This window comes from Neovison vison, chromosome 3, assembly GCF_020171115.1.
Source record: "Neovison vison isolate M4711 chromosome 3, ASM_NN_V1, whole genome shotgun sequence".
NCBI lineage: Eukaryota > Metazoa > Chordata > Mammalia > Carnivora > Mustelidae > Neogale > Neogale vison.
Window position 1 is genome coordinate 87,539,393 of NC_058093.1, and position 1,153,433 is coordinate 88,692,825.

The window sequence follows — 1,153,433 nt, forward strand, 5'->3', positions numbered from 1 at the left end:
GTGATGTGAGAATGGTTAGTGCAAGTCCTGCTCTTCAAATGTGAGTGTGTGTGTGTGTGTGTGTCTCAAGCAAACCTGTCAGCTTAAACGGTGCCAGAGGAAAGTGAGGAGTTTTCAGGCCAATGCTTTGTATTTGCCAGATTTCTTGGCTTTTGAGATTTTCATATATTGGTCAGAAATCCTATGCTCTGTAGAATTTATCTCCCACATAAACCTTACGTTCGGCAGTGCAGGGAAGGCGAGTGGGAGATGCTGCTGCGTGTCACAGATGTCTGGACTTTTCCAGAACTGAAGCCAGGTCGTCAGAATTTTCTGGTAGACTTGCAAGAGTTAGGTTCGTGAATCTTACCGTCTCTCTGTCATTGAGCTATGGGATAGAAGGATTTCTAGGAGACTTAGACTGCAAGACAGTTTGTTGGAGGACTATCTGTTTGATGACCTTTTATCAGTGGGCATAAGAATCAGGACGGACTCCGGTGATTTGAGATGGCATTTAACTTGCTGTGACTAGTTGGTAGGCAACCTGATGGCCGATCACGTTTGTGTTTAGTGTGGCTTATGGTGTGGATGTTTACCTTGGTTCACTCATCCAACAAGTGTAGACTGAGCAGCCACAATGGGCTTGTGTCACCTCTCTCTTCCTCACTGCTTTCCTGGCACTCTCCTGATGGAGTGGGGGAATGTTCTCTAGAGCCCAGATGATCGCTGAAAAATTTTGTGGACCCGGCATGCCTCGTTTCAAGTATAAGATAACAACACGCAGCTGGATAAGTAGATAAGGGATGAGTGTGTGTGTGTGTGTGTGTGTGTGTGTGTGTGTTTTAGAGAGAGAGAGAGAGAGAGAGAAAGAGAGAGAGAATGCATGTGTATGATGAGTGTTTGTGTGTGTGTGTGTGTGTGTGTGTGTGTTCTCCTGCCAGGTCTCTCACCAAGACAGCTAGACATTTTCATTTTGACAACACTACTATACAAAATTACCATCTTTTTGTACAAGATGTTCTCTGTATTCTCATCATTTGGATGATTCAGGATCACTCTCCGGCAGCAAGAGGCACAGTGTGTCTTAATGGCTGCCCTCCTTTCGATTATAGCTAAGAAGACGACTGTGGGGGTCTCATGTTTTTCATCTTGCACAGAACCTCTACAGGGCCAGACTGAATTTCAATACAATATTAGGCAGCATGATATCATGGATGATAAATCAAAAATTGACAAATACAGTCCAACACGAGACAAAATGATGGAACATAGAGTAGAAGCCACCAAAAAGGCATTTCTATTTTTTGTTTTATTTTTTATTTTTTCAAACAGGTACTTTTAAAGAGGTGGGCAAGGACGCTTCCATTCTGTCTCTCTTATAATGTGGTAAAATGGTAAGCACAATGTCCATAAAGCATACAGGAAGAGGAAATGGTGCGTGAATATTAAAAGTGTAATAGCAACAACATGAACGAGATTTTGCTATGACAACAAAGGTGTTCTGTATTTCTTTGGGGAAAATTAAAAATTATCTTTCTTGTTCTTTGGTGAAAATTAGTATGAAAGTGAAACTCTCTTCAGGTGTTGTAACAAGAGAGTGACCAGGTACCCACATAGGCATATAAATACTTCAGGTGTTTATGTGCTTATGTGCTTTCTTCTACTCCTTTTCTTAACAAAGTGGGCATATGGTATAGTAGTAGAGGCAGAGGCCTCTGGAGCCATATTATTGAGATTCAGAAACTAACCTGACACTTACTAACTGCATGAAGTTGGATAACTTCATTATTTTTCCCCTCAATTTCCTCAAGTATAAATCAGGGATAATATTAGTACCTCACTCCATAGAGCTGTGAAGATTAAATAAAACTAAATATGTTTGTATATATGTAAAGTGCAATTCCTGGCACATAACAAACCTTCCATAAATGTTAGTTCATCAAAGTAGTCTCCCCGGATCTAATTTCACTTTGTGGTCCCTGGAGGTGGCCCGTGGAGCAATATTGCTCCAAAAGAAAGGAGGGAGAAATCAGAGGCAGGTAAGAGAGAAATGACCTTCTGATCATTCAGAAATCATGCCAGAAGCAGAAAGTGATAGTGTGTATACTTTACATGACTTGGATATGACTTGGTCAAAATATCTTAGGGTAGTTACTGTCAAATGACCAATCATTGTTGGAATACCAGAATCGCCCCCCACTCTGTAATTCAGCCAGAAATGGGCCTGCTCTAGGAATTCTGGGTAAGAACAAATGGTGATTTGCACTTAGCAGCCATGATTAGGGAGAAGCTCAGAAGTTCAGTAGGATCATGCTCCATACTATTGATTATAATACCTGCTGCCACTGTCTGAACTCAGACCTGCATTAGTAGTACTATTAAACAACCTTCAGGTCTCAAAGTTGACTATGGACTTAATATACTACCTCTGGGTATGGCATTCAAGGCTTTTTAGCATCTGATCCTAACCTCCTCATTATCTTAACTTTTTTATTTTTAAAAAATAATTTATTTATTTGACAGGGAGGGGGAGAGAGAGAGAGAGAGAGAGAGAACGCATGAACAGGGGGAGCAGCAGAGTGAGAGAGAGAAGCAGGCTCCCGGCTGAGGAGGGAGCCTGACATGGGGCTCAATCCCAGCACCCTAGGATCATGACCTGAGCTGAAGGCAGACGTTTAACCGACTAAACCACCCAGGTGCTCTCATCTTAGAAGTTCACAAAGCTAACTGTTAGTCAATAAGCCGGAGATCTATCATCCACACCCATTAGAAACAACTTAGGTTTTCATGCTGTGTTACCTGTTTTCATCTCCATCACATGATCCTGTTAGTCCTAAGAGGCCAGATATGGCAAGTATTCTATTTTGCAGGTTGGAAAACTGAGACCCAGAGAGAGTAAATAATTTGCTCAGGACCTAAAAAGCCAGTCCTCCTATGTCTGCTTGTCTCATTCTCTCTATCTCTATTTTTTCCATTTTCTTCTCTTACATGTTGCTCTGGCTCACTCACATATCTCCACCATTTGCTTCATGCCCCACCCATTTTCTGGAAAGCAGACCTTGCAACATTGGAAGGCTTAATATGGAGTTTACAAAAATGAAAAACCGTGCGGGTACATCTGCTCAGATGTGTTTTATGAGGTGCCCTTGAAAATCAGGTTTCACATAAGTTCCTGAATTTCTGGCTTGTCATGAAAGATCTGAAGGTCTGGCAACACTGTGCCCATATTCCCATATAAGCAATGTCGGCTTGAGCTGAGAAGTGGACCCTTTTGGCCAGGGTTTGAACTGGAGTTTTCCCCAGCTGCTACCACTTCATAATGCCTTAAGCCTGCTCTTCCTGACTCATTTGTAACATTTGAGATTGCAACCCTTGGTTTAAAGAAACAGAAGGGGGCGCCTGGGTGGCTCAGTGGGTTAAGCCTCTGCCTTCGGCTTGGGTCGTGATCTCAGGGTCCTGGGATCGAGCCCTGCATCAGGGTCTCGGCTCATCAGGGAACCTGCTTCCCCCTCTCTCTGCCTGCCTCTCTGCCTGCCTCTCTGCCTACTTGTGATCTTTCTCTCTGTCAAATAAATAAATAAAATCTTAAAAAAAAAAAAGATGACCTAAAGAAAGAGAAGAAAAAAGTGCACCTATTTCTAAAGATAAGATGAAACATCTTAATTGAAGAAATTGTATGTGATTATTATGTTTGAAGAAAGTCTTTGTTATTTGGTATTAAGATTTGAGTTTCCCAAGGAGAGCGTTAGATATTGTTTTGGTTTTATTTTTTATTTTTGACAACAGAGCAATGTGACCCAGAACTCTTAGCGACAGTCCTTTTGGATGAAAATCTTTACAGGGCCTTTTAATTAGGAATTGACAGGGTGATTAACTTATAATTCACAAAAATAAATGTGGAAAAGAGAAGTACAGGTCAATTTCTAGCTGTGTTAAACTGTAAGGACAAGCAGCATTGGCAAGTGATTGTTCCTTTTTAACAGCTTTTCTAATTTTTCTTAATTGGATCCTTTGTTTTCTAATTGGATAGGGAGAACCATCATATGGCTTTCAATTACTAGCTGTGGCGGGGTGATCCTGTCATGTGGCACACACTAAGTCAAATCACACCCTCAACATATAGGGTGAAATAAATACCATCTCCACAAAGTTTTTGTATTAGTGCGGAAGAGGGGTACACATCCTGGGTAGGTAAATCGATGTCGGAACGGGAGGTACCCAACTAGCCGGCTTTTCCAGGGAGACTGTTTTGGGCTTGTGTTTCCATTCTATAGGCCAAGTTATCAGCTATAATATATTAAAATATTTAGTCATCATAATATAGGAATGCTCCTGAGGGCACAAGATTACATTGCATGACGGAGAATGTTAAAAAGTGTACACTCAACATACATACACTCATACAAACACGTACAGTAGAAAATGTTAATGTTCTCGAGGTATTTGGTTTCTTGTGTCCACTTGTGAATTTAGAGATTTTTTTTTAAGAAATAAAGTTTTTCTCTCACTTTCTTATTTTACAACTCCTGCTGGGTCTCTTCTGCCTACTGCATGCATATTTTATCATGTCCTATATCTGACCCCAATAGCGTTCTCTAGCTCCATCCTCCAAAGTTGCTAGACATGTTCTTCCTCCTGTCTGGACGGAGCTTCTCTCTTTACCTTGGAGATGGTGGGTCTTTTGTGACTCTGTTCATGCCCAGTATGTCTTCTACATTTTTCCTTCGTTGATCTTATTTGACTGGTTAAAATTAGATGAAAAAGGTTACCTTCCCAGTGAAACTTCTCCTGACTCACCCCAGGCACAATTTGTTACTTGGTTCTCCGTCAACCAATGAACTTTGTTAATGTTTCTGCACTAGCTTCTGCTTGTTCGTTCATTCAGAATGCTTTTTGAGCATCTCTTCAGTATAGGTACCTAACCCTGGGGTGACATAATTATTAAGGTTACTGAGATCCCTGATCTTCTATTAATCTTTAGATGATTTTCTCTCTTACTGGACTGTGGAATTTACAGAGGGTGGGAATTTTTCTTATTTATATTAGTATATAGACTTGCACCTTAAACAAGGTGATTAAGAAGTGCTCATTTTTTTTTTTTATGTCTTCCTGATGAAGAATACCTATCAGTTTTATAAAATATAACCCCTTGGTGGGTCAACCTAGTATATCTACATTCTTGGCTTTTAAACTTGGAATAGTTGCTATTACCATAATTACAGCCTTCGGGATGCTCTGGAATCTAATGGCCTTTTGGTGTAACCCTTTTTATGCCTCTGGTGTGTGCAAGTCGGAGCCTCTGATGGGTGTTTTGCCTCAGTACTGTGGAACGGTCTTGTCCCCGAGAGGAAACATAGTCTCTGATTAAATGTCCTTAGCAGGCAAGGATGGGACACAGCTGGGGTTTGAATCAGGCTAAATCCCATCAGATGGAAAATGAAGAAGCTGGTGCTTTTGAAGATTATAAATCTGGAAAGCAGCAGAGATGAGGGGCTATGAGTCCCTGCTCAAAGCAGGTAGTGCCACTTCTCTTTGGCTATTAGTGCTGCTTCTTTCTGGCCGGTGCTCCCAGAACAACTTTAAAGAGGGCCACAGGAAGGGGTATGGTTTAAACGTGGGGACCACTAAATCCATTCTCCCCCTTTCAAAAAGGGAAGCAATTAAAACCTTGGAGGAGATGTAATTCAGAATATGGATTGTCATGGAAATGAGGAGGAAGGACTTGAACTAGAATGCAAGAGACTCTTTTTTCCTGTCTCCATGTTTTTCCGAAATGCGTAAGTACAACTTTACATATAAGAACTCAAGGCTGGCAAGTCTATTAGCTCCTCATTACCAGTGACTTTAGTTCATGGGGTTCCGACTCATGTGACGTGCCTTGGCTTTGTGGTATGTGTATCTATCCCACTTGATGAAACCTCTCTTCGGCATTTATTGTGGTTTCTTCTCTGTTCTTGGCCAGGAGCCGACTTACTGGCGTCATTGCCAAGATGAAAACATTCAAGATGGGCAAGGTAGCTTCTTTCTCAGGCAGCTCCATGGATGCCGGAGCTACCAGCACATCTGGCTATCCCTTGAACAGACTCTCTCCCTGTACCATGTACCCCGTCTATGCAGACAGCCTATGTCTCTGAGCTCATTATTGCTCGAAGTGTTTGATTTTGAATCTGTGCTTCACACATTTTATTTACATGCTTTGTTTTTCATTTTATGACCAAATCGATAACTAGACTTACTCTTTATTGCACTGGATTAATTTTATTTATTCCTTTTGAATTTGATTAAAAAGCTGTCAAACAAAAGTTTATATTTTTATCAGCAAAATACTTTCACAAAACTGGGTATGAGATGTCATCAGCTAGAACATACTTTTCAAAAATAAAACAATATTTGATATATTCTAGACAGTTACCCTTTTGTTTATCCATGATAACTGAAACTAACCATCAAATGGATAAAGCAATCCAAGTCTAGTCAAGTAATCCTTAGGGCATATGAAAAAAAGAGGCTTTTAAAAAAGTTTCTTCTAGATGGATTTAATGTAATTCACCAATAAAGCATCCTCAGAAGCATAATAAAAATTCTACATAAAATGACATAGCCAGGGCAGAGGAAGATATACAGTTTGATGAAGATTCAAAATGTATGCTAACTTTAAAAATGAGTGGTCATGCAATTCCTGTATATTATAAGGATCAAAATTCCAAGGCACTAATTTTGTTTCTAATTTTTAAGACAGTATGTTTATGGGACTGCAAATAGTGTGTGTATGTATGTGTGTATATATATATATATATATATATATGCATATATATATGTTTGTGTGCATGTGTATGTGTGTGTGTTTGTATATATATAAAATCTTCAGTGGCAAATGTTTTGAACTGTCATTTCTCTTCAGAAAAATTGGCATTCAACATGTTGTATTTATAAATTTCACCATATAGCATTGAGGATCACTGGGCTATAGTTTATATTTGCACATGCAAAAATGTTCCTGAAAGATGAAATATGTCTATTTTAGTGGAGAAACTGATTTTTTGTTGTTGTTCTATTTAAAAATGATTAACTTCTGACTTCTTTCTCCTTTTGTTTCTACTCCTGTACAAGTAGGAGTATGGGAACATGCCCGAGGCAGCCAGGGTAGGGAGCAGGCTCACCTGTGTGCACACATACCCATACTGGCAAAACTCACACTTATGCAATTACACATCTAATGTCTGGGAGCAGTTTTAAAGCTGTTTTTTGGGTATGTGCTGTGCTCAGCACATTATTTTATAGTGTGGAGCATGCACAGTGAATGCCTGGAAGTGCTAGAAGGAACAGCAATGAAGGGGTTAATGTAGAACACATATAGGCAAATATTGTCAACTATTTTATTCAAATGTTTGGAACTTAAACACAAAATTATCATTAAGTTTTCACAAAATGAGGCATCTGTCGCTTGAAAGGAAAAAAAATATTTCAGAAATATGTTTACAGAAATGTAAAAATATTAGGCATCAAGACAGATGTGAACATATTCAGTCACTTGTCTTGTCTGTCAGTCTTCCTCTGAGCCGAAGATCTTATTGTACTCAGTTAGCATGAGCTCAGCTATCTGGTTTTGGTATACCATATGTATTGCCATGTTCCCCGTTTCATCTTCAGCTCTCAGAAGGGTGGGTCCAAATACAATTCCTAGACTTTGAGTGGACATGAGGTTCTTGGAGGCTTTGGCCACAATCCTGGAGAGGGATGAAAAGAGAAGATTCTATGAGTTTGAAGTAAAATTGTGGCTAATTTTGATTGATAAAATTCTGTGTTCTTGAATTCTTTATCTTTTTTCAATTTCAATTTCAAGAAAGGAAATAAGGGCAATGATTGGCTTTGGCAAAACAGAGAATGCAACACAGGCAAAACATTTTTCTAGTTCTAGAAAAACAGCAACTTTGCCATGACATTTTTAAACCTATTTATGCTTCATTGTATGAAAATAGAACCTATGACTCTGGGGAGAAGGATTCATCACCTTGTCTAACTTTTTATCCCCATAGTACCTAGACATTGTAAATGCTCAATAAATATAGAATGAAAGAATAAACAAACAGCAAAAATTACTGTAGAGAGTTAACAAGATTCAACCTTTGAAAATGTTTATAATCAATGGAAGAAATAGATGAGACGTGCCTAGAATATAGAAGAATCCAAACACAGTAAATAGAATAATATATGCATAGTTAAGGAAAAAAGTTGACATAGGCCCCCCAAATTAACAACTTTTTAGTGATTGGAATGAGAAAAGTGTTTCTGACCAATGCTAACTGTATGATGTTTTGTAGAGAGGGTAGGTTCTGAGATATTTAGGTGTATGGCAAAATTCTAAGTGTCTCCATTCATTTTGGACATCCCTTTTAGCTCACACCTCAATAAAATATTGGAATCCTACAGAATTTGCACAGGAAAATGGTCCCATTGGAATCAAAGACATGTTTGCTTGTGTGAGGACTATATAGGGAGTTGGAATACCAATGAAACATTAGGATGTTTTATTAATGGTAATGCCTTGCCTGCTTCAGTACAGGACTCTTAAAAGGAAGGTAAAGTCCCATCCTAGATATTGAGACTTTTAAACAAAGCCTACTTCATTTTATACTTCATTAGGAAGGCAAGGTTTTAGCCATGTTCAGGAAATAGGGTTAGCATATAGAAGAACAGGGTGCCTTAGCACCCTAAATCCTGCATTGCACCAGACATCCAGACCCAAGGGAACTATGAGTGTAGAGAATAATAGTGAGGCAAACGAAATTTATTGCAAGGCCACGGGGTCTCCATCTCGGAGCCTTCTGTGGAACATTGGAATCCTGGACTTGAGAAGACCCTTTGTTTGATTCTCTAACAGAAGGGGCAGGAACACTTGCTTTATTTCCATCTCTTCATGAACCCAGATCTCTGAAGGACCACTTCTGAGACCAAGAAGCCATGACTTCTCTCTCTTGAATGAGAATGAGAAGGACCAAAGCCATTGGTTTATGACCCTCCACAGCACAAGTTCATGGCCAGCAAATGCCCTTGACATAATCACTTAAAAAAAAAAAATCAAGTGTTGTTCTAAACCATGGTATTATCTCATTTAATCCCCATAATAATCCCACAAGGTGGCTTTTGTTATTCAGCCCATTTTACAGGTGAGAAGCCTGAGGCCAAGAGAGATGAAGAGTCTGCTGTCACACAGAGCTGAGGTATAAACCCATGGAGTCTGAATCCAGTGCCTTTGGAAACATCATTGCTGTGGTGTGTGTGTGTTAGGACTCCTATTCTTAATTACCAGGCTGGTTTTTTATTCTGCCACCTTCCTTCAGATTATAAAATCCTTCTATAGAAGGCCTGAATTTGTATACCTTATTGCAGAATTATGATTAATAGCCTGATTCTAATAGATTATTGTGTGCAAAATGACTTCCAAATTTAGACTGAATATTCAAGATATGCTGCCTCCATTTTTCACTTTTTTCTGCTTTATAAGGAGAGCATTTGTGCCTATGAGCGTGGTTGACTTGGCTACATTCTGGAAGGGGTTCTCATATTTTAGATTGTAAATGAGTTATCAGAGACTTCGAGCTTAAAGTTTCCTTTGGAATATAAGAAACTCTCGCTTTGCTACTGCATTTACCAAAAGCCTATAGAATGATTTAACCTGGAGTGGGGACAAACTGAGTGAGTGAGCCTTTGCTTCACTTTACTACACCTGTTTACCTCAATTTAAGATCTCTCTTGAGCCTTTCCCAGAGTTTCTTATTATACAAGTCATTAGTAAGATTTATTGTGGAGGTAAAACAGTTTTCGCCTTTGATTTTAAAATAAGACCTTTTTATGATACTCATTCATTGACTCCATCACAATTTTAAAAAAAAAACTCATTAAAGGCAAATATGGAAAGAGAATGTAACTGATCAATAGGGTACCTATTAGGTAAAAGTCGCCTTAACAACTTTATCCAGAGCTAGCAAAGATCTAAGTTGCCAAGATTTTTGTAGCACAGTGCAGGGCTCAAAGGTAATAGGACATGGAGAAGGTAGAAACAGAAACAAGAAAGTATGCAAGAATGAAGGTTAATCACTGATGTAAGGCATCTTGGCCAACAGGGTAGAGGAAGATTAGGACCAGAGTCCAGGGAGACTGAAAAGGGAAAGCGACAATGTGAAGATTAATTGAGGATTGAAGATGTATTTTCCTATTCAGTAACAGCTGTAATTTCAGTTAGTAGCAGGAACAGTGAAGTTTGGCATAGTTGGGAGACAGAATTGTATCAAACTCACACAGGTGAGGCTAAAAATCAAGGGAGACCCAAGAGCAGACTGGGTCTGCTCTTCCCGGGGAGAGAGCACCCCGGGGGCTGTCAGGAGGGTACCAGGGTAGATGCTGGGAGAGGTCTGCATGTAGAGGAGCTTGGGTGAGGGGAGGAGGCACTCAGTTTTCCAGGGCATCCCAGAAAGTTAGAGCATATAGGACATGGGCCACGAGGGAGGCGAAAGAAAGCTGAAGTGGGGTTACACTCGTTTTCAGTTTTCCCCCAGAGTTCTTCATATTTTTCCTGCTCAGCCAAAGGCCTGGTCTTTGAATCCACAGTAGGACCAAATCTAGAGGAGAACACCAAGACTGAGTTTAAATAGAATGGAGAGTAGAAGGCTAGATCTGCCTGTCAGAATCCACCTCAGGGAAAGAGTTCTCTATCTTAGCCAGTGGGTTATGCAAGAGGACTCTTGTAATGGATTTCTGCCAATGCATCAGTTTCCTAAATTTCCTGTGGACAAATGTTCATTTTGTGCTTTTATGCATGTGTGAATGTGGAGCATTCATTCCATCTCAAACCTGCATCCTTTCTGTCCGTTTCTCTGCACATTTTCTACTTGATTTTAATAAAACCAGCTTTAACTTATGAGTGCTTTAAAATAATCTTGTTATCAGTAGATTTTACTAAACAACACATAGTTTTTTGTATTCTTGTTAGATTTATATTACCACAGGTTAAATTTCCTTAACAGCTTGGAATTTTTTCCTAATTTTGGGAAATCGAGTTACTTGCAACAACTTTCAGAAAAATCAAATGTAGTCAAGAAAGTAAGTTAATAAGACAATGTGGAAGTGTATTAAATAAAATACATGCTTTCTGATTTACTGTTAAAGAATGTGTGCTTGTGTGTGTGTATATATACATATATACATACATATATGTATATAGATACACACATATATATATTTCATAGGCAATTATTTTTCTGAATATCAACCAACCAGTAGTTGGTACGTTGAAATGTTGAACAACTTTTCGGTTAGAAAAGATGCTGAGAATGAAGATGATTTTTTTTTTTTTAAGGTTTTATTTATTTGACAGAGATAGGCAGAGAGGCAGGCAGAGAGAGAGAGGGAAGCAGGTCCCCTGCTGAGCAGAGAGCCCGATGTGAGACTTGATCCCAGGACCCTGAGATCATGACCTGAGCCGAAGGCAGAGGCTTTAATCCACTGAGCCACCCAGGCGCCCTGAAGACGAATTTGGGGTAGAAATCACCATCTACCAAATTATATGATTCATGTAAATAGGCAAAAGCATTCTCATATCAAGGTTTAAGTTAGGTTAGATTCCTTTCTAGTAGTGGCTAACAAAGAAGTCCCCCCAACTGGCATTACAAACTTCCTTATTGAAATGTGAACTTACCTATTCTCTACCTCAATAAACTGTTAAATAGTTAAATGGCTGGTTTAGGACCGCATAAGGAATCAACCACAATTTCAAAATACAGTTAGAATACTGTCTTGAAAAATTATTTAAATCTTAGAGGTTTTTTTGTTTGGTTGGTTTGTTTTGTTTTTACTTCAAATCAAAGGATATCAAAAATCCCACTCTTACTGTGGGGACCAGCTGGATATTGAAAGTGCCATTATTTCTAAAGATTTGAGCTACTAAACACATGTAGAGGAGAACCATAGGCTAGTGAAGGAAAGAAAAGCCACGAATAGAAAAAAAAAATTCAGTCTAGTACCAAAGATGGAAAACTCTCAAAAACAACTAAGTTATACTTCCAGTAGCTTAAAATGCAGTTGAGTCGTATTTTTGGAAGAGAGGATCTGACTCAGTAACCATGTAGATTTTCACTATGGATCTGACGATATTTTTCACTAAAGTGAATTCTGCAAAACCCCCTTTCTGTGATATGATTTGCAAAGATAGGCATTGCAGAGTAAAACGAGTTTTGGAGAAAATTGTATGCCATTTTTTTCTTCTTCTTGGAAGTTCACAATACACAGTAGCATAATAAAGGCTCTGAAAAGTCCTGAAGAAAAAATATCCCTGTTCATCTTTGTTTGACTCATGTCTTCTCTAGCTGACTTGGATGCCATAGATTCTCTTTCCTGAGAAGCATGTGTTAGGAAATGATGGTCTAGCTTGCTCTGCTAAAGGCCTACCATGTACGTTTGAAAATGTGATGGATTTTACCTCCCATGCCACCTGGCTTTGGAACTCTGTAGCTGCTAACTCAAAGAGGTCAGATTGTGGTCATTTCTGGAAAGTTCCACCCCTCTCGAAGGGCTTAGATTTCATTAGGCCTTAAACTCCATGACAGTGTTGTAAATTTTGAGCTATGATTTAACCTGTTTTCAGCAACAAAATGAAAGAAACTCCCCTTCTATGGCAAAACAAAGACCAAAAGGCAAAAGAACACATCTGAATGAGAAAGGTGAGAGCAAAGACATGGTTGAAAAATTAATGTACAGTGAATTGATGGATGGGTAAGGAGGTGAGAAAACATTCAGATCTTATAACAATATTTGGGAATTCCTCTGCATGGTTGTTTACTCACCATTAATTTATTCCTAGAAATCCTTACCACAGAGATTCTAAGCAACATGAAGAGCTCAAAGTCTAGTGACTGAATGCTTGACTAAAAGGAAAAAGACCCCAAACTGCACTTTTTTGAAAATGGCTACTTAATACTGCTTAGTTTAAAATAGTCTGACGAAAATAATTATGATTTTTAAAATTTGTTCATGAAATAGCACTTGATATACATTCACTATAAAAGCAATTCTAATACTGTTAAGTAAAATTCAAGTTTATAAATCTCGAAATGAGTAAGAATTCATTTTCTGGTAAGAGCTGAAAAAGTGATATACAGATTACAGCACAAAAAGGAGAGGAAATGCCAGAGCTACTTTTTTGTTGGGTCCAAATGGAAAGAGCAATGATCCATCAATTTAAGATTATTTTAGAAATAATCTATGATCCAGTGCTACAGATGCTGGACCCCAGACAAAAAAATCCTTGCAGCCTTCTGCTGGGTAAGTTTTTTCCAAAAGTGAGCTGAATTGCTAACCTGAAGAAATTTCTTAGTTGCTTTAAATCACAACCAAATGACTCAGACTGAAAGAGAACTTTACTATAAAACTCAAAATTAATGCTGAATTAAGAAGACCAAAGCATTTAATAATAGTTCAGCTCCAAACAAATATACAGATGCAAACGTTCTCTTAATGAGGTGCTTTGCTGTTGCCATAGTGACTTGCAAAGGAAGTTGAAAGCCACATCATTGCCTGCAGGACAACTCTCAAGTTATTGGAGATGTATTAGAAGTGCTCCTTTCCCTATCTCTGGAATACTGTTATTTTCCAACACACATAAATTTAGGTTGGTTTAACTTGAATGAGGAAATTGTGGTGGTCAATGTTTTCCTGCCATCAGCTCACACCTGTCTTACAGAATACAGCTTAGGCTCTGATGGCAAAATGTTACTTGTGACTTTGACCACTTAAGTGGAGAGAAGCTGTTAAAAATGGATAAATTTTCAATGTGCTTGACTTATGATTCCTATGTGCTACAGCTATTTTGAGGGGATCCTTGCTAACCATAGCTTGCCTACCCTCAATTTGCACGAAGTATGCTGCTGTTTACAATGGTCTTTTTTTTTCCTTTCCCTTATATGACTGGGGACTAGGAAGGAATTCAGTCTTCTCCCTCACAATCATGGCTGTATGTTAGAAAAAAAAATTCAAATATTGCAAAAGCAGAAGAACTTCCACAAGTGTTTTTGTATTTAACACTAATGTGTGTTGACATGGTCATTCACTGGTAATTCAGCCATTTTTAGTACGTTAAGTTACAAATCAATTAGTTTAAACTAATTATAAAATCTTCAATTTTGTATTTAAATATTATATTATTATTTTCCAAAGCATTTCCCTTCTAAATGGGAATCATGGTTATATTCTGACATTTCTGCTTTTAAATAAACTTTAAAACCATGTGCATGAAAAAACAAACAAACAAACACAAAACCATGTGCATATAATTCTTTCAAAGCACTTTATGGAAAAGGAGATTTATATAGCAGTTCCATATTCATAGTTGACATGGCCTTACTCTTTGCAATTAGTAAATTTCTTTTTACAATGACTTCAGCACAGAAGATTGAAATATTTTCAATCAGTTACTTGTTTCATACTCATTGATTGGACATTATAGGGAGTTCTCAAAGTATCTTTTAGATACCTTTCCCCCCCTAGATCTTCTAGATAAAGATCTAAACTATCTTTAAAGAATATTCTGATCATCTAACAAGATGGGGGACTTGATAAAGTAAAAAAAAAAAAAAAAAAAGAAAAAAGTGAATAGCCCATGGGCTTCAAAATGACTTATTTCTAGGGGAATATGTATTCTAGAAGGTAACAATGCCATAGAAAAAATGGGATATTATAGACAAAGCCCTTGCATAATAGATCATATCAAAAAGGAACACTAATGACATTTGTTAAATATCTGTCACGTGCTCACCACTGTGCTGCAAATCTATCATAATTTTCAATGGTGGATTTAATTTACTTTTTTTCTGATTATAAAGTAACATATTCTATTAGAATTTGAAAAGTTTAGAAAAGTATAATATAGAAAAAAACCCACCAGAAACCATAAGCAGTAACTAAATGTAACTATTATTCATTCATAAAAATCTATTGAGTGCCTACTAGGTATCAGATATTGTTTTGGATGTCAGGGATAGTGCAATGAGTAAAATAGATAAAATCTTTGCCCATATGAAGCTTAATCTAGTGGGAGAACCAGACAATATAATACACCAATTAATATATGATGTGATTTTAGCCACTGAAGTATAAGAAAAACAGAGAAGTAGTTCTTCCACTGATCTCAGCAACATTTTAAAAAATCCTAGCCACCCAGGGTTCAAGTCCAGAGATTTTTCTTTACTTAATATGGGTGATGAAACAGGCAAACATATAAAAAAATGGGCAGAAGATATGAACAGACACTTCTCCCATCAAGACATACAAATGGCTATCAGACACATGAAAAAATGTTCATCACCATTAGCCCTCAGGGAGATTCAAATTAAAACCACATTGAGATATCACCTTACACCAGTTAGAATGGCCAAAATTAACAAAACAGGAAACAACATGTGTTGGAGAGGATGTGGAGAAAGGGGAACCCTCTTACACTGTTGGTGGGAATGCAAGTTGGTGCAGCCTCTTTGGAGAACAGTGTGGAGATTCCTCAAGAAATTAAGAATAGAACTTCCCTATGACCCTTCAATTGCACTCCTGGGTATTTACCCCAAAGATACAGATGTCGTGAAAAGAAGGGCCATCTGTACCCCAGTGTTTATAGCAGCAATGGCCATGGTCGCCAAACTATGGAAAGAACCAAGATGCCCTTCAACAGATGAATGGATAAGGAAGATGTGGTCCATATACACTATGGAGTATTATGCCTCCATCAGAAAGGATGAATACCCAACTTTTGTAGCAACATGGACGGGACTGGAAGAGATTATGCTGAGTGAAATAAGTCAAGCAGAGAGAGTCAATTATCATATGGTTTCACTTATTTGTGGAGCATAACAAATAGCATAGAGGACAAGGGGTGTTAGAGAGAAGAAGGGAGTTGGGGTAAATTGGAAGGGGAGGTGAACCATGAGAGACTATGAACTCTGAAAAACAATCTGAGGGGTTTGAAGTTGGGGGGTGGGAGGTTGGGATACCAGGTGGTGGGTATTATAGAGGGCACAGATTGCATGGAGCACTGGCTGTGGTGAAAAAATAATGAATACCGTTCATTCTGAAAATAAATAAATTGAAAAAAAAAAAAGAGTGAGGCCATCTGCCTGCAGATAATGTAGCTCTCCTAAATTCTAATGAGCAGAGATAATGGGAAATGGGACATGTAGTTGGCAGGGTACTTAGGAAGTGCCCTTGAAAGAAGGAACATTTGAGCTGAGACCTGCTTAGTTGCACATACAAGGGAGGGAGAATCCCAGGGAGGGAATAGTAGGTACAAAGCCTCAGTGAGGTTGTGCTTGGTGGTTCTACAAGTAGAGAAAGGTATAGTGTGGCTGAAGACTGGGGAGTGAGGCAAAGGAGGTAGAAGATGCTGGAGTCTCATGGGCCTTGGTAAAAGTTCAGGATCTAATTCCAAGAGTGTGGGAATCCATGCTTTTGTTTTGAGTAGGAGAGTCACACTGCCAACATTTGGGTGATAGGAAGTATAAATAATTTATCTTCATAGGTATTTGAGAAGATCCCTTTTATATAATTTGTACCCAGAATTTTTCACTTCAATCATGAGCAATTTTCATGTCTTACATATGTAATACATATTATTTCTTTGTTATCTTATGTGGGACAGAATGGTTGTACCATATACTCTATGATTCCTTGGTATAAGTGAAATGGACTTATATAAAGTCCATGTTTTTATATTAAAACATGGTTCCATGTATTCTTCCTCCACATTTTAGAGTATTTCTTTAGGCAGTGGTTCCCAACCAGGGCCAATTTTGACCCCTTGCCATTCCCACCCCCAACATTTGGCAATGTTCAAGACATTTTTGATGGTCATGACTGGGTGGGGAGTTGCTACTGGCATCTAGTGGGTAGAGGCAAAGAATATCCCTAAACATTCTACAATACACAGGATAACCCTTCATCACAAAAAATTTTCCAGCCCAAAATATCAATAGTCCTGCTGTTGAGAAACCTTGCCTTATAGTAAAATAGTGGAAATGTAACGACTGGATCAGTGGTTCTCAAACTTTGCCATTCTTGAGATTAATTTGGAAGCCATGTTAAAACACAGATGGCTGAGCTCCACCTCCAGATTTCTGATTCACCAAGTGTGGGGAGGGACTTGGGAATTTGCATTCCTTACAAGTTCCCAGATGATGATACTGCTCCGCCAGGGACCACACTTTGAGGACTCACACTAGATCATTAAGTTACAGCTCTTCTTTTCTTAAAATATGATAACATGTGGGAGGGCCTACTAGTCCTGTTAACATCATCGTCATCTGGTACTACTCCTTTTAAAATAGTTGCCAATTGATAGGCATTTTTCAATGGTCTGTCATTCTTTGAACTTAGGATTCTTTGAATTTAGGAAATGCGTGTGAAGTTAAAGAAAAAACAAACAGCCATGTGGTGGGTATTCTCTTCCATGAATAGCTCTTCGTATCTCCTGTTCCTTTTCTTATTAAGAGCATGTAATTTTGTTTGTTAGCTTAATCCATTTTACTTATCTTGTTTGACAAAACTAATGTATAGTCTTTGGAAAAAAAGGTCCTAATCAGGAATATCTAGAGTAAAAAAGTTAAAAAAATCCTCCTGGTTTCTAGTCAAACTGGTTATTGATGACTATAATTAATAGACGGATGTTCATCTTTCTTTCTCTCTTTCTATCTACCTATGTATGTATGTATGTATCTATCATCATCTATCATCTTTATACATGTGTATTTTTCTTTTTAAAAAGAATAAAATAAAAAATACATAATATGCTACAATTTGCTTTTTCCCCCTTAACTATATATCATGGGCATCTTTCCAAGTCAGTATATATAAAAATACCTCATCCTTTTTTAAAAGTTGCTACATTTCATAGTATGGAAATACCTTAATTGATTTAACCATTCCCATGCTGGTTGGATTTCAGGTTGCTTCCAATTCTTTGCCATTAGAGACAATGCCACAGTGAACATCCTTGGGTATATAGATTTGTAAGTTTTTCATGTATTAAGAAGCTTGGTATTTCATTATTTTTGTTGTACTCATATTCTCCCAGTTCGTTAATTTTATTTATTTACATTTTTTTGTGTGTAATCTCAGTACTATTACTTTTGAAGTTTCTATCATTGTTTTTGTTATTATAAAATTCACTCATTTAAAGAGATTAGATAAATACCATAAATGTTTTCTCCTAGTTCTTAAAATAATTTTATTTTCAACCTACCCTCTAATTCATCTTAAATATATTTTAGTGTGTGAAATGTGATGGTAATCTAAATTTTTTTTTTTGTAAAAGCTAGCTAATTTCCCCCAATAATATTTGGTTGCATAAACTGCCCATTCTCCATTGGTTTTTGATGTTACATTTTGAGGGTATTCTCTTTAGTCACAGACACACATTCCTGAAATATCCTACTTTGCTGATGATCTCTGTGTATATTCTGAATGAACACTTTGTTGCTTAAATCATTTTAACTTTATTATGTATTTGGGATATTCTGCCTATCTTTTTTTTTTCTTTCTTTTTCAGATGGGAAACGAAATTTTCAGATGAAAAGAGTAAGCCTGATAAAGATTGAATAATTTGATCAAAGCCGTGTAGGAAATGGCAGAGCATAGATTAAGATGCCGATTTTTATTACTCTGGGATATGGATAGTCTTTCCTCAAATAATTGAGAGTCAAGAATTTTAAGTTTGAAATCAAGGGGTTTCTTAATGGTGAGGCCTGGCGCCTGGGGAAGACAGAGAGAGAAGTGAGTTAGAGTCAATAAGAAGTCTTGTGAGACATATTATCATTTTTAAAATCACCTAATTCATATCCAAGGATGTATTTATAGAGTTGAGAAGGGTGTTTTAGGCGGAAGAAAACCAAATTAATCTGTATTACTTTTTTCTCCAGATTCACACAGTATTACAGTATTTTAAACATTTGAAAACATTTGTTTCTCGTTGTGAATGGAAATACACTATTGGCAAAATAAGTTGAGACTTTCAGGTATGCTTTTTTTTTTTTTTTAAAGATTTTTTATTTATTTATTTGACAGAGAGAGATCACAAGTAGGCAGAGAGTCAGGCAGAGAGAGAGAGGAGGAAGCAGGCACCCTGCTGAGCAGAGAGCCCGATGTGGGACTTGATACCAGGACCCTGAGATCATGACCTGAGCCGAAGGCAGCGGCTTAACCCACTGAGCCACCCAGGCGCCCTCAGGTATGCTTTTGCTTAGGTGCTTTTAAAAGTGGTTTTATCTATTCATATTTGGCCATGCTAGCGGTGAGAGAAGTCTTAATTTTTATGCCTCCTGAGCTCTGATTTAGCAGTAGCTACTGATAATGGTAGCTGGGAAGACATTGATTTGGGGTGAAAGGCTAGCAAATATATTATATGTTGGGATTATCTTTAGAAAGGAAAACATGTCAAGACCATCATTATTCTCTACCTGATTTTTTCCATTAAGGCAGTTAAGGAAACTAGTATGTCGAAGAAACATTTTATTCAGAATATTGGGAGTTGTGCGTGGACCAGCATTAATTAGGCCAACCAGAATAAGGCATCTAATTATGAAATATTAGTGGGAAATACAGAACTTAAATATTTGCCTTGTGATGTTAGATACAACTAAAAGGGATGCTATCAATATGCGAAGTCAGAATTCATCAGCCTTTTAGTTTTCCTTTTCACATAGGAGAATAGCTATTTTACTTCCACAAAGGACATCTGTATCAAACCTTTAGTAGCTTTCTTGAAAATTGTCTCCTTGCTTCAGAGAGTCCAGAATAGCTTGAAAGAGAATGAGTTACCATTCAGGTATCATCATTCAATCTTCCATGCTTAATTTTACTTTCTGAGAAAAAAATCAGTTTTAGATACTTTTTACAGACACTTGACTTTAGAGGAGGCACTGCGCGACCAGAGAGTACCAAGGTGACTGTGCTTACCAGTGGTGAGTGCAGGCACTGAAGGTGTTTGATTTGGAATAGAGAATAGTTAGTGAAGTCATGACTGAATGCAGAAAGCCATTATATGGAAGAAAAAGTCGACTTTCCTTTTAGAAATCCTTTTGGAAATCTAGTTACTAGAAATTACCCCAGAGACCAACTTCACCTTCACATGCATAATTCAAGTTGTGAAAACAGATCAGGCTGCTTCAAAAGAGTCATACTTATTACAGAAAATTTAGGAAAATGCAGACAACTTGAAATAGAAAATGAAAATACCTCATATTTCCACCCCTCAGATATCACTGCAATTAATGTTTGGTTTTGATGTTTCTGTAAGTGTATCAGAAAAATACTTTGAGCATCTGTCAAGGTTATTAAATATTCTGGACATAAAAAGGCCATGAGTCCCCCATCAGGAGGTGTTTAGTGATGGTCAAGTTCTTCTATTAGATGGTGAATTGCATGACATCTAAAATGTGGTTTGGGCTCCAGATAAAAATGAAAGAATGGACATTTTGGGAAAGTCAAACTATCATTTGAGATGAGGTAGGATAATGTATAATAACTGAGGTTTCTTCCCCAGCCTTCCTTGTTCTTCTCACCTTTCTCCAAGATTCCCCAATGCTGCTGAGTAGCAGCATTTTGAGCTCAATGGAGGGATGATGCAGCAGAAAAGCAGAGAACATGCTTTGGAGTTTTGCAAGAGAGGACATGTGGATTCCAAAGACTGGATATTTGAGTTATCTGCAAGGACTCAGAATTGCAGCCATGGCCTAACCAGTAGATTGGAAGGCAGATGAAGAGCCAGACTACTCTGCTGCCAGACAAGAGAGAGAGATTCTCTGGAATGGAAGAAGGAGAGTTAGAGAGAAAAGAGCTGAGACTTTGGTCAGCTTCCCTGAAAATACAAGCTATTAGAAGGTTTGAGGATTTTGAGATCATATGGGCTCAGATTCTTATTGGGGGAAAACCTAGGGATAAACAGGATTCCAAAGTTCTTCATGTTCAGTATATAGAATAAAATTCTATTCAGAAACAGAATGAGATTCCTGCATGGCAGATCTAGGTAAAGGTGACATAAGATATCCTCGCAGAATTCTCCCTGAACAGTGACTGAAACCAGACCTGGACCTGGAAGTTGGGGATGATGACAGAAAACCAGAAGAGAATGAAAATCAGCATGGACAGATGACAAGAGCCAGAGAACTTTCTACCATGCTTATCTGCTTTATTATTTTTTTCCCAGTAGAATGTAAACATCTTAAGCACCAGGATTTCATCTCTTTTTGTTTAGTAGTGTATCCCTAGATACAAGATTAGTATTAGTGTTTGGCTCATAGTACTAGGTGGTCACCAAGTATTTATTGAAATACTATATAAATGGGTGCTTCACATGGCTCCAACAATGCTTAGGCTGTACACAGACTTCCAGAACTAGAAATGGCCCAGGAAAATGTCTAGAAGACACTCTGAGTTGACTTAATCATTTAGAGGAAAGTGCCTTGAAAAGGAAATTTGTTTTGATTATGGCACAATAATTACATTTCCCGTACACCTGAGTTTCATACCTACTCTGTGATGATGAGAACATGAAGGCAGAAATGAAGAGAGTGAGTATTTCTGGAGAGCTTTTTAGAGGCCTGTAATTATACGGTGTGCCTTTCCTTCCTATGTACTATTGACAATGAGCTTCCAACATGGACCCGGTTTGAACAAAACCAGAGAAATGAACTTAGAATAGAATGTAATTTTTATCTGGTTTATATTATGGATGTTAAAGATAATGATATCATCTAAAATCTCACCACCAAATTCCATTTTAGGTAAAATGCTCAATGTATCTGCAGAAATACAAATGCCCTCGAAATGTATATAATGCTTGGCTCAATGACAGAAACTATTTATTTAGCTTTTACACACATAAATTTATAACCTGTACTGTGGTAGAGAAATAAAGTGTGCCAGTTTCTACATATGTCCTTGTACATATGGATATCAGACCAACTCATGATTTTATTGTTCAGCTCAACCATTTGTAATCATGTGTTATAATAAATTCTATGAGCAGGATGAGGCATGTCATTTTTCAGGGATCATGATGGAGCACTATACTGCGCTTTATAAAAGGATCTCCTAGTCTCCAGACCGCTTATGGACCATTCCTATATTTACCAATTGGGTAACGATGGTGGCTGCTTTGAATACAGAGATGGGCCACTCAGATTCCCTGCATGGCTATAGGAAATAAGGTTAGCAGATGGCCTCTCTTGTCTTCTTCAAGATTTACTTCAACTGCAGTGAGCCACCTTGCCCAAGGGCACTGACTGACCCACTGCAGATATAAAGTGGCCAATTCCTATCACTATGGGGCAACACTGATGGGCTGCAGGGATTCCAGAGCTCCCAGTGGAGCTGGCTGAGATTTTGTTGGGTACCCAACTCTATTCAGCTTCTTCCATTCAATCCTTTTCCCACTATCTCCCTTTCCCTATCTCCTTTCCATAGAGGTCAATCCCTAGTAAATACCGTGTGAAACCCATTTCAGGGTCTCCTTGAATATAACCTGTGACTATTGGTTCCAAAAGTGTTCCAAGAAAGCCAGCACAAGATACGGATTTGGAGCTGGGTCACTTGCTGCCTGGCTGGCAATGAAGAGTCTGTCAGTGGTGGCAGCCAAGTGCAGTTGGGTCTTGGCACAGGCTGGCAGTCCAATTGTTGAAACTCTCACTGGTAGTGAATTGAGATGTTATACCCATGAAGGAGAGACAAGGAGTTGGTGTAATGTATTAAGCATTTAAAAATAATGGTGCGAGTTTGTGGATAGTTACCACAAGACCAATGTGATTGAAGCGCTATTGCTAAGCACCATTGATACTCTACAAAAATGTTGTTTGCAGTTATAGGGTTTTTACCTTGTAAATCACAGTTGCCTGTAGGAATGTCCATTATAGAACTAGGCTTTTGGATAACTATGAGGATGATAAAACACTGAAATAATAGAAGCTAGATGGGAGGACTTAATTGCTACAAGCCAGGTCGATGCAGTTACAATAATAAGCAGCACAGCCCAGGCCAGCAGCAGTCAAGAGGACCTGACTCAGAGAATATGGGATCCCCAAGAACAAAATTAATAGGCAGTGCCCAAGGATGTGATTCAGCTTGTGTCACTGTATTAGGATGATATATCTAGTCATTGTTGGGTCACTGCTGCTCCTGAGCACTTCGGGCTTCTTGCCCAGGGATCAACAGGCCAGGAGAATGGCCATCCAGGCAGGGTTCATTAACCCTGATCAAGTGGAGGAGTTTGGGTTGCTGTGATACCATGGCGACAGAGAGAAATACGTGTGACATCCAGATGATCTATACGGGGTCTCCAAGTTCTCCGTCACCCAGTTGTGAGAGAGACGGTTAATAGATAGGGCAGTGATCCTTGAAAAGACATGGTGATCAGAGCTTGGGCCCCTCAGGGATGAAGGCCTGACTTGTTGCAGCAAGTCAGCCACCATGACCGGCAGAGGTGATTACTAAGGTTGAGGACAACTAGAAAGGACCATGGAGGACGGAGACAATGAGTGTCAGTCATGGGCTAGGACCCCGCTGCAGCTGCTAGGCCTTGGGTTCATCCTACTAAAGTTTCTTCTTCAAACGTTTCACCAGGAAGTAAGGCCTACAGGAGCCCTGGGGAACTGCCCCCAAAACATACACAAAGAATGGATGTATACAGCACACAGAGTCCACTATGGTGGACATAAGATGTGCTGCCCAGATGTCTCCTCAAGGAAGGACTATTGCTCCAGCTGCAGGTGTTAGCCGGGAACTTCCGTGGTCTGGCCCGGCAAAACGTGCCTCAGATAAAGACAGCCTAACCCCAAGAGAGTCTTAGAGACAGCCCATAGCCAATGACTGATCACAGTGGGGGTAAATGGGCCAGGCCATGTTCGTCCATCTGGAGACAACTCTGATGGGCTCTAGCTGTTCCAGAACTCCTGCGGGTTGGCTGGACTTTGTTGGGCCACATCAGAGTTTGACTTCTCTTTCTTCTCCATCTAGTTCCACCCCTTCCATTGGTGTTCAAAGATAACTGCCATCATGCGAAATCTAACCTATGATTATAGTCATGAGCTCTGGGGGATCAGAGAAGTTCTAGTCAAAAGAGAACTGCTTCAGAAAAGGAGACCTAAAATCTAGTTCAGAGTCTAGCTCTGACCAGCTCTGCATGCATGAATCATTCGCTTCCATTCCAAATTCCTGTTTTATCATCAACAAAACTCGGATAAAACCTACAAACTTCTGGTTATAAAATAAATCATGGAGGGGCACCTGGGTGGCTCAGTTGGTTAAGCATCTGCCTTCGGCTCAGGTCGTGATCCCGGGGTCCTGGGATCAAGTCCCGCATCAGACTTCCTGCTCAGTAGGGAGCCTGCTTCTCCCTCCCTCTCTCTCTCTCTCTCTGTCTCTCATGAATAAATAAATAAATAAAATCTTAAAAAAATAAATCATGGAGATAAAAAGTACAGCATAGGGAATATAGTCAATAATATTGTAGTTAACATTGTAGGAGAAAAAAACAAACCTGGAGTGAAGTCATCACATCTCGCATATAGTACTTCATATCTTCCAGAATGTTCTGGTCATTCTAGAGCAGAGATTCTCAAGCCTGGCTGCATGTTAATGTCATGTGTGAGGCATTCAAAACCATATCAATGTCCAGGACTCACCCACAGACAATCTGTTGCATTTGGACCGTAGTTAGGTCTGGGTAGGGTAAAAACTCTGTGTGTGATTATTTGTGTCTGGGATGAGAACTCCTGCTCTAGGGAGAACCTGGAATCTCAGAATCTTCAGTACTTATTCTCCATGTATTGACTATATGGTCTTAGATAGTCTAGTTCTCTGAGTTTCAGATTTCACTAGAAAGTGAGGTTAATGGTGAAACTAACCTCTGGGGTTGTTTTAAAGATTAAGTGAAAAGTGCATGCAAAACTTTTCTCAAATTATAGAAATGTTAATTTTTGTCATATGTGATACCATTCGCTTCTGTCAATTGCTGGTTTACAAACAAGGAAAGGGAAATTAGGACTCATTGGCTTTCTACTTTGACTAGAGCTTTTGAAAGAGCAAAGAAATTGCATAGAGATCCTGATTTCATTACCTGGATTGAGGCCTAGGTCTCTGAGTTTCTAAAAAGCATCTCAGGCAAACCTGGCTGCTGTGTGGCCCCCAAATTTGCCTGTGATGCTTTTTAGAAACGCAGACATTTTAAAGACTTTTGACTAAATGACCTGTCTAAAGTTCATACAGTCAATTAAGTAAAAATTCGAGACTCAAATCTAGACCTTTCTAAGCCTCTCTTGAGTTTTCTCTGCTGAGTTTTCATTCTTGCACATACATCTTATCATAATATTATGTGTTAGTCATAAGCTATAATAATAGAGATAAGAGAGATTTTGAATTTAAAAGATTGTATAACTATAACACGCTATGGTTATTAGATATTAAAATAATTACTCCTATTCCATTAGAACTAAACCATATGATTTGTGTGCTTTTAGTGACTAAAAGGTGAAACCCTACAGGTAACATAAGATATGTTTAAGATTACGTGAACGAAGCCTAAATTAAACAAAGTGACACCAAGGCTGGAAGAATGTAAGCAAGCATAAAATGAAACATTTCAGTGAATTCAAAGTAGAGTAATGTACTGCAACTGTCCTGTTCCCCTATCTTGAGCACATTGACTTAATTTGGCATCACAAGGGAAGAGAACAGCATAAAGACAGAGAAAAAATAAATAGAGAAATGAAGATCATTTTAGTGTGATCATGACCAAGCCATTCGTATTTCTCATATAGCCTGGAAACAATCTCATACTTATTGGAAGATGTGACCTTTAAATGTTCCTTACTTGCAAAAAGACAAATATTCTAGAAGCCGGGTGTTAGCTTATGGAGTCATCTGTCCTGCCTGCTCTTCGATTGGAGGCTACTGCAGGGAGAGTGCAAATTGTAGATGAGCAAATGTGTTACTTATTCTTTTCATTTGCAGACTTAGGGTAAGCTTCCGTTGACAGTTCCCTGATTTCTTTAACACAGCAAATCTTTAATCAGTCCAGAAATGTTAAAATGTGATTTTTTACAGTGAATTGACCTGAGTTGAGTGCTTGAGTTGAAATGTGTATTTTTCCCCCTCGAAAGCTGACTTGTAGGGGAAAAAAAAAATCAGATATTCTATGATATACTTTGCCTTAGTGACAAGATGTTTTTGGGGAAATCATCCAAGCTTGAAATAAAATCTTTATTGAAAGTAATTCTACATTCATGCCAGTCAGATACATTGTAGGATTAGACCAGATATCCCAGGGGAAAACTATGGTATATGCACCAGGCAGAGTTGATTATTTGGGCCTCCTGTCAGTTCTTAACTTCCTGACAATGGCTGAAGCATTCACGGCCGCTACAACTCTGTTTTCGTCTTTATTTTGAGAGAAAGTTAATACGCTTTACCTTAACTACGCCAAATGTACTGGAAAATAACCCAGTAATAAGATACACCCCGCCTACCGAGTGATATCTGTATGCAGAAAGCATTTAGTTGTGCATTTTAAGGACACAAATATGAGCAGCAAATGACTGAAAGATATTGTGATTATTTTTTCTACTTGAACTTTTAAATTTTTCTGGCAAAGCCTCCAGTGTGCTGTCTTAAAATCAATGTGTATATATAACCATGGAGCCAAGTAAATGACTTTTATTGTAAATTACCTCCAAGGGGCAGGGCAGCCTTCATCGTCATCATCATCATCATCATTATCATAATTATTATTGTAATAGTAATTAGGTTATCAATGTTATTTGATGTTAAAAAGAGGGGCGCCTGGGTGGCTCAGAGGGTTAAGCCTCTGCCTTCAGCTCAGGTCATGGTCTCAGGGTCCTGGGATCAAGCCCCACATCGGGCTCTCTGCTCAGTGGGGAGCCTGCTTCTCCTCTCTCTCTGCCTGCCTCTCTGCTTACTTGTGATTTCTCTCTCTGTCAAATAAATAAATAAAATATTAAAAAAAAAAAAAGAAAGACACAGTTGTGTCGGGTGACATTTGCTTCAACTTAGAGAATAACAACAGCTTAGGATGTCACTTTTGGAAAAATCATGGAATTTGGGGGGGCATAAGTAACACTGTAACTAAAGAAGAGAGAAAAGCATACCTTCAAATTCAGACTTATATTCTGATACATTGTGAAAACAACACATCTTTGTAGTTTAGAGGAAAGGAAAAGACATGACTCCCAATGGATGTCTGTTAATAACCACATTCATTTAAAAATTCAGAGCTTAATTTTATAATTCTCATTTTTGGATTGTCTATTCCAAAATTCATTGTTGTCACATCATCAAAGAATGGAGCAAGAAGATGAAGTGTCCCATGACTCAAGTTTAAGGACAGAAATGATAGTCTAGTATCATGTTCCCCAAAATTATAACCTACTCCCCTAGACAAAGAAGTCTCAATGTGAAAAGATTATGTGTTCTGAGAACCTTATTTCCTACCTGAGCAATGCATTGTTTAAAAAAAGTTGAGTTAAAAATTAAGTTCAACAAACTTTGCTTTTAAATTAATTTAAAAAGATCATAGATGTTCTTCAGTGGGTGATTGCATAAACAAATGGTTGCACATACAATAGAATATTATTCAGTGATGAAAAGGAAAGAGCTATCAAACCATGAAAAGATGTGAGGGAATCTTAAAGGCATATTACTAAGTGAAAGAGGCCAGTCTGAAAGGGCTGCATACTGTATGGTTCCAAGTATCTGGCACTCTGGAAAAAGCAGAACTCTTGAGACACTAAAACGTCAGTGGTTATCAGGAGTCAGCAGGGAGAGAGGGAGAAGTAGGCAGAGCACAAAGGATTTTTAGGGCCATGAAACTATTCTGTATGATACCACAGTGGTGGGTAAATGTCATTATACATTTGTCAAAATCTATGTAATCTACAACAGTATGAATGAACTTAAGGTAAACCATCAATGTTGGTTAGTAATAATGTATTGATATTGGCTCAACAATGTCAACAAATGTAGCACAATAATGCAAGATGTTAATAATAGGGGAAACTGTGTGTTTGTGCAGGGGGAGTACATGGGACTCTTTATAGTTTCTGCTCAGTTTTCTATACACCTGAATCTGTTCTGAAAAATAAAATCTATTAATTAAAAAGAAATAAAAGAAGAAAAAAGGTAATGACAGCAGATTGCATACACTCAGGGTCCAGAGGTCAATTTCCCACTCATCTATCCTTATGGCCATACACATCTGAATTGTTTTGCTCTCTGTGTCATTCACCATATCCAAAATCATATTTAAGCCTATTTCTGCTAGGGAGCCTTTAAAAATTGCATTCTGATCACTTCCTTATTTGCTTTCTTGGCATTTAAACATTCTGTATTACATTGTTGTTGACGTGTTTTATTTTTATCTCTAAGTTATTGCATGCACATATGTTTTATCTCCCTCAATTAGATTGCAGAATTTTTGACCTTAGGTGGTATGTCACCTTCAGCTTTACTCCTATTTTCATCTGCAGTAGAAAGTTTAGACATTCTATGCCTTTTTATGATTATAAATAGTTTTACTTTATAGGTGACTGAAAAGTTATGATTTTTCCTCATCTGGATGCCTTTTTGCTCTAGCAGAAAGGGTGCTAACTTGAGCAGAAATTAGGAACTCCCCCGTATTTTTCTATCTACAGTTGCAGCAAGGCTGTCCACAGTCCTCTTAGCCACTCTCTCTGACGTCCAAGAGGGAGAGCCAAGTTCATCAGCTATGATGTTAAGTCTCTTTCCATGTCACTCCTCCTTCCCTTTCTACTTTGTCTTGTCTTCTCTTTTTTCACTTTCTTTGGAAAAAATTACAGAGAATGACCAGAGAATATAATCTGGAAACACAACAATTGAATATAATATGTAGATGAGGGTTTTTTGGAAAAGGAAATTCAGTAAGTGCAAAACATCATCCTCGAGTGCACCATTTTCAAAGGTTTTATGAGGTAGTGTGAAATTACTTTAGGTTAAGGTGTCAAAAATAGAATTCGGGAGTTATGAAGTTTGTGTTGGAGAGTCTTGCTTCCTGACAGATAATGTCTACATCACCCAAGTGAGAAAGAATCCATTTCTCTGACCTATGGAATTGCGTAGTAATCCAAGAGGCCTACCCACCCAGATTACCACAGAAACCTGGAGGAACAGGTGACTCCACGAGGAAGCTTTCGTCTCATTAGAGTTCAACAGTTTTCCTGCTTGGATGGAAGATCAGATTGTACAAAGAAACAGAAAGCCTGCCTTTCTCCCTTGACTCTGCTTTTTACCATGTGCAAGGTTTGAGGGATTCACTAAGCTTTCCTGAGTGTCAGGCTCCCCTTTTGTAAATGTAGACAGTTGGGCTGGATGATTTCTAATCGCTTGTGCTCTAAATCCTATTGTTGAACAATGCAACCTTAAAAAAAAAAAAGGTTAAGCCCTTTTTTCTTGCGCAAACTTGAAATAATTTGTAAGAAAAGTTGACAGGCTTGGAAACACATGGCAAGCATAGTCATCAATTGCAAAATAAGGGAACCCTGAAATGTTAGGGGTTTGTAATAATATTTTACATTATGTGTGTATACTTCCATGTATATGTTTATGCATTCTTTATATGGTATGTAAAGGGTGTGTATGTATATCTTTACAATAAGATATACATTTATTTATTAAAATAAAGAATGAAACAAAAAGACAGGCACTAGGGATTTTTAAGGAAACAGACATGAGCCTCCTGTTCTCTTGGAAGCATAAGGGTGTGTCTGTACTCTGCGTTCTTGTTTTCATAACACCTATGAAAGAATGGTGGCAATGGACCAAGAGACCCACTCTGGCGGAGGAGGCACACAGGTTTGCTTTACCTGGCTGATGCTAGCTGTCTGCTCTGCAGGGAAGGACCTTGAAACTGAAGCTGCAGCGGGAAAGGCCGTGTGACCAACAACAATGCGCACATTGGAGTTGGATGGAGAATGGTAGCACAAGTGCCAGGAATGTGCCATTCAGTGGAAAAGTCATTTCCAAAGGAAATCAGATACATCTATAGAAGTAATACCAGGTATCCCTGGATGAGAAGAAATCTGGGAACTTGAGAGGCAAACTGCCTCTGGGGGATTTGAACCAAGTTACCCTTAAGTGGGTATAGAGAAAAAAGAGAGAGAGAGAGAAAATTAGAGCTGTCTAGAGGGGTCAAAGTAGACAAACAGTGAATTGAGAAATATATTAGGATTAGTTTTCAAAGGCAACTATTTGAAGAAGACTTAAAGAAATATATAAAAGAGATATGATTTGGTGATTCTCCAGATTAACACATGCATACCCGCTTCGTTTAAAAAAAAAAAAAGGTGTACAGTATTGATGATATGGGTTTTAAAACCCAGTTTCCAATGGATGTACATTACCCCTCCACCCTATCCCCCATGTTCTATTGACCTTATAATCATCAAAAGATCAAGCCTTCCTGTGGTTGTATGCACATATTGAAGACAGAGTCATAGAAAGGAAAAAATATAGTCTCCCAATGGTTAAAAAAATCTACTAATGTCAGTTCTTAAGTGCTAATTTTATTAAATAGTGATAATAGAAAGAGGGAAGATATACAAGGCTGCTGAATAGAAGGGTGAACGGATTCTATTTATTTTGTGTTTATACATTTCTACTCTTGCATGGCGCCTCCTTGAAATGCCTTATCTGGAAGGATTACTAATATGACAACACTCCTGATTTATAGAAGCCCAATTAGGTTAAACAGTTTGATTCATTTCAACTGGATAAAAAAAAAAAATCTCTTGTGGAATCTGAATTCTTCCTTTGCCACGAACACAAATGCACACTCATTATTACTTATGGTGCTTTTCTTTATGGATGAAGGGCTTCCCAGCCAAGTAGCAGTAGTCACCAGCTGATGACCATAAGGAAAGGCAAACACTGTCAGTAGAATAACATCCTTAGCCAAGTGTTTATGTTGGATACATATACAATACATAACTGTTCTTAACTAATGATACAAAGCCGGCCTCCCCAAGTTTTTCCCTTTGTATTATTTCTTGCCACCCATGTGTCGAGCAAGATTTTCTCAGGACCTAAGCCCCACCCTTAAAGTGAGTTCTGCTTTTTTGCAAGCTGGATTTATTCCTTCTAGCTTCCAAGTGAATATCATACATCAAATAACTGTGAGTTAGTTATAAATACAATAGTGGTGATGTGACTGTTAATGTCGTTTCCAGAGGTGGTTAATTTATGTTTGGAGTATCTTAAACAAAGAAATGATCTGGATAATTTGCTATTTTTAAAAGTTGTCCTTTATAATCTTTTCTTTATATTTTCTTTCTAAACCTATTGATTTATTATATTCTCAAGGAAAATTTTTTTTTCTTTTCCCCTGTAGGCAAGGAAAACATCTACATCTTCCTACTAAGAACTTTATTTTCTTTCTTCTTCTTGCTCCAACTTTCCTTGTTTTAAATTTTCTCTAACCTACAACCTGGAATTTTCTCTTCAGTTGGCTAAAATAATGTTTTACTGGGATTCTTCTGACCAGATATTCATTTGATAGGTTCAGCATCAAGCTGCAGAATCTGCCAGACTTCTGGGATGGCGGAGGGAGGCCTTGGACAGTGGGGGTGAAATGAAGTCAGCTAGATCAGACAGAAGAGAGTGCAGTCCACAGTGTGGGGGTTACAAGAAATGAGTCAATACAGAGATCCCAAGAAGCCAGGCAGCACAAGTTGGTAAGGTAGTTTTTAAAAATCCCCATGGCCAGGAGATGAGCAATATTTGTGGGAAGAAAACAGTGATTGTTTAAGTCAATATGCCACCTTACTTATCTTTCCTGATAGAAGTCTTTTTAAAATTTATTTTTATTTATTTTACTTTTTAAAGATTTTATTTATTTATTTGACAGAGAGAGACACAGCAAGAGAGAGAACACAAGCAGGGGGACTAGGAGAGGGAAAGCAGGCTTCCTGCTGAGCAGGGAGCCTAATGCAGGGCTCGATTCCAGGACCCTGGGATCATGACCTGAGCCAAAGGCAGGCGCTTAACAACTGAGCCACCCAGGCGCCCCCTGACAGAAGTCTTTCGAGATAGGTGCTATTATTATATGCATTTTCAAAGATGGGAAACTTGAGGCAGGTTTTCTAGTGTCACCAAAAAATGGTTGTGCCAAGATTTAAACCCACGTCATTTGGGTGCAGAATTTAACCTGTTCTTTTATTGTCGTCCCTCTGTCCTTCTCATACCTCATTGGATTTTGTATTTGTTGTTCTTGTCCCTCAGTTCTAGGTCTCTTTACTGTCCAATCAGATAGCCCTTGTCTCCATACCCAGAGCTCTGAGCCAGCCTGTCCCCCTCCTTCCCCTAGTCCCAGCTCACTTAACCCCAGCCTGGGTAAGAGCCCCAGGCCCCTTGCTTTCCTGGCAGGAGAATAAAGACAGCTGGCAGTGAGAAAAGTCTGTGAAGGAGAATATGAGCACAGTCGTGGTTATGGCTTTGCTGTCTGAGAACTCCCTCTGTCAGGGAACTGCGTTGGCTTCCCACACTTGCTACATGGACAGATGTTTTCAATTATTATCACTGACAAGCCTCCAGGCCAGGTTATTTTCTGATTGGCTGTTCCTGGACTCAGAGGGGAATAAAGGAAACTGAGGCTAGGACACAAAACACCTCAGTCATCACTTTAATCATGTTTCTCCAAAGAAACTGGTTGAGTTGGACAGTTCACCCAGAACTGGAATCCTTTTGTAAACACAGAGTCAATTTCCTTTTAAACCTTTCTTTCATTCTGGTTTCATTTTTTCTGCCCATAGTTCTTCTGACATTATAAGAGAGTGAGACATTTGTCATTTCTTTACCAATTCTTTCCTTTTGTTGTTCTTCCAGAGTTTCGGGTACATAACCAGAATATAGTGGGAGTTGTGATTCAGTGAAATTTAACTTGATACCGATAGACTTGGCACTGTGAAGTCCTCTGCAGAAATGACCTAGGTCTGCATGGAAGCACTGATAACGTCCAGTGTTTTCATCTGTGGTAAGCTGGGGATGTCGAATCCTAGATCAGAGGCTATTTCCCATGTAAGTTTTGCACTAAACACAGGGCTTGCCTGAAGCCACTTGACACACTCCTCCTGCATTACAGGGACTATTGTCTGCCATCCTAGCTAATAATTTTATCAGCCTTAGTTATCCCGATTTCCTTTCTTACCATCTCTGATGTGTCCTAGGAAGAGCCAGTGACCAGCTGCTCCCTAAGGAGATCTTTGAGAAGCCTTGGTGTGGTCGGTAATAGAAAAGAATGTAGACACGGTTCTCACAAGTCACCCTGACTGACATCCCTCCCCTCAGACTACTTTCTCTTTCAATGGGAGCAATTACATTTGGTACTACTCGGTCTCCAGCATCTCATTGTTTACTCCTCCCTTCCTGTTTCTAGAAGTTAAAAGGGAAAATTAGACCGTCAGGTGGATTAAGGCTTTTTTAAATTCGTTTTTATTCTCCATTCTTTTTGTCATTTATCTGGTTAGAAAAAAATGTATTCAAGATGCTCCAGTGTTTCTGCATATTAGTTTTATGTTCTTTTGATGTCCTGAAATTAGGTTTGTGTGTGGTCCATCTTGCTCAAGACTCCAAACTGCCTTGTCTCTGAGGCCACGTTAAAAACAATCCCAGCAGACATGCGAGTCACTAAATGTATTTGGTAAAACAGACAAAGTCCATAGACGATCCTGAAGGCCTGTGTCTCTATTTTAATTTCCAAAAAATGTCTCCTTGACTTTCAAACTCAACTTTTTTTTTAAAGCCCAAAGGTAAAATATTATAAGATGTTAATTCATCCTTTTCAAAAAAGGCACATGAGGGTTAAAACATATGCTTTCTTCTTCACTCAGGAAAAAAAAAATCATTCCAACCTTTTGGGGGGATCACATATAGCTCTCAAACAGCTGAAGCTAAAAACATCAAAGTTGGCATGACTTCAGTTATCATGGAATCAGGAAGATCAAGCCAAGTTTTTGAAGAAAATGGTTGAGCATTTTAAAAATAAAAGAAGTTAAAATGCTCTCTCTGAGCATGCTCAGTGGGAGATTTTTTAAATATTTTCTTTGGGTTGGCTTTATTTTGCTCATCACTTTGGAAACATTTCAACAAAAGCTATCTAATTAGTCTTCATTAATATTGTTCACTAATGCCCCAGCCAAGGCCCACGTGTCTGTCACCTGTTAAGGTGACGTTTTCACCCTGTCTGCCAAGGGACCACTATTGCTCAGGGTGAGTGAGCTGCCTTGGTCTCTTACCTCTCGCTGTCATTGTTCGGCTCAGTGACTTGGGGTGGTCTCAGTGTGGGAGGGGGGTGATGAATGATTGGGTGCTCATGTAGTTTCGCAGTAATTCAGTACGTGGAATAGAGCTGCTAGAGCCTTGACGGTTTTCTTTACTTTTCTGGATCATCCACAGTTTCACTATATCCCCCCCAAAATGGGTAGGATGGTTTTGGTCTTTGAAAAACAAGAGGCAGTTGTAAATCAACTCTCAAGCACACAAATAATGGCCCTCACACTGGAAGCTGTGTAGACTGGGTGCTCGTGGTCTCCCAAGAGGATTTCGTTCTCTTTTAGGCATGAAACGGCTCATGCTGTACCGCTAACCGTTGGGGGCCCACATTTATTTTGCAATAAGACAGTAAACTGTCCCCGCTTGACCTGGGACGAGGTGAATTGAGAGACCCGGAGAATCGTTGATCTGGTACTCGGCATCACTATCATCTGACACCGTCTCAAGATGTAAATTTCTCAAGCGGTTATCAACAACCTGGTGAGAATGTTGCTTCTTATGGCGCCCTTTTACTAGTTTCAACACTGCAATTTCAAGAATTTTCTTTACTGGAGTTCACAGTGAAATCTTTCAGTAGCGTTTTTCAATTGAGGAGATATCTTGCATGTGTAATAGCCCAAGGGAATTGCCTCGCTGCTGAGATTACCTCTCTACCTGTCTCAATAGCATTGAATCTATAAATTGTCAAGAGGTAGATTCTGACGTGACTGTTGTTCAGAATAGGCAGTTAGACAGCGATAGCCGGAAAAGTCAGTACAGTATAGGGGTAGCCCAATAGCCGGTTCCAGGTCACTTTAGTTACATGAATCCACACCTAACTTAAAAAGATACAATTATGCTTATTTCTTAAAAAAAAAAAATGCAATTATGCTCAACGTATGGATTTAAGTATATTAGGAAGAAACATTTTAATAGCTGGCAATGGAATTCCTTTTAAGGGAGAAAAAGTATCCTCCACCCTTCTTCCTTAACAAAATGCTTTGCTGGACCATTTTGGTTGTGGAAAGAAAATCCTTAGAACATACTCAGAAAAAGATAACCAAATTCTCTGTCTAAAATATGACATGAACTTAGGAAGTTTGTATACAAAAAGAAAGAATGTGAAAGAAGAGCTTTGGGGCAGAGTGACATGGTGGGAACTGGGAGACCCAATGGAAAAGACAACCCGTGAACGTTTTATAGCGATGAGGATGGCCAAAGTGCATTTTAGTAATGGGGATGCCCATCATTTAAGTTTCAATTTTGGATCATCTGCTAGGCTCGGTGTCATGTAATCTTTCCATCTTCCACGAATCTTCAGCAAACGTTTACCCGGTGCTCTATCCTGGAGTGAGCTTTTCGAAAGCAAAGCAAAGGAACTGTCAAGGTCAGGCACCACTGGCAAGTGGTGAGACGTGTGTTAGTGGTGGGTTCAGCTGAAGGAGGAAATCAAGCCAGAAACAACTAGATGAAGGGTAAATCCTTTCTGATAATCTAAGAGACACTGGGTTTCTAGTTTTATAAGGTTTGGAGGTCTGAACACATTTTATTTTAAATTTGATAGGAAGGTTGATTGAGACTGACAACGGAGACTTCCTAAGGATTCACAGTACCATTGCCTGCCTGCTTCAGCTGTACCTGTTTCTTCAGAAGAGCCCATGGATCCTGCCAGGAATGACTAATTCCAGCGAGCAGCAGGACTGAGCTGTATGCTCTGCCTTTCATTTCTCCTTGAGGACCAGAGCTCAGCTCTGAACCCCAGACCGATTGCTGGGGAGCTCAACTCCCTCACCTAATTTTTGCCAGCTTCTTTTTGCCTAGGCTCCCGTCTCTTTCTGCTCAGTGGCAGAATGGCTGTCTTTGCCTGTCCCCAAACACAGGTCACAGAGACTTCCAAGGTAGAGTTGACCTGCAGCAGGGCTCTCTTCATCCCATTATGTGGATCAGTCTTTTCAGCTTGAAAACTATTAGTGACTTTCTATTGCCTGTTAGGCCAAAATCCCAGTTCCTTACTAAGACATAATTAACTCTCTTATGACCTGGTTCCACCCTCTTTTTGCAGTTCCCCTCACCCCCATTCAATGTTCTCCATGAGCACTCACCAGAATATTCCTTTTTCTCCCAGTAGGTAAACCTAGCCATATTTCCTTAAAGTTGCTTGGACCAGGGGTGGAGCCTTGAACCAAGGAATGGGACCAAACAGAGTGTCTTCCTTGGCACCCAAAGCCAGTGTTAAGAAGGATGATCCAGTCTGTGCAAATGGCTGTTAACGTAAGTTCTTTGCAGGGCGTATGATTTGGATTGAGTAACTAGTTCAATCGGCGGACTAAGAAAAACAGACTAAAAAGAATGCTTTGGCTCATAAATCTTTTTCTCACCAAAAGTAATTATTAAACTTTAAATTGTTCTTTACACCAAAACATTGAGATTATAATGGCTACAGGAGACATATTCAACATAAATGGTGAAATCAGGGAGTGTGGGTGGCTTGGTCAGTTAAGTGTAGAACTCTCAGCGTCCTGAGATCGAGCACGCCCTGAGTCAGGCTGCCAGATAAGTGGGGTGTCTGCTTCTCTCCCTGTTCTTCTCCATCTGCCCCTCCTCCTGCTAGTGTGTGCTCTCTATCTCTTCCTGTAAATAAATAAAATCTTTTAAAAAATAGTGAAATCAGCCAATATTTATGATGTTCCAATAGAGGCCTAGAGGTTACACAAATTTAAAGAATCGATCTGGTTCAGGTCAACTTTAACCAACAAGCCCTCTTATTTATTCCCGGAGTCTGCTCGGTGGCTGGTGAGTACTTGAGAAAAATCCAAACTTCTAATATGTAGTTGAATATTAGAATATGCTTTTATAGCTTAGGACTCTTTAATACCTCACGGACCAACAGTGAAAGGCATATATGCCTTCTGGGTTTGACCAATTCTACATGATAGCTTATTTTCTCCTCTGGTCATAAAATTTTAACTGAGTCACAGACTGAACTATTTTAAATTCTCTTCTCAGAAGATATACCTGATTATACATAAGAATGTCGTTAGATTTCAGCCTTTAATGACCCTTATCTAAAACTTAACAGAGTCATTAATCCCTCCAAACCCCCAAATTAAACATACATATGCTGTTAACACTTTCCATTTTTGTGGCACTCTGATTTTGAGGCTTGAAAGACATTAAACAAATAAGTTTCAAAAATCTTCATGACGTCACCATGAAGAGTACAAAGAATGTCTCCTTAATTTTATGCATTTGGACAGATGCGTGTGGAAATCATACTCTGATCTTTCAGGTTCTACCCAACGGATAGTGTCATTTCAGTGTGTGAGACAAGTTTCTATTTTCTTGTTCTCAGAAATGAACATATAACCCCGTATTTAAGACTAGAGTTAGGAACGGATTTAGGGCAGCACCAAGTATTCATCCTTCACGTTCCATCATTTTTTACTCACACTGCTTTATTTTGCTCAATACATAGTTGTGACGATGGAAGGACAAAACGGATTCCAGAAGGCATGTTTAAAATTCTGGTTATACAGTTTAAAGCCTATCAGCTACAGAAGATTTTACAAATACAACTAAATATGCCAAATATGCCAAGGTTTCAAGGACTAGGGCCATATAAGAAGATGAAGAGAAGCAAAAGGCGGCTGAAATACCGTAGAGGTTCTCTTGGCTGACTTCTCCTTAGCCAGCTCTCTATTTCCTCTGCAAAATACACTGACCAGGGGCGCCTGGGTGGCTTAGTGGGTTAAGCCGCTGCCTTCGGCTCAGGTCATGATCTCAGAGTCCTGGGGTCGAGTCCCGCGTCGGGCTCTCTGCTCAGCAGGGAGCCTGCTTCCCCCTCTCTCTCTCTGCCTGCCTCTCTGCCTACTTGTGAGTTCTCTCTGTCAAATAAATAAATAAATAAAAATCTTTAAAAAAAAAAATACACTGACCAATGCCCACAATACACTGGATCTTCGTGGCTAGTTAATGACTCAACTGTGCGCATCTGTTCCCACTAGAAGGAAGTCCCAGGAGAGAGTCTCAGACAAGTTTATGCCAGTTGTACTTATTATTATAATTATGTAATTTAATTAAATATTATGTAAACTGATGAAATATGAAAGCCAAAAGAAAGAGAGTTGCTTTGGGAAGCACTTTCTTTGAAGAGAGGATAAATCTGACTCTATCTAAAATTATAAAAGGTTTTTCTCCAAAGATGGGGGTAGGTCTGGGTGAACTCTTAAGGTTTTCCCCACATCTATCATCATAGATATTTGTTGGTCTCTTTTTTAAGATTTTTATTTTTAAGTCATCTCTACAGCCAAGGCGGGGCTTGAACTTACAGTCTCGAGATCAAGAGTTCCATGCTCCACTGACTAAGTCAGCCAGGCACCCCTTCTTCTTGGGTTTTAATATTTTGCTTTCTCTTAGATTTAGTCCCTTATTCTATTTCATATGATCATAGTTTCCAACTACAATTTCCTGAATACTTATTATGTGCCAGGCACTGTGTAAACAAATCTGTTTTATCTGCATTATCTTACTCGATATACATAGTAATAACTATTAATTATTGAACAATTACCTTATGTGCTTGGCCTTATGCTAAGCAGATTGTATATATTGTCCATTTAATTCTTACAATACACCTATTTTTAGATATGCAAATTGAAGCAAAGAACGAATGAGAATTTTGTCTACATTAACGCAACCAATGAGAAAAAGACCTGGGATTGAAATTCAGCTCTATTTAAGTCCAAAGTCTTCTGTCTTTGTACTATAGTGCATTACTTCCATATACAGACTCCTTAAGGAGCTGTCTTATTTATTTTTGTAGCCTTAGTACCTATTTCAGTGCCTGTCTCACCATACAGACTCGTTAGTGTTATATGGATGAAGGAATGCATGGATGGATGGATGGATATTATTTCGGTTCTGCTTGGATGGACCTCGAGGTCAGTTTTCTAGAAAATGGGAATAAGAGATAGGAAACCTTCCTTATTTATAGACACCAGTGCTCCTTAATGTGATTTAGCCTTCATTTACTTCTATTGATTGAAGTATTATGATAAGAGATAGGGTGTGATGTTTTGAAAATAAGAGATTGTAGCTATAATTTACTCTTGTGGACACATGAATTTTCTTTTCTTTCTACTCATTATTTTTTCTTGCTTGTAGTAAGTCCATCGTTGGGGCAAACTATCTCTACCCCATTCCCAGTCTCTGTGTTTTGAGTGGATTTGACCTTGTCCTTGGCTCCAGGAATGGGCTTGTATCCCACGTCTGACTCATGAGAGCCCTGCATTCCTCTGCCACAGTGAATGGATTAGGAACAAATATGGAATAAACAAGGGATCCAAGCCAGTCCAAGGAGAATTATTCCTGGGAATTTTCTATTCCCACAACAAAAGAGAAGTTTACTTGCCCCTGAGGATGCTAAGCTGGCACGATACAATCCTGCTGCTATCATCTTGCTGCCAGGAGGAAAGATTTTGAGTGAAAATGAGGCTAACCAAGAGATGATCAGTTTAGAGTAGGAAAGAGGCAGATTCCTGGCAATTCTGGGCACTTGGATCTTGTCATATCCAAAGTCACAGCTAATCATTGAACTTCCAGTTAAGTAACTCAATGAATTCTCTTTTTTGCCTGAACAGTTTGAGTAGACTTTTGTTTCTTGTACCACTCTAAGCATGTCTCAAGTATCTATAGAAATCTAAGAGCTGTTTTCATAATGTACATAATTGGGATCAAATGGATTGATCCAGAAACCATGGCTTGTAAATATTTAGGGGAGAAAGAGAAATCACATCTGAAGGAAAGCAAAACTAAACAAAATTATGCATAAATCTGAATCTAATATTTGGCTTTAATATCTTTGCCCTAGCTAGTGTTTAAATTTTGGGGCTTAGTAACCCGTTTTGCTCTTTGATTTAAAAGAAGACTCACTAACCTGCTAAGTAAAATAGCTTGATTGAGAGAGAATGCATAACATTTCGGGATCTGTATTTTTTCGGGCTGTTCAGAGAAAGTCAGAATATTGAGGAGGAATACCCCCCACCATGTTTTAAAATTAATTCTTTAATTCAAGACTTCTTCAAGCAGTATTTGCTTCCCAGTCACTTGCAGAACACACACTCGTGTATACATATCCATGCAGAAACAGAAATCCATTCAGGTACAATCTAACTTGCAATCAAGAACTGCTAAAATAGGACCTTTATCATCAGCACAGCACATCCAAAAATGTCTTTGTAAAGTAAATCAAATTATATGAGTTAATTGATTCCAGGCGACATCAGCAAGTGCAGGTGGAGACCGAATAACAGGATGTGTATTAATGAAGTACTATTCATCAAAATTGACAATACCAACTCCTACTTGTTGTATCTGAAAGCTACCTGCAGCGGTTATAGATATATTTGCTTAATTTTGAAACACAGTTTTGAAAAGGAAGACAAAAGATGTAGTCACACACGGGATTTTTAGCTGCGGATTTTGGACAACTGATATTTAAACACTGAAAAGATACTCCTAAATGCAATTTGACAGCAATGCCAAAGATGCCAGTGGTAATTAATTAGCACTTAATTGAGACCACAGAACAACAGGACATAGGAATTGGTACCCAGTGCCATTTCCCCCTCAGGCTCCCTCTCGTGAGGGTCAGGAGTGTGGCTGCATGCTGAAGGTCAGTAAGTAAATTGGGAGGACACATTGACACTGGACATTTCATGATGGATCTCCTTCACCCTCTTGCTGCTGCCCCTGGCTATCTGTGCCGAGAAAAGGACTGTGATTGTTTGAAGGGGAAGTTAGTGTTCATGCACATCTAAACCAAGGTGAGCACCCCCTCTCACATCTAGACTAGTTAGGTTGGACACTTCATTTAAGATGAAGCTTATGAATCAAATATTAGCATAAATGAGGGTAGGCCAAGATAAAAACAAGTTAAATTTAGAATAAAGATGTATTTGAGTTTGTAGGCTTTGAAAGGTTATATTTAGTTTTGGGTTTTTTTTTTTTTTTTTTTTTTGTAAAAATAAACTTAGATCAGGCTATTTTTTTCTGAAGAAAAATAGATCACAGATACGATAATTACAGTTTGACTTCTAAGATGACTGTCACAGACTTTGAAGATTTCTCAAGATATAAAACCTCTGTCTTCATAGACAGGACTCTTTAACAAAGAGGAGCAAAAATTCTTGCTTTGTAACTCCATAGACTGAGGAAGTGAAAAAACGGAAATAAATCTACTCTCCGAATAAATCTAAAGGTAGTTTCTGGCTGAAAATTTGTGGTAACTTGTCTTACAACACATGAGCTGGAGACATAGGTTTGTTAAACTTGCCACACTGTTTAAGGAAAAATAAAGTCGGGGCAGCTTTAATTTTCCTATTTTAGAATTGAAATCAGTAACTGGAGGTACAGTTCACTGATGTCCCCAGGAATTGAAATCTGGGTTCTTGAGTAGCAAGCCCTCAGTCCCCACAGATTATATTACTTTTGAAGAGCCTTCACTCTCCAAAATGGGCTCAGATAAAGTACAAATGTCATGTATCCATCTGGAAAAAGACCCTTCAGAGATCTGCTTTATTTGGTCACACACATGCGTGCAGTTAAAACAAATCAGATACCCATCCTTTCAGCACTCTTAAAAAGGGCTTGACTTTGATTCTTTGGAGGCCCCTGAGAATTTGTCGTCGACAATAACACCCACTGACAAAGCAGAGGGCAACGACAATTTGGTAAAAAATACTCTCTCCCTTTTCCTAACTGTTTCCCTTTCCATGGCTGGTTCACGGAATTAAGTTGGTTCCAATGAAGTGAGAGTCGCCTTCATGTCCCTGCTGCTTACCACAGCTGGAGAAATCTGAACAAGGCCTTTCTTTATCAAAACTGAAGTATTGGGGCGCCTGGGTGGCTCAGTGGGTTAAAGCCTGTCTTCGGCTCAGGTCGTGATCCCAGGGTCCTGGGATTGAGCCCCACATCGGGCTCTCTGCTCAGCAGGGACGCTGCTTCCCCCCCACCCTGTCTGCCTCTCTGCCTACTTGTGATCTCTGTCAAATAAATAAATAAATAAAATCTTTAAAAACAAAACAAAAAAACCCTGAAGTATTCGTGGGATATGAGTGAAGCCGACCAGTGGTTCCCAGCTTCTGTTACCATTAGGAAATACAATTGAAGGTGGTCTCGGTCACGAAATATGCTTCTCTTTACTGTCTTGATATTAATTCACCAAGAAACTTCAAGAAAACCATATCTTTCAGTCTTAATCAGCCCTCATCTCTGTGTTTTAAAATATCAGTTTGCAAATCTCATGGTGTTTGAAGAAAAACTCATTTTAAAATTCAGATATTTGTACGGTTTACTGGGATTTTTAAAAATTCTATGAAAATCCCGTATCTCTTTCATTGGCCACTAAACTCTTCTGATTTTAATACTGACAGGTTGTAGCTTTAAGTACCCTCCTGGAACACCACACGTTTCAGGTCTTCCCTGAAACACAACTTCATAATTATAGTCTTATGCTTGGCTGAAATGATACACGAAGCGTGAGCCACCACTTCTATCCTCTCGGTAAACATTTCTGAACTTGTTCTGTAAATCTGAGCACCAATTTTTATTTTCTTAATTAATTTTATTATGCATTAAACTGATTTATACTTCCACTGTAGCAAATAAAAGCATTTACTGTATATAAAACATGCATTCAATATAAAAAAGTTAAAATACATTTAAAATGAGTAAGAAAACAAGAGCAGAGGGAAAATAAGGGCTGAGGTTAGTAGAATATTTAAGATGCATGAGCTAAACTTCCAAATGCTTGCCAAGTTTGACTGGAGCCTTGCTTCATTCCCTGTGAGTCATATCACTTCCAGGTAGACTACCAGTGATCAAATTCACTGCTAACTTCTGAAAACATTTCTGTTTTTCCTGTACTTTCTATGTGACCACATTTGTTCAGAGGCACCAAGATTCAGAATTTCTTATTATTTTCATTTTTGCAAGTCAGGCTGGTACAGGGCACAGATTCCATATTAATTCACTTACTCATTCATCTATTCATGAAATTCACAAATATTTAGTGACTTTGATGTGCAGGTTACTCAGACAGGAGGCAGTTCTGCGTAGAAGCTCGGCATAGGATCTTTGGATTCAGACACACCCGCATTCTAATACTGACCCCACCACTTCTTAGTTGGCAGATCTAGGGGAAAAAGTGGTGCCCCTGGATGCTAGATTTTGGCTACATCAGTTGAGCATACTGCGTATTTTACAAGGTTCCTAAACTGAGATAATGTATTTTGAAGATCCAGCAAAGTATGGGATGCGCGGTTAGTGCTCAATAAATTGGGTCTATTCATGCTAGGCATCCTGGAGGAATTAAAAAAGCACCAGCATTGGGACGCCTGGGTGGCTCAGTTGGTTGGACGACTGCCTTCGGCTCAGGGCGTGATCCTGGAGTCCCGGGATCGAGTCCCACATCAGGCTCCCAGCTCCATGGGGAGTCTGCTTCGCTCTCTGACCTTCTCCTCGCTCATGCTCTCTCTCACTGTCTCTCTCTCTCAAATAAATAAATAAAAAATCTTAAAAAAATAAAAAAAAAAATAAAAAAGCACCAGCATAGCCTTTGGCTTATTACATTCACTATGCTGTATGTAAGTGTCCAATTAGCCTGGATGTCTGTTCATAAGGAGGGCTATCAGTTGAGAGTAGGGAAGACCACTTCAGGTAGGGCCCGAGCTCTGATCAAGCAAATCTTAAAAGATCTGGGCATTGAGTCAGATTCTTTGAGGAAGTGGTGGATCTGGGATGGGCAGCCAGCATGGAGAGGAACCTGGATAGGAGCAGAAGAGTGTGGGCCAACGGCTCCAGATGGGGTTGCAGGCAGTACAGTGCCATTGATGAGAAAATTCATTCGTCTGGGGGAGTGACACATTCAAGCATGGAAGTAATGATTAGAATTCCAGGTAAAGTTAAAAAGGAAAGGAAGTACTGCCAGTTTTATTGAAAGGGGACCTTTATGAGAAATTATCCTCTTTAGGGGCACCTGAGTGGCTAAGTCGATTAAGCATCTGCCTTGGGCTCAAGTCATGATCTCAGGGTCTGGGGATCAAACCCCACATCAGGCTCCCTGCTCAGCAGAGAGTCTGCTTCTCTCTCTCTCTCTCTGACCCGCCTCCCTGTATGTTCATTAAAAAAAAAAAAAAAAAGATAAAGAAATTATCCTCTTTGGAAACTGCAAATCTAAGAATCCTAACTGCATTTAACTACCCAGAATAGCTGGCCAGTTGGAGCTCAAGTGCCTTCAAGGTGGCTCATTTCCTTTTTTTTCCCCATCACTAAAGTAAACCTGTGCTATAGGACCTGTGAACTGGCCAGATGACCTGGGACTTTCCCAGGTTTGCTCATCTTTGAAATGAGAGGACTGAACAGTTTCCTTTTGGGCGCTGACATCTTGAAGACCTATAAAGCATTTCCCTATTGAAAGTGAGAATAAAGGTTAGATGCTCACTATTGCTGCTGTACCTCAACTTGCCTTTTGGATGTCTTTGGTTAGATGCCTGTGCACTGAATCATGAAAAGAAAGAAAGAAAGGAAGAAAGATGGATGAGAGGAAGGGAGGGAGGGAGGGAGGAAGGGAGGAAGAGAGGAAGAGGGAAAAAGAGAGAGAGAAAGAGAGAGAAAGAGAGATAGATAAAGGGTCTTTCTTCTTTTTTTTTTAAGGAGCAGCCTAGGTGTTGATTGGACTGAAATTCCACAGAACTAAAAACAAAACCAACTCCTTCCCCCACCCCCCAAAACAAAAACCTTCCATATGCTCTCTGTGAGGCCACTTTACTACTTCCTGATTTTAAACTCAACAGTTCCATTTTTAAAGAGACACTGCACATTGGAATACAAACACGTGAAATCTAAGTCTGAACTTTGTAATAGAGCAGCCTGAGCCACGCCACGCAATTTGGATTTTTGGATGTTCTTTCAATTGGGGTAGTCAGGCACTTTTGACTTTTGAACTCTGTTTCTGGCTGGGCTGTTGTTACTTGGTGGGTTTCGAGATGAGCCCAGCAGCTTCTCAGCGGCTCTGGCTCACTCATTTTCAGAAGGCGTCCCCTTCTCCTCTGCTTTGCAGCATGCTTCCTCTAAAGGGCTCAGGGTGTTTAAGCCTCAGCAGAGCTGGATAGACAAGGATCTACAGTCTTTCCGCATTACCAACTTGCAAAAGTGAGAGAAAAGGAATACTGCACGTTTTCCTCTAACAGAGGAAACATCCTTTTGTGACTTATGGATGATTATTGTGTATGTCTAGGCCCAACTCAAGCTCCCAGCTCTGGGGATCATACAGTACTGCCTAGGGTGGTGACCAGCACTAACCCCAGAAGACGCAATAAACATCCTCCTTATTTTGGCTGCATTATGGCAGCTCCTATTTCCTGAATTTCTACTTTATTATTTCCTCCATCATGTTGCTAATGATGGTCTTATGTTTCCAACAATATCCTTAAAGTAGGCTTCTATACCTGATAGTCTTTACTTCTCACAGAACACCCCAAGTAACCCAACTCCCTTGCCTCCTGTGATCTACTGAGTCCAATGAATGATCTCTATTTCTACTTTCCGGTGATCCCCCCATGGTCCTACCCCATGTCCACAACCCCTTCCAGTTTATGATTTCTGCCTCCCATCACCACAAAAATTCCTGAACTCATACTTCGCCACCCCCCCCCCCCCCTGCCAAAAAATACCTTCATTGGCTAAATTCAAGACTAGGGCAAGCTAGATTTCAACATATATTTTCTACAAATGCATTTGGTCACTTTGATTTAAAGCAACTGAAATCATTATCTCATTAGATTTTTAATTTGCATCTGGACTATCTCTGCTTTGTTGCCATCTGTCTTAGTTTAGAACTTCATTGAGGGAGCAAGATGTGTCAAATGCACTTTCAGACAGCTTGGAAGAGTATTATGAAAACTTGTTCCCTCATCTCACAACTATTTATTGAGAACCCACTATGGGTCAGACACTGGACCAGCTTCTAGCCTTATAGGAATGGACAACACATTCCTTATAGGAATGGACACCACCACCACCTCACAAGTCATGTAAAGCACTAGAAGTCTTTCAGTAGAAGGCAGAAATATGCAACGATGATAAGTCAGAAAACAAAAAGGAGGTGGATCAGGCAACAGTCCTATTGGAAAATGTGGGTGGCCAGTGAAAGTTTCTCCAGGGCTTTTCAGCTTGATGAAAGACTGTATTAAATTGAATGTCAAGCAGATTTGACCCAGGAAATAATGACCATTGAACAATATGCAGAGCATGATTGATTTCCACTTCCGGCACTGCTTAATAACCCCTTTAAAGTGTTACTGGAGTTGCCCTTGATGAGGGCAATTCATTTCCATTTTCTGAATTTTAGGTCTTAAAGCCATGTATTTGCTATCTTGCTTTTTTCTTGGTTTTGTTGTTGGTTCATCAGAACAATACTCTACAAAAGCTCTTTGCTAAATTTCTTCAGCTATTCAAGTAGCAGGGTAACTCAGACAAGTTTCTCTTCCCTTTTCTCAAGGTAAGCATGCACATACAGACATCCACCTTCAGATTTTTTACTGGCACATCAAGGAGGGGGCGGATTTGAGCATCATTTAAGTCTGCGAAACTGAGACCGTAGCTCTGTGGCTTTGACTGTACTTCCCAGTGCTGAGTAGACTGCTGGGATTCCACAAATAAATAATAAAAATAATAATGATTTTTAAAGCATTTGGAAATGCTGAGTTGAAAGGTGTGGTGTAAGTGCCCTGTTTTATTGTGAAAGTGGTATCTCTCGCATTATCTGCTCCTAATGGAGGGCGGCAGTAATGGAGAGTGAGGCACTTACGCCTCTAGACCAGGGGTCCCTGAAGGCGGGGTGGGGCTTGGGCCGGCCCTGTGGTAACACTTACTGTACTCAGTAACTGCTTCCTTCCAGTCTAGCAAGAAGGTATGAGAAGAGTCATGTTGCTGTTGTTCCCCTAAACCTTCTTAAAGTCATCTTTGTTTCTTATTGATGGAGAAAGTGACTGACAGTCGTACTGGAAAAACACCACAGATTTAAAAATATGAACTTAACTTTTAGTTTTGGCCTCAAATAAATACACATTTGGCATCAGGCATGTCAGCCGCATGGATATAAACATCCTTGGTCTCTGTCATGGGCTGTATTATGTACTGCCCAACCCCCAAATCCATTTGTTGAAGCCCTAACTCCCAGTACCTCAGAATGTGTCTATATTTGGTGATCAAGTTAAAATGAGGCCATTAGGTGGGCTCTTAGCCAATACGATTGCTGTCTTTACAAGAAGAAGAAATTGGGACCAAAACCACCAGGTCTGTGTACCCACAGAGGAAAAGACCATGTAAGGACACAGTGAGAAGATGGCCATCTGCAAACCAAGAAGGGAGGTCTCAGGAGAAGCCAATCCCTGACACTGTGGTCTTGGACTTTTAGCCTCCAGAAGTGTGAGAAAATAAATTTCTATTGTTTAAGTCACCCAGACTGTGGTATTTTGTTAGAACAGCCGTAGCAAGCTAATAGAGTCCGGGATTATCCAGATTTAGGATTCACACCGAACCGTGCAGTACAATATAGAACAAAGATATTTTTCATACAGTGTAGTCTGACTGCTTTCCCATCCAAGTCCATAACTTTAATTATAAAGCGAGCATAACCTGTATTAAATTATGAATATGTTAACATATTGAATGGGGACAAGAAAAATAAGCACCAGATTTAGGCTACGTAGGCACTTGAAGGTAGAGTAAAAAAATCTGGTTTCCTTGACCACATTGTCATAATATGCATATATAACAGTTTATTGAATCCAGGCTGTGTAGACAACCAGAAGAACTCTGGCTCCATACTGTCACAATGCATGCCCACAACAAAGACTCGGGGAGAACCGCCCCTTTCATTCGATCTCTCTAAGCATTACCAACACGAGAGCCGAAAACCTTACCTCTGACTGAAGTATATCTATGTATCCATGCGTAAGTGATTAACTGGGCTCCCTGGGCTCTGCTGCTGAAAATATTAATATATTCAAATCTCATTCTAGCTACTGCAAAAAACAGGACATCGGATCGATGCATTAATATCCTTCTTAGACAAAAAAAAAAAAAAATCTGGAATTATTTTTTAAAGTTTCTTGTTCTTTGGGCTCCTGCTGAAATATAGGTGATACATGGCCTAATAAAGTAAAGTGGTCGGAGTGTAGGGTCGACAGCCATCAAACACTGTTTGTTTGTACTTGAAATACAGCACTCTTCCTGAAGACTGTGTGCAGAGGATTGGTCCTAGTATCCAAAGGCAGAATTTTTTTTTTTTTTAATTTCACTTTCTAGACATTTTGCCTGATGGAATTGAAATGGACTGTGCCCAAATGCCCTCTCCTTTAAAGTAATGTGACTTTCAACATGTTGGTCTCCTCACGTTTATGAACAGTGTGTCCCGGACACAAATACAACCTTGAAGGAGTTGGGAGGCAAAGTTTTGCTAAGAACTGGCAAGTCAAGTGGGAACCCAGAGACGTCAAGGCAGTGATGAGAGGGATCTTCTTGTGACTTCTCCCTTTAGATGATGGCTCTGCATTTCCAGGTTTCCAAGTTAAGATATATATATATATATGTGTGTGTGTGTGTGTGTGTGTGTGTGTGTGTGTATTAGCCTCTGTACCATCCAGCTTTGCCTCTTTGCTATTGGCTGCACTGAAGGCCTTTTTATCAACGACAACAAACCAAGTAGGTGGTCTTCCACCTCTTCCTAGCTGTAGAAAAAAAAAAGTGACATAATTTTTCACAGCCTGAAATAATTGTGGAAGTACAGATACTGGTTAGGATCACTATGAATTATTAGTGGAAAAGTGGGTCTCAGAAGTACGTTACATGTGAAATATTTTTCGTCACTTGAACATGTGCCGTCCAGAGCTGGCCCTGTTCTAGCCGTCACAGGGAACAAACATTTCACATTCACAGATGCTCCCAATTTGGTGCGGTTTGGAGTGTAATTTAGATCAAACGTCTCCATGTAAATGAGTCAGGGTTTCTTAATTAGGTGCCTCTAAAGCAAAACCTTGGACCACATCAGTAGGTGTGGGTGTGGTGCCCACAATACTGGAATCTTTCCTATAGACCAGGCTCTTAGTATCATTCAAATAGAGCTTTTTTTTTTTTTTGGTTGTTTTTTTTTTTTTTTTTTTCAGGCAATAATAAATCTGCAGATGGCATAGACAGAAAGACGCTACTTCAGAAGAGCTGTCTAAAAACACTGCCTCTTTGGCAAATGCCTTAAAGTAGGTCATTCTGCTGTGATTTAGCTTTTTCTTTAGATTTGATTGCCAGCTTTTTGTTCCCATTACAAGTAGGGTGCATTCCAGTCCACAGACTTGTTCTTAATTTTTCCAACTGGTATTTGTTTACTAGGATTTGCAGATCTTCATACGAAAATGGCCAATATCCTGTCACAGTGCTAATCATGCACTTGACCACAAAACGAAATGGATCCGGGTGATAATCTGGCAATGCTGAAATATTAAATGCCTTAAACACCCAGTCTTCCCACAGCACAACTGCGTTGATTTATATGGGTAGGTTTGTTGAAATAATTGTCCCATCTTTTATACATGTGAGAAGAAGAGGTGACAGGATGTAAATGGAAAACTTTTACAAGCCATATAGCGGTTTGTATAGATATTCAGGTTATCTGCTTTTATACTTGTCATTGTTTGTGTTTTTTATAGGGGGAAAAAATCATTGGGTCCCATTTCCCTATCGAGGCTTTGGGATTTACATGCAGAATCCCCTGCAGCATTAATGAGTCACCTGCATAAATCCCCTGGCAATCGATGGGCACATAGACCTTGTTTTGTTATATTAATTATTCCTCACAGAACCTTGACACTGACATTAAATGAGGCCTTAAAAAATCTGATGAAGGTCTTAAGGTATCTTTTACTATTCAAATATTAGCATTGCAAAAACTATGTCTAAGGCATTATTCATTTTGTGGTACTGTGGGGAAGGAGGGATGGAAAAAAGGGCACAGGGAGTGAACTTTCGAGTCTTAACTCTTCATCGCCTAGAGGCCGGTTTTCCTAGGACTGGGTTATCATTCTCAAAGTGTGATAATGATGAAAATAAATGTTAAGATCATAAAAAAAAAAAAAAAACCAAAAAAAAAAAAAAAAACAACAACTACCGAGTATGTTGTTTTCTCCAGATTGGTTTTGAATATGGTGTCTCCTCCACAGGCCAAGTTTTGTCTTGGCATGTTGGTGTTTTCAGGTGAATTCCAAAACGTCAGTTAGAAAGGAACAACAAAGTGAGCTCTGGAGTAGAGAGGAAGATTATTGGCTAGGTATGTTGCAAGATGGCCTGGTAAGTGTGTACTTCAGAAACAGACTGGGGAAATGATTTTGTGTGCAATTTTCCTTCCTACCCAGTAAACTTCTTTTACTCAGAAAACCCAGGGAGTATAAGGTTCTGACTAAGCAAACGCTCTGGTGAAAAACACTTACATTATATCATCATCTGTAGATTAGCAGTAATCAACAACACAATTAATATTAAAATTACAATGGACATCAGTTGCCACCCTTTGATGATTCACAAGGAAGTTCTGCATCTTGAAGCTCTCATTAGGAATTTGAGTTATCTCTGTGCTAGAGGGTGTTTATTAGATAAATGGGTGGTTATGAGAGATTTCTGACTGGTGGAATGACAGTTAATTGAAATTTGTTTGGATCTTTTTGGAGCGGAAGTTATTTGTTGAGTTATAGTATTTGATGATAATCTCTGGGTTTTTATAATGTTGATTATTCTGAATTAGCTATTTACTTTCTACTTTGCTTCCCTTCGCTGGTTAGTGATCCTTACTGGGCTTGTCCCTAAAGCGGTGTTTAATACTATGCGCTGTTTTTAGGCTCTAAACTCTTTTGGTGAGTGCATTCACTTACACAACTTGAAATACTAACCCTGAAACTCTGATTTCTAAATCTGTCTCTTCTTTCATATCATAATTTCACTTACCCACCTGCTAAAATGATTTGTTAAATATTTTCTGTTGCACTAGCCTGTGCTAGTTACACAGGGCACTATCAACTGCAAGAAGAAATGATTCCTGCTCTTAAGGAATTAAAGTTAACCTATGCTGAGGGAAAGATTATACAACTTTACAATTGGCTGGGTAGAGCTGTCAGTGGTTGCAGGAGGCGCTTAGAGCAGGACGCCTTCATCTCTTCCGTGCTCTGTGGCTTATAATGGGTTTATTTACAGATAACTCTGAAGGAAGATGTTTGAGGTGTAGGTATCATAACCTCCTTTAACACAGAAGAGAAAACAGATACTCCGAGGAGCTCCTATCCAAGTGACACTATTCAAGAATCATCTTCGGGACATAAACTTGGGTTTTCTGGTTCTTAATCTAGTGATCTTTCTACTCTCTTGGATTTAGTGCAAGATCAAGCGTCTGGGCTAGATACTGTGTTTGGATTTCCAAACCTGTCAAATTCTTAAAATAGTATACAGAACTGGCTTTCACTTTCTTTGTCTTATTTGATTACACACACACACACACACACACACACACACACCCCAAGTTAGGTAAAGTGAAGAATTATTCCCATGCTGAAAATGACCGAACAGTGGCTGAGAAGTAAAGTGACAGGCCTAAAGTTGTTCCCGAGTTGGGGACTGGAATTCATTTTTTCAGATTCTCTCAAACCATCAGAGGTGAATGCCTGAAACACTTCCCACCCACAAATAGCTATTTCCAATTAGATTCATGACTGGATAATTTAAATAGTTTTCCATTTTTTTCTAGGATGTGTTTTCAGCATATTGATTCTTTTAAGATTTTATTTTTTTTTTAAAGTAATCTCTACACCCAGCGTGGGACCCGAACTTACAAACCTGCGACTGAGCATTGCATGCTCTACTGAGCCAGCCAGGCACCCCCTGACTCCTTTAAAATAGATATCTGTCTGTTTGTGCCGTGCCTGCTCCCAGCTTTACAACTGGTTGTCCCTTTCTTTTCATTGGGAGCAAAAGATCAATTTCTCACAAAGGCCTTGTCAACGATGAGACTCCCTCCTCCTCCTCTCCCCACCTCCTCCAGGCTCCTGCCACACTGGCCTTCTTGCTTTTCTGTAGCTGGAAGACACCAAGTATTAAGTGTCCTCTCTGCCTGAATGCTTTGACTCCAAACATCTACCTCAGTAACTCCCCGTCTTCTTTTAAATCTCACCTTCTCTCCAACAGACCTTAATTATTTCTGCAGACCACCCTCCTACCTCTCTTGATTCTCCTCCTCTGCCCCACTGTTTTGAACTCCCTAGCACCCACCACTTTCTAATATGGGTAGCGTTTCCTTGTTCATTATACAGATCTGTTTTATTTGTTTATATTATATGTCTTGCATAAACTCAATGGGAGCAAAACGATTTCTGTTAAGTTTATTAATGTATCGTTAGTTCGTAGAACAGTACCTGGTGCCTACTGGGTGCTCCATCAAAGTTGACCAGTTTCTACCAGTGACATCGTCATTCTCTGTAGTCTACTAATTGGACACCCTGACATCGACTTTCTTTCTGGTCATTCAGCCATTACATCAAGCCTCTCACCAAGTACTCTTGAATTCCATGAAAGTCTGTCTAGGCATTGCACTCTTCCCACAGAGTTCCATAGACAACACGGGAATAATTGCTCTCTGGTCATGGCAAGATAACCGCTCCATTTAACTGGCTTTGCTCTAGCCCCCTTCTTTAGCCCTCCCACCACCAAATCCATTTTCATATGACTGTTCAATAACTTTGAGATACTGAGATACTGCTCAATTTAAGATACTTAAAAAACAGAAACCCTTCACCAGGTCCTCAATAACATGTCTTGGTTCTCAGTGGAATCTGAGACATGAAATTCCAACTTTTCTGCACGTGTACCCATAACTGGGCTCCCCCCTGCACTCAAGTCTCCTCCTCCTTAGCTCCCTGTCCCGGTTAGCATAGGCTGCTCACAGCCACATCCTGGCTTCCTGGGGCCTTTCTCAAGCTGACCCATGGAACAAGCCCGTGTTTCCAAAATTCCACCCGCGTATCAAACCCAACTCAATCTCTATCTTTCATTGAAGACTTCTCAACTTCTTTAGGCTATTTCTCTCTGTACCTACTGTTTAACAGTTAATTATTCTCTACTGTCTCTTTTTAAGTGCTTTGTCCCCTGTTAGATTCCTAGCTCTGCAAAGGTACAACTTGATACTTTTTATTTGATACTTCTTATATCTTCCTCTCACTCTCCAGTGTAGTATGGAACACAAAGTAGACACTCCATAGATCCTGTTGATTCCTCGATGGTGCTTATATTCTTCTCCTTCTTGAATTAGTACTTTATCATGCTGGCTTTAAACAGCTGAGCCTTTCAAATGATATGTTTTTGAATGATATCTTAAATTCATATATCTTTGGCAAGTAATAGCACTTTTGCAGCTATACTGATGAGCCATATATTAGGATAAATGTATATTTAAACTCCAGCCTTATCTAGTTTACAGCATGTTACAGCGTGTCCAAACATAGGAACCCATACTCCTTTTACCAGGGATTAATTGGGTCTTGCTTTTTAAGTGTGTGTGTGTGTGTGTGTGTGTTTCCATACATCTAAAGTGAATTCTATCATTAGGAAGTCACAAAATATGTAGATATTAGTATAAGAAGCACTTAGGAAATAACTAGATAAAGAATATAATCATTAATCCAACTAACAATTAAATCTTTTATGGTACATGCAGGCTTTAGCACGAAAGCCTCTGTAGTATGCAGCAATAAATTAAGTTTGCATAATATAAGCTTAAAATGGCCCATTCTTTGATGTTTTTCAGCAACTCTGATTCTATTTTACAAAGCTTTGAAGCAAGATTATCACTCCCTTCACTGTCCATTGGTCCAGCTTTGAAGGTCTGCATTCTGCTCTCTTGTCTTCTCTTGATTCATCTTGAAAGACCGTTTTGGTTCTTGGGAGGTCAACACAGACCGCTGCTGGCTGGTGTGTCTCTGCTACAGCACTAACCAGGCAGTGGAAAATCCCACCACTGTTCAGGGTAGGTATCTACTTCAGGGAACGTATTTGGGGATCAAACGCTGTGCCTCCTCCCACCCCTCAGGAAGAGAGGTCATCTTATGAGTACATTTTAGGACTGGATTGGATTATTTACTATTTTGGACTCTCATGTTTCTTTTATTTAGTTCCTGGGACACATGAAAATGAACTTGATTATTCTGGGTGTTCAACTCATCTGAAAGTCTGCTTTCTCTTCACCCAGCCCCCGCTCTGCGGTTCAGGGAGAGCTCTTCCCTGTAAGAACCGCCTTCTGAAAGTGTGGTTCTTGGATCAGCAGCACCTGCGGACTTATTCTCTATGCAGAATCTCAGGCCCCATCCCAGGTCCCCTGAATCAGAATCTACAGTTTTAACAAGCTCTCAGGGTGACAGGATTTGTAAGCACACTCCAGTATAAGAAATTCTAACCTAGAACTTTCTGGAATGCTTAGGCTGCAGTAGTGCTGGCTGAGGAGGCTAGGAGGCTGAGGAGACTTCGCAGCTTTTGCAGTTCCACTGTCCACCATGTGACCCTCCCAAATGTCCCCTCTTTTTTTGAAGCCTCCTCCACTCGAGTACCTGAAAGCCTGTTTTAGTCAGGGAAGGGGGAGTTAGTCACATGGTACAAGCGCACCTGTGCCCATAGAGGGCGCCCTTGCCCCCCCAACCAATTAGTGGACACCGTTAAGCGCTTCTGATGGAATCTGGGTTGTGAGAGGTGAGGCCTTTTGGATGGACTGCAGGATAACAGCCTTTACCACTTGTGGTCATTAAAGTTCCCGTGGTGCTTTTTGTGAGAGAAGGGATTGTTAACCTCCGTGTCCTGGCTGACTTCCAATCTGTGTAATTGCATGCAGTCTACCTAAGTCCGCTCTGTAGTTTCAATTAGGTAAAGTATTGTTCACTTCTTGCACTAAACTGCTGTGTTGTGTGGCTACAGACTGCTAATTAGCTGGTGTTTTTCAGGTGGCTGCGTTCGTGATGAACAAAACGTCTCTGTGGCCCTCTCCTCCCTCCCCCGCTATCTCCACCTCCCAGGGTCTCGCGCACTACCGCATGCCTGTTTACTTGGATATTACCATTTCTTGGATACAAGTTCTTTGGGATCCTAAATTCCTAGAATGTGGCAACGAACCTTTCTTTCGTTTCCCTATGTAGCCACTTGCTTCTAGGCCCACCTAACCTATTACAGGGTGTTGGGGGGGGGGGAGTCTCGCAGAGAACAGCAAGAATGTGATAAGGGGTGCGTAAAATAGGCCTTCCTCGGCCAAGATGAAAGATAAATTCCTGTCATTGCCAGGGAAGTCTGAATTACTTTAAGAGCTTGGCACTCTAGGAATTGGTTATTTTCAATTGGTTATTTGGTGTGATATGAATGGAGAGTGAGGCCAGAGAGAAGAGGGCACACATTTTATTTTTCCCTTCTTGCTAGTTAGAAAAATACAGTGGGACATGTAAACCACCCATAAAATGCCTCACTATCTCTGTGGGGGATCTCCAACTCTAAACAGGAAACGTGGCCCTGGGAAAGTGAATGGAATCCCCTTCCAGTAACACAAAGGTCAGTACCAGGGAAACACTTATGACCCAGGAATGGCAGTTGGAAGTGAAAAAGAAATGGAAAAAGATGGGTGAGCAGGGAGCCAAGAGGAAGAGTCGTGCTCTCCTTGGAGAAGAGTTGTGTTTTTAACAGTAGAATTTTTCTGGGATGTGAAATAATTGCTAATAGAAGGGAGAGGGGTTCAAATGGGGGAAAATCAGATTTAGGTAAAAGATCACTTTGTATATCTTTTCACTGTGTGAGGAAATTTGTTCTGATGTCCAAACATAGAGACATAAGTTAATTAGATAAACATTCCTTTACAGCAGAGATCATTTCTTTTTTCCCAAACATGATGGGAAATCAAGGAATTAATTGATGAGGGAAATGAATGAAAGAGTGAAAAAACTGATGAAGGGAAAATTATTTATTAAGAGGTGTATGCTGACTGTCAGTTCACGGAGAGCAGGAAAAAAAGTGTTATTAGTGCCAGGGTGCCAGCACCTGTGTCTTGCCTACTCCTTGCTATGGCTCTGTCCCCGAGTGTTCTACTTGTCTCTTTGCAAGTGAGAAATAAAAGAACAGAGGTTTCCTCAAACAGATGGGTAGGCTAACAGAATCCCTATAAAGACAGGCTGGTTTGCCAGTCTCGTGAGAAGAGGAGGGGCTGGAGCCACAAAGTTGGGCGTTTGAGAGTGAGGTGAGGGAAGTGAACTGCGCGGGGGCAGGGAGGGAGACATCACAGCTAAATAGCTTCACTGCAGCTAGCGGCTGATTGTCATCGTGATAAAATTGTCTTCATTTCCAGTTCCACTCTCTCACGATAGTTCCTTGATATGTAACTATTGTGTGTCCTGAATAAATGGGGGATGGATGTAGGCAACAAAGCCTGAGAGCAAAGAGAGTTCTCAGAGTGAGGGGAATGGGAGAAAGAATTTAAGGATAATGATGAGATAAGGGAGGAAAGGCACCGGGAAAAAAGGGGAAAATGCTAGAGAAAATAGCCTGGTTAAAAAGAATGTGAACATGATACAAGAGAAGAGATTACTGGTAGTGAGACACAGTCTCTCACAGAAAAAATTATAGTCCCAAAAGTGTCACTGAGGCAGAGATAAAACAGACTTAAAAATTCTAATCTTAAATTTGAGCTCTACTGTCATACCAGTGGTTTCAAAGGAGAGTTTCTCAAAGTCCTGATCCAAACAGCCCCTAAATTCATTTCCTTGTTCCCCAAGCACTCTCATTCCCATTAAGCCCATGATTTCAGGTGTGTACCTCTTCGAAGTCAATGGTATGTCGAGTCTGCCACTGACCACAGACCAATTATTATTACTGGCTGAGATTTCCTCCTGTCCACTGCTAAGTCCCATCTTTTCTGAGCCTAGACAGTACAGTCCTGAGATCAGAAATCTCATATATAATCTGCACTTTTTCTTGCATGAGGGGGGAAAAAAAAATCCAACAACATGGAAATGTGCAGCTACCCTGTGTTAACTATTCCTGGATGTCACCCTGCAGCTCTAATTTCTGCTTTCTCCTCTGCATTCCGGGTACTGCTGCTGGACTTGTCAGCACCTTGTCACGGCTTCCTCGTGCGTGGGCTACCATCGAACTCTGTGTTCTTAACAGTTATCCATAAAAAAAAAAATAAAAAATAAAAACCCACAGAATCCTTAGCAAGTAAAAAAAAAAAAAAAACAAACCAAAAAATATACAGGTAAAAAAAAAAAAAATGAAGCTACTTTAAAAAATTTAGTATCCGGAAGCAGGTGCTATTTGTAATGCTGCCGTGTTGCCTCATGTTTTCCAGTCCTGCGATGCTCTTTTGTTCATGGTGTGACAAGGATGTGGGGAGCCAACATGATTTAACTAAATAATACACAAATGTCAAGAATACTTTCATGTCTTGTGTACAGACCAGAATAAATTACTCCAATGGAATGTTTTGCTTTTCTTTTCAGGGAATGACCCCACAGTTTACAAGGAGCTATGCTGACAAGAAATGGCTATGAAATATTATTTAAAGTCACCTCTTTGAATGTAGTATTAAATGGCTAAGGATTTTACTCAGGTTCAAAAGACAGAGGCCTGCAAAGGAAGTTGACAGGCAGACAGCAACGAGAAACCCGTCTTGTCCTAGAGTTCGTATAGGCAGTGGGGAGAAAAAAAAACAAGTCCGGTAAGAAATGAAAATGAGGGAGCTTGTTCTCAGAATTAAAGGTGAACTGAAAGGAATTGGCAGCTGCCTGGACATGCCAGCCAGAGAGGCCACGGTCTCTGATACACGTGACAGACCGAGAGACAACTGCAAAGCTCCCCAAACAACTTGCCTGAAGGGCTTGCCAGGAAGCCAGATGCTGCTTCTGGAAGAATATCTTCCGTGGCTGGGCATCTGGGTTCAGTGCTTTCCATTTAAAGAGGAGAAAGAAGGTGGTAAAAGGCAGAACCATCACTGCCTTTTAAAAGAACGTGCTTTCTCTAAGGGTGCGTGCGTGCGCGCGCACACATACACGCAGCATTAATGAATGTGGATTTGGAAATTGTTTTTAAAAAGAACCCCAGAAGTCAAGTTTCCCTGGTGCTTTTTGGGTGGAAAGCAATGTGTTACAGGGAGAGAAGGAGAGAGGGAGGAAGGGAGGGGGAGGGAAAGAGAGAGAACAGCCAGCCTGAAAACCCCTTATATAAATATGTCAATTTACTAATTAGGTAATTTTATTTAAAGAGCTGGGATTATAGCTGGTGTTCAATTAAGAAAAGGGAATTCGAAGGATAGGCCTGTGCCTCTATCATAGCTGGCTGGTCTTTCTCACTCTTTGTTTTACCATTCCTTCTTCCCTGGAAACACATTTGAGTATTGGTATTGGCAAGAAAGCAGAGTGTGGTCTAGTGGACTGGAAATCAGGTGACTTGAGGTCTGGTTGCTTTTTTTTTTCCCTCCCTTCCACTTTGAAGTTTGCCATGTCTGCTCCGTTAAACAGGGGAATCAAAATTTTATATACTTCATAGCAGAGGGCAAACTTTTGTAACCAAGATCATTTTTGTTCATTGGCTTCACCTAGTGCTCAATAATTCCAGGTGGTAGGAAGTCAATAGTGGATCTGGAACCAACGATGGATAGGGTGGTTGGATTGGTAGGAGACAGGAGTGATAAAGATGCTTTAGTTTTGTGGTGGGAGCAATGATAGAAGATATGAAATGAAGAAGTTTTTCTATCCGAAGATCTGTTACAAATCCCAGACGATTAAGAAATCAGCAGCACTGGAAACTCGCCCTAGACTGCAGCCAATTAACCTCACAGGCTCCAACCCTGACGGGCGCTCACGCATTCCCTGACCAAGGCTCCCTCAGCAGGGGAAGCCTCTTTGACCACTCATTCATTGTACTCAGGGTCTCTTAACACGCGATCTTAATATTAATATTGCTTCTCTTGCAGTTAAAGCTGCTTTTCTCTTCATCATGACGAAAAGGTAAATACCAGATGAGGAGAGAGACACTTGAGAGGAGCGGGTTACTAACCAATACTATCAAAATGGAATATTCCCTGGTTCTAGTCTGCACTTTACCAAGCCACCAAGGTTCCAGTTGATCTTAACTGGAACCATTACGGGCTATTTGATGATTATCTTCTCGTTCAGTGAAGTCATGTGATCCCGTTTGTTCAACAGAAATGACCGAGGATCTATAATGTCTGGGACTCTGTACTCAGCTCTGGGAATATAGCAGGGATCCAAGTGACACAAATTGCTGCCCTCCTGGAAACTAGGATGTAATGGCAGAGGGAACCTGTTCAGTTCTTTATAATGCCCATCTTTATCAGTATTTTTCAGGACCTGATTATGCTATAGGATAACATTTTTTCCCTGCTTGGCTATTATATTTACTCCCATGATTTCTCAAGAACCAAAGGGTGAAGGATAGAACAGTAGCAGATATTACCAGAAATTCTGCCTGATGTCCTATTACTATGAGAATTTACTAGGTCCCCTGTGTAGAAGTAATAATGTCAGCCACAAAATATAATGCCTCTGTTCTTGCCAAATTTTCTATCACTGTGCATGCCACTTTCAGACTCTTACCCCAGCGTCTTCCTCAGACCACTCTTTCAATGTTAGACAACCCCAGGAGACTGTCCTCAGCTCTCTTCTGACTTCGCACTGTCCCTTGGGGTTATTCGTGACCTTACCCCATTCCGCCGTTAAATTGATGACTCCCAAATTCATACCTAGATCCCAATCACCTTCCCTGCATTTCCAACAGATATTTATCCTCAAAGGGAATTCACTAGTGAAGTATCAAGAATCCCACATCACATCCCCAAACTTTCAACTTCTTTCCTGCCTCTAATTTTATGCTTTTCCTCTATATGAGTTGAGGGTCTCATCACTCAGCTAGCCCCAAACCTGGGAATCCTCCTTCTTCCTAACTTCTTGCATACCCTTGGTGAGCATATCCTACTGATTTCACCTCCTCTGTGCCTCTTGCATCCATCCCAGGTCCTTGTTTCTCCCATCACCTCTTTAGTTGGGATCTCTAGTTTGTGCCCTCACGACTGGTTTCACTATCTCTAGTGTTGCCCTCCTAAAGGCTATCCTTCCCCCTTCCAAAGACTGTGATCTTTATAAATAGAAATCGCATCATCTTATCTCCTTGCTTCTGAACCTTCCATGATTTACCTAATGTCTAAAGAATGAATTTCACATTTCTCAACAAAGCCTGTTAGCTAGCAGCCTAGCTCTAGCTCACTATATTCTGGGCTTATGTTCTGTTCCTTCTTTTATGCTTGCTAATTCTCTAACCATGCCAGAGGACTCACTCTTTCTTCACCACACCGTAGTTCTCCTCACCTGCACGTCTTGGTACCTGGTCTCTGCTCGTAGCCGACCTACTGTCGCCAAACTGACATCTTTACAGAGAGCCTGTGCCATCTCCTCTGGGAGGCATTCTTTGGTTTCTCTAGGCTAAATTCCAGCTCCTGCATGGGGCTCTCAAAACATCTTGCAATTTTGCACCATATTTATTGCAATTGTTGACTAATTTATCTATGCCAGGAGACCATAGAAGAAGTGAGGGTAGGAGTCCTCCTTATGCCTCTAACATTGAGTTGAGGGACAAACTTTTTCTGTAAAGGGTCAGATAGTAAATATTTTTGGCCTTGTGCAACTTGTCACAACTATTTAACTCTTGCCATTACAGCATGAAAATAGCCATTGGCAATATACAAATGTGTGGTGTGTGTTTCAATAATGCCTTTTTTAAAAAAGATTTTATTTATTTATTTGACAGACAAAGATCACAAGTAGGCAGAGAGGCAGGCAGAGAGAGAGGAGGAAGCAGGCTCCCTGCTGAGCAGAGAACCCGATGCGGGGCTAGGTCCCAGGACCCTGGGACCATGACCTGAGTTGAAGGCAGAGGCTTCAACCCACTGAGCCACCCAGACACCCCAATAATGCTTTTTTTTAAAATAAAAAAACAGGAAGCAAGCTGTATGTAGCTCAAGAGCAGACCATACTTGGCCAACCTATGACCCAGTCCAGTACCTGGAATGTAGTGGGAACTCATTTAAGACTTTCTAAAGGAATAGACAGATAGGATTTCACAGCTGACAAACATTTTCATAAGTGTGAATTTATTCAACCTATTCCACACATGACCGAAAGGGAGGGTTAAAGACATTAAAAGGTTTTCTTAATGTTGTAGTTTCTAAGGGCTGAGGTTGGGACTTGAGCCTATGTCTTTTGATTCCAGATCCCTGGTTCTTTCCATTAGGTAGAAGGCCAAGTTTCATAGTGGAGAAGGATGGGACAACTTAAAAAATGTACCTCTTATAAGGGAAATACCCCCATGGGATGGACCACCACTAACCACAGAGAACACAGTGACAAATGAACAGTAGTCATTTTCAGTTTTGTTTTGTTTCCTATTATTCAGTGGCTAATGTTACCATTCAAATGTTAAATTAAAAGATCTAAAGTAATAATTTCACTGCTGTCTTAAAAACCTTATCTCCCAAAGCCTTCCTCCAAAACAAGGATCCACCACTGGAAGGATCATTGAACCTTAGTCCCCAGCTCACAAACCTTATAAATCCTGTGCCAAGATGTCTCCTAAGTAGATGACATTTTAATGATTACTACAGGGAGTTGGGAACTATTGCTTCATCCTCACGATCAGAGTAATTAATTTTCTTAACTACCAGGCCAAATTCTGCCACGGGAGTCCAGTTGAGATATTTCAGACCCATAGGAAGTACATTAGCTCTTCAAAGTGATTAGGGTGCCATTTCAAATACACAAGCAAAGGAGCTATTAGACTTCTGGCTTATTTCAAACGACTTGCAGCCCTTGTCCCTCAGGGGTAAAAAAAAAAAAAAAACACACACACGGAAAAGGAAAAAGAGAGAAAAGAGAAAATAGCAATTTGTACAGGTTCCTCATTTTCCAGTAAAAATACCCATGGCCTGCAAGTCGTTGGCTATCAGGTATTATGGTTGGGTGAGCGACCAAAGTGTACAGAAAAAGGGTGGAGTGCCAGAAGACAGGACAGAAAAACATAGCGTGCTCCAAAGCATACCACAGCTGAGCACTCGGAGGCCTTGATGGGAGGCAGAGAGCTTCACCAGCCATTGCTCTTGAAGACCAGAGAGAAGGATAAGAGCTCATGGGCTTTCAAGTTCATTCCTTAGCCATGTGTCATCCACCCCCCCCACCCCACCCCATATCAGAAGTGCTCACTGTGCCATTTTAAAGTCAGGGTGGTTGAATTATTTCCTTACCATTGTTTCCTCATGCAACACTTACATTTCTAGGTCATTATCCTTGGAGTTGCTTCTGACATGCTCTTGTAGAATATTTTATTTAACACCCATGAAGACCACAGAGAGGCTTTAAATATCAGTTTACTCTCACAAACTAGCCACAGTCCAACAGTTTTGCCTTTCAACAAGGCATTCAACTGGCATGTTTCCATGAGATTTGTCTATTCAGCCATATCATTCCTTCACCTTGGAATTCTATGAACAGCTGGGTGATTTTCTTAGAGTCAATGCAACAGGGAAGATTTTTTAGCTTTCTTTTCAACCTATTTTATAAAGCACAAGCCTCCTATAAGAATATTTATTTGCATCCCAAGTCTGCAGCAAATATATTCTTCCAAAGCTATTTTTGAAAATCAGTGAATGGCATTAGTCATTTCTAACAGCCACCCATTTCTAAGACATTCTGACTTTCTCTGAACAATGCATCCCTACGTGGGAACTGAATGTTATTTCATGTGCTCCCTCACTCAAAAATGTGAGATTGTTTTGGCTTCCAAAACTCATGCCCCAAAGTTAATCCGGCTAATGAGTTCAATTTAGCTTGGTGGGAATACTTTTTGTATTTACTTCTAAATTTTCTGCTGTACGTTTCATGTATGTTTTTTTATCCTGGAAATAAAACTGTGGGGAAAGACTGCAGCCATTGCTAGAGCACCTTACTCATGGTAATGGCAACCGGAATGCCAGAACTTCAAAAGCCCAGTGTCGCATATCAGGTAGATACATAGTTGATAGGATTCTAGGAGTGTTTACACAGGCTGTTGGAGGCACAGGATAAGGCCCTCCATGCTTCAATGTGTCTCACTTCCCAGGCTCCCACGAAGCCAGTGTGCTGTGCTGTCTGGCAGGAAATTCTCACTGTGAGAATCATATGATAAGTAAGACTACAAGGCAAGAGATCTGTCTTTTAGGAAACTGCTGTAACAGGGGAGGCTCTGGACAAGAAGCAGAGTAGACCTGTGCCCTATCTCCAAACTCCTCACACCGGCCCGAGACTTGAGGTAGAACAGACGACCGTAGTGAGCTCCCACTTCGATGGTAAAAGTAGTGTGAACTGCGAACATGGGTCAAGATGCAGATCAGGTTGATGGAGAGTTAAGGACAGTGTAGAGTTGGTCTGGGCATTTCACAAGGGATTGGGCATGGTGTGGGTTGTCATACGGTTGGTCAAACAGGTGAAATTAGCCTCACTGGAACTAGAGGAAACTGGGTGAGTCAGGCCTGCGTGGGGACTCAGGTTTCAGAAAAAGATTCTGTGATGAAATAAAAAATTTTCTGGAAACCAGGAAATTTGTCGACCCAGCTTCAATAATCCCTCCTACATTTATTTTACTAAAAAATTATCTTCTCTCTCTTTCCCTATACAAATGATACATGCTGATGTATAATGTTTATTTAGAACACAGCAAGTGATAGGTACTGTGTGAGACTCTTTTTAAACACTATTCACTTACTCCTCACCAGAGAAATAGGTTCTATTATGACCTCCATTTTACAGATGAGAAAATGAAAGCTTAGAGGTGATTTGTTTGAGGTCATACCTTCCATAAGTGGCAGAGCCAAGACTCACATTCAGGTCTGCCTAACTCCAAAGCCTACCCTCTTTACCTGTTTTCTTAACCTCAGTATTGCCTTCTATCCCATTATTAGGAGAGCAGAAGCAACACATGGGGAAAAACTCTCATAAATTAATGACTCTAAGAAAGAAATATTGACATCTGAACAAAAATTTTTAGTCTTTTCCAGATGCACAAGTTTCCTACATATTGAGTTATACTCTTTTTGAGTACATAAAAATTGTACCCCTGACTTTAACTCATTTCCAAATTAAGGAAAAAAAACCCATTATCTATGAACTACATTTCACTAAGCTGATATGATGCATCATGGTCTATATAACCTTCCTTATCACTGGACACTTAGGTTATTCCCAAGGTTTTACCAGTGCCAATAGAACTGTCATAAGTAACTTTACCTGCATGTGAAACTGCCTCCACATTACTTAAGATGACTGGCTCAAAAGACAGGAAGATTTGAAAGGTTTTTATTCTTGAGATATATTGCATATATGGCTTTCCCATCATGCCAGTTGGTACATCCTAACTAGCAGCATATAAAGGGTTTAATTCAATATATATTCAACAGAATGGACTTCATCCCATTTGATTAGTTTTTAATAACCTCATCTTCTTTTTCCTCTATATTTTCATAATGAAGAAAAGAAGTGTGCACCTTTGTACACTCTTTTTGTATCACTATTACTATTACTATTGTCCGAGGGACTATTCTCACAAGTACCCAGCATTGAAACCCGAGACTTAACTCCATGGCTGATTGGATATGGGGATAAAGAAATGAGAGAGATAAACATTGCATGGGATTTTCCTCTGAAAATTCTCAAGACTTAGACCATGCTTTCCATCTGATGTTCATCACTCTAATAGAACGACAACTCCCATGTGGCCTCCTGGGTTCTTTTCTCCTTCTATCTTGTTCACCCTACACTCTGTTGTTGGACTACTTCCATAAACACTGAGCACATCATACACGTGTCCCGTAGATAAAGTTTCAGTGGTTCTCTATTGCTTGTGTAACTCCTTTGCCTGGCTTTTTATCTCCAACTACTGCCCATCAGCAACTAAACCTTATCTTTCTAGGTCCTCCTTCCTCATTAACTTCATCTTCACTTTGCCTCTCTGCCTTTCCAAAGAAGCAGACTAAAGGAAAATGCACTTGACACACATTTTATAGAGATAGAACTTGCCATTTATGTGATGATTCAGAAGGTACTACAGGACCTTACAGTACTTATCACTGTAATGTCAATTTGTGAAAGTGGCTATTAATAAAGGTTTCTGGTTGATGGCATTTTGAGATGATAACTTATTCTGAGTTTCTGGTCTCATGTTATCACAGCAGAAGCATAGAACTTGACCTTGAGTTTGATCAAGAATGAGGACCCTGGACTCAGACTATTCAGCCAGGCAGCCATTGTGTAATCTTATGCTTAATGGATTCACAGCCCTTTACAATTTCGGGCTTTTGCTGACAGGATAGACATCCACCCTGTAGTCCAATTGGGCTGTATTAAGCTTTCTCAGTTGGTAGTTGCTCTGCTTTCAAGGGAACGTTTAATTCAGTGCTGTGCAAAAATGGAGTTCTCTTCTGTTGGCTACTGAGTACGTAGGTCAAGTGGAATTTCTGGCACTTCATTACATTCCCTGACCCTCACTAAACAAACTTCGAAATATATATATTTGCAACAACTTGAAATAAACACTACATACAAGTGTTGACGGTACATTTTGTGAAGAACTACCAAATACATCAGGACTAAGGAAAACATTCTAATGATTCTTTCAAACATGAATATTTTTAAATTCCTATTAAACAATCTTCTTATTTAGTCTTCTCAGCTTTCATGACATGCCACAATTGGCTGTTTATCAAAAAACTTAGCAAAAAATGATTAACAAGATATAATCATGTGCACACACTTGTGCATAATTAAACCCAGTTTATAAATCAGTGCAGGGCGGAATATGGTCACACCACTCCAGAAAGGTTGGTGACTAGCAAGGAACACTTTTCTCCTCATTTATAATGAAATATCGTGTAATGTGAATGCAGTGAAGGTGGTATAATAATGGGATGGCGTGGCCTGAAGGTGGACGATTCTCATCCTGCCAAGGTTTTTAATTGGATGGATTTTCATCTGTGTGTTTTTTTTCGAAGGCGGATTTAGCTGACTCTAAGTTTCTTCATTTTTATAACTGTTTGTTCAGTTGGGGGAAAAAAACAGGAATAATTGAGACCGAGTAATGGATATTTCTCAAGATCTCCAAGACTAAGTACTACATAGCATTAAAGAGCATACTTTTCCATTTGTTTTATGACTTTGTCCAGTTAAAGTTACTAGCATAAGCACTCCAGTATTTACCTGTAATCTGAAACCCCTTTCATGATATATCTGGATCCTATGGGAAAAGAATTTACATTTGAGGAATGCTTACCTTGTGCCAGGCATTTTATATGCATTATCTCATTTAATTCTCATGACCACAAGGTATGATTGATATTATTTAATCTTATTTTATGTTATTGGGATCATAAAAGGAGTATAGAACAGAGATTTGACTCTAGAGCTTTCTCTTTGTTTCCTTAAAGCCCAACCAAGGTCCTCTCACTAAGTCACACTAGGTTTCCCATTATAGCCAGTGTATGGAGGTGATAAGAAGGGACATTCTAGCAGTAAGGGATGGTCTGAACTTTGGCACACATTCTCCTCTGGGGTAAATAAGAAAGAAACTAATATGACAGATTAGATTAAAGCATGTTCCCTAATGCAGTGACTGATCAAGCGAATTATGGACTACCCGCACTATGGAATGTCATGTCATCATTAGTGAGAGTCACGTAAGTCTGTCTATAAAATGGAAGACTGTCCGTGAGTTGCAAAATATTGCTGACCCATCAGTGCAGTATGATAAAGTTGAATGCAATAACAGTCATATATACATATGTTTATGTGTGTATACTCATAGACACAAAAATGTTAGTTACTTCTCCTCAGAAGGCTAAGAGTAACCAGTAGGCAAATTTCTCTTTTTAATCTATAAACACCACTATTGCTTAAATTTTCTGTGTGTACAATTATATGTATTAAATTCACAGTTAAAAAAATCACATAATGGATCATTTCAACAATCTGTAGGAATGACTTAATCCAAGGAATGGGTGATCAAGGAGGTTAAGTCTCACAAAAGCAAAACTGTCCAGTCTATTTGACACTCTATCCGGCTTCAATGTTACTATAAGTATATGGTGAAAGCTAAAACTTCATCGCTTGTATTGCACTCTGCCTTATCTAAAGAAGGTGCTAACAGAGAGCAATTGAGTAACATTCATTTCAAAATTAATGCATTCAAAATGGAGTTTTCCAGTCTCCTCTTCCTATTCAACCCATCTGTGTTGTACTGCCATTTTTCACTTGCCTAAGCCCAAACCCTAAGGCACATGCTTGATTTCACCTTTCCTTTTCCAACTGCATTCTGACCAGCAGCAGATCCAACCTGACCCGTCACCAGTTAATCTCTTTAAGGACTCCATATACACTATCATTGCCTCTCGTCTGGACCACCATGGTTGCCACCTTACAGGTAATATCTCCCTGCTTCCATTTTGGAATCCATTCTCCACATGGCTGCCAGAGTGACCTCTTATACTCCCTCAATTTAGCACTCTTTATGGTTTGTAATTGTACTTAGAATACAATTGAAATCTCTCAGTGAGGCCCACAAGAAACTATGTGATCTGACACCAGTCAGTCTAACAGCTATGATCTTAACTCCTACCCCCACCAACCCTAGTTCATTAAGCTTTAGCCATCCTGGCATGCTTTCTGTTTTTTGAATACATAAAGTTCTGTGGACCCCTGGGCCTTTGCATGTCTTGTTTTTTTCTGCCTTCATACTCTTATCTTAACTTTTTACATGAATAGCACCTTGTCAATCAGAATCAATCTTTTACAAATGAGCAAACTGAATTTCAGATAGTGTAAGTAACTTATTTGTGGTCATAGCATTTTGTACATGATGAAGCTATGTTTTGCTCTCATGTAGGAATTATTTCATGCTCTTCCCTTATACTAGATGACAAAGTAAAGATGGTCCACCCTAGGGCTCCGGGTCAAGTTATGACAATGAATCAACAAATACCTACTCTTTGAAAGGACAGAAAAAATAACTTATTTTAGGAGTTCCTTTTGTAGGTTCTCCTTCCTACTTCTAGTGCATTCTCCAGCTTCTGTGAGAATACTTAGATTGGCTAAGGGGAAAATTTGAGATAGATGCCTTTGGAAAATCTTGTCTCAGAGGTTTGAAATTAAATACTTGCTTATGTAAGAAATGAGAATATGAGGACCCCACCAGAAACCCTTACAACTTACTTAGTTAGATGTCCAAACAGGATTTTCATGGTGTCACGATTTGGTGGAGGGAGTTTTTGCACAAGAGTCTTTATAGTTTCAATTCTTGTGTTGTAGTCTTGCTTTTCTGAAAAAAAAAATTGGAAAAGAATGAGATTTCATAACTGCATGAAGGAATTTTCTTAGGAGAAGTTTGGACAAAGACTTAGTCAGCAGCCAAAGAGAATAGGTATATTCAACACCATTATCATGAAGTTTCTTTATTTGAACTCTGATGTAGATCATAGCTATATGAAGGAGCAACAGTGTGGCTTTGACATAATCTTGTTAAGATCAGGTAGTGGATCAGTTTAATAAATGCTTTACTATTTTAAAAGATGGGGTAAGGTGAAGAATGGCTTTCCAAAGACATCCTTGCCCTAATCTCTGAAACCTGTGAATATGTTGTCTTCTACGGCCAAAGGGACTTTGCTGAAGTGATTCAATTAGGGATTCTGAGATGGGGAGATTATTCTGGATTATCTGAGTGGCACCAGTATAATCACAAAGGTGGTTAAAAGAAAAGAGAGAAAAATGACGTGGCAATGTAAACCCAAGGATAAATGACTATGTGATGAAAGGCTGTGGGTGAGGACTGATAGTAGTAAGGCAGCTTCTAGGAACTGGAAGAGGCAAGGAAGGAGAACCCCCCAGAAGGAACACAGGGCTACCAACACCTCTATGTCTTCCCAGTGAAGATGGTTTCAGACTTTAGACCTCCAGGAATGTAAGATAAAAAATTCATGTGGTCTGAAGCCACTGAGTTTGTGATAATTCGTTATAGCAGCAATAGGAAACAAACAGATGAGGACACGGTGTGATTCAATTACCAAAATTCTATTGTTCACTTGATTTTGTGGACGGGGAAATAATCTTTGTTATTACTATGTGTTGTATTTTCTCCCTAACACATTTTGTTTTGGCTATGAAATAAAAAAAAAAAGCACAAAAAATATAAACTGAAAGCATAATAACGAGTCATATGCATTTTAAAAAATAGGAAGTTGTTTAAAACTAAATGCCACATAGATTGCTTTCCCTCACTTTGTTTCTTTTTGCCTTTATAGGAATGGATGGCATAATAAGAATTGATTTATTTAGCACCTAGAGAATTCATCTCACCATAATTTTAACCAGGACTTAGAACTATAATTATTTAATGAACTTAAAAACTGTATATACATTGACTTGGGTACATTTCCTTTCTAGATTCTATCTCTAACCTCTAGCACAGAGCTTGTAGTGATCCTTAAGAGGTCACTTTTGGAAAAGACAATGTACGGCGGTAATACATAAGGTACACACCCACCCAATATTCATTCTCTCCTTCCTTAGCAAGACAATACATTGTTGAGGGGATGGCAAGGTACTTGGCTAAAAGAGGTCATTTCCCAGCCTCCTTGGCAGCTGGAGTGACCATGTGACCACATCTGGCCAAAGAGCCTTTGGTCAAAGCGATAGAAGGAACTTCTGGTGAGGCCCTATGCAGGGAGCTGATTTAGTTTGTAGCGAGTTTACTCTGCTCCCCAGAATGTAGATGGAATGGTGTGCCATCCTCCTGGATGTGTTGTAGAACATACAACTAAAAGGAACGTCCCTGAATCTGTGGGGCAGTCCGACCAGTCCTACAGTCTCTGTCTCTGAGTTTCTTTAACTCAGAGTGTACTGAAGATTTTGAAGACAAGTCTCTTATACTAAAGCCTAATTCCTAATACGACATGCTCCCCAAAGCCCAATTCATTATCACCTGTTACTAGGTATATAAACTTTACATAGTGGGGAAGAAAGAGTTAGTTCAGAAACTGGCAGTTTTAAAATACACTGTTGCAAAAGAAACTTTTAATAAGGAATTATAGGAAAATATCCTGCAAAAGATGGTATTTGGCTAAAGCAGAGTGGGGGGCAATCTTCCTAGAAGAACTCTGCCTTGGAAACTTCTCTTCTTCCTCCCAAAACCACAAAGGCCTATAAATAATGCCTCCCACAGTCAGAGCTTTCAAAATTGCAGTTATTCTTAGAAGAGTTCCAACAAAATATGGATTGGACAACTGCAAATGAAAGTGATGGGGGGCTTGTGGGGGGAGAGAGAAATTAAAAAAAAAAAGAGGAAAAGAAAAGAAAGAGAAAGGAAAAGAAAAGAAAAGCCAGTTGCAACATCATAGCAGACAGCAGATAAAATCTTTCTGTCAAAAGGGTAGAAAGCCCCTTTGTAGCTTAATGATGTTTAAGACAATGTGATGCTTCATAGGACCAGTTGGATATTATGGGGTTTAATCAACTTGGGAAAATAAGTAACACAACTCAATAAAGATGAGAGTGAAATTGGTATAGGATGTCCAAGGCAAAGTTTCTTAGGGCTACATGGATACTTTGTATCTAGTCATCTGTAACTAATACCTACACCACTGATTCTATGTAAAAAAAAAAAAATATATATATATATATATATATGTACACAATATACAAATACATATACACACATTTAAGTATTCACAAGGTGGTTACATTCTGCATAGTTTGGCCTGATGTTACTAGTATAATTTACCCGAGGAGCTGGTGAACCACTTGGTTCAAATAATAAAGATGATGTTGGGAGAGGAGAGGAAACCTTTCCAATTTCACCAAAATCTCTTGCCAAAGTAATGATCAGATCAATGTCAAAGCCTCCAAAAAAGGGATCAGTTAACACTGGAGATTACAGTGATAGCAGCCATAAATTTTGAAAAACGATAAGTGGAGAGTGGTCTTAAACAGTTACATCCAGCAAACCTCAGTTTTAGGGAACATATGACTCCGGTTTAAGAAAGGTTGGAGGCTGCTTAATTGGAAATATTTGAATTTGCAAATATTTTGAGCAGGAATTAAAACTTTAATAAAGTTTGTCTAACCATTAGGTAAGAGAACGACGAACTTCCCTAGACAGAGTCCCTTTGCTTTCTTCTGTGTTGCATTGTACTTAGGACATTCTTTTTATACATTTCACATGGTATTTTTATGGCTTGAATGCCTGTCAAGTTTTCCCATTTAGCTGGGAGTTTTCCTAGAAAGCCACACAGCTCTTATCCTGGCATATAGCAGGTTAAGTGAAAGAATAAGGAATTGGCGAGTAAATGGAAGATATGAACATGGATTGGAACACACAGACCTTGGTTTGAATTCTGTAACAGCTTTTTATTAGCTGTGTGGTCTGAGACAAGTTCTTATTTTCTTTGAATAATATCTCAAAGGCCCGTTTTATGGATTCAACAAGATAGTATGTAATATACCTAGCACAATGACCAGTGAAAAGTAAATACTCTATAAATATTCATCCCTTTCTCCCCTTCACCTTTTTTGAGGCCCATGCTGGGTCTGGTTCACCTTTTAGTTTCAGCAATGAGCATTCTCTCTGGTTGCAGTGACCATTCCAAATGTAGTTGCTGATCCTGGAACTGAGATGGTGCCCGTGGGTGACAATTCAATTGCTACGGTAGCCTGACACTTCCCAATGCACTCGGTACTTTGCGATCACCGGAAGCTGATGATCTGATTGGTGAGCAGTTCAGTTATATTTAAGAATCCTTATAAAAGTCTATGGTGGTTCCCATATCCGCTTATAAGAAACATTCTACATGAAGGCTCTTTTATAAGATTTTTTTTCCCTCTTTCTCTAGTTTCACACATACTTGAGAAATTCCACAATTGAATAGTGGTACACACAAGTCTGTGGCTAAGTTATATTTCAGTACTGAAGGGGGAACTGAACAATGGTTCAGAGAAAGCTCAAAGATTATTAAGGAAGAGAAATTAGCTTTCCTTACAACATAATCAGAATAAAATCTTTGAAAAGGTTATAGGAAGGCAGTGGTTTCCCATTCAAATCGATACCACACCCATTTTTCCATAGCTTATGAAATCAGGAAATCAGCACAAACTCTTCTAAGTGGAGGGACATCTAAAAATACAATTGGTTACATTAAAATCGAAATGACACTTTTTCAGATATGGTTTATTGATGTGTCATATAAGGAATGGGAATCTGCATACATAATACAGGACTGGTTAATGAGCTAAGATTCATATACAGCTTACTAAAGATGTGTCAACTGTCTTCAGTTGATTCACTGAGCATCTGAAAGACAGCATTTTTCTATTAATATTTCTCCTTCAGCATATGGTTTCTCATTATTGTGAAGTACTGAGAGTTTTGAGAAGACTTTGAGGTATCTCTGACTTTTTTGCATTATGACCTGAAGGAGGGGGAGAAATTTTTCCTCATGGAGAATTAGAGAATCTCTTAGGAAAATTGTGAGACAAAATAATTCTAATAATAGGGAACTCCATATTCTTCTCCCCTTCTCTCACTTTTGCTCCTAACTTCATTCCCTGATGACTTATTTTTGTATCTACTGATGCTTTTTAATACCTCTGTTTTAACTCTCAACCATTGCCAGTCTCTAAACAGTGAATATAACTTCAGCTCTAACTGCACACAAAATCCTCCCACAGTGCTTTTTCTTTTTTTCTTTTTTTTTTTTGCCACCATTGTGTGGCAAAGAATGTCTATGCAAAAATACATATAATGCAGATGCATATCATTAAAATAGTAAATGATCTTCCTACTGCCCATCCCTCACCCACTTGGCCCCATAATCTCAAACCACACAAAGCTCTGTTGTAAATGAGCTTCTTCATAAACAACTCCAGGCTCCTTAGAGAAGTTACAGCTCTTACATGGTGTGAAATAGCCTTTAATGATATGATAAGGATATGGCTTTATAGTTTTGCCCTGATTCATGGTTTTAAGGACACATTTTTTTAAAAAAATATAGTTTATGGTAGTTACATTTACATTTGTCTGCATGAAATGTTGCTACTAAAACAAGGACATTTACAACCAAATGCCTTTTCTGCAAAGAGATAAGATAAAGTTATACAATGATGGAAAGAGTTCTGTGCAGTACAGTGCACTCTGGACCTGGTGATCCCTGGAGACTTTTCTGGCCTTACCATCCATGCATTTATTATTCTTAACTTATTTATAACCACATGTTGTTAAGTCATATTCCAAAATTAGTTCTTCTTTGTTATATAGGTTCACCCAGAGGAAGAAAAGACAAAATTCTCGCAGCAGCCAATATATTGGTAGCACTACTCATTCTATTTATCTGCAATTCTTAAAGGACACTGTAGCCCTTTGTTTTAAAAAGGTCAGCAATATCTCAACTCTTCTGCTTCTGAATGTTATTCTGGGATGTATAATGCATCCTGTACGGAAAAAATAGTAGTCAATTACAGTTTAAGGCCATATTTGGAAGAAAGAAATTGAGTTTCAAATCAATTTATATTTTTTTGTATCATGACAATTTCAGAACTTAGGGAGAGACTGCCCTGGCTTATAGGATGAATGGGTATCTTCAATTAACACTTTATTTATTTATTAAAAAGATTTTATTTATGTATTTGACAGGCAGAGATCACAAGCAGGCAGAGAGGCAGGAAGAGAGAAAGGAGGAAGCAGACTCCCTGCTGAGCAGAGAGCCCGGTGCGGGGTTTGATCCTAGGACCCTGGAATCATGACCCGAGTCAAAGGCAGAGGCTTTAACCCACTGAGCCACCCAGGCGCTCCAACACTTTATTTTTTAGTGTACTCTACAACTGAATACAGGACTTTGAGGATATGCCTTTAATTATAAAACTTGAGTTAGGTGTTGAGGAATCATCCAAGTCATGACAATTGCTTGATACTTTTTTTTTTTTTTTTTTTTAAATAACTTACATTCACTTTAGGGACAGAACAACTGGGGGCAAATTCAGGACTCATAAATCCATGCAAAAAGACATATACTTCAAACTCTTGTTTTAAAATATGGGAAGTGATATATCATGAAGGAGTCTGAAAGAACTAGGTGAGAACTCATGTTCTGCTATATGTTTTGGGGCACCATAGGATATGTTGCTTGAATTCTTGATGCTCTCCATGCCTTAAACCCCCCAAAAGCCCATACCAGTGCAAACCGAGAGCAGAGGTCTGTAGCTCTCTTTCATGTCAGGAAAGACATGGTAGAAACTGCATCGACTTGACTCAGGTAAGACCTCTTTCTTTCTGTAGCACGAATCATCAGAGAATTCAGAATAAATCACCTCACTGGCACACTTGTATTCGGTTTCTACTTCTAGGAGATATTAATATTTTGTCTGATGTTTGAATAAAGAAGGCTTTTAGGAGGAACTGTAAAGGTGAAATAACTCTCCATAGTTAATAAATGTCAGTAATAAAAATATTATGGCCAATTGATTGCCATAAGACCATGGATTCCCTAACCTGTGAGGAAAGCTTCAGCATAATGGGGTGCGTCATTTCTGGAGGCCATTTCTGATCATTGTGCTGGGGAGGCAGGCCATCCAGAGCATGCTGCTGGGAACAAGCCTAATCTTGTTAAGTGCAACCGTGATTTCTTTCCATCTCCACTCCTACTCTCTGGCAGTGAATAATTAGAAAATCAAAAGAAAAAAGCTAGTTCTTAAATAATTTTTTAGAGTATTGAGCACATGGTTGAAGACAAAATATTAATTAAGAGCTGTGTGCAACCTGTGGCAGATACAAGGTTGATCCCTGACTTCTGTCATTTGACAACCCATGGGGGCAGATACAACACAAAATACGTCATTAGAGATATTTAAATTTAAGACCCATCATAATATAAGTATCAGTGAAGTTTATATGTTTCCCCTGACTGAAGGGATCCTTTAAGTTGATTGTTAAACTCAAAATGCTTCTGAGGTGTTGGCCCATTAAATAAAGAAAAAAAAATCACAATAATTGAGAAATGTACTTAATATTAAATCAACAAATGTAAAAATTTGTTTAATCATTTTCTGAAGGCCTTAGACTTATTATTCTTAACTTCTTCATATATTCTTAACATTCCCCCAATACATTCAGGAAAGTAGTAAAATAAAAATCCCTTTTTCTTTTTCATGTAACTGTATCCATGCTATTCTAGGGACTTCAGGGGCATTGACCTCACACTAAGGGAGGAATATTTTGGGAAAAGTATTCAAGCTTTAATAGTAACTTTTTAAAAAATGGCATGATCGCTTTGGTGCAACCCTTTTCGGGATAAGGTATTTCCTAAAATTCACCAACCTAATACTGTCTCTTACACTCCTCTTCCTCAGGTTAGCAGCATTGCCCCTCTTTGTTTGAATTGAAGGCTAAAGCAATGGCTGACACCCCAGTAGCAATCTTCACGGGAAAAGCATGATTGTATTCTCCTCTCTAGAATTTCTTGTTTCCAAAGTAATTTTGGAGGTGTCATGGTGGCCAAGTATATTTCGGTAACTTACAAATGATACTAATTCATCCTCAGGCAATAGTCTGTGCTGAGAAAACAAAGCTCACTAGTTTATTTCTTTGAAATTCAGTTCTCCTATGAGAATTTTCTTTAAACTATACTTATTCAAGTATATCTGCTTTTACAAGCTTAAAAAAAAAAAACAACCCAGGAATTACCTTTTTGAGTCATTTGATGTCTTTTTAATCATAAACCAATAATCCTTTTCAAATATTCAAGTAGCTATTTATATGAAGCATTATCTTTACATTTTTTCATGAGGGTAGAAATCCTACAAATACTTTTTTAGATCTGAAGTTTTTAATATGTGTTTACATCCTTCCTTTGGTAGATAAATTTAAGGGGATTTTAAAAAATTTCACTTATAAACAACTAAGACCTGTCACACAATTAAGTCAAATATGAGCTGTCTTCTAGGTTAAATATATATATATATATACATATATATATATATATTTTTTTTTTTTTAAAGCATATCCATAACTATTCATTTTAAGCAAAAGACCTCTGAAGAGGAGATAGTAGTTAGTATGGTGAACTGTTTTTTTCCAGCCAGTCCATTTGACATGGCCACACAGTGACAGTGAGAACCATGGAGAGTTAATAGCACAGGGTCCAAATCCTTTAAGAAATGGGGAATAAAATAATTTTATGATTCAGCCTTTTTTTTTTTTTTTAATTGTGAGACTATTGTAAAAGAAGAAAAACAGGCAACATGTGGTAACTTTAGTCAGCATTTCTGAACTGGGAATGATAAACACCTCTGCCTGGCTCTGGCATTTATCAGGAGTGAGATATTATTACCACATAGAGTCACAGCATGGTTACTGTTATCATCGGAAAAAAGAGCCAGCTAATCTTAATGGTTTGTAAAGCCGTTACCTGCACTGGTCTGACATTTATCATGATCATTTTACCACATGGGTCCTACATAGCAAAGGTCTTTTATCTGGAAGGGACATCACTATGAATTATTATTTGCAGCTAGGTAGAAAATTGTATGTTGTAGATACCTTTTCTCATTATAAATCACATAGTCACATTTCACCATTTCCCCCAGAAAGCTGCTGAGCCCAGGTTTTTTTTTTTTTCCACAGCTTGCTTTGCTCTCCATCTCTCTCTCTTTCTCTCTTCCTCTTTATAGTTTCTTGAAAATATTAACTATTTTTCATTAATATCCTTAATATAATTTTTGAAGAACAATATATATGGTAGGTGAACATATGGACCTACCTTCATTGTAGTTAGGAGATTCTCCTCCACATTCTATAAAGGGACTGCACAATACTTTAGAAATTGAAGTTGATAAACTATCTACTTTTGTTGTTGTTTTTTGTTGTTGTTTTAATTGCTTATTCTCTTTTCCGCCTCGGTGGCCAGACATTGCTGTTTCTGATCTTGTCAATAGAGTATTTACCAGTAGATCAGATCAAATTTCTGATGCTTGATTTGAAATACTTATAACACGTATGCCATTTCTTGCTTGAAATCCTTAGCTTGGAAATGTGCTCTCATGGAGAGTGAAATATACTTTTATTTTGTTGGATGGTGAGTTTTCCCAGACTTTATTTTAGGAAGTTATAATGGAGTAGAAGTTTCCTCCAATAAATTTGTTTAAAAAGGATCTTAGGTCCTATCCTTGTCTGTGTCCTAATGATACATATTAATGTATTATATAGAAGAAATAAGGATATTAAAAGGTGCAATGTTTTAGAAACACGGGACCAAGTCAGTAAAGTGAAATGCATTAATTTGACAATGGAAAATTACAATGAAAAGCCCGAGTTGTTTACCATGGGGAAGAAATGAACAAATCCTCTCTTTTAAAAAGAATGAGACAACTAATCTTCTGAAAGAGATATTTATATATTTTCTTCTTTCTCAAGTGTTCCATTAGGAATAAACAAGCCAGAAATTCTACACTTTTATAATGAAGAGGGAGGAGAATTCCTTGCCATTTTTGCATTTAGGAAGAAATGTGCAAGAAGAATGTGACAATTTAAGCAAATCAAGATTGTTTCAGATGGATCACAAACGGGACTTGGTGGGATATTTTATACTAGCATGTGAAGCAAACAGTAAATTTGAAAGGAGGATTTTCTCAATGGTCTAGTTCTGATGTGTTTTCCCATTTCTTTGTGTGTTTAAAAGAGGTTTGGATGTGGTGTTTTAATATTGCTTCTACTCTTTTGCAAATGAGTTCTGGAGAAATATTCGCACATGAAGGAAAGCCGATGTGCTGCAATGCTGACAGCAGCTGGGGGGATATGAATGAAGAAATCAGATTCCCAAGGCTGGATGTAGCAAAAATAAACACCTACATGCCATTAAAAAATTCCCATTTTACATGTTTGTCGGTGTCAGTAGCAGACCACTGTCCCTTTGATAAAAACAATATATTTTTTCCCTCAAGTGAGTCCATTCATAAAGGGATGGGATAAAAACTTGAAACTGATGTGCTGTATTTTGCAGGGAAGTGCATTCGTTTGCTGTCCTGGTTACATTTGGTTACACATTAGTTTTTGTATTATTACACATTTCTTCCAAAGGAAACAGTTTCTGTTTTGGGGACCTGTGAGACATGCTTGCATAAATTTGGGTGCGGCTTGCGGGAGGGGGTGGTTGGAGAAGGTCATTTGCGAGATTAACCTGTACTTTTACTGCTCAAAATGAGTTGCCCGCACTTTGGTTCAGTCATCTCAAATTTCCTTGTAAAGGGGTGGTCCCATATTCCAACACACCGCCCTCCCAATCGGATCAAAGGCTACACTGATTTCAAACAAACAAACAACAAACCAGCTTTTTATTCTTCTATTTCAGAATGACTCTTTTGTTCTAGTTGAACATTTTCCTGCCACTATTGCCCCCCCCAAATACTGTAACCTGGGAGTGTTTACAATAATTAGCCAGGGGCTTTGCTGCTTGGATTTTCTCCTTTTCTGGGGAACTGGGTGAATCGTTCAGTGCTAATGAAAGTCGGAGACTTCTAGCAGTGGTTCGAGCCAGGCACAGCGCAGGCAGACGCTTTAAGCTTCCCACTGTGCTGCAGAGCAAGCCTCCCGCTGTTATGTTTACCATAGTTTTAATGTCTGTGAAAAAAATTCCTGATGCAACCGAATTATGTTATGCCCTCTTGTTTATCTAACCCTACCCCACCCCCATTTTGGCAGATTCCTGTTGCCCCTGCCTATGACAGAAAGCTCCTTCTCAACGTTGTGGCCATCTTACCACCTGAGATCTTGCCATGAGAGCCCAGCTGCTTTGCAGCCATGTCTGGAGGACCATATGCGGTCTATCTAGAAGTTTCCAGAGGCTTACACACACCTCACTCTACTTATGCCACCTAATAATGGACATCCTCCTTTCCGCTGCGTTAGAATTTCACCAGAGGTAATGTTAAAGCACCAAAATTAATCATTGGTTTTGACAAAACAAGCTTCAAAATGTAAACGTACTTGGTGAACTGCACTGTGCCTTTAAAGAAATCTATTGAAAGACCTCAAACAATCACTGCAAACTAAATAATGTGCTCTAAGATGAAACAACCAATCTGCAATTTGAGTTGATTCATTCTTTGTCCTTTTCTTAAAAATGGTGATCTCAAAGAAAATGACCATTCCATTATATTGCAAATTGATGAATTCGCCAAGTGTGATGTACAGTGAAGTTTTTTAATGAATATTCATACAACTCTTTCAATCCATTAACAGGACTTAAGACAATGAGGATGCAACTCATTCCCATTTAGATAGTGGAGGGAAAGTGGAATTAATAGCACAAACGGCACTCGGAAAGTTTAACTTTAATGTATCAAACTCCAGGTGCCAGAGTTTGAGGAAAATAACCAATAATAGCCATTTTTTACATATTTGATGGGACTGATTATGCAATGTGCAACTCTAAATGGCTTATAGCACATTGTAGCATGGTTCCATCCCATTGGCTACAGTAGGGTGCAGGCAGATGGATGACAGTGACAGGGAGAGAAGTGCTTTTGCTTAGCCGTGCGTTAAGATGCCATCCAGAAGCTCTGTGCACTGCAGACACTTCATTAGGATGCCAGGATAATGGTAAACTACCACTCAGAGTGACACCCCATTTCCTGCTTACTGAGCGCTCCAACCTCGGCAGATGTCAACAATCTCACAGTGCTACAGAGCAGACCTAACTTTCCAGCCACTTTGACTCCAATTTTTTCCTCCTAACGGTGCCATACATTATGTGCAATATGTAACGGCAAACACCTCACCAAAAACAAAATCTGCCCAGTTCGTTATGACTGGAGTGCTTAATTTTTCTTTTTCTTGAAAAAGACGAGGTACAGTGGAGTTGGGTAAGAGAATACGTCCACTCGCTAATCTAACCTCAAAATTTCTTGCTATGATTTCCATTTGCTAATCAGTTCAAAGTGTTAATTGTGTGGTGAACTCTGATTAATAGTAGTTAAACTCTGAACACAGGGGATATGACTGTTTCTTTTAATTAATGGCCGTTCCAAAGGTAAGAAAATGTGGAATTCTTTTGTTAGAGATTTTTAGACTCTGTTTCCGTGTGGTTCTTAGTCGTCTGCCAAGAAAAGGCTGACTTGAGCATCTGGATGGTATTTCCTCTGCAAATGTATAACTTGAGGCCATTCGCACACCACCTTACCAGAAATTCAAGCCAATAGAAACTTTTTTTCCTGCGGTGTAAAGTCCAAAAACCTTTTTATAAAGAACTAAGGTGTAATTTAGATAATGGGAAAAAATTCCCCACGTGGAAAAATAAGATTTTAAAATCTATCGTTATGATAAATGATTGATTTACATTTTGTGATTCTAAGCATCTTCTTAGAAGTTCAAAGTGCCTTGCAAATGGCAGGACTAAAAATAAATATCCTCTTTTCAGACCTGTTACCATTTCCAGGTAAAGACACAAATGTAAAGAAGAAGTCATAGCAGAGGTCACACTCCAAGGGAGAATTTGAATGCAAACTTTCAATTTGATGTCCTCTAAAAAGAGGTGATGCAAATCTTGACTTTTGATTTTTTAAAGTGGGATCTGGTTGGCAACATCTAACCACCTCTTGAAACCTGTCACAAGCTATGTTTGAATACAAAGAAAATGGACTAGAATCCTTAAAATAAACAGGAACAGATGATCAACATGGTGTCAAAGAATTAAGAGTAATTTCCTTCAAGACAGATTAAATTTAATTGGAAAATGCCAGTGCTGGGACCACCTCTGCTATGGGGCTATTGAACCAGAGGGTTTAACTTTCTGGAAACAGATAGGGGAAAAAAAAAAAAAAATCTTACCTCTCTTCAACAGTCTAATTTCAAAATCAGTTTCAGGGTCTATGCCAGCCTAGAACACTGAGTATCACTCTTTCTCTTTCTCTCTCTCTCTTTTTTTTTAGTAGACTCCATGCCCAGCATGGAGCCCAGTGCAGGGCTTGAGCTCACGACCCTGAGATCAAGACCTGAGCTGAGATCAGAGGTGGACGTTCAACCAACTGAGCCACCATACCCCCGCCCCTCAACCCCCAGCACTCTTTTCTTCAAAGCTAAAGCTATTGAATAGTATGAAAGTTTTCCTTCTTTCCTTTCTCACCAGTCCTCTTCCCTTCTAACTATAGATTAGGACTTCTTTTCCCCCGTAACAATTTGGAGATAGCAGCTTTCATAAGAGAACAGAGGAGCTTGAGAGTGGAAGACAGAAAGGATGCTCTGATAATGGCACAGACCACGATAGAAACTGCCGTCCCATTCGTAAAACATAGGAGGGATGGAGACTGGCAAAAAAATCTGTTAGGAATCAATTCTTGGAATTCTGATGTTTTGTTTATGTATTTCATCTTTTAGAGTATAGTGAATTAAGGAATATAGTGGAGGGAAATTCCATATCAGAATGGTAGAGCCATAAAATACTAAATATGCTGGGTAAGATTTAATAAAATAGCTCTGATTATCAATTTGTCCTCTGAGTATAGTTCCAAGACAAGGATTTGATTCAAACTGAAACAGGGTATCAAAGACAATACACACAAGTGTTGGTTACATTTCTACCTTTTAAGATGAGTAAACACAACAAAATGTACAACCATGCATGACCTTTAAAAACACTCATTTCAGATAAGAGAACAGTGCTCAGAAGTGCATAACTTTCACAATGTCCATGAGGGGAATAGGAAACCATTTAACATCTTCAATAGAATTTGAAAGATCAAGAATTCTAATGAAAAGAAGTAGCAAGCCATAAGGAGAGAATAGGGTAAGATGGAAAGATACTAGGATAAGATGATAAGGAGAAAGATAGTGAGGAAAGAGTGCTAAAACTAAAAATGCAGAAGAACTTTTTTTAAATTGCAGAAAAATTAGGTCAGTGATACAAATAACAAATTAGAAATGCTTCCCCAGTATGTGGAAACATAAAAATGATAGGAAAAAGACATGTTGGAAGTCAGAGAACTGAGAGATTATCTATGATCTATAAGTATACTTGAGGGAGAAATCAGAACATTTGAAAAATATACAATAATCAAAGAAAAAAATTTAAACAAAATTCTGTGCATAAAAAACCGATCTCAGTCTTTAAAATGATGGCCAGATTCTAAGAAAACATTAGTGAGTATAGACACTATCTTGATGGATTTTGGCAAAACTTTGAAGTGATAAAAATCAAGCATAATCCCACAAATACTCGAACAAAAAGAAGACAAAATAAGTAAACATCCAGGCTTTCCTGGATGTTGTTTCCTTAAATTCTAAAATAAAACAAAGCAGTATCTACTGTTTACAGGGGGGAAAATTGTGGTCCCAAACTGTGTGCATAGTCATGTTATCTTTTGCATGTTAAAACAACAGAAAGACATTCTCGTCCATGCAGAGATTTATAATAGCACAGCTTTCTTGAAAAGTTTACTGGAAGGCTTATGTAAGCCTACTGAGTGATGATCAAAATTTGTAACTCGAAAACAGAGATATTATAAACAAAACTAAGTATCTATTTGGTTTGGACCCAAAACTCAGAAGGTACCATTTGAGGATTTCTCTTTGGCTTCTATTTCATTCTTAGACCAAGAGTGGTCTTCTTTTCACAGTTCAGGTGAAAGCTCTGGGGACATAAGATGACCATTTAAAACAGTGACTGGTGCTATTGAGTTCTGGCGTTTGCTAGCAAACACCATTATTGGAACATTGTACTAGAGAGTTACTAAACAAGACTTCTCTTCCTCTCTTAAAAATCAAAGCTTCGGAGAACAGCAGAATGTTTACTCCCATTGCTAAGATTCTTTGGTAAACATGCTTTGTATCTATAGTAATTGTGTTGAAAACACGGAGTCTGGGGACAGTTAAAGTGATAAAGACGGGAAAAAAAATCAGGTAATAATAGGAATTGTATATGAATTTTCCCATGTTACATATGTTTTAAGAATTAAGTAGGCTAGAGAAAAAAATGCCAAGCAAATAGGTCAAAAGGAAATACCCCAAAATATGGTGATGAAATTTAGAGTGATTTTAATTTTCTTCTTTTTACTTTTCTGTTCAAGTTAGCCTCAAAAATGCCAAGCAAACAGGTCAAAAGGAAATACCCCAAAATATGGTGGTGAAATTTAGAGTGATTTTAATTTTCTTCTTTTTACTTTTCAAGTTCAAGTTAGCCTCAGAAATGCCAAGCAAACAGGTCAAAAGGAAATACCCCAAAATCCGGTGTTGAAATTTGGAGTGATCTTAATTTTCTTCTTTTCACTTTTCTGTTCTAGTTAGCCTCAATAAATATTTATTATTGTTATAATCTGTTAGAAGAGACAATTTAAAATACATTTGTATAACTGCTTAAATACCATATAATTATTATATCTTTATATCTTAATTAAAAAGGCTAGTAGAAAATATACCAAAATACTAACCATAAGTTCTCTTTGAATACTAGGAGTAAGGATGATTTCTTTCCATTTTTAAAATGCATTTTCCGAATTTTCTATAATGAGTGTATGCTAACTTGATAATAAAAATGATTCTCTGTGTTTGGTACAGACGATAACCTTTAGTTGTTCCAAGGCATGGGAAAATAAGCTACTTTTGCAGATGAAACCATTTCTAAGAAAATCATGTACTAGACTTTCCTGTAGGTATTTCAGTTGCAGTTGATCTTTTTCTTTGTGACTAGGTTCCAGGATCAAGAAAGCAAAGTCGGAGAGTGACGCTTCCTTCTTATGGATGAAAATATTGGGTACAGGGTGCTTGCGGCGAGAGGACAGAAGACAGAGAGTTACCACAGTTCATAGTACTATTCACTGGCAACCTGAAGAAAGATGGTTGATGCTGCAGGGCCTTGTATATAAATATAGTTTAGTTCCAAATTTTAATTTCTAATTCTTCCTCAATCCACTCATTTCTTAGAATATTATATTGCTTATTGGACTGACTCTCTGAAGAGTGGAAAATAAAACCTATCAACATAGTGCTAGTTCAAGGATGAGAATTCCTAGTAATATTTCTAAGTGAAAAAATAAGCTGATATTCATCCTATGATGAAGCACACATTTAATTCCCACACCCTACCCCTTCAAGCCATGCAATTTCTCTTCTCTTTTGGAAACTGTATTCATTAAAGCGTTCTCTCTTTGTAAAGTCAAAGAGAGGTAGTATCCAGCTAATATATATCCTTAAATTTTGCCCCAATTTTTCTGTCTATATTAAGTTCCCAGTTAATATCTGTTATGTTTTGATTGAATTATCCAGATAATTGATTTAGTTCTTCGATTCACCTTATGTCCATAGTGAGAAATTATACTTTCTAGTTAGCATCACTAGTTAGGGCGAAATTCTTAGAAGCAGAAACACAAGGAACCAAAAATTAAATATTCTGATTGTGAAAGTTGCTGGACAAACAAAAATTAAATGTTTTGGTTAAAATTTTATTCAAAATTGGTGTTAGATTTGTAAGGACCACTAATTTGGAACCGTAGGAAGCCAGTGTATCTGTAATATTTAAGAGGGCCCCCTAATGGTCAATCTTAGAAACGTCTTCTGATTCCTTTCTGCCTTCTTGATGACTAGACATATATATGCATGTGTAATTGGCCATGTGACTTAAGTTGGGACGGGTGCAAAGTGAACCCCCATCTTTGATTGAAGCCATTTCAAAGTAAAGTATTTTCAAAAGCAATCATTTAGTTTTAAAGGATATAGAAAGACCATCTCTAGCAAGTAGCTAGAAATGTAAGAATATGGAGAATGTTTTAAACAAAATTCAGCTAATAAGTAAATTTACATAGGTTGCGATGGGATTCCTTAAAGAGGCTGGAAGTGATTGCTATAGTAGGAGACTAGTATTTTGCAAAGGCCATTCGGTTCTTTCTAAAACCAGTTTTTGGCTGAATTTTAAGAAAGAGTAAAGTTATCTTCTCCTATACTCAAGCAGTGACCCTTTTCACTGGTAGACATATTCCAGGACTTTAGAAATAAAAAATAAAATAATAATAAAGCATGCAAATGATATTCTTTTCTAGCTAACGTATTTTTTTTTTAAAGTAAACATCAGCTCCTCAAGGGAGATTTCGATTTGAAGACTGTTTATTATATCATTTGAATAGGACTAGACCTGGCCTTTTGACTTTGAACCACTACCAAATTTCAGGCTGTGAGGAAATTGTTCTACATTTCCTGACAAATTGAGTTAAGCAGACATTAAGTGGGCTTTAAGAAAACAAATGGCCATCTTTATCACAGGTGGACACTGATGGCTTAATGGGGCCTGGGCTGATTGTATCACTTCTAATGGCTTGACGGGAAGCATTAGGGTTTTTGCATAAAGAACTGGCATTGCGAACCCTGCTAACACAGACCTGTCAAGCGCTCTGTATCCCTTTGTGCACGGAAGCAGATGTTTGTATGTATACTATGAACTGGCATTAGAGCAAGCGACAGATGCCTGTATGAATGCCAGGTTTGTGAATTTTTACAGCAGGAGCATGTTCTGAGGAAGTGCAGCCCTGCCCTCTATCATAGGTAATTCCCAGTGGAACTTGCTAAATCCCAGCTATGTTTTCATTATTTGGCTTTCCTAGCAACTGGATGAATGTGTCTATCCTGAAAATGCAAGATGAGAGCCCTACCAAATTCTTACAGATTTGCAAATAGCTTGTCTGTGTTTTGAACTTGGACTTTTCCAGGCAGCGCTTTGCACTGTAATCGCAACCAACTTACTCAAAGGAGCGGGTGGTATTAGAGCTCTCTAATTAAAACTTACTTCAGTGTTTATCTGTCAGTCCTCCCCTATGGTCTCCCTACATTCCCACCCCCACCCCCCAGGAAACATGAATTCCGTTTGTAGGTTTTTCTTTCCTGCAACATACAGAACTTACACTCTGGTTGTCTGTCAACAATAGAAACAGGTAGCTTGCAGTCCATTAAACAAACACAGTGCCCCCCTCACTTTTATTTGACATTTTATTTGGCTGTGACAAATGAGCAGCAGTTGGATTATAACATAATTTGTCTTGTCTTTATTACCAGCACAAAGGACACCATTCATTAATTATTCTGCCGTTGCAGCTTAACACTGACTGGAAAGGTCCCTCTTCGGACAGATGGCGGGGACGATGTTATTTATATCAATCAGCCAAAATCCTCAACAAGGATTACTGTTCCTGAGACTACAATGATTTATTTCTTTTTACCTCACCCTCCCTCAACCCCTTCTGCTTTCAGAGATTTCTCTATAAAAACGAAATTTGATGGGAATCTTAAAGCAAAGCCATATTTAACCTGTTAGCTTGCAAAACAACATGCATGCTACATCAGTTTAACTGCATGACATTAGCTGCATATTTTTTAAACTGCTCGGGATTTTTGATCTTCCATTCTAGAGCAAAAGATTAACCGAAGGTCTCAGGGTAGCAAGTTCAGCAGAAGTTTGCCTCTTCTGTGACATTGTATTGCTGTGGCCCATGGGACACTACCTCCCCCAACCCCCAAAGGATATCGTGCTGTCAAGAATTTTTTTTTTTTGCCTCTGCTGAGATGAGATGATCCATCTTATTTCAGAGTCCAGAAGACTTTCTGCAAGATCAGCTAGGATGTTTGGATGTTTGGACAAAATAAAAACGACAACTATAGCCAAAAAAGCAGAAGCACCCTTACCTCCTGTCTAAACTGGAGTTAAGTTAAAAGAGTGATCTGTGATTTCTCCTGGATCTGCATCTCTATGCAGAACCATGAGGTGGTTATTGGGGTGGCGATGTTGGGTGATTTACCTTGCTTGTTTTGTGTTGTTAACAATTCTGTCCAGTACATGCTGATCGAGCACTAATAAAAGACTAGACCGAACCCAGATGTGACATTCTTCTACACATTTTTCGATAGTGCTTCTGAGATGTGGTCATTTCTCCAATTAAAATCTTTAGGAGAAGAGGATGTGCAGAGAAATACAGATTATTGGGGCTAAGGCACTGAAAGTTTTTTTTTAAGTTTTCTGTCTGAATATAATAAAGAACATAATGCAGAAAGTTTTTTGTCTTCAGAAATTATTGGTATAACCTTGCTATCCTGATTAGTTTGCAAATATTAAAAGTCCCATCAAGACAAATATCAGCAACATGCAAATACCCTTGCAGGTTGTGATTAAGATTTTAAATGTATCCTTTTGCTTTTAGTTAATGAAAAACAAAGTCTTGGAGGATCTAAGTTGTAATTTATTAAACATGAAAGGCTCCTTGATGAAATATAGAAATGAGATATATTTTGCATTTCAAAGATTTAAGCTGACAACTTACTTGCATGCAAATAAGAGCAAGATTTGTAAAAATATTTGAAAAGAAATTATTCCTGAATGTACTTATTACAATAATGTGGCATGTAGATAAGAGAAACACACAGCATTAAAAGACATTCATTTCTCCAAAGTCTTAAAATTAGCTTCTTTCTGCCATTGTGTATTAATGTTCTTCTTCAGGAATGCAGCATATTAAAGAACTGAACAGAATTAGTAATAAATTTGTTAATTACAAATTTAAGCAACACAACTGTGTTGTTTTCCCAATATGTTTTTTTTTTCAAAAGCAGAATTGCTAATGCATTTTAATCATTTATGTATAAACATTTGAGGATAAAATATTCTGAAGTTTATCAATTTCAAGAGCTGTTTATTTGCTAGCAAAATAGGCCATGTTATACAACATATATCTTATCATTTTTGCTCATCAAATCCCCATTTGCTGAATGCAAATTTTCCTGGTCTAAGTGCTCTTGCACCTCAATTTAAATGAATAATAGGATCGACTCTATTAAAATCAGTTTAAGGTTGCCATGGGTGACATATCAGTAGGGTTAAAATGAGAAAAAAAGGTCACAGAACCAGTCCTTACAACCTGTTTTTTATCATAATGAAGCATATGTAAGACTCAACGAAGGCTTAAGTAACAATATGTCACTTAGGCAATACTTCAGTTTGTAGGTCTTCTTAAAAAATCTTTTTTTAACCACAATGTATTCCAAACAAAATAAACGTGAAATTATAGGGCCATCAATAACTCCGAGAATGTATTCGGTTGCATTGAAAATTAGAGAGTAAGCTCTTATGCTATTACACAAGACTGACAGATTGTGGATTTGTAAAAATAACAGAGAGCTCCTCAAAAAAGGGAGGAGTAGGTACTTTTGCTGCAGTAAACCTCTTGCTACAAGGATCCGGCTAGGTGTTCTAGTCAAATCGACAAAGCATACAGAAACTACCCTAGAACATCTCATTTAAGAAAAGATTTGTGTCGTCTGCCAACCAGATTTAAAAGATTATTCATGTAGTTACTAGTAGGTATTAAAACACCAGCACCAGGCATGGCTGATATCCTGGAGCAAACCTTTGGGTCCTAGTTTTAGGTTCTTGAAAGCTGAACAAGCAAGACTTGGGGGTGCTGGAATATATATGTGATTGTGTATATATATGCATCTTCATGTTTTAAAAGTCAATCCTAGTTATTAAAGTCACACTCTCAATGCTGATTTTATATTATTTATGATTCTCATTTGGATTTCACAGAATCACATTTTTGTTACAAGTGTTATATTTCCTATCTTTTTTTAACCTGCAACAGAAGAAAAAAAATCTTCTTATTTGCTAAGGTTACAGTGTTAGTTTAATTTTCATAGAAGCGGTGGAATATTTTGAAGTGAGTAACATTTACCAAGTCATTAGTTTTATGCAAACTAGGAAGGAAGATGAAAGAAAAAAAATTATCAATTATTTATAGATTGTTAAAATGTATCTTAGTGCACTGCTACTGTATAGAAATGACAATTAGCCAAACTTACCTTCTTTAATTAATAATGCATACATTATGCTCTTTGGGCAACTAATCACCAGCTCTACAAATTTGTTTGACACTGTTGAAGATACCTATCACATGGGTTAAAAAAAGAACAATGCTCTGCTAGCTGCAGCCAAGTTTCAGCCTTCTAGCAATGCTTGAAATGCAGTAGCAGTTTCAGGGAGCAAAATGGTGGTCTTTCAGCTGCGTGATACTCCGAATATGGCACTGAGCGGCAGAAGGCTGCCTGCCACGCCTTTGCCACCAAAGAAGGCACCTTTTCTCTCACATGGGTTACTGAGCGATGAAAACCCTCAATCCCTATCTCCTGTGGTAATTTCCGTTCTCTCTTACAGTGAGAAATTACTGAAGATAAAAATTTGTTCTGTGGCCTTAAAGCTGTATTTATCATATTTTCCAAACAAAAATAGGAACGTGGTTGGTTAAAACGATGGACTCTGTGAAAGCCAAACTGTTAACAGGGAATCGGGAATGAACGATCACCATGCTTACTACAGAAAATTCCAATCAAACCCATGACGGCAGCATTTTTGTTGCTATGACTCTCTGAAAATTTATTTTTAATAAGACAGAACCATCTATTGGTAATATATTTAGACAGGAAGGAAAAGTAAAATAATAATAATAATAATAATAATAATAATACCTGCTTCTGCATCTCCCCATACTTTAAGGAGGGCAAACCCAGTCTCCTCATTTTACCCATAATTCTGAGGGCCATGGCAGTCACTGGTAAGGTTGCAAGGTTCACACAGTCCACTACATGGACACAAAGGTCTAGGCAATCTGTTTCTCAGAGATACAAAAGCATAGCATCATATCGAGCAGTACGCTCAAGTGGTCAACAGGCTTCCTGACACTGGGACCAGGTAGCCACTTGGCTGTCACCCAGAGTCATACACACCACATCGAGGTAGCAGCTTGTAGCATTTGGAAGGAGAAATGAGACGGGCGTGTCTCTCTCACATATGGTGTTTAACAGACTACACTTCCCATTTGCTCCTCCGAAAGGTGTGCATTTTCAAGGGATAATGCCAAGTGTTCTTTGTGCTATGGTGTCTTTGCATTGAAAGGTGATGTGTCTGACACATTTTGGCAGGCTACCGTGAAGAGCTTAACATTTTCCCACTGACTTTTACTAAGATTTAAGAGAATAAGATTGTACTTTATCAAAGGTAATAATCTGACTTTGGGGATGACAGGGTCACAGTTCTGTAGTGAAGAGAGAACATGGATTTTTATTGATGATATTCCTCACTCTCCTGTAAAATTTGTTTTGTTGCTTTTTTAAAAAATTTTAAATATACACTGACTAGTAGATCTGCCACCTAAACAGGTTTGTCATTTTAAGTAGATTCTGAATTAGAGCTTTGAAATGTGGGTATAGTAAAACTAGAATGTGTCTTTCTTGTGAAATTCTCTCCTCTTTTTCAGCAGCTTTAAATGAAATGCAGAATAAGAGTCAGAATAAATGCAGGGGACTTCTCTCGGAAGCCTGAGAGAAGAACCAATTCTATATGTAAACTGAAGGAAATCTTCATTTCTATCATGAACATTGGGTATTTCCCCACCCACCATTTAGAAGGATTTCTGTTAGTCTTTTGTGAAAGATTGCTCTCATTTATTTAACTCATGCCACATGGCTTAGCTTTATAACCAGTATAGGATTTCTAGAGATTAAAAAAAATCCATTTTGTATCTATGGAAATACGAATCTGGAATTTAAGCCATAATTGCTGCAAGTTTTCCACATTATAGTATAAAATTGCTGGATTTATTAATGCTGGGCATACTTCAACCACTCCATGTTTTGCCCTGGTCAATGGTTACCTGTCACAATGTGGAACAATTTTTTTTAAATATTCTGTGCCACAGAGAAAAATAATGTGTGGATTTTTCCTGTGTTTTTGTTTGTTATAAGCAAAGTATTTGCAATAATTTATGGAAAGTCTTGGAATTATAAATATTAAGGCATTGCCAAATGATTTAACTATCCCTCCATGGCAAATTGTCTTTAAACACTACCATTTTTTTCTTTCTTTCTTTCTTTTTTTTTTTTTTTTTTTATCATTTACTTGTGGACCAACCAGCAACACTTGCAGGCTCTTGCCCCTGGCCTTCTGTGAGAATGTTAGTTAGCAATGCTCATAAAAACTCAATTCATCAATGTGAACATAATTTGCTATGAACAGAAAGCTCACAAAAGGGTGAATTTGTCAGATAGACAGGTGGCCTGAGATCTCTCCCTGATACTGAATGATATGAATAATAGATTCTGGTAAATGTATGCCAAGACTTGAGCTGTAAACACAGCTGCCTCCATTCCCTTCCAGAAAAACAGCTTCGAGGACGAAAGCACAGGAACCACGGTTCCACCTGAGGACCTAAGCTCATACACACACACACACACACACACACACACACACATACACACACGCACGCACGCATATGCACATGCACACACACACATAAGTGCGTGCACGCACACATGCACACACACACATGCACACCTCATTCAAGAAATAAACAACCTCCATAAAAGAGGGCAAAGTTAGAGGAATCTTCACATTTTTCCCTCTCTATGCAAAAGACAGTTTACAGCTCTCTTGCGCAGGGGAGACGAAATAAAGAAGAGAAAGAAGAGAAAGGATATAGATTTTCCTAATGGTTCTTGTTCCATATTATTCAAATGTCTTATTTTATAAAATACACAAATCAACAGAGCTAATAAACTTTGCAATATTATAACTCCTATTTTATAATGAATAAAAATAAGAGAGCAGGTTGGCTCTATGCAGAAGCACTGTGCTTGAAATCATTCTAGTAATTCATGGCTATTTGTCTTATGGGTTATTAAGTATTTATTAAGGTTCAAATGTAATGTAGCCTTTTCTCCAATTTACTCTGAACTTTAAAAATCTATTTTGCAAATTGTTTTCCAGGTAATGCACATACCCACTTAAGAGTTGAATCTCAGGATTTAGAAGATTCTGATTGAGTGTACCACATATATATTTTTTAGTCTTTATAGATACTGCTGCATACTGGTTAACCTATTCTGATAACATTTATGCTTGATGGTCAACGGGCAAAGACACTGGATGAGTCTTTCTTCGTATAGTAAAGTAATGTTTCTTGACGTAGCATACAGTATTACAGTTATGTATGTAACATAAATGGTTATGTATTTATTTCAATGAGTATTAGGAAAGTATAACACTTAAAATGTATGCTTTAATGGACATTAATACTTAGGATAAAGCTAAATATACTTAAGTATAAAAGTCATTTGACTTTTAGAAAAAATATTTGACATTGATATTACTGAAAATATTACCAATAAAATTAGCATATAGATCAATGGAGTTTGGGAAACCTGACAACCTCATTTTAATCACCAAAATCACATTAAAAAAATCTCATCAGACATAATTGGAATAATAAAGCCACAGAACATAGAACCGTGACATTTTTAGAGTTGATTATACCCTGGAAACCATTCTGTCCTATTCCCTAATTTTGTGGATGTAAAAGCTAGGTGTTACAGAGGGTTTAAGTGAGTGACCAAGCCATCTCTCAAGTTAGGGACAAAAATACAATGAAGAACCAGGGATCCTCACAGGCTAGTGGTCTCTGTAGTTAGGAAAAAAGGAACGAACAAATATTGGTATCATTTCCATTCAGTCACACTTGATTTCTAGAAGGAATGCTGAATGTTCTCCCCTATAAAAGTTTCCTTTTTCTTTATTGACGAGAAAATCCCTAGAACTTCTTACTAGTATTTACTTTGGCTTTCTCAGCATGCATACAGTAAACACGAGTTCAATTTGGTGTTTGGATAGCAAGGCTCTCTAACAGGAGAGTCAAAATAGAGGCAACCATATTCTTCCCCTTTAATATCTCCTTCTTAATTAATTCTTAATTAATATCTCCTTCTCTTTTTTCACACCACTTTCTACTTTTTATTGTACATCAATTATAGATTGTCTTTTCTGAAACAGCATGGTAGAATTCTGCATGAAGAAATAAACCCTCTTTATTTTTGATTTTAAAAAAAATTTCTTATCTCAGTTTCTTCATATAAGTCCTCAATAACTTTATTATATGACAGCACAGATGAATTGAATTCTTTGGATCCCTATTAATATTGCCTGATCTCTGACTCTCTTATCTACAAAGTTATTTCATCTAGACCAATCAAATTCAGTCCATCAAATACTTAAAATCTTTACCCAGCTCCTGATCTAAATTAAATAATGTTAGGTACTATAAGTGACAGAGATAATAAACAGTTTTTAGCTTTAGAACATACCAGCTAGGAGGGGTGATAGGACATGGACAAAATTAAAATGCAAAGCACGGTAACAAAGTATAAATTTCTATGAAGATTTGAAGAAAAATTGAGCTATCTGAAGGAATCCAGAAAGGCTGCATGAAAGTGGAGCTGAGGGTTCCAATAATCAGGGAGCTTTGTTTCATTTCCTAGTCCACAGTCAAAAGATAAATAAAGCCATATATGTTCTCTAGTTTAACCATTGATTCTGGTGTCCAAACTCATGATTTAGTTACCTAAGTACACCAACAACATCTTCCAAATTTTATGTTCACAACACAGAAATCTGCAGGCAGGCTCATCAGGTTAAATTTTCTATTTCATTTCCTTGCTTTAAGAGTTTGCCTAACTAACGGGTAGACTGGGTCTCCACCACTTTCAGAGGCTCTGAGTTAAGTTTAGAGTCACTGGCACCATCAGGATTAATGAAACGCTGAAGGAGATAACTACTGGAAGCATGAAGAATCAAAACAGGGTAACAATAGTGAAACAAACCATTAGTGAGTTTTCAATTACTTTCCTTTTTGCTTTTAGTTGAAGTATAGTTGAGGTAAAATTCATACAGTTAAATGCACAAAACTTAAGTGTACAATTTGATTAACTTTGACAAATGTAAGCACTCATGTAACCAACAACTCAGTTGAATTAGGACAATGTATGGCATATTTTCTCACCTACCAAAACTTGCATCAGACATCTTTTCCGTCTTCATCTCTCTCATATGCAACCATTATACTCATTATAATAGATTTTGTCATAATAGATTAATTTTGCTTTTTCTTGAGTTTCATGTAAATGTAATCATGTAGATATATAATCTTTTGTGTCTAAATTCTTTTCCTCAGGAAAATTTTTAAGATTCATTTTATTGTGTGCATTCTTTGTTCTTTTTTAATGCCAAATAGTATTCCATTATGTGATCTGCTGACAAATTTTTCTTTTGACGAACATATGAGTCATTTTGAAGTTTTGGCTATGATAAAAACAAAGCTTGTAAATTCTTATCCAAGTTTTTGTTGTTGTTGATTAATTTTTTTATTGCTATTCGGTATATAAGTAGGAGTACAACTTTTGAGTTACAGACAGGAGTATGTTCAATTTTTAAGAAGCAGCCTAACGTTTTTCTAAAATCATTGTGTCATTTTATACTGTCCTCTGTAATGTATAGGAGTTCTAGCTACTATTTTCACCAATATGTGGGATTATTAGTCTTCTTAATTTTAGCCACTCTGTTGAGTTAAAGTTGTATTCCATTGTGGCTTAAATTTGCATTTTCCACGTGCCCTGATGATTAATGTCAATAAACTTCATATTTTCATATGTTCATTGACCACTTGCATGTCTTCTTTTGTGATGGTCTGTTTAAATCTTCCATTACATCTTTTTATAGAGTTGTGTTTTGTCTTCTTGATTTGTAAGATGCTTTTATATCCTACATATACATAAGGCCTTTGTCAGATATATGTGTTATAAGCATTTTTGTTCCAATTTGTTGCTTGCTTTCTGTTTTCTTAATGGTGACTTTTGTAAAGGCCAATACGCATTTTTCCTTTAAGGTTGCTCTATATGTCTTGTCTAAAAAATCTTTGCCTAGGGGTGCCTGGCTGGGTTAGTGGGTTGAACATGTGACTCTTGATCTTGGGGTAGTGAGTTCAAGTTCCATATTGGGCATAGAGATTATTAAAAAAAAATCTTTGCCTACTTCCCAAGTCTTGCATGTATTCTACAATATGCAATAGGTAGCTATGTAGACTTGCATGTTACCTTTAAGCCTATGGTCAACCTTTAATTTCGTGTATGTAATGTAGGAATAAAAGTTTTTTTTTTTTTTCTCTTTAATCAACTGCTGTAGTGCTATTTGTTGAAAAGTTGAAAAGACTTTACTTTCCTTCTTTCCCATTGATTTTTTTCTTCTTTTCAAGATTGTTTTGACTGTTCTATGCTGTTTTCATTTTCATATTAATTTTAGATTCAACATATCAATGTCTATAAAAATGCTTGTTTGAAATTTGATTTTGTTGAATGTGTTGATCAATTTGAGTAGAGCTGACTTCTTACCAATATTAAATCTTCTAATCCATGAGCATGGAATATTCCACTATTTATTTCGGTCTTTCAAATTTTCTCTCAGCATTGTTTTGGAGTTTCCAATGTAATTTTTAATTTAAAATCTTAAAATTTCAATTTTTAATTGTTTGAAGCTTGCTTGCATACAGATACACAGTAGTTTTTCTTTATTGATCTTGATCCTATGGCTTTTAGAATTTTGTATATTATTTCCAGCAATGTCTTTTATAGATTCCTTAGAATTTCCTGTGCAAATAATAATGTGATCTGTGAGTTATTTTTCCAAAATTTTAAAATTCTTATTGTACTGGCTAGAAAATATTGTAGAAATTTGAATAGAAATAGCAGGACACTGAATTGATTTTTTCCAGTAGTTTAAGGATGTTTTACCTTTGTTTTTAGTGAGAAGTTAGTCCCAATTCATGTAGTTTCCGTATATGAATAAATTATATTTTGATTTCTCTGTAAACTTTAAAATTTTTAATTCCATCTTTGACTTTAAGTTCAAATTTATTGTTTAGGGTTTTTGTTTTTCTTCCATATATTGTGCACTTAAGATTTGCTGTAATTTCTGGATTTATAAGTTGAAGTTTTTCATTAAATATAGGAAATTTAGGTCATTTCCCCCCAAATATATACGTAAAATAGATATCTGTAATAGATAATATCTGTTATATGTCTTTAAGTTCATTAATGCTTTATAGGTACCTAACTATTGATAAGCCTATTCAGTAAATTTTACTCCAGAAATTGCACTTTTTAGTTCTTGAACTTCCTATAGGTTCTTTTCTTCCCGTTACTTTCTTCTTCTTTTCTTCTCTACATTTCTGTGCTGAGGTTTTCAATCTGTTTACCAATAAAGGCTATGTTTTCCTTAAGTCTTTGAATGTATTTGTAATAGCTTTTTAAAAATTATTATGTGCTAAATTTACTGTCATGGTCATCTTAAGTATTGTTTCTATTGTCTACTTTTTTTTTATTGTAGGCTGTATCTTTTGCTTCTTTACATCTCTAGCAATCTTCATTGTATCATGGTGATGATATGTTGTTCAGACCTCTTACATTTTGTCAAATTGCATAGTTGTTTATAGTAGGAGAGCTGGTTCATTAGCAGGTATTCCATTATGGAGAGAAGCAAACACTGTCTTCCTGATATATATTTTTTAAACTCAAATTTTCAGGAGTCAAAGATTAGGAATGAAAAGTAACTTCTTGATATGCTTGTATTCAAATTAGAGTGTAACTAATTCTAAATTATGTGTTTTACCATTGCCCTTAGATATTTATACTGTAGGCAAAGCAAATTAATGTAAATATTGGTTTAACTTATTCTCAGACTGGACCATTAAACGGTACCATGACAAGTGGAAGAATACCCAATCTCCTAGGAAAAGTAATTCTGCCTTATTGGCTTAGCATTTCCATCATTTCCTGAATCAATAAGGCTAAGTTGAGGTTCTATACACTTTTTAGAAAATTGAACAGTTCAAAAGTAAGTAAGTAAATAAATAAATAAATAAAACCAGTTTAACACAAGTGCACTTTTTGGCTAAATTTTAAAATCAACTAATAATACTGAATGTATTATTGAAATATCTGTAGATGGGTCTTCTAACACATGTATGTAGGGGATTTGCCTACATTTATATCCATTAATTGTGGTAGTTCTTCTAAAATGAAAATCTACTAATATATCTCAAATAATGTTCTTCATCTCCCTCTATTCAGGCAAAATAGTATTTTTATTAGAGCAGGGATGTCATGGCCTAGTTTATAATTACTGCTATATTAATAAAAATAATTAATGAGCTTTTTATGTCATGAAGTACAAACTATTTGTCTATGGTATACATAAAACCTTATATAAAGCTTATATAATGGAGACCTGAGTAGGTCAATAATGATAATTCTCTTACCTTTAGCCAAGGTATAAGAGGAGAATGTCATCAGTCTGGAATCACACCAAACAATTGATATTAATTTGCCCACATAAATATTCTATATTATATTTAAGTAAATACATAAAGAAAATCAAACCATTCCAATAAAGTACTGGAAGGCAGTTGAATATCCTGGATGATTAACTCTTTAAAGATTACATAGAGATGAGAATAAATGAAAGACAACCTGATTTTGTGGGACTACCCACAGCCTAACAAACTGAAGGCATGACTATATAATAATAATAATGGCTGACTATCGATAATTACCAAAGCAAATTATTTGACTTTTTCTCTTTTTTTATTTTGGCCATCATTGTTTTAATGGGACACCTATAAATTTGTCATTTCTTTATGTATCCCCAAATTTTGCTAGGACCCTCCCCCAGCATAATCTTATTTAAGATGTTCCATAAATATAAAGTTCCTAAGTCAAATCAATCATCTTTTACGTTTGTAATTAAGGCCAAAATTATCTCCTAAATCAGGAATGATGCATTATAGCCAACTGCTCTGATATGTCAAAAAGAGCCATTACTAATGACACATTCCAAGGAGCTACTCCTTTCAATAGCCACTCAAGTAGAAGTACTCAAAAAACCACACATTTGTATCTAGAAGCCAATCTCCCACTGATATAAAGAAATTAGTTAATAAAGCCTAACTTTTGAGCTACTGAACCAAAATAATAGTTTCACAAAAAGACCCCTCAAAACAAAACCTAAAGGTACTTCTTCATTGCATGTATGAACATTGTTCATAGTAATGTTCAATTATTGTTCAACCAATAACATAGACTATTTTATTTAGCTTTCTCACACATCATTTTCTCAGTAGGCATGCCATTAACACATTGTTCTCAAAGAAAATATAGTTGTAGAAGGAAGGTAGTGTAGTTAAAGCCAGAAGAACTAATGAATATTCTTGAGAATTATTTTCTAGTAATTTCTGCCAATGGTTTTTTTTTTGGCCTGCGCCTGAGGTTTTACCCCAATTAACCCATTCTGTTTAGTGAGTCAGGCCAATTTATCTACTCATTAAATAGAGATAGTATGTTCATCTTTAAAAACCTGCAATATGCAAAACAATTATTTTTTAAAATATATAAATAGTTTCATATATCATATTCTCTTTCTTTAGATTTCATAGATAGGACAGGATCAGTCCTACTGCCTGAAGGGGAAGTGGTATTGGAATGGGAGACACTGAGAAGTTTGGTAGGTGTAACTGGGGCACAGAAAGAAATAACGATTATAAGGTGAACTTGATGTGATCACTACCAGCAGTCGAATGGTCCAAATACTAGGAAGCCCATAAAGGGTTCTGGTCTCCAGTGACCTGTTGGATCCCTTATTATGAGCAAGTTATTGAAACTATGAAATTTGTCGTATGCTGTTGTATAGAATAGGCAGGGGCAGATGGAAGCACCCTCATGTATATTCTTGATTTTGTGTGTCCTTTGTACTGCCTTTCTGCTGGTCTGGTAGGCAGTATGACACAGAAAGAGAAAACTAAAACTGATGTTGTATCATCAGTCTTACTAATCTTCAAACCCAGATTTTGTCATCTGTACTGATTCAACTTCCAATAGAAGATATGGTAGATATCACACAGAATATATGTTGATACCAAGAAGAAATGCAGTAGCACTAGAAATACAGAGAAAGAGGTGAGGTCTTTGCACTATGACAGAGGAAAATAAAGTAGATGACATAAATAAAGGGAGCTGGAATGTGGTGGGGGGCAGAGGCAGCATTTGTTCTAAGAAGCTTAAGAAGTAACAAGGGCCTTTTTAGGTGGAGCCTAATTCCTAGAGTTTTTAAGTCTCTTCTGTCCATCATGGAACATTGCCACCAGCGGACTCAGTTCCTCCCTGGTGTCCAAGGTCTGCTCTGATCTTAAGCAGCAGTGGCCACTGAAGACACTCTGGACTGCATGCCCAACATATACTACCTAAAAGCATGTCACCTTTGCTTCCTGTCTTAGCTGCTATTTAATTTCATGTGATACATCGGACTTCCACTTGGTCCTTTTTTTTTTTTTTAAAGATTTTATTTATTTATTTTGCAGATAGAGAGAGAGAGAGAGAGAACAAGCTGGGGGGGGGCAGCAGAGGGAGAGGGAGAAGAAGTTTCCCCATGGAGCCTGACATGGGGCTTGATCCCAGGATCCTAGGATCATGACCTGAGCCAAAGGCAGATGCTTAACCAATTAAGCCATCCAGGCACCCCAACTTGGCCCTTTTTTCAGCCTGGATCTAAGTGTTGGTGAGGAGATCAGACATATCCTGAGTCCCTCTAGTCACTGGAGCCCTGTGGTCCTCTTCCTGTCAGTTGCTTGTGTGAATTATAAAATATAACCTAATCTTAGATTTGCCTTTCTGGCTTCATGTGATCTATGTCTGCTGATGGAGACTTGAAGCCCCACTGTTAGGGCACAAGAGGTTAAATCTTTGGATCATGGAACCAGGGAGACCTGGATTTAAATCTTGGGTCTGTAAATTACTAGTGGTGTGAACTTGACAAGACATTGGACAAATCACATAAATTTTCAAAGTCTTAGTTTCCTTATTTTTAAAAGGGGGTGAACGATAGGTGCCTCATCATGCTGTTTAAGTTATAGTGACTTTATAGAAAGCCTTTAGCACAGTTGCGATGCATAGCTAGTGTTCAACAAATGATGGCTGTGAAACTCACTAACTTTCTGGATTTCCAAGTGGTACCTACACTGTGTCTGTCTTCAAAAGTTTGACGCATGACATGGTAAGTTTGGTTTGTTCATTCATTTATTCATTCAACCTACTGTGTTTCAGACATTATTCTAGGCCTTAATTCTAAGTCTGGTACAGACTCACATTGGGTCCCATCCTGGTACAAGTAACATATTTATGTCCAGCTATGCTCAAGATAAGAGACGTGGGAGAGGCAGTGTAGTTTAGTGGATAAATAAGCTGACTTTGACACCACACAGCCTAGGCTTGAATGCCAGTCCCTCTACTGAGGAAACAAGAATAACTTTTCTGTACTTCAATTTTTTTTATTCTGTAAAATAGAGATAAAAATAGCATCTATCTGTTAGGATTGTTATAAAGCTTAAACTGACACTTAATGTACTTAGATTAATACTCAGTACATAATAAATGCTCAATAAATGTTACTTATAATTAAAATTTCAAGGTCCAAACTCAGGGATCTGAAGTATGATAGAAAATGTAAATTTTTAACTTAGCTACTGATCCCAATATCCAAAAACAATTAAAATTTTGATGTTCCATAGAGGAGAGAAGACTATATTGGAAATTATATTTTATTCCCATATAAAATTTAATGATTCTCTTGAAGAAGAGAAGTTCCACGGGGAACCAAGTTTTGTGTTATGAACTTGAATGATTCCATGGCCCTCATTGCCTGTATCCTTGACTTTAAGGAATTTTCTATGTATTCAGCTTCAAATAGAAAGTTGGAATTGTTCATCAAAGAATTGGAATAAGGGTGACTTGAACCACAAGTACATCAGAACTCTGGGCTCCTCTAACACAAAAATAACTGGCAGATCAACAGTAGAAAAAGGAACAGGGTGACTTATTCAGAGCTAGATGGCCATGTAGACTGCACAAAAAGGAAGAGTCAGAGTACAGACTTGTCAAACAGCAGATTGCGCCTGCAAACAAAGGACATAGTTTAAGGGCATGGGGTTTTAGAAAGGAATGCTGGTCTCTCTTTGTCTTTTCAGCTGGATCTGCATACATGGGTAATATCACCACAATCAACGATGTCATCTTTGAATAGGGAGAAATAGAGACTCACACAGAGTTTGCACCAGGGAGATCCTACACACAGATGAACAATTCATTAGTCATTCAGAACGCAAAGCTGTCGCCAAATTTTGCTCTGTATGCTAAACACAATACAATGATTGAAAATAAAAAGAAAATAGAATCAAGGCAGTCAGGAAACCATTTAGGAGAGATGGGAATGTCACATCAACATATTGTCAAGATTCAGATGAATATCTCCATAGTATTTTCTATCTTGTGAGATTTGAAAGTTAGCCTGCATATAGTTTTAACAATAGTGTTAACTATTCTCCATTACCACATTACTCAATCAACAAAGCACACCTTAAACCCTTCCTGCTTCTCTTCAATGTTTTGTTCCTATCTGAACTTTTACCACGATTTATTCCAAATTATGATAAATTGCATTTTCTTGAAGATTAAATCAACACTCCTCTGTTGACGCATGTCTTTTCAAAGTAGTTATTGTCAGTAATCATATTTTCAGAATAAAATACATAGTCCTTAAGTGGGGCGTCTCTTTTTTTTTGCATCCTTGTACCCCTCCTCATGTCCTCCTACTTCTCTGTCTATTCATAGCTGACATTGACTACACATTTGTTGTTTCATTAATTTGTGCAAGAACAATGCAGGATTTCAAGTATCTATCTCTTAAACAATGGGATATCCTATTTAACATGTGTGATAGGCAGAATAATTGACCCCCAAAATGCCTATGTTCTAATCCCAGGAACCCAAGTGGGTCATAGCAAAAAAGACTTTGTAGATATGATTAAATTAAGGATCTTGCGATAAGGAGATTATCCTGGATTATTTGGGTGGGGCTTTTCTAATCACGAGGTTCCTTGAAAACAAAGATTTCCTGGTTGTGGTCAGAGGGAGATGGTGAGTATGGAGATATTCCGAGAGGTATAGATATCACTGTTTTGCTGGTTCTGAAGACAGAGAAAGGGGGCCATGAGCTGGAGAATGTAGGAGGCTTTTCGAAGCCGGAAAAGGTCTGAAAATGAATTCTTGCCTAGAGTCTTTAGAAAGGGACACAGACCTTTCAAAACCTTGATTTTAACCTACTAAGACCTTTGTCAGACTTCTAAGCAAGCTACAGACCTGTAAGATAATACGTGATTAAGTTTGTGGTAATTTTTTACAGCAGCAATAGAAAATGAATACAATGTAGGATGAGGTGAAATTAAAACACATCCCTATGTTATCTACAGGTCATCACAAACTCTCCTTGTTACTACTAGTTCTAGATAATAGGTCAGGGATTAGGTTTCCCTCAAGGAAACATATATGGTAGGTTTCTATCATGTTCTATCTCTGACAATTTGGTGCTTTCTTTTGGAATTTAGCTTTCTTTTACTAAAGTAAAAATAACTCCAGTGGAGACATATCATGTGTACAATTCATTCGAATTCATGTAGCTCTCTCTCTAAATGAGTGATTTCCTGATATCTTCCCCTAATAATTCAGAAGCTACGCATTTTAGGATTAATTCTCGTTCGTTCTCATAATTTTTTATAAAATCCTCCCTTTTTCCACACATCAGTCCTTGGTTCTATTAAACCACAGATTATGCTTTAACTTCTCAGGGTGAAGATCTCTTTTTTGGTTCTCCACACACTGCCCAGAAATATGGAACTTTGAAATCTGGTTGAAAGTAATGTCAGCAAAATCATCTTTTTCATAAGGGCAATTGATGGTCCCATTGGCTCTCCTAGAATTCTTGAAGAATGAGTTACCAGCTGGAAAGACATTGAAGAACTGAAGAATTATACTGAAAGCAGAAGAAGGAGGGAGAAAGTACAAGGTATAATTTTTAAGAACAGAATCAAGGACATTTTGAGTACCAGGTTTTACACAGAAGAAAGTTTGAAGGTAGTAGTGAGCACTAAGGATCCCATTATTTCAAGCTATGGAGTTTATAATTATTCTTGGCACACAGCAGCAAAAAATTTGGTTTGATTCAATCTGTGGTATTTTGGAAACATAGACACAGATCATGTTAGTCTCTGCTGGCTATTTCTAATGGTCTTCCATAAGAGGAAGAATACCCAGTTACGCCTTCAATTTCTCTTAACAACTATTCTAAGATGAAGATAGCATCAATTAAACAGAGCACCAGAGAAATGAGCAGAAGCTTGTTGCCAAGAGAATGAAATTTCTAGAATATGACCACAAAAAATCTCTAGAATTATTGAAACATGATACAAATGACAAGAAACAAATAAATCAGAAGTGTTCTCAACTTTCAAAAGGGATTTTTTTACCAAATAAGTCTGACTAGGACAGACAATTACTTTAGATCTCCCAGGATTCCTAGGGGTGAAGATGCTGATGAAGGATATCCTTCACCATAGCTTTTTCAGTTGTCAACCATGGAAGACAATGGGTGAGATTTTCCCAGAAAGTACACCAGACTGGTTGACTCAGAAAATCACTCCACAGCCAGGGCAAGGAACTCACACTTGTCTTCCTCAGGAGAATATCACGTGTTCTATGGAGCAAGACCTGCCATCTGCTTTCCATTGTTCACATTTACAAATAGAAATGTGAGTTGTAGCTAACCCTTCTTTCCCTATACTTGAATAATAAGTGCTCCGGTGGCCGATAGCTGTCTGTTGGTTAGAGAAGTTACATTATACCTGAGAAAGATATTATACCTGGAGCCAGCTATGGCTGGTTGCTATATGAAGTTCTAGAGATGAGTGAGTGGTTTCAAACAGATACAAAAGCTTCCAAGGTAACAGAAGAGTGGCACATGAGTGTTGAGACAATGAGTTGGACTGGAGATACCCATTGACTGCCTACCTTGAGTTGATCCTCCTCTCCTTCTTCTAAACTGAATTGTATTGTACAGGGATCTATTTACGGCTCACCATTAGCAGATCCCAGTCCTTGATCTGGGACTCAACTTTGCTTAATCCAATGCAATGTACTCTTCCTGGCTTTGTTAAGAAATAGGTGTGTGATAGAATTCAAATAAATTAGGTGAAAGGAAACAGTTGCTCACATTTCTGGCAAATGTGCTCCTCTATTTCTCACCAGAGATAACAGGAAAGACATAGTTTGTGTTGCTCCTGGTGGTAAAATGAGGGTACAATCCTGCACAATGAGGACAATTAGCATTAGGATGAAACCAGCCCTGTGCATGGCAACACAGCTTCTGAATGAGCCTGAGTCTGTGATTCCATCTTTGAATCCCTGTATCAACAAACCCTTTAATTTGGCCCATCTCCAGTAGCCCTTTCTAGTGACATGAGCCAGTAGATCTTCTCATTGCTTTGAGCTGATTTTCCATCTATTGCAGCCAGTGTAATTCAGCTGACATAGTATTTGATAGTAATATAGGGATATTTAAGTTACTCTAATTTATAGTAGAGAATAATTAGAGAACAAAGGCTTCTGAGCCAAATATACCTGAAATTCCACCCTACTTTGTCCATTACTCCAATTCTTATCTTCTCTGAACTCCGGTCTTTATACTGGTACTAATTAACCTACCTTATAAGATAGTTGTAGAGAGTAAATGTGATATGCCACACCAAAGCCACACACCAACATGAAGTTGATGCTCAAAAATTACATGCATTGTTTTAGTGGTCAGAGGGGGGAAGAGTTGTTTAAGATCCTTTGATGAGAATTTCTGTATAGGAAGATGACTCAAGAGGAAAAAGACACTCTAAAAAAGGGAATCCTGAGAAGACAATTGCAAATGATTCTGATGAGAAAGGAAAGGAGTAGTTTGCTAAAGGAATGGATGTGACTGCCCAGGGATGTGTTTTATGAACTAAGATATTTCCCCAAAAAATGCATATTGAAAGAGAGAAAAAAAGTCTTACTACTAAGAACGGGTATGTAAAAGAGAAGCTCCAAACTAATAGAATGGACTCAGAAGAGTGGAGGCACTGAAAGAAAATCAACTTAAAAAAAGATTCATAACCATGTCCACTGTCACAATAAGAAGAAATCCATGAGGCACATGTAGAGACTCGAGGATGTTGGAGATGACAAAGAGGAGATAAGATTGTTAGAAAACTGAACTGAGCAGCAAACAATATAATATGCACAATATAGATGGGATGACCAAAGAGCAAAATAATAGTCTACCCTTTTTTAAGGTAAATATTAGTTATAGGAATTTTAGATTATACTTTGAAACATTGCAGGCCACGTTGACTTGATTGCTACCTCATTATGAAAACTATTATAAACTAAGATATCAGATAAATTAGATTCCCATCAACCTGAATTAGTGATAAATTTCAGAGAGAAGTCTTGGCAGTACTGAAGGATAACTGTTCTTTATCCCGAGGTACGTGTTAGCAATATACTATTTTTCTATATAAGCACGGTATTCATGTTTACTTCAGGACACAGAAACTGCTTTTAAACAAACTTTGATCAACTTTAAACTCTAAAAATGTTTATTAGTGATTATGTTCATGGCTAATAATCACCCCGACACACACACACACACACACACACACACACACACCAGAAAATAATGTCCTAAGTTCTTGTCTGTCAGAAGTAAAATCTAACGGTGGCTTTGGTTATCAAGGTTAAGTTCAGGTCTGACCCAGTTAAATCTGTGAGAGAGGAGGAGAAGGAATCTGAGTCCATAGGCCAGGGGAGAACACTACTTTCCCACCAAGGAGGTCTTTGGAAATAATTCACCTTCAGGTGAACTGCTTTTAGAAAGTACTTTACAGTTACCTGCCCCCAGAGTGAAGTTCAAAAGAAAAGGGAGTAGAATGTTCTCAGTCAAGATCTCTGGGCTGTGCTGTTTTCTACCACTAGAGAGTAGCTTGATTCCGAACATTATCGCCTTCAGGAATAGGAAACAGTCATTTCTTTACCCAGACAAGCTTTTAATCTTGGAACAAGAGGCCTAGAAAGCTATTCTCACAGAAGGTTTTTCTTGCTTTTAAAAACACAATCAAATTGTTTCCAGTGGAGTGGAATATAAGGAAGTGCACCTTTTCTACTTCTACACAAGTAATTGGACTAGCCTAATTAGATTGCCCAAGTGTTTAGATACCATGGTGATGGGCACTTTATAAATACTGTATGTAGCTAAACTGAGAGCATCTCTTGTGACAGTAATAGCCATACAGTTAGCTCTGATAGGTTAGCAAGATAAAAGCCAAATGCTTTTGCTATATTCCATAATATTTATTGATAGTTATTTATGTTGACACTTTCAGACATTTGTGGTGTCTTTTTACCCTAGAGCTGTGGGTTTTGTGGTCAAAGATGACTTCTGCAGACAAAGACATCATCTTGTATACAAGGTAAGCATCATTGTGGATTCCAACACAATAACTAAGAAAACTATTATAACTTATAAACAACTGCCATCCAGAAATCAAGCTGCACTTAATCAGTTCAGAATTAGAACATGCTTAAACCAGACCTGCAGTGAGTGAAAAACCACATATTGCATAGAAGTTAATGGTCCTTGGTCCAAGAAGAAAACCAAATGGTATGTTCCAGTTATTAAAATAAATCCAGAAAATAGCCATACTGAATGCTGAGTTGCTTGGCTTTTCTTCTCAAACTTTTTCCTGCTTCACCTCAATGGGAATAACTACAGGGAAAGACAATGAAACTGCTGATTTATATGAGCAGGAAGACATGGATTCATATTTTCAATCTATGTATATACTGCTTCCAAGTTGGATGGTAAGTTATGATTTTTTTAAAGGTTTGGAAAATCTTTCATACTGCTAGCAGTGACAGAGCACCATTGAGCAATGATATATAAAAGATCCTAAAATCAACTCTTTACTAAGGGGAAGAAAGGGAAATTAACACTTTACAATGCCAGGCATCATTACAAAAGTACACAGCTGATGTTATCAATACTGACAATAACACTTACAATAACCCTATTATCTGGGTAACATGCCCATTTTAAAGATGAGACCATTGACACGCTGAGCGTTGGTTGCTTGCCACCCAGTGTCTCACAGTACGAGGCAAGACCCACATTTGAACCCAAGTTGGCCTGATTACAATGCCCATCATCTTCCCATAACATCATATATTTTTTTTCCTTAAAATGCTGCCCTAGGGAAATATGTTACTACCTAAACCATGAATTTTTACAGAATTCTTATCCTAAATTTTTATTGTGGTTTTGTCCTGAGAGTTAATTAATGAATTAATGAGAGCATCATTGGATAATATTAAAATATAGATGGAGATAATACAGGAAGGTGGAAAGAAACCAGACTTAGAATAAAAACACCTGAGTTCAAATTTTGAGTTTGACAGTTTTAACTTGTGACATCAGAAAGGTCATTTAAACTCTGAGTTTTAAGTTACTTTTTTTTTTTTAGTCTTAAGTTATTTATCCAAAAAAAAAAGTGTGCTTATAAAACTCATTCCCAGAGTGGGAAGCAAAATGAGGAGAGAGAGAGAGAGAGAGAGAGAGAGAAATTTTAAAATGCTCTTGGGAAGTAGGTGATATATTTTAGAATAATTTGTGCTGAAAAGACATAACTTCAAAATATTTTATACTTAATGGGTGTTTCACTTATTGGGAAATTGTTGTATGAATCCATTGTACCTACTTAGGTTGAATCAGTGCTATATAGAAATGAAATCTATATGTATACATACTTTTCTCACCTTGTTTTAAAGTTAGCCATGGCAACCTCATTGAGAATGGTTTCAAGGAAAAAAAAATTAAAGTGCTGATTTATATAGGTAACAACTGGGTACCTGTCTTTTTGAAATATGTAAAGGTTTCTCTTACTCCATTATTTTTAAATTTACTTAATGGCACATATTTAACAAATTACACAAATTGCTGAGAATCTGTTCTGCTTCCTTTTTTTCTCTCATTCTCTACATCTAATTTCCCCTCATTCTCTTCTGTAAGTATTCAAACAAATTTTACAAATTCTATTCCCCAAATATTCCATAAATAAACAATGGCTCCTTAACTGCCTCCCCAGTCCCAGTTTTCCTTTGTCTACTAATTTCCATGCCCTAAATATAATGTCACACTGCAAATCTCAATATGTCATGCAGTTGTATAAAATTTTCAGTGGATTTGGCGTTCCCTAAGGATAAAAGCCAGATTCCATAGTAAATCATAGAAAAACTTTCTAAATATGGTAAGTAACTATGTTAATTCATTTATAATGAGTTCAGAAAGTAACTTTTTGAGCAACTACTATGTTCCGGGTACTATACTCTGTTCTAGTGCTATGGGAGTAAATAAAACAGATGTTAAACAACTACTTTCCCCAAAAATACTATAAATGAGGGAAAGGACGAGGGTTAGGTGATGCTAACCCAGTATGGGAGAATACTTATTACTACCTGAAGATGTCTTATTTCTTACCTCTTTTATTTCACATTTCTTAAAGTCTAATCAGTTTCCTAAATAGTTGTATTCTCTTTGAGGCATTCTTCCTTTGTTCCTTAGAATGATCTTGAAAAAATCATGAAGGACACTACCTACTAAAATTAGGAATGAGAGAGGTGACATCACTATAGATTCTACAGACCCTAGAAGAAGAATAAGAAAACATTATGGGAAAATTTATTCCAGGGGCGCCTGTGTGGCTCAGTGGGTTAAAGCCTCTGCCTTCAGCTCAGTTCATGATCCCAGGGTCCTGGGATCGAGCCCTTCATCGGGCTCTCTGCTCAGCAGGGAGCCTGTTTCCTCCTCTCTCTCTCTCTCTCTCTCTCTGCCTGCCTCTCTGCCTGCTTATGATCTCTGTCTGTCAAATAAATAAATAAAATCTTTAAAAAAAATTTATTCCAATATACTTAACAAATTAGAGGAAATAGAGAAATTCCTTGAAAGACAAAATGTACCAACACTCACTGAAGAAAAAAATAGATAACCTGAATAGTTCCGTATCTAGCAAAGAAGTTGAATTTTTAGTCAAAACTTTCTCGCAAAATTGAAGATAAAGAACATGTCTCAATTCCTTCTATTAGGGCCAGAATTATCCTGATTGTGAACAAGAAAACCATACAAATATATCACAAGGAGAAAAAACTTAAGGGATGATATCCTTCATGAATATAGATGGAAAAATTTAAACATAAGATTGGGAAATGAAAGACAGCAATATATAAAAAGATACTAGATCCTGATCAAGTGGGATTTGGTCCAGGAATACAGGTTTGGTTTAGTTTTTGAAAAATCTATCTATGTAATTAATTATATTAACAAACTGAAAAAGAAAAACTATACGATCATTTGAATAAGTTCAGAAAAACTTTTGGCAAAATTCAACATCTGCTGTAATGAAAAGTCTTGGAAGTATGGATAGAAGAGAAGGAAAAACCTACAGCTGGCATCACACTTAATGGTGAAAGAGTAAATAATTTCTACCTAAAGAAAGCAAAGAGACAAAGATGTCTACACTCATTGTTTCTATTTAACATTGTACTAGAGATTTTAGTTAGTGTTATGAAGCAAGAAAAAGAAATAAAATGCATCCAGTAAGAAATAGAAAAGTAATACTGTTTTAGTTCAAAGATGACATAATCATATATGTGGAAAATTCAATGATGTGCCAAAAAACCATCAGAACCAATAATTTAGTATTGCAATGTTCCAGAATATAAAAACAAAACACAGTATCAATTGTATTTTGACACAGAAGCAATGAACAGTCAGAAATTGAAATAAGAAATACTATTTTTAATAGTAACGAAAGTATTAAATACTCAAGAAAATCTGACAAGAGATGTATAAAATATGTTTAATGAAAATTGTAAAACATTGCTAAGAGAAATTAAAGATTTTTTTAAGACTTTATTTATTTGGGTGGGTAGTTGGAGAAGAAGAAGCAGACTCCTTGCTGAGCAGGGAGCCCAATGCGAGGCTCAGTCCCACCTGAGCGGAAGATAGATGTTTAACCAACTCAGCCACCCAGGTGCCCTTAAAGAAGATTTAAATAAATGATGAGATATAATCTGTTCATTGGTTAGAGGACTCCATATAGTTAAAATATAAGTTCTTCCCAAATTGATCTATAGGTTCAATTCAAAGTCAATCAAAATCTCAGCAGGCATTTTTTGTTTTGGAGGGGGTAAAAACTGACAAGAGGATTCTAAAATTCACGTGGAAATGCCAAGGACCTACAACAGGGGTCAGGAAATTATAACCTTCACTACACTTCCAGCCTGTTACTTGCTTTAGTAAATAAAGTTTTTTTTATTTTTTAAGATTTTATTTACTTATTTGACAGATAGAGATCACAAGTAGGCAGAGAGGCTTGCAGAAAGAGGGAGGGAAGCAGGCTGCCCGCTGAGCAGAGAGTCCAACACGGGGCTTGATCCCAGGGCCCTGAGATCATGACCTGAGCCAAAGGCAGAGGCTTAGCCCACTTAGCCACCCAGATGCCCCATAAATAAAGTTTTATTGAAACACAGCCATGTCCATTTGTTTAAATATTGCCTACGAGTCGAACACTTACAAAAGAGACCCTATGGCTTGCCAACGTTAAACTGTTATTCTCTGTCACTTTAGAGAAAAAAAAAAAAAAGTGCTATCCCCTAAATTAGAATAGTAAAAACAAGTTTGAAAAGAACAAAATTGAAAGACTAACATTACCTGATCTTAAGACTTATTTTAAATTTATAGTACTAAAGAAAGTGTGGTCCTGGCACTGAGTTAGATAAGTAGATCTATGAATCAAAGTGAATAGTTTCAAAATAAATCTATCATTACATGAACAACAGACTATTGACAAAGGTGAAAAGGCAACTGAGTGGAAAGGATAGTTTTCAACAAAGATTGCTGGAAAAATTGGATATCTGCATGCAAAAAGGAGTAGATTCATACATCTCAGCTTTACACAAAAATGAATTCAAAATGGATCAATGATCTAGTGCAAACTCTAAAGCCATAACACTTCTGAAAGATAACATAGGAGAAAATCTTTGTGACATGAGGTAAGGCAAAGAATACTTAGATGTGACACCAAAAACATCCATAAAACAAAATTATAGATTGAACTTCATCAAAACTAAGAGCTTCTTCTTCTCCTTCTTCTTCCTTTTCTTTTTTTTTCATATTCATTACTTAAAGAATGAACTGAGAAGACACAAAGAAGGAGAAAATATTTCCAAAACATATCTGAGAGAAGGCTCATATCCAAAATATATAAATAAGTCTTGAAATTCTTATCACAAAACAACCCAATAAAAAATGAGAAAAATTTTATAATAGTCTTCACCAAAGAAGACATAATAATGGCCAATAAGCACATAAAAAGATGCCCAACATTATTGGCACGCAAAAAAGGGAAATGAAAATAAAAACCACGAGGAGATACTTCTACAAACCTACTAGGATGGCCAAAATAAAAAAGACTGGCCTCCTCAAGTGTTGATAAGGATGTGGAAAAATTGCAACTCTGACCCACTGCTGGTGAGAATAAAAAATGGTATAGCTACTCTGAAATGCAGTTTGGTAGTTAATTATAAACTTAGAAAGATATACTTTAGAAAAGTGCCTGGTTGTCTTAGTCAGTAGAGCATGGAAATCTTGATCTCAGGGTTGTGGGTTTGAGCCCCATGTTTGATGTAGAGATTACTTAAAAATGAAACCTTAAAAAAAAAAGATATACATCCACCCTCTGAACTAGTGATTCTAGTCCTAGATAATTACACAGGAGAAATGAAAGCATATGTCCATACAAAGACTTACACACAAATGTTCATAGCAGCTTCATTTGTAATAACGAAAAACTGGACAATCCCAATATCCACCAATAGTAAATGGATAAGTGAGTTGTTATATAACCATACAGTAGAATATTATTCAGCAGTAAGAGGGAATAAACCCTCAATATATACAACTTTGATAAATTATCAAGCAATTATTTGCATGAGATTAACCAGAACAAGAAAAAGTACCTATTGTATAATTATACTTATATAGTGCTCCAGAAAATGCAAATTAATCTATAATGATGGAAATTAATCAATAATGATGGAAAGCAAATAATTTGTTATGGAGGAGGGGCCTCCTGAGTGGAGGGAGGAAATTCTAAAGGGGCATGGGAAATTTTGGGGGTGAAAGATGAGCTCATGATTTTGATTATAGTGATGATTTCACACTGTATACAGAGGTCAAATTTTGTCAAACTTATCAAATTGTATACTAAATTTGCACACCAAATTATACCTTAGTACAGCTGGAAAAAATCCATATGAATTGTTCTAATACTGAGCATTTTTATTTTTCATTACTATAGCTTTAATCAAAAACATAGCTTTAATCAAAAACATACAACAATAGCAACCAAACTTAATTGTACCCTGGTCTTCCTCTGGGTAAAACCAGGAAACATATATTGCAGTGAATCCATTTCATTTGAATTTTTCTGTTGGTAACAAGACAGAAGTAATTGTTAGCTTTGTGTATTAAAAATCTACTTAGAGCACTGAGACATGGGATTTCCCTCCAAGAGTTCTCCAGGCCACCATGGAAAAGTATCTCTAGTCTAGCAAAAATGGACAACATATGGGAATGTGCTGATCTGGGGAAAAACAAACCATGAGATGAGTGCCATGTAAACATACTCTGGAGTTAATTTTGAAGATAATATTTTTAAGGGTTTTGGTAATAAAATAATAACTAATTAGAATTCAAAACTTACTTTATAGAGAGGTTGATTAACTGCTAGCATATAGATATGACTGATTAAGGCAAGAATTTATTTTTGTCACCAGTTCTATAGAAATCCTCATCAACACCAAATCAATTGTATTGGCAATCAGGATTTGCTACATAAAAAGATCTTTAGTTTTATCTTCCTTGAAACAAGGCAAGGGTGCTTTCCTGCTTCCTTCATTTGACAATGCTCTTGAACTAGACAATGCTTATTAAGTAAGAGTACATAAGACTATGAGAAAGTCAGACAAAAACCTTAACTTAATTCACCAAGGAACTCCAAACATCTGAGGAAGGTACTGTAAGGAATAGCACCACAAAACCATAGAACCTTAGAGCAGGAAGAGATGGTTAGAGATTACTTTGTTCAATAACCTCAAATATGAAATCCGAGAGGACATATGACTTATTTGATGTAGTGAAGCTAATTCGAGCCTAAACGAAGAGAACTTAAATTACTTATGAACCTGCTCTGTTCTTGTTATCCATAGTACCACCCAATGTAGGTGACAAAAAGGACCTCCTGCAATTTTATCATATTATTTTGAAAAAAAAAAAAAAAGTCTGTATAGAAATTTCATTGATTCCCTAGCCTAACAGGACCCACGATTAGGGAACATTTTCAGAGTTGTTCCAGATAAAAATGAGTTTCTGGTTTTTGTGTTGTTTTTTCCCCTGTAAGGTACTAAATGAGTATTTAGGCTACTGAATAAATTTAAAAGAAGAGGGAAAAAGCCCAAACAATGTGAAACTGGGAAGTAAGCAATAATTTACAATTATGGAAAATATTTATTATTCCTATCTTAAAAAATTGTTTTGATCAAAGTGATTATTCTCAATTTATTCTGGCAGTCCCTAGAGTATGATGGACTTTATAGGAGTGGGTATTTCACTGCTATGATTCATGGTAGTTTTCCAGTTCTTTCTATCTGTAAAATGGGTATAACCCTGAATTCTAGTGTCTCAAAGTGACCACCTCTTTGACTGCCCAATTTGGTATTTCAACAGCATTGGTATGCATGCAGGATTTTGTCATTTTCATTTCCTTGTATTAAAGGGCACATGTTTATTTGATACCTTCCTTATTCAATGACAGTGGAAAACAGACTACATCTGCCGGCAAGCAAACATTGTTTCTTCTCTCCAGATGTCTGCTTTTTCTCCCAGAAGTTGGAGAGCATTGGACAAGCAATAACAGATGATGAACACATGCATAACTACAAATGGGCAAGCTGAATTGTTTTCAAAATTGGTATAAACATTTGCTCTTGGGTTGAGATTTAGCCCATAGCAAATCTTTACATTTGTGTTATAAACTCTCAACTAAAAAAAAAATGTTTATAATGGAAGTGCTGACAATGTGAAAATTCAGTCATGGTCAGGAAAGCAGTTTTGTTTAAAAATGCCATTTTGCACTTCCGTATTTACTTCCTAACCAGTGACTGAGATGTCAATTTCTTCAAAGTTTTCTTTTCCAGTCCAAAGGAGAATTTGACAACTGTTTTGAAATGAACAAGATATCTGAATTCTAGCCGTTTGCTTCTTCAACAAATACCAGTTAGAATACAGAACCACATTGCTGGTTCCTTAACTGGTGATGGTGATGAGGATGATGATGATGATTGAGAAGAATGAGTGAATGAATGAATGAAACGGAAGAGAATTCAGCTTGTTGTTCAAGAACAGTTTTGCTTTTATGCAATATTTGAAAAAGAAGTGACAGGATTTATTAGGAAACGCTTTGCACTTTCTTACCTTGACTGCACCAAAACATGGTGAGTATGCTGACTCGAGGTTATGAAGCAAGGTGAGAGAAATCCCTTGACTTGCTTATAAGTCACTTGGTGTGGGACTAAATGTGTGGTTTTGACTATGAGGTTGGTATTGCAGTATCCCTCCTATGTCTCCTTATGTTCATACAGACATGCCCCTATCTTACATAACTGAATTGCAAAGACTGTGCTACTGTTCACTCCCATAAAGGCAAAAAGGAATAAAAATAAAAATCAGAAATAAAGATAAAGAAAGGTGCTAACAACACATCTTTACAAGCAAGGGCTTTTCTTTAGACAACCATGAGTGGGTGAAAATCACAGTAATGTTGTATTTGATTATAACCCATGGTGGGAATGTCTACTATAACTTTGGACATAAGGCAGTTATTTTCATCTGAAAATTTAAAGCTATTATTTTTGACGATCTGGATTCTGACCTAGATTCTCACGTAGTTAAAGGGGATTTGAAGTGTTTTTATAGTAAAGGGAAAAAGGAAAAAAAGATATCCCAAAGACTTGGTTGATGTGAATAAGCAGAATCCTCTTTCCCATACCACCAGGTGGATCTGAGCAAATCTAGTCCTACTCTCTTCGGTTCAGACATGAGAAGAAGAACAATGCTTCTTGTCTTTGACAGAAAAACACCCAGAAAATTTCTCTTTAAAATGTTAGTCTTTTGCAGGCAGATAAAAATATACCAAAGTCTGAGTTCCCCTCAGTGGGCTACTAATACTTAGAACTTGCCCAATACTGTTCTTGAACAATTAGGGCAATAATAGAAAATTTTAGCATTTGTGTTTTCCTGCATTCAAGCACACCTAGGATTCTCTGTTCACAAATAACTCAAAGTAAGGCATGAAAGGGTGTTGAAGCTCCGATGTGGAAACTGAGTAACAAGAAGTCATCCAAACATTAGGGCAGAACATGGATTTTGCCTTTGTACTTTGTTTGTAAGCCTCAAATCCTGTAAATGTTCAACCTTGCCCAAGGTTAAGAAGATTCCCACTGAGCTTATTAGTATATGCGGGGAACGACCTGGGTGGTGGAGTATCAATTCTCCCAGTGGATTGATATTCTGAGGATTAATACTCAGCTCTCTTGGGCTGTTAGATTTCTGGAACTCTTTTGAAAAGAGTGTTATACACAATCAGAATATAATGAAAAGGGCATGTCTGTGAAAATATGGAATCCATTCCCGTTTTCCATATTAATGAGAAAAATTAATTTATTTGGGACACCGAGACACTCAAATGAAAGGCATACCTTGAATAAAGTGGCACAACATAAACCTGAGATGGCTAGTTAATATTGCGAGTTATTTTGAATTTTTACTGCAATTAAACATTACATAAAAATGCTGCATCTTTTTAAACTGAGTTAAAAGAGCTCTGATGGACAGAATAAGAGCAGAATTTAAGATAATTTTTCCCCCCCAAATGAGATCTTTTGGCTTGTCCTCTTACAACTATTATTTGGGGTATTGGAATGTATTCTTTGTTTATAACTCAAGGATTCCCAAAAAGGCAGCACTATAGCACCACATAAAATAACTATAATAATTTGCTGTAATTGAAGAAAAATGTGTTTGTACAGAAATCACCTAACAACCACAGTTTGGGTGAATTCTTTCCATAATCATTCGATCAGCACTGTAATGTGAGCAGATTCAAAATATACTTTCTAATAAGTGCTTGGCTTTTTTTTTTTTTTCCCTTAACTACTTGGTGATATCCTAATTAACCATGCTCAATTGATTGCTTTCAAAATAAGAACTAAGAGCTCTCATCTAGTCAAGTGGAAGCCAATTCAACTCTTTTACACTACGGCAACGATACATCTCACACATACCCACCACATGTAGTGTATTAGTAATATCATATTCAGAGACGACCAGTGTGAGTTGGGGGTGTAGCTTGATAGTCACATCTCTGTGGATTTTTGTGTGTCACTTTTCTTTTAATCCTCAGAGGAGTAAGTATGAATGTTCCCTTTCCATCGGTGGCTTGAAACTGTTTTTGGAATTTTTTGGTGATCATTTGACAAACTCTCACATCCAGGAAATGTGCTGTTTCACTTGGAAAAAAGCAAGAGTAAATGGGAGAAAACGAACTCAAACTGGGCAGCAGGAAACTGACCATTTCGCCTCTTAGCCCAATTGCCTCTCTCTTGTTTCTTTTCAAGTCAGAATTAGACACATCGAATTTGGGTTGGCACAACACTTAATCATTTGATTATGAGAATGTAGTAAGTAGCCAGAGAAACTTTGTGCCCGGAGTTATTCTGCAGAAGGTAGGATTTTCAGATCCTCGTTACTGGGCATCACACGAACCCCGCTTCTCCAGGCGTGCAGATAAGTGACGGCAGACGATATGATGCATAACTTAACACTATACACAGACCTGAAAAACTCTTTTCAGCGCATATAAATCTTCGCCCAGGCATTACACAACAGGAGTTTAAAATGTTACATGTAAATCATCCAGAGTTAAGCTTCCTAGGAAACACAAACCATTCTCTAAGGACATATGAGACCAGAACTTCAGAAGATGCTGTCTCACTGTGGGATGGCAGAAAACAGCAGCTCATGGACCACCCTGGTGAGCAGTAATCAACAATGCAGTGGCCCACTTTATAAAGGCGTCAGACAGTCTGTAAGCAAAAAGGCAGAGCCTCCAACTGAGACAGGCCCTGCTAATAAGTGGCTTCTAGTAAGAAGGAAAAAAAAAAAAAGAAAGCCAGCTTTAATATATGCAACAGGTCTTAGATCACAAAGTATTTATTTCTTTAGCATTCCACCTCTTTTAATACGGATGACTCTTGTCAAGAGTATTGTCTTGAAGCCCCATGAGCAGTGGAAGAGAATACCTTCACACTTCATGGCCTTTTGCACCTTTGCCTTCATCTTGCACATGTAATGTCTCACCCCATGACCGGTTCACCTGCTAGAGAGTGACTTCCATGAAGGTGACTCTACGTCCCGTTCATCCTACTGCCTCTAACTTTCAATAGGAGAGCCTGCTCAAGAAATCTCCCTACACATTTGGTGAGAAAGTCATTCTATTCCAGTTCTTTTCTCTGCAATCTGGACAAACCACTTCGAACGTGTTTCAGTTTGTGTTCTGATGTAACAAATGGGAATAGTATGGCTTTAAATGTTTCACCAAACATTAGCAGAAGAGAATATATTTGAAAATATGCCTCAAATATTAAAAAAAAAAACATGTTTGCAAGGTGGGGGTTTGGGTATTTCTTGCAATTTAAGCTGAATTGCCTAAATGATATAATTATTATATAATACACAATAGTGTGGTTCGATTTGACTTATTCCGACAGACAAAAGCCCTTTGGTCTTATGTTAAAAATCATCAGAGTTAATCTTATTAATTTGTATAATTTACATAAAACATTTGGTGATAAAAATAAAAAAGCAATTACTTGAGGAAGTACTGAAAATATTCCAATTTCCCTATAATTCTGACATTTATATCATCAAAAGTACCTCAGTAAGGGCCATACCTGCTGTGATAAGTAGAGAGGCTAAACCACGTTTTGTCAATAGGAGCAACTTGCACAAACCGGGTGCACAAATAGAAAATAATAATGTTGAAGAAAGTGTAATTAATTAATTCAAGCTTCAAGATAAGATCACGGGATCCTGCTGACCCTACATGTTAATCAGTTGATTGATTAATTGCTACAATCATAATAATTATATGGTACAAATCTAAGTACACTTAATGATAGTGTAGACTCAGAGTTACAAGTTCTTTTCAATCTGCATATCTTTTCTCTTTCTTGAATCAGGAGTTGGTTTCATTTACTTTAAAGATACCTTTGGCTTGTAGAACTAGAAAGCATATATCAAATTTAGCCAGGGTTCAATTTTGCTGTTCTAATTAACTTTTTTTGTTGTTGTTGTTATTTCTCAATGGTCTGTTGAAAACTTAACACAATCTCATCTATGAATAGGAATTTTGTACTATACATATTCATCAAAACTTATTACTCTTACAGTTTTCATCTTTTTTCCCCCTATGCACACACAATCAATATATCTCGTGGTATCTTCGATTTCATCAACATTTTCATTCTGATCACTCTCAACTTCTGATCAGCTCTTCAGTGTTTCAGTGGCCATAATCAGTTGAGTGATTCTGGAAGAATTTCTCTAAGCACAAAGGTACATTGAACTTTCTTAATCCTATGTCTGTAAGAATACTAGCAGGAAGAAAAACCAGTTCATTGATGAGTTGTGTTTGGTCCAGTCTTCTGTTGTACACAAAACAACTCATCATCATAACTTCTTTGTTTCTAGGTTTGAAACCTGCCATGATTCTACATCCAAGTTGTCATCAAACCCTTGCAACTTTTATTCATTTATTTTTGGTAATCTTTCTTATATATGCCTTCCTTTCTTCTTTCTTCCTTTTTTCTCCTTTCTTTCTTTCTTTCTTTCTCTCTCTCTCTTTCTTTCTTTCATTTCCTACAAAGTAGTCAGAGATTTTTAAGTTGGTGAGTAGCATCTAACTATCAGGTGCTTCTTAAACTTTTGCATGCATTCAAAGAAACTGGAAGGCTTATAAAAACAGATTCCTGAGCTTCTCCCTAGAGACTCTTTTTTAGAAAGTCTGCAATGGGACCTCAGAATTTTTATGTTTAGTAAGATCCTAAGTGAGTCTTGTGCTACTGGTCTGCAGACCATACTTTGAGTAGTACTTATTCTATCACTTTTTAGGTTTGTTGTTGTTGTTTCTTCCTGAAAATCTTCTGAGACTCTTGCTCCAGAAAATACATAGGCAAAAAAACCACAGAAATTTGGCCAATCCTTTGGGCAGTGGATCATGAGTTTCTTGTATATCCAAAGATCTCAATTTCAAAATTTTGATATAGTATCATTTAATCACTGTACAGAGAGAAAAAACTGTAGGACACTTGCCCAAGGTCACATTTGATTGGTAGCTGAGTGTAATACCAGGACAACACCACAGGGTTTTCTGCCTCCAATCTCTTCTCTTCAACACATCTTGCCAATTATCACCAAAAAAGTTTTCTCTAAAACATCATTTCAGTTTTTTACTACTTTCCTCAAAAATATTTAAAGGGGTTTTTATTGCTGTAGATTAAATGCTAAATCCTTCGGTAGTATTGAATTCTCCACAATTAGTTTGTTAATTTATTGGCCAAGTATGTACTGAGTAGTGTTTCTGAGGAATGTACTGTATTAGGCAGGAGGATGCAGGACGAAAACAGTTGCCAGCCACAGCCTTTATGGGATTTACAGTGCTGGCTTGACATATGTCCTCCCCTTATCTTCTACAGTGACCTCCGAAGTCTTTACTGTATTGTACTCAGATTCTTCACTCACCCCAAAACAGCCCTCATACAAGGGCTAACACCGTAGCTAACCTTCTTTCCCTGGCTGGCCCTTGGAACTCCATATACACTGAAGGAACCTTTAGTGTAAGCAGTCCAACCACTGCACTTTTAGCTCTCTCTTCTGTAGAGCAGTGGTTGTCTTTATCGCTCACTGTGCCACTAGCTCACATAAGGTTGCATCTTCCTCTCCAGTTCAGGGAATTTACCTCTTTAGTGTCTCCCTCAAGGACTGCACACCTCGGCTTGATACAAGATGTTGCAATGTCCACATACTACGAGAAGGAACGCTTGCTGTCCTTCCATTTGGCGTTATGGAGGAGAAAAGACTGACATTGGTCGTTCCCAAGTCTGACCACACATCAGAATCACCCTAGAATTGTGTTTCCATAAAAATTTCTGAACTCCGCCCCAGGAGCAGTGAATTAAAATCTGTGACTTGGTCTAGGAATGTGTTTCCATCAAAGCGATTTGGGTAGAAAACACATTTAGGATCCCAAGATTAACTGATTCTGAGATGTCTTATGAAAATGTCAGCTCACCTTCTTCTTACGCTTTTGTTTTATTCTGTTTCCTTCCTTTCTTTCTTTCTTTCTCTCTCTCTCTCTCTCTTCCTTCCTTCCTTCCTACCATTACAACTGTACTTACCATTAGGGTAGAAACTTGAAGAGTTTCCTTCCTTCCTTCCTTCCTTTCTTTCTTTCTTTCTTTCCTTCTTTCTCTCTCTTCCTTCCTTCCTTCCTACCATTATAAATGTACTTATCCTTAGTGCAGAAACTTGAAGAGTAAAGCAAAAGAGGACTCCCTCCCTATCCCATCTTGCCCAATACTGTTCTTGAACAATTAGGGCAATAATAGAAAATTTTAGCATTTGTGTTTTCCTGCATTCAATCCCACAAGATTGATTTCCTGGTTCTATCCCACAAGATGGGATAGGGAGGGAGACAAACCATAAGTGACTCTTAATCTCACGAAACAAACTGTGGGTTGCTGGGGCGAGGGGGGTTGGGAGAAGGGGGTAGGGTTATGGACATTGGGGAGGGTATGTGCTTTTGGGTAAATTGGAAGGGGAGATGAACCATGAGAGACTATGGACTCTGAAAAACAATCTGAGGGGTTTGAAGTGGCGGTGGGGTGGGAGGTTGGGGTACCAGGTGGTGGGTATTATAGAGGGCACAGCTTGCATGGAGCACTGGGTGTGGTGAAAAAATAATGAATACTGTTTTTCTGAAAATAAATAAATTGGAAAAAAAAAAAAGAAAAAAAAAAAGCAAAAGAGGACTAAACCCAATGACTGTATAAGAATTCGCAGATAATGTCTGTTAATATTTGGAAAGACTTTTAGTCTTTTGTGTACTTACAAATATTTACATACACATTTAAAAATAGGTCCATACTGTACACACTTGTGTTCTATTTTAATACTTATTGGCATTTTACTTGGAAAAGTAATGTTTCCTACAACACAATTTAACAAATGTATAATATTTCATTATATGAATGTGCTAAAATTTAAACTTCCCTAAGTTGGGACATATGTTAGTTTTACATTTTTCACCATTATAAATAAGATTTTGGAAAGCAAGTTTGCACACAGTCTTGTACATATCTGTGAAAATTCCCTAAGGTAAATTTCTAGATGTGTGACAGCCAATACAAAGGTGTACACATTTTCAAGCCTTTTGACATGTACAGCTAAAATGTCCTCCAAGAATGTTGTGGGAGTTCCAATTCTAAGTAGCCAATAATTCTTGCCCCATCGTGACCTTGAGCTGGCATTTCCTCTATAGCCAGGTGTCTTTCTATCAGCTGTTCTCTGGAGACATTGTCAGCTTACACCCGTAGAGCAGAGCTCCCCGCGTGGACACTGCAGCTCTTGTTAAGGTCATTAAATCTGTGTCTCTCTCTCTTGTAGGTTCATCAATGTTAGAGAGTGGAGAAGTAAACTTTGATGAGATGTAACACAGAAGCTAAAAACCTGAGGCAGGAGAATGCTACTTTCTTACGTGATACCTTATCCTGGCCATCTGTTTAACAAATATCTGGTTCCAAATAGTGCCAATTAAAACTGATGGCAAATCTTAATAACTTCTACTTGTGAAAATCAGCAAGACCAACATTGTGCTACACGTGTCATTATCTGATGGCAGTTGTACTTCCAGATTTTCCGCGGATACACAGAGTGTCTCTCTCTCTGTGTGTCTCTCTGTCTTTACTATCTCAGCACTGGTGATCCAGAACACCCACAGCTAACCGAGTATGCAGAATGCAGCGCTGCTCAGCCTTGGGAAATCCCAGATCTGGGGCCAAAACGTTTATAAATACAGCAACAAACCCTCTTGTGTCAAAAGTGAGCACTGTTTAACAGAGCACATAGGAATGGCCTTCAGGATACTTTGCAGCTGGAGTTAGTCCACTGCGAGAGAATGGAAACTTCATGACGCTAGCTCTAATACCAGATCCTGGAAAGGCAATCAACTTCAGTCTGCAAAGTAAACTAAAGGGAATGGCTGCTCACACATGGTCCTGATGCCACTGACATAAGAAACACAGCAACAGGAGCAGAGAATTAGGAATTGGGTGGCAGATGGAAAGGTCTGCGGGAAGTGTCCACCCAGCTTTGTTTGGCCCATATTCTAAAACAACTAGAATAAACACTTAGTGTCATAATTTATACGCATATCAGTACCAATAAATCAGAATCATGCAAACAGTCATGTTTATTATATTCTTGTTGCTTAATATTCATGACAGTAATTTATTTTTATAGTACAGTTTCACTGTTCTTTCCACCATTGCTCTGCATTTAAGTCTGGCAAGTTGACTGAGCAGGAGCTCAGGTAACCCTTTGAAGACTGCAAAAGTTCACTAGCCTGATCAAGATACTTTATTGCTCATTTAATTTTCCCCTTCTTGTCTCATAAACTTTTTAACCACCGAGATGAACTCTGTAAATTATATAGCAATAGTACTTTGACATAGAGAGAATAGGAAGACCGAGTTGGCATATTCTTTTAAAGGGAGCTGTGTGACAGGGCTTAAAAGACAGATATCTGAAGAACTGTAAGAAGTTAATCCTTACATTTACTACCAGTAAAATAGGTTAAACTAAGCAGTTTTCACCTGTCTTATTCACCTACTCACCAATGACCCTTCCCACCCCTTATGTCAATAGTCCACTGCTGTTCATTACTGTAGGTTGTTAAAGATGGAATTACAGGAAACCATTGCCACAAAGCAGTTTATGTTTTTATATTGGCCTGGAGCTGGCCCTACAGATGTAATTAAGATGTGGTGTGTGTGTAGAGACCTCAGAGATACTTAGGTTGGACTACAGGATGGAAAACAATATTGTATTCTTCCGTACCTAGACATGAGACAGCTTTGCTCAGTTTCGCACTTAAAAATTCAACAGAGATAATTTACAATTGCCGGAGAAATTTACAATTACCAGAGAAAAGAATGACTAACATACAAACCTGGAAAATCACTTCTATTAAAAAAAAATCCCAATTAATGATACTCCCATGATCTGTGTAGCTTTCTGTATGTTTTCTCCATTACAACAAGGAGGTTAAATATGTTTTAACAAGAGGAACATCATTGAAAGTGAGTAGACACAGTGTCAACTTTTTGCTGTATTTGTGCTTTTTCTGTCATGAACATAATGGGTTGAAATAATGAATTTAGTTTAGAGACTCAAAAATGAAGACATTTCTAGCCCCTGACATGGGTAGCAAGGCCAAGCTTTACAGTAGTCCTCCCTTTCAATTAAATAACATCTATGATGAAAGTTATGAAAAAATCTTACGATGTTATTTCTTAATTCACTTGCTAGAAAAGGTAGTGAGGACCTAGTCCTTGTTTCTACACACACTTTAAACATTCCCTTCCCTCTCTGTTAGGTGTGTTTGTATTGCCCTGGTGCGTAGTTTCATATTTAAAAGTTTTTCTACTGACCCAGGCCCAAGGAATGAGTACCTGAAATGTTGCTGTGGATACAGAAAACAATACAAAATTCTGTCGCTTTTGTTTTAAATCATATGGTCAAGACAAAATCCTTTTTTCAAATAAGCAATGAGGGGCTTATCTGTGTATTAACACAACTCTATTAGTTTGCCACATTTGTGATTCAAATTAGTTCTAAAATTGTCCAAAAAACTGAAGAATTCCTCTTTGTAAATTTGGAATGCCCCTCTCTACAATTCTTCCTCCTGGCACAGTATTTACAGTTCTTCCCCAAACGCTGTAAATTATCTCTCAATTCTCCACTGTCTCAAATGGCCTTCCAGACTGTACCACACGCTCTTGAAATGTATTCGAGGGCCTGAATGTGCACAGAATGCTCAGATCTGCCAATGTCAGAATGCTGAGAGGAAAACTGAATGATAACACTGGAGCACTTCCCATTAAACACTTAGGTTTGGGTCCCAGTTGCATTGTTATGTGACTCAGGTGAGCTGAGTTCTGTGCATGGGCAAAAGGTAAGATGTAAAGCAAAACGCCCCTGTGCGGGACTCGTGAGGAGAAGAGCACAGTGGTCCAGGGTCACACGCAGTTCCGCCTGGGAGTTTAAAAACATACCAACTTCAGATGAGAAAGAAGTGGGTAAAAGTGACACCTGGGACCTGAAATTTAATTTCAGATTCCAATAATATAATTAAATAACATTAATAAAGAGCTAATTAAATTTTGTGTTGCAGGAATAGAAAGCTATTGACAGAATAAGGGAGGGAAGTTTATCCTGCATTGATAAAGTTATACATTGAAAGCACTCCACTGAAGTCCGATTTATGTAATGGATCCAATGTTTTTTGCCCCCCACTTCACTCCCTGAAATGAATCTATTGAAGCCCTGACTCCCAGTGTGATGGTCTTTGGAAGTCAGACCTTTGGGAGACAATAGGTTGAGATGAGATTATGAGGGTGGGGCCCCAAATGCAATTAGTGTCCCGGTGAGAAGTGAAAGGGCCCAGAGCTTGCTGGTCTCCAAGGTGTGAGCACACAGTGGGAAGGCAGCTCTGTGGGAGCCATGAAGCAGGCTTCCGCCAGAACCCAGGGCCGGTTCCCTATCTCAGACTTCCAGCCTCCAGGACGGTGAGAAATCAATTTCTGTTAAGGCACTCAATCTATAGTATTTTGTTAGGGCAGCCTAAGCCCAACAAGGCAATTTCTAAACTTTGGAGGACCACGCTTAGTTGAGGGTGATCTGAGTGATGAAGGGTCTGGAAACATTAATTCGTGAGAATTATTGAAAGAACAGAGAAAGGAAAGTGAACACTAAACAGGGGTTGCGGTTTACATTTTAGGCCTTTTCAAATATATATATTTTTAAAGATTTTATTTAGTTATTAGACACAGAGAGAGGCATCACAAGTAGACGCGGAGTGGGGAAGCAGGCCCTTCGCTGAGCAGAGAGCCCAAAGCGGGACCCGATCCCAGGACCCTGAGACCTTGACCTGAGCCGAAGGCAGAGGCTTAACCCACTGAGCCACCCAGGCGTCCCAAGGCCTTCTCAAATATTAAGACACTTAGAGAAAGAGGCCATTTGGATTCTGATACTGACCAATGTGAGTTTCGAAGTTATGGTCTAGCTGCTCTGTTTTTCTTTGTGGAGGGCTTTGGATCCTCTGCTCAGCTAACACTGCTCCATATTCATTCAAGGATCCCCCTCTCAGAAGTATTAAGCATTACAAATTCAAACATAACAGACAAGGGCTTCTGAGGACTTCCTGAGTCTAGTATTTGCTCACAATCATTCCATTCTTTTTCCTAAAACATTTTTAGAAAGAGCACAAAGAAATGGAAATATCCCCCCAAATTCTGAATGAGGTAATGGTTCCTTCTTAATATCCAGTTAGATATTGAAAGAGTAATACACAAAAGTGTCAAAGAACAGTTTTACCACTGTGGTTAGGTAGGGACTTGGGGTAGAGCTCCAAAAATCATTGATTTCATCTGTTGGTAAGACAAGTATCCACTCTCCACCAGCACGACAGATGGCAATAATTAGGTCTGCCCATCCCTTACTTGGCAGAGGAAAGGACTTGAGATCTCAAAGAGTCAACTTTTCACTGGCTGGACCCTCAAAGTGAGACAAAAAGAGAAAGGGTCCGAGAGCTGGCTGGTTAAACAATAATCAGAAACTCAAGGCCTCAGGCATTTGACCTTTTGGAATTTCCAGTTTCATGCAATAATAAAGATGTTGCATGAAAGAAAATGGGGATGGGGACTGCACATTTAAATGGAAGAGTGCAAGTCAACAAAAGGAGGAAACTCTCCTAAGTATCCAATATAATTTTTTTTTTTTTTTTACAGTTGACGGATTTTTAAAAAATCTACTCTTGCCTTCATCTTCCAAGCATATTACTTTTACTTTTAAAAGCGGCACAGCTGCTTGTTTTCCATCAAAGTGTACCTATTTTCCATGTGTCTGTTTCCCAAAGTTTAGGTAGGAATCACGTAAGTCAAATGTTAGGGGAAAATTCCATTCTTCAAATGACACGGCAGTTGTCAGTGAGGTGATTCTGGATTCTGCAGTCCCAACACGAGCAGAACTCCCCAGGCAGCTAGAGGACTCCAGCAGCCACCACGTCTATAGTTTAACTCTCCATGACAAGGCAGAGTGAGTCAAGCGAAAAAATGCTACCTCTCAAGGAGCCGGCCATAGTCCTAGAAGTTACTTGAAAACAATTATTTTATGGACGGAGAGGTGGAGAACTAAAGAACAGGGGCTTGAGCAAATAAGGGCATGTGACTGTGTGTGAACCAGTTAAGAGAAAATAAGGTAGGCTTCAGGCTATGTTCGACAGCAGGTTTTGAAAATAGCTCACAGGAGGTTAATACGAAAGTTTCCTTAAGGGAATTGTAAATAATAATAATAATCATAATCATAATGCTACCTTTTAAAAGTTAGAATATCATAAATTGTGAGAGTTGAAAAATAAAAATAGAGTAATTCAGGTTTGTACAGTGAGTACGTGTGTATGCATGCATACGGGGAGGGATGACTTCTTGTTTAATGTGATTTAGTTGATGACTTTTTAAATGGCTCGTTGGGAGAAAGACGTACAGGGCTACAAATATTTGCACAAGCTGGTGTATAGATTCCCCTGCCATCCCCTAAACTCTTCACCTACCAATGAGTTTATAATTTTCATAGGCTGAAATGCAGGATATACTACCAGGCAGCTCATTTCCCACCTGGGAGAAGGCTTTACTGTAGTTGTCTTTTCTGGTGCCATTGGGAATGTCACAGATTTACTAATACTTAATAGAACCAAGGCAGTGTCAGGTTGGAGAAGCAGCTTGGCCTCTGGGTTACGATTAGGATGTATGTCCTATAAAAAAAAGTGACAGACTTCGGACAAATCATGTGGGGTTGGAACCGGGAATGGCTGGCCGAACAAATAACAAATGTCATGAGAAAGTGGAAGTCCCTGGACTGTGAAGCAAGACAATATCTTGTAATATTATCTTAAACATGTTTGGTAGCCTTTGGAATTCTGGAAACAAACATTAAAGCAGAATCACAATGGTCATATGTGTCATGTAAGAAGCTTTCCTGGAGGCATGGAAAGATGTGGGAATGGACAGAAAGGTCATTTGAGAGTGTGGTCTTAAGAATAGCCTGATTGTACTCTAATTTAATAAGACTAGCGGACATTCGCTGAATACCACATACCAGGAAATCTGTAAGTAAGTGCTTTGCTGCGGAGAGCATTCCATTAAATTCTTTCAGTCCCCACAAGGGAGATACTGTTTTCTTACATCCATTTTATAGATGTGGAAGTTGAGGTGTGGAGGTTAATAATTTGCTCAAGGTCTTATAGGTAGTAAATAGTGGGGTCAGTATTTGAATAATGTGTTGGTACATGGTGGTGTGTCGTGCAGGTAAAAACTTTAGCTTAGTTGATGAGAGTACACCTCAGTGAGGAGTGAACACATGAGTGGCAATCTGGGACGTGCCACTGGTAGAGGAATTGAGCAAAGACCCTTAATGCACTGGTGGTGTTCAAAGAAGAGCCAGGACACCGTTGGACTTGAATGAGATGGGCAAGGCAAGAATAGTAAAAAATGAAGTCTAAGAACTTGTAAGCCTCCAGAGCACATAGGGATTTGAAGATCTTGCAAAGAATGTGGCTCTTCTTTGAAATGAGATGGTCAACCAGTTGCATTATTTAGCCCCTATTCCTAGAAACATACTGTATCAGGTGAAAGAGAGAGAGAGAGAAATAAAAAACCTTACTGGGGAATTAGAGACAGTCATTCTCCTTCTGGAGCTGTGGCCAGAGTCAGAGTGGGTGGTGGGTGGGCAGGCAGTTTTTCCCAAGACCCCTCAGTGGTGATCACACCGTGGTGTCAACCCGAGAGTGTGAAATGAGGCAGGAGCCTCCGTGTAGAATAAAAGGCCACAAACTCTCCATTTCATTAACATCTATTGATGCAGTGAACCTGGTAACAGGCAATGAAAACCAGTCACTTAAATCTACTATTAGGGGAATGGCTTAAGGTAACTGTTTTCCACTAAGATATTGAGGAGAAATTCTGCATTTTGGTATATATTTGTTAAAAGTACGTCCGTTCCGTTGGAGCGGAGATGCTTCGGAAGCTGACTCATGAAGGCTGACCGGCTGCTGGCTCAGTTTGAAAAGTTTAATGCTTTGAAAGTGACCCCTTAAGGATATGGAAGAAAGGAGTGCAAGGAAAAGGGAAGGTTTAAGGAAAAGCAAAAAGGCAAGCACCACATTTTCTAATGGAGCTGATATCTTACCACTCAATTAATTTCAGAGTCAAGGCCCAATTTGAGTTCTGAATCACCTTCTAGTTTTACTTATAAAGGACTTTTCATTAAGCCAAATTAAGTAGATGGAGGTCCAGTTGTTTATTATCTAGCACTAAACCATTCCTACAAAAAGACACCTGTGCAAGCCATTTGGCTCTAGTCAACTATTTTTTTACAATTTAATTATGAATATAATTAGAATGAGTTAAGAGGCAAGCTAGGCATCAGCCATAAAACTTCTAGTTTGCTAGAACACACACACATACACGCACACTGATTAAAAAGCAACCACCACAAAAACCCCCGCCAAGTCTGTGAGAGTGTTAGCTTGTAGTGGAAATGTTAGTGGAAGGGGAGTACTTGTAAAATCTACCTTTATTTTAATTTCAAATTTCCTTGAAATGGCGCTGCAGAGAATATTTTTATACTCCATTATTTTTACATCTCTGGTTTCTTTAGGGTGACCCCTTAAACCCTGCTTTTTATTTTCTACAGTTTTAAGGCAATTTGTCACTATCATGGGTTCAATGTTTAGCAACTGTTTGTAGTCAAGTGCCTTGCAAGCTCTGTTTCTTTTCTCCTAAAGAGTGTCATCACGGAGTTGATGATGCATCAGAAATAGTTTGACCAAAGGGCAAGATAAAGTCAAGAGTAAAGAAAATATTTGCAAATATACTTGACTGGCTTCCTTCCCCAATTACTTATTGAGGGCATACTTTAAAGGTAAAATGGCATGATGACCATGGCGGGGGGAAACATTAGAACATGCAATAGATACTTTTGGCCATAAGGCAATGCTTTTAATTTAAATCATTTTTATATGAGGCTATTGTGACTGGTAGAGACACAGGACTATGAGTTTAAGGATTCGCATAGGGTTTGCTCTACCTTTGTGACTAACAGCCTTTTGATGGTGTTCAGTCTTGTGGACACCATTTCTCACAATTTGTTTTACTGCTTAGTTAATCAATGTTTACAAACAACTGGGCATTAAAAAATATATTGTCTTTAAATGTGTGTGTGACGACAGCTTTTAAATGGAAGACTTGTATGGAACACCATCATTTTTTTTCATTTTACCACTGGCTTGCCTAATCTCTAAGTGTTATACATGTATGTATCTATATATGTATATGCATATACATAAAATAAGTATATATATAAAATAACCATTTTATAAATGATAACATATAAATATAAATGCTATATATTAAAATGAGTAATATATATTTATATATAAACAAAATGTTTACTTCAGAAGACTGGAAAAGATGACAAAGGAATTGATATTGGAACCAGAAGGTCATTTTGATCAAATGATTAGCATCGGTTGCCATCCCATGATGGTAATACAGAGAGCATTGCTCAGGGGTGGAAGGAAATGTCATTATTTTTGCATACAGGGGCAACTTCAGAAACTAAATAAACCAACAAATGCAAACTCACATGTTCTAGTAAGAGTACCAAAGAGCTGAGGTGAAGGTGCCTAAAATAAAATAATCAGAAAGTCCTTGAATAAATGAGCTTTGATTCAGGCTTGAGTCAAATCTCTAAGCCTATCCCTCATAAATGATAAATAACACATCTCATAAGTAAATACATGAAGTAATTTCTTTTTACCCCCTTCTCACCTACTAATCAAGCTACAGTTTCACGGTCATTTGACTCTTGTGATCATCTGGATTTGAAAGGAGGCAGATGGAAACTACCAGACTAAGAGCTTCTGAGGCATAGAAGTGGAGCTGCTGCCATACTTGTGTAAGCTAGGAGAGGGCAAAGTATGCAGTAGGCAGAGAAATGGCTCCACAAGGAGGTCTCCACCTTACTTCCCAGAGCCTATGCCTATGTTACCTTACAGAGCAAAAGAGATCTTCCAGATGTGATGGAGAGAAGGACTTTGTGGTGGGAGAATGATACTAGATTATTCAGGTGGGCTCACTGTAATCACAAGTGTCCTCAAAAGAGGAAGAGGGAGGCAGAAGGAGACGTGGCTATGGAAGAGGTCAGAGGGATGTGATTTAATGTGACTGCTGCCTGTGTAGGTGGTGGCCTGGGACCAATAGCTAAGGCATTCAGGCAGCCTCTAGATGTTGGAAAAGACAAGGAAATGGATTCTCCGCTAGAGCCTCTAGAAAGGAACCTGGCCGACCTGCGGACACTGCATCTAGCCCGGTGAGACCAGTGTTAGACTTCCGTCATACAGAACTATCGAAATGACTATTATTTTTAGGCCACCAAGTTTGAGATAATATGTTACAGTAGCAATAGAAAACTCATGCACATGTCCTCGGGAGAGCAGGAAGGACTCCCTGGCTGAGCACCCTGAAGCAGTCTTGGCTTGTTGCCTGTTGTAATTCGATACAAGTGAAAACTGCAAAAAAGAACTCTAATAAAAGGTGAGCTTGAAATAGTTACTCAACTGCTTTCAGCTCAGTCATGATCCTGGAGTCCAGGGATCCAGTCTTGTATTGGCTCCCCGATCAGTGAGGAGTCGGCTTCTCCCTTGGCCCCTCCCCCCCTCACGTTCTCTCTCTCTCTCTCATTCTCTCTCTTTCAAATAAATAAAATCTTTAAACAAAAAGAAACAGTTACTCATATGAAATAGGAAAATAACCTTGTGTAGAGCTAAATACATTTCAAAAGGAGGGGTGAACAATTGGTCACAAAAATAATAGGTAAAGAGTTAAAAATATTCAGAGAGAATAACATTAAAGCATGGATGTTTTTAATGTTGAGTAGTAAATATTGCTACATTGTCAATCCTTGCAAAGTTCTACTTTATTTCTAACTTAAGACTCCATTATCAAAATTTCTGATCATTTAATTTAATTCTAACCTTGGTTAAGAAAAAAGAACGATTAGCGAAATAAGTCAAGCGGAGAAAGACAACTATCATATGATCTCCCTGATATGAGGAAGTGGTGATGCAACATGGGGGCTTAAGTGGGTAGGAGAAGAATCCATGAAACAAGATGGGATAGGGAGGGAGACAAACCATAAGTGACTCTTAATCTCACGAAACAAACTGTGGGTTGCTGGGGCGAGGGGGGTTGGGAGAAGGAGGGTAGGGTTATGGACATTGGGGAGGGTATGTGCTTTTGGGTAAATTGGAAGGGGAGGTGAACCATGAGAGACTATGGGCTCTGAAAAACAATCTGAGGGGTTTGAAGTGGCGGTGGGGTGGGAGGTTGGGGTACCAGGTGGTGGGTATTATAGAGGGCACAGCTTGCATGGAGCACAGGGTGTGGTGAAAAAATAATGAATACTGTTTTTCTGAAAATAAATAAATTGGGAAAAAAAACTGATTGTGGATTTATTTAGGACTTATAGGTCCTCTATAGGAAGCTATATTTGCCAACAATACCAACAGGTATTTGCCAACAGCTAGTTAGTTATCTTTCAAGCAAGATTTCTTCTTAATGGTCCCCCAAAGGCAATGTATGAAGATGAAAAGTATTTGTGTTTTAGAGTCTGGAATTGAATGCTGAATCTAATCTCTTGAGCCATGTGAACTTGGGGAATATTTTATAACTCACTTTATTCCTCCGAAGAATTTATTTCTTTCAAGTCATTTATTGAGTACCTAACATAGAATAAGGAAAATGTTATCCTAGTTAATTCTCGTAGTAACAGGATGAACTAGAAATTATTTTCCACAGGATCTTTCCCTTCTCTTATATCCCCTGCTTTGTTATTTTGAGGGTTAAGTGAGATAATTGTAAAAAAAAAAATGACAACAAGTTTTCCTCCTCTCTGTCCCTATCCTGGGGACTTGGTAGTAATGCAGACATTAAATCAGAAAAGACACTACTTGTCTCTATTCTTTGGATATGTAGAGTTACCAGAATGAAAAAGATAGGGAGTAGAGGTAAGCTTAGTACATTTCCTAGGATTTAGATATACTGGAAATGTCCAGACCCCTGGCAGGACTTTAGTTCCAAGATTGCATCACAGATCATAAAACTCTATGGCCGTGTTTTTGTCTGAGTTCACATTTACAGTACTAATACTGCTTTCAGCACAAGTCATTTCCAGGGAATTAAGTCCTTGCAGTCAGCGGGTTAAATCCCCACGAAATAACCTGCGGTGACCCAGTTGCATTGACCTCAAATATAGAATTTCAGATCAATAGCTGCAGGACTTGGATTCCGAAATATAAAACAATCTTTGGTGTTTTTGTTACCCCAATGAGTGTTATCAGAAAGGGGATCGCTATGGCAATTACAGGTTCTTACATATTAATGTTTGTGTTTGGTCCAAAAAGAAACTATTTAAAAAAGTAAATGCCTTCTGTTCTTTTTTCCCGGAATGTGTAATGATGACTTTCAAACGTATAACAAGAATTCACAGTAATTCCAATGGCACAAGTGGTCATTAATTGCTTGTACATGAAATAACATTTCCTCCTCAGAGGGCAAAGCATTCCAGTTGGAAGTAAAATTCCTTTTGGTCTATTCACTTTTAAACTATGTCATGAAAGGATAACAGATCTCTCAATCTCTCCCAAATAAAAATGGTAAGCCTAGGATTGGGGGTAATGAAAGAGAAAAGGGAAATAATGTTATAGCGACATGAACCGTAACATTGACTGACATGGTGTTTTCCTAGTGTCTGACCAAAGAGCAGAAACCACTTCAAGTATTTACACAAACAGAGGGAATTAATTCGATGCAGGGAACTGGTTACCCATGTGATGAAGAAGCTGAGAGCCCAGTAAGGAAGATTGAAGTAGTGGAGAAACCAGCCCCTGCCGGAAGCTACTACCAGGCTGGATGGGCAAAGAGGAAAGGGTCCGCATCACTAGATGGCAGCTGGAACCAGAGCAGGCCTCTCCAGTCAAAGCTGAAGCCATGGAAAAGATGGACCTTCAGGTAGAGAAATCACCTGAGGCAGGTGGGTGGGCAAGGGAGAGGGGGTGGAGGATAAACTAACAAAGCAGCTGGTATTTTCCTTGGGTCTCCCTCTGCTCTGTGCTGGCAGCACCTCCACTGACTGTGGCAGCTGGAAGCCAGTCCTCAAGAGCACCTGTGAAATGTAGCTGGCGAGGGCCCACCCTCCTAAGTTACAGAGCACAGAGCTAGAGGCGGAGATCAGATGGCCACGAGGCCCAGAGCCAGCATGGATAGACATCTTCCCCATGAATTTCCTTCACCCGGTTGGTTCCTTTTCAAAAGAAGGCCAAGACCTCACAGGCAGGTCTACTGAGCTTCTCACTGTGTAGATTTTATAGAGGGCAGTGAGCTACGATAAAACCCATCACCCCTTTGGGACTGGATATAGATGTCTTCATAGTTTTGAAAGATTTTTTACTCGATGGGTACACATTGGGATAGAAGTACTACTCTGGTGGAGTTTTATCATTGCCAAAAAGGAGGTGGCCATTCTCCCACTGGTTAAGGATATTTAAATAGGAACTACCACTTAGAACTGACATTGGTTGAGTTTAGAACACCAGAACTGACTTTAAGATTCTGCCAGAAATATATGGTTGGTGCACATAAACTCTGTCCAATACTGTAACATATTTCTCCACCATACAACCATGTTGGTTAGCCCTTCCATTCTGTGTAGTAAGAAATAATAGGTACTGTTTTTAGTTAGGTAAAACAAGGTTGTTAGGTTGATTCTCCTTGCCTTAAACAATGAAAGAAACCCTTTCTCCTTGTTTTTATATTACATTCTCAGACAAAGCTCAACTAAAGAAACACTGTTAGCATCTGCAAGGTATCCTACAGTTTTAGAGTGCTTTCTTAAGTACTCTCTCTTTTGTTTTTGCCATCACCCATTTTACAGGCATTGCCAAAAACTCTGGCAATAGCCATCCATCACGATAGCATGTTGTCTCTTTAATTCTGCCTTGTTCCATTTGGACTGTGCTCGTGTTTCTGAAATTCTGTTAAGCGGGGATTGAGTCTACGAGAGTGCAGAGATGGTCCTACTTGTCATAGAAATTCAAAGGACATGCCCTCATGTGGGTTCTGAGGTCCTGCTTCCCCTCTCTCCCAAGCTAAGGGAATGGCTTACCTTGTATCTTTAGAATCAGGCAAACTAAAGGAAGCTTAAATGATGGGTTTCTGTATCACAGCCCTCAAATCAGCATGTGTACTGGTATGTTTACAAATAACATAATCCTCACCTAAAAGTATGGAGGCCTTGATGTGAAATCTGTATGACTTCTTTAAATAAACACGATCAGAAATAGGTACCGAAATGCATGTTCCCTGACTTCCTACCAAAATACTGTGCTAACATCACGAGTCATCTTTCATGCTTGCCTACCAGGGTCCAAGACACAACATTAGAATAAGCTGTTATGGAAATGCATGCTTATTTATTATTTTCTTCATTTCTCGTTTTAAAAAGTTGAGCCTGGGAACCATAAAATACTGTTCTCCTTGAGAAGCAGGAAGCTCATGAAATGAAAAGTCATGACCAGGGCTAAGAGGTCCAGTCTCACCTCAAAACCCATCATTAGAGCACCTGTTACTATATATTCAACAAGAGCAATGATGACAACAACAAAATCCGACATTGTGAGGAGACAGCAAGAGAAAGACCTTAGGGAAATAAATTCTGCTCTATTCCTCTTGATATCATTTGGTGGTCAGAACTTTAAACAAGTATGAAGACTTGTGAAATGGGAAACAGAATAAAGGGCATATTAAGGGGCTGTTCTCCAACACGGGTTCCCCCAAACTCCCACTCCCACTAATGGGAACACTGCACACACAGTCACTTCGTATCAGACCTCCTAAGCAGAGCATTTTTTTTTTTTCTTGGAGATTTTTCTCATTTGGACTTTAATTAAGCTCCTGCCAGGCTTGCAAGCTTTTTAATTTTACCTTTCTTTCTTCTTCCTTTCTTTTTCCTCCTTGAATCAGCCTGCTTGCCAGGAAACTTTTTCTAAGCTGTCACAATTATAGTAAGTGTACCCTAAGATACTAAATTTAGATGTACTAGTAGTAGCTTCTGGAAGCATCAATAGCAAAAGTTTCCTTGCACGTCGAAAGATTTTTATTCATTCACTCATTCATTTACTGATTTTTACTTAAGTGTGTGTTCTGAATGCAAAAACAATAGAAAAGGAAGCTTCCTGGAGTGAGTGTCCAATGACTACTGGTTAGTATGTGATATAATTCAACCTCCCACAAAGTCACCAGTTTAGCCAAAGAAAGCTGCCATTATTTAATTGAATATGACACCGTTCATAAGCAAACTGTAGCTATTTACTAGTACTGGGGGGTGATGGGTGAGGGAACCTCAAGAAGGTGATGCCCGAGCTGATGATTTAACACCTCTAATGAAACGAAACAAAATCAAAGTCACTTAAGTTCTTTTTCAAGACCTCTTTGTACTCAAACTCCTTGAAACCGCAAAGGTAAGCACTGAGTTGCCAAAGGCCATCCCTTTAAAACAGATTCCAGAAGCTAATTTCATTTGAGGAGGGTTCATTGAAAACTGACCACTCTTACTTAATAGGTTACCCTGTTCTTTTTTTAAACCAAAAACCAAAAAAACAAAAAACAAAAAGCAAACAAACAAAACAAAACTCAGATAATATTGCAGGGCCAGAAATAAAAATAAGCCATCAAAAACACAAAATAAAAATGAACCATGGGGAGCGTTGGGGGGCATTATCGTCTCCGCCATTGCTATTCTTGTCATTCTTTGTTTACTTAACAACTCCACGCCACTAGGTTCCTCCACCAAGCACTCCTGTCTGTGAGGTTACTTACTGATCGCTTCCACAAACCGCTCAAAGAAGCTGTAAGGGAAGAGCGGCTCAGGCAGCTCCCGGAAAAACATCTTCAGTGCTCCGGTGACAACGTGGATGTCCTCCCACTGGCTGTCGTCCAAATTCAGCTTCTCTTCTGGGAAAACACGAGGAGAAATGGAACAACTGGTTTTAATGAAACAATTACAAGACACTAATTATTATGTTAATGTTTGCCTACTATCATCAGCAACCGTTAACAGCCTTCTGCACCTAGAGGTTTGGTGCTGTGCGTGGTTTTTTTTTTTTTTTTTTTTTCCCTTTTTCCGTAGGAAGGGAACATTTTCAATGGAATACCATCTGTAGGAATGCAGCTAACAAAAAAACAAGAGACACAAAGAGACAGTGCCATTGACACAGTATGTCAGATACATTTATTCCCATAATGCATCAGTATGAAAATTAGCATCACAGCTCAACATGATTCAAAGCTATTTGGTTTTGAGGCCGAGGGGCTAAGAGTTGCCAATGATGGCCGGCTCAAGGGACCGGCCTAAAGGCCTTGCTGAGCCAACAGGAGACATATGCTAAACATGGCAATAGAAAATGAGTTATTGCTTTACATGTGTTAGCCTTGCTATGTACAAGGGAATAATGGGTAACACTTTTTTTGCTTTTTTTGCTGAATATAAAGTCAGCAAGGAATAGAATTCTGAGTGAAAAAGGATATTAATTCCTTCTTACTGCTTCAAAAATATCTTTTTTTTTTTTTTTTTTTTTTAGTTTTCATCTCAGCGAGGAAAATGTGCCCAGCAACAATATTAGACAGACCCCTGTTGGCCTACGGAGGCTATGCAAAGCTGTCAAAAATGATAACACACTAAAGACAAACCACAAGTGCTTACCAACTCCGCCTAGAAACAACAGACATGTTTGCTTGGGAAGCTTGACTGAGTTGAGACATTTAAATATTAAATAACATAAATGCCAAAATGAAGTTTTTAGAAGACATAAGGGGATGCTGGACAATTATTTTTTTCTCGTTCGCCCTCAAAAGGAAAGTCTTGAATCCTTCTCTCCCAAAAAGTGGATGTCGCAGGGTCTGAAAGGGACAGCTTTACATACTGCTAAAAGGAAGCGCAGCAGAAAAGCATCGGGGCTGATCTGTAGTGTTTGTAAGCTTGCAACGTGAAAGAGATGTTGAATTCTGGGCCAACAACAACAACAACAACAAAAACTAAAGCTAATCATTTTTAACAACCTGGGAGGGGGTGGTTAAGTGAAAAGCCTGGTATCCTGGCCAGAACTTAACAGGTATTCGGTCAACTGGAATTTTGTTTCTCTCCCGATGTCTTGGGTTAGCATTCGCGTGCCCCCTTGGTGTCAGTTTTATGAAGCAGAGGAAAATCTGCACCAAAAATGTGAGAAAAGCTGAGAATTGTCACTGTGGGGGAATCTCGGCATGGGCTGCTTTGCTAATAGTGTTCATGTCCTTTTAAAATCTTAGCCGAAATCTTTATCAGATCTCTTTTTCTAAATGGACTATTATCTCCAGGGCTGGTGAGTGACTGTTCCTGTTCATAGAGAAGGAAGGAAGGTGGATCTGTTTATTTCCAATGGGCTATTTTCTTCTTCCCTTTCAGTCTTCGTTCTTACCTCAGTCATCACACAATAATATGATCCACAACAAAATCAGTGGAGGAGACCTTCTTTCTGCCCTGCAATCATCTTTGATTGATTGTATTTCAACAATTAGTCTTTTATTTGGCTACGTACTATTGAAATAGGCCGACAGCAACTTAGCAGGCCAGCTTTAAACAGTCAACTGTTAACAATAGCATCAAAAAGGGAGACCTGATGGGGTTTACTGTCACTTTAAAGAACGGGGTTTTCACATTGTTGAAATCTGTCAGATATTTTGAAATGTCCCTCTCACTATGGTGCCACACCCCCTGCGTGCCCTTATAATAAAATTGGTTTTACTCCTGATTAAATCATTTTCTCCCTACCCACTACCATACTTCTCATAATGGACCTGTGCGCTCTACAGCTGGTGTTCTTCCCATGGTACCAATTCTTACTTTATCTTTTAAGCACTTTGCTGCTAAGATCTCATGCAGAGTGCTTATGTTTTGTTAAGAGCTTCATTCTTAGAGAAATAGCTTAACACATGTTCTAAAAATGTTGTACAACTTATTGCTTAAAACACATTTAGAAAATGTATAAGTACTGTAGCTTTGGCACTGAACTTTAAGTGGAAACCTAAACACACACACACACACACACACACACACATGCTCTCACACACACAACTATCTTAACCAACTATTTATCAGAAAAGTCCAAGACAAAATGCCAATCTGGTGCACAGGTTCAAGATTGCCAAAGGAAAGTGTTCCATAGAGTAAAAAAAAGAGAAAGTTTTTATCTGGAGCAAGAAAACAACAAGAACAAACAATTGCTTGACCATTGATATTTGTCCTCTCTGAATAAACATCAGTTAATTCAAGTGATTGTAAAAACGGGATAGTTCAATATATGTAAAAAAGAAAATCTGCCATCAATAAATACCATTTGATGATATCCACTTGAAATGGCATATAATAAGAAGAATGACTTGTGTTACTTAAGCCAGCATTCCTACTATGTGGTCTTCATTTAAAGAAAACAAAGCAAAACAATGTGTAGCCCTCTACAAGTAGCTTAAACAAATAGTATGACAAGCAGTTGGGAAGAATCTTTTGAAATATAAAATCTAATTTTTATATTAAGTTTTTTCCTAACCAACCAAGTTTAAGATTACTTGTAAGCCGGAGGGCTTTAAGGAGTATTTTCCAAGGCCATTGTGACTTATCTAAACATGCAGTTATGTCCATATACAAAATGAACTGACCATAATTGTATCTTGGTTTTAACAGGTATCATTATAAACACATTTGTATTATTTGATAGACACTTTCTAACTAATCTGTTAGCAGTGGTGATGTCTTGTGCTTCTCCCTTTTTTTCAATAGCGTAGGATTTCTCAACAGTAAAGCACTATTAACATTTGGAATTAGATAATCCTTTGTTGTAGGAGCTGTGCTGTGTATACTGGGGTGTAGGAGCATCGCTGGTCCTGACCCACTAGATGCCAGTGGCACTTCCCAGTGGTGATGATGAAACAATCCCAGATAGTGTCAACCGTCTCCCGGTGACGCAAAGTTATCCCCAACTGAGAACCACTGTAACGAGCTGTAAGAATCTATAGAAGTTACCCAAAGAATATTGACTTTTGAACATTACCTGAGGTAGGCGAAGAAGTACAAAACTAGGTAACACTCACACTGAGATTTCCTTGCTATGAACTTAAGAATTGGTCATTATAATGGACAAAATCAAAACCTTTTACAGAATAAGATCCAAGTGACCACATTCCAGGGTGCTTTGCAACAAAAACAGTCACCAACCGTAGTGCTTACTCAATACTTGGGACTATGCTATACAGTTTAGATTCATTATCCAAAGTAATGGTCTCAAGATGAGTGTGAGAACATGCTATTGCTATCATCATCTCCATTTTACAGATAGGGAAAATGATGCATGGGTAGGTTAAGTAGCTCTTCCATCGCTGACAAGGGATGAGTCCAGAGTAAGAAGTCAGCAAACTCATCCACCCCTCAAAAGCACTATGTTCACACTTGATCTTGGCTGGCAGAAGCTTAAAGGGAAGAGGTAAGTTAAGTGGTCATTGCAAGGGCTAGTGGACTATTACTTCAAGATAGAACTTTTACATTTTATCCCTAAATGTCTACTTGAGACTATGCTTTTATGTGTAAATCAGCTCTGATCTTTTGTAATTACTAATTCATAGGAGGAAGAGATTCTACTAGAAACAGATATAAAGCAAACTGGCAATAAAAAGGAACTGCATTAGGAAGGGGGCAGGGCACAGAGCAAGCTGCCATGTGAAGATGTGGTGAAGAGGACATATGATAGAGTAGGGAAGAGATTGTACAGAACACCAGGCCTTGATTCACCACTAATTCACCATATATCTGTTTACTTTCTTAGAAATGAAGACAGGCAGAAGGATAGTTTTTGAAAACATCTAGAAGGCACAGGGAAACAAACATAGCCGATTCTACTATAACAAGAAAGGTCAATAAAGGCCAAAAAGGCAAAAAACATCAGGGGTTTAGGCAATCAGAATCAACCATCCTGTTGTTTTGGGGGATTTACCTCAGTGTGATGTAGTGTGTAACATGACATCAATAGAGATGTGACATGCTGGAGTCCAATACTGGGAAGAACCTGACTGAATCACGATATCTCACAATCCTTACTCTATTAATTGTGCTGATTTCTCCTGGTCCTCTAATTAGGTTTTCTTAATTAATTAATTTCTTTGGTCATGGCTTTTGGCTTAAAGCACTTAAACAGAACTGAAGATAGTTCAAGCTCTAGAATCCAAACACTATGTGACTTTCATGAGATTGCCAAGACATATCTACATGTTGTACCTCAATAAGGCCATCTTGAAATGTCCTTTCTTGCAGGGTCTTTTGTGTATTTTATTTATTTTAAGAAAAAAAAACCATCTATATCAAGCTACTTATATTTGAAAGAAAAAATAGATAACAACTATTAGGGACAATCTTTCTTAAAATGGAGAATTGAAAGATGGACCTTTGATAGTAACAGCAAATCCTGGTAATTTCCTCTGGAAAAGGGCATATTTATTAGCTCAAACGCCACTTTCCTCATAGATTGCTCTATAGATTGATAGAACCAGAAGTTACAAAATCTGCTCTGATTTTAACTAAACTCACTGCATTGATTGAAATGTGACTGCAGATAACTTGAACTATCCAGAAGCAAGTAGTGACGTCAGAGTAGAGAGGTACGTCTTTGTGTATTGAAGAGCAAGTGTGTGTTTACCTGGTAGTTTTTTCCAGGCCCTTTCAAAGCTTCTTTCCAACTTTCTTTTACTGTTGTAATAAAAAGGAGGAAAAGACACCCCAACTTTCCCCAGGATGTGAAGAGAAGAGCTCGGATTTCATTAATACAGTGACAAGAACCTATTACATTGTAAAACTCTCATAAAGGATGTGGTATCTGCTTCCAGGGCAGATGACCATTTGGAAACCTTATCTGAAAGTCCCGCTGGGTACATGAAAGCCAGAGCCCACATGAAAGAGATGCCAGAGGGACTACTGATCTGAAAAATAATAATACATTGGGCCATAAAATCAAACTGGAAGATTAGTTATTAAAGTGGATAAGACAAACTGTTTATTGATAAGGACATAGCTGATTTTTAGTTTAACACTTTTTAAAAAAGATTTTGTTTATTTATTTGACAGAGAAAGATCATAAGTAGGCAGAGAGGCGGGGTGGGAGGGGGGAAGCAGGCTCCCTGCTGAACAAGGAGCCCAATACGTGGGCTTGATCCCAGGACCCTGAGATCATGACCTGAGCTGAAGGCAGAGTCTTAACTGACTGAGCCACCCAGGCACCCCTGATTTTTAGTTTAACACTTAAAGGGGTGGATCAAAAGGAAGTTGGTTGAATCATCTGACTAGCTTACCTTTTCTGTTGTTTTGGCCCCTTAAAGTGAAAGTTCAGTGTGATTTCTAGTATATTAGAGAGCTTCCAATTTCTCAAACACAGTGATATAAACCTTGTGTCAAAGTAGCATCCTTCCATGCTGCACTCACTCCAGCCCCTTCCTAGAGCATCTTGGGGCTAACATGAGACTTTGATGAGGACATTATTTTAGATAACTTGACAAAACGGCCAGTCAATTTGTTAGTTCACTTGATTTGTGTTACATAAACATAGATAGAATACAGACAACATACCGGGGCTGTATTTTGTGCTTTTCAAAGCCACAACTGTTGAGGTTATTTTATATTCCTCAAAGGAGAGGGTTCCACCAAGTGCTCAGAAATATTATTCAAGTAAATACAGACTAAGTTCCAGACATTTTACATCTTACGTCTGTTCCCTAGAATGAAACCCTGTTGACTTTGCAGACAAGCAAGAACAAACTCCAAGAATAAACCTATCACCCCAACAATGTGCAGTGTGACCTTTATGGGCTCACTTGTGTCACCCTCAATTCATATCTTGAAGTCCGTAACACCCAGTAACTTAGCATGTGACTGTATTTGGAGATGGGTGTTTTAAAGAGGTAATTAAGGTAAAGTGAAATCATATTGGGTGGGCCTTAATCCAATGTGACTGACATCCTTGTTCAAAGAGAAGATGAGGATATGGGCATGTAATGAAGGGAAGACTGTGTGAAGAAACGGGAAGAAGACGGCCGGCCCTCTACAAGCCAAGCAGAGAGACCTCAAAGGAAAGCAACCCTGCCAACACCTTGATCCTGGACTTCTTGCCTTCCTAAATATAAGCAAATATTCTGTTGTTTGATCCCATCCAACTCCCCATCTATGGAACTTTGTTATGGCAGCCCTAAGAAATGAATACAATGGCCAAAAGTTTATGTTGAGAAAGATATCCTGTTTCTTAGGATCACATCTAAACATTTTCTTAACACATGAGGTATGCCACACTTAGGAAACATAATAGAAATAGAAATATAATAGAAATGACAGAAAGCTAATAGGTTATTACAGATGAATAAAACAATTATCTAGATTCAGAGAACAGGTTTGAAGCTGGAATTAGTTGGATAATAGCTTGTTTACTTAGACTCAACCCAACAATTTCAAATGATTTGCTCTAAGAATATGCAAGATGCTCTCTATCTTGGCCTCTAGACAAAGAATAAAATTATGATTGCCATTTTCTTACTCATTCTCTTTTTCCAGCTACTACTTCTAAAGTGCACATATTTCATTGCTGTTATAACCTCAGACACAAAATACTAGGGAATATTTAAAATGTTAAACACTCAATGCAAGCTAAATCAAATATCTATGGCCATGGTATCTATCAAAGTAGGAGGAAAATGGGTTTAAAAATGAAGCTTTGTATTCCAAAACCAAAGAGATTTGGTCCTTAAATTTATCATAGTAACTTCCAGGAAGCTATGAACAGGCCTACATTTAAAAATGGGTACTTTACTGTGAGAGAACATAGTTGGATCTGGGTGGTTTTGCCATTTGACCTACAAAATATAGTTTTGTGTGGCCATCGTAATAAGAAAGAGGGAGGAACAAAGGAAATAACCAGAAACTCTCCGAGATACTAAAACTAAGAACAAAACAAAACAAGACAAAAAAGAACAAGCTTTCATTTCTTAATTGGAAGTTTTAGCATGCCATGTTGGCTTGCTTTTTATGTATTTTGTGTAGTGTATATTTCTTTGCAAGTCACTTAGGAAGCCCAAGGCATGTAAATAATGTCCAGGCTAATATAAAATATCTTTAGTTACTCACTTTGAAGGAAGCAGAACAACCTTCTACTATATCCAGGCTAGTTACTGGGTCAGGAATGAGAATGTCTAATTTTTATTTTTCCTCCGATTTCATTTGAATGTAAATAATAACATAATAAATAGGTACAACTGAAACTTGTAAAGCAAGCACCACAGATGGAAAGTATAACAAATGTGTCATTGCTTTGTGCATCTTTAATTTATAATGGCGTACCATAAAACATCGCCCCTTCATCATAACTCCATGTATAATGCCACCTTACAAAATGATGTTATTGACATTATGCTTCTCTCCAGGTTTTTAGATATTTTTCATCTAGGGATCTGAGGAGAGGTAGCCCTGTTTGGAGTCTAACAACCCCGTCACCACTCACAAAAATAAATTGACTTTATTTGTGAGGATCATACATTTAAAAAGAGGATATATTTCATGGTACCAATATATATTTCTTTAATTCCTTTCATACTCAGAGCTTCCAACACTGCTCTTATTTCCATTCAGTCAAAGGCTTTTTGTGCTCTGCAGACACCATACACAATGGTTCATTTTATTTGACCGTCTTCACCAAACAGATTCTGAATTTGTTTGAATTCCATGGATGATTTCATATGTTACATATTCCAAAGGGTAGAGAATCCGTAGGATTACATTTCAACAAAGTCATTTTTGAGTTTCCTTCGTTATCGGCTCTAAATTTCAACACCACTGCTATTTGTTCCCTCAAAGTTATATTACATTTGTAAATATCAAGCAGGAAGTCAGGTCAAAAGATATATCATAATGATATCTAGGAAATAAATACAATTCAATTCTATAAATGCCCACCTACAGATGACATTTCTATTGTAGGTATATGCACGTGCGTCCATCTTATTTAAAGTGCTGGCTTCCTCACTGTCCAATGAGAACTGTCAGCTCTCCCTCCTAATTTTGTGTGAATTAAGTGAAGTAATGGATGTAAATGATTTAGTATAGGCTTGTTATAATGTTATTAGAAAATTTATTTGGACATTATCTTCTTGGTTGGCCAGCCTTCGGCAAATGTTCCTAGAATCTAATATAATTTCTAGCTTTTATTATTCCCTTTACTACACGGTTGGTGTTTGTGGGGTTAGAAGTGGTATCATTTAGCAGCAAGGACTGGGCTCTTTCCTAGTTTAGAAGTCTCCCGTCTGGAAATATTTCATCAGGAAAATAGAAATAAAAGGTAAAAAATTGGTAGACTAAGATGGTGCTACTCTCATTCATCAAAACTATTTTATTCCTAGATATCAGTTAAAGATAACAAAAATGAAGAGAATGTTTTGGCAATCATTGAAGATCATTTTTCCCCTAAATTATCTTGATTAATTGATTCATGGAAGTAGTTAAATATATTTTCTATTTCATATCACAAGAGCTGCCAGAGTTCTTCAAAGGCACATGAAATCAGAATTGGGAGATCTGTAAGTTTTACAACTGTTTGCATAAACATAGACAGAATAGCTAGATCTCCATGCATCAGTTTCTTTGTGAAAACATTGACTAACACGATCTTCTTAATTCTGTATCTGTGCAATATTTTTAGTCCAGAATAGTGATATAGATTTTTTCATGAATCTATTATCAATAACTGGTTATTTTGTTTTTGTAAATGAAAAACTTTAGAGATTTTTTTTTTCCCCACCTCAAAGGAGAGTCTGCTTGTCTGACTCCTCCAGGGTCCTCCAGCTTTCAAAGATATGGACCATAAAATCACCCTTTCGTCCCTTTCTTCCATAACTTTGGAGAATCATAATTCATACAAATAATTCACAATGTGGGCTGTTTTTATTACAAAGGAGCTATAAAAGTAGTTGATAAAAATTGTCAAATCACTTACATACTTGAAAACCTACACTGTTTAACCCGAAGAGTGTGGTGCTTATTGTGATTCAAAATTTTTTTTTCTATTTTATTTTGAAAAGGAAAATGTATTCATACAATTTAAGATTTAAAATACATACTTTCTAGTCTATCCCTAGCTAGCCAGTTCACCTTCCCTAGAGAAAACCCATATTACCAATTTCCTATGTATCCTTTTAAAGCCATTTTGAATACTCAAGCAATATTACCCTCCATTACCACTTAAAACATAAACAGCGATAAAATCTATGTACTGTTCTGCATCTTGATTCTCTTCCCTTGACAATATATCATAGATATTATTCAAAATCAGGACATAAAGAGCTTCCTTGTTCTTTTTTAAAAGCTTCATATTTAATTTTATGGATGTACAGTAATTTACTTAATCAGTTTTCAATTGTCGAATATTTTGCATAGTACTAGTGTAAGTTATCATGTTCTTAGACCATTTATATCTAAGTATAAGTATGTACTATGTGAACAGAACAAATTCTTAGACCTGGAGTTTCTAGATCAAACATTGTGGTTATATCTAAAATACTGGTAGACCTTGCCAAATTGCCCTCATAGCTAACGCACCAATTACGTTACCATCACAATATTTGAAGACTATGATTTATTGGGAATATGTATTCATTATTGCCTATCGCTCTTCTCAGATGTCTGTAAATTGTGCCTTTAATAGTATAGCTGAAAAAAATACTAAATAAAGAATAAAATGAGGAGAAGCATAGAGACTTAGACTAAAAATATACATAATGTGGTTAATGAAGTGAAAAAGTTTGAATCTTTAAATGACAATAACTGGTAAACAATTGATGTTTAACAAACGTATAACAACAACAACAACAAATAAGAAAATAAGCCCCAATAACAATAACTATTTTCTGTAAGATGAAATCAGAGAAGGAGACAAACCATAAGACTCTCTTAATCATAGGAAACAAACTGAAGTTTAGTGGAGGGGAGGGGAGCAGGAGGATGGGGTAACTGGGTGATGGACATTAAAGAGGGCCCATGATGTAATGAGCATTGGGTATTACATAAGACTGATAAATCACTGAACTCTACCTCTGAAACTAATAATACTCTATATGTTAATTAATTGCATTTAAATAAAAAAATAGTAAAAAAAAACCCACAACAGTAACCATTTTCTGATGAAATAAGATAAGAAGAAACAGAAAGAAAAGTTAAATAAAAAAATGGGTGGGTGGGACGCCTGGGTGGCTCAGTTGGTTAGGCAGCTGCCTTCGGCTCAGGTCATGATCCCAGCATCCTGGGATCGAGTCCCACACCGGGCTCCTTGCTCCGCGGGGAGCCTGCTTCTCCCTCTGCCTCTGCCTGCCATTCTGTCTGCCTGTGCTCTCTCTCTCTCCCTCTCTCTCTGACAAATAAATAAAATCTTAAAAAAAAAAAAAATGGGTGGGTATGCCAAAAATAAATGAATGAATTGAATTCTACCATTTATGTCAATTTCAGCAATTAGTAGTATACAGCTAAACAAATTAAGTATTGATCAAGTTAATTAACATATTCATTCATTAAAACAATTTATGAGTCACCTACTAGATGTCAATGCTGTGTTAAATGCAAGAAATGTAAGAAGAAAGGCAATTCTAAGGACAGAATGAGGATTGCAAGATGTTTCAAAAATGGTATAAAAAAATCTCTTGAAGTCCTGACAATTTTCGAGTTCTCCTTAACATCATTGCTAAGATTGTGCTATTTTTAGGGAAGAAGCTAACCCTTATAACTTTCTCTTTGCTTCAATACAAAGAAATGCTCAATTAGTTGCTTCATAAGTACCTCTTTAATAAAGATCGTGATGATGATGATGATAGCTATGTAACCCTCCTAAGTCTAAGGGTTTTCTGCAGTTCTTCTTGTTGAAAGATAGGAAGACATCATTTGCTATGATCTCAGGTGACCTGTTAGTACTGAGACACATTTCCAAGTAGCCCAGGAAGTTCTGGCCTATAGGAACTTCTCTTTTTAGAAAAGAGAATAGAGATGCACTTGGGTTAACCTCACCACACACCTTCCCTCATTAGACAGCACACAAAAGTTAGTAGAGGAAGCTGGAGTGACGGATATAGGAAGACGAAGTCTTCTGTGATGAGGTACTCTGCCTCTTGCTTCTTTTCCAGTCTAACACTAAGCAAATCTGGCACTAACTCTCTGTTTCCTGATGTTACTTAAATACCTATACTGCTAATCTTGACTATGGCCTACATTTGGCTTCATTTCAGATCCTGCTTCCTATGTTTCTAATCCTCCCTGATAATCCTGTCCCTCCTTGGCACACCCTAAATAATTTAACTCTACTGGTTTAACCCAAAAGTTTCTTTGCTATCCCTCCTCCAAACAAGTTTGTTCATATTAATCTTTGTATCCCAAGTGCTTAGCCTGGTGTCTCATGCCTGGTGAGCTCCCTTTTACTATTTACGGATAAAATTGTCCGATTTTAACCACCTTTGATAGTAGAGGTTATTTAATGGCATAGCAATAATGGTGATAACAGCAGGTCTGCATACACACACATATGCAGCACAATTTTGTGTTCTCTTTGTTCGTTTTCCTCTTTCAAAACACTTAGTACTGAAGATATGAGTAGGTTGTTCAGTCACTCATTCATTCATTTATCAAATATTCATTGAACTCCCATTTTCTCCTGGACGTGTTGTAGCTGCTGGGATGAAACAATACATAATGAAGACCTGGTTCCTAAGCTTGAAGATCTTGCAGTATATTGGGGAAAAATTACAATAGAACATGGAAAATGTTACTATATAACTTAGTGTGGATGGCTATGGAACATAGAAGATGCATGTCTAGTGTCCTCTGGAAGGTGGTCAAAGGAGGCTTCCCAGATGAGGAGTCACATGGCAATTACCTCAGTTTATGAGCAGCCATGTGGACAATGGCCGGGTAGAGGATGAGGGAGAGGGCGGAAGAGAGATACAGAGAACAAGAGAAGTAACAGTCATGCCAACATCTGAGGAACACGCATTTGTGGAACTACAAGTCGCTGGAGGGCACGGATATATAGGTTCCTTGTCTCAGATTGCTGAGGATGAAAAGGAAGACACAGGTCAGAGGAAGAGGACCTTACAGTTGAAGTGGGCTGGATGACAGCAGCAGGACAGTGACATTCTAGTGAGGTGCTCTGGCAGGAATGAGTGGAATGGATCAGAGTGAGTGAACGCACGAGAGGCGGTGTGTCCAAGAGGCACCGGAGCAAGGAGCTCAGTTACGAGGCTCTGTTGTGTTAAAATACAGCATATTCATTGTGGAAAAATTATTTAAAAGGAAGCAAGGAAATAAGAGACCCTCAGGTGCATTGATGAAGTTGTTACATAGGAGAGAAAGAAGTCTAGAAAACTGATGGTTAGGCATTAAAGTTCACAGACCAATTATTGTGTATCACATTTATCATAGGTTCAGGGAAGTCAAAATATTCTATTTTCCTAAAGTTTAGAAAGACCTGCTGGTAGTTGGAAATGAGAATCTATTTGGATTATCTGACCAGAGATAAGACTTCAATGGTGTTTCAATATCATGCACTACTTTACTGACTCTACAAAAGGGAATTACAATTAATTGGATTATGCTGGTCTCCACACGCTGATTGTTAGAAAAGAAAGTATGAAAGTGTAACTATTGCTCACAGGTCATATCTATCATCAACCAGGGGATTTGCTTTTTTACTTACCAATAAGATTAATTTCTTCTTTACAATCTTTCAATTTGAAGTCATTTTAATTATAGAGTTTAGAAAATTCAAAGGAAAAAGCAAACCTACTTTCAATGTATTATTAATAATTGGCTTCATTTTTTTTTCACCTTTATGATAGGGGGAAAAAGAAATGGATGGTTTGCTTATTGTTTTCTAGAAGATTTCACTTACTTAAGATCCCTTTGTAAACTTCCTCAATTTTGATTTAATTGAAAAGTATTTTATACTGCATACCTGTAAAGTGTTATGCCCAAGGCTATGTTTCTGGGATACACAAAGATGTGGTCTCTATTTTCAGGGAACTTAATGTCTAAAAAAGGACTTAGGTCTGCGAACCCCAAACATTATATGGCTAAGTGAAGTGTTAGATTAAAGAGATAAACTACTAGGTAACATAATACATTGAGCATTTCCCTGGCCCTATTGTGAGTGCTTCACATGTATTAATTCATTTTATCCTCACACCAACATATGCTATAGGAACTATTATTAGTTCAATTTTAGTGGCTGGAAAGTGAAGGTCCAGAGATTAAACAACTTGGCCAAGTTCACTCACGTATTTAGCGAGAGTCCAGTCCATCTGATTATGAGCCTGAAACCTCAGTCATTCTGTCATCACAGAATATGGACTAGTTCATTCTGACTGAGGTGGCAGGGGGGATTTCTCCAAGGCAAGGGAGTCATAGAATGTTGATGACCGAGGTGGGGGGGAGAAAGCATGTTGTAGGCAAATGTTCTACAAGTGTGATCCCAGGACTAGCCATTTCAGTATCACATTGGACATTATTAGAAATGCAAATTACCACATTACACCCCAGACTTACTGAATCAGAATTTCTGGAGTGCAGCTGGCTATCTGTGATTTAACAAGTCTTTCAGGTGATTCTGATGCATGCTAATGTCTCAGAGCCAATGTTCTAGCAAACAGAGAAGATATGGATAAAAGTTTGATTATTGGCAAGCAGCCTCTTGATGGGTAGTGCAAAGGTGGGTTTTGAAATGTGAGAACTCAGCTTGGAAGTTGGTGGAATTCCTTAACTGCCAGGCTGAGAGATTAACTGTTTAAACGTTCTCCCCTAGTCAAGAGAGAACCGCCAAAATTTGAATGGAGAATCATTCGGAGGATAGTTTATGGAGATGAGTCTTTTGGGAATATAATGACGCATTTGAGAGGTGAGAAAGTAGGAAGATGCAAATTAGTTATGAAGCTATTGTAGTAGTCCAAGGCGTCAGGAAGGCCAGAACTAAGTGGTGTTTGTAGAAATGAAAAAAGAGGCTATGTGGGACGCCTGGGTAGCTCAGTTGGTTGAGCGGCTGCCTTCGGCTCAGGTCATGATCCCAGCATCCTAGGATCGAGTCCCACATCGGGCTCCTTGCTCAGCAGGGAGCCTGCTTCTCCCTCTGCCTCTGCCTGCCATTCTGTCTGCCTGTGCTCGCTCTCTCTCCCTCTCTCTCTCTGACAAATAAATAAAATCTTTAAAAAAAAAAAAGAGGCTATGTGACACCTTGAAATTTAATAAAGTAGTGGCGATAAAAGGAAAAGAGAATCAAGTGCAACTCTTATTTCTAGCTAAAAGGATGTTGATGTGCTGATGCAGTTGTCTTATGTCAGACACCTGAGAAAGAGTAGCTAGGGTTTTTTTCATTCATTCAGTTTGTTCTTGGCAATAAGATGCCAGGGAGTTTGGTTTGGGTATGCTCTTGACATTTTCATGTGACACTGTCCGGTAGACATTTGAATATTGGACTACGAGTTTAGTAAAGGGAGATAAAAATTGGATAGGTCAATTTGAGAATTAACCAATAGAAGTAAAAGTTTAATAATAACAACAATGATGACAAAAGCCATGAACCTAGCACCTGCCATGTGCTGATCACTGTGACAGGCAGTTTGGTTTGCTTTGTTTTTTTAAGATTTGAGACAGAGATTGACAGGAGAGAGAATGAAGGGGGAAGTGGGAGCAGGGAGCCTGATGTGGGGAGAGGGGATCCTAAGACAGGGAGAGGGGAGCCTAAGCTGGGCTCAGTCCTGGGACTCCAGGGTCATGACCTGAGCCGAAGGCAGAGGCTCAGGGTACCTGAGCCACCCAGGTGTTCCCATGACAGGCAGTTTGAACACATGATCTTACTTACCTTCCATAGCAACAAAGCAAAGAAGTATTATCCATACTTAACATGTAAAGATCTAAGGACCAGAGAATTTAAATAATTTGCTCAAGTTCACACAGGAAGTTAATGCCATAGCTGCTTCTAACACTGTTGCCTTAGTCACAAACTATTTTGCTAGACTACCTAAAATAATAAGGGAGGAAAATGGTCATAGAGAAATAGAAAGAGCAAGAAGTGAAGAGTGCCATTCAAATTTATGTCCTGGAAGTGAGAATATAATTATTTTTACACAAGGGTATAAACAAACAGCTCCACACTATGATGTGAAAGAAATATCCAACCAACAACATGGATTCCGGTGTTAATGGTTGATCCCCAATGATCAGCATCTATACAAATCAGCACATTTGACAACGCAAATTCTACTGCAGTCACAAAGTCATACTTTGTGATTCAGGTCACCTCTGCTGAAGAACACCTATCAGTGCAAACCCAATGCTCTTTGATGTGTTACTGGTTAGTAACAAAGACTATGGCATAAACTTTATAGGGCAAAATTCATGTAAAGTTGAGAGGAATGAAACACATGGAATGATAGGTGTTTTCCACGTTCTGTAGTTGTATCTCTACAAACAACAAGTCAATAGTTTGTAATCATATTGGAAACTTGTTTGGTCAAGTACAGATAAACTGTCAGATTTATAACTCTCCATCTTAGTCTAAAATATTTAGGAGAACAGTACTAAAGGATGAATGTTGGTTAAAGACATAAGATGGTTTTAGGAAGATTATCTTCTGAAAATCTAGGTTACATTTCCTTTAATGAACAGAGCTATTTTTAGTGATAAAACAGCCATACGTTAATTTGAATGTGTGATAAGGCTCTTGAATAAATTTCCACAATACATATAATTTTCAGATTGTATTTATATACTGAACACACCTTTGTCATGTATTTTAAAGACTAGGATTTCTTGGGGCTCCTGGGTGGCTCAGTCAGTTAAACATTCAACTCTTGATTTAGGCTTAGGTCATGGTCTCAGGGTCCTGAGATGGAGACCCTAGTTGGGCTCTTTGTTCAATGGGGAGTCTGCTTGAGATTCTCTCCTTCTCTCTCTCCCCTTCCCCCTGCTTGCATACCCTGTCTCTCTAAAATAAATTTTAAAAATCTTTTAAAAAAATACCAAGATTTCTTTTTCCATTCATTCAAGGACTCTATAATACAGCACTTAATCTTAACTTTTCACTTCACTAAGACCTCAATCATCTGTTTCCCTTAAACTGGTGTACTTGCTATTCTCAAGTAAGAATTGCACACTATAACCTCTCCACTTTGGTTCTTGCTCCTTCTTGACCAACTTTAAAACTGATTCCTTCCTTCTTCCCCATCCTACCAATTCTTTAAAGCCCAAAGAAAGCCTTCACATCTCCAGAAATCTTGCCTAGAGCCATCCAGTTTTCCTTGATCTCACTCTGCTTTGAAAAGCTGAGTATTTATTGCCTCTAACTCTAGTTTGGGGATTAAGCATTGACAATCACAGCATTCTTGCACTGTGTCCTCCTGCCCTCTGCTCTCTTGCAGATACCTCCTATTCGCCCAATCTAGTTGGAAACTTTTTGGCAAGGGGACCTTGGCGATGAATGCATACAGGTCAGATCCTGGGTACTAAACAAGATAGTGAAGACTGGAGAACAGATGGGGGCGGAGGGAAGGGAGGAGAAAATAACGAGGAGATCAATCCAATCTAATGGATCTAATGGTCCGTCACTTGAAACACAGAAGTCCTACTGCCCAGAGAAATATTTCAGAATCTCAAAATAGTATAACTTGGTTTTGTAGAAACTTTATGGGTGGGGACAAAATCTTTTGTGTAAGGACATCCCTAACATCCTTAATCCCATAAAGAAACACATGTACGTGCACTTATTTCAATGTATAATTATTGACATAAACACAGCTGCTCTCTATGTTAAAGGAACATTAAGCTCACAAAAGCATGGAAATTCCTACTTAGAGTGCCTACTCCATCCTTAACATGCCTTGTTGTGCCCAGATGCTACATGTATTTTTGTACCATTTAAAAGGTTGATGTACAAAAGCAAAAAGGTTGTAGAAAAATTAACTGGAGAAAGAACCAAGCCATACAGAATTGTCCTATTCTTACATTTTATTATGCTCTAATCTCCATAATGCCTAGGCACAATAAAACAAATTAAGAATTAAAGAAGAGATAATTTGTGGATTTTTGGATTTGGGGGCAGGAAAGCTATACATGTGAAGATACACAAGACATGTAAAGCCAAAACAGAAGAATACTGAAATTGTGTAGTTTATGTTAAACTTAAAATAAATAGAGATTTACACTTCCTTTTAGATCCAGAAATACACAAAAAGTTGCAAGGCAGCCCACAACAAAGCAATTGACAAGAAAGATAGCATCTGCTTTTCTGTCTATTCAAGCTGAAGTTTTTTCATTCTAAATGCAAGCAATGCTTCCCAAGTTAACATAATTAACTCATGACAATCCTGAAACATCATAATATAAGATACAGATGGAAATTCAAAGCTTTAAAAATGTCAGCTAACTGCATCAGGATTATCCCTTTTTTTAAAGTGAACGAGCCATAATGCTAATTAAAACAGGTGTTTTTATTTCAAACCCCTTTGCATGTTATGAAATTACAACCAGGGTTATTTATTTATTAGTCGGCTGTGAAACATACATCTTAGAAAAAGGGGATCTGTGAAAACAACAAAGTAAAAAGATAAAAAGGATGACACTCAGCATTGCTTTCTGACACAATAGAGGACCAGTCCTTCAATTAGTTAGTAATTTCTGTGTGACTACTTGACAGAATTTACTAATTGTTCATCTTCCACTAACTATTGCTTTACATAATTAATTATATTCAAATAAAAACAACAAAGACATGTGGGCCAGTTGCCCTTTTGAGAATTTTTTTTTCACAAACTGGTTCTGCTTACTGACAATATTTCCCATATGAAAAGATACTAATCTCACAAGAGAAAACACTGGTCTTAGCACACTCTTTCAGCTTGCTTACAGAACCTGAACCCAGCCCCCCCAACCCTCTACCACCAAGGACATGACAACAAAAAACCCCCTAAAGCTACAGACTGCTTTGCACAAATTTATCCTTGAAGCAATTCCTAACAGCCGAAGCCCTTTGAGTTGGGATCTTTCATATTAATTTGGCATTGCATAAAATTCAGAGTAACCCGTCCAGAGGTCAAGCATCATTCATCATTAGTTGAAGTGACATTTTCAACCCTTCATACTGCAGCTGCTAAGTTGGGGGGAAAAGGTATTCTTCGGGAGGAAAAAAACAAGACACAGAACACAATCCTTGCTCTATCCACAGAAGAGAAAACAAGGTGCCTCTATGTCAGCATGATAATATGCTTAAATTTGGTGATGTCATTTTTCCCTAACCCCAGAGTCACTAAGCACATGGCAGCTGCATTCCTCCACTTAGGAGTTCTAGTGGAGATCAGTATTAACCATTTTAGATGTAAATGAAGTCCTTTAGTGGGGTGGAGAACATAGCTTTGTGAGTTGAAATGATGATTTATATCCGAATCCTATCTTGTTTTTGAGAGATTGTAACTTGTTAACAAGGCTGTCCTTGTTCCTGTGGCATCCTCTGTGCATAAAAAATTCTGGGAAGCTGAGTGTGATCACTTTTGAAATTGCAAAACAGCATTCCAGGGCTGTGCAGCGAAAGCACTGGCCAAATTAGGACCTACGAAGCTTTGTAGTTCATAGTGAAAGATCACTTTCTTTCTTCTGTGGGATGCCTTCCTTTCTCTGAAACATTAAGGTCCAGACAGGAAACGGGAGTAATTAAAATGAAAAAGCAATCAGAAAAAAATAGATAGCGCTATTTAACTGACGTAATTCACAGGGCTTTTGATAACGCATACATGTTTGCAAAATTATGAGACATCTTGTGGTTCTAAAATATCAGAATATCTGCTCCAGGAAGCAAAGTTCCTCTGGCAAATATTCCTAGTCCAAAGACAAGTATTATGAAAAATACCAATAAAAGAAGTAAAATCTGGAGGTTTCTGTTAAGGCTCTGGTGATTCTTTGACTCTGCCCCTCATGGTAGAATTTTGAAAACACAGTAGAATTAAAAAAAAAAAAAAAAGACATCGTAGAATTATGGTGTTAATTCTCTTCCCCAGTTAGAGGAGTGTGACTGAAAGATATCTGTAGTAATTGCTTATATGGGTAAGAAAACCATTTTCCAAATGTTGCAAAAATCAAAACTAAAAATGACTGACATTTCAGTGGGGAGAAGAAGTAATTGCAAGGAATCCTCCACATTGATGGCTTATATTTGAATTATGTATGTAGTTATAATTCTGTTGCATTATGTCAAAATTCGTATAATTTAGTATTTTCATCTGAAATAACTTCCCTACTATTATTTAACCTTCTCATCCACTATGTTTGGCCAAGATCACACCTGTTCAAAAGAGGCGAGTGGAGTAAATAATGGCGTATGAATGAGGCAGGTGAGATCATAGGTCCTTTGGATCCTTACACATGTGGTCAGAGCCGGCAGTGGTCCAATTTTTAGACTTGACCCTGAGGGAAATGTACACCTTTTACTTACATCAAAACCATATGGGATTTCTGGCATTAAAAACTTCTTTACAACGTAGACTTTAAGTTTGGATATGGATGTCTTATACACAAGCTAAGCAAAAGTAGAGGCTGTCCCTACACAGTGGTTCAAGAACTTTGCAAATTCTAAATACTTTTCCCATTTCACTGTTAATTAATTACCTGATACGGGCTAATCTGAGTAGCACACAAAGATCGAATTGGGTGTTAAAGAGGTAATTATCTTGATAGTTTAAGAAATCATTTTTACTAAGCCAACTGAAGCAAAATATAATAAGAATTGTGTTTATATTGTGCATGACAGATAAAACACTCTCACAATCAGTATCTCATTTAATAATCACAACAATCTAGGAAAAAGTTATTAGCTGGCATTCCTTGCATTTTAGAGGACAGTCAATGGAAGTTCAGTGAGATAATGACACGAACCTTATAAATAGGGGCACCAGAATTTGAACGAAATCTGAGTCAAACACCCGTTTTCTTGCACCATTATAGCATCATTGCTGCTATTTAAATCAGCTTTCCATTTTAATTGTCGTGCTGTATCTAGGTTGAATTATAAAGGAAGCGTCCAGGGATAAAAATAGTAACATCATTCAAATTCAAAGCACAAGTATTTTGAAAGACACTGATGAATAATTTTAAGGTAGGTCTCAGTAACCTTCCTGAAGTCCATCAGTTTCAGCGTCCTGACATTAAATGCCCTGAATCTGCCTCATAGCAGTAGAAGATGGCATAACTTATTTGGGGATCATTTATCGTTTTCTTCCTCAGGAACAGCCGTTATTTCCAACCCTCGATTCAAAACACCTTAACACTTCTTAGAGTGCCTGGTTTCTGTGCAGTCGGGGAAGTTTTATATTCTTCCCTCAGGACTTCTTCTTTACCTGGACGTACAGCTGAAAATGCAAATTAGATGCCAGTCCTACTGGAAGAGAATGCCAAATGGAAAATGCTTTTCACGGGAGAGCCCAGGGATGGAGCGAAGGTGAAAAGAGCAGCAAGGAGCCAGGTCAGAACTCCTACTCCAGATCATGGCTCTGTTTCTTAATCTCTTAGTTTCGGTTGCTGGATTGTTATGAGCATTTACTAAAGAAAATGTATCCAGAAACCACCTACAAAACTGCAAAATATTATGCTCTCGAGGCATTATCATTGGTCCAAATTTTTCCTCACCAGAATAGAGATGCTCAAGAGGGTAGAACATGTAGGAGAAAGCACAGAGGAAGAACTTCCAGGATGTTCCATGTATTTGAGAATTAAAGTCATCTGAATGTCACTATGCAGTTGCAGCAAATGGAATTATGTATCTTTTCATTTTCGTAGGAGCCTATAACCTCTACGTATTGCATGAATCGCATCGGGGTCTTCAGGATCATGTTTTGGAGCCTCATCTGGATGGATTTGTTAGGGACCATCTCAGTTGTTACCTGGATGCAATACTTTCTCTGAAAAGGCATTTTGTATAAATAAATTCATATTGTCAAAATGCTAATGATCCAAATTTTGAATTTCGGAACCCCATGATGTTTAACTGAGCTAGCATGGGAGCTCGATAGAGATTGGAAAGCTGAGCAGAGAGCTCTGTCCATGATCGCTGTCACCACTCTCCTGCTTCAGATGTTTGAAGAACAGAGGAGATGCACAGTGGTAGCCACATCTGTCCACACAATTCCATCCCAATTTTCTTGCAAGTGTCCATGATGCAAAACCTTGGAAAATTTCAATCCTACATTCCAAGCTGAATTTTCAGTTAAAGAAACAAAAATAAGGAACAACGAGGCTCCAAAGTGTTGGTCTTTCCAACTGCTGGAATACTACACTGCATTTGAAACTATCTGTGGCTGTCTTCAGCCTAACCTTGAACGTCAAATCTTATAAGCAATGTAACCACTGCTTTGAGAGATTATTTTGTAGTCTAATGGATCTCATTGTCAGGAAATGGGTTTTGATAATCAGCCAAAATCAAGCTTTCCAGAAACAAGTTTTATTTGCGCATTTCCCTCCTTTAATATTTATGGCTAATGTAGATATTTCATTTATGGGCTTCTTTTTCGAAACTTTAAATTGGTAGATGCGGAAGGGAAGAAGACAAGTTTATTCTTTCTCTTTCAGAATTTTTTCCTTCTTATCTGCAACAAGCTCAACTGCTAATACGGATGACTACTTTTCCGCTGAGAACATGATAAATCTTTACAAGGAGAAGCAGCACAGATAGGTGGGAATATTTGAACAGTACCTTTGCAAGAGCTGCTGCTGGAAGTTTACCAAACAAACTAAATCTGTAAGAAGGCTACTTCAACTTCAACAGCTTTAAGATTCTTTGTATTGCCATCATTCATTGGTAACTGGGGAGTTTTTACAGCCTTTCAAATCCTAGAGTCCTTTCAATCATTAGATGCCTTAAAGGGACAGAAGGCCTTAAAATGTGCTCCCGATCTCCCTAGTTGAACAAGATACATAGACAGAGGGGGGAAAAGTCAAACAACAATACAAAAAGCATTAATGCAAAAAACAGTGGGGTCTCTCCCTAATTTGACTTTCTCTACAGGTGGCCTGCAGCTGCGTGCAAACAGGTTACCCCCATCGCCTTCCCATGAGCATGACAACAAAGTGCTATCTGTATTCACAAGAATACATTTAGTGGCAAAGACTGATTCAGGTCTAAAAATAAGAAGAAAGCATTTTTCCCGCATAGCCTGAGGTGACTCTGTGTACCAGCAGAAGACAGTAACGCTCTTGTCTCCCTGGCTGTGCCTGAACATAAAGGAATCAGAAACCTACTTCACATGACTCAAGGAGGCCCAGGGCCAGCAAGGAGTTGATTCATTCTATTTACATCCGTGTGAGTGCCATTGACTACATAAGGCAGCTGGGCAGGCAAAATCAATAAGAAATATTCCGTTTTCAATTGACTTCAAGGTGAAAAAAATATTGTATATATACATATATATGAAATTGATATGCCTTTTTAAATAAGTTTTCTGTCAAGCTAGCCAACATGATGCTGATAGGTGAAATTAGGGAATGCCTATTTGGTTTGGCTTAAAAATAATTGATCAGATCACCTTTACTAATCTCATTTAAGAAGAGACCTACACCCTGCCCATGTGGTTACTTGGCGGTAAAAACAAGTGGAAGGAAAACCAGAAAAATGCTTATGTTGGATGGACAACCTTCCTAAATTCAATTTATAATTTGTGTATTAGTATTTATTCATTTATTTTAAAAGATTTACATATTTATTTTAGGGAGAGAAATGAGAGAGAGCAGGGGTGAGGCAGAGGGAGAGAGAATCTCGAGCAGACTTTACACTGAGTGTGGAGCTGAGGCAGAGTTCCGTCTCACCCCCCTGAGATCGTGATCTGAGCTGAAATCAAGAGTGGGACGCTTAACCTGTTGAGCCATCCAGGTGCCCCTAATTTGTGGTCTAATATTTAAGTAATATGTTTTTTTTTTTCTAAGATTTTATTTATTTATTTGAGAGACAGAGATCAGAAGTAGGCAGAGAAGCAGGCAGAGGGAGAGGAGGAAGCAGGCTCCCTGCTGAGCAGAGAGCCTGATGCGGGGCTCGATCCCAGGACCCTGGGATCATGACCTGAGCCGAAGGCAGCGGCTTTAACCCACTGAGCCACCCAGGCGCCCCTTAAGTAATATGTTTTGAAATGACTTTCTGATAACATCACTTCTTGTAATTAACATTCACATGTGAGAAAGTTCAGCTTATTTCTGGGGATTTCCTTCCCTCCCTCCTTCCTTCCTTCCTTCCTTCCTGCCTGCCTGCCTGCCTGCATGCTTGCCTTCCTTACATTTCCCCTCTTATCTCTAAAGCATGTATTCATATTTTTTCTTTCATGGAATCCCTTTCCCATTCATCAGGCTGATTTAGGAGCAAATCTGTAAGGGGTGCTCTCCCTACACTCACTTACTTACACTGCCAAAAAATTAAAAAAAAAAAAAAAAATCTGCCCCTCTTGTCTTCCTTCATTGGAACACAGCTGTACTTCCATTCGCACAGCCAGGCAGATCTGCCCTGAGATATTTCATCCCCACTGACCTGAGAAGTGTGAATCTCAACTCTCCTTCTAAGTATAGGTCTTATGAATTATATATTTGTTGAATCGTTATCCTCTAGAACTGTCTTCTTTTTAAACTTTTTTATAGCGGCGTTTTCCTATCCTGTTAGCAAACCGTACAATGTTACTTTTGTAATGTGTACATGACAACCATTTGCAAAAACTTTTCTCTACTTTGGATATCCAGATGGTTCCAATTTCTTTCCTTATTTTTCTTTAAACCTCCACCTATATTGTTTTATGAAGATATATTATTTTTGAATACCTCATAATAACATACTTTTGCTGATGCATGCCAAAAAAAAAAGACTAGCTGATTTGCCTTTAGAATTCAATAAAGAGGAAGAGAAGAATGGATTTAATAATGATTAATGAATGCCTTACTGTTTTATGTTATATGAAAAAAAAAAAAGAAAGAAAGAAAACCTGAAAAATGTATCTTGTAAAGGGGTAGGATAAAGTGTCCAGTAGTCAATGTTCATTGCTAAGTGAAGGCACATAAATGAGACTGGAGTAAGATTAACAAATCATTCCCTAGAAAGTCACAAACAATTGAGTGGATATACAAAAGAAAAAAATCCAGGCAAGCTATATACTACTTTTCTTATTTTAAGTAAGACACACTTAATAGAATGCTGCTTGAAATAAGGCTTTTAAGAATTAGGAGGGAAAACTTCAAATCCTAATTATAAAAAATTTTCAATACCAGAGGAAGTAAAAATGTTCAATTATATTCTCATGATTGGGATATGAAAGACAAATGGTTTACAGAAGAAAATTGAGAGTCTCCAACACACTTTGACAGAGTAATCACAGAGCACAGGTTTTAAATGGTCAAGCTTATGGTAAGGCTGCCTCCTCCCTTTTGTTTGCAACTAGTGACATTTGCTTGATTTCTGACTGTTGCAAATTTTTAGTATGTGGATACTAACTGTATCAGAGAAAACAGCATTTAGTTTTTAAGTTTCTTCTATTGCCTTTGCTTACTTACCATGTCTCCTCTAACTTCCCCAGCAAGAAACCTTCCAAGATTAAGAAAAGTAAAGCTTTCGAAGAGACACCAGTACAGGCTGTCAACAAAACATTATAAACACATGAAATCAAAACATATTTAGAGACCACCACGTTGTTAAATAAATATTAAAGGTATAAGGAGAAACTGAATCGGGTTTGGAGAATAAGTCAAGTTAAGTTGTTGAAGTTCCTCCAAACTCCAATTCTGTTATTCAAACCTGAGAAGACTAATCCAGGGATTTTCATGGCCACTAATATTCTCCAGCCAAACGTTCAGAACTACTGTGTACTAGTATCGGGATGGGCAAACCATGGCCCATGGGCCAAATTTACCTTATGGCATAGGTCACTTACTTTAGAAATAGGTCATGTTTTTAATATGACCTGTTTCAAGATATGCCATTCATATAGGTGATATTTCTTAAAATACTATTTTAGCTGCATTTCCCTAATTCTCAAAAAGTTAACCCTTTGGAATAAAAAGGAATATAATATAATAAAAAATAAATGTACATCTATACAGGTGAATCTTTTACCCAAGATCACTTGTCAGTTTGCCAAAAGCATCAAAAATATTGCATTAGTTGGCACAATTTACCTAACTAGTCACAAACACTTTAAAGGTACTTCTTCTAACAGTTAGTTTAATCTATTTCATAGGACTCAAAGCTCCTTTAAGACGGTAGGCAATTTCAGACAGTCGTTAAATGAGATGAGGTTTCTAAGAGCAATGAAAAACAGTGAAAAACTGTGTAAAGTGGTAGTTGTGATTGTGATCCTAGTGGTAGGAGCTGGTGTTTAATAAATATTTTTTGGATAGATTAAATGTTGGCTCCATTCTAAACTATGGTTTTTAAGAGTTTTAACTGCTAAAAAGAATATCATACGAATAAAATGTCTATTACGGATATGAAAGTCTACTGAGTAACATGGAATATGAATACTCTTCTGGTTATGCAATGCTTGGAATTCCAAGTAGGAGTTTTACTCATGGAAGAAATACAGTACGTGGCCCTGTGACTAAAAGATAATAGGAACTATTGAAGATGGAGATTTTTCCACTTGGTCCTGGGCACGGAATCAAAATCTAAGTTTAACTCGGTGATATTTAAAAATGCATAACATGCAAAAGTCTGCAATCATTCTGTTTCTCAGCTAGTGAAAATAGAAGTCTACAGCATAGTATGTGTCAATTTTGAAAATATAGCCAAATCAGGCCGACAAGAAAAATCTTAGTAAATAACTTCATCCATGTGTTTAGTACCATCCATGACTCTATGCCAAATTCACTTCAAGTTCCCTTCTTCAGCAACTTCTTTTATAACATGTGCCTGCAGCTATTAACTATCTGAAGTGTTGATGAGGATAGGAAAGAAATGACTTTTCATGGTTATGTTTTAGGGGGACATTTGGAATTCAACAGTATGTGAGAGGACCAGCATCAGCTTGAAATAATCTGCTAAGAAAAACACCTGAATTCTAAGCAAACAGTTTAGCCACTTAAAAATCATTGAGGCAGATACACAGGATAGGAAATAGCAAAATTAAAAAAAAAAAAAAATCAGAGAAAAGTGACCCATGTCTACCAGAGGCAATGGAAAGAACCTAAAATAGGTTAGACTGAAAATATATCATGAATTCTGTATGAAAATATCAGATATTTGATTTTGGATCGAAAATATCTTCTGGTCTCTAAGGTAGATTTTTCTGGTTAGGTAATGATGCCTTCTTTTTGTTTCTTTATCGCTTATTGTTTCTGATTGACAATTTTTAAGTTGTATTTTTGCTATGACAAAGGTCATTTTTTGCCCTCCTAAATAGGAAATATTCAGGTGGCTCATGCTCAAATTTATTTTTGAAAGAAATGTGCATTAATAGGAACTTACAGGTGTGCACATTTCTCAAAGTATGCTGTTCTCTGCTGATAGAAAAATTAGTCTATATCATCTATGAGCAGCAACACCACTATTCAAATATCCATGTTTATTAAATGGTTTGTTGCTGTTCTTCCAAGTGGAAGCATTCTGTGAAACACAAATACATATTTTTCTTAATAGCTAGCATTTCTTCCAGAACACATTGCTTCTGTTCCTGTTTGCTGTTTTATTTATTTATTTATTTATTTTAAGATTTTATTTATTTATTTGACAGAGAGAGACCACAAGCAGGCAGAGAGGCAGGCAGAGAGAGAGAGGAGGAAGCAGGTCCCCCGCCGAGCAGAGAGCCCGATGCGGGACTTGACTCCAGGATCCCGGGATCACGACCCGAGCCGAAGGCAGCCGCCCAACCCACTGAGCCACCCAGGAGCCCCAAGGAAGTGCGTAGATCTCTTTCTCTTGAAGACTCTCAAGTTTGCTTTTCAACAGCGAGAAATATACCCCTACCTGTCTTACATTTCTTAAGAGTCCCGTCTTCCATAGGCTGGTTGTACACTTTCTATCCTCAACAAAAATACACTAAAGACTTCTTTTCAAAGGGTGGAATGTTCATTGCTGTGCAGAAGATGCAGAGAGTGATAAAGGAGACCTACAAGATGTGGGCCAATCTGATTGGGTGGTTAATTCAACCCAGCTCCTACTCTCTTTCCCCACAGCCACCGTCCCCTCGTGGTGGCTGTGTAACAAAGCCCAGTGGCCTAGAAATGTTAACATGTGTATTTCACTTACTACAATCAAATCTTTACATTCCTCCAGAGTTAATGAAGACCTTGAAAGTCTTTACCTTTGTGCTCTCTGCTGCCCACTTTATATACTATTTTTGATCAAGATTTTATCCCTACTTAGATTTTTGCTTTACACTCTACAAATTTCTCTGCTTTATACAGTTTCTTTAGATTGGCCCAAGAGTTTAGATGTTCTTTGCTAAACCTTTCTTGCATTTCAGGTATTTGTTCTGGTATAACTTAACTTTTCTTCCCAATTACATCCTTATAATATCTTTTCTAGAGATTCTATTGATACTAAACTCTCATATTTGTTTGTTTGAGAATGGGAGGTATTTGTTTTGTTTTTGCCATAGATCTTTAAAAACGGATATGCACTGTTAGTCATTTTCTCATGCATGCAAATGCTACTTACTTATCAAATGTCTTTCTCCATCCTTTCTGTGTTAATTTCGTGCCATTTTTTAAACTGTATACCTTTTGATTTTAAAGTCTCTCTTTCTCTCAAATTACATTTGAGAAGGGAATGATAGATAGGAGGGAATTATTGGGCTGATGAAATGCTCCTTCTTGTCAACCTGGTGACTAATATTTTAAAGGGATTACTATGCTGGGTGGTTTCCTCCTGTTGTCTTTTAGAAAGGCCACATCAGAGCATTTCCTTATAAACTGGATTAAAAGTAGACTTTTTGCCTACATCTGCACCTGTATTAAGATCTAGAGGCTTATATGTGTTACATATAAAATACATACCATAAATTTTAACATGATCTTAGAAAAGAATGACAATTTTATACTTGCATCTTTTTATTATCATATTTTTTATTTAAACAAATTAACAGTGATAGTAAGATAAGAGAAGCCATTGATTCTGCCATGTTTTCTGAATTGTAAATTAATTCTCAAAAATTCTTTTCCATTTCATATATTTATGTTTTCAGTATGGTTTAAAGATGTGTATCACTGTAGGGAGAAGGTAGTGGCTAGAGAGAGGGGTGGGGAGAGGATAAGAAAAGGAGAAGTCAGGTTAAATTAGTGAGAAAAAAAATTATAGTCAACTTTGAGATCATTTCAAATAGCATCCTTATGTATTATTAAAGATAATAAATGGTTGTTAGTAGAATTCCTTAAAGGATCTGAGTTAATGCTTATAAGGGTTTTATAGTTAGAATACCACTTTTGTGAAGACAAACAGATATCTCTAAAAATAATTAAGAATGCGTAAGAATGTTCCTAGAATTTTGGATGTATTTTCTCTGAAGACTTTTTGCATAACAAACAGGTAAACAACCCATTCTATTTCAAGTATCTATGAATCATTAATTAGTGCAACTTAAATTATTTGGAAGGAGGATACAGAATATTCTAAAGCACTGGCTTAATGATTCTAAATGAAAATAACAGTTTTGGGTAAGGGTTAACACAAATGCTAGTTTCTGTGTAAGTAATTTATTTTCAGAAGTAATCATTTTAGGCATTTGGGTACATTTAGAAATACTGGGTTTTATTCAAATAATTATTGTGTCTCTCTTCCAAATGATCTGATTCCCTCAACCCCATTTCTCTGGGGTTGTTATGATGTGATTTGAAAGTTTTAGCATTCTTCAAACTGTAAAAAAATTAAAACAACAACAACAACGACAAAAACCCTTGCTTGTTTCACCTTTGGTAGAAAGTTCTGTTCCACGTAGGAAATGACAATATAGATTGAAAGGCTCTGCTCAGATAACACAATCTACATGCTACTCTTCATATGGACTCAAGTTAAAAATTTCATTTTAATGTGCGTTAGACCAGAGCGTTTTTCTTTAGCAAACCATATTTCCATTCTAGGGGCTGTGCTTTAATTCCTGGTACAACCTAGATGACATACAATCCAGGAGAGTAGAGTCAATGTGACCTCTTCTTTTGGCACACAGTAGGCTTAGGCAAAAATTGAGATTGTCTCTCTCTCTCTTTTTTTTTTTTTTAACTTTTTTTTTTTTTTTAAGATTTTATTTATTTCACAGACAGAGATCACAAGCAGGCAGAGAGGAAGGCAGAGAGAGAGAGGGGAAAGCGAGATCGTCTCTCTTATTAAAGAAAATCAGAATGTTACCTTCACCTTAAATATCTTTCTGTACATAAAAAATAATGCTTGAAATCCCCAAATTAAGATTCAATCTTTGTTTAAGAGATAAAACTTGGTTAGAGTAGAAATCCCCCTGGAAAAGACAATGTTTTTAACGATTCTTTATATCTCAATATTTGTGAGCATCACATACTTTCTTGAGAGTGGGTTTTTGTTAAATTTTTTTAAAGATTTTATTTATTTATTTGATAGAGAGAGATCACAAGCAGGCAGAGAGGCAGGCAGAGAGAGGGGGAAGCTGTTTCCCTGCTGAGCAGAGAGCCAGATGCAGATCTGGATTCCAGGACCCTGAGATCATGACCTAAGCCTAAGGCAGAGGCTTAACCCACTGAGCCACCCGGTCTCCCCAACAGTGGGTTTTAGGAAAAAACAAAAACAAAAGCAAAAGACAAAAATGTATGGGAAATACACATCTTAGAGGCTTTAGGAGAGGACACTGCCAAGGAAGGACTACTGGGCAAAATGTTGAACCAAATTTCTCCTTCATCCCTATTTTATCAAGAGCTGCTCCAGTATTTGTGCACATACTCATTCATTCTATTAGCTTTAGTTTGGAATCTACTATGTTCCAGGCAGTTGTGGACCTTCGGGTGTAAAAATGAACACAGTACATTTTCTGGTTTTAGGAATCTTATTCTAGTGGAGGAGCTGGAAACCAACAACCAATAACTAGAGTGACAAATGTGTAAGAGATTCCACTGGAGGATTATGTAAAATAGAGGGACTCCGTTTATCCATAAACTATTTTTGAAGTTGGAATCTTGATTCATAAGAATATGAGAAGACACTTATTTAGTATAATGTACATTGAATCCAGTCAACCATTGCTGGCCTGACATTACCACCTCTGAGAATGCGTCACTACGTTTCTTCTCTGAAGACCTGGTGCCAGTAAAGCTTCAAATATTTTAATATCTGGTCAACTCAGCTGCTCTGACAGCAATTGATTTGCTGAATGTCAAATCTGTTCATTCCAGAATTTAATGGGTTTTAATAAGGTTGGGGATGGGATAAATCTAAATAATGTTTGAATAAGTATTTACCAATTTAACTTTTTATATTTTGGTTGAAAAGAAGGCATTTATATCTCTAAATACAGATTTACATCATGGGCATGAAGGCAGCACCACTATTCATTTTATGGATTATAATATATCTTGACATAATCCAGGGAATTTGAAGGTAGACTCGACACTCCATCATTTGCTTGCGCAGTTGTGTCTTTTCCTAAAACTGAACAACTTAAGCAGGGGGTGATTATAGATGTTAACTTTGACGCTGCTGACATTTGTCCCCATATGTCATAACCTTAACATTATTTAAGCATATTTATGGAAGGGTTTCCTGATTGTTCAAAGCACAACCTAGAAAGTGAAATGTACAGGCTCGTAACATTTGTTCCATTAGCAATCAACACAACAGCTTTTCTTCGAGAGGTGACTATTACATGTCATGTTCTATAGGGGAAAAAAAGTAAGAACTGCTATAATATGATTTTTGATATTTTTTCCTATTTTTCCTTTGTTGTAGAGGTTGCATCAGAAATGAAATAGGCTGTGGATTTCTCTTTGTCCTTCATCAATCAAAGCTGATCAATTATAAGACCAGCAAAACTGGATCGCAACTCCAAGCTACATGGTCCTATTACACTCATATTATTACTAAAAGCCACATCTATATTCCAAACTGGGATACTATAACCCCTTTGTCATTTTCCAATAAAAAGACCATACCAAATAGGCCGAGCACACCGTAATTAGCAGCTGGCAGAGAAAGCTGTAAATCTGTATGAGTTCTGAACGATTTGCTTACATTGTTGCTTTGTTGACAAATGATGCTGTACATGTTAATGTTCCTGAAATGTCCCCATTGCACCTGACGTGCCAATAAATGCCAGCCAGCTGTATGAATTATGGAAATAAGATTTTTGTTTATGAAGGTATCCCAGACATTTATTTTACAGCATTCCTCTCGACAGATTTAATGTCTGGAGTTACATTGAGAAGATATTTGCTACCTGACATAATGGATAATGGAAACTTTAAAGGCTCTTTTTTCCTCCTTTTAATGATGAGATTAATATATCCGCACACGCACACACGTGCACACACACATACATACATATATATATATCTTAACATTTACCTTCTGACTTCATAATTTCCTCTTAATTTTTAAACAGCACACATTCTTGCTCAAGAGTTAAATAAGATACTGATTTCTAATTAAGACTATTAGGGGTGAAAATGTAGAATTATATACTAGTAACTTTAATTTCCACTCCAGTCATTCTTTCAGTGTGTACCTAAATAGCACAAAAATATTTTGTATGAAATATATTATTTTGCATTTGTTGATCTATTAACTTTATTGTTGGTCTAAGAGAGTTTTAGTTGTGGGTATTTTATACGTTCCAAGAGTTAGTACTCAAATAAATATCTTTATCTCAATATACCTTAAAATAATAAAGTCTGTGACTAGAATCCCACAAACTTTGCCTCATTGCCTGCTACACCTTTGAAACCCTTGGTTCAGATAAGAGATTTAATTAATACGGTATTATTAAAGAGCTCTCACATGAGATAAAAGTTACCTGATTTTACAATAATCATAAAATAACCACTGGTTCTGAATCCTATAAACATAGCAATAAAATAAATTAAGCCATACTGATGTAAAAGCTTTTTATTCTCACAACAGAATGAAATTTATAATTCCCAGATGTGAATGCCAATCTTCTCAAGTTTTAATCTTCAAAACATTTGTGTCATAGAAGCTCCCTATTGCCTTTGAATTATTCTACTTTTCCATAGGTCATAGGAGCCTAGAAGATTTCTGGGCTCTAATTATAATTTTGTTTTCTGCTTCAATGCTAAGGAATGGATCGAAATAGGACCTAAAACAGCTGATCATATGTGGCTAATAAGATATTGAATTTGATCACTGAAATCCAAATAATTTGCCATATCACATGGCTTGTGATTTAGGAAAGAGGCCAATGAGTAGAGGTGATTTGGCCCTTTCTGAGTGACTAGCTGCATGATTATTATTATTATTTTTTCTTTACCTGGGTTAAGTTGTTCGGTTGATTTTTACATATTTATAGGCCAATGTACTTTTCCCACAGAAATGTTTGATATACTTTCCATACAGTCTTCAAGATCTTCCTGCTACCTAAAGTCTAGAGCCACAGTGGGAAAAGGAAAAAAAAAAAAAAAAAAAAAAAAAAAAGCCTCTTTATGGAACTTTGAACAATGGCGCCTTAAGGATGATTAACATATAAATAGGGAGGAAAGTCAAATCACCTTTGTGACCAAAGGCAATTCCCCTCAAATATTTCTTTCCCCACAAAAGAATCCAGATGGCAAAAATGATGCTTAAATAAATGCTGGCTATGGCTCAATTCTTCTGGTTCACATTGGCTACAATAGACACATTTGTATATTAACCATTTCACAGATTTTGTGCAAAGAGAAAACTACATGTCCATAGGCCTATTGTGTTCAAAGAGTTAAGTCTCCAATTCTTGGCATGGCTGCTCTAGTCTGTATTTGCTCAAAGGAGGATTAAGGGTAATGTGTGGCAGAGGAACAATGTAAGGAGACCTGGACTATATCTCTCCTCAATATACCTGCACAACGGGAAGCACGGGGCTCCAGACCCCACTCTCCGTGTTCTCTCTCACGTGCATGGAATTCATTGAAACTAATGGGAAGGAAATTATAGTCGTCTCGCAGGTCTCTTAACTACGGGTTTCTGTGTGGATAAATTTAACTTGTCAAGGTTTCTTACAGAATGACACAACGAAAGTCAAATAGTCAACTAAGAATAGCAGAAAAATCTAAAAGTATTCAATTCCCCCATTTCGGTTAAATAAAACCAGATACATCATAGGCAAAGATCAGAGTTTGACTGGAGATTTTCCAAAATGATACAGTAATTTTTTACGAAGTTGTGAAGTTAAACACACACCAAGTAATAAATATCTAGAAAAATAAAGGTAGTTCACCTAATTATATCAGTCTAATATTAAAAAATGAATTATTTATTAAAAAAATTTTTCATATATGATCCTAAGAAATACTAGGATTCACTTTAGGAAAAAAAATTAGAAGAAGAAATTATTGAATGGTATTAGACTATCATTCAGAATGAGGATATCATCCCGGAAATATATAACAATAAATAACATTTGAAATGGACAGATGGACTGTGCTGCTTTATTTGGGCAAAGTGGTAAAAGGAGGTTTCTTCAAACACAAATCTTTTCCAAAATAGTTACAAGACATTTTACCCCAGCAATACTTGCAGAATAATAATAAAAATAATAATAACCATTTACCTCATTTGCCTTTTATATCAGAACTTCACAAAGTAGGAAGTATTATTAACTTTTTGGTTTGGAGGAAGCGAGTCTTGACAAGTTTTCATCTATTCAAAGCTGTGCCACTTTTACACAGCAAGGCTCAAATTTATCCCAAGGCACTGTGATTCCAGAACCCACATTTTAAAGCACACATTATTTTGTGCCTAGAACTTAAACGTGCTGATTGTCACAATCTAATTTTGGGAGTTATTGAATGTATTTTGGAAACTTTATTGAAAACTGGAAACAAAGTCAAGTGGACTGGGGAAGAGAATCCTCTGAATGGAATAGAAGTTGGTGGGAAAGACTTATAGCAAATACAGTTAATAAAGTAATTGTACACAGTGAGGTGAATGTGGTATACCAAAGGGTGGCTTTTGGAAATTTTTAAAAAAATATTTTATTAATTTATTTGACTGAGAGAGAGAGATCACAAGGAGGAGAGAGGCAGGCAGAGAAGGAAGGGGAAGCAGGCTACCTGCTGAGCAGAGAGCCTGATGTAGGGCTCGATCCCAGGACCCTGAGACCATGACCTGAGCCGAAGGCAGAACGCTTAACCCACTGAGCCACCCAGGCGCCCCTGGAAATTTATAAGAACAGTTTTTTTCCAGTTCCTGAATATACACAATACCCCAACCCCAGATAAGCATCACTAGGAGGACAAAACCCTGGACTGGATGCCTAATTTTTATGAACAAACAGCTCGTCAGTAGAACATATATTAAAAAATGAAAACTTATATTCCCCAGATGAGATTATTATCTGTAATAGGTACTATGTCAAGGAAGAGAAAAGACTTACGTATTATCTACCAAGAATTAATTTTTGAAATAGCAACAATAATACTCACCAACTCGGGAAGAGAAAATGCCCCCTCTCCCAGAATTTTAGTGTCTGATTTCACTAGCTCCCTAAACCTTCTGGACAAAGACCACATCTTATTCATCTTTATATTTTCTTGCCTAATTCCTGGGACACAATGACATTTCAATTTATGTTTGTTGAAAGGACAGTGACTGCAGATTCAAGAAACCCACCCTAGACTTATGGAGAGAAAACTGAAGACATGGTGACTGAGAGCACCTTGACTTTAGATTCCATCAGTCCCAGGTTCGTTCCTGGCTCTGTCACATATGAGCTGTGGCCCTTGAACAAATTAACCTCACTAAGCTTTAGCTTCCTTAGCGGCACAACTGAGGGGATAATGTCCAACACTTTGTGTTCTGTGATTATTAGATAAAATAATAGGTGTGAAGCATACCATGGCATGTAGTACATAATAAATGTTCAATAAATATTAAGGCTATAGTGGTGGAGATAGTCACAAAACAAATATTGGGAATGACTCAAACTTGTCATCATAGGATAGTAAAAGCAGTTGACTTTTGTAGGCAGTGGAGTATACACAAAAGGGGTGGATTTCTTGGAACAGAGATAAGCTGCTCTATTATTCCAGTCATTAGTGACCACCTAGGTGGAGATATATTTGTAAGCAATGAAAATCACCCTTCCAATGATATGTTGAATGATGGAAACTAAATGATAGAAATGTATGTTTGAGAATAATTTGAGTGCAAGTGACATTTGAACTGCAAGTTCTCTGAGGAAGGAATAGGTGGAGAAAACGGCACAGAGGTGGGCTTTTTCAAGTCTAGGTCAATAGGTGAAATGAAGAGAAACCAGCAAAAGGTACCCTTAAGTCCTTTTTAAAGTCTTGACTCAGTGTCTTTAATCAAAAAGTAAGTAGAAAAGGCCATAGAAGATGACAGATGGTTGGAAAGGACAAACATGAATGTAACTCAGAGAGCATAGAGAACTTATCCAAGCCAGGAAGCAGATGAATTAAATTCAGCAGGAAAGAGCAAGTTCTAGAATCATTTATTGCTCCACACAGTGTAGTTGGTTTGTGGGAGAATTTCTGATGGGGTGCCTAATCTAACTGGCTTGGAATCTATATCATTCTCTTCTGCCCATAAAAGCAAACTGAGGTGCAATGGAATGTGACTTTTTATGGAAATCTTGACTTTTCTCCAATTTATTTAGAAAAGGGAAACTATTTGAAAACATAAGTACTTAGAGCAATTGAGATGGCTGCTCTAGAATGTCATAAAAGGTAAAGAGCCGAATGGAGAGGCTGGCCAGTGGGTACTATTGGTGTCCCAGAGCATCTGCCCAAAGGGGACTTTAAAACATCACTTACAACATAATGAACAGGGAGAATTTATTTTACTAGAACTTGTCTTAGGAGGAGAATTACATATGGTTCTTTGATACACTATTTCAGAAGGAAGAGAGGATCTAAAATCACAAGTGGTAACACTTAAGTAAAAACAAGATATCATTCAATAGTCTTCTAAGGAGAGTGAGCAGAGTTGAAGGAAAGGCTTCTGATTTGTTGAATGGGGCTTGCAAGTGGACGTGCTAACAATAGTAGACTTCTTGTTTGCTCTTCCCTTATCCCATACTTGAGTTTGTCTCTAAAAGTATGTTTAATAAATATTTATATCATTTTAATGAAGTGACAAATTGTTGGCTTGCGCTAGAGGTCAATAATAAGTCTGATCAGCGTGCAAGGTTATTAGCCCACCAAGGGTGTGTTCGTATGTCTCCATTCAGTTCTGATGGAGGGGCTGGCATTCCAGAAACTATTATAAAAGGGAAGATGAAAGAAAGGAAAGTTTTATCCTTCATTTTGGGAAGGATAAAGTCAACTAAAGCAAAAAGGAAATTGAAAAAGGGTAAAGATCTTCCTCCACTTATGATGGGTTAACCCGTCTAATATGCCTAACCTGCCAGCCATCATAGCTTAGCCTAGCCTAACTTAAACATGCCCAGGACACTTGCATTAGCCTACACTTCGGCAAACTCAACTAACACAAAGCCCATGTTATCATAACAGGCTGGATATCTCCTCTAGTTTATCAAATACTGTGCTTAAAGTAAAAAACAGTCTTATTTTATGGGTACGGAATGGTTTTAGTGTATTGGTTTTTTAACCTCATGATTGCATAGCTGACTGGGAGTGGTGGTTCACTGTTGCTGCCCTACATCAAGAAAGAAAATACAGCACATTGTTAGCTTTAGAAAAGAACAAAATTCAAAAATCAAAGTATGGTCTCTACTAAACGCATATTGCTTTTGCTCCATTGTAAAGTCAAAAATTTGTAAGTGGAACCATTGACTGTAAGTTGGGACCGTCTGTAATATACTTGAGTTGTTTAAATTAACTCATTAGAAAGGAAAAGTTTTTTTTTTTTTTTTCAGGAGGATTGGAAGTAAGATCAAAACAAAATGACGCAAACTTTACAAGTCCAGAGGAGCTGGGTTCTAGATTATTTCCTTTAAAAAGCATCTGAATTGAGTGTCTTGAAAGCACACCAAAAACAATAAAGACTGAAAAATAGGGAGCTATAACACCACAAGAAGCAAAAACCCTCAGTGGTCAATAAAACAAAAATAGCCGTAGCCTCAAACCATAAACAGTCATGTGTACTGTGAAATGCTGTGGCGTCTGTACCAAAATGAGGAGAGAATCTGAGCCAGTACAAACTTCAGACATGGAAGAGGAAAGAGATTTCCTTAAAAGGGTCATAGTCTTGACAGTGATATCTGATTATTTGATTAGAGTATCAGGCCATGAGAATGGGTGCATCCTGTGAGCAGGAAAATATACTAGTAATTTTATACCACAGAAAGTCAAGGAAGAGGGCATAGAAGACAAGACTGTTTTATTGTTTACTCCCCAGACATCTAGCTTGGGAAGGGCTTCAGACATGAAGCTGCATGAAGAAAGGATAAGAGACAGAAACTGCTAGATTCCAATACACAGAACTGTGTTGCTGATAGCGATATAGATGATAGATAGATAATAGATAGATGATAGATAGATGATAATGGTCCTATTCAAGGATTAGTTGTCAGGAAAAGACAAGTAAGGATTATAGAAGCACCATAAGATCATTGATTAGACAAGAATAAAAAGAAAGAAGAATATAAATCACAAGAAATCACAAGAGGAATTTTTCAAGAATTCTGATAAATAGCTCCAAAAAATTATTTACATATAATGTATCAGAAAGAGTTCTTAAAAAGTGCTATAAATATTCAAAGCAAGTTGATAGAGCTCAGGAAATAAGTGCAATTCAAAAAACCCAACCAACGTCAAAGTAGAAGAAAAACAGAATATATATATATGTGTGTGTGTGTGTGTGTGTGTGTGTACATATATGTGTGTGTGTATATATATATATAATGATATTATACAAAATGAAAAGGAAAAGATTAAAAAAGACATAAAATACACCAATGAATCATTTTATATATATGGATAAAGGCAACTATAGTACAGAAGACAAGAATCTTAAGATTAAAAGCTAGTGGAACAGAAGCAAAAAGCAGAGATGTAATAGAAAAAGTTTTTGGCCATAGAAAAGGATTTAAATTTGCTTACTGAAAGGATATACTTACTCCCAGGAAAAATTGGTAAAGAACAATTCATCTAACATATCCTAATAGAGCTACTGAAGTTTAAGGATAAAGAAAAAGCGATGTAGTTTTTAAAGCAGCACAGGTAAATCATATCACAAGGAACATTCACAGTAGCAGTCAGCACCAGATGAAAAGATGTGCAAAATTCAGAGATACTTGTTCAGAAAAGTTAGGGAAACCTGCTCATGATCCTTTCTTGGAAGAAGAACTAGAAGATGAAATATAATAAACAGAAAATAAACAAGAATATGTTTTGAAATTTTGAACATTAAACATGGAGAAAACTTGGCAAATTGAGTAGGTATGAGCTTTTTCTCCTCAGCATAGAACAGAGTCTCAACAACATTAGGGATAATGATTACAAATATCAATCTCAAGAATCGTAAAGTCCTAAATAAACTGGAAGATCATCTTGAAAGGAAGCATACCTGCACTAATTTCCTCATAAACAAAGAACAAGATATTTCGTCAAAAATGGAAATAATTTTATGGGTTTCAGTTTCTTAATGTTTTTCTTAAGGTTATTTTTTAAGAATTGATATTTTTTCAAGGCAAATAGATATTTATTTGAAGTTTAACCATTCTTTCAAGCTCATTTAAATTTCTCTTTCTTCTTAAAATTCAATTAAAGCCAGACATAAAACCTTTTATTGAGGAATAACCACTATGGCAGAATCATATTTTTTATCTGTCTGTTACATCAATAAATTTGGAAAGGGTCATCTAGAATGAGATTTATTAATGTATTTATTTATGTATATATGTAGGTGTGTATTTATGGAATGACTAAGTGACAATTTTTTTCTTTGTCCCTTTTTATTGTTTGAGTTTTTGTAACAGATTCTTAGTATTTTAATATAAAAAAGAATATTTAAAAATGCTCTTTTTATAGCAACACAGCTGCATAAGATCAAGGATGGGGTGATTTTATCGTTCAGTGTCGGTCAATACACAATTATACAGAAAAGTCATGGAGCTAAGCAAGTCTCTGCATTCTTTGAGTTTTAGTAATCTATGGAATGAGGAACCCTCTGTAGGTTTTATCTTGTACTTGTCTAAATTTAGAAAGAACATTTTATATCTCAGACTGATTTCTTAACACCCAGTAGATTTCTGATCCATCTTCCTATGCCTTTATCAATACACTTAGAAAATGTAAAATTGTTTTCAAAGCTAAAAGTAAAATACAAGCACAAATATATTTGTAAGCTTTTCCAGGGCACATATAAACTTTTTGGGACTATTTAAAAGTACAGATTTCACCATCCAGCGGTTCTGATCTGATCATGTTTCATTTTCAGAATTATTCAAGTACGTAGATTTAAAATCTTGCAACTTAGAATAAAAGATGTAGGACTTAAATTATTTACGTGGATAAAGGTTATTTTGCTGAATTTTAGCTTGGCTTTAATTGGCTTTGGTGGATATGTGCTACGTGTTTATATGGTGGGAATTTAACTCTCTATCCAGATTTTATTACAATAGTGTTGCTATTCTCTTCTAGAGTTTTAATTTTACCAGGATGAGGCAAACAAATTTGATTGTGAATATTTACCTACCTGATATCCAGAAGACTTGGAATCTATTGCTAATTCCTGGGAATCAGTATTGCTGCTTTGCATGAACCCTCTTGGGAGAGGTTTATTCAAATACTTTGGGACATTTACTCTCATGACACTCCTCAAATATCTGACTTCAATAGAATACACATGGAACAGTTCAAAAAATGGTAATGGCGGCTGTTGGGTGGTATTTTTCCATACTGCATTTATTTAACCCATCAGTTAATGGAGAATATCACTTATCTCAGTTTTTAAAACTTCAAGCATACCCAGAAAAATCCCACTTCATGTAAGTAAAAACTAAAATATAGTTGAAATTATGAAGAATGACAGGAGGAACTAGTTTCCTTAACCAATAAAATGCCTAAAATCAGTAACAGACATTTTAACTAAGTAAATAAAATTAGTATTTTGTAGTTCCCAGTTCAAAAAAAGAAAAAAACAAAAAAAACAACCCTGGGCAACTCTTATTCATAAATAGTTCTAAATATAAGAATTGTTAGTTTATCTTTGCTCATAAGAGGTCTTCCAGTCTCACCTTTAGCTTGGTCTCCATGTTTAAATAAACTCAAACAAAATCTTAGAAATATCCCTCACAGAACTTAACTCCCTACATTAATTTTCGATTGTCCAAAAATTAAGAAATGCTGATTTAAGCAGATTCTGTTAAGTAAATCCATGCCACCTCCCTTTCTGACCCTTTTTTTTCTTTCTTTTTATTTATTTATTTATTTTTTTTGATGAATGCAAGTGCCATCCATCATGAGTAACTTGACTTTCTATAAAAGTAACAGTTCATAAAAATCTGTGAAACTACTACTGGGAACAACCAAATTAAACAAATGACAATCTAATATAATAAAACTGCTGTTGTCCTTCTCTGGTGGAAGAATTGCTTCTTCTATGGGACTAATACATCTTGCAGAAACAATTTTAAATAATATGTAACATATGGATTCAGTTTTTATTATTCTTCTAAAAGAAGACAATTATATTTATGTGATAAACTGTTCAGTGTTAGTAGCATGATGTTTACATTACTGGCCACTTAAATAATATTTGACATGCTCCTATGCGAATCAGCAGCTCGCTTCTCTTGAAAGCCCTCTTACAACTGAAGTCCTGTCTCTTTATAATGGCATTCCTGTGCCCTTCAGCAACACCAGGAGCGCAGCAAGCTTCTACACAAGACCAGCGAAGAGATGATTCTCTTGCAGTAGATATGACTAACACACACTTGTTTCCTCTCCCTTTTCACACATCTTCCGTCTGGATTCTCCCCTATCCCTGAAGAGAAAGTTGGGACTTGACCCCAGTCAGCGTTTGGTGGAATAAAAGGGAAGCAGCTTTTGTGAAAGCAGTTACCAAATTGCTGTTACTTGTGGGAAGTTTCTGAAGTATTATCCTCACCTTACTCACTGGCAAGCTGGTATGAGACCTACACTATATTATTTAAAAAAAAAAAAAAACCAACAAAACAACTTTGGAAGAAAAGAGAGACACCTGTAAACATCTGCTGAGTTGCCTTCCACAGTGCAGCGAAAAATGCTTCATAAAAGCAGAAAGAAGTTTGTCTCCACATCTTTCAGTCTGACTGCCCCCCTCACTGACATAGGCATTTCTGAAGGAGAGAAATGAATTTCCAAATTGTCACTTTGGCTCACTCATCGGCTGCTGCTGTGTGTTTAGATAACACTTGTTAAAGAGTGATGGAGTTTGTTCTGCTGCCTTGGGCTTCTCTAACGAATGTCTTACAGAATATCGGTGGGGGGAGTATTTACCAATGCCCCTCCTCACTGCCCCACTGAGTGAGTTGAATAATTCTAATAATCAAAGGCACAGAGTCTGCATCTAGTTTGGAAATGAAACCATGGGTAATTTTCAAACGTGGTGCCCTCAATTTTTGATGAACTGTCACAGAAACAGAAATTACCACAATTCAAAAATCCCATCCACTAACGTACAGAGATCAGCATCTGTGGATGATTTCTTCTAACCCACTACCCTCAAATTTCCTTCCCGCACCCCCCCCCCAATAAAAATACCCCTTTGCCTCATGCTTCCAATTTAGTGCAATCATGCCTCTTACTGGCCATTGCTTTGCAGGACACCAGCTGTCAAACACATAGATGCAAGGTACAGAGGTTTGAAATATAAAGCCTTATAATGTAAAAGACATGCACATCTTGTATCAAGTCCAATATTAGACTCTAATGGGCCTGCTCAGCACGGAGAAACAGGAGCTCTATTGTATCAGAAACACTTGAAATGAAGGACCGCTAAATGGCAGTTACCACTTTCCAGTCTTTAGAAATGTAACCTAACTTTACCTAAACTAACCTAACCTAGTCTAACCTAATCTAGTGTCCCTCAGGCAAGAAATGGCCCTGCTCCATAGCTTCCAACCCCCTTGCCATCAACGAAGGAATTGTGAAAGCAGCTCCAATCCTTAGACTGTTTTAAGGAATCGTTTTTGAAGAGGAGAGTTGGGCTTTTCCAACGATTCTGAGAATGTGATCTTGGGGGAGATGCCTAGGGGCCAGAAGGTGCCATTTTCGAAGTTGGAACTGCTAATTTCATGCACAAACTGCATTTTTTCTTTTAGCAAGGACTCACGTAAGACCCAATTAGCCACATCACTTCCGCACCCGTGCTCAAGTCAGGTAGCAGAGGCAAGGGGAAGACAGGATACTTGCCCATAGGAATTCCGGCTCTTCAAGGGAGAAGGTGGGGAGAGCCAAATAAATAAGTAGATGACTACACTATATGATAAAAGCATGGATAAAAGGGAGGAAGTCCCAGGGAGGGAGGCAGAGGTCACCTCTGTCTGAGGGATTTAAGAACAGTTTTCAGAAAGACGGTGACATTTTCAGGATGAGCAGCGATTTGCAGGTGTTTGTGGGGCTATGAGGTGAGAGTGTATTTCAGGAATGGACAAGAAGGTGTGCAGGGGTGCACAGCTATGCTCTAGCAAGCATAGCAAGGTTCTGGATTGACACCATGAACACAGCTCTTTGTGAAGTGAAGTTACAGATAATTTTACAGTACATTGTTGTTTAACCTTTACAGTACATTGAAATAGATGTGGCTTGGTTCCTGCATCTTTTGGCTTTTCCTGTGGGCTAAATCATTGATCATCTATGCTTGAAAACACAGGTTCATTTTAAGCATATCTGGGTAAATACCTAGCACATAGTAAGCATTCAATAAACATTAGTAATCATTATCATCATCATTATAAGGCAACCATTATGTCATGATTACTTTTCTGGGCACTTTGAGGGCAGAAACTGTAGAATAAAATATGATCTTATCCATGAGGATCTAGATGGTTTTGATTGGGGAGACAAGGCATAAGCGACATATATTAGTTGGAATTATGTAGCAATGTATATGCAGTGATACAAGAAATTAAAAACTACATCAAGGTATTTTAATGCATTAATTATTATAACACACATAAGAGTGTAAAAGGAAGCATAAGGAAATAAACTGAATTCATTAAAGGAATTTGGAACTTGAGTTTTGAGAAATGGGCTAAGCCAGGGAATATCAGGAAAACAAAAGACCCAGAACATGGAATCTGTTGGCACCAGCAAGTCATGGAGGTGGACATAAATATACCATTTTCTGAGTGTAACAATAACATTCATTCCCGAGAGCATAAGATTCACGTTGGGCGTAGGTTGAAAATAATTGGATGTGGTCAGCTTCTGGAGAAAGTGATGAACTCGAGAAATTTATCTGATTTTGGTACTAACAGAAACAGGAAGTTTTTAAATTGTCTTTTCATTTTCTATTTAATTGCAATGGCACAAATCTCTGAACCAACTGACATATTGAATATTCTGAATTGGGACAATTTCTCTTACCGATCTATCTTTGGCCCCCCAATTAAGTCACTACTAAATGAAAATGAAATAGAAAAAAATTGCAAGAGTTTCTCCTCTAATTTTAGAATATGCCATAAACTTAGTCTGTTGGCCCTATTTTCAGATCATTGAAAATTTAAGCAAGATCAGAAATAAAAAGCTTTTTGTGAGCTCCCAATGTTCTTTCTTAATAAAACAAACAAATGTTTTTCCAGTGCTGATAATGGAGGGAGAAGTTCCGTGTGGGGACAGCTGGGCAAAGCTCAAGATCTTAATTTTTTCTCACTTAAAACTGCACTCCGCCAAAACATTTATTAACGAGAAATCAAGCTTCATGCTCTATTTAAAAAGTTGCCTTCTAACACTGGCCTCTCTTGACAAAAAATCTGGCTGATTTACTTTATGTGGGGGTATGTCCTTTGAACAGTCTTTCGGGAAATGGAGATGGATCTGTGTCACTTCATTTATTCTGTCCGGGTGAGTCTCCCTCATGATCATGAACATACATTTCTGAGAATGCTGCTCTGAGTTAAGGGCATAGTCTATATCCATGGACTACAGAGCGTCAGACTGACCCACACAGAGACTTGAAGTACTGTATCCTAACTCAACTAACTAAATGCTATCAGAATTTTGTCAAGGAAAAAAAATGATACTTGTAGATCAGATTCAAATCAGATTCAGATTTGCTGAGACAGTGTTTATGATCGGAGTCAGCTACAGGTAGGTCCTCTTCTGGCTAACTTGTGTTTGAATGAGTTTGCCATTTGATAACAAATATTAATTGCGACTTTACACCCTCTTGATTGAACCATCCCTGAGAAGTCCATGTACTTAGATGCCTCCTATCATATTTTAAATGCTTTCTTAAATATTCAAATTATATAATTATGCCTAATTATGCAATACATTGTATTTGAATACAAAATCATAATACAGTTTTGGCATCATTGTCATCTTACAGCATTTGCCTTATTATGCTGTGGCATTTTGAGTATTTTTGATCAAACAGTATAAATGGAACAGGTTTTGCATACTGAGCATCTTAAAACCCACTTTAAAGAGATTTACTATCAATGCACATTTTCTGTTCGGCTGGAAAAAATAAGAACTTTGTAGTGTGTATTATGAAATGTTAAATATTAATACTATTTAAAGTTAATGGTATGCCAGGGAAAATGGCTAATAATACATTATACAATTAAATGCCTATCATATTAGCTCATCTAATAACAAAATAAAATAGATTTAAACAGAAGGGTTCCGATTTGTATTTTTTTAGCAAGGGTTGCCCATGTGTAAAAGCTAAATTATTTATTCAGTTTTTAAACTGCTGGATGCATCGGTTTGCAGTTATTTGCATTATATTTGAATGCTTTGTCATGTGTTCTTGATACAACAAAAACAGTTTTTTCCTTATCGTATGGAGGCATTTTCTTCTGCACAGATGCCACTGACAATGACCAAAAACAACAACAACAAAAAAATCAACCACAAAACACCTTCCTCCATGTCTGAGAATCACTGAAGTTTTCTGGGCACCCTGCAGGCAACAAAGATCTCAACACTACTGTGTCAGAACCTTTGCTAAAGTGCATTTGTTATCACATCTTAAACTGGTTCCCAGGTACATAGTTTTACATCATTGCCCTGACCTTTCCAATATTTATCTTTGCTGGTAAAAGGTTAACTACCTTCTATTTCATAATCTATGTTGTAATTTTATATATCTTGGTCCATGGATGCTTGTATACCCTCATGTGCTTGGCTTTAAGGATAGTTTTTCTTTTCTTTTCTTTTCAGTGTCAGTAGCTTAAAATACCTTGAAAGCATGTGGGTTTTGCTTCTAAAACATTTCAAAGATTATATATTAATAGAATGCTGAGCACATGTGAGGGCCCATGCTTGAGCCTGAGCAAGCTAACCAACTTAACTGGGAAGCAATTACCCCCTTCCTGAACCTCTCAATGACAGCACACTTTTTGTACATCATCTTCCAAACCAGTTATTGTTATGTAAAGAAAAAGCCCCCAAACCTCATGAAATGAATTTACTTAAAGAGTTTGAAGCATGTTTGGGGACTGTTTGAAAGTAAGATCATTGCTAGAGTAATGCCTGACATCTCTTCCACACACCAGTCTCCATGGCCTGGGACTCATTGTTCTAACTGTTAAAGTTCATGTAATCCTTTGAGAGAACATCTTATTTCCAGACACAGTGTACTAAGTTCTCATAGGGGAGCATCTTCCTTCTCATCTCCGTCTATGTGCACGGGGTGGGACTCTACCTACGCCTCCAAGTATGAGCATGTGACCTTCCTCTCAGTCAATCAGCGCATTCTATTCCCTCAGCCAGAGTGGTTGAGTCAGGAATATTGGTAATGACTCAGCTTCGGTCACTAGTAGTCAAGCCTGTCAGAAAAGAGATTCCTGATGAATTAGAAACAAGGACCTTGCTGAGCCAGTGATGTTGCACTCATTTTACACGAGGTGAAGACTAAGAATGAAGTTAACATGGAGGACGGCAGAACTGAGAGATCAAGAGAAGCTAGGTCCTAATGAGGCTGTCTATATCCCAGAATTTAGAGAAGCTTAAATCTTTGGAGCTTCCTGAATTTTCCAGGTACAGAAAAAAAAAAAAAAAATCCAAAGACAGTTTGGATTGGCTTTCTGTCTCTTGAAATCAAGAGTCCTAACTGATTTACTTATACTTTTTATTTACTATTTTGTTTCCTGAATGGTGCTGAGATTTCCAGGCACTGCATTTTTGTATATTGAAAGACCAAATATGTCAATTGATGAGAAAGTCAACCTTTATATTCTGTGATGAAGGGTATTTTAGCTGATATAAGGAATGGACTGATAATATATTAAAAGCCAAGAGACAACTCGAATACCGAGATCAGGCACAGATGGTGTGTTTCCTCTTTTTTTTTTTCCCCAAAATTTGTCTTAATAAAAATAAATCTTTCCAATCTGAGCCCAAACTAAATGAAAGTAAAGTGGGAAGACTGTGGTTAGACAAATCATTTTAGTTTTTCTCTATTTCAAGGGATTTGTTTTTCTCTCAGTGAGTTAGTTCTATGCGCAGCTAGACAATAACTTTATGGACAGAAAGATGGTGTTTATGGTCATTGGCTGAAGTCATTATCTGGAATGGGACATTATTTAGAGAAGCTAATTTTAGACTTCCTGTCATTCCAATGGGAATCAACTCAACTATATGAGTCACATAGTTAATAAGAGTTAACAAAGATAGTCTAGTCATACCTATACCAAGGGAAGGATTTAACAAGTGGATAAATAGGACTAGTCTTGGTAAAATTGTTAAGCAAAATAATGGCTTTTAAAACTCTAACTCATTATTTGAGTCCATTTTTTTTCTCTTAAACTTCCTAAGATTTCTTCTGAGTTTTTCTTTGTTTAGAATATACTCCTTTCCTCTTTTGACTCTTTCAAGATTCCCTATGCTTTGATGCAGTCCCTTGGAGGTATGCTAGGTCGTATGTTATTCTTCCTGATAAACAGATTTGTGTTCATGGTATTTTCTTAATGTGGAAACCTCACGTGATACTTACATTCTTTTTTTTTTTTTTTTTTAAGACTTTATTCATTTGAGAGAGAGAGAGAGCAAGTGAACAAGGAGGGGGAATCTGAAGCAGATTCTGCACTGAGCCAAGAGTCTCATGCCGGTTCGGTCCACTTCTGAGAGACCATGACCAGAGCCGGAGCCAAGAGCTGAAGTTTAACCGACTGAGCCACCCAGGCACCCCTGATACTTCCATTCTAATTGTCAAATTTTATTAATTTAAAACCATAATGCAGAAGCAGAAAGTATGTGGCACGCATATTGAGGCATTCTCTTTCCCCCCAAATAGTGCCTGTGCCATACCTCATTAATGGATGAGAGAACTCACTCTCACTTCTTTAGGACAATGTTTCAGTATCCTTCTTAGCATAACTATCTAACCAGCTACCAGCAATCAACCATATTTAGTGTAAGAGGTGAAATGACTTGCCTTTCCTGCCTTAGTCAGATAAATGGATTCCCTAATTGTGGCGTTGCAGGCGTAGTGGAGTGATGGTGGGAAATTATTTTGTATGTAAAGAATTTCCTTCATCAGCACATAAGCACCCACCCACACTGCCATCAAATCAGGTTTGTCCATGAGTATTTTAAACATAGTTAAATAAGAGATATAGATTTGGGTGTTACTGAGCAGTGCTTTTTATATTGTCATTTGAATATGGATGTACTCGGTGACCTAAGTGAGTTTATGTTCCACCTCCTCCAGTTTAGATTATTTATAAAATAATTCAGGGCACTTCTTTGTCAAAATAACACATTCCATCTAGAGAAGGCTAAATCAAGTACTCCAGTCCCTGCTTCCTTTTCCTTCCCCCTTGCCCCCAGAATAAGATTATTCATACGGAAAACAAAATACAGGCGCTATTAGAATGGTATCATCTCTTATTTACTTCACAAAACAGAATACAATATGGGTTGCTGTGAAATACAAATGAACTGTAATCCTCATCAGGTTTGGAAATAATGGATTCAGGCTAACATTTCCAGAAGAAATATGAAGGCAGTATTCTAAATTTCCTATTCTTTCCCAAATGAGTTTGCACAAAATGTGTCGCTAAGAAGAGTAATGTGCCCATCACATAGTGAAATTTCCCACTTGCAAAATGAAAATGAAAAGTCTGCATTTTAGGATGGCGTATTTAAACACATGCACCATGCTGTTTGTACAGTGGGGACAAGAAAGCTCCCCCTACTGGAGCATAAAAAAGCCTCATCTCTTTCCTGCACCCCATGGCTCCGTCATATGCAGGAAGGCACGGAAACATATAGTCTTCCCATTATCCCGCACAGAATCCTGGTTCTCTCATCAAAACATTACATTTTCCTCATTTCAGTTAATTAAAGGACAGCTGGACATTTCGTTACTGCACCAGTCTCTGCTGTCTAGTTGAAATGGGGCATGCAAAGGTCTTGGTCCCAAAGACACTTTCACCCAAAACAAACGGTTTTACAATCCATGCCTCTGAAGAAGAAATCTGAAAAAGAAGTAAAAATCATCTTTGAAGTGTGTATCTGTGTAACTGGGTCTGATTTCACAATACAGAAGTACACAGACAGGAAAAGTGAAACATGCATGGAAGAATTTTAATATACCCGTATCTATATCTATATCTATATCTATATCCATCTCCACATCTATATGTGTGTATATAAGTATGTATATACAGGAAGAGAGGGAATTCAGGTACACTCAGGGACACACTCCAAGGGCTATTTTCATTTCTTTTTCATATGTTTTATATATATCTTATACCTTATACCTATGTAGGAAGGAATAAAAAAGTTGTCACGTGATTAGTGAGTTGTTATTAATGGTTGGATATTAGCATTTATTGGCAAATCTCTAGACATATGAAACTCAATATATATCTATTTTACTCTGTAAGCATAAAAAGCTAATGTAAATGTGAGAGGTTTAGAGATTTAGAGGCATAGCCAAATTAAAGATAAAAATAATTTCCCCATGCCAATATATGAGGCAATGTGTTTTATCAAGAGGGCAAAAGGGTTTCCACTGAAAAAGATTCTCATGAAAATTTTCTTCAGAAGAATTTCTAGGCTTTCATAATTGAAGCATTTGCTGTCTATGGAAAAAAAAATCTGCAGTTAAAAGTTAAAGATATTTCTCCAAATTCTAGAAGGATGGGGGCATGGAGGAGGGGGACATTAAGCGTGTCCCATGTATCTTTTCAGGGTTTTAATGTTACTCACATGAGACACTCTGGGGACTCTCCACTCTCTTCACAATCAGGTGGGCAGCCTTTATCAGCAGAGAGATAACAGACAATTGGAACAATCCGTGCCTTTGAAATAGGTTCAATTATAGTTCACAACCATTTTCAAGATGAGCTTCATATTTTCATTCTTTTTCTTTTTTGAACTAAAAACTGGGGAGGGCAGCCCCTTCAGAATCAACAGATGAATCATGTACCTGAACACCACCTTTCTAGTCTCCCTCTATGTGCAGGGCAAGGCAAATGTTCTGCTTCTAGAGCAACGTTAGACTCTCAGTAATAAAGAAGCTCTCTGGATTCTGGAAGCCACTTCTCAGAAATCTGAGGCATGACACTCATACTGTTTTGAAAACCTATGCACTGAATGAATTTTTGAGCAGATGATTCCAAACTCTAAAGCATTTATGAGCTGAGGGGCAAGTCTGTGTGTGTGCATGTGGAACTGCACAAAGGAAGAGATGGTGCATCGAAGATGTTCTTTGCCCCTTTCCTTGTATCCTTTTATGTGTTTGGGTGTAACAGTTTTCAGAAAATGGTGTTTAAGGTACAGCCAGATAGTCCAGAGACCATCCTGGGCCAGGACCTCCATTATACACATTTTCAAGAAAATACAGTCACAGATTGAGAACAATCCAGACTCCCCCCCGCCTCCTTTCCATCTTGATTTTATAAGACATAAAATAGAAGAGATGCAACTTTTCTAGAAGGGGACAAAATATGATTATGATCTGCAGTGAATGGGAGAAATATACAAATCAGATTTGTCACTTGTTTCCAACCTAGAACTGGGTTACCTCTTATAAAGGGAGAGTGTACCTCTGCACCCACTATACTAGGTATGTTGGAACCCATAAAATTTCCAATTACTGCTTCAGAATTTATTGTGCACATATGGAAAATAATACTTGTAAAACAGAAAGGGGTTTGTGCCTTGTGCTGTCAATACTGTGAAGGATGGGGTGATTATAAAGCAAATTAACAATACTTTTAAATGTGCATTCACTTATCTTTCCAATTAAATCCTTGTTAAACAACTGCACAGACAGTAATGGCGCTTCTGCAAAGCACTGATCAAGACAGTTTTATTGTAATTTTTACTCTGCCACAATTAATCAAGTAGGCATTTTCTTTATTATTAAATTATTTAGTTAATAAATATTCTCAATTGGCTAACATATTTGTAGTTTCCACGTTATTTTTGATTTTCCTACAGTAGAACATATTTGGGAATATTTCCATTTTCTAGCAAAGGGACCATTAAGGCATGTGATTTTATAAATTTCTTCTCTTTACAAGAATAACTGTGAACAAGAGAAGTCCTCGAAACTTTAAACCATCCAAAAACCCTATTTCAACCATTTTATTTTGTAAGGGATGCAAACACATTGCTTTTAGCAGATAAGAAATGAGAGATTTTGCTTTAAGGCATATTTCTGTTGGGATAAGCAGGAAAATTAGCATTTTAAAAGTTCATTAATACCAGTTACAGACTTTTGAGTCATGAAGCTGCACTGTAGTTAGCATTTTCTGTTCATATCCTAATGAAGTGAATCCTACCTGAATGTTATTCTTCTATAAACACACAAAGTGGTATAAAGAAACAGATAAAGGTAACTAGAAGTAATTTTTCCATTTTTTAATTTCCGTTTTTGTAATTTGGAGGTTTGAATTTAATGTAGCTTGTATACTTCACTTTTAAAGTGTTTCGATGGTGCTTCAAACATTCTTTTGCGTTTTGTATCTTTTAAAAATTTTTAATTAGGAGGAATTCCTAGGTAACCAGATCAGTAATGAGGGCAATGCTCTCAGACAACTGGCTTTAGGACTTAGGAGGGCTGCATTAATTCAGAAGTAAGAATAAACATAGAAGAGATGCGACATTTTCTTGAGCCATAAAAATAAAATTTCAGGCAAGGCTAGCTTTATAGTTAGTCCAGCAGTCCGATTTGAGCTGGATGAATACTACTTTTTGAAATGCCTGATGGACAAACTTGATATCCTCACTATTGTTCTGATTATAGGAGATCTCTTACCTTATGCTTCTTGGGACTAGCAGAGAGCCTGACCTAGACCCTTCAGATTAACAGACTTGTCACCTTGGGAGCAGACTCTTGGCAGATGGGGATGGTTAAGTTCAGCAAGGGGTAAGAGAAAAGGGAGAGAGAGGGAAGGAATGGAGGAGATGGGGGCTTTGGGTAGGAGTATAGAGAAATTGGGCTTATTAAAACTTGACTTCTTGAAGGAGTCAGGCGTGAGGGTAGAGTGACCAGAGAGGCTTCTGAAGTACACTTTGATTGATGACTGGGCCCAGTTTCTAGTCAGTTAGATCTCTGGGGTTAAAACATGCTATAGTGATTCCAAGGCATGTGTTTCTCCTGACTGAAATAACAAGGCCTATAAGGCCTCTAAGGCATTTGGCACACGATGGGCATGATGGGGAATTCAGAGGTAACTATGAGGTACATCTCACCCTCCAGCATTCACAGTTGGGAAAGGGAGAGAGATTTGATGCAAAATAGATGAAAACCAGTATTAACCACAGGCCCAAAATGCTAGGGGAAGGGAGTAGAAAAGAAGCTAATTTCTACTGAGATTTATTCCAGAAATCATGAGATTTGTCTTAAGGAGGTGAGTTCGTCCGTCAGCAAGTCCGGTGATGGTGTGCCTCTTGCTCAGAAAGACAGATATGTTGCTCCTTCTGTTGCAACCAATCAAATAGTAATGTACATACATATTCCAGTCTCTTTCACTGATGGGACTGTGAATCCCAACAGACGTAAGAGGAAGAGCAGAGAAAAGTAAGTGAATCCTTGACGGCTGTCAGAACACAGAAGGAACAGATTAATAAGAAGGGACAGCAGGGTACTCACTGAGGAAAAATGTAGCAGGGAGTGAGGAGGCCACAAAAAGACAAACCGTCTGGAGGAATGTAAAATATGAGATAATATGGTGTAACACAGAGAAAGACTGTTACTTAAGCAAAATGATTCCAGTGGGCCCCTTAGAATCTTCCAGACATTATCTTGAGTAGACTATTGGATATCCTGCTCACCCTGAGTGCCTCAGAGATGGAGACCAGACGTCGGAAGACCATAGCGAGACTTTCATTCCAGTTCTCTCTAGAGTACAAAGAGACACATATTGCCTTCTCAAAAGATACACTGAATAAACGAATGCAACTTGAAGCATTTCAGTTAAACTCATAGGGACTTTTATTCATCTGTGAAGTGGATAGACTTCTTCTAAAGATCTAGTGAGTCAGCATTTAGAAGTGTTTTGGACAACTTGATATACCGACATTCTCTTGGTATGGTCTAAGGAGTAAACACCGTTCTCTTAAAGAAGATTCACCTAATTCTTCAAACCAAATCTCCTTTCAAAAGATATATGTGCTAATTTGTAGAACATTAAAGAATAGTTTGGAAAAAAGAAGATAATAAAAATCACCAACACTTCTTAACATTTTATGCAGGTCTTGCCATTGTTTCAGAAACAGAGTTCAGCAGTACACAGTAAAATAGTCCTTTCGAGACTGATCTCTAGCATGTACAAAATGTCTCACCTTCTTGAGGCTTGAGGAAATGACTCAACCCTGGGTCTAATCAATAAATTAATTAAAATGTGTCAAGATTCTATTGGGTGCAAGATATTCTTTGAGGTGAAATAAGACAGATAGACTTAAAAAAAACAGAAGCTCTCTTCTTTAGCAGTGTCCAGTGTGTTGAGGAGATATGATATGTACATGATTTAATGATATATGACACACCTATACAATAATAATAATATTAATGAAAATAATTACATATGTTAATTACATATTAATATATATTAGGTATGTAGTAACAATAATAAGTAATTATGGTATATTGAGTAGTTGAAAGTGCAAGCATAGGATTTAAAAGAGTTCCTATGGGTTGGAGTAATCCAGGGAAAATGTAAGAGATATTTAAATAATCCAAGAAGAATATAAGATGAGCCCTTCATCAAATATTCTTTCCTTTAAAAAACAATATACCTCACTTGGTTATAATAGATGTCTCCATTAGGATGATTGTGAAGGACACATTTCAATAGAACTTCCATTTCTATATGGTGTATCATTTTCCAGTGTAATGTATTTATTATCTCATGTTGACTGACTCATCTCAAGAGAATGGTTAGTCTTCCTTTAAAGATAAGAAAATTACTCTGGGAAGGGTAAGTGACTTCTTGGGCATAGTATCACAGTTAGTAAGGGGTCTTATGGAAACTGACCTGGGGTTTCTAGTGTTCTCATTGCACTTTGTTAAGAAAGAAAGAAAGAAAGAAAGAAAGAAAGAAAGAGAGAGAAAGAAAAATGTTCAAAAGGCACATGGAAAATGAGACAAATTGGAATATGGAGTTTATCTCATAGAAATCCGTTACCATTATTATATCTTAATTGAACTGTTGTAACAGCTTCCTAACTGTTCTGCTTCTACTCTTGCCCTGTAAAATTTATTCTTTTCATAGCAGCCAGAATGATTTTTTAAAAAAACAAAATCCACATAAATAATATCAGATCGCTTCCTGATTAACTTCCCCTCCCACACTGCAGTGCCTTAGAATGAGAGACAAAACTTCTTATCTTGATTTACAAGGGCCTCACTGGACAAGCTTTGCCCATCTCTCTGACCCGTGTTCTGATCTCATATAAGCCTGCATTCCCTGGGACTAGTTTCCCGCTGCCTGCTTTGCTCTCTTCCCACATCTCCGCATGCCTCTCTCCTTCCTATCAGATCAAGTTTCCACTCAGATGGCTCCTCTTCAAAGAGACCTTCCCAGACCATCCAATCTAAGGACATTTCCTCCTATCCTCATCAGTTATTCTCTCTTACATCACTATTTTGATTCTGGACATGACTTGTAAGGATCCCATATATTTGCTTATTATCAATCTCTTGACACAGAAGAATACTCCACCACAGCCTGATTCCCAAGTGTTCTTTTCTTTTATTGTTTTTTAAAGAGTTTAAAGACAGGGCGAGAGAGGGAACACAAGCAGGGGGAGTGAGAGAGGGAGAAGCAGGCTTCCTGCTGAGCGGGAGCCCAATGTGGGGCTTGATTCCAGGACCCTGGGATTATGACCTGAGCCAAAGGCAGATACTTAACTGAGCCACTCAGTGTCCTTCTTAGGAGGTTTCAACAAATAATTGTGAATGACTAAATCCCCATTTGAAGTTTTCCTTAGGCAAATTAAAGCTGTATTTTATTCTTTAAGCTAATTTTTCTCCTTTCCTGATTCTTCTCATACACTTTGCAGTTTGTATTATTTTATTTGAACCATGGCAAGTCTAGGACAGTCACTCACAATTTAAGCCCAAGGTGTCCTTTATCAGACTGCTACCGGTTTGACAAAGCCTTGGCAAGATGCAATGACACTGAGAGGGATCACACTTGGAATTCACATAAGCAGGGGACAGTCCTTAGTGTGATCTTTGTACTACCTGGGTTGGGAGTCATCCATTGCTCACTCAGACAGTCTTTCTTGGCCTAAAGGGCCAGGCTTTTAGAGCTGGCTCAGGTCTCTCAGCTTGACAGCTGCCTCCTCTTTTCTCCCCAACTCTCCTGTGTGGTCCATGCTGAACAGATTGTGACTTCAGGTGGAGGTGGATATGGGGACAAGTATATATGGCTCTTTGGACTGGTTGCATAGAGACTCTCAAATTCTGAAGATTTTCATCTAACCATCACTGATCATCTAACATGATTCATTAATCATTCACTTATTGAATCTATTCATATTCAGCAAATATTCATGTAAAAAGAATTATCCGCTAGGTACCCTAAGAGCTGGGTGACCAACATAGGTAACGTCTTGCTCGCATAGAGGAGGAGGGGTGGCCCTGAAGCCACAGACAAAGAAACAAGGCAGTTCCAGAGAAGATGTGTTTGGAAGCAAAGAAGATACTGGGATGGCGAGTGACTGGATGGGTAGGATGGAGGCCCATGTTCCAGATGTCTTAGTCTTGCTGAGAAGATGACTTGAATGTTGGAAAGAAACTCTTGTCAGGGTCTGAAGGAAGCACATTTTAGGTAGACAGGAGCAAAAGTCAAGGTCCTGGTAAAGAAAAGAACTTGATGGGTCTGAGGAAGGAAACCTGGGTGGATAGAAAACAATGAGATGAAAGAGAGGGTCATGGTGATATCAGAGAGCTGGGAAGAAGGAAGAATCTGTGAAGACTGAAGATACTAGAATCTTCTCGTCAATTTACACCAAATAGATCACCAGTCATTTTGGCTATTGGATTGGAAATAACCATGGAAATACAGGCTCTATGTCCCTGAGAATGCCATGTGTTGTATTTGTTGCTGTAGTTCCAGCATCCTGCATGTTGCCTGGCACATGGTAAAAGCTTTGGAAGTGTCTGTCAATGAATGAATAATGGAAAAGCTAAAATCATATTTTACGGAGCTTACCTCCGATCCTGATGTTCTGGGACCCTCAGAAAGGAAGAAAGTTGACAGGGATACCTGCATTTTTTTCCAGTGGGCCCATGAATATGAGGGCATAAAAGAGAATGGGTTTTGTCTAAGTCATTCAGATTTTCACTTGAGCGTTACTTCTGTCCCCCACATTTGTAAATTCTGGACACCTTATCTTGAGGGCTTGCAGAGAAACCTGAAAAAAATCCTTCATAGCCTTGCACCTGTTACTTTTCCTTTTTAGAAGCAGCTTTGAGGTGATGAGAATACTTATTTTTCCATAGCACACTTTTGTTAGAAAATGCTTCTAAACTACATGGAACACTTAGAAAAAAGGTGCTAGATAAATAAATGTGAGTTACAGAAGCCAAAATTACCAGCAACGGGGACTTCCTGTGTGAAAACAAAAACAAAGCATTCTTTCAAAATTAAAAAATTCAGTATATGGGGTTAATAAGAGCAATAGTTTTATTGCTATTATCCAATATAGATTTTCTGTCTACGTGGTCATGCCCAATGTTTTGGAGAGCCGAGATGGCAAGCTGAGTTATATCCCTGCTCCCAATTTCATTTCCGACTTGTCTAATTGCTAATATCATACTTTGTGAAGGAATACTGAGCCGTATGTCCTCAAACTTTGTCATATGAAGGCAGAAAATGGGGATACATGGTTCTTCCCTCTTCATTCCTGTCCTTTGATTCTTTTATCCAATCTAAAATTAAATGCTTGTTTATAAGAGTCTGGGAGAAAACATAATGTAAAATATAGCTTGAGTTTTCTTTACTGAGATACCCAAGAAATGGAACACAACACAACATATCAATGAATATTGACATGGGATTGGTTTGTATTGAAAGTTCATCAATTTATTATGTAGGAATAAATCTTTATTCAGTCCATATACAGTATCAAGCACTTTGCTATATTGGGGATACAGTGATGAATCAAACTTCCTACTACTCCTGATGAAGTCACAAGCAGTTAGGAGTTACTCATTAAAAGGATCCTTTAAGGGCCACCTGGGTGGCTCAGTCATTGGGCATCTGCCTTTGGCTCAGGTCATGATCCCAGTGTCCTGGGATTGAGCCCCGCATTGGGCTCCCTGCTTGGCGAGAAGCTTGCTTCTCATTCTCCCTCTCCCTCTACCCCTCCCCCTGCTTGTGTTCCCTCTCTAACTGTGTCTCTCACTGTCAAATAAATAAATAAAATCTTAAAAAAAAAAAGATCCTTTAAATGAAGTTTTCTCTTATAATAGGGTCCCATGGACTGGACACCAAGAAAGTATAGTATTATAACAAGAATAAGTGGTTTGGAATCTTTGATGTTAAAAAGAAGAACATGTCTCCCTGCCCCTTCCCCCATGATCAATTGAATCCAGCACTCAGCAATATATTCTTTGGAGTAAGTTTAAAATGGATTCACTGTTTGGCCTCAAAACACATTAATATTGCAGCCTTAAAAAAGTTATTTAATCTTTCTGAACCACGATTTTCTTGTATGAATAATGTGGATCATAAAGTTTATCTACCTTGCAAACTTTTATGAGTGTGAAAGCAAAGTCTAATTTTCCATTCCTGCCATGCAGTAGATTCTCAATTAAATGCTAGCTAGCATCAGCATCAGCAACATTCTGTTACATTTTAAAATATTATTTGTTCCTTAGCTCTTTAAAGCAAATCTTTAGGTAAAACATCTTTTTTAAAAAAAATTATTCTAGAGTCTACATTGGAAAAAGATTGTGGTTACAAAAAAAATCTATGCTTTTCATCCTACTATTAACATACATGTTATATCCATGGCATTTTTTTAGTTCTACTCCAACTTATGACTCAGAGTTCATAAAAAAATAGTGAGCATGACTACATCAGTCAATACTCAAAGAGAAAACCTCTCATCACCAGAAATTGTATCAAAAAAAGGAGTTCATGGTCTATTTTGACCTTACCCAAATACAAACCTTGTATATTTTATGGCTTGTAGGTCATGTGGGGGTTCACAGGGCTCATGATGTACTTGACTCACTTGGGGAGTTTTTCTTTTAAAATACATGCATATAGATCCAACACCAGACTTTCTGCATCTGAATTTTTATGACTGGCCTCCAACATCTTTATTTTTAAAAGCTCTCAACTTGATTCTTGGGGAAGATGGACTTTAACATGATCCCAAATTATCCCCTGCTCCTTGTGTTTATGCCTTGTATTATCCCCTCCCCTGGGGTAGATGGGTAGGAACCGTGACTTGATTCTAACCTTTAGAAGGCACCAAAGGTGATGAGGTATACCCTTTTTGGTTATCTTACATAGGATTCTAACTTCTGCTTTAGATACTAGTTTCTCTCCCTTGCTGTTTTGATGGAACAAGCAGTCTATGGAGAGGTCCACGAGGCCAGTAATGTTGAGGTCTTGAGTCCAACAAACCACAAAGAACTAAATCCTAATAATCATGTGAGCAGACCTGTCTCCAACTGAGCCTCCTAATGAGGACTCACCCCTGGCCAACATCTTGATAGAAACTTTATGTGGGGGACGCCTGGGTGGCGCAGTTGGTTGGACGACTGCCTTCGGCTCAGGGCGTGATCCTGGAGTCCCGGGATCGAGTCCCACATCGGGCTCCCAGCTCCATGGGGAGTCTGCTTCGCTCTCTGACCTTCTCCTCACTCATGCTCTCTCTCACTGTCTCTCTCTCTCAAATAAATAAATAAAATCTTTAAAAAAAAAAAAAAAGAAACTTTATGTGGAATCCACCTAACCCATGCCCAGCTTCTAAGCCACAAAGACTGGGAGATAATAAATGTGTGTTGCTCTAAATAGTTAAGCTGGAAATAATATTGTTATGCAGCAGTAGATAACTAACACAGTCCTGAAATGTAGTCAGTGCCCACACCAGTGACACCAAGCAGAGTTAAGAGCAGAGGTAAACTTGGTCTGTTTTCCCACTAATTTTTAATTTTTATTACTTAATTCTGTTGGTGATGATGATGAATTATAATGATGATCAATTGTTATAAATATCCTTGGGGATTGGCGGTTGCATAACTGACTGATTTAATTTCTGGGCTCAACAGTCAAGTCTACATGAAAAGCCATAAATGAATTAAGACTTGAAATTTCAGTAGATTTTACTTACCCTCTCCTGTGAACATGGATGGGGCTATTCTTTCAGAATTGGTAAATTCCCAAAAGCCTATTGATAAAATAAAACTAAATTTCTCCTTTATGTTCAGGAACCCCCAAAGCCTATGAATTTGTCTATTGAAACAAATCATTGAATAGCAGGGATTCTCCAAAGCTTTCCCATACATGATATTTCTTCTTAGAAAAGGAATCTCAATATCATCAAAGAAAACTCAATCACATGGAAGCCCCAAACCATACTTGATTATTAATATTCAGTATTATGATTGTATAAAGAAAACTAAGTTGTATTGTTCTGATTTCATCTAACATCTTAAAGTTTGTATTTTATCATTTGACTGATTCAGAGTTTTTAAAGTCCTCACATTTTCTTTCTCATTCCCATTTTGGAAATAAAAAGTCTGAGATTCAAAGGAGTTAAAATTGTTTCCATCAGACTAACAAATAGGTCAGAAGCAAAACAAAGAGGCAGGTCCATTGACTCCCACGCAGTGCTCTCTCTTCACTGGATGGTCTCTGCCTTTGTTTTCACCACAGCATTAGGTAGGCTCCTTATTGCTTGGCATGTAAAAATTAAAACTATAACTCACCATAAATGTATAATATGATTTTGCTTTAAAATAAGTGGCCAGAATTTGTGCATTTTAGATACTAGAAGTATTCATAAAGTTGTTAATAGAATATTGTGTAAAAACTGGGGCTCTTGGCTGTCTTAGTAGAGCATGTGACTCTTGATCTAGGGGTCGTGAATTTGAGCCTCACACTGGGTATAGAAATTGCTTAAAAATAAAATCTTTTAAAAAAGGAATATTGTGTAAAAACTAAAGATTATAAAAATGTGAATGAATGAGAAGAGCTTGTTGTTTTGGCTTTCCTTCAGCATTATTTACAAATGACAATACATTTTCTTAAGCAGCTAGAAAGCAATAGAAGCTTTGCCATCAATAGTCTTTGAGCTTCTTGACTCAATGTAGCTGAAAAATGAGGTCTACGGAAGTTTACAAAACCCTGAATGATGTTAGAGTCTGGCCCTTTTATGATCAAGTGATCTTTTTGGCTTTAATGGGAAAAAATAAATCATTGTTAAAAGATAATCTTGTCACATGGGAACCAAAAAGGTGCAATATCAATGATGCGACTTACCAAAAAACCGCCCTGCGGGATGGGGTAAAGCAAATAACAGTTTGTTTTGTTGTTGCTGTGGTTGGCAGTCAGAGTGAAATAAGCTTAAGAAAATACCTTGTTTTAAAAATAATAAGAGGGCACTATAATATTTAGCGCACTATATTAAGTGCACTATATGCACTTAATAGAAAAGTGAATGGACTTGATACAAGGGCTATTTTATAAGAACAGAACTGCCAGTTGCTCACATTCTTTCTCTCCTTCCTCTTTTATTCAATTTTTGATGCTGCAAATAATATGAAAAGCATGGGGATAGCTCTAACATTAATGCTTTGCTTGGCATTGTGGCACAAATCTATATAAAAGTAGTTTAGATATAGTTAGTAACATGAAATTGTTTCTCTAATAGTTTATTTTCAATGGAGCTTATTCTTAGCATGTTCAAAATAAGCAAATTCATCTCTTTAAGCCAATGTTTAATTTGGATTATTATGCCAATAAGATCTGGGTGAATAAAGATATGCAAAGTGCAAGACTGTAAATTAATGGGAAAAAAACCCCTCTCCCATTTAAAACAACACACACGCAAAATCATATGCACACACACACACACACACACACGCCCACACACCCACATACCCAATTAAGATTCTTGGCCACGTAGATTATAGCATTTATATATTTTGTTCCTCCGGGTGTGAAAAAGTGAAGGAGGGTGTCCCTAAGATTCTTCCTTTAAATTTTTTTCCTATATATGGAAAATATGTCTAAAATCCTGGTGGGAAGTAACTTCCTCCAGTTCAGAGAAATGGTTAGAGGGAATATTTGTTACTGTGTACTAAGAAACACCAGTCTGGAAAATTCCCACTCAGTTCTTGCCCCAGTGCTTCATAGTTCTCCCATTGGCTCATGGGCTTGGGAAGCTTCAAAGATATTTTCCAAAAAGGATGCCAGTCTTTCTTGTCCCTTTTTTAAAGGGTGAAAGAGAACATCTAAGCAGTACCAAAGAGAGTCTGAACTGAATTTGGAGTTTGGGCAATAAGCCTAGATGGGCAGCTGAAACCAGAATGTTGATGTCAGAAGGAGGGGAACTCAACCTAATGGGATTTCCAAGACCCACTGTCAAAAGTTCTCAAGACAGTTAGGCAGCATCTCACTGCTGAAGTCGGTCATTTGCAGAAGGACCCCCAAGCAAGAAAACCATCAGGTCACAGATCATTCTGAAGAATCAACACAGTGTCATAGGCTGTTGACAGGTTGACATCTAAGGTCATGGACCAGTTTTCTTTGGGGGATGCCCTCATAGAGTGAAAAAGTTGCATCAGCAAAATGTCACTGAAAGCTGTCACCAAGTACAGTAAACAAGGGAGAGCACTGCTTATTCATGCACCGATGGCCCAGGAAATCAAGAGCTCCCAATGATGCTGAAGGCTGCAATAGGATATTGTATGAAAGTAGTTTCTTGGTCCAAACACAGATATATAAAGCCCTTCAGAGAATGGCAATGCCAGACTTCTTCATAACTGGGATGTTTGGCATTTTCCTCCACATTTTTCTTTCTTGACCTATTTTAGTGAAACTGCTATGGCAGTACCTGTCACTTACAAACCCTGGAAAGCCTGCATAGACAGAGTGACTACCAAGTGTCTATAGCATGAAAGACATACTCACTTTTGTAAGAAGGTAATCAACAATTAAAGAATGGGAAATGCCCAATGGCAACAGTGGCTTTCAGCAAATGCTCTGAGTCAGGATGATGATCTGGTCCTTTTTCACTTACTTGAAATATGACCTCAGGATATTATTTAACATCTCTGAGCCTCAGTTTCCTCACCTTTAAAATGGGAACAATGATAGTGCCTATTCTATGGGAAGGTAGATAGCACTAAATTAAATGATATAAGTAAAGCACTTAGTACAGTGCCTGGCACATAGTAAGTTATGAAAATATGTTAGCTACGTTTACAATAATAATAATAATTATTATTATCATCATTACTAGTTATAATTAGAACATGCTTTTCAAAAGTGATCACTTTGAATTTAATTTGTATGTTATCTGATCTGGAAGTATAATGAGGGTATCCAATTCCTACTGATTTAGTGAGTCAAACAGAAAACCAAAACAAATTGAATCATTCAACTGGTGTATTTAGAATTGCTGATGATTATAGCATTCAAGAAAGTTAGTGAAATACATAAATTGCAATTGAACTGTTCTTGAAAATCCCCCAAATCAGTTTTCATTTGTCTAGCCTAATGGTGGGTAGGACTTGTTCATTTTTAAAATGTATATTTAGAACACACTAAAAAGGATACATTGTGGAATGTGAACATGGAGAAGACAAAAGGTGTTAATACAAAGGGAGTATGCCAAAATCATGTATGTTCCATCTTTGAAAACAAACAAACAAACAAACAAACAAAAGAATGTATTGCATTTCACATATCACTTTACGCTTTTCATGGAATTATCTATCACTCACTGCCACCTTTTTTTCATTGCACACACACAGGCACATGCATGAAGGGGAGGCTACAATTTACACAGTCAGCCTCTTTGTACCCGGCACTGATTCTCTTCTAAGTCAGCTCTGTTGTTCAAGACCAGTGTGCAGATGGAGGGGAAGGTATGGTGTTAGCACCAAAAATTATGGGTCCACTCCAGAGATTTCATTCAAAGGATAATCTGATTAGCAAAATTTGAGACAGGCTGGTGTAGGCATTCTTTTATCATCTAATTCAAAAAACTCCACAACACAACTTGGACGAGATCACCAGTATCAAAGGTCCTAAAGTAGCATAATTTGTGTTGAGCATGCTGCATTGTGACAGTGCTATAAACCAGGGAGACAGTTTACTGACAATTCTGTGCTACCAGATACCAACTCAGGCCTCTGTCCAGCTTTACATTGTCAACTCTCGTGGAAACATGAGCAGTTACACAGCCTCACAGGATGGGGAAGTCTGGATTGCAAAAGAGGAGATGGACAGATTTCATATTTTCATTGCAGATTTTTTTTTTTTTTTGCCTTTTCAAACTGCTGAGCATAATTTTTTTTTAAAGGCAGGAAATGCAACTAGTGTTTGTTTCTAGCATGGCTTCTGTTTTGAGATTTCTTCTTTGTAGAAGAAATGTGTTGCCCAGCTGTCTAGAATCCCAATCAGGATATGGCTTCAGTATGAAATATATTAAAAGAACGATTTTAGCTGGTTATAAGCAGGAACGAAAATGAGGCTGGGCCTATTTTATCCAATTTTTCCTCATAGAGGGGGCATTCTGGTTCAGTCCAAAAGGGGTCAATATGAATAAATGAGGTAAAGCTGAGTTCTGGGGTGTTTTGTTTTGTTTTGTTGTTATTTTGTTTGTTTTTGTTCCTCTTTTTGCCTTGGAAGGAGAGTTAATTGTGAAACATAAAGGTTCATATTAGTGAGCAAACAGAGCTGAGGAGATTCGCAGTTCATAAAGATTCTCAGAAATAAAAATCACGTGTCCGCTGGCCAGAATTATTGCAGTCAACAATTAGAAGAGTGGTTCAACTCAAATTAAACTGTTGGAGGATTTAATGCTTCTCAGTATTAATATTTCTCTTATTTGCAACACACACATTATTCAACAAATATTAATCAAAACCTTCCTTTATGCACACCCTAGGGCATAATGGGGGTGCATTATGGTTAATGGGGGACATGACAAAGATGATCCCAGTCCTACCTTTTAAGATGTACAGAGATTTTTTTGCAGAGACAGCTATTCCCAGTCTTCTAACCTTAACCCACTTAAGATGTTTTAGCCTGCTTCTAGAACATTTCTTGTTTTTTTAAAATTTTTTTTAATTCTTCGTTTTTTAAAGAGAAGTTTCAGGTTTATAGGAAAACTGAATGGAAAGATAGAGTTCCCATACACCACCACTACCCTGTACCTCAACACACAATTCCCCTATTTTTAGCATTTTTTATTAGTGCAGTACATTTGTTACAATTGATGAAGCAATATTGATACATTATCATTAACTAAAGCTCATAGTTTACATTAAGTTTCACTCTCAGTGTTGTATATTACATAGATTTGACAAATGTATACTGTCATTTATCCACCATTATAATATCAAACAGAATAGCTACCCGGCCCTAAAAATTTCCTATGCTCATTGTTTCATTCTCATCCCCCCCCAGATCCTTTGCTACCACTGATCTTTTATTGTCTCCATAGTTTTCCCTTTTCCAGATTGTCATAGAATTGGAATAATGCCATACAAAACCTTTTCAAGCTGCCTTCTTTCACTTAGCAATATGCCTTTAAGGGTCCTCCAAGTCTTTTGGTGCCTTGATAGCTCATTTCTTTTTATCACTGAGTAATATTCCATTATATGTATGTGCTACAGTTTGTTTACCCATTTATTTATTGATGGACATCTTTGTGACTTTCAAGAATTATCAATTATGAATAAAGCTGCTGGCAATATTGGTGCACAGGTTTTTGTGCGAACACAAGTTCTGAACTCATTTGGGTCAATATCAAGGAGCACAACTGCTGGATAGTATGATACGAATATGTTTTCACATGAACCTACCAAACTATCTTTCACAGTTCCCGTACCATTCTGATTTCAGCCAGCAGTGAATGTAAATCCCTGTTGCTCCACACCCTTGTCAACATTTGGTGCTGCTGGTCGTTTAGCTTTGGGCTATCCTAACAGATGGTTAGTAGTATTGCATTATTGTTTTAATTTGTAATTCTTTGATGATATATGTATTTCCTAATTTTTAATTCTCTTACTCACCTATTACATATTTTTCTAACATCTATGATTTTGACCTTTATGCTTTCATCATTCATTTATTCAATTATTTATCCACATACAGTCAGTGTCTATTATATGCCAGGAACAAATTTTCAAAGCTAGGCAACTTTTCTTTCTTTTACCCTCTTGTTAGTCTTTTTTCATGTTCAGTTTGTCATATTCCACTAATTATTTATTTCACGTAAACTCTTAGTTGGTTTTTCTCTCTGGTCTATTAATCTCCGAGTAAACTGGCTATCTCTTATTTCTCTGGTGATAATTGTTTCATTTCTTCAAATTTCTCTTGCTCCTTTCAAAACTTTAATCATTATAGATTCATAATACAAACAGCACAAAGTCTGAAATATTGTTAGAGATGAAACTACTGAAAAAAATGAAGAGAAGAAATCACTTACCTTGGTTGACAATAAATCTTAACTTCTGTATTGTTGCCAGATTGCCACTAACTCGGTATATTCCATCAACATCTAGACCTGAAAATAAAAGGGCATGTTTTATATTTGCTCATAAAAGAACTGAGACGGTAAAAGAAAAAAAAAAAAATGTGGGAAGGAAGGTAGTAGTAAATCAACACCAAATATCCCTTCCTCACAGAGAAGACAAATTTCTCTAAACCAAGCAATCTTCAATAATTCAAATTCAACAAACTAATAATAAAATTCAGTCACAGCCAATCATCAACAAATTTGAATCCAGTTGAATCATAGAAGAGTAATAGATAGCATTGGATTTCACACTATAGTTAAGATTCAGTCCTAAGGAAAACACAGGAATTAAACTGGTGGTAGGTAGGAGAAAAACCTTCAGATATATATGATTGCCCCTTCCTGGACAGAAAACAACCTAAGTGATTTATAGAATCTTCCTTCCTTTTTTCCTCCTTCCCTCCCCACCTTCCTTTCTTATTCTATTCTATTCTATTCTATTCTATTCTATTCTATTCTATTCTATTCTTTTCCATTCCATTCTACTCTGTCCTATCCTGTGCCATCCCATCCCATTCATTTCCATTCCCTTTTTCTTATAATCCTATAGCATAACATGCATCGGTCAAACTATTTTAAATTACAGAAGAAAATTCTATTCCAGTTGTATGTAACTAGTTTAATAATCTCTGGGATATTACAGGTAATGGGGGTACTCTTATGGAGGGATAATAAAGGAAAAAACCTTTGACAAAATGCTGAAATTAGTTTCAGAGTATTTTAAAACTAGTCATCTATAATTCAGAATAACATATCCTGGCAGTGGATTTGGATACTCAACATTTGTTTTCCACACATTTATTTATAGCATCTAGTTATTTCCATGACCAAATTATCGAAAAATGAGGAAACAGGAAAATAGAAAGAGAAACACTTACTGAAACACTGTTATTGTCCTTAAGGTATGTGAATAACATAATTTTAATGTCAAGAGTGTATGTTTCTTGATGTTTCCAGGCCCTCAGAGAGCCCAGGGATGAGGCTACCACCCAACTATCTTAGCCGTTTCTCTTGGGAAATGGCACAGAACCATGATTATACATTGTAATTCTCAGTCATAAGTGTTAAATAAGACGATAGAAATTATTGCCATAATATAATGGAATAAGGGCTTTGTAAAGCTCTTTACTGACATGAAATGATCTCTTTTTATAGTAGGAACATTTCTGCCATTGTGCAAAATATTTCATCAATAGTTTAGGGTAGAATAACATAACTTGCAACATTGGCACTGATGATAAAAGTCAAAACAATCATTCACTGTTTTTTAATACTCTTTTAAAGAGCATTTTTTAGTTTATAGCAAAATTGAAGGGAAGGTACAGAGATTTCCCATATGCTTCCTGTCCCTCACAGATGCATAGCTTTCCCAGTTACCAGCACCACCCGCTAGAGTGATACATTTTTACAATTGAGGAGCCTACACTGATACATCATAATCAATGTTTATTGTTGCATTATGGTCCATCTTGGTGTTGTACATTCTATGGTTTTGGACAAACGCATAATGACATATATCCATCATTATAGAATGATACAAAGTATTTCCCCTCTGTTATAAATCTCTCTGCCCACTTATTCATCTTCATGATTTTTACCCTTCCATGTGAAAAACTATAGAGAAATTTGGAATAATATCAATAAAAGGGAAGAGTTGTTAGCAAATGTTAATTGGCTTAAGTTTTGTAGTTCTAAAATAATCTAACAATAAACCACTCTCTCTGTCCCTTCATGAGAATTATGAATTTATGAGGAATTAGGATGGGGTTGGACACCTAAGAGTGTCTGTGTGTCTAAGACACATTTATAAAAATCACATATATTATTTCTTCCTAATGCGCAAAATAGCTCCATTAATCAGAATTTACCCCAGTGTGTTTGCTTTTAAGTACAATGTGCACTTGACAACTGAAATATAACAATAATCCTAATTAAAAATTTTTTAACATTTAACTCCTAGTTTTAGTATGTGACTATTTTGGTCTTCAGTTTATACAAATATACCCAGAACTTTATAATCTGTTACTCATTGCTTTCCTTGCTTTGTCAGTAGCTAGTGTTTAGTAGGTAGATTAAACCTGTAAAATTTTAAATAATATGATAGATTTTAAAAATATTAAAGCTTTCAAGTAATTATGTCCCTTTCAAAGTACTCCCTCTTGGGGTTATATTTAATTTTTTTTTTTGAACATGTAGCTCTTAGAAAAAATATTTTGGGGAATTCTTTAAAATTACCTTCAGTGGCTCTCCTTAAACTGGATTATCTGCACAAAAATTTTTCTGGTGGCAAGTTCGGGGCCTTTGGTAATAATTTTGGGATTGGAACTAGACAAAGGTCATTCAAAACCATAATTGGTGAATAATGTCATCTTGCTTGCCACCACAAACAGACAAAATTTCACCAGTTGAAAGTGGTCTGGTATTTTCCCACGAGTTATCAATTTCTTTGAAAGAATTTAAGAAAAAGAATATTTTAGTAAATAGAAACATTGATGCACTAGGCAGACCAACATTCCCCAAGTGAGAAATCTTCATAAGCTATTTATAGAATTGGTTAAAGTAGCCCAATTTAAAATAACAATTCAAGGTGGAATGTTGCTTATAATCTATTACAATATAAACAAGAAAATTTACTATATAATTCTTTTTAGGATCAATTTTTGTTTTGCTAATTAGTTAGACCCTTATGAATAGTAAATGATGTTTCATGGATGTCGATGAATTTTTGTTGCAAATAAGGACCTTACTTAAGTTTTACTTTATCTGCACAGCTCTTTATTTAAGGTAGAAAATCAAGCACACTTTTATTTTGAACCTGGGCCTTTTTTCTAATTATTTGTAAATGTTATTGTAAATGCATAGGTTGTCTAGAGTTGTAAACTGAATTTTAATTACTGAAATTACCCAGGGTCCACAAGATTTTTTTTCCTTTTCTAGAAATTTAAAGTTACAACATGAGAAGTAACCCCCCCTTGGTGTTTCATAAATTTCAGTAGAGGGTTTTTTTTTTCTTTCTTTCTTTCTTTTTTTTTTAAGTTGGGTAATCAAAAACATTTGAAAGAGCAGTATGGGCTGGATATATTACGCTTGAGCAATTGGAAAACACTATACTGTTTAAACAAAGCGGCCTCATCCTAAATTAATAACCCAATTTTCTTCTGGGATAAAAGGAGGGAGGGCTGGGGATGGAGACAGGGAGTGTAACTCAGACCAGTGCCACCACTGTGGTTATAGAACTAAGTCACAGCAGAGAAACTGCTTTGTGGCTTAAGATAGAAACCAGAAAGTAAGAGGGAGTAAAGCAAAACATATTAGATGCAATTTGAATCTAACTTGACACAACTTCCCAGCCCTTTAGATTCAGAGATATCAACACCATATATCTTGTGAAGGATAACCGTCCCTGGCATTAGTGGCTCCTGCTTCAAACGGCTCATGCTTCCCTGCGATCATACTTTTTAAATTACATAAATAGGGTGAAAATGACAAAGTACATATTAAAAAGGAGGGTATTACATTTTGCAAAATAATCTGGAACATATCAGGGAATCTTAGCAGTGATAAATTATATAGGTACAGTCTTGAAGTTGATTAGTTTTCCCCCGAATGCCTCACAGAGTGGCAAACCCAAAGTCTTAGGAATTATGACCCAAATTGCAGTGATTCACGTGCCATCCTCTCTTTGCTCCAAGAACTTTGAAAGTTATGCCAAGCCAAACCAATGTAAATTGGTGGATTTGGACATCCTTTTCATGACCACATTATCCTTGCTGGATTGGAAACTACTTATTTTGGAAATATAATTAGACCTCGTATGATTTTTAAATGTGCAATGTTTTCAAGGTACCCATGTTGTGCTTTGGTGAAGTTTGGAGAAAAATCACTTTGAAAGGTACTTTTTTCAAGAAAATACCATGACTGGATGCTGACAAGAACTTTTCTTGTTATGCTAAAAATACTTTGGGAACATGGTGAAACTTAAACTGTCACTCTCCTTTTTTTTTTTTTTTTCCAATCAAACTGGCATTAATGGCAGTAATGAAAAATTCTCTGAAGAAATCCATGTTCACTGAAAGGTCATTTATTTGTTCATCAGTTGACCTTCTTACGTTTCAAAATAGTGTTTACTATTGACAGAAATCACTGGTTATTGCTATAGGAAACTTACAGAAGTCTCTCTCCCCTATTCGACCCCCCCCCACCTTTTCTTCTGAGGAAGCTTAGAGTAGGATAGGCACACAATTAGGAGTTATTAGACCAAATGGTGGTCTAAACCCAGTGGAAAGAATGCAGCTGTCATGAGTAATTCCTACTATAAATCTTAGACACTTTCCAAAAAGAAATCTAAGAGACCAGCACTGTTTCCAGAGTTGACTGGCTTATCTGCCAAAATACAGGCAGTTTTTAACAATGCAGATGAGCCTGTTAAAAATAGTTGCAAACTGTGTATTAGGTAGCATTTTTGGTAGCTTGAATGATGGGCAAACCACGAAGATGGAGAATTTGAGCCTGGTTGAGAGGTGTGCCCCAAAAGCTCTCTTGTTTTTCTGGAACATAACAAAATGCATCTGAACCCCTGGAGTCTGAATTGTGGGCTGGGAATTTTATGCAAACAGCCCCTCTCCTGAGATTTATGGCACTTCCTAATTCCTGGGAGGCCAGAGCTACCGCAAGAAGAGTCATTCTCGCAATTCTTCGGTCTTCTGGCTTTCCCCTCTGGCCAAAACCGATGAGCATGGGAACACCCAGTATGCACCCAAAGAGCTGCACATTTCTTTCTCAGTCTTTCTGAAGGTCCTACTCAAGTTTAGAGCTGAACATGAGGGGAAGTTAGTGCGCCTTTCTGACCTGTTCCTCCAACCTTCTATTGCCAACTTATTTGTTCTCACACTTTAAATTCAATGACTGAGAGAATAGGATATAATCTGAAACTCTAAATTTAATTCTTGCTCTGTCTCAATGGCTGGTATTTATGCTGCATCTATTTACCAGCTTTATTTGACTATTAATAACTTCTTGTGAGATGTCCATCCTTCAAGAATGATTAACTTAGGAAATAGTTGACACAATTCTCATTGTCAAACAATAATATTTTTCTACATGTTAACTTTATGATTATATAATAGCCATTATGAGTAGATTTTTTTCACTATAGAGGCAAATATACTTCTCGGGCAAAATTGAAAATTAAAGCACACAAAATATACAAAAATATTATATCTACCCCATTCTGTTATCCAAAGATAGTCATTGCTAACAACTCAGTTTTAGTTCTTTTTATTGTTACTCCTTTTATGTTAATGTGTCATATTTCTGTTTATTAATTTAACTTTGAATGGTATTTCTTGACTCCCTATTATAAAAGTCAATGAGTCTAGTGCATAGTTTTTATGTAATCTCTCTGTACTGGCCTATTTCTATTTCTTAGATCAAATTACCACTGTGCTATAGAAAAATAAGAAACTTAGTGCATTTCCCCTAAGGTAGAAGAAGGTAGAACCTTCTCTCCCTCATGGTCCCAAATTTATCCTTTACGTTATTGCTTGTATTCTCAGAGTTTAGATTATTTTATTTTATTATCTATATTTTGTGACTTACCTATAATTCGGTATTAACTACCACTAAAAAAAAAAAAAAAAAAAAAAAAGAAGAAGAAGAAGAGGAAGAGTAATTGGGTTCTACACTAAAATTTTGCTTCACAAAGTAGTTCTCCCAAAAGGCCTGATATGTATCTTTTTTTGCAAGTTCCTTCCTTTCCTCAAATTAATCACTGCCCAAAAGAACTTTCTGCAATAATGGAAATGTTCCCTCTACCTGTTCTATCTACATGTCCAAACCAGTTGCTACTGGCCACATTTGGCTGACTACTGAGTGCTTGAAATGTGTTTAGTACAATTGAATTTTTGTTGTACTTAATTTTAAATAATGTAACTTTGTGACTACCAAATTGGATAGTGCAGCTTGAGGTCACAGTGAACTATTTGTGTTCCACTATTACTTTCTCTTGGATTTCATAAACTTGGAGATTCATAAACTTTTACTTTTTCTAACTTCAAAAAAAAATCTTTCATTATCTTCTAGTATCTCTGCTGTTATTTTTTTTTTATTAAATTGATCATTGATGCTTTGTAGGTCAATTGCTTTGCCTTTCAAGATTTTTTTTTTAAAGATTTTTCTCTTTAAACTTGTACAAGTAAAATTTTACTCTGATGTGTCTACATCTAGGCCCTTTCAGTCAGAAAATTTTTTATATTGTTTTCTTGATTGATCCTTTACTCTATTGTTTCTTTTCCATCTAAAACTACTTTAAGAAGAATGCTGTTCCAATATCAGATTGCCCTTAAGATTGAAAGAGCACATTAATTACAATATATGGTGGGTTGTGGGTATTTTTTGTTTGCACACATCTCTTTTTTCCTCCAGTTGGCTTCAATCTCACATGGGCAGACTGAATGAAGGTTTCCTGTAGAACGAAGGAGTAAGCTAGTAGTTCTTCAGTTACCAAGGGAGGGAGGACCTTATTTTGGATAAGAAATACTTGCGCTGTTTTGTTCTTGGGCAAAGCTCTCTAACTCTGTGTCTATTATATAGAGAGGACTTGAGTTAGCTTATTCTCCATGGCCTTCTTTCTTTCTTATCTCTCCTCTGTCCTTGTAGAACTTATTCTCAGGCTCCGGCAGCTGCTGCAGGTGATTGTTTGGTAGAGGATACAGGGAGAGGGGCCCAAGTCTCCCAGATATTAGGTCTGATGTTTACTGAATTATTTATTTATTATCCTCTTGCCAATTTCTATTCTTTTTATTCAACTCCAAGTTTGGATATTCTCTAGAACATCCCTGGAAAGAATTGTGCCTAATTACTCTGTCTGGGAATGGTGTTTCTTCTGGTCTAATTTCTCCACTTGTTTGATCCCATCTGCTTTCTGTCTTCCTGGAATTTCTATTTCTGGTTGGCTGGTGGCACCTTTTCTCTTTTCAGCACCATTATTATTATTTTCTTTCTTTTTCAGCATATCTTTTCTATTATTTCATCGGGATTTTTTTGAGGAAGAAGACTCAGACTTTTTTTTTTTTTCAGTATGCCAGCTTGAATAGGGCTTTGCATTGTTTTTCGTAAAGATAGACTTTTTAAAGTTGAATACTAAAGTTTCATTAGATTGTGAAAATAACTGCTGTATAATAATTTTCCCTGTTGGCATATGGGATATAAATGACCTGGGATTACATTATAAACATTTGAAATACTCATTTGTCTCTAATTCTAATGTGGGGAAAACATATTACTATGGGGTCCAGAATAAGTATACCCCTCATTTTCTTTTATTTCTCCAACTCCTGTCCTTTTTCATATTTATTCTATTATCACTTATGATTTCTCACAGGTTCCCTGATTACTGTGATATATTTTTTTCTCTTCCATTTGTTTCATGAGCCCTTTCTTTTACATTTTCATCTCATTTTGATATTTCTTCCTACCCTCCTTGTTTCTCTGCTATAAAATCTTATAGAGACAATTGTCACAGTAAGTTTTTCTTTTTACTCTGACAAAACATCTACTTTCAATTAGTTTAATTTTGATTATTGAAGTATAGTTGATATATAATGTTGTATTAGTTTCAGGTACGCCACATAGTGATTTGACAATTCTATATACATTATCTTTAGCTTTCCTTCACTATATTTGTTTGATTGATTGGGGTAATAGTCTTTTTTCAATGACTTATGTCTGAATGAAATGAGTTTTTCATCTAACAGACATTTTGTAGTAGATTCATAGGGAAAAGAAGAATTTTAGTCCTCTAAAGATATGAAAGAGATACATATTTGTTGCTAAAATTTTTTAAGAAATGGTAGAGTGAAAAAAGAGGTCACTAAGAGAAGGGTGCTTTTTTATTTCTGAGAAAACTGTTTATGACCTGTGATGCTGATCAATGTGACATTATTTTATATTGTTTATATAGCTAGTGTTTTAGATAAGGACCAAATTCCAGATTTAAATTAATGTCTTAAAATTAAAAGAGCAAAGAGTAAATAATATATGGTACTACGGACAAAATGTTATCAAACATAGAATTTTGGAGCAGAAGGAGAGATGTTGGCTTTTCTTCAAGGACTAGTCATTGAACAATTATGTAGTTAGGATCATTATCAAATTCTACTCTCCCATGTCTTCCTCCTCCACCCCCCGCAAAACTCGTATCTGTTTAAGGTGTTTTACTAGGAAATAATATTGTTAAGGATGCTAGACAAAAAGAGTTACATGTGTATTTATCATTCATTCATTCATATTTGCTATTTTCCTAGGCCTGACCTCTTAACCAGTTTTGTCCTATTTGAGCATCTGAGAAGATAAACTAAAAATGGGAGAGGAAAAGGACAAAATATCCTGTGTTAAGAGCATTACTTCTTGTGTTTCTTGGTGGTCCTGTATTGTACCATTTATATCTTGAAAAGATCTATGCACTAGTATTTGTGGATGGGGGTGGCAGATGGCTGACTTTCTTAACTTTTAAGTATTCATCTTATTATTTTTGGAGATTTTGCATATGGATGTATGTATTTAGAGAGCACAAGCAGGGTGAGGGGCACAGGGAGAGAGAGACTCTCAAGCCAACCTGGAGCTGAGCTCAAAGCCCCACCTCCCACAACCCGAGACCATGACCTGAGCAGAAACCAAGAGTCTGGCACTCAACCAACTGAGCTACCAAGGTGCCCCTACTATTATGAAATATTATTATTATTATTCTTGTAGAGAGTTACACTGTTAGAAAAGAATTGGAAAACCCTTTATTGAATCAGTTTCCCATCTCTCTAGTTTCCTTTAAGTCGGACATTGGACACTTTGAGAGGTATAGGAGAATCACACCAAATTCTTTAAATGTTACCAGAGACATAAAAGCTATCCTCCTTAATATGCAAATCTCCTCAATGTGCGCTGTCCTTTGTCACTAGTAGAATTTTCTCCTTACATTTCTCCTTAGTTCTTATCATATATTTCACTGTTTCAGAATTGGAGATTCTTATCCATACCATCACAGTCCAGAAAAGTGAGAGCAGTTTATAAAAAGTCCTGTGAAAACTCACATCAGTACTGAGGGCTAGCTCCTGTTTTCCATTCACTGTAATTCTTTTTATGTATTAGGCTTATTTTTGCATATAACCTCCATACATTTCATTCAGCTCATATTCCATTTAGACATACCACTGAGCCAATTACCTTTAAAACTATGCTTTTAAATGTGCAGACTACTAATTGATAGGCAAATAAGGATAAAAACAAAAGGAAAAGAAGTTACAACATGCCAGTGTGATATAGGTGAAAGTCATTTGTATACCCACCTTAAGACCTGAGTAAAATGAAATGAGAGCCTAAGGATGGCATCCCATGTGTGGCTCCTCATGTCTTAACGATGATCCTTCCATATCTGTCTAAACCTAGCCACGAATTTGAGACCTAACAATATGAAGACTGTAGGATGGTAGACACAAATATGGTTTATAGAATTATATCGAGGTTAGACTCATTCTCAAGGTATCTCAAATTATCTCAAGGTAAAAAGGATCTCTAAAAGACCTTGAAACGGCCTGTGAATAGGAAACCCAATGTCCTTGATTTGACAGGACAAAAGGTAAAGAACTGAAATGAATTCTGCAAAGTAGAAAGTAAAGTACCTGGAAATAGTCTTTGATAAATTCTCCTACATGTTTTTTTTCTTTTCTTTACTTTCTCTCTCTCTCTTTTCTTAGTCTTACAGACAAATATTGGCCAATGATTCTGATTATGATTAAGTGAGAGCTCTCATCTTGAGGAAAAACTTCATGTATCTGGAAGATATTGACGTGGAAGGTTGTGTTTGGTTCATTGCATCTCATACTCTGATGAGTTTCTTTTATGTTTGAGTTCCATTGTTATTATTCTGCAGTGATCCTGCTGATGTAAATTTGGTATTGTGACTTGTTCAGAGTGTTTCTTTAAAATAAATAGGAGTAATAAGAACAGACTAATTTGGTCAGCCATTATCATCTGGTAGTTTGCAAGCAAATGCATTAGCCTAAGGTGAATTTCAAAGAGCCATGGGTGACCACCACTGTGGGATAGGTAGAGCAGGCTTAATGAAAGAAAACGAGCTTCCTGAAGATGCTATTCCTAAGGAAAGCTTGGAGCTTAGGAAGGAATGATTTGTAGATTATGCCCATGTACGCTTTTTCTTTCAAAAATTTTAGCTACAGGGAAGCCTGGGTGGCTCAGTTGGTTAAGCAGCTGCCTTCGGCTCGGGTCATGATCTCAGCGTCCTGGGATCGAGTCCCACATCGGGCTCCTTGCTCGGCAGGGAGTCTGCTTCTCCCTCTGCCTCTGCCTGCCTCTCTTTCTGCCTGTGCTCGTTCTCTCTCCCTCTCTCTCTGACAAATAAATAAATAAAATCTTTAAAAAAAAATTTTAGCTACAAACTTTTCCATAAGTTAATGGCATGCACTAAAAAGCTTACCAACACAAACAAGAAGAAAACACTGAAAAATGGTTCCTTTGGTGATGAAGTCATCAGAGTTACATAAAATCTAGCCTTTAATCCTATTATACTTGAAATAGATAATTTAAAATTCATATATTTGCTCTCATTCTTTTCAATCCCCCACCTCTATTTTTTTTTTTTTTTTAACATCTAAACAAAGTGACCTCATTGTTTTCCATTGGACTTTTTTTAAAACATTGGCGGGGATGATTGAGATTCAGGAATGTGGGAAAATGGATTCCCAAACCACGTCCCTCCCCTTTCATTCTGAACTGTAATTTTTGGCTTGGCTTGAATCACAGTCATCGCATTTCAGCCTGAATCTCTCTGTAAAGTGATCTTTCTTAAACATTTCTCTCACTCATCAAGGGATCAGAAACAAAGCTGTTCTAGTCTTTCAGCAAAACACTTACAAGCAGCTTTTACTGAGAAGTTGCAAGAGCTAAATTTCCTCTAAAATTGTTTGAAAAGCGAACATTTTCAGTGCCTCGTTGTCCTTTTTGTGAATCTTGTCATCTGTATGCCATGAGCTCCAGCAGCTATTTTAATCTGTTTTTGTTTGCAATCCATTTGGTGTCCACCCAAGGAAATGCAGGTGATTCTAATTAACTTACTGCTGAAGATGTAGGAAAAAAATATCTCAATTGTGTCGCACAGAATTATACACTTAAGACCTTTCTTCTATTATTTATAACATATTATTAATGAAAATGATTGTATGAATATGTTTACCACCTAATTCATTGCTGTTCACTTTTTTAAATCAATGAGGCTTACGGCACAGAAAAAAGCCACACACATACACAAGTACACAGACACAATACAGACCCCAAGACTGCTTGCCAACTTTTATTTAACAAGAGTAGCAACTTAAAAATAACATTATTTTTACTTTGTGCAACATAGTTTAATATCTGAAATAACCCTGTTCCAATAAAAACCTATTGAAATACTCTCAGCCTAACTCTGCCCTGAAGGTAAAAGTGATTAATTGAAAGATTTTGGCAGATCTCTGCTCACCACCAGGGCAGTTTAATTTAGAACACATTCAACCATTTCTCAGTGTCTCTGTGTTGGTGGAGCATAACTTTTGATCTTCTTTGGGGAGGTACCTCTAATTCAGACCCTTTAGCTAGCCACTTCCTGGAGGGTTTTGATGGTTTGCTTCTGCTAAGCATTCAGGTGAGAGAGAGCCCTTCTGGCTGCTGCTTCTAAAGTGGGGTAGGGAAGCAGAATTCCAGACACAAAGGCAAAATATACTATAAGCATGTTTGAGTCTATCTACTATCGAAGTCCTATTTATTTATTTATTTATTTAAGATTTTATTTATTAATTTGACAGAGAGAAATTACAAGTAGATGGAGAGGCAGGCAGAGAGAGAGAGATAGGGAAGCAGGCTCCTCGCTGAGCAGAGAGCCCGATGCGGGACTCGATCCCAGGACCCTGAGATCATGACCTGAGCCGAAGGCAGAGGCTTAACCCACTGAGCCACCCAGGCGCCCCTCGAAGTCCTATTTAGATCACAGACAAACTTGTGAGAAATTCTGGTGCCATTAGACTCCTCTCTACTTAAAGAAGATTCTCCTCGTCATAAGACTAAAAAGACTAAACTTCCTTTTCTCAGGAAATACACATAAGATTATCATTTTCTTTTTGTTAATACAGGAGAGAGTATCATGTGGGTATTGTTAATACTTCTGCTAAACAGAGAGATGCAGCTAGCACACAATCCTCCCTTTTTGGCCAATGGACCTGTGCTAAATTGTCGTTCAACAGAGGGAAAGGAAAATTCCAATATAGTCTGGGTAGAAAGACCTTGAGTTGGTGAACTCCAACTTTGCATACCACTTAACACATTGACTAAGCACTTATTATACGGCAAAAGTGTGGTAGGCACTGGAGTTACAGCAATGGACTGAGTACAGGGTCCAGATATTACAGAGCTATAGTGCTAGTATTGTTCTGAGGCACTAGTGGTAAATCCTGCACAGAGATCGATGAGTTAGTAACAATGGCACTTGTAATCTCTAATATTTTCCCACATGCAACACATCTGAGCAATACACTCAGGTTAGTATGTGCTCTACAGCCAACTTTAGAAGGAAACAACATTATGATATATATTCAGTTTTCACATTATATCATCAAACAGTTATGCAAAATGTTATATATAATACATATATATTAGGCAGCCCACTATATATAACTATATGGTATATGTATTATATATGCATTATGCATTACCCTATTAATAGTAATTATCTGTGTACGGTGGGATTATAAAAATGATTCTGGTTTTCTTTATTATTTTATGTATTTCTGACTATTTTGTATGTGTGCATATGTATACATATATGCATATGAAGACTATGTATGTTATTATAAACAAAAACAATAATGATAGTTATTTCATTACCAAAATATCGTGCCATAGATTACATTTCTTTGTTACATTATGGGTTTATGTTCCTATAAGCTCATTTGAAAGAGATTGAGAGATAAAACTATTGAGTATCCTTGAATGTACTATTGCATATCTCTAATTTATCTGAAACATGCTTTAAGACCCATGATATCAGATTCCAAATCTTTATGAGACACAGTAGAAATTTCAAAATTAAAGTATTTTACAAACTATTCTATTATTAGACAAATCACATGCAGGTCTGAAAATACAAATACAAGGTTTCTGAGATGGAGCCAAAAAGACATAATCACTTCCCCTAATTAGAAGCTCTAACTATCATTGGATAATATGTAGCATTGTCATTCATGATAGTAGGTCTTGTGTGAAAAGAAATGCAGAGATTAAGACCCAAAGCTAGCACTGGGGTTGGCTTTTTAACTTCAACCATCACTCCGTAAGAAGAGAGGTAAGGCAAGTCTTTTTGGTAGTACAGGAGATACCTACCTCCTCAGCTTTATTCTTTACTCCTTGAGGGCTGTTAACCATTGAGTAAAGCATTGCACACACTCCAGGTACTCAAAACATTACTTGTTGTTGACTTAAAAAAAGACATTCCAATACCAATTGTTTCCTTACTTAAACTCATCTGGTGTAATACAAACCAGATTTCCTGCTTCTGGAGGATTTTGTCACATAAGTCTACATAAAATGTCTTATTGAACTATTTCTGGGTGTGTATGCATATTTAGCATCTATCATTTCTTTCTGATCTGTTGTTACAGAAAGAAGGTATATTAAACTAAGATGTGCTACATATGTTCATGTTCATTAATATAATATTTATTGAGTGTCTATCCCATAGATGTAATTTTCTAAATGGTAAGAAGCCAAGTTACAAATATATCTCATGTTTTCCATTGTATGAAATTTAAATAGTGTCTCAATTTCCCCATTTTCCCTAAGGGCTGGAAGATTTTGAATCTTAAGAATTTTAGAAAATCCACGATGATTCACTCTAGCTGACTCTTGAAGTGCTGCAGAAGTTAGAAATGAAAGATGTCAATTTGGAGGTTAGTCTGAACATGAATTACAGAGGCTATACTTATGGTATCTTTTCAGAAGTTTGGGGATAAAAGCTCTGTCCTAAAGTGACAATTTTTATACAATTTTGCTTATGTCTAAAATTGTGCAATTAGAATTTTATTCCTTTATCTTCAAATCCCTTGGAAGGATTTCGTGTCAAACCTCACTGATCACGTGCACTTTAGCGCAGATTAATCTATTCGGTGTTGTCCTGACAGCAGACTTCAGCTACAGGGAGAGAAAGTACAACAAGACTTCACTTGTGTAGGGTATGGGACAGGCAAAGATAGAGGATAAGAGCGCAAGTGTGATATACAACGGGAAAGAAACAGAAAGGGGGAGTGGGTGTCCTCTATTGGTTTCAAGTTAATCCAAGGTAGTTGTCACTATCCAAATGCTTACTCTGCCTGGATTTTCTATTTTCAGATGTATCAGGATACAGGGAAATGGTAAGAAATACCTTACTATATTTAAAGCTATCAAAGAGGAAAGTACATTTTTCAGCCTGTCTAAACACATTTTATCCTTAAACATAATTTACTCTTATCATCACAATTTTCTATCATGTGAAAAGTGTAATAAATTATCTTTCTTCAGACAACTTATACAATGATTTTTTTCACATAAGTGAGTATAATGCTCTAAACTGAGGTTCAGAGATGAGCTTATATAAATCCATAGGGGTATTTGCTCTACAGATTGAAACTTTGTGAAGACATACATTGTTTGTCCTTGGAATCATGAGATCTCTGCAAATCAGGCCTTTCTTCTTTCGGCACCATGCCTGCAGAAAAGGGTCTTGGAGACTCCTCCCACCGTGTCGTTCTCGTGCACCTGCGCTGTCTGTGGAGCTGCCTGTTTTAGACCACTGGCTCCATCAAAAACCTCTCAACCCTGTAGTGACCTTAAGTCTCCCCAAGTAACTCAGCCTAAGACTCATAAGCAGGAGAAAAATTGCCCTGAATGATGGCGGCCTCATGAGGTCCCAGATTCCCAGTCTACTCTCAAGTTTTCAAACAAACCCTAACAAAGACTATTAGACCCAGAAACAAATGCACTTCTATTAATTCATGGCCATAATATCAAAAGAAAATAATGACCTTATTTTGCCCAAATTTAGAACAAAGTATGCTACAAGCAAAACATTTAGAGAGGAGGAAGATACTAAGCTTGGGAACATAGCATGCCTTAAACAGGTGTCAGTATAACTCCCTTTACCTTTCTTTGCCTTATCAAAAAGAACAAAGCAGAATAAAACCCTTCTTCCCTGGTGCTTGGAAAAGACTCTAGCAGGAGACAAAGACATTTAATGCTAAATCATTGGTACCTCTTAAAACAACCTACTCAAGGTAGCACTCCAAAGAGTTTTAAGGATGTCTGAACTTCAGGTTAAGGAATAAATGATATTCCTGAGGCAGGTTTGCCAAGAGGAGTGTGTTGGAGGTCAGACACAGTGCTCAAGGGGACATTATAGAGTAATGTAGCAATCTAGTAAAGAAAAAGAAGGGAGCAAGTGAGAACCCAAAATACATCCTGATCTGTCCTGAAGTTGTCCTTGTTCCTACCCATGCTTCTCCCGTGTGACAAATTTCACTCACAGGTTTGTAATTGTCTTTTTATGGTATCAGGATTTCATACTCCTTCCAACTTTAACTCAACCTATCAACATTAACTATAATATCCTGTTATAAATATGGAACTCAAATTCACTATTTGAAAATGTTTAACAAATAAAAACCATTTCCTCTGTCCACCATGCTGTCAAATGGGACAAAGACAAAAAATGATTCAGGATTTTGAGTAGAAAGTTCTGTTTTCATTCTTATATGGCATGAATGTTAGAAATAATAAACAAGAGGAGACTTCAAATACCTTTAAAGGAAGGTTATTGTTCATAAAATGGCGTATCTTTGCCATCTCCAACAGTTTTAGTGCCACAGATATACTGATTTTTTTCTTTGTTTTGGCAGTTAATTATAAAAATATGAAATTTTGAGAGTTCTTTTTAACTCTCCTTTATACAAAATATGACCCTACTGATTTATCTACAGGATTAAATGCAATATTATTTTAAATATTAGAGTTTCCCATATTTCATTCTGTAAAGACACAGGAAAATATAGCCAAACTATATTATTTTGACTTGTGATCCTTGTTTTGGATCTATGGTGATTGTTTTTTGCACATGGCACTCTAATTGTTTCTACCAGCTCCTTGGGAATCCAAAGAGTTTCTAGAACTATTTTCAGCTAGGAAGAATTGATTTTTAACATTAGTTTAATTTCTAACCTAATAAATTTCCCCCTTATGTATCTTTTCTAGTAGTTTACCCAGTTAAAATATATATTCTGCTCTTACCCATAAAAAGCTTGTGAAAAAAAAAAGCCTTTCTGGTGGGAAAAAAATTTGAAAGGAAAACATGTACATACATATATCAGACCAAGAATTAAAAGATGAACATTATATGTGAGGAAACATTATAAGAAGGTTTTACTATATTAGTTTTTCCAAGTCAGTGTTCCAAGCCAGTCTTGGATTATGTGTGAAAAGTAAGAACTCCATACTGTAACAGGTGCTGGCAGGAAACTCCCATTAAAGCTTATGAAAGTTATGCCTGTAAAGTCCTGGCATCTGAGAAAATTCTCGCATAAGAATGCATTATGCATCAGATTTTTCTCACTAGAAAAACAATATGAGGCTGTGACTACTTAACAGTATTCCCAGTCACTATTTTGTTACCATCATCTCTTGGTGATAACATCTTTGGTGACCTTGTGCTATATGTAAAGTATATATCAGCCTTCATCTCAACACTTGAGAGCGTGCATTGCCTTCTATACATACCAATAGAGATGTTGGTCTACCATCTGTCCGTCCTAATCAGAGCATAAACCTGAAAGGTTGTTTTTTTTTTTTTTTCTTCCCTCTAGAGTCGAGTCAATAGATTTATACTAATTGATCCATATTTCAAAGATTGGCTTTTCATGTGCAACATGGCAAAAACTTCTGAAATTTTACTGGACTTTGGAATAGTCTATGGAATATCAGGTAGTAAGTAACATGGGTTTTAAGTGTATAGTATTGGCTCATGTTGGAATGTACTAGCATTGTGTGTGGCACATAGTGGGTTTTTACTAAATGTTGTCTTTGTTTTTCTTATGTAAATCACCCGTATCTGTATGGCTACATCTTTAAAGACTAATGGTATAATACCTTCAACATAAACTTGCTCACTTCGGCATTGACAAGTTAAAATGTCTTCCTGTGATGAAGCTCACCTTTCTAGCATATAAATTCTAGAGGTTAAAATATTTCTTTTACTGACATTTGTCTATTGAATACAACTGAATAAAAATTCTCTTTATTCTATAAGTCTAACTTTAAAAGGAATCCGATTTAAACCCAATGGGGTAATTTGGATCTAAACCATTTATCAAATTAAAAACTAAGATAAAAGCTTAGACAGTAGTGAATGTTAGACAAAGACAAAGGAAAATGGTTGTGTCTTTATATATTCAGATATATGTATCCATATCTAGGTTTGTAGCTTCACTATGGATTAAATGTTACCAGCTTGTACTTGTATTTGTAAATATAGTTTTAAATATGCTTTTCATGTATCAATAAATATATCTTTAGTAAAAAGCCCTCAGTTAGGGTAATATATTTACCTTTCAGAACATACACACACACACACACACACACACACACACACACACACACACACCAGCACCAACCCAGCAATCTGCCAAATGTGGTTGCTGTGAAAAAGGTTTTGCTTTAGGGCAATAGCAAACTAGCTCACCACCCCGCTGCCCTGTCCACTCCTCACCACACGGTTCTTTGCTGTATCCTGAACTTCCCCTCCTACGGTGAGAGAACATTTCTTCGGACTGTTTTATTGCCAATATATTTTTACTTTGTATGATGAAATGAAACAGGGGACTGGTTTCATTAGAAAGAGAGGTAAACAGAGCATTAATTAAATTTGCTGATGATACTAAATTGGGAGGAACTGTGGACATCTGTGAAGACAAAAGAATCATACAAATGGACTTAAGGAGTTTAGAAATATGAGCAGGAAATAATAAAAAGAGATTTAGCCTTAAATAATGCAAGCTAATACATTTGGGAAAAGATAATCAGAAACATGGCTATTCAGTGGACGGTAGATGCCTGGAAAGTGGTGATGGTGAAAGAGACCTAGGGGGTGATAATGGGAAAAATTATACACAAACTTACAGGGAAGTAGGCACGATGCCCAGAGGGTTACATATAAAAGAACCTAATTTTCTGAACCAGAAAGACAATAGTCCTACTCTTATGATACTGTTAGATCTCAAAAGCATCAAATTTGGCTATAGTTAGTTGAATCCCTCATGGTTCAGGTTCAAGAAATAATTTAACACTATGTGTTGAGAGACTGGTTTCACCCTATGAAGGATAAGAAAGTCTGTTTTGTCTAAAATATGTCCTGAACACCAGAGTCATTGTTCTATTTCTTATCTTATCCTATTGTAGACTATTACTAATATGGTGTGTCACATAGATAGAGATATGGATATAGATATTAATATAAGTGTAAATACATATTGGCCATGCTACAAACAATAAAAAATAATCCTTACTTTCACTTTTAAGGTAGTTTCTCTTCCTTCTGGATAATAGGACTTCAAATTATGCTTCAAGTGTTATCTAATCATTATCTCCCCTATCAGTTCAATGATTCTTCAGCTTACAGGATTTGATTCCCTAAGGATAGATGCATGGAAAGATGGATGAAAAGGAATTTTGGATAATATCCGTCTATTCATCCATTTAATAATATATTGTGAATTGAGCCTGTACCATATGCCAGCTTTGGTATGCTAAGCACTGATGAGACAGAAATGAACCAGACACAATCCCTAGACTCTTGGACTCATACTTTAGATAGAAAAACAGGTAAAGACATCAGCCATCACAGCCCCATGCAATAAGGGCTATACTGGGGAGAGCAAAGCTGTCATTGAAACACTGCAGAGAGAAATCCTAAGAATGTTCAAGACACCATAGAGGGGTGGTTGAGGATATAAATCAGAGAATATTCCTTGATGAAGGGGACTCCTGTGCTATGTACAAGAGGATGAATATGAATTTGGCAGATGGATGGGCAAAGAGACGGTTCTTAGAGAGAAGGGACAGCCCATGGGAAAATATCAACCTTCGGAAAAACTTGATGGTTGATATTCCTGGAACATAGGAAGCAGCTTATGAGAATATGAAACTGGACAGTAGACAGAGGTCATATGTTTATGGGGATAATTAGGATGGAATTTTGTTTATACTGATGGAAAAAAGAAACCATTGGAGAGATATTTGAAGAAGGCATAACATAATTCTATTCGTGTTCAAGAGGTATAATGTTGTCATGATTAAAAAGGTGGCCTGGACAGAAAACAGAACAAAGACAATGATATTAATTAGGAGGTTTTTCTCAAAAGAAATTACTGGGTTCTAATCAAGCCCATAGCATATGAAAGAACGAATCAAATTCAAGAGATATAGCAAGAAAGGAGAGATTATTTGACTTGGTGAATAATGCTCTGTGTAAGTAAAGAGAACAGTAGAAATTATCCAAAATATCTCTTCTTAGAAGAATGGAGGGGGGAAAAAAAAGAAAGAAAAGAGTGGGAAAACCAGGCCATGATGCATTGACTCAGTTAAGGAATATAGAAGGACGAATAAGTTTGTTAGGGAAAGTCCTAAATGCAGTTTGAAGAAGTTGAGTTTGAGATGCTGGAGGAAAATTCAAGAAGGCCTGTTCTTAGATCTCATCTCTGAGAATAAGACATAGCTTGAGAAGTCATTCTGAAATAGGAACTTTGAGGTCATTGAAGAAATCATTGAAGGTTTTGGTATCATTGACATTACACTGAAAGAATGGCTAGAGAAATCCTGGAGTCAGGAATTAAATCCAGAGGAAAACACACATTACTTAGGCTGTCAGACTCTGGGCTAAGCACATGGACTCCAATATTATGCCATGCAATTTCAAATACAGGCCAACTGCTGATCTTTAAGATGAAAGGAAAGAAACCTTACTACAGTGATTACAATACTGTCTGCTAGGTGTTCTACCGCCCTGTGGTGACACTAAAGAGTTAAGTTAGCCCAAACAGTAAAAATGCAAAACATAAAAAGAAGATAGTCCCTTGAAAGACAAGAAAGATAACAGTCCTATTTTAATGGCACTTACATATTCTAAGTCTTTAGAGAGCTTTTCATCATGTCAGCAGAGTTTAACTTTTCTGTCATGAAGTAAATTTGGAGAAAATGAAATCAATATCCAATCGCAAAATCATTTAGATTTTAGAGTATTGGTAGCCTGTCTTCATTAGCTTTCAACTGATAAGTCTGTGTGGTTGACTATAAATATATATGTATGTATATCTACCTACCTACCTATCTATCTTATTTCAAATTCTTTGACAGACTCTTTCAACTCAAGAGATTATCATCAAGATAAAACTTTCCTCAGGTTTATGTAAAAAATAAACACTGAACCAAGAAGGTGAGATGTTCACAGGAAGTAAACTAACACGGAACAGAAGCAGCATGTTAGTCCAAGTCTGAATTAGAGGAAAAGTTAGGGTGCTCTACTTTCTGTGTGGTTTTGAGACCTGCGCCTACTCCTGACTATTCCGAGGCATGTCACTTGTAGTCATAGTTGCCATTCAACTACTTGATTAAAAACAGCAGGCTACTGGTGCTGAAACAATGTCGAATGGGATATGACTTCCTCTGATGAAACGAGTAGAGAATGGGTATTCTATTAGCTGCTGCATGGTGCACTTAAATGTAGTCCCCCAAAACTGATGAACATAAAATCTTTAAGGAAACATACCTTCAAATGTTTGGTGTAGCTGGTATAGATAGAAAATAATATCGTTTAGAACGACATAATACACTATTATCAGAATGGTTTACATGTTTAGAAAACAGATTGGGAAACCAAGCAAATCATACAGTTGCCTTCAATCAATGGTTGGTCATTGATTTTTCTTCTTTTCTTTTCTTTTTTTTTTTTTTTTTTTAAGCTTCAACCATATGCAGCTGTAACAATGATGTACAACTTTCCACGAAGATTTAGGCAATGTTGAAGGTAATTTATCCATTCACTCGTTTATTGAGAATCTGTTATGTGCCAGGTACTGTGAAAAGTTAAAAATAAATCCATGCTCTCTATAGGAAGTAACACAGGATGGAGTGAGAGTGAGGGTAATGTTTCAAACTGTTTTTTGTTTTTTTTGTTTTTTTTTTTTCCCTGTAAGCTGTGCTTTCACTCTAAAACTCAGGACATTCTTATTATTAAATAAAAAATTGTGTGATTTTACATTTTGGGTCTGCAATCTACTATAAGCTCAAGAACTCTTCCAGCAATATCATTTTAGAGCTATTTTGGTTTCGCAGTTTTTCCTCTCAAAGTGTCCTGCTCCTGATTTTTTTGTTGTTGTTGTTGCCTCCACTAAAAATAGGAAGTGGCTTGAAAATTACAAAATTCGGCAAAAAGGTGGAAAACTAACAAAGAAAAGATAACTTGAACCTAAGAAACACACACTTCTAATTCCCACAGACTGTAAGATAAACTTTCACAGAATTTAGAAGAATCTGTAAGACCTGCATTATTTCAGGGGAATGAGTCAATTACTCTAAAGCATTCTACAGAGGAAAATATGCCATGTTCAATTGTATGGACCTACTGAACTACTTCTTGAATCTGTATGTCTTTTTAAAATATATATGTAGATCAATGATTAGTGCTTAAGTTGGCACACTTCACTTGAAAGTGTGAAAATTCCTTGGAAAAAGAAATTCCTAGACATTTTAAAAGGGAACATTATTTATTAGAAAACCCACAAAAGAGTATAATATTTTGTTCTCCTTCAGAGCTTTCTGAATTAATTAAAAATTTCTTAATTATCACAAATTTTTAATCTCTAGAGAAATGTTTATAAAAATATAATGTATAGATTCTCATTCAACTGATAAACAACAGATTATTTCACAAAACAAAGTGATGCTCTGCGAGAGCATGATAATTTTTTTGATAATTTATTCTTTAATCAGTTGGTTCACATTATGCAACAAGAATTTTTTAAAATTCTATTTAAAGACTACAGATCCATTTTTGAATCCCAGGGCAACAAATATTTGAAAAAATCTCTGTCTGCCTTATTATTTTCTTTCTTTTTTTTTTTTTTTTTGAGCCTTTTTATTGAAAACCTGAAAGCTTTCCAAATGCATGTGATTTTTTTTCAAATTTTGTAAACATTTGCTTCCAGGCTAAAACATCCTGCCAACTTTCAGCCAAGATTATTTTTATGGTTGAACTATTAACTTCTGAATATGGGGGCTTATAATAGAAAAACTTCCAGACCCAGAACTCTCATCATATAAATGACACCACTATAGGATATTTTGGACTATTACATCTTGACATGAGGAGGTGTTGCATTATTTAAATCCTCCATTCACACAATAAGAGACTAATTTCCTAGGGCATTAATTTTGGCTCTGTTTCCTTCCAACTGACTCAAAGGGAAAGTATGGTAAGAACCTAAACTTTAACATGTGGGTGGAACGGGGGTGGAGGTTGGAAATTAGACTCAGGCTTTATCTGGGAAGAGATATTATTTATTTTCATGCATTCTGGAAGCAAAAGTGTGGGAATATCCACTGACTGATTTGACCAGAGCCACATTGCTGGATACGTTAGATAGCCTTGCTGGTTATTGAACTGCACATTTATTCCTCCATTAACTTCTGTTATGTTTAAGCTCTCTTTCTGATAATAAGACTGTTGTGTACTGCTCGATGTAGATAAAATCCACGAAATGTCACTAATAAGTACAGTGAGTTGATTCCTAACCATGTGTATACGCAGAATTTGTGAATATTCAGGGTAAGCTTGCCATTCACCGCCAGATCAAACTTAAAAGTATTTTCTCGAGCGGGAACACCTTTCTCTGAAACAAAGAAGCAGGTCTCGGGTAACTACAGTTGACTTGGCAACTGGCTCCGTCACTGTCTTCTCTTCATGAAGGGACCTCACAGGAGTGCCCTTTTACGCACATTTGTTTTCTTAATTGCAAAATGAAGCTTTTTTCTCTCTCTCCACCTTGTCATCTCTGATTTCTTCTGGTTGTCTTTTCCCAGTATCTCTTTTATACTCTTGCTGGCTGCTTCCTGTTTACTCTTTTTTGATTTTTGTTTTCCCCTCTAGCCCTGAATGTGGCTTTCTTACAAACACAGAGGCCCCAGCACGATTACCCCAAAGAGCCAATTCCAACTTGGACCCAGCACAACACTATGGCTGTCAGGAAGGTGGCTGTCGCTGGTATTGCACCAAAACAAAACAAAATGAAACAAAACACAAAACATGAAACTGGGCTTAATTTTAACTCAGAAAGAAATTCTAAGGAGAATTCGCTGCAAACTTGCACAGAGCTGCTTTGAGGATCGGTTCTTTAGTAATTGCCTAACTGTGGATGCCTAACTTTAGGCATGAAAAGCAAGCACTTAAAAAAAAAAAAAACAAAACAAAAAAAACAAAAAAAGCAACACACAGGTCAGTGCCCTTCTCAGAAACATTTTTGTCCAGTCCACAAATATTCTCTGGGGAAAAAGAAAAAGTGCTTATCTTGAGTTCTTGAATTTTTTTGGGGGGGGGGAGCATGTAATTTTTATCAGTTTGTTTTGTTTTTGTTACTTTTTTTCACTCACTGCTTATAAAACTAGCAAGCAGAAGTCTCTCTGGAACAAGATAGAATCATAAAAGTTTTCAAGAATCTCGTCACAAACTAAACAGTACAAATTGCACATTCCTCATGGAAGTATCAGCCTTTCGTGCGTGCCTGGATCCAACCATAATAGATTATCCCAAAGTGGGAAAGAATGAACAGCACAGAATTAGCAGAACTGGGAGCAAAGCTTGTCTAGTGAAGGCAATTTGATCTGTACCTTAGGGGTCTGGATTCTCAGGCACTGGGAAAAGATTTTGTAAAGTTTTATTTTTGCAAGTGAGCACTTGCTAGGATCTCCAGAGACAGACTGGTGCACGGAATCGAGAATCAAGGAAGTTATATTCATAAGTATAATGCTTGGTGTGTCTTAGCATAATAGCTATGCTATAATATAGCATGCATTTATGATATATATATAATATAATAAATACATACATGTGCATACCTTACCTAATATGCAAATCTGACATATATAGATAACATGAATATCCATGGATTTAGTTTATGTATTTAAAGATCCATGTATTTATGTATATTTGATGTTCTGAATTTTGGGGAGTCAGATAAGTGTATCCCTAGGTTAGTATATAACTATACCTTCGTATAATATTAACAATTATGTCTAAATATCCCCCCATTGGAGAAATAGATTACATTTACAATGCCATGGGCCTGTTGACATGACATTCTCTCAAAATTCATGTAATAGCAGAGGAATTACCAAAAAGAAATAGTTAAGGTATAATAATAATTTTAGCCATTCTTTTTCCAAGTCACTATAATCTACCCAAAGATAACTAATTGTTCAAAGTAAACATTCCACTCTGACCACAAAAGGAATCCATTACACAAACATATAATTCACAGTCATTTTTAGTGGGTTGTAAACAGTTTGGAATGAGTATAAAATGGGACAAAAATCAAAGTGAGCATTTTGAAATGAAAAAGTGTTTGCTACAAAAGGTCAGTCCCTTTGCTTGGCAAACTATGTAGAAAAGCCTGGGAAAATGCTGATCACACAAGCAATGAGGGAATTTTAAAGCCAACAGCCTCCTTGTTTCTTTAAACAGACATCGGAACCTATAACTGGATCCTGTCAAACAAACGACAGCAAAAAAAATATAACAGCTGCTAAGAAGTCAAGTTGAGAGATAAAGTTTTCGAGGCTAAGGACCTTCTCAGAAGTAGACTAAAGGTCTTTCTTAAATCTTTAAAGCAAGGTTATGGATCTCAGGGTGGCTTTTGGGCACCAAGTCAAAAATGTAACTTTGTGTATCATTCTTGTCATAGTTTTTTGAGTTCCAGAAACAAGAAAGAGGACAAACTTGTTGATTAGCATCTGCCAAGAGTAGCTTATAGCTGGAATCATCAAATTTGCAAGACACAATACCATTGATTTTTAATTGTGGTTAAAAAAATCCCACATAATATAAAGTTTACCATCTTAGCCATTTTTAAATGTATAGTTCAGTAGTGTTAAGTACATTCACATCATTTGTGACCGATCTCCAGTTGTCATTTTAATGCTGGTAAATAGTCTGGGGGCATACTGACTAGGACTGAGGCTCATGGAAGAAGAATGTGTTGTTAAACCATATTCCAAAGGATGAATGCCTGTCCAAATGAAATTAACCTTTTTAAAGAGTCCCATTCCCTTATAGACAAACATATATTAGGTACATTAAAAATACATTTAGAATAGAAATATACTTATTCATTTAGTTAACTCCATTACGTATGAAAGAAGCCTTTGGTAAAGTTTGGTATTGTTGTGTGGAAAAGGACTGTCTTTCAGATATCTCACATGAAATGACTCCTTATATTGCATTGGTATGCTATGTGAGGAAAATAAGCTGGGAAATAAGGTAAAATTAAACTTCTGCTCTCAGCAGAAGGCTGAAGCCAGACAAATATATGTCTATTATTCAGGGTTGATCATGCCATTTAAAATATATTTAATTGTATATTTAGTATTAAGTAATATTTCATAATTTATTTAGTATATTGGTTATATTTAAGGTACACATGATGATTTGCTGTGATTATTACAGTCAAGCTAATTACCTATCACCTCTTTCCATGTCTACTAATTTGTGTGTGTGCGTGTGTGTGTGTGAGATGAGAGCACCTGCAATCCACTGTCTTAGAATAACTATCGTCATCATGCCTGTACGTTAGATATCTAGATTCATTCATCCTATATAACTGCAATTTTGTGCCCTTTCTCCTTTTCCCCCCAACTCGCTATTATGTGATTGTTTAAGCAAACAAACTCCCTTTACCTTAAAAAAAAAAAAAAAAGAATACTATAAGGTTTATTTTCTCTTCTAGTACCTGTTCTTTTCTTTCATAACACTCATCATCGTTTGGTACTCAGTGAATTGTTCTTTTGCTTAATGTTTATTTCCTCTAGATACTCAATTGGTAGTGTGGAAACTGACACATGGGTAGGCACTAGAGACCTACTTGTTGCTGGATACAACAAACTCTTCGTATGTGTTACATATTCACCCAGTATTTACTGAGTGCTTCCAGTATGCTAGGTACTGTGTGGGGGCTCTTCCCCAGAGACACATCTTCCCAGAGTAGTCAGCCAGTTACACGCTTCACATGAAGGGAACTACAGATTAAGCTCTTAATACCAACTGCACCAAGGGTGAACTATATACATGAAGTCACAACTCTTAAGCCCTTGTCTTCTGAGCAATACACCTCACCTTACTTTTAAGTAAGCAATTTCTACACACTTTGGGGTCATCCTAAGCTATACAAAGTCTTCTACAAAGTAGTGAAAGGTGGACTTCTCTGCTTAGGTCTACATACTCCCAGTATGTCACAATGCCTCCTTCTGCATGCTTGCTGCATCGGACCTCAAAGAAAAGTACTGGATGACCTCAGGTTTTGGGTCATTTTATCATATGTATTGAGCATTAGCTGAACAATGACTTGATATTTGCATGGAAACTGCTTTGGAAGAAAAAACGTAAACCTTCAGCTGCTTACGCTGTTCACGCTCTACAACTGTAAAGGCAACACGAGCGTGAACGAACCCCTTGGAAGAGCTTTAAAGACTAACACACTCCTTTACAGTTTCCCTCCAAGCTCCGTGTATGTTCTCTAGGCTGAGCAAACAAGGTCAGAAACCACAGAAATAACTTTAATCTGGTTATAATAGTCGGTGAGGGGGAGAATGCTCTGGTGGTTTAAGGGAATAAAGGAAACCAAATCAAGATAAGGAAACACACTAAACAAGTGATTCGCTAAATTGGTTTACATTCGGCTCACTAATAGATTTTCTTCTAGGCATGTCTGTGAGATGTAAAATTTAAAATGTGACTAATATCACTTTACTAGGGTTGATTAAAGAATGCAACTATGCCAAGCACTGGGTAGATTTTCCCTGGTAGACTACAGGAGCATGAACAATTTGGTCTGTCAATTGCAAGCAAGTAAGACAAATAACTGAATGAATGAGTCAATCAATTAATCAATCAATCAATGAATCTATGAATCAATGGTGAGATCTGCCTTCCTAATGCTGTTTCATTTAAAATCAAGCATGTGAGAAGCATTAAAAAAATACGGTTACAATTTACAGATGATTCTTTTATAAAGGTAGGGGAAATAATCTTAAGAGAAAAGAGAGAAAGGAAACAAATCTTTTTATAACACCCGGTGTCCTGCTATAGTGAATTTTGAGGCCATTTCCCTAAAACTGTTGAGAGTGAACACACACTTTCATTAAATGTGCCTTTCCCATAACTGGTCCATAAGCATTTCCCATGACTCTGCAGTTGAGTATCTGGCTGGAGGATCTGGCCATTAGAAGGAGGGCTCTAGATATGCTGAGTCCCAGCCGTGCTGAGAGACTTGGCACCTTTATATGCTACTTCCTAATACCAACCCCGGCACAAAATGTCATCGGAAGCCTGCATAAACATTGGACTTAGATTCACATAAATTATTTCTGTCCTAAGGTGCTTTCTGCCAGAATTTAGTAAAAACAACACTTTGAGTAAATAGAATTGGCGTATAAATGTAAGAATATTAATCCAGCAAAATGATCATAGAGAAATATAATCAAAAGTACACATTTGTAAATCTTGCCATGATGGGAGAGGTTTATCTCGTGCTTCTGAGTTTTTATTGAATATTTCCATAGAGTTCCTTTAAGCTGACACTGCCAAAGTGCTCTGAATTATCAGTTGCTTTGTGGAATTGTAAAGTCTTTGAGTTTCATTAAAATGCTTAGGAGTTATTTTAATAATCATATGTGCGATTAGTGCGTGTTTAGTGCTGGGTCTACAAATTCATTCTAAGAGTAAACATTGGGACAATGAAATATAATGCCAGATATGATTGCTGCTGTCAGCAGAAACATTGTCTTATTTTATTAAAAATCGCCAACAAAATGCCGTGAACAGAAGATACAGTTTCTATTTATAGGTATTTCCTACTCTACTGTATTTTGGTATCTGCACACCACTAAGGCTGTATCTAGCAGCGTTTTCATTTTGCCTCTGGTATGTACATAAATAGAGAGGTACAGAGTCCTCTTATTATATGTGCACACGTCTTATTATGTGCAGCTCCCCCAAAGTCCTATTCGGATATTTGCTCTAATATAATAGTGCTCACACCGTCGGTGCTGAGTATTAGTAAGTGGGTGAAGATTTCCTGGAAATGATGATAATTTAGCTATTGGCAATAATAACATTATAACATTCTCAGTGATCCATTTTGGCTTTAAGTACTTATTGAATAATATTTATTCCTAAATTATGAATTTATAAAATTAAATGAGATTGCAACGTGCAATAAAAACACACTTCTCTCTAAACTCCAAATGACTTCATTCCTCACCGATAGCTCTCCTTGCATTCATTCTGCTTTTACTGTTTTCTGCCCTCTGTGAGCTCTCGACTCCTCTCTGATGTGTGGATACGCTTTCCCCCAAAGCCACCTTTCTTTATCTACTTTCCTTACCCACTCGTCCCCTTCTTGTTATTCTCTCATTCCCTACTGATATGGGAATAATAGGATCCCAAGGCTGTCCTTACAGTATAATTAAAGTATGAATTTCCAGGAGTTGGAAATTGCAGGCCATTTTTATTATGCTTCTATAATAAAGCCAGGTAACATTCAGAGAATTAAAATGGCTTTTTCCTAGTAGATAACTTGGTAAAGACTTTTTTCCCCTTGGTTCTATTGTTTTAAGAGACTGGGGGCTGAAAATGGGAATAGATTCACCAATTCTTTTACTGAAAACACCTCTATCTTTTACATGATATATATCCCCCTAGATCCTGGGAATATGTTGTAAACTTGTAACAGATGGTGATGAAGCTTCACATTTTTATACAATACATTTTTTGAGATTCTCCATCTACTGTATGTATCTTCCAGGGAAAATGACCTTGAATGAATGAAGTCATAGTCTGAAGGAAAAACACCCCACAGATAGACCAGCAAAGAAATGATGAGTCAATTGGGTTTTGTCTTGTTCCCTGTGGTAAGATGAAATAATTTCTCATGAAAAACAGAATGCTGAAAAATAGGATTCAAAGGTCGTCTTAACACTGGAGGTGCATCTGTTAATTGTTCCAGGAGAACCAGTTAGCCATATTCTATACTGAACAGAAACACATGGAAGACAGGATATCACTGTTCGCAAGTAGGAATGCTATTTGCTTCACTTGGGTAATGTTGGGGGCTTACCAAAAATTGTTCTGGCACAACATCTACCAGCATGAATGTTAGGAGGGTTCTAACACTGTGAGTGCTGATATTTTATGAATGTTTTATCACTGGCTTGAAAACAAGAAGTTTGCAATTGAATCAACAGCATGTCAGACAGACAAAATATTAAAAAAAAAAAAACAAAGAAAGAACATTGGTGGGAATTACTGATGTCCCTATTGTAAAACAAACTGAAGTTAATAAGAAATTTGATCCTCTTAACCGATTAACAAAAGTCAAGTTTTAATTGCATGGCTTCCCAGACAAATCAAGTGGTACCGTTAACTTGAGCACTGGTTGTTTAGATGGTGTGCTAATGGGGGGAAGTTGCTGCATATTCAGTTACCCACCTCTTTTTTCGACAGCTTCAATGCATTGCTTTACAAACCGTGGAACTGTGGAATTTTCACGTTCACACACTGTGTGCAGATGAGAGCCAAAAATTTGATCTGCAAAAGAAACAAAGATGAGCTTCATTAAAATCCAAGATTGCGTTGTTCTTTAATTTGATTCTGTTTCCATATCCACTGTGTGCTGAAATCTGTGTCTTGCATAGGAATTGTGGTTTTTTTTTTTTTTTCCTTGAATTCCAAAGGGTCTACTGCAGAGATACAAAGGCCATAACTCCCTCCTTTATGGAACAGGACTCTGGGCCCAGAGAAAGAAAACGAACACTCTGCCATCGATTAGGCCGGGATGACAGAGTAAGTTATAGTCTCTCTGGGCATAACTTTGTTGTTTATAAAATAATGACAACGAATTAAGAAAACTTCTACAAAGTCATTAATCTTAATGAATTGGTGTCTTGAGTGTTTTAAAAGAAACTTGTTAATGATCACCAAAATTTTAATTTTATAAGTATATTTAGAAGATTTGTTCAGTGGGTCAATGATCTTTGAAGAGGCAAGTTCCAGGAGATTTACTTTGAAGTGGATTTCTTCACATCTCTCCTGCCTCAAATGCCCTTCCTCTTCCCTCATCTAAGTATCCCCTTTCCTTTATAGCTCAGCTCTGACCACACTTTATCCACAAACTCTTTTCTTCGTCTCTCGGTTTTGTGTCTCCTTTAGCATCGGTTCTTTGGAATACCAGTTCCTCAGGATGTTGATAGGCAATTCGGGGAAAAAAGGCCTGTGATCAAAATGGTTTAGCAATGTTGGGTTAAACAAAGTTAAACAGGTTTCTTTCATGTGTATTTTTACAGCCTGTGACAGGCCCGTCTGCGCTGGGAATCTCCACAAAGGCCTGGAGGACGCACGATTTCCCAAACTTATTTCAGTAAGATCCTTTTATTTCAAAGGGCATCTCTCCAGACTAATGCTTCCGAGAACACACTCTGAAATTCTAGCCTAGTCTTCTCATTTGAAACACAATTTATACTACCTTGCACTGTGTACTTACATTTATGATATATGGAATGTATTTTCTCAAAGCAGATTTGGAGTGTCTACGTTCTCTATGTGTTTGCAGAGTCATCAGTGCTTAGCATAGACTCTGGCCCACAGGATTCACTCACAGATAGTTTTTATTGCAGTAAATTATACATAACATAAAATTCACCATTTTGAGCATTTTTACATGAACATTTCCATGGCATTAAGTACATTCTTGTGTAATCATCACCACCATTTCCAGATTTTTTAAAAATAGCATAGATATTTATTACTGATAGTGAATCAAATACTTGGTAAGTTCAAGGGCTTCCTGTCTTGCTCAAAGTGAACTCCAGTTCCCTATTGCAACTTCCAAGGTAATACATGACCTGCCCTTCCACCCATTAATTGATTTCATTTGCTCCCTCTCTCCTCTCTCCCCCTCATCACTTGCCTGCAGCCACTCTGTCCACATTACTGAGTCTTGTCTATGCCAAGCACACTTCTGCCTCAGGGACTTTGCACTTATTATGACCTCTGCATGAAACTTGCACTAGGTCTCTTTTGTAGCCTTTCGTACCTAAAAATGGCCCCACTGCAATAGGAATGCTCCGTGATACTTCCCTGTTTTACTTTCCTTAGAGCATTTATCTCTGCCTACTATATTAGATTGATGTGCTTACTGATTAGTTTTCCCCTGAGTAGAATGCAAAACCCAGGAGAATAAAGACTGCACCTATTTCCTTTCTTACTGGGTCCCTAGTAAGTAGACAATGTTTGACATATACTAGAAGTTCAATATCATTTATTAAATGAGGGACCTCAAGACACTGTCTTAATCATCAGTGGAGGTCTTCAACATTAAAAAATATGTGTAGTGGAAGTGGGGAGAAAAATAAAATGCAGCATAACAGAATGATAAGTGAAATATTACAAAGGGGTAGTCAAAATGGAATGTGGTGAGACTTGAAGGAAGTCATGTTTTTCATCCATTTCTTAGAGAAGGTGATGGCTTTGAATTAAGGACAACCTAGAAGGGAGGAAAGTAATTAAAGCAAAAGCATGAATATATTTCAATATGAAAATGTACATTTTAATCTAAGAGACAAAAAGATGGTAAGCCCAAAACATATCAACAGAGTGTAGAGAAGTTGGAAATAATCATGGGTATTTGGTTTGAATACTTGGTCAAGTAACAAACATTTGTTCAAAAAAAGTGAGCCACCACTATAGGAAAATAAAATGACATAAACTATTATTTAAGAAAAATAGCCCACAACTTCAGATGGAATAATTTAAATTGGCCAGAAATTATAGTCTGGAAGGATTGCTATAAAGTATAAAAACATCTAATGGAAATTATTATTCAAATCAATTTCTTAAATGTTTATTGAACATGTGGCAGGACATCAGACCAGCCTTTGGTGCCCACAGAAGACTTCCCAGAGAAGAAACAAATCCTCAAGGAAAAGTAAGACCAGTGAAGAGATAAAAGAGGTGACAAAAGGCCATTTAGGGAAGATGGAAGGAAGGTATACAAACACATCAGTGATGGGGAGAATGGTGCGAAGAATGAGATGTGCTGAGGGAAACAGTCACTTTTTCTTGTTTACAGAAATCTTGATGTATTAAGCTTTAAAAGAAGAGGAAGATGGTGTTATAAGAGTTTTAAATATTTAGTTAGGTAGGTTAAATTATTTGAAAGTGTGCAGACACCAGTGATCTCTTATACATACACTATTCCCCTCCTGACTTCTTGTTTTTAGAGTCCATTCTGAGCCTGAAAATATTCCCTATTGACTTCTTCCTTCCTTGCTGCTCTGGGTAATTAGTTAGCTCTAACCAGTCAAATGTAAGGAGAAATGACTTGGGAAGCTACAAGAGATTTCTCTCTCTCTCTCTCTTTCTCATTCTCTCTTTTGTACCAGATGAAAGAAAAGGGGTGTATGAAGGAACTCTTTGTTTTTTCTTCCTGCTTTGAACATCACTGTGCAATCATGTGATGCTTGGAGCTACTGCAGCAATCTTATCACCATGAGACAACAAGGTTGCAGACAAAAGCAAACAGGATTTAAAAAGGTCAAAAAAAAAACCCCGAGACCTCAATGACATTGTTGAAATTCTAAACTTAAAACAATTATTTTCCAAATTCCTTACTATGTGAGATAATATGTCCTTTTAAACTAGGTATTCTATCCCCTACAGCCAAAATGTTCATAACCAATTGTGATTGATTGTGGAGAAGATCGAACACAGGGAGATTAGTTAAGAAGCTAATGTGATCACCTTGGAAGGTGTTATAGAGACCAGAATCAGGATAGAGTTGTGGTAAATGTCATCATTTTTCAAGATTCTTCTCCTCTCTGAAGTAGATTTGTATATTCACCCCTTTTACAATGTGACTGTGTGGTAAAACTCACTACAGTGGGTAACACTTATTTTTCCCGTTTCACTGATGTTGGGCTTGGCTATAGACTTGTTTTGGACAAAGTAGTGTGAGTAAAAATGACAGTGTGTCAGTTCCAGATGGAGGCCTTAAAATGCATTACGGATTTCTACCCACCTGACTGCTTTCTGCTATTGCCAAGAACTTCCCTGGATAGATGCTGGCCTTTCAGTCTGGGATCCAGAATAAATACACATGGCACAGATTGAGGCCTTACACTTCGAATAGAGCTGTCCACTAAAACCTGCCCCAGGCTACTTGATCCATAGACATATGAGAAATAAATGTTTTGTGTTGTGTGTCACTAAGATTTGTATTTGTTATGCAGCAGTAGCTTACTGATAAAGACGTTAACAGGAGTCCATATTGTTGGTGAAGTAAGCTATGCTCTGAGAGTGAAAACAAAGAGAATTAACAGGACATGGAAATTGAAACTGGTGAGCAAAAAAAAAAAAAAAAAAAAGAAAACAATTATAAATTTGTTAGGAATGTGGAATTTTGCATCAGTTTAGATTCACCCCAAGGAGGAGTCCCAAAGGAAATTTCTCTCCCTTTAAAATGAACTCATTGTGCTTTACCTAATATGATGGCAGTTTTTACTCTGTGTTCTTTCCAGATCCATTTAATTCTATCAAGTTCAACTCAGTGCATATTTCTTGAGCATCTGTCATGTGCTGGATATTGTAAAGAATACAAATATTGATTCACTTATTCAGTAACTATTTATTACATGCCCACTATAAGCCAGACACTGTTCTCCAGCCAGAAAATGCAGTGATGCATAAAGCATGATCTCCTATAGTCTGGGGAGGTGGTGGGTAATATAATGTGATTAGTGCTATCTTAAGGCTGTGTAATAACAGCAGTTAAGCTTCATTGTACTCTTACATTAAGCCGGGCATGGTTCAAAGTATTTTATGTATTCTAACTTATTAAATCTTTACACCAAGCCTCAATTCTTTGGTGGTAGATACTATTAACCTGATTTTATGGTGAGGGAATGGACCCCAAAATATTGAATCCTATGTAAAGTTACAAGTATCAGGCTTTAGGGAAAGAAAAAAGACAAGAAGCTGACCTGCGACAAGAAGGGGTGATTTTGTAGGATTTGTTAACTGGATGCAGAAGATGAGTCAGCCTACCAGAGAGGACTTCTTAGTTTCTTGCTTGAGTAAAAGAGACTGACATGCAGAAGGAACCCTCAGAGTTTGCAGAAGAATAAAGAGACTGGTTATCAGGAACCTACCAGAGAGGACTTCTTAGTTTCTTGCTTGAGTAAAAGAGACTGACATGCAGAAGGAACCCTCAGAGTTTGCAGAAGAATAAAGAGACTGGTTATCAGGAAAGTGGATAAGCATTTTAGATGCAGAAGGATGATGGGAGATAAAGGTGAAAAGTTCTCATTGAATTTTGACAATTCAGAGGCCATTGATGACCATGAGGAAAAAAGTGAAAAGATCAAATGGACTCCTGCATTAAGAAGTTTAGTGCTGGGAATTCAATTATAAAGGAAGGTGGGATTTGGGTCCCATCTTGAGCAGGGTAGATAGGAGTGAACGTGAACTGCTGGGTGTTCTGCTATAATGCCCTGGAGGGAATGAGGTGTTCTACTGGCTACTTTTGGTTCTAAAGTGGGAGGTGGGTGAGGTGCATCACTGCCACTTACTGGGTGGTCCAGCCGAGCACAGGCAATACCTCATTGAGAAACACCCCTCATGATTGTCAAGTGTCCTGGTGAGAAAAGAGTCTTGATATGATCAACATCATTAGACAGAAGGGAGATGTTTGCTTTTACTAGTAACCAGAAAAACCAAAAATTGTCTTCTTAATTCTAGCCTCTCTTTAAACTGGCTATACTCACCCAAGAAAGTATGGCTCTGGAATTAAGAATTTAATCTCTGTGGTGAAGCTGATTAAATGCAAGGCTGTAACTCAAGCCAAGGCAACGAAATTCTCCCTCACAATGATTAGAAGTGGGATACTACAGACTGAGGTAGTTAGCGCCATAAATAGTAAATAGTAAGAGTTAAATAGCAAGACTGCCTAGATTTAGACACTGGATGCTAGGGGCAGCCATATGGGGAGATCGCTGTGTGCAATGGGTGACTCGGTCCAGGAACTAATTTGCAGAGAGAGGTGAATGAAGCAGACACACCCTAGGTCCTCACTTTCTGATGCCTAACTCCAGAGATCACCTATCTCTTCCACGAGGTGTCATGACATACCCTAGGTTGTGACAACAGGTTCTATTTTATTTGAATATTTTTCAGTGAACTTCTGTTTATTGCAACCAAATAAACTTGACCAGAGCATGAACATAGCATTGGCCAGAAGGTTTCTATTGCCCATAATAGAAAGTGCCAGCCTTGGTTAAACAGTGAGATCCACTGTCACAGATGACTCTGGTTGGGAAAAGTATGGTGGATGTCTATTGCTTTTCCTGGCCCTGCAACTATCCTCCTATTCTCTGGTAAGATCACTCTGATTTTCCTTAGGGAATGATGCCTTTCTCGTGTTGGCCACCATTTGGTTTGAGTGGTGCTGACTCCACCACCTCTAGCTCCAGGGAGAAACATGAATTTCCTCATGTTCAGACATGAACACATGGCCCAAGTTGAGCCGGTGGAGAAATCCTAAGGCTTTTTCTAGTGCTACTGGGAAAGAGAAACCTTACTTCTAGAGGAATTGACTAACTATTGGGATATAAATCTGAGCTTCTAGAACTTATGTTGCCACCTTCTGGGAGAACATATGGGAGAATTAAGCCAACAGAGTAGAAAACAAGCTGAGTGATGGAGGAAGTAAAGATTTGTTAGTAATTGTGCCCCTAGATCCAATCATGCCTGAAGCTATCCTTGTCCCGTGGAATTTTCAATTAAGCAGTCCAATAAATTCCATTTTTACGTTTGCAGTATGGACAAGTTTCTATCAATTACAATGAAAGGAATCTTGGCTACAACACTAGCCTTCAACATAAAATGATGGATCATGTAACTTAGAGGAGATGATGATGCACAAGAAATGACTTTGCAAAGTAAAAAGTGTTATCTAATGAAAATATATCATAGAGATTTAGCTATAATGTCAATGTCAAATTTCAGGGCTGTGGTGGAATTGTCACCCATCTGTAAATTTGATACAATCCAGGGTTTGATACCAAGGAGGACCATTAAACTGCAGGAATGTGTTTGAACCACAGAACTTCCTATCTTAAAATAGTATAAGGAAAGGGGGAGGGAGAGAGAAAGTATTCTGTTTTCTTGGCAAGCATTAATGAACTAACTTTGCCCCCTTAACTTCCATGCCTGTTGTCCTGGCACAACACGAAGGATTATTTCTGCTTTCCCCTTCCTTATGCTATTCCAAAAAAATGGAGCAACCCAGAACCCCGAGCTCCAGACTCCCTACCTATATTCCCATCTGTGGGCTCACTGGTAATCCTTTATTCCTCTCTTAACAAATTTTTGTATTTAGAAAACACCTCTAGCTTGAGGTGCCAATATTTTTGGAATGCTCCACAAATGCCTATGGCCTTGGCTAGTGTGATCATTATGTCTTCCTTCTCCTGCTTCAGCGTTTATACCAGGGGTGGCAGGCAACACATTGGTTGGAGAAAATCCATTTTCAGCAATTTTTCTTTGAAAGCATCTTTTGGTGAGAAAAACAAATAGACCTTCCACATGACTGCACTTATAAATCATGTTGTTTACATAATGAATTAGAGTTTAACTAGGAAATGGTGGTTTTTAATCTTTAAGCTCTCAAACTTTTGACCGATTTAGTTAGTTCATCAGCATAACCAGGTTAAGTCTCCCAGATTACAAATTAGCTTCATTCTCCCTCATCTCTGCTATATATTTTTTGACAAATTATGGAAAGAACACCCAGTAATGGGATCTTTGTCAGTTAGATTCCAAATGAATCAAAACTATGAGGAAAACTACTCAATAGAGGCAGTTAAATGTTCAAATAATGTGACGGTGTTATCATCATTTACCCAGGAAGACAGTCTCCACATGCTTTTCAAAATGATTATTCTGCTTTCAGGACACAGGGCTGCTGTTGCAGCTAGTCCAGTAAATTTTAAAAAGGAAAACAAAGCACCTAGAACTGCACATACATGAAGAACATAGAGGGGAACAGGAAACAATAATAACAAATCAAGGGGCTTAGACCCACCCATCCTTTTGGTCACGAGGTATATTTTTTAAGGGGTTGGGCTACAAAAAAACCCAAACCAAAACAAAACAGAAAACACTGGGGGTTTGCTTATTTATTTATTATCTTTTATTTATTTTTCTTGAGAGAGAGGCACGTGTGTGCCTGTGCACACATGCGAAGTGGGGGGAGAAGGGGCAGCGAAAGGGGGAGAGAATTTCAGGGAGGCTCCACACCCAGCGTAGAGCTTGATGGGGTTCAATCTCACAACCCTGAGATCAAGACCTGAGCCGAAATCAAGAGTCCAATGCTCAACTGACTGAGCCACCTAGGCCCCCGCCACCGGGGGCTATCTTACACAAAGAATTTATTCAAATATTAAGGAATGACAGTGAGTGGGAACTCCAAGAATTTACTAGGAACTCAAAGTAATTTAGTAATTACTCGAGGCTGGAGAACCAGTCTTGGAGATGTTTCAGACCAAAGGTCCCAAGGAAGTCCATGAAATATGCTGCTGGGTCCAGAGTCTCATAATTCTGCTGGCTAGGTCAGGATGCTCTTTACGTTACCACTCCACCACCAGCATAGTTCTGAGGACTTATACTCTTCAACTGCTCAAGATGGGATGCCCAGTTGGTTGAAATTACGTTAAGAATGGTGCTGGAATAAGAAAAAACATAGCCCTGGTGGCTTCAATAGTAGGTAGCCTGTACTTGAAATATTTCTCCCTCCACAATGCTACGCACATAAGCACATCCTCTCCCAATAAGTTGCTATAGGGGAGGGGCAGATACTGAAGGGCAAAAGTAATATTTCCAACATGGGTAATTTCAGCAATTTAACCAAAATTTAGCTTTGATTTTAAACTATAAGTAACATTTGGTTTTCTTTTCGAGAGTAGGTTTCTAGAAAACTTTCAGATTACTTATCAAAGAATCCTGTTTCTACTTTCATCTTTTATATTTTCTCCACTTCCATCCTTATTACTTTTTCTTCTTCCTTAAAATACTCACCATATAAGGCCTCATCATATAAATTTACTGCAGCTTTACTGATAATTTTTGGAGAAATGGGTGATTTAAGTAAGTACTATAATTTACAGATGGCTTATCTCTTGAACTAAGATTCAGAAAAACATGTTTAATGCTGAAACACTACTGAATTTAATCTGTATTAAGTGCTTCATAAGGTCCTGTGTTATTTTACAATGCCTTCGGGCTTTGATTAAAAGTATCAGTTACTGCTTTTTGATACACAGACACCAAAAAACTGGGCTGTTTCTCTGCTGAATCTCTAATATACACTGCAAGTGAAGTAAATTTCTCTTACTGCCTTGTTTACTTGTGTTTTTTTTTTTCTCATAAGAGTCAAATACAGGGAAAAAAAGCACAATTATTTTAACTTTTAAGTAGTTTGGAATCTAAATAAATAGAAACTCTAAATATATACACTTTTGTGTATAGTTTCCCCCCACATGTTTATTCATACTTGTGTAGCTCATTAACCTAATAGATTTTAAAGTCCCTGGTGGATAATGATAATGTCTGTTCTGGAAGGACTGGCCTGGAGGAGATTTTGCCCAGCCTATGGAGAAGATATCCCCAAACAAGGGAAGGCTGTAGTCTGCAGCCTCCAATCAAATTTGGACAGTTGGATGCAGGAGTAGTATCTTGACACAAGCAGCCCAAAGGTGAAATTCTGAGACAGGCCCACTGTCACCCAGACAGAATGAAGGAGTTCTTCCCCACCTTCTCCTATTTCCTTTTCTTTTTTCCTTTTTCAGGCTTCAAGCTGACCCACCTTTCAAGATTTTACCCTCAATCCCAAATAGTACTTCATAGAACTACTTTGGGGCTCCTTTCTCTTTTGTTTTTTTGTTTTTTTGTTTTTTTTTTAAAGTAGGCTCCACACCCAGCACGGAGCCCAATGTTGGGCTCAAACTCACAAACCAGGGATCAAGACCTGAGCTGAAATTAAGAGTGGGGCGCTCAACTGACTGAGCCACCCACTCATCTTTGCCCTCTTCTTTTAAGCTTCTAAACTCTCCTGGAAATAGATCTCAACTCAACTTTGGTCGAGTTAACACAATGGACATTTTGGGGAGTCCACTAGTCAGAAATAAATTCATATCTTAAACAAGGAGTTTACTACCTCAAATGAAACAGGGAGTATGAGATTTTTCAATATTTGTCTACTCTGGGCAGCAACTTTATCCTATGCTTCTCCATCCTTTTGTTTACCCAAAGCAACACAACACACAAATATACACATAAACATGCATACTGCCCTCCACATGCATGTGCACAGAATCACAAACAACAGTATAGAGAGTGGTCTGACCAAGTGAATATTTCATGAATTTTTGTATTCATTCATCTTTTGTATCCATCCCTGAGTATTTATCAATGCCTGCCAGGGATGGAATAATGAATAGAACACTCTCTGCCCTTCTACAGCACTTTCTGGCTTCATACAGCTTAGATATAAATGGGAAAACAAACTCATAAACCCATTAATATATAATATATATGATAATGTCCAATATTGATAGGTGCTATGAGAAAAGAAAGCAAGACAGGGAGATGGAGAGCCAGAGGGAGGTATTATTAGGGAAGACATTTCTGAGGCTATGCCGTTGAGTGAAGATCAAAAGAAGTGAAAGTGTGAATTATGCCTATACGTGGGGAGAGTGTTAGGTCAGAGGAGCAGCCAATGCATAAGACTGGGGAGTAAGCATAGTGTTGTTGGGGAGTAGTAAGGAAGCCTGTGTGGCTGGGGGAGATGACAAACATAGATGAAACTGAAAAGGTAGCCTGGGGACCAAAGCAGGTAGAATCTTGTAGGTCACAGAAAGGTCATCAGATAGTATTTTAAGTATGATTTTACTCTAAGTAATTAGCAATTATTGACCATGGGAGTGAAATAATGTGACTGATGTTTTTAAATGGTCCTTCTAATTGCTGTGTGGAGACTATATTTAAGAGGGTCAAGAAAAGACACAGAGAGGCCAGGTAAGGGGTTAGTGACATGTGCACGGTAACAGTGCTTAGATAAGGCTGGTAACAATGGGACTGACTAAATGTGGTTGAATCTGGAATATATTTTAAGGTGGTTTTGCTGACGAGAGCAGGAGAGAGAAGAGAACAGAGGGTGACTCCAGCTGGCAGTTGGCAGTAGTATTTCCTGAGGTGAACATGCCAGAGCCGGGGAATCAAGGATTGGATTGCTCTAGATAAATGGGAGATGTCAACCAAACATCCCAGGATATGATAAATAGACATCTGAACATGCAAGTTGGAGTCTTAAGAGTCTGGAGCATGAGGCTGAAGTTTTAAGTTTAGAAAGCCTATAGATAGAACTCGAAGCACTGGACTGCAATATTTCAGCCCTGGAGTATTTGAATAATGCCCAGTAGTCTGAGGAGAAGAATGAAAAAGGAGAAGTCAAAGAACATAACATAGGGTAACCCAACGCTGTGAGGCTGGTGAGAGGGAACAGGCCCATCAGAGGAGTGTCCATTGACATAAGAGCTTCCAGAAGAAGAAAGATGAAATTGTTAATAAAGAGTAATTGTAAAACCACTGAAAGATTTTGTGTCCTTCTTTCTTTCCTTTCTACCTCTTCCCAGGCAACAACTTCTCAGGAGGTAAAATGGAGTAAAATGGCCTTTAGTCTATAAGATACAGCTCATGGTCCAGCTAGAAGATAGTACAATAATCAAATGATGAAATTATAATTCAGGATAAAGAGAAGAGAGGACTAACTCAGGATGAAGACAAGGGTGGCTTTAGGGAGTTGGTAACTTGAAGCTGGAAGCATGAAAATGAGTAAGTTTACTAGGTAGAGGAAGCTGGAAAAGAATGTTCAAGGGGAAGGAAACAATACACAGTGAACAAGATAAATGTAATTTTTTCCTTTTGTGCTTCCTTATTTTTTATGTATTTGAAAGAGAGAGCATGCATGAGAGAGCACAAGCAGGGGGAGAGGCAGAGGGAGAGGGAGAAGCAGGCTCCTCACCGAGCAGGGAGCCTGATGTGGGGCTGGATCCCAGGACTCTGGGAACATGACCTGAGCCAAAGCAGATGCTTAACTGATTGAGCCACCCAGGAGCCCCTCTTCCTCTTGTATTTCTACTGCTTGCTTTCCTTTCTTTCTTTCTTCCTTTCTTCTTTCCTTTCTTTCTTCCCATTCTATCACATTCTTTTCTGGTTGCCAAATGAATACATAAGTGAAAGAATGAGTAAGAGAAAACAATGCATACAAAAAATGTGATTTCTATCTAAAGACTGTGCCATGATTAGTGAAGTTGGAGGAAAATATATTTCATTTTAGTTTCTTTAGCGCATTTTGGAATTATTAACATGGCTAACTTTGGTTTAGCAAAGACTGGTTATTTACATTTTGAACTGGTGATATTTTTTGTTTTTGGTTTGCCTGTCTTCATTCCATTGGAGTTACAGAAGGTACTAGCAAAAGAAGGGGATAAAATTCAAAGACATCAAGTTTTGCCTGCTTATCCCATATTGATATACACTTTATATTCTTAAAATAGAAAACTGTCCATAAAATTCAATTGCTCAATCACATAACTTACTGTAATTATTCTGAAGTTAAAGCTTTTTATCAATTGGGTTGTCTACTTACTTGACTTAGTAGGAACTTTGCTCATATCTTCCTCAACTTACCATGGAGTTATGACACAATAAACCCACTGCAAGTTGAAAATATGAGACAAAAATGCATTTACGACACCCAACCTATTGAGCATTGTAGCTTAGCCCAGTCTATATTAAACATGCTCAAATGTTTACATTAGCTCAAAGTTGGGCAAAATCATCTAACAAAAAGCCTATGTCATAATAAAGTGGTGAAGAGCTCATGTAAATAGATTTTATACTATACTAAAAGCGGAGAACCAAATGGCTGTATGGGTACAGTATGGTCGCAGGTGCGTGGGTTCTTTATCCTCACGATCCTGTGGCTGACTGGGAACTGCGACTCGCTGTCACTGCCCAATATCAAAAGAGTATCATACCACATATCACTAGCCCAGGGAAAAAGTCAAAGTTCAAAATTTGAAGCACAGTTTCCACGGAAGTCATATCACTTTTACACCATCATAACGTTGGAAAATATTCAGTTGAACCACGTAAGTCAGGGACCGTCTATGCTGTAAAATCAGTGCTTTTATTTGTTTGAGTGACAAGTCTAGGGAGAAAACTTGATCCATAAAATTTATTCAGATAATTGATTGAATTAATTTTAAATGATTTCATTTACCTTCTCAGCCCAACGAATATAGACTAAAGCTAGAAATACCACTCAGTGACTGATACAAGTTGAGAGATTCTTTTAGGGTCGAGAAGGTGTGGCCGTTTTGACTCATGCTGATTAAAAGTAAAATCTAGGAAAAACACTATACTTTTCCTAATATCAGCATAGATTTGTTAGAATCCCAGGTGGTAAGACTTCAATTGATTTGCATGAATGCAGAGTTCAATAAGAAAAGATTCAAATTTAGTTGGAGTAAAACTGCTTAATGATTCCAAATATTACTTGTAATATATTAATATAACGGGTTTGAATACCTATAATGGAGTCTCTTTCATTTGGGTCTTAAGGGTGTTCTCACAGCCACTAATGCTGAGTGCTAGGTACACGCTCAAGTACCTGAGAGGAAAGCACTTTAGGTTAAAAGCACTTTCTCTCCTCAGCCTCGGGTTAAAAGCTATTTCAGGATTCTGTTAAAGGCATTCTTTGGTCTTCAGCTTCAGCTTAAAAGCAGCTTTGATGAAAAGTGCTCTGAGGCAGGTGAAGGATTTTATAATAAACCATATTAGGAGCCAGGGAATCGTGTGGTTCTGTGGAAGTGTTGGCCAACTCCGTGGAGGTGTGGTGCAAGCTCTGCGCGGGTCTGCCTGTTCCCCATGGGCGGCTCTGAACAATGTGGTCCTCTGGTTATTCTATGCAAAGAAATTGAAAAAACATTTCCAGGAATGTAATTGGAGAGAGGGGGTTATGAGCCTAAATTAGTAGGCCATGATGCACATGTTTCCGAAACATTTTGTCTCTTTTGGGCTTCCAGTCAAATATAGTGCGTTTCTCTTTTTTAGCCCTTACTTTATTTATTTTTTTTTTCAGCCTTCCCTTTAGAAAGTGACTATGCAACAACACTTCTAGAACACCTTATCCTGGCCCGAAGCTGCCCACGTAACTGAATAAATAGATATCTCATTGTGAGATACACTTTGTGTACTGAGCATTTTCTGGATTCATTGCACACTCTTTATATTACTTTTCTGGCTAACCAGACCACCCATTGTCGGGGAAGGAGTGCACATAAGGGTGGAATGGAATAGCTCAGTTGGGTTTGCCTACTGAATTAGTGCAATGATGTTCACCACCCAGACATAGAAACTGAAGTGTTGGTATTAGTGGGTGAAAAGACAGTGACTTAAGAGGAATTTTGAGCTTACAGGGGTCAAGGGAAATTCAAGAGAGATGGCAAAATTGTGCATGTATCCCAGCTAAGTCCCAGGGAGTAGATCTGACTTCTTCTGAGGAAAGATCTCACATGGACTAGAAAGAAGCCATTTTTTCACTATGTGAGATTTAGCCTAAGAGCTGTTGCTTCAGGTCCTAAAACAGCAGGTGAAACATGCCAGTGGCTAAGAAGAGCAGTCTCCCCATTGCTCTGGAGACAGAATGAATCTAAAAATGCTGTGGGAACCAGAGTTTCAGAGTACTGTTCGGCATGTGGAAGGGTTTGTAGATTTGGAAGCTCTTGGACAGCACCAAGGGGGGAGGAAGTCATGTCTCAGAAGATACTGGCTGCATAGTTGTGGTGAGATGCCTGCCTTGGGCAGTTTGTAGGTAATGAGGTATTAAATGCAATACTTTCCAGGTGCTCCCAAAAATAGTCAAGGAGACTTTAGAGAAGGGTAAAGTCTGAGTTGCTATGGCTAGACAACTGGGAGTCACAACTTAGAATATTTGTGCCTTAATATCTGTCATTTCATTCATATCCACAGGCTGCTGGGGCATGGCCCACTGTGGTTAAATAGGAAATAAGTAAAATTAGATAAAAAGCACTAAGAACATCTTTTCATTAGCTTTCCAAAGTGGGATAAGTTTGCAGGGTATGGAAGTGCTTCTTTTTTTTATATAGAATATTTGTAAGCAGTGCTAATGTAACTAGCTTGTAAGAAAGGAATCTCATCTCACACATCTGGGTCCAGTATGCAGCCCATTGTTTTCTGCATGGGAGGTCCCCAGTAAATGTTTGTCAAATGAGTAAAAATGACTAATGAGCACTAAATGAATAATAAAATTGCCTATAAAATCAAGTACAAACTTCTGAACCTGGCACTGCTCAAAATACCTGCCACAGACACTTCTCATCTAACCCTTTACCTTGCAGACAAAGCATGGTTCCCATGCTTTCCTACAATTGCACACCTTGAACGTCTCAACCAGCTCTCCGCATGTCCAAAGGCTCAGAGTCAAGATTCAGTTTAAAGACCACAGAATAAAGGAAACATGAATCCTTCTCACACTTTTCTCACTTGTAATTTCCCCAAATCCATGACCTCAATGGCCCTAAAGCTTTTGACATTTGATATATTATGTTGTATTTGTTGTAATTTTATCTCCCTTACTCATTTTGTAGGCAACTCTGCTTTATGCATTTTTGTATCCTCTTAGAACACAGTGATTTAAAGAATATATATGAGTAACAATCAAAGCATAAAAAAAGTAAGCATAGTTGTCCTTCATCCTTATTACTGGAGAGTGCACGTCAAGCTATAAGCACAATGTGAGGCAGACAGAATGCTCAAAATGTTGGCTTTACTAATGCAATGCCACAAAAATCTCACCCTAATTGATCTGTTTTGCAATTTTCAGAATACCTACTCTGCATTCAGGAGAAATGCTTGCAATATGCCATGCCATAGAGAGAGTAGAATTAGGAGTAGAGTATGAGAATTAAGAGTTATTATTTGCCATGCTAATTGGTCTTTGTGTAGTATCAACAATCATAAGAGGTATTATCTGGAAAGTGTTAGGACAGAAAATTTCATTACCTTGTCCAAAGCCTCAAAGCAAGTAAATAGCACAGCCAAGACTAGACTTCAGATCTACTTCAAAATTCAGTGATCTTTATGGCTTGTTGACTGCAATACATTGTTTTCCTGAGTAAAATAGATTGCATATAGCTCTTTCAAATAGCAAGGGAGAGCTTGTCACCACCACCTTATCACTTCACACCGTATGTATCCAGATCCAACGAAGAAAATGGTCTTTCATATATTTCATTATTGCAAGCATTTTTTATGTATTTAAACATATATAAAACTAGGTACAGTTTTCTGTCCAGGTATCCCTTTTTCCCAAGAAAGAGCTGCATTTCTTGTTATATATTCTAGGAATCTAGGATTCTAGGCTGGTGATAATGGGGGCAACAGACTGGGAACCTTTTGTAGCAGAGGTTGCTTAGACCACTTCTAGTCTCCAGATGGTGTGCCAAATCGATTAGCACAGACTCCTTCTAGCAGATCTCAGATGAGTGTCTATGATCCAGCTCGGTATATGAAACTGAAACACCACACACATATCCATGCCAGCCTCTCAGACTCTTGACTGAGAGAATTGCATCTGGGAGACAGAAGTTTCCTTTGGGCTTTTGGTAGTGTTCGTACTATAATAACTAATTGTAGAAACAGATGGCTTTGGGTTATCGTAGGAAAGTTCTTTCCACTAAAACTTTACTCAGAAGTATTTAATATCATCTCCAAAATTCCTCAAATGCAATGAGTGTCCCATATCCCCAATTTTCTTTAGATGGGCTGTTTATTCCTCACCTTCTGGTACTGGACCAAGATCCAGTACCTGTTTTCCCCACTACCCATCTCCTGCCCAACAGTCCCTTCTCAGGCCACGACTCCCTGGCCAGGGCTTCTGCTTCCCATTCTGTCTTAGAGAATGAGACAGCCATGTCTACTACCACATACAGTGCCTGGTATGGGGCACTGCACCATCACACTTGGAATATTTATCTTCCTATACTGTGTAGCCACCATGGGAATGCTTTCTCCATATTACCATGACATCTTGAGTTGGGCATAACTTCACACATAGATGTGACTGTCTCTCCTTGTGTGTGATCAGCATTGTATTTCTAACCATTATTACTTTTCTTCAAGATTATTCATTCATACTATAAATATGTGATCTTTCTGGTTAAAGGGCATGCACACAAGTGTGTTCATGAATAAAGGGAACTTATGCTAGAGAATTTGAGATATCTGACATCATTGGGAATTCTGTTTTTGACGAAGAGAGGGCCTAACCTTGTTGTTTTTTTCACCCTAAAATGTTTGACTTCTTCAACTGGTAATTATGTAAACATATTTATAGCCCAAACAGGCTCTTATTTCCTCTTTTGACATATTAATTGTTTCTAAAAACATTAAGTGAGGTCCTGTCAAATTCTTTATATAATATCGAACATTCTTCTATGCTAATTAATTTTTTTTAATGGAAAAATTGTCACATGCTCAAGGTCCCAGTGCATTTGAATTGTGGAATTTCTGTTCATAAATGTGGAGTTTCTGTTCAACAAAATACTGTTCAGGAAATGAATGTATGAGATGGAGCAAATAATGATGGAGTCTGGGGAGGTGATGGCTTTTCTGAAATTTAGATTATCTGGAAACTCAAGATATTAAGATATCCTTAAGATATTCTTTTCAGCCCATCTGCTTTCTTATTTCTCAGCCTCTGGTTGCATGATAGATTCCTTCATTGTGAGGTTAACTGAGGCCAGTCCTCTTCCCCCTCCATCCTTTCTTTTCCTGCTATGAGTTTGAGTTCCAAGTTCAAAGGGACAAGTTAGGAGTGATATATTCAAGTTAATGACCTTCACATGTGTTTAACTTGGATGACATCTTCTCTAAAATCTCCCTCCTGTCTAATATGGGTAGATAAGAAAATCATTAAAAAATTGGAGCTCAACAACTGTTGAAAGAGAATGAAATTTCTCTCTTTTGCTCTTACATTTCTGAGGGAATTGGATCTTATGAAAATGTCAATCCTTGTAGCAGCCTCTTAGCTGGCTATCCATGCAAGTTATCCATCACAGCACAAAGCCTAACTCAATGGCCATATGCATCTCAGAAAGAAATCAAATTGGGTAATTTTAAGATTTAGTCCAGGTACACAGGTTATAATCTGGGGTGAAATTTGAGCAATAAATATATAACACACTTTCCTATAAATATTGGCCAAATATATATGACTTATTGAGTTTTACAATCAGACAATATTTTGATTGTCTTACATGTCTGAACATACACATTGCTGGTATTATTGTCAAGTCAATCTCCAATTCCACAAATAATCATTAGCACTAGGTGTTAGTTACATGTCTGCCATATGCTAGCAGGGCAGAATGTTCAATTTTTTAAAAAAGAAATATATGAAATAGGTACCCAATATGTGGCTTTATTTTTCTTCAACAAACCCTAATTTAACCTTATTGATTTGGATTGATGTTTTCTATCAAATATAAAAATCACTTCTAATATTTATAATGGAATATCAAAGGTAAACTACTAGAGATCATTGAAAACGGGATGGAGTTAGGTTCTAGTATTAAGTAGGAAGGACACTGAACTCTTGGAAAAAATACAAGTTGGAGAAGGCATGTATAAACAGATATTTCTTTCTTATAAACTTCTTTAAGTTTCTCTGAATTCTTTTCTTTGTTGGGCTTTTCCCCTAAGCTGCTATTAAATTGTGAAAGTGCGTTTTCATAAAACCTCTTTATATAAGTGTTGCTGATTTGAGGAGGGGAGTAAAGTTTCCTCATTTCTCTTTTGTGTTCTTTTTTTCCAGTGTGAGAAGAAAGTGTTCAGATCATCTTTTTAAATAATGAAAACAATAATAACTGTTCCTGGGAGAATAAGAAAGCAAAGCAGAGGCTTTGTTTGACTTATCTGTGATAAGACACTTTGGAGCTCCGGTTTGTGTGAGTTGAAGAAAGAGATGTACACAACACTCCAACCCTTCTATTATGACAGTTTATGCTTCCCCTACAGCTTATTTAACTCCGATGCCTGGGAAATAGACACAATTACCACCTTATGGAATGCTACTTAACTTTAAATGTTCCCTCCAGAATAGAAACCCACGTCATCAAAATTTGTCTGTTTCTCAGGAATTATTTCTTCGGAAGGCTTCTGCATACGCCTGTGCAATTTTAAAATTTAACCCAAGGTTGCTTAGGAATAACTATGATATAAAAAGAAGAAAAAATTCCCACACTAAGGGAGTTTGTTCATAAGAGTTCTATGAAAGAGCTGTGTCCTATGCCCATGTACACTATAATCATTCACTCTTTCAGCTGTTATCAATTTAAAACCAATGAAACTCCCACACTGAGTCCATTTGAGCAGTCAATTTTAATATCTCGAGGCATCTGTAGTTATTCTGAATTGGCTGCAAAAGCAGAACTAACAAGTTAAGCTCTAACCATAAGTCGACATCAGGCTGGTAAACCATACATCAAACACAGACAGTTAGTCAATACTCCAGTATGAAAAACCAACTAGCATTTTAAAGAAGAGCAACATATTCATAATATGTTTGGCAGTCTGGTTTGCATTGCTTCCTTGATGGCTGTGTATTTAACTTTCCAGTCAACAGGGAGCTCCTCACACTGGCAAAGCAACATGTTTGAGGGCAAACCAGTCAGTCTTCTGATTTGTGGGTAATATTTCTAAATGAGAAAAAACGCGATGGAAGAATGTGCCTTTTGTGAATAAGAATCTAGAGCGTGTCTTAATAGTTGCTTTTTATAAGAAAACTGTTTCAACCATATGTTCTGGATCTTTGCACACAGTCCCTACTTCAAATATTATGTCATTGTCAGGCCATGTGTCTCAATTTTGTGTTTGGAAAATATGGTTGCTTGAAATACCTCTTTCTGTCCCAGGAGTGACTCCGTGACAGGGCTGTTGCCTCCCATCGAGAGAAGAAGACAATGAAGGAGGAGGAGTATTCAAACATGATCAAGGCAGTCATCGCTTCAATCAAATCATTTCCAAATTTCTGGGGCTGGGGGCCTTGGGCGAGGGGGAGTGAAGGGTGTTTACGACATATAGCTGCCTATTCCCAGAACTCTTTTTATGTACTTTTATTTTATCTTCAAAAAGAAAGGGCATATTAAAGGGAAATATCTAAGGAGGAACAATGCTACATAAAGCTTATGTTTTCAGATCTATTGCCCCAGAAAATGCTTTGATAAAACATACTTACAGCAATACAGTCAATTTCAAAGAAAAGTTGGGAGACATACCTCTCCATGGTGCAATCTGACTAACACTGACAGACCACCAATTACGATTATCCAAATTCAGATATGGTCTCTTGTCTCCTTCCCACAAAGGAAAATAGAAAACGCTGGACTAGCACTTCTGCAACACCGAGTTACTTTCCTGATGACTAAACTTTACAGGGAGAACAGTTACGCTCTATTGTTGCTAATCAGATAGAGTAACAACTCAAATCGGATAGTTTCATATGGAACAAAATTTGCCACCACCACCCCAATAACGTGACACAGTTCTTTTTTTTCTTCTTTCTCTTGAGAATTTGTGGACTCTTGTTGATTTATAATAGACATGAATTTGAGGGGAAAGATTTGCAGACCGAACTGTCAGTGATACTAAAGGACATAAAAGAGCAGTATCTTAATCTTAGGATATGTCAAAATGAATTGTTGATATTAATATTTCCTGGGCTTGTAACAGTTCACACATCTGCTGAATGGGGATCCCGATGAGGAGATATTGGTTGTGAGAGATCTGATAGATTCTATCCTTAGAGACACATTCAACGAGCCCATAGTGTGGACTCAAATCCCAATAGTACCATGAGTGAGAAAGGGCTGGGACCTCTTTTCTCAAGCACCACGGAAAATTCAATTCATCTCACTGCCCGTGAAGCATTTATTCATACATTTGTTCAAAGTATCAGTGTTTAGGTCACGATGAAATTCTGTTTTCCTCTCTCTCAATTATCTACTTCAACACAAAATGAAATCACCAGCTAGTACTTTGTGTGAGCAGGAGAATTATAAAAACTACAAAGGAGAAAGTGAATAACCAGCACTGGCTTTGGATATAGTTTGTAAGGCCTATGGAGGCCCTGCAAAACTAACAGGAGCTAAGCTGAAGAATCTTCCACCGCCTGTGAAGCTGGGTTTAAGGAGTCATGAGGGAACTCTGGGGTATGAGAACACCTGCTGGAGAACAGCAGGATATCAATAATAAATGCTAACCTTTAAAAAGGGGGATTCTTGTGAACACTGATGCCCCACATCTCTTTCTTCTCTCAGGTGGTTTCATGGAGGGAAGATTTAAGATATGATTAGAGGACTGAAATGGTCACAGACCCCCTCTCCAGAGGGCAGTGGCCTCCTGACACAAGAAGGAAATAGCACATTAGCTTGACTTTTGGTCATCTGCAACCACTTCAGGATATGCTTCCAAGAACACATAAACTTTGGCTGGTGCACCGTCAGGGATGAAAGGGGGGAGATTTTGTACCTTTTTTTTTATAATCTGTACACACACACACACACTTTGAGTTAAAACACAGAGTATGCCCAAAACATGGTATAGATTCCCTTTCTTATGAAAGAAAAGCCATCTGTATTTACTGGTTCCTTGTTGGTCCTCATGCTCTATTTCTTCTTATTTTATAGAAATGTGTCAGTCCTCAAAATGGAAGGCTTAAAGACAATATTTCAAACTGGCACCAGGATTAGACCAACCTTATAAGGTATGCCAAAACTCTGGGCAATCTTTTAAGGATAGATAGTTCATGGAATAAATGAAACCAGTATCTACTGCCATAGCAAGAATTAATATGGGTTTTAGAGGCCACTGGCTAAAAACAAAATGCCAAAATGCTGGTTTTGAATCAATTGGGTCATATTCATTTTGTATTCCCAGCACTTAGCATGGCTATTATTAGGCATCCAGTCAGTTTTAGGGCTGAAGCCTGATACTATCTGGCATTTTCTCTTACTTAAAAAAATGGGAAAGATTTTGAGGGCTTGACTCAAAGGGAAAGAAATGTAATTTAAAGAAAGGAAAAAGAAGAATCATTATTATTATATTATTATAATAATTATTATTATTGTTATTATCATTGGCATTATTATGGTACACAAATACCCCCAAAATAGTATACTATATCAGGAAATTGTTGATAAAACCATTTTTTGGTTATATGTAACTTTTTCAGTTATATGTAAGTCATCATCTTAAATATTATATTCTAACTAATGCCTGTGTGAAAGGTCTCTCTCCATAAGAAAGGAAGTTCTTGAACCACAGAGAAACCAACTTATTAGTCTGGCTCATTCTTTTTCCCCTTACCTAATTCACTCCCATTTCTGGACCTCATTTTTCTCTTGTTGCTCCAAAGCTATTCTGCTTTTAATATCTCATAAGACCTGGATCATTTCCTCCCTGAATAACGAGCTTTTAAAAGACATGGGCTTAACCTGCTAGGCAGGTGCACTTTTTTCTCAACATTTGCCATCTCTCATGGTGACCTGTATTTTATTATTGAACAAAAGATAGCTATGTGGTACTCTATTACCAACACATTTGCTCCCAAGAGCCTTTAAATAACAGAAACTGCCTGGGAAGTGTAAATGCAAAGGAACCAGGAAGCTTGTAGGCCAAGATAAAGAAGCTTAAGGTTGGCTATTAATTTTGGTTAATATTAAATCATGACATAGCTCACACGTAAGGATCACAGTTCAATTATGAACCGTAAAGAAGTTTAAAGAAAAGAAGATTTACAAGATATTTTTAAGCACATTAGTGCATATTGTGGAAGTTGTGGGAATATTTCAGGCCCAAGCAATGATAGACCCATGCCCCTGTATATAAATTCAAATACAATTATTCTCAGACTAACACTGATAAAGTGGCAAAATTGGAGCGTATCTCTACCCAAAGGCATATTGTAGTGTTGCTCATAAATATTTTGCTTAAATTAACAATGTGGCAGGTAGCTTACTCTGTCACACATTGGTTCTGACAAATCATTTAAAAAATACTTTTCTCTGAACTCAATGATTTTGCCATTCATAAAGATGACTGTTGAAAGTTTAGGGTTGATAACTTGTATCTGCAATTTGAATGGCAAATCTTTCTTTACTTCTCAATATAATTGACATATTTTATAAAAGTACTATAATTTCAAAGACATTATTTTCTCATGTGATGGAAACCTTAAACAATTAGTTGTGTCTGTGTGGGTAATTACTTAAATGTTCCAGCAATTAGATGACACTGTGTAAGTGGGTGTAGCTAGAAAAGAAAATTAGCTCATGCCCATTTATGTATAAAGAGTACCATGATGAAAATTACCAAAAAGATAAATATGAGCCAACCATAAATTATCTATGCACTTGCCTTGAAGTAAGCAAGTTACTACTGCCTTTCCTTGACACTTGCCAGGATTGATTTCTCAAATTTTAAAGGAATACTTGAGAAAATGGTTTCCCAGGGCCATCTTGATCATAATCTGCTCCATTAACCCAAGTAAAAAAGGAAAGAAGAGAGAAAAAAGGGAAGAAATGGAAGGTGAAAAGAAAAAAAGATGGATTAGGGAGGGAGACAAACCATAAGTGACTCTTAATCTCACGAAACAAACTGTGGGTTGCTGGGGGGAGGGGGGTTGGGAGAAGGGGGGTAGGGTTATGGACATTGGGGAGGGTATGTGCTTTTGGGTAAATTCGAAGGGGAGGTGAACCATGAGAGACTATGGACTCTGAAAAACAATCTGAGGGGTTTGAAGTGGCGGGGGGGTGGGAGGTTGGGGTACCAGGTGGTGGGTATTATAGAGGGCACGTCTTGCATGGGGCACTGGGTGTGGTGAAAAAATAATGAATACTGTTTTTCTGAAAATAAATAAATTGGAAAAAAAAAGAAAAAAAGATGGAAGGAAGAAAATTGCCAAATAATTAAGATAAGCTGGGTACTGTGTAAAATTCTTCCATATTTCAACTTATTTAAATTTTACAGTATAAATTTTGTAGATGAAAAAGTCAGTGACCCAGTATTAAGTTATAGAGCTGGTAAAAGGCAGAATCCAGCTTTAAACGTAACTTAGTAAAATTCTAAAGCTGCTATACTTTCAAATAAACTCAATCAAAAGCAAAGAGTCACAGAATAGAATACATAGACTGTTTCACTGAGAAGATTGACATCCCTGATGACATAAAGGCCCAGACGCAAGGAAAAAATGAAACTCTGGGGGGAAAATACCTGTATGAGACAGTCAACACAAAAAAATGGATCAAACTAAAAAATGGCTTGATTTAAGGAAATGATGAAGCATAAGGTATAAAAAACAAGAATATTATAAAAAGAGAGAGAGAGAGAGACAAACCTAGAAATAGATTCTTCCCTATAGAGAACAAACTGATGGTTATCAGAGGAGTGGGGCTGGAGGGATGGGTGAAATAGGCAATGGAGATTAAGGAGGACACTTGTGATGAGGACCAGGTGACATATGGAGAGGCTGAATTTCTATATTGTACACCTGAAACTAATATAACACTGCATGTCAACTAATTAGAATTAAAGTAAAAACTTAAAAAAATAAGAACATTATAATTTGCGTAGCCCATTAAGTCATAACATTGAACCCATGGATATGTCAGTCCAAATCTGGCACATGACTTGGTTAGCAATTCCATAATATTTACATGATCAATATAATGTAAATTTGGTGCCTATTTTTCTTCACGTTTAGATCCAGAATGTGGGGGGCAAATGGGGGGCATGATTGTGAGGGTGAAGCAGCATAAATACGCCAATGCAACTTTCAAATGTAAAAGAAAAGAGAGTCTTTTTCATCACAATCAAGGGGGATTTCTCTTTATAGATCACAGAGGTCATGATATTATAAGAAGAGAGAATGAAGTCTGGTACTTGGAGCTGCAGTAAGCAACCTCATATAATTGTAATTGTACGAATACCGGTTTTTGGTTTTTAACTTCTAGGATCAATCTATAAATGAATCATAATTATAGAAATCTGTGAAATAATGAGTTTTTATAATGGCTGTGATCACCACGACAGCATGGTACTGGCATAAAAACAGACACATAGACCAGTGGAACAGAGTAGAGAGCCCAGATATGGACCCTCAACTCATGGTCAATTAATCTTTGACAAAACAGGAAAAAATATACAGTGGAAAAAAGACAGTCTCTTCAATAAATGGTGCTGGGAAAACTGGACAGCTATATGTAGAAGAATGAAACTCTACCATTCTCTTACACTGTACACAAAGATAAACTCAAAATGGATAAAAGACCGCAACGTGAGACAGGAATCCATCAGAATCCTAGAGGAGAACATAGGCAGTAATCTCTTCGATATCAGCCACAGCAACTTATTTCAAGATACGTCTCCAAAGGCAAAGGAAACAAAAGTGAAAATAAACTTTTGGGACTTCATCAAAATCAAAAGCTTCTGCACAGCAAAGGAAACAGTCAAAAAAACAAAGAGGCAACCCACGGAATGGGAGAAGATATTTGCAAATGACAGTACAGACAAAAGGCTGATATCCAGGATCTATAATGAACTCCTCAAACTCAACACACACAAAACAGGCAATCATATCAAAAAATGGGCAGAAGATATGAACAGATACTTCTCCAATCAAGACATACAAATGGCTATCAGACACATGAAAAAATGTTCATCATCACTAGCTCTCAGGGAGATTCAAATTAAAACCACATTGAAAAGTAAGAATTACAATAGCAAAGACAGAGGAGATGAGAGGGGAAAAGACACTAAACATCCTGTCTTTCTTGTCTCGTCAATGGAGACCCTAAGTTTTAGTTTTCCATGGTTAACAGAAAAATAAATACAGATTTAAGTATATTGGATGTTCCAGGAAAAGCCACTGAAAAGAGCAAGATCTGGTCTACTTGACTGTGAGTATTTGGGGAGGAACAGTGCCAGGTAGATGAGGTCTGCTTTAACCAAGTCAAATTCATGTCTATTGTAAAAGAAATCTGAGATAACATCTAAGCTTGATAAGTCAAGACATTATGATTTTAAAGATAAGGTATATATTGACAAAAACCAACTGACCTCTACCCCCAAATAACAGTAACAGAAGTTATGGAGTCAACGACCAGAACTACAAATAGCAATAGTGCCAAGTGGTGCCCCATAAGGAGCACCAACTGGGATGAGGCAGGAAAGCCTGCTTTCATCATAAAACCTGCAGCCATACTACTGAATCTTTAAAGAGGTTGTTTGCTTCATAATATCAATTGCAAAAAAAAGCAATAAAGCATTACTTTCAATTTCTACTAATAACACCATTATGGTTTTATCCACATAAAGGAAGATGAAAGAAACTACTATCTAAACACAGTCCTCTCTAATTCTATCATTTTGACATAAGGAAATACTAGTTGCTCCAAAAACAAACAAACAAACAAACAATTATTATCCTTTTTAGAAATTGCATTGCCAAGTGTTTTCTATTCTTGGATGTAAATGCTGCTATTCGAAAGATTATATAAGGTAGTTTGGCTGACACTTTATGAAGAGCTATTACTTCATGTCCAAAACCAAGCAGAAGATGTGCTCAAACACACTTACCACCCTAAAATGTACCTTCTTGCCTATCATTTACATATTCAACTGATTTGAGTTTTATTTCTGATGAGATGCTCAATGCAATAAACTCACATTTAAAAGGTACTTGCCACTCCCTTGGAAAATGTGAAATTTCTCCATTGGAGAAATGGAAGGCTTTTCAGAAGGCATCACTGCCATGGTGCACCCGAGCTATTAAGATTTCTTTCCATTGAGGGATCATCCATAATTATTGGCTTGCCCTTTTTTGACATTAGTCGTATTAAAGAAAGTAGAAAATGCAGCCCCATCAAGGGACTGTTTCCAGATCTAGATCCCACCCAATGAAATCACATATTGGCCATGTATCCATGAATGCGAAACATAGATAATGGAAGAGTTTGTGTCTGAGTTCAGACTGTGTGATATCAGGACAACTCTCTTTTCACATAAAGTGCTTTGTGGATATTGTTCTGCTGGCATTATGAAGTCAAGAAGGCACAACCCTTCCTGCTCCTTGGCGGCTGCTCGATACAGGTTGGCTGAATTCAAAGTTCAGGCCTCTCAACCTGTTGGTAACATTACATCAAGAAGTAAGAAACCCTTTGAAAGCGGGGGACAGCCCTGCAGAGTCCTCCCAGGTGTCAGGAAGCACACTTTTAAGACCCAAACTGTCACCATAGCTTTCTGAAACCTTGTTGTGAAAGGCTTCATTCTAGCTCTAACAGATAAGAGAGCTGAAAGAATTTGATATGTATTCTCATGAGCAGGTACACTGAGGACAATTTTAAAGGCCGTTACCTCTCTTTCTGAGTAAGTCTTCTACTTGAAAGAATGAAGGCATTTTACTTGGAGAGACCATTTAACCATTAATCATTCATTGACTTTTTATAATTTTTTATAACTGATCAAAAACACCGATTTCATTGCTTTTTCTAAGTCTTTGTGCTAAATATGCTATGACAAAAAGACTTAAAGTACTAAATTTGACTGGGCCTGTATTTTTAAAAATTGGTTTAATGCTTTTTACTCAGTGAAGAGAAAAAAATGTCAGTAAACGCTTTTAAAAAATTCACAGTTAAAACTGAAACAAGCTCAAGAAGTGATTATATTTGCATAACTTGATCTGTATTTGGAAGAAAATTCCACTGAAGACAACAATGGAAGCTTATCAAATCAGGATTTCACATAGATTTTCCATAACCCTCCTAATGAATACTGACTCATTGGTCAGCTATGGTGGAAATTTAATGGAGCTCTAAGATAGGAAATGTACACATCGGAGTGTGTTCAGTGGTTCCATGACGTCAGCATGAAAACTGCATGTGGCCTCCAGTCCCTCTCAGACCAGTGCTTGACTGGGCACTGACCCTGCTACTGAATTCAAAACCTTTTCATTTTGCTACATTCATGAAAAAGGTGGACTTTATGTCAACTTGCAATTGTTTGGGCTACTAATTTGGTTTTCTGTTTTTGTTTTTTTTTCCTAAGTGGCAGATAACTTGCAACAGAATCCTCTCAAAGGAAATGATAACCAATGGGGTGCGTTCTCAGACAGAACCGAAGATACTGGTATCTTCTTATATGAAGTTGGATCTCTAGAGGATCCAAGTGACCCTGAAAATGACATCTTTGGAGTAAAAGTCTGATTCAAAGCTGGTTGCTTGTTTTACCCCCAAATGCTTCCATTCTAAGAATTTTCCACCCTATTAGTGATATGTATGTTCACGCTTCATAAAGTTTCTTTTTCCACAATTGGTTCAAAATGCCAGATGATTCTTGTGATAAGTTCCCCTGTTTAAAAATGGACTGAAATGGATAGGAGAGACAGTTATTGTAACCTATCTCAATAATTCTCGTGATACGTATTACTGAAAATATTAAGATCTGTTCTGCCCTGTTCCTGAGACATGATTGGGTATTGAATCACCTTTGACTCCCATAAGGATCAATCTTTCAATTTTGTTCTCAGAATTTATTTTAGAAGGGTATTTTAGCCCATTTTCAAATTTCTTCTTGTATTCAATTTTCAAATTTCTTCTTGTATTCAATTTTCAAAATACACCCATCAGTTAGAAAATTTAAAAAACAAGGAAAATAATGGACTTGATGTATATGCTTTCTGGTTAGGAAAATAATACATTTTACCTTTATAATTTTTAAGTGATTTCCAGTTAAAGAAATCTACTTTACCACTGGTTCTGTGTATTCATTCATTCTTTCTCATCTCCTTGGCACCATAAGAGTAACAACAGTAGCTAATAATAATAGCATTAATAGCAGAGAACATTTATTGAATACTTATGTTCCAGAAACTCTATTAAATGCTTTACATGGATTAACTCGTGTATTTCTCTCAATGGCCCTCCCAGTGGTGGGTATAAGTATCCCCATTTAGCAGATGAGATATCTGATCTTTAGAGAGATCACAACTTGTTCAATGTCAATGTGAGTGATTGGTAGCACCAAGGTCTGAGTTCTCATTAGGTTAGTGTCAGAGTCTATGTTTTTCTCTTGTGGCGGCTAGGGTAGTCTAGAATATTTTGTTCTTTATATCAGATACATTTGCAAAATACCTACTTATTTCCATTTAGATTGAGCTTTTAGTTCCCCAGATCCCAAATCCATACATTTTCATGACTCAGGGTTGTCTTGGACCTTCTTAGCACTCACTTCAGACTGTGAGTAGGGTGATCAGGTAACTTTTAATCCAAATCAGGACACATCTGAGAGTGAAAAGGGCTGCTGTCATTAAACATGCTGGAACAATAGATTTGCACCTGGATTGTCCAGGCACATGGTAACATGCGTTCATTCTAATGGGCCACCAGGATACCTTCCTCTGCTTCTTGGTGTGGAGCCCAGCTCCACTGAGATCAAAACTGAGGTATTGTTTCCAATGACACTGTGCTGCAACCTTTACTTTCTCAGGATTAGTTTTCCAGACAACAGTTTTGTTTTGTTTTTCCTTTGCTGTGGAGCAGAACATTCAATAAACAACCTAAAAAGAATAAAATATCCTAATATTTCTTTAGAGCTGAATAGCTATGGACACAGAGGCATATTCATTTATCACTGTTACAGTAAAAGTATAAAATGTCCTATACCTTTAATAAGTCCCTTTTCTTGCAGCGTTTTCAGCGAAGGTCTTCGGGTGATAAACTTCTTTAATCTGCTTTTAACTCGGTTTTTGTCGCTTGTATCGGAAGCACTATGATGCAGTCTGAACACTGGAGATAAAAAAAAAAAAAAAGCTTTTGGTGAATTTCTCCTTTATTATTATTACTTTATTCAAATATGAATAGAAAGCAAAAGTTATGGAACTGCCGGAATTAACAACTCAAGCTCTTCTGTTTAGACACAGCTTACGAGTAAAAATTTGCCTGTATGAAGTTATTAGTTCTATTGCCACATGAATGTGCAATGAGAATGCGGTTAGTTCCATCCATTCACAATTTATTTTCACTTTCACTTGCTCACATTTAACATGCTAACCTTTATCTGTGTAATTCCACTTATCTGTGTCTACATACAGAATAAGGGCCAAAGAAAATTCATCAAAATAAAGGAAAAAACTCTTAGAATTGTTCATTTCAGTTAATTACGATTCTATACAGCCTGTGGGGAATTCAGGCATTTTCAAACATCCTACAAGCCCAAATAATTTTGTCAATCTTCTTTTTTATGTTAACTCAAGGTGATTTCTTTTTCTGAAGTGGATATTTTTTATTATTTTTTTTAATTGATGTGAAATCGCCACCAGTTCTAGGTAAAATTCTGAAACAAATTTGCGTCAGACTTTTTCCAGGTCTTCTTTGGTCCCCCACTCTCAGCTTTCTATCCTAAGCTCTATCTTCAAGATAAATGTATGTCAAATTTCTTTATTAGCTGAATGTTTACTGATCATCAGGCCCCACGCTAAAGACTGTGAATTTCAGGATGAACATAACACTTAAGGTCTGGTCCTTCATAAGTACAGAGTCTAAATACATTCAAAGTATCTTATTATTCATAATTGATAAGAATTCATTGTCTCTGTAAGAGAATAGATCTTGACTGGGCCCTTCCCTGTCTTAACCCAATTGCTGACATACTGGGAGGATTGGGGGCACTTTCTTAGGTTCTTAGAGGCCCTTTTCCTCTCAAATTATATTTTAGAATAAATCAATCATTCAGTTAGGTTAATAATAGTGCATGTAAATTTTATTGAGACCCTACTACATGCTTGATACTTTCCTAAGCATTTAACATGATTTAACTTAATTCTACTGCAGTGTAAGCTCCATGTGGGCAGGGATTTTTGTAAACTTTTGAGAGTACCAAGCCCTAACCACTAGACCACCAGGGATTTATAAACTTTTGTAAATGTTCACTAATGTGTCTCCAATATCTCAAACATTGTTTAGCATGCAAATGTAAATGTTCACTCAATGTTTGTTGAATCAATTCTCACAATGATACTTTGAAGTATGTAAAAATAATTCTACCCATTCTAGAGATGAAGAAGCTGAGACAAAGAGTTTAAGTAACTTGTCCATGGTCAAGTTTGAATATGGGAACAGTCTAATGAGATTTTTATCTGGTATTCTAATTTATTGGAGTATAGGTGAAAGAATGAAAAGCAAAAAAAAAAAAAATCAGAAGTTCAGTTACTCATTTAAAGTAGAATGGCTTTAATCAACTGTTTTTTAAAAATAGCTATTGGGTATGAAACATTTGCTAGGTTATCATTGTATGATAGCTAGACATGAGCCATCCTAACTGCTCCTGAGGATCTCAGAAGAAAAAAAGAGAAAGACAGGAGAGAGGTGCAACTGGAAAAAAATAAATTGCCTGAATTAGAGGACTTGAACTCAAATGTTCCTTGTGGGGTCTCCAAGGAACCCACAGAAATGCTTATAGGAGAGCGTTTGCTATAAAAGTCTACCTGGCCCAGATTGTGAGAAACCTTCTTCTGTCCCTAGCTTTGACCACAAAGTAATTGCAAACATGTTAGCAAGATGGGGATTTGGGGTAAAGTGAGAAGTGAAGGACAGAAGAGGAAAATATCTTGCCTTCCTCCCAGCTAGGTGAAGAGTAGAGTTTTAATTTAATTTAATTTATTTATTTGAGAGAGAGAGAGAGACAGTGAGAGAGAGAGCATGAGTGGAGAGGAGGGGAATGAAGCAGGCTCCCTGCTGAGCAGAAGCACAATGTTGGGCTCTAAACCACGATGCTGGGATCATGACCTGAACTGAAGGCAGACACTTAACAGATTGAGCCATGTAGGCACCTTGGAGTTAGTTTTAAATTAAGTTCAGAGTTTTGTTTATCATAAGGGATTAGACACTATTAAATACTGAATCGAGATAATACTTGCCAGTTAACCATAATATTTTCTATTACCTTAAAGTGGGGTTCTAAATCCTGGTACTATTGACATTTTAAATCAGGCAATTCTTGTACAGGACAAGTAAGATGTTGAGATGCCTTTCAGGCTTGTGCTCGCAATAGGCCAGTAGGACCCCCTCCTCATTGTGACAATCAAAAATGTCTCTAGACATTGCCAAATGTCTTCTTGGGGGGGGGGGGGGGAAAGAGCTCCCTGTTGAAAATCACTGCCTTAAACTGAAGGGAAAAGTTACAGGATCTGTTTAAGGTCTCATTTACTGGTTGTGGAAGGTCTACTCATACACTGAGAAAATGTAAAGAAACTGTGAAAAGAAAAAAAAAAAGGAAAGAAAAGTATTATTTTAATAATATATCTCTTTACAAATGGTGTATGTATATGTATATATATTGTGGCTGTATATAGTGAATAGTATATATATTTATATTGCATTTATATATATAAAACATTCATATCTGATAGATGATCTATCTGATATTTATCTGCTATAATATATATAGTATAAACAGTATAAAGTATATATAGTATGTGAGTATATATAGTATATAGTAAATAATATACAGACAGTATATATATTTACACGTTATATTTATATATTATATATAACATATATATCTGACCTATCATCTACCGCTATATCTAACTGCTATCTATTTGTTAAAGGAATTGGTTGTAAAAGTACAACCACTATCATGGGAGGAGGGTCAATGGGTCTGTCACTTGAAGAGGCTGGGAGCCACTGCTGTAGACCAGAGATTGCCAGCTGTTGTTCCTGGCATACCAGTTCCGTAGGATTAGAGTTACCGATGCCCTCCGCACTCAGGGTAATTGAGTAGAAACAACGCAGCCTGAGTCCCAGGGGCAGCTCTGGTTGGCTATGAGCAGTCCTACTCATTCACTCTGGGGGGCTGTACAAATAGTTTCCATGTGTATCTGAAGTCAAAATGAAGCAGCACTGGGGGCGCCTGGGTGGCTCAGTGGGTTAAAGCCTCTGCCTTCGGCTCAGATCATGATCCCAGGGTCCTGGGATTGAGCCCTGCATCGGGCTCTCTGCTCTGCGGGGATCCTGTTTCCCCCTCTCTTTCTGCCTGCCTCTCTGCCTACTTGCGATCTCTCTCTCTGTCAAATAAATAAATAAAATCTTAAAAAAAAAAGAAAATGAACACTGCTTTAGACCTGTGCTGTCCAACATGGTAGCCACCAGTCAGTTACCTGCAACCCTTGGGTAGTTGAAATGCAAGCTGTGCTGTAGATTGAAATAATAATGTTTTGGATATTGTTGGTAAATAAATATATTTTTAAAATTAATATATTATTAGAGCATATTTCTTTTTGCTTTTTAAAATGTGGCTACCAGAAGATTTTAAATGACACATGTGGCTCACATTATATTTCTGGACAGTGATATTAGATGATGAAAAAATAAACACAAATTGACTACCTAGTATATACATGGCAGTGCTGGATTCAATTGTTGTGGATAAAAATGCATATGGTCTATGTAATTATAATACAGCACGGTGTGAAGTACAAGACTTAGGAATCTTAGAAAAGGAACTGACTTCAGGTCATTTTGGAAAAACAGCAAGTGCCATTAGAACCCATACAAGCAACAAACACTTTTATAGGACCTTTAATATCAGGCATTAACTGATTCAAAATTGTATGATTGAAAGAGTCATTCTAAGCATCTTAATATACTGCACATATACTATGAATATGCTATCATATCCTATCAATTTTTATCGAGTCTAGTCACTACAGTGACCACTAGTCGTATATCATCTGTTTCAAATGATAGCTCTATCAAAGCCCCATGGTCTGGGTTCTAGAATTGGAGACTGAAGAAACAAATACTTAACATCCTTCAGAAAAAAAAAAATCTTTCTCAGGATAATTTTGGCCTTAAGTCTCCTTTTGAAATAATATGGCCCAATCAATCTAAATTTTCACAGATTACCAATAGTAATATTTTCTATTTCTAGTCTCACCTCAAAATCTTGTCACTTTCCATGACAGAATGCCAAGAAATACAGAATCAAAGGAGGCATTTTTTACTGCCTTTTTAGAACTAGTTAAAATGATGGGTTTAGAAAGTACATAGAGTATAAATGCAAGATTATGAAAATAATTATATAGTGAGTTATATCTTTCAGAATCCCTTAGGTACTCTGGTGATAGTATTCTTAATTTTATATATATATATATACACACACACACGTATATATATATGCACAAATATATAATATTTTATATAATGTATAATTTTAAATATATAAAAGTATTTAAAATATAAAAATATATATTATATATAAACATAAAATGTATTTTTATATTTTGTATGTTTTGTATATTATTATATATTTATATAATTTACATCTATAAAATATATATTCAAACATATGAAAAATGTATATTAAATATACAGAAACATATTTAATGGACATATTTACATAATTGTATAAATACATATTTATATTATATGTTTATATATTTTATATATTTACCTTTATAATGTTCTATATAAAATATCTATAAAACACTTACAATATAGATACAAAATATTTTATATATAAAATATAAAACATAAACTGTTTTCAATACCACCCTCTAGCTCTACATGTGAGACATATGTAAGGTACATTGCTTTTTCAAAGAACATGAACAAATATTTTTAAATGCATTGTCTTATTTCCTTCTCACAAACACTGAGAAAGTAGCAGGGTCTTGGGTGTGATCACGTTGTTTTTAACACGGCCCAACTCTCCAAAGTTGCCTGTACTGATGACTTTCCTGGAGACAGACTAGAGTGTCCACTTCTATTTCCTGATGCTATAAATAATCATCCTCAGATGACAAGTCAAATTACAAGCCCTTTACCATCATCCATTCCACTCATTTTGTTCTGAGAAGAGTAACGCAGAAGTTCAAGGCAATAGATGACTACAATATACAGCATACTTTTTATTAAGCAAGTAACTTGAAAGTGCTATAAATATGAACTAAAAATGTAAAAAGCACATGTTTATAAAGTAAAGTCCATCATGAGGTCCCTGTAAACAGCAGTAAAAATCTATGAATATTGTGGTTTACAAATCTGATTTTAACAGCCAAACTTATAAAACAGTTTACGCTTTTCTGTTGTCAAGGGAGAAAAACTTGCCAAATTGTTCATTTTAAGTAAATACAACATCACCAATTAAGGAAGGCAAAATTTAAACACATGCCTATGATAATCAGGACATAGTTTGCTTCTGATTTCACTACTGATTTTAACAGAACAGTGTTCCTTCCATTTTCCCACAGCACCCAAGTGACCCCACACATACTTTTAGAAACTTGTAATCACACAGTGCAAATAAAAGGACACTTTACTGGAAAATACACAGTGTGGTACAATAATCCATCATTTATGAAAAATAGAATTCAGCCTTTTCTATTTCCTCAGAGATTCAACTACTTTTTGAGGGTGAAGTTTACTGTAATTTAAAGATTTATGTTAAGTCAATGAGCAGTTTTTTCCCATTCCCATTTAAACTTTTGATTCAAAAATGAAAAGAGACTAAAGCAATACAGGTTTAAATGCTAAAGCATTTAATCTGATTTACAGAGGAATCACTCTTAATTCTACATATTTTTATCTGCACAAATCGTTAACCTGAATTGGATTAGCTTTCCGGGTATTCTAGAATTTACTTTTATTTCCTTTATGCTTTCCTCTCTTTTTCCCATTGATGGGTGATCTTTTCTTTCAAGCCCAAACAGAATATTTTTGAAAGCCTAAGAATTTTCAATAAAAATATACAATTTAAGTCTTGACATGCAGGCCAAAGGCATTAGCTTTGAGTACCATTCTTAACCCATTGAGAGATTTAATTGCTTTCCTTAAAGTTGCTCATACCAAAGAATAGTTAGAATTGAGGGCTTTTTTGGTTTTGTTTTGTTTTGAGTGCAGTAGACACACAATTTTACATTCGTTTCAGGCGTGTAACATAGTGATTCAACTTCTCTATATGTTATGCTATGCTCAGCCCAAGGATTGAGGACTTTTAAAGATGATCTTCAATAAATAATGCGTATGAGAACAGGCATTAGCACAACACAAGTTTTACACTCCACACAGCCATTGTGGCATTAAAACCGGCTCTAGGATGGGAAAACTTATTGTAATGAGTGTCCTTTGTATATTTATTTTTCAACTTTAGTAATGGGAGGGGGAATGAACACACTTTGGATGATGAACATTCACTACAATTCTATTAAGGGATGAGAACCACAAAAGAAAACCCTCAAATTTTTCCAGAATCCAACAGTTTGGATAATATGATCCAGAATTGTGCATCTGCCAGAATTTTTCTTGCTGGGGACCTTGTTTTGAAATATCCCACTTTCCTGCCAAACTGCTGTTTTCGCGGTATTCCCATGTTACACTTACATGCTGTTCTATTTTTTTTTTTTTTTTTTTTTTTTAATTTGGAAATACTGGAGAGCTAACGTTTCAGAAATGTTGCTAAAGGAAATGCTATTACAAACAACTTTCGAAGCTACTTGTCACGTTTTGGGTAAGGTTTTACGTAGGGATTGACATTGGGTGTAGACAGAGAGTTGTGTTAGCTGCAGAGAGCTCCAGATACTGCGGGTCTAGGAGGATGTTCAGGGCAAAGCTGGCAGCAGTTATAATCATCTTACCACACCGAAGTGTCCAGGGAGGGAGATCAAGAAAGAAATGACAAAATAAGGTTATATCAGGCTCTTAATCTCAACAGATTCCAAAACACTTCTCAAACCATTACATGGATTACATAACAAAGTTCTGAATTGTCTCCACTCGTATTTTCCAATTATGACCTTCTTGTACCAGAAATTGCCCTTGTTGTACCACTCTCTAAATTACAGAAACAAGAAATCTTTACCCAAAATTGATTGAAAAGAGAAATCAAGTTTTTAAAGTCTCTTTTCAGCCTCCCGTCTGATTCCTTTACAGGACATACAGGCTTGTGCTAATCCAGAAGGCTGTAATATACACTGCTTTGCCCTCTCCAGCATGCGGTTGGGAGCTTGCAAAACTTTGCACGTAACTCCCTGTGCCAGAGTGGGCAGAGAGGGTGAGTTTGGGCTTAATATACTGTTGGTCATTTAATAACTCTTTCACATGCTCGATGTAAATAGAAGTCATAATTTCAACCCCCAACTTGTAGCCTGAGAAACTAAATTATTGAAACTTTAAGTGACTTATTTGAAACACAAATCACGATTAAATCTGGAAATAATTGGAAGAGGGAATGCAGAGCGTTTTAACAGCAGTGCTTTGTTTTAACCACTTAATTCCCATGTAGATATTGTAGGAATACAAAATAAATGATCAGTTCGAAACAGAAGGGTAGGTGGATGCTATCTAACCAAGGATTCTTATTTATATCTACCCATTTAAAGAGAAGTGAGAATTCACACAGTGAAAAACGTTGACTTTTAGACTAAATGATCTAGTTGAAGTGGTCAAATGTAACTCTATTTTTCCATTTTCAGTGTCGATAAAGAGCTGACAGTTTATTGTCATGTCCCTGTCATTCAGCCATATGGAAATTCCATGACTGTTTTTCTCAGAAATAAATGTATCCGTGTGTTCTGCTTTTAAGGCATTCATCTAACTATGATATAAATCTTTGTTGTCTTTCATGTATAGGCCCAATACTTTTATTTTGCTGATAACACACCTGCAGTGTGTCTAGGTTGATTTTGTATTCCTATAGTGTGAGTCAGGGCATTTTGTTTAAACTCTTGATAGCATTTAATATAGCTTTAAATTACATAACTTTCTTGATGATGACGATGATGCTAACTTCAATTCTGTAGTGCAAATATTGAGTAATATTACCACAGATGTAATTTGCCTTCAATTTTAAGTCTATCTGTTTTTTTGTGTGTGTGTGTGAACAAGAGTTGAAAAAGATATTTGCTTTAAAGGTTATGAAAATACGACATAGTCCGGGAAAAAAAGGAATGAAGAAAGAGAAAATAGACCTAAATAGCAAAAACCTGTAGTGTATATAAAGACAAATCATGATAATTCTTTTCCTGAAATGGAATCAGATGCAGTGTAAGATGTAAAGATTAAGATCATCAAGTTATCTTCTATTGACTAGAGATTTTTCTTGTTTTCTTATGAGTCAATACAGTATCAGTAAAACTTTCTCACTTGTTCAAAACTTTGATAAATTCGTAAAGTAAGTGGGTACTGAGCTCAGGCAGTAGCTGCTTTTGAAAGTGAAATGACTAGAAAAAGAAAAAAACAATGACATAGGGCATTAATCCAGACCAAGGGCACCATGTAGTAGAAATATGTTTTCCATGAGAAAAGATCGTGTATTAAATACAGGAATGGGTTCTTTCCTGGTGACAGAAAACAGGCCACAGCCAAATCAAATGAGAAGAACCCTACAGATGAATGCAAATATCAGAGACAAAAAACAAAACAAAACAAAAACAAAAACAATAGAGTTTGTAGGCATGACAATTCCATCCTAGAGGTAACAGCATGGCAAGATTCTAGGAAATTAACACTTAGAATTCTATGGGGAAAAAAGCCAAGTTGGAGAGCGAAATGATATTCATATTTAAGAGTATTGGGCAATTTCAATGCTGATTTTACATACTGACTCAGATACTAGACCATGCTTAGCAGTATTTGAATTGGGTGGGTGGTATTTAAATCTTCCTTCCGGATAGACAGAAATAGAGAGAGCTACCACTACATATTGTGCGTGTGTTTTTGTTTGTACCTTTGTGAAAATGTATTCTTAGAGGGTATAGAGGAGAGTAACATATGACAACTGTGAAGCTTTCTTTCTAATCTCCTGGCCCTATGTGTGATCAAGAATATGCAACAATCTATCCTGAATTTTTCAAACATAAACATTTGAACTAGGACATAAAAATATATATTTCAGGCATAGGTATTTGGAGAAAAATCTTAAGATAAATCATCAGTATTTGAGAGGAAGTGGTGATATTTATGTAGATTGTAGGAAAAGTTAAATTTGTATATATATAAGATATATGTAATTTATAACTTTTATATATGACATATAAATAAATATATATTTACCCTTTCTTAAATCTAAATGTTGTAATATGGATAGTATTACTCCTTTCAAAGAAGACTCAATTTCCAATTTAAATAGCCAATCTGATCATCCTAATACCACATGTGTTATTAATAATGACTGATGTTCTTAGACTACTGGCAATGTGACCAACAAAAACGGTACCAAGTATGTTATATCTCTTTTAATCCTCATAACCATTCAGCATCACGGGTTCTCTTATTGTTGTCCATTCTACAGATGAGGCATCTGAGGTTCAGAGAGGTTGAGTCACATAGCAACTAAGTGGCAGAGTCAAAATCAAATGCAGGACTGCCTGAGTTCGAGCCCATGGGAACTCCTAACCTGCCCCACTGGCTGCCTCTCCATCTGTTTGGCAATGCTCTCAAAGTCCTAAGGACATAGAAAGATGGCAATAGCCTCCCACTATAGTCAAGTACTTTCAATACTTCCAGCCGAAGGTCTTAAATTATCTGCTGTACTTAAACTGCTGGCTGAAATGATTCTAGGTGGTGTGCCTCACTATAGACCTAAAAGAGAAAATGAGTTGCCTTTGGTGAGATTAGTGAATCACAGGACAGCAACAGAGTTTGATGGCTGGATACTCTGTGGATTGCCAGTCAGAGCAGCTGAAGATGGCATCTGGGTTGTGCAGAGCCGTAACCACCATGAACACAAACTGAGCTCTTCTGCTATTGGGCTGTAGGAAAATATGAGAATCACTTTCCATGCTCCAGGTGGCTGTGTGTAGCAAGACAAGAATAAATAGAGAAGTAGAGATGCAGGGTGGGGATTGGGACTCCCTCTAAAGCAAGTAGGCTAGGGACCTAGGCAGATCTCTTAATTTTCCAGTTCTTGACTCCTGTCATCACATAATTGTTTTCAAAGACAGACAGACCTATACCTAGCCCACATTAGTATGAGCACATGCATTCTCATCTATAAACTCTTTAGCACGTCTCTCAGCCAAGTCAGGAAATTTCATTCTTCTCTCCGCACAACCACAGAGTCCGCTAGTTTTATTCCTGGTAGCTTCATAGGAGTAAAGCTTCAGGATCAGTATTTAGGGAGAAAGCATATATGAGCCACGAATCTATGACCTCCTTCCAACAGCTAATGTTGCTTCTTCCAAAAACAAACAAACAGTAACAAAAAAATAAAAAAAACATATATTCCTTTCTCTCTCATTCATTTCTTCTCTCTCTCTCTTTTGAATACTATAGTTTTTAGATTTTCAATCTGAATCTCAACTCTGTCTCCTAACAGAGGTCAGATCTTATTCAAGCAATGTAAGTTCTTTGTGTCTCTATTTTCTCATCTGGTAAATGGGGCTGATAATAACTACACCTTGTGCAAATTAAATGCCCCCATTATTTTCAAAACACCCAGCACAATATCTAGTGTATAATAAACATTCAATAACACTAACAATTGTGAATAATGAGGTTATGAGAGGTGTTTTCTATTATAGTCATGATTGTAATAATCAGTAAGTGGACAGAAGATGGTGGTATGAAAAATACCCTCCTCATCCTCCATCCCAGTGTTTCTTATTTTTTCAACATGTACTGGGAATTTACTATGTATCTGGTATTATTAGACTATAACCTTAGCTGTTGCATAAAGTAAATATATATTAATTTACATAACATTAAATACATATTAATATAGATACAATTTTCACTGCTATTTGACTCTTGGTTAAAAAAAAAAAAGTAGTTGTATTCAACCCCAAGAGTTTATCTGTGATTAATTTCTGCCAGGTAGAGTATATTTCAAGACTTTGAACATGTGTTGAAATCATTGGGTTTTGAAGAACTATCCATTAAAGACTTTCTGAACTGTGACAATGGATATTGACAGTACTTGTCAGACTAAACCACTATTGATTGGCTCACATCATGTGTATAGCAAAACCAATTTCTTTCAAGTGCTTCTTCCTAACTGAAATACATTATTGAGCCTTCCTCTCTGTTTATTATAACACCCCAGCTCATCGTATGTAACACATCCAGCAAAAAGGTTTCTCAATGAAGGAAGCAGCAAACTATAACACAGAGAGAAGTGAAGGCACTTAGCAAGCCAGATAGTCTTGTACTGTAAGAGGCTATTCCTTTGGAAATTATTGATCCCTTGCAGAGTCTTGTTTTTATTTTACAATCTTCTTGAATATGGAAAGATCATGGACTAACAGAGGTTTGCTATTGTTTAATGATCCTGTGACTTTCATGGTTTCTACCCCTGAATGAAACTATTTTAAGTATTGTGCGTATGTTTAAGTTGTGAGAAAGAAAGTGTTGATGTTGGGTCATTGTTGCCCTGCCCACAAACACACACAAAACTACACACACACACACACACACACACACACCCCAGGGATGTGACTTTTCCCAAACCTTAGAATGTTTTCTCCAGTGAGCGATTCAGGCTAACTTTGGCCATATGCTATGTATTGTACAGTTTTATTATTAATTTGAATTTGCATTGTTCCTTTCTTCCCAAGAGGGCACATTTCTTACTGAAATTATGCTTTTACATAACAAAGAGCAGTTCTCATAATACCCCAAGAGTGGAAAGAATTCCAGATTTATTTTTTTTTTGTTTGAAAATATTATTATTAAACAAAACCTAAACGACATACCTTCCACAAGTACTGACTGATCATATCTCGTGCTTTCTGCAGTGTCCTAGGAGCATTCCTGGGCCCAAAGAAACTTCAGTCCTAGTTTTTACTCCTTAAGACGCTCACAGTTTACTGTATATAAATGCCTGGGGAAAGCAGGGTAATCCTAAATTCTTAGCATAATTCTCAGGGTATTCCTAAAATTGCCACCCCTCTAAAAAATGATCCTTCCAGCTCACATGAGTCACTCTGATGATAAAACGGGGGAGATTTTGGTTAACTCTACAAATGCTGAATTCAGTGTGGGATGGGGCTGCCAGTTTTTCTGTTTTTCCTAAGTGTGCCTAGAAATTAATTTTTTTTTTTTTTTTTTTTTTTGCTTGGAAGGGTGGTAAATGCTACATGAGGAAAATATGTCATTCTTCAAAGCCCCTTATTAAGCAACAGAGTTCCAAGTTTACTTGAAAGTTCTAGATTAGGGTTTTTCCTGAGATAAGGATCCCTTTGAGTCCTGCCTCCTGCCCCACGCTATGGCCCAGGAGAATGGTTGCAGTCAGCACCCTGGGCCATGCCCTTCTTCTGGCTTTGCCCCTTGCCCGTGGCCTCCTCACTCCCACATTCCGCCGCTCTGGGACAGGCTCCTGGCCTTGGGTGCACTCTCTTGGCATTCCTTGCAGGGGTCACAATGTCCTGAAGAACAGTGAGTTGTCAGAGTGGCAGCCTCCCATGCTTTTTGTCAGTGAAAGATCAGGAAATGTCAGGCCAGTCAGTGAGTCCTTCACAAAACAGCTTTCGTGGGACAGAACCTTCTATTAGGGGAATCATCTTGACATCAGCTCCTAGCTATTTGCGCCACTCTGCGTGCGAACCGCCGAGACCCTCCCCCACGAGAAGTGCCCTGGAAATGCACGGGGTATGCTGAGCAGATCTGAGGACACAGTATGCAGTCTACGGCTAAGTGTTCGGGGATAGTGGAGCAATGTGTCCTCACAAATGCTGACAGACAGCTGCAGTTTGCAGTTTGCTCGCTAAACAAAGATCTAGCTGGAGCCCGGTGAGCACTTGGCTCCGCGGCAATAATCATAATTCATAACATACATTTCTAAAGAAGGGGAAAAAAACAGGAAAAGACCCATAAAGGCGCATATCATCCTGACACTTGATGTGGTCAGGATTCGGGCGGTGTTATTTGTCGCCCGTTTTGAATCTCGCTGGGTCCTGTGTTGCCACGGTGGTCACTGTGTGTGTGTCAAATGACACGGCCGTCTGCCTTCCAGCCACAGCTTCAGATGAACTCATCTTTCCGTTAAAAAATAGTGATGGGAGATTTACTTTCTGTCAAGAACCAGTTATTATCTCAAATCTTTATTTTTCTAAATGAGTTCGCTGTAATCAAATTGCCAAGCTTTTCCTTGCTTTTTGACCATCAGATAACCCCGTTCTTGGGCACAGTTCGTGTTGGAGCTCCAGAAACATGAAATATTAACTCTGGAGTGAACTAGAGAGAACACAGAGTCGATGCTCCCGACTTCTGTGATGAGGAAAAAGACACCCAAATTGTTTAAACCACTTGCCTAAGTCCATGTAGTAAGGAGCAGAAAGGTAAAGATTCGATTCAAGTTTCTCAGCCACCATTTCTGGGTTTTTGTCCGCATATCCTTATGTCTAATCTCAGATTTAATTTGACTAGAAACATTGTCCCTAAATCCAGAAGATTGCTCCCGAGGAGCCAATATTGTTGCTGTAGGCGCCCACTACTGGCCTGGTTCTTCCAGTGACCAGGAATTTTCTCTTTGAATCTAAGTGAAATCATATAATTGTTTTAATCTACATATTTAGAATTAGGGAGTTTGGAAGAGAATATGGAAATATATTTACATGTATATGCATAATTATGCTTAATAAAAGGAAAAATACATGCCCCAAAGGAGAATTTACAGTAGCCTTTCTTTTGACATGTAGCAATGCTAAGTGTTTTGCTATTATCCTTTTCTTTAACTTTTGGTAACCTGAAATCTGTAATAGATTATTATTATTTGGGGTTTTAAGCCTTCCCTTTCCCTGAGGGGAGAGGATCCTGTTGCCAATTGCCAGGACACTCCTCCTGACACAGATGTCACTGAGGAGAGTGTTTTGCTGGATATCCTCCCCATGTGTTACAGCCTAAATCAGGAGGGGATGGAGAGGATTGAACTATGGATGACAAAATGCATTTCACACAGTTCCAACTCCTCTGAAATTCGAACTTTTGGACTATTGAACAGGCTCAGATCTTGGTTTTCTTCAAGCATGTTTATTCTTGACAAAGTAGAACTTCTGGTCTTAGAGAAAAATGTCTTTGGGTTTTTAAGGTCTCCGAAAGCTTCTTGAGACACTAAGTACCTCTTACATAAAATAACACAGTGATGATTTAAGACCGGAGGAACTGGAAATGAGTGGATTAAATGACCTTTAAAATACACATAGGTTTAAAACTGAAAGGAAAATGCACTTAGCAAAAAAGCATTTGGGATTTATTTCTAAAATCTGGTTGGAGGCATTAAGCAAACTCAAAATGAGGTGACGCACACACATCCTCATTTTGACTTAAAGATCTACTTTAAATAACACAACAGATGTAGTCATCAGCATCTATTCCAACAGGGACACTGTGGATGGTGTGAAAGGCACGGTAAGACTTGAGTAATAATAAGAACTACTGTCATTGTTATCCCTTAATCCTTCAAACTGTCAAAGCAGAACCAAGAGTAAAGGAGAAATATTCTAGCAGGATCTGACTCCCTCCCTGTTTTGTCAAACAGTTCAATTAGGAAATTTCCACCAGGAAATATTCCCTTAAATTAGTCATCAGAAAGCAAGTGTAGCTATTTTCATTCAATAGCACGAGAGGAAAAAAAAAATGAAAAAAAAAAACACCTGTGGACTTTAGTCTGAAAACATTCCCGACAACACAAACAGGTGCTGGCTTATGTAATGGCTAAGAAAGCCGAGGCGGGGGCGGGTGGGGGGGTGTTTGGAACAGAGCCCTTGCTAAGGAAAACTGAACTTAATTGCTCCATTGCGAGGGAATGGCCAAAGGAGAATTATGTGCTCTGGGTCACAAAGCGTTTTGGCAAAATATTTATTTTGCCAATATGTGGCCACATGAAATAACTGCCATTGGGATACACACTGGAGTCAAGAATGAGGGTGGGGTGAAGCAGATCTCCATGGTACAGTTTGGAATTTAATGGTGCTCCCTATACGCTCATTGAGCCTGACACATAGTCAGAGGTCAGTCAAAAAAAAAAAAAAAAAAAGTTTAAGAATTGCATGGTGTCTGAGCAAAACGCATGGTAGAAAGCACACAGGCTTTTGTGTGAGATCGTATCTTGAGTTCACAGACCCACCATTCAGAAAGCGTGACTTCATGGCCCTGAATTCCAATGTCCTCATCTGTATGATAGGGATATAAATATTTCAATGGCAGTGTTGTAAGGACTAAACATTATGATGAAAAAGACCACGATGTTTTGTATGCATACAGATAGGTTATCATCTTTGTCCTTTTTCTCCCTTTCTTCCTCATCTTCATCATCCTTAACATCATTAATGGAAGTTACCAGTTGCACTGGACTCCGTTAAGCTGAGTTAAATGGGCTTTGGGAGCCAAGAATTAAAAATCACAATTCCTGTCCGTCTAAACAGAAAGAAGATTTGGAAACTTGAAGAAATTTGGAGTATGTATATAAAAGTTATGTTAAGCTTATATTAACATTAGCGATCAATAAAGAGCTATATTCATATGACATAGAAAGAGCCCTAGAAATTGTTGAGACACTTTTCACTTTTTCTTACACATTGGCACATTGCATACCAAATTCTCTAAGTGCATGCGTGTTTATTAATTGCAATTTTGTGGAAATAAATGTGCCACCAATATAAATCCTTGCAGGTGAAGGCTTGGTGTGGGTTACTACTACCACTTTTGCTAATAATAATAACTTTTAAAAAAGGTATAAAAGTCTCTTATTTTGTACATTACTTTAAGATTGAAATCTTGTGTATAAGCACATAGAAATGGCAGAAGGTCTGCTTTGATAAATATGGCAAAAGCATTACCTTATATTATGGTAATTGTTATCAGAATCGTGTCAGAAATACATCCCATGCCAGGCAGCCTCAGGGCACACAAACGTGTCCTTTAATAATCACAGCTAAAACATCTTTTCTATATTAAAAAATAAAATAAAGACCCTTAACATTCGATTAATTGCAGATGGAATGTCAGTTCTGGGGAAAAATCTAAAGACCTGAAGAGCTGAATTATGAGTATGGGAATGGGTCAGAGGTGATGAAATAGGTTAGTAGGTAGAAGACCCTTTGCTTTGCTGCTGTAGTTCATAGGGCCATATCCACTACCTTAAGCAAGATTCGCTCTGACCAGTAGAGCAAAAGAAAACTCAGAGTGTCTTCTTGATAAGCATCCATACCATACCATGAGATGGAGATGATCGATTATATTTATTGTCGCTAGAAGTTGTATTTCAATTCATTGGCTTCACTTCTTCTTGAGCACATCCTAACTCAGGGCCTTTGCACATGCTGATGTATGCATTCTTTAGATATCTACATATTCCTCCCTTCCTTAGGTCTTCTCCCAAATGTCGCAGCTTCTCCCTCTCTATGCAAAATCATAAGTCTTCCCCACTTAGGTGTTCCCTCTGTCTCTGTCTCTCTCTCTTTTTTTAAAATATCACTATCTCATCAATACATCTTTTACTTCCTTTTTGACATCTCCCCCCCACCCACTAGAATGTTAGCATCGTAAGAGCAGGATTTTTGCCTGTATCATATTTACTTTTCAGAGGTTCTAATCCCAGTATCTGGAACAGTGCTGGGTAAATGATAACTGCTCGGCATACATTTATTGAATGAATTCAAGAATACTCTGAAGTACTTTTTTAGAAAAATAAAATCTCTAATTCTGTTCTTAAAACATTTTTTAATGTGTAGATAAAACCCATGTTCCAGGAAAGTAAATTTTCACCTAATATTTTATAAAGAAGGAAAATTATAATTTTTATTACCATTGAAAGACTCCCTGTATCTACATCTGCAACAGATCTGAGAAGAAAAACGGACCCTGGCTCCAGGTCCTTCTCTTTAAACCATGAACATCTAGAAAAAGTTGTGGTATTCTTTCCTTATTTACCTATCTACAGACATGAGTATGAAATCACTCATACCCTTCCTATCTTATTTAAATAAGAAAAAGAGAATTAGCATATAAAACCCATTGAGTATTTTTGAGAATACTTATAAATCCAAGGATATACTAAAATTATTCTAGAAGGTATTTATTAAGAGGAAGGTAAATGAGAGATGAAAGGAAAAATATGTGTAAAGGTGGAAAACTTGCATGGTGAAAAATAGCAAGGATGACAAGGGTGATGAGGGATACTTGATACTCTCAGTATCAATTTAAGAGAGAGAGAAAGAGAAATTGATTGAGGAGCAGGTGCTGCAGTTCCTGGGAAGGCTGATTCTGGCCGGGCATAGGGCTGAGATCGCAGACCCCCTAAACCAGTGCCATCCACATATGTAATTATAAATATTCTATAACCATATCAAAAAAGAACCAGCAGGCATTAATTTTAATAATATATTTTATTTAATCCAGTCTATCCAAAGTATTATCATTTCTCCATGCAATCACTATGAAAATTATTAATGAGATATTTTAAATTCTTTTTCTTGTGCTAAGTCTTTGAAATCTGGTGTGTATGTCACACCTATAGCCAGTGCATCTCAATTCCGACTACCATACTTAGAATGCTCAATCACCCTAGGTGGCTAGGGACAAGCACATTGGGCAGTGCAGTTCTAGAGGAAGCCTCTGGGTGTCATGTCTGAGCACGAGCATGTGTAGCCTGTGTCTGTGTAGAGATGGCTCCCTGGAGCCCATGGGTGGGGCATCTCTGTCCTTGGTCTGGTGACCAGACTCAGAGAGAGCCTTATCTCAACAGTGGGCAGGGATGTGTCAGAAGAGAAAGCTTTCAACTGCAAAGCCATGTGCCTGTAACAGATATCAGAGCCACCAAAACCGGAGACTTTCTCTGATGCGTGTTGTATTTCCAATTCTTTCTCCCCTGGCTCTATGTTAGCATCTCAGTAGGACTGTTTGTATGAGGATCCAGTGATTCGTGACAGATAACAATTAGGAAGAAAGCACAATGACTTTCACTGTATCGCAAGTTGCTAGAATGGGTCAAATGAGTTACAGTGTATTCTTTCTTCTGCAGTCATTAGGCTTCTGAATTTTACTATGCCTATTGTCAAGTGCTGCTCTGTTGTAGTATGCGCCCTATGAAACATGCTGGTCACCTCCCCAACTGGTTTTATACCCAAACACTAAAACAGATCTGAAAGGAATGAATGGTTTAACTATAGGTTTTCAGGGGCTAGGTGTTTTAAGTTTACAATCTGTGCTTTCTGTGATCAGGAGAGTTATAATAATTTCAAACTGGCAATGCTTATTGATCTTCTTATTAAGCAGAAGTAGCAGAAGTATATTTTTGCAAACTCATGGCAAAGTACAAAATTTAAATTCTCACAAAGGGTCAGTTTCAGATGATGCATTTTAATATAGGAAAGACTGGGTAGGCACTGTCTGATTTGCAGTGTATTCCTCAAACCATGGTTTTGGTCTGGGGAAAAAAGTTAGAGACACACACATTCAGACATATTATATACTTGACTATAGAATAAATTGGTTTTGTTCAATCTGAGGTTTGGTTTTGCTCTTAATTGCCATATATTTAGCTGACTTGACTGTACAATGATTTGAATAGACTACTGATTTTACTTGTATGCCATTTTCCAGTATGGGAATCAATTCACATAGTCTCAGCCAAAAATTATTCAAACTCAGAAGTATATACTTTTACATCAAACACACACACTTTTATATCAAACACACACACACACACACACACACACACCACTCAGAAAGAAACCCATAGCGTCCTATGGGCCAGGTGAGCTATATTGTGCCATAAACCCTAGGATTTAATAATAGAACAACCATTCCATCAGGACATTGAATAATTGAATACAAGCAAAGGGAATTCTGAGAAAGCAGACTGACTAGTTGAATAATAATAGTATCTATTTCTAATAGGTTTATGAAACTCCAGAACGAGTTATCAAAACCAAAGCCATATTCACCTTGATTTTCAGCTGAAGCTTTCAGGACCAACTTTATTTTTCCTCCAAATGATTTTGTTCTTATTGAAAATATTCATCAGATATCATTTTAAAATGTTCATCTTTAAAAGTCCCTAAAGAAAAGTTGAATATCAACAGAATTCTGTTTTAATTTCAAAATCAAGATCATGTCTTAAATATGGTAAGTCAGATGAGAATGTTGCTAGGAAAAAAAGAAAAAAAGAAAAGTGGCTCCCATTCCCATTGAAATTAGTGTGCATATAAGTACTGAAAATATAAACTATATAGCAATTGACACTGTGAAGCAATACATAATCAAACAAGACACTGTGAGGCAGATTGCAAACTTCCCTCGATCATGTTTCCCAGCTTTAAGAAAGCAAAGGTCTAATAAACATGAACTTGAACTACAATGAACATACTCAAATCATCCTTAAAAAATAGGTATTACAACAACAAAGTAGTACTGTAATGGCAAAGATAGATGAACTAAGCTTAGATCTGTGTAATATAAAAAAGGAAACTGATTATATACTACAAATAATTTTGCTGTAATATGACAGCCTAATGACTTAAGTGCCCAATATCGTCATTATGGTTCTGAACCCCTTGTGCATTAGCAACAAAGACTCAATATAACTACTGGATAATTCATATTTTTCCATGAAAATCTTGTTCTTCTTTTAAGAGTTGCATCTATAAGATCTGTAAACCTAAATGGAAAAAGTTAATAACTTGAATTGTGTATTATGTCAGTGATGTGATCTAAAGGTGTTCTCACCAAGTTTCTAACTAATCTTTTTGATGGAGGGCTACAACAGTTTTGGACATTTGGGTTTATTATAAGGCTTTATAATCAAGTAAGAAATGCCCATTTTGTGGTACTTATACATTAATTTATGGTGTATATAAATCCCTAAAGATTGTATAGTCCAAAGCTAACTACTGCTACCTATGTGATCAATGCATTTTAATTTCATGTGAAAGAACAAATAATTGGAAGTCTATTTTACGTATTTAAAATGTTCTTCTTTACTGAATATTTGCCATGCACATAGCTATTAGTTTGACCTTTTTCCCAGGCAAGGCAAATGAATGGTACAGAAGAGCTATCAAACGAAAGACTGCAGAAGAAATCATGGAATTGAACACTATGATGAGGCATTATTTCAAGTTTTCAGATCCACTTCCTTGGATCCCCAAGTCTTTATGTTTGCTAGAAATCGCTCCTCTCTCGTATTATAATACGAAGGAAAGCGGTGCTTAAAAGTGTAGCAAACGTAGGTGTTTTCAGGCCACGGAGACATGTATCACGAAGCTATTTTTCTAAGAGATGCTGAGAAACATGAGAAATTAAAGATGTTATTATCTTGTGTTTGCTTCTTTTAACGTTTGTAAGGGAGCAGCTGTGCCCAATTCTTAGTGTAAAAGGAAAACCATATCAATTTTACTCATTTTTGCGTTTGGAATGAACATGTGATGAGAAGTACTTTTGCCGTTACCGAACCGGGAGATGTGACAATAATTGTAATGGGTGTTGTTTCATCTACCTGCTAAACTGGTCCTCCTTGCTCAAAATATGGTGTTGTGGGGTGGCATCAACCATCTGGCATCACAGAATGAGAGTTTGACAAAGAAACTTCTTGGATGTCTAAAAATGACGTGAGGATAGACAAGCCCCTCAAGGGTGTCTGCACAGATGCAAATCACTTACATTTGCAAATGTGTGCACAAAAGAGAGGATGGAATTACCGAGTAAATGGCTCCCCTCAATTACCTGCTTTGTGCCTGAATATGCTTGATTTATGAGGATAGGACTAGGAGTCAGGAACTTGAAGAAGGAAACCAGAAGACAAAACCCATCCCTTAAAATACTCCTTTCCACTAATACTCAAAACACAATGCAAGAACGCTTGGACAATATATATGCTAGATTTATACAACCAACTCTTTTCCCTCATAAGCTGAAATTGAAAAAAAAATATTCAATTCAAGCTGTCTTTTCCATGAGTCTTGAGAAACTGCATTGTTTTGAAAAAAAAAATTGGCTCAGTTTTCACAATTTTAAAAAAATGGATATGTAAAGAATAAGATTGTGCCCATAAAAGCCAATTGTTTCCAAACTGCACTGTATTGTTTGGCCCAAATAATTTGTCCTCCTATATGGAAGTAGGGAACCATGACAGACTGAAAACACAATAGCCAATCAAAATAAAAGTTCTTCTCTGAAGTGACTTTATCATCCTGGGGATATCTGCTAGGACCCCAAACAACCCCACACCTGCCTTGCTCCAGCCAGTGTGACGAATGCAAACTACAGAGACAGTGACACAACAGAAACCATTTTTGGAATGAGGAGAAATAAAGAATTCAGTTTCTATGTTTCACCGCTATTGGAGAATCTGATTTGTTGACCGACAAACATGGCTGTCTGTTAAACAGAGTCCTCGAGAGGGACACAAGGCATCCAAGGCACGTGAAGTCTTTTCTGTCTTCTTTCGTGGAAGGAACTAGAGAGTAGATGTGAGTTTGGGCTTCTGAAAAGTGTCATACCTAACCACAAATGGAGATAGTGAAGCTAATTAAAAATGTCACTGTTGCTAATATTAGAAAAGGTGGCCCTTAGTTAATTTTTATGTGCTGAGATGTCAAAGTAGTGATGAAAAGAAAAACATATTTATACTTTTTCTCACTTGCTTAGTGTCTAAAAGGTAATTATATTTTCAAACATTTTATGCTTTTATTGTATGTAGTATATCAGCATAGCTTTCTGCTAAAAAAAAAAGTATAAACGAGGATTTTAAAATACTGTGTCAGTCACACCCTAAAAATGCAGATTATCAACACAATGAGGAAGGACTTAGTGACTAGATTTCCTATACATTTAATAGCCCATATTCATCAGATCTGAGAGTAAAGATTTTAGCAATTATCTATGATTCTAGGACTGTAGACTTCTTATTACCAAGACATTTGCTTTTCTCTGAGTTGGTCACCTTAGTATAAATAATGTGGGATTTTGGCCCAGCCCTGGGAATGAGAGCCAGCTGCAGAAACTAGTTTAAGACTGACCTTCGCACCCACTGTTCTCCTTTCCTCCTTCTTCCCCCTCTCTTGTTTCCTTTGCCCTGCCTTTGCTCATCTTGGATCTTTTGGCTAGGGCTTATTAAAATGTATTTTAAAATGTTTATGGAAAGCCACAGAAGAAGAAAAATAGGAAGATCGTAAGGAGGAAAGAAATAGGGAAGAGAGAGAAATTACAGCAGTGTGTTAAAGAGGGGGCCAGTAGAAACATTTTGAGGGAACAATGGGAGAAAAGGTGTCCATCTCAAAATTTTGAAGGGAAAACATGTCCATTAACCTAAGGAACTATTTAAAAGAAAGGTCTTTAGAAAGTTTAAAAAAATAAAATTTGTTATAATAAATACTTGATTGTGGAAAGGATATCACTGCTTTAGAAGGGTGAAAAGGACTTTCTTACAAGGTAGAGGAAAATTATCCAATAAAAAGATTAGAAGTTGATGTGGAAATCTAATCAATGGGATTTTGACATTATGAGTACCTATGGTAAAGGGAAAAAATTAGAAACTAAGACACATTATGAGGGTGCAGCTCAGAATAGAAATCTCAAGAATTGCCATAGTTCTCCAGAAGAAACTTCTTGAGATGTTTTGACAATTAACAAGAAGCGATACCAGCCCTGATTATTTCATTTCCACGGTAACTGAAATTTTCTTGCTGAGAAATTGTCCTAGAAATTTGTTATTTACATTTAGAAAGGCAAATAACTTGTCTGGCAAGACCAATCATAGCTTTCTAGACTTACATGAATATACAGAGAATTATTAAGGTAGTTATTTATTTTTGCTTTTCATGTATACCATAATGTTTGCTATATTAATAAAAATTCACTTTAGGTTATGCTAGTGTATGTCCTCAATCACTAATGCAATTTGTTCTGTTTACTCAAATTTAGAACTTCGTTTTCTATAAAATTACTATAATTGCAGCTTATTCTTTTTTTTATGATTTTATTTATTGTTGAGAGAGAGAGAGAGCACACGCACATGCAACAGGGGCTGTGGAGGGAGTGGGAGAAGCAGGCTCCCTGCTAAGCAGGGATCCTGACTCCAAAGTCAAGCCCAGGACCCTGAGATCATGACCTGAGCTGAAGGCAGACGCTTAACCCACTGAGCCACCCAGGTGCCCCAATTTCAGCTTATTCTTTATTTCTATCAAATATATATCTAACTTAGTAGGTCACCATTAAAATAAATGTAATTAAAGAAATTATCACTGACCTTGTTTTTCTTAACCTCAATTTAATAAATCGAAAGAGGTCATTTAACTTAGTCTTCTAGGAAAATAGCCTTTATTTCCAAGATCTAGAAGTTCCAGCTAGTCTGGCCTTGGCTGTCATCAGTCTCACCCAATCAAAGCTAAATAAGTGGTTTTGATTAAAATATAATTTAATTTATAGGCATTCCAAGAATTAGAGGTCACATTATAAACTTGTTTTTTTTGGAAAAAGGGTGAGACATGCAGATGAAAGTAGAATTTCGCTGTTGAATGGAGATGTCTTCATGAACAGGACAGAGAAGTGTGTGAGTTTCTGCTAGGTCTCCCCATCACAGAATGAACTGCAGAGGAGGGGAGCAAATTCTAATTTTGCCCAACCACTTGACAGCTGTGTGACGTTGGGGAAATGTATGTGCCTGCGATAGCTTTTTAATGTGCCTGCCTCACAAGGCTGAACTACAGACCCTAGTCATTCAATCACACACTAATCTAGGTGCTGCTATGAAGGGATTTGGCAGAGGAAATTAATCAGTAGACTTTAAGTTAATCGGAAGTGAGCTCTTTAAAAGAGGGTTTATGCCTTCCTTGAGGTCAGAGACTCCAAAGAGCTCCTGCCTGAAGATTTCCCGTCTGATTTCCCCGGACCGCCTGCCCAATGGAGTTCAAACTTGCTAAGCCAGCCCCCACAATTGCTCCTTGTTATCGCTCTCTCTAGCTATCTGTTTGGGCATCTGTCCATTCTCCTACTAATAGTGGTTCTGCTTCTCTGATTGAACCCCAATTTATACAGTATCTTTTTGGTCTAACTTTTGCTTCTTATAAAAGTAGAAAGTTGGTTAGGTATAATCTCAGTTACTTTGCCACCTTCAGTGCATGGGACTGTGATTTGGGGCCTGCATTCTCTCACATGTGGGACATTTTTAAAGAAGGTAAGCTGGTCTCTTTTGTTCACAATTATATCTCAGGTGGATAGAACAGTATCTAACATATTGCATGAATGGATGGATGGATGGCTTGGACTCCATTCTCTGTAACTGTGTACTGGGACTGTGAAGTGTGTCGAACTTTCAATAAAGCTTTGTGTTTTTCTATCTTTGTCTTTGTGGGAGAATTAACAATTAGGAACTATCTCTTTTCTGTAGGCTTTTAAGCTCTTTAAGTGTTTTTTCAAAGTTAAAGACTTTAAGCTGTCATTTTTGTAAAGAAAAATTTCCACCCCAAAACAAAATAATAATAATAATAATAGCAGTAATGATAATAGTAATAATAGTAATAGTAATAATAAAAATCCAAGCAAGCAATAAAAATCCTTGGCAGAATGGAGATGATGAGTCAGTCACAGTTTATGTTTACACTTGACCACAGCCATCTCTACATTTCATGTGCACCTGCTCATAGTCCATTTTTAATGGTGAACTTCCAGTCCTGTTGGAGCCGGTGTCAATGGTTATTTGTTCAATGTAGAAGGCTGACACCCCAAAAGGGAATTACATTTATAGGCAATTTCAGAAGCAGAATTAATGAGCATCTTTTTTATATATATTCCATTTTTCTCTATAGAAAAAGATACTCTAGGTCATGGTGAAGAAGAGGTAAATAATAGTTGATTTTTGTTGTCAACTTAAACTTTTCCCAGAGAATTTCTTACATTTGTACATAGATTCCATTACTTTAGTTTGCTTCCTTTTAATGATGGTGGAAAGAATACATTTCTCTAATGGTAACAAAAATAAATTCATGTTAGCTCTTATGCCTTCAGCCCAAATGAAGAAATCATACATATCTGTGTTCCCCTGGGATTTCCTCTAAATTCAGGGAAAAGTCAACTCGAAGAAGACTCTCAAGGATTTTCATGGGAAGGTCTGCTTTGGCCTTCTAGGCTCACTGAGGTATTTTGAAATCTGAAGAAAGGGCTAATGTCTTCCTTCCAATGAAAGGGAAATTTTGCTGGCGAAAGGGGCCTCTCTCCCAGGGCTGCTTTTAGGTGTTTTATCTATGCTTTCTGTGTCTGCTCCTCTTGTCAAAGGTGGCAGATATCCTCCGTGAGCTGCCAGCCCTCCTGCCCCTGCAGTCTAGGGCCCTTGCCCCGAATGATGGCACAATGCAGAGAATCAACTGGAGCCATCTGTGCTGGATTCCTCTCCTAAGTGTCCTCTAAAATGGCAATATGTCAGCTTTCTCCTCATTCTCTCGTGTCAGTCTTACCAGTGAGAGGAGGAATCACCCGTATATGTTACTTAGAAAGGATCAAAGCCTGGGTAAAATCTTCCTAGAAAACTGTATCACTTCTTGGATTAAATACAACTGAGAGGGAAAAAAAGTAGTAAAGAGAATAACAATCCTAATGCAATTACCATATCAAAACAGTAGATCACATTTTTTGCTTCATATCTAAGGTCTGGTTAGTATACCATGAGGTTTATAATTCAACAGTGTTCAAGTACTTTGTCTTCTAACCCCTTACATTCTGACTCTTTGATGAGAAACTATGTTTTCAGTGTCTAGATTTATATTTTTTCAGATATGCATCATTCATGCTTTCATTCATGGAAAGGATAAAGGAAAAGGAATAAAACTAGTAGCATGTATTGTAGTCATTATGTGTATACATATATATACACACTCACACACATATGTATATATAATATATATGTGTGTGTGATTGTATATATAGTAGTCACATGTCTGAGCAGGTGAAATTTGAGGAAGAAAATTGAAGTGAACAGACCCAAGAATTTCAAATCTGAGCAGAGAAGAGCCAAATGCTCATAAGCACGGTATAGCAAGCACTTTGTAAGGCACATTCCCAATAAATAATGTGCACCTTTTGGGGCACCTGGGTGGCTCAGTCATTTAAGCATCTACCTTTGGCTCGGGTCCTGATCTCAGGGTCCTGGGATCGAGCCCCACATCAGGCTCCCAGCTCAACAGGGAATCTGTATCTGCCTGTTCCCCTGCATGTGCTCTCTCTCTCTCTGTATCTCTCAAATGAATAAATAAATTTTAAAAAATAATGTAAACCTTCTGCAATAATGCCCTATTTTTAAAATTTCCTGAATTTAGAAACAAACATCTAGTAATTGTGAAAAATTTAGAAGATACAAAAAGAACAGAGAATAAAACAATAAAATAAACCAAAGGTAATTTTATTACTTAGAGTTAACTGCTGTTGCTGTTGCTATTTCTGTATATTTTTATTTTATCTCATATATTCATTCACATATTTAACAGACATTTATGAGCCCTAACTTTGCACAGGGATATATCTCTGAACAAACAGATCAGGTCCTGCTTTCATACTTCTTATTTGAGTTTTGTAGCCTGTTTTTCTTCCCCACACTTTACATTACGCCATGCACAATCATTGTGTGATTACATTTTTTAAAGATTTTATTTATTTATTTATTTGACAGAGAGAGAAAGAGAGAAGGAATAAGCAGGGGGAGCAGCAGAGAGAGAGGGAGAAGCAGGTCTCCTGCTGAGTAAAGAGACTGACTTGGGACTGGATCCCAGGAGCCTGGAATCATGACCTAAGCCGAAGGCAGATGCTTAACGACTGAGCCACCCAGGCACCCCCGTGATTTTTTTTTTTGAAGGCAGAAATGTTCGTGGCTGCATAATACACCATCACATGAATGCACCAGGCAGGACTTTTTTAACAGGTGCCCACTGCTTGCAGGTGGATCATTGCAAATTTTTTCACTGTGCTCAAGAGCACTTTAATTTAGACTTTTAGATTGCTGTTATTATTTCCTTTGAACAGACTTCCAGAACTGAAATTTAGTTTGAAGACCACAAATTTTTAAGGCTGTTAGTACTCATTTCCAAATTGCTTCACAGAAAGCTTTTATATACAATAAAGATAGAATAGTTATATATAAACCTGCACACACATGCATATGCTTTTGTATCTGCATATTTCTGATGCAAGGAAGTATATTTGATGACAAGATACATGAAAAAAATGTAATGTTTTCTTCTTTTTAATTTTGTTTTTGTTTTTAAATGATAGATTTGAAATACTATGACTTGTTCCATCTTTACAATTCAAGATGTTATGGGGCAGAATGCAGAAACAAGGCAAGTAAAGCATTCCCATTTAACTAGATGCATCATTTTGGCATTTTAATCTTATGCAAATGCTTTCACCCTTTGACTTGGATTGGATGCGGGCTAAAGCAGATCTTTGCAACTTGGGTCTTCTTCTATGGCTACTCAAGTCATCCTATTTCACTCCATTGTAGCTCTAAGACAACAGTCACCATGACCTTCTTGAAGTCTCCAAGCCTTACTCTGAGATACCTTGTTAAGGCAGGAGACAGACTATTAAAAGTTGTCTGCCTCTAAGCTAACCCAAGCTACCAGCAATCTTCAGAACTATTAAGTTAATATATAAAAATATAAAACTGTGTCTCTGCACATTGAAATCATGTTGCTAGAATGGTTTTCAGAGCATTAGTTCTTTGAGGCTAAGTTAGTTCTAGCCAATTGCTTCCATTAAGAAAAAAAAAATAGTATGATACACTAACAAGATGAGAGGTGAGGTGGCCATAACCATCTTGAGCAGGTTACCATTTTTTAAATTATTGACATGTATTGGGGCTCCTGGGTGGCTCAGTTGGTTGGGCGTCTGCTTTGCACTCAGGTCATGATCCTGGAGTCTTGGGATTGAGTTCTTCTTTGTGCTCTCTGCTCTGCAGGGAGTCTGCTTCCCCCTCTGCCCCTCACCCACTCATACTCTCTCTCTCTCCATCTCTCTCTCGTTGTCTCTTGCTCTCTCTCACACTCTCTCAAATAAATAAATAAAATCTTAAAAAAATTATTTACATATATTATCTTAAACTGATCACAGACCAAGTATTACAACCATCATTCCAAAAATTGTTCTGTGTTGTATTTAGTTGCTGTGAGATTCCAAAGCAACTGAGTCTTGACTTCAGAGCAATGAGTAATGGTTCATCCACAATGAAGAGGAAAACATTAGGAAGGAAGAAATAAATTTCCTTTCTCTTAAACTACTTATCAAACTGATAATGTCTTAATGCTCTTACTTGACAAAATCCAGAGTTCTTAACAGATAGGAGAAGTCCATTTTCAACTGTTAAGGGCATGATTTCAGACTATTTACTTTTTTTTTTTTTTTTTAGGTTTTATTTATTTATTTTTCACACAGAGAGAGAGAGAGAGAGAGAGAGAGCCAAGCAGGAGAAGCGGCAGGCAGAGGAAGAAGCCCGCTTCCTGCTAAACAAGGAGCTGGATATGGGACTGATCCCAGGACCCTGGGATCATGACCTGAGCTAAAGGCAGGTACTTAACTGAGTAAGCCACCCATGTGTCCCTAGGCCATTCTTTCTTATGACCTATAATCACCAGTCTTTCAATAGGAATATCCTTCCCCTTTATTGTTTTCTGAACATACTGTTGGTAGTGCTTGAAAAGTTTGTGTGCAGATCTCCAGAGCAGAGGCCCTTGAGAAACTTGGTAGAAAACCAGCACTGAAATTCTGGTCATGTTTGGTCCTTTCTGTGCAGAGTCCTAGTGTTCGTGGTCGCTGTGCTGCAGTGGTGGCAACATACCCTCTATTTCTTTAATTTTCAGCTCCTCGATTATCAGTGCATTTTAAGATTTTTTTCTTTATTTGTGTGCTTTGTAATGGCATGAAAATTACCTATTCTTTAGGAAATTGGTATCACTAACTGATATCACTAATCAGTAAACTTGGGCAGATTTAAACTCAGAGGCAGAATTTGAAAGACTGTATTTAGATATTCTACTTTTTCCTTCATTACTCTGGTTGATTTTCCAATAACCTATTGGTTTCTCATCTATCAGAATAAAATTTTGTATACTATTGTCTTAAAATTTAACTTCTTTTGTATCTGCTTCACATTTTAAATTTTAGTTAATTGTGCTTTATGTTCTTTTCAGTTAGATTTTTCAGTTTTTATTTCTTTCTTAATAAGATTATTTTCCAAAGAACCACCTTTTAGTTCAATAATGATTTATTTTTTTGTTTTCCTAGTTGATTGTTTCTTCTAAATTTGATCACTTCTATTTTCAGATTTCTTTTGTTATATTTAGTTATTTAAAAAAATGTTTTTTGAGTTTAATGTAAACTCATTTTACTTTCTTTTTAATATTAAAAATATATAATGCTATGCATTTGCCTCTGAATATATCTTTGGTTGCATACTATTGAATTTGATATTTAATGGACACTTCCTTAGGATAAAAGCAATTGAAGGAAATATTATTTTAATTAACAATGACTTGGGCATTTAAAAAAAATATCTTGTTATGAATTTCAATTTTTATTACATTTTATTATATCTTATCTGGATCACATTTCTTTATAATATCTGCATTTGGGATTTTTCAAAAATGTCTGCAGTTTTAGTATGTGATTGATAATAATAAATACTATGTGGGATAACTGAAAACAATGTGCACTGTCTGTATTTAGGGTACAAAGCTCGACATATACCTATGAGTCAATAATACAAATATGTAAAATATGTTTTTTACCTCCACCATAACTTAAGAGTATCTCTCTAAGGTTAAATTTTATGTTCTAATACTAAATATTTATACATATGTAGACTTCTGAAGAGGAACGGCTAAATGAAAGTAGTAACTTATTTAGGAAATTAAAAGAGTTTTAGAAAATATAATTAGAAAATAACAAAACTTCAGAATAAATTCATAAAATAATATCACTAATTTTAAAAATCATACTACATTTTAAGATTTTGTTTTTACTTTTTATCTCACCATCTGTTAAATCAATAAATGTTAGAGTTTAATTTTTATCATTATATATTACTTTCTAAATCAACTTCCCTTGACACTTGTGCTTTTCCATCTGTCAATATGGCCCTTGAAATTTATTTTTGTATACTATATATACACACACACATGCATTTGTATCTGTATAAAGATCTTTTTATCTTTCAAAACACATGTACAAAAATCATGGAACAATATAATTATTTATACATATTAACAAGTAAAACTTTAAAAAAGGCAAGAGAAACTAAAAACAAAATTGTACAAAGCTAAAAGATGCAACATGTGTTTTGTGTTAGGCTGCTTAAGTTATATCGTTTCCTCCTCTGTGAATGAATATAAAATTATTCTTAATATATAAGGTGTTTGAAAGATGAGAAATAAGAAAATACATGCTGTATTCTTAGAATAGCACATGGCACATCTGCCGTTTATACATTTTTTTAATTAATATTGATGTTAATACGTGAAGATCAATTAAAAATTTTTCACCTATAGGAAGAGAATGCTTTAGCTTTTTGGAAGTGAATTTAGTCATATTACTTTATATCTTTGTTTACTTTATATCATTACCCAATGTATTTAATTTTAATGCATAAAACAATAGAAAATTCAAAATTATTATTTCATTTGTAATTATTCTCAATTTTTCTACAATCCCCAATTAATTTGTCACTCTGTGGTTTATATTTTTACCATTTTGTTTTTAAATTTATGCAAGTCATATGGACTGTTAAGTTTATTTGGCCTAATGGGAATCTCTAATATTAATAACTAACATTTCAAGACTACTCTATTCTGGGCACCATTCTAAACACTTTAAGGGAAAAAATGATTTTAGTCCTTACTGTCAATCTATAAGAACATGCTACTCAAGGCACACAGATGGTACTGGTGGAGCCATGACTTACACCAATACCATCTGGTTCTAGCATCAACACTTTTCCTTACTATACTGCTGCTGGACAACCAGGTGAGCTATCCTAATCTGATTGTGCAGGTGGCTCTAGCTCCCTAACAGTTGAACTCTAGGTAATTTAACACTGTTTTTATTAATGGAAAGTAACAGATCCTTAGTTTTAGAAACAGCTAGGAAATGATTCCATCCTCTAGAACACTGAGGATAAAAAATACAACAGAACTCAAGCTTTCAGCGTTTTCATGTATTAAATCCCCTTAACTCTTGGTGGACCATGGTCTATGGTGCTACTTAACCTACATAGATGAGAGTTTGTCCTTAATACGAATACAAAATTTCTGATAAACTCAGTGAGATATAAACTTCAGCAAAATACTTTGCCAGAAGTATATTTAACTGTTCACTATTGTGTTCATTTTGTTGATAAAATCAAGCAGGTAAATTTTAAGAACATTTCATGCAGAAATTCATCTTTGAACTAAATCATCTTGGTAGAGAATAGGAAATATCTACTTAAAATGTGACCATAAACACTCTTTGTCAATGCAGAATTGATAATATCTGGAACCTCTTTGACTTCCATGCTTCAAACGGTGCACACAAAGGGAACTTCTCAATAAATTCCTATGATGTGAATGTCTGAACTGACTGATTCTCCTACTAATCTAGCTTTTTAGATTTTATGTCATCTTTGCTTAGACTGCAAATAAAGATCTTAGCTTTTTAGAGATTATTTTGTCTTTCCTCTGTCCCAAGATATAGATCATCCTGATCTGTGTTAATCCATCTATATTATGAACATATTATAATACAGAGAAATTACTAATCCCTCTATATTAAGAATGTAACACAAACATTGGGAAGAGTATGGTTCTAGGCAACTTATTTCTTCATTGACTTCTGAGTTTACTGGCTAATCCATTTGCTTGGGCCTGGGTCCCATTCTTTTATTCTCATGTTATCTAAGTCCTTTTCTTTCTTTGTGTTCAGTGGAAGAAAAGTAGAGCTTAAGAATAGAGAAGGAGCTTCACTCCACTGTTAGGATCTCCAAACAAACAATCCAATATAGAGTGTTTGCTGATCAGTCTGTTTTCCTAGCTGAATAAAGCACATTTCTGGTTGTTTTAAGTATTAGATTCTGATTTTACCCCAGTACTCTTCCAAATGTATTTAAAAGGTAGAAGTATCTGCATATGGTTGATTCACCCCTGATTTACAACAAACTTGACCCAATAGTGAAAAAATAGTGGTGGACTGAGTAGGAAAAAAACCTCCAACTAATTCCTAACTTTCTTGACAAGCCCTTAAAATAGCAGTTGTCTTTAGTATTTGAGCCTGAAGTCTAGGTATCAATTACTAACAAATAAGGGGCCTCAGGGCTTCTCAATGACAGTGATTACAAAGGAAGGCTTCTGGAACATTCTTTCCACCCAACTTTGAAAGGATCAATTTGTTCCTTTTTTGTTTATTCCCTGTCAAAATGCTGATAAGTAATTTCTTTTCAGTTAAATTCCTGCAACTTCATTGAACTTTATAATTCCATATTCTAGTGCCAACATTGAACCCTCTCAATATGACTATCCAAGTTATGTAATTATACCAGTTAGCTCAGTTTTCTGCTGTCTTCTGAAGCAAGGCAAACACACTGAAGCATGTGTTCTATCAGATTTGGCATGATGAGTGTGTCTCTAGAAACAAAGAAATTGACCCCATCTTCATCATTTCTTTTATGATTGGATAAATTTGTTTTCACTGAGTAACCCAATATGATATATTTGTGTCAATTGTGAATCAAGACTTTTATAAATGGAAACAAAAGAGGACAAATATCTGACTCAGTTCAGGAAGATTATAGTCTTCTGTAAGTCATTCAATACACTATTCGTTCCCCAGAAATACAAGGGAATTTTTAAAAGTATGTTCATCTTTAAAGATTTCAATCATTTACCTCTAAAGTATCTTTTTCTTAACCAAATTAGGAGGACCTTTCAAAATACATGGCAGAAAACAAAATACTTGTACCAATATTATTATTAACATTTATTGAGTACTTACATTATGCTTAGCACTGCTATAAATGTCATAATCTAATCTTACAGTTCCAAGCAACTCAGTGAGATAGGTGCTACTATTACTGATGTTTTTAAGATTATAAAACAGAATATAAGTGAGGTTAAGTGACATGTTCAAAGTTTATAGAACTAGTAGGTAGCAGAAACCTTCAGCCTCACTCTAGAACTCAGAGTCTCGTGAAACAATGGTTATGACTCCAGGCGGTGGAGTCAAAGTGCTTGGTTTTGAATTCTAATTCTGTCAGTTCTTAGCTGTGTAATCTTGACCACTTTGATAGCCTTCAGTGTCTCATTCACCCAACAGATGAGATGAGGGTGATCATAACACCTCTGTACCTGATAAGGTTATTGACAGGATTAGGGAAGAGAGGACATGTACATTCTTCAGGACATAGCCTACAGCCTGGTAAGTACTCCAAGACACCATCTATTTCTCTACCGTGTTTCTGTAGCATGAGGGATGCAAGAGCTTTGTTCTTACAATATTGTTCATAAATTTGGTACCCGTATAGTGGTCCTTGGGTGAGAATCAAATCAATTTATCTTCATGCCAAATATTTTTATAATGGGAAAGCTTAGGTTTATTTCCAATTTTACCATGTCATCAGAGTATTTTCTTATAATAATCACTAGTTATGAATTAAGTTATAGAAAGGAATAATACCAGATTAGATATTCACAGAACCTTTGTGAGAGGACTAACTGCATCTCCTTTTTGACTTTCCCTCCCACTCTCCCATGATCAAATAAGCCCTGTCATCTGAGGTTGCTAGGGTACTGAGAAAGCCCTCCAAAGGGGCCACAGTTGGGGACTTTTCCTACAAGAGTGCACCTCAACACACAGAGTGTTGCACATGCATCTTTTACATACTTATCCTTAAACTGTTTATCTGGCGCATCGACAGGCAGCTGGTGGAACAAATAGGAAATCCTAGGAAGCACATTCATTTTTAAAGTGTTAATGCACCCAATCCAAGAGACAGTAATGTGCTTCCATCCGTTAAGATCCCCTTTAATGTTTCGGATTGGAGGGCCATAATCTAAATGAAATGCATTATCCAACCTGGAAGGTATTCCACATCCTAAATATTTAATTGATTTCTCCATCAGGGGAAGATGAGCCTACACAATAAGCAGATCCTGTCTATATCTAAGTGTCCGATTAATAGTGCCTCTAATTTAGGGTAATTTAGGAGTTTACAACTTATAAAATGGCTATTTCTTCCACATTCCTCCCCAAGTACCAGGAGGATTGTGTCTGGATTAATTGCAAACAGCAGACAATCCTCTGTGTATAATGAAAACTCCGAGTCAGCATCATCCAGCCATGCACCTATCATTTGAGATCTCCTCTGAATATTTTTCACAAGGGGCTTCACATCCAAAGTAAATTGAAGTGGCAAAGGAGGAAAGTTCTAATTGTTGGATCTCCCTATTAAAAAAGTTTAACAAATCAAGTTTATTCCTGCTGATTTTTACTTAGTTGGGTCTTAGCTAACTGAGTGAGGAAGATAAATCAAGCCACTTGCAGATTTTCCTAATGGTGCAAAGTTTGGCACCCTGAGGACTGTGGAAATGTCTATTACTACACTTGTAAAGAAGAGAAGTGGAACAAGACTGTGGGTGGCTGGATCCCTATGAGTGATTTATTACCCCCAAATCTACTTAGTCATTTCCGGATAAGCACTTAAGTGCCAAAGTTTATGGTCATTTTCAGTTTAAGAAAAGAACAGGGCACATCTTAACATACAAAACAGATACACTATTTGGAGAAATCAGTATTTTTTTTCTGAGTTTACTAGCAAACTGTAAAACTGGAGTTTATACACGGAAAGGTATCATTGAACTTTAAATATGTTTACTTCTGATTTTATGAGGTCCTTTCAATTCTACTTACATTTAGGGGAAAAGAGATTGTTCTGTTAAATTTTATTTTGGGATTTGAGGTCTGAAACAAAACAAATTAAGAATCCAGTGGCATATCAGGCATATCATTTTTTAATGTTAAATTTTCCTTTGCCGTGGCTGTTTTTCTCTGTATTCTTGAGGAGCCACTTTGTGGATAGCTTAATTTTCGTTCAAATACAAATTAAATCAATTTTCTGGGGAAAAATAATCAGCATAGCTCCTGTTCTCCACAACAAAGAAAATACATTTGTAGACATATTCTGGAAATTTAAATCCCTCAATGCTCTTTTGAGCAAGTCCAAGGAGATTTGAAGACTGACATTTTGTACTTTGCTATTCCCGTGAGGCACATGTATGATCATCTTTACTGAGGTTTGTTCCCATCCCTGCTGAATTAATATGCATTTTCGTTAACTAATCTTGAAACAACAGGAATAAAGTTTATCCAGGTCTTTTATACCTCAGAGAACAAAACAAATACTACAAATCTTTAGAGAGAAAGGATATACAAAAGGGCTTGAGGTGAATATTTCAAAGCAAATACTCTTTAAATGATGTGCAAATTATTTCAGCTCTTGAGCATGATTTATGAAAGGGGATTAGCCCACTGAAATAAGAACCAAGTTTAAACTGTTGGGTTTCAAAGTCAAAGAAGAGAAGTGGTTACAAGAAAAGAAAAGAGAAAGGCAGTAATAATTTAGAGGAGGGATTTGTTTTAGTTTTTCTCCTTAACTGACTCACCTTAAATTGTCACCAATTTCTACTGCACCAAATTCTACTGCAGTAGAAACTATTGCATTTTTCCATAAAGTTAAGAGTGTAATAATTAAGAAATGATACTAGAATTTCTATTTCAGCAGGAAGGTCTCTTCTAGCTGTGTAAAAAGTAAAATCATAACCTGTGTTAAACAAAACTATTCAATCTGGAAAGGATAGCTCCTAAGAGCCTTGAGTCAGAGAAGATTTTTTTTCTTCACTTCTCAAGTCACATCTATAATAACACAACATAATAATTTCTGGTATTCTGATATGCTCTTTAAGTAACAGTTAAACGCTTCTTCTAAGACTTATGAAAATGATTGCTTTTATGTAATTGTAAAGATTATTAAGTGAGCTCACTTCTTACGATTCTATAATGACCCGCTGTTCTGGAAGGTAAAGGAAATTTTAATGATCCCACTCACATGTGATTAATATCTAACACTTCTTGACTAAAATTCTGGATTCTGTTCAATAAAAATGAGTTAAGCAAAAATTCTATGGGTTCTCCGCCAACCACTTCTGTGGAATCAGTTATGCCTAATTTAAAAAATAAGGCATGGAACCTCAGTAACAGACCCAGGTACTGACTAAGGGAAAAAAAAAAAGATTAATCATTCTTATGTAAGATGTCCCAGAGTCATAAAGCTAAATAAGTGAAGGGAATCCAGGCAGGATTAAGATTTTGAGGAAAGTCTTTTCGATCTGTTTCATTGCCATCCAAAACATTTTTAAGACTGGACTTTTAGAGGCAAATTTCTGAGGAAGGTTCTTACTTGGAAAAGGAAAATCATTTGCCCATTTTGGTTTTCTTTTCCTAGAACAGATAAAGGCAGACCCAAAAAAACAAGGCTTTTGTTTCAAAAGATAGTCACTGTGAGCTCTTCTTGGTGAGTAAAGTCTTACACTATGAGGACTAATCAGACTTGATTTTGAATTTGTCCTTTATTTTTTGATAACTCAATGGTGAGCCTACGTTGGCTTTCTTTGCAACTCTTCGTACCAACTACATTCAATTGCAGGCAGGTAGGCCTTGACTGTTTTGTCAGGCACGACAGATAAGCTTACTCTGGGAGTAAAACAGCTAAATCCTGGCTCATGCACGATTATGACATACAACTCGAAAGACCAATGGGCAAAAGTTAACTCAACTACCCAAGAACAACATAAAAATAAAAGACATTTAAGAAATAAACTACTATTATTCTTGCATTTAGAAAAGTAATCAATCAATCAATCAATCAATAAAGGAAGAAAGGCTGTATATGAGATTGTATGTTTCCCCAAAAAGAGAAAGAGTCCAATGGAAAAAAGGGTAAATAGCATTTCAGATGGACTTTGTACATGCGTATGTCTAGGGAATTCATGGATGACATCCAGGGAATTGTTTGGAGCTTTGCTTTCTTGGCTGTTTGTTTCAGTGAGGGTAGTTTATTCTTGGCTTAATTTTTGTTATTGTTGTTTTTGCTTGGCCAGAGCCATTGACTTAGTTCATGACTTAGGTGTGGCACAGACACAAGTTACAAGGAAAGTGTTTATTGGTTCTCTCTCAGTCTGCAGTCACCATTTGAAAGCGATTGATGAGATTAAATAAATAGTCACCACCTACAATCATTGTCATGGCATGGCTACTATGATAATAACCATATGCAGAGTTATTTTACACAGAGATAGAATACCCAGCTCTTCTATATGAGTAAGGCTTGTCAAAGTTTCAAAAGCCACTCTGGTCTGAACTTGCAAAACTACTTAGAGTGCTTCTCAATGTGCATGTGAATCAGCGGTTTAAAGGCAGATTCTGTTCAGTAGATTTCAGGTGGGGCAGAAGATACTGTATTTCCTAATAAACTCCCAGATGATGATGTTGCTGCTGCTGGTCCATGGACCTAAGTATCCCCATCTAGTAGGATTCTGAAAGAAGGAAACTGGGGGCAAATTCTGCCGAACTCCTAGGCATCCTGATGTTTTCCCCAAACCACAGATGCAGTGAGTGTTTGGACTCTGCCAATAATTCTTCTACTGTGTGTCAAGAAAACCTATCAATATCCCCGCAGAAAGTCCTGGATCTTTCCCCTTCTCTATTCTCATTGCCTAGTTTTAGCCTGCATTATGTGACTTGGCCCACTGTAACAGTCTCCTAATTTATCTTCTTATCTCTTACCTTTCACTCGTTTTTGGTGCTACTTTTCTCTTTGCCATTCTCCACATTTCCACCAAAGTGATCACTTTGCATATCAGATCTGTTAATATCTCCTGCCTTCTGAAAAGTCTGTTGCTAGGCTCCTATTACTTATAGGATAAACTCCAAATCCCCTAGCACTTCATGCATGACCCCCTGCCAATGTTCCCTGTTCATTTCCAACCTGATCTCCAGTTGTTGCTGTAATGTTTTGTGCACTCCAGCCTCACTAATCTACTGCTGTTTTCCAACATGTTTTGATCTGTAGCTCTTTCTTTCCTGTCTAATATGTATCCATTTTATTTATTCTCTGCCATTTCTTTCTTCTCATTCTGAAAAACAAACTCCCAGAGTTTCATAGCAGTATTAAATTCCGGGTACCTATTATTTCCCTTTATTGGCTGCCTTGTTTCCCTGGCTCTCTTCTCCCCTGGGCCCCCCATCGCCTCCTACCTGTGTTTCCAGGTATCAATTTCCAAAAATATTATATACACTCACATCCTTGTCTCAGGAACTGTTTCTTGAGGAACCAAAACTAAAACACCTATCAACGGGTCAGTGCCTCAGAGGATGCAGAGAGAGGGGAATCCTCTCACACTGTTGGTGGGAATTCAAGCTGGTGCAGCCACTCAGGAAAACAATATTGAGGTTCCTCAAAAAGTTGAAAATAGAGCTTCCCTATGACCCAGCAATTTCACTACTAGGTATTTACTCCAAGGATAAGAATGAAGTGATCCGAAGGGACACGTGCACCTGAATGGTCATAGCAGCAATCCCCAGAGTAGCCAAACTATGGAAAGAGCCCAGATGTCCATCAACAGATGAACAGATAAAGAAGATGTGGGATATATATACAATGGTATATTACTCTGCCATCAAGAAAATGGAATCTTGCCATTTGCAATGATGTGGATAGAACTCGAGGGTATTAGGCTAAGTGAAATATATCAATCAGAGAAAGATAATTGTCATATGATTTCACTCAGAGGTGGAATACAAGCAGCAAAACAGGGGATCATGTTGCAGGGAAAGAAAAATAAAATAAGATAAAAACAGAGAAGGAGGCAAAAATAAGAGACTCTTAACTATAGGAAAAAAACTGAGAGTTGCTGGAGGGGGGAGTGTGGGGATTGGGTAATTGGGGATGGACATTAAGGATGGCAAAGGATGTAATGAGCACTGGGTATTATGTAAGACTGAGGAATCACTGAACTCACCTCTGAAACTAATAATATACTATATGTTAATTAATTGGATTTAAATCGTAAAAAAGAAAAGAAATATACTTGCCAAGGGGCCTGGGCTGGTAAGGAAGGGGTTAGTGCCTTGCTTGTCAAAATTTCCCTTTACTCCTCAGACATTAAATTTGCAATTGGTTTCTTCTCTTTATCTCATTCACTCAGTCATTTGTTCACTCATTCACTGAGACATTTAAAATATGGAAAACCACTGTGTTTCAGACTCTAAGTAATGGGGATGAGGAGTTATCATCATATGGAGGTTTATACCCTCAGGCTTGAGGTCTAATTCTAGGTCCAAGTCTATTCCATTAGACTTGTGGTCTAATGGAATAGAAAGATCCTGGCTTCAGCAAAAGACTGAAGCCTTGCTCAGATAGAACTGCCTCTCCTAGGTATCAAATTCCCTTAATTCAGATAGAGCCGACATGGTGGGCATCGAGGCATGCTCACCAGTCTTTTGATCCTTTATGTTTTAGTGAGACCAGACTTACAGCATCTTCCAGTTTATTCCCTGTAAGTGACTCTGTATTCAGGTGGTTTTGATATTCTTACTCTAGTAAAAATGCCACCTCTTTATCACCAGATGTGTTACGATGTTTGGCTTGATTCTAATATACATGTATACATGTATATATACACACACATATATATGTATGATACATATAATACTAAAAGTAAACGAAATCTTTAATTGCTTTTAAGTGATCCATAAATCTCTGTCAAAGTTCTATTGCACCATTTTGCCATTTCATACAAGAATGGAAAAGGCAACTGACACTTGGTGAAGCTTAATCTCTAGGCAACGCCATAACCTCAGGCTCACACATTCAGAAATGGCAAAACGGAATGTTTATTACTCATAACACTTAAGGAATCCCTTAAGGAAACTAAAATAAAAGTATTATGATGCCATGAGTCAACAGAATGATGAAGATATTTAAAAATTAGGCCCTTGGTAAATTATGCATTTGTTTAATCTGAGTTTGCTGACTAGTGGCAAAGTGCATTCTTGCTGTATTTCTAAAAGAGAAGAATTGAAGGATTTATAGTACACAAACAAAAGCCATGATAATTTTGCTCAGAGTATACTCATTTGGAATCTAATATTTATATTATAATATAGATCAACAAAGTTTGGGATATATTCTAGATTTAGTATCTACATTATCATTAGGTCTAATATATTTATTAGATCATATATAAATCACATACATATTTATATATTTATTTTATATTTATGTAAAAAGTATCCATTGTATTTATCTGGAAAGTCCTTTTTGGGAAACTTAAGAAACTGGTTCAAGTCTTATACCTAGTATCCCAGAGGTAAGAATTATACTTAAATATTGGGACTCTTAGACCCAAATTTCTGATACAATAATCATACAACCTTTGGAAAAGGTTACATATAATATTTTTTTTTAAAGATTTTATTTATTTACTTGACAGAAAGAGATCACAAATAGGCAGAGAGGCAGGCAGAGAGAGAGAGGAAGAAGCAGGCTCCCTGCTGAGCAGAGAGCCCGATGCAGGACTCGATCCCAGGACCCTGAGATCATGACCTGAGCCGAAGGCAGCGGCCTAACCCACTGAGCCACCCAGGCGCCCCCGGTTACATATAATATTTTTATAAGCTTCTGTTTTTAGTCAGATTTTTATAAATAAACTGACCTTAAAGAAAATTTTTCTCGAGTCTCCTAAAATTTTCAGAAAAACAAAAATTTTCCAAACTACTCTTTTTTATTTTATTACTCCTTTTTTTCTGATACACTTAAGAGTTTCTCCTTTTTTCTCACATCCAATAGGGCCTTGCAAATTCTGCCAGGGTCCATAGAAGAGCCTAAAGAGTAAGAATGAACCAGAGTTTTCTCTTAAATAAAGTAGGGGCTAGCATACATAAAAGAAAGATGTTGAGAAGACAGTGACTTTAAGCAAAGGGATTAGGATTTTCCTTTCCTCTCCTGCAAGGTCTTAGTCATTTTTATCCTCACCACAGAATAGAGCACTTATTTGTAGATGATTTTATTAGGCACAGTACATGCGACCTGCAGAAAACATATAATTGATTTGAGATTTTAAAGTTCTAAGAGAAAACTGAAAGAGGCACATAAATAGTGACCTTAAAATGTCAAACCATTATAAGTAGTCAGGACAAGGAATGGTTTATTATTGTTCCTAAATAAGTTTCAGAAGTTTCATCATGATTTTTAGCACACAGCAAGTAGTATGTTCATGTTGGTCATGTGAATATCCTCATTCATTTACTAACTAACTTGACACAATACATTTTTGAACAATCTCAAATATAATCAAGCCACTCTGCTACTAGCAGATATAAGGGTAAATAAGACAGAACCCTTTCTAGAGTCTGGCAGTCTAGTGGGTAGACAAACAGACATTTGACATTGGCTTATTGTAACACACTTTGGTAATTACAGTGATAGTGATATGGACTGAACATTATAAGAAAACCAAGGAAGATCACCTAACTTATCACAGAAATCTTGGAAAGTTTTCAAGAGAATGCATGGCCTGAGCTGAGTCTTAAAGAATGTTAATTTAGTAAAGGAAGGCCTTGATTTCAAGGTAAGAGTCAGCATAGACCAGTGTATGTCAGGGATGATAAGCACCGTTTCTCTGGAATATAAACCATGGGTCAGGGGGTAGTGGGGAAAAACTGAAGAAGGGGATGTAGGTCATGAAGAGGTTTCTATTGAGGAACTTTGACTTGAATCCTTTCAATGCAGTAACTTGATTAGAAATTGCTCTTAACCTTTGACTTCAATTTTGGAGGACATCATCTCTAATGGCAAAATCCCAGTCCTTACATTTTCTATTTGGCCATAGCATCTCCCATTTGGCCTCTACTTTTTTAGGTCAATTAATTTTGTATACAAAAAGGATATATTTATTTATATTAGGGAAATTGAGTAGCAAGAGTACGTGGCTTCAGGTTCTATTTAAATAAGCAAGGAAAGATGAATTGGCAGACTGATTTACCTTTCCCCGAGTCACCCCTGAGACATTTCTTGAAGGAAGCTAAGGGTCCTATTGTTACAAATCACACTTTATTTAATTTGGATGGACACAGATGGTATTTTTGGATACATCTCACACATTGGTTGAAAGCAACACCTGATCTTCCTTGCATGTACATGGATTTTATGATGAGTAGTAAGAAACAAACTTATTTTCCAAGAAAATTTCAGATTATATAATTTTCCCCCCTAACTATACCATTAGATCTACTTGGGACATCAAAATAAATGCATTAAAAAGAAAATTACTTTCTTTTAGGATTTTGAAGAAAATTAACATTGCTCCTATACTCCAGAAACAAAAAGGAGTAGACCCAATAAATTCTGTATACAAAAAGAGGCGACCATATGTGTTCAAAGAATGTTTTTTTTTCCCCCTGCACAGGGATTCATTATAAGAACCCCTTAAATATCATGTTTAGCTGAGAAAGTTTAAACTTGATATGACAGTAGTGAACAAATATTATACGTTAAAACTTTACAAGGAAGTGTTAATATATACCCATTCTAGAGTCATAGAATAAACGGAGAGAAACTTTCAAAGGAGATCAAAGAGCACTTTTTATATTGTTTACAATCACAGTAGTGTATTAATGCTAAGGAAATATTGCTCAAGAGTTAGACCAAAGAGCCCTTTTGATTTGGCCTATTATTGAAAGAAAGATGCCATCTGACCTAATGAAATCAGAAATTGATTAAATGCAGTTTATCTAAGGAAAAAAACGGTCATGGAGTTACTGCAAGGGTCAGGAAGAGATGGGGTGATCTAGTGCTTGAGTGCTGATAGGGTTAGATAGACTCTCAGAGTAGCTGATGTTACAAGATACATGACAACGGACACCCACAGTTCAGAGGGCAAGATCAACCCCTTAGATGGGAAAGAGGAGATTAATCAGAATATTCTTTGCTCAGTTTATAACTAGGTCCTCTTATCAAATGATTCATGGAGAACTGAATGTTTTGAAGAAACTATAATCTATGGGTCCCAGGAAAGCTGGGAATGCTAAGTACCTTTGGAACACATGTCAGAAAATTTCTGTAGTCACACAGTGCCTCAGTGAGGCCCTGTAACCTTCATGAATAAAACCAGTTTGACAAAGTAATTTGGTTGCCTGATTGTCAAGTGTGTGTCTAATCTTTACTGTTTTTTTTCCCGTAATATTTAAATCCTCCTGTTTTAGAAACATAAATTTTCTTTTAAAATTTTTCATTTTTGTTCAGTTACAGAAATATTCTGAAATAAAGAACTCCCTTGACCTGTGGAAAACAATCAAGAAAAGAACTGACATTCACCGTTCCTTTGATATTGTCAGTCTTATGACTATAGGAAAACAAAATAATTTTTGTTTTCACACTTTTCTTCAATAGTTTATTTTTCTCACATACATACTGACTGAAACTGGTGCCAAGATAGTAATATTGTTTTTAGGGGGAAAAAAACAAGAATCAGATGATTGACCATCTCACCCAAATCAAAAACCTTTGTCCCTTTGACAACACAATAACCCATAATACTCTACATAAATATTATGACTTTTTTGTTGTTCCCAGGTAGGAGATTTTTGTTTCTTCAGGGTGAGATACAATTTATTTGTGCAATTTTAATGTTGTTTTCATTTTCTTGGCAGATGGCTTATTTATCTTATTATTTTTGTGCATTGGCAAGATTAGGCTGTTTCATACAAAATTCTTAAGAAGAATAAGCAACTTTAAAATATGTCTTTATATGGGTCTCCAGAACAGACATCACAATATGAGTATTAAACAATTGCTAGTTACATATGCATCCAAGAAACTAGTATGACTTCTCCATTTTGGATAATAATAAACATCTTACAAATTTCTTTAATTACACTGCTATTAGAAAGGCCAATAGTCACACACACACACACACACACACACACACACACACTATATATATATATATATATAGAGAGAGAGAGAGAGAGAGAGAGAGAGAGACTTTTGGAGAAAAATTGGAAAATAAAGAGTTATTAGTGTTTTTTTTTAAATTATCTAAGGAGGTCTTAATGTAATCCATAATCAGAAAATTTGATCTTTAGAAATTTTCAAGCCAGAATTAGAAAATATCTATATTCCCTTATCAAATTATAACCATGAGTAATACTTTGTGTGTACTCATTTTTAATTGTGAAACTCTTAATATATACAGAAAACAAGAGCATCATGATAACTCCTATAGATATGACCTAGATTCATCAAATATTAACATTTAGGACAATACCAGACTTAATCTGTCATTACACACATTTTGTACAAAGAGCATCTGCTCTTGCCAAGAACTCACTTCGTTGCCTGTGTTAAAAAATTTTCCTTCCTTTCATGCTCCCTTTTCCCCAGTATTTTATTCTGGCTTGGAGGCTCTGCATTCCCTCCTTGACACCACTGAGGATTTTCAGGGTCCAGGAGCCTCTTAGCCAAAGTCATTCTGTTTATTCTAATTGCTTTGGTGGGGTAGGTACAGGAGCAGGGGAGGAGGAAAAGGGAAACCAGATGGAAAGCAATGCTACTGGAAAGTCTTAGCTCTTAGGGCCAGAGGTGCAACAAACTCAGAACAAGCTGTTCCCTAAAAACAACATTCTAAGTGATTGCATAAGGTTCAAGTGTCCTTTTGTGGCTGGTACGTGGTTTCCTTATGAAAGTGTGCTGAGATCTAAGCAACCAGTTTACAATTGGATTTTGAGGACACAGACTACTTACGTTGTGGATGACCAGTGTTATAATTATTTAGATTAGTACAAAAAATAACTGCCTCTCTATCAGACTTGTTTTCACTTGGCATGATCATGATTACTTCTCAGGCAAATTTTTAAACAAAGATATTATTAAAGGTTCACAGATATTTTCATTTTCTATATTGTATGAATATCTCACCCCATTTTTTCATTCCTGTCTTTATCCCTGTAGCTCTGTACATACACCCCTACTACACACATCACTAAGGGGAGATGAAATTGGGGAATGAGACCTAAATACTGTAAGGATTGCATCCAGAATACATTTGATGTTTATGAAAAGTTCATTGAAAGACAGCTAGAAGAGAACTCATTTTCTTTCAGTTCTCTTACTGTTTGATCTTATTCTTTTTTATTTTTTTCATGGTCATTTGTCATTTTGGGGTGCTTATTTGTAATGCTATAAGTATCAGTTTCATATACAAGTTACTCAAGGTCTCCATGAATGGGTTTCACAGTTTAGCCCTGATCAGCGCACAGTATACCACTTGTGAAGCATAACCCAAATACGAAAATATTTTTTTAAAAATGGAAAGTGCAAACGAGTGAAGTCATGAATTTTAGTTGTGTACCTTCAGGTATACCCGTTAGTTAAAAAGAATGAATACATGAATGGATGAATAAACTAGAGCTGTGCCTAAAGGAATAGTGAAATGGTTAGATGCTGAATCCTTTCCATCAACTGGAACTTCATGACCAGCTCTTCTGGGCGTAAAAGAACCATGAGTATCTCTTGGCTCCTTTCTATTATTTCCTGGTGTGCTGCTCCCAAGAATGCCCTGGCTGCCATTTTCACCTGGGGACTCGCCAGGAGAAAGACCAGCTGCTCTTATTTAGATTGTCGTAGCCATGACTCCCATACCCAATTCTGGTTCTTTCCCCATATTCTCTCTATACTTGGGTATAGGGTGTCAAGTATATGTGTCCTGCTTCATTCTTCCACTAGATACGACCCTAGGCTCATGCCCTGTTTTGGTACCATCTGCTCCGGGACAGAGAGGATAATAATAAGAGCTCCAACTCATGGAGGGCCTGCTGGGAGCTAAATGTTTACATGTCTAATTTCAAATTCTCATGCTCTCATGCAGGGGCATTAGTAGACCCATTTTTACAGATCTACAGAGTAAAGCGCAGAAAAGTTAAGAAAACTCTCCAAGATTATTTGAATCAGGATTTATATTTGGGCCTTTCCTCTTTGCCATTCGTGGAAGATACTTCTCTTTCCTTGGAAAAATATGCTAGCATGTTCTTTGATTGACTCTCCACTTTCCATTAACAACCCTCCCTGGAGAGCTGCTCTCCCACTCTCATCCCATGCTGGTGTCCTGAATTTCCCACAGTGATTTGGCCCTTACATTGAATTTTCTGGCTTCTTGTCTGTTAGACTCAGCTGATATCTTAAAATATCTGATTAGTCCTTAATAATGTTGGCAGATTAGAATCATATTTTAAAAAGGAAAGTATATTTAAGTACTTAACTTGCACAATTCACTCATTGAGAGGACATATTTTTTCCCATGTTACCCAGAGAAACTGGACAATGAAATGACCACCTGTTAGCTGCTAATGATGTTCACATGCCTTTAAAAAAAGTAATTCTGGCTTTATCTGTCTACAATCTTGGCGACAAAACTTATGGGAACATCAAGGGCACAGGAAGCCAAAGGCAGCAAACTGACAATAAAGTTTGTGCTTAGATTACTAATAAGGAAGGAGAGTCTGTGAATCTTTAATTCCACATAATAGTTTAATCTCAAGAGGGTAACATAAAACTGAATGCATGTTTTAAGAATCTAAGTTTGGGTGTTCAAATCTAGGACGGAGATCAGAGGGAGTTTCACACAGTATACTTCCTACTTGAAAAAATATTTTAAAAAGCAACAAATATAAAATATGCCAATCATTATTTCAAATACATAGTCTAATTTGACATTGTGTGGGTGTGTCAATCATTATGACTTTCAAATGAAAAGCAACACATAAATAGTGAACAAACTTAATTTAAAGTAATAGAGGGATATTAACAGTATCCTACACTGCAAAAAAATTACTAAGACTTAAAAAGGGCTTACAACTATAAATATCCATCAAAATATAGAAATGAAGCATTTTCTAAAATTAGGGCTAACATTAAAGACTAAATGACCTCTTTATTTTAATAGTGACACCAAACTCCAGAGACATTTGGTTTTAGTTCTTTTGCTAATATGTTTTGGGTCCCTATTTAAGTTCACTGATTTCTATGCATGTCATTTTTAATGTAGCATTTCCATCCAAGTCCAAAGTTGATATAAATTAAGTTTACCTTTTCTTTGTTGACTTCACTGTAGTGTAATGATTAAAAGCATAAGCTCTAATCTCAAATTGCATGGGTTTGAAACTTGTCTCTGTAACTTGTCTTTGTACAAATGGCCTTAATCTCCATGCCTCAGTTTTCTCATCTCTAATATAGGTTTAGTAGTAGCACCTGATTCGTTGGGTTAGTGGGAAGATTAGGTAAGTCAACACAAATGAGAACTTAGAATAATTCCTGGTGAAAAGAAAGTGTTCAATGGTTGCTGGCTATCATTATTTTTAAACTGCAAAGGAAAAGGTGAATGTGAGGTCCCTAGAGAATTAGCTACATTTTAAAATGAATAGATAAATCATATGCCTCGTCCCTTGTCTCTAGGAAGGCTTGAAATTAAGCCCCAAATACACAAATAATTGTCTTTCCCAATCAAAAATAAATTCTAACGAGGAGTAGCAGGTATTCTATCTGTAGGAACATTTTCCCCCTTGTATCATCCTAAAACATTTCAAGTGACTATCCCTGAACACAGAATCTGTTTGCTTCACTGTTTTTCAAACACTTTTATAAATCTTTATTTTCTCCTAAGCTTCAGTTTCTAGACGCATGTCAAGGTATCCTCCAAACTCGACTAATCATTGCCTCATGTATCCCATCACATACACACGACAAAATGGTCATATAATTAACATTAACATACTCACTCACATAGCATTAACATACTCACAATTCAATTCTAAATCTAAAATCTTACCTTAAATTTGATTCCATATTAAGCAAAGGGGAAGGATGACCAGGAATTAAAGGGAAATATTCAAAGGAGGTAACTTCAAACTGTACCACCTTATGGAACAATCTTTTTAAATGGCACAGCTAACTCTCCACAAATAACTTAGTTTACAAAACACCATACAGATTAAGGCATTAACATGGATCATTTTAAACTCCAACCTAACACAACTGGCTAGCTAAATATGTTTCTAGCAGTTGGTGAAATTATGGTATGAGTTTTTGAATAATGACTTCATTTTGAAAGGGTGCTTCTACTCAGAGTTGTTATGCTATTTCTAGATTTTTAATATCCCAATAATTTAGCTCTGTAAGATGTATTATATATAAATAGCTTCCCTCTTCCTTGTCATATGCATGTGAGAGTGCATCTATGTTTATATATACATACATATATATGTGTCTTCCCTAATGCACACAAACTCATGCATATATACATACATAGTCATTTAGCACATGTACTCATGTATATGTGTAGATAATCTGTTAGAAGCCCTTCTCTACGTATAGAGTTCTCTTTAAATCAAAAAGCTAGACTGTAACTACATTGATCTTAGATCAGAGGGAGATGGCAGAAAAAAATAGGGATTCAGAAGGCTGAGGGTAGGTGATCCAGGAAAGGTACTATAAATTTTGAGACTTTGGGAAGTTAGTTTTCTTTGATTTCTTAGACTCCCACTTTGATTTCAGAGATACCTTTTAGAAGGCCGAAACCCCCAAACCAACTGTGAGATGCATGACACGTTTTCATACCCTCCTTCTGTTGAGGAGGAAGCAGGCTGGGCAAGGTTGAGAGTTATACTCAAAATCACTATATGGTGAGATTGGTGCTTCTTACTCCAAACTCACTTCTTTCAGGATATTACAACTTGATGTGACCCTGGAGAACATATAATTCATAACCCACATATCTAAATCTTTCTGGTGGTCTGAAAGTGTGGAAGGTTCCATAGCCTCTTGGTTGAAGTTGTGCCAACCCGTGGCAGTCACTCATACATCTTTTAATGTATGGAAATCAAATAGTCAGCATACCAAGGTTTGGAGACGCTTGACATTTCCCACTTTCAAAATCAATCACCAATCTGAACGCCATGGCTATTACTCAGAGATTCAGAGGTTTGCTGTAAGCAGAGACCATGACCTTGGAACAATTATTTTCTCAAACGGCCCTACCAACAATGATGCGAGCAAAGCACCCAGACTGCCCTCCAGTGTATGAATCTATGGCCAGGAAATGGCTACGAATCTTCCATGGATAGTATGAGTTTGGCTCAAATCTTAATTTCCATGCATTTATATTTCATAAGCAATGCATTTAGACAAAGTTAAAATCAGCAAGTAAAAAAAAAAAATACTTACTTAAAGATTTTCTGTGCTCTGGTTTCTGTTCTTTTATATCATTATCGTAGTGACTTAGTAATTCAGTACTGGAAGATCTCTGGATTTTGAATAATTCCAGGTTTCTTGATGAACCACTTGGATCCTTTGGCTGGAAATAACAAACAATTAGACTGAATAATTTTACAGGGAAGAACGGATTTACCAAATAGCTTAGTGATCTATTTTGATGTTAATTCTAAAGGGAAGACTGAACTAAGATAATTATTTTAGGACAGGTCCTCTATGCTAAGCTCAATATTCAAATTTAATAATAGCTCTATGTATATAAAACTTACTAAATGCTTTGCATTACCCCAAGCACTCCCCTTGTATTAACTCAATTAATCATCACAGTAATCCCGTGAGGTAGATATCATCATTACCCCTGCTTTCCAGACAAGGAAACTGAAGCCAAAGAGATAAGTAATTTGCCTAAGGCCACACAACTAGTAAGGATCGAACCAGGATTCAAACTCAAGCAGTTTGAGTCCAGAGTCCACTCTTAAAGACAACAACAAACTCTGTGTGTGGGTGGGTAGACATGAGGGTAAGCACTCAAGCAAGCCTGGATAAGGGGACTAGACAGTTGAAGGAGAAAAGTCAATTTGTTATTTTTTAAAGTTTTAGTCCCAAAATGTTATAAAGGAAGACTGCAATTAAATAGAAATAAAATCACACAGAAAATGCAGTATTTTCGTATTGTATACCTTATTAAAAGCTCCTGAGAATAGTTATTTTTTCCTCAAGATTCTACAAATATTAGTAATCCAAAAATTAAATGTTTGGTCTAGAATCAGTATATAATGGTAGTTTTAAATAATTTGATTCTTTAAAAATATACTCCAAATGTATGGATTTTGGATAATTTCTTGAAGTTTTAGATTCATAATTTTCATGGGAAGAACAATCTAACTTCACTGGAAGAACAGTGAAAATCAGTATAAAGGATTATTATTTACTGGTGTTATAACAGTAAGTATGGGCTCAAATACTCTGATATTTATTTTCAAGAATGTGTATTACAGACAACATAAACTGAAAATGTGAAAATTCAGTAGTCATTAAGTGCTTGTGTGCTTTTTACAGCTTCTTGTAAATGAATGTCCATGTTATTTCAGCGGGGGGAAATGAATGCACTGTGTTTTTCATTTGAAAGAGAGAAATCAAATGACATTTAGCTCTAGGAATCACATCTGTTGAAATGGGTTTTTAGTGGACTTTATTTAAACTTAAAATAACTTAATATCTCTCGATCTATAGGATCTATTTAAATATGTGTGTTACATGCCTAAGCAACACAATTTAAGTGACAACATTTTAATTAATAAAGGTAACAGCCAAAACAAATACATACCAATCTGTCAATTGCATTTTTGATAGCGTGGAACCAATCCAATATGATGAAGTCAATATCTGACTGCAGAAGGAACTCATTTCCTGATACTGTTGTGATCTGAAAAAAAAAATCGACAGGTAAGCAAACCATATGAAATATAAGTCTTACATTAAAAAAAGGAGATATATATACATATATATCATATATGCATATGATATATACATATATATGTATATATGAGTGTGTGTATATATGTGTGTGTATATATATATAGTTTAAAAAACAAGACTTCAATACAACAAAATATTTTCTTAGATTCCAGTAATTGTCTTTCTGGGAACTGGAAGACCAGGATCATTTTGAACTGCTCTCTATAAACTGTTTTTTCATGTCATAACAAATACATTATTGTTTTAATAATAGAATGATTAACCAGAGTAGGATTCAAGCTGAATTGCTCCAACTCAAGGAGAAGCGAGTCAGGAAGTTCAGAACGATGCAGACAGTACCCACTTAAGTCAGAACCTCAGAAAAATGCACCCGGGTGTGTCAGAATTCATTCTGCACTTTTGGCTCTTTCCTGTTTGTCTTTTTCAAATCTAATAGTATCTCTATATTTGATTTCCTTTTATGGAGGGCTGTAAAACAGATTATTTACCAAAGAGACTAATGCAGACTTTTCCCAAAAGGTCATTCAAATGAATAACATTTGGCTATTTCTACTTTCTTATCATAAAGGCCTATAGGAAAGTAATAAAGGACTAATTTCCCCACAAACGGACCGTATTAGAATAAAACTTTATTTACATATTTGATCCTCTCACAGAGAGTATTTATCAAGTGAACATCCCCGTTCCAGACTCTGAGAGCTATTAAGTAGTTGGCAATATTTAACATGTAACTATACATTTTTCATTACGGTGAATCTTTTCCTCTCCAGAATTGTGAGAGAAGAATGTGACCCTATAGAAACAGAGCTGTGCTCTTGATTTCACACAGAAAAGGCTACTTAGAGACGAATTTGATTAGAGTGGGTGTGGACATGCTTTCTGTATTAGGCCATCCGTCTGAACTGTGAAGATTCTCCCTTTGTATTGACTTTTTGCTTCAACAGGAAGATGAACATTGCTCGACTAATGTCACACATCAAGCAAGGCTTCAAAGGTTTAGAAGACTGCCATTTCAAAATACTCAATCAGGGGCTAGTCACCTCTTCTCAGACTTCCTTGCTCTAAATCGGAGGTGAACACTGAAATGTGCCCACAGGTTCAGAAAATCACTAATCACTCTTCAGGATGTCTCTGTAATTCTATCATTAAAGCGAGGATTATTACCCAAAATAGCTCATTCTGAAGAGTTCAGTGATTCTTACAGCAACATTTAATGACAATGATCCTGGAGTTTTAAGGAAATTTTCGATTACATCCATACTTATATATTCACTCTTCATTTATTTTGAGAAAAAATGATTCAGAGATACAACATCACTCCGTCCCGTGACGCAACCATTGTTGAGTGAGAGGTGTTTTCACGTCTTAAAACTGTAACAAGAGGAACTAAGTATATGCAATTGTGAGAAGTGAAAGATTAGAAACTATGAGGAATTTAATTATCCACATTAGAATTTGACAGACTACTGGGACCAATCGCTCGCTTTTTTTTTTTTTTTAAGTAAAATTGCATGTAAGATTTGGGATAGCTCAAAATAGCCTCCAAATAGTCCTCTGTCTTATTTATCTATTAAAAGACAGTTAAGCTGATGTTTGCCTAATTATCTGAACACCCTAGCAATGTTCTTTACTTACATTAAATTCCAAATATTTACTTTATAAACTGTTGCCACAGAAATAGTAATCTAGAAATATAAGGTCACTTGTAACTAACCCAAGAAAACCGGTAATGTCCCTGACCTCTACCTTCCTCCTAATCTAAATTTAAATATTTTGATTATGAATGTATTATATAATATCACAATTTGATAACATACACAAAGAAACACAAATTAGCCCAAACACAATGTACAATCTATTTTTCTGCCATTATAAATAAACCATTATTAAAATTATAAAAAGAAACATTTCAAAGTACAAGCAAAAAACATAATTAGATTTACTATATTCTGAGGGTTTAGGTAAGAGCTCACAGTTCAGTTTTCAATCTAGTAAATTCAAACAGTGATAAAATGTAAGTACTTCAGCCGTACGTTCGCATTTTTGGTGCATGCTATGCAAAGAAAGGGAATCTTTTACAGCCAACACAACCAAAAACAAAACACATTTTAAAAGTTTCTTTATCCAGATATATTACTGCATTAATCGTACATAATAAGTGATCTATGAATTCATTTGAGGACGTTGGATCAGGGAACTGTATGAATGCAATTCATTCAAAATATACTATCAGGAAGATACAGTTCACAGTCTCTCCTCTGTCTTTCCACTAATCTTTCCAGTTACTAGGCAGTCTGGAGAAGTCTGCTACTGCTCTCTACAGTTTAAATGCATCCACTTCTTAATTACAGTCAGTAATTGACTTTGTTCTGCTTTATCCCAGACGTTCACAGGAAAGCAGTTTCAAAGTCTTTGACTGCTCAAGTCCATTTAATTCAGGTTTCCATCCACATTACCTCCTTAAGGTTTTCTGATAAATGGTTTGCTGAATCATATTTGCAGTTTGAACAATCAAATTTTCAACACTCTTGGGGGAAAAAGACATCAGTAAAGACTGTTAGCTTTGACTAAACCTTTTGATTGAACAATTCCTGATGACAATCTAAAGTGATATACAACTAATAACAGGCATAAAAGATCTGATATTAAGGCATGCTAATGTATTCTCGCAATATCATGTTTTGCTTAAGTGAGAAAAACTGGCTGACGCGAGGTGGATGAAGAAGGAACTGAGAGAAAGCACAACGGGTTTAGGCAAGAGTGGCTGGTCTCCATTTTGCTTTGAAGCCTACTTTAGACAAACATCTCTTGAAATCCGTCCTTGCCACCAACTCCTATTTTGAAGGGATATATCCTGGCACCAAAGCAGTCTTAGTGAAATGTGCCAGTGTTGTCAATAATAGATATCTTTAATTACCTGTCTGGGGAAATTTTCCTCAAACTTTTCACACTCAATCAGGATGTGTCTGAATTCTTGCTGGTGTCACATGGATGTCTAGGAAATCATATGAATGTACCCACTGAGCAGGATGAAGAATATTGGTATTATTTCAACAACAGTTTTCCTCTAGGCTAGGAACCTAGGTCTGTGTCCTTGTTGTGGTTCTTCTGAAGATGGAAGCAGGTTATCTCCCAGCTCCAAACTCCACCAATAAGTGGTGAGGAGAGAAGAAATGTGTTTTCCAGGCTTTAATTAACACATGGAATACTGTTAGGCTAATTTAGGCAACTTTGAAGAGTTTTCATGAGCAATGTCTATGTTTAAGTATTGCCCTTTTCAGTATCGTCAATTAAGCATTGCCCTTGTCTATATACAGTCTGGCATTTAGTCTTTCCCTTGGTCAATTTTAATTTAAATGAAAAATAGCATGTAGAATGGCATTAAACTATTAAAAGGTTCTGTAATTTAGTTTACCAGAATAGAAACAAAAACTTTATAGAATTTCACATTTTTTCCTAATTATAAGAATAATTGTATCTCTTATGAAGAATTTGGAAAAAATAAAGATAGCAAAAAAGTAGATTAAAACTATTCATGACTCCACAAAGTAAACACTATGGACATTTTAATTTAATTATTGCCAATCTTTTATAAATAAAAACCAAATGTATATGACAATGATCTGTGCACAACTTTATGCTATGGATAGATACCTTATCACCTAAATGTATTTGATGGCTTAGTATTTTTGCTATTTCCATTCCAGTTGACCTCAAATGCATGTTGAGACTATCAAAGGTGCAAGAAATAATGAGTGATATGTGTTCCCCCTTTGAGAGCAGCACTTTTCCTATCACAGAATCATTTCTGCAAATAATTCTTTGTTCAGGAGACTGATCAGGGAGTCTTTGACTGGATATACCTCTAGTCATCAAGGATTGATTAAGCATCCATTAAGTGCGAAGCACATTGCTAGAAATTAAGGATACACCCTCCCCAACACTCAAGAGCTCACAGTCTGTTTGCATTGATAGGACATATGCATATAAAGATAAATAACAATAGAAAATGGCTTATACCAAGTCCCAGTGTGAATGCCAGAGACAATGCTCATGTCAAGATTTCAGAGGACGGAGTAATTACTGCAGACACATTTACATTATGGAATTACACATAAACTGTTGGTCATGATATGTTATTCTTTAAAGGTTGATTGTATCAGAACTTTAGTATATTAAGGATATGAATACTACCACTTGGTATGCAAAGTGATATCAGCTTTAATGATCTCAAAGCACATAATAAACATTCTCCAAATGCAGCTTCCCTCCACTATCATAAAGTAATTTTGCAAATGAAGAAAATGAAGCAAATGAGGAAAATGAGAATGCCATTCTATCAAATTGGCATCATTTTAAATGGTAGAATTAAGAGATTACAAAGATCTTGATTTCTAGTTCACTAGTCCTCAGCAAACAATCTTATAGTCAAGGACTCTATGCATATGGGAAAAGGACTATGGTGAGTTGGTCTCAGTTGTGAAATCTGGAATGGAATGCAGATCTTAGAAAAAAAAAGTCTTTTGTTTCTTTATTGTTACGTTAAAGATAGCCCAGTTTTAAAGGATCACCCAATAACCTTATTCAATTGTTTTCTTCTTCCCCCGCTCCTGAAAAATGACCACTATTCTACTATGAAAAAAATATATCTAAAACAGGATTGGGGCATCCAAAAAAATCCCTTCAAATATTAGAAAGGACTAAAACAATCCTACGTTTGATCTAAATATTATTCATATTTTGCTTACGATCAATCTTTGATTATGAATCAAAGGAGAATTTATTCCATCTTAATGAAGCTGAAACTATATGTAGGAAATGTGTAATAAAATATGCCAAATAACACTGCTAAAAAATGTTGAATGATATGGCTACAGTGATTCTACAAATAAATGGATTACCCATTTAAAAGAAATGGAATTTAATTACTATTGTATTTGGAGACACTTTGGACTCCATGATGAAGTCATTATATTTGAATTAAATTAAGTAGCTATAACAATTTATGTCAAAATATACTAAATTCATTTGAAGTGAATATAAATTATTTTTGAAGTTAATTTTGACTCTATCTTTATTGAATTCTAACAGCATAAAATATAGGTATATATTTTGGCTACATAATAGTGAGAGCTCAAGACCTAAAACTGAAGAAATAATGCTCAAATAAAAACCCCCAGATTCACATTTTTTTCATCTTGCATCACACTCCACAAATATCCATTTGATATAGCTGATCAAATAAAGGTTGTCATGGTTATACTAATAGTTATATTACTTGGTCTCAAAGGTGTTTATGACCACCAAAGAAATTACATTATCAAGCTGCATGTCTATCTCAAATTACAGTCTGGTTTGAGTAACTCCTAACATTTTCCTTAACATGTTGAGCAAAGTTAACATGAAACTATGGGTAAAATATCAGTTAGAAGTAAAAGGTCTTCAATTTGTCTTTCCAAAAATGTTTCTTGTTAAAACATTTTGTGAGAAAGGATCTGCTTTGTGTTCCCAATGTTGCTAGATGTTAAGTAAATATATGCTGATTATAAGGGGGAAAAAGTTGCTTTGGCAACTCTGTTATTAAAATGCATTTGTAACCCCCATCTGTCATGAAAGTTTTGAAAAGTTTGTTTACTTTGGATAGCAGCCTTATCCAGGGTTACCCTAGCAAACAATGATAGCCGTCTTCAGAAGTTGTGTGAAGAACAAGCCACTAGGGATCCATTTTTGTTTTAATTGGCACACACAAACACTTTTCTGGTCTGTCAGGAAGATCAAGCTAATATGCATGGAGGGTGTTATATTCTTAGCTTTGGGGAGCAGTAAAGCTCCCTTTATTTAAGTAATTTAAATGATAGACTGCAAAAACTTTGCAAGTCAGAAAAATGTTTTATACTTTCCTAGGGAATATTTGTTTTAAGCAACGGAAAATGTTCTACATATCTAAAGATGTTGAACCTTATGTTATAATTACCCATTCTTTCTTCTGACTCCATGAAATATTCTTAAATCCACATGCTACTAAATCAGGCTAGCCACCAATGGATCCTGAATTTCCACAACTCCCTCTGTGTTAACAAATGTGTGTTCATTAGTTTCCAGATGTTTATTGGATATGTTTTCAATGTATTTGGGGTTGATTGATTTGCATGTACATTTATTGAAACCCTCAGTGGTGTCATCATATCAAAATAACCTGCCCACGTAAGCAATTTCTTATAATGGAAAGTAAACAAATGTTGGGCTACATACACAACAGATCTCAAGGGCATTCCAAAATCTAAGGTTTAAGGCCAATCTTTCAAGAAACAGTGCTTTTTAATTGAAATTGAGTTGTACCTTTGACACCCAAATAATTTGGTTCACACAGATTTGTTCTGCAAAATAAAACTGGCCCATAGCGTTTAGTCACATCCATATCACTTGTTCAATTTACCTTTCTATTTGTACATGAAATACCCAAACCCCAAATTTATTTCAATCAAACAAATGTTAGACAAAAACTCATGTGCATTCTTTTATCAGAAGGAAAATATTTTAAGTACTGAGAAACAGTCTTCTCAATATTCATGAAAGAATACTATCTAAGTAATTAGTAGATAGTTTAGCAGTTTCCACAGTTTTGCAGTCAGCTACACCAAAACTTTTGCCTGTGGTGCTCATATGAAACACGACAGAAAAAGTGACTAATCGAAGCAGTTGGTGTATAAAGATACCAGCTTAGAGTTCTATTGCTGTTAACATTAATTTCTAAATTTGGGAGGAGTAGTTGCCTCTAGATAAGGTAATCATCCTAGGACTCATGTTTGCTGGTACCCAACTCTCAATCAGTCACTGCCAATCACAGATCAGTGTTTAATCTGAGCTATGTTCACTGTGTAAAATTACACATTTAGTCCCATGGCATTTGGAAATCTGCAGCTCCCACTCTTTTCAAATTGGAATGATTTTCATTATGTCTGTTATTTATGTAATGCCCGATTTAAAAAAATTAACAACTCAAAAAAGTATAAATTTACAATCTCCCTTTCCCCAAAGTATACTAAATTACTGTCTATCCTTCAATATTTTTTGACCCATGGATTAACATTGTATATGTGCTTATATTATAATGAAAATGTGTCATGAAAAAGTTTTATGCATATAAATATCTGTACTACCATAATCTCCCACTTGGATTTAATAACAATATCTTTTGATTTCTCCCCCATCTCATCCACACTTTCTCTTCCAGCCCATACTTCATATTGCAGCCATTGTGATCTCTCTAAAATTTGGATCTAATCACCCTATTCCTCTGCTTGGTTACATTCTGAGACTCGCCACAGATGTTACATTGGCGTGCAAGCTTTAATTCAGCCTACCAGACCCTGTGTTCTCTGCCACCTACCCACAGTGCAGCCCCCTGTTCTGTATTTCCTTTTACATCTCTATGATTCAGCCATATTTAATTTTTTCGTTCCCAAGCTCTCCCATACTCCTTTTCATTTCTTCCCTTAAAGTACCTTTCCATTGCCCAGAACCCTTGGATTCCTCTGTCATCTCATTCAGATCAATTTAGATGTCACCTTTTCAGAAAAGGGTTCTCTGAAATAGATACACTTCCTAAGAGCTCCCATGATATCTTGATCCTACTTTATTATAAGAAATATTGGTCTGCATTAATTATCTGTTGATTTCTCCATTCCCCCTACTACACTATATTCACTCTGAAGCCAAGGGCAATTGTCTACCTACTGTGTGGCTGCATAACCCACACCTAAGGGGTATTAAGTAAATAATAAATAGACGAGTACCATCTGCCTTCTGCATTTCAGTGAATACATTATATGATAATGTTTGATATACCACAGTATATTTAACTCATCCTCCATTGTAAAAAAATTATGGTAAATAAATTTAGATTTAGATTTAGCAAGCTGGACTCAGTTTAGATGATCCCAATTTTGTTGGCAATATCCAAAGCATCATAGTCAGGGGCCGGGCGAACACAGGCCTTTTTCTCTACATCAGGCTTGATCAAGGTGTTACCCTTGGGCATGTCAGTGGCCTTCTTTACAGCTGTTTGATCTGGTGCCTGTTGGCTTTGACATCCACAATGAACACAAGTGAGTTGCTGTCTTTTATTTTCTTCATGGCTGACTTGGTAGTAGGGAGAACTTGATGATGACATAGTGGTCAAGCTTGTTTTTCCTGGGGGTTCTTTTCCAAGGATATTTGGGCTGCCTTTGAGGATGCAGTGTCTTGGACTCCTGGAAGGTAGATGACATGCAGATCTTTCTTTTGTGACTGGGGATGTCTTTAAGTACCCTGTTCTTGACCTTCAAAGCCTTTGCTTTGGCTTTCGCATTGGGAGGGACAGGGGCTTCCTTCTTCACCTTCAGTGCCATCTTCATGAAAGGCGTCCATTGTAATAACATTTTGAAGGTTGTAAGACCATTGTGTTCTTGTAGGCAATGCAAGTAGTTTGTTTTGACATCTACTAATATCATGTTTCTCAGAGTAGAGTAGGCAATCCATTATGAAGATTGATAACCACAGTCTGGGGCTATATTTTCCCATTACTCAACAAGTCCTAGACTTTAGACAATAGGATTAAATTTGGAGGAGTCAGGAAGCACAAAGAGTGGGTCTATATTTCCATACATATCTCTAGAATAGAATGTTCTTGATTATATTACAAAGCCACCATGTGTTCTGCAAGGATAATCTACTATATCAACCAAGCATCTCACCCTATGTATGGACCTTTCTAACTGATAGTTGATAACGTGGGAAACCAGATGTAAGTTTAAGATTTTTAAGAGTTAATACCTAGGTTAATGGGTCAAGTCTTTAGAGAACCTCAGTGATGCAAAGGTGCTCATTGCTTGTCAATCAACAATGCAGCCATGAATTTCACTAAAACACTATTAACATTAATAAACAAGCCAACTGTGGGAGGACAAGTGGCAATAGTTTTGTTACCAAGAATTTTATTTAAAAATATTAGCTAATTAAAGATACAGTGACTCGCGCAGAAACGGGTATTGTCACCACAAGTTTATTACTTACACATTTCCCATTAATAAGTGCTGAGATTGCACAACAAGAATAAAAGATGTTGCAGTATGTAGCTCTATGCTATTGTAACATATTTGGCCATGATTATGAGTGTTTATAAAACATTCAAGAATTGTTCCATGTCTACTTACATTAATGAGAACACCTGTTAACTTTAGTGCTGTACAGACTTATTTGCATTAGATTCAGGTTTTTGCATACTGTACATCACTTTTTGAAACAATTAGATGCTTATAGAGAAATATAGCTGAGTGGAAAACAGCAGCTTGAATGCCTTCCGGCTCAAGACAATTCAACTCCAGGTTTCAGGGAAAAACAAAAATCTGCTGAATTACAATACTGACAGTTAGAAGTGAATGTAGGTGTATTTTATATACTTTTTTACATTCAGAGAACAGAAGATACATAATAAAATCTGCACTTTATTCTTCAAGTAAAATTAAGACAGTTTCCAGACAAGAATGCCAACCAGTAACAAATGACAATGCCACCACAAAGTGGGTTCTCCGTAATCTTGGGGACTTCTTACCCAAGAATGATCTCTTTACCAGTCTCAGAAAGCTAGATGATTTCCACAGGTGAAAATCTGCAGACCACTGCCCACCTGGTATTGTTTACAATCACTGGCCACAGGGCCCTTTCCATGTGAGGACAGCACTGAAAGACGTGAAGGAGCTGAGGACACTCCCCCCAAAACCTCCACCGAGTCTGTCACTTCTGAGCTCCCAGTCACAGCATAACCCAAAAGTACCCACTTAGAAAAGTATGATAATTTCCTTACATAAGCCAGTGAGTCGCCTTATTCATTACTCAGAAAAAAACCGTCGTAACTTTTGTAGGTCTCACTCTATTGACACATCTGTCTGCCACTCCCCATAGGATGTTAAAGCTTCCGCGATTTAAATATTTTCAGTTATTGAAAAGGGAGCACTCACACAAATCTGTGGATTCACAGCCTCTATTATCATCATTATATTTAAGAGGTGCAATATTTACATCAAAATGACTCAGTTGGTGATATATTCTAAAGATAAATGTGTATTTATGATCTGAAGAAGTGTGATTTATAACTACTTTGTCAGACATAAACAGAGCGCCTCTGTGCTATTCTAGTAAATGCAGATTAGCCAGGGCACCAATGAACTCTTTTCATAGGATTAATTCTACCTTGACTTGGGAACTGAGGGAACTGAGAATTCCCCTTGGAGAATGTGCAGATCACAAGAAAGAACGGTATCTATTTATTTCTGTACTGTCTCACTATATAGTCTGGGAAGAATAACGAATATTAGGTGAGGATTTGGGGATCAACTAGTGAATATTTTTGAATATTTGCTTATTTGAGAGAGAGAGAGCAGCAGAGAGAGGGAGAAGGAGAGAGAGTCTTAAGCAGACTCTGCACAGAGCATGGAGCCTCACGTGGGGCTCAATCTCACGATCCTGAGATCATGACCTGAGCTGAAACCAAGAGTTGGGACGCTTAATCAACTGTGCCACCCAGGAGACCCTCAATTGGTGAATTTTTGTTGTCTGGATTCCAAATCGATATAATTCAAGAAGTTAATATTATAGTAAAACCTTACTTTTAGATTTCAAAAATTTTTTGAAATTGTTTTTAACCAAGTACCTCATGATCTAGATTTTGCCCTCCATAAAACAGCATCATTATTCATGAAGGATGATACATTAAGAATACGTATAATTAGGAACTTCATAAATGAGAAGAAATTTCTCTTTTTTCATGAATTCTAGGCTTAAGTAAATTGAAGATTTTGTAATTTTTTTCTGAAAATATACAGAAATGATAATTCCGCCTATTGGAGAAATCCTTCACTGTTTATTCCAAAGGGTTATCTTTAAACAAACACGAAAAAATATCTAGCATTTTAAAAACTACAGTTTAGTGGCATATTATATATAATACAATGGTATATAAAATATAATTTAATGGTATTTAAAAAAATACTTGTGATTATATGGTAGAAAAAAGAAAACACTTGTGATTTTATGGCAGACAATGACCTCTGACAGGAGAGCTAAGGACAGATATTTAAAGATACAAATGTAGTGATCTGAAGGGGCATGTGCACCCGAATGTTTACATCAGCAATGTCCACAATAGGCAAACTATGGTAAGAGACTTGATGTTCATCAACAGATGAAGGGATAAAGAAGGTGGTGTGTATATGTGCATATACATTAATATACATATATATATAATATGCATATATACATATATATACATTTACACACACACACACACACACACACACACACACACGCAGGAATACTATATAGCCATCAAAAATGAAACCTTATCATTTGCAATGATGTGGATAGAACTAGAGTGTATTATGCTAAGCAAAACAATTTTATCGGAGAAAGAATTATCATAAGATCTCACTGATATGAGGAATTTGAGAGGCAGGGTGGGGAGTCATGGGTGAAGGGAGGGAAAAATGAAACAAGATGGGCCCGGGGAGGAGACAAACCACAGAAGACTCTTAACCTCAGGCAACAAACTGAGGGTTCCCGGAGGAGATAGAGTGGCAGGGATTGGGTATGGGTAATGGACACGGGGAAGGGTATGTGTTATGGTGATTGCTGTGAATTGTGTAAGACTAATGATTCACACACATGTACTCCTGAAACAAAAATACATTATATGTTAATAAATAACAACAACAATAATAATAATGGAGACATTTGACATTTGGAATGATATACACATTACTCCATACTAAATGTGTGCAACAACACTTAATACACTTAATCCTCTCACCCAGTCAAAGTAATATTTGTGTTAAAAACAGAACCACTTAAAAATGTTGGACTTAAAAAAATATTAGTTGCATTATTAGTGACTTTATAAGGTGATTACATAATTTATTGCCTAGACTGTGACAATTTTGAAAGCAAAAGACATATTACTAATAGTTACACCAGGACAGTAAGTCTACTTGGGACCAATAGGGATACATTGAGACATATGGATCACTATTTATCATACACAACAGTGGGGAGCAATTCAATAGCCCTTGATATTTAGGGGCCTACAGAATTCCTACTAATGTCAAATTCTAGGAACTGTGAGGTATTCCAAAATAAATTAGCTCTTTTGCTAACTCTTTGCTCTTAAGAAGCTTATAATCTAGTGTGACCACCATTAACACCAACATGGGAAAACAATGAGAAACAATAATTATGATTCAACATGGAGCTTATGTACTCATTTTTAAGGAACAAACCATTGTTTCTCCATGGGTAAACTGGAGTCCTCAAGGAAGGAGGTTGGAGAAGGTTCTTACAAGGACAAATGAGACTTAGTAGAAGAAAAGGAAGGGAGAGGGAAGATGACAGGAGCAGTTTCTGCAGTTAGTGAGAGGCAGGAAAGAAGATAGTATCTCTAGAGGACATTCATAAGCTATCCCTAAATCCTCTTTGTAGATTCTTTTCCCTTCGCTCATCCTTAAATGGAGGAGTCCATCAGCATTCTTGATTTTTCTTACTTAGGGACACATTCCTGAGTGGCATTACCAACTCCATTTTGTTTTAATCTGAGTAATAAACTGATAAAGCCTTAATTGATATCTCTAGTTCAGACATCTTTACTTATGTAGTATCTATTTGGTATCTATTTCAGTGTAATCCACCATTATCCCTGGTCTGATCTCTCTACTGCTAGTTTGTGTTTTTATAAACCATTCTCTACATCCTCTTATTAGTGAATTCTTGACTTCCTCCTTAGAGAACTTTGTAAGTAGATCCTCATGTTCACTGGTACCTAAAGAATCAGACCCTATGAGTAGGGCCCCAGAATCTGTTTATAGAGCTCCACATGCAATTTGAAAGTTACTAGCTATTCTATACATTAAGTAGATGATCTCCAAACCCATACCTGTCACATGTCATTTAAAAGTAACTGACTAAATTCCTGTTATCCTAAAGATAAACTTAAATTCTTTAATATGGGCCACCAAGTACTTGAAGACTTTTCTCTCTCTCTCCAACCTTTTCTGTTCAAGTCCTCTACTTACTAACTACATAACTTTGAACAAGTTATTTAGAATCATTGTGTCTCAGTATCATCACCTATAACCTGATGGAAATAATACTCCATAGGACCATTGTGAAGGCCATATGAGATATAATTTAGGAAAAGAATTTAGCATGGTACCTGGTACATAGTTAGTACCTTAAATACTATGGTTATTGTTATTTGATTCTTTGGGTTCCTTGGATTTTTACAAACTTACTCTCTTCCTTCAGGAAACTAGCCAAATATTACCTACTCAGGCAAGGCTTTTCTAACCTCAGGAGGTCAAAAAAGGAGTATCCCTCTGGTCATCCATACGTACTCCATCATGGCGCTTAGCCCACTATTGAACTAATCAAATTTCTTGTCTGATATTTGCTACACTTTAAACTCCCTGATGACAAAGACAACGTGACCCCAGAAATTAGGGGATTATCTGGAAGTCTACAGGCCCTCAAGAAAGTGGTATGGAATGAATGGAAGCTCAGTTGACATAGGTTAATACTGTAGAATTGTAGTATTCAGATAATAGAAGACCTTTAAATTTAGTAACCATGCTTGGTTTGTTCTGTTAAGCAAGAGGAGAGCAATGCTAGATCCCTGAGCAGATCTATCCATCGAACTGGGCATAGGATTAGAGGAGCAGAGGCATTTGCTTAAAGCTGGAACTGTATTGCAACTTCCCTAATCATCTGCCTAAATCTGTCTTCCCAGGCTGTTCCTGGGCAACTCTTCTGAAAAGATGATACACCACTTCTGTCTGATGTAGAGTGCCTCTTCCATGGCCTCCTGGGTTTTCTGATTCTCGGCCTTTTTGCCCTTCTTTTTACACAGTTCAAGGGGCTTGTTTCCCTGCCTTCAATTTTAGATGCTACCTTCTGACATGCCCAGTATTTGGATTCAGATCTTTATCTCACCTCAGGGTGGCTTGCCACAGATCTCAAGTCCTGATAAGTAAGAATACAGCCAGTTCTCGTTCGCTGAAGCTCAGTTCTGTAAGTGTATCCTTATCCTGTTTCTTGGCTTCTGATTTCTTAGTCTGGTGGCTTACATAGTACACCAGACCCTCTCAGCTGGCAGGAGTCCTTTTGCCAGTATCCCTTTCAGGAACTGGGGCTCTGCTGAGCATCTCTCTGATTCTCTCTCCCTGCCCCCCTTCTTTAACTCCACCTTCCATCTGCCTCATCCACCTAAATTACTAGACACGTAACCAAACAATAATCCATACTTGCATTCAAGGCAGATGGTCATATGAGTATCTGAAAATGAGCCATTTCAGTGTATTCATTGATTATCAAATTGGCCTGTGAAATATTCTTGTTATTTCAGGTTGGAACTCACACTCTTAACTCTAACAGCCTGGGCTGTATTCTGTCGTCTTAGTTTTTGTTCCTGTATTCAGTCCAGCAGACACACTTTCTTCCAATATTAGCAGTCTGACTTTTCCCTAGTACCTGTCTCAACTACAGTTTTTTTGTCTGCTTCATCAACATGGTTCTATTGCCATTAACTGGATTTTCCTGAGCCCAAGAAATAATCCTAATCCTTGAATAAAGGATGTCTAAAGATCATCAATACAGGGAGTTGCTCCCCTAATTTTTGAGGTTCACTATGAATCATTGTGTGGTTTATTAGTCTCTAGAAACATGAGGAGCAGGGCATTAAACAGAATATTTTCCCATCATTACAACCAGTATCTGGCTTGAAATTTGTTACTCTTAGTGAATGGTTCATGGCATTGAATTTATATTTTCCTGAATTTTACCCATAAAGTTTTCTAAAACTGTTTGTTTTTATTAGATTAAGTTTATATGTAGCTTGTGAATTTACCTGAAAACAGATGAGAGAACATTAAGAGAACAACTCATTTCAAAGTTAAAGAAGACACTAACCTGGCGATAAAGTCTCATGTTGGCTTTCAAACTTTCTTGGCCAAGATCCTTGGTAAGAAATATATTTTACATTGCTAATTCATACCTCTTCCTTGACTTTCTCTCCCTCTCTTCCTCAGACACACACAATTCTATCTACCTTTATCTACCCATCCATTCATATATTATTCTATATATAATATTTAATACACATACTATAAGTCTGTGCATTTGTGTACACACATGTATATATCTGTATATATCATATATTGGAACAAAACTTATGAAATAACGTTTCCCCTTACAATAGGTATATGAGATACTGTATGCATTTCTATTCTAGTCCATTCTTCCTTTGACTGATTTCTAAAAAAAACGAACACTGGTCCCAACTCACTAAATTGATTTCTTCACCACCAAAGGGTCTTAAATGCAGTTTGAAAAACACTGGCCTACAGATCATGAAAGATGAAATAATCGTCAAGCTCTGCTCTTCAACTTTCTCCCTTCCACCCCTCTCTTTCTCTCTCTCTCTCCTGGTTTATAAGATGCTTCAAAATATCTCCATATATAATTTAACAGTTGACTATTTAAACCTGTGGAAAGACTCCAGAATATCTGTCATGTTTTCAGCAATTAGGCCTGAGTGATCAGTAACCATGTATAGGGGATTCTGTTCTGGTAAGTCATTTCCTGCCTTTTCAAAGTAGAATTAGGATTTGGTTCTTTGGAATTTGGCTTAGACCCTGGCTTTTCTAAATATACCTTAAAGCAAGAGTTTCTTTATAAAGGAAGAAACAAAGCTTGGGGGTAATGTGCTGTTTGGAATACATTTGAGATACCTCACCATGATCCGAAGAGAGAAAAACCAAATAAGTTAAAAGCCTGGCAAACTATCACAGGCAGAGAGGGCAGCTATTTGTTTTCAAGTTCCATGTATTGAAACAATGAGCACGCTCCACGCTTCATCCTGCAGGACCATGATACAAAGTCTGGGAGTAGTTATTAGCATGTGTCTGTGTGATGGGAGAGGGAAAGCTAAACATTTTAATAGTGTTATGGCCTCTTCTTCTCAAGTTCCCATTAATGCAAATACAGCACATGTGGTTTAATTCCCAGGAGCCTTGTAGGACACAAATCACAGATGTGGAATAAACATTATCAGAGAATATGACTCCATGATCTTCTCCTTGCCATCAACAGATGCCCTCATGCTCCCATGATGTCAGACAGATACCTGATACGCTATCTTGAAGAAAATCACAGAAAGTCAGGGTTCTCAAAGGGATCATGATGGCAAGATTTGAAGGTAAATTCCAAAGACTTCTTGGTAAATTATGGCCAAGGCTTGGACTAGATCAAGGCTTTTAGAGAAGACTCACTGCTGTGATAACAAAACATACCAAAATTTACTTATCCTTTATGCATCAAAATTACCAGAGATGTATAATGCTGTGTATGGATGTAGTGTTCTTATAATGTAACTCAGACAATATGATGGCAGAAGGCTGACAAAATGGAGCTGGAATAGCTCAGATATTCAATAAAATTTCCCCCAGCTATCCTGAATCTCTTATGTCATCTTCCACAAGACTACAGCTCGTGGTGACTGCTGCTCTGAGATCACACTCTTTCGATTTTCTATTTTCCACCCTCTCCCCATGACATTCTTTTCCAAAATTCTCAGGCTTAACAATGCAGTAAATGGAGTCTCTGCAATGTAATTCATTATCATGACTATATTCTAAAAATGCTACTACATTTGAAAAACTTGGATAATTTCCTTATATACTGATGAACTGCATTACCCATAGGTGAGACTTCAGCATCTGTATGCTGACCTGACCTTAAAACTTATATTGACAATATTGTCAATTGTCATGTAGTGCAATTCTAGGAGCATTAAGAAGTCTCTTTGGATGACAAACTAATTCCCTAGATCTGCTGTATCAGGACTGGAAATATAATGATCAGGTTAGTACTTTAGATGAAGCCTTTTAAACAATTAAATGGAGGGATAATCTTTTTGTATAGTTATTTGTTCAGATATTGGTATAATATGTACATTGGAAAATGTATTACAATAAATTATATCTAATAAATACAGTTTTGAAAATGTTAAAAATAAGTAAAATTAGAAATATGAAAAATGAAAATGAAAACCTGCCTCTAATCACATTACTCAAGACAACCTTTTAATATTTAATGTACTTCTTTCTAGATTTTTGAATGCGGATGACACATACATTTTATATTAGCTGTATATAGGTCAAACTAAATATACAATATTGTATTTTGTTTTTATTTTTAAATAAATTTTTTAAAAATGTATTATTTATTTTTCTTAGAAGAGAGCCTTAGAGAGAATTACTACATCATAAATACACTTTTAGAAGGCTACTGAAATGCATTCCTAATTTCTTCTTAAAGATTTTTCTCAGTTGTGCTCTACCTCATGAAAACTTAAGAATGAGACCATTTCAAATCATATTTTATCCTAAGTAATATAGTATTTTATGTATAATTAGCATTTTTTCTTAGAATTTGATGGTATTCTTTTACATTTTTCAGTTGTAGGATTTTAAAAATTTATTAAAGAGTACTAAGTTTATTGTCATAATTGCTACAAATATTGTCCCCAATTTATTTTGAAAGTCACTTCTAATGAAATTATTTATATATAAAAGTGTTACTTTTAATTTTTACATTGTAAAATTTGGAATTGTTCTTTTGTGATTTTTCCAGTTAATGTTTTAATTCTTAGAAATTCCTAACCATCCAGATATCAGATCTCGACTTATATTTTTGCACTATTGTTATGATTTTTTAAACATTTGTATACTTAATTCTTCTTAAATATGTTTAGTTTTATGAGTACATAAGTTTTATGTACTGTTCTAAAATTTTTTCCAAATAATGTATTATAATGCACCATTCATTAATTAATTTTTTCTCTCCTTGTAGTTTTGTGATTCTCCTGTTATCATATAGATGCCATGTTCTTTTTGTGGGCTCTCTGTATGTGATTTATCCTTGACTTATATTATTTCAGCTTTTAATTATTCTTATTTTAGATTTTCCACTGTGCATGTTTCCACTGTTACTCCTTTTATGATTTTTAAAAACTCTAACACCAAAACCTATTTTTTTAAGATTCTATTTATTTAACAGAGAGAGTGAGGGAGAGAGAGAGTGCACAAGCAAGGGGGAGGGACAGAGGAGGAGGAAGAAACAAACTCCCCACTGGGCAGGGAGCCCAATGTGGGGTCCATTTCAGTATCCCAAGACCCCAGGATAATGACCTGAGCCCCAGGCAGACCATTAACCAAATGAGCCACCGAGGTGCCCAACTCTAAACCTTTTAAATAAACTTTATTTTCTTTTCTCTTTCCCACAATATTCCATTGGGATTTTGATAGTATTGTACATTAATTTGGAAAAGATGCAAAATTTGCAAAGAGCAAGACTTTCTTTTCAGAAACCAGGAACGTCTCCCCATTTTAAGGTTTTGCATATATCTCTCAGTACATTTTTATAGTTTTACTCATATAGACACATGTATTAAAAACAGAATTTTGATAGGAGAATGGAGAGAAACTTGAGGTAATATGTATTTTAGAGAAAAAGGAAAACTATAACTCCAAAGAGAGAAAATGCTCAGGGCAACTAGATGGGGAACATTTTTTTGTGCTGCAGCATTTTAGCATGAGGCCAACAGTCTCTCTGCTGATGACCCCAGGGAGCCCCAGGCCACTCATTCCCCTGTTCTATTCATTGTCTGGCCCATGGTAAGCATTCCCCATAGACCACAGTCCATGTAAATAACTCTAAGCTAACTAGTGGAATAATCTAATCCAGAGCCATATTTATTTTCTGATAATAAATAATAGAATTATTAATAAACAAAACATACCATTTCTACTGATCCGAGTTTCTTGTTCTCGGTTGGTGTTTTTTTTTTTTTTTTTTCCGAGTTTCTTGTTCTTAATCAGGGTAGATAAAAATAAAACCCCTCCCCATCAGCAGCTGCAAAAACATTCTTCTAATTTTGGACTTAAGTCTCTACCTCTCTCCAAAAATCTATCTCTTAAGATACTGTAAACTCTTCACACACTACCTTTTTAATAGTCATGTAGTATTTCGTCATTTGGATTTATCTTATCCCATTTTCAAATTCTGGGAATATTGTTCTAATTTCTTTTGTATCTTGATACTATCTGACAAAATAGGAGACTATGACTTCGAGTACAACTCCAGAATATAAGAGAGACAGTAGAGCTTGAGCAAATATAGCTCAAGTTCAAATACGTGGGCTCTATCGATAACACTTTGCGGCCTGCCTCTCAAAAACTCATGTGCTATCCAAAAAAAGAAAAAATGACCTCAGAGTACAAGCAAATGGTAGAAATCACAAATTTGGGCAGTGTTGGCAGCTTGATGCCACACAGAGAACAAAAGGAAGCAAAATAAACGGACAACAATAACAAAAGCAGGCAGGTTTAAGAGAACAAGAGAGGACAGAGAAAAGCAGGGCACAGACCAGACCAACCGCAATAGAGACTAAGCCATGACCCTCCCTACAATGTAAACTCTGTTACAGGCAGCGATTTTTGCTTCTGTATTCACAACAGGGTCCCCAGGACTTTGAATAAAGTTTGGCACAGAGTGAGCACTTAATAAGTATTTATTAAATTAATATATGAAAGACAAGGAAAGTAGAAACGATTTTCTCATTCATCATGAGGCTAAGTAAGTGTCTCACGTCACTTAGCATCTTGCAAAAGATGAGGTGGCAGAGCAGATTCCTGAAGAGGTTATGGGAAGGAAGATGGAGATAAATGATAGGCAGGTGTAAGTATTTCCGTTTTTGTTGTTTCCTTTTCCTCCCCCTCGAAGAAATGGGGGATCCAGAGCAAAATGAATTAAGTTATTGAGTATAATAGATGCTCTTTTTAAAGTTCTTTGCTTTATAGCAAGTGATGTGGACCCCCTTGTAATTATCTCCCTTATATCTGCTACCTCAGTAGCTGTAGGCAATTAACCATCTCTCATGAATAATCTCTTTTCCTGGCTTTTTCCGAATTTCATAAATCCTTCTCAGTCTTCTTTGCTATACCCCTAAAAAATATTTTCTTAACTCAAAGTTTTATTTTACTGCAGTGTAACTACCGATATTTGTTTAAATTGCTCACATAAATCCAGTCCTTCCAAAAAGGAAACGTGATGTGTTTCTAGCGATGCAGCCACAGCTGGCATACCCCACGCAAAGGCCTTCCACCGGAGTTTGCAGAAAGTCTAAATATCGTTAAACCACAAACTGGTTATTCTTATTCTCCTGGACATAAGAGATTTTCAAAAATCAGTTTGGTTTTTAAAAACCCATTTAATGTCGATCACGGCTGGGAAGACCAGTGAGCTGATTTCTGAAAACTAAGTTAGGCTATTACTGGACATAATTTATCCACAACGATTACTGCCATCAGGAAGGGTTCGGGGTAGGGTCCTTCATGTGTAATGTAAGCACCACTTGTGCAAGAATAACTGTGTGTCCTCAAAGCAGTTGTGGACTTGAGACTTCCTCACTGCTTCTTCCTTCCCCATGGTACTCAGACCCAAGAGATTGAGAAGAATATCCTTCCTTTGGGTACAAATTCTTCTTTCATTCTAACCATTTACCAGGTGTCATCTCTGATATATATATTTTTTTACACGGTACCAGCATATAAATAGTGATTCCCACATTAGCAAACCATTCTTTCTAACCTTTGCTTAGTTTCCCTAGAACACCATTCCCTATTTACCTCAATTTGTTTACTACCTACCTGTAGGTGTTTAATCTATTTGCTCTCTATTACAAAAACCAATGCTACAATGAACACTTTGGACACATACCTATTTACACAAGTGCAAGTGTGTATGATAGATTCTTCAAAGTGGAAGAGCAGAATCAAAGATTATAGACAATGAATTTTTAATAAATTCTGCCAGATTCTACTCCAAAACTGCAATTATACTAATAACGGTCTTTCAAAACTGGACATTATGGATCTTCCAAATATTTATTGACCTGATGAGTGAAAATGGTGTCCCACGGAAGGCTGCAATGCTATGCTTCTTAGTGTTGGTAAATGCTTTTTCCCATAAGCCCAGTAGCAATTTTAATTAATTTCTATTTTACAATTTCTTTCAATTTTTTCCCTCAGGTTGGCATGTTTCTTGGCATTTTTCTTCTTCTCTTAATCATTTGGAGGTGTTCTTTCTGTCTCTGTCCTTGCAAATAAATTGTTTTCACCTGTCATTTTTTCTTTTCTTTTTTCATAGTGTCTTTAATCATATAGAGGATTTTAATTTTATATGTTCATATATATCAAGGGTTTTTTGTTCTTCTAAAACTTTTTATTTCTATTGCCAGCATACTTTTGTTTTAAGCAGGTATTGAATTTTATTGCATTTTTTTAACATTGAATAAGATAGCATCAGGTTTTTCTGTTTTAATGAATTATAGTATGAATGAACAAAACCTTTTTTTTCATGTTAGAGATATTTAACTTTTGGGATTAGCATTTCATTTGGTTAATAAGATTTGATTGCTAATATTTTATTTAGAAATTTTACCATCTTATTCATCATTATGATTTGCTTGTAGTTAGTTTTCTTTTTGGAGCTATCCTGTTTGATTTTGTTTTTAGGTTATGCCAACCTCACAAAATAAATTAGGAAGCTTTCCATATTTCTATGAGAAAGTGTTTATGTAATATGACGATCGTTTGGTATTTGAGTTTGGTGAAATATATCTATAAAAAGTGTTTGTTCCTGATGTTTTTCCAGGTATGGATATTTTATTCTTTTAAAAAATTCATCTATGATAAATTTCTATTCAGTGTTTCTACTTCTTGAATAAAATTTATAGATTCAAATTTGACTTAAAAATAATCCATTTAGAGGGTATGTGCTATGGTAAGTGCTGTGAAGTGTGTAAACCTGGTGATTCACAGACCTGTACCCTTGGGGCTAATAATACATTATATGTTATTAAAAAATAAAAATAATTTAAAAATAAATTTAAAAATAATCCATTTCATCTAGGTTTTCTGATTTACTTAACCAACTTTTATGCAAATTTAATTGAAAATATTTTCTTTTTTAAACTCGTTTTCTTGTTTCTAACACAATGTCTTTTTTCTCTCCTTGGTTAAAATTGTTATTTTTACAAATTTATTGTTGTTTCTTTTTGAGAGAGCAGCTTTTAATTTTATTGATAAAATCTGCTTCATTTGTGATTAGCTCTATCATCATTTTTTACTTTTATCTTTATAAGGTTCTCAATTACATTTTATTTGGGGTTATTTTGATTTTTTATGTCAAATCTTTTATATTATATCTTTGTTAAATTATTTATTTATATTTTTATTTCTAAATAAATGCATGAAGTTAATAAATATTTCTTTAAAAACTACTTGTATTCCACCATTATTTTTGTCATTAAACAAAAGTTTCAAGAAATGGTTGACTGGCTTCAGATCAAACTCTTCCAGAGAAGCACACACACTCACACTCACAACAGACACATAACACTTCTCTTTGAAGAAACTGAACAGACAATAAGGCATAGAAAATTTATAAACCAAGATTGTAAAAAAATGGAAGCCCAGAGAGGTGTGCTTAGAATTGGTCTCTCTTTCCTTCAGATATCCTTCAAGTAAAAGCTATGGATAGTATGCTGAGAAGTTCATCGGAGTTGGTAGTGATCTCACAGGGCTTGAGGAACAAAACTGGAGTTTAGGATCTACCCTGGTGGAGAGGCTCTGTGTATTTCATTTGGAACCCTGAAGCACTGTGCCCAAGCACATTCAATGAGTCAGAATACCCCCGCCCTTACAAAAGCAGAAGCCCAGTACTGAATTAGCTTTACCTCTACTTGGATAAAGATGAGCTGCAACTAGTCTAAAGCAGCTGCCATAAAGAAAAAGTGAATCCCTTCTGAAAGAAAATATTATCCAGATTCTTAAATTATCTCTCTAACTTTTCAGACACAATGTTCCACACTTGATTAAAAAGGTAGGTTTGCAATAGGTAAACAATTGACAACAAATAAAAAAAAAAAGAGAAAAATAGAATTATAATCAATCTAGATATTCCAGTTGTAAAACATCATATAATGTATTCCAAAAAAATTAGACTGAGTTTTGGCAGAGAATGGGAAATAATTGATTGAATGAAATGAATTTTAGAACTGAGAATATAATAACAAAATTAAGAGATTTCCAGCAGATTCAACATATAGAGAAAAATGAAATGAAATTAGGTCACAATAAAATATGTAGACTGAAACACAAAAAATGAAAGACTAGAAAATAGTGAGGAGATCATAAGATACAAGGAAAAAGTCTGTGATGTTGGAGAGGGTATGTGCTATGGTGAGTGCTGTGAATTGTGTAAGATTGATGATTCACAGACCTGTACCCCTGAAACAAATAATATATTATTTGTTAATAAATAAATAAGAAAAGAAGAAAAAAAAAAGAAAGAAATGGTCTGTGAGATAGATAATGGGAGTCTCAGCAAGAGAGGAGAGAGAGAATGGGGAAAAACTATATTTAATGATAGACAGAATTTTCCCAAACTGCTTAAACACATCAAGCCACAGATTCAAGAATCACTGCAAATCCTGAGCAGGATATTTACAAAGAAAGCCATCCACAGATTTTCACACTTAAAAGCTGAAATCTAAAGAGCAAGAAAAAAATATCTTAGAATATCTTATTGTTGTTGGAATAATAGGAGAAAAAACACATAAACAAGTTATAGCCAATGTGATAACTGCACTAGAGAAACAATGTCCATATATAGTGATCTGAAGTCTGGGTTTTTTTGTTGTTGTTGTTTTGGTGAACAAGAAATTGACTAATTTATCATCTTCATAGAGCTGGTTAATGATTACCCTAAATACTTTTATTTGGACAAACATTTTCTGTTAAGTTTACTAAGCACAGAACTAAAGGCTCTGGTTTTTAAAATATAAATTATGCCATGGTCTTTGAAATATATAATTTTTAAAGTTCTATAAATAGTATAGTCTTTCCTACTATATTCACATTTTCATTATCACCGTGATTGAAGATAACATGATCATATAAATCATTTCCTAAATCTAATCCTAACTTTAATTAATCCTTACTTCAGATTTTATTCAAATGTCCCCTTTTCTAAGGCCTTTTCTGGCCACCCTAATGAAATTTCTTATTTCTGTTTTAGGCTTTAATTTTCTAATTGTCATAGCAACGTCATTATATTTTGCTTTATCTTATTGTTTGGCCTATTTCAGCCTCACCAAACTAGAATGTAAACCCCATGAGGGTGGACTTCTTTTTTGTTGATTATTTGCTGCATCTCGGCAGCCACCCTAATACTTGGCACATAGATGTACACCACGGCTTGGCATAAAGATGTTCAGTTAAGTATTTGTTGAATGAATAATCACACATTTCACATGTTTTCCTCCCTCCAGATTGGGATGTTGGTATTCTATCCAGAATACTAGAAAATGCTGACATAGAAGGGAAGTATTGTAGTAGATGACCACATAGACTATGTCGATGAATGAATACATTTTTACATTTGTCCCAAAGATGAATTTTTGACTATGGGCATGTTTCCACATCAGGGGCTGATGAAATACCAGGTGTAGCTTCAGACTTACCAAAATACATAATAAAGTAGATTTTTTGTGTTACAAAGAATATTTCATTTTATAAGAGAATTTACCATGAGTTTAAGTGGTAAATTTTTATAATATATTTAAATTAAAATTTTATCAATGTCCTGTATTTATATATTATTTTCTAAAATAATGCACTTGAATACTAGTTTCAGAATGACTTTTAGTTGGGTTTTAAAAAATTATGATCTCAAATTCATTTACATTAAAAAATAAATATATAATAGGGGATATATAGGTGAATAATCATAATTCTTGTCTTCAAGGAGCTTATCTTATGATATAGAAATGATCTTAAAGCATGTAACATTTACATGAAGCTCAACAAGTTTGATTAAACAAGTGAGCAAGCCCAGTTAAAGGACCACTGGAGATATTCCCTTATGAAATTAATGCTTCTAATATGACTGTGTCTCCAGTTCTGTTTCTGACATAAATTAATAAGATTCTATTTGGCTAAAAAAAAAGATTCTCTCATTAGTGTCCCATCAAAAATAGCACCATTTGCCTCATTAAATTTAATGAGGTGGTTGTTGTTGTTGTTGTTTTTCCATTGGTAGGTGTGGGTGTGTGATATATGTGTCAATGTGTTAGACTTGTATCTTTGAAGAACATGCTTTACATAGACTAGCTATTCTCTGAACTAACGTTGCTTTACAGTAAGCTATTTCTAGAAGGTGGTGGCACCTTAATGGGTTTGGTAATACATCTTTCACTTCATTCTGAAAAAAATGAAAGTGTCAGAGACCAGTGCCTTTTATATCAAATCCTCATAATTAAACAATGTTATTATCAGGATATTTTATATTGTATGTAATACATGTAAGATACAAACTTCAAACAAAGATTTAAAGGAAAAGAATATATCCTCCTCTTCTATCAATAGTCCCAACTAAACAAAAATCTCAAAATAATAAGAGGGTTGATTCAAGCCAGCAATATTCCTCACCAAATGGCAAGAATTTTTTTCTTTTGAAAGGCTAATATATCATGTCATTATTATAGTGATCAAGTCTTCTGTTTTCAACTTACAAAAGTCAATATGATTGTTTTATACTTACATATAAACTAATCAAATGCTTCAAATACTGTCTGTATTTAAAGAGATCACTTCTTATCTTTTTTTGTCATCTACAAAGTAAAGACTCTTAAACACACACATAATGTTGATGTATTTAAAAAGCATATGCAGCGTCTGTGGAGTTTCTAATTCATTTGAACTTATCTTTGGCAAAAATGATTTGAAGATTAATTACATAATTAAGGGAAAAAAGAGATTGGAGAAATTAGGTGCTAGACAATCCTTAATCCAATCTCAGCTCTTAGATGGGATTAAACAATTTCTAAGAAGTAATAATATGGTCTCAAAAATAGCTTCAAACTTAGATACCTGTAGCCTAAACCTGGAAGAAACTTTAATAGTCTTCCCAGAGTTCTCAATAAAGAAGGAATAGAAGGAAAATCCAGAAATAGAAAAGTGCAAGAATTCAGTATGTGGATTGAAAATGAGGGAAGGAAGTAGGAGGGAGAAAAAGAAAGAGAGAAAGAGAGGGAGATTAAGATTGTGGAAGAAGGAATTTGAGCTTTCTTCAGATTAAATACTTTGGGTTTTAAAACAGCCAATTCTATCCTGAGGAGATTAATAAGCAGAGAGCATGGCATATGGGATTGTGCACAGACACTGCAACTCTTGTTCCCATTCCCTCAAAAAAAAAGGGGGGATAAATAAATTTATTAAATTTATTCTATAAAAAATAAATAGAAGTCCGATTTGAAAATCCCACATCAGAAGAAAAATTCTTCCAGGAAACAGGAGAAAATGTCATCCAAAAAAGCTACACTCTCAGGGAAAAATATAGGAACTTAGACCTATTGAAACAAGGACGTAAAAAGAAGCATAGATGATCAAAGAAAAATTGATTTAGAAAAAGCATAAAAGGAGAATTTTCAAAGCTCAGAATAAGAATTGAGTGCTAAAATATAAATTATTGGAGAAATTAAACCATAATAAATTCACCAAGAGTGGAATAGGTATAATGATATGCTGAAGAAAACAAAAAAATAGGATCAGTTATTGGGCGTAATATTGGAAAGATTTAATAAAGATGGTATATAGAATACAGCCATTAATTCTACTTTCCTTCCATACTCCCCTCAAAACAGTGAAAGCCAATATCTATATGAAGACTATTCAAGTTTATTGTTTGTTTGTTTTCTAGTACGGGGAGGGGAAGCATGCTGAGTATTTTGACGCCTTTGTATGTGAACATAAACTTGACTGGGTACTTGGATAACACTTTTATTTTTATCAAACTAGGTTTTGTCCATGATTTTCTGAATATGAAAATCGATATGGAGAAGTCTAAAGCTAGCCTGTTTTTGCTCTAACAAGTGACTTCATATTTCCGAAGGTCTACAGTACTTTTTTCTTTATACATAAAGTCTGGTATTTCAGCAAAGGTGTCTCTTAGTATTTAAATTTTATAACAAAATTTCTTGGCTGACTCATTTTGTCTACTTGTAATTCAGGTTTCTCCCTATTTCAGTGAAATTTTCATCTGTCACATCTTTGGATATTTCTGTTGTTTTCCTGAAATTTCCTTTTTTTGAGTGCACCAGTAATGATATGAACACTTTCTATGTTGTTTTCTCATATCTCTTGTCTTCTATAAGTAGAAATAAATGTGCCTCAGTTAATAAATTTTCTTATTAGTTAGTATTTGATCACACCCTCCCAGGTTTTATAATCTAATGCTCATTTTTAAAGTGCATAATTCCAGTTTTATGTCTCTTTTAACCCAAATATTTTAAGAAAAGTGTGTTCTGTTTGTTCAGATGTTATTAATTTCAAGGCAAGAGATGCTTTTCAGCTATTTTGTTTGCTTTTAATTTCTAATTATAGGACATAATGGTTTAGAAACACGGCTTTTACATTTTAAAAGTAGAGCTACCATATGGTCCAGGAATTCTACTTCTGGGTATATTTATGAAGGAAATAAAATCACTATCTTGAAGAACTATTTGCACTCCCATGTTATCGCAACATTATTCGCAATAGGCAAAACATGGAACAAATTAAGTATCCATCAGTAGATAAATGGGTAAAGAAAATGAGGAACATATTTACAATGGAATATTGTTTAGCCATAAAAAAGAAGGAAATCCTGCCATTTGCGACAACATGTATGAAACTTGGGGACATTATGCTAAGTGAAATAAATAAAATAGAGTTCCAAACAAACAATTTAAACAGTTCAAAAAATAAATTTTCAAGTGAGAAAGGTGTATGAAATGAGAAACCTATCTTAATTAAGCTAAACAGTCTGAAAATTAGAATGACAGAAAAACATGAATATTGTATACATGAAAATATAAAAATGTAAAATGTATAGATAATTTATGACCAAGTGGAAGGAAGTAAAAACTTTCTCATTTTACATAAAAGGGAAGTCAATTCTGCTTAAGTAAATAAAGCAAGTATTAATTTCATAGGGATAATTGCAAGTATAATGCATTCTCATAACAGTGGAAATAGAAAACACACAATGATAAACAAAATATGATGAAGACCACAATGGAAAACAAACAGAAGCCAAAAGAACTTGCTAATACATACTCAATTATTTTCTATAAGGAAGTCTATCTTATATCATCAAATTTTTTTTTAAGATTTTATTTATTTATTTGACAGAGATCACAAGTAGGCAGAGAGGCAGGCAGAGAGAGGGGAAGAGAAGCAGGCTCCTGCTGAGCAGAGAGCCCGATGTGGGGCTAGATCCCAGGATCCTGAGTTCACGACCTGAGCCGGAGCAGAAGGCAGAGGCTTTAACCCACCGAGCCACCCAGGTGCCCCATCATTAAATTTATTAAATGTAGTTCCTAAAATACATTCTCCCATCACAAATTGGTATAAAATTCATTGAAAGGATTTGTTTGTATTTCAAATTATTTGCCTAGAGATATTTTCTTTTTTTTTAATTTACCCTTACTTCCTAGAAATTATCTTCATACTTTTGAATCATTTTAAAGAGAAAAACCCAACTACAAATTGTGTTGAAATGGAAGTTATACATTTTGATACCATGAGTTTCATCTCAGGTGACCTTGAGGAAATTCCATGTAGTGTATCCCAACAGACTATCTCTTGAGAACTTAAGAGAACTTAAAGAGCAATTAACTTAAGATGTAAGAATAACAGGCATAAGTTCTTATCACTAAGTAATAATAAAATTCATTTCAAGAGCGTAACTAAGGGTCTCCTCATTTACTTTTTCTTATTTTACGAGCTTAATTCAATTCACCAGTTTTCATTAACTCTGTTGCCCAGTGAGGTATCCGTCTTTCTTTGGTGGCTTTATGTCAGATCTTCTCTTAGAACTATCCCACACTTGTACCCACAAGGTAGGAACTCCAATAATGAAAAAATCAATCATAACTTCATTGTTTATATTGTATGTAAGCTGAACAAAGTTTAAATAAAATATTATTAAACTAATACAAACCTAATGGAACTACATATGAAGTATTAGACATTTACTTGAAAATTATAAGTATACCATGCTTTAGGAGATAAACATGATCTTAAAAATAATATATGTTTTGGGGCACCTGGGTGGCTCAGTGGGTTAAAGCCTCTGCCTTCGGCTCAGGTCATGATCCCAGGGTTCTGGGATCGAGCCCCGCGTCGGGCTCTCTGCTCCGCAGGGAACCTGCTTTCTCCCCTCTCTCTCTCTCTCTGCCTGCCTCTCTGCCTACTTGTGATTTCTCTCTGTCAAATAAATAAAATCTTTAAAAAAATATATGTTTTTCTATTAGATTAACTTAAGTGATATCCATCAAAATTTTTAGTCTATAATTTTTTTTCTAGAGCTGTCCCTCAACAGATCCATTCATATTCTAAACATATCTCAGGGCTTCTATCAAATTTTATTTCTTCAATAAAAATTTCTTCCTTAAAATGTTTTTTCTGGATTTTTATAATTCTTCCAGTGCTACCATCATCTACTTCATCAATTTGTGTTTTTAATTATTTTTCTTTTCTCCATCTCCTTTTTCCCCAATACATGATCATTTACAATGTTTCCTTCATCCCTGAATGTTCAGAAACATCAGTATAATCCATATTCTATTTACTTATGCCAAGCTTTGCCACTACATTGACTCTGGACCCCACTTCCTTTCAATCTCTCTCTCTTAAGAATTTATTTATTTATGTGAGAGAGAGAGAGAGTGCCCACATGTGCGCATCAGTAGGGGTGGGGGTGGGCAGAGATAGAAGCAGACTCCCCACTGAGCAGGGAGCCTGACTCCTGACATGGGCTTGATCTCAGGACCCTGGGCTTGATGTCAGGACCCTGGGATCATGACCTGAGCTGAAGGTAGATGCTTAACTATCTGAGCCACTCAGAGGCCCCTCAGTATCTCTTTAATATCATAGATGCACCAAGGTTCTTACTTTTTAAAAAATAAAATTATAAGGATTCTTAAATTGGAGAAATTTCAATATTCTTTCACTTACAGAAATTTTGAGTAATAAGGCTCTTTTGTCTTTTTTTAAAAACAGGGGCGTGTGGGTGGCTCAGTGGGTTGGGCCTCTGCCTTTGGCTTGGGTCATGGTCTTGGGGTCCTGGGATAGGGCCCCGCATCAGGCTTTCTGCTCAGCGGGGAGCCTGCTCCCCCCCCCACCTGCCTCTCTGCCTACTTGCGATCTCTGTCTGTCAAATAAATAAATAAAATCTTAGAAGAAATTTTTTTTAAAAAATTAAAAAAAAAAAAAACACAGAACCCAAACCAAAACAAACCTTCATATCCCAGTATCACACACATGATCATCACTGAGCTGCTCCCAAGTGGATATCTTGTATATACAGTTGTTCTATAATACCTCTGGTGAAAAGTTTAAATCTCATTTATATCAGCTTTATATACTTACAGAAGAAATAAAATAATAACAACAATAAAAACAAATGAAAGATTTTGTAATATAATTTGTTTTATAAAACTTGATAAAAATGGTACCTGAACTTCCTCCCTCTCCCTTTCTATCTCCCTTGCCCTCCCCTGGCCCCAATACACACACGGTCTACCTACCGCCTCTCCTTTCCCGTTCTCTCTCTCTCCCTTGCTGTCTCTCCTTCTCCCTCTCACCACCTCTCCCCTTCTCCCCTTCCCTCTTACTCAGATATCTCCTGAACCTCAAGTTTTCCTTCTCTGGTCCGTGTTGGTATCTCGCTCATATATTTCTTTAATTTCTGAGCATAACACCACTGTTATCATGGATTACAAAATTTCAGAAACAATTGAAGCAATTTGTTATATTTTATCTTAGGTGTTTTTCTTCTTGTTTCTTCTTTGCTTCCTAGCAATAACATTTTTTTTTTTTCTGAAAGCAGTACTATTATGCACTTTTTTGCAAGCCTCACAATACTTAGACTATCTCAGGGCTAATGATTAATAAGTTAAAATTGAGTTGACAGAGTTTGAAAATTACAAGAAATATATTAAGTCCCATGAAAGTGAGGCATGTGAACTAGAAGTAGTCAACAGTAAATAATCTTCAGGACTTTAAGGAAGATTGACACTGGCAAGTGGAATGCAGAGAGGAAGTAGTGTGCCCAGGTCTCCAAAGTGACACGAGACTAGAAATCAAATCAAATCAAACACTCTCTTTGGTTTCAAGACTAAGGAATGAAAATGTTCATCCTATCATAATTTTGATGAGAGACATGGTTTGAAAAGGATAAAAAGTTATTTATTTACTTCCTTTAGAATATACCATATTTATTTCCGTTATCAAACTTTCTTCATTTTAGCCAACACAATTTCAAATTAATTTATGGTCTGATATTGTTTTGTTCCCACATCTCTAAACTTAAATAGCTTAGTATCTTACTAATTAATTTTGTTTAGGTTCTGCTTAAGAATCCTATTATATTCTTGAAAACCTTGCTTTAATATTTTTAATTATGCTAGCAAAGCTGGGTAATTTTAGGATACATTATTCTATATGAAAATAATACCCATTGAGGCTGTTCTCCAGAAGTGTCTCTTAGCCAGGTAGACAGCTAAAAGATAGATAGGAACATTCTTTTCATTGAGGTCCCAAAGTGGACTTCAATTAAGAAAAATAATCAACTGATGTTTCTCTATCAGATACCGGAAAGCTTTGTGCAATATTTCTAGAATTTTTCCTTCAATCAGCCCAACATGAGGTTGTGTCACAAGCTGTGATTTTGTAAATCTTTTTTTAGTACCTATTGGGGCATCCTGTGAATTGTGGTCCCTTCATGTCTGCATCCTGGGGTAAATGCATACCGACCAGAAAGGATTGGACAATTTCACATCTCAAAATATCCCCACTGACCCCCCCCTTCCAATTTGGAAAATAAAATTAGCTCTGAGTTTTTATCCTGGGAAACCACATATTTTGGAAACATCAGAATTTTCAAGTTCTCAAGACGGATAAATCTTTTGTTTTCCCTGTCATTAATAAGCCATTTCCTTTTGTGAACTCCAAAAGCTAAAATCCTCACCAGCACCTTAGCTGTTTTCTATTTTTCCAGCTTTAGTTTGATCTGTAATAAAACAACAAAATCTCTCTCTCTGTTTCCCTTTCTCTCTCTTTAATCCTACATGGCCTGGCTAATAAGTCAGTTCTTTTGTTGGGGTCTATTAAACTTATCCTGTTTTTTTTTTTTATGTCATTGTAATAATATTATATGGCAGGCAAAAATATAATGATAAATGATAATTTGCCAAAAAGATTAAAAAAACACTGAGGTGTTACCTATCAAAAGTTCTCCTTCTGTCTGTGATGCAGCACAGATTGTGATCGTGACAGTAAATCTGGTGCTATTGTTAATGCCATGGCACTTGGGTTTTTGGCTTGCTTTAGTCCAATCTGTGACATGCTTGTGAATATCTTTCTTCTGTTCTGTCTGTATGGCATATGGATTTCTGGGATACAACGTCAGACCTATCCACATAACAAGTGTTCAGAGCACCTTATCATTTTAAAAAGCCAATTACTCAAAAAGACAAATGTGAAATGTTTCACATTTAATGATGAGCAAATCTGCAAAACAAATGCAATTTTGCTCCTTCTAAAAAGTTTAGTTTAACTGTAAATATTGCAATGGAGTCTTGCATGACACACACCACCGATAGAGAAAAGCTCATTTCATACATATTGTATATCATCACTGTCAATTACATCTGCACAGTATTTAAAATGAGGGTGGTATAAGTAATTAGAAATAAAGCAAATAGAATATTCTAAACTACACGGCTCTGAAATCACTGTAAAAATGTCACTGCTAACGTTGAACACTCTAAAAAAATATTTTGAAAGTCTCACCCAAAAAACTGAAAACTGCATATGTCTACAGAGGTAAAGGTCATTCATGAAACACTCAACAACAAAAAATACCAATTCATTTTTTAGAAATATTTGTCAATATGTAAAGAATGTTTTGTACATAAGTTCTCAGTTACTGTTGAATCAGTGGCTGTATGTAATATTCCCACATGGAATGATGTCCTTTCGAATACTTTAAAACAAAGGTTTAGTGAGAGATTTTATGGGGACATCTTGAATGCTGAGATTTTATGCATGGGAAGTACAACTAACAAAATACAATAACATTGGTTTTGTAATTGATTTATATATTTAAACTTTTATATCCACTTATGATGGAGACAATAGCTATTTTAGAACTATAATCCCTACCCCTATCTATTTACTCCATCTAAGCAAACCAGACAAGACCAAAAAAAAAAAAAAAAAAACCCTTTCTCTTCAGCATCTCCCATTTAGGTTGTATAGATACAGCTGTCACATTTAAATGTCTTTACTATTTGTTTTTTCTTTTCTTTTCTTTCTTTCTTTTCTTTTTCTTTCTTCTTTTTCTTTTTCTTTTTTTTTTTTTTTTTTTTTTTTTTTTTTGGTCTACACGTTCGTTAAACCTTCCTTTAAACTGTGAACACTGGTTACAGAATATTATATGACATGAGAAATGGAATGCACCTGGCACTGGTAATTTTAGAAGAAACTAATCTCGATATTTATAACATCATTTAGCAAGCGGAACAGTTTTACCAGGCTTGGAATGTGGAGAAATGAAAAGTTCACTTAGTTCTTGGACTTTCATTTTACATTGGAATTGAAATGTAGTCAAATATCAGAAAGTCTCCAATCAGCTGTTGCAAAGCCCACATAGAAAAGTCTACTTGACTCCTCTGGTAGTTAGTGATGGAGACTAGAAAACATCCCACAAGTCTGTCTTTTGTATTTCATATCAACTATTTATTATCTAGGATAGAACCAAAGTAAGAAGAGCTGAACAACCTGTCCATCCATTAAAAATGGAGAGACAGGAAGTATAGTCAATCAAAATATTTTTCAAGGTATTTACTGAAAACAAGAGATTCACTTGGTACTAATTATTCTTGTCCTGGGAGTTCATTCCAGCTGCATGAATGTTTATCTTAGTTTGAAGTGAACTGATATAATGATGAACATGGCACTTGAATATTTTAATGTGATAGCTAATATTCACCAGGTGGTCTCAGGGCATTTAACTGACATTGAAAACATAAGGATATGGGCTGTCTGAAAACTTCCCTGGAAAGATACAGGGTCTAGATAAACGAGTAAACAACTAATCATTCCTTTCTGCCTTTCTAAAGTAGATAGATTTTATCCTATTTACAAATAGGATAATGTGAGCTCCGAACTCCTAGAAAACCACCACCTTAATTTCCCATCCTTCTCTTTGAACCAGTTGACTGCTTTCTTCCCTTTTACTGAGACTTAAACTCCTTAAAATGTGATGAAACATGCAACCCATCCAAATTTCCAGTCATGTTTAATTTCTAACACTTGGGACTTTAAACATGTAACACTAAAATCTTTACACAACATTTATGTTAATGACTTGCATAGAAGCATTTACAGAGGAAAATGATGACGCTGATGGAGGTTTGTCAAGAAGAAACCGACTAACAGAACCTCCAAGGGGTATGACCTAGAGCAGATCCTGCGCCTCAGTTGACCTGAGGGTCTTCGGAACAAACCACACTTGCCCGGAGTCAAGATGCAACAGGTATTTGTTGACTAATCTGGTGCTTATTTCTATCATTCAGACAGCTGATAATCAAATCTCAAAATCACATTTTGAAACCGGAAGGGAACTCACAGAGCCTCTCTTCAAGGAAGTCTTTGTTTGACAGAAGAAAAGATTTAGATGCAGAAAGATTAAGGGGCTTTCCAGGGGGCACATTCCTAGAAAAGCCCCAGGCAGACCTGGAGTCAGATGGTCTGGGTTGGAGTCCTGGCTGCCTTACTCTGTGAGTTACTTTAGGAAGGCTCTTAACTTTTTTAAGAGGCAATTTTCCCAGCTGTAAAAATCTGTGACACCTATTTCACAGAGATACTATAAATGAGATAATACATGGGAAAGCCCTGTAAACTATATTCCACAAATACATATAGGCCCCTTCCTCAACTCACCGGCAACTTAATTCCTAGTGCATTTATTGTTATCCTCCTATCTGTCTGTCCGTCTGTCTATCTATCATGTATTTTCTGCCTTGTTTATCTTATAAGATATCAACCATTAAACAGCAAAGGAAACATTAGGGGATAAAATTCCAGCTTTTATAGATAGAAGCAAAGCTGCCAAGAAGGGCATTTTCTTGAGCCTCAATGTTCTTTGAGACTATCTGAAATGGTTTCTTCACAGCTTGTACCTACATTCTTCCAAAAAATTTTTCTAAAAGGAAGAAAAATGTAGTAATGGAATAAGGAATAATTATGACCACTGCAAGCCTCCATAGTCAGTCTCCTCATAACATTAGTATGTGAAAGGCTATCTGGGCAGTACCTGAGTCCATAAAGTGTCAGGTGGCCATTTGGCAAGAGAAAAAGGAAGGAATCGGATCAACATTTTATAAGTGGTTTGCATTTTTTTTTTGCACCTGTTATTCTACCATTTCTTTCAGTTATATTTCAAAACACTGCAGTTGGGATCTCCTTGCCAACCTGAGATGTGGCATAAGCCTGGATAACAGAACAAAATGTGAGAAGGTCCTTCTGTCTTTAACGCCTGTTCACCAGTGAATCAGCCTCCAATTAATCTGTTTCTTCAGTAGGAGTTTAATAAAAGTCAAGCGCACACATGTTCAGACTTGTTTAGTATTGAAGCTGTGTTAACGTTATCTGTCTAGCCAGGTCAAAAAATCCTGTGTAATTAGATGCCAGAAACCATTTCAAAAAATTTAAGGATTTTTCTATTTATTATAAGCAATTGATTATCTGGATAGGGAAGTTTAAATTGAAAATGGAAGTGCAATGAGAGGGATGCTTCTCATTAAACATCACGAGGGGAAAGAAGTTTGTCTCCTGACCAAACTGCACATAAAACTCAATATATTAGGTTTGCTATTTTCTATTTGTTTATGAACCAGAAAATTCAGGATCATTCGGCAACTCTTATTTCCATTCCACTGTGTGGGTGATGATCAGAGTCAGTCATTTACATTCAATCATATACAGCATTATGCTTGGAGGAAGCTCTTAACCCAATCATCTATGCCTATGAACTGAGTGTGCCTCAGTGTTTTCTGGAGAAAATCAACAATGCTGCACATGGAAATACAGGTCGGATGCATTTACGACAAGCCGAGTTAGCAACTACAAAAGCTCAGAGCTGAGAGCTTCCCAAACCCCAGGCAGGCAGCTCACTTTAAGCAATGGTAGGGACAATAAAACCCTGGAAAAGTCCATTCTCTTCCAGTGTTTTGTTGAATGATATTTAATCCACACATCAGGGGTACATTAACTTTGCACGAGTCACAAAACAGTGTCACCCTAACCAGCACCTCTTGAGTCTACTGTGACATCTAACAGTTGAGGCTGAGGAAGACGACATCTGATTCTTGCTCTTATGTCTACAGTGTGGAAGGATGAAATAAAGATGACTCAGACATATGAGACGTTCCATACAACCCGAAACTTTTTAAAGGCAGGTTATTTAAGAAAGCACTGTTCAAGGCAGAAAGCAGACATTTCATGGAGTTAATGACATGGACTACAATCCACTCCCATCTAACGATTCAGAAAAATAATTTGTCACTATCCTTTTTTTTTTTTTTTGAGAACTTTTATAATCAATTCACTGAAGATATGAATCTGTCTGTACACATTCCAAATAATTACAAAGGAATTAATATTCCAAATGAAGATGAAACTTTGGGAGGTAGACCTCTATGTTAGGAAAATTTCAAAAATAGTGGAAATTTACGGCATCCAGCACCCTACCACATCTAATGCATTGCAGAGTCCAGTTTTGCTTAAAGTGTTAAGATTTGCAGTGTTTTAAATTTTGTCACATCTTCCTACCCATGAAAAACAAATTAAACAGAAAATAGAAAGACTGCAAGTAAAAAGTCTGATGGTCCTATTGTATTTTTTCTTTATGTTTAGTTAATAGTCAACAAAGTTCTAAGTTCCCAATATCTTTAAGATGTTAGTTACTTTCATAGAAGTATCCCTAATACATCCATTTTATTTTCCATTGAGGATGTGTGGAATTTAGTAGTTTTTAATAGCAATTAAAAGATCATGTTAAAATAAGTACTGTTCCCACATTCATCATACAAACACTACAGCCAAAAACGTATTTATCATTCTTATTTATCAGTGTTGTCCATATTTACCTTTGTCACCATTCTTATTTATCATTATTGTCCACATAAATCAGAAGTGTCCACATCTGCTTCATTCACTGAGGTGGAATAATTACCCATACGATGTCTAGGGTTTTATGTCATCCGACTCCCAGTCATACTGTCCTGCCAAAAAGTCTGTATCTACCTTCTTCCATGTATAGGTTATACTTGAGTTTAAAAAAAAAAAAAAAAAGTATTCTGTTGGCCTTCTACTCTTTGCAGTTCTGGAAAGTTGGAAAGTTTCACGGAGGACCAGAACTCTATCTTCAAGGAAATGTCAAAGACAACCCGGTGAGTCTCCCACCTCCTCCACTGTCTCTAATTTTGGGTGTGTCAGGAAGTCTTACTACATCTTGTCATTTCTATTGTTAAATATGAAAAATTGTGAGATAATTTATATAAGTATCCTTTACAAATTTCAAAGAACTTACATCCATGAAAGAAATTATTATAATCACGATTGTTAATGCAGTTCAGGCAACTCCTAGGATATTGGATGTTAGGATCGTCATCTTCTGACTAAATATGCCATAATCACTTGGGTTTTGATGCACATTTAGCAGAGCAAAAAATATCCCAATAGATGGGTTGTGCTCAAGATTATTTTTATTTCCTGAGGAAAAAGTTCATGAAATCACTCAGGAAGCTACTAGTGATGCCAGCTTTGATTTTTTTTTTAAATGATTTTAATCACTTTTTATTTTGAGTCTTTACATGGAGCATACTCTAAAAACAATTGGCTCCTTTTGATTGGATCAGACCCTTTACAGGGCCTGTCATAACACAATTAAATTATATGTTACTCTAGTCCCTAGGGACCACTTCAGTGGGGGACTTACTGCTTATGAAAGCCCATAACAGGTGATTCTGTATTCCTGATTCAAGCTGCCCATTAATCAACATTCCTTGATATATTATTGAAAATGCATGGGTGTCTGGGTGGCTCAGTCATTAAGCATCTGCCTTCAGCTCAAGTTATGATCCCTGGGGTCCTAAGTTCGAGCCTAGCATTGGACTCCCCGCTCAGCAGGAAGCCTGCTTCTACCTCTGCCTCTGCCCCTGCTTGTGTTCTGTTTCTCTCTGTCAAGTAAATAAAGTCTTTATTAAAAAAAAAAAATGCAGTCATGGCCAGAGAACATCCTATGATTTGATGCATGACCTTCTGGTGATATCTCTTATTGTGTCTTTAGTCTGTTAAAACAGAAGAATGTGGGGCACCTGGGTGGCTCAGTGGGTTAAAGCCTCTGCCTCTGGCTCAGGTCATGATCTCAGGGCCCTAGGATTGAGCCCCAAATCGGTCTCTCTGCTCAGCAGGGAGCCTGCCTCCCCTTCTCTCTCTGACTGCTGCTCTGCCTACTTGTGATCTCTGTCAAATAAAAAATAAAATAAAATCTTTAAAAAAAATAGAAGAATTTTATGAAAGCACAGAGGTAATGCTAATATAAAGTTTAAGTTTTTTTTTTCATTGCACTCGAACATAGCTGAGCAAAACAGACTCAGAAAATTGGAAACTAAATGTGCACCATTATCTCACCTCCTTTTTTGATGACACTCTTAGTGAAGCTTCTTTGACTTATGATGAAATTTTAGAGAAATAAAATTTACTCAGAAGCTGGCAATGTCCATGGTGGAGTGATAAACACCAATAGTTGTAGCATTATCAGTTAATACAATATGAAGGGAGTGCTTGTGTCCCCTGGAACGTGTGCATTCTGATTCAGATTTTGATTAGCACTCATCCTCATCCTCACCCCACTAGGCAACTTGCTCTGCAGTGTGAATTCCCCTTGTCTCTGCTTGCTAAAACTATCAATGGCATCTCACTGCCCTTAGGTAAAAATGAAACATGTTTAATATAGCTGACAAGCACCTGCATTATCTGATTTCTGCCTACCTCAGAGCTTTATGCTTTACCATGCTTGATCCTCATTTCATTCTTTCCAGATCTTTTTGGCTCCTCAGACATGTTACACTCTCTCCTGACACAAGATTTTGAACAAGATGCTCCTTGTGTGTATCATTCTCTTAGCCTCTCTCTTTACTTGTGTATATCTACTCATTCTCCTGTTGCAAATTGAAAGATCTCTTCCTTAAGAGAGGCTTCCTTGATCCTCCAGACTAGATAATGTTAAAGACAAGCATTATGGGCGCCTAAGTGGCTCGGTCAGTTAACCCTATGACTCTCGATTTCGGCTCAGATCATGACCTCAGAGTCTTGAGATCAGGCTCCTCACTGGTCGTGGAGTCTGCTTAATATCTTTTCACTCCCTTTCCCTCTGCCCCTACCCTTCTCCTTCTCCAAAATAAATAAAAGATGAAAACAACCTTTAACCCTAAGTATGTCTTTTGCTTTTTATATAAGAAGGAGATCTTCTGGAGATAACCACTGGTGTGTTCCTATTGTACTTTTTACTTTTCCTGAACAGCACTCTGTATTCTCTCAAGCATCTGCCTTTCCATTTAAATGTATCATGAGGTCAGACACTATGTTTTCTTTACGGATGAATTCTTAGTTCTAGGTCAGCGTTGGTACGAGAAGAAATAAAAATTTATTGACCAGCAGAGTGATCCCTCTTTCACCTCCTTGCCTGTTGAATACCTACACTGATCTTCCAGATCAAACGCCATGTCTACATTGTCCTCTCCCCCATAATCAGATTTAATCCTTCTTTAATATTCTTGCATAGTAACAGCTGTTTTCCCAATACATTTCAAGATCCATTAATGTTAGCAATTATGCATCTAAAAATTATTAAATTCTTCACATTGTATACTCCGGGTGTTTTAAGTTTATCTTATTCATGTTTGTTTTTGTTGCTAAATTGCAAGAGTTAGTAGGGGACCAAGACAGCGTCTTTCAGGCACGGCATAACAATCTCTTTCTCTTGTTCTCAATCCCTCTCTGACTTCTTCCTTCTATCCTCCCTGAAAATTTTTGAACATCTTCACACTTAGTTTTTCTTGAAGATATGATAAGATGGAGTCTTGGAATCTCTTATCTACTCCTTTTCAAAATTTGTGGCACGGAGAAACTTCTGACCAATAAGCTGCCTCATTTCTCTCTGAAAATACATTTTACCACGTGATCTGGGACTTCCTCAGTCTCTTAGTATAATAACAACAATTTCAAAATATGAAATAAAATTCATATTAATGTGTATTGGATGATTCATTATACTTTGGAGGTCTTTAAATAAGATTAAAAAAAAAAAAAAAAGATGCCTGCTCCTGAGACATGGCTGCCATTACCTGGGAGTCCCTTTCCATATTTCCGGTTCTACTCTTTTGAGTAGATAGAAGACAGTGCATCTGAAGTTGGTGACTTGCAGAAGATATAAGGCAGCTGTGATATTTAGTAGGGGTCCCTCAGAAGCCATGTTTACACTGTATATTTCACAGGTATTCTGGCCATGGTCTTCACCATGGTCTTCACCATGGTCTTCACCATGGTCTTCACCAGGGCTCACAACTGTAGGTGTAGGATTTGTGTTTTATAGTCTTAATTTTTTTCTCCAGCTTGCCAACAAAGAAGAGAATCACTTGTATTCTACTTTTGGCTGTCACCTTGGACATCACTGCAAGCTTCATAGGCTAGTTATATTTATGGCTACTTTCATCTAGAAGAGTCTGTAAGTTTATAAGGAATGATAATGAGGTTGTAGCTTGGAAGTTGTAGGGAAGTTGTTAAGTGTTTGTCACATTGGATGAGCAAAGAAGTCCATTTGAAAAGCTCTAATTAAGTTGTCATAGTATGTACTGTGTGCTTACTTAGTGATCACTGCATATACGCATCAACAATTAATAGCCTTGTTTTAGCAAAGGGTGAAGATTTTAGAAGAACATGTGTTTATTTTTGCTGTGTCCTAAACCACAGAAACAGGTTTGACGTGACATTGGTGGGTCTCACCCTCTGGCACAGAAGAATGCCGATGCCAGCAAAGGTTACTGCAAAACAAGGTTCGCTCCATGGACACATTCAGCGGATTGTTCTTCCTCCAGTCAGACTGGCTTTACGGTAATAGCAATTTGAAGTGTTTCTTTCTGTTTCAATTACATTCCAACCGGGAAGACAGTCCTGTGAAAGACCCCTCCCTTAATGGCTTCCCCCAAATTTCACTTTGCATTTCTTAAGTACCAATTAAGTAATAGCATAAGATTTCTTGTAAATTATCTGGAGAGTTTTCTCAAAAGATAAATTATGGATAGATTGCATTCTTCTTAGTAATATTAATAATGATGCCTTCCTAGAGGATGAATCACAATTGGTGATATAAGTCCTAGCTCTTAGTGCATATAATGCAATACTGAAAATGTTAGTACCTGGACTATAAAATTTGAAAATAATCTAAATCTTATAATCTAGGCAAAGCAGAAGAGAGACTAACTTTGGCTGTCTAGGTCTTTTGGGCTGTCTAGGCGTCGCTTTTTAAAATTTTTTTTTAATTTCAGAAATCCAAAACTGAAAACAGGAACAGAGACCTTTAGAATGAAACATATATTAAATAATCTTTTTGGAAGTAAGTATATAAATGTTATAATTTATTTGGTAGAAAAGGGAGAAAAAAGCTAAGATGTGTCTAAAAAAACTCTTTTTTTCATATTCATCTCAAATTTATATATATTTAACACATTCCCTATATTTTTAAGTTTGACTATGAGATTTTAAGCACTTTATCTGTCAAGATTTCTATCTTGGGACATGCATCTTCAATGAGTTAGCTTCAGAATATGACATTTTTCTCACTGAATACTGACAATTCTCAAATGATGACTTTTGTTGAAAACTAGACCAGTCACTCAGAGGTCAAAATCACGTCAAGGAGCCACAAATGCTGTACGTAAATTGTCCTATACCTCCAAAAGCCAAAACAACAAGAAACTCTCAGCAGATTCATTAGTTTTCTATTTATGCTTCTTTAAAACCTCATCCATTTCTATTCCATTTGCTGATTTCATAGCATTACCTCAAGCTGCTGAAACAACCACATTCATCCAAAACTATCCAAAATAAATTTTATTTGTCTTCTTTAAGTAGAGTACATGTGCAAGTGTGACCATGAACAAAAGGGTATATATTGAAGGGAAACACTCATTATTTAAACTTGCCCTTCTGAGTGAAAGTTCACATGATATGGGTGGGACGTAACACTCAATAGAATGTTTAATGTTGTTAACCTACCAATAATACATTGATTGACAAAGTATACAATAATTCTTCTGGAATTACAATTGCAATATATATGTGTTTGAAAATTAAAAAAAGGTTGAAGATGTGGACCAGCTGGCAAAAGACTTGACAGGATAATATTCCAGTTTTTTAAGTTTCCATATTTATATTCTGTATTTTTTAAATTTTCTTTGGAATTATTGGAAAACGAAAGCTTCATCTCAGAGAATAAAAATAGTAGTATTTGGAAAAATACAAGAGCAACTATCAGTGATTTCCCCATATGTTCTCATGAGAGCTACATAATGTAATGGATAGAAGTTACTTTGGAAACTGACCACTGAGAGCCTGATAAGTTTCTACGGGCCCCTGTTACCTAATTTATTCCTGTCACCTTTCTTCAAAGCCAGTGGACCTCTATTTTTCCCCCAGGAATCTCTTGGATAGCCTGTGTGTTAGTTTCTAATAATACATTCTTGTTTGTGACCTGAAGTACCACAAGAATAACCTTTCCCAGGTTCCAATGACAACATGATAAATGTCTTGAATCTTTAGTAATTATTTTTGAAATGTGAATTAAGGCAATGTTTGCTCATGATTTCCCTTAAAAAAGTAAAAGAAAATATACAATTTCAGTTTACTGTTGTACTGGAAAACCCTTGAGTCTTTTTTGGCTGTTTCAAACCTTCTTTCTCGGGGAGAGGGGTCTCCTATCCTTAAAGTGATGGTGGGCAGGAAATTCTGTAAACCTCTGACAACCTTGTGGTCAAGAGTGGATCAGGGCCATGGGGTTGTGCTCACAAGGTGGTAAGAATGGGGATTAGTTGTAGTGTACCATTTGCTTTTGTAACTTTATAATTAGAAGTCAATTGAGTTAAGTGCTTGCTTAATAATTGGCCTCCAGACCGAAGGCAGGTTTCCCAAAACCAAGAAAATAAAAATCTGTATTGTACAGCATAGCATGTTTTAGAACAGGGTAGAAATCAGATCTCGCCTCACATAATGGCATTACTGTTTCTTTGTGGTGGCGTCTAACAAAGGTATCACACGGACATGAACCAATGAAAGTAACATATTTCACTACAGTTAATTATCCTGATTTATCCCAAGAAACTAGGTTTTATTCTGTAATCTGTGAGGAAATCTGCTGTTCTAGCCCTAAATCCTTTCTTCAGCCAGGTGATTATCAAGTACATTTTTGTACAGGAGGGAATTAATGCCACATACGGCCTAAGCAGCTTTGACGGCAAAAAGGCCCGGACCTGTAATAACTTTTGTGCAGGGTATTGATTCCGAGAGCGTGAGGGAGCCCACAGTCCCAGGGGCTTCCGGGGCTTTCTATGCCCTTCTTTACCTTTTGTGTTCTACCACACTTCCACCTCCACTGTGAACCCTCGCATTAACTCTCCACAGGGGACCCCAGGTAACTCTGTACTGGTGTTACCACAGGCTGAGTAAAACCGTAGGTAAAAAGCCGGCCCCACAATGAAATCTGATTTTCAAGCCAGCAACAATCAATACGGCTTTAAAATTTGATAACACGGAACTTTGGCAGAAAATAATCGAGGTTTGCTGTAAAAGGCTGAGGCACGTTTTCTCCTGACTCCGTGGTTTGTTCCTTCCCTGTAGGTTACTTCCGCAGGCATATTTAGTGTGCTTGTGTATGTACGCCCGATGTCTGTGTGTGAGTGTGTGTCCATGTGCATGTATGTGTGTGCGCGTGTGTGCGCGTGTGTGTGTGTTTCCAAGGCTGTACTTGCAAATATCTATCTGAGGGTGAATCAGAAAGCTTTTGTTGGAACCAGTGAGCATACTAGGCTGAGGGCTGGGGGTAAAGAGGGAGAAGTGAAGGGAGGGGGAAGGAGAGAGGGGGGCACAGCATATCCTGCTCCATGAATTTATTCAAAAGCATTTCAATCTGCGTGCACATCTTCATCACTTCAGCGATAATTAAATCTCAGCATCACAGGTGATGTCCTCACACAGTCTCTTTCCCGGGTTCCCACTGGGCCAATGAAGCAGGCCTCCCTGTGAGGCCTGTTAGCACAGATCAGGTGGTAATGTGGAGGGACAGATGAGCTTTAGCTGACAGATGGCAAGATGACCTGGAAAACCTGCCCCCTTTTCTAGGATCAGGCAGCAGCTGACAGGTATTATTTCATAAAATAACGTCTAAAAGGAATCGCCAGGGTCTTCGCATTAATCTGAGGCTGCAACCAGCCATGTAACGTTTATGTCAGAACAAATCTGTCTCTATGCAGGAGAGGGAAAGTGGTTTTTGATGAAGTTGTTCATAAATTTTAATATAATATGCCTGATGGTGTCAGATATAGTCTCATATCTCTTTTATATTTAAAGGCTCTAGTGAAACATAGAAATATTCAATCTTCAACAAGCTACTTTTAAATAACTAAAAAGTTAACCAAGGATACCTTACTGCCTCTCTCTCCCTCTCTCTCTCTCTCTCTCTTTCTTATATTTTCAATAAAGGACTGGTTCATCTGAGCTCCCTGTTTTTAAATGAGAATGATTTCAATGCCATGAAAAGCTCTTTGCCTGGGGTACCAAACAAAAGGAGTAAGGCTGTTGCAAAGTTGCTTTTATAGAAAACTTGCTTTCTGGAAAGGAGGAAACTTGCCCAAACCCACAAGTAAACAACAACGGCAGGAAGCCCCTGTCTTCTACATACATAAATAATATTTCACAACTTCTGGTGAAAAAAAATATCGACTACTAACTGGTTGGCAGAAATAACCCTTTCATTAAATGAGTTCTCCAGGCACCTGACATTTGAAAGTTTCAACCCAAATGAATATGCAGGGAATTCAACCACCTGGATGGGGTTTCGCTTTGTCTGCCCCATGTGTTATTCCCCCCAAAATGATGCAGTAAGCCGATGACTCAATTTGCATCTACTTAGTAAATAGCAAACTTACCTAATTTTGCTCTACACACACACAGAGTCCAATATTTCAACATCAAACTTCTCAATCTGCCAGTGAAAAATATTGACATCTTTCTATTTGATTGTTACGAAACAAGGAGAACCACTTATAGTGATTGTGTTAAAGGAGAGAACTTTTCCTCTTCTAGACCTTTTGTGGTATGAGACTGCTTCTCCAAGTACCTTTAAGGATAGGCATAAAGTGAATTCATGAACAGAACAGACGCACAAGTAACCTGGAGAGGCGTGTATTACAGAGATGGGACCATCTCCGCACACCTCATAATCACATTTTCACCTGCCCATCTGGTGCAGACCTGGGCTTATTAGTAAACGCACGAAATACAGAATTGTGCCATTTTTGTATTTCAAAAACATATACTGAACACAATTTGCAAAAACAAGTGATGTCTTTAAAAATAAAAGCAGGAAAATACAAATTTCAACATGTTCCTTTTAAAAACTGAAATGAGTGAGACATATGGGAAAATGTTTCAATCTACTTAGATACTTGTAAAGGACTACCTAGACTGAACCTCTCTCTAAACTATTAGCTTACCAAATGTAAAATAATAATAATAATAATAATAATATAATTTAAAAAGGTGAATTCTCCATTTGGCATGCAATAAAATAGAGGTTTACAAGTATTCATGCAGATGTCTTTAGTTCATTATAACATGATCAAATTAAACCTTTAAAAAATTCCAAATGAATTTTATGAAAAATTTGATTGTTCTTAATCTACATTTAACATAGAATTAAATTACAAATTAACAAAATAAGTATCAAATTTAGATCTAATCATCATTTAAAAATACTCTTATCTTGTAGCAATTAGGACTGATACTTAATTCTAAAAGTTGTGAGAAATTATTATAGAATTATACATACATATCACCTACCTAAATTAAATTTTAAAAAACACGTATTTCATATAGAGTCAAAGCTTTTCCTTGTCTGAGTATCAAAATTTGCTCTATCTCTTCCATAAATCTCTTTGTAATACATTTAGAATTTCTATTTTTCTATTCTTTGGAGTAGAGTGCAAATTCTATGATACACACAAAATAAACGAAGTGTAGAATCCTTCTGTGTTTTGGAGTTTCTTTAAGATTTTCTTTTTCAACTTGTCACTGTTGTCTTGCCCATACCTAATTTGGAGTAATTTCTTTCAGCAACTCATTTATCAAGTCTTTCCAAAGCATTCACCTTTGGTGTTCATACAAACAATAGCTTCTTTTCTTTGAACATTCTTATATCATCAGTTCATGTAATATTGAATTAAATCATATACTTCTATTGAATTAAATCATGTATTTCTATTCATAAAAATGATATAACTAGTTTGGGGGGAAAAAATGAAAACATTCCTTTATAACCACTCCACTCAACTGAGAGGCACAAAATAGTTCAGACATACCAGAAAGTGGAATATTAGCTGTGAGCATTGAGCTTAGTGTGGACTACAGTACATTTTAGAAAGAAAAGGGTAAGCTAATCTTTGAAGCGTCTAAGTGAGGCTGTTGAAGAGATTTTCTGAATATCTATTTATTATTGTGTATGTGTGTGTGTGTGTGCGCGTGTGTGTGTGTGTGTTTATCCTCGTTCTTAGAAAATCCCATGGCTGTTTTCTTGTCTACTCAATAACATCCCACCTGACAATGTGTATATTCTCACACCCCATGATAAGGCTAGAGGCAAAAAAATTGGATGACACTTAAGAATTCAACATTTTTCTCTCACTTTTATAATAAGTATTACTAGGGTGTTTTTAATTTTTCCTACTTTGGAAACATTTAATATTGTGCTCTATTCTTTTTTATTAATGGCCTAGTGTTGTGCCTGCTTTGCACCTGGTCATTAGTGAGGCACTAGCTATATGAGCTTAGGCTTATATGTGTTAGTTTTTTTCATCTAAAATGTGATAGTTTTTTCATCTAAAATGCCAGTGATAACAAAACATCAACATATTTTATGAATTCTGTGAATTAATAAATGCAAAAAGCATGGATGTGGCCTATAGTGGGTGTTCAGTAATTGGCATTCATATGATCAATATTCTTGAAATTGAGTCACTATTCTTTTTAAGTATAAAGTCATCAAAGATAAGATCTGATGACAAATGTTAAGGAAATTCCTGAATCGGACTCTTACATCCTGTTTAATTCTTCAAAAACCTTTGCTACCTGTTAGCAGTTGTTAAGAACATTTAAGTAAAAATTATGTTCACTCAAAATTCATAGGTGTTCCTAAATTACCTTAAGTCAGTGAAATTCCTCTATTGCAAAAAGAAATGTGTAATTCTTACGTTGTTTCTTCTGCAACTCATCTTTTCCTATTGATTAATGTTTTATAATTATTTCTGATTAAATATTGTATTATATGACAAGGTAATGAGATTGTTATGTATGGACTTGTGTTCTGGAATAGATAAGCTCTGTGCAAAATTATAAGATGACTTGGCCATTTAGAACGGAGATAAATGTATGCACAAGGTGTCTTTCCATAATATTTTTGTTTGTTTGTTTCCTGATGACCCTTTTTGGGCACATGGGGAAAGAAAAACAGTACAAAGGATCAACCCCAGTCTATTCCTTCTACATATTTCACTTTTTTGTTACCTGAAGAAAAGTCTATATTTTTTTTATAAGAGAACTTCTTGAACATGGGTCATCAGTAGGCATTGATTTTTTTTTTTCTTCCTTCTAATCCAAGACAATTGTGCTTTTTTTTTTTCCCCTATAGGTTTTACAAAAAGTTCATTCCTCAACTGCAGAACAAACTCAGTTAAAAAAAAACAAACACACTTTTTGACATACCGCATGTTCTTCTGGGTCAGAGTGAATACACATAGCACACTCAGACACATCTATTTAGATTTTTAACAATTCTCTTCCTTCGAAAAACCTATGGCCATTTTTGGTCTACTTAATAATATCCCACTCTGTGTTGGTGGCTGAGTGGTTTCAGCTTGTAATACACCTCAAGAGGAATTCATCTGCATTTCCTCTCCTCATCGATAATGTGAATTACATCATGTATGTTGTAAGGAAACCATTCATTTTTTATGCTTGGCCATAAAAAAGACCATGACAATGATTAGAGTTGAATATGAACATTAAGAAGTCCCAAGAAACAATAGAGAGGAAGTATTTATTTATGTAGTTCAGAGCATTAACACTATGTTCCACTGTCAAAGATGGCCGCTGAGACTGAGATGGTCTCAGCCTGGTGCTTAAGCTTCTATCTCCTCTGGACTCTTACCATTAATACAAACATTGACTGGAGAAAACCTAAAAAGGCTATATCAGTGTGTGCCTAAAGACGTCTTCTAAACCAAAATTACTTTTGCTTGATTAATTAGTCTATTTTATCTGGTGCAAATTAAGTGGCTTAGGTTTAGGAGAAATACAGGGCACTTCAAAACTATTCCATAAGTTTGGTGTCTGAGAGTCAGAAAGTTATCTTACAGGCTTGATAATGGTTACACTGAGTGTCCCATGATTTGAGAAAGGGAACTATTACTGTAATTCCACCTCCTTTAGTACAGAAAAAACACGGAGACACATCTTGAATACATTCAGGTAATTTTAGTAATCAGTGTGCATTTTAGTGAAATGCCTTCCAGTAGAAGTGCCCCCCCAAAAAAAAGCCATTTCAATGTCCATAGAAAAACTCTCAACACATATGCCTTCACTTATAAGTTTAGCTATCATTTGGATAAAATAAAGTGAATTCTAACTTCAGTACTCTAAAAGTTGAGTGGCCTTAGCTCAACCATGCTAAGTTACAGTTAGGTGACAGCAAACATTTTGGTTGATGCTTTTTTTTTTTTTTTTTTTTTAGCTGAATCTTCTCCACCAATCTATTTATCTTCTCTTCATAGGTTGTGCATAAATCCTGATGCCCTCAATCATTGTAAATAACTGCACATGTCAATCTGAAATAGCCTTGGATCGGGGCAGAACTCCTCTTCTCTGTGTGGTTAGAAAACACATGTGTGACCTCTATGAGCTCTGTTCCCTCACTGTGGTTTATATATAAACCTCAGATTGGGAGATTTCTGAAGCAACCATCAGTTTTACATAGTGAATTATGAGAAGCTTCTCTCCAAGTAAAATAAAATGGTAGCCTAGAGCTTCTATCAAATGCCTTACAATATTGGCATTTGTAGAATGAAATAAAAAAATCTCTTTTTTCTATAAAGCCATATCTTCTTATTCAATTGTCTATGGAATGGACATTAGTGGAAAAGTTTTCTTCTTCTCTGAAATGTTTTGAATCTCTTTTCTTTCACTCTTTTTTTTTTTTTTTTTTTATAATGGGATAAGGTACATCCAGATAGGTTAGTTTTAATTCTGTTTGGAGGCAACTGAGGGAAGGAGCAGTAGACATTTCAAGGGACTTCCATGCCTTCCATTATGCTTACTTACAAATAAATCCAGATGATAGTGTACAACAGAAGTATGCTTCAAATATGGGTGATTCCTGAATGACGCCAGGAAAAGAGGCAGCTATTTTGGAATACCCAAACTCTTTTTCAAATTTTACTTATGCAGGTGGGTTATATTCCCCTACTATGTAGTTAGCAGCATTTTTTTTTTTTTTTAACTCTAAAACACATAGGCCTTTTTGCCTGAGTTAAATTTGTTTCCTTAGCTGGTAAAGCTTTTCCTTTCCATATGGTCAGGATAGCTAATTTAGTTTGTCTCTGAGGTGGCCAACATTATAGTGTGGTATCATAGAATATAAAAATAAAAGAAGGTATGAAAACCTTATTCTAAAAATGAAATAAAAACAGATGGGACATACGTTTCTAACGTATTTAATTTGCATCGTCTTTTTCTCCTTTTAAAGTTCTTGTGGACCAATCTTGCAAAAAGGCAAAACAAACCCTAAACACTCCAATTCCATGCCAGCAAGCTGCCAGGCTGATCTTTTTATCTCCATCAACTCTATGAAAAATCAACGAAGAGAAAAAAAAAAAAATCAAAACCTGTGTGTTTAAATGTCCTGAAATTTTTAAAATAAAATTCTAAAATAAAATTCGTAGACTATTTTTCACTTACATACTGTGCAACTATTTCCAAGTGGAAGCATAGTCATCTGCAAGGTTGAATTACCTCAGGGATCCTAATGATGACCTTTCTCTTGCCACATGGGGACAGCAAGAACCTTCCTGGGTGACCTCAGAAGAGCATGCAGGTGGCCGTGAGTTTCAGTTTCTTCTCCATACTTTTCCTTTCTTTAAAGCTGCTATAAAGACTTCATCCTTCACTCCAAGACACAGTCTTGTACATCCTGCCCCTAGAATCCCGATTTCATCAGATTTGCCCACTGTAACTTGTTCAGTAACTCAGTGTGCAATATACCTTGTGGTCTTATAGCAGCTACCATATGCGAATAAGACTAGGTCTGTGTGAAGTCAAAGCAAATGAATTGGTAAGCAAAATGATTTAGACACATAATTACTGGTTTTGTCTGAACAACTGGCTTAACTGTTTGTGTTTTTTTTTTTTTCTATAGTTTCCTGAATCAACTCCCCCCCCCACCTTTAAATCAAATCAACACACTGGAGAATTGCTTTAGAACTGCATAATTCCTTTTTAAAGAGCACTTCTGTGAGAGATGGTTTGGATCTGCCATAGGGTTATAGTTGCATTATTATAATAGAAGATTTCCAAATATAATTCTTTTCTGACACTAAAACATTTTAATTTTATTACTGACCTCAAGGATACTTTCTCTTCTGAAGGCTATCCATGCCTTTTAATTAAAGATGCATTCAAATAAAAACATTGCCAGATTACTGCTATGTAAATGAGCCAAAATACCTGCTTGAGTAAAACATTTTATTTTTTTCAATTTTCCATAAGAAAATTTTTAAAAAGTTAATAGAGGTGGCAATGACAATCATAAATTATTTGTCATCAGAAGAAAGCTTTGAGGGCTTCTTAGGCAAATACTCTAACAGTTCTGGCTCAAAAAGGCTTTATCTATTTTAAATGTGTTCTTTTTTCTCTCCCTAGCATCATTCAAAACTGTTTATTAAAAAAAACTTTATTGATTACTGGAACAATAAAGTAAATTGTGGGCTGATAAGCTTCTTCTTTGTATCATCTGCAGCCTTGATACAAATGCAGGTAATACTTGAAGGAAGGAAAATTAAACCACGGCTGGGGTTACCGATCCTTGGTGATACTTTTTCACAATGCTGGATAGCTTAGTTTTTCTTTTCTCACTTTAGGATGTTTACCAAACAAATTTTATATAGTACATTAGAAAAATACTTATACTGGTTATAATCAGAACTGAAGACTTAAGCAAATGCTTTTGGTCAGCGTCTTGCGTCTGACTCTGTCTTTTCTATAGAAACCCTCAAACCGAGAGAGAGTAAGTGAGCAGCCACAGACAAGACAGCAGCCACGAGTAGAACTTGATGCTCCCTGGACTCCTCCCAATTTCTGAAAGGCGTCAATATTTCCTTTGCAAACGAGCATGAGGAGAATTCTGTTCTTAGCTAGTGTTATGAATTGAATGAGTTGCCCCCTCCCCGGATATGTTGAAATAGCAATCCCTAGTACCTCAGAATGTGACGTTATTTGGGAGAAGAATCTTTATAAAGGTAATTGAGGTAAAAGGAGGTTGTTAGGGCAGGTCCTGATCCACTATGACTGATATCCTTATTAAAAGTGGAAATTTGGACACAGAAACAGACACAAAGAGAAAACACTATGTAGGACCCACAGGGACAGTGTCACTTGACAATGAAGGCAGAGGTTTGAGATATGGAGCTGGGACTTAAGGGATGTCAGACTCTTAGCAATCCAATAGAAACCAGAAGAGGCAAAGAAGGATTTCTTCAGTTTTCAAAGGGACCAGGGCCGCAGTGACCTCTTGTTTTCTAACTTCTAGCCTCCAGAACTGTGCTTCATTAAGCTGCTGTTGTTTTAAGGCACCAGTTTGTGCTACTTTGTTTCAGCAGCCCTGGGAAACTAATACAGATGGTGAAACTAGTGCCCCTGGGGATAATCTCTCAGAGGAGAAGAGAAGAGAGGAGATGAGGAGAGGAGAGGAGGGGAGGGGAGGGGAGAGAAGGGGAGAGAAGAGGGGAGGGGAGGGGAGTGGAAAGAGTTCTAAGGAAGTGAAGCATCCAAATGCAAATGGTCAGGGGTACTTTCAAAAAAAGTAAGGAAAAGATATCAAGAAAGGTACCAAAAAGGATGGATTGCTTATTTTGCTAAATTGAAAATCAACTCTCATTTGTATTTCTTCCTTTTATTTATTTATTTATTTATTTATTTTAAACTAACTGTCCAAACTTTTCAAAACACGGCATGAACAATGAGAAAAGAATCAATTGTTAGGAAACACTGGCATGGCTAAAACTGGTGAAGGGTGGGGTGACTGTGACATCATCCAATTTCAGGGAAAATTGTGGAAGAAAGCTAAAGGATGGTCAGAGTCTATCGTAAGTGGGTGTCTGTAAATCACTGTGTAAACACCCAGGAACGGCTCCCCCAAAGTCAAGAACCAGTCAAGCAGTACCAGCTGTAAAAATGGAAGTGTGCAGGAAGTGGAGGATTCCTCTAACAGCTGTTGGGGCCATTAAAAATGAAAAGTAAATCCAAACTGGCAATATAAGAGATTTATTTTTCTACATTAACCCTGACAGCAACTGCCAATTTTTTTTTCAGTCTTTGCCACACAAGTACCTTTCAAGGGGCGTAAGAATCAGCGCCAACTGCAAAAGCAGCAATAGGTGGAAAAATTGGGATTAAGACAATTTAATATTGATGGCAAGCATCCAATAAGATGAGGGTGAAGAAAGGAACATGAGAAGTCAAAGCTGGCAGGAATGCATCAACTTTCCCCAGGAAAATAGAATCATCTGGGGAGACTGAAGTGCACCTTAAAATCACAGGAGAGCCAAACAATTTTCTATAAGTAATATTATACTTTGCAAAATAAGGAGCTTAAATGATTTCACTATATTATGAAGTAGAATTTAAGTAAATGCAAACTATCACAAGTTTGTTTTTTGTTTTTTGTTTTTTTCAAAATATAAGGACCAAGATATCAGATCTTTTCATGCTATAGACACAGAAGATATGGGGAAATACAGTTTCCCTTAATTTATGTCAAGGGCTATCTGTTTGCCAGGCAAATTGTTAAGAGAGGCTGACTTTTTAACCATTCAAAGCTATACTTCTATTATAAATTGAATAATGTGTTAAATCTTCCATTCTGTCTCCCCTTCTTTCCTTCGTTATTTCCCAATTCTGTTTGTTAACCCTGGTATAAAGTTTTCATCCCAGGATCATGAGCCCACACATTTGTCTCTTTGTAAGTTAGAGTCTTAGAATTTAGAGATGGAAGGAATCCTGGATTCCTTTAATGCCTTAATTTTATTTATACACAAAGAAGCAGTGAAACAATTTAACTAGAGAAAAGATAGAATTATGTGTATGGGCTTTGGCCATCAACAGCCTTGGATCAAATCTGCCTTCACTACTTGCTCAATTATGTCTATCACATTTCTCATCACATCAATTCAATATATCATCCAAACAAGGACACTCTTGAGGGTAAAAAGAGGATGCAAATAAGTATGCTGAGACAATGGGGATAAAGCGAGGCTCTCCCTGAAAACTAGACTTATAGTCACCTGTATTGTCAAGATGCTATGGACATCACAGGATAGGTGTGAGGATCAAATGAAACACTGTATGTAAATCACCCAGGCAACAAATCAATGGTAGCTATTAAACAAGTGGCCCATGGTCAGGCTATATGTTGGTAACAAAGCCGGAAAAGGAAAACACAAAGTAACATTCTTTTCACTATACTACATTGTTACTTTAAACAGAGCAGATTAAGCAGGAGACTAATAAGAAGCAGAGTACTAACATATCATTATAATATATTAGTACTCCTTATTAATCAACTTAATCTGTTTTGCTTACACAATCACATGCATATTCAATTCTCCAATTACATTAGATCTGCTCAAAGGCCATAATCAGAGGTCTGTGTATTTATCTTCTTTCCTCTACCGTTTTTGTTTTGTTTTTTTGCAAAGTACCTAGTATAAATTTGTGCACAAAGCAGGTCCTTACAAAAATGGGCAATTTTGTTCTTGCTTTATTCTACTGCATATTTTTGAGGACTGCAAATGAGCACCCAGTTTTTGGCACCATGAATATCTGTTTAGTGGACGTGGGCTAAGAAACTCTTTAAAGTGTACCTACCTATATTGACTTCCTTCACCTCTTTGAAAAACACAGAGCCATTCTGTTTCCTCACTCAAGCATTCTGAAGCACACGTATCTTATCTAAGGAGGAAAATCTTGTCATTTGGACTCCTTGATCTTCAATTTAAATTTTATAAGAATTTTTGGTCATTCACTCCTCTCTAGAGTTGACAATATGTCTTCTCAGAAGACAAGACAAGGAAGAAAATAAGAAATTCAGATTTTTTTTCAGGACGCTAAAAAGAGAATTTTGTAAACCAGGCCACAGTGAAGCTGACTATTTATACAATGGCTGGCAATGGCCTTGTTAATGACCAGCGTGAATCATTTCACTTGGCTTCAACTGCAGCCTTGATCAGTACCAACAGGCAAAATGTGCATTTAGAGGAGGATTTACTCATGGCGTGGTGCACACACTGAGTTCTCAACTCTCACTCTTACGTGTACTTTTGTTATGTGTATCAGAGACTTTTAGGCACATGAGACAACCAATCTTCTCTGCTTTTAATCTGCATCTATTTGGAAATCAAAATTTCTAAAACGAGCCATCGAGGTTGCTATAACTGTGGAATTTTTGATATCTCCATTCTATTAAAAAACAAAACCAGGTATCAACCAAGTCATGGTTCCAAGGTTCATTATGTGTACCATCATATAGTGTGCCTCTTCCCTTCAATATTTTAAATTATCTGATTTACAAACTGTAACATTTATCATTTATCTGCTCTATTTCTCCTGTGCAGTCAAATTTCAATACTTCTGAGATCAATTATCTTGTTTGTGAATATAATTCCAGCCCTTGACTGCATTCCCTCAAGCAACCTGACTCTAGGGCATTTCTTTCTCTTGAATCTCTGCTGGAGGGCAGCAGTGGAGGGAGAAGAAGATAAAACGCATCAATCAATGTTTCTACTTTTAGCAGAACTGGTAAAGGATGATGTACAAGAAGATGTTGAAAAAACTAGCTAAAATGATACTTTTGAGTGATTTGAGGTTTTCATTGATTTTGAATATATCTTTTTCTCTAAGGCACTATGGGTGACTATGGCTCTTTTATAAACTACCCCTATTATCAGAGAGAGAAGTCAGAACAGAAAGAAAAATGAGTTTGATTCACTGCATTACCATTTTGGATAGATAACTGGGAATTGACCTCAATATGCCATGAGGTAACATGGATACATACCATTAGCCTTAATACCAAACCAGATTTATAGAAAAGTATCTATTTCTTAAAGTTTTAGAAGTACTTTAATAGCTGTTTAATAAACTGCTTAATACCTCCAGACTCAAGAGTGGCTTTGAACTTCCAATCACCCACAAATTATTTCTATAAGATCTTAGAAATCGGGCTTTATGATCTCATTTTCGCATTAGTCACTATTATCAGATCACCTGCTTTGTTGAATTAAAGCGTATCTCCCAAAGACACACAACCAAACCGATGGTTCAGGGGAATCTTCAACATTCTGATAAATCTTAGTACATAATGCTTGTTTGTTTTCCTTTCTATATTTATCTCCAAGGCTATTTCTAAAGCTAGAGTTATCTAGTCATTGGATATTATGATATAATGAGTATATTAAATTAATTATTATTGTTTAACTGGAGATAATACTTTGGTATGTTTGTTGTGAAAGGAAAAGTTACCAGAAAGATTTAAAGTAGATATATAAAAGGCAATTTTTAAGGATTATTCCAGGAATTAGCCTTTGAGAAATGCACTGAGAAGACTGAAGTATAAAAATACTAAAGTCATGATTGGAAGAGTTATGAATCAAAGTCATATGTGTGTATATGTTTACATATATATATATGTATGTGTTCTAACATATATTGATGTGTATACATATATACCATTAATACCTTCCTAATTTATTGCTCTAAAATTAATGTAAAACCCCAGCTCAAACCTCTTTGACATTCTAGTTGTAATATTAATTATCCTAAAACTATATAGCCATTAAATCATTTTTCAAAAAATATTTAGTGATTTGGAAATTTCATACTCCAAATTTAGTGAAAGAAAATCAGAAAACAAAATTAGCTATAGGATCTTAATTTATAGGATAAAAATAGGTATCTAAAGAAAAAGGTAGAAAGGAAAAACACAACTCTATTATTTAACATATTTAATAATGGATGCTTTGAAAACAGTTATTCATTTTTTATTTGTTTTTGAAATGTTGAAAATCTGATTTAATAAAACACACTTTCCCACATTTAAAAAGCATTATTTCTTTGCTTTTTAGATTACACATATATGCATTAAGGTCAGATTGCCAACCCCTAAATACTGTTTTTTTTTGTATTGTTGGTAATGGTAAATATTTTCCTATAATCCCAAAATTTCAAAAACAAATAAAACTTTTTTCTCTGGTTTTCCTAAAGTAATAATGTGTTAAAAAATAATATCTTTCTTAATCACAAAGAAAAATCACTGAAACTGTGTTAGCAATTTTTTGTTCTTGAAGTTTCTAGAGTTATTTTTTGAAGTATGTTAATTGGAACAAGAAACTAGAATAAATGATCACTAACATTTCTTTTTATATTAAATTCTGCTGTACTGTATACAACTTCATTAGTTAAATATTGGCCATACATTAAAAAAAGTATTTATTCTTTATAGGATTACAATTTTATCCAAATGTTTTAAGACACAGTTTATTAAAATTATCCTCTCTTTGAAAATTTTATTAGATGTCAGGGAAAGTGGTCCATATATGCCATTTGTAAATGAAATCCAAAACTTGTACTTCCCCCATAAGAGAACAGAATCTCATGTTAATGCCAAGCAAATGGGCTGGTATCCTTCAGTTTATGGCTTCCAGAGGAAAATATTTCAAAGGGATTATAGGAAAATATTTACCATTACCAACAATACAAAAAACAGTATTTAGGGGTTGGCAATCTGACCTTAATGCATATGTGTAATCTAAAAAGCAAAGAAATAATGCTTTTTAAGAGTGGGAAAGTATGTTTTATTAAATTAGATTTTCAACATTTCAAAATATTCACCTAAGACTAAGATTGGTTACACCTTTTTTTATAAGCTCAAAAAAAAAAAATACATAAAAAAGTGAGAGAGTTGTAGTGGGAAGAAAATGGGGAATAATTAAGATACTAAATAAAATTATTAAAATATTATCATAATGTTAATAGATTTACTGTGATATAACTTTTTAAAGTAATCTAATTAAGATCAGATTTTCTAATGCTTAATATTAGCCTCCATGGTATATGTTCATTCCTGAATTTTTTTCTGCATGTTCTAAGTCTTAACACATATATACTTGAAATTAATGAAAATAAATGCGCTTAGCCCATGGTCTAGAAAACCCCCTCATAGTCAAGGATTGTGATTTTAAGAACCTCAAAAATGCCAGACACAATAGGCCTCAATGAGTGAATTCTATTCAATGATGACTGATAGACTTGAACATTGTTCAGGAGGTACTATCAGGGACAAGCCACAAACCAACCAAATAATGTAAAACCCAAATTTACAAATTTATATAGACTGCTCTGGGAATGAGGAATTTTGGTTAATTGATTTTCCTGATTAGCTTAAAGTGAATGAAAAGCTTTTTACTCCTCTGTCCCTGAACTTAAACTTATCTTCAAAATGGAGAGTCCAACTCTCCAGTTTTAGCATTCTAAAGGGTTCATATTGGAATGGATCTATAATATGAAAAGTCATGCAGTGCCTGGCAATCACGAGTTTAAAGATCCGTTTCGATTGTACCCAGTGGAAAATGTGGACGTTGCATATATCAGAAAGGAAAATGGGCGAATATGCACTTGAGGTCCTACCGAATGTGCGTTTGTTCTTTGTTTGCATAATAGACTTAAAACTGTGAACTTGTTCTGTTGTTGTTTGCCAACAGGTTTTCTTTAAAGCAGGGTTTGCGCTTTTCCAAAGAACTCCCAGCTCCAAGCACTCATCAACAAGAAAAATAAAATCCATTTAATCAATGTTTGGAGAAGTTGGGTTCTTAGTCGGCATTTCACTATTCTTGGCTTCCAGAATCAACTCCTTAGAGCCAGAGTGCTGATAGAAGTTTTCAGTAGGAACACTTAACCATGGCAGTATTATCAATGAGTTTGCTGTCTTTACCTAAAGTCTGCACAATTTCCATTCTTTCCTAAAGAAACAGCATCTTCAACTTTCACAGGGCAGTCTAAAGTTTCATTTCTAAATCACTGGAGCTCCAGCGAGGTCATGTCTTTACGCATGTCACCACTGGATACTCTGGCACTGTTGTTCTAACACCGAGTGAGCTGCACAGTTTCCCCTCAGCATTCCACATGTGCAAGAGAGTATATTTTTCTTAGTTCCTAAGTGCTTGGCAGAACTCTGATTCCCAAGGTATTTGGGCTATGTTGTTCTGAATTTTCATCACCAATCAGATTACTTACTTTCAGACCATAAAAAGTCACAAAAAGAACTTGGAAAACTCTTATTTAATAGGGCTCTAGGGAGGAACGGCAGGATGAGAAGTGAAGAGAGGAGGAGAGGCCAATGACATTTCCAAACACCAGTAGGTAGAGAGTTTTAATTCTAGCATAATGCTAGTAATACAATTAATAGTAGTACACATATTTTAGTGTGACCGTGCTGAACATTAGCCTTAAAGTTAAATAAGCATCTGGCTTTTAGAAAATAGAAATTTTGTCATATTATCAGCACTTGCCAAAAAATAATTTAGAATACATTGTAAGGTATGCATCTATGTGTATACAACACATCCAGCCACATTTCCTTTCTGTCTAACTTGTGGCTGTTCATTGCTTTATTTTACAAATTTAGATCCCTGAGTGATTCCTCCTTGTAGTCAAGTTGTGATGGCCTTCATCTGTTCATTTTTGCTCCCTTTTAGTCATTAATTCATTTGGCAAATATTCATTAACAGTGTTAAATTCTGAGATTATGCAAATGGAGAAGGTATTGTACCTGTCCTAGAGAAGTCATTAATCTGGTGGGGGGAAAACAACTCTTTCAATAGGTAGCTACTCTGGCCACAGGGTAGATTGATTCTCTCGTGTGTAAGAGTTACTGTTCCAGTCCCAAACAGGATCATCTCCATAGAGGATCAGGCAGGGCTGGTGGGGGGAGGGGGGGTTGTTATGGAGAAAGGAATGAGATGGGAGGTTGGCGAAAGCAGGCATCTACTAATGACGGCACTACGTAACATGTCACATTCCAATAACAACATCCCATAATCCACCTATAATATTTTTATAACCCATTTTTTAAAAGTAAGAAATGAGCAAAATGTTCCCTTTTAGGAAATATGTTCTTTCTTACCCACTGGCTTTTATTTCACCCATTATAATGGATTTCAACAACTTAATTTGCAGTGCCCTTTGCCAACTGTTTGAGAAGTAACACAATTATAAACCCAGCTATATGTGATTAACAGGATAATTTTACCTCATAGATATACAACATTTGGGATTTATTGTTATGGGACTATTTTTAAGAGCTAACCATGATTCTAATAACAGTTTAACCTCAGTAAAATGGTTTTGCAGCTTTGCTAGGTCTAAAGAATGTTTCATCTATTTGGGATTTCTTGTTCATGAATAAGTCAATTATTATTATGTTTCACTCTTTCATCAGGAGACATACAACTTTATTAATGATAAAGTTAGCATGGTAAACCATTTTTTTAAAAGGATAAAATATCCCAAACTAGGTGCTATATATCATTTTTACTCCTTGTTCAATGCCAAACTCAAGTTGATGTGCTCATCATAGACTTTTCCTAGATTACCATCAAGATTGATTAATCTTTCCCTTTGTCATCTCATGTCACTCTATACATTTCTGTTATATTTTTATGAGAGGCAGCAAATAGGATGGTTAAGTGCATGAATTCTTGAAACACACTACCTGGTTTTGAATCCTGGTTCTGCCACTTTAGTATTTGTGTTCTTTTAAGCAAATTTTATCATCATTCTGTCCCAATTTCCTCATCTATAAAATAGGAGAATAGCAATACCTGACTAACAAGGTCTTGAAGATTAGATGAATAGGCATATAAAAGAAGTTATAAAGTGATCTGGCATATAAATAGTCCTGGGTAAGTATGTGCTACTTCTCTCTCTCGCTCTATATATATATATCTTTTTGATACAGTTGTTTGTTCAAGTGTGTAGCTCTCTCAGTAGGGTATGCTTTATTTAATACCAAGAGCATGTCATTTCATTTGTTTTTGTATACTAAACCTTTCAAGCTTTCTTAAAAATTGTAGGCCTTTAATAAATACTAACTGATATAATATTGGGATTGAAGACTCTAAGGAGGCCCATGAATGACCTCAGGAATTCCACAACTTTAAATTCTTTTTTTTTTTTTTTTAAGATTTTATTTATTTATTTGACAAAAAGAGAGAGATCACAAGTAGAGAGGCAGGGGAAGAAGCAGGCCCCTGCTGAGCAGAAAGCCCAAGCGGGCCTTGATCCCAGGACCCTGAGATCATGATCTGAGCTGAAGGGAGAGGCTTAACCCACTGAGCCACCCAGGTGCCCCAACAACTTGAAATTCTTTATGTGCATTTTTTTTTTCTGAGGCAAATATTCATACCATTCATCAAACTCTTAATTAAACTATGTACAAAAGTTCTAAGGAAAGGATCTTCTAAACCTTAACAACAATTAAAAAACTTCTGAGTCCATTTGGAATGTCTAATTTAAAAATTATATAAGAATTTACCAAAAACCCAAAGTAATGTGGTGTCTTCACTATTTCCTTTGTTCGTCTTAATTTATCCATAAGCAATTTTTGAAATTCAAATGTATACACACACACATACATATACCTGAATTAACTAAAAGCTGGGATGGTATTGGTGAAACAGAATATTTAGTCCTTATTCTTGAAAGACTAATGGTATTTTTGTGAAAGTCAAAGGAATAAATTTAGCTGTTTGGGCTAAGAAATAAACCATTAAGTCACCTCTGGATACATTCCTGGTAATAGGATGCACAAATTGAAAGCTTTCATTGAAGACTTCAGCTCTGGCAGTACACAGATAAATGATTGTTTTAGAGTAGCTCACCAGAAATATCATAAAATAGTTGATCGAGTGTACCATTTGTTAAAATGCCATGTTTCAATCAAAGACAAATTTCTCAAAACAAGGATTTGAAGCCCTATCTTTCATAAACCTATTAGTCAAAATTCCAACATTCACATTGAGCCTGCAATGTTCCTTGTACTGATTTTTAAGCTAGCCTTGGAGGAAATAAAGAAAAAAAAAATGGAATGTTGGGCTTAGTGCCTAAACTGCTACTAAACCAAACTAAATCTGTATTTATCTATGCTGAATGTATTTATTTCTTTTTAAAATTTTTATTTATTTATTTGAGAGAGAGAGAGTACACAAGTAATGAGAGAAGCAGAAAGAAAGGGAGAAGCAGGCTCCTCACTGAGCAGGGAGCCTGATGCGGGCCTCAATCCCAGGACCCTGAGATCATGACCTGAGCCGAAGGCAGATGCTTAACCAACGGAGCCACCCAAGCACCCCTGAATGTACTAATTTCTATTGTATCCATGTGAGTGTGTGTGGGGAGAGGGATGGGGATGAATATGCCAGCTTAAAATCTCATATAGAAACTCCAGAGATCACTGAATAACATACAAAATTCTTTCTTTGTTGTTAGAGAAGAGATTCTCACCAAGTAATCCTCATTTGTTATATGCCTTTCAGAAATTTACTTAATCAATGATTTTTTATTACTTTCTACATCTAATAACATTCTTCATCAAAAGCAGACTAAAATAGGTTTCTATAGTACCAAAACACCACTACCACAAAAAACAAACAACAAATAAATGAAAACAGCTTCCTCCTCTTACCAATAACCACTCTCCCAAATTAAGCAAAGGATATTATGCAAATATCCTGATAGTCACTTTGAGCCAAGATAGTCAAAGGAGAAAAGATGTAGTGATTAAGGAAACAAGGCCTCTTGTCTTGCATAATTGTTTGAAACATAGAAAAGCTAAAGATTGCACTTTTCTCATGGGTTTATAGGATGCCATGAAAGAGAAAAGAATAAATGAAGGAAAATGCAACACTTGCTTCAAATATCACACAATGTCAATGGGGAGAGGAATGTGAAGTTGCTGTGGGTATGTACAAACCATGGACATGAGTAGAACATACCCACCTTCTTCCTTCAAGAGATGCTTGGTAAGAGTTCAGAATTCCAGTTACATATTATAATTAATAGATCAATTAATTTTAGAAGTGACACAAAATATTTTTATCTTTCAATTGTGTAATTTCTTCATAAATACCTGTATGCCATAGTAAATTTCTTATAGCATTTTATAAGATATCACAACTAAATCAAATAATTTAAAAAAACTATGGGTGTGTGTATGTAATATAACCATTATGGCTTATGATACAACAGGCTTATTGGAGTGAGCTTAATAAACAAACAAACAAAAAAACAGTTTACAAATATATAAGAATCAGGAGTGCTTGGGTGGCTCAGTGGGTTAAGTCTCTGCCTTTGGCTCAGATCATGATCTCAGGGTCCTGGGATCAAGCCCCGCATGGAGCTTTCTGCTCAGCAGGAAGCCTGCTTTTCCCCCTTTCTCTCTGCCTGCCTCTCTGCCTACTTATGATCTCTGTCAAATAAATAAATAAAATACTTTAAATATATATATATCAGAATCATAATTAATTAATGACATTTAATTTTTTTGTTTTGATATTAAAGAGGAAAACATGGGCTGAACACATTTCAGGACACTGATGTCTTTGCACAAGTCTTGTTTGTTGTTCAAGGCTCATGTTATTATCCCTTGGGGTTCATATGGTTCATTCTTTAGTGCATAAAATAATGTAGCTCTTCTGCACCAAATAGGAATTCTTTTGTTTAACACCTATTCCCTATTTGCTTATTGTCCCCGAAACAAGAGTGCTACTGTGAGGGACACCAGAGTGGTTCACTGGAGTAAGCATCTGACTCTTGGTTTTGACTCCAGTCCTGATCTCAGAATCCTGAGATGGAGTCCTCTTAGGACTCCATGTTCCGTGCAAAGTCGGCTTGAGATTCTCTCCCTCTTCCTTCCCTTGTGCCCCTCCCCTTGCTCAAGCTTGTTCTCTCTCTTCTCTCTCTCTCTCTCTCGCTTTAAAAAAAAAAAAAAAAGAGTGCTGCTACTTTCACATTATGACAGCATATCCCCGTAGAACTGAGCATGAGTTTTAGAAGACTGATACGGATTCCAATCCAAGATTTACATTTGCAATTAGAGAAGTACAGGGCAAACTATATGACCTCTCTGACTTTCAATTTCTGGGAAATAAAGGAATAAAAAGTTACAACAACAATGACAATAATGATAATAATAATAAGCCTTCTTTCTCCAAAAGGTTGTTGAATTACATAAAATGGTCTTTGCAAAGAACCTTGTACAGTATTTTGTCCCCATGACAGTCTCAATATAGTATCACAGTCTTAATTTTGCTGGTAATAAATAAACATGGCATGAATAAATAGTATATTATACTGATGGAACAAATACCTGCATTATTGACTAGAAATTCAACCAGCAATTACACTAGAATTTCTACAAGTTTGAAGGAGAAATTTAACCAAACTGAAGTCTCTTTAAAATAAAAATTTGTATATTCCATGACTATCTCCTTAAAATAATTATTTTTTAATAAATTTAAGGATTTTTAAAAATTCATGCTTATAATTAAAAGCATTAAAATCCACCTTTAAGCTCAAAGGTTTGTGTGCTTTTGGTTCTTCTAAGAAAATGTAGAGAATAAATTTTACATAATTTGCCATTTTAAGGAAATTGGCATAATATTTATGATATTTACAATCTTTCCCTGATGTGGTCTATAGTTCACAGAACCACAATTTAAAATAAAGAAGAGATAAAATATGATCAGTGAATACTATTTGAAGAACATAAGTATCACTGAATTAGATTATGGAAATGAGCTGAACAATATACTATGAACATAGTTATAAGATGCTTTCTAACATAGTATGCAAATGTGGAAATTGCATTTGATTTAGAACCAAATTCTGCCATTTTTAGAATTTACTACCATCAGTGTTCATTTTGCATGAATGTCTGTGCAATATTTTTTATTGGTTTTTTTGGGCTCCCTTGCTGCATGTTAGAAAGACTGGTTGTGTCACTATTCATTTATGCAATAAAGAAAGTATTAATCTAATATTTAGTTACTTTTATTTTTCCCATTGATTATATGTTTAAGTCAATCAACTTTTAATCATAATTAACTACCGTCATAAGGTAGTTGTGAAGGAAATAGTCAACGGATACTGGACCATCTATCTGGATAAAATTGGACTTAATAGACAACCACTTCCAAGCTTTTATTCTTCTAATTTAAATTAAATAGGTCATCCTGAATTCCACTGAAAAATGCTGTCTCCCTTACTTTCTCTTGTGCTTATGTCCAAACATTCCCAAATTCTCTTGACTGAACCCTTAAATGACTCATATATTTTCTAATTATTCCTTCAGTTTCTGCCTCAGTTTGGGCCTACATTGTCTCTCAATGGTATTACTACTTTTTTAACCACCCAAAATTGCCATGGTACTTCCAAACCCACAGTTTCTTCATCTGTACTCAAAAATCAAATCTTACTATGCCACTTCTCTGCTTATAATCTCCAATGATTTCCATGGAACAAAGGGATAATCTAAATTTCTTCATAAAACATACATTTATTTATTTATCTATCTATCTATCTATTTATTTATTTATTTTTAAAGATTTTATTTATTTATTTGACAGGCAGAGATTACAAGTAGGCAGAGAGGCAGGCAGAGAGAGAGGAGGAAGCAGGCTCCCCACTGAGCAGAGAGCCCGATACGGGGCTCGATCCCAGGACCCTGAGATCATGACCTGAGCCGAAGGCAGAGGCTTAACCCACTGAGCCACCCAGGCGCCCCAACACTTATTTATTTATTTCATTTCTTCCCACTCTTTCTATTGAAGCTTATCTTTGAATTATAGCATAGCTTAATATCTCCAAAGAGTTCCTTCCCTTTATCTCCAGGTGGCAATGTATGTATGATTCTTTAACACTCAGCTGAAAGGTCCTTTATTCTAGGAAATCTTCTAAGATATTCCTTGTATCTCTTTACTTCCATCTCATGCTAGTATAATTCTATTTAAACATACAATAGTTATCACATTGCACTGCAATATGGTACATTTTTATTTGCCTCATTAAGTTTCATGCTTTTCAAGGACTTCTTTAAAGAAAGTATATCTGGTTTAAATGTTACTTAATATGCACATAAAAGCATAAAAAAGTATGAAGATTATATATATATGGTATATAAAAGATATATAAAAGATGTATAAAAGATATACATATATAGGTACAAAAGATAGAGACATATAAAAGATATGTATATGTGTACATATTTCTTTTCAATTAAATAGCTCAAAAGGTTATTACCTTTTCATCTGTTGAATAGCTCAAAAGGCCTAAACGTATCTCTCCTAAAATAAGTTATATGTTTAACATTTTGTTCATTCACTTTCCAATAAAATCCCCTTTCCTGACTTCTCTGGCCCATAAATTAGAATATCTATAGTCCTTTTAATTTTCAAAATTGTCTTCTAATTATTTATTTAAGTAAACCCTATAATATGGCTGTAAAGAAGGTGGCTGACAAATTGCAGTACAGCAAATCTAAATCTATTTTTAGATGATCCAAAGTAATGCTGTTTGTGACAAACATACAGTGGTTTATTTTATACACCCTCCTAATAATACATGAAGCATGAATTACAGATATGAAGGCATATTAAAAAAGCAACAAAAATAATACACCAACACATACGAGAAAAGTGAAGTGAAATGGAGGTTGCAAAAAGAAATATATAAAGAAAAGACGCAGAGAGCAAATAGAAAGTCCTGAAAGATAAATTAACGTATGCCCAAAGGCAATGAATGCCACTTAGTAATAAATATACTGGAAATAAAAATGGAGCCAATTAGTATGAACAAGAAAATACAAAAATAATCAAGAATAAGGAATAACAATATACAGGGTAAGCTGCATGAGATTCAAAACAGGATGGAGATGATTATAAAATGAAGTGAAAGGGGTACAAAATGATAAGGAAAGGTGGCAAATGAAAGGAAAATTGTAACCAGGATAAAGATAAATAAAATGACATTTTTCAACAGTAGGAAAGGCAAGAGGTCAGACCCTTGAAAAGATGGAAGAGATAATTTATTGACAGCAAAGGTAGAGGAGCTGATAAAGCAAAATTAATTCTTTTTCTGCCTCAGTATCCACAAATAGTGGAGCAGCTCACATGGCAAACACAGGCATACATTTCCCAAGAGATAGAAAAGAAATGCTGAAGGAAATTAAGATTGCTATGGAATGTCTAATCAACTAAAGTGTATTTCTTTTCCTATCATGTTTCATTTTATTTAAAAACAAAAGGTAAAACTAAACAATTTACTACTGCACATCGGCTACAATAAGCATTTTCAGAGCTGATGGATAGAGCCCCAAACCTGCCAGTTACGTGACGAACATAAACGATATTTTGCAAAGTATCTTTAAGAAAAATGCTGTAAACACCAGGACAGCGGAGTACAGTTAAAAGAAGTTGCTGAAGACAAAGAAATATCTAAGTCATGCTTTATATATTTTATTTTAAAATTCAGGAGGAATAAATAATTACATAACTGGTATTTTTTTTTCAATTGGTTTTCTTTTCTTCAGATTTTAAATTTTGGTTTAAAGCTTATTTGAATTCAATTTCCAGACAACTATTTGAAGAATTAAGCTAAAAAAATGTAGACTAGATAATTCAATTCTTCAAAGAAAATGCACACAAAAAAATGACAACATGATTCTCAAATGCATAATTTTGGGGTATTTTAAGTTTATGATCAACCCTACCTACAACTCTGATCTTAACATAAAAGATTATTTTTCTTATGAGGCCTTTATCAAACAAGCACACTATTGTTATTATGGATTTGTGATCTTTACTTCTATTACATAGAAACTCAACTGCGATCCAAATTTTTTCACATATATATTCTTTTTTTTCACATATATATTCTTAAGTAATTATAAAAAAACAATAGATTTTTTACATAGTTTGAATGCTATAAATATGTTAACTAGAAACTAAGAAAGCTCACATCTTATTACTATCCTATCTAGTTGATGACAACAAAGTATTTATTTTATTAGGCAGTTCTATACACACTTTCTTAGATTTTCCACAACTTAAATTATTTTTCAGTAGTTTTACATAAAAAAGAACTATTAAAAAAACTGATTCAACATGTATATACACAAGATTTATTGCTTAAAAAATACCATGTTAGATGCTGTAAGGGTATAAAATTTGAATGGGAATTTGACGCATAAGGGAGAAAACATTTATCTGTGCTGCTATAATCAAGATAGAGACTGAAAACCACCATGAAAGAGGTTCAGATAAAATGCCAACGGAATTGGAAAAACAGAGAGATTTATGACAGTAAACCTTCCATTCAACTGGTCTTTTAAATTTTTTAGAATAAAGTGAGTCCGTATATTGAAGGATGGGTTACACAGATGGAAATGAGGAATAGGAAATTTCCAGAAGAAAAATCAAGAAGTCAAAACAAGGAGGTGATAAGGGAGCTAACATCTATTGTTTACAGCATGTCACGATGTTTTATACACCGCCCACCCCTGATCCTTAGACTATTTCTCCATTAAAGCCAAAACATAGTTGTGATTGCAACTTCACAGAGTAAGTTCTTTATAAAGTATATAGGATTCTTCTTATTTTATAAAGCAATTTAAAGTTAGAGATGTTTTAAAGTAGTGCCTGAGATCCTTGAAGTCCTAATTGAGGAGCCAAGATTTAATCTGAGGATATTCTAGCTTTATAATTTGGGCTTTATCAATTTCTTCCTGGAGAATTTATTAACAAACATGGAAAAGATAAGGATTAGAGTCAGGATGAATATGAAGGTTGGGTGCAGATCATGACACAGAATCTCTACATGCTTAAAAATGCACAATTGTGGCAATCTCCAGATGAGGTTATTGGCATTTTCCACACAGAAACTACCCACCAAAGAGAAAGACAAAGAAATCTGAAAAAAAAATTAGAGATTTTAGTCTGAAAACTTTTAATCTCTCAAATTTCTCCAAGACTAACAGAACCACGGGACAAATACTTGGGATTCCTTTGGAAAGCATTTGCTGAGAACTCACTCTATCCTAATAGGTGCTCTGTCATCTTACTGACTTGATCCCTTAGGGATGGGGTGGAACAGAAGCCAAAGGTGGAAACAGAAGCAGTCACAAGATGAGACAAAATAGAAAAGTTAGATGTCATAGGGTTTTAACGAAAATTAGATGATCAGTTGTCTTTCATATTACATAGAACTTCAGAACAGCATCTCTTCTCCTTATTCTGACATGCCACATCCTCTGTGATAGAAGGGCCAGAGACTACCACCATTAATCCAACTCCCTTTCTTGCCCTCGGTGCCTCACTGGAATGAAACTAGTTATTTAAACTAGGTCACATATCTCATGATCTCCTTACTCATACATTGCATACATTTTTCTTTCTGCTTGAAATGCTCTTTCTTTTCCTTCCTTCCTTCCTTCCTTCCTTCCTTCCTTCCTTTCTTCCTTCCTTCTTTTTCTTTCTTTCTTCTCCTCCTTCCTCCCTCCCTTTCTTGCTTCCTGTCTTCCCTCCTTCTCCCTCTTTCTCCTTCTTCTTATCCTTCTTACTCCCTCCCTCTCCTCTTCTTTCTCCTCCTTTTTCCTCTTCTTTTCCTTTCTTCCTTCACTGTTTGAACATGTTAAGTCTCTACAAATACTTCTTGATATTGTAATTCATGACCCCTACTAGGCATTCATTGGATCATAATTTCTTCCTCATCTGAAGTTTCAGCATTTATATGGTACTTATAATATGTGCATATAATTGCAACAGACATACTACAAACTCATGTTTTATATCTTTTATTAGACTTCAAATTTTTCAGAAAATAGTATTTCTTGAATAAATAAATGGTGTGCTAGAGGATTTCCTCTTCAAATGATCTCTAAACCATTTCTATGAGAAAACAAAATAATTTCCAAGTAAATGTTCCAGGAAAGGAAAAAAACAGAAATTTCTTTAATAACAGACAAGTCCTATTTCGTGATGAAGCTGGCATTTTGGTGAGTTTGAAAAAGACAGACAAAAGATATTGATTAACAAACAAACAAATAGAAATATATGATGGTAGGTATTATTCAAACTATTAAAATAGTGCAATATAATAGCAAAGGACTAAGTGGTGACTTTTAGAAACAACAAGCCTTGGCAAAGAGACAAAATTTGAATGGCAGAAAGAAGGAAACTATACAAAGATCAAGAACAAGAATGTTCTACTCAGAGGAAACAGTTAGGGGCACAACCCATAGGAAAAAACTGAGTTATTATGTCCAAGAAAATGAAAGAACAGTGTGGCTGGAGCAAAGTGAGAAGAGAGAGATTGGGTTGAGATGGGACAGAATATTTCTAAGAAGCTGAATTATGCAGGATGTACTAAAACAGGAATTAGATATTAATGTTTTATTCTAGATACAATGAAAATTATTGTAAAGCTTTGACTAGGTAAGTAGCATGATTTCATTTACATATTCAAAAGATCACTCTGGCTTCTGTTGAAGAATGGGTGACAAGAGGCTTAGGAATGTGGTGACCAACTAGAAGATTATTACAGTATTACAGACAATAATGATGGTAACTTGGATCGAGAATGTTTTAATGGGGATAGAAAAAGGTAAATGCATTCAGGCTATTTTGATGTAGGTCCAAGAGGTCACGCTGGTGATTTAATTGTATTGGGTTTCTATAGGAGTCCAGAATGAATCCTAGATTCTACATTGAACAACCAAATGGTTGCAGTGGTATGTTTATCATGATGGGAAATACCAAGAGAAAAATAGATTTGAGTGGAAAGGAAAACATGTATTCTTATTTAGTCTTGTTGCTTTAGGGTATGTACAAACCATCCAAATGGAGATATCAAAGAGGCAGTTTAATGTATTGGTTTGGAGATCTATGATCAAGACCAGATGTAGAGATTGGAGCATAGCCAGCATGTAGATAATAATTTCAAGCCACAGTACTGAATAAGATCAATTAGGCAATTATAGATATTCAGGATATAAAGGGGTTGAAGACAGAGCCCTGGGTAACTCTACAAGTAGGAGGTGGAGAGGAAGAGGCAGAAACCAAAGAGATGGAACGGCCATCCCTGAGAAACTGATGCCAAAGAAACCAACAGAAGAAGGTGTTTCAGGAACGGAGAGGTCAACTGTGCCTTTTGCCTTTTGCCACATAGTAGCCTGGGCCTTGGAGGTACAAAGAGGAATGTAACCTAATCCTTGAACTTAAAGTTTGTATTTAAATTAGGGAGACAAAGAAACAGACAATTTTGTTCTGATGCATAATTGTGACAGTTGAAGGTATTATGGAAGCATATTAGAAGAACATGCCCACCAAGAATTTGGAGAGTAATTAGGAATGGCCATTTGCAGAATGTATCATCTAAATGGAATATAGGAAAGATCTTGATGAGAGAAAAATTAGAAGATGTGGCTATGTAGAATAACATTCCTGGTAAACAGAATAGTTTTTGAAAAACCAATGAAAGGAGAAAGTGCAAAGTTCGGTAACTGTAGGTATGCTTCTAGGATGGCTAGAACCTAGCTGCAGCATAGGATACACAAATAGAGATATAGACACAGAGATAGATGATAGATAGATAGATAGATGATATGGAGAGATAAGCAGGGGCCAAATCATGGAGAGTTTTGAAAGTTACAGTGGCGAGTTGGAACATCTTTCTAAAAGCTATGGGGATTCATGGAGAATTTACGAAAAGTAGATAAGAAGGAACACAATTTACATTTTAGGATAATCTGACAGGCAGCCAGCCCCAAAAGTATGGCTTAAAGTGAGTCAAGAAGGCTGATACAATTATTATTTAAGAACTTGTGTAGAAATTCAATCAAGAAATGATGAGTACCTGAACTAAGGAAAAGGAAGTAGATAGTTAAGTCCATGTATTTTGTAACAGATCATAAATAGTAAAGATATCCACTACTTATAATTAAAATAATGGGTAAGTTTGAGCCAGTAAATGGAGCCCCTTAATTTGGAACTCCGTCAGCAAAAACTGGTAAGTAATTCCTGACAGATGGTAACACAGAATCTTCCATGACCATTAACATCAAGATCTCTGCTTTATGCTTTATCCAAGAGACACAACTCCTGACAACGTAGTCATTATAATTCTAGAATAGGTCATTTGCCATAAAAGTACTATTCCTTTTTAAGGAAATACAGAAATCTCTCTTAATTAATAATGTTTGTGATAATGTTGATGGATAATATAATAATTATTTGGAGGCTTTATATACCATGTAAGAATTAGCATATGCCTCTTTTCAGCTTAATAGGTAACATATCAGAATGCTAAAGATTTAGCTGGAGATCAGAAGCCACCTTGAAGGATGTTAATAAATTGGCTTTTTAATTCAATCTGCAGTACATTTTTTGCTTGTGCTCACTTCTGCTTCTCACTTTCTCTCCCTAGTGTCTATTCCAAGACCTTAGAGTGTCTTTCTCTCCCTAGTGTCAATTCCAAGACCTTAGATTCCCCCCACTCCCTGGCATGGAATTCATACATGGTACAGAGCAACACAAAATTTTGCTTGGGGGCTTATATTTGAAACATTTCCCATTGTTAATGTCTCAATTTAATTTGGCCAAAATATGCTTCAAATTGCATATCAAAAATTATGCAATAGAAGAGTTAAAACATAAAAACATTAGGAACCCATATAAATGTTCATCCTGTTAACTAGTGTCAAATATTGCCTGAGCTATTTACTTGATAATTAATTATGTATGGCCCAGAGACATCACCTGTATTGCGCTACTCATTGGCACTCCACTTTGTTATTTACCTCTTCAGACTGTCTCTCCAGCTTCACATAGTCACAGAATGTTTTGTATATGATCATATACTAGTTATCATTAGGAAAATACTCTAATTATATGAACGAGGAAATTGAGGTCCAGAGCTGCAAATAGTCAGCAAGTAGCAGAGAAGGAATATAAACCCAGGTCTCCTGTTACCAAGTCCAATGTCTTTGTTTAAAACTCTTTAAAAACAAAAAAAACCAATTTTATTTATTTGTTTGAGAGAGAGAGAGACAGACAGAGATAGTGGGCACAACCCAGGAGGAAAGGGAGAAGTAGGCGGGGGCTCAATCCCAGGACCCGGGGATCATGAACTGAGCCGAAGGCAGATACTTAACCAACTGAGCCACCCAGGCACCTCTGTTGGAAACTCTTGAAGGGAAAAACCATGTTTCATACTTCTTTGTGTTGTTTTCAGCTCTTAGTAAAACATCTTCCATCTCTTGTTCCTTTGTTGATTTTTAAAATGTTGGTGCCCACAATGGTCTAGATTAATGTTTTGATATTAAGAGAAATGTGAAATTTATATCGTTAAAAGCAAATTTTAAAGTTTGGTTACTTTCTGTTCATTTCTGAAAACAGAAATTACATTGACTCAGTCACCTTCTGGTCTGTTTAAAAGCCTATGAAATTATCCCTCCCTCAAAAAAGAAAAAAAATAAATAGATGTAAATATCACAAGACCTGTCTTTATCTTAGGTTTGGGGGTGAACTACTTTATGATGGCATTTTACAGGAAAATTTTCCTATTAAAACCATAAAATATTTGTTTGCTGTGAATATCATTATATACTAGAGTTTATTTTTTCAACATAGACTAAGATAAAATAAAAGTTTAAAAAGTCAATTATTATATGATAGCAACTATATGTAATATTTATAAAATATATTAATAGTGAAGGTTTTTGCTCTTACATATCCTTTTGTAAATACTGGCCTAAACATATTGCATATCAAGACACATTTCTTAAATTCTAAGGTGAAGTGAAAAAAGATGTTTCTATATTTTTTAAAGTGTATCCCTTCATATCAATTTTTGAAGAACATAGTACTACTAGGAAAGGACATATTGAGTGACAGAGGACACTAGCCAGAAATGAATTCCAAAGAGATTCATGAAGAGAAGAAATCAAGATGTTTCTTGGGTATAAAGAAAGGTATTAATACTTTTCAAAAAAGGGGGAGCAAAAGAGAAAAATGAAAAGATCCATTCCAAAGCGAAGTGAGTGTTCAAGTTATTCCTACACACGCACACCTTGTTGGTGACCCTCTACCAAAATGGGCTACGTAGGTGGTACAATGGGCTAATGACGGGCTCTATGACATTCGTCCTTGCTAATGAACTTCAATGCAAGTACACCTAAGGATGATTTGCAAGGAAAGGGTGCTGCTGAAGGGAATGAGGACCATGAAAATTCAGTGGAGATAACTAAGGAATTCCGCTACGCCCACTAAGTAGGCTGAAACATGTTTTTAAAAAATATTTGTGGTAGAGCACAAGCCACAATCAAAAGATTTTGCTCATTCTTATATCAGATTTTGATGTAGATAGTACATATTTAAGTCAATCTCACGCAGGTGGAGTACGTTGATATCTTATATATGTTTTGTTTTACATGAATTGCTCCATGATTTCAATTTACTAGATATGTATGCATTTTATCAGGTTTTTTTTTTACATTAAACAGATGGCAGTTACTATCCCTTTTATTATAAATGATTAGAATTTGGCTACCCACTCAATATTTTTATTTTGTCTTTCTGAGTCATAATGTCTGTGTTGATGATGAACCCCACTCACACATATAAAAACATACATATACATGCATAAGTATTATATATAGAGAAAATTAACTCTAATCATTTAATATTCTGCAAGAATAACTTATAGAAGAGCATATGTTAATATGCTTAATAAGACGTTGCAGAGCTATGTATTTCCTTATAGAGGGAAAATATTTCATACATCCTATAAATACGCTGCACGCATGAAATATTTTCCTTCTATAAGGTCCAGGTTTGTAAGGGGGGGGTAAAAAAGCCTTTTCCTATAAAACAAATGCTTCGTCTTTCCTGTTTTTTACTTTATATAGTCCTTTTCAATCACAAATATATAATTTATTTTAAATGCATTTTTGCATAATGTCATATTAAATGTGGCTTTTCATTATTGGTTTTGATGATTTTTGAAGATTTTTGTATTTAGATGGCATACACATTTTCAATCATGTCTTAATTACTTTTAAAAATGCTGCACTGGCTTAGGGACAAGACAGATAACTTGTTAAGCATTTGAAATTTCTGAGCTGTTTTCTCAGTTCTGGCAGTCACTACCCAAGTCCAGATTGTAACCTCCTTTCTGCCTCCAAAGCCTGCCTTGGCTCCGTGTCCAGTGAGGGATTATGGATTTAGCAAGGAAGGTAAGTGTGACTACAAGCATTGGCTCACCATCTGCTCCCCAGCAGAGCATGGGCCAACCTGCCTCGCCTGCGGCAAGACCAGGGCACTGTTCTCCAGCCAGCCCCTTTCCAACCTGGCTCAAGACACACATCACATTCAGTCAGATGATTAGGTCTAAGTAGTCCATATGTAACAGAATATTTTTCCTAAATACCAAAATGAAAACAAAATGAATGCCATTTTTTCATTCTCCTTACTCGATACATCAAGTTTTACACAAATAAATACTCTCTTAAGGTTTATGCAAATTCTAGAAAAATAAAACTATGCATTATTTAGCAGTTCTCCTATTTCAAGATCTAACAGACTTTATTCACAGCATGTTTTTCCCTAGTTTATGCTGGCCTTCTTTTCTGATTCGACTTTTTAATTCATCTTTTTAAATTATTCCTTTTTAAATCATTATCTTATGTGTCTTCATAGATTTTCATGTATTAATCTATTATTAATTTTTACTATACTCAACTTAATCTTAAATTGTTTAAAGCTCTTTTAAGAGTAAACACTCGCCTATGTTTTAAAGAGAGCTTGTACTTTAACGTTTTGCACATTTGATCCAGTTGCCTCACTCAAACTTAAGTGTCAAATAAATTATAATTTTATTGTGGGCATCTTAGGCATAGAATAAGCAAGCATTGAACAGGAAAGTTAACCTTTGGGTTCAAGAATCAAGATTATTTTTCAGTTCTCAAGAACTGAGAGATTTCTAGGCACCTACATTAACACATTTTCTTTCTTTCTTGAATTTATCAATGATATGCTATTACACATTTTTGTATTTGTTTCAGGTCAAGTGCTTTAAAAAAAAAAGGATTTCCATAAATAGCAGAAAAACACGCAATTAGAAAGTAGCTTTCTGCTTCCTTTAGCCCTGTTGCTGATTTGAGCACACACAGTGAACATGAAAATAAGCTGAACAAACATCTCACCCTTTTTACTTAAACTGTTGTCTGCCTGACTGCTGAATGCACACACAGAAAACAATCTAAAATTGTATAACCCATAATACAGTATATTAAATTACAACATTGGTCAGTAATGGAAACTTATTCCCAGATATGAATTATTTACAGCCCATTTAAGTAATCCATATTCAGGTGTGGCAATGAAAAAAAGTGCAACATAAATCTTTAATGCTGACCGGTTGAGAGAGCAGAGCTGAGGATTACAGACATTTTAAAGAAAAAAACTAAACGAATTGATATAGCCTGTTCAGTGGCTTACTGCACCAGCGTGCTAATAAATTGACGGATGGCATGTCAGGGGTAGGAGTTGAAATCCCAGCATTTCTAACTAAGGCGGGATCTAATATCAGACTACCAAAATAAGGAGTTTCTGAACCTGGTTGTCACAGGAAACAGCCTGTGCATCTTTTTGTGTATGCAAGTGTTCAAAATATCATATTTTAACGGGAAAATCCATGAAGGATTTCTTTTTTTTAATTAACTCAGTAACTGCATTAGTAATTTCAGCAAGGCACATAGATTGTGTTGTAAAACAGAGAGGGTATATTAAAGGTAAGCTTTTCTTTTTCTTTTTCGTGGAGTTGGGGCCAATGCCTTATTTTGGGGAATAAACTTAACAAAGAAATCCCTTTAATCCTATTTTACATTTCCATAGTATATAGAATGGAATTCATCAACCAACTTAAAGGGGGAAAAGAAGCAAACAACTTCTGGAGTGTTTCGCACCATTTTTTATACAAATTGTGCAAGTTGTTAGCTACTTCAGACTGAAGTACAAAAGATCATGGGCTGAGGGAGCCTTTCACAGTGCCATTTCTTTTGTTTCCTGGAGCAGTACCTATATTAATTCATCTTACAAAGATCATTGCTCAAGAACTAAATTTTGCATATATTAGAAAGCAGAATTAGCATTGCACTGTGTACAACATTCCATGCTAACTTCTCTCCAAGCAACCATTAAAGGTCATGTTTTGACGACTGAATGGCATGTCGGCACCTTGGTCCCCTGGAGAGGCATTCCCCAGGTACATGCAAAAGGTTATTAAATTACCTTCCAAGCAACACTATCTCTTCGGATGAAAATAATTACAGGCTTTTAGAGGCATCAGAATGCTTCCTTCCTTTCTTTCTTTCTTTCTTTTTTTTTTTTTTAAATAAGATGAAGATGCAGTACCTAATGACCATTTTTGTGTGTGACTCATATAGCCTGTCAGCGGTGACAGGACAAATGAGCGTAATGGCATAGCTTAAAGGGGAAAGGTTCATTTTAAATAGTGACAAATAATATTTAAATGGCATTGTTGGAGACCCATCATGCTTGTAAAATGTAGTTTGTATCTCTTCTTCATCCTTTAATTTCATCACTGTCAAATGGCATTAGCTGTTAACATCCAACATCAGGTGCAGATATAATTTTTAACTGTTAAATGTGCCCATAACCAAACATTATGTATCTTGATTTTTCTTTTTTTTTTTTCCTGTAGTTGGGTAACTCACTCCATAATTCAAAAAAATGTATCTAAGGGATTTGATTTTTTTAAAGATAACTTTACTAGACAGGTGAAAATCATGGCTTTAAAATATAATTCCTTGAATGTTACTTCTTATTGTCAAGCTTCGAAAATGGAAATGATTTTAGGTTTCATGCAATTAGCAGACTGGGAAAGTATCATGAGCAAGATCACCAGATGCAGCAATTTGGTCAAAATAGTCATGGGCAAACCAATATAATGACACATATATTACGTATTCTTGGAGTAAGCTGGAATATAAAATGGATTGTCTTTTAAAGCAGATAGATCACTTCAAAACACATAGAGAGGATGGAGTACATCCTTGCAGAGTGAGATTTTTCTCTTCTATATCTAGCTATGGAACTTGAACAAAGTTAACCAAAAGTCAATCCTATCTTTTAAATTTTCTTGAGATAATATGTGCCATAATGAAAATGAGTAACCGCTGGAATATCCTGTGCACAAAATTACAGTTCTAACTTCAAACTTTCATACAAAGCCTTCTAATTCTTAAATATTTTTACACAGCTTCATCACATTTATTGCTACTTTATTTTCAGATCACTTAAGCCAAAACTGGAGACAGTTTAGGTACCTTTGAGTTGTTAAAAGTTATAGCCAATTTTCTGAAAAATTATACCAGCTAAAAACACAACATTAAATATTTACCCTGTTGGATGTTAAAAAACGCTTACAATGAAAAATGTTCACATATTGACTATTCAAAATGGCCTTCACTTTGAAATTGTGAAATGGAAGGGATTGCAGATGTACAAGAATAAATATAAAAACAAATGAGTTGACTTGAAGTGTTGCCGGCTTTCATAAACATGCTACTGCAATAACATGTGACATTAATATTTAATTACAAAAGCACTGCTGCAAAATCTTTGAAATTAATGTTTTGCAAAATTAACATTCAGTGCACAGAAGCAAAGTCGTTCCAGGCGCGACTGTGATTAACAATGCCATTCACTTTACATATTATATTAATATATTATTCAAGCTACGAATTAACACCTCCTAATTTAAATAAGGTGCTACATATCATGATGAGCTAAAATGCTTTTCTTAAAATGGCCCGTCTGATTTTAAGCAATCTGTGTTTATCATTTAATATTTTGTTATTGAATACTGTTCTCCGTAAAACTCCTTCTACTTTAATTTCAAGCAGAGGAGACCTCATTAAATGGATGCCTTCCGTTTCTAGGATTGTTAAGCCATTTGAACCATATTTTGTTTGTTAGCTAAGCCAGCAGTGCTGAAATACTACTGTGTGTACGAGTGTGTTCTTAGGCAGCCATACTTTTCTTTCAAGGTTCTAAGGGATCCTTTTGAGCAATGTGCTTCTTTGCTTTCAACGAGATACTTGTTTGCACAAATAGCGCCACTATCATTGTGTCACAGATTTCTACGTTTTCATTCCAACTGAGGTAAGCGGAGCTCTCTGGGAGGAGGAGCTGCAGTTTCAAACTCTGCCTCCTATGCTGAACCTCAGAGCTCACCAGTTTCCAGTGAAAGTGTGAAGACGCCTGGAGATGATAGGAATTTCTTGTTTTAATCTATGAATGGAGGGTAATTGTCATTCCCTTTAGGAATTCATTTATCGGGAAGTACTTCAGAGGGCCATTTAGGTTTTACTGAAGACGATGCAAACAAAGGGTTCTTATTTTAAGAAAAATCATCCTAAAGCACATAGAATCGTATTTTATGTGGAAAGCATCATTCTAGGGCCTCAAGTGCCTCCTCCGTCATTACAACTGTGGGCCACCAGACTTCTAGCGAGTTGGTTATTGTCATTCTTGAACTGAAAAACAACTACTGACATTCTAAGAAAATATTTTGCAATAAGAACCGATTACTGAGACACCTCAGAATAAGTTCAGTGTATCTAAAACAGTTTCTGAGTTACATGTCCTAAGTTTTTCAATCTATCAACACATATAATGAAACCAGACTGTACCCATTTCATAATTTTAAATCCCTGGAATGGAAAGAAGCTTATCATTGTTGGTTTCAAGTTGAAGACTCATAGGCAGTATTTCTAGATTTCTCTGCCACGTCATGATTCCTACTCAGGTTCTTCTTTTATATAACTGGATTTGAGATTCTCAAAAAATAGAAAAGTCTGTAGGAATGCAAAATTACCTTCATACCAAATACTGTGCAGCCTAAATATAGATGCAGAAAAGAGTATGATGCTAACCTATAAATCAACAGGGTTGATTAATACATTGGTGTACTTTCCTAGTTTGCTGAAAAAGCAAACTCAGCCAGTTTCTCTTGAAGGCCTGGCCTCATCTTGCCCTTACCTTAATGCCAGTCATTTCTTGCTTAGGCACCTGCTAATTTCCTAAAGGCATTGGCATAGCTCTTCCTTTTCTGAAAAGAATGTTTCCTTAAATTATTTTATAGAGTTCTGTTCTGTTTCAGTGTTTTGTGTCAGTACAATAGTATGAGAAATCATAAAGTTGAAAATTTAGAGTATTTATTAAAGTAAAATTTGAACGAAATGGTCCTGATGTTAATAACGATGTTGTGGAAATTTCAAAGATTGTTTGTCCACTCCTTCAGAAGGATTTATATTCAACTGGGTAACATATTTTAGATATTCAATTGGCAGATTCAGAGAATGTGGAAGAAATTGGAAATTTTAAGATGACTCCGATTACTTACGTGTAAGTAATCTGCCATGAAAAAAAAGAACAAAAAAAGTGTTTTGAGTGAATTGGGTTCTGTAGCATATAATCTAAAGGAGAAAAGGATTCCATAATTATATAAATTTTTAAAAATGGAATTAGGCAAGAAAATGTTTTTATGCAGAACTTCTCATATTCTTTTTCAATGTTAATTTGTACTGTGACTCTCTATGAGGGTAATAGTGCACACAAACTTTCTCAAATTTATTTGGCCATGGATAATTCTTCCATAAAGCATCACGGAGACAACGAGACATGTTTTAGGAAATACTACTCTAAAAAATAATGCTAATCATGAAAGATTGAAATTAAACCCCAAATATTTAGGTGTTTTGAAGAGAACAACTTTTTGAAGATTATTATTGTATTTCAATGACTCTAGAAGGTAGGAAAAGGCAAATCTACTAAAGGTCTACTAAACCCTAAAAATGTGATTTTCTAAAAGTAACTTCTTGATGATGTTTATTCATTTATTTAGATGGTGACAGTGTGTAAAGAAAGCTTCTCGAATAGATGTTTCCCAAACCATAAACTTCTTTGGAAAATATACCATAAAAGCCTGAAAATCATTAAATATGTTAAAATATTCTGGGCAATGGGGAAAACAAACCTTTAAAATCCTGCAATACAATATGAGTCAAAACCACAAAGTATTGTTATGATAATGATTGGAAGGTAGGGACATTCCACGTGAAGCTTTGTCTTAATTCTTGATGAATGATGTCAGTTTCCAACAATGTTGTCCAAGGTAATACATTCTAAGAGATCCATAATTTGTGAATAAATCCATGTTCTAACTGATGACCTGGTCCTATAAACACTTCTCTGATGGTTCATATATTTGGCTATTTTATAGGTAAAAATGTCATCATGAGATCCTATACCCCCAGGAATAAATACCATTCTTATTTACCTATGATAGAAATATCATATTCCTAATTCCATGCCACATTACTGCAAAGTTCCAGGGCACCAAAGTAGTTCATTTTCTAAATGCCAATTAGTAATTAGTTCAATCTTATTGATGTAGACACAAGATTGAAAAATGGAGAATCTTCTGACATTAATCCTCCCACCACAAGTCTGCTGCTTAATTGCAAGCTGAAGTAATTACAAGGGCCCAAATTCGGGCCACCATCACAGTCAGCATGGACCTCCTCCCCCCAAGTTAAAAAGTCCTTTCTTATAGAAGAAATGGACCTGAGTAACTGGTGCTTCTGACCACCTGGGGCAAGTTCTGTTCATCATAGCAAACGTACTTTGTCTAGTTAAGACTTTTGCTTAATGAAGGCAGAATTTACTTAGTGCTCTATCTAGAAATTCGGTAGTCTTGCTTTCTACTTCTCTCCTCTTCCTCCTCTTCACTCTCCCTCCTTCTAGGTGAAAATCAGCTCTGAGGTAGCAGTTATTTGCTGGACAATTCCCTGACAATATTAAAGCACCCAATAAAAGGATATGCCCTAGCAGAAACCTGTATGACAATCATCCTTCAAAGTAGTTTTCTTACTCGATGATTACTCATGGCCATTTTAGTCTAAGGCACCAAGGCAAAACTGTGGGAAATGGAACAATAGCCCTCTCATATGCTAAATAACAAGTAGAAATTCCTATTAATGCACGTACTTTTTGCATTTTTTTATTGGCAAAAGCAGCCTCTGCATACTTTATCCATTCTTAAACTGTTAACTTTAATGGCTATGGCATGTCTACTGACCTGCATGTCTCCAAATTTCCTCTCGCAGAGCCCCTGATGACATTGTGGGCACAACATAAAGCACATACTTTCACATAGGCTTCAAATACATACTATCACATAATGGATATATTAATAAAGCTCAGGAAAATACACAAGGAGAGCAGTGACATTTGACTAAATGTTTTAAATTTTCTATTTGCTCCTTGAGGCCCATCATAAAACAAGTGATTTCATAAATTAGAAAAATGAGTAGTAAAATAAATATTGAATGAATTAGCATCTCCTAAGTGATTCTAACTTGTCTTTAATATAAAACCAGTTATGATCCATTTTTGAAGATACTAGCCTTACTTTTATTTATTTTTTATTTTTTTAGATTTTAGTTATTTATTTGACAGAGATCACAAGTAGGCAGAGAGGCAGGCAGAGAGAGAGGGGGAAGCAGAGAAGAAGCTCTCTGCTGAGCAAAGAGCCCGATGCAGGGCTCGATCCCAGCACCCTGAGATCCTGACCTGAGCTGAAGGCAGAAGCTTAACCCACTGAGCCACCCTGGCACCCCAGCCTTACTTTTAAAAGGCAAACATTTTTCTTATGTTCATTAGAGTGTAAAGTTTTACATGAAACGTCCTAACTATCACAGACTTTGAAACTCGGGCAAGTGCTACAAGTCCCTGGTGTTTCAGCTGAGAATACACATTAGGAAGACACAGGCTGCCATATCAGTGAATCAAAGATCTGTTGTATAGAAACATGCTAAAAATTAAGCTAATTATAACCGCAAAAGAGCAGATTTCTTTTAAGTGGCTTTCACTTTTTGAGGGGGGAGGTAAATATTCTGACAATAAATGAATCTGTATTGCTTGTGTTGGCAAAGTATATTTTTGTATGCCTCCTTTTGTGTATATCCCCCCCTTGCAGGGGCATAAACAAAAAATTAAGAAAATAATAAAAAAAAACTAACCTAACTAATGACAAAATTATTATTGCTCTCATCACAAGGAGGTATTCTGTAATGTGTTTATTTTAATGAGTTTTTTCAAAATGACTTAATATATTTTAGTCTAACAATATTAACTACCACTAAAGTTTCAACTGAAATTGGACTCATACTATTCTTCTATAGATCTTAATATTTTATTAATCTGTGGAGATATCCTCCAAGAAGCAAGAGAATAAGATGGCATAAATATATTACAACAGAGAAATTGAGGCCCAGAAGGGTAATGAATTTGCTCAAACATACAGGGTGATTTGCTAAGCCAAGGCTAGACTTCACATCACTTGATTCCAGATTCATTCACTGCCTTCCACTTGAACTCTGGAATTTACTGTGGGACAAGGAAAAACAACAATTCCTCCACATAGGGAAATCATGTCATCAAACCAGTACACATGGTGTTTATTATGCATCAAAAGATTTCCATAGAAGTCTAGTTCTCTAGATAAATAAAAACACTTCGGAAAAAAGAGGGGTAGGATGCACCAATTGGCTGCAAAAGAGATATTTTTACAAAGTGGCCGTCACCCAAATTCAACACAAGAAACATTTTGGAAAATTACAAGCTGGATGACTACATCATTTACCATCTCTAAGAATGAAGAGAAATTAATGCATACTATTAATATATACCATTAAGGACATGCATTCATCCTAAGGAACTGGTCAGAATTACTGCTACTGAACGAAATGAAGACTTCTTGGAGAGAGTGGTAGACTTCCACGCCTCTTAAATAGACTTTGATGAATTGATCTTGTTTCAACAATAGTTGATGCTTTCAGCAGTTCCTTTTATCCTCTCACTGAGATCGATCTAAATTTCTGAGGAGTTCAAGATGAACACTTTTATTGGCTAGCTTTCCTAAATGTTGACTGGATGAACAAATAAAAAGGCAATCCTCAAGTTTCTTCTGAACAACTTCTAGAGGTGTCAAGCAAATCAAAATACAATGCCATAACGGTGGGAGCACCCTACTCACTGCTTTTATAGAGATTTCTCCCTATAAAAGATACTTCACACGTGTTGTTCAGAATATGTTGAGAGTTATTTCATTCCTTCCAGCACCCAAATTTCTTCTTACAGGCAAAGTTCTTTATAGTTTTACTACCTGGAGCCATGATTTAAGAAAAGTTATCTTCAAAGTATTCCAATTTAAGAAGTTAGAGATTTTTTAAAAATATCCATGTAAACATCATAGTTAAGAAGCACTTTATATGGAACTGAATATTCTCTGATTTAATTTACTTTTCCTATTTCCTTATTTGGAAGACCATAGTAAATCTCCATACAAAAAGAATCTGGAATTTCTAGAATTTTCTGGAAGATCACAACTGAAATGACAGGTAGGCATAGGAAAAGCTACCTTCTCTCAGATTGCATTGCGATTATTTAAAATTGCAAGTAACTCAGGTTACCCTCAAGTATAAGATGAAAAGAAGAAAGTTACATATGTAAACACATACCTCGAGTACATTGTTCACACCTCCGGACCGAAACAAACACACATGGACATCCTTGTCAGTTCTAGCAATATGAATGATTTCATAAGCATTAATTGAGATGAGAATGACACTTCAAAAATCACTCTAACCTCTAATTATGGTTATAATGAAGCACCAGTTTAACACTATTCTTTTCTTCATTAAAAATTCGAAATGACAATTTTTCTGATCTCGAAAATAGATGAGTGCAATTTTTCAGTATTGAAAATTCTTGAAAGAGTTAAAATGTCATAAAAAATGACAAAGACACTTTCAAAAAATAATGTGGCTATCACAGTAGAACAGCATTTCGTAGAACTAGTGCACATTTGATGACTGTCAGAATTTACATAAGTTACTCTGCATGAATTAACTATGAGATATAAAATTCAACTGTGGCTTAAACACACACACACACAGACAGCAATTGTGACATTTTTAGGCACTGTGAAGATAACATCCAGGTAATGCCTAAATCATCAACACAGATAGGAACAGAATGGCTATGACATATGACTTTAGTGTCCCAACGTGTTGTATGGGAAAGAAAAGGGGTTGTGTCAGGAGAAAGAGCTGAAACAAAATGGGTCCATATCCAACAGTTTGCTTAGGTCTTTCTCATTGAAACGGATACTTGTCAATTTGGTGTCCGCCATAGCCATTCTAAAGAATTAGGGTCAGTTTGGGCTCACACAAGAAAACCCACAGGTATCAGAATCTCTTGAAATTATTAACGATTAGGAAAATCAAATCCTAATATTTAACATCTGTCCTATGACATTTACCATATATCTTCTGATCAAAATTTCAAATGGTGCCAAAAAAAAAAGAAGAAGAAGAAGAAGAAGTCAAAAGGACTTGGTGGGGGTAGCTTTGTTTCTCTCCCAGAGCCTAAAAGTTATACTCAACTGCAGCACAAAGAGTAAAGAGGTTGTTATTCATATTAACTACATTTACATTCCTAACGTAACATCCAGAGAGCTAATAGTGGGGTTATTAACATAACAAACGTAAATGTTCTATATAAATAATACTGTTTCAGGCCAGCAACCGCTCATCTGACAGCATTTAGGCACAGGCTCAACATCTGTTTATGAACACTTTGCCTAATGATATCATCAGATATCATTAAGTGCGGCAGAATACAGCATAGAGGCAGGTGCAGCTGCCTTCACAACCCATCACAGAGAAAGAAAAGAGCTGCATTCCCCATCCGAAAACCCATCATTAGGACAATTTTCTTCGACAAACCAGCCCTGTGATTTCAATCTGTATATCACCTGTAATTGTAGTTTTTAGCAAGAAGCTGATTCTATACATTTAGCGACGAATCACGTTGATGGCCTGAATACTGGAAACACATTTGTGGTACCAGCTGCGGCAGCTTTTTTTAGAGCCTGTGTTAACAAAATACTGCTAACAAGGCAATGCTTGGAGTGCAGCTTTGTTTCTCTTTCTTGTTCATAGTGTTTAGATGTGCATAATTATGGAAATTAGCAATTGATTGCTTCTCAATAATAATTGATTACTGGTCACTGAACTCTTCTGTCGCACTTTACCGAAGGTGAGGACATGAGATAAGTGAATTCTTACCAGTTCCAACCATATATAAAGAAAGAGACCAGAAAGAACTCTCCATTTGTACATCAGTTTCCATGATAAACAGACCAAAGGGATAATAGAATATCCCAGAATCTAGTTTGCCCTGAAGCAAATTGTAGAGATCATAGCAAGCCTGCAGAATTCTCCCTGTGGACCATGTAAGAAACATACATCATTTTTATATATGTCAGTTGGTCTTTGATTTGAAAATATTTCTACCCATTTAATTTATCTCTCTCAGTCAGTTTTCTTAAATTGTACAATTTAAGGGTTATATCAAAAAAATGAATACCAATTTTCAACACCTCTCAAATTGAAACAAACTGACAAAATAATGTGAAGTATCTTTTGCAAAGAGGTACAAATTCAGAAGCCTATCGTCTCAGACAGATAGCAAGCACTTCAAAATGACTCTCCTCTTTTTGATCTGCTGTATATCCATCAACATTTTGGTCTGTGCAGACTGACTTGTTTCAGTATAGCATAATGTAGGGAATGTTGCTGGATGCGGCAGCTAACATTTAAAGGAGAATGCACTTATTTTTGGCTTAATCACTGCTGTCAATTGGGACACAACATACCTAATTCAAATTTATCGCAGTACATGGAAGTCTCACAGACAATAAAGAATCCGTGGTGTTTGTTAAATGGGAAACACCGTGACTCATGGTGTTTCAAAGATGGGAAAAGCAGTAGGGAAAAAAAAAATTAACTCTTTATTTTAGAAGAGTAATGAGCTTCCAAGTGTTAAATGATGTCCTCCCTGGTGTGTTTGTGAGAGAATACGTGTGTGTGAGTGTGTGCGTGTGTATGTTAATTTTTTACAGGACAAGGCTCTATCGTGGCAGTCAACTTTACAACCCAATTCACAAAAAAAATGCAGCTTGGTTAAAGTTAGTATGCTCAATTTCAATAATGTTTTTATCCCCAAATGGGTAGCAGATTGTACAATCATGACTCAAAAAAATATGCAGAAGTTATAAGAATTAGGAAACAGTTTGAGAATAAAACTGAATTCCTCCTCTCTGCCCACAGAAGGCTTTCTCCTATAATGAACAGGTGCAATTTCCAGAGATCTCTGTTAACTGAGATGGCAGAAGCCACTGTTTGTTGCTTTCCCAGCAGCAACACAGGATAATATGATGATAAAGCTGTGATCAGAAACCAAAAAGCCACATCACATATATGTATAGTTCTACTCTTTCAGTATATCTCTCAAACACAAATTTATATTCCTACCCTCCTAGCTCTTTCTTAAATTGACATTTATGCACTGAATAACATCATTATGAATTTTTGCACTACTTTGTACCCAAAACCTGCAAAAAAAAAAAAAAAAAAAAAGATTTCAGGCAACGTGTGTGAGTCCATGTGCTTACGCCATTATGTTAGTGCCAAAAGGCGTTAAAAAAAAAATGCAGACAGATTCCCTGTAATATATCTCTGGGTTTATTATCAGCATGACATTTTAATGTGTGTTATTAAAATTATATTTTAGGGGTTGGGGTGGGGTTCAGGTGGAAGAGTACTTTGGAATATTACAAAAAGTTGCACATAAAAATGATTTCGGTAACCTAGCGATGTCCTTGACACACTTTGGCACTCCAGAGTGTATCTGCTTAAAGAGACATATGGCTAGAATGGCAGAAGTCAGAATTTGAAGGGTATTAGTAAAACCATGTGGGGGAAGCTTGAACTGGCTTAGGCTAATTGTAGCTCTTCTCTGATTTCACATGCTCAAAACCCGTAAGATAATTTTAACTATTGAAAGTGTAATCTACGTTTTTTGAGGTAGTTTTAAATGCCATTAACAGGAAATCAGATTGAAAGCAAATGTACTTGCTAATAAAGGCAGGTAACTTTCAGATGCTAACAGTGTAGGGTAAAAAATACAAAAAAAAATAAACAGTACATGATCAACCCAAACCACTGAGCCACGGGTGTGGTTTGTTGCCGTCGAACTGCATACTGTTGAAAGGAGAGAAACCTTCTGAGAAAATCAAGGATCAAATGGGAGTCTTGTCTTCTGAGCAAGGTTATCCTGACCACGGAATAGCCTGGCAGCCTTCCTCGTTAGTTTTATTTTCTTGTAGTTTACTTGTTTATTTGTTCATTGTCCTTCTCCCCTTCTCACTGAAGAGTGAGCTCTGTCTTACTGTGTCTCACTGACTGGGGGTCCTACTGATCTTCCTCACTCCTATCAGCCTGAAGCCTACTGCGTAAGATACATAAATGTGACAGAAACAATGCCCTTCACAGGCCATGGTCTGTGTGACATTCTCAGTATTTCCTTGGAATGGTCAGGATTTACCAGCCCTGTATAAATTTCTAAACACTTTATGTCAAGTTTTCCACAAAATGCTATTTTGTTCATGACAAATGAAAACTTTCACATGGTGTTCATGCTGGTTTGTAGAATCCAGCCAGAGAAATTTTATTCAATTAAGGAAAATTAGTTTAGCACTTCCTTAATATTTGCTGTACTACTTTACTACCTAATTTTTTTTTCTTGAATAACTAATTTCATAATTAAAGTCTTAGGTCAAAAAATTGTTTTCATATTAAGCAAATCCATATAACCTAAAAAATATTTGTTAACATTTAGATACAAATAGGAATTGTGAGATTACCTATAATTTTTGTTCTTGGTAAAGATATTAACCATATCAGGCTTCGAAAGAAGAAATGCCAAATTATCTATATTACTTCTTTACTTGGGGTTAAAGACGCAAACCTCTTCCCAAGAACTATTTGAGAAAATTATTTTTCATTTCAGATCTAATTCCCATAGTACTAGGACAGGTGAGAGAATGAGAGGTGTGTTATTGGAAGGGATTTGGAACGAGTAATCATTCTGAATGTGTGCATATCAGAGATTCCTCAAAGCCTGGCTGGCAATCTGTTTTTTTATATAAGTTTGTTTTCATCTGTGGTGGGGAGCACTGATATTTAAATTTGCGTTAACTACTTTCTATAATGAATAAGAAGTACATAGCTAAACTCGATTTGTAGCAAATCAATCTTGGCAGGCAGCAAAAAGTCAAAAAGTTGTTTTTGTTTTTAAAGTAGAAAGCTTCTGTTTGAGACAGTTAATGATTTTCAGAGAAGAGAGATTATTAACAGGAATAACCAAGAGTAGTGTAAAGATAGGAAAATTTGAGGAGACAACGAGGGGCTTAGGGAAATTTCCCCCTTTTTAATGTTCTGAAAAATCAGGTGCAATCCTGTCCTCCTCATTAGAACTGCTCCATCATTCAGAGTTATTTACTTTCCCAGTCTGTCAATATTTATAGTAAAGCTTGAAGAATCACCAAATTGAAAGATCTAAAGTAATGTTGAGAAATCATTCATTAACTCAACAAATATTGAGTACCGATCCATTCTCCACGCTGCCAACAGAGTGATCTTTCAAGGGCAAATCTGATCTTTCCCTGCAGAAAATCCTTCAAAGATTATTCATGGCCTTAAAAATGAAATTCCAACTCCTGGCCATAACATGAAAGAATCTCAATAGTCCAGTCTCTAACTGTTTTCTACTCTTCTTTCAACTTTCCTCTCTCACCCTTCCTGACCACTCCACTTTTGGCTGAATACCTCTCAATGCCCATTGACTTTATTCTCTATCCCAGAATTGACATCTCCACACCCCGTAGTAAGTATGTTCTCCCTTCCTGCGTTAGCTTCTCTTCACATTGCTTTGTCTGCAAGGTGAACTCCAACCCATCCATCAAAATCCAGATCACATATAATTTCCCTATATATAAATTTTAGCTAAAGCTAGGTTCCACTTGTGTTTCTGTATCATTATAAAAGTATACCATACTGCCAATCAATCCGTTTTCATTTACTCAGCAACTACCTATCAAGCTTCCAGTATGTGCTATGTGATGGGGATATATCACTAAACAAAATAGGCAAGATTTTCTAATCTCTTGAAACTTACCGTCAAGTTATAAACACAGAAAATAAATAAGACAAATAATTTATATAGTATATATCTTTATAGTATATATTATATAATATATTACATAATTTTTTGGTTAAATAGTGCTAAGTTCTTTTTTTTTTTCTTTTTAAGATTTTATTTATTTATTTGACACACAGAGAGAGATCCCAAGGAGGCAGAGAGGCAGGCAGAGAGAGAGGAGGGGGAAGCAGTCTCCGTGCTGAGCAGAGAGCCAGATGCAGGGCTGGATCCGTGGATCCTGAGATCATGACCTGAGCCGAAGGCAGAGGCTTAACCCACTGAGCCACCCAGACACCCCATTAATAGTGCTAAGATCTAACAATAAAGATCGAAGCAAAGAAGATGTGTGTTTTTGGAGGGGCGATTAATATTGTTGATATTGTAGCCAGGGAAGGGATCACCAAATGAGAGATTTTGAGTCAAGATATGTACTAATCACATGTTCACAGTGTGTCCCCAATAGTTTTCAGTCTTATTCTTCTGAGGCTTTCTCACCTTTTTTTGGCCTCATCCAGAACCCATCATGGTTTCAGGCACATAGAAATAAGTGAATAGATGGAGTCTGGAATTTAGGAAGAAATAATTCTATGCAAACTTAAAGGTTGTCAGAGCAATGGGTGGAAGGCTGTGATTTATTTCTGCCTCCTAGAACTTTAGTGTTAGACATGGACCCTGTGAGGCTTATAGCCTTTAAAATGCAATTACTTATACAATAACACTGAAGAATCATCTCGTGTCTGGAAGAATACCCTCTAAGTAGGCAAATTACTCTATCGCCATAGAAGAGAGAATGATCATGGCATATTCACATTAAAAATCCCTTTATTAAGGCTTTATTAATAGCATAAAAAATAAATCATCTTTCCAGTTCCAGGCACTTCTTTCTCTTATGAAATATTATACTGCTAAATGAGGACTATTTCCTTCCAAAGACGATCCTGTCCTGTATTTCTTGACATACAAACTTCCCTTATGAGCAAACTTTTTTTTTCCCACAAAACACTAGCAATGCCCATCATTTCCATGAAAAGCCTAGGAGCATCTGTTGATACTTGGGATATAGCTTTCAATTTTCACAAATCTCCAAATCATCATAATTGTCTATACTGTCTTTATGGACAATGGGTAAGATTCTGTTCTTAAATGAACATAGAGCTCACAATGCATCCTGTTGGAGCTGGGAAACATAAATTCAGAACTGACCCCAATTCTGCCATAACACATGTGCATTGTGAAGGATTTGGGACAGGCCAAATAGAAAATTGGATTTATATTTACTTTTAATGACAATAACTATTTTTTAAAGTTCAAAATAATGTAATTTTCAAGTTGCCAAACTGAAACAATTTACATTTTAAGACACTTATAAAGTAGATTGGTGAGAATTAAGGATAACCAGGATTTTGTTAAATTCTTAATTTTCCATAATTTTAATAATGCTTCTTATTACTCTGGTCATAGCAATTTGGAGTCATTGAATTCATTAAATAAGCAGAAGGGAGAAACAATAATTAATATGCCTTTGATTGGAAATTGAGGAGAGATATTCTATGCATTATTTAGCAATAGTGCAGAGTATAAGTGAGACATTATAGCTTATGTGCAAGGGGAAAATAGAATGATGTTAGCAAGGTAGCATTTGATGGAGAGGGATTTCTGGTTCCATTCCTTTCAAACTCACTCGTTGCTTCAGACTAAGAATAACCACAACCAAGAAGGAAAAGAAAAGGCCATGAGGGATCAGAGGGTGAAGCGAAAGAGATTGATCATATATAATTTCAGAGTAATTTCCCAAAAAATGTGTTAGTGTATTTGATGGAATTATTGATCATGGGGAGAGCCTCATGTATTGGTTCTGTTGCCAGAGATGTATTAAGTCTGTTAGTTTCATCTGTAAAATTGTCATGTAGATGGGGTTTTAAAAAAATATTTGTATGATGGTAGAAAATAATATATAAGATCTCCATTCAAATGCAGTAATGTTTTTTAAAAATGATTCTTCAGACATTTGATGGTTGGTTGCTATGTAGGCCTTTTTCTAAGATAATAAAAATGGAAAAAAAAAATGTGACTTAGCTCCTCCTTTCAATAAAGTCCCTAAAGAAGGGAAGCTAGAAGAGTAAATAAATACAAAAAAATGACAAAATGATAGAAACACAAAGGCAGTGCCAGTAGGTAACTATGTCCGCAAACAAGAGAGAACGGCCCTATATTTAAAGGAAAACAATTGGTCAATGTTCAAAATTAAGTTGAAAGCAAGAACAGATGTCCCCCAAAGAATGATAGCGTAAAGCTACGTAAATTGACATGGTTCGAAAATGTCAGTATTCTGGTTTCTTACTAGATCCATGTCTACTTTTTTAATATTTATCATTTTTATTTTAACTTTTTTTTAACATTGTCAAGCCAAATGTCAGAAAGATAGGAAAGGAAAAATATTTTTTCAATGATTCTCTTCTTCAAAGCTCCTTCCTTCACCACACAGGCCACTAGAACCATATGCTTATGGTATTAATAGAGTAACAAAAACTTCCCCCCAGCACTGTTTGCCTGCAGGAAAATGAGAGTATAGATACGGAGCACCCCTGCTCTTCATGCCACCATGGGATGAATTCTCCAACTTAGAAGTTGCCAGATATAAGGTTAATAAATGATTACTTTGAACAATGCTGCTATGTGCTGATCCACCTCAGCATTCTCCTGGCCCTGTGGAAGAGTACAGATTTCTTTAAAAATTTTAAAAAAGAAAAAAATCCCCTGGTAAAAATGGAGGGAGGGGAAGGATAATGTAATCTCCAAGAGACAGTGTATACTAGGAAGACAGAAGTACCTCAAAAATCTCTTTCCACCATCAAACGTAATAATACCCATATCATAGGAAGAAAAAAAAAAAATCTCTTTTCAAATTTCTTCCACTATCTCACAGGGTGGGGCATCCTCAAAATCACCCTACTCTCTCCAACAGAACCCCTCCAAACTCTGATTTGAAACTCAGCACTTGTATATCTCCTTTCCTTTAGCTTCTTCCCCTCTTGCCTTGCTGGTTTATTCTTGGTCACTTTCTTAAGTGGTTTCCAATCTGTCTCCATGTCTCCGTGGTTCTGTAGCTTAATCCCTATTTCAAGCAGAAAAACAAAAGTGTGGAAAGCCTACCCTTGCAGGTTTCTGCCCCAGGAACAAAAAAGGCTCTTACTTCTTCAGAGGCAAGAAACAGAAGACCCATATTTTTCGTCTCTGTCATATTTGTATTGTTTCCTTAGTTAAGAAGAGTGAGTTTTAAACACGCTGATCGTAGTTTTCAAAGAGAAGGAAAGAACACAAGCGTTGGGTTAGGTGACTGAGGCACTTAAAAATCAAGAACAGAAACATGACTCATCTGAAAGAAGATCCCTGTTGATTCATGGACCATGTGAGAGCTGTGTGTGAGACGCCCAAAATACTCTACACAGAGAGTTTCACATGTTGAGACACAAGATAGCTTAAATAATCCAAATGCAAATTACAGTCAGGATGCTGAATACAATTGCTGGCTTCATTTTAAAGTATATTATGGTATTTTATGTGAACACACATAACAGCATAGCTTGGGAATCTTAGCAACAGATCCTCAGTAGGTCAGGCCATGGACACCAAAGGAAAACAAGATGGAATCCAAGATCATTCAAACAGAAAGGTCTAGGTCTGGATTTCATATACGCTGATATGACAGAGATTTGAGACCTGCCTTTGTTTGGTGACTTTGTTGCCTAATGGAATAATTCCAGACTTCTTTCTAGACATTCAAGATTCTCTGGAATATAACTCAATCTGGGCATAGCCAGGTTCTTCTGACACCTTATAGGTTTGCTTGATGTCAGTGATGAGCAGTATCATTTATTCTTTCTATAGTTCATCTTGCTATCTCTTTATATCTCTTTGCTTAGCTCCTGTATCAAAATTTGCTTAACCCAACCATCAATTTATGAATAATATCTGACCTAGTATGTCATCTAGTCCTTCCCTTTAGAAATGAAGGGCCAGAAGTAAAGATACTTGATCAAGGATGGCCACCTGGGAAAGCTGGGCCTCTACCAGAGGTCACTAATCTCTCTATGCAACTCTCCCTTTCCACAGCCACAGTGGAATAACGAAGACCCCTTTCCTAGTCTTCATGTAAATATTACAAGTTAGCTTGACATTTAAGGAGCATAGCCAATAGACTCCAGTCTGACTATCATGAGCATGCAATGAAAAAATGAATAGTTATCCCTAATAGAAGGCACATTACCTCATATCCGTTGTTTATTACGGCCTCGGGTTTTGTTTTCTATTATCTAGCATGGCATAGTGGAAAGAAGACAGACTTTGAAGCCCCGTGAACCCAGGGTTTTCATAACAACACAGTGAGGGAAGTCCTGTTATGCTAATTTTATAGATAAACTGAGATTAAGGAAGTTCGACTAGCTTATAGTCACTCAGCAAGTGAATAATTGAAGCAGAATTTGAACCAGGTATCTCGACTCCCTGGCGTTTGTGTACTTCCTTTTCTTTGATAGAAGGCTGAGTCAAAAGTCACGCCCTAGTGTGAGGTTTCCCTTTTATTTGTCTGTCACAAAAAGGCCAACTGGGTCAGCAAGAAGTACTTAAATGGAATACATAAAACCATTCCTCCAAAACTCTCTTTACTCCTATTAGCTAACAATTTGTCAATACTAATTTTACAAAGCCTTCTTTTATCTCCGACTGCCTGCCAAGTAGCCACATGTAGGGTCCTGATTCTACTGGTCGGGGCGATTCTGGATGCTTCTAACTCACAGTATTTCAATGTCAGATAGGCTGACATTAACCAATTCTAATCACTGTGATCTTTTATTTTTCTCTCTGTCAATGATCTTCCTAAATGTACAGAAGGCCGCTGAATCCCACCCAAGTAACCCTGAGCTAATAATACCAGTCCTTTTCTTCTTCCCACAGGTAAGAAGCTTATTGAGTACCATGAAACGTACAACTCTACATTTATTTTTATAGGCAGAATGCTATTGTAATTAATCAACGGGATCTAGAGGATTTGGGGGTTCAAACCACTCAGTGACTCACTACCTGGTACGACCTTGGATAAGTCATCTCTTCTACAGCCTGTTTTCTGTCTGTAAATAAGAGTAAAAAGACTACTTTATGGAAGCGATTGTGAAGATAACATGATGGAGATCATGTAAAATGCTCAGATTTATTGTTCACTATACACTGAGCACTCAAACCTTGGTTATTATTATTATTAGACACATAGAGGAACACTTGCAAGCTACAAGTGAAGGAAAGTGATGCCTTCCAAAATTTACATTTTAAGATGATTTTAGGACGTCTAACAATATTATAGCAAGAAGAAAACTCCTGGGATTTTAAAGTCAGAGAATTACTAAATAATTTCCAGCTGAGCAATTAATTTAACACTGTGTTTTTCTCTTCAAGTTAATTATCATAGGTCAATGGCATTCAACCTTCCAGTGTTTTGGTAGAATTTTCCTATCATATAAGCAGCACACCTTCCATTTTTTTTTTTATATACTATTTGATATTTTGCCAGTCATTTTGTTGACCTGGAGTTATTTTGAAAATAAATCCTGTGATCCTGAAATATGAAAATCTAAAAGAAAACTCCATAAGGGGTGATTTACATTAGGTTAAATTCCTCAAAATCCCTGAATCTTAGATCAATGGCAGTCAGAAACCTGTGTAGGCAAAAATCTATGAAACCCTAATGTAACTCAAATTTTGACATATTCACCACAAGTACCCTATAGAAACAATGCCACTTGTCACCTCAAAAAACAAGCCTTCATGGGCTGCATTGCCTTCAATCATTTCATGGCTTCCCATTGGTCTTCGGATGAATATTAACTCTTTAACTCAGCCTATAAGACCCTCTAAAATCTCGGCCCTTCCCTCTCACCTCCCTCACTTCACATGCTACCACCTGCCTCCCCACCCCCTACCCTCCACCAGCTAGACCAGCCAGTAGACAGCTCTCTAGATTTATCCCGCTCACTGTCCTCATAGAACTTCTGCACATACTCTTCCATCAGCCTGGCATTTCCCTCCTTCACCATGTAACTCCACCTTTTGCCCATCTCGCATGAATGACCTGTCCACAGGAAGCCAGACTGGCCAGACTCACCAGATCAACCACCTGTATTTCAATGTCAGATAGTTGTGCATGGCACCTTGGAGGTCTCTCTGATAACTTTATGAAGTGGTAGCTTCATACTGACTTAGGGAATGATTTGCTTGTCTTCCTTCTAACCTATAAACTACTTGGGCATAGCAATGTTGTCTGTGTTCACCACTGTTTTCCCCCATGTCTAGCCAGGGCCTGGCAAGTAGTATGCTCTCAGTAAATATTATTGAATGATGAAAGAAAACCAAGAATTTAAAGAATTTTTTAAAGCAAAAAGCCTTCTTTAAATACAAAGTCAGTCAGTTAGCATGTTTGGTTCATATGTGATTTTTCAATATTTAGAAGAGTGGTTTTCATTCACTGTCTCACTGTGTTCCCAGGATTTTTCCTAAATTCCTGAGAGTCGAGTTGGTTTGTTTCCTAGGGCTTCTCATACCAATATCTCCACCAATCAAATGAAGTCATTTCCTCTTCACTGTGTTTTCTTTATTGCAGAAACCATAAGCAAAGGATCCAGAGGGTATGAACTATTTGAAAATCAGTGATAGAGAATACAACCACATAATAACTAATTATTTTGTTTTTGTTTCTCTAAGATTTTAGAGCACGTGCGAGGGCAGAGCAGAAGGGGAGAGAGAGAGAGAGAGAGAGAGAGACAGAGAGAGAGAGAGAATCTCAAGCAAACTCCCTGCTAAATGCAGAGCCTGATGTGGGGCTGAATTCCAGGATGCTGAGACCATAATCTGAGCTAAACTCAAGAGTGAGGTGCTTAACAGACTGAGCCAGCCAGGTGCCCTAATTATTTTGTTTTTAAATTCCATAACAAGGAGAAGTTGTCCTCGGTAAACTTTGTTAGCTGATATAATTTTTCAAGTCTTTGAACTCTATCCCCAATGTGTAGCTGGGCTCTCCTGCATTCACACAGGTCAGAAAAAAAACAGGTGTCCTCTATTGCTGGCTTTTTCTCCATCATCTATCATGCCTCTCACATATGTAGGTCCTTTAGTGGTTCTTCCAGTGCCCAAAGGAAAGCATCCAAGCCCCGGGCATAACATTTAAAAGCTCTGTCATTGTTTTCACTTGCCATTCCTGCTTCCTTCCCCTCCCCATGAGCTTTATATTTGGATCATGAACCATACCATGATTTTTTCCATGCCTGTGTATTTGCCATCCTATCTTCTTGGAATATATTTTCTCTGCCTAAATAATTCCTTCAATTCCTTCTTGAACCAGCTCAAATGTTACTATCTGCTTTTCCCAGTCTGAATAATTTACCCAACCCCTACCACACGCACCCATTGGACTCGATGGTTTCCAGCACACCATAAGCCTTAACACACCGAATGATTCTTGTTTATTATTTTTTTGTGTCTGTCTTCCCTGCCTACGTATCTCCTTACATACCGATCCTGCGTTTTTCAGTTTTGTGTCCCCAGGTCCTAGGTAACTTCTTGGCATAATAAATGTACATGAAACGAATAGAAGAAAAGTTCAAATCACTTTAAACAGTTACTTGGCATTTAAAAATTTAATATTTATGCTTTCAACTCATTGTGAGATTCTCTAAAGTGTATGCTATAGAGAAATTTGCTGAATCCTGAACAAAATTATGCATGCAGGGAGACAACTGCCCAAATAAATGGTTTTAGCTGGTTAGCGAGGTTAGTCAACCACTCTGACTCAGCATTTAACAGTTTTGTCATTTTCATTTTAAATAGTATTTTATTACAACAGTTTTCAATAGTATTTTAAATTCTTGTGAAATATACTGGGAATTCTATAAACTTTTTTTAAGTTAGCAAGCCAAAGAATTAAGGAAAGTGATTTTCTCATCTTACAGCTAATCCGGGTTGGTGCTGGTATAGGTCAAGATCAGTATCTCTCAAGGTATGTACCAAGACTCACTAGTCCCTTGAGATTCTGAACAAAAATGCTCATGATGAGATATGTTTGGGAACACAGCATTCCTGGCCCTGCATGGAGGTTTGTAGGGTATAACAGCATCTTAAAGTCCGGGAGAATTTCTTTAGTGAAAACATCTATTTATCTTTATTTAGTTCAACATTTCAAACTCATTTGATTGTGGAGCTCTATGAACATTATAAGAATTCGTGGTGGAAAAGCCAATCTGGATCATAAAATTCGCAACCCAATGCTTGCCTTTTAATTACAGTGGTGTGTGTACATACAAAGTAGAGGTCTGAAGCAATTATTTGGGATATCATTTTTACCTTGAAGAGTCTCCATAATTGAGATCACATTATTTTATATGCTTTTTTGCTTACTTTTTGTCTGAAATACAAAACTGCTTAATTTTTTCTTCTTCTCCATGATAATTCATTAGGCATAAAATGAATAAATAACCCCTACGAAATAGATGCTAATAGATGTTAATGGGGAAAAAAATAGAAATAGATGTTAATGGGGAAAAATCACATTATTTTTGACATCACAGTTTCTTTTCTACACAATGATGAAATTTCAGCAATCTTGTTTTACATCTTTTCACTATAGCCACACTACAGTAGAAGGTTATAGTACCTAATGCTGTAAAAGTTACTTTAAAACTTAACCACCTAATGCTTTCCAGTCTTTAAGTTGACTGTGCATGTGTGTGCACACGCACAATCAAGAAGGTCGAAATGAAAATTTGTATTAGCTTATAGGACAAATGCACATTTTGGTCAAATGGACACAGACATGTACGCAGTGGTTGACACCTACCAAATGATCTCTCTGTGAATCCTACGAGATTCAAATTAGAAAAAGAAGAAAAGTATAATAACTATTGTCTTTGGAAACTCAAGAAAAAAATCTTTTGTTTTTTTTCTGAAAGGAATGGTGTTTCTTATTTGCAATGCAAAACAAATTAGAGACAGACCAAAAAAAAAAAAAAAACCAGGTCTTATTTTTACAAGCCTAAGAAAAACTATAGAGATCTGTGGTTGTCAATTTACCAATAGATCTAAGTACATTTTCTAGATGAATCCAGCTCCTTCCCTTTCGGCGTAGTCCAGATACACAAACATACAGTGGAAGCTACAATGGGGCTACTGCTTGATAAGTAGCAAAAGATGGAAGTATCTGAACACTTAGGCTGTCACCTTAAAACAAACTGTCACCCATTTTTCTTCACACATTTGGAACCCAACTTATCAACCTTAACAAGTGTTGTTATCAAAAAAATTTTGGTGCCTTTGTTCTTTCCCTTTTGCAAGTAAATTACACTTTTAGGATTTATTAAGACAAGAAACAATTTTTGAATAGCAGGTCAAAACTCTCTACGGAAAAATTCTCATTACTTTCTAGCCTGGAGCAGTGTTTACCACCCAATGTATCCATCTTTTTCCTGTTTCTTCTATATCTATATTTCCCGAATCTTGTTTCTGTGCCTAATGCTATCACATTGCAGCAGTTTGTTCAAAGCAACACTCTTATTTTTGCTCTTAGCCGGTGCTATACAAACCCTGATCAATTATTGAAGTAGAAGCCCTGAAGTAACACAACCATTACGGCAGCAGGCGGGTAAAAATGGGACACTTTCAGCTCCAGTATATTTACTTTTGAGTTTCAGCAAACAAACCAACAAGTTAAACTACCTTGTCTGTCACTTTGTTCGATGTACTAATATTTCTTGCTTCCTTCAAAGTCTTTTTTCTTCACAAAGCAAGTCTCTGAAAACTCCAGTTTCTTTTTGGAATTGCGATAACCTTAACATTCATGCGAAAGAGCCCAAAACTGGTTTAAATGAGTTAACATAGACATATCATGCCAAGAGCCGCTTGGTATTTTCTAAAGTTCGCCAATGTGTCGTCTTCATATGGTAATAACATTGCAAAGAGTCCATGATGATATTTAAAACAACAAACAGTATCACTGAAGAAAGTATTCATTAAAGCTTTGCAGAGGAGTCAAATTAGAGGTGGAAAAAATTTCTCATGAAGAGCAACCGCTAATCACACTTGGACTTTTTATCGTCTCTCTTCTGCTTACTTCATTATTCACAAAGGATTGCCCAAGATGTTGTAATTTTATTTCTTAAACCCATCCCTTATTTAATTATACAGAATATATCTGATCAGGTTGCCAGTGAAGGCTACAAGTATTCATCTTCCGATAATGCTAACTTGCATCTGTCGCCACAATATAATGGTATACTTTTTTTTTTTCTTTTTTTTTTTTTTTTTTCATTTTAAATGTCTGTTCTGGGTTTTAAGGACTAAATGATAGTGAAGACAACTGGAAATGTTCCAAGGTTTTTATATGTACTGTGTAGTCGAAACCAAAATTAGTAGTTATACTCCAGAACTAATAATATTTGACATTTATTCTTATCATTGCCTGAAGTTTGTGGGGAGAATTCCAGCAAGTTTGTGAAAAGTAGCTAAGGACAATGTGAGAAATTGTTTTAAGGTGTTATGTATCCGCTACACACTCTTGGCCCTTCTTTTCCAGCCAAACAAGTAAAAGCAATCTGCATAGCCTCTAAGAGCCAAAGGTGAGCACTTGCTGAATTCACAAGTATGTCATCAAAGCCACTTGAAGCACTTTGATATTTGAATAGAAAAAGCAATGAATATAAAGGCCATGTACATTCGGGAGCTTTCATCATTTTGGATAGTTTATCTCAATGTCTTGTTATGAGGTGATGTTCATCTTTTCCCCATATACTCTTCATTTATGAATAGGCCTATTAGATGCAATATAAAACACAAAATACCTCAACTGAAATATACAAGAGATATGGATCTTATCAAACTGTTTTAAAATATGAGAACATTTGTACCTCTAGCATTATGAAAGCTAGTAATATCTCACCATCAAGACAAAGAGATGAAGACTTTTTTTTTTCTTTATTCCAGGCTGCTGTTAGTGGGTAGGCAATGATGTTACATTATTATTAGTTCCTTTTACTTATTTAAAAAAGAAGAAATAATACATTTGTATGCCTAGTTCCTGGAACATCCATGTCTTTGTTTGAATTGACATTGTGATCTCAGCATGATATAAATCAGTAAGGAGGGGGTATAGTTTTATTTATAAACCAGGTTGACTGAAAGAGAGATGGATCATTTATGGACATAAACAAATGCATTATTATACTTGGGGCTTCATGACAGCTCATGAAAGGTAGCTTGTATGACAAGAAACATAAGTTGAGAAAAGTGAAGAAAGGACCCTCTAGAAATGTATGCTTCGTGAAACTGTTCTTTATTTAACGTGGCTCTGGATCATGGAAACAGGCGGACTAAATTTATGAGGTGTGAGGCTTATGTCTAATAATGATTAACATCAGAATCACAATTTAAACCTAAGGTCAGACTCAAAAAATGGTATTAACTCTTACTCTACTGCCAAAATATCCAGTTGTCTCCCTTCTTACACCAAGAGACTATCTTAGCCTTTCTACAGTGGCTACAACACTTCAGACTCTCTGCTCACATAATTCTTAAGGGTATTTTTTGTTGTTATTGTTTTAGTATAAATAATATTCCTCTCAGAAAGTTTAACTTGATGACTGAGGGCAGACATTGTTCAATAAACTTTGCTTCGATCTGACAGTTAAAAATTTCACTATTTACTTATTTGTTCATAATTTCATCTTCGAAGGAAAATCAAAAGCATTTTGTTGAGTGATTACTATTCATTATGTGCTCTGCTGGGTTTTGACAAAACAAAAATGCACAAGACACTGTTCCTGCTCTGAGGAGTTGATAGGCTAGGAGCCGAGACAGACAAATCAAAGGACCAGCGTATAAACAAATAGGTCCATGGTCCCCTAGCGGTGTAAGGTCGGTATGACTTTTTACAAAATGGAAAGATTGGGAAGAGGAGCAACAAGCAAGGTTTCACTTAAGGGATCTTAAAGTCAGTCAGTGTACAATAGCAAATAATAGGGCATAATGAAAAATATATTGCTAAAATATAGATCCCATGGGGAAATACACATTTATTTGTTCCATATTAAATCATGTAGAACACAGACAACTCTGACTTGTGAACGGGTTTGTAGTTGGCAAAGCTCTTTCATATATATCTGATCCTCCTAGCAATCTCTACTGTAGTCATAATTTCCTTATGGAGCTAAAGTAAATGAATACATGAGCAGCTCAAAGATCCAACTCTAATTAAGGGCAGAATGAGGACATCAACTGACCATTCACACCAAAGAAATGATATTCTTTAGGGAGAAAGTGAGATTACTTTAGTAGTAGTCACTTGAACAGCCTCAATAAGGAAAAATAAAAAGGGTATGTATATAATGTAGGCTAATTATGTTTAATGTGCAAATAAATGCTTTCCCTGTGGACATCCAAACCGATCTGGGGACATCGACACTTACCAGACATATGACTTTAGAAGTGGAAAATTACAACTCATCTTGTGTGTATTTATTGCCTACAGGAGTTTTCCAATATATCACTGATGGAGAAATACAACCTTGAGGACAAATTGGATTAGAAAAAAAAATCATAATTCCATTTGGGTAATAGGTAGAAATTGCATAAACAGTGTGGTAACATTGTGCATATGCTACTACAAAACTCTCACTAGTTTTCTTTGTCCTTACATAATGTCCCCAAAAGCCTACAAAATATACTTTATTCAAATATAAAGTGACAGGGACTTAGGAATCACAATGGCTACTTATGAAATACTTATACACTGAACACATTTCTGACTATGGATATGTCATATATTTGTCTCATACATTTATACTTGAGAATTTTATTTCTATGATGCAAATTTATTTTACATGTTAAATTTTGCTGGGGGAAATGGTAGTATAGTAGAAAGACATATTTAGAAAAATCTTCAAGCAGGGGCATTGAAATATTAACATGACACTACATTATTTATACTTTATAGATCTTGTAGGCCAGTTTTTACTTAAATTCTTCTCTTTTGCTTTCAACAAATAGACACTAAACTTTTAAGTTTAATGTCAACTTTCTTTCCCCCTCCCCGAAAATATTCTTAATTACCTGGCAATTTCCTTTAAAATATGTTTTCTCATAAACTTTTTAGAGTGGCTCCAAAACTATAATGAAGATTGTGCAATTAAAACTCTAAAATAAAGATGTTGATGCTAAACTAGACATGTCTTGTGTGTGTGTGTGTGTACATAAATAATTTATGTATAAGACATATAATATATACATAATTTATATATAATATATATAATTTTCATAAAAATTAACAAGTTTATATATATAATATATATATACTTTTCATAAAAATTAACAAGTTTTGTAGTGTATTAGATATGACATTATATATTGGTTTTCTATGACAATGTGACAAATTGGGACAAGTTGTTCCAACTTAGCAGCTCAAAACAAAATACTTTTTTTTTTTCTAATTCACCATTTCCATGGGTCAGAGCTCAGGCACAGGTTGACTGAGTTCTCTATTCAGGATTGCACAGGTCATAATCAAGGTGTCAGGTTGGATTGCTATCCTTTCTGAGGCTCAGAGATTCTTTTTCCAGTTTACATGGTCATTAGCAGAATTCACTTCCTTTTGGTTACAGAACTCAGGCCCCTAGCTCCTGGAGACCACTCCTCTCCATACACAATTCATAACATAGTATATAGCTGCCTGTTTCAACAAGGCCAGTAGATTTTCATTCACACCTAGAATCTCTTTTAAAGGGCTCACCTGGTTAAACGAGGCCCACCCACAATAATCTTTTTGATTAAAGTCAATTGTTTTGAGATCTTAAGTACATGTGCAAAATCTGTTCATTATTGCCATAAAACATAACGAAATCAAGGGAGTGACACCATCATCTTTGCTATATAATGTAACCTAGTCACGGTTGCAGGACCAGGGGGCAGAGATCATGGCAGCCCTCTTGAGAATTCATCTACCACACCTTATCAATCATAGCAGAGTTATTATTGAAACCTTGGTGAGGGCAATGTTGTGTCATTCAGAAATCAAGGGCAATTTTAGAGTGAGCAAGTATACAAAATACACTGATAATTTGCTTTTACTTAAATATCATAAGGGACAGAAGTCAGGAATGCATACACTCATAAATAATATTAGATAACAATCTATAATTACACATCAAATTGAGTGCCATGTACAAGAACTCAAAAACTGATCATTTGAAATTGCTTTAATTGTTGGAGAGGCCCCATTGAAGAAGAGATTTAGCTTGGATCCAAAAGATACAAAAGTTTGGCTGAGTTTACATGGACTAGAGCTTCAGCTTATAAAGCTATTCAGTATTCTTAGTAGCACACTGTAGAGCCAACCAGACAAGTTCAAATTCTAGCTCTACCATTAAGTAGCTGTGTGACTTTGGGTAAGGTATTTGAAGTCTCTGAACCTTCATTTCCTCACTTATAAAAACGGTAAAAACCCTTACTTCATTGGTGTTAATCGAAAAATAGGAAACCAAATATTTGGATTGCTTTACGCACAGGATAACAGGAAGAATATAGTAACAAAAATCTTAAATAAAAAAAGGACCTCGAAAGCCATAAAATGCCATAAAAATGTAGGTCGTGCAAATCCTAATTTCCCCAGTGATATTCTCTTCTTGCTTAAATATCTCTAATTTATTGCCTTATTGTATTTGATGTGATAAATGTGTAAGTGACTTTAAGACTATTTTGAAGAAGGAAGCTTAGAAATAAACAGACAAAGAAATAATAAAATTAGCTCTTTAACTGAGAATCTTTATAACTTAATATCAAAAATGTAAAAAAAAAAGTGGAAATTTCAGAGAACACAAAGGCCATTGTGGGTGATATTTAGGAAAAGAATTTGTTTTATTCTCTTTTTTCTTTCTCATCATTCTCATTAGTAATTGTTTCTGGGGTTTAATAACTAGTAAATGTAATAAATTTTCATTGAATAAGTGCATTACATGTGGAAACCAGTGATTTAAACCTTAAAAGTGCAGCCAACATAAAAGAATTATATTGTGAATATGCCCCTCAATGAATTACAGATATACCTCCCACTGAATTAAAGCTCAAAGTGGTGTTTTTCCCTCATGTAAGTATTAAATAGTTCAAGCCCCCAAATAAAAGATTTAATATATCTAAGTGATTAAATTGGTTTATAGGCATCCAAAATTTGAATTCATATTTTACACATTTGGCAAAGAAGAGCAACCAAAATGAAAACTAGATTTCATTCTTGAATTTAAAGCATATCTTCCACTTGATAATCATTATGAGTAAGGTGACAAGGGAGGACTCTGGGAATATTTATTGAATTGTGAAAGAAGAAACCTGACAAACAATATACTTAATCATTTTCCATTTATCATCATCACCCTGTGACAGAATATAAAAACAATTGTACTAAAATGAGGTGTTCTGTTGAGGATGGGGCTCTAGAGTATTAAAAAAAAAGATTTATATTTGAGTAAATAAAATTCTGCTGGAACAGAATTGAAGACTATTTGAAGAAAATGCTCTGAACTATGGTAACTGATTACTCTTCATTTATAATGTCTCTTTCAAACTGTTTTGAACATACGGTCCAAGAAATTTTGAGTCAAGACAATACACTGCTAGGGAGAAATACCAACTTTAACTTAACCACATGTGAAATGAATTTTCAAAGTGTCTAGGTAAACTGGAACTTGTATATATTTAGCTGGCTTTCCTCTTTGATAGTTATATCTCTGAATCATGTGAAAAGATGAGATTCATAAGAAATAATAAAACCTCGAGATTGACTAGTAAGTGTTCTCCAGCCACGACTTCTGACCTATTGTGCACATGCTGGAGAATGAATCTAATTTTGAATATTCATTATAATCTTGCTTTTAAAAAAATACATTTTAATGTCACATAGAAACAAAAGCTGTTCACGGGCCACAGCCTAGTCACTTAGGTTTACCACAGAGTGATGAAAATTCATCAAAATGTCAAGAGATCTGTATTTACCAAGTTTGATGAAGAAAATCTGACAAATACTATTTAAGATAAGTGGCACTTTTTCCTAATTGTTTTCATATGGATGAAAGAAAATCAAGTGCCCTGTTACTTCGATGAAATGCTAAATTGCTTAAAAATTCATATTTACACAATGGACCGGCATACAAACTGAAAGTAAGATTATGGCTTCAAAACGAATGTACATATTTTCCCCAGCTAAGATTGTACAGTACTGGGGGAAAAAAAAAAGTATCAGTGAATGTTTAAACCTGAACTAACAGTTTCGGTTTTACCCTCCCTCGTTGCCTCACTAAAAGGCAGCACAAATAACTACTAGGTTACAAAGTAATAAGTATTTCTGCCATGGAGAATATCTTAGACTTTCTATGTTGTTGGAGGTCCATCAAAAGCAAACATAAATCATTTTAGCAGGTATTTCACCTCAGGAATTAAATATGTAAACACTGAAAGAAAGCCATAGACTATTTTCTGGGTGCACACAGATTGGGTTATAACTCCAAGGAAGAAAAAAATATGGTGGGAAAACACACTACCAGACAAACAAATACTAACTTTAATGCTTGTTATAACCAAGGAAAGAAATGATTGTGTGCTAACCTGTGTTTTCCAGGAAGCTTTATATGAGAGTGTGTTTTCTATGCGTGCACAGTACGTTAATAATGCAATTTAAAATCAAAGTACCATAGTCTGAAATAATAAGTGGTAGAGCTGAGATTTGAACACCAGATATCTTTAAGAACGTAGCACATGGTTTGGGCCTCTCCTCTATGCTTAAATCTCTTCGTATAGTTTTTCCAAAGGAAAATATAAAGCATTTTCAGGAAGTCTTAAAGATTTGAAATTTATTGATACATGGCCCATTGTCTGCATGTCTAGATTTTTTGCTTTAATTAGAAAATAAAACAGAAAATCATTTCTAAGACTCATTTCCAATCTTGAGATAAATTTCCTCACACGGGTGGACATTTCATTCCTGTCTAAGATGTTTGCTATTTTGCATGCTGAGCAAGAGTGATCATCAAATGCAAGTCAATTCCTATATTCATAGACTCTCTCTCAGCCATCTCAGGGCAATGTACATATCTAGCTTCATCAAATGTTAAAGATTTCGGAAGAAAGCTATTTTTATGACCCCATTCATTACCCAATTCCTCTGTTTTTGGCAAGCATTCCATCATCTCAAAACAAAAATAATTCTCATATGTACCATAAACTTAGCTTATTTACATTCTCTGAACTAAAACACTTTATGGAGTGCAAGGAGGTACATTTAAAATTACACTGGGAAAACAGGCATCAAGCAGACGCATCCCAGGCAAACCAGGAAGTGCAGTCAGGGGACAGGCAAATTATTTCCAAAGTTAGCTGATATTCGTTAATCTAAGATAGACAACAAACTGGCTAATGACTAGAGGTGTGAACATTAAAAGATAGGGAATTATTTTCATATTGTTGCATACAGAAATGGGTTACTTACAATAACATGAAACCTCCACCTTAGTCATTTTTCTAGTTATCAGAACAAACATTTCACAAATCAATTCATCCTCCTCAATGCCAATGTCATATACAAGTGTCAGGAAGCACAGGCAAAAAGTAAACAAACCATTCAGTGACAGCAATAATTAGTCTAGGTTTTGGGTCATTCTGTCCATAGTAATGCTGACCTTTAGTTTTTTCCATTAAGCAACTTTTTAAAATGGAAAGTTGCAAAACTTCTTTGATCCTCAAAATTCTAATTAAATGAAATCATTTAATTTTGCAATTATTTACTATTATTTACTAGGAATAATATTCTTAATCTATTATTATATTATTGTGTTGTATTCCTATATTTAGTAGGAAGTCCATAATTGCACTTTCAGATTAAGTAACTGCTATTCTATCATTTCTTTACTATTCATTTTATAAGTTACCTAATGTGGGCTATAGAAAGTTACAGAGCATATAACTCAGTCTTTGATTCTTTAAACTTTCAGAGTTATGAATAAAAATACCACCTTAGGTAGAAAGTTTATTAGCTTCTCTCTGCTAATAAAGCAGTCCCTTCTCACTTAAACAATGGATTTTTTTTGGCTGAAGCAACGTAGCCTCTCCTAAGCGCTTCAGCCAGTTTGACAGAAGCAAATTGCATAGGAGACCAGCCACCAAGAAAACCCAACCCTGGTACAGATCTGGAAGCCAAAAGGAGGGTGAGCATGGCACACAGGGGTTGAGCAGCCTGTCTGGAAACTTGCCCAGTGACATAGAAAGAAAGAGCACTGTGCATGTGTAGGAGAGAAAAATTTTAGAGAAGTTTGGGGAAAATGAAAATGAGCTTATAAACACTAGCAAGAAAGAAAACGATGTCCTAGATGGAGTCACTGTAATTAAGCTTTTATCTACTTAGAAGGCATCGCTAAATTCCCTGTGACTCTAATGAGAAGACAACTATAGAGGATGTGTCTCTATGTCCAGTCTGTACCTCTTCCTTTGAGAAAACCCCCTTTCCCTTTCTCAGTTCATGGCATCTGTGCTCTTGTCCATATGTGGGTCCTGACTTCAGGTCAGGAGAAAATACATTTCTCTGCCCCTGGTTTGTTGGATCAGGGAAGAGCATGTGACCACAGCCAAGACAATGAGAAGCCCCCTGAAGACTTTTTGCCAAAAGTTTCCGGAAATAGGAAATCTCTCCTCAGCTGATTGCCTGAATGCTAAAGCACACATCCGTGTGAGCACTCTATGAGAGAAAAATCTGTTGAGAAATAATTCTAACAGACAACAAAAGAGGAGAGAGACAGATCAGTTCATTCTTTTTTTGTTCACACAAGTCTGAGTTGAGCTTTTATTACTTGCATCCTAAAGAGCTCTATACTTCCCACGAATTAATGTTGGAGAGAGGCACTTAAGTGCTCATGCACTCTGTACACACTTGAGCATTCTGGCTTGGGTGCTCCAAGGCCTTTTTCCTCTTACACAATATCTTCTGCTGAGACCTTATCCTTCTCCATGAAAAAGGTCATGGGCTTCTAGAGTCAGGAATTCAGGGAGCCAGGGCTCTCCATTGCTCACAGGGCTGTGGCTGTGCCTTCGACCTGCAGGGAGTGGGGGCTGATGGGCCCCATGCAAAGGTCTGTGCGGGGGAGACGGTCTGCACTGTGTACAAGCAAGCTAGTCTCACCAAGTACATCTGTTACTTGTCCGGAGTCTTGCTTCCTCTGCACTCTTATGACCCTCGAAAATCCCCTGTTGTTTAATGCTGCACCCCATTCACCTTAGAAGCTTTAAACCCAACCCCCAGGAGCCCCACCCCCTTCCTTCCCCTTAAGAGACTGCCACTGTCAGATACAAAAGGATGTGAGGCTCCCCCTTTCTCAGCTCAGAGAATTTTCCCAGGCTTCCCTGCGTACTCTCACCTTGAACTCTGTTCTTGATCTTTTCTTCCAGAATAGCCTCTTGTTGGTTAATCCCTGAATTCTGCTCAGCCTAGTCAAGATCATAGGATCTGCCTTTCTTGTTTCTCAGGGATTACCCTCTAAGCTTGAAGCAAAGTGATTTCCAGGGTGTCTTTGCCACAGATCTCTGGGCCCTGCCCCAGTGCTGTGCTAGTCGCTGTCCATCTCTGGGGGACAGTCGTGATGTGTAGCCTTCACTGATATCCAGAGCATGCACATTCCCACTGTAGGCCACTGTAAGCTAACATGGTAACATCATGGGGTGTGGAGCTGGGGAAATGCTTGTGGTTGGTGATGTCCCCAGATCAAGCCCACCATCATCGTGGCCCCTCCTTTGTCAGGTAGGAGGTAGGATATGAGAAGAGGGAATTGCTAAGGTTAAGGAATCCTAACCAGCTTATTTATTTTATATTAGAAACTTCTAAGTTTGGGTTATCGCCTACACAGTTGTTTTTTTTTTTTTTTTAAGATTTTATTTACTTATTTGACAGAGATCACAAGTAGGTAGAGAGGCAGGCAGAGAGAGGGAGAGGAGGAAGCAGGCTCCCCGCTGAGTAGAGAGCCTGATGTGGGGCTTGATCCCAGGACCCTGGGATCGCGACTTGAGCCGAAGGCAGAGGGTTAACCCACTGAGCCACCCAGGCACCTACACAGTTTTAATTATCCTCCATTGGGTCCATCTTTCTCTGTACCTACCGAGAAGGGGATAATGATGAGACAGAAGAGAGATTTCATGTTTGGTGCTGTAAAAATAAGTATGGTAATAATAACATTTATTACAATACATCTCTGAAAAAACTGGTAGATAAGTAAAAACATTTACTTTCTATTGATGAAAAATAACAGGTTTTAGTCTATTAAAGGTGGCAGTGGAGCACCACTTGTGTTCCTACTGGACTCGGTGTCATCTATGTAGACTGCTTCTGTCATAGCCTTTTCCTCCTCTGGAAATGCTTGATTCCCAGTCAATTATATATTTAGCTACCCACCTGTTATTTATTATTTTTGTTTGTTTTGTTTACTGACAACCATAAGTGCATAGAACACGTAAAAGGCCCCATAAAGATGAGTTTTCTAACCCAATTAGGAATACAATAACTTGGGCACAGACAAATTGTGCGAAGAGATGGGAATGTGTTTACAGAGCAGACTGGAAAAGAATTTCATTAAGTAGAAAAGAAGCACAGATAGCAGAGAGTAAGTGGTTTAGGGTGCATAAAATGTGGGATCAAGAAGTTATGTTTTTATAAACATATTTTTAAATTACAAATTAATGGCATTGGATAAAATAAAAGTGGGACCCAATAAAAAAAAATTACTCCATTTGGTAAGAAGGGAGCAAAAGGGATTAAAAAGCACATAGAGAAATCAATACAAAAGCATCAAAAAACATATCATAGCAAATAAATTGTGGGCCAGGAAATAAGACACTGAAGAAATTATATGAAGTTGAATATCGTGAGGAAAAGAAAATAACTATACAAATATATAGGAAGGGAAATTTGTGGATTAGAGAGACAAAGAGAAAAATGTCCAGCTTACAGTTAAGTTTTAACACTAGAAGATATTTGTATGAAGACACTGACATCTGGGCATTTGCAAATTTTTTGGTCAATGGTTTAAAAGTTTAAGCAGCTGCCTTCGGCTAAGGTCATGATCCCAGCGTCCTGGGATCGAGTCCCACATCGGGCTCCTTGCTCAGCAGGGAGCCTGCTTCTCCCTCTGCCTCTGCCTGTGCTTGCTCTCTCTCCCTCTCTCTCTGACAAATAAATAAATAAAATCTTTAAAAAATAAATAAATAAATTAATTAATTAATTAAAAAAAAAAAAGTTTAATGCTAGGGTGCCTGGGTGGCTCAGTTGGTTAAGCGTCCACCTTCAATTCAGGTCATGATCTCAGGGTCCTAGGATCCAGTCCAGAGCAGGTCTCTGGGCTCAGAGGAGACTGGCTTCTCCCTCTGCCCCTTCCCCTCCTTGCTCTGTCTCTTTCTCTGTCTCTCATATAAATAAATAAATAAAATCTTTAAATAAATAAGTGTTCAATGCATAATGCAAATTCAACAATGTTCACTTATTTGATAAGCAATTCTGAGAATCAACATTGTCAAGATACCATACAAGGTGTTGGTGGGGAAGAGAGGACAAGTGTTTATTAAAGTCCTCCTCCAACACAAAGACCAAGCCTTAATTTATATTTCACCACTTAATAATCCTCGCGATCTTTCAGGTTAATTTTAATATGCTCATTTTTGGTTAAGAAAACTGTTGTTAGAAAGAGGAAACAATGAAGAATGTATGTGGGATTTCCCATCCAACAAACAAATAAAGGCACTTGGCAACATAGGAAAAACTCTTATCATTTGTGTTGACTATTTGAAAAAAAAAGAAAGAAAGAAAGAAAGAAAGAAAAAGAAGAAAAAAAGGCCCTTTATGGGGGGAGGGGTGAGATCATGGCTTCTTGTGAGAGGATAAGAGTGAACTCCTATTTTTCTGTTTCTAATTGCCAGAAATATCATTGTAGAATGCAGCCCGCTGACTTGCGTTTTAAATCACCAGAAAATGATAATATCCTTATCTTGGGAAGAATTGTTTTCTACACAGCTTAGATTAGTGCCCTTGGAGCTCTGATTGGGGGAAAGATTTGTGATATGTTTACGTGTGGTAATAGTGATAAAGATGGTGATGGTAGCAATTACTCCCACAGTATTTCTCGCTGTTACGTGCTCTTCTATCATTTAATGTATCATTGACTCATTTTAATACCTATTGTTCCCAAAGCCACTCCTTCAGCTACGCTACCTGCCATGGACGACTTGGAATCTCCCAGCCAGCTGTGTGGCCCTGCAGCCTCTTCCAGAGCCAGTGCATCCTCCGAAAGTTCCGCACGAATTCTCTTAAACCGCTACTCTGAACACATGACTCTTTTCTCAAAAAAAAAAAAAAAGAAAAGAAAAGAAAAGAAATCCAGAGAATAAAGAAGTCCAGAGAATAAAGTACAGGTTCCTTGGTTTAGGTGGTGAAGTCACCATCAACTGCTCACTGGTTATCTTTGTAACCATGGGTTCCACACCTACTTCTACAGTTTGATGAATAATGTTTCATCTATCTCAACTCTAAAGCTTGCCATTTATGCTTCTGAAAATGCCATTACCATAGGACCTATGTATCAAAATGGTCTTTCTTCTACTTCCTGCCACTGAACTCGTCTTTTAGCTCCTGAAGAATCTATTTTGTGTATGATATGCCTCCCTATTTCTATTCATTTATTTATTACTCAGCTGTACTCTTCATCTCCAGAAGGTGTTTCCTGCTTTATATATCATTCTCTACAGTCTACCCCAGTGACATATATTAGGTGTTAAATAGTTCTGATAATGATATAACCACACAACTTTGAACATCCTAGAATTACTAATTTCACTCAACTTTTACTCAAGAACTATTTCTTCTTCCTCTGTTATTTATGTGGCATACATCTAATCACTGGTAAACATGAAAGATGAAGTCCCTCCCTCCTGGATTTTATATTCCACTGTGAACATATACAGTCAAGTAGTTAGTAATATGATATAATGCACTTACAGGGAGGGATAACAACCATGGAGAAAAATGCAAGATACACGTGGAGAGAGAAAGGGGGGAGTGGATGAGAAGTCTACTTTAAATGAAGTATTCAAGAAAAATTTTTTAAAGCATTACCATTAGAACAGACACCATAAGTACATATGCTGTAATTACCAAAGATAAACTTGGGAGGGGAAAAATAAGCCAAAGGTCTTTAAAAAGTCACTGAGTTGGTGGGGCGCCTGACTGGCTCATGGTATGGGAGACAACTCTGGAGTTCAGGGTTGTGAACAATGAAGAATGTGAGTTTGAGCTCCACATTGGGGGCAGAGTTACTTCTAAAAATTAAAAATATTTGTTTTTAAAAAAAGTAAGAAGTCATGGAGTTTACCAATTTATTGGAAGAAAAACTATAATAGGAGCAAATATGGAAGGAGGAAACCAATTAGAAAGTGATTTTATTATAATCTAGGCTAAAAATAATGGTGGGATTCTGGCTATCTATTGAGGGTTGATGGTAGTATTATGTTACCCTTACAGTGAGTTTGCATATTTGGAAACAAATTGATCAGAAAATCTCATGTTATAGGTCAGAATTACCATCCAGACTTAGGACGTGGGATCACATGCAAATTCAAATTAAAATCTCTGGAAACTATTAGATTTCTTCCTTTTTCTTTTCTTTTCTTTTCTTTTTTTTTCTTCCCAGCTATAACAGTTTAGATTCTGCTGGACATAGTTAAATTCTGGTCATTTTGTATTGCTTTTATGTGTTCAAGTGTGGGATTGGGCACATAAGTAGTGCTCAGGAAGTTCTCAAACTTTATTGTGCATTCAAATTGCCTGAGAAGTTGTCAGAATGCAGATCTGATTCAGTAGGTCTGGGGTGGCCTGGAATTCTGCGTTTCTAACAAATTCTGGGAGATGCTGATAATGCTGTCTGAGGACCACATTTAGTAGATGACTGTTTGATTGACTAAACTGGGGGAAACAGACTTACCAGTTATAATTTTCCTTAAGTAATTATCCTATTTGGAGCAATTCAAATTGAAAATTTTTGATGTATACAAGTAGATATTTAATAGATAATTATTTCTAAGGGAGATTAAAGTGATTCAGGTATATGATTCAGATTGTCTCCTTTGTTAAAATTGTTGGAAAGAGTAGATTTAGCGGTGTTCTCAATGGTATGATTATTTCTATAATGGTTAATAGTATTTTTCTGTGACTGTCATTTTTAGCTAGGAGAAACCACAAGATGACAGTATTCTTGCTGTTCTTGTTCTTGTATCCTATACAGAAGCACCTGGGAAGCTTTTATAATATACAAACAGCTGCGTCCCACCCCTTGGCAAAACAGTAGGATTCTGGCTATCTGGGTTTCAAACATACTACCCTAGAAATTCTCACGTTTAGCTGTGTTAGAGAGTCATATATATATATACATATATATATATATTTTTTTTTTTAAAGATTTTATTTATTTGACAGACAGAGATCACAAGTAGGCAGAGAGGCAGGCAGAGAGAGAGGGGGAAGCAGGCTCTCCGCTGAGTGGAGAGCTTGACGCGGGGCTCGATTCCAGGACCCTGAGATCATGACCTGAGCTGAAGGCAGTGGCTTAACCCACTGAGCCACCCAGGTGCCCCGAGTCACATGTATGTTTAAGTAAGGAAGACAAAGAATGTCTCCCGACAAGGGACTACCGACTCTCTTAAAGCATGCATGACTCTTTTTTCACCACCCCTGCCAGCAGTCAGGAGCTCTCCACCTATGCTCAGGGGAATGCTCTTTTCCTCCTTCTTCACATTATTGACTCCCAATGAGAGGTCTCTTCTTGAGCTTTCCCTGTCTATCCTATTTAAAGTGGTCACCTGAGAGAATCTTATGTCATCATGCAGGGTTTTTTTCTTTTTTTATCTTTACAGCAATACTCAAATAGGGTGATTATCTTCATCACTAGGTTCATTTATTTATTCTTTGTACCTCCCCCATTGGAAAGTAAACCCCATGTGGCCAATCACTATTAATTGTTCCTCATCATCACAGCCTCATGTTTAACTCAGTGCCTGATATTTCATAAAGGTTTGCTAGATGAAGTCACTGAAATCTTTAGTTTTCCTCGTCTGGGTTACCAGCGTTTGTGTTTATATGTGTGTATTCTTTTTTTCTCCTCGTTTTCACTGTCGTATCATTACCTGCCAGGATTCACTTCCTTCCACCCATCCATCATCCATCCATCCATCCACCCATTGATCCACCCTTCCAATCATTTAACTTTGAGTTATTAAACTTCTACTGTGTACCATGTCTACCCATGACTGAAAAGACTAGAAAATTGATGATAAATAAGTCAGATACGGTCTTTGACCTAGGAATATTGCAATCCAGTCATGGATAATAATTAAGGCAGAGGGGCAGGCAGAGGGAGAGGGAGAAGCAGACTCCCTGCTGACCAGGGAGCCCAATGTGGGACTCAATCCCGGGACCCTGGGATCATGACCTGAGCCTAAGGCAGATGCTTAACTGACTGAGCCACCCAGGTACCCCAGAACTGAATATTCTAAATGAAGTTTACTTAATTTTTAAAAAAATATGTTTTATAAATAAAAGAATAATACAGCACCTTAAGCTTTATATATACACACACACACACACACACATACATATCTATGTATAGATATGTATGTGTATATATATGTAAGCATTTAAAAATGTGTATAAAGATGTAAGTGGTGATAATTAATGTCATCTGCTAGTTACATAAAACAAATATTTCCTTTTTAAATAAGTCTGATATGTTGGACATTTATTTGCTTAGAAAGTGACTAAGTAAAATATAATTGTTGCTACAATAACTCTTTATAATAGATTAAAGAGTCACTGCCGGTTCAATCCTCTTTAAAGGACTGAACAGGGACACCTGGGTGGCTCAGTGGGTTAAAGTCACTGCCTTTGGCTCAGATCATGATCTCAGGATCCTGGGATCGAGGCCCACATCAGGCTCTCTGCTTGGTGGGGACCCTGCTTCTCCTTCTCTCTCTGCCTGCCTCTCTGCCTACTTGTGATCTCCATCTGTCAAATAAATAAATAAAATCTTAAAAAAATATATTTTAAAGGACTGAATAGGCTCCCTAAAATATATGTGTACGTGTGCGGGTGTGTACATATATATGTACATATATACTTAAACACAAATAAAATACATGCATTTGCATTTGTCCATGGGAAAGTGATATAACTTCTTTAGACATTATAGGAGTATATTAAAGTAGGATAGATCAGAGATAGTAGTTTTTCTAATTAATTAACCGATTTGTTAGAGTGTTTTGACTGAGGACAGGTGACTTGAAGTCCATCATAATGTCATTCATTGTCTTGAACAATTTCCATAAGAATTACACATTGAATGTGAATCCCAAATAGTCTTGTCCGAGGTCATTTTCCTCTAACTGTTAAATCCTGCATAGTTTGCGTTATAATCTAAACCTAATTCATTCAAATTGTTTAGAGGTAGCAAGTGTATATCTAAAACTGTTTTCAGGAAAACTTGAGAGATTTCTGAACAAGTTCCCTAGAGTCTTTTTTTACTCTCTTAAAGACCAGGAAGTTTAGTGTATTCCTGAGGCATCCTATTAACTGAAAATAAAAGTTGATTTCACTCCAGTTCTGTACGAGTCACTCTTTTCCAAACTTTGAGCCCTGAGCAAATCCTGTAGGATAATGTGCTTTTGAACTTCACCAAGAACTTGAGTGTGACGGAGGCCTTTCAACTTCACAGCTACGTCATAGCCATTTGCAGCGAAATAACTGTCTAGTTCTGATAAGAGTTAATTGTAAAGGTGAGTTATTTGGAAACTCTTTTCTAGCTTTAAATGTCATCTAGCATTTTTGGATGAGAAATGCAATTTTTTAATTAAAAATAAAATAAAATTCACGTATGTTAAAGTATTATAAAAGATTGGTTTCCTCCTTAGCAGAATGTAGGCTCTGGCAGAAATATGGTTTCAGGTGTGGGTGTAGGAGGGGAACCAAACTTGGATGAAACAGGATTTTATCTTCCTGGGGTGGGCTGCCAGTTAAATTTCTGCAAATAGCAATGTCATAAAGCATGGTTTTAGAGAAAGACCATGTGCTTTCTAGAGCAGCAATTGAGAGAAAAACAACAAAATCACAAGGAGACTAAATGTGAAAAACAAGCTTTCTCCTCATCCACCTGAAGTCTTTCAAAATAAAAACGTATTTAAAAAAATGTTCTTTGTACAATAACTTTTCAAAAGCAGACTACAACAGCATGAATCTTAAAACTTCCAAGAGAGCCGGCTCGATGAACTCTATTATCTGGGTTCTAAGACATAAAGGTTAATTAAAGAAACGACAAGTTCTCTGCTTCCCTAACGTGGCTAAGGAAGACACATTAGCAAAGCCACACACAAAGCTGAACAGCAATTAGAGAGAATCAAAAAACAGACACACAAAATGGAACCTTTGGCAAACCTAAAGATAGACTCTACCTCAGCATCTGTCGTTATGTTACAAACATCGAAAAACCTTACGTTTCTGATTTTTGCTTCTTATTCCACCAACCTGCCCTCCCACACATATGCAGTCTTTGCCTCCACATTCCCCTGGAGCAGGTTTTGTGGGGAAATTGAAGTGAAAAAGTCACTGCGAAAGGAAATCATCAAAGGTGACAGAGGGAAATAGCCCTGTTGGAATAAGAAAGAACAATGTGGGGAGACTGGGAAAATCAGGATTTCGTGGAAAAGGGTAGTTTGTTTAGAGTTTGAAATATAAGAAGCAGGGTGGGGGTAGGCATTTGAGTTCTATATCCATAAACTTCCTGGCATTATGACATGGCTTTTCTTTTAGCAAACCACTCAGTGGTCCTCTTGGTGTCTCCTGTGAGCCGGTCACACTTCAGACTCCGCAGTTCAGCGAACTTCCTATTTATTTATTGTCTGCCTTCCATACGATGCCACCCAGGCTAAGTTTTTCTTTTTTTCCTCTTTCATCCTGTCAGTATTTTTTTTTAACTCTCCTGAGTCATTTTTAACATACAGTTAGGAATTTTTCCAGCCACTTGAAAATTCTATACTCTTTTCCTGCCATTTAAAATACAGTAATACAGTAAATCACTGCAACTGGGAAGAAATTCTGACTTGATCAGTGCAACCATGGTGTAAAGTGTGATAGACAGAATTCAAAAACTAAGAGGACAGTCTCTAGTTTTCATATCTCATTCTTTACTTAAAGATAAGTAGTAGATTAGCTGTCTTTAAATTAAGACATCTGAAATACATTTGTATATGTTTGGTATTACTAATTTTTTAACTATGACAATTTCACACAGAAACCCTTTTGTTGGAAACTGAATTTCTCGTGTAATAATTAGCTGTGGAATATTACCCCAAACAGGTGTCTGTAGCCTGTCAAAGTCAGAACAGGTGATTTAGAATTAGCGTATTAAAAGAACTGTGAATTAGCGAAGCAAAAACGTGTTAATTTCTTGTTCCATCTGTTAATATGAATTCACTGCCAAATATTTTACTTTGTAGAACTGTGCTGGGATTGGCAAGAACATACACTATAAAAAAAGTTTAAAGGCCTGAATGTTTAAAAATCATGACATACGTTACTGCAAAAATAACTTCTACATTTTGAGCATGCTTTTTTTTTCTTTTTTATCTTTGAAAAAAATAACTGCAGAGATTGCCATATAATATAGAAAGTTAACTAAAGAAAACATACGATCAAATGTTAGACCTTTAAAACAAAAATTGGAAGAAAATGTTATTCAAGAATGTTTGGTTATAAATGAAGACTAATTCTTCAGTGCTACTTCTCGGATGTATCTGAGAACTACTCTGAATTACTGGAAGATAGAAATATCTGCTGCTACCATGCAGCTTATATCCAATAATATCCTCTTATACAGAGATGCCATTATAGAAAGAGAGATCATTTTTTTTTTCCTACCCAAATACTCTAATCTTTAAAAGATTATGGTGCAATTTAGGTCACTAAACCACAGTCTGTATAATACCTAAACCCACTGTTCATTAGCTTAGTTTTGTTTCTTCCACCAAATTTTCCCTGCATGGATAAAATCTGAATACATTATACCCTTAACTCCACATGCATGTTTGTAACTGTGTATGCCCGTGGTGGTGGTAGAGGGAGGAGTGTAGGAAAAGAGGAAAGACCCGTAGTAAAATGAAGAGAGTTTTTTTTACGTGTATCCCCATTCCGACACATAAAGGACTGGATCTGTAACTGGACACATTTTCATTCTGAAAACCTTGAGAGAATCTAGAGCTAATGAACTATTGAACCAGCTTACCATCTTTGTATTTCTTTTCTTTGTAGGCAGATCCATGGGAAAAGAAAGGAATTTGAAGTGAATTGAAATTTGTGAGCTTAGACATATGCTAAGAGTACAGTTAACTTGAGTTACTCTTTCCATGCTGCTGAATTGGGTCCTGAATGAGGCAGTTTTGTGACTTAAACAGATTTCACTAATTTTCCTTCCTTGCACATTTAAAAAACAAACCATACTCTCCCATATTGCTGTTTGGGTTTTAACGGAGCTAAGGCATGCACACCCAATTACTATAAGCACTTTAACTAAGGCTTAAAGATATGCAGCATGTTCTTAACTGCAAATGATATGATAGGTAGTGTCTTTCCTCTCTAGTTTTATGTCACATCCAAGAGATTAATCCTCTCATGAATCATCCATAATGACTAGAATAATTTGGGGGAACTGAATGAAATTTTTCAAATTATTTATATCATGAACTCACAAGAATATGAATGGTGGGTTATGCAAATACAAACCGTGCTTACAAAAGGGAAATACAAAAAAGGGAGGGATGAAGGTTAAGTTTATACTTCTAAACCTGGACCTCTTTATACTGATACACCATGGCCTTGTTGCTTCACTGCTAAGCGATCTCTGTTACAGTTTATGAAACACATAAGGGAAACATTGTTTCTAACATTTGAACGAAAGAATAGTGATCTTTTGGATAGCTGAGAGCAAAGGTACCAAATTCTTTAAAGAGGTGAGATGAGATTCCCTTATTCTATAAGGTTCATGATAATATTTTAAGAAAAAAAATCCTTAAAAATACCCAGAGATTTTTTTTCCCTGTATGAAACAAATAGACTGAGCGTAAGTTTTAGAATTCTTTCTAAACATGATCTCAGACAAAAGACAATACTCTATTTCCCATCATATTTAAGAAATATGGTGTTATTGTATAGGAATCTTTGATGAAATATTTCCAAAATTCTATATCATCAGCCTAAAAATTCATATAAAAATATGCAATACATAAAACATTTTATGGAGTTTTAAATTATACAGCACATTAAAGTTTTAGTTGACTTATCTGAAGACATTTTTGGTATGTAAATAAAAATGCAAGGAGAAGAACCTGTCAGAAAGTAAATAAAGTATGTAAATTAAATAAAAGGTAAGGCAGCTACACTTTTTATATAAATAACTGTGTTAACGGAGCTTTATGCATATTACAATATATTCAGATGCATAGCTTTTGCAAAAATAAATTCATTGCTCCTCTCCAAAGAATGGATTAAAACAATTTATTTTATAAAATTTGGATAGATAGGATAAGAAATGTAATAGCCATCCATGGAAAATAAATATAAAAATTATTCAAGCTCCATCTACTTTATGTTAGTAATGAGATGCACTTCATTCAAATTCCTTTCAATTGAAACAGTGCTGAGGAAGCAAAAACATGATTCTGTAGGAAATGATTTCTAATCTTCATGATAACATACCGATATAATACAATTATTTACAATTGACTAAGAGTTAATTTCAATAGTATAACATCTTTCTTGCAAAAATGTCAGCTTTTATTGATGAAACAAACTAAGAATAAAACATTTTTACTTGTAGTATTACAGTGTTGTTTTTCATTCTGTTAACCAAAACAACACAGTAGTACTGTAAACAACAACAAAAAAAATAACATCAGACTGCTTGTGTTTGCATGATTTTATCAAAAACTATAAGCAATGGAATGAAGTACATTAGCTGTAATTCCAGAAAACACTTGATTTTTTTCAGACTCCAGTCAAGCTATATTCAAAATAAAAAGTGACCATTGGGCTAATTCTGTTAATTATCTCGTATGTCATGGGAGAACATAAAATTAATAATTGAAAATGATTGATCTCATATATTTAAGGTACAATAAAAGTAAATATGCAATAAAAGCTATCTATCTACATACACACACACACGTACACACATACACGCACACATAAAACCAGTTTATATACACCAGTTTTTCTCAACGTTTCTAAGCATTTCCAGACATTTTTAGTTGTCACAACTCAAGGAACAGTGCTACTGGTATTCAGTGGGTAGAAGACTGGGATGTTCCTAAATAGTCTACAGTGCAGAGAAACAAAGAATCATCCATTCCAAAATACCATTGGACCTAGACTGAGACACCCTGATGCATACCTATTGTTTTTGTTACCTGCTCTCTTTTCATTGAGAAATGCAAGGTATTTACACCAACCAACCCTTTTTAGCCACCAGACTTGTTAAATCAGACCACTCTCCTCACAGAGGAACAGGACTTGTTTTTAATCCTTATTTATGGATGCGAACTCTGTGCCGGCTTTTCTTGTGGTCATACTTCAAAAACAAGTTGGCACTTGCCTAGTCCAATTTCTTTTTTTAAAAAAATTAATTAATTAATTGATTGATTGATCGATTAATTAATTTTTTAAAAAAGATTTTATTTATTTATTTGACAGAGAGAAAGATCACAAGTAGGCAGAGAGGCAGGCAGAGAGAGTGGGGGAAACAGGATCCCTGCTGAGCAGAGAGTCTGATGCGGGGCTGGATCCCAGGACCCTGAAATCATGACCTGAGCCGAAGACAGAGGCTTAACCTACTGAGCCACCCAGGCGCCCTGCCTAGTTAGATTTCTTTACTTAAAAATTGGAAAATAATTTTCCTGGTAGGCAAAGTGATTTGCCTGCATTTACCTTGACATGTTTGGGTTTGAGCTGAGTTTTCCTGACCCTGAGATCCAAGGCAAATCTTTTGTACACTGAAATCTCTGCTCTCTGTTGACTAGCGTCAACAACTGGGAATAGTCTCCATACATTTGTATTAAATGAATCCATTGATTTGCATTATGTATGTATTTTCCCATATATTAGCTAAAATTTCAACTTGCTTTGACTGCTTTGAATAGGATATTTCCAGTTAAATTTTAAGAAACGGAGGTAGGGCATGAAAGAGAAATGTTGATTTTACAGGAATATTTTTATTAGCTCACATTAACTGAACAAATCTTCCTTGAATCATATTTTAACATTACACTTTTTTCTTTTTTTTTTTTTTTTTTTTTTACTAAGGAAACTTATATTAACTACAAAAATGAAAATTTCCTTGGCAATGCTCTAACATACATAAAGAATAGTAGGAGATAATATTTTTCAGAATTAAAGTCAAGAAAAACTTTTCTTTCCTTAGAAGGAATTACTTTCCTACTAATTTGTTCTGGTTACCAGGAAAGTCAGAGCAAAATATACATTTCAGTAGTAGTAAAAATACTAGTTTCTAATGGTTAGTGTCTGTTTTTCTTATCCTTTCCATTGCCCTGATTTGCTATCTTTTTAAAAAATACATATATATTTTGATGTATGAGTAAATAATTTGATTAAGTAGATACCGTCTCTGTTTTCCTAGAAAGCCTACTGAGTGTTGTCTTGGAATAATAATATTATAAGAGGTCTTAAAACTGAATAATTAGCATGTATCTCTTCTTCCATGATTTGCTCAATGATTTTGCCACTATTTCATTCCCTAGAATTTCATGATAGGTTAGCAGATAGGATATCATTTTCTTACTTAAAACCACCTCACATGTCAATGGCAGTATAAAGACTTGCAATTGTAATACTGACCTTAGCTCTTCTATGTGCTGGGCACTGTGTTGTGTAGTGTGTGTGTGTGTGTGTGTGCATGTGTGTTTGTGTGTTCTTTTTCTTATCATTAAGTCAATCCTGCAATCTGGATAAAAATTATCTTCTTTTTACTGAAGAACTGGAAGCCTACAGAGTTGGTAACTTGCCTGTTAACCAGTGAGCTAGTGGCAGACCTAGAATCCCACTCTAAATCTTGCCTGACTTTTAAACTCCTGCTTGTTTTCCCTTGTACTGGTAGTCTACTTAACACACGAAAAAAAAAAGAAAAATTTTAAGAGTATGAATCAATTCTAAGATAGAAGTTTAGGTATGACTTAATTCAATTTCTGGCATGGCTATTTTTATCAAATCTGTTGGGTAATAATTTATTTCATCCCCATTCTGGTTCTTTCTCAACTTTTCCCCACCCCAGAGCAATGTCATAGATCTAACAACATAGTATATCATCTGAAGGATCAGCATGTTGGTGGGATATTGGCAAAAGGGATGGGGGGAAAGTGAGAGGAAAAAGACCATCCAAGGGTTACTCACACTCAGGAAAATAAATCCTTGTTCCTTCTAAGGAGGTGTTTGAATTAGAGAGAAGCCTGAGGTCAGAACCTGGAGTCCATTTACCCCAGCACACTTCTGATTATCTCCAGATCAGTCACACCATACCAGTAAGGACTAATATATTTGAGTATTTCGTAGGTGCTGGACACTCTGCAAAGCGATTTACACATATTTTAAATCCTGATCCACATAACCACCCTGAGTTGTATGTTCATGTATTACTGTCAGCCCTATTTATCAGATGACATAATTGATGACACACAATGTGCCCATCATCAAATAGCCAATTTTGGCAGAGTCAAAATTGTTACAAAGCTCTAACTCACTCTAAACCTCATGATTTGAACCCTTTGCTGTATTCCTCTTCTCCATATATGTACTTGTTCCTATTTCTACCAATCTCAGCACTATAGTGATGACTAATCTCTTTAATACCTACCCATAAATCTTAGAAAGGTTTTCTAGGTCTTTCTTACATTTTTGGTCAGTATGGTAAGGCATTTCTTATCTTAATATAGCATTTTTGTTTAAATAAAGGTAGCATGTCCTGATGTAAGAAATTCACAGTCTGCCCAATAATGTTACTGAGATTGTTCCAATAGTTTTTAATGTAGAGATGGGGAACAGGTGTTTGCAAAAGTATTTTTTTTAAAACTTAGTTAAAAATTCAATCTAGATGTATTCCACAAACTGTTTTTATAATGAAATAAATTATTTATAAGATACACAATACACTTATTTAGAAAATATCTTAAAGCATATAGTATCAACTAGATTTATTTGACTGGCATACTTTTGGCACTAAATGATATTTATATATTTTAAATTACCCTTAATTTGTTTATAACAGTTGCTCAAATTCCATTTGTATAGAAGGACCATTTTTTCCCTAAAGCACTGATATTCTACTACTTGCTTCATATTAAAGATGTGTTTTCTCCCAAGAGTCCATTGACAATTAAAACATTGTAAAAAGAAGGTTGGTTGCATTTCAAGTCTGATATGTCTAAACAATTTGGGCTTTAACATTTCATCATTATTATGCCCAACTTTGATTTTTGAGGTACTAAGTTTTTAAAGGTGTGGAAGGGCCAAGATTTGGCCATCTGTGACCCACAAAAATAACAATTTCATATGGTTCAAACAAGACTTAAATAATGATTCTGAAGTACCCATAAAACTCAATGAGCATTGCCTTAAGAGTAACCATAATTTTAGTCCAATCTGCTTTAAAAAGTTAAATAGACAAGCTAGAAATAAGAAAGTGATCCTAGCATCTTATGAATGTGCAGACTTACCTTGTAATTTCATACTTATTTACAAAGAAGCAGTTTTATTATATTCATCCTCAAGGATATAAGCCATTACCTTTATCCTTACTGATTATGAAGTAAGGGTTAGATTATAAAACCACAAGAGTTTATTTGTGGTCAAGCTCATGATTTATTCAGCTGAGTATATTCTCTTTGATAAAAGGGTCATTTTTGTGAAAGGGCAGGACTATTCTTCTTAGTTCAAATGAAAGGAATAGATATGCATGTATAATAAAAAGGACTGGTATTTCATTACCTGAGAGAATTTAGTCATCTGCAAACTAGAGAATGCCTGATCTCCTTCTTCCAAGCAATTTTTGTCATAAAATCATAAAATAGAATTCTTTCCCACCTTCCATATTATCTGTGCCACTAAGTTAAATAAGTATTTTCACCAGAAATGCAGATTTTCAGCCCAGAATTTCACACCACATTGGACTGAAATTTTCAAAAAGAATATAAAGTGTCAGAATTATTTTTAGTCAGAGCAAGAAGTATTATTTATACCTTGCTATAGTTTTTTTTTTATGTGAAAACTTAACAAAAAAATTTAACTTGGGGGGAAAAAATAAAATCTGAAAGTCAGTTTCATTAAAGGTCCTCTTTAATCATGTCTTGTTGGGACAAGTGTGGTAGTGCTGACAATGACATGGTGATACTTTAAGTATAGAATCACATAGAAGAAATGAGAAAGAGACTATGGCCATGGAACACCAGGAATGCTCTCCAAAGCGACCTGATGCTCATTATCTCAGGTGATCATTTCAACATGCCTATGTAGGAAAGGTTGTTAGGTCTATTGAGCAGATGAAGAAACTGAGAATAGCAAAAGTAAAATGCATTCATGGTCACGCTCATAGTAAATAACTGAGTCTAGAACTTAGCACAATAGTATTTCAGAAACTGAGTTCTTGAGCTTTCATACATCATCACTTTGGTCAACATTTGATTGGGTTAACCAAGTGGGATCATATTCACCATTTAAAAATCTTTAAAGAGCAGTCTCTCTATCTATCTATCTAATCAATTGATCTATCTCCATTTGTGTATGTGTGTGTATCCAGGTACACATGCATCACCCATAATTCACTATAACATCATCTTAAATTGTATACAGTAGTTTGTTTGTTTTTTTAATTCACCATCTGAGTTACCTAATCATGAAAAACACTTGTTTTTTTTTTTAAAGATTTTATTTATTTATTTGACAGAGAGAGATTACAAGTAGGCAGAAAGAGAGGAGGAAGCAGGCTCCCTGCTGAGCAGAGAACCTGATGTGGGACTCAATCCCAGGACCCTGAGATCATGACCTGAGCCGAAGGCAGCGGCTTAACCCACTGAGCCACCCAGGTGCCCAACACTTGTATTTTTTACAAGTGTTTTACATCTTCATCTAAGGCCCATTAGTGTTTATTTTATTTTATCTTATTTTAAAGATTTTATTTATTTATTTGATAGAGAGAGAGACAGCGAGCGGGAACACAAGCAAGGGGAGTGGGAGAGGGAGAATTCTAAGAAATTAAGTTTTTCGACTCAAGACAAAATGGGGACAGAAAATGTCACAGAATGACATTACAAAAAAGTGCCAGAATAGGACGAAATAGGAGGTGAAAATCTACAAAAATATGAGAAAAATTTAATGTAGGATTCAATAATCTCTCACATTTTAATAAGCATCAAGAGCCATTCTACAATAACATGTAACTAATAGTATACTTGTTTAATAAAAGGTCATCAAGAAAGCATTATGACAAATTATGTACATAAAAGCCATAGGAAAGTGTGATAAAAACTTAGCGTATTTCCATTCAAAATGTTGGCTACTATAATCTTAGCTGCTGGGAAAATATAACTACATAGACAAATTTTTTGTAGTGTTGAGATTTTACTCTCCCTATCTCTGTGTCTTTCTCTCCATAAATTTGCATAAAGCATTTTGCATGCTGACTTTAATTAGTGCAATGTAAATTTTTTCCAATATTTATTTTAATGGGTACATTAATGAAATAAATAGGAATCATTTCTAAATTATTTTTTAGATCTTGAGCTAGAACTTCAGAAAACTCAGTACTTACTTCCCATTATACCAAACTCAGCTCAACGCCTCTCTTTCTTGTTCTTGTGATTTAAAAAACAATGGAAGGAGGACTCAGGCTCAAGTATGAATGAACAGTAGCAGAATGGTAGAGGTAAGACAATAAGGATTTTAGAATCTATGAGAAGTGTATTCAAAAACTTTCTTGCCACACACTAATTGTGTGACTCAGAGAAAGTTACTTAACATCGGTGACATTCAATCACCACCTCTGTAAAATAGCGACTAAAGTTCTCAGGAGGAAGTTGTGCCTGTTTAAATAAGATAATGAATGCAAAAACAACTAGCACAGTATCTCTTACGTTATTTATTTTTTAATTATTTTGACAACTTAAATTACTATATAATTATGCTGATACCTACTTCCGAGTATTGAGATCTATATACACTATTGCCAAATACATGATGAGATTAAGGTCATGCATGTGAATTTTACTAATATATTTTCTGATTAAATCTTTACCTAAAAGTTGGATGAGACTGACTTATTAATAAGAACACTCAGTGAAGATTTGCTGAAGTGAGATTCAAATCAGTTTAATGAGTTAAAGTTTGAAAAGCACCAATATGTTTTGGAAAATAATTATTAGAAAATTTCTTTATGGCACTAATTTTCCATTCACGTGAATGAGACCTAGGGAAGCTGCCATTATCATTTTATAATGATATAAGTGGAAATTCTCAGAGATGACGTTATAATGATAAGGTACAACAAAGTACTGTCAATACCACGGTGTGTTAAGAGGATAATAAAGAGTTTAAGTATTTGAAGATGCTAACTAGGAATTACAATAATTTAAGGTAGAACCCTAACATTACCTTTTTTTAAAAATTTTTTTAAATTAACATATAACATATTTATTTCAAGGGTACTGGTCTGTGATTCATCAGTCTTGGATAATACCCAGTGCTCATTACAACATGTAACATTACGTTTTTACTAATTCTTCCATATGGAGACACATAGATGAGACTGAAGTACCAACATCGGTAGAGTAATACACACGTGGATGAGATATCGGAGGATAGGATGTGACCTAGAGCCAGAAGTGATCAAGAAGTGAAAAATAAATTGATAACTAGATATGTGCCAGGGAATATAGGAGACTCTCACTAAAGAGCATGATACTTGTTAACCCAGTGCAATGTAATTTAGGAATTAAAATGGTGAATCTACAAAATGATATAAGAATATAGGAAAATGGCCAAAGCAAAAGGTCCAAACAAGGTGCTCTGTATATGAGACTATGCAAAATCTATCTAAAATCTAGGGCTCCTGTGGAGAAGAATAAAAATTCCTGTGCCATTACTAACTGTGCAACCTAGGATAATTATGTAACTTTTCTATGCCTCAATTTTCTCATTTGTTAAGGGGAGATCACAAAATGAGATAGCCTAGTAGATAGCCTAGTAATTGGCACCTGACACATTTCTGTGGATTTTTGTTTGTTTGTTATTTTTGCTTGACTGAATATAAATGAAATACCGAGACTCTGTGTTGGCTATTCAGCCTAGCTCAGGATAAAGAACTTTATTTCAGTAATTGTAGTTTCCCTTAGTTGCCATGTTTAGGAGACATGCAAACAGCTACACAGAGAATTTTCTTTTTCTTTCCCATAGGGCCTGTAAGTAAGACGGATGATATCTTTTCTTATGATGCTTCATGCACTCATTATAATGAGCCTGGAATAGAAGGATGTAACTGGAAAAGAGAGACAAGTCAACAGTGGTGCCTGAAAATGTTCTGAGTTGCTGCTGAAGACACAAATAACTCTTTCACACAGAGAGGCCAAAGAGGAATGATATAGAAATCATGGTGAGGGAACTGAAGAAAGATCAGGATGACAATGTCATGAAAGCCACCAAGCAGAATTACCAGGACAACATCTGCACTGTTGGCTGCTAAGGAGGGTGAAGACTTCAAGTCAACTACTGAATACGGTGGACTCAGTATGACTGTTCAGGTTCAAGGCTCTATCGATGGGATGTGATCATTAGCCAGTATGGTCAATCATTTCCCAATTTTGTAATCTGTCCACTTAGTGCTAAAACTACCGTGGTTATCAATACAACAGATTTCATGAGGATTTAAGTCCCCTCACCTGCCAAGGCTTACATGACAGACCTCCTGTTACAATAATAATAATAATAATTTTAATTTCAATTTAAACAGATGTGTCTGCTCACTCTTAGAAAAGGTTTCCCCAAAAGAAACAAGGGTATGTTTTTCTTTCTTTTTCACTCTGGACACCAGCTTTTCGAGTTATAATATAGTTCCTACAATAGAAGAAACACAAGCAAGCATATAAGCTAAAACAAAAGGCATATTCTAGGAAAATCAGAACAAGAAAGGATCCCTATACCTCATAGGCCAAAAGGTTCTGAGGTTTACATTGGATTTTCACTGAAACCTAACTCTGGATCCAGAGACTTCTAGGAAACTATCTGACCAGATTTCTCCTACTTAGGGAGATCCTTTCCTGGCAAAAGTGCACAGAAGCAGTTTGGATTCTATTGTGCATTGAAAAGCTACTTCTAAATAATCATTCACCTTCCACATCACCCAGCAATATGCTTATGAAAGCTGTTTTCTTTCTTGTAACTACAGGTGTCAGATGCATCAAAAAAGCAGAAGTGCCCTTTCAGCTCTTCCCGGGGCCATTCCTTGTCAATTTCATACTGCCTACAGCAGCAGCATAATACTGAAGACAGCAATGATGTCACTGAAAGTGCTCTGTGATTGACAAAGAAAAACTGTAATAGTCAGGGGTGGCTCCTCAGAGAATTCAGAACTCACTCGAGGTCATCCAGGGGCTCATCCCGTGATTGGAAAGAGCGATGAAGTGTTCTCTGCGTGAAAAGGTGAAGATGAAAAGTGATGTAGGTACAGAAGAATGGTCAGTTACTCCAAAGTTACTTAGAAGCAGGACAGGCTGAACACTGAGAACTTGGTAAGGTTCTATGTAACGAGCTCGGGGCCCCAGAAATGTAATGACGGTAAAGCACATTCCTTAACTCTCACACTTGTTGAAATGAGTAGAAGGTGGCATTTGTTTGGAAATCCCTCCCCAGTCTTTGTTCCCAGAACCCAGTATTCATTTTCCTGTGCCTACATACGTAGCTCTTCAGATAAACATTACTACTGCAACAAATCGTAGAGTGCCAGGCCTCACCAGATGGTTACATTGAATTAAAAATATATGCAAAAATAAGTTCTAAAGTGAAAATGGATAAAGATATAACTCTCACTAATTCCCAAAATTGCCTTCTATTACAGCCATGCTGCTACAAATACTGTCTTTATCCGCCCGGATCTTTGTTCCTATCATCTTTCTCCTTTGAAACCTTCTGTACTTCCTCTCTATTCATAAAAGGACCAGCTAAAGTCTCACATCCTTCATGAACAAGCTCTTGACAATCCATATGTAATAGTCCCACCCTTCCTGGAAATCTTACTGCCTGCCTTTTATTTGTCCTTTAATCATGACTGTCTTAGGCAATCGGTTTTAAAAATCTCTTTTCCTCTCAACAGAATCTAAATTCCTCTAGATTAGAGGTCATCTAAACATTCTGCCCTCTGCCGAGCCCTCAGGATATGGACAAGGTAGGAAGAAGAAGAGTCTGCAGACTGGGATGAATCGCACACGATTATAAACTGTGTAGCCTAAGCCAAGTCTAATTAGAGGAAGTTTCTTTCAGGAAGAAACTGTTCCTCCCAATTTTCTTCTTTCTTTTCAAATGACATTTTTCTTTCCTTCCTGGGAGGTATGATAGTCTCATGGAATTAGACCTCCTAGATTTAAATCCAGTTCTGGTTGATGTTAACCATAGGCTTTGGAAAATTTATTCACACCCCCCTACCTCAGTTTCCCCAACTGTAAAATGGACTTAATAAAAATAGCTGCCTTTCACATCACCTTGAGTGTTAATTAAACTAACATGTTTAAAGTGCTTAGGGCTATTATTTTGTTAGGATTACATTTTTTCTTATTAGCTTAGTATTCATTCCCCTCTGGTTTCTCTCTAAGTGCAGCACAGTCCAACTGGCTGGAGACCAGTGACCCTACGGTGCAGACCCTTAAGCTGGATGTTGGGGTGGGAGGAGAGAAGGCGCTGACTCCTCAGTCACTGATCAGTGCACCAGCCCAGGATTCTTTGGGATAATCACTGATATTTCTGAACTACTTTGGCAGATGATGCTGACCACACCAAGTATGTGTGGTCTCCTTTCCACAGTACACATTTATGGCTGGGAAGTTGCTTCCCCCAGAGACCATATTCGCCAGACCTTTCCCTTTGTTTTGAAACGATGAGCCATGTTCTGGGCAATGAAACACAAGTAGAAGTGCTGTCTGCCCCTTCCAGTCCAAGTATGCCCCTCCTCTTCGTCATTCTCCTTTCTCTGGCTTGATGCAAATGCACACAGTGACCTCAGAAGCCACAAGTTCAAGACACTCGGTTCATCCGGTGGGAATTCCTTAGGAGTCCCTGATGTTCTGCCTGCAGGAAAGCAGCCTGCGATCACCAATGCCCATGCTAGACTTTAGAAGAGTGAGCAGTAAAGTTCTATTCTGCTTGATCCATTATCTGTTTTGGGATTTCTTTGTTCCAGTAGCTAATGTTATCCCAACTAATCTGTTGCCCATCAATAAATTGGAGAGAAGAGTACCCATCTTAACAAAAATTAATTATTAACTCATAAAGTATCAGAGTTTCAGAAAGCACCAAATAAATACAAGTGGTAATATTTTCCTGCCTACTTGGTACTTACATTCTAAGAAAATTGTGTTAAACTTGCATCATAGCTCAGCAGGGCTTCTCAACTCACCCATAGATTTAAATGCCCTGGGTTCCAAAGTAAGTGATTTGCAGCAGAATGTCTTAGGTTCTCAAAAGGTGCTTACTAAGATTCAGGTTTAAGGGAAAGGAAGGCTTGGGGGAGATGATGATTTATCACTATGACAAACACCAAAGGAGTTTTAAGTAAAAAGATGAGCAAGGCTAGTTTACCATTGAGTTAAGTTCCCAGGGCTTTACTGAAATTTTGTCAAATGCACCTAAATGGTTTTATAATAAAGTGCTCCAAATAAATATCCTTGATTTTTCTGTTGTCTCTTCTTTTTAAGTACACAATTTTTTTTAAAGATTTTTTTTAATTTATTTATTTGACAGAGAGAGATCACAAGTAGGCAGAGAGGCAGGCAGAGAGAGAGAGAGGAGGAAGCAGGCTCCCTGCCGAGCAGAGAGCCCGATGTGGGACTTGATCCCAGGACCCTGAGATCATGACCTGAGCCGAAGGCAGCGGCTTAACCCACTGAGCCACCCAGGCGCCCTTAAGTACACAATTTTACAACTAAATAGGCAAAAAAAAAAAAAAAAGAAGAAGAAGAAGAAGAAAAGAAAGAAAGAGAAAAGACAAGAAAGAAAGATTTTTTTCCTAGATAGATTTTCTTGTGTGTGTTTGGTATCTACCATCAAATAATACCTAAATTTGGGTGTGAATATGGACAGTCCATCGCCATGTTATCATTTTAACACAAAGTATTTACAACACATATATCACGTTCCCTCCCAGAACACCCAGTTCTGCAGACCCATATCTGAGGCACTGTCATCCCTGCCTTTCATCAGTTACTTCTGGGATTATGCCATCCACAAAGCCTGCCATCATTGATGTCCTGAGGTGGTTTAAAACTCTGAAATCAGTGTTAATCTAACCTCTGACAAAATGAATACAAATCACACTCTTGTTGGTGGTAGATTTGTTTGAGGGTAACCATCAAGCACCCCCCCCACCAGACCATCTACGGGTCCCAAGATAAGAATATAAATGGAGAATGCATGCTCTATGTGTAAATATTTTACAGGAGCACAGTCAGCGAGGAAACTTCGTAAAATCCTTTCCAAACTGTTTCATTTGTTGTGAGGACTACATAACTTTATACCACTGAATTTGGAGCCATACTTGGCACATTATGAGGACCCAATAAATGTTAGTTGTTAGTATTGTTTTGTTGCTGCTACTGATGATGATGATGACTTCCTCTCCTTGCGAGCATTACTTGATGAATAAATGACTCAGTGATTGATTATTGGGCCACGAGTCTTCTCTGAACCCCAGGTGCCCTCTTGATTAATGAAACAATGTCCGAGAGGATGGCATCAATATCACCAGACCCAAATGCATACCAAAGTGACTAGAACAAACAAAGGACCCGAGGCACTGGAGCCTCCACAGGCATTAATTTCATAATGACTTTAAAAATAAGAATTCTAAGATAATTTATTTAAATTTTACATTTATATTTATATATGATAAGCTAAAGGAAATCTAAATGCTAAAGGAAAGGTTTGAATAAAAATACCAATTAAAATCACTAATTCTGCTACCATTGGATTAATACTTTGGCTTAGTAACGTTATCACTTAAAACTAATGGGGTCAATATCTATTTGTAGAAACAATCAACAATAGCTCCTAAATTATAGTTGTGTTTCCTAGCACTGCTAAAATTAATGGTCTTGTAAAATTCCTATTATAAGAATATATATTTCAAATACTGAAAACTCTGCCATAAATTATTTTACATAAATAATTATTTTAAAAAATCAATAAGACTATTTTAAAGTTTTGGAACTAAAAAAAGATTATTTAAAAAACTTGTGTTAGGATTAGTTTAAGAAAAAAATTATGCTTCCTTCTATTGTAATAATTTTTAAAAGGACTGCCTTTTCTATTAAATTTTTTAATTCAATTTTACAGGCTGTTACTCTATAAATAGAACTATCCATTTTAAATGGACAAGGTGAAGTATATAAATGACATTATTAGCATTGCTACTAACAAGTTTTGAACTATGTATATTTACACATAAATAAAACAAAAACCAAAGAGGATACCAATCTATGAATAGTAGGGGTGGCATCCTTATTATTTCCTTAGTTTAAGGTGTAAATGGATCAAAATAATTGAGTAGTATTGGCATCTTCCTGCATTAGATATTGAAAAATGCACTGATGAGTAATTAATTTAACTTAAAAAAAACTGCAGTCATACTTACACAGAAACCATAGATTTATCTTAACTCAGTTCTTTTACAATATTCTAACGTATGGGCTACAAGCTAATATTTCCTCAAATATCCTATGAAATTGGTAAATCATTGCAAAGCCCAAGCAACTGTGTTTCAGTAAGAACAGGATGTGTTTGTAGGACAGAAAAGCCAACTGTTATTTACACTTACTATTATTAATCTGGAGATACTTGGCTATAGTTGTTCATTAACACCACTGAGAAATGGACATTTCTTTGAGAAGTAGTTACAGCTTTCCAAAAGTGTTTTGAAACTTCCCAGCTTCTAAAATATTTTTATCCCAAAATTTTAAAACCTGGTCTATTTACCTAAATGAATTGCTAGTTAACTTTGTCCAGTATCTAAGTATAAGCCCTAAAGATATTGGATCCTTTTACCAAGAATTTACTTTTTAATGATAATCTCAGCCCCAGCCTCGAGGTCGGGAAAGTGGGCTTTGGTGCCATATCCAAGCAGGGAATGATAAAATGGGTAGATACACAGGGCAAAGGTTCAAACTAAATCAATTTGAATTCAGATCAATCCATCCTAATTAAAACTTTGAACTTAGCGCCCATTAGCTGAGTGCTAACCTGAACCAGATCTCAACAAAAGAAGGTCTTATCCAGATCACCTGACGTCTTCCAGATCACTCCCCCTGGTTTGCTATTGTGATTCTCTGAGGGAACCCACCAGATAATAAAGCACTGGATTTCTTTAGAATTAGGGAAAATACCATTACATGGTGTCACGGTTAATTTTATGTGTCAGTTTGACTGGCCACAGGGTGCGCTGATTAAACATTGTTTCTGGGTGTGTCTGTGAAGGTGTTTCCAGATGAGATCAGCATTCGAATTGGTGGACTCTGTAGATTGTCTTCAGTGTGAGCGGGTATCATCTAATTCGTGAAGGGTATTTATAGAACAAAAAATGAAGGAAGGAGCAATTTGTCCCTTTTTTCCTGCCTCATTGATTGACCTTATCTCATCTGCCCTAGGACAGGAATTACACCAGCAGTTTCTCCTGGCTTCTCAGGCTTTTAGACTAGGGTTGAATGATACCTTTAGTTTTCCTGGGTCTCACACTTTCAGGTGGCAAATCATAGGATCTTTTAGTCTTCATAATCATGTAAGCAATGCCTCATCATAAATCCCTATCTATCTATTTATCTATGTATTTCCTACTGGTTCTCTGGAGAACTCTGATTTACATATATATCATCCAAACAATTCTTTGAAAACAATCATTTGATTTTGAACTGCCATGCAAAAATGCTTTGCTTTTCTGTCATAGCACTTAAAAAAATAAAACAAAACACATAGGGTTGCATGCCTGTGTGTGTGTGTGTGTGTGTGTGTGTCCATACAGATTTAAACACCTTAAGGACAGTGTGTCTTCACATCCATTATTGTCCCGTACTTTCCAAAAATATTTAATCTGATACTTTATAAATTGTAAGTCCTTAGCATATTTTTTGAAAGAACTGAGTTCAGTTAATCAATGGAATTGATAGGTTTTTGATATAAACTATCAAACCAAGTCAAAATCACTTAGGCTTTCTCTTTGCTTTTGCTGGTTATTCTCTACTTCTTCTGCCTAGACTTTGGCGTTGCCTTGTGATCTGCCCAATGCTGCTTTCAGGCCACAGGACAGTATTACTTTTCCCCAGACTGATAATCTCATTAGCGAGTTTAGAATACCCTGTTGCTTTATTCTCTCTGTCATTCAAGGCCTCCCAGAAAATCTTTCATGTTCTTCGATGATTTCTGCAGCTAACTGAAGTTACTCTTCTCTACCTTGTTACCTGCCATCGTCCTAGCCACCTTAATTACCTCTACAATAACCCATGCATCTCCTTGACATTTAAATCCCTTTTCTTTCTTTTGTTTTACCCACTGGAGCCAGCTATTGCTAAAACTATTTATTTCTTAGATTTACCAGAATAGTTCACTCTTCACATTCTTAAAAAAGTCAAAAACTTTCTACATGTGTATCCATAATTCAAGCTGCCTCTTTTAACTAGTAAAAAAGTCACACTCTGAAACTATATGGGCCAAAACACAGATCTCAGATGTATTTTATTTTATCCACATAATATTGTGTAAAATTTTAAAAATTATTTCTAATGTTTCAAATCAAGAGAGTTCATGTAAAAATCCAGATTTTGGCTACTGAAAAACCAGAAGACTTGGCAATTCTGCTCCATTTTCTTGCATGTATCAATGATTTCAAAAGCAGTGGGCTTTTTTTTTTTCTTTCCCCCAGATGGAACAAGCAAACTCCAGTTTAGAAATTTCCCTATTTTCCTCAACACTTAAAACACATCATCCTATTTCTTTACTTTGCCATCCATTAGCATTTTAGTCTGTGTGGTTCCTACCTGAATATTTTCTAGCATACATCTTGCCATGTAACTTTCATTTCTCAATGCTTACGTCTTCTACTTTATTACATCTCAACCAAAACTCATTCTCACCAACCACTTTCTCGACACCTTCTCCCTGACATGAACAGTTGATGGGAAACATCATGGGATTGGGATGCCTGAGCCTGCTGGATAGATTGCTATCTTCCTTGAGTTTGGCTGTCACTTAATACTGACACTTCGCACTCGGACAATTTCACGAATTACTCCAGTTAGTTGTAAACGTCTGTAAAATCAGACCCAAACTGTTTATTGTAATTATTTATTATTCATGGCTAAAATACTGAAAATGGCAAGAGAATCTAATATACCTCCATTCATGGAGGTATTCATTCAAAGCTTAACATGGGTGACTTTTTTTTAAGAAATCACCTGGTCTAGGGTGTATGAAAGCCACTACATAAGAATTAAAAAGACAAGTAATAAGAATAAGGCATCACACTTTTGTTAAGAGGGGCTCGGCTTTCAGGTGCCTTTACTTGCCGTTTATGCAAACATCTCAGAACAAATGAGAATGTACAGAGGTTGCATGCTGTAATTCCTGTGCACATCTGGGCGGGTTAAGAGGAAAGCAGCTTTGAATCTCTGCAAATCTATGTCCTTCTTCCCGACCAGGGTTTTCAGCCCTGTAAACTGCTATCGTATGTACTGCCTTCCACGAAGATTTAAAATTCATCAAACAGACAAAGTGTATATTTAATACTCACATGAGGGAATACAGAATGCCTTTCAATACATCAAACTCCTAAACCTTTTACATCCTTCATTTTTAAGCTACATGGATTTTGATTTGTACAATTTTAAAAATATTCTGAAGCCTAGTCAATCTAACAGTAAAAAGCACTGTTGCACAGTAAGAAATCAAGAAATACAATTCAGCAAACCTGGTATAGTTGGTCCCCAGGGAAGCTTTTTTCCAATTCGGTTTGTCATAGCCCAGATCCATCATGTCATGCTAGCCTAACTTACTACTACTGTCTTTCATTTTTTTCCCCTTTTTTGGCACACTCCAACTATTTTCTGTTAAACTAGTGCTGTCACAAGAAAACATATAAAAATGCTCTTTTGCAAACACTCTGTTTGGTTCTCTCCTGAACTCTCTGGAGCTACGGATCTCTCTCACTGTCTTCATCAGGGGTGAATGTTGACAGATCAGTGAACCTTACTGGTAGTCGTGACAGGCTTGATGCTGTTTTGTGCAAGGTGGGGGGGGGGACAAGATTTAAAAAAAAATAAGGTTTCTGTGCCTTGCATCTAGGTCTGATATAACAACAAAGGCTTATGTTCAGAGATGATTAGCTTAAAGACATTTCAGAGATTTCTGATTGTGGCAGCAGTTGGGTTTCTTGCTGCTAGGTGAAATATGTACCGCCTTGAGAACAAAGGCGGCAGGCAACCTCTTCTGCTGAGACGGCACCTTTAATAATCCCGTGTATTTATCAGCATTTGTGTCAAGATCTTAGGGATTTTGCCCTTCAGGTGAGGCTAAGAGTAGATGAAATGGTTAGGGTCTTAAACAGTCCTCTAAGATACCTGCAGAGAATTGAAAAAAAAAAAAAAAGTCCCAGGTATCCAGGAGGACGAGAAGAAAATATTCTTGTGGATGAAAATATACACAGTACAGAAAAATACCCCCGAGGTTTCTTTCTTTCTTTCTTTTTTTTTTACAGACTTCGTTTTAAAGTCTGTTTTGCCTGTTGTAAATACTGTTACTTCAGCTTCTTTTTCACATCCACTTGCAGGCTAAATGTTTCTTACTTTCTGTCTGCAGGTGTCTTTAGGTCTGCAGTGAGTCTCTTGTAGGAAGAGTACAGATGAGTCTTGTTTTTTTTCTCCACTCTGTCACCCTATGTCTTATGATGGGAGCCTTTAGCCTTTACTTTACATTCAAAGTAACTACTGATGGATATGTATTAAGTGACATTTTGTTACTTATTTTGCGGCTGTTTTTGTAGTTTTTCTCTGATCCTTTCTTCTCCTGCTCTCTTTCGTGGTTTGCTGGTTTTCTTTTGTGATATATTTGGGTCTCTTACTCCTTATTTTTTGTGTATCTCTGACTGTTTTTCGATTTCTGGCTACCTTTCAATTTATATTTAACGGTCTCTGCATACAGCAGTCTATATTAGGCTGACCGTTGCTTATTTTTGAACTCATTCTTTACTCCTCTCTCTCCCTTGCACATTTCGGATAGTTGGTATCATTTTTTATATCCTTTTATTTTGTGCATATCCTATTTTTCTTACTCTTGCGTATGGTTAGGTTTTGGTTTTCCACTCACAGAGTCCCCCCTAACACACTTCTTGTGAGGCCTCCAAGGTTTCTAAAGGGAAGAGTGAATAGCCTTTAGGTTATTCGTAAAGCCCATGGTAAGCTATTGCCTTTAAAAATTGTACAGTCTAGGGGTGCCTGGATGTCTCAGTGGGTTAAAGCCTCTGCCTTCGGCTCAGGTCATGATCTCAGGGTCCTGGGATCAAGTCCCGCATCGGGCTCTCTGCTCAGCAGGGAGCCTGCTTCCTCCTCTCTCTCTCTGCCTGCCTCTCTGCCTACTTGTAATCTCTCTCTGTCAAATAAATGAATAAAATCTTTAAAAAAAATAAAAAATTTTACAGTCTATATGTTGGCTAATTGAATTTAAATAATAAAAAAACATATAAAATTGTATAGCACTATTTTTTTCAAGTTTGAATCAGGTAAATCTAAAGAAGCATATCTTTTAAAAAAGTTAAAACTGAAAAAAATGGAAAAAAATATTTTTTCCAAATAAAATGAACAAGCTCAGTATGTGCTGTTGCCATGGATTTTTCCCGAACAACCATTCTGCATATTGTATACGTGACTCCAAAGAAAACATAGTTGGCCTGCTGGGGGAGGTGTAGGATGAACTCAAGACTGAACTGGATTGAGCGCACATGTGAATGGTGCCCTCCCTGGGACTCCTGGCTTTGTGTGATCCTTTCCGTCACCATCCCAGGCAATTCATGTACTATTGAGTCATGTGGCACTTTTTCCCACGTGGGCGTGCACTGGGGTGGTTCATTGTGCTTCTCATCAGTGCAAAGTGTACTCACACAGTGTGTACAAGGACTATTAATGAATTCTAGAACCAACAGGGAACGCCAGGGACTTGAGAAGATAATCTTTCAAATAATGACTCTGATATGGTCTTCCCAAATTTGAAAGATCAGAAAGTCAGTTTGCAGAAATGGACACTAAGCATCCTTCTCTAGGCATGGGAGACAGTTCCAAAACTAAGGTTTAGCCTCCCCTGACGAGATACACAGAACAGAAGTCTCAGAGAATTCTTTAAACTTGATCAGAAGTGCATGAAAGCCCCACCTTGTTGTCCTCTTTGTTTGGGGAGGGAGCTTTTAAGGACACATCTGGGATATCAGTTTTTCTCAGAGTGGCAAGCTGCTGTCCTAAACTACGATTTCAAGTCTACAATGAAATCAAGCAAAAACAGGATGGATCCGGAGAAAGGAAGAAATTACTTGTCATAAGTCAAGATAATTAGATTAAGACTGATCTTTTCCAATATCTTTTAGGGTAGATTTTTCATTAAAATCAAAAGCAGATTTCCCTCCTAACAACTAGCAATCTTTCTGCCAGAGAAAATAAAAGGAAGCAATAAATTTACTTCTATAGGAATTCATTACATGTACACATATCTATGTGTGTACTCCTATGCATACACATACGGATATAAACAGAATTTCACATTCTAGTTAAGTTATGCTTAGACAATGGGGTAATACAACAAGGGTCAAATTAAAAAGAGAATGCAAAAATTTGAAATGATCACATTTACATTGCCCTCAGCTATTATGTCTTTAAAGCAGATGGCAGAAGTAGAGATCTGAGCAAAGGTTGGTAGAGCTGATCATGATCTCTTGGGGAAAAAAGCTCTGGGTTGGGATTCAGAAAACCAGGGCTTAAGGCTTTAATTCTGCCATTTTTTTCCCTAGATGTGTGGTGATAAAGATGGTTATTCGTATCTACAAGACTCTTAGCTCATCATTAAAAGTATAATAAGACCACTTCCATTGGAGGCTACTGTGCAGGTTAAATGTGGTACTGCACGTGGAAACACTGTCAACTCATATACACTTGGCAAATGTAAATGAGGAAGATTAAATCACAACACTGAGATTTTGTTCAAAAAAGTTATGGGATATTTGGAGAAGACTTTTTTTTCTTTCACAATTTTGTGCATCATGAATTTTCATTTTAAATTTCAGGGGATTTTTAAGTTTTTGCTAAAGTCAACATTTAAAAATATTGTATGGATGCAAAATTATTTTATCTACACTTCAAGGGTATATATAATGGTTTGATGTTTCAGTTTTCATGTATAACTTAAGCCTTGTTCAAACACACTAAAGATAGAGTTTTATTAGGACTGGCGAGGATGATACCAACATATATTCATGGACTTATTCCATCTGTATGGAATATGTAGATCTTACTCTAAATATAGTCTTTCAGTGTTCTGAAATGCTTGTGCTTTGGAAATATGAAGTACAATAAACTGATACTATATTAACTTGGAAATTTAGTTTCTGGATTTAAAAAAATGTGCACCTTCTCACAAAATAATAGGTATTTTCTAATTTAAAAACTAATGCATACAGATCAACGACAACTCTGAAAAATTCAAAAGCCCCTATACCATAGTATTTCACACAATGTATTTTCCATTTTTATCCTTAAGATGTTTCTAATCAAATCAATTTGGCACCTAATCTAGGTAAATAACAAAATATTATTTCTAAAGGACACACACAAAATGTAATTGGTATTATTTATTCAGCCACTCAGCTGATTTACAGTTAATTTAGTAACTGTAAATTACAGTTAATTTACAGGATTTTGCATTGGTAGGTTGAATGTTTCTCTACATAATCTTAACCATGTCTTTGTATGCTTATGCTTTTCATTTCCTTTATGTTTAAAATATACTCTTTGCAGTATATTAAAAAAATATTGAATTAATTAAGCTTTCACAGTTATTTAATTTCCTTAGTCGGTATTGACCTTACAAGTAAAAACCCTCAAGTGTAAAAGTATTGAATCAAATTTTTAATTTTTTGTAAGTAACCACTGGATGAATTTATATATGTTTAATTTCATCTGCCCACGTCTTTTTGATGTCTTAAGAGATCTTGTTATAGATTGCTTTATGTCATCAATATAGTGTATATTTTTGAATCAATATCCAAAAGTCTAACATGAGAAGTCTGTAGACATTTGTTTCCAAAAGTTGATTACAATAGCTCTGTTAAGATCAAAGTACATTATTTCTAAAAAAAAAAAAAAAAAAAAATTATAAGAACAAAGTCAGACTTAGAGACATGTGGGCTTCATATTCACCGAAATCTACTAGTCTTTGGTTGGAAATTTGTCAACCCTGGAAGAAACTTGAAGGAAAAATAAATATAATCTGCACCTTATTTTTGAAGAATCAGGATCACCTTTTGTAGTTCCTGGCTACTTGTATCGTATGCTCAGTGGTTTAGAATGTGTGATTTTTAATTTCAGGTTTATGGGTTTCAGTTCAATGTCCGTTATACCGCTGGCTAAATTAGTTTGGCCCATTTTTCTAGGGCATTGTACCACATGGCCCAAGGTCCTCTCACAGTTCCCTTTCACTTATATTTTTTTCCAGTTGCCTTCTAGCTCCATGTCTGTGTAATAGTCACAAACTGACAGCCCTTCAGATAGACATGTTCACTTATGAACTTCCTGTGGCTTCTATAGGGTTAAATTTTGTTCAACAGTTAACAGCATCTAAACATATCTGAAAGATTTCCTTGACTTCAAAGATTTCAAGATTTATGTTTTCCTTTGAAAAAGCAGGATCTGGAAAAGCTGGGCCTGACTCTCTACATGGTGACCATTAGGTGGCACAGAGTAGTAACAAGGGGCAAAGGCTCTCAGGACAAGGAGCTGAGGGTGAAGGGGGAGGGTGGTGCTACTCTAATCCCAAATTAATTCCTGGCTCTGGAATGTTTCTGAGTTGTTGCCATCCTTGTGCCCCGGTCGGAGATTCCAAGTATGAGTGATTGTAAACATGTCTCGTCTCTTGAAAATAAAAAAGGAATCTGGAGAAGGACATGGTTTGGGGTGAAACGGAAAATTCAGCATGTTTGTTTGGAAGAAGCGGTGAATCAAAGTAGCAATGTTTGATGAACACTTGGAAATAAATGACTGGTGCTGCCACGAGAGGAAAGGATTGATGATAGAGATTCTGGACTCATTCAAGTAAAAGCAGAGCTGAAGCATGAAAATGGGTGGGTTTTCCGAAGGAGCAGTTAGATAACCAGAAGAACGAAAGAGCAATAGCTGAACATGGGAAAATATTCACAATTATGAGGCAGGCAGAGAAAAAGAACTGAGAGAGGGAGATGGAAAGTTTGTAAAGAAAGAGTAATATCGTCTACCTTACTATTGCTTCAATTTATTTGTGTATTTTATTGTGGGAGAGAGAAGTGTGTAAAATGAAAGGTAAGTTACTAAAAGTTTCATATAATTACAAGTAGGAACAAAATGTTTGGATGTCTTGGAGTAATAAGAGCACAAAACCTAGAGCAAAACCTAGAGCCTTAGAGCTTTGCCTAAATCTTCATTTGCAACAAAGACAAATAAGTGTCGGACACAATAGGGAGAAAAACAAAACCATTTTTGAGTATGTGAATATACACAATGAGATATCACTAGAATAAAAATGCACATTTTGTCCTTTTTGGGTAGACTTATTATTTTTTTTTTATATCTAAACTGAATGTTCTGCCTTTCTTTAAATTTTTGACTGCAGATCGATCACCTTTGTTTTAAATATAGCACTTTATAAATGATGGTGAGGGAGTTCCTTACTTGTCCCTTAAATTTTTTACTTTCTCATCTTGGCAGTTTCAGACAAGTGTACATCGAGGAAAGCGGTGAGAACAGAACAGTGTGAAATTATTGATCTCTTGCCTTGTGAAGTTTCACAAGTCCTTGCAAAAATTTACAAGCTTGCTTCAGGGCAAAATTTGATCATTTTGGACAGGGATTGAATATTTTGCCTTGAAAAATGTTAGCAAAAAATCTCCTGGGGGTGAAATCACAAATTGTCAAATCATTTGGGCCTAGAAAGTCATCAACTTTATGTGGTGAGTGGCAATTTATACTCTGTGCTTAGCTTTCATGGAAAACAATGACAGATTTAGAATCAATACTCCAAAATGATCTGCTCCCAACAAGAACTGATTGTTTTCACTGGATAGTATCGAAGGTTTGGCTACAGTGTAATACCAGGGGAGATCAGCAAGCGGCAGCACTGAATCATGTGTCAAGCCAAGGAGGCAGAGGAACCAGGAAAAAGCCAAACTTGGAACTAGTTGACTAGTTGAAGGTGGGGTGGGGTGGGGGTGACAAGGCTTTAAAGACTGATGTGAATCCAAATTTTGGTTGTGCTATTTATCAGGTATACGAAATCCGGCAGGTTATTAAACCTCTCTGAATTCTAGTTTTCTCATATTTAAAGTAAGGGGATTAATATTTGCCTGATAATGATGCAGGACAATGACAGGCAGTTACCTGCCTTGTAAATGGTATTCCTATTGTTATTTTATCATGATCAAAATAATTAGTATTAAAGAAATAGGGGCTCTTCTACTGGAGGACAGATTGAAAGTCTACCAACTTTTTGTCGGAGAATCAAAATTTACATATACCATAAATACTATGATTCATGAATTCAAAAATTTACTTGGAAGTACGAGAGGACTAGGAAGACAATTTTTAAGAGAGAACTCTAAGAGTGGTTGCTAAAACTGAAAACTACTAAAAGAAAGAAGTCTTTCATGCAGTAGAGTGTAACCTCACAGGGTTGCATCTATCATAACATCATTTAGTCTGAGAGTAAGGGAGTTACATACGCTTATGAATACTGGATCCATAGACAACTTTAAAAATATTTTTGGCTAGGTAACACTTGCACATAGTTCATCTATCAAAAAGAATTTAAAAAAGAATAAAGTAAGAAGGTTTTCTCTTTTCTTTATCTCAATTTGGGGATTTAAAAACATAGAAACTAGAAAATTTGAAGTCCATCACTAATGGCTAGCAAAAATTGTGGTGTTTGAAGCACAAGTTACATTTAATAAAGTACATTTGTCCAGGGATGTCATATGGCCAAGTCATCATCTAATGAAATATCATTCTTAAAAGCTGATCACTTTGAATCTGCAGCTTCAGTAGAGTGTTCAGAAAAGTGGGTCTGCGGGCCTGTTTCCTGTGGACCCACATTTCATTTGGAAGAGCCATGATTCTGAGATCTCTCTTTTCTTTCGGGTTCATTGCCATTTAGCTCCTGTTTCCACATAAGCATTCTCAAAGTCTCACAAAACAGGTCTCTCTTTTTAAGCAAATACTGTTAATTGCAAAGAAATCCTAACAGTAGATGAAATATTGATCCACTACTAGGTTATAGACTAATATTCTTGATCTTGTCTTGCTGTTGGGACTTCCCATAGAAGAGACTTTATCTCAGCTCTAGATCTCTTTATATTAGCATAGCTTAACAATATCTTGTGATTATTATTCTTCCTATATGCATTTTATGTATGAGTAAGTGAAACTAGAGCTTGGTATTTTCTACATTTAAAATTCTCTTCCTTATATGTGTAGCCGAGTGGTCAACATGAAGAACTCTAGATATGGAGTGCCCTAGTTTAAGCCTGGCCTTTCTCCCTTATTTATTCTATGATCTTAGGCAAGCGACCTGAACTCTCTGAGCCTTCTTCTTCTTGATCTATGAAATGGGCACAATCATTGTATCAGAGATGTTCCAAGGGTTAAATCAACTGACATAAATAAAGTCCTTAGAATTCGGTGTATGGTAAGTACAATATAAATTAACTCTACTACCTTTTTTTTGTAAATATATCTACTAATGTTCTTTCTTCCAACAATAACAACAACAACAACAAAGAGAGTGTTCTTTTTAAACTTGCATCTCCTTATATCAAAGACTACAAGTGTGGATACCTTCTTACATATTGTCCAATATTCATGTTTTCCTAAAGTAGGAGATAGATATGAAGGACATATTTGATCTTCAATGCCTTCTCAAAACTGCTCAGTAAATCCTTGATCAAATCCTTAAAACTTAGCATTTTAGGTTAGTTTTGGCATCCCTCTCCATAGTGACCACTTCCAAAGAAGTCATTACAGACTCACAGTGCTTTTGGGGTCAATGAATCTGGCACCACCAGAGCCCATCACTGTAGCACTATAGGGAAAGAGGCATTTCTGCCTACTGCCGTGCTAGCTCCATCTCCACACACTCTCATTTGTAGCCTTACCAAGGGTGGAGGAGTCTCTGATCAGGAGGGCCAGAGTCTAATACATGACGCAGGTTAAAGGCTGGTGTCACCAGTTCTTAAAAGCTCTCCTTTTCATCCTCCCTTGTATCATGTGATTACAGGACCTGGACGCAACCTGAGCCTTGACTTTCATTTCTACTCCCTGCAGCCGGCAAGGTGGAGGAGCTTGGGCTCCCGCCGCTGGCAGTGTGCTCCCCACATCCTCCCCTTGCCTCCCCTCCGGAGCCACTCGCTTCATGGAGGCCAGCTGCTTAAGCGAGTTTGTTACTAGCTGCTGAGTAAAACCAGAGGCCCATTTCTCTCTTTTCCCTTTAGAACTAGAAGAATGAGGAAAATAAGAAATGTTAAGTGTTTTTAGGAGCTTATACATTTGAAAAACAGATCCAGATAAAATTCTGTAGGTAACCCTTTGCTCAGAAAGAAATCTTCTCCTGAGCTATGAAGCCTCGAAGACTGAACTTATTTCTAGGCAGAGTGAATGATCCAAGGCTGTTGAAAGCTGCTCTAGAGCAGACACTGAAGTCCCCAGCGGCAGCCATTTCCCAAGCTCTGTAGTAGACTCCTGGACTCCTTTGCTTCCCACCCTTCTGTGGGAAAGTAGGTCAGCTCCATCTCTAATGAGCTTCTGTGCCCCTGACAGGACGCGGATTTGTCAACAGCGAGCCACAGTAGCAGTCATTAAAACACACAAGGACTTGCTAACTGAATTTTGTTCGAGTTAACAAAGGTGTTCAATGTCCAATAAAACAATGTAAAGGTCAAGCATAGCTAAACCTCTGTAAAAAGGAGAAGAGAAACAAAGTGGGGAGATGCTCAGTGCATAACTAAAAAGTGAGATTCTAGAAGAAAATGAGAGAGAGGGTTGTGTGACCTAAATAGGAAAACTTATTGCTTAAAAAAGATATTTAAATGTAAACTATTTCACAAGGTTTATATGAGAATGAATAAAGATTATGCTCTCAATTTGTCTTCTTTCTGATCTGACTTGGCCCATTTCTATTGTAAATGGGTGGGAGAGAGTTCTCTCCTCCTGCACAAAGCTGAACAACCTCTGGACGATTTGCTGTATTCCGAACAGGGCTCAGATGGGATTCACATGCCCTGGGTTTGAGAACCCGTTCTAAACTGAGGAATGAAGACACTTCTAGCCATATAAGCTCCCAGGGAAGGAAAAATTCAGCAAGAATTGCTGGTGTTAGCAAGCGCTTCGTGGGAGAAATCAGGATTGAGTGTGACCTCAAAAACTGGACCAGGTCACAGTCTTGAATGCAGCCCTGGGCTTGTTTTTGAACACGTGACCGGATTCTGGCATATAGACCCGTTTGCAAGGCAATGCTCTGAAATATTCAAAGAAACTCCAAAATCACAGGCTGTTCCCGTCATCGAAGGCAATACTTGACAATCTTTTCTTTAAGTGCAACTACTTGAGAACGAGAAGGGTCTCACATGATGAATTAAAATCCACCAAATTGGCACTTCAGCTGAATGAATAAGAGGAAAAAATTCTAAAAGTATGGACTGTCCATAAAAGAGACACTGCTTCATTCTTCCCTAGAAATAATAACATCTTTTACATATGCCACTTCTCTCTGAGGAGCTTTAAATACTTTATCTAATTAATCCTCCCAGCTTCCCAGAGAGGTAGATAGGGGGCAGGTATTATTATCTGAATTCAGCGATTGTAGAAATTAAAGTGTCCTGATTAAGTGACTTAGGTAGGAGGCGGCGATTGCACTTAAATAAGTGGACTCTAAATTCTCTGCTATTTGAGTAAAAAGAGCACCTACAATGTATATTAAATCTGCCTTCTTTTAATCCATCCTACATGTAGTCTGGACAAAAAAGTCTTTAGTAACTCTAGGTACAAAGAACAAAATATCTCAAAATGTGATTGTGAATTTAGCAGTGGTTTCTGGGCCAAGAGGCTAGAGGTTATTTTTATGAAACTATAAGAAAGAAGATTTCTTGTATTTTTAAAATTGCTGTCCTTGTCAATTTAGTATTTTTAAGCAGTTGAATGTGTGTTGTAAGTATCAGAATAGAAATATCTGAGGGACTATAGAACTTTCCCGTAGTGAAAGGAAGGAAATCTGCATTTGGGCCAGGTAATTAGACATTCAGGTACGAAACACATAGGAGAAGAGATGATGCCAAGGATAGAGTCTAAAAGAGAGGACTAATTTAATAGGTACTCTGTTCCCTACTCAAAAGTCACTTTCTTCTTTTTTGGTTGGTGGAACGTCATTACGGCAGCTGCCAGTCCTCCTCCCTGGCCGTCTTCACACACCATTTCCCTCTCTCGTCCCAGGGCAGGAATGGGCCTATGACTGCTTCTGTCCATCACACACTCAGAGGCCATGGGGGAAAGGCTGCTTTGATCTTTAAGAGGTATAAGAAGTCACCTAATCTGCTTAACCTCACCAGGTCTTCATGGGCATGAGTCAGACAAGTTCACAAAGCGGATGTCAGGACAAGGAGAGGGAATGACTGCTCTCCATGACTGTGCCCTCACTGACTTATTGAATTAACCACTCCTGGAACTGTTGGATTTGGGTACTTACTTTCTACATGAGTTACAATTTCTACATCATTTACTACCGGAATGTGGGGGTCTCTATACAGTCGAGATGTCACTAATACAAACTAGAACACATTGTTTTCAGAGTGATTTCTCTGTCATTACTCCTGATGCAGTCTCAGAGCTGCTGCTATCCCCAGTATAGAAATACTGAGACAGCCAGCACAAGGTTTGAGAGATGCCAGAAATGCATAGAGTGTCCACATAAGTTTCCTCATAGAGTAGAAAAACGTTCTACCTACTGTTCCCAAAATAAACCACATGGAGTACTGGGCTGGAAAAGGGCCCACAGAAGCTGATGAGAATGGAATGGAAAGACATGGGTGAGGAGGCAGAGAGTTTGAAGATATCATGGACCTAGAGAATAATCCAAAGATCATCTAGTTGATGAAAATGAGTGCTGTATCCACATTGCACTACAGGTCTGTATGGCCAATTTTGAAGTTTACCTATAAAAAGATAAATTTAATAAACAAGACAGGACAGTATCTAGAGATTTTCTTATTGTCTCACTGCTTCAAAATTCTCCGAGACAGGGGCCTGAAGATGGCTAATAGCTTAAGGTTAAAAAATTCCACCTGTGCAAATACTCAGCCCATGCATGCGGCAGGAGCATACATAATTCTCAGATGAGAAAGGTACATTCTGAGTCCTGGTGTGAATTCCTGAATGTATCCACCTCACACTTATGTTTCAACAAGTAAACAAGCCATGTTTGCCAGTTACACTAAACAAATATGCAACAAATGATACATAATGAAACTGCTCATTTTTTCTTACTGAGGAGTATACAACAGATGAAAAATAAACTAGTTCATTTCTTGTTATTTGAAAAGCGAATGGTAAGAATGAATTTATTTCTACCCTTAGGTTCCCTGGGCATACTAGAGGGGAAAAAGGAAAGAAAGCTCAAAAGCGTCTAAGGCAGTATTTCAATAAACTCCAGGTTCAAAACCCAAGCCACAATAACAACACAAACAAACAAACTACAAAGAACTTAAGAAACACGAAGCATCCAAGCAAGTAGACGAATGATAAGATGGTTTGGCTTAGCCTCCAGTGATGGAATTTCTAGCCACTCTCCCAGTGTTTGCTCATTTCCAATGTGTGCCTAATGCGGAGCCAGTGTTTCAGTGAAACATAAAATCGTACTAAACAAAGAATAAACATGATTTTGGAGCATCACTAGGCATGACACCATGTCAGATACTGAAAGAAATTGGAAAGAAGAAAAAAAGAGAAAGAGAGGAAGAAAGGAAGGGGGGGGCGGGCAGGCAGGAAGGAGGAAGTATAGAAAGAGAGAGAGAGAGAGGAAAAAAGGAAGGGAAGGAAGGAAGAGGAGAGAGAGAGAGAGGAAGGAAGGAAGGGAGGAAGCAAGGAAGGAGGGAAAGAAAGAATAGTAGTACCTGTGGCCAGTGCTTTCTAAAGATGTAACGTGTAATTAGAGAGAGGATGCATAAGCCTGTGGAGAAACGCATAAAAATGCCAGGTGGTAAGCAAAAAGTGTCTAACGAACAGGATTAACGATACTAATAATGTGAAAGGACAGCAAAGCTGGCATTCCAGAGGCAGGATTAAACAAGTGTTAACGGTGTGGGCCCAAGAGGCAACCTGTGGGTTCAAACCTCAGCTTTGCCCTAAGAGCTGCATAAAATTGGACAAGTTTAACTAACACTCCCGGTAAATTCCCTTTCTCCTTTTTAACCAGAAAACAGACCAACCTACAGACTTGGGGGCTTGGCTGTGTTAGAGATGATACGTGTCAAGTATCCGACAGTGTGGAGCCCTCACAATAGTGTTTAGTAAAGGGTAATGAGATTAGGAATGGTGGGCAGGATCAACGGTCTTCATTAAGAAGAGCTAATGCTTACAGAATGTTTTTGGCGTGGGATCCTACTGCCTAAGTTATCTCATTTAATTTCCACACCAACCCCTATAAGGTCATATGCAGGACCAAAGTCCAGAGGTGGGCGATGTCCACTCTGGCTCTGAGAATTCACGGGACGCACAGGAGTTGAACCGGAAGACAGGCGATGTGACGGTAAGCCAGGCAGGGACCTGGTTCAGCATTGGGAAAGCAAACAAATAAACAAGCAATGGGGTAAGAGGGTTTTATCAGTGGTTTTAAAGAAGTCATGCATTATCGTCACACATTATCACCAAGCATACGGCCACAGCAAACCCATAGATAAGAGGATGCTGAGTTAAAGCACCTGTGTCATAAGAAATAGACCTGAAAGCTGCCTCACACAGGGCATCTCTCAAGCGGCTAACCTGAAGAGCTAGAAGCTTAGGGAAGATCTGCTCACTGGATCTTCTGAAGTAAGCAAGCAAATTAATAAATGGGCCTGTTTTCACATATACAAACTTAATCGAGCAGAGAGATGAATTCTGCTCATCAAACAATTATTTTGTTAATATGTATTTTGAACAGTTTCTAAATTACTGTTTTCAAATTAACCGTATAACCGCATCTCACCAAGGCCAAGGTCAACAATAAGTGACGCAGAGGTCAGCACAACATGCTATTGCATTCCCTTGCCCGTTGTGTCAATAGTTCAGGGAGGCATGGTCAGCGTGGGGGCCCTGGGATCTCCTCCCCTTCCTCTAGTAGTTCAAGGCAGGAACTCCTATCTGCCTAAGGTTTGACAGCAGCTGCCTGAAGAAGATTGGTACTTCTTCTAAGTAGTCCCCCCGCAACACCAGAAATTCAGCCTTTTTAGTGTGTGGGTGGTTTCTGCTTTTGTTTGTGGGTGGCTCTTTCATTGTGCAAAAGGGTTTCTTCAGTGTTTTCTTCTTGATTCAGGAATTACCAAGAGTGGTGGCCTGCTTCATTGTGACATTTTTCAGTTATACATTGTTACATTCCCAAAGCCAGTTAGGCAAGGTGTCCTGGGGAAATCAAAATTTATTATTGCCATTATGAAATTCTGAAATTAAGACCACCTTGCAAAACAACTGAATTATAAATGTGGTGTGTCGTCTTGTTACCCAATCAATTGGCCAGTAACACGAGACGGTTATTAGATTGTGCCGTGCGAGGGTAACTTCCTCCTCCTAATGTGATGGAATTAATTCATACAACCTGATAACAAGGCCATTACAATGCGAACAATGGTTTGAAAGTGGCTTGCGTGGAACAGCCAGGCACCATTGAACATTTCAGATCAAAGGTCTATTGAACAGAAAGAACAAATAGAATCAATTTCTTGAACTGTTTTTGCATTTCCAAACTTGCAACATTATACCACAGAATGTGACTTAATGAAGGACAGATGAGAAGACCAGAGAAAACTAGTTCTAATGCAACAATGAAAATTAATGTAGTACTTTGGGTTTTTTTTTTCCTCTATGAAAACAAACTAGTTATTAAAGACAGCTTTGTATGGCTAAAATTCTGGACTTTGAAGCCAGCCAGGGCTTAGATAACTCATTTAGTTACAGATAACAAGGAGTAGAGAGTTGCATTTGCCACTTTTCATCAAGGCTGCAAAGTTGTATGGTATAGAATTTATTTGTTTATAAACAGCAGAGTACTTAACCAAGTAAAGCGTTCATCTAACTGACATAGATAACAAAAGATGCACAGAACATTTTACATAAAATCTGAGATTAAAAGTTAAACAGTGATCATGATAAAATGAATAGTGACTATGTTGAAAAAACTCCTTTTCTAGAGAGGTTGTTTATACTAAAGGTCCTTCCTTAATAAAAATGTAATCTGGGAGTTGCTAGAATTCCAGAAAAAAAGTACAAAATATATTTATTCATTGAAAAAATTTAAACTCCTACAATGAGTCAGACTTTGTCCTAGGCTCTTTGGAATTACCAGGAAATAAGTTAGTAATAAAGAGAGAGGAAATTACTAAGTGGATAAAATTTTATAGGAATAAAATATGGAAATGGGATGTTTAGAAATGACCAGCATTTAATAATAGATGAATGAATTAAATGTATTAAATTGAATTAAAACAAATTAAAAAGTAGTTTTAAAATAACTAAGATGAGAAGAGAAAATTTATAAAACTAAAGATTTTACAAATAAAATATTAACCAGCATCTTGAAATATTTAATCTTTTTTTTAAAGATTTTATTTATTTATTCAACAGACAGAGATCACAAGTAGGCAGAGAGGCAGCCAAAGAGAGAGGGGGAAGTAGGCTCCCCACCAAGCAGAGAGCCTGATTAGGGCCCAATCCCAGGACCCTGAGACCATGACCCAAGCCAAAGGCAGAGGCCCAACCCACTGAGCCACCCAGGTACCCTGAAATATTTAATCTTTTAAAAAAGTCATGTAATTTGCTGCTTTAGGACATGCATCATGAATTTTTATTTGTAATAATCTCACTTAATTAATAAGTAGCTCTTTTATACATTTATTATTAATAATCAGTTATAGCAAAACTTTTATACTGTAAAATAAAGCAGCTATTAGCAATTACTACCAAATACTACCATCAAATTATCCAGATATATATATTAGGTTCTGTTTAGAATGTGTTGCCTTATTTTCATCTTTCTGTTTCATCATTTATTTTACTGAACAAAAGATTCCCAACGTAATTACTTTCATTACTGGAAGTCAATAACTTAAAGACAAAAATATCAGTGTAGCGATATTTTAAGTGGAGATATTTAAAAATAACACTGGCTTTACAAATAGAGTGATCATGTAGACAAAACAGAATAATTTCTTTAACCAAATGTATAGGTTAAAAAAGTCATTGAAACACACAAGAACAAGGAAATGATACACAGCACAAAATCTAGACAAAGTACTTGAACACATGAAATAAAAACAATTGACATTATCTTTCCGTTGTCAAACTTTAAAAATCACAATAAATTACTTTAGATATGGCTAAGTTTAAATTTTTTAAAAAGTAGCCTATTAAAAGCCAGAATCAGGACTGATTGGGTATTTAAATATTAACACTTTTATATTTTATTTAAGTATATATTACAGAATATATTATAAAATTTATAAATATTATAATATATATATTTATATAAACATATTAATATTAATACTTATATTTAATTACTACTTTTCTACTGAAACACTCATAAAAATACAGAAAAGAACAAGTCTTGTAGTACTGGAAATTGATGATATCAGTCTGTCAGAGATTGGTAATAATACTCTTTTTAAATACTTTACAGTTCATCTGGATTGAGATTAGCGGTGAATGTATTGTTGCAACTTTTTTTTTTTAAAGATTTTATTTATTTGTTAGAGAGAGAGAGGGAGAGATACAGAGCACAAGCACAGGCAGACAGAGTGGCAGACTAGAGGCAGCGGGAGAAGCAGACTCCCTGCTGAGCAAGGAGCCCAATGTGGGACTCGATCCCAGGACGGTGGGATCATGACCTGAGCCGAAGGCAGCCGCTTAACCAACTGAGCCACCCAGGCATCCCGTATTGCTGCAACTTTTAAGCAGAATAATATAGAAAGGAAAAGCGTGGATATTAAGAAAATCCCTGCTGACTCTTCCCTAATATGGTTTGGCCTGCACTACTCCCTGCAAAGTCTTGTGATCATCAGACCTGTATCTCCTGAAAGGGAGCTGTTTCCTGGGGCCATGAGAACGAGTCACATCCTTCTCCCACCCATGTCCTCTTTCCTGGCACCGTCAGTTTCAAGGGGGCCAAAAGATCTAGCAGAAGATTTCACTAGAAAAGCAAAATTGACAATGACAGCAAATTAAAAGGAACCCACGAAATGGTTTACTCTTTTAGAGGATTAAAGATTTATGCCCACATTCGGGGGAAAAAGAACCAACAACTATTTCTGAAATTCTCACAAATAAATCCATCTCCTTATAATTAGCAGAACATAGACAAGGATAACTGACATTGATTTCCCCTCAACGGAGAGGTAGGAGAGAGTGAATCTGTCAGCACTCAAGCAGAACTGAAGGTGTAAAAAACTATAAGAATAAGATATAAAAACCTGAGTCCTGTCAAGATAGTCTGCAAGCTGGAAGAAGGGAACAAGGCTTAAAGAATACAGGGGACAATATCTGTGGAAAAAAATTATTCTGAAAATAAAACCTGTAAGTATGTACCTGGGTTACCTTGTTGGTAAGAAAAAAGTTGGAATGTATATGGCCCGAAAGGGAAGATAAAGGGCTGCTCATGCAGGGATGTGCCGATGGCTGCCAGAAGACAGAAAACACGGCAGCAAGACCCTAAGCAAGACACCAAAATTAAAATCTTTATTAGATGCAGGAAAGATCAGAACTTACATGCAACAAGTTCTATCAACAATGGAGAGAAACACCCTGTGATTTGGAATACAGAGAAATGAGACAAAGAGAGAAATTTTGACATAAAAATAATACATATGAAAAATAGATAGGAAGGGGCAATTTCACGGAAAGGTAGATATACTGCAGATGAAAGAATACAACTTGATGGGATCATCAGTCACATGAAATTAATAAAAAGTAAGCTTTTTGAGCTCGAACTCTTTTCAGTGTACGTTAAAATTTTCTGAATGTGACTAGCAAAGTAGTGGAAAAATCAGTAAGATTTTTTAAAATTTCTAGAATAAAGATATGAACAGGGAGATAAAATGAGTTATTCATAAAGAACAAAATCAGATTGTTTCATACTATACTAAAACCTGAAGACAACACAGCAATACTGAGATAATTTTGAAAAAATAAAGCTAATGAAGAGATTTGCTCTTCCAGTAACTGTAATAAATTATATGGTTACAATAGTGAAATCAGTAATATTGGGTACAATGTCAAAGAAATTAAATAGTATATGAAATACATGTATTAATAAAAGAAGATAATGTATGATAAAAGATTAGCATCATAAAACCATAGAGAATGATGCATTAGTTACAAAGTACATTATTGCTTGTTTGACTAGTTGGGTCACTCCTTACCAAAATAAATTATGAATGAATTAAATAGCACCAGTCGATCAAAATGCTAAATGTCTGAAAATATTGAAATCCTTTCAAAAATAGGCAATACAGATAAAAAGTAACTGATCTCAAGGTAGGCGAAGATTTTACTTTAAAACATAAATGCAAAGGAAATCATATCCAAAGCAAAACAGAAATGTCTACACAACATTGAAATCTGAGTTGGTCCTAATTTAGGCTTTAAATGCCATTTTTTCCTACTTCACTCTTAAGCTAAATATTTGTTCTCTTCTTGGTCTCTTCTACATTACTCAATGATAACATATCCATATTTTACTTTAATTAACTTGGTTGTCAAATGTACACTCGCATAGATTCAACAACCATCTCACTCATTTAATAATATGAAAACCAAGCGTGCCATTCTATTGCTAATTTAGAGGTCACTTAGTTAATCATATTTTTGAATCTAGATTGTGAGATATATAATATATGCACTCACATATAACAAGCACTATATATAGATCCACACACACATATCTGCAGTAAGAGTTTTTACCTGATTGGCATTACATTCGTTTGAAAGAAAAAAAAAATTACTGGTTTGTACAAGATGCAAAAAAATCTTTTACTCCTTCTGTTCCAATTCACAGCCATATACAAAACTATTTGCCATTCTTTTCTAACATAGGACTCATTTTGTTTTTTCACATTCTTGGGAATTCCAATCAGTTTAATTGTTTGACAGAATTTTCTTGCCTTTCCTCTGAAGGTGTAGATTTTTCAAGTGCCAGCAACATATACTAGAATATTTCCCAGGAGTGGCAGCTAATTGCAACTTGGTTTACTGGGACTTTTGTTTGAGGGCCTTTTTGTTTGTGTTTTATACCACTACACTCTACATTAGAAAAATAGGACTTAAAACTGATGCTTTCAAAGAAAAAAAAACCCACTACACTCTGTAAAATTACTTTGCCTTGATGGCTACATACATAGAGTTGAATTGCAATCATTTTTCACTGACATTAGTTGGTACTTTTGCTAAAATTAAAGTAGTTTTTACTTGTTGTAACAATTCTAGAGCATTAAAAAATGAGGTTTATGCCTCATTCTAAAAATATAGATGGCTTTTTTCCCAATGAAAATGTGTTCTTTTTGCTATTGAACCATTTATATTGATGGCCCTCATTTCTTCTTCCATCCCATCTAATATTATCTCTTTAGTATATACCCCAAAAGGATATCATTCATATAACTGGAGAGGAAAACAATCATAACTTCCCATGCTAAATACGTATATTCCAGAAAACAATTGGTTTTTCAACAAAACCACTCTAAGGTATGTTTTTTCAGCAGATCATTTCCTGACAGTATAATAATACTGGGCATGACGTGTAATACAACTTTATACTTTAACACATGGTATCGAAATTTCTATAACTAGCACACACACTTATTTGATGATGTAAAACATATATTCATTTACCACTGTAAAAAGGAATCACCTATTACCAGTCAGTTACTAAATGCAAGCATTTTCCTACCCTTACTTCTGTTTTGTCATCCTCCGAAAGCATTTCACTCTGAACGTTGACCTTAAGTTCCCATAGCTCCTGTATCTGACTTGGGCTTAAATAATTCCGGATGGAAATTTTCTAAGTTCTCAACATTTCTGAACTAATTTTAAAAACATATGAGTGGGTATGCAGCTTGACATAAGTTTATGAATAACTTGAACTCCAGTTTCACACTCAACAGTGTTTATTAAAGGAGCTGAATGGTTCTTTTAAGTGAGTCATTATGTTACCATCAATTTACACGTACACAATAAATTATGTTAAATGTGCTTTTATCTCTGGAATGGCTTGATGAAATTTCACTTCATTTAAATAACAACAACAACCCTTTATTCAGACTGAGCAGGTGGTATCAGGTGATTCGTGGAGGGATCTAGTTGTGGTAGGGTCTAGTACTAGATAACCATGTATATCACAACTCTCCCAGCAGGTGGGGGCGGTTCTACATCTGTGCTTTGTTGACTCTGGACTCCGTTAGTCCCATGAAATGAAGACAGTCCTGACATATGTTAGGTAGGAGATTTAAAGGCTAGCATGTGGTTGGCCATACCTATTTCATAGAGAGGCTATTCCATCAACATGGAACTCAGAGTGAGAACAGTGTAGACCCAAACAGAAGAACTTTGTTCCTAAAGAGTAACTTACCCTATCTTGGCTAATAAAGGAAACATCAGTTTAATTACAGTAAATCAAAACTCAGATGATATTTTGTCCTTCATGTCCTTCCATTAAAATTTTCTTCATTAAATTATTATATCCCTTTTGTTCAAGAAATAAGAGCGAATACTGAGCAAAGTTTATGAAAAAAAAAAAATGAAAGATAAGGATTTTGTCCTTAAAGTAGAAACCCTATGTTAAATAATATGAATGGTCCCTCTAATATCTCTCCACCTCTGAAAGAAATCATAGAAAATGATTACATTCTCAGAAATATTTCCCCTTTAAATTTAACAAATCCTATGCTAAGTGAACAAAGTAAGTAATAAACATGAATTAGCAATCATAGATCTATAATATTTCCAAATCGTGTCTTTTGTAAAATGATCTAATTCCTTAAAATGGCAACTGCTGACCACATTCAGTATGCCCTATTTTGTGTTCCAGAAAAGTTAGTAGAATTCATCAATAGCAAGTTAAGTATAATCCAAGTATTAGTTCCTTTCTTAGATCTTGTGTTTGAAAATATCTCAGCTACTTTCTCCAATCAAAGACATTTTCATGATTTGATTTGTATTACACTGGAAAAAAATAATTTTGCTTGGCTTTAGAAGATAAAGTAACATGTGTTTTCAAATGGCATTTTATATGGGGTGGGAAATTGATTTAAAATAAACTGTGAAAAAAATAAAATAAAATAAAATAAACTGTGAAACAAGGGACATAATAGGAATAAATGGGAAATAGTTGAGTGTTACTCAATTTCTTAAACATAAACTAGACATTTTTGAAAACTGACTTTTTCCAAGATTCTGGAGTTCTACTCAATACTGTGAAAAAGTAGTAAGTGAACACACAACTTCTAAAATAACTATGATAAAAGTATCATTTAAAACCTAGGCCTTGATGTAATTGAATAATTTTATCTCCAGTTTTTCATCAGTTTCTCTTCCTGAATTTAACCTAACACAGAGTTAGAAATAATAAACTTTACTGAAATTTTAAAATTTAATTTAATTAAATAATTCAAATAAAAATTTAATCTAAGACATAGTAGTCATAGTATCATACAGCTTTAATATGAATATACTATGCTTGTCTTTGGGTTTAATTATGTTAAAAAAAAAACTCCAGAAAGAACTGAATGAATTAAACATATTAAACATTTTTTGAAATAAACACATTTTGAGAAGAAATAAAGAAACTAAAAATCATATTGATGAAGGCAGTTAAGGGAAATGCATGTTTACCATACACAGATAAATATCTTCTAAAAAGTATCAGGAATAATAACAGCACTTTCTCTGTGGACGTTTTCAAGATGAAAGAAAATGTTAGAATCTTTCATTCTAAAATCCAGAGCAATGTGGTCTTTATGTTTTTCTTCACTAATGGTTTTTAACATGGAGGGTCATTTTCAACTTTTAGGAACACATAAAAAATTGTCATGTGCAATGAAAATATGACAAGAATCATTTTCTTAGGTCATTTGTAAGCTTTTCCATCAGCAGCACAGAAATTAAATTTCTTTTCTTTCTCCCAGAAAGTCTTGAGGTGCCAAAACTTTTTGGCTATATTTAGATTTCCCAACTGTAGCTCTATCTGCTTTTAGGTCTTGGAGCTCAGTTTTTAGGTTAGAACTTCTATGGTTGCTGGCCTAACAGTGACCTGTGACAACCCTGGATCCTGTTGGTCCAGACTATTTTAAAAACCAGTATAGACATAAAAACCCTCTGATTTTTTAAGAAGCCAAGAAAGATACTATCTTGAAGACGCTGAACATGCTGTTCCATGAGCATTTGCTGTCATTTTTTCCCTTGTAACTTTTCAAGCCAAATTATGTTGCCTCCACCTAATGTTGCAAAAACTTTGGGTGAAAGCCCAAAGTGATTCTAAGACTCTGGTATGGTTCTGTGTAACCTGGCATCTTTCCTGGAAGTTAACTTTGTTAGGCATCTATTTCTATAAACAAACTATGTAATAGAAAAGACACATGACCAGATGAAACGACACTACCTACATTGGCTCCACAAGCCTGTAAGGAGCCAGTGCTTGGTCATTAATCATTAGACACTGACACTTGAACTGTGGTTCCATAACTTTTAAAAGGCCTTTTATACAGGTTGAAATTGGCTTTCAAATCTGTCATCATTTTTCATGAAAATCAAGCTATTGAATTTTATTGGTAGGCATATTACTTATATTGATCAGCTATTGCTCTGTAACAAAGCAGGCCAAAATTTAATGGCTTAAACCAAGTATTTATTCTTTTACAGTCAGGAATCTGGGTCACACTTGGATATTCTCATATAGCAATGCATCCACAAATCCTCAACCTACAATACCAGGCCATAAGCATATTTCTGGATGCCTTTTGTATACCAGAGTGGTGTACAAATTACCCATAACTTAGCAGTACCTGTGGCAAGTCCAGACTATGGGGCAACTCTTCTTGACTTGGGTCCTTATGACAGAAAATTTAGTAAAGAATTAGAGTATCACGTGCTATGGAGTCTGTGGCAGGGTCAAATATGGGCTCCTGTGTTCTCAAAGCTGTACCTCCTCTAGTAAATAAATCATCACCATTGTTAAGTCACTCCTGGACTATTATTGGGTTGGAATAGAGACTGAGCATTTTATCATAGTATATCAAGTTACTATGTAACTTCAGCTTCCCATGATGAGCTGGGGAATGCCAAATCCACAAAAATGTAATTTTGGGCAGCAGCCCATGGATGGAAATGCTGTATTCAGGATTTGGTCCAAGCAGGTCCAGGATGCCTACGTAACTTTCATGAACATATAGCTGAAACTTCTATTTTATCTATCATTGTTTTAGCAGGGCCTCTCGCTGAGATTCCACTTATGGCCTCTTGGGGTTTTTCAAAGCTAGCTGATAAAACATAAAAAACTGAAGCTTGATTCATGGGTGGCTCAAACATGCTGGAGAACATAAAAAAATGGACTGTAGGTACACCAAAGGCCTACTCTGGGGTCACTGTGTAAGACAGTGGTGAAAAGAAATCTCCAGGAAGAGATAGAAGAAATAACCTTGAGTTGTAGAGAGTAAGGTAGCCTGAGGTAAGGATATAGACTGGTTTCTAGAAAGTGGAGAATGTTTTTGCTGGTCAGTCAGAGGCCTAGAACGAGATGGCCTGGAAGACTAAGGACAACCAAGTCTGGCAAACATCAGTAGACTCATGGGAGTGAGCACAGAGTGCGCAGATCTTTGTGTTTCATCTTTAATGTCGTAATGTCTACCAGAGTGAGCCAGTGTACTAGGTGATTTAATCAAAGTTTCCTCCAACCTCTGTCTTTAGCAGCTCATAACTTGTGAAATATGCTCATGATGAATGGAGTGGCCATGGTGGCAGAGATGAAGACTGTGCACTCATCCATACAGAACGCCAACCTTTCCCCAATACTGATGTAACTCCCACCACTCCTGACTGCTCAGTCTTCTAGCAGCAGAGGCAGGCACTGGAACCTTCAAGAAGACCAGCCAGGTGTGCCTAATAGCTAATTGACTACAACATACCTTTCCCATCCTTGGGAAACAGGGATTCATTCTCAGCAGAATCGACATCAGCTCTGGATATGGGTTTGCCTTGTCTGTCTATGATGCCTCTTCCTGCCCCACCATTCCATAATTTTAAGAATGCCCAACTTTACAACAGAGGACCATTCACAACATTGTCTCAAACCAAGAAAGTGAAGCAAGTACAATGCTGGACACGTGATCCTGGGATCAACTGGTCTTAGTAAATAACCCATTAACAGACATAATCAACCTAATAAAATAATGACTCCAATTAAGATAGTAGTTTGGGGGAAAGACTGTCTGATAGGGATGCCATATTCCAAGCACAGTATAGATATTGATCAATATCTGAAACATGTCCCAGTGTCCCCAGTAGCCAGACTACATGAATCTAAGGACCAAGAGGTAGAAGTAGGAGTTGCTCCTGCTAGTAACCCATTGACAGCATCTACATTTCCACGTTCTTCAACTTTGGCTGGATTAAAAATTCTTGTTCGAGGGATGGGAGATAGATTTATTTCTACCAGGGATTAGTAATGGTATCACTGAACTTAAAGCTATAGCCACTGGTTGTTAACTATGGATACTAAAGATGTTCACCAGCAGGCAAACCAAATAGCTACTCTACTCAGGGATAATTGGCCCTAATTATAATGAGGAGGTCAGGCAACTTCTGCACAATGGGATCAGGAGAAATGATTCAGGAACTCAGGAGATTCACTGATTTGTATCTAGGTGCTTCCACACCCAGGGAAAGCACTGAACTTTCTAGTCCAGTGAACAGAGCCTGGCAATGTCAAAAAATTAAGAATTCAGGGCTGTCAGGTATGAAGGTCTGATTTAACTCATGAGGCAAACACAACTAACAGATCTGACTGATACTGAGAAAGACCTAAAATGAGCTGATGATGAACATCGAATATGGTCTCAGACACAGTTGCAGTAGAATAATGTAGTTTTTCCACTAAAACTTTTTTTTTTTTTAAATCAACTTTCTTGTAGAGCTGGAACCCAGCCACCATCTTGAAGACTCTACAATGGGTAAGACTCAACATGAGGTACAAGTCAATTTGAGTATTGCAAGGAAAATTATATCGGATACTTCCTGTGTCCTGTCTTACATCCTCTTGCCTTTACTGTGACACCACCTAGGCTTCAAATCCCTTTGTATTAGCTACATCTTGCCTCAAGCATTGCTACTTATCTGCCACTTTCTGCCATGAATATTCAGAGTCAGAGGAGTAGGGCACATGAAGGAGCCTTCTTGGAATACCCATACATGTGCAACCTAAAAATCAAGAAGATTTATCCCATCCCAGAGGCAACCATCACCAAAGCGGTAAGAAGCTGATGGACAAATGCTTGGTCCTGTCAATCCTTGGGTGGAAAATTCCGACAGGCATCCTAGCCACTCTGTGAGCAACTCAGTAATGGCCCTGCATTGTCTTTTCTTCTTTCTCCATTTCACCATTGCCAGTACCAAATTCCTGCTTTCTGGATTACCTCCTAAATAAACTAGTTACAACATGATTCCTAGTCTCCAACGTTGCTATGACAGGGAACCCAGCCTAGTCAGAGGGCATATATGGCAAAACTATTTGCCTAAAAAGAATTCAAAACTAGCTTCCTCTGAAAGGAAAAGGATCACCCCTCCACTGAGATACAGATGTCGCTGTCATAAAATCTAGCATAAACAAATACACCATCAAATGCCCTGCTATAAAATGTAACATCTAGCAATTACATACTAAAGGATTTAAGGTGACATCATTCATTATGGTATATGAATGAGCCTCCTGACTAAATGGGAATTTAGTGTTAAGTAGCTATAAAAGCTGCCCAAAAAGCAAATTTTATTGAAATAAATATTAACAACTTATGACTGCAAACTGAGGTATCCTGATCAAAGCTACTATCTCTATTATGGAGCCATTAGAAACCACCATAGGGATGTATCCAAGTCGATTAGAGGAACAATTTACTAGAAATTTTATACATATAGATGAAAGGGACAGGGACACCATCATTATGGATTTTACTTGCTTTGTAAGGTGTACTGTTGGTGGTGCTTTTTTATACCCTCTTCCTAAATAGAGACAGAGTAAGGGTGAGGAATTGAGCAATCTTCCCAGGAAAGATGAGCAACGTTCTTCCATGAGTCAAATGGAATGTGAGGAAGGAAACATTTTAAGTGGCAAAAGAAGCTAGTAACAAGGGTAATACCAAGTATGCATTCACAGTGAAAATCTTAACTGAGAAACTTAAAATAAAACCCACAGTCTAACGTTTAAAAATAGGCACTTAACAAGTTTTCTTGCAGAGGGTAATAGTCATTTAATATTATAATTCTCTAAATTTAGTGCAATAGCTCTTTGTTATCTGACTTTCCTGAATCATAAGGGGATTAATGATATAGGCAAATATCCACTAGAAACTGAGTATTAACTATTAGATATCATCCCTGAGTATCTGGGATTAAACTTCAACTCTCCTCTTGGGGCAATATTAACTCATTATCTCCTATACTCTTCAGAGACCTGTGATCTGTACAAATATCCACTTTAAGGATGAGAATTTTCACTATGTATAAGGAGACATCCCACAGTTATTAGAAACTTAAAATATATACTAAAAATACAAAGGTAAACTTATTGCTTCTAATTAAGAATGTGTTAATGCACTGTGCTTCAGAAACAGCAAAATTTCTTAACTTACATTTTAAGTCCTTTGTTTCTGGTAAAACATGCACTTTAGCTGAAAAATATTTGCCATTTAATTTGTAAATCCATGAAGAAAGACAAATTCATTAGTCTCTAAAGTCATTAAAAATTAATCAGACTTCTTTAATATAGCAGTTGGATGACTGGGAAGAAATCTGGAGTTTTATAAAGTCCTATGCATTTTTTTCTTTCGACATTGTAAATTATGTTATTTCCGAAGTCAAACTCAGTGAGTGGTCACAAAAAAATTCATGCTGGGATCCTGATAAGGAATTTATAGCATCTCATGTACATTCTTATTTAAGCAATACAGTGTATCTTTAGATTCAATAAATCTTCCTAATATTTGACTATATGTTTATTTGCTAACAGTCATGAGTGTCTATAAAATTAATCAGTCAATAACAGCCAAGGGTTAAATGCCTTAGATAAGCCGTATATTAAGATACTTATATGTTCAGGACAAAAGATACATAAGTGAGCCATTGCCTTCCCTGAATCCTTCGTTCTATGACAGAGAGAGAGGACTGTCATCAGATGATTGATATTTAGGGCCAGGGGATTTCACGTCTATATTTTACGACATAAAGAAAGCCCTCCTTCAAATACCTCGCCAGAGCGCCCAGACAAAATCAAACCAGTGAAGTCAGTGCTGAAACACGGACTCGCCACCAGATGGCAGCAATGCTTTTATGAATAATGCAGCATTCTGTGCAGTCCATCTAAGATTTCCTATGTTAATAATAGAACAATCCTTACTTTAGTAAAAGGACAGATTTGTTCATCATGAAGTCAGCCATTTTTTTCATGTCACTGATTACATTTTGTGGGGTCTATTTGCCTTCTAGTATTTGGGTCCCCCGAAATATTTATTTTCTTACACATTAAACATCAAAGTGCTGTTGAATTTCATTTTGATATTGTGGTAGAAAATGCCTGTGGCTTGAAACAAATATTTTCCTTTCTGATGGACAAATAACATCTGTGGTTGTAAATGTTCCAGTGTAGCTGTCAAAAGAGAAGGGTTTCACATAATTTCCTGCCACCCTCATTGGTACATCCTACACATCAAAAGATTATATTCATAACCTCCCTTTCTACGAATTGATTTTGAATCTACCACAGATCTTAAATATCAGAAGCTTGTCTTCTACTTGACGATGGGTGTTTGAATTTTGAAAAATATAGGTTTGCTTAAATTCAGGTTAAAAAAAGAAACATAAAAACTATCAAGTATAATGTTCCCGCACCGCCCCCCCACCCCCGCCTCCCCAATCAGTGTTTCTTTCCCTTTTGGAGCCATTTGCAGTAAATTTGTTGATTTTGCCAAAAAAATTTTTGGTTTACACATGGTCACCAAGGAAGTCAGGCTGGTAGAATTTACCCAATGTTGGGAATAAAATGTTAGGCAAATTGGTGGGACTAAAGCCAAGAATCTAATAGTGCTCTTTTAAAACAGAAATCCATCTAAACCCTTGATGTCAATGTTCCTTTCTTGGTCTTTATCTGATCTGTTAATCTGAAAACAGTTCAAAGGGCTCCCTTCCTGATTTCTCCCCACCATCAGGCATTTTGTTTCACTGTTTCACTTAGGTCATCTCTCAACGTCCTGTTTTGTCAAGATAAAATTTAGAGCAGCCTCCTCTCTCCTTCAAATACCAAGAATCTTTCACTCTTCTGCAGTGTTTTATATTTTTTGCTTTTGAATATTTATTTTCTACTAAATTTTTAGTAACACATTTAACTCATATATTGAGAGATTCTATGCATAGATTCTACAAGTGGCCTCTCCAAATCTGTGTGAGTGCTGGCATTTTCCTTTCATCTTAAACTTAGTGGGTTCCCTCCCTGGTGTTCATTTCAAACCTTTGTTTATGGATGCTTGCTTTGTTATTTTCTTATACTCCTTTAAACATTGCTCTGAGGTCGGAGAGTTGTGCTCACCACTGCCTAGATTTTTCTCCTGCTCAGTGGCTTGTGGCATATAAACACTGTGAATATATATGTATTTTTTCTCTTGCCTTCAGATCCAGCCTCATTACCTTATGTTTCTAAAAACTGAATGGCATTGGCTATTTATCTGCCAGTGATTCTAGGCTATCCAAAAGCACTCAATTTTATTTTACCCTGTGTCATCCTTATGGACAAGCTGTAAAATGTGATACCGTTTACTGGCCCCATCTATTATGTACCAGCTTTGGGGATTAAATTGTTCCTTTTTCTGGAAGAAGCCTGTTCACTATTAAAGAAAAAAAAATCATACTCAGTATGAAATAAACATGGCTGCTCTCTTTTAAAAATATAAAATAAGAGTTTTGAAACATGCATGGAAAGGGTATCCAGTGGCCTGAATGTTGTCTTGCCAGTATCAATGTAATATTTTCTGGACTTTACAAGATGGAAGTCACAAATGGAGAAACGATTACACTTGGTGATTCTGCTTGGGCCTCGTGAAATTCCCAACTGGCTATGTTTGCTTTTACTCAGGTGAGCCTGCATGGCCTGAAGTCCCAGGTTTGATCCTGTGTAGCTCATTTAACCGCACTCTGCTTCGTGGACATGAAGAACTACATTGTCAGCCCACGCATGGCTAGTGGTACCCGTGCAAGGGCAACCATCCCACGGGTACTACGGACACCTCAAGGAACAGAGTATGTTCCATGAAAGGTGGGGGTTTACATCATGTCAACCAATGAAGAACAGCATGTTGCATTAAGCCTTGTGTCAAATTAAAATCCAAAATTTATTCCAAACGCACAGCTCTTATCTTTGAGCAGACAGACAGAACCAGCAGTTTGCGGAGACAATGTGAAGTGAGCTAAACAGTGATCTAAGCTCATTAGGTCACATGCATCCATTCTTCCACTAAAATGTTAGCAGGATAAGAAACCAAATTGTCATTTTCTTTTTTTTCCTCTAAGTTTTTATTTATTTTATATTGTAGTCTTAAAATCTTGGTTCCCTTGACTGATTCGGTACTAAAACTTCCTACCATGGCTATTGTCAAGCTTTACTGCCACCCTGTTGCATTCAGCTTTGATAAATGGTTAAAAAGGAAATGAATGCAACAAGATCGCCTCTTGCCCTTTAGTAGCAAGTGGAATAAAAGAGCTATGCAAATGCAAATACAAATACCCTCATAGACTCCTAAGCTTAGTGGGATCATCAGGAAACACAGGCTTGTTACTGTTGCCTCTAATAACATACTCAGTTTCTCCATATCTTATTTGGATACTTGAGACTATATATATTTTTTTTTTCAGAGAGCTTGATTCCTCAAAAATTGAACCTTCAAAAGGACAGTGGTCCACAAGTCAGCTGGTCTGAACAAATAGGCATGTTGTTTCCTTGAAGGATGTACTCTCCATCCATTACCTGATTCTGTTTTTCCTTCCATCAGTCAGGCTCACGTGTTCCTTAGGTCTCACCTTGGATTCTCACAGTAAATTTTATTTCCTGCCCCCAGGCTCTTTCCTTTGCTGTGAATCTTAGGCACCCCTGACATTAATATTCCTAAAACAAAGTCTCAATTATAAAATTATATCACTCCATTCATCAAAATTCTTCTCTGCAATACCACTGGCAAAAGTGAAGGCAAAATCATAAAGATAATCATATATCTTTCCTTCAATAAGAAAATCATTATTTTCCCAATATCTCAATGGGGGAATAAAGAGAGTTACCACTATCTCACTTTCATTTTTGAGCAGAGTTGCCACACTTGTCTCTAGGTCCCCTTTTGCAAGTTGCCATCAATAGCTTGGTAGAGACTTTCACGGCAAAATACTTAAAGTATTTAGTGGCATAAGACATTAATTAATTGACTCCTATTGATTAGATATTACATTAATTACACTATTTATAAGAACAGAATATTCAAAAATCATTTCTGTAAGGTCTGAGGACACATATTCTTAGTTACAAAATAAACAAAAAGATTTTCACTCAACATATTAAATCCTAGTCTATTGGTTAAATTCACAAGGCAGTACAAAGAAGAGAAGGGGAATGGAAAGCCTGAATTGTGTCTTACACATATCTATCTCTCCTGTCCAGATCCCTCCAAAATCCACATCTGGAATTTCCCTCAAAGCTTTGTGAGATGACAGGGTTAATAGATGAATAATAATACCTGGTTGCATTTATATTAAAATTGACCTTTTGGAGTTGCCTTCAAACACAGATTGCCTTAACATTAACACAGATGGGAGACAGGTGAGGCAACTGTTATCTCTTACTTCCTTGTTGTGAAAAACTCTAAGTTGGAGGAAGGGACCCTGTCCTGGGTTTTACATAGAGTTAAAACTGACATAGCCAAACTGGAAGCCATATCCCCAGACTTATGTGCTCTCCCCACTGTACCTTCTTAGTGATAGATGAATACCTAATAGGTAGATAAAATGATTGGGGACAAGCTAGGAAGAAAAACAAAAACAAAAATAAAAACGACTGTATTAGACATTAATGCTGCTCTTACTCTGGTTTATTTTTAATGCCATGCCTTTTAAGATACTGTGAGTAATTCTCTAAAGTGAAACCAGCTTTACTCGAAATCTAATGCATATATGAATGTGGAAGAATCATCCTTTTGCATTTAGTCTAACTACAAGCATTGAAAAATGAAAGAGAAAATTGGTAAAAGCACAGATTTATTTTAAACCACTACTTTTAACAGAAGGAAATGGATAAAAGCAAAATACCAGTAGTTTTCCTCTTGGCTTAAAATGACATTTTCCAAGATGTTATTAAATTATCTTCACATTAATAAACTTAAGGAGTACTTAAACATTTCAAGCTAAGACATATTCAGATCAGGAAGAGCAATCAAATTATGTTTAAATGTAAAGCATATCCATGGAAAATACTACATGAATATGTTTAATATACATTATAGCCAGAAGACCCCAACCGAAGTCAGAAAAGTAATACAAGTAATGATAGATCTACTCTGAGATTTACCTTACTTTTGGGGACAGAACCTGTTCCCCTGAGATATATTTACATACTAAAAAGGGAATCTCAGATCCAGAAAATTCAGCCATGATTTTTGTCGAGGTTATAAATTGGTGCCAGGGAAAGAAAACAGACTTTCATCTAGTTGAGTCATTTAACTGCCTTTTTTTCTGCCTTTCAAGCAGGCAATTGATATAGTTCTGATCAGCCATAATTCATTAATAGTAGAATAATCTTATTTAAAGCACATAATCTACAAATGAGTCTGTTGCATGCCCATGGGTAAAATTTTAAGTTTTATTTGAAAGGAAACTCAGGAAAACTGAGGTCTAGTCACTGTCTCACTGTAAGAAACAGTAAATATTTAGGGTATAAATGATTTCACTATCTTAAATAATCATCTCCCATCATATAGGTTGCAATGAACAGGACCAAGGAAACAGATAGTATGTTTCTTATTCTTTATCTCTGTTTACAAAAGGGAATAGAGTGGACATTCTGGAAATCATCTTGGAGGACAGAGCCTATATTGTGAACACAATATCCTAAGGTTCTTTGACAGTGAACTCTTTTTTCAGCTGACAGAATGCCAATCTAGCCTTAGCAATAACCACTGAACGAGTTGAAATGAGTCCCGTCCTTCGGTGCAATGACTATGAAGCAGTATGCCACATAGTCTCTTTCTTTGTGTTCTCTGTGAGGAGACAAAACTCATTTACACAAGAGTAAAGAACATGGATGTGCTAAGCTAAATGGCCCGGAATGCCTTACAGTGCTTGGGACCATCCTCTATTTAAAAGGGAGAAGCTCCTTGGAGGTGGCCAGTGTTTTACACATGGAGCGTCTATGGATTTGGTCTTTGTGTCAGGAACTCCATTCCCCTGACTTTCAAAAATATTTACCTTGGAGAGAGTCTTTTGTTTGAAGGAAAGAAGAAAACCTGAATGAAAATGTTGGAGCACCTGGGTGGCTCAGGGGGTTAAGCCTCTGCCTTCAGCTCGGGTCATGATCCCAGGGTCCTGGGATCGAGCCCTGCATCGGGCTCTCTGCTCAGTGGGGAGCCTGCTTCTCCCTCTGTCTCTGCCTGCCTCTCTACCTACTTGCGATCTCTCTCTCTTTGTCAAATAAATAAATAAATATTTTAAAAAAAAGAAAAAGAAAAAAATGTTCCTCACACTTTGAAACAGGAAGATATTAATGGTTAGAAAAATTTACTTATTGTTTTAAATCCCCTTGCAGTCATTTGCTCAGTGGAACTCCCCCCTGAGCAGCTTTATAAATGCGGCCGTATCCTCGAGGAAGGAGAAGGTGACGGGGCACCACATGTGTCACAGACGCCACCCGACAATACTGCCATCCTGTAACACAGTTTTATTTAGTTATTACAACTATCTCTCTGTAAATGACATTTAGGATTATTTAAGATTATGTTGTAATCCTTTTAATCCTCAGTGCTTTAAATTTCAGGCTAAACACCAAAGAGCAAACTAGCACTTAGCAGGAATGTTTAAAACATGTGATCTGAACATAAATCTTTTTATTCACTCTTTCCCTGATGCAGACCTCGTGCCGCTCTCAAGTTAACTAAGAAAACTGGTCCCGCAGTTCATTACAAATCACGCGGTTGCTAAACGCTTTCTCAAGCTACATCAAACTTGTGATGGTCCTTGACAATTATGCTAAACGCAGAATTAAACGAAGGTTAGCAGCAATGAACATTTACTGATATAATTTAGAATTTGCGTGACCTTTTTACAAGTACAAAATGTCTCCCTGGGTTTGTGTGTATGCGTATGGAAATGGTCATTCTCTTCCCTAAGGCGAGCTGTTAGATGCAGGTATACACATGGACACACATACATTATATCACAGTCATACCTTGGAAACACATATTAGGACTTGTCTATACATGCTTTATTATAGAAGCTGCTAATGATTTTTAAATTTATATATATTTTAAATGTAATAATAATAATTTAATAAATGATATATATATCATTTATTATATATATATCATTTATTATTAAGACGTACCAATTAGGCCCAAGAGTTTTCTGTTATAAAACAAGCAGATGTTCTTGAACTCAGTCAGCAAGCATCATTCTGACTTACTGAGAGTTGCTGAATACCAAACCTTAAAACTGAATTAATACTGCCACTGTTATGTTACCATGGACCAATCAAGTAAGACTGAACCTACATCAAGGGTTTAGTAAAGACTTCAGCTGTGGAAGATATTTGGGTTTTAATACAAAAAGAAAATGAACAACTCAAATGTCCCAATGGCATATACAAATGAATGAGACAAATGAAATCTTTCCATTGTGTGTGTGTGTGTGTGTGTGTGCGTGTGTGTGTCACAGATGTGTGCTTCTGAGTCTTCCAGGCGCATAATTTTTTATTTGTTTTCCTATTCGTGTTAAGTTTGACTTCTCTACAGACGTTGTAATTAGGTGGCATATAATTGCTAGTCCATCAACTTTTTAAAGACAGATTTCAAATTTTAAATTATTTCTAATTTTGCTCCTCTTTGATTTTTCTTGAACCAAAAATCTCAATAGTCATTTGCTATCTGTAATCTATAATTCATAGGCTGAGATTGAACACCAAGCCTAATTCAAACTTGGAATTTTAAAGCTATTTCTGATGTAGCACATGGTCTTTTTCAGTCAGGAAGAAACACTTCATTATTCTGCAGGTAATGAAACCCTTGTACACACACACTCAAACACCCAACAATGCCTTAATGCCATGTTTTTGAGATATAATCATGTTTATTCTGATCATTTGAGAGTTAGACCAGCTAATGTATCTAATCAAATATTGATGCAAGTCATCTAGATTTAGCTCTCTGGCAAATCCTTTCCTATGCTTTTTCGTTAACAGAACTATAAAAGCTATTTATATTGTTCCTCACAAAGGGTTTACCCTCGTAGTCTGTATCTATGGATACGTATTAGTAAATTTTACCCCAGCTCATGTATTTGGGTAATAAAAAGATGTCAGCATGACAAGAAAACCATGATTCACCCCAAAAAGAACGAAGCAGGAAATAAAATCAGAATCTTTCTTTAGCTTTGTTATTCACATCATCCTTAAAATCACTTCTTTCCTGTTTCTCTACACTACAAGGGGACAAGACAAAAAGAGTGGAGCTGGATGTAAGAACACTAAGGTCCCATATACTGCTTTGGTACCTTACAAACAAAAGTAACTGGCAGAACTACTCCAAAAAGCTACCAAAAGTGAGAATATTTGGGTTTTATTTTGTTTTAATATCTTGGGAAATAGCTACTGTTTCATATGAAAAACAAGGAAAAATTATATCAGGAGGCAGTCAGTCATATAAGGAAAGGTCAATCTCATATCATTAATATGTATTATCATACATATCATCAATACAATGACTTAAATACATATCTGTGTAAATTATGTTCAAAGCCTTGTAAAATTAGGCATAAACATTCTTCTCCCATATCTGCAGTTCTATCTACATTGTATATATTTGACTGTCATCCTCACTTTTTATCGAACTTAACTTTTCAAAAGATCAACAGAGGAACTGAAAAAGGCTACCTTAGACCAACTCCCAAGAGTTTCTATTGTCCAAGAATTATGTCAATGTCAAATTTTAACATCTTTATTTTATGACATGGGGACAAGGATACTAAACTCATAATACATAATACAATACCACCACTTAACTCACCTGACCTAATTCAGAACTATTCATACTAATCATCTAGGTTATCATGAAAGCTAGGAATATGACCTCTATTCTTTTTTTTTTTTTACTTATCACAGAATAACAAAAAGAATAAGAAATTGGGAGTCAGGCTGTATCACTGGTTCACAATTCCTCTCTTCAAAACAAAATTTATTTTTCTTTTCTCAGTTCTGTAAATTCAGATTCTAATCACTTTAGGCTGATTTTAGTCCTTTGATTTCTAGGCAAGTATGTTTAGTTTTCTTTCTTTCTTTTTTATTTTTTCTTATATCTTTCTCTCTTTTGGTAAAAAGAAATAAATCTTCAGCACATAGAAGATGAATGCCTGAATAAAATAAGAGTAGAACCAGAAAAATAATTTATTCTAGAAATGTTAAAGTGGGTTCACTTTATTTGGTAGACCTGGGTTAGCATCTGAGAAATGCAGAATTTGGAAACCAGTTTTTTTCTCTACAGTGAGAGTTCAGATAGGAAATGTCACCTATCTACACTTCTGTAAGACCCAATATATTAATTTCACTGATGAATTTAAGAATGGAATAGACCTTTCTTCATGAACAAAAATGGTCTTAGGAGGCATTTAATATAGTAATAATAATAATAATGTTCCTGGCTACTAAATGATATAAATTCTAAAATATACCTAGAAAATTATTAGTTACTTTGGAAATATAAAAGTAAGTTAAATCTTACATAAAGATAGAAAAAGATAAACCTCCATAATTTAAAGTTATTAATTGCCAAAGGGATCTTAGTAACATCATATATGAAATATTCAGTTTTCTCATTTCCTTTCTTTCAAGGATCTCATCTGGTTCTTTTCATTCAATGTAACATGATTGAAATTATTAACCATAGTTATTTTTTCCCCAAAATTAAATTATGCAATACAAAAATATCCAATTTCTATAGCTGTTCAGCTCTTTCCATCCCCTAAGTTACATGGGTAAATGTAATGTATGACTACGGGTAAGAATGGAAATGGATGCCAAAAGTTTATATCTGAAAGTTCTACAATAAATCTATATAAGTCAAACACCCTAGGTCTGAACCCCAAACAGCTATCAAATACAATGCAACATTCAATGACTTTCACTGTAGAATTAATCAAGATACAACATATATTTTCTACTTAGATAGCAACCAGTAACCAAGAAAAAGCCACAAAACAAACTAAAATTCAACAAAGAGGTGAAATCAGTTTTTCACAGTGACCTTCAAACAACTAGTTCATGCACATGAAACCATCACAACAAGGAAGTATATGCTGAGAGCTCAGATTTAGAAGTAATAGGAGTAAATTTAATATATGTAACATTCTTACCTGAAAGACATTCTTTCTGCTTGACTTTTCCTTGGCCCATTCAATGTGTGCTCCACACAAATCCACACTTTCTGGTTTGTGCCCAGTTTTCTGTAAACAAAATTGAAATAAGAATAAAAAGTATACACCATTGGTGATGCCTATCAGGAGAAGTAAAAGTTTATTGAGTTAGCAGCTATACATACTTATAGTATAAAGCCTTTCTCTTTCTTTTTTTTTTTTTTTCAGTTTCAAAGAGATATCTGCACCCTCATGATAACTGTGGCATTATATACAACAGTCAAGACACACGGCAACAACCTAAGTGTTGACAGAGGAATGGATAAAGAAAATGACATGTAGATAAAAACATAGATACAGATATAAATATCAATCCACCTGGAAAAATTATTCAGTCATTAAAAAGAAGGAAATCCTGCTATCCATGACAATACGGACGAAGCTTAAGGGTGTTAATGTGAAGGGAAGTCGGTGGGACAGAAATAGATAAATACTGCATGATCTTACTTATATGTGGAATCTAAAAAAGGCAAACTCCTAGAAACAGAGAGTGGTTACCAGGGGCTGGGGACATAAGGAGATGTTGGTTAAAGGTACAAACTTTTAGGGTGCGACTGGCTGGCTCAGTTTGTTAAGCATCCGACTCTTGGTTTCAGCTAAGGTCATGATCACGTGGTTGTGGAATGGAGCCCCACATTGGACGTCACACTCAGCATGGAGTCTGCTTAAGATTCTCTCTCTCCCTCTGCCTCTGACCCTCCTCCCACTCATGCTATCTCTTTCTCAAAATAAATAAGATCTTTAAAAAAAGAGGTACAAACATTTAGTTTGAAAATGAGTACATTCTCAAGGTCAGTTGCACAACATGGTAACTATAGTTAACACTGTACTGTATCATTGAAAGTTGCCAGAGGAGTAGATTTTAAACATTCTCATCACACACACACACACACACACACACATACACACACAGAGGTAACTATGTAATGTAGTAGATGTGTAAACGAATATTAACATGGTAATCATTTCACAATACATACATACATCAAGCCATCACTCTGTACACCTTAAACTTCTATAATGTTCTCATGTTTATCTCCATAAACCTGAAAAAAAGCTGCCAAATTTAATAAATATTTATTAGATGCCAACTATGCACCATTTAGAAGTTCCTTTTTCGAACATCAAAGACTACACATGTATGTGTATATTTTTATTCAATACATTTAATTTAGACCATTATAGCATGTGCTTCCTTTTGCCTGACACAATGTGAATATGACATAAAGCTTCAGTATTTCATAATAATTAATTAATGGGGGCATTATCTATATTTTTTCTTCATATTTTATTTTATTTTTTTAAAGATTTTTATTTATTTATTTGAGAGAGAGAGAGAGAGAAAGCATAAGCAGGGAGAGGGAAAAGCAGGCTACCTGCCAAACAGGGATCCCAGGACTCTGGGATCATGACCTGAGCCAAAGGCAGATGCTTCACACTGAGCCACACAGGCGGCCCGCTTCTTCATTTTAATTTGATTCAAATGTATCATATTTATATAACTTTAAATTTGAAGAACTCAATACATTAAACAAAAGCTCGCTTGTTTGAGAAATTTCTTTATTTTCAAAGAAAGTAATGCCATGTTTCAAAGACTCCAACTATTTTCAGATGTTCTGAGCAACTTCATTTTCTCTATAAATTCAATATTTTTCTCAAACAATTTTCCACTGAACAATTTAAAATTTTAGTATAAGAATCTTATAATATTTTAGACAATATTTTAACAGTAAACTTTACTTTAAAACGTGAAATTATAGGGGTTCCTTGTGGCTCATTTGGTTAAGTGAACTGACCCTTGATTTCTGGTCATGATCTTGGGGTCATGGGATCGAGCACCACGTTGGTCTCCTCACTCAGTGGGGAGTCTTTTGGGGAATCTCTTTCTCCCTCTGCCCCTGCCTTCCATTACCTACCTCTCTCTCAAATAAATAAGTAAATCTTTAAAAAACAAATAAATAAAACAATAAATTACGGAAGAACGGCAAAGATGTTATAAGAAATCTGTTCACAATTGTTGACTCATAGCCAGTATAGCCAATTCAATCAGTTTAATAGAAATAGACTTTTTTTTTTCTGAAAGGCCAGAAAATATGGTGGATTTACAGTAAATTGTGAGGTTCGTTTTTGGTTTTTTTTGTTGTTGTTGTTTTTGGTTTTGTTTTTTGCTTTTTGTTGTTGTTGTTGTTGTTGTTTTTTGGCAACTCAATAAAATTTTCTTAAGAAGGGAAACATTGTAGAAACCAAGCATAACTTCCTTTCAGGATAAATTCAGCTGGCAGGACAGTCATGGATAGCATATATTTTCTCTGTTATCTGGTAGTAATCTCATGAGAAGCCGATCAAGACGAGGATGCCTCTTCCAGATGCTTCCATGAAATATTTTTACAGTTTTACCCATTCTCTGCCCCCCAGATGATCACTATCGTGGAAGATCTCAAAGCATGGTAACGATGTTCATTGTTGAATGATTTATGATGTAGAAAAATTAAAACACCCTGCTTCTTCTACAGTTAATTAGATTATGGGATACTCAGAATAACAAAAATAATCATTAAGAGTATGTAACAAAAGAGATTATTTTCCCCGTATAATGCAGTCAGGGAAAAAAAGATGGAATTATTTTCTAGAAGAAACACTTTTAATGTGCCAAGCACTTTTCTCTTTACAACTAGCAACTCACTTAATTCTTTTAACACTGTATGAGGTAAATAATATTATTATCATCATGTTATAGGTAATAATATGTTAGAGTAATTAGGCATACTTTCCCCAGGTAACACAGGTAGAAAAGGAGGAGCCCAGATTAAATGAGGGAAGTGTCACTCCAGGGTCTGCTCCTAACCACTATGCAGTCCTTGAGAATTTAATATACACTGTGATCACATTCATGTTAAAACATGTAACATTTTGGGAAAGATATGATTTTCTTATTAGACATATTGGTCTTGTTTTTGTCCTTCTCTGTTAAACTCGATCTTCCCATTGGGCCTTTACACCACCTGTTTACCTGGAAAACCTCCCAGTCTTCACATGGTTGACTCCTTACCCATCAGGTCCCAGATAAATGTCACCTTGTCAGAGGTCTTCTCTGACTGTCTTATATAAAAGAAAGCTGTCTTCTAGCTTACTCTTTCTCTATTTCACTACTTGTTTTAATTTCAACACAGCCTTCTTCCTAACTGAAATTAACATTTATATTTTTATATGCTGTCTGTTTTTCTCCCACTAAAATTAAGCTCTCTGAGCTGGGGCCTGGTTTGCCTTTTCCTCCACTATCTTTCCCAATGTATGGAACAGTGCCTGGCACAGAGTTGTTGTTCAATGAATATTTGCTGAATTCATAAATGAAGGAAAAATACCAAAATGCAACTAGCTTTTGTGCTTTGGAAGGAAGGTTTGGGCATCTAAAAATTCCCCATGTTGTAACAATTAAGATTTATATTTGGTTTAATTCTTAAGCAGTCTTTGCTTCAATATGGAAAAATGAAAAACAGTTTAATGGACTCATGTGGATTGAACCCAGTATTTCACAGAATAATTCAATAGACATTAACTGCACAATTACTATATGTCAATGTGTTAGCCACTGTGCTGGGCACTGGGACTCCAGAGGTAAGGACGATACTCACTCTTCCTTTCAGAATCCTATACCAGCTTCAGACTCTATGTAATTTTCAGAGGCTTTTTCTTTATGGGGAAAAAGCAATCTAAGCTTTTCCAGAGTTCTCACCATTCAGCTCTGCCACACTCTTCTCATCAGCATCGTTCACTAAATCCCATGGCTTTGGTTCTGGCTTGGATTTATCTCAGTCTGAACTCTGCCCATCATTCAGTCACCTCTGATGACCCTGACCTTGACTCATGAACTCTTCATAAACCCACTGTTTCCCCTTCTCTCCATTTCATTAATCTTCATTCTCCTTCTCATCTAGCAAATCCCATGTTCTGAGTTTCCATCACTCCCACCCTGTTATGTTTGCTTTTGAAGTGACTGGAATCACTAGGCCTTGTATGCACCCCTCTGGGCCCTTACTGGTTTCACTTCCTTTCATAAACCCGCCTATGTCCCCAACTCACCAACTACTTCAATGCTCCCCCATTTCTCACTCTCTTGCTCTCCCCTATGCAACGATCCACTCCACTCTTTCCTCCACTTTTCCTTCTTCTATCATTTTCCTCATATCCCCTAATTCTGGAAAAATAACTTTTGACATTACAAAAAGTAATAACATTACAAAATAAAAAAAAGTAATATTACAAATAATGGCCACTTTCTTCTGCTGGGTTTTTAACTCAGGAAAAAAACAATGAAACAAACAAACAAATAAAAACATGGTAAAAAAACACTTAACATATCCATGAAATCATTGCCAACACCAATGTCATCAACACTTAGCAAACTTTTTTTGTGTGTTCCTAGTCACTTTCTGTTCTTCCTCATAACACCTCTCTTCCAAGCTTCACCACATTCCAGCAGCCCATCAAATGGCATGCTCCTAATTTGCAGAGTTCATACAACCCTTGAGCTAGAACATTCACCATTCTTCCCAACTTCAGAGTCCTGTCATCAAAATGAACTAACGTACAAACACAAACTTTAATAAATCCCTCTCTGTCATGCTTTCTGAAGCTTTGTATCTATTTCTTATTTACTCCTTACAATAGTCTTGTGCAGTTGTTACCATCGCCTTCAACTTACAATGTGGAGAAACTCAAGCAGGGGGTGGTTAAGTGGTTACATAAGTGCTTACACAAGCTCATGTACGTAATGTGTGCCTGAGCAGAGATAGGAATTCACTGTCCTCCAACTCCAAGTCCCAAGTTCTTGATCATAACCTAATACATGACCTTCTCTCCTCTCCATACCCAACCTTTCCTCCTACTAGGTCACATGATGAGAATTAACATTTTCTATCCCTTCCTTGTAAGTGTCATAATTTCCCATATTCTGTTCTGGCTCCTGGAAGTTTGGATCTGAGTCTGTGATTCGGGTCCACCTGTCTAATGAACTCCCATGCCTGGCATGACACTGGCGTCTACGAACATCCAAATCTCCTGGCCCATTGTTGCTATACAGTGCATGATCCACTTCAAGGCATGTCCTTTTCTGCCTCAGAGGAAGAGATGTTCCTCCTTCAGCCCATGGCTTTTCTGCTTAGTTCCTAATTCTATCCAATCCTGTTCCTCATTTTCTAAGTTGTCCCTTTTCTCCTACATTTTCAACCTCCCTCTCCCAAACAGATTATATCCTTTAGCCCACAGCTATGCTCATGTCACTCTTGTTCAAAAACATACATAAATATATGCAAGCATCAACCCTACAACCTTGCTTGTTCTCAATCTCGCCAATTTATTTTCCATGATTGCCAGGATTTTTGAGTTTTCTGCAGTCACATTCTCTGCTTGCTCATGTTTTATTCTCTTTTCAACCCACTGCAGGCTTTTACTCCCTTCCTTATCTAATCTAAAAAATGTTTTAACCATGAAAGTCAACAAAAACAATCTGATGCCTTCCCTCCCATCATCCTTCTGCTTGAACTCTGAACTGTTAGATTCTGTTCCTTTTCCTTAAAATCACTGCCCCTCAGCTAGGAGACATTTTCTCTCTAAATTTTTATTTCACCTTTTATACTGTCCCTTCTCTGTTTCTTTCACTTACTTCTCTTCCTCTTCCCACTTCTTAAGTGTTGGTAATCTCTGGTTTACTGTTCCAGGTCATTATTTCTTATAGTTTATTCCTTCTTTTGGGTTTCGTCTAGCTTCTGATCTGATCCATCACCTGGAACATGTTGACACCTCAATTTTTCCTCTGGCCTCTAGCTCCTACTAATGAGCCAAACTGTGTGTGGTTTTTTTTTTTGCTTTTTTTTTTTGTTTTGTTTTGGTTTTTTAGATTTTATTTATTTATTTTACAGGAAGATCACAAGTAGGCAGAGAGGCAGGCGGAGAGGGGGGGGGAAGCAGGCTCCCTGCTGAGCAGAGAGTGTGGGGCTCGATCCCAGGACCCTGAGATCATGACTCAAGCCGAAGGCAGAGGCCTAACCCCATTGAGCCACCCAGGCGCCCCAAACTGTGCTTCCTAACTAACCACCATTAAGATGTAGCACAGACACCTCAGGGAAATCACTGTCTTAGACTTGCCCCCTTTTTTCTATTCCTTGTCATGCTTAACCATCCCTTGATCCACTTCACCTTTTCTTCATTCTTCCCTTTCCTTTACTGTTTACAAGAGACCGAGCAATGCGGAGCCTGAATTCCAGAACGAGCTCCATTTTCTTCATCTCATGACTGCAGCCTCGTTTAAGCTCTTATTTTCTCTCATCTGGATTCTCTCACTGTTCCCTCTGGGACCACACAAAACGATTTCATTTTATTCTCTACATTTTGACTTTTTTCTCTAAAACACAAATCTTACCACGTTTCTTATGGAAAACTTATTACCGACAGGATGACGTACAAATCTCTCAGTAAGCTCTACAGGCTCTTTTACCTCACTCCCCAACCATCCTTCTGAGTTTCTTCCATCCCCCGTTCTTCTACAACCAGCCATGCTAAATTCATGGCAGTTCCCATATGCACCACACTCTCCCAGTTCTATACATTGGATGCATTCTTTTCATCTGGAACACATTTATTTTTCTTTGACCCACTACAGTTCGTTTTGATGATATAATTCCAAACTAATCTCCATGAGGTGTTCCTTTAGTCTCACCTTCCCACCATCTCCTCTATTCTAAAATCCATTTTGTTACAATTCTTTTTGTTATCCAACAGAGAATCACAGTGGAAAACTTCCACATTCCTTACAAAATAAATAAAACATCTCAGGTTAATAGTTTACAAAATGAGATAATTTTTAAAAATGCAATTTAATAGTTAATAAAATTAAAACACAATATCCCCATTCATATTGATCTTTAATAGGAAATGACCTGAAGTCACAATCGGAGCAAATGATTGGATTTGGGATCAGAAGTATACCAGAAAAAGTTAAAGTGATTTGAGTAAAATTCAAGTAAATAATTATATCAGCTTCAAGAAGAGAAAACCAAGATATATTAAGAGAAGACTATGTAAAAATGATCCTGCTCAGTAGTTCATTGTTACAAAGCTAAAGCAGAGAGATCTAGGCTTGAAGAACAATGCCAAGGACTCAGACTTATTAGAAGGAAAAATTTTCAGAATTTAAACATTGTTAAACATTGGAACAAGTTTTTCAGAAAAGTTGTTGAATTTATTTGGAAGACAGTCAAGATTTTATTCAAGAAGGCTGAAATTAAAGAATCCTTTAATAGAAAACATATTTCTGATTCTACAGCTATAAAACACAAGAAAAAGTCTGCTAATGAACTACATGATGCCAATGGATCATATTGTACATCATTATAAAAATATACTTTTTAAAAATTGACTAAATTTGGATTTAAATCTAAGAGTGTACTTATCATATCTCTTCCGGGGTAAACTTAAAATATAAATGGCTGGCTTGAAAATACTTAAATAGAATTATTTAAAAAGTTACTGCTTCTAGACAATAAAATATAAAAACCTGTTTGTTGGGGGCAATGTAAAGCCATTAAAAACTGATCCTGAGTCCTGTCCACTTCTGATTTTTATTATTCTTTTAGTTTATCTTTACTATTCTCCAATAATATTTGACAGGTATCCTTTCTGTATTTTTCCAGAGAAAAATTGGATTAAAACTTAGAGTAAAACTTTAGATTAAACCTTAGGATTATGTTTTTCATTTTTCATGGGAAATTTGAGACTCTTTAACACACATTAAGAAAATAAGAACGGCCAGATTCTCTTTTGCTTGATGGCATTTTCCATGAGGAAGATTGGGCATATGCATAGGTAACAAATCGCTGGACCACTCATTATCTTACCCTTATCATTAGATGGGGTTACAAAAAATAAAACAAAACAAGTCTTGGATTTGATGAAGCAGGTTATTAGCTACCATTTTTTATTTTGGATTAATTACTATTCCAGAATATAGACTCAGATTGTCCTTATCAGTTTGAAACATAAAACACAAAATCCGTTTAGGGGAATTAACTTTTATCACATAACTGGTTTTGATTCTGGAAAATCATTCATGGAGGAGGATAAAACTCACTTATAAATTCTCATTTGGGCAAAATGATTTAGGAAAGAGTGCTGAATGGATACCTGATCTTATTAATGTCTAAAGTATGGCCGCTGTCAACATAGAAGACGATACTTGGATTGTAAGATGTGGGTTTTATGTATATGAATATAAATGGTGTTAATAATAACTGAAATTGTTTCTACAGTGAAATTTCTCAGTATATACAAGACCAAATCAAACTGAGATTTTCAGAAAAGCAAACCTTTGTTGGAGACTTTGGGCACTAGAATGTTGTATGCTTGGTTTTTTCTTTGTTTTTTGAGGAAAAAGTATCCTATCCCTTTCAAGAAATGAACAGATATATTGCATTCCATTCTGAATCCAAATCTTGCCAGAATAAATACAATAGTTTCTATTTAGTCTACTTTTGTTGTATGCTGATACTGTCTCCATTTGCATTACATTATTATTTATTATTATTTACTTTTGCAAGGTAACTAGCTTGGACACATTTTCGATGCCTTGGGTGTTCCCTCAGTCCTTACCTAGGCCCTCATCCTGTCAGTCTACTGCAGCTGTCCCCGCACATAACCAACCTGCTTGAACCCATTTGGTCCCACTTCCTGAGGATGGTCAGTCACCTTTCTGGAATTCGAGGCCCTCCCTCCTGGTTGCCAGAGTGCAGACGGGCTTTTGGGTCCTCATCTATTTTCAGATTTGTATAAATTATCAGTTTATAGGGTATAGAATCTGGCTTTCTGAGCAGCCATCCAAGAGTGTGCCCAGGATTCATCTGATATAGGCAGTGAAGACTCTGGGCGGTGAACCAAAAAGAAACAGGAAATGAGAAGAAACATAACTCTCCTCCATCCCTCCTTCTCTCCCACAGACTGCCTCATGCTTTCTTCAAACAGCCTACCTGCAGCTTCCTTCTAAGTCAAGTGCTGCAGCTGCCCAGTGATTCTCTGTGTCTCTTTGAGGTTCACTGGAGAGTAGCAGCTTGCTTGATGACACAGCTTCTCCACTATTCCCCCATCATTCCCTGCCTCACTTCCGTGTGCCTCACTCTCTAAATCACGTAATCATGCCTTCAAAAAAACAAAAACAAAAACAAAAACAAAAAGGATGGGCACGAAATTCGGGCCTCGTTCTCTAGAGAACCTGGGCTGAGATCACTGATCCTTGTGGCAGAGATGAGTAGTGCTACACCACCATGTGTGTTGTCAAAGGGAAGCAGCTCACTAGCCAGGGCCTCCATCTCTTCCCAGTCCCCCTTGCAACAACACGTGGCCATGTGACCCGCTGTCATCACTGGACTGATAGCAAAAACGATGTGAATCACTTCCGGGTTTATGGCTTTAAGGAGCATACAGACCTTCTCATGTTCTCTCTACCTTTCTCTCATCTGCCACAGGGAGTCTGCGGACCCAAAAGATGAGAGAAGCACCACATAGCAGAAAACTGACCAGGAATACCTGCTTTGGACAGTGGTATGAGTAAGAAATGAGGTTCTGCAGAAATTTTGGATTGTATTTGGACAGAAGAAGTGTTCCCCTACCTGAAGTCTTTATGTTAAGAAAAATGAAGGCAGGGATTTTAAGTACACTGCCAGTAAGTGGCAATTTGAACATCTGAATCCGATTCTATTGGGTTCCAGTGACTTCTCTCTTAGCCCCTATACTCTATTGCTCCATGGAGTAATAAAATCAATAGTAACAAATGTAATTGGTATTTATCATTGCTGTGTGCCAGGCATGCCGTATCAGTATTCTCACATAATCTCACAATAAACTGTCTGAGGTAAGGACTCCTATTAAACTCACACTGCAGTTGAAATATTCAAGGACTATAGGAACAAATAAAATGTGAACCTGATAGGGCACTTGGGTGGCTCAGTTAGTTAAGCATCTGCCTTCAGCTCAGGTCATGATCCCAGGACCCTGGGATCAAGCCCAGCATCTAACCCAACATCAGGCTCTGTGCTCAGTGGGGAGTCAGCTTCTCCTTCTCTCTTGTTTGGGCTGTCTCTCTCTCTCTCATAAATAAATAAATAAATAAAATCTTAAAAAAATTAAAATAAAATGGGAACCTGGTATTCTCAACCCAGGTGATCTGATTTATTCTACCTGATATGGTATACTGCTTCCCAGAGCATTTCACCTCAGTAGTGAACCGTTAAGAAAGACCAAATACATATATTCAGTTAATCTCAAAATGCACTGTGAAGTAAAAGTCTATTTTATCTTGGAGAAATGCAAACTCTAAATCAGATACATTACATTGACCAAAATGATAAACCACAGAGAGTCAAACTTCATAATTAAAATAGTTTTCTGAGAGAGCCTAAGGTGAGGTTTATTGGACAGTAAGCTATTATCCATTTATAAAGCATCCTATCAATTTCATAGATTTTTGTGGTTATTAAAAATTATGTAAGATACAGAATTTATTGTGGTTAATGGCTAAATCTTGAGAGAATTATAACCAGAGTACATGGCTTCATTTATAGTAATATTGATCACTTGATTTCATTTTTTTCCTTACAATGTTTATGCTAATAAAACACTAGAATTCAATTTCTTTTCTTTCTTTCTTTCTTCCCATCTCTACCCATCATCCTCTAGGTCTTGGACTATTATTTTTTTCTAATTTTTAAAGGTTCGATGAGGCCATATGACAGTACAGCCTGTGGCAATGCTAGAAACTGTCCCGATGTTAACCATGCTGACTTTGCCAGAGCACTATCATTAGGAGAATTAAAAGATTAAGCAGAAATTTAAGATGCCTTCATTAGGCTAAGTTTGGTAGATCTATTGTTTGCCCTCCAATGTTTATGATCCTTTTGAGCAGGGATCCAAATAAGGGCTCAATACTCACTTTACAAAGATAAAATAATTCCATATTCATTTTGCACAGAATACTCAATAATTCATGAATAGCTTTCTGATTGAAACTATTTTCATCTTTTTGCTAAATCACATCATTTTACTCCTATAAATAAGTCCATTTTGTTATTAAAGCCATACTACAGTAAATGAACATTAGATATATTACATTATTTAATTAATGCTTGTGTTCATTATTTGCATTAGAAGTAAACAATATTAAAAAAGTAAACAAACTATTTTAATGAGGCCTTTTATCTTACTCTTTTTTGCTTTCAAGGTTATGGCTGAATGAGTGGTTTGAAAAGGTTAATAGTTTATTAAATGTCTTGGGAAAGTTTTCTGTTATCAAAAAAAAAAATATGCCAGTGTTGGCCTCTGAATAAAAATTATCAGTACAATGTGAAGAGAAAAAAAATAAAAGCAGCACCCTCCCCCCAAAAAAGAGTTACACAAGCAATGAGTATCTAGGGTCCATACTGAACATACTGGTTTCAGAACCATACAATTTGAGGGAGAAATATTGCCTAAAATGTTTATAATGGTTTTGAATTTATGTCAGACTAAGTTTATGTTAACTAGGATTCATGAGCAGTGTGGGATAAATATAACAGAAATAGCTAACTGACGAGTGTAAGTTCCACTAGGTCTGAATTTTGATGGATGTGGAGACGAGAAATTTCTTAAACCACAAATAAACTTTCCATAGTGTGTTTATTTTAGTAGGTATGACACCAAACATATATTCTGGAATCACATGAAAATAAGTGCGGGCTTGCTACTGGCTCCCACTGATGTACTACTAGGCTCATGTTCTCTCAGATGAATTGGTTGCTTTCTTTGCACTAGGATGTCTTCAGAGAGAACCATATTGTAAATGGTCAAGGACATATGAGAATATTAAAGTATTTTCTAAGTGAGAAGATGACCTGTGATTCACTAAGTGCATTGGGCCATACTGATGACAACTTAGCAGTTTTGCCATTTTCTTTGTCAATAAGAGCACAGGCCTCATGGCTCTCTTTTGTTTCACCAGACTTGTAGAAAATGTCTCCCAGACAATTTAAGAAGTCCTTTCTTCTTTGTGTCAAAAGTAGAAAAAAAAAATATATATATATATATCTTAATTCCTCAAAACTGTCTATGAGAACTCTGAATCTGCCCTAATTTGAGGATAGTTGGTATTGCTTGCACAGGGCTCCAGGGTGCTCACAGAATGTAATTATGTCTGCTCACAATCCTGTTCAAGCTCTTTCCTAAGGTGGTTCCACATGGACTTTCTACCCAAACTAGAGTGCCTGCTTCCCTCATCTTATCTTGAGGCAAACTTTCACTGATAGGTACATTCACCTACCAGTGAAAGGTTGTCACAATATATGTTGAAGAACAACAAGGCAACTCATAGAAGAGATGCAAAATATTTTGGATGAAGGACATGTACCCTAGGCCTTAGGGAACTTCCAAGAATCATTTTCAAGACCAATGATTAGCACATAGTGCATGGGACAAGGCAAGATTTCAATACATATCTGTATAATAAATAAAAGATTTAATTTCCTACATTTTATCATTGGTTACTCCCTTATTTCTACACAAAATGTCCTTTTCATCCCATTTCTGCCTCAAAATCCTATTCATCCTTCAAAAACATGCTCAACTGTCACTTCCTCGACATATATTTAGAATCTTTTCCAATTGGAAGCAATCTCTCTTTTCTGAGTTACTATAGAACTAACTCAAGCCTCTGTTCATACCATTTTGGAGCAACTGTCAATGTCTACTTTTTCACCACAATTACTGGATTATGGGCATACTTTTTGTTTCTAGAGCCTCAAAGGAAAGATCTGAGTCTGATTCATTTTTGTATGTTTCATATCACCTAGCCTAGTAGCTAAAACATCAAGGATGCTCAGTGATTTTGCAGAATGAACAAGTGGAGAGACATATAGGTTGAGCATCACTTGGAAAAAGAGTTTCTCTGGGGAAGGATTAATTGTGACTAGATCTATGGTTCCACACCATGTATATAATCACTTTAGTCAGGTATTGTTATAATAAACCTACTTTTGATTCTGTCTCCTCTATCAGAAGACAAACACCTTAAAAGCAGGGATCATAAATTATTCATCTGATATCTCTAGGGTTTAAAAACACATTGTGTGATACCTGTTAGGAATTGTTAATTATTTATAGAATAAATAAATAAAATGAGTGCCCTAAGTTACAAAGCTTTTCTCCCATAAGGCAATCTATCATTTTTTAAACCAAGAATGCATATTTGTCACATCCCATGGCTAGAGTCAGGTTCCAGTCCATATCAGGCAGAAGCTCTAAAATCACACAGCACAGCAGGTACCAAGGTGGCAGATTGTACTGGAAAGTGTTGGAGCTGATTGAAATACTTCAGTGACACTAAAAAAGACATGCATGGGGTGTGAGTCCAGGCCTCAGAGGAGAAACCAAACTCTTATTTCTTTAAGACTTCTTTAAAAAGATAAAGCAAATATGATGTAGCTGCCTTTGGAGGCAAGACTTGTTTTTCTTGGGCTAAATGAGATGAAGCCATGATCCTAGAACAATCAACCTCCTCACTTGCCTTTTTTCATGGTAGGCCTCGTCCTTTGAAGACAGGTAACACCTGGGTCATACGCCTGTCCAGTACATATTTATTAAAAAGAACAGCTATGATAGATTATTCTAGGGGGAAGATATTTGGAGAATACTGGCTTGTCTTCTTAAAGATTTGCCCCTGGTAGCAAATCCCAGTCCTTGGCACACTTCTCAAGCTATTTTTTTTTTTTTTTTTTAAATCTTATCTTCCAACCAAACTAAAAAAAAAACCTCTTTTCTCTTTTTAGCACACAGACCTTGCCCATTCTCAGTTTCATGTCATCGTTCATATTTTTTAATTCACTGGAATTCCCTGCCCATAAATCTCCACATATTGAAATTATAACCATCCTTCAAGGCCCAATTCAAATCTTTCACAGATGTGAGCTCTCCCTCCTTTAAATCTCAGAAAAACTCTTTTATGTTTCTTATTTCATCTCACCCTATTTTTTGGCAAAGATGCTATAAAGCAAAGACTATATCTTGATTATATCTCTATGCCTTATATGTAGCCCTAATGAGCAAGCTGTTCATTGTAGGATTTCAATACATATTCTTATGAAGTCTTTTCCTACCAAGGCTTATATAAATAGCACAAACTTGATTAACCAAATGCATATTTAAATGAAAGTGAGGTAGATTGTAAATGAGAATCTATGCTATTTAGATCAACTCTCCACTGAAAATAATGAAAAATGCTGGAAAAAAATATTTCTTTTTAAAATTACCTTAAAAATATTGAAAGCCTATGAGATAGTGGGACCTGCTAGGGTAAATATTTTTGGGAAAGGGGAATCTGAACCCAGAGAGGAAAGCTGAATATCAAATCAACATAATTGCTCTTTGCCTGAGGACATTTGTTTATACTATACAATTGAATTTTGGTCAATTGACTTCACAAAATAATGGAAAAGAGGCTGTCTGAGGTCTTATGAAAGAATAAAGGAGAACCAATATTGAACTTGTTCTCTTTCTATAAGTCATGGGATTATAAAGAAAACTGCCTTTGTAGATGAGCAATGTGAGAGATGAGAAAAAAATAAAAAGGAAGACTGGAGAATAATTCTGTCTCTGAAAAGTTGTATATGCTCCTATTATGTATACACAATTTGAGAGTTTTAAACTGGTAACTTAGATGAGCTAATCAATTACCAAGAGTGTGACCCTCTAAGAAAAATGCAAAATATTCTGCAGTAGGACATATTTATCCTAGGCCTAAATGATTAGCACACAGTCAAAAATAACCAGACACACAAGGAAACAAAGCAACAGAGTGAAAAGCAACAGAAACAGACTGATGCAGACTTCAGATGCTATGTCACAAGACACAGAATATAAAACAACTACAGGCTTCTAATTTTAAGAAAATAAAAGGGAATCTGGAAAATGTCTGCAGAAGACAACTATCACAAATGACACTATAAATTTTAAAAAAAACTTTTAGAAATGAAAACCACAATAATTGAAATAAAGATGTTTATCACAAAGGGAGATTGAATTAAAGAATTACAAGATAAATCAAGAGAAATGGTTTGGAATGCAGTTCAGAAAGCAAAAAAAACAAAAAAGATTTAAAAAGAATGTAAAATGTGGAGACTAGACTAAGAAGACAATGTGGATTTAGCTAAAGAATTGGAAAAAAATAAGAGAAACTATAAAAGAAGATTCATTTGAAAAGGTATTAGCAAAATAATAATAAGATACTTTCCTAAAATATAGTAGTGACAGTTATAAACTATTTGAAGGCAACGATCCATAACGAAGAATAAAACTGTGGGAAAACAAAGGTAATTATAAATATATTATAAGCATCCAGATAACAGTGATTGAACTAAGGTAAATTTTTGATCACAACAATAGATGACAGAAAACAGTGGAATAACATTTTTGATGTGCTGAAAGAAAGTAAGTGCCAACTCAAAATTCTGTATCCTGAAAGAATATATATATTTCCAGAATGAGGGAGAAATAGAGATATTTGAAACAAGTAAACACTGAGCTAGGTTGTTACAGGAATTTCTCAGAATATACTTCAAACAAAAGAAAAAGGCCTTAGTAGAAAATGAAGAAAGAAGGAAATAGCAAAGAACATGGCAAATATTAAATCAACATTGACTCTATTTCAAATAAAAAATACTGTTTGATGGTGTTAAAAAAAAAAAGAACTACAATAGCAAACAATAGCATCTATGCTGAGAAGAGGATACACGGATTAAAAATATTCTAAGGTAATATTTTGGAAAAGGTTAAAGCATTTGATTAGCTTTAGGCTTTGGTAAGTATCAATGTTGTAATGGTAAGCAAGCCACTAACAAAATAGAAACAGATGACATCACTTAAACCAGTGTAAAAAAAAACATGGAAGAAAAAAAAAATGAAAAGAAGAAGCATAACATATTTAAAGAAAGAGGCAAGAAATAAAAGAAGCATATACTGTGTTTCCATTTATATAAATTCAAAACCAGAAGAAGTAAACTACATTTGTTAAGGGCTATGGACACAGGTGGGAAAATAATGAACGTTATAAAATAATAACTAAAATGCCTATGTGGCAAGGGAACAAGCTGGATGATAAAGGGACAAATGGCAGGGAGTGAGATTTCTAGAAGATTGACAGAGTCTTGATTTAGGGGGTGGTTGTGTAGGAGTTTGACTAATGACTTTTAAAATATACATATTTATTATACATTTTACTAAAAATGGTTTCAGCATTTTTTCCAATGAATATATTTCAAACATTTAAAGTCAGTTACAAATCAGTATAGGGTTAAAAAAAAAAAAAAGAAAGTGAGGAAATGAGCATCATTCTTTCTTTCGTAATCCAGGAAACCTTGGACATCGTTACACCAGTGGTTTTCAAATGCTCCTTCACACAGGAGGGCCCACCAGTCTTAACCAAACTTTCTCAGGTCCAAGGTGAAGTGAACAAAACAGAGATAACATATATAGACAAAGAAGGGGGGTGGTTTCCCATTTTGGTAAAGACTAACGCATTGCATTATGAGGTTTTATCATATCTAGATTTGGGGTTGGGATATTCTATGATGCCCTTCCTGCTAGAAAAGGACAGGTAGTAAGCGGGAGGTTACCCTTGAATGTCCTACTGTAAGGGCCTATTCAGCCAGAGTGGCCCCACCCGGGGTTGAACAGCCATTTTGTTGTTTATGCAGTAAAACTTAAATTGACCCTGCCCGCCAACCCCCCTACCCCGCCCCCAGGCCCCGAGGAACTTACTTAAAAGCAAGTCTGGGAAACCAGTCCCAGGTAACAAAGCCCAAATATAAGGGTGGGTCAGGTCAGGTGGAGATAACAGCCCAAATGCAGGGATGAGTCTGGTCAGGTGGAGATATCCAATTAGTAGAGCATACATACTGTCTCCCTAGCTACCAAGGAGTGTGGGCCCTGCCTTTTGGGCACCTTTCCGGCGCCAATTCTGTCCAAGGTGATAGGCTAGTTCAAATAGCTACTATGGGGTAAATTGTAGTTCCACTGGCCACCCGTGTGTGACTTAGCATGACTGTGCAGCTTTCTCTGTGTGTTACAATCTCGTTGGCCACCTGTGTGTGGCCAGGACCAACCACATGGCCTTTGCTCTATAAACGTTAGCCTGTGAGGCAGGGAGGGTCGCCTTTTTGCAAGAGACATCCCTGGCCTATCCGTTTGATTCTCGATGCTTGGCGCGGAAAAAAAAAGCTTTGCTTGACCTTCGCTTTGTATCAGTCTCGTTTCTTTGACCATGGGCCCAACACTACTAAAAACAAACAAGCAAAATAGAATGAGTCAGCCCTCTTTTTCATTGAATAGGTCACTGAGGACCCAAAGCCTATGAATCTCTCATTTACACACGCCAGTGAAATGATTCTGTGTCTAGTTCCGGGAGGGGGCTGCTTTTGACAGAAATCTGACTTGGGTGCAAACTGAAAGAATTTCAGTGAGAAAGAAAGAGTCAGACATGGAATGTGGGATCAGGCACATCTTGTGACATGCTGTGTTAAATGCGAAAGTCACAGAGTAGCAGCCAGTGGAAGAGGCTGAGGGCCCCAGGAAAGCATCTATGGTCATGCAAGAGATACATCTAGAGTCCCAGATGGAGGTGATGGCTTCACATTCAGAACTATTCAGTGCTTTGACCCAACACTTAAGCTGCCTATGGATACATAGTTCTCTTTTTGGAGATCATATATGCTGGTATTCCTTGAATCAATGTGTTTTTCTCTTCTACACGTGTCTGCATCAGTTCAAGGACAAAATTAATATGCTGTAAAAATACATTATAATTCTCTCATGCCCTGTATTAGATATTATAGAATATATTTATTTATTTGATAGAGTATATCAGACCATAATATTAATTTAACACTACTACTTATTTTTTCTTTTATTAACTAATTTCATTCTCTATTGATTCTCTTGGCAGATATCAGTATCCCCATTTTACAGATGAGGATTCTGAAGCTCAAAGAAGTTGAATGACTTTGTCAGGTCCTAAGCAGCAAAACTGGAAGGAAGTCCCCTGCGGTTGAACTTCAAAGCCCTGCTCCTAGCTACTTTGCTGCTTTGTCTTACCACCGCATTAACATTCAAAGATCATTCCTATAAAGATTAAAATGCCATTTACTCTTTAAACCACATTCTGTACTACTCAGTTTCTACTGACCCCTTGGAGAAAAGGACAGACTTCTTCCCAGAAGCACAATGAACAATACCAAGACATGTGTAAGGGGGTGCAAGGGAAATTCAGAAACTTGAGCATAAATCTCTTTCAAAATAAAACCACAGCATCTTTAATCAAGGCCTGGCAATCATCGTATCGTTTCTGAGACTGGAATTGGTAAATGTGGGCTATCCCACTAGGCCTTTAATACTTGGTTAGAAATGTATCCAAGAAGTTGAGGAGCACGACAATTCATGCAGTACAAACATGAATCTGTAATTCTCTTCCCCATTACCACAAAACACAGTTAGTTCCTGCCCTGAATTCACTTTGAAGATGAGTGCCTGGGAGAAGCCATAAGAGCATTGAAAACGGGGCCAGAAGTAATAAATAGGGACTGCCAAAAAACATTAACGAATTTCTTCTAAAAGTAAAATCTATTGTCAATTTACAACTCTGAAGGTTGAACTGGAGGCAAGCAATTAGTGGGCTACTTGAAAGGTTTGCCTGCGATCTAGGAAAGAGCTTTCTTTCACCTGTATAAAATTAAACAGCTGATAATTATATCTCCTGGTCCTGGGACGAGGAAATTAAAATAATAAAATAAAAATAAAGCAAATGCTTCAATTTGGAATCTAATCTCTCCCATTCTCCCAGAACATTCACATAAATGCTGCTCCAGTGGAACTCTTCGCACCCAGCAGGAGGAAGATCATCTTCTCAGCAGCCACACTGGCCAGGCAAGTGACTTTTCCTCCCTTTCCTGACTCCCCTTGTATTTTTATTTATTTATTTATTTATGTTTAAAGATTTTCATTTATTTATTTATTTATTTATTTGACAGACAGTTCACAAGTAGGCAGAGAGTCAGGCAGAGAGAGAGAGGAGGAAGCAGGCTCCCTGCTGAGCAGAGAGTGCGATGCGGGACTTGATCCCAGGACCCTGAGATCATGACCTGAGCAGAAGGCAGAGGCTTTAACCCGCTGATCCACCCAGGCACCCCGTGACTACCCTTTTAGAAGTTATTCAAAGGGAAGACAAAGGACCCCTGAGTGGGTGGGAGTTGTTTTGTGTCTGACCCTTAGGGGTACTTCATTGTTCTTAAAAAGATTTTCCCAACCTTACTATAGCTCCCAAATAAAAACAAAACAAAAGGCTAGAACAAATTTCTGAGCCAGTTTAAATTAAAAATACAAAGGATTGAGATGTATTTTTAATTTATTTATAATTAGTTTACAGATTGGACCTCATCAAGACTCCAAAATCAGCAAGCCACTTGGGGATAAAGACTATTGCAATTATCAGGAACAAGCCAAACGCTACCTTTTGTTCTTCTATTTAAAAACAAACAAACAAACATCTCCTAGCAAATGATTTTCTATTTCCTATTTAAAGAGGATTACATAGCAAACAGGCCTAGTGGCTGGAAAGCAAAGAACTTGCTGTCGTTTTATTACCTGCCAAATACAAATTAGTTCATTGTGGTTAACTCCTGCCAAGTGACCCCTTTCCCTGCCGCCCATCAGGCCTATGGGGTATGGCGGGTTGGCGCCTGCCGGTGTCCTTCCGAATCAGGAGGCAGTCAGACATGCTGCCTGCCCACTGTCTCCTTCACGGCGTGGCATCTCTGGGGCCTGGGCAGCAAGGTTTTGAGCTTGAGGTGCCCCAGTAACTAGCTCGGAATGGCTCCTACTTCCTGTCACTGTCAAATCTCTGTGGGCTTCGTGAGGCCTTCCTCCAGGTACGACAGAGAAACCCTACAAATTTCACTTTACGTAGTAACTACAGGATACAGAAATTGTATTAGCTCCATTAGACGGAGTCAGAAATATTCAGAAAGGTTAGCTGGTTATAGTGAATGTCGCAGTTAGGCTAAGATAAAATATCACTTGGTTAACTTAGAGTGTTTCCTCATTGGTAACACCCTGTATTAAGGTGCCATTTATAAACAGTTTATTATTATTTATTAATGTATGAAGCACTTTATAGCATGCTAGATAACAACTTAAATTCATGTATTAAAGATGCTCGTACATGGTTTAATAGGATTTACGTCTTATAATATTCTTTAAAACAGCTTCCCATAGTCTCATCCGTTAAGCATTTATTACTAATGCATTTTATAACATACTTTATAATACATTATTTGAGCAAGTAGCTGCATTTAGCGATCATTTCATAAATAAGAATAAAGCATTTATAAATGGCACCTTAATTTAAAGTGTTACCTTCACATTACTAGATAGCTGCTCACCATTCGTCTCATTCTGTGATTATTCTCCAAATGCACCACTTAATAAAACAGACACTAAGTTCTATTTTCCCTTCATCTGATTAAAAGTTTATTGAGTCATTTCCTCCATCTGCTTTTAGTCGTTGGTAGCTTGGAGGCTTTAGTGTGATTTCTGATGAAACCAAACTTTTAATTCAATAATAGTTCTGTGAAGATAAGAGTAGAAACAGAACTACCTACCATGTTAGACAGAGCCTGCTGCTTAGATTCTTTGTAAAATTCAAGTTTCCGGCTAGAAAGAACAATCCAGGAAGTAGACCAGTTTTTCCTTAGGAAAAGAAAAAAAAAAAAAAAGCGTTATCGCTTGAAGAAATCATTCATAGATACTGTATCAGCAACATTTGGAATGAGTAGAGACTATTTTTAACTAGTCTTCATTAAAGTCTTCTCTTTATTAAAATCTATAGGTGGTATAGAATTTGGGTAACGATAAAGACTTTCTGTAATTTTTAAAAATCATGGCTTTATAGTAAACATTTCTCATTTGGAGATCCTCACAAAATCTTTTTCAAGTTCTAAAACTCCAAATTTTGTGTATCCATGTCCCTGACTTCAGAGTCTGTTTCCACGGAAAGCCAAAAATAAATAGCAAAGTAAAAACAGAAGTCAGAATCCCTCCCTTCATTGTTACTTCTTTTCATTGTTCCAGTATATTTCAGAATCTGAAAAACTAACCAGCTAATGTGTCATTGCCTAGTTAAAAAAAAAAAAAATATATATATATATATATATATATATATATATATATATGTATAAATATTTAGAGAAAGAGCAAAGGGAGAGGGAGAGAGAATTGTGAGCAGGCTGCATGGCCAGTGAGGACCCCTACTTGGGACTGGATCTTAGGACCCTGAGATCATGACCTAAGCTGAAATCAACATTTAGCACTTAAACAACTGAGCCACCTAGGCAGCCCAATATTTTTTTCAATGTTGAACCTCACTAGAAATCAAAGATATGCAAATAAAAACAGTGAAATTATTTTTCCCTCTTTGCCAATGTAATTGGCAGGAATTAGCAGAAATAATACCAAGGGTTACTGAAAGGGTGTAGAAATGGATTCTCCCATATAATTTTGGTGAGAGAGTACATGAACACATCTTTCTGAAGTGAAGTTGGCAATATGCTTTAAAAAAAAAAAATCATTTAAAATGTGCTTGCCTTTTGACTAAACAAGTCCATTCCTATGAATTTAAGTTTATCCTAAAGTAGTTATCTCACAAGTTGTTAAGGCTGTGGGCACAAGAATTAAGTGCACCATTATTTCTATATTGTGCACCTAAAATATATCTTAAAAGAGTCATTGTATAAATTGCATGTAATAAATTCCTATAATGAAATAATAAGCCCTATGTTATAAAAGAATATTGATATGGGAAGATTTTAATAAAGACCATAATACAATATGTAGTTCATCCTGTTCATTTGTCTAAGAAGTAATTTTTGTATATTTCACCTCTATCTCTCTCCCTACCTAAAAAAAGTCCTCAAAATAACAAAAAGCTTTTCAGGCTTACAGAAGTACTCCCGAGTGCCTAGCACAGAGGAGGCACAACATACATGTTCATTGAGTCAATGACTGAACTCTCGGCATGGGGAAAAAGAGCTGGGTGTAACAATAGTTAAATCAGGTGATAAAAAAATCACAACTTTTGATTTTCCTTTCTATTTCTTGGTGTTTATCAAGTTTCCTGCATTGAACATGTATTACTTAAGCAATTATATGTGTATATTTGTGTGGGGACACCGGGGTGACTCAATAATTAGACATCTGCCTTTGGCTCAGGTCATGATCCCAGGTCCTGGGATCCAGCCCCACATCAGGCTTCCTGCTCAGTGGGAAGCCTGCTTCTCCCTCTACCACTCCCTTTGTTTGTATTCCCTCTCTCATTGTCTCTTTCTGTCAAATAAATAACAAAATAAATCTTAAAAAAAAAAAGAATGCTTTTTTATAAGTCACAAAACATTAAAGAGATTAATATACTCAAGTTTCTATCCACTATATCATATTGCTGCAGCTGGTTTTGGTTTAACAGTCCAAAATAACTGAATTCATCTTATAAAAGTGGTAGAAAAATGAGTTTATGGGAAGACTTTATTCAGGTCACTAAAACTTACACAAAAATATGTTTAAAATGACCATTGAAGATCTCTGTATAGTTATTTCCACTTGCTTCTTAGAATTTCGGGGTGTGGTTGAAAGGACAGTTTTGATTCAGTAAAGTTAATATTTACAACAAGATTAGATTGCTCTTACATGCCCGAAGCTTTCTTAACCACGAGCCACTGTGTTAAAAAAAAAAAAAAAAAAAAAAAACAACATGATAAACAGAAACAAAACAAACAATATGTATATTCCAACATACAAATATGAACATTATGTTCTTGGACCCAACTGTCTTCTAATGAAGAGTCGTTTTTTCTATCAAACAATGAAAAAGGTGGAAAAACAATAACACAGAAAGCCACATAGACCTTTACCCTCTTTTCCCCTAGAGCCCATTTCTCCTTTTAGGCACCAGGAGCAGCAAAATGAATCAGAGCAACCATAGCCTTGTCTCTATGCAGGTCATAATATTAGCTGACACCAAATAGAGAAAGAAAAACATTGGAAGGACTGCTGGTCTACACCCCTTATTTTGACAGTATGTGATCAGGGAATATGGAACACCCTCAGACTGATGGAACCCATATTTAACCTGCCTGTTATATTTCCCACTATATTTTTCATATCCTGGCAGGGAGATACTACACCTTACTTGCTTCTAGTCTATAGCAAGCCCTGGATAAGTGGCTCTGATTTGAATCTGTTTCAGATGTTGATCGTTTACAGAACGTATTGGCATTACTCTTCCCTTCCCTAAACTTGGAAATGGAACCGGTTAGAAATGAAGTTGCATGAAATTCAATTATCTCATGGTTCTTTGTTAGAACTTTGAGCTGCTATGAAATGTTCTCTCGTAGGTGAATGTGATGAACAAGTCAAAGAGGGAAAGACCTGCAGGTCTCAGAACCTTAGTAACATGAACTGTTCTGACACTCTATTTCATTTTGAATTTATAAATTACAACGTCTCTATGGTGTTAGAATAAAAGTGAAGATTTTCCAACTTGCTTAAAACAATTTTATTTCAAAAGGAAGAAATACTGCTATCAACTTTTTAGATGTCCTAATTTCATTTCAGTTCTTTCCATTCTTTTCAAAAATAAAAATTAACATAAATTATTTTGAGTTCCTACTAAAGTTTGATTGACTAGTAGAAGTTTAGGTTCAGGGTGCCTGGTAGCTCAGTTGGTTAAGTGGCTGCCTTCTGCCCAGATCATGATCCCGGGGTCCTGGGATCGAGTCCTGCATCAGGCTCCCTGCTCAGCAGGGATTCTGCCCCTCTTTCTCTCCCTCTGCTTCACATCACCCCCGCTCATGTGCTTGCTCTCTCTCTCTCTCTCAAACAAACAAATAAATAAATAATTGAATTTTAATTTTATTTATATTTTATTCTTTTATATTTATTATATATGATATATTTAATAAATATATATTTATTATTTTTATATTTTTATATTTATTTAGAAAATAAATTATTATTTTCTTTAAAGAAGGAGAACTTTAGGTCCACAAGAAAGATAATGAAGATACTAATATTTCCATTTACTAACACGGAAAATGAGATTACCAGAGTTTAGTTAACTTACTTCAGGCCAGTCAGATTTAGAGTCAAACCCAGTTTCTCTAACTCTGAAGCCTATAATCTGGTCACTAATTTATGCTGTCTTTTTTTAAGAATTAAGCATAACTATATTGGTTCAGGAGATTGTCAATGTCAGATTTCACCATGGTTTTAGTTGAAATGCTCACATTATAAAAGCCAGTGTGTATAGTCTGTGACAAGGTAGAAGCCATGTAGGTTTCCATATAAACTACTTTACCTGATGTTAATTGGAAGGACAGAGCAAAGGCTCACCACTTCTAAACTCTCCACTTCCCTTAGAAGTTGCACTGATTTAAAGGAATCACGCAAAGCACCATTCCACTCCTCAGAAGAAGCTGGAAGCGGGGGGTGCTCCTAATGATGCTACCTCTGTCTTTTTTCTGTTGGGGAATTATTCTGCTCTGTGGTGAGCAGACTCATCTGCAGTCAGTGACGATCATGCAACCAGGAAGGGAGTCAAAAGCTTATCGTCTAAGAGTGGCTGAGAATTCACTAATGGGAACAACTTTTAACCTATGACTTAAGTCGGAACCTGACTCTGGGAATGATGTACTCTGGGCGTTTGACCACTTGCATCACAATATCTGTCTTGTTCATTCCGCATCCGCTGGGTTTGGTTTGTGCTGCCTCTAGTTCTCAAGATATCAGTGGAAACCCTTGGTCACCTTGTTACCGTAACTCAGGAGCCTCTTGGATGACATTGTCAGCTCTGGAGAGAGCTGTGAAAAGGGTCAATTGGCAAGGTTTTGCCCTGACTCAAACCTTTAACACTTTCTCTCTGCAACTGAATCCTTATAGGTGACTGCTGTCCGGTATATTGAGAGACAGCTCAGGAAGTGAATTACTCCTGCAAACTTGAAGGGCTTAGCCAGAACAGGTGGGTCTCACAGCTTCTGCTAAGACTTCTAAAATAGACACTTCAAGGATAAAGCGGTTTTCAGAAAGGAGAGAATGTCCTACTCCCCTATTTCCTTCAAAGATATGGACATCATCACAAACCTCTTTGAGCTTTTCCACTTTGGAGAACAGTGTCTGACATTTAGTAGGTGCTCATTAAAGGTTTTTGAGCAAAAGAATATATGGACTCTCGAATTTCATGTCACATCTCTAGATTTTTCCTGCTCTGTGTTTGCTACTCAGTAACAAGCACTACAAAAGCATGAATCTCCTGTATTTCTCGTCTCTCTTCCTCAGTTCCCTAGGGGTTTAATATGTCATTCCTAGCATTAAAAAAAAAAAACAAAAAAAAAACAAAAAAAAACACAACTATCTACTGCTTCTGGTTTAGTGTATTTTCTTCTAATTTATAATTCTACTGGAAAAACCTGAACTTTTCCTGAGGTCTTTCTGACCTCTCAGAGGCGTGTCTGTGAGAGGAGCTATTGTGCACACCTTGGTCCCCACTCTGTGCTGGCAATTATACCTGGTATTTTGGCCTTGTTAAGTAATTGAAACGCAAAGTCAGTCACCAGTAGCTATTGAACATCTACCACAGAACAATCAAAATTACAAGGACTGAATATATAAAGTCAAATAAGAAGACCTCCCTGAATTTCACTTTAACCCACAGGGACACAGGCAAGAAGCATGGAAGCACATGGCACTGGGAGGTGGGTTTGAGACCTCTTATTACAGACAAGCAAACTGAAACTTAGTGAGTCTACATCCTACTCAAGGGCATAGAACTCACAAATATGGGAGTCAAGACAAGTCTCCCGGAGCCTGAAGACCACATTCACGCCCGTGTATCCATTGTCTTCAGAGCAGGGGTCATGCAGCTTTTCCTGAGTCATTTTGGGCATGTCTACACAGAGCCTCATCATAGGCTTTGAGACAGGAAGATAAAGAACTTTTGTCAAACAAGCACTTAAATGTCTTTTTTCTTGGAGCTGAGCCACTTCTTAGCCTGGCTTGGAATGTTGCGGACCCCTCCTTACCTTCCCAAGATGGCTAGCAGATGAATTTATCCATTAGTGGGAGCCAATGAATGAATGTTTCACCAACTCATCATCAAAACTGTATTGACATTTTTTTTTCTATTTTTCCACAGAGAGGGAAAAAAACCACAAACTATTGGATAGATTTAGGGCTAAGGAAGACACATAGGTCAGGAAATAGTCAACCTCAGTAAGTCAGAGGTGTTAGGAATAGGTAGACAGTCTCCCCACAAACTTATAGGTAACAGTCCGGTGACAGATTGATAATGGTACTAGTGATTTAATGCAGGGAGCAGATCCCACTCAAGAAATGCAAGTATTTATCTTATTTTTCTTATGACAAAAACAAAAACAAGTCACACTGAACGTGGGAAGAGGTGCTTACTGCAATTAGAGGGGGAAGAACTAAATTTGAATGACAATTATTTATATGTATGCAACTGGTGGGACATTGTATCCAAGTGAGACACTTCACAAAACTTTCCTACAACAAATCCTCAGTTGTGGAGGTGGGAGGTGGGAGTTGGGGAAATCCCCCCAAACCCAAAAAAACAGCCATCCGCCAGGCAGAAAATTCTTTGCATTCTACAAAATGGACACCAGGTGGCAGCACATAATAACAGCAACTTTGTAATTGAGTCTCTGAAGACTGCTTGATGGAAAACAGTTCTTAAAATATTCGTTACCATTATAAGCATTTGTTAGCTTGAGCTCAGGTTTCACACATTCACTTGTTTTATATCCTACACCCACCTCTCCTATGCTTCCTTTAGGTAATGACGGGTGGCTAACCAAAAGTCAGAGGAAAATACAGATGAGACAACTTCATAAATTTCAGACTGTCTTGGGCCACCTGCCTTTGTCATCGGACTTGATCACACTGGACTTGACATGATTCCCACAGTGGTGGGAGTGAAAGTGATTTACTCTAGTAAATCCTGACTGATTGTGCATAAAATCCTTTGGTCACTGTTAAGTGTTCTGACTCATTCTCAAACTGGTGGGTTAGGAAATTATTTCTTCTCTCTCATACTCCGAGTCTCTTGTAAATTACCACTGCTAAAAGTGGGCCAAAGAGACCCTGAGTTATAAATATACACATCTCTGTCAGTATTGCAAAAAATGTAAAATCTTGGTACATCCAAAGAGCTATTAGATGTTGGGAATTATAACAGAGCATATGTTGGCAATCCTAAGACTAAAGCAAACTTCTACAACGTAGCTTCTGTATTCTGTACTATCCAAATCTTCCCTCTAGTCCTCACTACCAAGCAAAAAAGGAGAGAAAGACAATTCAGCCTGGGACAATATATTGGGCTCCTGAGCAGAAAGTGCTAAAGAAAAAAAAATAAGTTCACATTAGCAGGGTACTTTGGCATCATGTTCTAACGGAAGTCTCTTCTGAGAAACAGCTGTTCAAAAAAGAAAGGGAAGAAGGAAGGAAGGAAGAATGGATGCATGAAATTCAGAAAAGAAAAACAGGAGTCTCATACTTCTAGGCTCTGGGATGAAAATGGGCACTAGTAGACATAAACACACTACTACCCTCACTCCTTTTCTTCCTGTACTCCTTTTCTGCTCATCTTTTCACCCCAAGTACTTTCCATGCCTCCAAAGAGTAGAGCAGAGGGATAGCTAGATGTGATCAGATGTACATTCCCACCAGTGAGATGATAAAGGGACAGGCATGAAGGGAAAGTGACAGGCGTGGTTGGAGACATAGTGTCCCTGCCATCATGTGCCTTTTGTAAATGCAAGTACTGAAAATAGCTTCTCACTGGGGTCTCACAGAGCTTCGGAGGGGCCTAGGCTGCCTCCTTTTGGAGATGGAAGTCCCAAAATGAAGGCATTCCTAAACTAAAACATAGGAAAGTAAAACATATTTTCAAAGTTAATATTTAAAAAAATTAAAGGTGAGTGCTGAATGTCTTCAACTTCCAATCTCGTCTATGTATCATGTGGTAATTTATAGAATGCCATTTCAAGACAAGGCTAAACTTATGGCCCTTTATGTAAGATATAGCACGTGAGTTCTCCTTTCTTCTACCCACTCTTGTTCATATCCAGAGAGAGGGGTCCAACTCTTGTCAGAGAGAAAGAAAAATATATAAATGAGGAAGGCTAAACAAAAAGGAAAAGGTGGGGAAGGAAGGAAGGAAAATAAAAACATAATGCATGGTGGGAATAAGCTTTCATGGATTTTTGAATAGAAAACTTTATAGAGAGTAATAAAATGATGTTTTCTAAGTGATAATTGAAGCCCTTGGTACTGTAAATGGTATGAAATAACAGGGCCGTTTTTGTGTCCTGGCCCTAAGAATCTTCTAGCAAGAGAGGAAAAACTAACCTACTACAAACAGAGGACCGGGCTAAAATCAGGTACTAACTATACATACAATAAGGTTTGGGAGAAAAGAGATTAATACCAGTGATCAATTTTCTTCATTTGTAAAATTGAAAGTGAAATAATAATATAGCCTACCTTAGAGTATCATTTTAGTATTACCGGTGAAGCATTTAAGTATTTTACAGAATAAGCATTTAGTAATAGTGCTTATTAACTCATTAAAATGTATAACAGATATAAAGTACTTTGATAAGAGGGCAAAAGGCAATCAAAAGTCATTTATATTAGAAATGCCAAGTATAGCAACTATGGTATACTATTTAATATTTTCTAAATTTTCTAGGGAATAAAAACGACACAATTTTTCAAGGTTATGATTAAACTGACCCTTTTGTTACTAGCTACAAAAACATACCAATGCCTTGGACAAGCAATATAGCAATACATAACATTTAAAAACGCTTATGTGATTTAATCAAGTATTCCAGGCTTAGCATTTATCTTTTAAAAAGAAAAGAAACATTGACAAACAATAGGAGTTTTGCTGCTATTATAACTATTTTAGTATAAATATATTTAGCATAAATATATTTAGTATAAGACTGGAATCAACTTAAAATTCAAACAAAAGAGGAGCGTAACAATGGTTTGGTATATTAGTGTCATCAAGCCGGTGGGATATTACATGTTATTAAACATGGTGACTATAGCTACAGCATTAAGTGTTTATTAAAAAAAATAATAATAATAGGGGCGCCTGGGTGGCTCAGTGGGTTAAGCTGCTGCCTTCGGCTCAGGTCATGATTTCAGGGTCCTGGGATCGAGTCCCGCATCGGGCTTTCTGCTCAGCAGGGAGCCTGCTTCCTCCTCTCTCTCTCTCTGCCTGCCTCTCTGACTACTTGTGATCTCTCTCTGTCAAATAAATAAATAAAATCTAAAAAAAAAAATAAAAATAAAAAAAAATAATAAAGAGTAAAATTACGGAACAATATGGACCAAAGTTAAAGGTTTTTGGTCACTGAGGACTTTCATCAGCAAGGTAAATAGATAATGAGATACTTGGAAAAGATATTTACAAAGTCCAAAGTTGATGAGGTATTACTACCTCTATGACATTAGGAGTTCTTTCAAAAATAAAGTGAGAAGATTAATAGAAAATCATCAAAGTTGACACCCAGGCGATTCTCAGAGTGCAAAACCTGGCCAACTCTAAGTGGCTGAAGTCATGCTCCACTGAAATGCCAATGAGAGGAATAAAAATAAATGCAACCATCAACTTGCAGAACTGAGAGTTATACAATGCTGTGTAATGAGATGATGGCAGGACAGGCTCCCTTCTGCTTTGCAGGAGTGTGAGCTCGTGTGCTCGCTCGTTCAGGAGGAAGTTTGGCTGCAGGACTCAGTGGATTTATAAATGTGTATCTTACCACCAAGCAATCCTTCACTCCTGGATATATGTCCCAGAGATAATACCTAATGGCTATTAAGGAGAGATATATGTGTGGCTTATCTCAAGGTTGTTTGGGGGAAATGGAAAGAGTTAGGGACAAATAGGAGTCCACTGCTCAGAGATTAGGTAAAATTTGGTATATGTACCCAATGGCAAAATGGGTGCAGTTGGAAGAAGTGAACTCATTTTATATAGATACTGACCCACGTCCAAACACTAACATTAAATAAAAGTAATAAGAAACAGAGTGAAGTTTATAACACAAAAAGGCGTCTGGAATTTAGGACACATTCACATACTCAACAACTACACACTATTTGCTAGAATGCCACACATATAACCACACCAGCATATGGAGAGTGAATTTGATGAACGTTAACAGTTTACAGGGCACTAAAGTGAGGACTGGCGACTGTGGATAAAGTAAAACCAGCTAAGGTTCTCACCCAGAATGATGATAATACAAAGCCAAACACCGAGCAGTAAAATCGACCCAATTCTGTGCCTGATGTTAAAAAAAAAATACTAAAATGTATATAGCTTTAAATGAAAAAATCTGAAAGAATGCATAATTGTAAGCAAACTGATTGACATAATAGTGAAATACAGTACAAACTAATGTTTATATGAATTTAAACTCGAGCACAAAAATGATTTTCAAACTGATTAAAGTAACAACAAATGAAACAAATACAAAATGGTATACACACTGACTGAAACTGCCTAAAAATGTGTTCATGCGAGTTAGTTGGGGAAAGAGCCTTGCTCTGCTCCTCTGCTTTTTCTTGACACCAACCTCTAGGAAAAGATTTTATAAGGATGGTTTCTGGGCAAAACAGCTATGAAACCATTTTGGTGGGGCATCATCTTATTTTCTGGAAGTCCTTCCAGTATCTCCTCCTCTTCAACGCAGGAGGCTTGAGGCTGACCCCAAAGCTCTCACCTCCTCTCTCCTACCAAGCCTCAGTGAATGCCGAAGTGGTAACTTCAACAAGTCCTTGGGTCCTTTCCTGTCCCTCTTTAGACTTGATGAGAATGGAACTTGTAAGGTAAGAGAGGGTCTTATTCTCTTGGGAAAAGTCATTGCTGCATCCTCAACACTACTCCCTTGAGTTGGTATACTTGAGAATGAGGTTCAAGGGAAAGGGGGACACTAGACTGGCTTAGCCAAAGTCAAAAAATCATCCTGTCGCCGTTTCAGAGTCCGACTCCTTAAACCAGATTATCCACTGGCATGGGGACCAGTCCCCTCTCTCCTGGACCCTTCCAGGGAGTGTGGCTGTAGAGTAACTATGCAGAACCAGTGTAGAAGAGGGTTCAAGGCCCTGTTTATTATCCCAGACTAAAACCCAATAAAAGCCAAAAATAGAGCTTGTTCTTTAAAATTGAAATAGCTTGGGAGAATTATGGATGATTGTTTTCTCCAGTTTTACTTCCTTTAAATAAAAATATACATACTCCATTATAGGCAGCAAACAAAAGCATACTTTATGGTCTATTGTTGGCCAGAGTGCCATTCCAGTAATGAATTGCATTATACAATTAACAAGTGTCCCATTGTGTAGCTAATTAGTACTTTCATCCTTTATGGTTTTAACTGTTAATAATACAGTCATAAGTAAATGCCTTGTCTCCTGATTTGAGCACTTCTGCATATCTTTGTAGCTTACATATCACCTAGCACAAAGCTAAGTACATAATAGTATGTATTCGAGAAATAGGAAACATTCTAAAATGGAAATGATTATTTCTAAGGAACCCATCCATAGAGAATGTCTAGCATCTTTCTCTACCTTTCTATCAACCTCATTTTTTCCTTTGAAAAACTGGGAAAAACTGGTGCTGTTGCATGGGAATTCTTATTTTCTTTTTCTAATTTCTCTTACCAACTCTGTGTCAATTTCACTTCCAAATGTGGCAATATTCAACTTTTTACCTGATGGATGATTTTATTTTCCTTTGATTTTTCTCAAGTGATTTTTATCTGAGCAGGAAATATATTTCAAATCCCCCAATCTTCAAAAATTATGCTCCCAGTGTATTGTAGGGAGATTTTTATATATTGCAAAATGATTAATCTGTTAATCTTAAAAATCAAGACCCGTTATCTTATCTATTGGTATGCTTTTTAAGATTTCAGGTTCCAGGAGGACAAGAAGCACCTCATTTAATATTATGTGCAACAATATAGAATGTAGTGCTTTATTGGAAAACTGTAATTATATTAAAAATAATGTTGAGCATAGTAATAACAGAGGGAAATATACTAGTCTTGTACCATAGGGCCTTCCTTTCTAAACAACAGCAGTGACCCAAGTGGAGGAGATGGAGAACTCTCATAGTTATGTAAAAGTGAATGGAGGAACATTTATTACCTTAGTTTCTTTCCACCATCCGCAATTTTAGCTTTCTGCAGATAACCTTCTTTTTCAACCATCTGCAAGAAGAATGCATACATTAAAATGGTGACAAACCCTTATGCATTATTATTTTGAATGAACCTATGCTTTCCAATAGTCACTGCAGTGATGGAAGTTTCCAGTCATAGAAGCTCATTAATAATGCATATATAGCTTATGGGAAGTGCCTGCAAGATCAAAGTCATTACAAGCCGTTAAATATCCAAAAGAAAGTTTACAAAGAATAATGCGAATGATTTGTTAGATGGTGATACACCTTTACCCACTTTTCCTCCTGGGCATTGAAGTCACTTGTGTACAAAAGTGATTAAAAATGGCAAAACAAAAACAGCTTTAATGTCTTCCTTAATTTTACTGATCATCTTCAGAAAAGTTCTTTGTCCCTTCTAATCCTCACCACCTCATGCATCAGCTGAGGCCAGGAAGTGGAAAGAATTCAGTAGAACCAAGTATCTGAGCCAGCTGAACCATGAAAGGGCATTTAAAACAGTGACATTTCATGCATTTTGTTCAGGGACCAAGAAACACTGTAGCAGCACTATTCCATTATCCTCTTCCATAATGCGGGTTTGCTTTCTTTCCTCTTTGTATTTATTGGCTTTTGTTGCTAATACAGCTGCAAGTTTCTTAAAGGAGATTCAATAACTTGTGATAACTTCACAGAGGTTTTTGTGGAGTTCTAGGCTAAATAAATGTACAATGCGAATTGTGATGAGTTGATTCCCAGCGAAGCCTTTGGTAGGTGTTTTCATTTCTGAGCACCCTATTGCCACTTTCCCATCTTTCCCACATACCCGTCTCTCAAGTCCTTACCCTGTGTTCCATCTTTTCACTATCAATGAATTGCCCGCAATCTTCCACCCTACCTTAACTGCTAAAAGCTTTTAGAAGTCACCTGCTTAAGGTCAAAGGAACACATTCCTCCAATTCCACCCTGTATGTTTCCCTCCAACTAATATTCCACTCCACCATGTCCCCCATCCCAGAACTCCTAAATACATTAAACCTACTTTAAAATTTAATTTGTCTGTCTACTGTTAGAGGATCCTTCCAAGATTCCTTTGTAATCTCTTCTAGATGCCCCTGTCCCAAATCCCCATTTTCACTATCATAGCAATTATTGGGTCATATTATAATTGTCCATTTACAGTAGTGCCCCCTTATTTGCAGAGGATACCAAGATCCCAAGACCGCCAGTGGATGCCCAAAACCTTGGATAGTACCAAACCATGTATATATACACTATGTTCTTTCCTATATATACATACCTGAGATAAAGTTTAATTTATAAATTAGACATAGTAAGAGATTAAAAACAGTAGCTAATAACAAACTGAAGTAATTATTATAACAATATCCTATAATAAAGGTTAGGTGAATGCGGTCTCTATCTCTCAAAATATCCGGTTGCAGTATGCTCACCCTTCTTCTTGTGAGGATGTGAGATGATAAAATGCCTACAGGAGGAGATGAAGTGAGGTAGAAGAATGAAGTAGACATTGTGACATAGTGTTAAGCTACTATTGACCTTCCAACGATACGTTGGCAGGAGGATCGTCTGCTCCCGGAATGCTGTGGACCATAGGTAACTGAAATTGTGGAAAGTGAAATCGTAGATGAGGGGACTACTGTATGTGGCTGTACCTGCACCTGTGCCATGATTGCACCTTTTACACCCTGATTCCCAGCACCTTCAGTACTTGCTGATGCCAATAAACACAATTATAAATATTGTTTAAACAAATTAGTAGAGGCATGAGTGACCGTTTTAAAGTTTTAAAAAATCTTTATAGAAAATGGAAAAAGCCAAAAAGTCCATCTGTCTATGAAAAGTGAAGGGAAGAGATGGTTGGGGATGAATGAGTTTTCCCAAAACCTCTAAAATTCCACCAGTTAATGAATTGGCTATTTACAAGACTCTGATATGGGTGAGATCTTTTCTGGCTTGTTCATTATTACATTCCTTACACATAGCACAGTATTTGTCTTTTAAAATCTACTTAATGAATACATTTTTAATAAATAATAATGAAGATATTAATAATGATTCCTAGCAAAGTTTTTCACATATCTACATTTCTGGAAAATTCTATTTCAGCATATTATCTATAGTCTAAAAGAGTCTACAGAGGTCTTTTGGATAATTTTTAGAATCATGATGTTCAATGATATATTTTTGTACTTGGATGCATCTATTTGTTTTTTCTACCTTTTATTCTATGTATGTTATCTTTTTTTTTTTTTTTCAGTGCCAGAAAATTTTGTTTGTCTACCCCCCAAAACCTCTATAATAAGTTCAGTGTTTAACTCTGGGCATCACTGATTTCTACAAATGTTTGGAAGAAAGATGTTTTCCATAGCAATTAGCATCACAGAGATGGTCCCTTTCTTTAGTAATGTATATTGAGAAATTTCATTGTGTAACCATAGACGAAATTTATTGTTTTATTAAAGCATTCTCCCGATGACAATAAAATAGTTACCAAATTCTGAATTTGCTACTAAAAAGCTACAAACTTCTCAACCTATCATAAAAATCGATGCATAAGTTCTCAATGAAGAGTATTGCCTTCTTCCCCACAAAAAATTCACTAAAAGACATGTAGTCTTTTTCTGGACATGTAGTGCCCAGAATGCATTATTGATGGACATTTCTTTAAAAAGGGAATAGAAATGTCAAAGCAAAAAACCAATACTCTTTCAGGGAAAGACCAATACAAGCAAGCTTGAGATACATACTTAAAAATTCTCTCTCCTCGAATCTATAAGAAATGTTTCTCCAGACATGCCTGGACCTTTTTAGGATATTGAGATTAAGGCCAGGGGCTGGATTTCTCATGTTAAGATGCTATTGTCATAGACAATAGAATCAGCACAGTTGTGTCTGCTCATTGTGACATCATTGTCATCAAACAGGCTTAGCCAGTTCCCATGGTCTTGGGTCAATCCATTAAAGTTTCCAGCCATGGATACAGAGAGGCCCCAGAAAAAGGAAAGAGGGGAGTAGCAAGTTAGTTTTCTTCTCCTATGTCATCTTCCAAAGTCCAAGCTGCCTCTCAGGTCATTAGAAGTAGTTAATAGTCCTGGGATTATGCACCCTTACAATACTTACAACTACTATATATGTGTTTACATATCTACACCTACTGACATGTACTTATATACATGTACAATCACCACGTGTGTGTTCCCATTTCTGGGATCAGGTGTTCATTTCTCTCAATTGCCTCTTCTATACTTCATATATCCTCATTCACTCTTTCAACATATTTTCATTTAGTAGCATCTCCTGACCCTTAAATACCAGCTGCTCTGCTCACAATGGAACTGCAAAGATTAATAGGACCTTTTTAATCTTCTGGGGGCTTATGTGCTTGTGAGCATACATGCAAAATACTTGTGTTCTTCTCTTTTGAGGACTGTATACCGTAGTCCCCTCTAGTCATCTCAGTGACTCAGACCAGCTTCTGTCCTGGAAATGAAAATTCTAACCAGTCTCCCTACACTGAAAGCACAGCATTATTTTAAGTCCCCTGCTGGCAAGCAACAGTTCCATGAGGTAGATTTAATTACTTTATTATTTTTTGTCATAATGCTTTGAAATAACTCACCATATTTCGGACACTAGAAATCAGTTATTCTGGAAGGCTCATAAGAGCTGAAAGAAGTATTAAAACAAGCAGAAGATTGCTATGTATTTTGTTTGTAGATTTATATATGGTTCCATATTAATTATTTTAATTATTTATTCCTTCTCTATGTTAATCCCATCATTTGAAGGGAATGTTAATCTTTAAACTACAGTTGAGTATGCTGGTCATCTAAGGCTCAGATACTCTTATCTCTTGTAATTTGGAAAATTATGTGTAGCTTTATGTCTAACTTTAGGATATGGTATGCCAAGTTTCAGGCCAACTTAAAGTTTTTTAAAGTACAGGAACTCCCTGAACTTTGTATACTTAAGAAATGTCAACCAATCTTTAGATGCTGAATCTGGCTTCTTGAGCTATTTGTCCAATGTCCCTTAGAAGCCCTATTTAATGTTAAGTGGCAGGGAAGATCAGCAATTTGTCCAGATTGGATGCCAGCCAGTCTGCTAACATTGAAGAAGTACTCAGCAGACACAACTGTGCTGAGATATAGATGAGAAGAATGAATGGCAGTGGGATTCCCAGATAGCACCTGTTTATCAACCTAAGTTGGAGGCTATAGACAAGGCGGGAGTGCAGAAGACAACCTTTGATTAATGGTAACAATTGTGGAAGAAAGACCAGCCTGTAACCGTAAGTACAGACACCGCAATTTATTATGTGAAGACTTCATGTTGTTCTCAGATAAAAGAAGTAGAATAAAAAAGAACAGGCTTTCATCTACACCAATCCACCACAAGAATTCTGTTAAAATGTATCTTTATGAATAGAAATGAACTGAATCGAAGACTTCCCCCAGATTTTGATGAGAAGGGATTGACCTTATTATTTTTTTTTTCTGAGAAGGGATTGACTTTCAACACCAGAATCACAAAGCCCTATGCTTCACAATACTTGTTCTGTTGATATATTTAAAGTTATTGTTCTTTTACACTTTGTTCTGATTCTGTGTTCATGGGCAACCCTCTGACTCCTAATTCAGCTTCTGAGGTCCTTTGATGTACAACATGGATGACTTAAGTAGTCAGTGTTAGTATATCTCCCATTATAAATTTATAAGTCAGAGTTATTGTTTATATATCAGCCTCTTATAAATTCAGTTACTATGAGATAGTTCCAAGAGATCCTGACCATTGAGAAATGAAATCTTTCTAGATCCACAAAACTGAGGCAGGTGCCACCCCTGAACTGGAGTGAGCTTTTTAATGTAGCTCCCCTGTGAAACTTTCTGTATGACTGACTGCCCTTCCTCTCTGAGTACTCTGCATCATCTCTCTATAAGCACAACCCTGAGGCCATCATTTTCAAACAGATGTAGCATTTAATCATTTTCCTATTTATTTTTTTTTCAAAGATATTATTTATTTATTTGACAGACAGAGATCACAAGTAGGCAGAGAGGCAGGCAGAGAGAGAAGGGGAAGCAGGCTCCCTGCTGAGCAGAGAGCCCAATGCGGGACTTGAACCCAGGACCCCGGGATCACGACCTGAGCCGAAGGCTGAGGCTTTAACCCACTGATCCACCCAGGCGCCCCAATTTTCCTATTTAATAGTAAGGTAACGGCTATAATTTTTTTCTGAACTTTTAAAAAATCACAGTACTTTGTTGATAATCTTGCTTGTTTGGATGATTTGTACTAAAAAACACACGTCTGGTTATATCATTTTACCTACCCCCAGATGCTGCTTCTCTTTTTTCTTCAATCTCTTTTTTATTTTCCACTATTCACAGAAATAGATATTTCTTCTTCTATTGGTTTTATTTTTTTATTTTTTAAATTACATTTATTTAAAGTGTACATGATGTTTTGATATTCATAGTGAAATGATTATTACTCCAGTCAAGTTAATTAACATATCCATCTCCTCACACAGTTACTTTTTCAAATATTTCTTGCAGTGAGAGCACCTGAGATCTACTCCTTTAGCAAATTTCTAGGATACACTGTAATATTAGTAACTATAATCACCATGCTATATATATTCATCCTAAATATCTCCATTGGCTTTCCTTCTTGTGACAATGTCTTCAGGTTGGACCACTCTCTTCTGTGGGATTCATTGCCTACATTTTTCTTCTCCGTCTCCAGTGATTTCTATACTGGCTGTAACTTTATTGCAACAACAGATCAACTGACCATGTTTATGGACTTGGAGTGGACACAATCCATTAAGAAGGGAAACAAAAGCAGAGGGGGCAAAATCACCTTAAAAATCCAGCTTATCCGTACATTGTATATAAAGCACTAATTTAAAAATAATTAGATGCTTAATTTTAGAGCTACTTTACATATAGCTCGAGAATGAAATATGGTGTTTGGCCTAACATAAGAACATAATTTACTGTGTATGTACTTTTCAAGAGTGGTAAACCAAAATTGAAGTTGGATGCAGTGCCTACATGAAAAGGAGAGCAGAAGAAAAGTGAAGGAAAATGATTCTCTGTCGTACACGAGCGATGTCTGGAAAAAACCACTAAGCATTCTCAGAGAGGCTGGTCTCGATTTCAGGTTTCAGAGTTAGGCATGGTTTGCCCATCGTAACTTATTTATGCCCATTAGTATATATGTTGTGCAAGACTTGCATGGACATCCTGCCCTTCCCGCTTTCTCGGAGAATGAGAGAACATGTTGGGCTTTGGGGTTCTGCTGAATGTCTTGAACCGTTTTTCAAATGCTGGGTTTGGCAAAGCACATGTTATGTGTTGCCAAGTGCTTTTCCCCATCATTTTAAACCCCTGTGTATTTCAAGGGAAATTTTACCCACATGTCTCTGATTTATTTACCCCTAACTCATCAAAATGTCATCTTGAAAAAGCTGCTATTGGATGCTGAAGAACTCCCGTGGCTTTTTCCCTGAGCCTTTCATCTTGTAACCAGTGTGTTTCATTTGGCCTCCACCAAACAAGTCCAGGTTCTGTTTGGGAAACCGGCTGATGAGGGGACTTTCCTGTGTCTCAAGAGTTTTCCTCAGCCTTCTGGAGGCTTTTCTTGTATCCCACTTCTTGCTCATCCTTAGTTTCTTTCTTCTTCCCTAAGTTATATTTCTTTGTATCTTTGATTTAAATATGTTGCTCTTTCTTTGCCTGCCGTTGGAATTCAGAAAGGAATGGCCTTCCCAGTTCCTGTCTGGGCAATTTATTAGTGTAATTCAATTGTTTCGTTATAACCTAATTTTGTTCTAGGCAGTAAGGAAGAAAGCATTGCTCAATGTTAATAGCCTTTGTTGTTGTTGGTGTCTGTGTGTTCTTTTTCTCTACTTTAGACTTAAATGAAATTCAAATGTGAATGGGAGATGTTACTGTAACCTGTTTCTGTCTTTTAATGGCTTGTAATCTCCTTACCATCACCTTAAGACCCTTCATCATCTGAGCACTGCGTCCCTCTCCCGGCACCCCCCAACCCATTTCCCTTGTTCGCTACATTCAAGTCTAGTATGGCAGTCTTGTAGTTTTTTGTTATTTGTTTGTTTTTAAAGATTTTATTTATTTATTTGAGGGAGAGAGCACAGACGGAGAGTGAGAGGGAGAAGCAGGGTCCCCGCTGAGCAAGGAGCCAGCTGCAGACTGATTCCAGACGCCTGGGATTGTGACCTGAGCTGAAGGCAGACACTCAACTGACTGAGCCACCCAGGCGATTGAGGAAGTCTTGCAGTTTTGTTTTGTTTTTTTGTTTTGTTTTGTTTTTTTAAATGAACTAATTTTGTTCTCACCTTCAGGTCTTTACATTTGCTTTTCCTCCTATTCACAACCTCTTCAAGTTCTTTGCTTGACAAACTGTGTGTCCTGCAATCTCAATTTAAATGCCCCTTTCAAAGAGTGCTTTTAAGACTCCTTAATCCAGGCTAGGTTAGCCCTTCCTTCATGGGAAATTATTTTTCTGCTGCCACAGCATGTTTTGTAATTTGCATTTAAAGAATGATGCCTTCCTTTATTTGTTTAATACTACTCTTCATTCCTAGGTTGAAGGAATGAAAACTCCTCAAGAAAGGGACATGACTATCTAGTATGTCATTGCGTACCAAAAACAGCATAGCGCCTAGCACAAGGATGGCCTCAGTAAATACAGAAATTAATAAAGACACTTCTGTTGGATAAAAGGAAGGGCACAGGAAACAACAACCAGGAGATGGTTTCTATTAGAGTTATTAAATTATATAACTTATGATTAACACACTACCAACTTGAAGGTCTGGGAGGATGTTATTTCAGAAAACCTAATTTTACCTTACTAAAGTCAAATATTGAAAGTCTGAAGAGCTTTTGGAAATTTTGTTTGATTTTTTTTTTTAACTATTTAAAGAAAGCACAGCCTGATCAATAGAATTATTCCCCCAAAGTGGCTGTCCTTTGTTTTAAAATAAGAAAACACTGTATGCTTACAATGTCTTTCATCCTCAAAGCCCTCACAAGTATTAATTAATCCACAAAATGATATCTGGCTCCAAAAGGTAGAATCTGAGACTTAAGGTTTATCTGCAAAAGCCTGCTTTGCCCCCAAGCCATGGCAACTTCCTGAGCTCTGTCCTACAAATCCTCCTAGCTCAGGAGGCAGCAGATGATTCTCTAAAACCTGCCACAGGCTTTTGACTCCTGCAGGGTTATCCATAGACTGTCTCAGACTCTTTTGATAAAAATAAAGATGATAAAAATTTAGCATGTTATAAACAGTTATTTTTGTGGAGCATTTCTTTCAGGGAAAAAGGGAAAGTGTCCTGAAAATAATGAGGTATCATGAACAGTTAGAACGTGAAATATACAAGATTGGGAAACAATCGCATATTAGTATATTTGACGTTTTGTGTGTAAAATCTTTGCTGCATTACAGCACTTGTTAAGCACCCATACGGACTCTCAGAAAATAATTTAGATCTCTTGCATTGATAGCATATGGATTTGTATACCATGTGGCATGAATGACGTCACCTGTCAGTGAACTGGGTGGTCTCTGCCATGAGATGTTAGACTCCAGCTAGAAATGTGTTCTTGCCAGTATTCAAAACAAATGCATTATGCTTCTTTTTAACCATGTTGATCATAATCTACTTCATTAAAGGGAGCATTGAGAGGTGAAGCCTGGCTACCGGAGAGTGATAGCATCTATTGGCGCGCCGACCGTGGCAGATTCCACTTTTGTAAAGTGAATCATTTTTTCTCCAAGGGGTTAGATCTAATGAGATACTTTTGCCAGTTATACTTAAAGCCAAGGCTTCTCATGATTTCTAGAAAATATTCAGGGGAGTTCTGAAATAAAGGAAATGAGATTTATATAGCAAAAAGTGTCGGATATAAATAAGCTCAAAAATCCATATGGTAAAAATAATGAGTAATAACTCCAACTTAAAGAATTTTATTATTTTATAAAATCTTTTAATGTATACTAGTGCATCTATAGTAGCTCATCCTGGTTGGTACTGTTAAGGGAAACTATTGTGAGACCCTCTGGCTGACTCCAGAAGCAATAGTGGGAATGAAGGGGAGTAGTAGAGATGAAAATAAGGAACATACCAGATTTGTGGGAACAAATACGTGCATCTAGGTAAAACTAATATAAAATTAGATTAGTCAGACACAAAGAAAACTTCATGGGTTTTGGAAAAGAATTCAATTCTTGGTGTGAATGGTAATGGATAACAAAAAGTTAAACAGGGGGGTGCCTAGGTAGCTCAGTTGGTTAAGCAACTGACTCTTGATTCAGGCTGAGGTCATTATCTCAATGTCATGAGATCAAGCCATGTATCAGGCTCTGAGCTGGGCATGGAACTTGCTTGTAATTCTTTCTCTCCCTCTGCCCTTCCCCACCCCCCAGCAGGTTTCAGAGAATTTTTCTCATAGAGAACTTCTACAAATAGCAGGCATATATTTATTAACATCTGAAAAAACAATATGATTTCAACACACCTTTCATATCTTATTATTATATCAATTGACAAACATGTCTTTTCTGAGCAAGCCCTATTGTCAAAAACAATATAAGAAGAAGTATGGTGTAATAAAGGAAATACAAGTCATGACCCTCTAATTTCTAAGCATTTACAGGGTAACCATGGAACAAGTATATTACCCATAAACTGAGGGTGAAAAATACAGAAGAGTGCCAAGATGAAGTAACTAATGGTCACAGAAAATCCAAGCACTCTGAGGGTAAGAGCCACGTCTTAATCATGTTACCATTCCTTGCTTGAGGGTGTGTATTTGGGAGTACATAATAAATAGGTAAATCAGGGACCATGAGAGACATCCAGAGACTTAATGTCACAGAGAATAAGAAGCTACTGAGTGCTTTGACAAGGAAAAATGAAGTAATGAAGGTACAGTTTCCAGAAGACCAGTGTGGAAATGCTGAGCAGCATCAGTGGGAGGAGCTTGGTGGAGTCCAGGGGCGGGCTGGGGGCTGCCATCAGAAGCATTTGAAGGCCTGGGCAAGGATGTCCATTTAACCACAAAGAAAAATGTGGGCACCACACCCATAGCAGACAAACTGCTTTGGAAAATGGTGACTTGCTTGATGGGCCAAGGGTAAAATAGAGGATCCAAGAAAGTGCCTTCGAAGCCTGGATACACGCTTGTTACTCATAAAGAGAAGCTCGATGGAAAGGGAAACCAGTTTGGGAACAAGGTGATGATGGGTTCAATCTGGGAGAATTCACTTCTGTGATGACGAGGAGACACAGAAGAAAAAATGACTGGCTAGCACTTCAAGAGATAGGATGAGATAATGCAGAGAAAGTACACAAGTATAGATCTGTGTACTACAAACTCGCAAGTAAAAACAAAAGCCATTACCTGTTCCATTTGTACACTAATTTAACATACGTTTACTGAGTTCTTACATGCCCTAACAAGTGTTAGACTCGTGGGAATGGATTTATGAATGTAGGAGATGGTACCCATGTTCTCACAGAGCATTCTTATGAAATAAAAAACAGAAAGAAATTGTATTACGCCCAATGGTTGTGAGTTCCATGGGGAAACTAGAATTGGGGTATGAGAAAAGGAGTCTCCATGGAAATGGTGGGTTTTCTTATTTGTTTATTTGTTTCTAGGGAAATTAGAAAAGACCTATCTTAAAAAGTGGTATTTGAACAGAGGGTCAAAGTAAGTGAAGGAATGAGTCTTACAAGTTTCTGGACACAAAATGAATTATTTTGTACCAGACCGAGGAAAGAGCAGGTTTAATGGCCCTGTAAGAGAAGTAAGGAGGTCAGCTTGGCTGGAGCAGAATGAACCAGGAGGAGAAGGGAATGGTGAGGCCAGAGAGATCGCTGACACCTGTCAAGATCTGGTAAGGGGAGCCCTGCATTCATGTCAGCGTTCACCCTGGGAGATCCTGGAGGCCAGAGAGGAATTTGAATCATAAGTTAGTGACATGACCTAACTTACACTCTTACAAGATCCTTCCGGCTGTTGTTTTGCAAATAAAACGTAGAAGGTGAGGGTGAATGCAGCACATCGTTGGAGGCCGTTGCAGTAAATCCGGTGAGAGATGGCACAGCACGAAGAGAGTGAGAAGGAAAGGGTTCTGGGTGTACTCTGAAGACAGAGCAAACAGCTTAGCAGATGTTTAAGTTGTGAGAAAAATAAAGGAGGCATAGATGATTTTAAGACTTATCCTCTTTTTTTTTTTTTTTTTGGTACGATTTTATTTATTGGTCAGAGATAGAGAGAATGCACAAGCAGGGGGAGAAGCAGGCAGAGAGAGAAGCTGGCTCCCTGCTGAGCAGGGAGCTGGGTGTGGGACTCAATCCCCGGAACCTGGGATCATGACCAGAGCCGAAGGCAGATGCTGAACTGACCGAGCCACCCAGGCATCCCAAGATGACTTTAAGAGTTTTGACTAAAGAACCTGGAAGAATGGAATTAGCATCTAGTGAAATGGAGAAGATTGAAAGAAGCAACTTTGGGAGGAAATCATGATCAGTTTGGGATATGTTAAGTTTGAAATGTATGTTACACATAGAAGTGAATATGCCAAAACATACAACAACAGCTTTTAGAGCAGTGGTCCACGCTGGAGAAGTGGTTAGTGTAACACAATACATAAAACCAGAGCACTGAATGATACCCTGTGGGGAATAAATATAAGAGAAGAAAAGTTAAGTTGAGCTACAAAATGAAGATGAACCAGCAAAGGTAATGGAAAACAGGTGGTTGTTTAATTCATTGGAAATCCATGAGAAAGTGGTTTACTCATGGTAGTCATATGAGGAAAATATTTCAAAGGGAGTTATCAAAGGGAGTTAAATTCTGAGGTCTAATGAGAAAACTGAGACTTTACCAATTTTCGTAGTGTGGAAGCAATTGATGACCTTGATAGGCGATTAGTAATTGAGATAAAACCTAAATGAAGTTGGTTCAAGAAATAAAGGAGGGGGGAAATTGACAACAATAAAAGAAGACAATCTTTGTAAAGAATTTTTATTCTAAAACAAAGAAAATAATGGAACAATGGCCAGAGTGGAGATGTGGGATCTAGAACATGCAAAATGAAAGAAAATAAGAGAACTGAACTAGAAAAATAAGTATTTTTGTTGTTGAGGATGAGAAGGCCCAAAGATAATAGGGATGGAATAGTAGGGAAAAGAGAGGAGTAAAGTCATCTCATGCAGTATCCTATAAGCCAATGGAGATGGAAGCATGTTGGTCAATGTGAAATCTAGCAGAAAGGATAAGCATGGAATAAAGGGGTGTTTATCAAAAAGGAGTCACTAATAGAAAGAAGTATCAGAACATAACAGGAATCGTGGGCTTATATGTTTTTAGGATATCTCTAATGCTTCTTTCACATTATTTACAATGTTTCAGGCATCTTTTTTGTCACTAAGATACAACAATAAGCAAAAATGGAAAGAAAAAAATCCCTGCTTTAGGGGGTTTAGAATCTACTGGTAAGGGATTAAACTTTCTTTCTTTTCTTTCTTTTTTTTTTTTAAAGATTTATTCACTTATTTTAGAAAGAGAGAGAGAGCGTAAGTGGGAGGGGCAGAGGGAGAGGGGAGAGAAACTCAAGCAAACTCACACTTAATGTGAAGCCCAACACAGGGCTGGATCCCATGACCCTGAGATCATGACCCAAGCTGAAAGCACAAGTTGGAGCCACCAAGGCTCCCCAGGATCAAAATTTTTCTTAAAAAAAAAAAAAATGTGTTAAAATTTGCAGTAGGCCCCAAATAATCTCTGCTTCCTATTTGTCACAGCCTTGTGCAGTTCCTTCTCCTTCAGTCTGGACTGGACTTAGTGACTTGATTCTGATCAAGAAGATGTGGAAAATTTGATGGGATATCACTACCATGATTAGGTTACAAAAGGTTTTGCCTTCAGTTTGCGTGCTGTGAAGAAGCTGCCATACTGGTGAAGCCCGCGTGGGACAGTACTGAGACAAGCCTCCGGACCACATTCCTGGAGGAACTGAACCCTCCAACAACCAGTAAAGCAGACCTTTCCCCAGTCAGACCTTCTGATGCGACCCCAATTCTGGCTTAAAGTTTGATTGCGATCTTTTGAGGGACTGAATTAGAGGACTCGGCTAAACCATGCCTAGATCCCTGATCCAAACAAACATGAGATAGTATTGTGTGTTGTTTTAAGTTGTTGCATTTGGGGATAATTTATTCTGTTGCAGTAGATAAACAATACAGTATTGCAAAGAAATAAACTTACCAGTTGTTCCAATGGAGGAATGACATCTTTCAAGGCATGCTGTGAATGATTCCTTCTGTGTCGGGATATCTGCAAAAATATTGGCATTAGATATTATTAGATTATTTTTCTCCAAAAAAAAGCTATAAATGATTTTAAAGAGCATATCTTAATAAGAGTACACAGGTAAATAACCATATTAAGATTCATTCAAAAAGTCAAAGTAGATATAAAACAGAAAGTAAATGTCTTAGACATTAACTGACTTGAATAAAATGTGTACTCAAAGATTGCCGGCTGCAACAATATCTTCTATTCTGTGTACTCTTCTTCCCATGTAACCTTGGCACTCCTCTTATCAAGTGGTGGGGTTTATGTTCTTTCATTTCAAACCTGGGCAGAGCTTTATGCCTATTTCAGTCAAAAAGTATGGTAGACATGACACTACATGACATAATATTAGAGCATAAAAATGCCATGTACTTCATCCCTGTTTTCTAAAAGCAAATTTTTTTTTTTTAAGATTTTATTTTATTTATTTGAGAGAGAGAGACGGTGAGAGAGAGCATGAGCGAGGAGAAGGTCAGAGGGAGAAGCAGACTCCCCATGGAGCTGGGAGCCTGATGTGGGACTCGATCCCGGGACTCCAGGATCACGCCCTGAGCCGGAGGCAGTCGTTTAACCAACTGCGCCACCCAGGCGTCCCCATCCCTGTTTTCTTAGAACCCTCACATTTGGAAAATATTCACCATGTTGGGATGAAGCCCAAATCATCTCACACAGAGGGACCACAGAGAGAGACTTCATAGGTTTTCTGGCTAAGAGACTAACTGAGATTCTAGCATACAGTTAGTCTCAACTGCCAATCGTACGAGTATGGATATTTTCTGATGGTTCCCTCTGCCGGCCATTGAGTCATCCCCAACCTTCCAGTCCCAGTAGAAGCCTCAAATACTGTCTAGTAGAGACAAGCTATTCCTGCTAAGTCCTATTTGAAATTTTGACCAGATTCTGTAAAACATAAACAAAAAATCATTGTTTTATACCTCTACATTTCAGGATGGTTTGCTATGGAACAAAATATTTAATGTTGAAACACCTTGTGTTTAAGATATGATGTGAGCTCAGCTTTTTCAGAGTCAATACTCTATGGATTTTCATGTCCTCTTCTACAAATATATTTACATACACAATAATCAATGGATTAGTGTTTTTGGAACAAAATTTTTAAAATGCCTATAATTGTCTCTGCCAAAGAAGCATCATAAGCTGATTCTATAATAAAACAAAAAGAGAAAAAGAAGGAATTTATAATGAAATATTGTATTGTTTGATAATTTAAAACAGAAGCTCTAATTAATAATAGTATTTTACTAAACAGGAATTTTCCAGTATTTTACATGAAGGGGGGGGATGGTGTAAGGTGGAAGACACGAGAGGTAGGAAAAGAAAGAATGAGAGAGAAAGAGAGACTGCAGGATGAGTGTGAGGTACTAAAGAATAAAGCAGGTCTGAAAACTGTCTAAAAAAGAACTTTGGATGCCCTTGACTCTGGTTACTGGCACATGTAACTGACTGAAGGGATTAAATCAAAGCCTTTTTCAGGTTTTGAGAGAATTGTATTACCAAAGAAACGAGAAGCCTGGCCTCAAAAACCGGTGACTCAAGACAACCCTTGAACCCCGTATTTGCTCCACAAAACCTCATTGTGAAGACAGTGCAACCTCCAAGGGAGCCATTCTCTTCCAAGTTCACTTTCAATGTTGCCAGTGGGGGATGACGGGGAAGGAAGAGCCTCAAGAAAGGAAAGCCGGAAACCTTGGAGAACAATGGGCATGGGGAATCATCCTGGGAAGGAGAACCAGAAGAGCCAGGAACTGACCGCGGCAGAGGTCTCACAGGGCCTGCCCAGCAAGGCTTAATAGTCATCTGGGTCAAGTGATGGTTGGTTCCATTTATTTTCTTTACAAATGAGAGAGTGTTTGCAGTTATCAAGTTCTCATTCTACCGTGGTCTATTGGATGTGATGGGAAAAACAGAAGAGAGAACTCATTTTTTAGGTTCTAAACCTCTAACCCCCTGGAGAGAAATTGGTGAGATGGAGAAAGTTATTTCTCTCCTGTTATTCTGCTATTGGAGTTTAATGTAGTAACTGCATGGGACTTTGGGTCATCTTCTTTGGGGAGGCAGATAGATGTATGTCTAAGTGTTGGAAGACAGGTGCAAACTGATCTATGGTGAAGGGATTAGGGGGGACTGTTGCAGACCCTGATGCCTGCTCACCAAAATGTTGTCCTTTCTCTGGGTCATGTATCTAGACTGCATTTCTCATCCTGCCTTGCAGTTAGGAGTGGCCACATGGCTAGTGCAGACCAACGGGATACGAACAGAATCAAGGAGAAGCTTTCCCCATTCAAAAATATTAACCATTGAGTGTTTCCCCTCTACGTTCCCTCCTTTCTCGAGTACTGGCTGGAAGTGCACACCGAAAAAGGCCCTGCAGGAGGCTGAAGATGTGAGATGGAAGAAGACTCGGAATCCCCATGTGCAGAAAAGCCAAACATAGGCCAGGAAAACGCATTTTGTTTTATTCCGTAAACTTTTCATTTTGGAATAATCTTATACTTAGAGAAAAGCTGTAGCAAGCACAGAGAGTTCTTATAGAAAATTTCCTTCTGACTACTTTGTAATGAGAAATAAAATTCTATTTCTTGGAGCCATTGTGTATTTTAGAGAATTTTACAGCTGCTAGCATTACCCTAAATAAAACAACCATAGTTGATCTTAATTCATGTTGAAATGAAGGCATATATGTGTGTGTGTGTGTGTATTTATATGTATATTCACATATATATACACTGGGTATTTAAACCTTTTAAGGAACTAGGAATTTATTTTGTACTGCAAGACATTCGGAACTTACTTCTCTTAACTCTTAGTTATTAAAATAGGCTTTACTATCTTCACTGAAAATTTAATATATATGTCTTACATTCAATTTACAAGAGTAGAAGAATTCTGGGATTTTTTTTTTTCTTGTTCCATTTCTCTGAAATTTGTTGGATTTTCAGTCTCAGGTTAAAAATCACTCTCTCAGCATATAAAATGCCTCAGACTTGAGAAAGTAGTATCAAGTAATGTCTCCACAGCATTGATGAATAAACATTCACTTGTGTCTAACTTACCATCCCTTCTATGGCCAAACCATGCCTTCCTTTGTCTTATCATTATTAGATATTGATGGGTATATTGGCCCACTAGCCTTTAAATAGTCTCTTCTTGTCAGTATAGAAAGTTTTTCTATTAAGCAATGTTTTAAAATGCATTAGGTATATATTACCAGAGGCACAACAGATGATTCTAATTGATGAATGTTTTCATTATCATTTACACAATCTAAAGGTTTAGCAGAAAAACTTAAAACACAAAGCCATTCGTTAGTGGTATGAATACATTCTCCATTAAAATAGAGTATAAATAATGTAATTAAATAAGTACTATGCAGTGTGCAAGATGAGGGAAAAAAAACTCCACAAACATGGTAAGTGAATGAATGAAATTTGGGAAACAAATTTTTTTAAAGATTTATTTATTTATTGTTTATTTTAGAGAGAAGGAGAGCTCATGCACGTGTAGCTGTAGAGGGGAGGGGTGGAGGGGCAGAGGGAGAGAAAGTCTCAAGTAAGCTCCACATTAGAGCTGAGCCTGACTGGGGGTGTGGGGAGCTCCATCTCACTATCCAAGCCATAACCAAGAGTTGGACGTCCAACTGACTGCGCCGCCGAGAGCTGAGCAGAGGGCCTGATGTGGGGCTCGATCCCAGGACCCTGGGATTATGACCCGAGCCGAAGGCAGAGGCTTTAACCCACTGAGCCACCCAGGTGCCCCCCGGGGAAACAAATTTTAATGAGAAGAAATCAGAACAGAAATGACCAGTTACTGAGCACATGTTTATTTCACCTTTAAAGGGAACGATTTGGTCCATGGTATAAATAAGAATTTAAATTGAGAAATGGCACAGTGTTACTGTCTGTTAACATGTACTCAGTGCCTATTATTTGCCAGGCACTGTTCTAAGTATTTTGCATATATTAACATACTTAATTCTCATCCTTTTTCATAAATGTAGAAACACAGATACAGACAATTTAAGTAACTTTGAAGATCCAGAGCTAGTAAAAGGCATGGGTAATTTTTTTTTTTTTAAGATTTATTTACTTATTTATTTGACAGAGATCACAAGTAGGCAGAGATGCAGGCAGAGAGAAAAGGGGAAGTAGGCTCCCCGCTGAGCAGAGAGCCAAATGCAGGGCTTGATCCCAGAACCCTGAGATCATGACCTGGGCAGAAGGCAGAGGTTTTAACCCTCTGAACCACCCAGGAGCCCCAGCATGGGTGATATTTAATCAGAATCTAAACCTTCAACTATTGTACTTTATTGTTTCACCAACAATATAATGTATATGCATAAAGGCAGTCATTACATTCTTGGGGAACTCCAAAGTTGAGATTATCTGCATGCATAAGGGGTTACTTCTAAGAAAGAAGTTTGAGTCAAACTTATAAATTTGTACACATTTATACAGGAAGCTAGAAATCAGGTTTCAAATCTGTTATGAATTATCTTAATTTTCCTTTAGGGAAAGTAATATTGCTGATTATTCCTAAATCAATAAGCTAGCCAATCTATCATGTTCAACCAAGTTATGGAGATGCAGGAAAAAAGAGAACTTTCATCACCTGTCTTTGCTTTAATGCTCTTCTCAGTTAAGCATTAGGCACAGAAATGTGTTATCATCCCAAATCAGATTACCCTGAGACTTATGATTTAGGAAATTCTGAATCCAAATTTGCTTAGTTGTGTTACATGGATATCAAGAAAATTTAAGATATATCAAGAGAGCTGTCTTTATGTGATTTACTTAATTGAAATAATAATTATAAAGAACACTTAAGGTCAATCAAAACTTCTTGAGGTAAGTTTGAAGGGAACAGAGGCTCTCCTAAGCCATACGTCGTATAAAATAACAGAAAATCTTACAGTATTTGTATATGCTTCCCTATCAATAGTTTATTAATAGTATCTGAAAATTTTGCAAATTATTACAGGACACTTTCTTGAGAAACATTTCTGCTTAAGACATCAGATGCCTTTATGAACCATTCATTTAGCCAGTAAACATTGTATGTTTAGTACAGTTATATGCCAGTAATTTCTAATAGTAGATGTTCAAAATATACATGTTTGTTGTATTTGTTCATCTTACTAAATATCTCTAATACTAGTATTGCAAGAAGAGTACTTCATTTCTGGACAGTCCCAATTTTTCCTCAATGTATCTGATATTAAAAACCTATGCTTTACTCTACAAATTGTTTCTGGGTAAGTTTCAGAATGCTAGCAATCGTGGGCTCCATTTTTCAGTCTCAGGTCCTTTTCACTTTTGCAGCAATTCTTAACTAATCACTGAATTTGGAAAACTTGAATAGCAATAATAATAATAGCAGTAGCTTGATACAACATTATTTTGATACATTATTTTCTCTGTGAGTTATAGAATGATTTCTTCTGAGGAAGGCTAAAAACGGTTTTTACGACGTATGTTCGCTTTCTCTTTTGCTTCCAAATATTCTGAAATAGTATGCACACCCTTTTTCTAAACATAAGTGGACATGTATGTTTATCTACCACATATTTATTTAAGTGTCCACAGCCTGATTTTTTGCTAGTTTGTACACTCTTAAATTATGATATTTTGGTTTCAATATGATTTTATAGTTCTCATTTGAGAATTTTATGAACTGGTAATTTTCATTTTACTTCCAGTATTTTGTAAAAAGAGACCTTAGCCGTTTAAAGTGTATCTGGTCTATTTACTAAGAATGTTACTTCACAGTTTCTTTTGAGGGGGATATGGTTGTGTCTTGACTGTTTTCTTATCACAGTGTTCTGTATCTTAAGAAATTTGAGCTTTAACAATAAATACGTGAGTTGTTGTTCTCTTCCTTCGAAGAGAAGGAAAAGTCAGCCCTCATCTTTTTGCAATGATGTAATCTTCCTCTTGATTTATTATGTTCAGTAAATGGGAATGATTTGTAGATATCATTGGGAAAAAAAACCTTGAAATACAAATGACTTCTGCTTGGCTTTTTTGGGAAATCAATATCAGATGAATATATCACTGAACTACTTCCAGATCAGATCTATGTGTTTCTCCTCCTTTGTTTCCACCTACCACTCTCTCCACTCCTTTTCTGTCCCCTCTCAGGTATGTGAGCTTTATAATTGTGCACAGCAAAGTTGGAAGCATGAAGTACTGAGAATGTGCAATGCATATTTTCCTTTAAATTCCTTTTTTGTTCTTATTATACATCATAATTAAGTTTTCCAGATATATTTTCCTCCAAAAAGAAAAAAATTAAAAAGTCATTTTTTTGAAGTGTTTTCATTTTTTCCCTCCATTTCTTTTTCATTTTAATCTATTTAAAGAACATGAAACTGATGGGTGGGACTAGTGCTTGGTACGAAGTAAAAATAACAGAATTTGGGCATATTATTTTCCTGGTATAGGAAGGTCTACTATGAAAGTTATACATAAACATGAAACATTCCACATAGCTCTGATTTTAAATAGATTACCATTTTTGATGAAAGTTTATATCTTGTGGCTTGGAGTCGAAATAAAAATCACTTGAATAAAAGCATTAGTTAGCTCCAGCATTTTCACAGACATATACATTTTCTGAGGCATACCTCCCATTAACGACCTCCCTGGCTACTTGGATAAAAAGCAGAAATAAATTTGTAGTTAAGTTTAGTTTTTATGTTCATGGTGTCTCAAAAGCTTCCCCCCCTCACTGGGGGAGTGTATCCCAATTTTTATGTTCAAATCTTCATTTGTTTTGCCAAATTTGTTTTCGTAAAGCTATGACAATCAGAAATTAAGAAAAGTTGGTAAAATTTTTATTTATTTTTTGGGGAATGTGGAAACATGGCCAATATTTCTTGTACTCACAACAGTTTGGTTGTTTAGATATAATAAGCATCGACCTAAAAGATGGCTGTGTTTTTTAAATCATGTGTATGTGGTAGGTACTGCTTTTGCTGGGAGAAAAAGAAAGTTAATATATGAGGGTATTATTTTATCATGCATTTAATCTTCTATTTTTATCTATCTGTGGACACATGTCAATTCACACATGTAAAATCATAATTATTCATCCACTAACTGTATGTATTTTTCATAAGTCTCCATAGAAGGTAATGACGTTCACCATAGAGAAACCAAATTCTTCTTTGCTGCTCCTTATTGAGGTACCACAGGTATACTGATTCACTGTTAAGATTGCCTTCTCCCTCTCCCTATGATATCATTCAGTTACCAGAGTGGTCATCCATAAGCAAATGCTCCCCTTTTTTCTTTTTTGGCTCTTCCATAAGCCTTTTTGACTATAAATAGTCAGAAATCTGACGCTCTCCCTTATCTCTATCATCTCCTGCAGAAAATTAAAGGGAAGGATTCAAAAACCTTCTGGAGGACATATTAAAGTTTTTCAGCATTTTTTTTTTAATTTGTTGAATAGTCCTTGGTCAACATCTGGGTCATCAGTGGTGGTCACCAGACTTTCAATCCTGAGCTAAGTCTAGTTGAGTTAAATTCAGCTTTAACCACATTTTCTTATCTCCCAGATAGCCAAAGAGAAGCAATTGCTGGAATGGTTTAACTTCTTAATATTCCTCCCTGGCTTTATTTAGTCCCAAACACATGTGTTCCTCCAAGAAGAAAACCAAACTGCCTCACACCTTCTTGCTTAAATAAAAATTAGTTATATACCATGCACATGGCCTCGTTTATTGCTACATACTGTTTCCTTTAGTTCTCTCATTTCTTTTTTCATGCTTTCAGTCGAATGTTCCTCTCCAAGAATTTTCTCAGTTGAGAAGTGACATTCATACAGTCCTTAGACACACTACGATTTTCGAACATGCTCTTGAGATAAAAACTACCAGAACCAAGAAACATAGCCATACCTGCATAACATAATTTTCTACATTTTTCCAGGCAAAGTACTTTTATATATTGTCTTAGTTTTTAGTTTACTTTTTTTCTCTGCATGTTCCTTCCTATTTAAACATGAATTTCCAAGTTGGTATAATGAGAAACTGTGTGCTAAAATAGACACATAAACATTTTATTCTACTCATAATACTATTATTGGTATTAAATCTAAAGCATTATATACTTTGTTAGAGCCATAGCTAAAGTTACTATTGCCAGCAAATAATACAGCTTGCTTACTACCTCCTTTACCCTCCGTAACAGTTACTACTCTGATGATTTAAAAAAAAAAAAAAAGAGAACAGAACACTTGGGCCGAACTGACATTTTTTCCACAACTGCAAGTCATATGTAATCTTTTAAATAAAAAGATTCAAGACAGCAGAAAACAATACCAAGAAAACTATCTCATAAACACCTCAAAACAAACAAACTAGTAAACGAACAATTATTGAGGACTCCGAATGGTCAAAACAGTCCATCTATTTTATCCAGATTAAACAAATCATTGTCAAATCACCATTTGACTATGTTGGGCAGAAACAACCTATATCTAGATTTACAATGTTTAACCATCTAAAAACTAAACAAATTAGAATCAGGTTTTATTTTCAGTCTCAAATAGAAGTCTTTCACTGCCCCGATGTGCTTAAGTTGAAATACCGAGTTTACTTTTTACTTTTTCAGGTATATGTTCAATCACTGAAGAAGAAATTCTGTCATTTGGAAAGTAATCCACCATATGTCAGGTTTGATCCATGATATGTAAAGTTTGACAAAGATATTTACCCACGGTTTGATTTCTATAGTCTGCTGACACGTTTCCTCAGACATCATTATTTCTTAGTGCTAAGCTGGACATGTACTACCTCACTGAAAATGCTCTGCCTGTGTGGAAAGGTCACTTCTACAAGCATTGTGGGAGGCAAGGCTTTTAACGACTATGCCACTCTTTCAAGATTTAACAGATTTTTGGTCAAATATCTAAAATATGCACATGAAGGCGCTCGGCGGCTTTAGTCCATATCTAATAATTGTATCTTTCCGGTTTCCTTTATGTATTCTTTGAGGTTTTCAGAGACCCCAAACTCACCTTCTGCTGCCGAAAAAAGCAGATTTAGTTCTGAAGGTTAATCCAACTCAGCAGGATTGAAGGATGGCACTTTTCCTTGGTCGTAAGTATGTTGGCTCAGGCCAGACAGCTGTTAGGACATTCTCCTCTGGGAATCGTGCCCTCAACACCCACCGTTGATGCACATACATGGTCTACTGGCTGCCGACTTCCGTGCCCATCTGCTCAAATGGCATGATGCCCACTCACAAGTTGGCTGGATCCTTGCCCTTAGTGTGTAGATGCCAGGCAATGATGGGTTTAGATGGGCAGCCTGCATAATACTACAAGTGACAATTTTTTTCTTTCTCCCTCTACAATATCTGCCCTCGGTGCCTTCTCTTGAAAGTGAAACTCGCGTTTCTCCACCTTTGCTTTTACCTGTGGACACCCACGGCCTTCCGCAGGTAGGGGCCCAAACGGACCCGACCTGCCACCCACTGCAAGATGAAAGAAAGGAGAGAATCCACAGAGCCCCACATGACAAGTTCTAACACTGAAATGGGTTGGATTGTGAAAATTCCGACCACCTGGAGTCTGTCAGAAGAAATTTAGCACGGGTGTAAGTACAGCAGACCTCTCTCACGCAGATAGCAATGGCACCAGGAAATAGTTTTAGAGCCCCTCTTGCCTGTCACAGCCCCAGCACAGATCACTTGCCTCGCGCCTCGCGTTGAAAGGCACATACAATAGTAAATGAAATAAATCAGGCAAAAGGAACAGGCCTAACGGGAACACGATTAATATGCTGGGTGGGGGCAACGGGGCAAGCTATGATATTCAGTCCTCAAAAATAACCCTGACTGGAGGTCCTCATGGAAAGAGAAAGAAACAAAAATAGCATCTCTCTTTCCGATCTACAGCAAACCCGTAGAGAGGAATAGATTGGCATAGGAGGTTGTGACTTTAATGATCCAAAGCATATGAACGCTTGTTAGCAGACAGCAGACAGACATAAGTAAGAACAACAGTAATGGCTGCATCTGCATATTCTGGCCTCTGGCACTCAAACCAATCAGGCAGCATTGGAGAGCAGCGCCCGAAGGTATGTTAAAGCCGAGCTTTCCTTGTGTGTTTATTTAAGGGTGATTGAATTCAGGGTGTTGTCAGTCTGCCTTGGAGAATGGTTATCCAATGTGCAGGCATGATCTTTCTCCCTGAATATGCTCTGTTGACTGAGTTAGTTATGTGTGACTACTTGCCCTGTCCTAGTCTTTATGCAGTGCCAAAATCCTCCAGTCCAAGTTCCAAAGGAACAGGGCCTAAAAACTTTTGGCTCCAGAATCAAATTAGGCTTCTCTGCTTCCCAAGCCAGAAATGCATAAATACCCAATGGCCAAAACCAAAGAATTTGACATTGTGGAATGAATAGAGCTGTCATATACCACTAAAGTGTGGAAATATCTACTGTTTGAAGTCAAGACTGGTTCAACATCTTCAGTAATCAGAACAGACTTCTTTGGACACCTTCATGGGTTAGTCTGGCTTTTGAGTGAGAATGTTTCTGGCAAGCTACTCATTCCAGATATCAGAAATGCAAGAACATACGGTTTATAAGAGAAAATCTGCCATTTTTTGGTATCAAAAAAATTCTCAAAGGCAGCACATTTTCATAAAAGACAAATCCCTCATCCTGTTTTCCTGATTGACCTTCAAGTTAGCACCACTTGTTTAGATATATATACTTTAAAAAGAACTAATCAAAGAAGAGGTAAGTTGGTATACTTTGAAAAAAAAAATGTTTACGTGAAACTCAATTTGGAATTATCTGGGGGAAGTTTCTCGTGAAAATAGACAAAGAATAGGTATAATCATCCAAGACTCCTCAATCTGATTACTATGCTATAACTGTCAGAGTTCCCAGAGCAAATCATTTTCCTCATGATTTATCACGCCTTGAGGGTGTAACAGTAAGAATTACATACTACTAATTTATTGAAAATGAAGAAAAGCAGATGTCCTGTCTAGGGAATCTTGAGGGTAAAGATCATGTTTTACTCAACTTTAAATTCACCGAATTTAGCATAGTATGGAATACATATTACGGGATCGTCCATTTCAAACTTCATATTGCATCTCTTTATACATGTGACTTATTATTTCATTCCATTCACCCAAAGCTTCAATAGCCTATAATGTCTTGTTTTACAGTTATCTTGTTGGAAACATATTCATCATTCTTTTCAAAAGTCAGGGGTCCTTTCCAGATAAGCTCTTATAATTTCTCATAGGGGATTTGTCATCTTTCCTTCCTGAAATCAGGAAGGAAAATTAAAGGGAAGGATCAGGTCAAATTTTCAAAATGATCTCCTCATTAGACTAAAATTGAAATAACTGATACTGGATAATAGTTGGGTCATAGTTGGATAATAGTTTCCTGATCTCTGTATTATATATGATGCTTGAGGATTAGTTTCCTCTTCTACAGGGAGAAACTGAGAAGTTGTATAGCTATAGGTAGGTGTAGATATAGGTAGATAGATACAGTTTTGCTTTTAAAGAGCATCACATAATTATGTAGATTATTATTCTGAACGGTTCTATGTTCTGTTATCACTTACCTCCTGGGCAAATTACTTTATTTCCTGGTGCCTCTATTCCCTCAACTGCAAAATATTGCATAGCATAGTACTTATTCTGTATAGGATTACATTAGAAATTTTAAAAAATGAATACATATACAGTTTCAACCCTGTGGTAAGTCATCATCATTATAATCTCCCCGATACCAATTGTATCTTTCCTCTCCCAGTAGTCCTTCTGGTAAGTGGATCATATTAAGCTAATGTATTAATAACATTTTCAATGATTCTAGAAACTCTGCCAAAACAAGTTGTTTCTTGGGGTCTCTGGGTGGCACAGTCGGTTAAGCATCTGATTCTTGGTTTCAGCTCAGATCGTGATCTCAGGACTGTGAAATTGAGCCCCGAGTTAAGCTCAGTGCTCAGCATGGAGTCTGTTGTGGATTCCCTCTCCCTCTGCTTCTCCCACTAGTGTGCTCACTCTCTCTCTCTAGAATAAATAAATCCCTCCCCCAAAAGTGATTTGTTTCTCTACTTTAAGATATTTCAGCCATTTCCTTCTAGGATACATTGAAAGCATTTTGTTAGAAAAACCTTTAAACGCTCAAGGAGATGGGGCTATACTGGGCATACACACCAGGAGGTCATTCTAGAATTCTTACTGCAATCCCACCTCTGGCCCTCAACAAATCATGTCCCACAAGCAAAATATATCATCTCCTTCCATGATTCCAAAGAGTCTCACTCCATCATAGCATTTCAAAGTCCAAAGTCTCATCATCTAAATGTAAATTCTAATCTCCCATTGCTCAAAGACCAAAAATCAAGTCACCTAAATCCAGTTTTGGAAGAAGTTGAACCTGACTGAGATCCACCATTAAGAAAGAAGGCAGGAATCAAATAATTTGGTTCTACAGCTAGCGGTCTTTATTTTATTTTGTTTAATGATTTTACTTATTTGAGAGAGAGTGTGTGAGAGAGAGAGAGGACAAGAAGGAGGAGCCTGAGAGGGAGAAGGAGAACCAGGCTCCCAGCTGAACAGGAAGCCCAAGTGGAGCTCATTCCAGGGCTCTGGGATCATGACCTGAGCTGAAGGCAGACACTTAACCGACTGAGCCACCCAGGCTCCCCTATAGCTAGTGATGTTTAACAAGTACTGTGCAATATCCATGCTATGAAGTAGTTATGATTATTGCCTTTGTTGCATAGATGATAAATCCAAGGATAGTGAGAAAAGACTGTAAATTAGTAAGAATGAGAAGCTGTTGCTTAACCCAGATTCATCTCATTCAAAAACTCATGCATTCTGACTTCAAAGTTTTTAAAAGCTGAAGCTACTGGCCCTTGATATAGATGCTCAAGAAATGCTTGTTTTTGCACTATTCACAGATTAAAATATGCATTAATGTTTACCACACTTTCCCTTAATTATTTTATACCTAAGTTCCTATTTTCTATATTCATCATATTTCAGATAAGGAATCTTTATAATCCTCTTGAATGTTATCTGAGAAGAAATAATGATAGCAATGTTTGGGATATGTGGAAGATGAGTATACTAAAGGTGTATCCACTTTACTACTATATCCATTCAAAAGTAGTACTGCCGATTTGTATTTGGTGAATCCTAGAAATGGGAAAAGACTATCTGTTCTAGGTGCCATTCCATACAATATCGTATCATACCATACCATACCATAAAGATTCCAGGATGGATTTCTAGTTGAAAGTGATGGATTGACCACAAACACTAATCTCCCCTGTTTACTAAAATTAGAGTAAAAGAAAAAAATGTATTTATAAAGGATGAGAGAGTGATCAAAAGTGGGTGATACATCTCAAAAAGTTTTGGGGAGATAAAATGTATATGAAAATGTAATTACTTTGTATAATGAAAGAAGATACAACCTCAGTGTTTCCAGACATGGAAGATGGGTATTAATGACACAATGTCCATAGCCATCACTTGGAAGCATCCATGAAAGACAAAGTCAATGTTGTCTATAACAGTCATCATCCAGAAAAGCTGGGCTTCCGGGCTCACTCATTCATTGCATATAGCCAGATTACTGTTTCCAGATCTGTATAACAGAGACATTGAACCAGATACCTTCAGGAGTCTTGACTCAGGGTCACCTGGCATCACAAAGGTCAGACAGAACTTTGGGACTATGAACCAGGGGATTAAATTTACCTACTAAGCAGTGGAACACTTTCCTTCTATTCTCAACCATTCTCCCAGAAATCCCAGAAACAAAAATGTATCCCGTCATCTAGAAGACTCGAGGAGTTTTCCCTAAAAGAAAAAAACGGCTTCAGAGTTCACCAGATACTGAAATTTGGATATCCTGAATGAAAAACCTCTTTGTGGAGCACCAGCGTGGCTCAATCAGTTGAGCATCTGCTTTCAGCTCAGGTCATTATCTCGTGATCTCAAGATGGAGACCCGAATTGAGATCCCTGCCCAGTGGGGAGCCTGCTTCTCCCTCTCCCTCAGCGCCTATCCCCTTCTTGTGCTCTCTCTCTCACCTTCTCTCTAGAATAAATAAGTAAAATCTTTAAAAAAAAAAAAAAAAAAAGAAAGAAAGAAACGAAAACGAAAATCCTCTTTTGCGTGCTCTATGCATTCTACAGAGAAGCTCGTCTGTCAACAAGCACAGCACTTCAACTTCAAACAAACAGACAGCATTTTTTCTATTTTTTATTTTTCACTTTTTATTTTTTTATTATGTTCAGTTAGCCACTATATAGTGCATCATTAGTTTTTAATGTAGTGTTGAATGATTCATTAGTTACATGTAACACCCGGTGCACATCACAATACCCACCATTTGCATCGACATGGATGGAATTACAGCAGATTATGGGAAGTGAAGTAAATCAAACAGAGAAAGACACTTATCATATGGTTTCACTCATATGTGGAGCATAATCATTAGCACAGAGGTCCATAAGGGAAGGGAGGGAATTCTAAAGGGGAAGAAATCAGAGAGGGAGACGAACCATGAGAGACTATGGACCCTGGGAAAAAAAAAACTGAGGCTTTCAGAGGAGAATGAGGTGGGGGGAGGTGGTAGCAGGTGATTGGTATTAAGGAGGGCACGTGTTGTGACATACTGACAGCAATTTTAAAATATGAATATGTAGGCATGGGTCACAAGAAATTGATTATTATCTGATTATTATCATATATAACATAACATTTATATATTATACTTAAAAATAATAATTATAGCATATAGAGTATTATATAATACTATATAATACACTGTATATATTTTATAATTAGTAGATTATATACTTCTTTATTGAGCACTATGTATGTAAAATGCACTGTTCTAACTGCTGAATAAAATAACCTCTGCTTTAAGATCATTGAGGAAAGTCCCAAGATGGAAAAGGAATATCAGAAATATAAAATGGAACTCAAAATAAGCAGAAATAATACCAAGGAAAGAAAGAAAAAAATGCTTAAAAATGTTATTGATAATAATAGCAAGAAATAAGAAAACCTATAAGATTCATAAAAAGAGGATAAATAATAAAGAAAGGCATTGGAAAATTAAAAACATAAATAAATATATTTAACACAGTTTTGGAGAATAAGATAATAAATTGTGTCAGGGAACAGAAAATACAGAGAGATGAATTATAAAAAAAGAAGAAATAAAATAATTTAGGATGTTCAGCATCTACCTCATAGAAAAGCTTAAGAAAAAATAAAATGCATCATAAGAACTTTTAAAATAAATTACAACAGAATGTCCCAAAATTTTATGATAAAAGCCTTCTGATTGAAGAGCCTACCAAGTGTCCAGTGTAATACATTAAGAAGTATGTCACACAATTATAAAGAAGTAAGAAGAGAGAAAGATCAAGGATCACATACAAACAAATGGGAATCAGAACAGTGTTGGACTTTTCAAAAACCGACCAGAGGCTAGATGAATGCTTTTAAAGTTTAAGGAGAAAATATTATCAACTCAGAATCATGTAGCCTGTTAAACTATGAATCAGAAAGCAGAATTGAATAAGAACATCTCCAGATATAGGAAAACTCAAAGCATTTGTTTCCACTACATTCTTTTTGGGAAACTACTGAGGAAAATACTTTAACAACATGATGGATTTGACCAAGGGAAAAAAATGATTGGAAATAAGACGTACAGACATAGGAACATCGCAAGGAGAAGTCACATGTTCACAGATGTGTATCAGGGAAGAAGAGTCTTCAGTCCAAGTTGAAGGAAGATGGATATCAATAGGAAGAAGACTTATAAAAAGAAAAAGGGAAAATATATTATTTCATGTTTCAGTGTTTGAGAAAAGGGTTGGTAAGAGTCTGACAGATTGCTGATATCTTTGGGAAAATTAGCTATAGATATGATGAAATATGAGTGAATTAAATTAAGGCAATCATTGACTCCACAAAAGAAAGTTGAATCCAAAGGAATGATATTTATATAATAATTCTTGGCTCAACAGCAAATACTTAGAAAAACACAACAATGGCAGTTAGTAATTAAAAAAATGTGATATAACTATAATTGAAAAAACTGAAGGAAGGGAAGATGTGGAGTGTAAGAGAGTTTAGATTGAACTATAATAGAAAATCAATATATAATACCTACAATAGATAAACCAAGAAAAATCTGTATATACATAATATTGCAAAGTATGAAGGTTAATGTAAAAAAAAATAACCATTAAAAAAACTAAAACTGCTGAAAGTAGTTGCCTCTAGGAAGTGGGATTAATGAGGAAAAAAGACGCCAGAGGAATGCTAAATTTAGTCAAAACTTTGGTAGATAATTCCATCCATCCCATCCATGTCTTAAGTTCATGTATAACTTTGATAAGGAATAACAGCCAATTACAAGCTAAGTGTGATGTATCATTAAAAAAAAAAAAAATTCTTCAAATAGTTCCGCGCGCGCGGGAGAGAGAGAGAGAGAGAGAGAAGGCAATTACACCTAATTGGATAAACGCCCAGCTAGGGCCCTCAGCAATCAATCAACACCACCAAAAATGTCTCACTGGGCTACCAGATCCCGAATACAAGTTAAATATGAAAAGAATTGTAAATACGATTCAGCATAAAATAATTGTTACAAAAACACAATGGTAACAATCAACTATTCAAGCCCTGCATTCACCATTAATCTGTGTGATTTAGGGCAAGTTATTGAACCTTTCTATATCTCAGTTTCCTCATCTACAAAATACAGCATATCTTATACCTCATAGCGTTCGGGGATGATTCAATGGGTTAATACTGCAAACATGCTTATAAGAGCACCTGGTACATAGTAAATGCTCAGTAAAGCTTAGCTACTATTATTGTTGTTAAAAGAACTCCTGAATTTTGAACCCAAACATAAGTCCTCTGAAAATAGAGGTGTCACCCTTTGAGCTCTCTAGAGTTTCCACCTGACAACTCATTCTCTAATGCACCCCGTAAGGGCACAGAAGCAGTCAGGGTCAAAGGAGGAGGCAAGGTGAAGTGGGAACCCTAGTCCCTCTCCTTCTCCCTCTGGCCTGGCTTCCTTTTGTCCTGTGAAGGCATTTTACCTACACCAATGTGCCTTGCCAAACCAACAGCCAAAGAATAAGATGCTTTATGTTTGCATTTAGCACCATATTAGAAACATCCGTGCTATTATTTAACATGACATTTGTCTTTCTGAACATTAAGTGGAAAGGGCTGGGAAATAATCTCTTGGTCGTTATTAGTGGGTGAGGGGCAACTAGTTCCCTGATTCCTTGCCGTCCACAGAAAGCTTTTCATATCTGTGCCCTTTATAGAAATCTGCAAAGAAAAAGAGAAAGCCCTGTCACTCCTCACCTACTCAAAACCTTTTCATTTCCAAATCAAGGGAAGCTGCCAAAATTGTATTAATTTTTAAAAAATAACTCGCTCAGTAATGCTCCCCTTGGATGAATAAAGAGGGAGTCTAATTCCGAGCCCATTTTTTATCCTCCATTGTGTACACACCACAATGTACGAGTTAGCTCATTAGTGCTCTCGGCAAGGGCCATCATTTTTAAATGATCAAAGTGTTTGTTTGGGGAGAAATCAGTCACATAGAGTAATGGTTCCCAAACTGTGATCCTGAGCATTTAGGGGAGAGTCCTCTGTGGTTCATTTAGGAGATATTTTAAGGGAAATGTGAAGGCTAATAAAATATGGGACCAAGTGGGAATAGTTTAAAGATAAAGGGACATAGAATGGTCATTATATTGATTTGGGGACAGGGATCTGGAATCAGTGGCAGTTCAAAAATGAGAAATAAGAAATGTAAATCATTGTATATAAAACAGATGCAAAATAATCCTAGGAATTGATGCTTTGGGTCACATGCTAAAAGGAAATTTTTATAATAGAGACAAATTTTGTAATATAACTCTTAAAATGAAAACTATATATGGCTCAACTTTAAAACAGAATGCTTTAACTTAATAATCTTTCAAATAAAATTTCTCATAAAGCAAAAGGCAAATTCTTGCTCCTTATAAGTAGGGATGATTTAAATAGAGATTGCTAAGTTTTAATCATTAAATAAAGAAAATATGTTTTTGTTCATATTTCATATTCTCAAGTTTCCCTGGTAATTTGTGGCTTTACCACTGATTTGATTTTCCTCATCTAGCCACTGTGAAAGACACACCCAAATCAAGCAGCAATAAAAAAGGAAAAGTTGAGTTATTTTTAAAATTTTGACCACAAGTCCTACAGAAACTTTAATGGCAGATTTCCTGAAGGAATGTAGAAAGTATTTATTAAATATCCTTTACAGGAGTTTGGTTGAAGTTTGCTAGACCTGTTGCAGGAACCTATGGGATGTTAATTTGGGCGTCTCTGTTGAAAGAAAAAAAGGAATAAGATGGGGATTTGGAAGGTTCTTGGTGAAGCAAATGAATTTGGGGTTGGAAAATTTTTTAAAATATATATTTCATACCTTTCTTATAAATTTGGAATAGAATACTTTTTCTTTTAATGTTATGAAACATCACTTAAAATTTCTGCTTCATGATTTGTAAAGCCCTATGAAACTGATAAAGACTAAACAGATTCCCTACAACAGCAATTAATAATGGGGATTTACAGTGAGTGCATGAGGAAGAAGGCAAAACTCATCCTAACCACAAAAGAAGGGTGTCTCTAGAGAAAGAATCTCAACTCTTTCTGGGACTCTAAACATACCTGTAGAAAACACACTGTCAGGGACAACTGCTAATTTGCTGTGATTTAAAGCCATCTAGCTGTACTCCTGAGAGATATTATGTAATCTTAAAGAAGAGCATATTTTGAAAACACCTTCCATGTAATTATGACCTTGATCAAAAATCAAAGGAAGAACCAAAAGCTTAAAGCAAGGAAAAAATCCAAAAAAAAGTTCAAAGTATATGAGCTTCAATCTGTATTTGTAGTTCAAAGTAATGGAGCAAAGAAAGCTTCACTAACGATAAAGTAAATTAAAAAGAGAAGAAATGTATTTTTTTTTAAGGTAGAGACTACACGTAGCTCAGGCTAATAACCCCAAAGAATAGCACAGTACTTGGTATCTGGCCAGTATGGGATAGATTTTTTAAAAATTGAATGTTAAAATATCGATAGAAATATTTCACTCTATTTCTCAAAATGATTTTATATATATTATCCCATTTAATAAAAGCAGCAGTATTGTACAATGTGAAAGAAATTGTTACATCCATTTGAAAGATAGGGAAATTGAGCTACAGTTCAGATGAGCATTTCTGGGATGATTTCTATAGCAAAACATTGTGTTGAGTCCTGCAGAGGCCAGGTAGAATTACTATTATAATAAATATATCTCTTTTTTACTTGCATTCAAAGTCATGTGACCCACAAAATCAGCTTCTTGAAGAGGTATCATTGATTACTAAACTGGGGCGCAAAGATATTAAGTAACTCCATGTTAGCCAGCGGGTCATCTGATCCTCTACCAAATCACACAATGCTTCTTTGAGGCTACACAGAGCAAAATCTGCTGCTCTCTTTCCATTGGACTATTCTATCCCCAAATGTCAGGGTGGTGTATGGATTGGCATATAGCTCAAGAAAATAGTCCAGCTTGGGACGTGTGGGTGGCTCAGTCGGTTCAGCAGCGGCCTTTGGCTCAGGTCATGATCCCTGGAATCGAGTCCCACATTGGGCTACCTGCTCGGTGGGGAGTCTGCTTCTCCCTCTCCCTGTGCCTGCCACTCTGTCTATTTGTGCTCTCTCTCTCTGTCAAATAAATAAATAAACTCTTAAAAAATAAAGAAAAAAAAAAAAGTCCTGCTTTATTCAAGTCAAAACTGTCAGCAGAATTCCCAAGTAAGCAACACAGCTGAGTAAGTTTGCCCAGTTTGCTCTCCCTCCGCTGGCCATGCAGCGCTGTCCGATATTTTGAGGTCATATTTATACAGATAGACTTTCAGCTGATGCTAAAGGCACTTGTCCTTCAGACTTTCTCCTCACCAAAAATCTTGCCTCCTCTTTAGTGTATGCAACCCTTCACCCTGTCGAATGCTATTCTTTGCAACTCAGCTCACAGGATATCCTTCAAAATATAAGCAAGCGGGGCAACAAGCTACATCAGCGGCCGTGTCATTTTGGGTTACGTGTTTCTGTCCTCTCTTCATGAAACTGCACTGCCGGATCGCTGACCTCCCCAGCTGCTGTCAAGTGCCATGGGCTACTAGTCAAAGAAAAAGCGAGAGCGCTGAAGAGCAAGGGCAGTCACAGCAGAGAAGCTCCTGCTTGGCCTGGTCTTACATTCCTGTCTTTTCCCCTGCCATGCCGGCTTGATGATGTACAAAGACTACCTTTTTATGGGATTCCAACTGTAAACTTCAATTTAAGGACAGTGTCTCTTTCTTTTAGTAAATTTTGCTTCAAGGAAATAAACTTTAACATGACAGCATTTTATCTTCTGCTTTAAAAAAAAAAAAAAAGGTGGGGGATACAATCTAAAACAAAGAAACCTACAGACCGTTTAAGAGTGTCCTTTTCTCATACTCAGACCGGAACTGTGTGGCCCTTTTAGTGGCTTCATGCTTATTCCCCCTTCATGTGTTCCTACTTCCTATCTGATCCCTTTTAGACACTTAATATACTTGATTATTTTTTCAAAGATATGTTTATTATCAGTACAAAGAAAAATAGTAGTCTTTGATGGTGCCTAGCAAAGTCATTTCTATTTTCCTCATTGATCATTGTTCCCTTTACACAGAGGAAACATGGGTTAAGCCAAAAGAGAAGAACTTAAGTCTCTGTAATTCTAATAACATGGACCCCTTCAAGCTGATAATAATTAATCATTGGTTATGAATAAATAATTCATTCATTATGAAGAAATTACAATATCTGACAATACCCAACAACTCTGCTGACTTTCTCTTATCTTGGCTTATCTTAGATTCTGAAGACCAGCTCTTCTAATGACTCTAGAGCCAGTCCTCACAGGAGTAAGTAGATGTCAGCCCCACTGTCTTGAGAGGATTAATATTCAGTAAGGCTCTCAAGACCCAGAGTTGCTGAGCAACCACCCTAAGTCTCTGTTCTAATGTTAGGCCTAAATCCGAGAACCCTTGTGGCCCTTCCCTATGTTCTTTCCCTGCCTTTAGTATTGATTTAATCTTTAAGAGGGATCCCTCATCCTTGACAGGTAGTCCTTGGTACCCTGCTTCTCCCCTCTGAGGGAGAGTGCCTTCTCTGAACCCCAAGAGGTTTCTGAAGGGCTGCCTGTCCTGAGAGCATGTTCATTCTCATTCCTGAGACTAGATCAGCATCCCTTTCACCTAGTGGAGGCCCTGCTACATTTGCACAGATCTCTTAGCACAGAACAGCTTCCCATCCCAATCCTGTGTGACCTTGTTTCTGCCAAGTGTTTGAACCAACTGGCTAAACATGATTGCTTAAAATGTCTTTGAGTTTCTTTTACTCTTAAACATTTGTCTTTCCAGAACCAGTCCCTGAAAATGTATTAATTTTCAGCCCTGCAGAAATTGAATTTTTCTGGTGAACAGCAGCAAGAGAGAAAATAAGCCCCTACAAAGTTTATAAAGCCATGTGGAAAACACCATTTTGAATCTGCAATAACTTGATATTTCCTCTCTCTCCCCCGACCTCTGTCTCAGTCTCAGTCTTTCCTCTGCCTCTGTCCATCTGTCTCTTTCTGTCTCACACACATTCCAGTCAGGGAAAGGTTTGTTCGAGAAAGTATTTTAAAAGTATAGAATTTCTTGTACCAAAAACAATAAGATACTTAGGAATAAACCTAACCAAAGAGGTAAAAGATCTGTACTATGAAAACTGTAGAACATTTATAAAAGAAATTAAAGATGACACAAAAAAATGGAAAAATATTCCATGCTCACGGAATGAAAGAACAAACATTGTTAAAGTGTCTATACTAGGGGTGCCTGGGTGGCTCAGTGGGTTAAAGCCTCTGCCTTCGGCTCAGGTCATGATCTCAGGGTCCTGGGATCGAGCCCCGCATCGGGCTCTCTGATCAGCGGGAAGCCTGCTTCCTCCTCTCTCTCTCTGCCTGCGTCTCTGCCTACTTGTGATCTGTCAAATAAATAAATAAAATCTTTAAAAAAAAAAAAAGTGTCTATACTACCCAAAGCAATCTACCCATTTAAAGCAATGGCTATCAAAATACTACCAATATTTTCCATTCAACTAGAGCAAATAATCCTAAAATGTGTATGGAACCACAAAAGATCCTGAATAGCCAAAGCAATTCTGGAAAAGAAAAGCAAAGCTAAAGGCATCAGAATTCTGAATTTGAAGTTATATTACAAAGCTGTATTCATTAAGACAGTATGGTACTGGCACAAAAATGAACACATAGATTAATGGAATGGATTAGAAAAACCATAAATAGACCTGCAACTATATAGTCAACTCATCTTTGACAAACCAGGAAAGAATTTTCAATAGGAAAAAGACAGTCTCTTCAACAAATGGTTTTGGGAACCCAGCAACATGTAGAATGAAACTAGACGCCTTTTTATATCATACACAAAAATAAATTCAAAATTGATGAAAGACCTAAAGGTGAAACAGGAAATCATCAAAATCCTAGAGAACACAGGCAGTAAACTCTTTCAACTCTTTCTTCCTAAATGAGTTGCCAGAGGCAAGGGAAACAAAAGCAAAAATGAACTACTGGGACTTAATTAAGATAAAAAGCTTCTGCATAGTGAAGGAAACAATCAACAAAACTAAAAGGCAGCTTAAAGAATGAGGGAAGATACTAGGAACTGACATATCTAATGAAGGGTTGGCATCCAAAATCTATAAAGAACTTATCAAACTCAACACTCAAAAAACAAATAATCCAGTTAAGAAATGGACAGAAGATGAATAGACATTTTTCCAAAGAAGACATCCAGATGGTTAATAGGCACATGAAAAGATGCTCAACAACATTTATCATCAGGGAAATACAAATCAAACCCACAATGAGCTATTACCCCACACCTGACAGAATGGCTAAACTTAACAGCACAGAACACAACAGATTTTGGCAAGGATGTGGAGAAAGGAGAACTCTCTTCCACTGTTGGTGGGAATGCAAACTGGTGCAGCCATTCTGGAAAACAGTATGGAGGTTCCTCAAAAAGTTAAAAATAGAACTGCCCTATGATCCAGCAATTGCACTTCTAGGTATTTTCCCAAAGGATAGAAAAATATAGATTTGAAGGGTACATGCACCCCCAATGTTCATAGCAGCATTATCAACAATAGCTAAACTATGGAAAGAGACCAAATGTCCATGGACTGATGAATGGATAAAGAAGAAGAAGTATCTATATCTATATCTATATCTATAGATATATAGATATACCAATGGTGGTATATCTATATCTATAGATATAGATATACACAGATATATTTGACAGATAGATATAGATATACCAATGGTGTTATATCTATCTATCTATCTATCTATATATATATATATACTATAACATATATATAATGGAATATTACTTAGCCATCAAAAAGAATGAAATCTTGTTATTTGCAAGGGAATGGATGGAGCTAGGGTGTATTATGCTAAGCAAAATAAGTCAGAGAAAGACGAATACCATAGGATTGAACTCATATGTGGAATTTAAGAAACAAAGCAGTTGAACATATGGAAGGGGAGGGAGAGAAAGAGGGAAGCAAACCATGAGACTGTTAACTACAGAAAATAAACTGATGTAGGGAGATGGATAGGAAATGGGCTAAATGGGTGATGGGTGTTAAGGAGGGCACTTGTTATGATGAGCACTGGGTGTCACATGAAAGTAATGACTCACCAAATTCTGCTCCTGAAACCAATATTACATCACATGTTAACTAACTAGAATTTAAATAAAAAATTGGAAATAAAAAGCATAGATTTTCTAAGACATATGTTCAGATTTTCTATTTTTTTTTAAAGAGTTGTTTATTTACTTGAGGGAGGGGCAGAGGAAGAGGGAGAGAGAAAATCCTCAAGCAGACTCTGCGGTGAGTGGGGAGCCCAACATGGAGCTCTATCTCACGACCCTGAGATCATGACCCGAGCCAAACCGTGAATCTGATGCTCAACTGACTGAACCACTCAGACACTCCAACCTTCCTAGCTTCTTAATGCAAACTGACATTGCATGCTGTTGTGTAACTGGTTCCATAGGATGAATTTCAAAACATAGGCTGGGCCATACAAATGACTCTTAGCTTTTATTGTTGTGGTGGTTGTTGTTGCTAGTTTAGCTTAAGCCTGTAAGCTTTGGCACCTAGTGAACAGTAGAAGTCAGATTTTGATTCATAAGACCGCAATCGAGTTCAAGAATCTGTATTTTTTTAAAAGTTCCCCCAAGTCATTCTTATGATCAGGCAAATTTTGTAATCACTGCACTGGGAATGATTTCCTTGGGTGCCCTAAATAATGATATGAAACCTAGCATAAGGAATCAGAAGACATTTCCCCTTCCAAATAAGGGGAAGACCTAAGACCCTACTTCTAGGATTTTGGTATCAGTCTCTAGACACTCCAAAGTCATTATCAAAATAAACAAGTAAATAAATTGGTGGTCTCAGTTTAGAATTGAAAAGCAATGTTGAGTAATACCACAGATGGAAAACATATTCCAGAATGAAAGAACAAAGGCCCAAAGAAAGGAACTACCCTTGTTTTTAGTCCTGAATAACTGTTCGGGTTTGTCTTGCTTGTAAAAAAAGATAATGATAAAAGCATATGAAGAACTGGAAAAATCAAGAAAGGCAACTGGTAATGCCCTATCAAATTAAAGGGACTACTCCACATACTGGTGAGATCAAACTAAAGCTGACGAATCCATTGCACACTTCTAGTTGACTATAAATAAGGATAAATCTCAAATAGATTAAAAAAGAGGAAAAACTCCTGCTGACAGCATCGCTCACACAATGGCATGTGCATCCTCATTCCAAGGCAACATCAATTGCTCTGTAACCTTAGGTTAGTTACCATGCTACTAAAATCCAGCATTAAGGCGCACAAATTAAGTGAGGCCATGTATATAAAACACGGATGTCTAGCTCAGAGGATATAATCTTTGTTTCTTCTTCCCTACTCTTCAAAAGAAATCCTTCTTTGGGCAATGGAGAAAATCACAGCAACCTTGCCTCGTATCCAGCATCAATAGACTCATGCCCATGGGAGAAAGTGAAGATAATCATGAGAAATCCTAGGACAGTATAGGGTACCAACTAATAACACAACAAGAATAAACTAATTACTTAGCAATGTAAGTAATATGAATTTGTGAAAATAACGATTTTTGAAATAAGAAAAATGTAGTCATATGAGAGACATTATATTTTTGCAAATGTCTTTAATGTCTGGCTTAATAGATGATAGCATGAATCTCACATCTGCTTCTTCATTTAATCTATTGTGATATCACATGTCCTGTAGCCTCTGGAAGACTTCATTGTATATTCATGTAAGAATAAGTTTAAAAAGCAAATAACATTTTAGAATTATTGTGGAAATGGATTTGACTTCTGATACCCCCAAAAGGCAAGGAGCCCCCAAGGATGCCTAGATCACCTTTTGAGAACCATTGTTGGAGAACTTTGCCTGTTGGATCTATATGCATAAGTATATGAATGAATGGACAAAGGAACATACTGTAGAAAGTAAAAAGTAGAAAATACAAAAGCCCCATTCTTTTATCAAATTTTATAGTGAATATTCTTTATGTTCTGTGTCCTGAATGCAATTCAGGGACAGCCATTCCTAATCTAATGAAATGATATTGGTGGGTACTGTCCAAAACATAACCTGGCCTTTTAAGTCCTTATCTGCCACCCAACTTGATCAGCCATTGGTCTAAGAACAGCTACATAACCAAAGCAAAGCCAGCTATTCTTTACCTGGAATTTTTCTGGCTCAGGCTACTGGGGAAGAACTATTTCTTCTACAATAAACCACTCTAAGCATATGAACTGTCAACTCTTACCCTTTTTTGAGAAAGACTGTTGTGTTGTGGGGGGAAAAAAATCAGTAATTAGGCAGAGGCAGGGCACAGAGGATTTCTTTTCTTTCTTTCTTTCTTTTTTTAATTGCAGCGTAACAGAATTCATTATTTTTGTACCACACCCAGTGCTCCATGCAATACGTGCCCTCTCCAATACCCACCACCTGGCTCACCCAACCTCCCACCCCCGGCTCCTTCAAACCCCTCAGGTTGTTTTTCAGAGTACATAGTGGACAGAACATTTCTAAATGTCAATTATATGTCAAATTTTATTTTCCCAGGTGTCCATAAGATCTCCTATTCCATATGTTCTTCTTCTTCTTCTTTTCTTTTAAGATTTTATTTATTTATTTGACAGACAGAGATCACAAGCAGGCAGAGAGGCAGGCAGAGAGAGGGAAGCAGCCTCCCCACCAACAGAGAGCCTGATGGAGGGCTTGATCCCAGCACCCTGGGATCATGACCTGAGCCGAAGGCAGAGGCCTTAACCCACTGAGCCACCCAGATGCCCCCACATGTTCTTCTTAAACAGGACACTGTCATTAAGAATCTATATTCTCTTGGGGTGGCTGGGTGGCTCAGTTGGTTATGCTCTTGATTTTAGCTCAGGCCATAATCTCAAGGTCATGAGATCAAGCTCCAAGTCAGGTTTTGTGCTGGGCATGGAGCTTGCTTAAGATTCTCTATCTCCTCTGTCTGGCCGTCCCCACTTGTATGTGTTCTTGTGCGCTCTCTCTCTCTCTCAAATAAAAAATTAAAAAAAAAAAAAAGGAAGAAGAAGATGAAGAAAGAAAGCTATGGAAGAATCTATATTCCCTTCTCTTGAATTTAGCAAGCCTCTAACTACCACAAAAGTGACAGTATATAACTCCCAAAACTAGTACATAAAAGATCATACAACTCCCATCTAGTCCTCTTGAAATACTAGCTCTTTGAACCCAGTTACTATGCCATGAAGACACTGAATGAGGTCATAGAAGGCCCACGTGGAAGGAATAGAGCCACCCACCCTTACCTCTCGGCTCCAGTTGGGCTTCCAGTAAATACAACATTGGCTTCCTAGTTATGTGAGTAAGCCATTTTGGAAGTAAATCCTCCAGGTCTGAAGTTGCCCCAGCCAATGAGATGACCCATCCCTACAGAGTCCTGAGTTAAATTAACATTGGGGATGGTCTATTATGCAACCATAGGTAACTAATATATGCTATCGGAGCCAATTCTCTTCTTCTTTTCTAGTTAAATTAATTAATATTGGGTTTCTACATTTGCAACTAAAAGAGACCTGACCAGTATAAGATGATTTTTATGTAAATTTTCCTATTTGTTAGTTAGTTGTCACTATTTAATATTAAGTGAGAGAGAAGACAGGAGAAAGGAGATTTCCTTTGCTATCATCTAATAATTTTAACCGGCTGCCCAAAGCAGCTTATGTCCTGCATACGAGTATCAGTTCCACTCTATTTTTGAATAATATGAACAAATTTTCTAAATTAACAAACAATAGATCAATTTTTTTAAAGATTTTGTTTATTTATTTGAAAGAGAGTATGAGTGGGGGTGTGGTGTAGGGAGGGACAGAGGGAGAGAGAGAAGAGAAAGAAAAGCAGACTCCCTGCTCAGCAGGGAGCCAGAATGGTGCTGTATCCCTGGACCCTGAGAGTATAGATGTATATTCTTATTGAGTAGTTTCCTTAATTGCTTCTGAAACCTATAACCAAATCTTTAAGGGGAAAAACATTTTTTGTTGTATAGATGAATAATAATAATAGAATGGTTTCCTTCATCATTGCCCACTTAACATTTTCCATCAATATAAAACAGTCTTTGTGAATCCTTCAACTGTGACAAAATCATCCTGAGGTATTTTGCTTAAGGGAATGAGGTCATCTCTCTTTCTCACATGATCAGTTGGTGATGTGGGAGAACATTTCAAGATCTAGGAACCCAACTGTGTTCAAGCTTGACAGTGCAGTGATTGCCTTGAAACTTCCCAACATTAAAAAAAGTTTTCTTTAGATTGTTATATATGTTTTATTTTTAATGTACCATAAAATATTAATTTTTAAGTTATTACATATTATAGTATTCCATTTTATCATTATTCCTCAAGTAGTTATCTATTCTGATTCTTTGATTTGAATTTGGCTTTTTCTTTTTCCTTTGAAACTACATCTAGCATTAGGTCAAATTATCAAGAGGATCATCATTTATAGCCCTAGAGATACTAGAGGTTTCCAAGAGTTAGTCTCCTTGAAAATATTGCACTAATTTCTAAGTTCAAGGCCTTAAGAGTTGTAGTGGCTCATGAAGATGACTTTCAAGCCCATTAGCCACCCCCAAGATCTGTAGTTGAAAATAACATTGGTGGGGATAATTTTTCTTCCCTCCCTCTATGCAGAAGCCTGCTCACTATCCTTGGAGACATCAGCATTTCCATTTTTCAGGCATTTGTCTCCTAAGGGGAGAAACACCAATGGAAGCAGATCATCATCACAAGGATCTCTGCCAACCACAGGCCTTAAAAGGCTATCAGGTCCTTTTCTGTCCCAGCCTTCTTTTCTTCCATTCTTTCCTCCCTGCGTGTCTGCCAATTCCTTTCACCAATAGTTTCCTGTCCCCAAACCTAGCTTTTGATCTGTGATGGGCTTTCACTTACTACTGGTTAATACCTTTCAAATTAGTCTTCTGTGGATATTTTAATAGCATTGAGCACTGGTAATACTTGTGCTCTTCCTTATTTCTTCCATTCAGGTCAGACTAGAGGTTTCCCAAGGCTCTCAGGTTATTGGTTTAGGAGCCCTTGAGATACATTAAAGAGCTAATGACCCATAAAAATTCAGTCTTGACGTTTTTTAACCCTCTCTGGTTTTCTTTCCTTATATGTATAAGTCTACCATTACAGAGTGTCCATTTTCAAATTATGCATCTGCAGATTCCCAGGGAAAATTAAGAGTCTACAATATGAAGTTGATTTAAAACTTGGATATGAAAAGTCTCCATAGTGTTGTTACTTTTTTAGCAGTCGAGTGAATAACGCTAATATGTCTAATTAATACCTAAAGAGATTTTTTCCCATTTGATCAATTACAAAAATATGGTTAATATTTTTTTCAGGATACATTGTATTTATATAGGGGATTCATTATAGAATCATTACTCTACTTTTTCCAGGAGGAGATGTGAATATGAAAGAACCATCAAGTAGTTCCTCTGTCCCTCCAGACATGGGGAAGCCTACAATGATTAATGTTTAACAGATAAATCAAATAGGCACTCTAAAGTGCTTCCTACTTTCTCTCATTTCAACTGAATTTATAACACTTCAGTTCCTATAGAAAGATTTAAAAATAGTTAAAAATCAGAATATTTAAAAGAACCCATAGGCAAACAGTCTTTTTGTGACCTAGAAAACAAATAGAGTGTGTAGGGCAAAAATTACTTGACAAAAACAAACAAACAAAAAGATAATTTCTGTAAAAAAAAATAATAAAGTCTCTTTAAATCATTTTGTTTGTTTGTTTAAAAAAAAAGCTTTGTTAGTGTTTGCCAATTATGGATGGAAAAGATGTTGAATATAGCACTTTCAAAAATGATGATCAAAGTCTTTTCATTCAGCTTTTTGTGACTATTAAAGCTGCTCATTTGGTGGAGACAATCATTAGTGCCTTAATGTGAAACAAAAGCTTCAGGACAAGAACTTCTGGTTGAAGATCAATATGAAAGATATCATTTCAGTTACAGCCTTAATAATTGTAACCGTAGGGAGTCTGGCAGAGTTGGTTTTATGAATTAATATAATATAGAATCCACCAGGTACAAATAGAGAGTACAAATAAAGGAGAGTTGCTGGTAGTGACTACGCTGGGAATATTTGGATGAGAGGGAATTGTTTGATAAATGCGAGTTGACTCCAAGTGGGCTCTGGGACAGCTAGCACAAACACATCTTCCAAGGAGAGAATGCATATCTTGAGGGCCAAGTTGAGAAAGGCATTCAACCAAGGAGAATAAAACTGGAAAAGACCTCTTGAAAAACGATTAATTTTACACATTCCATTATCTTATAATGTTCCTTGTGGGATTTTTTTTTTGTTTCTTTAAGTGGGTAAAATCAAACATACGGCTGACATTTTCACGTGATTTGCTGTTGAGGTACAATAATACACTTGGACAGAAGTTACAAACAACTTAGTTCAGAGACTGTTACCAATCTACCAAAGAAATAATATGCCATTAACCTTTTCTGATTAATAGAGCTTATCATTTTATCCTGGGGCAAACTGTAAATGAAAAGTAAAGTTCAAAAATATATCTACTCAATTTACTCAAGACAAAATTAAAGGTTTTTTTTTTTTTTTCGGTTTTGTGGATTATCTTTATTATCTGTGTGTAGCTTGTTTCTTCATCTTTACCTTGATGTTTGCCCTTTGATTCTATCTTTGAACATTTATTTTGCATGTTGAAGCCAGTTATCATTTTCCAGACATTTTTACTTTTTCTTATTCCTTGTGATGTTGCAATGAGAGATTGCTTCTCTTGAACTAGAGTCTGATACCTTTTCTGGGAGTTAAAAGCACAAAATAAATTTTGAGTTTTCTTCTACCAAGAGCAGAAAAATAACATTTAAAACATGTAAAGATCTCGAAGGTTACTTAGATTTTATTCTAATATATAAGGATAAACTTATATATGCATGTATATTCATATATGACTACAAATTGCTACACATGAAACAAACAACGTGCCTGTTACTATTATATCTTTAGGTCATAATACCAAAATTTAGGTCCACTCACTAGTTTTGCCTAATTTCTAATTCCTATGAAATATTTCTGCCTTCAAAGACACTGAATCTACAAGCACTTAAGTGAAATATATGTATTTATTTAGTTTTCTCAGGCATCACTGTTTTCTTAAAATCCATGGACAACCCTTGGTTCATATCCCCCTTTTTAGTCACTCCTTAAATTTCTTGGCAGACATAAACTGCAGATTTGGGCCTCCTTTTATGCCTACCATTTGTCCTAATTGGATCTCGGCTATTTCTGTAGCATTAAATATCATCTGTTTGTTGTTGGCATCAAAATTCTGTCTCTGGGGAATACCTATTTCTTAAGCTCCAACTCATATAATTCATTATGCCCTTGATGCTTTGACTTTTCTATGTCACTGAAATCTCAAACTCCCCACAATCAAATCTAACTATTTGACTAAATCTAATCACTTTTTCAAATCCATATCATTCTTGGTTCTTCCCATCTCAGTGACTGGCACTATCATCAATCCATTTTTTCCATCTAGAAGAAAATCTTCTTCTACCCAGAAGCTTTCCACTTCCTTGCCACCCACAATAAACCCATCTGCAAGGCTTTTCAGTTCTATGCTCAAAATATTCTTTAACTTGCTTTCTTCCATATATCTTTATTCAATCAATCCAGCACAAGCTACCATGATCTATTGGGTCAAGAATAGTTTGGACTCCTTAATAGTATTCACCCTTTTTTCCCCCTTCTTTTCCTAACTTAGTCTCCACCAAGCAGAGAGACTCATCTGCTTAGAAGATTCAGTGGCCTACACTTGTGCATCAAGTAGTAAAATCTAAACTCCTCAACATACAATTGTAGAATATCCCCATGCCCGCTTCACTCTTAATCCACTCTATCATTTAACTCTGATCTTTTACTAGCTTCATCTCTATCTGATATTACTGTGTTCATAGCCGTGAACTCTCTTGATTAAAAATTACTTTTCCCATTCTTCTTTGAAGCAAATGTTTTGAAAAACAAGATAGAAGCAAAAATCATTGAATTGGCTTTTCAGGAAAGCTATTTAAAAGAGAGTAGGTTCAACTTGCACAGTTTTGCCCTTTGCTTGTCTTTCCTGCCTGGAATCCATGCAGTTGAAATGTTAAAGGTAAAGCAGCCATCTGCTGGCCGTGAGAAGATCAGCAACAGGAAATAACCCACGTTGTCAAGATAGTGAGGGAAAGAGAAAAGAAGCCAGTGTCTTTGATAACTTGGTTAGTAAGCACTACAACTGTTTGGAGGTTACTACCTCTAGATTATTGTTACACAAAAAATTAAGCCTGTTATTTATGTATGCATTTACAAAGGTCTTAATCCTCTGGGACAATGGACTGATTATATTTATGTATATAAAATTAAGTCCCGACACTGCCCCTTTACTAGTGCTCCTGGTGTAACTCCAGCTCTGTCCTCAGCAACATGCTTGTTATTATAGTTCCCAGGACGCTTTATCCCACTGCCCATCCCCTACTATCATTACTGGGGAGTTTTCTGGGAGTTTCAGTTTCTGTGTGGCTATAATATGATGAGAATGGATAAAGAGCAACAGAATTCTGTTTCAGAAAACAATGGCTGTGCAGTAGAGGAATTCTTGTCTGATTTTTGGTTGGCACAGAAGCCACATCTGAATTAAAAGACAGGCAGTTGAAGACATGAGCCTCTTTTATCCCTAATGGATACAATGATGACTTTACTGTTCATGAAACAAAGTGTAGATGGACTAATGGGGTTTCCTCCCCTCAGTTCAGTCCCTTCATTCTTCTAATTATGATATCCCTAGCTTCTAATTTTTTCTTACTCTTGTGTTTTTGCTCCTTCTGTGTCTTTAGAGATGCTTTGCTCAGAAAGTAGAGAAGAGGGCATTATATGCTATTAGTCACATAATATTTTAAACTTTTAAAAGTTTAAGTAACTTTTAAAGTATATATATGTATATGTATGCATATGTACGTATATGTACATATATGTATGTGTGTGCATATATATAACTTGTTTTCAGCCAGATTCTGTTGAGGTTAGACATAATGTCTATAATGTCTGCCTTTAAGGAGTTTTCACTTTAATAGGAGATATGCAATGTTAAAATACAAAAAGTTGAACAACAATAGTAAAGGTTAATAAGTTTTCAAAATAAATTATAAAGAAACATACTAAAGCTGTGCATAATGAATAATTACATAATTAATCAAATGGATAATTGCTATATGAGTTCAGATGAGGAAAAGGCCAGCCAGATAAAAATATTAGGTAAGAGATTGAGTTTTAATTGGTTCTTAAAAGTTCAATTGAATTTCAGTTGGCATAAAAGAGAATATGCATCTGATCCTACTTGGTCTCTGGGCCAGATTGAACATAAGAGAATCTCAGTATTGGACCTACACAATAGGGTTTCAGGGTTAAGATCTATACAGACAGTTGCTCAGAATAGCCAAAAGTTGCACTTTGGTATCAGACATTCCTGGAATCACATCTCTGTTTCATTTGTTGGTATGAAGGTTTAATCTGATCTTCACTGTTATAGCACTTAGCCCTGTGTCAAGTACATAGTAGATGCTCCAAATGGCAAACATCGGTGTTATTGGAAGGTAAGAGCTAACTAGAGTCATAGCTGATGATGGAACCTCACAGGCATTACCACATATCAGAGAAGGTTTGTCTAAGAATCAGGAGCTTCGATAAGTCAATAGGTTGAGTAGGAAGAGCTCTAGTGGTTCGAATCAAAATGGTTCAGAATAAGGTGACTCTTGAGAGCCTGTTTACTGAAAGGTGATGACCCAAAGGCAGAGGAGCACAGAGCAGCCCAAAGCTACAAAGGCAGACCTGCCCATAGGACTTCATACAAATGAGAAGCTTAATTCTAACTGATTTTCTATAGGCTTTGAACAATTCCTAGGTGCCCGGGTATCATACCTTAGCATTTTATAGATGTTATTTCCTTTAATCTTTGTTTTTCTATAGGTAACTGATGTCTTTATTAATTTAAACATGTGTACAAGAGTGCTCAAAAAGAAATTTGCCCAAAGTAACATTGTAAATAAGAGGCAGAGCCAGGATTGTCCTCGAGGTCTGCCCAGATCTGCTTCATGTTCATAATCAGACTCCTATTTGCTTCCACGGAGTGGCAAAACACTCCAAAGTTAACCGTCATGTAGATTTCCTTGACAGCATGATTCATGCCTGGCTTATGTTACCTAAAAGTAATTATAATCCCGGCTAGAGTCAAATATTACTGGTCAAAATACTGAACATGTAAAACTCATAACTAACAAATAGGGGCATTACAACCTCTTCAAGACCCTAGCTACTGACTGTTCTGCTTGAACCTGGAGGGGCCACTCCAGGGACGGAGGCTTGCCACATCTCCCCATGACTGAGTCTTTGATTTGTCATTGGAAATATGTGTGCTCCAGGGGGCACTAATTAGTGTCTGTGGGAATCAGCAAAGGATAAAGTTTTCTGAAATTTCACTTACATAGATAAGCACCTGAACATATGAAAGAACCATTGCTTCCTATTTCAAAACCTATTCCCACCTTGAAGAGGCAACTTGGAAAGTCATACTCAAAAGAGATGGGAATTTTGTGGTTTTCTAAATGACAACTCAGCTTCTTTTTATCCTTAGTGGGCAAGGAAGGAAGGCTGGAATACATAGGCTCCAGCTGTAATTGCTAACTCACATGTCAGATAGGTGACATGGCCCGGTGGAGGAATTCTATCTAGATCAACTGCTCTGAACTAGAGGGCACATGTCCCATCTAGATGGGTCAGCAGCTACTCACTTCCAACCGTTCCTGCCTGCTCATTGGGAGGCCAGCCTGGTAAAGCCAGACTTTCTGATTTCTTTTGAGAGAATGTCACATATATAAATTTTTATGTGAAAGCTCACAATGTTAAAATGTCAACTCAGTTAAAGGGAATGACGGTGAATGCAATATGTGGGCCAAGTAAAACAGGTCTTTAGGTTGAATTAAGCATACAAGTTGCAAATCTAGAGATCTCTGGGAGCACTTTGAAATTTGTTTCCAAGATAATTTTCCTTCCTCGTGTGAACCTAATCTCTCTCCATAAGGGCACACAGCTTCTGAGTTGGTAAAGCACATGCTTCAGAAAAAGAATGTTTGGTTATAGGGAGCAGAGTTGAGACAGTGGAATTCATTTTTATGTATGTTTCAGTTCTTATGGGATGTTACATATCCACTGAAAAAGAAATACAAATTCTAACAAAGTTTAAAAGTCTTCAAATTAAGTTTAATTAGTAGGAATGTAAAGTAAATGGTAAGTAATAAGATGACTAGCTAAATCTAAGTTGATTTAAATTTTGTATAATACTGTGGACTGTTAAATAGCATCATTTCTCACTTTTAAGGTCCTGGTACGATTCTTTTTTATAAGATTTAGAAGCGCACTGCTTCACTTAAATACAAAGTAGCTTCTCATCAAGTTTTCAGAACAATTTAACAAAACCCACAAAAGTTAAATCATAGATAACCCAGAATAAACAGAATATTTATAACTTGGTGACAAGAGAACGCCATTTCCATAGATAATCACAGTTATTTTTTAGTGTTGTATAAAAGGCAGCAAGATGTTTGTTAATTTATAATAATGTAAGAGTCTAAAATTGAAATTAAACCCAAATGAGAAAATCTGAATAAGAAAATTCATATTTAGCTATATAACAGAATGTTTTTACACTGTCAGTGAAATGTGGTAGGGACTACATTTCCAAATGTATGACTAACAATTGTCATCTTCTGAATTTCCAAATTTATAACTAACAATTGTCATCTTCTGACTTGCCTCAGTATGCTCTCACTGTTGAATAGGCCAGTCAATGAAATAACTTTAACATTACAAACTGAAATGCCAAGCAGATATTCAAGGCCAAACGGATAATATAAATTAATGAAGACACAACTCCAACTACAGGCTTTAAAGTTCAAAATTAAAAAAAAAAAAAAATCATCCCAGCCAAACAAAATAAACTGTTTGTGAACAAAACTGGGTCAGCTGCTTATTTGTAACCCCTGCATTAGACTCATCCTTACTACAGTACGTAAATAGTGTATATGAAGTCAGTATTGTCCTTAAACAGGTCCTTGAAGCACAGGCAGAAGGAAGCTTTCAGAGTTCAAGTCGGTGAACTTGGAAAGCATGGATCTTCCAAGACTGGCTTCAGTTAAGCAGGAGCTGGGGAACTAAGATTTAGAAAGGATGGCCTGGGCAGAGAGAAGCTTAGATTCACAGTCCTAAGGAACAAAAGAATTCTCTTCGATGCATCCAGAACTTAATCCCTGCTTCCTTGCCCCTTCTCTTAGCAAGATCCCTAACTACTTAAACACATGTATGAGAAATAAGGAAATGTGAGGTCTGGATAGAGCCTATTCTGTGGATAAGTAAATAATCAGATCTAAGAATCACCTTGCCTTAGGGGGAGCTAAGTCTTGAAACTGATATTTCATTTCACTACCTGGATGATACTGTATTTTTCCCTAATTTGTCTATTTGAAGAAATTACTCTTCAAAGGATGTTTTTCTTTCTTTATTTCTTTTTTTCCTAAGCAAATTAAGCTTAAAAATAATTCATATTTCAACTGAGCTTATGTTCTCCAGTCTTTGTTTCATGGTCTGTGTTATCAACCTTTGTTTTAGTACAAGTACACAGTAGTGTCATGTCTGGCAATGTGTTTTAAGAGCTATAATGGAATGTTCCCCTTAGACAGAAACAGCGCTAATGATGGACTGCTTATGCAGCTTTGTAAATTAGATCATCCCTTCCAACCCCACAAAATGCTACTTGGAGGACAATGTTCAGCAAGAGCCCCACAGCAAAGGTCACAATAAATTTTTTTTTGAAAGTCAAGAACGTGGTGAACATTTTGAAAGCTCTCTAAAAGTCTAAATTGGGTCTGTGTTCGATTTTCATGTTGAATGAGAGCCATAGATGTCAAGTAAACATACTAACATTTTAATTTTTATTCATAAAGATTATTTTGACTCCAATAAAAAAGCATATCATTAAAATTCATTAAGAAATGAAAGGGAGAATAAGAACAAAGGATGAATGAGACATTCTTTATTTAACCAGATAAAAATACTTGCATCTTGACTTGTTACCAAAGAAAGTACTTGAACAATTTGTGTATGTCAAAGGAGTTAAGACACAACAAACTGGTCAAATTATGCAAAATAGAGAGGTTCCTGGGTGGCTCAGTTGGTTAAACAAGTCAGAAGGGGAGCTCCCTGCTTAGTGGAGAGCCTGCTTCTCTCTCTCCCTCTTCCCTTAACCCCTGTGTGTGCTCTTCACTCTCTCTTTCTCTCTCTCTCAAAAAATAAATAAATAAAAATCTTAAAACACACACACACACACACACACACACACACACAAACACACAGTATGCAAAATAGAGTGTAAAGTAGGTTAGAATCAGGTAGGAGTCCCACAAACCCAAAATTTTAAAAAAGGTATCTCATTTGAGATTTACAATCCACAGGAATATATCTACCAGAAATAACAGTAAAGGTCTCTTAGATCACAGGCCCAGTTTTAAATACTGTATACAATCTTTGTTGAGAAGATGGAAGGTACATGACACTAATACTAGTGTTGAGGGGGAGGAGGTATGGGGACAAAGTGAGCAAGCAAGTGGACTGAGCTGAGGCTACTTCCCAGGATAAGGACACTACCTCACTTCAATGTATCCTCCAAGGGACACCTGGGTGGCTCAGTCCTTAAGCGTCTGCCTTTGGCTCAGGTCATGATCCCACGGTCCTGGCATCCAGTCGGGCTCCCTGCTCAGTGGGAAGCCTGCTTCTCCCTCTTCCACTCCCCCTGCCTTTATTCCTTCTCTCACTATCTCTCTCTAATAAATAAATAAAATTAAAAAAAAAAAAAAAGTATCCTCCAAGACTCTCTGTTTTGTACCCTCAGTGGGCAAAGCAGTCTCTGACATACAGTAGGTACCAATAAATATCTATTGAATGAATGAAATAAGGGACTAGTAAATGAATGAATGAACATTGTTCACCGGCTTGCCCCCTTTCTGTGGGAATTTTGAAGGCAAGGTTGGGATGATGACAACTCTGTGAGCAGGAAATTATTAATTCAGGGACCTTATGACACACCATTCGAGTAACAACCCCAGGATTTTGTTATACGAGATAGAGGACACAGGGGTAAAAATGACCATTTTAATATTCCCTTAAATATGGGGCTTTATTGCCCAAAATGTGTTGTAGATGAGAATTACAAGGATGTCACATTAATAATCTGTGTGAAAGTAAAAGCTAATTCATCAGTGTTTTCAATACAAGAAAGAAAATGTCTTCTTTCTTTCTTTTTTGTTTTTTTTCTTTTTTAAACTATGATATTAAAAGCAGGGAGGTTAAGGATAGCACATCCAGGAATGTAAACTTCTTTCCTGTCTATTTGATCATGTGTTATTGGCATTAACACTGTCAATAATTCATGGTAAAACAGGAAGTTGCCATGAAAGGTTACCCATTGTCAGGCTATGATCAATAGGAAAGACCACAGCGGGTGATGTATTATCAAGTATCAGCCAATTCACTTTAGCCTGGATTTTAAAAACGGGAGTAGTTGCACTCAGTTTGTCTAACCTGAGCTAAGATAATTTGTTCATTATCTTTTCACTGCTGCTTATAGACTATGCCTTGAATACATTTTATTTTATTTAAGTACAGAATATCATTCCGGCTATTTAATTCCTGCAATGTGGCTGTGGGGCTCCAGAATTTGCCCCCATATTTTGATGATGGTGTTTATATCTGAGCAAACAAAACTGTCACTTTGTTTTCCTATCTTCCTATATTGGGTCACTTTGTGCTACATGATATGATCTATGACAATTCAATGCAAGGAGACACATGTCCCTTCTCATTGGAAATACTGAAACTACAGCTTCCTTTTAGCCCATGGGAAAGAAAACAAGTCAGGTGACCGAAAGTCACAGAGGAAAGTTAGTGTCATCACTATTCCTCTTCTTCCACAGAAATAATATGGGATCGTGAGGCAAGAATAGCACTGATTTCTTCATGAAGGAATAGAAAGACAATGGTACTTTGATTGTTTCTGTTTTGGCTCTTGTAAAAGGGCACTGACATTAAAACAAGACTACCACTTCTGAACGTTTTCAAACACATTCTCAATCTAATACCATCTTGGAATCTGGGGGGAAGTATTCAGTTATTGAAATCACTTCCTAAGGGATAAATAAAAATGAAACATTAGTAGCCATTTGGCTGCTTGTTTGATTTAGGAAGTAAAACCACCTGATTTATTTCCGTTTGGTTTTCACAGTCAGACCTTTAAAATATTTTGATACTTAAACCCTTGAATTTGGTTTTGTTTCATTTTATTTTTTTAAATTTCACCCAAACACTGGTATATGAAATAAGTCAAACATAATTGGGGTGAGAAGGTTAGCCAGTGTAATTCTTCTTATCAAAGACATTTGCATGTGGAAAATGTACCATATCATGGTAACTACAGTGGCCACCAGAAACAACATGCTGGTGCTGCTCTAGGAAGAAAAAATGTGGAATGCAACAATAATAATAACAATAATGATAATAATAGGAAGAGGAAAACAATAAAATAACTCTGATTTTCCTCTGTTTTTTTTTTTCTCACCTTTCCCCAAAGATTCTATTCTTGTTTTTTGAGTACACGATTTCTCTTTTGCTTTTGCACATCCTTAAACAGGTTTGACAAATGATAACCATACATTCTATCACAACTCAAACCCCAATATCTTCCCCCAATAAACTTATTGCCAGTGCATTGGAAGTGAATGGGAATCATAAAAATCCATCACTTCAAAGGAGAAGCATATGAGATTGTATGTAAAGAAGATGGCATCATTCCTAGAAGAGTGCCACATCACTGTACATTTGCTAATTACTTGCAACAAGCATTAATGTAAAAAATAATGCATTTTCCTTACACAGTATTGTTTGGAGATGGTTCTGCTTATCAGTTTTTAATATGCTCTTTGAAAACTGACACGTATTTTACCCACATCTCTTTAGGAACACAGGGATTCAAAGGCTGGATAAAATACTTTCATGCCTCTCAACACAAACCTGAGAAGGTAATTAAACAGATGGTAACAATAAACCGAATCTGAACACATCAGGGACGGGAGTCCCTTATTAGAAGCCTTACACAGTGAAGGGAGGGGGACAAGCCACTCTGGGGGAAGTGCCTTAGCAGCCAACACCTTTATGTCTGCCCTGACCTCAGAGGCAGAAGTTTATCAACCGTCTAGGGGTGGGTGTCCTACCACCTGAGAGAGGGCACCCAGAAGGTCTTCTGTCTGCTCTGAGGGGCAGGAATGCAAAGGACTCTAAAGGTATGCAACGGTCCTCAGGATTGCCTTCAAAGATATGATTTTAGACAAAGCAAATCATTACTGTAATGCCACCATACATCCCCCCTTACACACACACACACACACACACACACACACACACGCACGCACACACACACACACACAGACGCATGCATATCAAAATCTTCTAACTTGGAGGACGTACGCTTGAAACACAAACCTATTTTCTTCTACAGGAGGCCCAAAATGAGATATTACAGACTTCTGTGATGACCCAGGTATTCTGAATATTTTCAACCTCACTCTTAGCAGCAGAATGTGCTCCAACTTATTCCATCCTTGAAACATATTGGAATTCTACTTATTTCTCAGATCTTCATATTGTCCATTTGTCCTGAGTTAAATTTACAAAAGAGGGGTCTTGATGCAGCATGATATTTCAGCTTGTAAATGTATGCATGTGGTTATTTTTCCTAGAATACAAAAATAAGCTTAAATATATAAATATTTTATACATCTCTCTGTATATCTACATCTATAGCTATAGAGATATGCATATATATACTATATATGTATATATGTATAATAGATGTATATGTGTGTGAGCTTAAATACATAAATATTTTATACATGTCTCTCTGTATATCTACATCTATATCTGTAGAGATATAGAGATGCGTCTATATATTATACGTGTATATATGTATAAAAGACTCATATGTGTGTGCCTGTGTACACAGAGAGAAAGTATCCACTATGTGCAAGAATGGATCTTGTTGCTGTGGAGGTTTACAATGTTATTGTGCGATCACACAGGCAAAGATGCTATTTTGCCATTACATAAGGCATTTACAACCTAGGAGATAATCAAATCAGTGTTTGTTCTTCTTCTGTTTCTCAACCTGCTTCAGTTCTCTGCTGCAGTTGGCAAGCGCTTTGGGTGCCATTTTCGAGAAACATTCAGTATCAATACAACAATGATTTAGCTCAACTAGGGGCTCACAAGCGAAGGACAGTGTTCAACATACAGTGTTTTTGATTAACCAAGGTTATAATGATGATCTATTAAAGGACATCTTTGAAAACCAAGACAAATATTAAAAGGGGAAACTTACAAAGTGTAGACAAATGTAAATCACGGGATAAACATTGTTTTGCAGCTTGCACATTACCTCTTTGCAAGCGCACATCAGAACTCTGTCTGGTGTTGGTCTTGGGATTTTGATACTTAGTAAGTATAAAAACTGTTCCCATCTTCTGATACAGTTTTACCTAAAATGACACCTATCCGCCTAGGAATTTGCCCCCAAAATCTCCTAATAATATTGACCACGGTTCCAAAGTTATTTCATGAGGGAAGAGTATAATATGAATTAAGTAAGAGGTGCTGCAAATAATTTAGCGAAATAGCGTAGTTGCTGCCACACAGAGTATTAGGTAACCTTTTTTTAATTAGAATGTACACTTTTAGATTACTGATTATGAACATCAGGGGACCCGAGATTTTGATTCATCAGTAATTCTCCTTTATGTCTACACTAAGATGTAAAAATGAGACCTCTGGCTCTAACGTGGTATTTCAGAGCCTTTCCATGCTGCTACAGAAGCTGTTTTACCTGTAATCTCTAGTACTGCTCTGCCCCCTTGTGCTGCGACAGTGAACTCAACAGAGGAACAGTTTGCCTTCATCTTTGTACATGAACTATAGAAAAACCCCACTGTCACTTCTCACTTTTCTGGCAAGTTCAAGGTCAGTGTCTAGCTATTTTCAGCTCATCTCTTCTTGATCCATGCAGAGAAATGACAAGGTAACGTGATTCGGGGTCAGCTGTATTACAGGAACCGTTACATAAACGGAGAAAGTGAAAATCAATCCTAGCTGACAGTGACTTCGGGATAATCAACGCTCACTGGATGCCTCTGTCAGTTCGCCTGCATCAAACACCGTGTGACTTCTGTCAGATCATTTTAATAAAACTATATTCTCACTTTCAGCAACCTAAGTAAATATTTCACTTGAGCTGAATTTTTTAGACTATGTCAGCCTTCTGGATTTGTAAACCGTGCCAATAATTCCTTGACAAATTTCACGGGTAATACCTATTATCCTGAGGTCTGTTAACCAACCTGAGAGGGAAGGTACTACTGAAAAATAAGCCCTCCTTTTTGAGTGATCTGTGAGAGCTTTCCTGCAGACTGTTGCATCTGCTGCATTAAACTCAACACCCTTCCCCAAGTCACACTTAGCCCCAACTCCTCTCTCTTCCTTGGGAGCACTACCCCTGAATCCATCATTTCTCAGTGAGAGACCAGGTTTCTTTCTCCTCCTAAATGCTCGTCACTGCTTTCCTTTTATCTCTGCATTTTCTGCCAGGACATCTCCCTTAATACAGAATTGGAGGCGCAGCATTTAACAAGATGTTCCGAGTTCGTGGCATTCCTGCTGACAGCACCTGATATGTCCGTTCAGGGAAGGAGCCGCTTTGTCCCACCCACCTTGTGCTCCCTTGAAACTGTGAGGCAACGCAGTCCTCCATTGAAGTACAATTTACCATAATATTAGTTGTCAGTAAATTCAAAGACGGAACTCCTAAAGCTATAAAATGGATTAGAAGCAATTTAAAAAAGAATTAACAAACTAGAGTAAGAGTATACTGTCAACAAACAAATGCTCCATCATAGGACTGTAATTTGGAATTTTAATTACCCCTCTGCTTCTGTAACAAAACAATGTCTGAACTGGCAGCGATTTGAATCTCTCACAGGTCATTGAGCATTCTAGTTAATTACTCTATGAATAGCCTGTTTTTCTCCCCTCTGGAAACACGTTTCTAATGGCAGTCAAGGTCTGACAAATGTGTCATCTACATAATTAGCTAGGAAGCAACACAAAACATTAAACATGCTTTGTGCCGACAACTATCAAAACATTTCATTTGTTGTCAATTATTCATTACTTTGTAGGTTCTGAAGGGGTTGTTATTATGGAAATAAGTCCAGATGCTAACAAGGTTAGAGTTTTGGATTCAAATTAGTAATCAGAGGACTAACTTTTAAAAAAATGTATCTCATGTACATTCAGCGCCATGTTCAATCAGTAGGAGATTATAAACAAATTTAGCTATGCTCAAGTTAAAATGAAAATGATGCAGCCACAAACGTGAATTCAAGAGCCTCTGCTCATTCTCCGAAGCACAGACTCTCCCCTGTCATTGTAAACTTTCCGAGCCTTTGGCAAGTCCAGTGTGTGCTGGTAAATGACAGGTAAACATTGCACTGCATGAGCTGACATGGGAGAGCAAGGACAAGGCAAGAAATCTCAACTTCCCCCCACCCCCACCCACGAGCGTAGATCATGTAAAAGTCCAAATTCTAGCTAATAAACTTTTGAGTCTGTCACCAGCACACTGGTCACCTTAGGTAACCCTTGGATTTCATGAGTATTTTTTTCCTATTTCTGAAATCCGGTTTCTTTTATTACTGCTTTAGTATTGTATATAAAGACAAGTATTGTCTTGAAAGCAGCGCCCCTGATGTATATAGAGGATATAAAAAGATTTCTCAACAAAATTGACCTCTCAGTGGCAAAGAAAATTGCAGTGGAAGACACATTATTGCGTAGTCATATCTGAGGTTTGGATCTATGGAGAGTCTCACTCCACTGTCCTCTAGCTTTCCCTTATAAACCAAAATGGCTTACAACTGTCATCCACAATAGTCCAATAAAGATTAGGAACAAAACACTGTCCTTACATTGATGAGATAAGAAAGACTTAACTGCAGAATGCAGTGTACAAGAACAGTTCATAAGGCTTGTTCTCGAATGAGAAAAATAGAATTCAAATTATATTTGTGTGTGGCTAGAATTTAATTGAGATGATCAGTTTATTTTCTACATAATGTTTGATCAGATGCCTGTACAATAGAGCTAGATAAAAAGAGAAGGGGGGAAAGAAACAAAAACATTCTATCAGGAGAAATCAAGAAGACCCGTTATCTACAGAGTGTGCAAAGTATGTCAGGAAATAATTCTACCCTGAGCGCTAAGAATGCTCAGTTAATAAAAAAAGATCAGCCACTCGCTAAGAGAAAATAATTGTCTGTATCTATATTTTTCAAAGCAAAAAGGCAGCCACATCTTACACTAAATAGGACACATTAAAATAAGCTTTAATAATCTTTATGCAGAAGGAAACTAATCCATTTTCAGATCATACGATCCACAGCAATAAAAGGAAATCATCAAACTAAAAACAATTTTAGAAATGGCTGCAGACTCTCATTTAATTAACATGCAACAGATCATATATTTATGAGGAAGTCAAAATATTTAGGAAGCCTATAATCCTGTAAGCCTTAATGTGGTATAAAAACAACAAATAAATGCAAAGTGTTACTGTTATACGCGCCTGCCTGATCAATGGTTTTCACATATTGATCTATAAATGGAGTTGACAGTCTGTGTTGGCTGCACATTTTCCAAGCAGCGCTATTTTTGCAGAAAACCAATACGGGCAATTACCTTTGTTTGAGATGCCAAGTCTTATCAATTCAATGTGATTTAGTGTCATTTTAATTAAATATCAGGATCCACTTCAGGACAATTTATACAAACAAAGCCTCAAACCTAACTATAAGCGTGATTTGAAGTAAACATGGACAAATCCTACAGTCTCATAATATTTCTCAAAAACTCTGCTAAACAGAAGGCTTATATTTTTAGTAGCAATTTTTATGTCTGCCTTTTTGGCTAGCCACAACTTTGGCAAGTATCCTATAATCACAGAAGTAAGAAACAAAAGAAAATTGTTTCCTCTTTTTCTTTATAATATATTAAGAAAGAAAAATGAACATGAACAGTCTGTTAATGGAAGCAGAAGGAGTCGTGTACGTTAGCGTTTAGGAATGGCTCAACCTAAGTCCTTATCCTAACAGTAATAAGAAGATATTCCCCTGTCCACGAGGGCCATGAATAAAGTATTGCACTTCTGCGGAGTTTACAAGAAGGAGGTGGTGAATATTCATACATGTGGCTGCTTAAGACACCAGCATTAAATGCCGAAACTGCTCCTGTCTGCAAATCCTATGTCTGCAATTTTCCTGATTTGGGCTATTTAAACTCTTCATTAATATCTATTCTAAACTGTCTAGTAGGCTGGAGCTTCCCTCTTATAAATAGCATCAAAGCCACATTAAACCTTCCCCAGTAGCTATTTGCTGGATTGTACATTAGCCTTTCAGCCCTTAAAGAGGCACACTTCACTTGCCCCCCATTTACGCTCACGAAGCCGTCTGCTTCTGTGTTTCGCACATTCGGGCAAATAAGCAGTCCACCTTTAAGAGGTCTCACTCCGGTGCTCAGGTTGAGACAACAAATCACTGAGACCAAAGAGCGTTCCTTCCCCACCAAGCGGAGGTCTCCAGATCTCTCTTAAAGAGAGGCAATTTGGCTAACCACTTCCTCCCGTGCCCAAGCTTCCCACCTCTCCAGCGTTGGCCAGGTAGCAAAGTGGCCTTATTAACTACATAAACATGATCATTGGGTGTTTAAAGAAAACAGCGCATACTGCCAGGGAAATACTAATGGAGAATTAATACCTGCTTTACTGAAATGCTTCCACACAGCCCTTAGGTAATGAAAACTTCAAAGTAATAAGTAAATTCACCTGTGTTTGCATAGCACAGAGTCGAATAAATGTTTCTCCTGGCATTTCAGACTGCTCCTCCATTTAAGATACCAAGAACATAGGCTCTTCTGACATATCCAGGAAAGTTTTATATGGTGTTCCAAGTTCACAGTCCTGTTAGCAGTATTTTTAATTGAATGCAATAATAAGGAGGATTTTACGCATTAATGACAAAATTATACAATTGATTAGACCCGAGAACCTTTTATCGTTTTCTGTAACAAGTTAAATTGTTGCAAAAACAATATCAGATTCTTACGTTATATACTCCAATAAGTCCATATTAGATTTGCATAACTGTTATGCGGGGGGCACGTGGTATATATGTTCCATGTGTATGAAATATAACGCAAAACAGATATACACATATATGTATGTATATGTCTTGAAGTAGTCCTAATTTCTTTTCTGTTCAGATTAAATGTAAGTGTCTCTGTTACAACAAGCCATGCCATGTGTGACACGGGCACACATTTTGGAGTACACCTCCTCCCACCTCTCCTAAGTTCAAGATCTCCCCCCTTGACCTCACCCCAACCTCCAACTTCTGAAAAATCAAGTTCTTAGTTTAGCTTGAGCAGATATCTTTAACAGGCTTGTTTGAATAAATATGCCAAAATACTTTACATTCTGTCAGTATCTAGTCAGAAAATTGTGCATGGAAAAAAGAGATGAAAAGAACCGAGACAGAAAGAAAATTAGTGCCGTGGCAGGCTTTCAGTACAGTAGCTCTGAGCCAAGTTTTCTCGGTGAAATGACATATCCTCACTAAAATACCCCTTTTATATAATTATGCACTGAGTACACATAACCAAAAGTAACTTTTATTTTTGTTCCTTATCGAGGAATACATATTGCCCAGGCTAAGAATGCGGAAACAAAAGCTGGGATAATTATAGCTAATTTAACTTTGGAAAACTCTTCTCTAGCAGTCCAGCATATAACCCCCCAAACTAAAGTTATGTAACAAGGTAATATCAACAATGAGAAACTGCATGATAAAATCCTGCCCAAAAGTGAAAAATGCTAATTTTGTCTCATTTAGCAGCTGGATACAGAAATGCTCATTAGTTTTAAGAGGGTTAATCCTTTTAACTTTTGCATATTGATATGCCAATTATGCCTAATTGTACAAGAGGCATCAGTCAAGGTAATAGTGCATAAACACATGAAAGTTATTAAGTACATCCCAACATGTAATAAAGTAGGTGTTAATTGGTAGCTGAGTTCTGCGGGCTATTGAGGTGGATAATTCATTGAGAGATGGATCACTTGTAATTTCTCTCCATAATTCCTTTTGCAGTCTCATGCTGTGATGTTTTCATGCTTGTCAAAAACAACTGCGGCATAGTGCCTTTTGTTAAACACAGCCAATAAAATATGTTAGGCATCATTAAATATACTTAACTTTTAAACTTTTTCAAAGGTACAGTTCTTACTGATAATACATTACAGAGATTCCAATAATTTTACTCTAACCACTGTCTCAAGTTCATAGTTGAGGAACATTTTAGCTGGTTTAAAGGCAGAGTCAGGCAGGCAGTGCTGGGCCTCCCAGCAGACAATACTTTTAAACGGGAGAGTAAAGAAAGAAAAGCACATCTCTCTCTCGGGACCTTATCTCAGGATGGAGCTCCCACCCCCGACCTATAATCACTGGCTTCCTTGTGCGGAATTTGTCTATAATACCTGAAGAAAGCATGCTTAAAACTATGTATTTCTCAAGCTCTTGAGATGTGGTGGGTTAATTTCGCACTTGAAATTCGAGTGAAAACAGGGAATAAATATAATCGGTGACATGCAACTCAGCAAGTTTATCTCATTTAATAACTCAGTTAGGGAGCTGAATATTTCATAGGCCCCTACGATATTAACAGAACACTCAATTAATAGCTCACATGTTTCTGCGGAGTGACTGGGACTCACAGTCTGTCCCCAGCTAACCTATTTCCCGCTCTCGCTCTCACTGCGAGAAACAAAATAGATCTGGGGTCCAAAAGAGTGGCTAACATTGCATAAATAATTTTGTAACATCCTATGGCCTCAGCTGCAAGTTACCACCATTATGGAAGAAAATTAACCAGAGGAGACTCATCGTAATCAGTGTGTTTAGTGGCTCAGGATGCGTGCAGGGGCAGGGACACAATTGGCAGTAGAGTTCATCTCTAACTATTTTATTTCAAATCTTCCTAATGACACATTATCGAGACAAAATGGCTTCCTCTCCAAACCTTCCATCGCCATACCATTTAAGCTCATTCCAAATCAAATCGTAATTCCAATATTATATATTATTGAGAGATTTTAAGAAAGAGATTTTTCACTTTTTTTTTTTTTTTTTTTTGAAGATTCCCCCCTCATTTCATTCTTAGCTGATTTTAGCCTCTGGCTTTTCAAAGTGATGTACTGTATTTGGAAGTACAAACGCCACATGCTAGCATAACCTCATTATTTTTATAACACTGAAGCATGAGCGTGGAGGCCCTTAAAATGAGTCAAAGGTGCTCTTCAGTCTAGCTCCAAATCCACTTTATCACTCTGGATTAAGCCCAGCTCCTCTCTCACAACTGGGGATATTATTATGACTATAAGTAGGCAAGATAAAATGCATTACAAAAACAGTTTTCTCATGCACATTAGGAAAACAAATAAAACAAAGCTAATTAGTTTTTTTGTTGTTTGTTTTTTACTTTTTTAACAAGATTCTGTATCACAGAACATGAGGGTTTTGGGGTTTTGGACTTACAGGTTCAATGACCTTCCCAGCATCGGTGAGGACCATGGATTTACTTTGGCTCAGCCTGTCGTGGTGGCTGTTGGCATTTTTGATTCTCATTTGTACAGCTCCGGTGCCTTGACGGGTGGAATTCAGAGTTTCCACAGAGGTATCAGAATTCATAGATTTCTGCATATTATAGCGTTATCCTGGTAAAATATAAAAGCATTGTGTTATTCTAAATTTTTTTTTTCCAAGAAAAACTTGGTGGGGTGCAGTTTCCTGTTCATCACTAAGGTACAGAAATCAAACCATCTCCACCCTCTGAATAGTGCGGAAGGTAATTACTCTGCAGTTGTTTTTATCAACTCGGGCCTCTGTATGTGGACACTACTATACCTGCCGGAAGACTTCCAAGTTCATAGCCAGCACAGCCACGCTTGTGTGGTTCCTAATTCCATTAAGGGATTTCTAATGGCAACACGATATTCTTCCTTATGTAGAAACGCCAACTAAGTATCTTCAGGGTACATGCTGTTTGCATTCACAACGTTACCGAACTTTTACCCACCCATTCAACCCCACCCCACCCCACCCCTATATGCTACTCCCATGCAGCCTTTTTTAGTGACCAAAAACCTACATGGACGAGGTCATATGTAAGTGAGCAGAATTGGCTTTAGGGCACACTAAGCTGGTCCCATTGACCATGAAATATTTTGGCTTGGCCTTCTTTGCGTGGTGTTCAGTCCTAGCCCTGACCCCCCACTCACAATACCCAAGAAGGGAAATTAAAGGTCCTTTGTCTGCTGCCATCAGCCAACTGAACTAGATTCAGTAGCTTTGTTGGACATAATGTTGATGAAGACTATGAAAAAAGAGAAAATCAAAGCCATCTATTTATTGATGTTTCTTTTAAGTCTGATTTAGGCAGAAAAATTCAGGGCAGGCACATGCTAAAGGAGAAGCAGTGAGGAAACAATAATTTGGAAAAGCGAATGAAGAGAACTAAACCGTGGCAATATCCGTGGGTGGACTGGGAGGGCTTTGGTTGCTTCCCCAAATCCATAATCCTTTTTAATGGCCCCTCTCCACAAGCCCCTCCAAGGAGCATATCATGTCATTTAAAAGAGAACATGTGCAGGGGCACCTGGGTGGCTCAGTGGGTTAAGCCGCTGCCTTCGGCTCAGGTCATGATCTCAGGATCCTGGGATCGAGCCCCGCATTGGGCTCTCTGCTCGACAGGGAGCCTGCTTCCTCCTCTCTCTCTCTCCTGCTTCTCTGTCTACTTGTGATCTCTCTCTGTCAAATAAATGAAATCTTAGAAAAAAAAATTCCTGGGGCACCTGGGTGGCTCAGTGGGTTAAGCCGCTGCCTTCGGCTCAGGTCATGATCTCAGGGTCCTGGGATCGAGCCCCGCATTGGGCTCTCTGCTCGACAGGGAGCCTGCTTCCTCCTCTCTCTCTCTCCTGCTTCTCTGTCTACTTGTGATCTCTCTCTGTCAAATAAATGAAATCTTAGAAAAAAAAATTCCTGGGGCGCCTGGGTGGCTCAGTGGGTTAAGCCGCTGCCTTCAGCTCAGGTCATGATCTCAGGGTCCTGGGATCGAGTCCCGCATCGGGCTCTCTGCTCGACAGGGAGCCTGCTTCCTCCTCTCTCTCTCTCCTGCTTCTCTGTCTACTTGTGATCTCTCTCTGTCAAATAAATGAAATCTTAGAAAAAAAAATTCCTGGGGCGCCTGGGTGGCTCAGTGGGTTAAGCCGCTGCCTTCGGCTCAGGTCATGATCTCAGGGTCCTGGGATCGAGTCCCGCATCGGGCTCTCTGCTCAGCAGGGAGCCTGCTTCCTCCTCTCTCTCTGCCTGCCTCTCTGCCTACTTGTGATCTCTCTCTGTCAAATAAATAAATAAAATCTTTAAAAAAAAAAAAAAGAAAAAAAAATTCCTTAACTAAATTAATTAAATTGACTTAAGTTTCTTAATTCTTTATTTTGTTCATACTTCCATTTTTATGCTTCTGTATGAGTGATATATTATAAAAACTCATGTAGTAGAGAATAAAAGAGCTATTTCAACAAGAATGGAAATAAAAATATGAAGAAATAAAAAAAGAAAATCTCATCTCCACTATTTCATAGGAATATAATGACAGCTGCTTTGATGAGAAGGATTTTAAAATGTATCAAATTTGGCTATAATATAGACATAGGGAATCTTACCTCTACTTCTAACTTGAATAAGATGTAGAGTATTATACAGATAATTGTTTTAAAAAAAAGTAAATGCATTTTCCATATATCCGATTATAGATCAATAATCTTTTGATTTTATTCTGTATATTATTATTATTATTAAAGCTATTAATTTCATAGCCAATCAGAAAGTAAACACAATAACAAAGTGAATCTATGAATCTTTGATATTTTTGAGGATGCTACTATTAAAATCACGAGTTTTTCAGAATAAATTATACTAAAATCTGTATGGAACCACAAAATACTCTGAATAGCCAAACCAATCTTGAGCAAGAAAAACAAAGCTGGAGGTATTACAATTCCAGATTTCAGAATGTACTACAAAGCTGTAGTAATCAAAACACTATGATACTGGGAAAAAATAGACACATCGGTCAGTAGAACAAGGTAGAAAACCCAGAAATAAGGCCGCGATTATATGGTCAACTAATCTATGACAAAGGAGGCAAGAATAGACAATGGGAAAAGGGCGGTTTCTTCAATAAAAGGTGCTGGGAAAACTGGACAGCTCCATATAAAAGAATAAAACTGGCCCACTTTCTAACACCACACACAAAAATAAACTGAAAATGGGTTAAAGACATAAATGTGAGCCCTGAAGCCATAAAAATCCTAGAACAGTACACAAGTAGTAATTTCTCCGATACTAACTGTAGCAACATTTTTCTAAATATTTTTCTTCAGGCAAGGGAAACAAAAGCAAAAATAAACTATTGGGACTGCATCAAAATAAAAAGCTTCTGCACAACAAAAGGAACCATCAACAAAACTAGAGGGCAACCTATGGAATGGGAGAATAATATTTGCCAGTGACATACTTGATAAAGGGTTAGTATCCAAAATGTATAAAGAACATATACAACTTAACACCAAAAAAAAAAAAAAAATACAAACAATCCAATTAAAAAATGGGCACAGGACCTGAATGAATATTTCTCCAAACGAGACATACAGATGGCCAACAGACACATGAAAAGAAGCTCAACATCACTAATCATCAGGGAAATGAAAATCCAAACCACAATGAGATATAACCTCACACTTGTGAGAATGGCTAAAGTCAATAACACAAGAAGTAGTAAGGGTTGGTGAGTATACAGACAAAAAGGAACCCTCATACACTATTGGTGGATTCTGGTACAGTTACTGTGAAAACAATATGGGATTTCCTCAAAAAAATTGAAAATAGAAACACTGTATGATCCAATAATTATACTACTGGCTATTTATCCAAAGGAAAAAAAAAACACTAAATCAGAAAGATATATGCCCCCTTTGCAGCATTATTTATAATAGCCAAGATACAGAAGCAACCTAAATGTCCACTGATAGATGAACAGAAAAGGAAAATGTGATTATTGTATATATATATATATACAATGGAATACTATGCAGCCAGAAAAAAGACTGAGATCATTACATTTGCAACAACATGGATACATCTAGAGGGTATTAGGCTAAGTGGAATAAGTCAGATTGAGAAGGACAAATACCATAAGTTTTTACTCAAATATGAGTAAAAAAAGCAAAACACAAGAAAATGGATAAGTAACAACAAAAAGCAAAATAAGACCTATAATTAGAACAAATTGATAGTTAACAGAGGGAATGAGGGTGGGGAGATGGGCAAAATGGGTGAACGGGAGTAGAAGGTACAGGCTTCCAGTTATGGAATGAATAAGTCATGGAATAAAAGGCACAAGAAAACAAATATAGCCAATAATATTATAATAAAAATGTTTGGTGACAGATGGTAGTTATACTTGTTGTGATCACAGTATAATGTAGAATCTTGTCAAATCACTATGATGTACACCTGAAACTAACATAACATTTTGTGTAAACTGTACTTTAAGTTTTTAAAAAGTTAAAAATTGGGTACCTGGGTGGCTCAGTTGGTTAGGCAACTGCCTTCAGCTCAGGTCATGATTCTGGAGTCCCAGGGTCAAGTCCTACATCTGGCTCTCTACTCAGCAGGGAGCCTGCTTCCCCCTCTCTCTCTGCCGGCCTCTCTGCCTACTTGGGATCTCTCAGGGTCAAATAAGTAAATAAAATCTTAAAAAAAACAAACAAACTGGGTTCTCTTCTGAGTGCATGTAAGCCTTGATATTTCAAAGTCAAAAAGATGGTGTGTCTGTTACGTTGGTGAGGGAAATCACTTAGGCTAAAGCCACTATCTTCTGACCAAGAGCATGAAGCCACTGTACTTACATAGCCTGGCCACATGCCATTTATAGAACATGCTGCTTCCTCAGAGTTTGCACAAATTTCAAAGTCAAATCAACATTTGCATTCTTGTAATGATTTCACAATCAACTCGTTATTTGCCTAGTGATGAGTTACTGTCAAAAGGCCGGATTACTTAAAACACCTCTCATCTGGCTTCCCCACCTATTTTCTTGGGGATAGGCTGAAGAAAAAACTTCCAGAATCTCCCTTTTACAGACATTTTTGTTAGGCTGACTTCTCCCCTACTATAATATTAAGGTGATTTCTCTCCCCACACTTCCTCTCCTCTCGCCATTACTTCCTTTCTCCATCTTCACACTTTGTTGATACCTCAAAGACACTCTAGTTTTTCTCTTTATTCAATTTCTCTCGTATTTTGTGTTCTACGATGACATTCACTCAATACTATTTCATAATTGTTCTCGTATTTCCTAAAGTTGGCAGTTTCTAACTTTTCAGAGCACTATGACTTCTCTTTCTGAGAAGAATATGACACAAAACCTCCTCTTAAAGATTTTCACCAGAAGAAAATAAATGATCCATTCAGCATTTATGGAGAGTCTCCCAAGCGGCATGTACTATATCAGAGGCTGGAGATTTTCTTTTTTTCTTTTTTATTTTTTTAAAATCAGGTGTCTTACAGGTTGGTGAGGATGGAGAAACAAATCAATAATTAAAGGAGAATATTGTGTCCAGGTGGGGAGAGGAGCAATGGCATCAAACTCCGGTGGAACTGGGAGGTGAAAACAAAGTCTGCAAAGTTGGGGCTGATGCTAAGTCAGGACAGGCCAGGCATTTCAGACAACGGGCTCAGCAATGCAAAAGTATGCAAAGAACTGTGAGACAACGTGGAGAGTGAAATGTACTATCAAGGAAAAACATAGCACCAAGAAAGCTCAAGGAAAAGAGAAATGATGGCTTTCATGAAGAAAACAGCATTTAACCTCAGTGTGAGTGAGTCTGTCCTCTTGCGAGCCTCTTGGGGGGCTGAAGGACTGACTGAGAGCCCCTTCCTTCCAACCCTGCCAGGACTGGAAGATGCTCTGAAGGAGAATGAAGGAAGAGGGGTTTCCTTGGCATAATACACAAATATGTTGTATAGATAAAATGAGCACTAGAAAGAGGGTGCAGGACCTGCAGGTGGCCCCTGCCCGCAGACCCCAGGGATGTGCAAGAGGAAGGAGAGAAGACAGAGGAGGAAGGAAATCGAAGGGGCTGAAATGACAGCTGTACTAATGGCCGTGGAACTTTTAACTGTTGCACTTGAGGATTTGGAGATGATTTCTTTCCATCTGTCCTGCTAGGAGCCTCATACAAGGTGGAGAAGGCCGCTCTAGGCAAAATTTTTTGAGTTGCATTTGGATTCCACTTATAACCCTATCTCTTCACCCTCTTTCAACTACTCATTTTCTCCTTGCCTGTATCCTACTACTCTGTTGTTCCTCCAGTAGACACTCTATGATCCTTCTCATTTTGGGCTGCCAAAGCCCCCCACTGCAGCACCTACTCAGGTCCCATCTCATCCAAAGAGTCAGCATTTCTGAAATTCCACCATCCATTCTTCCTTACGTATGTCCTTTAAACATCTGTCCTCTCGGTGAATCACTAAGATGTAGATGGGAGGGAAATACTTAAACTAATTCCCATAAGGGCATCAATGACTGGTCAGACTTCCCCTTAACTCTCAGGGGGGCATTTACCTGCATCTCAGAATCTCTGGAAACTCTTCTGACTACATGGGAGAAATATCTTGCAACAGAAGAGCCACAGTCAGTCTACTCCACGTCTGATCTTAAGTGAATTCCAAGGGAGGCAGCATTCGTGATCAGGGACAGGACACTGGCATTACATTCTAGTAAATGGTGTTTCCTGGAGTTGTGCGATGTGAGGGCCCTGCCATGGTGGCCTCGTTTCTGAGTGTTTATGGAAGAAGGCCCTAGGGGAACAAACTCCATTATGAAGGCTGCCCAACCTAAAGGCAAACCCTCACACCCCAGGGTCCAGCATGACTTGGCTCCCAGCATCAGGGAGGGGATGTGCTTGTGGGAACATACGCATCAGTTTCACAAGGCGCTGGTCAGAAAGGCAGGCAAGACCTGCAGTGTGTGAGTTTTTCTGTGTTATTATTCCGGGAACATTCACAGGCCTTTGGAATAATTCTGTTGTTCCACCCCGGTTTTCTTCCCTCATTGACCCTCAACTTTCTCTCTTTCATAGAGCAAATTGTAAAATCAATAATATTTGTCTTTGCTTACTTATATCCCACTTAGTGACATCAAACATTTTGTTAAGTACAAGTTATATTAAGTTTCCTGTGATCTAGATGCTTATTCAGTATTCCCCTTGTTCTTCCCATAACATATCATCTACTCATTATGATTATCATAATCATCATTATTATCAAAATTTATTAGAGAAAACAGTGTTGCCTGATGCATTTACATTCTTGCGGAAGGCACAAAGAGCTGTGGTGAATGACTAATGAAAATATTGAAGAATTAGTCCGTTTTGCCTGTGTCTAAAATATCCATTGATTTCACAAAACTCTCCAAATAAATATCCCTGAGTGAGAAATTGAAATGTAAATCACTTAGGACTGGCTTCACAATTTCTCTAGACTTCCTGATTTTATTTGTACCAAGCAAAGAGCGAAAGGAGCTTTTGCTATTGCACTAGTTCCACTTTCAATGCTGCTTTAAAAACAGGAAACTGTGATGAGAATGCACTTTGCAAGAGCCACGCAGACTGGCTCCGTTCAGCCAACGAGGTTCCGTGGTGTTCTGGGTCTGATTCTCCCACTCCCACTGCCGATACCCAGAGAGGAGCGGATGTGATAACTCGTCTAATCGTAAATTTCATAGCTGCTCTGTCAATTATTTGTTGCACTCTGTTAATTACACCAAGGCTCAGCAGCTTGCCCTTTTGAGTTAGAAAGTGTATTTTTGACATCTCTTTCCCATCAGTAGCATTAAAAATAAAAGTGCATGAAGAATTATTTGGGTGAGGAGAAACTGAAAAGGCACGATGATACCCTCTCCATGCGGCAGAGCAGAGCAAAGCGAAGCTCGGCTAGGCTGAGAGTCCTCCCCACAGCGCCACGGCCTGGTCAAAGCAGCTCCAGGACAGAACCTATGTCCCATGTTACCAAATGTCCTTGCTTTAGTCATAGACCCCCCGCCCCGAGCCAACTGGAAACCATGTATGGAAATAGAAGGTAGCAAGAATTCTGAAGGAAATCTGACAGAAATTGGGGAGATCATATGATCGTGATAGAGCTATATTCGGTATATATCATGTACATCTTTCAATTTAAGTGTTTGGAAATCTTCCTGTGCTTCCTCACAAAACAATAGAGACTTAGCAAATGTTTACTGAATATATAAATGGAATACAAATCGAGGAAATCCCTAATGCCAGTGTACATAGCCTAGCAAGACCAATTGGAAAATGTCTTTGATCAATCCATTTCTGATTCAAAAAAATATATCTGTAACTCACTCTGGCCAGTGTTTCTAAGGTCCAATGAACTCTGGTTATTGCATGATAAGTTGGGGAAGGAAGAAAAAAAAAGCAATGTTTTACAGGCCTTCTGAGGCCCATCCTTGGAGAATAATGGGAATTTTTAAAAATATAAAAAATATCTTTTTTTCATTTCAGAATAAGCCTTTTTTTTTCTTTCTTATAAATTAAATGAGTATGTTTAATGACCATCTTAAAATTTATCAGGGTTATTCGTTCTGACAATAGAGAATGTCTTCTTTGACTTTCAAATTCCTTTAGGTGCTTCATATTATTTTTCCAAATAGAAGGACACTCTTGCCTGACGTGGATCACCACTGAAGATGTTGTGAGAACTGTCACAGAAGCAAGCTCCGAGTGTGCTCCCAGGGAATTCCCATCCCATGGGTGGTAGCCTCAATTTTTAACACGTGGCAAGTGAGCTATCTGGTCACCCCAACCACCAAGAGCTATGGTGCCCTTAACACACAGGAGCCCTCTGTGGCCCTATGACTCCATTCCTTTCCCAGAATGTGTGGGAAGTGCTATTTCTCCAGGTCTGCTAAGGAGTTCAAGGAAACTCCACAGACAAATATTACTTCTGTGAGAAATTCATTTCTATCCCCTGGAAAGATTTTATGTTGATCTGTGGTAGAGCACGGTCTGTTTGTTCCCCCGTGGAAATGACTTGTGGCCGTGGTAGCTCCAGTAATGTGTGGCACAACCTTTGTGCTACACTTTCCTGACAGGTCAGTAATTAACTTGCATCACAATTGTTTGTCGTCTCCACCACAGCAGCCATTTACTAAAATAACATTTTAATTTCAGTTTCCTTCCAGTTCACTTTCTTTTTCTTTTTTCCCTGTGGCTTCTACATCTCTATTAAGTCTAATTTCCCCAGACCACTTCCATACGCGGAGAGAGTGCAATAAAACTCAGTTTCAAAAATGTCAAATATAATGAGAAAAGAACATCATAGTAAAGGAATGTGACCATAGCCACCCCATTGGGTAACATTGTCTTTGACTGGGCAGGTGTTATATATAGGAAATGTGGTAATAAGGCTTTGCATTTATTTAACTTAACTTAATCAGGGAATCAGGGTGATATTCTGCATTTACTGACAAAGTCTGGCAAGTCAGCTGCATGGATAAACTAATACAGTTATTGTCATTACCCGTGGGCATTCAAATGGTGAAAATGACAAGTAAAATACATTTTTTTAAGTAGAATAAGTCCCAGACAAAATTGTGTGACAGGCAACTTTGATCTTTTTTTAGATCATGGTATCTTGTTGCCATCTCTCATCCCCTGGGGACCTTAGCCTTCTAGTCTCTGTCTTATTGGAAGCAAAGCGACCGATTTACATTTCAAGAATTTATTGAGACTTTACCTGGAAAATAGACTTTTTAGGTCCTGCATTTTCTACAATTATTGAAAATCCCAGGCACAGATATAAGCACGTTTACCTACCATGGATTCTGGGTAAGAGTGCAAGGGAGGATGGGACTGAGGAAAATCTTAAGGCGAAGGTGACATTTGACGTTGTATAAAAATAAGATCCAAAAGGCAGAGAAGGGATATCAAGGGCAATACAGGCTGAGATCACTAGATTTAAGGAAAACAAGAGTGAACATCCACAACAAATGGTGGCAGATGGGAGGCGGGAAAGTGAGGGAAAGATAGTTATTAGGGCTAGATGAGGAGAATCTTGCCATTTCTAGTAAAGAATCTGGTTGTTGTCTTATAGAGCCCGGGAACCTCTGATGATCTGTTTCAGACATAATGACCTCCCAAAGGATTTGGTGAAGAGACCCCCAGAGAAATGGATCCCCAGCCTCTGCAGAATGGTAACGATCTCATGGGATGCTTCTTAATGAACTTCAAATCAGGATAAATAGCATAGCGTCTATTTGTGAACACTGATCTTATGATAAGAGCATCCAAGAAGTGATCTGGAAAAAAAAATACTCCAGAACTTCAGGAGCCTCCTTTTGAACCTCCAGGTGCATGTTTAATGCTTCCGGTCACCAATTAAATGAAGAGAAAGGTGGAAACTTCATAGGAAGGACACAATGAAGCACTTAAGGAAGAGATATCAAAGGGTACAATTCTATTATGAGGACAAAGAAGAAAAATGAAGTGAAGATTAGTAGAACTGCTTCTGAATTTCCCTCCAGTGATCAGGTAAGTAGTACAAAATTGAAAAGCAAATAGGAATAAAATGCCTGTGCTATTGTAATTATGTTTAGGCAGCATAAGAAATTTTATGAAATGGCAATCTCCTGATACACAGGAGAACCATAAGGGGCATAAGTAATGCAATCCTCCCTCTGTTTCCTCTGTCAGTTTTGACCTAATCTAGCAAGAAATGCTGAGCCATTTTCCGCCTCTTGCGTACAAGTATCAATTAAGGGAAAACAGGGTGACTATCTTAGGGCACTGGATGATGAAATGTCACTTAAGGAGAAAACATTGGCTGTAGAACAAGTTGCTCAGCAGCCACAGCATGAGGAAACACTGACAAAACAAGCAGTCTCAGAAACTTTCTGGGACAGGGCTGGTTCTCTGATCTTTGTTGGAGGAGTACCAAGGGCAAAAAGTACATTTCAACCTGGGATTGCTCCTTTCCTGAGATTTCATGTTCCATAGCATTTGCTTCCTAAAGGATGTGACTCAGTTGCAAAGCCCTTTCATCAAGCCGATTAAATCTAATCACGCACGGTGTAATATTGTATTACACCGGGATCCCTCTAGCTCTATCTTGGCCAGCCCAGGTTAAAATATGGAGAAGCTACATATTGTATAATTAGTGTTTGGCAGTAATTAACAGGAGTCAGTAATTGACAGTAGTCAAATATGGCTGACATTTGTTTTATTTAGCAAATTTGTTACTGTATCCGATTAGTCTTTCCCTAATGCTCCTGTCTTCAAAGTCTGAATTGATTGGGTTGGATTTCAGTGCCAAGAGGACACGTCTGAAAATGGGACAGTAATGTCATTGTCCACTGTTGTGACAATGACACCATTAAAATAAAATATTTCAGTAAATTTCCTTTAATGCATTTAAAAAATTAGTTTCTCGCTCAGTAATATATGCATAAAGTACATTTTAAATAGTTTGTGTGTGTGCGTAGGCCTATGCTTGTGTACAAAGCACAACGAATTGTCACAAACTGAACACACTCGTGTAACCACACCCAAACTGAGAAACTCGACCGTGTTAGCATTCCAGACAACCCTGAAGCCGCCTTCCAGTCACACTCTCCACCCAGCCCACTAAAAATAACCATTATTCTGTCTTTTTAAAATTAAAAACTATTTTTTTCCTATTTTTAAAATTAATCTAAATGGAAAACCTAGAATATGTATTTTTTATTGATGAGTTTATTTCACTCAAACATTTATTTGTGTGGCTGATTGCTATGTAATATGCTTCTGTGAAGTGCTTATAAAAAACTTTTGTTAGTTCTTCTTTTAGGTTCTTTGTCCTTTCTGATTTGTATAAGTTATTTTTATATTTTGGATACAAGCCATTTTTAAATACATATGTGGCAATAATGATGTTTTCTCACTTTTGGGTTACTTTATACTCTCTTAATAGAATATTTTCATCAATAGACATTCTTAATTTTAATATTTTCCAATTTATCATTTATTTACTTTTAAGATTAGTGATTTTCTTTTGTCCTTTTAAGAAATCCTTGCTGATCCAAGACCACAAAGACTATTCCTGTATTTTCCTCTAAAAAGATTTGTTTCAACTTTATTTTTAGAAACGTGATTCTTGTGGAAATAATTCCTGTGTTTGCTGTAAGATAGGGTATCTTTCTATAGAGATAATTCATAAATATTTCATATGCATATATGAAATATATATAGATACATGGATTTCCTCTAATTGGAAAGACCAGCCATCTCTCATGGTTTATTGAGGTGAGAAAGGACCAAGATCTGGCTCTTCATCAGGAGTAAACAGATACTGGAGAGCTCTCCTATCCACACATGTTGACAAGAGATGCAGTTGTGTGCAATAATCACATATATCAAGAAACACTGGCAGTTGGGGTTCACGCTGAATAGAAAGATCTACCCGACAGGTAGGAGAAAACAACCACTGGTAATCTGAGAAGGGCAGGACTCAGAAGTTCAGATTTGCAGACTGTTATCAACTAGGAGGTTTGTTGTTAAGTGTCAGAGGGCTGATTACTGGATATTTGTTCAGACCTATCTCCATTAAGCAGAAGGAAGACTGGCAGTAGAGATATTCTTTTATATAAAGGAAAAACCCTACCAAGAGGATGAGGCCACGAATGACTGGGTTACCAGCAGAAGAAGCTGTGGTTGAAGACGAAACAAATGTCTAATGAGGAAGGGCATGACTTGCTGAAGGGCTGGGACTGGTAAATAAGGGGAAACACACCCCACGTATACATTCCAACTACAGACCGATGCCATGATCGCTTGTTATAAATTTAACATTGAACTCACCAAACTCCTTTCCACTGGAATTAGCTAAAGACTACCTGCATTAAGCTAAGATTTCTCCCAGGAGTTAGGGTCAGAAATAACTTCAGCTAAAAAGGAACAAATGGCTTTCTAGTGAGGAGTAAGAAAGCTATCGAGCCGTGATTCTCAAGCATCAATAAGAGAAGCTTCATAAACACGCAGATTTTACTACATATTCCAAAGACTCCCATCCAACAACACCAGAAAGGAGTCTGAGAAACTACATGTTTGCCCTTCACCCCAGTGACTGAGATGCACACTGAACTGTGCTGACAAACAAGTCTCTAGAATTACATAAAGCTCTTTTTTTTTTAATTTTGTATCTGCGTTGTTCTAAAATTATGACCAATTACTACAGTATCTTCTTATTTTTAAACCCCATTGCTACTCAGGTCATATTTGCAAATATTGTTGTTCTAAGTTTTCTGGAAATGCATTTCACTTTGGAATTTGTTGGTGGTTGGGGAAGTGGTATTGATCATAGTTGGGAAAAGTGAGAAGAGAAGTGACTACATGGCTAAGTAGGTAGATACTGAAAAATGAATTCTTTTATATAAAGGAAAAACCCAATAGGATCATACTACAAGTAGTCTGGGTCTATTGTGAGTGTTTCAACATGAGTGCTTTTTTTTTGTTTGTTTTTTAATGTTTATATCATGAACTTGGTAAGTGTGAGTAAAACAATATCAATTTAAACCTTTGGAAAACATTTCTCTTGCTTGTAAAACCTCAAAGGATGTTTGGTGTGAGAACAAACAAATTCCACAAAATTTGGTTGTTTTCATTCAAACTTAATCTGAAATCTTTGGGCAGTGAGGCTTTCTTTATGAAGCCAAGAATATCAAAATGGCAAAAAATATTTACTAGTTCACAGTATTTAAATTGAAAGTTTTTGATTGAGTTTTTAAATTCCTGCCTTTGAATATCCTTCAATATGCCAAGTGTATTTATTTTGCAAGATGTATCTTTTCCTTTCTAGGCTGAAAAGACTCTTTTGATGCCTTAATTTCTTGAAGAACTTCAGATGCATTACCAGGAATCTCCACCCAGGAGTTATTAGGGGCTGAAGCCCCGAATTAAACAAGGGGTGCTTCTCTTTCCTCAAAGTGGAATTCAGGGACCTCACCCCAGGAGGGAAAAGGGAGAGGAGATGGTTAGATACACTATCTATCCATCTAGGTTCCAGTTAAGTGAATGTTGTTATAATTTGAGGTAGTATAACCAAATATCTATCTTAATTTAGGCTCCTCACAAAGCAAAATACAGAATCTGGACTTGGCTGCATTGAAGTCAAAAGAAAATGCATAAAAAGTCTGGAATTTTAAAATGGCTATCAGGGGACGCCTGGGTGGCGCAGTTGGTTGGACGACTGCCTTCGGCTCAGGGCGTGATCCTGGAGTCCCGGGATCGAGTCCCACATCAGGCTCCCAGCTCCATGGGGAGTCTGCTTCGCTCTCTGACCTTCTCCTCGCTCATGCTCTCTCTCACACTCTCTCTCTCTCAAATAAATAAATAAAATCTTAAAAAAAAAATTTAAAATGGCTATCAGGATCACTTATTTTATTTAAAAATCATTCAACAGTAATTTTTATTTTCCTTCTGTCCTCCCTTTATTCGCTTACATTCTTTGTCTTACCTACTTCTGAGGCTTAGTGATGCGGATCTATTCACAATTTGTATGATGAAATGGGTTACACAATCACACCCATCCCACATTTCCTCATCTAGCACGCTGTGGATTTCACATGTACGTGCGTGTGCATGTGAGTGTGTGCATGTGTTTAAACTGTTGTTTAGATTATCTTCACCACCTAACATAGATACATCCCTTTGATGTCCCCTAAAACAATTCACCTGTGCAAGTGTCCATGTTCTGGTCCATATCTTATATCACATGACTTTGAAAATACCAGACAAATTAAGGATGACTCTACTTGTTATTACTTAGAAAAGTTAACTTTTGGAGTCTTCTTGTAATGATTAAAAAAATGCCTTGCTGAGGGGTGCCTGGGTGGCTCAGTGGGTTAAAGCCTCTGCCTTCAGCTCGGGTCATGATCCCAGAGTCCTGGGATTGAGACCTGCACTGGGCTTTTTGCTCAGCAGGGAGCCTGCTTCCACCCTCTCTCTGCCTGCCTCTCTGCCCACTTGTGATTTGTCTCTGTCAAATAAATAAATAAAATCTTTTTTTAAAAAAATGCCTTGAGGAACATTAGCAATAGAACAGCATCGGTTCTTTCAAGTTAGGAAAAGGAACCCACTCATGGAAGTTAGACAAACGAAACAAGGGCCTCAATGAAAAGTCTATACAAAAATGGATTTTTTTTGGTAGACTAATCAAATGTGTTGGTGAGTCTCCGAGCCTTTATTAAGATTTATTCTGTATATGGAAGTTATCTGGAGGAGTCTACTTCTTTCTAATCATGACACTCTGCTCCTGCTTTCTTAGGAATAGCTATAAATTCAAGAAGAGGTGGAAAACTGGCAGACTGCCAACCAAATTCAACCCACAGACATATGTTGTTGGGCCTGAACAATGTTTTAGAATGTTTTGAATCAGTTTCCAATCGAAAAATGAGGATTTGTATTTTTAAAAAAGAGAAACATGTGCAGATCTGTGTGTCCCCCCCCTTGAAAAATCAGAAGACATAGAAAACTGGTCAAGGATGTATGGTAACGGGGGTGGGGGAGGGGCAGCTTCTACATCCTGTAAACAGGGCAAGTTCTCTCGGATACAGCAGTTTCTGCTGCAAGTTAAATCAGTATATAGTTTTCTATATCTCATTTTTCCACCCACGCTGGTGGGATTAGAAATGGAGAATGAAACCAAGAGACTGTACCTGTACCACTGGTTTAGAAAGAGGTTCCTCAGAGATTAGTGTTATTTCATCTATTTGTATAACTTTTTCAGCATGATCTCACATTACCAGGAGTCAGGTACTATGCTGTGCTCTTTGCTACTGCCAAGCAAGTTGCCCTTTTCTTCCCTCCCTGCTTTCACCTCCTTTATTGTTCCTACTACGTTTTAGCAGATAATTATATCCTGACTTCTATTGTGTTCTGTTCTCTATTTGAGTTATGTGTTTCTTCTGACCAAACTGGCAGTGAGTTCTTTAAATCAGACACTGTATTTGTCAGCATGGCTCTGTACTATATAGAGAGCATTACAGCCACCCGGTGTCTGCCTGAAATCCCCTAGTACCATGAACATTTCCAACAAGTTCAGGTTGGCCACCATGTTAGAATGGTTGTGATTTCCAGTCCCAAGTGCCACTGGATTCTTTTTTTTCTTTCCTACTTCTCCACATAAAAATATGCCACACGGACCTAGGATACAGTCCACCACAGTCAGGGGAAGTCAGAACAATTACTGCATGTCAGCCTCCCACCTTCCCAGCCTCAAATCATCCTCTCCACCCACCTGCCATACTGACCAGTCTATGGTCTTCTTTTCAAGCTGATTTCTCTCACTCTGAAACTATGGCCCACTTACTAATCCTCCTTCTTAAAGCTAGACTTCTACCCTAAAGCCTTCTGGTCTATAGGATATAGAGCCAGTTCTCCAAAGACAGCACCATTGTCACTGAGCATTTGGTCCGTCACTTCCCACTGACACAGTGCTCTCATTAATCCAATATGCTGACACCAACTGCTTTCAGAATTAGGACTGAGATCCACGAAGTCATTCAACCTCCACACATAGTATCCTGAGCAGGATTCCCCAAGGAAAAAAACAAAACACTTCTATCTCTTCTCTAACTGGGACAGCAACCTAGACTCTGGACCTTCCAAATTTCTTTCTTATTTTTCCTTTTCTCAGAATCACTTTACCAGGACTCCAGCATATCTGCCTCATGAACCATTTATGTCACCACCTTAGCACTCTAGGAAAAATCATATATAAACTAAAAATACGTGAGGAGAATTCTACTTTTTGTCTCTCTCCTTATCTGTAGTTTTTCTTTGCTTCACTTTAATTTCAAGTTCAAGAGCCAATGGTTCTCTACCTCTTTGGAAATTGTGCTGTGTGGGGACACCTGGGTAGCTCAGTTGTTTAAGCAGCTGCCTTTGGCTCAGGTCATGATCCCAGGACCCTGGGAGAGAGTCTGCTTCTCTCTCTGTCTGCTGCTCCCTCTGCTTGTGCTCCCTGTCTCTCTTTTTGACAAATAAGTAAGTACAATCTTTAAAAAATAAAAAACAAATAAATAAAATAAACTGCTCTGTGTGGGCAACCCTCTCAGGTCCCCTCTCTTCAGGAGCTTGGTACTACCGCCCAATAAACTTTGCTTCGATGCCTGAAGAAATACTAAATAAATAAATAAATTGCTCTGGGTGATGGATTAATTCTTTAAAACTAAAGGGTATCTTCAGTGAGGACACAACTTGAACTGCTTGAAGGAAAATTTCCATATCAACCAAAAATTGGTAAATAAACAAGAAAAGAGCCTTCTTTCTCCTCCTCCACACGGCCATACTATATTCCCCCGCGCAGCTGTATTGAGGAAATGAAACTAATCACAAGAAATTGCTCTTGATGGGTTTCATAATGTTATCATAATACTCAGAATTGAAATAAACCAGAATTATCCTGCCATGATTTTTAGATCATAATGAAGGAAAAATGTGGTCATCATTGGATTCTAGGCAACTTGATAAAATAGTTACTACTACAGCTACTATTCACACTACATTTAAACTTTTTTAAAGCAATGATTCTCTGCTACAAACTAGGCAAAGTTCTTTACACATGTTATTTTCTTTTTTAATCTCGTGAGGAAACTCCCCATTTTATAGATGAGGGAACTCACAGTTTTCAAGAGATTAAGTAACTCACACAAAATACCATGGACTGTATCTAGCAAGGGGTGGAACCCAGAGATCTCAGACAGGCATAAATGCCAGGTTGTGGGAGCACTCATTCTCTTCTCTCCATCCAATCAGATGGATTCCAACAGAATCAGACCAGATTCTGTTCCAGAACATTTTTTTTTTAATCCCTTACAGTGATAATAAGGTATTTAGAGCACAGGCTCAGAAACCAGAAAACACTTAGGAAAAATTGTTCTTGACATGTCTTGAAACAATTCAATTTTTCTATATTTCATTGTCTTCTTCTATTAAATCTATGAAAATCTCCTGCTTTTCTTACGAGCTTGCTGAATGATCACATAAAATAATGTATATAAAACCACTTTTAAAACTCTAAATAGAATATAAATATATTAATTAACTTGAACCCAACCATCACCCTGAAGACATAAAGTGAATCTGAAATAGGCAAAGTAAAGGAGTAAGAGAAACAGGAGTGTGAGGGCCAGTAAGACCCCTTTGGCTGTAGTCTAGACAAGACTTAATGGATGACCAAATTAATAACTGTTGACAATAAATGAAATGGAGAGAAGGAAATGGATGCCTCTAAAACCTGGCAACTGACTGGATGTGTATGGAATAAGCAACGTACAGGGGTCCACAGAGATTCCAAGCTTACTTGTTTAGGTAATTTCAGAAATAGGGACATCTTAACTCAAGTCAGCAGGAGAAAGAGAAGGATTCTGTAGGGAGATTAGGGGCTAACTTGCGACATCCAGTTTGAACTGCTGTTGGGATTCCATGGAATGGCATCAAGGGACAACTAAAAATGAGGAACAGCACTGGGAGAAAGGCCAAGGGCAAAGATAGAACTTTAAGGACTATCTATGAGGAATTTTATTTGTTTATTTATTTATTCATTCATTCAATTTCAAGCCAGGTAACGGGAAACTATTTAAATGTTCTGGCAACCACATTGCAGGAGAAAAATGAAGTAGATGACATTAACTTTAATAATATATTTTATTTAATTCAATATGTTAACATTTTATAATTTCAACATATAATCAATATAAAAATGTTATCATTCTTTTTATTTGTACTGAGTTTTCAAAATATGGTTATTTTACACTCAGTTTAGACAAGGCTCATGTCAAAAACTGAATACCCATTTGTAGCTAGTTGCTTTCATAATCAGCTACAAGATCTAAGAAAGTATTCAGGGGATTTGCAGGCTGAGGAGAGAACATAGGTCTACAGGAAAAGAAAAAAGAGAAATAGAAAAGGCACCTGCAATGTGACAGAAACAGAGGCAAAAATTGTTTTCTTCCTCACATGTTGTATAATATCTTTACAGAAGGCAATATACGCAGCAAACAAGAAACAGGTTTTCCACAGATGGTATCATTTTAGACAGCAAACAAAGCAGGATCGTTTTAGACCCTTTTGGACCTTAGGGCCTCACAGATGAAGTCCAGCATTGCTTAACTCCTAACACTTAATCAACTTAGAAATTGTTAGCATGGCAGAGTGAAAATAACATGGATTTTTGTCTTCTCGTGGATTTAACTCAAATATGCCTCTAAATCATGACATACTCTACCACACTGCCCTGTAAATTTGGGCACTTATCCACTTACCTTTAATTTCCTTATCTTTAAAATGGACATACTAACTTCTTTACATGATTTTTGTGGCTATCAGATACTATTAGGTAGGCAAAACACCCAATATATAACATGCATTATACATACTGTCATAATCATAGCTATGATGATCATTGTTTACAATGCCACTCTAATGTATATTGATGAATGTCTCACGCTACTGTTAGCATCTTGAGAATGAGAAAATATTGTCTATATTTTGTAACACCATAGTACCCAACACAGTGTTGGAGATACCACTGGGGTAATCAACACTCATTTTTCTCCTGTATTCCACTTAAGACAACCAAAAAAAAAATTATTTTTAAGTAAAGATAAAAAATAAATTATATATAAAATGTACCACAGAAGTGATTCTTGTATTGATTAAATGTCTTTTTTTCCTGAAATGAATAGGTAACATTATATGGAAACTCAGATTAGTTGATTTTCTACTGCCTTTAGCAGAAAGATGAATTGCTCAGGGGCACCTGGGTGGCTCAGATGGTTAAGTATCCGACTTCAGCTCAAGTCATGATCTCCAGGTCCTGGGATCCAGCCCCACAGTGCGGGGTGGGGTAGGTGAGGGGAGGGGGTGTGTGTGTGGGGGGTCCCAGCTCAGCAGGGAGTCTGTTTCTCCCTTTCTCTCTGCCTTTCCCCCTGTTTGTGTGTGATCTCTTTCTTTCTGTCTCTAATGAACAAATAAAACCTTAAAAAAAAAAAAGAATTCCATTGCTCTGACTGTAGCCTTTACATTATAATATAAAACTAATGTAGGTGAACCATGAGAGACTATGGACTCTGAAAAACAATCTGAGGGGTTTGAAGTGGCAGGGGGTGGGAGGTTGGGGTACCAGGTGGTGGGTATTATAGAGGGCACGGCTTGGAGCACTGGGTGTGGTGAAAAAAATAATGAATACTGTTTTTCTGAAAATAAATAAATTGAAAAAAAAAAACTAATGCACAAAGATAAATTTCCCTTTGACTCAGCACCCAATTCCTTGAGTATTCAACCTTTCAGAACTCTTTTAAGTAGATATCTCATTTGAGTCTAAGTTCAGCATTACACAAGTAGAGACTAGAACAAAAAGTTATCTCTGTGTTTAAGAAATTAATTTACAGTAAACATAAAACTAATGCTTTTAGTGAAATAGTTTAAAATTTAAATGTTTGGAGATGATTGGTGTTTTTCATCAGTTTATGGCAGTATGTTTTCAGATGGTGGGTCATTTCTTCTGAGTTTCAGAAAGGCACTATAGTATATAATGAATTCAGTCTTCCAATCCAAACTTTCATCACTGCAAGGTTACTCAAAACATACCCATCATTTGTCATTTGTTTGAACTAGCTTCTCTTTCTAGCTTCTCTTTTCCTAAATTTATTCTATTTTTTTTTCAGACCCAGAAGAAGTCACAAATCTCCAGAAAGCCCTTTTGACTCTATAGTCCAGAGTCAACTTTCATATCATTTATTTTTTCACTAACCAAATATTCATTGAGTGTTTATCATCTGCTTACCATATTCTACTTTCTAGATGTTCAACGGCAAATAAACAGACAAGGTCAATATGCTCATAGACGATTCAGTTTAAGTTGAAAATAGCCACTAAGCAAGTAGACAAAAAATAATAATAATAATTCCCTATATCCAAAATGCTATTTAGAAAAATGAAAGCAAAGTAATGAAAAAGAGAGAGCCCTGCAAGTCATGAAAGGAGATTGAATTAATTTGAAATAAAATAGAAAGTCATTTAGAATTTTTCTTTTTAAACTGGGGAAGTTTTAGGATTTAAGTCTTAAGAAGGTCACTCTGGCTACTTCTTAGGAAATAAGTATGGTATGAAATGTAGAAGCAAGAAGATGAGTCAAGAAGATTCTGTAGTATCAGTGGTAGAAGTGGTAAAAGGTAACTGGATTTGGGATAATTCAGTTTGTATTTTACCCCTTGCTTAATGTCTGATTCATTCCTCCTAAGAGAAAAGCTGTTAAAGAAAAGCCCAAGATATACAATCAACATTTATAAATACAAAAATATGAATAAAGTAAACCAGTTCACATAAGTAATAAAAAATTATTTTTAAGTAAAAATAAAAAATAAATTATATCTAAAATGTAACATAGAAATGATTCTTGTATTGATTAACTGTCTTTTTTTCCTGTATTATTTCCTCTGACAATATTTTCAATGTTTGTGAGACTTACGGTATTCTTGCCCATGGAGTGTACTTAATAGTCAATGATCCCACAGAAAAACATCTTTAGGATCAAAAAAAAAAAAAAAAAAAAAAACCCTGAGTGGAAGGTTCTGGAAGGTTCTAGAAGTTGCCACCTCTCCAACCTTCTTGAGGGCCTTGAAACATGTGCAAGGCAAAATTATTCCATATGTTTTATATGATTTCTCTCTCACTTAAAAGTAGAAAGTGAATTAATGAGTATAGTTTTATCTAAAATTGCGATGTTACTACATGCCACAGATTGTATTCATTTAACAGGGTTTTTTTTGAGGAAAAGTCATTATACCAACTAACAAACAAAAATTTGACAAAAAATAACGAACCTTGAGTCTGAAAAAAATATGTAACTTTTCAAGAGCCACGATTGAGAAAAGTTAAGTAAATAGAATAATGGGATCTAAATCAAAACTTTATAGGCTCTTCTTATTGCTGATGAATTGAATGTGGTTTGGAGTAGGAAATATGTGGGTAAGAGTATAACTGAAGGTAATTCACAGATAGATGAATGGTGCTGCCATTAACTGAGATGCGTGAAAATAGGGAAGAAGCAAGTTGGGTTGGGGGCAAGAAGGGAATAAGTAAGAGGTCAGTTTTGAACATAATCATTTTGCTATCCCAATGAGAGATTCAAGTGACATTCAAGTGAAGATGATGAGTAGCTAGTTGTGTTTATAGTTAAAATGCTAAGAAAAAGTTCTGATCTCGAGATACAACTAGAATACAGATCATATTTAAACTTATGGCATGGTAAGACATTTGCCTGGGAATAAACTTAGAAGACAAGAGCCAAGGCTAAAAAGAAAGAAATCTGAAGACTGAGTGCAAGGCATTCCAATATTTAGAGTTGAATGATGAGGAAGATTTATCAAAGGAGACAGAGAAAGAGCATCCAGTGAAATTTGGTGAAAAACTGAAAGAATGAAATACCCAGGAGTCAAATGAAGGAAGAGGTTCAAGAGGGCAGGGATGTTCAATTGCATCAAATGCAGCTCACATAGTAGATAATATAAAGACATGTAAATGACCATTGAATTTGGCAAAATGAGTCTAAGACTCTGAGAATAAAATGTCCTGTGATATTTCCATAGCACTGCATTTATACATTTAGATTTATGCTTAAATTCTTGTGTTTGTGCACTAAATTACCTAAAAAGTTTTCATTGGCTAGATAGCACATTGATTCTTTGTGTCCCCAATAATTTCTAGCACAACACAGTGTACTTAGAGTTCAAAACTATTTGCGGAATTGAATCGAATTGGGCTGATGACACCAAAAGAAAAAATCAATTTTAAACCTGCAATAGTAGTATGTGTAATCGGCAAGGTCCATTTTAAAAATAAGATTTTCTGCTTATTCTTGGGCATTCTGTAAATATTCCCTCTCATCAGATGAGCTTTCCTACAATGTTAGAGGAGACTGGAACCATGAAGTGTATATTTCCTCACTTTGCCTCCTCAATGCCTCTTTCTATCCCATCATCCACATACACACTCATTAAAGCGCTCTCCCTTTCAGGTTAACTTATCTGGTATCTTCTCTACTTGAGCTCATGATCACATGCAACTGTCTTTAGTCTCTGAGACCTTGTCAGCTTTCTGGATATATTGCCTTTGTTTCCTTCAGTTGCATTCCTTTTCTCTTTTCCTTCACTTCAACATTCATGTTTCATCCCTTTTCTAACTACTACCTATTTCGAGACTTAAAAAAATAGTATTTTACATAGGCTATCCCCAATTTCTTACTTCTCTGACATCTCCCTTTAAAGCTTGAACTTCATTAATGCTTTTGATCCTTAATTAAAAAACTGAGAAAGGATACATTATCTTATTAAGAAAAATAAGTAGGGACACCTGAATGGCTGGGTTGGTTAAGTGTCCAACCCTTGGTTTTAGGTCAGGTCATGATTGCAGGGTCCTAAGATCGAGCCGAGCCCCAAGCCAAACATAGAACTTGCTTGTCCCTCTCCCTCTACTTCTCCCTCTTACTATCTTTCTCTCTCTCTCTCTCATAAATAAATAAAATCTTCTTTAAAAAGGAAGAAAAACAAGCATATCTTTAATCTTTTAAAAAGCAAGCTCAATCTCAATCATAATAACAGAAATACCAATAAAACTACATTGCGATACAATTTTTTATCCATTAGCAAAACCTGAAAATTTGGCAATACAATCCATTGGAAAAGCTACAGAGCTTCTACCAGCATTCTAGATTATAAACCAAGAGACAAAATAATTTGTCTCTTGGCTTATAAGTAAATAGTATCCCTGGAAGTTCATCCCAAGGATATATTTGAAAACACATACAATTTCATTAACACATTCATTACATTAGGAAAAATTGAAGACACCCATGACTCTTTTAATAAAACCTGATACATCCACACAGTGGAATACTAAGAGAGAGAAAAAATTGAACAGTTTCTCATTTTTACTATGGAAATATCTCTAAGATATTATTAAAAGAAAAAAAAAACAAAGTGGAGAGGTGTGTATAATATGCTACCTTTAATATAATAGGGGATGATATATGCACTTACATTATATATAAGCATATGCAATTGTGAAAGATTTAAAAAAAACTATGAAAAGTGGTTCCCTATTGGATTAAGGGGGGGTGGATAGAGGTATATAGAAATGGGAATGGAAGAAAGATTATTTTCTATAATTTTTATATTTAGGTTTTGATTTTGAACCTCTTGCCGCATCACCTATTCTTAAATTCAAAACAAAACAAAACAAAAATACGTCCATAAATCATTATAACCACAGCCTGTTAACAACCTCAAGGCACGTGGAGAGGGGAACCAGCGCTTGACCTTACAGGAATATCTACCTTCTCTGACTGCAACCATTTCTGCAAAATGTCCTGAGGAGTATACCACCAGCAGGGAGATCTATGCAAAAAGCAAATAAATCTGGATGCTGGCTAGCCCATCACCCAAATGAGGACTTTCAATTATGTATTTCCCCTGCTTAACAGTACTATTGTTACTTACAACCTTTCATCATAATCTGCTCAGCAGGTCTCCTCTCTTAGGATTTCAAACGTCTTTCTGGCCTTATCTCTTACTACTCTATTTGTAGCTACCAAAACTAGTCAACTCCTTTTTCCTTGGAAATTCTCTGACTTTTGTGTCTGGACATATCCCCTTTCTGTTCCCTGGAATGTTTCTCAAATCCCAAATCCTAGCTGTCTCTGAAAAATACTACAAATCTTTCCTCCCAAACTGTCCTGATTTCTCTGATAGGATATAATCAAGTGATATAATGCCTGGAAATTCTCTAATTTACTGCCTGGCACATAACTGGAATACAAAATGTTTCATGAGTTTCTGAATCCTCATATGGTATTGGACAAATTTCACTTGTATTATAATAATTATTAATGTAACAATCATATTAGATTATAAACTCCTAGAAGAAAAATGTTGAGATAAGTATTCATCTATGAGGTAGCTCTTGAAAAATACTTTAAAATTCAGTTTAATCGAAACGCTTGCTTCATTCAAACCTACCTTTAAACTGATACTGTATTTCTGTCTGATTATAAAGTTCAGAGAATTTGAATAAGCACTTTTTTTAAGTGTGACCATATGTGGTTGTGTAGTAGAGTTCTGCGGCTTTTACCTATAAGAAATAAAGTCACTTTTCTTCTGGGGAAAGTATTTTAGTTTCTGTGTGGAGGCACCTCCATTCAGCAAAGAGTACATGTGTTGCAGGCTCAGGAGGCCCCTCCATGCTAGAGAAGACCCGTGACCCAATCCAGTCACTCATGGTGCTAGTGTCTTAGGGTCAATGATTAGCTCTACCATGGTCATGGGACAAAATTCGGCCCAATCAGATCTCAATCTGAGACCTTTACAGTGGTGATAGGGGAAAGTCAAATTTCTGCAACACATCTGAAAGGGTCAAATGTAAACCTAACACTTTCTAGTCAATTCTGTGAACTTCTGTCAGAGAGGGCTTACAGCACATTGGTGAAAAAAAAAAAAAATCTGAGTAATGAAGAAAATACAACCCAATCAAAAATCCCGTGTGAGCTCCTAGATTCTACCATGCCCAACTTTGCTTTCCTTGGGTTTTAAAGTTATACAAATTAATGACTATCTCTATTGCCTAAACTAATTTCAACTCATTTTCCATCATTTGAAAAATAAAAAGGCATTTTTCCAACTCTAAACTGATATTTAGAATACTTGTAAGTATAGGTTAAACTCTAGCTCTATAACATGTATTGTTCAGTGCAAAAAAATATGCTTCTGGTACCCAAAGTTTTAAATTCAGAATATTAAATTATTTTAAAAATGCATATATATTAAACAATGGAGTATTTAAGTATTTTCTAAGTGTATGTGAATTTGAAAATAGTGTTAAGGCATAGTGCAATTAATTTTCATCCTCTACAAGAACAGTGTATATTTTATTCAGGAATATCTTAGAGGAATGAACACATCTCTGTGGACCCTTCATATAAGACACACTGTATTTAAATACCTTAGCAGGACCAATGGTTAACAAAACACTCTTCCATCCCCCAAATATCCCCCCCCCAACTATTTGCTATAGTATCATTCTCTTCACCTGACTGAAGTCTTCAACATGTAGCTGTCCCTTTGGATTTGTCTACTGAGTGACCTTATTAAAATTTTACCAGGGAGGGGAGGCCTGGCTAAGAAGTAAAAAGAAACAAAGCTCTGTAGCTTTCTCCTGTGAGCATGAATTATTTTTAGCAGATGCTCTAAGTGCTGGGAAATAGGATGAGTAAGTTTTAAGGACAACTGAAGTAGGATGGAAGGAGCCAAGTGGGGTCTGTCCTTCTAGGTACCAAGGCTGTGAGATTCTAAGTTAGGGACAGAGCAGGCCATTCCAAATCAAAGCATTCAAAAAGAATAAAGGAGGAATATCAATGAAAAAAATTCTCTTTTCTCAATTTTGCCAAATGCTGGCCCCAAGTGGAAAAGCATGATATACTTTTCATAAATCAGTTTTGAAATTACTTTCCAAATAAGATTCTCTGCATTGTTTCATTTCACCAAAATTTGTTTATTTATTCACTTAAAATGTGTAAAGGTATAGTAACCTATAGTAATACCTCATTTGTACTTGACTCTCTTTAGGATTCGGTCTGTGTGTTCAAATGGTAATGCATTACTTGTTTTTACAAACAATTCTGAGAATGTCTCAGTTTATATATCCATTGGTGCTAATTGTTGCTCTTTATAAATCCATACTGAGCTACGTAACTCATTCTTAGTTTTACACATACTTCATAAGATATTTATATTTTAATTTGACAGTTTCTTCAAGAAACAATCATTTAACAAGGAATCTGGCTTTTAAAAATATGAAATGGTTTAAAAAACTGCAGTGGACATTTTTTCAGTGTCAGATGTTTATGTGGATAGTCACTCTTGGTAATGCATAAATACGACATATGTTTATTCATGTGATGTTCTTTTATAATAAAATGAAAGTAATAACATATCAACCAAAACTATCTGAATTATACAGCTTCTGTAGATGCAGAGGTTCAGAACCACAATATTGAAGACAGATTTAAATAATGCTTTCCATTGTGTGGAAATGTAACCAACTGAAAAACTAATCAGAATATCAAAGCAAATACATATTACCAGGGTCTCCCTACACTCGAACAATAAAACACGTATTGAACACCAAGTCCTAATCTCTATTTTGTGTGTGTGTGTGTGGGTATGAGCCTTTTAATAGTCAACAAGTAGCTAGCCTCAGTATTGACAACTGAAGAGGTCTTAAAATAGAGTGTACTAGTATGCCAAATAATTTCCTACTAAATTGACCATATCAAAAAACATTTATATGTGTCTTTCAATAAAAGATAATACAAGAAAAGAATTGTTGCCACTTATCAACCCTGTAACCATTTTTTAATAACACAAAAAATGGGTGTTGTGGAGCCATCACTTCCCCCATTCAACAGCACAATAAATATATTATTAGGGAAGAGTGGATCATATCTGGAGTTCTTATTAAAATTCTTTCAAAAATATACATTCAGATTTATTTTAGGTATTTGTCTCTGAGATTAGCAGTACTATATATTTTTTGTTCATATGTTATGGAACACAAAGACATTTTGTAAAAGCAAGAAGTCAATATTAATGAAAAGTTCTCATCGCTTTGTGGTTAACTAATCTTTTTCATTTCTAAGGGTATTATTTTGAAGAATCTCAAAGAAGGAAAATTATTTAATTATATGTAGCTCCAATTTGCCCTGTCTCCCAAAAGTAACCTTCGATAAAGTCAGCTATGTCTTTCTTATTTAACAGAGAGTTTTGCTTATGAAATAGAAACTTGCCCTCCTTTCACCCTATATTTTAAATACAATTTAAGAAAAAAATTAAAATATTCAAGTGTCATAACAGAGAGCTTTCTTTTGCATTTTAAAACTTTCCTTCTTTTTAACAGCTCTTTAATAAACTACACATTTACTGAACTACCCTTTTTCAAAGGTTTCTAATGTTAACATAACACAACACTTTATAGTAGCTCTTACACATTGCAATTCAGGTGTTGTTTCTTATTATTACAAAGTGCCTTTTTATCTTTCATTATCTGGATTCTGAATAGTACACATTTTTGTAAAAAGGTGCCATTTAAATGACAGTTTGTAAAACTACAACTTAGAGATGCGAAGTCCCATATTTTCTCTAGTAGTTATTTTTGAAAGTACTTTCAAACTCAAACTATGCCTTAGTCTGTCTTTAATATTTTAGTATAAAATCTTAGCAAAGATCCTAGTGTAATATCTGTTAAGGGACTTTTGAATTTGATAGTTGCAAATATGAAAAGAATAATGTTTCTACACCGAAGGAAACAAACAGATGTTTTAATCACAGGTGAAACCCATTTCTGTAGAAATATTTGTATGTTCACACAAAAGCGTAGGACACCGCCAAATATTTTCAAGTTTAAATTTTCTGTTCAGTATAAGGTTAAAATTTACTTACCTTTTCTCAGTGTTCACTTGTTATTGAAACTGCCATCAACTTCCAACTGTTAATGACTCTTTCAACAAAAACGGAAAACAGTAAAGTCAAGTCACATGTCGTAAGAGTAGGCCTACGTTGGATGCTGCTTAATTTCAGTACTGGAGGGAGAAAAAAAAAAGCAGGGGGTGGGGGTGAACACAAAAACTTTAAAATAAAACCACTTCCTGCATAGATACGGTTAACCACACACATCACATCATTACTCGATTTGAAGAAATTGCCTTGTATAGTCAAGAATATTGTTATTTTTCAATGTGCTTTTCAATTTTTAAACATTACTACATTTATATAGATTTCATCAATTCTGATTTAATGGAGGGAAATGCATGGTTAAAAATATAGCAGGGGGAGGAGCAGGCGGGGAAGCACTCAGGGAACTTCCTCTTTCTCTGCCTTCTAGCAAGAACTCAAAACCTAAGTCTCTAAGGTCCTCTGCCGGTGTGGGCATGCTCACATACCATTGGGAAGCTCTGCTTACTGACTTGGGAAGCCGAGAAGCCACTTGCAATTCACAGAGCTGACACTTCTCTCTCACTCATAGATGGACCGACTAAGAGGTGCTCCACTTCGTGAATCCAAGGTCTTGGGAAGGTTGCTAATGAACTTGACAGCTGGCAGCAGCCCAGGGCCCTGATGCCACCTGGAGGAGAGAAGGGTACTTATATAGCCCATGTTCTGACCCTTACTCTGGTGGTGGCTTTCACACTGGGGTGGCAGTTTCCTGAGCAGTCCTGAATCTGCTGACCAGATTTGCTCTAGCTGAATGATTTTTTCTGTGGCCTGATTTCAGAAGAAAAATAAAGGATGCAAAGGCTAACATTTTTTGGCAAGCTGCTATGTGCTCATCTGGTTCACACTTTAACTAGTCCAGGACATATTTTGGGTGGAGGGGAGCTCTCAAAAACAACAATGGCTTGTGCATCTTTATTGAACCATGGAGTTCAAGAAATAAGCTCCTGGATGTCCAGGCTAGGCTGGTTTTGTGAGATTTCCGGGAGTTTCACAAAAGGAAAAGCTCCCCTTCCAAACATATGAGAAAGTTAAATCACAATCTCTTGTCATACAAGCCAATTAGACTAGAAAAGTGTGTAATAGCTCTCAGTGGTGTGGAATGGTTGGCACATATAAAGACAATCACTAAAAAAATTTTTTTTTTGGTTTATATAGCCCAAGTGAAAGATGGCATGTCCCTTGCAAGTTAATCGACTTTCTCTAGGACTTTTCCTTTTCAAAATTATTTTTCAGATTGACCCAAGATCTATTGATTATCAATCTGGGATGCACCTTTTTAAGTGTGCAGAGCCCTGAAGGTTTGTACTCAATAATGTCCTTAATACTGAGGAAAACTGGAAAGAACATGACACTGAAAGTGAGGAAAGCAGAATTCAGGCTCAATTCTGACACTCTATTTATTTAACCTTGGCCAAGCCACTTATGTTCAGATTCAGGTTATTTTTGATATAAGGGAACACACAAATGAAAGCCATCTATCTGCCAGAATAAAAGCATCGGTCCCCAAAATTAGGGGCTTCCCAGTGAAATCTGAAACTCGATTTCGTACACACGGAGACCAAGGAGAGAGCAAAGAGGCAACCCCTCCAGATTGGAAGGTTGGAGGTTTGTTTAATAAGCCAGGGAACTCACATACAAAGCTGGTCTTGGGCCGTCACAGGACAAGTAGTTCTCTGCACTAAAATCTCAAGTTTATATAGAGGCCTTACCTGGGTCCCTCTCATACACTCTCTGGATCGTCTCATCAATGCATAGCTCTCTCAAAACTGTATCCTTGGGATGCCTGGGTGGCTCAGTGTGTTGAGCCCTCTGCCTTCAGCTCAGGTCGTGATTCCAGAGTCTTGGGATCGAGCCCCTCATCGGGCTCTCTGCTCGGCCGTGAGCCTGCTTCCCCCCACCTCTCTGTCTGCCTGCCTCTCTGCCTGCTTGTGATCTCTGTCTGTCAAATAAATAAATAAATAAAATCTTAAAAAAAAACAAAAACACTGTATCATTGAAGAAGCTCCCACTGTGCGAACTATGGGAACTGTGGGCAGCATGTACATTTCAAGGACAGAGGAGGGGATGAAGAGCTTCTGATTGCCTAGGTGTGGCTCATGGGTCAACCTGTGGTCAAGTCCTCTCGATGACCTCCTCTGACATTCTTTTTCTCCGCACTGGCTCTTAAAATCTTTTATGTCCCTCTCTATTATAATGAGTGCTGAGTGGTCAACAAAAAGTTTTACTAGCTGGGAGCTGGCTAATCAGGTGTCTGGCTGGCTGCATAGGAAGCAGATACCACAGCAACAATAGAGAAGCATATAGAAGAAAAAATAGGTTAAGATAATGATTTTTAAAATATGTAACTTTTTAAATTTTTTTATTTTATTTTATTTTTTTTGGTAACCGAGAGCCCCATGATTTAAAACCACTAATTTCAGTCCCTAGACTGGGGTTCAATCACTCAGAATGTTCTCTTGTGGTTTGTGTTGTTGGTTTTTTTTCTTTTTTAAAAATTTTATTTATTTATTTGACGGACAGAGACACAGTGAAGGAGGGAACACAAGCAGGGGGAACAGGAGAGGGAGAAGCAGGCTTCCCGCGGAGCACAGAGCCTGTGGCGGAGCTCGACCCCAGGACCTTGGGATCGTGACTTGAGCCAAACGGAAACACTTAATGACTGAGCCACCTGGGCACCCCTGTTCTCTGGTAGTTTTATGTGATTTAATAAAGAAGATACATCAGCAGACTCAACAGGTATGAACATACACTTTGGAGAATGCCACAAGGACTTCCTCTTCAGGCAATGGTGATGCTCTAGGTCATCTGATTTGGGAGGAGAACTTTTCTCCCTGGAGACATTTCAGGGTTTAGTAGAGACAGGTTTTGCTGGCTGTTATTTAAGACTTGCTGGGCAGATTTAGTGGGGTTTCTATGTGTCCTACAACGTCCTGCAGATCCATGGAGGGGACAAAGGCTGTGGCCAAGTGATTGATTCAATGGAAAACAAAATGTGCCTTGGGGGGAAGATTAGCCATTTTTGTTACCATGGGGTCTATTCTCCCGAGTATCCAGGAAAACCCCAGAGGGTAGTGGCCCAACCACTAGATGGAAGCCATGGCCAGAGGTTTGTGCCACATCACCACTGGGTCTTATTTGAGGCTACCCAATAAACACCTGAGAGGCCATGCCACTCAGTGCCAAGCCAGCCACACTGTTCTTTGATATGATGGAATGACTATAGAGTTTCTGTGATACAGATTCCTTAACCCACATGTGTTGGGGTTGTTCTGTTTAGCGTGATTTTTCTGTACCCAGCCTAGAAGTTCCTTGGTGCTCAAATGTCCATAACCCAGGGTGAGCCACACAAACCCATCCCAATCTGGACACAGTCATTCATGACTCTATCAGTGGTGTTTTCAGGGTCCTTTTGGTCAGAGTGTGATGTGCCTGCATAGTTTGATTAACCAGAAAAGAATACACACGCCTACCATTATCGATGATATGTGCCACAGGCAAGATTTCTGGATCAGTATTGTTAAGATCACATAACTTAAGAGCACTGTGGGATGCCTGGGTGGCTCAGTCTGTTAAGCGTCTGCCTTTGGCTTAGGTCATGATCCCAGGATCCTGGGATCAAGTCACGAATCAGGATCCTTGCTCAGCAGGGAGCCTGCTTCTCCCTCTCCCTCTGCCACTCCCCCTGCTTGTGCCCTCTCTCTGTCTGACAAATAAATAAATAAAATCTTTAAAAACAAACTAAAGACCCAAAACAACAACAACAACAAAAAAAACTAGTCTTAGCTTGTTCTCCCTTAATGTATTGCTTTAGGGCTTTTCAGTTGTCTCCGTGGAACAGTGATGTCTACCACAGCAATCCTGACAAGCTAGAACAGATGTAGCTGCCCACGTGCCCAACAGCTGGATTGATTCCTTTGGCAGGCAGATGAGTGGGCCCACTCTACAAAGGTATTTCTATCAGGTGTCCATACCAAGATTAGACACTGTACAAACAGGAGAAGTTTAAGGTTGAAAAACACATATTTGGTAAGAATTTGTATGAGAAGGGCTTCCCCTCCTATACGAACTATACTTGTGGCTTGATCTTAGCTGTTAGTGTGGCTGCAGCTTTAGAAATATGACCTAATTGTACATATCACACATGTTGGTCTGGGCATGCAGCACGGTCAGGCATAAGGAGGTGGACTGGAGACAGGATGTGCAAGATCAGGATGTGCAAGATAGGGAGGTAGGACATGTCCTATCTCCCCTCTTTTAATGGTGCTTATTCCAATCGAAGTATAGTGCATTTTTGTAGGTCTGGCTTATAGCAGGATGATAGGACCCTAGTGGAGACTAAGTAGTCACCCTTCACCTAGGAATATGAAGTAACTCACCTATCCTGGTAGGATGTTCTATTGTACATTTCCAGAAGTGATGCCTTTTCCAGCTGTGATGGGTCCTCCTGTTCTTAGCAACATAACACACTGATAAAATGGTGAGAGTCAGGGCAATAGCTGTCTCCTGTGACTTCCATACCTATGGCATTTAGTATCTCAACAGGGGTCCCTAGGCTGGCATTTGGGCAACAGGCCTTACTGGTTAATCATTTAAATGTATTAAAGCCTGGGATAGTATTTTAGGCCATTTGGCTGAGGCAGTTTTAGTAATTTGATCTGTTGCTTTAATATTCCATTTTTCCTTTCTATCAGTCCTGATGCTTGCTGCTTATAGAGGATGAAACTTCCATTCAATGTCATAGTCCTTTGCCCCGTCTTACATATCATGACTATTATTAACATGTGACCTCTGATCGTTGTTTATTTGACGAGGTCCACCGTACACAGTACCCAGCTTCTCTGATCCCCTAATAGTAGAAGCACAGTTTACGCAAAAATAGGAAAGCTTGGGTTAGTCCAGACTCGTGGCCATATAAACTAAGGCATAATTAAAATGCTCACTAAAAGGGCAGAGACCGGGCCCCTGGGTGGCTCAATGGGTTAAAGCCTCTGCCTTCGGCTCAAGTCATGATCCCAGGGCCCTGGGATTGAGCCCCGCATAGGGCTCTCTGCTCAGCTGGGAGCCTGCTCCCCCACCCCCACCTGCCTCTCTGCCTACATGTGATCTCTGTCTTTCAAACAAATAAAACAAATAAAATGTTTAAAAGGGCAGAGACCAATATTACTGACTTGCCTTCTTTACCTGTTGGGAATTCTGGCCTATGGTCCCTGACTCCTTTGGAACTTCCTTCAGCACAGTTTAGATCACACAGTGCATGCTGTCAGTGTATTCTAAGGGCAATCAGGTATCCTTGACAATATTCATCCCACCCAGGCGCTGCAGTGGCTGTTTTTCTTGCATCCAATCTATTTTATCTACTGAAGAGTTCATTGTTAGGGCTTATACCTGAGCTAGGGCCTCAGCTTCCTCATTGCCACAAGGTGTTGGTGCCTTATGATCCCAGATGTGGAAGACAATAAGGGCTCCCTTAGCCCCTTGCAGGTGAACTCAAATGCCTTTCCATATATCTTGACCCCACAAGGGTTTATCCATGATCACCTATTCCTTGGCTTTCCACTGTTCAAGTCATGGGGTTAATCTCTTTAGAACAGCCCAAATGCCAGTACAAAGGATTAACAACCAGAGTTCATGAGAGAATGCCAAGCAAGCCATCTGTTTAGTTCCCTGTTTCCAGGAATCTGTATACCAGGCATCAGTGGGAATTTCCCCTGCTCCCTCCCTGCAGGTCTCAGGGCCTAGCATAGGAATAGGGTGGGGGCATTTAAAGAATCTGCATATTCTACAGGACCTAGTAGCACTCACATTTTTAGAGATAGTGGGTTGTTGGATAGAACACTCCTCTACTGCAAATAAGTTTGCCACTCAGTCAACTGAGGGGTTTGAGCCGTGGTAGAGCTGGATTGATTGAACATATTCTCAACACACACTTGGTAGGAAGGGAAGTTGTTACCATAATATATTGTTCCTTCATAAAAGGCTCTACCTGGAAGAGCACTGAGTACACTGTTAGGACCTATTGTTCTATAAGTCTATAGTTCTGTAGTTCTATAGGTTCTATTGTTCTATTGTTCTATAGGTTTATAGTTCTATAGTTCTATATAAGGGATCTTTCTGATCCCTTCCAGATCTGGGATAAAAACCCTAGGGACACTGTCTCCTGTCATCTCTGCCAGAGTGTCCAACCCATACCTTCCAGAGTCATGGGTACATCTAATTTAAATGGTAGCCCTGGCCAGAGCTTTAATCCACTAGTCCAATGTTTTTTGATCTTAGCAAAGGCAACTTGCTGCTCTGATCCCCAGACCCACATGTTTCCTTTCTTTACCAGGTGGTGTAAGGAACAGAGGCACTGTGCCAGGCAAGGTACAAAAGTCTTCCAAATTCCCAAAATCCCTACAAGATTTGTATCTCTTTTATGCTCCTAGGGGTTGGATAAGTTTGCATCTTATCACAGCTTCTAGGACAATTCACATCTTACCCAACAATATGATTCCCAAAAACTTTACGGTGGTGTCTGTGCTTTGAATTTTCTGTTGGTTCAGTACCTATCTTGTCCCCTGCAGATGCTCCATCAAAATCTACAAAGTACCCTGTAGGAGAGACAAGTCTTCACATGTTAATGTTATATTATCAATGTAATGGGCCCATTTCACTGAGGTAGGGAAGGAAAATAGAGACAGGTCTATTACCATCAGCTGACAATCTGTTGGCTATGCATGTAGCCTTGGGGAAGCACTTGAAAGGTCCATTGGTGCCCATGTGAGGGCAAATTAATCTTGTGACTCGGCAGCCAGGAATGTACTGGAAAAAGAATTTGCTAAGCCTAGCACAGCATGAAACACTTCTAGGACCATGAACAAGGTATCCTGGGTGGTAGCAATGGTGGGTACAGCGGAATGGATTGGGGGGTGGTGGTTAGAATTACCTTGTTTAATTCTCAGTAGTCTGCCATCATCTGCCATATGCTATCCATCTGGCATTTTTAACAGCCACACTGGGCTGTTGAGGGCTTTATGGGTAGGCATACAATACCCACTCAGTGCATGCATTCTTAGATAGTTTCTTATTTTCTTATGCCTCCTCTCCCAACCCACTGAGGCAATTTATATTGTTTGACAGTTACCATTCTTCACAGGGGTGATAGATTTTCTCATTCCCAGTTGGCATGTCCCTTCAATCCTGGTTTGATTACTCTAACCTAAAGGCAGAATTCACTAATAGAATTTGCAGGGTTTAAGCTTGTAGGAGATCAGTGCCCAACATGTTCTCTGTATCGAAGAGATAAAAGCTCCATATTCTCATGGGGGAGAATGCTTAATTTGTAGTGTCAAAAGGATCTTCGTCTTCTGTAACTGTTAATAGTTACGGGGGGGAGGGGCAGAAAACTTAGCGGGTTACCATGTGTTAGAGTACATTTGGCTCCAGTATCCACAACAACCATCACTTCTTACTTATTTTGAAGGATCAATGAATAATGAGATCAACATGAGGCTTCCCATAACTGCCAGTGGCCTTTATCTGGAGGCAATCTTGGCATGCCTCCTCTACCTGAAGCATGGGAGACACCCATCCTGAATAGGGATGTACCCCTAAGTCCTCTATTGGAGCAAACAGGACATTAGGAATGGTAGGGACAGATGGGGCAGGTCTGAACTGTTGTTTAGGTTTCCAGCTTTCCACTAGCTGACCAACACAGTGTTGGGATGGCAGTCTATCATTTGAGGAGGGGTTCCAGAAGCCAAAAGATCAAACCACATTTGTTTCTGGGTTACTTTTATTTGGACCCCTTACAACTGATTGGAAAAATATTTTGGCTTTCTGAGCTCCCTCTCTTAGGTCTTTCCCATGGCCTGTACCAATTCTTGGAATTTGTTAAATTGCCCCTGGATCAGCAATGGATTGTCCAACTATTGGCAACTATATCAGTAAGTATATCAGTGTAACTGATATCAGTGTATCAGTAACTATATAGCTTGGCAGCTATATCAGTAAGGTCAGTGGGCATGTATTCTCTCATCAGGAATAAATATTTCCTAAATTGGAGGCTACCCCACTAGCTGGGGTGGCTGTTGCTGTGCCTTTGCTTTCCTTTGTATTAGGGGTCAGAGGGCAAGGGGTATTTCCTCCATTTCACTGTCAATCACAACATCCTCCTCTTCAATCTTTTCATTTTTCCCAGGGATTCCATCCCTTAGCATCCCAATCAGGCTTTGTCACAAGTGTTTCACTTTAACAACAGCTAGCTTTGCAAAAATGGCATGCTGAGGTCTCCAGATGATTGTCCTACTCTCCCACCGTGTCTGCCAGCCCAGAGCCAGCAGAATAGCGGACAACCACACAACCTTCTCTAAGCTCCGCTCTTCTTCCAGCTCTCTAACTTAGGCTTTAGCCTCTAGCTGGGCATCAGCAGCCAGCCAAGTTACCCACAGTATAGGCCAGAGTGCTGTGGCAGCCATGCATTTCCTTCTTTCCCACAATGCACTATGTGCAGATCCTCCAACAGGCACATTAAAATGACTGGCACTCTAGGGGGTATCCCTGGTTGGCAATCCACAGGCATCTGATGGCCAGATCAGGATGGCCTCTTTCTCTCTAGATGCCTCTTTCTCCCTGGATGCCTCTTTTCCATCTCCTTATTGGCTCAACAACTGTTGGTTTTAAACTGGGGAGTTCCCGGGAAAAATCTGAATCTGGTCCCAGTGAGTGGAGGGTGGGGAGAGGTTGAAGAAAGAAGCAGGGCCCTCCAGGTGGTAGGTGGCAGATTTAATAAGCAAGGGAACTTAGATATAAGGCTTACCACGAGAAGCCAAAAAAAGATGAGTGGATCTCTCACTGTTTCACCAGAATCCTAGAAGTTTATATACAGGCCTTAATTGAGATTAGTTACATATACTGTCCAGATGGTCTCAATAACACCTTACTCTCTCAAACTGCATCCTTAAAAATGTCTCTCATTGCAGGAACGGTGAACAAAGCGCACATTCCAAGGACAAGGGAAGAAGCAAGGAGCCTCCCGTTGCTCAGGTTCAACTTGGGAGTCAACCAGGGGCCACATCTCTTGATGACCTCCTTCAACAAGAATAGGTGCATGGATTTTAAATATTTCATAAATGATGAAGACGTGTAGACAAGTACATAAGAATGAGCTGGGAAATGCTGATGCCTCCTAAGAAGCATCAGAAAAATTTAGCACCGTCCTATGTGGTTTAAGTTTTTGTAAATCCATGTCAGTCTCAGAAACCTAGAACAAGTAAAATTACTTGGGCCTTTCCTTTTATATAGGCAATAATATCAGATATTTGAATAGGAAAAAATATGAAATATCATATTGCCCTTATAGGGAATAAGTAAATAAGAATACCTACATGAAGTTATATACTTTTGATATTTATTTTTGATTAGGAACAAGTAGACATTAAACAGAAACAAAAACACCTTTTTGTATAAAATGGGAGTGAGCAACTTAGGCAGTGATATACTTCAGTTTGGTCTCTAGAAGGAGACAAACTTACTTAATTATGACTGTGACTGAGGTTCTAGTTTAAGGCTTTGACACTTGCGGCTTAAAGTGTTCACTCTTTCTAATCTAATATTTTTGATGGCTTCCTATATGAATTGTATCAAGAACTTTCCTTTTCTTTTTTATTTAATCCTCACAACAACTTTATGAACTGAGCACTATTATTATACTGTTTTTTTTTTTTAAAGATTTTATTTATTTATTTGTCAGAGAGGGAGAGAGCAGCACAGGCAGACAGAGAGGCAGGCAGAGGCAGAGGGAGAAGCAGGCTCCCTGCCGAGCAAGGAGCCTGATGTGGGACTCGATCCCAGGACGCTGGGATCATGACCTGAGCCGAAGGCAGCTGCTTAACCAACTGAGCAACCCGGCGTCCCTATACTGTTTTTTTAAGGAGCAAACTGTTGGGGTGCCTCGGTGGCTCAGTTGGTTAAGCATCTGCCTTTGACTCAGGTCATGATCCCAGGATCCTGAGATCAGGCCCCAGATAGGGCTCCTCGCTCATCAAGGAATCTGCTTCTCAGCTTGTGCCAACTTGTGCCAGCTTGCGCTCCCTGTCACTAGCTCTGTCTCTCTCTCTCAAATAAATGAATGAATGAATGAATTAATTAAAAATAAATACATAAATAAAAATGAGGAAACTGGGTTAAATTTTTGCCCCAGTTAGTAAGAAGTAGAGCCAGGATTCAAACCCAGAATCTTCAACTCCATACCTCTTTTTCTAAATTACTAGCTATCTCTTAACTTGCTATGCAGCACAACTCAAACTGAATAATAGTAAAGAAAAGTTTCACACCTGCTATTTCTTTTTGCTTCTAAACTAACAGAAATAATAGACAGAAATAATAGACTTAAAAGGTTAGTCTTTCTTGTGAATCATACTAAAATCAGAATGCTCTCAAAAGTTCTTTAAACTTCAAATTTTTATTGAAAAACTAAAAGAATGGTAAGATAAAATGGAAATACATTATGTTCATAGATAAGAATACGAATAGTATAAATGTATCAATCCGTCCAATTCAATCAAGAAATAGATTCAGTAAGTTTATTTATTTATTTATTTATTCATTTGTTTGTTTATTTACATAATCTCTGTACCCAACGTCGGGGTTCAAACTCATGACCCTGAGATCAAGGGTTGTATGATTTTCTGACTGAGACAGTCAAGTGCCCTTAAAGGAGCTTTCTTAAGTAGCATCACTAAATTTAAAAAAAAAAGGGAAAATATATGGATTTGACTATACAATAATTGAGAATTTCTTTTAATCATGAAATAGTATTGACAAATTTATAGAAAAATAACAGACTAGTAGAAAATATCTAGCTTGACAAAAGATTTGTGCAAACCAATAGAAAAACAATAGAAAACATAACTGGAAATAAGAAAACAATTTAAATAAATAATTCATGAAAATATCTGACCAGTATGTAAGAGATCCACATAGTGTGACTTCTTGAAGGAGAGATGGAATCAGAGTTCTTGTCCTTTCTTTTTATTTTTTATTTATTTATTTAAAGATTTTATTTATTTATTTGACAGAGATCACAAGTAGGCAGACAGGCAGGTAGAGAGAGAGGAGGAAGCAGGTCTCCGCTGAGCAGAGAGCCCGATGCGGGGCTCGATCCCAGGACCCCGGGATCATGACCTGAGCCGAAGGCAGAGGTTTAACCCACTGAGCCACACACGCGCTCCTTGTCCTTTCTTTTTAGATAGGAGAATAATAGAGTGTGTATGCCATTCGGGGATCCTATAGGATCCTATAGGAGGAAAACCTGGTGATGCCAAATAGAAAAAAAAAGATACTGTAAAAGGCTGTTCTCAAGCGAAGGAGCAGAAATTGGTACAAGCAGTGGTACTGGCCTCCGCCTTAGATGGACACATGGGCAATTCATTCATTGTAACGGGAATGAAGCCAGAGCATATGAGCAAGTTGCAAATACACAGGTAGGTACAGTACCTGGTGTTGGTGGAAACTCTCTTCTGATTGCAATAGTGTTGTCAATAAAGTAGGAAGATAGGAATGATGACTAGAATGAGCAGAAATGGGACAAAGAGAGGTTTTAGGAGCGAGATTCTGGGTTGGAGAATAGATATACATCTCCATACCCTGTGTTCTTCCAGAAGCATCAGAACCATCTGTTCCAAATTATACCCTGGAACTTGGACTAGGAGCATTTCAGAGACATTCATACAGGACTGAGCTGCTCCCCTGGGGACCACTGGGAAAAATGGGGAATCTTGTATAGTTTCAAGGGTTAAAAGTTGTGTGTATACTTTGGGGGCAAAGTGTGATGGAAATTTAATTTCTCACCAAAGAAAGTGGTTGAGGACAAGACCAGATTTAGATTATTTATGAGAAATGAAAGAAATATGACATTTCTTTCAACCAAGTGTTACACGATTATAGAAAAAAATATGAGTGTACTCATTCTCCCAGTTACTCATCTGCTCAACAAACATAAACAGAGCAATTACTAAATTTGTGGCACCAACCTCCAGGGACATAATTTCTTAGAGATTTTTTTAAAAATTTCTTTTCAGCATAACAGAATTCATTGTTTGGAGCACCACACCCAGTGCTCCATGCAATACATGCCCTCCATAATACCCACCCCCTGACTCCCCCAACCTCTCACCCCCCCGCCCCTTCCAAACCCTCAGATTGTTTTTCAGAGTCCGTAGTCACTCATGATTCATCTCCCCTTCCAATATTTCCCTCAACTCCCTTCTCCTCTCCATCTCCCTATGTCCTCCATGCTATTTGTTATGCTCCACAATGAAGTGAAACCATATGATGATTGACTCTCTCTGCTTGACTTATTTCACTCAGCATAATCTCTTCCAGTCCCGTGCATGTTGATACAAAAGTTGGGTATTCATCCTTTCTGATGGAGGCATAATACTCCATAGTGTATATGGACCATATCTTCCTTATCCATTTGTCCGTTGAAGGGCATCTTGGTTCTTTACACAGTTTGGCGACCATGGCCATTGCTGCTATAAACATTGGGTTACAGATGGCCCTTCTTTTCAGTATATCTGTATCTTTGGGGTAAATACACATTAGTGCAATTGCAGGGTCATAGGGAAGCTCTATTTTTAATTTCTTAAGGAATTCTCAGAGATTTTTAATGTCATTTAGTGGTGTGAGATAGACAATAAACAAATAAGGATATGAAACACATTAATAAATAATATATCCAAGAGTAAGATCTATAGAAAAAGTAAAGCAAAATCAGCAAATTGTTAAGTATATACAACTCTTTAAAAAAATAATCTAAGATTGGGGCGCCTGGGTGGCTCAGTGGGTTAAGCCGCTGCCTTCGGCTCAGGTCATGATCCCAAGATCCTGGGGTCGAGTCCGCATCGGGCTCTCTGCTCAGCAGGGAGCCTGCTTCCTCCTCTCTCTCTCTGCCTGCCTCTCTGCCTGCTTGTGATCTCTCTCTGTCAAATAAATCAATAAAAAAATTTAAAAAAAAATAATCTAAGATATGTGTTAGATAAGCAATGTCTTGAGGGGTAAGAGAAGATGGATGAGAAGATTTGTTTTGTTTTGTTTTGCAGATCAGAGAATAATAACTTGATTCTATGCTGATTGGGGTGATACAATAAAAAGGGAAAATTTATTGTTACAAAAGGGATGCTGGCTGAAGCAATGACCTTGAGTAAGTAAAAGAGAAGTTTTGGGCTTGGCATCAAGTCATAAATAATTCACAGAAACAGGAGAAAAATGGGGGCAACCAGATGAATGTGGATAGGAATGGGGTTCTCAGTACTGACATTTCCGACATGATGACTTCTGATGCAAAACATTAAGAAGGTCAAAGAGGGAGCTGGATATATATATATATATAGAGAGAGAGAGAGAGAGAGAGAGGGAGAGAGAGAGGGAGAGAGAGATCGATCTATCTGAACAGTGGTCCAGGCAGAAGAAAGAGGAAACACAAAATTAGAACATACTTGGCAACTTGAATAATAACAAAAAGACATGTGTGCCTAGAAAGCAGACAGTGGGGGTGAGATTATGCAGGGCACTGGATGCCAAGTAAGAACAATAGTTTTTGGGTTTTTTTTAAAGATTTTATTTATTTATTTGACAGAGAGAGATCACAACTAGGCAGAGAGGCAGGCAGAGAGGCAGGCAGAGAGAGAGAGGGGGGAAAGCAGCTCCCTGCTGAGCAGAGAGCCCGATGCGGGGCTCGATCCCAGAACCCTGGGATCATGACCCGAGCCAAAGTCAGAGGCTTTAACCCCCTGAGCCACCCAGGCGCCCCAAGAACAATAGTTTTTATGCACATTGTGTGTGTAAGTGTGCTAAGTGGCAAGAATTTAGAGACAAGTCTTTAGAGACAAGTCTTCACCTCCCTCTGTCTCCTTTACCTCTATCAAGGCACTGTCCTCACATCTTGGTTTATTCTTTCCATCTTATACATTTTGATATTGTAGCAGGGATAAAGCTGTCTTTGTTTTATTGACTTAAGTGGCCACAAGGAGAAGTTTTAAGACTCCTTTCTCACAAGTGTACTTCAGGAGCCCCAGTGTTCTGGCTATCTGTACCTCGCCAGGTCCCAGGAGAACAGACTTTACCCCCTGGTCTCTATTCTGGGAGCTCCTGAGTATATCACTCTAATGAAAGAAGGTGAAAAGGAAACAAGTTACTGACAAAGCATTACCATTCCTACTAGAGGAGTATGTGCAAGCTGTACTGGAAAGACTTCTTGTTCTAATAATACTTCCTACTGAGCTGATAGCACTCCATCGTATCACTGCAAACATTTGGAAATGCAAGAAAAACTATGAATTAAAAATATTAAATATGTAACTAAGCATCCCAGAAAAGAAAGTGAACACATGGAAAGACAGAACTAAAAAGGAAATCCGAAGCTAAAGGAGAAAAACTGCAGGCTGCTGCTAAGGCAGACTGGGGAGACATGTAGTCTTTGGGGTCAGAGATTTTCCTGCTCATTGAGCAAATGAAGAGACATTACTGGGCTGGTCCAAAGCCGGGATGTAGAACTGATTCTTGCTTAAAGATAAAACCCTAGAATGGCTATGACCGCCACAGAAGAGACATTAAAGTAGATAAAAACAAGAAAGTTGGGCAACACTAGGGCTCTATGTGGGGAAAGAAAGAGTCTTTTGTGAGAAATGGAAAATTAATTCATGTCGAGGATCCAGACGCATAATATCTTCTCCAATACTGAAAACTCTAAGTCTATAAATCCATGTAAATCTGCTTTTAGACCAGTGAAACCGGTTGGCCTTTGGAAAAAGCAAATGCAAAACTGCTGTGTAGCAAATACTTCCTCAATCCACACAGAGCATGGAAGTCCAACCCCATCCACACATTTTCATTCCTTGTCTAAGGTACTTTCACAATGAGAATGACCCTGCATATGAAGACAGATCAACTTTTTTTTTTTTTAAGATTTTATTTTTTTATTTGACAAAATGAGACAAGAGAGGGAACACAAAGAGGAGGAGTGGGAGAGGGAGAATTGGGTTTCACGCTGAGCAGGGAGCCCAATATGGGGCTCAATCCCAGGACCCTGGGATCATGACCTGAGCCAAAGGCAGATGCTTAACAACTGAGCCACCCAGGAGCCCCAGAGGGATCAACTTTTAGGCAGAAGTTAGCATTAAATTAAAAAAAAAAAAAAAGGACGAATAGAAATTCTTCAGAATTTAAATTCATAGGATTCTGAAAATAATCTACAAAATGAGGATATTTAAGTTGAATACAAAGATTAGAAATAAAACAGATTCCAAATCTTGCCATTTGCAATGATGTGGATGGAACGAGAGGGTATTATGCTGAGCGAAGTAAGTCAATCAGAGAAAGACAAATATCGTATGATCTCCCTGATAGGAGGAATATGAGAGGCAGTGTGGGGGGTTTGTGGGGTAGGGAAGGAAAAAATGAAACAAGATGGGATTGGGAGGGAGACAAACCATAAGAAACTTTTAATCTCACAAAACAAACGGAGGGTTGCTGCGGGGAAGAAGGGTGTGGAGAGGGTGGTGGGGTTATGGTGAGTGCTGTGAAGTGTGTAAGCCTGACAATTCACAGACCTGTACCCTTGGGGCAAATAATACATTGTATGTTAATAAAAATAACTCATAAAAAAGAAATAAAACAGATTCCATCAGAAACACCACAGCTCCATAAAAATGGCATATTTTTATAGGATTCAAATACAAAATTTTAAAAATACGTATTAAGGACTCATGTTCTTGATTACCAGAGATTTTTCTAATAGTAGGTAGATGACCCTCTTCCCACAGGTATACTTATATTGGGCCATGAATTTGAATACAATTCCTATACTACAATGCTTTCTAACTGAAATATTCTGCCTATACATCGTTTTTCTTGATAATATCTAAGCATATCATTATAAATCAAAGGTTGTTCATTCACATGATTCTTCTCCAGATGTAACTATCAGAGATTAGTTTTGACCAACCATTGGATATTCTTGAGTTCATAAAAAATACAACCTAGAAAATAATTTACTTCAAGTAAATTTTTCATTCTTGAAATACTTTAGAAGGATCATTTGCATCCTCATGGATAGAATGCGCTTTATTTTTCTAGCTAAAAAATAACCAGTACTTTGAATTAGTGGGGTTATAATTTTTATTGTTCTTCTTTGCTTTATTTCCTTTCTGTGGAAATGAATTAGAAACCAAAGATTACTTCTTTATACTTCTGAAAAGAATTTTGTCTTATAAAATATATCAGAAGTATTTCACATCATTAAAAATGAAATAACCTGAAAATGTATGTCTACTTTCTAATAAGTAGATGGCAAATACTGAAATTTTAATAACGTTGTAGGTGGCAAGGTTTTCTTTAAATTTCTTAAACTAAAGCACATGTAAAATGTCTAACAAATTACACAATTTATGCCAATTGTGTTGTAATAAATGCCAATTATTCTGAACTCTTCACCAAAAAATGTGGTTTTCCATTACTTCCTCTCAAGCAAAATTTGGTACTAAGACAAAAAAAATAGTAAGATTAAAAATTCAAAGGAAATATTAAAATCAATGATGGGTGAAGAAAAAAGATAGAATTAAAGAAAACTCCTAGAAGAAGGCAAAAGTGCTGGAAAAAAAAAAAAAGCAAAATATCAAAGAATGATTAAGGGACAGAGAAAGGTTAGAATGCATCTTAAAGGAAGGAGTTCCAGAGTCTAGGGAGCAAAATGGAGTTTCTCATGTCAAGCAAGAGCCAGTGTCAAGCAGTGACGCAAGTAATGAAGGTTTTGAAGCTAGTAGATAACACCCAGACCAATGTCAACTGACTCCCCAGAACTGATAATGAGCAGAACCAGAGGAGGTCTACAGAGACCCCAAACTGATGAAATCCCTTTAAAAAGGGAATGATTTTGGCAACAAGCCGTCTGACTCTTCAGATAAGATCCATGTCTGACCATGTTAAAAAGGCAATTGCTGCCAAGGCTCTGCCTGATGGATTTCTGAACAGAACCGAGATCCTTCACTGCCTGAACTCCAGAAGCAGTGAGTGCCAAGAGCTGAACCCGATCAGACCAATGCCTTACCCCAATTGCACGCCCCCAGACTGGCTTCGCGTTTAGATCCTTCACTCCCTGCGCCCTTTTGTTTGTCTTGTTCATTGTGTGGCCTGTTTTCCATCCTGCTTTGTGTGCTGTGCAAGAAGCCAAGTTTAATCCCATGGTTAATTGTCTTTGAGTTTAGATCCTGAACTTGCTTTATAGCTGTGATTTAACTTTGCTTTATATTTTAAATAAAATTGACATTGTGGAAAGACACACAACTTGTGTGTGCCCCTTCATGGAGTGCTTCTGACACAGAGGAAGGGGATAGAGAAGTTAGGGGAGAGTAACATATAAAGAGATGAAGCCTAAGAATTTCCTTAACTTGATAAAAAGATTTGAAGATGTGATAGAAACACATAGAAGAGAAGATGGTGAACTGGGGTGAAAGGCAGATTCAGGAATGACTTCCATAAACGGAGACTTTTCTGAGCGGAGTTTTCTAGAAGCAAGTTGGTGAGTTAATCAGTATAACCCTGTGTGCACATACCCAAAGGTATTGACTGCTGGAGATGTGCCCTCTAGTCTGGTACATACGGTAACTGAACAATCCCGTATTCACCAATAGAAAAGGACTGTATTCTCTCCGGTTACATGGCAGCCGTCCTACCAGCACATACACTTTATTTGGCCAACTGAAAATTAAACTATGGCCTTCCTATTTTCCAAAGACCCATATTACAGGTGGAAAATATAAGTAATTGAAGATACAGTCCAACAAGTGATGAGCTGGTGGGGACTCCGATAAACTTGCAAAAGCCACATGTGCACATACTATCTCAACCTTTCTTCAGTGACATTGCGTTGGTAGCTTGAAGTAGGCTGTGATGGAACTACTTACACCACAAAACCCAGCAAATGCTACAGCTTGGGGCTTTGGTTTTCAGAGTTGGTTATTAAATAATTTATCACCTATCACTGAAACTACTCTCTGCCAAAGTTTAAACTTAAAAAATTATTTCCCTAACTAACAATGAAATTAAAGAAAATAAATACAAGTTACATAACCTATCAGGAATAGAGTTTGGGTTTTTATTTCAAGATTTTAGATTACAATTAATCCCTACTGTGATTCATGCTGAAACATAATAGAAGCATTTCCATCTTGTTAGGTTCTATACTGTTATAGAGTCTGTGAAAGGACATGATAATGAGGCTGAAGAGCCTTGTTTTTGTTCACCAGAAGAAATGAAAATGATTAGGACATGGAGGAAATTATAAATAGCTCAAAACTGCTAGACTTGGCAAACACCACAATGATATATTTTCCTCTATAACAGTGACAAGAAGAAGAAGAAGAAACAAAAATAATTAATTGAAATAATTTAAAATCTCTCTTAAAACACATATGATGAAAATGCCTGAAAGTTTTCCCAAAAACCTATGTCTTTACAAGTTTTCATGGGATTTATAAACGTGTGTGTCTTAAAAACTGGCCACAATACTTCTGTTTCCTTCGTTCAAGAATAACTCAGCAGATCAGAGTTTAAAAAGATCATGTGGAAGAATGATTTGTGCCAATAATATTTCGGGCTAAAGAAAAGGCCTGTTAAGAGCTGGTGGCAAAATGATGCAGGAATGCCAGCTGAAATTGCTATCCTTTCTGCATCTTCTATGGGTCCCCTGTTTCTGGCCTTCTTTGAGCCAGCGGCATCAACAGCTTTGTTCTCGAGTAGCTTTTCAAGGATTTTGTAGAGCAAACAGCCATGGAAGATGTAGTGACATTCCCTGGAGCCAAGAGAAGTTTGTTCATTGCTCAGGATAATGAAGATTCATCCCCCTTTGGAGCAAAGTTTGGTTGAGCAGGTTTGCCCTTAGACATAACTGGGGTTTGCTAATTTCAAGGTCTCTCTGCTCTGATGCACAAACCCACTGTGCGCACTTTCTCCACCTGAGCCCATCTCCTCTACATTGCTGCCATGGGACCTGAGGACCAAGAGAAACTGATACGGGCATGAAGCCCATGCTACCTGCCATGTCCTTTGTCTGACCCAGGAATCTTCTGTCTTCTGCCATCATTTATGAAACAGCAGCACACTAAGTTGTAAGTAGTACAAAATCTCAGACCCCACGCTTGTCAACACGTGCAGTCCTTCCAGTTTTGACTCTTCTGACTTGCACTGTTTATCGTTTCAGTCACTCATCACTTTATCCTTTCCTCCTTCTTTCTACTCTGTATGACCTTATTTCTCATTGTTCTTTATTTCTTTGACCTGACTTCATCCTCAGCATATAAACACAACAACTAGTACAGAACTTAGCACATAATATATATGCATTCAGTGAACCAGTGCATTTAAAACTTTCCATCTCTAAAGAGCATTTCTCTCTTGGTTTATCATTGACAATTTGAATTAGATGTGCATAATGTTAGTTAATTCAGTTTTGAGTTTTAATTGTTAATTTCCTCTTAAATTGTAGGATATTGAATCACTGTAACAATTTTATGAACTATATTTTATTTTTTTAAGAATTTGCTGCACCATTTCCTTCTTTCTAGGGGGATTTTTTTACTCTGTCTCTTCCTTTTGATGTACAGGGCCATTTAAGTCCTCCATGCATTTCTGGAAAACTAAAACCCCAAATCTAAGCCTGTTGAACCTCTTGTCACACAAGTATTTGAAAGAATAATACTTAAGGGAAATAGAAAATGACACTTTTTCCCTCATCTTTTGAAGACGAAATGATCCAACCCCCCCTTCAATTCTACCAAAAGAGATCCCCAGCTCATTTTCCTTAGCAAGAGCTTTAAAGTGTAAAAAACTCATCAAACATCTTTTCCTCTGAGACAATGTCATCTGAGTTCAAAGGATGTACACAGCTCTGCAAAACTGCTGTCTTGTTTCAGTGATAAGGCCTTGGCTTTCATTTTATGTTTGATTCCAAGAAAATCAAATCTGTTTTTATGTACACTATGACTATAACTAAATCAGGAAATTAGGAGAAATAATCTATTTCTGCAGACAGCTGGGGGGAAAAGTTTCCAGTTAAGAAAAAAATCCTATAATGATTCTTCAGCTAGGTTACATTTTCACTCTCAAGATAATGCTCAGTTATTAAAACTGAAAACATATATTTATCCTTACACACAATGGACAAAACTTATACTGTTGATCAGGAGGGAAAAAATACTCTCTACTTCCAATGGTTATCTCTTTGGAAAACCTTTACTGGCTAAGTAGAAGTTTGAGGGCAGGTGTTGTTTGTTTGCTGATTTTTCCCCAAATCTAGTCAAAACTTCTCTACCATAATGATTGGGAATACGGGTGTGTATGTGTGTAAAAATTTCAGTGTCCATCCAATGACCTACTGAATGAGAGTGTTCCTGGGTATGGAAGACAGAAAGTATTTACTTTTTTTTTTTGATATTTTTTATTTATTTGACACAGAGAGAGAGGTCACAAGTAGTCAGAGAGGCAGGCAGAGAGAGGAGGAAGCAGGCTCCCTGCTGAGCGGAGAGCCTGATGCGGGGCTCAATCCCAGGACCCTGGGATCATGACCTGAGCCGAAGGCAGAGGCTTTAACCCACTGAGCCACCCAGGTGCCCCGAAAGTATTTACTTTTAAATGCAATTTGGTCTCAGCATATTCTGACCCATTCAACATTGTAATAATATAATGTTTGAGTTAAAATCTATTAATTTTCTTACATATTCAAAATTAATCTGCAGAGATTATGAAGTAAACTGTATCTCAAAAATACTTGGAAGATGAAGAATTATTAACTGCTTCACTCAAATTTGGTTATCAACATTCAGCTATGAAAATGGAGCAGATTACTTCTTCCAAAGAAAAGATATAGCTGCATATACTTTTTCCCTTCAAGTTCATATATATTTTGGGTAAACTAAAAATATTAGAATAATTAAAAATTTAGAAGTAAAACAATTCTCAAAATGATATATTAGGAGTAACTATATTTTAGATGAAAGATTGTGTTCATTTTTAACCCCAACTATCATATTATACAAATATTTAGAAAAATTCACTCTGTATATATCCTGATTAGTTATAAGTAGATAATTTCACAATGAATGAGATGGACTCCTTGATATCTCAGGAAAATTTTCCCACTCCTTTCAAAGAACTTTACTAAAACTCTTTTAGTATCTGATGGAGCATGACCATGCAGAGATCAAAGTGAAGAAAATGTTAAAAAATAACTTGATTACATCTCTTACTCTAATGTCTTTCAATCTCATTTATAGATTCATATAAATTTTGTGAACATTCTAATAAATAAATTGATGCTAGCAATACTGAAAAAGTCAATTTAACTCTGAACATTATTTAAAAACTTAAGAATCTACCAGTGTTATTAATGAGTTCTTCTAATGTTATATCACTCTTATATTTTAGTTCATAGTAAGGAGAGTATTACCAGCAAATTGTAAGTTACAGATGAACAATTTTCATATATCTTATTGGTCACTACTGACCAAAAGAAAAAGGTTTATAAATGTGATTTTTCCACCGGGCACATTGTCAGCAAAAAAGAAAATTGGTGTTTTACTACTTTGGAAAAAGGGGGAAATAGCCATTAGATAAACCATTGTTTCTTATCTCTAAAATCAGAGTTCAAGATCTTGTAAAATAATTAATACAATTATTTTTATTTTATACTGTACAGATCACAAAATCTAGTAAGACACAAAAATCTAGCATGATACTATAGCTTCAGCTATAAACAATGAAGCAAATCTTACATAATTAATGAAAAATAGTACTGTGTGTCTAGAATTTATATGCATGTGTGTATGTAGACACATAAATATACAAGCAAGTATCAAGAAATCCAAGGAAGTAACATATTAATATGAGTGATCTACAGGTAAATCCCCAATGAGGCCAGGGTTTAGTTTGAGATCATGTTATCCTAAATCCTAAAACTTATCCTCAATCCTAAAATTTTATTATTAAATTAAAGGGGAGCCATCAAAGGTTTGTTATACCATTTTTGTTAACAAATATCATTCTGGTGAATGGATTGCTACTACTTTTATTATTCCATTTAATTCAGGAAAATACTCCTTGAGATATTGGCTTGTTCAGGTCAATGTCAGAGAGTGAGGAAATGCTACTAATATGGGGAGACATAACTGAGTTCTCTAGTCTGTAGAATTACATATGGGCATCCTTTGTTCTGTCCGAACTCAAACTTGTTAAGTTGCTTCCACCTCTTGTGTTAAACTTTCCTATTTGGCTTTACTGATTAACTGGTATCTCCATCTTTTTTCCTTCTTGTTATATTTACTTGTACAGTAAAATCCCTCTGAGTGAAGATAAATGGGATCCAAACAAAAATAAATCACACAAAACGTAGGACCCAATTATTATAAGGTGAACGAAATGACAGGGGCTATCCTGTCAATCCAGCCAGCTAGAAGTTCTGAGACTCATTTACCTACAGAATCCAAATCAGTGTCATGTTCATCTATGATCTGATGTCACCTCATGGCACTTGTTCACTTTAGCTTACATATAGATGGGGACTATTCTGGGTTCTGTTGCAGCCTGGGATTTCCTCAATAGAAGCAATACATTCAGAAATCTCAGTTACATGGTTTTTATGGTTAGTTAGCTAGGCTGGGTTAGTTCCATCAGCCAAATCTGATGAGATTTGGGCAGGAAATTACTGTAAATGGAGGACACACCCCATCTCCTGAATCAGTGTTGCCTCTGCTTGCCATCTGCCCACCCTCCCCAAAGATGAAAGCTTCCTAATGAAAGGTTGAATGGTGGAGGACCAATATCATTCTTTTTATATCTGATTCTGATTTATTGCAACATTTTACTGTATTTAAAATATATTTTTCTGGGGTGCCTCGGTGGCTCAGTTGGTTAAGCTTCTGCCTTCCACTCAGGTCATGATCCCAGGTTACTGGGATAGAGACTCACGGCATCAGGCTTCCTGCTAAGTTGGAAGTCTGCTTCTCCCTCTCCCTTTGCTCCCATCACTCCCCGCCCCCCCCCCACACTTATGTTCTTTCTCGTTCTCTCACTCTCTCTCGAATAAATAAATAAAATCTTTAAAAAAATTTTCTTATTTTCCGGTGTACAGCTTGTTTGAGGTTATATTTCAGGTAAGTTACTTCTTAAATTGCCCCAGAGACAATGAAGAGATACTCAAAATATTTAAACAAGGATATTCAAAATATTTAAACAGTGGTAAGTCAGGGTGCCTAGGTGGCTCGGTCGTTCAGTGTCTGCCTTCAGCTCAGGTCATGATCCCAGGGTCCTGGAATCAAGCCCCACATCAGGCTCCCTGCTCAGCAGGAAACTGCTTCTCCCTCTCCCACTCCCCTTGCTTGTGTTCCCTCTCTCACTGCGTCTCTGTCAAATAAAATCTTTAAATAAATAAATAGTGGTAAGTCATACATATTGACCAGATGACTATTGTCATTAATAGATAGTCCTCATAAGTAACAGATCTAGACTTGTACTTAAACTGGCTGGGTGTCAACCCTGCTCAAAGGCAATGCTTTAGATGCAAACTTGCAGATCAACACAGGGTCAACACCTTATTCTTCAAGCTCTCTTCTTGAATTTCAATGTCTCTTGAGTTAAGAAGACTCTGATCTGAATGGTCCCAGGGTATTAGCAGCTATAGTCATGATCAAAAATTATTACTGGGAAATTTCAAATTTTACGAAGAATTACAGGAAATCAAAAGACTTCTGGGCTTATTTTCCTTTGTTTTATGTTTTTATATATAATTTAATTAACTGGTATTACAAAACTAGTGTGGTCTCTCCTTTTCTTTTCATTAGAATTCCAACTATATTGTAAACTAAGCACGCTTTTGCTGACCCATCTGACAAGTTTCAAACAACCACATTACAAATAGATCTTTAATATGAAAAGTTGGTGACCACATTTATTTTAAAAGTAGGGGGTCATTTCAACCCTACTGAGGAATTAGTATCTTTGACCATTCACATATTAATATGAATGACCTTAGGGTGCTTCTTCTCTAAATACAATTGAGACTAACGGAGCCCCTGCCTTGAAGAGACCCATACTTTAGAGGGCCGTACTCTGGTTCTCTTCCAGCAGTCCTCCTCTCCATGAGTGAGGGGTCCACAGACTAGATTCATGTACCCAGCTGAGTCCGATCTCCAGACATCTAGACATCTACAGATACTGAAGATTTGGGAACTTCCTGCCCCAAGAGCATTTAGCCATCTTCTAGGCCCTACTTCCATCTTTCCAAAAGTTGGCCACGCTGCCAGACCTCAGGCTTGACTAAGGAAAAGCCATTTGGGAGAAAGGTTGGGTGAAGCTAGACAAGCATCCCAGTAAAGTCCCTCCAGCTGAGGGAGGAAGCCTGGAGTAGGAAGAGAAAGCTTGGTTCAAACTGAAGACCAAGGTCAGGGAGTTGGCGTGCACTCTCCATTTCCGAGTGGAGTCCAAGGAGCACAAAAATTCAAGCCTTGAATCTAGTTTTCCAGGTCATTATAAAGGAATGTGCATCAAGGTAGGAAGATAGAACTTGGTATTATTTAATAGTTTATTAATAATTTGTTTTATAAGTTTCAAGTATTAAGTATTAAGTTATATATATATATATATATACATACACACACACACACATACAGGTCCCTATTTGTACCTCCAATCTGGAGCCTGCAAACTTTAGGGACAGATCTAAGAGGGAATAAGGAAAAGGAGTATTCTTCTGGTGCTGAGCACAGAGGTCAAGGAGTTATTTCAGTGGAAGGACTGGAAATATAAAGGCCTGTGCCGCACAGCTGAAAGATAGGGGAGAGTGTCTAGAACCTACGAATCTGGTTCAAAATGTGATGTGAACATACCACAGGGATAGTTTTCTTTGTAACAGTTTCCTAGACCTGTGATGCCAGATATCGCCTTGTGCATTTGAGCACAGAAAGGCAAATCCTTTGATATGTTTTCACACAGTTCATCATCTTCTTTCTTGCCATCTTAGGCCCCGCTCAGTTGCTGGCAACATCTACTCCTAAGTATGCATCAAGGTAGGAATCTTCCTGATCTGCTTTTTTAAAGAAAGAACCTCAAGAAAGAGAAGTTGGAAAATGGAGATTTGAATTACAATAAACTGAGACACATTAATTGATTATAATTAATCAGTCAATTTGACAAAGCTTGACCAAATTCAATTCAAAGGTAAAGTGCATCAAACAAAGCTCTCCTTAATTCAGACAGAAATCTAAAACTGTTAAAGGGAATCAGATAGAAACAGATTAAATAAAACAACAATATTTTCTTTTCTTTTTATTTTTAAAGATTTTATTTATTTGATAGACAGAGGTCACAAGAAGTCAGAGAGGCAGGCAGAGAGAGAGAGGGGAGGGGAAGCAGGCTCCCCACTGAGCAGAGAGCCTGATATGGGGCTCGATCCCAGGATCCTGGGATCATGACCTGAGCCGAAGGCAGAGGCTTAACCCACTGAGCCACCCAGGTGCCCCAAAACAACAATATTTTCTAAAAATAGCTACTAATCAATTAAGTTTATGTATATATAGGTTATGTCATTGTATGTTATAAAACTCTTTTTTTCTTAATTGTAAATTCATCCCCAAGATCCAAGAAACATTGGCAATTTCCTCAATAGCCTGCAACATAAGAAGACATTGACTGGGTGCGCACACTGAGCAGTCAAGTCAATTTCACAGTCTTCAAGAGCCCAAATGACATAGAACGTCTGAGTAGTTAAACAGTGTCAGGAAGGAAACAAACAAGGCTTTAGAGTTTAAATAGATTCCACTAGTATTGAAAATATCAGGTGTTTTTTTTCCTGACTCTGGCGCTTCATTCATAGTGTGCTAGGATCCTTTAAAGAAGAAGTATCTAATGATGTTCTTCCTATTAGCCTAGAAACTGATATCCAGGGGTTTTTAACTGCACCAAATTTAGTGTTAGTATAGAACATAATTTTTTTTAAAGGTTTTATTTATTTATTTGAGAGAGAGACACACACAGCAAGAGAGGGAACACAAACAGGGGAGTGGGAGAGGGAGAAACAGACTTCCTGAGGAGCAGGGAGCCAGATGCAGGGCGTGATCCCAGGCCCCGGGGATCGCGACCCGAGCCGAAGATAGATGCTTCACAACTGAGCCACCCAGGCACCTCCAAAATATAATTTTTATAATATATAATTACTTTTTTTCATATCATTCCATTCTTTAAAAAAGGTATTGACTTGCTAGGAATGTCAGCTTGCTTTGGTAACTGGCTAAAGAAAATCCCTATTAAAAAGAGGTCTTTCTGTAATTTCAAATGGGAGCTGTTGTCATGTTCATTTTACTCATTATAATCCTTTATAAATATTTCCTATTATGTGTGTTATTTTGTGTGCTCTGAATTATGCTAGTGTTTTGTGTTTTCATTTATTCCGTTTACTTTGCATCTCATCCCACTGTGTATTGAGGTTTTGAAAAACTTTTGATGCCACACTGGTAGAAATGTAGTGTCTTCGTCAAGAAATGAAAGTGTTGTATGTATAAATCAGCCACTGCAAAATATATTAGCTATGTTTAATGAAATTTTAAATGCGAGATCTGTTTTGTACTTTTAGCCTCTGCATGTTGTTTGATTCATTACTTAAAACTGAATACAAAGACAAAAAGAATTTTGAAATGCATACCTCGGAGTATTAACAAGTACTCAGCTCTTGATGTAAATGTCAGAGAAAAAAGAAAAAGATCTGATGAAATCTCTATTGGTGAAATACGAAATTGTTGCTGAATAGAATTATAAATGCCACTGAGATAATGTTTCATCCTGAAGCAAAGTAATTGTGATGCCATTTACTTGCTATGTGAATTTTGGCTGAATAGTTATAAAATACTGCTCTAGAAGTAATTTAGGAAGGTGGCACCACAATGTAACTGTCCAGTTCACTCTTATGTCATAATGGCTTAGGTTAGAAATTGTCCAGGAAATAATACGTTTTAGCCATTGCAGTCTTTTTTTTTTCTCCTAGCAAATTATAGCACCATAAGTTTTCATTTTCTCCAATGTCTTTTCTGCTATAATAATGGCTTGAGAATTTAAATCCTGTGCTGTTATTGTGACTTCAAAGTCTTAAAACTGCAATTGAATGAGGCAGTTCATCTGTCATTATTCAAATATGAAGCAATTATGATGAAATAAAGATAAAATTCCATTGAGAAATACTCCAATCAATTTTCACTTATATTTAACTAGAAACATAAAACGATGCTTAGAAGAGTAAGTTTAGGTAATAAAATCAAAGAATAAAAAAGCATGAATTACTGATCTATAACTGAGTCATTTGTGGAGGTTTCAGAGAGTGTAAATAAAATGTGTCACCAATATTGAGTGAAAGTTTGGGGCATGATAGAAACAAAAACAAACAAAAGCAAAAAACAAACAAAACAAAACAAAACAAAAAACCCACCTAATACTTAACTGGCCAAAACAGTGTCTAGACCTGTGTTACACACCAGAATTCTTATAGAATACTTGTGTCTTTAATAATTTTATCCAAGCTAGCCAATATAAAATTCAATGAATTTATGCAACTTTCTGTTGTTTAAGATGTTAAATGTAGTGAAAGACACATGCCACAATATCTCACAAGTGAACTTTTTTTTTTTAACTTTTTATTCTGATTGAGCATTTTATATTCCTTCACTTGTCCCAGCTTTACTATTTGAGGACCCTGTTATCTTATCTTTAAGATTCTCTTTTTTTTAATCTAAATTTGAGTGTCCCACTTGTTTAGTCATATTATTCCATCCAATTGAATGCCCAGCTACATTGTAAAAAGAGCTAGAAGTAGGGGCACCTGGGTGGCTCAGTGGGTTAAGCCTCTACCTTCAGCTCAGGTCATGATCTCAGGGTGCTGGGATCGAGTCCCACATCGGGCTCTCTGCTCAGCAGGGAGCCTGCTTCCCCCTCTCTCTCTACCTGTCTCTCTGCCTGCTTGTGATCTCTCTCTGCCAAATGAATAAATAAAATCTTTAAAAAAAAAAAAAGAGCTAGAAGTAAAATAGTAAAATATACAGCATTGTGTCACACAAGTATTGTATAAATGTTTTTCATTAACTGTTCTTCCATTAATTTAGTACACATTTACTACAAACATTTCTCCATTATGTTCTCATGCTGTTCAAACTCCTACAAGCATAATATTCTACTTTGAGTTAGCGTGATTAATTTTCTTGTTTTTTGCCTTTCATGTGTAATTTCTAAAATAGAAAAACCTAGTAAAAATTTGTGTGTCAGTTACCTGACATTTCCTACATTAAATCAATAATAGATATGATGAATAAGTTTAATATTTCAGGTAAACAAGCATTCTATGAGTGCCTACTCTATTCCAGATCTCTGTCCACGTACATGAGGACAAATACAATGGGGGTAAAAACCAACAAGTACAAAGCTTCCATGGAAATACATGGGGGGAAAAAAGAGTACGTAGTTTGACTATGAGAATATTTAGATAGCTCATGTAAGCCTGCTACAGGAGGTAAGGACGATACCCATTAGCAAGGATTTTGTTGGTAAGACTTAACTGAGACTTGAGGGAGGAGGGGAATGTTGCTGGAGACCAGGCATGAGAAACGTTTTCTCAATAGAAAATAGCAAATATCACAAAGCACGAGAAAACTTGGCTAATTCTGGCCAAAGAGCAGTTTGGAGTAAAAGGTGAATTTGAAATACGATGCTTAAAAGTTTATCAGAGCCACGTATGTATTCTGTCCCCAGATTCCTGGAAATAGTGACAACATAAAAAAGGGATCCAACCAGAACATATTTTCCCATTAAAAGATATTTTTGGCGGGGTGCCTAGGTGGCTCAGTGGGTTAAAGCCTCTGTCTTCGGCTCAGGTCATGATCCCGGGGTTCTGGGATCGAGCCCTGAATGGGGCTCTCTGCTCAGCAGGGAGCCTGCTTCCTCCTCTCTCTCTCTCTCTCTGCCTATTTGTGATCTCTGTCTGTCAAATAAATAAATAAATCTTTAAACAAAAAAAAAGATATTTTTGGCTGTAACATAGAGAACTCAAAGTGTAAGTTATGATCCGAAACAGAGAAATATCTAAAGGTCCATTTTCATTAATCCAAGGCAAAAGAAAGAAAGAAAGAATGAACGAACGAACAAAAGAAAGAAAGAAAGGAAGGTAGGAAAAGAAATACTGACTGAACTATGATTCTGACAGTGGAAATGGGGAAAAAAAAAAGAACAAATTCTAGGAGTGGTAGGAAGTAATGTCGATAAAATTTGGTGATTGATTTCATGTGGGAGCTTCAGGGAAGGAAGTCGACACATGACCATCTGGCTTGGGCAGACGTATAGCTGGAAGGTCATGGAGATGCAAGGTCACAGAGCATGCAGGAGGAAAAGCAGGAACAAGGTTTATATGGGGAAGTTGGGGAAAGAGTGAGTTTAATGTCAACCATATTGAGAATGAAATACCAGCAAAGTTTCACCTAAAACTTGTTTTAAAAGAATGGAGAAGGTATCACAGGACAGCTCTGAGGACCCTCTGGGTGATAAATAGCCCTTAGGTGCTTAGAGGATGAGGCGTGCCTAAAAGGAGGGGCAGGAGGCCATTGAAATCAATTTGGTCTATTTTTCATTCCTTCCAATGACTGGCCAAGTCTGAAAGGTATTATATTTAAATTGATTTTGTTAAAGAATACAGAAGCCTGGTTCAAAGGGTTCTACTAAGTATGTTCAGCATTGTGGTAGCAAATATCTTCAACAATAAACAGCTTTCAGTACTCACTTTATGAACAAAAGAAATGTTCTTTCCCTTTATAGCTGAAATCAGACACAGTAGGCCCCAAAATCTGGGCCTGACGCTTACTTGATTTTTATCCTTTGACAAGTTTCTTAACTTCTTTAGTGTCTCTATAGCAATGATAATAGCAGTAATACAACTGATCGTGGTGGGTTGTTGAAAGGCTTGAATGAAAGAAAGTATGTGTAAACGCCAAGTGTAGAGCAGAACAACAACAACAACAAAATACATCTTTAAAGGGTTCACCCCCCACTACCCCAGTAAATGTCTCCTCTGGGTTCGGCACTAAATAATATAAATCAGTGTTCCTTTGTTGTTGTTTGAACTCTTTGCCCAAGTCATTCATTGCTGCTTTTCTAACACTTTCCATGCATATGGTGTCATGCTCCACCAAGGAACTGAAACAATGTAAAACATACTCCCTGTCTCGGAACAGCTTAATATACACTCAGTAATATAAGCCCAGCAAAGATGAAAGAGTCCAACAGCAATAAAAGGGCGTTTGTGGAGGTAAAAGGAAAAGGATGGTGTAAAAAAGAGTGGACCCCCTTTGCAAGGAGATTCTGGCTGGTCTGGTTTACACTGATCATCCTTTCCTGGTTGCCTGGGCACTTACCAAGCTCTGAGGCCAGTGCTCATCTAGAAGAGAGGTCAAAAGAGCTGCCCTTGGAGGCTGTCAGATCTGGCTTTAAATTCTGCTCCACCTGTGTAACAACGTAACTGCGGCCATAACCAGAACTTAGAACTTAGGCTCCCAAAGCCCTGGTTCCGAAGCAGATATTAGTATTACCAAACACGTAGCATTGTTTAGAGGTTTCAGTGGGTTAATATAAAGATCCTATTGTGGTATCTGACCTGTAGTGAGAACATAGTAAAGGCTGGTTAGTGGTTGTGGTAAACAAACCAACAAACAAACAAAATAGCAACACTAATTCTATTACCAAAAAAATTTCCAAATACCCAATTTAGTATTCAAACAAATCTGTGCGTTGGACGTTATTATTCTTATCGATCCAGAAAAACTATAGGGACCTCATGAAAACTTTTATTTATTTATTTATTTTTTCCTTTTCCTGCTTCTATTCTTGCTAGGACCTATACCCTCACCTTACACACGCCTCATAGAACAGATAATGTATATTCCTCCTGTGAAGGTGAAGGACTTGATGATTTCTTGGAGTCTTCTAGCACCACAGATAACATATGAGGAGTGAGTGACGGGGCGGGGCTGAGTTGCTATGAATGGTTTCCAAGACCACCAGTTCATCAAGACCCCAGGCTCCAGGGTGTAAGTGACTCTTGGAGAAACCCAAACACTTGTCTTTGCTCCTGGATGCACTGACCACGGTTCTCAGTAAAAACCTCAGACCCCAGGCTAAGATGAGGCTCACTCTTCCTTCCTTTCCAACTCTCCCAGACACTGTATCTGCATTCTCTTGATGTCTCAATAAACTTTGCTCTCACTTCCTCTGAGCTCAAGTTTGATTTCTATCCTGGGCAAAGCCAAGGACCCTCTTAGCTGATCCTGTGGAATCCTCCTCTGGTTCCTTGGACTCAGCCAGCCTGCATTATTGCCTTATGAGGAAAATAAGGCTTGATGGCACTGTTTTCAGAGATGAGAGGCAAAAAGTTCAAGAGCTTAGGAGAAAAGATAGTCATAGATGACCTTGGAATTTATGACTCAATAATAATAATACACGATGATATCATTTTCATATCTGCTAAATTATATGATACTAAGATAATGTGAAAATCCTTTCAGCTCATGGGTATTCAGACCTAGAATGGAGACACCAATTAACCATAAAAAGAAATGCAAAATCTAATTGAGTTTAATTCCTCAGTGAGGATTACAGATTTTTGTTTCAAAATTTGATAATTATATGACTCACATCTAAGTCCACCCATTCTAAGTTAGGAAGGCTTTTTGGATTCTACATATACACTTGGGAAGTCATTCAGAATCCCAGATAAGAATCCATTGCTACCTTATCAATATATTCTGGTCTCCAAGAACCAGAAAAATGAAAGGCAATTCCAAAAATTTCGTGGAAAGATAATTCCCCAAGCTGTGCTGAGTGTCGTAATTGTTTATGTGTAGCTTTTTTTTTTTTTTTTTTTTTTTAAGAAGGAGAGTGTGAGCACAGTGCAGGGGTGGCAGAGGGAAAGGAAGAGAATCTTAAGCAGGCTCCATGCTCAGCATGGAGCCCTGAGCAGGAGCGGGATCTCTGGACCCTGAGATGATCACCTGAACAGAAACCAAGAGTCAGCGGCTTAACCCACTGAGCCACCCAGACACCACTAGCATTTCTTTTTTTTAAAAACCTGCTTTAGATTTTTTAAAACCTGATCTAGATTTAGAATTAAGTATTAAAATATTTAAGAGAAACACATCTATGATATTAATATTTTGTAACCTTTGTTAAGCCAACTATGCATACTTGCTATTTTAAGTATCTGAAATGTTTTGAAGAACTTAGCATATTAGAATAATAATAATAACTTAATATAATGATGATAATAGCATATTAGAATAATTTAGTATATTAGAATAATAGGTGAGGTTTGTAGCTCCAGTTTAAAACTTGTTATTGTGAAATCTATTCCAACTTGAAATCTTTTTTTTTTTTTTAATCTTTTTTTTTTTTTTTAATTTTTTTTTTTTTTTCTATTTTATTTATTTGAGAGAGAGAGACAGTGAGAGAGAGCATGAGCGAGGAGAAGGTCAGAGAGCGAAGCAGACTCCTCATGGAGCTGGGAGCCTGATGTGGGACTCGATCCCAAGGCTCCAGGATCACGCCCTGAGCCGGAGGCAGTCGTCCAACCAACTGCGCCACCCAGGCGTCCCTCCAACTTGAAATCTTAACTTGCAATCTCAGTAAGTTTATATACTGTATTAGAACATCTACAGGCATAGGTTTATTTCACTTTTAAATTTTATTTTCTGGGGCGTCTGGGTGGCACAGTGGGTTAAAGCCTCTGCCTTGGGCTCTGGTCTTGATCTCAGACTCCTGGGATTGAGCCCTGCATCGGGCTCTCTGCTCAGTGGGGAGCCTGCTTCCCTTCCTCTCTCTCTCTGCCTGCCTCTCTGCCTACTTGTGATCTCTGTCAAATAAATAAAATCTTAAAATAAATAAATAAATAAATAAATTTTATTTACTAAAATTTTAAATAATTATGTAAGTACTTGGAAAACTTTTCAGACAATATAAATATTTAATAAGTAAAATCAAGTGTTAAAATCCCAACTGTAGTTTAAAATGGTTAGAATATTGTGCTTATAAATGAGACCAAATACCAATAATATACTTTATATTTGAAAAAGACTTTTGTCTTGAAAATTTAGTTATATGCACTGATCAAATTTTATTTCCAATTTGCTGTAAGTCCTAAATTGGACAATTTTGAACTTTCTCTCTCTCTCTCTCTCTCTCTCTCTCTCTCATACACACACACACACACACACACACACACACACAAAGTGGTAAGATACTCTTTTAGACTATAAGCAAAGAGGAAAGATAAAAGATGTCTGGTGAAAGATCGTTGAACTCTTAGCTATCATTCAGCTGAGTGGGATGACAACTGTTTCCCAGAAGAGGTCTTAATACCGTTAAAAGTTTATCTGAAAATTGCTTAAGCAGTTTATCAGGGATGCTAATTTCTTCCCAGAAGGCTGTTGTGAATTAAAAGGTCTGTCCCAGACCAAGTTAGGGACAATTTTTTTCTTTATAAATCTTTTAAATTATTAAACTTACTAAATTTTGTGTACTTATATATAAAAAAAATTTTTTTGTGACCTGATTCTAGTAGTTACGAAAGAACTGCATTTTTTTCTTTTCCTTTTAAAACTTTCAACAAAGGCAAATTCAGACTAGACTTCTAGTTATTCCCAAAACTACCTTCTGCCCACCCCAAAACGACACAATTTTCAAGCAAGATGAGCTATTTGCACAGATTTCTGAATATGTGTGTGTGTGTGCACAATATATATTTGTATATAGGAATACTCTCTACCTAGGCTCATTAGATTAAAGAAACCATTCAGCAAAACGGGGGAGGGGGTCAGAGTGATTACTGACAGGTGGTAGAGATGGAAGCAAAGTGTTTCAGGGTGAAAAGGAGCAGGAACTCCACAGGGCAGCAAAGAGGAAGTAGGAGGAGAGAAAGGGCAATGGTCAGAAACCACATGGGACAGGCAATTTAACTGATGGCAACAAAGGTAAAGGAAACATAGATAAAACTGAATTTCCTTACAATTTGCAGCCCATTGATAAATATCTGAGAAAGACACAATATGACATTCCTCAAGAACTCACAACTAAATGTTCAAAAAAATTTAAGAAAAAAAAAAAAAAGACTGAATGTTCAAGGTTTATCTAGAGGTAAAAAGCAACCTTAGCTTAACATCAGCCAGACATCCAGGATCCTGTAAGTCTTGCTTACCATATGAAAATCCTTTTGGAAACTTCTTTTATCTCTACTTTTCCCAGTTTAAAAGTATGTAATCAATTGCTCCTCACAATCCCAGTGCAGCTCTTTCTGCCTAATAAAAGCACATTTTTGCACTGAAAATGTCTTTAATAAAAACACATTTTTGCACTGAAAATGTCTAAAGGATTCTCTCTTGACCTTTTGCCCCAGGCCCACGTCACATAATGACTCTTAAAGCTGCCCATGCCATAATCCCTGGAAACCATAAATATATGTTAGCTTACATGGCAAAAACGGACCTTGCAGGTGTGATTGAGGTCAAGGACCTGGAGATGGGGAAATTATCCTGGGTTATCCAGGTACACCCAATTACGTGGCTCTTTAAAACCTGTGACGCTTTCCTGACTGTGGTCAGAGATCTGGAGCCACCCATGATCAGAGAGAGATGCAGTGTTTCTGGCTTTGAAGATGGAAGCAGTCTTTGTGAGCCAGGAACGTAGCCAGCCTCCACAACGTGGAAGAGGCAAGAAAATAGATTCTCCAGAAATGAATGCAACCTTACCAACATTCTGATACCAGCCCAGGGAGACTTGTGTGGGACTTCTAACCTACAGACTGTAAGATAGTAAATGAGTGTTGTTTTAAGCCACAACATTTGTAGTCATTTGTTACCGCAGGAATAGAAAATGAATACACCTGGGTGGCTCAGTGGGTTAAGCCTCAGCCTTCAGTCCAGGTCATGATCTCATGATCCTGGGATCCAGCCCCACATCAGGCTCTCTGCTCAGCAGGGAGCCAACTTCCCTCCGCTCTCTCTGCCTGCCTCTCTGCCTACTTGTGATCTCTGTCTGTCAAGTAAATAAATAAAATCTTTAAAAAAGAAAAAGAAAAGAAAAGAAAAAGAAAATGAATACACCAGCCTAGGGACGAACTTGAAGAAAACTAAGGCTCACTGAGGAGGTGTGAATCACAGTGACAGCAACCTATAGCAATTTGGAGGAAGGACCACAGTTTGGGGTAGGACCTGAAGTCAGTTCTCATCTAAGTGACATCCCAGAGATTGGAGAATCGTGGTTGATATTTTTTTCCCCTTGGCTGGCTGCTTATAAAAGATCTGAGAAGACTCTTTCATGTTTCTGATGCTGGCAGATCCTTAAAATATGTGACAAGCACCTGATTCTCCACTGAGTGGGAAAGGTTGTGTCTGGATACAACAGGCAAGCAGGCAGCCAAAGATGCTGAATAAGGTACACAAGGAAAATGAGGCTTTGGAACCCAGTGAACCCAGGCTAGCCTTGCTCTTGAAGGATGACTCGGTATTTCAGGGCCAGGAAACAGACGACTTTTAAAAATTTTATTTTCAGTATTATTAATTAACAAAATCTAAAAAGCACATAGCTATGGAGGAGGAAGCAATAATCCAGTTAAAGGAGATAAACTGCTCCTGTGAGCATGTCAGTTAGATGGGTTAAGGAAAAAGTCACGTTCTTTGGATTTTTAATATTAATTACATTAATTGATAATCTATTATTATAGATTTGGTAAAAGTTCGTGAGTACGGTGAGATTGCTCCGTTTCCCCTAATTCCCCACTCCTATGTTGTCTTCAAAACTTGCTGTCCTAGCAGAAAATCAAAACCAAACAAAGCTATCCAACTGAGGGAACGTTGACTTAGATAATCAAGGGTCAAGGGCATCCTGTTACTATCTCCTCCTCGCCACAGGTTGCAGGAAGTTGGGACTAGGTTCATATCAAGTATCTAGGTGCATATCAAGTAACCTTCTTTTCAAAGTTAGCATGAGAGCACTGGAAGAAGGTATGAGAGAACAAAGCAAGCGCTCCACAAGTGGGACCACATCTTCCTAGCTGAGATGGATTTTATGCAAAAGGTTGCTCACATACTTCCTGCAAATCAGTGACTAGATCCTGGTTTCAATTCTACATTTCCCACATTTAAAATAAGTGTGTAGTGACTGAAGCCAGAGAATCCTCTGAGGTACTCTTCTGTGTTTTCACAGGAGACAACCAGGTTTATGACGTTGCCGCAGCAGCTAACAGAAATCTGCAAACCCCACTGAAAGGGACCTTTAGCAGCTGAGAATTGTGGAATCCTCAGGGTAACTCGGTGGAGGAGAGGGAGGGGAAAGAAACGAGCAGAGAGTGAGAATTTAAGGGCTCTCGAGCTCAACTGTGTTGCTTCTGAGTTTCTCTATCTGTCAGTTGTGGTGTTGTAAGATGTAAGGGCTCCAGTAACCCCAAACAAACCACAAATCTACAAAGGAGGTGACATATTGAAGCCCTCTCCTCTTTTAATAAGTCCATTGTGAGTAGCTTTTCCTCTATTATTGGAAAACAGGATGCTTTGGTTGATCTCCAGATAAAGCATCTAGACCGCATTTGGGGGGAAAAATGTCATTAAGAAAATAATCTCCTCTTGAAACACTGGAATCCCATGCACTGTGGTACATGCTTGTGTCCTGAGAGGCATCTGAGAAATGAGTCGGAATTTGTATTAGCCTTGTCGTGCTCCCTTGGGTCCTCGATTCATTCGGTGGAATGGGTTGCTGCATAGGTCACCCACACAATGTAGGCTAGCCTTTATTTTTAATCTTTTTTGACTGGGCACATTTAGTTGAGTTTTTGAAAGTGAAAGTTCTCGGCCACAATGCCACGGCACTTGGATGACACCATTTCCTTCTTGATTCACTGACTCCTCCCCTGAAAGACAATCCAAGAAGTTGGGACACCTGAGAATTTCTCTCTCTCTTTCTTTCTTTCTTTTTTTTTTTTTTTTTAAAGATTGAAAGTGACTCCCCACAGCGCGGAGCCCAATGCAGGCTCAAAGCGGGGCTCAGTCCCAGTCTCAGAACCCTGAGACCATGACCTGAGCAGAAATCAAGAGTCAGATGCTTAACCAACTGAGCCACCAGGTGCCCCAGGACTTCCGTATATTTCTAACAACTAAAAAGAAGAGAAAGTGTTTTTTGTTTTTTGGGTTTTTTTTAAATTTTATTTATTTATTTGACAGAGAGAGAAAGAGAGAGAGATCACAAGTAGGTAGAGAGGCAAGTAGAGAGAGAGGGAGAATCAGGCTCCGTGCTGAGCAGAGAGCACAGTGTGGGGCTCAATCTCAGGACCCTGAGATCATGATCTGAGCTGAAGGCAGAGGCTTAACCCACTGAGCCAACCAGGCACCCCAAAAGGAGAAAAAGTCTTCATTAATCCTCTTAGTTGGGATTACAACCCTCCTCTCTCTTTATGTGCATAAAATGTGGTAAATATGCCTGTATTTAATTCATTCTTTTTTTTATATATTTAGTTCATTCTTAAGTAGATTTAATGATACTGATGAATATTTCTGGTTCTTGGGTTTTTCGGGGGGCAGGAGTGATGTTTTTACTATTTCAATATCAGTTTACAGTGTTGGATAAGAGCATTTTAGGACTTAAAATTTTTTAAATATTCTAAATTAGAATTTTAATGATGGCTTAATTAAACCATTCTTAAGAGTTGTGCATTTGAGTTGATTCCAGTTTTTTACCTTTATAAATAATATTTGGATAAGCCTTATGATAAGCATTCAACTGTTGTCCCCATTTTACAGATGGGGGAATTAAGGTGAAGAGACTGAGTAACCTGACCAAGGTCATACACTTGTAAGGGGTAGAACTGAAAAATTAAACCCAGCAGACTAACTCCTGAAATGACATGTTTAACTCTGTAGCACAGTGGCTCAAACCCCTTTATTTGAAAGTTTTGGGTCCACTGTGATTTAGAATTTAGAATTTTTCTGGGTTTACAAATACATGCATCATATAATAAATATTTAATAGTTCCAGTGGGGTCTAGGATAGCACCACTAACAGCATTAACATAACTCTAGCAAAATATATGAGTAATCACACTAAATACAATGTATAAAAGCAATAAATAGCCTTATGTAAGTTCACATCAAATGATTTTTGGACCAGATCAGGTTTTGCCATCAAATGAGTTAAAAATGCCTTTGGGGATACCTAGGTGACTCTGTACCCTAAGGGTCTGCCTTCTGCTCAGGTCATGATCCCAGTGTCCTGGGATTGAGTCCTGCCTCATCCGGCTCCCTGCTTAGTGGGGAGCCTCCTTCTCCCTCTGCCTCTGCCCCTGCTTTTCCTCACTTGCTCTCTCTGTGTCCAATAAATAAAGAAAATCAGAAAGAAAAAAAAGAAAGAAAGAAAGAAAAGAAAAAGAAAAAGAAAAGAAAAGAAGTGAAAGAAAAGAAAGAAAAAAAAACTGGGGGGTGGAGGATAATGCCTTTAATTATCAAATTAAACTACCCTCCCTTCCTTACCTCCAGCTGCTTCTTTTGGCTTTGGAGACAGAGATTAATTAGGAGTAGGGGGTGACGATGTTATACTTCTGCATAATTGAGTACTAATGTTTAAATTCTTACTCTCTTACTCTACCCCCAAATTGTAAGTTATGTGGCAAATTAAGGCTTTTGATCTCTTCTCCATGCACTCCACGACAATGGGATTGTCCCAATTATACTGATTATGCGTTGCTGTTTAACAGATCACCCCCAAATTTAGAAGCTAACATCAATATACCCCATGAATCTTCAGTCCAGAATTTGGTTAGGGCGTGGCTTAGTGACTCTTCTACTTTGTGTGACATCAACTGAGGATATTCAGTTGTATTCAGCTGGCAAATGAACTTGTCTAGAGTAGCTAAGATTTCTTCACTCACATATCTGAATTTTGGAGGAGATCACTGGATGATTGGGGTCAGTGGGTTCTGCCGATAGGAGGGCCTGCGTGCTGTCTAGAGCATGACACTGTGAAGTTAGTGGGCCTCATGGCAGTCAGCTTCCCCTTGAGAGAATGTTCCAAGAGATGAGTATAAATAGCAAGGCTTCTGTGACAGTTTCAAAGGCACCCACCTTACTGGTCAAGCAAATCACTAAAGTCAGCTCAGATTCAAGAAGAGAATTAGATTCCACTTCTTAGTTGGAATAGCAGCCAACAACTCTTAGCCACCCTTAATCTAGTATAGTTGTTTAAGAAAAAGAAAAGGAAAAATAGATGATCATTTTTTAGCAATTAGTTATTAAACCTTAATGTTTCCATTTTTACTTTATTACTGGGGTTGAATATTACATTAAATATTTATTGATCATTGTAATAGTGTCTGTGTGTGTATTGTCTATTCATGTTCTTTGCTTTTTTCCCTTACTGATTTATAAGGGGTCAACATAGTTTTGATATCTTTAGGAATCTTTTATGCTATATTTATGCTAATCTATATACTGCATATAGCTAGGGATACACTAAAAGGAACTCAGACTAAATCATTTTTAGAGAAATTTAAAGTTATGGAATAGATTTTATCTTATTTAATCTCCAACTATGTGGGAAATTATTTGAAGCTTAGTGATATAAACACAAATAAAAGGCAAGAGACACACAGTAGACACATACACAGAGTTATAAGACTATATGATTAAGTGATTAGAGAAGAGAAAATTTCTATTTCTTGAAGACCATATGCTAGATCTCTTTCATATGCTATATTAATCCACTTACTCAAAATAATTTAAAGATAGAAGAAAAGTAGGAGATGGTGGGAAGGAAGTGTTACCATTTGTGGGTTGTCTGTGGAGCCAGCCCTTTGACAATTGGCTTGTGGGTAAATGTTAGAGTATTTGATCTTCACAGCAACCCTGCAGAGTAGAAACTAGATGATTTGCTCTTCTGACCTACAATGTTATAAATTAGAAGGTCACAATGCTATAAATGATAAAGTTAAAGAAGGAATTCACATTTAGTATCCTTTCCCCTTCCCTACAATGCCTCCCTGGTATTCTCCTGCAAAACCATCCTGCCACTAATTGATCTCTATTTTGAAATCTCATTTAAATTACTGTAGGGGACATTTAAAAGAAACTTCTTAGCACCACGCTAATACCTATTCTCACTCCCAGACATATGATAAAAATGTAGCAGTAGATACCTAAAAAAATGATGAAGAGTTTCAAAAATTTGGTTTGTAGGTATCATAAAAAATAATGTCATTAATACAAAAATCAAAAAAAGGAAGTAAGAAAGGATAAAAAGGTAGGGCAAGCATTTTAACAAGAGATAACATTTTGTAGTGAAAATGCTTTCTGTAATAATCCAATACATTTTTCTCACTGCCACACACTTGCTAAATAATATGTAAAATACTGACACCTAATGTTAACTTTTTGTATTATAATTTCAGAAAATTTTTCAGTATCCTAAAATAAAATTTAGGAAGTTGCTAAAGAATTAAGGTTAAACAACAACAAAAAAAATCATATACTTTATGGAAATAAAGTTATTCGATTGTATGTTGTGTTAATGGGATATTATTTCTAAAAATTAAAGGTAGAAAAAGCAGCTCGTTTACATCTAGGATTTAGAGTAAAAGCGAGGGCATGTAATTGAATCGAAGATTAGGGGCAGGAGTATATTATTGATGACTCTTCAATGAACTACACTTTAATGCAGGGGTCCGTAAAACTGTTTCTGTAAAGGACTAGAGAGTACACATTTTAGCCTTTGAGGATGGTGAGGTCTTTGTCACAGCCACGCAGCTCTGAAAACACTCATAGATACCATATAAACAAGCGGGCATGGCCAAGTCCTCCCTCCACTCCCCAAAAAGTTGGCAATGAAATTTGATTTTCATGTAATTATCAAACATCATGAAATATTATTTTTCACCATTTGAAAATATAAAAACCATTGTTAGTTTGTTGGATAAACAAAAAGAGATGCTGGATTTGGCCCCCAGGCCATCGTTTGCTGACCTTGTTGTAATGACTTTTAGTTGAACTGTCAACGTAGGACAAAATGGAGAACCATGTCCCTTCGGGAAGAGAACTGATTAAATGAAAGGAACATTCGAAGACTGAACAGTTATTTCAGTTCACGTGATTACCGCTAACTTCAGACCAACGTTGCCCAGCCCGCTATTTTATATTAACTGAACTAGCTACAGGAGCACCAAAACTAGCTTTAAGAAAACACTTGCAAATTAATGTATTCTTTTGTTTCATTGAGCTTTATACTTTTCAAACTGAAAAGGACCTTAAGAAACTTAGGAAAACTTTTTGAACTTTTAAATAGAAAATTTTGCCTATTAATATGTTTCTAAAAAACCTTTAAAGCTTATTTCCTCATGAAGCCCTTTTACTCCCCACGGACCCTTCCCTTCCTTTAGAATACTCTTTCCCAGACCCTCTGCTTCCTATTTCTCATCCTCCAGCTCTCATTTAACCATCACCTCCTCCGTGGGTCTTTCCTTGACCTTCTTATCAGTAAAAATTTTCCCTTGTCAGTCTCCCTTTATGCACTCTGTTCTTTTTCTTTATAGCCCTTACCAAACCTCATTTAATATATGCAATGCATTCCCATCATGCCTGTCTCCCCCTGGACTCTGAGCTCCGTTGGCCTGGGATGAAGGTATGTTTTTTTGCTTTTCATTCTAATTTTTCAGCCAGCAGAGGGCAGTGTCTCTAGCCCGGGAGGTGGGCAGGGTGGGTGGAGTGGGTGCGGGTGGGGGTTAGTTAATATTTCTGAAGAATGAGTATGTAAATCAGATGAAATTAGATTAGCTTTGGTGGAAATGCAGTGTGTGGGTCCTGCACCACCTTCTGCTCTGGTGTTGTCCTTCCCTCAGTGCTTTTAGGGAAACTGTAGAACTACATTTTAAGATGAGAAAACTAAACTCTGATCAATCAGTATCTATTATATAGTTACTTAAATATCCTTAAAAATTAGGTTTGTTTTTCCTTTTATAGAGGTAGAGTCTGGAATACTCAGTATAATTAAGACTATAATAAGTACATAAAGATGACAGTTGACAAAGAATAAATGACAGAGGAAGTAGCAAGATGAGTTTTTTTAAAGACTTATTTATTATTTGTCTGCGAGAGAGAGAGAGAGAGAGAGAGAGAGCGAGCACGCGCAATAGCAAAGGGGAAAGACAGAGGGAGAAGCAGGCTTCCTACTGAACAAGGAGCCCAATGCAGGACTCGATTCCATGACCCTGGGATCTGGACCTGAGGCAGAGGTAGATGCTCAACTGACTGAGCAACCCAGGCACCTGCAAGATGACTTTAAGACAGAAAAGCAACTACTGGATATCACCGACCTGTGACGGGAGGTCTCATACTAGAATCCCAGAGCTCATAAAATACTTCTCTGTTTTTTTTTCTGAGAAGTGAATGAAGTAAGTAGTAATTTATCTTAATTCATATTTGAGAAAATGCATGTACAAAGTTAGTATTTTATGAGTTTACCACACACACAATGTGAAAGGTGAATAATTAAACCAAAGTATCCATGTGCTCTGAGAGAAGAAAAGATTATACATTTGTTAAATATGTGAACTCCAGAGCCAGACTGACAGTTTTGGATCCCAACTCTTCTACTTTCTAGCTTTTTGATCTTGGAAATATTACTTAATCTCTTCCACTTTATGTATAATATGAACACAGTGAAGTATTTATCTCACAGGATTGTAATAGAGATTAAATGAAAAGTGTTTAGACAATTGTCTGGCACACATTAAGCAAACAATTAAGTAGTCATTATGGAGCTAGTATTTATCATTATACCTGTTAGACAAAACAATGGTACTTATTAGAGAAATGCTTGAAGTTTTTAACCTCTAAGAACTCAATTGAAATAATTAAAAAAGGAACAAAAGCAACTCTTGGTTACAACAAGATTTTATTTTCATTCATGCAATTTTAATTGTTTCAAAATGTTCTCCACATCTCAGAGTTCCGTCATCAGTCCTAAAAATCATCCATTCATTCATTTAATATGTTAAGCACTGTGTTAAGCTTTGGGGATATGAAGATGAATCAGCCATGATTCAATAGTTACAAGATTCAAATTACAATAGAGTGTAATAAAAGCATTAATAAAGGTATAGCCAAGTGCCTAAACCAAGTGCATTTCCTTGTGGGCAAAGGAAATTAATATTGATTAACATTATATTAATATTATATATTTTTATATATTATATTACTTATTGTTTTATTGTATTTTATATATTATACATTAATTAATGTAATTTAATGAAAGTATAATCAAGTGCATAAACCAAGTGCATTTCTTTGCAGGCAAAGGAAAGTTTCTACTGAGTTGTGAAAGTTAGTTGAAATTAAGTAAAAGAGGGGTGCTTGGGTGGCTCAGTGGGTTAAGCGTCAGACTTTAGCTCAGGTCATGATCTTGGCTCCTGGATAGAGCCCACTTCTGGTTTCCCTGCTCAGCGGGGGGCCTGCTTGTCCCTCTTCCTCTGCCCCTCCCACTCTCCTTGCTTGTGCTCTGTGTGTGTGTGTGAAATAAATAAATAAAATCTTTAAAAGAAAAAAGAGAGAGAAAACGATGGAGGCAATCACTGGTCCATAATTATGCCACCAGTGCTCTGTCAGGGCTCAGTTCTATTCCTTTGAGTGGTCCTCTCTAGTTCTTGGCTTCACTTTCTGTTCTTTTTTTTTTCTTTAGATTTTATTTGACAGGCAGAGATTACAAGTGTGCAGAGAGGCAGGCAGAGAGAGAGGGGGAAACAGGCTCCCTGCTGAGCAGAGAGCCCAATGCGGGGCTCGATCCCAGGATCCTGGGATCATGACCTGAGCCAAAGGCAGAGGCTTTAACCCACTGAGCCACCCAGGTACTTTCTGTTCTCTTGATTCCACATTCTGAGTCTTAACTTCTTTTCCACGAGAAACAGACCCTGTTTGAAGCTTAGTAGCTTTCTCAACCTGCATCCTGCTTTCATAAGTTATCTACGGCTGTGTTTCAAATTCCCTAAAAAATCAGTGGCTTAAAGCTAAACATTTATCATCTTATAATTTCTGTGGCTCAGAAAATCAGTAACAGCTTAGCCGGATGCTCCAAACCAGGATTGCTCACAGCACAGCAATCAATGTGTTTGCTGAGGCTGCAGTCATCTTAAGGTCTGGACAGGGGGATCCTCTTCCAACCTTACTAAAGGGTTGTTGGCAGGATTCAGTGTGTGTGAGAGAGCACAAGTTGGGGGCAGGTAGCAGGCAGAGGGAGAAGCAGGCCCCCTGTTGAGCAGGGAGCTCCATATAGGCCTTGATCCCAGGACCCTGGGATCATGACCTGAACCAAAGACAGATGCTTAACCAACTGAACCACCTAAGCATCCAAAACTATTTTCATTTTGAACTTTGTTTTGCTTTCTTTAAGTCTGACTGATATTTTTCTTTCTTTCTTTTTTTTTTTTTTTAAAGTGTAAGGTTGTTTTTGTTGTTGTTGTTGTTTTTGGTTTTGGTATCAAATTATAATCCAGTCCAGTAAATAGAATCATATAATCCACTCCATTAGCTAAAACATCCAGAGAGGCTACATTCCATATTTGGCTAAGAGTTAGAATGCTGTGGAAAACACTGCTAAGATCATAGAAGTGATTTTGTCTGGCTGAGAGGTCTGGGAAATCTCAGTAAAAGGTTTTACAGCTGTACCTGTCATCTATTTTGAGACTCAGATTATGTTTAATAGAAGGATTTGATATTTACCACTAGGTTTGAGAATCTTTTTCAAGATGGCGAAGTCTGTAATTGAGAAACAATTTTATTTCCCAACCCTGGAAGTCTTGGAAGTGTTGGGTTAAACAGTAATTCTTTCTGTAGTTCATGTCTCTAGATCTGATTCTTTACCATATGAGAAAACAAACAAACAAACAAAAATTAAAACTGTCAACACTTTTAACATTCTGTCTGGAAACTTTAGCTAGATATACAGAGGAATTAGATATTTTTTCTACCTTTCATGTTACCTCACAGCAACCGCTTTACCAAATATGGTACCTCTAACTAAAATGGGTTAGCTTTTTTCAAGCCTCCAATGTCAATGTATTCACTATACTTCCAACTTACATTAAGAGTCTTTTTCTTTTTTAAGAACTTATTTTTATTTATTTGAGAAAGAGACAGATAGTGACAGAGATAGTGAGAGAGAGAGAGAGCACAAGCGGGGAGGAGAGGGAGAAGCAGGCTCCTGCTGACCAGGGAGCCTGATGTAGGCCTCGATCCCAGGATCCTGGGATCATGACCTGAGCCGAAGGCAGATGCTCAACCAACTGAGCCACCCAGGCACTGCTTCCATTAACAGTTTTAAAACCCTCTAGCTCTGATTACTTCCTGGTCCTACCTAAAGCCAATACCAGATGTTTTAAGTTTTTGTTATATTAGCATCTCACTTTTAGGTGACAATTTTTGTTTGAATAATCTATAACTGGGTAACTACCTATTTCAGAATTAGTGGTTTAAAATAGTAACAGTTTATTATATTTTAAAACTCTGTGAGTTGGCTAGGTGATTCTTCTGCTTAATATGATATGAGTTGAAGTATTGGGACAAGATAAAAATCCAAAATGGTCTTGCTTATGTGGCTGGTAATTGGTGCTGGCTACATGCTAGAGCTCAGTTTATGCTGTTGGCTAGCACCTCAGTTCACATCCATGTAGAACTCTCCATTGGGTTGCTTGGGTTTCTACAGAACATGGTCGCTGGCTTCAAAGAGAAACATCCAAAGTGGCAGAAATGGAAGCTGAAGAGCTCTTAAAATGAAACTTTGGAGGTTACATGTCATTTCTACTACATTCTATTGCTCAAAGCCAGTTATAGCACAAAGCCATTTTTCTGTGTGGGAAGAAAGGTCGCAGGATCGTAAACACCAGGTGGCTTGGTTCACCATCTTTGGAATCCAGCTCACACAGAAATGTATTACCCATAAGTAATAAGTGTGAAGTATAAATGTAAAGATGTAAAGCAGTGAGAATAAGAGTCTGGGAGCCTACCAGGCAGGGTAGTTTACTATCCAAACTAAACCATTTATAAGGGGGTGGAAAGAACACAGACAGGGCCATTAGGAGTGCTATCAGTCGACTGAGAAATTAAAGGAGTTGGGAGAATCCTACGAGAAATTTTAAGTTTTTGAGTCATTTTAATACAGTGGCCTCATTTAACAAACAGGAGGTGAAATAGCTTAACTAGATATTTAAACCAATGTAGACTTCCCTCTTGTTCTGAATGCTCTCACTCTTTATTGTTTAAAGGTTCCCTTTTCTGTGAATCATCATCTGCCCCACCAGCACTAATAAGACTTGGTAGTAAATACATATTGAGCTACAACTTATTATGCAGTGTAGAAGAATGTTAACCATGATCTCCCACTGCAGTGAACTCATTCTCCTCAGCATCTGAACAACTAGATCTGCTATTCCCAACTTTATAGACAATGTATCATTATTTAATTCCATAGAGGTCTCAGAAATCTACAATTCTCCTTTACAACTAAATCAAGAATTCAAAATGTCCTTCTATCATTGCAGAAGCAACTTTAACTTGAGGAGGCTAAAATACTTGTTTCCACAGAACTCACTCACAAGGACACATTGTACACATATTCTTGTCTACCTGGAGCCTGGAGGAGGGAAACCCAAATCTTGACATTGAGAAAACTGAAACAGACAAGTAGATGGTTTTTGCTTCAACCATGAGTCAGAAGCCTACTGAGAGTCCTCCAAGAATTCTCTTTCCTGGCAAAGTTATGACCAGATAATTTTTGGCCAGTACCTGAGCAGAGATTTATGCCCTGAAGAATGTATGTCTATTCTGACTAAATAGAATCCTCATTAAACCTACCAGAGAGTTTTAAATAGTCCCTAATACCATTTACGTGTGTGGAGACTACAATAGATCATTGATGATACGCAGTTTGCCCAAAACGCAGTTTGCCCAATTCACACATGTGTTGCCTACAATTCCAAACATGTATCAGTCTACTCCCTTATTGCTATCCAACTCCCAACAGACTCTAGAGCTACAGAAGCTTAAATTCTAACAATGAGATCCACATCCTCAGTTTCATTACTCTCATTACTCACCCATGTCCCCTTGTAGATACTTCCAGAACAGAACCGCATGATCATTCTAAGCAGTGGTGTGTTGGTAAATGTTCAAGAGCCAGCAATCAGAGTATACTTCCAGAATGAATGTTAGTGTATTATTTATTTACAAAAACGTGTAAGCAGCAGGTGGGAAAAACAAAGAATTAACTCATTCCTCAATGATGCGGGACATTTTGCTAAAACAACATGGTTTCTGAACATTGAAAGAACATTCCTCAGTTTTTTCTTATTCACATTGTAGAAGCTACAGATATAATATACTTACAAGTTATATCTATGTTATCATTATTTTCTCAGGTCTAGAAAAAAATACAATAAAATCAAAACCTGATTTTCAGTGTTTGCCAATTCCCCTGGTGTAAATACTGCCACCATAGCTGATTTCAACCTACTAAGTAATGTTTATGCATGAAGAATTGGAAAGAGACATCTATGCCATTATATAATTTTTCTACTATTCAGATACAATAGACATAAATAAACTCAAAAATACAGAATTAGTAAAATGACTAGGAAGTAATGTTTTGAATATTTATTACCATATTTCTAAACAAGCCTTTCTTTTTGGAATAAATATAGATGCATAGGAATTTGTCAAGAGGCAACAGGGAGGCCTGTGCATGTTTCACCCACCTTTTTCCAATGTTGACTTTTTGCATAATTATAGCACAATAATAAACTAGGAAATTGACTTTGATATAATCCATAAAGCTTATTCACATTTCACCAGTTAGTAATATACATTCTCCTCTCTGTGTGTATGTGTATGTAGATCTGTCCAATTTTATCACACGGGCAGCATCATGTAACCACCACAAAATCAAGACATAGGACTCCTCTATTACCACAAGGCTTCCTCATGTCAGCCCTTTGTAGAGATTTGCCGGCTATCTAAAGCCAAGAATTAGGGATGCCTGAGGGGCTCAGTCGGTTGAGCATCTGCCTTCAGAGTCCTGGGATCAAGTCCCCCATCCGGCTCCTTGCTCAACACTTTCCCCCTTATTGCTTATCGCTTATTTAAACCAATGTTTAAATAAATGTTTAAATTAAATGTTCGCTCTTAATTCTTTTTTTTTTTTTAATTTATTCATTTGACAGACAGAGATCACAAGTAGGCAGAAAGGCAGGCAGAGAGAGAGGAGGAAGCAGACTCCCCGCTGAGCAGAGAGCCTGATGTGGGGCTCGATCCCAGGATGCTCCTGAGCTGAAGGCAGAGGCTTTAACCCATTGAGCCACCCAGGCGCCCCTTCTCTCTTGATTCTTAATCCTTAACATCTGGCACCCACTAATCTGTTCTCTATATCTATACATTTGCTATTTCAAGAATGTTAAGAATGTTATATAAGTTGAAACTCACAGTAGGTAACTTTTTAAGGTAGACTTTTCTTTACTCAACATAATGCCCTTGTGCTTTACTCAAGTTGCTGCAAGCATCGATGATTTGTTTTTTTATTGTTTTTTTATTTTTTTAAAGATTTTATTTATTTATTTGTGTGTGTGTGTGTGTGTGTGTGTGTGTGAGAGAGAGAGAGAGAGAGAGGGAGAGAGAGAGGGAGCATGAGAGGAGAGGGGTCAGTGGGAGAAACAGACTCCCTGCTGAGCAGGGAGCCTGATGCGAGACTAGATCCCAGGACTCCAGATCATGACCTGAGCCAAAGGCAGTCGCCCAAACAACAAGCCACCCAGGTGTTCCATGTTTTTTTATATTTAAGAGTAGTATTGCATGGTATGAATGAAGCACAGTTTGCTTAACCACTCATCTGTTTAAAGACATTTGGGTGTTTACAGTCTTTATCTATTATGAAAAAAGTTGTTATGAATATCTGCATACATGTTTTTGCATTAAAAGAGGTTTCCATTTCTCTGTTGTACATTTCGCAAAGTACCATTACTGGGTTGTTGTAAGCACATTTTTAGTTTTAGAAGAAACTGCTAAACTATTTTGCAGAGTACATATACCATTTTAAGTTATAACCAACACTGTATATGATTCGATTTCCCCGCATCCTTACCAGAATTTGGTATTATCACTATTTTTTTTAACTTTTGCCATTCTGTACACATCTTTACATTAACATAGGCTAATCAGCTTAGGCCCTCAATATATAGTGAATTTTTAAAAGTACCTACTGTATGCAGGATTCAATATTAAAAAATGATTCTCTATTAAATTCTTAAAAATTGTAAATAAAATGAATTAAATTTTCTTCATGGCAAATGTTTCAAAGGGAATGCAGTAGACCTTCCATTCTTCCTTTCTTTCTTACAGTATTATTTCTATCTCTCTTCATTTTCTCTCGTGTAAAGAAATTATGAGTATGATTTTTAAATCTTTCCTAAGCTGTACATAACAAATAGCTAACTACAATATGAGTTAGATGAACAGAAGTCTATGAAGGTAATTTTTTCGTTATCATATAGTTTTCCTATATCCCAACTTAGTACTTACTAGACGTGTCTTGAAATGCTGTCATGTCTGGTGGCAATGACTGAATTAAGCTTTGTCCTTTGGATAACTTATTCTCTCTCTCAATCATCGCGCACATATCCACAAACTTACTGACTTTATTTTTTTTTCATAAAATTCAAAATTTCCAGGAGACACCTAGATTTGCAGAGATAAATAGGTCTCCGTGTGATTCGTCCTTGAGTTTCTGATATTCAGAGGAAAAAACCCTTCTATGTCTGCACTAGATGCATGGTGTCATCCGAGAGCTCTCTTCTTTTCCAGATTATGTATTGAAATACATCAAGGGAAGAGCCGGTTTCTATTTATATGACACCATTCTTCCTCAACTTGCTCAAGCCTGGATTACAGTATGTTGTCTAGCTTCTCCAGAAATCTTCCTTTTTCATTTACAATAATAAAAATTCAATTTTTTGTCCACATGTTTAAAATGTTTTAAAGCTGCCATTCACTAACAGCCTTAGTTTAGTTACACACAAACTGTTTGAATGCCATCAGAACTTCTTAAGCTACAGCTTTCTCCCTAATTATGAGCCATACATTATTGTCTATATCATCTGTCAAATAAACAGCCTTTGTGCTTGCCAAAAGAATATCTGGAGGTGCTCTTATTTATATTGTATGTTGAAAATATAAACAAAAACACAAGCATGGTTTACTGCATGTTACAATTAATAAACCACCACAATCCAAACATTACCTGCTTTTCCTCCATGTGACAGCGTCTCTTTAAGCACAGTTGATTTTTCAGAAAAAATTGTATCCTTAACCTCTGCCAGGGAGAAAAAGAAAATACTCTATATTTAAACAGTTAGGGACTTATGTTAAAATATGTTGAGAGAATTGAGTATTTTCTTAATTTGGGGGGGCTTTTTTTTTTTTTTACTTTGACAGAGAGATCACAAGTAGGCAGAGAGGCAGGCAGAGAGAGAGAGAGAGAGAGAGGGGAAGGAAGCAGAGAGCCAGATGCGGGACTCAGTCCCAGGACCCCAAGATCATGACCCCAGCTGAAGGCAGAGTCTTAATCCACTGAGCCACCCAGATATCCCTTTTCTTGCTTTTTTTTTTTTTTTTTTAATTTATTTAGCTGAGAGAGAGAGAACACACAGGTGGGAGGGAGATTGGGGGAGAGAGACAGAATTCCAAGTAGACTCTCCACCAAGCTCAGAGCTGGATGTGGGGCTGAATCTCACAACTCTAAGATCATGACCTGAGCCGGTATCAGGAGTAGGAACACTTAATCTGCTGAGTCACCCAGAGGCCCCTAGGATTTTTTTAAAAAATAAGTTGAAACATGAAGGGCATGGCTGCTACCACATGAGCATATTGAAAGCAGGTATAGGACTAACTAAGCAGAACAGAAGAAGTATTAGCCTAAGTATTAATTAGGCTTCAGACAAACATTAATTTTCAGTTTGAAATCAATTTTACTGTCTTCATTCCTTTCAGTGAATGAGATTCTGATTTTCTAGAAGTCTATTTTTAATTCCTATCCTAGGCGATATGTTTATATTCTGATAATTACAATGGACACAAATTAATCTTTCGTAATTAAGTATAATTAATGAAATACTCTTTGTTTTAGATAATAAGAAACACACAGTAGTAGGTAAAGACAGCTTTTTTCATTAATCTTTGGTTTTTAATACAATGATTCTTCTTTCCTGATTACTTTCTACATATCACACAATGTCTTATGCTTTCTTTTTAATTTTTATTAAAATAATTCATGTAAATAATTGACAGTTGCTTAGTACTGCCTGTCCTAGTAATGTGTGCCCCATATTATTTAAATGATGTCATGTATTTAACCAGTTAATCTGCAGAACAACTCTATGAAGTAGTACTATTATTATCTGATTTTACAAACAGAAATGAAAGCATTGAGCATTGAAGTCACCAGATTACATGAATGGTAGGTATAGAACCAATATTTGAACCTGGTAGTTTGTTTTCAGAATCAGTGAACTTCACTCTTACAGTGTACTTCTTTGCATATTTTGACTTTTATGCCCCAAATAGTAGCCTCCTGACCCAACCACAGCTCCCTTTAATTCCTGCTAACCAAGACTTGATGGCTTTCGACTGCTTTGGCTGTTTCTACTTCTATTTAGCTCCAAATTTTTAAATAATATGAATTTATTGTTTTCTGTATCTGCTGTATTTGCAACATTATTTTTTTCCTACTCCAGAAATTGAGGATTTAGTTATTATAGATCTCCTTCTCTCCATGCCTACAACCTCATAGACACAAATATATTTTCTCTTCACTCACCCTCTAAATATGGTACAATCATGATTTAGATTACAGCAATATTGTTTGCATGTTTACAATTGCATAAATATTATTTACAGCTGGTATTGTGAATATATGACAGAATAGGAACATATGTTAAAAAATACTGAGAAAGTAACATTTTTGTAATATGAAATTTAGACATAGAGGATATATCTTCTAACTATTCAGTTTACTCTGATAATGTTTCTTTTATTGTACAATCATTTTTTTACAGTTAGTAATGCCTTCTTTTAAATTTGCTTGATATTGTCACCGTACTAACTTGAATCTTCAAATTAGTTCTAAGAAAATTTAAAACTCTTCTCAGAACAGTGAACTACAACAAACATTGAGTATTTCATCAGTTTGTGGTGGCAAAGGGAAAGAGAGAGAATGAGATAGAGAGAGATCCATCCTTCCCCTGGAGCTCTCTGAGCATTTGCTCTGAGCATTTCCTATGGTTCCTCTCTATGGCTGATGAACTGTTGTTGTCCTGGGACTTCTCTTCATGATCATTTGGGAATCTTGCCTTTTTTCTTTTTTTTTCTTTTCTCCTTTTTGTGGCTCAGTCTTTCTCAGTAAATACTGAGAAATAATATGTGGGAAGAAAACATCCCAAGACCTTGTCTACCTGAAAATATCTTTATTCTACCTTCACATTTATCGATAATATAGTATCATTATAGTTGATATTTTGGCTTGGAAATTGAAAATAATTTGTCTTCTGAATCTTAAAAAGCATACTTCATTATTCTTTTTACATTTGGTGATTAGAGTCTCTATATTATTGTGATTGTTGATATATCTAGCATAATTTAATTTTCTCTGTAAAGTTTTAGAATATTCCTTTTATCCCCAATGTCTTAATTTTTTCTTATGATGCAATTTACATTAAAAATACACTTATTATTTTTAATACTCAATGTCCCTTTTTATTCTGAAGGTATATCTTTGTTTGGGGTGAGTTCTTGAAGAGTTTCTTTTTTTTCACACAATTTCCTCCTTTCTATTTCATCTGTTCTCTCATTTTTAACTACTCTTAAACAAGCATTGACCTCTTGTATTAATTATGTAATTGTATGGATTGTTTGTTCTGCTTTTGAGATAATTCCTCAATTTTCTATTCCAGAATTTCCTTTGAATTTCTAATTTCTGATTTATTTTTAATTTTCAAGAGCTTTTCCTTGCTCTCTGTTTTGTTTATGTGTATAGTTCACTTGTTCCATAGTTTTTCTTTTTTTTTTTCTCTTGGAAGTTATTAATTATAACTTTCCCCACTTTTTCCTCTTTTCTTTTTCCATTGTATTATTTGTTTTTCTGTTTGTTCTTTTGGATTCTATCCTGCATTTTAAATGTTATTGTCGAATGTGTGGTGATACTTTGTGTTCATTCATTTTTAAAACTGGAACTCTAAAAACCAGGTGCAAGCATTTTGTGCAGGGGCAGAACTTTTTGATTGGTGGGCAGCATTGTACCACAATGAGACCCAATACAAGGATTTGTAGCTCCTATCGATTGTACTGGATAGTTTTCCCAGAGGTACCTATAATCATCTTCCTCAGGCGGGCTGGAGGAATGGTGGATGTGATGCTGGGTGCATGCATAATTTCTTGGGAGCCAAGTGGGGGAAGTAAATTGGGACTTTTCCCACTTAAAATACAAAATCTTGCTGAATCACTTCATTTTCAGACAAATGGTCCATCCATCTCTTCAGCTGTCCTCGTGTCCCTAAGCCCAGAACTACAGTAGTTCATCCTCTCTAGAAGTAAACTCTCGCCTTTGTGGGTGTGGGAAAGATGCAATATTCTGATTGCACAGGTTGGAGGAAAGGATCTGGGGTCCAACAGCGAATTTTACAGACTTTCAACCACCGGTTTACCATCCCACATGCACCTGGCCTTCAGAAATAACTGTTACCTCCAACTAGTATCCATTTCAATGGTTCTTTGACCTGAGATCACTACTCTTCCCTATCCTTCTCTGTCACACAAAGAATTATGTTTTAGGTTCCTGCTGCCAGTCTCCTCTACCTTCCAGCTTTGAAAGTGTGTTGACACTGGTCCCTTATCAGTTGGAGGGTCTTTCTATGTTTATGCCACTTATATTCATTTACTATTATTTTCGTGAGATAGATACGTAGTATTACCCAGAAATAGAGATTAGTATACACTAGTTTTGTTCCCTTATATGATTGTAACTTACACAACTTTCCCAAAGGAAGTACTTGAAAACAATTTTCTTGTCTTATTTTACAGTTTTACATTTTATCTTTAAAGAACTTGAGATTATCTAATAAATAATCACACGTGTACTAGCAGAAGTACCAAAACTGATCACATGTGTCAACTTTGACTGAACTGAAAACCATTTGAAGAAATATCCTTTAAACTTTAACATGCTTTTCTTCAAATCTAAGTATTGTTGAGAGAAGGAAATATAAGAAAAAGACAACAAATATATATAGTGTATAAAAATATATGTAGCGAGTTTGTTATGAAATAAGTTAATATGGCCATCAATACAACCAAGTAACAGTTATAAAATAGCAATATTATTTAGAATTCAGTGAAAAAATGTGACATTTGGAGTCAGTTACCAATTTCAAACAGTCTGGTTCTGTTGTTGCCTCCTAAAAAAAGACTGTCTGTGATTCTCTCTTTCTGTTCTTTTTTTTCCTCTTAATTGCCATTTTTTCCTAGACCAGCTGTAGCATCTATGTCCTGACTTTGATCCAACTACTTACTTTAACCCATAGAGAAAATGTCTCCCATAGACTCTGCATATATCACTGCAATGTCTCCATTCTTGACAAGCTTGCTGTTTTAACACAATAGAATGCAAGGAGAGCTGCATAAAGTGAAACTCTCACAAACGGGGAAAGAGAAAATTAAGACCTCTGTTTAGTAAATATTGGCACAAAAATGCAGTACTTTTCACCTAAAATACTATTGTGAATATATGTTATTGAGATTTCAACAGAGACCCAGGAATTCTTTGTTAGTTGATTTGTCTTCTGTGAGAAGACATGCTTTAGAGTATTATTATTTATGATAATGAAAATCATTCTCAAGTTTGTTTCTGGATAGGGCACTGGAAGAGGGCTTTTGAGTCCCGTTAGAGACAAAGGAAGATGAAGTGTGATAATACCAGTGGTGGCCTCAAGGTAAAAATGGGTATCATATTTGACTTGTTATAACTGTACACTTCTCATTAATTACCTGCTTATAAGAGCCAAAATCTATGTTCAACACAGTGGTAAGTACCAAGTGACATACTAAAATAAAATAAAATAAAACAAGACACAAAATATTAACCAAGTTTTATTAAGATAGGGAGAAAAGATATATACAAATATAGTGTAAGATATGTTCCTTTCAAAATCCATCATAAGAAAATTACAGATAATTTTTTTTGACATTTGGAGACAGAAGAGATTGTTTCCATCCTAGAATATGGGTGGAAAACATTATATACATGATTTTGTTAAAATCATGACTTTTGAGGAAGTTATTCAGGATTCTTATCTAAGCCATCACGATTTATTGCTTATTTTTCAAGTATTAACAAAAGTAGAGAGAATCTTGAAACTCTTCAGAATTATCAAGATTTTGTCATACATTTTTCTCTTTCCTTCCTTCCCATCCATCATTTCTTCCTGTGGTGTGAAGAATAACGCCCCCCAAGGAAGTCCATGTCTTAATAACCAGAAGATATGAATATTTTACATTATATAGCAGAGGAGAATCATGACTGCAGGTGAAATTAAGATGAATCTATTGGCTTTCACAGAGATAAGCCTGGATTATCCAGTTGGGCCCAATGTGATAACAAAAGCTCTTGAAAGTGGAAGAGGGAGGCTATTAGACTATGAAAAAAGAAGTGTCAGAGATACAACATTGCTGGCTTTGAAGATGGAGATCAGAACCAAGAAATATTGGCAACTTCTAGAAGCTGAAAAAGGCAAGGAAATGGGAATTTCCTTTAATGCCTCCAGAAAGGAATCCTGCCAAAACCTTGAGTTTGATCTAGTGGGACATATGCTGACACTGTAACCTGCAGAACTGTAAGATAATGTGGGTGGATTAAGTGTGTGGTAACTTATTTGTTAGCATTCTTATTGGGGGGAGGGGAGACAGAGGAATTTCAAAGCCAACTCCAGACTTTGTATCATTTCATTCCCATGTGCTGGGTGTATCTATTTAAAAATATTCATATCTTCTTACATCCTAAGTAGCTGTCATAGCTAACAAGTTGAATAAAATTCTTCCTTGTTAGTATGTCCTCAATTCTCTCAGCAATGTATTTTTATTGGTCCTATACTAGTGCTATCACCATACACACAAGAGTTATGTTTTTATTTTATTTTATTTCATTTTAGAAGGAGTGAGAGAGAGGGCATGAGAAGGGAGAGGGGTCAGAGGGAGCAGCAAATTTGCAGGGAGTCCAATGCAGAACTCAATCCTGGGACTCCAGGGTCATGACCTGAGCCAAACGTAGACTTTCAGCCTACTGAGCCACCCAGGTTGCCTCACATTACCTTTGAAACACAGTAATTGGATTTACTACTCCTTGTAAAATGGTCTTTGAATCAAGATCCAAAGAAAATCCACAAATTGCATTTACTAATGTCTCTTTGGTTTCACTACATGAGAACAGTCCATTGTCCCTCACCTCTTCCATATTCATGCCATTGACTTGTTGAGGAAACCCAGTGAGCTGCCATGTAGCATCCCCCACATTTGCTTCTTTGTGGACCATTTAACTTCTCTATGCCCCATAGTTTTTTTACACTGGAAAATATCTCTAAGAGTTTGACTGGACTTACGTTCATCAATTCCCGAGACTATTGTGCAAGTGATGCTGCCTCCTTCATGAGGCGCCACATTAAGGACATAGTTACTGTCTAATTTTAAATATAATTTCTCTTAAAATATAGATTTCCTAACTCTGCCAACTGAAAATCCTGGAAACTATGATTAACTTGATTATAATGAGCACTCTTACTGTTGAGATTATGGTTTCTAAATATCATTGTCTTCCAAAAGCAACACATATTCTTAGAGAAATAAGTGATGTCAGGATTGAGATAAGAAATATACAAGATGAGCATGCATCTTCTTACACCAAAAGCAATAAATATTAAAAAAAAAAGTTAAGGTAATATCAAAGAGACTCAGGAGCTGAAATTAGAAGAGTCAGAAGTTAGAAAACTGGAGCATTGATAAAAATAATTGGAATAAACTAGAACATATCATATATGTTTAAATGCATTAGTCCATAATACTCCTCTTTATAAATGTCTTGCTGAGATTAAAATATATCACTAGAGGGCAGAACATGAATTTTATCTTTCAAAAACACATAATATAGATGCTAATGACCCACACAAGCATCAAACCCATTATCTCAGTTACAGGATGCCTTAATTCAGTGATGTCCAATGATGTGCTTTATGATATGATGCTTTCAGGGTGTTCGCAGTTTTCTTAAGATGATGCAAAAAACCATTTACTCAAAAATCAATGCTCTAACAATTTCAGTTTATGGAACAAAAGCAGAACACAATTTGAATGTGAACCCACACAGTTTTGACCTCAAGGAGAAAGTTATCTAGCAGAAAATATCTGTAGAAAAAGTTTCTTTAATTGGAAATTTAGCTATTGCCCTCACACCCAGCCTTTCCCCCAGTCAGTTTTGTATGGTAAGTGTACTTCAGTGTTACACAGACAGCTCTATGTATTACCATAGCTCCCAAGGGTATTACTCTAAAAGAATTGCATTTATATAAATGTGCATGAACTATTAAAAAGGCACAATTCATTTTCTACTGGGAAAATAGGAAGTGCCTAATATTTGTTTCTAGTCATAAAACATGACAATTTGACATATTGCTGGGGGTTAGATACTGGAAAACAAAAGTAAAAATCAGTGGCCAGAAAAAGCCTTTTAAAATGAGATGGCATGAAAGTAAGAAATTCTAAGAACCCCAAAATAAAATAAAAGCAGGAACCTGGGAAGTAAAAGTATGGTTTCCATCTTAAGAGTTTCTGCCATATCCTGAAGTCATTGAGCTTCAGTGCTGGTAACTAAATGAGACATTGAACAAGCTCAGGACCAGCCAACTAAGTAAACTGATCCAAGAGTCCTACATAATGTTGGCAACCAAAGAATATGTAAAAGAACAGCAAGAAAAATTAGTATCTTCAGAGAATTTGCAACTCTAAATTGGCCCTTGTGAGGATTAACACATCCAGTCTCATACTACCCATGTGATCTGAAAACACTGAAAACAAAAATTTTAGGGGTGCCTGGGTGACACAGTTAAGCATCCAACTCTTGTTTTTGGCTCAGATTGTGATCTCAGGGTCATGAGATGGAGCCCCACATCAGCTCTGCCCCCAGCAGGGAGTCAGCTAAAGTTTCTCCCTCCCTCGCTCTCCCCCTCCCCCCCTCCAATAAATAATCTTTAAAAATTTCAAGTGTTCTTGTGTTAGAAATGACCCTGAGTAACTAACTGGCAGAAGCAAAAATGAGTATCTTTAGAAAGACATACTTTAACCCAGTTCTCAAAGAATTCCGGGGGGGGGGGATATCAATAAAATGAGTGGTTTAAAGTTAGCCTACAAAAAGAAAAAGAAAAAGAAAAAGAAAAAAGAAAAGTTAACAAGTAGAATACACACAAGAAAATAAGCATTATTTGTGAAAACCAACAGAAACAACTGAAATTTACCATATGCTAGATATAGAATATAAAAGGCTTATGGTTATTAACATTAGATGAAAGAAATTCTCAGATTGGCTTTCCTAGAAACAGAGCTTTGTCTGGGCTTTGTATTAATATAGTTTTCTTTAAAAAGATTTGAGAGTGAGTGGAAGGAGGGGCAGAGAGGGAATTTTCAAGCAGACTCTCCAGTGAGCATGGAACCAATCCCACGACTTGCGAGATAGTGACCTAAGTGGAAACCAAGAGTCTGACACTTAACCGACTGAGCCACCCAGGCGCCCCTGGATTATTATGTTTTATTGAAGTGAGCTCATCAGGAAGAACTTCAGACAAGTTCCCAGACAACATGGGAAAGGAAAAGAGCTGAGCAAGGATAAAACTCAGGTAAAATTCTAGTGTTGGCTCAGTCCACAGATTAAGGACAGTTTCTGCAGGATAAACTGCAGTGTATGTATATGTCTTCATTATGTTCCTCCTACTTCTGTGGAAGTTATACATTCATTCTGTTAGTTCAGTAATCACCCTATTTTAGCCGGCATACATAACAAAAGCAATCAGCAGCTACTATTGGCAAGGGTCAAGAAAACTCTCATTTCCTACTGGTTAGAAGTAGGAAATGTTAGTACTGGTTAATACTGGTTAGAGGTCCAACCTCTTGGGAGAAGAGTTTAATGTTGCACTGTGAAGTTGAACATGAGTATGTCCTATGACCCAACATTTTCAGAGTTATATGTCCTAGGCTAACATTTGAACCTGTGTACCAAGAATGTTAATAGCAACATTGTTGCAATGTTAAAAATATTTGGAAAAACTCAATGTTCATTAGTCATGGAATATGAGTAACTCCAAAAATAAATACACAATTAGTAACTCCAATTATATACCAGAACACTGAGCAGCAATGAAAATGGGTACAAAGCTGTATGTAACAAATGGGTAAATCTCAAAAACTTGGTTTTGAGTAAAAGAAGCAGAATATATACAATTATATTTACACAATGTTCACACACAGACAGTATTGGCTAATGTATTTTTATGGGCATATACATAGATATAAACCTTCAATGAAAATAAGGGAATGATTAACACAAAATATTATTCGATGGTTATCTCTGGATTTGGGGAGGAAGGGGAATACAAGCAGGGAAAACGGCATTTCTAATACTCTGCTTCCTAGCCTGTGTGATTGAGGACATAGTATTGATTATTCTTTGAATAATTTGTATACATAATTTGATGTGATTTTAATGTGATTAGCAAGAATTCTTTCTTTTTTTTTTTTTTTTTTTGCATGGTATTTAAGAACTTGAAACTTACAATCACCTTTATACACCCTTACTTGGCCATCTAATTAATACGCTTGAGATTTTTCTCTTATAGTATCATGTTTTTCTTTCATAAAATCTATAGTTTGTAATCATATATTTACTTGGGTGTTTGTATGTTTTATTACCTCTTTCTCCCACTAAGCTGCATGTTTCCTGATAACTGAAACCATGTCTGTTTTGCTTACTCCTATGAGACTCAAAATGATTTCTTCTCTGTGAAGTTGTGCAGGGTCAAATAAGATAAATAAGATAAGTATGAATAGATCAGCACCATACATGGTACATGGCAAGTACTCAATACATTTATCACCGTAGGTGCTGATACTGCTGTCAGTTCTGCATCTTTTTATTTAACTCTAACGGTTGTCTAAGTTAATTTCATTCAAATTTGTTCATCAGGGGACTAATTATGTTGTAGTCATTCCTTCTTCCTGCCCAGGTATATGAATGTAGACTACTTTGCCAATTCATGAATAGTAGCTGTAGCAACAACAGCTGAAAACCAGGAAAGTTTTATAGGGTTGAGTGTGACTGTAGTTTCCTAGTGGAAAGAATGGCCCATAGATTCGGGTCAGAAGGGGAAATATGAAGCACTCATTTACTAATTCTAATTCTTAGTCTCAAGTATCTCGGGATGACTTGTTTCACCACTGCAGAGACAGGTACCATGGACAGACTTCTATCAGCACAAGTCCCCATTAAAAAAATAAGGAATTACGGTACTTTCAAATAAAGGAACAACTTTGTAAAATGGATTAGGACCCAAGAGTTAGCTTGGAAATAAATGTAATAAGTCTCAACCAACACTTGCTGTAATAAGAGAAAGTGAATAATAAATAGTAGAGCATAGACCAATAATTTATGACACTTCTGCTTTTTCTATAGATGCCTCTTTTTAAAAATCATCTGTTCACTGTGAGAAGCATGCTGATGCCAGAGATGGTAACATGACAGAATGGTCAGTGGCAACTATAAGAATTGTTGACTAAAAACTGAAAAATAAATTCTTTCACAGATGGTAAAATATGATACAATTTGTATATTAGAATCAATAAATAAGGTATAAACACATATAAATACTAGTCTCTGAGATTAAATATATTTCTTAGTGTGGGCCATGGCCAAAATATTTGAAAGCTACTGTCCTAGAAAATATATTTTTTCTTCCTTAGAGTTGGATGGAATACTGCAAAATCATGCATCTATCAGACTGTGAAATTATAGTGACTATAAGAAACTCTTTGGTAAATTAAAACTAAAGTAACATTTCTAAAATTGACACAAAACTGCACACATATTATGAAGTTGTCAAATTATAAATTAAGTCAACATAAAACATTCACTGACCACGAAATATGACAGCTAAGATTGTGTACATAATACTTAGACCAGTAAAACTTTGATCCACCAAGTATGAAGAAATTGGACAGACATGTGGATTCCTCAGATCACAGACTCTTGGAAAAGATATTTCAGATTTTTCTGTAACATATATAATTCATTGCCAAGTATGTGTAATCAGTCTTGGAAAACTTCTAATCATTAAAATTTGAAAATAATAATAAAATAACCATAGAAACTTTCAGTAACACTTGCTGAAGTTGTTCTAGAAAACGCTGCTATTTTTGATCTCTGCAGAGTCAAGTGCAGAAGTGAGGAGACTGATAAACTTATGAACATCATGAAAAGAGTTGTAGAGAGGAACTGGAGCCACTCGGATGCCATTTGGTTCTCGCTTGTCACACTGTGGGGGGGTGGGTAGGAAATAAAGTCACAATAACATTATCATTAGTCACATGATGAAAAATCTACACTCAAGATAAGCTTACATAAAGCAATCATGCTAATTTCCCTAAAACTTAATATATAAACATTTTTTTTTTACTTGTAGTAAAGCATGTTTCTGTGTTAATGGAAACTCTCCTCTTAATAATAGCTAAAATATGAATATCATGTGTATCCAAAAGTTTTCCTGAAATCTACTCAGCAATCATCTTGAAGTGTTCAGTAAGTCATGGATATAATTTACTGGTGGGGAGGCTCTGGAGAGACTAGAACCCTTGGGCGAATTTAAATGAACATACCGGGACATGGAGAGTATTAGTCTTAGTATTAGTATTAGTCCAACATAAAGAATATGTTGGATCCTTTAATCTCTTATTACATCAGTAAGGAGTTGGCACTATCTCTGAAATGTCACAAAATGGACCCAAATAATTTGGTCTAGACTGAAGATCTCTATGACTGATCTTCAAAAAAATACCCACTGTGAGTGAGTACATTCAATATTTGGTTTATGTGCCAAATACTGGACCATTTAATTCTCACAACAACTTTTGGAGGCATTTTTGCACCCCAAATGCAGATGTGAAAACTCAAACCGATAGAGGTGAATTAACTTTCCTAGAGCACACAGCTTACAAATGGTAAAACTTGACTTGGAACACTGAGATACGGATCCGTGCCTCTGGAATCTGAGATACCCTCTCCTCAGGAGAGACAGGACCACAAGAGTGGAGCAATTCCTAAACTACGCTGTCCCTGGAGATAGATACATGACCACCATTTCTCCTGAAATGACCCTACTAACCCTTATTTTCTTCAAGAGACTATAACCAGATCATTAAGGGCCTCAGGGTTTAAAAAAAAAAAAAATATTCCCTACAATGTTAACACACCTGAGATGGGTCTGCAGTTCTGTTTTGACTAAATGACAAGGCTGAAATGCCTTGGCTCAAACAAACAGCTAAATAAAACTGACTTCTTTTCTTCCTCCCCCCTAGGTTATGTTATTTAATTCTGTATATTCAATAAACATACATATTTGGGCTTTTGCTGGTAAAAACTAGTGAAAACATGTCCTAATGGATTATAATGAAACATTTTTTTTTTCAGCTCAAACTGTAATGAAAAGAATGAGTAAATTATAGAAGACGGGTTCCTATATTCAAAATTTGTGGCTTCTTCCTTTTTATCCGAAACGACAGAGCTCTATGCCTTCAATTAGCACAGCGATGAATATTTAGTTGGCAATCTATCCTCATTGACTGACCGATGTGAAATAACATGCAACAGTAAATTAACCAAAGAACCCAAATTTTATCCCCAACATGCAACCCAGAGAGAAAACCGGGTAGCAAAGCAAGAGATATACTTACAACCACTCCTCGTTTTTCTAGTTCTTGGAAAACACATTTTATTGGAACAGAAAACGTTAGTGTAAGCTGGCATCCGCGGTCCTCTATGCCGGCTGGAGTAATTATGTTCACAAATGGTTTCTTAGTATCTGCTTTATCTTTGTTATAATAATGCTTGATCAAGTATTCCAGATAACCAGTGAGCAAAATAGATTTTCTCCTCAATGCTTTCATAGTTGCTTGCTTAAAGATCTACAGAATAAGAAGCAATCTGATTAACAGTGTCTTGTTGATGTACAACGAAGCAAAAATTAACCGAGAACCATGTTAAAAAAGGAAATGCCCACTTTCGACCTTTCCAAAAACATCCCATTTTAGATAATCCTTCGTAAAAACATGTCCTCTTTTAAATGCTTGGCCACTGAAAGCCGAATATAAAGTTGCTGTGACAGGAAAAACCGTACAAATGTCATTTAAACAATACTTGCAAGAGAAGAAGAAGAAAAATAAGTTAGGATAACATTCTTTTAGAGTTATTTTAAGTCAACTTAGTATAATTAATGTAAGAAAACATACCTTAACAAATGCATTTAAACATAATGAAATTCAAACCTTTTCCTCACAACCATTTTTCTTAATCACAATCAAGAGGACTTTTTTTTTATTCTGATAGTTTTTTGATCCACACAGTATAATAAGGGCTAAACACGCTTGTACATACGAAAGGCAGTGTGACCGAGATTACTTTTCCTACCAATTCTGAATCTCCCCAGTTAACAGTAAGGAAATAAGCAGTTAAATAATAAAACAAGTATTGTCAGACAGGGAAGCAAGTGATGTTAGATAATATATATGTTAGTACTGAGGCCGGTAGGCTCGCGTTTCTGTGTGTGTGTTTCCGTCTCTCTTCCCTCCCTCCCTCTCACTCTTCTTTCCTTTTATCTTTCCTTCTTCTTTCATCAATTTTTCCCCTGCTAAACTCCAGCACTGGTGTGAACACATGCCATTTGCTGCCTGAGGTGTTTTATATTAAGATGAGTGACAAGTGCACACAGTAACTGTTGTTGGAACACTAGCGGTCAAAACAGACACGCTTTTCTAGCTTATCTCTTAAGGTCAAGCAGAGTTTAAAAATATATCCTACATATAAGAACTGAATGAACTTCAAACAGCGTGATGCACTGGCATGTCGCTTAATATCCCTTTTCTGTATCATGTTATGTCACAGAGCAAAGACAGGGTCGTTCAGTGACATCTAGACTTTATGAAGCTGGGGAAAATAGTTATTTCTGTATATGCACGGGGCATGTGTGAGCAGGCATTCTAATAGAACTCAAACCATCTGGGCAAAGATTTCCTTGATCTGTATGGCACGGAAGCTGCAGATTTGGCTGAAGGAGACAAAAGGGATTTGTATCGAAGGTAACAGTATCCAAGGAAGATGGGAGAAACGGGACAGAATGGCAATGGCAATGGTCTCTGTCCTCAACCACACATCACGGACTGTGGAAGCAGGTCGAGGTGTGTACATCTCAGAAGGTATCTGGGATGGGCAGTACAAGGAGGTAACCCGAGTCACTCAGGTAGCCCGAGCTACACGGCGTCTAACAGGAGCCATCTCTTCACTGTCTGCTATAAAACAAAATGTGAGTGGATCCGGCACAAGGCAGACTCAAGGGAACACAGCGAACTTTTGGATCAAGAGAGCCTGTAGCAAGAATCAATTCTCACAGAGGGCAGGAGCAGAGAGAAGCAAAGCACGACCCACCCGTGGTTTTGTTGGCAGGGTAGGAATAAACGAATAGGAGAGGAATTTTTCCGAGCTTCTCTTTGGAGATTAATAGGAATTCAAGGAACATTTGATTTATAGATAATTCTGAAAAATTTTCTGGTTCTGCTATAAGCCCCATAAGATACAGGTAGGAGCAAGATGTGAAGTACTACTTTTAATGATATTTCATTTGTATTCTTAGGTTAGTAAGACTTTGGGGAATATTACTTAAGTTTATAGGTTTTTTTAAAAGAGATTTTGTTCTTGCAGATTTCTCTGATAGCTAGAAACCCATTTTTTTATGACAAGTAGTCCCAAATTTAACATACCATTACTCTTTGATAATAAAATAACTTTTAAATATGAAACCATTTTCCATCATTAAACCACAGTAAGGGCAGCTAGACTATGAGGCACTCTTAAAATCCTGTCAGAGGCTGTCAAGGTCTGTTCTGAGAACTCACATAAAAATATTAAAAGGGGGTGGTGGTGGCTGGGTGGCTCAGTTGGTTAAGCAACTGCCTTTAACTTGGGTCATGATCCTGGAATCCACTCCCGTATCCGGCTCACTGCTCAGCGGGGAGTCTGCTTCTCCCTCTACCCCTCCCCACTCTCATATGCACGCGTGCTCTCTCTCTCTCTCTCATTCTCTCTTTCAAATAAATAAATATTTTTAAAAAATATTAAGAGGGGATAACAGGAATTAACTGAAGAATACAATAAATTTCTTTTTGGTATCTCATTATTTCTATGCTTTCTGTACTGAGAAAGAATTTTTTTTTAATTAGAAAAACTGAAAACTGTAGTTTGAAAATATTCAGCTTATAACAATTTTTGGCAGAATTTCAACTACATGGGTTATTTTTCTTACCAAGAAAAATGAATACAAAGCTAAAAAAAGTTAGAGAAGTTTAAATGAGAAAAAATAAGTATAGTATGATGTTTTCTACTGTCACATTTTTTCTCTAAAATTCTTAAAATTGGCCACCTAATCACTTTCTGAGGAATCACACAGTACACTTCTTTTTACTTGCTGTATATTTTAATTGAATGCTCCAATTTTGTGTTTTGGAGCTATTTATTTCATTATAAATCATATACTGAAAAGTCTAAAAATCGTCTACCTATCACTGAATACAAGCATGGCCCTTCAAAATACAACAGATTTATTTTTTATTTCAAGTTAGCAGTTGGAAGACTGAGATTTCTGAAGTAATTTTTTTATAAATATCTTCATTTTAAAAACGAGACAAATGAACTCAAGAGTACATGTAGTCAAGTGACAGTTGTCACAGTCATTATAAACAAAATCACATTAATATTTTAAAAGATCATATTGTCGAACTGATATCATATCCATGTGCACTGATTCTTAGGTTTAGAATCTCTCCTCCAGTTGATTTCTGACTATGCTGGATATTTTTTGAAAGACAAGTAGCTACTACAAGAAAAAGCACTTTGATTCATGCATCTATTTCTCATTTATTTGAACTCTAATTACCTGTCTCTTATAATGCTATAATGTAAACAAGGGCATGAACAACATAACGGCAGCCGTCATGCTTACTCATGTGGCATCTAGGGAGTAGAACATTTTAGTGCTTAGGTAAAGAATAAGAAGCAAAGAGATGCATTGTTTTGTCATTTCAGAATTTTGCAATTTAAAATGAGGAGGAAGAATTTCAAAAAACGCTTTTTCAACACAATGCTGGATTAGTTAAAAATAATTTTGGTTAGGGGCACCTGGGTGGCTCAGTGGGTTAAAGCCTCTGCCTTCGGTTCAGGTCATGATCCCAGAGTTCTGGGATCGAGCCCCATATCAGGCTCTTTGCTCGGCAGGGAGCCTGCTTCCCTCTGTCTCTCTGCCTACTTGTGATCTCTGTCAAATAAATAAATAAATTCTTTAAAAAATAAAAATAATAATTTTGGTTAGAATGGAGCCCAGCAGCAAATAACTTAAGGTATTTCTAAGAGGCTCAAGAGAAATACTTAAGTGGTAAGATGCTCCAGAGAAGTACAATCCCACTTCTTGTTGGTTTTAGAGTGTTTTTGCTAAGTTTAAGTGTTAAAGAAAGAAAATAAATCAATCTTCAGATTCCAGCTGAAAACAAAAACTTTGTCCAGGTGACTATAATACAGTATGATGTGGCGGTAAACGTTTCTGTGCTTTTTATCATTCAAGCCTAGCCTGGAGAACCAGTGGTAGAAAAACTGAAAATGTGACTTCTTTCCATGAGAAGGGGTAAATACTTGAAACCAGTCCATTGCAGAAACATACTAAAGTTAGAGTGTCTAAAATTTCTAGATCTGGCTGAGAACCCATTTGCGAAGATAAGGAAAATCAGACCAAATAACTTTAAGTACTAGTTCTTCCTAAGGTACACCTTGGTGTTTTCACACTGAAACTCATTTTCTTCCTGATACAAACTTGCAAAGTGAGCAAAATTTTATTTCATTTTAAAACATTTAACAGAAGTGTTGCTCTGAATAGATACTATAAAAACAGTTCAAATATCATTATCTAACTTGCTAAGCAGATTCTCTCACTACTCCCCCCCAAAAAAAATTTAAAAAATTTAAAAAATTAAAAAATTTTTTTCACTGGCTGAGAAAATCTTGTTACTGGGTCTATTTTCAATTTAAAAAAAAAACCAAAAAACCTGCCTAAAAAGCGTAAACAACACAAGCTCCATCTAGTGGTCACACTGAGAAGGTGCTTTTTAAACGGGGATGAAGTGAAATGAGTTAATTACCACTGTGTAGTGGTGAGGTTGTATTAAAAAAAAAAAAAAGAAAGAAAAAAAGAACTTGACACTGCCACCCAGTGGCTAAAGTGAGAAACTACTTTGCGTGGTCACAAAATCCTAGAATTTAGGTTTAGAAAAGATCTTCCAAGTCTATCCATTCATTCATTCCGAAATACTCCACAACAGGATTTCCTAAAATATCACAAACTAGATGATTTTAAAACACTTTAAGTTAAAAAAAGTCAAATTCTCTTTTAAATAGTTATATATTTAAAATCTGTTAGAAATGCATATTTACAAAAAAACCCTACATATCTACCTAAAATATATTTTACTCTATGTATGTATATAAAAATATATTTACTTAATATATGTATTAATATTAATTATATAGCATATAATTATTTAATATATATTTACTTAAATATATTTAGTCTCATACTGAAATTAATTAATATCCAAATAATTAAGTTACATAGATATACATATGAATATTAATATAAACATAAATGGACAGGTAGAGTAGGTAAGTATATATTTATATAAATAGGTAGAAAGGTAGATAAGCACATCTAGAAAACCAAATTGATTCCTTGAATATCATTGATTAGGGTAAAACTAATTTTAACTATAAGTATGAATTTACTAAAAAATCTATACTGAGGCAGTAATAGTAGAGATTATACAAGAATATAATGCCACAGACACTCCACTTTTTAAAAAATTCAGCTTAACCTCATGAGACAACCTTACTCAATCTTTGGCTTACTTTGAAGGATTCTATTTTTTTTCCTTAAGTATATAGTTTTGTGACATGGCACTTTGTGACAAGACACTTCATTGACTCCCAGAACCAGCAGCAGCAGAGTCCCCAGTAATCACAACAATATCCGGCACATAATACTTTAATAGATAAATAAGTAAATTAATGAAGAATTAAATATTGCATGGTTATTTTGTAATAGAGAGACCATAAGAAGATTGAACAACTTATTTAAGTTCATACAAATTCTAAGTGGAACTAAAGACATGTATTCCCTGGCTCAGTTCCAAAACATTTATCAAGTGCCAACGTTTATTATGTGCCAAGCACCGTGCTGAGGCTGGGGATAGAAATAAAAGATGGCAATTAGGCCACAGTCACTGTCCTGAAGAACACTGGCCTTTGATCACTGTTTATACACAGTCACATTAATCTTGCTGTTTAGCAGAGATGGTCCTACGACAGGTCACAGTCAAGTAAAGACATTGGTCAAGATGTGTAAAGTTGAAGGGGCGCCTGGGTGGCTCAGTGGGTTAAGGCCTCTGCCTTCGGCTCGGGTCATGATCCCAGAATCCTGGGCATCCTGGGATCAAGCTCAGGGTCCTGGGATCAAGCCCCGTATCCGGCTCTCTGCTCAGCAGGGAACCTGCTTCCTCTTCTCTCTCTCTGCCTGCATCTCTGCCTACTTGTGATCTCTCTTTGTCAAATAAATAAATAAATAAATAAATCTATCTTTAAAAAAATACACGATGTGTGAAGTTGAAGATCACTTACCTCTAAACTAGCATGTAAAGAGCAGACCAACAAAATGGGAGGGTTTGAAATTCGAAATCCACTGACCCCAGGGATTAACTGTAGTTCTGAAAAGTAAACATCATGTCATTTTTTAAGTAGAATGCACCTTAAAAAATGTCCTCTGTGGGTTTTTTTTTTTTTTTAATGACACTGAGGTAGTAGAGAGAAAGAGTAATATTTAAAACCTTTTATTACTAAGTTTTCTGAGGTATTTAAAAGAAACTCCATGGGCCTAAAATAGTGGCATATTTTTCCTTCACCTGAAATGTCTGTCTCCCCTGCCCCCATTTTCATAGCAGCCTACCAAATCCTAGAGCTCTTAGACCATAAAAATGATCTTTTCTACTCTGAACCGCATCCTCTGTCCTCCCACTCCCAAATCAGCTTTCCTTATTCTGCCCATGCTTTGCTTTTTCTACTGGAAAACCATGTCAATGAGAGAAAAACATCAAGATTTTAATGGTTTGTTATTGTAATGCCATCCAAAGGCAGAAATGTGATTGAAATGACCTAGGAAGGTGACTTTAAGCACTAAGATTATTAGGTCATTTGGCTTCTATTAGGGGAGGACAAAGGCTTTTAAAAAAATGATTTAAGGGGTGACTGGGTAGTTCAAGGGGTTAAGCCTCTGCCTTCGGCTCGGGTCGTGGTCTCAGGGTCCTGGGATTGAACCCTGCGTCGGGTTCTCTGCCGGGCGGGGAGCCTGCTTCCCTCTCTCTCTCTCTGCCTGCTGCTCTGCCTACTTGTGATCTCTCTCTCAAATAAATAAATAAAATCTTTTTAAAAAATTATTTTAGTACAATATATTTAAAAGGAAAATTAATAACAGATATCCTAATTAGAATCAATTAGATTGAATAGTAGCCAATCGAATGCAATAGAGTTAAGATTGCTAGTTGGAGATCGAATTAAAGCTAAGACTGACTTAAAGAGCATCAGAACGTATTCTAGGTCTTTAGAGACACATCTAATCCAGAGCATAAACTATGTCCTGGGGACCAAATCTGGCCCTCGACTTGGAACATAGCCACATTCACTCATTTATGTCTATGACCATGTTAGAAGCACAATGGCAGAACTGAGTATTTGCCAGAGAGACAGCAAAGCTACAAAAGGTTAAAAGATCTCATCTTTGGCCCTTCAGAGAGAGACTTTGCCCACTCCTGATACAGTCTAATTCTCTCGTTTACAGATAAGAAAACGCATCACAAAAGATTTAAGTAACTGGCATAACTACAGAGCTAATGATTCCAGCAGCCAGGATAAAATACAGGTTTCTTGATTTGAATGAAAGGGCCCGACTTAATCATTTGTATCTTGATTTTTGCAAATGTGAATTTATTTAAAATAGTTAATTCAGGTTGGTAGCAGTCTGAGGGGTCAAATTGAACTGAAACTCTCAAAACATTTAGGAAGCTTTCTGTCTCCGACGTGACTGAAGAATAGAGTCAGTCACTCAGGAAAAAGTGGGACAGTGTGGCGGCATGCTGCACATGGTGTACTTTTATTTCTACCTGCTGGGGTTCAACTGCTATTGTTTGGTGTGTGGCAAAAGCCACAAAAGGAAAAACTGACAAAAGAGAGCTAAAAAAGAACATTTATTCGATAGCACTATTATGTATGTGCTACTTGGTTTACAGCTTTGAACCTGTCTCACTCTCCCATCAGACCCCGAGAGACACAGATTTTATAATTCACATTAGATATGTGAGAAGGAAAACAAAAAACCCAAGATGATGTAATTTGTGCAGCATCACAAAACGATTAAGCAGCAAAGCGCGATTGACACCTGTCTCTCCGGGTCTGACTGCAAGCAAAACATTCCTTTCTGTCCTCACTGCCTGATGTTTTGGGTCCTCAGTGTTGATGAGATCTCAGTCTTGTACATTACATTTCCCTTCCACTTATCTCCCTACAAAGGGATAGACTCAAATTCATGCTAAAATCTACAAACACTTAGTCTTACACTCTGGAAATGTCATTTCTTATTTTAAGAATTCTCAGTGGCATTTTCAAAGTGCACTCTCCATGAGGCATGTACATTACATATCATACGAAGACAGATGAAAATTGAAATAAAGGTAAAATGAAATGACTTGGGAAGTGAAACTGAATACACTTACTGTTATCCATCTTAAATCGGGTGCTGAGTTCATGGCCAAACCATCCCACTAACCTAAAACATAAATAACAACATCAGATATTTTGATCTATAAAAATAACTGCAATGAACACAGGAATCTGGGGCCTGCATACCAAAACCATTTGTGATGCGAGTCATCAAATATTTAAGCACATACAAGTTAGATGATATCATAAAGCAGTTAATATTTAAAACCTTATCAAGAATGAGGATAAAAATCAATTTTATTCTTATTACTAGTTATATTATTTTTGTGATGTTAAATCATCTGAAAATCTGTATTTAAGGATCTTTTTCTTATTTCAAATGAACAAAATGTTGACCTTTTATTTTGATTTTAAAACGAATGTGTAAGTTCAAAAAGAAGAAGCAATTAATGCAATAATACATTTTTCACAATAGGTTCCTTAATGAGAAATGGTGTTAGAATAACCTATATAATTGTGCAAAAATTTTTGAATAACTTTCTAAGGAAATTGATTCATGTCATATTTTAGTGAGATTAATAAATAAATAGCATGAAGTCATATAAATGTGTGTGTGTGCATATTAGAGGAAAAGAATTAGAACCTAAAGAAAAATATAAAATTTGAGAAATAGTAACTCAATATTTCTGGTACTATGTTCTATCTAAAGAAATTTTTGGCTTTAATGCTGCCAAAATAAAAATTTCAAAGGCACTTTGTTAGAATTGGGCAAAATATTTTTCAGTTTATGTAGAATGTATGAGTGAAAATAAATTTTGAAACAGAAGACTCTAATGGTGAGTGTGTTCTATCTAATACTACTAGCATGCTCTAAGAGTAATGAAATTAATGTGCACAGGACCAGTGAATGAAGCATCAAGGAGGCCAATGGAACATGACAGAAAATATAAAAATAAGGGTGCCTGGGTGGCTCAGTCAGTTAAGACTCCTGGGTTTGGCTGAGGTCATGATTTTGGGATTATGAGATTAAGCCCCTGGTTGGGTTTCACTCTCAGTGGAGAGTCGGCTTGAGCTTCTCTGCCTCTCCCACTCTCTCTGCCCCTCTCCATGCCCGCATGTGCTCTCTCGTGCTCTCCAATAAATACATAAAATCTTTTTTTTTTAATGAAAAAAATATAAGAGCAGTTCTCAGATCCTGTAACAATTTAGTGAGTTATAACTGTCACATTGCAAAAACTGCAAGGGTAAAGAAAAGATATGTACATATTTATACGGTTTTGAAAAGAAAAATTTCGGACTGTAAAATCAAAAGGAAATACAGAGGCAAATATCGAGAGACCTAAATATTTAAAATACTATGTTGAAAAGACAGACACAAAAAACAAACCAATGATGGGGAAAAGAGTGCTACTTGGCACCTATCCGTTTTCACCCAGTTTTTCATCAGAAAAGGGGCAATGCCTCTGAAGCTACCCAGCCATTATAAAAGGAGAAATGTAAATATCCCACAAATTCAGAGAAAAAAAAAGGCTCAATCTCAGTAATAATTTTTAAAATGTGAAGTATCATAAAAATGAGACCATACTTCATGTATCAAATTGGCAAAATCATTAAAAAAAAATGAGGCCTATTTTCTCAAAGATTCAAAAAAAAAAAAGAAATGAGTCCTTTATCTTTTTTTTTTCTTCTTCTGAGATTTTATTTATTTATTTGTCAGGGAGAGAGGGCATTAGCAAGAGGGAGGGAGAAACAGACTCCCTGCTAAACAGGGAGCCTGACCTGCGATTCAATCCCAGGATCTTGGGATCATGACCTGAGTGGAAGGCAGTGGCTTCACCAACTGAGCCACTCAAGAGTCTCATGAGGACTTTGTTGAATCATGAGAAAAATAAGTAACAAAAACTATCAAGAGTACAGTTTGAGAATTTATATGAAAAATATGTGTAATTTCCTGTCCCAGGACTTTTACTCTTTCCAATTTATTCAAAAGACTATTTGGATTACAGGATTCAGAGTAACTTAAGATTTATGTACTAGGACACAAGTACAATACTATTTACAATGTCAACAGTTGATAAAATGAATTATACTGCTTTCATACAATGGAATGCTACTGAAGCCATTATAAAAATCCTATTTAAAAGAATATATATTCAAAAAGGATAAAATGGAGATCACAATATTTAGAATATTATTCCAATTTTAGAATAAAATATGAAAAAGCCAATAAAACATAATGCATTTATATTTAACTCTGGCCAAAATGTTAAAATCTTTTATTTGTTTTATTCTTATCTATACCCAAATTTTCTAGAGAGCATGTATTGTTGTTGCATCAGAAAAAAATCTATAATTAAAAATTTATAACCCATATTCATTAGTTCAAACTTTAATTCTAAAAATTAGCTTATTTTGTATACTCTGAATAGATATATATACACATATATTTCTATATATACATATATATTTCTATATATACATATACACATACATATATTTTTCTATATATATAAATTTTATATCTAGAATTAGTTAGCAAAAGTTGATTATAGATAACTAATGCTTTTACCCTTTGAAGTATCTCATGGTTTCCCTTTTCTTGAAGGGAAAAATTCATAGCCTATTAGTCCAAGCATAACTTCCAAACCTTAGTTTTAGTGTTTCTTTTCTCATTTCAAGTGATTGATCCTCAAAACCTGTCAAACACCCCTCCCCACCTACCCCAAGACCACAGTTTCTCTGGCTGAAATGCTTACATGGGTAGAAACTGTGTAGGAGCAATGGAAGAAAAGAACCAGGGCAGAGCAGCAGAGTCCAAGTGATGTAACACTTGAGGAGGTTCCAGGAAATTTCCAGCAAGTTCCTCTACTTTCTGAAGAGAAGGCCAAATTTCCTTATTTTAATTTCAAAAGCTACCCCCTTGATAAAATCCTAAGCAAAATACAGGGGTGAGCAGGACCATTTTCAGAATGGCTGCTATATTAAAAAAGAAAAGACATTTTTATATAAAGAAACCAGAGGAGCCTTCACAGTTGGAAGTAGTCAGAGAATGAGATAGCTGAAAGGCGACCCTGTCCCTTTCCCCTTCAAGTTCGGGTGTCTTCCCAGATTGCAGATCCAAGAAAATTCAACTCATTCCGTGAAGAACCCTGAAAGAAAGAACTGGGTATTGCAGTCACAAAGATTTATAAGAAAAATGTAAAATTAGAGAAATCTACACACACACACACACACACAAAAAAAAACATTCACCAGGAAAAGGTTGCCAGAAAGCTGATGGAACATAAAAAGCAAGGAGTTAAGTAAATCAAGCAACAGAAACTTAATGAAGTAATATTTCATACAATGCAAAACTACCCAGTAGAAATGCAGAAATAGGACTGGTATAGCTTGACAACAGGAGGGGTGAACACAAGCTTGCAGAAATCAAGAAAAAATCAGGAAAGAAAAATAAAACACATAAAAGAAAAAAAGAGTTTGGGAAGAATGCAAGGAAGTTAGGAAACTAGAAAAGACACCCGTGTCAGAGGATAGCTGTGAGAAAAAACAAACCAAAGGTGGGGGGGAGAAGAAGAAAAAAGAAAAAAAAAAGATTTAAAAGAGTCAAGAGAGAATGTTATAATAAGCAAAGATGTTGTGTCATAACCAAAAGGAATTTCAAAGACAAGCAAAAAAATAAAAAACATAAAAACCTTTTTTTAAAAAGTTGTAATTCAAGACGACTGAATAAAAAATGACTTGAATCAGGTATATTGAAAAAAATGCAACACTGAGTGAATTGAGGATAATCAAGAGTGGTTTTATTTATTTTATTTAAAATTTGTTAAGGTTATTGGATTTTATTTTATTTTTTTTAAAGGTTTCATTTATTTATTTGACAGACAGAGATCACAAGTAGGCAAAGAGAGAGAGAGAGAGGAGGAAGCAGGCTCCCCGCTGAGCAGAGAGCCCGATGCGGGGCTCGATCCCAGAACCCTGGGATCATGACCAGAGCCGAAGGCAGAGGCCTTAACCTGCTGAGCCACCCAGGCGCCCCAAGGTTATTGGATTTTAAACATGAAGAAAAAAAATGGAATTCCAGGCAAAAATTTTGAGGACAGAATAAAGGAAAAAAAAATTAGATTTGTCTCAGATTTATCAAATGCAACCATTCAATGACAAGGATAATGTAAAAATATCTATATAATATCCCCCACCATAGAAAAAAACATAATGCATGAATAATATGTGTGGATAAGCCAAATTATATAAAGATTAAGCAAGAGATCAGCTAGTATTTTACCATGAATTTTTTTCTTCTCTGTTTTGATTTTTTGTTTCAAATTTTTATTTCAATTCCAGTAAGTTAACATATAATGTGATACTGGTTTCAGGAGTAGAATTTAGTGGTTCATCACATATATGAAACACCCAGTGTTCATTATAACAAGGGCAGTCCTTAATGCCCATCACCCCTTTAGCCCACCCCCACCCTCAATTTGTTTTCTATTGCTGAGTCTTTTATGGTTGCTTCTCTCTTTTTTTTCCTTCCCATATGTTCATCTGCTTTGTTTCTTAAATTCCACATATGAATGAAATCATATGGCATTTGTCTTTCTCAGACTGACATACTTTGTTTAGTATAATACACTCTAGTTCCATCTACGTTGTTGCAAATGGTAAGATTTGATTCTTTTTGATGGCTTAGTAATATTCCATACATACATATACATACACAGACACACACCACATCTTTATCCACTCATCAGTCAATAGACATCTGGGCTCCTCCCATAGTTTGGCTATTATTAATAATGCTGCTATAAACATTGGAGTGCATGTGCCTCTTTGATCCCATGAATGCTTCATAAAAATCTACATGAGGGTAAAGTTAAGTTAGCCAAGAGATGTCTGAGGACATTATGACAAAAGGTATGTGGTGACTTTCAAATGCATTTAATTATAGGATTAGGATTAAAGAAATGTAGAAATGAAGGTGACAAAACAATGAAAGAGAATGTTGTATGACAATGTGAAAGTGGGCAACTGGTGAAATGGGGGTAATAAAGTAATTTCATTGATCATCTATACTTAAACTTGATAAATCAAATAACAGAAGTATAATCAGATATAAGAATATACTAAACACCAACAAAGTCTAAGACTAAGCCATGGGCTGACAGGAATTTGGGCAGAAAGAAAAGAGACCTGCTAAATCTTTTATTGGTCATGGAAGGGAACTAATAGAAGAAAACCGGAAGGACTACAATTTTTAACTAAAATATGAGCATTGGGGAAGGTATGTACTATGGTGAGTGCTGTGACTTATAAGACTGATGAATCACAGACCAGCACTCCTGAAACAAATAATACACTGTATGTTAATTAATTCAAAAGATCTTTAAAAATATAAAATATCAGAACTATTTGCTGAAAAGCAATGAACAAAAAAGCAAAATGTATCTCGTGTTCGAAGACTAAGAAGACTAAGAAGATCTAAAAACAGAAAAAATGACACTGAATTAAGACCAGTCACAGCCATTAAACAATAAATCAAAGAGAATCTGTTTAAATGAGTGATTTGGAAAAAATGGGTGAGCATAGATGTAAGTGGCAAATGAAAAAATAAAGCATGGGCGGATGCAATCTTTACATCAGACAAGATGAAATTCAGACCAAAAAGATTAAATGGTTTGAAGGGCGTTTTATAATGCTGATGAATATAATCACAATAAGACAAAACAATTATGAATTTCTATTTAAGAGGTAAATCAAGTAAACAAAATATCAAGAAAGAGGTAAATCTAATTGATGTTGAATGCTTATCCCTGAAATAAAGATTGTAGCTTTTTGAAAAGTGCTCATAAAATACTGACTAAAATTAACTACAAAATAATGTAATATTTCCAAAGTGGATATATTGCTGACTATGTCTTTTGATTACAATCCAATAAAATTAGAAATTATTAAGAAACTTAAAAACAAAAACAAAAACAAAAACCAAGAAGACTCAATTACTTGGTAAGTTAAAAATTACTCAATTACTTGGGAAGTCATCTCAAATTATTTTTATGATCAAACTGAAATGGTAGAATTTCTTTAAAAATCATGAAAACACTATAGATCAGTATCTTTGGGTATTGCTAGAATAGTGCATAGAGAAAAATTCACAGCTTTAGATGTCCGATCAATAGAAAACATTTTTTAAATGAAAGCAAATAAATCAATCATAAGACTAAAAATTCACACAGAAGAAAATAAACTGAAATAAAGCTATAATACACAATGAATAAAGATAAAAGCTGGAGTTATTGGTTAGAAAACATAAAGCTAAGTTACAATGATATATAAATAAAAAGTCCGTTTTGGTGAGAGTGAAAGATATCAATGAATTGAGAAAACACAAGACAAGTGTAGCTATAAAAAATAAAACATTACGGGGAGGAATAAACACAAAATAGGGAAAAGAAAGAGCATCAAAATAGACTGCTAAAATTAGCTTGATTTTATTTCATCTTTTTTTTTTTTAAGATTTATTTATTTATGTGACAGAAAGTGAGACAGGGAGGGCAACAGAGAGCGAGCATGAGCAGGCGAAGGGCAGAGGGAGAAGGAGGATCCCCGCTGAGTAGGAGCCCAAACATGGTATTGATCCAAGAACACCAGGATTATGACCTCAGTGGGAAGGTAGATGCTTAACTGACTAAACCACCCAGGCACCGGGTAAAGTCAGTTTTAAAGCCTAAAATTAAAATGGATAATTTTCTAGGTGAATTTATTTATCCCAACAAATTCCAGCAAAGAAAAAAATTTCAAAGCCTGTAGGTTTTAATAAAAGAAACAAACCTCTCAAATACCTAAAATTCCTAAAAGAAGGTGATCACACAGGGAAATTCTGCCACCTTTCAGAATAAATAATTCCAAGGTTATTTAAACTACTTCAGAGCATAAAAAAACAGAATAAATAGCAAAAAAAAAAAAAAAAAAAAAAAAGCAAGAAAAAAAGAAAGAAAGGAGTATAGGAAAAAGTCACACTTTTTTTGGAACAAACATAGCATTAATATCAAACCAAGTTAGAATTGCATACATTAAAAAAAAAAGCACAAGGGACGCCTGGGTGGCTCAGTGGGTTAAGCCGCTGCCTTCGGCTCAGGTCATGATCCCAGGGTTCTGGGATCGAGTCCCACATCGGGCTCCTTGCTTGGCAGGGAGCCTGCTTCTCCCTCTGCCTCTGCCTGCCTCTCTGTCTGCCTGTGCTCACTCGCTCTCTCTCCCTTTAAAAAAAAAACAAGCCAATCTGACTTAAGAATATTAATACGAAAATCATAAACAGATTCAAACACATTAAAATAATGTGTTATGAAGAGTGCGATTTATTTAAGAAATGCAAAAACAGTTTTATGTTAGCAAATTTATTAATATACAATTTATTCTGTTAATAAAGCTAAAAAGACAATCATAGGATCACCTCTATAGACCCTAAAAGACATTTCAAGATTCTTCAACTACTGTTAATTAAAAGAAAATTAAAATGAAACAAAATAGTAGTAAGACAACATTTATTGCAATGAAATATATTTTTGTCAGTCTAAAAGTCAAATTTGCACTTAATGGAGAGCACTAAACATGCTTTCCATTAAGACAAAGATTTTGCTGGGATGCCTGGGTGGCATCTGGCCTTCAGCTCAGGTCATGATCTCAAGGTCCTGGGATCTGCATGGGTTCCCTTCTCAGCAGGGAGTCTGTTTCTCCCCCTCCCTCTTCTGTCAAATAAATAAATAAAATTTTTACAATAAAAAAATCCTCCTCTTTCTCTCAAATAAATAAAATCTTTACAATAAAAAATACTAAGACTTTGCAGTTATAAAAATTGGAAATGAGTGAGTAAAGTATGACTACTTTCAAATTATAGGATTTTGTACCAGTATGAACAAACATTATTTATTATGGTACTTTGGCACAAAGTTAATATGATAAATAAATATCCAAAATTTAAAATAGCAACAAATGAATACAGTACCAAGAAATGTTCCAGACCTACACAAGGTAAAGTTTAAAACACTCCTGAATCCGAACAATAAGAAAGATTTGAATAATACTCCACAAAAAGAAAAAAGAAAAAAAATGTGTGATTAAGCAGTCAGTAAGTGAAGCACTGATTAAGGCAGCTGAACCTGCATGGTGATGGTCAGGGAGACTTTGCAAAGGAAGCTGAGTAGAAGAAAGAATATTTTGGCAAAAGAGGAAGGACTCTTCCAGATGGTCAAAGTAGCATGTGCAAGACCAGAGCTATGAGAGGACAAGGTTCTTTGGGAGTCGAGTGACTTTCTTTTTTTTTTTTTTTTTTAAAGATTTTATTTATTTATTAGACAGAGATCACAAGTAGTCAGAGAGGCAGGCAGAGAGAGAGGAGGAAGCAGGCTCCCTGCTGAGCAGAGAGCCCGATGCGGGGCTCGATCCCAGAATCTGGGATCATGACCTGAGCCGAAGGCAGAGGCTTTAACCCACTGAGCCACCCAGGCGCCCCTCGAGTGACTTTCTAAAGGCAGACTACTCCATGTTATACAATGGACAATTATCCCCACCATTTGAGATGTATCCATAATGTACTGAAGAGGTATTATCTGGAATTTATTCAACATTTTAAAAACTTGCTTTTCTTTCCACTTTTAAAATCCCTCATTTAAAAACAGGAACCAAACTGTAAAAGGATCATTATCTGAAGTTATTATTTCTAGTGGTTAGAATACAAGGCAGAACTTTCTCTAATCTAATGTAAATATTAGCTCACATAACAACAGTTTGAACTCCATTTACAGGATAAACTGAGAGAAAATAAATTTTATGATACAATTGTTTATATGAGGTTCTGAAGTTTATCATAATGGATATTTACTTCAAGAAGCATTAAGCATTGATTTAAAAGACTTTTATAACAAATACCTGAGATTTTTCTCAAAATGACTATGAAATCCATACACACCGAGAAAAGCCTCAGCTTATGTTGTACAGTAAAAGAAAAGAATAATTTAATAATCCTATTAAATATAAGGAGGTTCTTTTTCTTTTTTTTTAATAAATATTTTATTTATTTATTTGACAGAGAGAGAGAGATCACGAGTAGGCAGAGAAGCAGGCAGAGAGAGAGGGGGAAGCAGGCTCCCTGCCAAGCAGAGAGCCTGATGCGGGGCTCGATCCCAGGACCCTGTATCATGACCTGAGCAGATGGCAGAGGCTTAACCCACTGAGCCACCCACACACCCCAAGGAGGTTATTTTTCTAAATGACGTATTCACATACTGAAAGATATATCAATGACACAACAGAATTTTAATTATGGCTGCAGCTGAGATTTTGCCCCAGTTGTGAAAAACATATTTCAACCAAAATAATCATTAACTGTGAGATTTCACATGATGGTAATGAACTTAATATTTTACCTACATCGATGCCCACTTTTACTTTTAAAAGTCTCAGGGCAAGCTTTATTTTTAAAAGTTCACTTGCCAGGAGCACCTGGCTGGCTCAGTCGGTTGAGGGGCTCAGGTCATGATCTCAGTCAGGGTCATGGGATCAAGGCGCAAGGCAGGTTCCCCGCTTGAGATTCCCCTCTTCCCTCACCTGCTGCCCCTCCTGACCCCTGTGCTCGCCTGTGCTCTCTGTGTCTCAAATAAATAAATAAATAAATAAATCTTTTTAAAACGTTCACTTGCCAAAATATTTCAATACAGTAAGTTTTGAGAGCACAGTATATTCCACAACAGGTTGGCATTTAGACTTACAGCTGAACGACAGATTTTGTTTGAATGATCTAAAGAGAAGAAGTAAAGGGGACAGGATATATTTCACAATGCAGAAAATAGGAAAGGCAGTGCCTCAGTTTTCACAACACCATTTATGTGGCATTACACTAAATTCAATTCAAGCCACTGAGTTTAGTTCAGAGTCCACTGATGAATTTCTCATTGTCTGAAGTGGACACTCTTTCTAAACGACACTATTCACTATTACTAAATTCTGAATTTCCAGTTTTATATGATCTATTCCAGTACCTCCCAAAATGTCTTGTTTTGAAGGGAGATATTTTAAATGGTCTCATTTATGTGCTCAAAAATCTATGATTACATTTCAGTGATCCTACATATTGCCAATGTTTATCTCATAAACAAAACAAAATAAAGAAAACGGGGGGGGGAACCTACTTAGGAAGTAAGAAGGAATATTCTACAAATATGTAAATGAACAAATACCTAAATTTATATTTAATATGTCACTGTGCCTTGGGGAACATGAGAAAGTTTGTTTTTTTTTTTTAAAGATTTTTTATTTTATTTATTTGTCATAGAGAGAGAAGCGAGAGCAAGCACAGGCAGACAGAGTGGCAGGCAGAGGCAGAGGGAGAAGCAGGCTCCCTGCCAAGCAAGGAGCCCGATGCGGGACTCGATCCCAGGACGCTGGGATCATGACCTGAGCCGAAGGTAGCTGCTTAACCAACTGAGCCACCCAGGCGTCCCAGCATGAGAAAGTTTAAGAGTGTCAGGAGGTTACTGTTCTTTAGTCACGAAATCTCTAGCATCGAAAAACTGGTCAGATTTTCAGCTGCACAGATGGACACTGCGAATCATCATCACATACCAATTCATTCTGTCCAGCTCACTGAGTATTTCGCATGATGTCCCCAATAGGTGGTGTGTCCTCCACCCCTAGCACACACAGACTATGTGGGCTCATTTCCTCCCACCTCCACTGTCCACTCTTATCTTTTCTTTTTGTACTATGCCATTCAATCTTAAATGAATTGATTTTTTTTATTTTTAAAGATTATTTATTTACTTGTTGCCTCTCTCACTGTGTCTCTGTCACATAAATAAAATCTTTTAAAAAATTAAAATAGTTATTTACCCATAAACTTTATGACCTGATGATATTTACATATATAACTTTAAAGAATTATCAAATTTCTGATGGTAACTATAATCAATAATAAAATTAAAAGTATACTTACCAAAGTTCTGAAATTTTTTGTTTTAAGATTTATTTATTTGAGAGAGCGAGCAAGTGAGGAGAGGGAGAGAGAGCATGAGTTGGTGGGGTGGGGCAGTGGGAGAGGGAGAAGCAAGCTCTCTGCTGAGCAGAGATCCAGATAAGGGGCTCAGTCCCAGGACCCTGGGATCATGGCTTGAGCTGAAGGCAGACACTTAACCGACTGAGCTACCCAGGTGCCCCCTGAAATGTTTTTATGTTAAATATCAGAATCAGGGCCTATCTTAATTTGAACACATAACTGAGCTATATTAGTGAGTTAAATTGACTGGGAAAGCAAAACCACTATATAAAGTAGTTGTTTATATGTGAGGTCCTTACGTATTCTGTGATGTGTATTTATTGAAAAGCCTATTCTTATAGCAGTATAGGTACGGAGGGGATTCACTCTCACTGAGGCTCAGATTATATTTGCAGAAAAAAGAGGAGTTAGGGAATAAGTTCTAGCCTGAATGAATTAGAACCATTTACTATCCTTTAGAACAGAAGCACTATTTCATTTTTTTTTTTTACCATTTGAAAGGTGAGAAAAATGCTAGTTTGTTAGACAATCATTTCTTCTGTAGTTACATATTAAAAAATAACATATTGCACAAAATGCTTTCTATGGAAACATTCAGAATTTACCTCTTCGCATTTTCATTTTTAAAAATCTGAAGGCAAATATAGTGTCTATGAGACAGGTCATGAAAGTTAAGGGCAACGTGTCTTTTTCCCAGTCCTTTTCAATGGGATCAAAATAAAAATTGGGAGAAGCTTTCAGTATGTTTTTCCTATTTAGGAACTTTTCTTTCATTCTTGTGTGTTTTCTAAAGGAGTAGGTATTGTCATTTCTGTTTGTGGAGGGATATTAAAAATTCAAGGGCGTGAGTGATGATGGTTGCTGGGAGTATCTGAGCGCAACATCAAAGCCCCAGTGTGCGAACATGGTATCACAGGAGGAATGATAGGTTGTGCTTGCAAGTACTGGTGACATGTTCATAACCTCAATGTGAAAGAAACAAGTGACTACATGAAGGGAAAAATGTGTTCTTCTTAGGGGGAAAAAAAAAAAACAACAAAAAAACCAACAACGGATTCCATAACTGAGGCCAGGCCATCGTGTTTGACACTCTGTTTACTGAATCTATAAAAAGCATTTTAACTTCATATCTGAAAAAGTTCAAAAAGGATATTATGATTGTTTCTAAGTGGTCTGTCTCATTACTTAATGATGATATACTTCTTTTACATTTGCTTACTGAAGAGATTATATTTTGCTATGTAAGGGCTTAGTATGAAGGGAACCAGCCTCTAGACCCCATTGGAGATTCTAACTATTCCCCATTCATCACCCTTGGCCCCAGCACCCACTTCACTCCTGAGTGGAAGTTATAGAAGCCCATACTACCTTTCAGAATGATGTAGCTAATCAAATTATTGGTTCTTATGCCAACAGGAAATCTTATTCAAAAGACATGGTTTAATCAAGTTTTTCACAACAAACTTTTTTTTTTTAAAGATTTTATGTATTTATTTGACAGAGAGAAATCACAAGCAGATGGAGAGGCAGGCAGAGAGAGAGGGAAGCAGGCTCCCCGCTGAGCAGAGAGCCCGATGCGGGACTCGATCCCAGGACCCCGAGATCATGACCCGAGCCGAAGGCAGCGGCCCAACCCACCGAGCCACCCAGGCGCCCCTCACAACAAACTTTTAACAAAAAATGACCAAACCAAGACATGTTGGCTGGGAAATGGGCATGACAGTTTCATGTCATTTCACTTAACCTTTGCAATAACACTCTGAGGTAGGTATTATTTCCACACTTCCTTTTGAGAAAAGGAAGGATTACAGAGGTTGGGTGATTACCCAAAGGAACATAACTAAGTAAGACCATATCCTGCTCAGTATAAGCAGAAACCCTGACCCAAAGCAAGAACCTGTGGTTGAGGTGGCATCAGCAGAAGGAAGTTGAAGAACAGGGTTCAGAGTATCTTAACAAGCCAATAGGCAAGTAGAAGCTGAGACACCCAGAGCAGGAGCTAAAATAGACATGGGTAAGGTCAATGGTTTAATGAAGTTAGAGTAAAGTTGACACTTACTACTCGTGAGTTTACTTCTAATATTCCTGCTCCTAATTAAATACTTTTCTTTTTTGAAGCTTATTAGGATAAATCAATGTATCTCTCTTCTTTCTTTCTTTCTTTCTTTCTTTTTCTTTCTTTCTTTCTTTAAATCTTTTCAGCATTACCCTGGCTCCATCCACCCACCCCCACCCCCGCAGGAGCCCCCCTCCAGTGAGGAGGGACAGCAAGTTTTTCTATATTTCACTCATTAATTCTTCACATGTAGTTAATGAGACACTTTGTTGGAAGGTATAGACAAGAGACAGTACAGTGAGCTGTAACAGAAATGGTCCTTATCCACAGAGTTTAAAATCTACTGGGCCTGGCTGGGGGTAGGACTAATTAAGTAGGTATTAATTCAACAAAAGGGTGGGTGGGCTCCTCCCATACCTGCCTCCTGGTGTTCATGCCTTGTATCACCCCTTCCCTTATAACTGTGGGTGGACCTGTGAGTCTTCATGGAGAAGCAAGCATCCAGGGGACATACTGAGGTGGCACAAATTGACAGAAGGAAAATGGACTGGAACCTAGATGTCTGATATAACCAACAGCTGAAAAAGACAGAGTTGCCAACATATTCCATTAGGAGTGAGATATTGAGTGGACTGAGACCCTCAAAGAAATGGAACCGTAGACTCAGGAAGGTAAGTTCAGTTTCATCAACTTGAATTTTAAAGTTATTAAACGAAGGAAAGGAGAGTAAGAGAAGCAAAAGAAAAGAAAGTAACAGCTCTTCATAGAGGCTCTTCATAATTCCCCAATTAGGAGTAAATGGGATCAAAGTACACAAGAATAGGGAGAATAATAATGTAACTTTCTACATAACACGGCACTAGAGTCTGATTACGGATGAGACAGTAATGTCAATAATTTCAGTGATCAAAGCCATTATTTGAAGAATATATTCATCAAAACAATTCCACAAATTGTAAATACAAACTCTCTTAGTTTTATGCCATGTAGCCATAAAAAAATGGCAGGTAGAGATACTCCACGTAGTATGTGCACCAAAGTCCTGAGGCCATTAGTTGTGAACTGTTTCAAACCATCACTGATTTTTCATATGCTGCTTTTCTTCCTTTGCATCTTTATTCTGATACAAAGTATCCATAATTACCATGTCTTTTAATAATGGAGGTATCTATTTTTAATCTTAATTAAATTCTAAATGTTAGTTCTTTGGGAAATGATTGCAACTGTCTAAAATTAATTGCTGTACACTTTCACTAGATAAAAAGAAATTTAATCATTCGAATGGGATATTACAACAAAAGAATGACATTTTTCTTATTAAACTTATTTTTACCCATAACCCCTTGTGAAATAAGAAAGTATTGAGATTTCTTCTTTAATGTCTGACATTTTTCAGGTTATTCAATATTTTCATGAAAAACAACATCAGTAATATGTTTTTAATAGAAGATCCTATGCTACTGTAACTCCTACCCTACTAACTAGATTAAACTTTTTTTTTAAAGATTTTATTTATTTATTTGACAGATTGAGATCACAAGTAGGCAGAGAGGCAGGCAGAGAGAGAGAGAGAGAGGAAGAAGCAGGCTCCCTGCTGAGCAGAGAGCCCAATGTGGGGCTCGATCCCAGGACCCTGAGATCATGACCTGAGCCAAAGTCAGAGGCTTTAACCCTCTGAGCCACCCAGGCACCCACTAGATTAAACTTTTGAAAAAAAATTGTTAATTTAAATAAATAATATGTATGAGATAAAGTCTTTCTCCCATATTATCTTCCAGTTGAACAATGTGAGCAATGTGAATCCAGGTGACTGACTCCTCAATTAGTCTTGTAGAAATGGTCCAACAAGGGGCACCTGGGTGGCTCAGTCAGTTAAGTATCTACTTTCAGTTCAGGTCATGATCCCAGGGTCCTGGGATGGAGCCCCATGTTGGGACTTTCTGGTCGGCAGGGAGCCTGCTACCCTTCTCTCCCTCTTCTGTTCTCCCTGCTTGCTCTCTCTCTTTCTGTCAAATTAATTAATTAATTAATTAAATCTAAAAAATCATTATAATAATAAAAAGTAAACACATACAAATGGTCCAACAAGTTTAACTTAGGGATGCATGTGTTTCTCCTGATTTAAGTTCCTATAATTGTTTAATATTGTTTGTAATTGTTTAATACTTTTTTAAAAAAAGATTTTATTTATTTATTTGACAGAGATCACAAGTCACCAGAGAGGGAGACAGAGAGATAGAGGGAGAAGCAGGCTCCCTGCGGAGCAGAGAGCCCAATGCGGGGCTCCATTCCAGGACCCCAGGACCACGAGCCTAGGCAGAGGCCCAAAGCACTGAGCCACCCAGGCGCCCCAATTGTTTACTATTTTTGAAAGCAACAGACACAAATGTTAGCTGAGATTTCATTATGAGCCACTGCTCTAAGCAGTTGCTTGATTTTTATAAAATAATCCTATGATTTAGATACTATCATTATCCTCACTATACAGATGAGGATACTGAGGTTTCAGGACTCTTGATAAACAGTCTAAAATAACACAAGTGTTAGTTGTTGAAACATAAATGTACATTGAAACCCTTATGATCAAGAATATTCACAAGCAAATGCAAAAATCACCTGGGGTATATATATTTTTAATCAATCAGAGATTCTATAAAAGCAGATTACTTAAAAATGCACTTAGGTTTCTGAGTTGTCAGAAATATACAATATTTTTCTTGAAAAATTTTCTATATATATATTTTTTTACTTTCTCTTTTTTAATAATCTCTGTAATCAATTCCTTTTCTTCGAAGAACACTGACTGAGGCATCTAATTTAGTAAACTTGGAAAAGCATATTGTTTGTATATCGCACATTGAATTCTTTATAGTCGGAATGGGGATTGTTTATAGTCAAATAAAGAAATGGTGATTTAAAAAAATTCATTCAAGCACAAAATACATCACAAAAAATCTAAGGGAAAGTTAAATTCATTTTAAGACCCCACCATATGGAGCATAGGAAAGACAAAATAAAATACAAAAGGAATGTAATCTAAATGAAATATTGGCATGAATTCTATAAAGCAAATATTCCAAAGCTAATGAAGTAAAATTAAAAACCATTAAATTAGTTTATAAGTAGCTATTATCACATCAGGCTCATAAATCATTTCTACAAACTGAAATATGAACAATAACAATTAAGATGCAATCTCATTGCACTTGGACTAGAAATTTTAATCTTTTGCCACCGAAAACTAAAAATCAAGCAGGGAGTTCATTTACTTAGAATACATTAACAGAATTCCAAGAGAAGGTTTTGGAAGAGGTCTGATAAATAATAAAAAATAAAGGTTTTAATATGCTTTGTGTTCTTTGAACATCATAAATTTCCTAAAAGGAGTTTCAAATAGGTATTATCAAATGGAAAGCATCGCTTATTATAAAAACATCTTTGAGGCATGATATTCAAATTCACTAAGAGAAGACCACCAGGGATCCACTAAATATGATTTTGGATGCTAAGAGTTATGAAATGCAATACCCAACTCTCCTTGATCTCCTTAGCAAGACTTTAATGGCAGAATCTCCAGTATGAATCCCTGAATATTTCATGCACTGAATTAATTCAACTTATTCCACAAACCCCTTACCTCTCCTTATCCTGTATCTCACCAAAACAACTTTTCCCAGTCTCCTTAATCTATGTTAAAAATGCAGTTCATCACTAGAGCAACTCAGCAAATGAAAAAAGTACATCACAATCCGTTCTAAATAGTACATTTCCACAAAAGACTGCTTACATAATGTCCTTTAATTTGACAATTTATTACCATACATTTAATAATTTTAGTCTGTGTTTAGGAATATAAACCTGACAGAAGTTTTTTTTTTTTTCTCTTTCTTTTCCTCTTTCTCATCCTCTTTCCCTCCCCCTCCCCCTTCACCTTCCTCATTCAGTCCCTTCCTCTTCCATCCCTAGCCTTCTTTCTTTCTCTCAGTCAAAATCATAACTGAAAACTAAATAAAATGGTCTTACTGCTTTCATGGCCTCAAAACACGTTTTGAATCAAATTGTTAGAACATTGCTAAAAAAAAAAAACATGGAATATTTGGGGTATCATAATTGTTTATTCTTAGAAATCTGTAACAGCAACTGGAGATAAATCTGAATGCCTGTTGTCTCGTATCGTAATGCCTTGTATAACCTAGGCTCAAGTAAAAGTATATCACCTGAGATTCTCATCAAAAAATTATGTTTCGCAGAATCAAAAAGTTCCACAAAAGTTGTTTTATTCAGAAGTAATGAGAAATTTATTCATTCAAATAGCTTTTATATATTCTTAATTTTCATAATAAAATTTTGGCAGCTGAACCTTAAGAAATAGGCATATAGTAGTCCTTTATACTTGAGAAAAGGAAAGAGATGAGGTTATAGCCAAGTTTGTTACAAATCTATCTGTACTTACCCCTGCTTTACTGCATCCACCTACCGCAAAAGGGTGGTTGGGGATAAAGGTCACTGAAGTCATCGATAGAGTTGATGACACCCATATTTCCATCAAACTGGTTTCAGTTTCTAACTTATTCCTAGATGCGGTCCACTGTATTCTGATGCTTCGTTTTTATTGTTTGACAATCACAGTTTAAAAGCGAGAAGAAATCTTAGCAAATCCCCCCTGTCTAATTATTTTTCCCCACAAGGAGAGCTCAAGAGACCTGAATCTGTGAACTTGTTCCATGTGAACAGCCAATGGCTTCCATCTGTCTTTAAGATAAGAACTGACATTCCTTATTCGGAACGCAAGGAACTCCATCTCCTGGTCTCTGACTGGGATGCAGGTAAAACCACCCTGCCTTGAACATGCTCCTGCTGCCTGTTCCCCTCCAGTCTCAGTAAGACTTGGGAGAATTTCTGCAGTCAGCTCAAGTATACCCTCCTCAACAAAGGTTTCTCCAATCTATCCTTCCTTTTTGCTGGTCACATAGAAAGGACAGTAGGAGCTCATTCATATCTGTATACCCTTTGTACTGCGTACTGTTTTGCTTACAGTAGAACTCAAGAAATAGTTTTTTAGCTGATAAATGAAATAACTACATGACATTTAATTAATGATTTAGCATCCTTCTGCCCAAACATCCAATTAATCCTTCGCCTCTAACCACAAACTTTCTATGTCCTGTTGGCTCAACTTTCTAATAACTTTTAACTCTATCCTGTTTTCTTCATTCCATTAGCCATGACCATATTTTAGGTAGTGAGCAGCTCACTTCTGTATGACTGCTGACATCCTTTAACTGACATATATATGTTTCTGTTCTTGACCTCTTTCGGAGTGCTGCCATCTTTTATAATAGATCATTAATCTGTACAGCTTTTCATCACCTCTTCTGCTACTCTCCTGCTTTGAACTGTGATCCCCTGCCTGCTTTCTGTAATGGCTCCCCAGCTGGTCTTCCAAAGTCTACCCTTACTGTCTGTCCTACAGCCTGTTCCCAACAAAGACACCAAAGGGATCATTTTGCAAGTTGCTGTGTCATGTCCTATTTCTGGCCAAATGGGAATGGAGCCCGTGTCTTCATATAACCTTGTTTAAGGGCCTACCTTTTCTGGACCCCTCTCTCTTTCTAATTTCACATACTAATCTCCAGTAGGCTCAATCTATTCCAGCCATGCTAGCCACTTTGCTTTTCCTCAAATATTCAAGACACATTCATGTCTGAGAACTTTTATGCTTAGATACTCTCTCTGCCTGGAACTGACTTCACCAGATAACTGCTCAACCCAAACCCCACCTCCTTCACCTCTTCATTCACATTTTATTTTCCCAGTGTGGGCTTTCTTGAACACCTTTTAAATATGCCATGTTGCCAAGGATTCCATGGATAGTGCTGTTATACCTTCTTTTCCCTCCTGTTTTTCCATGTGTCTAAGGGACTTACCAACTTCAAACACATTAAATAATTTTCCCCTTATTATAGGTATGGTTCATCTTCTCTTGATGGAATGTATATGAGGACAAGCATCTTTGCTTTGTTTGTCCATACATCCCTCTTTAAAAATTGCCTGGAATATATATAAATATATGATGCTCAATAAATATTTATTTAATGACTGTGAAGGTACTACGGGAGTGTTATACAATTATAAGTCAAAATTATTCCACAATATTCACTGAAAATATTAAGTTCTTTTTATAAACAATCATAGATTTATTTTTTTCGTGGGAGGGGGGTGGCTCTTCATTGTAGTTGCTCCACGCTCTATTCACCTAGTATCAGCCGAAGTTGTTTCTCCCAGCCCCCAATGACAGTATCTTCTAGCTAATCAAAACACCTTAAATGACCAAACACAAACCAAGAAGGGTTTAAATGTACTGAAACTCTGACCTCAGGGCAGATCCATTGGGTAGGATTTAGGCCTGGTTGCCAGGTACCCAATCTCCCAATCACATTCCCAGGCCGCTCCTTAGGTCAGCACATTAACACTGCAGAACCGCCCTGCAGAGTGAGAAGAAAGGCTTGGACACAGAAGCTACAACTGCTATAGTTCAAGGAGATACTGGAATCCTGACATAACAGCAATTCAGGTACATATAAGGAAGGTGGAGCTAGTGCATAAGAATAAGGATAAGAGAAAGCAGTAGAAAACAATAAAACAAAAACAAAAACAAACAAACAAACAAAAACCCAACTGAGAGAAAAAGCAAGAAGGGTGTAATTCCAGGCAGTGGGTGACCAGCACATTCGGAGGAAAAGTAAAAGCATAGCTAAGTGATAGAAGAAGATTCAAAGGTGTTGGTGACAAACAAAAATCTCAAAATCTCAAAAACTGACAAAACAGGTTGCTTAGCTCATAAATTGTACATTCATCCCTTGATGTCCGCAATTAGTTGCCAAGAATGACTATTAAAAGGCTTGACATGTCCGCAATATTAGGTAAAATATTACCAACTCGCTCTAAGTTAGTAGAAAACATCTCTATCAAGTCTTATTTTCTAAAAAAACATTCATCTGTTCACAATTGCTCTGCACTTTCTAAGTTTACTGATTTAACGCTGCTCTGGAAAATAGTATGAGACGATATCACGAAACTCAATTTCTTTTCCTCCTCTCATTTGCTCACTCATCTGTAAATACTGTTTGGAGTGCTTCACTTGGTTCTGTTACATATTCATTACATCTTCAAATCTTACTCAACAGGAGGTTTGTTCAAGTATGTCCAGAGATCTAAGAGTATGACAAGTGTAGTTATAAAATAAAAAAGCACTTCCTGATATCAGGAAATGAAAATTATTTCCTAAAGTTTTGGAATAACACGGTATCCTTAAAAGAGCTAAGTCAATTATTTTCCTGGTAGGAAAGCTTTATTAACAACTAAATCATTTGAAAATTTTCTGTATATACTTTCTGGAAATATATTATTATCTTGAAAGACTGGTTTATAATCCTTTGAGGTAATATTGATGTTAAAAGCACAAAAACAGAGAGATGTCGGAATTTAGGACTTCTGAAAGGACCAGTTGCAATGTTGATTAAAATACTCATGAAGGATTTTTTAAATTGTCTGTAGCTAGTTTTCCTGGATATATTTGGTCTTTGTAGAAGCATATGGAAATGCATATTTAATTTGACAGTATTTTGAAAATCATGCCCCCTTCAGAATAACTTGCGAAGTAGAACTGCTTCCATATGCTAGAAGATGGTTTGTCTATTATGCTAAGAGTAAAGAAAGACATATATTCAACAACAAAATTTTTAAAAGTATTTTTTGGGGCACTCCAGATTAAGAAAGTAAAGAAAGATCATAAGGACAATGTCAGTCTATCACTTCTTGGCCTTTTGGCTAAGATCAAGTGTAGGACAATGTCACTCTAATCGAAAATTTAAAAATTAATTTATAATCAATTTTTAAGCTATCACATTGAACACATCAAGATGAATTCTCACAAGAATCACAGGGTCCTTAAAAAAAAAAAAACAAAAAAATAGGCCATTTTCTGCCTAAGTTTCCATGGCTTGTACCAAACTTCTACCAAATCTTCTGAGATCTTGACCAAAGCTGATTAAAGCAGAGATAAGAGCAAGGCATACTCTCTATACATGGACAGATCATGACAAAGAGAGAGACCTCAACTCTAGAGAAAATTATCATTTCTTCCCAATCAAATCTTCTCCTTTGGCATTGAGAAAACACAAGTAAACAAAGAAAAAAAGAAAACCCATCACATGAGCTCAGATCTTTGTTTGGAACAATATATGACAAGAGTTCTTGTCATCGGTGAAGTTACCGACAGTCTTGGAAGTACCTGGACCCATTGGGTCTGTGTGTAACGACCAAGTTCCCGGTACTGCCCCGCACAGCGGGTTATCACGGTAGCATGGCTCTTTTGGCACATCTTCAAGAGCAAGAGAGCTACATGTATATTTCTCAATTAAGAACAGATAAAAGTTTAGCAATAGTTCTTCATAGTTAATATTAAACAACAACAAAACCCCCTGCAGATTTCAAAGGTCACTTCAGGGGCAAAACTTGCAGTTATTAAAATAAGAGCTGAAGCTCTTTGACAAGTTTTAGTTTTGGTGTCTGAAAGGTTCATGGACCTCATATATCTTCAGAGACACTAGACTGCAATTTTAGAAGAGAAAATAAATTTTGAGATTTCAAAAGACTCCAATTTCCCCAAATTAATGATTATGTCATCATTATCTGAGAAGAATGATTTGCAAGGAACAATGGCTTTAATGTATCTTTTTATACTGATAATTACTATTTTGGCTTTCCTTTAGAGCCAGGATTACTTTATCTCCTGAGCTAAAAAAGAAAATGAGATTATTTACTGAACTTATTTCTAATCATGATCACACCTCACAGTATAAATGTTATTTTTATGATCACAGCTTAAATTCACAACACAGAAAAAACACCTAGGTAATTTTGCATAGTACAAATTGTCAAGCCCAGAAGATGAGGGATCATTTTAGAGTTACTAATCTAAAATGGTTTCTGAATGAAGATACGTGTAGGTTGTATGTCATGATTCCACAGATGAGTTTTCTTCAACCAATGTATGATCTCTTGGACCCCTCACAGTTAAGATTTGGGAACTAGGACTTAGTATAACTTAATCCATGAGCATGTCTTTGAAATTAGGTATGAGCATGAAACAAACTCGATTTCACCACTGTTTATAATTTCTAAAATACTGTAGAGTGGGGATATAGAGCATTTTTATGATAATAAGCAAACTTTTAAATGTTACACCAATAACTCAGATTCCATAAAAATTCTAGTAAAAAGTATAAGGAGGAAATGATCACCTGATATATCCCTTTAAGAAATGTCATTTAAGTAATTGTTCTTTATATTTTCTTAAATATGAAACTAACCAAGTGAAGTCTTTCTCATAGGCAACAATTTCAGCTTTCAAAGTAATAGGAGTAAATTTATTCGCTTAGTTAACACAGCATTCCATTTAGCAGAGGATTTGTAACTAAATTTCCCCCCACCCTACTCAAGCTTTTCCAAAGCACTTGAGTTAGACATTAATCCCTCCACTGCTCCTATGGCAATGTCTGATAAGTCTCCTAGCAATTTCTTTTTTAAAGATTTTAATTTATTTGACAGAGAGATAGGGAGAGCAGGAACACAGGCAGAGGGAGAGGGAGAGGAAGAAGCAGGCCTCCCCCCAAGCAGGGAGCCCGATGGGGGGCTTGATCTCACATGCCCTGAGCCGCAGGCAGATGCCTGACTGAGCCACCCAGGTGCCCCTCACCTAGCAATTAAGAAGCTGCCTATGGCACATATTCTAACCTTATGTTACCTGTCATTTAAATCATTTATTCAGTTACTAAAATAATCTCTCCAAGTGGATTATAAATTAAAATCATAGCAATATCTTATATTTACTTCTACCTGTGAAAGCTGCTTGCACAAAAATATGTGTTGGTTACATCTGTTCATGTCTTCTTAATCGACTCAGGATCATTCTCTTTACATGACAAAAAAAATAGTACCTTAGAAAGGACACTTGTGGGAGTAAGATAAAACGGAAGTTTTACCATGTTTAATTCCTGCGATTAGAGAGACACATGGGTATACTGGAACTCTTCATTATTTGATGACCAATGCAAAAAGACCATTTAAAAAAATTCACTTTAAGCCAATAACCATATTTTATAGTAATTAATGGGAAAACTTAAATGTGATTGAGAAGCTCATAAAAAATAAGTTTAAAATTATATAAAAATTAGGGGCCTCTGGGTGGCTCAGTCAGTTGAACAATAGCCTTCGGCTCCAGTTATGATCCTGGGATTGAGCCCTGTGTCTGTCTCCCTGCTCAGCAGAGCCTGCTTCTCCCTCTCCCCCGCTCACGCTCTCACTCTTGCTCATGGTCTCTCTTTTAAATAAATAAATAAATACTTTAAAAAAATTGCATAAAAACTAACTTGTAATTTGATAAACTCAAAATATAATGTGCTAATTGTTAGAAAGAAAAAATAATAAAGTGTTCATTTTTGGTGTATTTTTTAAAAATATTGAGATAGAAAAATACAAACTTTCATATTACATTCAACTTTTTTGACATGACCACAGAAAAGATCATTTCTATAAAAATTTTTGAAGCATTCATCATTTCCTTTTAATCCCTGATATTCAAGTCATTTACTTTTGAAGTACCGTGTCTAATTTCCTCTACTTCATCTGTTACTGGTTCTAACTTTGACAGAGTCTCACTGTCCCTAGTTTTTTGATTCAGCAGTTCTTTAGTATCACTTGCACCAGGAAATTTTGAATCTCTTGAAACGTTTTACTTTACAATCCATTTTCATTATGTTTTCATTGTGTTGCCTGATATTTATAACATTCTATAATCAGAAAAAGACCAAAACTTTTTACAATAATTCATAGATATAGATGAAGGGAAAATTTCCTATTATGACAATCTTTGCTTTCCTACATTACTGTGTATCTTTGGGAACTGGTTTAATGCTTTGATAATCAGAAAATCTTGTAATCTGAAGTCAGATTAAAGTAAGAGCTAAAAAGCAAGCAAGTGGCAAAGCTGTGTCTTCTACAAATGCCTACTGTTGAAATCGTGTATGGATGAGGTATTTCTCAGCTTGGGGGCCAAGGGTTGAGGCATTGAGAGAATCAGTGAAAAAGTGAAAGGGTAAACTTTGTAAAATATAGAAGAGTCATTACATAAATTGGAGCAGAAGCAGAAGAAAACAGCACAATGGAGGCTTAGGGCTGTGGGTGGGAAGCATCAATGACAAAGGAGATGTCCAAAGATATCTAATATGGCTGAGAATTCAAAAAGTCGTGGCTAAGAAGTGATCCATGTTAGTACTAAAAACTGAATGTAAGAAACAGGCTAAATGGGTAGAACAGATACCCTGGGAGGTGGAGATCAAATCTGAACTAGAGATTCTGCCAAAACGCTGAGAAATCTATAGATATTGGCCTATCACATTTTAAAGGATCTGGAGACATGAATTTACATACTTTACTGGTGTCACCTACACTTTCTTATTCTCTAGCCTTTAACAAGGAGACCTTAGGCAGGTACTAGACAAGGTTGTGATAAGTAGTTAATTCCGAAAGGATCACTAAGAAACCAAAACAAGGTTTAAATTATAGGTTAAGTTTTGGATGATGGCATTCTTCAACACTGCCTGGAAAAGTATGTAGAATCAATGTATCAAGTCAGCATTCCCCAGAACAAATGTGCATTAGATGATCTCCCCTCGTAACTTTAATCATCCAGTTGGGCCAACCATGGCATATTTCTTCATGCCTCTTTTTATCCTTTCTTAGACGTTCCTGAATATTGTTTGGCATGTCTTCTTCTTCTTCTTTTTTTTTTTTTTAAGTTGCCAAATAAAAATAGTAATAACTTACATCTCTGACTTCTAAAATTTGCCTTAACTATGCACTGAGGTTGTCCAGCCTCTTTGGCTAGTTCTTTTCAGGATTCAAATGACTTTTTAAAATAAAGGAGATGACTCAAGCCCTCAATAAAGCCTTAAAAATGACATCTCTATTTATAGGCCTCAATCAAACACCTCTAGCTGATTATGGAAATGTACTGGCATGATTTAAACTTCTAGCATTTTCATCAAAATTATCAGTATGCTCCATTCTTGGTCACTCAAAAAGTGCGCGCGCGCGCACACACACACACACACACACACACACACAATCCCAGGGGAAATGGACATTTCAAGGAATCTAATACAATGGAGTATTTGAAGGTTTGTTATGCCAGCACGGAAAGTGAAGAACAGCCATTGTCTAGTACGCATGGTTTGAATGGATGGGGAAAATATAAGTGACAGAGGAATCTTAATAGCGCATATGATCCACTCCTGCTCTTATTCTAGTCTCTCAAAAGAAAAAAAATGTGTTATATGTGGTGGGAGGGTGTTGAACTGCAGTCTATGGACTCTTACAGAACAATCACTTTATGAGATTCAGATATTTTTGAATCCCATAAAATTAAAAAGTATTGATCTGAAGTATACCAGGAAAGTCAACATTTATGAAGTAAAAAAGGAAATCAAAGAATTTAAGTCCTTTTTATTAGTGACACATTTCTGATCCTCAAATACCTACAATTAAAAATATTTCCCTTTATATCTCAGAATGATTATTATTAATTTTATAGACTGAGTTGCAGTCAGCCTTGAACGAAAAAAAAAAAAAAGTAGCATTTACTCACAACCAGTTCTAATTTAGAGTAATTCTTAGCTACAGACAACGTTTAGAATATGACACTGGAATGAGAAAAGGTACTGATAAACTAGGACAAGGTCAAATGCTAGTTAAGAAAAACAGTTTGAGTTATGATGCTTAATGCAGCGGATCGACTATGGACTGTACTCTCTTTCTCTTTATTGGCAAAAGGTTCTTGGAAAAAGTCTTGGGTCATCTGTTTGAACAATGGCCAAAATGCCTATTTAAACAAAAAAAAAAAAAAGAAAGAAAGAAGAAGAAGTAGTGAAATTCTTGGTACAGATGTAATTTAGCAGTTGCTAATGGAAACATATAAGAAATATTTCAAAGTTATACACTGAATACTAAACTTTAGAATGCAGGGCTACATGTCCTGGGATCCACTCTCTACACCGGGTGGGTCAGTCGCTTCCATAATGCCCTTCTTCACCACGCTTTATGAACATATTTGCATTCTGTTTAAGCACAAACTTAGCCTGCCCCCAATCTTAACTTTGACCTTCATCCTGGTTTCATTTCTTTATTGAAGGCTTCGACTACACAATATTGCACTATGAATATGTAGTCAAATAACATAAAAAAACTAATTTAAATATATAAAATTAAAACTTCTTGAGAAAGAATAAACGGCGGGATAATGAAATGTCAATTGTGTACTATTTATTTGCAATAACACGCTTAGCCACTAGATGTCACCCTTTAAAAAAGCAATAGCGTTTACTCCACAAAGTTTGTTACATTAATAGCAGTTACTTCCCACTATTGGGTAGAAGTTGGCTCCACTGGAATTAATTACTTGGGCATGATAGAAAAAGAAGCTTTAATAACAAACACACACCACCAGCTGGGGTTTTCTGTAGAGAGGGCTTCATGAGTCGAGCCTGATTTGAGTCTTGTCAGTCTCCAAAGCCAGAGAGTTAAAATGCGACAACAGATAATAACATGTAATTCTCAAGCCGCTGCCTTCGGCTCAGGTCATGATCTCAGGGTCCTGGGATCGAGTCCCGCATCGGGCTCTCTGCTCAGCGGGGAGCCTGCTTCCTCCTCTCTCTCTCTGCCTGCCTCTCTGCCTACTTGTGATCTCTCTCTGTCAAATAAATAAATAAAATCTTAAAAAAAAAAATTAAAAGCAAGGCTCTCGTACAAAGAGCTCATTCAACTTATTAATGAATGAGGAACCAAGAAGATGGTAAGCCCTGTACAAGAGAGAATTTCTGGAATGGAGACTTACATAATCAGTTTCTCAAAGGTCTGCTGAAATGAACTTGGTTATGGATGTAAAACTGTTTAATGTCTTCAAAGTCACAAACCATAACCTCTGAGATTGTGTTTTCTACTTAAGAGAAATGATCTCTACTATGTCCACTAGTCCAAGGTCTACTAGTTAACATCCAGTGAAGCAACAAACGATTTAACTTCCATGAAGGACTACAGATAATGCTTAAACCACTGTGCTTAGTACTGTACAAGTGCACTATCCTATTTTAATCTCAGAATCATTGCCTATGAGGTAGATGTTGGTATGACCTCTATATAAAGGCTACAACACGGAGAGATCAAGGAACATTCTCCAGGTTATAGACCAGCGAGTGATCAAGGAGTAATATGAAGCTGTTCGTCTATACAGTCTTACTCCTGGGACCAAAAATTTAACACATACAGTGTTCTAGAAGATGTCAGGATTCTGCCCACGACAACCCCTCCCCCTCTCCTGTTCCTCATCCATGAAGGGTAAATAGTGATAAAAGAACTCTCAAATGCAACAGACATTATCTCTAAGATCAGAATTTAACTGCTGACCCCTACATTTTCGAGAATTTGTGTAGATTATGTACATATCCCCCAACAACTCCACCAGCTTGTCTTTGGGTTGATGTAATACGTCCGATCCTTTATTACAATTTAAACAAGTGGAGAGTAGGAAATGCGAGTAGTGAGGCTTCACCCAGGGGAAGAAATATCCTATATACTGTCTACATGGCAAACAATTGTGCTAGGTAAAACACCAGCAGCGGGGTTTGCTAAAAATGAGAAAGAGACCTTTTAAAATAGGCATGGCACTCCTATAACATAGTAATGCTTTATGTTCTTTTCAGAGAATTTGGGACATGGGGAGAAATGTAATGTACTGACAGTGTATTTGTGGAAGATGTCTTCCTGCCAAAATACCTGTCTAAAGAAAATGCTCTATTTAATTTTAAAACTTTAAAATCTTGAAGAAATTTTCAACATGATTAAATGATCCGTAGCAAATCATCTTAAATTTCTTGGATTTATATGTGTAAAACCTCAGAAATGTGAGGTGCTCAAATTTTTATTACTAATTCAGCTTCAATTCTTGTCAAGATTACTCCACTCAGCCAGTGGCTGAGAAGACTCAGGGAACTAATCAAACATTATTATATTACCTATTATGAGTCTAGACAGTCTTCATCACACACACTCTGACACAACAACTATGAAAGGAGCTTTTTGCAGAATATTTTATCTGTATCTCCACACCAGATAAAAACAAACGTTCAAGTTCCCCAGTCAAATAAAAGTGTATGTATGTGTTAATAGATCACATTTGCATTTATACTTGCTCTAAAAAATGAAAAAGTTATATAAAGTAGAAAAGTATTGCTTTTTATGCAGTCAGTCTGTGTTGTTCGATGTTCAGCTTCTTCAGTTTTCATGGATTATAAAATCTTTTAGGACAGAAGATAATCCTTACAAGACTATCGTATAATGTTTCTAGCTTTAAAGGTAGATGTAATTTTAATAATAACATACCACATTTAAGGCTCGATTAGGCATAGCTCTGGTTGCCTTTGATTTATTCATCAATGTGAGGAATCTGAAATTTTCTGAAGTCTAATTTTTGAACAAAAATAAGTCGTCTCTTTGCATTAAACCATCTGCTCCACATGATTACAGTGACTCATTTTTAGCATTGAAGCTTCCCTTTTTGTGATTAAATTTCTGTTCAACCAACTGAACTCTTTGAAAAGCATTTATTTCTGATAAAGTGCATCATTGTTAATAGAGTAATAATTATAATCAATCCAGATTCTTACTGGATACCACCTTAACGAACTCATATAAATTTAGCATATTATTAACGCAAATTAATTTATTCATCATCGAAGAATGTAAAGATGGTACTCACGCAGGTTTAATTGTATGGGCATGCTTTTCATGGACAAAGGCACCAGCAAGACCTCCTGCTCCTGAGTTTAAATACTGGATTGAAAAGAAATTAAATTGTATGACAAAAATAAATAATGAAATCATTTAATTTTTTTTTGTTATGAAACCAACTTTTGACTAGCTCAAAATGTATGATTATTTGAGCTTTTATAATAAAGCAGAATTTTGCATCACCTTATTCAAAGAAAAAAAAATAAAGATAGCATTATCAATTGAGAATAAATACCTATTACTTACCTGGCCAAATTTTGCCAACTAATAGATACAGTTCCAATGAAGTCTATCCAATTTTAATGTTTATTCATTTCAATTATTTTGTCACAAAAATATTTAAATAATAGAAAAGCATATTTTAAAAACACTAAGTTAAAATAAAATTGGTTTCAGGCGCAGCGGGGGGCTCAGTAGTTAAGCATATCTGCCTTCGGCACAGGTCATGATCCCAAGGTCCTGGGATGGAGCCCCACATCCTGCTTCCTGTTTGGCAGGAAGCCTGCTTCTTCCTCTCCCACTCCCTCTACTTGTGTTCCCTCTTCACTGTCTCTCTCTGTCAAATAAATATATAAAATCTTAAAAAGAAATAAAAAATAAAAAAATAAAATTGGTTTCATTTCCATGATTCCTGTCAGTTGTCTTCAGATGTCAATAACAAGTTGATTCCATAATAATTATCTTTACATAGTAGAAATTTCACAACATTATTAACAAAAAATAAGAACCTAATCAATTTGAATTAAGTTCTAAATGTGGAGTTCCCCCCACCCTATCTCCTGACTTTTATAGCAACCAGGTAATGGAGAGAATAAGTACTCTACAGTAGATGAAAATACCTGATTTTAATTAATTATTGTACTATTGTATCATATGACTTTGTAATGAGCTAAAATCAGAAAAAGCAGTAATGAAAGTAATGGAGGAAGTAACTCAAATAGTTAAAACTGGCCACTGAGCCAGTGTTTCATTTAGATCAATGTCAATGTGTGATAAAAGGATGTAAATATATTACATAATTTGTACCTTGTAGGAGCACCAGCAGGCAAAATCAACTCCCCAGTCATGTAAGTGGAGTTCAACATTTCCAACTGCATGTGCTAGATCAAAGCCAACGAAACACCCCTGGGGAAGGACATAAGAACAAGCTTTAAATCTGCTTAATGATTAGAAATAGTAAGAATAAATATCTCTAAGAAAATGTGACAAACGATTGCACTATAACTATAGTTTATTCTTTGGTGCAGTGGTTCACAATGTCTGAACCACAAAACACTGGGCATTTTCAAGATCCTTTCAGGTTGAGATAGTTTTCATAATACGAAGACATTTTTCACCTTCATCACTGTGTTGACATTTGCACTGATAATGCAAAAGCAGTTATGGGAAAACTGCTGGCAGGTTAGCACAAATCAAGGCATCAAATTACACTAGCAGTCACTGCAGGTCAAGATCCGTTAGTTGCAGGGGGAAATAACAAGACAGTTTCACTTAAAGATCTCCTTGAGAAAGCTGTAAAAATGATTAGTTTGTTTTAGATCTCAATGCCTTAATTCTCGTAGGTTTAAGGTTTAATGTGGGAGTATGCATAAAATATTTGACCACATTCTGAAGTAAGACGGTTGCCTCAAAATAACGTACTTATACAATTATTTGAGTTGCAAGCTGAACTAGCCACTGTTACTTCACAGAGAATGATTTTTTGCATCAAAAAACAACTGAAAGACAAACAACAGTAACTCACACTTGGCTGTTTGACAGACATTCTTCGGAAAATGAATGAAATGAGTCAGTCAATTCAAGGAAAACAACTCAGTCTTTGTTGTCAATGGGAAAAAAAAAGTAGTTTCCAAGAGAAATTAGGTTTTTGAAAATTTGTATCCACTTTCATGAGGATGACCATTTCCCAATATTTAAAGACATTTCTGATGTGTTTAGTAGTAATACATAATTTTTAAAGCAACACATAATGAACTTTGTAAATATTTGGAAAAAATGAGCTAATATTTTTTCAAATAACCAATGTTTGATGTTTCATATCACACATGGATAGACGATCTATTCCAAGTGCAAAACCAAAGAATGGATTTTAATGTAACAAAGTGCAGAAAGCTCAGTAATTTGGTTTCACATTGCCTATCACTGGTCAAATTCTGGTATAGTATCAAACAATATTCACGATAAACTGTGAAGCCAATAGAATACTTCTGCTTTTTCCAACTATCTATCAGCATGAGGACTAATTTTCTTCATGCTTCATGAAGAAAGAAAAAAAAGGAGGAAGAGCTTGAATACAGAAGCAGATAAAGGAAACCAGCTGTCTTCTATTAAGCCAAACAATAGATTTCCCAAATATACAACTTTCTTTTTGTTTTAGAAAATATGGTTTTGTTTCCCTAACAGCATATTATTTAATATGAAATGTTTTTGTAATTGTTGCTCTAAATAAATGAATAAACATATTTACTTACAAATATAGTAAATATATATAAACACAGTATCAAAACCTCTTTGAGGTCCTCAGTGATTTTTAAGTGTGTAGAAAGGAAAGTGTCTAAAAGTGTCTAAAAACTTTGAGAATCATCTCTGCTTTAGTGTATCCTACTTACCTGATGAATAGTAGTTTTCAGTTATCACTAAGCTCACATCATGCTCACATTTAATTAATTCAAGTATATACAAACTATAATAAATTGCCCTAATGGTTCCCATTCTTGTATCCTATTTCCTTTGCCATGTAATTTTTCAGTTCTTCCCACTGTGGACAAGATACAATTCTCTGCCCCTGGGATTAGCCAGGTGACGTATTGTGACCAATGGAATGGTTAGCCCATCTAATACAAGCAGCGATTCCAAGGGACTTGAGTGAATAAATAAGGCTCGATCTCTCCTGCCCTCTGCCATCTCTGTAACAAGCACTGGCGTAGCCAACCTTTTGGCTCAGATGGAAGATGGAAGAAATGGGGATCAAAGTCACCCACACCTGAGCTCAGCGTGAATCATCTGGTCTCCCCACCTCCCTCAGTTGGCTAGAGGTGCATGGCTGAGTTCAGTTAAGAGTGGCAGATCTCTAAGATTAAGTATTGCCTAGATCAGATGACACAAAGATGACCAAATAAGAATGCTGTTGATGACTCTACACTGTGCTCTCCCTATATACTGACTTGAGACCCTAACAGCTTCTTACTGACTCTTAGTTCTTCACTTGTTTACATGATCCAAATGTTTTGTTTATCTGCCTAGTAGAATTCAGTTTTAGAAACTAAGCCTCTGTCTCCATTAAGTTCCCAGAAGGACAACCTGAAGCAATAGCTTGTATTACCCAAATTGTACCAAGGAGTAACTTTTCACTTAAATGGCTTACCATTAAAACCTATAACTTTCTGTGAACCAAAATGGTAAAAGTTTTACTTAGAGAATATAGTGACTTATTCCATATTAAGACAATTTTGTACATAAACATGAATTTTTAAAAAAATCCCTGATCATTAAATGGGGTGATAGTTCACCCTGCCAAAATGTTTTACCTGTGAGCTTTTCTATTTTTAGCTTACTAAGTGCATATACAATTACATTTTCAAAACTTTACATTTCCTCCAAGTTTGAAGAAACACACATATTGATTGAAATTGTTGAAGTAAATAATTGCAGAGGGACCAATTTTAGATTGTTCTAATACCTCTTAAGAATAACTAACCTCAAACTGCTATTACAGGTACTTTCCATGCATAGAGGGATGCAAACTATGACCTGTTTTTAATGAATAAAGTTGTATTTGAATAAAACTATTCTCATTTGTTTAAATATCATCTATGACAACTTTTGAGGAGTTTGTTTCAACAGAGACCATAACGGGTCACAAAATCAAAAATATTTACTATCTTGCTCATTATAGAAAAGATTTGCTGATCCTTAAACTACAGCATTAGTCTCATAAAGAAAACACAGTATACTGAAGAGTCAATTAGAAACCTTACTCTTTATGATGTGGCCAGAGCTAGTTACCTCATAGAAGAAAGAGTTCTTACCAGTACAAGAATCTGATTTTGTGAGAGGTTTTTTTCGGGGGGTGGGAAATGAATTCATACTTTGTTTCTCACAGAAAAAAATGAGCAATACAGGTCATAAAAATAACACAGATGCTCTGTGCTAACCTAAGTTTTGAGAGTGACAGAAAAGAATCTATCAAGACTTAGAGATCAAGATCTGGGTTTGCAAACTAATGCTTGGGTTCAATGAACACACACAGAGATTTGTTTCTATTTTAACATTCATTTTAATATTGAAATTCAACTTAGAAAAAAACAGATTTCCAAATTTAAAATCTTTTTTCTTGCCATCATTACTAATAAAGGCAATGATGTTTGTTTTTTCCATTTTTTTCCATTTTTATCTGTTTTTAAAACTCAACTTAGAAAACTTAAGGAATAGGAAAGGAAGCATTTTTATTTTGTTATCCATTACTTGTAAAGAATGGCTCAATGAAGAAGCCGTTTAACTTCAACCTACCATATCTCATTATTACAAATCCTGTAGTTACATCAGCGGTACCCCATTTAAAAAAAAATCACTGGAACCTCTTACTGTATGTTTTAATGTATGTTCAATTCTTTCCCCATGGATGGCAGAAACATAAATTATTAAAATGTAACTGTTTTGAGGAAAGGACCAGAAGATAACAAACTTGAATGAGATCACCATGACGTGATTTTACGAAAGTTTCACTAGATGGCAGCATCTTAAAAATAAAGGAAACACAAACACTTCTCCAAAACCTCTCTACAGCCATTCAGTTGTTAATTTCATTATTTTATCTCTTTAAGGGTAGGTAGAAAAACAATATGAATAGGCGCAAACAGAAACTCCACATCTGAGTGCCTACTTTATGCAATTTTTAAAATAAAAATCAAATATTTTTCAATAAACTTGTATTAAAATCATCCACAAGAGCTCACAATCATACTGACACAACCACGGACAAGCACAGCAGTGGTCCGCCACAAGGTTGCCTCACTTTGTAGTCAATCTCCAGACCAGTGCGGTAATCTAACCATTATGAATACTCCCAGCCTGCCTCCTTCCAATGAATTTGCTAAATCACACTTTTGAGTAAGACTCCTTATGTCCCTTCAAAGAACCCCATTAGCTTCAGAATGTAGCTCACTTTCCTTAGTACCTGGTCCTTTCCAGTTTTTTGTCTCAGGTGCCCCTTACCTACCTCCATTTGCAAAAACCTTTCTCTGTCTGAAGGTATTCTTTCCCTCCTCGCTTTGCATGGGTATCTCAGGTTTTGATTATAAGATAACTTCTAGGGGCACTTGGGTGGCTCAATCCTTAAGCCTCTGCCTGCAGCTCAGGTCATGATCCCAGGTTCCTGTCCTGGGATTGAGCCACATCTGCTCCCTGCTGGGTGGGAAGCCTGCTTCTCCCTCTCCTACCATACCCCCCCCCTCCGCTTGTGTTCCCTCTCTCACTGTCTCTCTCTCTCTGTCAAATAAATAAAATCTTTTAAAAAATAAAAATAAGAAATTTTAAAAAAGATAACTTCTATGAAAGATTCCTTTGTCAAACTCTTCCTTCCATCTTATCAATAGCTGTTTGCATAGACCTCTTGTAGCAATTTTCCAATCTTATTGTCCTCTACTTTCACATGATATTGACTTAAATAATTGCTGAATATAAATAAGTAAATGAATAAAAAAAGGTCATACAATTGTTAATAAATATTCTCTAAACTGATGATTAATTTTAAAGATTATTATTTGAAGCCCTTTCTTCCTGTTGCAATTTTATGGTATAAGCAATTTATTCAGACTTGGCATCTTTTAAAATGAAGTTTCCTGGACAGTTAACAGTAGTCAAAAATATGTTCAAAATCCTTCTCGATAAAACATGGAATATCATGCGTTTTTTCCCTTGCCATCTTCTCTAGCATAATACTAACATTTTTCTAACCAGTGGAATAATACACACAGCCTGTGCATATTATTCTTCTATATTAATAGATTTTTATTAAATCTCAGGATTTCCATGTGAAGGGGTAGCTTACTGTCTCTCAATTTTGATTCATTATTTATTAAAATGAAACATGGAATAATACACATTAATTTTTTACTCATAACTATTCATTCAAACTGACTTTAGACTGACATTATTAGTTGATTCTTCACCAAAAAAAAAAAATCCTATAAATTATGAAGACCATCAATAAGTAGAAGATTTGGTGTGCAAAGGTTAATTATATAAGGTAAGTATTTGTGGGTGAATACAGAGCTGACAGTCAGCAGCTATCATTGGTGTGCTCATATAATTGCTAGGTAATAAAATACTAAAGGTGAGCAGAGAACATTTGTCCTGAGCCACTTGAGTAATCACCCATGGTTGTAGGTCCCATGAGCCCTGGGAGATGCCTGCAGATGCTTGCCAGCTAGCCTGTGGCCATTCATACATACCAGCCTCTGCATGTTCCCTATAGAGTGCATGTCCAAACACCAGTGGACGCCCTTGGCAGTGGCACTGGCATCATGATGGGTAAACTGCAGATGCCTTTAAGTTCCTTTGAGGCTAGTAATGTATACTAGTAATGAGAATGTGACCTTCCCATGGCAGCTTTCACACCGTATCAGTCAGTCTTTAAATATTGTGAGTATATAAAAGTCGTAGGAAACAAAGAACTACAGTGCTATATCTGGACAATGTTACCTTAAAATGAAAAACTGATGGGAAACTTTGAGGCAAGTGAACAAAGAAAAAGTTACAGGAGTGTGTGTGTGAGTGAGTGAGTGAATGTGTATGTGTGTTTGTGTGTGTTGGTCAACACTATAGAGATGGTAGGAACAAAGAGTGGATTAACAGTAATAGGTGACCCAGTTAGCTCTGATGTTGGGATTCCCCAAAGAAGTTCAAAATTAGGGAGGAAGGCAGGAACAAAGAGGAAGATGAAAGCTGGTAGGTTTTCTTGACATAGTCTTGAAGCACTGAATTTTCCAAAATTCATTGAAGTGCTGTGATTCAAAAGCACACATAGATGCTAAGTTAAAATCATCATCATCATCATCATCATCATCATCATACTCAGTAAAGATCTCTGTAAGAGGTGCCTCACTATCTCTGTAAATGTTTCAGAGTGAATTTTTATTCTGAAAGTCTTTCATCCAGCCTATATTTATTAGGCTCTTCAAATATCTTTCTCATTTCTTTTCATATGAAAGGGTGTGGAACATTTGTCCCCAAATTGTGCCACACTGGCATGGGGATTATTTTGAGCCAAAGGCAAGCAAGACTCTGCAAGCTTAAATTTTTACCCCTCTCTTCACCACCTAGGAGAATCTACATTGGGGGTCTTCCTCAGAATAGGAGTCATTACCAGAGATAACTCTTACCTGAGTGACCCATCTGCATGTCAGCGCAAACATTTAAATATCATCAAACATATGTCTCGTTGCGCTGTGAATTGCCTGCTCCCCTTTGAATCTCCAGGCCTCTATCCGGTTCCTTAGTTATGGATGGTGTATATACCTCACTTTTCTCTTTGAACTTCTCATGCATGTAAGGTTCCCATATGTACAAAATCAAATCTGATTTTCTGTTAACCTGTCTCTGTTAATTTTTTAAATTTATTTTTTATTTATTTTCAGCATAACAGTATTCATTATTTTTGCACCAAACCTAGTGCTCCATGCAATCTGTGCCCTCTATAATACCCATCACCTGGTACCCCAACCTCCCACCCCCCACCCCTTCAAAACCCTCAGATTTTTTTTTAGAGTCCATAGTCTCTCATGGTTCACCTCCCCTTCCAATTTCCCCCAACTCCCTTCTCCTCTCTAACTCCCCATGTCCTCTGTGCTATTTGTTATGCTCCACAAATAAGTGAAACCATATGATAATTGACTCTCTCTGCTTGACTTATTTCACTCAGCATAATCTCTTCCAGTTCTGTCCATGTTGCTACAAAAGTTGGGTATTTGTCCTTCTGGTGTCTCTGTTAATTTTATTGTTAGACCAGCCAGAAGAATCTTTGAGGGTAGAGGAAATTTTCCTCCCCAAAGTACCTATTATTACTCACATTTCTGTACAGCACTATTGTAGAAACTTAAGATTCATCCTTTTAGCTAGACTTTCTTGAAGTAGATATTGGTGCAACTGACAAATCTGGAGATGAGAAATAGGAGGTAGGGAACACTGAAGCACTTTGTTAATGAAATTTAAAAATAATGTGTTAGTTAAGAAGATGGGAGACAGAGCCAACAGCTATGTGGAGAGAAAGAGTAAAGGATTTAGGACAGAGAAAAGGCTAAAAGATCTCGAGACTCAAAAGTGTTGTGTAATTTGCAGGTGAAAATGTCTTACTATAACAAAGAGTGTGCTTTCAAGAGTAAATTTCGGCTATTTCTTATACTGGAAAAAACCCAGCAATTGTCATCTCTATTTATTGTCACAAGTAAGTATAAAATGGAAGGGAAAAAATAAAACAAATTGAGTAGTACTGTTCTCTTCTGGAGTCTTTCTCCAGCTGGCAAGGACCTCATACAAAATAGTTTGTTTGATTTATTTCAGATACTCAAGATGGGAAAAATAGCTCAAGGTAATTTTTTCAAGTTTAATTTAGTTCATTTAATATTTAATGATTTAATGGTGCAGTCTGCATGTCCTAAGTGTGTCAAAGAATAGAAATGGAATTTTTAAAAGAACTCAAAATTTACAAAACATGTTTTGATTTTTTAGAACACCTATCCATTATAAATAACTCTTCCAAATTTTCTGATTCTATTTTTTTTTTTTTTTTATTTATTTGAGAGAGAGAGACAGTGAGAGAGAGAATGAGCGAGGAGAAGGTCAGAGAGCGAAGCAGACTCCCCATGGAGCTGGGAGCCTGATGTGGGACTCGATCCCGGGACTCCAGGATCACGCCCTGAGCCGGAGGCAGTCGTTTAACCAACTGCGCCACCCAGGCGTCCCTCTGATTCTATTTAAATGGGGATACAGTTGTGCTTTTTATGTAGTATGTGATCCATGAAACTAACCTGATCAATTCTTGTTGATGTGCATAAATTATTCATTCACTGGCCAAACAGGTGCATATTTAAAGGTAAGTGATTATATGCAAAGCACTAGCATGTGTCTGTGACGTTTATAAGGTCCACTCTCAAAAAGTCATTGAGCACTCTGCTGACGTAAGCTTCCTAAATTTGAAACTTAAGATGGGCATAAAAATAATTATAAGATAGTCCAAAAGCTGGCTGATAATACATTTTCCTTCGTGTTACAAAAATACAACAAAAAGACGGATTTCACCTGACCTGGAGGAGCAAGAAAATCTTGATGATGAAGGTCAAGGACTGCACACTCATTTTTCTATAGGAGTTAGTCAAGAAGTATATGAGATGGGCCTGTAAGAAGTACTTCACTTTACCCTTTCTTGTAATATAAGCATAAATATGTATGCCAGCTGTCACTGCTTCAGCTCCAGGTACAGGCAGAGTTGTGTGAAGAGCTCAAATCCCATTACATGGGAAGCACTGTCAGCCAACCTTGCCACTCATTCTACAGGAATGATGACCCAGTATTGTCAACCTTCTAATTTTTAGATAATACCTGAAACTAGGAATTTTTAAATAAAACCTTTTTATTTTTCATTGTTGGCACGTGATAATTTTATTTTAAATATACCATGTTTGCATTTAGAAAGACAGCTAGACAAAGTAAATCTCTAGGACACGTTGTAACCTGGGAAGCTCGTAGTGGTTAAGCTGGAGGAACAGAATCTTCACATGTGGGGATTCTAAGAGGAGGGGAGGCTAAGAATAAAGGCCATAAAGACAGGAAGTATGCCATCTGGGCAGGAAACAGGAAACATTTGGTTTTGCTGAAACAAGTTATGTGAAGTAGAGCAAAAGCAAATATACTGATAATTTGGGTATATGCAAAATCATAAAGGCTCAAGTGATTTGGATTTTATTTCACAAATGATAGAAGAACAGTGGTCATCATGTGGGATAACCATGAGGCAGGGAATCTAATAGGAGATACACAGATCTAATCACAGCATTACCAGATATAGGCCTTTGACTTTTTGAATGTGTGACAGTTAATCAACATTTACTTATCTTTTTATCTACCTCTCTTGTTAAAAGTGAATTTAAAGCAGCTCTTTAATTTAACCATCATAAGGTAATACCTATATTGAGAACCCCATTTAGATGTAAAATGAAAGCACAATTTTTCATATGTTCTAGTTATTACTGTGTCAATTTCCATGGCAAATTTCTCAACTAGATTTACTCATATATTTAAATTTACATAATACTTAACTTGATAATATTGCAAAGAAGTCTATAGGATAATTGTTGAAGACATCATTCTTAAATTTCTTCTCTTGAAGCTTATTTTTATACACAGTGTGACAGTCACCTTATTTGTTCGCCACCTCACTTAAGATAATTTGCTAAGAAAATCAGCATTTTTCTCTTGACCTCAACTTAGTTTGATATTCCCGATCTTGCTTGAACAAATAATTTAACTGAGGAAAGAAGAGGATCATGAAAGAGGACATTAAGAGAAATCTTTCACATTTTATTTGGGATTTATTTTTCTTTTTCTGCTTCAGGATATTTTGAAATTCTACTTTCATTGCCATGCGGCACAAAACTGACTTCCCATTTCATACAGTGGCTAGTGAATACATTAGAACTAGTCTATATGTTTCATGTTGGAACACTTTCATTTTTTCAGTTTAACAAAGACTTCCATTACCCTTCCTTTGACTAATCAAGTGGAATGAAAAATGGGATACCGGAGAAAGTAGCTTGGATCGTAGAGGACTGAAATATTTTATAAAATGCATATCACCTACAGGATAAGAAAAAAAAAAAACAAAAAAAAAACCTAAGTGCAACTATTTCATTTGGGGGCCGTAGGTCTGAATGAAACTAGATCTGGAAAAATAGTTATATACTGTGGCCCTGATGAGAGTGGTTAGTGAAGCGACAATCATGACTGGCCATGGGGAGGCTTGCTTTTGCCAGGTCAGTGATTCTAAAATAACATGAGTCCAAAAATTCCTCTTTTATTAAGAATTGATCAGTCTTTCTCACACAGTCTATCTAATAAAAAGCTTGAATTAAATAAAATATCTGAGGAAAATTTCTTTAAAACAGCTCAAAAGTTTTAGATTCTTGGGTACTGATCCTTACCAACGTACTTTGACTTATTGATTCTAGGATCCAACCTGGAGGAATTTAAGACTACAGATAGAGTTTACTGTATATTTTTGAACAAAACAATCCTTCATTTGTCTCAAAGTAAAGGATATTTAGTTGATGAGGCATTTCGCCTAAATTCTAGGTCATTTTGTTTCCTTTTTTCCTATCTCTGTGCCTGTATCTACACCCATGGTCTTTCTATTATCTTTGAATTCTATGAACTGCTAAATCTGGGTGAAACCGCAGAAGCTCAATGTAGATGCTTAATTTCTGATGTTTATATAAAACCTGTCTTTAACATGATGGAGATAATAAAGTTAAATAAAAATGATTTCCATGAGAGATCAGAAAAAATATTTCATGTAGTATGAGATAAATCTGTTATCTGGTACCCCATGCTGAACTGTATCATGATACAGATTTTTCAAATTCTTGCAGAGCAGCTGCAACTGCCTCTTAACTTCTGCCCATTTTTATCCCATTCCTGCCCATTCTTGTAGGCAGAAAATTTCTCTTAAAAATTAAAACAAAATGCAGTTTCTTTACTATCTCAAAGCTTTCAATGGCTCTCTGTGGGTCTTTAGGGAAAAGCTCAAGAAATAATACAGCTTAGAAAGCCCTTCTTACCTTTGTCTGCCTTATAGATTCATTTCTTGTCATACCTTTCCTAAAATTATACATTCTTTCTACAATCAAATTATACTAAAATATTTTCTTTCTTGTAATCCAATCAATTTTTTAAAGCTGTCTAGAGTGGCCCTACCACACAGCTAGGCATCTGGAGGAGATTTTACCCGTTTAACTCCTACTCATAATTCTAGAATTGGCTCAAGTCTCTTCTCTAAAAAGGTCTCTTTGACATTCCAGGCTAAACTAGGTGTTCTTATTTGGACCTCCATTATTTTAATGTACTAAAATATTTACTAATAAAAAGAATGAAAGAAAAATCCAAATGCATGTCTCATTCTACTATAGAAAGTATGGAGACAAAGATTCTTCTTCTGCATTGATGAGAAGATCCTATTGGGTGAAATGGCAGTGACTTTAATGGAATAACTGTACTCATTACAATTTCTAGTACATATTTCTTAATATTGAAAATTCTCATATTAACCTTTTTGGAAAACAATAATTTTACACATTAAGAATTCATACACTATGCCAATTTATACTGTAGTTATATACAAACATATTTGGTGCTAATTTTTCCCAGCTGATCCATTGCTCAAGTCCCATGCAAGTGTTTTGTTGTTGTTGTTGTTTAATATTTTAAAGAGAGGTAGCATATGAGTTGTGGGGACAGGCAAAGGGAGAGGGAGAAGTAGGCTCCCTGCTGAAGAAGAAGGGAGCCTGATGGCAGGGCTCCATCCCAGGACTCTGGGATTACGTCTTCAACTAACGGCAGATGCTTAATTGACTGAGCCACCCAGGAACTCCTTGTATTGTTGATATTATTCTATTGTTATCATCCTTTACAGAACTGACTCCCAATATCCAATACTAGAAACATCTCAGCCAAACTTTCTGTAGAGTTTTGATGCTTGATCAATCATTTATTTGTCCTCTCCACGCGTCTCCAAATTATTTTTAACAAGAATTTAGTCCTTTCCTAAAGATAAATGGGTGATTTGCTGAAGTGACCATTTTATATGTAAGTGTTGTTGAGATACTTCAGATTTTACCAAATGATGTTAAACTACAATATCTTTTTTTATAATGGTGTTTTTACTTATATTCCTTCTTTTTGTCTTATATTCTGCCTTCTTATTCAAATTGTTGGGGTTATAATTGTGATCATTATTCTGCCTTCTTATTCAAATTGTTGGGTTATAATTGTGATCATTATTTATTAATAATTTAGGCAGTTTATGGTTGGGTCTAAGAATTGCTTGTACTCATACTCAGTGAAGAATGACACAAGGTAGGAGCTAATAAAACAAAACACAAGTTTGCAAAATTCAGTCTTTTTTATCATTTGCATTTTAATGTTCAGTAGGCTACAAGACAACAAATGTGCCAGCATGCATAAAGGTACAGTAAAATAATGTAAAAAATGTTTAAGGGGGTCACTGATTCAATCAATACTTATTTGTCACTCACCATCTGCCAGTCCCCGCAAGTTCCCGTAAGTTGTAGACCATTTTATATGGCATTGAGGAAGGCATGTAGAGTATAACCAGTTGGCACTGCATTCTTTTATCAAAATTTTTATTAGTCCATTACCAAACCTTTTTAAAGTTTAATCTAATCTCTTGAGTTTTAGCCATGCTGTTCAGATTGTTATTTTTTTAAAAATATATTTTAGGACAGAAGTATCCAGTGAGAGCCTTTAGTTTATAATTCTGTATGTTTCACTTTCTGCCTTTTTCTGGTAGATTGGATATTCCAATATGTCTTTTTCTCATATATTGGTTAAGTGCTAACATTTACTGATTACTTACAATGCACTAAATACTAAATGTTTTAGGAATAGTGTCTTGTTTAATTCTCCTAGAAAACAAGCACCCTTACCTTCCCCAGTTATTGGTGGAGAAATAAAGTCATATCAGTAAGTGAATTAAGCCAAAGTATGCTAGAAACTAAGAAAAGGGACACGGACTCAAGACCAGGTCCGACTTGTCTCTACTACCTTAACTTTTTATTAAGGTAAATGCTACCCTACACCTCAAAGTAAGTATCCTTCTCTATCAGCAAGACAAAGCATCTGAGTTCCAGGTGCGGCAAAACTAGTAGCTATTATTCTTGAGTACACAAATATACTTTATTTCACAGAAATGTCCATGTGTTAGTCAAAGGAATATGAGTGAAAATAAATTTTGCCATGGTTAAGTCAATGCCTTTAAGAAGTTAGCATGCCCCTTCACATCCTTTTACTCCATTGTTTTGGCTGAATCAGACAAAGGATCCAGGGTATGAAAGCCACAGGACACAATCCTGAGTAACTGAAAACCTGGTATCATTTCATGGGAGAAAGCTGATTCCTGGCTGCTGCATGAACAATACATAAACATCTATCACAATGAAAGCATTTATAGCTTTACTAGTTAGTTACCAAGACCTAATCTACCTAATACACCAAGAGTTTCCACTGAAAATAATTTCTTTTTTTTAATAATTTCTATTTGTTACCTACTTCTTATCTTAATCCAAGCTGAGACATTATAATTTATGGGGAGTCTATTCATTTCTCCAGATGATCCAGAGATTTTCCTATTATTCGCTCCCTTTATATTTCCTTATACTGTCTAATCAATTTCCTGTGACTCATTTTCAAATGTTTTGTGAAATGAGGTGGGAAATAAAATATAAAGCAAGAAAGAAATAAAGGAGGAAGGGGAAAAAAGGTGGGGGAGTTAGGAAGGGATGGAAGAGGAAAGAGGCAGCAAGTTAGAAACAATGATATCCCTTTGGGGGTGAAAATGGGAAATGTAATAAATACTGTGGGTTGGTTAAACAAACCCTTCTTCTTAGCCTGTCTCTACTATAATACCATAAAGGTTAAGAATTTCTTTACTCATGCTCTTTTGAAGCTACCACTTCAGAAGGCAATGAATCATAAGCAGGAATCTGCTAGCTTTTTCTGGGAATAATTTTGCACTTTGGATGAAAGGGACAGATGAAGCTGCACTGCTACTTCTCTCTCCTTCCTTCTGTCTTAAATAGAATCATGATATCTGGATTTGGGACAACTGTCTTGTGACCACGATGTGAGAAGCCTGAGAAAAAACCAAGAGAACCCAAGAGATGCCACTCAGACCTTCCTCAACTGCTCAGTGCATCGCAGCAGCCTCCTAACTCAAATCTTTCATGGCAGAAAAAGAAATCCCCAACTTTTGCCCAAATTTCTCATTGGGATTTTGTTTTTAAAGCTTAGAAACTTAATTTAATTCAGGAATATTAAAGAAAAGACCAACCCTGGGAAGGTGGGATTAAAAAGTGACTGGTTGAAAAGGCAAAGAGGAGGAAAATGTCAGAATTGAGTCTAAAGGTCCAGAAGGGTGGTGGCATGAAACATTAGGGTCCTTTTAGGGGAAACAAAACTAGAGCTTACTGATTTCAGAGTGGATGTAGGATTTCCAGGTAGAATAGGGAGATGAACACAAATAATCATTTTCGAGTGTGGGAGTACTCTGTAGCTTTCACTTGGCAACAAGAGTGGAATCTTGGAAATGGTTAAAATCTCTAGGGATAATAATTCAAAGGGCAATGAGGAGCAACTACTTTCAGTGTGTGTAAAAAAGAATAAATGATTAGTAGGAACAACTAATAGAATATGAAACATTTGAAATAGGGAAATGAGGCAAATTTCCAAAATAGTGGGTTGGCCAATAATATAAAATAAAGTAAATGGCTTCAAAGACAAAAAAGGAAAATGTATCTTCAAACTGAAATCTCTTTTCATATGCTGGCCTTCCCTTATAACTTGACACTATGTTTAATTTTCCTTGGCCAGCCCTACTTGTTACCATCTCAGGCCTTCTCATTTAAGAAAAGCCTCAGCATCTGAAATTCATTATATGAATCAAAACTGTTCTTTTGATTAATTAATTTTTATTTTTATGTGACTACTGGAAATCTTGTATTTTTTCTATGCTTCAAAGTCCACTTCTATACCATCTATAGCCAAGTAATGACAGAAAACTGAATGCGAATTGGGCAAGACATTTGAACACGTATTTCTTAAAAGAAGACACTCAGAAGGCAAAAAACACATTTGAAAAACCCCAACCTCATCAATAGTCAGGGGTAGTGCAAATTAAAATTACAATGCATTATGACTACAAACTAATCAGATTGGCTATCAGGAGGATGTGGAGTGACCAATGCTCTCATACATGTTGATGGGAGTATACCAAATTGGTACAACCCTTTGGGAAGTTGGTACTATTGATTAGGATTAGACGTATGTATATCTATTTCTAAGTATGTATGTAACAGAAACTGGTGTGAATGCTTACCTAATGTCTGAGAATATTCAGAGTCACACTTACTGCAGTAGCCTTCAAATGGAAATAAACCCCAAATACCTATCCTGATCAGAATGGAAAACAAAAATGAATTGCGATCGATTTCATACACTGAAACAATACACTGAAATGAAAAGAAAAATGAAACTACTGCTACCAAAAACCCCACAAAACTACCACTACATACTACATGAAAGAATCTCAGAAACGTAATAATGAGCCAGTAAGACAGATACAAAGATACATATTAACACATTTATAGATGGATAAAGTTAATATATATGGCTAGAGGAAGGAGTGGTACCTTTGGAGGGGAGGTAACAGTATTTTAGAGAAGGCACAATTAAGGGTTCTGAGCAGCATAAATGTTCTAGAAGTTTCTTAATGTGGGTGATGACTATATGGGTTCAAAATAATTCATCAAGCCACTTATTTATGATTTGCACTCTTTTTGGTATAATACATACATTTCTTTAGTTAATATATTTTTTCAAAATTCCTGTTCTCACTTCCCTTTTACATGGTTATGAAATAAACAACTATTCTTGTTGACTTTCCTTCCTCCTTCTCAGTATCAATTTGGTTCCTGCCATACTTCATTTCCAGAAACTTTTTTTATTATCTTATTTAGCAATTTCTAACAGTGATGTTTAATGCCTTTTTTCCCCCTAGAATTTCCTCTTTTTTGATTGACACCTTTAATTTTTCTTTCTCTTCAGCTTTATCTGCACAGACCACCCAAGAGAGCTATGTAAGTCTACAGTTTAAAATCACTTCTCTCAACCTTCCATTGGGAATGGGAGAAACTGTCTAGCCAGAGTATAAATGAGCATTAGAATAATTTTGATAATGGTTAAATTAAAGTCTACTCAATCCCAATTTCACTCCCATAGTATCCATCGGTTCTGTGCAGTTACACTGAGATGGCACTGCTCATTCTTACCTTCATCTGACTGAAGGCTTAATCAGAGTGTCACATGGTAGGCATTTATTACACTTTTTAAGTAAAAGCAAGCCTGGAAAATACTGAGAGAATGTTTTAGCAAAGTACTTTGGAATGAGAATTACATACAGCACCTAGGTAAACAAATCTATTTTGCTTTTCAATTGGAAATAAAATGTCTATCTGAGCCACTTTCCATAGCTTCATATTTGTTGAGGACAGTGCAAGGTGCAAAGGAGCCTTCATGGAAGCAGAATGTGTGCAACATAGCACATATTTTACAGTCTTCCTTCTCAACACCGAATTCATGAAGTGGGTCCAGCTATTCCAAATTAACCCTTGTGAGAAGAGGCTTAGAAAAGTCAAGTAACTTGCCCGAGATCATATAACAATACAATAACCTAGCCAAGATTTAAACCTCAGACTGTGATTCCAAAACCCGTGGTCCGTCTTCTATCTTCCTGTCTCATTTCAATGAAGGTTAATGAGACATGCATGTATACTAAGGGGATCAGGGACTGTTGATTACTTGCATAACATTTTAAAATATAATTTTTTATTGACCTCCCTTTATTTTGGTGTTTAACATTTAATGCCGAAATTAAGAAGACATTATCTTTATATCTTTTGTAATGCACCACTTTCTCACTTATCCATCAAACCAGTTAGAAGTCATGGCTGGAAATTCCTAGAGACTGCTGATAACGGTACTAAATTTCTTTTCATTAGTTCTATTCATTAGCTTCAATAACTGAATATATTAATGAGACCTCACACATATATTAATCCTGTAACTTGTTAATGTTCAGAACAAAATTCCATTGTCACCTTTTTAAATGCATAATTTCATTGTTGAATCAAATAGAACTGATATTTAAGGATTTTAAATACAAATTATAGCTGCTGAATATTATTACTCTAATTTCTTTTTTTTAGGCAAACAAAAACTAAAAATACTCTTTTTTTCTTCTTTTTTTTTTTTTTTTTTACAAACATACATAAAGAGATATAATTTCAAAGTAGTAAACGATGTTATGTATGACTTGGAAAAATGTAGGAAAAAACTCTCATTATTGGCAGGATCATAATTTCTCAAGAGTCTTAAGAACGAAGTGGCTTTTTAAAAGTACACTGTGTCAAATGCGATCTATTGTTAACTTTTATTCTGCATCTCCCTTTCTTCAAGCACCTAAGTTTAAGTGAGAACTGAACTACATTGAGAATGAGTACGGCAAAGTCCCAGAGTTGTGCTTCTAAAAGTTTTGCCATATACAGTCATTATCCAAAGTATTCTGTCTCACGACTGCTAAAGAACTAACTCAGTACCAATGACATCACCTTGTAGGAAGCTCACCTGTCTTGCTGATTAGAGGCAAACTTTGGGACAGCAGATGGTACTGAAGAAGTGAGACAACAGAAGTGACAAAGAAAAGGTTTAAATAGAGATCCCTAAAGCAAAAGAGTACAGATTTTTTTTTTTAAATGCAAGTCTTACTTATTTTTTTTTTTAACTCTTTAAATAGCTTTACACAGACACACACACAAAGGTTATTTCACTAGAAGTACAGTTAGATGACTACTCAGTAGAGTGATGTTCCGGGCAAGTGGGATGGGGCAACGGTGTGCATACCTTTGCTTGTCCAGCTTTTGTGATGGCAGGTATATTAAAGAACTGTCCAGTGTAAAAATGCAGCCCACTGAACAGGATCACTGCAATCGAGTCTCCTTCCTTCTCAATTACTTCAAGAATATCCTCTGTTCTCAGTGTTTCTTCACCCTAAAGTTGAGTCAGGCACAAGTTACACCCAATCTACAATAACAAATTTGTCACGTCATATTTCCCAATCTAAAATTCACCTTGAGTTCTTGCCCACATAAGAACACTCAAAGAAAAGGTTTTTTCTTTTTTTTTTCTTCCAATTAATGGTCTTCAAAAGTCTTGTGAGAGAGCAGCATTTCAGTATGCCTTTTGTTATTATAAGAAATGATAACAAAATCATAAAAAAAATATTGTCTTTGCAAAACCCTACTTGCTTTATTCTTTAGTTTTTCAATTAATCTTTACTCTTTGCATGCCTACAAATTGTTTTCTCCTTATTCCCATCCAGTAAAATACCAGGAAGTATGAGAAGCCCCTGAAATATTAAATGGTAAAAATTTCCTGGAAATTATTAATCAATCACATTATGTTTTCCAGGATGAAAAACACATACCTTTCACCTGAGTATAACCTAACCAAGAGTAAACTCTCCTCCACACCAGTCTAAAAATCAAGTTCCAAAAATGAAGGGAAATATCAGTAAAACTCAGTATTATCATGGTTAATTTTTCCACTTCTCCCCAGCTAAGACTAATGATTGCTTACTCAGTGGAAATTCTGAGTGAATTTAAACTTGGTCTTGCAAACAACTAGGGCAAAAAGAAATCTGCTAACCACAAAGTATCTCCTTGTATCTTAATCATTCTTATCTATTTACAAAGTTTTTATAAATTGTCTCCAGTGCTAAATCTGACATATTTTTTGAGGTCAAAACATCATTTACTCCATTAATATTTGGAGGAAGTTCATTAAGGTATTCATAAATTTTCCTTGAGTTATTTTTAATTTTTGGCAATTCTTGCTATTTATCAAGTACTGTGTCTCATGTTAGGCACATATTATCACAAATATAGCACATACTTTAGTTTCTACTAGAAGTCTGGAACTTATTTTAAAAACTGAAATCTATAAAAATAGTACTGATACTGAAATCTTTAAATTATTAGCTGATACGTATTTTATATGTAAAGAGAAGGATCTTAGTAATTCTAAGACAAATTCCAAGTAAAAATAGTAACATGGCAACCCAAAACGCTTTTTTTTTTCTTAAAAGAATTCTAAAATGGCTTGTCCACCATAATTTCAAAGTGCAGAAGATGAAGTACTTTATATACTAATTATTTATTTAAAGAATCAGTATAAAGCCCAAAAGAAATGTACAGCTTAATGGTAGAATATGGTTCTCTCTGATGATGATCTGCTCTAATCTAGTAATGCTAAAGAATACTCTCAAGATTTATGATTAAATCATGAGGTTCCATAACACTTACCTCTTTCAACATTAGAACTTCTGATAAATTAGTGGCTATCTTCGTTTTTGCTAGAAATTATCAATTTATATATGACACATGAAATAGATACCCTGTCACAAGCATGAGAACTTTCTATCCCATTAATTGACTGCATGTTGGCAAATAGAACTAAATGGAGTAGATTTTAATTTCTCAAAGTATTCTGGGTTGAGAGAAATAATTGTTCAAACATTGGCTTAACAGCCTGGGAGCATCATTTGTGAAGCCTACAATTTATTCTGTGTGGATCTCTTGGTGCCAAATTACACAAGCTGCAGGGTTGGTATGTCAAAGTCTGTACAACTTGGCCTTACATCTCTATTAATGGAAAGTGCACAGTTATTTTAGATCTTGAACATATGTCAACCCTGATTAGGTGCTTCCTTTGTTACCTGTTTAAATATGAAGGAATTCCAGAGAGATAAGGTAACTTTCTTTAAGTCCCTTCCCCAGTAAGTTGCTGAGCCTGGGATTTCTGTGGGGTCTAAAAGCCAGGCCAGAAATCCCAACCTCTTTCTGCTACACTGCATCTCTTTCTACACCCCACCCCATCCAAGCACAAAGGAAAATATTTGATACTTAGATTAAAAAGAGATATAAAAGATAAGCATCATTCAATTTCAACAAATATCATTTTAAAGGTATCCAAAGGCAATAGTATTTGAAATCGAACATGACACATGCAATTTGCCATCCCTTTCCATCCCACTAAAGAATATGGCAAACTCCAGTGGTATTCACAGGAAAATAGTTTGCTTATGACTACCCCTCGAAAAATAAAAATACATATACTTCCAAGTTAATTCTCCATTTTAAGCAAAATGAGCTAGCAGCAATAGAAGTATACGTCTTTTATACATTCTTGAAAGTTCCATTAAAGTAATGGGGATAATAAACTTCTGAGGAAAATGAAGAAAAAAATCAATACTAAAGAGAAACAGAATGAATATTTATTTCTCTTTCTCATATACCTCTCTTGGCTTTATAATCCTCATGCTTTTCTCAATGTTAAGTCCATGAAGTTGAAGCTGTGACTCAATAGCATACTGGAAAAGAAGAATGATTTATTAAATCAAGTCCAATGCACAGAAGTACATTGAAATAACTCTGAAAGAGATAATAAAATAACAATAAAAGCATATTATTGTATTAAATCTAAGGTCAAGGTTAAAAGTGGCTGAAAAGAATACACCAGAAAAGAACTGCTTAATTTAATTTAAATGCAGGAATCAGAACATTCCTTGAAACACTGTATCTTAGAAATTGGATGGAAGCACAGGGGCCATCTAGGCTTCAGGGAGTTCTAAGAGATTTGTAGAAGATATTAAATCTCCTAATTTAAGTCAAAACTGGAGTTTACAAAATAACCAGAGTGAGTAGTGTGGACTTGTTACATTTGAACTAGCTTATAGGAAGGGCTTACCCCAAAAAGAGTAACATTAGTAAAAGGAAAGATCATCAGAAATTTCCCTTCAGATTGTTTTTCAGAGTCCATAGTCTCTCATGGTTCACCTCCCCTTCCAATTTACCCAAATTCCCTACTCCTCTCTGAAAAACAATCTGAGGGGTTTGAAGTGGCGAGGGGGTGGGAGGTTGGGGTACCAGGTGGTGGGTATTATAGAGGGCACGGCTTGCATGAAGCACTGGGTGTGGTGAAAAAATAATGAATAATGTTTTTATGAAAATAAATAAATTGAAAAAAAAATCACACACACACACAAAAAAGAAATTTCCCTTCACTAACAGTACAAGATATGAATGGGAACAGGAAATTTAGGGACCCTGAATTCTTTCTCAACATCAAGGTTTTGATCCTTTTCAGTAAAGTAATGGCTATTGATTTGGACACAATTAAATGATGTAGACTTTAACAGTTAACAGTGATAATAGAAAGACAGAAATCAAATTTCTCTCTAACACTAAAAGTGAAATATGCAACTTTATCCATGTCTATGTCTGGAATGATCAAGTTTCTTAAAGAAGCAAGACAATGATTCACAAGAAATATTCTTAATCCTTAATCATTTTTTTTATAATAAAGCACCAATAATTATGTTAGCATGCTATGGACAAATTAAAGTTTTATTCTTATTCTATATAGCTAAAGGGTTAAGCACTAGGGTATTATTGATTTGATTTCATAAAGTAAAACAGCAACAAGAATTAATAAAACATTTATAACTGCACTTGATTTAAACCAGCAGCTCGCTCAATGTTTTTAAAAAGACTAATAAATCAATGCTCCCATTCAAACCTTTCCTCCCCTAACACATGTTTTACTTGGACACACACAAAAAAATAAAGCTACAATCTATATTTTAAAAACACCTAATCAAAAGCATTTGACAGATCTTTTTATTGTAAAGTTACTTGGAAAAAGACTAGAGAATCAACTGTTCAACACAGGCAAATGGTGTGCTCCTCTAGGAAGAATAGAAAGAATATAAATATAATTGGAAGAATCCTTACATGATCTGAAGGGAAGGCTTTGGCTTCCAGAAGAATTTTATAGCGTTTTGGTGTAGGCTTAAAAAAGGATAACTGCAATGAAATGGATTTATTGAGAAAACCATTAATGTACAATTTATACATTTGTTCAGTTTATACCATACTTTCATTTTATAATCCTGGCATTTTAAAGGCCTGACTCAACGACACATCTAGATGTCTGTCAAGGGTTCCTTTCCCAATTAGCCTTATTTCTAGTGAATTATAAAATAAAAGAAGGTACTGGTTCATTATATTTATCAATAGAAAAGCAAATTTTGGAGACTACATGAGATAAAAACAAATTCTCAAACTTTACTTAAATTTTAATTGAAAAACTACCTTTCCAATGCCTTTAATGGTAATTTCTCTATTGTAAGACTGAATACTATGTTCTACATAAATTTTATTTTATTTATGGTTATTCATCTTATACTGCTGATTTGGTTTCTGGTACATATTTCCGCTGCCTTATTACTTTATGGGATTTTATTTTAGGTCTAACTGGAAGGGCCTCAGCCCTAACATGAAACATTTGACATTTCTAGAGGCACCAGGGAGAAATAGCTCATTTGTTCAAGGGAGACCTTCCTTTTTCCCCACAGTTCCTAGAAAATAAACACTGCCTGCCAACAGTAACAATGAAATGATCGCTACCCGTTGACTTAGTGTGGATCACTGGCCAACGTGCTGAAGCAATTTTCACATATTACCACTTTTCACCCTTTTATATATGTAGCAGGTAGGTGTTTTTTTTTTAAGATTTTATTTATTTATTTGACAGAGACAGAGAGATCACAAGTAGGCAGGCAGAGAGAGAGGGGGAAGCAGGATCCCTGCTGAGCAGAAGCCTGATGCAGGGCTGGAATCCAGGAACCTGAGATCAGGACCTGAGCCGAAGGCAGAGGCTTAACCTACTGAGCCACCCAGGGGGACCTCAGGTAGGTATTTTTGTCTTCATTTTCATAACAGAGAAAATGAAGATGTAGAAATCACCAAAACTGTGTCCAAAGTCAGATGTGAAGTAACTTAGCTAGGAATCAAACCCCGAGGTGTCTGAACTTAAAACTATGCTATTTACCATCATGTTTAACATACTCTGTGAACGTGTTCTTTTAGGGATATTTAAAAATCATTTCTGCATTTTATTAATATATTAATATTAATATATTAATATTAATATATTCATTGTGTGCTTTGGTCACATAGGCATGTTTCCAAAAACTCACTTAAAAATGAAATAAAATTTTTTCAAAGCCTCAAGCGGTTACTATAGACACCATATTCCAAATCAAGTATATATTTGACATTTTAAGGTATACATATTTATTAAGTACTTAGGAAGTAGGAAGCAAGTAGGAAGCACTTGAAATGCAGTAACTCTTTTAAGGTATTAGATCCCTTTTCTCCAATTTCATTCTATTTTCTAAATCTTTTTTAACCTATTCCCCCAAAATTTGTCCATAAAAATATAACTGATCCAGAATCCAACCCTGCTGAAGTCCAGCATACTGGCAAACTATCTTTCCGAAGAGCTCAGTGTTTGCCGGCATTTGTACATCATTTTGTGTGCTGGCAAGCAGTTTTGCTTTTAACCCACTGTAACTTTTATTTCTTATATTCTGAGATAAGAACTGTTCATTATTCTAACTCTCTTTGCAAGAGTCAACTCTCCCATGATTATGAAGAAGCCCTTCTATCATAGTCCAGCATTTCCTGGTAAAAATGAAAATAACCTCACAACTTATTTTTAAATAAGTAAACCACCAGATGCTCATGAATTAAAGATAGAAAAATGTCAGATTCTACAAATGAGTGTATACTAAACATTGGTGGGAAAGGATACTTACCAGCAGAAGATGTAAATTAACAGTCAAACCATTCATTAGGGCAATTTCTTTTTCATTGGCTCCTGCAAAGTAAACACATCATAATTTAGATTTTTCTATTAGTGCTGAAGTTACTTGGAAAAACAAGGTAGGGAGGCTTCACTTCTTCATCCTTAATGCTTTTAGAGATAAGGACATATTTGATGTGTCATTCAAAGAAATGGAAGTTTTCCCACTTGACTCATTTTATCAAGCGATATCTGGACTCTCATGCACACAACTGACTAAAATCATATTTGCTTTTTGATATAGTAAATAATAGCAACAAAATAATGACGCATTTGCTTTTTCCTGTAAAATAAAAATGATTTATCCTATTATCAGGTAGTTTGCCAAATTCCCATAGAGTACATTTTTGTGGTAAATGTATCTCAAAAGAAAGCAGGGCCAATCACATTTTTAAAGCTAGTTGTTTCTAATACGCAATTAAAATGCACCTTTAATAAGAGAACTAGTTTGCCAAACATACTTCACTGTTATTACAGTGAGATATATAATCGTTTGTAAGACAAAAGAGCTAGAAAGCAAAACAAAAAGACCTAAATAGCTCTGGGATTTATTCATACACACTGAGATGCAAGATAATTAATACAGATAGGTACTATCTGATGGGGAACACATGCAAAATTAAGATATCCACTACACAATCGTAATCTGATCTAATGCTTAGTAATGAGGGCTTGCATACTAGAAATAGACCCAAAGACAAAGCATACACTGGATCCTTAAGAACTCAGAGTTTAATAAAAACAGTACTTTCATATTTTTAGTTCTTACAATGTCTCGTAAAAGCATTTAGACCTGTATAATAGGAAAATCTCCTTAACTGTCACTGAGAAAAATGGGTTTTGTGCCATTGTTTGTAAAACTGTGCGAGGCATTCGGGAAAATGTGTAATACAAGTCCTACATTTCATATCCAAAGAGATACTTCTCTTAAGAGTTCCATTTTAGAGGAAGAGACAGCAAGTAAAATGATTAATCTAATATACAGGGAGATTGCAGGGTTAAGTCCACTTGAGGGCAGGCCACTGCAGCTAAGTGTATAACTTGGGAATTTCTATTTCAACATAGCCATCTAGTCGAGAAAAACTTCCGGTTGCATTTAACAGATGGATTTCTCCATTTGGTGTGCAATGTTGGTAATCAATCAGTTAGAGGCTGTATCTCTGGTCCTTGTAAGGTGAACAGAGTCTGAAGTCAAGGCACATGAGACCAAGCTCATTCTATATCCCTAGCACTAAGTAAATTTTGTCCTAGACATACTAGAGATAGGAATATGATAACCTTATGTTGCATACGGTGGCATATGTCTTCTCCTACAATATGAAAATCTTTTGGAAACATGTAGAAGAAATGCTGCCAGCTTTACTATATTTATTTCTTTGCATTATGGTATGAATTTATCCTGTTATCTCAAAAATGAAGCATTATCTAAGATATCTAATCTAATATCATCCTTAAATCCATGAGCTCTCCAGTGCATCTTTTCTGAGAACCACTTATTCCAAAAAATATTTTGGCAGAGAAAGTGAAAGGAGAAAAGGAAGGAAAACCAATCTTATAAAGAGAGCAGAATTCATAGAAAGAGAAGCATTTGAAGGAACGTAATGAGAAGATAGAAAAATTCATACCTGTTACCCCAAAATGAAAACAAAGAACTCGGAGAGGCAGGAAGGGAAGGAAACTTTGTAGTGAAGGCTGGACATCCTGTTTTTTGCTTTACAACTGCATCTGACTCAAATAATTATACATTCCTTGAAAATTTTAGTCCTCCAAACAATATACTGTTCATTTTGGATCAAAGAATGTAATGAACCAGATGTGCTAGGCTCAATTAAGGTAGACATACACTTGACCCCGTGCTACCTACTCCCTCACTTTCAGTGGCATACTAACACTCAGATCAATTCTTTGTAAATAATCCCTCGCTGACTTGAATAATTTGTCTGCCACCATGCACAAAAATGACCTCATCTTAGAACACTCCAAATTCAACCAAGCACTTCACGAAATGCTCACCTCACTTGCAACTGAACTTTGTGAAGGAGATGGTCAGTCTATTTAATGTGTGTGTATATGTACACAGGTCTATCTGAGGACGGTGCAAATGTTAAAGTTTCAGGACATTAATGCAAATGTTTATTTAAAATATAACCTATGGACACTAAAGAATCAAGGGTTCCTAACACCAAAACACCACCCATCAAACTGATTTTTAGCATTTTTTTAAAGGAAAATTTATCTATTTGACCTATCTCTTTTCTTTTGGTACAAATTACATTTCTGAAACCAAGAGCTGTTCTTATAAGAGATTTCAGTATCATCAGCATCCCATAAAAAAATAAAAAATAAAAAAGAAATTAAGCAAACAAATTCTTCCAAGTCACTTTCCTTTGTTCTTCTTTTTCCTAAGAGGTTTTTTTTTTTTTTTTTGAATTACTATTGAAACATTGAGAACTAAAAGCATTGCAGGGCAAGAATTTTTAAAAACTTCCTGAAAGCTTATCAGGATTTGAAGAGTCCTTACTTTAGAAGATCATCTACAATTCACTGCAGTAAATGTCAAGATTTGAATCACTTCATCCAAGATGGGTATGAGCCAGGGTTCTCATCTGTAGAGTGCCTTCCTGCTTGTTTATTTATTGAACAGAATTTTTTGCTTTACCAGAAGGTGTGACTTAGTTAAATACAAGCAGGGCCTTCTTACCTCAATGCCTGGCACGCGGATGTTTATTGAGTCATTACTATGTGCCAAGACTTCTAAATACGTTACTTGTATTTTTTTCACATCTTCTTCACAGCCACACAGTAACTTATCTACTTTAATTGTCCATATCTATCAGTGAGGAAACTGGTGTCCAAAGAGATGAACTGACTCACCTCAAGTCTCATAGATAGGAAATAAGACAAAATCTTAATTCTCTCTTAGGGAAAAAAAAAAAAAAAAAGATTAAAACCTTTGTTCCAGATTATACTGGGAAGCGTTGTCTACATTATCCACTCCCTGTAAATCAAATACAGGAGGCCCATGTTCATTACCAACATTCCTCCGCATCTAATTTTAATTTAATTTCAAAAATTTTGCCAAGAGATGACAGGGCCCCAAGCTGCTTAGTGTTCAGTAAGAGGATTCATGATGATCTCCGAACCGCCATCCACATTCTGTCTAACTGATTAAGCAGATGCAAACGTTATTGTGGATTTGCTTATAAGGTTTGTAATCAGGCTAAGTCTGAGAACTTTCCACTCTTTCGAGTTGTAAATTCCCGTGTCCTCCAGAGGTGGCTAGTGCATGAGGTTTTGTTAACTGGAGACAGCTTCTAGGGATTATTGCTTCTCAGAGGGTCAACCCCAAGTTTCATAAAGCAAATTTATGTCTACATTACAACATTTTTATAAGCTGAAATGCATGTATCTAGCCCTTTATGATTTTTATGTACCCAGGGAGAAGTAGGCTTAATAATAATACTAATAACATTCTTCAGCAATTCTATTTCTAGCATCTTGATAATATGACATTAATTATAAGGGAAACTTATTCCATGTTTTGCAGAATTGTTCGCGCTATATAAAATGTTTTATTAACAGTTTTCTTTCTCATCCGAAATTGAAATTATTTTCTATGTCTATGAAAAAAATACAATTGCTCATTGTCTCCTCCTCCTCTCTATCCAGTCTATCAATTCGTACACACAGTAATTTTTATTATCCTCCTGTTACTTGTTTTTGGGAAATTTTACAGTGAAATAAAGACTGTGGTTTTAAGAATCTGGAAGAGTCGATCATTGCCCCAAATGTACAATGTGTCTATTTGCTCATGACACATGTGTGGAGCTTGCAGGTAACAAAAATAAATTTGACTTCTGCTGGTTTTTACAGTACTTGTCACACAATTATTTTAATTATTTCATGATTTATGCAGCCTCCACTTCCAAGCAGGATTTGAGGTTTCTTGGGTTACAAACTGAGGAAGAATGATGAAAAAATGAAAAAAAAAAAGAGTACAATGGTATGCAGAAGAGAAACAGAAACTTTGCTACTTTTAATTTAATCAAATTTTCTCAAAATTTCCTAGTGACCCAGGCAAAAAGGGAAACTGGTGAGATTTGCAACAAATAAGATAATCTAAACACAAATATATTTAAAAACACTTTCTAAAATAATCTATTCCTAATAAAACAAATAGGGTGAACTTCTCATTTTTCATCTTAAGAATCATTTCTTGGGTGCCTGGGTCACTCAGTTGGTTAAGAGACTGCCTTCGGCTCAGGTCATGATCCTGGAGTCCCGGGCTTGAGTCCCACATCAGGCTCCCTGCTCCGCAAGGAGTCTGCTTCTCCCTCTGACCCTCCCTCTTCTCATGCTCTCTCTCTCTCAAATAAATAAATAAAATCTTTAAAAAAAAAAAAGAATCATTTCTCTAATACATGCAATTTACAAAGTAAAGAAACAAGAGATAATAGTTACTAAGTATCAAGTTTTTAAAATATTGTTTCTAATACACTTTGTAGAGGGTCACATTCCTTTGGTCAACAAAAAAATAATAGAAATATTTCTCCTGATAAAATGTGAATGGTAAAGAACAAAACAGACATTTAATAAACTCAGAATTGAACTAAAAATTACCTTTGTTCACTGACAACATTTCAAATAAAATATTGTCATATGTATGTCATAAATGACTTGAGACTTTGGAAAGACTACCTTAAATAACTTATATGTTATATATGCTTATTGTTACTTATAATACATAATGATTATGATATATGTAATAAACAAAATACATATTGTTTCTTGAGCTTCATTTCTATGAAAGTGACTGTGCTCATTTCAATAAGGAATTGTTATCTTTTTTTTTTTTTAAGATTTTATTTATTTATTTGACAGACAGAAATCACAAGTAGGCAGAGAGGCAGGAAGAGAGAGAGGAAGAGGCAGGCTCCCTGCTGAGCAGAGAGCCTGATGCAGGGCTCGATCCCGGACCCTGGGATCGTGACCTGAGCCGAAGGCAGAGGCTTTAACCCACTGAGCCCACTCAGGCGCCCCAGGAATTGTTATCTTTTATAGCTCGTATCATTAGGGTCAAATGTCTGTAATTTAATTAATACAATATTCAGGACAAAACCATAAAAAATAAAGTTTGTCCCATATGTATGATAATTTTGTATGGTATTTCAAAGGCACAGAAAAGTCCCCAAAGCTAGAGTTAATAAATATGTATTTTTAATAAGTTGAATCCTTTATTTTTCTAAATAAATTTGACTAGTGGGGTTTTTTTTCCATCTTCCTTAGTAATTATAATGAGAGAGACTCATTTGAAATTTCAGTGATGGCTGTGATGTATTTGCTGGGCAAATAAAATACTTGCATATTTAATACGTTTCACTAGAGCTATAAACTTCTAAATGGTCAAAGGAACCTTTTTGTAGGGTTTACTAGCTTCATAAATAAATCTCACCAAATAGTATCCCCTTCCTACTTCCTTGGCCTGTATATAAACATCCTTAACTCCCTTTTTAGAGGATGATAAATATTAAGCATAAAATAACAGGACTAGAATGCAGTTTATGTTCTGAAAGCAAACCTAGTAAGGAAAAAAACAAAACAAAACAAAAGCCACAGCTAAAGAGAACATATATGCTCAGGTCAAATTAATCCAGGTTTGTTTGGGGTCTTTTCCATGCTAGACATTTGAATGCATATAATTAGCTTCTAGAAAATGAACAAAAATGAAAGCATCACTCAACAACTATTTAACAACATACCCTTAAATACAATCCAGGATTATTTAGGTGGTAGTTTGCTCCATCAGAATACACACGATCCTCTAGTGTTATATAATATAATATAATATAATATAATATGACATAATACTAACACCCGATCAAGTGCTGTTCCCAAGAACCTGACTAGCCTGGTAGGAGATGCCAGGTTCTCCCCTTCACCTGCCTGACTGACCTCCACTCTGTCCTTGGGTCCCAGCCTCAGGCATTCAGAGCTGAGAAGATTCACCCTGGGGCTCCTCCAGAGGGTCTGGATTCAGGCTCTGTGCATACAGCCTGGCTTCATGTGCTGCCCTGAAAACTGTGCTTCCAGGCTTCCAACTGCTCTTTTCCTTATCAATGGCAGCATTTCTGGTAGAAATTTTTATTGATTTATTTTTTAAAATTAATTAATTATTTTTTTTAGTATTGCTGTATGTTTTTTACTCCAGTGTTTTTCTATCATCTCCATGTGTTTGGAATAGAAGTGATCACTTTGGTTTGTACTTAAATCTGTTATTTTAAACTGGGAGTCAATATCCTGATCCTATAATATAACCACATAAAACAGAAATGTATATAGTGTAATGATTACTCAGTAATAGCTAGTAGGAAACAGAACTTACTTTTTCTTGCAACCCTTCTATTTTCTTTTTCAACTTCTTGACCAGGTAATACATTCTTATGGTTCATAAACTAAAAATGGATTTTCCTTAGAAGTCTGGTAATTTGGGCTGTATCACACATGAGTGCGTTTTTCCACTGTGCATGTGGTGGGGTTTGTTGTGAGGGGACCCTACTGAGCCATTGTATAGGGAAAACTTTAGAATGTTTAGGTTGGGGCCCCGGGGTGGCTCAGTGGGTTAAAGCCTCTGCCTTTGGCTCACGTCCTGATCCCAGGGTCCTGGGATCTAGCCCTGCATCAGGCTCTCTGCTCAGCGGGGAGCCTGTTTCCCTTCCTCCCTCTCTCTGCCTGCCTCTCTGCCACTTGTCTCTGTCAAATAAATACATAATATCTTAAAAAAAAAAAAAGAATCTTTAGGTTGTCCAAACATCACAGAGAAAATTGTTCCAATTTCCTGCATAAATACTGGATACTCAATTAGAACAGAAGTGGATAAACATTTATTTTAATTCTTTTGTTTTCACCAAGGAATATGTTATAGACTAAGCTGTGTCCTGCTGAAATTCGTATGTTAAAATCCCAACCCCAATGCGACTGTATTTGGAGCTAGGCCCTATAGGAGGCAATAAATGTTAAATTAAGTTTTAAGGGTGAGAGGTCTTAATCCAACAGGACTGGTGTCTTTGTAAGAAGAGAGACACCACAGTTCTCTTTGTCTTTGAGTGTGAACAGAGGAAAGGCCAGGTGGTGACACAGAAAGCAACCATGTACAACCCGGGAACAGTGTCCAACCACTAACCAACCCCTGGATCTCTGACTTCTGGCCTCCACCCAGAACTGTGAACAAATGTCTGTTGTTGAAACCTCCCAGTCTGTGGTATATGGTAATGACAGCCTGAGCAGACTAATATAGTACACACATCCTCCCTCGGGAGTCTTCATCTCCCCTCTCCAGGGACTCACCCAGTCATCTGGGGAGAAGGATTCACCTGGCAGCATAAAACGGGCAAAGGGAGCTGGCATTCTATCTGAATTTTAAACAGACTTTCAACACATCTCTCTTTTTTATTCCTATTTTACTCCCACTTCTAGAGATGCTTATTGTGATTTCCAGACTTTTGAAGGTTCTGCGGTGTAAAGTGGGTGGCTTTCTATTTCCTTTCCATTGGGAGATAGAGATTTGATTTACCTTTTTTTTCCCCCACAAAAACAGTTACCACTTACCCACTTGTTATCAAACTCACAAAATGCTCCCATCATCTGCTTTGCTCTATTTGTTCTTTGGAATTTATGCCTCTTTTTTTTTTTTTTTTTTTTTAAATACAGTAAAAGTTGTTTAGTGAGAATTCAGGGGAAAAAATACAGAGTACTTAAATGTTTATGTTCAGTCCCCTCCACCATTCCCTCTTTTGAAGCACTAATGTCAATTATTTTTTTTTATTTCTCTGGGTTATATGACTATACGTATATATTAATTTTACATTTTGGGGACTATCTTCCTGTATGGAAGTCCCATGAGGATATCCCATGGGATAAAGACGATGAGAATTCTTACCATTTTACTACACCATTTTATCCTCGGGGCCCACACCACAAGTCCTGACACACAGCAGAAGTTCAAAAATCATTTCTGAATAAAAAGGTGTTTCTCAGGTTTTCATGGTTTGTCAATTACTGTAATTCTTTCGGGATATAAGTCCTACTGTCCTCACTGTAATTCCACTTTCTCCAGCTCACAGTGATGATTGTCTTCGGACCAAGATGCAATTGGGATGAAGCAATAAAGGAGTGAGATTTGAAAAAGCATTATGAAACTCGGGATTTCCCAAAGTCCTCTAATCAGATCCCACTCCAAAATTAACATATCGTTAATTTTTTTCAATACCCTGAATATCATGTAAGATTTCAAGCAAACCAAAAAAAAAAAAAAAAAAAAAAAGATTTCAAGCAAACCTCAATATTCAGCCCAATTAAGTTACTTCTCTTTTTAAATGTTAACACGTTTGCCATCTAAAACTATCTTAAATTCTACCCAGAGTATATATAACTCACTTTAGAAAACACATTATAAACCAAAGAATATCAAAAGCCATATTATTTCCAACAATTCTCAGCTTAATTTTAGAATTAGTCACTGTGGATTAAATTGAAATGAGCCAAAACCTGATTGGTGTTTTAGGATTTTAGCACGTAAAGATTAGTGTTTATCATATAATGAAATGTTATAAAATTCATTTAAGTTGATTTTTAAGAAATCAGTTTGGGGTTCCTGGGTGGCTCAGTGGGTTAAGCCTCTGCCTTCGGCTTGGGTCATGATCTCAGGATCCTGGGATCAGCCTTCGTGGGGCTCTCTACTCAGTGGGGAGCCTGCTTCCCACCCCCACCCCCCACCCCCGCTGCCTCTCTGCCTACTTGTGATCTCGGTCAAATATATAAATAAAAAATCCTAAAAAAATCAGTTTAATTATAAATAAACACAATACATGTGCTCTTTATGGGGGAGTACATATTAGTTTTAAAATATGCAAGAAAACATAATTAGATATTTTATTTTTGTGCCAAATAACCCAGTTATGTCCCCTATAGCCTTCAAGTCTCAATTAATAGTATATTCATTCTTTCTTTACTGTTACAGGTAAAAATAGAAAACCAGGATGTTCTTCAATAAGATTTTGACTTTATAATCCAAGTTTATATCTAAATGATAATGCTTTTATGATTCCTTTGGGAAAAATCCATTTTGTACTTACCTACAATGTCATTCATAAGGCCTACAATAGTCTCATCTCCTGTAATCCAAGGACGTTTTCCTAGGTCATGACCATAAGCTCCCCTGAAATTGAAAAGGGGCATAAACTCTATTAGGTTTGTTTGTTTGTATGTGTGTGTGTGTGTGTGTGTGTGTGTGTAATTTTTCATACATCAGCATTAACAACTACACATTTCTAAATGAGTCTTTGTAATGTTTTAGTAATTATATAAAATCATGCTTCTTTAGAACCAAAAGTAATACTTGAGGACTCTATCTTTTTAACTTGTCATTGCTTAATTTCTCTAATTTCCTTTTTGTTGGAGGGTAACAGAAACTGACTATTTCTTTATTTTTCTTTATCTCTATTTTAGAACCTAAGATGTTATTTTTTTTCTTCTTTATTTTGAAAATTAAGACTCTTTGAACATTATACTTGTATACCTGTAGCACACAGTAATATCTAGAGTAAAACATGGCTACTATTCTTTGAGGCTAGAAATTAAAATGCTTATAAATTCAGTTTTTAAATATAGTTATAATCTGTACACCAAATCAAAGTGTATAAAATGTGACTGTATTTGTGATGACATTTTAAGCAGACAAATAAACTTGTCAATAATCAAAGCCAACATTACATCTTTACCTATTTTCTGGCAATTTCATCTACCATCTTCTAGCTCAATTTTATTATTCTAGTAAGTATGTTGGCAGGCATAAATGGCAAAACACAGAATAGGTAAGAGAATTTCCATTCTCAAGAAGTTTTCATTAAATGAGGAAGGAAATACATTTGAAATATGGAAGAAGAAACAAAGAATCAAGGTGGGAGGGACTAAACGTGTGGGGGCACACTTGTGGCAGGAAGCCCAGAATTAATTCTTAATTCCCAGAAGCTGGAGAAAGGAATGAGCCTGTATTTTCTGCATAGTGCAAACTGTGCTTTAATCTATACTCTGAAATTCAGTAAGCTGGCAGGAGTGAGTGGTAAACTTGCTCTTAGAGGTGAAGGGTAGCAGAATGTCACCCCAAAATATGTTGCTGTGGTAGACTGATTATCTTGAGTTATAGGCACTTGAAAAACAGCAAGTGCAGTGAGAGGGTCTCTCTGAACTCCCCTATCTGCTTGAAGAGAGATTTTTCAAAAGGAACTCAGTAGCCATAAAATCACCGCTCCAGGAGTTTCATCAACCAGGGAAGATTGAGTCTTGTCACAGGAGAAGAGACCAGAAGTCAACACCACACTCAGACTGGCTTTGTCACAACCTATCCTATCTTTTATCTACTCTTCTAAGGGCTCTGTCACCTTTCCTAAAAATCACATGTTCTCCCCTAAGTGGCCTACATCCTCCTCTTCTTTCCTTATTCAGATAGGATTTAAGCCTGAATTCTAAGTCATCATTGGGAGGGTGGGCGGGGGTCCCTTCTCCCCCATGTTTTGTCTCCCATGTGTGCAAGGACTATGCATCCTAATAACGTGTGCATTTTTTCTCCTGCTGCTAAGCTGTCTTTTATTACAAGGGTCTCAGCTAAGAACTCAGAAGGGTCTGGTCTGGGGAAAATAATTTTCTCTCCCCAAGAGAGTAGTGGGGTAATAGGACGAATGGAGCCCTGTTTTTAGCCTTTGTTGATTTTCATGATGTGAATATCCCATGTGGTCCATTTCCTGGCATTAACTAAAATCCTCAATATTTAATGACTGGCTTTCATTGCTGGTCTGAGCCAATTCCAGGTCACCACTGGTTATGAGACTACATGTATTATAAGCTAATAAAGCCTGTAAAAATAAAAGTAAAGGGGTGGCAATATGTACCTGAAAGGATGAATGTGAAAAATAAGTAAGATAACATGTAAAAGAGATTGGCCCATAGCAGCCCTTTCTGACTTTGCCCTACTGTAAATCTACAGCATGGGCATGTGGGGTACAATGCAATTTTTAAACTAATATTTTGATTACCGTATAAACTGAGATGAAGGAAAAGGACTTTCTCTGTGAATAAGCAGCGACTTTAAGAACTAAGGAGGAAGAGAAGGGCAATTGCCAGTGATTATTATTCATATTATTATTAGATAGCCTGCAGCTTGCCTCTTTCTTGACTTCCAATATAAATGCTAAAGACAAAAATCATTATCATTAAATGGTAGTTAAAGGCAGATCCTTGGATCCTTTTTTATTTTAATCACACAGAGCTCCTGGCCTTGCTGATAGCACAATACATCTTATTACATTTAGGTAGTAAAATTCTATGTTCTGCCTCAGAGAATTTATGTCTCAGACTAGCAGGCCACCTACTTCTCACTCTGGTAGACACCATGGTAATAATCTTTAAGAGTATGTTTCTTCCTGCAATTCTGGCATCTCCCCCCACCTTTAAAATATCACACACACACACACACACACACACACACAGTCTGCTTCTTTCCTTTTTGTCAGTCTACTAAGCCTAGGGTAGTGAAATGTATTTAGGAAGTTGTTACCCCAATAAACTTCAACTCAATTGGCCTGTCTTTATAAAGGCTTGATGTAGATGACAGAGCAGTTTTAAACATAGGTATCAGAGTTAAGAAAGATTACATTGCTCTCATTCACAACTGCCCAACATACTTGCAACGTAGTTGCAAACTTCTTTTCCAGTGCTGCAAAGGAAAAGAGCCTGGCAGACAGTTCCCTCATGGCTGTGGCATTAATCATTCCCCCAAGTGGGGTGTCCTCTGAGATGTCTAGGGAGGGCTATCTGCTCACGAAATTAGATTTCAGGATGTAAAATCAAATGAGGAAGTTAATAGAGGATCCTCTTTGAAAGAGGACTCTGCTTTAACCATCCTACAAAATAAGTAGTAGCCAGGCTTTTAAAAGCTTTTTCCTCCTCGCTCTCCCCCACCCCACTCGGCCATAAGGAAACAAATAAGACATCACAGGATCCTTAAGACCACCACTTTTTTTTTTTAATCTGTGACCCAATTGGTGATTAGCCACCTACATCTTCCTACATCTTGAGATGTAGGAAAATCTTTGTTTAACATGTCATACTTTCTTATTCATACCGAAGGGTGGTGCAGCAAAATTTGCCTCTTTAGCATAAAGATTATCTTGAGCTGAAGGCATCTGAAAAACAGTGCATATAGGGATAAGTTTCCTCAGAACTCCCCCATCTGCCTAAAGACGGGTCCTCCAAAGGAGCTCAACTACCATCAATCCCCCCTTCAGCAATTTCGTCAACCACAGAAGATTGACTCCTGTCCCCAGAGAGGAGCCCAGAGTCGAGACCACACCCAGAAGATTTTGTCACAAACCATCACATCTTCGAAGTGCCTTTCATCCTTTCTAAAAATCATTTATTCTCCTTTTAAAGTGGCCTATATCCTCCTCCCCTACCCCTATCAAGATGACATGTAATTTCTCAAATCTCATGTATTTCTTTTTTTTTTTTTGGTAATCACTCCCCCCCCAGGAAGCCCTTGTACTCATAATATTAATAATTAATAAGCAGTAATTATTAATTCCTGTTAATCTATGTCTTGTCAGTTTATTTTATAGGTCAGTTGTTGAATTGGGGGGGTAGAGGGAGCATTTTTTCTCCCCAGAATACATTCTTTTTTTTTAAAGATTCTATTTATTTATTTGACAGAGAGAGATCACAAGTAGGCAGAGAGGCAGGCAGAGAGAGAGGGAGAAGCAGGCTCCCCACTGAGCAGAGAGCCCGATGTGGGGCTCGATCCCAGGATCCTGGGATCATGACCTGAGCCGAAAGCAGAGGCTTTAACCCACTGAGCCACCCAGGTGCCTGAATACACTTTTTTTTTTTTTTTTTAAAGAAAAACATGAACTGAACGAGACGGCGGTGTCTCAAGAGCCTAAGAGCACGCCTGCCCCCACACACACTGCCATCCAAGTCAATCACTGCCCACTAATGGCACAGTTTGTTCCTAACATGTAATTCAGTGGGCTATTTTCTTATTAAGTAAGCCTACCTAAAGTCACATAGGGCTTAGAAACATCCCTATAAAGACACAACTGGGTCAAGTTTTTGCTCCTATCAAAAGAAAGTAAACCATTTATCAAATAGATAAGACAATGCAGAAGACCTAAAATATTGTAGTTGTATCTTAGGGACATGATATACGTTTCTCAACTTACAATGTGCTCTTCAGAATGGAGGTATCTTCCTCTTTTAGCCCATCTTTCCCACTGTGATTATTAGTCCATGTTACTTTTCTTTAAATAATCTGGACCACTAATAAATCCATAGTATATAAATATGTAGTATTAAATGTTCTAAAAAAATTCTGTCAAACTCACAGACCCCTATTAATGCTATTTCTTACTGTTATAACCTCATTTGGCTGGTAATTAACTATTATATATCAAATGAGTCAAATCACCATGATATTTTTCTATTTCAGAATGTCAAAAAATTGAAATATTGTTATTGCACAAATTTAATTCTTTCAAGTGAAGCAATCTACTTAAGAAACCACACAGTTGCAAGATAACAATAATAAGCATTTAAAAACCCACAACAGTGCTTTATTTTCATTGCTCTGTCTTAAATAAGTTAAAAAGGTTTAGAAGAAATCATTAAGCACCAAAAATATTTCTAGTATGCCTCTGTTCTTGACTTTCCTCTAGCATATGCGATCAAAGTTGCTAGCTGTATGAATTATAAAATCAGGCTACCCTATGGTCAGTAACAGTTTATTTTGTAGATAGATAGGTAGTATGGCTATGATAGGACATAAAAGATAGAGACAAGGACATTAACAGCCGTGAGCCAAGTGGTAGATCTTGCCTTACATGGCTTGGATGGCCAGTCAGACTTGTTATCGATATCCCAGAAAAATATCTCACTTAGTCAAAGCATACTCTGATTTTTATGTTACTGTCAAGATTATAAATTTCTAATTTTTTTCCTGTTAAGCAATTAACTTCAGTTTGCATTAGTGTATTTATTAACTGTGTAGCTCTATTTGACTCAGTCCTTCTCAAAATCTTCCACTGGTCAAGAAGAGAGAAAGGAGGCACTGGCCTGATTTGGTTATCAGCTAAGAGGTAGGGCAAACATGGGACTGGAGAAGGGAAAGAGGACAGATAATCAGGAACACTCACCACAATAATGGGAGGCCCTGGATCTAGAAGCAAACCAAACATGTGAGAGGACATTTAGCACAAAAACAAAAGCAATATTCAGAAAGGGAAGTCAAGGGAACAACAGCCCTTCCACGGTGGCAAGATTATTACTTTAAACTAAAAGCATGTGAACAGCCAGCGGCCTAAGAAAGAAACACTCCTTGACTTAAGGAGACTCTTCTGAAAATACAGCTGCCATTAGCCCACTCACAGATGGAAAGTGACTCAACACCAGGAGGTGCAAATTCAGATGCCACCCATCTCCCTCTTGGGGAGCTTCCAGCCAGGAAAGATACGCCCATTATTATCAGAATGAAAAGGCCCAATAGAACTTTCTATACTTCCTACTGAAGCCCTAAAACTGCTCCCTTTGGTTAAACTGGTATATAAATCCTTACCCTTAGTGATTGAGTGAATCATTTTTTTGTAGAGTACTTCTGCATGCCCATGAAAGAAACTTGGGTTAGCTATCTCTTATCGATGAATCCACAGGCCCTCAACGAATAGGGTGTAAACTGATAAGAGGAAGTTTTCCTCCCAAAAGAACCTTAGCTGGAAAAGGCCAGAGAAAAAATTTAAGCTAACAATTTAGGACCAAAGAAATAATGAATAAACACTTTTGAGATCAAAGATGGACAGTGGGATAGAACCCCATGATTCTGACCTTGCCCCTCAAACACCACTGACATCAACAGGGAGACAGGGGGTATGACACTGACTGGGCCCACCACCACTGAAAGCAAGAAGACTAAATAAAACCAAGCAAAGATAAAATAAAACTAACTAGAAGCTCTCTGATCTTTTTCTCAGAATCTTTTAAATGTAGTTTACACTGCCTGAAGCATTAATATGAACCTCTTTACTGAATCATCTGTCTAATGAAAAATCAGTAGAAGGCATTAAGATTCTCTAATTTTCTATTGTCACAAGGTAAAATGTAAAATTGGAAGTTAACAACAATAGAAGGGTGTTATGACAGAGAGGCACTCTCCTGGAATATAACTTTAAAGTCTCAAAAATAATCAACCGGTCTAATAAACCAAGGTAATCACAAAGAGATGAATAAGATAGCAGGGCATCTTTTTTAAATGCCTAAAGGATAAAAATGCACAACCTTGCTGAATGAATATCCAAAAGGCAAGGACACACTCTAAAGTTCAAATTCAATCTAATTCTCTGCTCTCTTTTATATTAAGGCCAAAAATGAATATTAACCATTTTTATTAAGTATGACCCTCATTTTTTAAACACTAAAACCTGCTAGTGCAAAATGCTTCCAAATGTGGTGATATTTATTTTTCAATTTATGCATACAAGTTATGCAGATACAGTTATAACAGGCTTAATAAATTATATAAACCTCTATGATTTTTGCATTGAGGTACAAATTTATATCTTAACCACTGAAATTAAGAACTTTGCAGTGTAATCTAATGCCTGTGGTAGTAATCATTAGCACAGTCAGTGTAAAATAAACCTTAAAAGAGGTACTGTTTCCAATATGAAAGACCAGAGGCATGAAAACTGAAGAATTAGAAGACATTTGGAGTTTGAATAAGAGCCAAATGTCTTGTTCAGAGTTCTTATCTGATTTAGTTTCATTTTCCTGCATTCATTTTTTTCTGACCTTCGGGTTTGGCTTCCTCCTTGTGTCTATTTTCAGATTTTAATATTCAGGACATATTTTTAAACTATTTCTACTCATTTTTAGTATTTTTTTCTTTTTTTAAAAATTCAAGCAAAATGGTCATATAGAGTTCACCTGTTTCAGGTGCACACTATAGTGATGCAACAGTTCTATGCATTACTCTGTACTCACCATGCAGTGTACTCTTAATCCCCTTCACCTTTTTGCCCATCCCCTACCACCTCCCCTCTGGTAGCCATCAGTGTGTTGTTCTCTTTAGTTGAGTCTTTTTTTTTTTTTGGCCTCCTTTTTTTCTCTTTGTCCATTTGTTTTGTTTCTTAAGTTCCAGAAATGAGTGGAATCATGGTACTTAACTTCCTCTGACTGACTTATTTCACTTAGCATTACACTATCTAGATTCATCCATGCTGTTGCAGATGGCAAGATTCCATTCTTTTTTATGGCTGAGTAATACATGTGCATATATATACATACACCCCACATCTTCCCTATTGATCTGTGGATGGACACGTGGGTTGGTTCTGTATCTTGGCTATTGTACAACATGCTTCAATAAACACAGATGTGCATATACCTTTTCGAATTAGTGCTTTTGTTTTGTCTGGGCAAGTATCCAGGAGTGGAACTGCTAGATCACATGGTAGCTCTATTTTTAATTTCTTGAGGAATGTACATACTGTTTTCCACAGAAGCTGCATCAGTTTGCATTCCCAACATCAGTTACACAGTGGTCCTTTCTCTCCACATTCTTGCCAACATTTGGTATTTCTTGTGTTTTTTATTTTAGCCATTCTGATAGGTATGAGGTAATCTCTCACTGTGGTTTTGGTGTGCGTTTCCCTGATGATTACGGATGTTGAGCACGCTTTCATGTGTCTTATTTTTAATATTTTAAATAAAATAATTAATTTTTAATAGTTAAAAGTTTTTCTTAAATATTTCTAGTTCCAGCTTTATTAGTAACTACTGAGGAATGATAAAAGCACATAAAATTAAGTTATTTTCCTAAAGGGATTTATAATATAGTTGAGAATATGAAGCTAATGAAAACAGATACCTCTCAACTGCCTATCCCCCAGCAGTGATTATTAATGCAATGGGCAGCTGGGGAGAGACTATCAGCAGGGTTGAAAAGGTTGGGATTAGGGACGGTCTGCAGGCATACAGAAAAGCAGGGAATGTGGGGAGTTTCTTAGGCGGAAGAGTAAAAGTGAACAGAAATGATGGAGGAAAAAAAAGGATTGAATATTTCAGATTCTTGCGTGGTTGGAGCAAACCTGTTTAGCTAAGCTCAAATGGAGCAACTTCTCAATAAGCACATTCAGTTTGGGGAGGACAGGTGATACCTTCTGCTCCACTAATCTTTTTCTCCTCCTCAACTATTTTAATTTTCTTATTTATAAAAATTGGTGTCATGAAGTTTAGCAAGAACAACTCATGAAAACATCGAATTAAATTCTAAATCTTAACTCCTTTATTAGTCACTAAATAAAATATAATGATTATGTATGATTTAGATGTATCAATTTGGGGGAGGGACCTATTTTTTCTAATACTTTGAAAGTTTTACTTTTTTTTTTTTTTTCAAAGATTTTATTTATTTATTTGACAGAGAGAGATCACAAGTAGGCAGAGAGGCAGGCAGAGAGAGTGGGGGAAGCAGGCTCCCTGCTGAGCAGAGAGCCTGATGCGGGGCTCGATCCCAGGACCCTGGGATCATGACCTGGGCTGAAGGCAGAAGCTTTAACCCACTGAGCCACCCAGGCGCCCCGAAAGTTTTACTTTTGAATCTGTCACTAACTTATGTCATCAATAAAATGAGAACACACTGAATGACATGACTCCTAAGATTTCTCTACGTCCTAAACTTCTAGGAGCTACTGTACTCCTCTCCAAATAACAGGCAACCTAGTGTGATTTTTAGTTATTAATGATTTGAAGGGATACATGCAAACTGTTTATAGCCGCATTTATCAACAGTAGCCATTTGGGAAAGAGCCTAAATGTCCATCGACTGATGAATGGATAAAGAAGATGTGATGTGTGTGTGTGTGTGTGTGTGTGTGTATTATACAATGGAATATTACCCAGCCATCAAAAGGAATGAAATCTTGCCATTTGAAATGATGTGGATGGAACTAAAGAGTATTATGCTAAGCGAAATAATCAGAGAAATACCATATAATTTCATTCATATGTGGAATTTAAGAAACAAAACAAATGGACATCGGAGGAAAAAAAGAGAAGCAAACCAAGAAACAGACAACTACAGAGAACAAACTGAGGGTTGTTGGAGGGGAAGTGGGTGGGGGATGGGATAACATGGTGATGGGGATTAGGGAGGGCAATTTTTGTGACAAGCACTGGGTGCTGATGAACCACTAAATTCTACACCAGAAACCAATATTGCACAGCACATTAACTGGAATTAAAATAAAAATTTGGAGGAAAAAAAAATAAAGTTCTTGTATGAGATGTCAAATGATAGATTTTGAAATAATACTTACATTTTGGCCCACTTATCTAGTTCTTCTTCCAGATATGTTTTAACCATTTTTGGCTGAAGGCCAAGAGAATTTCCCAAGAAATAGATGGCGTTTTCATCTTTATTCACTAAAGATAAATCAACTGAAACAGAAAGAAATGAAAAAAGTGCTTATTCAATTAATTAACCTCTTTCATTTGGCATTGCTAATCCAGTACAAATAATTAATATAACTAACACCAATAAGGATAATAAATAACTTATAATTCCTCCCAAGGATAACATCAAGTTTTCAGAAAAATAATCTTTCACATTTATATTTTAAAATTTTTATTTACAAAGAGTTTTGTTGAGATCTCTTACTTTTTGTGTGCCAAGAGGAAATCTAAATTAGCAACTATTCCTAATCACAAACAAACGAAGGTAACAGAAAAAAGTTAGAAAACGGAATTTTTATAGAAAGTGTATCATCAGCCCATCTAGTCATACCAGAAAGTTATCAGAGTCTAGGCACATTCTAAACCTCTGTAATAAATGGTGTTGTAGATTAGGCAAATAAAAAAATATCTACATGAGTATTTATATATCTGAAGTAGATATATTGGATTTATACATTTTTTTTCACTCTGTATCTCTATGCACATAATATTAATATATATACAGGTAGATTGTTCTCTGTATCTACGTCTTATTCAAAGAAATCAGAATTTTGGTGATTTGTCTATCTTACAACTCTCTGTTGACAACAATAAATGCAGTTTTATTAGCAAACCGATCCATGTTTGAAGACGAAACATGTTCCGTGCGTGTCAGCCCCATCAATGACCCAGCATGAGGAGTCAATCACCCAGACTCTGCTCCTATTGTCTTGTCTTTTTCCTTCACTGCTCATGACTTTTACAGACAAATACATAGAGGGCTGCTTATATTTTGAAAGTCATTTTTAAAGTATGTTCAGTATGAAAGAAAAGCAGAATTGTAAACTAAATTACCTTGTCCCTTGCCACTACATTCCTCTAACTTGGTTAAGTTGTTTGTTTAAAAAGTCTCAAAGCCCATCAAATGGTATTACGTGAGAATTCAATTGGCATTATGTAATGTGACAGAACAGAGTAACCAGAAAATGTATTTTATAAACTCCGCAGGAATAAAGAGATCGCTTACCACTCTCCACCTTAGTCCCACTGGATCTGTGTAACATGAAAGATTAAGTAGCCCCGGCTTGTCTCATGCCAGAAAAATGGTTAAGTTAAGTTATTAAAAACTGTTCTTGGCAGTGTTGGGGGTGCAGGGTTGCACACACTAAACCAAAATATAGCACCTTGACATACTGCGTATTTTAAGCTGAGTATTTGAGAAACTGCATGTGTAAGAAAGACTTTCCCACCATGCCCTAAGCAGGTCATAAAACCCTCATGTGAGAGGTGTCCTCCCTACACCACGTCTTCATCTCCAAGACACGGAGAGGAAGGCAAGAAAATAGGCCTTAACTGTTTCCCCCAGTTTACTACACTCAGTTCATGTCCTCTGTTACCTTGTCACATTTTTCCCATTAATGTCAACTCTTCATCAAACCTAGCATTAAACATTCAGGTTTAATTGCTTCTTTGGGTCTTCATTTCCTTTTGAAGTCTCCCCTCTCACGTAAAACTCGTATTTTAAAATAAAAATTATATGCTTTTATCTTGCTAATGTGTATTTTGTTACAGACTTTTGGCCTAGCACTCAGAAAGGTAGAGGACAAAGTTTTCCTTTTTCCCTAGAGCCGAGTAGCGTGTTAACAGAAAACAAGGGAGAGGCCTCCAAGGGTTGGAGGAAAAGCATGGGAACCAAGTTAATGCAACTGCTTTCCATAGGACTGAGAGAATCAAAGAATATATCCTCTCCAGCTGGCTCCACTGAAGATCCCAGGCCTGCCAAAAGAGGCTTTGCAGGTGTGTTTGGGGACCACGTAAGAGACTGGTGGGAAGGAGAGGCGGCTCCTGGGGAAGCCACCCGCCCTCTACTGGCCATAGAGGCTCGGGTAAGGGGGACCAAAAGAGTTCATCTTTACCTCACAAACCTCATCCTTGGGTACCAACACACCTCCAAATATTTGCAGACCCCTAGGAAGAGAGACGGCAAATCCCTAAATAAAGGAATGAGGATTTTCCATCCAATCTGGTAGGTGTCTAATTTGATTCCATTCTTTAAAAATGCAAAACTATACAATTTGTATACCTCCAGTGTGGGACTGCAAATTAAACTCATTGTATATTTTAACTGATGTCACATGACTCAAATTTGAACTAAGTTTTTTAAATAAGTATAGTAACCCAGGCCATTAGGAAGATATTAATGTCTTTTTAACTGCACCAAATCAAAGATCCTCCTTCTCCTAGTGATCTCTCATTCCTCCTAACTCTAAGAAACATTGGGAACTAGTTTATTTTACTGTTCGATTCTGTAGAATAAATTATGAATTCACCTGCCCTTCAAACAAGTTTTACTTAAGACACATTCCTCTACCTGTGCGCTATCTCCTATAGGTCCTAGACTTGTAGGTAGCGCTCTCTGTCCCTCTCTCTCAGAACTGCAGTAATGGTTTGTTTTCTTGGGAGGAAATGGAGCCAACTCCCCACTGAGCAGGGATCCTGATGCCAGGCTCAGTCCCAGGACCCCGGGATCTTGATCTGAGCAGAAGGCAGACGCTTAACTGACTGAGCCACCTAGGCACCCCAGAACATTCTGTCTTTTGACAACTTCTTTAAAGCATATTGAGGATTTGATGTTCTGCCAAAATACGTATTTTAGTAATGATGGCATTCATAGTTCTCTTAAGTAGGAGTTGCCAATTTGCACATAATCTTTTGAAATTTCTCGATATTCCTTTTGGTTTTCTCTCTTACTTCAGTGGCCTTTTCACAAAGGACTTTAGGAGCTTACTGTACTCTCTCCCTTTTCAAAATAAATTTTGTTTTATACACATGTCATTTTGGTGGGTCCCAAATTCTGGTTAAGTCGTAATGCCTCAGGACTGTAACTCCCCACCCACCAAATTCTATTCTTTTAGAGTCTCTGTTTCTTTTTTTCAGGAAGATCTTTCTCCCATTAGAGTAGGCTCCATCCCGTTTTAGGGATGAAAATGTTAAGTGTCTCAGTGCCTTCCTCTTGATCCACACTGTCCTAGTCTACTACTCTGAGAATCAAAACACTGAGAGGTATCATGACTGATGTCCCCTGTGATTTTTGTGTCCAGACCAGATCATTTGCTACATATGCTCATTTTGTCCCCTTGTAGGCCGTATCCCTAAGCGGCGACCTTTTCTAGTCAGGGCAAGGCAAGCTTTTTCTGTAAAGAGCCAGAAAGTAAATACACGTGGGCCATACAATCTGTTCCAATGACCCATTCCTGTCACTAAAACATAAAAATATATACACAAATAAATGTGACTGTCCTCTCACAGAATGTTATTACAAAAAAATGTTTTCTGATCGTGGTTTGAATGGTCATTCTCCAAATTCTAGCACAGATTGGGCATGTTGAAAGAGCGTATGATGAATTTCCATTACAGTCAAGTCTCCATCTTCTGTAAATACCCTTTGACCCAGAAACATCTGCTTCCTGTTGAGACACAGAAACTGAAGGGACCCCATAGAAAAAGCCATTTTTTTTTCCTCTTGCTCCAGCTTGTTATTGCTAGGACCTGCATCCCCATCCCACTCTACACATGCCTTGCAACGCAAATAGCACAGGTCCTTGTTAAAGGACCAAGACATAATGCTAACTTTGGAGTCTTCAAGCACAATAGTTAACATTAATGTTCTCCAAGACCACAGACTCCAAACACCTTGACACCAAGAACCCTGACTTCAGGGAATGAGTGCCTTATGAAAAGGACACCTGGACCCTGTCTGTCCTTTTTCTATTTCTTGGATGCTTAAGTTCACATGCACCAGACCACAATACCCAATAAAAATCCCAGACTCAAAGCAAAAACAAGACTCATGCTCTTTTCCTTCCTGAGTCTCCAGAATGTGCTGTCCACATTTCTCTCATGTATTACGTATCTTCAGTAAACTCTTTTACTTCCTGTTAGCTCATGTTTGATTTCCATCCTGCAAGAAGTCAAGACCCTCTTGGCTAGTCCCTTTCTTGGGGTCCTCCAACAGACCTGCATGGATCACTGTTACAAATCCTTTGTATCAGTTTGCTAGGGTTTCTGTAACAATATCCCAGAAACTGAATGGTTTAACAATAGAAATGTATTATCTCCATAGTGCTGGAAACTAGAATTCCAAATCTAGATGTTGGCAATTTGCCCATCTGAAGGCTATGAGGGGTGGGTCCTAGGTTTCTCAACGTGACATGTCAATGCCTCCGTTCATGTCCACACATGTTCTCCACACATGATATCTGTATACCTTTCTGTCTGTCTCTTTAGTTCTGTCTTACATAGTTCACATCCTATTAGGGCTCACCATAATGACCTCAGTTAACCTTGAGTAAGGGACAGGTGGGGTAAGGTTGGGAGAAACAGATAGGGGGCTATGAGTCAGGCTCACAAAAATCCCAAAAATGTGGAAGTGGGGGAAACCAGAAATAGGGAACAAACTAGCCCTAGGCCTGTGAGGTCTTTTTTTTTTTTTTTTTTTTTTATGATTATCACCTGGGACCAACAAAGAATAACCAGACTCCCTAGGAGGTAAGCCATAGAAGGCAGTATCACTAGTCTTTGTTCAATGGTGATAGCAAAAGATTATGTTAAAAGGATTCTATTTATTTATTTGACAGAGAGAGACACAGCAGAGATGGAACACAAGCAGGGGGCATGGGGGAGGGAGAAGGGGCTCAATCCCTGGACCTCGGGATCATGACCTGAGCCAAAGGTAGACACCCAATGGCTGAGCCGTCCAGGTGCCCCACATTAAAAGGATTTAAGTTCACTGGTTAGCTTTCTACAAAAGACCAACCCTAAAGCCCCTCAAGGCGACCCTGCTGGGATCCCTCTCACTCTTGAGAGCTTTTTCTGTGTCTTTACTCAATAAACATCTATGGCTTTAGCCAGCTTTACCCACTCTCCTTTGTCCACAAGATTCACTCTTGGAGTCCGTCAGACCAGAACCTAGCTCTCCCGCTTCCCACGACAAAAGACTCCATTCTCCAAACGGGGTCACATTTTGTGGTACTAAGTGTTAGAACGTCAACATATTCTCTTTTAGGAGACACAGTTCAACTCATGACATCCTCCTTAAAGGTACATCTGGTTAAAACAGGCCTCACTCACCTCTCACCTCAGTCAGGCATTAAATCAACCGTGATGGTCATTTGTCTGAAAGCCTCCTTTCTTCTTAAAGGTTGCTGTACTAGAGCTCATGATTCTGGAAATCACTTGATTGCATCTGAGTAACATTTTACAGCAGCAAAAATGTCCATCACTCTAGACCTTATGTTCTTACTTTTTTAGTTTATTTATATGTTCTAAGATGAACCCAGGAACAGTTTCATTTTTGCTTCTTAAATATAAATCAAAAGTTCAACATCACTTTGGATTTCAAGTTTCTCCCATCCTCAGCTCAGGGCTGATCTAATTTAAAAAGTTTGAAACAGGACGCCTGGGTGGCTCAGTGGGTTAAGCTACTGCCTTTGGCTCAGGTCATGATCTCAGGGTTCTGGGATCGAGCCCCGCATCGGGCTCCCTGCTCAGCAGGAAGCCTGCTTCCTCCTCTCTCTCTCTGCCTGTCTCTCTGCCTATTTGTGATCTCGCTCTGTCAAATAAATAAATAAATAATATTTAAAAAAAATATAAAAAAAAAAGTTTGAAACAATACGTCGTATTGTGTGATTTTTTTTTTTTTTTCCTTTGTTCCTCATTGCTGTTACCTTCAATCCCTCCAGTGGAATGAGGGAAAAAAAAAAAAAAAGACTCAGGGAAACATTAACCTGGCTTCAGTGCTTTTATATTATTAGCAGCTCTTTCTCTTAGAACATACTTTTTGTGGGTCCTTTACAAATTCTTTCTCACTGGAGTCCTGTGCACTCTAGCTAATAACTTTGATCCTACCCGCTACCACTACCTCCCACCTCTTGATGTCATGTGTCAAGATTTCTTTCTGCCAATGTTACCATAAATCCTTTCCCAGGTAGGGTCTTCTTGAAGTGATTTAAACTCCGCTACTTTTCAGTAGGGCTCACTTAACTGAAAAGAAATATGCCCCCTTATTATAGTAATTGATGGTATGTTAATGAAGCTACTTTAAAATTTGAGTTTTAACTATTCTAAAGTCTTCAGTAAAGTTGCCTTCCACAAATAAATATACTTTGCATGTTTGGAGCATCCAATTAATGCTATCAAATTTGGCCAAATATTAATCCAAATGCAAATACATTGTTGGATACCAGTACCAGCTGTTTTCTTTTAAAGAGATAAGCTTTATTTATTTTAAAATTATGCATATGTGAGTATAATACATTTTAAACTAGTTGTGATAATCTACTCATGAAATGACAGTTTAAAACATAGATATATAAAAATAGATACTCGTGATCTTTTATGTACTAGTTTATCATAACAGGAGCTTTATAAAAATATAATGCCTAGGCTTGATTCAGAGACTCCAATTTCACTGGTCTGGTCTGGGACCTAGATAGATCCTTTTAAAATCTTTCCAAATAATTCCATATATTGCCACATTTCAGAAGACCTGGCACAAGCCCCCTTATTAAAAACAAAACCAAACCAAAACTGAAATTTCTTAAATTTAACTGCGTTACTGAAGGTCACAGAAAATACCTTAGTTTTAACTTAATATAGCAACTGGTTATTATAATTTACAATTTAATTATACCGTTTAAGGTATTTTAAGACTCAGGAATAAAACACATGTGGAATCATTCAAAAGCAAGGATAGCAGAGTAATTATAAAGTAATTCTATTTTTTTCCTTATTATATACAAAGAGAAAAAACCTAGATGTAATCCTCTAGTTTGACTGAAATACAAAGGTAAATCCCAAGAATTTTAAAAATGACTTATTTATATAAAGAGTATTTTCTAAAATCCACTATTTGTTTTTTATTTTTCTTTATTTTTTTAAAGATTTAATTTTATTTGAGAGAGAGACAGCAGGAGAAGGGGAGAGATCCAGACTCAGAGAAGAGGAAGAAGCAGACTCTCTGTTGAGCAAGGATCCCATTTTGAGGCTCGATCTCAGGACCCTGAGATCACAATCTGAGCCAAAAGTAGACACTTGACTGACTGAGCCACCCAGATGCCCCTCTTTTTAAAGATTATTTGAGAGAAAGAGCACTCATGCACAAGCAGGCAAGAGAGGCTGAGGGAGACAGACTAGCAGACTCTCCACTTAGTAGGGAACCCCACCTGGGGCTGGATCCCAGGACCCTGAGATCATTATTTGAGCCGAAGGCAGATGCTTGATAAACTGAACCACCCAGGCACCCCTCTAAAATAAATATGTTGTGAGAAGGAAGTCAACTATTAATTTTTGTTAAGTTTATTAATTAATTAAGTTTTGCTTATAAGGTAGCTGTGTATATCTTTCTTATGCATGCCAAGGGGGTACTATGTGCACATAAACCAACATTAAATGGGAGTGTCGATATGTGAAACAAATCTAAGTATTTCCTTTCAGGCGCCACCTAGGTGGCCCAGTTGGTTAAGTGGTTAAGTGTCTGCCGTTGGCTCAAGTCATGATCTCAGGTCCTGGGACCCAGCCCCATATCAGGCTCCCAGCTCAGTGGGGAATCCATTTCTTTATTCCTTCCCCTGCTTGTACTCCCTCTCCTTCACTCTCAAATAGATAAGTAAAATATTTACAAATAAATAAATAAATAAATATTTCCTTTCAGTATTGCAAATTCCTTTATTATTATTCTATATAATTTTTATCAGATTATCATATATTTATTCATTAGAATAAGATAAGTTTGCTAACATATTCACCTTTAACTTAAAAAAAATTCCTTCTTATTTAAATATATTACTTTTAATTGATGTTTTTCTTTTAAACAAGAAAATTCCACATCCTGCCTGTTTCACTTCAGAAGTAGCTAAAATTTTAACATACTATTACTGTCTACTTGATTTGTTTATTATTTTAAAAAAGAAATTTTGTTCTCGGGGCGCCTGGGTGGCTCAGTGGGTTAAAGCCTCTGCCTTCGGCTCAGGTCATGATCCCTCGGTCCTGGAATCGGGCCCCCACATAGGGCTTTCTGCTCAGCAGGGACCCTGCTTCCTCCCCTCTCTCTGCCTGCCTCTCTGCCTACTTGTGATCTCTGTCTGTCAAATAAATAAATAAATATTTAAAAAAAAAAGAAAAAGAAATTTTGTTCTCAAATTTAAATTAAAGAAGAAAGGAAAAATTTTAAGCAGATTCTCCTTGAAGATATATAATGTTTTTACAGATTGGTGAACATGAAATTGTTGATGATTGTATTATAATCAGTAATGGAAAGCATAGAAATTCAAATTGTGTTTGTTCATGTTTTGATTATTTGGAACTCTGGTAATGCCAAGAAGATTTTAATCAGATAATATGAATTTATTGAATAAAAACTGTCTAATTATAAAGTTGTCTCAATCTAAATACTTGAGGTACTATTATGGTGGCTTTTGGTTGTGTTATTCTTGTTGGCAATACTGAACTGAATCCTGGCAATTTGGAATACTGGTTAACTGGGATTGATGTTTAAGTCTATAAATCTGAGACAGTAGTCCTCTGAGGAACTAGGTCAAAATTTTATAAATAAACAAATAATCTCTAGGGGCACCTAGGTGGTTTCAGTGGGTCTTGATTTTGACTCACGGTCTTGGGATCAAGCCCTGCATTGGTTTTTGTGCTTAGCATGGAGTCTGCCTGAGATTCTCTCCCTCTGCCCTTCCCTCTAATCATGCACATGCTCCCTCTTAGTCTCTTTCTCTCAAATAAAGAAATAAATCTTTAAAAAATAAACAAACAAAATCTCCAGATGCAAACCAATGGGAGCCAAGACTTAATCACTTTTATTATATGATACACAGAGTACTGCATTTCAAATTTCCCAAGACCAGTTCTTGTTCTGGTCATCAGAATGAAAAACTAGTGTGCTAGCATGGGTGGCTCAGTGGGTTAGGCCGCTGCCTTCGGCTCGGGTCATGGTCTTGGGGTCCTGGGATCGAGTCCCGCATCGGGCTCTCTGCTTAGCGGGGAGCCTGCTTCCTCCTCTCTCTCTGCCTGCCTCTCTGCCTACTTGTGATCTCTCTCTGTCAAATAAATAAATAAAATCTTTAAAAAAAAAAAATAAAAAATAAAAATAAAAAAATAAAAAAAAGAAAAGTTTTAAAATAAATGTTCTTTCTTTTAAGTATAGTTTATATGTTTTTTTTCTTGAGCCACAGAAAAACAGTAATTGCCTTCTACACTACTTAGAGAAATCTAAGAACCAATATGGCTTGGAGTACATTCTGACACACTAAACGCAACTAAAATGAACTGAGTAGAATTTTAGAATCTGAGGAGTTTGAAAAATAAATGATAGTAAGTATACCAGGCAGAAGAAAACCAGCATTTGAAAAACCACCAAACTGGCATTGAGTTGCTTGTATTTTCCTTCTACTTCTTAGGAAGCTCCCAGGGCTTATTTTCAAAGAGGGCCAGAAACTCCAAACCATGGGGTGAGTGTGAGCCCTAAGAACTCTAAGAGAAGCCCACTATCCCTATTTCTGGTCAGAGTTGTAGAGAGAATCACTAAGGGGCTGAGAGAGAGTGTGAGAGAGAAATCTTGTTGGTGTTTCCTTTACTCTTTCATTTTTCTGTTCTTATTCATGGTCACCACTAGTCAACCCTGTGACAGTGGTGGCAGTTATAGTGACAGTGGCTGCACAGGCACCCCAATCATGGAGACTGGAAACCCTTTTCTCTAGCCAGAGGAAGAATGGCTCTAAGAATATTGGATTAACTCCAGTTGTTTGGTTCTCTCTGTCCTCTTGCTTCTGGGCACCAAAGACAAGCATAGTCATAGGGAGTGCACTAAAAAAAAAAAAAAAAAAAAACACAAAAAAAGTAAATGAAAGTCTCAGTTTTTTAGCCAGAGGAAAATGAAGATGGGTCCCTAGGAGCAGGGAATTGTTAGGTCTACTGAGAGCTTAAGAAAATGATCATATAAAGTTGTATATGAACTTCTGAGCTTACCCCTGCCGGAATGGATCTAACTCTAACAGTATTACTAACAAAATTGTCAGAACTGACCCTAGATCCTAAATTGGTGATTGTCATACACACAGGACAGATCCAAGTAACACTGGAATCACCATCCACAGAAGGGTTCTGGGTAGATTGCTTGATAAAGCAAACCGAAGGAAACAAGAAATATCAACATTCATGATACTATTTAAAAAGACAAAGACTTATAAGATGCAAAAATGTCTAGAATCTAAATTTATTCAACATAAGAACCAGAGCAATCTAAATCTATCTTAATAGAAAAGAAAATCAATGGACATCAATCCCAAAACAACAGAGATATTAGAATTATCGAAGACTATAAGGTAGCTATTGTAATTATAATCCAAGATGTAAGGAAAGACACTTTGAAGTGAATATAAACCATTTAAAACAAACAAACAAACAAACAAACTGAAAGATAGTTTCAGTTTGTTTGTTTTAAATGGAGGACAAGGGGAAATGGACAGGAGAAGGGAGTTGAGGGAAATTGGAAGGGGAGGTGAACCATGGGAGACTATAGACTCTGAAAAACAATCTGAGGGTTTTGAAGGGGTGGGGGGGTGGGAGGTTGGGGGAACCAGGTGGTGGGTATTAGAGAGGCATGGATTGCATGGAGCACTGGGTGTGGTGCAAAAACAATGAATACTGTTATGCTGAAAAAAATAAATAAATTATAAAAAAAAGATAGTTTCAGCAGAGAAGTAAAGTATTTTAAAAAGAAATAAACTGAAACTTCAGAACTACAAAATACAATAAATGAAAATGAGAAATTCCAAAGGAAAGACACCTGAGCAAATGGCAATGACAAAGGAAAGAGTCAATGAACTTATAGTCAAGTCAATAGAAATTACCCAATTTATACATCAGGAAAAAAAAAAAAAGAAATTTAAGAAAATGAACACTGTCTCAAGGATATTTAAGCCAATACCCAAGGATATACTTGTATTATTAGGACATTGTAAGGAATGGAAGAAAGAATGAGATGTAAAAAAAAAAAAAAAAAAATGTTTTAGGAAATAATGGTTGAAAACGCCTTGAACTGGTCCAAAGTGAAAATGTATACACTTAAAAATCTCAGTGAACTCCAAGGAGGATAAACTCAAATAAATGCATGCCCAGACACATTATAATCAAATTGCTGAGAATTAAAGACTAAGAAAAAGTCTTTAAAGAAGCCAAAGAAAAATAGCCCTTTGCTTATTGGGGACCAATAATTCTAATGACTAGGAGTTTCTCATCAAATACCATGGAGGACATAAATAAATAAAATCTTTAAAAATCAAAAACAAACAAACACTATGAAGGACAAAAACCAATGGAACAAAATGTTTAGGTGACTGAAAGAGAGGCATCTGGGTGGCTCAGTCAGTCAAGTGTTCGGACTCTTGATTTTGGCTCAGGTCATAATCTCAGGGTTGTTAGCTCAAGCCCTGTGTTGGGCTCTGGACTGAGCACTGCGTCTTAGGATTCCCTCCCCCTTTGTACCACACCTTCTCCCTACCTCTACGCTCTAGCTTTCTCTCTAAAAGAAAACAAAAAGAAAAAAAAAAAAAGAAAAGAAAAGAAATAGTAAATGAAGCTCTTTAGGATGAAAAGAAATAATACTGGAGAGAAATTTGGACTTTAGGAATGAAGGAAGAACAACAGAAATAGTAAATATCTGGGTAAATGTAAAAGACTTTTTTCTTCCTTAATATCTTAAAAAATACATTAATATACAGTTTTAAATTTTGAAAATAATACAATGGTAACATTATCTGATTAGGTTTTTAGTGTTTTGTAGATGTAATATATATGACAACTATCCAGTTAAAAAAAAAAAGATGGTAAAGAGAACTATATAATTAGACACTGGTAAGTTTTTTACATCCTTTTTTACATGATAAAATATTCCTAAATCAACTAAAAAGTTTTTAATATGTATTTAGTATATACTAATTATTATTAACATAATATACATATCCTATAAACTTTACATTATGTGCATTGTAATCTCTAGAAAAACCATTAATGCAAACAAAAATTACACAAAAAAATTATAATCCAAAATTCATTATATAACTTAATGTAATATAAAAAAAATCATATGATCAAAGCAAAAGCCAGAAAGGCAGAAAGAAGGGAGAAAGTGATGAACAGAAAACAGATTATAAAATGGTAGATCTAAATTTAAACTTACATTAAAACATAAAAAGTCTGAAACACACCATTTAAAATGTATTGCCAGAATGAACTAAAAAAAGAGACCTAACTATATTCTGCCAATAGTCTATTTTTCAATTGTAATGATATAGATAGGTTAAAAATTAAAAGGTGTAAAAAGATATGCCAAGAAAACACTGATGAAAATGAACCTAGATCAGTGTATTTATAACAGATAAAGTAGACTGCAGAGAAAACAAATTACCAGGGATAAAGTAAAACATTACATAATGAAAATGTATCAGTTCAACAAGAAGATATAACAGTCTCAAATGTGAATACATTGAACAAGGGAGTTATTTCTCCCAGCTAATGGTTTATTCAATGAATAATGATTTCAGGTTTATTCAGTGAGTACTTAAAATATTTCTTGAATCTCTTTTTTCACTTCCAAAGCATTTACTTGAATTTTTACAGTTCCTTTTGGATTTCTGCAAAAATATTTTCATCATTTCCTTAATTCTATTCAATATGATTGTACCTTGTTGATGAAGTGATATTACTAATATTAATATACAATTTTGTGGCTCTAAGCTGAAGTATTTTCATAGCTATGTATAAATGCAGAAATTTCAAAAATTACATCAGTGGGGGAAAAAAAACCATGTGCATGCGCGTGCAACTTTCTAACACACACACACACACTTTCTAATTCTTCAGCGACGATGCTTTTGTTTGCTGTGCCATTGCAAATGCTGTTCTCTCTGCGGGATAAGACCTCACTGGCCACCTCTACCCTAGGGTCTGCCTAGATGGCTTCCACTCAGACACACAGAAATACTACAGTCCCTGCTTTCAGGGAGCAAATAGTCTAATAGAAAAGGAAAGACAATATGACAAGTCCATGAAATTGCAGAATACAAGTGCAATGAGAAGTTCAGTGTATCAACAAAATTAAACTTTTAACTGAGAAATGCCCTTATTTGTTGTTCTTATAGAAATAAAATATATTTCACTATTAAAATCATGTAGTCATAAATATACATCTTCTTAAAGCTAAATAAAGTCTTTCCTTAACATGCTAGCTTCCATTAAATTCCATTAAATAAAGGATTCCAGTTTATGCTGAAAAGCATACTCTTTCACATTTTGTTCACTGATACCTCATGCTTGTCACTAACTCCTGAGCCTAACCATAGTTGAACTGAAGAGGCTCTATTATTTTACACGGGACCCCTGGAGACAAACTCCAGCATGGCAGTTTTCTATGTCAATTTTGTCTAACAGGATAATATCACAGAGTCACAGTAATAGTAGATCTTATTTGGATAGCATTCAATTTAACTTATTAAAGTTGGCTGACAATTTACTCATCTTTCCCAGGTATGTGATAAAACGGAAAGGGAATATTTGAGTATGAAAAGAACAGTGATGAGAATACTGTTGAATCAACTTTCTAGGCCCAAGATGGAGCTGCTTCTGCCTAGTCTGGCACATCTGCAAACTGAAACTTAGGTAACTTTCCTACGCCTGTTACGTTCTGCATGACTAGAAAAGCAGAAGATACTGTCAGCCAACACTTGAATGCCAAGCCAATGGTGAACTCCATACTCATTTCCTTATTCCTTCTTCCCTCAAGCAAGTCTGAGTATGGCCATGGCAAATCATATTATTTTCTACTTCTTTCTTTTTTGTTCTTTATTTTTTGTCCTATAAAAGCTTATTCCCTCCTACCCCATTTTTCAGTTCCCTGGACCCTAGGGAACAGAAATTGCCAGCTTTATGAAGTGATAAAGTTTGTATCATCGAAATTGTTTTCTTTAACCATTTTTTAAAAACTTCTTGTGTAAAGATATTCTCAAGTACAATTTACTCCTAAATTGACGTTCTCTGATGTAATGATCTTCTATATAAAGCAAAGCAGGTTTGGTAGATGACCGGCCACCTGGGTGTAGGGTGGAAAAGGGGAGTAAAGAATTGAGTTTCTGATGACGGTCATCACACTACACACACTTACTGAATTGTGCACTTAAAATGATAAATGATGTAAGTCAGAAAAAGACATACTATATGGAATCACTTATATATGGATGTAAGGGCCTACTTAGCCAGAGCGACTCCATCTCGGTTAAACAGCCATTTTGTTGTTTGTGCAGCAAAACTGGCCCCCCGCCCCCCAGAGGAACTTACTTAAAAACAAGTCTGGGAAACCAGTAAAATATGGTCGACCAGTCCCTGATAACAGAGCCCAAATACAAGGATGGGTCAGGTCAGATGGAGATAACAGAGCCCAGAATGCAAGGACAGGTCAGACCAGGTGGAGACATCCAATCAGTAAAGCACACATAGTATCTTCCTAACCGCCAAAGAATGTAAACCCCGCCTTTTGGGTGCCAAACTTGGGCGCCAATTCTGACCAGAGTGATAGGCTAGTTCAAACAGCTACTATAGGGTAAATTGTCATTCAATTGGCCACCCGTGTGTGACCTAACATGACTATGCAGCTTTCTCTGTGTGTTGCAATCTCATTGGCCACCTGTATGTGGCCAGGCTCAACCACATGGCCTTTGCTTTATAAAAGCTAGTCTGGAGGCTGGGGGTCTTCTCTCTCTCCGTAAGAGACGGCCCTGACCGGTGGGTTTGATTCTCAGTACTGGCGTGAAAAAAAGCTTTGCTTGACCTTCGCTTTGTGTCAATCTCACTCCTTTGATAATGGACCCCATCAGTGGAATCAAATAAATGATGAATGACTGAACGATTGAATGACTGACTGACTGGCTGAATGAATGAACACATAAACTGAACTCAGAGACAGAGAACAGATTAGTGTTGGTTGCCAAAGTTGCGGGATGAGAGGTAGGCAAAAGAGGTCAAAGTAGTCGAAAGGCACAAACTCTCAGTTTTAAGATAAATAATCCTGGAGTTATCTTGTAGAGCATAAAACAAAATGGCTTCTATGGTATGGTAAATCACAACTCAATAATTTTTTTTTTTTAATTTAGCTCTATGCCCAGTGTGAGGCTAGAGCTCATGACCCCAAGATCAAGAGTCACTTGTTCTACAACTGAGCAAATGGCCAAGGAGTTTACTAAAACAAATTTCAAACACTGATCCAAGATACCCAAATTCAAACAAGGAAAGAAAAACTTTTGATTATCAAATGAGCAAGATGTCAGTGAGACACTTGTTTATTTCTGGGAGAAATATAAATATAAATGGAAGGCATTTTGGACTTCGATAGGTAGGTCATAAAGAAGGCAGACGAGCATAGGGGAAGAGAGGAAAAAAAAAATGAAACAAGATGAAACCAGAGAGGGAGACAAATCATAAGAGACTCTTACTCTTAGGAAACAAACTGAGGGTTGCTGGAGGGGGGTAGGGGGGTGAGGGGATGGGGTAACTGGGTGACGGACATTGGGGAGGGTACATGTTATAATGAGCACTGGGTATAAGACTGATGAATCACAGACCTGTACCCCTGAAACAAATAATGCATTATATGTTAATTAATTGAAATTGAATTAAAAATAATAGAAAAAATAAAACAAATAAAAACCAAACAACAACGACAAACTTCGCCTTGTATCTCTGCCAAACCAGTATATCTTATGGAACTATCCGATATTCTCTCAGAGATTTAGAAACAAAGATATTCCAAACAGGAATAATTTCAAGGAATTTAAACAAGTCCTTTCCAATATTTATGTCTTGCATATTCCTTCCTTTCTTCCTTCCTTTTTCTCTGTGCATGCAAGTATGCATGTGTGTGTGTGTTTGTTATTTTGGGGATATGGCCTTTAGAATAATGTTGAATATATAAGTGCAATACCAGGGTGCCTGGGTGGCTCAGTTGGTTGGGCAACTGCCTTCAGCTCAGGTCATGATCCTGGGGTCCCGGGATCCAGTCCCACATCGGGCTCTCTGCTCCGAGAAGAGTCTGCTTCTCTCTCTGACCCTCCCCCTCCTCATGCTCTCTCTCTTTCTCTCTCTCTCCAATAAATAAAGTCTTTAAAAAATAAGTGCAATACCAGCTGAGTAAAAATAATTTTGACCCCTTTCTCTCGCAACATGTCAAAAACTATCCAAGAGTTAGGGGGGGAAAAACCTTATTTTGATAAAACTTTCTCTTAGAAACCCTGAGCAAACATTGTATTTATTGGCAGAATACCAGAAAAACCCCAGGTTGTACCTACAGCCCTTCCTTGGAATTTTTTAAGTCTATATTGGGAGTCATGATCCTTTCATTTGTTCAAAACTTGTTTATTTATGCTCTTTGTTTTTCATTATTCAGAGTTACTAAAGAACATCTTGTTCACAGTGTTATGCAAATTAACTTGAGAGGCAGTATTATTTTTAGATGTTCTTGGAAGGTTTTATTAAGAAGGGAAGTACTAGTGTTTTGATGGATTCTTTGGGGCCAGAGGAAATTTGCACACCATCTGCCTCTGAGCCTGGTGAGCCTTGTTCCCCAGGCTCATCTTCACTTCTGCAATCACGAGGCTTACTTCCTTACATCCTTCTTGTTTCTGCTCAGGTGTCATCTCATCAAGGTTTCCTGATGGACACTATCTGCACCCCGGCAGTCCTCAGGACGCTAAAGAGCACCACCTGGAGAGGGTATTTTCACACTGTTTCTAAGTTGATTTATTTTCTGTCTCCTTATACTAGAATACAAACTCAGGGATGTGACAACTTTGCTCTTTAGTTCACTGACAAACTGTTCTGAGAATAGCGTCTTGAACAGAGTAAGTGCTTAATAGATACATGTTGAAAGAATGAACACTTGGCAAGTAACAAGCACCTAGAGAGAATATAGTGGGAATAAGAATGAATGGATTCTGGGCACCTGGGTGGCTCAGTAGGTTAAATACTCTTCCAGTCCTGGGTCCTGGGATCGAGCACTGCATCGGGCTCTCTGCTCTGCGGGGAGCCTGCTTCCTCCTCTCTCTCTCTCTGCCTGCCTCTCTGCCTACTTGTGATCTCTGTCTGTCAAATTAAAAAATTAATTAATTAATTAATTATTTTTTAAAAAAAAGAATGAACGGATTCTTCTCTCTGTGGTACCATCCTAAGCGATCTAGAACAGATGAGTGGGGTGCCCTCAGAGTCTATGATTTAGTAATTTTGGTTTGGGACTCAAGAACCTGCACATTCTAGTAAATTCCCTGGTAATCCTCTTTGGGCTGGTCAGGAACCCATGGACTTTGACAAAAATGAATTTAGAAGGACTTTGGGGGTTAATGAAGTCAAATTTTTATATCATTCAAAACTATTTTTTGAACAAATAAATTATTTAGATTCTTTATTGAATCAATTCATTTTCCTTCTCTTTATATTTCTTTAGGAATGAGGAATTTATCCTAGATGGTAATTTTTATGTTATTTCCTATTGAATATCTAATTAAAACAAATGTTATAACCATAATCGGGATTCTAGAATCAACTCAGTCTAATGTAGTGATTACATATATAATACATATAATGTTATCTTTACCTGGGTTTGGATTAAATTATCTCAAAGGTTAGTAGAAGAGTCCTATATTGAGCCAGTATTAAAAATCTCTATTGGTTGGGCACCTGGGTGGCTCAGTGGGTTAAGAAACTGCCTTCGGCTCGGGTCATGATCTCAGGGTCCTGGGATCGAGCCCCATGTCAGGCTCTCTGATTGGCAGAGAGCCTGCTTCCCCCTCTGTCTCTGCCTGCCTCTCAGCCTACTTGTGATCTCTCTCTGTCAAATAAATAAATAAAATCTTTAAAAAAAATCTCTATTGGTTAAAAATATATATATATCTCTATTGGGGATACCTGGCTGGCTCAGCTGGTTGAGTGTCTGCATTCACCTCAGATCATCATCTAGTCCTGGGATCAAGTCCCACATCTGGCTCCTTTCTCAGCAGGGAGCCTGCTTCTCCCTCTGCCTGCCGCTCTCCCTGCTTGTGCTCTCTCTCTCTGACAAGTAAATAAATAAAATATTTAAAATCAATCAATCAATCTCTGTATTAAAGTTAAAAGTCCATTATATATATATTTTTAAAGATTTTATTTATTTATTTGACAACCAGAGATCACAAGTAGGCTGAGAGGCAGGCAGAGAGAGAGAGGAGGAAGCACTCCCTGCTTGAGCAGAGAGCCTGACACAGGGCTCAATCCCAGGACCCTGGGATCATGACCTGAGCCGAAGGCAGAGGCCTTTTAACCCACTGAGCCACCCAGGTGCCCCAAAAGGGACATTATATTAAAGGGACAAGGAAACTAACGTTCTGGACCTGTCTTAGGCTCACTTAACATAATCTCATTTTCATGCTGGGAAAAGTCCCTACACATTTTGGAGCAGCTTTTGTCTTTTCCACATGGAGGAACACTGGCTGAGAGGCTACTTGCTTCTTAAACTTGCCTAGCTAGGTAAAAGTTAGAGCAGGCCGTCACAGCAACCTCAGACCACCGTGTCCCCTCCCAGGACAAACACAGTGAGTTTGTTCATTGGGTTTTGAACCCACTGTGCAAGAAAAGATGGATAGAAAGCAAAGTTCTGAGGCACAAGAGGACGTGGAAAGGTAACTAATACACATTTTGTTGCAACAAAACTGACTCAGCATGAGGTTGAAGTCATGTTAGTCAGTGAGTCTTAGGTTCAGTAACAGAGTAAGTGATACATTCAAACAGGGTTTTAACTTTTCATGTACCCCTTCATTTCAATACTTGTAATTCAGGGCTGAGCTCTATCTCAAATCTGATGGCATAATATAGAAGAAAGTCACCTTAAGAGAAGACAGACAAGACAACCGGAAATTCCTAATGCATCACTTCTTATGTGCAGGAAGTAGTCCTTGCTCATAAATGTGTATCTAGATGTGGCCATTATTTACCTTCTTCTTCCAAGAGAGACCCAAGCTGCAGCCACCCTAGACCACTGGCCACCTTCTTTCCATACCCACCAAGTGCTGCTGTCATGTTTTCTCTTCTCTTTGTGATACCAACATCTGTCCTTGCGGGATAGGTTTTGTTAGTACTTTTGTTTGCTTACTTTGCTATGTCTGCTTTTCCTATTACTCATTAAAAGGAATAAAACAATTCTTTCTAAATCTTGAGGAAATTAAAACTTTCAATAAATGTCATAAAGTTCTAGAACCCTAATTCTTGATTTGTAGTTCTTGGTGCCTGTGGAGAAGGCCACCTAAAGTTTTGTGGCCCTCTAGGCTTCTGCTGTGGTCTCCCATGTAGGAACCCTATCAGATCTCCCAAGCAGCCCATGGGCTGGAGAGCACATCAGGGCAGGGTCATCGGAGCAGACTTGTCTCAGGTGGGCCATAGGGATTTCAAGGGACTTCCCCTGTGTGCCATACATCACCAGGCAAACTTCTCTCACATCACTGAAAGAATATCCCTAGACTTACCTTCCTCATTTTTCACACACAAAATTCTTTTTAATCCCTTAAACTTTAAATCAAAGTGCCCTCTCATTCTAGATTCTAGAAAGACCTCGATTTTTTTTTTCTGTGATATCAGTTCCCTTCACTTACCCCATTTTATTAGGTCCTAGAACTGTCATTTATATCAGTGTCTACCTCAATTAATATTAAGCACCTTTAAATTGGATACAGAGCTTTCTCTTATTTTATCCTTCCGTAATTTCACAGGGTGCCTTCCTGAGTTACATAATAACATATACTCCAAACAGGACAACCATGTGACCCAATCTCATTTTAAAATCATATTAACTGATGCTTTTGGATTATGAGTATCCAAAATTATATCTTCCTCATTTAACTTAAAGAAAACTGAAAGTTAAACTGGATTATAAAGTATCTGAAAATAATTTTGGTGGATCAGTTCTATTCAACCTGGTAGTCTTTTTCACTGATGTAAAATGGAGCAAAGTCAGATATTTACAAAAGGTGCTTTTTTATATTTGTGCTGTTTTTTAAAATAGGACATCCCCCAAACTAAGAACAGAGTCAGCTTACTGTGTTATTTAAAAGAAAAAAAATGCAGTATTACATTTCTTAGTAATTGATTGTTTCTTTTCTTTTTCTTTCTTTTTTTGGGGGGGAGGGGGCAAGTCATATACATGCCATCTTTATAGCACACAATGATGGTTATTCACATAACATCTTCTTAATATACTCAAATCCCAAAATAATATTTCCTCTAAGACAAATATCATATTATCATAAACTAGGCACCACAAAATAAGAGATATTCTAAAACTGTATTGAAAGGAAATTGTTTTGAGCTCTAAGTGCTTAGAGAACAAGTAAATGCGTCTGCCTATAATTTTCAATCAGTCACTCTATTGTTCACAGAAGTAGATGACAGTATAAAAACCCTGTAAGTATTTTATTCAGAAGAGAAGGAACATAAAGAATCTGAGGCTTAGGTAGGCTGACAGGTTGATTTAGTAGCACCAGGAACTTGCTGTTTTTCAGACATAATTACAATAGCTCTATTATGTAACAGAACAACGATTTCAAGGATTTATGATAAACACAGGCAGTAGAAAAAATAAATTAATAAATTAATTAAGAAAAATAAAATCTCTTTCAGTGTTCTTACCTGCAGGTAGATCCTGCATTTTGGGGATATGAAAATGTTCCTTGAAGTGCCTGAGCTTATCTTCCTCATCGAGGTGGAGGGCAACCCTCTCATCTGTCGGGAGACATCCAAGTTCAGATGCAATGCGTTGCACCGTGTCAGCTGCTAACTCAAGAGATGAAGGCTCCATTACAAGTTGTTTCTCTAAAAATGAAAATAAACAATTACAAATAATTTAGCCACCATCATTTTTTTTTCTGTAGAAAATTAGCCAAGCCTTTGTCTTAAATAAGATTCTCATCTTCCCAACCTCAGAATAATATAATTAATCAAACAGCATTAAGCCTCCTGCTTGAGTTTTTCTCATGTATGAAATAAAGAAAATGATAGTAACTTGGGGATGTTGAAGGACATTTAGGTCATAGTAATGAGGACAGAGTAAGGGCTTAATAAATGTTAGCTCTTTCCATTCTTATTTCCTGGAAAAGGGCCCACATTAGTGACTTTCAAACATATATAAGTTCATCACCTTTTCCTCTAAATGTCTTACTGGGGATAAAAGTAAAGATGCTTTTGTAAAGTGTAGAGAAACAGTAACCCACCCAGATTATCTTTCTTCCTATCCCACTTCCATTATTTTACTCCCAGTGGTTCTTGGATCACTGTTTTAAAATTAGGTACACGTATACAACAGAACCATAACAAATTCTTCATTGTGAATGAAAACAATATTGATAAAAAAGGTCACTTTACCTTAAATAATGTTAATACTTTTTGCTATATGAGGAGCAAAGAGGTTTTCCGGCTACCGATAAAAAGAAACTTCTCTTTCAAAAACTATATATTCCAGGAGCACCTGGGTGGCTCAGTTGGTTGGGCCTCTGACTTTGGCTCAAGTCATGGTCCCATTGTCCTGGGATTGAGCCTCCCAGCAGACTCGTGCTCAGTGGAGTCTGCTTCTCCTCCTTTTCTGCTCCTACCCCGGCCTGTGCACACCCTCTCTCGCTCACTATTTCAAATAAATACATAAAATCTTAAAAAAAAAAAAAAAAAACTATGTATTTTCCATCTTGGAACAAAGCAGGACGCTGTGACATTTTCTGAAAACTACATTTTGCTCTGTTTAATCATTTAAAATTTCTCACAATTTTGGAAAGAAAGGTTAATTTTCTGGAGGGAAAAAAGTAACAATAGAAAATTAACTACATATTCTTAAACTTTACCCAAACTTTCTTTATACTGATTTATTTATATTTCCCCAAAATTTTAGTTTTTTTTTTTTTTAAATTGAGCAAGAATAGTATCAAGAGGAAGAAAATTTCTCAGGTAGCGTGATTTACAAATTTATATTTTTATGGCTCCACTCATGCATTCCTCCATTCATTTCTCTTTCTACGAACGCTTGTGGAACACCAACCATATCTCTAAGCACTGATGAAACAGCACTGTGAAAGATGGTACATACATAATCCATTTGTAGAGCTTACTTTTTAGTGGAAAATGAAAATTTATAATTAAATAATGTAATTTCAGAGTTTCAAGAGCTATGAATTAAAAAAGCAGAGTCATGGGATGGAGAGTCACTAGGGTATGGAATGACTTCCTCAGAGAGAGGGCGAGGTGCATCTCTTTGAGGCAGGGATGTACATGCACATCTGATTCATGTTATCGAATTGAACATGTGAAGACCAGGAACCGAAGATGACAGAAAGTACAAAGATCCTGCAGTGGGGACAGGCTGGCCTGTTCAGCTAATGCAGTATGGAAATTAGGGGAGAAGGAGACACTATGAGGTAAAAAAAGGCAGGGCCAGAAGTTAATTATGAAGAACTCTGAAGCTAGTAAGGGGTTTGGATATTTTTCTAAGTGTAATGGGAAACTGTTGGAGAGTCCTGAGTAGAAAAGTGACAGGGCATAATTCTGCACAAAATAAAAATCACTTTTTCTGCTTTCTGATGAGTCAGAAGGAGTTGGAAAAGAAAGGCAGATTCAGGCTATTTTAGTAGTTCTGGGGAAAATGATGGTGGATTAAATGTGATGAGGAGAACAGCAGAGAAGTGTGTGCATCCATTAATATTTTAGAGAAAAGGCAGATAGATTTTTCCCTGGCGAGGATCTGAGCAAATATGTTAAAAGTGGTGCAGTAAGAAACACCTAGGAAAGAAAAATTCTGAGGAGGGAAATCCAAGTTCTATTCAGGACATATGAAGTCTGAGGTAAAAATGACAAACTGGCTATTGGACCTTTGGGTCTGTAGCTCAGAAGAAAATTAGATCACAAGATAGAAGCTTGATTATTTTTCAACTCACAGACTATACTTAAAGCTTAGAAATCCTAAGAACTAACTAAAACTAACAGAGATGAGCCTCTTAAATCTCAAATCAATCATCTGTCTTCTACTCACCGTCTTCTTCTCTCGTACCCCAACCAACACACCCAGTGTTAGGCAATGAAGTGTTGAATGCCTGAATGTTATACCATGCCGGTAAAACAAGCATACTTCTTATTCTACAAACTGGAATTCTTCTGCTTATTCATTTGACCTCTTCCTTTCTCAATTGCCAGGGAACTCCCCTCATAAGCTTGCTGTTCTTTATATTCTCAAACAGGATACTGAGCTTGATTTGAGCTTGTTTTTAGCTTTGATAATGGCTTTCAATTGCTCCAATCCATGCTTTTGTGCAAAAGTCAATGATTTCAACATTGGTGTTGACAGTTCTTTCAATATCTGACCATACTTAGTTATTAGTCTTTTTCACAAAATTTCTCTACCTCTGCGGTTTTTTCCCCCAGGTCATTCCCTTTGCCTAAAATGTTCTAAAATCCCTAGTCACCTTCAAAGTTCAAACACTATTTTTTCCCCTCCCACGAGGCCTGTCATGTTGTTTCAGCTAAAAGTAGTTTTTCCTCCCCTGGATACCTGTAACACTTAAGAGCACACCTTAATTCATAAGTAATATATCCTGTCAGATACTGTATTTACTTAGATGCCTCTATGGTTAGGAAAGCTGAAATACGTTGTCATACCTACAATCTGATTCTGCATGGGTTCCCACCTCTTGCCTTCTGATGAAATAACCTGCTTTCTGAATAGAGAGGACACTGTCTCTACCACTTGAGATTATCAATTGCCTGGTCACAACTGACTAAACCCCTTCTAGACACTTGACTCACTGGAAACAATGCACTGTTTTGTCAATGGTCTGTGAGTTGCTATGACTTGCTATGAATGCTTTAGCCAAACAGTCATGATGGTGTTTAGCTGAGCATCTAATAAATTCTTTCAGGAATCTGAGCCAGGAGGTAGTTATTTATTCAGTTGGAAACAGGAGCAACAATTTTTTTAACACTGTAGAAAGCAGGGTAAGACGGTTGGGTCTAGAAAGAGTATTGTCATGAGTGATTTTTTTAAAGTCAAACAGAACCACTGACTGTTGAAATATGAAGTGATTTCAGAAGCAATTACGAACTGAATTAGTTATGCAATGGCAGGGAATGGGACAGCTCTATCTCCTGAAAGGGGAAGGACGAACTAGTCTGGAGAGTCACTGAATCCTTCCCCTCAACAAACTGTATAAGGCCTGGAAGGTCACCTAGAGAACTGGCTCTCCTGAGAATCCCACGAGCAGTTTTCTGCCTGTCAAGCCTGTTGTTACTATAAACACATTACTCCCCGTGGCTTGATGGAGTTGCTGATCTACCCTACTGAACTACTTATGTTCTACCTGGAGGCTTAAATGCGTTTTAATTCCATCCATCCCTGAGCAGTGGCCTTTAGGTAGAATGTTCCCCTAAAACAGCAATTTAATAAGAATGCACAAAGTAGCCTGGATTATTTCACATGATTAAGGGCTATTCATAAAGGGATGCCCTTCTTATTCCAACCACATGAAATTAATTAGAAAAACATTTTCAGTGACACTAAGAATCAAGAGATCTTGCCTTATATTTAGGAATTTTGTTGGAGAGTCAGAACTTTGAGGGTTCACTGGGCTTGACTATAAATTCTGAACAGGTTACCTAAATATACAGGTTAATTTGCTACCATCATATTCCCAGTAAAATCCAACTTTCTTTGTTTAAAAAAGATACCGGGGGACACCTGGGTCACTCGGATGGTTAAGCAATTGCCTTCTGCTCAGGTCAGGATCCTGGAATCCCAGGATCTAGTCCTGTGTCTGCTCAGCGGGGAGTTGACTTCCTCCTCTGACCCTTCCCTGTCTCGTGCTTGCACTCTCTCTCTCAAATAAATAAAATCTTTAAAATAAATAAAATAAAATATTCATATCAATCATTAATATTATTATATTTGTTTCTTATTAAATCCTCCTAACAACCTTGAGGGATCAGAGTAATTTTCTTCTACTTTCAGACCAACCTCTGGACTCAACAGATTAGAAACAAAAACGTACAGAGAAGGATAACAGAGCCACCGTTTGGGACTACACGTCACTTGAGGAGCGGAGTCAAGCCATGCTTGTCTTTGGCATGGCACGTGGGTAGAATGCACAGGACAGAATTCCTCCCCCTCACATTTTATTTGTTGTTTGATCTTACTTTGATTTTTAAAAAATATTTCTTTGGCTCATTCTCTCTTTTTTTTTTTTGCTAACTTCATTCTTTTTTTTTTCAGCCTTATACTCCATCTGCAAAATACAGCAGGCAATGAATCTAACTACTGTTTTAATCTTTCCAATTTAGTCCCAGCCAGGCAGAGGTTAAAGAGTCTGGTCTCACTTCTGGGCCTCTTAGAGCGCAGATGTCACAACCTCACCGGCACAGATACTGAAATACATGCTGAGGAAACAGGCTTTTGGAGAGAACACCCAGAGTTTCATCTGCCAAAATACACTGCCAATGCCAGAAGAGAAGGCAATCCTCAGTGACCACAATACCTGAGTGCCCTCAGGCCAAGGAAGTAATTTATTAACTCAGAGTCCTTTGCGGCTTCATTCTGCACTCACCCTCCCAGCCAAGACAATTAATGTGCCTCCCGTAGGTTTACCAAGAAAAATCAACCCAATTTAAAAAAAACTCCAAAATTTATATTTCACATGTTTAATTTTGGTTTTATTAAGAAGGTTGGGGGTGCCTGGGTGGCTCAGTGGGTTAGAGCTTCTGTCTTCAGCTCAGGTCATGATCCCAGGGTCCTAGAATCAAGCCCTGCATCAGGCTCTCTGCTCAGTGGGGAGCCTGCTTCCCACTCTCTTTGTCTGCCTACTTGTGATCTCTGTCAAATAAATAAAATCTAAAAAAAAAAAAAAAAGACTACATTTTTTTAAGAAGGTGGGCATATACACACATTTGTTTTTAAGCAAATCCCCTAACTTTTCTGTGCTGCAATGTTATGTAAAACTAATTTAAATTCTATTTTCTTCAGATGTTCGTGATTAGGATCAAATGAAATGAATTAGGTAGATTCCTTTATAAAGAGATGAAAGATATGCCCATACTATCTTTCAAATGTAAGACCTTGTGATGGAAATTGTCATTTTACCTTCAATTTAGCTTTTTAAATTTTGTAAGTTGTGTTGTCAATGTTATTAGGGAGCTATGACATTAAAGCTAAAACTTTTATTAAAAAATTGGTTTCCATCAAATCGTGGAATTGAGGATCTTCTAGTCACCTCTGTGTCTAAGGTTAAATATTTAAATAAATGACCATGACTACCCAGGGGTTAATCTTTACACAGTTTCAGGTTTCATGACGAAATGAGCAAATCACACACGAGTTCAAAGTTTAGAACCTGGCAAAGCAGATTATAAAGAAAAGTATAAAGCTTTTCAGTGAGAAAGAAAGAAACCACTATTTAAATACATGTGCACAAAGCAGTACTCTTTAAATGTATCACTGTTCACTGTCGACACCGCATATGTCATGTTCAGCATCACATTAATAAGACCAACGCATTTGCTGTAATGTTACTACCTAAAAAACACCCCACCCTCCTCAAAACAAAAGCAGGAAAGAAAAAGAACTTTTTTTAGCCATTCAGTAAAAGTGTTATCAACTCTCCTTTCTTAGGCAAATATTTCATAAAATGAAAGGGGAAGAAACCTGGCTCATGAAATAGACATCTTTCACTTCTCCAAATAAGTACTGAATATGACTCAGAGCACCATAAGACAAATGGAATTTCCAGAAAACATAGGACCTAATACTCATTAAAAGACCTGAATCATCTAATCTTACCATTTAAACTCAACTACAGAATTAACTTCAATTAGTCAAATGTAATCCCCTTTTACTAAATGAATTGCACAGTACTACTGATGGCAATACAGTGGTGAAGATCTCTATTTCACCCAGCACTTTAAAGTGTGGGAGTTTGTGCATTAGAGGATTGTGCCATTTCTATAAAGATAATCTGGAGAAATAAAAAGAGAAAATTGGCAAAAGAAACATCTAAAACATTGTAACAAAGGTTCTAGCAGAGAGAATTTTCCCTTGGAAAAAATCAGTGACTATGTATCTATGTACAGAGTGTATTATCAGCGTCTTGTGCTTACCAGCTAGGATTCCGATGATGGGGTCCACAGTTTCCAGTCTCCTATTTAAAAAAAGAAGAAGAAGAAAGAAAGAAAAAAAAAATCTCTCACGTTTTCCTGGAAAACTTACAGGTCAGAACCCAGGGTGAGAAATTCAGGGGACTTCTGCTCAGATTCTACCCTGTGGGCAATTTTTGAGCTAACTTTAGCTCCTCCCCTCTTTCTAAACTGATAGTGAACTCCAGTCACTGTCAAACATTCAGCAAAATGCTGCTCCTACTCTTTCAAACAGGTGGTGCTTCTTTACTGTGCAGTCCCCTAAGCAGCTCTGCCCTTCAGACTCTGCCTTCAACACTTGGAACTTTGGGAACGAGAGCTATATCCTGTGAGGATCCCACCAACTAGATACCATATCCTTGTTTGTGTGTGAGCTGAACCAATGAGTTTGCCCAACAGCTGGGTTTCCGAAATTTGCATTCCTCTTGCTTTGGGCTCTGGAATGCTCTAAGGAATACAGAGGAGTTCTTTCACAATTCCAGGAATAAGGTAAACTTGGATTTTGAGGCTATGCCCTGTGGTCACATGCACTGTGAGTTTCTAGTCCACAGGCAGTTAGACATTTAACAGATGAACATTTTAGTCAGCAGTTTTCATATAGGTTCTCAATTCTAGAATATACTTTATTGCTCAACAGGTACTTTTTAAAAACTTCTAGATTATCAATCTAGTCATTTAATAAGACAATCAAGGAAGAAAGAGTTTGAAGATAAAGTGGAAATAACCTGGAAAACTTCATAAATGCAAATTATCCCTTTAAGACTTCCTGTCTATTGTTCTACCTCTGTTATCTCTTTATGCTTATCCCCCAGCTTGGGTCTTTGGGTACATACCCTTTTAGGTATAAAATCAAAGAGAAAAGAGTTTCAGAGGACTAAAGATAGAGACTGGTTTGCAAAAACATAGATGGATCGATCTAGAAAATATAATGCAAAGTAAAATAACCAGTCAGAGAAAGACAAATACTCATATGTGCAATTTAAGAAACAAATAAGGGTGCCTAGGTGGCTCGGTCAGTTAAGCTTCTGACTCTTGATTTTGGCTTTGGTCATGATCCCAGGGGCATGAGATGGAGGCCTGTGTTGGGCTCTGCACTGGGCAGGGAGCCATCTTAAGGTTCTCTCTCTCTGCTTCTGACCCCCCAACCTCACCTCCCCATCGAATGATCGAATGTACACTATCTCTTAAAAAAAAAAAAAAAAGGAAGAACAAAAGAGACAAACCAAAAACACAGTTTTTGTTTTTTTTTTTTTTTGAAGTAGACTCCACACCCAGTATGGAGCTCAGCACAGGGCTTGAACTCTAAACCCTGAGATTAAGACTTGAGCTGAGATCAAGAGTTGGATGCTTAATGACTGAGCCACCCAGGCACCCCCAAAACACTCTTAACTGTAGAGAACAAATGGATGGTTAGTGGAGTGGGGGGGGGCATGGATGGAATAGGTGCAGGGTATTAAAAGAGTTCACTTATCATGATGAGCAGAATTGCTGAATCACTCTACTGTACACCTGAAACCAAGATAATACTATATGCTCACTCTACTGAGATTAAAATTTTTAAAAATGAAAAAAAATAATAAAGATATATGCTGGGCCTGAATAATTGAATCCCTTTGGTATGCATGCCTATGCCTTTTTGAGCATCCAAAACATACCAAGTAAAGCATTATTTGATTGAATCATCTCTATTATGTGTCTACTATATAACTCAGTATAATTTACCCACCCTTTTTGAAGCTCAGTATCCCATCTATCAAATGGACCTAAAATTGCCTTTCTAACAAAATTACTAAAATATAAAGCAAAGCATGTAGAAAGCTAGAATAACAAGACACATAAGTTAGTAAATGACACATTCTTTTTTTCTCCTTACATTAATCAGACAAAGAGTATTACCCTCCAGTCTCCAAAAGAGGGGGATAAAACACATGAAATTAATTTAATACAAGTAATTGCACAAAGGAAAGAAAATATATTTCATTTCCTCAATCCTACTTTTATAGTAATCCTACAAATTGAGTAGTGTGTCCTTATTTTATTAAGTATAAGGAAGGATTTTATTAAGGATATTAACTTTGAATCTGGTCTGGGTGTCTCAAAATTTCCACTTTTTTTTTTTTTTCTGTTTTATTTCTTGGGCTTAAGAACTTTTGGAAGATTTGACCAATTCCAATATCCAGGAAGTGAGCCTGGCCTGGAGTATGTGTTGTTTTTGGTGAAGAATCAACTACTGACTGTGGATACAGAGACAGAAATAGAGCTACAGACTGACCTATCAAGGTCATATTGCTTTTTCTAAAATCTTCTGATGGTAGTGTTAGAAACTATTCCATCTGAATATTAATCAGCCCTATAATAAGATCCCCTGCCTTTCTCCATAAGGGAAAAGTGGTCTTGCCTGAAACAATCCTTTCTTTGCTTTTGCTGGAAACTTTCTAGCCCCTCTCTCCTTCCTATAAAAAGATCCCCCCTACTTGCAAGATGAGACGCTGCCCAATTCATGAGTCCTTTAATAAATCTAATCAGATCTTCAAACTTACTCTGTTGAATTTTGCTTCTTTAACACTACTGTTAAGGAATTTGCTTAGAGCTCTAAGCTACATTCTTGTCACTTATGTTTTGTCAATCTCTTTTTTAATTTGTTACCTTCTACTAAAAACCAAAATTCAACTAAGCAAATTTTAAAGATCTTACTGGCTTTATTCAACAGTTCATGAATCAGGCTGCACCCAACCTAGCAGAAAGAAAGGAGCTCCCAGGAGCTGTACAAAATGACAGATGCATAGGAAGAAAGAAGCTGGAACAAAGATGTTACACTAGATTAAAAAGGCAGATTAGTTATGACAGGGTCACTTTCCCTTAGGGCATGGCTTTGGTTTTCAGGTGGATTATTTAATTACTGCTGATCAGATAATTCCTGATTGAATGGTTTAAGATTCCATTTGGGATGGGGGGGGATCCAAAACTATAATTAAATCTCCATGTGGTTTGGGGTTAGTGTAAGTGACTACATTATGGGTCTAGTCTCTTGTTTTTAACACTTCGTTCATTAAGAAAAAAAAAAAAAAACTATTAAGCATATTCTTTGCAACAGGCACAAAGCTAAATGCCAGAAATATCCTGCCCTGAAAATATAAAAGAATTGTGAAAAAACAAACTATGGAAGGAGTGATAAAAACAAGGTTCACTGAAGAGCCAGACATAGAGGGAAAAGAAAATAGATTGAGCTTCCATTTCTTCCTTTTTGGAAAGAAGAAGAAATACGTTGTTGCCAGGATAAACTGTTGTGTTAATTCTGTTGACTTATTAATTTCCACATATCCTCTTGCTTATAGCATGGTAAATATCTAGAAGGTAGAGGCTTTGATTTTACCCTCCTTAGCACCTTGTCCATAAAATACAGCTAAATAAATATCTGTTTAATTAGTTACTTTTTTCAAAAATGTTTCAGTCTCTCTGCCAAAAAAATGATTAGGGATATGAGGGAAATTCTTCTCTTCCTAAAGGTGAGTAAAGGACAAGTAGGGCTAGGTAGGGAGAAATAGATAGGGGGCTCCAGGACCAGGCTCACAAAAATCCCAAAAACGTGGAAGTGTAAGGAAACCATAGATAAGGGAACAAACCAGACCACCTTGCCCTCAGCGTGTGTCGGGGGCGGGAGGTGGGGGGGTGGGGGGGAGTGTCTTTTTTACAATAATGACCTGTGCCTAAAAACTATGTCAGCCATTAAAGATGTAATCACCAGTCTTGACTCAAACCAAGACAGCCCAAGAATGGTAAGGCCACAAGCTCCCTGGTCAGTTCTAAATGAAAGACTGTCCCTGGAGGCCCGCGTTGGCCACCTTGTTGGGAACCCCTCACTCCTGAGAGCTTTTTGTTTGTATCCTTGCTTAATAAACTTCTATGGCTTTATTCACGCCTTTGTCTGCAAGATTCATCCATGGATTCCGTGAGATAAGAAACTAGCTCTCCCGCTTCAGGGGTAATCCTTTAATTTTCCTTATTTTTCAGGGCTTATTTACTATAGCTAAACCAGTGCCAGGCAAATAGTGGACTTCCATGGGGGTTTACTGTATTATTTACCAAATTAAAGTCAGTGCGGCAAATTGTTTCTGTAAGAATCCTAGGCTACACATCCAACTTTGACACTCTAATGCTAAGTGCTCCATGAGTAGAAATGGGTGATGAGACTGAACACAGAGCTGCTTGGTGGTCGGCCAATCCAGGTCTTATTATTAGTAAGTGTTCTGAGAAACGAAAGAAGACCTCAACCTCACGGACCACATTGGGGAAAAAACTGATAAAAGCCTGCAGTCACAAATTTAGGCATTGAAGGACCGCAGAATGCACTCCTCCGAAATGTGACTGTAAGAATTCAGAACTTGCCACCACAACATATGTCACTGTGGTATATTGATTATCTTGAGCTGCAGGAACTTAAAGAGGATCTCTCCGAACTCCCCTATCTGCCTGAGGACAGATCCTTCAAAAAGGATTCAGTTGTCAGTTCCTTCGCAGGGAGTTTCCTCAACCTTGGAAGATGGGCTCTTGTCTCAGGGAGGGGACTAAGAAGTCAACACCACACCCAAACCAACTTTGTCACTATTGTATCTCTTACCTACACTTTTAAGGGCCCATTCATCTTTCCTGATAGTCCTTCACTCCTCTTTAAGAGGCCTACATCTCTTTTCCCCTTTTTCTTTTAAGATGGTATTTAAGTCTGAATCCAAGCCATCTATGGGAGTTACTCACTTTTCCCTGGGTACCTCCCAAGTACACCTGAGGTATACATGTTAATAAACTTGTTTTTCTCTTATTAATCTCTCTTTTATTATAGGGGTCCCACAGATGAACCCAGAAGGACAGAGGAAGGATTATTTTTTTCCTTCTCTTTAGGATACAGAAACTTTCTAATTAATCTATATTATAAATTAAGTAAGAATGTTTTAGGATCTCAATCATCACATCTACAGAGGGAGATTTAATGAGTCATTGGGACTCTCCTTTCCTGGATGTTTTAAGCGTAACAAAATACCCTGAGAGGAACATGTTAGCTTCCTCTCTCTTATCCCTTCGGCCTCTCTTCTTCCCCCACCCCACCCCCCTGCCCACCCAAACATTCTTTGCCCTTCTGAGTGGGGGTAACCAATATAAAATAACATAATCTTTTTAAAAAGCCCTGTCAGGATGTTCTTACCAAGTAATTTCTATTCTGAAGCCAAGGAAGGCAGAGTCTCATTTATAGGGGAGAGAAAAATATAAAGAACAGAACGCACTTAAAACTCTCCTCTGCTCTTCTCTCTCCATTTCCTTCTCTCCTATTCCTCCCTTCCCTACCTTTACCTCACCTTCTCTCCCCCCTTCCTTTTGCCTTCATTGGCCTTCCCTCCCCCTTCTCATTCCTTCCCCCTCTCTCTCCTGTTACAGGATTAATTTTCCTTTGTGATTCTTGGTCATGCCACTTCCAAGAATGAAGAGGTAGACCAGACAGTGATGGCAGCAAAGGGAGGTTGACGGAGTGAGAGTAAAGGGAAGTTTATAGTACAAAGCTCCCAAACAGGGAGGGGATCTGAGAGGGTGGATGATTTGGTATTTAGATCGAGGGGTTTTTATGGGCTTGTTGGCAGGCTGTTTTTATTTATGTATTATTATTTTTAAAGATTTTATTTATTTATTTGACAGAGAGAGACACACAGCAAGGGAGGAAACACAAGGGAGAGGGAGAAGTAGGCTTCCCAGTGCAGCAGGGAAGCCGATGAAGTAGTCAACTTGAGCATAAGGCAGACAGGCTGTTTTTAATCTGATTATTCCTCCATCCAATACCCTGTCATCCAACCAGGTTTTGGACACATGGGAAAGGATGGAGGCTCCTTCCAGGGTGATGTAAAATCCTTTTAACGGTGGTTTTCTCTTGGGGTGGGGGTGGGAGGCAGTCCCTGACTGACTTTCTTCCAAAATATCCTTCCCCACTCCTCTCTTCCTGGTCCCCGCCCCCCCCAGCCCCGTCCCTCACCCCTTGCCTTCTCTTCATCTCTCTTCTTCCCTCTCCTCCCTACTTCTCCTATCCCTCCTCTCTTTTCTTCTCCCCTCTCCCCCACCCCAACTTCCATAGCAAGGAAAGCAAAACACATTAATGTGTGAATAAATCACTAAGCTATATACAAATAATCTATTTTCTCCTTCCTGTGAGGTATATATTCTATTAGAAAAATTTCCCAGTAAGGGGCAGGGACTTTCCCAACCTCTATGTATAGTATGTATACTATACTATGTATAGTATTATAAGCAAATGCCATTTTGCTAGTTGGTGATTAAAATACATTTAGAAACTAAAATTCCTGTAACCTATTTACTTTTCCCTACATCAAATTTCATTGCTAAATTCACAGAGGTATTTAAGGCAATTGATATGTTATGTCTCGGCAAGGGAATTTTAATAGTTCTCTATTAATATGTGTTTGCATGTCAATTTGCCCAGATGTCTGATTATTTACATGAAGACCTGTAATTAACAAATAATTTAGTTTTTTCTCTATATTTAAATAAGAAGAAAATTATAAGTATCAGAGCTAGGTACAGACAGTTTTCACACAATCCCTAGACACAGGCTTGCTGGTGGGTTATTTGATACTTTACGCAGCTAATTAATTCGATCTATTTGGTTTGACTATGTATGATATATAGAATATGTTAAATTTTTGAAGATTTAATAAATCTTTGAAGATTTATCAATTTACCATATCTTATTGATTTGATATTTTAAATTTTTATTTTGAAATAATTTTACCCCTATAGAAAAGTTGCAAAAACACTACAAAGAATTTTGTATATCCTCTTCCAAGTTTCACCAATTTCACATTTTGACACATTTGGTTTTTCTCTCTCATGAATAAACCCACACACTCCCAATACACATAATGTATGTCTTTTCTTGAAACATTTAAGACTACATTGAAATATCATATCCCCTTATCCCTAAAACTTCCTAAGTGTGACTTTCAAAGAACAAGGATATTCATTTACATAACCTCACTATAGTTATCAATACCAGGATATTCAACATTAATATAATACTATTATCTAGTAAACAAATATTATTCAAATTTTTTTCCAGTTGGGCATAAGAATGTCCCTTGTAACTGTCTCTTGAAGTGCAGCATCAAAACCAAGATTATGCAGTAAATTTAACTGCCTTGTCTCTCTTGAACAGTTTTTTTTTTTCCTGTCCTTATAACATTTTTCTTTTTCATTTTTTTGGTGTTTGTTTGTGTGTGACAAAAACACATAACATAAACTTTATCATCCCAACCTATTTTAAATGCACGGTTCAGTAATGTTAAGTTAAGTTAATGCTAAGTATATCATATTGTTGTTGAACCATTCTCCAAAAATTCTTCAGATTGTAACTCCCCTTTCCACCTTCCCCAAGCACCTGACCATCACCGTTCTACTTCCTGTTATGATTCTGACTACTTCAGATACCTCATATGAGTGGAATCATACAATATTCTTTTTTAACTGGCTTAGTTTATGTACCATAATGTCCTAAAGTTTCATCTATGTTGTGACATGTGATAGGATTTCCTTTTTTTGTATGGCTGAATAATATTCTATTGTATGTCTACATTATATTTTGTTTATCTATTCATCTACTGACAGATATTGGGTTGTTTCCACCTTTCTACTATTGTGAATATGCTATTTTAAACGTGGTGTGTGAATATTTCTTCAACACTCTGCTTTTAGTTCTTTTGGATATATACCCACAAATGGGATTGTTGGATCATGCAGTAGTTCTATTTCTAATTTCTTGGGGAACCTCCATTTTTATGTGCATTTCTCTAATGATTAGTGATGTTGAGCATATTTCCATAGGCTTGTTGATTGTCTTTGTCATATAAAATACCAATACTTTTGAAGTGCAGAAAATAGTTATGCTATAGAATATTCCTCAATTTAAGATGATCTGCTATTTCCACATGATTTGACCTAGGTTCTGAATTTTTGGCAAGAATGCTTCATTAGTGACATTAAGACCTTCTCAGGGAATTTCATTAGGAAGCACACCAGGTTAGTTTTTCCCATCATTGGGATAATTTAGTTGCTCAAATTGTCTCTCATTAGCCAGTGGGAGCTCCTTCAACATGGTTCTTATGTCCTTCTGACATGTCATCATCATTTTGTTTTCGAGCACTTGCTTACTTTGTAGCATAAGATGTTCCAGGCTAATCTTGGATTTTTCCAGCATCAGCCCTGCAATCAGCCCTTCCTCCAACGGGCTTTTAGAGAGGAAAATCAAGAAAACAAATCTGTTCTCTAGATAAGCTTATTGCAGCCAAGTATCAATGCCTCCAGTCACACAGTACTGAAAAAGTTATTTAGATTAGTTCTAACTTTTCCCCATTCAGGGTGGTTTTATTACATCTATAAAATACAGTTCAATTTATTGTTTTGGTTTGTTTTAAATTTTAGGATTTGGGGTGCCTGGGGGGCTCAGTGAGTTAAGCCATTGCCTTCAGCTTGAGTCACAATCCCAGGGTCCCAGGATGGAACCCTGCATCAGGCTCTCTGCTCAGTGGGAGGCCTGCTTCCCCCCTCTCTCTGCCTGCTTCTTTGCCTACTTGTGATCTCTCTCTCTGTCAAATAAAAGAATAAAATATTTAAAACAAATAAATAAATAAATTTTAGGATTTGCCCAATCCTTACTGATTTTTCTTTTTTAATGCTTAAAATATTATTTTAACCTTTTAATATTTAATTTTAATTTAATAATTAAAGTGAAAATACTATTTTAATATCTAAATATGTGAATATGTATGTAAGTATATTTACATATATGAATATGTTTATATAATAAATAAATGTGTATGTGTTTATGTATACAAGAATATGTATCTTCAACACAAGAGAATGCTTACCTTATTGTTTAAATATGACGTGATCTATCAGTTTTTCAAAGGGCAAACACCTGAAGTGTTTCAGCTGGACACTACCATTTCCACTGAATGAGGCAAAAAAAGTCAAACTAGTGACCAGAAAATGATTTCACATCTTTAAGGGATTTATGCAAATTTTTGCCCTCTCAATACTCTGAGCACAGAGGCAAAAAGGTCAAACAAATGCTACAAATTTACTCTTAAACAGCTCATTCTGTAAAGTTAGTATAGCTAAGGTAGGATGGAGCAGATAGAAAGAAAAATTTGTGTACCATTTTAAAATGGTAACTATGTTAAGATTCTCACTGGTGGATATCAGCCTTTTATCTGTAGTGTCGTTTGGGAATATCTTCTACCATTCTGTGGGTTGCCTCTTTGTTTTATAGACTGTTTCCTTTTGATCTTGATGAAGTCCCAAAAGTTCATTTTCCCTTTTGTTTCCTTTGCCTTTGGAGACATATCTTGAAAGAAGTTGCTGTGGCTGATGTCAAAGAGGTTACTGCCTATGTTCTCCTCTAGGATTTTGATAGATTCTTGCCTCATGTTGAGGTCTTTTATCCATTTCGAGTTTATCTTTGTATATGATGTAAGAGAATGGTCAAGTAAAGAACTCCTCAAACTCAACACACACAAAGCAGATAATCATGTCAAAAAATGGGCAGAAGACATGAACAGACATGTACTTCTCCAAAGAAGACTTAGAAATGGCTAACAGACACATGAAAAAATGTTCATCATCATTAGCCATTAGGGAGATTCAAATCAAAACCACACTGAGATACCACCTTACACCAGTTAGCATGGCCAAAATTAACAAGACAGTAAACAAGAAGTGTTGGAAAGGATGTGGAGAAAGGGGAACCCTCTTACACTGTTGGTGGGAATGCAAGTTGGTGCTGCCACTTTGGAAAACAGTGTGGAAATTCCTTAAGAAATTAAAAATAGAGCTTCCCTATGACCCCGCAATTGCACTACTGGGTATTTGCCCCAAAGATACAGATGTAGTGAAAAGAAGGGCCATCTGTACCCCAATGTTTATAGCAGCAATGGCCACAGTCACCAAACTGTGGAAAGAGCCAGGAAATAAAATACTAGATTTGGTGTTTAGCACAGCATGATTTGATTGGGTAAAGAGACAGTCTCTAGTGGAATGAGATAGTCTATAAAGTGAAATAAATTTGTAGAAGTAAGAACTCAGGAAAGAGGTGATAAGTATATTCTTCTTAACCCACCACACACACACACACACTTAATCCTGGAGCAAGGAAGGCCTCCTCAGGTTTCATTGACATTTAAAGGAACATGGCAAATCATTTGGCATCTGGGTGGCTTTTCAGGAAGTTTAGATTTTATCTCAGGCTGTACACTTGAACCTCGCTGCTTTTGGCTCTTAGTGAATTTAACTCTTAGAGAACTCCAATTTGACTTTCTGCTTTCATGTGAATTGGGGGAAGAGGAAGTTACAAAAGCAGAAACATGAATTTTACTTCATATATATTCTACTTCAAATCAAATGTGATTCTGCTTTGAGAAATCATAGAAGAAATATTCAGGTCTCGGTTGTTGAAAAAAAAAGGAAAGGTGCTACTCTTTGTTTTGAGTATTAGGGAGAATAAAATCAACGTTTTGCTCTACCTTTACTGTCCTCATGGGACCTTTGGTTTGCATCATTGTGTTCTAACTTCCTTCTGTATTTACTGTGCAATAATTTATTCATAGCATCGATCAATTTACTTATTTATTTTTTAATCTTGTGTGGTCTATTATGTTTTAACACATACTATAAATTCCTCAACACTGGTTAAATGGTAATAGATAAACAAACAAATAAATAGATAGTTAGATAATTGTGATTCTTGGTCCCTTACAAATTCCTCCTCTCTCACTTTGGCTGCCCCTTGATAGCTATTCCGTAATCCACTTGCTCCAGACCTGTTGCCTTGATACAGCATTCTCTAGAACATTTGTTTAAAATACTCACCTTTATGATGCTTCATTTTAAGAAGACTTCAAAAGGTGTTTGAAAAAGTCAGATCTTCATAGCCTTCCCTGTGTTGATCAGAGCACCCCAAGCTATTCTGCATGACAAGAGGGCTTCTTGGTTCGGATGTTGTGGGATCCAAATCAGCCAGGGAGTAGTTTGTAGAGTCGCTACATCTCTTACCCAGTTTACATAGGACCTACCTCCATTAGGAAAGTTTATATATTGTTTGACTTCTAACTTTCAATTAGCTGACACAGAACAAAAGTAATTCCTTGTCATCATTATTAATTATTAATCTCCCTCTTACAATAGTCCTGTATCTTTACTGTGGTTGTAAGAATGAACTTTTGGACTCACTGCCTAACACAGAACGAATGCAATAGTAGGTTAATGTTTTACTAACACGATAGGTAGCTAAGTAGGAGAACCTAAAATTTAAATAAAAAGACACTAATACAGAGCAAAAATCATCAGCAGGAAGAAATATGAAGGAGGAATTATTTCCTACTTTAATTTTACTTGTGTGACTATGAAAATGACAGAATCATCATCTATTGGTGCTTTACAGAAAGCATAAAGCCCTCACTTTGACCAACTACTCTCTGTTCATTCCTTCCATCCCATTTCCACCATCACTGCCTGTCATGACTTACAAAGGGCTCTTTAAGACTTGGCCTGACTTGGAGTTCTCATTTTGGCCCCTTTTCCCAAGGCACATTAATGGCCAGCCATGCTACATTTACTATGAAAATTTGACTGTCGCAACTCTCTCATCCACCTCTGTTTTTCCCCTTATACAGTTACTTCCTTCTGTTTGAAATGTTCTGTTCTCTTTTGATTGTACTTTCCCAAAAACTGTCTCAAGCTTTTCTCTTAAACTCTGTGGCCTTCATTTATACTCCAGTCAGATTTTATTGTCTATTTTATAATGATTCCCATGATATTTTAACTGACTGATTATGTTCCAAGAGAATTAAAGCCTTTTGTAGCTCAGAAGCCTAACAGGTACCCAAGAGATCTAGGGGATTTATCCACCCAGTGTGGTCCAATTCTTTTAGTTGTTGTTGAAACAATAAATCAGCATGGCTTAGAGTGTAGGTCCAAGAGACAAAGGTTTTTTTGTGTTGTAAGATGATTTAGCTAGATCTTTTTGTGTGTAAAGCCAATTGCTGTTGCACTTTCCTCTGTACCACTGACTGTGACTTCTTATGACAATGGCTGATCTATGTACTCTCTCTTCCTGTCTTATGTTTCTTTCCAACACTTAGAGTGGAATGGAGTATAGAGATTGCTCCTCAGTCTATCAGGTTGTCCAGAATTACTGCTCTGGATAAGATATTCTTTATTGTTTCCCATAGAACTATGACACCTGCCTTGGGAGAACTCCATTTAGGGCTAACACGAGATGTATGAGTGTCCTTACTGCCCCCAGACTTCTAAGGTCTGCAGCGTTACTGTATTCAACAGCTATTCTTCATAATCTCTGGTTTAGAATTATAGCTATTACCTGTTTTTTTAAAGGAAGAGTTTTCATCTCCATTTTCTAAGAAGTGTTCTCTTGACTTTAAAGAGAAGAGCAGAATAGTAATGCCTTTTTTTTTTTTTGAGAGAGAGAGAGAGAAAGAGAGAGTGAGTGTGTGCACACACATGCATGCAGGAGGAAGGGGCAGGAAAGGGAGAGAGAGAGAGTCTTCTGCAAGGTCCACAACTGGTATGGAGTCCTACATGGGACTTGATTTCCCTGATTCTGAGATCATGACCTGAGCCGAAATCACGAGTCCAGCACTTAACCGATTGAGCCACCCAGGCGCACCAAGTAATGCCATTAACGTGTCTCATTAACTGCAAGCTATCCTTAAGACTCACTTCCACTTCTACTCATTCCTGAGTCCTGTCTTGGGCAAAGCTCTAATGATCTGCCAATTAGGAAAATCTAAACTGCCTTCTCTGCTGACAGCCTCTACATTGACTGCTCTAGCATTTCTTTTACATTGCAAATCTCTGTTTAAACTCTGTCCTCATTCTCCTTTACCTCTTCTCTTCCTGTCTCACAGCCTTTCCTTTTGTTACTCCTCCAAATACATCTCTTCACTCATGGCTTATGAGATGGGACCTGTGTGTCTATTACTACTGCTTCTTGCATTCTACATCTTGATTATGATACAATCACAGCACAATACAATAAAAGGTACACTCCCTGTTACATTTCTGAGACTTGAACATATCGACATATGGTTTACAGAATGGCGTGTTTTCTGGTAAGAGCTTCTTAATAATCCAAACGCCATAAAAGTACAGCTATATTGGTCATTGAACTATATAAGAGGGTCAGCCCAGTTTGGAAAGCTTGAACATACACACAGTCCCTAAGTCTATAACACTCTGTAATTAACCTGATTAAGTAACTGAAATTTACTGATTAATATAATAAAAGTCAATAGCTGGCCTGAAAGCTGTCAAAAAAGTAGTTATTTCATATATGCATGTGATCTAACAGATCTCCAGAGAATGTGATTATAATTAGATTAATTAAAGTATTCTGAAAGTACATCCAGTGGAATTAGGAAGAGGTAATGATGATTTTGCTTAGGAAATCAAAGAAGGTTCCAGAGAAAAGTCTATACACACATGAAGCCACATCCTTTCTCCCTTGCCTGTGGCTGTCTCTGCTAATGGAATTCACATTTTACTGTTTTCCTCTGTGCCTAGATGTCATCTTTCATCTGCTTAACAGAGTACTCCAGGAGCTAATTTGAAGGGATGAAATATTTTTATCAATCTAGGCTACACATACACAATTTAGGACAGCATGCATCTTATACAGGTCTGAGTTAGATAAGTGAGTATAAAATGCTCCCCAGAACTCCTTGCTGGTAAGGAATCTGGCCAAGAACAGAGATATTGATTGAAAGAGCCAAGAAAAGACACGAGGGTGGGAATTTATCAAATACTAGCAGTTTACTTTATTATCATTTCCTGAGAACTTCTGAAATATTTTCAATGTTTGGAGAATTTGTTTAATAACTAAAAGGAAAAGTTTCTACTGAGAGAAAACTTTATGCACATATTAGAACATTCCAATTGACCCATTGTTTTCCTTATCTATCTGTTTGCCAGTATCTGTAATATAAATTTTAGAAAACATATTTTGCCTCATGACTTTATGAATGATTCTATTTCCTATCAAGACATTCTGGTGTATTTTATTCTTTCCTTTTTAGGTTTCTTCTTCTTCATAAAGAGATCAGATACAACTTAGACTTTGTATTACATGATACCTTTTTCAAAATATTTTGACATGTTGGATGATAAACCACACACTAGGGGCAAGAGTAATGGTGATGAAAGTGTTGCTCTTTTGAAAATACAAATATATGGATCCAATGGATAAAACCGTGCCCAAATGAAGAGATGTGTGTTCCTCCATCATCAGCAGGTCAGCTTACTGTGGAAAGGCAGGTCAGCTTGAAGGGCAGAGTCCACTGCTCACACAGGCTGGAGTGCCCAGCTAATGTGAGTTCAAGTGCAGAGTAATGGCTTCTGATTTCCCAGCTGCATCTCCTCCATTTGTCACTATAGTCTACATTCTAAACTTCCTGTGCCTAGCTTGAGACTTCAGTTCTGGATTAAATATGATACAGAAGAAATCATTCAATTTAAGTGTAGATTAAAATTAAATTCAAAGGGCGCCTGGGTGGCTCAGTGGATTAAACCACTGCCTTCGGCTCAGGTCATGATCTCAGGGTCCTGGGATCGAGTCCCGCATCAGGCTCTCTGCTCAGCAGGGAGCTTGCTTCCCTCTCTTTCTCTCTGCCTGCCTCTTCATCTACTTGTGATTTCTCTCTGTCAAATAAATAAATAAAATCTTAAAAAAATTGTTTAAAATTAAATTTAAAACTAAGTTTATATGTTTATCTAGGTACAACAAAAGTATTAGCTTAATTTGAAAAAGCTTAATAGATAACCAGTATGCATTGAATTCTTGCCAAATGTAAATGCTGTACTAGTGTTTTACATGCATTATCTCATTTAAACTTCAGAGGAAAAAAAGGAGCTAGAGGTACTATTACTATTTCTACTTTATGAAAGAGGGAATTGAAATAGAAGTATAATAGATTCAGCCAACAGAAAAGTAACAAACTAGATAAAGATTAATATCAAGGATATTTAAGGAATTCCTCAAGAAAAAAGAGGGGTGCCTGGGTGGCTCAGTTGGTTAAGCCACTGCCTTTGGCTCAGGTCATGATCCTGGAGTCCTGGGGTTGAGTTTTGCATTGGACTCCCAGCTCCTTAAAGAGTCTGATCTCCCTCTGACCTTCTCCTTTCTAATACTCTCACTCTCTCAAAAAAATAAAATCTTTAAAAAAAACCACACACACAATTTTAAAAAATGGGCAAGGGATTAAAGAATATAAATTCACAAAGAGAAAACCTGAAAAGTACCTACATTTTCAAAAAATATATATCTCTTTTTCTGTTTATATATAAATTAAAAGTATATTTATCTATCTTTATAAATATGTATTTTATATATAATATATTACATAGATTTATGATATATTAATATATTATATATGATTTATATATATTTATATTATAAGTATATTATATATAAATATAAAAGTATATTTTTATAAATATAAAATTTTTATATATAACACTTTCGGATTCAGAGAAGTGTAACTGAAGACATGCTAACATACCTTTATATATCAATCATATTGATAGAAATTAAAAATTTCAGATGACATCCACAGTTGGAGGGAATGAGGAAAAGTAGAAAGTCCTTGACTTCCCATGCTTACGGACTCTCTCTCTCTCTCTCTCTCTCCTTCTCTCTCATAAATAAATAAATAAATATCAGGAAGATGGAAAGAAAGAAGGAAGGGAGGGAGGGAAAGAGCGAGGGAGGAGGGAAAGAGTGAGGGAGGAATGAAGAAAGGAAGAAAGGAATGGTGAGCAGTGCTGAAGTTACAGACATACAAGACTCGGGACCTGGTTGCAGCAAAGACACAGACAAGGTCGGCTCCTGTAGGAGACAGAAGTGCGCCATACAAGCTGGACTAACAGACTATGATTCCTGCTTTGGGAAACGGAGGGGGTGGTTGCAAATAATTCATTTTTCTGCTGGAAATTTGTTAATTTTTTTTTTTTAATTTTAGAATACAGAATTTCTGCCAAAGCATCCAGGATGGATGTATATGTGTGTGTGTATGTGTGTGTGTACATATGTGCATAGGTGTGGGAAATTGTCTGCCATTTCAGTAGTTGTCGTCTTTCTCCAACCTCTTTCATTTTCTTTTTCTTTAACTTCTGTATTTCACATGGCAGACTTCCCAGATACGCATTACAAGCCCCTTGTCAATTTCTTTACATTTTTACTGTTTTAAGATTATGGAACACCAGCCTAATTTTAATAATCACCATGTACTTCAATTCTTCTGATTTTTAAATTAGAGAATTACATAGTTTAGAAACTGAAAGCCTTATTGTTAAAGAATTGAATTCATCTCCAGTTCCCTTTTTGTTTCTATAACAGTCGTCATGGGTTTCCTCCAGATTCAATTTCAAAGCTAGATTCAAATTCAAATCCAAATTCAAATTCATAAAAGAACTTACCAATTTGGTGTTTTTTCATTGCTCTTCTGGTGTCTAGGTGCTGAATTCCCTTGAGCATTTATCTACTCCTGGCTTTATTTGCCTTTATAATTCAGATCACGTTATCGTGGTAACTTGAGGGATGTAACTGGCAGGAAGTGCTTTGAGGCCCACAACTGGGCATTGGTGACGTGGGAGCTGGCAGTGTCTGTCCTTTGCTGAAGTTCCATCAAGAACGCTTTCAACTTCATAGTCTCTGTCGTTGAAAAATTTGCTCTTCTCCAACATGCAGATTAGAGAGTGTCTACTGCTACAACATTCCAACATTTCTCCCAAGACCAGGGAACTCTGAGGACCAGACACTTGTTTAGATGCCAACCTTCTCAGCAGGCCATGGGTTGATTCTCCAGGATCCTCAGTATTGATTTCTCATCCCAGAATTCTCCACACTTGGTCCAGGGGCATCCGTCTGGCTAAGAGAAGCTAAACTTTCTGTGTGCATTTTCTTTTCTTTCTTTTTTTTCCCCCCAGATTCCAGTTTGGGGTTGGGTTTGGGGAGCAAGGGTTCTGCTTTTCTGTCCTCATGTGGGGAAACTTCAGCATGAGTTACTGTTTTGCTTCAACCACTTCCTAGTTTTCTGTTTCAGAACTGCTTATCTGGAAAAGATGCATTCAGTTGGGCTCACCCGTGTGGTAGGCTTATCCGGACAGGGCTTGCCTCAGAAGGTCTCTAGGCCTATGATTTTATTAGAAGAGTAGATGTGATGCATTACAGAGGGAAAGGAGCCCATACCACCACACTTCAAACCAGCTTTGCACAGTAGTAGAGCAGCTATTCAGAACCCAGAGTTTAGATAGTACTACACTTAATTATGCTTACCTTCATTACCTCCCTACCCACCAGTCTGAGACCTTAGCGGTCTGCTCAGCAGTGTTTCATTCAGGAGCAATATTTGAGGATATAACTGAAATTAAGAAGGTAGGATGCTAGCAACATATATTCTGTTATCATTATTTTTAGACTCTCTTTTAAATTATCACATTTTTACTTGATTTTTGTGGAGTTCAAGCTCTTTTACAACAATACTAATACATGGTCTTTCTGGTTTTTGTAGTTATGCTACCCTGATGAATTCAACTATTTTTTTGTTCATCATGGCATAAAGAGACAATTCTGGTATCTCCATTTCCAGATGTATTGGTCTTTCTTCTCTCAAGCCTCTTAGGTTCATTACAAAGGGGGTATTGAAAATATAACCAGTGAAAAAGTACACCATCATGCTTCATTTATCTTCTTCAGAAATAGCTTCAGAAAAAGAACACATACCATTCTATAGCACGTCTCTGTAATTACAGATGCTCACTGTGATCCCAAATTATGCTTTAACTTTAAACTGTGATTGAAGTCAACTTGTTCTTATACAGTTGGGCTTCCTCTTTATTACAAAGTTGTTCATGTAAATGCTCATGTAAATGTTTCTGTTATATTGGCCATTAGTTTCAAAGAAGGACTCTTCAGCATTTATTATATATAATGTCCACGCTATTCTTAATGATAATAATTGTAAGGAGTCCTATAGAAAAGTCTTGATTACCACATCACAACTTGAAATTGTTCAGATATGGCTCTATATAGTAAAGTCCTTTTCAGGAGTATTTTATCTTCTAAAATTCATTATTTAAAGATTATTTGTCTTGAGAACTCATCTTGAATTCTTTGCTCAATTTCCAATTTTGATTTTTCCTGTACTACTCAAAACATACTTAAACACATCTACAGGTAAAATTATAATAACCCTGCATAAAACTGTACAAAGAGAGAAATTACATATAGATGCAGAAAAATTCCAGCTACAGTTTATATAAATCTGTTCCTCAAAAGCCAGATTTGATGTTGCAAACATTGTGGAACATTTCATGGGCTCTCATTAGAGGTAGAAAATGAGTTTCACAATTCAGGAAAATAAAGCACAAATAAATAATCCTTTTGCATCAGTTTTCAATATAGTATTTTCTCTTTAAAGAAAACAATTTACATTTAAAATACATAAGCATCAGATGCACATGCAGAGACATAACTGCACCTGCTTTGTACCCTGAAGAAATGGACAGCATTGTCTTCTAATCTGTATTACAATCTATTATCTAGCTCCTGCATGAAAACTATTTGAGCAATGTTGTCTTAAAAACTAAACTACTGTAATAGAGCTCAAGCAAATGATAGATCTTCAACTCAATATTCAGAGTATGGCTCTCTGTACCAGTGATAGAAATTGATCATCCTAAATCTCCAAAGTCAGAACATATTCAGGAGATAAAAGCCTTAATTTAGCTTTTAAAGAGACATATTTTATTCTGACCAGACAATAATTCTCTGGCATTCTTTGGACACCTATTATGTGCAGAATGTCAACAGACCATCCGTAAGAAACATGATTTCAAAGCTGTCTTAATTGCTGAAATTTTTTTCAACACATTTCATTCTTTGTCCCTTGAATTGTTGCCCCAATGCTGAGTAAATCATGGCATTTCTGATGGCTGAACAGATGGTCTTCTGTTACTTCAGGCTCTGTCTTGGTGATAGCTTCTCTGAAGTGAAATCTCCTCACTATTTCCAGAATATGCCACCTTTAGTCTGTCTTCAGCTTCTCTGATACTTTGGTTCCTGCTTCATACAATACCTTTCATGTTTGTTCCAGAAATCTTATTACAGAAGTCCTACCAAAAAAAATTTTCCTTAACATGTCAGGCCTGATGATTCCACAAGACCTTCATATTTAACTCTTTTTAATGTCACCATTTGCTCTTAAAAATTAAGAATTTAATAAACTGGGAATTTTGGAATATTGAGACAAATATTTAGAAATACTAGAATAAATATTTGATCTCCAAGTTAGGAGATCTAAGGCAAGGCCTATGTCATCCCTTATTTTTATGACCAGCATGGACTGTAGTAGGAGCACCCTGCATCAATGTTGACTGATTAATTGACTCTTTCTTCTATTTGTCATGCTATCTGTCATTCCTATTTCACTCTCTGCACAGGGGTTCACTAGGTTTGTTGCTGCTATCCATCTTTAGAGCTATACTGTACGGGGAGGTTGGGTGCACAAAGGATTTTCTCAGCATTGTATAGCTAGCACTCAAGGTTCTTATACTGAATATTATGTCTAGGCATGGAATGAAATTACATAGCCATAAAGATTTGCTGAGGGATCCACAGGGTTTTGGAAATAAATGACCCAGGGGAGGAAAAATATCTTCCTCTACCAATCTTAGGTTTTCCTGCTGATGGCTCATAAATTAGACTGGCCAAAGACAGATAAATAAGAGGGAAAAAACCCAGAAGTTTATTAAAAGGTTCAGAAGTCTATGTGGCATTTGAGGGTACCCAGAGATGGGTAACTCAAAGATTTGGTTAGAACTGGACTTATGTAATATCTTAACAAAGAAATAATACATTTTTCTAAAAGTGACAGGACAGGAGAAAAGAACCTTAAATCTCAAGGGGCAGCCAATTGTGGAAAGGCAAATATATGGGAAAATAATGGCAGATACAGACTAGTTAGTAAAGCTTGTTCTGCAGAGTCCTTGAGTGCTGGACAGGCTGATAGAGTTGAAACTTATCTCCACTAGGGGTATCTGGTTGGCACAGTTGGTTTAGCATCCAACTCTTGGTTTTGGCTCAGGGTCTTGATCTCAGGGTCAAGAGATCAAGCCACACATCAAGCTCTGTGCTCAGCGTGGAGTCTGCTTATGATTCTCTCCCCCTCTCCCCCTGCTCCTCCTGCTCAGGCTTTTCCTCTCTCCCTAAAATAAAGGAAGAAATCTTTAAAGTTGTCTTCACTGATTAACTTTTGTGCTTTCTGGTAGAGAGGAGGGGGGGAAGAGCTTGTAAATTTATGTCCCGCTTTTAGAGAAATGCCTGCTTGGTGGAGGGGTTGATTTTTCTTGCATATGCTTCTTCTAAATTGTCTTCAGCTCAAAATAATCCTTATGCCAAAGTGGCATATTTTGCTTTGGCATATTCTGCCTTCCTTGACTGATTAAGAACGATGCCTGGAGCATCTACCTGTAAGACACAGTTTAAAGTATCCAAGTTTCTAACATTGAGATAATTCAAAGGTGAGAAGTAAAAAAAAAAAAAAAAAAAAAATCAACATCGGGGCACCTGGGTGGCTCAGTAGTTAAGCATCTGCCTTTAGCTCAGTCATGATGTAAGGGTCCTGGGATTGAGTCCCACACTGGACTCCATGCTCAGCGGGGACTTCTCTTCTCCCTCTCCCTCTGCCTCTCCTCCCAGCTTGTGTGCTCTCTCTCTCTGTCAGAAAAATAAAAAACAAAATCATTTAAAAAATAAATAAAATTAAAAATAAATATATAAATCAACCTAGATAAGTGCCATATAGGCTTTCATTTTTTTTCTGCTTAGATTGACTCTATTCACAAAATCATCCAAGAGAAGTTTAAAAAAAAACATTTCTCGCATTTCAGAAGACTGCTGCCCTACAGAAAGATCGTACACACAGGAATATTCAAGTTGGAAAAAGAAGAGCTAGAATGTCAAAAGCGGTTGGAGGAATTAACAAGAAAATGTTAAGAACTATTTGAGTCATAACAAGAATCTTGAGTCAAGAGGGAGACGCACAGGCAATACATCCAATCAGACCATCAGAAAAAATCTGGCCAATGAATTCCATTTGTTCTTTACTAATAGAAAAAAAATGTGGGTGTTATAGTTCGTGGTTTATAAATATTTAGAGTAATATACGTAGCTGTCTTAGTAGATACGGTTTCACGTATTTTCTAAATTTTCTTTATACAATATCTTAAAAACACTTCAGGTTTTTGCTGCCTATAAATGTCCTGATTCTGTCTGGACACTGATCTTCTATTAGGTTCATATTCTGGTAAACAAAGCAGGAAAAAAACATGAAAGCCACAGACTATACAGAATGCTTTCTTCAAGTTAATTAGCTTTTCCTCAGTATGCTACAAGTTCTACTGTGCTGAGATGACAAATGTGATATGAAAGTAAAGCGAGGGGTGCCTGGGTGGCTCAGTCATTAAGCATCTGCCTTTGGCTGAGGTCATGATCCCGGGGCCCTGGGATCTAGCCCTGCCCTGGACTCCCTGCTCGGTGGGAAGCCTGCTTCTCCTTCTCCCACTCTCCCTGCTTGTGATCCTTCTCTCGCTGTGTCTCTCTCTGCCAAATAATAAATAAAATCTTTTACAAAATGAAAGAAAGAAAGAAAGAGAGAGACAGGAAACCCAAATTATGGTATCCAATAACTTCAGCGAAATCTACAGTCTTAAAACCATCTCCTATTAGTTAACAACTGATCTATTTCAATCAGACTTACCTTTTAACTGTGAGAAATACCCCTCCTCTCTTCTTACACATGCAATGCTCTCCCCACACAAACACAGATGCCATGCTGTCATGCTCTTTCTGTGTTATCTGTTTCTGTTCTCCTTGGATGGCTTCTTTCTTCTCGGGCCATCCATATCCTGACCATCCTTTGGAAGTTGTGTGTGACACCCACTTGACAATACTGATGCCTCTTTTCTCTAATTCTCTTTATTGTTGTCAGTCAATTACATCAAACACAGTCAAGCAGATGAATATAGGACACACTCAGTCAACTTTATGATGATTTATTTCTCTGCAGATGGCATCGTAAATGTAAAAGGTCTGCATATGAGTTTTCAAAAGTATGATACTTGCTACACTGAGTCAGTTGGGTTCTGCCCCTATCAGAATCCTGTCACTTATTAGGACACCAAAGAGACTAATGGTTGTACTTGATGATGACCTCAGATGTCAAAAGAAAAAAAAAGCTCAGAAACCACCAGCATTTCCCTTGAAAACCTGGATGGAGTTGTTGTTAGTGCGTTTTTAAGACGTTTATGATGCTATTTGTTTCAAACTTGTATAATCGTTTGAATTATGAGAAGGGCAAATACAGGGGAAATCATGAAATGGGGAAACCTCTTTATAGGTATCCTCCTTCATTCTATGTCTTCTGCTTCAATTTATACAGTGTTCCCATACTCTTGACTTCCCAATTATGTATGAAACCTAAATACTTTACACACATGTTCACTCACACACACACACACACACACACTACTCACCACACACACACACACACACACACACACACTACTCACAGCCAGGAAGAAAATTTCAATGTGCTCAAGTTGTATTGTGTTTCTACAGGTATGTACACTTTACAGGAGAAGGCAAACACCAACATCTTTGCTGAAATTGGCAAACAGTGTTACCAAATCTTGTCTCCATTTTTAAGTCAATGGCAAAATAAGGGGGGAAAGATCAGAACAAAAGATACATAGAAAGTTTTTCATTATTTTCTTCCATGTTTGGTGAAACATGTCTTTTCCATGATCATGCCAAGCCAACAAATTCTCCCAGATCCACTGATGACTTAAAATACACACACACACACACACACACACACACACACGCACACACATAAATACTGATCCATGACAGGTAAATAGTGAGTGTTTTTATAAATCATAGATGTCTCAGAATGATTTATAAATTTTACTTTTTTAAAGCAAGCTTAGAAATTCTACCTGAAGCAAACTTACATACTACAATATACTTTAAATTTAATCCAGTGGGGTATGGGTCAGTGGAGACATTTATAACAGGTATTTGCATTTTTTATTAACATATAATGTATTATTTGTTTCAGGAGCACAAGTCTGTGAATCATCAGTCTTACATAATTCATGGCACTCACCATAGCACACACCCTCCTCAAAGTCCGTAACCCAGCCACACTATCCCTCTCCCCACAGCCCCCAGCAACACTGTTTTTTTTACCCCTGAGATTAAGAGTCTCTTATGGTTTGTCTCCCTCTTGTTTGATCCCATCTTGTTTCATCCCCCTTCCACTTCCCATGACCCCTCCGTCCTGCCTATCAAATTCCTCATATCAGAGAGATCAATGATAATTGTCTTTCTCTGATTGACTTATTTCGCTTAACATAATACCCTCTAGTTTCATCCATGTCGTTTCAAATGGCAAGATTTTGGGTCTTTTGATGGCTACATAGTATTCCAGTGTGTGTGTCTGTGCGTGTGTGTTTGTGTATACCTATATACCTATATATACCTGCTATAAACATTCAGATGTGCATGCCCCTGATCACTACATTTGTATATTTAGGGTAAATACCCAGTAGTGCAATTGCTGGGTTGTAGGGTAGCTCTATTTTCAACTTTCTGAGGAAACTCTATACTGCTTTCCAGAGTGGCTATACCAGCTTGCATTCCCACCACAGTATAGGAGGGTTCCCTTTTCTCCACATCCTCATCAACATTTGTTGTTTCCTAACTGTTAATTTTAGCCTTTCTGACTGGTGTCAGGTGGTATCTCACTGTGGTTTTGATTTGTATTTCCCTGATGTCGAGTGATGTTGAGCACTGTTTCATCTGCCTGTTGGCCATTTGGTTGTCTTCTTTGCAGAAATATTGGTTCATGTCTTCTGCCCATTTCTTGATCGGATTGTTTGTTCTTTGGGTGTTGAGTTTGGTAAGTTCTTTATAAATTTTTGATACTAGTCCTTTACTGATAAGTCATTTGCAAATATCTTCTCCCATTCTGTCAGCTGTCTTTTGGTTCTGGTGACTGTTTCCATTGCTGGGCCAAAGATTTTGATCTTGATGAAGCCCCAATAGTTTATTTTTTCCCTTGCTTCCCCTTGCCTTTGGTGAGGTTTCTAGGAAGAATTTGCTGTGGCTGAGTTAAAGAGGTTGCTGTCTGTGTTCTCCTCAAGAATTTTGATGGATTCTTGTCTCACATTCAGGTCTTTCATCCATTTTGAGTCTATTTTTGTGTGTGGTGTGAGGAAATGGTCCAGTTCCATTTTTCTGCATGTGGCTATCCAATTTTCCCAACACCATTTGTTGAAGAGACTGTCTTTTTTCCATTGGACATTCTTTCCTGCTTTGTCGAAGATTAGTTTACCATAGGGTTGAGGGTCCATTTTTTGGGTTCCCTATTTTGCACCATTGATATATGTGTCTGTTTTTGCTTTTTAATAAAGCGTGAAATCTAGAATTGTGATGCCACCAACTTTGATTTTCTTTTCAACATTACTTTGGCTATTTGGGGTCTTTTCTGGTTCCATGTAAGTATTAGGATTATTTGTTCCACTTTGAAAAAAATTGATGGTATTTTGATAAGGATGGCATTAAATGTATAGATTGCTTTGGGTAACATAGACATTTTCGCAATATTTGTTCTTCTGATCCATGAGCATGGAACATTTTTCCATATCTTTGTGTCTTCCTCAGTTTCTTTCATGAGTAGTTTATAGTTTTCTGTGTAAAAATTCTTTGCCTCTTTGTTTAGGTTTATTCCTAGGTATCTTATGGTTTGGGGTGCAAGTGTAAGTAGGATCAAGTTTTTAATTTCTCTTCCTTCTGTCTTGCTGTTGGTGTATAGAAATGCAACTGATTTCTATGCATTGATTTTATATCCTGACACTTTACTGAATTCCTATATGAGTTCTAGCAGTTTGGGAGTGGAGTCTTTTGCATTTTCCACATAAAGTATTGTATCATCTGCAAAGAGTGAGAGTTTGACTTCTTTGCTGATTCAGATGCCTTCTATTTCTTTTTGTTGTCTGATTGCTGAGGCTAGGACTTCTAGTACTATGTTGAATAGCAGTGATGATAGTGGATATCCCTGCCATGTTCCTGACCTTAGGGGAAAAGCGCTCAGTTTTTCCCCATTGAAAATTATATTCACTGTAGGTTTTTCATAGATGACCTTGATAATATCGAGGTGTGTACCCTCTATCCCTACACTGTGAAGACTTTTGATCTAGAAAGGATGCTGTACTTTGTCAAATGCTTTTTTCAGCATCTATTGAGAGTATCATATAGTTCTTTTTTTTTTTTTCCTAAGATTTTACTTATTTATTTCACAGACAGAGATTACAAGTAGGCAGAGAGGCAGGCAGAGAGAGAGGGAAGCAGGCTCCCTGCTGAGCAGAGAGCCCAACGTGGGGCTCGATCCCAGGACCCTGAGATCATGACCTGATCCGAAGGCAGAGGCTTTAAACCACTGAGTCACACAGATGCCCCAGTATCATATGGTTCTTGTTCTTTCTTTTATTAATGCATTGTATCACATTGACTGATTTGCATATGTTGAACCAACCTTGCAGCCCTAGAATAAATCCCACTTGGTCATGGTGAATAATCCTTTTAATGTACTGTTAGATCCTATTGGCTAGTATTTTGGTGAAAATTTTCACATCTGTGTTCATCAAGGATATTGGTCTGTAATTCTCTTTTTGGGTGGGATCCTTGTCTGGTTTGGGGATCAAGGTAATGCTGGCCTCATAAAATGAGTTTGGAAGTTTTCCTTCCATTTCTATTTTTTGGAACAGTTTCAGGAGAATAGGTATTAATTCTTCTTTAAATATTTGGTGAAATTCCCCTGGAAAGCCCTTGTTTGTAGGGAGATTTTTGACAACTGCTTCAATCTCCTTCCTGGTGATGGGTCTGTTCAGGTTTTCTATTTCTTCCTGGTTCAGTTATGGTAGTTTATACATCCTAGAAATGCATCCATTTGTTCCATATTATCAAATTTGCTGGCATATAGTTGTTCATAATTTCTTATAATTGTTTGTATTTCTTTGGTGTGGTTGTGATCTCTCCTCTTTCATTCATGATTTTATTTATTTGGGTCCTCTTTTTTTTCTTTTTGATAAATCTGGCCAGGGGGTTATCAATGTATTAATTGTTTCAAAGGGTCAGCCCCTAGTTTCATTGATTTTATTTTATTTATTTATTTTTTACTGTTACTTTGATTTCTATCTCATTGATTTCTGCTCTGATCTTTATTATTTTTTCTCCTGCTGGGTTTAGGTTTTCTTTGCTGTTCTTTCTCCAGCTCCTTTAGGTGTAGGGTTAGGTTGTGTATGTGAGAACTTTCTTGTTTCTTGAGAAAGGCTTGTATTGCTATATGCTTTCCTCTCAGGAGCACCTTTTCTGTGTCCCAAAGATTTTGAACACTTGTGTTTTCATTTTCGTTTGTGTCCATGAATTTTTTTTAATTCTTTTTTAATTTCCGAAAAATTCTGAAGAATTTTTTTTAAAATTATTTTTAATTTCCAGAACGCTCTCTGGCCTCCATGTATTTGAGTCTTTCCAACTTTCCTCTTGTTATTGAGATCTAACTTCAGAGCCTTGTGGTCTGAAAATACGCAGGGAATGATTCCATTCTTTTGGTACTGGTTGAGACCTGATTTGTAACCCAGGATGTGATCTATTCCAGAGAATGTTCCATGCACACTAGAGAAGAATGTGTATTCTGTTGCTTTGTGTTGGAATGTTCTGCATATATCTGTGATGTCCATCTGGTCCCGTGTGTCATTTAAAGATGTTATTTCCTTGTTGATCTTTTCCTTAGATGATCTGTCCACCTCAGTGAGGGTGGTGTTAAAGTCCCCTACTATTATTGTATTATTGTCTATGTGTTTCTTTGATTTTGTTATTAATTGGTTTATATAGTTGGCTGCTACCATGTTAGGGGCATAGATATTTAAAATTGTTAGATCTTCTTGCTGGACAGACCCTTTGGGTATGATACAGTGTCCTTCCTCATCTCTTATTATAGTCTTTGGCTTAAAATCTAATTGATCTGATATGAGGATTTTCACCCCAGCTATCTTTAGATGTCCATTAGCATGGTAAATTGTTTTCCACCCCCTCACTTTAATTCCAGAAGTGTTCTTGGGTCCAAAATGAGTTTCTTATAGACAGCATATTGATGGGTATTATTTTTTTTATCCATTCTGATACCCTGTGTCTTTTGATTGGGGCATTTAGCCCATTTACATTCAGGGTAACTGTTGAAAGATATGACTTTAGTGCCATTGTATTGCCTGTAAGGTGATTGTTACTGTATATTGTCTCTGTTCCTTTCTGGTCTACTACTTTTAGGCTCTCTCATTGCTTAGAGGTCCCCTTTCAATATTTCCTATAGGTCTGGTTTGGTGTTTGCAAATTCTTTTAATTTTTGTTTGTCCTGGAAGATTTTTATCTCTCCTTCTATTTTCAATAGCAGCCTAGCAGGATGTAGTATTCTTATCTGCATATTTTTCTCATTTAGTGCTCTGAATATATCAGGCCAGTTCTTTCTGGCCTGCCAGGTCTTTGTGGATAAGTGTGCTGCCAACCTACTGTTTCTACCATTGTGTGTTACAGACTTCTTGTCCCACGCTGCTTTCAGGATTTTCTTTTTGTTACTGAGATTTGTAAGCTTTACTATTAGATGACAGGGTGTGAACCTATTTTTATTGATTTTGAGGGGGTGTTCTCAGTGCCTCCTGGATTTTGATGCTTTTTCCCTTTGCCATATCTACTATAATTCACTCCAATATACCTTCTGCCCCTCTATCTCTTTCTTCTTCTTCTGGAATCCCAATTATTCTAATTTTTTTTGTCTTATGGTATCACCTGTCTTTTGAATTCTCCCCTCATGGTCCAGTAGTTGTTTGTCCTTTTTTGCTCAGCTTTTTTATTCTCCCTCAGTTGGTCTTCTATATCACTAATTCTCTCTTCTGCCCCATTTGTCCTAGCAATAGAGTCTTCATTTTTTGTTGCACCTCATTAATAGCTTTTTTTATTTCAACCTGGTTAGATTTAAGTTCTTTTATTTCTCCATAAAGGGACTTTATTTCCCCAGAAAAGGATTCTCTAGTGTCTTCTGTGCTTTTTTTGAGCCCAGTGAGTACCTTGATAATCATCATTCTGAACTCCAGTTCTGACATAAAATTTGTGTCCATATTGATTAGGTCCCTAGCCATCAGTACTGCCTCTTCTTCTCTTTTGTTTTGTCATAAGTTTTTCTGCCTTGTCATTTTATCCAGATAAGAATAGATTAATGAGAGAACAAAATATTAAAAGGGTAGCAACAACCCCAGACAGATATACACTAACCAAATCAGAAGAGACCTGTAACTGTGGGCAGAAAAAAGGAGGAAAAAAAGAAAAAAAGAAATATTAGACTTGTCAATAGAGCAGAATGACACACTTGATTTTTTGGTGAATTATGGTCTGTTAGAAGAAACTACCTCCCAAAATTTTAAAGAAAGAAAAACATATATATATATATATATATATATATATGTATATATATATATATATATATATGATATATATAACATGATGAAGAGATGGAATATGACCATAAAGATGAAAATTTTAAAAGATTCTAAAAAAGGAATTGATAACTATTTGGTTTTTTTTGTTTGTTTGTTTGTTTGTTTGTTTTTAACTATTTGGTTTTTAAAAAAAAAAAAAAGAAAGAGGAAAAATGTGATCAGGCTGGAGACCAGAACAAAGCCATGTGCTAGATTTAGGGTATATTTTGATGTATTAGAAGAAACTGTATCCCAAAATTTTAAAGAATGAAAAACCTCTAAGTATCCAAAAAATAAGGTTAAATACAATGAAGGGATAGAATATGACTATAACAATGAAAATTTTAAAAAGATTTTTTAAAAAGGTATTGATAAGATAAAATAGTTAAAAATTGTTAAAATAAGAAAGAGAAATATTTTAAAAAATAGAATAAGAAAAAATAAAATAAAAAAATTTAAGTTTGAAAGACTAAAGAATCATGGAGAAAAAGCCATGAATTCCATGTGTTGCATTACCTTAGCTCTGGAGTTCTACATTCTCATTAATTAATGAACTCGATCTTGCTGATCTTCTGGGGGAGGGGTCTATTGTCATGATTCTCAAATGTCTTTGCCCAAGGTGGAATTGCATCGCCCTTGCCAGGGGCCAGGCTAAACAATCTGCTCGTGTTTGTTCTTGTGGTAGCTTTTGTTCCCTGAATGCTTTCTGTACAGCTTTGGACAATGGGAATGATGATGGCGGCCTCCCAATCTCTGGCACTGTGGGAGCTCAGAGGTCAGAGCCCCACTCTTCAGTGCACCCTCGAGAAAAGCAGTCAATCATTCCCATTACCCTGGTGTATAGCTGCACTCCAAGCTCACCAAGCCTGTGACAGAGCATTTCTGTCTCTGGCACACAGGTCCACTTGGGATCTCCAAATCCAGCAGATTTCTGCAGTGCACGCCCATGCCTCTCCTTCCAGAGTAGAAAGGAGGATATGCCACTTGTGGTGTCTGTACTGGAAGAGCAGTGGCCCAACGGTGCCTCAAATCATGGTTTAAGGTAACCCTGAGGTGAGAGCCTACTACTCGGCTCCGTGTTTGCAGCAGGTTTCTCCACTGCAATGCCTGGGAGCTCTGCCACACTCAGACACCCCTGGTCTTTTTGTGGCCCCATAGTTCCTGAATCTACACTGTCCCCATGAGGGTTCCACCCCCCACTTAGCCTCTGGTGATGTCCCTAAGTGGAGCAGACTTCTAAGAGTTCTGATTTTTGTACTCTTCTGCTCTACCACTTGCCAGGAGTTGGCTTTACACCCTGTGGTCTCTCTTTCTGTATATTGCCTCAGATTCACCTCTCTGCAAGTCCTATCTTCCAGAAAGTGGTTGCCTTTCTGTTCCTAGAATTGATGTTATTTTTTTTCTTCTATCTCCTGTTGAGTTTGTAGGTGTTCAGAATGATTTGATAACTATCTAGCTGAACTCCTGGGCCTGATGATATATAGGTCTCTTACTCCTCTGCCATCTTGCTCCAAGTATGTGCATTTTAATCATTGATTTAAGTACTCGGGAAATTCTCTGAATAAATGTGGAGTAGGCTTTCACTGCATAAGGACATTTTTTTTTCTAATTTAGGAAAAATAAAAATAGGTAAGTCAATTTATAAAAGTCCTGGTTAAATTTAGTAGAAATTCTGGTGTAATTTTAAAGAAAAAAAAACAAATTATCCACAAAATCAAACTCAGTGTTAAACAGACTGAAAATATTAAAGAGATGAATGAGTGTAAATATTAAGAATAGCATAGCAAAATTCTATAGATCTCATCAAGTAGAAAAATCATAGTCCAGTCAGAAACTAACTGCATTAAATTAGACAAGCATATGTAGAAATGCATTAAAAAACTATAAAATTTACAATAGAAAAATATAAGGGTCAATAGCAAAGTGCATAAATGCTAAAATAACATTTAATTAACCACAAGGGTCAGCGAGATTTATATATCTTATATTAGGGAGAAAGGTGCAGCAAATTTTTCATAAAATTATATTTATTCAATTAGATGTTCTGAAATTATGTCCTATTCATCAAAATGTTGGTGCTAATGGGTAATTGCAATTTAAATGATCTTTACAGAAAAAAATAGGTTTTTTTTTAAATTTTTTTTTAAGGTTTTATTTATTCATTTAACAGAGAGGGAAAGTACAAGCAGGGAGAGCAGCAGGCAGAGTGGGAGGGAGAAGCAAGCTCTCTGCTGAGCCAGGAGCCAGATGTGGGACTCAATCCCAGGACCCCAGGATCATGACCTGAGTCGAAGGCAGCCACTTAACAAACTGAGCCACCTAGGCGTTCCTAGAGGAAATATAGTTTTAAATGGAAACTTGGTGTTACTCTGAAATTTTCTCATGAAATTTTAATAAGTCAAAATATGGGAGAAAAACTACCTACAGCATTGTTTCAGTGTTCCACTTTATCGGTTTGTGTAGATCTGAGCTAAAGGTACCCATAACACATGAATGATTGTCATGGAACCTGTCAGGAAGCTCAAATGCAATACTGGTAGTAAATCCACATTAAACACTACGAAATTTGGTTGCATACCAATCAGCTTCACATACACTTAGAGTTGATCCTGCATTTAAAGAGGTGACGAAAAATGCATTGACAATATATTGCACTTAATTATGTTTGAATCACAAGTTTTATTACCCTCTTTGTGAGCTGGCTACTAGGAACTCAGGGACCCCAATTTCAGCCCTCAGGATAATTAATGATGGCAGTTTTCTTATATCTACTTGCTGAAGCTGTCTGCTGCACGTGCTGTCTCACTAAGATAAATGACTTAGCCAATTGCAGATAAAAATGTTTTCCATCAGAAGCAGGCTGTGACACTACAATGGAAAACAAACTCTACCTGACTTTATGAATGGTAAAAATTTCCTTGCCAGAATGTGCAATGGTAGATGATATTGTTAATATTGATTTCTATCCATTCAAGGGTAGCCATGTCAACAAGATCAATTCTTTTAGTCACATCTGTTGTTGTAGGATAAAAAATATCTACTAACTGCCAAAACTGAATTTAATACCACATCGTGGTTTAAATTTTAACTTTAGCCCATCAGAATTTAGTTTTTTAGGGAGAGTAAGAAATGAAATATTGATGATTTTTACTCATTGCAATCTACCAGGGTTAATGTGCAATTTCACCAAAAAGGATTGAAGTAAACCAAGACTTAAGATTATTTCCATAGAAACTGATATCCTTGGACTGGAGTAACTTTCATTAATTTTTTTCCTCTACACCCTAGAGAATTTAGGTTAGTTGTGATGAAATGAACACATTTTAGACAAGAATTAATAATAGTATTAAAAAATTGTACTTGCAATGCTCATGAATAAGATTTTGACTTTAAAAGCATGAAAAGCAAGACATATATGTAGATTATAATGGTAATTCAGTACACTATCTTTTTATTACTATTTCTTTTTCAATAGGAAAAAGAAAACGACTCATGATAAAAATATTTTTCTCACTAGTGCAAGTCTTCCATTCACAGCTGGGATATTTTTAAAAGCATAAAGTGAATCAAATTGTGTTACTTAGAAACATGAAAACTTCTAGTGAAGTATAGGTCAACAAGAAAGAAAGGTGAAACTCCTCCCATGGTAAACATAGCAGTACATGATTTAGTCTTAACTTGACTTTCTTTCTTTCTTCCTCCCTTTTTAAGAGATTATTTTATTCTCTCTCTCTCTCTGACAAATAAATAAAATCTTAAAAAAAAAAAAGAAAAAAAGGATGCCTGGGTGGTTCAATCAGTTAAACATCTGCTTTCAGCTTAGGTCATGATCCCAGAGTTCTGGGATCCAGTCCCACACTGGTCTCCTTGCTCAGCAGGGAGTCTGCTTCTCCCTCTGCCTGCTTCTCTCCCTGTTTGTGAGTTCCTTCTCTCTCTCTCTCTTTCTCTCTCTCTCTGACAAATAAATAAACAAAATCTTTAAAAAAAAACCTTAAAAAAAGATTTTACTTATTTAGTTATTTGTTTGACAGAGAGAGAGAGAGAGGAAGAGAGAGAGAGAGAGCAAGCAAGTGAACACAAGCAGGGAGAGAGAGAGGTAGGCAGAGGGACAGGGAGAAGCAGGCTCCCCCCTGAGCAGACTATTCCAATGTGGGACTCAATCTCAGGACCCTGGCATCATGACCTGAGCCAAAGGAAGACACTTACCAAACTGAGCCACCCAAGCGACCCCAGATACCTTTCTGACTTCAACTCACATCACAGTTCTCTTTCTCTGTGATTTCCTCCATGTCTTGGCCTTCATTCCATTCTGCAAACCTGCCCAGTTTGTTCACCTCTTGTCTTTCATACTTGCTTTTCTCTCTTCCTGAAAAACTTTTCTTTCTATCCTTCTCAGAGTGTGTGCAATATCTCCATTCTGGCCTCCATTCAGAAGTTATCTCCCTGTTTGCCTTAACCAAAAAAAGCAAGGTCCTCATGCCTGTGACATCCTAAATTTTCATTGCATTAGCATGTTCTGAAGTGATTCAGTTTGTGTATATGCTTACAACTATTACAAATAGGTCAGTAATATTGTCTTTTTTTTTCAAAGCCAGATGCATAGTATATAATAAATATATGTTGAGTTGATGGATGAATGTTGACCTCATATCAGAATATTTTTAAAATACCTACATTTGGTCACATAAATTATTCCTCCAGTGGGTTTTTTTTCACATTATTTTCTCATACTTTAATAAAAATATAATTAATCAATCAAAACTACTTATGTGTAGAAACTGCATGAGACTTCTCTAAGAGAAAGAAGGAGATGGAAGATTAAATGGGTCTTCTTAAGAGTGCTTTAGAAAACACAAATACAAGTTATTTTTAGAATTCATCCAATATTATTCATGTTGAAGTGATCAAATTTTTTATCTGTTCATTTGCTCACTCCTTTACTTACATATTCCTTGATTTAATAAATAATTAGTGTGTTCCTGCTATGTGTAAGATACTATTTATTGTGCTTGAGATTCTTCAGACAAGAAAACCCTGGTCTTATAGAACTTAATGGTTTGGTGGGAATGAACAATAAACCTGGTAAATAAAAGACACAGGAATTCAGAAAGAAAGTAAAACTCTGGAAAAACACAGTAGGTAGGGGATGAATGAGGCCAGTGAGCTACTGTATCATGGATTCCGAACATTAGCAAAGCATACATCATGTGACCAATACTCTGCTGATACAATAGCAATAAATAACTGTGTTCATTTGATTTAGAGAGAACTTTCTATGTGTGCTGACTTCGTTGCTGTTTTTTGACTGGATGAGAAGGCAGAAGGAGACAGATGGTAGAAATGTTTCTTCTCTTTAGAATACTTAGAATGGATTAAACTACATTAAACTGTATTGTTAGATTGCAGAGATCAGAGATTTTATAGAAAATGATTCAGAGGAAAATACAGATTCTGGGACAAAAAAAGAAAATGGGAACTGAAAAGACAAGCTTTTGGTGGGAGAACTTTTCTCTCTGGACCTCATAATAATTGAACTGAGAAGAGAATGTTCCACCACTTTTCTGATCATGAGAGGCAAACTGACCTTGCTACTTGCAAGCAAATTGTCAGCTAGAATACTACACTGTTAGGGGATCCTTGAAGGTAATCATGGGCCAGTGAACTCTGAAATAAACCACATGGATCAGCAGTTGTAATTAGCTGCTGATTGTATCCCCCTTTGTTAACTATGAATTTTCAGTTAATTTTTTTTTAATTGTTACTCAGACATAACCCTGTAGAAAGAAATTTAGGGTAGAACCTATTTAACTCTTGTACCAAAATGGTAACATGGAATTCTGTGCCTTCCTCACTCCCACATGCTTTCAAATTTATTGCTGCAATGGGCCAAAGGATATGGGGCCCTGGAGAGGGACCAGGAAGGTGAGGCTGCCATGCAGGTTGGTGTCCAATACAGTTGTTTACAACAGTGGCAGCTATAGCAAGAGACAGAAGAGCAAATTAATGTCTATTGAGTGCTTACTCTGCTTTAATATAATGTATCAATTCATTTAATTATACCAATAATATGAGGTAGTACTATTCTTAACATGCCAGTCATGAATGGAGAGGTATTGTAGCTGAGTCATCATAAAGTTGATATTAATAGATAATATACATTTACATGGATTCTCATTAGTTGATCATGACCATCATACTCTCTATTGGTGAGGGTTCTTTGGGAGAGCTTAGAGGCAAGGGTAGACCAGAACAGAAAATCATGGAAAGATCTTCTATTAATCACTAAGACTTGGATTATCTACTTGGATTAGAACATCAGTTTTCCAAAAGGTTAAGAAGTCCAAAGGACTATGTCTTAGTTGTTAAATACTCTGCACCCCTATTCTCCTTTGTGAACTGCTAGGAAGAATAATTATTAACACATGACTGATAACTATTAAATTATTGTGAAATTATATCCCCAGCATAAATTATCTATTAGCTCTCAGGGCCTTCCTGAGAAGTGTGTACCTTGCTGCAATTCATCCTGAGTCTAAGAACAGCCCATTTTCAGCCATTACCACATAGCAAAACCAAAAAGAAATTACTGAGGACACTTGAGCCTCAGGAGTTCCTCTCTATCCTCTCTCCCTTCTTAAATTGGTTTAAGAGAGAAAGAGAGAGAGAGAGAGACTATTTCACTTTTATATTGAAACTCTAGTGTTAAAACTGGGCTACATAAATCTATTTTCTATAGAGTATTTGTGGATAAAAGAGGAAGAATGAAAGAGAATGATAGTGACAAAAAGGGTTCACTATCTGGATCCATGACTGCAGAGGCTAGATAACTGAGCTAGGATACAATGTTGTTGGAGGGATGGTTCTGACTGACTTTACTATTGACTTCAGTTGTTACTGTCCAACGGATTTGACAGTGATCTCCACTGATTACTAAGGTGGCTTCGTATACAGAGTCGACTAAGGTTTAGTGATGTTTTGGTATACATCCATAAATCCATCTATTTATTTTCATTCTCTTGGTATTTCATTTTCATTCTCTTGGTATTTCAAAAAAATGTGTTTAAAAAAATGTGATTAACTGCCTTAACCCCTTCATAAGCAATTTCAAAATAAAAGTATTTATTTCTGAAAGGTATAAATATCACCCTATAGGCACTAAAATGGGAATCTCAAGGGATCTTCTAAGGTTATTGGGGTAAAGGCCTAATGGAGCAGATAATTCATAAACAAGCCAGGATAAAATATGAAATAAAAAGCTCAAGTTGATATATCTATTGTGAAGCATTTTCTTTAGAACTTAATTCTTCAAACATAAAATATTATAGAGATTTTTAAGGACAGATAATATATATACATTAAGAATGTGAAGTATTACCTAAATATTTAGGTTTTAATCTTGATAGATTTTTTTCATTGAGTTGTTAAGGGCTCTGCTTTATTTTAGTTTATTCTTATTTATTTATTTATTTATTTATTTTTAGTGCTCTGCTTTTTTCTCTCAGGTATCTTAGTCTAGTGCACCAACAATCAAACCTATTCAAGGTCCTACTCTACTCCCCTAGAGATCCCAACATCATGTCTACAAGCGTAACATATGGTGGGCTTAAATATATTTTATCTGCTATTCCTTATTTCTTTTGTTAGCATATGCTTTGCTTACAGTATGTCTATGTGGGAAATAGATAACCTAAACAGCTGGGCAGCACTAAGAGTTGTAGAATACAGAACTGAATACTTAGTTGATACCCTCCGTCATGAACACAAGTTTCTTACCTGGACATGGAATTTTAAAAAGAGAAGAAAGCAAAAAGTTTTTTAAAAAACAGGGGGGTGAGGGGAATGCACACTATGCACAAAGGAGCTAAAAATATTTTTTGTTTTTTTCCAAATATTTGGAAATATTTTCACAAATAATTCCACCTATGATAATTGTCATGTTCATAAGAAGTTTACTTGTTTCCAGGGGAATAGTTCATCAAAGCTCTCTCATTAGGAGTCCTGAGAACTAGAGGGGAGAATCTCCACTGTGCTGACATTTGCCCTGTAAATTGTTATGGCCCCAAGGAGAAATGCCATCATTCTTTAGCCTTCTTTACAGAACCTGGGAAATTCCAGACCTTGCAAATTTCCTTATCCTCAGAATTCTTAATTTCCCTGTAATGGTTAAATGCACATTACCTCTTTTGATTTTATTACAAGGTTTTTGAGACTCACTGTATCTTCTACTTTGTTGTATATACTATAAAACAATTGAGATTTTTTACAACTAGCCAATGAACATGTATTAGCTGTTGATTCAAACTCATGTCTCATAAACTTGTAAAAGGGAGTTTTCTATTTGTGTAATTTTATTTGTACAACTTGAACAAATAATTCACACTTTAAATGGTTTCAAATGTGTTTTTCAATCAATCAATGAATATTTACTGAAAGGTTTGTGTGTCCTCAGTAAGGCACTGGATGAATGATAATAGGGCTAAGCAAATCCTTGGAATCTAGTTTTATCCCAGTTCTGTAGAAAGCATTTCTCCCTATATTTATTCCAATCTTGAGATGACTCTCCTTTTTGTGTAAAATGTAACATTTTTGTAATGTGTTTTGAGATAATCTTTTAATATTGTAACACTTTTTCTTAGAGATTTTATTTATTTATCTGACAGTGGGACACGTAGCAAGACGGGAAACACAAGCACGAGCAGTGGGAGTGGGAGAAGCAGGCTTCCCGCTGAGCAGGGAGCCCAATGCAGGGCTCAGTCCCAAGACCCTAGGATCATGACCCGTGCCGAAGGCAGACTCTTAACAACTGAGTCATCCATGCGCCCCAATACCGTACCACTTTTTAAAATGAAGTAAAATAATTAAAAAAAATTTTTGAAAACAAGAATAATAAATGGTGCTTTGTCTTACAATATTGTAAAATATGTTTGTAAAGCTGAGATGTTATATACTACATTCAACTATTTAATTTGGTTACCAAGTGAATATCGAGTGAAATTTAGTGACTAATACAATATGTAATTTAATGAATAGTCAGTAAGAAGTACTATTGTAAACATCAATGGGTAATCAATTAATCAGGGCAAAATGCCTGGATCCAGGTGTTTGCATGCATGTGGATATGTGCATGTGGGGTGATTCATATATATTCATATATTCTTACATGTATAACTTGGGTATTTCATAAAATTGACCTCTTAAACATGTAGAGAAAGAAGATTATTTATCATATACAGCAATGGCTTGCCTCTATTTAGGAAATCATAAATTCCCTTTTGGCCACATAAATCAAAATAAATTCTAGATGTAGTTAATATACATTTCAATGAAATTTTAAGATGATTTTGAAAATTGGATGCATCTTAGGGTAGGGAAATACTTTCCAAGTAATCAAGGGGAGGGCATAAAGTAAAAAGACAGATTTATCACATAAAACTGAAAGTATTAATAGGGGAAAGTTAAAATAAAAGTCAAGAACTTTTGGGGTGCCTGGATGGCTCAGTGGGTTAAAGCCTTTGCCTTCGGCTCAGGTCATGATCCCAGTGTCCTGGGATCAATCCCCACATCAGGCTCTCTGCTCAGCATGGAGCCTTCTTCCTCCTCTCTCTCTGCCTACTTGTGATCTCTCTCTGTCAAACAAATAAAATCTTTAAAAAAAAAAAGTCAAGAACTTTAAAAACTTGTACCAAACATGTAAGGAAGTTCTGGTAATCTTACTGCAAAATGAGTATGTAAAGTATTTTGGAGATCCATTACACTTGAAAACAAATGCATCACCAAATATTAATTTTTTTCATTTGCATAGAAGGAGATGAAAACACACAAAGCAAATTTAGTCTAAATATTGACAAAAATAAAGTAACTTCATGTTTTTGAATCATTTATTACAGACTATCAAAACTTGCTAGATACATAAAAAGCAATTTGAATTTAGTAAAAAAATTACATCTGTATAAACAGAAAAGTGGTTGAGAATACGCAAAAGATAGTTCACAAATGTTGAACTGTAATTAAGAAATTTAGTAAAAGAAGTTCAATTTATCTTGTAATCAAAATGAGGTATCATTTTTTCACCAAATTGACAAAAATATTGAAAACCAAAAATATCCTATTTGGAAAGGAGGCGACAAAACACTGGAACTCTTGTGTGAGACTGTATTTGATTATTTGTAAATTAACTCTATCTTAGAGTATTTGACAACAATGACATAAAACCTTAAAAATGTACATATTTTTCCTATCAGAAATTTCACTTTCTGAGAATGAAGTCTTCAAAATATAATCAAAGAAATGCACAAAACACCTCTCCCAGAAGCTCAAGAACACCTTAGTGTTAGCCATATTTTAGAAACAACTTTTGGGGCACCTGGGTGGCTCCATCAGTTAACTGACTGGATCCTTCCTTAGCAGAGAGTCTGATTCTCTCTCTCTCTCTCTTCTGTTCCTCCCCACTGCTCATTCTCTCTCTCTATTTATCTCAAATAAATAAAATCTTTAAAAAAAAAAAAAGAAAAGAAACAACCTTTAAAGTCTTCCATATGGGATGTTTAAATGTACTAACCATATGCACTAACCAAATGTACTAACCACTAACCATAACAGTATTGGTGCATATGTGCTGATTTGGAAACTGGTTTACAACATACTATTAAGTGAAAAGCAAAACAAAACTTGGTTAAGAATGGTTTTAGGCTCTAATAAATGCTCATTTGGATCACTGGTTCTAGGGTGAAAGCAGATCTCTTTAGAAAATCTCATGGAACACCGTAGAATGTGGCCCAAATCCAGCGCTTTCTTTGTTTATCTTCTTCTCGTGGGCTGGAATATTCTCATTAGGTCCTGATGTAGGTGACTTTGCAGATGTTGTAAATATATTCTCCCTTTCCCTGCACAGCTAAATCCTACTTAGTTTTCCTTTACTTTCCCTGATTCTTTTTATATGATTTTGCTCTGTGATTTATCATGATACCAACTGAGAGGGAAAAGTAAAAAAAAAAAAAAAAAAAAAAAAAAAAAAAAACAGTGTATAGAAATAAGGAATAACCAGAGAGTACAGAATTATGCAATACAGTCAGGGAGGAGTTTTCTGAGAAGGTTACAGTTAGCTCAACCACAGGGATGAGAAGAAATCAACCAGTAAGAGTCAGAGAACAGTGTTTCAGGCAGAGGAGAGAGGGTAGCAAACATAAAGGCCCAGGCACAAAGGGCCTTGTACTGTTTATAGTGTCTGGGGGACATGCAGTCATGTAGCCCTAGAAATGACACAACAGTGACTCTCGGTGAACTAGGGCAGGTGAGCAAGAGTCAGATTATGCAGCCCTTTTAGATGAAGAGTAGGTATCTGAATTTGTTCAAAGTATAGTGGGAAGCCATTATAGGATTTTTTGGTTGGCAGGGTGTTGACTTGATTTGATTTATGTTTTTAGAGATTGCTCTGGTAAACTTAGTTCTAGCTGTGAAGTCTTTGAAAACACTGTGACAAACTATCCAAAGCAGAGAGGGGCAGCTGGGTGGCTCAGTGGGTTAAAGTCTCTGCCTTCAGCTCAGGTCATGATCTCAGGGTCCTGGGATCAAGCTCTCCATCAGGCTCTCTGCTCAGCAGGGAGTCTGCTTCCTCCTCACTCTCTCTCTCCCTGACTCTGCCTATTTGTGATCTCTGTCAAATAAATAAATAAAATCTTTAAAAAATTAAGAAATTTAAAAAAAGAAAGCACTGGAGAACAAGTAAGGTTGGGTTGTAAGGCTCCCATCCTTAGGACAAGGGAAGCAAGGTGGTGTGACTAGAGTAAGTGGGCTGTTTTCTTCAAGCGTTATTTTCCATTTTCAGCTCATGGGAATGAACAGCAGAAAATGGCTATTTTTTTTTGTTTTTTGTCTTTTTTTAGTTTTTAAAGATTTTATTTCTTTATTTGACAGAGAGAGATCAGACAGTAGACAGAGCAGCAGGGAGAGAGAGGGGGGAAGCAGGCTCCCTGCTGAGCAGAGAGCCTGATGCAGGGCTCGATCCCAGGACATTGAGACCATGACCTGAGCCAAATGCAGAGGCTTAACCCACTGAGCCACCCAGGTGCCCCCAAAATGACCAATTTTAAAGAGATGAGTTTGTTCCTAAGAAAACGGATAAGACATGAGGCAGAAAACTCCTGGAGGAAGGTGAATTCATAAAAGTGAGTATATAAAGCTGCACGAAAATTTCTCAAGCATTTGGCTGACTCCCAGGGTATGCCTGTGTAGAGCAACCTGGTGGAAGACTGGCTACAAGCCAATGGGTTGGCAGGGATTTCCAGGTACACTGACATTTAGATTCTCCCAAGATGGAGGGGCCTCGTTAAACTCCAGTCACTTCCAGCTGAGACCCCAGAAGGGCGATGCCTAGCATAAGACTCTGTGGCAGAAGCATGGCCAGAGGACTGTGGTCTAGGAGTAGGGACAAATTGAAATATCCTCTTAGAAATAGATTTCATGAATGATAGTGACTCAGAAACTTTGGGAAGGAGGAAGTTAGATTAGATAAATTGATGGGATTGACTGAATAAAATCTCAAATTGGATTTTCCTAATAGGAATATTCAAGTTTCATAAAGAAAAAATAAATATTGTTTATTTTTCATAAAGGCAAATTTTTATTCATGAAAAATAAACAATATTTATTTTTCTCTATGAAAAATAGACAATAACAAAAAAAAAAGAAAAATAGACAATAACAAATAACAAAGAGTAAAAAAGAAAAATAAACAATATTCTTGGCTATCTCTGAAGTGTGTACTCTGATCTTAGCTTGGAATGAAATCTTGGAAGGATTTTCTTGCAGAACTAGTATATTGTCCCTGGTGAATTTACTCAATACTATTCTGGATTTGAGGTATGTATTAGTCAGTGTTAGCTAGAGAAACAGAAACAATAGAATGTGTGTATACAGAGGTGGTTTATTATTAAGAATCAGGTCATGTGATTATGGGAGCTGGCAAGTCCAAAATTGCAGTATAGACCAGGAGGCCAGATTCCCAGGAGAGGTTATGGTACAGACGAAGTCCAAGGATATTCAGCTGAAGAATTCCCTCTTGCTGGGGAGGCCAGTCGTTTTGTTCTCTTCAGGCCTTCGCTTGACTGAATGAGGCCTAACCATATTATGGAGAGCAATGTGCTTCACTGGAAGTTCACCTATTTAAATGTAAATCTCATCCCAAAATACCCTCCATGTTGACATAAAGCTAATGATCACAAGGTGCAATGTGAACAAAATGCAAAGATGTTAAGTGTTTAATGCAACGAGTTTTGACAAGTACATGCTCTTAGGTGATCGGACTACAACTGGAAATATTTCCATCACCATAGAATGTTTGTTCCTGCACCCTTCATTTAATCTCTCCCCATGCCTGCCAATCACAATTTGATTTCTAGTTAACAATTTTTTCAGGTCTACGGCTCTATATAAATAGAACTTTAAATAACTGTGGTTTTTTTGTTGTTTTTTGTTTTTTTTTTTTTTTTTTGCTCAACATGGTTTCTTTGAGACTCCTTCTCACTCTCATGTACCTCGATTGTGTTTTTATTTTTATTTCTGACCAGTGTTCCCTATGTAAATATCCACAGTTTATCCATTAGTCTTGTAGTTTCCAATTTTTAATATAAATAAAACTGTATTAAGCATTCTTGTACAAGTATTTTGGGGACTGTAGGTTTTGATTTCTCCTGGGAAAATATTTAGGAGTGAATTTGCTGAATCACAGGGCAGATATACTTAAACTTCATAGTGAAATGCCAAATAGTTTTCCAAGCGATTGTACCAGTTCCCTTTCTCCAGGAATATATGGAAGTTTCAGTGGTTACGCCTGCCTGAGGACACATGGTATTCTCATTCGTTTTAATTTCAGTTATTCTAGCAAAGTGACTTCTTGATGTGGCTTTACTTGCATTTCCATGATGAGTAATAAAAGTGGAATGCCTATTATGTGTTTATTGATCAGCTACATATTCTTTGGGGAAGTGTCTGGTAGTCTTTTGCCTGTTTTTGGTGTGCTTATCTTTATATTATTGAGCTTTAGAGATTTTTAAAATACGTATTCTAGAAACAAATTCTTTATCACATATACATATTGCAAACATAAGTATCCAAGTCTGTGTTTTACTTTTTTATTTTTTTAATAATTTGTTTTGATGAGCACGTTCTCTTTTCTCACCGTGGGTCTTGCTTACCTTTTCTGTTACTGTTGGTCCACTTTGTGCTCTGTGTTCTGTAGAAATATTTGCTTACCCTCTACCACAAAGATGTTCTTCTCTTTTATTCCACAAGTGTTACATCTTTAGCTTTTATATTCCCTTCTATCACTCAACTTGCACTATTTTCTTCATAGCTTTATTGAAGTATAATTGAGATACATTAAACTGCACATATTGTGTAAGAAGCCAGCAATGGCATCTCAAGGGAGTCTCAGTCTAATGGAAATTCTATTATTCCATTTTCTCAGAGTTCTAAGTACACATTTTCAACCTGCCATGCATTTTTTAATTCCACTAGTCTGATGTATACTTTCAAGTCCTTAAGCACTATTTTATTTGGTCTTTTATCCTGAGCCTTTGAGTGAGGCAAAGTGGTTTCATCCTATTCTACTTGTTAAGCCACAGATATGTTAGGGCCAAGGTTGCTATGAGGGCCACGTTGCTTTTCAAAGATTCGATTGCTGTTTCTCTATAATTCTGGTTTTAAAATACATCTATATCTATCTATCTAAAACATAAAATTGATCATCGTGACCGTTGGTAAGTGTATAGTTCATTGCCACTAAATATATTCACATTGTTGTGCAATCACTACTATCCATCTCCAGCATTTTTCATCAACCCAAACTGAAACTCCGTACCCATTAAACCATAACTCAACTTTCCTTTCTCCCTGGTAACTACTCTCCTACTTTCTGTCTCTATGAATTTCCCGATTGAATTATTTTTTATGTATCATGTGAGATAGAAGGGAGGGCTCATTTTTTCCCCATATGAATACTTACTTATTTGAGCTTCTCCCACCTTGCCAGTTTTTACTAAAAAGTGCCCATTGGGATTTTGGTTGCGATAGCATTGACTCTGTAGGCTAGCTTGACGTTAATTGAAAAGCATTGAGACATGATCTATAAACAGGGCAAATCTGTTATCTAGTTCTTCTCTAATTTTTCTCTGTGGGTTTTTGCATTTTTCTACACAGGCAATAGCAGTATGCAAGTCTCTCATTAAATGAATTCTTTATTTTTGTTCTCTGACAATATTCTAAATGATATTTTTTAAATTTCATTTTTGGTTGCTTATACCCAGGCAACTTTAAACCTTCAAATAAGCCTCCTTTAAGTACAAGGTAACACATAGGAGAGGATATTGGGAAACCATATCTTATATACATGTCTATCACTTGGGAAAATCATTTTCTGGCCTATTTGAAGTAGCTATAATATGTTGTTGTTGTTGTTTTTAATGTGGAAATTAGATGGTATTTCTAGAGTAATGTGTTACCTAGAAACAGGGCCAAAAAGAATCCGGAGTTGCTGCCACCCTGTCCTGGGTTCTCATGGGGAATAGTTATGAAAATGTCATTTTAAGTAATACTAATAAAACTGGCAACAGAGACATGGTATTTATTTGCAGATGGAAAGGACTAAAGTCTTTTTAATTATACTTATAAAGAGGTACAACACTTCCTATTATAAATATTCATAATATTTAAAGGTCATTCTGACATAAGATTCTTGGTTAAACACAGAAATGCATCGCCAGGCCCATTATCACCAGAGGCTCTATCATCAGTGGTTTTTGTTCAAGAGAACACTTTGAAACCTCTTTTACAAGGATTGTAAAAAAAAAAAAATGGGATTGGTTAATTGTGTACTACTTGACCTTATTCATGTTGCTATTTCTGAAATTCTTGGTCAAAAAGTAATTTAAGAATCTTAAATAATTTATCAACATCTCTTGTTTATTAAATGAATCATAATATTTTATAATTTAGAGTTAATGATGTATAATAATAAAGAAATTTTGCTTTCCGCTGACTCCATAAACCTTCCATAGGCACTAGATCTTCAATCCCAGATTTTGGCCAGTTCTAATGTGTTCCTGTACAATAGAAATAGTTTTATGGCCTCTTTGAATTAAAAAAAAAATCTCAAATATGAAAATAGTCCAATTCTATTTAATAATGAAAATTAATTTTAATTTCACATAAAATCTTTGCTCACCATCCCAACTGAGATCTATTTTGGCAAGACATGAGGAAGGAAGGCATAGCTGGTTACCCATCTGGCCTTTCACATTCCTCCTTGCTGAACTGGCTGAAAGTGGTTTCTGGTTCTAGAGGTAGGATCAAAGGGGAGGAAGATGTGTGTTGACAGAATGTAGAAAAGGGAAGCAGGGGTGTTCTTACTACTTGATACACTTATAAAATAGCATCTCATTTTCTGAGATTTGCAGATATTTAATTCCACCTTTCTCTTCTGAATATTTTTGTGTCTTTTTCTGAGAATCCTGGATATCGTGCAATCTCCTTCGATAAAGGTGACTGCATCTCCATGCAGATTAATATGAAGACCTTCAATATCTGTTTTTTAGTTTCCCTCTGCTCCACTCCATTACATTCTAACAGCTGTCTTCCCTAAGATCTAAGTAAATTTCAAGGTGGCACATTTACAGGTTGTGGGAATTAAAGACAAGCACATCTTTGAGGGGCCATTATTCAGTTTACCACACATATCAAGTTCATTCTAAGACAACTGCAGAACAATTGTCTTAACAAGTGGCAATTTTATCTGCACATATGCCTTATCTCTAGTTTTTGCTGATTAATAATATTCTGATACTTATGTTAATACTGCTGTTCATTTACTAAAATATGTATTTATTTCAAGAAAGTTTTATAATCTAAAGGTAAAGATATGAATTCCTTCTGAAGCTTATTTTTTTAATAAGAAACTCTTTTTTTTTAAAGATTTTATTTATTTATTTGACAGAGATAGAGAGCACAAGTAGGTAGAGTGGCAGGCAGAGGCAAATGGAGAAGGACTCCCCGCTAAGCAAGGAGCCTGATGTGGGACTCAATCCCAGGACCCTAGGATCATGACTGGAGCTGAAGGCAGTGGTTTAACTGACTGAGCCACACAAGCACCTCTATAAATTATTTTTTAATAAACTCACACTCTAATATGTTTAGCTAATGTGAAATATTGTAAAGCAAATGAATAATAATTTAAAAAATAATCCATCTGGGTCAAAGGAATCATCTACACTGAAAGTTTTGAGCCAAATGGTTTTGTGTTAAAGATACAATGGGTTATTTTACTTAGAATAACAAAGGAAGGTATATTAGAGGTCTCCTTTTTCAATTTAAAAATCTGTTTATGGTGGTAGCGAGTATATCTTGGCATTTTCTCAAGTATAGATCAGTTTATGTCCTCTCAAGTCAGCTGGTTGAGACTTAGGATTATTAGGAATAGCTAGAACAATGGTTTTTACCAACCACATTACATATAGAAAATAAAGTTTTCTATAACTGACAAAGAAATATCATGTAAGACAATAATTATGGCACGGTAGTTCTTTATAGTCCCATGGTCAAGATCTGGGATCTAGAGTTGGAAAGATCTGTGTTTAAAGTTCTTTAATCTGAGGAAAGTCTCCTTATCTCTTGTGAGGTAACAGAAGATATATTACAATGGATACTAAGAGCACTAAGACCATCTCTTGCAAGCAGTGTTAGCAAATTAATCGAACCCAAGCAGAGGTTCGCAGAAATATCCAACTTGTGGCCAAATCTCACAGAAGCTTGGGTAACCTGGGAATTACTACTTGTGATTAGCATCTGAAGTGGGGTGGGATCAGTTTTGTGGGTTGCACACTGTCTCTAGGTAGATAGACCTACGTTAAATGGTAGGACACTCAATGGGAGTCATGGAAAATTGCATTGTGTATTGGAAAGACTTACACACATTTGGCGACAAAAAGTGTCAGTAGTGTTCTGTGTAAAAGTAAAGTAGGAATACACAGATAAAGAACTATAGGTTTTTACAATTCACCTCTCCGTATTGGCTTTCCTAGACTAAAATATTACCTATTTAGCTGGGCTTTTTTGAGTTTAAATGAAGTAATATGTGTAGAATACTGAGTGCTTTAGTGATGCATAGTTGTACTAGTGCTTAGTAAGCAGTAGTTAAGACATGAAAATGTGAATCGTTGTTAGTATTATTATCATGGCCCAAATAGTTCAGACTTTTAGAGAAAGAGACAGGAAAGAGAGCATTCAACTTTTGTTAAATCATCTAGATAGTGTTTAGACTGCGAATATTCATCTCTGCAGAAGTAATCTTAGAACTTGAGATGATGCTAAATTTTGAAATTTCTAAAAATTAACTCACAGGCCTTCTTTAATGTTCCCTCTGCATCAGATTGCTTAATCAGGGACAAAATCATAAAAAAATAGTTGTTTGATAATTTAAAAATTTGATCAATTCTATAACTGTGATCAGGTATATATCCAGAAGCGAAATATACTTACCAAGTGTTTATTGTTTAAAAAAAAAAAACCTCAAAACAAGAAAAATAAACTTCAAAGACTAAGTTTCTCTAATGTCCATATGTGTATATTATTTATTCACTGATTTTTGAAAAATCACTTAGCTTAAGATCAAATGTGTACTGCAGACAAAATTGCATATAAAATTATTAATAATTATTCCATAAATGGATGATACAAAGATCTAAACCTAAATTAAAAAGTTAAACAGCAACTTGTTTAGATTAAATTATTTAGAACATAGATTAGTAATTTTCGGTTAATAACTAAAACACATATTCCAAATTTAAGCAACAGGCAGCAGAACTATAAGGCAGTAAAAAATCTTCTGAAAGTTTATAACAGAAACACATAACCATAGCAATTCAAAAGAAAACAGAGTAATTTAAGTTTCAGTAAGTATGATATAAAAATTACTCTAAAAACTCTTCTTAAAGCCATCATCAAATTGTTCCGTGTCATAGAAAATATGACATTAAAATTTTTCTTAAATCATGCCAGGATGTGATAAAAACAAGAGAAACAGGAGAATAAAAGAAATATTAAGTTTGATTTTCTTAACCCTTGCCTTAACCTTTAGACTGAAAACCCCCTTCCCTGGCTATCACAGACTCGCCCCCAAATAAGCACATCCATTAAACAAGTGCCTGTGAAAATATAGGGTAAGGATCATGTTATCTTTAAACTCATTCTCAATGATACATTGTGTTTATACAGTAGTTGCTATTTTGCTCAGAGATCTTTCCAAACACTTAATTTTTCACTCATTCCACACGTTTTTATTGAAAACTTCCTGTAGTTCATACACTTCCTAGGAGAAAAAGAAGCCTGACCAGTCTTTTGCTCTCATAGAGGTTACGGTTTGGGTAAGGAAAAGGACCATGAAAAAAAAAAAAAAACAAAAAACCACCACAACAATGCAGTAATAAAATGCTAATCTAATAATGTAGAAGCAGATGGCAGAGCGTGACTAGGATGTTATTTATCCTTATATGTGGTAGTCAGAGAAACAACTTGACTAGCAGTATCTTTGTCATTGTAATAATTTTATTTTTCTATCATCAAAGAAACAAAAGGAGACTTTTTTGTTTTTTTTGTTGTTTTTGTTTCTAAGATTGTATTTATTTGTCAGAGAGAGAGAGAGAGAGAGAGCACAAGCAGGGGGAGCAGCAGGCAGAAGAAGAAGCAGATTCCTTGCTGAGCAGAGAGCCCGACGTGGGACTTGATCCCAAGACCCTGAAATGATGACCTGAACTGAAGACAGACCCTTAACCTACTGAGCCACCCAGGAGTCCCTTTTGTTTTGTTTTGGTTTTTTAAAAGGATCATCTGAACTCTGGTCCCTGAAGAGATAACTTCACTCACTTAAGAGATGATGCCAAATTTGAGCTTCTTTAGATACCTAATTTTAGGAGTTGCTATTTTGAATCACATTGACATATTTTTGATAAAAGAATTACTTACTCTAAATATGTCCCATGTGGATTATTGTTTTGTATATAAGGAGCCAGGGCAAAAAAAAATCATAAAAACATTTGAGGTACTAAGTGAATTTTTACAATTATTTCTGACAGATCATTTATTTTCTAAACAAACTGTTACCATGTTTGCATTAGTGACTGGGAAAAATAAAGCAAAATTTTATATTTACCACCATATGTCTCCCAATGATTTAGTGTCATAAATAGACCTCTTGATTGCCTACTGCATCACAGTTTCTTTCTTTTTTTTTTTTTTTAAGATTTTATTTATTTATTTGACAGACAGAGATCACAAGGAGGCAGAGAGACAGGCAGAGAGAGAGGAGGAAGCAGGCTCCCTGCCGTGCAGAGAGCCCAATGCGGGGCTCAATCTCAGGACCCTGGGATCATGACCTGAGCCGAAGGCAGAGGCTTTAACCCACTAAGCCACCCAGGCGCCCCTGCATCATAGTTTCTTAAGTTAACTTGATCTTGCTTCTGATAAGAAGCTATCACTGTGTTTCAGAGAGGAGGACTTAGGGGAATGGGTGATCCCAGTGATGGGTATTAAGGAAGGAACTTACTGCATGGAGCTCTGGGTGTTATGTGCAAACAATGAATCATGGAACACTAAATCAAAACCTAATGATGGGGGCGCCTGGGTGGCTCGGTGGATTAAGCCTCTGCCTTCGGCTCTGGTTGTGATCTCAGGGTCCTGGGATCGAGCCCTGCATCAGGCTCTCTGCTCAGCGGGAAGCCTGCTTCCTCCTCCCTCTCTGCCTACTTGTGATCTCTCTTTCTTTGTCAAATAAATAAAATCTTTAAAAAAAAAAACACAATGATGTACTGCTGTATGGTGATGAATATAACATAATAAAATTAAAGAAAAAATAAACCATCACTGTGAAGTGTACACTGTAATTCTTTGACTGTAAAGTACACAGTTACCTCTAATAAAGATGATGCCAATTAAACTATAACTCAATGCTCATTGTCACTTAGACTCATATTTTATACTTTTATACTAAAAGAGCTCTTTTAAATTTAAGTAGACATAGAGTTTAATCTTTTATGAATATAATACATTCATAGTAGTAAAGAACATTCTAGGTAAATTGGTTGAGTTGTTTCTGAAATTTTAACAGTCAAACTGCAAGTTTTCTGAGAAATTTTTCAATCTAGTCATTATCTTCAAGAGTACTAAGGAGACAACATTTCTTAAAATCTTTCACAGAAAAATTAAAATCCTTTAGTAATGAGCTCCTAAGACAACGTCACAATTATGAAAATCTAGCTTAATTTAAAAAACCATGCCAGGATTTCTTTTTTAAAGATTTATGTATGTATTGGAGAGAGAGAGAGAAAATGCATGCGAGCAGGGGAGGGGTGGAGTGAGAGAAATTCAAGTAGATTCCATGCTGAGTGTGGAACCCCACATGGGGCTCAACCGCATTACTCCGAGATCATGACCCTGAAATCATGACTTGAACTGAACTTAAGAGTCCTATGCTTAGGGGGGAGTCAAGATGGCGGAGAAGTAGCAGGCTGAGGCTACTTCAGCTAGCAAGAGATCAGCTAAATAGCTTAACTAAAGACTGCAAACACCTACAAGTCCATCGGCAGATCGAAGAGAAGAAGAACAGCAATTCTAGAAACAGAAAATCAACCACTTTCTGAAAGGTAGGACTGGCGGAGAAGTGAATCCAAAGCGATGGAAAGATAGACCCCAGGGGGAGTGGACGGCTCCCAGCAGGCAGCAGAGCAATGGAGCACAAAATCAGGACTTTTAAAAGTCTGTTCCACTGAGGGACATTGCTCCAGAGGCTAAACCGGGGTGAAGCCCACGTGGGGTCAGCATAGCCTCAGGTCCTGCAGGGTCCCAGAAGGATCGGGGGTGTCTGAGTGTTGCAGAGCTTGTGGATATTGGAACGGGGAAGCCGGCTACAGAGACAGAGCTGACAGTGAGCTCACAGCTCGGGGTTACCTTGAACCGGTCGCAGGCTCAGTGAGCTCGGAGCACGGCCAGAGGTCAGGCAGACGGAAGTTACTGGGTGCTGTTCTCTGAAGGCACACTGAAGAGTGGGGCCCCGGGCTCTCAGCTCCTCCGGGCCAGGAGACCAGGAAGCCACCATTTATATTCCTGTCCTCTGGAACTCTACAGAAAGCGCTCAGGGAACAAAAGCTCCTGAAAGCAAACCCGAGCGGATTACTCAGCCCAGCCCCTGGTAAGGGTGGTGCAATTCCACCTGGGGCAAAGACACTTGAGAATCACTACAACAGGCCCCTCCCCCAGAAGATCAACAAGAAATCCAGCCAAGACCAAGTTCACCTACCAAGGAGTGCAGTTGCAATACCAAGGAGAGCAGCAGAATTCCAGAGGAGGAGAAAGCAAAGCACGGAACTCATGGCTTTCTTCCTATGATTCTTTAGTCTTGCAGTTAATTTAATTTTTTTTCTTTTTCATTTTTTTTTTCTCTTCTTCTGCTAAAATTTTTTTTAACTTTTACCCTTTTCTTTTTAAATGTTTTTTAACTAGTTTATCTAATATATATATATTTTCTTTTTTATACTTTTCTTTTTTTTTAATTCTTTTCTTTTCTTTTTTTTATTTTTCTTTCTTTCTTTCTGAACCTCTTTTTATCCCCTTTCTCCCCCCTCATGATTTGGGATCTCTTCTGATTTGGTTAAAGCATATTTTTCTGGGGTTGTTGCCACCCTTTTAGTATTTTACTTGCTCCTTCATATACTCTTATCTGGACAAAATGACAAGGCAGAAAGGTTCACCACAAAAAAAAGAACAAGAGGCAGTACCGAAGGCTAGGGACCTAATCAATACAGACATTGGTAATATGTCAGATCTAGAGTTCAGAATGACAATTCTCAAGGTTCTAGCTGGGCTCAAAAAAGGCATGGAAGATATTAGAGAAACCCTCTCGGGAGATATGAAAGCCTTTCTGGAGAAATAAAAGAACTAAAATCTAACCAAGTTGAAATTAAAAAAGCTATTAATGAGGTGCAATCAAAAAGGGAGGCTCTCGCTGCTAGGATAAATGAGGTATAAGAAAGAATTAGCAATATGAAAGACCAAATGACAGAGAATAAAGAAGCTGAGCAAAAGAGGGACAAACAGCTACTGGACCACGAGGGGAGAATTCGAGAGATAAGTGATACCATAAGACGAAACAACATTAGAATAATTGGGATTCCAGAAGAAGAAGAAAGAAAGAGGGGAGCAGAAGGTATACTGGAGAGAATTATTGGGGAGAATTTCCCCAATATGGCAAAGGGAGCAAGCATCAAAATTCAGGAGGTTCAGAGACCACCCCTCAAAATCAATAAGAATAGGCCCACACCCCGTCACCTAATAATAAAATTTACAAGTCTTAGTGACAAAGAGAAAATCCTGAAAGCAGCCCGGGAAAAGAAGTCTGTAACATACAATGGTAAAAATATTAGATTGGCAGCAGACTTATCCACAGAGACCTGGCAGGCCAGAGAGAGCTGGCATGATATATTCAGAGCACTAAACAAGAAAAACATGCAGCCAAGAATACTATATCCAGCTAGGCTATCATTGAAAATAGAAGGAGAGATTAGAAGCTTCCAGGACAAACAAATCAAAACCACAATGACATATCAAAAAGCTAAATAGTAGATAGGTACAAGTAGATAGGTACAATGGCTAAAATTAACAAGTCAGGAAACGACAGATGCTGGCGAGGATGCGGAGAAAGGGGAACCCTCCTACGCTGTTGGTGGGAATGCAAGCTGGTGCAACCACTCTGAACAGCAGCATGGAGGTTCCTCAAAATGTTGAAAATAGAACTGCCCTATGACCCAGCAATTGCACTACTGGGTATTTACCCTAAAGATACAAATGTAGTGATCTGAAGGGGCACATGCACCTGAATGTTTATAGCAGCAATGTCCACAATAGCCAAACTATGGAAAGAACCTAGATGTCCATCAACAGATGAATGGATCAAGAAGATGTAGTATATATACACAATGGAATACTATGCAGCCATCAAAAGAAATGAAATCTTGCCATTTGCAACGACGTGGATGGAACTAGAGCGTATCATGCTCAGCAAAATAAGTCAAGCAGAGAAAGACAACAATCATATGATCTCCCTGATATGAGGAAGTGATGATGCAACATGGGGGCTTAAGTGGGTAGGAGAAGAATCCATGAAACAAGATGGGATAGGGAGGGAGACAAACCATAAGTGACTCTTAATCTCACGAAACAAACTGAGGGTTGCTGGGGGGAGGGGGGTTGGGAGAAGGGGGGGTTATGGACACTGGGGAGAGTATGTGCTTCGGTGAGTGCTGTGAAGTGTGTAAACCTGGCAATTCACAGACCTGTACTCCTGAGGATAAAAATATATTATATGTTTATAAAAAATTTAAAATTTAAAATTAAAAAAAAATAGAGTCCTATGCTTAACCAGTTGAGCCACCAGACACCCCTATGTCAGGAACTTTTGCTAAACATTGTCTTTTCTGATGGAGTCAAAGAGTTAAAAAAAAAAAATACTCTAGTATTATCTCTGGGCTTTCCTACAAGCGACTGCCATCCTTCTGCAAATTTTCATCAGGCATTTTGATGGTTGCCATGCACAGGTAATTTCAGCTATGCCCCAGCTGCAACTAGGCTGATTCTGCTTTAAGACATTATTTGTTTCAATACATATCCATTGCAAAGATGCTAAAATGTGAAAAAAAAATCAGCATGTCATGATTAATGACACAGAGTAATAAAGCGAGCCTATTCAAATATCACTGGTTCAATAGGTACAAAGTAAAAATTTCAGTAAGCTCATTTTTCTTCTTGTTCTATAAGTTAAATTAGCCTATTGCATATATCTAAAATATCAAATTTCTAATTTGTCCTAATACACTCGCATTCTCTGAATAAAATCTACTTGTAAAATATATGTCTTCCCTATCCTTTTTTTCCCCCCAAGTACAGTGAAAGCTCTAGAAAATAAAATTCTCAGTAGCAACTGCTATAGCTAACTACCTTTCAATCTGGGATGAACATCTTTAGCAAAAGAAGCTTTGTCTCACTTGTTCTTTGCTAAAGCCTTTGAAGCAGGAAAAGATAAACAAGTGGTCTGGGGTGGATGGAAATGAAACAGAAAACAACTGAATTTGATAAGACTGCTTCCTTGTGCTGTAACCCTCAGGAAGATGTGAAAAGAGGTCAGCCATAGCCAACTCCAAGTTTGTACACAGAGTTCCTCTTCTGCTATTTGCTCCTTCCTGCTTAGTACGTCAAAGTAAACATCCTTGGAAGGTATCATCTGTGCCTTTGTTCCCCTTTCTTTTCCAAGCTTAATAGTAGATAGGTACAAGTCTTAGTAATGTGTATTTTTCCATCAACATCTTGACATTTGAAGGCAGGTAGATGCTGGAAAATATTACAGAGTAAACTGACTTGCTGGCTGCTAAGAAACTCCCCACAAAACCCAGTCTTTTTCTCTTCATTACAATCTGCATTCATGATCATACCTGTGCACTGATAGTTGTGCAGTCTTACAGAGAAAGAGATACTAACCACACTCAGAAGCAAAGATATATTAACAAGAATTTTTATTATTAATTTACAATAAGAATTAGAGCAGTAATATATTAAGAAACATATAACTCAATTTTATCATGTTCAACACAGCCTCTTATTAGCCATACAAATTTGCTCCTTCAACTGTCTCATCCACTTCAGCTAATCATCACTGGATATTTATAACTTAAGCCAAAAGCCATGGGCTCATCTCTGTCCTTGTTCTGTGAACCTTTACAACAATCCTACAGCAGATTCTGTGGACTCTACATTCAAAACACATGTAGAATTGGACCCTTTCTTTCCACTTCACTGTTACCACACCATTCCAGATCACCATCTTATCTTGCCTGGACTATTGTAGTAACTCACTAAAAAGTCTCGTCTCATTATTTCTGCCTTTGCTGTTTATTAGTGTATTCTCAACACAGCACCCAGATGAATCCTATTAAGATCTCCTTTTCTTGAAACTCACCAAGTTCTTTCCAACTAACAGCCAGATTCAAAATCTTGAGGGCTACCTACAACAATCTAATGATCCTGTTGTCCACCTCTCATTTCCAGTTACTCCTGTCTCAAATTTTGTGGCCCTCTTTTTGTTTTAATTTTCTCCATATGACTTGCTGCCATATAACATCTTTATTACTAGTTAAGTGCCACAGGGCAAGCATTATGGTCTGTTTTGTTGACTCTTTTGGCCCTGTTATGTAGAACAGTGACTGGCGCGTGGTAGACATTCAATGAAGTCATTTGTTCTGTCAAGGTAAACATATTCTTTCCTTGGAGATAATTATCAAAACTATAAATTACAAGGTGAATATAGACTCAAAGAAAGAATTATTTGGGTTATGTGTTATGATTTCCATGAAGGTATAATATATATTATATTTAGAGTACCAGGTTGAGTGTGTGATTCAACCTTCCACTTCCTTAAAAATACCTCTTATTCAATGTTATTTTGGCTTAATTTTTAATTATTCAAATAATATATTATTGCATTAGTTTTTTCATAGGAATATTCCATTTGAAGCTTACATCTCTTGATCACCATCCTTCTGTCGTCCCCTCCTTGCTGGACCTTCATGGTATCCTTCTATATCCAAATACATGAATAAAAAATATGTTTTTGGTGCAGGTTTTTATTTTTACATAAACAATACTACAGTGTACATATTTTCCAGATTGCTTTTCTTGCTCAAATATGTTTTCAACCTGTCTAGGCTAACTAGAAGTCTAGTTAGGTCCTTATAGGTGCTATATATTATTCTATCAGATAAACAAACTAGATTTAACTATTTTCCTGTTTGGGGAGCTGTGGTCATTTTAGGGTTTTTTTTGTTTTGTTTTAGATTTTATTTATTTATTTGACAGAGATCACCAAGTAGTCAGAGAGGCAGGCAGAGAGAGAGGAAGAGAAGCTGAGCAGAGAGCCCGATGCGTGGCTCGATCCCAGGAGCCTGGGATCGTGACCTGAGCCGAAGGCAGATGTTTTAACCCACTGAGCTGCCCAGGCACCCCTCATTTCAGGTTTTAATTTTGGGAAATAGTTTTTTATAAAGTGCTTTAGTTCATCTCCACACACACATGTGAATTTGTTTTTTCTATCTTAGTTACTTAGTTACTCAATTGCTGAGTCACTGTACATACATTGTCAATGTTAACAGATTTGCCAAATTCTTCTCCAAAGTTGCTCTACTGCCTTATACTCTCCCATCAGAAAAGAAAGAAAATAGCATATCCTCACAATATGTCAATGCATTATTGTCATATTCATATTGTTTTTTCATATTTTTCTAATCTGATGAGTGATAAAATATTTATTCTATAAACTGAAATTGCTATAATTACAACTGAGAATTACTAAATTTGTATATATGTATAAATCATCTGAGTTTCCTCTTCTATAGATTGGTTATTCATATTCTTTGCTGGTTTTGCATTTCACTTTTATTTTTATGTTTTATAAATTATATGTAATATGTTTCATCCTCTATAGTGTATCCTTCAAGATTATTTTCCCCTTTATCCAAACATTTAAATTATAGTTATCAGTCTTTTCTTTTGACATATGCATATGTGGTAAAACCTATTTTGTAATGAAAGATATGATAACAAAAAGGGTAGGGATAAAATCAAGTAGGAGGAGCACAGGGGTATAAAATGTTCTAGTTGTTATGCTATTGATAGGTTCAGAAGTTGTTTTTTTAATGTGTGTTTGATGTGTGTATTAAATATTACTATGTAATATTTACACTGTGTGTATTAAACAGTGTATTTAATACACTGTGTGTATTAAAAAACCTTACTGTCTTCGCACTCTTGCATTTCACTGCAGTTTTCAGTGGTTGAAGTATCTTCTAATTCTCACTGTTTTCTTCATGGGCCTTAATGCGATCATAAAATAATAAATAATAATGCGATCCTGTCTTCTTTATATATTTTTTCGCTATCTCCACTATGAGAACATTCTTATCTCTGTATTGTCTTCTGTGTGACACTGACAGTAATGTGTTTGATTTTCCTCTATTATTCCCAAAAAAAATATATTTTGTCTTTCTTTCTATGATTTCTTTTAACAGTTGATAGTTGGAGAAAACAAACAAACAAACAAACAAAAAACCAGAGAAGCATAGGTAAGTGAACTGCAGTGGAAAGATTTTGAACAGGAATCATGTAAGTTATTTTGTGCTTTGTGAGTATTTAACACAGGTGAAAAGATCAGTTCTTCCTATCCTTAGAAGGTTTGCATTTCCACAGATATAAAATGAGTCTCATCTCTCCCATTTCTGTTTTCATTCTGCTACGAACTGCTTGGGAACTGTATGTGTGACTTCTGCTTGGCCCCAGGTCACTTAAATCCGTTTCTTTAAGGCAAAGCAAATGTTCTCAGACTGTAATCTCTTGAAGGACAAAGGGCATATCTTGCAGTTTTCTTTGTTCAGTGCCTGGACAGTATTATAGTGGTGAAAATTTTCTGAATCCTACCACTTCAGAGTAAATAGTGGTTATTAAGTCACCGGAAGTTTCTCGTCTCCTTTTGTTGTAATGTACCCAGACACAAAGGCTTCTATTCGTATTTTTACTGGAAAATAGTCTGCACAGGTAATGCTTTTAAATCTCATTGCTACCTTTATGAATTTAATAATAACAGAGCATGTAAGGATGTCAGAGGAAAGGCTTTATGAATGTCAAATAGCTTTATCCAACATTTATGAACTATATTGTGTTGGAATTTCCAAGGAGTTATTTAGCCATCAAACAACCCTAAGGACAATATTTATACTATTTTCAAATCCAAAACACAATATAAGATAAATTCAAATACTTCACTTTTTATGAGGAGCTATATAAATAAAATGTTTTTCTATGTCCTTGAAATTGATCCATAAGAGAAAAAAATTATGTTTTTCGTATGTTCTAATTTATGACTTTTCTGGATATATTGGGTTATATATACAACTAAATATATATATTATTGTGTATATATTACATTATATGTTATATATTATATGGATAACATATATAGATTATATATTATATAGATAATATAGATACAGATAGATAATATATTATATGTACACATGTGTATATATAATAAATATTATGATGCTATATCATATATACTTATATATATATTATATATACTATATAAACACAGTAGTATGCATAATTGTATATATAAACCAATATATCCAGAAAAGTCATAAATTAGGACACAGCAAAAACATACTTTTAATTTTTTTCTCATGCAGATCAGTTTAATAATATTATACATATATTATAATGCTATATATACACATAGTTATATATATAATTATACTCACACATACACACACACACACACTCACACATAAGCCCTACTAATATTTTACTATAATTGTCAGAAGACCAAAGGACTTCATTGATCACCCTACCTAAAACAGCCCATGGCAGTATATTATAGATTTAATTAATTATATTTTGAAGGCTGTCCACACCTCTAGAATGAGAACAGAAACCTTGATTTGGTTTTCTGCCACATCACCTATACCTGAAACAGTTATAAATGAATGAATGAATGAATAAAGGATAATAAATTTTTAGTTTAAATGCAGTAGAGTGTATTTTTTTAAGAAATGCTATATCTTAAAGATGTTGGCTAAGTCTATTAGTTATTTTCAGTGTTGTGCAAGTCCTGAAAAATTAATCACATTTTCATTTTTTCAGACCTCTATGTGAAACTACCAGATGTTATATAGCAGGTCACAGTAGGTCATAATGCTCAGGTCAGGGTTATACAGATATCGATTGCAGGAATTTTATGTGTCAGTAATTACATACAGAAAAGTCAACAAGGTAGGAAAGGCTAAAATATGGTAGAAATCTATGACATTAGTAGTGTCTGCATATCAACCAATTGCAAAATCTCAATGGCTAATGACAGCTTTTATTCTTATGCTTATAGGCCTATGGGTTGACAAGGGCCACTCAACCTCATGTTGCAGGTCCATTGTATGTTAGGATGGTTCTGCTCTATGCATGTTCCCTCTGAGACTAGAAAGGCACAAGCCAACTGGGGTGGGATGTTCTTCTGGTGGTAGTCAGGAGCTCCCCAATGGGCTTCAGAAATAGGTGAATGTCCCATAAGGCCAAGGCTCTACTTTTTTTTTTTTTAATTGTTTATTTATTTGAGAGAGAGAGAGTGTGCATGGGTCGGGGGAGGTGCAGAGGGAGAGTATCTTCAAGCAGATTCTCTGCTGAGCATGGAACCCTTTGTGGGGTTGATCCCACAACCCATGAGATCGAAACCAAGATTTAGATGGTCAAATGACTGAGTCACCTGGGAACCCCAGGGCTCACTTCTTTAGTGCTGTTAGTTATGTCACATCTCATAGGTCAAAAGAAATCACATAGCCATACCCAACTTCTACAGAGCAGAGAAATATATTCCAAATGCATCAAGGCTAGGGAGAATAAATTTTGTTGAAAAATATCACAATCTACTTCAAGAATCTTTGGCAAACGAATGCCTAATAAACCCAAGGCAAACACTTTCTTCTGTTATCTCATAGACTAAACCAGAGCTGACTGACTAAACAAGAGTCTTCTGGGAAGTGTTGTTCACTCATGTCCCCTGTCCCCAATTATATTGAAGGATTTACCATGCGTGAGACTATAATGGTCAGGGTTCATGTAGGGATACAGATCAAATGTAGTAATGCAGAAGAGATTTAATCTGGAGCATTTATTACATAAATGTTGGATGGATATGAAGAACAAAAGAGAAAAGGATGACTTAATATTGAAAAGTTGAAAAAAAAGATATGATACTCAAAACTCCTTGTGCTATGCCTGCTGTTGTTCTATTGGAACCTGTCATACTTGTTTTAGTTTCAGCTCAACCAAGACTGACACTGAAAAGGCAGCTGCCTTTGACAGATTGCTTAAGTCCTATTATCACCCCCCATATCTCTAGCAATTTTCAATAACTACCAAATCAAAGGCCCCAGAAGCAAAATCTTACTCCCATTTTCTGATTTCCTGTTTGGGTTCCCAATAATAAGAATGCCTTGAAAAGCCAAATATCAAAGGGACCTGACAAATATAATGTGCTGACTCCAAGACTCCTAAAATATATAGCAGAGCCAAGAAGGGTGAACTTTGGAGGCCAACAGCAAATAAGCAAATGATTGATGGTAAAGACTGTTCCTCTTTGGCTGGAGGAAGTTGGAGAACTTCTTTAGGAACAGAAGAAGAGAAGGAAGTGCCAAAATATGAAAATGATGGGACAGCATTTGCTGCCCTACCATCTAGTCAGACAAGATCTGATCTCTGTTTAAAAACAAAACAAAACAAACAGTCCTGCCTTAAGCTATAAGTTGAAAGAATTCAGTTAATGTGCTGCACTATGAGGTCCCGGAATGAACCTTGGGTTTTCAGGGTCCACATGATACTATGCATGAAATATACTGCTCACAGAGATTTCAAGTACTGGCAACCCAGGATAGATATGACTTGACGCCTAGAAAAGAGTGCCAAGATAGAAAAAACTATACTAGAAAGGTCGTGACCCTTGCAAGATACCACCAACCTTCATATTCTTTACAAGATTAAAGCCAATGGCATGGATTTTTAATGTGGTATAGTGTTTCAATGGCCTGATGAAATCTTAGAGAATTTATACAACTCTAGACCTTAAGAAATGGGATGAAACTAGTCCATCTAATCTAAACTTAAATTTATTATGACCCACAAATGGAAATATATTTTATGGTGGGTTATATATATACAAATACACACATGCACTATAAATACGAAGTTTCATGAAACAACACTTACCCTAACTATGTGGTGCACTTTGATATTTTCTATGTATCTATTTTATACTGTTTCAATTTGTGAAAGATTGCTGGCTCAGATCCTTTTAATTGATTTCATGACTACGAAAGGGAGTTTAATAGTCCTTTTAAAGTCTGAAAAACACTGTTCATGCTTAATTATTATCTTTTGGTTAAGAAAACTCAGATTCTTGGGGCACCTGGGTGGCTCAGTGGGTTAAATCCTCTGCCTTCAGCTCAGGTCATGATCTCAGGATCATGAGATCGAGCCCCGCATCAGACTTTCTGCTCAGCAGGGAGCCTGCTTTCTCCTCTCTCTCAGCTTGCCTCTCTGACTACTTGTGATCTCTGTTTGTCAAATAAATAAATAAAATCTTAAAAAAAGAAAAGAAAAGAAAAGAAGACTCAGATTCTTAGGGCACCTGGGTGGCTCAGTAGGTTGAGCTTCTGACTCTTGATTTTGGCTCAGGTCATGATTTCTGGGTCGTGAGGTCAGCCATGTCAGGCTTCCCACTCAGCAGGAAATGTGCTTGAGATTCTCACTCTCCCTTGGCCCCTCTCCCCTCTCAGCATGTGCATTTTCTCTCTCTCTCTCTCTTAAATAAATAAATCTTAAAAAAACAAAACAAAACACATTCACTTTGAGTAATAACACTACTAATTTCCTAATGTTCTTTACACACACAGTTGCATCATACTGCTTTCCATCATAAAGTCCTGAGGGAGTGAGGCAATAGCTAGTTAAATTGTATTCAACCACACAGGATTTTTTTATCTATGCTCTTAGCAAATGTTTCACAATGATTACAATTTATGTATTTGAACCACACTGCTTCATGGGTTTATCTTATCTCCCCAATGAAACTGTTAGCTCTTTGAGAAAAGAACCATCTCCAATATTTCTCTTTATCTTCTATAGCAGTAACATGATTCTAAGCAAAGAATTCTAGGATTCAATAAAGGCATATTTAATTGAATAATAGAAAAAGAATTACAGAAGCTAGTTTTAAATTCATATGCTTCTGAGAGATAGCTGACAGGTGATAGTTGTGGTCACCCTTCCAAAATAAAGTAGAATCATAGAGTTTTCTCAATAACATGGAAAACTTAACATTTCATTTCTCTATTCAATATAAAGTGTTGGCACAGTCACTCAAAATATTCTGAGTTTGGAGTCCATTAACATTTGCAAAAAAAACCTCTTTAGATTTATAAGAACAGAATTTGGAATAGGCAAGACTTGAGACAGTATAACCAGCTCACATTTTCTCAGACTGGTAGAGTGCTGGTATACATTAAGAGCTTAATAGTTGTCTGATATTCGTATTCTGTTAAAGTGTTTGGATTCCATGAAGAAAACAAACAGGTAGGCTTATCTTATATGAAAAGGGAAGAAAACAATCTCCACAGAGACTTTCAATTCTGCCTTTCTATCAAATAAAATTTTTATGGCTTTGGCATAAATCCTTGAAAAGCTGGGATTTTAATAGAAATGCCTATGTAGTTTTAAATATAGCACCCCTGGGCTATTCTCGTATTACAGGAAAATTCAATGTCCTTCATAGCAACCAAATATTGGAGATATCGGTGGTGGTGCTCCATTCAATGTTTAGCTATTTGACAATCTTTCTTTTTATAGGAAATGTATTTATCACAGTTTACATTTGTCAAGTACTGAATAATTAAAAAAACTGCTATAATCATTTCAGGCTTATGTACTTAAAACTATTACTTATGCAAATGTAAGTTTTAAAGTGCATAAATGTGGGGAGATATATTTATTACCCATGAACTGTAATTCTTTATAAGCTGTCAGCATAATATAGTACAAAGAATACTACACCGTGAGAAAGAAAATGTGATTGTTAGAACTAAAATTGACATTCACTATATGTGAGATATTGGTAAGTCACTTCATCAGTTTAGTTCTCAGTATTCTGTCAGGAAAATGGGAACAGTAATGAACAATAATCACATTCTTAAGGGGTTACTGTGCAATCAAATGAGACAGAAGTGGGAAGTGATTTTTAAGCAAAGAAAGTGGCTTAACAATGTAAAGTATATATATTTTTACATGTATATTCTTATTGTAAAATATATAACCATTGTATATGTAAATATTACCATATAATATAAAGAATGAAATATTATAATAATAGGGGTTACTAATTATGAAAAACACCTATATATTCTATAAATACTATTTCATTTTTATATAATCATTCTTCTTTTCCTAGATATTTATTTTATTTAAAAAAATTTTTTGTAAGATTTAGGGGTACCTGGGTGGCTCATATAGTTATGTGGCTGCCTTTGGCTAAGGTCACGATCCTGTAGTCCTGAGATTGAATTCCGCATCGGGCTCCCTGCTCGGCGGGGAGTGTGCTTCTCCCTCTGACCCTCTCCCCTCTCGTGCTCTCTCTCTCTCAAGTAAATAAATAAAATCTTAAATTTTTTTCAAGATTTTATCTATTTACCTGAGAGACAGAGAGTGTATTTGCATGAGCAGGGGGGAACAGCAGAGGGAGAAGCAGGGAGCCTGATGTGGGGCTTGATCCCAGGACCCCAAGGTCATGACCTGAGCTGAAGACAGATGCTTAATCAACTGAGCCACCCAGATGCCCCTTCTGAGATATTTAAATAACATCTTTTTTTATTATTATCATGAACAACTTTGTACACCAGTATATATATGTGTATGTGTGTGGGAATATATATGTGTCTGAATATACACAGACACACACATAATTATTTCTTTAAGAAAATACTTGAAGTGCGGCACCTGGTGGCTCAGTTGGTTAAGGATCCAACTCTTGATTTTGGCTCAGGTCATGATCTCAGGGTGGTGAGATCAAGTCCCACATCAATGTGGCATCTGCTTTTCCCTCTTCCTCTGCTCCTCCCCCAAGATCTCTCTCTCCCAAATAAACAAATAAATAAAAACTTGGGTGGAGGGAGAATCCCATGCTCTTCTGTCTGGGCCAGGCAGATGCTCCAGAACTGTTTGTTTTATTTCTATGAAAAACTGTTTGTTCTATTTCCAGAATTGTTTGTTCTATTTCCATTGAAATTTGGATAGGGATTTCATTACATCTCTAGATTACTTTGGGTAGTATGGATATTTTAGCAATATTAATTCTTCTAATCCATGAGCACTAAATATCTCTCCACTTTTTTGTGTATTTTTCAATTTCTTTCATCAATGTCTTACAGTTTTTAATGTACAGGTCTTTCACCTCTTGCCAAATTTATTCCAGGTACTTAATTCAACTTTTTGGTTTTAACCATTGTACTTTAGTTTTGTAAAATGTTATATTTGAGGACAGCTAGCTGAAGGATGCAAGAAAATACTACACACTGTATTTGAAGCTTTTAAGTAAATAATTTATTTAAAAAGTCAATAATTGAAAAATTCATAATTATGGTTCCATGTACGTGTACCACCTTGGAGAGTATTATAATTGATGATGACTGGCAGTAGTTCATTCCAACAAGACAGAAATCTTTTTACCACTCTATCTGTAACACTTACGAAATTTTCTTGAATGGAGTGTGTGCTCAATAAATGCTTGCTAAATGAGTAAATTAACGCCAAAATTTTATCAAGTAGGTGCATCTGAAATAAGCTGGCTAATTACACAATATTGGAATTTTAGATTGTTTCTAATATATGCTAGTATAAATGTTGTCAATGAAAAGATCATCTTCATTCTGTACTATCAATCTCCATCCCTCATGATTTTGATATATTTTCCTTAGGAACCTATTCTCAAGAATGAGATGAGTGGGTTAAAAAATATATAACTTTATTTGGAGCTTAAAGTTGCTTTAAGTTGATGAATTGTTTTCTAGAATTCTTGTATCAATTTACTTTCTTTAAATTATCTAATTTACTGTAACAAATTTGCTCATTCTCCGTCTCATCCTTGAATTCATATTCTATACCTGAGCATTACCTTACATCTGCTACTCAGTTATTCCCTCAGTCTCCACCCAAACTTGAATCTGTTTTCAGCACAATAGATCATGGTTGAAAATGCAATGAGGAGCTCTAGCATGAGAATTACTTTGCTTTATATGTGCCTATGCTTATGCATATCACATATGTGGCATAAATTAGACAGATAATGGTGAAATCCCTTTATGAAGTGAAGTTTAAGAATATTTCCATTGAACTGTTTGTTAACCAACTTACTTTGTGTCTTCAACTACTTAGTGCTGTTAACATACAAATTCAAATTTAAAAAATCCTGAGTAAGTTTTGAGGATAAATGCTATTAATACCATTCACTGAAAGGTAGAGGCATTTTATTTTTTATTTTTTTAGCATTTTATTTTTTAGATAATTCACAAACTGTCACCCAGATTAAGGTAATATTGTTCTTTTCCATATTTGGTCAATTTTCTACATTGTCTCATCTGGAAATTAGATTTTTTTATACCATTTAACATATCACCTGTGCCAGATAAATTGCTCTATAAATCATTGCTTTAAGATTTTTAGCATTTTTAGAAAGGAACTGGTATATATTTGAATATTTTAATTTTAAAACCAGATCATGATATTTTAAAAGCAGTTATACTAACTTTTACTTCCTATTAAAACCATTCTAAATTGAATATGACTTTTACTTGAATCACGGAAACCTCTAATTGTTGAGACTTCATTAACTTCACGAGAAAAATTTACTGGAAATAGTATTTAACTTTCCTGTGTCATGACCCTGCAGTATCTAAGGTGACTCTTTGTGACTAGGACATTTCAATTAGTAGCTTCAAGTGATAGATGTGCATACCAGAAGGAATTTCCTAGTAATGTATATTAATCTAGAATGCATTTAAGAGTTAAAGTTGATTCATTTTCCAGTAGCATTGTGTAAGCGCCACCTTTACAAAAATTCATTTACTTTGTTTTAATGGTATTTTATAAAAAGTAAATTTTAAAATGTAGTTTTTAACATAGTCTGTGGTAGATATGCCATTTCTCTCTCTCTTTCTCTCCTCCTCCTCCCCCTCTTCCTCCTCCTCCTCATTCATCTCTCTTCTTCTTCTTGTTTGTTTAAAAGATATTTAAGGAACACTTGACTATTTGGAGAGCAATCATAGAACCAGTGAAAATCAAGCTCATTAAGCCATGGCTCCTGATTCAGCAGCAATCTATACAGGCAGGATATACTCATTTAATGATGATAATGTGCCTAATGTAAGTTTACTCACTGTTATCCCAATATATGTGCAATGTTTAATATTACAAAATGAGACAAAACTCACAAATTATTATGAGAAGTCGTGCTAATTATCTGCTCATTTTTAGCAAAGCAGTGATTGTCAGTCTGTTAATCAATCATCTCAATTGGTTATTGTAGGTAATTTCTTGACACAGACTCAGTGTCTCAAAATATGCATTATTAGTCCAAAGAAATACTAAGCTAGAATGGGTGGATAAGCATAATGAATCAATATTAAATCATCATTTACTATTATTAATATTATTATTAAAACAGTAACTCAAAACTTTGTCCCATTTGATGATGTCATGTTAGTTGTCATTTTTTTTTCTGATGGTAAAATGAAATATTAATTCTTAACAGAATGACAATATGGTTTGAAAATAGTTTAGCTAGAATATATAAATATAAATACATGTTAGCACATGAAGAGTTTTTCCTTCCCAGGTTTGCCAATACAAAAAAAAATATTTTTAAATGCCAAAAGACTCAGGGCACCTGGGTGGCTCAGTGGGTTCGGCTTCTGACTCTTAGTTTTGGCTCAGGCCATGATCTCAGGGTTGTCAGATCAAGCCCCATGCAGGGCTCCATGCTGAGTGTGGAGTCCGCTTAAGTTTCTTCCTACCCTCACTCTCTCTCTCGTTCTCAAATAAATAATTAAATCTCTACGAAAACAAGAATAAATAATAAGTAAAATAAAATAAAAATGCTTAAAAATTTAAGCATTTAGTTGTTCTATGAATTGAACTTTAAAGTAGCTCAGGACAACGTGTCTCACTGCCAAGTTATATTTAGTCTGTTTGGAGTGAATAGTTTCATATTTTTAGATAAATGAGATTATAAGAATTTTAAATTGCTCCTGCCTTATGTAAAATATGAATAACTCTACATTAGAGAAATATTGTGAGGGAAATTGATGAGTCCCTTGCAAGGGGTTCCAAGTTTCTTGGAACAAAATCTTCACATATAATAATACAATTTGGGTAATATAAAAATCATTGAGTATGAATTGTGGCATAGAAGATGTGATGTTGTTAGAGTATTTTAATCTTAATCTATATTCTTTTGACCTGATTTGAGGATTTTGTTTATTCCTTTTCCCATAAGAATTCCAGGTCTCTTAACAAGCATTGCCAGTCAGAGCATTAAGATGAACTATAAACCAGTCTCCCTTCTATAGGCAAATTTACTCCGTAACTTTTTGTTGTTGTTGGAAATAACAATGAATAAACATGGCAAAAATAGGCTTAAGCAGCAAAGGACCTTTCTGACTTGCATAACTAGAAAACTTGAGGTGGCATTTTTCTCAGATAATGCTTAAGTTTGACTTAATAATGTTCTCTAGCACAAAGCTTCTTTCTGGCTTTCTGCATTGCCTTGAATGCTATTGCAGTCATCCTAGGAATTTTTCCCTTCGCGATATAAATATAGCTTCTAGCCACTCAAAGGACTGTATGTTTCCTTCTTCATACAGTAGCCTCAGAAATTCTTGGAAAACTGCAAGATGATTGAATCATCTTGGGGCAAGTTCCTATTCCAAACCTATCATTTTAGTGAATAGAATGTACTGATTGCCTAAAAGTAGGTCACGTGTCCTACCCTGGCGCCATGGTGTCATAGATTATGGATCATGGACAACATAGATTACCAAATGGAAATTGGGGCCTATTGTTAGGGTTGAATTCACATACACCCATATATATTCTTATTTTATTATTTTAATAACATTTATATTTAATTTTTTATATTATCTGGTGGTTTACTTTTAAATTGGTGACCCTCTGTTTTTTAATCTTTTCATATTGGAATGTGAGGGTTATGAGAGACATTGCCTCATTCATTAAGACTATTTTGTGCACCAGTTTATTTTCTGCATCCGGAATAATACCTGGTATACAGCAGGTATGATAAACATTTGCAGAAAAAACAAGTATGTTGTCTCCGAATGGGTTTTATTCTCTCTTATACTCTTTTGCAAGCATGGGCATGAACTTTCCCTTAATCTTCCACTGAGGATGCTGAAAATTAAAATATAATAGAAAAAAACCTTGCATTGCAACTTACAATTAGTATTAGATATATCAGCTCAAGTACCACCTAAACTAGCCTTACTATTAGGACCTTCCTAACAGAAACGGCTTCTATTTAGCGTCTAGCCTGAATCTCTGTGGTGATGGTCAATTTCCCTCCCTCCTAATTTCTCTGCCCCCTCATACTTAAAGGGGTTTTTTTGAGCATGACAATTCTACTACCCAGAGTAGAACAACCTATATCTCTTATTTTTTTCAAAAAATAAAAACCATGTTGAATTTTTCAAAAAATAAAAAATAATTTTCAAAAATTATTTCAAAATTTATTTCAAAAAAATTTTTAAAAAATCTCAAAAAATAAAAACCATGTTGAATTTTTTTGCCCCAATTTCACCTGTTCCCAGGGTGGTTGTCATGAGCATTTCTACTTCTATTCAGGAAGATTCTACCTCCAAACACAGAGGTGTGGTGACCTGATGACTTCAAAAAAACAACGTCTTGAAAAGAGTAGCCATGCCTCACCCACTTTCCTCTCAAGCAAATTACTTGTCTTGAATAATAATACCTGCGACATCAGAAGTTCAGTGCAATCATCCATTGTTTAGCCAAGCCCCACTCATTTCCAATGTACAGTTTCTCTTCAAGCCCAAGTTAATTGGACTTTCCCATTTTTAAGTCCTATGAGGTCTCTATCGCTCATGCTTTGTGGCTATTGTTTTCATAAGGATTCCCCCCAGGGCTTGCCATAATTGTCAGAGACAGCACATTCTAAATCCATATTGGAAAAAAAAAAAATTCCTCCAAGGGAAGCACAATCTGCAGATATGCAAGTCTACTTGCAACGTAGCCAGCCTCTACATTTTCTTACAGAGCAAGTGCATCCCTTGGAGTCACATCTCTGCTTTACATCTTCAAAATTAAAAAGCACATTTTCAGTGTATGGCTTTTCAGAAACAATGAAATAGCCTCCCTGTAAGTAGAATATAAGTCTTGAACAATTGAAAAGCAGAAAATATCCTGACTACTTCAAAAGCCCAGGTTTTTTAAGCTTAGTTTTCATTTCTTTGCTCCCCCGGCCTCTCAAGTTTGTATCTACTAGCTTCAGATTTCAAAAAATAATGGCATGAATGGGGCACCTGGGTGGGTCAGTTGTTTAAACGACTGCCTTCTGCTGGGCTCAGGTCATGATCCCAGGGTCCTGGGATCAAACCTTGCCTCAGGCTCCCTGCTCAGCAGAGACCCTGCTTCTCCCTCTCCCTCTGCCTGCTTCTCTGCCTACTTGTACTCTCTCTCTGTCAAGTAAATAAAGCCTTTAAAAAAATAATAATGATGGCAAAGTTTGTGTCTAAGCCGGAATGAAATACCTGGTATGCCCATCCTCCACAGACATCTCTATAGGTAGAGGATCAACTTCAAGCCCTTATTGTTTTTCTATCCCCTAACCTGTTCATATGCTGTCATCAGCTTGTTATGCCACCTGGGGAGGGAGTGTGGGAAAACCTCTGCAAGATCATCATGCCAGCATGAGATTGCCAAAGGTAATACAGGTCCGAGCAAAAGTGGTTAATAAAAATTTTACAAAATTACAGAATCTATCTTACTTTTCTTCAACAAGAGAAACCACATCACAGTTTTAGCTTTCATTATCTTCTTCCAAACTTATAAACTAATCACATTTGAAAGAGTGACAGGAATTATCGGGTTCTGAGGTCAGGAAGAAAGAGTATCTCATGCATATCAAAATGATTTTGGATACTGATTGGCCTAATGTGAAGAATTTATGCAAATAACCAAGAGTTGTTTCTTGTACTCCCTGATAAACTTTAGCTTCTCAAGAGGAAATTCAAATGTTCCTCCACATGTAAATTACGAGGACAGCTCTCCTTTGGGGAATATAGAGTTGTTAATGCTGGGCCTGATATAATTTGGAGGTTAAACATGGAGACAGATTTAAGAATAGCTTTTTTTCAGGCTTTTAATGATAAAGGCCAAATACTTGAACTTCAAGTTTGCTAACCTTTAAGGCCAAAGGTGTTGAGAGAGAAGAGCCCATATTAATGGCTTAATGGAGAATAGTGGAGACATCTGACAAAAGGAATTTATTTTAGTAGCACTTTAATGAAGTGAGAATTTGGCAAAAGGAACTGAAAGGCTGACAAGTCAAAGGTTGAGGTGGTAATGGACTGGATGTCTCTTAAGTTACTGGGACTTCAGTTCAGATGATTTAGTAAAAGATATACACTTAAAGCCATTATGGATAGAGCACTCAAAGGTGTCATTATCTCAATCTTCTCAACTCAATTTCAATACTTCTTGAAATTGTTACTTCCTCTCTCTTCTTATCGCCTCTGTCCTGACTACTTGCCTAGACTATTACTGCATTAGCTTCTGAATTAGCATCCCACATACCATTGTTCTTTGCCATGGTCCAACTTAACACAAAATTATTTTTCTAAAACACAAATGCTTAAAGTCATACATGGCTAATGAGAATATAAATTGCTTCCACTTAATGGAATACTATGAAGCACTATCAATCAAAATTAAAAATCCACATACCACTTAACTAAGCAATTTCACTTTTAAGAATTCATCTTATAACTATCTTCACCCATGTAAAATAATGAATGTGTAGAAATATGCAGTATGTGCAGTACAGATAGAGAAATTTCAGGAAAAACAGTAAAAGACTAGTTAAATAAATTGTGTTACATTAACACAATAGAATTTATGTAGCCATTAAAATGAAAGGAACAGGGACGCCTGGGTGGCGCAGTTGGTTGGACGACTGCCTTCGGCTCAGGGCGTGATCCTGGAGTCCCGGGATCGAGTCCCACATCAGGCTCCCAGCTCCATGGGGAGTCTGCTTCGCTCTCTGACCTTCTCCTCGCTCATGCTCTCTCTCACTGTCTCTCTCAAATAAATAAATAAAAAAAATCTTTAAATAAATAAATAAATAAATAAATAAAATGAAAGGAACAGATCCATATGTACAAAAATGTACTGTCTGCAAGATTTACTTATGTGGGGAGAATAAATAAGGTATAGAATAATGTACAGGGAAAAATATAAACAAAAAATGGAAGAATAAACAACAACATGTTCATAGCAATTACTTCCCAGGAGAGGATCTAGAATGAAAAAGTATGAGAAAGATCTACTTGTCATTATAAATATTTTTTTTCAGAAACTGAACTTTCTACTGTAATGATCATTAAAACAACTGCTTTTTTTAAAAGATACAATGGTTTTCAATAATCTCTTGGATAATCTTCAAAATTGTTAATATCATATACATATAAGTGCTATACCTAATATAATAAAATTAGTATTATTTTACATATGTATGATGTCATAGATATCGATAATGCTACATGTACCTATAAAGTTCTATGTATGTCATAATACCATATTGATATATATTATAATATATCATATATATCATAATATCATATTATGATATCAATATGATATTATATACATATTTTTGTCTATTTATCTATCTAGTCACAGTGGTGGGTAAGAACATTTACATTGCCAATTATTATTGAAAAAAAAAATACCAACAAATTTCCACCAATAGGGCTTTCTTAATTTCCTACAGGTCACGTAGATGGTAAGTTTGGTGGCCTTTGTTATAAATTAGTTCTGTGTGCTTCTGAAGATTCACTTCAAAGGTAACTTTAGGAAAACATGTTCTACATGGAGCTAGGGGCCAAATACATAATGTAACTTTAAAAACAAATAGTTGTAATATAATATACATACAGAAAATTGATCAAACCATAAACACAGAGCTCAATAAGTATCACCATGCTTACCGAATTCATTTAACCACAAGCACACATACACACATAACTAAAAATAGAACATAACTGGAACAAAGAAGTGCCACTTCCTAGTCATTAGGAAGAGAACTACCTTCTCTGCCTTCTAGGACCATGTTTTAAAACTTTGTATAACTAGAATTATATAGTACATTTTCTGTTTAACATATTTCATTCAACACATGTTGGTAAGATTCATCCATTTAGTTATGTGCAGCACTGGTTCATTAATTCTTGTTAATGCTTAGCATTCCAGTGTATGAATAGAGTACACTATTTATTTTGTTAGTAACAGACATCTGAGCAATTTCAGGTTTGGAGCTATTACAGTGCTGCCACAAGTATTTCCATATCTATTCTTTGGTTCAGCTATGTAAGCATTTCTACTGGATAGATTCGCATTCTATTGGATATATACAAATGACTGCATCATAGAACAAACATATATTCTGCTTTATTAGATACTGTCAGTTTTTGTAGTGGTAGTACCTCCTTACTAGTAGACTATGAGAGTTACCACTACTTTTTGTCCTCATCAACAGGACAAATGGATATGTTCAATGGATTTGCTATTTCTTATTTTGTGACTCTGTGGTTCCACACACATGATTTAGTTATGTTTTCTTGAGATTTGTTTTCATTATGACATGTACTTTTTTTCTCTAATGGTTGTTAAAAACTAAAACCCATAGGTAATCACTTGTGTTAAGGCCCCACAACAGCAAACCAAGACTCATGCAGTTTTATCCTCTTTAGGAATGTGACCTTTAAGACAACGTGAACTTTCCTGGTCAGTACTAGAGGGTGATTTACTGATAGGCCCATTCCATTTCCATTAGGAAGGCAACCTTGCCTAAAACATGCATTCTTTGCTATTAATTGCCTTTTTTTCCGTTCCCTCCCTGCCTTTAAAAAAACTTTTTCTTCCCTGAAGCTCAATAGAGCTTTCTGTTTGCTGGGTTGGATGCTGATCAATTCATGAATCATTGAATAAAGCCAATTTGATTTTTAATATTTAGTTGGATGGATTTTGTTTCTTAACATAATGCGCTTGAGTTAAAATCTACATTGTATGATATTAATGTAACCATTGATTTACTTTTGGCTAATGTCTTTATATGTGCTTATATCATGTTATAGTCTACTTTCCTGTGTCTTCCTCAACTTATCTCTCGTGAGCAGCACGGAGTTAGGCTTGTGTCATTTTTTTCATTCAGATCGATACTCATTTGCTCATTGGAGTATTTGGACCACTTCCATTCAATGCAATTCTGGTAAATTCAGGTTTTAATGTACAAACTTACTCTGTTTTCTGTTTGCCTAACTGTTTTTCCCCCTATCTTCCTTTATTTAGATTAGTAATCCTTGATTTAGGGCTTTACCTTTATATATGGTCAGTAGTTTGATTATAATATGCCTAGATGTTATTTTTTTCTTTTTGTTCCTGTTTATAGTTTTTTTAAGATTCTGAGGGGTTTTTAAAATCATATTTGAGACATGAGGCATTATTTACTCATTAGTTTTTATATACTACAAGATCTGCAAAATGAATAACCATCCTATCATTCCATAATATTTATGTTTAACTGAACTTTTAAATAAATAACACTTATAATTTAATATCCATTAATTAGCAAAAATAATCCTAAAAAGGGAAGACTTTATTTATTTTAAAGCCTGCATTTATTTCATGTATATTTATTGAACATTTACTATTAATAATAATGTGCTAGGTCTCAATTTTAAAAATAAGCAAAAGATTAGAACAGATATTTCTCCAAAGAACATACACAAATGGCAAATAAGTATGCAAAAGATGTCTAACATCATCTAACATAGTTCTAGGGGACTAAGATCAAAACGACAAGGAGATACCTATTCACAACATTAGGATGGCTAAAATAAGTTAGACAAGTAATGTGGAGAAATAGGAATCCTCATACATTCATGGCTGGATTTTAAATGTTATAGCCTCTTTGGAAAACTGTTTAGCAATTCACTGAAATGTTAAGCATAAAGTTAACATGTGAGTCAACAATTCTACTCCTAGGTAATATACCCAAGAGAATTAAAAACAGGCGTTCCAACAAGAAACTCTACACAAATGTCTATATCCAAATTACTCATAATAACAAAAAGGAGAAGCAACTGAAATGCCCATCCACTAATGAATTTGATTAAAAAACAAACAAGGTATATTCATACAAAGGAATATGACTCAGCTATTAAAAGAAAGGAAGCACTAGTACATGCTGCAATATTGTTGAACCTTGAGAACATTTGCTTTTGTTTTTACAATGGAATTGTACGAGTCCCTATATTTGAAAACTCCAGAATAGAGAAGTCTCTGTAGAAACAGAAGGTAAGTCTATGTTCTTGTGTGTGAGTTAGAATTGATGGGGAGAGTTGTTGAATAGAGAGTTACTACTAGGATATACAGATTTTCTTTTTGGGTAATAAAATGTTTTCAAATTAGATTGTGCTAAAGGTTAAACAACTTTGAATACACTATACAACTACTTTATTGTACACTTTTAATGAGTCAAATTTTTAGTATACGAATTATCTCAGTAAAGTTGTTAAAGACAAAAATTATAGTAATAATGACAAGATTACATGTATTAATCATATGAATTTTGTTAAAGAAATTTAAAAACACTTATTTTCCTTTTTTTTTTAAGATTTTTTTTTTTTTTTTGACAGACAGAGATCACAAGTAGGCAGAGAGGCAGGCAGAGACAGAGAGAGTGGGAAGCAGACTCCCCACTGAGCAGAGAGCCCGATGTGGGACTTGATCCCAGGACCCTGGGATCATGACCTGAGCCGAAGGCAGAGGCTTTAACCCACTGAGCCACCCAGGCGCCCCCAAAAAACACTTATTTTCTTAAAATATTTCCACTAATTGCTTCTCTGACCTCTTTTGCTAATATTTTTGTCAATGAGTTTGAAACCCATCTCCATTTGATAAATTGTCTATTAATTCAATAAAATAGATGACTAAGGAAAGCATTTTGCTCAAAATAAATCAAGAAAACTTCTCACCATTATTTTTCAAGATTAACAAGCTCATTCAAATTGCACAGTTTGAAGAAAAAATATACTGTGATTTGTTTTAACTTGAAGAAACCTTTGAAAAATTATGTATTATTTTTTATTTAGTCTTTTAATGACTAGTTTATAAGAGTAATGTAAGAATGGTCATATAAGTTGAACACATCATATTTATTGGGAGCTATAGAAATATTCTTTCTATGGTAACTAATAAAGAACTTACATATTTGTGAAGTGAAATGTGCTGATGATTCCATGAAGATGTAAAAATAATTAGATTTTAATTTTAATTTTGTCTATCTCATAAATTTACTTTGCTCCATGTAAATGGTAGTTTAAAAAAAATTGTGACCTATTTGGGATGACAGTAACTTTTTTTTTTTTTTCTCAAAAATTACATGTCACGTGTTGGCTTTTCTTTTTCCTCCCTTCCTTCCTTCTTTCCTTCCTTCCTTCCTTCCTTCCTTTCTTTTCAATTCCATGTGCAAGTGACACCATGAAGTATTTGTCTGTCTGATTTATTTTACTTAGCATAATGACCTCAAGTTCCATCCATGTTGTTACAAACAGCAGGATTTACTTCTTTCTCATGGCTGAATTATTTTCCATTTTTGTATTGTGTCATTGAACTTTTCTAAAGTAGAACTTAAATGTTCCTAAATAGATAAAATAAGTGAGGGGATGGATATATTAATTAACTAAATAGGAGGAATACTTTCACAATGTGTCTATATTTCAAATCATCATGATAATTACTTTAGACATCTTACAATTTTATTTGTCAACTATACTTTAATAAAGCTAAAAAATTATGCACCAGTCCTTAGTCTTATCTCTAGATACTACTTGTCTATTATAATACTTCTTCAATAAACCCATGTATATATATTTTTTGCCCTTCTAATTCTGTGTACCATCTCCTTGAATTCCATGACTCCCACCATACCACCACCTGACATGTACACGAAACCATAATTTTTATTTATCATTTTTATTTAATTTACATATAACATATTAGTTTCAGAGGTAGAGTTCAGTGATTAATCAGTTGTATGGATGTAACACCCACTGCTGATTACATCACATGCCCTCCTTAGTGCCCACCACCCAGTTGCCCCATCCCTCCACCCCTCCAGCAACCCTCCCTTTATTTCCCATGATTAATAGTTTCTTGTGGTTTGTTCCCCTGTATTTTGTCCTGTTTTATTTTTTTCCTCTCTCTCCCTATGCTCCTTTGTTTTGTTTCTTAAATTCCATATATGAGTAAAATCATATGGTAATTGTGTTTCTCTGATCTGACTTATTTCACTTAGTATAACATCCTCTACTTTCATCCACTTCATCACAAATGGCAAGGTTTTCTCTCTCTCTCTCTCTCTCTCTCTTTCTTTCTTTCTTGATGGCTGAGTAATATTCACAATATATATACTACATCTTCTTTATCCATACATCTGTGGATAGACACCTGGGCTCTTTCCATAGTTTGGCTATTGTGGACGTTGCTGCTATAAACATTCGGGTGCACATGCTCCTTCGGATCACTATTTTTGTATCTTTGGGGTAAATCCTGGGTCATAGGGTAGCTCTATTTTTAAAGTTTTGAGGACTTTCCATACTGTTTTCCAGAGTGGCTGCACCACCTTGCATTCCCACCACCAGTGTAAGAGGGTTCCCCTTTCTTTGCATCTTTGCCAACATCTGTCACAAAACCACAATTTTATGTATCTTTTCCCACCCAGGATACAAGTGCTCAGAAACAGCATAAATTATTTATAAATTAAATAAAACAACTAAAAGAAGATAAACAGTCTCAGAATGTAGCACAGAAGAAAAAAGAAAAAGGAACAAGGGAAATCATGTAACATGTTCCCAAGAAATTATTATGGAATAAATTGAACTATTTGAAATATTTAGTTTTCTATTAAAAATCAAGGAAAGGAAAGTAATTATGATACTTTCATAATGATTTCTACTTAAATAAGGATTAAATTAGTGGGTGATGTAGAGGCAAATACTAAGGATATTAGAGAGAAAGAAAAAATTCTGACTGATTAAATAAAGGATATGACACTGTTGAAGGTTTGTAAGGTTATGTCATATTTCATATCTGGTTGTTTCCTTTAATTTTAATATGCAGGGCATATTAATTTTGACAAATAAAACAAGGATCAAAAATCACTTTCACAAGCATATGCATGATAAATAATAAATATTGTAAATGATTATCAAAAGGTTTGATGTCAATACAAAAGACACACCCACTTATAAAGTTCTCTGATCTACTGACAACTCTTTCAGAAATTTAGAGATCTACTCCATTCCTAGCAGCATAAGATTCCATAGTAACCTAATTTCTTACCACAATATATTCATTGCCTATTCTCATCTGCAACTACTTGATAGACTGTCATATTGTTATAAAATATTGATGGCTACACCAAGAAAATTATCTACATATTACTCATAAGCTAACAATAGGTTAGCAAAAATTTATGATTTTTTAAAAAAATACTTAATGTGTTTAAATCTAAGATATTTTGTAATTGCCATAAATTTTTTGAAATGGTAATAAATAACTCAAATAAGCTAAAATCTACTTTCAATTACTATCTAACAAAATAAAGCTAGTATCCATTTCAATAAATTATATATGAGAGTCTTATGACTAATATTTATTGAATTCATGATATTCTAATAGCTGATTTGTTGACATAATGAGTACTTTTTTCACAATTGACATTTTCATTATTAAAGTGTAAAAGCAACTTGAGCAGAAAGTATAATGTAGACTATTGGTAAATTCATTTAAATTTAATCTCAGACATTTCAGTGAAAACTTGTGAATATGGTTAGGTTAGTTGCTATAGCATACATCAGAACTGCTCTCAGTTAAGAGACTTAACTAATCCACTTTCGGTTTGCCTTTTTTTATTGGAAATGTTGGAAAACGAAAAGTTAAATTTCCCATCCACCACTGAAGGAAGGCCAAGCCATGCCTGTGCAAAATTCACTAGCATGAATATAAATGCAACAAAGCCAAGGAAGAGTGGGGAAGAGAGAAATCCCATGGGTCCTGGCATATTGAGCTCCTTCAGCTCTAAGCTTCCTCTTTTCAAAATTCCATGTTATGGGAAACAAACTAATTTTACAAGTTGTTATTTGTCATGTTTTTGGCTATTTGAAGTCAAATGTCCTTGGAATAATAAAGCTACTATGAAATTTTAAAATAATATATACCAACTTAAATATTATTAAAATGTACACCTTTTCACAGATTTGTCACTGTCACAAATTGAGATCGGAATGGTTAAACAATCTGCCTAAATTTATATGGCCAGAAAAATGACAGACTGGATTTCTACCCATAATTATGATCAGTCCTTATTCTTTCCATGACATTGTCACTTCTCTGACTCTTGTTAATTCAGAACAGGTTTAAAAATTGTTGTTTTCCTCTCTTTCTGCCAGTAGCCAAAATAATATTTTAAATATATTTACTTGTCTGTTTGTTGTGCTTTTCACTCTTATTTTGAAAGAAAATATGAACATTTCCCATAGATAATTATATTTTAATGTGCTAGCTTCCCACACTAACGTATCCTGTGAAGATTGATAGTGGGATGAATTTAACAGTGGAGGGAAAATACATATCATGGCCTAAGCTTGAAGAGAAATCTCTGAGGAGAGCCATTTCTTCTAGAATATAGGTTTCCACCAAATAGTCCCTTATTCTATGCCTATTTGGTGAGCACTGGTAATGTATCTGATGTTGTGCTATATCCTGGCAATATGTACAAAGCAGAGATTCCTCCCTAAAGGTGCTTATAGTGTACCTTTTTACTCATGAACAGTAGCATGAAAGGATCAAAACGTCTAGAAAAGTTTTTGTATCTTATGCTCTTACAGTGGCTCGTCCTCGAGCATCGCATGGTAGGTAAACTCTAAGCCAATTCTTCCCTCCCAGCTCTCCATGGAGCTGTGTCTTATCAAAGGAAGACATGCCTGTTAAGAAGATTTTGCCAACCCATGTGCCTGCCTGCATCCTACTAGAAGGTGTGCCATTCTTTAATTTATAAAGACCAAGAAAGTAGTAGGATCATTTGTATATAAGCACATGAAAAGGACACCCATCCTTCTCTGGCTGGTCAAGGAGGCTTACTTCAAGTCATGGTTAAGCACCTCATCTTTCCGGACAGTAAGTGTTCTTTGTTCTTTGATCAAAGGAATAAAGAGCTGTCCAGAATAAGAGACATACATATGTGGCAACACAATAAGATGTGTACAAGCAAATTGAATTCAGGAAACTGAGTGTAGGACACAGCATGGTGAAAAGGCTGCAAATATATGCAGGAATAAGATCTTGAAGGCCTCATGTCCCATAACTAGAATGTTATGAATGTACAGTTTATACTGAAATGAAAGGATAAATAACCATACCATAAGTTAGGCATTTACTCATAAGGGGAATGACCTTACATATTTCAATTTACTGAATCAGAGTACCACCTCAAAGACCAAGAAAACAATAGTGATACAGAAAAGAAAGTCTCTGTTTTCAAAATGAAACTGTAATTTATCATTTTGATATTGTAAAATAAAATGGATCACAATTTGGAAAGAACTGCAGAGCTCAGGTAATCAATAATTTTTCAAATTTATAATACATGATGCACATTCATGCATGCATAAATCTATTTAATGTGCAATGTAGCCTAATAAATTTTAAAGTAGCAGAGCACATAAAGTTTATTGATGATATTTAAATTTTTGTGCAATGTACCTTTAAGAAATCACCACATGTTGAGTTTTGGTGTAGCATAAAGACTATCTACAATTATCTGAAAAAACTATTACAATACTCCTCTAACTCTTAATCTCATAAAACAAGCTGATGGTTGCTGGGGGAGGGGAATAGGGAGAGGGTGGTTGGGTTATGGACATTGGGGAGGGTATGTGCTATGGTGAGTGCTGCGAAGTGGGTAAGCCTGGTGATCCACAGACCTGTACCCCTGTGGCTAATAATACATTATATGTTAATAAAAATAATTAATAAGAAAATAAAATACTCCTCTGATTTGCAATTATGCATCAGTGTGAGGCAGTACTTTTTGAGATACATCAATCAATACAAGATTTAGTACTACATTGAAAGTCAAAATGTATGAAAATCTAGTTGCCTTCTGTTATCGGATGCAAAAAGAGATTTGCAAAAATGCAAAATACTTTTTCTATTTTCACTAACTTTTCTGTATCTTGGAAAATAGTTTTTTTTTTCCCATAAAAAATGTTATGCTAGCATGTAGTGAAATTATCACTGTTTTTAAATGAATAAACAAATATTTTTAAACTTTCTCAGTTTTAACTACCTATTGAGCAATATTGATAGATATAATCAGCATGAACAAAGTCCTTGAGTCCTTCAATTTATTTTGGCACTTTTATGGAAGTATTACTGGTCTATAATGATCTGCATATATAAATAAGTACAATTTGAGCAATTTGACATAAGCATCATCACAATTAAAATAACACACATACTCATCACCATAAAAGACTCCTCATTCCCCTTTGTAATCCTTTCATCCCTTTCCAGGTCTGCTTTTTGTCAATCTATATTAATTCTTTTCTGTCTTTTGCTGTGTATTAAACCAGCTCTAATGTCTTAAGCAAGACACTGTTTTGCTATCTGTGAGTCTCAAAACAAAAATAATAATTTCAGTTCTCTACATCAGGGATTCTGTAAAGATCAGCTGAGGCAGTATTATTTCTGTTTGTTTGTTTCTTTCTTTTTCTTAGGATTTATTTATTTATTTGAGACTGAGTCACCTAGGAGCCCGAGGCAATATTATTTTTATTTTAATCTTTTGATAACTGGGAACTGTCACCAATTATAACTGTCAAACACTCAGATGGCATATACATGGATGAAGTTTAGAATCCAGGAATTACAGAATTGTTGTATAGTGAAGGTCAGTTAACTCTGGACCATAGAGATTATCTTGTCCATTGGGCTTTCTTTTGATACTATAGATAAAACTAAACCATTTCAGTTGTAAGATTAAATGACCTCAATATTTCAAATGATTGTTACAAAAACCAGAAGAGACTCGAATCACTATTATGAAATTTGAAAGGAAAGAATGACAATATCTGTCTTAACTAGTTAGGATAAAGATCAGGAAAAAGTGATATATAGCATCTTTGGAGAGATAATTCTCGTGTTTTTGTTGATTATGACAAGCTCAGCATGATTCACTGCTCTGATCGTGCCACTGAAAATATTATCATAACATAGCATTAAATTGTGTTAATCAAAGTCTCATACCCAGAAGAAAGTTATTCATCTCATCTACTATGCAGTTCACACTTGGAATAATTTCTCTAATACTGTACATCACAATGTAAAACCGGCATTGGAGAATTAGCATGTGTTCAGAACAGTGAGGTGTCTGAAAACTCTGGCACATTAAGGGAGATGAAAGGAACTGGGGGATTTTAGGCTAAAGATAAAAAAGACTTAGGAGAGCCGTAATAGATGCTTTTAAATATTTGAGTAGCTATTCTATTGGAGAAAGAATAAATTATATGTAATTTATATAACTTTCAGACGTCATTGTTATGCATTTATTAAAGTTTTAGTAAAGCAGTTGGAACTTCCTGGAGAGGAAGATCCTTGAAACGATGGATGATCTTCCATGATAGACTAGGTAGACAGATTACCTAGGGAGATCACCCTTATTTGAAACCTTTGAGCAGCAGCTAATTCATTGTCTGTTTCGGGTGTTTGGTTAGCACATGGGTTTGACGGTATCCATAATTTGAAAAGGAAATTTAGGAAAAAAGTTAAAATGCAAATGATAAAGTTAGTCATCTGCTACATTTACATGAGCAACTGTCCATTAATATTATATGAAGAAATATGGGGACATGTAGGCCTAAAGCAGGACTATAATGGGATTCTTACTGAAGAATCTAAACAAATCTGAGACATCTGTTCAATATAGGCTCCATATAGGATGCTACCTAATTTACTTGATGACAGCATTTTGAGGGACTTTGAATATAAAGATAGATAAATAACTTTAGATTCAGAGTTAGTGATGAATAAATCATTTGAGGAAGATGCAGACATGGAAAGAAAAAGATAAACACTCACAGAAAGAGGTAACAAGAAAAGCTGAGTTCTAAGAGTGGCAAAGGAATTGAGGTGCAGACCCCTTTATATAATAAGAGAATTGAAAAATTGGATCACAGGATCTTCTGTTAGATCCTCATGTTAGATATGATGTCCTAAGTAATAATTTGCAATCTCAGTTTTCAGTAGCAGCTGTGCAGTCATTGAAATATTTTTCTTCGCTTTTACCCTCTTGAGTCACTTAATACTAATCCTGAAGTGACCTGAGGTTTTCTCTATTATGTGCAATCTAAGAAATCCTTTAGTATATATTTTTATGTACAAATGTTTAAATTGAGATATGTGGAATGGGATTTGCTAGGGGTCTAAGAAAAGGAGACAGAAGATCCAGGCTTTAACGGATGCATGAAAAAAAATTTTCTTTTCTGAACATCTTTTAAGTCTATGACTCCCCACTCAACATTTTGTTCTCAACAAGTAGTTTTGTTATAGTTAGACCTTCTGCGAAAAATCACTCCTTAACAATATATTTACAAATGTGGCCCATGGACTACTTATATTGCAATCACCAAGGATATTTGTTGACAATTCATATTCCTATGGTTAATACCATTGAATCAGATTCTATGGAATCCTAATCTCTGGAGGTAAGTCCTAGGAGTCTGCATCTTAAGCAGTATGACTTTTATGCACATGAAATTTGAGAACAACTGCCTTATATAGAAAGAATTTGCTGACCACTCAGTATGAACATGCTCTAGCTTCTACCAAGTAATGTTGATCCCTGAGTCCTAGTCCCTTTGTCTGGTGGTGGGTAACACGGTGGTTTCCTACTATGAATGTCTGGATTCTCTGACTCCTGTTTCCTGGTTGCTGTTGTTGTGGAGTATTACATCATATATCTGGCCAATTTTTTTTTTTAAAGATTTTATTTATTTATTTGACACAGAGAGAGAGAGATCACAAGTAGGCAGAGAGGCAGGCAGAGAGAGGAGGAAGCAGGCTCCCTGTTGAGTAGAGAGCCTGATGTGGGGCTCGATCCTAGGACCCTGAGATCATGACCTGAGCTGAAGGCAGAGGCTTAACCCACTGAGCCACCCAGGCGCCCCATCGCCAATTCTTTACATTTCAATCCTTCTGGTTTATATGTTCAGAGAGGTTTCGTTTTTCCTGTTTGTGTCCTGAAGTCACCTCTAGGATGGCCAGTATTCCCAGGCATCACAGCCATTTGATCTCTTTAATCAAAAAGATACCTGCTTGGGTAAAGACCATTTGAAAGAAACATTAGGAACATTTTTAACTACTTTTTTAAAGATTTTTAAAAGATTTTTTTAAGACTTTTTTTAAAAAAGATTTTATTTATTCATATGACAGAGATCACAAGGCATAGAGGCAGACAGAGAGAGAGGGGAAAGCAGGCTCCTTGCTAAGCAGAGAGCCTGATGTGGGTCCTGATGCTTGATCCCAGGACCTGGAGACCATGACCTGAGCGGAAGACAGAGGCTTAACTCGCTGAGCCACCCAGGCACCCTAAGGAACATTTTTTAACTTTTAGTTTCTAGGAAGTTCTGAATATTTTCAATGGTTAGCCATTGATAAAAGCTATGCAAGAAAGGCAAATGATAAAGCCAAAATCCATGTAGCATTTTGACTTGGTTGTATACAACTCAAATCAGAGATTTGCAGCTTTGAGCAGGGGTAGATGTAATATTCTTCTCCTAGGTTCAGTGTCTAGTTCTTTCACACAATTATGTAATTTATCACTAATGCAAAAGTCTGTTTTTACACTGAAAACAGAGAGAGGTTCTTTACGAACATGAATGATAAATGGAAACATTTCAAAGTTATGAATAACTAATCAAAGTGGAGGCTATCTTGACATTTTCTAAATCTTACAGAATGTCAAAGAACATTTAGTTTTCAAGTTAGATCTCAGAGTAGGTTGGAAGAGTTACTTATTTCCCATAAGTGCTATCATGTTTAAAGATTTTACTGTTATTTCTTTTAACTCAGGGAGGAAAAATATGAAAAATTTATTTTCAAATCGCTTCTAGTTCATCAAGTTAAAGCAAACATACTGTGAGAAATGTAAAACATTGTTTTTTACAGGTTACATTCCTGATTGTTCTGAGGAGTAGAAACTACAGTAAAGACTTCTCTAGGGCAATTGAATGAACTCATTGGCTAAGAATATATTCATTCTTTGAAGAAAAATATTAATTTTTTTTCTTTCTGTAGTGAGTTCGATGGTAAAGTCACAAAGGTGAATAAGACATATTTCCTGTTCTGGGCAATTGACCAGTACTTTGAAAGCCAACAGTGGTAATACAAATGAATAAATGAAAGGATTAAGGTTTTTGTTTTCATCTGTTTTGTTCTTTTTAGTTCTGTGGGGAATGAATCAGAGGATAGAGACACACTGGCTGGAATAAGGAGGTGGTTTTTTTGGGTACTTAAGATAGTTTAGATAGTACTATTTGTATCTTTCACTCCCCAGCCATCTTAAGAAGTAGGTATCAAATGAACACATTTGGAGAGATTAAGTCATTTGCCAAAGGCAGTTTTCAAGTTCCCATTGTAGGTCACATGGCATTTCTTTGATCTCTAAATACTGGAGTGTTTCTCTTCTCCTTATATACTATTCCCTACCTCAGCTTTTCTCACTTTTCATGGCTTTAAATATCATGCCATGACTGTGTGGACTACAGTTTTCTCTGTTCTTCATACTCAAGTATCCAACTGCCTGAATGACATTTACACTTGGGTGTATATTGGGTGTGTAGAATAGGCACTTAAACTTCATATATTCAAAATTGAACTTCCAATATCTCTCATATCTCAAACCACCTCCTCCTGTCCTTATTTGATTAAATATTAACTCCATCTTTCTCATTTTCCAGGCCCCAGACTTTGAGTAGTTTTTATTTCCTTTTTTTGTAAAGCCCACATTCAAACTCCTTTGTCTCCCCAACATGTATCTAGATTTTGAACACTTCTCAACATCTTTTTTCTCTGAGCTTTCTTTTACCTTTTGAAGAGGCTTCCCTAGGTCAATCAGTCTATTTATCTATCTATCTAACTATCTATCTATCTAATCTATCAGCTATCTATCTATCTATCTATCTATCATCTATCTTTGTATTCAGGGCAGTTTCCTGAATATGTGACCTGTACAAGCTCAAAGGGTCCCAAGTTCAGAAGGACCTATGTTTGGCTTAATGTTCTGGTGTCACCATCTTGAAATTCATCAAAATTTTATCTTTGGATTTGTGTTTTGTAAGTGAAGTCCAATGGGACAATGAAACATCCATATCAGCAGAAGAAGATAAGTGCTATATGTATGCTTGCTGTTAATCCTTGTCATCCCATTCACATACAGGTTTTGTGATGTCCCATGAGTACAGAATTCTGTTTGGAATCACAACACATGAAGTTCAGTAAGACTTAAAGTAAGTACAGAAGAAGGATGTTATGTCTATGACTCTCTAAGTGGGACTGCTGACAGCCTTGAGAGGCCACACTTTAATTTGTTTTTAGTACAGAAAGAAGACAACAGTGTTCAAAGAAACATGAACAGCTAGACTCCTCACATATTCTTTCTTAGTCTTGTCACTTCCCTCTATTAGCCAACCACTTATGAGAATGATGACAATGAGAAAAAAATTGAAAATATTGGGGCAACCCGTAGCTCTTTTGCCTTTTAACAGTGACTTATTAATGAGCAAACCGAATTTGGAGAGTATTGATTGACTATACCTGTATCAAAAAGTAAAATAAACCCAGTTGAGTTACTCTGTGACCTTTCCAGCATTATGGTAAGAACAAAATACACATGTATGTCCCAGTCATGAAATATGAAATGGGTAACTTCAGTAATTCCACATATTTATTAAATGCTGTTATTTGCACTTAAAACTGACTTTCTGCAACACAAAGATGAACAGTAATGGTGCTGTTTCCTTGCTTTTTAAATGAGTTCCTGCATTTCCATTTTGCACTAGACATTACAAATTACATAACCATTGGGCATTGATAACCATATCTGTGTCTGTATATATTATATGCTATAATATATAAATAATCATTTAAACTAAATTTATAATAAATAAAATTCAATAATTGTTATATGTTAATATTATAAATACATATCCAATATATAAACATACACATGCACACACAAAAACGCACACACACATACCTTCCTTCATTGCCATGTTGTAGTCTGAACCCTGTGTTGTGTGAATATCCTGTGGTACGTTTAACCATTCCTTTTGTTGATGGACATTTGGGTTGTTTCTAGTTTTTGACTATAAAACAGAAGTTCTCTATAACATTCATGTACCATTCTTTTGTAAACATAAATATTTTTTTCTTTGATAAAAATCTGGTAGTTTAATTGTTCAGACATAAGGTAGATACATGTTTACATTCATAATAAACCTTCAAACAGGTCTCTAAAGCAGTAGTACTATTTTACACTCCCGTGAGCCATGTATGTGGAATGTTCAGTTACTCTAGATAGTTGCAAACATTTAATAGTATCAGTATTTTATATCCTGGCAATTATAGTGGGTAACAAATGTCATCATTTTTTGGTTTAATGTGCATTTTCCTGATGTCTATAGAACACGTTGGCATTTGAAAATCTTCTATGCAGTATATCTTTATGACTTTCATCATTTTTTATTAGATTGTTCTCTTATTGGGATAGATTTGTAAAAGTTCCTCACATATGCTGCATAAAAATTACTGGTCAGATATATGTATTATGAATATTTTCTTTCTGTCTGGTTTATTGATTGAGTGCTGGCTATGTGAAAAGTCTTTAAGCATTGTGAGATGAATGATTCCACATTTTTTCCCTCAACAAGCATATAATCCCTAGCGCTAAAGTGAAGGCCTGCTAGACACTTTTTAGGTAAATTAGTAAATATATTTTTGTTTGTTTAGGAGAGTGGACACCTTGTAAAGGCTGTCTCGAGTTCTGAACATTGACACAATTCTTGATTATGTTTAATGCTTGCAACTGTGACCGAGCTTCTGACTTCTGATTTTCACATAGTTTCTATTTTGGAGTTCACATCAAAAAATTTAAAACTTCTTATCCCATAATAAATTTTGTATCCATTACATGCAATATTCCTGTAGTTTTCATTCATTTATTTGCATAGTGATGAACCTATATACATTGGAATCTCTTGACATCTGCCAAAGGCAAGTGCATGCTGGTTTCTACACTTAGGATATAAACCAAAACAGAAAATTTTACATTGAGTTTATTTATTTACCTCAGAGATGACAGATTAAGTAAGGATCATAGGTACTGAAGTCTAGCCACCAGTGAAAGAATATACTTCACAGTTACTCATGGTGGTCTATTTTTTCTTTCCTGGGAATTGTATGATTTTTTACTGGCAGTAATACTAAGAAGATGCTTTGTTTCCCAGGATGGATGGTTATCTGAGTAATAGAAAAAACAGTATTTTTTAATCCCATCTGAAAAATGATGTTAGTTGTTCCATTCAAACTGGTTTTTAAACAAGATTTCAAAAGTGATAATCAAGAGCCCTCATATGAACAAAAAAGCATTCCCTTTTAACCACAGGGGAAATAAATAAATTATGCCATTCAGTGAAGTGTGAACCCAGAATGTAATTATTAGTATTACCATTTAAATGGCAACTTTGTTCGATATTTTACTGGAAATTTATCTCAACAAAAATAGTCAACATCACTTCTGATTATATGTTATTAAATGTGTCTATTACACCTGCATGCTTATTTTCATTAAATAGGTCACACAGCTTCTAATTTTGTATCTGCAAAAAGTATCTAGAAATGGATGGTTATATTTTATATTTGAGGTATCAAAGTAAGATATGTTTATTTCCCTTAGAAATCACATTTCATTTCTCTTGTTACTTATTTATTTTTTACCAAAGTTTCATTTTAAGAAGCTCTATGCATGTTTGATCAATACTGACTTTGTATTAGGATGTCATAGTGAAAAGTTTGAGCTCTAGATTCAAACACTGGGTTCAAATTTGACTTGGCCATCTCTTAGCTTTATACGCTGGGCAAGATTTAACTTCTCTATTCCTCAGTTCTTTACCTCTAAAACAAGGATATTGAATATAGTTATCTTGTAGGAATATTTTGAGGTCAAATTCGTTAATTTTAAATGCACAAACACACTAAATTAGTTTGTGTATATGTGCATGTATGTTTATAATGAATTAAAAGATGGTTTAAAAATCCATTCACCTGAAGTAAAAAAAAAATTACTGAATACCCTTGGGCTGAAGGAGAAATTGGAACTGCCATTGTCTTATACTTAGAATTTAACATAATGAAAATTTATGTTTTATAAGCAAAGGAGAAAGGCAAACCTGATTAGAGATTTGGTAAAGAAGATCAGCATTGATTCACAAAGAAGTGCCATTGACTTAAAAGAATATGAAAATGCTCTCAAATTCACAATTAGTCAAAGAAAGCCAAACATCAGTGAAATATTTCTTTACACTTTTAGTAAGTAAAAACTAGAAAATTAGATAAAAACAACATTGACAAGGATGTAAACAATAAATTTTAAAAATCTTGCCTTATGATGGGAACATAAGCTGGATCAGCCATTTTGGAAAGTAATCTCTCTATATTTAATGAGCCTAAAGATATGTCTTCTAATGACCCTGAAAAATGAGTTCTAAGTATACATCCTAAAGAAATTCTTGTACAGTACAACAAATGTCCATATTGAAAATAATAATAAGGGAAATAAATAAATAAATAATGTGTTATTGTGGGCACTATGAAATATTAAGTATTAGTGAAAAACAATAAAAATTGTGCATGCAGTATCCAATGCTTTAGGACCTTTTGACAGCCAGAGTTTCCGATATTCCTGTTAAGGGAAAGGTCTACAAATGCCAAAGAAAAAGCCTCTCCATGAGTAAAGAGGGTAAAATCTGGTCCAGTAGTCTGATAGAGCTGTACCTAAATTTGATCAATTCACTGGGTATGGATGCTATTCTTATCCCTGGGTATTTTTGTCATTGTGTAAGGGCTAATTTTGATTTCATCCTTTCCTTGCTTTGAGAAAAATCGACAAATATTATTGTGCAATAAAAAACTGAAGCTCTGCTGGGAATATTAACATGAAGCAATCCTGGCAGAATTTTTATACTGAAGGAATGAAAACCCACCTTGACTAACAATGTTGTAATTTCCGCATGGCCAAGATGCATCCTGGAGGATCTTTGGATTGAATCTAATCCAGGAACACTGGAGAACAGTTCAGTTTGAGTGCACTAAGCAAAACTAGAGGACACACTAATGCTTCAGTGCTTTCTTTTTTAAAAATAAAATTTAAATAAAACGGTAAATGCTTTTATAAATACCATAAGCAGATGTTGCAAAGAACAGTAGATCCTAGTAATTAAATAAGCAACAAACACCATTTCTTCTCCACCTACTTTTGAATTTTTTAACTGACCATTTCTGTTTTTGACAATGACCAACAGAATGTTTAGAACTAAATTTATCGGTCATCTACTGCCAATGTATAGGTCAATTTTGTTCATCAGTTTAGCTTATTTTTGACATTATTTTATCTAATTATTTTTGATCATCTTCCAACTTCAAAAAATCCACTTCAAAATTTTAATATCTTCTTATTTCACACTTCTCCCCAAATCATCTTAAGTCTTATATAGAATAAGGCAGAGCACAGTAAAAGATGAAAATAAATAATCCTATTAGGATCTAAATAAGAAAATTTAAAATTACTTTAAGAATTGCCTGCTACCAAGGAAACAAAAGCAAAATGAATTTTTGGGACTTCAACAAGATCAAGAACTTCTGCGCAGCAAAGGAAACAGTCAACAAAACAAAGAGGCAACCCACGGAATGGGAGAAGATATTCGCAAATGACACTACAGACAAAGGGCTGATATCCAAGATCTATAAAGAATTCCTCAAACTCAACACACACAAAACAGATAATCATGTCAAAAAAAATGGGCAGAAGACATGAACAGACACTTCTTCAATGAAGACATACAAATGGCCAACAGACACATGAAAAATGTTCATCATCACTAGCCATCAGGGAGATTCAAATCAAAACCCCATTGACTTACCACCTTATACCAGTTAGAATGGCCAAAATGATCAAAACAGGAAACAACATGTGTTGGAGAAGATGTGGAGAAAGGGGAACCCTCTTACACTGTTGGTGGGAATGTAAGTTTGTGTAGCCGCTTTGGAGAACAGTGTGGAGCTTTCTTAAGAAATTAAAAATAGAGCTTCCCTATAACCCTGCAATTGCACTATGGTATTTACCCCAAAGATACAGATGTATTGAAAAGAAGGGCCATCTGTACCCCAATGTTCATAGCAGCAATGGCCACAGTCACCAAACTGTGGAAAGAATCAAGATGCCCTTCAGTGGACGAATGGATGAAGAAGATGTGGTCCATATATACCATGGAGTGTTATGCCTCCATCAGAAAGGATGAATACCCAATTTTTGTATCTACATGGATGAGACTGAAGAGATTATGCTGAGTGAAATAAGTCAAGCAGTCAATTATCTTATGGTTTTCCTTATTTATGGAGCATAAGGAATAACATGGATGACATAGAGAGATGGAGAGGAGAAGGGAGTTGGGGGAAATTGGAAGGAGAGATGGAGTCAGACGCACTACCATTGTGCCACGAGGTCACTTGGAAGGGGAGATGAATCATGAGAGACTGTGGACTCTGAGGAACTAACTGAGGGTTTTGAAGGGGAGGGGGTGGGAGGTTGGGTGAGCCTGGTGGTGGGTATTGTGGAGGACACATATTGCATAGAGCTGGGTGTGGTGCATAAACAATGAATTCTGGAACACTGAAAAGAAATTAAAAAATAAACAAAAATTTTTAAAAATTGACCGCTACCAGTCATAGAATGAATAAGTTGAATGCACACCACTACAATTGTGGTGTGCATGGCATGGAGTACAGAGCTATTGAATCACTATTTGTACACCTGAAACTAAAGTATTTATTGTGTCAACTATACTTCAATAAAAAAAGAATTTATAACAGAGAGGATTTACTCTAAGGAATTGATTGTATGGGGGGTGGGGCTACAGACAAAATGGGGAGGTAACGGATATTAACAATAGTAGGAAGTCATTACTACCTGTAGTTTGTTGAGACAAAGGGAGGAGGACAATGTTTAAGGGTAGAGTTCAGTACTGTCTGGCAGAGGCTGGAATCCATTAGGGCTTTCTGGTGGAAGTGTTGGAGGAGTAGCTGAGGCAAGGGAAGGGGAGATATACTCTGGCTTCTCCTGATCCCTCATTAATAGAACATAGTGAATCTAGGAAATGCAGCCTGTGAACAGAGCAGAAGTCAGAAAGAGCAAGGAATAATGTGAGGGCAAACAAACCAAGATTATCTTGACCATTTGATAAAAACCACTTCAATATTTCTATGAATTATTCTTTTTGCATTTCTCTCTTACATATAAACAAATAACAATGAAAAAAAGGTCCCTGACATTGGATATATTCCATGAAGAGTTCCCTCCATATTTGACCTAGTATCTGGTATTTATAGACTGCCTTCACTGAGGAAAAATAAATCATGCATAAAAAGAGATTTCTTTTATAGAAACATCAGTCCTATTGGAATAGGGTTCCACTCTTACAACACCGTTTAACCTTAATTACCTCATTAGAGGTCCCATCTCCAAATACTGTCATATTAGCAGTTAGGACATCAACATAGGAATATTGGGGGAACACAATTTAGTCCACAATAGCATTCATATTACTGTGACTTAGCAGTGACTGCAGGCCCTCCGGTAAAGAATCTATGCCAAGGGAGAGAGTGCACATCAAACTAGGCTTGACTCAGCAATAAGATGGAGAACCAGAGAGGATGAATCATCCTGGTTATACCATGTTGGCCTTACTAACCCATCTCAATTAGTTAACAGCTAATCCTGGGTATTTACCCTGGAAAAAAAAGCCAATTTATTTATAAAATCAAAATGAACTTGAACAGCTCCAGGACCAAGCAATCCTATTGTAAAACATGTACAGAAGAGCCACAGAGGAAAAGAGAAGTTGTGTCCTTACCAATTTACAGTAGGGCATCTCAGGAGGCCTGAACTGGGCACTCACAGGTGATGGCATCAATGTTTTGGGTAGCAGTGTTCAAAAATCCAGTAGGGAATGGCCCAGGGAGGGATAGTAGAAAGAGCAGTTGCTTGAGGGTAGCTGTGGCAACAGTCTTGATACAGCAGTATTTAGGTGGTTTGGGCAGTATTTCTGGCCCAGTAGCTTGCAGGTGACATGAGCTCACCCAAAGTCACACAGATATGAACTGGACAGATTTGTGGGTATCATACTACTGAGAACCATAAAGGGTCTGAGAGCTGAAACTGTTTCTCAGTTAATAAGTTAGATCACCACAGTTTTGTGAAGGCTGGCAGAAGACCTGGGACTCATGGGCGGGAAACAAAAGACTTCATTACTCTGGGCACTGCAGTCACCATGAGCTTTGAGGTCACATCCTTTCCCCTTTTCCCCTTAAATACCACAGGGGGTGGCCCAGTTGTGGGCATGCAGGGAGTGTCTTTGTGTCACAGCCGAGTACTCCTGGCTTAGCAACCCCAATCTTTTCAAGGGAGCTCCTAGCCGACCTGTCCAAACTTCATACTGAAGGGAGACATTGTTTTGATTATTCTGATCAGGAAACAAATCTCTCACTGCTCTAGGAGACACTATCTTCCAGTTCTCATTGCTATACTAAAATCCTTGATAAGACAACCTCTAGCATAGGTGTCAAGGCCTTTTGTTAAGGAGACACGTACTATGGAGAGTTATCTCCCAAAAGGCATGACACCTCAAGGCTGGCCGTGAGGGGCCAGAGGGGCTGGGGATATTAGTATCTTCTCACTTGTATCTGTAAGCTTAAGACTACCACGTAATACTTACAAAGGTAGCCGTGCAATGCAGTTTTTAAATTTTTCATTTCCTTGGATTAACACTAATTTTTCTTCTCTTAACATGGAATCAGTTCTGAATATAAAATATAAAATAAATCTAAATAGTAATCTATGGAGGAAAGTGAGCAAATAAATGGACAAATTAATGCAGCATGTTCTTTTTGCCCTTTGAACAATTAATATGCCTAGTCACTGAAGAGACTGGGCAATCAGACGTGACAGTTTGTAGAGAAATTTCAAGTAGGAGATGAATTTTCTAGCACTTAATCCTTTGCTTTTTCTTGAAAGTGCTGTCAGGGAAGGAAAGCATTGGTAGTGGTAGCAGAGCCTTTCTTAAAAAGTACATCCGGAACTGCAGAGACTGGTAAGGAAGAAGAGTGTGAAGCTTCCACAGGCCTTTGAGATGTCAATGATGGGCAGTAAATCCCCCTCTGAGAAAGGTGGCTGTTTTATTTGTTGGGGGGGGGGATAAAAATTAAAAAGGAAAAGAGCCACTTCAAAATGTCTTTGGTTATAAACAGGAGCAAGTTATGATTGGCTCAATCACATTGGCAAAAATGTCTAAGCCTGCTAATGATTTTTTTTTTTCTTTTAGCAAAATGATTCATTTGGATTTTGAAGGGATTAGGAAGACACAAATTTGGGGATCCTGGAAATGGAACCAAGAGTAAGGAGAGCTGGAATTTCTGGTTTAAGAATCAATTAGGAGGTTAGGGCTACATGAAGAGAGGACTTCTAGGTAGTCCTCTGAAGGTACAGGTAAGGGATAGGAAAAATAATACGGTACAACATTGATTTTTTTTTAAAGTGAGGTTCATTGAAGTATAATTTACATTTAGCAAACATCCTTCTTTTTTTTTTTTTTTTTAAAGATTTTATTTATTTATTTGACAGAGAGAGAGAGATCACAAGCAGGCGGAGAGTCAGGCAGAGAGAGAGAGAGAAGCAGGCTCCCGCCAAGCAAAGAGCCCGATGCGGGGCTCGATCCCAGGACACTGAGATCATGACCTGAGCCGAAGGCAGCGGCTTAATCCACTGAGCCACCCAGGCGCCCCGCAAACATCCTTCTTTTTAGTTCTATAGTTCTATGAATTTTGATAAATGTCTATGGCCAAGTAAACATCACCACAAAGTATCTGACATTTCACTCCATAAACTTTCATGTCCCTTTGTGGTCTATTCCCTTCCCCTACCCCAGCAACTACTGATCTGTTTCTGTCCCTATAGTTTTGGTGTTTATATTTCTGTAGAGTTTTGCCTATGATATAAATTGGACCATACCTTTTGAGTCTGGCTTCTTTTACTTAACATCATGTGTTTGAGTTCATCTATGTGGCTCTCTGTGTTCATAGTTCTACTATATGTGTAGCATTGACTATTTGGTTGTTTTCTGTTTCATGCTGTGATTCTTCTTACCAACTTCCCACCCCATCCCCCAAATCTTAAATAAGTTTTATTAACTTATACATTTTGTTTTAGCCTTGTGATTGCCCTGCCTTGGAGAACTTTTGCTCATGTGTTCTGGTTATAGAACATAGCATAGTAGGAGATGGTCACCTAGTTGCTGGGTAAAGAAGTTTGCAGTGAGGGAGATCAAGAATATAGTCATCTGTAATCCCCTTTCTAGCTCATCTTTATGAATTTTCAAGACAGGATTCTAATTCCTGCAACAACGTAAGATCCAGTTTGAATCATTTTATTTAGACCTTAAAGCAAAGAGTAATTTTAGTGCCTAGAGAATTTGGGGCTTCTTTGGTTATAGATGCAATTGGAGGTTTCTTAAAATTGAAATATAATATCCCAAATCAAGTCCAAAGCATGACATTAATCTCTGTCCTATGCAAAGAGAATGGTATTGTCTAGATTTTACTTCTCCTTTTGTTTACTAACATTAAAACGTGGTCATCATATTCTTAGGCAAATGTAATAACAAATGACAATTCAAAATAAAATTTATTTTATTTTATATTCTTTATATTCTTTTTATTTTATGTTTTATGTACTTTAGAGCTTGTTATAGAAAATCTTTTCTTAACTTACATATGAAATTTAATAAAAGGAAAAAGAACATATACTAAGATTTCTAGAAATTTAGGGAAAAAATGAAAAATAATGAGAAACTTATTCAAGTGATTTTATAAATTTTCTCTTGTTCATCTCACAAGTTTGACATCATTTCATGTTAGGTAAAAGAAAAATACATATATATTGTACTAAAAACACATATAAACCCCTCTGCCTACTTGTGTTCTCTTTGTCAAATAAATAAATAAAATCTTAAAAAAAGGGAACTCCTAATTTTGATGTTTTAATTTTTTTTTTTAAAGATTTTATTTATTTATTTGACAGAGAGAGACCACAAGTAGGCAGAGAGGCAGGCAGAGAGAGAGAGGAGGAAGCAGGCTCCCTGCCGAGCAGAGAGCCCGATGTGGGACTCGATCCCAGGACCCTGAGATCATGACCTAAGCCGAAGGCAGCGGCTTAACCCACTGAGCCACCCAGGCGCCCCGATGTTTTAATTTTTAAAATGAGTTATAAAAAATTTAGCCTCTGATTATAGAGTCAATACTTTGTAAATTGTTTGAAATAAATAGGATTTTTCTTCAATGACAAATGTTTCTACCATTTTAGAATATTCTAAAATAAGATCATACTATTGATAAAACTACCAGAAACAAAGAGTTAATTCCTTCACTAAAGTGTGCCTAACAAAAATAAAAATTACAGCAATCACTCATGGTAACATCGATCACTTAAAGTTGCAAAGGAACTTTGTCTTTATATTTACATTTGTTTAAAAAATAAAACTGCACTCCCTAGATGCTACTTTTTTTCCTTTTAAACCAGAATGACATATTGATTTGGGTGCTTAATTTTTAAAACATTTTCTTCTTGAGAAATTAGTCTTCTGTCAGCTTCTCCACTGTACATAGTTGGAATTCATAGTATTCTACCTAAGAGACAGCTTTTGTCTTTTATTGTATGGTCTTCAGCTGTGAGAAAAATTGTTGCTTGCTTTTCTTTGCAATCATTTCTTTCCAAGTAATCCCTTTTCTTTATCTTCCTAATACTGAGTAAGCATTATATTTCTACAGTATTTTTTCAAACTATTTTATGTTTTGCTACATTGATTTTCTCTAAAGGCCATATAATATACTCATTAACTATGTGCTATTCTTTGTTCCACATGGCAGCGCAGACTCAGTTTAGGTAGGGGACATACTTTGAGATACTCTTTCCAAAGCAGGCCTGCATTTTCTTTGATTCTGCTATACTGTTTTACCCAGGTTCCAAGTGACAATGAGTCATTTTCTAGTTGTTTTGTTCAGGATTCAAAGGGTACATGGCAGTGAAGGTAAATTTCCAAAGGGAGGTCAAGACTTTAACCACCTTCTATGAATATTTCTAAATAAATATTGTAGATGTTTATTAAAAAGTTGACTGATTTTCAAAAAATACTTTCCCAAGAAGATACTGGATCATTTTATACATATCATTGATTTAATCGATGAGCACTTCAATGATTATCCCCAGTTTACAGATGAGCAAACTAAACCTGAAAGAAGTTAATATCACACGAAGTTTGAGTAGTTACGAATTAGCAGATTTTGAATTCATCCATGTAAACTGCGTTTGAGCCTATATTCTTAAACACTGGGCAACACTGATTCCCCAAATAGTAAGTATGAATGGTGAAGATAAATCACTTTTCTACAAGAATCATCACTTAAAAAGTAAAAAAGGCCAACAACACACACTAATATTTTAACCACAAAAACAAAGAAAAAAGATTCCATTGTATAACTCCCCCCCCCTTTTTTTTTCGTACTTCTGCTGATCTTGGCATTTTGACATTTTTGGTCACCATTTTTTATTTGCTGACTTTTCATGACTAAATTTAGAGTGACTGTATATCACCCCCTGGGATTCCTGGTGGGAATTTCCTGCTTCTTTCATTGTTAACTTGTCCTGTGTATCTGAAATCTAACGTTAAACTCATGGGCAGCTCATGTAGAGCTCTCTAGTTAGGGCATCGCAGACCAAGTATCCATTGCTTGACAGGGACACACTGAAATACCTCTCCTTTTATGCCACCTTGTTGGTGCGTTTTAACACTCAAAAGATGGGGGGGGGAGCCCGTCTTGATTTATTTTTAGCGTTTTCAGTACATTGTTGTGTCTTATTTTCTTAGTGGTCACTCAGGATAATATAACATACATTACGTGACTTAGAGTCTACTGGTATTGATGTTTTATCACTGCAAGTGAAATGTAGAAATTTTACTTCCATTTAGATTCCTTTACCTTCCCTACTTTTATAATATCATAGACTTTGTTGTTTCTCCTACATATATTAAACGGCACATCAAATATTATAATTTTTCCTTTAATCATCAAATATGTATTAAGACTCATCAGAAGGATAGTCTGTTTTATTCAGCCTTATTTTCACCCATTCCAGAGTTTTTTTTTTTCTTTTCTGAAAGAGTAAACCTTCTTCTGTGATAGTTTCCTTACTGTTTATAGACATTCCTTTAGTCATTTTTTAATGATTTGCTAGTGACAAATTCTCTTTGGTTTCCTTCATCTGAGAATGTCTTCATCCTGAAGGATATTTTCATCAGATGCAGAATTTGCAGTTATTTTTGTTCAGCACTTGAAAAATGTTGTGCCACTTTTTTCTGGCCTTTATGGTTTCGGATGAGAAATCCTCTGTCATTAGAATTGGTGTTCTTAAATAAGCAGTGCATCATTTCTCTCTGCTGCTATCAAGATTTTTTCTTGCTTTTAGTTTTCAGAGGTTAGATTATGATGTGTCTTGTCCTGGATTTCTTTGGGTTTATCTTATTTGGGGTTTGCTCAACACAACTGCACACAGAGAAATGAACACATTTATACAACTATGTGTGCTCACATATCTCCTTGAAAAGGAAGACCACAGTTCAAGGGTACTGAGTTTAAAGACATTGTGGGTTTAATTTTCAATCTTTGTAAGTCACCCAATTGAATAAACTCCAGTAAATCAATGGCCTGTAAATTCAAAACTAGTCCAAGCTGAAAATAATAATTGCATATGTACTGCTTCTGGATCACAAATGATTCTTTAAGCATACAATTAAGCTCTAATATAGATTTTACAAACAAGTTTTAAAGAAGTTGAGAAAATTTATCTGCAAATGAGTATTTGATCTGAGACTAGTATTATAGTTTTGTAACTTTAAGAAATAATTTAGAGAATTCCTTAAGAAAGGATATCTTTTGGAATGAGTCAAAATTTATTTTTTGAAATGCTTTCAAAACAAAATTGAAAAGCAATACTTTTATATGTAGTTGATGGAATTTTCAGGTCCATATATTCAAATGTAAAAAATGTGAAGTTTCTTTATATTTCTAATAGAACTTCACTTAGTTTTTGTACAGCATTTCCTCTATTTGTAGAAAAATAATCTACTGATTCAAAAGAAACTCATGGCTTCTAGTGTTTTCTTGATAAATATTTAATCAGTTCAGTAACTTGACCTTCGCCTTTCCTACTATTTTTGCCATATGGTAGTCTAAACACAAGATCAGGTGATAAATGACACACAGAAGAGAGTAAAGGAAGAGAATATAAAGATGGGATTATTTACAGAGTATGGGTAAGTTTAAGGAGTATCAATAGGGAATGATGAATCACTAAGGGATTTGGAGAGGGAAAAGTTGTTACTATCCCTATACCTAAAGAAACAATAGGAAAGTCAATAACTGGAACCCACTGAAAATGAATAGTCATATATCATGGAAAAGAAGATAGTCATAGCCAAAATCTGTCTTGTGAAGAACAGGTACAGTGAGATGAGTTATGGAGGGAGGAGATGGAGAATGTAATTAAATACCTTGACCTATCCTTTTCTCTCTCTCTCTCTCTCTCTCATCAGTGCTTTTTATTGTCCAAATCCAAGGATGAGCCAAATGGCAACAGAGCCCAAATGAGACGGTCAATACAAGTAAGCCTCTAGGTCCAAGGCAATGCGGAATAGAACAGATCTGGAGAGAGAAATGTCAGTAAAGGGCTCACATATTATTCTCATATAGAAGAAAAATATCTCTTCCTCACATCAACAAACATCTTCTTGTCTTCTACCATAGTGTATGATTCCCACTGATTTTTAATCATAACCTCCTATTCCATTGTTCAAATTTGGGGTCCTGTGCCTTTGGGGTCCTATCACTGTGAATATTTAGACTTCCTAAACCTTTCTCATATCAAATATACAGCCTTTAGACATCTCTCTGCTCTTTTTGGGGTGGAGGTTGAGGATCATTCTTGTGATTCTCTGAGTGCAAGAAAATTTGGGGGACAGTAGGGATCTCTATATGCTTGTTCCTACTCTGACATTTATTCTTGGATCTTTCTTCTTGCAGGCTCCAGTATAAGAAACTAAGACCTCAGTCCTTCAGTTCGTTTCCCTCAAACTATTGGTATTTGGTAAACTACTCCTGACCCTAGCAGGCAGCCTGGGGAGTAAAAACGAGTGAGGAAGGATCAGGTCCCATTTTGTGGACTTCAAAGTTACCTAATTTGCTCTCACAGTTCTCTTCTCCCTTTAAACTATGTGTCTTAGTTTGTAACCAGAAATTACTCTTATACAATCTACCACCATCAATTTTTTTTTCATTTTTGTTTATGGTATAAACGATGTGCTTTGATTTTTGGAGAAAACACAAAAGTAGGAAACTGCAATGAAACACTGAAACTTTTTTCAGGGAAATCTGGGTGATAAAGTCAGTTGAGTGCCAGGCTCTTTGGTTTCGGCTCAGTTCATGATCTAAGGGTTGTAAGATGGAGCCCCACATCAGGCTCCACACTCAGCATGGAATCTGGTTGAGATTTTGTCTCCTTCTCCCTCTGCCCATCCCCTGTTTGTATGTTCTCTTGATCTTTTACATAAATAATTTCTAAAAAAAAAAAAAAGTGCCTCATTTTAAGACTACAGGATGAGCTATGAGTTTTTAAAATAGTCTCTCAAGAAGGTCAGCTTGTTGTTTTGTTTTCACTTGTGTCCCCTACCTCCCAAACACCATCTACACATGCAATGGATGCCATTAAGTTAATAGGTCGAGCCAGGTGTTAAGAAAAAAAGCTATGGAAAGAAAATCAAATCTGTTATCATTCCACAATATTGTTGTGCCAAATAGGTTTACTTTGGCAAGTTTTGCCCTTAGAATTGCAGAATGGTATACAGATTAAAATCTACAGTGCTGTAAGTGCTTAAAGTGATGTGACTATTTTTCTAAGAAATGATTCTGTAATAATGGAAGAATTTAAGTACATCACCACTTTACTTGTACACCAGTATTGTACCTTTAAAAATGAATTAATAATAGTATCTGCATATATCTTCTGAATAAACATTATGAAAATATTCCTGTACTACATAAAATCTTCTCAACACAATAGGTTCAGGAGAGACTTTGGAATACTACAAAAAAATAATGTTTTCATAGTTTCATCTCTCTTGAAATCAATTCTACATTTTACTTTGCTTTAAAGTGATTGTATAGAGAAATAAGTCAGGAATTATAGATTATTGGACCACAGTAATAGAAACATAAGTTACAACTGTATTTGTGAAAACTATTCTCAGAGAATTTAAATGTTCTATTGAAATTACTTTACTCAGCAAGGTAAAGAAGAGAAGGTCAAAGCATATTTACATTCCGATGCCTATAGGAGCAAAGCAAACACAGTATACTGTGGTAAACAGGACCATATAGGGCAAGGTTTCTTATAATTACACTATCCACTTTCTGTTCCTTGTTACCATGACTAAGATCATCTTCCTAAAATTATTAGTTAATTACAAGTAAAAACAGTCTCAAAAAATTTAACAAGTTGATTGCTAGTCTTTCAAATGTAACTAATTAAGTCCCCAAAATGTGTTTGTAATGGTTTGACTACTACAAATATAAACTATTTCAAATACCATAGTTTAACTGTTAAGTATTTAAACCATGTGAATTATGAAATATATTAGTTCATCTAAATCATATCTATGAAAGGATTTACCAGCTTTCTGCCAATTATTCAACAATATTCATAGGTAGCAGGGTGTTTCCTGTTGAATAGAAAATATTTTGGCTATTTTTTGCTATAGTATATGAAAATAATAGTCTCTCTTTCATATTTGACCTATCTTATTCAAACACAATTCAATAATTGATTTTTTTTTGCAATAATTGAGAGAGCTTCTTCAAATTGATGCACTAAGCTATACTTAGTTGAAACTCCAATCCCCTTCTCCCAAAATTAACCAGTAAAGCAACAAATCAGACAATTAGAAAAACCAAAGGCATAATTGCCCACTGCATAAACAACCATCTAAAGTAGTGGTTAAATAAATTAGCAGTAATATCATGATATTCTCCAAATCCTAAGTAAGAGCAATGCCATTCCTAAAGCTAAGTAATTTGGAGAGATTTGAGCTTTCTAAAAATCGGTTCTATATAGATATAGATGATAGATATAGAAATCTAACTATAAAGATAGATTTAGAAACATGTGTTTTTTATGTTTATTTGTATGTGTCTAACCTCAGGGTTTTACTGAGTTATTTCATTTCCATAACAACTTTGAAGTGACAAAGTTATAGTGATGGAAAGCACAACAGTGAGTGTCAGACATTAGAGGTGGAAAAAGGAAATGGTTATGAAAGAATAATATGGTAATATGAAGGAGGTTCTCTCTCTCTCTCTCTCTCTCTGTGTGTGTGTGTGTGTGTGTATGGTAACGGAACAGTCTCTATCCTCAGTATGGTTTTGTTAGCCAAATCCATATATGTGACAAACTTTCACAGACCCATTCTCCTTACTCAGTGTTCACATACACAGGAATATATGCAAAACCTGAGAAATTCCAATAAAGGTTTCTAATTGAGTTAATAGTATTGTCCCAATGTCAATTTTCATTTTGACAATGTACTATGGTTATATAAGGTATTATCAATGAACAAAGTCAGAGAAAGAATCTCTGCACTATTGTTACAATACCTTGTGAGTCAAACTCTTTCAAAATAAAAAGTTAATTTATAAAATTGACCTAGGAGTGACAGAGAATTTTGAGTTAGCAGAATGGTCATATAAAAGGTATTATAGCAGTCTTATGTTTAAAAAGTTAAGTAGAGAACAGGTAGATATAAAATGGACCCAAATCAAACTTCTAGAGAAATGTCTGAGACAAAAATGAAAATGAGATAAAAAATACAATGCATTTTGTAATTGTACTATGATAATGTAAGAAAGTATCTTTATTTTATGAAATTACTACTTTGAAATTATTTTAAAACTTTTAAAAGAGATGGGATGCTTGGGTGGCTCAGTTAGCTAAGCATCTCTCCTTGCTTCAGGTCATGATCCCAGAGTCCTGGGACTGAGCCCCACATGGGGCTCCCTGCTTAGAAGGGAGCCTGCTTCTCCCTCTCCTTCCGTGCTCTCTCTCTCTAATAAATAAATACAAATCTTTAAATAAGAAAGAAACAAAACAAAACATTTTTAAAAGGGAAAGAAAGTAAGGCCTGAAATTAGGGCATAATTTCCCTGGTCAAAGGCTACCCAGTATTCTTGCCAGAACAGTACGCTGTCTTGAAGTATCTCCCTTTCTTTTTTCTTTTTAAAATTTAATTAGGTTCCTTCTCTTACATTAGATGCCTTTATCTGAGTTTATATTTTCACTGAGAAGACATGAATCCATATACAAACTGAAGTTTTTCAAGCTGTCATCTTCCTCTTATACAAGATAAGAATGATAGAAATATGCTGGCTTCATATATTCTATATTACTTATTCAAATGAAAGATCTAAGAAATTTTAGTAATTTATTGAATTGCTGATCTCCTGGTAAGCTTGTCTGATACTATAAAATCTGAAAAACTGTTTCTGAACCCTGAGTAGAAATCTGGTATTGGTGGCAAGGAACTATATGACTTCATGATAGCTCTCTTCTAGAAAATGTTAACAAATATGACCCACATGATGGGGTACTTCAACAGAAACCTCATAGTATATTAGCCTTTAAGTAGATTTGTTTTAAGGACAATTAAATTCAAGATGTGGTTTCATTTTATGCCGCATTTTGAATAAAATGTTATTTATAAGGTTTGTTTTTTGTTTTTTTTTAAATCATGGCCATTAAAGGGAATAGAATTTGACTATACATAAGTTCCTTTAAAAATCACACAGTGGGGGCACCTGGGTGGCTCAGTGGTTAAAGCCTCTGCCTTCGGCACGGGTCATGATCCCAGGGTCCTGGGATCGAGCCTCACATCGGGCTTTCTGCTCAGCAGGGAGCCTGCCTCCTCCTCTCTCTCTGCCTGCCTCTCTGCCTACTTGTGATCTGTCTGTCAAATAAATAAAAATCTTAAAAAAAAAAAAATCACACAGTGTGGGGCACCTGGCTGGCTCAGTGGGTTAAGCCTCTCCCAGGTCCTGGGATTGAGCCCCGCATTGAGCTCTCTGCTCATCAGGGACTCTGCTTCCCCCTCTTTCTCTGCCTGCCTCTCTGCCTATTTGTGATCTCTGTCTGTCAAATAAATAAATAAAATCTTTAAAAAAAAAAATCACACAGTGTGTTTCAGGCACTGTTCTAAACATTTTATATTCATTATCTTGTTTAGTTGAATTAATTCTTTCAACAGTGATATTCTTGGCCATCATGAAGTTGAAGAATCTGAGGTTAGAAACACTAATGTAATTTAGTCCAAATCACACAGCTCATAAAGGGAAAAACTGGGATTTAATCCATGGTCTGTCTGACAATAAACTCTGCCATTACTGCACACACCCATGTTTCTGTACTCTGAATGAACAGTTCATTTGGATGTTCCATAGGCAACTCAGACTCAACCAGTAGTGTTGTTCGGGAAATGCTGCTGAATCCTAAATAAAATCTTCAAAACCGAAGTTTTTGTGCATTTTCACTAAATAGCAATCCATCTCATATTCCCTAATTCTGATTAAATCATAGTCAACTTTCTTTTTTTTTTTACTTTTATTTTTTTAAATTTGTTTTCAGTGCTCCAGAATTCATTGTTTATGCACCACACCCAGCTCCATGCAATATGTGTCCTCCACAATACCCACCACCAGGCTCACCCAACCTTCCACCCCCCTCCCCTTCAAAACCCTCAGTTAGTTCCTCAGAGTCCACAGTCTCTCATGATTCATCTCCCCTTCCAATTTCCCCCAACTCCCTTCTCCTCTCCATCTCCCTATGTCATCCATGTTATTCCTTATGCTCCATAAATAAGGAAAACCATATGATAATTGACTGCTTGACTTATTTCACTCAGCATAATCTCTTCAGTCTCATCCATGTAGATACAAAAATTGGGTATTCATCCTTTCTGATGGAGGCATAACACTCCATAGTATATATGGACCGCATCTTCTTTATCCATTCGTCCATTGGAGGGCATCTTGATTCTTTCCACAGTTTGGTGACTGTGGCCATTGCTGCTATGAACATTGGGGTACAGATGGCCCTTCTTTTCAATACATCTGTATCTTTGGGGTAAATACCCAGTAGTGCAATTGCAGGGTCATAGGGAAGCTCTATTTTTAATTTCTTAAGAAATCTCCACACTGTTCTCCAAAGAGGCTGCACAAACTTGCATTCCCACCAACAGTGTAAGAGGGTTCCCCTTTCTCCACATCTTCTCCAACACATGTTGTTTCCTGTCTTGTTCATTTTGGCCATTCTAACTGGTATAAGGTGGTATCTCAATGTGGTTTTGATTTGAATCTCCCTGATGGCTAGTGATGATGAACATTTTTCATGTGTCTGTTAGCCGTTTGTGTGTCTTCATTGGAGAAGTGTCTGTTCATGTCTTCTGCCCATTTTTTTTTGACATGATTATCTGTTTTGTGTGTGTTGAGTTTGAGGAGTTCTTTATAGATCTTGGATATCAGCCCTTTGTCTGTAGTGTCATTTGCAAATATCTTCTCCTATTCCGTGGGTTGCCTCTTTGTCTTGTTGACTGTTTCCTCAAGTCAACTTTCTAATCATACTAGTGAAATGTAGCAGGTCATTAGTTTTGATTTGCTTTGTTTTTTCTTTTGGGACCTCTATGTAACCCGTGCTATCTTCTATGGATTCTGCTTAATTGGTAGCTCTTTTACTTGTACTTTCTTTTTTTCCAAACCTTTCATCTTCTATCATTCTATGATTTCTGTTTACCTTGCTTTTTCCATGTCTCCCAGGATTCATATTTTTGTGTTTTTTTTGGACTAATTGGGTTTTATTTAATAGTCATATTTTCTTTCCACCAAACAAATATCCATAGACTCATTCTACTAGTCTGGAACAATAGCATTTATGTCTTACTTCAGTGGTTACCATTAAAATGTATTATGCATACTTAGATTTAGGAAACTCAAAAACCATACAAAGGTCTTAGAAAAATTATTTTCAGTTGCTTCTCTTTTACATGTTCTTAATGTCTTGCTATTTTCCTTTGTTTATAATTTTCTCTGGTTTTTTAAATTACACTCCATATTAGTCATTAAACTATTATTGTTGTTTTATACTGTCAACCCTCATCTAGATTTGCTCATATTTGCAATTTTCTTGTTTACCATTCCTTTTGTCTTTCCTTCCAAAGTGTCTTTCGAAAAACAGCCATTTGAAATGTTTCAAGGTGGGTCTGTGCTGCCTTTCTATTTTTGTTTGCTGTTGTTTTGTCTCATTTCTAATGAAAATTCCATGAGGTATGTATGTGGCAGGCAGTCTCTAGGTGATCTCTGCCTCCTGGTATTTATCCTTATGTAATCTCCTCCCCTTGAATATGGGCTGTACCTAATGTATCTCTCTTCTAACGAGTAATACAGTTAAGATGATGGGATATCACTTCCAAAATTAGATTTACCAAAAGTATGTGGCTTCCATCTTGTCACCTTTTCCCTTGTCTCTTCATTGCTCACTCTAATGAAAGTTAACTGCCAAGTTTTGAGTTGCCCCAAGCAGAGGATCATATAGAAAGGAAGTGAGAGACATGCAGTCATTGAAGAACAGAGACCCTCAATCCAGCAGCTTGAAAAAAGGTCCTGTTGACACCAAGTAAGTGAAGAAGTCATAGTGTCCACTACAACTTCATTGATAACCTACCTAGAATATCCTTTGAACTCCCATTCCACTTTGCACATTTCTTTTTTATGGAACTTCTCACTTTCAATCATGCATTAGATTTGTAAGATGCACATATCTTAGATCTCTTAGTAGATTCTAAGCTCCATTAAGGTCAAGATTTATTCATTAATTTGTACAAAAACATTTACACAATACAAATAAAAATACATAAAATGTTTATAGAATACTTGCATATTCTTAATACTACTAGAACAAAATTTTTAAAAAGAAAAGGTAAAGAAGGAAACTAAGAAAGTTAAGAATGAAAACCAGGTAGAGTGAAAGCAAGAGCAAAGCCAATAATCCCAGATAATTGTCTATAATGGGCGGATGGGACTCCAGTTCTTATGTTACCTGTTTGGTGAGGGCCATGTTCTGTATAGATAGATAGACCTGCATGAAAGATACAGAATATTAGGGAAAGTTAATTAATCTATTAAAAACTGTCACTATTTACTCTTTATCAGACATTGTATTAATCATGCAATATTAATTAATTGATTAATTAATTTATTTTAATCATGCAATATTTAGAATACCTTTTTCATTGAAGAATCCAGTATTTAATGGAGGAGGTAGAAAAGTAAAAAACTGAGGGTTGCCAGGGGGAGGGGGTAAGGGAGAGGGTGCTGGGGTTATGGACATTGGGGAGGGAATGTGCTATGGTGAGTACTGTGAAGTGTGTAAGCCTGGCGATTCACAGACCTGTACCCCTGGGGCTAATAATACATTATATGTTTATAAAAAAAAGAAAAGTAAGAAAAGCATTATATTGCATTGTGCTTTATAATTATAGAGTCACTGGATTTAAAGAAGGCATTAACAACACATAGTAGGATCTGAAGAGTTGAGATTTATTGAAGGCTGCCAAAATTATTTATCCAGGTGAAGAAAGGAAATAAGGAGAAAGAATAAGAAATAGTATCATAAGCAGAGGAAATAGCAAATGTGAGAGCACAAAGCCATAGGAGACTAAATTCTTATAGCTCTTATCATGTTACATGGCCATATAGGAAAACAGCCTATGCTCAGGTTATAATGAGCAAAGAGAATTAAGTGGTAAAATTGAATGTCATCAAGGACAGCATATAGCAGACATACTATAGAGTTTGGACTTTATTCTGATGGTTATTGAGGCCACTGAAATAAAAAGTTATGTCAATCACCTAAATTCTTGCTACTTAACAGTGTGATCCATGGAACAGCAGCAACAGTATCACCTGAGAAATTGTTAGAAATGAAGAACCTTGGGCCCCACCCCAGACCTATGAGTCAGAATCCCAGTTTGCAAATCACGAATCACAATGCTTTGCAACTCCTAGATTTTGCAGACACTATTTGTGCCTACCTAACCATAATTTCTGCCCTATCGCTCTAACTAATGAGAGCCCAGTTTCCTTAGGTTGAGTCAAAATTTGTCTGAATCTACCTTGATGTTCTCATTCCCTTTGCTAGTAAGTAATTTCAGGTAAGCATATAATCTAGTCTAGCCAATGAGATGTGAAGGATGTACTGAGTATATATGTATGAGAAAATTTTCCCTGATCTTAAAGAAGCACTTTTTCTACTTTTAGATGACAAGGTGATGTCTGCAACTGCTTTACCCGTAAAAGGTGTGAAGGATCAAGGTGACATTCTGAAGTCGTATGAGCAGAAAGTTTCACGGAGTCTATGTCCTTGATGATATTGCTGAGCCCCTGAATTAACAACAATCTAGGAGCCAACTTACCCTTGGACTCCTGTGATAACAGATACCCTCACTGTTTAAGCCATATTGTCCATATTGTATTTTACCAAAATGTCTTTTTTCACTTTCAGCCAAATCATCCTAACTGATAAAAATTCTAACTGATATAAGGTCAGGTTGCTATCTCAATCATTTCTACCAAAACCTCCTTCTTTTTCTTGTGCCTTTAGAAATTCTCAAAAAATGGCTGGATGTGGTATAAACATGTTTCCAAAATGACTATCTGTGATTTCTGGTTTTGTCTCTCTTTACCTCTGAATCCCAGGACATTAATATGTCTGCTAGTTCTGCTAGTGGTCCTATGCATTTATCTCTGACTATATCCATAGTCCATTCAGAGTTATAATTTTTTCCTTTTGTGAGAACTTTTAAGATTTACTCTCTTAGCAGCTTTCAAATATACAATACAGTATTATTAACTATAGTCACCATGCTTTACATTACATCCCTAATGTACATCCCTGTACCTTATATATAAAACCAGAAGCTTGAAAAGGCTTATTTCTTTACGTGTTTGACTAATAAAAGGATATACCTAGCTTTAGAGATCCTGAGATTCATACTGACGTAATTACATAGGGTTTTACTACAAGGCATTCATCCTTACAAGGGTGCATAGATAAGTTTGAGGGTGGGGCACATAGCTGGATTTAAAGGACTCAAGTTTGGCTTCTCCACACATCTCAAAAAATAGTTAAGAGATATTAGCAAACACTTGTCCCTGCTGTTGGATATAGTCTACATTGGTAAATTCATTCTTTTCTTTGAGATTTTCTCTCTGGGTTCCAGCTGGTACTTCCTAAATCAGGTTACTGTGTGTTCTTCTCCATTAGATGTGACTGCATAGATCTGGATTTTTATTGCAGACTGTGTTCAAGTTCTCTCTTGTGAAGACTCCATGTCCTGGCAGCTCGGGGATGTTGCTTGACTCCTGCTTGTGTGCTTGGGTGTTATATGCCCAAGGGGTATTTAATACCATGAACAGAGTTGCTGTCATTGTGAACAAGCAAGGAATTAGCCAGGTAATCAAAAGATTTAAACAAGATAGAAAAAAATAATAAATCTGTACTTTAGATACATTGCTATAGTATCATCTTAGAAGATGAAATAAATATAAAGAGTGGAGGAAGAGGGACCAGGTGAATTACTGTCATAATCCTGGTGAGAAATAATAAGAGCTTGAATTAAATAAAGCTAGAGCCTTAGAAGACAAAGCAGAGAAAGCCAACATGAAAGAAATGTTTATTGTCAAATTAAATATTGGGCATGAGGAAAAGGAAAAAAATCCAGAATGCTCCCAGACTTCAGTATGATTTATATAAATTTGCTCTCTACTTCTTGTCTCCAGAAAGTTATGTTTAATTAAGAGATGGCACTGGTTTAGGATACTGTATAGAGGTAAGTTGACCTCAGTAACTCAATGTGCAATTTCTAAGACCAAAAGAAAACAGAGTCATGCTAAGGGGATCATTTTAGGCCCTAAATAAAATGATGCAATGAAACTAAATAAGCATAATGCATTCTATCTGCCCTTTCTACTCTGTTTGGCTCTTCAGGGGAATATTTATTTGTGAAGGAATGCTAACACATATCATGCTGCAAGTGTTTACTTTTAACACATACTTATGTCCTCTTAACCTATACCATAATGGGAGAAGAGAAAAGGTTGTGGAAGCAATGAAAATATACAAAATTTGTATGCAAGGCTCATGTGAATTTTACAAGCCAAGTAGATTGTACATAGATATGAGGGTCTAAAAATATTTCAAAACTATTTCAGTATGGGATAGTTTGGGGTTTCACAAATGAACCAGAATAAGTCTTCACAGGTAAAAAGAGTTTCATTTCTTTCTTACAGCTGTGCACTAAAACAAACAATTATGTCAGTAGGAAAATTTAAAAAAAAAGGTGTAGAAATTTCAGATCTACCAGATGCTGATAAAATTGATTGGTATTTATATGCTCACCTCCAGATGTCTATCGTAATGATGTTACAACTAGTGTTCAGCCCATTTCTTAAAGGAAAAAAAAAGTCTACAAATCTAAGTGTTGATGGGGCTCACTGTTTATTCTTCCTCTAGAATAACTTAATCATTAAAAAAATAAATCATTGTGCTTTCTCAAATCAGGATGTGAGAAATTTTTTTTGCCCAGTGAATGGAAATTAAAAGCTGATTGAAATTTGATAATTACTCCCTCACTCTCAACCTGTCCTGATAGTACCCTTCCTAAAGTGTGAAAAAGATTTTTAGTTTCAGAATAGATCATCTCATTCTTCCCTCTGCTATGACAGGTTTACCAAGTGAGCTTGTTATTATTTCTCTTCGCATCATGACACTTTGATTTAATCATTCCTAAAATGCAATTGTCTGAGGTGAATCTGAAAGAGATTTTGCAAAATGTTTCTGAATTTGACCCTTTGGGGCTGGAAGCTTGTTTTGTCATTCTTATCGTTCAACAATAGATCAATCTCTTTGAAAGCAACAATGCATATCATGTACAATGTACTTGTATTTGTGAGAGTCATTAAAATTCTGCCCTTTGAACTGAGATATTCCCAAACACATGTATTGTTAATGCTTTACATTCAATAAATTCTGTGAACTTTAGCTTATATAATGTTATTATTTATGCACATTTTCCATTTTCAGAAATGTGCTATTCTTTGCTTTCCACATTGCTTGTCAGGATCTTAGAGGACAGTCAAGAATCTACTTGGACTTATTCTAGCAGTGAGAAGGAAACTTCCCTAAAGGGAGACCCGAAGCTTTACTCTCCATTGAGTAAATCCCTGTGGAGTGAGAAATGGTGATTGGCAGTAGCTGACCAGGATGCCTTGAATTTTTTCAGTCACTGTTTCCTGAATACACAGATTCCTTTAGCTGAGTGCAAAAGACCGAGTATTTCATTTTGGCCAAAGGTACCAGTCATAGTGGGAACTGGCTTTTGAGAAATAGCTTACCCCTAGAGAATGCAAGGAAAGCATATCATGCGCTTACCGTTTGTGAAAATGTACCTTTCGAATTCTGTGTTGCTAGATCTCTGTCTCTGGACATTTTGCTGGTAGCTGCCCTATTGCCCTTCAGTATTCCAAGTGAGAAAAAAAAAGAAAGTAAGTTTTTCTCTCTCTTATTAGCACATTAGGTATATTCAGTGTTGTGCTGTTGGGTTTTATAGTTCTCTTAGGCAGCCACACATCAGTCTCCAGTGACCAGAACTAACAAGAGGAACCCTGGAATGGCTGTTAGGATCCCCACCTTCCTTCTCTACTCATGCTAGGAAGGGGCTGGCCAAAAACCACAATCCCATGGGAAGATTCTCCCTTAAAACCATTCGAAAGAGTCGTGCTGTTTTTATCACTCTTCAAACCAAGGTTGAACCAATGACTCCGTATTTATTGTAGAAGTGCATTCATTCACCTTTGGTTGTGGTTCATAACGTCTGTGCACATGAATAAATGTTGTGCTCTTGGTTCAAAGAGTAACCAGATCTTAAAGGTAAAAGTATAAATTAAGATGTGTCAGGAAGTATTGGATTTTTTCTGAACTCTAAATGAGATCATAAATAACAGATGAAATGCAATGGCTTAGAACTTAAGGGTAAATGACTGTATAGAGATCTGAATTTCCAATTAGATTCAGATAAGCATGTCAAAATTTGGCCCATCAGTGTATTGAAAACTGTGGTCAGCCTTGCTCTGGGTCAATTCTACCACTTCAGTAACTGTCCACGTTGTGTCTGTGTGCATGTACGCATATGTACGGGGATGCATACGTGTGTGCATGTGTGTGAGTCTCTTATGGCTAAACTGCTGGCAGAAAGGATAATAGTCTGTTATGGATCAACCTGACAGCCACAAATCTAAAATACAAGCTTCTTTGTTATGTTGATGGTGAGTAAGGGAGCCCTGGGCTAGGCAGGGAGAGATAGGCGGGGGACTAGGGGATCAGGCTCCCAGAAATCCCCCAAACACTGAGATGTAAGGAAGCCAGAGATAAAAGAACAAATCAGACTAGGCATGTGGGGTGTGTGTGTGTGTGTGTGTGTGTGTGTGTGTGTGTGTCTTTTTTTATGACAGTCGCCTGTGACCAACAAAGAATAACTGGACCCTAAAAAGAAAGTAAGCTTTTTTTTTTTTTTTTTTTTTTTTTTTAGGAAGTAAGCTTTTAAAGAAGTCACCAGTCCTTACTCCAGCCAAGGTATCACAAGAATGATAAGGCCACAAGCTCCCTGGTCAGTTCTAAATAAAAGACTTTCCATGGAGGCCCACATCGGCCACGCTGTCGAGATCCAACTCACTCCCAAGAGCTTTTTACTGTATCCTTGCACAATAAAACTCTATCACTTCACTCTCTCTTCTTTGTCCATGAGCTTCATTCTTTGACTCTGTGAGACAAGAACCTCACTCTCCGGTTTCATTTTGGTGCCAAAACCTGAGAACACTGCCACCAAAGGGTGAGTAAAAGTGGACTCTCTTCCTTCTGAGGAGATGGCTCTCCCTTGGAAAACCTCTTTTTTTTAATAAACAACAAAACTGGGCACTTGTTGGCCAGTTAAAGGCAAATAGCTTGGCCGCTGGTCTTAAGTATCAAATGACAGGCTTCCAGACAAAAGTTTGGTCAATCTCCCTTCCTCAAAAGAAGAGTATATTAGCCTAACGCTACCCATTTCTCCTTCTGTTCATCGGCTTTTCTCAAAATTCCGTTTCCTACTTCAGGGCTCTTGCCTGTAGTGGGCCCTTTCAATCTCTGGTGACCAGTATGCCCTTTTCATCAGAGATTCACTGCAGGAAGAATGTTGCCATGTACATATAAGACTTTTTCAAAAGTATCTTTCCTGAGAACTTAGTTCAGGAGGAGAATCTTTTCCTCATTTTTGTTGCCTGGTAGCACATATGATTTTCTGTTAGGAACAATTTAGGTTTAACCACGGCCAAGAATTAAAACCCAAATTATTGGTAAGCAGAAGTAGAGCTATCTCTTTATATGACAAGTTGGAGGCAGCCCCGTGTTTCCTAGGCATTTACTCCCATTGGAATACTTAGGGGATTAAGGAGGAAATTAAAAACACCCTGCCAATTCCTCAGTTGATTGTATTAGTGGCTGGGACTTTAATGGATCCTATAGTTGAGGCTTTCTTGTTCCAACAACAAAATATGAAATTATGATGATGCTAAACCTCAGGGGTTTGCACCCCCAACAGAGCCATGCTTACAAATGGCACCTCGGGTATACGGACAGGAAAAGTGCTCAAGGGGTAAAGTGAGGAAGCATAATTGAAATTGGCTTATAATTGGCCTGACTGATCAGGCATCATGGAACCAAGAATACAAGTGAGTTTATTTGACCAAATAATGAGAGCTCAATCAAGAGAGTGCTGAAGAATGAGATCATTAAAAGGATTCCCTGCTTTGTTTAAGGTTTATCTGAGGAGTGCACATAAGTACTGGCAGGCAATCCAGCACGCTGAACCTGCCTTTTGGTTACCATTGGTGACCTTGGGGTCTCCAAGACACATGAAAGGATAGAGACCAGCCCTGGGGGGGTCACACCTGGGGAAGCATCATTCATAAGCAGCACATTCCTCCTCCCACTGAGAGACCCTAGCTGTTTCATTCACATTCTTAGCCTTCTAAAAAGAATATTAAAGTTTAAACTATTAACTTTGCTAAGCCCCTTATGAATAGGCCAGACTTTTTTGGGAAATCCAGAGGAGACAAGAAGGATCAGAGGATTGACGGGTGAGAGTGGCTATTCCCACTGGCCTGAGTCCTCCGCAACCCAAGATTTTAGGCCACTCTTTCACCTTGGGTAGGAAACCATGGAACATCTTGGTTTATAGGGGAAAGCTGATATGTAGGGACACCTTCTTATTTACCTCTCTATAACAGGTACAGGGTAACTCCTACTGGGATCTCAAGATGGGAAACAAACCATCCTCCATAGGGACTCCTCTGGACTGGGTACTGGAAAATTGGGTAATTTGCCCTTGTAAAACTTTTCTAGTATTTTTCATAGGTTAAACATGGTGGTCCTTCAAGGCTAGGCAAAATAAGGTGTGACCTCTGTGGCAAGGCATGGTCTCTTCAGTTCCCAAAGACTCTCCCTTGGGGTGCCTTTGAACCCACTGAGAACAATTTGGATTGCAAATCTAGGAAAGGACTGAGCTCCTGTAACAATTTCTGCAAGGCCTCAATGGGATCTATCAGGTCTCTCCTGCAGGAAATAGGGTGAATAGACAGAGGTACCCTAGGTCCATCCACACTTCCAGGGCTCTCAATCAGGACCCAGACCTAAGGCCCTTTTGCAGAATATGTTTGGTGGTAACCAGACCAGTAAACTCCCTCCTGACCTATTGGATAATTATTCAAATAAGACTCCTCCAAAAAAACCCAGGTTGCTAGAGGAAACACAGGCCATCCCTAGCAAAGGGGACATTGATTCCCATTCTCTCTCTCTGTTCCTCCTACTAAGATATGGGGGCTTCAGCCTCATTTATTTCCCAGATAAAATTGGGACAACTGTGGAGAAATTGGAATTGTGGAGAATTGGAGACAACTATGGTTAGTCTGCCTCAGGTAGGGGACTTAAAGGAATATTCTCAAGCAGGTACTGAAACTCTCTTGGTTTTGGGGAAGTCCCCTGCCTTCCCCAGCCTGACATGGACTGACTAATTCCACTTATTAGTGGAAGAACATGGTGTTTGCTCATCTGTCCAAGTGGATGAGCTTTAGAACCAGAAACCTTTTGCTTCTGCCTTCTGACTGCACTTCACCTCTTTTGTCCCTGCCAATTCCCTTCTCCCCCCACCCCGCCCCCATTTCTGCACCACCTCAGGTGTGGTCTGTATACACCTCTCACTTCAGATTTCGCCACCAGGTAAAAATGACAGTGAGGATAAAACTGATTGACTTTTAAAAGTGGACCTAGGTGAGACATTTAAACAAATTTATTATCTAACTAACTTATCACTATTTAAACTAACAAGTTTGTTGGTTTAAGTAAGATAGACATGTCTTTAAAATTATCAGCATTAAATATAAAACTTTTATTCTATCAGGGTTTGCTAAAGGTCAAGTAAGCTTCTGTTCCTCTGTCGCAATTTGTTAGCAAAAAGATGACTTAAAATGATGGCTAATTGTCTGTCTCAAAGTTTTCAGGGGTAATTGTTAAGATAGCCTTCGAAGTCTTTGATAACCTGAAACTTTAGAGTTTTGCTTGGATGATAAGTAGGATTCAATTCATTAGATATCTGGGTTAAACATGGTAGGTTTACAAATGGGATAAAGTGCTAAAGCATTGATTATCGTATGTAGGTTTGCTTTTAATTTCTTATTTCAGAGAAACTAAGGATATTTAAACCTGTTGGTAAACACGTTTTGTGCTTAATTGATTCCTAAATTTACCATCTAAAGAATTCTGGTGTTCACAATTGGTTACTACTTAATTTTCACTGGATGCTAATATTTCTAAGAGTTAAAATTCTGCTAAATGTTTAAGACTTGATGTGGGAAACAAAAGCTGAAGAGAAATTATTAAATTTCGTTACTACCTATAGCCCATTGGCAAGTCCTTGAAACAGGAAAAGTGACATTCCTCTAAGGACTCAACTGCCTCATTGTTGATACTTTGCTAAAGGCAAAAGGCAATCCTAGTCGAACCCCTATCCCCAGGGTCCTATAAACCTTCTTTAACATATAAAAATTCTTTTGGAAACTTCCTTTATCTCTAAGCCACCCAAGATATGATTGGCAATCATCCCCTAAGCATACGACCCACCAATATACATCTGATGGCTATGTCATGGCTAAGGTTTTATTAAAGGGTAATAAATGATCTTCTTCTAACAATAGATAGCTCCCTGAGGGTCCTCAAGACCTTGCTTCCAAAATGTCTTAAAGACTTAAACTATCTTTAACCCCCTCCCAACTTGAAAGCATATAATGGGCCACCCCTTGTGACCCCATTGCAGTTCTTTCTGAAGGACCCCACAGCTCCTTCCCCATACTTTAATAAAACCGAGTTTTTCCACCAAAAACATCGCAAGAATTCTTTCTTGGTCATTGGCTTTGAACTCTAACGTCTTTCCTATATCAGACCGATGGAAATAAAGGAAGCAAAGCTATATTTTAAAAAATGATCCAAGAAATGGGAATAGTTGTTTGGAGAAAAATGTTTAGGACAAAATCTTAACATAAAGGAAAGTTGTAAGTTTATTGTAGGGAAAACTTTGGAAAGGAATTTTACATGTAGTCAGGAAGGACTAAGATTAAAATGAAGGTATTTTAAAAGTATAGGGTATAAGATTGAAATTCTGCTTTTCTTTCTGTTCAAAAGACAAAGTTTTCTTGAATTATTGGTCTGCTCTTGATAAGAAAATGTGAACAAAGTTTCTTGTTCTTTTCATTGTCTGCCCAGAAAAACGGGTGTCTGTTTTGCCTTAAAAAGGTCTTTGATCACTTAAATAAAACTTCTCTATGTTAAAGAAGCTAAGTTTTGCTAACAACTATGTAGGCCTATATATTTGCCTTTGGAATATCTTATTGTCACCTTGGCTTAACATATTAAGTTTTGTAATAATCTGTAATCCTATTTAGGATGTGCTTTAAATCTTTCTATGGTTTTAACAAACTCCCCAAGATTTAAATTGTAAATGAAGTCTCTTGGCCTCATTAGGCCATTTTATTTCATATGTTAAGTTACTCCAGAAGCACTGTTAAACAAATGATAAGCCTAAGGTTACTTTTGGGTAAGTGTTATGACTATTCTAGAGATGATATGCAACTCCTAAGGTTTTAATATGTTTTAATATAAGGTTATCACTTGATATTTTGATCACTGAAGTGTTATGTGTCACAAAAATAACCTGATTTCTTTGCCAACTATATGTAAACTCTCAATCATCAGATCTTATAACCATGTTCATTCTAAGATTTTATCATTTATATTGTTCTTATTCTCTTGCAAAATGAGTTTCATTTTCAAGGAGGTTCATAAAGAGGACTTCAGGGAAAATACAGGTTTTTGAGATGTTTAAAATCAAACTGAAATGGATAAAATTTCCAAAAGTAACTAAAGTTGCATTCAAATTAAACAAGAATAGTAACACAGGACTAAATGAACTAAAAAGATGATTATAGTTTTGTGCCTCTTGTTTGAAATACTGCTGGTTCTCTAATGTTTGCTCTCTCAGATTAAGGGAACTTTCTCTTAAGATATCTAGGATTTAGGAAAGTGTGATAAAGTATTCATTTGTAAACAAATTGAAGCATTTAATTTTTCTCTCTACCTAAGTCTTCTGAAATTCAAAAGGTCTCAGTAAGTATTCTTTCTTCCATGGCAATCATAGTCATTTGCACAAGTTCAATAAGAATCTGTTCTCCTTGTAACAGGACACTATTGGAAACATGGGTTGTTTTACCAAGGCTTTGACTGGAATGTCATATTTGAGAGACACACATAGACTTCGATATGACCAGATGACTTTGAGGAACCAATGTTGACTTTATAAAACATGGAGTCATCAAGTCATTGGAAATGTTGGCCTGACACCTTGTTTACAGAGTTCCCGGCAGCCTCACCAGGTGAGTAAAGAATGTGTCTTCCTAGAAGGTGCAGGAACCTCAGGATACTTAGAAGACCTCCTGAAAAGGAATCTACCCAAATCTACAGGAATTCCAGGCTTGTCTGATGGCAAGTACTTGGCTTGGCTTCTGGAGAGGTTCCTAAAAGTTCAATCTAGAGACTCCTTGTAGAAGTCCCAGCAAAACAGATTCTAAAAAAAATCTATATGATCTATCATTTTTCTTGCGGAGCTTATGTAAATAGGACAAGTTTATTAAAACTGGACTTGTTTCACAAAGAAATTAGTCCTGATTTGGCTCTTCTGATAATAAATGAGGGTTAGGGGCACCTGGATGGCCCAGTGGGTTAAAGCCTCTGCCTTTGGCTCAGGTCATGATCCCAAGGTCCTGGGATCGAGACCACCATTGGGCTCTCTGCTCAGCGGGGAGCCTGCTTCCTCCTCTCTCTCTCTCTCCCTGCCTCTCTGCCTACTTGTGATCCCTGTCTGTCAAATAAATAAATAAAATCTTTTAAAAAAAATGAGGGGTAGTATAGGGAGAAAAATTATGTTTCAATAACATACTTTGCAGATGTTAAATTTTAGTTCTTATTGTCTTTCAGTCAAACAACTTTGTCTAAGCTAGACAACTTGAGGTAAACTTCAGAGACATTGCCACAATAGCTCATGTATAGGTAACCTTCTTACTTATTATCCTGTGGGGAAAATAATAGGAACCCATGGGCATATGATTATTTAAACAGCTGGAAAGATAAAAGGGGACTGATTGCCAACGACTATATAACTCAACTAGCACCTTGACCAGTTCTATGTGGCTGGGATGACAAAATCATTTCTTTAAAGCCAGAGCATACGCCCCACTACATGGGGTTAACTATAGACTCATGGAGATAATGGATGACCTCACTTTCTTTACAATTGGAATTGAATGATGTACTTAGGGATGCTCTTATCTCCTGAGACAAATCTTCCCCCTCTTGCCAGTGATTTTTATAATTAGGATATTGTTAAGGTTGGATCTCAAACAGAGGGCTTCTTTCTTGATGGTTTTATTCCTTAGTCATATTTATCGTAGAAGCCACCTCTATTGAGGTACAATTGCAAACAAAGGCTTTAGCCAAGCATACAACATACCTCTTGGTAAAATGAGCCTCAAAGCTCCCTGTCGGACTTCCAGGACTTTCATTAGTACTGCAACATAAAATAAGCAAAGCAGTATGCTTGCTCAGCAGGACTTTGAGGAGATTTCCCCAGCACTAGATCCACCCACTCAAGAATTAAGTGAAGTCCAGCACTAGATCCACCCACTCAAGAATTAAGTGAAGTCAGAGAAGGACTTCTTGAGAATGGCATCACTACTAACTGTACTGCTACACCACTTGGGGAGTGAGGAATTTCCTCACATGTGTTATTTTAACATTACAATGTTTTAACAGTTAACTCCTGCAAGGTGTCCCAATTAATGGGGGACATTTCTGATCAATTAAATAAGATCAAGATAAGCACTGATCTATTTGACAGAATTGGTAATTGGGGATCTTATCTAAGGCATGTGATCACAATTTGGGGCCTAACATTTGTTTTATATTTATCCCTTTGCTTGTGCTGATGCATGTACCATTTGCTATCTCTCATGAACCCCTGGAGCCATACCGCAGGCCCTTGAATGACCTCTGCATAGATTCTAACTGCTGCACCTCCTGGCTCCCCATTTCAGCAGGAAGCAGCTAGAGCCAGTTACCATTGCATTCCCTATGGGCAGTTAGGGTTAGAATTTCAGGGGGAGGAATATGTAAGGGTCAGGCACTAACTAGATAGGGAGAGATAGGTAGGGAGCTAGGGGATCAGGCTCACAGAAATTCCCAAAATGCTGAGGTATAAGGAAACCAGAGGTAAGTGAATAAACCAGACAACCTTGCCCTAGGTGTGTGTGTATGGGAACAGGGAGGGAGGAGGTGTCTTTTTTTTTAGGATAGTCACCTATGACCAACAAATAATAATCAGACCTTAAAAAAGAAGTAAGCCATTAACGATGTTATCACCAGTCTTTAGTCCAGCCAAGACATCATAAGAATGATAAGGCCACAAGCTCCGTGGTCAGTTATAAATAAAAGACTGTCAGTGGAGGCCCACATTGACAGCCCTGTTAAGAGCCCTCTCACCCCAAGAGCATTTTTCTGTATCCTTGCTTAATAAAAAAACTTTGCTTTACTCACTCTCCTCTGTCTGCAAGATTCATTCTTGAACTCCACGAGACAAGAACTCTCCCGCTTCAGTGGTACATCACATACTGTAAGTTGGCCCCACTTCTGTTCAGTTAAAATATTGGAAATAGAGACCTGAGATTCTCCACTAGGAATTAACAGAAAAGCAAGGTATAATTAACCAAACCATGGGGCAAAGCCTCAAAATCAGAATATCTAAGACATAAAAATTGATTAAAGAAACTGAAAAAAAAATCAAAAAACTTCCACTTTAGAAACAAATGCAAATAACTACACAAACACTGTTTGATGGTAAGTACGATAGTGACGTCTATACTCCAATCCCTGAAACCTGTGAATAAGTTATTTTCCATAGCAAATGGAAGATTTGCTTTAAGATTTGATGATGGCTTTAAGATTTGATGATAAATGAAGACCTTGAGATTATCCTGAGATTGGAAGATTATTTTGCATTATTTTGCATTGTTGGCCCAATCTTATGAATCCTTAAAAGTGGAAACTTCTTTTGGGTGGGTAAGAGATGATGAGGAAAGAAGGACAGACATGTAGCATAAATAGCTCTGGACCACGGCTGATGGATTTGAAGATGGAGGAAGGGAACTACCAGCCACAGAATTGAAGTGGAATCTAGAAGCTGTGAAAGACTGCCAGCCGACAGCCAGCAAGCAAATTGGGATTTCAGTACTACAGCCGCAAGAACTTGAATTGTGCCAAGACCCAGGTCATCTAGGAAATGGATTCAAAACTTAGAGCCTCCAGAAAGAAATGGAGTCCTGCTGCCTCCTTGATTTTAGTGCCAGTGAGTTCCAGGTTGGACTTCTAGCAGGTAGAACTGTAAATTGATAAATTTGTATTATTTACATCTCTGAGTTTGCTGCCATTTGTTACAGCCGTGAAAGGAAACTCTTAACACTGCCGTACAGACCAGACATCTACCTAACTCATCCCTCTATCTTAATACTGTATGTATCATCGATGGTGGGTCTTGCAGTCATTTTGAAACCTCGCAGTCCAGCACCACAGGTGTGCCTTGGAAATTTCTTTGCAGCAAGCCCTGGAGGAAAGGAGGCAGCAAGCAATTGGGCCTCCACGCACTCCCTGCATTTCAAACACAGTAATTCTCCTCTCACATGTCATTTGAATAACGGATGATTCTACTCAAGAAAAACTTAAAGCCACTGTTTTACTGCATTTTTAAATTTATCTTATTAAATGAGTAAAAATAGCAAATGAAAGTATTGGTCTCTTTTTTTTAATTTTTTATTTTTTTGAGAAAATTTTTTATTTTTTATTTATTTGAGAGAGAGACAGTGAGAGAGAGCATGAGAGGGGAGAAAGTCAGAGGGAGAAGCAGACTCTCCAAGGAGCAGAGAGCCCGATGTGGGACTCGATCCCAGGATCTTAGGATCATGACCTGAGCTGAAGGCAGTCACTTAACCAACTGAGCCACCCAGGTGCCCCAGATTACAGGTCTCTTAACCTAAATACATTTGAGGTGAAAGTTGAAATTCATTAGGAGAGTCAAAAGTGGAGAATATTTTGACCCAAATAGATGCTCATTAGACTTAAGCCTGTCAACTGTTTGTTCACTAGTGAAGGGAAAGAACAAAGTAAAAATGTATGAAATGCTTGAAATATAACAGCAAAGATCACATTTAAAATGGGATATGCAATTAGAGATTTTACATTTTAAGCTTCTGGGAAGGGCTCCCCTTCTTTAAAACCTGCAAGCCATATTATTTAGAAAGTTAAGTCAAACACATTTTCAGCATAATAATATATACAAGAGATATCTATATCTGAAAGATATACAAGAGGGTGCTTCCATTGAAAGAGAGGTTTTCAGGAAAGCAGTAAGAAGACAGCAGTTAGAAAAACAAACAATGGCAGCATGCCTAAGCCTCTGGGAAGAGAGAATGTGCTCTGGGCTTCAAGTAATCATGCAGTCTTTGCAACAAGTCTGTCTTATTTGGGAAAGATATAAATCAGGTCCTTATGGCTCAATGGTACTATTACTTTATACTCCAAGAACCATCTTTCTGATAATAATCAGCCTTTATATGTAAGGTCTGCCTGCAGCAATCAGAAACGCTGATCAGTAGCTGATAAACGAAATGGTCATATTTCTCATTATAAATAGATAACTTCTCTTTCTTTTTCTCTCTCAAGAGCAAAGAAGATAAATACATGGATAGATATACACAAATATATAGGATATAGATAGTTATAGGCATGTATATAGATAATTATATAGATATGGATATAAATATGTAGATAAATACAGATATATCCATAAATAACATATATATCAGTCTCTAGGTCTTTCCTAAGTAGAATATCATGTGAGATTTAGTTCCTGTTGCTGTAAGGCATCCACTGAAGGTTGTGAATTTACCTTTTCACCTATGCATTTAAATAGAACTCACTGAAGAAAACACTCACTCAAAATATTTCCTATGTTCTGTGGTTCAAGGAACCTACTTGAGGAACTACAATTAAGATGATTGATTGGCATAAGTTTCCTTGCCACCACATACTTCATATTTCCTGGTCTGCACACTTGTGAACCATTTCTCTATGTTGGTTTATGTTATCTCTACCATTAAATATTATATCCTCAATGTCACATACTTTCTTTTCTTCAAGTTCTGCAAATTTTTCCTCTTTTCTAAAATCCTAAAAATCCAACAGACAAATATTATTAATTAAGCAAAATTATCAAACGTAATTGTGTATGCCCAATGTGCTTGGCCTGATGCTGGACGCTAGTGGAGAAACGTAAGTATCTTTACTCTCTTAAGAATTCATAGCTACAGAGCTTCCTTGATATGTCATGGAGTTACATCCTGATAAATCCATCATAAATTTAAAATAATGTAAGTAATAAATGCATTTACTACACCTAACCTACTGAACAACCACAGCTTAGCCCAACCTACCAGAAATGTGCTCAGAACACTTGCATTAGCCAACGGTTGGGGAAAAAATATATATAATATTAATTATAATAATATATAAATATATAATAATATATAAATATATGATAATATATAAATATAATAATATATAAAATAATAATATTATTATTTTATAATAAAGTATTAAATATCTCAAATGATTTATTGAATACTCTAACGAAAATGAAAACAAAATGATTCTCCAGGTACAGACTGGTTGCTTACCCTCGTGATCAGGTGGTTAACTGGCTGCTGAGGCTCCCTGCCGCTGCCCAGCAACACGGGAGAGCATCCTAACAAGTACCACTAGTCTGGCAAAAGATCAAAATTCGGAATTCAAAGTACGATTTCTACTGGATGCATATCACTTTCACACAACCATAAAGTCAAAAAATCTTAAGTCAAAGCATCATAAACCAGGGACCATCTGTCATGGGTTCGGTAACTAGTCTTGGCATTGTTGCCTTATTTTTATTTTATCCACAATTTCTTAATATCATTAAAGACTTGTTTCTTTTTATAGTAGAAAACAAAACAAAAAATATAAAATATATTCTTATGGCATATTATTATTATTAAAAACCATTACAAAATGATGTCGAACATTAACTCAAGTGAAATTTAACTCTTTTAAGTTGCTTTGAATTTTGACTAATTTAATGGGTCATATCAAGCATGCATTTAATCATCCAAATTTTTTCTGCCAAGACCCAATTTCAAAATGTGATGAATCTATCATCTATTTCTTTATATTGTTTGTCCAGAATCCTAAGCATGCCTGGGGTTTAGATGTGTCAGCATTAGAATGCTTAGTTCTCTAAATAACTCTCTAGAAATGTAACAAGCATCCTTAAAATTACACAGATAAGGAACTTTTGTTCTCAGAACTTTGCGTATGGAAAAATAATGGCTTATAAACCTGGGTTCTAAAGTGCAAAACCACTTGAAGATTATTGTAATTCACCAGAACAGACTAATCTTTGATTTCTTATTTTAGCATGTTATATAATTTAGCTGAAGATCACAAAAGAGCTTTGTTTAATTTTAAAAACAAGGGTTTTCTTTTTGTTTTGTTGATTTATTTTATGTGAATGCATTATGGTTATTTTGGTCCAATGCCTCAAGGGGAAAATAGTATTTGAAGTTATATCGCATCCTAATGCACGTTGTAGCATGCCCAGAAACAGTGACCGGTATGTACAGACAGTGATGTAGGCAGATCTTCACATGGTATAGAGGGGCAGCTGGATGGCTCAGTGGGTTAAGCATCTGCCTTTGGTTCAGGTCATGATCCCAGTGTCCTGGACCCACGTCAGGCTCCAAAAAAAAAGATGGTACTGAGAGAAAAGAAAATTAAAAACACACAAAAAATACATATAAGAATGTATATAAATATAAAGAATTATTTTTTATTTTTAAAGATTTAATTCATTTATCAAAGAAGAGAGAGGGAGTGCAAACACAAGGGTGGGGAGTGTGGGAGGGGAAGACACAGCAGGCAGAGGCCTCACTAAGCGGGGAGCTTGATGTGGGACTCCATCCCAGGACTCTGGGATCATGACCTGAGCCAAAGGCAAACGTTTACTGACTGAACCAACCAGGTATCCCTAAAAAGATACATTAAAAAATAAATAAATAAATAAATAGGGGATATTATAGCTCTATCTATTTATCTATTTATCATCCATCTATTTACCTACCTACCTCCGTAACATGTTAAAACGGTTGCCATCTTTGGTAGGTAGAAAAACGGGAGTAGGGAATTGGGACAAAAGAGAATCAAAATTAAAATAAAACAAAAGAGAAATTGCTCAGATCAATGTGAGTCATAAAAGGAGGCATATGGTTAATACAACTCTGTTTCCGAGGTCCAGAAAAACAAATACACAAAAAAATAAAAAATAAACAAGACAGTAAGTCCGTAATTTTTAAGAGACATAAATTTTACCACAGTTAATTTTGGTGTGTTATCTACAGCATAATTGATGCAAACAGTGACAACTAGAACATTGAAACATACCTCAGCTTCTTCCATTTTCCTCAGAAATGCAGTTATACTCAATAATTTTAAGGTGTTGAGAGACACTGAACACTTGGTAAGTGTAAGAAGTGAGAGTGTTTAGAAACTTGTATAAAAATGTGACATAATCTAATAAAAATAGCACGTTTAACATGTCATTTTTTTCATTTTTCTAGTAATTTACTTTATTAGAGGTTTACTTTTTTTTTTTTTTTTTTGAATATCTGTCTACAGTGATTTGGGATTAAAAGGAAAATAGTAACACTGGTTTTTTACCATACATAATTTGAGAAGCACTGATCTGTAGTTATTCTCTTGTCTTAAGTAATTTTTATCAGTTTCTTCTACATCCTTACAACTTCCTCTTAGAGGAAGTTATACTATTCTCCATGTTATTGCATGGGTCACTGATGTCTACAAAAGTGAATTTCAGGACTTTTAAGAATTGCAATGATTGAAGGACATTTCATCATATGAAAACATTACCACTTAGTAATTCTTTCTTATTGAATATTTAAATTGTTTATTTCATTCTCTGTTATAAATACTGTAAAAATGAGCATAGCTATGTATAATCTTTTTTCACAAACTCATAATGATTTCTTTTTATTTTTTTTTAAATACTTTATTTATTTATTTGAGAGAGAGAGAGAGGCAGCATGAGCCAGGGGGAAGGGAGAGGGAGAAGCCGATTTCTTGCTGAGCAGGGAACCTGATGCGGAGCTCCATGCCAGGACCCTGGGCTCATGATGTGAGCAGAAGGGAGACACTTAATCAGAGCCACCAGGTGCCCCAATTTTTTCTTAAAGGCAAAAAAATTTTTTTTAAGATTTTATTATTTACTTGACAGACAGAGATCACAAGTAGGCAGAGCAGCAGGCAGAGAGAGACAGAAGTAAGCAGGCTCCCTGCAGAGCAGAGACCCTAATACGGGGCTCAATCCCAGGACCTTGGGATCATGACCCGAGTGGAAGGCAGAGGCTTTAACCCACTGAGCCACCCAGGTGCCCCAAAGGCAAAGTTTTAAAAGTGAAATTAGGTCTTTGGAAATCCAGATATTTCTCCCTGAAACAACTTTACTAGTTTGTTATGTCTCAAGCAGTGCTCATTCGTGGTGTTAATTTTCCCTTTTACTTGTCTGCTTTTTCCTGATTATGCATATTTTATCAAATAAATAATTAGGTAAAACATTTATAGTCTGATAAATGTCTCACTGTTTTATAGACTGATTCTTTGAATGCAATTTTAAGTATCTTCAAATGTTCATTAGTCTTTGTAATTTCCTCTTTTGTTAACAACCTGGATTGCACATGTCAGTAAATGTACCTGTCCTGCTCAGAGTCTCTGCAAATAGCCAACAAGTGTATTATTATTTCCAGATACTAAATTTGTCCTGGAGCCAGTCAAATAATTAATGGTTCACCAGAATCTTTACTGAGAACCTAGACATATATTAGAAAATAGAGTCAACCATAATTTCCCCTTAAACCAAAAGGTGATGAGATTTTACTTGAAGTGGTCATTTTGAGGGACTATAAAAATGACCACACAGGCTGTGACTGTGTAAAGCAACTTTAATAATCCATGGGAAAATTATCATTGTTCTGTGGGCTTTAAAATTTGTTGTCAAAACATTAAAAGTTTTCTTACTGTTGGTTAAAATGTGTGGGTATATGAAAAATTAGTGAAACTAACACTGATGTAGTATGCTATAATTTAAAACATTAGAGACATTGCAAATGAAAATGTTTTCTTTCTTTATTTTAAAGAAGCTTATCTTGGGTCACCTGGGTGGCTCAGTTGGTAAGTGTCTGCCTTCAGCTCAGTTCATATCTCAGGGTCCTGGGATTAAGTCCTGGTCAGGTTCCCCTGCCCAGCGGGGGGGAGTCTGCTTCTGCTTCTCCCTCTTCCCCTCCCCCCACTCATGTACACATGCACACTCGTTCTCTCTCTCTCTCTCTCTCTCTCTCTCTCATAAATAAATAAATAAATCTTTAAAAAAATCTCATGAGATGTTTGAACAACTTTCTTTCCTTCTCTTCATGTTACTTACCATATGAAGTGAACATCTTTTCTATGCTCTGGAGAATTATCTTACTCCTTTCAAAGTTTGGTCAGTTTCCAATATTTTACTCTTTATACTTCAGTGCTATGATGTATCTTTGAGAGTTCCTTTAATGCAGTTTTTTATGGCATCACTTCCCCTGAGACATCTTCATCCTTTCCATCACAACTGCTTTAATCATTTATGTTAACAAGTTCACCCTCTGAGTGGTCCCAGTGTCAACCTTCCCACACTCCGCTTTTTCTTATAATTCCATTTACATTTGATTCAAATTTTACTTCCAATGTTATCCTCCTTTTCTTCTTTTCTCTTTTCTTTTGTTTTCTTTTTTCCTTCCTTCCTTCCTTCCTTCCCTTCCCTTTCCTTCCCTTCCCTTCCCTTCCCTTCCCTCTCTCTCTCCCTCCCTCCCTCCTCTCTCTTTTTTTTTTCTTTTCTTCTTTCTTTCTTTCTTTCTTTCTTTCTTTCTTTCTTTCTTTCCTTCTTCTTTTCCTTCCTTCCCCAGCATTTGATCTTGTTGACCAATCTCCCTTTCAATTATCCGTTTTGTAAAATATCATCTGGATTTACTACAGTGAGACAAGAAGTCAGTATAATTACATACCTTGCTGTTTGCATGTGGACTTGTTAACTGATGCTCAGAAATCAATCGCCAACAGACTTTGAAGCAAGTAGCACAGTTGGTAGTGATCATGATGCACGTCAGTTATTTACTTAGTGATCTGTGGACTGAAGAGCTAATAATGAAGTTTGTAGTAGTCTAATTACTCACAATACTGTAACTGAAACTTACACTGTATTGTTGGGGGACTGTGGTTACTTAACTAAATCATCGTTACTGAATTTTACGCATTCAGAGCCATGTAAGGACTGCCTGTATTAATCTATTAAGACATATTACCTTGGCCAATGCTGAGTTCTAGAGAGACTGTGTGTGAATTAGGAAAAAATGCCAACAAACCCCCACAGAAGCAATCCTGTCGGGCAACATGTGAGCAAAGAGAGCATCACGCAGAGCTCCACCCACATAGCTGTAAGTTACAGCACCAGTTGTGACTCTATTCATAACTACTTCCGAAGAGCCACTGCATCCATCTCATTAGTATTCCTTCATTTCTGCACAGTGGCCAGGGAACAGTGGCCCCATCTTCAGGTCGATCCTTGCTAGGGTGCTCCAACCGCAAATGTGCATGTCACCTGTATGTCAGCTCAATAGACTAATAGCTGCCTGTGACTTTTTGCTTGACTTGAAACCTTAAAATAGCACTGGTCAAGGATTAAAATCTTGGAATCACTGCTGTTTAATATGACTGAAAGTCTTGATAGGGAGAACTTTTATTTAAAGAAAAGAACCTTGAAGGAGCCTTGAAGTAAACTTGACCAGAGTAGAGCTTATACACTGAGTTTTACTCATCTCAAATGCCCCTATCTAGCTGTTTCTCCTGAATTGAGTAGTGGTCTTTTCCCATTTATCCAGAATGAGCCTGCTACATAGGAAAGAGTGAATGAAACTAGTTGCTTTATTGCTCTAAAAATTGTTTAGATAACACAGCATCCTTTTCCTGAGAATTCATAAAAGTAATTTCTCTCTGATCTTAGTATAAGAGAGGATGATACTTCTCCTAAACAACTCTTTGTTTGTTCTTGCTAACTTATTTATTCATCATGTTTCTTTCTTCACCTTAATTACTGGACTAATTTTATGTGAATTAATTAATTTAGGGTCAAATATGGGGTCAGATATTCCTCATCCAACAAATACATAGAATGCTTCAGTGAGCTTTTCATGCATTAATGCCACATTAATTTGACTCCAGCTATCCTTGTGTTATTTTCCTTTAACCTACTTTTCTTAATCCTTACTTTTATTCATACTTGTATCCCATAACATGCACACACACCTACACATATATCTCAAAATCTTTCAGACAAGGTGGGGTACAAATAAATGAATGGATAGAAAGACTGATTTTGTAAAGTATCTTAAGTCATAAAAAAAGGTATTTGTGCTTAAAACTTTCATTTTCAAGTTTGTCATAGGTCCATCTGGTCAACAAATTTTGTGAGGAATACATGATTTAAAAAATCTTGATAAATTTAGGATATAAGGATATTCATTGATTTGTTTATGTAAGTATCAAGAGTGAGCTTGTGAAGAAAGTAAAAATTACAGTTGTACCAGATTAGTTTGCAAAGAACCACATTGTTTTCCAAACAAGTCAAACCACCTTGGTAACCCATTTAGTTAGCCTTTATTTCCTTATACTGAGGTCACAATTAGCTTGCAGTGCACGCAGGATACAATTCAAGGGTGTAATACAGTTTTGTTTGTTTTATTTCGGTAACTAAAGACTATTGCAAACAACTAAAAACCTGTACCTTTATAAATACCATGCAAGATGAATATTACATAACTGCAACATCAGAAACAGAACTGTGGGCGTTGTCAGGAGTGACTCAGGACACAAAGCTAGAATTAATAGGAGTTGATCGATTAGGACAACATGAGACTTGGATACCAAGTCAATAATGAAGAATTAAAAACGTGTTTTCTTTCACCATTTACAATGAGATAAAGTACTTAAGAATGCACAAAAAGAAAGAAGCACATTACGTGAGCAGAAGGTCGTACCTTTATGTAACTAGTTTATATTACTCTTTCCCATTATGGTATTTATTGCACAAAAGATATGTTCTAGAAAGTTTGCTTTTTCAAATAGCAGGTAGTATTTTACTTCTAATATAAAGCCTTTAGAGACTGTTGTCCTTTCTTTAGCTATATTTTAAATTGAAGAAGTGACTGAAAAATTAATTCCATATGAAATTTTTAACTCAGACTTTATTTAAACTGCTTACTTACATGGTGTAAGTGCAAAATAGCCAAACAGATTTTGAGGAAAAAAAAGAAGAACTTGAAAATAAATTTCTGCCAGCTCCTGTTGATTACCTTTGTGAACTATTACTGTAAACACGAACAGATAGTCATTTGCCTAGAACATTCTTTGCAGAACTTTACCACATGTCCTTCTGAATAATTTTTAACCTTACTTTAGGGACAGCTTTATGTAATGTAAAAAAGAGCATCTGCAACATTATTTTCAGGAAGGAATAAAGACTGATTTTTTAGCATTTAGTTTTAAAGTAGGCTATATCTTTTTTATTTTTTTAAGATTTTATTTATCTGAGAGAGAGTAAGAGCTAGAGAGAGAGAAAGAGAGAGAGCACACAGAGGGAGAGGGAGAGAGAGAAGCAGACTCCCTACTGAGCAGGGAGTCCTATGTAGGACTCCATCCCACGACCCTGAGATCATGACCTGAGCTGAAGGCAGACATTTAACCAACTGAGCCACCCAAGCATCCCTGAAATAGACTATATCTTATTTTGATCACAAAATCTGGGCATACTAATCTTAGAGAATTTATGAAATGCAAAGAAATTGGACAAAGGGGGGGATCCTGAAATTCCCATTACCCGAAAAAAATTACTAATTATATTTTGCTATATTTTCTTTCAGAAAGACCGACAGTAATATTTTTCTGATTTTAAGAGTTGTATGGTTTTATTGTATAAATAAAAAATACTAAAGATATTAATGAAAATACAAATCAGCATTCAGAATAAGTATACAGATTTCTGGTGTTCTGTCTCTATTTTGTTTTGTTTTGTTTTTAGAATTTATTTATTTATTTAAGAGAGAGAGAGAACATGAGTAAGAGGAGTGAAAGGAGTGAGGGAGAGAATTTTGAGCAGACTCCACACTGTGCAGAGCCTGATTCAGGGCTCGATCTCATGACCCTGAGATCATGACCTGGCCAAAACCAAGAGTCAGACCATTAACCAGCTGAGCCACCCAGGTGCCCCATGTTTTTTTAGTGTGTTTGATTTATAATCTTGGTTCTTCTATTTACAAAATGTTAATCACATAGTTTATGAAATTTCATATTTTGATATTAGATAGCATGTTTATAGCAAATATTAGTTTTCATTGTTAAGTACTAACCCATTGTATGGATAAAGCATAAATAGCACATCTATTCCCTTTTATTTGATATGCCATTTGTTTCCCTTTTTTCTTAGAATTTAGTAAAATGTTATAATCAATATCCTTTTGTATAAAGCATTCCCATAGCTTATTGTGTGGGAGAAATCAGTGGTGGGTGGGGGAGGGGGTTGTATCTCCTTAGAATAAACTGTCAAGGAATTGTTAGGACAGAGGCTATGAATAGTTTTCATATCTCAATATAGATTTATAAATTGTTAAATTCTAAATGTAATATGTCTATGAATAAATTCTATGATAAACTAACATTTGAAAGAAATCATTTTCCACTACATGGTGAACTAGGTGACTCTGAGCACCTCTTATCAAAGGCACCTGAAAAGTTGGACCTAAAAGCATCTTAATACACTGAGGTCCTCATCTAATAATAAGGGAGAGAATGAGCCACTTTTTAGGGGCATTTTCAGTCATTTTCAATCATACCAGACAGCTGAGGGGCAGCAGATAGCAGGGGTCAGAATCCTGGACCACCAAGAGCAAGAACCACGTCTGAGAACTAGAACACCACTACCACCTTTCTACCGGAAAATTGTGCCAATCCTCAGGACACATGAAGGAAATATGTATCATTCAGGAAAGTCACTGACTTGGAAAGATGCAAGTTAATATTAAGTGATTGCTGAAGATAGCAACACTAGGGCAACCTCCCTTGCTCTGCATTTGGTGGGCTAGCACATGCTTCTGCCTGGCAAAAGAAAACAAACTCATTTTTTAAAGAATATGGAAATATCTTAGGACTCAAATTATTTCTGAAGATAATTGTTCAAAGAAACAAAGATAATAAAGCGAATAGCAGAATGAAAATGCACAAACCAGAATTAGTAGAACGACACTTAACAGAAGTTGATTGGGACAAAGTCTGGTTATGGGAATTGTTGGATATAAACTGTAATATAATTATGCCCCCTGTGTTCAGGGAAATAAAAATGAATTTAAAATTTAGAGAAAGGAACTGGAAGCTATAAATAGTGATACTGCATATACGAGTAAGAATCAACTAGAAATCATGGAACTGAAAAATATAATGACTAAAACCAAGAAGACGATGAATGATTTTAATAGCAAGTTAGACACAGCAGAGTTAGAAGGAAGCAGAGAGAGCCAAAATATAGAAATAAAGAAGGGGTAAGAGAGGAGACACTGAGAAAGTCTCATATCTTTTATCTGAAATTTTAGAAAAAAAGAGCAAAAATGGGCCACCAAGAAATTTTTGATGAGGAAATGGCTGAGAATTTCCGATAACTGATGAAGAAAATAAAATATAAAATATTTAAAGCAGTCAGAGATTAACCTCAAAGGCCAGATCGAATGGTTCCTAAATAACATCAGTGGTCACAGGATGGTAGAGCATCTTCAGGATGCTACAGGGTACAATTGCCAAGCTTAATTTCTCCACTGCGGATAACACTTTTAAGAATGAAGGCAGCATAGGGGCACCTGGATGGCTCAGTGGATTAAGCCTCTGCCTTCAGCTCAGGTCTTGATCTCAGGGTCCTGGGACTGAGTCCCGCACGGGGCTCTCTGCTCAGCAGGGAGTCTGCTTCCCCGCCTCTCTCTGCCTGCCTCTCTGCCTACTTGTGATCTTTCTCTTTCTGTCAAATAAATAAATAAAATCTTAAAAAAAAAAAGAATGAAGGTAGCATAAAAACATCTGCATACAAAGAGTAAACAATTCTACCTCTGCACAAACCTAAAAAGGAAACTATAAGAACTGTTCTTCAGGTAGGAAAAAAAATTATTCTGAGGGAATCTAGGAGATGAATCAAGGAAAAATAAAAAGCAAATAATTTGAATCTGGGAGTAATTCTAAATGAATCATGATAATATAGAGTGATTATAAAAATATTCTGGGATTTAGAGCATATAATATTAACATATATAAAGTATTAGTTAAGAAGCCAATAAATGGACTTACAATGTGCTCGAGTACACACATAGTGCAAGAGGAGGAGGATGTGTGCAGGAAAGTATAGTCTCAGTGTTTAACAGGCAGATTAAGAGCAGTATTTAAAATAAACGAAGTACATATATTTAATGGAAACCATTTAGCTAGAGGTCCACCAGTTAAATGATTTGGTCTGAGAGCAAAACAATATAAATTTGATGATAAATGCAATACCGGGTTCTGCAGACAATGTTCATTTTAACTACATAAGAATGACCTTAAATCAGCACTTGCTTCAATATTAGTTTATCATGGAAAAAAAAGTTCAATGAGTCATGGATCCATGGAAAAAACAAATAAAGATCTTTCTCTCCATTAAAATAGAGTTTCACTTTTTACTACCACCACAGGATGTGTAGGGCCAACTTGGTAGAAAAATTATAAAAAAAGAAAAAAAAGGAAAAAGGGAATGGAATCACAATTTACTCCTATCTCTACCATGTTGTATGGAATTAAGAAATGTAGAAAGGAGAAAAAATAAATCTGAAACCAACAGCCATTATCTCATAAGGGCTTTAGACAGATCTTTGACCTGATTATTCATACATCAGAAAAACAATGATGAAATTTAAAAACTGTCCACAGGAGAAAAAATGCTTTATGTCACAAGACTAATATTCTGTAAACCTAGTAATAAGAAGCACATTAAGTATACGAAAAGAGCTAACATTCCTAACACATAGAAGTATGAAGAAGCCTATGAAGAGTGAAAGGGGGTAAGAGCGACTTCAAATTACTTTGTTTCTATGTATTTTTCTTATTAATTTGCAAGAAGGAAACTTACACATTTACATCAGGATTAGGCTGGAGATCATAACAACTCTTAAGTGCTATTTTATTTTTATAAATGTGTAAAACACTTAAAATATCAAAACCAAATGCTGCATATTTTAATAAGTAAAAAGAGAGCTATCAATAATTTATGATATTACACCACATAATAAGAAATGAATGTTTTGTGTTCTTTAAATACAATTCCACAAACATGTAATTGAATGGCTTTTATCTCTGTGTTAATAAATTTTGAATTCATTGGAACATGATTTGAGTTGAATTTTGGTGAAGAAATGTTGATGAAAACACTTAGAGGACTATTTGGTCCCAAACTAAAAACTTTAACACTTACAGATATTAATTAGTTAATAGATTCTACGTAAAGGGGCATGAATAATTTGCATCTATTTGCTGTTTATGTTTATCTCAAGGGCCTACCTGGAACACATAGCATACACCTAATATATATTCTTAGCATATATGTGCTTGTTGAATAAATGAAAATGACTGAGTATAAAGGAAAAATAAAGCATGATTTTAAAAAATCCTCATTTGTCTATAGTCAAACTTTAATTTTTAAAATTTGAGGAAATCTATGGATTTCGCTCCAGAAAAAAGAAAATATATAATTTGTATTTCAAAACCTGTACCTTTCAGATGCAATTTTAAGAGGGTAGCCCATAACGAGATGACACAGGACTTCATGGACTACATGGAATACCAAAAATCTTAGTGAAGCCACAAAAATATTTAAAATTGAAAAGTACCAGGGCCAGATTTAAATGCATTTTAAACGTTTAAATCTCATAATATTTTTTTCTTTTTTTTATTTTTTGATATTTCTAATTATTAGACCTTAGTTCTTTTTTGTTGAAAATTTTCCTTTCTACTCTGCCGACGTGATGGCCAACGGTTGTGTCTTCATGCTTGCCGTCTGTGTGTTATGCTGGATATGTATTATGTGAGTACATGCACAACTTTTGGACATAAACAGTTTTCCAAAATCATGGTGCCCTGGCTTATGTAGAGATTAGGTTCTATACACAGTGAATAAGATAAAGAATCACATTTGATCAAATAAGCCACCCTTAAATCTTTAGGACTTTGACTTTTGGAAGGTCAAGGTAAAAAAAAAAAAATACTAAGTTTTCAACAAAGACTAATTCAGCATTTATGCTTGGTGTCAGGTACAATTCAAGATGCTGGAAATACAAAACAGCAAAAACCCTTAATCTCAAGAAGCTTACATTTTAATATGTGAGGCAGGCAGTAAACATAACTTCGTTTTTCAGCTTTTCCTACCACTAAGGAAAGGGCAAGAGGGTAAATAAAGGAAACTCTGTTTCTTTTCTTCCTTCTCTCTGCCTATCTCCTGTCAAATTCAGGTTCTTTTCAACTCTGGAATTATAGAGTCTTAGATATAGTAGTTTTTTTTTTTTTTTTTTTTGATTTCTAGATTCTGACAAGCTCAAACTACCTTGAACACCCTTAGTAAATGGATATATCTTATCTGCAAAGTGTTTGAGGCACAGGCTAAAATACGTGGTATATTTTGAGACTATTGGGAAGGAAAATTCATTTAGCAAAGTGAGTCTAGCAGATCGTATGCACATCTTAGTGTAGTTTTTATTTTATTGTTTTATTTTATTCTATTTTATTTTTACCGATGAGCTCCTTTTTGGAATATATCTTTTTTGGATTTTATCCTCTATTTCTTCCTGGTATCATTTCATAGAGGTTTTGTATCTTCTGCCTTAAAGATTTCCATTCCTTGATGTCTGTATCATTGTCAAGTTTTTTATTCCACCTTATTTATTAACACTGCAGTCTGGCCTTTTCACTTCTCTGAACAGCAAGCCATCTTTCCCCAATGTTCCATACTTGAGCATCTCCTATTTTCTCTAATCCATTTCCAGGCAATACCACGACTTCAATTTTTACTTCTTTGTCAGTGGGTATTATCCAAATCTTCAGTGATTCTCTCTCTCAGGATCCAGCACCATAATTCTAGCTATCTTTTGCAGACATCTATCTACAGGTACTCTGTGTACTTAAATCCAAAGTATCTAAAGATGAACATATTATCTTCCTTTCCACAGCTGCCACTTTTCCTGTGTCCCTTTATTCTATTAAAATTAAAGCTATCTTTCAGAATTAAAATTTTAAAGTCATTCTTGATGTTTCCTTTCTAGTCCTTTGCATGAAATCATTAATTACCATTGTTTGGAATCTGCGCAATCTTTTTTTTTTTTCTTTCTTCCTTCCTTCTTTCTTTTATTTCCTTTTGTTATACATCAGAGTGAGCATGTATGGTCACATATGTTGTGCACTGCACAACTCCAGGGTTTTTATTTATCTATTCTATATTGGGAATGGCATTCTCTAGAGGTGTAGAATAATCTCCCTAAAGCATTTCACTGACCTTTAATCAAAGAACAGAATATAAGAGAGCAAGTAGAAAGTACATAGTTCGAAATCTGATAATCACGAAAATTATCCCTGTAGGGTGATCCCTGTGGTAAGATATTGAACATCTCTGGGACTCAGATTTTATCTTCCTTATGAATAATTGTGAAGTATGCTGTTTTTGAAAAGCATAGCTCTAAATTAAGAGGAAATGCTACTTGTGTGTGACAATGGGGAATTCTGGGTACCAGTGAGCAGAATAAAGGTCTCAGGCACCCGATAAAATAATAAGCCAAGAAAAGAAAGGCGACGTAAGAATGTGCAAGGACATCAAATGTGAATCTTTCCCACATCAAAACTTGCCTGCATTGGACTGGATAATCCATTGAAATTGGTAAATAAATATAAATATGGAAGATTCATAATATGCTACCATTCCTCAACCTTGTTCACTTTGTAGTGAAGACTCAAAAGGAAACAAAGACACTTAAAAGAAAACATGATCAGTTTAATGCTTCATGTTTTTAACTCTTCTCCCCACCCACATAATAAATAGAACCTCTATTAAGATAGGTGGTAAGGTGGAATTGATAGTGACAAAAGAATTTGGTGCTAAAGCATGGTGTTCGTTAAGTTTTCAATTCATCTAACTGTCACTGAAATTAGTTAACTAATTTGTATGGAAAACAGCTAATTCTTGTCAAAGCTTGTAAAAGTTACAATGAAGAGACTTTTTTTTTTTTTAAGATTTTATTTATGTATTTGACAGACAGAGATCACAGTAGGCAGAGAGGCAGGCGGGGCGGGGGGTGGGGTGGGGAGCAGGCCCCCTGCTGAGCAGAGAGCCTGCTGTGGGGCTTGATCCCAGGATCCTGAGATCATGACCTGAGCCAAAGGCAGAGGCTTAACCCACTGAGCCACCCAGGCACCCCATGAGGAGACTTTCTTAAGATCATGATCTTTCTCCAACGAATTGAGCTAGCACTCAACAGTATCTTGTGATAATTAAAATCGTTGCTCTTATAGATAAACTTGATCTTCAAAATCTCCCAAATTTTCTTCCTCAACTTTATACCAGTTAAAATGGTTTTAAACAATGCAATTAAATCACTTATTGAAGAAAGAAAATAAAATAGAAGGTAAATATATTATTTTAAAGATTGTGTCAGCTTCTCCAAAAATTTTGTTTTGATTATAATGGATTTTTATTTGGAAAAAAAAATAATGTCTTGAATGATTCTGAGAGATCTAATCATTTTCTTTTGAGAATAAAACAAATTGAAATATATTTTTAAAATATTCATTCTCCTGGAAATAATATTAAGGGCTTAAAATACATTTTTGTATTAAAATAAAAAGGATTGAAATTAACATTTAACTTTAAACAAATATTTGCTCACTATTCTGCTTTCCCTGTCAACAGTGAAATATATTTTAGCTAAATGTTGTTTTCGATTTAGGAAGAAAATGGAAGAATGCTTTAATTTCTCATTAACTACAACATTAATCAGTGGTTAATTGTAATTATTTAGCCTGTAGAAAAAGTGAAAGTAGAATTAGTATCTGACTACAAGTCAAATAAACTTTGTCTTTCTTATTGATTTAAGCATTTTTAAGACAGATATTCAATAAGGTTTGCTTAGCAAAATTTTGGCAGTGCTTGGTCAATGTGTTGAATAATAATTTAAGTCAGTTACTATGTCAAACTCTATTTCTTTCCATGTTAACTTGTAAACATTAATATTCTTTATTAATACAGGACAACATTAGTATGTTTTTTCCCCAATATCATTTTATAATTGCAATTAATCATTTCAAGTAGTTATAGAATATATTAACTTGCTTTGTGAATTTTAAGTTTGACTTGAAATCAATTATTTTTCTATTTTTGAATATATCCCCTTTTGTTTTATTTAGAACAATTTAGAATGATATAAATTCTCTCTATAGCCTTCTCCAGTGCTATCAATGTGTCTAGCTAATTCTTAACGTGTTATTAAAGATACAAATACTGAATCTTATCAGTTTTGACTCCTCTTTTGCATTTGTGGAGTACCCTTTTGTTTATAATACAGGAGAGAAAATTGAAGACCTAACCTTGTCGCAACAGAATGTCAGGAAATAAATAAAAACCTCACTTCAAAATGTGAAAATGTTAATAATGTGCCATGTCTAGTTTCTTAGTTTAGGAAAGTATAGTTGTTCTAGGGTCTCATCCTTTTCCTAATAACTATACTCAGAGACTCTTTATAGTCGTTTCTTAATAGAAATTGCTCATTGAAGAGGCACACCTAAATTTGGCATTCTTTAGCTTCCTTTTCATCAGTGTCTAAGTTATCCACATTTTCTAAATCTTATGCTAACAGACCTCTGCAGGCAAATGATAAATGTTATTAACCTCCAACAAATTGGATTCCTGATGAATCCATGTTCTTTTTTTGAAATAGTGTCAGTAAGTCATCACAGTGCCCTAGTTGGAGTCCCAGAACGGGCTCTGAGAATGAGCTCAGGCTACTCGGTCTATGCGTTTGATGATCTTGAGGCCATCTCTTAGTGGTTTATGAAATAATTACAAACATTACAATGCCATTTTACTTTCTATTCAATAAATATTTGTTCGTTATGAGTTGAGGCTGGTACTATGCTTGGATCTGTTGGCTCTAAAAAGATGGGTATTTCCACAGTATTGTTTTATTGTTCAGTAAATTGAAGCTGGAATGTATTTACAGAAGTAAATTTCACTTTTCTGTACCTACCTCACATTGGGGGTACTAGACATGACTAGACATCATTTAATTGTCCTATAACTTCAGCTAATAATGAGCCAGGGAATTTTAATATAATCTATTAATTTTTATTTTATTTTTCAGATGTCTTTCTTACTTTCCTACATATGTGTGTCCTTTTTCTGGGAGAACATAGACAACTTTTAGATTGCAAGGCAGAAATGTTGCCATTTCCGTACACATAGAAGAGACCTCCACTCAGTCTTTTGTTTTCTATAACCTAGGCATGTATTGGAACACGTGGTTAAGAAAAGGTGGCAGCTCCAAGCTTTAAACTAATAACAGTAAAGACCTACTCTGCAATACCTTACAAAGTACCAAATGTAGCTCTGAGCAGCCCCACATGCAGGGCTTGTCTCTGTGGTTTTCGCCTCTTTTGACTTTCAGAAGATTTCTAATTGTTCCCTCCCTTATTAACTCTTGTTATTATTTGTCTGATGACCATTATATGCTTCCTTACCTTCTTAGAGCTCCTGAGCAAAGAGTTGGTCTGGATACCCAGTCAGCCATTTGCAGAGCTGAAGTCACCTCCTGCAGTTAGCAAGCCCTCCTCTGAGAGGCTCCTCACCCTCATATGCCCTCTCTGAGCTTTTTTTTTTTTTTTTTAATATTTTATTTATTTATTTGACAGAGAGAAATCACAAGTAGGCAGAGAGGCAGGCAGAGAGAGGGGGAAGCAGGCTCCCTGCTGAGCAGAGAGCCCGATGCAGGGCTCGTTCCTATGACTCTGGGATCATGACTTGAATGAAAGACAGAGGCTTTAACCTACTGAGCTACCTAGGCGCCCCTCTCTGAGCTTTATATTTGAAGAGCAACAAGACCCTCCATACTTCCTCTCTTGCCATTAGTATTTGTCATAGCAGTGTTGACAGTGAAATGGCAGTCCTCTTCAGAATTGCGATTTTTAGCAAAGTTTTTATAAAACTTCCAGTTTCCAATCATTCCCCTACCTTTTTTTCTTTTTCTTCCATTAGTCTGTGATTCTTCCATTGGTGGTATTTTAGCTTTCAAGTATAGAACAGCATGGTATGACTGGATGAAAGGTAATAAAATGTTTTAACTGCAACATCAGCTATAGTAGGAAAGAAAAAGAATAAGAGACTTTGGAAAGAAACATGAGTTTGTAAAGTATGCTACCACAGGAAAAAATTACAGAAAACAGAATTTTTAAAGACTTTCCAGATGGGGACACACCTAGGAGGGACTGGATTGAGGATCTATGGGGGAAAATTTAAGGAAATACAAGAAATATAGGACTATCTAGGCATTAGGAATGGGTGGGAGTAGGCATTGGATTCAGGAATTATGGTTTTTAGGAAGAGGAATTTACATGTCAGGGTTCAAATGAGGGTTGAGGGCTAACCTGCACACATCGCCAAAGGGCATTATTATGCAGTGCTATTTTTACAGGCATGCATGAACAAAACTGTGAGGAAATTCACTTTCTTTCTTTTCTTTCTTTTCCTTTTTTTTTTTTTTTTTAATGAGACTTTATTTTTCTGTCTGTCAGAGAGAAAGAATGAGCACAAGCAGGGTGAATGGCAGGCTAAGGGGAAAGCATGCTCTCCACTGGACAGGGAGCCTGATGTGGGACTTGATCCCAGCACCCTGGGATCATGACCTGAGCCAAAGGCAGAGGCTGCCTTTGACATCTCCAAAATTCACTTTAATAATGAAAATCTATATTAGGTGTAATTAATTTTTAAAATTTCTTCTTGGTTATTAGTTTTAGAAGGAATGTTATACAAATTACCACAAACTGGGTGCTTTACAAAAATAGAAATTTATTCCCTCACATTTCTGGAAGCTGTAAGTCCAAAATCAAGGCATCAGCAAGAACGTGCTCCATTTGAAAGCTCTAGGAAAGAAGGCTTAATTTCCTCTTTCTACTTTCTGGTGGCATTCCATGCCTTGGAGTTGCATCATTTCAATCGCTGCCTTCATCTTCAAATGGGCTTCTTACCTCTGTTTCTCTGTCTCCTGTCCTATTACAAAGACATTGCACATTGGACGTGGGTCTAACCTAATTCAGTATGGCCTCCTTTTTGTTCTGTCATATCTGCAAAGATCCCATTTCCAAAAATGGTCATAGTTGAGTTGAGGTTTTAGTTGAGTATGGCGTTTTGAAGGGCACCACTCAACCTACTCTAGGTACAAGTATTACATTAATATCAGTAGTTAAGTATGCATGTTGTTACATTTGCCATACTGCCTTTGTTATTTTATTTTAATTCTCTCTTATATTCATATGCCTGGTCTTAGTCTATCTCTTCTATCAGTTAAGGATTGGATTAAATTACCAATTCAACAAGCATTTATTTTGTGTCTGGAAGGTGCTACACATTTCGCTAGACACTTAGGATATAACAATGAATAAAACATAACAAATGAAAAAAAAACAGAACATAATGGGATAGCCAAGTTTCTAAATATGCAGCAATCATAAGTTGAAATTTTTACTGGCTATATTATATTAGAAGTAATACTTTCCAAGTAGAGGAAACAGCATGATAGAAAATGACAGCTTTGAAATAGCATGGTGAGTTTTGATAACAAATGAATACAAAGAAAGTTTTGGTGAGAAGTGAAGATAGGGAGGAATTCAATGCCAAATCATGCAATATTTTATAGCTTCCTAGACAAGCTGACCATAATTCTTTTGATATTAAGGAGTCACTGAAGGGTTTTAAACTGGTTGAGTAAGATAAGATAAAAGGATTTAACGGGGATTTCAATTTTTTTTTCACTTGCTTCATATTTCTATGAAATAAATTATTATTGTCAACTAACTTTTAGGTTTGCTCATTTTAATTTGATGTGGTATTTTATGTTGCTTCTGATTTTTGGAGGGATATTTCTAATAGGGTTGATGAGTCTGCTAACCACCACTTTCACTCCATAGCTAACTATTCATCAGAATAAATTGTAAATATTTGATTGTTACATGCAGCTTTCTAATTGGAATTACTTAACTGAAATTGTATTTGTGATATTCAGTGTCCCATGGACATCCTTCAGTGATAGCAGAAGTCATAGGATTTCCCTGAATCTTTATTTAAGGCTGTGGGAAGTGTAACCGTCCTACTTCCTACACCCAAAATTATACTGTTGGGCCAATTTTATTTTATTTTACTTAAAGATTTATTTCTTAGAGAGAGAGAGGGAGAGAGAGAGCCCACGCACATTTGCGTGCAAGTGGGCGCAGGGGGAAGGGGTAGAGGGAGTGAGAAACCCAAGCAGACTCCTTGTACTGAGCTTGCAGCCCTACCTGGGACTTGATCTCAAGACCCTGAGACAAGGACCTGAGCCAAAACCAAGACTCCAGCACTTAACCGACTGTACCACCCAGATGCCCCTATTCGGTCAATTCTAAAGTGAAAACATAAGTTTTTTTGTTTGTTTTGTTTTTTTCCTGATCCCATAACAAGATACCATCTTATTCAAAGCATCAATTATACACACACACACACACACACACATTCTTTGATCACAGTTTTTAAAATTTTTTTTATAAATTTTTTTTAAGATTTTATTTATTTTTTTGACAGACAAAGATCACGAGTAGGCAGAGAGGAGGCAGAGAGAGAGAGGAGAAAGCAGGCTCCCTGCTGAGCAGAGAGCCCGATGCTGGGCTCAATCCCAGGACGCTGGGATCATGACCTGAGTTGAAGGCAGAGGCTTAACCCACTGAGCCACCCAGGTGCCCCTGATTACTGTTTTTTAACTGCCTTACTCTAGTAAACCTCTTTGCAAAAGCTGGCCTTAAGGAAGAGTAGGATCTTTCCTGTTGGCTATAGATGATAAGAGCGCTTCAGGTCACTCATCCATGGAATACTGTCAACAGACCCCAAACAGGGAATGAAGCCCTAGAAGGCATCAGCCAAGAATTAATGTGAAGATATTCTGAGAGACACACAAAAGAGGAAAGGCACAGAGAGTGCCTTTGTGAAGATATTCTGAGAGACACACAAAAGAGGAAAGGCACAGAGATGAATTTTCCAAGGTGACTGGAAGCCCACAGGTTGTTGATAGTGGCAAAACATGACCTTGGAGAGTCATGCAGTTGTGGGTATACTATATACACAGAAATTAAGAAATACAGATTTCCGTAAGAGCAATCCCATTGGCCAGGAATCCAGAGATGCGCCTCTCTTTCAACTGACTCCAAAGTAACAAATAATGTTAAGACCTTTCTGAAGCCAGTAGAAAATTATAACAAGCAATAATTACTATTTTAATACATAACAAAGGCATTCAAATAGCACTAAATCGAAATGTATTTTGTTTGTAGATGATAGAAGTTTTCTACGAGACAATAATCTTTGGCCAAGAAACTGTAAATATATGCTTCTGAGAGAAAATGACTTCAGACTAAGGGACTACAGGTAGGATAAACAGTCATTCTATACCCATACATTCAGGAGGGCTCCAGAGAATAATAGATACCAAGTTCATATTCTTTACAGAACTGGTGTTGGCCCAGTAAGTTTCTCTTTCTCTGCCTTATTTTGCTATGTTACAGTAAGAATTTATACCCTAGGATCTAGACCTGAAGCAATTTAATCAGCATTGATGCAGTAAAATGGGTGGTTTACTATTTAATTGTGATAATACAGAACTTGTGGATATGTTAGGAAGTAAAATATTTTCTAAAAAATGAACACTTTAAGTTATATGGATACTTAAAAATGGATAAGGAAGAATTTTTTTTGTCTGCTGTTTAAAATATAAAGCTTTTTTTTTAAACATCTGTGGGAAATACTGAAATATGGATATGTAGGCTGAAAGAAGTCCAATCAACATGGACCTTAGTGTGTGAGTTGGAATGTCACCCTCAAGGCTTATTTATGCAAAGACATTTCTTAAATAAACAATTTCTGTGTAATAGTCATTGGCATATATAAGCTCATAGTCTCAGAATTTTCTGATAGAAAAAATAAAAACAAAACATTACATATCACAGAACCAAATCTGAGCTCATTTCATAGAAATTCTCTTTGTCTAATATTATATAAAGGATTCGATACATTACAAACAGAGGTAGGTTTCTTGGGACATATATGCTTTCACCATTTTTCTGATCTTAATTCCAGATTGTCCTTAAAATCCAGTTTTACAGCATTGTGTAACGTCATAAAATAAGAAAATCCTGAAAAAAAATCCACAATGTTGGAATTATGTCAAAAGGACATAAAAAGAGCTCTCAATGGTGACAGCTGTAACAATTTGAACAACAAAATAAATAATGTATTATTGGACAATAACCTAAGTATAAAATAAATATCCATGGGTTTATACTGATTAATGAATAAATGATTGATTAAATAAAAAAATGGGGGAGGACAAATAGCCTTTTGCAGAATATATATGCAGAAGAATACCAAATAATTTATAGAGATACACTATCTTCAAAAAGGTGGAGCATAACTCCCTACACCTTAAGTCTGGGTTCTGCATAATGACTTTCCCTTCCCCTCTTGCCCCTCCCCTTCTTTCTCTCTCAGAAATAATAATAATGATGATGATGATGATGATAATAACAATGTATCAATATTGGCACATGAATTGTAACAAATGTACCATATTAATGTAAGACATTAAAAACAAGGGGAACTGGGTATAGAGTATATAGGAACTCTCTGTACTATCTTTGCAATGTTTTAATCTAAGAGTGTTCTAAAATAGAGAGCTTATTTTTAAAAATTCACTTGTTCATTCTGATATGGTGACACTTCAGTAGAGCTTCCTTGATGCCCAACCGCAGAAGAGAATATGAAGCAGGCCTGGCTCAATTGAGCGTTGCCTCTTATATAAACAGATTGTTTCAGAGATGGACATAGCATTTATATTACCTCAATCAGAGCAAATCCTGAAGTGTTTTCTGGAGGGACTAAAAAAAGAGGTATATTTATGTTTCTTCTCTTCTGCCAGATGAGCTGTGTGCATGAAGGCCACCACAAAGGCAGTACCTGACTTAGGACAGAATGAACAAATGAGCTGACATTTGCAGCGTATACTGCTTATTCTTATTCACATTTTTTGAGCTCCTGGATCTAGTCGATTAATTTTTAAATCAACTAACTTTTGTTCTTTTCTACTGATACGAGCCAGTATGATCCTATTTTTGCTTAAGCCAGTTCAAGTTGTAACCCTGGCAATCAATTATTCTAATTCTGACTGATATAATATATTTGAGATAGAGAAGAGAATTATCAGGGGGAGTAACAGAGCTTCTAACAGGGTTCTCTCCTTGGAAGACTCTCTTTGCATAGCTTGAACTATGGGGCTAGTGGCACAGAGTAACAATACAGTCTATTGAAGAGAGCTGTCTGATTTATTCTCAACATTTGTATGAAATACAGCTGTCCTATTTAATGAAGCAGTTAGGTATTTTCCTATTGTAAATTAGTTAATTGAAGACAATATGGTCCATATGTTCATTCATTATTACTTTTTAATGAATGCTTGAGTGCCTATATGTGAAGAGTTAGCAACAGTGAACAAAACAGACATCTCTGATTTCATTTTAATAGGAAAAATTAGGCCCTACACAAAAACCAACATACAAAAAACAAAACAACAAAAAAAGTGGGTGTATTTTTATCAGTGAAGTAGTGATAAGTACCATGGAGTAAATAGAGGATAGAGAAGACCAGAAGAGGAGGGAGGGAGTGAAGGGATATTATGGAGAAGGAATATTATGGTTGTTGGAAATAGTGCAATGGTCATGAGTGGAATATGACAGATTAGGTGATTAATTGTATGAGTCAAATTGGTTAAGTAACAGTGCCCAGATATTTGATCAAATGCTATTCTGGATGTATCTGTGAAGGTGCTTTTGGATGAGAGTAACATTGAAATCAGTGGACTTTGAGTAAAACATATTACCCCCATAATGTGGGTGGACTTCAGCCAGTGGGTCAAAAGCCTTAATAGAACAAAGACTGACCTCCCCATGAAAAGGGAATTCTGCTAACAGATCTCCTTTGAACTTAAACTGCAACTGTCCCCTGGGTCCCCAGCCTGCTAATCTACCCTGAAGATTTGCATCTCCACAGCTGTGTGACCTAATTCTTATATACATTTGTTTATATATTTTTGGATTTTTAGTGAATTCAAGAAAGCAATAATCTCAGAGTGGTTTGGGCAGAGGGAATGAGGGGAGAGAGAATGATAGGATATGATATCAGCATTATTAGCTTTGCCTCGCAGTGAGACATTTTTATTTGTAGGGTGGAGTGGGTTATTCAGCAAATTGACAATCATTAATTCCACTAACAGTTTCCAATCCCCTGAGCTCAGTATTGTTACTTCCTAGAAGGGTCTTCATGTGCTGTATCTTTACATGATAAAGTGCACATATCATTTCTACCTTTTAAAAGTCTCCAGTTAAGTTCTGGCTCCAATAACGATAAAAACCACAGACTAATATGTAAAATAAAAATAAAGTAAAAGAAAGTTGATTATTTAGTGTTTTATAAGAAACAAAACAATGTCCCTAACACCCCACCCCTGCTCTCTCCTGATAAGTATTTCAATAAATTTTCATTTTCCCTGTTACTTCCTGGAAGTGGGAAAATACATCCTAATAAATTAAAATATGAAATATTTCTAAATTCACCAGTTCTCACAATTGAATCTTAAAATGAAGCTTCCAAAATTCTGATTTTTGGGTTGACCTAAGAGTTCCAATTTTTCTAAGTCATATGAATTGTGACATACAGTGTTGTTTTTAGCAAGAAAGCCCTCTACAAAACATAACCACACACCCCCACAACTGCTAAATAATTCTGGTCTTCCTATATTTCCATATATTTTTCATGAATTCTAGCTCTGATTCCTAATAACTGTACTTTATCCTTTTCATTTTTGATTTTAGGTACAAAGCTAATGACATTTTGTTAATTTGAAAAAAAGAAGAACCTTTATTGTGTCTAATCTACTGGGTCTCACTTTTGTCATCAGATTTCAAAGCTCCCTTCCTCTTCCATAAGAAGTTGAACAACAACAAGAAATCTTTGATATGATTAGCGGACATATCTAGGCCATCATATAGGGTGGAATTCAAGAGAAATAAAATAGCTTTTAAGAAGCATACTTCTACTTATACATTCAAACTAATGTTTTCCTCTAAGTGCCCACCTTTGGAGGGGTCATTTACTTATTCTAATGACACTGTTATTATTCAAAATATGTTTTAAAATCTTTTTTGTTTTGTTTTGTTTTGTTTTCATTCAGCTTTAGAACCCATTTGTGAGTCACCTAAGAAAATTATTTGTCTCTGTTTGTATTATTCACTTAATAAACACTTATATATGCTAAACTGATGCAGGCATTGTACTAAGACAATGTCCTTTCTAAATGTTCCTTTACTTGATCCTTATGCCAACCTCATGAAGCAGATAATATGATCATTCTAATTTCGTCAATAAGGAAACTGAAGCACCACCCAATATTATACACTTAAGAATTTAGGAAGTTAAAAATTTTGGAATAATGATAAAAAAGAAAGAATTTAGGAAGTTAGAGAACTCAAAGCCCTCATAGTACCTGCTTATTCACTACATCACGTTACCTCTCTCATCCAACTTTTATTTCAAAATTATCAACCACATTTTTCACAAAGTATAAAATACCTCTAAAGGTTATTTTTGTCTTTAATATAAAGTGGCTTCTTCAATGGCTCTTTGGAGATAAATTGAGGAACCTGAAGCAAAAAAAGAACCTGAGTCATGAAAGAGTAAATCATTTATACACTTACTAAGGAAGGAAAATGCAAAAATTTCTGCTAGGAAAAGTTTTTTGCTTATCCTTTTGCTAATCGGAAGAACTATGGACATAGTCTTCTTTCCTTTAATGTCCAGTGAACTGAGGTTTTACTGAGGCAAAGGTAGTATTAATTCTCTTAGCCACCAATTCAAAGCTATCATTCTTGAGTTGAAGATGTGCTATGTCAGCACTATGTTGACTTTCACTAACTCGGTCAGACCATTACTCAGTTGATCTTGATGAATCTCTACCAGTGCGATGATTTTGATGAGCTATAAATCAGCCTCAATGTCTTTTTGTTCCCTTATATTTGTCTTGGTAGACTGTAGAAATAAGTTATCTGAAAAATTTTGTCCAAATATATATTCAAATAATGTCCAAAAAAATTGTGTGTGTTTGTCTGTGTATAGTATCATGATTTCTAATCTTTTGTTCTTCTACATACTGTCATCAAAGATCTAACTCAAAGAAAAAATTGAATGACTCTAAATTTCTTATGGTTCTATGTTCATAGGCCTAAATTTAAAATGTAATTGCTTTTCATAGAAAAACTTATTTCTCAAGGGGGGAATCATTTAAGTGAAATTTTTATAAAATTGTTTGCTTCACCATTAGATGTACCCTCCATCAGGGTAATGATTATGTTTATTTTATTCACCATCGTACTCATCAACTAATACAATGCCTGGTACCTAATAGTAGGTGTTCAATAAATATTTATTGAGTGAATAAAGATTTCATTCTTACGGTTATAATTAAGATCCTTTTCTAGCTTGGCAGGAGTAATTCATATCCTCAAAATGCTCTCGTAATATTTCAGGAATAGACTCAAGTGGCCTCAGTGTTAGAGAAATAAGTGATTTAGAATGCCAACATTAATCCCACTATCTTGTGTTTTTATAAAATTTTAATCTTTTCTAGTTATAGTATATACACCCTTGTTATGTGCAGCGACATCCATAAGAATAGAAAAATAGATTTTGTTGCTCCTGCTTTTATAGATGATACAATAGATTCAGGCAGTTTGAGACACTGGCTCAAGGGTCACACTCTGAAGTCAAAAACCTAAGCAAGGATTTGAGCTTCTTCCCACAGAGTTCAGAAGGGTGTAAATCTGCCCCAAGAGCATAAATTATTTAATGACCTAGATTCATCTTCTTGCATCCAAAATGAGGCTACTATATTTGCATCTTTGTGACTGCTGAGGAGAGAGAAAACTCAAGGCAGCTGGCAAGAAGGGCAAGCAAATTAATCAGTTTATAAAATGTTTATAAACTCACAAAAATTTCTGGCGTCCTCAGTCTGATTCTGCTCCTACTAATTCTACATATGGTTTCTTACAGAGCTTAGATCTGATGGTCAGTACAGATTTATTTTGTTTATTTATGTTTTAGATATCTTGAGGTGTGAAACATATTGAGTATCTCAAAAAGCTGGTTATCAAAATCAATGGTACTTGTGAAGTGCATTATGAAAAGGCTAATTATAATTTATTATGAAGCCTCCCTACAACTATTGTGCATAAAGTAATGTGCTCTTCACAGCAGGCCCTGGTTTCATTAACCTTTTCATAGAAGCTGTGATCTCATTCAGAAATCTTATTTCTGAATTATGTGCCCATACCACACACCGAATCCTTCATACCTAGGTCGGAGTGGGGAGGGCCAATGTGCAGCTGTGGACTGATTTTGCAGGTTTGCATTGCTAAAAGAGGTAGGGAAAGGTGAAGGAAAAGGTAGTCATTTCACTAATAAAGCTAATAATACTTCTTTTCAGGGCATTATTTTCTACTTTCTCTTCTTTATTGTTCCCTTCATTCCAAAAAATGACATTTTAGAAGAAAAAAAATCGCAATAAATGAAAGATGACACACAGTGATACAGTAATGAAGGTCAATCGTGATGTGGGTTTAGAGGCGAAAGAAAATGACCACAAGGGTTTCTGTCACTTTCTGTCTCTCCCACTCTCTTTCCTTCAGTTCCTTTCTCCAGTAGTGAGTTCATTCTTTTGATAATTCTTTAAAAAAGATTTTACTTGTTTATTTGAGACAGAGAGAAAGAGAGAGTGTGTGAGAAGGGGGAGGTTCAGAGAGAGAAAGCAGACTCCCTTCTGAGCAGGGAGCCTGATGTGGAGCTGGATGTTGGGACTCCTGAATCATGATCTGAGCCGAAGGCAGAAGCTTAACAGACTGAGCCACTCAGGGACCCCTCCCTTGATAACTTAAAGACAATGAAAATGACACTTCCATTATTACTCTATTTCAGGTACAAATGTTTCCTTTATCCAACACCCCATCTTGTTGGAAAAGCCAGAAAATTCCTGATTCCTTTGTATTTTTTCTTAAACAAACAAAACAAAGCAAAACAGATTGCAAACTAAAGGTATGATCTTTTTGTGCATTTTCAAACAAGGAACTTAAGATAACCTCTGAAGTCTTATAATCTCTTTCTCTGTTTTAAATGCCTTTAGCTTTTTGTAATCTTCATGCAGGCAGTAAATGCAATGAATGCTGAGTTGTCAAGTTATCAGCTCTTACAGCCCACTGACCCTTGCTGCTGTGTCATTTCAGTTTCTCATGTAAATTAGCTCTTCCATAGAATAGAATCTAAAACCCTTGGGTAGGTGTCAGGGAGCAAGAATTTCCTGACTTTTCAAGGTCCTTCTACCTGGAATATGAATCAAGCTGACACGAGACAGATTAATAGAAGAAAATCAAATTCAATTTCATACATATATGAGGAAGCCACACAGACATACACATTTTAATAACAGGCCACTTGAAAGTATATATGTCATTATGAACTAAGGACAAGGGGTAAGGCTCTAGGACTTCAAAGGGAAGAAATTCAATTTAGAGGAAGATGAAAAAGAATGAATGTTTGGCAAACAAATGTTTGCTGAGTCACTCAGAAAAACTGGGACATAGAGAACTTTGACCAAACAGGCCTTGCTATGTTTCTGTCTACAGTACCTAGTTCATGTCCTAGTGTATTTACCTCTATGGTAATTGCTCTCCTGGAGCAGGTCCTCTATCTACATTTTTTTTGGCAGTTGTGGGGGTAAAGAGGTTTTCCTAAATATGTCGGGTTTTGATTGCTTTTTACCTCAAATTTATCTTCATGCCAAAATGGCCTATCTTGGGGCCTACGGTGGGTTAAAAAAAATCTCTGGGCTACTAGTTATTTTTTTAGACTCCAGTCAGCCAGGCTTTTGATCTTACTTAGAGGTTAACACGGCAGGACCAAGAACAGGCCTTTTCATTGACTATGACCAGGATTTGGTTTTATGCTACATTTCCAATTGTTGCAACCCTGTTGTATCAGCATATAATTGGGCTGTTCCTCAGTCCTTTGGGTAATATTCAAGTTCTACTAAACCCAAATCCTTCATTCTCCTATCCTTTATTTTTCCAGGGAAATAGCTTCTTTTTTGTTCCTCCTCTTTATGGTGGAGTCTTCCCTACTGACTTTCAGATCCCTCTGAGGCCAACTGCCTAGCAAACTCCTTAAACAGAATCCTCTTGGAGGATAAGTGCCTATTTTCCATAGACTTTCCAAATATTCTGACCTACCTGTTTCCTAGCTCTTGGTCATTATTGATGGGGCCATTCTCTTTCTGACCAAGTCCTAGTTAAAATTAATATACATAATATAGGCAATCCATTTGCATAAATGTTTTAAGCGTACTTTAAAGTCAAATAATTTTATATCTGATGTAGGCATTAACTATGAGCAGTTTTGAAATTATCTGAAAACAGGTCACATTTGTTTGAATAAGTACACACTTAATTTAGGCAATATACATCTTCATTTTCTTCCATAAAGTTTTTAGAAAACCATTACAAAAGATATTACAGTGAAATCTGAATTCTGTCGCTAACCACAAAAGTGCCCTGGCTTAATAAATCATGAAGAGAATCAATGAGGCTTGCATTGAATGCCTGAAAGAAGGCTGCAATCGTTCATAGGGAGTAACTTTGGATGATTACTAAGTTTTCTAAAGTAGTCGAGACTGCAGAAAACCATAAATGCTTGGTCCAACAATTATCACTATCTCATATACCATTGGAGCCATTTTGAAAGTATTTCCAATAAATCCACAAGTGCCTTGACTGGAACTTACAGGGACTATTTCTGCAGATGTCTATTGTAACTCTCAGTTACAGAGGTTGCTGTCTGAATGGAATAATAATGTTCTTTTGTCAAGATGATAAATATTTGTTTATAATTGTAGATCTTTTGATCAAATGTTTCTAGTCAAGAGGAAAAACAACAAAAGGAATGCTGCTGCTATGCAGAACAATGTAATGACATAGAAATATGACAGAATCACAAAACTGATTTAGTGTAGACTATGGATGATTAAGGAGCAGCCATTTAGAGGCTTAATTGAGTTAATTTCTCTCCTTCATAGCCAAGAAAATATATTTCTTGAATATGTTTTCTATGTACCATGCACTGTACTAGATCCTAGAGGAAAATAAAGATGAATAGATTTGATCTTTATTTCCAAATTATTTCAAATGCAGCGAGAGTTCATGATGAATAAGCAAGAATATAGTAACATGGGTATGGCTGAAAAGAAGGTGTTTTCACAGAACCATTCATATGGCTAATTTATTCTTCTCACCATTAACGTGGGGGTTGTGCCTGAGTTTCCAAACAAACTATTTATTGAGATATTAAATACACAACAGCTATCGAAGAGGACTTCCCACCTTTTTGAAGAGAAAAATGCACAATATATAATCTCTAAAGGGGGTGGAAGCTGCTTAAGTGACAAGCCTATATCTTAGCCTATGCATTGCCAGAGGATATAGAAGGTCTTCATTAACTTTCTGGTGACTGAACAAAGCTAAAATAATTATAAAACCTATATGAGAACTTATTTTTCATGTGGTATGGCCTGGGTTCATAAACTTCGAATATATAAAAGTCAGTGATATGTTTAGAGAAAGAAAATGTTAGAAAGAGGTAGCAGAGAGAAGCTATTAGGTATGAATGAGAGTTGATGTGTTGTGTAATTAAATCATGGATATCTAGGCCAGTAATAATTTTAATGATTGATGGATTCACAAGGGCAAATTTTTTTGCAGTATGTGTCTACTGTCAAATGAAGTGGATGATATGTGAAAACGTATTTACTGGAGTACATTGTTGAGAGTCAGCCTGTACCTCCAGTCCTTTCCTAAAAATAGCCTATCCTGCAATGTGTTTCAGTACATGAGAATGTTTGGCCTTAGTTCATGGTATCCAGAGTATTAAAGAGTGAAGGCATCTGTATCTGCTCCCAATGGCAACACTACTTCATTTACATAGTTCTCTGAATCATTTTCACATCTCTCTTCACACACCATGGGTAAGAATGCAAGTGCTGAGTATTCTCTAAAGTCAATGGAAATCTGTTATTAGGTTAGCTTGATATGAGTGTTGCAAAAAATTAGAATTTTTTCCTTATGACTAAGGACCAAGAAAAACAGATGGTTGGGTGAGGAATGCGGAGGTTGTTGGATAAAGCTCTTGGCAACAAGATTTGGTGCTAACATAATATATTCAGTCAATTGGAGCTTCTTGATGATACCAAATATAGAAAAGAAAGATGCTTCTGGTTGTCTTTGTAACTTATGTGATGATTGAAAGAAAACTGGCTTAACTTGGACCCAGCAGTATTTGCTTATTTGGAACAAAGGTCACATTTCTAATGTAACCTGTCATCTGACTTCTACAAGTAAGTAATAATTTTTCACTTTTAAAGCAAAAGAATTGTTAAAAATTAATCTGTGATCAAATTAAACATATCAATTTTACATATGATTAGATAAAAGGAGATAGATGTAGAGCTCATGTACAAAAACAATTTGTATTGTTACATGATAACAATAATAACCAATTTTAAGTTCGGAAAAGGCCTTCCTAATCCAATTGGGGAATCTAATACAATATACAATAATGCAGTTATCCTTGCATATAATCCTTACTGCATTCCAGTACAGAGTGGGCAATCTATGGTGCTATTTATGGAACCAGAGCAAGCTTTAATAGCACTGACCTGCTCTGGGTCCTTCTTTAGTTTCTTTTCCTCTCCCTTTTATTGGCCTATAGGCAGCCGATCTATATCTTCTTTATATCTGTCTTTCTTTTCATAATTGTATTGTATGATTATATTCCCTTTCTTTACTCTTTAAGTTTATTTTGCTTAATATCTTGACAGACACATCCACAGACATTTTTAGTGATTAATACCTTGTCTTTGGAACTAACACATTTGGTGTCTCTCAACATTTGGGACTGTAGATGTTGTCTTAGAATAAAATTAGTCATTCTATTATATTTTCTGATGAGCAATTAGGAAAGACTGGAAAACAGGCAGCTTTATTTAGGGCCGTATATGATTGAGTGTCTTCAGGAATAGAGAGACATGGAACATAAAAGACAAGAGAAGCAAATCATCTTTTCCACACTGGTTTTTATATAGTTGTGAGAAGAGGATCCATATGCTAGATATGAAGATACCACAGGATCTTGAAAAAAAAACTTGGAGTAAGAAAAATAAACCTAGTAACACAGACCTAAAATAAACTTCATTCCTTTTCCTTACTATCTTGGGCCAGTCACAGCTACTGTAAACCTGTATCCGCCCCCCCCAATGAATATAATGGTGCAATTCTTTAAGATGGTGAGGAGCTGAAATTAATGCATATAAAGAATCCATCACAGGATTGAAATAATTATTGTGTTTATTTTTATACTTTCCCATACATAGTTATTGACTATGACTATGACATAGTTATTAACTCTGAGATATGACTGTCTCAGAACAGCTGAGATAAATGGCAGTAGTATGACCCCTCTGATGAAGATCAGATGCTTTTTTAAATGGTTTCCCTTATTCTTTCATGTTTTCAGTATATGCTTGATATATTAACATAATAACTTCAGAAGTTATTGCTAGGTTTCTTTGTATCTTTAAATTCTTTCTTTCTTTCTTTTTTTCTTTCTTTCTTTCTTAGGGAGAGAGAACATGAGCTGGGGGAGATGCAGAGGAAGAAGCAGACTCCCTACTGAGCAGAGAGCCCTATGTGGGGTTCCATTCCAGGACCCTGAGATCATGACCTGAGCCAAAGGCAGACCCTTAACTGAATGAGCCACCCAGGTTTCCCCTTTCTTAAAATTTTTTATTTAAATTCCAGTTAGTTAGCATATAGTGTAATATTAGTTTCAGGTGTACGATATAGTGATACAACAGGTTTGGTTTGATACAACAGGTATATCACACAGGCCTCATCATGGCAAGTGCCCTCCTTAATCCCTATTACCTATTTCATACATTCCCTTTAACTGCGCTAAGTTATATATATATATATATATATATATATATATATATATATATTTTTACTTTAAACTTTTTGTGTGCCTAAAATTCTGAGCATTTGAGTACTAAGATGTAAAGCAGTTTCAGAAAATTATTCCACTAAACCAGTATGTACCTCTGAGACTTTATTTCTGTAGTTACAGTAAAGAAATAATAGTACCCTCCTCCTTCAAAATTGAACCAGGAAGAAACTGACAACCTGAATAGACTGATATCTAGTAGCGAGATTGAAGCAGTGATCAAAACCTCCCAAAAAACAAGAGCCCAGGACCTGACGGATTCCCTGGGGAATTCTACCAAACTTTCAAAGAAGAAATAACACCTATTCTCCTGAAGCTGTTTCAAAAAATTGAAGCAGAAGGAAAACTTCCAGACTCTTTCTATGAAGCCAGCATTACCCTGATCCCCAAACCAGGCAAAGACCTTACCAAAAAGGAGAATTTCAGACCAATATCACTGATGAATATGAATGCTAAGTTTCTCAACAAGATCCTAGCAAACAGGATCCAACAGCACATTAAAAAGATTATCCACCATGACCAGGTGGGATTCATCCCTGGCCTACAGGGATGGTTCAACATTCGCAAATCAATCAATGTGATACAACAAATTAATATGAGAAGAGAGAAGAACCACATGGTCCTCTCAATCGATGCAGAAAAAGCATTTGACAAAATCCAGCATCCGTTCCTGATTAAAATGTTTCAAAGTATAGGGATAGAGGGAACATTCCTGAACTTCATCAAAACTGTCTATGAAAGACCCACAGCAAATATCTTCCTCAATGGGAAAAAGCCTGCAGCCTTCTCATTGAGATCAGGAACACGACAAGGATGCCCACTCTCACCACTCTTGTTCAACATAGTATTAGAAGTCCTAGCAATAGCAATCAGACAACAAAGAGAAATAAAATGTATCCAAATTGGCAATAAAGAAGTCAAACTCTCTCTTTTCGCAGATGACATGATTCTATATATGGAAAACCCAAAAGACTCCACCCCCAAACTACTAGAACTCATACAGCAATTCAGCAACGTGGCAGGATACAAAGTCAATGTACAGAAATCAGTGGCTTTCTTATACACTAACAATGAAAATACAGAAAGGGAAATTAGAGAATCGAATCCATTTACTATAGCACCAAGAACCATAAGATACCTGGGAATAAACCTAACCAAAGAGGTAAAGGATCTGTATTTGAGGAACTACAGAACACTCATGAAAGAAATTGAAGAAGACACAAAAAGATGGAAGACCATTCCATGCTCTTGGATCGGAAGAATAAACATTGTTAAAATGTCTAAACTGCCTAGAGCAATCTATACTTTTAATGCCATTCCGATCAAAATTTCACCGGTATTCTTCAAAGAGCTGGAGCAAATAATCCAAAAATTTGTATGGAATCAGAAGAGACCCCGAATCGCTAAGGAAATGTTGAAAAACAAAAATAAAACGGGGCATCACGCTACCTGATTTCAAGCTTTACTACAAAGCTGTGATCACCAAGACAGCATGGTACTGACATAAAAACAGACACATAGACCAGTGGAACAGAGTAGAGAGCCCAGATATGGACCCTCAACTCTGTGGGCAAATAATCTTCGACAAAATGGGAAAAAATATACAGTGGAAAAAAGACAGTCTCTTCAATAAATGGTGCTGGGAAAACTGGACAGCTATATGTAGAAGAATGAAACTCGACCATTCTCTTACACCGTACACAAAGATAAACTCAAAATGGATAAAAGTCCTCAACGTGAGACAGGAATCCATCAGAATCCTAGAGGAGAACATAGGCAGTAATCTCTTCGATATCAGCCACAGCAACTTCTTTCAAGATATGTCTCCAAAGGCAAAGGAAACAAAGGCGAAAATGAACTTTTGGGACTTCATCAAAATCAAAAACTTCTGCACAGCAAAGGAAACCGTCAAGAAAACAAAGAGGCAACCCACGGAATGGGAGAAGATATTTGCAAATGACAGTGCAGACAAAAGGCTGATATCCAGGATCTATAAAGAACTCCTCAAACTCAACACACACAAAACAGACAATCATATCAAAAAATGGGCAGAAGATATGAACAGACACTTCTCCAATGAAGACATACAAATGGCTATCAGACACATGAAAAAATATTGATCATCACTAGCCCTCAGGGAGATTCAAATTAAAACCACATTGAGATATCACCTTACACCAGTTAGAATGGCCAAAATTAGCAAGACAGGAAACAACATGTGTCGGAGGGGATGTGGAGAAAGGGGAACCCTCTTCCACTGTTGGTGGGAATGCAAGTTGGTGCAACCTCTTTGGAGAACTGTGTGGAGATTCCTCAAGAAATTAAGAATAGAACTTCCCTATGACCCTGCCATTACACTCCTGGGTATTTACCACAAAGATACAGATGTCGTGAAAAAAAAGGGCCATCTGTACCCCAATGTTTATAGCAGCAATGGCCACAGTCGCCAAACTGTGGAAAGAACCAAGATGCCCTTCAACAGACGAATGGATAAGGAAGATGTGGTCCATATACACTATGGAGTATTATGCCTCCATCAGAAAGGATGAATACCCAACTTTTGTTGCAAATGGACGGGACTGGAAGAGATTATGCTGAGTGAAATAATTCAAGCAGAGAAGGTCAATTATCATATGGTTTCACTTATTTGTGGAGCATAACAAATAGCATGGAGGACATGGGGAGTTAGAGAAGAGAAGGGAGTTGGGGGAAATTGGAAGGGGAGGTGAACCAGGAGAGACTATGGACTCTGAAAACAATCTGAGGGTTTGGAAGGGGTGGGGGTGGAAGGTTGGGGTACCAGGTGGTGGGTATTATAAAGGGCACGGATTGCATGGAGCACTTGGTGTGGTGCAAAAATAATGAATACTGTTATGCTGAAAATAAATTTTAAAAAATGCAAATTTGAAGGGCGCCTAGCTGGCGCAGTCAATAGAACATGTGACTCTTAATTTCAGGATCCTGAGTTCAATCCCCATGTTGGGGGTAGAGTTTACTATAATAAAAAATTTTAAGAATTAAAAAAAAAAAAGAAATACAATTGATTAGAAGATATTTTATCTACAGTTTTCCAGGGAAAAGGTTGGAAGAAAGGGCAGATTATGCAAGGTCCCAGGGTTTTTGAGTGGAGAATGCAAGACACAAACTCAATACTTTATTAAAAGCTGTTTTCTTTTCTTTTTTTTTTTTTTTTTTGTTTTAAGATTTTATTTATTTATGTGACAGACAGAGATTACAAGCAGGCAGAGAGTCAGGCAGAGAGAGGGAGGAAGCAGGCTCCCTGCTGAGCAGAGAGCCCGATGCGGGGCTCGATCCCAGGACTCCGAGATCATGACCTGAGCCGAAGGCAGCGGCTTAACCCACTGAGCCACCCAGGCGCCCCTAAAAGCTGTTTTCTATACTGCATGACTTTCTTACTGTTAGGACTTCTGTAATTCTCCTTGTAGATAAATAACTCTTCCGGATTAGCAGGCTGGTAGAATGAAACTTACATGTTTGTTTCTAGAATTTAACCAAATATTCTTAGATTTCAGCACATTCCTTTACAAATAAGTTAGAAGAAAATAAGACTTCATCTACACTAAAACAATTCTTCCTGTATGCTTTCTCCACATGAAAGGGAAATTGTTTGAAAATCAATAGAATGCTAATTTTATACTATTCATAGCTTGCCTTGCATTTTGATTAGGAAATAGTCTTTACCACACTTTCTTGAAACCAGAATTATTTTTCATATGAGAGGAATAATTTGCTTTATTTTAAAAGATCATTAAAACAAATAAAGTTCTGGGGCACCTGGGTGGCTTACATGGCTTACATGGTTACTTACATGCCTGCCTTCAACTCTGGATTCTGGGATCCAGCCCCAAGAGGGTTCCTTGCTCAGTGGGGAGTCTGCTTCTCCCTCTGTATCCCACCCCTTCATGCTCTCTCTTTCTCTCTCAAATAAGTCAATAAAAATCTTTTTAAAAAGTTCCTTTATCAGTCACTTTTTATGTTGCTATTTGAGAATAGTAAAATTTGGTATCAATATCAAACAATATAAATTGCTCCTAATTTTTGAAAGCTCCATGTATTTTCATTCAAATTCTGATATTCTTTTCAAAAGGTAACTAAAAATTCACTAGTTTTTTTTTCTATGTGTAAAATATTATAAAAGTATGTCTCTTACTCCTGTTAACATAAAAGCTCCAAAGCTGGCCATCAAAGTAAAAAGATTTTTAGGGTAAATTTATTTTATTGTTATTTTTCCTGCAGCACTAATAGAACTTTCTAAGTAAGACAAAAGGTATTTGATGTGTCACAAAGTAGATTTTTGAATACTGTGTAAGTATATTGTGTGGGTTGTTAGCAGTTGACTGACCCAATCTCCTCCTTCTTTTCAAAATGAACTTGTAGAATATGTTTCACAAGTGTAGGTGGATATTCCTAAGCCAATTCACTCATCATGGGAAATGATCTTAAGGGCATTTAAAATCCTACAAAATGTATGAGCTTCTAAAATGTCATTAAGAATACTCATTTAACTTTTGTTTGGCGATATTTATGGTTCTTATTACTTCAAATAAAGCCATTCTCATTTGCTGGATTTTCAAAAGCACCCTATTTCCTTATTTCTCTACTGTTCAGGGAGGTTTTTCCTATATTGACCTGAATTCAATCTCCCTGTAATTCCAGTTTATTCTTTCCTATCTCATGTATGGAGCTATACAGATTAAGTTTTACTCTGTTTCTACATGACATTGCTGCAAATATCAAATACTAAATACACAGATTTCAAAATTCTTCCTAAAGTATAACAGCCAGAATAGAACATATTACTGTGTATTACCTAACAAGAGCAATGCGTAATAGAATTAATATTTCCTACGAGCTATGAATATGTATTAGGTCATTGTCTCCCAGCCATGCTTCTCTACTGGTCAAAATTGAGTAAATTAACAACTACACTACTCTTCCTCCTGGTCAGTTATTATGTGTCAGGTACTATGTTAAACAGTTTGGTTTATTTATATAACGACCATCTTAGTTGGGTATTTTTTTCATGTGACTCAGACAAGAAAACCCATGTTTTGCCCAAGGCAGTATAGCTACCAAGGAGACAGAAAGCCTGTCAAAGCTCATATACTTAACCACTAGACAAAACTGCGTTCCTAAAGGAAAATCCCGCGACTCTGTCACAGAATCGGTGGGCTCAGACTGCCCGTGACAGTGATTTCCTCTGAAGACTAGACCTGTGCCTTGGCTTTGGGCGAGACTCCTTGTACCTGATTTCCAAACCTGATTCATCTTCTCTCCCAATAATTGTGATTTATGCTCGAGCATTTGGGAAAAAGTGGTTTCTTCTAATCAGCTATTTTTAGGGTAAACTTTCGATTGGTTTTGTTTGTTTAAACAGCAGAATTAGATTCTCTTGTTGATCCTCAAGACTGACACACTCTTCTGAAGGATGTTATGCCACTATGGAACCTCGTGCTGTGATCAAGATGTGTTACATTATGGCCCTTTTCTTATCTTCCTATTTGGCAATCTTATGAAACTCAAGGTTAAATTTAGTTTGTTGCATGAAAACTCCACTCTTTACTAAGTGCTTACCAACTCTCTGTTTAATAAATCATCTATAATTTTTCTGGGCATTATAATAACAACAAAATCAATTTTAGCATATTTAATATGTCATTGACCCATTTGGAAAATTATGAAAACATTTAGCCACTCCCAGCCCCTTCTGTTGATAAAAACTGAAATAATATCAGTGATATTTTATGTATGAGGTTATGGCATTTTGATGTCAAAAACCAGTTGTTGATACTAAAAATGTACTTTTTTTTCTTATTGTTTTAGAGAAGAAAACAATGAACAATTGTGCAACTAGTATATCTGACAATACTCTCGCCCTATCAACATTTTCTCTGATGATGACTTGTTATCTCTTATATTCACTCTCCACACAATTTTCATTCCCACTCTTGTAACACTGGTCTTGTTTATACCCATCTCCCTTCCCTTCGTGTGTTGCCAATCCTACATCTAAACAAAAGGCCTGGATAAAGTCTAGTCTTCAACACAACTTTTACCACCTACATTAATAATTGACTTTCCTTATTTCTAGTAATCCTAATTCATGTCATACTACTTCACACTGGACTTCAAACTGAGGAATATGGTTCTCTTGTTATATCAAATGCCTCACACTCTAATTTGAGTGCAAGCACTTTGAAAAGAAGAAACTATTGCTTGATTTCCTCGTATTACTTTTGTATTTATTTCTCTGTGGGAACTTACAGAATCCCTAATCTTACATATTAGCCCTCTATTTCTTTAGGCTGCTTGGTTGGGACATTTTCCTGAAGAAGCTACAAACTTACCCTAGTCATATAAATTCAGTGTCTGAAAACTGACTTGCATCAATATATTTTTTTGACTAGAGTAGTTCTAGAAACTTTCTTTTTCTTTTTTTTTTTCCTTTATGACCTAGGACTGTTTATTTTTGATACATTTTGAGAAAATATTTTTGGTTTGTGTTTAGATAGTGTAATGAAGACCTTTCAGATTGTCTGTCAAGCTAACAGTGGGGGTCCTGGCACTGTGGGTGATAGCTGTGAGTGACTTCATTTTCCTGGACATAGCTATGTGCAATCGGTTTAGACACCTGGATCGAGCAGAAATTTTGAACTGAGAATTCAGAGATACTAGTCAAATTGGGCTCTTTTCTGAACTGAAACTTCCAAACTACAAAGCAGTTGGATAAACATTTTTTTTCCCATGTAAAGGAAGAGCAGAAGAAGATGTCACAGAGAGTGGAAACTAAGATTCTCAGAATGATTCAGATTTGAAAGAGTGAGGGAGGAGGGAGAGAAAGAGGGGGATGAAATGAACGAGAATAACCAGAGGGACTACAGAGGAACTGTCTTAATTCCTGATGCCTTTTTAGTCCTCTCCCCTGAAGGCTGGCATCTCTACCTTTTTCTGAGGTTTGTGAGCTACAGCTTTAGTTTTACCCTACATTTCTTGGTTTTTGTAAAGTTAACTTGAGTAGGTTCCTGTTACTTGAAAACTGAAGAAACAGCCTAGACATGCAGCCATGGATATGAAAAGGGGAAGAAAAAAAAAATCAAAGTTAAAGGGAGACAATTTAATAGAGTTAGATTAATAATATTAGGGTCATAACTTGTTTGATTTGGAAAAATTTTCAGTCTGAATCTTAAAACAAGGGGCCACAGAACTTACCCTCTTCAGCAGTTGATAGTGGAACATGGAAGTGATTGTCCACAGACACAAAGTTAGCAGGGACATGCTCTAGGATCATAGTGGTGCACAAGGACAGTGTTCTTAAATTCAAAAGGCAGTTAACATTCTGTAAAGTGAAAAGTAAGCAATGAACTGTGTTATATTTAATTGGAATTAAAACAGCACTTAGAATGTAAATCCTGAGCAACCCAGAACCTAGAAATTATTTTCAGTTCTATATGGGTTAGATACAATACAGTGTACTGATTCAATTCATACCCTGCCATTCCAAAAGAGAACCCTCTGGCTCTTGAAAAATATAAGATATTGAGCTAGTCAAAGAGATAATCCAGACTGAACCAATAGAGAACACTTCCTTAGCCTGGTTAAGAATTTTGCTTGTTTCTTAGTGAGACATAATGATATGTCACTTCTAATATTACATTGCACAGAATTAGTAGTATTTCAGAATTTAAGTTGTTAACTGCATGGCTGATACTCTATAGCAAGATGATAGTCTTTCTCACAAAATTATTTTGTTTTTATATATGAGGTTTTTCTTTTTCTTTTTTTTTCTTTTTCAAATGCATCCAAGAAAAATGAGTTGTCTAGGTGAATTCAGCAAATAATTTCCCTTTCGACTGTTGATCCTAGGAAGGCATCCATAACAGTAAGTAGTAGTCTTCATTAGACATTATTCCTATTGACTGCTTGATACTACATATGTAAACCTTTTCTGCCTTCACTGTCAGGACACCAAGGGGAGTACTAAAGTCAAAAGGCTCAAGCTAATGCTTTGATAGCCCTAGAGAAAAATTTTGTCCATAGGTCTTAATGATGAAAATACCAAAAACCAGGATACAAATCAATTACACTTGCAAATGTGTTTCACCATTTTCAAGTGTATAATACTTTTGAGTATTAAAATATAGTTACCTGTATGGTTTTGCTCTTCCATAATCTGACAGCAATAGTTGTTTCCCATGATTGGCATCACTATTAGAATGCTTGAGGCTATTCACAGCCCTATGGTATTGCTCAGTCTGCACACAGGAACATCACTGCAGTTCACAACTGATGGCAGAAATTAGGCCTTATTCCATTTTTTAAAAATTTCTTTTCAGAATAACAGAATTCATTGTTTATGCACCACACCCAGCGCTCCATGTAATACGTGCCCTCCATAATACCCACCACCTGGCTCCCCCAACCTCCCACTCCCCACCCCTTCAAAACCCTCAAATTATTTTTCAGAGTCCATAGTCTCTCATTGTTCATCTCCCCTTTCAATTTCCCTCAACGACCTTTTCCTCTCCATCTCCCTATGTCCTCCATGTTATTTGTTATGCTCCACATATTCCATTTTTTTACACCCATCCAGTCCATCCGAGTTAATTAGAGACTCTGACTCTGATGATAAAAGATTTCTTTTAAACTTTCTGCAGACTTCATTACAGTTAATATTACCCCAAAGCATCAGTCTTTTTTAGAATGTTGTGAGGGCAGAAACGAGTAAAGAGTAAGACCTATTTTTCCCCCAACTTCTTTTGGATAAACAAAATTATTGTACCTGAACCTGTGATAGGTGATGGAATGGTATTTCAAGTATAGAGCTGGGAGAACTGCTAAACGAGAGAAGATTAAATGAGAAGAATGGAATGTGGAACCATTAGAGGAGACCAGGCCAGTAAGGTGCAAAAGAGAGATGGATGAATGTCATCGTAATATTTCTCATTTTAGAAATACAGGGAAGGGATTGGAGGGGAGGAACAAGATGGCAGAGGAGTAGGAGACCTAAATATTGTTGGGTCCTAGGAGTTCAGCTAGTTATCAAGCCATTGATAACTAACTCAACAGGAGATCGAAAAGAAGAGCAGCAATTTTAGGAACAGAAAACTGACCACTTTCTGGAAGGTAGAACATTCAGAGATGTGAATCCAAGGCAATATATGGGAAGAGAGACCCAGGGGGAGGGGCTGTCTCCTGGCAAGTGGTAAATCAGAACATTTAGAAGTCTGTTCCACTGAGGAGGATACTCCAGAGGCTAAGTGGGGGGGTGGAGTCATCACAGGGACAGTGTGTTCTCAGGACCTGCAGGGTCACAAAAAGACCAGAGTGCCTGGGTTGGCAGAACTCCTAGGTTTCAGAGAGGGTAAGCCACCTGCGGAGATGGAGCTGAGGAGAGGGCTCTCATCTCAGGGTTGCCTTAAATCATGATCCGAGGTACAGTTAGGTCACTACTTTTCCAGCAGGGACCCTATAGGTGGCAGATTCAGGGAGCCCTCCTTCTTCCTCTGCAGGAATCTGCTGGGTTTAGAGACTCCAAATGGGCTCTATGCCAGAGATAAAAATGCTTCATCATAGGTTGGGTGGAGCTCAGAGCATGGCCAGAAACCAGGGAGACAGGAGTGATTGACTTCATTTCTCTGAGGTTCTACCGAGGAGTGCGGCTCTCAGCTCTTGGCTTCTCCTTACTGGAGATTGGGAGACTGCCATTTTGATTCTCCTCCTCCAAAGCTATATGGAAAGCAACCCCAGCAGATTATTTAGTCTAGCCCTTAGCAAGGGTGGTGCTGTTCTGCTTGGGGCAGAGATATTTGAGAATCACTGTAATAGGCCATTCCACCATAAGATTAGCAAGAACATCCAGCCAAGACTAAGTTCAATGATAAGTTAGAACTGCAGAATTCTGGAGTCAGGGGACTGCAATATGTAGAATTCATGGCTTTTCTCCAATTATACTTTAATCTTTCAAAGTTAAATTTTTTAATTTTATTTTTTTCTTATTCTATTTTTAAAAAATTTTCCTCTTTCCTATTTTAAACCATTTTATCAATACCTTTTTTAAAAACGTTTTTTAATTTTCATTGTCATAGTCTATTCTATCCCTTCATTGTATTTAAGTTTTTTTTGTATACATAGATTTTTCTTTCTTTAAAATTTTGGGATATGGGATGCCTGGGTGGCTCAGTTGGTTGGACGACTGCCTTCGGCTCAGGTCATGATCCCAGAGTTCCGGGATCGAGTCCCACATCAGGTTCCCAGCTCCATGGGGAGTCTGCTTCGCTCTCTGACCTTCTCCTCGCTCATGCTCTCTCTCACTGTCTCTCTCTCAAATAAATAAATAAAATCTTTAAAAAAAAATTTTGGGATACAGTTTCTTCTAACAGGTCAAAATATACCCTAAATCTTGTGCATGGTTTTGTTCTAGTTTCCAGCCTAATCACACTCTTTCCTCTTTTTCTTTTTCTTTTCTTTCTTTTCTCAACCAACTTCTTATCAATTCCTTTTTTAGAATCTTTTTTAATTCTCTTTTTTACAATCATATTCCATCCCTTCAATCCCTTCATTGTGTTTACCCTTATTTCTGTGTATATATATAAGTTTTTCTTTCTTTAAAATTTTGGAAGGCAGCCTCTTCTAACAAACCAAAATACACCCAAAATCAAGTGGGGCTCCGTTCTATTCACCAATCTAATATATATATATATATATATATCCCCTCCCACCTTTCTTCACCCCTAATTTCAGGTCTTTTCCGATTTGGTTAGCGTATATTTTTCTGGGATCATTGGAACCCTTTTAGCATTTTGTTCTCTCATTCACCTATTCTTATCTGGATAAAACAACAAGGTGCAAAAAGCTCACCTCAAAAAAAAAAAAAAAAGAACAAGATGTAGTACTGACAGCTAGGGACCTAATCAATAAGGACATTAGTAAGTTGTCAGAACTTAGAGTTCAGAATGATGTTTATCAAGGTGCTAGCTGGGCTTGAAAAAAGCATGAAAGATATTAGATATTCCCTTTCTGGAGAAATAAAAGAACTAAAATCTAACCAAGTTGAAATCAAAAAAGCTATTAATGAGATGCAATAAAAAATGAAGACTCTTACTGCTTGGATAAATGAGGCAGAAGAGAGAATTAGTGATATAGAAGACCAAATGATGGAGAATAAAGGAGCTGAGCAAAAGAGAGACAAACAACTATGGGCCATGAGAGGAAAATTCAAAAGATGAATGATACCAGAAGACAAAAAAAGTTAGAATAATTGGGATTCCAGAAGAAGAAGAAAGACAGAGAGAGGCAGAAGGTATATCAGAGTGAATTATAGTAGAAGATATTCCTAATATGGCAAAGGGAACAAGCATCAAATCCAGGAGGCACAGAGAACCCCCCTCAAAATCAATAAAAATAAGTCCTTACCCCATCATTTAATAGTAAAACTTACAACTCTCAGTAACAAAGAGAAAATCCTGAAAGCAGCTTGGGACAAGAAGTCTGTAACATACAATGGTAGAAATATTAGATTGGCAGCAGACTTATCCACAGACTTGGCAGGCCAGAAAGAACTGGCATGATATATTCAGAGCACTAAATGAGAAAAATATGTAGCCAAGAATACTACATCCAGTTAGGCTATCATTGAAAATAGAAGGAGAGATAAAAATCTTCCAGGACAAACAAAAATTAAAAGAATTTGCAAACAACAAACCAGCCCTATAAGAAATATTGAAAGGGGACTTCTAAGCAATGAGAGAGCCTAAAAGTAGTAGATCAGAAAGGAACAGAGACAATATACAGTAACAGTCACCTTCCAGGCAATACAATGGCACTAAAGTCATATATTTCAACAGTTACCCTAAATGTAAATGGGCTAAATGCCCCAATCAAAAGACACAGGGTATCAGAATGGATTAAAAAAAAAACAAAACCCATCAATATGCTGTCTACAAGAAACTCATTTTGGACCCAAGGATACCTCCAGAATTAAACTGAGGGGGTGGAAAACAATTTACTATACTAAGGGATATCAAAAGAAAGCTGGGGTAGCAATCCTTATATCAGCTAAATTAGATTTTAAGCCAAAGACTATAATAAGAAATGAGGAAGGACACTATATCATACTTAAAGGATCTGTCCAACAAGAAGATCCAACAATTTTAAATATCTATACCCCTAACATGGGAGCAGTCAACTATATAAACCAATTAATAACAAAATCAAAGAAACACATCAAAAATAATATAATAATAGTAGGGGACTTTAACACCCCCCTCACTGAAATTGACAGATCATCCAAGCAAAAGATCAACAAGGAAATAAAGGCCTTAAATGACACACTGGACCAGAAGGACATCACAGATGTATTCAGAACATTCTATCCCAAAGCAACAGAATACACATTCTTCTCTAGTGCACAAGGAACATTCTCCAGAATCGATCACATCCTGGGTCACAAATCAGGTCTCGACTGGTACCAAAAGATTGGAATCATTCCCTGCATATTTTCAGACTACAATGCTCTGAAGCTAGAACTTAATCACAAGAGGAAAGTTGGAAAGAACTCAAATACATGGAGGCTAAAGAGCATCCTGCTAAAGAATGAATGGGTCAACCAGCTAATTAAAGAAGAATTGAAAAAATTCATGGAAACAAATGAAAATGAAAACACGACTGTTCAAAATCCATGGGACACAGCAAAGGTGGTTCTGAGAGGAAAGTATATAGCAATACAAGCTTTCTCAAGAAACAAGAAAGGTCTCAAGTACACAACCTAGGACTACACCTAAAGGAGCTGGAGAAAGAACAACAAAGAAAGCCTAAACCCAGCAGGAAAAGAGAAATCATAACGATAAGAACAGAATTCAGTGAAATAGAAACCAAAAGAACAGTAGAACAAATCAATGAAACTAGAAGCTGGTACTTTGAAAGAATTAATAAGATAGATAACCTGAGGCCAGACTTTTCAAAAAGAAAAGAGAAAGGACCCAAATAAATAAAATCATGAATGAAAGAGGAGAGATCACAACCAACACCAAAGAAATACAATTATAAGAACATATTATGAGCAACTATACAGCAGCAAATTTGACAATCTGGAAGAAATGGATGTCTTCCTAGAGACGTATAAACTGCCACAACTGAACCAGGAAGAAATAGAAAATCTGAACAGACCATCACCAGGAAGGAGATTGAAGCAGTCTCAAAAATCTCTCTACAAACAAGAGCCCAGGGTCAGGTGGCTTTCCAGGGGATTTCTACCAAATGTTTAAAGAAGAATTGATACCTATTCTCCTGAAACTGTTCCAAAAAATAGAAATAGAAGGAAAACTTCCAAACTAATTTTATGAGGCCAGCATTACCTTGGTCCCAAAACCAGACAAGGATCCCAACTAAAAAGAGAATTACACACCAATATCCTTGATGAACACAGATGTGAAAATTTTCACCAAAATGCTAGCCAATAGGATTCAACAGTACATTAAAAGGATTATTCACCATGACCAAGTGGGATTTATCACTGGGCTTCAAGGTTGGTTCAACATCCGCAAATCAATCAATGTGATACAAGACATTAATAAAAGAAAATAAGAACCATATGATACTCTCAATAGATGCTGAAAAAGCATCTGACAAAGTACAGTATCCTTTCCTGATCAAAACTCTTAAAAGTGTAGGGATAGAGGATACATACTTCAATATCATCAAAGCCATCTATGAAAAACCCACCACGAATATCATTCTCAATGGAGAAAAACTGAGAGTTTTTCCCCTAACGTCAGGAATGTGGCAGGGCTGTCAACTATCACCACTGCTATTCTACGTAATACTAGAAGTCCTAGCCTCAGCAATAAGACAATGAAAAGAAAGAAAAGGCATCTGAATCGGCAAAGAAGTCAAACTCACTCTTTGCAGATGATATGATATTTTATGTGGGAAATCCAAAAGACTCCACTCCAAATCTGCTAAAACTTGTACAGGAATTCAGTAAAGTGTCAGGATATAATATCAATGCACAGAGATCAGTTGCATTTCTATACACAACAGCAATATAGAAGAAAGTGTAACTAAGGAATCAATCCCATTTACAATTGCAACCCAAACCACAGATACCTAGGAATAAACCTAACCAAAGAGGCAAAGAATCTGTACTCAGAAAACTATAAAGTACTCATGAAAGAAACTGAGGAAGACACAAAGAAATGGAAAAATTCCATGTTCATGGATTGGAAGAACAAATATTGTGAAAATGTCTATGCTACCTAAAACAATCTACATGTTTAATGCAATCCCTATCAAAATACCATCAAAGAAATGGAACAAAAAATCCTAAAGTTGATATGGAACCAGAAAGACCCTGAATAGCAGAGGAATGTTGAAAATATAACCAATGTTAGTGGCACAACAATTCCAGACTTCAAGCTTTATTACAAAGCTGTCATCATCAAGACAATATGGTACTGGTACAAAAGCAGACACATAGATAAATAGAACAGAATAGAGAGCCAAGAAATGTACTTTCAACTCTATGGTCAACTAATCTTCGACAAAGCATGAAAGAATGCCCAATAGAAAAAGACAGTCTTTTCAACAAATCGTGTTGGGAAAATTGGACAACCACATGCAGAAGAATGAAACTGGACCATTTCTTTACACCACACACAAAAATAGACTCAAAATGGATGAAAGACCTCAATATGAGACAGGAATCCATCAAAATCCATGAGAAAACGGATAGCAACCTCTTCGACCTCATCTATACAACTTCTTCCTAGAAACATTGCCAAAGGCAAGGGAAGCAAGGGCAAAAACGAACTATTGGGACTTCATCAAGGTCGAGCACTTTGGCTCAGCAAAGGAGACAGTCAACAAAACCAAAAGACAACTGACAGAATGGGAGAAGATATTTGCAAATGACTTATTAGATAAAGGGCTAGTATAAAAAATCTATAAAGAACTTACCAAACTCAACACCCAAAGAACAAATAACCCGATCAAGAAATGGGCAGAAGATATTAACAGACATTTCTGTAAAGAAGACATTCAAGGGGCACCTAGGTGGCTCAGAGCGTTAAGCCTCTTCTTTCGGCTCAGGTCATGGTCTCAGGGTCCTAGGATCAAGCCCTGCATCAGACTCTCTGCTCAGTGGGAGGCCTACTTTCCCTTTCTCTCTGCCTGACTCTCTGCTTACTTGTAATCTCTCTCTTTCTGTCAAATAAATAAATAAAATCTTAAAAAAAAAAAAAAAGAAGACATTAAAATGGCCAACAGACAGAAGAAACATTGCTCAACATCACTTGACATCAGGGAAATACAAATCAAAACCACAGTGAAGGTACCACTTCACATTAGTCAGAATGGCTAAAATTAACAAGTCAAGAAATGACAGATGTTGGTGAGGATGTGGAGAAAGGGGAACTGTCATACATTGTTGGTGGGAATGCAAGCTGGTATAGCCACCCTGGAAAACAGCATGGAGGTTCTTCAAAAAGATGAAACTAGAGCTGCCCCATAACCCAACAATCACACTACTGGGCATTTACCCTAAAGATAAAATGTACTGATTTGAAGGGGCATGTGCACCCAAATCTTTATAGCACAAATGTCCACAATAGCCAAACAATGGAAAGAACCTAGATGTCCATCCACAGATGAATGGATAAAGACTATATCTATATCGCAATGAGGTGGAACTACAGGGTATTATGCTAACCAAAATAAGTCAATCAGAGAAGTATAATTATCATATGATCTCTCTAATATGAGGAATTTGAATGGCAGGATGAGGGCTGTGGGGGAGGGGAGGGAAAAAATGAAACAAGCTGGGACCATGGAGGGAGACAAACCAAAAGAGACTCTTAATCTCACAAAACAAACTGAGGGTTGCTGGAGGGGAGGGGTGTGGGAAGGGTGGGGTGGTTGGTCTATGGATATTGGGGAGGGTATGTGCTATCATAAGTGCTACGAATTGTGTAAGACTGATGATTCACAGACCTGTACCTCTGAAGCAAATAATACATTATATGTTAATTTAAAAAATAAAAGAAAAAAATAAAAGGACAAGGAAGGATTCTAAGCCTTAAGCTAAGTATTTGAAACATAATTAGCATTAAATCATTGTTGGATGAATAAATGAATAAATGAGAAATGAAAAAAGATGCATGTATGAATGCACTTTTAGGGTATTTTCATGTGAAAGAAGTATCTAAGTATCTAAGCACTGAATTTCACCAATGTTGAATAACAAACATTTGCATGGAAACTGAACACAGTATTAACAATGAAACGTAGAACAATACTTTTTAGCTATTAATTTATCTTTTATAAATTTTATCTGTTAATTCATCTTTCTTGTTTGTTTATCTGCCATTTTTCAAGGCAACATTTTAACATTGTGAGATCTATGTAAATGAAAAAAAAAAATCTTTAACCTGGAAGAAATTTCCATTCTGAAGAGATTATATAATTGTATACAAATGATAGAGGGCGGTAATCAAAGAAGGGGTGGCTGGTCAGAAATGAACTGAGAAATATGTAAACAGTGAAGTAACTAAAGTTGTACTATAAACAGACTTATTTTTTAAGCTTTTACATTAACCTTTGAATTTTTCTATTATAAAAGTAGTATGGATTTATTAAATAAATTTTTCATAAAATGGACAATGTAACCAGAGAAAAAATTCCCCCATACCTTGTTCAACACATAGATACTAGCACACATGTATACTGACTTCTAGAATATGCACTATTAGCAGGATTACCACAGAAATGTCAAAATGGCAAAACACTTCTAAGAGCCAAAACATTTGGTAACTTATACTAAAGAATTAGTAAAACAGAAACAACCATAAAAAAGATATCTCATAAACATATTTAATGCTATAGGGAAATCCAGACAATAATTGCATACTATACTTCCAGTTTCATACATTTATATCAACATTTGCATTTCTATCTATCTCTACATATTATCTATGTATCTATCTCCATCTATCTATCTACTATCAGTGTAAAGTCAACACAACACAAAAAATAACTTTCTAGAAGTAAAAGAACATGCTTCTAAACAAACATTTCAAAGAACAAATAAAAAGGAAAGATTATCACTGTTGAGATTTGAATTGGTGGTCTGGGAAATCAAATAGAAGAATACCTCACAACACAGAGCAAAAATAAAAGAGATGAAAATCATGAAGTAGAAGTAAAGAGACAAAGAATATGGGTACAAAAGACATAAGATATGAATAATAGAGGTTTCCAAAGGAGAAAAAGAAACAGATGGAAGAAAAACAGTAACTCAACCAAGAAAGAAGGAAATTCCCCTGGTATGAAGAAATACTTGAGTCTTCAAATTACTGTAGTTCACTGATTTTCAGACAGTATGGGTGGGACACAGACCTAGGTATATCCTGGAAAAATTCCTGAACTCCAAGGTTAAAAAAAATATCTTACAGTCTGCCACATCGAAGACTCAAGTTATAAGCAAAGGAACATAATTTTTCCTCAGTGACCTGAGATACTGCAAGATAATATAGATTCTTGAGACCAATGGACTTCAACCCAAGAATCTTCTACCCAGCTAAGAGAGCTTTCACATAGCTGTGAAATGTTGGAAAATACATAAGCCTTCATAACATGTATTATCATCATATTTAGTATTCAAGCAAAACTCTTAGCAAACATCAAATGAACCAGATCAGTGATCTCAATGAAAGGAAACGAGGAAAAATCATGCAGTGGTGAATGGTGGCCAAAGATACAATAACCAAAAATATATGATCAGTCCAAGTTATGGCTTCTCAAAGTAGAAGAAACAAACTTTTATAAGAAACTGAAAGTACTAAATAATCACAAGCAAACTGCTGAGTGGGGATGGAGTAGAGAAATAAAGGACTTCCCAGAGTTTTGTTTCTTGGTGGGGATATAAAGTATTTTCAAAGTCTTATTCTCTTCGTGGTAGGGAAAGAGTATAAGAAGAAAGAGAGCTGGTGTGAATAAATAGTTGGTGGTTTTTATACAGTGATCGAGAATATGTGTTTGGTCAGGAGTGTTAGTCAAAAGAAATGAAATCATCATTAGAAAGCAGCCACGCCAAGCATGTTTCCTTGTTAGAGCAAGTGTGAATAGGCAATATCTGTGTCGAATGGAGAATCCTACCTATCCTCCTGCATTATTGCATTTCTATTTTTAAAAGGGAGGAGAAAATAAAATCTGAATTCCGATTCAACCTAAGAGAAATTTTGTGGAGTTATTTTTGGTTATGTCCTAAGAAATATCTGTTAAGCCATTTCTAAGAGCTTTCTGTCCCTTACTTCCCTTAAAAATCTCACTGAAAATAAATTACTTCTTTACCATCCCATATATACTATCTAAATAAAAGACAGAAAATTTAATAACAAAGCATCTAAGTTTCCTTTCGAAAATGATGTCCTGAGCAAGTATCTCACTCTTCATTTAGGAAAGGATCACTTATGTCCTTTCTCAAGTAAAAAAAAAAGAATGCTTATGCCTTATCATTTTCAGGATGAAACAAGGAAAATTTAAAAAAAGAAATTCTGAAAAGGAACTTGAATCTAATCTATTTGATGGAAGTATAACTGTGTGTATAGATTTGATTTAATTAAATAATTATTAATTCAACAGATTCTTTGAATGCTGATTATGTGCATCTCATTGTGATTGTTAAAGGAGAAATAGAGATGAAGGACATTATCCTGCCCTTTTAGGAATTTACAGACAGGCTGACAGTCACACACACACACACACACACACACACACACACACTATAAAATAGGTGCCAGAAACAGTTGCAGCTAAGGGGAAGCTTTTTTATAAGTAGGTTAGGAAAGTTTTCAGAAAAGAAGTGCTACTTGGAGAGGAGAAATATGGAGAGGAATATTCATTCCATGGAGTCTATAGTGGAAGGGCACCTGTGAAACAGAAATATGAAGCTGTTACTGTGTGTGGTGGTTCTTAATTTCTTGAGGAATCTCCACACTGTTCTCCAAAGAGGCTGCACCAACTTGCATTCCCACCATTCTTGAGTGTAAGAGGGTTCCCCTTTCTCCACCTGCAGGTAGATGGTGCTGAGGGTTTGCACTTTACTCCTGTAAGCCACAGAGAGCCATTAACAAGCAATGATTAAGACCCTCTCTCTTGTTGATGAGCTACTGTGGTGTTGTTAGGTCTGAACCTTAAAGTAACTCTTTCTGACAAAACATTTTAGTAGTATAGGTTTTACTCAACATAAAGTAATGGATTAAACTAAGTTAAAAAATCTGAACTGTGCAGTTTGATATCGTTCTAATAAAAAGTTTTCCAAAAACATAATACACTTTCTAGTAGTAGTGCACTCTTAATTTGCATGTCTTTTTTATTTCTGAGAAAAATCACAATGAAAAATGCCAACTATGACATAGTTTATTTCATCAGTCTAGAGCCAAAGTATTTATACATCTTAATAGTTCTAAAATCAGGATGCTTTATAATCAATATCAATTTACAACTTTAATTCCAGATTTTTTTTCCAGCAAGATATAAAATAATGCATTCTCTCCAGTTTAGTAGAGTCGCTATTTTCAGTGAATAAGCTTGATGTACTTAGCCTCCACAATCATGAGCAAAATTTTTGTTCAAGTATAATCTCTGAAATTTGGCTGGAGAGAGTAGAGTCTGCTGTTAATACTTCTGCAAGTCTGATTTCTTACATTTTTTGCAAACAGAATAATTGTATATTCTTCAAATGTGTTAGCTAAAACTTTAGAAAGACTCTTACTTTTTAAATATTTGATAATTTAACAGAAAAACATAGAATTGAATCAAAACATTGAATTCTTAAAATTGAGCATGGGAATAAGACTACATGAGGGAGAAATGTATAAGCAAATATAATACTTTTAACCTAATTTTTAATCCATAAATTTTTAATTTAATCTGATAAATTCTAATATTAATATGTGACAAATTCAAAATGTTCAAAGTGCTAGTACCTACTGGGTAGAAGAACTCTAACAAATAATTGCAAACTTGCAAGTTATTAATATCCTTTAGCTGCAAATTTCACTGCATATTCATACCTCATGAATTGATAATGATTCATCAGCTTGCAAATGTCTCACTTTTTGTGTAAAGAGTATTTGTCAAAGGGGTTAGGAAATAAGAAGCAATATGATAAAACTAGTTTAAATATTTCAGTAGAATTAAAATAAGCCCAAAGTTAACATTTAAATTTGCATGCATGAAAATCATTGTTGTTTGAGGATTTTTAAAACTTTTTTCTTCTGTTGAAAACACATATTGGCTGACATATCAGATATATATTTTATAAAATATTTGATTATTCTGTTTGATGTCCTGAAAGCTTTAAAGTTTGCCTTTTTTCTTTAACTTACATCTCTTTTAAAGAAAATAACTGTGATCCTCCTATCTCTGTAGGGAAATTGGCAATGAAGTGCAAATCTGAACTTCTGAAAATGCTTCTCACCCTAGAAGCATTATCACAAGTAACTCCCTCCAGGGAGTTCATAAAAGGTGACAGAAACCACTGAAGAGATTATAGATTAGTAAAATAGTATTCGTTTTATGTACATGTGCTCAGTATTAAACCATTCTATACTAAGACTATCACTGTTGTTTCATTTCATAATAAATCAATGATGAAGCAATGACTCTCTCCAAAGAAGAAGCCCGTGGCCCCAAGAATTTTGGACCTGAGAGATTCCTTCACCATAATATTCCCTTCCTACTCATTTACATTGAAGGAGGATATTTTTGAACTGGTTTAAGAAGAAATGCAACTTCATTAGTGTATACCATAGAGTGAGGCATGTAAGAGGTGTTCAGTAATTATTGGTAGGATCAGGTAACTTATTAACTCACTTCTGTTTGAAATATCTCTAGCTTATTTTATCTTAACATAATCATTACAAAAAAAGAGCTGTAATTATTTATGATTGTTTTCACTACAGGTTTTTAAAGCAAACATAGTATAAATAACCACAATGTCAGATCAACTTTCTACTTTAATTTGTGTGTTATATGACCACTCTTCATTACTTTTCTGTATTTTGCAATGCATGCTGTAATGCAGGTAATATTATTTTTAAAGGGAGGTATTCTTTAAAGATACAAAGGAAAGGGTGAATATGACAGAAACACTGTTGGTTTCCTATCTAATACCTGCTCCCTTTATTTCTTTTTTCATATTAGAATATTAGTTTTAGCTTTATAGTACCTGGCTATAATAATTACCTAATTCAGGTATTTATCTGATGACCATGCGTTTTAGGTTAGGGATTATGATTGGGCTAAATCCACAATGCAAACATGCATTGTATTTACCTAGGGAACTTGCTAAGATACAAATTGCTGGGTCCCACCCTCAGATTTTTCTAATTCAGTTGGTTTGAGATGGGATCTGAGAGCTTCCATTTTTAACTAGTTCCTAAATGATGCTGAAGTTGCTGGTTCAGGGAATATAATTTAAGAACCATTAGTCTAAGCAAATAATAAGTACCTCCTAGTGCCATACACATAGATAGTAAACACCTGAATATTCATGCATACGGTTGATAACCATTGTTCATTTTAATTAGTAATATTCTGTTCTGATAGGTGATTATGCTATACTGACTGTTGAATGTTTAAATATCACTCCAAATAATTCATCTTGTTTTTCCTTTATTGGCTTAGAAAGGTGTAGGAAATCTGATTCTGGCCAAAAGTATTAAGAGCTCTACTGGAAACTTCTGAAAAAATTTTTCTTGTTTTTGGAAAAAAAAATACATGTGAATAAAGAGATTTGTCTGGATTGGGATATTGTCTTCTATATGCACATGACACCTGAACATATGGTAGCTCTCTTTGGATAAAAAATAGAGTAATTAGAGGATAAGCCAATCATTGAAAAAGGCTGAACAGAAAGAACATGGAAAGAACCTGGGACCTTAATGATATTGCTGACAGGTCCATTTTGGAGGACCACACAATCTTCATATTTTTTGTTACATGTGTTAGGTTTTAGGCTGCGTTTCATAGATTTTTCTTTTCCTTGCAGCCAAAGCGTCCTGCTAAAGAGGAAAATTCATATGTATAATAAGTTAAAAAGTACTACATCTCTTAATTGGAGGGCAAGATGTTGACAGAAGAAAACAGAAATGTAATTATTAATTAGTTTAAATTCATTAGCTTAAAATAATTATACATGTGTTCAATAGGAAACAAAAATTCTAGTTAATGATTACAATTTGTGTGATTTATTTTAAAAAATTAACAATGTTAACAAATGTTACCATTATCTTTTTGATAGAAACCAGGTCATGTTTGTAAAGTAGCAGTTATTATTTAAATCAGAGATTTTTACTTGTCAAAAAACATTATTTTCTGCTGATTACTTTGGAGTAAGATGAATTTAGGAAAATAACTATTTCCTCTTTCCTTTTGAACAAAGTATTGACTTTTCATAATTTGAATAAAAATTCAATAGATATAATTGCAACTTTTTAAATATTGCTCTCGGACTACTTTTTATTAGAAACCAAACTTTCTCCTTTTTCCCTGTTACCATTCATGTATGGTTTTGATATTTCTAGGCAGGAGATATTAGGTTTTGCACTGATACTGCCTGTCATTAAAAAGTGATCATGAGAAAATTAAAGAAGACATGTAGCACTTAGCTGGAAACAATGAGACTTCTAGGGCATAGGGAACTAGTAAGCCCATTTAGTTGACACATAGTACCAGAACCTCTGTATTTTATCCAGAATAGCAATAACATCTCCACTGTGTCCTCCTGAGTTCATAACTAGTTGAAATACAGACATAGATAAAACATTTAGGGATCAGACATATTTACATTTACTGCTAATTAGGTTGATATAAGAACATGATTTTGGATCATTGTGGGAAAAATGAGCTAACCCCTATATTTAGCAGTTTGATCTACTCAGTTATTGACCCACTTGGATGACCACATCCTGCCCTAAAGCAACAAGCAAAATGCAACCTCTTCACAGGAAGGCAAATATAGAAAAGGATACAGAATAAAAGGAAATTAAATTTCTTCTGCTTAAGTCATTAATCAAATAAGACATTCCTCCGTGGGGCAGAATGAGTGAGGGTACAATGCAGCTGGAAATGTTTCCTCTAGTACTTTTCCACCTGGGCAGCAGAGTAAAATTTTGCTCTACTCTATACTTATAGGAGGAGTACTGAATGAGTGCCCGTCCCCCATACACTTACTCAATACTTTAAACTTTCTTCTCTCTCACTAGACTTTAACAATTAGGTTTGTAGTCAAACATGGCTGGCCCACCAGGGGAAGAGACCAGAAATTCCCCACGGTTCCTAGGTCTGCTCCTTTTCTTTGTTTTGTTTTGTATTTTGGGGGGAGACACTAGCCATCAGTTTACCTCTAATCGTGAGAAAATTTTAAAGTAGGCCCATACAATAACATTAATATATTTAACTCCAAGACCCAAATGGTGTCCTTTATTACTCCTCCTCTCAAAATGGGTCCAAATTGTGTCCAGAGTCCAGTTCTGTGCAACAGAACTCAACAGAGGTTATGCAACACAGATGCCAATCACAGAGAGATTCTTGTGATTTGAATTACATTCTGAGAAAGGAATTTAATACCCAAATGAAATCTCCATTCCTCGTAAGTGAAAGTATGATCAATGTCCAGAGTAACTAATTGTCAGAGGCAGGCCCCTGGCCAGGGTGGCCTCCGCCATTAAAAGATGGTGCCTGGCTAGTTGCCAGGTTAGGATTGCCTCCTGAGACTAAGTGGAACGCCCAAAGAGGAAGTAAACAGCATTGGTTGTTAGCGAAGTTGTTCGTTTCAGTGCACAGCCTGATTCGCTCCCTCCTGTACCCTGCTCACTGATTGGTCATGTAAACGTATATAAGTGTGTAGACTTGCAGAAATAAAGAGAGAGAAGATACATCTGAACTGGGGCTTCTTGTCGTCCTTGCAGGTCGAGGGCGATAAATGGTGCCGAAACCTGGGAACTAAATAAAGGAATCTTGCAAGGTAATCCGCAGGAAAGCGGGGACATTAGCCACGTTCAAAAGTGGGAATTCTGCGGTAAAGCGGGGAGTAAAGGTCGACTGAAGTATATGCATGTAAAAAGTTAATGTGTTAGTTAGTGTCTTTAATGTCCACGTCTGTTGTCTGTGTGTTCATAATGGGATCTGAAGTATCTAAAGTGCAGTTGGAAAGGTCTTTAAAACACCTGCTGAAAGCCAATGGAAGTCCACTAAAAGCAAAAAATGCTCAGGCCTTTTTGAATACAGTGGAAAAGGCAGGTCCATGGTTCCTAGATGAAGGCTTGCTAACCATACCTCAATGGGACCACCTGTAATCCAGGGTTTGGCCCCTGTGAAACCTATTAATGCCTAGGGGCCATATCAACCTTTTTTTTTTTTTTTTTTTAAAGATTTTCTTTATTTATGTGTCAGATAGAGAGGGAGAGAGAGCGAGCATAGGCAGACAGAGAGGCAGGCAGAGGCAGAGGGAGAAGCAGGCTCCCTGCCGAGCAAGGAGCCCGATGTGTGGGACTCGATCCCAGGACGCTGGGATCATGACCTGAGACGAAGGCAGCTACTTAACCAACTGGGCCACCCAGGCGTCCCCCATATCAACCTTTTAAGTTGCCCAGGTGCACCAATAGCAGGGGATGGCCACCGGAGTGGTCTGGATGTCAGAGTACCTTGTGCTCAGTTTACATCAATGAAATGCATAGCTTTACATTCACTCCACGCTTTCCTACTTATAAAAATAGTACCTTTACAGGGTACAATTATTCCTTTCAAAATCCTAAGCAAGGCAATCCCTCCTCTCCCTTTGATGCATGGCAGGTCTGTAACTTGCTAGGAGCATGTACTGATATCTCAGCAGTGTCCATGTTAAATGGTGGCAAATTCCTCAACTGTTCTTCTAAACAAAATGACTCTAGTATCTTTGAGACAACAGTTAATGTGTCTTGTCCCAATAATATTACTTATCAGCCCACTCCCATATGCATCTTGCCACCGTTCCTTTTCCTCGTAACAAATGCTAGTGAGCTGAATGATACATTGAATTGCACTAAGAATTGCTATCTTTCCCAGTGCTGGAATGTCACGGCCTTCAAGATGGCTGTGATTATGCGTATCCCTACCCATGTTCCTATCCCAGTTTCCATTCCAGATGACAAGTTACCGGAGGTGCTATCCAGAAAGAAGAGAGACTTTGGTATCACAGCCGCCGTTGTGACAGCATTGGCTATATCTACAGCAGCTGCCGTGGCAGCAGCAGTCTTGCTTGCTGCAACTATACCCACTGCGGAAGCTGTGAACACCCTTGCAGAAGGAACGGTGGCTGCCCTTCAAACACACTCAGATCAATGCCCATCTGCAAGCAGGAATCCTGATAGTCAACCAGAGAGTGGATTTGGTTCAAGAACAAGTGGACATATTGGGGGCCCTATTGGGACTGGGATGTATAGCACCCTTCCCAGCAATTTGTGTAACTCCCATAGCCTATACTAATATGAGTGACTTACAGAATGTCTCCCGACAGCTCTCCCAATACTTGCGGGGGAATTAGTCTGCAGAATTCCAAAACTACACTCAGCACCTGCTACTAGGCATAACCAGGATAAATAACACCAGAGTTGAGCTTGCAACCCTCCCAGAGATAATCAAAACATTGCAAGATGTGTTAACCTTTACGAAACAATGGGCTAGCCTAATTGGTCTGATGACAATCCTCATAGTGGGCTTGATTCTACTAGTAAGGAACTGCAAATTTGGAGGCGACAGCAACCTAGGCAACAGCAAGCCATGGTGCAGGCCTTGTTAGCCATCGAGGCTGGAACAACCCCCCAAGTGTAGCTAAGTATGCTGGATCGGTAGTCAACGACGGGTAAGATTGGTGCGGGAAATATACCAACCTAAGACAGGACACAGATCATTGATATCTGCCATCTGATGACAGGTAAGGATATTCCCCGCCACTGACAACCTAAGACAGGCACGATCCCTGCCATAAAAGAAAAAAGGGGGAGATGTTGAAGGCAGGCCCCTGGCCAGGGTGGCCTCTGCCATTAAAAGATGGTGCCTGGCTAGTTGCCAGGTTAGGATTGCCTCCTGAGACTAAGCAGAACGCCCAAAGAGGAAGTAAACAGTATTGGTTGCTAACGAAGTTGTTCGTTTAGGTGCACAGCCTGATTCGCTCCCTCCTGTACCCTGCTCACTGATTGGTCACGTAAACGTATATAAGTGTGTAGACTTGTGGAAATAAAGAGAGAGAAGATACATCTGAACTGGGGCTTCTTGTTGTCCTTGCGGGTCGAGGGTGATAATTAATTACAGATTTAAAAATAAAATTAAAGTTTGAAAAAAATCCCCAATTTCTTATTCTGCTCTCTCTTAGCCAGAATAGATTTTTTTTTTTTTCTAAACCTGGGTATATTTGGGGTCTTTTCAGTAGCAACAACCTAGGCGCTCTTTAAAAGTTCTGGATATGGTTTCTTTAGCACTTTCAAAATTTAAACTAATGCAATGCAAACTCACATTCCTTAATTTTTAAAGAGTACTAACAGTGTTAACTCTTTTAATTGGATATACAAATGCACAGTACAAGCTCCCATCATACATTTTAGAAATGTAAGTAACTTTCCAGTTGCTAAAGTCTTGTCCGAGGCAAATATACTCTACCCAGAAATCAGTACTTCATCACACAGAACAGAAAATTGATGCTCAAAAAAAAAAAAAAGAAAAGAAAATTGATGCTCCTCCTGCTGAAAACCACAGGAGAGCCTCGACAAGTATCTGTGGGAAGAAGCAAACTCTTCTAGGGCATGGCCTCATTGGTCAGCCTGCCATTGTTGTCCAAAGATAGCAAATCGTGAACTAAAACCCAGTGGGGAAGAAATATCTCATGAGACTATAACAGAACATTTGCCTTATTTAAAGTTTCCTTGTGGGAAAGCTTATCTTTGTATAATGTACCTGCTCTGTGGGTGTAGCTGCTGGGACATTTCTGACTTTCCGCGAAGTTGAAAGGGTTATAATTTGGCAACCAGAGCTAGCAGAACTTACCTGACATAGTCTCCTTCATATTTAATCTAGTGAAAATTTCTTCCGGTCCATTTTCCTGACAGTTCTGAGTATCTGGTACCTGGGGCTTGTCTCCTCACTGAGGTCTTGCTTTTCTTTTTTGGTTTTATAACATTGATCCCCATGCATTTTTTTCATACATAATAGTAACTAAAATAATTCCCCCCTTTTCTTATCGTATCTTCAGCAGCAGTGGACTGGGGCACATCTTAATATTCCTTACCTCACCTCAGGCTTGTCCTATAACATTGCATCCTTTCTTTTAAGAAAAAAAAAAATAGCCTTCTCTTTCTGATATTTCTATCATTCCCCCATTGCTTCTTCTCTGAGAGTTGTATTGAAATATATTTTTAAAACCAATCCCATTGCATTTACATTCCAGCACACTTGCTTGATAGAAATTGAGCTTTTCAAACACAGACTTATGTAATTGCTTTATTTATCGTTGAGCCTGTAATAATTCCATTAAGCTATTTCCTTCCTCCATCAAAGAACACTGAGTATTTTCAGAGAATTTTTTGTCTTGCCTGTATTTTTATTCTCAGTACTCTGAGTATTTTAAAGTCAATGGTCTTTCAAATGGGATGTGTGAACCCCTGGAGATACATAGAAATCTTCCCAGGGGCATACTTTCTGCCTTCTCAACTTTCATGTATTCTTTTCCCTAGTGAGTTCATAGTAGTCCTTCCACTTTACAAAAGGGAGAGGATTTCTCATCCTGAATTTTGCAGCTATGCTCTGTTCTGGAAGTAAAAATGAGAGATCTTAACCATGAGACAACTAAAACAAAATTTTTTGGAGAAAACTTTTTTTTTTTTTTTTTTTTAGATTTTATTTATTTATTTGACAGAGAGAGATCACAAGTAGGCAGAGAGGCAGGCAGAGAGAGAGGAAGGGAAGCAGGCTCCCTGCTGAGCACAGAGCCCGATGCGGGACTCGATCCCAGGACCCTGAGATCATGACCTGAGCCGAAGGCAGCGGCTTAACCCACTGAGCCACCCAGGCGCCCCTGGAGAAAACTTTTAACGATGATTGAAAGTTCCGTAAATCTACATTAGCGTTTTAAGAATTCAGTATCTTTTACATAATGCATTACTAACAAATGGGGAGATACTAGAAATGTTAGAGATATTAGATATTAGAAATGGGGAGATTTGTTGAGATATTCTAAACTGGATGCTTCACGTAGTGTGAACGATAAAATTGATGGCAGTTTTCATTTAGGGACTTCATGAATTCCATGGTCCATATATGTGCAAAAATCTGGTAAGATCAAATCAAAGACAACAGTGGTTTAAAAATTATGAATGTAAAAATGATTTTTATTGTCTTTGATTATAAAAATTATTTTCAGTTATTTTAACACTTGGTCACAGGGATGGCTCTTTGACAGAAACTTCTAACGGAAGAAACAGTACTGCTTGTGATATTGGTTATTTTAAATAAAATCAGAACATTTTTCAAGGACCATCAAATATTCCAAGTTACGTTTGAGAAAACTGACAGACAGATATTTTGTATGATTCCACCAGATTCAGTGAATGTGTTATAATCAGATATTTTAAATCATTTTATCAAAACATATCATGAAATGCTCATTCTATTTACAACCCTACTATCATTTTATCATTTAAATGATTAACAAAAAGTCTTAAAATGTGTACATCTTTTAAAAAATAGTATAGATCTTTCTTTTTTCATTAAATACATACAAACGGTTTGATTGTGATGTCTTAATGGTTATTTCTGTGTTGGTTCTTATTTTTATAACATGGTTCTTATTTATTACTAATAAAAGTTGTACCCCAGCAGTCAACACAGTTATGCACTGTCATTTACCCAACAAACACAGTGCCTATTATATTCTTCATTTCAGGGGGGGGAATATATGTGTGTGTGTGTGTGTGTGTGTGTGTGTGTATACACACACACATTTTTGGTACTAAAAACTAAATTATAGGAAACAGAATGTTGGATTATTTATGTTTTTCAACTTATTACGAAAAAGTTTAAATTAGTTATTTTAGACACTATTAATTTTAATCTTGATTTAGTGAATTTTAGCAATGTATGTCACAAATTGGATTCCATAATTTATATATCATTTTTACACTTCCCTAAATCATATTAACATATTTACTTATATTAGAAAATAATATTAGATTCTTTGTATAATTAAGTTAATTCTGATTGGCTGGTTAACTTGATAATGATAATGGTTAATTTTGATAATTAAGGTAGGTGGGGCTCAGGTTCAATGAATGAGATGACCCTTATTTGTGGTATTAAGATTCTGATAAAAGTGTACTTTGAGAAAAAAATAAAACTATTTATTATGTATATTTTTTGGTAGAATGTGTTGAAATGAAATTTAGACCGCTTTCACAACTTTGAAATGTAATTGATTAACAAGGTTCTCAAAGCAAAAGAGAAAGAAAAACAAAGAAGAAAAAATAAATGAATAGAATCAACTAAACAGGATAATTGTTATGTGATAAACTTATTTTCATGCCTCCATGACATATTTTCCAGTGATTTAGGATATATCTTTCAACACAGATTACCTAGCTATTTTTACAAGTAATGGCATTTCTGATTCTCTAGTTTCAGTAAAATTAAAGGGGAAAGTAATCAATTTGTCAGATAATATACCATTAATAATGTCAATCATAGATGCCTATGTGAACTTTGGCATGGGTCTCAGGAGAGAATTGAGTTACTACTAAATAAAAAAACAAAACAAAAACAACAAATTTCCACAAAGCAAAACAATACTTTGCATTTAATACAACCTCTTTTTTTTAGCGTGTACATTAGTAACAATAAACTATAAACATGGAATTTAGGCTAACTCCTTAAATTCTGCTTTTTTTATTTAGACACAAATGAGTAATCTGTGTATATGAAACTACTTAAAATTATAAGTTACAATTATCCCAATAAAAGATTTATCTAAATTACAAGTTACAATCATCCCAATTAAAGATTTACCTAAAATTACAAATTAAAATTATCCCAATAAAAGATTTAATACTTTTTAACAAGGTTTAAAAAGTAACTGTCAAATTTTACATTTCTATTATTTTGATCAATTCAAGGAAATAGCTATAAGAATAATTTAATTAAAACTTGTAAACTTAGAGCTTATGGCAAAGAAATTTTTCAATTAAAAAAATTTAGCTATAGGTATGTTTTTGTTGATGCTGAGAATTTAATGGATAGCATACAAGAGTATTTTAAGCATGAAAATATGTATATTCAATAAAATTATATGGAAGAAGTTGAATGGGAATACAAGTTCAAAGAAAAAAGAAATGGTGTAAAATTTTTCATTTTTAAAATCGAGCTTATTTATTTTACATTTTTTAAAGATGATAGGCATTAAGTCATCACAGTATTATAGTACTAGATCTCATTGATTCTAGTTAAACAAGGTTATTTTATGTTAAAGTGTCAGTTCCTACAATATTACTGAAACTATGATCTTCACAACTAGTTTAACCAATAAACAGATTCTGACTATCAGATTCTGACTATCAATCTAAAGTTTTATTTGAGGGTACATAGTTCTCAAAATTCTTTTGGACATACAAGGGCAAAAGTAAAAAAAAATAAATGAAGGCCACTGTTTTATGTAATAATATCCCCATTTCCTTTCATACTTTCACTAGTAAATTTTTTCTCTGATTCCTGAATGAAGCTGTAAACTGAGTCCCTGAAATCTAAAGTTATTGCTAATCTTTATGTACATAATAAATATGGAACTAACCTGAGATCACGTATAGAGTATGACTCCTAACGCTGTGGATGAAATACGTAATTCTAAGAGGTTAATTTCTCCACAGTTCTTTTTACTGATCCTGATAACAGCTCTAAACATTAGATAAACAGAATTTGGACAGCTGATACAGTGCTGATTAACTAAGCCTGGCATGGAGTACCATATTGCTCTGTAATTTAGCTACTTTGGCAAGATAAAGTCCAGGGCCGTAGGTCTGACTGAGAAATATAATAAAAGTAGCTGAAAATTATTTCATTCACTGAAAAGGCTTTAATATAAGAAATTTTAACTAAGACTTTAAGACATCCATTAAGTGTAACTTAATATTGGCCTCAGGGGTGTTTATTTTGGTATGTGTAAGAATCAAGTGAAGACCAATTAAAGACATCCATCTCTTCTCCCCTTATTAGGATGTAGCCCCTTTAAGGCCAGTTTCTAATTATTAACCAATGCTCCTGGGTCTACAATGATAGTCACTCACTGGTAGACAAAATGCCCATAAACTGCAATGACCCACTGAGACAATCCCATGTCAGCTGTACTAATTTAGGTGAAAACCTAAAGCAACCCACATGACTTCTCCATAAACTGATGTCCACTTGTTACTGTGGTTATCAAGAGCCAGTCTTTGTCTATTTCCCAAGGTCCTAGACAAAGACCAAGTTGCTTTGGTTTTAGGACACTAATAAGTACACTTTTTTTCCCCCTGAATTTAAGTGACAATTTATAAAAGGCAAATAGAATTCAAAATGTCAGCTGCAATATTAACAAAGTTGACTGAAGAGTAGGTCTTTAAATCTGTATTGAGAAGAACATGCTAACACCATGCATCTCTCTGTAGTCTCAATACTAGAAGAGTCCGCTCTTAGTACCAGATGAGAATTGCCATGTGCCTGAGATGGAGAAAAGACAGAAAACGCATCTTCTGTATTTTCATATTTTTAATTGATTAATTCCATCAATGAGAAGCATAGATATACTCATGCCACTGGCAGTCAGATTCTTACTTCTTTTCTGGGAACTGTAAATATTAGGGAAAGAAGATAGATGTACTGCTCTAGCAGAAGTCCCTCCACATGAAATTATTAGCCCAAACACCCATAAATACAGAGAATACATTTAAGCTAGGGTGATGGTTAATTTTATGTGTCACCCTGGCTAGGCCCCAACTGCCAGTTTGGGGTCAAACAACAGTCTGGAAGTGGCTGTAAAGGTATTTTTTTAAGATACAATTAATATTTAAATTGGTCAAATTTCAATAAGGCATTTCACCTTCCATAATGTAGGTAAGCCTCATCCAATCAGTTAAACGTCTTGAGAGAAAAGACCAAAGTCCCCTGAGGAAGAGAAATTCTGCTTCCAGACTGATTGCCTTTGGACCAGAGATGCAACATCAACTATTCTTTGCATCACAGGCAGCAGCTTGCTCTGCTGATTTTGGATTTACCAGCCTGTACAATCATGTAAGCCAATTCCTTATGTATATACACGTGCACACACACATATCTAGATATATTTACATACAGTCATATCTTGGAGATATTATAGGTTCAGTTCCAGATCACCATAATAAAACAAATATTGCAAGACATCAAGCACATTTATGTTAAACCTCATGAACCAACCTCTGCCAGCTTCAAACATTTCTTCTGAAGCTTCTTGACCTCTCTCAGCCTTCACAGAATTGAAGAGTCTTGCTTGGGGTTAGGCTTTGACTTAATGTGGTGGATGGTTTGATCTTCTAACTAGACCACTAAAACTTGCTTTGTATCAGCAAGAAGACTGTTTCACTTTTTTATCATTCCTACGTTCACTGAAGTAGTACTTTTTTAAAAAAATATTTTACTTTATTATTTTTAGGTATTTAAGTATTTTTATTTTATTATTTTTAAGCCCCAACATGGGGCTCAAACCTACAACCCAGAGATCAAAATTTGCATGCTTCACTGGCTGAGCCAGCCAGGCCCCGCTAGAGTAGTGCTTTTACTTTCCTTAGGAATCTTTTCTTTATATTTGCAATTTGGCTGACTGTTTAACACAAGAGGCCTAGCATTCAGCCTATCTAAGCTTTCAGCACATCTTCTTCACTGAGCTTAATAATTCCCAGCTTTTGATTTAAAGCAGGAGATGTGCAACGCTTCCCTTCCATTGAATACCTAGAGGCCTTTGAAAGGCTATTAATTGGCCTAATCTCAATATTATTGTCTTGGGGAATAGAGAAGCCCAAGGAGAGGGAGAGAGATGGCGGAATAGTTAGACGGTAGAACAGTCAGAACAACACACAACATTTACGGATGATTAAGTTCACCGTCTCATATGGGGGTGGTTCATGACACCCCCAAAATAATGTACAATAGTAACATCAAAGATCAATGATCAAAGATTATCATAACAAATATAATGTTAATGAAAAAGTTGGAAATATTATGAGAATTACCAAAATGTGAGAGACATGAAGTGAGCAAATGCTGTTGGAAAAATGGTGCTATCACAGCATTACCACAAACCTTCAATTTGTTAAAAATGCAGTAAGAGCGAAGCACGATAAAATGAGGTATGCCTGTGCACATGCTAATACACACACGCTCATCCCACTCATTCTGTTTCTGTGGAGAATTTTGACTGAAACACCAGGTACAACTATCTTGTGAATATGATACTGGACTTTGGAGGAATTCCTCTTCCTTATTGGAAAATAGCATTATTTGGACTTGAAAGTTCTGTGCCTTTCTGAGGGTTGCCCTAACTTCAGACAGTAGCTCCGTATTAAAAAATGTCATACTAATGACCACACGTGGAAATACATGAAGGGAAAAAATCCTTGAGTGTTCCAAAATAACCTATAATTTTTTTGCTTTAGTATCTATCAACTAGAATTACTCTTATTTCTATACTTGTTTTCCCCATAGATTATGATCTCCTTCAGGTCAGAGCTTATTCCTTTTTTAATAGACTTTTTTAAAATTTCTAAAACTTTCTGAAAGGGAGAGAGAAAGAAAAGGGGTAAGGGGGAGAGGGAAAGTGAGAGAGAAAATCTCAACCAGGCTCCATTCTCAGTATGGATCCTGACGCAGGGCTCAGTCTCATGACCCTGACATCATGGCTTCAGCCAAAACCAAGAGTGGGGGGGGCACCTGGGTGGCTCAGTGGGTTAACTCTGCCTTCAGCTCAGGTCATGATCTCAGGGTCCTGGGATGAGCCCCGCATCGGGCTCTCTGCTCAATGGGGAGACTACTTCCCCCTCTCTCTCTGCCTGTCTCTCTGCCTACTTATGATCTCTCTCTCTGTCAATTGGGTTAATAAAATCTTTAAAAACAAAACAAAACCAAAAAAACCCCAAGAGTCCGATGCTTAACTGACTGAGTCACCCAGGCACCCCATGGACGTGTTCCTTCTTTCTGTGTCCCTTTAAAGTAAGGACACTGAGCACTGAGGGATAGAATAGGCATTGAATAGTTTATCATACAAATGAATCAAAAGGCAACAGTCTAGGATACTGAAATTAATCAAACAATGTAATTTCTTTATTTTACTAGGAAACGCACAAAATTCAAAACTCTCATCTACTTGGTGATGTGTATACCCCATTACTTTTGCAAATAATGATAATTCTTCATCGGGGATAAAGTCTCTTAAAGTAACACTTATGACAAACTAAGAAGAGTCCCCCCAAAAGAACTCTAAAACGTGGAAGCTATCTATGATGTATATGTATGTGTATATGTATATGTTTTAAAATTTGGGGTTATTTCTAAGCAAACCTACTGTAGAGGACACATTTGCTTTGATTCGCATTTCGATAAGGTATGTATGAATTAGGCTCTCATTCCTCTCTTTCCCCCTCCCTCTCTCCCTCTCTCTTCCTTCCTCACTTCCTTCTTTTCTTGCTCCTTTCCTTCCTTCCCTCTTTCCTTTATTTCTTTAATGTCTTTTACCAATATTTCTTTCCTATAATTTAAAGTTGCTTATGCCAAACCTTCCTATTAAGACAGATTTTCATTAATTTACCTGACTCTTCGTTCAATGACCTTGCATACATTACTAAAAACATAGTCTCTAAATTAAAATATTAATAGACATCATAATCATATGAATTATCTAAGATAAGTGTTATCTTTAAGGAGATTGGGCTATCTGAGAGTTACTACGCATACATAAATATATTCTCCAGATTTGAAATGTAATGTAGAATACATTATTGAGTTGAAGACAGTTTTTCTACCATTTTGAAACATTTCTTGGATTTCTGTCATCATTATTAGGTGGTTGTGGTTTACCATAAAATGACCTTTTAGATGCCATTGTTCTGTGAACACACAATTTCTCTGGAATAGCATCTTTGAATACTAGGCCTTAAAAGTCAATAGTGTTCTTCCTGTGACCTACTTTTAAGATAGCAATGTGACACATGGGAAACATACATTGATAAATGAGGATCTTTGCTGAACATTAGAACAAAAAGAACTAAATTGGGTCTCCAGATATTAATTATTCTCAGAGATGCAGTCCATCTTAGCGATCTTCAAACTGAGAGACAATTTTACACTTTAAGATGATTGAGCATAGAAACATTTTATAGACCTTGAGCGTAGTAAGCAATATTACAAATGGGTTGAGAAGAAGAAGGAAAAAAAATCACTTATGAACACATTTATAAATTAAGTTGAGAATGGTAACATTCCCTGCCCTAAGACATTGTGGCTAAGCAAAGCTATATAATTCAAAATCTGAAAAGATGGGATAGTTTTACCCTATTTTCTTAGTCTAACAATACCCTAGGGGCAACTTGCTTTGTAAAACAGATTAAAGCACTTTTATAAACAGATGTAGCTTTATCAAAGTCAACATAAATGATTTAGATTAATGTTCACCATAGGTAAAATAACAAGCAAATGTGTCCTTTGCTTTTTTATTTTTGCATAATGTTAGTTTATTTTAATCTTGTGTGTAAAAGTATACATAATCAATTTATCTTGCCAAATGGATAATATTTATGTTGATTATTGTAGGTCCAGGCTTCCTAGGAGATCCGGTTAAATAATGTATATACAAAGGGTTTTGGAAAATATAAAACATTATACAAATGGAAGTGATTATTATGATTATAATCATTGTAAATAGCGAGAGTAACTGCTGTGAACATCTTAAAATATGCTTCCAACTAGGATAATCAGTCAGTCTGTCAGTCAATTGCATTTATTTTATGACTACACACACAGAATTCTCTATTATACCAATTGGTAAGATAGAAACGAAGGCACTTCCATGACAGTTGATTTTTGAAGACTTCGCAATTTAAAGAGAGCACTTGATAAGTGAATATGTGAAAGATAACATATGCACATTATATACCAAATGCCAAGCATATAAATTACGTTAAGATCAGTATGGAGTATCTACTCTTGAGTAACAGTAAGAAAAACAAATGCAACCAAATAACTGCAATAAAACGGGCTAAGGGGAATAATATAGGTTTGCATAAAGCATGTGTAACACATATTGGACAGTTTGGCACAGTGGTGGCAATTTAGCAGACCATAATCCCAAATCTGATTGAAAGATGTGTTTTATTTGGCCAATGCATGGCCCCATTTCCCTCCCTCCCTCCACCCCTTTCTCATTCCTTCCCTGTCTTCTCTCTCTCCTTCCCTTCCTTCCTTCTGACAGAAGATGTGTAAGCCCTTTATACAGAAAATTAAAATTTGTGTTGAGGGTTACAAATCATCAATAAACAAAATACATGCTATCAGCTCTAAGACTTACTTTACTACCCCCCTTAAAATAGGCCAAATTACTCTGATGCTATTGCATAGATTCTGGCAAAAGGCACAAGGCACCTGAGTTGGAGATCAAACGATTACAACTAAGGAAGCAGGAGGAATATTGCCATATTTGCTTTGGTCCCTTTGTCCTCATCGCCCAAGACCAGACAGTGATATGATAGGTAGATGCCTGCACACACGCAGGTGGGCTGAATTATAGGAGAAGGACACAGAATTTAGGGATCCACTGCTTTCACTGGAAGCAGTAAGCAAGACTTTTTTTTTTTTTTTTAAGATTTTATTTATTTATTTGACAGACAGAGATCACAAGTAGACAGAGAGGCAGGCAGAGAGAGAGGAGGAAGCAGGCTCCCTGTTGAGCAGAGAGCCCGATGTGGCGCTCGATCCCAGGACCCTGGGATTATGACCTGAGCTGAAGGCAGAGGCGTTAACCCACCAAGCCATCAGGTGCCCCAAGCAAGAATTTTTTGTTTGTTTTTGTTTTTTGGGTTGAGAGGAGGCATTATCTCTTTTCTTAGAGTTACCAGTTACATAAAAACACTGAGAAACGATCTGTTCCCAGTTCTACCAGAAAGCAATTAGGGCCCTGAATTCTTGTCACATCCACAAGGTTTGTAGCAGGAATCCAAGAGGCCCATAGAGGACTGTCCTCCCAACATGTGTCATGTTCATAACAACTGAACAGACACATCATAGAAATACATTAATGATCCCTATATTAATTTGTGAGTTTATTTCAAGTCTGGTCAAAATCCCAGAAAGATCATCTGAGGATAAGTAAAAATATACATGGTGGGAGGTAGTATGTCTTAACACAATCATTATGGATTTTTATTTGACATTATCTAGCATAACTGATGATGGTTATCTTGCATAATCCAGAATTTCTGTTTATAATGTGCCTACCGTGTTCGCTTTGGCAGCACATATACTAAAATATAATGTGCCTACCTTGGTGAAACTCTGTCACCTGTATATTATAAGGATGTTTGTGATCTTCCTTACTATATTGGTTGTTTTGGAGCAATACTGAAAAAAAAAGTGCTTATCAATATGGGACTAGAAAAATGAATTATTAAATTGTTACTAAAATAAATTAGCTAGATCCAGCAGGCTAACTGGGATAATCCTGAAAACCCTAATGTGCTATAAAATAAGTCACAAAAACATATATGCCATTTATGCAAATTAAAAATGCAGAACGATGTGATTTATTATTTATAAACATAGAATGCTAGAACTAGACACCATACCTAGAAAGAAACTCCACAAATTGAGGATAGTTATTACCTTTGGATAAAGAGGATAAAGGGTAAATACAAGAATAGGAAGCTTTAACTGTTTAGGAAACACTATATATCTCTAAAATAAAGACTTGAAACAACAATGGCAAAATGATAGCACTTGTTAAATCTGGATGGTGGGAACATGGATATATCACAATATTCTTTGTTTCTGTCTGTCTAAAACAGTTGAATACGAAAACTTGGAAAAATACAAAAATAGAATCACTTTGCCTTCCTGCCTGTCTGAATAAATGAACGCATGCAAAAGTATTAAGAATTTTCCTTAGTAGTCATACTGAGTAGATGTTAGCATAATTAGTTTTTAGAATGCACTATGTTTTTGTGTTCAAGTTTACAATTTAATCATAATCACTGTGAAAAATATAAGAATATACAATTGTTGAAAGATAATATTATCCTGGAAGTAAAAGAATGAGGATAAGCAAAACAAGTTCTGCTGGGAAGGTTATTTGAAATAGGGATTAAGTATTTTGACCCCAAACAATGACAATGTTAATACTGAAAGCTATGCACTGAGGAGTGAAATTTCTGGGAGTTGTTAAAACTGTAAATTTATGTTTTAACATCAGATTGTATTGCGGGGTGTGTGTATTTTAATAATTTCTGAGTTATTATGCCTTATTTGATGTACATATCCATAGGTATTTCATTTTATTTTACGAAGTTTATGATTCAAAAATAATATATGCTTATTGTATAATAAAATCAAATCCCAAAATAAAGAAACAACACAACCATATTCCATAACACAATGACACTAACACTTGACTTCTTTTAGTACTTTTATACGCATACCTTTATTTTTAACTTAATTACAGTCATAACATATGTAAACCATTCTTCACAGCTTCTGAAGTTTATTTTGAGATTTATTTCCAGGAGATAGAATCTAACAATTAAATATAGTTTTAAAAGATTTTTTTAAAGGTTTGCATCAAGGTGGCAAACACTACAGAAAAATTTTAATCAGAAAACTACATAACCATTTATAGATACTTAAATATTCAGAAAGAATTCCCTCCCCCCTGCCCAGGAAGTAGTACAGCTGGAGTCTTTTTATGATTTTAGGATGGAGAGCAGGGTGGACCTAGGCCAAGCAGGTGTTTATCTCTGCCCTTGGGTCTTTCTGGAAGGGTTGCTTAGGAGTAAGAATGGATGAAAAAAACTCAGACAAATTAAGTGTTAAGTCTGATTTTAGATCTGAGTTGGAGAAAACTTTTGTATCACTGAGACACCAGAACATTTTTCCTTACCAAATATTATATAAGTGATCAAGCGATTGTACAAGCTGCCGCAAAGACAATGCAATTCTGTACTCTATGAGAGTAACTGTAGAACACTATGACAAGCACATCTATATCCCAAGATTCCCTAGTCTTGACTTGATCTATATTTTCTCTAAGTTTGATCTAGTTGTAGTTTTAGTTTCTGTGTACATTCGTTTTTCAAGAAGCCTCAAAATTTGGGGGAATAATGCTTAGTGAATCAATCAGTTCAATGAGCTTCAATATATTGATTAAAAACAACTTAATGCTGAATTCCCAACTGTACTAAATCTCTCTGAGACGTTTTAAGCTGCTCTGATGAACGACCAGTTGTGTTGCAGGAAATCTGGAGAAAAAAATATAGTTAATTAATATGAGCTCAGATTGCATGGCAGGTAAATCAGTCCATAAGCATCTCTTCTTTCTCCTCCAAAACATACAACAGAGAGACAAACAAAGTGTTCATCATTTCATTCATTTAAATATTTACTTAACTACATATTAAATATATAATTATTTTTGTTAAATAACACCTAATCAAGAAAAGGAAGAGGATTAATATATATTTTATAGATTATATATATATTTTATAAATATTTTTATGTATCAAATATATCAGGGAAAAAACCCACCCCAAACATAAGTCAATCAAACGCATTCAATTTGAATTTTTCATTCTTCACTCATTTTGGTTAACGAAGGTTTTACTTTAATATATCTGAGTGTGCATGTGTGGGCTTGTGCGCGCGTGTGTGTGTGTGTGTTTGATGTTTTGGTATAGTATTCTGTGTTTGATGTTTTGATACAGTATTCTGTTAGGGTAACAACTGCACTATTACCAAGAGCAGTATTGTCAGGACATATAGGGCTAGTGTACATGTGAAATGTGGCTAGTCCAAATTGAGATAAATGTAAAATACACATAAACTTTAGAAAAAGTAATATGAAAAAAATTAACGTAGTATTTTTCATGAATGTTTTATATGGATTACATGCTAAATGATAGTATTTTGGATATAGTCAGTTAAATACATTAATAAATTTAATTACATCTTTTCTTTCTACCTTTCTAAATGTGACTACCAGAAAATTTAAATTATAGGGATTGAAACTTTAAATACACATTTATGGTTAGCACTGTATTTCTATTGATCTGGAACACAAACAATCACAAATGTACACATAAAATGTTATAGTATTTTCTTTTTTTGAACATAGAACTCTAAAAACATTTATGTCCTTGACAAAATTAAAAGATTATTGTAATTCTGAATTAATTTTGAAACATTTCTGCTAGGACATGGACAGCATCTAAGTTTTATGCTTATCAGGAGTCACTAAGAGATGCTTATAACAAATTTCAACAATTTGTTTTTATACATTTTCTTTTTTTTAAATTTATTTTTATTTATTTTCAGCATAATAGTATTCATTATTTTTTCACTACACCCAGTGCTCCATGCAATCCGTGCCCTCTATAATACCCACCACCTGGTACCCCAACATCCCACCCTCTGCCCCTTCAAACCCCTCAGATTGTTTTTCAGAGTCCATAGTCTCTCATGGTTCACCTCCCCTTCCAATTTACCCCAACTCCCTTCTCCTCTCTAACACCCCTTGTCCTCCATGCTATTTGTTATGTTCCACAAATAAGTGAAACCATATGATAATTGACTCTCTCTGCTTGACTTATTTCACTCAGCATAATCTCTTCCAGTCCCGTCCATGTTGCTACAAAAGTTGGGTATTCATCCTTTGATGGAGGCATAATACTCCATAGTGTATATGGACCACATCTTCCTTATCCATTCGTCCATTGGAGGGCATCTTGATTCTTTCCACAGTTTGGTGACTGTGGCCATTGCTGCTATGAACATTGGGGTACAGATGGCCCTTCTTTTCACTACATCTGTATCTTTGGGGTAAATACCCAGTAGTGCAATTGCAGGGTCATAGGGAAGCTTTATCTTTAATTTCTTGAGGAATCTCCACACTTTTCTCCAAAGAGGCTGTACCACCCTTGCATTCCCACCAACGGTGGAAGAGGGTTCCCCTTTCTCCACATCCTCTCCAACACATGTTGTTTCCTGTCTTGCTAATTTTGCCCATTCTAACTGGTGTAAGGTGATATCTCAATGTGGTTTTAATTTGAATCTCTCTCAGGGCTAGTGATATATTTTCTTATTTTTATTTCAAATTACCTTGAGAGTTTACAGCATATTCTATTCAATATCTATGTTGAGAGCTTCCACCTGGGACTGAAGAAGAAAATTATTTTTTACTTTATTTTTTTTTATTGAGGTATAATTGACATTTTAAAATATAAATATGGAGGGGCGCGTGGGTGGCTCAGTGGGTTAAGCCACTGCCTTCGGCTCAGGTCACGATCTCAGGGTCCTGGGATCGAGTCCTGCATCGGGCTTTCTGCTCAGAGGGGAGCCTGCTTCCCTCTGTCTCTCTCTGCCTGCCTCTCCATCTACTTGTGATTTCTCTCTGTCAAATAAATAAATAAATAAAATCTTTAAATATATATATATATATATATATATAAATATGGATGCCAAATTGTCACTTTGTATCTGATAATGCCTGATTTGTGGGAGAGAGCATAACGTGTGTGCCGAATCAGTCTTCTCAATAAGTCCCAGAAATATGCAGACCCGCCCAGCCAGATGGAACTGTTCAGCATCCAGCAGGACTTGCCCTGCACAGTAACCCTCCTAAACAGCACTCCTCAAAGCCTGAAGCAGAGAGGAGCAGAGAGAACTTACTTTGCCAGCAAGAGAAGGAAAGCAGGTAGCGCAGGGACAGCCCTATCTAATTAGTCTTCCTAAATTTAACTGCCAGTTAAGTCACTTTATGTGGACACATCCGCACAAAGAGTCTGGGAGTTGGGCTTATTCAGCAGTCTTAGTAAGAAGAAAATTCTTGGGAGTGAAGAAGTGTATTCCTGCTATCAATCCATAAAATGGGAAAAAATAACTTTTTCCTTAATATTAGTAACTATCAATTATAGATATTTACAGATCTTATAACATTTCTCTTAACATGCTGTTTTACAATGCTCACAGCTCTTTGATTTCAGTACTTATTTCATTTTCACCTAGAAGTTAAGAAATAGTGTCTGACAATTTAAACCACTTGCCCACTAGTTTAACCTAGCCAGAAGTGGAAAATACTTGTACCAAATTCTGCTTTTCTGTCTGTTGCAACTTCAGTGAAATTAAAAATAATTTCTCAAAGATTCTACGACCACTCAGGTCCAAACTTGTGAATGAAATGTATCAGGATGGTGATTAAAATTATTGAAGACAAAATGAAGAAAAACAGATCATTTTTTTCCTTTGGTTCTGAGTTACAGCAATGAAGAGAAGCTCCAAAACTTTTGAACATTTTTTTAATTTATAAAATTGGTGCAAAATTTACTGAAACAACTACTTTCAAAATAATATTATTCATATTAATACTAAAATCCAGTACGTTTTTCTTAATTTTCTACAATTAAAATCTTAATTTTCTACAATTACAGTTAAACTTTGTATTTTCATTAATTTTATTTCATTGTTCTGATATGGGACATCATCATGGCTATGATTTCACATATGAAATTGAATACTTGAAGAGCAAAGCAAAATGTTTGACAATGCATTTATTTTTATTTAAGGATGGAAATAGAGATAATTTGAGGTTAAAGTAATCTGCAGCCTCTCTTCATCTACTGATATTCTGGAAGGCTGTTACAGAATTACCTTATAATCTTTGAAGGTTAGTCCAAAATTTTCCATTCTTTTTTCTTCCAGAAGTTTAATTAAAGAAGCTATATTTAAAATATACATTTTGTGTGTGTGTGTTCTCTTTGTTAAGCTATTTTGCTTCCTCTGTTGCTGAACTATGTGATTTAAACAGTGGTATTTTAATTTATGTGTCCTTATAAGTTAAAAAATGCTACATATTACTTGTGCAAGTCTGTTGGGACATATGTTGTAGTTTTTACTCAGGAAAATCCTTTATCGATTTCAACTTTTGATTAAGAACTACAGAACCATTCCTATTAATATCACTGTACAATTAGGTCGTAGATCAGGAGGATTTTTGTTTTTTTTTTACACGAGTATAAGAGCTTAAATTTCTAAAACCTTAGTTGTACCAGGAAACCTATTTGGCACTTACTTCTTTTCATTTCATACCATTATTGATGTATAATTTAATGATGGAAGATTCCTAATGCATTTGTTGATAAATAGGAGACCAGCTTTTCCTTCTATAGGATTACTGTGTTTTATCTTTTCTTCATTAAATTGTCAAGGCTTCTCTCCTCAATCACAAGTACATCCTGTACAATAATGTACAACAATGATTGGTGATAGAAAAGTGCAGTGGAGAGCATTTCAATTTTTGAACTTCCTGGTTTTTGGTTTTAGTTAATTATTGTACAATTGATGTGCATGCAGGGATGTCATTGATCTCCATCTCCCAAATGCCTCATTTACTGCCTGATATTAGACAAGGCATTCAGGGTGGTATGTTAACTCTCTCAGGTCAAAGGAATACTACTGAGTGAATTATAATGGAGCTGTTATTATATTTGGGTTTTCTTTATTCAGGTCATTTATGGCAAGCTTCAGAGATAATGCCACGACCCTGTATTACTGGCCAATTATTCTATCAATGTATGCCCCGGCCAGACTCATGATATCACAGAGTTACAAAGCAGAATGAGAGCTTCTATTGAAACAGCTTCATTTTAGGGAGGCATAAATTGTAGTCAGAAAGATTAAAGATTTTGTGACATCATAAAAGTAATGACATATCTGGGGATAAAAAGAAATGTGACTGACCATTGTTTTTGGAGAATCCAAGCTTCTTGCACTTAATGGCTGCATGATATTTGGCACATTATATAACCTACTAGATCTCAATTTCTTTTTTTTAAATATTTTATTTATTTATTTGACAGAGAGAGATCACAAGTAGGCAGAGAGGCAGGCAGAGAGAGAGGGAAGCAGGCTCCCTGCTGAGCAGAGAGCCTGATGCAGAGCTAGATCCCATGACCCTGAGACCATGACCTGAGCTGAAGGCAGAGGCTTTAACCCACTGAGCCACCCAGGTGCCCCTCAATTTCTTCATATACTCTTTATTGTTAATGACTACTTCATAGGCTTATATGAAAAAAACTGGCAGATATAGAGTAATTAAATTTCCTTCTTTTATTTTTGTTGTTTTAGAGAAACCCACCATCAGATCTTGAAAATTATTCCTTAATTATGGTCTCCCAGAAATATTACCTTTATGAATATAGGTAAGTAGATTTTGTTAAAATTTTTCTTTTTAGTCAAAGAGTTAAAATACTCTAAAACATTTCATCGTTGTCAGTAGATAAACAGAGAGGAACAGAAAGGGTTTAAGGAAGTTTGCCTTTCAGTCTCACTGGTTTAGAAATAAACTGCAGCTAGAAATATCTCAGCTTGTGTATTTCTTTGAGTGGATGATTTTTTGTAAAATTCTCCTTTTTTCCATTGTATTTCCATGAACAGAAATGAAAGTGATTGCTGATTCACTTGTCCTCTATATAGCTCCCTTTGCCTCTTCTCTATTTGATCTTGCAAGCAGAAGATCCTGGAATCCTCTTATAATATTTTTCCCCACAGAGAAAGAACTTAACCTACATATGATATTAGTGAGACAGTTCAAAAGTATCAAATTTCAGTCATTTGATTGCTGAGTTGGATTGCTGTTCAAGAAATACAATGTAATTGTTGAAATCATTTATTCAAAATGGAACTTTAAATCTTATGACTATTTGAAAATTAAAATATTTTATGTGTCAAATCACCTTCATTCCTGTTGTTGTCTAATTCTAAAGGAGAAATTTCAGAAGCAATATTTGTAAAATATCAGAAAAAAGTGATTAACCTCAATCTAGATCTGTGGGTGGTGAGAAAAATATTTGGATTTAGGCACCAAAGCACTGGGAAGAACACTAAGATGAACTATTCCTAATAAGAAACAAATGAGTAATAACATATTATAAAATATATTATAAAATATAAAATATAACATATTATAAAATATAACATATTATAAAATAAAAGATAAAACACCTGAGTGGCTCAGTGGGTTAAAGCCTCTGCCTTCGGCTCAGGTCATGATCCCAGGGTCCTGGGATCGAGCCCCACATCTGGCTCTCTGCTCAGCAGGGAGCCTGCTTCCCTTTCTCTCTTTCTGCCTGCCTCTCTGCCTACTTGTGATCCCTCTCTGTCAAAAAAAAAAAAAAAAAAAAAAAAAATATATATATATATATAATATATATATATATTAGACCTTCTTAAAAATTTAATATTTAACATAAAAGAGGTTGTTATAGGGGCACTTGGGTGGCTCAGTGGGTTAAGCCTCTGCCTTCGGCTCAGGTCGTGATCCCAGCATCCTGGCATTAGGCCCCATATTGGGCTCCCTGTTCAGCGGGGAGCCTGCTTCTCCCTCTTCTACACCCCCTGCTTGTATTCCCTCTCTTGCTGTGTCTCTCTATCAAATAAATAAATAAAATCTAAAAAAAAAAAGAAGAGGTTGTTATAATAGCTAGTATGGAATACACATGATATTTCTAGACAATAATTATAGACAACCTTTATTTGGATTATAAATTCATTAATGAGAGGTTTGTTTTGAAAAAAGGTTAATAAAAACATACTAGGATAGCATTAGAAACATTAATTTATAATCCCCAGTGGATTATTTACATAAGAGCAACATAATTGCCTGATGATAATTCTTATTTTTGTAACTTGTTTTTTAAATTTTTTTATTTTTGTAATTTTTATTCTTATATAGTAATTGATAGATAGCCAAATGTTATATAATCTTCCATCACTTTGAAATATTACAATTCTCTTTATTTTTTAGATGAGGTAATAGGTTCAGAAAGATTACATTTCCCAAGATTACCCAAGCTAGAATTTGAACCCAGCTCTTCTAGTTTCAAATCTTTTGATTTTATATAACACCCAAATAAAATAAATAAGAAGCATTTGATAATGTGAAGAGAGAAGTGAAATGAGAATTTAAAATCTGAGTTTTGGTCCTGACTATGTCATTAACTCACTGCTGAATGAGCATAAGAACTTTTGGATCTGCCCGGAGAAAACCGAAAAGCCTAAGGTCCTTGCTTTGCCCAAGTCCACTGTTGGGGTTTCATAGACTGTCCTTACCTGGTGATACAAAGAAGGAATATTACTACAAATTAAAGAAAAAGAAATGAATCTTTGAAGCAAATAAGTTATATCAGAAAAAATTTTAAAGAAACATATTTGGACAGTAAAAAAGAAAGTGATATACTAGAGCTCAGAAAGAAAAACAAAACAAAACAAAAACCACATTATTTTATTATACGCAGATGACCAAAGCAGTTATCTTCCCAGTCTTATTTTCAATGGTTTAATCACTTTTTTTGATTCACATTTCTTAATTCTGCCTTCCTTCTTAATGTTTTCAATTTCTTATCTCTTCTTAGGACCTGGTGTTTTTCTAGGTATTCAAATAGGTTGCCTACAAAGAGGTAGATATTTTTTTTAGCTAAAATATCAATTGCCAAGTAATTTCCAGAATCAAGGCTCAACTTGTGTGGTTGTTAAATGACTCTGGGTGGCAAGTATTGCCATAACAGAGCATGGATTTAATATTCTTTCTGATCCCAGTGAGATTCTGTATCACATCTGCTTGGGCACATATATGAAAAATCTTTTCCCTGTCTCCATGCCTCACTGGTTATTCCCAGGTTTTCTGAGTGTCTCTTATCATTTGCTACTCAGAGTGCAGTCTCCTGGCCAGCAACACTGGCATTTCTTTGTCAAAGACTTAATGAAAATGCAGGGTCTTAAGACCCTGTATACTTCAGATGCCTGGGTGTCTCAGTGGGTTAAGCCTCTGCCTTTGGCTTGGGTCATGAACTCACCATCCTGGGATCGAGCCCCACATCGGACTCTCTGCTCAGTGGGGAGCCTGCTTCCTCCCTCTCTCTGCCTGCTTCTCTGCCTACTTGTGATGGCTCTTTCTGTCAAATAAATAAATAAAATCTTAAAATTAAAAAAAAGACCCTCTATACTTAATGATTTAGAGCAGTATCTCCATAGTTTCCCATTCACACTCAAGTTTGAGAACCACTGTTCATTGTTGTTCATCATCTCAAAGACAGATGCCCTTTTTTTTTTTCAATTTATTTATTTTCAGAAAAACAGTATTCATTATTTTTTCACCACACCCAGTGCTCCATGCAATCCGTGCCCTGGTACCCCAACCTCCCACCCCCCCGCCACTTCAAACCCCTCAGATTGTTTTTCAGAGTCCATAGTCTCTCATGGTTCACCTCCCCTTCCAATTTACCCCAACTCCCTTCTCCTCTCTAACACCCCTTGTCCTCCATGCTATTTGTTATGTTCCACAAATAAGTGAAACCATATGATAATTGACTCTCTCTGCTTGACTTATTTCACTCAGCATAATCTCTTCCAGTCCCGTCCATGTTGCTACAAAAGTTGGGTATTCATCCTTTCTGATGGAGGCATAATACTCCATAGTGTATATGGACCACATCTTCCTTATCCATTCATCTGTTGAAGGGCATCTTGGTTCTTTCCATAGTTTGGCGACCGTGGCCATTGCTGCTATAAACATTGGGGTACAGATGGCCCTTCTTTTCATGACATCTGTGACAAGTGCCCTTTCATTATTATATCTCCTTGAACCCATTTCTCTAAGTCCTCCATGTCTTGTTATATGACTTATTTCACTTGGCATTATATCCTCCAGATCTATCCATGTTCTTGCAAATGACAATGTTTTGTTTTTTTATGACCAAATAATATTCCATTGTGTGTTTACAACATCTTTATCCATTCATCTATTTTTAGAGAGTATTTCTGAAAATATTCATTTAGTCCTCATGCATGATGGATGTTCAAATGGGTATTACAGAATGTAAAATGGGTCGGAGAGAGGGTTGGTTTTTTAAGAATAGGCAGTGCTGGTTATGCTTCTTTTCACTGGCTTCCAATTTACACATTAGAAAATGAGAGTCAGAGGGACACCTGGGTGGCTCAATTGGTTAAGCGTCTGCCTTCAGCTCAGGTCATAATCCCAGGGTCCTGGGATTGAGCCCCAAGGCAGGCTCCCTGCTCAGCGGGAGACTGCTTCTCCCTCTCCCTGACGCTCCCCCTGCTGGTGCTCTCTCTCTCTCAAATAAATAAATAAAATCTTTTTTAAAAAGGAAAAAAAAAAAATGAGAGTCACAGGCATAGCACCAGCTAGTTACAAAGTTATTACCAAGTTTTCTGCTGAAAAGTTCAAAGAGACTTGAATAGACACTAAATGCCCTTCTATGCTAACAATATGGTCTCTCTTGGATATTCCATGTGATCTCTGCAAAGCAGGCAGAAAAACCATGAAAAGATTGCTTTTTAGAGTGTGGGCCTGTATTGTCAATGCAGCCTCACATTCATTTACTCCTTGCATCTCTTTGAGCATGATAGAATTTTACCCACTATATTTTTATTGGGTCATAAGTGCTATCCACCTGAGACCTATAAATTTAAAAATAATTGATTATGAGGAGCACCTGGGGGGTGGCTCAGGCATCTGCCTTTGTCTCAGGTCATGATCCCAGGATCCTGGGATTGAGCCCTGCACTGGGCTCCCTGCTCAGCGGGAAGCCTGCTTCTGCTCTCCCATTCCCCCTGCTTGTGTTCCCTCTCTCTCTGGCTCTCTCTCTGTCAAAAAAATAAATAAAATAAAAAAAAATAAATAAACAATAAATAAAAATAATTGATTATGTATGAAAACCTTGTATGGTGACAGATGGTAAGTGCTCTTACTGTGGTGAGCGTTTTATAATGTATATAATTGTCTAATCACTATGTTATACATCTGAAACTAATATATACTGTATGTCAACTATATTTCAATTAAAAATAAAATAAAATAATTGATTATGAATTTTACATAGGAGGAGTGAAATTTTGAATTCTATCATGAGCAATTAATAAATGCCCTGTGCATCTTGGGCAATCTCATCAAAATTCCATAGATGACCATATTGAAGTTCAATACATATTAAATTCTAGAAAGTGAAACATTTCCAACTTTCGAATAGGAGTTTCATCAGCTTTTCCTGGCTAAATGCAAATCTACATAGCCTGTGTAAGTCTGAAAGCTGTTTGCTTAAACAGATTACACTGGAAAGAAAAAACAATTGGCTGTATTGTGAAGCTCAACTAAAATAAAGTTGACCCCAGGTTTCAATTTTCTTCTTAGTCAAATCTAACCAAAGAAAATTCCAAAACTTAGCTAAAATAAAATTACTTATAATCAAAGGAAACCTAAGTGAGTTTGTTCATTTTGATAATCAGTTTTCCGAATGAAAGTTGTACATATGAAAGACTCACCAAATTCAAAAGCAGCATAGTAGAAATACTAGCAGTATTTCAAGGTGAGGTGTGAAAAATGGTCCTATAATTCTGACAGGAGAACAATACACAATAGCTACAGAAGGAGCTTCTTGCTCTAAAATATATTCATACTCCTCCTTTCTACCCCAAAAGATAAATCCTATATTCTGTCCCCACACCTTCAAAAATATGTTCTGGAGTTCCTCCTCTCCCATTCATATCTCCTGTCTGAATTTTGTATGTCACCAACTAAAAGCTACACATTCGCTAAGAGTCCTCTCAAACGCTACATATGCCATGATTGAAGCACTCTCCCCCCATCCCCCGCCGTGGATTCAAAACAATTCCTTCTGTGGTTCCACAGATGCTGCTGCTGCTGCTGCTGCTTCTTCTTCTCCTTTTTAAAGATTTTATTTATTTATTTGAGAGAGAGATCAAGAGAGTGAGAGAGAGAACTAGCGCAATGGGAGGTGGAGATGGGCAGAGGGAGAGAGAGAGAAGCAGGCTCCACACTAAGCAGGGAGCCTGATATGGAGCTGAGATCATGTCCTGAGCCAAAGGCAGATGCTTCGCTGACTGAGCCACCCAGGCACCTCATCACAGTTGCTTCTTTGTTATACAAAATTAAAACACTTTGATGGTCAACAGCAAATTACACTTTGTGATATGTATATGTTTTTATTCGTAACTATATCTATATCTACCCCCTTTCAATATTCTTGAAAGCAAATAAATTACGTGGTTAATCTTTAAAGTTCCCACATTATCCATCCTACTTTTAGCAATACTATGTTTTCAATAAATGTTGGTTCTGTTGAGTTCACACTAAAATGTCTACGGCTATTTGTTTTAACGCAAGGCTATTATCCTTAGAAAATATTTGATTTATAAAGGGATAGAATAAGATCACCTGGGAAATGATGCAGAAAAATGTGCAGAAATAGATGTCAAGAGGAGTGAAGATAATTTCCTAATTCCTAATTTATAGAAGGTAGGCATTTAGTGGGTCTGCTGCTAAGTCATGTCTAGTACATGTATGTAAATGTTTGGTATTTTCCACTATAGAATGATTTATGATATTATTGTGTTTTCCAGTTCTGGAAACTACAGAAGTAATTAAATTGTGACAACTCTGTTTTCACAATTCCTGATACCTATCGAAGTTATATCTTCAGCTCTGGAAGATTATAAATCTTTCTGAACCAGAATTTTGAGGTGGTTTTTAACTTGCATTACACAGACATAAAATTTATTATTGCATACAAACATAGACACAAATTCCTAATAACTAAATAAATACAGTCTAAAATCTTTCTATTCAATTCCCTCAAGTCAGATAATTTTAAATATCATGGTTTACTTTGTCGGGGACCGCCTCCGGCCGGGAAAGTCCCCGCCATTACAAGATGGCGCTTGGCTCACTGCCAGCAAAATGTGCTGCAAGTAAACACCGAACTTTCTGGTGAAGCCCACCTGAAGGAGGACATAGTCATTGGCTGTTTCAAATTTAATCAGTATAATAACAGGACTCTCATTGGCTCTCCCCATTGTTTGGCCCCTTATTGGTCACCCTGACACATATAAGCTAAGAAAGTTGTCGAAATAAAGAGACGAAGCATTAACACCATGCCAGGCTGGTTGTCGTTCTTGCGGGCCGAGGGCGACAAATGGTGCCGAGACCCGGGAATAGTTAACGAGTAAGTAAACCTTGCAAGGAGAAAAACCACAGGTAAGCGGTGAAGGAACCACAATTAAAGTGGTGGCAATCTTGTACAAGACCGCAATAAGAAGCGGGCGGCCATAGAGCCGGGATTTTCTTAAGGGAATACGATTAAAGTGGTGGGAATCTTGTACAAGACCGCAATAAGAAGCGGGCGGCCGTAGAGCCGGGATTTTCTTCCGCGGTAAAGCGGGGAGTAAAGGCCGACTGAAGTATATGCGCGTAAAAAGTCAATGTGTTGGTTAGTGTCTTTAACGTCTGCGTCTGTTGTCTTTGTGTTCATAATGGGATCTGAAGTATCTAAAGAGTGGTCTTCTTGTGCCTCAGAGGGGGGTAGTTCTAGTGAAGAGGAAGAAGAAATGTCAGGGGAAAAGTTAGACCGTAAAATGTACTCCAAGTTTGAACAGTTGAAACTGTCGACTCCAGCAACGCCTAGTGCCCCTCCGCCGTATAATCCTATGGCATGCCAAGGAGCTTGTAGCTGCTGCACCACATGCGGTAGTGGCAGGGCTTCGAGCTGGAGAGATCATGACCTGACCTCTGCCTTTCCGGTTTTAGAGGACCAAAACAACCAGCGGTATCATCAGCCTCTTGATTTTAAACTAGTTAAGCAATTAAAGGAAGCAGTCATGCAGTATGGCCCTCAGGCAGCCTTTACAGTATCTTTGTTGGAGACCATAGCGGGAATGAACTTAGTCCCTGAAGACTGGGGTAATCTAGCCCGCGCAACCTTGTCAGGAGGGCAATATCTAGTATGGAAAACAGCCTGGCAAGAATACTCACAGGACACTGCCCGCCGTAATGCAGCGGCTGGAAATCCTCAGTGGGACCTAGAAATGTTAATGGGAATGGGACCGTACATGGGAAAGCAGGCCCAAATACAATACAACCCTGCAGTGTATCTGCGAATAGCCGCGGTGGCCACTAAAGCATGGAAAACCATTCAAGGCAGTGGGGATTTACAGGGTCAGCTGTCTAAGGTAATACAAGGACCAAATGAGGCATATGCTGATTTTGTAGCGAGGCTGATGCAAACAGCTGGTTGAATATTTGGGGAGGTAGAGGCAGCCATGCCATTGATAAAACAGCTGGCTTATGAGCAAGCTAATAAGTGGTGTAAAGAAGCCATCAGACCTTGGAAAAGCAAAGACTTGAGTACATATATTAAAGTTTGCAGGGATATCAATGACAGTGTTATTCAAGGGCAGGTTATGGCTGCAGCTATCACTCAAGGTTTACAAGGAGTAGGAGCTATAGTTACCAAAGAAGAGAGTTGGACCTTCCTATTTCAAAGCTCCTCTCCCCAAGAAACCGAGCTGCTCACAGTGATAAAAGCATTTCAAATGTTTCATCAAGAACCCTTCAACCTTTTATCAGATAGTAGATATGTGGTGCAAGCTGTCTCTATCATTGAAAATGTGGGTTCTATTAATGCCAGGTCTACTATCTCTAAGGCATTACAAGAAATCCAAACATTAGTTTGGGACAGGAAGGTTCCATTTTATGTTGGCCACATAAGAGCTCATACAACCTTACCAGGCCCCCTGACACAAGGTAATCGGTTAGCAGACTCCTTAACCAGAGGAGAATTTGTCTTTGCCATTGAGGACCCGGTGAACAGGCGAGACATTATCATAAGCTGTTCCATGTGAATGCTTTAACTCTTCGCCTCAAATTTAACATAACAAAAGCACAGGCACGGGACATAGTAGTCTCCTGCAGAAACTGCGTGACTTTACTACCTGCACCGTCTTTGGGGGTTAATCCTAAGGGTCTGTTACCTAATCATATATGGCAAATGGATGTCACACATGTTTCAGAATTTGGAAAGTTAAGATATGTTCATGTCTCTGTAGATACCTGCTCTGGAATAATTTTCGCCTCAGTGCATACGGGGGAAAAATCCAGAGATGTTATTGCCCATTGCCTACAGGCTTTCGCGGCATGGGGAAAGCCACGCCAGTCAAAGACAGATAATGGTCCAGCCTACACCTCACAACCCTTTAAAGCCTTCCTACAACAACTTGACATTCACTTGATACATGGAATACCCTATAACCCACAAGGACAGAGTGTTGTGGAGCGTGCGCATCTTACAATAAAAAATGCAATTTATAAACAAAAAGGGGGAGATGTCGGGGACCGCCTCCGGCCGGGATAGCCCCCGCCATTACAAGATGGCGCTTGGCTCACTGCCAGCAAAATGTGCTGCAAGTAAACACCGAACTTTCTGGTGAAGCCCACCTGAAGGAGGACATAGTCATTGGCTGTTTCAAATTTAATCAGTATAATAACAGGACTCTCATTGGCTCTCCCCATTGTTTGGCCCCTTATTGGTCACCCTGACACATATAAGCTAAGAAAGTTGTCGAAATAAAGAGACGAAGCATTAACACCATGCCAGGCTGGTTGTCGTTCTTGCGGGCCGAGGGCGACATTACTTTTTATTCTATGTGTTATATAAGATTTCTTCTCTGATTTTGCTATCTGATATCTTTTCATCAGAATAACTTTAACTTCACATTTTGAAACATTTTAAAATACACATTAAATTTTCCAATGAAAAATCCATTTTTTAAAGATTTTTATTTATTTGAAAGAGAGAGAGAACATAAGCACAGGGAGAGGCACAGGAAGAGAAAAAGGGAGAAATAGACTCTCTGCTGAGCAGGGAGCCCAATGTAGGACTCTATCCCAGGACCATGGGAATATGACCTGAGCTGAAGGCAGATGCTTAACCAACTGAGCCACTCAGGCACCCAAGAATCATTATTTTTATGTCTTTTTTTTTTTTAAAGATTAACAGATGGGAATTTATAACAGCCTAAAAAGAAAATTAAGGCTGAACAGAACATATATTCAGCCAAATTTAGTGATATCAACCTGGGTTTGTTTGTTTGTTTGTTTCTAACATCTAAATTATTTCCTCACAGATGCATTTTGACCAAAATAACCAAAAATAAATGGCTTTTCTTTCATAGATACACAGGATTATTCTCTTAAAATTAAAAAAAAAATCATGTCACAAAATTTCTGTGAAAACAAATAGCTTTATCTTCATTAGATGATTAATCTTTAAATATATTATACAATTTCATTAATAACGATGAAGACTTCCCTTTATATTTTATTGCCAAAGATATTTTCTTACTACATATTTTCTTCTCTTTGTAGTAAAAAATATGTCTTTTAGATTTGTTTTCTAAAATTTTTGTTAATATTTTAAACGTATCTTTTATATTTTATTCATTCTTCTTTCTTCATATATTTAGTGTTTGATTTATTTTGTAACTGGAATTTGTCCTTAAATATTATTACTTGATGTGCATTGGAACTACAAATTTCACTTCTATTATACAGCCTTACGTTCTTTCACTTAAACATGTTGTCTTTCTTTTTTCTCCCTTTTTTTTGGACCTTGATTAACTATTTCTTCTCTATTAAATTTGTTGACTCACAATCTGCACAATTGTAACATTTAAGAGTTTCAAAGTCAAATTGCACTCCAAATTGTATATTATGAAAGCTTTACATGGCACTCATTCTCTAATTAAAGTCTCACCTCCTTGTGAAAATTTCCCAAGTTATACCCTATGAATTTTTCCCCTTGAATTCCTATAGGATTTCTTTCCACGTATATTTTTTCTATATTATCTTCTAATTGCTTTACAAATATTAATACAAACTTGGATAAAATTGCACAATTCTTGAAGATATAGTTAAGGCTGTTTTTGGTATTTCAATCACTATCATCTTGTGATTATATATTGAGATAATTAGCACATTGATGAAATAATGAGTTTAGTTATGTAAAATATGTCATTGGTTTGACCTCTACGGACCATGTCTGAGGCTCATAAGCAGAAGTAATTTACAATCTTTTAATATCAATTATTTTGATTCAATGTGTGTGTGTGTATACACATATATCTATATATATATAATTTTTTTTAGGATTTTATTTATTTATTTGAGAGAGAGAGAATGAGAGAGCACAAGCAGTGGGGAAGGAGAACCAGGCTGCACATGGAGCAGGGAGTCTGATGTGGGACTCGATTCCCAGTCCTGGGATCATGACCTGAGCTGAAGGCAGCCACTTAACTAACTGAGCCACCCAAGTGCCCCAATTCAATGTAAATATTAATGATAATGTTTAATATGGACAACAAAGCTCTGTGTACTATTTAGTTTTAGTATCCTCTTAGCTATATCTTAATGCCCCAACAGCCAATTTTCAGTTATCTAATAATTAAAACATTAGATAGGGTGTCTTCATCAGTGCAAAAGGGACCTTTTCCCCCTTGGCTGTCTAATCAAAGCCACTTTCCTTCTGTAGAAGTACTCCCTACAGAGGCTACAAGTCACAGAATGTCTGAAGATTGCCCTGACATCTGCTTCTTCCTCAGTACAGCATTTCTGCTGGAACAAAATCACGAATTACAAATTTTATTGAAGCAAATAAAGAGGTTGTGAACTCACTGAATCCTACCCACATAAGAAAAGGTTGTATGTTTAATTATAGCAGAGAAGAACCTCAGTTGCTCTCTGCAATTAGTCCCTCAACTGTAGTATCTTTATTATTTTTTATTTTTCAAAATATTTTATTTATTTATTTATTTATTTATTTATTTATTGGGGTGGAGAGCATGTGTGCAAGAAGGGGAAAGGGCAGAGAGAGAGGGAGAGGGTCTCGCAGACTCCTTGCTAAGCATGGAACCCACCTGAGCTGAAAACAAGAGTCGGACATTTAACTGACTGAGCCACCCCGGTGCCTCATTAATTGGGTGTCTTTAGGTTCTTATCATTGTAATTGTTGTAAGTCACAGTTTTGAAATGATAACTAAACATACACAAAGCCTCCAGTAGGTTTCAGACATTGTGGTATCATCATTTTTAATCATCCTATATGGTAGTAACTCCCAATCTACACCTACAGTAGGTTTTATTATTCTGTTTTAGAGAAAACAAACTGAAATGACTTGGTTTAGGTCACTGCAATAACAAATTTTATAAAGAGAATTCAAATATAAATTTGTCTTTCTTCAAACTCATATTCTTGACTAAACCATGTTGCTTCCACAAATCCTCTCAAATACAAAGTGTGAACTAATGGCAGTTTTTTTTTTTTTTTTAATTTACATTTACTCTTTACATTTCTACTACTGTGACAATTGGAGAAATTAGCTAATTCCCATTTTGGAGTATTAATTTTGGAATCTAGAGACAGCCAAAAGATTCAGATATATCTTGTCAATATGTTTTGACTTAATTTTCCAGGTCAGTTGTTGACATCAATTTTACCAATATAGATACCTTTACATCTTTGGAAATGAACATAAATACATTTCTTATCAGTTCTTAGCTTTTACTGTCATTTTAATATGAGACAAATCATTTATAATCTGACATTTTGATTATGTCTTTAAACAGCTACAATATTTATCATATTCAGTCAACATAGACAATATAATCAGATAAATTGAGTAATTCTCTGTCATCACATTGTATTGATGCTGATAATAACTCAAAAATATTCTGAGGTTATTCTGTCTAAGCTCGATAGATTTATTGTTGCTGTTTATTCACCAAGAGCTCTTAGACAGCACCTAAATATTTTTCATTCACTCATTCACTCATTGCTCATGTTGTTTGTAGGACAATAATTCTCAAACATTGTTGACTCACAACTCATTTAGAGAGTTTATAACTTACAACTCATTTAGAGATTTTAATTCAATAATTGACTAATTTAGTCACTTAGAGGTAGATTACCACCATTATAGGGAATACAGCCAACTAATATCAGTCACTTAACAAATAATATCTATTTAGTGAAAAACACTGCATTAGTTTCAATAGCATATATTCCTGTCTTTGAATATTCTTAAATGTATTTAAAGAGATAAGATCTTTGCAGATTTTAGGATATCTGTGAGATAATAATCAAATAGTAGTTGTTGAGTAATTTCTAACAACCATAATTTTCAAAATATATATTTTCTTTACCTTTATTTCAACATCATTTAGTGCATATAATAAATATGTTCATTTAGTACATACAAAAAAGTAATTTTACATTTTTTTCTACATGTAGTATAGAATATTGACAGCTGGTTGAAAAGTAAGTAGTCCATAAATATAAATAAATAATTATTATTATGGTTAATTAAGTATCTTATAATTTAGTTAATCCATATATATTTTTTGCCTTTTAGAAAGGATTCTATCCTTAGAATTTTGAATTCTGAAGAATTAAATTGCTATATTTAATTAGCATAAGCCCAGAAAATATGTGGTTTATTCATTTTCAGTTTATTCCTTCTTCTGAAAAAAAGTCATCAAAAATGTGGTAAAATATTAATTTGGACTTTATAATTATATGTATTTAGTTCTGATATATGCATACCATCTGGGTTTATTTGGCATGCAATATGAAAAGTTAAGTAATCTTTACCAAACTAAAAGTCATTGAAATATTTATGAAGGTTGACATGTATCTTTCATCACTAACAAAATGAATGCAAATATCAAAGAAAATATCTGAGGAACTCAATACGGGAAAAATAAACAAATGAATAGTTAATCATGGGAGAAATAAGCAAGATTAACAACTATAGACATGTAGAAGAGCTTTTATATTAATTATAGCCAAGTTTTGATGTGCCTCATTAAAGTTCAGTTCCCAATTTTTTTCAGAGAAGTTAATTTAAATTGGCTTTACATTGAGCATTGTTGAAATGTTTAAAATCTGGACAATGGGCTTGAATCAGAATGACGGTAAACAATGTCATGTTTTCTGGGTGCCATAGGGATGAATGTCAGCCTGGGATTATTTGAAACCTCATCAATGATGTCGGAGCAAATAGTGTACTAATGAAATTCTGAGATGAGCTCAGACTGGCAGGTAGTGAAAACATGACTAAAACAATGGTCATCGTTTGAGACTACTTGAAACAAATAGAATCTTGGCAAGAAGTTAAAACATTTAATATTTAAAATGGGATACAGCTGAAGAAATTAATGGAAACTACAGTGTGAGCTCAACCTTTAAAAGGCAGTTGGCAATTAAATAACAGTAAATGTTAAATTAGAACATGTTTTCTAATTTCACGACAAATAAGTTCCATAGATATTAGAGCATGACATTCAAAAGTTTAAAAAGTTAATAGTTTATATTACATATACAGATATTCACACATTTATTTGAAAATCTACAGGCACTTTTCTGTACTTAATACTCTGGATATATCTACATTATAGCCCCTTAGAGACATAACTTTAAATCTTGTTATTGATGTTGGCTAACTCATTCCAGGAAAGTTGTAGATGAAGTGGCAGGAGAGAAAGAAAAAGACTCATAAAAAGCAATTAAGAGGGGAAAAGGAATAAGAATTAGGAAAGAATAGCATTGAAATGACACCTTTGGGAAAAGAGAGAAGAATACCTTCCTGGAATCATTTATATGAAACAGAAGAAAGGAAATAAACAGTAAAACATAAAATTTAGAAGAAATATCATGAAAAGAGTGGTAAAATAATGGAAAGAGTAGTACTTACAAATGAAATGATTTTGAAACTTTAACTACAAAGGTTATCTTTTTTTTTTTTAAGATTTTATTTATTTATTTGACAGACAGAGATCACAAGTAGGCAGAGAGGCAGGCAGAGAGAGAGGAGGAAGCAGGCTCTCTGCTGAGGAGGAGAGAGCCCAATGCGGGGCTCAATCTCAGGACCCTGGGATCATGACCTGAGCTGAAGGCAGAGGCTTTAACCCACTGAGCACCTTGGCGCCCCTACAAAGATTATCTTTTTAGAGCAAACAGATCTATCTCTAAGTTATGTTCTAAACTCAACTGCCCTATTACTATCTTAGAATCCTTTCTGCTCTACTAATTTAAATATATCTGTGACATAAACCTTGAATAAGTCCCAAAAACTACACATTAATTTTTTTAAAGCCTATTTAGAACCTTTTGGTACATTTGTCAGTTACTGAGCTTTTTGCCTTAGGTAATTTCTAAATTTATTTGGTGTTCTAGGGTTCAATTGGAAACCACATCCTGGGGCGCCTGGGTGCTCAGAGGGTTAAGCGTCGGCCTTTGGCTCAGATCATGGGATCCAGCCCCCATCCAGCCCCCATCCAGCCCCCATCGAGCTCCCTGCTTGGTGGAGAACATGATTTTCCCTCTCCTTCTACTGTTCCCCCTGCTTGTGCTCTCTGTCAACTAAGTAAATAAAATACTTAAGAAAAAACTACTAAAAATGCATTTGTTTAGGGCATGGGGAAGAGCTCTATTTTTGATGTCATAGCAATTATATTTGAAAACATGCTGAATTATAAGTCTTGTCAGGCACATTCCATTAATTAAGTTATCAACCAGGATGACCTTGGGTAAATTTCTTAAACTCCTGCAATTAAACTGGAGAGATGGAATTAGATGATCCAATGACTCTAAGATTCTATAGGTGAGAAATAAGTCCTTTGTCCCTGTTATACACTAAGGTCTGGGCAATATAGATAATATTTTCAAGGAAACACTGCAAAGAGGGAAGTATTACTAGTAACAGATTCTATTGTACAAATTTAATGGAAACGAAATAATTACTTATCAGCTACCTAAACACTGTATCAAGAGTCTAAAAAACGTTTTAAAAACAATCAAGAATTCTGGATGTTTAAAGATACTCTAGGAATTTCCTCTAAACTAGATTATAAATATGAAGAGTAGATATTAAGTAAGCAGAAAGAAAAGAGGGATAGTGTTCCTTTAGGGTCTTCTGTCACTAATGCTTAACTTCAAGCTCTTGTATTTAACTTTTTTGTATGGAGTTTTGATGAATGCCACTTGGAGGCACTCTTATACTGTAGTACTGTACAATTTATATTATCAGGATGTCATATATTGAAACTTTCAGTTTTTATTTCCTTTTTAAATTCTAATAATCACTTGGGGATGGGTAATTAACACTGGTTGTGGTATTTAAACTTTCACATGATTCATATTTATCACCTTGTAATTTTTACTGTTGTAAATAATTTCCTGTTCACCTAATAAAATGAATTTCATTCATTCCTGTAAGGAATGCGAGGTTTTAGGACAACACCAAAGAAATAATTAGAGGATAAATTTTGCCTTACAAGCTAAGATCTATTTTTCAAATTAGAAATTATTACTATCCTTTTTAGATTAATATTCATTTAAATTTGACATTATTCAAAGCAGAACAATCAATGAGAATTCAGAGACAGTCTTGATGAGAACCAATCTCTTTAATCATCAAAAAATTATGGAAAATTTAGACAATTAACAGGATTATATTAAAATATCTAATGGAATACAACAATTTGTACATGTAGGAATATACATAAATTGATTTGCACATAATTAAAGTTCATAAGAAATTTTTAAAGGAATGGAATATTTGAAATTTTCTTACTTTTATTCATTTTGATAATGTTGATTTATTTTAAAATTATTTCTATACTAGTGAAAAATATGGATTTGTCATACTTCTCTGTTTCAGATATATTTAGAAGATGCTGAATGTTACATGAGTAAATAGAGGTATTTTACCTCATTCCTACTTTAATCTGAAAATGGAATCTATGAAATAATTAATTAGAAGTAATTACTTTTCCTATTAATTTTGTGTAGGATATTGCAATATTTTTATTATAAGTGATGTTATTGTAACATTCAAGCTACAAAATTAAAAAGTTTATTTTTATCAACATTTTAATTAATTGGTAGTGTATAATACTGATAGTATATTTAAATATAGTCAAATAGTATATTTGACTGCATGAAATGAGTAAACATTAAGTAAAAGAACTTAAATATATGTTAATAAGTTATATTTGAAATATTAAGATTTTATTTCTTTAACTCATGTTAGTTCAACGACATATTGAAAAGGATGTGTTATTCGGATAGCTTCAATGGGAAGGAGGTGCTTCAATAACCTGACTTGTTGATAAATCCTCACCCACAGTTTTGGGCACTGGCTCACTATTCACTTTTTTGGCATTCATTCCTTCTTAAAATGGTTATTCATCTCCAGGGTCTTAACAACTGAGGCATTCATGTTTGTCAGCACTACAAATCTTGCTTTGCCCTATTCTTACACATAATGAAACATTTCTTTAATCTAGGGATTTGATTAGTATTTGGACAGAAATCTCTATCCTATCCTTATCTCTGCTTCTGTCTGAATATCTCTAACTCTATCATCTATCTAAATCTTCTTTTTATTAGTTGGGGTTTTATTGGTTGAAGTTAATATACCATAGATTAAAAACTAACAATTAAGGGCAAAATTTATTTATTTAAATTCACATGGATTAAAAACTAACAATTAAGGGTAAAACTTATTTATATAAATTCACACATGAAGAGTTCCAGGTAGGCACCAAAAATGTACTCTCTCTAGGAGCTTAATGGAAAATTATATTTAGAGCTAAGAAAAACAAACCACTGATCAACTGACCAAATTTTCATCTTTGCAAGTTGATGGCTAAACATTATGTAAAGCATGCATAATAGTGAGATGTCTGTGTGTTCTAGTTGTTTATTTTTGTGTAACAAAGCACTCCACAGCAGTGGCTTAAATCAATAGCAGTCATTTATTCGCTCACAGATTTGGAGATTAGGACTGAGCTAGGCCAGTTCTTTCTCATCTCATTGGGTAGCAGTCAGACATTGGCTGAAACTAGGATATAGAGAAGAATTTTTTACTCAAGCACCTGGTGCTGGTCCCTTCCCCTCCCTACATGGTATCTGTCTCCATATGGCAGCTCAGGGTATTTGGAACTTAGTACATGATGGCTTAATGCTCCCATACCAGTGTCCCAAGAAAAACATGCATGGCCTTTTCTAAACTGCTCTTGAAAGTCATAAAGCAGCACTTTCATCACATTCTATTTGTCAAGGCAGTTGCAAAGGCCCATTCCGTTTAAAAGGTGAAGACATGGATTTTATCTCTTGATTAAAGAATTAAAAATAAATCACATTTTTAATGCAGCTCTTTTATTCAATTTTCCAATCAAAAATAGACTCTAACTTTGCCCAAATTGCAAATATCAACACAAAATATTTTAATTATAAACACATATAATTATTGTGTGGTCGCTCAGTCAGTTAAGCATCTGACTTCTGCTCAGGTCATAATCTCAGGGATTGGAATGGAGCCTCCAGTCATACTTGTCCCTCTGCCACTCCACCCCCCAAACTTTTCCTCCTTTCTCTCTCTCACAAATAAATAAATAAAATAATAAATAAATAAATAACAAATAAATAAGTAAATGCAACTTAGCATTTTGTATGCTTTGAGATTTCAAATCCAACCAAGTATATATGTTCATTCAAATGAATAGTAGTTTTATTTATTTATTTATTATTCTTTTTTCCAATTTATTTATTTTCAGAAAAACAGTTTTCATTATTTTTTCACCACACCCAGTGCTCCATGCAAGCCGTGCCCTCTATAATACCCATCACCTGGCACCCCAACCTCCCAACCCCCGCCACTTCAAACCCCTCAGATTGTTTTTCAGAGTCCATAGTCTCTCATGGTTCACCTCCCCTTCCAATTTACCCAAAAGCACATACCCTCCCCAATGTCCATAACCCTACCCCCCTTCTCCAACCCCCCTCCCCCCAGCAACCCACAGTTTGTTTCGTGAGATTAAGAGTCACTTATGGTTTGTCTCCCTCCCTATCCCATCTTGTTTCATGGATTCTTCTACTACCCACTTAAGCCCCCCCATGTTGCATCACCACTTCCTCATATCAGGGAGATCATATGATAGTTGTCTTTCTCTGCTTGACTTATTTCGCTAAGCATGATACGCTCTAGTTCCATCCATGTTGTCGCAAATGGCAATATTTGGTATATATACACAATGGAATACTATGCAGCCATCAAATGAATAGTAGTTTTATTTTTCCAAATTTAAAATTAGTTTCTTCTATACTAACAAGAAAATATTTCTTAAATCTGTAATGTTCTATGACTCTCTGATTTTCTGTTCATATTAGGATGAATTCATTAATTTTCTAGTATAATCTTCTGTGTAAAGCCTAAATACCTTGACAACATTCCAGATAGGTAAGAATCCAGCTAATGCCCAAATACACAGAGGAAGAACTGACTGGCTTAGAAAAGTCCAATCACATTTTAACCAGAAAGAATAGAACATTTCTTAATTTTTCCCAATTTTATTGAGAAATAATTGGGATACATCACTTTAGAAGTTTAAAGAGTACAGCATGATGATTGGACTGACATAGTGTGAAATAATTACCACAATAATTCAGCTAATATCCATCTTCTCTGTATCTATAGATACAATAAAAAGTAAAGAAAGAAAGAAAAGTGGAAAAAAAAAGTTTTCTCCTTGTGATGATAAATCACAGGATTTATTCTCTTAACTTTTCTATATATCATAAAGAAGAATCAACTAGTCATCATATTGTATGTTAAATCCCCAGTACTTATTTATCTTATAACCAAAAGTTTGTACCTTTTTCCTATCTACCTTCAATTTCCTCTCTCCCTCAATGTCCATCTCATAATCACAAGTCTGATCTTTTTCTATGACTCAAAGTTCCACTTTCTGAAAATAAATAAATTGGGAAAAAAAAAAAAAAAGAAATATAAACTTGGATTACTGAAAAAAAAAAAGTGATTTTCATGGAGTATTTGTTTTTCTACGAATTATTTCATTTGACATAATGCCTTTCACATCCATCCATGTTGTCCCAAATGATACAAGTTCCTTGTTTCTTTTATGGCTCAATAATAAATAGAATTGCTGGATAATATAGTAGTTTTGTTTGTAATTATTTGAGAAACTGCCATATATTTTCCATAGTGGCTGAATCAATTTACAATCCTACCAACAATGCACAAGGGTTCCCTTTTCTTCACATTCATGCCAACATTTGTTATCTGTTGTCTTTTTGATGATGCCATTCTACCAAGTGTGAAGTGATATCTCATTGTGGTTTTAATCTACGTATCCCAAATGACTAGCGATGGTCAGCATCTTTTCATATGCTTGTTGGTCTTTCACATATTTTCTTTGAAAAAAATGTCTACTGAGGTCCTTTGTCCATTTTTAAATTGGATTTTGTTTGTTTCTGTTGAGTTGTATAAGTTTCTTAAATATTTTGAATATTAGCTCCTTATTAGGTATATGACATGAAAATATTTTTTTCCATTCTGTAGGTTTTTTGTGGGGTTTTTTTGTTGTTGTTGTTTGCTTATTTATTTCTTTATTTATTTTACATTGTTGATGCTTTCTTTTGCTGTATAGAATCTTTTTAGTTTGATGTGGTCTCACTTGTTGATTTCTGGTTTTGTTGCTTGTGCTTTAGGTGTCACATCCAAAAAAGCATTACCTATGCCAATGTGAAAGAGGTTTATTTCTATATTTACTTCTAGGAGTTCCATGGTTTCAGGTCTTAAATTTAGGTCTTTAATCCATTTGAAGTTTCTTTCTTTTTTTTTTAAGCAGTTTAAAATATAAGGTACAGTTTCATTCTTTTCCATGTAAATATCCAATTTTTCTAGCACCATTTATTGAAAAGTCTGTCTCTTCTCCATTGACTATTCTCGGCTCCCTTGTCAATATTACTTGACTATAAATACATAGGTTTATTTCTGGGCTTGTGATATGTTCTACTGTCTATTTTCATGCCAGTTCCATACCGTTCTGAAGACTATAGCTTTACAGTATACCTTGAAATTAGGAAGGGTGATACCTCCTGCTTTGTTCTTTTTTTTTCCTCAGGATTTCCTTGGCTACTTGGAGACTTTTGTGGTTCCATATGAGTTTTAGTTGTTTTATTTACTTATTTAGTCAGTTAGTTATTTTTAAATCTGTGAAAAAAAAAAAAAAAAACAGTTGTTGGAATCTCTTGGCAGGGACTGCTTGAATCTAAGGATGACTTTTTACACTACTGACATTTAAATAAAATTAGTTCTTCTAATCCATGAACATGAGATACCTTTACACTTATTTGCATCTTCTTTGATTTTATTCCCGAATTCCTTTTAGTTTTCAGAGGAAAGATTTTTCACCTCCTTAGTTAAATTTATTTGTAAGTATTTTATTATTTTTGGTGCTATTGGAAATGTGATTGATTTCTTTATTTCCTTTTCAAAAAATTCATTGTTAGTGCATTGAAATGCTACTGATTTTTTTGTGTTAATTTTGTATCATGCAACTTGACTGAATTCATCATTAGATCCAAGAGATTTTTGGTTGAATCTTTAAGATTTTTCATATATAAAAATATCATGTCAACTGCAAATAGAGATAATTTTACATTTTCCTTTCCAATTTTGATAACTTTATTTCACTTTCTTGCTTGATTGTTCTAACATAGGACTTCTACTACTATGTTGATTAAGAGTGGTAAGAGTGGGCATTCTTGTTCTGTTCCTATCTTAGAGGAAAACCTTTTAGTCCTCCGTCGTTGAGTATGATGTTAGTTATGGGCTTGTCATATATTGTGTTTATAATGCTAAGATGTGTCTTCTATGTGAAATTTGCTAAGAGTCTTCATAATGCATGGATATGGAATGTTGTCAAATTCTTTCTCTGCCTCTACTGAGATTTTTACATAATTCATTTCTTTCATTCATCGTGTATCACACTGGTTGATTTGTGTATATTGAACTTCTTTGCATTCCAGGGATAAATCCCACTTGATCATGATATATGATCTTTTTGAAGTATTATTCAGTTTGCTAGTATTTTCTTCAGAATTGTTTTCATCTCTTTTCATCAGGGATATTGGCTGATAGTTTTCTGTTTTACTTGTATCCTTTTCTTATTTTGACCTCAAGATAATACTGGCCTTGAAAATGTGTTTGGAAGTATTACCTCCTTTTTGATTTTTTGAGAGAGTTTGAGAAAGATTGGTGTTAATTCTTTAAGTGTTTGGTAAAATTCACCAGTGATTCCATTAGGCCCTGGGCTTCTCTTCACTGGTAGATCTTAGATTATTGATTCAATATCATTACTTTTAATTGGTCTATTCATATTTCTATTTCTTCCTGATTCAGTGTTGGCAGGTTGTGTGTTTCTTTTTTTTTTTTTTAAGATTTTATTTATTTATTTGAGAGAGAGAATGAGAGAGAGAGCATGAGAAGGGGGAGGGTCAGAGGGAGAAGCAAATTCCCTGCCAAGCAGTGAGCCTGATTCAAGACTCAATCCCAGGATTCCAGGATCACGACCTGAGCCAAAGGCAGTTGCTTAACCAACTGAGCCACCCAGGTGCCCCAAATTGTGTGTTTCTAACAGTTTTTCCATTCTTCTAGGTTGTCCATTTTGTTGATGTTTAGTTCATAGTAGTGTCTTATGGTCTTTTGAATTTCTGTGGTACCAAATATAAAAAGTCTTTTTCATTTATAATTTTGTTGAATTGAGCCTTTCTTTTTTTTCCTTGGTTAGTCTAGCTAAGGGTTTTTCTGTTTGTTTTTCATTTTTTCAAAGAGCCGACCCTTAGTTTGGTTAATCTTTTTCTTTGTTTTTCTATTCTCTATTTTATTTATTTATGCTCTAATCCTTATTATTTCTTTACTCTGCTACATTTGTTTTCCTTTTTTTACTCTTTAAGGTGTAGACTTAGGTGGTTAATTTGAGATCTTTCTTGTTTCTTACTGTAGCTATTTATTGCTATAAAACTTCCTTTTGTAACTGCTTTTGTTGCATCCCACAATTTCTGATATATTGTGTTTTCACTATCATTTGTCTCAATGAAATTTATTTCTCCTTAATTTCTTCTTTGATTCATTTGTTGCTCAGGACAGTCTTGTTTATTATTTTTATGTGTTTGGAAATTTTCCTCATTACTGATTTCTAGTTTCATGCCATTGTGGTTAGGGAAGCTACTTGGTATGATTTCAATCTTCTTGAATTTGCTAAAACTGATTTTGTGATCTAAAGTATGGTCTATCCTAGAAAATGTTCCATGTGTGCTTGAGAAGAATGTGTATTCTGTTATTGTTGGATACAATGTTATGTATATGCCTATTAATTCCACCTGGTGTATAGTGTTATTCAAACCCACTGTTCCTTGACTGATTCTCTCTATATATAATCTATTCATTATTGCACATGAGATATTAAAGTTCCCAACTATTATTGTATTAATAGTATTTCTCCCTTTAGCTCTATTAGTTTTTGCTTTATGTATTTAAGTGCTACAATGCTGGCGGTGTAAGTATTTACTATTGCATCTTCTTTATGTATTGACACCTTTATCATTATATGACTTTGTCTCTTTTTATAATTTTTATTTTTATTTATTTTTTATTTTTTAAAAGATTATTTATTTATTTGTTTGACAAAGAGAGATGACAAGCAGGCCGAGAGGCAGGCAGAGAGAGAGGAGGAAGCAGGCTCCCTGCTGAGCAGAGAGCCCGATGCGGGGCTTGATCTCAGGACTCTGGGATCATGACCTGAGCCGAAGGCAGCGGCTTAACCCACTGAGCCACCCAGGTGCCCCACTTTTTATAATTTTTAGATTAAAATCTATTTTATCTGATTTAAGTGCAGTTACACACAACACCTTTTATTTTGTCACCATTTGTTTTAAATGTCTTTTTCCATTGCTTCACTCTTTGTGTGTGTATCTTCAAGGCTAAAGTGAGTCTCTTCTAGGCAGCATGTTTTTGGATCGTGTGTGTGTGTGTGTGTGTGTGTGTGTGTTTTAATCCGTTCAGCCATTCTATGTCTTTTAATTGGAGAATTTAATTTATTTACATTTAAAGTAATTATTGGGGTGCCTGGATGGCTCAGTGGGTTAAAGCCTCTGCCTTCGGCTCAGGTCATGATCTCAGGGTCCTGGGATCGAGACCTGCATCAGGCTCTCTGCTCAGCAGGGAGCCTGCTCCGCCCCCCCCCCCGCCTACTTGTGATCTCTATCTGTCAAATAAATAAAATCTTTAAAAAGAATAAAGTAATTATTGATAGGTAAGAACTTAATATTGTCATTCTGTTTTGTTTTGTGGTTGTTTTGTAGATCCAGTCTTCCTTGTTTCTGCTGTCTTTTTTTGTGTATGTCTTTTGATGTATTATTGTCTATATATCCTCCTCTTAGCTCAAGTGGTGGTGGGCTACACTGATTGCAGGAGTTATCACCAGCCGTTCTGACGAGATGGGGTTAGAAAACACTTTGGATAGTGAGTTGCGCTGTGATTCAGCTCCTTGGCTGAAGGTAGGCAAACAGGACTCTAGAACCAGTAAAGCTCTTCCCTTGAGGATCCAAATCAGGAAGATCCCTAACAAGTTCCCTGGGCAGGGTGTATCCCCATCTTAGTTCTGCAAATGAACAAATCTCCCAGTTGGGATTATTACCTGGGCACTGCAGGTATGAACTTGGAATGCCAATATCCATTTGCTGGCTGTTGCCAGCTCCTCTCTTCTTTGTCACAGTCAGAGTCTCAGTAGCTGAACTCCAAGATTCCTCTGCAATATCCAGGCTGCAAGATCAGAGTAAGGTAAGGGTGCCACAATTCAGGGACTGTTTGTACCCCCTGAGTTTTCTTTTCCCACTGTAGAAGTTGGAGGCTTAAGGGAGACCTCTCCGCATGGTCGTGTGCTGGCCTATTTTCTCTTACTTTTCTTCTTCTTCTTCTTCTTTTTTTAAGATTTTATTTATTTATTTGACAGAGAGAGATCAAGAAGGCAGATAGGCAGGCAGAAAGAGGGGGGGAAGCAGGCTCTCTGCTGAGCAGGGAGCCCAATGTGGGGCTCGATCCCAGAAGCCTGAGATCATGACCTGATCCAAAGGCAGAGAGCCACCCAGGTGCCCCTTCTCTTACCCTTCTAATGCAATGTTTCTTGGCCTTTTTTTGCAGGTGGAGGGTCAGGGGAGGATTACTTCAGCCTCACCTTGGTGTTCTAGGATCTCTCAGTGGTATCTTACTTGTAAACAGTTTTCAGTTATACTTATTGTGAGACAGAAGTCAGGAACAACTTATGTCACCATCTTTGTGATGTTACTCCTTCTTCCTTAATTTAAGGCACCTTTTGCCTGCTTCTCTACTTTAGATTCAAAATATTGAACCTGTATCTGATGACATCAGCGTATATGTAAGTGTGAACACATCCTGGTGGTTCCTTAGAACTTTACATTATCTAAGACTGTGGATTCCTGATCAGGTCTCCTGTACCAAATAAGCAATCTCTACAGTGCAGATCAGGCATATACTAAAAAGCGACTTCCCATTCAGGACAAAGATCCACTTAAAAATTCTTGTCTTTGCTTCACTCCTAAACCCGCAAATCAGTAACTTTTGCTGGCTGGAAAAACATGCCACTTCAGTGAAACAACAAACGTAAAAGACTGACATACAAACTTGACACTAGCAATGTGGGTAGTAAATAGAAAAGTACTTGGCTTCTTGCTCTGGCCCAGACAGTGATCTGCTCTGTGTCCCAATATGCTTAAACTGAAAATTCTATTACAGCATAGGAATCTGTTCATCCTCTTATGTTTGAGGTGTTAGAGAGGAGATGACTACTCTTTCTTCTGCTCTCATGGTATCTCCTTGTGCCCTCTCTTTTTTGACTAAAAACTGAAAAGAAGCAGTAAATACATTTTCAATTATACACAATTACTACAGTGTCTAGTATTTAAAAATTCAAAAAAATTCACTTGATAAATATGTATTTATTATAAATAAATTAGTAAATATTGAAAACTCTTTCTTTGTCAAAAATGTCATTGACCTCCAGTTTAGAAACTAAAAAAGAAATTTCCACAAGAGTCTTTTCTGGAAAAGAAAGAGGATTATGATTTAACTAGATTTAACAGGATATCTTTTCCCCCCTTTAAATCCCAGAAAATAGTTCATTTTATAATTTTTTGGTATACATTTAAGAGAGCGATCCATCCTCACAAATTCCATTATTTCCCCAAAACATGTCTACTTAGCCGGAAGACAGCTATGCTCTCTGACTTTTCTCAACTAAAGAAGAAAAATGCAGAGGCAAAGTCTAGGGGAAATATTTAAACAGTAATTCTTATGCACTGCAAACTTATTTAAAAAGAATGTCAACTGGTGGGCTTACTGCTGGCAAGGGTGGATAAAGTCCCTACTCAAGTTCTTGAAATGACAAGATTCTAGAAATGGAGAATAGATTAGTAATTGCCAGGGGTTACAGAGGAAGTCAGGACTAGAATGAACTAGGTATGGCTACAAAAGTGTAACATCATGGTATTCATGGTGATGGAAATGCTGTCTTCACTGCCTCACTGTCAGTATGCTAGGTTTGATACTGCACCATAGTTTTGCTAAATATAATTATTAGAGGCAACTGGCGAAAAGATAAGTACTATTTTCTCTATAGTACTATTTTCTACTACTACTACTAAGTACTATTTTCTCTAGTTATGTAAAAATTTACAGTTATCTCAAAATAAAACCTTTATCTTAAAAAAAAAAACTATTCAGTATGAAGGTAAATAGTATGTTAAGGAAAGAGGAAAGGAAGGCACGCAATTTTTGTTGATGATGTTTTTATTTGCTAGAGTACTAAATATTCTTACAGAAGAATCATTATAAGATTGAGGAAAAATACAACATTTAGAGTCAGGTAGACAGGTGATCAAATCTCCACTTTAACACTGACTTTGGAAGGTTACCCAACTTCTCTGAGCTAGTAAACTCATTTGTCACTATGGTGTTTTGAATATTACATCATAAAATGTAAGCAGCATGTGTACAACAGTGTCTCTCCCATTCTCTTCTTCTTGTCATCAGTAGTTAATCCTGGATAATTATCATATCTAGGGGTTTATAATTGTGGTGCATATGTTAATCAATAATGAATGCCAGCCATCTTTCAAAAACTATTGAACATGAGAAGATATACAGATGACCAACTGATATATGAAAAGATGCTCAACATCAATAATCATCAGGGAAATGCAAATCAAAATCACAGTGAGATATCACTCACACCTGTCAGATATCTAAAATAAAAGATACAAGAAACAACAAGTGTTGGCATGGATGTGGAGAAAAAGGGACCCTTTTGGAAATGTTGGCAAGGAAGGCAAATTGGAGCAGCCACAGGAAAAAAGTATGGAGGTTCTCAAAAAATTAAAGATAGAATTGCCATATGATCCAATTCCACTACTGAGTATTTATCCAAAGAAATGGAAATACTAATTCAAAAAGATATATGCACCCTTATGTTTACTGCAGCATTACTTACGATAGCCAATATATGGAGGCAACTTGAATGTTTATTGATAGATAAATGGATAAATAATGGAATATTATTCACCCACAAAAAGAAAGAAATCTTGCCATTTGCAACAACACACGACAACCCTGATGATTTAGAGTATATAATACTAAGTGAAGTAAGTCAGTTAAGAAAAGGCAAATACCATATGATTTCACTCATGTGTGGAATTTAAAAAAATACAACAAATGAACAAACTAAGGGGGAAAGAATCCCCCCCCCAAAAAAGGAATCAGATTCTTAAACACAGAGAACAAACTGGTGGTTGCCAGAAGGAGGATGGGTGAAATACACAAAAAGAATTAAGAGTACTTGATGAGCACTGAGAAATGTATAGAACTGTTCAATCATTATATTGTATACCTGTAACTATTATACTAGTACATGTTAAATTTACTTGAGTAAAAAATAAAAACAAACAAAAAAAAGACTGATCCTGGACCTGATGACATTAGCATATACATGAGTGTGAACACAACCTAGTGCCTTTTTAGACCTCTGGAATATAGAAGACACTAAATTCCTGGTCGAGCACCTGTATCATATACATAATCCATGTAATACAGATCAAACATACACCAAAAAATCCATGTTGCTTGACCTTAGGAGTTTTCTATGTAGTGGATGAGATGAACATAACAGGAAGATATTTTCAAACTATAGGACAAGGGGAGCAAGATATGAACACAGGGCTTGGATTCAGTGGACATAGAGCCAGCTGTGTGCTTAAATTCAAGAGTAATGGTAGTCATTTAAACTATATGTGCTTTCTTGATTTTCCCACCTATAGTCATATAATCATAAGATATATTGAGGGTCTAAAAGTCACGATTCACTAAACCAACATACAAAATGTATGTCTTCTGAAATAAAGGCAAATTTTATTCTTTAAATTTTTGTTTTATGAATGCAGTGTAAACAAAAAGAGGAGGAAAATGAGGTCTATAATGTCAAGTGGAGGATTAACATGTATTTACTATCCAATTCGTTAATATTTTCTAATTCTCCAAAATGAAAACGATTACCTCCTACTGTGAAAAGAACTTATAAAATCAATGAATCAAAGAAGCCCCAATTTACCAAGTACTAATCGCTTCCCTCAGACTCATAACCTGCCATTGTTCATTCACACCTCTTTCTGAAACATTAGCAGAGTGTTTGCCATTGTCATTGTTATTAAAAAGGATGACTATTCTCAAATTCCCACTATGTCAGCCACAGTTGCGCTTGCCCAACATACCATCTGTACCACCACATTTCTGTTCCCCTTGACCCTGTAACTAGCACTGGGTTGTGGACTTTGGGCAGCAGTGATGTGTGTCACCTCAGCCAAAGCTTGGAAAAGCCAACAAATCACTCTTAAGCTCTTTCTTCTCCTAAGGTGAGAACAGACAAGGCCTCATGCTGATATGGTAAAGTCCTAGATCAGTTCAGTCTCAATTGCTGGGGCCCTGGTTGTCCTAAACATTTGTCTTAATCCATAACAGATTACGTACAAGAGAGAAATAAACTTTTGTTTCCTTAAACCAGAGAACCCTTGTGATTGTTAGATAGCGTAGCCTGATCTGTACTGACTAATTCTTATCTGAGTTATCAGTTTTATATCCTCCCTTCAGTATCACTTGCCGCTTAACTTTACCTATGTAGACATCCAACAAATATATCAAAGTATAATTGGGGGACTAAAATAAGTTAAGAATTAGGAAAGCACACATGTCTATGAATAAGTTTCTTAAAAGGACCAGGGCTTTTGGAAGACTACAATAATGGAGGACCATTACTAGTCCTCAGTAATTATACTATCATTAAGTAATTAAGCTGAAGGAAACTAATAAAGATACTAACAGAAAAGCTGGGTCGTAGTACAAGGCATATACCTTTTTACTTTGAAACCAACAGATCCACCAGCAACATGCTCAGAGAAGTCTAAACCTATCCACCGCATTTACTTCTTTTCAGGTAATATAACAGATAACTTATGACTTAGCCGATAGGACAAGGTTAAAAGTTCAAGAGCCTCTTTTTTTTTTTAGCAAAATTATGTAATATGGTAAAACTGAAAGCAGCAGTTGGGAAAAGCTTAATCTCAAAGGCTTCATTTTTATAAAAAGACCTTTGAAATGAACTATATTGAAATTGAATGGATAAGTTTCTAGAGCTTTTAAATTTACTAAGAGAAAATAACTGGGTTCATAACTGCACTTAAAATTTAAAGTTTTTTACCAGAATTATTTGAATGTAAAAGTTTTTGACTGTTTATGGAAGGGGATGTGTAGGTAATGCCAATACTATACCAAATATGACATTTTCACACTATTAAACCTAATGAACTATGAATATGTGAATTGAAAATATCATTCTTCTAGTTATTTCCATTGATTTAAATCTGGTGTTGAGACATTTCATTTCTTACCTCAGAACATTTTGAGGACTAAATCCAAAGGACTTTGGTTACTTTGGTTATTTCTGATTTGTTTGAAATATTTAAATAACTACTTTTAACATAGACTTGTCTCAGATAATAATTGCCAGTGGCTAGGAATTTAAAGCAATGAGAAAATTTTCATGCTGCTTTCTGAAATCTTAAATCACTATCATCCCTATTAAAAATACTCTTGCAGATATAGTTTCACTTGCTCATGGGTCACTAAATGGATTTATGCTTGTGGTTTACACCTTAACTGGAGCCTGTTGCTAATTTAACCAGCCAACTGGTGGAACACTTAAACACTTTCTTGTTAAAATGACTCAACAGAGGTAGACTTATGCACTAAAGCATTAATCAAAAGACCATCTGTTCTAACAAGAAATTCTGCAGTTTCCTAGTTGTTCTCTGAAAATTTAGTGAGACATCTAGGTTATAAATCTCAGCATTTGTATAATATTGACACAAATTATAGATTAGTCTAAAGTATTTATAATATAAAAATGTATAATAATATGTATATATAAAGATAATTTTAGCTCTTCTATGATGATATCCAAATTCAAAATCTAATTATTTCAACATTATTCAGTCTTCTACATTTTAAAATACAGTGCTTAACTGTATAGTTACCAAAGGTAGATGGAAATTCCTGATTTCAGATTTAATAGCCAAAAAGCAGTACATATTCTTATAGAATTTGCCCTATAGCCCCTGACCAATAGTTATCTGGAACAATGTCTGGTCTCTCTGAGATCAGGGATTTAACATTTCCCTTAAAAAATTTAAAGTCCTGGCACTAAAGTGAAAGCAGATAATAAATACATATGGGTCCTAAATGTAAGATGTATCAATAGAATTGTTTCAGCTGCAAGGGGTACTATTCCCAACTCACAACTGCTTAGACAATAGAGATCACATGACCTCATGAGCCAAGAGTCCCAAGGGAGGAGGTTCCAGAATTCATTAAATCAATGGCTAACTGATATCATCAAACACCCAATTCCTCTAATATTTCTGAGCAAGTGTCTTCTTCCTACCAGCTAATGTCCTTAGACTTGACTCCTTTGGTGTTGCTGATGAGCCTTCAGCATACCACCCTCACACAACCACTGAAATGTCAAAATAGGCAAAGAGAATGTATTCCTAAGAGGGATGAAGCTGCTAGATATCCTCAACACTATCCTTATATTAAAAAATCCTTCTTAAATCTTTCTTAATTCAGGCTTGAGAGAAGTAGCCGTGATATTCAGTAATCAAGATTCATCCTCTAGCTAGGTCTGAGGAGGACACTCTTTTTCTAAAGCAGGTGGCCACCTGAGGTCTAAGTAAATTTGTGGTTAGATTAACAAAGAAAAGTTGGGGAAGAATGGCTATAAGGTATGTGATCAATAGTGCTTGCCCTAGAGCATGAAAGGATTATTTGAAAGGAGACAAAAATAAATACTAAGAGGAATGTGATGAGGGGTAAAATGGGATGTTTTGTCTTTCTCTGATTGACTTATTTTCATATGATCTCACTGATATGAGGAATTTGAGAAACAAGACAGAGGATCATAGGGGAAGTGAGGTGAAAATGAAACAAGATGAAACCAGAGAGGAAGACAAACCATAACAGACTCTTAATCTCGGGAAACAAACTGAGGGTTGGTGGAGGAGAGGAGGGTAGGAGTGATGGGGTGGCTGGGGGATGTACATTGGGGAGGGTATGTGCTACGGGGAGTGCTGTGAATTGTGTAAGACTGATGATTCACAGACCTGTACCCCTGAAACTGCTAATCCTTCTGATGATTAGTATTGTTGTATATTAATATAGTTGTGGATAGTAAGACTGAGCATTTGAATGGAAACATCATAACAATGAAAGACTAGAAAATATATATGGAGAAGAAAAATAATGCTTTTTGGCATTAGCAAGAGATATACCTGAGCACCCTTGATGCAGGTAAAGAGAGTAAGAAAATTTTAACATATTAGAACAATAAATAACTTCTGTTACAATACAAAAGAAAGGTTTAAAAAAAATTTTTTTTGAGAGAAAGAGAGAGAATGGAACAGACAGAGAGGGAGGGACACACAGAGCACAGAGTCCAATGCAGGGCTCTTTCCCATGACCCATGAGATGATGACCTGAGCAGAAACCAAGAGTCAGCGCTTAACCGACTGAACCATTCAGGTGTCCCAAAGAAAGCCATTTTTTACACTACACTCAAGTGCTATCCTTTTTTTATTATTTTTTTAATTTATTCATTTGAGAGAGAGAAAGAGCATGAGTGGGGGTGGGTGTGCACAGGGAGAGGGAGAAGCAGGCTCCCCACTGAGCAGAGAACCCAGGACCCTGGGATCATGACCTGAGCTGAAGGCAGACGCTAACTGACAGAGCCATGTAGGCACCCCTCAAATGTTATTCTTAAAGATCTATCAATGTATATTAAAATACTGGTTTAAAATTAACTCTGAAATGTTCAAAACTAGCATATTATTCATAAGTTGTTATTAAGAAAACTTAGTATCATTAACTTGAAGGGTAACTTTTAGTGTGGAAGCTTTAGCACACAGAATCATAAACAGCTTTTTTCTTTTAAAAATAGGGGAGTTCTCTAGCTAATAATTTTTGCCTGTGATTGTAATTGTAATTATTTGTAATTGTAATTTTAATTGTAATTGTAATTTTTTTGTAATTGTAATAACAATAATACTTTGAGATTTAAAAATGAATAAAGAATTCAGTAACAAGTATATACTTCCTCCATAATACCAGCTAAATACTGACACATCCAATATAAGGTAGTAGAAATTTATCTTAACTCATGGGCAGATGTACATTATTGTTACCTCGTGAGATCACCTGGAGGGCACCCTTAAGGCCAGTAGACATAGCTCTGGGGGCACAGTAGAGTGCATTTGTTTGAAGAACATATTGGTGAGGTGAGGTTGGTTTACTTGGAAACTCCTTGGAGCCAACAACTATAGTAAATTTTCCATCACTTTTTTATTTTCTATTTCCTCAACCTTAACACCTGTATTTTAATACCAGCAAATGGAGTACAAGTGTTTGATCTACTCAGAGCTTGTTGCACTCTTCGCACATTTGGTTTAGATGAGTCACTGACGAGGTGGCTATTGTTGTAAGATAGATAATGAATAGGTGGTAGAAAGTTATCTTAATGGAGAATCTTCTTTTTACCCCCTGGAGTGCTAAGTACATTTTCTTCTCTGATCCTCAAATAGGTTCTAAAATTCTACTTCTTTGTAGAAGACTTAATAATAGGAGGAAAACCAAAAATTCAGCTGTGACCTTACCTAGTTAAACATTAAACCCAAATTAGTTGTCATTGTTCATTCTCAAAAAATTAAACAGAACTTTTGTTTTAGATTGCTTATTCTTCCATTCTTACTCTTTCTTCCTAATCTTGTCTTTTTATAGAATATTGATTAATGTTAGTGTGTACATCAGATTTGGGGGGACAGTTCAGATATCATATTCTACCTCACTGTCCCTATAAATATGTGCTTACCTGTCAGATGACACATCATACATGTTTATCAAATCACTCCCTCACAGAACATAACAGAATTTGTCCTTACCCTTCATGCAGAAGACTCATCCTACATAGACAAAATTTGGGTGAAACTATAGTTTTCCATGTTCATAAGTTGAAGTTAGTGGAATTTCTAGTGTTTTGTGCTTATTGCCATCTGGTCAAATGGAAAAATGATACATCATTTGTATCAATATGTCATTTGTATCATTGTGTCAAATGGAAAAATGTTACATCATATAGGATACAAGAGGGTTAATTTTCCCACAGACTATTAATGTCTTGGGAATTAGAACAAAAGTAAGAAATATTTCTGCAGCATGTTGTAGCATACTGCAGAAATATTAACTTTGTTGGGTAATATTACCTTTGTTGAAATTCAGACATACTTGGGCATTCTTAGAGTCCTGGTGGTACATTCCTAAAAGAATTTTCTTTGCATGGCAGCTGAAGCTATCCTTAGGAAAGAACTCTACTAGGGAGCAGACATATCTGAAGCATGTCTTGGAAAAAGAGTGTTAACACACAAACCTGACAGTAACAGAGAGAAATAACTTATCCCAAGAGAAGAAGTAGCTGTGCATGAGAGTTAACTGTTTAAACTAGAGTTTATACCCAGTTAGATATAATCTGATTATAACATGATGAGTAATTCAAGCCCAATCTCAGAGATCCCAAGGAGAAAGAGGACTGTTTAAAAAAAAACAAAACAAAACTCTACAGAAAAATGGTATAAAACACTGGGTTCCAGGCAAGTCTGCTTTGGGAGCTCTCCAGCAGAAGAGTGCATGAAAGGGAGTGACTTTTTGCTCCAGTTTGTCACAAATCACATGTAGGTAGACCACCATGACAGGCCAGGTCACTGATTATGGGGCCTGGTATATTAGTCAGGGTTCTTCAGAGAAGGGAAGGAAGGAAGGAAGGAAGGCAGGAAGGAAGGAAAGAGAAAGAGAGAAGAAAAGAAAAGAAAAGAAAAGAAAAGAAAAGAAAAAAAGAAAAGACAAGACAGACAAGACAAGAAAAGACAAGGGTGCCTGGGTGGCTCAGTTGGTTGGGCGACTGCCTTCGGCTCAGGTCATGATCCTGGAGTCCCAGGATCAGGTCCTGCATCAGGCTCCCTGCTTGGTGGGGAGTCTGCTTCTCCCCTCTGACCCTAGCCCTTCTCATGCTCTCGCTCTCTCTCAAATAAATAAATAAATAATCTTAAAAAGAGAGAGAGAAAAGAAAGGAAAAGAAAAAAATTATTATATGGAATTACCTAATGATTACAGAGACTGAAGTCCAAAATCTGCAGTGTGGGAAGGTAGGCTGCAGACCCAGGAGAGCTGATGATGTAGATGAAATCCAAAGGCAACCTACGGGAGAATTATCTCTTGCTTGGGGGAGCCAGTCTTTTTGTTGTGTTCAGGCCTTCAACTGAAAAGGCCTACCTACACTAAGGAGGGCATTCTGCTTTACCCTAGGTTCACCAACGTGAATGTTAATTTCCTCCAAAAACCCTCTCATGACACATAAAAATAACCATCACACCTGCCAATATCCGATGGGAGAAGATAGTTTAATAAGCATATTTAACACCCCTCGGGGATTCCTGAAAGTAGTGCTGAGTGAAAAAAGGACCCAGAAGGTTATTAGTCTATTACATAACAAGTCAGTTATACGACTTGTTACATATGTATATATGCATAAGTATATATGACTAATTACTATAATAAGTCAGTGGAATTTAAATCCCTATAATTATTTAATTTCATATTGTCATGTGAAACATGCTATTTAGGCCAATGCAAACTCCACCTGTATGTTCTTCATCTGCAAAATGGGCATCTTTGGCTACAAACTGTTAAAAGGTTAGCAGTGTCTGATTTAGAACGCTTAGCAAAATATCATGTTTTCAATTTTTAATGATTATTTTTGTAAAAAGGGTGACATTGTGTTATAGTATTTAGGAGCATAATGGAATAGAGTATATGGGTTCAAACCCTGGTTCTAGCTGCTTACTGTGTAACTTTCTGTAAATTATTGGATATTTCTATGCTTCAATTTCTTTATGTGAAAATATACTTATATAACCTTCTATACACAGTTGTTAGAAAATAAATGAGACAATACTGAGAATTTTGCACAGTTTTTAGTGCACAATCAATACATGTTAACTATTGTTCTTACTATAACTTCAATAGTGTGATCAAGCCATAAATTTTCAACTAATTATCAATCCATTCATTTGTATACATGTATAATGCAGTCAAAGGTTTACCAAAAGTTAATCTTTAATAGTAATAGCAAAACTGGTTAACAATGGCATAAATGTAGAGAAATTATAATTGAAGGAAATAGTGAATAACATCTGTACTTTATGCTTAATTGGCTTATCATAAGGGAAAATAAAATTTTATATGTGAATATGTTTTGTAATCTATATAGTATGCATTATATTCAGTGGGCACCATCATACAAGGAAAGTTCCTTTCTTTTTTTTTTTTTTTTTTAATTGACTATTTTTTAGAGTAGTTTTAGGTTCACAGCAAAACTGCACAGGAAGTACCAAGATTTCCCATATACCACCTGCCCCAACATATGCATAGTCTCCCTGGTTATCAACATTCTGACAAGAATGGTACATCTGAGCCAACTGATGAACCTACACTGACGCTGACATACCATTATCACATTAGAATTCACTCTTGGTGTTGTACATTCTATGGGATTGGACAAATTTAAAATGACATGTATCTGTAAAAATGATCATGTGGCATTGTAGTTTCATAAAGAGTGATTTGGTGTCCTAAAAACCTCTCTGTCCTGTCTATTCATTCCTCCCTCTCCTCTAACCCCTGGCAACCACTGATTTTTTTTTAAATTTTTTTTTATAAACATATAATGTTTTATTAGCCCCAGGGGTACAGGTCTGTGAATAGCCTGTGAATCGTTAAGAGTATGTCTAGTTTTATGAGAAGCTGCAAACTGTCTTCCGAAGTGACTATACCATTTTGCATTCTCACCAACAATGGAAGAGAGTCCCTGCTGCTTCACATCCTCACCAAAATTTGGTGTTATCAGTGTTCTGGACTTTGAACATTTTAATAAGTGTCGTGGTATCTCATTGTTGTTTTACTTTGTAACTCCCAATGACATATGATCTTTTCATATGCTTATTTGTCATTTGTGTATTTTCTTTGGTGAGGTGCCTATTAAGGCCTTTGGCCCATGTTTTAATAAGGTTGTTTGTTTTCTCATTGTTGAGTTTTAGGAGTTCTTTGTGTGTTCTGGATAATGATATTTTAGCAAAAAAATCTTGTAAATATTTTCTCCCAATCTGTGGCTTGTCTTTTCCTTTTTTTCTTTCTCTTTTGTTTTCTTTCTTTCTTTCTTTCTTTTTGTTGGTCTTTTCTTTCTTTCTATAGTGTCCTACACAGAGAAGTTTTTAATTTTAATGGAGTCCAAGTTATCAGCCATTTCTTTAATGAGTCTTGCCTTTGGTATTATATGTAAAAAGTCATCACCAAATGCAAGGTCATCCAGGTTTTCTCCTATGTTATCTTCTAGGAGTTCTATAGTTGTGCATTTTGCATGTGGGCCTGTGAGCTATTTGGAATTAATGTTTGTGAAGCATGTAAGATCTATGTCTGGATTAATTTTTTTTTCATGTGATTTCCTAGTAGTTCCAGCACCATTTATTGCCTCTTTTTTATGTGTGAATGTTTTTATGTGAAAATCTATTTATTTACTCAGCAGCAATCAATTTTTGAATGACTCATACATACAACGTATTATGCTAGACACTAAACTTTCATAAGACATATTCCTTGTCCACAAGGAACTCTATCATAAAAGATACAGAGGAATAAATCAATAATTAAAATAAAATCACACACATGTATATATTCCTGTAGACAAATGATTACTCCTGTGTATTGGTAAATGTAAATTATAATGCACACATCTATTACAACATGACACCATAGATGATAGCTTAAGTACAGAAGGACTTGGTGGAAATGATCATCAACAAAATTGTAACATACATTGTCTCCTGTTTAGGGAAAAAAATCTGTTTATTTACCCATTCAACCAGTACTTATTATACTACTACTAAATGGAAATCACTAGCATGATTGGAGTGGAATATGGAGTAAAATCGAATATAAACCTGACTTCAGGGTGCTTGGGAATATGGTAGAGACAGAAACATCATTAGACATGATTCAAGAGTGAGTAAGGTACTTGCAGTAAAAGAAGTACACTGAAAGGTCTATGGGAGTACAGAAAAGAATTATGAAGAAAAGAAATAATGACTAAAAGTAATTACTAAAAGTAATTCCTGCCCTAGCAGGAATCAAGGCTTATACTAAAAGTTAAGTAGGACTGTAGTAGTAACTGCTACAATTTGGCAGTAATACAATGACAATTTCAGTTATAAATGTCCTCAGTTATAAATTACTTAAAAGCACTAGTTTTATTAAATATTTGCTTTTGAGTACCTATTTCTAATATACTGTATGACAAAATGGAAAGTGTGCATAAAGTACTTCTGTAGTATACTGAGTACAATGATTGACTAAAGGAAAGCCCTTGTGTGATTAAGTTGTGAACTGAACTAAAAACTTCATGAAATAGCATTTTTCCTTGAAAGAATGACAAACATATTTACGCATTTGTCAGATATTTTCTCAAAAATAAACAAGTGACTAAAGCAACTGACAGTATATACTACCAAAGGGAAAAATTGAGTTTTCAAGAGAAAATTCGAATTTTGGAAAACTTTTATCTGCCATTATGAAATATGTCAATAATAGAGCTGAAAAAATCAATGAACCTGTATTTACCAAATGATCAACACATTGTTATAAATTCATATATTGCTAACATTTATTCAGATTACAAGATTGATCAGTGAATATTAGTGCAATAGAGTGTGAAAGTTTCATTGATATGATTTCAGATTTTGCAGTGTAGTCAATATTTAAGAAACGACCTCATCAATTTTTGGTGTTATATCAAAGAAAACTATCCATAATCATACAAAAAGACTATTAAATCTTCTTCCACCTTCTAATTACATATTTTTATGAGAGTGAATTTTATTTTTTTCAATATACTACAACCAAAACCACATATTGTAATGATTTAATGCAGAAGCAGATATAAGAATCCAATTGTCTTCCTTCAAACCAGACATCAAAGAAATCTAAAATATGTCAATGTTATCCTTCTCTCTATACTTTAAAATATTTTTTCATAAAAATATGTTTAATGTAAACATGAAGTGGATTTATTATTATCAGTTTAAGTAAGTTTAAAAATATTTTTTAAAAATTTTCAGTATTAATTTATACTAGATTTAACCCACATAAACCAAACTCCTTTGGGTCTGTGCCGATTATCACTTTATGGTCTCTCAGCTTCAAATTCATTCTTTTGCCTTCTCTGTGATAATAGAGTTGTTCCTTCTAAATGTTTCTTCTTTGCCAGTCAGTGGGAAGTGAAGCGTGGTCTATGAGAACACTGGAGTGACACTAGAGGTGGAGGAGGTGTTCCTTCCTGCTTCTGGTGTGACTTCATTGCCAGACTTCTGGAGGACATGCTTTCTGTGACTTTCAATGCTAGGCAGTAGTGGTGTAGCTAGGACCTCCAGACACTGCAGCATCTGCAGGCCAACCTAAATCACTGTTCTTTGCATTCTCTCTTCAGCTCTGCACATACATGTACATGCTAGAGGTCCCATCAGGCCGCCATTTAGGGAGCAGACCACCCTACCTTCATCTCACACAGCCATGCACAGAGTATTCTATGTTTGTAAAGAAGGAGGCCTGGCCAGTTCCTGGTTTTAGAGTTCTTGCATTGAAGCTCTGACTCTCTCTAAGAGCCTGGCTACTAGCTTCAGCTCACTTGCTCCTCAGAGGGTCCTTAATACCTTGTCCAGTGACTCTGGACCAGATCTGCCAGGGAACTCAGCAAAATTTTCTACCATCCAGTTGGCTGTTCAGACCATCTTAAACAAGGTCTGAGCCCCAACTCTGTGGACAGGATTATCTTTTCAAGTTTGCCCTTTTTCAGGAATTCTAGCCCCAAGGTACCTTTCTGAGTTACCTTTACATTTTTATATTTATTCTACTATAAAAGCTTGATAATAATTATTTACACTGAACCTCCACTATTTAAAATACTGTGTAGTTTCTGACTCCTTGTTGGACCCAGAGTTCTCAGTCATTTCTGAGATGGTAGAAGTGTTTTGGGATCAAAAAGTTTGAAAATGACTGCTATAGGGGAGTGTAAAAGTAAATGAAGGTAATGGCCATTGCATAGAGGCACTAGGCAACAATATCATTCACGGCATTTGTCCTTCTAGTAGTCATTCCATTCTAGTAAAGGCTTGGAAACTGAAATATCTTTTGAAATGGGAGAGAAATTTTCTTGTGGCTGTTAGAATTTTAGAACACTCTCCTTTACCCTTATGGTTTCAGTTAATAAAACATATTACTTCTGGGACATTTAAAAAGCACACACTGATCTTTTTCTAAAACCTGTCTCTCCTTTCATTCTTCATGTTTCAGTGAATAGCCCCAAATCTGCCCACTTCTTACCACTTTTATGATATTGCTCCTGAACCAAGCCACCGTCATTTCTTATGTGTATAATGACAATGACACCCTAACTGCATTCAAGGCTTCTTCTCTTACCTCTTCCAGGCTCCTAGCTACATAGCAGGCTGGCATCTACATAGAAACTTGAGTAATCCTGCTAAAATAGAAGTAAAATTATGTCACTGCCCTATTGAAATCTTCTTGCGGTTCCCCATATAGCTCAGATTAAAAACCAAAATCTTCACTGTGGCCTTAAAGTTTCTACCCAATCTTTCCTTCACAACCTCTCTGCCCCCACCATCTGGTTTTGTTCTCACTCCTCTTCCAGCATGCTTGCCTCCTTGAAAACATCTCAGTGCTCTAACACATACGAACTCCTTGATGGCAGGATATTTTTTTTATTTTGTCTATTTCCATAAACTCAGCATCCAGAACAATACCTAAAAAACATTAGTCTCTATAAATGCTTTTTTGAATGGAGTAAAATGGAGCTTTGAAAGGAGTTGAAGAGCTAGAGAAATTTAGAGTGAATCTAAAACTATAGTTTTCTCTGAAGTGAATCTTAATACACAAATTTATCTCTAGTTATGATTATTTTCTCATATTCTAGATCCAAGGGGATACTGTGTTTCATTTCAGTTTAAAACTGTATTTCCAAGATGTCACAATTAAACCATGAACTAGAACTATGATATTTAATTAAATCATTCAAAAAAATTCATTGAGCATTTACTACATTTAAGATACTCTTTTAGCTACTGTGAAAGCCAAGATCATGAAAATATAATCTTTGTCAAGAATGTGGAAGATAACATAAAATATACAGTAGAAAATTTCACTAAAAAAAATGGCAGATGGGTCACACAATGAAATCACTGACTGCCATCTCCAACCTACAAAAATTACAAGAGAAGAAATGTAAAAACTGGTCAATGAGCAAAAAGTGAGGATTTCTCCAAGGCACTGAATTTGTGCAACTTTTTTTTCAAGGCATCCAACTGAAATTTACCACAACACCAATAAGCTAAGGATCCAAATAGGATGTCATAACCAACAAGGCAGGTCACACAGCCTAAAATGCAAATGGGAGAATTCTGTTCCCAAACTAAAGCACACAGCTAATGAGCAACAAACATCTGAGGAAGATCAACATCATGAATTAGGAAAAAAAAATCAAATACACAAAAATGCTCAACAAAATAAAATCAATTTATTAATCCAGGAATAGATTTTAAATAACACAAAAGTAATAGGAATGAGTATCTCATTCTCATTTAGCTAACAGGGTATATGATTAGAAACATACATGTCATGGAGACTTAGAAATTCAAAGAGAAAGAACCGTGAAATGATGGGCTAGGACAATTTTTTTTTGGAAAAGTTAGGTTTTTAACCATTTGTCATAGCAAAAACATGATTGATGGAGAATAAAGACAAAATCCATTTCATTTAGGCATTATGAAGGCATTTAGGAAGGACTGAACTCTAGAAAAGAGAACTGGTGTTAAGAATAAGAGAAAGATAAGAATCAAATTTCAAGGCAGAGACAAGGGAAGTTTGAAAAATTTGGATTTGAGTTACATAAGGGGAAACAGTGTAGTCTCATTAATAGAGAAAAAACATGTATGCCCTTAGTTGGAAATGGGTTCATATGCAACAATAACAATTCAAATGGAATGTGGTAACCTGAGGTGGGCTAAAGTCATAAAGCATAACTAACTAACTAAATAAATAAATAAATAAAGCATAAATAAAATAAAATATAAATAAACAATCTGAGGGGTTTGAAGTGGTAGGGGGTGTGGAAGGTTGGGGGAACCAGGTGCTGGGTATTAGAGAGGGCACGGACTGTATGGAGCACTGGGTGTGATGCAAAAATAATGAATACTGTTATGCTGAAAATAAATAAAAAATAAATTTAAAAATATATAAATAAATATAAAAAATAATAAAATAAATAAAAAATAGGTAAATAAAAATAAAATATAAAATAACAAAACACAAAAATATAAAACAATAAAACACAAAAATTTAACAAATAAAACAAAAATTGAAAACATGTTATTAGCCTTGGAACTGGGTCATGGGAGATGCCTCAGTAGGCTTTGAGGAGATTGTTGGAAAGGCTTAAAAATATGTAAGGAAGGTGTTATTGGAAGCTGGAGGAAAACAGATTTCTTGTTACATAATGATGAGGAATTAAGCACAACAAGCACCTGCAGTAACATGGAAGAAACAGACAAAGTACCTAATAACCTGATAGATCCGGCTAAGGAGATTTTTAGGCAACAAGTTCAAAGTGTCCATTATATTCTGTAACTATGCACTGTAAGATGAGAACAGAGAGTGATGAGCTAAAGAGAACTTACTTAGTTTTTCAAGTAGAACATAGAGAAACTGAGAATCAGGATTTTCTGGTTTTAAAAGGCAACAACCCACCCGCAGTGCATTAGTTCAAGTCCTCCAAGAAGCAGATGTCAAAAAAAGATTAGCCTGTAACAGATTTATGGTGTGTGTGTGTGTTGGGGGCGGGGGAGGCTCAAATTGACTGTAAGGTAAAAAGAGGAGGGAGCCTCGGGAGGGAGGGAGAGGCGGTAGACCGTGACACAGGCATGACACCTGTAAAGGAGAGAGAAAAGGAAAGAAGACAGCAGAGACAGAATCTTAGATGATCGTGCAGTTTTAAGAAATTTTAGCAAGGCCAAAGTTGCTGGGAATTAAGACTGTGGTACAAAAATAGTGGCGGCCGTGGCAGACAGGTGGTCATCTGTCAATGAGACGCCCTGCGGCAGGAAATCTGGCTTACGTATTTTCTGAGCAACCACAGTTCACTGCTTGTACTGCACAGTATACTTTTCTATACACGGGCCAAGAGCAGCTTTTCTATGATTCCCTGGGACCTCTTTTCCTGAGAGTAAACTTAGAGGGAGAGGTCACTGAGATGAATGATAACCCCCATCACAGTAGCTTCTCCTGGAGCCGTCAGCATCATCCTGTCACTCCTCTGCTCTCCCTTCTAAACTCCTCTCACTCTCATATGGGACATAATTCTCTGCTGGAAATGTCATGGCTTTCCCCCATAATTCCAGGGGCTTGCATTTTTATTCTTTCACTAGGGCTTACCATGAGCTCTACCCTACATTTTCCCTATTGCTGATGCCTACAACACTGCAGTGGCTGCCAGATTTTTATGCCCCAACTAGGTGATCAAGCACATTGGTTTGTCTAGCTTTTTCTTGGTTTTAGCCTTGAAAGTCTCATGGAAAAGGAAACCCCTTTGTTCCAAGAAAACTGATGTCGGGCTACAGGTAACAGAGATGCTTGCAGGCCCCATGAAAAACTAGTCTTCCATGTTATTCTGTAGTTGGAGTGAAGCAGTATTCCTAAGTCTGACATATATTGTCCCCAGAACCCAAAGGGACTTATTACCAAATGTTGTGATTCTTTATCGTGGAGCACATAAGACACAGCAATGCATCTTTTATTTTGAAGGAAATATCCTGTCCTGTCTCTGAAGAACCCTAAAAATTTAACTGAAGTGGTAGGTCTCTGAATTTTGTAGCATTTATCTCTCAGTTTCTGTGGTTTATGGGTCTTTATGTGTCCTCCAGACCACCAGCCACCTCTTACTCAATTTGTTCCCACCAGTGTGATATAATCAATGTAATGATGTGTGTACTGTTCTTTGGGATGTCCAGGCAGAACTGATATCTTCAGAGTATATTATGGTAGAAAAAAAAAGTATTTACATAGTCCTGGGGCAAACTGTAAATGAATGTTGGTATCTAACTGACATGAATGCAAACCGTTTGATAGCCCTTTGTAATCTGAATCTAATACAGTTGTTAAATTAATGGTCACATGCAGTGTACCTGAAGTCTTGCTAATTTGTTCTCGCGGTGATATCACATCTGGCGCAGCAGCTGTAATCTGGGTTACTACTTCATTAAGCCTTCAGTAGTCTATAGTCATTATTCAGAATCTATCAGATTTTTGCAGGGGTCATGTTGGTGAATTAAATGGAGATTATATATAATAAAACCCTTGCACCTTTTAGGTCATTAATTCTAAACTCTAGTCACTCCAGGATATGATGTTGTTTTTAGGAAGATAGTTTCGGAGTTTTCTACCTGACCTTTCCACTGTGAATTTTTTACTTTCAATATCATGTGTGTCAGTCAGTTACTCTAAGGATCAAATGTGCAAGAGATTTACTCAAGTAAATACTGTGAGGGAAAAGAGTAGGGAAACCAGAATTGTTGGGGAAAACATCTGATTGTGAGTCAGGTCTGTCCACTGTGAAGGAGAGAGAGAAAAAGTGTGAGTAGTCAGATCACCCAACTACAGTCCAGTTCTAAGAAATTTCTACTAGCCTCATGAGTTCTCAAGCCAAAGTCTCCTGAAAGAAGTCTTTCCTCTCACAGGAATGAGCTTCATTTAGTAAACCTGCCACACTTAGTTGCTGAGACTAGCCCATGGGAGACATGGGCTCATTCTTTACTTAGTAGATTCTGAGCGCAGCACCTGGGCTTATCTGTCGATGGGCTTCATCTAGCAAGATATTCGAGTGGCATGTTTTATGGAACCACACCCACTATTGCCAGCAGAATATTTTCAAGTATTGAAAGGCCTCAAAGCAAATTTAAGATGCAACAGCAAAGTATGGTTTCAGGCTAAAAATTAAACAATGGATGACAGTAACATACTTTGTAAGACTCTGAAAGATTTAAGATGTGCATCATAAACCCTTTCAGTGTATAAAGTCTCTTTCGGACTTGTTTTGTTGAACACCGAAGGTTCTAAGACTCTTAGGGTTTACTTTTTTATTTCCCCTTATAGCAACTTTACAGCAAGTGCAAGAGAGAAAGTTTTGTAGGAGTGGCTTTTGTCTAATGAAATGAATGATAAATTAGCACATGAGAAACACACAAAATTTAAAGATTTTTATCGCAGCTTGGATGGTAAGAGCAGAGCAAAATGAAAAAAAGGGGGGGGGCGCTTTGAACTCCCTATTTTTCCAGGCAGGATTCAAGCTGAAACAGCTACACAGCTGCAAATACAGGCTGCCTTTCCCAGATAAGACAGACACAGAGGACAGAACAAGGGCCTGCAGAGTGGAGCTGACAACCTTGGAGAATTCCATAGCCAGGAGCCAAGGGATAGGACTGGGCTCTAATCCAGAGCCTGGCAACTCAAACTGGCTGGCTGGATTTTAGAAATGTAATGGGACAGTGACCTCTGTGTGCTTCCTGTCCCTCCGCTTCTCCCTTCCCTACATCTGTCTCCTAGCAGGAGTGCCGTATGCAGTTAGCCTATGCCTCCATTACTATTGTACTTTGGGTGTGTGAAGTAAGATACCACATTTCTTTAGTTCACCAGCTTGAAGACTAAGAGAAACTGAACTCCAGGACTAGACTAGAGGAATCACACTGAAGAGCATCCCCCATACCTGGACCATATTTAAGTGACCAGATCTTGGCTTTTGAATTTGAACCCAATTCCATAAAGAGTTTAGGCGTTTTGAGAGTCGTGGGAGAGCCTGATTTATTTTGTACATGTGATAAATATAAATAATTTGTGGCCAAGTGAAATTTTGTTGGCATTTTAAAATGGTGGTAAATTATTTGAGCCTCCCCCCAGGAGAGGTCATTCTACATCTCCTTGTCTTGTGTGAGTGAGGTTTGCATTTGCTTCAACTAATAGAGCCCAGCAGAAGTGATCCCATGTGGCTGGGGTTGGTGTATGAAAACTCATATAGCTTTTTCCACATCCTCACACTCACTCATATCACATTCTTTCTTGGAACCCAGCCATTATATTGTGAGAATATCAAGCCACACAGAAAGCCTCTTGTAGGTGTTCTGGTTGACAGATCCGGCTATGCTTATCTTTGAGTCATCTCATCCCTGGTACAAGGAAGGCACGAGAAGAAAGTTCTAAATAATTCTAGTCTCCTGCTGTTCAAATCTTCTCAGATGAGCCTCAGACACTGCGAAGCAGTGCTCCATCCTATTTCTTGGCCTATAGAATCCTTGAGTGTAAGAAAATGGTATTGTTTTCTACTCCCAGTTTTAGGTGTAAGTTTATTTCACAGCGATAGTAACTAGGTTGTCATCCAGTATTCCTTACTGGGAAGGTTGGAAGCAAAAAAGGTAAATTCATAATAAGTCTCTAACTAAAAACCTCTCTTCCACAGTCCAAATGAGATATTTGTTTTATTCTCCCAAATATTTAAAACTACAGGAACTAGCAGTATCATGGTTGTAGAGCTCCTAAACCATATACTTCTCCTAAACCATTTTCTTCACTTTGGATTTGAAAGATACACCTAAAATAATGCTACTGGAAAGTCTGTAATCCGCAAAGAGTTTGCTTTGGAGTGAAAAGCGGTATTTAATAATTAATCTTGAATCATTATTAAATAATTATTGATGACAATATTTTGTCCTTAGGAAAAGGAGAAAAAAAGAATACTTTTGTTGCTAGACTATATTTAGAAATAGAAATATCCACTGAGTATTTCAAAATTCTAAAAGCCAAGAAGCAAAGCTCAGTATATATGAGACACTCATGTCTTCTCACAGAAATGGAAGTGTTTACATGTGGAGAAAGGGAGTCAATGGGGAGAGGGGTGGGGAGGGATAAGAAGGGAACCAAGTATGGGAGTATGAAACACTTAGGGAAATTTTGCATGTTTGCAAGGACCATATTTTCCTAAAATCACAGAATGTGAAGCTGCAATGCCATGTATTTCTCATTCACCAACTGAAATTTAGTCAATTTCAATCTACTACATATTTTCTTTTGAGTAGCAATATTTCTAGAGCTTAATGTTCCATTTAGGTCCTCAGAAGGGCCTATGAACAGCCTGTGGTGATAGAACAGACCTCCATTCAGTGAAATCTTGCTGACAGCTGAGAGCAGAACATTGCATTTTGTACCCTTAAGATAATATAATTGCTGGGATGCAATTGCTCTTTCATCTTACGGTGGTAATCAATCAGTGATTGACAAGTCTAATTAGAAGACTTCATATGTACAACATGATAGCACTTTCTAACAGCATTGTAACCCAGAACATCTTTTTAACAATGCTATAATAAAAACATAATATTTTATAGATAATTTACATTGTTGCCATTATTGTTTGCATACGGGAAGGTTTTACTGGGGTAGAAGAATACCACCTTTAGAAATATAAATATACTACTCCAGTGGTTTTTATGGTATCTCCCAAGACCTCAGTATTTTGGCTTTAAAGATCTGATGATTTTCCAAATTGGCAAAGATACATTATTGTGTGTATACATTTTTTTTATTATCTTCAAAACACAGCATGTTTCAGGTGCATAGATTTATTTTTTGTTGAAAAGCTTTCCCCCTCCTCTTCCCAACTGAGGTAATTCATAAAGGGATACAGTAATCAGAAGAGAAATGGCATCTGTTAAAAAATATGGTGCTTGGTTACAAAGTCAAGATAAAATACCATATTTTGTTAGGCACTGAAAATATCTAGAAAAATCAGTGCTCATTTCTTTCTATAATATGACATGTGTTAAGAAGTCTCTGAACAGATTTTTTCATGTTGAAATATCTTCAAAAATGTTAAACTTCAAACTGGATAATTACACTGTATATTTGTCTTTTAGCATTTCAATTAGGATCTGTTAATCTTGAACTTGTGCAACTTACTTTGTATGCAGAAGGCAAAAATGGAATTACAGGAAGTATTAAACCATCCTTTTTGTTCATGGTAAAATGATAAAATAATGTACAAAGTGCTTTCCTTCACTTTTCTGATATTTCTTTTAGAAAATGAGGCTTTCCATCATATAGAAAGTGATAAATTACAAAGAAGGCATACCATTCTTGCAGTATGTGGACTCCATCAGAGACATGGATTTTCTTAAGATGCAAAGGAAAAAACAGCATGAAAAAATACAATTTCTAGTTTTGCTCCAAATATCCCAATACAGTAGTTTGAATTTAAATGCTTCCTTAGACATTGTGTAATTTAGTGAACATATATCTTTGAAACGAAATTTAATACTGAAAGATAAGCACAATATCTGGAAAAGCGCCAAAAAATAGTCTTTAGCGATGTGTGCATGTAAAGGAGACTGGGGGATCCCTTTGAACCATTAGCTTCAAATGGATCAGATGTAAAGCACAGAACAAATACAACTCAGCAATTCAATTTTTAAAGATGATTCTTGGATGTTATGTAAAGTATGTATCATTTTTCATATTTTACAATACTGCGACTGTTCTCTTTGATACTGTCACTCCACACACCACTGCAGTGCTGGTAGAACTCAATAGAAATGTCCTGCTTTTGATGGCTTTATCTCAGCTCCATCAACAACATGGTAACTTTTAAATTCAAATTACAAATACTACTTGAATATATATTTGAACATACAATTTAAAAAGCATGTTAAAAGAAAGCAAAACTAAGTTTTTTTCACTTAAGAAAAATGTTCAGAGAATATTCTTGAAATTTTTCTCTGCACTGGTAAGAAAATCACAACTAAGATGCATCCCCTTATAAAACCACTGTGGAATATTTATAAAGAAAAGCGGCTAAAATTTGTACTGCCTTGACTTTCTCCATCATGATACTCTGTGGGTTTTGTTCCCCCCAGCACTTCCTTTTGCTCTTACATGTATGCCCAAATCTCATTTTCAAATATTCCAGTGACTTCCTCAGTATCTTTGGTTTTATCCTTGTCACTGCATAGTGATTTTATGCATCCTTTATTTATACACAAAATAAGGCTCTGCACCATCACTCTATTAACTACCATTAGCTAGTGTGCATAAAACGGTAAGGCCATGGAAAAACATGTTACTTTGCAGATTATTTAGTCTGGGTATTGGGTACTGCAGCCTGAAGTTATGGTCCGTGGAGACGACCTTTGGGAAAAGAAGGGAGAACAGTGATGGAGGACAGTGCTGTACATAGCATTCATTCCAAAAGGTATTTCCTATCTGCCTAAGCTTCCTCTTGGTAAAATTCACAAGCAAGTAAGTTTACTCAGTATTCTCAGATTTGAAAGCATTATTTGCTTCCATCTCATGGTAGCCTATTTTGGGGATCGGGGTGGCAGGGAATTAGTCTAATGGCAACTCAAAACAAAACAAGCTACTCACTAGTAGTAGCGGGGATATGTTTCAATATATGTTGAGATGATGAAGAAAGACTTGTACTTAAAATATTAACTTTTGATTAACTGCAGTTGGAAACCAAAGATATTGGTGTGAATATTGATGTCAAACAATTATCACAAGTAACTGATTCATGTTTGGGGGGACACAACAGAATGAAAAGAAGTCATTCCTTGCTTTAGAAATATTTTTGAAAACTTAGGGGGTATTAACTTGGGATCCATAGTATAATATAGCTGTATTTATTTGGAATTTGCCAGTGATTATATTTTTTTTAAGAAGCTCTTTATTTGCCTCTATGACTTTACACTGTTTTAATAATATTTTATCTAGGCTCTATAAGATCCTAAGTTTAAAATTTTAAAAAATTTTAGGGAGTGCTTTCAGAACTTCAAGGACCTCCTGGATATTCCCAATGTTTACTTTCTCTCCATCGTCCTGTTAGTTATCCCAGCCTTTACGTGAGCTTTAACTAGATGCTCCATCCATCATCAATCAGTATCATCATCAGTATTTACAAGTTGTAATCAGTCTTCATTGACTGACCTCCAAAAGAAACCAGGCATAGGAAAGATTTATTTAGAAATATCATGTTGTAAATTTAATTGAGAAGATAATTGTTTATTGGAGATGTTCTTAAATGTTCTATCTATTCGCTCTCAGCTACTTAACTTCTTTTCCCTCTTCTATTTTATAATTCAACTTGCTGCCTCCACCTGAATTTGCACAGTACATAGGCTTATAGTTCAGTTGAACCTCATAAAAACTTAAAGCAAATAAATTTCCTACATATTTGACCATGGAGGAAATGAGGTATGCTAGCACATGCATCTAGTTATGCCAAAAGAAAACTGGAGAGTTGCTTGATTTCTAGCCTGTGCCTTTTCATTGGACTATAGTAACATATATATCATAACAATATATATTTAAAAGTGTGTTTATATATATATATATATAATTATAATACATAACATAATATATAATATATATGGATAGATAGATTCAAATTTAATTCCTGCAAATGAGCACTGCTTACCTTGTAGCACAAGAAAAGGAGGCAAGTGACCAGATACTATGAGACTTACTGTCATTTCCTAACTTACCTTGACCTTCTTTAGCACTTTATAATTTTATTTTCAAGTTCTAAAACCTAAAGGGACAAAGACAGCAAGAGAGAGAAACTATGAATTCTATGTCTAATAAAATCAAAAGAAAACAAAAAAATAACAAAACTGGACATGGGTTTATTGTTTGTCTTTTCAAAAAATGGAGAAAAGAAAGTATAATATAAGCCCCAAATTTTGTTTTAGTAGATACACACAGAAAATATGTTTAGCTGAATAAAGTATATTAAATTGGAGGATTCCTAAGGGGTTTTCAACACATATCAAGATTCTTCTAGGAGGGAAATGTTTCATTGATTTAAAAGAATGGAAAGAAATTACATTTTCAAGAAGCTTTTTCCATATGTGCCTGTAATAAAGGGTACTCTTATTAGTTTGACATCTTTTTTAATTAGCTGACATGTTATAATTCCCTCTGTTTGTGTACAGTGAGATTTCATCTCTTTAACAAAAAAATTCAAAGACTGTCCATACCATGAACGAAATACACTGAAACAGATTGGAAAGGAACATGCCAAATACACACTCTGCTTTCTGAGTTCATTGGCCAAACTGCACTATATCTGAGCACAAACCATAAGCACTTAGATGCCCAATGCAGAGCTTGCACATCTCAATTCCTTACATATGCTCTCTGCTCAGCAGTTTCTCTTACCAAATGTTGACTTGGAAAACTACAGAGGACATCTACTACATTAAACCCCTCAAAAACAAAACCAAAACAAAACCCAACAAACAAAAACAATTCCAAAGAGCCCATGGTGTCTGAGTGAAAGGATAATTATATTTAATTTTAAAATTATTTTAACCCTGGAAGACATTGATTATCTTAAGGGAAAACTGAGAAGAACCATTATTATAATATTCTTCAAATGTATAAAATTTTAAAAATGACTAACTTTCCATTTAAACTACATCTCTTTATAGCATCCATCTAATAAAGATGATCCTCTTAGGGGTGCCTGGGAGGCTCAGTGGGTTAAAGCCTCTGCCTTCAGCTCGGGTCATGATCACAGGATCCTGGAATTGAGCCCCGCATTGGGCCCTCTGCTCAGCAGGGAGCCTGCTTCCTCCTCTCCCTCTGCCTGCCTCTCAGCTTACTTGTGATCTCTGTCTGTCAAATAAATAAATAAAAATAGATGATCCTCTTAGACTCAAATATTACTGAAGACAATGAAATACTGTCTAGACAGGAACCACTGCCTACAATTTTTCATATATAGGTTGAAGCTGTTCACCTAAATAGGAAATTAGGCTGAAACGGAAAGTATAAACCTTGGTGGGAGAAATGTCAGAAAAATGAAGTTTCAAGATAAAATAAAACAAAAAGTAGGGGCTCCCAGGGCTTCATTTTGATCTATTTAATTTAAAATGGGATACTCTTTCATTAAATATTTACTAAGTAGATAATATAGGGAAACAAAAATGAATAAAACATAGACCTTGATCTTTAGAAGCTGTGATCTAGTGGACTATTAGAAACACAAATGATTACAAAATCTCTCTGATGTAAGAAAGAATAATAATGTGTGAGAAAAGTAAAAATGTAGTCCCCTGAGAAGTCAAAGGAGGGATAAATGATATCCTTCTACTGAAACTCCAAAAGACTCCAGGGAGGAGATGACATTAAATGGTCTTGTAGAGTGATAAAAATTTCAGTAGGCAAGAGATGGAAGGGGTATTATTCTAGGAAAAGGAAAGAATGAGTAAATCCAAAAAGTGTAGAGTTAATTAAAAAAGCCATGAATGGTGTATGAAGATTAGTAAAGAATTGAACGTTCTTGATTGTTCAACTGTGAGGCTTTTTAAAAATATATTCATTAATTCAGTAGGCAATGGGAAAGACGGTGAAGATAAATAACATTATTTGAGTTATATTTTAAGAAAATGAATCTTGTGGCAATGGAGACAATTTATTGGGTATTCCACTTCAGGGACTATTATAACTTTCTATACAGGATATAGTGACATTTCTTATCAGAGTGATAACATTAGGAATGGAAACCAAAAGATGTTACAACAGATACAGAAAAATAGAAAGTCTTACCTTGATGGGAAAAGAGATGCAAGGAAGAAAGGAGGCAAACAAAAAACAAAAGTTACTTTGAGGATATTAGCTAATCAGAATGATGGCATAGTGATATTTTAAGGAATATGAGAATAGTCATGGAAAGCAGGATGGGACCAGAGGAGATTATGAATAATAAATTCTTCAATAAAAGGGCAGTTGGGTGCCTAGGATGAGTCTCCAGGGGAGCCTGAACATGGTGTTGGTGTTAATAAGATAAGAATTGTAACATACATCCCTCCTTCCTTGCTATTCAAGGATGAAACTAGTCCTCATCTTTACTCCAGTCAGTGCAAATATCACTGTAGCTCAGGAAATTAAATTTCTTATTGCAAATTAATACATTGACACTTTGATGTATCAGAGTTTTTTTTGTATCAGAGATATTTTTATATATTTGATTAACATGAATGAATTTTTATGCCAGAGAGGATCTGGTCTGATCATTTTCTGAGTGAGCTGAACACTGAGTTCTTGAACTTATTCAGATGAGGGCCAGATTCATACTTAAATAGTAAGTAGGGAGGGATCCATAAATTGTGTTCATATCCTATTAACAACTATGCTTTTTAAATCCTAAGTTAATTGTTTTTGTTCAAGAAAAGCTTGAGCAAATTTCATCTATTCTAAAATGACTGAGGGTTTCCAGGAAATAGGGATGTGGGAAGAAAAACTGTACATCTCTATATGCTTTTCTAATCTGTGCAAGGGAGAGTAGTAATAATATCTACCTTGTGTAGATATGAATAGTAAATCAAATAATACATGAAAGCAGTGAGAACAGTGTCCAGCACATGATAAGTAGCACAATTAGTGTTGGCTATGATGATGATTGAGCTGAAGATGCAAGAAAATGCCAAGAGAAAGAAAAGTAAAAGAATGAAAGAAGATGTCATTTTCAAAGAGGCTACGTCCAGCAGATAGAAAATTTTAAAATGAACCTTGATATTCAACATTCCCTTCTCTTCTGGAAAATAATTTATCCTACAGAATTTTAGTTCTCTAATAGGTGCATTTTAAGTTTTGCTTATTGTTTCCCAATATTAATATCCATTAGAAAGGGAAAGAATTCACACCTCAGAAATAAAGTATATTCAAAATAAAATGTTAATAGCATCAATAAGAATACAATAGGCTTTATTGTGATGTGCACATTCAATATGATGGAAAACAATAGAAATTTTGGCTGAGCAGATTTTACTTATGTTATTTGTAATCTGTGGAATATTAGATTAGGGATGGTGCATTTGAAAAATGACTCTGAATTGCATTTATGTATTTTTTATTTTCTTCACCAACTATACACATAACACATTTTATAATGAAGTTATTTTATAACATCTTTCAAAGAAGAAATAGACAAGAAAAAAAAAAAAGACACCAAGCTTCAAAAAGAAAGAGCAATCCATGAGTGAAATGTTTTGCTTTTCCCTTAATCTAAATGGGCTGCTCAATAACTTGGTATTAAAAGCCAGTTCTAACTTTGGTCTAAGTACCAACTTTTTCAATTTTATGGTTATCTATAAGCCTGGATTTAGTATGTGACTCTTTCCCAAAAGCTATAATTTTGAACTTACTATAATTAAATTTAAGTTCTTATCTACTAGAAAGGATGGTAAAATATCTTTCAAATATGTGTAAGGTCAGGTCTTGAGAAGGTTGTGGGCAGGGGTGGTGAGGGTATCTATGATAAGAGCTCACATTTTCTCTCACCTCAGGAGTAATACTTACAAGGATAATAACTATTCACATTTAGTTCGCCGAAGGGAACCATTAAGTGTTGGTGTATTCAAGTAACTAGCAAAAGCCAACTTTAAATCAAATTAAATTGATGGATGCTTGTGGCATATTGACATTTGGGGCCATGATTGTAAAATTCCTGAGGGTCAATTGCTCTATGCTTTCAACCCCTAGTGAAATGTCATCAATTACCAGGGAATTAATAAGTGCTAATTGAATTGAATGGTTTAAAAAGCAAAGACAATAGAACAAAGTATAAAATAGAGAATTTCAGAACAGATAAACAATATAGATACAGGTAATTTAAGCTTAAGTCCTTTTATATTCTGAGACAATATGTAATTTCTAGGTTACAAATAGCAATGGATACAGAGCTTTCTAGATTTTTCATTGGTGGACACTGTAAGGAGGAAAAATCGAAAGGAAAACTGATTAAAATGAAGTAGAAAGCAAATATGTATATAAAAATATGAAATAAAAATAATGGAATAAAAGTGAAATCATGGAATAAATCTGTGAGTGTGTGTGGCACAAAATAAGTTTGTATCAAAAGGTAGATTCTCAAGAAGATATGAAAGTATGACAATTTTCCATTCAAGACTGGAACTAAGGAGTGACATAGCATCTGGTTCTGGTATATGTGGAACACTTACCTGAAATACTCTGAACATTTTTTGCAGCCTATGATTGTGAGAAGAAAATCTTTTTGGAGAGAGGTGAAGTAAGACTGAGACTCTGGAGGTTTTTTTTGTCTCAAAAATTTATGATTGTGTGAAATAGAAGTTTAAAAAATAGCTTGATAGTAACTGATACAATGAACCTAGCAGATAAGCACAGGACAAAAAGATATAGACAAAGAGGCAAAAAGACATTTTCATCTCCAGAAAGTCTTAAATTTCTCTATCAGGTGAAGATGGAATGTGTCTATGTCCAGCAACTTCCCCTATATTAGAGATGAGATTCTAATAGCTTCTGTTTCCCCATTAATTCAATCATATATGTTTCATTTTCAACTTTAAATTAACTTCCTTGGTGTAAACTGTGAAAAATATGATCCTCAGCTTGACTTTTTTGATCAACTTTAATGATTTGTGCAAATTCAGCAGGAATTAAAGAGAATTTGGAACCATCAAAGGAGATTGAGACGCATACCCTATGCAAATGCGCATAGCTAGATATAGTGTGGGGAAAAGGTACAGCCAGAAATAATGAGATCAGGATGACATATATAGTTTCATATGTCAGAGATTGAAAGGCATGAGAAGTTAAATTGATATGTGTAAAAAATTTTTTTAAGAGAGGGAGAGAGAGGGGGTAGGGGCATAAAAAGAATCTTAAGTGGGCTCCATATCCAGTGCTGAGTCTGAGGAAGGTCATGAGCTCAGACTCTGAGATCATGACCTGAGCTGAAATCAAGAGTTGGACATTTAACCAACTGAGCCACCCAGGTGCCCCTGGGTGTCAGTTTCCCTCTGCTCTTTTCCATTTTCTGAGACAAAAATCTCTACTTTATCCCTCCTTCATGTAATTTAATTACCTGGTTAATTAAAGATTTCTTTCATTTTCTGGAGTGACAACCGCTATGTCTTCTATTGTTAGGTTTTAAGATCCCTGGAGTCCAAGACCATCTTCTTCTCATCTGTTAAATACAGTAAAAATATACATAAGATTATTAGTATATATCTTCCCTACTATATTGCAGATAGAAGAGGTTGTAGACTGATAATTCCTTCTGACTGCAATCTGTAAATTAAAAGACTCAGAAATTCAATGGAATAATAGTAAAAAGGTATATATTATGCAATAACCAGCTAATGAAACTTTTTTTTTTAACTTTTAGGTAATAATTTGAAAAACACATTTAAATCTTCATTTAGAGGTATACTTATAACAGAAAAGGTAAAGGAATCAGGAGTCTACACCCTCTAAAAGAATCTTATTTGGGATTAGACCTGATTCCATTTGTTTTTCAGATTCGATTGTAAGGACTTCATTAAAGAAGAAAATGAGGATACAAAATGTCTTTAAGGAAAGTGTCTATCTATGGCTTCAAAATCACTTAAAAGATGGAAGTACATTTTATTATTAAAAGTGATATGAATTAAATATTTATTCTTGACCTCTCAATTTTAGATTAGGTATGCTATTGTCTATTTGCAAAACAAACAAACCCAATACCAAATGTACCAAGATTATACCAGGAAATTTTCTAAAAATAAATCATAGAAGTATAAAATTCTGGCCCTGGAAATCAGTAGGGTGCATTCTGATTTGTTAAGATGCTCCAGTGACAGGGTGCCTGGGTGGCTCAGTGGGTTAAAGCCTCTGCCTTCGGCTCAGGTCATGATCCCAGGGTCCTCGGATGGAGCCCCGCATGGGGCTCTCTGCTCCGTGGGGAGCCTGCTTCCTCCTCTCTCCCTGCCTACTTGTGATCTCTGTCTGTCAAATAAATAAATAAAATCTTTAAAAAAAAAATGCTCCAGTGACTACAGTGTGCAGTGCAAGTTGAAAATCACTGCATAAAATTATTTGGCCAAAGGCTCACTGTTTCAAAACCTGAGGTAGACTATAGATTCCCTACATCCAGAACAATAATTAGCCTGATGACTACACACAATTGCCTTTTTTTCAAGATGACAACACAATGGATTTGATAGATGTGATTTACCATGTAATCAAGAATGGAAAATTAATGGTAAACTGAGGTCCACATAAGAAGAAATTGGCTTGTTTTCTATATTTACACTGTGCTTGTCAGTGACTGTATCTGCTGGGTCCCAGTAATACTGGAAATAGCTTCTTCAGGTTGGCAATATCAGACAAAATAATGAAATAGTACCCATGTCAGGAAGCAACCTCACCTGACTCCTCTATCAGTTGGGAGAGAATATAAAGTGACCTGCCCTCTCTAACATGATCTTAGACCAATTATTATAGTGCATCGTTCTCAAAAGGCCAAGATATCTTAAACCAATGCCCATCGATAAAAGCTTTTCCCATAAACTCCTCCTATTAATTAAATCAAATGTAGCTTTTAAACTGATGAGACTGCAAAGATAAGTTGTTCCCTAAGCTTAGTATATTTATCAGTAAAATAATATAAAAGAAAACAATGAGTAAGAATACCAAAACACTTAAGAAAAGAATTGTGCTATCCACATTGTTGTCACTGTGTATTCCTATAATTGAAAGAACAGAGTTACTGAGGAAAATTTTAGCAAACAAACAAAACAAAAGAAAACAAAACCCTTAATCGTTGGTGACTACCCAAGGCATATAATGTGGTTCATGTCATGTCTATTTTGGTCTTTACTGGAGAGAATGATCCTAAATGTGAACTTATGGAAAATGAAGGGTCATTAAGCTAAATCAAAGACCCTAGGTAAAAAAGGTCTACTATTGTTTTAGAAAAGTAAGATTTACAGATTGATGCATTTAAAACATGTGGTTCATTTTCAGCATCAGAAATTGTGGAACCTACTGAGAACATACATTTGGAACCTACCAAAACATACATTTATGTTCCTTCCAAAAATTAATACAAAATCACTTTTAAATGCTGGTTTTAAAAAACTCATATATGTAAAAGGAAGATAACTTATTTTACCTATATTAGCTTGGAGACATCCTTAAATCCAATGTGTAGTTAGGATTGAATTCCTGATACTTACATATACTAATTCTGAAAGTTCCTTGGAATATACTGATACCTATCAGTATTTATTTAACAGTGACAAAGAAGCATTTAACAATATTTTTGAAGCTTTGTACCATTCAGAGGCTGCCTTCAATTTCCAGAAGGACATGTTATAAATAGAGTTACTTTCACAAAGCCCTTGAGTAGAGTGTTTCATTAGAACTGAATTTCAGACAGTTTTATTTGTCTAGAAAACTAATAGAAAGGATCTCTGAATTTAATGTAGGCCAAAGCATCCTCTATCTTCTGAAGATATTTTAAACTAATTACATACAAATAAGAACTTAGGAAAAATAGTTTAGATCAAGGTAAAATTCCTCTAGTTAGAGGGTTCAGAGTTCAAAATATATCTTGGTACCCATAATATTAACATAGCTATAATAAAATTTAAGGTCCTTAGAAATACTAAATTTTTAGTGAAAAACTTTAATGTTACTTCTCAAAACCAAATAACATGTTTTAGTCAGTGAATAAAACCTAAAAATTGATGTTTTGATCAATCACCTTCTCTCTTGTGACCATCATTAAAAATAGTAGACTCTCACCAAACACTGGACTCAGTTACTAACACATAGGTGGAAAGACAAATACATACTGGAATCAAAGACACGTAGACTCACCTCCTGATGACTTACAAAATGGGCAGTCATGAGTGAGCTCATAATAAATGGTAGTCAAATTGGTATTAACTCATAATATTTCATTCATTCAGTCTCCCTGTTGAGTGCAAGATTCATTGGATATCTAGCTGTAAACAGAACAAAGTATAGTTTCTACCCCCATGGAACTTTTTTTTTTTTAAAGATTTTATTTATTCATTTATTTGACAGGCAGAGATCACAAGCAGGCAGAGAGGCAGAAAGAGAGAAAGGGAAGCAGGCTCCCTGCTGAGCAGAGAGCCCGATACCGGGCTTGATCCCAGGACCCTGAGATCATGACCTAAGCCAAAGGCAGAGGCTTTAACCCACTGAGCCACCCAGGCGCCCCCCCTCCATGGAACTTTTAATCTAGTAAGTATTTCTTACCATTTTTGTCTCTTATGCATTATTGATATAAATATTCTGAAGTTCCCTCTGGGTTTTAGGATCATGCACCCTCTTTTGAAACTATATAACATTGCTGGTTACTGGTCTCAGCAAAACCACCCAGCTTTGAGGTAGCAAACTAAAGGGAGAGACCAGTTTGGCTTATGAAATTATATCTATCTATCTATCAATTTATTTATTTGCTTGTTTCTTTGTTTGTTTATTCATACTTTGTGCTTCCTAGGACACCATAGAAATAGATGAAACACTATTTTCAGCTCAACTCAAAAAGATTTACAGAAAAGTCCCTTCTTATTCCTGTTCCTATACTTTTCAGTATCTCTCTGATGGGAATGATCTTACATGATAATAACTGAAAACAATGCACATCTTAGCGTTGATGATAATCAGTTCAAGAATAATCTTACTGGGAAGAAAACATAGTGCAAGAGTGTATCTAGCTGGATGAGTCAGTGCAGGTACAGAATTACTGGCATTTCAGATAGACCTTAATGACTAGGTACACTATTAACTTTTATCTAGGCCCAGAGATGTGAAAGTAATTTGACAGTCATATCTTTTTCCCCTAGGGAGCATGTAATTTCTTTCAGAGCAAAGCCCTTGCTCTAGTCGTCTTATTCAGATTCTAAGTATCCATTCAAACATTAAGGCTTTAATAGGTGCTCTATAAAGTTTTTTTTTTTTTAAAATAAAGTTCTAGGGAGTGTCTGGGTGGCTCAGTCATTAAGCATCTGCCTTAGGTTCAGGTCATGATCCCAGGGTCCTGGAATGGAACCCCACATAGAGCTCCCTGCTCAGTGGAAAGCCTGCTTTCCCCTCTCCCACTCCCCTGCTTGTGTTCCCTCTATTGCTGTCTCACTCTCTGTCAAATAAATAAATAAAAATTTTTTTAAAAGTTCTAATAAAACAAATTTGACATCATGCTGAAAATTACTAGAAATGTGCACATTAGTAATCATCTCTATAAATCATCAGATTTTCAATCACAACTCAATTAACTTAGGTGGTAGTGATCTGTACACTGTACCAGTTTCATAAAATGGAGGAAAAAAATTTATATTCTACTCAAGCACAGGACTTTTCACTCACAAATAACAGTCTTTTAACATGAGAATTTAAATAAACTAAAAAATTAATGGTAAAAATTCAGAGCCAAAGGCAAGAGCACTTTATTTGCCAATAATTATAAAAGAGGTGGAATTAGAAATTCCATTGTCCTTTTACCAATGGTATTTTACATACAATTTACCAGAAATAGAAGTAAATGAAAGAAAATGTGGGTACCCATACACTGTTCTGCAGAACATTTTAATTTTATTTCCCGCTTTCTACTCATTAGAAATTGCTCTTATTAGGGATGAATGAATCATTTATATTAGTCAAAACCAGACCCTTTGCTAAAATTTTGACCTGACATATTTTTCCTAGAGAGCTAAAATTTAAAATTAAGTATAAGCATATATTTCTTTTATTTACATTTCTTAATATTAGCTGTAACTAAGGACTAATTAATAAATAAAATGTTTTCTGCTTTTCTACATCTTTTCAGCAAAAGTCTCCAAGTGTACCTTGTACATTATAAAAAGCTAATACAGCTCCCCCTTTCAATTTCCTTATAGAAATATCACTTCTGTTATTTAGGAGTTAACATCTTAGGCATGTTGAGTTCTCAGAAAACTTCAGTGGTTAATCACAGATAAAAAGAAACTAAAGCTCACTCACCAGTTCCTATGCTTACCTCCAGTACAGAAGGTGAGGTAAAGGAGAATTGAATGGCACAGTTTCCTTACATATCAATGCCAGTCAAATAAGTCTTAGAATGCAGAATTATCCTTATAAAATTATTTTATAATAAACATTATTTTGTGCACAAGTAGGCATATAAAACAGGATTTCTTAAATATTATTAGGATTCATCTTAGCTTAAGACATTTAAAATTTTCTCCCCAGAACTGGCAACATTTTAGAGATCCAATAACCCTCTATTCTTTATATCCTTATAGTATGCAACATGTAGCACAGTGCCTAAGAATGAAAAATACCAAGTTGTCATCATTGTATGTAATAGAATATGCCCATCAGAACGACCAGTTGACATTGTTTGTGCCAAGTTTAGACAATAGGTTTTTATCATGATGATCTATAGTCCCATTTTAGCTTTGAAAACTAAATGCTAAGCATGGATTATTTTTAAATGTATAGAAAATGACCCATAATTCTTATTCTTGATGGCCGAAAATGAAGAGGACTGAATATTATTCTTCTCTAAACAAATGGAGTTTAAAGGAGATATTAGGAGTCTCATAACAGGCCTGAATTTTTTTTAAAGATATACACTTTGTTGGTTTTGTCAAAGAATTTTGATTTTTAAGTCACAAATCAAGTATAAATATCCTTTGACTACCTTAAAACTTCCTTTGCTAGATTAATATGGCCTCCCGAATGCTACTTTATACCAAAACAGAGAAAATAAAATCAATTAGAACAATTACACACACTCACACGCGCGCGCACACACACACACACACACATATATATATACCTTCCTCAATCACATTCAGATTAACAGTGCATATTCTGATATTGTTAAATTCGCACAATTTCCTTCTCCTGCAATAAATTTTAATCAGATACTTTGTACCCAGTTGTACTCATGTCTGAAACCTTCCAAAGTGCTGTTGTTGCCAAGGAAACCATTTCCTTATTATCTGTGCATTCAGCACGGTCTCACTGTCTGGCTCATTTTTCTCCTCTTTTTCACTCTTTCCATGACTCAACTGGAAATTTTATGTCATGTGTTAGTTAAAATAAAACACATTGCTTTCCTCCTTAGAGTGCAATGCTTATTTGAAGGATGCAGAATGCAAGTTTCAACAATGGCTTCCTCTCCATATTATTATTTTTTGTGTGAAAAAGGAAGCAAACAAGCAAACAAAGATACAATTTTCATGCTTTTTTTTCCCCTGCTTAACTCTGCATTTGATAAGCTGAAACGTGTATGAAGTCTTTGTTTTAATCTCCTCGCTATACATGAGTGCTATGAAAGTCTAGAACAGGTGTTCTCTGAGTACATTTGAGCCCTGACTCTTTGCATATCGGGTAAGAAGGAAGAGGTGGGAAAGGTGACACAGACATAAAAGAGAACTTAAAGATGGTAAACTGGTTCAAGGTCAAATGTTTTCTGAGTACTTGTTGGCTGCTTTGCTTCTGATACCCTTCTCCACTTCCCAATTCTTAATTCGTATGCATATAATAAAATCTCTTTAATTTTTAAACAAACAAAATAAAAAGTATAGATCGGAAAGAAAAATCCACAATAACAGCGGGGAATTTTAACACATGGCTTTCAGAATAGAGAAAAAGAAGACAAAGTAATCAGTGACACTATGACTCTTACATTCATCCAGTTTGTTTTGTTTTCTGGTTTTACTTAAGGTTATACTTAAGATTTTTTTTTAAAGGCCTTATTTATTTATTTGACAGACAGAGATTACAAGTAGACAGAGAGGCAGGCAGAGAGAGGAAGGAAAGCAGGCTCCCTGCTGAGCAGAGAGCCCGATGTGGGGCTCGATCCCAGGACCCTGGGATCATGACCAGAGCAGAAGGCAGAGGCTTAACCCACTGAGCCACCCAGGCACCCTTTACTTAAGTTTTTATTATAAGTATTTGTCAAACACCTGCTGTGTTCTAGGCAATATTTTAAGCTCTGTATCTAGTAATACAATGATCAAGAACATAGACAACTTCCTTGATGACATCGGGTCTATATTCTTTGGGGGAAAGATGGGAGATAAACAAATGAACAATTTGCCAAATAAGATAAATTCAGATGATAACAGCTATGAAGAAATTAAGATCAAAGGACAATAAACGGGTATGTGGTGGTGGCCTACTGAAAATATAAAATTCAGGAAATAATTCTCTAAGGAGATGGCATTTAAGGCAGAGACCTTACGAATGCAGAGAATGAACTAGACATCCTTAAGACAGAATGCACTAAATATAAACGAGTATTTGAAGCCTCAAATGAACACATTGTATGAATATGGTTATGATACACTGCACATGCTACTCTAATGCAGCTATCACGCCTTCTCACCTATGACCTCTTCCATGCCAATCTCTCACAAACCTAGGACCGACCATTATTTCATGACTATTGTTTTGTTTGCCAGGATAGACGTGGGTGCACAGATACTCTGTAGGTATTGAATACATTATTATTCTCATCTTCCTCACACACATTATTGAGATATTTTGTCTCTGGAGCTAAAATGATTTATGCTTTGGAAGTGCAGTTGACTATTAGCTATTATGTCTTCCATGTGATTAGGCTGAGCATAGCTGCAAGCGACATGGAGAGCTGGAGGGTAACCACATTCTTTCTGAATCAGTATGTCTTCATTGCTTTTTAGTTCTCTTATTCTTCCCTGCTAAATAAATCTGCAAACCTTCATTGGTTCTACTTAGAGCTTCTCTACTTATTTCTGTATTATGTGATGTTGATGGAAGGATATAGAAATTCCTGCCCTTTGCATCTCTCTCATTTTATTTTTGAAATGTATGTAAGATGAAGTCTCTACCTGAGATGATGTCAATGTTTTGGGGAAGAAATATCCAGAACATACCAAGGAGCAAGTCAAAACATCAATTAACATTTTTTTTTAAAGTGACTGTCTTCAGGTGGTACCAATTTGTATCGGTTTTCTTTTCCTTTTTTTTTTTTTTTTTCTCATAGGTGTTTTCTACATTTGTATGAGAAATACACAGCACTTCCATTATAGAAAAAAAAAAAAAAGAATGTTAAAATTAGGAATGATGAAGGCAAGAACAACAAGATAAAAACATAAATAAAAACAAACACCAAGAGGTTGATGTTGGTTATCATAGACAATCCCTATCTCAAATGGTCAGTTTGACTGCTTTCTTAGGTCCTGAATGTGAACACTTTCTGATGAAAAGGAAATGCGCCTCAGTATTATTCAGCCCTTGTTGTTTTGTTCTCTCCTGTTTGCCCTTAACAGCTCATGGCTGAGAAGACTTTCATAAGTTTAACCAGTGAATCTACACGCTTTGATTCTTTTGCACAGTCAACTGAACAACAGTTGTCCATCAAGTTTAGCATAGGTTCTTTGATGCTTGGCAGAATCATACGTTCCATGGTTCTCAAATGTTGTTTATCAGCCAAAACATTTCTTTTGTCTTTTCCAACTAATTCCAGGTTCTGACCTGATCCCAGATCCTGAAATTCCCAAAGTCCGATGTCTGAAGAGGCATGCTCTTTCCCTTATACACAAACATACAGATGTGCATCCTTACAGACTGACTCTCATTCTTGGAAGAAAACAAAAAGAGAAAGGGAAAGAGGAAGAGGGGGAAGGAGAAAAAGAAGACTAGGAGAAGAAGAGTGTCAGATAGGCAACATGAAACATGGGTATACCCCAAATCAAACCATACTTTTGAAGTGGAGTTTAGATTATGATATTGCGAATTTGTCCAAAGGATAAAGTATATTAAGAAGAAAAATGGAATAAAGCTTTTGCTTCTGTTTAGCTTTCAAAGGTTCCATTTTTGTCCTCTCTATGAAGGCAAAATATGTACAACATGCCTCCTTTGTCATACATTATTGATGTCACTTCCAACTCATTTCAGATAATGATTTTTTTCTCTAAAGAATAAATAAATCACTTTAGATTATTATAAGTGCTTTTACTTCTTAGATGTTACCTTTTTCCTGTAGGCATTTTATAAAAAGGGGTAAAGCTGAAGAAATAAAATATCAAAAATGTAGATGGAAAGTCCCCACTTTGACTTCACCAAATTAGAACTTCATTGCTGTTATCACCTAGAGTTTTAATAGTTCAGTAACTCCTGTCTTATTCACTTTCTCTGGGTGAGTACGTTCTTGTTAGTAGAACAACTAAGCCTACTTTTAAAAAGTTTTAAAAAGGTACTTTGGCCTATAAAAGTACACAATGCCTTTAGAGTCAGGCATTGAAAAGCTAAGGAAAAGGCAATCTGCAGAGACAAGCATAATTATAAGTAAATAAATTGTAGGGCTTAATTGTGAACATTCTTTTACTGTGCTCAAGGGGACTGAGCTATTCTCAGAGCCTAAGTGTATTCCAGACCTGGAGAGGAACTTAGAGACTGGCCAAACAGACCTCTGTGCTGTTGGAGCCATTTTTCATTCAGGTGGATCGGGATGGGATTTACTTCCTAGCATTATTATTTAAATTAAGGACACAAGCTGAGCTTTGGAAAAGTTCATTGGTGTAGCTCTCCAGCAGAAAAAAAAAAAAAAGAATACTTTAGGCATGTAAATTGGTAGGAAGGGCTTGTTTACATTTCCTGAAAAAAGGGAGGAAGGGGGAGAAGTAGAAGATGAAAGGAGACATGGAGATATGTTGATTTGTAAACTTTTATTGTTGTACTCAGAGATGAAAATATATTTTCAATTTATCTGTCAGTTATACCCCAGTAAAGCTGGGGAGAAAACTCAATTGTGCTGATTTGGAGTTGGACCAAGGGCTAGTGAATCAGCATGCAGATTATGTGTTGTTAGGAATGAGGAGAGGGAAGAAGAGTTCATACCAAAGGGACAAGAGCACCCACTAAGAAGAAGAAAGTGTAAGTAGGAAGAACTATGACTTTATAGTAATCAGATTCTAGATAGAAGGCTTAATACCCAAGTATCATTCTTCAGCTGTTCTCATGCTGACCTATGTCACCTTAAACACTAAACAAAAACTTGAATTTCATTTTTTTACAAAACACTTAATGTGACATGCAATAACCACTTTGCAAATGACAGCAAATATTGCTATCTATGTGTATTCTGGGCTTAGCTTTCAGAAGTTGCATTATACATGCATAGCACCATTTAACCACAAGAGATGGCAATGCCATTTCAGAGTTATCCATATATCAGGTGTCTACTTAATAAAACTATAGGGATCTATTTGCTTCCTCCCCTGGAAATATAATGGCCTTTCCCCTAGATCAATCCTTAAATCCTAGTTAATTTCTAGAAATCCTAGTTAATTTCTACAGATACATTTTCCTTTTACCTTTCCTTTTTCCCTTCTTTCTCTCTCTCTTTCTGCTCACCATGTTAGAAAGCTAACTTCTTTTGTCTTAGCTAACAGAAGAAGGATCTGTATGAAAGCAGTCGTTTGTAAGTGGCCATTTTCCATTTATTGTTGAAAACGTCACTCAGATCCTCAGATGTTTCCTTCATGATGCTTGTCAAGAATAGCAGAGTAGAAATGATTCAATTTGAAAGCAAGGGAACTGTTCCCCGAGCCATAAGTCAACAAATTCATGGAAAACATTTCCTTCCTTTACTCTGTAGCAATCTGTCTACTGCTTAGGAACTTCTAACACCTTGTTCCCCTCAGATATGTGGAATATGGCCTCTTTTAAACCCTAATCGCTTGACCTTTCTACTATTTGAAAAATAGAACACAAGTGTCAAAACTTTATAGTTGCCTTCTAATGGGATCTAGGTGGCAGTGGGTCTGGACTTCAGAAACTGAATGCTTGAATAGAACTTGAATAGTGATGTCAGAGAAAGTGCCCCAGGGCCAAGCACAGATTCATTTCAAGTAAAAGCAAAAACTCTAAAAGAGGGGCGCCTGGGTGGCTCAGTGGGTTAAGCCGCTGCCTTCGGCTCAGGTCATGATCTCAGGGTCCTGGGATCGAGTCCCACATCGGATTCTCTGCTCAGCAGGGGGCCTGCTTCCCTTCCTCTCTCTCTGCCTGCCTCTCTGCCTACTTGTGATCTCTCTCTGTCAAATAAATAAATAAAAATCTTAAAAAAAAAGAAAACCTCTAAAAGAGACAATTCAGAGCATACTTGTCAATATTCATTTTGACACTGAAAGATATTTTTTGACCATCTGTTGACAAAACCTTGTTCTTTAGGAGGAAAAACAGACCTAATGGGTGTGAACATCATAATTACATCTTTACCTAAGATCTTAAATACCACTGAGAGGTCTTGCCAAGCTTCCTATCAAGCCTATTCATTATAAGGCTTTTCACTAGGATGCCTATGGTCCGAACTAAAGAAAAAGAAAGGTCATTATGGAAACCTGGCCTAAGGAAGCGGGGTGGCTTAAGAGGGACATCTGTTAAAAATGTAATTAAAGGATTGTTCTCCTCTAAAGCTGGGCTGGACTAAGCTGGTCCTCTGACATGATGCCTGGCTTATATAGAGATTTCATGAAATCTGTGCTTAGGGCATTCTCTTTTCCTACAATCATTCACATTACTATGTGTCTGTTTATCCAGAGCCAAAGGGAAGCCAAGTGTTCGAACTGATAGGAAGCCTTAAAGATTTCCTCTGTGTGATCATTTCTAGCTTTTGCTTTAGTATAAATTTTCCCCCATTGGGTGGGACAGATGCAGGGCCTGAGCGCGTGGCTGGGTGAATGGGGTTTTCACTTAGTGTCTCTGCAGAGGAAGCTTCAAGAGGCTCAGCTAAGTGAAGGTAGGTCAGAGCACATCTCCTCACTGGGATAACTTTTGGTCCATTCTGCAGCACTTCACGAGCGTAATACTAAAACCATAGAAGGTTGACAAGCAATATCTTTTGTCTCTTAACAACTACCCAATTTCACCTCTGCTTCCACTGGTCCAATTCTCTCTGATTAGCTGTTTCAGTGGCAAATGAAATAAAAATCCATGGTATTAACCTGTCATATTAAAAAACCCTTTTTGCTCGGGCGCATACATTTGGCACAGCTGTGCATTTTGCATTTAAATATCCCTCCACCAGTGGGCTGCTCGAAACTATTGCTTTTCTATGGGAAATTAAACAGGGAGCTGCTTAATGCTCCTTGTTAGTTTTTTAATAAAAATGAAAGTGAGAAGCCAGCAGTACCAGGAGCAAACGTCTGTAGGACCCCATGGCTGTGCTAAAAGCAAAGAGGAGGAACCAAAATGCATATTACTTTCAACTGCCCCTGCACCGGTGGCTTTGCAGTGCCGGCTCCACTGGGGCCCTCTGAGATTGCCTCTGGAATGTTGTTTAGAGGTTATGTGAAACTGGGAGAGGCTTCTCCTGGGATCATTAGGCAGCTTTCAATTGGGGTTTCTAATAAAATATTGAAAGTTACAGTGTAGAAACAAAGCCGCAGCGATTGAATTTGTGTGGCTTTTGTGAATTAGGGAGTCCAGAAGAGGATGGCAAAAAGTAGAGGAAGAGAGAGGAAGTAAAGAGACTGAGAGAACCAGATGCAGGAAGAGAAAGACAAAAAGGAAGAGAGGGACTAACTCAGAGACCAAAAGGCAAAGAAAGAGAGAGAGGGAGGGAGGAAGAATGTCCAAAACTCTAACCGTGGGTGTCTGACATGGCATTAAATAGAAACAATTTGTCTAGGCTTAGCCCTTGGTCTCATCAAACTCACTTCTAGGGCCAAATACTAAATTTTCAGGGAAAATAATTCCAGACTGATTTAACTGCAGCAACCTTATTTCAATGCAGACTGTGTCTGGTGGAGTGTTGCAGAGATTTGTAATTGTAAACATGAAATTGGTCATTAGCAGCAGTGTCCCAAAGCAATAAAGGTTTTATTTCTTTTCCTTCCTTACCTTTATCATTTCTATCCTAACATACATACAATTAAATTTATTGAGATGACAAACCTAGTTATCCAATTTTAAAAGTGATATGAACTTTCTTTTTTTAAAGATTTGATTGATGATTGATTGATTGATTTGACAAAGACAGCAAGAGAGAGAGAGCGAGTGCACACACAAGCGGGGGAGCAGCAGAGGGAGAGGGAGAAGCAGACTCCCCACTGAGCAGGGAACCTGACTTGGAGCTCAATCCCTGGACCTTGAGATCATGACCTGAGCTAAAGGCAGAGGCCTAATGACAGAGCCACCCAGGCTTCCCATGCACTAACTTTAAAAAAGTTCCCTGTATAACAGACATTGACAAACCTTCTGTAAAAGGCCAGAAAATCAATATTGGCTTTGTGGGCTATAGGGTCTCTGTCACAACTACTCAACTCTGCCACACAGGGTGAAAGCATCCACAGACTGTTGTCAGAAAACGGGAGTGGCTTTGTTCCAACAAAACTTTGTTTACAAAAACAGACATTAGGATGGATTTGACACCAGCGTCAGGTCCCTGCTAGGTAGGAATGCTTTTTAAGTAATCCAGGAAATATACATAGTAATCTTCAAGGCTGGCAGTCCAATAAAGAAGCTTTTCCTTAGAGTTTGCATGAGAGAAAAATGTCCTTAAAATTTCTGATACTGCAAAAACACTCATTTAGTACTCTCAGACTACTTACTACTACTTACTATTACTACTTATTTGATACCAGTGAAGCTTAACCTTCACCCACCTCCTCAAAAGTCAATGTCCATGCTTTCCATTCTAATTGGAAGTGATAATTTTGACACTTTATTCATCATTTTAATTTCTACAAATTTTAATACTTCACTCAACTCCTTTGATTTGGGATTTTTTTTTTCTTTCAAGCACACACTTCAGTTTTCCAGACTGTGATTTTATTTTTTTCAGTAATGCCTTGATATATGAATTTCAAATAGAGATTTTTATTTTTGCATTTTGTATTATCCAATAAAAATTTTATTTGTTTAAGTAATCTCTACAGCCTACATGAGGCTTGAACTCAAGACCAAGATCAACTCAACTCCAAGATCAAGAGTCACAAGCTGTACCGACTGAGCTAGCCAGAAGCCCTCAGTTAATTTTTTTTTAATTCCACAAAATAGCATAAATTAGATGTGCATAACTGGAGTGTATATGACCATAGTACTTCATAATTAGGGGTTATATTGAAAGACCATGTCCAAACCCTTCACTCCTCAATCAGGAAGGAACTCACAATTCCCAGCTTCTTTCTGAGGAATGATCGGTTTGGACCCCACATCTAAAGTTCCAACTTTTAAGATCCCACCTAGAAAATGTCCCCCCAAAACATCTAGTTCTTAAAGCCAACAGAACTTACATCCAGATACCCACAGATGACAGAAAACATCTTTTTTTTTTAAGATTTTATTGGTTTATTTGTCAGAAAAAGAGAGAGTGGGCACAAGGAGGGGAAGCAGTAGGCCAAGGGGAAAGCAGGTTCCCCGCTGAGCAGGGAGCCCAATGCCAGACACAATCCCAGGACCCTGGGATCATGACCTGAGCTGAAGGCAGCCGCTTAACCCAGTGAACCACCCAGGCATCCCAGAAAACATTGCTCTTAATAGACTTGCAAGAATACATTGTTGCAGGGTTTCTTTTCCTTCAGGGCCTGTGGTTCTTGGTCATTTTGCTAGGACGAATGAGGAAGTAGACCAGATGAAGAGTGGTGGGCAGCAAAGCAAAGTTTATTGAGGGACAGTAAAGCTTATTGAGCAATAGTACAAAGCTCCCAAAGAGGGAGGGGACCTAAGAAGGTTGCCACAGGAGTTTCTAAGTCTAGGGGTTTTTATGGATTTGATGATGGGCTCTTCTAATCTGATTAACCCTCCCTGTGCCTGTCATCCAACCAGGTTTTTGTCATCTACCTATCACAGGGGAAAGAGTGGAGGGCTCCTCACAGGCTACTGTAAAATCCTTTTAAGGGTGGTTTCCTCTTAGGTTGAGAGCCCCTTGTCCCCGCCTACCTTTCTTCGAACTAACCTGGATTACTGTGGCTATGCTCCAAGGGTTCAGCACAGAAAGAGCAAGCAAAATCCCATTTCCTAGTCTTTTCCTGAAAAAGGACTATTTGCATACTTTAAAAGCTGCTGCCGGAGGTCAAGCTTCTAATTTAGCACACATTTGGGAGCTATCTGTGATCCTCTCTGGGGACCAAGAAAGCCAGCAGACACCATTTTTACCTCTCATTCAAGACCACTCCAAATAGCCAATGTCTCCCTAGGAGGACCTTGTACAAACCGCCAACAACCCAGCTTTTGTGGCTGCCACTTAAGGGACAGGCTTCTAGGTTTCTAGGTTATCTGGCTCTAATAGTCAATGGCACTTGCTTTTTCAAGTCTCATAGGACTACAGCAAACAAAAAAAGGCTATTTATTCATGGGTCCAAGAGCACCCTTCCACCCTCTAGATGATACACCCAGACCCAGCACAGAGGGAGGAGATGAAGTAATCCATCAGCTTGCTTCCAGGTGTTGACTGTGATCCTCCCCCATGGGACACTGACAGGTATTGGCACACCCTCAACACTGGGAGCCAGTAAGAAAAAAGATGGCTTGGACAATCACAAAAATTTGAAATGCCCAGAATAAGGCAAATTTGTTCAGAAAGTAGATTAGTGGTCACCTAGGGGTAAAGGTAGAAGTGGGCAGAGTTGAAACACAATAGCTAAAGAGTTTGAGTTTCTTTTTGGGTTAATGAAATATTCTAGATTGATTGTGATGATGGTTATACAACTCTAAATATATTAAAAATCCTTGAGTTGTGCACTTTAAATGTGTGAATTTTATGGTAGATGCTACTTCAACAAAGTTGAGAGAAGTTGGTGTCAACTCTCTTTCTTTTTTTTTTTTTTTTTCCCTAAGATTGTATTTATATGAGCATGGGCTAGTGAGCATGAGTGGGGCAGAGAGGCAGAGGTAGAGGGAGAAGCAGACTCCCTGCAAACAGGGAGCATGAAGTGGGGCTCAATCCCAGGACCCTGACTGAGATCTTGACTTGAGCCAAAGGCAGACACTTAAGTGACCAAGGTACTCAGGTGCCGCTGGAGTCATCTTTTCTAAAATTTTGCTTCAGTAAGATGTTTATTTTATAATTAAAGATATGAATATACTCTAAATTTAATAATAATATCTTCTAGCATTTGCTCAAGGAAAATAATGTGTGACTTTTAAGTTTCTCTAAAGACAGATATTTGTTGAAAAAGAGAGAGAGCAATGTTCTACAAATCACTTCTATGGAAAAAATCATTGCATACCTCACCACTTCCTTACCTACCTCTCTGGCTTGGCCTCACCACTTCCTTACCTACCTCTCTGGCTTGGTTAATGCTTTTCGTCATGAGGGATAATGAAGAACCAGTTTTCAAATGACTGGCAACATTTGAGTTTAACTTAAAAATTCAATGTGAAACCTCATAATGAAGCATTTTTATGTATATTAGCCTGGATGGTGAACAAAGAGTAAAAGACAAAGAAAACTTTTATTGAGATCCAGGGTTTACAGAGAATCGAGCCACACACTCAGAGGGTCAAAGATCCGGAAGTCAGGGTCTTGCCTTTGGGTTTTCCATAGAAAGGACACCTCAGACCAGTAAACATGGAAAAGAAAAATGGCCAGGAAACATACTGGGAGGCAGTAATCAAGAAGAAGTCTCAAAGAAGACAATTTTGAGCAATTCATACAGATTTTATCCTGATTAGAAATTAAATCTACTCAATCAGAAGACAGAAGATCAGGTGACATAATGTGACCCATACAACAGACTAACTGATGACCAGAGAACTCAAAGGAATCATAGGATTGGGGGTGATAAAATGTTTCAGACAACTCTTCAATATACTTTTGACATACCTCAGCATCAGTTCTTTCACATTTTCTGGTTATGTGATAAAGAGATTTATCTTATTCCAGTGTTCCTTTGTCTGGCCTTTTTGTATCTCCAGTGTGTTTTAATGTTTCAACACAGTTGTGCCAATTTTATTCAAAGAACACAGTTTCTAACCTCTATCATTTCTCTATATTTGCTGCCTTCCCCCACTTCCCCCACTTATCCACAGACTAGCAAACTTATGTATCCTTTATTTGATCTTCTTGCTAGTAATTTAGAATATGTTAGGATTTCCCAGGTTATAATGTGGTATTCCAGTTGTCTAACTTAGTAAAACAGGAAGGTATGCACTAAGAGAATTCTGCAAATGAAATCTCTTAAAGACAAGATGATGACACATCACAATTTTCCCTTCCTAGTTGTAAGCACTACAATGTATGAGGTGGAAATTATCAATGTTTCAGGAAGACACAGTAACTCAAAACTGTTACAGTATAGTAAGGGGCTACAATGGATGGGGAGGTATTGAGGGGAGAATACAACTGCCAAAAAAGCATCAGGGAAGTTGAGAAAATGATAAAGTCTGGAAATGCATTTATGAATGATAGCAGATGGCTTTTTATCAACTCACTTGCAGAAAAGTTGGGAAAAAATGCTGATTATTTTTCTCTTATTCCTTTTACTATTATTATTATTGAGTGATTCCAGCAGCAGAACTTTTTTTTTTTTAAAGGAAGGTCCTAATTTCATTGGAAATTACCCAAATTCATGTCAGTCAGTTATTTTCCTCTCAAGCTAGCACATGATAGTAACAGATGCCTGGTGGCTAACCTCCTGGTAATTGCTGCAGCTTCATTTGGTGATTAATTATTCATTGAGCACCTACAGTTGCCCAAGGAAAGCCTCATGCTCTTCCTGGAGACTTGCAGCTTACTTGGCAAACACCAACCAAATGAGGCACAGAAGAATGTGACCAACGTGTGACAAATTTACAAACGGGCATTCTCAATCTTCTAAACGGGAGTATATTTCCAAGATGGAGTTATTGTCTCCATCATCTTAGGAATTCAGCAAAATTATTTGAAAATAAATATTTTTATATATTTTTATAAATGTAATTATACTAAACATGCATATATAAAATTCGGAGTTTTATGTGTGTATCCATTTACATGTCTCTCTATATGAGGTCTACGAGGGCAAAAAATATTCACAAGATATAACAACTTTTGCTTATGATGAATGAGAAAAAATAGGCCTGGTGTTTTTGTGTAGCTTTTAACACAATACCCAAGCATGAATACCATTTATAAATAAAAGTATAGCCTAAAAACAGGGTATAAGATGATTTAATTGTGAAAATCTCAAACTGAAGGATAGAAAACTTCTGAGACTCTTGCTAGAGGGGGACAGAGCTAATTAATACATATGGCTAGGGATTCAGGGAAACTTAGTTCCAGTTTCGAACCTCATTCTCCAGACCAGTAGCTGAATGCTTTGTCAATCTCTGAGGCATGAAGTCCTGGTCTTCTATATAGATTGTTGTAACAAGCCACCTTTTTGTCCTGCCTCTCTGACATGTGTCATGGAATGTACCCAGCTTTGACATTCTTTCTAATTGTCTATCAGTTTGCCAATGAGAAAATGGGGGTGTGGGCAAGGTGCTGCTCTTAAATTTAGCAAGTAAGTGTATGTTCATAAGCATAAGAGTGGATACTCTTTGTCATTTCATCTCTAGCTAGGCTAATATTTTGAACCCCATTCTTATTAAGTCTAAAGCTACAAGGTTCATTGAGTTTTTTGAAAATTTGCCTTTTTGTTCATTTTTTCATCCGCCAAAATTACAAAATGTAAATGGCACAGCCATACACAAAAAATCAGGAATGCCATTTAATTTCTAAGTTTGACAAGTCCTTCAAAACAAACCTTATGCATACATAAAAACACTGACCAAAATTAAGTCTGAAGTCAAAACTAAGTAAATATCAGCCAATGCCTCTCAGTAATAAAGATTAGAAAACCCAGGAAATGCAATGGACATGATATGTGAGCCTTTGTATCTTCAGCAGTAAAGCAACATCATTTATGGAAAGTACAGCATTTACCTCTACAAAACTGGGAAGAGAGAAGCCACCTCACCCTTATTTCAGGGAACTGACATTTCCTTCATGCCTAATAGGCTTTGGCCTTGAAAAATGGTAACTCATAGGCTAATATATTTGATTTTTATTTTGATATATCCATTCTTGTTTCTGCAGTGTTATTGAGCTATCATCTTATTTTCCATATTCCCCAAATGTCTTCTAGTCAATACATTTTCTAGTAGCGTTGACAAATAAAATATAGAATCCTTAGATGATCTGAATTTCAGATAAACAATAAATAATTTTCAAAAATGTAAGTATGTACTATTAAATATTTTTTGGCATACTTATACTTAAAAAAATCATTGATTGTTTATATGAAATTCTAATTTAGCGGGGTATCTTATAGTTTTATTTGCTAAATCTGGCAATCCTAAACATGGTAATTCTTTTAAAACTACATATTTTTTTTTTCAATTTATTTATTTTCAGAAAAACATTATTCATTATTTTTTTTCACCACACCCAGTGCTCCATGCAATCCGTGCCCTCTATAATACCCACCACCTGGTACCCCAACCTCCTACCCCCCCGCCACTTCAAACCCCTCAGATTGTTTTTCAGAGTCCATAGTCTCTCATGGTTCACCTCCCCTTCCAATTTACCCAAATTCCCTACTCCTCTCTAATTTTTAAAGGAAATGTTTATCTTTGTCAAACCTATCATTGCCTCTGTAGCTCTCCTGCTTAATTAACAGTAAGAAGATCATTTGTACAGAAATGATGAAAAAGATATTAACATTTCTTTTTGCTCCTGGAACCCCCAAAGAACCAACTATCCACTTCCTGTGCCACAGATCTTTTTAATAGGACTATTTGCTGTGAAAGCCACTGCCTTCTGTGGCTGCAAAGTGCAGAGCCAGGAGTTCATTTGACCTCTTCACTAACCAGAGCCATCAATGAATTTCCACTTCATTTATTTTCATTCCCTGAAGTAATAGCACAAGTAGAAAAACTTCAGTAGAGTAATTATGTGACAGTGGGTATAGAGGAAGGGGCCCAAAGTGACATGCTTTGGAGCATTAAAAATATTGTAATCAATGAGACTTCTTACTCAATGATGTGATTCATTTGTTTTTAAACGTCTTGTGGCCACATGGTCTTAAAACGGGAAGCAGAATCACTTAAGCAACTTTTAAGGAAACTTCATAGAGGCTTGTGATTTTTAGCTCTTGGAAGAATTGTTTTTATCTAGTAATTGCTGATTTCTACATATGTTAATTTCTGAGGATCAAGTCTCTTAGTTTAACAAAAAAATAAAAATAAAAAGACACTTTTTTCTCTAGAAGTTTAGAAATCTCTAAGAGGTCCATTTCCTTCTTCTTGATGTCCTCTGCCTAGATCTGTTTCCTTAACACTTTGACCCATTTTTTTTTTTTTACATAGAATGACCTTTGGCTTCAGCATTCTCATTTGTAAAATAAAGGTAAAGCAGTTACTTCCCTTAATTGTCATGAGTATTAAATGAGATGAACTTCAAAATTCTTGGCTCTGAACCACAACAGCATATTGTTTGACACTGGTTGATTAAATGCCTTCTCATCTGCTACTCATGCCATTTTGCAACTTACTTATTAACATGTTTTCGGCATAATGTTAAATATGCAACTCTCCTGTTTCTTGCCTCCACATGGAAGACTATATTCTGCCATTTTGGGTGCACAATTTGAAGGGATAATTGCTATAATTTCAGTGTTATTATGCGTTAGTCCTACAGAACTTCATAGCTTGTTGGGGTTTCTGTTTTGTTTTTGTGTTGTTAAACTTCTTTACTAAGTTGAGCATAATTCATAAATATTCCAATAACAAATTTAATACACATTTAGATTTCCTCAACTGACAGAAACTTTAAGTGGACTCGAGTGGACAAGGGCTGAACCTTGTCTAATTACTATTCTTTTATTGTTCACAACAATTAAGCACTTTTCAAAGACCATCTCCACAAAGTATTGATGAATATCATATGTCTAATGTAAAACATGATCTAAGGAGTGTGACTGGTTGAGAAAAACAACCATATTTATTATCAATGGTAAATTGACAATACAAAATATTACCTAATAACACTCCCACTCTCCCATAAAACGAGAGCAAACCCATTGTGATCAGTAGCATTTTCAATAATACAAGATTCTTATCACCTCCCACTGCTAGGAAAATGAATAAATATCTCAAAATTAGATATAACATTGAGTTTTGTGTTCTGTGACTTGTGAATTATGTAACGTCAAGATATTGTGTTGGGGGGGAGCTAACTGGGGAAGAAAACTTAAAAAAAAAAGAAAGCTAGCTAGCTATTTCCCTATGAACTTACATTTTGAGTAATTAACAGCAGTTTTCATTTTTTCAAATTTAACTATCTCCTACACTGGCCATGTTTTATGACTTCATGCAATTAACCTAAAACATGTTAACAACAACTGAAGAACATTAAAACTTAAATTTAAAACTTATATTTACAAAGGGGTAAGAGGAATACAGAGTCCTTAAATATGAGTGAGAGACATGTTCTAGGGCCTCAGGTGTCAGGAAAAAACTACACGCAAAACTCACTGAAGTATGGTAGAGTATTATATAATGCAACCTCAGTTAAGACTTTCGCTCATGACCCAACTGCACCAGATGTCAAGGTCTGTGATCATAATGTGTTTAAAATATTCAGGTGCACAGACAATTTATTAAACCTGGCCAAACAAAAAGAATGAGTGATTACTTCATACTTAGCCTTTAATTAAAACAGAATTCTTTCTTGAAGGGGTAACTCATTTTTTAAAATTATGTTTTCCTTCTCAAAGGGGTAAGGATTATATTTTCTCTTTCTTTGGAATTAATATTAACAGCTAATGAAAAACTCTAGGTGCATCACAAATACAGCATACCAATACAACAGACTGTGCTTTTATGAATGTGACTTGTAATAACATGGTCTTATACTGCCCCAATTTGTTAGCAACATCATCCAACTCATAACTATAGGTGTGTGGAATCAGAGGGCAGTACCTCTTCATGAATACATTTGAAATTTAAGGGAAAACACAATGATGACTCCTTTGGATGGGTTATTAAATGAATGGGGATTCAAGGAGAGCATTTTGACAAAGTGTAGAGACAAGGTAGAGAGAGCAGATGGCATTAAATAAGTGAGTGGGGGCAGTCTTGTATAGGAGCAAGTGTTCCTGCTTGTAATGACTAAGAACATGAACTTTGGATTTAAACATGTCCTTGTTCAAAACTTGACTACCCTTCCTTTTACTAACTGTGGGACTCATCACAAGTTTTAGTCTTAGGAATTTCATTCCTGTGATGATGGTGATGATGTTAATGACACACGGCTATTTGCATCATGAAGTCTGAGGATGCATGCAAAGGACATGTCACTTAGTAGACGCAGCAAATAGCAGATATTTCCATTCCATGGGTGGATAGATTTATTTAAATAAAACAGGACTAAGCCAATAATTTGTCACTATATAGAATGCAAGAAGAAAGTAAAACTGTGCAAAGGTGAATAGTAATGGGCATTTAAAACAGAATTCAATGTGGAAAAAAATTAAAGACAAAAATGATGTAGTTACTATGAAAATTATCCAAACAAAAATATTTAAAATTATATAATACAGAAAGTTAAAAGTATTTCCATAATCCCAACATCTAGATATAATCACTTCCAATATTTTTCTTTCATCTCAAATCTTTAAAAATATACTCACATATAAATATACTCATTCATATATTTTATTTTATTTGTCTTTTGGTAAAAATGTACTTTCCTGAGAATAACTATCTTATTATAATATCTTTCCATGTCAATATATATGTTGATATACTCCATTGCCTAAAATTTCATACTTTATTTAACCAATCACGAATGATGGACATTTAAAGTATTTTCAAAGTTGTGTTATTATAATGATATTAGAATGAAATTTTCATAACTCCATACTAATGTAAATAAATTATTGAAAAAATAAATAAATGGGAGAGAACAGACAAATCTTCCATGCAGAAAGATTTCAAATAATTTATGTAAATGCCTATCATCAAGGAGGTGAGTTGTACACAGCGACTTCCTTCCAAAGAGTCCAATATGGGAAGAAGAAAAAGAGTCACTTTATAGTAAAGAAAACTGACTAACACTGTCTCATCCAGGTGATCATCCACCATAAGTTTAACATATAGTGATAAGTTGTGCTGATAGTACATATATTTGTAATGAAAATGGACTTTCCCTCTGTGGTTTTCCTCTTAAAGAAAACATAACTCCTGTCTAGTCGTGGAAAAAAAATCAGACAAATCTTAACTGAGGAACATTCTAAAAAATACCTTAACAGTACCCCTCAAAACTATCAAGGTCATGAAAAATAAGAAAAGTCTGAGAAACTCACAGCCAAGAGACACAGCCTAAAGAGACATGATGAGGAAGTGTAATATGATAACATGGAAGGGATTTTGGAAAAGAAAGGAGACATTAGATAAAAAACAAGGATATCTGGGTGTGCCTGGATAGCTCAGTCTGTTAAGCAGTTAAGTGTCTGCCTTCAGCTCAGGTCATGATCTTAGTTAAGGTCCTGGAATTGGGCCACATTGGGCCCCCTGCTCAGTAGGGAGTTTGCTTCTCTCTCTCCCTCTACCCTTCCCCACCACTCCTTCTCTCTCTCTTGCTCACTCTCAAATAAATTAATACACAAAATCTTAAAAAAAGAACCAAAGATACCTGAATAAAATATGGACTTTAATCACAATGCACCAATATTAATTACAATAATTAAATACCAATATTAAGTACAGTATTAATTACAATACAATATTAATTTTAACACATGCACCACACCAAGGAAGATCTTAATAATAGGGGAAAATGGATGTGAGATGTATGGAAACTCTATCTTTGTAACTTTAAAAAAAAAACTTATATAAGTATTTCCCACTACTAAAAATACTCATTAAAATTTTCTAAGAATAAAAAATGAGGGTGGGAGCATTCACATTTGAAATACTTTATGTGTGTCTGTGAATATATATATGTTTATATGCATATATGCATATACATACATATATACACATATATTTTAACACATTATATATATATACATATATATATGTATATATGTATATAAGATTTTATTTATTTGAGAGACAGTGAGCATGAGCAGGTGGATGGAGGTGGAAAGGCAGAGGGAGAGGGAGAAGCAGACTCCCCTCTGGGCAAGGAGCCCAGTATGAGACTTGATCCCAGGACCCTGAGATCATGACCTGAGCCAAAGTCAGCCAATTAACCAACTAAGCTGCCACCCAGGCACTCCTTGAATATATATTTTTAAATTGTCCTTTAGTAGGTTGTACTATGTACATGAACTGAGTTTGTAAGTACATATAAACCTCTACTCAGTATATTATGATCTTGTTACATATTTTCACATGTTAGGTTAAAATTATATTGCTTTTTAAATTTGTAAACATGTTTTTAGTAATGAAGTTGACTATCTTTTTATATGTTAATTGGCCATATAAATTTATTAGTAATTACTAATATGGATATATGTAAATTAACCAAAATATTTTAACATTCATAGTATTTCCATAGTTGACATTGTTTTTATTCTTGCCTATAGCTTTGTTTAAAACTATAACTTTTTGGTACCTTGCAGTATATATTCAAGACAAGACAAAAATCTCAGTGGAGTCCGTGACTGTCATATACTCTTATTTTTTATATCGTCTCTATCTCTGCAAAAGACACTTGAAGCTGCCTTCAAGATATAATCTTGCTATAAAAGGTAAAGGAAAATAGTACAACCAAATGATGCTATAGTAGATTTGGGTGCTATTTAAATTTAGAACAAGGGAAGTATTAAGTATTTTCCTGTATGTCTGTATTATTGGTCTGCAGTGCAAAATTCTTGCAGTGCAAGAACAAACTAACTATAATAACCAATTCAAAATATACCCCAGAAAACCCACAAGATAATTGTGAGTAAATAATTTTCAGTGTTATCAGAGAAAAGATGCAAAATACCTACCATGTTTTATTATAATTCAACTGTTATATAAATCGCCTCTTATTCTGGTTATTTCTAGACTTTGTAATATTTTTTTTCAGAAACATATTGAAGGAAGCTAGAAAATTCTGCAACTGTAATAATTCTCATCAAAATGAATATTCTATTTAAAAATCAAGTCTAGAATAAGCATGTTCTTTATAGAAACCAATTAAGTAATTTTTCCTTTAAGTCTGATACCCAAGTCAAGGCTACAACTTAAGCATAAACTTCAAGCATTTATACAAAAGATGAATTGCTGACCAGTATTTTGTCATTTTTCTCCTTAGTAGGGCCTAAAAATCTAGGATAGTATCTTTTTCCTGTATTCCCCTTAATGTTTATGAAAACTGCATTGTTACTGAGAAAAAAATAATTTTGTAAAATTAGTGTTTTGAACAGATTCCAAATTTCTACTATGAAACTGTTTGTGCCAACCAGTTTCTCAAAAATAGAGTATCTGCCCCCAGTATTGCCCTGTATATCCCTTCAGAGTTTCCAATACATGAAAAATATGATTGAAAACATTTGATAATATTTATTGAACATATATCATGTAGTTTTCCAAGGGATTTAAATAAATTTTATTTAACTTTCACATAATCTTATAAATCAATATTAATCAATATTAATCCCTGTTTTTTCAGATGAACTCAAAACAGAGCAGCTAAGTAGCTTACTAAGTTTCTCAAAGCTAGGAAAGGAGACAAGTCATTTGAACCACACAACCCTCTTCAGAGAACATATTCTTAACCTGGTGTTATGCTCCCTCATAGATCATTGAAGACACTGAGGCAGCACTGGAAGAAAGATGCTATTAAAGTAAAGTTACCACGTGGAAAAGTCAGGGAACAGAAAGAACAAATGTATTGATGCAATTCATCTTGATGATATACAAAATAAACCAGGTTGTTCCTTTGGACATTCAAAAAAAAAAATTGTCAGCGTCTAATATGTGTATTTCAGGCACTGGGTTATCATTCAGGTGAATAGAAGTAGATATAAATATCACTTTATGGAGCTCATTTTCTAATTTGGGATGCATGTATAATTATAAGTTATAATAATTGTGACAAAGAAGAAATGACTGTGAGTCATGAGAGGCTAGAATGGAGCTATATAAGGTGCTACGGGCTAGGTTCACCTGGGAAAGATGTTGGATCTGAGAAGATGGTTGGAGCTGGTACAATGGCATGAACAGAAAGATCAAAGTGGAATTTTTCGATTTAAAGATTTTTTTTTATAGATGAAATATAGAAAGAGAGAGGAAGAATGGTCTAAAATTACCTTAAAAGGTAGTCAGGAGTTGAATTTTGAATGCATATTTGTCACAAGAATAATGGGCCATTTTTTGAAGAGTTTTAGTAGAAAAGAACACAAATAAGTTTATATTTAAAATATAACACTGTGGCTTCCATGAAAGAACAGATTCAACGTGGTCCAAGAAGGGAAGGGGGAAGATGAGATGGCATCTTCCAGGTGAGATAAGAATCTTTAACCAGAGTTGTGGTGTTAGGATGGAGCACATATTTAGAAAATATAAACACAGAACAAGGAAATAGATCTGGTATGGAGAATTAAAAAAGAAGAAGAATTAGAACCTCTGAATTTCTAATTTGCTTAGTTTGATAAAGCATGGCCACATTTATTAAAATACAGAATGTCAGAGGAGGTCATGATATTTAAAGAAAAACTGAGTTCAACTTTGGGTATAATGAAATGGAGTTGCCTTTGAAATATTCAAATTCAGTTGCTCTACAGAAAGAGGCTAATATGGGTCTAGAACTCAGAAATGATTTCTGAGATAAAGAAATTAAAAAGCAAAACCACGGTTGTCAATGGGATTGCCAAGGAAGAAAGAATACAATAAAAAGATGAGAAAGAGGACCAAATCTTAGGGCCTTCTAATATCTAAAAATCTAAAAAGAAAGGAGAAGAAGGGTGCCTGGGTGGCTCAGTCAGTTAAGTGTCTGCCTTTGGCTCAGGTCATGATCTCAGTGTGCTGGGATCAAGTCCCGTATCGGGCTCCCTGCTCCAGCAGGGAATCTGGTTCTCCCTCTCCCTCTCTGTGCCACACCCCACTGCTCATGCTTGTGTGCCTTATCTCAAATAAATAAATAAAATCTTTAAAAACATAAATTACAAAAAAAGGAGAAGAGAGTAGTAAAGATTAACACGGATGGGTGAGAAAGGTGGGCGGTGTAGTAGATCGGAAGAGAATATTATTCATGAAAGCCAAGGGAATTTCGAGAGAGAGAGAGAAGGATTAATGGTACCTAATGCTACTGTGAGTTCAAATTAAGAAATAGACTTTAAAATATCCACTGAAAATATTTACCTAGAGATAACAGGTAATCTTTTTTTTTTTTTTTAATAAGCTGCTGGAGTAACTTCGTTATTCCTGCCCTCCCTCACTGTCTCTCTCTCTCTCTCTCTCTCTTTTTTTTCTTTAATCGAGTGTTTTGTTTATTAAGAGACATGAAGTAGAGATGGGTGGAATAAAAGAATATGATCAAGGGTGTAGACTACTGGTTTGCACAAGGCAGAATCTATCAGTGCTCTAAGTCAGCTGGATAATCTTAAGGTTTACTTAAGTCTTAAGCCTTAGAGAAGTGCACTGTCTCAAATTAGCTCCAAAAAGCCCATAGACGAGGCATTTAAAATGTGATTTTCTCAGTTTGCAAAAATGAGCCAACTTACTTTTGCAAAGAAAATCATGCTGTCCATCAGGTGGGTGGTTGAGGGGCCATCATGCTTCTTTGCTGACTAGCATGCTGCTCATGGTCAAAATTTTAGTATGAAAATTTGGAGAATTACTGTGCCCAAGAGGGGAGATGATTTAGGGAAGAGAACACACTGAGATGAACTGCAGCAACTGAAAATAGGACTTTTATGGGGGGCAGTACTGCTTTTTGTGATGGTTCCAGAGATAGTAGAGGGGTTTGCCTTTGAATTCTACCCCGATTGTAGGATAAAGACTGAGTTTCCTTTCACTTCTTTATCCATCTACTCTTTTTTATTTTTTAAAGATTTTATTTATTTATTTGGCAGACAGAGATCACAAGTAGGCAGAGAGATAGGCGGAGAGAGAAGAGGAAGCAGGCTCCCCACTAAGCAGAGAGCCTGATGCAGGGCTTAATCCCAGGACCCTGGGATCATCACCTGAGCCGAAGGCAGAGGCTTAACCCACTGAGTCACCCAGGCACCCTACTCTTGATATGTGTGTTATTCTTATCAGACATGATAAGGATTAGGATGACTAATCCATATGTAGTAATGATTACATACAGTAATTACATACAGTAATCATTACTACATATGGACTATATATGTAGTATGTAGTACGTACGTACGTACTACATACTGTATGTAGTAATGATTACTACATATGGATTAGTCATCCTAATTTACTGGGACTTGGCAGAAAAATTTAATAGTTATATTACACTAATTAAGCCCCTCAGACTCCACAAAATAGACTAATGTCAAGAACTTAAATAACCCCATAAACAAAATAAATAGGAAGCTTGGGATTAGAATTCAGGGCACTGGTTTTACAATCCTTTTCTCATCACTTAGCTACAAAACTAATGTTACAGCTGTTCGTGGCCATTTAAAATAGCAGAGAACATATTGCCAAAGAAGGGTGTGGGTGTATGTCAGGCACTGTTTTCTGGCCAAATTTCAAGTTGGATCATTCTTTACAAAATTCCTGAATCTCCATTATTTTACTGAAGCAGTATCCACTCTTTTTTTCCTTTATTAATCAGTGTTTTTCTGTTAAATATTTGCCATGATATATTTCAAAGCTGACTCATATATTCCAATGTGGAAAGTCCTCGTTAGTCTTCTGAAAAGCACTAAAGCAATCTCATGTACATAAATTGAGTATCTTCCTTGAGCAAGACACTTTGAATCAACTACAACATCTGAAAGTTTGTTATTTTAAACAGAATTTCATATTTAGCTAATGAGCTTTTCAACAGTGCTTTAACATCAGACCCAAACACTGACAATCCATTGCTATCAAGAAGGAGCTTACTGGTTGGAGTATCTTTTGAAAGGCACTAACAGTATTTAAAACCCCATTTCCAACTTAAATCTTTCTGCTTCACTTTACCGCCATCCTCATCTCCTTCCTGCTAGATACTTTTAACAGAAGCACTCAGAGCCACTTGGATGGAAAAGCTATCTTGACTTCTTACAAAGACCAACGTCTTAAGTGGTTTCCAAGTTGTTTTGATGGATATTGTTTATCAAGTCATTTCTGTCTCTCTGTTTAAAATACACAAAACCAAATGTACTTTGAGAGATAGTAAAACAAATCAAATAATATATATTCAGTCCTTTCCCAAATGCCTGAAAGTAACAAGTGCAGCACTTACAAAAAAATGACAAGTGCTTTGCTGCCTTTATCTATTTCTTTCTTTATCAGGCTTGAAATCACTTTTGAAAGGAAAAAAGAGTCTGGTGTGGACATTTCTATTTCAACAAGATACCTCGCTATTCTGCCTTAAGTAGCATCAGCAACGTAAATACAGAAAATAACTTTAAATGGACACATTTAGCTGCAAGAAACTGAATGCAACTGATACACTTCTAAGAGGCAGATTCTGAAGTAGGAAAAATATATAATTATTCCTCTTTCCCCAGGAGAAAAAGGAACGTAAGTACAAATAAAACATTAGCTTCTTTATATTAAAAAGATTTAAAATATTTAATTGACTGACAAGAGATTCACTTTAAGAATTATTTAATATTTTTAATCTACCACTATTTGGCAATTATACAAAAGTATTGTACATTTAGTCATTAAAATAAAAAAACACCAAAGCACACTACAAAACCAAGATGTTACCTAAACATCTCCACATAACCAGGATGTTAATACTAGCCAAACCATGCGTTAGTTCACACCCTCTTTGAAATATTTAAGTGAATTTCTAATTCCAGTTAGTAGAAACTCATGCAAATATTCAAGTAGCCAAAACACACTGATTTATTGGCCTTAGCCAGCTGCTTAAGTCCAGCTCCTTTATTATCCTATGGTTTTCAGCCAACTTTCACTTGCTCACCTCCAACATTTGTTCATTTCACCCTCTCACTTGCTTAAAACACAACTTCACACACTCTTCTTTCTCCTCGTCCTCAACCTCCTTTTGTTCCTGCTTCTTCCAATTTCTTCATGTTCCAACCCCACACACTAATGATACTTTCTTTACTTCAACCAATCAAATATTTCCAATTCCTCCCTGGACGCATTGAAATATTTCTCTGATTATGAAAAACTAAAACAGGGATTTACATGAATCCTCTCTGCCTGCAATTGAAATTAATTAAAATCTTTTTTAAAACTGTATAATTAGTTGTCAATATCCTCTGTGGACCTATCACTTTATGTGTGCTGATTACACCTGCTTTAGATTGAATCATGCTTGTGTATTATAGTTCCTGATATGACATTTGAGAATATTTTTCCTTGCTCTTTTTCTCAATCTATATTAAATTCAGATACATGCTCTGGAAGATTTAAACAGTTAAAATTTTTAGCAACTTAGAGGCCTCTTAGATTTGCTGTCTTCAACTGATGATGAATAAATGAGAGAGGACAAAATCAGGGCATAGACAAAGACAACATATCATAGGAGTTAAGAAATACTGAGATGAGCCCACTTAGCCTACTGTTTCGAAAGGATCCTGGATACTTAGAACAGAGATTCTGCAGAATGGAATGAGAAGTTCTATTTTTTTTTTCTGGTTTTATATCTAATAGAAACTAATAGAGGAAAAAAATGCTGGAATAATAGATTTTTTTTAAAACGGGCACTCATGTGTTCATGAACCCCAATCCCATTACCAATAGACCCATTTGAAGAGTGCCCATTGTTTGGGAGAAGCTATTGTTGAGAAGTCTGTAGAAGCAAAACAAATGGCTGACAGTGGTGCGAAGTGGCCCAAAGACATTATATCAATCTGCTTAACTAATGGCTCACAGTTCTATAGTGTCCCACTGTATGTGTCTGAGGAGTCTTTTTTATTTGACCCTATCTGTAAAAAATAAGAGATTTTTATTTATTTACATATTGAATCTATATGTATCCATATATAACAAAAGACTATATCTATGTCTATCATTACAGCTAAATGTTTAAGGTTCACACAGACATAATCTTACTTACTACAACAGCATTTCCTTAGTTTTACTCATTGGGCTCAACAATAGCACTGTTTCAATCTTTTTCCTGGTCTTGGACATTATACTCTTGCTTGGCCTTTGTTCTCCTTGGCCTCTTATTCTGCATCATTTTATTTCCCAGTTAAGCCATACATACAAGTCTCTGTGAGAAAAGCTGCAGTGAGCTCCTCTCAATTTTTAATTAATATTCTTTCATTAAGAATTGTAACATATAATAATTGTGCCCAGGTGCTAGTAAGAGAAATGGAAAATCACAGTAAATCAAATAAAATTGAAGTTTATATTGCCCTGACATAATAGAAGTACAAAGGTAAGCCCTCCAGGACTAATAGGAAGGCTATATATTGCCAACAAAGATGAACACACCTTTAATAGTTAGCCCCAAGAATTTAGCACTCAGCTTCCATTCTCAAAGTCAAAGCCCAAAATAACTACAGATTTTCACCACCAGGTCTTAGTTCTAGATAGGAAGAAGGAAATGCAAGGGAGTGGTGGCAAAAAGGTGCACATTAGCCCTCTGTCCCATCCTCAAGGAATTTTCTCAGAAGTGTCATCTGTCACCTCCCACTTACACCTAATGGGCCACCTTAATTGCAATGAAGTCTGAGAAATGTAGTTGCTTCCATGGGCTCACATTCAAGCAATAAACTAGTAATTCATTCCTAAAGAAGAGCAAGTATTTGAGCAAGTATTAAAGTATTTTTCTCCGTAGGGTGGAAAACAGTAGTATTGCAATGAATATTCTAGCTTTCTCTAATTTTACACTAGTTTTTAAATTTATAATTACCCTAAACATATCAAAATGTGTCTACTCTGGAGGAGAAGCAAGATGGTGGAGAGTAGCAGACTGAAATGACATCAGGTCCCAGGAGTTCAGCTAGATAGTTACCAAACCATTCCAAACACCTACAAACTCAACGGGAGATAGGAAAGAAGAAGAGCAGAAATTCTAGGAACAGAAAATCAACCAATTTCTGAAAGGTAGGAGGTGTGGAGAAGTGAATCCAAAAGGAGGGGAAGATAGACTGTGGGGGGAGGGGCAGGTCCCGGCAAGCAGTGGAGCAGCAGAGCACAAAATCAGAACTTTTAGAAGTCTGCTCCACTGAGGAACATCGCTCCAGAGGCTAAGCGGGGGTGGTGCCCTCATAGGGACAGTGTGGTCTCAGGTTCTGTGGGGTCACAGAAAGATCAGGAGTGTTTCAGTATGGTGGAACTCCCAGGTATCAGAACGGGGTGGCTGGCTACAGAGACGGAGTCAAGGAGTGAGCTTTCAAATAGGGGTTACCATAAACCATGATCTGAGGCACAGTCGGGCCACCACTCTTTGAGCAGAGACCCCCCAAGTGGCAGATCCAGAGAGATTCCTTACTTCCTCCTCCAGGAGGAGCAGAACAGGAATGCTCAGCAAGAATATACTGGGTTTGGAGACTCCAAATGGGGCTGTGTGCTAGAGATAGAAATGCTCGTTCATAGGCCAGGTGAGCACAGTGTGTGGTTGGAGACCTGGGAGACAGGAGGGATTGACAGCTTTTCTCTGAGGGTGCACTGAAGAGTGGGGCCCCGAGCTCTTGACTCCTCTGGGCCAAAGATTGGGAGGCCACCATTCTCATTACCGTCTTCCAGAGCTCTACAGAAAGCATTCAGGGAACTAAAGCTCCTGAGAGTGAACCCAAGCAGATACTTAGCCTGGCCCCTGGCAAGGGCAGTGCAATTCCACCTTGGGCAAAGACATTTGATACTGCAACAGGCCCTTCCCGCAGAAGATGAGCAAGAACATCCAGCCAAGACCAAGCTCACTGATCAAAAAGAAACAGTGGAACTCCAGAGATAGGGGAAAGCAATGTATAGAATTCATGGCTTTTTCCCCATGATCCTTTAATCTTGCAAAGTTAAATTTTTTAAAATGTTATGTTTTTTCTTATTCTACTTTATAACTTTTCCTCTTTCCTCTTTTAATTTTTTTTTAAAGAATTTATTTATTTATTTGACAGAGAGAGATTACAGGTAGGCAGAGAGGCAGGCAGAGAGAGAGGAGGAAGCAGGCTCCCCGCTGAGCAGAGAGCCCGATGCGGGACTGGATGCCAGGACCCTGAGATCACGACCCGAGCCGAAGGCAGCGGCTTAACCCACTGAGCCACCCAGGTGCCCCCTCTTTTAATTTTTTTTAACTAGTTTATCTTAACAAAATTTTAAACCTTCATTGCTATAGTCATATTTTATCTCTTCATTGTATTTAACCTTATTTTTTGTATACATATAGGGGTTTTTTTTCTTTAAAATTTTGGGATACAATTTCTTCTAATAGTTCAAAATATACCCTAAATCTAGCACATCGTTTTGTTCTAGTCTCCAGCCTGAGCACATTCTTTTTTTTTTTCCTCCAACAAATTTTATCAATCCCTTTTTTTCAACTTTTTAAAAAAATTTCAGTTTTACAGTCATATTCCATCCCTTCATCATGTTTGCCCTTATTTTTGTATATAAATTTTTCTTTCTTTAAAATTTTGGGAGGTGGTTTCTTCTAAAAGACCAGAATACAGCCAAAATCAAGTGGGTGGCTCTTTCTATTCACCAGTCTAAAACATATATGTGTGTGTGTGTGTGTGTGTGTGTATGCATATATATATATTTTTTTCCATTTCTCCTCCTTTCTTCTCCCCCAGATTTTGGGTCTCTTCTAATTTGGTTAGTGTACATTTTTCTGGAGACTTTGCCACCTTTTTAGTATTTTGTTCTCCCTTTCATATATTCTTATCTGGATAAAATGACAAAACAGAGAAACTCAAGACAAATAATAATAATAATAAATAAGAGGCAGTACCTACAGCTAAGAACCTAATCAATATGGAAAATCATAATATGTCAGAACTAGAGTTCAGAATGATGATTATCAAGGTGCTAACTGAGCTCAAAAAATGCATGGATGTTAGAGAAACCATTTCTGAGAAATAAAATCCCTTTCTTGAGAAATAAAAGAAATAAAATCTAATGAAGATGAAATAAAAAAAGAATTAATGAGGTGCAATTAAAAAATGAAGGCTCTTACTGCTAGGATAAATGAGTCAGAAGAGAGAATTAGTGATATAGAAGACCAAATGAGAGAGAATAAAGCAGCTAAGCAAAAGAGAGACAAACAACTACTGACCATGAGGGGAGAATTCAAAAGATAAGTGACACCTTAAGATTAAACAATATTAGAATAATTGGGATTCCAGAAGAAGAAGAAAAACAGAGAGGGGCAGAAGGTATAATGGAGTAAATTATAGTAGAGAATTTCCATAATATGGCTAAGGGAGCAAGTATCAAAATCCAGGAGGCACAGAGACCCCTCCCCAAAATCAATAAAAATAGGTCCACACCCCATCATCTAATAGGAAAATTTACAAATCTTAGTGACAAAGAGAAAATCCTGAAAGCAGCCCAGGACAAGAAGTCCAATAACATACAATGGTACCAATAACATACAATGGTAGGAATATTAAGTTGGCAGCAGACTTATCTATGGAGACCTGGCAGGCCAGAAAGAATTGACCTTATATATGCAGAGCACCAAATGAGAAAAATATTAAGCCAAGAATACTATATCCCTCCAGGCTATTATTGAAAATAGAAGGAGAGATTAAAGAGCTTCCAGGACAAACAAAAACTAGAAGAATTTACAAATACTAAACCAACCCTACAGGAAATATTGAAAGGGACCCTCTAAACTATGAGAGCCTAAAAATAGTAGATCATAAAGAACAGAGACAATATACAGTAACAGTGACCTCAGAAGCAATACGATGGCACTAAGGTCATGTATTTCAATAGTTACCCTGAATGTAAATGGGCTAAATGCCCCAATCAAAAGACACAGGGTATCAGAATGGATAAAAAACCAAGATCCATTAATATACTGTCTATAAGAAACTCATTTTAGACCCAAAGACACCTCCAGATTTAAAGTGAGGGGGTGGAAAACAATTTACCACGCTAAAGGATATCAAAAGAAAGCTGAAGTGGCAATCCTTATATCAGATCAATTAGATTTTAAGCCAGGGACTATAATAAGAGATGAGGAAGGAAACTATATTATACATAAAGGGTCTGTCCGACAAGAAGATCTAACAATTTTAAATATCTATGCCCCTAACATGGGAGCAGCCAATTATAGAAACCAATTAATAACAAAATCAAAGAAACACGTCAACAATAATATAATAATAGTAGGGGACTTTAACACTCCTGTCACTGAAATGGACAGATCATCCAAGGAAAAGATCAACAAGAAAATAAAGGTCTTAAATGAGACACTGGACCAGATGGAATATATATATATATATATATATATATATATATATATCCCTCTATCCCAAACAAAAGAATACACATTCTTCTCTAGAGCACATGGAACATTCTCCAGAATAGATCACATTCTGTGTCACAAATCAGGTCTCAACCAGTACCAAAAACTGGGATCATTCCCTGCATTCTTTCAGACCACAATGCTCTGAAGCTAGAACTCAATCACAAGAGGAAAGTTGGGAAGAACTTAAATACATGGAGGCTAAAGAGCATCCTGCTAAAGAATGAATGGGTCATCCAGGAAATTAAAGAAATTGAAAAAATGCATGGAAACAAATGATAATGAAAACACAACTCTTCAAAATCTATGGAACACAACAAAAGCAGTCCTGAGAGGAAAGTGTATAGTGATACAAGCTTTCTCAAGAAACAATAAAGGTCTCAAGTCACAACCTGATCCTACACCTAAATCATCTGGAGAAAGAACAACAAAGAAATCCTAAACCCAGCAGGAGAAGAGAAATCATATTGATCAGAGCAGAAATCAATGCAATAGAAACCAAAAGAACATAGAACAAATCAGCAAAACTAGAATTGGTTCTTTGAAACAATTAGTAAGATTGATAAACCCCTGCCCAGACTTATCCAAAAGAAAAGAGAAAAGACCCAAATAAATAAAATCATGAATGAAAGATGAGAGATCACAACCAATACCAAAGAAATACAAACAATTATAAGAACATACTATGAACAACTATATGCCAGCAAACTTGACAATCTGGAAGAAATGGATGCATTCCTAGAGGCATATAAACTACCACAATTGAACCAAGAAGAAATAGAAAACCTGAACAGACCCAACACCAGTAAGGAGATTGAAACAGTCTCAAAAAATCTCTCTACAAACAAGAGACCAGGGTCAGGTGGATTTCCAGGGGATTTCTACCAAATGTTTAAAGAAGAATTAATACCTATTCTCCTGAAACTGTTCCAAAAAATAGAAATGGAAGGAAAACTTCCAAACTCATTTTATGAGGCCAGCATTACCTTGATCCAAAAACCAGACAAGGATCCCAACTAAAAAGAGAATTACACACCAATATTCTTGATGAATAAATGCTAGCCAATAGGATTCAACAGTACATTAAAAGGATTATTCACCACGACCAAGTGGGATTTATTCCATGGCTACAAGGTTGGTTTAACATCCGCAAATCAATCAATGTGATACAAGACATTAATAAAAGAAAACAAGAACCATATGATACTCTCAATAGATGCTGAAAAAGCATCTGACAAAGTACACCATCTTTTCCTGATCAAAACCCTTAAAAGTGTAGGGATAGAGGGTACATACTTCAATATCATCAAAGCCATCTATGAAAAACCCACCACGAATATCATTCTCAATGAAGAAATATTGAGAGCTTCTCCCCCAAAGTCAGGAGCGCAGCAGGGCTATCAACTATCACCACTGCTATTCAACATAGTATTAGAAGTCCTAGCCTCAGCAATCAGACAACAAAAAGAAAGAAAAGGCATCTGAATCGTCAAAGAAGTCAAACTCACTCTTTGCAGATGATATGATATTTTATGTGGGCAACCCAAAAGACTCCACTCCAAATCTTCTAGAACTTGTGCAGGAATTCAGTAAAGTATCAGGGTATAAAGTCAATGCACAGAGATCAGTTGCATTTCTATACACCAACAACAAGACAGAAGAAAGAGAAATTAAGGAGTTGATCCCATTTACAATTGCACCCAAAACTGTAAGATACCTAGGAATAAACTTAACCAAAGAGGCAAAGAATCTGTACTCAGAAAACTATAAACTAATCATGAAAGAAATTGAAGAAGATACAAAGATATGGGAAAATGTTCCATGCTCATGGATGGGAAGAACAAATATTGTGAAAATGTCTATGCTACCTAAAGCAATCTACACATTTAATGCAATCCTTAACAAAATCCCATCCATTTCTTTCAAAGAAATGGAACAAATAATCCTAAAATTTATATGGAACCAGAAAAGACCTCAAATAGCAGAGGAATATTGAAAAAGAAAGCCAAAGTTGTTGGCATAACAATTCTGGACTTCAAGCTCTATTACAAAGATGTCATCATCAAGACAGCATGGTACTGGTGCAAAAACAGACACATAGATCAATGGAATGGAATGAGAGCCCAGAAATAGACCCACAACTCTATGGTCAACTAATCTTTGACAAAGCAGGAAAGAATAGGAAAAAAGACAGTCTCTTCAACAAATGGTGCTGGGAAACTTGGACAGCCACATGGAGAAAAATAAAACTGGGCCATTTCCTTACACCACACACAAAAATAGACTCCAAATGGATGAAGGATCTCAATAAGAGAAAGGAATCCATCAAAATCCTTGAGGAGAATACAGGCAGCAACCTCTTTGACCTCAGCCATAGCAACATCTTCCTAGGAACATCGCCAAAGGAAAGGGAAGCAAGGGCAGAAATGAGCTATTGGGACTTCATCAAGATCAAAATCGTCTGCACAGCAAAGCAAACAGTGAACAAAACCAAAAAACAACTGACAGAATGGGAGAAGATATTTGCAAATGACATATCAGGTAAAGGGCTAGTATCCAAAGTCTATAAAGTTCTTATCAAACTCAACACCCAAAGAACAAATAATCCAATCAAGAAACAGGCAGAAGATATGAACAGACATTTCTGCAAAGACGACATTCAAATGGCCAACAGATACATGAAAAAGTGCTCCACATCACTCAGCATCAGGGGTATACAACAAAACCACAATGAGATACCACCTCACACCAGTCAGAATGACTAAAATTAACAAGTCAGGAAAGGACAGATATTGGCAAGGATGCGAAGAAAGGGGAACCCTTATACAATGTTGGTGAGAATGCAAGCTGGTGCAACCACTCTGGAAAACAGCATGGAGTTTCTTCAAAAAGTTGAAAATAGAGTTACTCTATGAGCTAGCAATCACACTACTGGGTATTTATCCTGAAGAAAGAAATGCAGTGATCCGAAGGGTCATGTGCGCCCAAATGTTTAGAGCAGCAATGCCCATAATAGCCAAACTGTGGAAAGAACCTAGATACCTAGATGTCCATCAACAGATGAATGGATAAAGAAAATGTGGTACACACACACACACACACACACACAAACACACACACACACACAATGGAATACTATGCAGTCATCAAAAGAAATAAAATCTTGACTTTGCAATGACATGGATGGAACTAGGGGGTATTATGCTGAGTGAAATAGGTCAATCAGAGAAAGATAATTATCATATAATCTCCCTGATATGAGTAATTTGAGAGACAGGGTGGGGGAGCTGGGGTTAGTGAAGGAAAAAATGAAAGAAGATGGGATTGGAAGGGAGACAAACCATAAGAGGCTTTTAATCTTACAAACAAACTGAGGGTTGCTGGGGAGAGGGGGTATGGAGAGGGTGGTTGGGTTACCTACATTGGGGAGGGTATGTGATGTGAGTGCTGTGAAATGTGTAAGGCTGACGATTCACAGAACTGTACCCCTGGGGCAAATAATACATTATATGTTAATAAAAATAATTAATAAAAAATTAACAAATGTTTCTACTCTAATTTCTATAATAATTTTTGTAACTCTTTTAACATAGGAGATGTAATTGAAGGAACTCAGTAGTTTAAGAAAAAGAGAATAGCTTCCTTTTTACTACTTGTGTGTGGTTGTGTGGTTTACTACATTGTGATTCCAAATCATTTGCATCTCTTTCTCCTTTTGTCTTAGAGGTTTACATATCTTGGCACCTTGCTCTATGTCTTGCATTAGCTCACTGTAGGTAAAATGTATTTTTTTTCAAGATTTTATATGTTTATTTGACATGAAGAGAGAGATCACAGGTAGGCAGAGAGACAGGTGGGGGGAGGCAAGCAAACTCCCTGTTAAGCAAAGAGCCTGATGTGGGACTCGATCCCAGGACCCTGAGATCATGACCCCAACCAAAGACAGAGGCCCAACCCACTGAGACATCCAGGTGCCCGGTAAAATGTATTTTCTTTCTTTAGTGTTAAGTGTGTCCATGTGGCTTACTTCAGCCAATAAAATGAGCTAGACATAGCACAAGTCTATTCTTAGAGTAAGCTTTATGTGCTATTGTCTCTTTCCACAAACTATCTTGTTCTTGGGGTTCCGGGGTGGCCAATTAGTTAAGCCTCTGACTCTTGGTTTTGGCTCAGGTCATGATCTTAGGGCCCTAATTGGTCTTCACGCTCGGCATAGAGTCTACTTGAGATTCTCTCCCTCTCCTTCTGCCCCTCCCCTTGCTTGCACACACTCTCTCTCTTTAAAATAAAACGAATAAATAAAATCATTTTTTAAAAAAATCTATCTTTCTCTTTTCCTTTTGCCATGAAAATAGCATGTTTCTGATGGGGCTCTCTAGTTAGACTCTGCTCTGAAAGGTGATGACATATAAAGTAGAGTTAAGTAGATGACAGCCATAGACATATCAAGCAAGAATTAGACTAATGTGATTATATGCTGTTAAGATATTAGGGTTAGGGGCGCCTGGGTGTCTCAGTGGGTTAAAGCCCCTGCCTTGTGCTCAGGTCATGATCTTGGGGTCCTGGGATCAAGCCACGCATCAGGCTCTCTGTTCAGCAGGGAGATTGCTTCCCTCCTCTATCTCTGCCTCCCTCTCTGCCTACTTGTGATCTATGTCTGTCAAATAAATAAATAAAATCTTAAAAAAAAAGATGTTAGGGTTAGTTATCATCATTGCAAAATTTGGTGAAAGTTGTCTAATACTAAAGCATATAAGTGACTTATCCTAATACAAATCTATGCAAATTAAAGTTTTCCTTTTTTTAATCTGATGCTATGAAAATTTCTTGATAAGCAAACATGGTCTTTGTGGTCACTTGCACCTGAGGGTCATCTTTCTTCTTTTTCCTACAGGTACATTTTAGCCATTACCAGAGATTGTATTTGGTGAGCTCATCCTACAGAGTGCCCATTGTTATTTCTGACACAGGTGAGGTGAAATGAGGGGAAAATAAAATGTCTAGAACTGCTCTTCTAATTTCTCTCTTCCTTTTTAAATGTGAATACTCATCCTTTCTCTAAACTCTCCTATTAATAAAGAAACAAGAGATGAACCATAGTAGAAATCAAGCAGAAGGCATTCAAGCGGGACTTTCATTCTTTCAGAAGTAGTTGAACTAAATCAAAGTTGCCCAAGGAAGAATAAAAATGTGGTAATCCTCTCACTGTAATGCCACTACATTGTCTGCACATGCCCTTAAACATCTCACAAATTTTGCTGCTACTAATGAAAAAATGAGAAGAAAGTTACTGGAATTTTTATTGCTTTTGGGGGGCACCAAATGAACTGATTTAAAAAATCTCTGCATAAGTTGGCAGGTTACATTTTTATCAGAATTCAAAACAACTGAATTTAACATAAAGAAAAGAGATTATTTTAAGAAAATACTTTTGGGTACAAGATTTAACTCTTGGACTTAGGATATACACACACACTTTTCCATCTTTTTCTCCCATCCTGATTCAACTTCAGTAAGTCAATCTTTGTGTAATTCAGATACCTGGAGTTTTGTGGGTTTTTTTGTTTGTTTGTTTTTTTTGTTTTTTTTGTTTTTTATTTTTTTCGGAAATAAGATTAGGCACAACAAAGGTAGAGAAATAGATCTAGGACTGAGTGATTTCACAGGAATTCTTAAAAAAAAATAGCAGTCATCTGATCTTGAAAAGGAAAACATTTTAGGGAGAATGTACAAAGGAAAGAGTACCAGAACCATCAGAGGAGCCATAGTTTCCATGATGAAACAGTGTCTTAAACAGAACTAATCACTTTCAGAAACTCAACTTCTTTGGGTAAAATTCATTAAAGAAATAATTTATACTAACTCTCATGAGCTAGCAAGCTGTAATGGAAACAATGCCATAAGCTTGTTGTGGTGGCAGAATATTGGCTCTCCAAGTGATACATGCCCTCATCTCATGGACCTGTAAGTATGTTACTTTACTTGGCAAAAGGGCCATGCAAATGTGATCAAATTAAAGACCTTAAAGTGAAGAGATTGTTCTGGGTTATCCAGGTAGGCAAATAGAGTCACATGGGTCCTTATAATCTTTCCCAACTATGGTCAGAAAGAGATATGACTGGAGAAGGATCACCAGAAAGTTGCAAACTTGGAAGAATAACTTATGAGCCAAGGAATGCGCTGGTCTCTAGAAGTTGGAAAAGACAAATAGATTTTCCCTAGAAACTCCAGGAAGAAACACAGTTCTGCCAACCGTTTGATTTTAGCCCATTGGAATTCATATCATACTTCTGTCCTTCAGAACTATAAAATAATAAATCTGTATTATTGAAGCCACTATGTTTGTGGCAATTTGTTGTAGCATCCTTTGTTTGGTAATATATTTACCAAACTCCATCACTAGGTTACAACAGTTGAACTACATTTCTCAGATTCCCTGGGATTTAAGTGACACTTAGGGCCATCTACAAGAGCATGTGGACTATACAGTCCCAGATGATCTGCACTTAAGAAGGGCATGTGCTGGGGCACCTGAGTGGCTCAGTGGGTTAAGGCCTCTGCCTTCGGCTTGGGTCATGATCCCAGGGTCCTGGGATCGAGCCCCGCATTGGGCTCTCTGCTCAGCGGGGAGCCTGCTTCCTCCTCTCTCTCTGCCAGCCTGTCTGCCTACTTGTGATCTCTGTCTGTCAAATAAATGAATAAAAAATTAAAAAAAAAAAAAAAGAAGGGCATGTGCTTGGCTTAATGCTCTGTTGTTAAAATTCACGAAATTCTCAATAATGTTTGACCAAGAGGCCCCACAGTTTCATTTTCTACTGGGCCCCAAATTATGTAGATGGTCCTGTTGAAACTAGAGGACCAGGGCCTGCCCAATGACATTGACAGAGATGATATATGCTGCTTTGGGGGATGGACCCTAAAACAAAATAATTAAATTAAATTAAAAACTTCCAAATTCTTATGTTTCTCCTTTATCATTTGCTACCAAGAATTAGAGGATCCAGTTAGGATGCAGAGGTCCCAAGAAATGCTGGGTCCACTAAGCTGGGAAGGCTAACAGGAATTCTTTTCTTTTTCAATTTTTAATTTTTAATTTTTTTATAAACATATAATATATTTTTATCCCCCGGGGTACAGGACTGTGAATCGCCAGGTTTACACACTTCACAGCACTCACCATAACACATACCCTCCCCAGTGTCTATAACCCCACCCCCCTTCTCCCAGCCCCCCTTCCCCCAGCAACCCTCAGTTTGTTTTGTGAGATTAAGAGTCACTTATGGTTTGTCTCGCTCCCAATCCCATCTTGTTTCATTTATTCTTCTCCTACCCCCTTAACCCCCCATGTTGCATCACCACTTCCTCATATCAGGGAGATCATGATAGTTGTCTTTCTCCGCTTGACTCATTTCGCTAAGCGTGATATGCTCTAGTTCTATCCACGTCATCGCAAATGGCAAGATTTCATTTCTTTTGATGGCTGCATAGTATTCCATTGTGTATATATACAACTTCTTCTTGATCCATTCATCTGTTGATAAACATCTAGGTTCTTTCCATAGTTTGGCTATTGTGGACATTGCTGCTATAAACATTCGGGTGCACATGCCCCTTCGGATCACTATGTTTGTATCTTTAGGGTAAATACCCAGTAGTGCAATTGCTGGGTCATAGGGCAGTTCTATTTTCAACATTTTGAGAAACCTCCATGCTGTTTTCCAGAGTGGTTGCACCAGCTTGCATTCCCACCAACAGTGTAGGAGGGTTCCCCTTTCTCCGCATCCTCTCCAGCATCTGCTGTTTCCTGACTTGTTAATTTTAGCCATTCTGACTGGTGTGAGGTGATATCTCATTGTGGTTTTGAGTTGTATTTCCCTGATGCCGAGTGATAAGGAACACTTTTTCATGTGTCTGTTGGCCATCTGGGTGTCTTCTTTGCAGAAATGTCTGTTCATGTCTTCTGCCCATTTCTTGATTGGATTGTTTGTTCTTTGTGTGTTGAGTTTGCTAAGTTCTTTATAGATTTTGGACACTAGTCCTTTATCTGATATGTCGTTTGCAAATATCTTCTCCCATTCTGTCAGTTGTCTTTTGGTTTTGTTCACTGTTTCCTTTGCTGTGTAAAAGCTTTTGATCTTGATAAAATCCCAATAGTTCATTTTTGTCCTTGCTTCCCTTGCCTTTGGCGATATTCCTAGGAAGATGTTGCTGTGGCTGAGGTCAAAGAGGTTGCTGCCTGTGTTCTCCTCAAGGATTTTGATGGATTCCTTTCTCACATTGAGGTCCTTCATCCATTTTGAGTCTATTTTCATGTGTGGTGTAAGGAAATGGTCCAATTTCATTTTTCTGCATGTGGCTGTCCAATTTTCCCAACACCATTTATTGAAGAAACTGTCTTTTTTCCATTGGACATTCTTTCCTGCTTTGTCGAAGATTAGTTGACCATAGAGTTGAGGGTCTATTTCTGGGCATTCTATTCTGTTCCATTGATCTATGTGTCTGTTTTTGTGCCAGTACCATGCTGTCTTGATGATGACGGCTTGTAATAGAGCTTGAAGTCTGGAATTGTGATGCCACCAACTTTGGCTTTCTTTTTCAATATTCCTTTGGCTATTCAAGGTCTTTTCTGGTTCCATATAAATTTTAGGATTATTTGTTCCTCTTCTTTGAAAAAGATGTATGGTACTTTGATAGGAATTGCATTAAATGTGTAGATTGCTTTAGGTAGCATAGACATTTTCACAATGTTTATTCTTCCAATCCAGGAGCATGGAACATTTTTCCATTTCTTTGTGTTTTCCTCAATTTCTTTCATGAGTACTTTATAGTTTTCTGAGTATAGATTCTTTGTCTCTTTGGTTAGGTTTATTCCTAGGTATCTTATGGTTTTGGGTGCAATTGTAAATGGGATTAACTCCTTAATTTCTCTTTCTTCTGTCTTGTTGTTGGTATAGAGAAATGCAACTGATTTCTGTGCATTGATTATATATCCCAACAATTTACTAAATTCCTGTACAAGTTTTAGCAGTTTTGGAGTGGATTCTTTTTGGTTTTCCACATATAGTATCATATCATGTGCGAAGAGTGATAGTTTGACTTCTTTGCCGATTTGGATGCCTTTAATTTCCTTTTGTTGTCTGATTGCTGAGGCTAGGACTTCTAGTACTATGTTGAATAGCAGTGGTGATAATGGACATCCCTGCCGTGTTCCTGACCTTAGTGGAAAAGCTTTCAGTTTTTCTCCATTGAGAATGATATTTGCGGTGGGTTTTTCATAGATGGCTTTGATAATATTGAGGTATGTGCCCTCTATCCCTACACTTTGAAGAGTTTTGATCAGGAAGGGATGCTGTACTTTGTTAAATGCTTTTTCAGCATCTATTGAGAGTATCATACGGATCTTGTTCTTTCTTTTATCGATGTGTTGTATCACATTGATTGATTTGCGGATGTTGAACCAACCTCGCAGCCCTGGAATAAGTCCCACTTGGTCGTGGTGAATAATCCTTTTGATGGACTGTTGAATCTTATTGGCTAGTATTTTGGTGAGAATTTTCGCATCTGTGTTCATCAAGGATATTGGTCTATAGCTCTCTTTTTTGATGGGATCCTTATCTGGTTTTTGGATCATGGTAATGCTGGCCTCATAAAATGAGTATGGAAGTTTTCCTTCCATTTCTATTTTTTGGAACAGTTTCAGGAGAATGGGGATTAGTTCTTTAAATGTTTGGTAGAATTCCCCCGGGAAGCCATCTGGCCTTGGGCATTTTTATGTTTGGAAATTTTTGATGACTGTTTCAATCTCCTTACTGGTTATGGGTCTGTTCAGGCTTTCTATTTCTCCTGGTTCAGTTGTGGGAGTTTATATGTTTCTAGGAATGCATCCATTTCTTCCAGATTGTCAAATTTGTTGGCGTAGAGTTGCTCAAAGTATGTTCTTATAATTGTTTGTATTTCTTTGGTGTTAGTTATGATCTCTCCTCTTTCATTCATGATTTTATTTATTTGGGTCCTTTCTCTTTTCTTTTTGATAAGTCTGACCAGGGGTTTATCAATCTTATTAATTCTTTCAAAGAACCAGCTCCTAGTTTTGTTGATTTGTTCTATTTTTTTTTGTTGTTGTTGTTGTTTCTATTTCATTGATTTCTGCTCTGATCTTCATGATTTCTCTTCTCCTGCTGGGCTTACGGTTTCTTTCTTGTTTTTTCTCCAGCTCCTTTAGGTGTAGGTGTACCTGAGACCTTTCTTGTTTCTTGAGAAAGGCTTGTACCACTATATATTTTCCTCTCAGGACTGCCTTTGTTGTGTCCCACAAATTTTAAACCGTTTTGTTTTCATTATCATTTGTTTCCATGATTTTTTTCAATTCTTCTTTAATTTTCTGGTTGACCCATTCATTCTTTAGAAGGATGCTGTTTAGTCTCCACATACTTGGGTTCTTTCCAAATTTCTTCTTGTGGTTGAGTTCTAGCTTCAGAGTATTGTGGTCTGAAAATATGCACGGAATGATCCCAATCTTTTGATACTGGTTGACTCCTGATTTAGGACCAAGGATGTGATCTATTCTGGAGAATGTTCCATGTGCACTAGAGAAGAATGTGTATTCTGTTGCTTTGGGATGAAATATCCTGAATATATCTGTGATACCCATCTGGTCCAGTGTGTCATTTAAGGCCTTTATTTCCTTTTGATCTTTTGCTTGGATGATCTGTCCATTTCAGTGAGGGGAGTGTTAAAGTCCCCTACTATTATTGTATTATTGTCAATGTGTCTCTGTGATTTTGTTATCAATTGGTTTATATAGTTGGCTGTTCCCACGTTCATGGTATAGATATTTAAAATTATTAGATCTTCTTGTTGGACAGACCCTTTGAGTATGATATAGTGTCCTTCCTCATCTCTTATTATAGTCTTTGGCTTAAAATCTAATTGATCTGATATAAGGATTGCCACCCCAGCTTTCTTCTGATGTCCATTAGCATGGTAAGTTCTTTTCCACCCCCTCACTTTAAATCTGGAGGTGTCTTTGGGCTTAAAATGAGTTTCTTGTAGGCAACATATAGATGGGTTTTGGTTTTTTATCCATTCTGATACCCTGTGTCTTTTGATTGGGGCATTTAGCCCATTAACATTCAGGGTAACTATTGAGAGATATGAATTTAGTGCCATTGTATGGCCTGTAAGGTGACTGTTACTGTATATTGTCTCTGTTCCTTTCTGATCTACCACTTGTAGGCTCTCTCTTTGCTTAGAGGACCCCTTTCAATATTTCCTGTAGAGCTGGTTTGGTGCTTACAAATTCTTTCAGTTTTTGTTTGTCCTGGAAGCTTATAATCTCTCCTTCTATTTTCAATGATAGCCTAGCTGGATATAGTATTCTTGGCTGCATGTTTTTCTCGTTTAGTGCTCTGAAAATATCATGCCAGCTCTTTCTGGCCTGCCAGGTCTCTGTGGATAAGTCAGCTGCCAATCTAATACTTTTACCATTGTATGTTACAGACTTCTTTTCCCGGGATGCTTTCAGGATTTTCTCTTTGTCACTAAGACTTGTAAATTTTACTATCAGGTGACGGGGTGGGGACCTATTCTTATTGATTATGAGGGGCGCTCTCTGCACCTCCTGAATTTTGATGCTTGTTCCCTTTGCCATATTGGGAAATTCTCTCCAATAATTCTCTCCAGTATACCTTCTGCTCCCCTCTCTCTTTCTTCTTCTTCTGGAATCCCAATTATTCTAATGTTGTTTCATCTTATGGTGTCACTTATCTCTCGAATTCTCCCCTCATGGTCCAGTAGCTGTTTGTCCCTCTTTTGCTCAGCTGCTTTATTCTCTGTCATTTGGTCTTCTATATTGCTAATTCTTTCTTCTGCCTCATTTATCCTAGCAGTGAGAGCCTCCATTTTTGATTGCACCTCATTAATAGCTTTTTTGATTTCAACTTGGTTAGATTTTAGTTCTTTTATTTCTCCAGAAAGGGCTTTTATATCTCCCGAGAGGGTTTCTCTAATATCTTCCATGCCTTTTTCGGGCCCCGCTAGAACCTTGAGAATTGTCATTCTGAACTCTAGATCTGACGTATTACCAATGTCTGTATTGATTAGGTCCCTAGCCTTCAGTACTGCCTCTTGTTCTTTTTTTTGTGGTAGTTTTTCCTCCTTGTCATTTTGTCCAGAGAAAAGTATATGAAGGAGCAAGTAAAATACTAAAAGGGTGGCAACAGTCCTAGGAAAATATGCTTTAACCAAATTAGAAGATATCCCAAATCGTGAGGGGGGAGAAAGGGGATTAAAAAAGGTTCAGAAATAAAGACAGAAAGAAAAAGAAAGAAAGAAAACAATTAAAAAAAGAAAATGAATAAAGAATAGTATAAAAAATAAAAAAGAAATATATATATATATATATATATATATTAGAGAAACTAGTTAAAAAATGTTAAAAAAGAAAAGGGTAAAAGTTAAAAAAATTTAGCAGAAGAAGAGGAAAAAAATGAAAAGGAAAAAAAAATAAATTAATTGCAAGACTAAAGAATCATAGGGAGAAAGCCATGAGTTTTGTGCTTTGCTTTCTCCTCCTCTAAATTCTGCTGCTCTCCTAGGTATTGAAACTGCTCTCCTTGGTAGGTGACCTTGGTCTTGGCTGGATTTCGTGTTGATCTTCTGGGGGAGGGGCCTGTTGTAGTGATTCTCAAGTGTCTTTGCCCCAGGCGGAATTGCACCCAGGGGCTGGGCTGAGTGATCCGCTTGGGTTTGCTTTCAGGAGCTTTTGTTCCCTAAGCGCTTTCTGTAGAGTTCCAGAGGACGGGAATACAAATGGCGGCCTCCTGGTCTCCGGCCCGGAGGAGCCGAGAGCCCGGGGCCCCACTCCTCAGTGTGCCCTCAGAGAACAGCGCCCAGTAACTCCAGTTTGCCTGACCTCCGGCCCTGCTCCAAGGTCACCAAGCCTGCGACCGGTTCAAGGTAACCCCAAGCTGTGAGTTCACTGTTGGCTCTGTCTCTGTAGCCGTCTTCCCCTTTCTAATACCTGTAAACTCTGCAACACTCAGATACCCCCGATCCTTCTGTGACCCTGTGGGACCTGAGTCCACGCTGACCCCGCGTGGGCTTCACCCTGGTTTAGCCTCTGGAGTGATGTCCCTCAGCGGAACAAACTTTTAAAAGTCCTGATTTTGTGCTCTGTTGCTCCGCCGATTGCCGGGAGCCGGCCCCTCCCCCCGGGGTCTATCTTTCCATCGCTTTGGATTCACTTCTCCACCAGTCCTATCTTTCAGAAAGTGGTTGATTATCTATTTCTAGAATTGCTGTTCTTCTTCTCTTCGATCTGCCGATGGATTTGTAGGTTTTTGCAATCTTTAGATAAGCTAGCTGATCTCCTGCTAGCTGAAGTAGTCTCAGCCTGCTACTTCTCCGCCATCTTGACTCCTCTCTCAGCTAACAGGAATTCTGTGTTCCCTGGGCACTATGAACAACATGTGAATGGAAAGGTGCTGCTAGGAAAAGGAAGAGGCACACATATGGTATATCAAAGCTCTGTCTGGGCGCTTGCTCCACCTGCCCTTTGACTTACCTTATATGACACCAGACAAAATGTTTAAAAATTTCAGGATGTCAAAAGCAGAACTGAGCACAGTGCCTTTTTGACTGGGGAAGCTTCTCCATCTACATAGGTTGTAAGCTCATGAAGCTGGCCTAGACTGGTTTCTTCTCTTTTCCTTTTTCTTTTCTTTTCTTTTCTTCTTTTCCTCCCTCCCTTCCTCTTTTCTTATTTCTTTCCTTCCTTTTCTTTTTCCTCTCTCCCTCCCTTCATCCCTTCCATCCTTCCTTCCTTCTCCCTTCCCGTCCCTTCCCATCCCTTTTTTAATGAATAAAGGGAGAAAGTTCATAATCCCGCTGACCATGGCCTGACACTGAAAATACAGCTGAGAAAAAAAAAAAAAAAAGCATCTTTAGAATTATAGCATTTTGTAACAGAGCTAGATTTTTGGCTATCCTGATTATCAGATTGAAATAAGCAATAAACCATTTTAAGAACGATGTTAATGATCAAAACAGCTACTTCCCTTCTTCCCCTCAACCACTTTCAGAGATGTATTTATAAAAACAAAATAAAACAAAAACCAGATGAAAAAAAGATCCCCTGAATAACACCGTGGAGCAAAGTCCCATGATTAGGACTGTGATATTAGCTAGAAACACATTATTATTATATTAAGCCCTGGATACTTTAGGATTGTTTATTAATAGTAGCTGGCCCCTCTGAATAAAACACAGTTTATATGAAAACAAGAGGCTTTAGTGTAATTATTACCTGAGCAAGAAATAAAATCTCTAGATATAAAAACAGAGATAATGCCAAAAATAACAACTATTCATTCAGTTGTTGTAGTTAAGAAATAAGAATAAAAGCCCTGGGGCACTAGGCCACTCTGTCAGTTAGCGACCTGAATCTTGGTTTTGGTTCAGGTCACAATCCTAGGTTTGTGAGGTTGAGCCCTACATTGGGCTATGTGTTCAGATGGGTGTTGCTTGAGATTCTCTCCCTCTCCCCCTGCCATGCCCCCACTTCGCACTCTTTCTCTCTCTCTAAAATAAATAAATAAATCTATTTAAAAAAAGAACAATCTTAAGAAATATTAGAACAACCTAGACAATTTTCCTACCCCACCCTGATTCCTCCAAACTATAAGGTCTACTGGCAAGATAAAATTAAATTAGGATTTTATTTTTCTATAATCCACACCATGGAAAATAAGCCATTCCCTGGTTTAAGGCTGACTTAGATCTTCACAGTAATTTTATAACTACAAGATTATATTAACTTACTGCTTTGCCTTACGCTTTTTTTTTTTTTTTGGAGAAACCTCACTTTTTTTCTCCCCCTCCCCTTTTTTTTGTAACTATGAAGAGAAATAAGAGAAACCTACCAGGTCAGTGTTTAGTTACTCAAAGTCAAGCTGCCTTAACACAAAGTTTCTGTTCTCCTCCTCCTCCACTGCTAATTAAATGTTAATAGTAGCTCTCCAAATGATAAATAAATTTATATGCTACCATAAGCCTTCGCGAAAAGTGGTTAAATCAGGAGTGTATTTTTAAGTATACTCCTCGGTTATTATTCTCATCATTGCCTTTGTTCCCATCTTCTAATCAGGAACACAGTTATGCAAAATGGCCTCAGTGAGAAATAGGATGTCAGGAAGAAGGGGAAAAAAAGTACATAATTGAAGTTTTGTAGCTGTTAAGAGATTGAAGGGTTCAGAAGATATTTTGCTATTATGGGCATGGTTAAGATGACTTAGATGTTTTGGTTCTTGAGCTAAATGAAATAAATGTACAATATGCCAGTAGTTCCAAACAATGATTCTGCTTTTACTTTTCTGCTCCAATGAGATGAGTGACTTTACTGTCAGTGAAACTTATGACAAGGTTGGACGGGAGATTGATTTTGGGGTGGGAGGGATGATGTTAGAAAACCAACTGAGATTCACAGAACACAAAACTGCACATCACTGCACATTAAAAATCACAGCTGTGCTTTTCTACAAAGAAGTATTAATTGATTGAATACTGCATGCCTAGCATTGACTTAGTAAAATACAATATAGGAAAGCACTTTTCTATAAATAAACAAAACTCTTTCTAGTTAGGATTTTAAAACACTTTGGAAGAAAATGAATTTACTTATTTTAATCACAAAAAGCTAGTAGCTAAAAATCACATGAAACATGAATTAAAGCTGAAGAAATCCATGATTTAATTATTTGTTAGCTTGGCAAAATCTAATTATGGCTTTAGTTTTTGATTATATTTCTGTGGGTAAAGAGAAATTTTTATTGATTTTTAAATTACCATTGGTAAAATGTACAACAGTTATATTTTTTATGTCAAGACTACTTTAATGGTGACCAATGTTTGAAAATTACAGACAACACAAATGCCTATTTCCTCTTTATCTGGACACATCATTAAAATAATGGTAAAATACTAACTAGTATAAACCACTACAATAAAAATACCAAACAGAGGCCGTGAAAAAATGAGAAATGCTAGTAAATTTCTAGAAGACAGAAAACAGTAGACATAGTATTGACTGATGATATGAGAAAGCCATAGTTTAGTTGACAAGCAAAAGGGGTTGTAACTGATGAGCTAGCTCAACTGCCTTGCCAGGCTACAAAGGCAGGAGTGCAAAGTAGTGTTGATTACAAGGTCATAGGAATGGTTGTCCCTGCCTCTCTACAGTTCCACCACACAACTGGGACAATCTAAAATTAGGTTTCATTGCTTTAAATAAAACTACATTGGGAATGACTTACTTGGGCAGAAATAATGGGCATTAGTGCCTCCATTCCTATTCTTGCATTTAAGTGTTCCCTAGCAAAATGACCTTGTGCCTAACCCTCATCCGGAAGATAGATTCTCCAGATGACAATACTCACACAAGTATACATATCTGTAAATCAGCCTTTATTTGGCTCACTTAAATATGAAAAATTAACTGTCATAAGACCCTAACATGAAAGACAAAGACCAAGATAAACAAAAGAAAACCAATTCTGAAGCAGATAAAAATTAGGAAACAGAAAAAAATAAATAAAACTAAATAACACAAACCAAAATTCTAATTTAAATCTTCAGATAGAGTGAGAGAATATATATTTGCATATACACATATACATATATATGTGTATATTGCATCCAGTAAGAAAGGTACTATGAAAAAGAAATAGTCACAAAATAAGTTTCCTGGAAACTAAAAGCAAAATATAAAAAGACTAAAAAATATGTTTGAAGAAATCTCCCTACATATAAGACATAAAAATAAATTTAAGTAAAAATATCACATAAAAGATAAAAGATAAAAAAATTTCAACTATTAGAAAGGTCAGAGAAAGTTATTAATAATAACAATAGTATCGATACAAGAAAATTTCTTAAATACTTTCACATTACAGAGGCCCGAATCAAAACAGTGAATGAAAAATTATCAAAACTTAGATACATAGGAAATCCTAAAATTTTGGGTTGGGGTGGGGGGACAAATTCACTGCAGGTGAACCCAGCATTATTCTTATAAGAAAATGAAAAAAAGAAAATGAATGAAGTTATTTTTTTGTAACACTAACTGAGCAAGGATTTCCAACCCAAAATATTTTTTCACGACATGCCTTCTGGACTGACTTTTATATTCTAGTTTTAATTAAAACTTTTATTGAGATAATTGTGTATCTGCATGCAGTTACAAGAAATATACAGAGAGATTTCTTGAATATTTTGCCCAGTTTCTCCCAATGGTTGATGTGTTTATATTTAGGTTCATATGACTTCCTGGTATTCTAATTCTTTCATCAATATGTAATGACCCTCTTTGTCTCTCATATTTTTTTGCTCTAAAATCTACTTTATTATATGTTAATATACCTATTCCTGCTATTCTTGCTTAATGTTTGCATGAGGGATGTGTGTGTGTGTGTGTGTGTGTGTGTGTGTGTGTGTGTGTGTGTGTAGAGAGAGAGAGAGATCTGTACTTTCAAATTACTTCTGTTGCTGAATTTGAGGTCATTTCTCATAAGCAGCATGTGTCCAGGTGTCTCAACACTATACCCTTATGTGATGATTTGTTAGCAGTATCCACAAGATTCAGCATATAGTCAGATTCACAGCTATGATGTATTAGAGCAAAGGGTTTATTCATCAAAGGGAAAGTCACGAAGTAAAATCCAGAAAAAAATCAGGTGCAGCTGTTGAAGAAAAGTCCTCTCCCAGTGGAGTAACACACTGAGTGGTTAGTTCCTCAGATATGTGTTATGGTAACAAGTGTGGGAAGTTTTCCAGCAGGAAACCTCCTTAGAAACTCAGCACCCAGATTTTTTTTATTGGCAACTGGTCATGCAGGCATCTTTTGCTGGGTGTGTACCAAAATTCCAGTCTCCTCCCACCCCTCAAAAAAGCAGATGTTTGGTACAGACCATATTGTTTACATAGTTTGAGCACAGAGGGACATTTTTATTAGAGAAAACCAAGTTTCCAGACATCAGGTAGGGCCAGTCTTACAAGCTGGTTCTTTTAAGGATAACCACTTCAAACCTGTTGTTAGCCCTTTGCTGAAAAAAACATGTATATAGTTCAAGTCATCCTTTTTGTGTGCATTCTGCCAATCTGTCTTTTGATTGTTGTATTTAGAGCATTTACATTTAAGATAATTATTGATATGTCAGAGTTTCAATCTGCTACTTTATTTGCTTTCTAATTGTTGCTCTTGGTTCTTATACCACATTACTCTCTTCTTGCTTGTGGGGTTGTAGAGATATTTTTTAAGATTCCATCTTGATTTAATTAAAATGTTTTGAGAGTATAGGGATACTCTCAAAACATTTTAATTAAATCAAGATGGAATATATAGTATAGTTTCCATAGTGGTTACTCTGAGTATTAAAATACATATATGGGACTTACAGCAGGCTACGGGCATCAACATTTCACTAGTTCAAGTGAAGTGTGGAAATCTCACTTCCATTTAGATCCCAATTTTAAATATCATTGTTTTGAATATGAGATGGTATTATAATTTTTGTTTCAATCATCATATATAATTTATAAAACTCGGGAAAAAAAGAATGGCTTAATGTATGTACCCCTATTTTCTCTCTCCCCACTGTCCCTTCTTCTTGATGTTGCATGATTCCTTCTTTTATGGTTTCCTTACTGTTTGAAGAACTTCATTTGGCCGATCTGTCTGTCTGCAAGTGACAAATTTAGTTTTGCTTCGTTTTTTGTTTTTTTTTAAAGATTTTATTTATTTATTTGACAGACAGAGATCACAAGTAGGCAGAGAAAGGCAGGCAGAGAGAGAGAGAGGAGGAAGCAGGCTCCCTGCTGAGCAGAGAGCCCAATGTGGGACTCGATCCCGGGACCCCGAGATCATGACCTGAGCTGAAGGCAGTGGCTTAACCCACTGAGCCACCCAGGCGCCCAGTTTTGCTTCGTTTTAAAATGTCTTTATTTCCTCTTTATTCCTAAGTGATAGTTTTACCAGGTACTATAAGATTAGTAACCACAGTCATCTTCTTTCAGTACTTAGAAAATATTGTGGCACTTCCTTCTGGACTGCACATGTTCAGATGAGAAATCCACTCCAATCCAAAATGGTATTCCCTATGGGTAATATGCCATCCATCTTGGCTGTTTTCAATTCTTTTTCTTTTTCTTTAGCTTTTAAATGTTCAGTTATGATGTGTCCTGACATGATTTCTTTGGGTTTGCCTGTATAAAATTTGTTCAGTTTCTTATCTGTAGGTTTGTCTTTTACCAAATTTGGGGAGTTTTCAGCCATCATTTTTTAAAATGCTCTTTCAGTCCAAATTTCTTTCTCCTATTCTTCTAGGATTTCAGTGATACAAATATTGAAACTTTCATTATGTTTCACAGGTCCCTGAGTCTCTGCTTATGTTTTTGTTGCTGTTGTTTCTATTTATTTTCTATTTTTCAGATTGCATCAATTATATTGTTCACTCATGCTATTGTCTATCATCTCCACTCTACAACTGAGCCCATCCAAGATTTTTTATTCATTATATTTTCAGTTTTTTAATTTCAATTTGGTTTATTTTTATGTCTGCTATTTCTTTGTTGAGATTTCCTATTTTTTTATTTGTTTCAAGTTTTTATAATAATCTGTTGAAATATTTTTATATGACAGCTGCCTTAAAAGTCTTGTCAGCTAATTCCAACATATGATATATTTTGGTGTTGGCATCAATTGATTGCCTTTTTTTACTCAAGTTGCTTTTTCTTGGTTCTTGCTATGATGGGTGATTTTTTTTTTTTAATTGTATCCTAGACCTTCTGTCTCTTATATTAGGAGAATCTGGGATCTATTTGACATTTTATTTTTTTAATTTTAGGGGACAGATTTAACACATGGGGCTTGGTCCATATTTGTGGGCTTTGGTACCAATGTTAGTTTAATTATCAGAGTCTTTGTGGTATTATTTTGATCAATCTAGTTCAGCTTTGCTACAGTGTCTTCAAGCTATTTCCTGTTTGTGCTGCCTCAACAGGGGAAGAAATTTCCTTAGTCCTGGCTGCCAGGTATCTCTCAGCAGGGAAGGTATTGTGGGACTGTCCTATGGGGATTCCTCTATTCCAGGGTATTTCTGGATGGAAGAGGAAAGTCTTGTGCCTGCAGGGATATAGGTGCTTCTCACACTGAGCCCTTGATGTAGCTGGGTTCTTGATCCCACTAGGCCAACCCAGTGACTCTTGCAGAGAAAGAATCTGGGTTCCACTGAAGCAAAAAGACTTCCTGAAGGAAGGCCACTTACTGTGGCTACATCCATTTTCCCATTTCCAGTTGCCCATTCCCCTTTGCTGGGCAGAGAAGGTGAGTGTGGGTACAACAGGTACAATAAGGCTTGCTGAACCAGACCACCTGCAGTATATTGGCTCTCCTTCCAACTCTGCCTGCCCACTTGGTTACCTCTTGGTGGATAAGGGGAGTTTCAAGCCTAGTGGGAAATGAGAAAACTCTCCTGGCTATTTATTTGGGGTAGGGCTTCCAATTTGCCATCTTTCTAGTAGTATTATGCTTCCCTGCTTTTGTCAGAGGGAATTCTGTTTGGGGAGAAATGGCTTGTCTTCTGTTGCCAGTTTAGATTTGAGAAATGCTGGGTCTGGGTGGCCTTCTTCTGTTGGGTGGGGAACCAAGATGCCTTGCTGCTGCTGTGTTTTTCCCCCAATCCCAATGTCCTTCTTACCATGCTTCAGAGTTCATCTCATACCATTTCCAGGGTATAAAGTTGTCCTTAGAGGAGAGATGCAAGGAAAAACAACTGTAAACCATCTTGTCCAGATTAGAAGTCTCTTAATTGATTTCTTAGTATGTATTGATAATAATACTTCAGAAAAATCACCTTGTGAAAAACTAGTTGAATGACTTTTTTTGGGAAGTAAATTAAAAAATTTTAACTTTGACCCTGTTTTAAACCATATATATATATATATATATATATATATATATATATATATAAAGTTCACATGGTTTACTAACATCTTCTGGTACTTTCTTGGCTTAAAATTGGTGTTGAAATAATGGTAACAACTATCATCTTTACAAAACTCATGCAGGTATACAATGTTTTCCTTTTTGAAAGAGGAAAAAATCTGAGCCCCAGAGAGATCCACTGAATGAGAGAAGTGTAAGGCTAAATAGTGTTGTCATGGAGAGAGACTCAAATTTAGATTCTATATAGTTTAATAAATTGTTTCTTTCCTTACAATCTGCTTTTGTAATTTTGGACTCAGCCTTCTAAAATTCTATACCATTTTATAATAAAATGTTCACTTGAAAATCCTCAATATACATGAATTTGTTTGTTTTTAATTAAATCTATTCTGGAAATATATTCTGGAAATACAAACCTATAAAATGTGGTTTGAAGTCTGACTTTTCTTTCCACATATCCAGGTTTCTCCATTTATTAACAATAAAACCTTGAATAAATTATCTAATCTCTCTGGTTCTCAATTTCTTATTGATAAATTGAATTTGATAATATTCATTTCATCATGCCATTCATTGTAGTAATAGTTTAGTGACAGAAGAACATTGTAAAACACCTAAAATGAGTTCTGACCCATAAAAGGTACTTAATAATGATATATTATTATTATCATTTTATTATTGCTATTGATATATGTTGATAAAATGGTGAAGATGAGTAGGAGGAAAAAGAGAAAGGTACTTCAAAAATACTAAGGCAAATAAAGGAAATAATGTAGCCCAACAAATCAGCTATAGCTAATTGTTTTAGTGTGGATGAGAGATACAAGAAAATTGGGATATATAATGAGAAAAAGTATAGGCTAAAATGAATGAAGTGAAGAAAATAAATATAATTTTATAGAGTCAAATCAAATTTTTCTCATCAGCATTTGCTTTCCAGATAAAGGCATATTGGGAAATTCATATTGGGAATTCAAGGGGAAGGAAAATTATGAGTTGAACACATTTAAGATATTCACAAACTCTTAAAAACAACTAGTTAGAGGCTAAGAATAGATCACTGGCTAAACAAGAAAGGTCTCAAATACACAAACTAAACTTACCCCTAAAGGATACGGAGAAAAAACAACACATAAACCCCAAACCAGCAGAAGAAGAGAATTAATAAAGATTAGAGGAGAAATCAATGAAATAGAAACCCAAAGAACAGTAGAACAGATCAACAAAACTAGAAACTGGCTCTTTAAAAAAAATTAATAAGATCGATAAAATCCTGGCCAAACTTATCAAAAAGAAAAGAGAAAGGACCCAGATAAAGAAAATCAAGAATGAAAGAGAAGAAATCACAGCCCACATTGAAAAGATAACAAACAAATAGAACAACATGCTATGAGCAACTTATATGCCCACAAATTAGGCAATCTGGAGGAAATGGATGCATTCCTGGAAACATGTAACCTACCAAAACTGAAACAGGAAGAAATAGAAAACCTCAACAGACCCATAACTAGCAAGGAAATTGAAGCAGTAATTAAAAATCTCCCATCAAACAAGAGCCCAAAGCTGGATGGCTTCCCAGGGGAATTCTACCAAACATTTAAGAAAAATTAATATCTATTCTTCAAAAGCTGCTTCAAAAAATAGAAATGGAAGGAAAACTTCCAAACTCTTTTAATGAAGCCAGCATTATTTTGATCCCAAAACCAGACAAGGACCCCAGCAAAAATCAGAATTATAGACCAATATCCCTGATGAACATGGATGCCAAAATTCTCACCAAGATACTAAGCCAATAGAACCCAATAGTCCATTAAAAGAATTATTCCTCATAACCAAGTGAGATTTATTCCTGGGCTGCCAGCTTATTCAACATCTGAATATCAATCAATGTGATACATTACATTAATAAAAAAAAGGACAAGGACCATAAGGTCCTCTCAATAGATGTAGAAAAAGCATCTGACAAAGTACAGCATCCATTCTTGATCACAACTCTTACAGTGTAGGGATAGAGGGAACATACCTCAATATCATAAAAGCCATATATAAAAAGCCGACAGTGAATATAATTCTCATTGAGAAAAACAGAGATTTTCCTCTAAGGTCAGGAACAATGCAAGGATGTCCACTATGACCCCTGTTGTTCAACTTAGTAGTAAGAAGTCCTAGCCTCAGCAATCAAACACAAAAACAAATAAAAGACATCCAAATTGGCAAAGAAGAAGTCAAACTCTCACTCTTTGCAGATGACATGATACTCTATGTGGAAAACCCAGAAGACTCCACTCCAAAATTGCTAGAACTCATAAAGGAATTCAGCAAAGTGGCAGGATATAAAATCAATGCACAGAAATCAGTTGCATTTCTATACACTAACACTAACTGAAATAGAAGAAAGAGAAATTAAGGAGTCGAACCTATTTACAACTGCACCAAACACCATAAGATACCTAGGAATAAACCTAACCAGACGTGAAGGATCTTTATTCTGAACACTATAGAACACTCATGAAAGAAACTGAGGAAGACACAAAGAAATGGAAAAACATCCCATGCTCATGGACTGGAAGAACAAATATTGTAAAAATGCCTTTACTATTTAGAGCAACCTATACATTCAATGCAATCCCTTTAAAAATCCCATCAACTTTTTTCAGAGACCTGGAACAAATAATCCTAAAATTTGTTAGGAAACAGAACAGAACCTAATAGTCAAAGGAATGTTGGAAGAGAAAACCAAAACTGATGGCATCACGATTCTGACTTCAAGCTCTATTATAAAGCTGTAATCATCAAGACAGTATGGTACTTGCACAAAAGTAGATGCATAGGTCAATGGAACAGAACAGAGAACTCAGGAATGGACCCTCAACGCTATGGTCAACTAATCTTTGACAAAGCAGGAAAGAATGTCCTATGGAAAAAAGAGAGTCTCTTCAACTAATGGTGTTGGGAAAATTGGATAGCCACATACATTTCCTTACACCACACACAAAAATAGACTCAAAATGGATGAAAGACTTCAATGTGATACAGGAATCCATCAAAATCCTTGAGGAGAACACAGGTAGCAAACTCTTTGACATCAGCTGCAGCAACTTCTTCCTAGAAACACTGCCAAAGGCAAGGGAAGCGAGGGCAAAAATGAACTATTGGGACTTCACCAGGATCAAAAGCTTTGACACAGCAAAGGAAACAGTTAACAAAACTGAAAGACAACTGTTAGAATGGGAGAAGATATTTGCAAATGACATATTGCATAAAGGGCTAGTATCCAAAATCAATAAAGAATTTAACAAACTCAACACCCAAGAATAAATAATCCAATTAATAAATGGACAGAAGACATGAACAGACATTTCTGCAAAGAAGACATCCAAGTGGCCAACAGACATATCAAAAAGTGCTCAACAGGGGTGCCTGGGTGGCTCAGTGGGTTAAAGTCTCTGCTTTCAGCTCAGGTCATGATCCCAGGGTCCTGGGATCTAGCCCCGCATCGGGCTCTCTGTTCGGCAGGGAGCCTGCTTCCTCCTCTCTTTCTGCCTGACTCTCTGCCTACTTGTGAGCTGTCTGTCAAATAAATAAATGTAAAAAAAATCTTAATAAAAAAAAGTGCTCAGCATCACTTGACATCAGAAAAATACGAATCAAAACCACAGTGAGATACTTACCACCTCACACAAGTCAGAATGGCTAAAACTAACCAGTCAGGAAACAACAGGTTTGGCCAGGATGCTGAGAAAATGGGAACCTTCCTACACTGCTGGTGGAAATGCAAGCTGGTATAGCCACTCTGGAAAATTATTAGAGTTTCCTCAGAGAGTTGAAAATAGAGCTACCCTAAGACCCCACAATTGCTTTACTAGGTTTTTACCCCAAAGATACAAACAAACATAGTGATGCGAAGGGGCATCTGCATCCCAATGTTTATAGCAGCAATGTCCACAATAGCCAAACTATGGAAAGAGTCCAGATGTCCACTGATGAATGAACAGATACAGAAGATGTGATACATACATACATATATATATTTAGTCAGCCATTAAAAAAAATGAAATCTTGACATTTGCAATGACGTAGATAGAGCTAGAGGGTATTATGCTAAGTGAAATAAGTCAGTCAGAGAAAGACAATTACCATATGATTTCACTCATATGTGGAATTTAAGAAACAAAAGGGAAAAATAAAACAAGACAAAATCAGATAGGGAGACAAGCTGCAAGAGACTCTTAAACATAGGAAACAAACTGAGGGTTGCTGGAGGTGTGTGGGGTAGGGGTTGGGGTAACTGGGTGAGGGACATTAAGGAGGGCATGTGATATAACAATCACTAGTTATGTTATGTAAGACTGATGAATCACTGAACTCTACCTCTGAAACTAACACACTATATGTTAATTGAATTTAAATTAAAAAAATAAAAATAAATAAAAATATGAAGAGTGGATTTGAATAATATTTCAGAAGTAAAATTAGCAGAATTTAGTAATTCATAAACTTAGATGTTAATGAATAAGACGGTCAGTAAAATGTCATCCTCTGATTGATCTTTTATGGAACTGTGGTGTGTGGCATTGCCACTATTTATAATTTAAAAAATCAGATGTAATAACATGTTTGGGGAGAAATAGTCAATTTCACTCCAGTCATGCTGAATTGAGGTATTGATTTCTTCAGTTTTTCTTTGTGTTTCATGACATTGATAATTTCGTTGAGAACGCAATAATTACCTTGTACAATATGACTTAATTCTGTTACATACATTTTTTCAGGAATAGTAAAGAAGTAATACTTTCTTCTTCGTGTATCACATGAAGATGCGCTTTGTGTGGATTTGTCCTATTACTGATAAAGTTAACTTTAATCAGTCTCTTGGTTAAAATGATGTCAATTGAGTTCCTCGGCTGTGAAGTTTTTTATTTTTTTCCTTTGTAGTAAGTATATAATGAAGAGATGCTTCCATATAATTGATACGATTTCTTCTTTATATGTTTGGTTGACTTCATCAGTAAAGCCGTTTGGCATGGAGTTGTTATTGTTTTGGGGGACAGAAATAAAAAATGTTTAAGGAAAAACGGAATTTACTTAAAAACAGAAGTAACTTGGGGTATCTATTTCTTCTTGTGTAATCTTTGGTAGTTTGTGACTTTCTGAAAATGTCTATCAACTAAGTCATCACATTTTTGACACGTTTTTTAACATAAAAAACTTTGTTTCGTAAATGTCTATGTAATCTGTAGTGACATTCCCTCCCCACCCCCAACATATCATATTATTGGTATTCTATCTCTCTCTCTTTTTTTTCCCTTATTGGTCTAGTCTAGTTAGAGGCTCATCAATTTTGTTGTCTTACAAATAACCTGTGTTTTGTTTCCTGACTTTCTTTACTGGTTTCTTGATAATCTCATTGCTTTTTGTTCCCATCTTAATTGTTTTATTTGTTCTGCTTGTTTTGGGTTTAGTTTGTCCTCCTTTTTTCTACTCTCCTAATGCAGAAGCTTAGACCTTTTTGTTTTCTCCCATCCAAGTACTAACCAGGCCCGACCCTGCTTAGCTTCCGAGATCAGACGAGATCGGGCGCGTTCAGGGTGGTATGGCCGTAGACCCTTTTTGTTTTCTAATATAAGCATTTAGTGCTACAAATTTTCTCTCAAAATTTAGCTTAGCCCCTCAAATATTAATGTTTTATTTTATTTTCATTTACATTATTTTCTAATTTTCCTTGTGATATATTATTTGATACATGCATTATGTAGAAGTGGATTTTATTTATTTTTATTTGAATACCATCAGTTGATTGTATGATTTATATCTTTTTGAATTTGTTGATTTTTTTAATGTCCTAGAATTCTGCATATCATGGTGAATGTTCCATGTGCAGTTAAAAAGAATGCATATCCAGTTCTTGGTGGGAAATATAAATACCAGTTAGATGACATTGGTTGATAGTATTGTTCAAGTTATCTATATTTTACTAAATTTTCATATGCTTTTGCAATCAGTTAATGAGTGGGATACTGATTTAGCCAACTGTAATCATTGATTTGCTTATTTCTGATTTTGCTTTACCATTTTTGCTTCCAATATTTTGAAACTGTGTCTGATACACATTTATGATCCCAGATATTCTAAGTTAATTAAATTTTATATCATATAATGCCCCTCTCTATACCTGATAATATTTTTTTTGTAATTTTACTTTTCTTGTTATTATTATAACCAGGCCACTTTGTTTTTAATTAATACTTACATGGGACATATTCCACATTAAAAAAAAATTAACCAATCTCTATTAACATTTCAATTGAGTTTCATATACTACAGATTTAGGTCTTGCTCTCTTTTGCAATCTGAAAATCACTGTATTTAAATAGATGTTGTTTAAAGCATTCAAATTTAAACATTAAATTCAAATTTAATGTCAATTAAATTGCATCATAATGCAATTATATTTGGATTTGAATCTGGCACTTTACAAGGTGTTTTCTGTTTTTCCTATCCATTCTCTATTCCTCTTGTTCTCTTTTCCTGTCTTCTTTCTGGATTTATTGGACATAACTTTTCATATTCCATTTTATCACCACTATTGGTTTTCCATATATGTTACTTGAAAAAAAATTTATTGGATGATAATTCTTGGACAGCATTTGTCACCTTATTTCCAACAACATTTTTGAGTCAGACAATTCACTTTGTTGTAGGGTCCATCTTCTGCACTCTAAGATGTATAACACATCCCTGGACTATATCCAGTAGACACAGGAGCACATCTCAATTTCAATGACCAAAAATGTCTTCAGACATTGCTGAATGTTTGTGTGAGTGTGTAGTGTATGTGGGTGTGTCAGGAGGTGACGTGGTAATCATATTCATCTGAGAAAAACTGTTCTGAGGTCATTATAGTGCAATTTTGAATAATACTATATTATTTCCATACAGTATAAGAATTTTAGAGCCATCCATTCCTGGTACTGTTGTTGGCATACCTTTTATTTTTACATGTGTATAAATCCCATAATGCATATTTATAGTATTTGTGTAGCTTATCATTTATAGTATATTTAAAGAATATATCGATTATAATTATTTATGTATTTTTCTTTTTCTAGCTCTGCTCATTTCTTTCTATACATCTATTTAGCTTCCTTGTTAATACTTCTGACCGATGAGCTTCTCTTATTAATTTCTTTCTTTCTTTTTTTTTTTTTTTTAGTTTTAAAAATCCTTATTACTTCCCACATATATTCCCACAGCAAAATTGAGGGAAAGGTACAGAGATTCTGCACATAAATCTGCCGTCACACATGCATAGCCTCCCTCATTATCAACATCCCCTACTAGAGTGTTACATTAATTATAGCTGAGGAACCTACTTTGACACATAGTCACCCAAAGTCAATAATCTGTGTTATTGTTCCCTCTTGGTGAATCCGTATTATGGATTTAGACAAATTTTTAGAGACATGTATTCATCATTATATATCATAGAGTATTGTCACTGCACTAAAAATCCTCTCTGCTCTGCCTATTCATCCCTCCCTCTTCTACCTCCTCCCTGGCAACTACAGATCATTTTACTGTCTCCATAGTTTTGCTTTCTCCAGGAAGTCACATATTAGAATCATATAATATACAGACTTTTCATATTGGCTCCTTTCATTTTGTAATATGCATTTAAGGTTTATTCATGTTTTTTCATGACTTGATTGCTTATTTCTTTTTAGTGCTGAATAACACTCCATTGTCTGGATGTACCACAGTTTAGTCATTCATTTACTAAAGGGCATCTTGGTTGCTTCCAAGTTTTAGCAATTATGAATAAAAATGCTATAAACATCTGTGTTCAAGGGAGGGCTTCTCTACTCTCTTGGCTCTTCCATCATCTTAGACAGATTTTTTCTTGGGGTTGGGGTTTTGTCTTGGGTATCCCTGAGTCTTTCCTGTAATGACACCCAAACTCTGCCTTGGTTCTGTTTTAAGTATTGAGCAAAATATAGTTTCTTGACCCATCTCCAATACTGATAAACAGATATCTAAGATTTCCTCAAATTGAGAGGCAGAAACCTTATTTAGAGAGGACTTGAGTTGTTCAATTTATCATAGCCACTTCCATTTACTTAGTGTATATCAGACACCACTACTGGACATATTCTCTCACTTTATTTGTCCTATTCTTCATGGGCATTTCCGTAAGGAAACCCAAATATAAATAAACCCATACCACTATAAAATTTTTCTAGATAAAAACTTCCATACCCAATACATTTCAATAATTAAAGGAATTCATATTGAGAGAGGAAGTATGGCATACTACTACTACTATTGTTTAGGATTAAAAAATAAACTCTAAAGCCCAACTATACCTAAGTCCCTATTAGTCACTGGATAAGTTGTTTAACTTGTTGGGACATAGTTTCCTTATTTTTAATTTAATTAAATTTTAAAAATTAGGTGCACTTGTGCAAGTACTGTACTGAACTGAAGATGAAGAAAATGCAGTATTTATTCCAAATGAGTTTGCACTCCAACCCATATATTGTTTGGGTGTCTCTCTGTGCTCAACAATTATATGACTTTAGATTCTTATGTACAAGAAAAAATGAACTCAGATAAAAAATAAAATCATTTAACCACACAAGAAAATATTTGAAGTTAATAATACAGTATTCCTTAATTCAGCCTGACAGAATCCTATTGATTTTAGTTTATATGAGGAATTTGATTTATGCTCCTTTTGTCTCTTTTGATTAATACACTATCTCAGCTTATCCAAAGATTCAGTCATCCAAAATCCTCCTGTGTATTCCATTTCAAATAAATTGAAAGTTTTGTTCCAATGAAACTTGGTTTAATAAATAAAAGAACCTTTAAAAGTTAGTTTGGAGCACAGAAACTCCATATTTTAGGTAATAACTGCTTTTTCAGATTATTAGATGTATTTTATAAATATTTTCATTATCTTAGGTCTTTTTTTAGCTGGAAAGAAAATAAAAAGTGTTATTGACAGTCATAATCTACTACTTTTTGCTACAAGTTGGAGTGAGATATTTTCTCAGTATAGTTTGTCCAAGATGTTACACTTATAAGACACTAAAATGAGTCTTCATACTATCTTGAAATATAATAATTGATATTAGGTAGTTTATATGTAGTAATAAAATGACATCTTAGTCCATTAAAGAAAACTATGCATTGACAATGAAAAAGTCTGTATGCTATAATCTCAAACTATTTGTGTTTGTAAATGTGTTTGAAAAAAGAGTAAGTATACAAGTGTGTATCTATATACCAATCTATGTATCTTATCTTAACTATCTGGGGTGTGAGAAGGATTGTGTTTCCATTTTCTGATTTTTCGACTCTCTGAGAGGTTTCTTTTTCCTCCTGACACCAACACTGATTCTAATAACAACTGAATTCAATTCTGACACTAACTACATGGAATTAGAGTCAGACATCCTAAGTTTAAGAGCTCCATCCCACAAAACTGCATCCTGCCTGAGATGCTGGAAGTACAGACACGAAAATTCTGACTGGCTATCATTTGGAGACTTTCACAACTACCTCCTAGGATTTGATGACAAAAAGTACTTTACTCCCATTTACTGGTTTATTGTAAAGGATACAACTGAAGAGCCAAATGAAGGGGTATATAGGCCAAAGTTGGAAAGGATACCAAGCACAGGAATTTTTATTGCTCTGAAGTTGGGGTGTGCCATGCTCCTGACATTTGAATGAATTTGACAAACTCTCTGAATCCCAGCATTAGGGGTTTTTATAAAGGTTTCATTATATAGTGTGATTAATTAAATTATCAGCAATTGGTGACAACTCAATCTCCAGTTTCTCTCTCTTTATTGAAGAATGAGGCTGAAAATTTCAAACTTATAATCAAGAAAGACTTGGTCTTTCTGGGCATCAACTACCACCCTCAAGCTATAGTAGTAATCAAAGGAACCTCATCAGAACAAAAGATCTTATTACCTTTTTTTAAAATAAAGATTTTATTTATTTATTTGAGAGAGAAAGGGACAGGGAGTGTGTGTGTGTGTGTGTGTGTGTGTGAGAGAGAGAGAGAGAGAGGATAAGCAGGGGAAGAGGGAGAAGCAGACTCCCAGCTGAGTAGGGAGCCTCATGCAGGGCTGGATCGCAGGACTCTCAGATCATGACCTGTTCTGAAGGCAGATGCTTAACCGACTGAGCCACCCATGTGCCCCAGATTCTATCAACCTTATCACTCAGGAAACTCCAGAGGTTTTAGGAGATGCCAGGAACCAGAGACAAAGACCAAATACCTTTCTATGAGACCACACCCTATATCATTTTAAAAAATGGTGTATATACATATATGTGTGTGTCATTTGTATAAAAGAAAAATAATAAAACATAAAACTTGTTATTTAGCAAAATATGGTACTCAGATGAAATATCTGTTCAATAAATGTAGAAATTATAACTATTTGGTTCATGCAATGAATGTCTCTGAACTGAATTATTTCTTAAGAAATGCTTAAAATATCTCAGAAGGATTTTAGGGTGAGTTAAACCAGGTTTACATGGTCATTTATGTGGTATGATCTGAGGGTCACAAAACCACCACTTCCTCATTCCCACCATTGCCATTGGCCTTGCCACAGAAGTTGAGTTACCACATAACATGTTTTTTCCTTAAGTCTGTTTCCTGCATGAGACAGCATACAAAAGGAACACCGACAGTGAAAATAAACTCAAGAACTCATTCATCTTTCACTTACAAGTGTCTACCCTTTAATAACATCTCCTCAGTACCTCCTCCCTCATCCCAGCCTCTGGTAAGCACCATTCTTTTCTCTGTTTCTATTAATTCAGCTTTTCCGATTTCACATTTTAGTGATATTCTGTAGTATTTGTCTTTATATAACTTGTCTCATTTACATAATTCCTTTAAGAACTATCCATGTAGTCCTAATACATCTTAACCACAACATTCATAAAACATTTGAACTAGAAGTAATTTGATAGATTACCTAGTATACTTTCTAATAAGTGTTTGATTCCCTCTAGACCATAAATTGGCACACTATTGTCCTTGGGCCAAATCTGGTCCACCTTCTGTTTTTTATGAATAAAATTTATTGAAACACACTCACACACATACACGGAACCTTGAAGAGAATGTAATTCTTGACTTAAATCTCACAAATACTGAGAAAGATTCCACTCTGGTTTTTCATTGCTGTTATTATCATTTTTAATCTTTTAAACTCCACATAAAACCTCTTTAAAAGTCTGAATTTGCTGAGCATAGTAAGTCTATACTCCAGATCCCATAATTAGCTCTTATCTGTTAGTAGCTCTCAGATCTTACCAGTAAAACTCAGTCTAGCCCATTTGAGGTCTTTTCAGTTAGACTCTACTCAACCTGGTCAACTCAACAACAAAATAAAATTTGGGGTCCTAAGCAACAAAACATTTTTACTTCTTAGAAGGCAAAGAAGTGGCTAAAGTTGTTACTATTCATAATTCTAGTTTTAAATTTACTTTTAATTGTTATTTTAATACTAAAGTTTGGTTCAGGATAGTACAAGCCCCAGTGAAGTTCAGATATTCAACTCAGGTTAGAATTTACATTTACCAAGAAACCAATTGCTTACTTTCAGTGACAGAAAAATAAATAAGACATAATTTTGCCCTCAAGAAACTCACAATCTGGTAAATGACAAAAGAGCACAAACATAACTTTAATACAGAGAGAATAAATGTCATAATCTATCATGCATCAATATCATATTATATTAAATATATTTATAGGTTACTTGGCCTTGTACTAAATAGACCATTTATGGGATAAAACAAAAGATAATCATATTTTGTTTTCTAGGTGAGGGTGGGCAAGGACTCAAAGCAGAAGGTGTTTTCTGAGAGGATAAAAACAGAAGTTAGAAAGAGAAAAAATACACCAGACTCTTTAGCTTGAGTGGAAGCTCAATGAAGGAAAGGGGTGAAAGAAGAGATGTCAGTGAGACTGGATAAAACCTTGGAATCCAGGATGATATGCCCAAGATAGAGATTGACGCATATGTGTCCTTGGATACTGTCAAAGTCATTTGGAGATAGTTGAGAGCTGGAGTAGAGTTCTTAAAATCACTCAGGTGTTCAGCTTCACTTGGTCACTAGAAATGGCAGACCATTTAGCTTCACATTCCCAAGCTTTTTTTTTTTTTTTAAATAGCTTTATCAAAGATAATTGATACACAGAAAACTGCTCATATTTAATGATTTTGGACATATACTCATGAAAACATCACCTTAATTAAGATAATAAACATATCAATCATCTCCAAAAGTTTCCTTATGCCTCATTGTGTATGTGCATATCTTTGTGTGCTAAGAACACTTAACGTGGGATCTATACTCTTAACAAAATTTTAAGTGCACTATAGAGTATTGTTGACCACAGGTACTGTGCGATATAGCAGACCCCTACAACTTTATGCTTGGTGGAAAACAACTCATTTCCCTCTTCCCTCAGCTATTGGCAACCACCATTATACTCTCTGCTTCTAGGAGTTGGATAATTTTAGATATCTCATATTTGAGGAATCATGTGGTATTTGTCTTTCTATGACCTGGTGTATTTCTCTTAGCATAAGGTCCTCCAGTTCATTCATGTTGTTGCATATGGAAGGATTTCCTTTTTTGAGACAATGATAGTTTACATTATCTGTATATGCCACATTTTCTTTATCCATTCATTTGTGAAGTTTGATTGTTTCTACATCTTGGCTATTGTCAATAATGCTGCAATGAACATGGGAGTGCAAATATCTCTTTGAAATCCTGATTTTAATTATTTTGCATATATCCAGCAATGGGATTGCTGGATCATATGATTATTCTATTTTAGACTTTTTACCTCCATACTGTTTCCATAGTAGTCATATCATCTTACATTACCACCAACAGTATATAAGGGTTCCAGTTTCTCCACATCCTTGACAATTATTACTTGTTAATTACTTAAGTAATTGTCATCTTAACAGATGTGAGGTGATATGTCTTTGTTGTTTGATTCATATTTCCCTGGTGATTAGTGATGTTGAACACCTTTACATATGCTGAGCTTTCTTTAAGAAGTTGGTATATTTATTTAAATATTTCGAACAACACTGAGTAAAGCACAGCAAAAAACAAAGCAAACAAATAAAAATGCCAAAAGAACCCTATAGACAAAACAAAAAATAAAATAAAAAAATCACTTTGTGATTTTCACAAAAATTTCTTTTCAGTGGATTATCACAATGTTCACCTGAAATCTGGGACAAAATCACCAAGACTACTGAGAGGAAAATTCTGACTCCAAAATCTGGAACAGCCAGCACAGCTGTGAAGCCAAGTTTATGGGGCTTACTAGGGCAGCAGCTGGGCAAGGACTGAACAAAAAGAATAATTCCAGTGCTTTGGAGCAAAGTGCAATGAAAAGCACAGCTTAATCTTCTCTTGGTGAAGCAAGAAAATCACATTTTTTTTTTTCAAATCACAAAGTGATCAGCACATTAAATAACAATGTCATTTTTAAGGCACTCTGAAAAGTTCATGTTCTTCATCTCCCCCACACTCATTACTGTCATTCACAAATCACTGTGAAGTCAAATTTTCATCTCCCTTTGATTTTTAAACTGGGCATTAGAGAAACTTAAACAATGTTTCATTTTGTTGGGAAAATTTGAGTTAAAATAGAAAAAGCAAATGAGGTCCATGTTGACAGCATAACCTTTGGGAAAGAGGGATTAGAGGATGTGGCATTTCTTGTGTGTCCCTAACACTGGACTTCAGGGCAAAATGGTAAAAATAGACTGTGAGGAAGAAGTAGAAAGTCTGACAAAGATGTGTTAAAGTTTACCTTGGTTAATTACCTCTTCAGTTGTTCTTTTACATAATATTTCAGCCTTCTGCTGATTATCAGAGGGGTCTTGAAAAAATTTAAAGTATTGCCATGTGATGTTAAAAATAAATCAGATTATGAATGAATAAAATCAGGGAGTATATGGCTTAAGAGCAGGAGTGGTCTAATAAATCCCACAGAATAGGCAAAGCTTCATAATTGTCTCACACCTCTCTTTTCTAAATCCCATTTATATGTCTCCTATAATACTCCCTCCCCACCTCCAACTGTCAGGATCCTTATGCTTACTTGAAAGAATAATCAACAAAAAAATTGAATTTAATTCTTTCAAAGAAGTAATACAATTCAAAACAGATTTGTATGTGTGAAATAGACTCATCCATTTTATTGAGGTGTATAAGCAGTTTCATTATTTTTATGAGAATCTGATGTTTGCGTATATGTGGAATAATGATTGCATGCTTCATCTGGGCATACCAAAACTTCTGAATATGAGCTGATTAGACAATGGTAGAAACCCACACTTTTTTTTTCAAAGATTTTATTTATTTATTTGACAGAGAAAAAGATCACAAGTAGGCAGAGAGGCAGTCAGAGAGAGAGAGGGGGAAGCCCCTGATGCGGGGCTCGATCCCAGGACCCTGAGATCATGACCTGAGCCGAAATCAGAGGCTTAACCCACTGAGCCACCCAGGTGCCCCAGAAACCCACACTTTGACCAGAATAACAAAAGAGGAGAATCACCCAGGATCCAGGATGTTCTGTCCTAAATGTCATGTACATGGAAGCTACTAGACAAACTAATTCCACAAGTATTTCTGAATGCAGGGAAAGTATATTTATATATTATGAGATATATTAACCACTGTTTACATATATGAGATATGTGTAAGGTATGAGTTTGTGGGATGTCAATAAAAAATTGTCCGACACTCAGAATTAGACAAAAGAGGTCTATTGTTAATATTAATGTTCTTCATCCCACGGGTTAGGTTTGGATGGAATCTCAGAATAACCAAAAATCTTCGTAAAGATTTTGAGATTATTGCCTCAATGATTGTATGGAAAGAAAATCCTCATACTGAAAAGAAAACCCTGAACCGAAAGTTACACATCACTTTCAGTTTTTTCTCTTAACTATCAGAGGAAAAGGAAAGCATTAAAGGGTGGGGGATGGGAGAGACTGATGTGTGTTTTGATAACAGACTAACTCTCTGTGTAATTCTATAGTTGTCACTTTACGTTATCTTCTTTATTAAAGCTTGCTTTATTAAAGCCTGCTGGGACCAATATTGGTTGGACTGGGTGGTAACCTTCTCTAGGAAATGAAGCTGATTCTAGAGGGATGATGGTATAGTGGAGAGAGATGTGAGAACAATAAAGTACAGATATTGAGTGTACCAGGCTCAGGGTCTTTGACTGGAAGATAAAGTGAGCTTCAATTCTAATGACTCAGAAGTTGACAGAAATTTATACCCCTTATTATATAGAGATTATCCCCATGTAAAAAACAATGAGATATATTTCTACTCACCTTAAAAACCAATCATTTGAGATTTTTATGCTGAATTATTTGAGTAAATGAATCATAAAAGGCAAGATTTGGGAAATTATTTGAGTAAATGAATCATAAAAGGCAAGATTTGGGAAATTTCCTATGAGTATGTAGGTCAAAAACTTTAATGTCAATAAAAAACCCAAATAAGACACTGTGCCAAACACCACAAAGAATATTTTACTAATTTTAATCAGGAACTATTATAATTTTCTAAAGTCTTAAATTCCCAATAACAACATACCAAGTTGCTGATCCACACCAGAGAATCTAAAACAGTTCAAAGTCTTAAAGAGGATGCATTTTATCTATAAATTTGAGCAGCAGAGCTCCCCTCAAAATAACTCAATGTTATTTGGAATCTACCAATCAAGTAGTTTCTAAGAGTGGCTTTACTCTGCAATGGATGAAATAACTCACTTTCACTGTCACTTACTCTCCCCAACACTCAGTTTCTTCAGATATAAAGCAAGAACAATAACAAAACCCAATAAATGAGGCTGTTATAAATATGTGATATATTAACCTTGCCCACAGAAGTGTTCAATAAAGGGCATTTCCTATATAAATAAATACATGCAATTAATTGTGGATATCCAATGATGATATAAGTAGTAGAATACCATACTTAAGTTTTTATTTTATTAAGATAACTAAGGCATCAGTTTGCATGATAGTAGGCACAGAAATATGTTGAGAAGACTATAGTATTGTAATGGTCCAGATAAAAGATTATGAAGCACCAATTTAAGGAAGTAAAGGTTGAGAAAAAGAAAAAAATTATACCTGTGGGAGTTATTAAGAATCTAAAATTGCCAAAGTTTGATTAGAGATGGTAGAACAAATGAAGGGCATAGAGAAGTCAAACATATCCAGATTTCTGAAATGGGAAATGGAAAATGCTAATAGGGAAAATCTAAATACCTTACAGGTTCTTAATGACCTGCTTCTTTCCTACCTCTCTGACCTCCTTTTACAGCATAAATAATAGAACAAAGAGAATTTTTAAAAATATAAACCAAAGCACATCACTAATCTATTTAAATCGCTCCAATGAATCCCATTGCTTTTAAGATAAAGTCCAAAATTTCCATATGGTCTAGGGTTGTCATGACTGAGTTCCTGTGCTTATATCTCTTGGATTATTTTATGCCTCATTCCTCCTGAATTTCTTATGTCTAAATCACACTGCTCTCTTTTCATTTGGAGAACACAGCAAGCACTCTCCCAACTCAGATTTTCCCACTTGCTGTCCTTGTGCCTTGAAGCTACTCTTCGCAAGCCTGGACAATCTCCATTTGGCCTCACCTTAAATATTATCTCCTCAGAAAGAACTTCCTTGGCTACCCAGTTGTTGTTTTTTTTTTTTTTAATTGAAAACTAATTTTGTTATTATAGCATTGTATTTATCTTTCTGAAAGGCATTGCTTAGAACATGTTACGTACATTTATTCATTTGTTTGTTTGTTTATTGTATTAGCACTTCCAAAGATTTCCAGCTGCATGAATGCAGGGACTATGTCACTCCGCTTTAGCCACTTTGTGCCTGTCCATTATCATGGCACCCAGCATGTAGTAGGCATGTAATACAAAAATCTCCATGAAAGGATGAATCTCTTTTTTCAAGCCATAGAGTTATTTGTGGCTTGAAAAAAATATCTAAATGGAAATATGGATTTATAATCATTGCCATCATTGCCAGAAAGTAAGTAAAACCCTTGGATAAAAAGTGATGACTAAAGGAAAACAAAGAGAAGGAGATGTGAACTAGGATTAATTCTGGGGCATTCCAATACTTTTAATAAAAGCTTTTTTTTTTTTTAAATTCATAAAAGAGACACATATTTGTTGGAAAAATAATAAATGTTCTACTGTGCACTACCCAAACTAGTCTTATAGATAGCTACTGTCAACTATTCTGTAAATATCTCTGAATATGTATTTTAAGAATATGCAAACCCATAGTTTCAATAAGTAAAGAGAAAATGGCATTTGCCAGAGTTTTAGGTAGATCAAGATTTTTGGTTTGGAAAATATCTTTCACTTGACAACTCACCACAGAAGGTAAGATCCCCTAAGAGACTGAAAGAACTGAAGTATGAGCAAAATGAAGAGTTTCAGTGAAGAAGAGGAATAATTTGTGTGTGTCTCTGAGGAAATAAGAAGTTTAAAAAGTTGAGATAGAAACAAGGATGATGGCTAAAATTTCTGGGACCCTGGACTTAACATTTCTCTTTTTACCTCCTTTCAAACTTTCATAGTTTAAAACAAACAAAACAAAACAAAAACTTCACAGTGTGTGTGTGTGTTTGTACTTCAGATCTATCTTCATGCTTGGGCAGAGATGGGGAAAAAAAAAAAAAAACACATGAGAAATAGATAAAGTGGAGAGGGCATTTATGTTCCAGATAACAGAATTAGATCATGGCTGAATTTTATAAAAATTTCTGGTAATAGCTGGATAACTTATGTGTACTTTTGTTTACTTTCATAGAAGCTTATTTTACTACCTGTTCTGCAACTTCCTTTTATCATTTTGTCACAAGATTCATTCCATGTTAGTAAAGGCAGATTTTATTAACCTTATTTTTTGTCATTTATTTTTTTAATTTATTTTTTATTTATTTTCAGCATAACAGTATTCATTATTTTTGCACCACACCCAGTGCTCCATGCAATCCGTGCCTTCTATAATACCCACCACCTGGTACCCCAACATCCCAATCCCCACCCCTTCAAAACCCTCAGATTGTTTTTCAGAGTCCATAGTCTCTCATGGTTCACCTCCCCTTCCAATTTCCCCCAACTCCCTTCTCCTCTCTAACTCCCCATGTCCTCCATGCTATTTGTTATACTCCACAAATAAGTGAAACCATATGGTAATTGACTCTCTCTGCTTGACTTATTTCACTCTGCATAATCTCTTCCAGTCCCGTCCATGTTGCTACAAAAGTTGGGTATTCATCCTTTCTGATGGAGGCATAATACTCCATAGTGTATATGGACCACATCTTCCTTATCCATTCATCCGTTGAAGGGCATCTTGGTTCTTTCCACAGTTTGGCGACCGTGGCCATTGCTATTATAAACATTGGGGTACAGATGGCCCTTCTTTTCACGACATCTGTATCTTTGGGGTAAATACCCAGGAGTGCAATGGCAGGGTCATAGGGAAGTTCTATTTATTTTTTCTTTTTTTTTAATTTATTTTTTATTTTCAGCATAACAGTATTCATTATTTTTGCACCACACCCAGTGCTCCATGCAATCCGTGTCCTCTATAATACCCACCAGCTGGTACCCCGACCTCCCACCCCAGCCCCTTCAAAACCCTCAGATTGTTTTCAGGAAGTTCTATTTTTAATTTCTTGAGGAATCTCCACACTGTTCTCCAAAGAGGCTGCACCAACTTGCATTCCCACCAACAGTGGAAGAGGGTTCCCCTTTCTCCACATCCCCTCCAACACATGTTGTTTCCTGTCTTGCTAATTTTGGCCATTCTAACTGATGTAATGTGATATTTCAATGTGGTTTTAATTTGAATCTCCCTGAGGGCTAGTGATGATGAACATTTTTTCATGTGTCTTATAGCCATTTGTATGTCTTCATTGGAGAAGTGTCTGTTCATATCTTCTGCCCATTTATTGATATGATTGTCTGTTTTGTGCGTGAGTTTGAGGAGTTCTTTATAGATCCTGGATATCAACCTTTTGTCTGTAGTGTCATTTGCAAATATCTTCTCCCATTGCGTGGGTTGCCTCTTTGTTTTCTTGACTGTTTCCTTTGCTGTGCAGAAGCTTTTGATGTACAGAAATCAGTGGCTTTCTTATACACTAACAATGAAAATACAGAAAGGGAAATTAGAGAAATGATTCCATTTACTATAGCACCAAGAAACATAAGATACCTGGGAATAAACCTAACCAAAGAGGTAAAGGATCTGTATTCAAGGAACTACAGAACACTCATGAAAGGAATTGAAGAAGACACAAAAAGATGGAAGACCATTCCATGCTCTTGGATCGGAAGAATAAACATTGTTAAAATGTCTATACTGCCTAGAACAATCTATACTTTTAATGCCATTCCTATCAAAATTCCACCGGTATTCTTCAAAGAGCTGGAGCAAATAATCCAAAAATTTGTATGGAATCAGAAGAGACCCTAAATCGCTAAGGAAATGTTGAAAAACAAAAATAAAACAGGGGGCATCACGCTACCTGATTTCAAGCTTTACTACAAAGCTGTGATCACCAAGACAGCATGGCACTGGCATAAAAACAGACACATAGACCAGTGGAACAGAGTACAGAGCCCAGATATGGACCCTCAACTCTCTGGGCAAATAACCTTTGACAAAACAGGAAAAAAATATACAGTGGAAAAAAGACAGTCTCTTCAATAAATAGTGCTGGGAAAACTGGGCAGCTATATGTAGAAGAATGAAACTCGACCATTCTCTTACACCGCACACAAAGATAAACTCAAAATGGATAAAAGACCTTAATGTGAAACAGGAATCCGTCAGAATCCTAGAGGAGAACATAGGCAGTAATCTCATCGATATCAGCCACAGCAACTTCTTTCAAGATATTAACCTTTTTTAAAATACCTGAATCAGGTATTTTCAATACAGATTGGCCTCATTTCTCAAAAAAACTTCTGCTAACTATGGATTTCACACAGTATTCCATTCAACACTACATCTAACCAAAAGACATGTGTATGGGTATATGTGTGTTTGTGTGTGTGTGTGTGAGAGAGAGAGAGAGAGAGAGAGAGAGAGAGAAGAGCATGTGGCAATGGCTCAGTCCTATGTAATATGTGGGCCTTATGCTATGTCCCATCATCCATATGCAACTGGCCTGGTAGAAAGTTTGATTGGGCTGCTGAAGGCTTACTTAGATGACCCAACTCAGCAAGTTAGAGGTGAAATCCTAGAGACTGGAGTATATATCTCAAACTATTACTCAGTATTTTGTGCCTTTCCCCTAAAACCCAGATATATGAAGCAAATGGTAGAGGTAATAATGGCTTACCAGAAGAATTTGTTCCCCTTTCCACATGAGTTTTGATTCAATGAATTTGGCAGTTCTTATGCCCAAGAAAGTAATGTTTCTGTGAGTGGACATGTCCGTGCTTTCCATAAATTGGAATTTGAGACCATCTTCAGATAATATAACCTTTCACAAAACTGAACCACTAGGAAGAGAAGTATTTTACTGGCTAAGAGGGTTGATCCTAATTATTAAAGGTCAATGAGTTGCTGCTATAAACTTTTTTGTAAGAGAACTATGTCTGAAACTCAAGGAATTTATTTGGAGTACATCTTGATAGTCCCTTCTGATCACTGGAAATCTGCAGCAATTCAATGGAGATAAAATAATCAAGGATTCAGATTCTTTTTTTAAGATTTTATTTATTTATTTGACAGAGAGAGAGATCACAATAGGCAGAGAGGCAGGCAGAGAGAGAGGGGTAGCAGGCTCCCCACTGAGCAGAGAGTCCAATCCCGGCCTTGATCCCAGGACCCTGAGATCATGACCTGAGCCGAAGGCAGAGGCTTAACCCTCTGAGCCACCCAGGGGCCCCAAAGATTCAGATCTTATAAGAGTAAATATTTGAGTCACACAATCAGGTAGAGAACCCATTTAAATAAACTGGGGACAGAGGATAAGATGACCTGGAATGAGTTGAAGAAATCAACTATGCTATTTAACATAAATCTTATGATCAACTACAAAAACTGTTTCTCTATAAATTGTGTTTTATGGGGTTAAATTGTTTATATTCTCCCTTTTTTAATCCTTTGCTTTATTTAGATTTTAGAATATGACTAGACTGGCAACACTTTAAAGGGGAACCCTCTTACACTGTTGGTGGGAATGAAAGTTGGTGTAGCCAGTTTGGAAAGCAGTGTGGAGATTCCTTAGGAAATTATAAATAGAGCTTCCCTATGACTCTGCAATTGCACTACTGGGAATTTACCCCAAAGATACAGATTTAGTGAAAAGAAGGGCCATCTTTACTCCAATGTTCATAGCAGCAAGGCCACAGTCACCAAACTGTAGAAAGAGCCAAGATGCCCTTCAATAGATGAATGGATAGAGAAAATATGGTGTGTATATATATATACATATATATATAAAATGGAGTATTAAGCCTCCATCAGAAAGGATGAATACCCAACATTTTTATCAACATGAACAGGACTAGAGGAGATAATGCTGAGTGAAATAAGTCAAGCATTGAGTGTCAATTATCATATGGTTTCACTTACGTGTGGAGCATAAGGAGTAACACAGAGGACACTGCGAGATGGAGAGAAGTGAGTTGGGGAAAATTGGAGGGCAGAGACTGTGGACTTTGAGGAAGAAACTGAGGGTTTCTTGGAGGGGAGGGAGGGGAGGGGTTGGGTGAACCTGGTAGTGGGTATTAAGGAGGGCATGCATTGCATGGAGCACTGGGTGTGGTGCATAAACAATGAGCCTTGGAACACTGAAAAAAAATAAAATTACAAAAAAAATAATAAAGTGATACTGCAATATTGCAATTAATGGGACTTCATGCATTCCCCATGTTAGGGACACAAAGTTTACTTGGATGATGGACAAGAATGGAGCATGAAGTGTAAGAAAGGAGTGATAATTGAGAGGCAAAATGACTGAAATTTACTGAAGATCTTTTGCTTTATTCTCCAGATACATGGTTCATCTTTCCTACCTTGCTGTCTATCCAGAGATAACAAATATGGATTACATCAAAGGGATGGTCAGAGATATAGTGAAAGAGCTGCTAGGTTTTCAAGTGGCCTCTTAGGATAATAAACCAAACTGAAAGTATCAGCCAAGTCTTTATTTACTGAGATAGTATAAGAGACCATAAGAAGTTGCTGGCTCCCCAGAGTTCCATTTCTCCCCCACAGAATTGCACTGAGGGGAAAGTCAGGTGAATCAATGCAGATGGAGGTATCATCTCATTGCCAAGGGAACCTCCAACTCAAAAGGCTGTCATTCTACAGACCTGGGGCAAGGGGAAAACGTCAGGAGTGGAGAAGTACTGGGCACTGAGTAAGCACAGATGAAAATGTCTTAAGGCCTTTGCCAGCTTTAGAGGTCTCCAAGTGTAGGCACCTGAGCCAGTAATGCAGATATACATGAGAGTATGGATGGCTGACCTGTGGGAGTTGGCAGGGAGGAGTAAGTCCTTTACTGTAATTCCCTCCAGAGTTTGCAATGTAACCGGTTGTGTACAAACTCTGGTATGAGGTAGACGGCTTCTCCTCATGAGAGCCAGGGAAAGACTTTATAAGTGCCCATTGTTGGGCCTGAAAGATGATATAATGGATTCTGGTTTTCATCTGGATCCTCAGAGATCTCATATTCTCTAGCTTCTCACTGAATTGAGTTAATTGGGATCTCAAAGGAATAGGAAGAAAGGAGGGTAAAGTCCAGTATTTATTCCCTGGTAATCTCTTTCCCTACCATGAGGCACCTTAAGTCAACTGTGCCCCTGGACTGAAGGTTGACTTTCTTTGAGGGCAATGGAGCTCTCACAACTAACTCTTGGTCCATCCAGGTTCTGGTAACTATTATTCCTGGTCTCAATTCTTAGAGCCTGGGTTAGGGACTAACTGAAATTTTACTAAACCTGGGGGTCTGCACCTTTGTCATGTTTTTCCCCTACACCTATACCTCATAACAAAACCCTTTTTGTGGGTTGCCTGAGTGGCTCAGTTGGTTAATCGTCTGCCTTCCGCTCAGGTCATGATCCTAGGGTCATAAGATCGAGCCCCACATTGGGCTCCCCACTCAGCAAGAAGCCTACTTCTCCCTCTCCTTCTGCTTGCTGCTTCCCCTGCTTGTGCTCTCGGTCTAATAAATAAATAAAATCTTTTTTAAAAAAAACCCTCTTTATTATTGTGACATCTTGAATGTTTTAATTACCTTGCCTGAGATAGCTTCATGGACATTCCTTCAATTTTCAAAAATTCACCTTTTTTTCCCTCATTTAAAAAAATAACTCTGTATTCATTGATTTAGTACAGAAATATTTAATCTCCACTTACTTTAGTCAGGCTTTGTTCTGGGCTTTATAGACTATGTATGAACAATCCAGCAAACGTGAACTTACATTTAATGGGGGGAAAGGGGGCAGACAGTAAATAAATAAACATATCATATGCAAGAAGAACATAAAGAAGGTCAGAGGTAATGGTGATGGAGTTGTTCTAAATAAGGTGGTGAGATAAGCCTTCATCTATTTTGCAATATTTGAGCAGAGACTTGAAGAAAATGAAGTAGTAAGAGTCAGGCAGGTAAGGTAACTGGGAGATTATAGGAAGAGCATCACAGCAAGTAAAATGGCTCTAAGGAGGAAAATGTGCTTGGCATGTCAGAGGAATAGCCAAGAGGCCAACATACTGTAGTGGAACAAGCAAGGGGAAGAGTGGCTGAAAAGGTAGCCAGAGTGTTGGCTATGGGCTGGGCCATGGGACAGTTGTTTCCACCTTAGAGTGCATAATCTTAAAAAAAAAAAAAATCTAAGCTTCATCTCATTCAAATTAAATCAGAACCTGTGGATGAGGGCTCTAAAATTCATATATATTTTGAAAGCTTCCCCCAAAATTTTAGTGTATAGCCAGAATTGAGATCCACAGGTAAAAAGAAAAATATATTGTATACCCCCCCAAAAAATAACTTTGGCTTTTGGGGCACCTGAGTAGCACAGTCTTAGGGGTCTGACTTTTGGTTTCAGCTTAGGTCATGGTCTCAGGGTCCTGATAGAGCCTTGAGTCAGGCTCCATGCTGAGCACAGAGTCTGCTTAGAGTTTCTCTCCTCCCATCCCTCTGCTATTGCCCCTATTCTCTGTTGCTTTCTCTCTTCTCTCAAGTAAATAAATAAATTTTAAAAAAAAGAAAACTTGGGGTTTTACTCTTAGAAAGACAGGAAGTCACTGAAGGGTTTTGAAAAGGGGAGAGATGTGATCTGATCTGTTTTCAGAGGATCTCTCTGTCTCCTGTGTTTAGGATAGACTGTGCTGGAAGGTGGATAGGAAGAGCAAAGCAAGAAAACCAATTAAGAGACAATTGCCACCTACATGCCCAAGATGATGGTGAAAGTGAAAAGTGAAAGAGACAGAAGTAGTGAGCTTCTAAGGGTATTTTAAAGGCAGAATTAACCTAATGTGCTCCTAAGTTGTCTGTGAAACATCAGATAAAGAGAGGACACAATAGTATCTGCAAGGCTTTTGATCAAGGCAAATAGGATAACAAAATTCCTAAAATTACTGAAATGAGGAACATTACAGGTGCAAATTTGGGGATAGAGTGGGATTTTACATTCAATTTAATAAATATTTTAGCTTTTTTTTCCCAATTTATTTATTTTCAGAAAAACAGTATTCATTATTTTTTCACCACACCCAGTGCTCCATGCAAGCTGTGCCCTCTATAATACCCACCACCTGGTACCCCAACCTCCCACCCCTCCACCACTTCAAACCCCTCAGATTGTTTTTTCAGAGTCCATAGTCTCTCATGGTTTACCTCCCCTTCCAATTTACCCAAAAGCACATACCCTCCCCAATGTCCATAACCCTCCCTCCTTCTCCCAACCCCCCTCCCCCCAGCAACCCACCATATTTTAGCTTTTAAATTTACTTCTTTATTGAAACATCCATTTAAGTTTGAGATGTCACTTAGACTTCAAGTGAAGATTTCAAATAGGCAATTTTATGTGCAAAAATGAAATTGAGAACTGTTGACCACCAATGTAACTCATGAAGTCTTCAGCATACAAGCTGTATGCTATTACCTGAGTGGTGATGGAATGAGGAAGTGCAGGTCCACAAGAAAGCAGACACCTGAGGTCTGAGCCCTAGGACACACCAAACATGAGAAATCTTAGAGTTGAAGACAATCCAGAAAAGGGAAGTGGGGTGGGGCTGGGGGGTCACATGGGAAGAGGAGAACCTGCAGAAAGTGCTATCCTAGGAGAAAAGTGAGGAAAGTCTTTAAAGAAAGAAGAGTGAGTAACTATGTCAAAGGCTGCTTATAAGTTACAAATAATAAGGACCTCAAAATCTCATTAGATTTAGCAAGATAGAAGGCATTGACCACCTTTTGGTGAGAGCTGAACGGTGGAGTGCTATGGACAAAAAAATGACAGAAAAGAACTGGTGACTGCAAAATAGGCAACTACACATTTATTCTAACAGCAGGAAGAGGAATGCTCTGATAATAGCACAAGAGCTGTGAGGTCATAGAAGGGTTTTGTTTGTTTGTTTGTTTGTTTGTTTTGTTTTGTTTTGACATGAAAGATGTTACGGCATGACTGATAGAAAAGATATATTTAGACTTACTCATTTGTCATCAAGTCTGCAAATATTAATGTCAGTGTTTGTCTTTTGATATTGTTGCTGAAAGCACTGATATTTAAAGGGTAGAATAAGAAGAATTAAACAAAATCTGAGAATTCATCAGCCACTACACAGAGTAAGACAGACGACTGCCAAAATCATGCATCTGGAATATATAATAGTTTTTTTTTTTTTAAAGGAAGAAGAATGCAGAATAGTTTAGGAAGTCAAGCCAAGACAGGGCCAAGGGATAGAAGCTATAAGAGATTTATATTAATTCCAGGGGGATTTCATGAAAGTAAGTATTTGGTAGAATTCTTAAATCAATCTCTTCTCCCAGGTCACTTGGATCTTCAGGGTAGGGTGTATGTGCCTGTACATAAACTGAAGAGGAAAGAGAAAAGGAACCTTAGTGCTTGAAATTGGCCATGTTTAATCTTTCTCTCTATAAGTGAGCTTTAATGCTCTTGGATCGCCTGAAGAAGACGCCAACATGTATATCTCTTTTAAGACAGAAGTGATATATATTTTGAAGATCTGATATATAAAAATAGTAATTCTTTAAAACCATTCTGCATTCTGTCATTTTACAGAAAACATGTATATTTCTAAAAATAAAACAAAACCTAGGTTATGGAAGTCCTTAGCCAGAAGTTTGAAGGCATTTACATACGCATTTTAATATAAAAATGTAGTCACTTAAATGCATACTGTATCCATCACAACTCAGAGCCCTCTTAAACTACATAATTGCAACAACTCTTCTATTGCCATCTGCCATGAAGACAGAATTCACTGAAAAAGAACCAGATGTGGTAAACAAATTAACACGTGCACCATTGTCAAATGCTGCTGTTCTAAAGCGTGTAAGTGACATGGCAATTAATGCCTGTGAACAGCTGGTTTTAAAGAGTATGAAAAGTGATTACTTTGCCCCATAAATGGACAAATCCACAGATGTTTCAGGTTGTGCTCAGTTGCTGGCATTTGTAAGATATATTTTGGAAAACACTGTGAATGAAAGCATGCTGTTTTGTAAAACTTTGCGGGATGGCATAACAGAAGAAGAAAACTTTCTGAAATATTTCAAGTGACAGCACATATTTTAGGATAAGTGGGATGCAGTGTGCAGTTCTTAATATGGACACCAGCAAATCAAAGATCAGAGGTAAAAAAAAATAGTCTTTCTTTACAGATGCCTTCTGGATATATTATGCTATCCACCACTATCATCTAAATGACCATGTCTCTGCAGAGATAAGAATAAATTCCATCACTTCTTGAATCTCTTCTACTTGCAGATCTTCAATGACAATGATGGAAAAATTTTAAATCATGGCTAATTAAAATGAGCTCATGTGTTGCCTTTCTTTCTTGATCAAAAATTAAACTTGGCAGACTAATTAATAATCATTTAGCTTTACAAGGTCAGATTCCTGGAATATCCTTCCTTTCTCACCTTCTTTTCTAAATTTATTTTTTATTTATTTTCAGCATAACAGTATTCATTATTTTTGCACCACACCCAGTGCTCCATGCAATCCGTGCCCTCTATAATACCCACCACCTGGTACCCCTTTCTCACCTTTTGAATGATATAAACAGTTTTGAGACAAAGGTAATTGCATCCCTATCATTGCTGACACAATTGAAACTGCTATAGAAGTTAGTCAATAAAATTAGAAGGCAATATTAGGTTTATCTTCTGTGGAGAAATATATATAACCACCCACCAGATTGATCATTTAATAATCCCTCATAAAGCAAATTGGAAAATATTGTATGGTAAGAAAATAGAGTTGAGTTTCTCAAAATAATTATTTTATCTCTAGAATCACTTTATAAATATGAGGTTACTTTCCATATTTATCTTTAAATGTAAGTTCTTTATTATTTATCAAAATAGAGTCTCAGCCTTAATATTACACAGCATCACACAACAATTTGATTATTGACTGTATCTCAAATGCATCAGAAAATATATTCAGATTATATATAGAGCTAATTTGAGAAAAAACAATATGAGTCAACTGTTTCACATGTCGAAGAATTATTATAATTATGGTAGTTCAGTGGCATAAGTTCCTACTCATGATTGTAAATTAAAAATAGAAGAGTGCAGCATTAAAATCAGAGAAGAATGTGGATTGTTTTCTAATTCACCAAGAACCAGAGTTCATAGATATAAAATGACTCACTTTCAATCAAACATTCTTAAGTAATACAGATAGAGATAGTGATGCATGAAGAAGCCAATTCAAAACCACCCAAAACAAACCAGAGTCAAATCTTTCTACTCTTCTCCCACATCGACAATATCTGCACATTCCTAGCCACACTGCTATATCAGCTGCTTTCTCTTAAGATTCTAGTTTAAGAAAAAAATCACATTGGGTCCCTCTCTTATTTTATGTGTCTGAAATAAAGAATAGACATCAACTGATTGAAAAGAAAAGTAAAAGAAATGGATTAGCTGTCAAATACATCCAAATTTTTTCTTTGTATTAGTATGAAAAGAACGAAAACAAGAACTAAAATCTCTCTATATATATTTTCTTATGGACACAACAGAATAACAGAAACAAGATTTACTTTTCTACTTTAAAGAATTAAAAAAAAATCTATAAAATGACGGACACTAGACCAAAGGCATAGCAGGATGATAATCTTGGAGAGAAGGAAAACAAAAAGAAGTGAGCTCTTTGATAGCTCTGGGATACTGTGTAGACAGCATATTTAGAAATGTGAGTTGAGAGGCACAGTTTGGATTTCAAGAAGGCCAAGGCAAGTAGAACTGCACGACGGAGTATCATAGAGGACAGAGCTGAAGATGGAGGGCAAGGGAGAGGGAGAGAGATCTAGAGAAATACAGTTTTCCGTTGAGGCTTCACCTGAGTATAATCAACATATGCTAGGAAAAGAACTTAACAGAACATTCTCAGAGTTTACACACAGATAGAAACAGTTTGTGTTAATTAGATAATAGTTTAGTCTCACTAGAAAGATCTTCAAATGATGTGATTTGAGTAGAATCTTAGAAAATTGTTGTTTCATTAATAAGGCCATATTAAAACAACATCATTCTAGATCCACCTAGCATAGTGAACTTCAAAAGAGTCAAATTGCTTCCAACTAACTTAACTGCACACAGAATAAGATTTTAAGATACATAAAGGCACAGAAAAATTATAGCACCCCAATCATGAAATCCATAACTGGCATAAGAAAGAGAAGGAAGGAAGGAAGGAAGGAAGGAAGGGAGGTAGGGAGGGAGGGAAGAAATAAATTACCAGGCATATGAAGAGGTCAAGCAAATATAACTCAAAATGAGAAGAAAATTTAACCAACAGAAACAGAACAAAAGAAGGAGAGAGACACAAATAGTAGATAAGGAAAATAAAGCTACTATTATAAATATGCTTCACTTATGCAGAAAGATAAAGAAGGAAGCATGAATATAAAAAGTAGGGGCAGGTAAGATATAAAAATGACCAAAATTAATTTCCAGTTATAAAAAATAACATCTGAAATGAAAAATGCATTGGATAGGATTATAGTAGATTATATTCTGCAAATAAAAGATAAAGGAAGTTAAATACACATGAAAATAAACTATATAAGATGAAAAACATACAGAAAACATAACTTACAAATGTACCATACTAATAATGTAAGATGTTAATAATAGGGAAAGCTGGTTGTGGGGTATAGAAGAATTTTCTGTACTATCTTTGCAACTTTTCTGTAAATTGAGAATTATTCTAAACTGCATATTGCATTTAAAAAATTGAATGGGGGCACCTGGGTGTCTCAGTGGATTAAGCTGCTACCTTTGGCTCAGGTCATGATCTCCGGGTCCTGGGATTGAGCTCCGCATCGGGTTCTCTGCTCAGCAGGGAGCCTGCTTCTCCCCCCACTCTCTGCCTGACTCTCTGCCTAATTATGATCTCTCTCTCTCTATCAAATAAATAAATAAAATCTAAAAAAAAAATGACAATACAAAATTTAAAAAAATAAATTTTTAAAAAATTGAATGGAGAATAGTGAGCTGAGGGACAGAATCAAGCAGCCTATATTTATGAATTAGGGTCCCAGCAGAGGAGAAAGAGCTGTCAGAGGCAGGAAAAAAATATTTGAAGAGACAATGGTCAAAGTCTTTCTAAATTTGATGAAGCTACAACCTACATATTAAAAAAGCTCACGGAAATCCAGGTGAAGAAACATGAAGGAAACCACTCCAAGATGAATCATAATCAATTGCTTAAACTGTTCATGATCCATGTGACAAGAAGAATGTTGTAAATTCCTTCTCATTTTCTGCATATCCTTTCATACATTGACCTCTGACTTCCTCTCCAGAGTCATATTTTGCCACAACAACATACACTATTGTCTAGATTTTTTATACAACTAGAATATTCAGGAAAACTAATTTATAGTTTCATGTGTTCAGTTCTTCTGCATTAAATGCATTAAGTGATTTTCCTGTTCTTATGCAATCTAGGACCACATACTTTTTTCCAAACATTCTGCTCAAATGTCACTTCTTAAAAGTCTTCCCCAAGTTTATTCCATGAGCTCTGTAGATCCTCTGGGAACGCTTGCTGAATGAATGAGAAGATGGATGTCTAAATGGAGTTCTCTAAGGCTTAAAGCAAGGAAAAAGGACACAGAAATTGAGAGGAAGTTAGATCATAAATCTAAGCCAGTACATTGGTACAAATGTCCTTGAAATTCCTTTGAGGAATGAGCACCACTGGATTATTGCAATTTAACAGGAAAAGATGGATTCTTATGGGAATGCTTTCTCGGGCTCTTTGCATTCAGTTTCATCTCTCTTATGATTGGGTGATTGGGTGAGAATGGAAACATTTTCTTACAGTTCCTTCAGTTTCTGCAGAGGAATCCACACACAAAAGCATGCTGATGCCTGCATAGGTTTCAGCAGCCATGGGGATAATGACGTCAGGGTGCAGTCAGGTCTCATGATACCATTTTGAAAATCTAGATTTCATGGAATAACAATAGTAACACACACAATTTGTTTTGCAACCAAACTTTTTCAAGGGCCTGAGGGTAGGACTAGGGTGATACAATGATGTTACTTGTCTCAGCACAAAATTTAAAGAGGCACCCAAAATCTCAGTAATCATACTCATTTTTTTTCTTTTTCCTCAGTCCTTAATATGTCTCAGAATGATGCATTCACTGGTTCTGGATAAAAGTTATGATTTGACCAAAAAAAAAAAAAAAAAAGAAGAAAACAGAAACAAAAAACGATGTCAATGTCAACACCCTTTAGTTGTATACCCATTTAAAATATATACTTGTTACTTAGCTGGGAAAGTTGCCATTTCCTTTAGCTCATCCCCTGCCCCTGCTCCCCGCAAAAACAAGTTGGAAACAAATGCCACACTGAAGTCCACCTTCACGGTTAGGTTATAGTTGGCCAGTCCAAACAAATACCTGAGAGGATACAGACTCTTGTCTGACTCTGAATTTCCTTAGGGAAACCAGTTGTCTTCTGGATCTTAATCTTTTAAATGGTTAGAAATAGTACTATGCAAACAAACAAGAAATACAAACAAAAACTCCCACCATGTTAATCTTAGGGGGTTACCACACTGTGAAATTTAAAAATATATATATTTTGCCTGACCTTTATTGACTTCAAATATGTGTTCTTAATTTCAAAGTTAAGATGGATTTTCCAGTAAAAAGTTTTGACCTTAGCTAGCTCACCGATCTGAAAGCAAATACTTGCAGAAATACAGCTTTGCTTGGCTGAGTTCGTGCACCAACATCCGACAGTAAGAGTGAGACAGCTTTAGTGCACTGTGCTGAACAGAACTGCAAGGAGTACCATAGCCTCAAACTTACAGCCCCCCTTGACCAGATGCTACAGCTGTGGAGTGTGATCTGTGTCAGACCAACAGAAGGGACAATGGAATCAGAATTAAATTGATGGACTTTGAACTTGGACTTACAGTGCAATACACGCTAAGGCTATAGGCTGAGCACAGCTCAATCACACAGCTCTTAGTTACCAAGAGCTGACTCTTCCATGCTGCTTTACTGTCTATAAATTGTCTTCATAAACAACTCCTTTGAGCTTCCTAGCTCAAATAAAAGAACTGATGTAAATAATGTAAGCATTGATATCACATACTACATGAAGAAACACGAGACCTGAAGTAGATTTGTTCCAAGTTCAACATGGTAAGATTTGGAGTAGTTCCTGAAGCTATCTGGTCCAAATTCAGGATATTTAAAATTTTACATCCTTCTCTGCATTACATTGTCATATGCAGAGTGGAAAGAACATCAAATTTCTTTTTCCTTTTCTCATATCAGTATATGTTGAAAATGCCTTGCCTTTATTTTTGTAAACTTCAAATCTTTAATTTTGAAACAAACTCAAAAGTACAAAAAATTGCAAGAGAATAAACAAATAATTTGCCCTTTATCATTTGAAAGAGTTATTTACAATGATCCCCCACATGTGTAGTTTTAAAACAAGAACACTGGGGCACCTGGGTGGCTCAGTCTGTTAAGCATTTGCCTTTAGCTCGGGTCATGATCCCAGGGTTCTTGGATCAAGCCCCACGTCAGGCTCCCTCCTCTGTTTTTCCCTCTGTCTCCTGCTCCCCCTTCTTGTGCTCTTACTCTTTCTGCCAAATAAATAAGTAAAATCTTTAAAATAGATAAATAAAACAAGAACATATTTTCTATGGAGCACAACAGAATCATCAAAATAGAGAAATTAACATTGACACATCACTACCATTTACTCAACAAAGTTGAATCCAAGTTGCCATCTGCGTCTTACAAAGTGTTCCAGAAATGTTCTTAACTGCAAAAGAATACAATTCAGAAAACTGCGGGGGAGGGGGGGGATGGTGTTTGTATTTAATCTTCCTCTTCAATATGAAACTTTTTATCAATCTTTCATTAGCCTTCATCACACTGCATCTTCACAGATACAGGCCAAAAATTTCATAGACCATACCTCAATTTGAGTTTATCTGATGTTTCCTCACAACTAGATTCAGACTGTGCATTTTAGGAATATCACAGAACTAATATTGTGTTCCCATGGCATCTTATTAGATTGAACAAGGTTTCAATTTGCCTTATTACTGGTAATGTTAATTTTGATCACTTGGTGAAAGTGATATCTACCGTGCTTCTCCACTACACAAACTTACAGTTTATTCGTTATTTTTGTGTATCACTATGAGCCATGGTTCCCTATTTTATTCAGTAGGCTGTAATCCACTAACATCATTATTTATTTTGATATTCAGTTGTCCCACAATTGTCCAGTGGAAGTCCTTTAAGCTGCCTTCTATGTTCTTTTGTTTATGTCCCTTCATTGTTTGAGACTTTTATTATTCCTAGTACATGGTGTTCTAGACTCATGTTGTCCTTTTCTGGCCTACCTCTGGGATGAGATTTTCTGCAAGGATTCCTAGTTATTTTGGGGAAGAACAGAATTTAGAAACAACCTCTGGCCTCACAATGTGCTTATTAAGATTGGGATGCCCTTGTTTCCAGACTTTCCACATGGGAAAAAAAAAAAAAAAAAAACTAGAAAAGAACATATATGAAGACATACACATTTACATCTCTATTTATTCCTATATTTATTTCTATACTGAAAATCACAGGTTTGCATTAATGTCTTTAATTTCAATATAATACCTAAGTTCTTGTTAGCTTCCCCTATTTCCATATTTGTAATTTCCATCTCTGATGGTGAAAAATCCAGTTCTTATTATCCCTACCTGATATATTTATTTATGTGATCAATCACCCTCTGTGTAATTGATCTCCTAATACTGCTGCCATCTTCTTTATGCACAGATTCCTCTCTCGTCCCACTTTGGCTCCAATGCTTTGCACCAGGCTGCACTGTTCCCCACCACATATGAATACCCTTCTCTCCATCCTTTGCTCCAATTTCCTGGACAGGGTTTCCCTATTATACAGAAAATGTTCTCACTCCATCCTCCTTACCCACTTAGGGTCCAATACCTCCTAATGACATGGTCTTCTAGGTAGAAATACTCTCTCCTGGCTATAGTGATGATAACTCTGTTGGACAGTCATTCCACACAGATGCCCTTCTCAACCCACTTGGACTTGCACACCTAGTGAAGAGATAACCCTGGAGATGACATCTTCAGACTGTTCATAATCTGATCCTTCATGCCATGATGCTCTCCTCCTACACAAGCTAGAATGTTCTCCTTAGGTCACTAAAACATTGACACTGCCCTGGATTAAACCCTTCACATGCCCCTCAGGCTCCAACACCCATGCCAGGCCATGCTGTAACTCCCACCTTTACATGTGCTTTTCTTACCTTGCTTGAGCCCTGAAGACTCGCCACCACCCTCTGCCCTGCTTGAAATTCACCTCATTACTTTTGAGATTCAACATCTAGCATAGGGCCAGCCTCTACTCACCACATGAACATCCTTCTACACTACTTATATCAGAAATCCCAAAATATCAGCCATATGTTCATGGGGACATGCTTCTCACCATGTTTTGGCTCTCACATCCCAGGTCAAGCTGCCTCTTAATGGGCATTCCTAAAGAGGTTTGGGTTTTGATCCTCCCCATTGGACATCTCCTCTTGGAAAATCCACTTTATTCACACTGATTATAACACCCCACACTGAGCACTGTGCCCCCACCCCTGGCATGGACTTTTATTCTTGGTAGACTGAACTTTTTAAGATGAATCAGAAAATGGAATGGGAAGAGGAAGAGTAAAGCTTTGTGTCGAAACACAGATAGGATGACTTTCTCTCTTACCATTGCCCTCTTTATTTTTCAATAGGCACTTTATTCATAAAACTGATTTCCAAGTTCTTTTATCCTGATCAGAAGCCATAGTCTCGGGTTGCTTACTAAGTCACATCAGGAAATGATGTAAATGAACTAAGTGTACGAACCACATTCTTTAATAAATCAGCAAAATAAGCACATGTAGGAAGAGGAATATTCTTTTAGAGGAATATATTTTAAAAGATGCCTTGGAAAGAATGCTTTTTTTATGACACCAAATGATTAGGAACCATTTTCCATGATCTTAATTCATTTGAGAGAATAATTGTCAGCTGACAATAATTAATTGGAAAAGTTTTGTGTTAATTGGACAAAAATGACTTTACAAATGAATAAAACCAAATGATTTTTTGATTTATTAGAAAAAATATGAAAAATAATAGGAAAAAAACTTTCAAGTTGTAATATCAGCTGGGAATTATTTTGACAGCACACTTTATAGGGAAAAGTATGTTTGAAATATGCTGGCCTAGTTGTTCTTTTTCAGAACCTTATTTCATTTTTATTTTTAGACTCTTTCCTTACTGAGTATGTTCTTGGCCTTTGAAATACACTATATTGCTTTTTAAAGTGTGTGTATATGTACCTTACTTTAAAGAAACTGGACATATGTGAGAAACAGAGCTCAGAGTGAAGACTTAAAGCTTTCTGGGTTGCAAAGTCTGATGAACTCATATGGTTTGTAGGGTCAGATCAACTAAGATCATTTTTAGATGATGCATGGTAGCTAAGTAGATCCCTATTACAATGTCACCAAGACTAAGATGGCTAACCTGCTTCATTAATAGGTCACTCTTCACACTCTGAGCAGCATATCAGAAAGGACAAGAAGTCTAAAGTGGGAGGTGTATGAAGACAATCTCAGCATCACCTATCCATACACACTATTTTTTCTCCCACATCAGCACCTTTAGATCAAGGCAAAGAAATCTGGAATGAAGGAGGCTGAGATAGTTAAAAGTACTGGATAGCTAAGTCTTCTGAATAAAACAAAGGGCACAAAGCATTGCTGCTTTTACGATCAAACATAGAAAAGTACATTGTAGAAATGGTTACAAAGGAAATGCAAAATATTTATATATACAATGACAGAAAATGTGCCTGGAAACCAGGACAGACTAGCACTGCATTCATGCCACTGCATATGGTATATGAGGTTTGCTGCAGAGGCAGCCGTAGCAAAATGTGCCACCTAAAAATAATTGCAAATGGTACAAACCCAATACTGCTGTTCTGATCTCATACAAAAATCTTCACAGCACTTTTTCTACATACAACTCTGAAAGACTTAGAAAGACCTACATGTAAAGATTGCAAGTTAAGGACATGTCAGAAAGTTTCAACCTTATTCATGCTCTTGAGTTTATTGTTTACTGGTCACTTTTACTCTAATTATATCACACTTAATTTGTTGTGGCCCAAGAAATCCTTTTTTTAATATATGAGTATCCAGATTTATTCAAAACATAAATTCATGAGTTTATAAAATTGCTATATATATTATATACATATTATATGGTTTTCCCCAGTAACATATATGGTTATATAAATTGCCATATATATGTTTTATATTATGTATTATATATGGTTCTCCTAAGTAATGAACTTTCCTTTGATTTCTCACATTAAACCACCGTACTCTGATCCAAACTTTGACAGCAGTTATCTCCCACTATCTCTTCTTGCTTTGACTGCTATCTGGCCAGACTTCAGATCTCAGCCAATCTTCTTGGCTTGCTTGATTTGAAAAGATCTGTCGGCTTCACCACCACTCAAATCCTCCTGAACTACGCCTGGTGGGACTTCCCCTCTGTGCTTCCCTTGAAGGACAAAGGAGTGGAAACTTTTAGTGCTGGCTGTACTTCTTATTAATGTCAAATGAGGCTAAGTAGGATTTTCCTGTCTTCCAAAAGTGAGACCCAATCAGAGGAGATTGTATAATAAAGAACTAAAATGAGACAAACCCTTAGGGAATGCTGTGAATATTATTAGAGAAAATTATTCTCCTTTCCAAAGCCAAGGGATCACCCACTTAAGAATGGATGCCCAGAATAAAGGGAGAGAGTTTTGTTCCCCAATGGCTGTCTGCTTAGGCAGTGAACTTGCCACGGTATGAGAGAGGCAGAAGAGAGAATTAGAAATATATGCTAGAGCTAAGAAAGATGGAGCTGTATGGAGCTCCTTATCCTTCACAGTTGTCAATGTGTGTTGTAAACGGACAGATGGAAGTTCATCAGTAAGAGATCTGGGGTAGATTGATGTTAGTGGGAAATGAGTGGCATTGGAATAGGTCTAGCCAGAGCCTTATTCCTGGTATCAAGAAACTGTGCTATTTAACACCACTTTGGAAGGGAATCTTAACATCGAATAGGTGTCCTTCCAAGAAAGCCAGTATTTAAGTAACTGCTATATAAAAAGCAAGAATAACCAGTTTCAGTTTTCTAGAGAAACAACTATAATCAACCTAGCCAAATTGCCATCAGTCCTGGTTAAGTACAAGGAACACTTCCATTTCTCTCTCTCTATTCCTCCTTCTAACTAGCCCTAGAAAGGAAAGGAGGGGAGTGTGTAAACAGTGATCCTGTCAGATTTTCCCTCTTCCTGCTCCTCTTTCAAAACACTGAAGTCATAAGAGAATTTGCCTGGGATGGTGGGAGGAAGAATAAAAGTTTGATTCTAATTTAATGTGAATGCTTATTAAATAATGGGACAGCATACTAAATACTGAAATGAAACTCTAATAATTACTGAGAAATAACTAAGTTTATTGAAAATCCCAAGATATTAATGGACTCACTGCATAATAGTATTTGGATACATGAAACTGTTACTTGTTTATATCATCAAAAGTTGATATTTCTTAATAAACTGTTTTACTAGTTAAATGACCCTGACTATTCATTTACACTTTTTGAATTTTGGAGTTGAAAGTGTGACTTTAAATTTGGACAGCTAAAGTTAGAAACAATGGAAATCCATGAAGGAGAGCAAAGAGCTGACAGGGTGGAAATGCTTTTCCTTCTGCCTTTAGTCAGTAAGAAGAAAAAGGGCTCTACCGCATGGATTTGAAGGTCAACATTGTATGGTAAAAAGATTTAACTGAATTTAGACAGAAGGAGAACACTGAAGGAAGACCTATCTCAGGCATTAGGAGGTAGGAAATGACATTAAATGTCCAGAGCTGGGTAAGACAAGCCACAGAAAGGGAAAGAGGGGTATGACAAACCTAAAGCCAAATGTCAAAGCAAGACAATTTTTAGAATTAAAAACAAACAAACAAACAAAAAAAGCAGAGGCACAAGTCTTTAGAGGCCCAAAGACAATTAAATTGAAATACTGTTTAGGCATATTTTCATTTCACTAAACAAGTATCAGTGAGTATCAAACCTGCTAATTAATGGGACTGTAGGAGTAAACGTGATACAGTCATTCCTTGCCCCCAAATTGCTTATAATCTAGATAAACTGAAAGAGCCTAATGTTTTCTCTCTCCCATTTCTTGCCAATTAAAATGTTTTATAAATTTTATATTAATAAAGTATTTTTGATTCTCTCAATGTAGCTTATTTTTTAAAATTTCATTACAAATTGACTTTTTAATCCTGTTAACAGCTGAATTCTATCAAAATTCTTGTCACTGGGGCAATAGTTTTTGCAGGCAGTCAATCTAGACAGAATTAAGCATAAGATGGGACGCCTGGGTGGCTCAGTTGGTTAAGCAGCTGCCTTTGCCTCAGGTCATGATCCCAGCGTCCTGGGATCGAGTCCCACATCGTGCTCCTTGCTCGGCAGGGAGCCTGCTTCTCCCTCTGTCTCTGCCTACCACTCTGTCTGCCTGTGCTCGCTCTCTCTCCCTCTCTCTCTCTGACAAATAAAAATAAAATCTTTAAAAAAATAAAGAAAGAAAGAAAGAAAGAAAGAAAGAAAGAATTAAGCATAAGACTCGCTTGGAAAGCTATAACTGTACATAGAGGTCACTGATTTTGTCTATCTGGACCACAAAATACTGGTTGCCACAACAAGGCAGAGTTGGCTTAGCAGGGTTGCTAAATATAGGTCTTCTATAGTCATTCATTAAGTTGAGGATTGTTCAGTATGGATATATGATGATAATTACACCTGTCCAAACGCTATGGGTGGAAAAGGACTGTAATCATTTCTCTTTGGTTATATCCTTCAGTAAGGTTCTTCTGATTTCTCTTTCACAAAGTATATGGTGGGAGCTCTAAATGGACAGCAAGTCTAAGGGTTGCATTTCTTTAAAGCTTTTGTTGGGCTACCTTTTCTCTTTGAATTGCTCAAGTCTATTATTTCATCTCTGGTATACGTACTGTTTTATCCTGTCATGTACAAGACATATTACTACTTAAAAACAACTTTTGGTTGTTATATTTTGCATTTGTTCACAATAACATTCCTTAAGTACAGAAGTTTTGCTTTGTATAACAAACTTCAAATGTTAGTTGTTTTTTCTTTACTTATTAATGGGAATGGCCACAGTTACTGTGATCTAACTCTAGTTTAGTTAAACATGTTATCTGTACTCTACTTCTTACATATTTTCACTCTGCCACTATCACCATAAGATATCTTCTGGTGAAGGGATATTTAACACAGTCATTTGTAACTTAGAATTCCTTGCTGAAAATAAGATTCTCCAGTGAATATGTGTATTATCACTGAATGACATTCTTTACATACTTAACAACTGTAGTGCATCTTGCTGTATACCTCTCAGATCCTTTTTCAGGATGAAGTCATTCTTTCCTCCAATACTCATGAGCATTGGCTGCAGATGGCTTCTAATTAATTCATTTTGGAAACTGCCCTCAGCCCGAGGAAGCTGCCTCTCCCAAAGTCATGACCATTGCTGGTGTCAGTGACTGGTACATGCATATCTGTGAAGTCTGGGCCTTGTTACTAACTTGGGAAAATTTTGAGGGGACAATTCATTCCATAGATGCCCATGGGGATGGCTGACTTCTGTTGCATCTGCATTACAATTCAACTTCTTCCTCTGTCCTGTCCTATTCCCTTCACTTTCCTACAGCTGTTGTTCCAGTATGTCTTCCCCAGTACAGTTTCTGCACACAAATTCCTATCCTAGATACTGTTTTTGAAGACTGTGATCTAAGCCAATTGGTGTCAAGAATGCTTCTAAATAGTGAACTATAAAATGGGATATTAGAGCTAGGCGACCCACTGGCAGGCTACCACGGTGAATCCTATTACTGATTACTGTACCCCCTAGTACAGGGGGTACTGATAAGCCCTGGTATGCTAGAACAATGCAATTCACCAGTAGTGAATAAGTGAAAATAACTTCATTAGGTAATCAAGCATTTAAGAAATAAAAAATAAGTAGTCATTATAATGTAGGAATTCAGTGTCTCTCATGGGGAACTATAAATGTACTAGAAAAAGACAAAGAAAGACTCTTGATTGATCACTGTTGTAAAGCAATATATTAAAGTTACAATGTCTCTTCAGAAATACGCACAAAATATTCACATTTTCTGAAGCTAGAGAACATGGGCTTCGATAGAGTAGAGTGGGATCCTGAGATTAAGGATGTTGATATCTGTATCAATGGTCAATGATCCCCAGAACCTTGACACTTCAGATAACCTTAAACTCTCTGGGCTTTCAGAAATGTCTCACTCCCCCCTGTTCAAAAACTACCTTTTTATCTGTACTTAATGATGATGCAGACACCTCTGCTTGCAAGACAACACATTCTTTTCTCAGGTTATGCCTCCACTTCTGCTCCTTGCTAGATTAAGTTGGCTGAGGAAGTGCTGGGTCTGCTAAAGGATAAAAAAATCATTAAGTGCCAAAGAAACTGTAGGACCTAGCCAAGATTACAGACAGGACCCTGGAAATTTCATATGGGATTAGATTGGAGGGTGCTAGAGCAAGGATAACAAACGATATGGTTAAATAAGGGACAGTTTCCTCATATAGGAACACTTTTTGTCACATAGAATTGAGCCCTTTGACAAGGACAGGGGGAGATGGTTCTAGTTACTACTGGGTGGCTTGTGAAAGGCTGGAAAAAGTGTTTGCCTTTCACTAAATAAAGAGAAATGCAGAGATACCTTGGTAAACAGTGGGGAAAAGATATAATGTTCACAAACATGGGCAATAGGAGTACATAAAAACATAAACCTGTGAAACCCTATGGGAACCCTGAGTGCAACTCATTTAGCAAAGTGGGAAGAAAAGTGTTAGTGAGGGGTACACCAGTACTGTAAATATCTGTGATGGCTATCCCCTGTAGTTTAGGAATGATTTTAAAAGATGTTATTATCTGATTGAAAGAAAGGTGATGGAATGCCACATTAATAGAGGTCAGGTGGCAAGACTTAATTGTCAGGAGAAAGATGAGTGAAATTATTGAAATATGTATCAAAGTCAGAGTGGAAGCCAGGGACTGAATTAGCCATCACTATGGTAACTGTTAATAGAACACAGTGCTTTTGGGAAAAAGCTATATGGTAGCCAACAGTGACATTGATTGATTTACAAAATAAAACAAAGCAAAGCAAGCATTATCCATACTGGTTGAAAAAAAATCAAGAAAATCAGCCCTAATGAAAGTCATGATGCCTTGCCCAGTTTGTACACTCAAGTCAGTTTATAGACTTGGAACTCACAGAGTGAATGGGAGGCTGGGTCTCCAGCACCCTGTAACAGCATAGGAAATGTGCAGTGGTTATCTTAGTTCTTTCCCCAAATAATTTATGACTATTAACTCAATAATCATTTCCTGGCAGTATATGGCAGAGAGATAATAAATGGATAATAAGTGAATCTGGCTCAGGTTCATTTCACTCTGGTTTCACTTGTTCCACAGACACTCCAGTTAGTAATTTTCTGTCCTCAAACATACAATCAAAATGCGCACCATATTTGTTAGTTGATAGAATCCTTTCTTCTGGTTACTATTGCATATCACAAATTATCCCAAAGCTTAGTGGCTTAAAATAAACATTTTATATATCTCATGTTTTGAGGATCAGGAATTCAGCAAGAACTTGGTTGGGCAGTTCTTACTCAAGACTTCTCATGCTGGTGTGGTCAGATGTTGTCTGAGGCCGTAGTCATCTGAAGACTCAACTGGATTAGATATCCAAGATAACTCACTCACTTGGATACCATCTGATACAAGCTGTTGCTTTAGAGCTCAGGTGAGGATGTTATCTATAATAGTATATGTTGAGTCTCTAGGGTATTTGGAGTTCTTACATGAAAGCTGTTTTTTCCCAACAAGCATTTCATGGGAAATAGGTGGATAGTGCATGGCCTTTTCTGACATAGCCCTGAAAGGCATATAGCATTACTTTCACTGCATCATCCAGTGATCAGACTACCAAGATTTAAAGGAGACAGAATAGGTGGAGTCTGAAAGATTTTTGAAGCAATGTTATTAGAATTGTCATGCCTTCCCATTGATCCTGTGAGGTAAATTATAATGGGAAAGACCATAGCAAGTTCCTGGAACTGTCCCTTCAACAACTTGACCAAGACAGTAAATTAAAATCTAAAAGGAATGGTAGATTAGTGTCATCCTTGTAGTCTTAAAGGACATGGGAGTGGTAGTCGTTATCATGCTCTCGTTTAATTTACTAGGTAGGGTAGTCACTATAAAAGCCAGAGCGATCCTGAAGTTTAATAACAGACTATCAAAAATTCAACTAAGAAGTAGAACCCAACTGCTGTTTTCCTGGTAGGAGTAGTTAAAGCACATTAGTGTAAATTTAGGTAAATGATATGTAGTCATTACTTGAAGAAAATATTTTATTCCCTCTCTATCAGGAAGGTGAATCAGAGGTCGCTAACAATCACATAGAATGAAAAAAGTATGTATTGTGATATGTATGTTAACTCTCCTTCTTTCTATAATATGATAGTCCAAAAGGACCATGATCCAATGGATATTCTGTAGAATTGTAGTAATATGGTTGTCATTGTGTTACTTGGACATGATGAGTAAGAAGTAGCATGCTGGCTACTTGGGTGAAAAAAAAAAAAAAACACATGGTCAAGAAATAGGAGTTTAAAACCTACAGAGATTTAGAGATACCAATATTAGTGAAGTGTTTATGTGTCCAGTGAACTAGAATATACCAAAATATGCCATCCATAACAAAGAATAAATTATTGCAACTAAGATCTCCCATTACCAAGAAAGAAGGACTGCCTTTATTTGGTTTCTTGAGGTTATGGAGACAGCATATTCCACACGTGGGAATATTGTTCTTATTCATTTAGTTGGTTATGCAGAAGCTAGCTTCGGATGAGGGGCTGTGCAAGAAGGACTTTGTAGCAAGGTCAAACGATAGCAAAAAGTGCAAAGCAAGAAGACTTGCTAGTTTGGCCACTTAACACAGCAGACTCAAACTATGACATTCAAGACAAATCTTGCCAGCTGTTTTTGTAGATAAAGTTTTGTTGGAACACAACGGTGCCTATAGAATTACACATTATGCACAGCTGCTTTCACCCTGCAATGTCAGGGTTAAGTACAGGCAGGCCTTGCTTTGCATGGTTCTGATGTGTACAAATTTCAGTGACCACAGTTTATTTAGATAACACCAAGCTCCCAAGAACATGGTTCAAGTTTCAGTTACCATGTTATAGTAACTGTAAATCCATCAAGCACAAACTTTTCTGCTAGCTCTTCAGTTCCCAAATCACTGTATAAATAACAAATACATATCATAATCAATGACCAATCAGCAAATTATCTTTGAGCATCAACTATTCAGTTGATACATAGATAGAAAGTATGTTGTTGTGTTACCACCTACTTTTCTAGTGATAAACTCATGTGGTATTTTTTTTTTTTAATGGATAATCAAGAGAGAGAGAGAGAGAGACTCAGCCAAAAAAGATAAAGTGTTTGAAGAAATAGAAACTAATAATGCTTGATGTGAAATTTGTGTATAACATAAATAAAACCAGAGAAGCAATAGAGGACCATGAGAATGTTAACATTACTGTCATTAGAAATACTCTAGATATAGAGTCAGAGACGAATTTGATGAAGGAGAATTTATCAACATAGTAAGTAAAGTGGGTGTGATGAAAATGATGAAGATGTCTCAGAGGAAGTGATGTTGGCAAAAAACTCACAACCAAAGAAAATTTGGAGATATTTTATTGAAATTGAAAGAGCAAAAGATAAAATATTGGCAGCTGATGCAAACTTAGAAAGAAGTATGGCAATTTACCAAGGCACAGAGAAAATGCTCATTCCATATATTTAGTTATACAATAAGAAGAGAGCAAGGATTGTTCAAACTACTTCTAAGTTTTTTTTATTCAGTCTTTTCAGAGAATTGTAAATTCACATGCAGTGCTAAAAAATAATCAGACAGATCCCATGTGCCCTTTATCCAATGGTAAACATCTTCCAAAACTATAATATACTATCACAAACAGAATAATATTTTTTTAAAAAATGTAATTGTCCACATTTTCAATGTCTGAAGTCACAGTATTCTAGATAAACATTAGTTCTACTATTTTTTAGAATTTCCTGTACATTTACAATTAGCTATGACTATTTGGTGTTTTGACAAAAATTTTAAAGGCTACGGAGCAATCATAATTTACCCATTATTTATTGAGATTGCTTTGCAGTCTCATAGTCTGCATAGTTATTGTTTTCAGGACCTTCTCAAAAGTTCTTTTACCCTGCAGAGTAAGGACTTCTGAAGGTCTGACAGAGTCTGTATGATCCATAGAGCCTAAACTATTTACTATCAGGGTTTGTACAGAAAAAGTTTGTCAACCTTGAGGTATGCTATTAGTAGGCCTTTTATGTACTCTGAAATATTTCCATTTAGCGGGGTATGTTATCTGAAAGAATCAGATGATTTTTGGAAAAATCATTAGGAACTGTCAAGAAATTCACATCTAGAATATAAATAAGAACTTAAAGGTATTTGAAGCTGTAAAATGTCTAGCATTAGAGAACATTATAGCATTCATTAAAACTGGTGGATTCTATTGAGTGGCTGAATGAATTGCATCTCGCCCACCCCACACACCTCCACCAGTATATGTCTGGAATTATTTTATTTTTATCCTTCCTGTCATGTCTTTATGGGAAAAAAATGGTAAGATAAGAACTGCATGGTACTGAGATTTCAGGACAGCTCCTTTAAACTTACTTCTTTGTTGATCTGTCTAGTTTAATAAAAGTGATTATATTTTACTTGTACAAATGTTCTAAGATTGAAAGGTTTATGTTTTCCCTACTTTGCCTATACAATGTCTTTAACAAAAAAGTTCATTTTATTCACTTATATTAAGATATTGTGAGTAATTTTAAAAGTAGAAAAAGAGGGAGAAGTAGCAGGCTGAGACTACTTCAGCTAGCAGGAGATCAGCTAGAGAGCTTATCTAAAGAGTGCAAACACCTGCAAATCCATCGGCAGATCGAAGAGAAGAAGAACAGCAATTCTACAAACAGAAAAACAACCACTTTCTGAAAGGTAGGACTGGCGGAGAAGTAAATCCAAAGCAACGGGAAGATAGACCCCGGGGGGAGGGGCCGGCTCCCGGCAAGCGGCGGAGCAACGGAGCACAAAATCGGGACTTTTAAAAGTCTGTGCCACTGAGGGACATCGCTCCAGAGGCTAAACCGGGGCGAAGCCCACGCAGGGTCGGCGTGGCCTCGGGTCTCGCAGGGTCACAGAAGGATCGGGGGTGTCTGAGTGTTGCAGAGCTTGCGGATATTGGAACGGGAAAGCCGGCTACAGAGACAGAGCCGACAGTAAGCTCGCAGCTCGGTGTTGCCTTGAGCCAGTCGCGGGCTCGGTGAGCTCGGAGCACGGCCGGAGGTTGGGCAAACAGGAATTACTAGGAGCTGTTCGCTGAGGGCGCACTGGGGAGCGGGGCCCCGGGCTTTCGGCTCCTCTGGGTCGGAGACCAGGAGGCCGCCATTTGTGTTCCCGTCCTCCAGAACTCTATGGAAAGCGCTCAGGGAACAAAAGCGCCTGAAAGCAAAGCCGAGCGGATCACTCAGCCCGGCCCCTGGTAAGGGCGGTGCAATTCCGCCTGGGGCAAAGACACTTGAGAATCACTACAACAGGCCCCTCCCCCAGAAAATCAACAAGAAATCCAGGCAAGACCAAGTTCACCTACCAAGGAGTGCAGTTTCAATACCAAGGAGAGCAGCAGAATTCCAGAGGAGGAGAAAACAAACCATGGAACTCATGGCTTTCTCCCTGTGATTTTTTAGTCTTGCAGTTAATTTAATTTTTTTCTTTTTCATTTTTTTTCTCTTCTTCTGCTAAAATTTTTTTAAACTTTTACCCTTTTCTTTTTTAACGTTTTTTAACTAGTTTATATAATATATATACGTATATTTTCTTCTTCTTTATACTTTTTTTATTCGTTTTTTTAATTCTTTTTTTTCTTTCTTTATTTTTGAAACTCTTTATCCCCAAATCAGAAGAGATCCCAATCTCTTCAATCTCTTTTTTTAATTCTTGATTGAATTTTTAATTCAATCTCTTTTTTTAATTCTTTTTTTTCTTTCTTTCTTTTTGAACCTCTTTTTATCCCCAAATCAGAAGAACCCCAATCAGAAGAGATTGGGAGATTCCAATCAGAAGAGATCCCAATCAGAGGAGATCCCTCACCCAATCGTGAGGGGGGAGAAATCCTCCCTCACAATTTGGGATCTCTTCTGATTAGGTTAAAGCATATTTTCCTGGGATTGTTGCCACCCTTTTAGTATTTTACTTGCTCCTTCATATACTCTTAGCTGGACAAAATGACAAGGCGGAAAAATTCACAACAAAAAAAAAGAACAAGAGGCAGTACCGAAGGCTAGGGACCTAATCAATGCAGACATTGGTAATATGTCAGATCTAGAGTTCAAAATGACAATTCTCAAGGTTCTAGCCGGGCTTGAAAAAAGCATGGAAGATATTAGAGAAACCCTCTCCAGAGATATAAAAGCCCTTTCTGGAGAAATAAAAGAACTAAAATCTAACCAAGTTGAAATCAAAAAAGCTATTAATGAGGTGCAATCAAAAATGGAGGCTCTCACTGCTAGGATAAATGAGGCAGAAGAAAGAATTAGCGATATAGAAGACCAAATGACAGAGAATAAAGCAGCTGAGCAAAAGAGGGACAAACAGCTACTGGACCATGAGGGGAGAATTCGAGAGATAAGTGACACCATAAGACGAAACAACATTAGAATAATTGGGATTCCAGAAGAAGAAGAAAGAGAGAGGGGAGCAGAAGGTATACTGGAGAGAATTATTGGGGAGAATTTCCCCAATATGGCAAAGAGAACGAGCATCAAAATTCAGGAGGTTCAGAGAACGCTCCTCATAATCAATAAGAATAGGCCCACACCCCGTCACTTAATAGTAAAATTTACAAGCCTTAGTGACAAAGAGCAAATCCTGAAAGCATCCCGGGAAAAGAAGTCTGTAACATACAATGGTAAAAGTATTAGATTGGCAGCTGACTTATCCACAGAGACCTGGCAGGCCAGAAAGAGCTGGCATGATATTTTCAGAGCACTAAACGAGAAAAACATGCAGCCAAGAATACTATATCCAGCTAGGCTATCATTGAAAATAGAAGGAGAGATTAAAAGCTTCCAGGACAAACAAAAACTGAAAGAATTTGTAAGCACCAAACCAGCTCTACAGGAAATACTGAAAGGGGTCCTCTAAGCAAAGAGAGAGCCTACAAGTGGTAGATCAGAAAGGAACAGAGACAATATACAGTAATAGTCACCTTACAGGCAATAAAATGGCACTAAAATCATATCTCTCAATAGTTACCCTGAATGTTAATGGGCTAAATGCCCCAATCAAAAGACACAGGGTATCAGAATGGATAAAAAAACAAAACCCATCTATATGTTGCCTCCAAGAAACTCATTTTAAGCCCGAAGACACCTCCAGATTTAAAGTGAGGGGGTGGAAAAGAATTTACCATGCTAATGGGCATCAGAAAAAAGCAGGAGTGGCAATTCTTATATCAGATCAATTAGATTTTAAGCCAAAGACTATAATAAGAGATGAGGAAGGACACTATATCATACTCAAAGGGTCTGTCCAACAAGAAGATCTAACAATTTTAAATATCTATGCCCCCAACGTGGGAGCAGCCAACTATATAAACCAATTAATAACAAAATCAAAGAAACACATCAACAATAATACAATAATAGTAGGGGACTTTAACACTCCCCTCACTGAAATGGACAGATCATCCAAGCAAAAGACCAACAGGGAAATAAAGGCCTTAAATGATACACTGGATGAGATGGACATCACAGATATATTCAGAACATTTCATCCCAAAGCAACAGAATACACATTCTTCTCTAGTGCACATGGAACATTCTCCAGAATAGATCACATCCTCGGTCCTAAATCAGGACTCAACCGGTATCAAAAGATTGGGATCATTCCCTGCATATTTTCAGACCACTATGCTCTGAAGCTAGAACTCAACCACAAGAGGAAGTTTGAAAAGAACCCAAATACATGGAGACTAAACAGCATGCTTCTAAAGAATGAATGGGTCAACCGGGAAATTAAAGAAGAATTGAAAAAAATCATGGAAACAAATGATAACAAAAATACAACGGTTCAAAATCTGTGGGACACAACAAAGGCAGTCCTGAGAGGAAAATACATAGCGGTACAAGCTTTTCTCAAGAAACAAGAAAGATCTCGGGTACACAACCTAACCCTACACCTAAAGGAGCTGGAGAAAGAACAAGAAAGAAACCCTAAGCCCAGCAGGAGAAGAGAAATCATAAAGATCAGAGCAGAAATCAATGAAATAGAAACCAAAAAAACAATAGAACAAATCAACGAAACTAGGAGCTGGTTCTTTGAAAGAATTAATAAAATTGATAAACCCCTGGCCAGACTTATCAAAAAGAAAAGAGAAAGGACCCAAATAAATAAAATCATGAATGAAAGAGGAGAGATCACAACTAACACCAAAGAAATACAAACTATTATAAGAACATACTATGAGCAACTCTACACCAACAAATTTGACAATCTGGAAGAAATGGATGCATTCCTAGAAACATATAAACTACCAAAATTGAACCAGGAAGAAATAGAAAGCCTGAACAGACCCATAACCAGTAAGGAGATTGAAACAGTCATTAAAAATCTCCAAATAAACAAAAGCCCAGGGCCAGACGGCTTCCCGGGGGAATTCTACCAAACATTTAAAGAAGAACTAATTCTTATTCTCCTGAAACTGTTCCAAAAAATAGAAATGGAAGGAAAACCTCCAAACTCATTTTATGAGGCCAACATCACCTTGATCCCAAAACCAGACAAGGATCCCATCAAAAAAGAGAGCTATAGACCAATATCCTTGATGAACACAGATGCGAAAATTCTCACCAAAATACTAGCCAATAGGATTCAACAGTACATTAAAAGGATTATTCACCACGACCAAGTGGGATTTATCCCAGGGCTGCAAGGTTGGTTCAACATCTGCAAATCAATCAATGTGATACAACACATCAATAAAAGAAAGAACAAGAACCATATGATACTCTCAATAGATGCTGAAAAAGCATTTGACAAAGTACAGCATCCCTTCCTTATCAAAACTCTTCAAAGTGTAGGGATAGAGGGCACATACCTCAATATCATCAAAACCATCTATGAAAAACCCACCGCAAATATCATTCTCAATGGAGAAAAACTGAAAGCTTTTCCACTAAGGTCAGGAACATGGCAGGGATGTCCATTATCACCACTGCTATTCAACATAGTACTAGAAGTCCTAGCCTCAGCAATCAGACAACAAAAGGAAATTAAAGGCATCCAAATCGGCAAAGAAGAAGTCAAATTATCACTCTTTGCAGATGATATGATACTCTATGTGGAAAACCCAAAAGACTCCACTCCAAAACTGCTAGAACTTGTACAGGAATTCAGTAAAGTGTCAGGATATAAGATCAATGCACAGAAATCAGTTGCATTTCTCTACACCGACAACAAGACAGAAGAAAGAGAAATTAAGGAGTCAATCCCATTTACAATTGCACCCCAAACCATAAGATACTAGGAATAAACCTAACCAAAGAGGCTAAGAATCTATACTCAGAAAACTATAAAGTAATCATGAAAGAAATTGAGGAAGACACAAAGAAATGGAAAAATGTTCCATGCTCCTGGATTGGAAGAATAAGTATTGTGAAAATGTCTATGCTACCTAAAGCAATCTACACATTTAATGCAATTCCTATCAAAGTACCATACATCTTTTTCAAAGAAATGGAACAAATAATTTTAAAATTTATATGGAACCAGAAAAGACCTCGAATAGCCAAAGGAATATTGACAAAGAATGTCAAAGTTGGTGGCATCACAATTCCGGACTTCAAGCTCTATTACAAGCCGTCATCATCAAGACAGCATGGTACTGGCACAAAAACAGACACATAGATCAGTGGAACAGAATAGAGAGCCCAGAAATAGACCCTCAACTCTATGGTCAACTAATCTTTGACAAAGCAGGAAAGAATGTCCAATGGAAAAAAGACAGCCTCTTTAATAAATGGTGTTGGGAAAATTGGACAGCCACGTGCAGAAAAATGAAATTGGACCATTTCCTTACACCACACACAAAAATAAACTCAAAATGGATTAAGGACCTCAATGTGAGAAAGGAATCCATCAAAATCCTTGAGGAGAACACAGGCAGCAACCTCTTTGACCTCAGCCGCAGCAACATCTTCCTAGGAACATCGCCAAAGGCAAGGGAAGCAAAGGCAAAAATGAACTGTTGGGATTTCATCAAGATCAAAAGCTTTTGCACAGCAAAGGAAACAGTTAACAAAATCAAAAGACAACTGACAGAATGGGAGAAGATATTTGCAAACGACATATCAGATAAAGGACTAGTGTCCAAAATCTATAAAGAACTTAAACTCAACAACCAAAGAACAAATAATCCAATCAAGAAATGGGCAGAGGACATGAACAGACGTTTCTGCAAAGAAGACATCCAGATGGCCAACAGACACATGAAAAAGTGCTCCATATCACTTGGCATCAGGGAAATACAAATCAAAACCACAATGAGATATCACCTCACACCAGTCAGAATGGCTAAAATCAACAAGTCAGGAAATGACAGATGCTGGCGAGGATGCGGAGAAAGGGGAACCCTCCTACACTGTTGGTGGGAATGCAAGCTGTTGCAACCACTCTGGAAAACAGCATGGAGGTTCCTCAAAATGTTGAAAATAGAACTGCCCTATGACCCAGCAATTGCACTACTGGGTATTTATCCTAAAGATACAAACGTAGTAATCCAAAGGGGCACGTGCACCCAAATGTTTATAGCAGCAATGTCCACAATAGCCAAACTATGGAAAGAACCTAGATGTCCGTCCACAGATGAATGGATCAAGAAGATGTAGTATATATACACAATGGAATACTATGCAGCCATCAAAAGAAACGAAATCTTGCCATTTGCGACAACATGGATGGAACTAGAGCGTATCATGCTTAGCGAAATAAGTCAAGCGGAGAAAGACAACTATCATATGATCTCCCTGATATGAGGAAGTAGTGATGCAACATGGGGGCTTAAGTGGGTAGGAGAAGAATCCATGAAACAAGATGGGATAGGGAGGGAGACAAACCATAAGTGACTCTTAATCTCAAGAAACAAACTGTGGGTTGCTGGGGGGAGGGGGGTTGGGAGAAGGGTGGTAGGGTTATGGACATTGGGGAGGGTATGTGCTTTTGGGTAAATTGGAAGGGGTGGTGAACCATGAGAGACTATGGACTCTGAAAAACAATCTGAGGGGTTTGAAGTGGCGGGGGGGGGCGGTGGGAGGTTGGGGTACCAGGTGGTGGGTATTATAGAGGGCACGGCTTGCATGGAGCACTGGGTGTGGTGAAAAAATAATGAATACTGTTTTTCTGAAAATAAATAAATTGGAAAAAAAAAGTAGAAAAAGAGTCACTTCACAGAGCAGATTTTTTTTTTTTAGCTCTTGCTTTTCAGTATTTAGGAATAATTAATTTCATATGAATTTACATTATTATTTTGGAATTTTGAAGAGCACCACAAATGATATTATTAAATAGTTTTACAAATTAAAAAAAATGGAAATCAGAGCTTTAGGAGACAGGAGAGATTTGGGTTCTGTCTATGTTACCATCCGTGTATTCTTTATCCATGATGACTTACTGTCACCATTAGAATGTCAGTGCTCAGGAAAGCATAGGATACAAATTAATCATCATAAAAAGTGTTACTCAGGCAACTCATCTTGAACAATATTGAGTTGAGTCTACAAAAAAATGATGAAGACAAAGGGGAGAGACTCTACCAATATGCTTTTTATACCCTTAAAAGACCTACTGAGACTTTTGCTTTTCATTTATTTTCACCTTGCTGTGTGACTTTGGCCAATAAACTTAACACCTTTAGTCAGTAGTTTTCTTACCTGTAAAACAGAGGTAATAATAGTACTTACCTCAAATGTTAGTTTGAGAATTAAAAGAAATACTGCTTGTGAACGCTTAATACAAGGGTTGGCAAAAAGAGTTCTGGTAATTATTGCAGCCTATGCACAAGCTCTGAGTTCAGCCAGCAGTCGCTTAAAAAAAAAAAATAAGCTAACTCTAATGTGATATGATAAGTATTACAAAACCCATTTGATGTAGTACACAGTCAGAAGCCACTTTACCTATTGACCATGATTTGCTTTCTGAGGCAGCCAAGTCAATAACCTCTCATCTTGTGCTTTTTAAAAAATCAAATTGGTGCCCACATATCATAATGATGCAAAAAATATCAGGGTCAAAATAACAGAGGAAAATTATAGGTTGGGAAGTCATTAAGAAAAACTGCAAACACAGATAAAAGCCAAGGGAGTAGTATACTCTCTGTGTGGCAGCTTTTCAAGCACAGTGCCTAGCGAAGAAAGACCTGAAAGACTTATTCTCAGTCATCAGTCCTTAAAAATAGGAGCCCTTTCCTTGATCTAACAGAATCATCATTAGAGCAGAAAAATTTGGTCTGTGGTTGCTTCCCTCAATGTGTCCTTTTGCTTACAGTCTGAAATGTAGGAGACTGAAAATATTCAATAAACATTTGCCATATGGGCTTTAAGAAGCATTATCAGCCTAAAATGTGGGGGAAAGTACATGGCATTGAAAAATATTCTGCTAAATAATTTTGGCACAAGGCAAAAACGACAAGCATCATTTGGAACAGTATTTTGTTATTAAAGAAGTAAATATTTTAAATCACTTTTTTTTCCTTTTCAATATATTGAATTAATTATCTTATCAAATAAGAGATGGAAGGTGAGATAACATAACTTAATGTAGAAAGAAATGTGACTGAGGGAGTGAGATGGATGAAACACACTTATTTAAGGAAAATAAAATAAAATAAATTAATATCCGCATTATAGTTAAGAAAGTAGAGATTAAACTAAATAATCATGCAAGTAGTGTGGAAAACAAATCTGACATGCTCTCCCATAAAGATAAGTAATAAGCTAGAGATACTTCAATGATCAGAGAAAGAATGGAGAACTTCTATAAATCAGTAATAAAAATACAGACATCCCAAAATAAAAATGGGTAAAATAAATGAACAGGCACATTCCAAAAGAGATATATAATGATCAATACATGTTTGAAAAGATGCTCAGTATTATGATTCATTAGGGAAATGAAGATTAAAACTACAAAAAAATACTACGGCATACCTTTGGAAATGACTAAAATTTATAAAGACTGGCCATCCTAAATATCACCACTGATGTGAAGCAAATGTAATTCTTATACATTTCTGGTAAGAATATAAAATTTGTAAGACTATTTGACATTTTCTAGTAAATACAACACATACAATGAATGCAATATCTATGACATAGCAAGTCCATTACTAGGTATTATGAAAAAATACTTTTATATACACAAAAGCTGTGTACAAGAATGTCATAGTGACTTTATTCATAATGGTTAAAGACTAAAAGCATCCTAAATGTCTGCCAAGAGAAAAATGAATATCTAAATTGTATTCATACAATGGAATACCACTTAGTAGTAAAAAAATAATAAACAGTATACACAATATGAATGAGTCTTCAACATGTCATGTCAAATAACATAAGACAGTTATAAAAGAATAAATGATATATGATTTCATATATAAAGGTCAAGAACAGGCAAAACTAAGCTATGGTGACAGAAGTCAAAATAGTGCTAACTTTTATGGGTACAGTTGGGATTGACTGGAAAGGTCATGAGGGAACTTTGAAGTATGATGGAAATATTGTACTGTGATTTGGGTGGTCTTATGCTGAGTATATTATCAAATTTAAGCACACAATTTGGTAAGTTTTGACAAACATGCTAGATCATATAATCATCACCACAATCATGACTTATATCTATTCTGTTCTATATGGTGGCCAATAGCCACATGTGCTAATGAGCACTTGATACTAAGAGATGCTGTAAGTGTAGACTACACTCTGGGTTTTAAAGATTTAGTACAAAAAATGTAAAATACTCATTAATTTTTACACTGGTTACATGTTAAAGTGATAATATTTTGTGTATACTGAGTTGCACAAAATAAAAAATTAATTACACCTATTTCTTTTTTCTTTTCTTTTTTTAAAGATTTTATTTATTTATTTGACAGACAGAGATCACAAGTAGGGAGAGAGGCAGGCAGAAAAAGAGGAGGAAGCAGGCTCCCTGCTGAGCAGAGAGCCCAATGCTGGGCTTGATCCCAAGACCCTGGGATCATGATCCAAGCCGAAGGCAGAGGCTTTAACCCACTGAGCCACGCAGGCACCCCCTTTTTTTCTTTTTTAATGTGGCTATTCCAAAATTTACAATTCCATATACAGCTTACATCATAGTTCTAATGAGAATTGTTATAAGAACATTTAATGAAATTATTGATATGATTTGTTTTATCCATTATTTCCCAGCACCTACCTCCTGCAATACAAATATCATGTATTTTACTTCTACGTATATTTACTTCTACATTGTTATTGTTTTTTTGCTGTAACTAGGAAGTCATATTTTACAGTAAATTTAAAAAATGAGAATGTCTTTTGTGATTAATTACATAATTACTGTTTAGGATACCTCCTAATTTTTCTTTTGCCAGAAAAACTTTTTGAACATATTTTGTGATGCAGGTCTCCTGCTCCACACATTTTATTTGTCTGAAATGTCTTTATTTTGCTTTGATGTTTTAAAAACCTGTTTTTGCCAGCTATCAAATTTGAGTTTGGCAGTTATTTCTTTTAGCCCTTTAAATACATTACTTCATCACTTTAATCCTTCTCTGTTCTTACCTTTTGTTCTCTGACTAGTTTCTTTTCCCAGTGCCTTGGTGTGGTTTTCTTTATGCTTATTCTGCTTTGGGTTCTTAGAGCTTCTAGGATATTTGGTTTTATAGTTTCCATCAGTTTCTTTTCATTTTTTTAAAAGATTTTATTTATTTATTTAACAGACAGAGATCAAAAGTAGGCAGAGAGAGAGAGAGAGAGAGAGAGGAGGAGGAAGCAGGCTCCCTGCTTCTCAGAGAACCCGATGTGGGAATGGATACCAGGATCCTGAGGTCATAACCTGAGTTCGAAGGCAGAGGGTTAACCCACTGAGCTACCCTGGTGCCTTCCTTTCATTTATTTTTTATTTTTTAGTTTTTCTTCAAGATTTTTCTTCTCTTTCTTTTCTTTCCTTCCCTTAGAATTAAATTATGAATATTACAGTACATTTAGTAATGTTCCTCAGGTCACTGACCTGCTGATTGCTTTGTTTATATTTCTTTTCTATGTGCTTCATACTGGTAGTTTCTAAGTCCTTAAGTATATTGATTTCTTCAATAGCTAATCATCACTAATTTCATTATTTTTTCTACTACCACTATTGAATTTTATCTCACTAGAATTTGCATTTGTTTATTTTGTTTGTTTTTATTCACTTTGCTCTCTTAACATGTTTGTGTTTTCCCTTCAATTTTCTGAATATATGGAACACATTTTATTTTTCTGGATCTGTTTTAAGTAAAATTATAATTAGAATTTATAATTTAAAAATTACCTCATCTATGTAATTTTTTAGTTTGCATTGATTGAGTTTTATCCTCCTTATGAGACCAAATTTCCTGCTTCCAAGCCACTTTGGAAATTTGGATGCTCAACAGTATGAATTTTACATTTTTGAGTTCTTGGTATTATTGCATTCATGAAAATAGTGTTGGACTTTTTTCACAGGTAGTTTAAGTTACTTGGAATTTGTTTAATACATCTGACGTTTACTTTTAAGCTTCGTTGGTCATTGCAGAGCAGTCTAATCCAGGGCTAATTGAGCTTTATTATTAAGGTGATACTTTCTGAGAATTCTGTCTGATACTTTATTTATTGAGATTTTTCAATTTTTGGCTGGTGGTAATATGAACTATTCCTAGCCGTGTGTGAGATTTGGAAATTGTTCAGTTTTCTCTTTTCTGGAAGTTCTTTCCCCAAATTTGTAACTTCCTTTTATCACATGCATTGAGTTGTACTCAGGCGAAGAGTTGAAGGATCTTCTTCAAATCTCTTTACCCTTCCTCTGTGCAACAACCTCTCTCCAATACTGAGTCACAAATTATAGGCACCATAGCTTCCATAAACTTTGATCTATGTCTCCTCATATTAATGACCACCACATTCTTTGTAAGTTTTTTTTCTTTTTTTCCCGTCACAACCCCAAAACTTCTTCTAGGCAGGAAGCTGAGGTGATCAGAGGGTTTACTTCATCTGTTTTCTGTCACTTAGGATCAGCATCCTATGCTATCTGTTGCCCAATATCTGAAAAACATGGTTTCTAATATTTTATCCTATTCTCCTGTGGTTTGAGGTAGGGACATAAGACTTTTTATTTTATACAGATATAAAATTAAAATCAGTAATTATCTTTGAATTGATTTGTTTCCATATTTAGCAGATTATACATTCAGGTACTCTTTTAAGAGGCTCAGAAATTCTTATTAATTGATTCAAAGAATGCAGAAAAATGTGCCCCAAAAAAGTGTATACATTAAATAGAGAACCATGAAAAGAAATAAAAAGTTGAAAAATAAGCTGGTAAATATTTCAATATTTGTATGGATAATTTATCAGCTTGTCACTCAGCAAAATTTTGGATTCAAAATTAGGAAGTGCCTCTTGAGAATAGAGATTGTTAAGAGATAATATAGGTTACTAAGAGAAGTTGTTTTAATGTTATTTTCCCCTGGAAATAAGGAAGAAACTTTTCCTCCATAAATGTTTTAAATAAAGTTTTCTGGAAGAATAATGCTGAACAGGATAAATGATTTTTTTCCAATTTCTCTATTTTTATAACATGCTTTCTCTCAGTCATCTAAGAATGCTTAATCAGCTAATTTCTATTTTCACTGATTAGCCTTCTGTGTGCCTGGCTCACTAAATAATCCAGTCACCATCTACACTTTGAGAATGATGAATCATGACACATATTCTTCCTACCCTTCTTCTTCTCCAGAATCTCCTTTTCATCAAAATCCTCTTAATGAAAAAAATAACTTATTTATCAAGGAATAGCATTATATAAGATTTCAGTAAAAATGAATATTCTGTATGACTGAAACTTACCTCTTTGTTTATCTACACTCTAAAATGTTAAGCAGATGTGTTTTGCATGTTTTTTTTTCTATTTAATTCTTTTTTTTGTTTGTTTTGTTTTTTTTTCAATTTATTTATTTTCAGAAAAACATTATTCATTATTTTTTCACCACACCCAGTGCTCCATGCAAGCCGTGCCCTCTATAATACCCACCACCTGGTACTCCAACCTCCCACCCCCCCGCCACTTCAAAACCCTCAGATTGTTTTTCAGAGTCCATAGTCTCTCATTCTTAAACACAATGCTATTTGATATCCGTAGTACCAGAGTTACTCATTTGTGAACACCAAAAGCTGTGTAATATTCTCACATACAGTGTGCCTGACTCTTGACTCTTTTCCAGAGGGTTAAGATTATGGAAATTAGACTCCTGGATGAATGACTAATTACTGCCGAGGTGGATGCCTATGAAACTGTATGCAATGTTTTTATCAAGGAAACTAAGGATGATATTAAAAGTTTTATTCATTAATTCATGTGTTTGATAAATATTTATTGCATTCTTATTATGCTTCAGAGACTACATTTGAGTATGTAATGATAAATATAAATATTACAATTTTTTTACAATATATAATTACAAAATGCCAATTACAAATAATAAATATAAATAAGTAAAAATAATTAGCATTAACACCTTTATTCTCTGCATTTAACTTTACATAATGGGTTAGCTACACTCTATTTAATATGTAGTAGTGAAGTCGAATTTTTTGTCAAGAACTCTTTACTACTCTAATTTACTGTATTTACTCTTCTGATCCTAGGTATAAATTATCAAAGTGCTTGGAGTGCAATTCTGGGTAGTTTTGAAATAATACATTTAAATAGTGATAGAATGTAGTTTACCCAGTATGGTTTAAAAAAAATAAGCATGCATTTCGAGTTTATCGTTGTGTACGGTGTAAGAGAATGGTCAAGTTTCATTCTTCTACATATAGATGTCCAGTTTTCAAAAAAAAAAAAAAATAAGCATGATTGATCTGACTGTGGCACAAATAAGCCTCACTTTTCAATTTCCTAAAGTCCTAACTTTACATTGTCTCTCTGGATAGTATGTTTGAGTCCTAAACATCACTACTAGTAATACTAATGATTTATAATTATATCTACAGTAAAAGGGGATACTCAGAAGCTTCTTTCAGCAAACGCCCTCCTACAGATGTGATCTGGTTTATGGTGGCTATTTGGTATTGCACATTTTTTACTACAAGTCTCAAAAAAAATCTTGATAAAGTATTTCTGTAAGTAGTTCCAGAGGATTATTTATGACTCTGCAAGGATGCCAGATTGCCTCATTTTGAGACAATTAAAACAGGACTTTAGGCAGCCATTATTTGCATCTTCAGGAGAAAAACCCATTAGCACAAGGCCAGGGGTTCATTGGGGCCTGGAGAAGCTACCTTGAATAATAATCCTGGACCCCAGTAAACTTGAGCAAGCAGAGCTAGTTGATGCCTATTAGAGCAGTCTGCATGTAGACAGACGGGCACAGAAACAGAAGCTGGGAGTCTTTTAGGATGATAACTAATATATTTTTTATGAGGCTGACTGAAATGAGACTCCAGAGAGAGCAACAGAAAAGACTGATCAGAAAGAATAAAATTGGTGACAAGAAGATTGGAAAGTAGAATTCATTGTAAAACATATAAATCATGGGGAAGTCTGTGCAAAGAAACAGACTAAACTTCAGAAATCCACATTTTGCCAGAGGTCAGCTTAATGAATTATCAATGTGAATACTTAAAATCTTTAATACTTTACCAGATATGGGAGAAGACCAGTTGTTGACTAGAAAGAAAATACCATCTCTCTGTCAGGGGGTTCAACATCGTATTAGGAGATACCCACGCACAGATTTGGAATAAAGAAGACAGGAAGAATTCTTTCAAAGGCACACTTAAAAAAACAAAAAACAAAAAACTCCAAAACAAAACAAAACAAAAGACCACAGTTCTTGGTCTCTGTGTTAGCAACCAACATACAAACTGACCCACTCCCACAGTCAATATTGACACTGATATTTCCTCTTCCTGAAGTAGATTTAACTAATGCTAGATGAAATGCAACCAATGTATTTTAACAACCAAGGGCTAGGTGTTCTAGTAGGGATAGAGATGGTGAGGGGGACAGATGAAGTGAAGTCACCATTATTTCTTTTTTTTTTTTTTAATGTCCCTAGTTCTTGGCCTAGCCACCTCTTCTCATATAAAGTTTTACAAATAAACTACTCCAAAATCCACTATGTCCAGGTACTATGCCAGGCACTGGAAAAACAAAAATATTAAAAATTTGGTCTTTTTCCTCAAAGAGCTCATAAATGAGGAAACAGATAAACAGCGGGAATTGTGTTTGATAAGTATATTACGTATCTTAGGTTTCTATGCCTGCAATATAGAGGTGAAATATGAGATAATTACATTTCATTTCCTTCTTCAAGAGTTGGAATACTTGCCTGAAGAAACAGAATGCTAGAAAATTTCATCCCCCTAGCCAATACAAATGTAAAATAAAGCCTAAAAGACTAGTTTTATTTCTAACAAAATTCAGAGAAAAATGTGACAACTTACAAAGCTCTTTATTCTAAAGACTATATATATATTTTAATTAGGAATACTCACCTAAATCTTATTTACTGTAACAGGTTCATTTCATGCTGTTCAAGCTTCATTAAAAAAAAAAAAGGCAAAATGAACTAACAATAGAACACTTGATTATAGCTGCAACTTAGATGGAATAGGATTTTGTAAGTAGTTTTTATGGTGTTTTCATGAATATTTAAGACTCTAATAACAAGTATCTCACTAGAAAAAATATATGTAATATTAGTTTTTCTATTTTGAAACAATGTAATATAAGCTATGTGTATAGTATATGCACAGTACATTCATATATAAATATGTATAATGCATATAACATACACACATGTATACACAGACACATTTATGAAGTAAAAAGCTGACTCAGAAAACTAATGAAATTGCTCATACCTATCAAAATGCAAGGGGCATTATTCTTCACAGAGCTAGAAAAAATAATTCTAAAATTTGTAGAGAACCTCAAAAGATCCTGAATAATAGAAGTAATCTTGAGAAAGAAGAACAAAGAAGGAGATATCATGCTCCCTGATTTCAAACTATACATAAAAGCTATAGTAATCAAAATAGGATGGTATTAATATAGTAACAGACACACAGACAAAACCCCAGAATTGAGAGCCCAGAAGTTAACACATGAGAAAAGTTAATCTATGACATGGGAGCCAAGAACATACAATGGAGAAAGAGCAGTTTTTTAAATAAATTTAGGGAAAAGTGGACATTCACATGCAAAAGAATAAAATTTGACCACAATTTTACATTATATACAAAAATTATATCAACATGGATAAAAGATTTCAATGTAAGTCCTGAAACTATAAAAGTCTTAGAGAAAACATGGGTGGTAAACTCATTGACATCAGTCTTAGCGATATATTTGTGGATCTGTCTCCAAAGTCTAGGGAAACGAGGGCAAAAGACAACAAATGGGCCTACATCAAACTAAAAAGCTTCTATATAGCAAAGGAAACACTCATCAAAACAAAAAGGTAATCCACGAAATGGGTGAAAACATTTGCAAGCCGTAGATTCAATAAAGGGTTAATATCTAAAATATGTAAGAAATTCATACAACTCAACACACACACACACACACACACACACACACACACACACACAAACTTGAGTAAAAAATGAGCAAAGGGGGAAGCCTGGGTGGCACAGTTGGTTAAATGTCTGTCTTTGGCTCAGGTCACTATCTGAGTCCTGGGATCAAGCCCTGCATTGGGCTCCCTGTTCAGTTTCTCCCTTTCCCTTCTCCCTATCCCTCTGCCACCCGCCCCCAACTCTCTCTCTCATGAGAAGATGCTCAATATCATTAATTTTCAGGAAAATGCAAATCAAACCCAAGACGTATCACCTTATACCTGTCAGAATGGCTGTTACAAAAAAGAAATAACAAGTGTTGGCAAGGATGTGGAGAAAAAGGAAGCCTTGGGGAACCTGCGTGGCTCAGTAAGTAAAGCATCTGCCTTTGGCTCAGGTCATGATCTCAGGGTCCTAGGATCGAGTCCCACATTGGTCTCTCTGCTCAGCAGAGAATCTGCTTCTCCCTCCTCCTGCTCCTATGCTCCCACTCACTCCTGCTCTCTCTCTTTCTCTTCTCCCCTTAAATAAATAAATAAAATCTTAAAAAAAAAAAAGAAAGAAAAAGAAAAAGAAAAAAGAACTCTTGTGCACTGTTGGAGGGAGTATAAATTGTTACAGTCATAGTGCAAAACAATATGGAGGCTACTCAAAAATTAAAAGTAAAACTACCTAAATAAATAAATAAATAAAACTACCAT

General features: G+C 36.5%; 2 protein-coding genes, 1 long non-coding RNA gene and 1 pseudogene across 8 annotated transcripts; 1 reads left to right on the forward strand and 3 right to left on the reverse strand.

Moving 5' to 3' along the window:
* Positions 1-7,341: 7,341 nt before the first annotated feature.
* Positions 7,342-609,880, reverse strand: ARHGAP15 (Rho GTPase activating protein 15). The gene is made up of 14 exons (XM_044242546.1): positions 609,817-609,880; positions 581,685-581,863; positions 532,909-532,977; positions 519,556-519,617; positions 507,918-508,005; positions 487,138-487,227; positions 312,919-313,017; positions 311,544-311,673; positions 261,932-262,054; positions 232,506-232,604; positions 202,541-202,618; positions 136,885-137,019; positions 68,754-68,859; positions 7,342-7,706 (listed from the first exon to the last, which is right to left on the reverse strand). Exons 2-14 carry the CDS (start codon positions 581,847-581,849, stop codon positions 7,523-7,525), a joined length of 1,428 nt encoding a protein of 475 aa, XP_044098481.1. The 5' UTR covers positions 581,850-581,863; positions 609,817-609,880; the 3' UTR covers positions 7,342-7,522.
* A 59,719-nt stretch (positions 609,881-669,599) lies between these two features.
* KYNU (kynureninase) lies at positions 669,600-887,024 on the reverse strand. 6 transcript variants are annotated; one of them, XM_044242548.1, is made up of 15 exons: positions 887,008-887,024; positions 780,585-780,625; positions 774,096-774,278; positions 753,221-753,341; positions 743,939-744,021; positions 734,761-734,822; positions 732,893-732,964; positions 731,395-731,469; positions 728,943-729,089; positions 711,225-711,323; positions 710,167-710,240; positions 681,246-681,298; positions 679,102-679,187; positions 673,068-673,298; positions 669,600-671,653 (listed from the first exon to the last, which is right to left on the reverse strand). In XM_044242548.1, exons 3-15 carry the CDS (start codon positions 774,262-774,264, stop codon positions 671,516-671,518), a joined length of 1,410 nt encoding a protein of 469 aa, XP_044098483.1. In that variant the 5' UTR covers positions 774,265-774,278; positions 780,585-780,625; positions 887,008-887,024; the 3' UTR covers positions 669,600-671,515. The 6 variants fall into 6 exon arrangements, with proteins under 6 accessions (XP_044098483.1, XP_044098486.1, XP_044098485.1 ...); XM_044242551.1 differs by lacking the exon at positions 887,008-887,024 and adding an exon at positions 801,310-801,326; XM_044242550.1 differs by lacking the exon at positions 887,008-887,024 and adding an exon at positions 797,160-797,247.
* Positions 702,103-702,201, forward strand: LOC122903698 (annotated as a pseudogene).
* Positions 887,025-900,263: 13,239 nt separating the features above from the next.
* Positions 900,264-907,975, reverse strand: LOC122902689. The gene is made up of 3 exons (XR_006383849.1): positions 907,851-907,975; positions 903,390-903,475; positions 900,264-900,334 (listed from the first exon to the last, which is right to left on the reverse strand). It is a non-coding gene; the product is annotated as an uncharacterized LOC122902689 (long non-coding RNA).
* Between the last annotated feature and the right edge of the window lie 245,458 nt (positions 907,976-1,153,433).

Excerpts from the sequence above, each read along its gene's own strand:
- ARHGAP15 (XM_044242546.1), bottom strand. The coding sequence starts at position 581,849 with ATGCAGAAATCTATGAATTCTGATACCTCTGTGGAAACTCTGAATTCC. Across the intron at positions 532,978-581,684 it reads CTGGGAAGGTCATTGAACCT|ATATCCCGACACAGAAGGAA; the intron begins GTAAGTCCAAAA and ends ATATTTTTGCAG. Across the intron at positions 202,619-232,505 it reads TGAAGCTGTCGAAAAAAGAG|GTCTAGATGTTGATGGAATA; the intron begins GTGGGTAACTGA and ends TTTTATTTTCAG.
- KYNU (XM_044242547.1), bottom strand. The coding sequence starts at position 781,040 with ATGCAAATTTCGGAAACCCAGCTGTTGGGCAAACTCATTGGTTCAGCT. Across the intron at positions 744,022-753,220 it reads CTAGATAAGTGGGCCAAAAT|GGGAGCTTATGGTCATGACC; the intron begins GTAAGTATTATT and ends TTTCAATTTCAG. Across the intron at positions 673,299-679,101 it reads CTTTACATGCTAGTTTAGAG|ATCTTTAAGCAAGCAACTAT; the intron begins GTAAGTGATCTT and ends CTTATTCTGTAG.